Below are 951,241 nucleotides of genomic sequence, written 5' to 3'. Positions count from 1 at the left end.
TATTTAGGGTAAGTTCTATCCAACAACTTTAATGTACAATACTCTTCAAGATAAATTAAGTGCATAGGACTTGGGATCTCTTGTAAAATATAGGAAATACATGGAACTAACTCAATCCCTTCTACAAAATTAAAAAACATGGAGATAAATTTTCAAAAGCTCCTAAGTGATTTAAAAGCATAAACCGCATTTTCAAAAGTGAGTAGGCAAATCGGATTTATGGGTTTGTCTTCACTGAAGCAGTTGCCTCATTCAAGTTACTCCACTCGAGACAGCCTAACTTGAGCAAGAGTAGCCACACTGTGAAACAGCACCTGAGCTGCAAAGAGAAATTTTATTAGTAGCTGGTGGGTTTGTTACTCAAAGTGGTGATCACCACTGCATTGCTAGCTCAAGCATCAGTAGCGCTCAAGCATCAATCCTCCTTCCCTGCAACTGGCCAACTAGCTCAAGTTTAAAGTATCATTTAACTAAGTTACAGATTTGTATGTGTGGATGGATGTTGGGTTAGGCACAAAACTCAAGTTATAGCTAGAGCAAACAATGCAGTAAAAAACCTGGTTTCTTGCCAATTCATCTATCCAGGTCCTTGGCAGTCCACCTAGGGGGCTACTGGAGAGCCCAGAGTATGGAAGCCTTGGGAGTCTTAGCTCCCAGGCTCATGACTTCTTGGCTTCCTGTAGAGCAGCTTACATGATGGGCTGTCACAGGATTGGGGCTCTGGGGTCCGTGGCTCAGGTGGACTGCCTCAAAACCAGGGTTTCTGGTAGAGCTGGGCAAAGAACGGTAATTCCATTTTGTGAAGAACTTCAACATTTTGGGGTTTTGTTCCAAAACAACAAAATTTTAAAATCTGTAACATAAAATGGTATTACCATTCTTTGCCCAGCTCTACGTTTAGGCTCCTAAATTACTTCAGCACTTTTAAAAAATTAACCCAAAAATGTAAATTGCATTAGGAAACACAATTTTCTTCATTATTTGTATAAGTTGGGGAGTGGTTAGCTGTATGATACTCAACTATGTTACAAGTATTGTTGATAATACTGAAACTGATCCACATAATTAGGGCCCTACCAAATTCAGGGTCCATTTTGGTCAATTCATGGCCATAGGATTTTTATAAAAGTAAATGTCATGATTTCAGCTATTTAAATCTGAAATTTCATGGTGTTGTAATTGTAGGGAGCCTGATCAAAAAAAGAGTTGGGGGAGCGGCACAGAGTTATTGTGGGGGTGGGTTGCAATACTGCTACCTTTATTTCTGCACTGCTGTTGGCAGTGGTACTGCCTTCAGAGCTGGACAGCTGGAGAGCAGTGGCTGCTGGCCGGGAGTCCAGCTCTGAAGGCAGAGCCACCACACCATCAGAGGATGGCATGGTATGGTATTGCCACCCTTACTTCCGCACTGCTGCCCACACAGGAGGCCCCTCAGTCAGCAGCCACCACTCTCTGGCTGCCCAGCTCTGAAGGCAGCAGCGCAGAAGTAAAGGGTGGTGTGGTATGATATTGCTACCCTGACTTCTGCGCTGCTGCTGGTGGGGTGCTGCCTTCAGAGCTGGGCACCTGGCCAACAGCTGCCATTCTCCATCCACCCAGCTCTGAAAGCAGCGCAGAAGTAAGGGTGGCAATACCACAACCACCCTAAAATAACTTTGTGACTCCCCTGCAATTCCCTTTGGAGTCAGGACCCCCAATTTGAGAAACACTGGTCTCCCCCATGAAATCTGTATTGTATAGGGTAAAGGCACACAAAAGACCAAATATCACAGGGGGAGACCAGATTTCATGGTCTTTGACGCATTTATCATGGCCTTGAATTTGGTAGGGCTCTACTGATAATGGACTAGATTACAATCTTAACTACCCTGATGTAAATTTGCAGTAGCTCCTTTGAAGCCAGTGGATTTACCATGCATTTACAGTGGGGTAGACAGATTGGAATATAGCCCAGTTTATAAAATTAACTAGTTGATGAGAGAGAAAAAAACAAAAATCAGGTTCGATTTTTGAGAAATGTTTTTAACATCACTTTGAGCATCTCTTTGTGGTACCATGCAATAAATATTTTAGTATGCTGCCACCTGGTGGATTTTTATGTTTTCTATTTGGGACTGCCCAAACAGATGCAATGTGTTTCACAATGGAAAAAGTATGGTACTTTTCATTAAACTCTTTCTACTACGAACAAGCAACACAGGTTGTGTCATGGTGGGAAGATCTGTTTTTTAACAGGAACTCATAATTACATTGCACTATTGCCAAACATGATGGAAACAAATTGAATCCATTATCCAAAGACTGATTTCAAAGGAATTAGTGAAGAAAATAACTATTTTCCCCGCTAACTTAAAATTGTCTACAGAACTCTGTTCCAGAGACTGCCCTTTACTATTTCCTCAAGTGCTGTAAATCTCTCATAAATACAGTATTTCCATTCTCAGAAAGATGGGGTGTCTTGTTTTGTTTTGTTTAGTCTTTTTGGAGATCTCCCTTGACCTTGGTTATTGTAAGTTCTCGCTTCTTGGATCCTTATGATCATATTTTATATTCAATAACTTTCCAATATATTCCAGCAAAAGATCTTTAGTCCCCAAAATTAGCTGTTTTAACAATCAGGAAAATGGTTCAAATGGCTTCAAGAGGACACTAAGATTTCAGCTTTCCTATCTTTAGCAATTATTAGTTGGAAGGAAACATATCAATTAATAGTGAGGACTTAATCTTGCCATTGTCTGCATAGTTCTCACTGAAGTCAAGGGGAGTTTTGCATGTGAAAGGACTGCATGACTGGGACATTACACCTATATTTTCAGAATGGCAGCCTTGCCTTTGTGGTGCAATGAGAGGTGGCAAATTTTACATTTTAAAAAGTACCTAAGTCATTAGGAACTTATATAATAGACCATTTTCTTAGGCACATAAGTCCCATTTTCAAAAGTTTTTGAATATGGGACTTAGTCTCCTGAGTCCCTTAGGGCTTCTCTAGACTGGTGTTTAATTCACTCTACGGGGGGGTGGGGGGTGATTTCTAAAGTGCACTAACGTTTCACACATTAATTGGTCCACGTAGACCTTGCTGGTGCACTTCAATGTAATGTTGTTTTAAACAATACTCCCTTAAAGTGCACTAGAGAAACTTTAGTGTGCACCAGCAGGGTCTACAAGGACCAATTAATCTGCAACACCTAAGTGTTCTTTAGAAATCACACCCCCGTAGAGTGGATTACTGCTCCATGTAGACAAGCCCTTGGGTGCATGTGCAAATTTTATCCAGCTGCCTGTGACGTACCTGTCAACATCTTAATAGGTGCCCAAAATCCAAGTGCATTTTATATTTATATAATTTCACATAAAGCAGTGTCTGCCTGTGTTTTCTTCCAGCTCCCACCTATTGGTGTGAGGGAGTCCCAAAGAAAACCCTACACAAACACCAAATAATTCTGTCTCCTACTAGCACCTGACCCATGAATTAATATTGCCCATTAGTAATCCCCAGCACCTGGATTAATAACACGCCCTGCCCTCTCAAGTACCTGGAGTAATACTGTGTCCAGCCTCCTAGCATACGAATTAATACAGCCCCTTCCCCTGTACCTTAGCACACAGTAGTGTCTTCCCAGTATTGATTTGAAGGGCTAATTATGCTGGTCTCTGCTCTTCTAGGCCAGTGACCCTCTTATCAACACTGGGAGAGTGGTGGCAGCTCCAGGTGGGATTTCTTTGTCCCCTTGCCTCCCAGGCTTGGTGGTGGGACACTAGCAGAGTTTAAAATTTATCAGACTATTCATTGCCAAAGGCATAGGGTTACCATATGTCCAGGTTTTCCCTACCATGGTCTCTTCTTTGAGCTTCCTTTCCCTTTCTGGGCAGATTTTTCAAGTAACAGGAAATGGCCAGGTTTTTGCATCACAGACAAGTTGCAGCTCAGAGAGAGCCCCGATTGGTCCACTTACTGATTGGTCCTCCCCTTCATGCGCAACTAATTGGTCCATTCCCCTGCAAGCCATAGCTGAAGGATTCTGCTCACCCAGGCCCGAGTTCCCAGCCCTGACTGATGACCATCACTGTGTCCTGGGCTTGCGCCTCTCATTGTAACAAGGAGCGACCCCATGACCCAGCCCAGTGAAAATGAGCAAGTGACAGAGGGAAGGGGGATGGAGTGAGTAGGGGTGGGGCCTTGGAGGAGAGACAGGGGGCGGGGCAAGGGTGTTCAGTTTTGTGCAAGTAGAAAGTTGGCGACCATAGATGCTGTGCTCCCACCTCCAGTGAGTACCCCTGCTGCAAGTACACACCCCCCACCTCCCAGCTCCCTCTAGTCTCTCCGTGTCCTCTTTTTGGGAACCTAATATATGTTACCCTGAGAAGAGACTGTTGCATTTTGGGATTATTGTTGAAAGACTTCTTATGCCAATATGATACATTTGCTTTCATACTGGCACTGTGCCGATATAACTATATTGGTAAAGAACTACTAGAGGTTTGAGAAAGGGAAGAGCTATGACACTTAATTTGGCAAAAAGCCTCCATTTTTGCTGTGTTCACATGCCAGGCTGTGCCAGCAGCAGGCAAGTTTTGCTGATAAAACTTTCTAGTGTAGAGCAGGCTGAAGGTTGCAGGACCAGGAAGGAGCTGCTGCCTTCCCCCCACATTCTGATTGCTCAGTGCTGAGTGCTTCAGGAACTCCCCAGCCCTGTGCTCACAAGGGGAGAGGAAGAAAGCACTGCCTGCTTTATGGACTGGGGCTATTTCTTAGCGCATGCTGCAGCTCTGATTGTCTGTCCTTCCTCCAGCAGCAGGAGAATTGAGAAGGGAAACCAATCAGGCAGATATTTTCCCATAGGGTTTCCACATAGGAGGGTCTGAAGACCCAAAAGTCAAGAGTTGCAAATGTAAGATTCTCCAACAGTATCTAGCCTGCATCTTGCATATGCCATATTGCAGTGTTTAAAGATGGATACATAATGCAAAGTGATTATAAGTATTGGTGAGTGCCTTTAATTGTGCAACGTAAATGGAAATAATAACATTCGTACACAATTTTTAATTTTTTTTAAAAGTAGCAACAGTACAAAGAGAAACATTGAATATTCGTGAGTTTACACAATTTTATCAAGTCCCTGTATATTTCATGGCTGTTTTTCTGAAGGGCTGTGCTATGTTAATATATAACGGTGTTCTGATAACATTGAGAAGAGTGTTTTGTAGCTGTTGACCCCTTGTGCAGATAGCTAACATTGCAAAACACCCACTAACGTCAGTGGGGCCAGAAGTTCACCCTGTGTGCATGGCTGGGATCACCTGAAAAGTATGTGTATTGATGCACATATTGGATTGTCTGTGTGATGTTTATGTCATGGGAATATAAGTATGTGCAAGCAATGGGGAGGAGACTATTTACCTCCTCAATGCATGCATGGCTGAATATGTATTGACAGTGTATATGTGCACACAAATTGAGACTGTGTGTGTATGTGACTCCGTGACAGCAGCCAGAGTATGTGCAAGTAGAAAGCTGGCAATCATGTGGAATGATTTGTATTCAGGCAGTGGGGTTGCCAATTTTGGTTCGGTGCATGCCTGGACATTTCATCACATGATATAGTCTTTAATTAAAGATTAATCTTTAATTTCTGGAGACTTCAGGACACCCCTGGAGGGCTGGCAACTCTGTCAGGTAGATGTATAAGTTTGAGCAGCACCGTGTAAGATGTGGGGAAAGATGGGTTTATATCTAGATTTTTTTTACTGATTTTCTGCGGTTCGATATTCAGCTAAAGCCTGATAGTGGTCACCATTAAAAGTCACTGTTTGTGTGGTAACTGTGGATAATGATACCAAGCTACTGCAGCCATTTCTTAGCCTAAAACCAGGAAAATATGGTCCTAGCTTTGTTACTACATTGTAGTACAGGTGGGTAAACAGTGGCCCCCATAAATTGTGTATAATTTTTTTAATTGCAGCAGAGCATTAGTGATAAAAATCAGTACCAATAAATGCTCATACTCATAACCTCACACAACTTTTCCAATAATATTCCACTGAGAACTGCTATCAGTTCTCTTCATGGTGGGGAAAAAATCAGCACTGTCTTAGAACTCAAGTCTGAACAGATACACCCAGGAGATCAAATGGAGGGAGACTCTTATAGTGATAGACTCAAGAGGTCAGTCTATTCAGCTTAATAAAGAGATAGTGAAGGGGTGACTCATTACATTTCTGTTCCCTCTGAGGGTGCTTTGCAGAGGGCTTTTTAATTCAGCAGACAGAAATTCAAAGGCTAGAAGTTGAAGCTAGACAAATTCAGACTAGAAATAAGGCATACATTTTTAACAGGTAATTAACCATTGGAACAACTTAGCAAGAGCTGCGGTGAATTCTCCATCACTGGACATTAGGATTGGATGCTTTTCTAAAAGATCTGCTCAAAAGGGAATCAGTTCAAGAAAGTCCTATTGTCTATGTTATAGAGGGGGTTAGACTAGAGAGAAAATCTTTAAAATCAAGATTGGATGTTTATCAATGAGGAGGAATCTTTGTCCTGAAGGGAGAAGGGCTGATTGTTTCAGGAAGTGGAAGTGCTGTTGGTGTGGGAGCAGAGAGGGCAGAGCTCCAGGGAGAAAGGCTGCAGCAAGCAGGCCCTCACAAAGTGAAGCAGGCAAGAACCTGCCCAAAACCTGGGAGAGAAAGAGCGGCTGATTGGGGACACCCCAGGACAGGAAGCAGGAGGAGCACTGTGCCACGGAGGAATCACCCAAGGACAACCCTGACCTGGACCCAGTATCACTGCTGCCCAGAGCTATATAGCACCATAAGTACTGGGGCTGGTGACTTTGCTTTGCGAATAAATGGGGGAAGTTGTAGCTCGTTATGTGAGGAGGTTGTCATTCTGTGTGGTTTGGCAGAGAACACCAGAAGAGGACACCGGAGGGGTTTGTTGGGGAACAATTATTGGTATCGAAGACAACCAGGAGCACCCAAGACTCACTGGACTGGAACTTTGCCCACATCTCCTGAACTCTGAGTGCAGATGCATTGCTCAGTGTCTGTCCTTTCACACTGTGCTACCACTGGGCCTGTGGGCATTGTGTTGAATGCAATCCTGATTTACTGCTCTCCCTATCTGTCCACCTGTTTTTTTCTCCTTTTATCCCTGTGGAAATAAATATTTCCCTTTCCTATATTCTTCCAGTGTGCATGTGTTCACTCTGGGGGTTTGGAACAGATGCCCCTGGGCAGTGATGAGCTGTCAAAATCTTAACAACCGGTTCCCTCCTCGCCCCACGAGGGGGTCGTGGCCTGTCCGTCCCCTCCTCAACACCTGCCCCATCCACCCCCTGTCCCTGGATCTGGGCAGGAGGGTCTTGTGAGCCACTGTCGTGGGTGCCCACCCCGCCCCGCCCCTAAGAACCAGAGGGACCTGCTGGGGGGCAAGGTGGGGAGTCCTGGCGATGCCTACCTGGGATGGCTCCTGGGAAGATCAGGCAGGTCCCTCTGGCTCCTAAGGGCGGGGTAGCGTAGCTGGGGGGGGGAGCAGGGGGAGCGGCCGCACCACCCACTGATCACATCAAAAGTAGCGCCTTAAGTGCCGACTCCGTGGGTGCTCCAGGGTTGGAGCACCCATGGGGAAAATTTGGTGGGTTCAGAGCATCCACCGGCAGCTCCCCGCCCTGCACCCGGCCCCAGCTCACCGCTGCTCCGCCTCCACCTCTGAAACCGCCGTCCCACTCTGCTTCACGGCCCTCCGCTCCCACTTCCCACGAATCAGCTGTTTGCGCAGGAAGCCTGGGAGGGCCGAGAAGCAAGCGGTGGCTTTGCGCTCAGGCCCAGGGAGGCAGAGGTGAGCTGGGGCAGGGAGCGGTTCCCCTGCACGCCCCCGCCCCCCTGGGTTACCTCCTGTGGCGAGGGCGGCCCTGCTCGCACCCCCCTGCCCTAGCTCACCTCCACTCCGCCTCCTTGGACCTGAGCGCGAAGCTGCCGCTTGTTTCTCAGCCCTCCCAGGCTTCCCACACGAACAGCTGATTTGCAGGAAGCAGGGGAGGGCATAACTCAGGGGCAGAGGCGGAGTGGAGGTGAGCTGGGGCAGGGAGGGTTGTCCCTTGCGTGCCTTTTCTTGGACAAAGCTGCATACAGAGCAGACTCCATCTTAGCCATGAGGGCACTAAAGTTGCACACACACATACATGTATGTTCTCTTAAATACTTATTCCCTGCTATCTACTGTGATTATTATTGCTAAAGATTCACACACACCTGCAAACCCTATATATTATATTTCTTCAGGAGGAATACACAACAGAATATAATTATAAAATACAAGCTCTTCATTTTTGTATACTATAAAACACATCCATATAATTAAATCAAGGTTGAAAGTCCTTTGCCTGATGTGTAGACAGCACCTCAGCACATGTCAGTGAGTAGGTCATTTCCTTTTGATGTCTGGGCCTGAGCTCTCTCTCTCTACATTAGAAACTTTTGCTGTATCTTCTTGCCATATTGGCCCACCAAGGTATTTAACCATAATGGGAGTGAGGGGCCTAAAGACCTTTGAGGATCTGCTATCACCCTGGTTTCTATTTCCCATCAGTAGAGTCAGGCTGTGCAACTGGGAAGTCACTGCCTAAGGCTGGAGGGGCCCAACTCCTCCCTGGGCTGGTGGTGGGCTCTGCCAAAGTGCCTGGGATGGCACCACGCTGCTGGGGATGAGGGAAGCCAGAGTGGGCTTGGTGCTAGAGCCTGAGCTGCAGGGTTGGGGCCAGTTTTGGCACCGTGAGGAAGCAGGTGCCGGCAGGTCTCTGTGCACTGCTGAGGGACAGCAGGTGATGGTTTGGTTCCCCTAGCCCATAGGAAGAGGCCAGGGCAGGCTCAGGGCAGGGGCTGCCATGGGAAGTGGCCTGACAGGTGGGCTTTACCCCTCACACTTCTGGAGGCAGCTCTGTGCATCGCTGCCCTGCTGCCACCACGGCACTAGGACTCCAAAACTTAGCCCTGGCCACAAGGGCTGGCTGGAGCCCCCAAGGTGCTTCACCGGGGGGCAGGGCTCAGACTGGGCAGGAATTGGTTCAAGAAGGAGGGCGCTCGGCGAGAGAGAGAGGCTGAGTCAGCGTGAGCCTTCAGGTTAGCGGACAGCGGGCGCCGACTGTGAGGTGGGCCCGAGTGAACCTCTGAGGCGGCACGAGCAGGGAGCAGGGCTTAGGAGCAGAGGGCCACGTGCCCTGGTCTTCGAAACGCTAACGCGCCTCAGGGAAAGGGGGGCTCAACGGGGAGAAGCGGCACTAGGAGCTGCCCACCGCCGGCAGAACCTTGCAGGAGGCCCCACTTCCGCTGGAGCATCAGAACGGTCGGGACCAGATGAAACAAGCACCTCAGAGGCGGGGGGCTAGGACCAGGCTGCCACATGGCGGCCTGAGGGGGACTGCGGCTGAGGCTGGAAGTGGTGCAGGCACTGCGAGGAGGGCGGATGGGAAGCAGCGACAGGCGCTGCCTGACAAAGAGGAGTGGGTGGCCGGGTTGTGAGGTGGCAGGAGGGGCAAAGGCGCGGCTGGAGCACCGTGGTGAGATGGTGGGGAGCAGCTGGCTCTGGTGGGAAGTCTGAGGTGGTGGTAGACGGAATGGGGGACTGCGACACAGGGCAGGCAGAAGGCGCAGAGGTTGCTGTGGAGCGGGAAAAGGCGATGCCGAGAGGGTAGGAGGAAGCTGGGGGCAAACCCCCACGGCAGGGGCACGAGCAGTGGGAAGGGTTGGGCTTGAGGCAGGAAGCGCTGAGGGAAGGTTCAAGGTCAGAAGGGAAAGGCTGAGGTCGCACAAGGGGGTGAGGAACGTGATTTGAGGCAGCAGGCTGGGCAAAGAGATGAGGTGGCACGAGTTGGTGCGTGGGGCTTGGGCGGAGGCAGGAAATGTCTGAGGTAGATCAAATGAGGTAGAGGGAAGTGCTGAAGTGACGCCAGAGGAGTGGGCTTGGCACCTGGGTGGGAAAGGCTGAGGTGACGCCAGAAGAGGAGCTCAGCGTCTGGGCAGGAAAGGCTGAGGTGGCACTAGGGGAGGGGCTCAGAAACTGGGCAGGAATAGCTGAGGTGACTCTGAAGGGAGGGGTGGGGGTTGGAGACTGGGCGGGAAAAGTTGAGGTGACTCTCGGGGGGGGTGTCAGAGTCTGGGCGGGAAGGCTGAGGTGACTCTGGAGGAAGCTGGGGTCAGAGTCTGGGCGGGAAAGGCTGAGGTGTCTCCGAAGCGGGGAGGTCAGAGCCTGGGTAACGCCAGAGGAGCCCGGCCTCTGGGCAGGAAAGAGGTGGCAAAGGAGGAGGAGTCCGGCACTTGGGCAGGAAACGCTGAGGTGACTCTGAAGGGGGGTGTCAGAGCCTGGGTGGGAAACGCTGAGGTGACTCTGAAGGGGTGGGGGTGTCAGAGCCTGGGCGGCAAAGGCTGAGATGATGCAGGAGGAGGAGCTTAGTGCAAAAGATTTGGTACTTTTCTCACTCAGGAGGGGAAAATCCTCATCTGGAGGTATGTGGAGTTGTAAGGGCCTCTGACTAACACATGCCTCTTTGCTCCCTCTCTCTGTTTCAGGCAGCTTAAGCACAAGTGAACAAGAAGAAAGGTTCAGGAATGACAAGCAAAGGGGAACAAAGAAGACCAGTCACTGAAGATGGAGGCAAAGGAAAGGGACTCTGGGCACAGTAACCTGCCTGTAATCAGGCCTCCGGTCCTCTAATTACACTATATGGGGATTTCAAGTCTTTTAATCCCTTGAACAGCATGACTGCCCTGTAAGCAGAGACCAGGTCTTATGCCTTTTCCCTTTCTTTTTGTAGGGGAGGAAGATTGGTCAAGTTTAACACTGTGGGTCAAGTGACCTATTGCAATGAGCTCTCTTTCTGTTCTGGGAAGTTCCCCTTTGTTTTGTATGTATGTGTATGTGAAAGCATGTGATACAAATGGGTGTGAACATCTCTATTTATTTATTTATTTTATTTTGAGTTTTTTAAGTTAAATCACTGCAGTGCTTTTTATTTACTCTCCTCAGAACTGGAAAAAGAGCTGAAAGTGTATTAATATATTTATCCTCCTCCTCCCCACAAAAGGGAAGAGTAAGAGCTCAGGTATCATCTTTTAGTGCAAAGGAAAGTCTCTCTCCACTTCTGCTTTCTCCAGGTTTAGTTCCTTTTAGTGGGCTGATGGCAATGATTGGCCTATAATGAGGGTGATTTAGGTCAAAGGAAATAGAGCAGCTCCTAATACTTGGGCAACGTGACCACTCTGAATCGAGGAGTTTGGTCTCTGTCCTTTGACACCATGCCACATCAGCAGGTTGGTGGGAGTCCTGATTTTGTAATTAGGGGAGAGACCGAGTCTCTCTGTCTTCTGGGGGATATCAAGCTCTGTGGAAATCTAAGTAAACTGACCGCCCTGTAAGCTGGGTCCTGGTCTCTGCCATTGTGTCCTTTTGACACTATGCTGTGTTAGTTGGCTAGTGTGAGTGACTACCCTGTAATCAGGGTCCAAGTTACATCCCTTGTCTTTGGAGGGGCATTGAACTCTTTGTTAAACTGAGCAATGTGACCGGGCTGTAACTAGGATCCAGAGTGGCTGCAGATCCTGAAAACAACACTGGATCAGCAGTTTACACTAAGTTTGCGATGGGGACATAGAGATGTCAAAAGGAGTTCTCACTTACACACACCTTGTGCTCCATCTCTCTGTTTCAGGCATCTTGAAGCACAAGTGGAGAAGAAGGAAGTGTCAGGAATGCCACACACACACAGGAGAAAAGAAGATGGAAGAAAAGAAAATGGACAGGGCACGGTAACCTCCCTGTAATCAGGCCTCTGGTCATGTAATTAGACTGTATGGGAATCTCGAGACTTTTAATACCTTAGGCCGCGTGACTGCCCTGTAACCTGACTCCCGGTCTGCACCATTGTATCCTTTTGAAACTATGCTCCATTAGCTGGCTGTTGTGAGTGATTGCCCTGTAATCAGGGTGTAAGTCCCCTCCCTCTGTCTTTTGAGGGGCATTGAGCTCTTTGTTAAACTGAGCAATGTGACCGCCCTGCAACTATGGTCCGGGTATCTGCACCTTGCTCATTTGGCATTACGCCGTGCTCTGCCCCACTAGTCAGCGTGGCAAACCTGTAATTAGGGTACATGTCACAAGTCTCTATAAAATGGGACATACCGAACTCTTTGGTACTTTCACACTTTGACCTTCCTGTAATGCGGGTTATGGTCTTAGCAAAAATCCATAATGCCAGGGACCACCCTGTAATCAGGATCCATTTTGGAACTCGCTTTTGAAATCTGGGGGCTTAAAATCATTTCCGTACAATGGGCAGCTTGACCTGCCTGTAACTAAGGTTTGCCTCTCCGAGGCCCTCTGAGTCTCCATTAGCTGGCTAGTGAGTGTAACGGTCCTGTCATCAGGATGTAAGTCACCACCCCCTGTCTTTTGAGAGTCATTGAGCTCTTTGTTAAATTGAGCAATGTGACCACCCTGTAACTAGAGTCTGGGTGTCTGCTCACTTTCTCATTTTACATCACGCCGTGCTCTGCCCCACTAGTCAGCGTGGCAACCCTGTACTTAGGATATATGTCACAAGTCTCTATAAAATTAGACATAGCAAACTCTTCGGTACTTTCACACATTGACCTTCCTGTAATTCAGGTTCTAGTCTCTCCTGTATGCCTAATGCCAGCGACCACACTGTAATCGGGGTTCAGGTTGTAAGTCACTTTTGAAATCTGGGGGCTTGGAATCATTTCCATACAATGGGCAGCTTTACCTTCCTATAACTAGGATTTGCGTCTGTTGCTCATTTCGCATTACGCCGTGCTCTGCCCCACTAGACAGCGTTACAACCCTGTAATTGGGGTACATGTCACAAGTCTCTATAAAATGGGACATACCGAACTCTTTGGTACTTTCACACTTTGACCTTCCTGTAATGCAGGTTATGGTCTTAGCAAAAATCCATAATGCCAGGGACCACCCTGTAATCAGGGTACAGGTTGCAACTCCCTTTGAAATCTGGGGGCTTAGAATCATTTCCGTAGAATAGGCAGCTTGAACTTCCTGTATCTAGGTTTGCGTCTCCGAGGCCCTCTGAGTCTCCTTTAACTGGCTAGTGAGGGTGACTGTCCTGTCATCAGTGTGTAAGTCACCTCTCCCTGTCTTTTGCGGGGCATTGAGCTCTTTGTTAAACTGAGCAATGTGACCACCCTGTAACTAGGGTCCGGATGTCTCACCACTTGCTCATTTGGCATTACGGCGTCCTCTACCACACTAGTCAGCGTGGCAACCTGTAATTAGGGTACATGTCACAAGTCTCTATAAAATGGGACATACCGAACTCTTTGATACTTTCACACATTGACCTTCCTGTCATTCAGGTTATAGTTTCTGCTATATGCCTAATGCCAGCGACCACCCTGAAATCAGGATACAGGTTGCTACTCGCTTTTTAAATCTGCGGGCTTAGAATCATTTCCGTTCAATGGGCAGTTTGACCTCGCTATCTAGGGTTTGTGTCTCCGAAACCCTTTGAGTCTCCATTAGCTGGCTAGTGAGTGTGACTGTCCTGTAAACAGGGTCTATGTCTCCTCTGCCTGTCTTTTGAAGGGAATTGAGCTCCATGTTAAACGGAGCAATGTGACCACCCTGTAACTAGGGTCCGGGGGTCTGCCCACGTGCTCATTTGGCATTACACCGTGCTCTCCCCACTAGTCAGCCTTACAACCCTGTAATTAGCGTACATGTCACAAGTCTCTATAAAATGGGACATACCAAACTCTTTGGTACTTTTACACCTTGAGCTTCCTGTAATTCAGGTTATGGTCTCTGCTATATGCCTAACGCCAGTGACCACCCTGTAATCAGCGAACAGGTTGCAACTCGCTTTTGAAATCTGGGGGCTTAGAATCATTTCCGTACAATGGGCAGCTTGACCTCCCTATAACTAGGGTTTGGGTCTCTCGGCCTTTTGCTGTCTTTACAGCCTGCTGTGAATGGCTGCCCTTTAATTATTGATCAGGTCTTTGTGCTTTTATCTCTTAGCAGTAGGCCAAGTGCAGCCTGCTGCCCTGAATGAGCACCCTGTTAAAAGGTTACAAGTCTCATCAGCTACTATTTATGGTGCCCCCATAGTACTGTGTCCAGAGTTCTAGCCCTTCGAGTAGTGGTTCCAAGTTCCTTGGAATTCTTCAGGCAAGTCTCCTTCTTTCTTCTCACTTGATGTACTCTTGGAGACCTGCTATGCTATTGGTGGTAAGTTCTGAAAGGGAGTGTCCTGTGACGGTTTTGGACTAAGTCAATCTAGGCAGTATACCTCGTCACATTCATTTAGGAATACTTGTCAATTAATTCCTTACTTCCCGTAATCATTTAATGCCTTTTGATTTTATGTGGAGACTGCCTGGTGTAATAGTTGTCAAGGGGGAATCTATAGATTGTGGCTTGCCAGGAGGATGGGTTCAGTGCTTTTCTCACCCAGTGCGGCTTGGGAGGAGGGGGAAATCATTGTGGAGGTTTCTGAGTACCACCTAGAACTGTCTTGGACCTAAATATCCAGGGTGTCTGCAGATCCGGAAAAGAACACTGGATCAGTAGTTTACACTGAGTTTGCGTCTGGGACATAGAGTGGTCGAAAGGGGTTCTCACTTACAGGTGCCTTGTATTCCCTCTCTCTGTTTCAGGCATCTTGAAGCAAAAGTAGAGAGGAAGGAAATGTCAGGAATGCCACACAGAGATGAGAAAAGAAGATGGAGGAAAAGGAAAGGGACTCTGGGCACCGTAACCTCCCTGTAATCAGGCCTCAGGCCATAGCATATGTGAATCTCGAACCTTTTAACGCCTTGAGCAGCATGACAGCCCTATAAGTTTGGTCCTGGTCTGTGCCATTGTGTCTTTTTGAAACTATGCTCCGTTAGCTGGCTAATGAGTGTGACTGCCCTGTATTCAGGGTGCAGGTCACCTCCCCCTGTCTTTCAAGGGGCATTGTGTTCTTTGTTAAATTGAGCAATGTGACCGCCCTGTAACTAGGGTCCGGGTCTCTGCTCATTTGGCATTACGCTGTTCTCTACCCCACTAGTCAGCATGACAACCCTGTAATTAGGGTACATGTCACAAATCTCTATGAAATGGGATGTACTGAACTCTTTGTACTGAAACTCAATGTACAGATTGACCTTCCTGTAATTCAGGTTATCGTCTCTGCTATATGCCTAATGCCAGCGAGTACCCTGTAATCAGGGTACAGGTTGCATCTCGCTTTTGAAATTTGGGGGAGTAGCGTCATTTCCATAACATGGGCTGCTTGATCTCCCTGTAACTAGGGTTTGCATCTCTGGGGCCCTTTGGGTCTCCATTAGCTGGCTAGTGAGTGTGACTGCCCTGTACCAAGGCATAATTGTGAATCTGAAATTCAGAGACCTTAAACACACAAGTTCTATAGAATTATAGTTCTATAGAATTATAGAAATAAATAAAATTTATTTTATTAATAAATCATTTCCTACTGGAAGTGCAAAGATGTAACTTAAGGGAAGGCATGCATTTCTATTCTTCACTCACCCTCAATTCCCCCCAAAAACTCTTTAAGTAAAGTTAAGGTTCACAAGATTAACATTCACTACAGGTAACACCTAACTTGTATATTTCTCACACATTTCTAAAAACAAGCAAACAAAACTAGATGTTCTTGAAACTGGTAGTTACTCCCCCATTTCACAAATTTCAAACACCTACTCTACTTAAATGGTCACACCAACCAAAGTGTACCACACATTCAATTTTAATTGTGCACCTATTGTCTCAGAAGTTAGAGTATTTTTAGCAGTTGTGTCTCCTGATGTAAGTGGCAATAGTGGTCTTTTAATAGTTTTTTATGCTTGTTGAATTCAGAGGATGATGATGTGGATGTTTTAGGTAGGTATTTTTCTGTTAAGTCTTGGTATTTGGGTAGAGGTACAGTATTTTGTGATTATGACTGTTTTTCAGGTATTGAATTGTTAGCAATTTTACATGTTTTTGTATACTTACATTAGTAGATGTATTTAGAGGGCAAAGCTGAGGTTGCCTGTTTGGTGCAATTTGATTGGCGTGAAAGTTAATTTAGGGTAAGTGTTTGAAAGCACTGAGGTTTGAATTTTAATCTCAACAGGGTCAGAGGACCCACCTGGCTACCTCAGTTCTTACTGTCATTCCTAATTCCAAAATCTTGGATGAAGATGACCAGGCAGAATAAAGATATCTCCAGAGACTTTCAAGAGGTTAGCATTTCTGCAGCTTTAGGGGATCCCTTAAACCTTATTGAGCTTTTCAACGTATAATAATTGTGGAAAACTTCTACTTCTGCCACTTAAGTGTTGAACAATGAACTGTATTAAAAGATTTACACTGGTAATTAATTCTGTTCTGTATTAAGATGATTTTGCTAAAATCGCCTCTTTATGATATGTGAAATGAATTAACTAGGTCTGATTATACCTACTTGATAAAAGTTGGACTACTCCATGTTAAATGCATGGATTGAAATTTGACTGTCATATCATCTTGCTGTGCTTTCTGTAACTCCTTATTTATGAATGTATTTATTACTATTTATGTAATTCAATTAATAAAATGTATAAATTCAAGTATAGTCTCAGTTCTTTCTTTGGCTAAACAAAAAGGAATCTGGTAAACTTGTGAAGAATTTTGGTATTGTTACTTTTAAGTTAACTAACATCTTTTTACCCTTTTCATGTGGTCGTTGGAAGTAACTACCCTATAATGGTGCAAGTCTGATTTTTCTCTTGGATCACACATTTTTGGAGACTGCAGTGTGACCTTGAGGCTGAAAAGCTCACTGCCACTTAGGTGCATAAAGTTGCCCTCCTAGATCATCTAAGGTGCACAAGAATAGGACTTTGTTTGGTTCCTTCAGTGTTCATAAGCTTTTAGATTGCTTGAGATCTACAGGCCCTAGAGCTCACTTCCTGAGCACAATATGTGATTGCGGCTATGATAAAATTGGCCTAAAACTAGCAAGGTCCTCTGATTTCTGCATCTTTCCAGTTCAGAAATTTTTTAAAAAGTAGATTAATGTAATATTTTTATATTTAATTCAATTTCATGTTTCTCAGAAATTTACTTTTACGGTGTACTAAATTTTCAGTATGCTAATACATATGAGGTAGTGTGGTCTAGCAGTTTAAAGCACTAGCCTGAGATTCAGGAGACCTGGTTTCTATTCCTGGCTCTGCTGCGGCTCCACTGGCTGTCCCTGGGTCACTTGGCTGTCACTTCACCTCCCTGTGCCAGTATCCTTATCCATTTAAAAAGAAAGAGGGGAGGGGAGAAGATTGTACTGACCTCATTTGTAAAGTGTTTTGAGATCTACTAAAAAAAAGCATTAAACAGAATTTTTACTAACAATGAGATTCTATAGGGGTGGGAGAGAACCAGAGATTAACTTTGGTAAGGGTGCACGAAGATATAATTCACTACATAGGTATTAATTTTGCTAATGCTGTGAAGAAAACTGTCTTGTGAATAATGAATTGAAACAGCCTCTCTCTATTTGCATTTGTTAATTCATTTCTACTATACCAGATGCTTTTTTTTCCATTGAAATATGCATGTGGATGGGCTTTTTATTTATTACCCTTGCCCTATGATTTATTATTCAAAAGTGGGCAACTTGGAAAGCAAATACTCAATATTAGGTAATTGTTTGCCTGCTGTTGAAAAAGCGGGTGAACAAAGTCTAAGTGTGCAGCAGTTGCAGTTACACGAGGGGAACTCCATGACTTCAGTAGATTCAATAGATGTATTTTTTCTGTTTACAGGTACTCTGACTTGCCCCTTTCCCCCTTCACTTAAACCCAATTCAGAGGCAGCTGATGAGTCACAGGTGCACTGGCCTCTTCCTTCTTAGAGGATGAATGTCACGCTGTGAGAGACCTGAAACCTGATGGCATGATGATGAGGGCTCTAATTCAGCAAAGCACCATTCTAGAATACCTCAGCCAGAGTCATCATGCATACCTGGAAAAAGAAAGCGTTTCTATAGCTAAACAAAAGATCTGCCAGGACTGACTATTCAATAGAATAAGTTGCTGCTAGTTAACCTGGTGTAAAGTTGGCTAAACTTCTCAAAGACTTGTGATAAAACATCTGGGGCCTTGTGATGAATGCAACCCTGTTTTACCACTTCTTTCACCCCTGTGGAAATAAATATTTCCCTTTCCTACATTCTTCCAGTGTGTGTGTGTTCACTCTGGAGGGTTTGGAACAGATGCCCCTGGGGTAGAAGGATCTTTCCCTGCTGCATTCCTGAGTGGCCCTTTTCTTGGCCAGAGCTGCCTGCAGAGCAGACTCCATCTTGGCCACGAGGGTGCTAACATTACATAAACAAATCTACACATGTCCTCTGCAAACACTTCTTCCCAGCTATCCACTGGGATTATCATCACTAAAGATTCAAACACACATACAAACCCTATATACTCTATTTCTTCAGGAGGAATAAAGAATAGAATTCCTTTGTAACTCTAGTATGGTTTAAAGCAGTGTTCCCAAACTTGTTCCACCACTTGTGCAGGGAAACCTCCTGACGGGCCGGGTTGGTTTGTTTACCTGCTGCGTCCGCAGGTTCGGCCGATTGCGGCTCCCAGTGGCTGCGGTTCGCTGCTCCAGGCCAATGGGAGCTGCTGGAAGCAGCGGCCAGTACATCCCTCGGCCCGTGCATGTAGGAAGTAAATGTGGGAGGAAAAGGTTAGGCCTCCCAAAAATATTGGCAAATCTCAATTTTAACCATTTCCTCCAATTTAGAAGGCATATTTAAAATGTAGACAGCAGAAACCATTGTTATCTTCCTTCTGTGAAACCACAGGAGAGAGAGTGCTCTGAGAAAATGAAACCTTAATTCATTGGTTATTTCCAGGTCTTTATATACATGCTGGAGATGAGTAATAGATGCCATTGAAAGGTGTGAATATCATATCCTGTTGATTACTCCAAATAGCAGACAGTAGTGAAAAATTGAGAATAATTCCTAAAACAGGATGAGCAATTAGTATAGTAACACATGCTAGAGAGGTACCCACATGGGTGATTATGATTTACAATGTGGTCAAAAGGAGGTTATGCAGAGAAGTCACATTATGTATTTTTTTACCAAGTGTGTCCCTGGGATGAAAGAATTCAAATATTTTTTTTAAAATGAAATTCAGTCTTCACCAGTTTTGCTGGTTCCTTCTCTTTTAACATTTGCCTTCCCCTCAGCTGGGCAGGGAAATTCTTCTGGTTTGTTTAATTCTCTTCACTTCCTGTGGTCACGTTTCATTTTCTGGTTCTCAAGCCCAAGCGTAGACGATTGTGCTGGAGTTTCCATCATGACAGGGAAATGTGTTTTTAATTCAAAAAGGAAACTATTTTCACTGAAATTAAAAAAGAAAAATCACCTGAAGAAACCATGAAAACATTTTGTGCATATTAATTTGGTTAGAGTTTCCCAAGTCTTCCTGCACTTTTATAAAAAATTTGAGATTTTTGCTTCCCATTTTTGAAAGACACCCTGCAAAGCAGAGAAAGTAGACTTACCAAAACCCCCATATTGTCATGGGCTATGCTCCCCATTCTCCCATGACTTTCCAAGGATGTTGGGTATCTTTATTCCACACCAGGGTAAAATCCCAGGGGAAGATGTTGTGGGGTACTGAAAGCAAATGGACAGAACTGCAAACACAGTATATGAATGAGAGCATGCTTTTGGTCTCTCTTTTTACTTGAAGCTTCCAGCACCCATTGTTCCAGCCTGGGGCAGCCCTGGCAGGGTGGCTGTAATGGAACCATGCTGATAGTGATCAGAAGGCAGGTCTGACAAAGCCCTAGAAGTGATGCAGACATTCAGGTGCTCTATGTGGAAAGATTTTGTGTTCTGTGCAGAAGCCATTGGGGCATCTATTTCTATGATGAAAGCAGGGCAAACTATTTCCTCCTGCCTGCTAGTGGGATGATAAGGATGAGCTTAAGTGGGGATGTATTTGTGGTGTTTTTCTCCCTTTTTATCTACCTGTGGTTGGCTTTCCCACAGGAAGACCTGAATTCATAGATGATGGATAACATCAAATGGCTCTTAAGCAGATTAAAAGATTCTTCCACGTAGCAAAGCTTAAAAACAATGCAATGGAATGATTTTCAGGAGGTTCTCCTCTGCACTATAGGGGTAATGAAGAAGTTAGACTTTGAAGAAGAGTTTGTACGGCTCCCAGGTGCAATATGACCAGGTCAAGGCTCCTGTCCAGCCACTCCCAATAATTGAGGTTCCATTTCAGCATGTAGCTGTGGATTTTCTAGGTCCTTTCCCTAAGAAGACACCCAGAGGAAAGCTGTACATACTGACTTGCTTGGCTGCAAGGCCAGGGCCGATGCCGTCTCTGGCCTCAAGTTTCCTAAAGATGTGTTCTGCTATTGAGGATCTAATCCTCCCAGAAGAAATGTAACATTTTCATGGAATCTCATTGGGCTGGTGTTAACTGTGGCTGCAAGGCCTGGGCCGGCGCCTACTGGCCACGAGTTTCATAAAGATGTGTTCAGCTATTGAGGATCTAATCATCCCAGAAGAAATGTAACATTTTCATGGTGTGACGTTCTGTACATCCACCATTCAGAAAGTGCAGCTCCCCCTCCCACAATTAGAGCCATAACTGAGTACCACATGTATATATTTGTTATAACATTGCAGTGGCCAGGAAGCATCACTTTATATTGCACATGCTACATTGTACATGGACATTATACATAAGATCATATTTCCTTTTGTAAAGTTGTAACCACCTTATGTAAAATTGAGCAAAATGCTTAAAACAGTTCAATTCCATTATGTGAGGAAAATATACACACTGAACATGTGTTGTGGTTAGAGAAGTATTTCCCAGGCCTATCTCCTTCAGTCCTGCATCTCAGGATATAAGATACTCTAGACCGGCTGTAAGCTGTACAAAGGGAGACTGTTTCTACAATGTAAAAAGGTGAAGTGGTCTAAGACATACTTGCTTTTCTTGGGCAAGACCTCATAAGATCAGATGACATGTCCTTCAATTTTGCTCAGTTTTGCTGTGTAAAAGAATGAAAGCTGGCACCTCCTAGAGTAGAAAACCTCCCAAACATTTTAGAAACTAATCAGCAACTATGTTAAGTCACATGTGCTGCCCTACCCTCCATTTATATACCAAACCACAATACAAGTAGAATAGCTGTACTGTGCTGAGAGCAGGGTGTGTGCTGGGAAGTCTCTGTGCCCCTTGGACTCTGTCGTGCCTTTCTTTGCAACAGAATGGAGTGCTGCGGGTAGCCACTAGACACGTCTGTGCTGCAGTAGGTGACAACCAGTGTATGAGGTGTATAGGAACCCCATTTGTCTCTACCACTAGAGCACCAGTGCAGCTATTCCATGCCAACCCAGTAGGCTAGGAGGCAATATAGTCGACCCAAAGCCAGATTTTTGAGCTTTGATGAGAAGTGGCAGCATTTGGCCCCACGTGTTCTGTGTTTCTTGCCTCGTTTTCTTGCTAAGGATATTTGCATACCATAATCTTCCCTTTTCTGTGACATCCTAACTTCCATAGCAAGTTGTTTCTAATGTCATAAGCAGTGGTATGTGGTGGATAAGCAGCAGTAGATAAATTTAAGATGTACAATGTATAGCATGTCCTCAAGTTTAAGGGAAAAAAAGCCAGAGTATTGAATTGTTCTGAAACCTTATTTATAACCTTATACCAAATTTTTCGAATTTATTTGAACACATTGGATTAGAATGAACAATCCTGGATCTTTAGATAATTAAGGTAGTTTAATGACTAATAGTAATGGAAACCAAGTGCTCCACCTAACAAAAAGCAATAACTTGGGAGTTCTCAGGACTAAGCAGATACAGGGCCAGAATAAGGGGTAGTTATCCCTTCCCCAAGTACAGCGCTCAAGATAATGTTAAAAGGTGCAGTCCAGGTACCTCACGCTACTATATTGCCCAAGGAAATGTGGTTCATCAACAAGGGGGCAAAGCTATGCACCAGCTAGTGTATTCCAAGTTGCTAATACATAGTTGTCATCTTCTGCACAGAAGCACAATGTATGTTTATGGCCATGAACAAAATGATGATTGTTTGACTTATGGCAAAATTGTCAATTCCATATCCATGCCATCTTATTTTATCCTTTTGTCTGACTACTTTTCCTTGCCAAATTCTAAAGCAAAGATCAAGCAGAGTGCACGCTAGCTGTTCTGAAGCACCAAGATAAATCAGTTTGATGTCACAATTGCAAAACTGATATGGAGTGAGGCTAATCCAGATATGATCCCATACTTCATTGCATTCGATTACGTGCCACACATAATTGAAAATGGTGGTATATTATGCTATAATACAATCAAGTAGCATGATGCTTTTTCTATATTTCCCAAACTTGGATAACCTGCTGAGGAGGAAAATTGCTCTAATGACAACAGTAGAGGTTAGCATATAAAGTGTAGATACTTTACTTTGACAGAATGGGAAGAAAAATATTGGCCCAGCCAAAGCATAGAAGTAACTTGATGTAACCTCTTTTCAAGCAGGCCATTTTAATGCTTCACTTTTACATAGTATCTTCAGAGGCTTTATGTAAACTCCCCATCAGTAATGACTAACCTGGGAAAAGCATAGGATAGAAAAAGCAGATGTAGATCATCCAAATAGACTGTTGTTGCCAAGTCTGTTGGCATCTACAGGAAACCCAAGAAAGTCAGCAAGGCCAGGGCTGGCACTGACTCTTTCCATGGGGGAAAAAAATCCCATTTTTAGACCAGCTCATGAGATTTTGGCGACTTTATAACCAGACCTGGAAGAATCACACCTACTGATTTTTGGATCTGTTTTCGATTCTTAACCATGGAGCTAGTTCATATCCCACCTGTCAAAAACACAGAAAGCGAGATACATATTTTTCCTGTGGTGGTTTCTTTTCACAATTTTTAGTGTCTGTTTTCTTCATGTTCATCCCTGTATATTTATGCAAGACACCCAGTTTACTGTTCCACCATTTTTGTTTTGCGGAGGATGTTTTCTCCATTCTACTAGACACTGTTACATTTATTGTCCTGCCACCATCATAAAAACTGTTTCACAAAGCTAGAGGTTTTATAAAATGCCAAATGCTGTTGGGCTGTCCAGTCCATAAATACCTTTTAGAAAATAACAGATCTTCCAACTAGGTCTAAATAATTATTTTCAATATTTCCCTTATTCCTACTGTTCATCTAACAATTATGACACCACAAGAAAATTCATGGCATATTTCCCACATCATTTCTCCTCCTTTTCCTCTCTCTTGGTCTGCATCAAGCTTGCCTGTACTTTTCCTTTTATGGACAGCTTCATCTCCCTGTTAGACCGAAACTGTGCTAGATAACCAGTACGGGGCATCAAATAAATCCATTTAATCCTAATTTCCCTTGTGGGGTTTTCCAACCTTCGGGAGCTTTTTGGCTAAAAGACAAGCTCATCTTGGCCTATATTCGTCTGAACTTCTGACAAAGTGGCAACCCTTCAGCACAACTCCTTTCACAAAAGAACAATTTCATATCTAGTGGAGTGATTGTTTTCATTTATCTGATTGTGTATTCATCCTGGTGATGGTCAAATGCACAGATAATTGCAGCATGTATGCAACTGACATTTGCAAAATAATAAAATGTTAAACTATCTTCTCTGTTGAAAATGGTATGACTTTCAAAAACATATACTAACTATACAAGTCAGAATGCATCAATTCTCCCCATGTATAAAATCTGTGTGGTATAAATCTGCTTTTTGAACATCTGTCAGATTCGTCTTTGTATAATTATGAGAAAATGGAAATGCACTGATATGACATAAGTAGACATAATAGGCAAGATTCTGTCACCCCTACTCACACTGAGTAAAACCTCACTCTACTAACACTGATTTCAATAGGGCTTGTTTGTGGGGTATTGTACTAGTCAACATAAGGGTGGCAGAATTTGGCCCAACATGAGAACAATGGGCCAGATCCTCAGCTCATGGAATTCAGCATGGCACCATTGGCTGGCCCAATATCATTAGAAGAAAACAGATAACCCAGAGTAGAAGTCAGTTACAGGATTGGTGTAAGAGGGTCACTGAGAGACTGACAATAAAATTGATAAATATATATATACATAAAGAGAGAGAGATCAACACTCGGAGATCATCCAGAGCTCTGAGATAATAATAGAAAGACACTAAGCCAGCCCTGATTACAGAATGGGCTGCACCTGAGAGAAATTAGGTGATTCCAGGTTGAACTACTGAGTGGCCCAGCTGAGAAAGAGCTGGAAGAAAGAGAATGCAGGGAGTCAAAAAGTGCCTGCAGGGTCTTGAGTGAGCACCCAGGGAGCAGACTGGGAGACTGAGAAGGAAAGTAAAGAGGTGAGGAAGGAAATAGCGCAGAGTATGGGTAGAGGATTTGACTTAGCTGTGTAGTACAGGGCCCTGGGCTGTAACCCAGAATTGAGGATGGGCTGCAGGCTGAATGTGACCTTGCTGAAGAAGAGCTGTGGAGAGGGTGGAAGCTTTTTATTTCTGTTAAGATAGTTTTGAACTTTAGTTTAGATTTGTGACCTTGGAAGGAACGGGCTAAAGACTGTACCTTGACTGGAGGGATGAGTTATCTGAAAGAAACCACCACAGCCCCAGAGTAACTGTTGAGAAGGGCTGCTACCCCACAAGGCCACTGTGATGCCATGAGGAAGTGCATAGTGGTGAGTAAACCTTGATACAATGCTTTTTCTTACATTACTTTAACTGCAGCATGTCTGAAACAACTACATTTTTGTAGTTTTGCTTGTCCACTCTCTCTTTTCCTACACCTCATGGCAAGCACTGTATCTCAGCCCTCGTCTACATCCAACTGATGATAGCACCTTTGGCAAACAGTACGTGACTGACTGTCCTTTGGCCATAAGTCCTTTGGAAGAAATTTTCATACAAAATGAAATCCAAGATTGCCTACTTGAAACTTCTTTTTTTTAGATGGGATAAGTATTGCTGGTAAGTCATATAAATAATTGTGCTGCTAAGATTTGAATTTACTTAGCTCCTGGCCTAGCCAAAACTTGGTTGTGGGTGGTTTGGTTTTGGTTTTATTCTAAATAGATTGTGCTGCCCTGGAACAATAACTAAACTCCAAACTAGAAAAGGTACATTCTGTACATTAAGGGATGGCTTCCTCTCTCTCCTTTACTTTCACTGAGCAGTACTTTCATTCCATGAGTCATCCCCCTGATTCAGTGGGAAACTTTACTAATAAGACACTAAAAGTGTGGGCTGTAGCAGAGTTGATCCCTTGTTGCCACATTTTCAAGAGCTCAGTTCCCATTTGGGTGCTTTAGTGAAGTGGCCAGACTTTCCAAAGTATTCCATGCTTGCAAGTTCCCACCATTCTAGCCTTTTGAAAATCTGATGCTAAATGTTGGTCAGTGCCCTAATTATGTTCTTCAAAGGCAGAAGGAATGTGGGATCTTTTATGGTAGAGTACTTCTGAGACATTGCAGCTCAGGATAATAGAACAGACTTGATGTTGCAATTCAACTAATTAAAATGATTGTAGTCCCTTGCTGAACTACATTTCCCGGATTATTTCAACCGAAGATCAGAACTCTTCCTCTTCCCAGGTATAAATGCCAAGCCCTGGAAAATCTTGATAGAGGGTCTTAAACAGCATAGTGTAGAGACCATCCAACCAGGTATGCATGTATGTCTAAATGACTCAGTTTCATTACCCTGATTTAGCTACTCCCTTCAAAAACTGAGTAATTTAAATTTTCCTGTAATCATATGATTTCTTAAATACACTTTTTTTTTTCACCAGCTCATTACCTGTCTGAGGACATGACCTGCATGGTTCAGGATTGCTTGTGTGTTTGTCACTCTCAAGATGCTGGACAGCAAAAAGAAGTGGGGGGTGGATGGGGAGGAAGGAGGTGAAGCAGAACATATTCATGCAGACATCAGTTCATTTGTCTACATGCATGTGCCTATTCCATACGCGCCCAGGAACCTGAGATCACCTGACTCATTTGCTCACTGGCATAGCAAGCCGTGACTCCTCAAACAAGAAAATAAACCCAAATAAAGGATCACATTTCCCCTCCCCAAGTCTAATTCACAAAATAGAAGAACTAGGTAATTGTGTAGCTGGTGCCATGTCCCACTGCTGCAGAGTATGTATCTACCCGAGCCATGAGTAAACCAACCATCACCATAGTACTTTATATAGGTGGCTAACACCATTATTTAAAAAAATTGTTCATTGCTGTATGGAAAATGAGCCCTATGGGGTGTATTTATGGAATGGGAGACATTTTGAAGTTTGCCCCACTGTCCTCTATTGGGGGCAGGCCTTCAAGGATGTTCCAGCATTTTATTTTGTAAAATTATATGGGCTCTTCCTGGTCTCCAGCAGAGGGATGCTCCACAGGCGAGGGCTCTCGGCTCCAGAGGGAAGTGAAACTTGAGCAGTGAGTGTTGTTTTTCCCCTCCAAGATCTGTCAGTCATATTTCTTGTGTGGATTGGTGTATTCTTAAAGGGTTGCACAGAGCCCCTGATCTAGCTCACATTATTGGGGCTTTATAGATTAGGGCAAGGACCGCAAAGCAAATCCTGCACTGGGGAGACACTGCAGTGCATTGAACATGGCCGAATAAGCTGTTGTCAAGGTGATGATGTCCAGAGTTTTTCCAGCACCCTGGACCAGTTGAAGCTTCCTCTAGATTGGGCTGATTGAGGAAGTAGAGTGGAAGGTGAAGGCATGTATTGCTGCAGCCAGGGCTTTGTCTGGGATGGGCAGGGGGGTTGTTTCCTGCTTCTGTTGTGCGTACCTGGAAGTATAAAACAAAAATCCTGTTTCTTTCCCAATTGTTTTTCCCCTCAATTTAACACACATGATAACTTGTTGTAGGGAGTTAGGACAACTCACCTTGATGGTGTCCCTTTTTGGCATGCAAATATTTGATTTATAAAAGTGGATATTATTGTTACTGACCTTCTGGGAAGGATGAATGGACAGGCAGGAGATACCGAAGAGGTGGAGCCACTATTTCAATGCCAGTAAATTACCTATCTGCTTTAGAAGTAGGTTTTAGTTTCCTGTTTAACTGCTGGCTAACAGACCTTTTAGGTCCAAACCTCGGTGTTTGCACAAAGTCTTATGCAAATCCAGAAATGACATGTAATTGACTAATTTGCCATGCAAATAAATCTGCCTACAAATGTTGAGGAAGCCTTTAAGGAGCTCTGTTAAATATTTGGCCCGGCCCCTCCCCCACTGATGGCCGCAAGTCCACCGAGGGGGGTGGTTTCATAAAGATGTTGCGATAAATGAAGTGCGAGGGGGCGGGAGCTCCCTTTTATGGACACCGACTAAACCAGTTAACTATAAAATCCCTCTTAGTAGCTGTTCTCTACTTGTTTTATCGGTAAAGGGTGAAAAAGTTTCTTCATAGGTAAGAGGAAGTGAGTGCGCACCGGGCTTGAACTTTGTAAAATTGAGGAAAAAGTCTCCCTTTGTCTGTTCCCCCAACTGGAGAGGCGGACAGGGCAGCAGCTATGCAGAGGTGCCAGCTGGGGAGGCTAGCCCGGGCCCCTACCCCGCAGCCTCAACCTCAGCTCACTGTGCCGCCTGTGCTCTGAGCGGGGGGCTGCAAGCTCCTGCTGGGCAGCGGGGCTGCAAGAGCCAACAAGTGTAGTGTATTAAATTGCTCCCCGTAGGAATGTGCTACTTCCGGAGTACCAGGATTGGCATCTGTAAATAGTACAGTGTAAGTAACACATTCCTACAGGGAGCAAATAATACACTCCACCCATGTAGGGAAGGCTGTGCCTCCCCTAACAGCCTGGGCCCTGCCCCCTATCCACCCCTTCCCATTTCCTGCCCCCCTCACTGTCCTCCTCAAAGGCTCAACCCATCCAACCCCCACTGCTCCTTGTCTCCTGACTACCCAGTCCCGGGACCCCGCTGCCCCTAACTGCCCCACCTGGCACCCCACCCCCTATCCAAGCTCCCCTGACTGCCCCGACCCCTATCCAAACCTCCGCTCCCTGACAGGTTCCCTGGGACTCCCACACCTATCCAACCGCTCCCTGTCCCCTGACTGCCTCCTGGGACACCCTGCCCCTTATCCAAACCCCCCACTTCCCACCCCCTTACCACGCCGCTCAGAGTACCAGGACTGGCAGCCGTAAGTAGCACATTCCAATGGGGAGCAATTTAATACACTATACTGGCTCTCCATACACTTTCGGAACCCCGATGTGGCCCTCAGGCCAAAAAGTTTGCCCATCCCTGAGCTATGCTGTAAGAATCTTGGGGCCAGGTATGAAAAATTGTCAGTATCATACCTAGAAACCACTCATTTGAAATCCCAGATACGTAAGTAGATCGGGAAATGTCGAGGAAGGTGCGATTAGGGTTTTCTCTTAATTCTTTATGGATTGTGGACTCCTCTGTACTAACCCCAGGTGCTTTTGTGTTGCTTGTAACCTTAAAGCTGGACGTCAAGGAGTTCTTGGTGCTTAATCCTTTTAGGTGCTCTTCTTTAAAATCTAACAATAGCCTAAGTTTGCAGATGTATTTTTCTCTTTTCTTTTTTTTGAATAATATTTACTTTTTTTAAGAATAGGATTGTATTTTTGTGTCTTAAGAGGTTTGTACACGTGTTTAGTTAGCTGGTGGCAACAGCTGATTTCTATTTTTTTTTTTTCTTTTCGTTTCCCTGGAGGGGGTGTGAAAGGGCTTGAGGGTATCCCACAGGAAGGCATTCCCATTCCCCAAAGGGGTTCTGTACTTGGGTGGTGGCAGCATCTACCAATTCAAGGTCAGAGAAAAGCTGTAACCTTGGGAGTTTAATACAAGCCTGGAGTGGCAAGTATTAATTTTTAGAATCCTTGCGGGCCCTCACCTTCTACACTCAAACTGCCAGAGTGGGGAATCAGCCTTGACATGATGGCAGTGCAGTGGGATCATTTTGAACCAGAGCCACAGACCTCAGGATTTTAAAAGGACACATTTTTCCTTTTGGCAGTCTGCAAAGCCAGGGAGGGTTTTTTTCTTTTTCTTTGCTCCCTAAAGGGGAACAGGCACACAAAGGGTTCCACCTGCAAAGCCAGGGAGTCCAACAAGCAGGTTATTTTTTTTTTCTTGCTTCATGGCAACAAAACAGCTAAGCTAGAGTAGGGCAGCCCTGTGCATGAGGTTGTAGTCGGGCACCGAAACCCTAAAGCAACCGGTCTTCCCAAAGTGACACACCAAGGAGAAGACAGACCCAGACATGAAGCTTCATGACAGAAATGCAGGAAGGATATGGAGGACCGGAGATTTCCCCAGAGGGAATGGCCAGCCCTTCCCAACCTGAGATCCAGGTGCCAAGATGGACCCATACCGAGTTCTAACTGTGGAAGTCATGAATTTCTTCTTGCAGATGGAGCACGCAGAGGCAAAGTGCTTGGAGCTGGAAAGGGCTAAACTGGGTCAATCGGGTAGCCCTAACAGTCCCCTCCAGGTACCGTTCCCCATTCCAAGAAATTCCCCACCTACAAGGTAGGCGATGATTCAGAGGCCTTCTTAGAACATTTTGAAAGGGCCTGCCTTGGATACAACATCCCTACAGACCAGTATATGGTGGAGCTGAGGCTACAACTCAGTGGATCTCTAGCAGAGATGGCAGCTGAAATGCCTGAACACATGAACGAGAACTAACCTTTTAAAAAAGAGAGCCAGAATTAGAATGGGGCTAACACCCAAGCATGCCCGTCGGCGGTTCAGAGCCTGAAGGTAGAAACCAGACGTGGCATTTTCTCAACACGCCAACCACATTGTGAAAAATTAGGATGTCTGGAATGAAAGCTGAGTGACATGCACAGAAGCGGTCTGGGGGCTCTCAGGCCATTTTTTTTTTTTTTAAATAACCTCATGAGTCTAGTGGGAGTTGGAGTCTGTGTGCTTGGTATGAAGAGGCCCAAGTTTCCCTGTAAGTGTGTTTTTTTTGTTTGTTTGTTTGTTTTGTTTTTTTTTGTTTTTTTTTTTTTTGTAAATGGAGTGTACTGCGTATAGGAATCACTCCATGCACCACTGAGATATAGCTGCCGCTGAAATGAAAAATAGCACATTTACCACCTCAAGATACATTTCAGCTTAGGAAGACTACCATATCCAGGTGACACTACATGGACAATTTAGCTAAGCACAATATATTTGTTGGTCTGGAATTCAGTTAGGCAAGGGGCACTTTGATACCATGGTGGTGATTAACTCAGTATAAATACTTAGCTAAGAAACTAAATCCAAACACTTGTAAAAAGTGATAATTTGAATATCCAGCAAAGAAATCTGCCTGAGAATAATACAATAAAAATCATGACTTTATTGTGCAGCTGTTAGATTTTCCTTTAACAACATGCATTCTAAACATAGAAAGCAGAGTCTGTTTCCAAGAAAGCTTCCTTTGGAACTTGCTGACTGGGCAATTGATAATCCCTTGGTGTAAATGACTTTGTTTCAATTATCGTCCTTTTCTGAAAACCTTCTAGTATGTACAAGCTTCAGTAGGAGAACAGTTTATTTAAATGCATTGATTTATTTCCAATTATTATAGTTTTATCTCTCTGCTATAATTCTTAGACAAATGTGTTACTGCTAATACCCATCCTTCATGTAAATACTATTTGTAGGTACAGAAGTAACTTTTTTTTGGTGAGGTGTGGGGTTTTTTTTGTTTTGTTCATGTGCCATGTAATATCTGATTCTCCAGGGTTCAGTGCTATCCAGCCCCCCAATTCCAACAAACAAAACCAATATTTGCATGTGTAACCCACACACATTCTGGGTGTGGTGTTCTGTCCCATGTAGTGGCACTGAGATCACTTAGAGAAAGAGATAAAATGAATCTGCTCTACAGCATTAGCAAACAGCCAGTTGGCTTTTATCTTATGCTGTAGAGGCTCATGGAATAAGCTACAGAGGTCTCCAGTTTGATCCCGCCTGGCGTATGTCGGCATTACACATGCAGTTGGATACTATGGTATTTATGGTACCACAAGAGGTGCTGGTTGTTTCAAGTTTTTCAGACAGGTCAGGGAGCTGGCTTACATTGATTAATACCTTATGCCTGATATTAACGTGTGACTCTGTGAGAAGTACAAAGACTGGAATCTGTCACTGAATAATTAGCAAGGCACTTAGCTAAAGCTTGACAAACCATTAACTGAAAACAATTTCTCAGATGAATTGAATCCTCTAGTTTCTGATAAACTATTCATGGACAAACCTTGATTTTGATAAATCTGTTCATTATTAAAAATTCTTCAGTGGGCACTTATGTGAACATATTTCAGCCTATGGGTTGTTTGTGAACTACAGTATTAAGAATATACTCTATTGAGTGTCAAATTTTTCTTTATTTTTTGACACCATGACTGGATGTCTGTCAACTTGTATTCCAAAGAAGGGCAAAGTGATTTGAAGGTAGCTGCCTGAACATTTCTGGAGATGAAGTTCTGTTCAAATACATGTAGCACCCCCTCTCTACCGAGTTACTGTCTTTAATGCCAATCTGTTTACAGGTTTTGATTCACAGGTCTGGGTTCTTCTGGATCCTGCCACCCACTCAGTAGGGTGTATCTTTATTTTTTCCTATAAATTTATTTGGCGGTGTTTCCACCCCGCCCCCCTCCTCGCTCCTTCCTGGCAGGGTCACCAGGGCAGCTTGGGAGGAAAATTCTAACCACAGGTTTTAAAACAACAAAAAAAAAAAAAACACCCACTTACTTTCCAGATAATTGGAGACATCCAAGAAATAACATAAACACATACAATAGATTAACACAATTTTATGAAATAGGAGACAAATATAACAGGGTAAAACACTATTTTTAGCTTCACCGGTGCCCACGCTGCAAATACCTGTGACTTTCCCCAGTCACGTGACTTGATGTAGCAAATGTAAGATTAGTATCTTGTTGGTACATGTACTTTGTTGGGGCCCTTGATGATCTATGACCAAAAATTCTTCTCTGCAGTGGTTTAGCAATGTGGCTAAAAGACTCACAAGTGCAGCCCAAAAGACTCACAAGTGGAAGAAGATGGTAAATCCCTCCACAGATTTAATATGCAGCAGGTTATAAAATCCCCAAACCTTACTCCCTGGCTTGAGGACACAGTTCAGGGAGTAGGGGTCCCCAAAACAAATTCTCTGACTAAAAGATGGTGCACTCACAAACTCCATGAATGATCCTCAGGTTCAGAGATGACGCTGGACTCCTCAGTCACTGCAGAGGGGCTGATCTCTGCTGGCAGGGATCCTCTTCAGGCAGGAGTCAGGCTGCTTCGGTCCCAGGATTTCCCCTCACCACAAAGGGGTACAGAGTACACAACTGTACTAAAATCCAAACTATAGCCTCCTAGCCCAGCGCGTGAGCGCGCGCACACGCACATATATACAGAGCAGGCAGCAGCCCTGAACTAGCAGCCAGAGCAGAGCTGACCATATGGTGACCGGTCTCACCTAGGGAGCTGGAGGGCTAACTCAGCCTGGCTGGGAAAAATTCCCAGCAAAACTCTACAAACTGGGAATCATCAGTGGAGAAGGAAAAGCCCAGCTGAGCGATCTTGCTTTCAGGTCCCTAGGGGCCAGTTCTCAGGGGGAACCCTGCATGCAGGCCTGGGACTCACCAGCTTCCCACACAGCCAGTCCCACCCTTGTCCTGGCTGGCTCCAGACTGACTCAAAAAATGGCTTCTCCCTTTTACTGAGCTCCTAGGGAGGGGCATCTCACTCCCTACTGGTTGCTGGGCAGACTCTGAGTTTGCCTAGGTACCAGGGACAGTGTGCCAGCAGACAGAGCCCCAGGAATCTAGGTAATCTCCTTGGGGGGGGAGGGTTACATACATTTGCCCAGAATGCCTTCTGTGAACAAACTAATTACTTGGATGGATGTTCATGAAACATTTATTTAAAAGGTTGAGAGTTGCATTGGTGCAAGTTCATGGTTTTTATTTGAACTGATGGCCTAAGCTGCCCTCTCCCTTCTCCACTCAGACTCTGCTCTGAGAAGAGTTTGACCCTGTGTCTGGAAAGTAATCCAGCGACATACTGGGAAAACACATGTAGTAGTTTTAGGGATCATGTAGAAAAAACATGTACCTACACACTTCATTTTCACCAGATGTACCTTGCCACCCACACAATCAATACACACGCTTTTTTCTTCTATATTGTTAAATGGTTTAACTAATTTGTACTTGTTTGAGATTCAGCCTAGGTTAAATTGTTTTAGATATAATGGTGACCATTTAAAAATTTGAAGTTTACTCAGAGTTGAGATACTACAACTGGACTGAACTCCTTAATCTTGGGTGACTATGTACTTGTACCTATGGCTGACTGCTATTTTGGTTAGATATTAAGCAGGCAGCTTGCAGCATAATATTCATGTCGGGAGGCTTGAGCTATTGCTACTTGGGCCCAAATCATGGAGATGCTGAGTGCCTCGAAGCATGTCTGGAACATCCTCTGTTCTTAGTGAAGTTAAAGAGTGCTGAGGTGCTCAGCCCTTGGCAGGGATTGCTCAGGATTTTATAGGATCGGGACCTATTTGTGGGAGTAGGATTGGGCTCTTCCCTTCCTTCACCCATTCAGAGTCTATGCAAAATTCACAATGGATTTAATGGTTGCACAAGCTAGTCTTAAATTGGTTAGTCTCTGTTTGTTTGTTAAGCAGACTCAGCATGTTACACACTAATCTGTTTCCTGTACTGGAAAATTATACTTTGCTCTCTGTATAAGAAGTGAATATGCTTCTTGGGCTGACTTCTCCTCTCCCTTGCGTCAACTGAATTCCATTGTAACTCTATTGAGCTCATTGGTGTTACTTCTGATTCATGTCAGTGTAAGTGTGAGGAGAATCAGGATTTTTTTTATGTTCCTGAGCTTGCAATTAAACAATTAACGTTTTTTTAAAATAGTCTGGTTCAGAATGAGGCATCTGAACACTTCTTCCTTCTGGCTGGAAAATTAAAGACTCTCTCCAAGAAAAAGATACTTGACCTAGATTTTGACTTCAGTTCCTTCATGAAAATACAGTTGTGTGGCTAAACCTCTTCCTGCTCTCCTCAAAACCCTAGAGTTTCAGCAGGACAGTGAAAGATGCTTCCTGCATATAATGAGCTCTTGTGCAGTTGGTCTGCATTACTTAGGGCTTAAAAAAAAAAACCAAAAAACTGCTGCATGTCAAGTATAGTTCAATATTTCTGGATCCTAATTGGGCTTTCCATCAGACTCCTCATTAGGCACAGCCATGAGCTTACACCCGGAAGATAGTAATGAATACTAAACAGGCAACTCCTAGATCTCATGGGGGGGGGGGTATCACAAAAGGAAATATTTCAAATTTGCTAAGTTAAGAAAGAGAAAAAGAGAATGCTTTAACACAAAGAAGGTGCTACAGAGCTACCTATAGGGTTGTGGATGTTTCTTTCACCAAGGGTCTTTGCATTTATATATTAGGCAAATCAGCCACACTTGTCCCTGGGACCAATTTTGTGTGGAATTAGCAGCATTTCTTTGCTCCTTTTGGACATTTATGAAGTAGTGGGTCCATGACCTTTCTAATTTAGTCTTCTTTCCTATTCTTGTGAGTAGGGTCTAAATGGACCCATATTTTACTGTTTAAAATGTAATCGAATATTAGTGTATGCTTTGATTGGTGATTTAGCAACCTGGGAGCAAGGTTAAGTGACTTGCTATTGGAAATATGGTTTTATTAGTACTGTAATGGAGTAGTTGAAAAGAACAGATTACACTGATGAAATACCAGTTTTCCTCTAATGATATTTCATTCCAAAAGTAACACCACCATGCCAGAGGTCACAGTTTGTTCACACCATTGACAAGAGAGGGAGTTCAAGGTGCCTTTTGTACCATATATTCCATTTTTTGGTCAATTATGCTATTCAGTAATATGGTAGAACTGTAGTGTGTACCTTATTCCAGGAGGTCTAAATTCTATAGAATGGAGCTCATTCTTTACTAAATTCTGTATGATTTTAGCCTAATTTCTAGAATACCTATTTAACTTCTGTAAAACCCTACAAAATCATATAAGATTTTAAAAGGAAAACAGGAAGGGAAGTGGGCAAATTTACAAGAAGAGTTCCAGATTATTACCCTTAGTAACAAAAGGCAGACTTTACAACTCTATCTTAGCAAACAGTTTGTATATCCAAAAGAGGAAGGGTGGGGGGAGGGGGGAAAATATCTTTTTTTTAAAAAGAGCAGAAAAAACTGAGTTTCTTAAACAACCAGAAATTATTCAAGGAGACATCTTATGCTGTTCTTGCTTAAAACCAGTCCAGGGATTCAAAACAAAAATGCCCTAGCAAAGTGGTTGTGGGATCTTAAATGTGAGTGTGTAGAATCAGCTCTCTTTCTGGAAAGCAAATATAGACTGGTATTTCCTGAATCGGATACTAAAGGAAAGAACCCTCCCATGCTGCCATAATTCTTAGTCAGAAGAAAGCAGTGACCTTATTTTAAAACCAGGCTGTCAAGTGATATTACCCCCATAGGAGCTGTCTGTACATACAATCTCTTTAAAACTGGACACAGGATTCTGATAACTTGTCAAACAAATTTCGTTTGTCAAATAATGGCAAATAAGCAGAACCATGAAGATTCCCATATGAATGCTGTCTTGTGATTCTCTAGATAAGGTGAGGAAATCTGAAGGAAAGCCTGGAATAAATCAGTAAAAGGAGTCTTAAGAGTTGACATGCTATGGTGCTTGTGGCATGGAGGTCTAAAATCTATACAGTTAATGAGCTGAGGATGAGTGCTCTATGTACACATATGAGCCAGATCCTCTACTGGTATACATCTGTGTACCTTCATTGACACCAGCTAAGAGTCTGACCCATCAGCTGTATTAAGTGCATTCCACAACTGTTAACTATCCCATATTAATTCAGCATTGCAAGAAGAATGTTGTCAGGTTTAGGTGTTTCAGCTCACAGGTTTGCTTTCACCCCTGCATAAAAGTAAGTCGAGTGACTTTCCAGTACTCTGGGGCCAGCTCTGGCCTCCGGAAGGGGCAGGGCCTGGGGCAGAAGGGGTGGGGTTGAGGGGGTCAGAGCCAGCCCCAGCCCACCCTGTAAGGTAAGTGGGGGGGCCCCCCCACAGGGTAGCAGCAGCAGCCTGGAGCTCTGGGGGCTATTTAAAGGGCTCGGTGCTCCCTTCTTCTACCGCCCTGGCCCTTTAAATAGCTGCCAGAGCCCTGGGGAAGCGGCGGAGCTCCAGAGGCTATTTAAAGGCCTGGGGCAGCAGAGGCAGCTGGAGCCCTGGCCCTTTAAAAAGTCCCTGAAGCCCCCATAACCCCAGGGCTCCGGGGGCTATTTAAAGGGCCTGGGGCTCCCCTGCTTCTACCACCCCAGTCCTTTAAATAGCCACTGGAGCCCTGGAGTAACAGTGATGGGGCTCCAGTGGCTATTTAAAGGGCCCGGGCTGTAGAAGCAGGGGAGCCCCAGGCCCTTTAAATAGCTGCCGGAGCCCTGCAGCTGCTACCTCAGGGCTCCAGCAGCGGGGCTCTGGAGGCAATTTAAAGGGCCTGGGGCTCCAGCCACTGCTGGGAGCCCCAGGACCTTTAAATTTCCCCCTGGGGAAGCCAGGCTGCCCCAGTACGGTGCACCGGCTCTTGCTGGTATGCTGTACTGGGGCATACCAGCTTACTTTCACCTCTGCTTTTATGTAAAATTTGATCAATTTGACCAAAAATGAGTCACAGCAAAAGACAAATGAAATCTTAATTTCTCAGGCTTCAGACACAGAGTACTTTAAAGGCTTGTGTACACATCACTTATCCCACTTCTCACCCACATACCAGCACTTTAATTTGGTATCTCAGAGACTCCCTAGCTCACTGAATGGGTTTATTTTACACAGAATTTAGGAAAATATCTATTGTGAATGTCACAAAATAACTCAAGTGAGGGGAGAATCAGAGAATGGCAAGAACCTGTAAAATGGGCAGCAAAAGGAGATTAATTGTTTGGTCTTCATTTCACAGAAGAATCCAATATTAGTGCCAGCATTGGAGACTCTGAAGTCAGTTGGCAGCATAACCGCATGGCGCCGATTAGAGTTGAAGTTCTATTCAATATAGAAGTATGGTAGATTTAAAATCTCCACAGAATGAGTTTAGAACTTATTTTCAATAAGTGGCTGTCTAGATTAACAATTTAGAAGCAGCTTGCAAAGATAAATGAAGAGGGAATGAGCACATGGGACTTGAAATCCTGTGTGTGTAATTAGGGTTTTTATTGTTATCAAGAAAATATCCATTGTTGGGCACTGAAGTAAATTCATGTTAGCTCTGGAAAGTCTTCCAGCCATGGGCAGGGGCTGGGCAAAGGAATTGAAAACTCCTGTGCTCTGAATGACCCCCCCCCCCACCCCTGCTGGGCCCAGGTTAGGGTTGCCAATTTTGGTTATCACATGACATAATCTTTAATTCCTGGGGACTCCAGGAGAAACCTGGAGGGTTGGCAACCCTAGCCCAGGTTCTATGGAGAAAGATGCCTGACTTGAATGCAGAGAGGACAAGAGACAGACCCTGGGGGACAGGGTATGGGGGATTGAATGAGAAGTCTGGGGAGGTAGACTAGGAGCCAGTGCAGATGGGGAATAGGGGAGGAGGAGTGACTCTAAGCCCTGAGAGCTGGAGTGAGTGGATGAGGAACCAGGAGGGAGGAACTTGGGGTGGGATTAGGACTCCAGAGGTGGAGAGTAGGATTGTTTGGGCAGAGGCCGGGAATAGCATGAGAAGCCTGTGTAGAGATTGGGACTGGGAGGAGGAGCCAAGGATGGGGTAGAGACAGCCAGTGGGGTCAGGGCATGAGGAAACAGAAGAAGTATCTGTGCCTACTATGGCACAACTCCCCTTCAGAGCTGGGAATGGAACTCAAGATTCCTGAGTCTCACCATTACTCTGCTATCAGCAAATATCTGTGAAATCCATTGGTGAAGTGTCCCATCCTCTTCTAATTCATACAGAAGCTGACAACCTACTATTGCTTTGGGTATTCCATTAGCTCAAGTGGCAGAGGTCTGCATGGTGGTGGATCCAACCCTGCTGATGACCCATGAGGATGTCAATATGATGTCACATGATGGAATTTTTTTCTTCTTTTTGTTTTTGAAAACCTCAGATGTGCACCCAACTATGTGTGACAGGTTGGATCACAGAAAACCCCTTGGGAACTGCCAGCTGATGGGCTGAAACTATCCCGAGCCTGTTTCCCCTGGCAGCTTGGGACTTCAGTGCCCTACCTGCTTTGAGCCAGACACACTAGCCTTCTGCAAACCCAGACCCAGGTCTAAATCACGTCCCCCAACAGCTGCAGGCTTAACTGAAAACAGCTTAAGAAGTGTTCCTGTCTTCAACACTCTGATTCCCAACTCCCAATGAAGTCCAAACCCCATATAAATCCATTTTACCCTGTATAACACTTAGATAGATATGCACAGCTGTTTTCCCTCCCCCTCCCCGCCCCCAAGGTATTAATGCATACTCTGGGTTAATAAATAAAGTGATTTTATTACATTAAAAAGTAGGATTTAAGTGATAAGTCAGAACAAAGTAAATTACCAAACAAAATAATACACACAAGTCTATGTAATACAGTAAGAAAATGATTACAGATGAAATAGCATGCTCAGATGTTCCAGTAAGCTTCTTTTACAGACTAGTCTCCTTCTAGTCTGGGTCCAGCAATCACTCCTACCCCTGTGGTTACTGGCCTTTGTTCCAGTCTCTTTCAGGTAACCTTTGGGGATGCAGAGGCTACCTCTTGAACCAGCTGAAGACAAAATGGAGGGGGGGCCCAGAGGCTTAAATAGACTTTCTCTTGTGCGTGGAGACCCCCTCCTCTCTCCTATTCAGAATTCAGCTCCAAGATGGAGGTTTTTGGAGTCACATGGACAAGTCACATGTCCATGCATGACTGAGTTCCTTACCAGCCAGGCCACATTCCTGGGAAAGCTCAGATATGGATTGGTGTCTCCAAGTTCATTGGTGGCTTAAGTGTTTTTTGACTGGGTACTTACTGAGAATAGTCTTTTCTCAGGAAGCTGACCAACTGCTTCACTGAGGTGACTTAAAATTAAACAAGTACATAGTCAATATTCATAACTGTGAATACAAAAATGATGCATAGAAATAGGATGAATATATTCAGTAGATCATAACCTTTGCAGAGATGTGTTACCCGGCATATGTAATGTAAAATATATTTTATCCAAATCACACTTGGAGTTGCAGCTAGCAAGAGATGTTAAGAGTAACAAGAAGGGTTTCTTCAGGTATGTTAGCAACAAGAAGAAAGCCAAGGAAAGTGTGGACCCCGTTATTGATGAGGGAGGCAACCTAGTGACAGAGGATGTGGAAAAAGCTAATGCTTTTTTTTTTTTTTTTTTGCCTCAGTCTTCACGAACAAGGTCAGCTCCCAGACTGTTGCACTGGGCAGCACAGCATGGGGAGGAGGTGACCAGCCCTCTGTGGAGAAAGAAGTGGTTCGGGACTATTTAGAAAAGCTGGATGAGCACAAGTCCATGGGACCAGATGCACTGCATCTGAGGGTGCTAAAGGAGTTGGCAGATGTGATTGCAGAACCATTGGCCATTATCTTTGAAAAATCATGGTGATGGGGAAGGTCCCGGATGACTGGAAAAAGGCTAATGTAGTGCCCATCTTTAAAAAAAGAGGAGGAGGATCTGGGAAACTACAGGCCAGTCAACCTCACCTCAGTCCCTGGAAAAATCATGGAGCAGGTCCTCAAGGAAACAATTCTGAAGCACTTAGAGGAGAGGAAAGTGATCAGGAACAGTCAGCATGGATTCACCAAGGGCAAGTCATGCCTGACTAACCTAATTGCCTTCTATGATGAGATAACTGGCTCTGTGGATGAGGGAAAAGCAGTGGATGTGGTGACTTTAGCAAAGCTTTTGATATGGTCTCCCACAATATTCTTGCCAGCAAGTTAAAGAAGTATGGGCTGGATGAATGGACTATAAGGTGGATAGAAATCTGGCTAGATTGTCGGGTTCAACGGGTAGTGATCAATGGCTCTGTGTCTAGTTGGCAGTTGATATCAAACGGAGTGCCCCAAGGGTTGGTCCTGGGGCCAGTTTTGTTCAATATCTTCATTAATGATCTGGAGGATGTTGTGGATTGCACCCTCAGCAATTTTGCAGATGGCACTAAACTGGGAGGAGTGGTAGATACTCTGGAGGATAGGGATAGGATACAGAGGGACCTAGACAAATTGGAGGATTGGGCCAAAAGAAATCTGAGGTTCAACAAGGCCAAGTGCAGAGTGCTGCACTTAGGACAGAAAAATCCCATGCACTGCTACAGACTTGGGACCAAATGGCTAGGCAGCAGTTCTGCAGAAAAGGACCTAGGGGTTACAGTGCACGAGAAGCTGGATATGAGTCAACAGTGTGCCCTTCCTGCAAAAAACGCCAACAGCATTTGGGGCAGTAGAAGTAGGGGAAATACCAGCAGATCGAGGGACGTGATCATTCCCCTCTATTCGGCATTAGTGAGGCCTCATCTGGAGTACTGTGTCCAGTTTTGGGCCCCACACTACAAGGATGTGGAAAAATTGGAAAGAGTTCAGCAGAGGGCAACAAAAATGATTAGGGGGCTGGAGCACATGACTTATGAAGAGAAGCTGAGGGAACTCGGATTGTTTAGTCTGCAGAAGAGAAGAATGAGGGGGGATTTGATAGCTGTTTTCAACTACCTGAAGGGAGGTTCCAAAGAGGATGGATCTAGACTGTTCTCAGTGGTACCAGATGACAGAACAAGGAGTAATGGTCTCCAAGTTGCAGTGGGGGAGGTTTAGGTTGGATATTAGGAAAAACTTTTTTCACTAGGAGGGTGGTGAAGCACCGGAATGGATTACTTAGGGAGGTGGTGGAACCTCCTTCCTTAGAGGTTTTCAAGGTCGGGCTCAACAAAGCTCTGGCTGGGATGATTTAGTTGGGGATTGTTGTGCTTTGAGCAGAGGGTTGGACCATATGACCTGAGGTCCCTTCCAACTCTGATATTCTATTATTCTATTTCAGTTATGTCATATATTTCCATAAAGTATTATGGGGTGCACCATCACACTATGTTAAAAATGTTAAGGGTACAAACTTCAAGCACTTGGAAGTTACATACCAATATTAAGGTTGCACGTGCATCTTTAACTTAGCCTCCTTGTGCCTGTGCATTATGAAAGTGTTTTTAATTATGTATTATTTTTTCCACAGCACACCTGTCTCTTCCGATGCACAAGATGGACCTACTCTAGGGATGAATCAGGGTTGTGTAGTAAAAGAGAATATTGTCTGTTAAATCCCTGGAGGTGTGTAGGAAAGTGTGTACTATTTGAAGTACTGGGGATTGCCCAAAGAAAAAGGATGGTCTCAGGCTTAAGGTAGTTCAGTGCTGTCCTGGGGAACTGAATCTTGCCTCTGCCACAAAGTTCCTATGTGATGCTGGACAAGTCTGTTAAACCAGGCTTTTAATTCGTGGTCACTAAGTATGTACTTCTTGTTTTCTGGGTGTAGAACTTGACCCTGGGGTCTGATTTGCAGAAGTACTGAAGCCAATGGAAGCTGTGCTTTGAACATATAAAGAGCATCCAAAATATGTGTATTTGGATTCACAAAGGGGCTTAGGCATTGCAGTACTGTAACACGCAACATTTAGGTGTGCTGCCTCCCAGTAGAATCCTCAGCCCTGAATTAGCCACCCAAGCTACTCCTGTGTGCTTGAGGAGAATTGGGCACCTAAGAACAGGATTTGTATAAGTCACCAAGCTAAGCAGGGAGTTGCCTAAGCTAGCTAGTAGGAATGCCAGGGACTTGGATGCTTATCTCTGTTTAGGATTCTCATCTATGAACCTGCTCCTGGAGTTAGGCTCCTAAGGGCTGAACTGGCTTTCTTCTGAAAAAAATACAGAGAGCAAGGTATGTAGGCATCGCTGTACTCAGCTTTACAACACCTAACAGATTTTAGGCTCTCAAAACGCATTTTCTGGGCATGAGCTAGGCTGTTAAATCAATTAAGCATTGGAAAGTTTAGTGCAGTAATGCCTAAATATTTTTAAAAATCTGGGCTTACATCTCTTTGTAGATTTAGCTCTCTGGGACTCACTGGGCCATGATGTAAAACAGGAATAATACCACCCCATCGTCTCACAGCCCTGGTCTATACTAGGCATTGAGGTCGAATTTAGCAGCGTTAAATCGATGCAACCCTGCACCCGTCCACATGATGAAGCCCTTTTTTTTTTTTTTTTTTTTTTTGACTTAAAGGGCTCTTAAAATCGATTTCCTTACTCCACCCCCGACAAGGGGATTAGTGCTGAAATCGGTTTTGCTAGGTCAAATTTGGGGTACTGTGGATGCAATTAGATGGTATTGGCCTCCGGGAGCTATCCCAGAGTGCTCCATTGTGACCGCTCTGGACAGCACTTTCAACTCAGATGCACTGACCAGGTAGACAGGAAAAGGCCCGCAAGCTTTTGAATTTCAATTTCCTGTTTGGCCAGTGTGGCAAGCTGCAGGTGACCATGCAGAGCTCATCAGCCGAGGTGACCATGATGGAGTCCCAGAATCGCAAAAGAGCTCCAGCATGGACCGAAAGGGAGGTATGGGATCTGATTGCTGTATGGGGAGAGGAATCCGTGCTATCAGAACTATGTTCCAGTTTTCGAAATGCTAAAATTTGTGAATCTCCCAGGGCATGAAGGACAGAGGCCATAACAGGGACCCGAAGCAGTGCCGCATGAAACTTAAGGAGCTGAGGCAAGCCTACCAGAGAGGCCAACAGCCGCTCTGGGTCAGAGCCCCAAACATGCCGCTTCTATGATGAGCTGCATGCCATTTTAGGGGGTTCAGCCACCACTACCCCAGCTGTGTTGTTTGACTCCCTCAATGGAGATGGAGGCAACACGGAAGCAGGTTTTGTGGATGAGGAAGATAGCTCGCAGCAAACAAGCAGAGAAACCGGTTTTCCTGACAGCCAGGAACTGTTTCTCATCCTGGACCTGGAGCCAGTACCCCCCCCCAAACCCACTCAAGACTGCCTCCCAGACCTACCAGGTGGAGATGGGACCTCTGGTGAGTGTACTTTTAAAATACTATACAAGGTTTAAAAGGCAGCATGTTTAGTGATTGGTTTTTTTGCCCTGGCATTCGTGGCTCTCCTGGATATACTCCCAAAGCCTTTGCAAAAGGTTTCTGGGGAGGGCAGCCTTATTCCATCCACCATGGTAGGACACTTCAGGCCAGTAGCACATACTCTGGAATCATTGTAGAACAAAGCATTGCAGTGTATGCTGGTGTTCAAACAACATCCGTTCTTTATCTCTGTGTTATCCTCAAGAGAGTCGTATCATTCATGGTCACCTGGTTGAAATAGGGTGCTTTACTTAAGGGGACATTCAGAGATGCGCGTTCCTGCTGGGCTGTTTGCCTATGGCTGAACAGAAATGTTCCCTGCTGTTAGCCACGCGGTGGGGAGAGGCAAAATGCAACCTTGTAACAAAAGCACATGTGCTATGTATGTAATGTTAACAGCAAGGCTTACCATGAAAGAGTGCACCCATTGTTCTATAAATGTTTCTTTTTAAATACCACTGTCCCTTTTTTTTCTCCACCAGCTGCATGTGTTTCAAAGATCACAGGATCTTCTCCTTCCCAGAGGCTAGTGAAGATTAGAAGGTGAAAAAAACACACTTGTGACGAAATATTCTCTGAGCTCATGCTGTCCTCCCACACTGACAGAGCACAGACGAATGTGTGGAGGCAGACAATGTCAGAGTGCAGGAAAGCACAAAATGACCGGGAGGAGAGATGAGGGACTGAAGAGAGGGCTGAAGCTGAAAGGAGGCGGCAGCATGATGAGAGGAGGCAGGGTTCAATGCCGAGGCTGCTGGAGGATCAAACTAATATGCTCCAGCGTATGGTTGAGCTGCAGGAAAGGCAGCAGGAGCACAGACCGCTGCTACAGCCCCTGTGTAACCAATCGCCCTCCTTCCCAAGTTCCATAGCCTCCTCACCCAGAACGCAGTGAGGGGGGGCCTCCGGCCACCCAGCCACTCCACCCTAGAGGATTGCCCAAGTAACAGAAGACTGGCATTCAATAAGTTTTAAACTTTTGAAGTGCTGTGTGGCCTTGTCCTTCCCTCCTCCACCACCCCTCCTGGGCTACCTTGGTAATTATCCCCCTATTTGTGTGATGAATTAATAAAGAATGCATGAATGTGAAGCAACAATGACTTAATTGACTCTGCAAGCAGTGATCGAAGGGAGGTGGGGAGGGTGGTTAGCTTACAGGAAAGTAGAGTGAACCAAAGGGCAGAGGGTTTCATTAAGGAGAAACAAACAGAACTTTCATACCGTAACCTGGCCAGTCATGAAACTGGTTTTCAAAGCTTCTCTGATGTGCACAGCACCCTCCTGTACTCTTCTAACTGCCCTGGTTTCTGGCTGTATGTAACCAGCAGCCAGGCGATTTGCCTCAACCTCCCACCCTGCCATAAACGTCTTCCCCCTTACTCTCACAGATATTGTGGAGTGCACAGCAAGCAGTAATAACAGTGGGAATATTAGTTTCGCTGAGGTCTAACCAAGTCAGTAAACTGCACCAGCGCGCTTTTAAACATCCAAATGCACATTCTACCACCATTCTGCACTTGTTCAGCCTGTAGTTGAACAGCTCCTGACTACTCTGAGGCTGCCTATGTATGGCTTCATGAGCCATGGTATTAAGGGGTAGGCTGGGTCCCCAAGGATAACTATAGGCATTTCAACATCCCCAACGGTTATTTTCTGGTCTGGGAAGAAAGTCCCTTCCTGCAGCTTTTTGAAAGAGACCAGAGTTCCTGAAGATGAGAGCGTCGTGTACCTTTCCCAGCCATCTCACGTTGATGTTGGTGAAACGTCCCTAGTGATCCACCAGTGCGTGCAGCACTATTGAAAAGTACCCCTTGTGGTTTATGTACTCGCTGGCTTGTGGTGCTCCGGTGCCAAGATAGGGATATGGGTTCTGTCTATGGCCCCACCACAGTTAGGGAATCCCACTGCAGCAAAGCCATCCACTATGACCTGCACATTTCCCAGGGTCACTACCCTTGATATCGGCAGATATTTGATTGTGTTGGCTACTTGCACCACAGCAGCCCCCACAGTAGATTTGCCCACTCCAAATTGATTCCCGACTGACCAGTAGCTGTCTGGCATTGCAAGCTTCCACAGGGCTCTTGCCACTTGCTTCTCAACAGTGAGGGCTGCTCTCATCTTGGTATTCTTGTGGCTCAGGGCGGGGAAAGCAAGTCACAAAGTTCCATGAAAATGCTCTTACGCATGCAAAAGTTTTGCAGCCACTGGGAATCGTCCCAGACCCGCAACACTATGCGGTCCCACCAGTCTGTGCTCGTTTCCTGGGCCCAGAATCGGTGTTCCACCACATGAGCCTGCCCCATTAGCACCATGATGCCCACATTGCCAGGGCAAGTGCTTTGAGAGAAGTCTGTGTCTACGTCCTCGTCACTATCGTAACTGCGCTGACGTCACCTACTCGCCTGGTTTCGCTTTGCCAGGTTCTGGTGCTGCATATACTGCTGGATAATGCGTGTGGTGTTTAATGTGCTCCTAATTGCCAAAGTGATCTGAGTGGGCTCCATGCTTGCTGTGGTATGGCATCTGCACAGAAGAAAGGCGCAAAACAATTGTCTGCTGTTGCCCTGACAGAGGCAGGGGTGACTGACGACATGGCTTACAGGGTTGGCTTAAAGGGAATTAAAATCAACAAAGGGGGTGGCTTTGCGAGAAACTGAATGGCTGCCTCAAGGATAGAACTCAAAACTGGGTTTAGCAGGCTGTTGATTTCACAGAGGGAGGAGAAAATGAATACAAAACAAGTCTGGTCTGTTTCTTGTTTTGAGCCACTTCATCTATCTTTATACATCTTGCTGGCAGTAGACTGTGCAGTATGACTGCTAGTCATTGTCCCTTCCTGGGTGCTCGGCAGAAGACGGTGCAGTATGACTGCTGGCTATCATCTTCAGCTGGCTGCAGATTAAAAGACAGTGCACTGCCGGTAGGGACTCAATCGCCATGAGACGAAACAAGGGAAATGATCTGGCTGAGTCACTCCCATGTTTGCCCAGGCGCCCAGTTAAAAGAGTACCCAGGACTACGTCGATGACAGCTACCAATCACACTGCACTGTCTACTGCCAAAAGGCAATAAACTGCTGCTGTGTAGCAATGCAGTACCACGTCCACCAGCACCCAGGAGACATACGGTGACGGTTAGCTGAGCGGGCTCCATGCTTGCCGTGGTATGGCGTCTACACAGGTAACTCAAGAAAAAAGGCGCAAAACAATTGTCTACCCTTGCTTTTACAGAGGGAGGGAGGGAATGGGGGCCTGACAATATGTACCCAGAACCACCCACAACAATGTTTTAGCCCCATCAGGCACTGGGATTTCTACCCAGAATTCAAATGGGTGGTGGAGACTGCGGGAACTGTGGGATAGCTACCCACGGTGCAAAGCTCCGGAAGTCGACGGTTGCCTCGGTACTGTGGACACAGTCCGCCAACTACATGCATTTAGAGCATTTGTGTGGGGACACACACACTCGACTGTATAAAAACGCTTTCTACAATTTCTAGAGCTGGAGCTGGAGTAGAGCCGGAGCACAGCTCCAAAGCCCTGGAATGAGGCAGGAGTCCTGTGGGAAAGTACATTGTGGTCAGTAATTAAAGACTGTATCATAATGCATTCACACAAGGAAGCTGAATTAAGATTGCACAGTCAACCTTATTTCTGGCATTTTTCTAACTTTTGAGTGTGACAATATTGACAGAATCTCTAACAGTATAGATCACTGTTGCAACCACTGTTATATATTTGCAGTAAATATTGTACAAAGGTTGTTGTGTGAGGTGTCTATGGGAAGGTTATGATTTGCTGGTTATGATTATGCTATTTATATGCATGTGTCATTTTTGTTTTTAAAGTTAGTGTTGGCTCTGTACTGTTTGTATTTCAAACTTGTGCTATGCTTCTGGCTGACACCCCAGACGAGTTGGTGTCAGCTCTGCCTAGCCTTCTTGATGGCCCACTAAGAATCATCAGCTATACAACTGACCCACTGAGAGAAGGCAGATACACCTTGTGACTCAGCAAGGTATGCAGGGACATGCCTATGGACAGAACACTGAGGTTTTTCCATGCCATGTGATGGACAGCTTGTCCTTGGGACAAAGAAAGCAGAGACCACATGGCAAGAGACTCTTAAAAAGCTGCTGCAGCTCCTCCATCTTGTCTTCAATCCTGCTTCATACCTCTGGAGGGACTTTGCTACAAACAGAAGCTCTACACAAAGGACTGATGACCCATCCCAGCTGTGGATGGACTCCACAGAGACTTGATTTGAACCTGCAGTTTATTCTATCACGGCTACAAGCCTGAACCAAGAACTTTTGCCATTACTGTATGTAGCTGATTCCATTTAACCAATTCTAGCTCTCATCTATATCTTCTTTTTTCCTTTTATGAATAAACCTTTAGATTTTACATTCTAAAGGATTGGCAACAGCATGATTTGCGGGTAAGATCTGATTTGTATATTGACCTGGGTCTGGGGCTTGGTCTTTTTGGGATAGAGAACCTTTTTCTTTTACTTGGGTATTGGTTTTCATAACCATTTGTCCCCATAACGAGTGGCACTGGTGGTGATACTGGGAAACTGGAGTGTCTAAGGGAATTGCTTGTGTGACTTGTGGTTAACCAGTGGGGTAAAACCAAAGTCCTTTCTGTCTGTCTGGTTTGGTTTGCCTGGGTGTGCATAGAAACCCCAGTGTTGGGCTGTAACTGCCCTGCTTTAAGCAGTTTGTCCTGAATTGGCACTCTCAATTGGGTCCCACCAGAACCAGCATCATTACATTGAGTTCTTAACTTAGTAACCTTAATGTTCTTTTGAATGTATTTATTATGTGTGGGTAGTATAGTTCTTCCTTGAGAGATTGCTCATGTTCTTTCTGAAAGGTGTGTGTGCGTGACACGTGCACGATCATCAGAAGGTTTTTCCCCTAGCGGTAGCCATCGGGTCGGGTCTGGAGATCCTTGGAGTGGCGCCTTCATGGCAGTGTATATAGGGTCCCTGCCGACCTGCTGCCTGCTCAGTTCCTTCTTACCACCAGTGATAGTCGTTGGAGCAGCTCAGTCTCTTGCATTTGCAAGTGCTTACCCAGTGGTTCCCTTTTCTTTATTGTACATAGTTGTTAGTTTGTGATACAGTAGTTAGTTGGATTGATTTTGGGGGCTTCCCTCCCCTCCTGCAGTTTCCCCAGGCACTGGGGCATGCCTCGGTCCCAAGGGTTTAAGGTGTGCAAAACGTATGCCCACAAGTAATCCACACACTGTCTTTGTCAAGTGCTTAGGAGTGGGCCATCAGACAGATAAGTGCCGAATTTGCAGGAGCTTTAGATCCAGGAGTAAAAGAGAGCGGGACTATCGTTTGAAGCTCCTCCTAATGGAGTCAGCCCTCCACCCACAGTCGGCACTGGAAGCGGCACCAGCATCATCAGTGCACAGCACCCCAGCCTCAGTGTGGGATGTCCCAGCACTGAGAAAGGACTTCTCCAAGGACCAAAGGCACTCCTCCCCAACTTGTAAGGCCAGTGCTACCAGGCGGCACCGCTCACAGTCCCCAGTGCCACATAAGAAAAAAAAGGTAAACAGGGGTCATTTCCCCATCAAGAAACTGCATTGGGATTCAGTGGGGTGTATCCTCCGGTGGGACACCCCTGGTCTGGGCTTCAAGACCAGCACCGTTGACTCCGGCCCCAACAGGAGGCCCATCGAGTCCAGTCCTGGTGAACTCCACAACTTGGTAGGATTTGAGGATACCTATGTGCCAGCACGGGGCTTCATTGCCATGATGGCACAGTCCCCAGCCCCACAGATGTGGGTCCTGGCACCACAAGCCCAAGCACCATCAGCAGCACCAGCTGTAGCATCTATCCCAGCACTGCATGTGGCTCCAGCACCCTCCGTAGCACCGATGGCGGCACCGCCTCTGGTTCACCATTGTGGAAAGCCTATGATGTTATGGTGCCACTCACCATCTCCCTGGTACCACTCCCTGGCATGTGCGGGCTTTGCCTCCTCCCCCTCTCCCCCCCCCCCCCGGTCAGGCAGAGACTACTTGTCTGAGTCTTCTGTCTCTTGATGCAGCCACTACCGGTCCTGGCACTGGTGGAATCATTGGCACCCGTGGTCACCTGGCTGCCCCAGTTGCAAGGCCAGTGCAATGGCCCTTTTGGACCCTGTGGGCCTACCATCAGAGTTAGGGCTCCAGGCTGGCATCTGTGTCATCTGCACCTTGTGCTCCCCACTCAGCACCCCAGCCTCAGTGTGGGATGTCTCAGCTCTAAGAAAGGACTTCTCCAAGGAGCAAAGGCGCTCCTCCCCAACTTGTAAGGCCAGTGCTACCAGGTGGCACTGCTCACAGTCCCCAGTGCCACATAAGAAAAAGCTCACCACACCCCCAGGGCTCCTGAGGACCCCTCTCAAGACAGGGACTCTGGGCTCTCACGCTCAAGTATAGCAACTCAACCGGCGCCATCAGTGACACAAGAGCCATCTCCAGTCACAGGAGCTCTGAGGTACTGGATCCAGCCTCCAGAGAGCCAGAAAGGCAGGAAGATCTTGTCCCATGGGTCTCCTCCTTGCCAGATGAGGTGGTGGCGGGCACCACAACCACCCTTCTGGCGATGGACACCAGGCAGCCCCAGGACCTTCTTAGGAGGGTGGCCCTAAACCTCAATCTCCAGGCAGAGGAGGTCACGGAGGAGTCTGACCCGTTGGTGGACATCCTTGCCCCGGAGGGTCCTTTTAGGGTGGCCTTGCCCCTAATAAGAACAATCCAAAATACCACTAAGGTGCTCTGGCAGACTCTGGCCTCTATATCACCCACTGCTAAAGGGGTGGAAAGACACTATTTTGTACCTCAGAAAGGGTATGAACATTTTTTCACCCACCCCCCATGTGGGGACTCTGGTGGTCGATGCGGAAAATCACAAAGAGCGGCAAGGACAGCCAGGTCCCGCGCTTAAGTCACAGGATGCTAAGAAGCTGGACCTTTTTCAGTTGAAAGGTCTATTCAGCTGGGGAGCTCCAGCTTCGAGTGGCCAACCAGCAAGCAGTTTTCAGCCACCATGCTTTCAACTCTTGGAGCTTGTTGACAAAGTTCCAGGAGTTGCTCCTGGCTGACATGCGCAAGGAGTTTAGTGTGCTCCTTGAGTAGGGCAGCGTGGTCTCCAGAACCTCCCTCCAGGCCGCGTTAGATGCGGCGGACTCGGCTGCTTGGACCATGGCAAGTGCCATTACAATAAGGTGCAGTGTGTGGCTCCAGGTGTCGGGGATACCACCTGAAGTCCAGAACACAATTCAGGACTTCCCATTTGACTGTGCGGGTCTGTTCGCCCAAAATATGGATTCTTGCCTGCACAGCCTTAAGGACTCACAGCTGACTTTTAAGTCTTTGGGGATCCACACCCCTGTACCCCAAAGAAAGCCTTTTAAGCCTCAGTCCCTGTCTTGTTTCTACTCTGGGCCTCCCAGGCAAGACTGGTCTAGGAGATAGCGCAGAAAATATAAGAGGCACCCGCCACAGTCCTCCTCAGGCCAAAGCCTTACCCAAAGCCAAACTTTTGAAGATGCGAATGTTTCAATCTCCGATCCTTTCCTTCCCCCCTCCCACTTTGTGAATTGACTCTCCCACTTCTACTGTGTCCCAGATCACATCAGATTGCTGGGTCCTCAGTATGGTAGGGGTGGGATATTCTATCCAACTCTGTTCCCTCCCGCCCCCCTTCCCCATCCATTTTCAGGGACCCTTCTCATGAACAGCTCCTCTTGCAGGAAGTGCAATCGCTCAGGGGCAAGGGGTTCTGCTTCCACTATTTCCTCATCCCCAAGGCCAAGGATAGGCTCCAGCCTATCCTGTATCTGCGAGACCTCAACACATTAATAAGGAAAGTGAAGTTTTGCATGATCTCTCTGGACACCATCATTCCTGCCCTGGATCTGGGGGACTGGTACGCCACTCTCGACTTGAAAGATGTGTACTTCCATTATCCTGGCCCACAGACGATTCCTGAAATTCGTGGTGAGTGGCCAGCGCTACCAGTTCAGGGGTGCTCCCGTTTGGTCTCTCGGTGGCCCCCTAGGTATTCACCAAGTGTATGGCAGATATGGCAGGCTTCCTCCACAAACATCAGGTACAAGTGTTCCTGTACCTGGATGACTAGCTCATCAAGGCCAAGTCGCAAGCACAGGCCGCAGAGCATGTATCTCTGGCCTGGGCCACCTTCCGCAGGCTGGGCCTCATATTGAATGTGCCCAAATCCACACTGGCCCTGATGCAGAGAATAGAATTAATAGGCGTTCTCTTGGACTCCACACAGGTCGGGGCATTCCTGCCCAACCTGCACTTCCAAGCACTCTCGGACATTATCAGAAACCTCCATCGATTCCCCATAGCCAGAAATTGCATGAAACTATTGGGGCATATGGTGACCTGCACATACGTGCACATACTTACGCCTTCGGCCCCTCCAGGCGTGGTTGGCACAGGTGTACAGGCTGGGCAGGGACCCAATGGACACAATATTTACCTCCCTTCCCCCTCCCCTAATATCCTCTAGTCTCTCCACTGGTGGCTGCAACCACAAGTGGTCTGTGTGGGAGCACCCTTTGCGAAACCCCAACCTACGCTATCCCGAGTCACTGCACTCAGTTGGGGAGCACATCTGGGCAATATCAAAACCCAAGGCCTGTGGTCCCATGCAGAACTATTGCTGCATAGCAATGTAAGGGAGCTGAGGGCAGTTCGTCTGGCATATCAAGCATTCCAGGCCTGCCTGCAGGGTGCATGTGTGTCAGTGCTGACGGACAACGATGTTCTACATAAACAAACAGGGTAGTGCTTGGTCCTTTCCCCTGTGCCAGGAAGCCCTCAGGCTGTGGGACTTTTGCATCGCCAACTCAATACACCTAGAAGTGTTGCACCTTCCAAAATAAGCTAGCCCGTCTCCTCAGTCACTCATTTCATGTTCACAAATGGTCCCTCAATCGCACATGCAATTTTTCCAGAGGTGGAGCTCTCCCCACATAGACCTGTTCACGACGCGGAGCAACAGGAAGTGCCAGCAATTCTGCTCTTTCCTGAACAACAGCCCAGGCTCCATAGCGCACACCTTTCACGGATGGGTCACCTGATGTATGCATTTCCACCCTTCCCTCTCATACACTGAGCCCTCCTCAAGACTTGCTGGGAGGGAGCCTCCTTGATCCTCATAGCGCCAGCGTGGCACTGCCAGCACTGGTTCACCATGTTGTTGAACCTCTCGGTGGACAGACCAGTAGCCCTTCCTGTGTGCCCAGTCCTCATCATGCAGGACCAAGGCTGTCTGCAGCATCCCAATCTGGAGTCCCTCCACCTCATGGCTGAACCCTCTTGAGCTTCAGTGTTCAGACCCAGTGAGGGAAGTCCTGCTGGGACCCTCCACTCTTGTCACATACCAGGGAAAGGGGAAGCATAGTTCCATCTGGTCTCTGCAGAGGGGAACCAAACTGCAGCTAGCACCAATACCCCTTGTTTTGGAATACCTGTTCTATCTTAAGCAGCAGGGGTTGGCAATATCCTCTCTCAGGGTACACCTGGCTGCCATTTCAGCCTTTCACCCGGGGACTGTGGGTAGGTCAGCCTTCGGTAATCCCATGCTGGGCCAGTTTCTCAAGGGCTTGGACAGACTTTATCCCCAGGTATGACCGCCTGTTCCCCAGTGGGACCTCCACCTGGTCCTGTCTGCACTCATGGGGCTCCCTTTTGAGCCCCTGGCGACCTGCCCTCTGTCCTACCTTTCCTGGAATGTGGCCTTTCTGGTGGCCATAACCTCAGCCAGAAGGATAGCTGAGCTTACAGCGCTGACCTCCTATATGGTCTTTTATAAAGACAAGGTGCAGCTACGCCCTCACCCTGCGTTTCTGCCAAAGGTAGTCTCCCAGTTTCTCCCATGTGAACCAAGACCTATTTTTACCTGTGTTCTTCCCTAAGCCCCATGCCAATAACAAAGAATGCGCGTTCCATTCCTTGGATGTTAGGCATGCCCTAGCATTCTACATTGAGCTCACAAAACCATTTTATAAATTACCATAGCTCTTTATTGCAATTGCAGAAAGGATGAGGGGTCTCCTGATCTTGTCCTGCTTTTCATCATGGTTCACGTCCTGTATCAGGACTTGCTACAACCTGACAAAAATTCCAGCCCCTTCTCTTACAGCACACTTCAAGAGAGCATAGGCATCGTCTGCTGCATTCCTGGCACAGGTCCCTATCCACTACATATGCAAAGCAGCAATGTGGTCTTCCATCCACACCTTCACATCACACTACGTGGCAAGGGACAGTGCAACCTTTGGCAGGGCACTCCTGCATTCAGCAACCAGATGAACTCCAACACCTTCCCCAGGGAAACTTCTTGGAAGTCACCTATTGGAATGCACATGAGCAATCGCTCGAAGAAAAAACAGTTACCTACCTCTCGTAACAGCTGTTCTTCAGGATGTGTTGTTCATGTCCATTCCAAATTCCGCCCACCTCCCCGCTGTAGAAGTATTCCGACAAGAAGGAACTGAGCAGGTAGTGGGCCAGCAGGGACCTATATATGCTGCCATGAAGGCGCCACTCCAGGGGTCTCCATAGTCGACCCGACGGGTACTGCTAGGGGGGAAAAATCTTCCGACAATCATGCACAAGGTGCGCGCATACACCTATTGCAATGGACATGAGCAACACATCTCGAAAAACAACAAAAAGAAAAGGAGTACTTGTGGCACCTTAGAGACTAACAAATTTATTTAAGCATAGGCTTTCGTGAGCTACAGCTCACTTCATTGGATGCATCCGATGAAGTGAGCTGTAGCTCACGAAAGCTTATGCTCAAATAAATTTGTTAGTCTCTAAGGTGCCACAAGTACTCCTTTTCTTTTTGTGAATACAGACTAACACGGCTGCTACTCTGAAACCGAAGAACAACAGTTACGAGAGGTAATTTACTATTTTTTGTCATGCACTCCTCCATGAAGGTGTAGAAATATTGTAGAATATAGTAGAAATATTGACATATGGATACAACCCCATCTGCAATGACTCTATTACAAAAGTGAAAACAAGCATAGCTTTTAGGGGCAGGTCAAGCCTGGAGGTGAACTGGTCCCAGGGTGTAGAAGGGCAGCCCTGTGAAGGGCATCACTTTCAGCCCCCAACTAAAACCTCTCCAGTGCATCATCAAGGATCTACAACCTATCCTGAAGGACGACCCATCACTCTCACAGATCTTGGGAGACAGGCCAGTCCTTGCTTACAGACAGCCCCCCAACCTAAAGCAAATACTCACCAGCAACCACACATCACACAACAGAACCACTAACCTAGGAACCTTTCCTTGCAACAAAGCTCGTTGCCCACTCTGTCCACATATCTATTCAGGGGACACCATCATAGGGCCTAATCACATCAGCCACACTATCAGAGGCTCATTCACCTGTGCATCTACCAATGTGATACATGCCATCATGTGCCAGCAATGCCCCTCTGCCATGTACATTGGTCAAACTGGACAGACTCTATGTAAAAGAATAAATGGACACAAATCAGACGTCAAGAATTATACCATTCAAAAACCAGTCGGAGAACACTTCAATCTCTCCGGTCACTCGATTACAGACCTGAGAGTGGCTATCCTTCAACAAAAAAACTTCAAAAACAGACTCCAGCGAGAGACTGCTGAATTGGAATTAATTTGCAAACTGGATACAATTAATTTAGGATTGAATAGAGCCTGGGAGTGGATGAGTCATTACACAAAGTAAAACTATTTCCCCCTGTTATTTCTCTCCCCCCACCCCACCGCCCACTGTTCCTCAGACAGTTAACTGCTGGAAATGGCCCACCGTGCTTGTCACCATAAAAGGTTTTCCTCCTCCCCCCTCCCCCCCGCTGGTGATGGCTCATCTTAAGTGATCACTCTCCTTACAGTGTGTCTGATAAAAACCATTGTTTCCTGTTCTCTGTGTGTGTATCTCCCCACTGTATTTTCCACCGAATGCATCCGATGAAGTGAGCTGTAGCTCACGAAAGCTTATGCTCAAATAAATTTGTTAATCTCTAAGGTGCCACAAGTACTCCTTTTCTTCTTCCTGTGAACAGAGGAGGTGAGGTAATCTGGCCACAAAGAAAAGGAATTAATCAGGTGTCAATAGTACAGCTGGCTGGAATTTTTTCTGCTGAACCATTTTTCCATTGGAAAATCACAAACTTCCATGGAAACATGTTGACTTGGATGAAAGTTTATGGAGTTAGTTTTTTGAGGGGGGGGGTGGGGCGGAGAGGGCTGTGGGAGAACATTTCAATAAGGTTGAAACATAACACTTTGAATTTTTGCATTACATGGATTTTCGTATTAAAATGTCTTTTTTGTGAAATGTTCTATTAAGTCAAGGGAGCAATTAGGAAAAAAGCAAATTTCAAAAAATGCAGAATTTCTTTTAAAATCTAAATTCTACTTTCCACACAGCTCTAATCATGAGACAAAATGGCCAAGTGAAGTATGACTGATGAACTGCTGTGTTAGTCATATATGAATAATATCATAGTGCAAATCATGTAGGCAGGGGCATCTCTAAAGGTAGTAGAACAGGTACTTACTCTGCATATCTGCAATGTGCAGAATAAAATGAAAGGCAAGATACACTGAGCTCATGCATCCTACAGCACTGCTCTGTTGTTGGACTTCAACCCACTATAACATGGAGGTTTGGAAAGAGGGGGAATTGCAGATGTTGCTAGGGTTACCAGTTTTTGACCAGAACACCCAGTCAAGAAGGGCACTGAAATTAGGCACTGAAATCCAATTGGCTGCAGCAGGACTGGTAGGGTCTGTGCCTGGCTCTGCACGGCTCCTCAGAAGCGGTTGGCATGTCCCTCCATCTCCTAGGCAAAGGAGCATCCAGGGAGGCTCCGTGTGCTGGCCCTGCAGCTCCCATTGGTCAGAAACTGCAGCCTAGGAGCTAGAGGAACATAACACCGCTTTCCAGGAGCCACCTGAGGTCAGCGCCACCCAGAGCCCGCTCCCTGAATCTGCACCCCAACCCTCTGCTCAGGTTGGGACCCCCTCCCGCACTTGAACTCCTCAGAGCCCGCATCCCCAGCCAGAGCCCTCGTCCCCTCCTGCACTCCAAACCCTTCAGTCCAGAGCCCTATCCTGCACCCCAACTCCCTCATCCCAGACCCCACCCCAGAGCCTGCACCCCCAACCAGAGCCCGCACTCCCCCCGCCACCTGGGAGCCCTCACCCCTTCCGCACGCCAGCCCAGTGAAAATGAGTGAGCGATAGAGGGAGGAAGGATGGAGTGAGTGGGGCCAGGGCCTTGAGAAAGGGATGGGGTGGGGCAAGGGTGTTCAGTTTTCTGCAATTAGAAATTTGGCAACCTTAGATGTGGCTAATGATCAGTGACCACACATCCAATCCAAAGGTGCAACTTGCTTCCCTCAGCCCATGTGCAGAAAACCTTGGACTGCAATTGTGCTCAACATCTGTGTGAGGGTATAAAGTACCTTCCCGTCTTCCATTAATGCACAGGCCTGGGCACAATCTGCTCCATAGGTACCATGTTTAATATTCAGTTCTGTTACATAAATGATATGGGGTTTTTCAAGGTCGGTGTCTTTACCTACTGATCTATATCCTTCGAGTCAGTGTGAAAAAGAAAAGGCTAGTACTAGTAAATATTATACTGTTTGCAAATAAATATTTTAACAACTTTGTGTGTGTTTGCGGTATTCTACAGCACTTGTGTAGAAAAACAATTATTTGCAAAGATAATCACAGGACCAGCCATATTCTCTGGTTTAAGGCACAAGATTGGGACTTGGGAGACCTGGGTTAAATTCCTCTTACTGAAACTGCCATCTCTCATGCTCCTCAAGAAAGGGAGTGTCCCTTTCCAGGTGCATGAACAACTCCTAGCACAACGGGTACCGAATCTCAGTTGGTGACTTTAGGTGATATTGTAAATACTATAATAGTTGGGTATATTAAGTCCACATTGGAAGTAAATTCTGTGACCGTTCACCAAAAAAGCTTACAAAATGTTATAGCAGAGGGACCCTGACACTCTGAACAATGATTACCAATTAATGATTTTTTGGTTCCTGATTTAAATACGTCATGTCAACATTAGAACTACTACATGAGTCTCAGGAAATGAAAATGACTGTAAAGTTACACATAACTGCCTAGTCTGTTCTTAGAAAGACAAGGGGAGTGAGGTGGTAACTTTTATTGGATCAACTTCTGTTAGCATGAGAGACAAGCTCTCAAGCTTAACTCTTCTTCAGGTCACCTCTGTGTAAGCTCGAAAACTTGTCTCTCATGCCAACAGAAGTCATCCACCTTCTCTCTAACATCCTGGGATGGACACGGCTACACTAACATAATTTGGTCTTATCATTCAACCTGAATACAAGGTAAAGAGCTAATTGCACGAATGATGAAAATCAAATAAAGGGTCTGAATCTACACTGATTCAGTGCCCACTGAAGAATATGGAAACCTTTTTAAACAGTATTGGGTTTACCATGGGGCCAGACCCATGCTCCAAAGAGGCCCCGGCCCGGCCCACTCTTCTCCGCCCACCGCCCTCTCCTGTGGGGGGGGGGACAGAGCTTGGTCTTGTGTGCTCCTGCAGCCAAGCTCCTCCCCTCCCATCTCTTCCCCCGAGCATGCCATGTTTCCACCTCTCCCCGTCCCAGTGCTTCCCCCTCTGCTGAACAGCTGTTTGCCGGGGCCAGGGAGGGGAAGGAGCAGGGCAGCAGCCTGCTCGGGTGAGGAGGCGGAGATGAGGCGGGGCGGGGCCTTGGGAGGTAGGTGGAATCAAGGTATACCTCCTCCAGCCTCCTGCCATGAGGTTTATTAGATGACAGGAATACAGTCCAAAACAGAGCTTGTAGGTACAGAAAACAGGATGATTCAGTCAGTTCCATCTTGGGGGGTAGGGAGCCCAGACCCTCCCTCCGTTTCCCCAAACCGCAACCCTCTCCAGCCCTTCCTCTTGCTTTTGTCTGAGTAAGACATGGCTCCTGTTGCAGTGTAGGAGCCCTTGGTAGCCCCACTGGCATGGCAGGGAAGGAGCATGCCTCAAAGAGCTTGGCTTGTTTAGTCTAACCCAAGGAAGACTGAGGGAAGATGTGAGTGCGCTCTATAAATAGCAGGGAGAGAGAGGAGTGCCAGTGTGGACACAAGAACAAATTGAAACTAGATAACCATCAAAGGAGTGGAGTTCTGAACAGCCTTCCAAGGGGAGCAGTGGGTGCAACAAACCTAACTGGTTTCAAAACTGAACATGATAAGTTTATGGATAAGATGGTATGGTGAGACTGCTTACAATGGCATGTAGCCGATCTACAACTGCTAGCAGCAAATATTTCCAGTGGTCAGTGATAGGACATTAGATGGGGAGAACTCTGAGTTACTACAGAGACTTCTTTGCCAGGTATCTGACTGGTGAGTCTTGCCCTCATGCTCGGGGGTCTAACTGATTGCCACATTTAGGGCCTGGAAGGAATTTTCCCATGGGGTCAGATTGGCAGAGACCCTGGAGATTTTTCACCTTCCTCTGCAGTATGGGGCACTGGTCACTTGCAGGTTTAAAGAAGTGTAAAAGGTGGATTCTCTGTAACTTGAAGTCCTTAGCCATGATTTGAGGACTTTAGTAACTCAGCCAGAGGTTAGGGATCTATTGGGTGAGGTTCTCTGGCCTGCAATGTGCAGATCAGAATAAATCAGTGGTTCTCAACTAGAGTTCTTCTATCAACTCATCTAGATATTTGCCTAGTTTTACAACAGGTCACATAAAAACCAAAGTCAGTACAAACTGCAATTTCATACGGACTTGTTTATACTGCACTATATAGTATACACTGAAATGTAAGTACAATATTTATATTCCACATGATTTATAATTATATGGTAAAAATGAGGACTTAAGCATTTTTCAGTAACAATGGATTAGGACACCTGTATTTTGGCTGATTTTGTAAGCAAGTAGTTTTTAAATGAAGTGAAACTGAGGGGTATGGAAGACAAATCAGACTGTTGAAAGGGGTATAGTAGTCTGGAAAGGTTGACAGCCACTGCACTCGATGAGCATGACGGCCCCTTCTGGCCTTAAAGTCTATAAGTGGTGCCATGACAGTGGAGCTGAAGAGGGCTCCCTGAAGAAATGAGGTGCAGGGAAGGCTGCAGTCTTGGTGGGACAGAGCAGAATCATGGTCTGGGTTCTCTGCTCTGCCCCACCCAGAATGCAGCTTCCCTTCCCTCCCTCCCTCACCATTCCTTGTACATGCAGGGATTGGGTGTCATTGGCCTTGTGGACCACGAGGAGAAGGAAGAAGCACTTGGCCAGGGTGGGAAGGACACCCTGCTGCTGAATGACTCCTGCCCTGCCAGTTAGCTGAATAACCTCTGTGTCCCTCTGCTATTTGGATAATCAGGAGTATTTTGTACTGTACTTAGAAGGGTTGTGGCATCCCTGTCATTGGGGCATTTTAGAACAGGTTCAAAAAGCATCTGTCAGGGATGACCTAGGTATACTTGTCCTTCCTGCTGCACTGAGGCAGAACTTTGATAACTTCTTGAGGTCCCTTCCAGATCTATATTTCTATGTTTAATCTCTTTCATATTTGATATTTGGTTTATATTGATAAAACTGAAACATTTAGCTCCTAGAGAACAGTAATCTGATCTAGTCAGATATTCTGTTTAAAGTTTGTGAACTCCTCCCCTCTAGTGGCTGACAAGTAAAACTGAAGTTTTCACAGAATCCTGGCCAATCTCCAATTAAGGCTTACTTTTTGTCCCCAGAATGGCATAATTTGTGGGTGTGGATTTTTTTTTGTTTTTTAATTATGTAAAATAAAATTACTTAGTTTTATGTTGTATAGATCTGTTTCCAATGGTACAATCGGTGATCTGTAAGAGTAACAACTTTAGCTCTTTTCCCTTAATAATGGTGGTCACAATAGGCTAGATACTAGTAGTCTGGGTACAACCGCAATCTGCCTATGTTTGTGTTTGGTATTTTTCAAGTGACTTTGGAGCTTCTGAAAGTTGTTGGATTGACAGCAGTGGAGACCAGAATCTAGCATTGGTTCAGCCTCAGCCCTGTATAGAAGGAATCACAGTAATTCTTCCTGCCTCTTCAAGTCCTTAGTCTATCCGTTTTTGTTTTTCATGAGATTTCTAGCAGGGTTGAGACTATTGCCAGTTGAAATGTTGGTTTTGTATGATGCAAGCAGTTGGCCAATAGGAAGTGGGCTGGGATTGACCACCTCCTCAATGTAGAACTTTTGATGTTTCCTCATTCCAGAAAGTAAAGGCTCCCCCAAGCCTCTCAAAGAGGCCTCTGCCTGCATTACTTGTGTGTGTTTCACTGCTTCTCCTCCATCTAATGTCTAACCTCAGGGCTCTAAATTTTGTCCTCCCTAGATGGAAATATGTGGTCAGCTTGCCCAGTGATCTGGGACTCCTTGTGTGTCCCTGCTGTCAGGAAATTTACAGTAGTAGATAATTTCTCCCTGGATCTTTCCAGGAAACAGGAACTGAAATCCTGGCCTCACTGAAGTCAATATCAATTCCAGGGTTGACCTCAATAGCGTCAAGATGTCACCTTGGATGTTTTCTTTTTCCCATCTTAGCAAGCTGGGAGGAGACTTGGATTCCCCTTTGGTTCTTCATACCCATGGAGGGGAGTGTTCGGCAAGATTCTTAGTATACTCTGTGCTGCACCATCCTTCAGACTCTTTCACTGTCCCAAGAGGATACCCTGGTAGCCTGAAATAGCAGTGGGAGGGAGAAAATTTTCAGTTCAGTTTGATACCACTAGTATTGCCAAAGTGGACAAAAATGATAGACCCCCCCCCCTCAGCTGCATCAGAAGAAGGTATGATCTGGTCAGGTGAAGGATGTTGGACTAGGGGGTTGATCCCTGCATCCACTTGTCATCCTGACTGTCCTGATCTGGAGGCAGGTTCTTATACAGCAAGAGCTGTCTCTGTGGCTTTCTAGTTTCTTCTGGGCACAATTTTTCCTCATTGATTTGAATGAGAAATCTTTTAGGATTCCTGATAATTTGAGGAAGTACCTCTCTTGTATTCCCTCATGTTCCTGGGCAGTGAAGCAGGAAAAGGCACTTTCTGGAGTTGCTACTGGTAGTTGGGTACAAGCACCATTTTTTTTAATCACTCAAGCATGGCAATTTTGGGTCTCCTTGCTAAGCCATGACCAAGGAAAGGACAATATTAGCCGTTAGATCCATCCCTCCAATGACAGCAGCCCTACTAACGCTATGCAAAACCATGTCTCTAAGTAGTCCACTGTTCACTAATGATCTGCAAATGCTTTCCCAGAGGTCTACAGTGCAAAATATTTTTGGAGAAGCAAGGAATGGAGGGAGGGAGTAAGGTATTGGAGGGGCCTGATTCTATTTTATACAAGGGCCACATAACACTACCTTTTTAAGGCCCACTGTGCTTCCAGAGTGATGATGATTAGGAGCCTAAGTACAAATGTGAATCAAGCTGTCTGTGTGAGAAATGCCAGCTAGATAACTCAGTCTGATAACATACAAGGATGGCGGGAAGGGAGTGCATGCTAATAGGTTTCACTTTGCCGTTCCCTTGTTGAGCTCAGTTTGTTTAAATTGTTGCTGAAACAGACAAAGGGGTTTGTGTGTTGTATCTTTCAGATGCCATCTTGTGTGCCCTGTCTAATCTGCTTGATGTCCTTAAGGCCGGATTTGTCAAAAATGCAGATTGTATGACTCCAGCTGAGATCAGTGGAACCTGTGGGTGCTCAATGGTCTGCCCTTCACAGTGCAGTAGCTATCCAGTGTGTGTTTTAATTTCAACACTACCAAGTACTGTCTCCTGGGTCTATATTTATATGCAGAACACAGCTATCTGAGGAACCCAGCCTATGCATGACTCTCATTCCTGAACCTGAAAATGTAAAATTATAAAGAGAAAATTAAGGTTTTGATCAGGAACTCACTGGAAAATTAGAAGAAAAGGGGGAGGGGGGGTGGAGGCATGGGGAACATGCTTCTTTTTGTTTTTAAAATCACTTCTCATTTCCTGATCTCTCTGCAGTGATGTCTGCCCTCCTTGGTAGCTCTCCTACTCCTTGAGAGTATGGGCATGGTGCTGATTAACCAGACTAAAGGCTTCTACACACTACCTCTTACAGTGGTATAACTTATGTTACTCGGGGGGCGGGGGGGGGAGGGTGAATAAGCCATTCCCACTCTCCCAAATGACATAAGTTTCTCTGACCTAAGTGCTGATATGGACACTGTTATGTCTGCAGGAAAGCTTCTCCCACAAATGTCGCTGCCACATGCATGAGGGGTGGTATCTTTTATTATGCCAACTGGAGCGCTTGCTCAGCATTGAGCATCTTCGCTAAATGCTCTACAATGAAGCAGCTGCAGCACTTTTAGTGTTGACTAGCCTGATGGGTTTTCCTCCAGGGGAGCCATATACTCAAATCAGCTGTGTAAAAATGCTTTTAATTACAGACACTTCCATTCTGGCAGGCTGGTCAGGGCTGTTATGAAAGGCATCCTCTGACATCTTGGGAGTTCAGCCAGTTATTTACAGTTTATATGTTGTTTTTTTTAGCTGTGTAACCCATCTCTCCTCACTTAGAGGTAGATTGTGGAATGCACTAACTAGCAGCCTGATAACAGCAAGGTTTGAGCTCTAGTAGTGGGGAGCAGTGGGTTGGGCTGATTTAGTAGGAACTGAAAGTAGCATCAAAGAAAGTTTTATCAACCAGTGTATAAATTGCCCCAGAAAAGACAGACTTGAATTCCTCATCCATCCTAGAAGGCTTCCTTAAATACTGGCCAGCAAATCAGTGATTGATAGCTTTGCTTATCTACTTGCTAAAATGTTTCTCAGATATACCCCATCACACCAATTACTAGAAAATAACTCTGCTGGAGGGAGGGGCCTTGGAGCAGAGCAATCTGAGAACCATAAGTCATGTTTCCTTGCTCGTCTGAACCCAAAAAGGCCTGGATAAACAATATATTAAGAGTCATGTCACAGCTAAGAACATGTTTCAGAGTAGCAGCCGTGGAACCACGTGATCAACATCCTCTACAGCAAACAGGGAAAGATTAAGAATGAGCTCTCAAAACTGGATACTCTCATAAAGAACCAACCTTCCACACAAACTTCCTCGTAGCTAAGAACATGTAGGGCTCGGCAGTGAATTTTATTACTGTTGCTGATTTCTAGGTCTCCCTGATCAATTGGGAATTAATATGGAATATTCAGTGGATTTAGTCCCCTTATGTTATGCGTGAACAGCTCATTAATTTGTTTTCTGTAAATGTTCAATAGATTGTGAGTAAACATTCTGCTATGAGTATTCATTATTTAGAATTTACACTGATTGAAGTCAGAGAATCTCTGTTTTCTGATTGGATGACCTATGTTTTATAAACAACCTGTACTGATCACCTGAAGAAATGAGTGGGCAGTGATTCTCATAGGGAGATGAATGGTAAGCCATTTAAGGAGGAGAGAAAACAAGGCTTGGGGAATCATTTCCTTTCCTTATTTGACACAAAAGAGAACATTATATATGTAGGTGGAGCCCAAACGTTTATATAGCTGGGTTCCTTCCTGACTGAGAGAAGCATAAAACAGATTATGTATCTACAGCGTAAAATGGAGCTTGTAGTCAATTTTCTCTAATGCTAAGCACCTGTGTAGTGGTCATAGGATATGCCTACACTGCAATGGAAGCCTAGGCTTTGAACTGCTTCTGTCTACACACAAATTGTGCTAACCCATGGGGATGGAGGATCTGATCTTGAGTCAAACTGGTACACAGGGTTCAAGCCCTATTGCTTTGCAGTGTGGACACAACCCCACTGAACTCATGTTCTAAGGGTCTACCAAAAGTATCCTGTGGGCTGACTGTTTTTTGGAGTGTAAAGTTAGGTGGTCATTCAACTTTTTCCACATAGTACTGTGAACAAAGGGCTAGAGCAGCCACATTTTGGGAGTATGCTAGAAAGTCTTGGATATGGGTGGTTGGACTCAGGCCCACAAAATGCAGTGTAGATGCTCGAGTCCTAGGTTAACAAACCCAAGGTCTGCTAACTTGAGTTCTGCTAACTGTGGACTGCAGTGTGTATATACCCATAGTTGCAAGTTGTACCCACATCCTTTTCTCGTTCATTTAATTGCTTAAAATTAATCAGGGTGATTGGAAAGATGCTAGATGTCCAGCAATACACACTCTACTTTGTGAATCGGTGAAGGTCTGGGGAACTGGTGTGTTTTGTTAAATGTTTGCTCACTGGCTGAATGCATGAACTTACAAACTTACAAGTCTATGCTTTTAGTAAGTACAAGCTGATGAATGTGAGGGGCAAGGATTCACAGTCGCAAGTACTGTTGATCTGGGTCAATTGTTGTCCACTAGTTCTGGTATAGCCAGTTGCTGATATCGGAACTCCCTCTCTAGTGGCAATGTACCGTACATACTCGATCATAAGCCGGTTCATTTATAAGCTGACCCACCAAGATGGATAAGTAAAAATGGAAAATTTTTATGACTCATTCATAAGCTGACCCTATAGTTCAGGGGTCAGCAAACTTTGGATCCTGGGCCATCAGAGTAAGTTTTGGAGGGCTGAGATGGTTTGTTCACCTCACGGAGGTAAACCTAAGTGTCCTGGCGCACCAGCTGCTTACCCTGACGGGCCGGGACAACAACTGGTGGGGAGGAAGCTGGGGGTCAGGGGAGTAACCCCTGTGACCACCGCCCACATGACCCCACTCCTAGCCCGGGACCCCCACACTTTCCCCATCCCATCCCTTCCCACCTTATCTGGGGAGGGCCAGGGGAGGATGTCTCTGGCCTGGCTGGAGCTGCTTTCAGGAACAATTTCAGGATACAGCATAACCTGCAATCAGCTTTCAAGAGTCTATAAACCGGCCAGGTTGCATACATCAGTGGTATTTAGACTTTAGAGCAAGGCATGGGGATGTGAAAAGGAGAATTTAGGAGTCTGTCCACACTCTGTGTTCCCTCCAAAAGACTTCTGCTGTGTTCTTGCTCGCTCTGTCTCTGACTACTTAAAGGGTGCAAGCAACAGGTTGCTTGAGCAAATGTTTCCACTTCCAATGAACATTTTGTGCTTGTTCAGAGTTATAGTTATAAAAGGATAGTGAACACCTGAAAGCTTTAGTCACCATAAACATATTTTTTCCTGTATTTGATGAGATCTAGTAAGGTCAGGACTTTATATTCTATAAAACATAACAACATGCTAATGTTATTTCTAGCACCCAGGTTAGACCTCCCCCAATAGCCTCCTTATAACCAATGATGCTACAACAATATAAAATACTCACACCAATAAGAATCTGCATTTTGCTTAACAATGGGCTGCTTCATGGACTTCTAGGTAACTTACACTGACCTCTTGTTTTTGAATTGTACTGAAGATAGAGGACACCTTGTAAACAAGTGGCATTAAAAAAAGGATAAGAGTACAAAGCCTACATTTAATCACTTGACAATGAAACCATGTAAAATGAATGGGGAAGGGATAAGACTGTTTTACAAGTATATTTAATTCTTTAAATGAATCTTCTATGAGAAACTTTTCTGTTTAAAATATGATAGATGTAAACTAAGAAGTCAGTGAATTCAAGGGCTAAATTTCTGGTTGGTTGTAAAAGGTTACCAGAGGGGCACCAGTAGCAGCTCCATAGTGAAGACTTTTTTTTTTAAACACATACACAAAGAAGTGGAATCCATGCTGTAAGTGTTTGAAGACTTTTTTTTTTGTTTTAAACATTTGCAGCATGGATTCCACTTCTTCGTGTATGTGTTTAAAAAAAAAACAACAACATTATCCTCCCTAAAGTTACAGCACATATTCTCTTCTCTTAAAAAACATTGAGCAGATTTGCTTGTAGCTCACTAATTAGTTTAGGAGTTAAAAATATTTAAACTGGATCCTTTAAAAAACTTAGCACCTGGTGGCAGACTTTTTCTCTTATCTCAGCAAAGGAATTTACAGAAATGGTGCACAAGCTGTGCTCACAGAATTTGTTTTGAGATCATTAGTCACTTTCCCCCAGTATTAACAAAACTCCTTTGCTTGCATCAGAAAATTGTGTGTTTAACCAAGTAGTTAGCAATGTAATTATCTGAGCTGCATTGGCAGTCCTGCATTCCTTATGCAAACTAATTCTCTATGGCATCAGTCAGGCTTGAGTAAGTGTGAAGGCTGAAGTTTCAGGCCCGGGTCTGGTCTGTTACACTGGTCTAACGTCAATACAATTACTCCAGACGTAGTCCTTAGCAGACTTGGACTCTGTGTCCATGTTATTCTGGGCCAAGTTCTGCACCAACTCAGCCACACCCCATATTTTCAATGGGTGGCAGGGGAATAAGATGGGACAGAATCTTTTAAGGGTAAGTCATTTGGGCCAATACTTTCTACAATTCCATATGTAATGCCAATGGGACTCAAGGACATAATTTGGCCCACATCTGTACATATTAAAGCTAATTGTTGCACAGTTTAAGGGCAAATTGTGCCCTCAGATGCTCAGTGAAGTTAATACAGTAAAATGGTCACTTTTAAAGCCAACATTTACCATCATTTCCTGTACTTATTTTAGGAAATAGTGATAATTGCATTGCATATTATGGTAACAGGCTTACCACTAAGGGCTGAAGCCATACAGTTTTATAAAATAAATGAACTTAAAAGGGGAAAAATACTCCTCATGTGACTTTTGTGGTGGTCAAACCAGAAAATCAAGATAGAGAATGTCAAATCAGTAGTAAAAAAACCCAAGCCATTATTGCTACATTTAACACTTGTACATTTTATTTAATTAAATCAGCCATTGTACACATTGCAGCTATGTATTGTTAGTGCTGTAGATTTATTTAACTAATACATGCCCTCAGAGATATATTCAATTAGTGTTATCACCATGGGAACAAGATGCTGATTCATCAACTTAAAAATCACTTCTTCTCACAGTATTCAAGTTCTTTGATAACACAGCAAAAAATCAAAAGGTGAATAACCATTATTTTGTTACACAGAACATCATCTGCACTGCAAATAACACAACAGAAATGCATTTCTTTACAGCCCTGTTCCTGAATGTCATCCAGTGCTGTCCTTGACAATTAGAAAGCCATGGTGTGTCTTGAAATGTTGCATCATGGGTTTCTTTTATTTTGGCTGCCAACAATGCTTGTTTCCCATCTGACTGCCAAAAAACCATTAGCACGGTGCCCTGGGTTGCTTTGCTTGCAGGAAGCCAAATCTCCCAAGATGTTTTCTCTATAATGAGGAAGTACCACTGTTTGATGGGTGGGGTTTTTTTTGGACGTTCTGAGCACTGAGTGAGTCATTTTTCTACAAGAGTGAAAGGCCAGATACGTTTGGAAAAATATCAATCTGAGGAGGACTTGACGCATTTTCATCTTCTCTGAATATACTTTTTCTTTATCAAATAACAGATTCAAAATGTACATTTATATGTATGTGCGTGTATATATATTATATATGTTAAAATTCTACAGCGATCCAACCACTAGTAGAATAAAGTATAGGACACAAAATATTTCAGATTTTTATATTCCCTTCTTTCAAAATAAAAGTGCAGGGATGCTGTTATTCTCAGAGGGTTAGTTTAGAAATATAAATCAAATATTAGTAAAATTTAATGTTTCAAGCATTTTTATGCCCTAGTCAGTGACTTTAAAAAAAAAAAAGAAGAAAAGTTAATTGGAAGATAAAAATTGCTCGCTCAGTGCTAAGAGGGTTAACAAGTCTCTGACATGATTACAAGAGGATTTGATTTTTAAATGCCACATGCATGTATCAGTTAAGAGGCAATTTTGATAAAACGTGGTGCATTAGTCTAAGCTTTTTTTCTTTTTGTATAGTGGGTAAGTCTTTTTTCCCATAGAATTATCTACAGTGCAGTGGCCAGCAGGAAGTACCACCAGTAAGACAATGTGGTTTGCTAAAGCAGTGATAAAAACAGGAAACTACTGTACTTGTAGATGTTTAATACACCCTGCCACATGTCCAGATCTAAAAGATTCTAATATGCATATGCAAATTAGCCATAGATATAGCTGCTAGCAAGTTGATTACCTAATTGGGTATTTTTTCCTTCTTTAAGTGACTGTCCAAGAATCTTAGAAGTATTGATAGCCACAGTCAGCTGTAATGTCATGGGAACAGCTGTTTCAAGGTTATCAGACTGACTCTTAGAGCCTTTTCCTAAGAGCTCACTAAACTGGAAGTCCTATGGATGCAGAAGGTCTGCAGTGCTTCCTCCCCAGAGTATCTTTAGTCAATTGTGTTAGCAATATTTGTTGTTACTTGCTGTTCAGCAGTTTCAAATAGACCTTGTAATCCACGATGCTAAAAGTAGTCCTAATGGGCAGTGGGGTTTTTTGAGGTCTTTAAGTCCAAGCACTTTAGCTATGTACAGTTTACATGTTAATAGCCTTTTTTATGATGCATGTACATAGTCACTTGAAGAGGCCTGTGGATGAAATTGGAGCTAGTGCAGAAGCAAAGGAACAGCAACGTGGAAAGTTCACAAGTTCCCAGTACAGCACAAAGGTGATGAATTAGTGGATAAACCATCCTGAATGAAGGATGCTATCTTTGGTCACAAATTAGCTTACGGGTCCAAAAAGAAAATAAAGGAAAATTGAATTCATTGTAGGTGCTTGAAGAAGAAATGTCAATGACTTTCAGAAATTATGTAAATTATGAAGTCTATATCTATAGACGAGAGTGAATGCTGCATATTGGATAGGTGGTGGGAATAGTGAGATGTGGCAGCTTCTCATTTGGCCTCTTGCTTCTGGTCCTCTTTGCAGAAATGTCTAAGAAGTTGCTGGAGGTCGTGCTGGAGGTCATCCCGTGCTTCTGATCTATTCTCCAGCTGTTCTACAAGAACATGTTTTCCATACTGGTCCTTCACCACGGTCCTCTTCTGTGAGCTGGATTTATTCATTGTTGTCCTAAAGAGAAGAGCTAAGTAAATGAATGTGGCATTTCTGCCCTCCCCAAGCATTAGAAACTCCTCCTGAAGTGCTAAAATTCCCCCTTTCCTGCAGAATCAATTATATTATATAGCATGGAATTTCTGTAAAAAGCATTCTGCCTTTTGAATAGGACTGGTGGAATTTTAAGGCAGCAAGATGGTAAAGAGAAAAGGAGTACTTGTGGCACCTTAGAGACTAACAAATTTATTTGAGCATAAGCTTTTGTGAGCTACAGCTCACTTCATCGGATGCATTTGGTGGAAGTGAGCTGTAGCTCATGAAAGCTTATGCTCAAATAAATTTGTTAGTCTCTAAGGTGCCACAAGTACTCCTTTTCTTTTTGCGAATACAGACTAACACGGCTGCTACTCTGAAAGATGCTAAAGAACTGTAGCTGACGACCCCAAATATTGAGCTCAGATGTTCTAAACAAACAGTGACTGGAAGCTTAAATAGTTGAGAAACCAAAACCAGATTGCTTTTTAAATTTAATCTTGTATAGTTGTGAAAAGACAGCTCAAAACAGTTGTTGGATTTTTTTCACAAGGATTACATCATGCAGTTTTATAACAAATGCCTGGAAAAATATATGCTCTAATGCACCAACATGCAACAGCTTTTGAAATCCATGCAGGACTTTCCTACTTAGCTCTGTATGCTGAAGTTAAGCCCACTAGAAGTTTTGTTTCTCTTATACACTATCCTTCTTACAACTGTTCCATCTTTCACTGACTACTTCAGTCAGGCATTCACTACTAAATGAATGACCTGCTACAAAAAGATTATAAAACATTATAATGGTATTTTACAATCTCAGTTGTTGGGCTCAGTGAGCGGGTACCGTTGTAGATCTGGGAGTCCCTCTGGCCTTAAATTCATTTTCCTTCTCAGACAGAACAAATAAACTTAGCTCTCAATGCTGGCATCTTCTAGCCAAGTTAGCTGCTTGTGAGATATATGTGTATTTATCAGCAGTCTCCAAAAGGACAGTGATTTGCCCTAGGCTATAAATCATGTTCATTGATGTCCCAACCCATTCAAAAGTAAGCAAACATTTAGGAGACACCTTTTGCATAAACTGCATTCATACGTTGGAAATATTCTGTAGCCACTCTTAACAGAAGCAGAGACAGTGTGCTTTGCAAAGAGGAGAGAGAAATTTACAGTAAAAGTAAATCAGCCTACATGAGCCTATCAGACTTATTAAGCTGGCATTTGAAGTGCATGGTCTTGTGGTTCTCCTTCCCTCTCCACACCCTCTCTTCAGTATCAATCTGCTTTTGTGGTTACCTGGTAAATATTTCAGATTTAGTGTCACTTGTTTGGGCCAGTCCCGTTACTGCTATCATCTATTCCTCCAAGCCCAGTCAACCTACTTGCTCCCTCTCATACACATGTTCTGTGTAATTTTAAATAACTCCAAAACTTTTTGTTAAACCCCAGGTGGAGCCAAATTCACTGCTAGCATCAGTAAGCATCTAGTAAAATTGGACCTCTGGATGTAACAGTGGGCATAATGTCTCTCGGGAGATAGGGGAAGTGTCACAAAGCAAGACAATTCATTATGACTTGTCTTCCCTAAAATTTTGAATATGCTGTATAAAATGCTTTTAAAAACACAATACATTTTGCTCTCAATATACTTTTCAAAAATATATAATAGAATCTTCAGTTTTAGAAAAGAATCCTATTTATGTTATGGGAATATCAGTCACAATATTAACATATTCCAAAAATGTTTAAAATAGTTACAAGGAGACTGGTATATACAAAGACTCCCTTATGCAGTAAAAACCTCCATATAATACTTGCTAGAGATGACATCTAGCTGGAAATTCAGAACCAAATACTATAACCTCTCAGTTAAAAAATCGGATCCAGGTTTGGATTCCAAATACTTCTGAACAGCTCATAGCTGCACCTGATTTACATAGTAGAGTAGCAACTCTAATCATACTCAGAAACCAGCTCATTCTTGCACACACACACTCAAATGTTTGAAAATACTCATCAAACTAAATGGTTAAAAAGGAAGGAATATGGAATCTGAGTTTTCAGCTGCTGTGTAAATTAATTTCAAAATTACTAATTACAATCCATTATTCCTCATCTCCTGTAAAATCAGCTATACATTGTCTTAGCTTGAATTGCTGATGCTAGTTATCTAAGAGGGGAGTTTTCCAATGCCTGATTATTTATTTTTTTTCTTCACTGTGTTCCATATATTAGCTTACATCATTTAGTATGTCAGGTCTACTTTAGGCCAGGGGTCTGTTCAAAAGTGTCTGGATTTGGTCTGTGGTCAACCTATTGACTACCCCTGCTTTAGACATTGCCAGCCAAGGGTCTTGCTCAAGACATTTTAATCTCCCATCCACTATTTTCAGTGTTAGTTTGTTAAAAGTTCACTGCCATGCCAACTCAAACCTTTTAATAATTGATCCATCCTCTTTCATGATCTCTTTCTCTATTAAAGTGGGAAGTTGGACTTTCATTTCGTTACCTGTAAAACTCAAAGCCTAAAGTGAAACACACAACACAACCTTAGGTAATTAATTGTACTGCACACTTTAATACTTCTGCATTAGGTTGTTTTTGTAAGGGGTATCAGAGGCAAGGCACGACAAGCATTGAACTGCCACATGCTTGTTGACTTTCAGTGGGAGTAAGGGGCTCTTTGTGCCCTTAAAAATCTCTCTAGTTAATCATTACAGATGTATGGCAGAGTATTTCCTTTTTAACTTTGAAATGGTATTGGTTGACTCTCAGGTGAGAGTCCTAACTACAAGACTAAGGAATATTCTGGGGCGGGGAACTCCCACCATTTCTCCTCCTGCAGTTGTTTCACTCTGAATAAAGAACAGAATAATTAAGTAGGCCAGTGAAAGATTTACTCATTAGGTGTAGCATCACTCTAAAACACTCACCTAATGCAAGCAGATCACTATTAAATTCCCCCCTCAGGAAAAGGGGAAACTTGCACTAGGGGTCGCCCATACTGTGGCTGGTTATAAGGGAGGTAGTATGCCCTGTGCCCATTTTATTTCAGGCCCTGCAGAGAGTGCCACTGCTTTGAAGCCTGGACTGAAGCACCCATCCACACAAGAGGGGGCAGGGCTTAGGACACACTGATGGGTAGCTTCCTGCCTAATGTACTGGCTTTATGGATTGCAGTTGAAGGTGCATAACTCTCCTTGTCCAATGAACTGGGCCTAGGCTCTGCGATGCTCAGCATTACAGAGCCTACGTCTCTGTGTGGATCCCACCCTTGGCCTTATAGAATATTAGGAGACAACCATATGGGAAACAATTTTCTAAATGGCTGCATGGAATTTTCTTGTTTTTCTAATTTCCCCAAGGGCTTTCAACATACTAATTTGTTCCCTAGTTCTTTGTCCTTTGCTTTTTTTTTTTTTAAATAGGATCACCTCTGTGGTTGTACTGGATTTTGGTGGAAGACACCGGCTTTCCATTTTTATTTTTTATTTTTGGTGGGTACAGATTGCTATAGCGATGTGGCTGTCTAGCACTCTTCATTCCTAACTAGCCAGAGCTAGTGTTTCCTGTACCTATAAACAATGACCTATCCCTAGGAATAGCCACGTGTGGCTATGGATAACTCTCCATAGCTGTAGCTATAGGTAGAAGCTAGCTATAGATAACTATTTGTACCCCATGCTGTAGTGGTTGGTAGCTGTCTCTTGCTATTCATCAATATGCATAGTAACTGGGAGCTATCAACAAGGAACCACATCTACCTGTAGCTTAGGATGCTCTCCATAGAGTTACCAGCTGTAGATCAGAGGAGGGCAAACTATGACCCATCAAGGCTTTCAATCCAGCCCACGGGGCTAAGGCAGGCTCCCTGCCTGCCGCATCCCTACAGCCCCTGGCGGGGGTGGGGAGGCGGCAAAGGGCTCTGTGTGCTGCCCTTGCCTGCAGGCGCAGCTCCCATTGCATGGGAACGGGGAACCGCGGACGGTACCTGCAGGCGAAGTCAGTGAACAGAGCCCTCTGCCCACCCGGGCTGTGGTGCTGTCCACTTCTGGGAGCAGCGCAGGGCCAGGGTGCCTGCCTTCGCACCGCTGGCACCCCGAATCACCTCCCACACCCTTCTGCCCCCCAGCCCTACATTCATGGCCCTGCATACAATTTCCACATTCAGATGTGGCCCTTGGGCCAAAAAGTTTGCTCACCCCTGCTGTAGATGGATATCGACAGCTATACTTACCTAGATGTAGCAACTGGTGGTGGTAGGCAGGTATAGCTTGATATCCATGGTTAGCTACAGCTCATTAGGAATAGGTAACTATAGCCCGATAGCTATTTGTAGCTATCCCTAGTGGCTGGCAGCTATTTTCAAGCATTTAGCAGCAAATTCCTTAACAGTGTGGGCTCGATACTGCCAGGTGTTAGTTTGTTGACTGCAATGGGGATAGATTTTGTCCGTATATGCTCTGCCACAGTGCCAGATTGAAATTTCTTTTTCTGTGAATTCCAAATGAATGCATTTTACCTCTTCAAAGTCCTCTTTGGCTGATGGAAGATCAGTGGCTAAACTAGCATCACCCAGGTGCTTCTCCATTCTCTCTCCTTGTACCACTGTGGTCTTTACAACTTTACTGACCTTCCGGCCTTCCACTGGTTCAGCCTGAAATTCTGAGGCACCCATCAGAACCCTGGGTTCAGAGAATGTCACCTGGTAAGAAGATATGGATTGCAGATCATCATTTAAGCCTAGGGAAATCCTTATCACAATCTACATACCCTTATTTAATCACTTTCTACTTAGATTAATTAAATATAACAAGTCTCTCTCTCTATGAAAAGTATATGTGTGTGTGTGTCTACACACAGAAATACTGAGAAGGGTGACTGCTAGCGAATAAGCTAGGCAGTAATTGCCAGTAAGTCTTGGTTGGATTGCACAAAGTATTGTTATATGACCTCAGAAGGAAATTTTAAAATAATATTAATTCCTGAATCACGCTTTAATTCCATGTCTATAAAGCCAACGCAACCTTCAGAGGAGCTATAGCCCAATAATTTAAAATCCTCTTTGTTTTCACTTGATAATTCATTTGGAAATAATGTTCCATAATATAATTGTGCATGGCTCATTGCTACATGCAAAGATTTTGTTCTATTTCCATCCCAATTTCTGATGTAACATTCTGAACTGATAGTTTGCTGCTGATTAATCTATAGAAAACTGCTGTTCTTTAGAAATTCTGATAACTCAGGTTACAGATCTAATGACAAGAGAACTTTTATACTCTCCTGTGTGTGGAACATGTTGCTTAAGAGTGTGGTGTGCTGGATCGCTCAGGGCATTCATAAAAGGAGACTGAGAATCAATATAATTCATAGGTGAATTGAATAGGTCTTTTCCCTGATTCTACATTACTGACAGACATCTTTGTTAGAAATCAAGGATTGCAGGGGAATGGAAACATATTTGTCACTACCCAAAACATAGAAAGCAAAAAACAAAACATAGAAAGCATGGATTGATCAGAGATTATTTTATAAAAGCTCCACCTATAAAAAGTTGCTTTATTGAATTCATTTTGGCGCTTAAGCCAGAAAAATGTAATCTTCATTTGTATCACAAGATTGAAAGTCCTGCCTTTGGTTTTTACTAATGCCCCTTAAAGTACTTTTTTAAAAACAGTACACCAAAAGCCAAAGATAAACACCTATTCAAGCACTTTCAGTCATAGACTGTGGTGACACAGAATGAGTTGCGGGGGGAGGGATAAGAGAACTGTTCTTCTAGCTCTCTTCCTTCCATGAAAAGAAATCTTAAAAAGTATCACCTCAGACTGTTCAATGTCACTCTTCAGCACAACCCGCTTTACGACTTTGGAATACCCATCTCCTTCTTCAATCATAACAGGTTCTTGTGGTGCTCCGTGCATTAGGACTTCCTCTTTTTCTGTGCCATCTGGTGAAATATATCGCCTGATAATCTTTCTGGTGACCTAAGGGGATAAACTTCTGTCTTTGGTTCACTTCAACATTTAGGTACAGAACTCTTAACAATAAAAAGCAGACCTTAAACTTCTATACTATGTGTAGTACCTTCCCATTCAAGGATCTCGAAGCACTTGGCAAACATTAATAAACTGAGGGTGAAATCCTGGCTATTGAACTCAATAGCACATACACTCTTATTATCTATTTCTAATGTGCCTATCTCAGTAGTATCTAAGTGCTGAAAAATGATAAAGCAGATGCAAAACCCAAATCTGTCAACTCAAGCATTTTGATTGCCCAGTTCTCATGGGGACGGATTCTGACATACATATTGACACTGAATAGTATCATTGGTGCTACTTATTGTGAATAAAAGATATCAATATCTAGCCCACAGTAATTAGTGACCCTTAGGTGATGGAAAGTGCTGTACAAAAATAACCACACGATGGTGCTTTCTCCACTAAGACAAGTAAAATATTTCAAAAGCACCTTAAAGTGATTTAAGAGCCTAAGTCCTATTTTGAAAAATCTTAGATACTTAGGAGCCTAAGTCTCATGGAAACTGAATTGGCATTATGCTCCTTCATAGAGCATTTTCCAACAGAACATTCTTCTGTTGGAAAATGAAGATTCCTGAAAATTGTTGATTACAATAAAATGTCAGTGAAATTACAAAAAAAACCCCACCAACCCCAAACATAAAATAAAGATATAACAAATAAATATAGCTGTGCTTTTGGAATAACAAACTTTGAATTAGTGGAATTTTCTGCAAAACAGACATTCCAGTTCCTTCACAGCTGAAATTACTTTTGAAAATAGAACTTCAGCTCTTAAGTACCTTAGGCAGTTTTGAACATTTTACCTAAGGACAGTAAGAATGCACCAGAGCGTATGACTGACAATACCTTCTTCACCACAATGTGGCCATGTTCATCTGTGTACTGCTCCTCTGTCACCGTTTCTGGTGGTATTTCTGGCATATCATCAGCCTGCATGATAACAAAACAAAACTTCATTAAGCAATGCCTTAATATAACTGGATGTTTTAAATAAACAGTATATAAATTATTAGTTGGTTAAAGTAAGAATTGGAAAAGCAGTCAAGATGCATCAATGCTGAGTTGTTAAACTCCATAAAACATTCAGCAAATGAATATTTAAAGGCATGCACAGGAAAGTTATACCACAACCAACAGGCAAATAAATATTAGTTCACCTGGCCATGTGTGGAACTGAAAAAAAAAAGCAAAACAAAGTCCTTGTCCCTTACTGAGGCATCTCCACAATATATGCTATAGCTGACAGTCCCACTGTAATTCTCTTCTGCCCTAAAACGTATTAGAATAACATTATTGAAGTTATTTAATGGCCATGCATTATTCAGGAGCTTGGCAACTTCATAGGTGGTTGCCTTAGCAGCAGACCTTACGAGGGTTTTCTACAGATGTAACCAGGACATAATTGCCAGTGGCACATGCAGTAGTTCAACACTCAGTACCTGAATAATCACCCGGCGGCGAATGACCCTGGTAGTTACCATCTCTTCTTCATCTGAGCTGGTCTCTAGCTCACCTAATTCCTCTGCTAGCTCCTAGTAGAAGCATGGAAGCATTGCTCTATTTATCAAACTGATGTTGTATTTATGACTTTTCCACCATAGTTATAATCTATTCTAAAAGTTTTGATTCAAGGTTTTTGACTACTATATTTCCTCTTTGAGAAACATATATGTGGACAATGAACAGCATATCACCACTTTCCTTTCATTGTCTCTCTTTTAGCTTAATAAAATTCATTGTTTGGTTAGAGTGGATGGCAAATCTTAGGTTAACATATTTAACCTACTCTAAAAGATGCTTTTACTGGAGGTTGCGATAACCTGGCCAGCAGCAGTGTTGCTGTATAAAACTGCTGAATCTAGGACATAAGGTACCATTCATATTAGTACTGAATACAGATCACTTTTGTATGACACATTACAAAACCAATATTATAAGAATAAGTTTCCTATTCTCTGACAGCTGCACAGCATGGCATACATATTCTGGGACTAACTCATTTAGCTAGGGGGAAAACAACAATCTATTTAATTCCTAGCACTGTCACCTGGATTTGGGAATGTCAAAAACAACATTTAGTGGCCTGTCTTGAAGCTTTTCTCTCCTGCATAAGAGAGAATTCAAAAGGGAAATGAAGCACTTCTAAATGCAGAGAGAGTACAAGTGCATGACGTACTAGGAGTTCTACTGGGAACAGTCTGGGAGTTGCAGTCTCCCATAGTCCTACCAATCATCAATTATATCAGTGCATATGGAAACAATATGATGGTAAAAAAGAAAAGATTAAAGAACAAGAGGAATGATTGAAAGCAGATTTTAATTTCCTTTAGTGTTTAGCAAGTATGTTAGAATATTTTAATGATTTATAGGTGAAGACATCCATTTATTAAAAAAATCCTTATTTGATCTTGAATACACCAAGCATAAAGAGAACAAAGGCCTTTTCATGAAGTCAGAAATGTCTCTCATCACAAATGGATTAGTTAAAATTAGATATGGAACTGAAATGCCAAGCTCAGCCCTCTACCTAGGGGCATCCGCAATAAACCCTGGAACAACTAGGTAGTCAAACTGATAGACGATATACAGCATATGACACCAGAACTTAATGCTAGCTAAAAATTCCTACAGAAATGTGTGGGCTATTAATTCCAAAGTTGCCTTCACTTTGGAAACGCTCCAGTCCATTTATGGACATTGTTCAGCATTTCTTTTACTCACGGCCCCCACGTGTGACTTCCTACCAGGCACACCATTCTATTTTGCTCCTCCACTGTCTTCAGTGGGGGAAGGGGTGCAGTCGGCAAGACGATGCCATCACTTACACCTCCACTCCACACCCAGAAGTTAACACAGTTGCAGGAGCTGAAAACGAGGGCAGACTTTGGCTCAGCGAGCCAGATGCTGGTGTAGCTCCATTGAGATAACTGACGTCAAGCACGTTTATATTAGCTGATCTGGCCCTGTGTGTTCAGTTTTTTCAAACTGAAAAAATGGCATTCAGGCCCAGGTACGCCCAATTAATTCTGCACTGCAAGTTAGCTATACACCCATCCAAGTGTGCTCTAATTTGCTTTTAGGTTGCCTTTTGACACATTGGTAATGCATTTAATAGTGCTGGATGTACTACTCCAAGCCAAATAAGCATAGTGCCAACCTTTGAATCATTGATGACTCATACCTTTTTAGGATGTTCAGAAAAGGTTTGGTAAATCTGATCTTATGAACACTCACTCATTTTTTTCCAGTGCAAGATTGTCTTTGAGGAGAGCCAGGAAGGCTACTCCTCCTTCTCTCAGTATAGTATCTGGCGAGAGGCGGGGCCCACTTTCCCTTATGCTGAGCCCTCTTACTGCTACCCTTCTTAATGTCTGTTTATCTTGAGTCTGAGACTTCCCAGCCCTAGTTGGATGTGAAAATGCAAAATATATTATCAGCTTAAGACAACAAATCCAGAACTGTATTTCCCTCCTTTAACTTTACTGATGAGATCTGTCCTCTACCCCATTATCATTCTTTTCTCCTCCTCCTCTGACTTTGATGGCTTTCTCACCTGTTCTCCTCTAACCCTCTGGTCTCAATGCCTCCAAACCCTACTGACAGCTCTCCTCCTACCCTTACCATGTCCCTCAACCTGTCTCACTCTCATTCTTCCTCATGCTCCTGCCAACACATGTTGGGGGTGGGGGGCGCTCCCTATCTTAACAAATGAACAAAAACACACCAATGAGCCATCTGCCTCTCAGACTCCCACCAACCTTCACTTCTCCCCCATACCTCTTACCTCACTGAACACACCACCTACCATCACTGCCCTGAGATTCTCTCCAACCCATGCTAAACCTACTCTCATCTGCCCTCCATGGCCTCGTCTCCACTCTCAATCACCTAACAACCTTTTCTTTGTCAAATTTCAGAGCCACTATGGCCCTTTCACCTCTTTACTGCTTTTGACACTGTCAGTGACATTTTCCTTTGGATTTCATGACTGTCTTCTCTTTTTCAGCTCCCCCCTGTGCAGGGCCTATTTCTGCAACCCTTATTGAGATAGAGTAGTTCTCACTCAAATGAGCAGTGATTGACTTTAGTGGCACCACTTGCATAGGTGCTGAACAAGAATAAACATTGCATAATCAGATCATAATGCTTCTCATCTTCAAAATCTCCATGTAGATTAATACTTAATCCTTGTAACAACCATGTAAAAGGATCATTTTACTCATGGGGAAACTGAGTCAAAACAATTAAGTGACTTTCCCAAGGCTACAGAGGGAGTCACTGCAGAGCTGGAGTTAGAACACAGGAGTTCCTATCTCACAGGCCTGCACTCAGACAATGCGTCTCATTCTAAAGATCATATTGAATTCTGATGTAAGTGGGCACAGCTCCCATTGTCATCAATGCAAGTTGTTGATGCTTACATCTGCGCTAAATTTGTCACATCATGCTTAAAGATACCCATGAGAGCTGATTTTGTCAGCATCTGCTTAAGACAAAATAAAACAAACATAAAATAACCCAAAGACTCCAGACAAAGGAATTTTGCTCTTCCCTAACACATATTTTATGATGTGGGGGGCGGAGGTTGGTATTTACCTTTTCAAAAGATTCATCATCATAATGTCTTTCACACTTTGCTGGCTGTTCATCAGTTGACTCCACTATAACCAGACTAGTTCTCCTTGGGGAAAGTTCTTCTTGGGAGAGCTGGAGGTCTTCAAGTTCTTGTGCAATGGCAGAGTCACCTCGCTCACTGGATGATGGTGTCTGAAGATATGGCCTCTCGTGCTCAGATCCTGTGGTGAAGCCTTTAGATTTTTCCTTTGCAAAGCCTGCTGCTTTTTCAGCCTTTAGTGCTATGGATTCTTCTGTTTCTGGAGTTGTGACACTGTGGATTACAGATTCAAGGGAGCTAACTGCAAAGCATTTTATGAAGTTACATGCTGTGAACTAATTTTTCTGCTGTTGTTTAGTTGCTAGTATAAACCATTTAAAACAAAAGAACTAAAAAGAGTTAACAATAAAACTGAAACCTACATATATGCAAATTGTGCTGTCGTATACTTGGGAATAATGGTGACTTCAGAGGTTTAGTTCTGCTTATCATCTAGTGAATATTTATTATGAAACATTATGGAAACAGTTCAAGGCTGAGTCTCCTCCCATTCCCCCCTCCAATTTTACTCCACACACATCTATGGGACTCACTCCTGATTTACACAAAACAGGAGAGCAGGATCAGGCACTTTATTTTCTAGAATGTTACTTTGGGGTTGACTCTCCTCATTTGCATCCATATAAATCAAGAGCAACTCCATCAGTGTCAGTGAAATTACACAGGGGAGAAAAGGTCAGAGCAGAATCCAATTCTTTGCTTCTAAGATGTTCTGGAGCCAACACCCACAGACTACTTTAATTTGTGAGTTTTCTCCTTAAAACTTAAGCCTTTCTGGGTTTGGAAAAATAAGATTATGAAAAATTACAAATCAAGTCCCAGAATGTAAGCTCACTACTCACCATTGTGAGTAGTTACATATATGAACAGCCCGATTGAAGTTGATGGGACTATTTGTATGAGTAAACGTTTATGAGTATTGGTAAAGGTTACACAATTTGGCTCCAAATGGCTATACTTTAACAAAATACTGTCTCAATATAACTTAAAGATGAGTGTCGTTAATTCAAAGTATTTTTTTTTCCTTTCAATACCGTTTGTACCATTATATGATTCCTCTACCCCGGCTCTCTTATTTTTTTTTCATATTCTATTTAGGTCAAGTCTGGTCAATCTTTCTTCCAAATTCATGCATCAAAGGCTGGAATCATTTCTTCCTGGCCATTGCTACATCTATTCAATCTCAACACTATCCTCTCCAATATGACGACTGGTACTGAACACAATATTTAAAATCATTTTAAGCAGCACCAAAATAACTTCAACAAATCTATTCTTCATACTAAGTATGTACAGAAAATGTAAGATCTTACTGACATTCTGTATACTGTAAGTATTTGTACTTGAGCATTTTGTCTTCTTCAAATGTTTCCAGTCTACTATCTCTAAGCAAATCCAAGTCCTTTTTTTTGTCCTTCTCAGCATAAGTTAGAGCAGCCCTCCTAGCACAGAGCCAGACCAAGATCAAAGGAGTGTAAAGATGAGTCAAAGCTACCTTTACACACTACCAACCCCCCTAAGCCGTGCTGTGCGCTCCCTGTGGACCTATAATTTTAAAGTGTATTGTTACTTTAAGTAGTCCTGAAACATCTTTTTCTCTTTAACTATTTGAAGTATACCTTTCACATACAGTTCTTGTTACTCATATATAGTTCTGAGTTTAGCAAATAAAGATTGTGGAAGAGCAGTTAGTGTTCTGAATTAAAATTCCTGTCTGAAAGTAAAGGATACAATGTGCAAATAACCAATGTCACCCCTCTGTCATTGATTCTTTCCATTAAGGAAATTATTACTATTAGTTTTAACATCAAAAATATAACTCAACTGTATTACGTGTTGCAAAATTGTCATTTAAAAATTGCTGGCACCCCAATCAATAAAACAGCCCTCCAAAATAATTCCTCCCATTCATGCCTACATCTTCTTTTCTTTTGTAATTACTGAGACAAGATTATTCCTTATTACTAATAATGAGCCAATCCGTCACTGAGTTTTCTCTCCTGACCCTGTTGAGTTTTCTCTCCTGTATAAGAACCCCACATAGATTTCATCCTGATCTCAAATAATGAGAGATTAACGTAAGCCCTGAAACATATCCTTAAAGATGTATAAAATAAATAAAAGTATATTTCTGTTCAACATGCTATCGGTTATGGATTTGACTAGCCATCTTTTGATGCTTACAAGCACTCCTGTTCTGCAGCTGATGAATCTTCTGGCAGATCCTGTAGTTTCCCTGAGAACTCAGCTTGCACTCGCTCTTTGTGTGCTTGTTGCAGGAGCTCTGCAACTGATATGTCTGTCTCAGTCCTGGGAGTGGCCTCCTGAAAGGAAGAGTAACTGACAGACGTGTCTTCCTCGGAGACAAGGGGAGGGTGATCAGATGGCTCACTCTCTTTATAACACTCCTCTTCCTTCTTGTGACTTGGACTGTACAGTTCCTCCTGCAGTGCAGAAAATCCTAGGAATGAGTTAAAAAACCACACAATTAGAATGCTCCCTGGGAAACATGATGATCTTGCCACTCTAAGTCAGAGGTTCAATAGGCAGAAGAAACACATTTTCTCAAAGCCTCAATGTATTGTGGGCTGTGGATGGTTTATAAGTGCACAATTTGGGTGGAAGATGAAGAAACTGATGAAAGTAGTTGGTGAAATGTTGGACTTATCTCTAGGCTTGCCACACAGCTGGCTTTACAGTAACCTGCAAAACAAATGAGCTCCCTATCTAAAATAACAGCCGTTGAATGAGCTGAAAGCACTTCAGAAATATTAATTCAGACCCACAATAGCCCTTTGAAGCACATCAGGGATATATAGATTATTGCTTCACTCACAAAGTCCTATAGTGCTCAGTATCAATGTTTTGAAGACTGAAGAATACTCTAGCCAACTAAAACTGCAGGAGGAATTTAGGTGAGAAGAATGTAATTACCTGAATTGGAATTTGATCAAGACACTGTAGTTAACATCCTTACTCTAATGAAAAGTGGAATAGGACCTTTAATATAAGGACCTTATATTCATATTTTATCCAAAGAATGGTGAGAGAAAACCACTTCGTGTAACATCTTGTTGTTTCTTAAATGTCTTTCTATCTAACGACTGCAACTCTTTATGAAATCCAACAGAATCATAGCACCAAATGCAGTTTATACCATGGACACTTGTATTCAGAAGCTATGGGACAAATATAGTTTTAATATTCTACATAAAGTATTTTTTTAAATGTGGGATAAACTTTTCTCTCATTTAAATGGGCACAACCTCATTGATTTCATGGAATCACCTGCATAACTGTGAGCAGATTGGCCCACAGTGTACAATAATTTCTGCAAAGGTTAATTTACTTACATTATAAGAACTGGCTATGGCAGGTATTTGATAAAACATATTATTTCATCTACATTCTTCATTATTAAATTGTCCTGTTTCTAAAGTTAGATGCCACTACTACACAAGTACAATGGTAGAGTTAGGCGAGTCTCCTAACTACCCATTTGAGAATGGAATCTGGTGCACAGATGAGATCACTTTGTCAGTAAGTAACTTGCTGGAAAAGGTAAAGGGTTAACATCAGGAAGCATCTACCTTCACTATGATCCAGTCCTATTGTTTGTTCAATTTCTTCATAGGTGCGAGCGCCATGGCCCTGCACAGAGTCCATATGGCTTGTCTCCATTAGATGAACAATATCCATTCGGTTGATTTTTGTTAGACACTGGGTAAGACTTGTATCTGTGATGTTAGAAAGAGACCATTTAGTTGAGCCGAGAGCTCTGTCTTGAATACACTCCTGGGCCACTGATGCTCCAAATCACAGAAATGCATAAGATATTCAAACAGCATTATCATACATACAATGCAAATACCTCATATGTGAAAAGAACCAAGGGACAGAATGAAAAAATAGTTATTATAGAAAACCTGATATTTTGGAAAGGTTGCATGCATGAATTATTCTAACCTCATCGGTTGGAAAGCTTGCTCAGCTAATGCACATTTTTCTGCTTGCCTGGGTAATGTAGGATTTAACGCCTAGATGCTCAGAGATATTTAGGTACCTAACTCCCAATGAAATCAATGGCAGGTGCATAAATACCTCTGCAAATCTAGGCCTACATACTTACAAAGTGGGATAACTCATTTCTGCCTTCTGTGAGATGTTATGTTTTTGCCTTCCAAATGCACTGCGATAAATAACTTAAACACAAAATCCCGTGCTATTCCTCATTATGCAGATTCTATTGCTTAAAAGAAAGTACATTCTTTGGTCAGTTGCCTTTGTACTCTTCTAAGCTCTATTTATATTTCCTTTGTGTGACTGTGGCTGAGCACGTGTCTAGCCTACTAGTCTGGGAAAGTACAGTTCATGCAATAACTGAAAATTTACCTGTAGCATGTTTCCCATCCCTTTCAAGCCAGTATTTCAGAAGTGCATGGCTCTGGTCCTGCAGTGAATTTGGATTTTCAATTCGGATCTGGTGAATTTGCTCTTCTGTGAAATCCAGTTCTCTTGCTAATTCTGTGAACAACAAGCCATTTTTTTTGTAAAGACTTTCACGTTTGTTGTTAGCGGGCCCCTTTTCAGGCTGGCAGCTGCAACCACAGAGATTACTTTCCCTGACACCTCTCTCCATTTTCTCTCCATTTTATGTGTCATACCTACAGCCATTAAGGTGAGACATTTTTATTTAGAGATCACCAAATCCTCCAGAATCCATCGTTCCCAATTTCCATTTAGTATCTGAAGCTTTTTGAATCTAGTTGAAGAACTGGTTAATTTTAAATAATGGCACATTTTGCGGGCACTGAGTCCAGGGCTGGATTAAGGTGTAAGTGCTAGAGGCCTCTATGGACATGTGATGGTCAGAATCTTAGCATTCCGATTTTTTAAAAAAAAGTTTCTAGGACTTAGGGTTTGGAAGAAAAGTTTGAACATGTAAACTGAGAGTAATCAGTGTAGCCAGGACTGCTTGTGTTGACAGATAGCCTCAAATAATAGTACTGAGAAAGGGAACTACTCCTTTCTTCTCAATGAGACATGAACTACACCTAATATTAGTGGAAGGCTCCTGCCAATACCACTTCAACATAAGACAGTGTGTCACAGAAGAGGGCACGGGTTTGGACCAACTCATCCAAGCTGATATAACTCAGCTGTTGGGTTAAATACTGGGGAACCCCTACTGCCATTCCTGGCAGGAAAACTGGGGCCCTTATCACTGCCCCTGTCTCTTTGGGAGGGAAGGGAGGATCTCCTGCCACCGCCACTGCAACATAGGGGATCCCATGAAGTGATGTACCAAAGTCCCCGGATTGGGTAATCTAGCCCTGAGTGAATCCATTTTGTAAATTCATGCTCTCTTGGAATTTTGAAACAAAATGTAACCAGCTAGAATACATATTGAAAAACAAATTTTGCAAATGCACTTTAGCTACAAATTAGACTTAGAGCTGTGAGTCATGCAGAACTTTTTCTAAAAACAATTTCCTTGTACCCCCAAAGTGAAATAGGGAAGAAGAACCTTTGCCACTATCTGTGTGTGTACCTCCAGGTTTCAGGCAGGCATTCTGCTCTGCTGCCATCATTACAATATTCTAACCACTCAGGATTCAGGTTTGTCACTGCTGTGTAGGGCTAAAACAAAGTTTGTGATGAGAAAAAGACCAAACTAAAGGCAAGATGGTGAGCTGCCCTTACAATATCATGCTGTGATACGAAGTGACCCTTTTCCTCTCTTGCAGCAGGAGGGCAAGGAATGTGCAGAACATTGGGTCTAGTCTACACTATAAAGTTGCATGTGCCTATACTCAGATTTGTCTCTGGCCAATGTAAGATCCCTATTATGACAATGCAGTAAAACCACCTTCCTAAATGGCACTGAGCCATGATCGACCCATTGAAGTCAATGCACTGTGAGTATAGGACGCTGCTAGACTTCTGTTGACCCTAGCTGTCCCACAATGCCCCAGTCCCTGTGAAAGTGACCGCTCTGGTCAAAATTGTAAACTCTACTGCCCAGAGATCATAGAGACTGGAAGACACCTACCCTTTAAACTGTTTTTGAAATGCCTTTTTCTGATTGTCCAGCTTGGTGAGCACACACCTAGGAAATGCACCAGCATATTTACAAGCCCAGGGAGGCCAACAATACATCTGGTGCAGAGTCACAGGCCTCCTGCTTTTACAATAAGCTACATGCTGTACTCGGCAGAGGCCCCACCAGCACCCCAGAGACCATCGTGGATACCTCGGAGGGCCTGAGACAGAAACTCTAGCCATGAACAGTGAGGAGGAGGAGGAAGGGGAGAGCCATGGCAGTAGCTCCAGCAACGGGTAGGTGGGGCATGGAGGGTCCAGTGCCCCGCCCCAGATTGGCCTTCCAGGACAGGGAGGGAGAGAAGCTGCTCTCCCTGGCAGCCTGGCACGGAGTGAGGCAACGCTGCCTCCCAGCCAGGCTCTCTCAAGTAGAAGTGACTCCATCCCACTCCCCACCCAGATGCCAAGGAGAGTGGCCCAATGTGCAGGGGGGAGGCTCAGGGAGAGAAGGACAGAGTCCCCCTCCTCCGCAAGTAACATGGGACGGGGAGAGGTCACTGGGCAGAGGACACACATGGGGCGGGCACATGTCCTCCCCTTTAGATTGTTCCCTCTCAGTATGGGGAGGCAGGAGTCATCTACTTTCCTGCAGGTTCAAAGTAGAGGGATAGGGGACATTTGTTGAAACAAAAACATCACTGATGTTTTGCAAATACGGTGAGGATAATTATGAAAGACCCACCACAGAAGATTAACTTCATTTTGTTCGTATAATGGATTTTAAAATTTTCTCCAGTTTGTAACTCCCTTTTTTAACCCAATTTTTAGGGATTTCATACTGCCCTAGGGGGTTACAGGAAAATGGGACTTCTTTGGAATTCCTCCATCAAGGACCATGGTAAATTTGCCTACCCTCCGGAAGTGATTGAGGATTCATTTCTCTAAATTCATGGGGAAACTACTAGAGGTATGACAAGAGCGGAGTGGGGTTGCATGGCATAGGGCCAGGATGGTCCGGGTACAGTGGACTGAGTGAGAAAAGGTGCAGAGTTCATTGCAAATGTAGATATCAAGGGAAGCTGAGTTTGAAGTTTTTGTTGGACTATGTGCAACCAAATGCAGGACAGAGAACTATGCACAGCTCATTCTCTTTAAATTCCTCTTGTTGTCAGCTGATTTCCAGAAGTAGAATTATTAATTTCACTCAGTTCCAGTTTGGCCTCTCCACCAATGATGTATCTGTCTCACCCTGGTGTGGGTTTCTGCACATAAAATCACTATTGCAAATATGGTCCCTTTCATCCCCCCCAGCTCTGCCATCAGTTATGAAAAAAGGGGGTGCTCTCATTTATGGAAGACTTAGTCACCTGCCTGTGGCTGCTCTGCAGTCCAGAATTGCCAGCGTACAGGCAGCTCTGGCCATACACCCACCTTCCCTGATATGGCCTCTAACCAGAGTCCGGGGGGGCTGCAAGGAGGAGTGATATTGTTTTATGTATGTTGGTTCTGTGTCATTCTTATGCTGGCCATAGAGTGAGGGGCCACAGAGTCTAGAATCTGGCCCATACTCTTCCTTTTCTTTACTGCAAGCTCGTAAGTTCATCAATATCCTGAGAAGACTAGTTTCTATAAGCTATTGGAGAATTGTCTTTCATTAATAAAGATATTTGGCAGAAGCATAGAAATGGAAGAAAAACCCAATTCTGAATAAACATACTTCAACTGAAAGAGATTACATGCAGTTTACCTGTCCAGCTAAATCCAAGATGATCAGCAATGTGTGCCAGTCTTTCCTCTGTTCTTCCTTGATCATCCTGTTGATCTAAATAAGGTCAAACAGAACAGCCACAAGTTGTCTACGAACAAGTCAAGGAGAAGCTACAAAACTAATGTATCTCAAGAAAGGAAAACCTTCTTCTAACTGCTCTGGAGCTCCATAAACTGTGAGTAAGTGTTTAAAAATGGATACCTAACATTAGGCTTTTACAACCCTATTTAGGTGCCAAAAAAGGCCTGCTTTTCAAATTGGAGCTTTTGGCTGGTCAGCATTTTTGGTAGTCATTGGACAGACTACTTATGTACATGCCAAAATAGAATGTAAATGTCTACTGTACCCATTTCACCCAAAAAAGGTATTCTTAGGCTTCTATTTAACAATAAGCCCCCTTATATCTTGAACTAAAGAGGAGAGGGCAAACTGTTACTGGGACAAAAACTGTGTTTTTCCAAGCTCTCTTTAGTCAATGCCAAAGAGAAGTCAAAAATGTACTGCAATTTGTTCATTTTGATATATTATTATTTTAAAGACATGTTATTCAATCACGAGGAATTTCAAATTACAGTTTGTATTTGGTATTTAGCAATATATTTTATTTGATTATTTAATTAAAGATTATTACAACTGAATTCAAAGAATAACCCAGGATATTTACAAAGAAAGCCTGGGAAAGACAAGATTCCACTTGTCAGTGTTTATATATTTCAGTAATAAAAGTATAAAGACCCATCCCACATCCAATTTGAGACCAGCAGAGTTTAAGTTTTGGTTTTCCCATGGATTTCACGAAATTACCATCTCAATATTTAGTTATAGGAATACAGATGTGTATATATATGTCCATAAGTTTTAACTATTTGATTTTCCTTGAGGCTACTCAATGATATTATATAAATGTTTACATTTCTTGGGGGAAAAGAACACCACCAATCACTATGCACTTTATTAAGTTACTGGTGAAATATGGAGCATTCTTGAGAAATTGGCTGTCAAAAAACAAAAGGAGTTTAATGATTTTTATGATGTGAAACAGTATTGAGGCCTCAAACTGTAAAAGAAAAAAAATACACCTATCCCAGTTTCAACAACAGTGCGTGTTAATTTGCAAAATATTTTATCACTAGTAAAAATAGGAGGTTAATCTAGGACCAAGGAAAACCAAAAGTCAAAACTCACATGGCCTGAAGAATCAGTTGTGTTAAAGCAAAATATCATGTTTTTAGCAAAGGATTTTCTGCTTATTGTGTTAACACTTTCCATAAGCATTCGCAGTGTGCAATCTTGAGACTGTTTCCCAGACAAGAAAATATAGACACAATACAATAACAAACACAACTTACACAAACGCATTAACAATCACAGAAAGCTCAAAGAAAATGATGTACAAATCACACACACACTCGCGTGCGCGCACACACACACACAAAAGAATTATAAAATTCATGACATGCGTAACACTAGGAATCCCAGTGGCTGGCAAATACCTTCAGCATGGTCATGGACATTTTCATCAGGAATACGCTCAATCTGAGTCTCAATGGACTCATCCCAAATGGGCCTGGTGTCAAAGATGTCTTCGAAAATTGAATGCTGGGTCTCAATGGATGGCACATTTTCAATAACAGAAACTTCTAGGGCGCTACTACTTTCATCATCTGAAATTAATTCTTGTTCTCTTTCTGACTGGGTAAGTCTTTCCACTAACTTGGAAGCTTCATCACTAATCTCTTCAAAGAACTCTATGGAGTTTTTGTAAAGGTCAAAAAAATGGTCCTTATGTTCTTTTGTGGGACTAACAGTACTGTGGGAAGCTGGGGTACTTCTGCCTTTAACTGGCAGTCTTGATGAAAATATCTTTGATCTTGCTGTTGTCACATCATCTGATTCTAGTTCAAGCTTCATCTCATCCACCCTCTCTCTGGTCTCTGCTTCCACTTCAGCATAACTCCTAGCTTTTATTGAATGCCTAGTCTTTGGATCCATGGGAACACTTGCATCAGATTCAGATTTGCTTCGATTATCTTGTTTCATAGATAGTTTGCATGCCATATCAAGAGCTTTGGGTGACTGTGGCTTCTTGATAGATGTTTCTGTGTATGCACACTGTTGCTCGGCTCTTTGGAAAGCTGCCTTGACAGGAATTTTAGACTTTGGTTTTGTTTGGTCATTCTTTATTTCATCTTGCAAGCTGTCCAGAAAGCCATCTGAGGGCAGGATCTCATATTCTGATTGTTGCAATGACTGCGGTTCAGTAGGAGTTGTTCTGACAGGAATTTTGGATTTGCTTTCAGAAGGCGGCACGCTGCTCTCCAGGACAGCAGTAGGGATTTCAATCACGGATCTCTGTTCTTCTGGTGAAGAGTCTGGGGACTCATCATCCTGTTCACAATTCACAGACCTAGTGACTGTGGAAAAATCTAATTGTACATCTATCACAGACTTCTCTGGAGAGATAGGGCAAGGCACCTGACTGCTGTCAAATGTATCATCAGTTTCCACTTTGGAGAAGGGATCTGCTTCAGAGGCAGCAATATCTTTCTTTGGTGATTTTGAAGAAACTGAAATACCCATTTTAATGGGAATTCTAGATTTAAGTTCAGCTTTTGTAGTGCCTACACTCACACCTGTGCTAGTCATTTCCTCTGATTTATCAGAAAGCTCAGATACTGGTGATGCTATTGTAAGTGCATCTTTTTCCTCTATATCAGTTTCATCTGATTCTGAAGGTGCAAATGGATCTGGTGATCTCTTTGGTTTAGGAGATTCCATCTCTGTGGCCTCTTTCATTTCTTCAGATAAAGAAACTTCTTCTTGAGACTGCTGCCCCACTTGGAAAAAGTGAAAGCTTTCATCTGCATAGTTCCTTTTGGTCATGTCAATGGCTCCACTTCGAGTCATTTCAAACAACTTTCCTTCCTGGAAGAGAAAAGGGTTTTGTTCACTAGTTGGTGTCCCTTCTTCTGTGGGTGTCCTGGCTGGTGTGGTATCAGGTGTTGTACCCTGTGACCGCCTGTCCACCATTAAACCAAAAATCTTTTGCTCCTCCTCTTTTACCCTAGCCTCAAAAGCTTCATCGTCTTCACGTATTTCACTCCACCTGTCAGAATCCACATCTGTTTTGGTGATGACCACTTGGCTGATCAGTTTTTCAGCGTCATCTTTTATATACTCAAGGGCAGTTTGATCTAATGCTATGGGGTCTGCTGCTGAAGGCACTGAAGTTGATATTTTCTGTTTTGACTTTACTTCCATATATTCCTCTTCTGAAGTTTGATCTTCACCTGGAGGAGTAAGTCTGCTAAGGGAACCTGCCACTAATGTGTCCTCAATCGTTGTTTCTACTTCAACAAAATGAGCATCTCTGGATGATGGACTGGTCATTTGCCTTGTATCAGTTTCTATCCTACTTTCACAGCTAGTGAAAAATTGTTCAGAAGGGACATTTTCATATGGGCTTGTTATATGTGGAGCACCACTTTCATCAGTATCTGCTGCATAGCCTTCAAATTCATCCTTTTTAGTGGTAAGGGATGAATATTCTTTGGAAGGCGCCTCACTATAAGAAACACTTTGGCATGTCTCAAAATCTTTGTCTGATTTTGTCAAACCACTTCCCAAAGCAGAGCTTGCAGGGGAAACATCTTCAGCCAATGCATCGTCTTGTGATGCAGAACTATGAGAAGTATCAAGTCCAAAGGGACCAAATACTTTCCCAGACAAATCCCCTGAAGCACTGAGGTCTTCATGTGTTAACTTTCCAGCTGCATCAGTCTGTTTCTGAGAAGCATAGTGTTGCTGTAGTGCTGGGGGCGGCTGATGAACCCAAACTTCTTTTTGAGCATCATCACCAACTGCATGATAGAAAGCACCATCAAGTCGTGTCACTGGGCCAGTAGGGCTAATTGTCGCACTTTCATCTGTACTATAATAACACTTTGATTCATCAGTTTCTGCTATGATACCAGTATCAGAGTGAAAAACGTTTGATTCTTCAGTGTAAGCTTTACAGCTATCACCAAACACAGGTGGTTCCTCTTTGTCTCCCTTTGTGGGCTTATCTGATTCTGCTTTATACTCCTCCATCCTGAAAACATGTTGTTTGGGGTCAATAGGTTGAAATCCTGCTTCTTCAGGGCTGGAACTGGAGTCTACCCCCGACAGATGTGGTGAAGGAGGTTGCACTCTAATTACAGGCTCCATTAAGAGGCCTGAGTCAGCTTCTTTTTTCAGCTGAGTCAATTCTGGCTCACTTTCAGAAGAGGAAGAACTTTTCCTAGTGTCTGCAGAAGACATCACTACTGTAGGTATATGTTTTTCTTCAATGGCTGTTGGCTCTGGTACTTCATTTTCATATGCAGCACCTGAATCATGAATTGAAGAAGATTCCTCTTGCTTTTTATCCTTTATGTACTCTCTTTTCTGTTTTGCTTCTTGTTCCAATTCATCAAACATTTTGATTTTGGTCACCATTTTAAACATCTCCTCTTCCGGAGTGAACCTCTTCTTTGGTTCACTTTCTGAATCATCCTCTGGTTCTTCACTGACTTCAGTGATTGTGGCTGACTTAGATATATTTGAAAGTGCCTGCGAGTCTGCAGTTTTGGGTGTAATTTCATAGCTAATTTCTTCAGAGCTAGGAGTGTCAGGTGAAAGAGGACTTTTCCCAGAACTCTCCATGAGGGATGTTTGTTCTAAACTGTCATCTTCAGCACTTCCATCAGGTTCGCGGAGAATTCTGGAACGCATAGATGCCAGCTCTGGGAACATTTCTGCTCTGGTAGGGAAAGACTGAAGGGGAACCTGTCCTGTAAGAATGCCAGCCTTTGCTTTTTGTTCTACAGGGCTGCTTTCAAGTGAATCACGGCATGGCGACTCTTTCATAGGGCTAGGCTCCAGGGAATCAGGTGTTTTGTGTGATGAGTTATCTTCCAGCACTGGGCTTGCTTCCAATGAGTCTTTATGACTTATAGCCAGGGATTCATCTGCCACTGGGCTAAAGCTGTCACTGTGATGACTAGGAAGGGAAAGTTCCAACCCTTGGGGACTTCTAATAACAACATGATGTTCACAGGTCATCTCTTTCTCTAAACAGCTGTCATACATTTCAGAAGATTTAGTTACATGTGTGTGTTCAGTGCTTTTGGATTCTTTTGCACTGCTAACATCTTTCATAATGGAAGCTGAGCTACTATCCGTAAGTTTGCCTGCCCCTTTCTCAGGGGCTGAAGGTACGTGTTCTGATAAATGATCGGAATGAGATTTGATAGCTTCAGTATCTGCAGTTAGCTGTTCTGCAGCAATACCTCTTTCACCTTTCATTGGAGAGAGTTCCTTTGGCGAACATGTCTCTGCTACTCTATGCACTATAGTGGGTTCTTTTGTTTCTCCAATTTCCTCATCAGTTTTCTTTGGTGAGAAAGACAGACTTTCAGGGCTTGTTTCTGGAGTCTCTGCCAGACCCTCATGCTTATAACTTTCCTCAGAACTGATCTGAGGGGTTCCATCAAGTAGGCTACCAGGAGAATCTGCTACACCTTCATGTTTAAGGCTTTCTGAGCTTCCATCAAAAGCACCACTTTGCAAAGAGAGAGCAGGTAGGAAGCCATCTTTCACATACTCTGAGGGGAAGGTAACACTGAAAGGACTGATCAGTACTTGCTCTAAGTGAAGCTCTCCCTCCTCAGTGACTGAGAGGTGTCGGAACTGCTGGTACTTGTCATTACTCTCAAGCTCTTCTTTAATGACATCGGAAAAGTCGGTTGAAGTTTTTCTGTCTGGGCTGATCTGGAAGTCAGTGTCTCCTTGGTCATCATCAGCTGTACTTTCCTTCACAACTGCTGCCTCCTTGGAACTTTCTTCATCAAATACTGGAGAGAAAGGTTCAGTTCTTTTATAGCTTTGTTCTTTTACTTGGCCTCTATCTACAGTTTCCTCTTTAGCGTAATCAGAAGAAGATTTTGGTCCTTTTTTTGATGAGGAATCTTTATCTATCTTAAGGACTTTGGTTTGTTTGACTGTCAGCTTCTCTTTTTTGTTTGTTTTCCTAAGTGGTGGTACCTGCCCTGTTTCACTTTCTAAATAAACAGCTTCTCTCTGAGTTGGTTCTTTGTCAGAGAGCTGCTGCTTTTGTTTGATAGCTTTGTGCTCGAACAACCCAGATTTATTCTTGGATGGATCTTGCCCTGACTGGAAGGCTTTCATCAGCTCCCGGACTGACATAGTCTCTTCAAGTCTTTCTGTTTTAGCTGAGGGTGAAACAGGTGGCTGTGCTTTGTGCACTATTTTTTTAGCTTGCACTGGCCTTGTAATAGGCCTCTCAGTAGTTATTTCTTTTGGTTGGATTCTGACAGGCAGTTTTGAACGTACTTTCTGTTCATCTTCCACTCGCTTCTGAAGAGCTTTTACTTTGTCTTTTATGGAGCCAATAGGTGTTTCTTCTATTACAGGGGATACAGCGCTAACATCAGGAACAGCTGCAGGTGTTAAACCTGGCTCATCATCTAATGACTCCTCAGAACTGAACTTTGTTAGTCCTGATTGTTCTTCACTGCTTTGTGTCTCTCCCTCTTCTTCCTTTTGCCTTTGTTTATCTTTTAGTTTCCTCCTAATTGGTTTTTTAATTTCCAAGGCTGGTTTGCATTGTTCCTGTGTACCTTGAGTTTCAGCTGTTGGAGAGCCCTGTTCTCCTTTTTCAGAACCCCTGCTTATAACAACAGCTTCAAATCTCTCTTCTACTAAATCTTCTTGGAATGTTTGTGGCTCCACCTCATGAAGAGACACATAGGTTTTTAAATCCTCGGTAAGATAGTCTACCATTCCTGTCATGTCTTTCTTTCTTATCTCTGTTGTTCCTTTTCCTATCCTAAGTTCTATACAAGCAGGTTCAATTACTTCTAAAGGAACATTTTGTCTGGCCTCTTCAATTTCTTCATCACTGACAATAACCCATTCCTCTTCCACTAACTCTCGTCCAGAATGGGACCTCGGCAGTATGTGGTCTTCTCTTGAGTAGGTTCCACATCTGAGAATTTCATTTACTTTCTCTAAGTCCTCTTTCACTCTTTCCACAATTTCAAAAGGCTCCCCTGGCTCTTCTTCAGTGGCTTTCCCAAGATCTTTCACCTTAATGGAACCTGACTGATCAGAAGGGTCAGTTGTCAAGATGGCAGTCATTTTGATCAAATCTTGTTTCATCTCAGAAACTTCAGATAGCAAGTCTGGACTGGCTAGTACTGGGACTTCATTAACCAGGTGGCTTTTCAGGATAGATGTTTCTGTAGATTCTGTCTCGTCATCATCTTTGATGTGAATGAAAAACATTGAAAGTAAAATGGAAATCAAAAATAGAGACTGAAAAATGTAATCAGGACTGAAAATGATAGTCTTTGGTTGCATTGGTAGGAAGGTCAACAAAATGGGCTGGGCATGGTGGATCCACAAGATCTGAGGATACAAGAGCAAAGCAAAGCTAACAGGAAAAAAAACTGAAAAGGAAAATGGGCAGGAAATAACTTGCTTAATTTTCCCACTATTGCACATTCACACATACAACACCACCAAAGCTTAAGAAACCAAATTATCAGGACAACATAAAAATTACAACAACAACAAAAATTAAAAATAAAAAACAATGCGGGAACACAGTGAAATTACACAGATAGACATCTCAAGATTGTTTGATGTTATAGATCAATGTTCAAATAAAAAAACCAAGAAAAAAGCAAAAAAAAAAAAATAATAAAAGAAAAGGGGGCAAGCAAACAAACAAAAAACCCATTAAAATTGGTTGAAAGTCGATTTCCTCTAAGTGAAAGCCAGTGGTAGCAAACTGTCAGAGAAACATTTGGGTAGAAGTATGCATTTGTTTTTCTTAATGATCAAAATAAAAAAATCTGTATTTATGTGTATTTAATTCTGCAGTAATCTAAAGTATGAGCAAATATAGAGAAATCTGAATCAGCTGCAAACCGGCATTTCATCAAAGGGGATCTCAGACCTAAACAATGAAACAAACATTCTTCTGCTTCAAGAGGTATGGTCCTTTCCTTGGAACATCCTCATTGACAAATAACGTATAGATAGAGGATAAAAAAAGAGAAGGAAAAAAAGAAGGGAAAATAAAAATAACCGTGAATCAACTTAAATATGAATTTAAAGGTTTAAAAAATGTAATGTATGGCAACCAAAAATCAGACATTCACACTGGACACACATACAGTTTATGTAAGCCAAGTTATTTCCATGCAAAGCAAAGGTGTTGGGTATGTAGCCTTACTTAAAAGCAATAGGTGGAGAATGGTTATAAATTAAAATAATACATGAAAATAAAACACAACATACTGTGGTGAAGTATTAGCTATTCTCCACAACCAATATACAAAGTATAGGATTGTAGGCAGCTCAGGATATGGCATAGTTGCTTGTGGAGAATATTTTGTGACAGGGCCCAATTCGAACAAGGATTATTAAGAAATCTGCATCTGATTGAATAAAATAGTACAGGATTAATGTCAGTTATGTCCAGAGCACCACTGTTATTTATTTGTAATGTAATGAATTTTTCTTGCTTTTAAAAATATTACAATATACTAAGAGTAATATGTTTCGGTATCATAAGGTATTAATAGAAGATAGAGTAAACCAAAATGAAAGATTCTGTGCAACCAAATATCTGCATTTGTTTAAAAAAATATTCACTCTGTTGCAATACTTTTTTTGTATTTCATGAATTCTGAGTATTCCTCCACTGGGAAAGTAGGAACAGTAAAACTGGACTTTTATGTTTCCCAGACTAACAGGTCATCTCTGTGTTGTTTTATATTATTACCAAATGCCCATTATGGTAAACGAGAGGGCTAACAGAGCAACTAAGATTTGATGGGAAATAAAGGAAAGCTTGTGAAATCTCCAGAACTGCTGGGAGACATTTGAGACAAATTCAACATCTTGCACACCTCATAATACTTGACAAATTGTCAGTTCATGGGAAATATTGACATTAAGCCTCAACTGTCCAATATGAATAGGTAGTGTGGACCCCTTTATCTATGTGGAGCAGCCATAATTCTTATGGGTTTCCACATATGCCCAGGGATCCAGGTTAGTGGATACTAATACAGGTTTGGAGGTCTAGTTAGCTGCTTCTGACTGGTATGGAATTTTATTGGGATTTTAAGAATCCAGGCTCTTTGAAAAGCCTATTTGTTCTAATGAAAATCACTCAGTTTAAGCAACAAACGAAGACGGTTGGTACATCAGGAATGGGTTTTTTCTTGTTTTTTGTTTTTGAAATCCTTTAAGTTAGGATTTCCAAATGCTTAATTTCTTTCTAGTAACTTTTTAATGTAGTAAATAAAAACAAAATTTGCGATGCACTTGTCTGCATGGAACCCCACTAACTTCAATATAACGCCGCATGGCCACAGGAGCCTGACCTTTTGGCTATGAACCCCAAAAGAGAAAAGATCAGTTTGCCATTGTGCAAATAATCACCATTAAATCCTGTAAAATTCTCACACTAGAAACGAGTTTATTGCACAATGGACACCATGCGCTAAATAAATAAATTTTTAAAAAATGGGGAAATGGGAAAGATTAATGTCTCAGGAATTTGGTGCTAAAAATAACTAATTCTAATTTGGTGTGTAGTGCCACATGGATGAATAGCAAAACTTCCAAAGACAGTATGCAGAAATGAACTTTTTCCTCTGTATTAAATTGTATTCACTTTTAAAGATGGCTGCAACCCTGAAACAAGTCAAAAGTCATTTTTTCTCCCAAAATGCAGTTAGTAAGAAAAATTGCTGCATATGAAAGCTCTCAGCTCTCATCACAGGATTGTTCAAATTGAGCTGATAAATTTGTCTGGGTTTGCATCTTCATTAAAGGGAGACATTTAGCAGAGCACTTGTTTGTTATAGTGCATCTGAAGAAACATCTGAAGAAGTGGTGTTTTACCCACGAAAGCTTATGCCCAAATAAATGTTAGTCTTTAAGGTGCCACCAGACTCCGTATTGTTTTTGTTTGTTATAGGTTAGGATCAAGCCAGTCCATTCTCACTAGTCTACCATTAATCCCTATCACTCCAACTAATAACTGTCAGGCTACAGTAATAATCATAGAATCATAGAATCATAGAATATCAGGGTTGGAAGGGACCCCAGAAGGTCATCTAGTCCAACCCCCTGCTCAAAGCAGGACCAAGTCCCAGTTAAATCATCCCAGCCAGGGCTTTGTCAAGCCTGACCTTAAAAACCTCTAAGGAAGGAGATTCTACCACCTCCGTAGGTAACGCATTCCAGTGTTTCACCACCCTCTTAGTGAAAAAGTTTTTCCTAATATCCAATCTAAACCTCCCCCATTGCAACTTGAGACCATTACTCCTCGTTCTGTCATCTGCTAATAATGGGGTGGTATCTAAGTAAAGCCATATATCCAATCATATTTCACCACAGTAATGGGTATTACACAGCCTGATTACTTTGGACAGTATCACTTTTACATATGCCTGTGTTTCTTGTAATCAGCATAATGAAGTATATTGGGGAGTTTAATGATGCTTTTATTAAAAAGTGATATTGTCATTTCTCTGATAAAAATGAGGTGACAATACTATGCCAACAAACATACAAAAACATAAAAATGGAGGGATGAGTATTTATACAAGCATAACAGCAATAGCAGGATTTCTAGGGATGTTGAAGGAAAGTGAATGCTTAGATGAATTGTCTTAATATGGTATTACTTATAAATTTATAAGTTAAAAATGTATTTAATTGAATAGCTGCATTCCTATTATATTGCTTACTATTACATTTTTAAACTATTATAATTATTAGTAATGTCAATTAGAGCTTGCAGTCTCTTTCATGCTTTTCTTTATTCTTAATCAGCTTTCACACAAACAGTTGTTATAATTTTTTTAATCTTACTTTTTTCTGAGGTCATGTCAACCTGAAAGAGAACACAGATAAAGTGAAATGGTTACAATATCACACTTGTTCATGTATATATATGTATATATAAGGTCATATAGGGTAAATTTTCAAAGTTGGCCTTTGGTTTTGTCTTCACAGTTTTGTCTGTGGAATTCTGACAGCACTATTGTTTGTGCACAAATAAAAGAATCTCACATGTAAATGGAATTTACACATCCAAAATGGTGTGAACAAAATTAGGGGTTACACTCTGAACATTTAACCCTGAGAGTCAACTCTACTGGTAGAATGAATGGAAGGAAAGGAATTGGGTAATGCTAAAACTATATTGCATATAACACTGGGGCCCACCGTTTGTCTTCAGTAAGTGTGAAGAATTCCCACTTCCGCCAGCAAGAATTCTGTATGTGGATAAATGCAAGATGTTGCCCCAAACTATTATCTTTATCTGCTATCTCTTGCTTTTCAAGGGAGTGATCAGAACAGAAATACATTATTACAAATTGTGATACAGACCTGCCTTATGATCACTGGTAGGTTACATTACTATTGGTAAATCTTAGGTGAAAACTACAGATTAATGTAAGCAACTATTTTAATGTCAATGTCCTTGTGTAATTACTGCACTGCTAGTGGATATCCCACAGATGTACAAAGGGAAATACAGACTCCCTAAAATTGGTCTAATTTTTGGACAATTCATCTCACAATAGTTCCCCAAGTGTTCTTCTATGTCTGTATAATAATGAATTTTAGTAATACAAAATCAGTAAAAACTACTATTTTAATTCTATGTTGGGATATAGACCCAGGCAGGTCATTTTTAAAACTGAAACAATTAGTTCAGGGTCTAACACTGTTGGGTGTTGGGAAGGGAATTGTAACTCCTATGTGTATCAGCAGTTGACAGAAGCAGGATATCAGATTAGATAGATAAATGGAAACAGATTTTCAGAAATGTTCCACACCCATAACTGGGCCAGATTTCCAAAAGAGCTCAGCCGCCATTAGGTTCTTTAAAAATATGGCCATACTTTTACTTGCCACCTTCCAAGTGTTGAGTACTTCTGAAAATACGGCCAAATTATTTAAATGGGAGAGGAATATATGGCCTAAGTTGTGTTCTATTATAATCATTCCAATCCTTAATATTTAGTTTTTTAAAGGGCAACCTGAATAATTGTGTTATCTAAAATTCTTGCAATAATGGTTTCCAAACTCCGTTCTGTGATTTGTGGAGAATGTTAATAGTTCATAGGGTGCTGGCTGGTCATATGATTCTAGCTCTCTCTCTCTCTCTGTTTCAGCTGGTAACCGTCAATACAACACAACTAAAAATACATAAATATTTTTCTAATGTTACTTCCCCATATAAGGCTCAGAGCCTAAGAAATATCTGTAATTGCCAGAAAGATATAATGTGATTGCAAATATAAGAGGAGTTGACCCATAATACAAATACATGGACTTTGTCATAATGGGATATAGACCCAGGCAGGTCATTTTTAAAACTGAAACAATTAGTTCAGGGTCTAACACTGTTGGGTGTTGGGAAGGGAATTGTAACTCCTATGTGTATCAGCAGTTGACAGAAGCAGGATATCAGATTAGATAGATAAATGGAAACAGATTTTCAGAAATGTTCCACACCCATAACTGGGCCAGATTTCCAAAAGAGCTCAGCCGCCATTAGGTTCTTTAAAAATATGGCCATACTTTTACTTGCCACCTTCCAAGTGTTGAGTACTTCTGAAAATACGGCCAAATTATTTAAATGGGAGAGGAATATATGGCCTAAGTTGTGTTCTATTATAATCATTCCAATCCTTAATATTTAGTTTTTTAAAGGGCAACCTGAATAATTGTGTTATCTAAAATTCTTGCAATAATGGTTTCCAAACTCCGTTCTGTGATTTGTGGAGAATGTTAATAGTTCATAGGGTGCTGGCTGGTCATATGATTCTAGCTCTCTCTCTCTCTCTGTTTCAGCTGGTAACCGTCAATACAACACAACTAAAAATACATAAATATTTTTCTAATGTTACTTCCCCATATAAGGCTCAGAGCCTAAGAAATATCTGTAATTGCCAGAAAGATATAATGTGATTGCAAATATAAGAGGAGTTGACCCATAATACAAATACATGGACTTTGTCATAAAAGGTACGGATTCTGAAGTGGGTTACAGCCCCTTTGTGCAATTCAGGTGGTACAAAGGGCCATAATCTGGCTTCAGTTCCTCACTAAGAATTTCCCTGGTGTAGTGGAACTCTCTGCTGGATGTAACTATGCTGGATCTGGGTTTGTGCCTGTGTTGTAGAGCATGTCAGGGTTGTTCCAAAGGGGTTAGAGCACAGCTCTGCTATGCCATGCTCCACTGGCGCTTGGGGTCTTGTAGAGTTGCCTAATAGCAATTCTAAACTGTATGAGAATCAGGAAGGTGTAACTAGCACCTACACACCATCCTTTATATTCTGCACTGAGCAGCTCTGAGTCAAGAGAGAATCAGGCCACACATTTTTGAGACATAGGTGCTGGAACTAGAAGTCCTGGGGGTGCAGCAGCACCCGGTGGCTTGAAGTAGTTTCCATCATATGCAGGGTGTACAGTTTGGTTCAATGGCTCTCAGCACCCCCACTATACAAATTGTTCCAGCACTACTGTTTTGAGACTACAAAAACCTATTGAAATCTTTTCAATACCAAAAAAAAAAGTCCTTTGTATTTATTGTTGGACAAAACACCTTTTTTTCCTAGGTAAAAACAACAACAAACCTTTGCACCCTTCTACCCATCAATTTTGCCAGCAACCATGAATTTCACTGAACTTCATAAAATGGAACTTAAAAAGGATTAACTTATAAGGAATGGTGCTCCTAACTGAACCATCTCATTAGCACTAGGTCAGTGGACAATATAATATGTCCCAAAGGACAAAACCTTCAGTCTTCTAAGACCTATGATAGTTCTCACTTGTTAGTAGAAATAAGCCTTAGCAGAGCCATGATGAAGTGGCATTATAACAAAATTACCTCTTCTTCCTGCTCTTGATCTGATTCCGATTCCTTTCAGCCCCAAAATGCCATGCAACAAGAGAGGGGAAAAAGAGAGGAGAAAAAATACAGAATATTGAGAAGAAAAGGATAGGAAAAGTATTGTTTCTGACAAAATTCAACAGGCAAAGAGTAAGTAAAAAGCACAGTTTTGGCAAGTCAGTTGTCATGAGTCAAAAATGGCAGAGGGTCAGTTTAAATATAAAAGGTGGCAGTGCCAAGCAAATTACAAACAAAAAAGCTGCTTGTCAGGTATTAGGCTTCTAATGTGTCCTAAATCCTGTTATGGAATGTATGTATATACTATAGAACTCCTACATACTGTGTATATTAAGGGAGCATGGGTAAATACTTAAAAATACTTAATAATTACTTAATAATTAATAACCCTTTCAAAACTAAAGTGTTACGAGCAGTGTTAAGGCATATGATAGAGACATATAGCATATACATAAAAGTATGGTGCTCTAGTTGACTATTAACAAGGCACCTTCTACAGCAGGTTACAACACGTCTCACAATAACGTAGTGTATTTCTTCTAATCATGTTTAATCGTCAAGGGTGAAATTCACCCCTGGGCAGGGGGCTGCCCATCTGGTAAGAAAGAATGGTAACAAGACAGATGTTAGTCTGGCTTAATGCACTCCTGGAAGGCACTCAAGTACTGTGGTTATTAGACAGGTACAAGAAGGATAGAACAGAATTGTGCTGGCCCTCTGCACAGGAGAATTCCTCTTAGTGCCTGATCCAGCTCTCATTGAAATGAATGAAAAGACTCATGGACTTCAGTGGAACCTCAATTGGGCTCAAATATACTATTTATAAATATTAGCAAATACTGACTTCTTTCTACTTGCCTTGGCTATTAGCTGCTTTCCTTCACCAGGTATATCAATATGCCCTTTGAGGAGGTTCTGATTAGAGAGCAATTGCAAAGAATGATGTTGTTAAGCACACTGTGGCAGATTTTTGACAAGTTTGAACAGATGGCAAAAAACGTTACTGCTGTATTAGAATCCTATTTAGGAAATAGCTTTGATGCTGTTATAACTACTGTAACTTGTAGAGCATATTAATTATTGCAACTTCACTTCTGTCCAACAATATGAAAGAACAATGAAATCATTCTGTCAGTGAATGGAAATTCCATTGCAAGATACTTCGATTCTCAAGCCTCTTATGGCCAGGTAATAAAAGAATAAAAATATATTTGGAACTTCTTTGGCACTTTATATATGAGGAATGTAATATGCATTATAGATATTAACAAATTTATTCTTATATAACCATGTGAGAGGTGGGCTTGAATGGGAACTCCATTTCTATAGAGAAGGCATTAGGGCACAGAGTGGTTAAGCAATTTACTCGAGATCACATAGGAAGTCTTTGGCAAAGATGAGAATGGAACCTAGGTCTACTCACTGATTTCCAGTTCTGTGTTTTATCACTGTACAGAATTGTCACTAGCCTCAATATAATTTTGGCATGGAGATCAAGCTTAGCCAAGGCCCATTCCAAAATCAACTGAAGTCCATGGTAGTCTTTCCACTAACTTCAATGGGCTTCACATCAGACTTTGCATATCCCTTGTGACCCAGATTTTGTTTTTTGGACTATTCCATCACCAGAATGAAGGGTATGTTTAAAAACTTAAAAAATGGAAATAATGTCATTTGAAATTCAGTCAAAGATATATTGCCTCAAATCTGATATATTCCCCCCATGCAAAGTGATATGTCAAATATTGTCAAATATACATTGTGTGTTCTCAAAAGAGTGGTTGTGCCAATATTCAAATAAACTGATAGATTCTGAATACTATTTATTTTTCCCTTGCTAATACTAAAACCCTTAGGCCTGGTCGACACTACAGCATTAGGTCAACTAAGACAGCGTACGTCAACCTAATTATGTCAGTGTACACACTATCGCCTTGCTCCCACCAATGTAAGGGCAGGTCTACATTATAGCTGAAATCGATTCACCAGCGGTTGATTTAGCGGGTTTAGTGAAGACCCACCAATTTCACAGCAGATCGCTCTCCAGTCGACTCCTGTACTCTACCCTTGATGAGAAGAGTAAGGTAAGTTGACGGGAGAGTTTTTCCCGTTGACCCACTGCGGTGTAGACCTGTGGTAACTCGACCTAAGGTATGTTGACTCCAGCTACATTATTCATGTAGCTGGAGTTGCGTAGCATAGGTCGACTTACTGCAGTAGTGTAGACATAGCCTACTGCTCCAACATAGAAACTCCACCTCCACGAGAGACATAGGGCTTATGGTGGTATAGTTAGGGTGATGCAGTGTCCCTGTAGATACTGCATTACTTATATCTATTGGCTGTCATTCTGTCCACTGGAGCTATGAAATTGACAAGAAGTCAGCTCCTGGATCCCCAGCCAGGCTGCTACCCGATCTCCGCTACAAGCTGGGCTGCCTCCCAGGCTCCTGGCTCAGGCTGCTGCCCAGTCTCCCCATTCCCCGTGGGGAGCCGTGCTGCCCCATCAGGGTCCCGGCTCCCCACTCCAAGTCAGGCTGCTGCCTGGGCTCCCAGCTCTATGCTATGATCTGGGCTCTCAGCTTCTTGCTCCCTGCTGGGAGCATGGCAGATGACCGGACTCTGGATGCAGATCATCCCGCTGGAAGCATGGATGCCCCCCCCCGGGTTTCTAATTTCCCCACCAGGAAGAGAGCAGCCACACCGGGCTTCTTGGCTCCCCACTCCCTGCCAGAAATGGGGCAGTTGACTGGACACCAAGCACAGATCTCCCCACTAGGAGCCTGGCTGCCTTCCCCAGTCTCTTGGCTCCCTGCTCCCCACAGGGAGCATGGCTGTGCCCGGCAGGAAGCTCCGCGCCTGGAGTCTGGTCAGCTGACGTGCTACTGGTGTGGAGCAGGGAATCGAGAAACCCAGTGCGGCTGTCCCATTCCTGATGCGGAGCAGGGAGCAAGGAGGTTAGCAGCCAGGCTCCCAGTGAGGAGCAGGGAGCTGCATATCAAGCTGAAAGCCCTGGCTTTCAGTCCCCCACACTGCCCTCTTAAATCAGTGAACGCTCCTGGTGAGGATGCGCACTAACAACAGAAGGGCAGTGTGGACATGAACCACAGCAGCTGTATGTCAGCCTAACATAGATTGACTTGAGTTTATAGAAAACATGCCCTAAATTATAAGTCTTTAACAATCTTTTGCCCTCCTGCCTATTTCCTGGTTGTGCTGTGAGACTGATGATCCTAGACAAAAACTTCTATAAAGCTTTGACATAGTACAGTTGACATTACCTTTGTGTAAAGTGGCAATGTGATATTTAAGTTGCAGATGGCTTGATGGACTAGCCCTCTTGTAGATTTTGGCTCCTTCATAAATGATAGTCGCCCACAAGGTTCTTGAGTGGAGTCTCGTACCTAATGCAGCAAAGATATAAAAGTTTAATCTGTACTTTAGCTGCACTCTGTATTCCATATGCAGTGTCAAAACTAGTAACAGGAAGAGATCAGATCTGGAAAAAAGCTTCTTCATGTATGTGGATGTATGTTTATGATCTTGTTGTTTCTGTTCATTATATATTTGAGTATGTGTATATATGTGAAAAACAGGAGAGATCAGCTAAATAACTTAGACACTTTGAAGTCAGTAATAATGCTTTATTCACACAATGCAGTTTGAGACAGTAATTGCACTGTGACTATGCTCTCATGGTAACCTGCACTAACTCTGTTTTTCATTGACATATTGATGCTACGTCATTTTAAAATTAATCTATAAAATAAAAACCTTCAAAATTCACACATACCACCACCATAATCTATACATGCACTTATATCTTCCTAGGTAGATTATCATCAATTGTTGCTTCTTTGACTTCATTAGTAACAAAAGACAGTAACTGATCATTTAGCCTCTGCTATAGGCAGAGAGTGACAAAGGTCACACTTAAAAGTTTTCTTCCATTTCAGAATACCTTATCAATTAAAGTCATAATCAGTGCACTTAAAATTGAGAATACTGCTGGAATATCTCTGAAAAAACTGCAAGTTATTAAAGTGTGACCTCTGTATAACCTTTGAAACAAAACAAAATGATATGAGATCATGAGATGTTCTGAGACTTTGAAGTAATCTTGGAAGATTCCCATGTATCACATCTGTAAGGCAGAACTGGACATGCAACATTTAGGACTTCAAATATGAAGTGTTTTTAGGTTCTGTAAATAGTCTTGGGAAGTACATACAAATAAAAGAATTATACCTCATTACGGGTTTCATCACCAAGGCCAAATGATAAAATTTCATCTTAAATATAGCCATGTGGTTACATGCTTCTATTAACCTGAATATACAGGACAGAGCCACATGACATACTTTCAGGACTGTATTAGAAAATTCAGGATGGGTCACAACCATGTGAAGCCAGCAGTATGTGACAAACACAGCGGAATCAGTTCTATATAAAGAAGACATATTCATCCAATAGTGGGCTGGGTTGGGGGTGGGGGTGATACAAGAGGGTGTTCCTTGGTTATCACTAACCTATCTAGAATTGTAGATGCTTTCTCAAAATTCACTTCTCAAGTAATCCCCATTTGTACAGCTGACTAGCTAAATTAATTTGACATCACAGAGATTATTAAACATTTTTAATTTAAACAAGAATGTGAAATGACTGGTTTAGCATTCTCAGCCCAGTAGTCCCTGGCACCATTGTTGGTAATACAGAATTACCCCAATACTCCAAGGCACAATCACCTAGGGATGGCTTTAAAACCCACTGTCAGAGAATTATGGGAAAATTTGTTCTGCACTGCCTATGAAAGTGCTTTTCTATGGGCTGAGATCTTCAGTTTCTAGTGCCACTGACATGACAATTTTCAAAAGTAATTGAGTCACCTTAAAACTGCAACTGAAGCCCTCTGAACCTCTCCCTTTAAAAGGAGAGAAGTGCATTTGTCAGAGGTAAGTGTAAGCACAGCAGATCCATGCCAGTAGGTTATCACAATCAGCTTGCTCCTCCACTTGAGACCCTATGAAGGCAGTGGATGAGCAGCATAATTTGAAATATACATAAAGGACTCATTCCTGTTCACATTAAAATCAAAGGACGTTTTGCATTGCCTTCAGTCAGAGTAAGATTGGGCCCAGAGATGAATACCACCTATGGAACAATTGAAGAACTACACCTGTATTTATATGATTTGGGTGTGATAAGTACTAAGTACAGGAGTATTAAGAGGATTTTCCCAATTATGTAAATCCACTTGCTGCCTTGCATAAGTGTTTCCTTCTGTCACAATGTACTTCTGTAAAACAGAGGACTGCACTTGCAAATGGACCAATCAAAGGACGAAAAATAAAACATAAGGACTAATGGAGCTGTTTCTTCGTCTCATTACGTAGAGAGCAGTATTCCAAAAGACACAACATTGATTACTGAAATGCATCACTGTAAGTATGCCATGCACCGATGAGAGTGATATAGCCACAGATTAGTACACATACCGTGCATTTTTACCCAGAGTTGGGACCATTCAATAAAGTCTGGTTTGCCCTACCAGACAACAGGAGGCAGTGGTTGCTCATATCAACAAAATACTTATTTCAGAATTTCTTATATGTGAAGGTGGGGAATCTGTGGGATGGACATTTTCCAGACTGACAAGTGTATTGAAAACCCAGAGCCAGCCCTGAATAAAACCACAGTCCGTTACTGAAGTTATTCCATTACCTTGACGAACAGTGGAAGTCTATTTTCTTTGAAGGCATAAAAACTGAATATATGATGTTGCCCACTTTTTGTTAGTGGCACCAGATTGCCAAAGCAGTCAACGTAGATAGGCTTTCCTTCTAATACCTATGTGGAGTTAAAAAAAGAAACCCCCCCAAATCATATGAATGGCCATATTCAATATTCATTTCTACAAGATTTTGATTTATCCTTATGAAAGCACAATTCTGCATTGATTTGAACCAGTCTTAAAATTTTCAGAATACAATGATCTCAACACTCAGCATTAGTGTTGCCATCTATCATTATCCAGAATGTGTGAAGACACATTTCAGATTATTAACTTCAATTCTAATTTTGAATATCATACTAGTTTCATCTACTAAGAGTAGTGAAAAGTGCTTATAAATGAGAACGATGCCTTGTGTTCTGTAAATCTGTGCAGATTTTCCATTTACAAGAACACGTGCATTTTTCAGCATACTGCACTAAACTGGTTACCATACAGTGGCCCTCACCCAGGGCACCCTCTAGCATCATGCCACACCACGACAAGTGCACCTACCCCAGTTTATTTTTCAGCTGTCACCTGCCCTTTTCTGACTAACTCTGTTCTCTCTTCAAGCAGTCAGTCATTCTGTGTTCACCACTACAGTTGAAGGAAAGATCTGAGTACATGAGCAAACTCAGGATCCCAATTTTGAGCTAGAATGTAACAAATTTGGCTGAGAGTATCATGAGGTTACACGTTTTACCTTCTTGGTCAATTCAAATAATTCCATAGTTTGTTTATTCTGCAGCAGGGTGACTGTAACGGTCCAATCTACTTGGAACAGTCTTAGAGCTGAGGCTTTTGCCTTGGGCTCCATAGGCCCAGTTTTCAGAGGGGTTGTGCACTTGCAGATCCCACTGGCTCCCACTAAAGTTATGAACCTTCAGTACTTCTGAAAACCAGGCCTCAAGTGAATGTCTGGGATGCCTCTAGGATACTGCTTATATCTCCTCGTAGTTATTTATATGACCCTTCCTCAGTCCTGGGAAGTCATCTCATCACAGCTTTTGGAATCACCCCACACAAACTATCAGCACATTCAAAGGGCACTTCATACCTCTACCTCCCCAGAATTTAGCCTTGCCAATGTAATGAGCACCTATTTTATCTATCTTCTCTGCGAAAGATTGCCTATCACAGCCTTTAGCACCAGATGCTGAACCTGAGAAATCATTTATGGATGTTGGGATTTAGAGTAGAAAAATGTGTTTGTAAGGAGGCAGAATGCACTGTGCTTTATCCATTTCCCGCTTGTCATCAAATTTAAAGGAGCTGACTCAGCCAGTAAAAGAGCATTTAACAAACCGCTAATATCCACACAGAAAGGCTTTTCTGTGTTCAATATCAAACATGAATATTTATCAAACCTGCTAATTTAACTTCTTGGCATTGGTGGATGAACATTGCATTTCTCACTGATGTCAACAGTAAACACGCTGACAAAATCCAACTACTGCTGTCAAGGTGTTGACGATTTTTGTGATTATTAATAGGTATTTGGTGGAAACTGGCAGGTGGGCACCTAACTGCTCTTAGAGCCTTTGAAAATCTCCAGAGCCCCATCCTCTATAAAATTTGATGTGCCTTACAAAGCTTAAATTGTTTAAACATTAAAACCATGACTAATAAGTGCAAAAGAATGAATCCTGAGGTGGTTACTCGGCTTTTTCAAGTTCCTTCCTCAGGCAAACTTCTAAATGAATCAGTGGGAGATTATCTGAATAACAAGGAATTTAAGATTTTGTCTTGACAGATTACATCATAAAGCTAATTAAAATTAAATCGCTCTCCTGTGACCACCACAGAAATGGTCACTGTGCACTTTTCTTAGTGTTGAACAAAGCTTGCAGCCCCCATGTTTACTGGCAGTGCACAGCTGCCTTCATCCCGCCATACCACTGAGGGTCTTGGAGTCAGAAAGCACAGGCTACAAAGTGAGCAGCCCTGGGCTGCAAGGAAGTGGGTGAGGCAGGCTGGTAGATGCATTGATTTATAACATCTTCCAGGTAGATTCCACAGACAGGGTTCCTACAGAGCGCGCAGGTGGGTTTAAAACTGCTCCTTCTTCTGAGAAAATTGTAAGGTGTGTGCATCGGTGTGCAGTACTACTACACCTGCCCTTGGGGTGATCTCCCTCCATTGTAGCTGCCCAGCAACCTAATTTCTCTGTTTTTGTGTACCAAATTCTGCGGTCCTTCATTAGCCAACATTTCTACCAACTTCAGTGACAGTTTTGCCTCACTAAGGGCCACAGGAAATAGCCCTCTCACTATAATCTTTCCTCCTCCCACAAAACTAGCATTACTCTTGCTTGACAAGAAACAAAGCGAGCCTTTCAGCAGGAGTATTCCTGTCTCCCTCAGCATTGGTTGTACACCACAGCAGAGTTCGTTTGATGAAGGCAGGAACCATTACCTTTCCATATTGCTGTTTTGCATAGGAGTGTTCATTACAGTATCCTGAGGACTCCCCTCCCCTGGATTCGATAGAGAATGCCACCTATATAATACCCTCTAACCCTATTGGCAGGAGGAGTAAAGGAATGAGGTTAGAGATTATTTTTTCAAAAATGCCTCAAAAGAGATTTAGGAGCCTGAGTCTCATTGAATGTCAATAATACTTAGGTTTCTAGGTACCTAAGTCAGTTTTAAAAATGGAATCTAGCTCCCAAAGCCACTTAGATGTTTTTGAAAATTTTACCCGAGGGCTTGGAACTCTGAGCCTCCAGAATGAAGCATCTACAGGCCACTCGTTCCATCACCATCCCAATACTTTCTTTTAATCTAAAGATTACAACTGGGATTTTCCAAAGCACTCAGTGATGGCCTACCTTAGCTCCCATTGATATGAAATGAGAGTTTCATGTCAATTCAGAGCTGGCCTGAAACCTGGGGCTTGTTTTGAATTATCTTACACCTTGTTCTGAGATCAGAGTATTCTGCTTACAAAACATAACCAACTTGGTATGTAAACTATGCATACAACTTGAAAGTATAAAAAGAGTTTTCTGCAATTGCTGTTCATTTTTATGAACAGAAAAGCAAACTCAAAGGCCAGTATACATTTCCACACACAAAAATATACCATCACATTCTTTGGTTTGAAGGATGTAAGCTTGATTTTGAATCCAATTACAAAACATTTCTTAAATACCAATTTCTGCCTCGTGTATCAGATAGCATGCAGAATTTGTGATTTTAGAAATAGATATGGCAAGACATTGTGAATGAAGACAAAAAAAATGATACTATATAATCTTGTATTGTACCTCTACATCCCTGCTTCTGGCAACTTCTGCAAAGTTTTCCTGTTGTTCTAGTGTTTTATCCATCTTGTCATCTGTCATGCAGAAGCACCTTAATCGAGCTTCAATGGGATCATGTGATTTGGCAAACACAACAAATTTGGCCATGTAGGGCACACAGATAATCTCTCTGTACACTTGGGAGGCAAAAGTAACAGATTCTTGTATCTGTCGACAGTCTACCAACCAAAACCTGTGAAGGAACATGAAGAGCAGTTATTGGAATTGGCCATCTAGCAAGCTGTAAGCAATGCAAATCTCCATACTGGTAGTGTAGACACTGTCCTGGTACCATTGCCCTCTGACATCAAGTAACACAGCCACAGTTATACATGAAAAAAATCAGAAAAAATAGAAATTTAAAACTCATCAATTTGGGGAGATGAGGGTCAGGCTACCCATAATGCATTTTTTCTTGGTAAAAGGAAATTTTAAAAAATGGTATAGATCCTAATCCAGCAAAGATTTCAAGTTTGGGTTAAGTATATGTGGAAGTCTTTGCAGGGTCAGGACAATAAACAGTAACCTGCTGAATTAAAGACCTGCTCACTTAACCTGTTGTCATTAAAGCTTAGCTGTAAACCAAAATATGCCATACTAATCTCCATGTCAACTAGACAAGAAATTGCATTTTACAGCAGTGAACAGAACATACGATCTGCTGATAGGACATGAAAGGAAACTCTTTTCCTAGAGAACATCCCCCAGTACTAACCAACTCCAGCACTATGGCCAGGCAGATTTACCCAAACAAGAAATGAAAGCCTGGAAACTCAGGTATAATCTGGATTTTACACAATGATACAGCCCATACTGCCTGACATAGTTTCTTAGATAATATGCCTGCCTATAAATTGATTAAATCAATGAGAGGCCATCGTTTATCTGGCTTCATTTATTTAACAACCACTTACTTTAAACTGCTTACAAGAGAATACCAACTTCTAGCACTTTTCTCCAGCAGAGTTCATTGAAAACATTCCTCACTATTTCTCACAAAGCAACTTTCATTCATGTGATGTTGCAACAGGCCCATGTATCGCAGACAGTAGACACAGATCACTATATAAATTGCATGCAAACCTCAGAAACCAGGAATAGAACTACAGCTCCAAAAACAGACCTCTACCAGTTGAGCAGAAGGAAAACTCCCCTTACTCATAGTGGTAGCAACTTCCTTGCCTTCCACCCGCTCTTTTGGCTAGTCAGTAAACAGCAACATTACCCCTTCTCAAAATGCAAGAACATGAAATATTACCATTTTTGATTACAACTGCCATACACTTTGGTGAGACAAATAGAGTGCTCTTTGTGTAATAAAGGCACTGAAAAACAAATCCTAACTTGTACAGTTCTGAGCTGAAGCAGCATAAATGCCCTGTTATATATTTTCAAATGAAAGGAATAAAAGCTGTTATTTTCATTTAGTTTATCTCTGGAGCTGATGGAATTTCATTTAAATAAAATTTGATGAGTGGGTGGAAAACGTGGTTGAGTTTGACACCCGTAGGAAGGAGGAGGAATTCACGAGGAGTCAAAGACTCCTCATAGCTGATACAATCTACAGGGGGCTTATTACTTACTGTAGATCACATGATGCAACGTCCCACAAACCATGCACTTTGAAACGTGATTACTCTGGTCTTACTCAACTGAAGATGAGCAATAATGGATATTCATTCTGTGCTTTCTTTACAACATTGAATGTGTTCATTGATTAAACAGTGGAAACTGATGACATCTGAACATGGGGAAGCAAATCTGATACTCAAGCGTCCTTAATTTACAGAAGTAGGGAAAGCTTGTACTGTATCTGACTCAAACCAGGGAGGCAAACCTACCTTGAGAAGCCTCCAGAGTGCTCAAATAGAGGAACATTTTAAAATTTGATTGTATGTACAGCAGAAAAAAAAGTACATCTGAGACTAAATTTGATGGAAAGGAAATTGGCCAAGATTCCAATCAACTTCTTCAGTATTCTAGATAAATGTACCGATTTCCCAAACACTACCTGGAAGGACTTAATCCTGTGCATGGGAGTGTGATTTTTGTAAAACCATTTTAAGGCCTCAATTCAGAAAGGTATATATGCCTGTGGCTAACTTTAAAGCACATGCAGTACTGCTCACTGACTTCATGTATTTTACTTTAGGCATGGGTTTAAATATCTTGCTGAGTGAAAAAGGAGCAGGTGGATCTTGTAGAACAGTGGTTTTCAAACTGCGGGTCGTGACCCAGTACTGGGTCATGGAATGTAAGGCACTGAGTCGCGGCAGCTGTAGTCAGCACCGCTGACCAGGCTGTTAAAAGTCCCGTCGGCAGTGCTGCCTGGCTCAGGCAAGTTCCTGCCTGTTCTGACACCATGCTGCGCCCCAGAAGTGGCCAGCAGCCGGTCCGTCTCCTAGGCGGGGGGGCTATGGGGTTCTGCGCGCTGCCCCCGCCTGAACACTGACTCTGCACTACCATAGGCTGATTCCCGGCCAATGGGACCTGAGGGGAGTTGTGCTTGCGCGCCTTCACCTAGGAGCCAGACCTGCTGCTGGCCGCTTCCGGGGCACAGCACAGTTTGCGGTGCCAGGACAGGCAGGAAGCCTGCCTTAGCACCCCTGCTGCGCTGCTGACTGGGAGCTGCCTGAGGTAAGCCTGTGCCACAATCCCCTGCCCCAGCCCTGAGCCCCCCCAAACCCAGAGCCTCTTCCTGCACCCCAAGCCCCTCATCCCCAGCCCCACCCCAGAGCCTGCATCCTTCCAGCCTAGAGCCCTGACCCCCTCCTGTACCCCAACCCCAGCCCTGAGCTGCACACACACACACACCAAACCCCTAATCCCCAGCTCCATTGGGTCGTGGGGATCAACAATTTTCTTCAACTGGGTCGCCAGAAAAAAAGTTTGAAAACCCCTGTTGAAGAAGGCCTATAGGTCAAACAATTCTGACTCATTGTTCACACACTAACAACTTCCACATCTGGGCTTGCTGTTGATGCCCTAACCCTAGTGCAGCTCTAGTATTGGATCTCTCAAATACTGTGTCTAATCTGCAATGCTGGCTATTGAATGAAGTCTTTAATGTATGACCTTTAGCATAACTAATGCTGCATACAGCTGTTGAGACACAAAATACAGCTGAAGAGGTCTCTCTTGTGGTCTCTAGTGAAAAGTGTTTATTCCCCATTCGTTTGAGACTGAGCATTTTGGGTACTTTTTAAAAGCTTCGCTGCTGGGCTTTCATTGCAAGTGGGGCTGTCTACCCTGGGGAAATGTCTCACCAGTTCTACCAACAAAGCCCTTGTCTAGACAAGGCTCCAGAAGCTTGACCCAATTTTACCATTGTTTTGCTTAGACTTGCTTGTCAGTAGATTCATTTAATTAAAATAGTAGTAGTACTTGGTCTGGCTACCGAATGTTTGTCTATATCATCCACCAACTTTAACACTGGTTCAGCAGAAAGGGTGTTAGATCCTGAGAGCTCTGTACAGCCCTCTGCTGGTGAAAAGCAGATATTTTGTAGCTCCCTTGTCATCCCCCCTTTCCCTAGCCATGTCCTATATATATATGCCTTTATATATATGCGGGATGCAAGCAAGGGTGGCGTAGAACTGGTTATGCCAACCCTAACTTACTTACAGGTTTCAGAGTAGCAGCCGTGTTAATTTGTATTCGCAAAAAGAAAAGGAGTACTTGTGGCACCTTAGAGACTAACAAATTTATTAGAGCATAAGCTTTCGTGAGCTACAGCTCACTTCATCGGATGCATTTGGTGGAAAAAACAGAGGAGAGATTTATATACACACACACAGAGAACATGAAACAATGGGTTTATCATACACACTGTAAGGAGAGTGATCACTTAAGATAAGCCATCACCAGCAGCAGGGGGGGGGAAGGAGGAAACCCTTTCATGGTGACAAGCAAGGTAGGCTAATTCCAGCAGTTAACAAGAATATCAGAGGAACAGTGGGGGGGGGGGGAGGGAGAAATACCATGGGGAAATAGTTTTACTTTGTGTAATGACTCATCCATTCCCAGTCTCTATTCAAGCCTAAGTTAATTGTATCCAGTTTGCAAATTAATTCCAATTCAGCAGTCTCTCGTTGGAGTCTGTTTTTGAAGCTTTTTTGTTGAAGTATAGCCACTCTTAGGTCTGTGATCGAGTGACCAGAGAGATTGAAGTGTTCTCCAACTGGTTTTTGAATGTTATAATTCTTGACGTCTGATTTGTGTCCATTTATTCTTTTACAGAGTGTCCACATATCTATTCAGGGGATACCATCATAGAGCCTAATCACATCAGCCACACTATCAGAGGCTCGTTCACCTGCGCATCTACCAATGTGATCTATGCCATCATGTGCCAGCAATGCCCCTCTGCCATGTACATTGGCCAAACTGGACAGTCTCTACGTAAAAGAATGAATGGACACAAATCAGACGTCAAGAATTATAACATTCAAAAACCAGTTGGAGAACACTTCAATCTCTCTGGTCACTCGATCACAGACCTAAGAGTGGCTATACTTCAACAAAAACGCTTCAAAAACAGACTCCAACGAGAGACTGCTGAATTGGAATTAATTTGCAAAATGGATACAATTAACTTAGGCTTGAATAGAGACTGGGAATGGATGAGTCATTACACAAAGTAAAACTATTTCCCCATGGTATTTCTCCCTCCCCCCCACGCCCCCCACTGTTCCTCTGATATTCTTGTTAACTGCTGGAATTAGCCTACCTTGCTTGTCACCATGAAAGGGTTTCCTCCTTCCCCCCCCCCCTGCTGCTGGTGATGGCTTATCTTAAGTGATCACTCTCCTTACAGTGTGTATGATAAACCCATTGTTTCATGTTCTCTGTGTGTGTGTATATAAATCTCTCCTCTGTTTTTTCCACCAAATGCATCCGATGAAGTGAGCTGTAGCTCACGAAAGCTTATGCTCTAATAAATTTGTTAGTCTCTAAGGTGCCACAAGTACTCCTTTTCTTCTAACTTACTTAGTAATTTTGCCACACTAAGGAAATTCCCAGAAAGCCTGTTGACTTGGCCTAAAACCTCTTTGCAGTGCTGGAGTTGTGCAAAGTACTCTGAGCAGGGGTGAGAACCTGACACTTTGTTTTAATAGCTTCTGATCCTGCAATGATATAAACAGATGAGTAGCTCTATTCATACAAATATTTCTATTGAACCTGATGGGACAAGTTGCATGAGTGAAGGTACTCACAAGGATTTGAAGCACCGGGCTCATAGATTAAAAAATCTTCAGGGCAGGAACTGTATCTTCCTAGATGTGCCTCTGGGCCTCAAAGAAGTGGGAACTAGGGATGCAGGGGGATGCTGCTGGCCCCGTGCCCATGTCCCGGCTGCCAGCCTCAACTTTGGGCCGGGGGGGGAGGCAGTGGACAAAGGTAAGGGGGCTGGCTTTCAACACCCTCACTATTAAAAATGTTCCAGCACCACTGCTGGGTCTACCAGATTTTGATTCAGTTCCACTGTAATATAAATAACAGATAATAATAAACACCATATGTTAATACAAAATATAGATTCTTTTGAATATTCTGTTTATAGTTATTCAGAAGCTGAATCTAATCAGGAAAGTATTTCACCTCGGTGACACTGAACAGCTGCTAACATCATGTCTCTGTTGTATCTGCAATGCAGCAAAATCTGCAGATAAGCAGATACTTTAGCTGAATTAATTTAGAATAAGTTAGTGTGCAATTGCTTTGTTTGCAAATGGAAGGATGTGTTACTGCTGTTCGTTTTCATGTAAGCTTCACTCAGTTTGTAGAGTGTGCCTCGTTGTGATTTACATACAGGACCCCTTCCAGGTCATTATACAAGTTCTCCCTCTCCGATTTCTGATTCTTTTGAGATTGCTGGAAGTAACATATTATTTTATAAGTTGTAAACCAAGTACAAAAGCAACCTCTTTCCCCTGGTGGGTTTTCCTTGGATGAATCTTCAATTAACTGTTTAAACAAAGGACTTTTGGCTGCCCAGTCAAGAAGCACCTATCAGGCAAAATCATGGTGGGGTTTCAAAGGGGTTCATTGATACTGCAACTCTGCACCTACTGAAATCTACAATAAAATTCCCATTTAATTCAGCAAGTGCAAATCCCAGGTATGTCTGTAAAAAAAACATCTTCAGGCATAAAAGATCATATGAATGCAGTTGGGCCAATTATAAAATCTCCTCTCACATCCCATTTGGTTGGATGCACTCTGGGTCTAATCATTCATACTATAGCAATTTTCTTAAGAGCGTCCATACTTTTAAACATTTGAGTCGTCTCATTGACTTCAGTGGGTAAAGTTACACATAGGCTTAAGTACCTTGCTGAACTGTGGCTATCTTTTGCCACTAAACAGTCTAAAATAATCAGGTTTCAGAGTAGCAGCCGTGTTAGTCTGTATTCGCAAAAAGAAAAGGAGTACCCGTGGCACCTTAGAGACTAACGAATTTATTAGAGCATAAGCTTTCGTGAGCCATCCGATGAAGTGAGCTGTAGCTCACGAAAGCTTATGCTCTAATAAATTTGTTAGTCTCTAAGGTGCCACGGGTACTCCTTTTCTTTTTTTAAAATAATCAGCTTATTCTGCTATATAGAAGATAATGGTTAAACAAAACTAAACTAAACCTCTTCCAAAAGAGATGTTAGATATAAGTGAGAAATGCATGGAAGAAAAAAGGACCAGATTTAAAGGGTTCAGTTTAACAGAGATGTTTTGCTGTGTGTGTACCTGGCAGACACATTTGTTGTGAAGGAAACACATTCATTGACAAACGTTAATGGTGTTGTTCCTGTAATATCTTCCCATTGAGCAGGGGTAGTTCCACCTGAAAGAATAAAATAAATAAATAAATAAATAAATAAATAGAAATAATAGTTTAAAAATAAGCAAAACCCCAGCCCTCTTTTTTGTAGGAAATTTGTAGCATGTTTCAAATTGTTGTAAACAATAGGCCCCATTTTTCCTTCAGTTACACCTGATGTTATGCCACTGATGTTAACAGGATCGCGTGGATTTAGCCAAGGAGAGAGTTTGCCTAAATAAACCAATATTCATATTCTCGAACGATGAGTGCTGAAGCACAGCTCTGGAAACAATCTTTTCAAATGGCATCTGAAACTGTATGGGACCTACAGCTAAATGCAAACCTCTGACACAGTAAAGCAAAAAGATGAGGCTAAAATTTTCTGTACAGTAACTCCTCGCTTAACGCTGTAGTTATGTTCCTGAAAAATGTGACTTTAAGCGAAATGATGAGGGGGTTAGGTTCCAGAGAAATTTTTTTTCACCATACAAAAAAATATACTATATATATAAATATATAGATATATGTATATACACACACACACACACACACAGTATAAGTTTTAAAGAAACAATTTAATACTGTACACAGCAATGATGACTGTGAAGCTTGGTTGAGGTGGTGAAGTTAGAGGGTAGAAGATATTTCCCAGCGAATGCCTTACGGCTAAATGATGAACTAGCATTTGGCTGAGCCCACAAGGGTTAACACATTGTTGTTAATGTAGCCTTACACTCTACAAGGCAGCACGAATGGAGGGAGGGGAGACAGCATGGCAGACAGAGACAGAGACACACACCCTTTGTGTGGGAGAGAGAGAGAGACGCGCATTGCCCCTTTAAGTATGCTGACATCACTCTAAGTACATTGCCTTTTTAAGTATATCAGGAAGTTGAGACAGCAGCAGCGGCCAGCAAGCTCCCTCCGTCCTGAGCCCTGTCATGTCCCCACTCTGCTCTATATGGAGAAGGGGTAAGCCGGGGGGAGGAGGACACTCTAACATTAGCCTCCTTCTGTCCCCCCATCCTGCACAGCAAGCAGGAGTCTCCTGGGAGCAGCTCCAAGGCAGAGGACAGGAGCAGAACATGGCAGTGGGGGAGGGACAGCTGAACCACCAGCAACTGATAGCCTGCTAGACGGCTGCTGCACAGGGAACTTAGGAGAGCGGGGAGCTGATAGGGGGCTGTCGGTCCACCCTGGCTCCAAGCCCCCACCAGCTAGCTCCAAAGGGCTGCTCCTCCTGCAAGCAGTGGACAAAGCAGGCGGCTGCCAAACAACGTTATAAGGGAGCATTGCGCAACTTTAAATGAGCATGTTCCCTAATTGATCAGCAACGTAACAACGTTAACCAGGACAACTTTAAGTGAGGAGTTACTGTATGTCATAACTAAACATAACGGGGACATGGATCAGCATTCATGTCACACTTCCTGTCAGTACCCAGCCCAAGCCAGGAAAGCTAATGATCTAACCAGCAGACCAAATTCAGTAATGAATCCTGATCACGTGCCACCTGAGGCATGTTGCGCAAATGCTAAGAAGGAGAAAAACATAACTTCTGCTCATTCCAGATTCTTTACCCATATAGTGGGAAATTATCCCAGTAACAACTCTGCTGAAGTTGTACTTGGGAGGAAGAAATTATCACAATAAATTTGTGATTTCTAGCGTATAGAACTTCCTTTTCCAATTATTCTGATTAGACTCAAGTTCAAGTTTTGCTATTTATTTCAGCAGAATTAATTCTGCAGAAGAATATTTTGCACATTTATAGAAAAATCTGTCTGGATTATATTTTATATGCCAGATTGTGAACCCCTCACTCATATCAATGAGCAGTTACTCATAACTGATTTCAATGGGATGAGCTTACCAAAGAAAATCAAGGGTTCCAAATTTGGCCCTAAACTCTTTGAGACATTGATTGTGTTTCCTTATGTGTCATGAATGTTTGGACATCATTGACCAGAATATGGTGCTCCATAAACAGAACCAATGAAGAAAATGCTAAGAAGTGAAAAGCATGGGGCTATACAGCATGGACAAAAATACACAATACTGCTGCTGTTCTCCCAAGTGGTGAAACATCAGTTCCACTCCAGTGGAGTGAATGCAGTTTATTTTCATACACCATCCCCAGCAAAGATTTTACAGAGATTTATGTCAATGTAATCTTTTAATACATTTGACCAACAACACTTTGTGATCTCAAGAGTCTGCATCACATACAAAACTCTGGTGCACTAAGCCTACCTGTTATGCTGCATAGTAATCTTAAAGTGGGTGTTTCTCCCCCATAACCATTCATCATCCCATCACTGGAGGCTTTGGGGACAGGAATAGTCATTGTGATTGGCTTGTGGAATTTCCTCCTTCTTGGCTCCAGGGTGACTATAGGACTGAAGGTTGCCTTGTTCCCTAAAATCTTCCTTACAAGTTCATTGTGCATAGGTTGGGCCTTTCCAAAGTAACAAGACAAAAATGAATAAACAATATGGAAATGTAGCTTAATGAAGATGTAAATGAATGTATCTGACCCCTGCCTGTGTTATGTAGCAAGTCATAATTAAATCCCACAACTCCTTTGTGAGCTATGTTAGTATTACCATCATAGCACAGAGAGGTTAAATGACTTGCCCAATATCCGACAGTCAGTCAGTGACAGAGTCATGAGTAAAACTCAAGAAATCTGACTCTCACTACCTTGCTTTAGCTTCTAGACCTGACTCTCTCTCCCACAATTTTTATTTTGCTGTAGTGGTATTTTAGATAGCAGTGGGCAAATGGTGAGCTGTTCAGCTGTCTGCTGATTATGAAATAGAGAAAATATATTGTTTTACCAGGGTCATGGCTCAAATAAAAAGCCAATGAGGAAGGTGTAATAAGCCTTGTCACTGCTTCTCTGTACCTGCAGGCCGACACGAATTCGCTTGGTTAGTGCGCCCTCTGGAAAGACTGCCTGCACTTGTGGTACTACAGTGCTGCTAAGCACACCTCCCTCAGGTCCAATGAGGTTGCTGTCCTGTTTGATCCGGGACACCACTGCAAAGTACTGTGGGAAATCCCTGGTGATGATACGGCAGATACGCTTCTTCTCAAGCTCCTCTGGAGTGTCAAGTACTAAGTGAAAAATGAGTCATGTTCACACAACAAGAATTTCATAGAGCCAACACAGCAATTTCCAGACAAGAAAAGCTATACATACATAGCAATTAAAGGTGAAAAGCTTTAAAGACCTTTGAAATGTAAAGCAAAAACGGTAAAAGCCAGAATTCTGAAGGGGGGATTAGAGATAGCCCAAAACACCTAATTCAGAACCAGACCTTTACTTTCCTGTAATGTGGGGGACATATAAATCAAGAACTTTGGTTTGAGCTGAACTTTACACTATGTACCTACTTGAAGGCCAAGGATAAAATCAACAGCACAAAGCTCTAATCAGTGAGTTACTTAAGTATGTGATTTAAACACATAGACAGTCCCATTCAGTTCGATAGTATTACTCACATGCTTAACGTTAGGCACATGCTCAAGTACCATACTGAATGAAGATCTAAGCAAGCTTTCTAAAAACTAAAATTCATCCTTCAGGTACGTCCTCGACTCCAGCATCTCCCTGCCCATCTGCCTGCCGTAGATCATGGTCAGTGCCACTATGGAGTTATTACTATCCCCTCAAGTTGCAATAGTATCTATGATTACTCAGCCCCTCCAAACAAGCAGCCATCCATAAAAGGTAATAAAATACAGCATGGTGAGATATTTGCGAAGGAAGCTCTTAGTTTAGTATTGTGAAAAGGGCATGGGAATTCATGTACCAAAAGGGAGTTAAACATTAAGATAAACGTTTTATATATGGAGGTTACTTACTGTCACTGGAAGTTCTTTGACATGTGTGGTCCCTATGTGTATTCCACATGTGGATATGCATGTACCCGAATCCGGAAATTCTTACAAGCAGTGTCCGTTGGCCACCACATATGCAATAGGTGTCTCCTCATGCTTGTGACTGAAGGTATAAGAGCCAGCGCAGGCTGAAATCTCTCCAGTCCCTCTTCTTATCACAAATCCAACAGGCTCCGAAGCAGTGGGACAGAGGGTGGGAAGTGGAATCCAGAGATAGAGACCACACATCTCAAAGAACCTCCAGTTACAGGAAGTAACCTCCATTTCTTCTTCGAGTGCTGATTCTTATGTCCATTCCACATGGGGGTTATTGGCAAGCAGTGCTCAGACTGGAGCTGGGAGTGAGTCAGGAAGCCGGAGGCAAAGATGCTTGCGGTACTGCAGATACCATTGCTGCATCCACAGCAGAAGCGTGAACTGAGAAAGAGGGACTGAAGAGGCATTGGCCCACACTGGCTCTTATTCCCTCGGTTGGGAGCATGAGGAGACCTACTGCGCACATGTGGTGGCCAACTTCTGGACTCAGGCGCATGGCACACATGTATACACCTGCACACATGTAGAATACACTTAAGGACCAGCACTCAAAGAAGAACTGCTCTTTACCAGATAATACCAGATATTTTTTCCCCTTTGCTGCTTCTAAATGTGCTAGGATGTCAGCAAACATATACCCCCAGCACTGCCATGTATACTAAGCATGTTATGATGTTCCACTATGATTCCTTTGAAACATCAGCAGAATGTGGCAACACGGCCTCTGGGGAGAAGGTCAGTAGTGAGGCAATCAATCAGAGAGGAGATAAACTAGGTCTTCTCCAGATATAGGAATAATACAGACAAAGGATCATTTTAATTCCTCTGTTATCCTCTTCAACCCTCACTCCACCCTTGTCCCAGCACTGAGTACCTTCATCCATTCCGTTGAGGATTTCATTCAGTTCATCCTCAGTATATTCACAGAAATGCTCCTTCCAGCTGTCCCCATTCTCACTGCGCAGGATTACCAGCTCTCTCTCTTTCCCACGCAGAGCTGCAAAATGGGGGATCTCCACGATCACAGGCCTGACACAGCAACATAGCACATTAAATGTATATGGGTGAGAGAGGAAGAAATAGAAGTAACCGCAATCCATTCAGTCTGTTACAAAGTAACCTGGAATTCTACCCATTTCTCCAGCATAGTTGGATGCAATCCTGAACAGCATATCAGTGGGTCACTAGAGCATCTTCACCTTTTATAAGGACCCAGTATGTACGGTAGGACAGTTTAGATGTGCATACATCTCTTTACACACTGTAGACAGCACTCAGTAAGGAAGCAGTAGTTTGAACAGAGATTTTATCGTGTTGTTGCAAACTGATAAAATTACTAAAACTCATGCTCATTTTAGCTGTCACCACCATGTGTGTTAACCTGTCCAATCTCATTTCAAAGAGAATCCACTGCAGTATATACAGACAGTGGGACAAATTCTAATCTGGTATACTAGTGAAAATCAGAATAATGTCACTGAAATCCATGGGCTTGATTAATCTCTCACTTATGCTGATTTACACCAACATTAATCTGGATTTCTACTAGTGTAGAGGAGATAAGAATTTGTTCAATTATGAACACACGTAAATATATATGTGTGTGGGTGTGTATATAGACACACACTCATAACTCTGGTATTTTCTACACTCTGGAAGAAAATATAAATATACACGTATACATATACCTCACGAGTGCATAATAATATAGGCCATCATGTACTTGATAAGTGTCATGCTTATTCATACTATGTTATATTATATCCAACATATAACATATTACTATCGGTTTGGTAGCAATGGGTGCAAAATAGACACACACACAGAAGATTCTTTTTAGTTCCAATCCAGGTTGCTTTGCTACAGACGACAAGCACAAAACAGCTGGCACATTTTACAGCTAGGAAGATCTCATGCTAAAACAAAAATGAAGGTCACGGAACTTTACAAAAAAAGGTATAAATATACCACCAAAACAAAAACCACATACCACAAGGATTGGAAAATGGTCCACTAAAGGTTAGATATACAAAATTTCAAATCATAGAAAGGGAAAATGTCATGGGCACAATGACATAAAAAAAAATCATATTGCAGGAGAAGGAGAAGAAAGGGGAGGCCAGCATCCATCAATTTGTTTTAAGTCTCTCCTACCCAAGGAATTTGGTTCCAGGAGGCCCCAGCTGAAGGATTCGGCTGACCAAGCTTTCTCCCTCATTTAGTGGGGGAGGAGCCGTAGGCAGATGAAGTTTACTGAGTACATCCAAAAGCAGCAATGAAAGAAAGAACATAAATAAGCTTTATGTATGTTTTTTTCAGAACCCCAGTGCCACTGTCTGGTCAACAGAGTAGAATTAGGTGAAACACTGAATAAGGTTCTGCCCTAGTTGTGCTCCACTGCTGATAGAAATTAATGAAATGCTTCCATTAATGTCAATGGAAGTTTTGTCACTGAACTTTATGGGAGCAGAATCCGGCTCTTAGAATGGATGCGTCAGTGTAGTACCGTAATATTTGGCAGGTACAGTACACAATACCTGATTTCACTGCCAGGACGCCACCCAGAAAAATGCCCATTAGTAGGGGATAAACCTATGAGGAGCGACACAAAAACTCTGACTAATGTATGCATGTGTGTTATTCAGATGAGTTTTTATTGAGATTCCTCATTGGATGGAAGTACCATTTAAAAAAAATAAAAGGTACTGCATTTAGCGTGAATGTGGGAAAGGAGAGAAGATTAGAGAAAAAATGATTATGACAGCAGAGGTATTCTGCTGGTATTTTAAATTTGGTTTTTGATAAGAACTGACCTAGATTTGAAGAGAATATTAAATTAGCATTTTGGTTGGCCGCTTTTCTGCTGATGCATCTGAAACCTACGAGCACCCCATTTGTCACAGAACAGGACTGGCCTCTATCTTTATGTTCCCAGTGTTTCATAACCCTTCCTGAGCCATTATTAAAGAACAGCATCAATAAAATATTGGGAACAAGCATGGAAACTTTCTCCTCTCATACTCGATTCAATGTGTTTTTGAAAAATATCAAACCACCTCTCACTCTTTCTCAAGCTCATTCCTCCAGATATAATTTCAGAAGGTGGCTCTGCTGACCACCTTTACATGACAGGACTTAACTACAATTGAGTTGTCTCAAAATGGATTTAAATTGTTGCCTTTCATAACTTCATTCGTCAGTTTCCAACTTAAGTCATTCACTCTATTGGAGGGGTTCCTTCAATCATCCATTTTTGGATGCTACAGTTGATAAGGAGAATAGCTGATAAAACAAACAAAAGTGTGGAGAACGGCTGGTTTCAGCTGAAAATTGCTAAAACAAGCACAGCAGTAGTTGCAGTTCTGATCTTTCTATTGGGTATTGCAACATAGGACAAAATAAACTGCTAAAGAATTCCTGAGTTGTCCTATTGTTTGAACATGCAATTTTAACCCCAGAAAAATCAAAGGCTTGTGCTTCCCAGATAGTCCAAATTATTGACAGCAGGCCTATAGACAAAACACAAGTTTCTACTATAAGTAGCTTTAACTTGTGCTGTATCTGTAGCAGGCTTTAAATTTGGTTTTAGATCAGTGCTGTGCTATTTCTTATTCATGCCTTAATTGTGGATGATTTAAATAGAGTATGAATTGCCTAACACTGACAGCAATGCGATTTCCATTTTACTAGCATGGCACTGATTAATAAACTTATTCAAGGAAGCACAATAAACCTTAGTGTTAGTGGTTAAAAAACATCAGTGTTTTCAAATGAAAAGGCATACAAGCTAAGTGAATTGCTGACAAGCTAATCGCTGATTTGCACTAGGGAGCCTATAACGTTATGATCAGTATGTAACAGTATACTAAACAGACCTTTTCAATTTAAATCTTGAAGCAGGGGCTACCCCAGTGAAATTTGAAAACGGATGGAGCTATACCTATCATTTTTATTTAGGTCAAACAGAAAGTCTTACCCAAGAAATTGAGCTCCAGAAGGTCCAACTTCAATCAGGCGGCTGGCCAGACCTTCTCCTTCCACCATCGGCGGCATGGTGGCCAGTCTATGGCGTTTCACCAATCTGCAGGTTACTCGTGTTGGGGCAGTGCATTTCCGAGGAGGAATAATGATCCTTAACCCGTTGTGTCTACAACCTCGCATGGCACCACCACGGGCATCCACCATGAAGCTAACCAAGAAGCTGAAAACAATACATTTATATTAGATATGATTGGAAAGTGTATTAGCCAAAGCAAAATCACTTCAGTTCTGTTCCAAATGGTTTTCTTTCAAAATGTAACAAACTATATATCTATGGCACTTTCTTAATACGTACTGTTAAAAAAACCAACTCCCCTTTTGTATATGTAGCAATAATTCATGCTAACATCCCTGATGGCTTGCACTAAAATATTTATCTTAAGAGCTTTTCATAGCAACACTCTTATTTTGCAATGCAACTGATGGAAGAAATATACCATATATAAAATATACCGTCATGACCAAGTGTCTCTATTTTATGCATATATATATCAATATACACATTTTCATATTATATATTTTTCCCCAATGCTACCTGGCATATTTCTACCACTAGTGTCATTGCAATGAAAGATGGGCATGATACACACACGTATAGTATACAATTTTAATATATATTATTAAAGGAAAATGTCTTACTAATGCAATAATATAAAGGCAATGCTGATTTTTTGAAAGGTCAGTATAATTTTTTTAGTAGTCTGATGTAACTAAAGCTCCTAAAATTATGTAATTCACAGATTATGCGCCAAATTTTGTTCTGGAATAAGCAGTTACAACTCCTATTAAAACCAGTGGGAGTTGTACCTCTTTATATCAAGTATAAATGTCTCCCATCTCTTTAACATTTAGCATTTCTTAAAAACTTTTCACTATATGATATCATGACAAACTGACTAGAGAGAAGAAAAATAATCTTCAAGATTTCAATTCACTTTTTTAAAAAAGTGACTATATTGACTTTTAAGAAGATAAACACTACTTCTTCCTATATTTAAGGTGCCCACTTTTCTCCTTACCTTTCCAAAGACAAAACAGGACAGGAGAAAATAAGGATGGGAAAGAGGAAAATAAGGATGGGATTCTTCTACTAAAATCATTTCCTTATACAGAGAGAATGGCATATAATCGAATGTGAGATAGGTTTGTTGTCAATTAGGATACTGTCCCAATGTGCCTCTGTTATATAAGGATAAGACAACTACAGAAAGATGTGAAGATGTGAGCAGGTGGTAACCATACTGTAATGGGTTTATTTATAAATTTCTGCTTTTTCTCTCTTACTATACACAATGTTAATACGTCCCTGTAGGACACCCTGCAGTGGCAGGAAGACATCTGTGGCAAGGAGGTCCCTCATGGCTTGAGATAAATTGCCTTTATTTTTTCCTTTCTCCTACATATAGCCCACTTTGTTCAGTCATGACTAGACAATGTGCTGATTTTGATAGTTTTGCTGCGATCTGGGACACAGCTTAATTAAAGCCATTTCTGTGAAATGTACAAAATCCTAGAAAAAATGGCTACTTTAAATTTTATATTGTTCAGTTTCATGACTTATCATCACCACTGCCTTGGGGGTGGAGAGGTTGGCTCTACAGCGAGAGGAGGAGAAAGTACGTGAGGCAGGATAATACCAGACCTACTTTTAGGACTACACTAGTCACCAGACAGGGATTCACACAAATGCTAACATCTGCACGGAGAGACCTGCAATAAAAAAATCTTACCACATGAGAGACAAATATAGATATTTTTCACTCTCTGGGGTCATTCGGTATTACAAATATTTGAATCCATTCATTATCAAAACATTTACAATTCATTCCACATGCTGTTAAAACAGAACACCCAACACTCCGTGCAAGTCATGTCATAAAAATGAATGAGAGGAAGGAGCCACAACCTGCCAATCTAAAGCACGCCATGCACCATGGATGCCATATGAAGAGACTTCCCACTCCTTCCCACACATGCAGTCTCCTATTCTACCACCATTCATATACCTCTAGATTTTGTTTAGTGTAATACCCTATGGAGTACAACCATTATCTCATTCCTCGGGGGCTGACGGTTTCTGTGGTTTTAACAAAAAACAAACAAAAATGAACAAGTGTTTACAGCTTTAATTCCTTAGGGTTCATTTTTGAAGAAAGGACTCTACCTATCTTAATCCATTCTAGATATAGTTTAGTGCTATAATATATATATATATATGTATATTATATATATATATATATATATATATATAATATATATATTTATGAATAGGGATGAAAGAGGAAATCAAGGATGCTAGTTGCTCAACTTTTACAATAATTCTATGTGATTGTCTTTCTAAATTAAAACAAAGTCATTATCTAGATACAATTTTTGTGTCAAATGAATGAAAATATTTGTGACTTTTGTCTCTGAGAATCAGCCTAAAATTCAATGATGAAGAATGCTTTAGAAATGCATTTAACAACAGCCTAAGTTCTGGGACGGCATAAGGAGTTCACAATCTGGTGTTAATATTGTGAACAACTACAGAAACTGCTACCACTGTTATTAGAGCTGGCTGAATTATTTGATGCAAATAATTTACTGAATGAATTTTGGCATTTTTTTCAAGTGAACTAATCATTAAAACAATTTTTTTTCATTATTCAACAAGTGCTCAAGATGGTCAACTAATAGTAAATGATAATGGAGTCAACAATTTTTTTCCCCTTTCATTCAGGGAATACTTTATTCCCAATGAAAAACTTTTTCTTAGAAATTAAGCAATTCCTCTCACATTGTGTGTCAACATCACTGAGCACATTGGGGCTGCTACTGAAATACAAATAAATAGATAATAATATCCATAAATAATAATTCAACCATCCCTAATAATGAGTATGGCATAGGACCCAATCAAGGAATCCCTGCTACAATAGCAATACTGGCCTCTGCTATTTTCACAGCTGGTACTCTCTTTTTATGTGAAGCTTTCTAAGGAGTGGAAGTTTTCAGATAAGCTAAAAAATGAGAAGTGAACTGAAATTATGATGCTTTCCCATGAAACAGACAGCCTGTACCCCTGTGAAGTAGCCCTGGAAGAGGATATTTGTTTAGACAACAAATCAATGGTGTAAAAGTGAGGTTAGAAATAGGACAAATATCTCTTTTTTCAACATTCTTATTTATACTGGAATTTTGCAGCATGTTCACAAGTAATACAGTAGCAGCCCCTGTGTTCCATCCACTGGAACATCCAAGATCTACTGCAGGTCAACTTACAATTCTAGTATGGTCTGTTTCTCTAATGAGTGTCACAGGTGCAAAGTACAAGCTATTTAACTTCAGCCCTTCTCAGCCAAAGACATCAAGGCGTGAAGCAAACTAACTTGTCAGTCTTCAGTTTATTTAGGGTATTAGCAGCTGGAATAAGCAAGAGAAAGATCCCAAATATTTATTAGTAAGGCCAGCTATTATCCTCAAAAACAGAAAATATAGGCCAAGAAAGGCACATTTGAGAGAGGATATAAAGATAACGAGAGTAAAAAAAGCATCACCGGACTAGGGACATTGACAATTCAGAAGTAATAGCTGATTTTGTTAATATAGCCATTAATAAAATGCTTAATCCTGCTTTCACTGACAGGGCCAGCCCACAACATTTTGGCACCTGAGGTGGGGAGCTCAAATGATGCCCCTATGCTCCCTCGCTTGGTCCAAAACTTTGAAAGGACTCAATTCTGCCTTTTTCCTGTTCTATTCCTCTCATGGTACTGCTCTGCTACCTACCCCAATAAAGGAAACCAAACAACTTAAAATGCCTTGTTCAAAAATGTTAAGCAACGCTTAACTTTCAAACGCCTGAACAGCAAATGTAACTTTTCTTGTCTGCCTAGTAAACACTGGCATTTTTATTCGTTTGAATAATTGAAGTGGTGCTTTCCATGCCTTCTTGGTTGCAAAGATTTGAACTGCTTTCTGAAGGTCCACAGTCTGGGCCAGCTCATGCTCTATTGAGATGGTTGCAAGGCCGAACAGCCTCTCCTGTGCCATTGTGGAGCGTAGATGTGTTTTTATTAACTTCAGCTGGGAGAAGCTGCGTTCTCCACTGGCAACTGTTACAGGAAATATTAGAAGTATGTGCAGAGCAACAAAAGCATTTAGAAAGAGGGTGGTCATTTTATTTGTGCACATATATTCCAGAACAGCCTTTGGAGTTGATCCTGCTGAAATGTATCTTGAAAGGGCTTTCAGTTCATCACCTAAATCACTCGCATCAATATCGCGCATGTCATCATGTGTCAACACTGTCTTTAGTGCCCTGCATTGCTGGTGTAGGTCTTCTTTAGGTATAGTGAGGAGTTTTGGAATATCATACGACATCCCAAATATACTGCTGTTTTCCTTGAGCTGCATGAAACATTCTTCAACTGACTGTATTGCACAACCTAGCACCTGGTTAAAGAATTCAACTTTGAATTGTTGTTTGGGGTCTCTTATCGGATTATCTCATGCCTCGTAAGCAAAATGTCTTCTTCTTCAGTGACTCTTGTATTCTTGAATGGGTGGGAAAATAGCTTCTGTGTGAAGTTCTTCTGCCAACTTCTGTGCACTCTTCAGAATGTTTTGAAATCCCTCATCTGATCGGTAAGACTGTAGGTATGACTTTGCTTTGTCCAGTTGGTCCATTGCTCCAGACCTATCCATGTCAACACCTTGGAGTCTTTTGCTTACAACATTTATTTCAAACAGTATGTCATGCCACAACACTAAACCACACAGAAATTTGAAGTTATGTATGTTTCTGGTGATTCCATTTCCCTCTGCCACTGTTCTCCCACGAACAGTACCAGTCATAGCATTATCCTCCATAATGGCAACTATGGCATCATCCATCTTCCCAATTTGGTGTTTGATAGGTTTTATCGCCTCCACTCGACTTTCCCATCGTGTGGCACTCAGTGGTTTCAGTGTCAGAGAGGATGTTCCCAGATGTTGCTTCAAAATTTGCCATCGATGAGTTGATGCAGAGAAAAATACATAGATGCTTTGAATTACATTAAAAAATTTAGCAGCCTCATTAGATGCTGATGCTGCGTCACTGACCACCAAGTTAATGAGAACTGCATGGGACAAAAAAAGCTCGAAGGTTTAACTCTCGGCTCCGTGTCTTCACTCCTCTTTCTTTCCTCTCATGTTGGCACCGTGTCTGCACTCCTCTTTCTTTCCTCTCATGTTGGCACCATTATCATAGCCCTGACCTCTCATGTCAGCTATCGCAATTCCTGTATCTTCCAGGTTTTTAAGAAGCACATTTTTCATACCAGCTCCTGTAGTATCATCAACATCTAGAAAATGCTCTCTGACAGTCACCATTGCAGGGATATTTTCACTCGGTTCTGTTGTTACAAAACGCACCATTAAAGTAATTTGTTCCATATGGCTGATGTCAGGTGTGCAGTCCAGAATAACAGAATATAAGAAAGGCCATACTGGGTCAGACCAAAGGTCCATCCAGCCCAGTATCCTGTCTACCGCCAGTGGCCAATACCAGGTGCCCCAGAGGGAGTGAATCTAACAGGTAATGATCTCGTGATCTCTCTCCTGCCATCCATCGCCACCCTCTGACAAATAGAGGCTAGGCACACCATTTCTTACCCTTCCTGGCTAATAGCGAATGAATTTATCCAGTTCTCTTTTAAACCCTGTTATAGTCCTTGTCCACAAGTTGACTGTGCGCTGAGTGAAGAAGAACTTCCTTTTATTTGTTTTAAATCTGCTATCCATTAATTTCATTTGATGGCCCCGAGTTCTTATATTATGGGGAAAAGTAAATAACTTTTCCTTATTCACTTTCTCCACACCACTCATGATTTTATATACTGTTACCCAGGGTTCTTTCAACCCAAAGCTCTTGGTAACGTTTACTCTGTGCGAGGTGGTGTCAGGAAATAAATCAGGGGAGACATGGCTGTCTGACCAATAGCCGGCTGGTACAAACAGGACAACGCAAAAGTGCTTTCGCTTAAAGCTAAACTTTACTTAGTCTCAAGCACTTACGCACGTCCGCAAAAGGTTAGTAAAACACCCCCAACCCTTGATAATTACCAAAGCTGAGTATGGCTCTCGAGTGGCACAGCGGCCAGCATCTGGTGGCCAAATCTTTCGTCTGCCGGTTGGGACTGCAAGATGTATCCAGAGGGAGAGTCCAAAAAGAGTCCAACTACCTCAAACTTTTTCCCCTTATTTATACATTAGACATGTCCCTTAAAGAAAACTTGTTACAAGCAGTTTCAGAGGTTCAGCAAAAAGTTCCTTCTGATTATTGATTAACCGAGTGTGGGTTTTTCCAGAGTTTGCAGCCTTGAGGCCCCCAATAGACATTCTTGGGGCACATCCTGCTCCTCTAAAATGCATATAACAGCCACTTCAGCACAATTCTTATCAGGAAGGACACAGGGTCAAGCTGCCCTCTCTGTGGCATCCAAAGACCTTCTTCCCGCCTTGGTTAAGCTAAGCCTGCTGACTTGGCTGCTTTTAGCAATAAGTCATAGTGGTTTCAGGCACTTTACTGGTTTGTCAAAGTCCCTCCGTACATACCTCTATCATATCTCCCCTTAGTCTCTTCTTTTCCAAGCTGAAAAGTCCTAGCCTCTTTAATCTCTCCTCATATGGGACCCATTCCAAACCCCTAATCATTTTAGTTGCCCTTTTCTGAACCTTTTCTAATGCCAGTATATCTTTTTTTGAGATGAGGGAACCACATCTGTACACAGTATTCAATATGTGGGTGTACCATGGATTTATATAAGGGCAATAAGATATTCTCTATCCCTTTTTTAATGATTCCTAACATCTCGTTTGCTTTTTTGACTGCCGCTACATACTGCGTGGACGTCTTCAGAAAACTATCCACGATGAGTCCAAGATCTTTTTCCTGATTAGTTAAATTAGCTAAATTAGCCCCCATCATATTGTATGTATAGTTGGGGTTATTTTTTCCAATGTGCATTACTTTACATTTATCCACATTAAATTCTATTTGCCATTTTCTTGCCCAATCACTTAGTTTTGTGAGATCTTTTTGAAGTTCTTCACAGTCTGCTTTGGTTTGAACTATCTTGAGCAGTTTAGTATCATCTGCAAACTTTGCCACCTCACTGTTTACTCCTTTCTCCAGATCATTTATGAATAAGTTGAATAGGATTGGGTCCTAGGACTCACAACTAGTTACCTCTCTCCATTCTGAAAATTTACCATTTATTCCTACCCTTTATTCCCTGTCTTTTAATCAGTTCTCAATCCTGAAAGGATCTTCCCTCTTATCCCATGACAACTTAATTTACGTGGAACTTGTCAAAGGCTTTCTGGAAATCTAAGTACACTATGTCCACTGGATCCTCCTTGTTCACATGTTTGTTGATCCCCTCAAAGAACTCTAATAAATTAGTAAGACATGATCTCCCTTTACAGAAACCATGTGAACTTTTGCGCAACAATTTATGTTCTTCTATGTGTCTGAAAATTTTATTCTTTACTATTGTTTCAACAGAGTAATATCTTGCTGACTTCAGATCTGCCACAATCTTCTGTTTGACTTTTGTTGCAAGTAATCTCATTTTGAATTGTTTTTCCAAGGTAGTGGTGTGTGTACATTTCTTGGGTGGTGACTCTTCTTAGATGCTCCTGGAGTACAGCATCAAATCAGCCATCAGCTCCACAATTTTAAGGAAGTTTCCATTGTTTGGCACATACAACTGATCTGAAGTGCTACGCAGTGCTAGGTTTTGGGGAGCAAGTATTCTCACAATGGCAATAAGCCTTTTCAGAACACTTTGCCAGTAAAGAGACTCTGATGCAATCTTCTCTTGATGCTGATCATCTATGTGGCCTTTAACCTTAGTCTCATTTCAAGCTCTTTTAATCTATGGAATGCTTTCTGGTGATTTGCTGCCTTCTCATGGCATGCTAGGTTTCTAGCCAGGATTTTTCCAGTCCTTTGTTCCTGTAGAACCCAATTTGGCTAGAACATTAGACTGGAAGAGTTTGCAACAAAAACAGTATGCAGTATTCTGGGTTTTTGAGTACATAAGTCATGGCCTCTCCACTTTGCCACCACTGGGGATTTCACGCCAGTAATGTGTTGGATGGGAACTTCTATTTTCATTGTTTTTTGGGGAACATGAAGTTTTTTTCACTTGCTGTGGCCCATGCAGTACATGGAAGTCCCTCAGGCTACTGCTGAAGTGGGTCCACAGTCCTGGATCATCTAGACTTAACGAACTAAACTCAGCAGCAGCTGTTTCTTGCGCCTCCAGCACACTCTTCTCTGATTTACAATTTTCTTCAGGAATGTGCATGGTTACATGCATTAGAGATGGAGATATGGATGCTGCAGTAGCTGCCAGGTCACCTGCACTCTTGACTAACTGGAAGATCAGGCATCTCCTCATGACTCACATCCTCACTGGGGCCAGAAGGCTAACCATGAATATTTGTGTCTATGTAGCTCAGGAGCTCCTTCCTGCTTAGATAGGAGATAGCTCCTTCCTGCTTAGATAGAAAATCTTCCTTTGCTTTCTTACTTTTTCTGAATTCTGCCCCAGAGGGGCATTTTCTTTTTTCTCTCATGACCGCTGTTCCGTGCAAGCTATAGTGGCTCTCAACACTCAATTGAAGGGGACAAATAAGCAGGCTGGTAGCAGGGCCTTGAGTGAGGGAAGATATCAGCGTCTTAAGGGCCTAACTGGCTCCTAGTACTTCAGTTGACTGACTGTTCTCCTCAAGTGGGTTCAGGGAAGCAGCAGGAAAACAGGAAGCTCCCTGAGAAGCTGGTGTTAATCAGTCCAGGGTCCTGGGGGTGCTAGAGAGGTGCATAAGAGGCTCCTCCTCCTCTCTCTCCCTGCAGCTCCTGCTGCTTTCTGTTATTCCCTCTCACCTTTTCTCCTGCCTGCCTGTTATGTCTCTGGTGCCCTCCTTCCTCCAGCACAGCACTCCACCATCTCTGTGCATCTAGACCAGAGAAAATACATATGCACCAGCAACAGACACAATTTTCTACACTCTGGGTCCTATTGTCCCCGCCCTCCAGTCTGGCACCTCGCGGCTGCCTCAGTTCACCTCATGGTAAGGCCAGCCCTGTTCACTGAAGTCGATGAGAAACATTCCACTTATTTCAATGGTGAAGGATCATGCCAAAAATGCAGGTCCAAGAATACATAGTAAGTGGAATATATGCAAATCAGCAAGTGTGGATGATATTTCTATTGATTTCAATAGCACCAGGATTTCACCCTACATGGCTTAAAGTAATGAAACAATGAATTTATTGGTTTCAGAGTAGCAGCCGTGTTAGTCTGTATTCACAAAAAGAAAAGGAGTACTTGTGGCACCTTAGAGACTAACAAATTTGTTAGTCTCTAAGGTGCCACAAGTACTCCTTTTCTTTTTAATGAATTTATTAAATCACTGGTAAATAATTCTGAAAAAAAATAATCCTGGAGAACGAAGGAGGCAGCAGATTTATATCAAAAATTAAATGTCATACCAGACTTTTAAAAATGGGAATAAAATAAGCAACCCTGACAATTACATCCAATAAGGCAAACCTCTATCCTGAGTATAATCATGGAAAAAATATTAAGAGGAAGAAAACCCAGTAACCTTCTAGAGTATAACAGTCATAAGCAATTATGGGTTTGATAAAAACAAAGGAATGGGGGTTGAATAAAAACAAATCATGATGGAAAATTAATTGCTTTTAAAAATCTAATTACAAACTAGTGGGTGAGCTGTAAAGTAACAGATTTTAATAATGTGTTCAGTGTTCTGATTCAGAAACTTTTACATAAAAAGTCAAGTGGTGTCATACTGATTAAACATTTTCTGAGGGACTGTGAACAAAAGCTAATGATCAACAGCAATGTATTGAGTTGTAGGAGGATTCTGCAGGGATGGTGCTTAATTTGATATGTTTTTAGTGATCTAGAGGATGAGAAAACAGCATATTATTTACATTCATAGATGATTCTAGATTGGAAGGTGATTCAAACACCAGTGAAGACATAAGAATAAAATAAGGGTTAAGACTGTGAGCAGGAAATAACAAAATTAGATAAATGCAAGCTAATGATCAATGTATCTATGGAAGAGTAATCTGAAACTGATATTGAGTAGGAAGGAAGAAACTGGAATACTGTAAACCAAAGGAGAACTATGTGTAATAGAGAACAGCTAATTATGTATGACTTTGCTATTTGTTATCGCAGCAAAATAAAAAGCCTTTGCAATTTTAGACATATGTTTACATCATTTCACAGTCTAGAGAGTTAATAGTACCTTTCTGTATGATTCTGGTGAGATCATGCCTAAAATATTATGCACAGTTCTGGACACTTAGTACTAGAGATGGGCTAGAGTCCTAATTTTTGAAGTGGGCAGTGCTATCAAAATCTGGATTAAACTAAGATCCACATTTAGTAATCTCTCTCTCTCTCTCTCTTTCTCTACACAATGGTACCCCAATTCCAAGATTACAAAACTTGAAAGGAGTTGGTCAAAATTCATATCCAAACCTGAATTTCATGGCTGGGGTCCATGTCTATTCAGTACGATAGATATGTTTTAAAAGGGAAGTCAGAGAATATCTGGAGAGATTGATTTATGGGGAAAGGTCAAAAGAACTAAACTAATTTACAGAAACTGATGAATATGGGAGATATAATATCTATAGTCATTTTAAGGGTGTAAAACAGTAAAGAGGAGGTATTAGGATGGTATTGGGGGTATAGCTGGGGCAATGGGATGAAATTGAATGGCGTCAAGTTAATACAAATATAAGAGAAACTTCTAACCATGAAGACTCTTTCAGAAAGATCTCTCTCAAGTGAGTGATGGGAATGCCTTCTTTTGAGCCCTAGAGTACACAAAACACTGAAAGAAACATACCTGTATCAACATAGCAATGGGCTAGATGAATCTTTTCTAGTTTTACATCTCTATGTATAGCTGAAGAAATCTGTCACACATCATGTTTTAAAGGTCCCTCCTGTAATAAATACATCTCAGGGAACTGTATTTCTTCTATGTGGGTAGGTATATTTGGTTTATTAGAATTATGTTCTATTTAAACTTTAATTGAGTCCTGATCCAAGATGGCAGCAATTCAGGAGTTAAAGCAATGAAGTCAAAATATACATGTGTCAAGGGTGACTGCACTAACAAGAAGGTAAACTTTCCTGGAGGTAGGGATGGACACCTTTTGAATTTGTTTCATTTTTGGGCAAAGTTTTAAAGAAAAAAGCTGGAAATGAAGCTTAGCAAAGATATGCTATGACCCTAAAGTTTATATAGTCTTGCAGGACTGGATCAACCAGCACAGTTACTAAGCTGTGCTTCCTAGAGTTTAGGATTAATCATGCTTGCAAGCAAATGTCAAGTGCTTGTTATGGCCCAAATCAAAGCGAAAAGGAAGTTTCAGGGCAAGATAGTGAAATTCTCCTTATTAGGGGGAGCTGTAGTAGATGAAAAGATGAAGAGAAGATGAAAAGCAACTAAAAGGACGAAAAACAAATACTCTTCAGGAAATATGATGTAAGTTGGGTATTCCATGGGAGGAGGCTAAGACATACTGTTCTGGCAAGAACAGTTACAGGTGAGACCAACCAATGTCCACTCTACTTAATGGATCAAATTCAGCCCACTGACATCAGTGCCCTTACTTACACGGGGGTTTAATTGCTAAATTTTGTCCACTATGTAGGTCCTAACTGACTGAAATTATATTTGGGAGGAGTTGATATGTGAGATGCATGAAAGCCATAAAGGTAATTTTATATACTTCACAGAGGTAGGTCATAGTATTGTGTAAATATAATATTCAAGCTTTATGGGCCAGATCATTAAAGCTGCCTTAATGAAGCTTCCATCTTTGTGCATGCAACTTTGCACACACCGTTTTCAAACACTATCACTCATGAAAATGTGACAGAATTTACATACACAAAACTCTTTGGGACTAATGGGATTTCTGCATGTAAATTCTGTCCCTGCCTACGAACCATGCTTTAAAAAGACAAATAATTGTCTGTGCAAACAAAATTATGTGAGTACAAATGTAGGCCAAAATTTTATAATCAAACGTTAATGTGGTGTAAGGAAGAGATAGGAGTTACCAGTTACATAAGGCCTTTCATTCCAAACAATCCTATAGCAATTCACAAATATATACATATTACCCCATTGAGGGAGAGCAGTTATTTTGGCTAAGCCCATGAGAGCAGGCCCATTACTCTTACAAGATGTCTGCAAAGCTTTCCACACAAAACAGACCAATCCTTTGTCAGCTTGTTGGCTTTTTTTATAGTCTCATTTGCAAGAATCATATAAAATGCATGGTGTTCAATTTATCTACCTTGGGAACATGAAGAGCTGAGATGCAGTTCAAGGAATTTTTGTATTGCGTACCTTCTGCTGTGACACTAAGGGCTTGTCTACAGGAACATTTAGTTTGGAGCAAGCTCAGGGGTGAATCTACCCTTCACTAGCCTGCTGCACAAGAACTACCCATGTGGACCCTACTGACATACTCTAACAATTTCAAAGCAGGGTAAGTCAAAACACACTAAGGAACTGTTAGTGTCCATCAGCATGGTCTGCATGGCAGACTAGTGTGGGGTAGATTCACAGCCTGGCTTGCTGCAAATTAAATGTTCATGTAAATAACCCATAAATTATTTCCTGGTCTGATTTTCTTGGTATGACAATAACATGTAAACTAACTATTTCTGTGCCCACTTAAAAATCCAGCAGAGAAATAAACAAGGAAATAAAGAATGGCTAGACCTATATTTGGGGGAAGAGAAGACATTATTTTGGGGCTTTGCTAAGTGTCATTGGTTTGTAAACTGTTTGCTAAGAGGTAGTCTCTTCAGATAGCAATGAATACCAGATTGTTGGGGCTCAGCTGCACATCTCTGTCTGTAGAACCATCTGAACAGCCATGCAAACACAGCTCCCTGAACAGTCTTTCTAAAACAGGCTGTGGTTAATGTTAAAACGAACATAAAAACTGAAAATGCAAAAGCAATACACCCTCATGATACAGTCAGTTCAGAAATGATTCTTCAATTAAGTTAGTAAGGCACATGCTTCTCATCATATAGCATGAAACAATAACAGTCATCACTGAACTATATCCACATAGATACACTTAAGAAATTTTCTATCTAAGTCATCTTAACTAATATAAGAAACAGGGAAACAAGGAGATAGCAGCATTCAGAGTTAGTCAGAGCGTGAAAAAAGTAGAAACAAATAGTTTTATCAGGCTGCTTCAGCAATTCTCAAGTTTAAAACTGGACAGAAAAACTGATCCAAAGGTCGCATTCAGAGATACTAAGAATCAAGGCCTTGATCCCCAATGCCTGCCTCTCCTAATTGGAGACACTTCAGTTTCTTCAGTGAGTGCTGAATCAGGTCAAAATTGAGCTATATATAGTATGGGGGAAAAATACATTCTGGGAGGACAAAAAACATGGCTCTAGCTGCAAGGCATCTGGAAACAATTGGAATTTGCATGCAATAGTGTACCCTTCACTGATGATAATACTTTTATTATGCTAAACGAAGAGCAGGACTGTTGGTGTGCATCCTTTAAAAATGATTTTGTGAATCATTACTTTCCTAATAATTTAATTCATCTAAGAATTTAAAAGTATCTTTCAACTGCCATTACAGTGATGTTTTAAAAAAATGAATGAATATATCAGACCTCAGTTTATTAATAGATTACAATCTCCTTCAGGTAAAGATTGCATCATTTTCTATTCTCTGTGCAGTACTAAACACATTAGTGGCTCAGCAAAATTTAATCATAGTCACATAGTGCAGCACTTGGCACCAACATGAAGGATTCAATTTAAATCAATACAATCAAACAGAATTAAGAATATAGGACCAATTTTACCCTTTTTGTATCAAGCATTTTTCTGATGAAGGGGAGTAATGCAGTTGGGAGAAAAGGGACACATTGTAGGTTGGGAAAATAGGGCTCTGTTTAACTGCCATTCTGAGGGTGAGTGGACAAACATACTAAAGCATCCTGAAGTGAGGTAAATAAGGAGAAGGATGAAAAAGGTAGGGGGTAGCCATATATTAACAGAATTATGCAGACATTCACCTGCTGTTGTCATGATCAAGACATGGAGAGGAGCGGCTGCAACAGAATAGATCATTTAGCATAAAAAAAAGAATGGATTAAGTGAAATATAAGAAGAAAACAGAAGAGGTTTTTGGCTTAAATATATAACTTTGTGTATATATCTATATACAGTATTTACAGAGAAGAGGATAAAAGTGAGTTCGGGATATAAGCATAAACAAACATCACGGGTTACTACAACAGCAAAATTAGAATGATTTAGGATGTCATCAGATCCTCTCTACATGTGTGCCTTAATCCCAGTTCTGAATTGGAGTGTTCAGGTTGGCACTCACATGTCTAAATTGGGCATTTGGAGTCCTGAATACTTATCTGAAACCCAAATAAGGGACTGTGCTCCCTAGTTCAGGTGTTCAAATTTGAAAATTGGGCCCTCAGCGTAACATGAGTAACTCTGTATCTACGTGTCTCAAATATAATTTCATCAAGAGATTCTGGTGACATCAAATTCCATAAGAGCTAAGATTCCATCGCAACCCTCTCTTCTCAAGTCTCCTATCATGAATCTTCTGTCCTCCAGCTTACCCCAATTTAGCATGTTTTTGGTCCTCCTTTCATTCCCCCTCTAGAGTGATATATTTTAAACTTATTCTTCTTCTTCTAACTATTTATGTTCCCGATAATAAATTATATGGTCAATTATGTATTTTTCTGACATCACTTTCTTAGTATGGATGTCTCCAGTGTCATTTACTTCTTTTGACATCAGCAAAACTTTGCCTATAATGAAACACACCTGAGTTTTGTTTTAAATAACCTGTTAAAGGCATCAGTGTATTCTGATATCATTTAATTTTGTACATTTGAAAAAGACTCTCAGCTGCTACCTGCCATGTCCTGTTTTCACAACTATTTCCAGGAAATGAATGTTACACTAGGGAAACAATTTAAGGGATTCGAAATACAACACTTTAAATTTATTTAGTTTACCTTGTTAGCAATGATCCAATCTCCTTTTTTGCAGACAGGCAGCTAAGAATGATAACGCTAATTATTTGTCAATTTCAGTGCTGATTCTCTACTGTTTTTTAGTCCCACTGATGGAAGTAATGATTTCCAGGAGGGTAAATTCACTAACACAACCCCACAGTTTAGCTTTGCTAGACACACATACATTTGGATTGTCTATTAACCAATCAGACTTCTATTTCCATAATATCTATTAATAAATGTATGTGTATATGTAATAATAAAAATAATACATAGCACTTACTTATGCAATGCATTTCATCTGAGGATCTGCTTTTTTATATATAAAATGTAAGCATTATCATCTCAATTTTACAGAGAGGAAACTGAAGCACAAAGGGGTTAAGGGCTTGTCTACCCAGTGATTCAATGTGTGGAAAGTCTGGGTGTGAATCTACTGTGTACTAGCTTGCCAGGTACTAACTGGCCATGTAGAGCTTGCTACCATGTCCTAAAAGTTCTATAATGTGCTTTGCCGTACTACTATTTGAAATGGGAGTAGACCAAAGTGCACTTGGGAATTTTTAGTGCACTGTAGCAGGGTCCACATGGTCAGTTTGTGCGCTGTAGATTCGCACCCTGGCTTGCAGTGCACTAAATTGCTGGGTAGAAAAGTCCTAAGTGACAATTTGCCCTAGATAACAGGGCAAGTTAATAACAGAGTAGGTAACAGAATCCAGGTTTCTTGGCTCCAGTCTCGTGCTCTAACCACTTGATCACATTGCCTCTCTGTTTGTAATATAAATTTAACTAAATTTAACAGGCAACTGTTAAATACACATTTGTCTTGAAGATTTTTGGTAATCACTTAATTCAGAAGAGTAAAGCTGGAGTTGCTTGCATGTCACTGAAACCCAACAAAACGAGTACAATGTAACAATTTTGCATATGTACTTAAAACTGTACCAGTTGCATTCAATGCTACAAACCACATTAATAGATGAAAAAGATACAAAAATGTGCTATTGACAAGCAATATATAAAAACTGCAAATGGAAAGAGATCTTCAAATTCAGTTTTTCACTTTCCAACCTAATGAAAACATTATGCCCCTTTCACAATGAGATTACAAACTCACTGTAAACTGTGTGACTAAAACTCTTTAAAGAGACCTGCATAAACCTGTCCAAAACCTTTGTCTCTCCTAACACAGAGACAGGAAGTTAAAAAAAATAAAGACTATATTTTCTGGCATTTCCAGAAAAGCGATAGGTCTTTGCCTTCTCATCGCTTACAGCATCCAAGATTCTCTAACACATTGAAACAATCTTAACTTTGCTGAGCATGTTATCTCATGCATGTCTCCTGATGAGAAGGACACACTGATTGTCTCCAATGGAGGTTAGATGTCCTCCTGCCGGAAAATTATAATGTGGCAATATTTTCCCCTTTAAGCTGGTTAATTAAGATATAAAGAGAATACTAACTCTGCAAAATAATTGGCAAATGTTCTACACTAAATTATTGCACACTGTTGGGGTGTCAACTCCCATAGGAGAAGGAAGTTTTCTTTTTCGAAGATGGCTGTCAGAATCTCTGACCTTTGTTTCGTTGTTCTTCACTCATATGATTGATGAGCCTATAAAAGGACAGAGTTGGGTAAATGTACCCCAAATGTATGGTTAAAATACATATACACACCCTCCACAGCCTAAGTTGTGAGATGTTTTATCAGGGCCAGGACGGAAAAAACCTTTTGCTATTTAAGGGATGCCCCACACCCCCTTTTCCTTTCCTTGTTGTGAGCACTCAGCCTCTCGTCTTGAGGAGGAGGGCTTCTTGACTGACTGGCTAGACAGAAGGGTGCAATATAAACCTATTGGCTCCTACGCACCCAAAGTAAGGCTTATAAGCCCTTCCTCTTGCTAAAGGGTACCATTCTGCACCCTCAGGACAGCTCTCCCTCCATCGGGTTGGGGATTTTGAGGCCTGTGTGGGCAGCATACCAGTCATCTTTTTGCTGTTCTGAAGGAATCTTTCCCTCACTTCCAGATTGGCCTGGGCAATGAGATGGGTTTTTTGCCTTCCCCACTGCAGCCCAGGGATCTGGTGGGTAGGGTAAGTTGTAAAATTCACATTGTCACAATTTGATGGATAGCCAGTACAGGTGCTTGTTAATAGGAGTTCGGTTTCCACGATTACAAGCAGAATAGGAGAATGTGGGAATGAGGTTGGGGCTCCTAATGTCCCGGACAGCAAGGACAGAACGACTCTTCAGACTCTTAATCCTCATATGAGAGGAGGGTGGAGTCCCATCACCTAAGACTACGTTCACTGTGGGGGGGGGGGGGAGGGAAGGAGTAGAGGGCTGACCGCAGTCCTCCCTCACATACAAAGCAGGAATAACCTGCACTGGACAGTTATTGCCAGATAATTCCCAGTGTGTTATTTAATAAAGTTATAGCCTAGTTAAATCACACTCCTGGTGTCTTGTCTTTCTTTCTGTGATGTCTTGGGACAAAGCCCCTTGCTTTAAAAAACCTAAAATCAATGCTTCCATAACACTTGTTTTCCAATTGCAAACAAAAAGTTTTCTTGAGTGATTTAAACATTTCCCTGCAGTGTTTGCAAGCCATATTTACAGCAATCAGCCAGTGTATGACAGCCTAATCATGACTTCAGGTAGTGAGAAAATAATGTATATGCCAAATTTGTTTTCATTGTTCCAACTAAGTGAAATGCAATAATTAAACAAACAGCATTAAGAGAGAAAAGTAAAGTAGAGTTTTAAATTTGCTTCAGTTTTAAAATAAGATGTTAATCCTAGAACTCAGTTAAGCACACGTGGTTCTTAAACACTATGATTTAATCCAATGTGTCCCTTTAACATACAAAAGACAAGTTAATTCTTTTGATAAGTCAGTGGAAGGTAAGAATACACTTTCATGGGGTATTTTTCAAAGGTTGGATTTTGGTTCTTGAAGGCTCCTTTAGTATTATATTTTATTGGTATATTAACAGTATAAATCAAAAACAGAATAGTAATACCAAATATTACCTCTGTCTTTTGTTAAATATTATATATTATTAAATATTATTAATTGATTAATTAAATACATATTAAATATTATTTTCCCCCTGGCTTTACAGAGGCAGTTGCTTCTATTACATTTAATTGCCTGACCCTGGAACTCAGACTTGGTCATACAAAAGATCTAAGGAATCACTGATTAATCTTTGAACAAAAGTGTGAAATGATCAAGCCCCAGAGAATGTGAAAACACTGTTATAAAAAGTAAATAACTTATCACCTGCAATCACTGGTCAGTCCAATGGTAGTGTAGTGAAAAGTAATATACATCATCTGGAAAAAAGACCTTTACTTATCTGGCACCAATTGCTAGAATTACTACCAAAATAATTTTTAAATCTAAATCTTGACACACTCTCTTTCTAGATATAAGTGTTCAGAGTTACTTATTTTTGATCCCAAAATGCAAATAAGCAAACAAGCCCCCAATTTTTTTGCCCAAACAAGATAACATTTATAAACCCTGACTTGGCCAGGTCTGGTTTATTTAGTTTATATCTTGTTCACGTTTCTCCAAACTGGTGCCAATAAAAATGCTAACAAAAAATACTCAGTTGTGGGGATAGCTGAAGGCAACTGGTCAGGAACGTGTAAACCAAAACGTTCATAAGGCTGCTTGATAATTACTTGGAGGACATTAATTGATTAGCAATAAACATAACTTACTGTGCTGGATTTTTGCATCACACAAACAACTACTATTCACTTTATTTATTAGAAACATAATCTTCATTAGAAGAGACAGTCTCTCAAGATTCTGGTTGTAGCACTGGTGATTTTTAGATTTTTTTCACAGCTTTCATTATATATTGCTGTTCTGGGGCATAGTTTACTATACTTGTAAAAAGCACTTCCACAGTTCACTCAGCCTCCCTTCTCTCACTTCTTTGCAATTTCATTCTGTCAAAGCCTGACACAGGGAACTTTGAGGACTCAAACTTACTCAAACTCTCACTGATGTCAAACGACCTCACAAGAGGTTCTCACAAGAGGTGGAAGGATCAGGCCCTTGCTCTCCATTATTAGTGAAAACAAAAAAGTCATGATATGCTTTTTCTCTCCAAAAACTCCAAGCACTTTTTGGGGCGGGGGTGGGGTATTAATAGTTTGGCAAAAGCTGGGAATGAGCGACAGGGGATGGATCACTTGATGATTACCTGTTCTGAAGCATCTGGCATTGGCCACTGTCAGAAGACAGGATACTGGGCTAGATGGACCTTTGGTCTGACCCAGTATGGCCGTTCTTATGTAGTAATCGGTCAAAATCCCTCACGTAAAGCCTGATTCAATGCTTGCTGAAGTCAATGGAAAGATTCTCAGTGACTTCAGTGGTCAATGGATCAGGCCCGTATTCATATTCTTTGGACTGGCTGAATTTGAATGGTTATAACAATTTGTTTTAAATACTAGGTTGTAATGAAGTATTATTCAACTCCAAGTTAAGCATTAGCTCAAGCAGTTTGAGCTCACTCTGTTTTTCTGACCCTCATAGTACATATCAATGGATTACGTTACTCACCCTGAATGAATAGGGCTTGAAGAAAGCGCCACATTGTCCAAATTTTCAGTGCCCCAGCTTAAGCGATACGAATTCCTTTCTGCTTCCTTGGCCAGAGTTGATACCTGGGCATGTGAAAGAACTCGTATTTAATTTGTATTTTCATATTTAAAAGCAATGAGCCAAATGAACCAGAAGAAAGACTTATTTTTGTATAGCAGGCTGCAAATGATTAACACTTTAAAAAAGGCAACAAATAAAAATGAGCAATAATGACATCAAAGTATAACAAGCATCTTACATAACATCTTGTGCTTTTTCAAAACAACCACAAATATTACTGGCCCAGTGAACAGGAGTACTGGGAGAGACCAGATTTACCCCTCTTTCAATGACTTGATTGTCTCTTCAAAAATCTTCTCTCTGAATAGTGGACCAGATCCTCAGCTGATGTAAATTAGCAAAGCTCCTTCGATTTCATTTACAGCAATTGAACATTTGACCCCATGCTTATTAACATTGCTAAAAAATCAGATACAATGGAAAATGCTATAAAGATGTACTGTAGATGCATTCACACAGTTCTGGTTCATACAGAATATACTTTAGTATTATACAATAAGCTAGTTTATTTAAAAGCAGTTTGAAATTAGACAAGTTCATGCCACAATTAATACTACAGCACACATTACGTCATTCAATTAACAGAATTCATACAGGGATTCTTTTTCATATTTCCAAAATTGAATGTTTAAAATAAATGCATATTGTGCAACTGATCAGTAAGATAAAGAGAAAGGTCTTACCTGATGGCTGGGTATTATGACTGTATCATCAATCATGGCACTGTCCCTCAGGTAGGAGGCATGGCTCAACGTGTGGGACCTGTCTGAACTGAAGGACCGCAGGCTGGTAGGTTGGCAGGATGCCATGGCAATATATCAGCAGTAGAGAAGGTATTGTGAAAATGGGATGATGGACCAAGCGGAAGAGTGAAAAAAGCGTGCTATTAGCAAATATAATGCAACTTCCAGGGGGAGTATAAAATAGTCTTGTGGGTCTGACTAAGCTCTGTACCAAAGTCTTTTGACTGACTCCACTCATTTAATTCAAAGGAGAACCCAAGAGATTAAACTATATCACAATATACTTTATTTTCTATCCCCAAATGCTTTAAATTAGCTATGTGATTTAATTGCTTCCTTTATACTAAACAGGAACTCCTGCTGAGGCTCTTTGATCAAGTTCTCTCTCCTGCTCCATAATACAAGTGAACTGTCTAGGAAAAAATAGATGCAAATATCTGACAAGAAGCGAAATGAGTCCCTCTGAAGTTTCATTCTGATCCATTCTCTCTGACTCAAATTATAAACGAATAAGGTTCAGTTATGTCCCCTGGAAGGTACACAGCAAGGCGAACTGTGGCCAGCCACATGCTTCCTGTGTAAAACAAAGTGCCTTCTGCATGCCTGCAGCACCTCTAAAACAGCAATCCAAAATGTGAGCACAGGTTCCTTTGTACGTACACACAGCAATACAGAAAACTGGTTGCTGTAGCAATGAGAGATGCAAGGCAATAATAAGCTGCTTCCAAGAGCCCAGCTCAGAACTTAATTGCAATATCTGCTAGCTCAAAGCAAAACAAAACAAAGATACCCTAGCACACAAAGACATATCAAGCTAATATGGGGTTTCTGCCTCACAGTACTATTACTTTTGCCCTTTAAATATTAAAAACAACAGTAAATACAGGAATTTTTTTTGGATTTTTTTTTTTTTTTGCAAAAAATCAACAGCTCAAACCCTTTCAGTTTTTACAAGTATCACTTTATATTCATGTAGGCATACTTCTTGTTATTATTCTATATAACTAAGGACACATTACATATAAGTTTAGGAACTAGCTATGTTCTCATGGATTGCACTTGCGTGGGTACTGTCCATGATAATGTAGAAACATTAGAACACTGGAACTGCCGAACTGAATTAGACCAGTGGACCACTTAGCCCAATAAACTTTCTGACAATGGTTAGTACCAGATGCTTCAGAGGAAGATGGAAGAAACCCCATAATGAATAGTTTTGAAATAACATGCCCATACGGGAAGCTTCTACTCCTGGTTGGTTAGTGGTTAATTTACATCTGTCTCTATTAATCAGAGCTCTACTCTAATTAATTGTGGATGTACCATAAGAATTCAATATATTTGTAGGTTTAAAATGGGATAATTTATTTTCAAGTATTTTAAATATGTGTCTAATATGCATTAGAGTGAAGTAAGTACTATTAAATGTAAACGTATAGGAAGTCAGACAAAAATATTGCAGCAGCAGCTCCTGTTCAATGACACTGTATATAATTACATTCATCCAGTAGGTTCTTGCAGTATGTGTATTTTACAAATAAGTGGCCTGGCGTATTTACATTAGAGATACATAAAATTAAAAGAGCTACCAATGCCTTTCCTTTGCATGTCTGCCATATTAAATGGATTGTACAAAACTGATCATAAAAAGATGATGAAAATATTACATGAATATCAACCTTGGAAAACTGCCATGAAAATTAGTGCAGAATACCTTCTCACCCACTCTGACCAGAATAATGATGGTGAAAAAACTAATGATATTTCATTTGCACGTCATCAAATATTACTCACCCCGATGAGTGGGCAAACAGAATTGAGCAAGGGTGTTATATGACATTTTGTGGATATTATACATTCCTTGGATAAAATTCTGACTCCACTGAAGGCAGTGGCAATGGCAAAACATCCATTGACTCCAATGGGGCTAGGATTTCACCTCGTACATTTTAGTCCATGTATAACTCGTTTTAAATAAAATGTACTGAATAAAGCCTTGGTTGTAGGTCATTTTGAATACACAAAGTACGTTACTTTGGCATATATTTTGTAGTGGTACACCTTGTTTTCCATAATAACATTACTTCAGTAAATATTTCTTCTTATACCAGAAATTAAACGTCAGTAGCAGACCCCATTTTTTACCACTATCCTTTACTTGCTTTAATGCTTGAAACATTCACAGCTGATTTACAGTGCCATCCAGATCATAGGTCCTGCTGTTCAGTTAATGTGAGGTTTCACCAGACCACTACTGAATGAAAAGAAACATGTACTAGGCTCTACTGCTCGTCTCTAAGGGTATGTCTACACTGTGGCTAGCCTCCCAGCCTGGGTAGATCGACTTCCGCTAGTGGGGCTCGAAGTAGCATACAAAAATAAAAACATAGATGTTGCCGCTCAGCTGGCAGCTTGAGCTCTCAAGCCCTGCCTACCCAAGTCTGAGCTTGGGTGACTAGCCCGAGTCTCCACTGGAGCTGCAATGTTCACGCTGTTATTTTAGAGCATTTTCCCAAGCCCCACTAGTGTGAGTCTGTCTACCTGGGTTGGGAGGTTGCAGCAGAGACATATCCTGCAGTGATTTGGTCCTCTTTCTGCTATGGTGAGGAGACATTACTATTACAACCACTACAATTTGTCCACAACATGCCCAGTGAATGGTACATGTTCATAAATACATGCCCAGTACATTGAAGGTATGGACATTACTTTAAGAGACATGATAGTTATAAAAATGTGACTGAGGTCTGTGATGAATTAGGAGTATAACATTTCCATTAAAATTTTGTTTAAGACAAATACTGAAATGGCATTGCTCATTTTCTCTGGATTATATCAGTTGCATATATAAGGAACAACCTGATTGCTAAAGCATCTGGTGCTGAGGTACACTAAGTGGTGTAAACCTAGAATCAAGGGCGCTTATAGGAACCAAGACCTCATTATTAATGGGAAGCAGTGTTGAACAGAACTGATTAAGAGACATACACTAATTATTGGTTTCAGAGTATTTTTGGCAGGCTTTTAGGAATATTGTCATATAAAGTTACACTAAATAAGATACTCTAGAAATCTACTAAAACATAGACTCTCTGCATAGGTTGTTCAGATAATGTTGCCAAATTCATGACTGCAGGATGCACTGGATCACTGGGGCTCCATTCACCCCGCTAGTGACCAACTGAGAGAATAAATGAAGCACTTACCACTGGTGACACCTGGTGTGGGAAATACAAAATGTTTTCTGTTGCCTGAGCACTCTGTGAAAATTACTTGAGCCCCCTGCAACTTTATATATATGTATATATATAATTTATATATATATAAACCAGTCTTGGAAACATTCCCTAATAAATCCCCACTTATGGATAGAAATCTTTCCCATCTGACATGGCAGATACGTTTGAGTTAAGTTGAGGAGTGGAGGTCATACACCAAATCTCAAACCTGAGTCTTTCCTGAACCTAAGTTAGCTGACTGATCATTATATGCTACTATATACCAGGTCATCTCTCTTGTCTGAGAATATAACTAACTCCAATAGCAATGCCATTCATTTGGCCCTGTGAAAACAGCAACTCCAGTACATAAGTCTCCTAGACCCATCAGCAGGCCTGCAAAATGGATGGATAGTGTTGCACAAGTGTACTGGGGATGACACTGTTTATAGGCTGTGTAATACCTACCTGTGCATAGTGCTAATGAAAGCATATTAAAAAGAATGATGGGGAGAGAGAAATAATAAACAGGGAATAAGGTTACAAAAGAAAAATATAAGCTTTTTAAATATAATTTTAAATGCATAATAATACATGAAATGGGCAGCTTAAATGATTTGCTGTGCTGCATTTGTTACAGCAGAAAAAAAAAAGAAATCTCTATTGCATTGCATTGTCTCTGATTCAGGTACTGCAGCAGAGCAACTTTATTTAGGCAGTTTTAGTGGTAATTCCCATGAATATGACCTTACTGTATTAATGAAAGAGTAGCGTAAAGATGGACCTGGGAAAATGCACATTTTTGTTTGATTCTTCTTCCTGGATGTCCTTTTGCTGCATTTCAGTTTAAACATGCTACAGGACCAGGAAATAAGTTTCATATTGCAAACAGTGAGCCAGATTTTTGTCTCAACTATGCTAGTGTAAATCCCCTGAAATCTATGCATGTATTCAAGATTAACACTGACATAAATGAGAACTGAATCTAGCCCAGCATCAATCTGTGTGAGCCTTCTTATACAACTCATTAAAAATCAAAAAGAAAAAAAATCATCACCACCAGCAGATTATTATTAACGCTTTTTGATTTTTTTAACCACTGTGTTGTAGGATTCACTGGATTTACTGGAGCAGCAAAGGTTCCAAGTTTGGAAGGCCTAAATGCTTAGGGGGGTTAAATATCTTCTGACACAATCTGAATCATTTTCTGGCTTCTTTTGTTCCAAGAGTGATCCTAAGACCATTAAAGTCAACTGAAACAACTCTATTGATTTCACTGGGCTTTGGATCAGATCCTATTTGGTGCTGGAATAACACACCACATTGGACAGTAGCATGGGTTGCAATTTGTGTGGCCAAAATCTTGACGCAGACAGGATTTAAGGAAATACCACCTCTGATTGCACTAGATTTGGAAATGACATGAACAATTTATACTAGACACTGTAATTTTCAAACCGAAATGCCTAACCTTGGACACCCATTTTCCTCTTTGGGCACTTAACTCTGAATTAGAAATGTGGATGTCGGTCTGTCAGTTTGGGAACCTGATAATGCATTGATGCTCTGCTCACTAGTTAAATACCAAAGTTTGAAAACTGGGCCCTGTATTGTAATGTAGATTACACTGACTTGATGTGAATTACAATAAACGTTTTCAAAGTGTAAAGGGCTGTTACTGGTTTTGATTTTGGTTTTACAGTATAATGGTACAATTCCCTAAGCATTAGCACACCCATCTGTGCAAGATAGCCCCAGTGAGGTTTCTCCTTCTGTGCTGTGGTTGGTAACACAGGCTAGAAAGGAGCATCCTACTGAAGGACTAAAAAATCTCAGCCAACTATCCCTTAACTCTGAGCCATCTGTTCTGTGCCAACTGGAGGTTAGTATAACTCTGTGACCCTGCCTCATAGCCAATATCACTCCTCCTTTCCATAGGTAAAACAAGGAAGGATGGTACATTGCTTTTATTCTCAAACCGTGCCCTTGGTTAACGCCCTACCATGAATCATGGACAGACTTTTCCTTAAGCCCTCTGGCTGTTAGGACCACGTACAGTATTAGCGTAGAAGAGAATTAGATCACCGCTAGCTGTAAACTTTTTTTCCCAGTACCAAATATATTTGGTTCCTGGTAGTTTTCTTCTCATGACTTTCTTTTGACTACTCCTTTCTTCTAAGAAGTGACAATAATTATAGAAATGAGAGAGAATAGGCGTATCACATAGCTATTTTGAATTGAAGACATTGAGAAGGTCTGTGCAGAGAGCTTAACTATTCAACAAAATTATGCTCTAACTCATCATACAAGCATATAATTTTCAGGTAAAATACCTGTCAGATCGGCCTCCCTCCAAGCTGTACCTCAGATAGTTCATACCATCTAGGAACTGGCTGCTGGGCAAAGAGTCATCACCTAGTTCTTTCAAGTCCTCTGGCCTAAGGTATTCTCCTCCATCTCCAGTCATTGTGTCATCACCTTGAAACAAAACACAAACACAATCCAGAAAGATCAGTAAACTCACAAGTCCCACATTATTTACAGATTGGGGTAGCATGTCAGCGGGATGGCACAAATAACTGGCAGGTAATTCCCCCACACACCACACTGCAAATTACAAGCAATTAATATACACTGACAAAACTGGCACATCAAGCAGGATAAAGCCCACATCAAAATCAAGGTGAGTAAGCAATCAGTTTTTGTCCTCCATCTTTTGCCATTGCACAGATTTTTTGAAGGGCTAATTTCTGTATCATTCTGTAGATTATCTTTTAGTTTGGTTCCTGTAACGCTGATGCCAGCCAGCTACCAAGGTGGTAGTTGTCAGCTAAAAGCTGACACACTCACAGCTGGAAGCCAGGCAAATTCACTTGTGTATTGGTATAGATCAGAGGTGGGCAAAGTATGGCCTGCGGGCCATATCCAGCCTGCGGGACCATCCTGCCTGGCCCCTGAGCTCCTGGCTGGGGAGGCTAGCCCCCGGTCCCTCCCCTGCAGCAACGACAACGCGCCACGCTGACAGCACTCTGGCATGCCACTCCATCTGGTCAGCGCGGGCGGCGTGGCTGGCTCCGGCGTGGCTGCGAGCTCCTGTTGCTTTGAGCAGCATGGTAAGGGGGCGGGGGGAGGGGTTTGGATAAGGGGCAGGCAGTCCCGGGGGACAGTCAGGGGACAGGGGGCGGTAGGATGGGGCAGAGGTTTGGGGGGGGGCAGTCAGGGGACAGGGAGGGTTGGATAGCCATGGGAGTCCCGGAGGGGGACTGGTGGGGGTGTGGATGGGGACAGGGCACTCAGGGAGCAAGGCGGGTTGGATACCAGGTGGGATCCTGGGGGGCACATCAGGGAACGGGGGTGTGGATAGGGTCGGGGCAGTGAGGGAATGGGGAACAGGGGGGTTGGACAGGGAGTGGGGTCCCGCGGGGGCAGTTAGGGGCAGGAGGTTCCAGGAGGGGGTGGTCAGGGGACAAGGAGCAGGTGGGTTGGAGGTTCTGAGGGGGGCAGTCAGGGGACAGATAGGGGGTGGGGTCCAGGCTGTTTGGGGAGGCACAGCTTTCCCTACCCTGCCCTCCATACAGTTTCACAATCCCGATGTGGCCCTCAGGCCAAAAAGTTTGCCCACCCCGGTATAGATCAAAGTGGTTGTTAAATAGATTCAAATGTGTTTGGTGTTTAAACCTCATGAAAACTAATGGGATGTTGCATGCATAGTTATCACTTATCTGAATACTGTTAGCATGTAGGTTTCAGAGTAGCAGCCGTGTTAGTCTGTATTCGCAAAAAGAAAAGGAGTACTTGTGGCACCTTAGAGACTAACAAATTTATTAGAGCATAAGCTTTCGTGAGCTACAGCTCACTTCATCGGATGCATTTGGTGGAAAAAACAGAGCGGAGATTGATACACACACACAGTGTTCTCTGTGTGTGTATATCAATCTCCCCTCTGTTTTTTCCACCAAATGCATCCGATGAAGTGAGCTGTAGCTCACGAAAGCTTATGCTCTAATAAATTTGTTAGTCTCTAAGGTGCCACAAGTACTCCTTCTCTTTAGTTAGATTGTAGTATCACACATTGACATTGTATATACCCTATATCTAAGTGACTCACCAAACAGAAAGAAGCTGTGTAATGCAAATGAAGGACAGTAACAGGAAGGTGCTAATTATTGCGCTTTGCAAAGCAAATGGTCATTATATATCATGATCAGAGATCAAAGACCCTAAATGCATTCCTTCTCTCCATCATCAAAGAAAGAGCACACTTGGGTAGAACTGTCAAGTTGTTTTTCTCTGAGACACAGGAAAAAATTATTCAGCTCTGAACTGTTTGGATTCTAACAGGGCAGAATAACTGAACGAGAAGACAGATATTCCAGAATTTCTTTATGTAGAAGAAAGAATTTTTTCTTTATTTCACCTAATAAACTTTTGGGAAACCGGGAGACATCTCCGAGATCTTTTGAAATGATAGACCAATGGTGCTCAAACTTTTGCACCCTCCCTTACCAGTAATGGAATCCATCCATGCCCACCTCCCCCATTACTGAACAGCCAAGGCTTCCTCAGCAGCTGAAGGCAGAGCTGGGGGTGGAACTGGAGATGGGGGAGGAGCTGGGATGAGAGGCAGACCTGCCCAGGAGGCGGAGTGGAGCAACAGCTGGGGTCAGAGCTGGGCTGGGGAGGAAGAGTGAGGGAGGAGCTGGACCTGGAAGGAGAACAGGACTGGGAACTGACCAGGGTTAGCGGAGGAGCAAGGCTAGGGGCATAGCTGATCTGAGGGCAGAGAAGGGCTGGAAGCGAGGTGCTTCTTTCTTGCCCTCCCCCACCGTGGGGGCTGTCCCTGACCTTGTTGTGTGCCCCCCATGTGGGTGCTCCACAGTTTGGGGACGACTCTTACAGACTATGACTCACCTGTACATATATTTTTACCTGCTTTAACCTCTCAGTAACTCTCATTCCTTTTTCTTATCTAACTTTTAGTTAGTTTATTATAGAATGGGTTACCAGCATTGTCTTTGGAATGAGGTCTAGGATGCAAATCTACCCAGGTGAGTAACTTGTCTCTTGGGACTGGATGAAACCAGAATATTTTGTGATTTTTGGTGTAAGTGACCATTTATCACATAGTCCAGCTTCCCTGGGTGGCCAGATAGACTGGCATGTTTAAGGGGACTGTCTGTGACTCCATTATAAGACTACTGTAGTACTCTGGGAGTTCACACTGGTTATTGGCTTGGTGAAGTCTAATCATAGAACATACCACTAGTTTGGGTTGTCGGCCCTGCTTCTGACAGTCTGCCCTGAAATAGTCACTCTGGGTTGTAAGCCACTCCAGACAGTGTGACAGTTCCTTTAGCCACAGCTACATTAGATGCTTGGACTGACAGTGGATGCTGAGACAATTTCTCTTTTGATTGCAAACTGTTGGTTTCAACTCAGAAAGATACATTTTTTGGCCCTGTGCCTGACAGGTACAAGTCAGTCCTCATTTGAATTCTCAGACATTCAAACTGCACTCCAAAGGACATTGTGTCAGTCCTGACAACAAGCATCCTTGCATGGTCACCCTTAAGATTCAAATTTTTAAAACATGGTAACTTATACTCAGAAGCTCCATGCCCATTTGCCATAAATTAGAAATACAATCACTCAGGCAGTGGAAAAATGAACCAGGAGCGACTACTCATCATAAAAAATAATTCACCAAAGGTGAAATCAAAACCTAAGTTAGCCCCCATGACCACAAGTATTGGCCATTACCATGCCCATTTCTCTCCCAAAAGCTGGGTAAACAGATGTACCTTACAACATGTCCTGAAGGTGAACAAATTTGTGCTTTTGGGACCAAATGAGGTGTGGAAAGTAGGGTCCCTCACACAGAATGCATGCATGAAGTAATAACTTGTTTTTCTGAGGAGAATCACCATAATTGAATTTACAGCGCTACGTGACACGTGGACGTTTCCCCCCATTTCTTTATAAATTTCCAGTGTGATCCATCTCCATACTGGAGAGAATGGTTTCTGCCAGCCTCAGTGAAGATACTCATTTAACCTGACATCTTTCCATGCTCTTTCCCAACTCTTTAGTGTGGTATTCCATGACTACATTGTGTCCCTGTGTGTTAAATGCAGGCCACAGAGATCCACCATGTTGCCCTCACCAGTAATACCAGTCTACAAATTGCAGAAGTTTTCAAGTTTTCTCATTTCAGAGCTGCATTGGCATCAAATGAAGCAGACAGCAACTCTAATGCCAAGATAGGACCTGCAAAAATTACCAGTCCTGGCTGTGGTACTCCACCTTAATTTGCTCAGCTCGAGAAGTAGCACTGCAGCATTCCAGAGACTACAACTTAATATTAAAGTAGATAGCACTTTTATATGCTCTGTATTCTGCAAATTTTCTTTGAGCTCAGTGAAGTTGCCATGTGGCCTTAGTTTGGATGCCTCTATGATATGCAGTCCAAATATGCAAATCTGATTAGTTTAACAAAGGCAAATAAGAGAGAAAAATATAGTGACAATGCATTATTGTTAACATCTATACTCGAGATAATGTGTCATCTTTTCTGCTCAATTTAACTAAGACAGCAGGCTAAATGAACACTGCTTAATCATAAATACAGAAATGCTGGTATTTGTTTTCATAAAGAGCTTAACATTTGATTTCAGTTGAACTTTTCTAGCTAGGTCAAGCGTTATTTCCAGCTGTTAAATAAAAACATTTGAAAATTTGACATCCAAAAACAAATAAAATAAGCTTTTTTATAATCTGTCTATCTCTATCTAATCTATATGCACACCTAAATCTTTAAAGGGTAATCTGTAATACTGAAAGAAAAAGAGTCTGGGCATTGTTTCACAGAAAACAAGAGAATGCATTTAGTTGTTGCATATTTCCAGTCTTTTGTCAAACAATGCTTCCTGAGAATGTGACAATATAAACCACAGGACTTATTTAAACCTTGGAAGATATCAAGGGAAAGCTGTTTAAAAGGAATTTCAAATGATTTTTCAAATAAACTAAAAACTTACAATCATGCCAAGCATTCCATCCATAATGGAAACAAAGGCAAAACCTTACCAGCTTTCATCCCCCTAGCATCCCTTCCAAAATATGACCCATCTCCATACTCATTCAAACTTTGGCGTCTGAGCTGCAACTGCCAACAGTGGTACCAATTAGTTCTAATTGTTTAGGGTGGACATCTGTACACTGTGAACTGTAATGAGACCATTAACACATTTTACAATGACCAATGAACAGTCATAACACAGCTGACCTAGTTTATCCTTGAAGCAGTGACCTTGAGGGGCAAGGCACCATGACCAATCCCTTGAGTCATCCCATCTCTTTTATCACAACACCGAGGGCATATCTACTCTGTTCCACTGTTCCAACAACCAGACTATGGGTGTGTGAATAGCAATAGGAACCAAAGTTCTGTGCTGTAATTCCCCTGTGTGGATGCTGCGGGCATGAAAGAAACGGTTCTTAATTCGGATTAAAGTAGTCCTCTTCAAACAAGACTACATTAATGCGAAGTAGGAACCTTTTTGTTTATGCCCAGAGCACCATATGGGGGAGCTACTGCACAGTATTTTAGTGCGTATTGCTATTCACACACCCCCGGTCTGGCTGTTGGAACTGCGGGACAGTGTAGACATGCCATTAATAACAATGAAAGAATACCGTGGCCTAGAGTATAAGCAAATAAAAATTATTTAATTTATCATATCTAACTACAGTCTATATATTAACTTAAAGCAACTTCTCATACAGTCAAGATTCCCTGAATGTGTTAATTCATGGCAGGAGGATTACAGGTATGCAAAGAGAGTTACTTAATTGTATGTAATAAACAGACATTCCGTCTTACACATCAGTATTATTAATATATATAACACCACCTGTGGGCCACGATCAGGACTGATGTTTAATTAGGATACCCAAAAACACACAAAAAGACAGACTCAGGAGAGCTTGATGTTCAGGTGACCATGAGTGCATTTCCACAGAAAAATCACCTCAGATGGTAGTTTTGTAGCCCTATAAAAACTGCCCTCTTTTATCATGTTAGAAATGATTAATCTGACCTACCAGCATTTTCTATTAAGTTGTGCCATCATGCTACCTGTCAAATTAATGACATTTAATTTACACCACTTATTAAGCAAATCATGATCCACTGACCCGTTGACACTGGTGCTTCATGATCTGTGCTGGCTGCCTATTAACTTGTAGGAGGACTTCAGTGGGTCAGCTTTCACAGCTGAAGCCCTAAATTGTGGCCCTGATTACTTGAGAGATTCTCTCTCCGCACATGAGATCAATACTATTACAATCAGCAGATGCACTTGATCATGACTAATCCAGTAAGACCCCCATTCTGACTGAGGCCTCTGAACACTATTTAATTACAAATTAATAAAATAATACATAATTATAATAATATTAGCAGTCTGATGAACTCCCCCCAGGACTTGCAGAGAGACACCCTACCACAGTGGAGGAGCAGGAGGGTAGCTGGCTTAGCCTATAAAGAGAAGCCAGCAGTAGATACTTGTGCTGGTGTGCTTAGTGTTATTAAAAGTGGTGAAGAGTTGACATCAAGGTGGTAAAGGGGTATGTCACATTAGGTGCAAAGATCAGCTCTCAAAATGCAGTTCCTAGGAGATTTGTCTGTCTGTCCAGAGCCTGATGGTGGTGGAGGAATGAGGGGAAATCCCATTGCCAACGTTGTTATAGCCCAGGGGAGAGCAAACTACCGCCCAGCCCCATGGCACAGCAGGGCTAAGGCAGGCTTCCTGCCTGCCCTGGCCCTGCACTGCTCCCGGAAGCAGCCAGCACCACGTCCCTGGGGCCCATGGGGAGGCGGGGCAGAGGGCTCCATGCACTGCCTTTGCCTGCAGGAACCAGCCCCCACAGCTCTCACTGGCCGGGAACGGGGAACTATGGCCAATGGGAGCTTCAGGGGTGGTACCCATAGGTGAGGGCAGCGTGCGGCGGAGCCGCCTGCCCTACCACCCCACGAGGAGCCACTGCCGGACATGTTGGCCACTTCTGAACCCCTCCTGTACCCCACCCCCTGCTCTGAGCCCCCTTCTGCACCCCAAACCCCTCCTGAACTCCAGCCCCTTGCCCTGAGCATCTTCCTGCACACTGGACCCTCTCCCACACCTCGCACTCCCTCTGCACCCCAACCCTCTGCCCCAACCCTACATTCATAACTCTGCATACAACTTCCCTACCCAGATGTGGCTCTCGGGCCGAAAAGTTTGCCCACCCCTGTTACAGCCACATGAAACTGCTTTCAAACAGGAGTTAAGTAAAAAGTCTTTGTCTAAGCCAATAATACTCTGTTATAACCATTCTGATAGTTCTATGTTTTGTGAACATATATTCAATTTCCTATTTTCAACAAAAAGTCATGCTTACAGCCTACCATTTTTGAATAACCCTATAACAACAGGAGTGTAACCCCTAATATCACAATTCTTTTTAAAAAATAAGGCAACAGATTTCAATTTCAAGTTGCTAAGGCAGTTTCTATAAACAGTAGGGGAAACATCTTGACAGTGCTTTGGGACTAGATTTGGTGCTTGGTTGGGCTAGAATAAAAAGTAAAATGTTTGCTAATAACTTGTGGGTCTTATTAAAACAAAAATAATTTTTATTCTGGTGATTTCACATGTTCAGACACCAGTATTATGTGGTTATCTGTGAACAGACTGAAAAGAGAGGCTGGCCATATGTAGAGACCATAATTTTCTGTCCTTCTCTGGCAGGCCCAGCTGAACATGGAGGCAATACTGTCTAACTGTTAGAGTAGGAGACTGGGAATGGGCTCCTATATTCTAATTTCTAATTCTTCTAATGACTTACTGAGTGATAGGGCAAATTACCTAAGTACACTGACCCTCCTTATATGTAACTCTAAAATGGGGGTGGATACTTTCCTAACTCCAACTGTGGCTTAAATCAGTTAACCATCAAAAAACACTTTGAGATCCTCAAATGAAAGACACCAAGTGCAACATATCATTATACGGAGAGCAGAATTTGGGAAGCCACATACAGTTCTTAGTTTGGGAATTATGGCTTTGGGAGAAGCATTTAATTAAGGCTTTTAAAACAAGCCAGATCATCCAGGAATGCATTTTCATTATGGTACTCTGGTCATTATGCCCACATCTTCAGCCAGGATCGGGGCTCTGTGTAATTTTCTCCATGCTATCCTGGAAATTCACTCTATAAATCAGCTGATTTGGGGGATATGGTATTACTTTTAATGCAATAGGAAAGCTCTAACTCATCACAGTCCCTGCCCAGCAACATAACTGTACTGTGGAAGACAATTGCAGAAGAACTGTTCTTCCAGTCATTTTCCCATAATATTTTCATCAAAGAAGGCCAAAGGGTTAAATTAAAAAAGAGAAAGGGGGTTGTGCAAAAAGCTGTCAAAAACTGTTGTTAATGTAAGCTCTTAAAGCTGAATACACTTATGTTAGTTTGCCAAAAACATCGTCTTCCCTCTATATGTTGGTAAAGTCCACAGGATGCTGTACAGCTCCCTATGTGGGCTGTGCATCTTAGAAGTAACAGATGGAGACGAGGCAGCTAAGGCAAGTATGAATTTTTTATTCAATTCTGAAGTATCTTTAATGGCAAATATATTAAAGATCACCCCATGAGAATCTGCTTGGAAACCTTTGATTCCCCAGAGTCAATGCTCCATCAGTGTATCACACCCATTAAACAAGTACCTGCACTACAATGGGTTTACCTAATGAATATACCTGCCATAACACAGCTGTAGATTTTTGCATCTTCAGCCAGTTGAAACCCCAAATATTCTATAGCTATTTGATTGTGGATGCACATCACATCATGTCAGCTATATGTCACTCAGAAAAGCACTTACAGAAAGATAGGAAATGGAGCAAATGAAATGGAAAGTATGCACTTGTCCCTACTGTCTGGTGAGAAGAGGGTAATCAAGTGCACTAGCCCTAATCTGCCCTCCCGGGATTCTGGGAAGGGGAGGATGACTGAAATGTGTCTTCTCCTGAATTAGAGCACTGTAAACTGAATTCTAGTATTTGGCAGGTGGCCAAGTTGTCACCTGATAGAGAATAAACACTGCCTCTTTAGGATGTGAACCAGAATAAAATATTCACAACCTTCCATGCCACAGAAGCTTTGATAAGTAATGGACGCTGACTGAATGGCAGGCTGACAAATCCAAAGTAGGTCTACTGTACAATGCCAAAAAAAGAATAAAGTGCTACAGCAGGGGGCTGCCAACAGAAGAGAGCTCATGTAAGTTGCTCCCAAGCACAAAAAGTTTCTGTTCTACAAGGTTGATCTCATGCCTGTTCCACGTCTCTCCTCCCCTTGGGCCATTCAGTCAGTAGAAGCCTCAGGTGTTAGTAACTCCTTTGCGCGACTCCCGGCAGAGAGATAGAACAGATGTTAAACATAGATTTTGGGCAGGGAATGTCTTAAAAAGAAACTCACTTGGGGAAAAGGGTCACTGAGAGAAGATACGTCCCACCAGAATATTGCTCTGCCCATATGGATGGAAACAACTCACTCCAAATCTCATTGATTTTATCCACAAAACAAGAAATTTTATCATAACATGAGGAACTTGCGCCAGCCACTGAGTGGAGACAGCTTGGATTAACCAGGCCATCTAAAACCCAAATACTTTCACTGACAGAGATTTTGTGGGTAGTAGGGTGGAAGGAAAGAAATGATTCTTTGCCTTGAGCTCAGTGGTACAAAATATTGCATCATTTGTCCTTCTAAGTTCAAGAGGATAGATAAATGCATATCTGTCTTTCACTCAACACCTTTCTTTAAGTACTACACAAGAGAAGCACCAAAAAGAGGATAGGTATTTAGAAATGTGGTCACCCTTTTTAGTGTACTCAAAGGAAGAGAGCTCCCCAGCCAGCAAACCAATATCTTTAGCCAGCTTCTTTGAATATGAACCTGATCCTGAATAAGTAATGTATGATGCAGTATATTAATGTCTTATTGTAACTTTGCCTTAATAAAAAAAATGTTACATGCTAATAGGTGCTCTGAAAGCATCATTCACAGTAAAGGAAAAAACATCCATGACACTCTATTTCAACACAGTGATCGTGTTCTAATGACTTGTGGGATTTACATTAACTGTTAATGACTTATGGCACTGTTAGAATCCAGAGAACCTGCCTTTAATTAAGATTATTAATGTCAATGTAAAAACAACATGTGAATAGCCATGCAGGAAAGATAAGAAAGTACATTCTAAAGCTAGTGGAGAGTGGAAATAATTTCTGACAGCTACTGTTCTTTAAAGATGGGTTTCAAAGATGTTGTTAAGATGGGTAAGACTCAACAGAAATCAGGCCCCTTCCTGTAATGTTCTGATCTTGATTTAGAAAGAAAAAGAAGTAGGCCATCTATAAACGGTTGCTTCAATAAACAGTTATGTTAATATATAATCAGGTCCTGCTAGATCCTGTGGAAAAAATAATTGCATTTCCAGAATTGCTGGTAAGGTTATCTGTTACAATGATTTTAAAGGTATATGTCATAAGTGCCTCTTAATCATTCTCCAGCCTTTTCTTATTGCTACCTTTTCCACTAAATGAAGATTCAGTGAGACCATTTGCGAAAGAGCAGAATAATGATTTTTGGCTTGAAAGTGAGTTTTTGCTCTGCAAAACAGCTATGGAAAACAGACACTTTCTTATGCAATAAATGTGTTTCTTGTGTTTTGAGTCATGCCTGCTGATTTTACTGGCCAACATATATTGTTATTACTAAAGATGGTCAGGGAAGGTTTCTATTTTCCTGAGAAAATTTTTGAAGAAAATGAAAAGTGTTAATTTCTCTCAAGATTTTGGGGGGTGGAGGGGTGAAAAAAAACAAACATAATTTTTTGTCGGTTTTCAGCAATCAAAATCCCAAAATATTCATTAACAAAAAGAAATAACTAGAGCTAGTAAAAAAACTTCTGTTCAAAAACAAAAAATTCAGCTTCAAGCGTTTTGATGAAAACCCAAAAAATGTTCACACAAATTTCTATTTTGTCAAAAAGTCATTTTCTGTCAGAAAAGCTAGAGTGTGAAATCTAGAGTATGGAGATCATTTTGAAATGAGGGGGAGATATTGGCTAAATTTCTCTGCTGGTTTCCCATGCCTATCACAGCATGCACAGAAGAAAGGTATTATTGTATTATTGTTCCCTTCCTGTCAATAAGATTTTAGGAATTAGCTTTGATATACTTACCAAATACTTCCTATGAATGTACATTTCTCTCTCTCTCTCTTTCTCATTGAGGCTTTTGACCTGCTTCTGTAAGTCATCCATACTTGGCTACATACAGAAAGCCAAATCTTGTTCTCAGTTATAAAATAGTAAATCCAGGGTAAGTGCATTCATTTCAGTGCAGGTTTTCTGGATTTACATTGGTGTAATGCAACAGCAGAATTTGGCCATGTGGCTTTAAAGTATAATGAAGTATTTATAAATTGTGTTTCTTCATTCGAACCAAGATTTTACATCCTCCACCTCCTGCTATTAGATAATTTTGGAAGGCCCTATATTTTCCACTACGTAATACACAACTCCATTGGAGTTGTGTGCTCTTATGTCAGCAGTGAATTAGGCCCGACTTGTCAACCTCTTTCTCACATACATTAACTAGGCTTGGAAAGATTAGATTTTTATTAGTACGTGTCAATTTCTCCACACACACAAAAACCGTTGAAAAAGTATTTCCAGTACTGATAATCAAAATTTATAGATAGGCAAACTAACAAAAATACTGCTTGAGAACTTATCAGAGTTTAAGGATATGTATTCTGTATATTCTGATGTGAGATGTTGAGAAGTTGTGTTTTAAAGCTTTAATTATTTGAATCTCAGTATCTACGGTCATTAAGCAATTTTTGTCTGACCCTCCCCAATGTCTTACCCATTCCACAATTTCCCACAACTGTGAAAATTTAAATCATTAATAGAAAAAACTGCTTAAAATAAACACTGATATGATAAAAAAAAAGTAAAAATCTAATTCTGCCAAGCCTACACATAACCAAATAATACTCCCACTACTTTAATGCTACTATAGAAGGCACCTGAATATCCGATGTGTTTCAGTGAGGAACATTCTTGAGAAGTTTCAAAGTAGCAGCCGTGTTAGTCTGTATTCGCAAAAAGAAAAGGAGTACTTGCGGCACCTTAGAGACTAACAAATTTATTTGAGCATAAGCTTTTGTGAGCTACAGCTCACTTTATCGGATGCATTCGGTGGAAAATACAGTGGGGAGATTTATATATGTGTGTATATAAATTATATGTGTGTAAAAAATCTCCCCACTGTATTTTCCACCAAATGCATCCGATGAAGTGAGCTGTAGCTCACGAAAGCTTATGCTCAAATAAATTTGTTAGTCTCTAAGGTGCCACAAGTACTCCTTTTATTCTTGAGAAGAAGCTAAAAAGCAGCATTTTAGCATTGTTTACAGAAAAGGTTATAGAAGGTACTAGGCAACCTTTCAATATGTTTATCACAACGCAATTCCAGGCAGGTGCAGCCAGAATGTATTTTGAACAAAGAATGTTCCTCTGTATCTACAGCATTTTATTATATAATTATAATAATCATGTCGTAATCAAACTAACATTTGATTATTTCAATTTCTGATGTGAATATAAGTTTGCTATATAAAGGTAATTGTGTTGATGTAATATACTTAGATTTCTGCAAGGCATTTGACTTGGATACCACAAGACATTTTGATTAAAAAACTAGAACACAAAATTAATATGGCATATATTAATTGGATTAAAAATTGGCTAACTAATAGGTCTCAAAATGAAATTGTACAGGGAATCATCACTGAGTGGGAGTACTTCTAGTGGGTTCCCACAAGGATTAGTTCTTGATCCTTGGACATTTAACATTTTTATCAATGACCTGCAAGAGTACATAAAATCATCATTGATAAAGTTTGCAGATGACACAAAGATTGGAGGACTGGTAAATAATGAAGAGTATACATCATTGATACAGAGCTACCTGGTAAACTGGGCTAAAGTAAACAATATGTTTTAATATGGTTAACTGTAAATGTATACATCTAGGAACAGAGAGTGTAGGCTATACTTGCAGGATGAGGGACTCTATCCTGGGAAGCAGTGACTCAGAAAAAGATTTGGATGTCATGGTGGATAATCAGCTCAATATGAGTTCCCTGTGCAACACTGTAGACAAATTGGCTAATGCAATCCTTGAATGCATAAATAGGGCAATCTTGAGTAAGGGCAGAGAAGTTATTTCACCTCCACATTTGGCACTGGTGTGACTGCTGGAACTGCATTCAGTTCTGGTGTTCACAATTCAAGAATGATGTTGATAAATTGGAGAGAACTTAGAGAAGGGCTACAAGAATGATTAAAGGATTAGAAAATATGCCTTAGAGTAATAGACTCAAGGAGCTCAATCTATTTAGTTTAACAAAGAGAAGTTTATGGGTGACCAGATCACAGTTTATAAATGGGGGACAAATATTTGGTAATGGTCTCTTCAGTCTAGCAGACTAAGGTATAACAAAATCCAATGGCTGGATGTTGAAGCTAGACAAATTGAGAGTGGAAATACAATGAAAATTTTTAACATTGAGAGTAATCAACCATTTGAACAATCTACCAAGGGTTGTGATGGATTCTCTATCACTAGCAATTTTTAAATCAAGATTTTTTTTAATCATATGCTTCATTTGAAAAGGAATTATTTTGGGGAAGTTCTATGGCCTGTGTTATACAGGATGTCAGACTAGAAACTAGAGGATCACAATGGTCCCTTCTGTCTTTGAAATATATGAATCTATGAATAATAATATTGCTCTTACATAGAACTTTCAATCCATAGATCCATAAGTGCTATACAAAGGAATGTATCACTATTCCCAATTTACAGATGGGGAAACTGAGGCACAAGAAAGTGAAGTGACTTCCCCAAGGTCACACAAATAGGTCAGTGGCAGATCCTGTAATAGAACCCAGGGTTGTTGATTCCCACTTCAGTGCCTAAACAAAACAGTAATATCTCATTAGCTCTTGTCAACTCTTCTTGCATATGGCAATATTTTGGCCATGTTCATTAAATGGTTTGAATATTTCACATACTCAAGTTTAGTATATGCTACAAAAATGAATGAAGAAACCTTTTTTTATAGGTGCCTTTCTCTTATGAGAAATAGGATTTTCAGTTTATAAATTCCTAGTAAACCACTTTTCTTTTAATCAGGAATCTGGCGGAATAGGTTATGGATTAACTCTGAGCTTTTATGAAATCTAAAGTCACAATTTCTTGTGCTTCAATGATGAGTTACTTCTACAGATTACATGAAATCACTTTATCACTAATCCATGTTCATGAAGGGATATGAAACCCCACTCTCCTATGGTTATTTTTACTTTGAGTAAGTATGAAATCCATAGGACTATTTGAGAGTAAGGGACTACTCTGTGTGAGAACAGATGGAACAATTTGGCCTTTAGTGATTAAAACATGTAGCAATTTAATGCATATTACGGTACATATAGATGTAGAGACATATGTTACTTTCAGCCTATATGATTAAGCTATTTCCGTTTTCAGCAATACTTTAGCAAATTCATTATTCTAATGATCCTCTGCTTTAGATGATTAGTATTTGTTGATGTTTAAAAGAATGACACAATGACAACACAAATTTAGTTCTAAAGCAAAGATGGGATAGAATCTTTTGTAATTTGTTAGATAGTAAACACTAGGGGTTTATTTTATAATGGTTGTTCCTTTTTGGGTGTTGTTATTCTAAGGCTGATTTCTGGGACTATTTCTTCTACACATAAAAAACCATACTCTGGCCTTTTATATTTTCTTATCCCCTTTCCTCAAACAAAAATGAACTTTATTTAATCAATGTCAAAATACAAAATGATGCCATGATCTAGTCCAATGGAAACAAAATTGAGAATTAGGAGTTGCTTTCTCTGACATAAACTCACTGCAGTTCCTTGGTTTAAGTTCTTTTACTTTTCTGCCTCAGTTCCCCTATCTATACAATAGGGATGACAACAGTTAAAATCTCTGTCTCGAAGGAGTTTTGAGCATAAATTAATTACTGTCCGTGGAAACATTTAAACATGTATAGCATTAAAATAAGTGCTAAGTATTTTATTATAATTATCATTACTTTAAGTGGGGCAAAAACAACATATAAGTAATGGCTACATAGTAATAATGACATTACTCATCAATTATCTGAAGGGAAAAAAAGTTCTCTCTTCTCATTTGTCTAGAATGTCTTGTCTCATCAACATTCATCTTCAAGGATCCAGTCCTGCAAAAGCTTATGCACATGGTTCACTTTACAGCTATGAGTAGCCCCATTGATTACACATAACATTAAGCACATGTGTAAGTCTTTCCAGGATCAGGGCCTTGATCTGTCTGAACTTCTAGAAAGTGTCTCTCTATTTCTGTAGTTTGTACAGCACTGATCATATTGTTGGTGCTAAACAAATAGTAATGATAATAAATATGGAGCAACTAATACTAATCTTTAAGAAGCATTCCTTATTTAGGATTACAATTCAATTATGCAACATACTTGATTTCAATCTGGGTTGTGACAAAAAAATTTAGGACCTGATATCAAGCTTGTGAGGCAGGTAAACACGCACTGATGCCAATGGATATTTTGCCTGTGTAGGTCTATGTAACAGGGCCCTTCGTGGTAATGTAGTGGGATTTGTTCTTTGATGTAATAGTGTTATCGTCAAAAGTTTCCATCTGTCACTCCCTTTGCTCCTTCAGTGCCTCCTGCTTACCGCTCCCTTTCTATCCATTCCGCTTTCTATCTTCCACTCATGACTTCACTTTCTGCCATGCTAGCCTGACTTTGCAATTCCCTGGCCTTCTCATGCAAAAGATGACTACCTTACTTCATTGAAATCTTGCCTAACATTCACCCTTTCTGCCAAACTTATTGACGGCGACCCATCTGAGAGTCATCACATCACACGTGTCTGCATTTCCATCTTTCTCTCTGTTTTATATAACATCAACCACATATTTCCGGTGCTTAAAAATGCACGATACAAACCATGATGTTTATTTAAAAATAAACAGAAACCAATGTAACATACAAACACAAAATACCGAGCCTACTGCCTCTATGTGAATAACAATGTTGCCCTCAGCACCAAACTCTTGCAGATATTCTCAAGAGAAAAAGATCCCCAGTAGGACTCTTGCTGCTAAATATACAAACTTCTGGGTGAAAATTACCAAAGACCAAGTGGGAGCCCAATGGACCCACATACAGTGGAAGCCTCGTCCCATCACTGAGACATTTAAAACCTGAACAATAGCAAACATCCTCCAGGAAACAATCCAGGGAGATGAAGGGACTAGATGGCTTTTTTGATTTTACATCATTGACATTGGATATTGCATCTGAATTATTATTCATATATGAATATTATATTGTTAATATAGTATTACAGTCATAAACAAAACCACTGCTTCACATGAAAAATACCAAATAACTAACTCCTCCCGTAAATAGGCTCCACAGTGGGGCTCTGAAATATTAACTTGCTCAAGTATTCCTGTCATGTTCAACTTTTTAAGTATATGATTAATGTGAGAAGGTTTAGTGTGTCACATTTATTTATTCAGAAATATATCTTGTTACTGTAATACAGCTAAGGGCAAGATATGCAGGAACCTTAATGTTAGTCTCTTACAGACAGTCCACAATTATGAGAAGGCTGAGTCTCTCTAATAAAAGGTCTCTGTCTTCTGGCTTCCAGCTACTTTAATTTCCTCTTACAGTCACCACCCACAACAACAAGTTTGCATGCCCCCAAAATGCTTTTGCCCCCAAGAATGGATTTTATAAGCAGGGTGACATGAAGTGCAATGATTGTGATCATTCTGCTCAGTGATCAGCAGTATGATCACAGAGGCAGCATTGGCATAAATGCTTAGTATAGCGCCTATGCCCTGAAAGGAAATGTAGAAGAGGGTTGATTTCCAGTCTGCTAGCTTTTTGATAAACTCTATTTGTTGGCTGGTGACAAGAAAATCCAGAATGTTAAAGTAATAATCTGGAGAGAATTAGTCATGCCAAAAGGCCACAATAAGTGCTGTCAAATAATTAATGGTACAGGTAAAATTGCCTTCGGATTTTCTGGCTTCTCCATACAGAAAAATACACACAGACATGCTCTCAAAAGTAACAACATGGATCAGTATTAGGCACCCAGATTATGCAGATTCAGATTGTCTCAGCACAAAAATAAATATATAAAACCAAATTAAACAGAAACAGAAAAGGTTTTGTGTCTTACTCCAAGAACTCCTTCTAAGAGCACCTGTGCCACTATATGCTTCCCCATCACTGAGGCGTTCATCATCAGAGTGTTTAAAGGCTGCATAACATACAAGTTAGCTTGAGAAAAGGGGATAGCCAGTAGCTAGCTCCTCCAGATACAGCAGTGGAAAGCCATGCTGTGCTTTGCAGATTAAAAGAGGATTGAATGGTAGCTTACATGAACAAAGGAGATAGAAAAATATAAACATAATGCTGTAATTGCTAAAGGCCTTATTTTGTCACCCATGAGTAGTCCCATTCGGATTGTTCAAGGCGTAAAGTGCTGCTCAAAGGGAATAGAGGTGGCAGAGTCAGGCCCTAGAGATATTACTGCATTGACTACATTGCAGAAAAGCCTAACATATTCTTGACTGCATATAGATTTGAATGCTTGTTGATTTATGGCCTGCTGTCTTGTTAAGCATGGGCAAATTGACAAAAGAAATCAAATATCTGTAGTTCAACACACAAATTATACACAGGATAAATTTTAAAAATTGCCTAAGTAATTTAGCAGCCTAAAACCCATCTCAAAAGGGTATCTAGGCACTTAGGAGCCCAAATCCTATTGACTTTCTATGAGACTTAATCTTTCAAGTCACTTTTAAAATTGTAATTTAGGTTCCTAAATCTCTTAGGCACTCGCAATCAGGACAATCCCCATCAGATAATAAGAATCAGCAGATATGCCATACATAAAATATCGTTACTATAGAATTATTCAGCATTTCAGATAGAAAAAGAAAGTGAAGCTAAACCATTATTATAATCTGTAAGTAGATCCACCATTAGTCCAGAAGTCAAAGTATTTGAAATTTGTCAACTATTCTTTCATAAACCATTAAAAATGTATCCCCAAAGCTAGCTTGCTTATTTCTATTCAGTATAAACTGCCCAAAGGTAATAATCTCAGATAAATTTCACAGCTGTTTTCTTGGGACTAAGCTAAGTGATATAACATACACCTCCAGTCAGCAGATGGAGTTAAATCTGAAAGGGTGCCAATGGCCTCAGTGTGTTGTTACTTTATGTCATGCTCTATGAATCTGTGATCAGCAAGTGCCAAAAGGCCTTCAAGGTAACAATTTCATCTCCCTCAGACATATGCATCTTTACCTAAATGTTTCCAATTAAGCAAAGATCCCTGTCTATTTCTCTGATATGCATGTCTGATACAGGTGGACCTGATCCAAAATGTTCAGCACCTCAAACCTCTCTTTATAGTGGGCAAGTGCACCTTTGGAAAAGCTTTATATATGAATTTTAAACTCCCATGTTTGGAAGTGTTTAGACTTCAGAATTTGGTTCTGACCATTACAAACATACAAGAAGTTTGGATCTCATACTGGAGTTTGGATCCAGGGTTTTTGGATTGGGGTCATCTTTAATGCCTCTATTCAAATCTTGTAGCCAAAAAAGCATGAAATCAAGGCCTTTAAACAGCACATGATTTCAAGAATTGAAGCAGCTTAATTCTATACTGTAGGTGGCGTAAAAGATAGTAAACAAGGGAATTTAAGTTGCTCACCTTCCTCATCTGAAACATCCAGGACCTCGGTCATCGTCTCAGGTACATTCAGCTTGTGTTTCTCAGTCACAGTCTGCAGAGACAGAATAATCATCTCTCAAGTTAAACATAAAAAAATAGCAGGCATTTATCAGGGTATTTTCAACAACAGCTGCAGTTCAATCTGTTCAGACATTTTACAATGCTGTCTCTTCTCTCTGATTTTATTTTTCAGGGTGTAATCTTTACCATTGTTGCTCTTGCTTTCTATTTGTGCTACAGCAAATGATCAATTATTCTGGAAAAAACATACAAAAAGCACATATAAAATATATGATGTATGTAGAGTAACTCAGATCAATACTTCCAGGATGGTTCTAAATTGAATTAGGTAATGTCTACAGAAGAGCCATAGAAAGTTGTATGGGACATATGGAAATTATTGTAAAGCATTTGGAAATTAAACTATGAATGATGTGAAATACTTAAACTGAAAAAGATGAAGAGTATTTAGAAAGACCATATGATGCATTTCTTACTTGAAATAGCAATGTGTGTTAATGTTACTCTTTTTATAATTGTTACAAATCACCCTATATCTTGGAGTGAATGTACATGATGATTTACACACACACAAATTCAGACATATCACCTGCACCAAATAGCTTACAAGATTAATTATACAAGGCAAAATCACCAGAGACAATACATGAGGCAATAGTTCAGGTAAGGGTGAGCATGGGGGTTATTAGAAAACAGATTTTTAGAATCAGTAACTTTGCACGAAGGACTTGAAGAGGAAGACAGAAGGTGCTTGGCCATGGAGTGAGACTGGGAAAGTGAGGGAGACTGATTCAACAAAGGAAGCATCATCTTAGCATGAGGTCATGTGTGGGTCAAGGACATGAAGAAGGCAATAAGAAGAGAGCATTGTGAGGAGTGTAGGGCATGAAAGGGTTCTGTGGAGAAATGAGAGCAGATATGTTCTATAGATGGAGACAAGATGACATATCAATGAATTCAAGAGGAATTCCATGGTCAGAACAGCACTAGCCAATATACGACCACTCCATGGCCACAACCCAATCTGCAACCAGCCTGTAGAACTGGATATCTGTGAAGGAGGGATTACACTTCACGCCTTAAGGTGTGTAACAGTGGATGTAACTCAGAGGTGGGCAAACTATGGCCCGTGGGCCACATCCAGCCCACGGAACCGTCCTGCCTATCACCTGAGCTCCTGGCTGGGGAGGCTAGCCCTCGGCCCATCCACTGCTGTCCTCCTTCCCTGCAGCCTCACCTCGCTGCCAGCACTCTGGCCTGCTGCTCCTGCCAGGCAGCGCGGCAGTGTGGCTGCGAGCTCCTGTGATCTGAGCAGCATGGTGAGGGGGCTGAGAACAGAGGGGTTGGATATAGATTCATAGATACTAAGGTCAGAAGGGACCATTCTGATCATCTAGTCCGACCTCCTGCACAGCGCAGGCCACAGAATCTCACCCAACAGATCTGGGGAAGGGGATCTCAGGGGGCAGTCATCAGGGAACAAGGGGCAGAGGTTCTGGAGGGGGCGGTCGGGGACGGGGAACAGGGGTGGGTTGGATAAGCGTGTGAGTCCTGGGGGGCCTGTCAGGGGGCAGGGGTGTGATGATAGGGGTCAGGACAGTCAGGGGACAGGGAGCATGGGGTGGCTGGATAGGGGGTGGGGTCCCAGGGGGCTGTTAGGAGCGGGCATGTGATGGGGTCAGGGCAGTCCCAGGGGACAGGAAGCAGCAGGGTTGGATAAGTGGTGGGGTCAGAGGTGAAAGTAAGCTGGTACGCCCCAGTACGGCGTACCAGCAAGAGCCAGTGCACCATAGGGGGGCAGCCTGGCTTCCCCAGGGGGCAATTTAAAGGGCCTGGGGCTCCCAGCAATGGCTGGAACCCCAGGCCCTTTAAATTTCCTTCAGACCCCCGCTGCTGGAGATCTGGGATAGCGGCTGCGGGGCTCCGGCAGCTATTTAAAGGGCCCAGAGCTCCCCTGCTTCTACTGCCCTGGCCCTTTAAATAGCGCCGGAGCCCTGCCGACGCTACTCCAGAGCTCCAGGGACTATTTAAAGGACTGGGGCGGTAGAAGCAAGGGAGCCGCAGGCCCTTTAAATAGCCCCCAGGCTCCAGGGGCTATTTAAAGGGCTGGGGCTCCAGCTGCCTCTGCCGCCCTGGTCCTTTAAATAGCTACTGGAGCCCTGCCACTTCCCAAAGGCTCCGGTGGCTAATTAAAGGACCGGGGCAGTAGAAGCAGGGGCCAAAAAGTTTGCCCACCCCAATGTAACCCCTTTGTACACAGGGGAGTGTCAGAAGACAGTATGTCTGTTGAAGCTCTCACAGGAATAGTTCACCACTGCTCCACTCTCAATTCTGGCCAGTATCCTAAAAAGCATAAATGAACCCCAGACGTGGAAGTAGCAAAATAACATACAACTCTTGTGATATTTATTGAGGGATGAATCTTGAAGTCCCTACTCAATTCATGCTCAGGCAAAACTCCCACTGAGGTCAATGGCAATTTTGCCTGAGTAAAAACTGAGTGAGGACTTCCAGATCTGGTGCTGTATTTCCATACTTCTAGCAAGTCAGTGAAGAAGATAGCACTATTCATTATTATGATGCTTTTCTACACATATCAACACGTCTCATCATTGCTGAATCTGTGACCATTGGGTAATTTGTCTAAGTTTAAGTGACTGAAATGCATTAACTGCAGACAATACATTTCAATTTACCTTCCTACAGTTTGTATGTGGGCAGGACAGAGGGTGGGCAAAATTGGTTGCCTGCAATCTCAGTTATTCATCTTTAATTACATCTTAACCATGATTCAAGGAATTAACAAGTATGGTTTTCAATGCATGTGTTATGTGTTCCAAGTTCTTTTGTACTCATTACATTCCTCAGCCAATTCTTTGACTCTTTTTATCACTCTCCTAGAAAGGTCAGACAGCAGTAGGGAGTCCGAGCCAGCTGAAGCAGACTGAACTCACACGGCAATGCAGGTGACCTCAACCTCCTTCTTTGTAGCAATAAAAGCAATGAATTAAGAAATAAGTACTAAATAAGCAAAAAGACTGACACTCTACAAATGGAATAAGGTGAGAAGGAGGACAGTATATTCTTCAAGTGATGGGCAAAGTACTGTGTGTGTACATCAGTTGTTAAAAAGACGAGAAAGTAACCCAAATGCTGTACTGCTGCTGTGTATGGCAGATGAAATTCAATGTTGATAAATGCAAAATAATACACATTAGAAAATATAATCCCAACTATACATATAAAATAAATAAAATAGCCAAGAACTCAGCAAACAAACAGAGAGGGGGAGCTCTGAGGAAAAGAGAAAAATGGAATTGCCTAGAAAAATATTAAGTAAGAGTCAGATATGAAAGCTCTTAAGAAGTTTATCTCTGTCTACAATAAATGCAATAGACCATTCATTCATCAGGCCCATATCCCAGTTCTCATACTGAACTCAGGAATCAGAGACAAGCACAGGAGAACAACATAGAGGTGAGAGTTAGAATTCTCTGGCCCATAGCTTCTGGATCTCAGCACTTCAGTAGTGTTAACATTAATTGGAGAAGGAATCATAATTCAAGATGGGATTTAATCTATTTAAACAAAATGCCCCCAATTTGGGGTAGGGACAGTGATGGTTGTAGGATGACAACTAATTAAAGTACCAAAATAGAATCAGTATGTTAATATATAGTATAAGACTAATAGCATATTGTATTCGTGGTACCCCTGCCAATATCTAGTTATTTTGTGTCCACTTATCTGATATATGGTGACAGCCTATTGGGGCTCTAAAATTTGCTTTACTTAGGAAAAAATCCCATCAGATCAATGTTAAGTTTATCAATATATACTCTGAGACATAGGTCACGGTGCATAAACGTGATCAATACCTATATATTTGTCTGTTTATTACACACCACTAGCATTAGCACTCACAACTACATTTATACTTAGTAGGTTTGTCAGGCGTCTGGTTTTCGACCAGAAAGCCCAGTCAACAGAGGACACTGGTGGCTTCGGTTAGTGCTGCTGATCAGGCAGTTACAAGTCCGGTAGGCGGTGCAGCATGGCTAAGGCAGGCTCCCTGCCTGCCCTGGCTCTGCAAAGCTCTGCGAAAGCGGCCAGCTTCTCCGGCCCATAGGTGCTGGGGTGATCAGGGAAGCTCCGTGTGCTTTCCCTGCCCCCACTGGCCAGGAACTGCAGCGAATGGGAGCTGTGGGCGCAGGTAGCACGCACCATGCAGAGTCACCTGGCCGCATCTCCACCTAGGGGCTAAACATGGAAGCTGCTTCCAGGAGCAGTGCGGAGCCAGGGCAGCCTTAGCCACGCTGCACCGCCGACCGTAAGCTGCCTGAAGTAAGTGCTGACCGGCCACAGCCTGCAACCCGAGCCTCCTGCCCCAGGTCAGAACCTCCTCCCATATCCTAACTCTCTTCCAGAACTCACACCCCAACCCCCTGACCGAGGTTGCAACCTCCTCCTACACCCAAACTTTCTTCCACAGCCCTCAGCCCACACTCCCTCCCACACCCAACCCTCTACCCCAGCCCTGAACCCCCTCCCTGAGCCCTCACCCCGTTCCTCACCCCTCCCCCAGCCCAGAACCCCCTCCTGCAGCCTGAACACCACATTTCTGGCCCCATCCCGTAACCCAGCTAGAGCCCTCACCCCCTCCCGCACCCCAACCCCCTGCCCCAGCCCAGTGAAAATGAGTGAGGGTGGGGGAGAGCAAGTGATGGTGGGAGGGGGGCTGGAGTGAGTGAGTGGGGGCGGGGCCTCAGGGCAGGGGCAGGGCAGGGGTGTTCGGTTTTGTGCCATTAGAAAGTTGGCAACCCTAATGCTAAGTGAGACATATAAGCTCAAAGAACCTAAAGCTAGGCACCCAAATCCATATTTAGCATCCTCAGTGACCTGATATTTTAGAGTTGTTGAACACATTCCGCTCCCTCTAAAACTCACTGGGTGCTTAGTACCTGTGAAAATCTGGCCACTTAAGTATGCCCTTAACATTAGACATCTGCATTTGAAAATTAGGCTGTAAGACCAGATTTTCAGACGCTTCACTACATACATACATGTATATATTTGTGTGCCCTCTTTCCATATTCAACAGGAGTACAGATCAAATGTTCTAGATACTGTACGTAAATGATCATTTGTCCATACACAGACTGTACTTACCGGTACATGTGCATCCAAACTTCACTGTAGAGTTAAACATCTGAAAATCAGGCTTATTTTTTTATACACTGCATGTCGCAATTGGTTATTTTAAATGTAAACCCCTAAGTTTGAGCATTGCACAATATCTCAAATATTGAGCCAAATACTGCCTTTGATGTGTAGACTGAGTATCAGTATTGCACAGCAATGCCCCCTTTGTGTTTCTGGGTCTTATTGGCACAAGCATATTACTTAATTCTGACATCCTACAATGTATCAATTATAGCTCCCCTGACTCTAACTCTTCTACCTGGAATTGCCACTATATTTAACAATGGAATGAAGAACCATTAATTACCACCTAGTTTTAAAAAGGATGAGGATCTGTGGACAGCTTAATGGCCCCAATAAAACTTGGAGTTGAAAATGCTGAGGCATATGTGGTCTATGTAGTTCCACTGATATTGTATTGCTCTGGTAAATCATACACTACCTAAAGCTAATTTATGTATCACAAAATATTTGTTTCTACCAACTACATTGAAATGTGTACACAAATTAACAGTTGCTCTGACGCAGCTTAACAATTTAAATTTGTCACTTTGGGATCTGCAAAGTACAAACCAGAAGGCAGGACAAACATTTTTTTAAAACAAATCACAAGTGTTCTGTAGCATAAGAACCAGCCGTGCTTCCATGCTACCTGCTTTCCATTATATATGTCAATACTTCTCTACACAAGGGACCTGACTCTCTTCTCGGTATCATTACTTTATATTCTGGAAGCTCCATTCTCGTCAGTAGAGTTATTCTGATGTAAATGAAAGGGAAATGAGACTCCGCACATTTACAGTAGGCCACGGGCCTTTGGAAGCAATTGTTCCATATATAAACCAGGATTGGAAATTCCTCATCTTCAGGAATGTCAGTGACTTGCATATTAATAGAGCATTGGATTGTCTAACATTCTCCGTGTAGCGCTCGGTTGTATCACTGATCTTAGTCAGGGCCTTGAAGAATGAAATACCTACTGTGACTATATTGGCAATGTATCTTTTTCAGGGTTGAATGTTATATTGTACCAACAATATCAACCTCACCATCTGGAAAGCCCTATTGCAGGGGGCACCCACAATTTATCCTTACTTTTTGGCAATAGTTCCAAAAGCTCTTTAACCAACCAAATTATCTCTGTAAGACAATGCAGACACCACATTACCTGCATGCACCAAAGCGGCATTTGAGGACCGAGTCAAATTCATCTCTGGCAAACTCTTATCTATGTCAGGCATAGGTCACCAGGGATGAATTTGCCCACAAGACTTTTTAAACACTGTTTCTCTCGTTTGAATTTGCATATTGGGTATACAGATACACTAAAAGAAACAGGATTTCTTGTACAGAAACCTTTAGGTTCAACAAATGTTTGATTTAGCCCAAAGATAAATGCCTCAAGCATCTGCCATATCTGGAGGAAAGGTCCACTGCCCACATATATATTATAGGGTTTTTTAAAAATCTTTTATCCAAAATAACTAAATCAAAGTTATGTGTTTTAAAAGTGCTTATAAATTTCCTTTTTAATACTGCAATTCATATTATTTAATATTTACATTGTTGTGGTACCTGTACAACTACTGATAGCAGGGTGTTGCATAAATACAATGGAAGATTCAAGTGGGTGTAAAAGACATGAAAGGGAAATGAGAGAAGGAAGATGAGGAAAACAGAAGAGAAGGGGGGTTTACACAGGCTACATAAGTCAGTTTTGAAAATGGACTTAATTACTTTTGATAAATGTTACCCAGAGAGAGGGAGAATAAACTCACACACAAATATGTACTTGTATATGTGTTACAAGAGTAAATAAATGAATAAATATCAACACAAGCAAATACTCCATATTTATTAAGATTCTTCTGGAAGTTGACTCAAATTTGGAGAAGAAAACTGAGCCTGTTTCTCACAGTTCATTAATAAACTAGCTCACTCTATTTATAACATCACGTCAAGCCAATTTTGTTCCATCTTACTCTGTTCATTTCAACAGGGACTTGCTGTCAGCATGCGATGTAAAAGTAAAATTATTTTCCTCTCTCTCGTTCATTCCCCCCCCCCGTCTTATCCCCACTGTGGTGCATGTTCTTGGCTTATAACATATGGTAGCATCTTTTCACTAATTTTTGGATTTATCATTATGGGGCCTGTATGGGGTGCCTAATGCTTATAGCTTTTCTATTTTTATAATGTTTTATGCTTTAAAAAATAAACATTGTCCTTATAAGTTTTCATGGGAAAAGACAGTAAAGCAAATTTGTGCAAAAAATGGTAGCATTACTGCGTTCAGTGATACACAGCTTTTTGAAGGCCTCTTTTCTGACTTACTAAAACAGTGGCAGGATGTAGCAATATGTGACCAGTGAGAGAGACCCTCCTCCCCGTTGTATCATGGCATCAGAATATAGCTAGTCTTTCTGGTTAAAAACAACAGTTTGTATCTATTCTGACCATGTAACCAAGTGGCTTGTTACCACTGTCCTCCCTAAAATTAAATTCTTTTTTTTTTAAAAAGTGTAAACAGAGTTTTGAAAAATGAAACTACTCCACAGGCATCAACTTGGCTCAACTCATGAGCCCCGAGAATCAAAATCCTGATTCCAGTCAGTTTGAGGGCTGAGGAAGTGAGCTGGGATTTTTTACACTATAATAAAACTGGATCCATTTGTTCTGGAAGTGATTTGAGCAAACTGAGGATTTATGTGCTTCAGAGCTGCTTAGTGAGCACCACTAAGTCTGGTACCCATTCATGGATTGGCATAGACTGATTGCTAAGAAGCCTGCTGTGGTGGTTCGCAACAGCAGGTGTCACAGAGGAAAGCGTATAAGTATAAGGAGAGACTGAAAAGAAGGAACTAGGATAATGGAAAAGAAAAATAGAGAAATGGGCCAAAACCTATACAAAGACTCCCAAACTTCAGGAAAGTTTAGATTTGCTGCTCAGGCCCTTCTCTAAAAACGTATATTCTGGTTTAAGTACCTGTTATTTCATCAGTGTAAACTCAGATTTATAGAGCTATTTATATTAATTCTGTGTACTGTATGCACATCTATATGTTCATCAATACATTTGCAACAACCAAGCAAAGGAGGGCCTTAAAAACTTAAACTAAAAAGAGGAAGAGAGAGGCAGAGGCAGTCTGAAGCAGTACAGCAGAGACAGCATTATGAATAGAGAATGGAAGCATTAAAACACATCTGGTACTCACAGTTGTGGTGGTGGTGACCTCCTCTGTTACCACCTTCAGAGTATCGACCACTGAGATGTATCCCAAGCGCCTTGCAATCGCTAAGGCAGTATTACCATTCTGGGGAGAGAGAGAGAGAGAGAGAAATGAGAGGGAGGACTGTGATTTGAACCAATGAGATCACTCACAGCACTGCATGAGCCAGCATTTCCATCCAAAACAAGGCACAGCTTAGGAAAATCACTGAGTTTTACCATTACATCTGAATCTGTCTTTGTAACTTCTTTAAGACTATAGCCCTGATTACCACGGTAACACAACAAACTTACATCTGCCTGCAATTCCTCATAAAAAACGTGTTGCATGCTTTAACCCTAAAGTTGTCAAATTTCACTACACATTATGTGCCTTGACTGCGTTATTTTCCAAAAGCTCTATTATTTTGGAGGTTATTCAAAAACCATTAAAAAGTTTTAGGGTCTAACGTCTGACAGAAACAGTTCACATCTGCAGCAGGTACAATGCTCTCTCTGGGAATATATAACTTATGCAAAAGCTCATGATGTAACAGGAAACAAAACAAAATAAGCTTCAAGTTTAAGACCTGGGGAGAATTCTTTTAATTTCAATGCCTATCTAAACCATAAAAAATAATTAGTATTTAGATAGCCTTTTAATCTTCAAATAAAGAATTAATTAGCTAGTTAAACCCAAGAACACCCTTGTGATGTGGAGAGATATTATTTATTTATATAGGGCTAGATTGTTATATTCTCACTCACACTGAACCGTATCTTACATCAGGAGCTGCGCCACTGAAGTCAATGAAGCTACACAATTGGAGTATCAAAATCTGGTTTGTGTTTATTTATTTCAAAAGTGCTCAGCAGCACAGCGTAAACCCATCCACAACCATAGCGAAAAATCAGTGCTTTTTGTCAGGAGGAGTAGAAAAAAAATCAGACACAAGCTACATCAGGTAAGAATGTCTGAGGGTATGTCTTCACTGCAGAGTTAACCTGGGTGATCAGCCCCAGGGTATGAGCTGCCATACTTCAAAGCATTATCCAAGTTACTGTGTCCTTATTGCTGGTGTATGCACCTGTGTGTATCACTAGGACTTCTGAGGACATATCCCATGGTTCTTCGTACAGCAGTAATAATGGGAGAACTTGTCTGTCCTTCTGGGGACATGGTGAAAATTGTGGGAAGACATGGAAGGACTATAAGCACTCAAGTGTTTTAGCCACTGCAAAGTGGGTGGCTTTCCAGCCCAAAGCCTTGGCTTCACTTGAGTGTTAGTTTAGTTATCTACCCTCAAGTTAACTCCTCTTGAGTTAGGCTCTCTTGACTGAGAGAAGCCATACTGCAAAATGACACTCAAGCTGCACAGTGTTTGGATTAGCAGCACAGAATACCTTTACTGCATTATTTACTCAAGTATCAGATGCACTTGAGCTTCAACCTACATCCCCTGATGGTCCAAGCTAGCTCAAGTTTAAAGCATCACTTACCCCAAGTGAGAGATTTTTGTGTGTAGACAGGAATCAGGCTTGGGTAACTCTTGAATTACATATATCTCTAGCTAACACTGCAACTAAGGCAAGTCCCAAATGAAAGCTGAACTGGGGCTCTAACCCAGACCAAACTCCCAACTCCCCAAACTATGCCAGATAGTCCCACTTGAAAGCACCACTTAACCTGGATGAGATGTTTTGTGTGGATGGTAATGCCATAGTAAGAGCCCAGGCTACCTCTGCAGTGACTGTGCTTTGAGGTATGATGGATCCAGGCTGTGACAGCCCTACAAGGTGATTGAAATTAAATGAACATACCCTCAAACTAAGTAAGTCCTGATGGGGTGTTTAGCTCCAGGAACTGACCATAAAAGCCTCCCAGTTGATGATGTAGGATATAAACTAAGACATGGATTCTTGAATAACTCAATCCCAGAGTATTGTTCCAGGGAGTGAGTGAGAAGCCAGTGCAGATTTAAGCAGGTATATTATGCACTCATGGCAGTCTGACCCATTCAGGAACTAGGCTGAGGCCTGTTTTGTTTTTGTTTTTTACCAATGGGAACCTCTGGGTACACAGAGCTCACCTGGAGTTGTTAGTGGTATAGATGGCTATTACAACAATGGCATTAAAGAAAAACAGTTGCAGACTCCTGGTTGTCTGTAGAGGTTAGAAGCTACGCTATAGGCTATAACTGCTATCTAAGAATCCAGGAGTGGCAGTGAACTCAATCCAGGAGGTGGCAAACAAATGGATAGAAGGATAGTGTAAATCGGGTCTGGACTAAGTGCTTCATCCTAGGCAGTAAGCATCCCTTTCGTTTTATACACAGTAGGGTTGCAGTCCGTTTGCTTTCATCCAGATCCTCATCTTGGCCAGGCACTGGGAGAATAATAAGACTTCTATGTTTATTGCCACCCTTGTTTTACACATGGAGAAACTGAGATGCAGAGTGCCTCTGACACCACCACCAGTCAGTGGCCAACCCGGAATCATAATTCAGGAATTACTGTTTCCAAATCCCATGCTCAACTCACTATTCAAACAAACTCTCCATCTGGAAAGAGCTTTGCAACTGAACAGAGCTACCTTAAGGGGCTGGAAAGGACGGAGGAAGTCGCACTCACACATCTGATGACCAGCTGTATGAGAAACACATTCACCAAGGCAAAAGGCTAGAGAGGAGAGGAATCAAATGAGTCAATCAGACTCAGGAAAGAGAGGAGCCATCCGGGGAACAAGCTGTATGCAGGTGGCAGATTGCAGTAGTACTACAGACAATTTCCAGACTTACAGCAGTGATGGCATTGGGCTTGGCCCCATGCTGGAGTAGAACATTGATGATATGAGTGTGACCCTGTTGAGCAGCTTGGTGCAGAGGAGTGTAGCCATTCTGTTATTAGTGGTAATTACCATATTTTTAAGGAGAGAAAAATACAGTGATTAGAAAATACATTTTAATTTACTTCCTCTAATCAAGACATTTAATTTATTTAAAACCACATCTATGCCAGCATTTCACCCACATACAATAATTCTAAGCAACCTTCTCTAAACCCTCTAGGGATTAATGAAATAATAAATCATGATCATATTTTGACTTGCTGAGCATTTTTCATAGGACAATATTAATAGTTTTTATAAAGGTGGGCAAACATTACTGTCCCCATTTCATAGATGGAAACAATGAAGCACAGACAACATAATGCTCATGTCCAAGGTCACAAAGCAATTGTGGGAGGGGGACAGAGCTAGGTCTTCTGACTCCCAGCTCTCTGTTTTTAATGGGTACCCAAGGAGTCTGCCTTTAAAACACTTGGGCTAATTTCTAAAGCCATGTAGATTCTAACAGCACTCATTGAGTCCATTTTAAATGAAACAGCTGTTTGACTATGAGTCTCACTGATTATGAATGTCAGTGCAGTTCATCTTCTTTTGGTCTACAAAAGGTCCCAACTGTGCCACAGATACAGTGAAAAATGTTTGCATGTTCTGCGTACCAATAAACATATTTTAATTCTGTATATTTATCTACTCCAATGATCCATTCATGATGTGCTACAATACAAAAGCAGAGCCAGACTGCACTTCAGCAAGCTGATCTGAGGGGGAATTGTATGAATCTAGTCAGGCAATTAATTTACAAAATTATCTGCACTTGACTTTGAAAGAAGGCAGAGAATAAACTGAGCCATTTGATTTCACTGTACCATTTATGTATGTATAAGAGACCCTAAGGGACTCACACTGATCTCTTGGACTTGTGTGTGCCTTAAACTATAACTATGACATGTATCTTTCATATGGACAGAGGGGTGAGAATGAACTTGGTATGCTAGTTGCCCTTGTGACATTTAGGCTACGCATTCATCTATCTGGTAGGATACAAAGCAGGGGTTTACTATAGGTTGTGGTGTTTTATACTGACAATCACATTATTTCCATTACTTTAATAACAGTGCTGTCCCTTGGGATTGAGTCTAGACACAGCACCGTTCTGCTGGACATGGCATACAATATCCTGAAGGTTCAGGATATTGCATGTTGTTTGGCTTCTAACTTGTTCTGTCAACTATAAATCTGGCCAGGAGGGACTTGCTCTTTAAACTGAATGAATCCACAATGCTGGTTATCTGTTAGGCTGCCAAGATTTATGATGCTTTCGAAAAGACAATGAGCCAGATACTGATTTCAGTTACTCTGGTGTTACTCTAAACTAACTTTAATGGAATTATTTCAGATAACTAGAATAACCAGGGAAACTGAAGTCAGAACCTGACCCAATGAGTTCAACACACATTTAGATACAGAGTGACACCTAACAGATAAGGGGCAATTAGGACATTCCTTTCAATTGCCTCCAAGTAGCTCCGCTGGAGGTGCTGCCAGCTGCCATCTTGGTACCACACAGTTTCTAGCTGTCTGCTTTTATTGTGGGTTTCAACTTTTTTCTTGTGTTATACCTACCAGCTCTTTGAACAATCTTATCTATAGTTTTAACCTACTGAGTCTGGGCTATGTCTTCTCTGGAAATGTCCTGACACTACCCCTGCCTCTGTGTTTTTTTGTGCATTGGAGTTCGTGCTGTTTAGTTGGGCTCATTTTCATGATACCATCCCACTTTGAGGAGCGGATTGACCAAATAAGTAAGCAGCTGGAGACAGAGGAGTCAGCAGGAATGATCAGTGAATTACAAGTTTGTGTGATTCTGATCAATTGTCAAGGATACCCGGGGGGTTGTTGGAGCCATCAACGGAGCTTAGCTGTTTGCACTGACACCAAAACACCAAGAAAACCATGAGAGTCTGAAGGTGAACAGTAGTGCTATGACTACAGGCCACCAACAAGAAGCCAGTCTGAATTGAAGCCTGGGAGTGCTGGGCCCTTGTGGGCTGGCCTTCTCCTTCTCCTGGTGCAGGTGATGTGAAGGCATTTGTGATACAACAAGGCTTTGTGGTCACAGATCCCTCAGTGTAAGTGTATATTCTACAGATTCAGAAACCACTGGTTGAGAGAGGCAGAGTTGTCTCCACATAGCGAACCTTGGAGGGTTTTATTCTGGTATAATTCAGAAGTAACTTTGCTGAAGTCAATGGAATTACACTAACGTGATCAGAATCAGGCTCAGATGTGTTACCAATACAAATAAAATAAAGGAAAAACTCAAGAGAACAGATCTCCCTTCTCACACACAGAGTTAATGTACCGGACTTCAGTTTAGTGAGTAATACACCCTGAAGCAGAACAGAGGAACTCATTCCACCACAGCCACAAATCAGCAGATATTGACACCCAGCATGCATGCGTAATTTGTAAAAAGACCTACTTGGAAAACAATTCTATAGCTGTCCATATGGAGTATGAATTAGTATCATTTGGTCACTGAAGAAAAAAAACAGAAGTGATGAAAAATTCTTTACCTTTGTTTTAGCATTGACATTGGCTCCCTGTTTCAGGAGGAAATTCACCATCTTGATGTTTCCATAGTGACAAGCTACAATTAAAGGAGTGTAGCCCAGCTACAATAAAATAACACAAAAAAGTAAACCTATGCAGTCAATGGGATGTTCCATTATAACAATAACATCCTTGTTCACCTGGAAAGCAGTAGCATTATGTGGTTTACCTTTGTCTGAGCATCTTGGTTTGCACCATGCTTTGTCAGTATATCAGCTACGTTCACTTTATCTTCCTGAGCTGCAAGGTGCAAGGATGTCAATCCACTCTACAAATGAAATGAAAAGAGAACTATAATGTTACCAAAAAAACAGAAATGGGACTTGCAAGTTTTATCATTTTTTAAATATAGCAAGATCCTGTCTATAATTTCAAAAATAGAGATTTTTAAGCAAAGATGAGAGTTGGTCTCTATCCATGTAAAACTAGCAAACAGCTCATCACAGCAAACTGTCATTGTAACTATAGATTGGTGCTTTCAGCTAGTGACTACCACACCTGGACTTTACACAGTAATGTCACTGGAGAAACTGAAGTGCCAACTAATGAAGTAGGATGACCCCTTCTGCAACTCCTGGAAGCCATATGTAGCCTTCCTCAGCAGGGTGGAATGGGCCTTAACAATTATGGGTGGGAGTCAGAATAAAGGAAACTGTGGAAGAGAACTGATGCCCAAAAAGAGAATTTGAGCAAACCTTTAAAAGAGCATACATGGATAGCCCGTGAACAGGAAATAGGTAACAGCTTATATAAATAAATTATATAAATATATACATTGAGTATGAGAATGGAAAAGCAGTTTGTTTCCCATTTCTTAAAATGGCACCTTACACTATTCTCATACATCAAAGAGCTTCATCATGCAGCTTTTACTCCTGAGCAAAGGCTGCAGAACTAGGGCCTGTGAGAGTAAATTTTGTTCAGCATCTTTTGGCTGTATAAAACTGCATCACAGAAAGTCTTATGTAATGTTTTTGGGAGGGAATCAAGGTACTTCTAGGAAGGATTTGGCACACATTCCAATAGAAAACCTGATGGATCAGAATGGTTTTCATTAGGATTATTTTATTATTTTCTCAACTAGTAAAGCTGCATTATTCTTTGCCAAACATTACTAGTTTCTTCCATCCCAGCAAGGAAGCTGGATGGCACAATATATTCGGATAAGTGCCATAAGCACTCCACTAGTTCAGCCCTCAAGCTATTGCTCTCTGACATGTGTCACACATGGCTGGATCAACCCAATGACCCACAGGACCTAGAGCTTTGTGCAACCTCCCTTCTATTATTTTTTAATCCTTTAGACAGGATGTACAACTTTCGTATTATGTTGAGAACAGCTCAGAGATTACAAGACTGCAGGACTGTGGAAATACTACAACCCTTTCTCCAAGGCTGGTTCTGCAGCAACTTCCTCTGGCTTGCCCACTTCTCCAAGCCCACCTTTCAGTCAGAGCTTGCAGGCACATCGTTTTCCACTGAACATGTCACACCACTGAAGAGCCTTCTGAGATTACCCAACACAGCTGTTAATGATATGCTTTTAAGATAGCCTCTGATCAGGGTCACTCACTCTGCCAGCCCCAGCTACCTTCACTACTGCTGTTCACCCACCTGCCTTTGCTTCCTAACACTTCTCATATCTTGAGCTTTTGCATGTGTATAGGGATGTATAGTTTGGACTCTATTTCTGAGCAGCTGGCTCTCTTCTTGTATTGCACTTTGCAAGTCATTGGATGTCCTCCCCGTGATGCTCTTCACCACTGGGGATAAACTATTACCTTAGTTGCCACATGGATATTGGATCCTTTGTCCAGGAGCAAGGTAACCATGTCAGCATGACCTTCTTGAGAGGCCAGGTGCAGCGGGGTCACTCCCTGTTTGGTCAGAATGTTGGTCTCGGCTCCGTAGCTCAGCAGCGTGGTAGCTATCTGCATCTGATTCTTCTTGGCAGCAATGTGCAGAGGGGTGTATCCATTCTAAAACCAGGCTCCACATGTTAATAGCCTTTTCTGATGTTTACAAATCCATCACACATCAAATAGTGCTCCATTTTATTTCATAGAAATATCTAGGACAATCTGTCTCTAGACCCAGTATCATTATTTTTCCCATTCTTGACAATCCTACAGTCAGTTTCCAGTGGAAATAATTATGGAGGAATAGAAAATGTCCACTTTTCAGATTATGGTGGCAAAGAGAAATATGAAGGAACGTTGAAAAGAAAAACCATTAAAAACTAGCTATTGTACATTTCTCTATCTTAAGAATTATTTGACATAGGAATTCTTGTATCAGATGAGATCAATTGTCCACTTAGATTGGTATTCTGCCTCCAACAGTGGCCAGATACTTCAAAGGAAGGTGGACAATTATGGAATAGCCTGTGCATTTGGAAATCTTTTCCTAAACCCTGCAATTTAGTAGTTACTTTATGCCCTAAACTAGCATAAAAAGGATATAAACCCTCATGCTATCTGGTGTATTGTGGCTGTTTTCAATATCCACATACATATCTAGTCCTTTTTCTAAACCTCTGGGCTCCTCGCCTCAATGCTATCTGGTGGGAATTAATTTTTATTTTTATTTTAATTTTTATTTTAATTTTTCCAATTGCAAACTGCACATTATAAAGCAATTGTTAAAATCTATGTTTAGTAGAGCTTGTCAAAAATTTTCAGACAGAACATTTTTCTGTCAGAAAATGCTGAACTGACAGAATCTAAAGGTTCAGCGGGATGTGTCAACTCCATGGAAACTTTCGACAGAAACCAGGAAAACAGGACAGAGTGCTTTTTTGCCAAGTTTCCTGAGAGCCTGGGTTTCCCTGGCTGCCCAGCATCCTGGATAGCTGCCTCCTGGGGAAGCCAGCTCATGAACAACATGAGAAGGCTCCCTGGGCAGCTGCCTCCCTGTAGTGCCTGATTCCGCAAGGGAGTTGGCTGCCTGAGAAGTTGGGCATCCCTTGGAGGCAGCTGCCTGGAAAGTTAACTGTTTTGGTTATTCCAAAATGGAATTTTTCAGATATTTTCCTCCTGTGAAAAAGTTTGAAATTTTGGATGAGAAAGTCATTCCAAAAAAATCAAAATTTTCTCATGAGGGAAATTCCATTTTCCATCAGTTCTAATGTTTAACTCCAAGGTATATATTACAATGAGTTTGGTTTTAGTTCTCTAAATCCAATTTTTCTTCTCAATGTGTGAAATTGTAATAATGCAAAAAAAGTGCATCTTGTTCTCCACATACCAAAGTGGTAGTTGATTAATAAATGAAGACTGAGAGACTGCAATGAACTCTAAATTTTGGAAATCCTGAGTATTGTAATATATAGAAGAACACATTCTATAAGAATAAAATGTCTCAAGGAATATAGAGACAGACAGAAATGCACTGATTTGGAAATGCATGCATGTAGTGGCTGACCCATATGGATGCTGACAAGAATACTGTAGTCAGCAGATGTCAACAGAGCTTAGAGCCAGATCCACAGCTAATACAAATTGACACTGAACTATTCAGATTTACACAAGCTGAGGATCTAGTCCTAGAGTGTGGGTGGAGAGAGAAAAGAGAGGGAAGTTACATATAAACTAGGAAAAGCTAGTACACTGTAAAATATGGTGCCTGGAAACAGTATTATTTTCTACTCTCACAGATTAGAGTTAATTATATTTTGGAGCTTACTAGGACCTGCTCTGCAACTGCTTTGTCTTCATCCACCTTCTCCTCCACCCAAGCTGGAATTTAACTATGCCTTAGCTTTCACACATTAGAATTTTCCTGTCACTGGCTCCAGTTCACCCAATTTTCCCTCGCTAAATGAGTAAATACCCCGCTTCTGACTGATGAGCTACAACATTTTGGTGCTTGATGAGTGCATGTTCTGCCCTGCACTATGCTCTTTGGATGTAAAAGTATAGAGGTGGATGTATGTTTGCACCTGTGACTTTGATAGTTGTGTCAGTTATGCAACTGGCTGGAAATACAGTCAGAGGGAGGAGTTCTTTCATGAGCAAATAACCATAATGTACAGTCTCAGTGCATTGACACACTGTCTTATTTGGAAAGAAGAGGATGGTGTTCCACTTAATTTCCTGTATTTCATTTCCAAAGACATAATTAGGGGTTAGGACAAACAAAATCCTTGTTAAATTTGTAGTATTTGTGTTTGGGGAAGAGGGTTGGTAAAATTTCTTACTGCAGCAATGCTTCTGCTGAATTCCCATCCACACCAGCAAAAGCAGCGCCTCCTGTACATCAATGAAAAGAAGGGCCACTTCTTGAAAGAAAGTTTGAGCAGAGTATAGGAGCCAGAAAATTTTAATTCAATAAAAATGTGCACAGATAGGGTTCTGTGAGGGTGTTTTCCTTTTTCAGTCTCCTATAACATATCAGAGAATGATACAAGCCCTAATCCTGCCACACAGGCAAACCTCTTTACACGCAGTTTCAAGGACAGGTTTCTTGCTATGCAGTACTAAAGTAAGCTCTAAATTATGCTTCTTTTTCATTAAAATTAAGTTGGACTCAGACAGTCATATATGCAATATATTTAAAGAATGACTGAGAGAAGCTTAGCACAGCTCTTACTACTCAGTTACAAAGAATGTCACCGTGGTTTACCTGGTAGAGCCAAAGCATTTAGACTGTATGGGGTCTACTTTGAGTCTGTAATAATATATTGGACACACACTGAGCCTAGCTATCAGATGGAGATGCCAATCTAATTGGCTGTGTACTCTTCAGCCAGATTTTTCTTTCATGTTGATTTTACACTGGTGTAATTTCACTGACTTTAATGGAGTTACTCTTGACTGATATCTGTAAAAGGAAAATCAGTCTTTTTGCGTCTGGTCACTAACTGGAACAGGCAACAGGGCAGCTTCAGTAAGATCAGAATAGGGTCTCTTTTAGTGTCAATAGACAAGTGAGTGACCCATCAACTGTTTATCTGAGAGGCTCAAGAACAAGCAGGAGTCAGCTACAATTGTAGCCTTCTACCAGCAGAGGCCTCTATATCCGCCTTCTGGGGTGTCAAGAGTTCGCAACTGTGGCTCCAGCCTTCAGCTGACTCAGCTCCTTCATTGCTTTGTTTCTTGTTGTGGTTTTAAAATTATTCCCCTGGTTCTCAGAGTGTAACGTTGCCAGTGCTTGGCTGTGAAATCTCACCTTGGCAGTAGTATGGGGAGAGGCACCTTTCTCCAGCAACAGCAGAGCCACCTTCTGGTTGTCATAGTGAGCAGCTACATGGAGTGGGGTGAGGCCATTCTGTAAAGGGCGTGTTACCGAATTAAGTTGTTAGCTGGGCATAAGCAACCATGAAGCCACAAATCAATGAATATTAAACAAATATATTAATTGATTAGCCAATAAATACATAAACAAAATGACATTTAACTCAGTTTGAATTATTTTCATTTTAGAAACTTTACTGAGACTGAAAATAATAGTAAGCCAACAGTTAGTATGATGTACTTTGCTTAAAACAGGGCAAGCAACTGAGGATGAATTTTATTTGGCCAGTATTTATTATTTATCATGAACCAAGTTCTGATATCACCAAGTCAGAGAAACATCAGTATGAGCAATCTTTGCAACATGGGAAAAAGTAATAGTTCTGGTCTTGCGCCATTATTTCTGAATAGTGATTTTTATGACCTGAATAATTTAACAGAATGGGCACTTCTTGTTCCACAGTAACATATCAGTCTTTATAATTGTGCACCAACATGTCCTGCTGTAATAAAAGTAAAACATTAAACACACTGTGAGGTAGCCTCAATTACATGTAAAAATCATTCCAGAGAGACTGTTATTTTTTTAATATAGTTAAGTTGGACAGTGAATGCAACTTCTTCCTTCTTTTACATTATTTTTTTCACCAAATTACTGAGCATAATTGCTTTTTGCTATTCAATCTCCCAGTGATTCCCTGTGGTGGTGAACTGTACCTTGCCAGCTGAATCAGGAGAAGCACGACGCTGCAAGAGGAGTTTTGCCACATCCAAGCTTCCATATTTGGCTGCCACATGCAGTGGTGTGAATCCCTTCTGAAAAATTTTTAGGAAACAAAAATTTTAGTGAAAGTCTCTGGGATCTTTCACGTAATGATCTTTTTTTTTTCTACCAACCTTTGAATGTTTTAGCAGGTTACGATTCAAATTAAAGCCACCTGCCATTTTTATTCATTAATAACTAATAAGACTTAACAAGTAGTAATGGCACTACTCACTCTGAAATATTTTGATATTTTGTGTCATATAAGAAAATATCCTCTCTTTCAGTCTTTCATATGTCCACAGTATGACATTTTAGCACATAAAAAGTTTACTAAGTAATATCCATTGCATGGGTAGTGAGGCTCCAATTCAAATTTTATCCAAAACTTAGCTTTTCACTAGCTCAATTTTTTATTTCGTTTTATGGTGTGTGACAGGGTCGGGTCAGATGGCTACAGGAAAGTGAAGGCAGATATATTAGCCCCAGATTAAGTAGGTCCCTTTTCCCTGGGTAAGGTAACAGGGAAGGTTCCAGAACAATCAGGAACCTTCTGGAAACAATTGAGACAGACAGGCTGAATAGAACACCTGCAGCCAATCAAGAAGCTGCTAGAATCAATTAAGGCAGGCTAATCAGGGTACCTGGGTTTAAAAAGGAGTTCATTTCAGTTTGTGGTGCACATGTGAGGAGCTGGGAGCAAGAGGCGCTAGGAGCTGAGAGTGAGAATATATACTGTTGGAGGACTGAGGAGAACAAGCATTATCAGACACCAGGAGGAAGGTCCTGTGGTGAGGATAAAGAAGGTGTTGGGAGGAGGCCATGGGGAAGCAGCCCAGGGAGTTGTAGCTGTTGCACAGCCGTTCCAGGAGGCACTCTAGACAGCTGCATTCCACAGGGCCCTGTGCTGGAACCCGGAGTAAACTTCCCAACTCCTGGTCAGACACAAGAGAAGTTGACCTGGACTGTGGATTCACAAAAATGGTCAAACTGAGGGCTGCTGTGAATCTCTGAGGTGAGCAAATCTGCCAATAAGCGCAAGACCCACCAAGGTAGAGGAGGAACTTTGTCACAAGTGACAGAGTTTTTAATTATTTATCCACTACATTGATTTGTCCCTGGAATGAAATGGCCAAACAATCTGCAAGAAACTAAATCCAATGAGAACAGCTCTGAACTTGGTGTTACCATTGCAGCAGCTCCCCTGAAGCATGATACTATGTTAAGACACACGTTCCTATATAGCCAATACATTCAGATACAGCTTCTGCAGCTCTACTGAAATAGATACTGTCTAACAGGAGGACTGTATCAAGTTAATTTTTGTAAACACATATATTTGTGGAGGTAGGGGTGAAAAGTTGTCTTATTAAAAATACCTTTTCTATTAAGTGTTAATATGGATTCACCAGACCTTTGACAAAATGTCTGTCTAACAAATTATTTCCTCAGTAGTTTCTTTTTAAAAGTCAGGTTGATAAGAATATCTTAAGGGTTAAGGACAGCAGGTGGCAGATGATCTGCAACTGTTGTCCTGGAAACATCACCATAACATATTTGTCTGACATTTTGACAATGTGTGGTGTTTATTCTAGTTGCCATCAAGTTATGTTATGCTACCTGCATAGAGTTTGGACCAGGGGTTCCCAAAGTTTTCCATAGCATGGATCACATGTTAACAAAGGAAGATTACTTTACAGATTGCCTCTTCTCTTAGCAATGATTACACAACATCCCTGCAGCAATTGCTTACACGGAAAATTAGGGAAGTATTTAGTATAGCTTTAGCTGTGTTTTAATTGATTTAGCATCTGGAAACAGCCAGCACAACCAGTAATCCATGTCTTCTCATTTGAGAACCACTGGTTTAGAATTTTCTAAACCCTGGAAATCTACCTGCTTGTCACCATGGAAGGTTTTCCTCCTTTCCCCCCCCTGCTGTGGGTGATGGCTTATCTTAAGTGATCACTCTCCTTACAGTGTGTATGATAAACCCATTGTTTCATGTTCTCTGTGTGTGTGTATATAAATCTCTCCTCTGTTTTTTCCACCAAATGCATCCGATGAAGTGAGCTGTAGCTCACGAAAGCTTATGCTCTAATAAATTTGTTAGTCTCTAAGGTGCCACAAGTACTCCTTTTCTTTTTGGAAGATATAAGGTTTAAGCTCCAACTATAAAATAAGGAGCTCTTCTTTCCACCTGATACCATATTTGCAATCGCATAATCACAGATGATGGGTTTGGAAAAGATCTCTTGATTCATCGCTCTATCCCCCATATCCATTTTCCTTTATATTACTTCTATTAGGAATCTGTTAACACTTTAATAGGCAGGCAAAAAAAACTAGTACTGTAGAACATTTTTAGGACAATCTTTGACATAATCAACTATGCCATGACGTGATACAATACCTTACTGATTTACTAAGATGCTGAATGTCAATCTGGTTTTAGAATACTCTGATTTGTACACAATGTATATTTTGAGAATTTCATTTCAGCTGTTAGATACCAGAGTTCTTTCATTAATTTAAACAATTAAAAGAAATAAGGCCTTTAAGGAGGCTTGTTTGTTTAAAGAATGCTACGGATGATGATTTTAGGTGTTTATTTGGATACACAGAGGGCACCTTGTAGGCAAGAGAGGTTCCTTTGTCATAGGAACCTAGTACTTTCTAAACTTATTAAGATCATTTGTTTATCAAGTCCAGTATTTTGTCTCCAGCTTAATCCAAAACCTGAGGCTTCAGAGGAAGACAAAATGTGTCAGAAATCTGAAGAATTCCCTGTATATTACTTTAATCTGTTTGACTATTGTTTATAATAAAACCAGGTCAGTTTCTCAGTGAAAATGCTTCCCTCACCATACAGCTGCCTCCCTGCTTGGTAACCACATCACAGTCTTCTCTCTCCTATTGGGAGACTAGCACAATGCATCTCATCTTACCTTGGTGGCCAAAGAGTGTGCAGCACCTGCCTCCAAGAGAACCGACGCTACGTCAACTTGCCCCTCTCTGGCAGAGATGTGCAGTGGGGTATACCCATTAGTGGTTGCGGCATCAGGGTGAGCCATGTGTTGTAGCAGCAGTTGGACAATCTCTGTTTTACCCAATCGAGAGGCAATGTGCAGTGGAGTCTGTTCCTCCTACAACTCAAATCAGGTGAACAGTTAATGCCGGTAGAAGCAACCTGAATACCCCATCCTAATAGATTCCAGTGGAAGACTCTACACATTCACCACATATAAAAGAATAAGGGACACAGTGGAATGCTCAATACCAGTGCAGAGATTAAACAATCTGCTATTAGATCAAAGGGAGGGGAAATGTAGGGAGGAACATTGTTTTTCTTTTCTTCTTTAAATATGACTGTAGATCACTTGCACCATAGTCCTACTTGTCTGTTTTTGTATTACTACTTTATGAAACCCTCACTCACCTTCAGTAGCACCTTACTCCACAAGTAGTTTCAGAGTCTGGCCCTATGGAAACAATTTCTAGATACTCTCTATTCCTGTTCTTCTTGCTGCTTTCCAGGTGTATTTTAAAATGTAAACTAACTACATGCAACTCTTCAATCATTTGTCATCATAAAATGAAGTCCTTGGATATTTAATAATCCCAGAAGCACTGCAGTGATACACTCACATGCTGTCCATCCATAGATCTGGGTCCAACATGTGAGCAGAGGAAACATAAAAAGTCCTCAATCTGGTAACTGAATCCTTCCCTATAACAGCCAAATTCTTCAGAGGAGCTGTGCCAAATTTGAGGATTCTGCTGTACAGAACAGTTTCCAATGAAACCTCTCAGAAACATTTGCTGTGGTTTTTACCTCAATTTCCTGACTTTATTTTTCTGAAGCCCACAAACGTATAGTGAAAAATTCCAGTCTCGGTGCAAAATTTGCCTTTTACTGGCATGAAAAATATGCACAAAACTGCCCTTGTGAAAAGCAAATGTTTCACATGTGTATGAGTTTGGCTCTCAGAGACATTATATTTTGCTTTTATTGTATTAATATTCTTTCAGTTTGATTTCCAAATGATGGATTTTGCATAGACTGAGGTTAAATGTGCACTAATGATGCACCAAAAAAATCACAGTGTTTGAGTGCCCTAAACCATCCAAAGATATTTCTGCTTTTGCATGAAGGGTTTAATGTCAGAGTAGGAATCTTAACCCCAGAAATCCTCTGCCCCCATCATTTAAAGCACAACCCAGGCTTAATATTTTCACCTGATATATACCAAGCATATTGCATGTGGCCAACTACAGTTGATTTTTCAATATTGTCAAAAATATGCATCATCTAATACAGGAATCAAACAAAAAGATGTCCCTGGGACTTCTTGGATTGATTGTGGCCACAGCAACTGCTTTAATGTGTTTCTGTGGTAGGACTTTTAATTTTTGTAGGAACATCTAGGCTAAAAATAGGCTTTTTTAAACACGGAGGGACAGATTTTCCAAGTGTTCAGTACTGATAATTGGGGCTAGATTTTTACAAAAATCAGCTTCCATTTTGGCACCTAAATGAAGTGGCCAGATTTTCAAAATATTAAGCACAGTGAGAACTGTTGGGTGCTGAGCTCTTTTGAAAGATCTGCCTGTGAAAGAATACATAACCAATGTTGGTGGGGGTAATGAATAACCAGTATAAGTACAGTATTGTTGTTGTCTGCTTGCAGTTTTCCAAATAATGGCAAAAGAACACAATTCCCCAATAACCAAAGACAAAGTTCTTAAGGCGTGATCACATATATTCAGATATATTGCATGTTCAGATATATTTTCCACTGCCTTGCACATCTCACTATCTACGTCAGGTACTTATATGGCCCTCATCCCTATAGTATCTAAGTGCCTCAAAATTTTTAATGCATTTATCTTTACAACACTGCTTTGAGGCAAAGCAGCACTATTAGTCCCATTTTATAGATGGGGAACTGAGGCACAGAGAGGTTAAGTGACTTGCCCAAGGTCACACAGGAAGTCTGTGGCAGAGCAGGGAATGGAACTTAGGTCTCTCAAGTCCTAAGCCAGTGCCCTAACCACTGGACCATTCTTTCTCTCAGTATAGTCATTTATACTGTACAAAGTGGATGTAAAATACTATTAAACCAGAATTCTCCACTCACTTATACTGGTTACAAGTGGTTTACACTCACTTTGCATGCATCTTGCACACCTATGCAACTTCCATTAAAGCCAATGAAAAAATATTCACAAAATCTTGTAAGTGATTAAATAAGGAGCATCTGGCTCATAATTCTTTTAAGTGCCAGTGTTTAGAGAGCTTGGTCTTTTGTGTGTTAACTGGTTCCATCTAGATCTTATAATGCATTGTCAGGATTAAATGTTTAAAACCACATTACATGTATACAAATCAGGGCTATATGATTGATTTTAGTGGACAGTGGGACAATTGCACTTGATATATAACAATGGTGGAAGTTCAGCTGTTAGATTAGACAGAATCCTCTGATGTTTTGTTTCAGCATTTACATTATTGTACTTTTTTAAACTCAAGAGTTTAAATGTCTTTTAGAACTTGAGCCCTGAAGGGAGTTCGGGAGAAAGCACAGTGTGAGGTTACAGAGCTAAACAGACAGTACAGAAATTCTGCCTGATGTGCTAGAATCATTCCCTTGACAACCTGCATTTTTTTCAATCTATTCTTTCTCTAAACTTCAGACAATACAAGCTAGCTCCAGGCATTATCTTGCACATTTACTATTCAGAAGTAAATATTGCAACATGGAATTACAGATATTCCCTTTACTCGGTAAACTGAAAACTAACTACCATTTCACAACAGAATGTCGTTCTGCAGAATCCAATAATGGTGCAGAAATAGGTCCCGGGGCATGTTGTAGGGTGTGTGCGCACTGGAGTTGGAGGTGTAATTTCCATCTTGGGCAGACACACCCATCCTAGCTCTGATTAAACAAAAATGATTAGGGGGCTGGAGCACATGACTTATGAGGAGAGGCTGAGGGAACTGGGATTGTTTAGTCTGCGGAAAAGAAGAATGAGGGGGGATTTGATAGCTGCTTTCAACTACCTGAAGGTTCCAAAGGGGACGGATCTAGACTGTTCTCAGTGGTAGTAGATGACAGAACAAGGAGTAATGGTCTCAAGTTGCAGTGGGGGAGGTTTAGGTTGAATGTTAGGAAAAACTTTTTCACTAGGAGGGTGGTGAAGTACTGGAATGGGTTACCTAGGGAGGTGGTGGAATCTCCTTCCTTAGAGGTTTTCAAGGTCAGGCTTGACAAAGCCCTGGCTGGGATGATTTAGTTGGGGATTGGTCCTGCTTTGAACAGTGGGTTGGACTAGATGACCTCCCGAGGTCCCTTCCAACCCTGATATTCTATGAGTCTATGCTAAACATAGAAGTGTATCCAGTGAGAGCAGCAAGACGGACTAGCCACCCTGAGTACATACCTGGGGTTTCAGATGGGATTGTACTTGGGGTAGCTAGCCCATCCTGCCACTCATGTCGCCATGGCTACACTGCTATTTTTAGTGCACTAGCTCAATCAGATTTAGAGCAGGTATGTCTATCCGAGCTAGAAATTACACCTTCAGCTCCAGTGCAAACAGAGCCAAAGAATCTGCCTGTAATTGAATTGCCTCACGGCAGCAGGCTATAAATCTACAGCATGTGGCTCTGGAATCTGCTATTGAGTTAGAACCTGGGCACTCCAATTCTAAGTCAGACCTGCTCTATTTAGAAGAGAGTAATAATACAAGTAATCAAGTTACATTACAGGACTGCATTAAGAACTGGTTAGGGTAGAGCCCCAAAACCAGATAAATACGCAACATGTGGCCTTTTATTGTCTATTGAAGAAAAAACATCCTTTCTTAGTAAACCCATTGTTTTTATTGTGTTTACAAGTAAAAGAGAAGGTATGGAAGTTGCAATGAAACACTTACCCTGGCTCGGGCATCGACCAAGGCACCGTTCCTCAAGAGGCAGCGGACCACTTCCACCTGCCCAGCACGTGCCGCCATGTGTAGGGCAGTCTCCCCACGCTGCAGAAAAGCAGAGATTTTAGAATCCCAAATCATGAGAAATAAGCAATTTCCAGGTTGTGCAAACGCCTATGACGTCAGAAGAGTGAAAATCATTTACACTAGCTGAGGCTCTGACTGTAATAACAAATTCAGAAGTGTATGTATATACATGTCTTTTTTGGGGGATGGTGGATGGACTGGAGACTGTATGTCACTTAGCACCCCAGTGGCCATAGACAACAGTAACCGCATCATTGAGGGTCAGCCCCCAAATCCTAGCCCCATTGTTGTCAATGGGAGCTTTGCCATTGACTTCAGTGGAATCAACAGTTGACACTTAGAGTCTTCCAACATGTTAAATAAATCACAACCCACCAGTGCTGCCTGGGAATATTCACCAAACAATTATTTTAAATCGCATTCCACATGAAATTCCCTCCTGATCACAGGTATTCCCTGGTTTTCTACATAATGGTGCTTTAGCTTGTACTTCAAAATAGCCAGGGGATAAGAACATACTGAGCCTAGGATTCTCAAGGGATTGCTGAGCACCTGAGCTTCAACATGGAAGGAGGCATTTTTCCAGAAGGTCTCCTCCTATGCATTGTGTGGAGCTGACAGCTTTAGAGGGCATTGTAAAGGAAATATATCAATCCCTGGATAGTGTTCTAAAAACTGTGGTCCCTGGCACTGGGTGTGCAATGAATGCTAGCTAGTCCCTCTCAATCTTTTTATAGCCCACCCAATTTGAGAGGGATACATGAATTTCAGGAAGTCCAAGTGTTTTAGAGTATAAGGAGCTGGGTAAGAAAGTGAATATGAAAAGCTCTGGATGTTCCCTTTCTTCCCCTATGTTTGCAAAGCAACTTTAGAAATTAATAAATAATCCCTGCTGTTGGAGATGTTGGCTTAATCTTGCATTGTACCATCTTCTTTATGGACAGTACTGTAAAATATACCAAGAGAGTCTCTATGTGGCTAGTCTGGGACATACCAGATATTGGCATAGTGCAGCACCTATTATGTCTTCTCTGTTATGACAGCACAGCAGGATAAATCGCGGTCTAACATTTTTCGTCCTACATACACATGAACTCTTGCTGATGATAGAGTATCATTTGATTTGCCACCTACTTGTATAATCCTGTATAAAGAGAAGAGCCTCATCTTTTTATCATGGATGGACCATACCTACCAGCTGAAGGCTCTTATTGTTGACACTGTCAGATTAACCTGTAATTACTATAGCACTGGCTTTCTCTCCTCTCACTTAGGAGCTGAATCTATGTATCAAGCCCAGAAAAGGACCAATTTTTGTTTTTGTTTACTGAGATAGCTAAAAAGTAACCCAAATCCACTCACAGTGATGATCGTATATCGTAATTAAACCCTCCTTATTGAGAGTTAATTTATTTATATAAACCCATCAGTTTATATAAATTTTGAAATCTACATAAGGTCAACAGTTATGTTTAGTAAACAGACAATGGGCAAATTCTTGCAGTCCTAATGGGAGTTTTACCTAAGGATTTGATTGCAGGATTTGATCATATAAAAATCTTATCATTTGAAGAATGTACAGTTAAAAAGTTTTAATTCTGTTTGTGAATAAGCCTTTCATTTTGCAAATTATCAGGTTTAGATTTCTATAAAGATCATTCTATACTTGCATTAGTGAAGCAATTTAACTTTTGAAAACAATTAGTGAGATTTCCTAAGTAAAAGCGAAGACACCTGCCAAGCACAAACAATTGTAAAATGTTAAAATTTGTATCCAAATATTTATTAATATCTGTTATCAGTTCTGATCCCTTCTTGACTTAGTTTCTTTCCCAAAATTTCTTGTTAGCTTTTTACAGTTAATAAAGTAGTTATATAAATATTGCTTCCATAGAAAAAGTATAAAAGCAGAGACCATTTGTGTCATGAATAATTTGTCTTATTAAACAAATAAAAAAAGAAATATAGTACAGTATGCATACTTAATGGAACCCCCTGGTAGATGTGTTTACCTTTCTAGTAAAGAAAAGGTGGTGAGTCTAGACTACATCGATTACTAACTAATTTAGCTCAGAACCTCTATTTAGCATTTTAAAATATTATTTACTGGTAAAATTCTGCTTTAAAAAGCAGAACTTGCAAGTAACTATTGTTTGAGTTTGTTATATTAACAAACTCAAACAATAAGTAATACATGTAATATAACCCCCTGGTCTCATTTATTCTTGAATAGCTGGATGTTTGGTACACAAAAACTCATTTCCATGGCAAGACAGGTCCTGCATTTGGTGTTACCTCTCAAAGGTCATATTTTAAGGACTTTAAAAATAAAATTGACGTTCTCTATAATTGTAAATCCATTACTTCTAAATGGGAAATACATCCGTGGTCTGGTAAAGGAACAGTTTTAGTTTAAAACTTCTAGGTTTTAGTTTCAACTGCTAGGTTTAAATTTTTAAAAATTCCCTGCCAGTTTATACGGCGCTGCTCCATTGAAGTCAATGGAACTGTGCCCATTGACACCAGCAAAATTTTTATCCTTTTGGATTTAAACTGCAGTATTCAAAATGGAAACACAAAATCTTCCCTTCAGTGTGCCCCTGATAAACCTGGATAAGGGTCATTTTCAGAGGAAACTATTCAGAGTCCCAGTGCTGCTGAGAAACGCACTAAAACTATTGTACCACAAAAGGGTTAAAGTGCCTGTTATATAGCCCCTTTTATGGGTATTTGAGAAATATATGAGGTTATTTTTCAGAGAAGTTCAGTTAGTAATAAATAACCATTAAAATGTGACCTTTGGCTGGGCTACATGGCAGCTCAGTCCCATGGTGTATGAGCTGATGCAGTGATTATTCTAATCCAAGCCATACTCACAATGTTAGTGACATCTGGAGAGGCTCCATTCTGCAGCAGGAGGAGGACTATATTCAAGTGGCCCATAAATGCAGCCACATGTATTGGTGTGAGGCCAGACTGTGAAACAAAGCAATAGCAGTTTTACTCCTCTGCACAGGGGCTGCCGCGCTTCTTCATTTAAATAAAACATGAATAAGAAGACCCGGAGAGAGGGAGAAGAAGAAAAGGGAGAAGAGAAGGAATTTTTTTTGTAGTTGAAACACTGTTCTACCTCTGTTATAGCCTGGATTGAAGCCCCATATTTCACCAGGAGTTCCATGACTTTGATGCGGTTTTTCTTGCAGGCAATGTGCAGTGGAGTAAAACCATTCTGTGCAAAAAAACAATTCTGTTAGCTAAAAGCATGCAGCTACAGTTCCCACACAGCTCCAGGCTGGCACACTGCAAGCAGTAGTGTTAGAATATCAGATGCCATTGTTCCTCAGTCATAGTAGGCTATGAGATATAGAAAAAAAAAAACAAGTTATCTTAATGGGCTGCTATTTCCTTAATACACAACAGCGTGCAAGACTTTCTGCCCATATATCGGAGAAAAACATATAACTAACAAAACATAGACATTCTCCTTTTGACAGTCAAGAACATACTAGAAAGCAAATATAAAACCATCCATTTGGAAACAGCTTACATATATTGTGGAGCCTGCCTCACATGAAAAAATCATATATTAAAAGATGATGGTGATAAAAACCAACAGATGCTTTCAAAATTATCTGCAGTAATTTAAAAAATATGGGGCAGGATATTTAACTGTTCACCTTTCTCCTAGATCACATCTCATTTTTCTATTCTTCTTTAAAAAAAGACACTCTGACCTATGTGTCTATATCTATGTATGTCCATATTTATGCAGTATATCTACCGTATATTTTATATGCAGTTTCCTACGTCCATTCACTAAGAGGCAGCTTGGACTAACACTTTCTACTGAGCATAGTTCTTACTACCATTAAGAGATCTATTCACTTCCATGGAACTACTCCTCGTAATAGGATCTAGGACCCCAGGTTTAACAAAGCATTTCTGCATATGCTTGAGTACATCCCTATTTGACTTAAGCATATCCTTAACTTCAAGCCTGTGTTTAAGTCTCTTTAAAGTCTAAGGGGCGTAAGCATATGCTTAACATTAAGCAAATGCTTACGGTCTTTGCTGAGTAGTGATGGATGCTGAATTGGGACCTAGGCTGGACAACAAAGCCTTGAAAGATCAGGACCACAGTGTTTACATTTTTAAGTAGACACTTGCTGAAAAATATAAATACATTTTTTTAATGCAAAGCAAGAACTTGTTAGATAATCATTGTTTTTTTCTAATGAAAATGGTCAGAATTGTGAGCGCTCAACTAGAAGTACAGCTGGTTAAACAGTGAGAGAGAGAGAAGGAGAGCAGCTGCTAGAGTGGCATCTTACTCCATGGCTAGCCTCTGTTAAAATAAATGTTACTTATAGCTTGACATTAATATGTTTTACAACACAATAATTAAAACAACTGAGAACATATGTAGGGCTTTATATTTTCAAAGTGCTGCACAAACATTAACTAATTAAATGCTTCAAGAATATCTATCTCAAAATGAATTATTCATAAAGCTTATTCCATCAATTTACTTGCTAGAGACACTGTGTAGAATAGTAAATTAACTAGTCCAGATAGCTTTAAATGTTAGCCTGCAATAGCCAGTTAACACATGTTACCCTGTCAACACAAGCTCTGTCGGTGCTTCTAACAGGCATTGCTCAGATGTCCTAGAGTTGCCCTCTAGTCTGGTTGTTGACAAATTTGAGTTATGAAATTATGTCTCCCTGTTAAATGTACACATTGCCTACAACATCCCAATGGTTATTTCTGTCTTCATCAACACCACCACCTCGGCAAACGGGCATCTCTAACTGTTAGAACTCTATAGTATGTCATTTAACCAGGCTCCAGTCAGTTGCTTTTCTGCTGTTCTTCTTAAAGGACAGGGAAGCTTTATAAATTAAATTAATTATGATGACCAATATTTATTGTAATGAATATTATGGAGGAACAATAGCCACTCCATAGTTAAGGGTAATAGTAGCTTTCTATTATAAGCCCAACAATTAACCCGCCCAACTTCCCCAAAAAGAAATCAATATCCTTCAAATTTCACATACTATATCAAATCACTGGATACATTTTCTGGGAAGCTGTAGTGTTTCAGAAATTTCCACTGTTAATTTTATTGTATTTAGTTCATTTTACTTCATCTTGTTGACCTTGCTGCGGTGAGGTGCCTTTTAGTGGAGGCATTATTAAAATATAAAGTGTTCTTGACAGGCTCTTTGTAAAGTCTTAAAGACCTTAAAAATTCATAAAGTCAAAGATGAATTTTTTTCTTCCTGTTTAGGGGATAATGGTCAGGTCCCTGAGCACAAGGAATTATTTATAATATTTTTATTTCTGCTTCAGAAAAATTAAAAAATGGACATGCTATGATTAATGATATTTGATAAATGGAAGTTCAATAAGTGTAAACGACTAATTTTCTGCCATCTAGCAAAAATGTTGGATAATTTATTTTAAAAAGTCTACCACACCAATCAGCCTTTTATAGTGGTAACAAATACAAACTGCACCACCATGCGGTAAAGTGTGAAAGGCCAAATGGAAAATGCATTAAAACACTGGAACGTGTGATAGTGTCAGCTAGCAATGACTGTGATTCCAAGAACAGTTGCATAGCCTCAGAAATTGAACATGCAAACACTTGCTAGTGAACATAGTGCTTACTACCAGGAGTAGATCCATTGAAGTGGAAGTCCTACATCCAACAGTAACTGCCATTTACAACAGTAAGCACTACATCCTACTGACATGTGACTACTCAAAGACGTAAGCACTATGCTCAGTAGTATTTGCAGGATGGAGCCTTCAGTCAGTTTTATTACACAGTGACACACATCTACAATCTGCAGCAGTGTTGCTTTAGAGGGGTGAGGCAAGTTTACCAGTGCTCGAGCATTGGGATTTGCTCTCTTGTCCAGCAGAAGCTTGGTGACACGATAATGGCCACAGTGTGCAGCAACATGTAGGGCAGTCAGGTAATCCAGTGTGACATCATCAACGGGAGCTTTGTGCTGCAGTAGATGTTTGACACATTCCACGTGGTCACCTTGAGCAGCCATGTGAAGCGGAGAGAGTCCATTCTGTGGCAGCAGAAAATACAAGTGTATCAAACTTCCAGTAAAAATAACTCATGATTATATAGTGCCATTTATTCAGAAGAATCCCAACGTGCTTTACAAAATGTATAGGACTAACTTCATCAAGCACTGAAATGCAGCCACCTGTGGGACACAACACTAACAGTTCACAGCAACATCACAGATTCTAAAAAGGAGTGAAAAAGAATGTCATAAACCCATGGCAAATGCCTGGAAAATGTAGGCAGGCAGAATAAAGTTATCCAAATATGGAATTTAGCTATAGTGCATTGTCTTGAGAAAAGTCTCATGGTATCTTTAATGTCAGGACTGTGCTTCCCTAGGCTATGGCAAACCTATGCTAGGCAATAGGTTCTGTATTCATTCAGAGGGAAGAGCATCTACTTAATCACCAACACATGTACTGTAGAACATGTTATTTTTCCTCAAGGTCCCCAACAACAAATACTGACTAAACCAAACCCTTTTTAGTTTATGAAACCTGAGACCTGATACTCACACATGTAACCTGTCTCCTAAGAGAAAATGGAATGGTTTTGTTCATGTATGCCAATTCTCTTTATGTGGTAGGTTCAGTCCCTACTTTCAAGAGAAAAACCTTACTTTTGGATCACTCTATCCAAAATATTGATTCAGTATAAAGCTTTTCCTGTGGGGTTACTGACATGTCCCTATATCCCTCCTCACACTTCCAGTGTACCTAGTAATTGCTTTGAAGGGTTGTCATGGATATTAATTTGTTCTGTGAATGAGATACTCACCTTGGTCCTTGCAAGTAGTGGGGCACCCCGTTCCAGGAGGAGCTCTACAACCTGATCATGCCCACTTCGTGCGGCACAGTGGAGTGGAGTCAGTCCATCCTTTAAGCAAAAGAAAAGTATTAAGCATATATCCAGACTGTCCATCTTACTGCTCTCTATGGAACAAACATTCAGAAATCTAGCCACAAGTTCCTGATACTGAGTGGGTGCTGAGCACCTGCAAATCTTGCAAACCTCCAGCAAAAGCTGTCCTTTTTATTAATGTCTAGATGAAACTGACTTAATAGAATGAAGCTTTACCCCCAGCTCATGCCTGCATCAGTGAAGAACATTCTGAGATTACACTCTGAGAATGGTGGAAAGGAAACACATTGTGTGTGCAAACCTATTATCAAAGAAGAGATTGTATGCATGCATCTCCTGTCCTCTCTCCCTCCCTGCATGACATTGAAATTGTGCTGCCTCTCCCTGAATACTGTGTGATGGTCGAAGGATGCTCAGCTATCCACGGTGCTTCAATTGCTTTTGATAAAGGGATGAAATAAGAGATGTCCATGCCAGGAAATGTGTTCCAGAAAATTTCTAACAAGCAGGAGGAGAGGAAAGACTTTGAGCGGAGGAGAGAAACCGACAGAGAAAAGACTCTTCTTTCTGAGGCTCAATGACAAGCAAAATCTAATAATCTTTTGCTAAACTTGCACTGTGTCTGAAATTCTCTCTCCATTGCAGAAGAACATCCTGTCCCAAAACACTTGCTCAGGCTGCTCAGTCACTGAACAAAGCAGTGTTAGAGAAAGATGTGTCAATGAAACACTTAGAAAGGAAAGTGCATTCTAAATAATGCTGCTACAGTCTAATCCTTCCCTTAGAGAGAAAGAGATAGCAAATGCAAGAGAGGGAAAAAAATGATGAAAAAGAATAAAATATCAGTGCTGAATGACAGAAGAAAGAAAATCACATAAGATATACAAAGAAACCCAAATATAGAGAATTTTAACCTTAACAGACCGCAGTGCTGTATTACCATACATGCACTCAGAAAAGCACTGAATGCCTGTTCAATACAGATGTGTAATTGAGATGTTTTCTTTGACTTTAAAGTAACAGAAAACGCCATTGTGACACCAATTGACTTGTTTGATATATTTACTTCTGAGGGAATTCTGCACCAAAAAATTAAAAATTCTGCACACAGTATTTTAAAATTCTGCAAATATTATTTGTCAAATAAATGTGGCTCCAGCATGGCAGGCCATTGGCTGCATTGAGGTGGGAGATCACCCTGAAGCCCGCACTTCCCCCAGTATAGGGACTCGGCAGTGAGGCTGCACCCGACCTTGACACGGTGTAAGGGCTGGGCCTGCCCCAGAAACACCTGGGTCCCTGCCCCTCTTTGCCAGGTGCACCAGGTTTGGGTGGGCAGGCAGCCCAGTAGGATCTAAGTGTAGAGGCTCAGTGGGAGATCTGAATGCACACGGGCTTTTTGCGGGGTTCTGGTGCAGGGGCAATGGGACTCTCCAGGGGATCCAGGTGAAGGTGTTTGGGACTCAGCAGAGGGGGTCTGGGTGTGAGGAGATGAGGCTCAGCGGGGGGGATTGGATGTGGGGGGGCTCAGTTGTGGGGTCCAGGTGCTGCAGGAGTGGGGCTTGATAGGGTGGGGTTCCAGGTGAAGCTGGTTGGGGCTCAGTGCGGTGGGGGCTTGGGTGGGGCTTGTCAGTGTCAGGGGGTCTAGGTGTAGGGCTTGTCAGTGTGAGGGTTCAATGGGCCTGCTTAATGGGAGAGCCCCAGATGCTGCTGAGGGGACACCGCACGCCTGGCTCCCACTTCCCCTAGCACCTTTTCTTCTACATCCCATTCCCCACACCCTTCCCTCACTCCCATATTCCTCTCCCACCTCCTTCCTTCCCCACTGCCTCTTCCCCCATCTCCCTTCCCTCATTTCCCTCGCCCCCCTCTTACCCAGCCCCACTGCAGGCACTCACTGTTGCACAGAAAACAGGAAAGTTCCCAGAAGGGGAGCCTGACTGGCACTAGGACCCAGGAGGCAGTGTTCACTTGCAGACTCAGCAGAGCTAAGCCTCCTTCAGCTGGGCAGCGCTGCGCTTACTGAAATGGGGGGGGGGAGGGCCAGTGGCACATAACCCTGTGTATCTCATCTCTGTTGGGGGCAATCCCCCTAAAAACTGCAGCCAACGTCAGCCCCCCCACTCGTACCCCCACATAGCTTCCTTTTGCTTCCCTGCCATTTTCTGCGGGGAAACACAGGAATTCTGTGGGGGGAGGGTGTTTTCTGCGGGCGTGCAGTCCTGCAGAATTCCCCCAGGAATAAATATATGGTAAACCACTGCACCTTATTATTCCAGTTATAACCTGATGGGGGCAGTGGTGGATTCTGGAATATACTTTAAAATTATTTTGTTTCTCCCAGCCCTCAATTTTAAATATCACAGAATACTGAACACTTTTGAAAGAGTGACTTGCAGAGTTCAGCTGGAGTCAGGAGCTGAAATATGTAAGGCAGAATTCTTGCTCTAGTACTCAGCTGCTAGCTTCCAGAGATTTTTCCAGATCCCATGAAATGCTAAGTATACCTCAACTCCCACCAATTAAGGTACTGATCCTGCACCATTAAAGTCAATGGAAGCTTTGCCATTAATTTCAATAGGTGCAGGATCAATTCTTTAAATGGATTTTGTGGGTGTTCAGCATCTCACAAAATTGTATCCTTACAAAGGAATGCAGCATAACTGGGTTAGCTGGGTTTTTATTGTTCTGAAGTTCCAGTGTATACTAAATCAATTTTGCAGCTGCATATACTGAGATATATTCTTATCTCAGTGCCAGAGGGATTTACACACCAAACTCCCATTAGCAGTACTGAAGTGAAAATTTCAGAGAAGCAGCCATGTTAGTCTGTATTCGCAAAAAGAAAAGGAGTACTTGTGGCACCTTAGAGACTAACAAATTTATTAGAGCATAAGCTTTCGTGAGTAAAATGCATCCGATGAAGTAAGCTGTAGCTCACGAAAGCTTATGCTCTAATAAATTTGTTAGTCTCTAAGGTGCCACAAGTACTCCTTTTCTTGAAGTGAAAATACATCCCTGAGGGATTCAGGAGAAAGGTTTTATTTGGTATTGATCTCCCATGTCTGGCTTTTTGTGCTCTATTTTTTAATCAGAATGGGTGGTTCACATTTGTTGCTTGCCTACCAACTTCAATATTGTTCTAGTTTGTAAAATAGCAAAACAAAGGTAATGATTGGTGTGAAGCAAGACAAATCCCCAGAGGGAAGATTCTCCCAGAGGGAGAGCTACTCAAACCAAAGAGATGAATAATTTGTAGATATGTTCACAAAATGATGCTCAATTCCATAGCTAAAAAGGTTTAATTTTAGTGAAAAGAAAAATAGGAACAAATCTGAGCCTTTAGAAAAATCCTTTTTTGTCTTTTATCCAGGATCTAACCTCTTGGGAAAAATAATTACAAATAAAAGATTGGTATCTCTATCTTATCCTGTTACTTATACTGCTCTCAGTACAGTAGTATCTGAGCACCTTCCATATGCATTGAGATTAAGCAATGTAACTAGAATCCATTCCTATGTTGCTTTTTCCTCAATTCTTTCTTCCTCTTGCAGAGGAAAAACTGCATGTGGATTTTTTAAATTGATATTTTATTATTTTAAAATATTAACTATATTTTTATTTATGTTTTGTTGAAAAGTGAGGAGAACTGAACCGGGAAGAGCACACTGCACTAGAGAAACTAGTATATAGTGCAATTAGGACTACCACAGTGCAATTGAACTGTCTTGTTTATTTCAGGAACTTCTAATCAAGAAGTGTATTGTAATTAAAATAGACAATAGTCTATAATATATATGTATGCTCTAGCACCATGTAGCAAGCTATGGTAGTTCCGAACACTCTAAAGTGTAGTGTGGGAATTCACCTGTTATATCTTTCTTAATCATTCTACCACTAGGTGTACCTGGTACATTGGGAAAACACATGAAGGTGCTGCCCAAAATACTAAGCATGTCATTTTGACACACCATGTCTTGGCTGAAACATCATGGCTTTGAAATAAAGCCAGCGGGTTCTCTAGCAGCACAAATGCTCCCATAAAACGGTTAGCAGAAGTGAAGAAATACAATGCATCTGTCTCTATTAAAGGATTGATATTCATCTCATCACCCAATAATGTATGTTATGATGAATTTAAGGCCTATTGTATATATTGTTCTCATGAGAGTAACAGAGTAACGTGCATAAATATTTTAACATCCATGAGCTATTTGTTCTATCAGTCCCATATTCTATTTGTGGATTTTTTGTAACCAAGCAAACAGGGCAGGTTCACTTTCAGAAATGACATCAAGATCGATCACATCAATCTAACAGCCACAAAATTTCAGAACTTCTCCATTCCCTTTTAATTGGCTGTCTAAACTGAAAATGAACTTCAGAGAGCCTCTCTCTCTCTCTCTCTCGCTGATATTGCTGCCCATTATTTAACCTGCAAATGAATTATGGATCATTTGCATTAGCTTTTCACTGCAGGCTCACTATGACAAATTATTCTGTCATTTCATAGTTATTTAAATGCTCTACTCCAACACAACAGCAAGACTGGAAATAAGAAATTGTGACTACAAAGCATTCAAGTAGGGAATCGGAGTGGGGGGGACTGGGAGAAGAGAAGCACCATTTTATTAAAAGAGGTAGAGCATATTTCATCCCATACATATGAAGTATTGATGATATTGTATGAATATTATAGTCCAAATTATCACAGGAGTCTTCTAAATTGCACCTGCAAAACTCTCATTAGCACATGGGTGAACTCATATTTGCATGTTGCATATGGCAGGCACTTACTTATTCATCCACCACAGGTTTTTGGTACTTTCCTTCTCTCTTTTTTATTCAATGTCCATTTTTTGCCTGAAACAAAAGGTTTGCATATGGAAATTTGGGAAAATTTAGAAGATCCCTTTGAAAATTCAGTTCTGTGACTTGAAGGGCACAATCTTGCTAGGTATTGAATGCCTTCAGCTTCTAAGATCTCAGCATTCTAGGAGGCACTCAGCATCTTGCCAATCATACTCCAAATGAGAAAGAAACAGGAAGAATAGATGAACTCCTCCAAACAGAAAGATCAGGCTCTTACTCAGATGTCTACAATAGTAAAAAAAAAGAGAGAAGGAAAACACCAAAAACCTGTGGTGGATGAATAGGCTTATATGGCAACAAAGGGTCATGCTTTCTGCAGCTGTAAGTCAAGTTGGTTCAATGAAGTACACTGATTTACACTAGCTAAAGATCTAACCCAGATTTCTTTTTATAATTGTATATGAAGCATCAGGAACTCTTTATGCATTTTCCTTGCCAGATAAGGGACAGCAATACATCTGAACACAGCAATTTTTAAAAAAAATCATATTATAGGTATTCCAAAACATCTTACCAATTTAAATAATTTTGGAAATCAACAAAAATATTAGCATTTATGAAGATGAATACTAAGCTCAATACTGCAAATTGCTGAGCACTCTTTTTTTTAATTCAATGGGAGTTCAGCACACTCCCCATCTCACAGGATTAGGCCCATTATACAGATTCTGTGCTAAAATACAATCTAACAAACATTAGCAAAAATGTGTTATGCATTTAGAGCATGGAGTCTTAACTGTAGTACATTTGTATAGGCCCTCTTTTATTTATCAGTCAATTTCTTTCAGTATTAAAATTAAGTGCTAATTCAGATTTGTGGAGTAGATAGTAGGAGCAGCTATTTATAAGGCATCAGACACCATATTTTCATGTATTATTAATTCTGCAATAGATTTAACTCAGCATTGTGGAATAAATAATTCAAATTTCTTCTAAATTTACTTTGCACTAAACAGTTCTGTTCTTTGGAAATGGTATTAATATTTTTAATTGTCATTTATTATGCTTTGTGTGGGACATCTTAATTTGCTTAAACTTTATCTTTTCTGGCTGCAAACCAGTTATTTTATTTATTACTGCCAATCTTCATCTCATTAAAAACAATTAATGTAACTTCAGCCTCTAGCTTTAAGCCTTCATTCTCTTGTTGTAATTAAATACACTCTAATGTAATTGACCGTGTATACTCTTCAAAACACAAATCTAAAAGATAAAGAAAAAAATCATATCTAGGTTTGCCCAACCAATATGACACAATATATTATATTTAAATAATTGTAGAATTATATCAAAGTATTATTTATGTTATATGTAGTACTAGTTATGTCAGCCTACATATATTTTTTCTTTTCCTTTTTCAAAAAATTATTTAAATACACTAAGAAGGTCTTTGGATGGAAGGATGGATGGATGGATGGATGGATGGATGGATAAATAAATAAATGCTAGGTATTCATAGTTTGTCACGGTTTTCAAAATGGTAACAGCCACTCAATGAGTTAGTGCTGTTACTGTGTTCTGAGATTATATTGGGAGAATGTGTCATGGTACCATTATTGCAGAAAATCCACCATACTCCTAGTATAGTGGGGAGAAATTGTGCTGAGATCCCATCACAATGGTTTTATGATAGGAAACCCATTATAATCCTGCTACATTGAAATCCCTTTTCTTATCTATCAGGATGCTCTATGCTTATGAAAGGAAATGTTATTAAGAATGATGGAATCTCAATAGGTTCTAAGGAAAGGAACCCAGGAAAGTATGAATGACAGTCTTAAGCTTATTAACTCTAAATTCAAACTATACAAGTTCCTTTCACTATGTTTTCTTTAGTTTGTGGATTCTTCCTTACTCCTCTTCTCCTCACAGTCTCATAGCTCTCTGTGACCAGCCTGTCAATTTTCCCAGCTCCATCTTAGACTCTTTTCCCTTCTACAATCTCCCTCCACTTCAAATGAGTTGCAGCAATTTTCCCCTCTCATTTAAACTGCTCTCAGTCTATTACGGTCGTCACTTCTACCTCCCGCCCCTATATCTAGATATGGAGTCCCATGGTATCATTTGTATTCTCCATTATAACAGGCTTCCAATCCCTGCTATCTTTAAGTTGCAAGTCCCAGAAGCTGTGGTTGCCCTTCTGTTACACAAAGGTGACTCTAAAAAAGTGTTTTCTTGTTTGAAATTACTTCATTTAGACATTTAAGCTAATTAGATTTTTTTAAAAGTTTTTTAAAAGGTCAAAATCAAAATGAACCATTTCAAAAGTATCAAAACAAAATGTTTTGGTGACCTAAATTGAAAACAATTGTTTTTTAGGTTCATGAAAATGTTTAAGATTTTGATTTTCATCACAATTTGGGATATGAAAAAATATTGAACTCTTGAAACTATTCAGTATCGGGCAGCCATTTCCCACTCAGATCCAACCAGTCTTACCAGTCTCTTTACTAACAATACAGTGACATTTCACTGTAGTAAATATATCATTTGCATATCTCCAATGTCACTATTCTTTTATATCAGAGAAATGCATTTTAATAGAAATATCCTTTCTGATATACCAAATATTGCCTCTTTTTTAATGCTAGGATTATTTCCCCTGTAAAGAGTCATTGAGGGAAAGATTACAAAGTCTTTTTATAACAAAATTGGAATTAAGTGTTCCATCTGATTCTTCCCTTACCCTTCCAGATCACATGACCCCCCGTAATCATAAATTTGAATTGCAATGGACTTTTAGACAATCATCATGTGCCCATCAGATCCAAGAATAACCCACCATCTGTCCAATCATTTCTGAAACCAATATACTCATATATCATTAGATCTTTTCATTATATGATATTTTAGAAGTCCTAAGTTTTGTTATGTAAAACTTTGTCATCTAAAATGTTAGATGACAATTTAATGTCATTGCACCCATTATTCATGTAAGGTTTAGAGACAATCCATTCTGCCATGTAATGTTCTAGTCATACAATTTTTATGATATGAAGTTTTATCGTCTAGATAACAGATCTTTAAATAACAGATCTCATGACAAACATCATGATCTAAAGAGAACTGCTTATGACTAATGATATTAATTAACAAAAATATTCCTGTTAGTAAGCTTTGTAAGTAGGCTATATTTTAGATTTTGGAATTATTTGTAAGTGGGGTAAGTATCCAAATCACATTTTTTAAATAATTTATTTTCTAGAGAGGTCTGGAAAATAGTAAGATTCACTATAAAATTCAAAAATGGATTGTTTTTAAATGAATATAACTAAGGATACAATCTGGTCAAGGAGGTTACAGATTCTGTGACTTTAACAGACCTCTGTGACTTCTGCTTCAGCTACAGCCCCGGCCAGTGGGGCTCCAGCTGCCAGCCCACACCGCAGGGCTCCAGCTTCCATGATTTACAGTTCATTACCCAAGTCCTGCCTGTGAATTTTAATACCCCCCACCCCAGTTTAATAACCCCCCAAAATCTTAACCTTAATTATAACTTATACATGTAACCAGCAGATTTACTTGCAAATTCTCAGATGGTTCTAAACTCTAGAATAAATGCTTTATGCTTGGATAGGACACATTATATTAGCCATACATAGGGTGACCAGATGTCCCAATTTTATAGGGACAATCATGATATTTGGGGTTTTGTCTTATATAGGCACCTATTACTCCCCACCCCATCCTGATTTTTCACACTTGCTGTCTGGTCACCCTAGCCATACAAAACTAAGAGGTTTAATCCCTGCTTTAAATAGAAATGCCAGTGCAACTTCAACTATAGAGCTATGATTGCGCACCCATAATTTACTATTTTTTTGAGAACTGGGGTTTGTCCATTTATTTAAGGCAGAAGGTGAAAAAACTCCCAAAAGGATCAATCCTAGAGAACATTTCCAAACATATAAAGCTCTAATGAGATGATTATAATGTGTCTGTTGCGCAGTGTATAGCATTCTTAAGACTCATTTAAAATACTTTAAACTAAACCTTCATTGTCCTGATGTATGCATCATCAAATGCTATATAGTGAATAGGGTTAAAAATAAAAAGAATGACATTAATGAATATTTCCTGGGCCCAAGTGCTGGTTCTAATGTGACAAAGAAATAAAGTATAAAGGTCAGAGCTGTCAGAATACAGAACAAACATCCTAATGTATTTCATTCTGTTGCTTCCCATTTTTACCCTGCATTGCTGGAGAAAGATAAGCTTTCCCCAGGAGAAACAGAAAGGAAAGTATGGTCAGACAAGTGTGTTAGTACCAAGTAGGAGACAGAAGTCTTTCCTTAAAATGCAAAACACATGTATGCATGGCATGCAACAACCTACCTCTTCATTACCCTACACACTCACAGCCACAGCAAAACACAAGGCATGCGGACAAAGTAAAGGAAAAAGAAAAAGACACCAGGACTATATAAAATGCTGGCATGAGGACATCATCACAGCGAGACATCAACAGATAAAATCAAAGCTCTGGAATCTCCCTCACTGTCAAGTGCACACAGCTGCCCTCAACAGTGTGTCTTTTAGCAGAGAGAATGTAGAATATTAAAGCAAGAAGAAGCTGTTGAGTCTGTGCAAATCAGAATGTGCGTACTTTGTGATACTTTGCAGGTTCCATCCTTGTCTCTGACAGCTTTGAGCTAATCTACCACCTGATGAGGGGTGATAAACGTAGACAATGGGTGGTCTCCTAAAATTAGATCTTTTGATACAAACAGTATGTGGTCCTGTTCCTCTACTTTGGTTTAGAACTATGCTTTGTTCTGGCTGGCGGAACTGTACTTTGAGTCCACAAAATATGAGATATAACTCTCAAAAAGATCATAAGTTTCTTTTTACATCTATTTTGGGCCAACTTTTCTAAAACAGATGCCTAAATTTTTAACACAAAATGTCCAGGGATCTGTACCTTTAATGCAAAACTATAATTGCATGGACAAAACGGGCCACCTACGCGCAACTTCCCAACTTGTGCATGTACATGAATATCTTGTGTACGGTGCACAGTTAGCTGTTTGTGCCTTCATTTGCATATTGTACGCAAGTATTTTAGCTACTACTTTTGGAGAATTTGGTCTTTTGTGACTTCGTGCTCACTTCATGAAAGGCAGCATTTTCCCATATAAGGTGTAGTAAAAAACAGAGATGATTGTATTTCTCTTCCCTATAGAATCACAAATCAAATGCTAATCATACAATCATATGATTGATTCACTTAAGGGATCATCTCTACGGCCTTTGTAGCATATGAAGCAATAGAAAGCTGATTTAGTTAATTAATAGCCAAAGTGAAGCAGAAGGGTTGAGTCAATCTCAAGAGCTGTTTACTGTATGCACTACATGCTAAAAAGCAAGAGAGATGATTAGGACTATACAGGTTTTGAAATGTACTGTCACGGCCACTTTCTGACTTTCCAGTGTCACACTATTGATGAGATAGACCCAAATCAAATATCAGTATCCAAACACCCTCTAAGCTTTCAGATGGTGTTGGAAATACAACCTTGGAACTGAATGCAAATATCCCCTATCTCTGCAACAGGTCAAACCAAAAACCCGAATTCAAACACTCTAACTGCTGTCGTTTCAAAACTTAGAGCCATGTATGAACATTGCAGTTTGAACCAGTTTTTAATTGTGGGCATGGCTAAGATTAATAACTAAGTGGATCAAGGCTTAAAAATGAACAGCTCTTTAAGAACAGGTCATTTGTTTCAAGGAGCAACTTGTGTGAGAAAGGAGTGATCAGTTAGCACAAGGAGGCACATCTTCAGAGGTCATTCCAAAAATGCAACTTAAAAAAAAATCCCATCATACACACATAAGCTGGTTCGTATGTATTTTAAATCTCAAATAGGTAACTCCAATCAACGAAGGGGTAGAGTTAAGCCATGGGAGTGGATCAGGAAGGAAATTGTGATTTAGAGTCACATTTACCTCTGGGATTCTTCCATACTCTGTTGGGAAGCAACCTGTTGCTGGTACAGACCAACAATAAATTATTTGCTTCTCCAATGCTGACTCAGCTTTGCTGGTTAGCATTTTGGGAGCTGAGCCAATACTTCAAACCATTCCTCAGCCTTTCCCACCTACCCCTTGCCCACCTGCACAGAAAGAAAAGTGTAGTGGTCCCACAGCGTCTGTTTTCTCCTTCCCCTGGGGAGACACACAATGTGGGTAGACTGCAAAATGGAATAAGGGCTTGTCTTGTGCCCCCAGTCCCTTTTATGGCATCATAACTAAGGGCTGCATACAATCCTAGCCTTAGGGTGAATAACTGTCTATAAACACAGATGTGTTGTTATAGCTATGTCAGTCTCAGGATATTAGAGAGACAAGGTGGATTAGATAATATCTTTTATAGGACCAACTTCTGTTAGTGAGAGAGACAAGCTTTGAGCTTACACAGAGCTCTTCTTCAGGTCTGGTAAATGTACTGAGTGTAAAGTTAAATACAAGGTGGAACAGATTATTTAGCATAAATAGTTAACACTTATTTCAAGGGACCATTCAAGGTGAAGTGGCCTGTTAACATCTCTCCAATCATAGGGGGAAAGGAAGGGAGGGCAGATAGCTGAGGGCAGGGGTTGTTAATGAGTTATAAATTGTTGTAATAATCCATAAATCCAGTGTCTCTGTTCAATCTGTGATTTTTAGTGTACACCTCTATGAATTTAAGCTCCCAGGCTCTTCTTTTGAAAGCACTGTGCAGGTTTCCTTTGAGGATGAGGACTGATAGGTTAGATATAAAGTGACTGCTTTGTGAAAAGTGTTTACCCACGTCTTTTATCATTTTCCTATGTGAGCTCATTCGCGAGGGTAGTGATTGTCTAGTTTCACCCACATAGTTGCTGTTGGGGCATTTAGTACACTGGATGAGGTATACCACACGTTGTAATAGGCATGTGTAGAACCTCGGGATCTTAAAAGGGGTGTTGTGGGAGTGCTGATCGTTGTAGCAGTGGAGATATGTCTGCAGGTTTTGCATCTGTTGTTTTGACAGGGTCTGGTGCACTGAGTTGGTGTGTCCTGGTCTGTGAGGAGCTTGCTTCTGATAAGCTTGGAGAGTTATTTGAAGGCTTGAACCCACTCACCAACAGAAACTGGTCCAATTAAAAAATATGACCTCACCTATCTTGTCTCCCTATAAACACGTAAGATTCTACATGTGGTAAATAGCTGCATGGAATAGTTTTATGGAGTTGCCTTTGAAAATTTGATCCACAGTATCAAAAATTGCTTCAGTGTTATTTGTGAAGGGAGAATGTTCAATGTTTTGGGATTGTGTTCAGCTGAGCATTTTCTCTCCTGTGATATGTAATAGCTGCATCTAAAGTCTCACTTTCAGAAGGGAAGACAGGAAAGAGACAATCTCTGAAGCTGAGTTTTCCTATCTATGAACGTTGACATTCCAAGCCTCCAGCTAAAAAAAAACCAAGAAGTGTAACACAATATTCAGGGATAGAAACACTCACCCTGGTTTTGGCATCGATCTGCCCTCCACGATCCAACAAAAGCTTCACCATGTTTGTGTTTCCCCTTTTGGAAGCCACATGCAGTGGGGTGATTCCATTCTACACCATGAAAAGAACAAACAAAGAGCATGATGGACTTGAAGTGCATAATGGTGATGCCTTTGCATTTGGATCACAAAAAGAGGAACATCAATATAGTATAGAAGATAAACAAGCATGTTTTTGAGCATCAGAGCTAGGTGCACGTCATTTGAGATACAGATCTTTTGGTAAAAAGAAAAGGAGTACTTGTGGCACCTTAGAGACTAACAAATTTATTAGAGCATAAGCTTTCGTGAGCTACAGAAGTGAGCTGTAGTTCACGAAAGCTTATGCTCTAATAAATTTGTTAGTCTCTAAGGTGCCACAAGTACTCCTTTTCTTTTTGCGAATACAGACTAACACGGCTGCTACTCTGAAACAGATCTTTTGGTGTTTTGGTTTTCTTATAGACATGTATCTTGATTTACTCTTAAGTAACAAAGAAGCACATTCGCCAAAACACCAAACATCACAATCACACAGTAAGACAAAACATATATCAGAGCCCAAGTTAGTCAATATTCACAGCACACTTATGTATTTAAATCACTGCAACATACACACAACATACACAGCATGGTGGTTCGGATACAAAGGAAGCTCATTAGCATAACAGAAGTCAGTGTCAAAAACCAGGCCCTAATTAGGCTGGAAGATGGTGTTTAAAATTTCATTTTCAGCAAGGATGCCCTTGCTGGCACATCAGGTGGAAAACTATCAGGGAAAATAAGTGTACATTAGTGAGGATAATAGTGTCAGCATGAACATGAAATCCTTCTGAAAGGCAGGTCCTCATAAAGCAATTCAACAAGGCTCTGGCAATGAAAAATGAAACAAAAAAAATTCCTAATCCAGTGGAGATAGCTATAGCAATGCACACAATCAGTTGTTAAGTGACATAAAATAGTAAAAGGACTGTATTAGCTAGCCCTGTGGTTGCGGTTTTTCATGCAAAGATGGCTTTCAGATAATCAGAACCTCTATTCTGTTTTATATATTCACAACGTATGTTAATATATTGATATTTTCACATATAATAATATTCTGGAAAGGTAAATAAATTTATTCTGGTAAATCTTAAAAACTAAGGAAAAAGGGCAAAGCCAATGAATAATACTTGTTTTTATAGTATGCCTGACTGTGGCAAGGACTCTTAAATGACTTGGCACATGAGAGTGTTTGCATTCTGGTCATCTTCAAAGGGACCTGTTACTTTCTAATTGGAAATAATTATTTGGTTGCTTCTAAGCTCACAGGGAATGTTCTGAGTTCCCTTGAAGCACGCTTTAGACATTTATGCAAAAAGATATCTTTGGGCAAATGCTGAAATTTCCTCAGGACTTTGCTTTCCACTCTGCTTTTGATTAGGAATTTTAAGCAAAGATTCACTCCCACATCCATTGACTATCCCATCTAAGAAGAAGAAAGGATTTGTCCATACCCTGGCTGTGAAGTCCACTGCAGCTCCTCGGTTGAGCAGAAGTGTCGCCACATTGACATTTCCATAGTGTGCAGCTATGTGCAAAGGCGTGAAGCCGCTCTACAAAAGGAAACAGTCCTAGTTAGGGAATGAATTTCTTCATTGTTATATGATCAGTCTCCTCAGAGAGCTTCTGATTTTAACAGCTTTTGGCAAACAAATGTGTTATGTTACTCTAACCTCGCACACCTACAATATAGCATAGGGTCTTGAACAGAGAATGAATGCAGTTTTTCCCTACTGTGGATTACAAAAAGCTCTTTTTTCCCCTCTTTTTTCTTTTTTTTTTTTTCTTGGTCATTTATGTCATTTGCTATTCCTTGTGAATTTATGTTGCTAACGAGAAAGAGCTAGCCTGACACTGTCAGAGAAAACATTCAAACAAGTGGTGTTCTCCTCCTTTCCACAACACTGAAGCAGGGCTTTCTACCTATCATGTTTTGTTGTTGGGCTCTTACTTGCTGATCTTCTCTTAGAGTGGCAAATTTCAGCATGAGAATTCCATTATTTTTTCTTTTGGTTTGGGAAAGCAACAAAATGTTCATATTGTATTGCAAGTATCTTCAAGGTTCATCAAAATACTTCACTTATTAGACAGTAGAGTTTAATGACCACAACAGTCTACATTTATATTAAACCCTGTATCCTGGATCCCAAAGCACTTCCCAAACCGTATACTGACCGACAAACAAAAACAAAAAACCCCACTAAAATGTAGCCACAATGTTGTGGGCTAGAGTGTGACACCTGCTTCTGCCACAGTGGGGTACAGAATGCTGCACAACAGTGTAAGACAAGGCAATTTATTTGAAATACTGATAATGAACAAACTTCTAGCCTTATTAAAAGTTCCATGGAATCTTTAATGTTCATGAGAAGCAGATCAAATCTTGGTGTTTTAAGCTCTCCTCTGAAAGGCCTTAATGTTGCATATATTATGTCCTTACAAAACTGGAAGGAACTGTGAAATTTGTCTGTTTCTGAACATACTGTATTCTAAACCTGATTCAATTTTTTTCGCATTGGGATCAGCATAGTAAACTATTCATCCATTAGCAAATCATACTCTGATGTTATATATTGGAAACAAATTTTTTCCCAAAAGACTGTTCCCCAAAGCACTCAGCCTGTTATTTTAATCTCATTCCATTTACTTCAATGTCAGCCCCAAGATGAAAAAGGTCTAAGTAGAATCAAACACTCATTAAATTCCTGGCCTTGTTACTAGAGTTAGACTACCAAGAAAATACCTAACAACGCCAGACACTTTTGCACACATATGCATCCAAAATCCATCTCCTCCACCTTGTAAAATCCCCAACTGACTAAACAAAGGCATTTGAAAACACTACTTAATGCTTTGATTCTTGGAAACAATCTCTTCCCTCAAGGTTGGTGATACTTTTAGGGTTGATATCTGAGTTATAGCCAGTTGCATGCCCTACAGTACTGCTTTCAGGGTTGGTACTTCCAGAATTAACATGAAAAACATGATGGGACCCCACTGTGGGCAAGTTTTGATTATGCAAGAATATACCCACACACTACCCTGCATGGATTTCTGAACATTCTGTTAAAACAAACTGTCCCATTCTACTGGTTACTCCAAATAAAAATATTATTTGAACAAATATTCATCTTGGAGGGTGCTATTTTATGTATTAAATGTTTGGCTTTGATAAGCTGAAAATGCATACATGTGACAGATTAATTATCTATTGTATTTCATTTTTTGGTGCATGAGGAATTTATCCCCTTAATGGGTTTAGATTTTTTTAAACAGATTCAAAATACTTTGGGCCAAGTTACACCTATGCAATCTCACTACAGCTAATGGGTTGGCATGGATATAAATGAAGACAGAATCTTTATGGTCTTGTCATTTGACTTTTGCCAGGATTTTGGATTAGCCTGTCACCCTGTAGTTTTCATTTAGTTTTGACTAATGAGTGCTTTTGCATAATTAATTTTACCGAGTTCAAAAATATATCCATCCACCTACCCCCATCTCTAGTCCTTAACTCTTTTTGACCACATGTGAAGTCTCTAGTTTGCCTCAGTACAATGACACTGACAAGCTGGAGGAAATTACAAGACAAAGGAAGAACAAAAAAAGGGTTGCAGCTTTACTGTCACTGGCAGGTATTTAAAAAAGTTCCTTATGTTTCACTTTTAGTGCTAAATAATACAGAAAATAAATACAGTAGCATAAGGAAGAGCAGTAACCACTAATTAACAGAAAAAGTTAATTAAAAAAATGTTGCTCTCGGTACCTCAGTTGTTCTATTCACCATCATCTGATGCAGCGTGGTTTGGAAAAAAGAGGAAAAATATTACAGATCACCCAATAAAAGGAAAGCTACGTTGCTTGTTGAAAAGAGTTATGTTGTTATTACGGAAAAAGCAACTCAAGCATACATTAAACATTAAATACAACCCATGCACGCATGGGCCACACCAGTATCTTATTTAATTGAGAGAACTCAGTAATTCTGCTTCCATTCTTGTTTCTTCGTGATCATAAATAACGAAAGAGAACAGATTTTAAAAGGGTTTACAAGATGTGTCAGAAAGAACACAGCCCGTATTTATTGCGTCCTGCAGCTATACACTGCAAAAGCAGATGCTTTATGGTGATACTAGTTTTAGCAACTTATCATACACCACAGAAGTTACTTTCAATTATTATTTTTAAATTATGGAATTAATGTCCCTTTCCCAGAGGCACCCAGTCACACGACTACCCTTGGCCTCCAAAACAAAGCCTTTTTACCTTGGACTGAACATCAGCATTGTGGTCATTTTGGAGCAGGAGTGCTGCTGATTTTGTATCATCTTTCCTGGCAGCGATGTGCAAAGCTGGCAGTCTCACTTTCCCCTTGGTGTCATTCTCCAAGAGGATGGCCACTGCCTGATTGTGTCCCTGCTGTAGTGCAACAGCTAGTGGGGTGAAACCATCCTAATAGAGTGGAAAACAAAATACGCTTCATAAGGAGAAGGGCACATATCATCAATCCCATAAGCATACGTTAAATGTATACAGCAGTCAACTTCAGCCTGTGGGTTGTGACCACCAACATAATGGCCAGCAATTGTCAATGGCACAGGACTCACAAACTTTATCTCAGACATGTCTTCAAATATCTGTGACATGCACTTACTTAGTCACTTCAAACTGGTCCTTTTCCAATGTCAAGTACATTTCATATAGGTCATAGCACTGACTCCTATTGTATCTCCTTTAATGCTTACCATATTTAGAAGCATTGTGCATCAAATGATTCTGGAGATATACTTGCAAGAACTGGTAACAAATGGTCAGTTGCTGGAATTGGCATGAATAAGATGGAGAGCCCCTGTTGGGGTGCATCTCACAATACACCATTTTTAGAGCGAGTGTCTCAAGTTTTTTTTATCTCCAGATACATTTATTATTGTTCCTTCTAATTCTCCCAAGTTTCATGCTGCCTGTGTGATTCTGTCAGATAGCTGGGTGTCATTTATTGACTCTGATCCTAGGCAGCAAAGCATCACAATAGTTATTCTTTCTGGAAACAAAATTTAAGAAATAATCTTTTTTTTCTTTCAAGTACATTTCTAGTTTTACTTTACATTCAGTTAAAAATGGAAATGTTCGGGCACTAAAATGTATCCTGTTCTGCTAATGCTTAAACATAATCAAATCTGACTATTACAAATATTGCTGCTGCAGGCATTCCTCCAAGTGGAAATAATTTAACTTCATTATATAAGCAAACAGAGATAGGGGAAGGGGTATCAAGAAACTTAAAGTTCCACGCTTGCTGTTCTAACCTGGTAACATATAATTTTCAAAAGCGTCCAGCCTTGGCCAAACTTTGCTCCCATTGACTTTACTGGTAAAATGTCATTGTCCTCAATGAGAAAACTTCCATTAACATCAGTGGGTACAGACTTAGGCTAATGCTGAGTAATTTTAAAAATCCCACTCTTAGGAAGGCACTAAAGGACAAAAGAGACCGTGATTTGGGTCATGGACGGATGGATGAGGGGATAGGAAGGAAGATAGACAAGGATTAACTGAAAACAGAAGCACTGGGAAAGGCATGGAGAACAGGAAGTTACCATGGCGAGGCGAGAAGGTTCAACTAGAGAGTTATTTCTGATAGTGTGGAAAACAAAATACACTTCATAAGGAGTGAGGGAGGGAAGCAGACTCATGGATTTGAGAGAAACAGAGTAATGGGGTCAGGAAACAGAAGAATTTGGTTGGTTTGGGAGCAGGGAAAGAGAAAGATGGAATAGTGAGAAAGGGGAACATCAGAGACGGTAAAGACCTGAACCTGTTCAGATATTGGAGGTATTGCCCAGACTCACCAAACCAGGCTTGAACCTCACTAAACTAATACCTTTCAATCCCTTTTGTGTAAAATTATGAGTAGACTTTTCAATAGCTTCACTATTATAGCTGCTTACTCTCAAGAGACTACATTCTGTACTGGGAAGTAAAATGGGAGACCAGCTGAAGAAACAGCTGAACTAGAAAGATAATTCTAAGACTGGGGATACATCTGGTAGTGAGATGGCTTAGCGCAGGAACCTTTCCCCTCTGGAAACTTGAGAGCAAATCCTGGATTGGGGGACACATCTGAAACTGAGTTTGATGGTCACATCCTTAGAATCATAGAATCATAGAATATCAGGGTTGGAAGGGACCCCAGAAGGTCATCTAGTCCAACCCCCTGCTCAAAGCAGGACCAAGTCCCAGTTAAATCATCCCAGCCAGGGCTTTGTCAAGCCTGACCTTAAAAACCTCTAAGGAAGGAGATTCTACCACCTCCCTAGGTAACGCATTCCAGTGTTTCACCACCCTCTTAGTGAAAAAGTTTTTCCTAATATCCAATCTAAACCTCCCCCATTGCAACTTGAGACCATTACTCCTCGTTCTGTCATCTGCTACCATTGAGAACAGTCTAGAGCCATCCTCTTTGAAACCCCCTTTCAGGTAGTTGAAAGCAGCTATCAAATCCCCCCTCATTCTTCTCTTCTGCAGACTAAACAATCCCAGCTCCCTCAGCCTCTCCTCATAAGTCATGTGCTCTAGACCCCTAATCATTTTTGTTGCCCTTCGTTGTACTCTTTCCAATTTATCCACATCCTTCCTGTAGTGTGGGGCCCAAAACTGGACACAGTACTCCAGATGAGGCCTCACCAGTGTCGAATAGAGGGGAACGATCACGTCCCTCGATCTGCTCGCTATGCCCCTACTTATACAACCCAAAATGCCATTGGCCTTCTTGGCAACAAGGGCACACTGCTGACTCATATCCAGCTTCTCGTCCACTGTCACCCCTAGGTCCTTTTCCGCAGAACTGCTGCCGAGCCATTCGGTCCCTAGTCTGTAGCGGTGCATTGGATTCTTCCATCCTAAGTGCAGGACCCTGCATTTATCCTTATTGAACCTCATTAGATTTCTTTTGGCCCAATCCTCCAATTTGTCTAGGTCCTTCTGTATCCTATCCCTCCCCTCCAGCGTATCTACCACTCCTCCCAGTTTAGTATCATCCGCAAATTTGCTGAGAGTGCAATCCACACCATCCTCCAGATCATTTATGAAGATATTGAACAAAACGGGCCCCAGGACCGACCCCTGGGGCACTCCACTTGACACCGGCTGCCAACTAGACATGGAGCCATTGATCACTACCCGTTGAGCCCGACAATCTAGCCAGCTTTCTACCCACCTTATAGTGCATTCATCCAGCCCATACTTCCTTAACTTGCTGACAAGAATGCTGTGGGAGACCGTGTCAAAAGCTTTGCTAAAGTCAAGAAACAATACATCCACTGCTTTCCCTTCATCCACAGAACCAGTAATCTCATCATAAAAGGCGATTAGATTAGTCAGGCATGACCTTCCCTTGGTGAATCCATGCTGACTGTTCCTGATCACTTTCCTCTCCTCTAAGTGCTTCAGGATTGATTCTTTGAGGACCTGCTCCATGATTTTTCCAGGGACTGAGGTGAGGCTGACCGGCCTGTAGTTCCCAGGATCCTCCTTCTTCCCTTTTTTAAAGATGGGCACTACATTAGCCTTTTTCCAGTCATCCGGGACTTCCCCCGTTCGCCACGAGTTTTCAAAGATAATGGCCAAGGGCTCTGCAATCACAGCTGCCAATTCCTTCAGCACTCTCGGATGCAATTCGTCCGGCCCCATGGACTTGTGCACGTCCAGCTTTTCTAAATAGTCCCTAACCACCTCTATCTCTACAGAGGGCTGGCCATCTCTTCCCCATTTTGTGTTGCCCAGCACAGCAGTCTGGGAGCTGACCTTGTTAGTGAAAACAGAGGCAAAAAAAGCATTGAGTACATTAGCTTTTTCCACATCCTCTGTCACTAGCTTGCCTCCCTCATTCAGTAAGGGGCCCACACTTTCCTTGGCTTTCTTCTTGTTGCCAACATACCTGAAGAAACCCTTCTTGTTACTCTTGACATCTCTTGCTAGCTGCAGCTCCAGGTGCGATTTGGCCCTCCTGATATCTTTCCTACATGCCCGAGCAATATTTTTATACTCTTCCCTGGTCATATGTCCAACCTTCCACTTCTTGTAAGCTTCTTTTTTATGTTTAAGATCCGCTAGGATTTCACCATTAAGCCAAGCTGGTCGCCTGCCATATTTACTATTCTTTCGACTCATCGGGATGGTTTGTCCCTGTCCTTGTTCCTAAACATCACAAAAACACTGCATATTTCATGTATACATATTGCTGTATCTACTCAAGTGAGCCTCTGGACTAGAAGAACAGAAATTTCAGAATAGTGGATTTTTTTTATTTTAACCTGAGTTTAACATCAAATAGATAGAAAGCAAACAACTACTGAAAAAAAAGAGAGAAATTCATGTCTAAATGAAGGGTTGAAAACTGACAAGAACTAGAAATTCCTGAAAGTTTGGATGAAGGGGGTGAACATCCTTAATTATAAAATGAGCACATGTCCAGTTCTGTTATATAAAGCCAGACACCTGATTTTTTAAAAAACTAAAGTTTCATGCAGTTCATCACAGAAAGAGATTTGTTTGTATTTTTCTATAGTAGCGAAGTACTAATCCCATCTCTTATTTAACTGTTCAAAACCCATGTGGATAAAAAAATACAGTCAATCACAAATATATTTTCTTATCCATCAACCTAAGCCAACCCTCTGATACAGCTCCTTCAGTACAGTCAAATCCCCAAGTGACATAGAGCCAACTTAGGGGATGCGTTGGAGGGATGGAGGGCTCTGACTAAGATGTTGCTCTGCTCTGGCAGTTTCCAGCTAAAATAAAGCCCTCTAGGGGCTGTTACCAATCACCATAAATTGGAGCAATTTGGAGGTTGCTCTAAATAAAGCCCAGGGCCAAACCAGCCTTAGGTCACCATTAGGATGGGGAAGAGCAAGCTGATATAACAGCTACTTCACTCCTCCTTTGGGTCCTGATATGAGGAGAGTTTGACTGGTCCTATGGACTGGATTCCGTATCTTTAAAAATACTTATTTGTGAGTTGTGTGGCTCCCTCACTGAAACATTTAAAGCTATAGGGACAAATTTTGTCCTGGGCTGACTACACGCTATGTTATTGAATCATTAGGCTTTTAAGTAATTGAAGGCAATGGGCAACATGGTTATAACCAACAACAGAATTTGGCACTTTAAATATATATAGACCTCACTTGCTGATCTAGATCTGGATGGTGTGTTGTCAAAGTTAGTATCCAGGATTACAGTGTTTAATTAAACCTCATTGTGGCCTGGATTCAAATTTGAATCCTGAACCTGAAACAAAACTATGGCAATCCACCCTTCTGCCTCTGACTCTTCCCTAGCACTTCCCCTCTGTGTTGCTTCTTCTTACAATATCCTCCCAGTCTTGGGGTCCTCATTCTGTCTCAGAAGAGAGCATTACTGAGCACCACAGTGTTCTAGTTAATACCAGTTGCTGATTGTTTCCAAGTGCTATTTCAATGGGACTACCAGAACAGACTACATCTCCCCTCCCCCCTCTACCCCATTAATTGCACTTTTAAACAATAATAGAATACCACCTATTTAAATATTTTCGGATGTTTTCTACATTTTCAAATATATTGATTTCAATTACAACACGGAATACAAAGTGTACAGTGCTCACTTTATACTTATTTTTATTACAAATATTTGCAATGAAAAAAACAAAAGAAATAGTATTTTTCAATTCACCTAGTACAAGTACTGTAGTGCAATCTCTTTATCATGAAAGTTGAACTTACAAATGTAGAATTATGTACAAAAAAACTGCATTCAAAAATAAAACAATGTAAAATTTTAAAGAAAGTGAGAACAGGCATTCTCATAGCACTGTTGTAGCTGGCATCGCAAGTTATTTATGTACCAGATGCGCTAAAGATTCATATGTCCCTTCATGCTTCAACCACCATTCCAGAGGACATGCATCTATGGTGATGATGCGTTCTGCTCAATAACAATCCAAAGCAGAGCAGACCGCTGCATGTTTATTTTCATCATCTGAGTCAGATGCCATCAGCAGAAGGTTGATTTTCTTTTTTGGTGGTGCAGTTTCTGTAGTTTCCACATCTGAGTGTTGCTCTTTTAAGACTTCTGCAAGCATGCTCCACACCTCATCCCTCTCAGATTCTTGACGGCACTTCAGATTCTTAAACCTGTAGCTATCTTTAGAAATGTCACTGGTAACTTCTTTGTGTTTTGTCAAATCTGCAGTGAAAGTGTTCTTAAAATGAACAACATGTGTTGGGTCATCATCTGAGACTGCTATAACATGAGATATATGGCAGAATGCAGGTAAAACAGAACAGGAGACATACAATTCTCCCCCAAGGAGTTCAGTCACAAATTTAATTAATGCATTTTTTTAATGAGCATCATCAATATGGAAGCATGTCCTCTGGAATGGTGGCTGAAGCATAAAGGGGCATACAAATGTTTAGCATATCTGGCACGTAAATACCTTGCTACGGCGGCTACAAAAGTGCCATGCGAACGCCTGTTCTCACTTTCAGGTGACATTGTAAATACGAAGCAGGCAGCATTATCTTCTGCAAATGTAAACAAACTTGTTTGTCTTAACTGAACAAGAAGTAGGACTGAGTGGACTTGTAGGCTCTAAAGTTTTACATTGTTTTGTTTTTGAGTGCAGTTATGTAATAAAATACATCTACATTTGTAAATCTATATTTCTCATGATAAAGAGATTGCACTACAGTACTTGCATGAGGTGAATTGAAAAATACTATTTTATCATTTTAAAAGTGTAAATATTTGTAATCAAAAGTAATTATATAAAGTGAGCACTGTACACTTTGTATTCTGTGTTGTAATAGAAATCAATATATTTGAAAGTGTAGAAAAACATCCAAAAATATTTTATAAAATTCAATTGGTATTCTATTGTTTAACAGTGCACTTCATAGCAATTAATTTTTTAAATCATGATTGCTTTTTTTTAGTTAATCAGGTGAGTTAACTGATTAATCGACAGCCCTAGTTTTTTTCCATTGGTGGTAACCAGCCAGAATCAACACATATGAGGGAGCAGGAGGGAACTCAGTCCACTCCCGGGGTGAACAAGCCTTCTCTGCTGGAACTAAATATCTTGGGAACCTTTCCACGGGATTGAACTAAGCATGACTTCACCTTCCAAACTCCAGAAGATGAAATTGGCATTTACCAGGTTTAGAATGCAAAAGCCAGAAGAGAGTCAGATATGAAACCCTGGATACAAACTTATCTATGAATTCCAAGGATATTTCGATCCACAGCTTGAGTTCAGGCCCATCTGTAGATTAATTGTAACTGTATTGACCTCCAGATCCCCTAAGGTAATGAATTTACAACAAACCTGATCACAGAAAATACGAAGCAGTTCTGTGGAGGACTCAAAGCAGGTCATTAGGAACTTTTAGCTAGGCTTAGACCTTGAGAGTCCCAAAACTCTGTTGTGATTTGGAAACACTGTATCTGCCAAGTTGCCTGGCAATCACACAGGATTTCATATTTCAGAAAAGCTACAATGCTAACATGATCTCAATCAATGCAGGTCACAGAAAAGATAATTTTAGGAGCCATCATCAAGTGATACAGTATCCGTTGAATGAAGGAATAGTAAGGCAGCTGTTTGGCTATAGCGCAAAGTAAGCAAGCATAAATGCAACACTATTCCAAATCACTTCATTGGCCAAGGTAACCCAGAGTGGGTGAGTTTCTAAACTGATTGGAAGAAAGGTAACAGGTGCAAGCAAAAGAAGGAATGGGTGAGAAAAGCAATGAAAATGGGGGAGGGGAAGGTTTCCTTTTACTCTTTCACACTGCACAATAGTTATATATGGAAAGAACAGTAATAAAGTTGACAGGCTTTACAGAACAACAGCTGTCTACTTAGTTTTCTGAGACAGAGGATAGTAGTATTTGGTATCAAGAGAACAATGGGAAATAGAGTGAACACAAAGTGTGTTATATGAGAGTTTTGCTCATTGCCTAAAACTTCTCTGATTTACAGATCGTGGGGAAAGAAGTGAAGGGTCCCATGGTCCAATTTCTATATTCTTAGGGCCAGATTCTGATCTCAGTTGCACTGGTGTCAATCTGCAGTAACTTTACAGAAGTCAGTGGAGTTTATCCAGATTTACACTCCTTTAACTGAGCTCAGACCCTGGGCTCGAGTATCAATCTTTTGTGTACTTATACTTGTGATCTGTAGTATTATCTGAAGATGAAGCAGCATGCTGCTTGGTGAGTCTGTATCCTCATTAGAGTTGTGTATCTGGTTTCCCAGTTATATTAAATCACACCTAGAAACATGTACTATTTCAATAAGCCAGGCACAAACCTCAGAATCACAGAACCCTGATCGGCTCAGTGAGACCCATTCCCCACTATCCTTCTCCGAGCAGAGCTAACTCACAGGAGAGAATCTGTCTCATAATGTTACTTTTCTGTATATTTGTTTGTTTTTCTCGGTTTCATTTTGTGAGACCCCATAAAAACCGAAGATGAGCACATGCTGAACTCAGGAGACTCCTAACACAAAGAGGACTGGCTCTGAGAGGCAGGATATGACAGCCTAGGTGCAATGCTATTCTTTGTCAACACAAGACTTGCTATATTTTTTAAGACATGTTCCTCATAGTCCTAGTTATGGAGCACACAAAACATTCACACATTTTGCTCTAGCTCAGAAAGGGACTGAATCAAGGTTCCAGATCACTCCATCCCATTGAAAAACCCACTACATGGGATAGTGGAAGGAAAACTTTGCAAAGTTCCCCTTGCTGATTCTTCCCCAGATCACACCATGTGGTCGTTAGGGTAGAAAAGCATGCATGGCATTTTTGCCTTGGTGAAGAGAGTGGGCATCTCACAGAATCTGCTGGAGGCACAAAGTTTCACCAAAAACCTTGTACTTCTGCCTTCTGTACTCTTCAGACCAGCCCTTTTGCTGTGCAGCTCCAATGAAGCCAAGCTGCCACATCTTCCTCTCCTAGATGCTGCTGCAGGAACATCCCCATAATGGCTAGTTAACTTTTCTGTATATTCCCTCTGCGGCTGGTGGGGGGACAATACACTGCATTACCAATATATAGATTGTACAGTGAAATCCTGGCCCCATGGAAGTCAGAGGGAATTTTTCAATTGGGCCATCATTTCACACCTAGATTCAAAGAGGGTTTTTCATGACTCCAAGCATGGGGAAGAAGCAACTGCACTGTGAAGACAACTGATTCTCTCGCTCCGCCCCTCCCACCCTTCCCCACACACACGGAAAGAGAAAAATTCACATACAGATCTGCACGATCTGGTCCAAAGTTTGGAAATATTTGGTTTGAAAATCATGCTCATTCTAAAAGCATCTGGGTCATGAGGGAAAGAAAAATAACAGACTGTAGAAAAGAAGTATGTGCTTTACCTCAGTAGCAGTGCTCTGGTTGGCTCCATTTTCCAGCAGATATTTTACCACATCAGTGTGGTTCTCTTGAGCTGCCATGTATAAAGGAGTGAAACCATTCTAGGAAAAAGCACAACAGGAAACATTGTAGTGAGCTTTGTACATAAAACATGTTAAAGACCCCACACAGCAAAAGTATCTTCTGAGAACAGCACTTTTTTCTACTGATAAAAAGAAACAAGGTTGCATTTTCTGCATTAATGGGATATATGGAGGGCACAGAATGCATTGTGTGTGTCACTTAAAAGTCAAAAGGCTTCACTGTCAGGACTGCAAAAAACAAATATTAAGAAAGAATTTTAAAACATCAAAGAATCTGCTGCTTTGCAATGATTTTGAAACTCTATACATCCTTTTACAGCTGGCATACTTTGGAATATTTTCCCATACTCTTAAAACAACTCAGTATACATTGGGAATCTTCGTTATTACCACAACTATTTCGCCCCTCTTACAGAACAGGAATGTAACATTAGCAATAAAGTTCTATGAAAGCTGACAAGGAAGCAAGAATATCCCTTAATTTACTACTTTTTTTAACCAAAGGCATCCCACCAGAGACCACAAAACCCCTACCTCAAAAGAAGACAAGCAGAAATGGCAGAGCTTTAAAATAATACATATAATTTCACAGTATATAAAATAATGCAAACCACCAAACATAAATAACCCAACACTGCAGAGCCCTGATTGACTACACAGTAAGACTGCCCAAGTATAAAGTCATCTAGAAATGCCCTAATGTACTCAAAAGAAACCATGCTGGCTAATAGCATGTCTTTTTGATGGCTTTTTCCAGTTGGTAGCTAAGGCGGCCACATAATTATAGGCTGATATACCAGAAATATATGCTTTGTCTCCACTTTAAAATATCTCAGGGCTTGTCTATACTTAAAACGCTACAGTGTACACACTCCCATTAGCATACAACCACCTCCTGAGAGGCAGTAGCTACACTGACAGATGAATTCTTCTGACAGGGACTTAGGTCAGCTTAATTACGCCATTCAGGGGTGTGGATTTTTCATACCCCGACCGATATAGTTAAACTGACCTAATTTTCTAGTTAGATCAGGCCTCAGTATAAACAAAATACATTGCATGTTAATATTCAGCATAGTTTCAAAATTCATATGAGTGAAAAGTGCATTTATATTATTGTTTGAGGATCATTAAATAGGCCCAACACTCGTTTCAAGCTCTGTAAATTACAGTGTAATTTAAGAGGACATGATTACCTACATTTCATAAATCATTCCATCATCCTTCTATACACTTTTAACTAGAATATAAAACATAAATCAGATTTCAGCCACAAGACTTTTGCTGTGATATTCATTACTTTAGTAGATTATAGACTTATGCATGTGTACAATGAATTAGAAGTACCACAAATATTGTGATATTCAGAATCCTGTATCAGAACCTATCATTATTCTTTCCAGTAAACCTCATATGGAAACATTCCAAAAAAATCTCTACAAAATACATGCCCTTCCCACTGAGCAGGCAATAGTACAGTTGATTCTAGAATTGCTGGCTTTCAATCTCCCCCTATGCGTTTTCTATTGGAGAAGAACAAGGATTCTTATCTGCTTAATCCGTTACCAGATCCCCAAAAGAGCTACTTTTTTCTGCTCAGTATGAGGTATAAAAAGGGAATGGAAAACCTTGTAAAAAGTCATGTCTCTACAGGAAATTTTTTTCCGTCTAACTAAAGGTGTGAATTTAAACCAATACAGCTATACACATATAAACACTATGTGGACATTTTTATTCCATTAGAAGGGTGTTTTCCCAATTTATTTTATGTTGCTTGGGAAGGGGGTTAAAAAACAAACAAATTAAATCTGTACAACTATATCACTTCCACTGGTAAAACCTTCCCATGTAGACAAAGCAAAGAGATTCAAGATGGCATAATTCACTAGAAATGTGATAGAGTTAAGAGCAGACAACTATGACTCAGGGTCTTCTCAGTTGGCCATCCTCTCTTTTATATTTCTACTTTTCTGTTGTTTTCTCTCCTAGTTATACTCTGGGTCTGTTAACATGGCCACTGTGAAACAAATCCCTATTTCAGCTGATATCCTGAAAGATTTTTTTAGTGAAATGCTACTTGCCTTCCAGTTGCTTCACTTAAAGTTTGTATCTTTGTCACCTACACGGTAAAAGCATTCAGCCAGGGATACCACAATACAATCTGCTGATTTGCAATCAAGTTAAATGTAGTTATGGCTAGTGCCTTAAAGAAATGCACAGTAGCAAATGATGATGTCACTGCTACCTGAAATTTCTGTGAACATTGCTCTGCAAAGCACACTGACTGCCTGAAAGCAGCTCAGGATAAGTTAGGCGCTGAACATTATATGATCAAAGATGTGATTACATAGTGGAATTTGCTCTTTCATAAAATGAAACATTTAGCTCTAAAATACAGGATCTTTAGGAACTGTCCAACAATGATGAAGCTTTGTCTGGACTAGGAAAATTACCTATTGCTGGCAATGGTTTGAGTGATGGTATAGCTAAACTGATACTGATCATAGTACAAATGAGAAGTTTTTCAGCACTTCCAAAACCATGATGAAAACATCCTCCAATTGGGTAAGCTTCCTACTGCAGACAAGACTCAAGATTTACATAGCTGCTGGGGAAAACCATGGTGACAGTGGTTTCAATTTTTTGAGCTAAGCATTAAAAATCTGGATGTCAGATCAATATTAGTACTAAGTACTGGCCACCATTGGAAAAGAATACCATAATCGGTGTGCCCTTGGTTTGATCAGTTATGGCAAATCCTGTGACCAGTCCATATTCTGAAAGTGGTCATATAGCAGTTTATATCTTTGGATGCCATATGAGTCAAAGGATAAAAACACTTGTAAAGGGAAACATGATTTGCTAGCTCTTTTAAAAAATCTGTGTTAGATTGTGAGCCACATTTCACCCTTATTACAGTCCTATATTTCCTATTGTTTTTAGGAGGGTTTCTTGGGGCTAATCACAGGTATACTTGGTTTAACTGTCTTGCAGCTATGCTGCACCTTTCTCCATGGTTAGTGATTTAACAGAAATTAAGGAAATTCAAGAAATAAAGGACACACCTCTTGATACTGAACATAGTGCTCTTCTTTGAAGTCCCACCTGGCATCAAAAGCTCAGGATCAAGCAACCAACAGTGACAGCGCTTCTAGGTCAAATTTTTCACTCGCTTACATCCATGTATTATCATTCACTTAACTGATGTTTCCAGGGGGTAATGAAGGGGAGAATTCAGCCCAGTAACAAGAAACAAGTCTACATCTCTCTATTTTCTGAACAAAGGCAGAGGGCTAAAGATAAATAATTTTGAGTGAATAGTTTACAACATACAACATTTGAAGAGACCCTAGGGTATTTCCTGGCTGACCTTCTCATCTCCTATTTTGCATGTGTCCATCCTGGCCTCTGCACCATAACAAACATGTATACTTCTTGTCCACCAACTAGCGAATCTGGGGATATGGACATTCTTCATTAGGTCAAGCCAAACTATGAAGATATGCAATCCCTTGTGCTTATAAATCATAGCTGGATTTATAAACTATAAAATCTACAGAAGATGCCCTGCAACTCAGCAGCCTCTTCTGCTCCTGGCTTCTATTGTTTGACAATCCTGTTCCACCATACAGAGCCTGCTCTGAACCTCACAGAGTAAAATGAAGTCATGCCTATTGGTGCATTCATTTAGTATGGCACAATGGGCCTTGATTAGAGTTGGAGTGAGCAGGCAACGGGGACTAAAACAGTTTTTAAAAACTTATATTTGGCAGAACAGCAAAAGAAAGGAGCAGGGGAATATACTGTGTAAGCATTTTGGTTGTCCCCACAGACCTGGATACACGCACAACATCAACTTATTAGGTGTAACTAATGGAAATTTACCACACCCTAGGATCAGTGTGTAATATTTATTAAAGCCTCACACTGTACAATTATACTCTTTCCTTTTTATTTTCATGGATTTTATGCCATTTGTAAAATCCTACTGTTACGGAATACTAATAAATATGTACACCAGCATCATGCACATTCCTAGAAATGTGCGGAGATAGAGGATTTTAAAGCAAGAGTGAAATGATTTGCCCAAAAGCTCAGCAGAAGGGTTTTGCCAACTAAGTTTCCTAGCTCTGGAGTAGGACCAAGATAATAAAACTCTGGATCAGAGGAGGCTATAGTCATCCCATTCACGACCCGGTCATTTAGCACCAGGAGGTGTATAATGCATCTCCACATACTGCTGATGATGACCTACAGAGTTTCCATCACACTGAGGAAACCCATCATTCATAGCAGTAAGTTTGCTATAATCATAGCTAAAGCCACAGGGGTTGTGGGGAAGGAAATACTTACAAATTAAATTATGTTTATTAGTTTTTTCCTTAAGTTTCCACTGAATTAAGATGAATAGACAGTCCTAGTGTCATTCATCCTCAATACCTTAAATATGATTAAAGTTCAGAACCCCGTAGAGAAACATTTAGTGCTAACTCCTGTGGTCATTATTTCTAGCCACTTCTCTATGCATATAGACATGGCAGTGGACTACAATGCTGCCTTAATATGATACAAAATATTTCATTTTACAGTTTTATAAATTCCCTTGGAAAAAACACTGGCCAGTAAAGAGTTTATGAAAAATGTTTCACAACTCCAATATGTAAAAAGGAGCACTTGCTTTGAAAGCTGATATTATCTGAGCTTGCAGAGATAATATGCAGTAAGTAAAATTCAAGACAGAGTTATATATATTTATATATTGGTATCCCCTTGTGCAAATTTTGCCTTACTCTGGTTCTGCTGGTAGGGGGCCCTTAGCTCACTTAAGGTCAGGATTTGCACTTCAGAGGATCATGAGATCATCAGAGGTGCTGAGTACCTACAACTCCCACTGAGTTTTGAAAACTGGTTTGTCACATTTAAACATTCAAAATTTTAAAACTACTGCACTGATTTTCTTCTAAACCTGGCTTGTTTAGAGATCACACAGAGGCTAGGTGTGATTTGCCCTCTAATAGAAGAAATTGAGGGATCTCACCCTAAACCCTGTGGATCTTGGGATTCCGCTGGTTGGCTTTATTCCTCTATATTGTTGAGTCTCTTCCATCTCTGCCCTAAATCCCTAGCACCACAGTTCCGTTGCATCCCTGCAAGGGGTTCCCGTGTAAGGAAGTTCCACAGCAAGAATGGACCTCTATAGGAAAGTTGGTATAGTCCCTTGACGGATTCATTTTCCTCTGAGGTTTCAGATAGGTGCAAGGGTAATGAAATATGTCTGCCCCAACCCCCAATCCACAGAGCCACCAGGGAGAGTTATACATGGAGGTTGGGAGGTGGGGAGAAGGATGGTGTTGTGGATCTCATTTTTTGTATGCGGCATGGGAGATCAGTGTGTGGATTCTAAAAGAACAATGTCTTATTAAGCCTTAGAAATAAAGCCATATTTTAAGAAACTTGTCTCTGGTTTATGAGGCCCTTAATCTGGCATAATCTATATCATGATTTGGCCCCCAAACTGGATAACCATTTAAAAATGACCTGGAAATGCACTTCATTTTGTGTCTCTGTTAAAGACTGAAACATGGTCTTGGGTTTTGTAAATTTAGTTTTGGTATTTGAAAAAACAGCCTGTGGTCTTGAAATGAAATACTGAATCACAATGCCTATGCATAAGGCGACAGAGCTAAGGTTTCATTTTAACTCTGGTATATCTGGATGTTTTAGTATTTATCCATGAAGCTTTAAATCTTAATGTAGGGGTTTTCCAATTTAAAGTCAGGAAATGCCACAGTAAAAGTAGCATGCACAAACTTATCTACTTCCCTTTGTCATATATCACAAGGTCACATACTATTTCTCAAACAGTACAATAAAACATCATACTACATTTTCTACAATATTAATAGATGCATATGTAGCAAAACTACAACAGTCAACAGGGACAGATCCCTGACCTTCTGCACCAAAAGCAGGAGTACCACTTGAACAAAGGTCTCTCTCTTCTAGGTTTGAATTGCATTCTCTGATGGCTTGATCCTGCACCAGTGAAGTCAATGGGACTTTTGCCATTGATTTCAATGATACCAGAATTCCGGCTACCATCTCTATGTGGGCCAGCCATTTGGCAATGTGTTACATGCAATAGCAGGTAAGGATGTGGTTTCTAGACCCTGTGGTAATGAGATAATTAGAAAGGTCTGTGACAGACACACACAAACATAACAGAATCCTGCTAATCTGCATACCCTATAATTCCAGTACAAAAATTAATGGTATCCCTGCACTTCTCAGAACACATGTAATGTGGTCTCATATTGCGTTGACATTATCATTACAAAGACAGTAAAGATAGGACATTTACTAGTATAATATGAAGTTATGATGAAGAATTAAAACTACATAAATGAAGTACATTTTGTTATACATTATCCTTGGATGATTCCCTCCCTCCTCTCCCCAATATTTGCTTGCTTGCTCATTTGAGAAAATCAGTAGTTCCCTACAGCTCTCACTCATGGAAATTACTGAGGCTTTATATTTGTCTCCAAATTTGCACCATTAAACCTGCCCCATGCCTTTGATGAAGAACACCAATGTTCAAGCAATCTGAGTAAACATGGATTTTAGAGCACTTAGGAAAACTGGCTGTTAACCAGAAAGCTTGTCTCAATTGTAATTATAGAGGAGTTACCACCTCATTATAATAACTATACATGTGATAATATGAGAGAGAGGGAAAGTCTATTTCTTCTGTGCTAATGCTGATGTTTCCTTTAAGATGAGATATTATATTAGAGTTAATAACATTTCCCATAATAAAATATCCAATGATGTCGGTACTAATGAACGTATCTGATGTACTTTAAAAGCCTACAGACTCTGTATGAGATGGTAACAGCAGATCAATGGCATCACTGGGGGAGTGGGAGATTACTGTTGTCTAATGCAGTTGTTTGCCTACAATTAATGCTCTTCTCCTCAATTAATGCTCAAAAAGTAATTACACATTTGCAGGTCAATGTGATCATCAGATTGCCCTTTACACACTAGCTGCAATTCAAACAAATAAAACAGAATTCCTGCAGTGTAATATGTCTCGGCTTAGTCCTATTCTCTGCCTCTCCAGTTTACTGCATATTTTTTTCAATTCTTTGCTCAATATCAAACTAATGACAGGTCTTTGGGACAAGCTCTCAAATGAAAATGAATGATATCCTTTCTGTAGAAAAACCTTTACCACATCTGCTTAACTCTATTTTAAAACAATTTTCAAAGAAGGATGCAATCCACATAATATTGCTTATGGAAAAGGCATATCTGATGTATTTTGATGGTCTGCACTAGGAGTCAGGAGACTAAAGTTTTACTCCTGGTTTTTCCACAGACCTGATGTGTGACGTTGGGCAAATGACTTCACCTCTTTGTGCCTATTTACCTTCCTATACTTGTTATATCTATATGAGGGCTTGTCTACTCTACCGCACAAGGTCAGTCTAAGATATGCAATTTCAACTACATGAATAGCATAGCTGAAGTCGACGTACTTAGATCTACTTACCACGGTGTATTCACTGCTGACGGTCTCCCATCGACTCCGCTTGCGCTTCTTGTTCTGTTGGAGTACCGGAGAAGATGGGAGAGCACTCAGCGGTCGACTTATCGTGTCTATACTAGACGTGATAAATCGATCCACACTGGATCGATCACTGCCCGCCGATCCAGCGTGTTGTGGAGACAAGCTCTAAATTACAATGTTGTCCAGGTAGAGACTCTCAGTATGGGTTTCGGATGGTATCTAGCCTGACAGGGCCCTGATCTTGTTTGGGCCTGTAACTGCTACTCTGACAATTTTATTAGGGTTTTGCTGCACCTCAAAATGTAAGTTACTTTCCTGACTGGCACCATGCTTCAATATATCACAATTCTCTCCCTGGCACCTCACTGGTACACTGTTATAGATAGGGCCCTACCAAATTCACAGCTTTGAAAAAACATGTCATGGACTATGAAATCTGGTCTCCCCCATGAAATCTGGCTGGGAGTATTGCCACCCTTACTTTTACATTGCCTTCAGAGCTGGGTAGCCAGAGAGCAGTGGCTGCTGACCAGGCATCCAGCTCTGAAGGCAATGCCACCGCCAGCAGCAGCAGCACAGAAGTGAGTGTGGCATGGGGGACTGTCACTTTTTAGGGGGTCAGGGCTGGACTTACTTGTGGGTGATGTGGGCAACTGCCCAGGGTACTGTGGTCAGGGGGGTGCTATGATCACACACACACACACACAACACACCAGCCCAAGACCTCTTGAACTCCCAAGCACTAGGGAGGGGCAGGGCTGGGGACGCCCCAGGGCTGGGTCAGATCCACCTCCGCTCGTGGCGCAGAAGTAAGAATGGCAATACCACACCATGCCACCCTCACTTCTGCAGTGCTGATGGCGGTGGCGCTACATTCAGAGCTTGGTGTCCGGCTAGCAGCTGCCACTCCTGATGTCCATCTCGAAAGGCGCAGTGCCGCCACCAGCATCAGCGCAGAAATAAGATTGGCAGTACCGTGACTCCCCTACAATAGCCTTGTGTCCCGTCTCCTCATACCAACACGATCTCCTTTTGGGTCAGGAGCCCCATGGTTACAATACTGTGAAATTTCAGATTTAAATATCTGAAACTGTGAAATTTAAGATTTTAAAAATCCTATGTCCATGAAATTTACTAAAATGGACCGTGAATTTGGTAGGGCCCTATTCACAGGGTGAAGAAATCTGCTCTGGTCTTATACTAGTGGCAGCTACTCCCACACTGTGTTGGCTCAACTGTACTGGCTGGCAGGTGTGCATGTTTATGTAGGGAGGGGGCAGAGCCAAGACTTAGCCAATTCCCAATGCCTTCCTGCCCGTTTCCTGTCCACCTGCATGGGAGAGAGTGTAGCATCCCAATGAAGGGATTACATGCTAATGATGTAGGGCCAAACCCTGCATCCATTCAACTCCATGGCATCACTGATAGAAAAAAATGAGTGCACGATTTGACCTATAAACACAAGTCCTACAGATGTTATGTCACCATAAGCCAAATGAAGAGTCCTTTCTTTAATAGACTCAGGGGATTGTTGGTGGATGGCTCCATGAAAGAATCAAAATGCTCAGAATTCTGATAACTTTTGTTTTGCATTATACTTAGGGCATTATTCTCAGCCAATCTAAAAATAAATTCCTCATAAGAGGATTTTATCTCAATAGGACAGATTCTCTTTCTCTTAAAGGGTGAATTAAGGACAGATAACCCACTTTATCTTTCAATTTCCTGGGTTTTATTAGTTTATGTCAAAATCTGAATATCTGATTCACCAGGGGTTTTACTGTTCTATTTCCTTGCTTTTTCCGTAATTAAAAAGGCATTTTTTTCATAAAATGTTGTATTACCTACATTATTTTTCAAGAGAATGATCTCCCAGGCAAATATTCATTTTGACTAGTGACTATGTATTTAGATTCAAACCAATATATAATTGGTTAATTTGTGAATACACATTATCTCTATGGATAAATATGCATTTAACATCACCAGTCATATTTACTGTCAGAGTTCTCCACACAGATTAACAGTACAGTAAATTATATAAATTAAGGGAATATTTTTAAGTCCCTGAAATTAGGCAGCTAAATCCATACTTAGCCATTTCGATAAGTGGACAGATTTTCAAGGGTTCTGAGCACCAGCAACTCCCATTAACCTACAAATACATTTTTACTTTAATGGGACCTGCAGATACTCAGTGGCTCTGCAAATCAAGCCACTTACTTAGGTACCTACCTGTTCATCTGGGCCCCAGTTCAGCAAAGCACGAGTACACTGACTGAAATCCTGGCCCACTGCAGCTAACTGGAAAATTCCATTTGACTTCAGTGGAGCCAGGATTTCACCCATAAAGTCAATGGAACTCCTCCTCTGCTTAAAGTTAAGCATATGCTCAAGTGCTTTGTTGACTAGGGATGGGAAATTAAAATTAAGCATGTGTTTTGCTCCATTTGAGCCCTGATCTTCAAGAGAAGTGACACCACAAGACAAAGCACTGTCACTGCACCTAAGAATTGAGTAGGATGCCATTGCTCAGAGCAGATTTAGGGTATGTCTACACTGGCCAGTTTCAGTGCCAGAAGTTACACCACTTTTATTAAAACGCTGGAATTAAACTGCCGTTGCGTGTCAACTCTGTGCTCCTTGTGACGCTGGAGTGCATCCACATTAGCAGCTCTTGCAATGGCAAAGAGAGCAGTGCATTGTGGTAGCTATCCCACTGTTCAACTGGCTGCAGGGTGCTTTGAAGGGTTTGCAATGCCTCATGGGGCAGGCACAGTGTCGCATGATGCAGGTTTCCCAATCCTGTTGTTCCATGGGCATCCTACTACATTGCCAGCTGCTTTTCAATTGAAGTGGGGTGGGGGGAGTATGTGACAGGAAGTGTGTGTGTGTATGGAGGGGGAAGAGAGAGACAATGTGTTGGGGGGGCACAGAGAGTGTGTCAGCATGCTGTCTTGTAAGTTCAGACAGCGGCAGGAAGCAACCAATCCTGAAGCAGGGGGAGGGGAAACACCGACATCAGCCCCCGCCTCCCTCCCTGGGCTCTCTGCACAGCAATCTCTCTCTCTCTCACACATACATTCACACTCACACACCCCCCACCTCTGTGTTCAACAGCAGGAGCATTCCACATTAATGGTTTGCTTTGCATCCCAGAGCAGATCAGCACAGCATGCAATGGCTGTCAGAAAGGGAGCTTTGAAAGTGGAGGGGCGCATGTCTTCCGGGCAGCTGAGTTCAAAACAATGAGCAGAGAGGCATTATGGGACGGCTCCAGAGGCCAATTACAGTGCAGAAAGCAATCAAGTGTCTACACTGGCAATAGAGCCCTGGAGCTTCTGTGCAAATAGCCTTATGACTCTCATTCAGGTGGGTTTTGGTTTTTTTTTTTTTTTTTTTTGCAGTACTGCAACTGAGGAGTTTCTGCGCACAAAGTGGCGTGGCAGTGTGCACAGTCTGAGTGCAAAAAGCTGCTTTACTGTGCAGAAACTTGCCCATACAGACAAGCCCTTAGTCAGCTTCTCTCAACTCAGCTTCTCAAATCATCAGCAAATCATCTGCTATGATAAAGCAAGAGATGAGATGTAGAAAAGATGTTTTCTTATACATTCTGTTACCATGCCAGGTAAAAAGAATGAAGGGCATGCAAATAAAAAACATGTTTAGATCATAACATCTTACATTTATAATATGACTACATTTCCCTATGCTGAATACAGGACACCTGGTAAAAGTACTCATATTCAAGTGAGTTCAACGGCAATCAATCAGAACTATACAATACAAAACTATGCAGTTCAAATTAACATCAAGTTGACTGAGCCCCCGTTAAAAAGAAATACTGCATAGTTGGATTTTTTTGATTTACCTTCTTATCTTTAAGGCTTTAGGGTTCACACAGGGAGGGGTGATACCCCCCTCAGCCCCTCCCACACGCACATGGGGAGAGGCGACACGTACAATCGTACATCTTTCTCACATGGGGATGGTTGACCAACCAATCCCACCCTCTCTGCCGGCGTTCTCCACCCACCATACCTGGCTGGGCCCCCGGGACAACTGACCCACCTGCCCTGGTACCTGGCACCACATCTTCCTGAGGCAATATGGGATGGGGCACGCAGGGTCACATACGCTCCTTCCCCAGATTTCTGCCAGGGTTCACACCAGAATGTGGCCAGCAGCCTTTTGGCACTATGGGGGAGAGAAGGGACAGGAGCTGCTTTCAGCTGCAGAGGTGTTGGGGAAGGGATGACATGGCCCGTGTGTTTGCAGAGTTCATCTCTTCCCCCCCGCCCCTCTGTGGCTGGAAGCAGCTTGTTCCTTCGTGCCCTCACGGTGTCAAAAGGCAGCTAACACCTCCAGACTGCTGCTGGCCACCGGCACTGACATAACCCAGCTGCCTTCTGTCCCTCCCTTCCCCCAACCCCGGCTACAGTGCAGGCTGGAAGGGGTTAAGCCCTAAGGATGCATGTGCACCAGGGCCTTCAGCAAACCTGGCCAGAGAGGTGGCTCAGCAGAGGAGGGTGTCATGGGGACGGAGCAGCCCCACGCTCTGTGGGGGTAGGAGTCACGGCGGTGCAGAAGGAGATGGGTGAAGAGGGTGCTAAGCCCCTGCCTGAGGGGCTGCTGTGGAGCCTACAGGTTCACGGCATGAACAGGCCGGAAATAGCTTCCAACTGCCACTCCAGAGCCTAGCTGAGGAGCAGAATGGCTTCCCGTGCCATCGCTGTGCGGGGCTTTGGCACATGCAGGGCTCAGCTCCTCCTGGCCAGTGCCCTGGGCTGGAGAGGAAGGAATCTGCTGGCCAGGCTGTTGGTGAGCTGAGCATTTTGACCAGGGGCTGGTTGTCTGCACAGTATTGGGAGCAGGATGCATCCTGCTGGTGGGGATATGGAGAAGCAGCCGGTCTGTGGGGCGTGGGCGCGAAGGGGCAAAGCAGGGAGAGGTCAGCAAGAGGGGAAGCAGATAAAGGGCTGATGTGTGGCAGAAGAGGTGACATGTAATTGGCCACCACCTGGTGCCTGCCCACACTCACCAGCCACCGCAGCGCGCAGCCAGTGCTGACTGGAAATGGGAAAGGGCCCTGCTGGCTGAGAGCTGGCACGCAGCGGGGGTTGCGCTGACGGACCAGCGGCAGGAAGTGGCCTGCCCGTCATGCTACATCTTCACCCTGCCACCAGCCTTGCACACCCATCCCCATCTTCGGCCTCTGGACCCACCCCCCTACTCAGCACTGCTGGGTGGGCAGTTGGGGAGCAGGGATCTGGCCAGCAGCAGGACCAGCCAGTACTCTGAGGGAAGGGGGAGAAAGACACAAAATATGGCACAATTTGCCTGTTTTTAAGAAGAAGCTAGGACACCTGCAGGAGGGCTTAAATACGGGACTGTCCCTTTAAAAACAGGACATCTGGTCACCCTATACATTTATATAGCCAACGCCTTTCACCACGAGGGCCACAAAGCATTCTACAGACTTATATGTCATGGTGTACAATGTAACAGATGGTTAACAGAGTACCCTAACACAATTTTTTTAAGACACGATTGAAGCAAACCAGAATACTGTATCTGACTGAAACAACAGAGAGGTGTTTCAGATAAGGAGAAGGTAATTGTTTAAATTGGAATTCAGGCATAACACTTGGGCTAGCACGACTATGCCTGTGAAATGCACTGGGGGTTCTCTGATGATGAGAAAAGGTCTGGACCTCAGTATTAAAACTCATCTAAAAGACTCTCATTTTAGCAGCATTAAACTCACTAAACAGCATGTTGGGTCACTGCTTCAGTACTAAGCCAGAAAAAAGAATGTACATATTGAAACACCTATGCCACCATTTCCTGCAGCACACTGGCTTTTATTTCAGAAGTCCCCCAAATCAAGTGCTCACCAGGTCTTATCCTGTTTAGTTTACAAGACATGATTAAATCACAGTCCAAGTATGACAGGAGGGCATACTGACAGTGTAATAACCAGCACTTCTAATTCTTCCTAGAGTTTCTCTGCTCTAAACATGTACAATTTTATTTCCTTAGGCTATCATATTCCACAAGTTAAATTAACATTTGATAAGCTATAGGCTGGGAAATAAAAAGTGAGAAATCAAATACGTATTTTGAATATTAGAAGGGATGTGAGGAGAGCTAAATACAAGAATCAGTGCATGCACTCTCAGCAACTAATTAAAAATTAGTGACAGTCGTGGATTTAAAAAAATTAGAGAGCATGTGGAAGATTCACAAAAATTTCAAAGTTGATCAAATTTGGAGAAAAAAATATTCCACACATTCACTTATATTGTTGTTGTTTAAAAGCATCATATAGAAACATAAAATTCTGCTTTCTTTTAAGTTCATTTCAACATCTATTAATTACAAACTAACCATGACCAAAACTGACTATAGAGACAGCCTTCTGGTCTTACACACCAAAACTAATGGAATAATTTGCTCCTTGGAATAAGTACTCACATTGTCTGATTTAAACTTTTAATCCTTTATTTTAAGACCCTATTAGGGTACAATGACCTGAAATTGCAGCTGCTCAAAGTTCTGTGTGATTTTTGATCTAATGACCTACTTTATCTTGTGGGCATTAAGTCTGTATGGATTTCTCACTGCCGCAAGAGTGGAGTAATGGGTTGTGTGTAGTTCAGCGGCCCCAGGAACAGACCAGGAACCAGACTGCAACTTTGAGAGGCACAATCTGATTCCTAGCTCTATCCTTGCTCCAGGTGAAGTAATACGCATCAGCCTATTTTTGGCCTGCATACGGAGTTCACTCTTTTACTCTTCTCACCCATCTGTACAAGAGTGGAACTAACAGATGCATAAAGGCTCTCCTCTCTCTCTCTCCTTTGCACTTCCAATGTGGTATGGATAGGACATATAGGGAAGTAAGTGGGCTTGCTACACATTTTTCTCCCCCCGTGTGGGAGCACACCTGATATGATAATCTGTCCCTAAGAATGGTGCAGTTTTGGCCTCTCTACTGAACAGTCAGAAAATTTTAAATGAGCTCTGAATTTTAAACACATCACCTGATGCAACACTTCAGATAAAGGACAAATTATACTTAAAAATTAGGTAACAAATTCTCATATCCTTATTCATGTTGAGTAATACCTAAAACCTCAAGGAGTCCCACTGATTTCAAACCATTGCTTGAGGACTAAAAAGGTACCACTCAATGTAAGAGTATGGGAATCTATTCCATAGCTTCCAACCTAAGAAGCTAGTGCTGAAGTATTGCTTATCGTTATTCTGCGATTTATATTCTGAATGGTGAGTCTTCATAAATTCAAGACTAGATTTTCATAACCAAACTCACAAAAAAACTACTCATTCGCATTGTACTGCTGACAGAATTCGTATGGTCCGCATATTTTGTGCCCCCTCCCTCTGCAGAAAAATGCAAAAGAAAACTGCGGGGCGGAGGGGACAAGCCTCTTCCCTGGCAGCAAGTCTGTTCCAGTGTGCCTGAAGAAATCACTGCAGAGGGAGAGGGGTTGGGCATGTGTGCCTGAATGGGAGACGATGATCACCGTCAGGGGGTGGAGCTGAGCGTGTGTGAGTGCCAACAAGTGAGAGAGAGACTGTCCCTCTCACTTACTACTGTGGCTCAGTGGAGGCGTAGGGCTTTTTATTATTTTATTATGCAGGAGGCAGGCTCTGTCAGTGAGGTAGCAGCCTACCTGGTAACATTGTTAATGTTCCTATTAAAAAAAAGAAAAGGAGTACTTGTGGCACCTTAGCGACTAACAAATTTATTTGAGCATAAGCTTTCGTGAATTACGGCTCACTTCATCGGATGCATTCGGTGGAAAAAAAAATTCACACTGTAACGAGAGTGATCAGGTAAGGTGTGCTATTACCAGCAGGAGAGAAAAAAAACCTTTTGTAGTGATAATCAAGATGTGCCATTTCCAGCAGTTGACAAGAAACGTGTGAGGAACAGTAGGGGGGAAAAATAAACATGGGGAATTAGTTTTACTTTGTGTAATGACCCATCAACTCCCAGTCTTTATTCAAGCCTAATTTAATGGTGTCCAGTTTGCAAATTAATTCCAATTCAGCAGTCTCTCGTTGGAGTCTGTTTTTGAAGTTTTTTTCTTGCAATATTGCCACTTTCAGGTCTGTAATCAAGTGACCAGAAAGATTGAAGTGCTCTCCGACTGGTTTTTGAATGTTATAATTCCTAACGTCTGATTTGCGTCCATTTATTCTTTTATGTAGAGACTGTCTGGTTTGGCCAATGTACATGGCAGAGGGGCATTGCTGGCACATGATGGCATATATCACATTGGTGGATGTGCTGGTGAAAAAGCTTCTGATAGTGTGACTGATGTGATTAGGCCCTGTATTTTCCATTGCATGCATCCGATGAAGTGAGCTGTAGCTCACAAAAGCTTACGCTCATATAAATTTGTTAGTCTCTAAGGTGCCACAAGTACTCCTTTTCTTTTTGCAGATACAGACTAACATGGATGCTACTCTGAAACCTGACATTATACACAGATTCAGTTCCAACGGTTAGAAGCACATCTGAAATACTTGCAATTGCAGGAATTTAAATAGACACTGGAATAGAAAACATTTACATAACTATGCACTGGCAGTTTATTTTTTGTGCAGTATAATCCCCTAAAATGAGGCATCACTATACTGACGCACCACGGCCTTGACCTTGTTTATTCTGAATGCACAGTCCAGTATTCCAAATGCATTTATTGGGTAATATTGTCTATCAAGTTGCTTATTCTTACAACACATAAAAGACCTGACACCATCCACCTGATAAAATTATATAAGTGGAAGCTTCTACTTAAATATTCTTACAGAGGCAATTTTTGTTCAATCTTTAATCAAAAATTATTTCTCAAAAATGTACTTGCAGAATCTCTTTTCTCCATCAACCTTCAGTTTCTTTAAATACTATGAATGAAAGGATTCTTAAATCCTGGAGTCCTACTAGATACTGCTACTCATTAACAATTTAGTCTCCAGTCCTCTAATTCACTGCACCCAGATGCACTGCTCTACCCCTATGGAGCTCCATTGACTCTAAGGATTCGACCTTATAGATCAGGAAAATGTATTGCATGTAGGAAAAGTTAGAGGATTTAGTAAGGGAAGAGTTTCTAAATCACTAGAGCTTAATGTTGTTGGGTTATTAAAAGAAAAAAAAACAATAAAATGAATATTGGTCTTTTTTAAGATGACAGATCATGTAAATAACAAAAAGAAAAGGAGTACTTGTGGCACCTTAGAGACTAACAAACAAGTACTCCTTTTCTTTTTGCGAATACAGACTAACACAGCTGCTACTCTGAAACATATAAATAACGTTATACTGTAATAAATTAAATATGTCATGACAGAGAAGGTTATATAGAAAATACCATTCTTCAGCTGTCTCACAAATTTACTGATAAAATGAGCATCCTGTTTACTTATGCTCCATTTTTATACCATAGTAATAAATATAAAAGTCTACACAAACGAGATTTAGGTTTATGATATATTCACTGATATATTGTTGATATTATGCTGATATTTATGATATATTCACTCCTCACGGCTTATAGGGAACCTTAAAAGTGGTACAAGCAGCACTACTTAGAAGACAGCTGCTACTCTTTGGTTATAAGAACCCTTCTTCAAGAAACTGATCACATTTTAAAGTGTTCAACAGTATCAGAGCTTTCTGGCTTATACAAACAGTTTGAAACGTGCAAGCATCAATTTTAGCAGCTTCAAATATCACAACTGCATCCCCCTCCTACTTCCCCCAGAACAGCCGATTAACGAGAGACACTAAAATAGAACCAACCAGAAATCAAGGTATTCCACTCCTTGAAAACATGCAATTTTTACTAGATTGAACCTTTTAGCAGAAATTTAGTTGATGGGGGTGGGCACTAGGAAGAGAATGGATTAGTCATGCACAAAGAAGCAGGCCCTGAGTACTGGCTTTTCCCCTCTGCAACTCAGAGGCCCAAAGAAGTTGGCAGGAGCAGGATTTTCAGGCTGGGCAGCATCCAGAATTAATATCACTAAGTATTTGTTCTTTATCCTTGTTTTAATTCAGATCCGCAGTGAACGTATTTTAGAAGCATCCATTTATTTTACATTTAGGTTATGGCGGTTGGAGGCAACAAAGATAAGATTAAGAAGTAAACACACAGACTTTTATACTATTTAGTTCTGATTTATTTCACTACTGTTCGGCAAGTTCTTTGCTGACAGGATTAGTTTGCTTTAACTCATCCACTTGCACATTATCATAAACTTATGATAACAATATTTTGATTTTAGATTTTTTTATACCTTTGATTTACAGACATTACCCCAGGATGAAGCACAGCATTTTGGTCTGTGAAAAACCCTACTAGGTATATATGTTTTATCCGGGTGCTTGAAATCTGTGCAATGGAAGAGCAGCGACAGAAAAGTAATGAAGTAAAAGAAAAATAAACAACAAAAACTGCAATGTGCTATCTATCTCTTTGCCACATGATCACTGAAGAGCTCTACAAACTTCTAAATCTATGTATAAGATGTGCCTACTTTGAAATTAACATAATTCTGGACCTATCCAAAACCCATTGAAGTTAATGGAAGACTTTCCACAGAATCTTCATCCTCTTACAAAAAGAAAAGGAGTACTTGTGGCACCTTAGAGACTAACAAATTTATCTGAGCATAAGCTTTCGTGAGCTACAGCTCACTTCATCAGATGCATTCGGTGGAAAATACAGTGGGGAGATTTATATACACACACAGAGAACATGAAACAATGGGTTTTTTCCCATGTTATTTCTCCCCCCTCCACCCTCCACTGTTCCTCAGATGTTCTTGTTAACTGTTGGAAATGGCTCACCTTGCTTGTCACCATGAAAGGTTTTCCTCCTTCCCCCCCACCCCCTGCTGGTGATGGCTCATATTAAGTGATCACTCTCCTTACAGTGTGTATGATAAAACCCATTGTTTCATGTTCTGTGTGTGTGTATATAAATCTCCCCACTGTATTTTCCACCGAGTGCATCTGATGAAGTGAGCTGTAGCTCACGAAAGCTTATGCTCAAGTAAATTTGTTAGTCTCTAAGGTGCCACAAGTACTCTTTTTCTTTTTGCGAATATAGACTAACACGGCTGCTACTCTGAAACCCAGCCTCTTAAAATACTTAAGTCATCAGAGGTGATTATAAGGTACCAAAACAGGGTCAAATATATAAAACTTAACTTGTTGCTTGCCATAGACCATTCAGCCAATTAATTATGGCTATACTGAGGGACAGATGGCACTCATTTTTAGTTATAACAACTCCCTCCAAATTGCAGATATATAACATTTATTTAAAAAAATTGCAAGTGTATAATATGTTTATATATGGTGGTGAAAAAGAGAGACAGTCATAAGACACTTGTCCTCTTTAGTCAGGGACTGTGTCTTTGTGTGTGCGTGGGTTGAGAGTGACCAGTACAATGGAATCCTAATCCTGATTTGGATCACTGGGTGCTTCAGTAATATAAATATTACATAATAATATACATGCTAAATAATAAATATAATAATAATAATAATTTGAGCCTGATAAACATTATCATTATATTACAATACATTGTTTACGAACAGTAAAAAATATTATTGAAAAAAACAACTTAGGTAGCAACTTTCCTCTTGCAAAATAAATTAATGAACATAACCGTATATTTACATCTGCAAACTAATACATATGTTCATCTGCAAACCAATACATATGTAGTAGAGAATTAAACCTGAAACTTTATTCAAGCATGGTCTGAGTGGGCCTTTATTTTAGGATGGTCAGAGCATGTGTGTATTTTGCAGGCACAATGCCAGGATATACGTCTCAGGTATTTCCATAGATGTTTTAAACACAATTCAGAATCCGGGCAGATTAAGATGTAAGCACTCTAGGCCTATGTCTAGGACCCCAGCTCTGGGAGTCACGTGATTACCTAAAAATCTAAGCCTTCATTAAAACAAAAAGCAACCAAAATTAATTACTAGTCCTTTTGACTGACATAGTAACATCTGCCTGAGTATGCAGGTGGCCTGAAATGATTGCTCTGAGAGTAGTGAATTGTATCATACATCTGATTGGTGTGTTATTAGGGCTGGCCAAAAAGACAAAAATTCCATTTGGTGAAAAATTTTAAGGTTTCATAATTTGTTTCTGTTTCAGTGAGGAGTGAAACTTAGACAATTTTGATCTTTAGAAATTTTTCACAATGAAACAGAGAGACATCCCAGAATAGCCAATAGCCCAATCATTAGGCATACACCTGGGATGTGGGAAACCCATGTTCAAGCCTCTGCTATGCCTTATTTGGAGTTGCGAATTGAACCTGGGTCTTCATTGACTGTCTCTCCTGTTGGAGCTGCTCCACTTTGTATAAATAGTTAAATATTCATTGGGTAAAAGAGATAGACTGACTGTACAGCTTAGTCGTTAGGGCACTTATCAGAGATATGAAAGATCCAAGTCCTGCCTGATATGGAGGAAGGACTTGAACCTGGTTCTTCCACATCCCTGATGAGTACCCTGTTCACTGGTCTGTTGGCTATTCTGGAGTCTCACACACACACAAACACCAGAAATTCCATTCTGAACCTGAAAAACCTTCCTGAAAAAAGTTTAATCCAAACAAATACGTTTTTGTGAAAAGTTTTAGTTTCAAAAAATTGACATTTTCAACACCAACTCTAGGTGTTATATCTTAGACCAACGGTTCTCAACCCATGGCCCACATGCGGCCCAGCTCAGCTGTATGCTAAAGGCTGGCCTGCATAGTGAGGTCCAGGGCTCCCAGCCGGCCCTGTGAGGTCGGGGACTCGGTTTGGGCTGCCACTGCCCCATCACCCGACTTCTGGGGCACAGGTAACACATTGTGGGCCTCATGATAAATAAATTGAGAACCACTGTCTTAGACCCTCTGCTGCAACCCCAGATGTTTCTGGGAAGCAGTGAGTCCTGTTACTCCAGGATTGAAGAAAGGGGCCTCATATCATTCTCCTTGCCTCCAGTGGAAGGGACAGAAGCCCTTGCCATTGCCAGCCCAAGTGCAGTGCTGGGCTACAGGGGATCTATAATATGGTGTCAAGGGCCCCAAACTGCCTTAATCTGTCCCTGTAAAAAATGAATCTTGTAATTAATAATATATAGGTAAAGGTGCAACTATAAACCAGCATCTTTTCACAGGCGTTTTTTCACGAAGCAGGCTTAATACTATGCTACTGTATATCTGAAGACTCGTTGAAGAATTCAGTTTTAAAAAAAATTTCAGGGATGGTTACACGATGCTATGGATTTCTATTGATCCTGGATGCAATAACTTGGGACTTGCCCATGGTTTATTTTAAACTGTAAATCCAGCCTTGAAGCAGTTTTAATCCTGCTGAGGCTGCAGCGGAGACCCCATGGAGACACACTAAAACTGGCTGAGTGCCCTCAGTTATCCTTAAGATCTTCATGTCCAGTTGAGATCGAGCCAACCAATCCCACATTTCAGATCAGCATGGTAGTTATGTGGATGAAACCATAAACTGGTTTAGCTGCTTTCTGAATATCTTAAGAGTATTTACACAGGGAGACTGTGAACCTAACACAATTCTGCAAATAGCTAACACTACGTGACAGTCACTATCTTACCACCACTACGTACTGCTGTAGCCAGCAGCATCTGTATTTTCTCCATCATTTCCTATATTCATGGTATCTCTTACTCTCAGGCATTCTAATGAATCCCTCCTCCTTACTTGCTGAGATCATACCTTGTGATCAAGAATACTCATTGTTGTGTATAAACCAATACGTGCTGCAAGGAAGAAAAGGCAGTTGGAACCTGAACTAGATTGAAAAAAGGATGAATGAGGAAATCTCTCCTTTTGTCACTGTTAATGCATTGTCTTTGTTTAAACCTCTTAAAATAGAAACCTTTTGGTGGTAAATTGGGTTTATAGTCAGCAGGTACAATAACTTGCATAAATGTACCCATCTTCTACACATGCCAGACAAGCAAATGAAACAGTAAGATGCTTGAACTTTTACCTACTGTAAAGGCATCCTCAGGTTGTCAGCGGGACTTTCCCAGTTCCTCATTTAGCTGGAAAAATAAACTGAAAGACAATGGGCCAGGTCCTCCACTGGTGTCAATTGGCTTTGCTAAATTGAAATCAAAGTATCTATCTTGATTTACACTATTTGAAAAGTGGACCCACCAAGTTTACTGATAGTAAAGCACATTGTTCAACTTGTGCAATCAGAAAAGGGGGGAGAAGGGTTAACACCTTGTGGAGTGACCAGGATTTGCCAACACAAATCTGGTGCAATCTGGTGCAATCTGGTGCAATCTGGTCCATTCCAAAGACAAAATAATTGCTTCAGGAGCATTTTTATAAACTCAAGGGGGAAGTAACCTCTCAAATAGAAGATTCAGCAGTATCCTGAGAGGAGTGACTCCATCACAAGCAGGAGAATCATTTAAACCATGTCTTCAATTTGATGACAGAATTTAATATGGACCTCCAGCAAGCCCCTTAAATTTATCTCTGGGATATCACCTTGGGTTGGACATTTTGTCCTATGGATTTCCTTGTCTTTATAAAGAAAAGGGGATTCAGAGACCAGGGCAGCTACTCCTCCAATGCTTTTAATTGGAAGGATCACCATAAGGGCAGCAAACTGAGATGAGAATATGTCTAGAGCAGGGGTCGGCAACCTTTTAGAAGTGGTGTGCCAAGTCTTCATTTATTCACTTTAATTTAAGGTTTCGCATGCCAATAATATATTTTAATGTTTTTTAGAAGGTCTCTCTCTATAAGTCTATATATTATATAACTAAACTATTGTTGTATGTAAACAAGGTTTTCAAAATGTTTAAGAAGCTTCATTTAAAATTTAATTAAAATGCTGATCTTACGCTGCTGACCCACTCAGCCCGTTGCCAGCCTGGGGTTCTGTTCACCTAGGCCGGCAGCGGGCTGAGCTGGCCCTGCGGCTGGGACCCCGGCTGGCAAGGGGCAGGCAGCCAGAACCCCAGATCAGCAGTGGGCTGAGCGAGGCCAGTGGCCGGGATCCCAGACTGGCAGTGGGCTGAGAGGCTCAGCCCGCTGCCGGTCTGGGGTTCCATCCACCGGCTCCTGCCAGCCAGGGTCCCCGCTGCCGGGCCCACTCAGCTCGCTGCCGGTCTGGAGTCACGGCCCTGTCCACATAGAGTCAGGGCAGGGGTTGTGGGGGGGGGGGTGCTGGGGTCAGGGCACGGGGCTGTGTGTGTGTGAGGAAGGTTCAGGGGTGAGGACAGAGGGCTGCGGGTGTGGGGTGGGGTCGCGGGGGTGCTCCCAGCCCCCTGTCCTGAGTGGATCACGGCAATGGGCTGTAGGGGATATGCTCTGATTCCGCCCTCCTTCCCCAAGGTCCCTGGAGCAGATAGCACGCTGCAGCTCCGCTTTTACCTCTCCCACTCATAGCGAGGGCCGTCAGCTGATCTGCCACAGGGAGTGAGAGAAGGATGAGCAGGAACCCAGCACACTGGGGGAAGAGGCAGGGGGAGGGGGAAGATTGCCTGCCCTACAAGGAGAGGGCGGTGGGGGGAAAAGAGCGGGCCAGGCCAGGCCCTGCACCCCGCCCCCACAACCCCTGCCCTGACTTCTGCACCCTCCTCACACACACCCATTAAAAATTGATTTGCGTGCCGTGTTTGGCACGCATGCCAGAGGTTGCCAACCCCTGGTCTAGAGTAATAATTGATGCGAGTTCAAAGGAGGCTGGGGAGGGGCAGAGATTGGAGGGCTTTTAACAACACAATTAGGCTCTGGAGAGGAACAATTTGCTTAATCCTCAATTTCAGTATCTGGGTCACTCTAAATAATCTAGTGATTCAAGGACAGGCTTCCTCCTTTAAATGGAGCCCCGAGTGTACCATTGGCCGTAACACAATATAATTCTGGGGTGAGCTAACAGGAATGTCATATGTAAGACATGGGAGGTAACTGTCCTGCTCTAGTCAGCACTGGTGAAGCTTCATCTGGAGATTGTCCAATGCTGGGAGCCACACTTCAGGAAAAATGGGGACTAAGTGGAGAAAGTCCAGGGGAGAGCAACAAAAATTATAAAAGATTTAGAAAACCCGGCCTATGAGGAAAGGGTAAAAAAAAAACCTGGGCATGTTTAGTCTTGAGAAAAGACGACTGGGCTGGGGGGTCCTGATAACAGTCTTCAGACACGTTACGTACGGGTTGTGATCAATTGGACCTCCATGTCCACTGAAGGTTGTGCAAGAAGTAATGGGCTTACGCTGCAGCAAGGGAGATATAGGTTAGATATTAGGAAAAACTTTCTAACTATAAGTGTAGTTAATATCTGAAATAGGGTTCTAAGGGAAGATGTGGAATCCCCATCATGGGAGATTTTTAGGAACAGGTTAGACAAACACCTAGCAGGGATGGTTTAGGTTTACTTGGTCCTGCCTCACTGAAAGGGGCCGGACTCAATGACTTCTTGAGGACCCTTTCAACCCTACATTTCTAAGATTCTATAAATTTAAAAGCATACTACTTATCTGCTTTTTTCTCTACACTCTGCTAGAGAAATTTTAAAATTTGAGGTGATGCTTTTTCCTATCAGATGAAGGGCTCTGAAATATTACAATTCCTTTGTAGCTACTACACACTATTTACAGTCCTGGCTTTTCCTTACCTATTCAGACCAGACACAAGTCTAAGCTCTTCATTTTGATTCTGTATAATGATGTGGAATTTCATCGTTTTGAGACAAACGATTTTCCCCTTTGGCATATGTGATGATCAAGATGAGCTCCTCAGTCCAGGAGATTGACATCTGTGGTTGTTGCTCCAGGGGAGTTCTTTCCAGAAAATTTATCTATCAGGACTACTGCAGTATGGATATTGTCACAGTTAGTGGACTACTGGCCCCATGCAGCAGACTCTGAATAAAATATGAGCATCCTGACAGGAGCTATGCCTGAAGGCTTCTCACATAGATGTGAGCCCACAGGACTATCTTTCTGCACGATACCCAGAGATCTAGAAGATATGAGGCCCAGGAAGGCAATGGTCACCTTCAAGAACTTCTTGTTTCCCTCCTAAAAAGAAAGCATTTTGCTAATATCAGATTGAGAGAGAACCAGTAGGTGCACTGTGGATTCTGCTGTAGTCAGAACTCTGGTCTTGATAGACCAATAGGACCAGATGCTGGAATATTGCCATAGCAAGTTAATGATTCCCTGACCTGCCAGGCTCTTTGGTGTGGTGAGGTTCTACTTAATCCAAAAATGGCTGCTAATGTGGGTGATTGTCAAGCATACTTTGTATCACACTGGAGCCAGAAATCATCCACTAATGAAGAAAGGAGAGATAAGTTTCACTTTACATATTTGTGACTCCATATGGCAGAACAGAGCTTGGGGTAGTCCTTCTGTCAAGCCTAGAGGGCACTGTTTTATCAAGAAAAGAGTCCATTGTTGGATAGGTCCATCTGCCTTTTTGTCACATGTAGAAGAAAAGCCCATTAGTTCAAATTGATATTATTACATAGGTGAAAATCAGAAATTTGCATACATACAAGTAACACCTGCTGAAAGTTTGTTCCTTGAAGTTTAAAAGACTGGACACCTAAAATTCAAACCTCTCTAACTCAGCCCATGTGGAAAATAATATGTGCCAAGAATTGTAGCTATTTTAGAATCCTCTGTACTTTTCCGCAAGACTAAAATATACTTTCCAAATGCACAACATTATCCCCAATAAAAAGCCCTTTGCCTGGCAGTTCATATTTTTAAAAAAATGTTTCCATTAGAGTAAACTTCAGATTTAGAAATTTAAAGATAGATCCCCAGTGCATTGGCAGCCAGGACTTGCCTCTGAGGAGGCCTCTTGTACGGAACAGGGTGTATATGGAGGAGGGTGAGGACTAATTCAGGACAGGCAGAAGTGGATGCGTATCCGCTATCTCTGACCCTCTGAGGTCACGTGACATGACATGACCTACGGGAAGGTAGTGGGAGGCTTACAATAGCTTACCGATTAGAAGCACAACTGACTCAGACAACTGGCACTTTTCATGGGTTATCTGCTGTGCCACCTGAACAAAGACCGAGAAATGGTGCTACACTTCTCATAGGTAGGGCCCTACCAATTTCACGGCTGTGAAAAATGTGTCATGGTCCATGAAATAGGCCCTTCCCTATGAAAACTGATCTTGCTGTGCTGCTGGGAGCGCCCTACCTGGGGGGGCTCCTAGCTGCATGTCTCGGGAGGAACAGGACTTGTCCATTGCCTGCATAGCCTCTCTTGGGGAGAGATCAGACCCATCTCCAAGTGCCTCTCCCTGCTGCAGGAAGTTCTGGTGCTGGGCAGAAGCCCTGGAGGTTCATGTAGTTGGAGGTGGCTTGTGGAGGTGGGCCCAATCTCCCTCTGCTGCCGGGAGGCACCAGCCAGGGGACTCCTAGCTGCGAGACACTGCTGGGCTGGGGAGGGACAGGACTTGTCCATCCCCTGCACGGCTACTCTGGGGGAAGAGAGGAAGTGATCAGACCCACCTCCAGGCACCTTTTGGGTTGGGACCCCCAAGGTAGCAACACTGTGAAATTTCAGATGTAAACATGTGAAAATGTGAAATTGACCAATTTTAAAATCCTCTGGCCATGATACTGATCAAAATGGAGAGTGATATTGGTAGGGCCCTACTTATAGGTCTGAAAATCAGACACACGCTGATAGAAGGAAGAGACAAACAATTACTGTGTTCAGCAATGGCCCAAAGCACAAGAACAACTGAAGATGAGGAAGCAGAGTGAGGAAGTGCTCCAGCTGTGGAAGAAGCAAATTGGTGGGCAGTATCGACGATTCTGTGCAATGGATGGCCCATGCTGTTTACATGGCTCTGAACCAAGAATGCTCCTGATTCAGCCATAACCCAGGGCACTTTTTCTAAATTTAGGAGGGAATTCAGTTTGATATACCTTGAGCTAGAGATTGGCTTTGCAGTTCTTCAAACTGGCACTTGTGTTCTGGCGAATGAAAAGTGCCAAAAGTGTCTATGACTGCGATTATTGTATTACTATATACAATTTTCTGGTATAATCTCTTATATCCCCTATCTTATGCAACCTCTCTTTTTAGTTCAGATGAATTCAGCTACATTATCTGATCTCACCAGAGTTTCATTTTTTACTGGCACTGGATGCAAATTATTCGTGACAATAAAACAGGAAAATGTACCTTGTTATAACCATGAAGCAACCACTGCCTCCAACACCAGTCTGAGAATCAATGCAAAGTCAAAGCATATTGTTAAGTTTTAGAATGCAATCAAAAGACCTGATCCAAGTCAATGGGAGTCTTTCTACTGGATTGACTAGACTCTGGATCAGAAGTCATTCATTTCCCTCCCTGTGCAGTTACCTCATGAACTGAAGGGAAGCTGGAAGGATGGTTACTAAGTAATGTTTGTGCTATTAAGTGATGAACTATTGTCTATCTTTATGCTTACAAGAAAGAGCAATAGGCAAGTATCACTGAGCTCACCAAGAGAAAGGAATGTGCATTACTAAAGATCACACCATCCCATAGCATATCAAGGAGAGAGTAGGTCTGACACATGTGAACGTCAGCAGGATGACTTCATCCTGACTGCGGAGGGAATGTGATCACAAATCAAGGGAGGAAGCCAGGGGGAAAAAGTACATTTGTATGATTAAGAGCAAATGTATCATTCCATTGCACACTATATTAACAGGATGGCATAAATTGGGCATAGTTTGGATAGGTAATTGTTATATCCTAAATTATTGCATTTTAGAGCCACTCATTTTAGTATTTCAGGACAGTATCTATTACTCCTCAAGTAATATGCATGGGTCAGAGTATAAGCATTCCATTAATAATTACTTCACAATTAGGCTTTTTATCAGAATAGAGAAGCACTTCTCTAAAACTAACAGTGATGATTATTAACTTTAAAGTAGCAGATTTTAAAAATTGGAAGTTTTGCATAAAAATTCATGGGGAAAAAATGGGTCCTGTAAGGCTGAAGGGCAAAACAGAACAAAAACTTTAGAATCACAGACTCAGCCACTATCAGATAGGGAGATAATAGATTGTTTGTGTGCTTTTGTGGTCACTATTTAAACAAAAATCCGCATTTTCCTGAGATACTCTCATTATTGCCTTATTCTAAGTTTAAGGAAATAACTATAGTATTTCAGATATCAATTTTGGCAAGTGTAAACATTTTTGATGGCAGCCACTCTATAAATCCAACGAAAAAAAGGACAAAAGACAATTGAGAAGTTCCTCTCTCTTTCTCCATCAGTCTATATAGAAGCCAGTGGGAAATTTCTATTGCTAAGGAAATTTTTATGGTATAGGAATGTGACCTTGACAAATACTGATGTCTCTAAAGAGGAAGTTATGGAACAACTTCAGAAACTCTATGGCAAGAATACTCTATACCACTAGATCGTATTCACCAGAGGTTGAAAGAAATAAAGTGTGAAATAGCAGAGATGCTGAGGAGGTTATGTAATTCATCCTTAGTAACAGCAATTTAGTAAAGACTGAGATGTTATTAATATGGTGCCTATTTTTAAAAATGAAGTACAGGGTAAGTCTAAGAATCAGAGCCCCAGAATTTCAGCCACTACAGAGGCCTCATAACTTGGCTCTCTTTACTCACTGTATTCATCCTGTTTATTTCTTGATTTGTCTTTTTCTGAATACGTCTATTAAAAACACTTTTCTAGAGATAATTGTTCCATTGTCCTTTTAGCCCCCTCCTTTTTCTGTTTGTATTTCCTATGGGTCTAGGAAGTTTAGATACAAATCATTTGGTATTCTCTTGGTACTATTCTCTCCAATCACCTTCTTTTCCATTCTCTTGATAATGATCTTTTTTCTCCACAAAATCTACACTTTTAGCCAGAGATTTAGGTCTTTCATTAAATGTTTAGTTTCTTCTGTTTTATTTATGTGTAGGTGTGCTTCTGAGAACCTCACAGCAATGTTGAGAAAAAGGGCAGTATTAATATCATTTTATTAATGGTGAACTGAAGCCCTGGGAAATTAAGTGACTTGCCCAAGGTCTCACAGGAAGTCTACGGCAAACCTAGGAAGAGAACCTGAATCTTTTGAGTCCTAGTTCAGTGCTTAACCAAAAGACCATCCATCCCTTTTGCCCACTTTCCAGGTGATACTTAAGTCTATTTTACATTAACTGCTTGAGGTATATACACACAGATATAATAAGAATTTGCTAGCAATGGGAAAGATCTATTACATCATCTATCCCATTTCTTTCTTACTTCCCTACTGTGCAATTCTCAGCATTTTGTCTAGTCTATTTGTACATAATCAAGGAAATGAAGTGCACACCTGAGACAGTCAACCTCTAATTCAAACCAATGGGATGTCTGTCAATGTAAGGAGAGATGGCAGGGGTAGAGGGTGATGCACTAAAATGGTTTGAGTTCTTCCTGGAGGGGATCCACCCAATATATAGTGATGGGAAATTCTTTCACTAGATCCCTTACTCGTGGTTCTCTCCAGTCCTTTTCAACATCTCCATGAAGCCACTAGGTGAACTGGGGGGATGACATGGCTTCAAGTGCCAGCAACAAGCAGATGATAAGCAGTTGTACCTATCCTTCACCACATATGACCACCACCAACATGGCCCTGTGCTTGGATGAGATACGCTCATGGATAAGGAACAGGTGGCTGAAACTGAACCTGAGGAAGAAAGAGGTGAAGCTAATGGGCAGAGCTTGCCGTCATGGCGTAATCTCCTTTGGTTGAAGGTACACACCCAGAATTGGTTAATTTAGTTTATAGTTTAGGAATACTCTTGGATTCCTTGCTGATGCTGACCTCTCAGAGAGCAGCATCAATGAGTAATATTTTCTTTCATCTCTGGTTGGCTAGGAGACACCATTTCATCTTGGCTGACAATGACCTGTTCTGAGTTATTCATGCTTTTACAGAACAACAGAAAAGTAGAACTGGAAGGGACTTCAAGATATCATCTATTCCATCTCCCCATACTCAGCAGCATTAAATACAACTTGGATATCCTGTTCTTAAAAACCTTCAATGATGGGGATTCCACAATCTCCCTTGGTAACTGTCCCAATAGTTAACAAAGTTTTCCCTAATATTTCAACTAAATCTCCCTTGCTGCAAAATAAGATTACTTCTTGTTGTACTCTTGGTGGCCATGGGTCAACAACTGCTCACTATCCTCTTTATAACAACCTATTACATATTTAAAGACTTATAGGGTCCTTCTTCTCCTCTTCTCTTGACTAAACATGCCCAATACTTTCATCCTGTTCTTATAGGTCATGTTGTCTCATACGTCTAAATCTCTAATTTTTATTTCTCTCCTCTGGACCCTCTCCAGTTTGTCCCTATCTTTTTTAAAGTGTGGTGCCCAAAACTCAACACAGTACTCTCTCTCAGGCCTCACCAGTGCCAAATATTGACTCTGGAAGGCACTCAGATAATGCAGTGATCAGTGTAATATAAGAACCTACAGAGAAGAGAAAGGTTTGGCCCTTAATCTTTTAATGCCATTAACTTTCTTTCTATGAAGATGTGATTGGTTCATGATAACTAGCCTCCAAATTAGTTCATGATTAAGGCTGTGTCTGTCAGAGGTCACAGATTCTGTGACTTTACATGATCTCCACACAAAGACGGGCTACAAGCCGTCAGGAACAGTATCCCCAATAATGTCACGGCTAACCTGGTGGCTGAACTTTGTGACTTTGTCCTGACCCATAACTATTTCACATTTGGTGACAATGTATACCTTCAAATCAGCGGCACTGCGATGGGTACCCGCATGGCCCCACAGTATGCCAGTTTTATGGCTGACTTAGAACAACGCTTCCTCAGCTCTCGTCCCCTAATGCCCCTACTCTACTTGCGCTACATTGATGACATCTTCATCATCTGGACCCATGGAAAAGAAGCTCTTGAGGAATTCCACCATGATTTCAACAATTTCCATCCCACCATCAACCTCAGCCTGGATCAGTCCACACAAGAGATCCACTTCCTGGACACTACGGTGCTAATAAGCGATGGTCACATAAACACCACCCTATATCAGAAACCTACTGACCGCTATTCCTACCTACATGCCTCTAGCTTTCATCCAGATCATACCACTCGATCCATTGTCTACAGCCAAGCGCTACGATATAACCGCATTTGCTCCAACCCCTCAGACAGAGACAAACACCTACAAGATCTCTATCATGCATTCCTACAACTACAATACCCACCTGCTGAAGTGAAGAAACAGATTGACAGAGCCAGAAGAGTACCCAGAAGTCACCTACTACAGGACAGGCCCAACAAAGAAAACAACAGAACGCCATTAGCCATCACCTTCAGCCCCCAACTAAAACCTCTCCAACGCATCATCAAGGATCTACAACCTATCCTGAAGGACGAGCCATCGCTCTCACAGATCTTGGGAGACAGACCAGTCCTTGCTTACAGACAGCCCCCCAATCTGAAGCAAATACTCACCAGCAACCACACACCACACAACAGAACCACTAACCCAGGAACCTATCCTTGCAACAAAGCCCGTTGCCAACTCTGTCCACATATCTATTCAGGGGATACTATCATAGGGCCTAATCACATCAGCCACACTATCAGAGGCTCGTTCACCTGCGCATCTACCAATGTGATATATGCCATCATGTGCCAGCAATGCCCCTCTGCCATGTACATTGGCCAAACTGGACAGTCTCTACGTAAAAGAATGAATGGACACAAATCAGACGTCAAGAATTATAACATTCAAAAACCAGTTGGAGAACACTTCAATCTCTCTGGTCACTCGATCACAGACCTAAGAGTGGCTATCCTTCAACAAAAAAGCTTCAAAAACAGACTCCAACGAGAGACTGCTGAATTGGAATTAATTTGCAAACTGGATACAATTAACTTAGGCTTGAATAGAGACTGGGAATGGATGAGTCATTACACAAAGTAAAACTATTTCCCCATGGTATTTCTCCCTCCCACCCCACCCCCACTGTTCCTCTGATATTCTTGTTAACTGCTGGAATTAGCCTACCTTGCTTGTCACCATGAAAGGTTTTCCTCCTTCCCCCCCCCCCCGCTGCTGGTGATGGCTTATCTTAAGTGATCACTCTCCTTACAGTGTGTATGATAAACCCATTGTTTCATGTTCTCTGTGTGTGTGTGTATATAAATCTCTCCTCTGTTTTTTCCACCAAATGCATCCGATGAAGTGAGCTGTAGCTCACGAAAGCTTATGCTCTAATAAATTTGTTAGTCTCTAAGGTGCCACAAGTACTCCTTTTCTTTTTGCGAATACAGACTAACACGGCTGCTACTCTGAAACCTACATGATCTCCATGACTTTTGCAGCAGCCGGTGCGGCTGGGTGAGGGGCTGCCTGAAGAATCGGGCAGTCCCTGGGCTAGCAGCAATTTGGGTATGGGAGTAGGCTCCAGGTTGGGGCAGGAGATTAGGGTGCACAGCGGTGCTTATCTGGAGGGAGGGGGTGGGCTCACCAGAAGCTGCTGGCATGACCCTGCAACCCCTGACGTAGGCGGAGTGTTAAAGAATCTGGCATCTTTATGCATAAGATCATTATGCAATGTATAGTGAACCACTGGCATTCTCTGAAGTAGGTCATCAAGCTAAATACTACTGCTGAATTTAAAATATGGCTGGTAATATTTGTACAGTAGCTTTACAAGCTAAGACCGTGAGAAAAATGAATTATACTTCAGAGGGCTAAATTAAAGCCATGTTAAATTCTGAAAAGACTTCATGAAATGCTTGTGAGTTGCTGCATGCTTGTTAATTTCACTTATAATATCTGTATCCTATGTTATAAGGATAATATTTAAGTGTTTGCTCTGAAACCCACAATCATGAGAGAAGCATTACCATGTATGAAATACTAGTTTTGCACAAAAGATGTCATCTCTTGCCCAACAAAAAAAGATAGACAGACACCAGATAAGCCACTGTGGAACACCAGAAGACAAAAGCCTTTGTTGATTGCACACACACCTCCATACCACAAATAGGAGATATGCAAGTGGACTCATCTCATCAGCTTTAACTCTGGGGAAAGGGAATAAAAATTCTGGACAAGAAGGAACTAGGTTTCTTTATGCTACCTGGACTCTGAGGGGCAAATATATCTAAGCATAAGCAAAGGATGCCTGGCTGCTTAGTCTGCTTTAGCTCTAGAAGACATACAGAGCTTTCATATTACAGCAGCTTCTGTTACCTTTTGGAACCTAAGACTGTAACCCATGGGTGTATGTGTATGTTTACCTGCTTTAACCTTGTACGTAACAAATTTATTTTTCTTAGTTAATAAATCTCTATTTAGTTTATTATAGGATTGGTTAAAAGCATTGTCTTTAGTGTAGGATCTAAGGTGCAATTTATCTGGGGTAAGTGACTGGTCCTTTGGGACTGGGACTAACTTGAACGCTGTTGTGATTTTTGGCATAAGGGACCATTTATCACAAAGGCAAACTAACCTGGGCGGCAAGATAGATCAGAGTACCCCAGGGGACTGTCTGTGAGTCCATGTTAAGGCTGTTATAGTGCTTGAGGGGTTTACACTTGATTCTTAGTTGGCGAAATCTAAGTATAGAACTCACAACCAGTTTGGGGTTTGTGCCCTGTTTCTTCACCATCTGCCCTGAGCTGGATACTCTTGCTTTTGAGCCATTCCAGGCAGCTTGACAGGGTCAGAATTTAAGACAAACATTATTTTAAAACATCTTAGCATAGTGGGATTATTTGAGGCTCCTGGTTTGCTAGAATACATAGGAAAAATTCTCTTTGGTGATCTCAGTCAACAACAATCCTAATTTATGCATCACATAACCAATAGACGACTTCTTTCTATACAGTTGGTTACTTATACTCACAGTCACATACTAAGGAATACCATCCATGACACAGGTCAAGGCTGGGTTGATTTGTCAGGATTAGCTTCAGGGAAAACTTCAGTGCCTGCCTGCTTCAGTGCCTGCCTACTGCCTTAAGTTTGTTTTACAAAACTTCACCAAATTATACTTACAATAGAGGGAAAACATCACCATACCTGAGATTGTGCATTAATATTGGCTCCTTCCTTAACCAGAACTTTGACAACTTCAGCCTGTCCCGCCAAGGATGCAATGTGCAGGGCTGTATTCCCTTTCTGTTATGTAAAAGAAATGATCCCTCATTAACAATCATTATGATATTCAGAACACAATACTACTTCCATGCATTACTTCATAGGCCACTGTTTTACCTTATAGTGTACACAGCATTGTGGACATTGCATGGGGCAGAGCTGGGATATGCCACCAAAGGGCATTCCAAAGGGGTTGTGTCATGTTAACTCCCCAGGATATATTCTCATAATCTTTTGGGTGGAGTTCTGGAATAGGGGTTGGCTGGTGCATGGAACAAATTGCTGGTTTATTTCATGTTTGACAAAGAACTGGAGTAGATAGGTTTTTCCTTCAGCTCAGTGGATGTGCTCTCCAAAAGAGAGCAGAGATCTAAGAGTCTTCTAAATCATCCTACATGACCCAATAAAGTGAGATCTCCTTGTACATGGATGAAAGAACAGTCTGAATACCGAGTACATAGAATATCATGGTTGGAAGGGACCTCAGGAAGTCATCTAGTCCAACCCCCTGCTCAAAGCAGGACCAATCCTCAATTTTTGCCCCATATCTCTAAATGGCCCCCTCAAGGACTGAACTCAGAACCCTGGGTTTAGCAGGCCAAAGCTCAAACCACTGCGCTATCCTTCCCCCCCAGGTACTTTGCTGAAATAACCAGGTTACCAAAGACAAATAAAACCTAAATGTGAAAGTAACGAAAAGACAATTTACTCTGTTTTCTACTTGTTGGCACTTAGTAAAGTGTGCATAGGAAAGAACACAATGAATTGACTGTAACCAGGGCTGGAAGAATGGTGAAGGCAGCAGGCAAAGCGGGGAGGAAGTACCTCATATTGTCCTTAAGGGACTCCCACTGGCATTAATGGCACTGGAGAGAGCTCTTCTCAGCTGAAGGCAGGGTTGCTGTTACATGGGGGGAAACTGCTAGAGCAGTAGAGCCTTGCTGGAGATTTGCATTTCATTCCCAGTCCCACTGGGAGCCAAGGTGTTCCTGAGGGAGGCAGTATCCCACATCTAACATCGTTTCACTGAACAATTACATGCTAATGTACTATTAAAAGAGTCCCATCTAGGCTAGAAAAAAACATGGTTCAATGTAAGGCTCATGGTCAGAGGGGTGGATTAAAGAAAGGTAAAATGAGGGAATCTTTAGGTCTCCATCAATGAGGTATCCATGGGGTGGGGAGAAGCAGTTTGGAGCGAGGGCCTAGACTTATTTTGATGAAGATTCTAGAAACATTACCCCATATGTCAGAACTCATCAGCCAAAATAAGTGAATAACTGTTACACTACATCTCCATAATTTGCAGTGCCAGAGAATTCACTTTTTGCTGTAGAATAGTGCTCCAGAATTTCAGCTTTTGTTTTTCTTAAATTCAATTTCTAGCCCTAATAGTTGCAAAGATAACCATGGAAATATGAAGTGAGCATAATTAATGCCCATCTGAGTCTGCAAAGAGCCAGAAACAATAGCTCTGAGAGGAGGGATCTTCCCCATTCATCTGACTCACGGTGCCATCAACCCTGTTATTGTACAGTTGTGGAAATGGGCATTTTCCCAAGAATCCACAAAATTCAGCATTATTGCTGCAGAATGGATTATTGTGCTCAGCACTGTTTACCTTCTCTTTGCTCCGCTAGGACGTGCTTGCAGGGGAGTTACTGGGATTACAGTGTATGCTTCTCTCACTGTTCTACAGAACCAGATAGGAAAGGGGTCAGGGAGAAAGGGCTAGAGTCCAGCTTGCAGAAAAGGAGCAGGTGTAATCAGATGTACAGACTGGTCACCTGGGATGCTTAGAGAATAGATCAGCTCCAGAGAACTGAGAAAATGAACTGCTGAAGCTGACTACAATGTTCCCCATTCTGTGGCATGCACTGGGTAGGGAAAAGAGATTCTGTTCCAGACCACCTAGACAACAACAATGTATGCTGAAGGTCATACAGCTCAGGTATCTACAGAGAACAGCTGAAAACCCTTCCTTAGAATTAGTCATTACTGAGAATAACATTGATGAATTACACTATAGAAGTTATTGCTGCAGAACTTGATTCCATTGTATTGCAGTGTACATAGAGACCTGCAGATGTTATACTTATACATTTTCACTATTCTGATATAGTCTACTGTTGGTCAACTATATTCCTTGTCTCTCTAATGAAAAACGCCACTAAAAAAAGGGTAAATTTTTTCATGATAGTGAAACTTTAAGGGCTCCCACCGTACACACACTTCTCAGTCCTCATCTTCATTTATAGCCTAGGAGCCTCAGATGATTCATAGATTCACAGATTTTAAGGCCAGAAGAGACCATTGTGATCACCTAGTCTGACCTCCTGTATAACACAGGGCACATAATTTCAACCCTTTAATTTCTGTATCAAACTCATAAGTTGAAGTCAATGAAGGTAAACTGATTTGCACCAGTGAAAGATCTGGTCCTGTGGTTTAGAAAGAAATTAACACCTTATACTTTATCAAAGAGGTATTTATCTTAATATTATACTCTTATATTGCAGTTTTTTGAAAATTTCCTGACTATTTGTACTGCCCATCGGATAACAAGGGGAAATATCTACTTCTAGTTCTTTCATCTCTTTGCTTTGTAAATAAACTAAACAAACATGCACATATTACCTTAGTAGCTGAATCCACTGCTGACCCTCTTTCCAGTAACTCCTGTACCAGTCCCACATGGCCTTCTTTGGCAGCCAGGTGTAGGGCATTGAGTCCATTCTGTAAGCAAAAGGGCCATACCAGTCAAAAATACCACATTTGTAAAGATACACATGCACACTTTCTCCAAGTAAAAAATGAAGATTAATGTCCAGAATATTGGTTCACCTTCTAGTTATGTCAGCATAAGCCCCAATTTTCTTACTACAGTAGTTGAGCTCAAGTACTCTGTGACAAAGCTCCTCCAGTAACAACACTTCTCTCATGGCAACAAGGACATAATTAAAACCATATTTTGCAGCAGGCAAATATCCCCCTATTTGATAACTCTGTATTCACTAACAGGACTATCTTGGATACTTCTCTGGCCCTCATTACCATATTATCTGAGCTCATCTCATTCTTTCATGCCATAGTGTGGCAGCAAGTCCATCCCTCCCCCCGTGCCAATGAGTAGAGCCGGGGCTGGTGCCTGCAAGGGAGGGAGGGAGCAAGCAAAGACTGACAGAGGAGAGCAGAGGGGGAAAGGGACTGAGGAGGAGGGAGCCAAACAGAGCCACAGCCAGCTGTGGCCACCCACATTGCCACATAGCAACCTGCACTCACATACCGCCCCCTTTCCCCAAATACCTTTCCTCCCACAGCTCCCCACTCAACCTACTCCTGCCATAGCACTCCAACCCATTTCTCCCACAGTACCCAACAAACCCCCAACCTTCCCAGCTCCTGCTTAAACCCCTCCAACTCCCTGCAACCCGTCCCCAAATAAACACACCATAGCCCTCCCATAAGTAAAACCAAACCCCATAAAACCTCCTCCTGCCACAGTCCCCCACGCATCTCCCCACCATCCCAACCCCCATCTCCCCCAAATAAACCCACCCCGTGGCTCAAGCCCCAAATAAATGCCCCCCATAAAACATCGCCCTTTCAAAACCCCACATCTCACCCCCAAACCTTCCCCTTAAATTGCAAACCTATTTTTCACAGCCCTATGATGATCTTCACAGTACATCAGCCAGGTGATAGACATAAATACTGCCACTGCCCTCAAGCACTCTGTTGTTTTGCCATATTGCAAGCATCATAAATGACACTCAGTCTACAGCCAGTTGAGGGTTATATAATATTCGTCACACTTCTTGTTTCTAAGCTGGTTGGAGGCACTAAAGACTTGGAATGAACGAACAAGCATCCTTCTGGTCTTTATTCGTTCATCAATCACAGACAGCTCAGGTCTGCAATTCCTGCTGGAATTTCACAGCACTCAGCTCCTGAGAGGAGACACTTAATGGCACTAGGCCTAGTGGCTGTAAACAGAAAGAGCTAGATTCATTTCTGAAGTAACACCACTGGATCCTGTGTTCAGGTGAGCAGATTTTGAGGTTATATTCAGTGGAGTTACAGCAGGAATAAATCTGGCCCACTGTACTGGTTTTAAGCTTTGGAAATGTACCCTGTACATTTGTGATGTTTGCTGGCATTGTACAAGTCTCATTAATTCTTTTAGCACACTAAAATATACTGTCCTGCACTGAAAGTCAGAAGGAGCTACACTAAATTGATCTGCAGACTTGATAGATGTGTTTACTTAACTCACAATCAGCAGCAGGTACTATGCCTTCTTATTAAACTGACTTGAGCTTTTGTCATAAAGTTGATTATACATACATACATACCAGTTTCTTTCTAACACTACTGGTATCATGGGACCATATTGCTATGTACAGTGATGTAAAGTTTTGAAAATCATATTCTGTAAGTAGACAGGTATAGTGTTCTTCTAATTATTTTAGGTCAGATAATTATACTTGGGTGTGATCCCACAGACTCAGAATCAAATGAACTCTATGTGCAGGAATGGAAAGTGAGATTTTGTCCCTTACAGTTGTATACAACTGTTTTATTACAACAAAAGGTCTTAGTATACAGACAATGGCTAACATACTACAATCCTCACACAATGAAAAAAGAGTGAAGTAGTAGGGTAGGACAAAAAGAATGTGATGTGAGTGCTTGTGACATACGTCCACACGTTCCTGTGACTGCAAATAGCCAGGAACAAGAGATCCTATATTTTAATACTCTGCAGAGTGGAAGGACAGCAGCTTCACCACACAAAAAGTGACACCATTCTGTGTTAAAATATTTTAATGTATACCTTATGATACATGCCTAATTATATCATATTAGGTATATCATATTAGGTACCCCAATACAATGATTAGATTATGTGAAATCTCATTGAAATGTATGGAATTTCGCATAATATTCATTTAAAATGTTTGCAACATAAAATGCAATAAAATAAAAATAAGGGGCAATGAAAAGATGAGAGAAAGACTATGCAGTACCTGCTGTACAAACGTAAATAGCTCAACTGTTTTTGTTCTTTTTTTTTTTTAACTAAAATATCAGAAGAAAGCACTGCATCCTTTTGTAGTAGTACCTGCACAACTGTACATTTTTAAATTGAGCTTCGTTCCGCCCCATCCAGAGTCAATGTTGTAATTATTCTTCTGCCCACAGGACTTATCCCTGCTATTTCTTATGATGGAAGGTCTGTAAACAAAGTGGCTTCCCTGCTCCAGTCAGCTGAATTCCAGCATGCTGGAGCAACAATGCTTTCTGAAACTTCTTGTTTCTAAGCTGGTTGGAGGTGCTAAAGGCTTGGAATGAACGAACAAGCAGCCTTCTGGTCAAAAAAAAAAAGTGTGTGGGATTTTCTTTAAACTAGTCATATGCTAAACAACATTTGAAAGCAGAAGGACTTCTGTCTTAATCCTGACAAAGTAAGTACACAGCATAATTACCTCTTTCCTGGGGTTTGGCTTCATTGCTAACTCTCACAATAATTAAAGAACATAACCCTAAACCTTCTCCTCAACCTTGGCTGTACAAGGGTTTCCCTGAAGCGACCCCCTCTCTACTAGATTCAAATTCCCTCTATCTATAAGAAAGAGGTTTCAACCCCTTATCTCCTGCTGAGTTTGCAAGAGTACTATTCAGCGGTGATTACTTAAATAATTTCCCTACATCCACAAAGGAATCTATGCGTTTCTATGAAAGGCTTAGAAATTGCCAACCTGTTCCAACACTTAGCCAAATGTCGTCTTTTTTTTTAAATAAGATTAGCTCTGAAGTTTTAGCTTTTGGCTGGAAATGTTTCCCACCAAAGTCAATGGGAGTAGAATTGGTCCCTTGTATAATATGCTTTATCCTTCAAATTAAAGGATTGTTGATGCAAGCTTTCTTCATAGCTGGTCTTAGGTTTCATCTGAACTAGCACTTCCAGCAGTGATGGTCTAATGCCAGTAAAACTCCAATGGCATTAGCAAACTAGAAGCACTGGTGTATACGGGGCACAGGTAGTTTAACTACCACTGTATCATGATCAGTGGAACTGGAGTCAGAGGGTTTGTGTTTCCTGGAGGGATTATTAGGACAAGACTTATGAATGGATGGTTAGGTTGGAAGCAACTTAGCCACATGGGAAGAGCAGTGCACAGGATTTAATAAAGTTCCCTGTTCAACTTAACCTGTATTCAGCATCATTCTTTACTAATGAAACAACCATGTCTCTGAGCAACTGTGAAGGGCAGAGGGTTGCTTGGTAACTCTAGAAAGTCCCACTCTTCTTCTGGTGAAGATGGTTTACTGACAGGGTAACCAAAATCAAAACATACATTCTGTGGAAAAAAAAAAAGTTTGAATCAAGTGTGAAAACATCCTTACATTTGTGAATATTTGCCTATGTGATTTAGGTAAATGTTTGCTTCTACCCTAAGGAACAACAACTTTTTTGTGCTCATTTCAGATTGAAAGTGCACATTTTGCTTTAGGTCTTTCATGACATTAGAAAATAGAAATGTAATTCAATAGACTTATCCCTTTCACTTCCTGACATGCTACAAAATGATAGGTTTCAGAGTAGCAGCCGTGTTAGTCTGTATTCGCAAAAAGAAAAAGAGTACTTGTGGCACCTTAGAGACTAACAAATTGGTATGCATCCGATGAAGTGAGCTGTAGCTCACGAAAGCTTGTGCTCAAATAAATTTGTTAGTCTCTAAGGTGCCACAAGTACTCCTTTTCTTTTTACAAAATGATGAACACTTGCAACTCCCATTAACTTTAGTGGAAGCAGTGGGTGTTCAGCACTTTGTCAGTGATGTTCAGGATCTTTCTAGCCCATATTACTTCCCACGGCTGTCTCAGGACACTCAGTGCTTGTCTGCATGGAGACTTAGCGTCTGGACAGCCAGGGTGTGATTCTAAAGCACACTTACTTTCTAAGCACTACATCGCTGTGTGGCCCTGCTACTGTGCACTAAAAATTCTGTAATGCACTTTGGCATACTCCTGTCTCAAAAGGCAACTATGGAATGTTTAGTGTGCAGGGTCCATGTAGCCAGTTAGTACTTAAACTAGTGTGCCACACACTAAGTCTCTTGGTAGACAAACCCCCAAAGTCAGAATCAGTCAAAGGCTGAAAGGATTTGTGAAAAAAGCCTCAGTGAAGTCAATGAAAGAGAGAGAAATTGGGCCAATAAAAAAAAAATATATTACCTCACCCACCTGGTCTTTCTAATACCACCCTGGGACCAACACAGCTAAAAAACACTGCAAAACAATAATGAAACTAAAATCTATTTTCAAAACCAAAATATTTTGATCATTTAAGATGTTCTCATTTAACTTTTAATGCATTGCAGTTCATTCTGGTTGCCTCTGCTGGGTATGATAACAACAGGGTTTTAGTACTACTGCAGTTCTGTTGGTTCCAATAGAACAGGGCGGGATGAATCACCTGGTGAACTTAGTCCATATGAAAATTGCTTTATATTTTCCAAACAGAAAGAAACTTTGTAAGATTTCCAGCAGAGGCAGAAATGTCTAATTGTCAGAGCACACAGCTGGGAGTTCTTTTGTTGGATTTCAATATCTAACCACTGATATTCTGTGACAAGTCTCTTAATTTTTCTGTACCTCAGTTAACCCATCTGTAAAATATAGAGAATAATATGCCATAAGGTGTTTGGGAATCTTGCTTATTGAATTTATAAAGTACTTTGAGATCCTCGGAATAAAATTGTTAAAAAATGTCAAGGTATTATTATTTATGTGCTCAAAAGACACTGATAATGGTTGTTTTGGTTTGGTCACTTATGAACCAGAAGGATTTTGGCTGGCAGGATATTGGTCCCACCACAGACAAACTCTCCTTTTGGTGGGGGGGGGAGGGGAAATAAAGTGCGAAAATTAAAAGTCAATGTCCTGCTCTGTTGCAATTCAAGTTTCAGCCTGGGATGGTAAAAGAGAATTCAAGACGTATACCTGATTCAACACTGTATGTTACTTCTGTTTATTTCTTGCAATTCTATTGCAATCTATGGATTTATGACCGTGTTAAACTAGAATGACAAAGTGAAGAATCAGGCCCAATTTGTCACCGACTTCCCTCCTGTTCAACCCTGCTGTAGTTAGTTAGGTCCAATGGGGTGTAAGTCAGTGGAGAATGTGACCCATGCACTGAAGCTTGAAGCCATGTGCATATGGGATTGTGTACTACCAGGGCAATTCTGAAGAAGTTGTAAACACAGTGGAAAATAAGGCTCCCACATGCAGATGCTGCACTCCATTCTATGTTGTGGCTGAGTGAAGAGTGCCACTACATCTCGCCACAGCATAATTCTTATGGAATTTAATGAGTTTTTTCTCTGTCCAGGATATATATAAACACGATCTTGCTCACAAACATGTCTCCTTACATTCTGGGTCAAAACTGAAAAGACTACGCATGCATTCCCAACCATGGAGAAAGCCACGAGGAGTTAGGGAACAGCACAAAGCGTGCAGAAGTTCTCCCTCTAGAGGGAAAGATTCAGGGAGAGGCACAGAGTAGACAGGAGCACATGGCTTCCCAACCGCCTGGATATTCCCCCAAAAATATCTTAAAGAAATAAAGGAGAAAATCTAAAAAAAGGGGGAAATTGTATGAGGCTGTGAAAGTACAGACATCTCCCTTCTAATCCTTTTTCAGTCTGTGAATTCATGAAGCTATGTGAACCTACTGACTTATCACTCACACACAACACTACCACTGGTTTCCGAGTAGCAGCCGTGTTAGTCTGTATTCGCAAAAAGAAAAGGAGTACTTGTGGCACCTTAGAGACTAACAAATTTATTAGAGCATAAGCTTTCGTGAGCTACAGCTCACTTCATCGGATGCATTTGGTGGAAAAAACAGAGGAGAGATTTATATACACACACACAGAGAACATGAAACAATGGGTTTATCATACACACTGTAAGGAGAGTGATCACTTAAGATAAGCCATCACCAGCAGCAGGGGGGGGGGGGAAGGAGGAAAACCTTTCATGGTGACAAGCAAGGTAGGCTAATTCCAGCAGTTAACAAGAATATCAGAGGAACAGTGGGGGGTGGGGTGGGAGGGAGAAATACCATGGGGAAATAGTTTTACTTTGTGTAATGACTCATCCATTCCCAGTCTCTATTCAAGCCTAAGTTAATTGTATCCAGTTTGCAAATTAATTCCAATTCAGCAGTCTCTCGTTGGAGTCTGTTTTTGAAGCTTTTTTGTTGAAGTATAGCCACTCTCAGGTCTGTGATCGAGTGACCAGAGAGATTGAAGTGTTCTCCAACTGGTTTTTTAATGTTATAATTCTTGACGTCTGATTTGTGTCCATTCATTCTTTTACGTAGAGACTGTCCAGTTTGGCCAATGTACATGGCAGAGGGGCATTGCTGGCACATGATGGCATATATCACATTGGTAGATGCGCAGGTGAACGAGCCTCTGATAGTGTGGCTGATGTGATTAGGCCCTATGATAGTATCCCCTGAATAGATATGTGGACAGAGTTGGCAACGGGCTTTGTTGCAAGGATAGGTTCCTGGGTTAGTGGTTCTGTTGTGTGGTGTGTGGTTGCTGGTGAGTATTTGCTTCAGATTGGGGGGCTGTCTGTAAGCAAGGACTGGTCTGTCTCCCAAGATCTGAGAGAGCGATGGCTCGTCCTTCAGGATAGGTTGTAGATCCTTGATGATGCGTTGGAGGGGTTTTAGTTGGGGGCTGAAGGTGATGGCTAGTGGCGTTCTGTTGTTTTCTTTGTTGGGCCTGTCCTGTAGTAGGTGACTTCTGGGTACTCTTCTGGCTCTGTCAATCTGTTTCTTCACTTCAGCAGGTGGGTACTGTAGTTGTAGGAATGCATGATAGAGATCTTGTAGGTGTTTGTCTCTGTCTGAGGGGTTGGAGCAAATGCGGTTATATCGTAGCGCTTGGCTGTAGACAATGGATCGAGTGGTATGATCTGGATGAAAGCTAGAGGCATGTAGGTAGGAATAGCGGTCAGTAGGTTTCCGATATAGGGTGGTGTTTATGTGACCATCGCTTATTAGCACCGTAGTGTCCAGGAAGTGGATCTCTTGTGTGGACTGGTCCAGGCTGAGGTTGATGGTGGGATGGAAATTGTTGAAATCATGGTGGAATTCCTCAAGAGCTTCTTTTCCATGGGTCCAGATGATGAAGATGTCATCAATGTAGCGCAAGTAGAGTAGGGGCATTAGGGAACGAGAGCTGAGGAAGCGTTGTTCTAAGTCAGCCATAAAATGTTGGCATACTGTGGGGCCATGCGGGTACCCATCGCAGTGCCGCTGATTTGAAGGTATACATTGTCACCAAATGTGAAATAGTTATGGGTCAGGACAAAGTCACAAAGTTCTGCCACCAGGTTAGCCGTGACAGTATCGGGGATACTGTTCCTGACGGCTTGTAGTCCATCTTTGTGTGGAATGTTGGTGTAGAGGGCTTCTACATCCATAGTGGCTAGGATGGTGTTTTTAGGAAGATCACCAATGGACTGTAGTTTCCTCAGGAAATCGGTGGTGTCTCGAAGATAGCTGGGAGTGCTGGTAACGAAGGGCCTGAGGAGGGAGTCTACATAGCCAGACAATCCTGCTGTCAGGGTGCCAATGCCTGAGATGATGGGGCGTCCAGGATTTCCAGGTTTATGGATCTTGGGTAGCAGATAGAATACCCCAGGTCCTGGCTCCAGGGGTGTGTCTGTGCGGATTTGTTCTTGTGCTTTTTCAGGGAGTTTCTTGAGCAAATGCTGTAGTTTCTTTTGGTAACTCTCAGTGGGATCAGAGGGTAATGGCTTGTAGAAAGTGGTGTTGGAGAGCTGCCTAGTAGCCTCTTGTTCATACTCTGACCTATTCATGATGACGACAGCACCTCCTTTGTCAGCCTTTTTGATTATGATGTCAGAGTTGTTTCTGAGGCTGTGGATGGCACTGTGTTCTGCATGGCTGAGGTTATGGGGTAAGCGATGCTGCTTTTCCACAATTTCAGCTCGTGCACGTCGGCGGAAGCAGCCTATGTAGAAATCCAGGCTGCTGTTTCGACCTTCAGGAGGAGTCCACCTAGAATCCTTCTTTTTGTAGTGTTGGCAGGAAGGTCTCTGTGGGTTAATATGTTGTATCCAGTTTGCAAATTAATTCCAATTCAGCAGTCTCTCGTGTGCATTCTTTGAAAATAAACAGGATTGCATGAAAGAAATATCTGACTATCATCAATTTCTTCTAATGGCATCAACCTGTAAGGTCTCGAATATTGGCTAACTGTTCAGGCCAAAGTCAGGTATTATTCTTATATATTCCATTTTGAATTATCATCTCTTTTAAAGAACGTCAGGCAACTGATACACCCTAAGCACTTGCAGATTTTACAGTTTTTGTCTTTTGATAGAATTGTCCTATGTCAAGATAGCTGATGTGCCATTCAAAGCTATGTTGTAAAATTACAGTCCCAACTACAAATAATTTTTTGATATTCAGTATTTTTAACATTCATTCATATATCTCAAATGCAAGGCACCTGTGTAAATCTAGAGTGACTCCAGTTAAGTCTGAGGTGGCCTCAGAATCCTATTGAGTTCATTGTTGAAAGAGTTTATAAAAATGTTTTAAAATATATTATTAATGTATATAGGGCAATAGTTATCTGTAAACTGAATCATACAAACATTCAGAACAGTCACAATTTAAAGTTGCCAGTGAGAGGAAGTGACATCATTTTGTGCCAGGATGCTGGACAGAGAACAAAAGTTCTTCTTTTGACTCACCATCATGACCAGATCAAGTTAGTCATATTAACTTCAACTCAGAATTATGGAAGTTTTCTGAGCCTGTGTGTGAACCAGCAGGAACTAGAAGAAAAGAGCAGGGACAGAGAAGTCCTGCAGAGGACAGTAAAACTTAGGAGAAAGCTTAGGCTGAGGTCTACATCTGTGGACCTTAAGTTAAGAGTAAAAAAAACCCTCTGAAGGGGGACACTAGTTTTGGACACTAACTCAATGCCTGTGTGCTATTCTCAAAGTAGGGACTCAGGCTCTTCATGTGGCTGTGTAACTAAAGCAGGGTGAAACTTTTTAGACAAATAGTTTATTTGCTGAAAAATAGAGTTTTGGGTTGACTGAAATTATTGAATAATTCAACATACATTCACCGAACAGTTTAATCCAAAACCATTTTTGGGAAATAGATTCACAAGGAGACTTAGGGGCCATTCACAAACCCAGTGGTGGTTGCCCCTTTAATTTATAAAATTAAATAGTCATAGACCATAGAGAGAGGGTGAGAATAACTATAGCTTTGCAGTTAGGGCACCCACCTGAGAAGAAGGACAACTGGGTTCAATTCCCTGCTCAAATGAATATTTAAGAATATATACAAAGTAGAACATCTTCAGCAAGGACAAGAGAGACACCACACCAGAATACATTATAGACCAGTGTGAAGGGCCCCTCACCTGCAGTATGAGACACTCAAATTCAAATCCCTGCTCCCAATCTGGCAAAATGGGGACTTGAACCCAGGTCCCAATATCCCAGGTGAGTGCTCTAACCCCGTTGGACTATAGGATATATATAGAGGACACCACCTCCTCCATGAATGGCATTTCCAAATTTGCTTTTAATCAAACAGCAGTTAAGAATTCCCCAAAATCAAAACTATTTATTCTTTATTTTATTTTGTTTTGTTTAGCTGAGAAAACTGAAGTTTAGTATTAGGTAGATCCAAAACGAACTTATTTTTTGGGCGGGAGGGGGCAGTGAACTGAAAAATGTTTTAATTATTTTCACTGTTCCATATAGAACTTCACTATCACAACAGTGATGACCACTAATCTATGGATGCAGTCACATTACTAAGGACACCAACACATCACCATTCATCCCTCATGCTTTGTTCTTCACCCATGCAATTTTCAGAGAAATGTCAATGCTGGATATTTATAAATCAAAACATTTATTTTCTAACTTCACACAGGAGCTACAAAAACTTGATACCAAAATCATAACTAGCAATCCTTCTGTCATGACTCTGACCCCCAAAAATCATGAGAATGGCCAAAAAGTCATGAGGTTAAATTTTTTTTCCCCTAAGACTATCTTTTGTTTTTTTGGTCTGTCTTTCAGTCTTTAACGTCTGCTGCCCACTCCCAATGCGTGTGATAATTAAACTGTTGCCAGTTCTCCCAAACGCATACAGTATTGATTTTGGCTTCTCTGCAAGAGCTCCCAGGGACTGTACTATGGTATGGAGTTGCCAGCTTCTCTCCAAACTCTAACATTCTAATTGAATTAATTAATTGTGTCACTCCATTCCCACATTTGCCCATCTCCCAGCCCAGTAATTATTTATGCACATCAGCTCTGTCCCTCCAGTCCCCCACCTGTCACTAGCATTAGGGCATCTCTGCCCCTTCTGCAGCTCCAGGGCACTTCACCCACCATCCCAGCCCTGGTGTTGGAAGCTGTGATGGGGTCCCCTTCTCCCCCTTCCCAGGCCTGGAGGGAGCAGATCCAGGGGTTATTCACCCCCTCTCTTTCCCTTCCTAGGCTAGAAAGGGGTGAAGAGCAGAGGGGGGAAATAGACAAAAGATTGACCCACGGTTTATAGGAAGGGTCGGAGGTGGGGACAATCCATATTTAGTAGCTGTACTGTTTCTGGTCCTCTCTCTCACCTCCCCTCTTTAAGAACGATGTCAGTTCCTCCCATCTCCCCTACTCAAAATTTTATCTTGTGTCCTGACGGGAGGGTGAGAGCTCTGTTCACCTCCTGGAGCAGTTCTGATTGGTTGCTCTTCCCCAGGAGGAGGGGAAGGCGGCCAATCAGAGAGGATTTTCCCCTGGACCCAGATGGACATCACAAGGGCTAGCGCTTGTTGTCTCATTGCAAAACTGGCTACAGCACTGGCCAAAAATCACATAAATGGAGTTAAAACAGAGAGTTGACCATGCTGGGTATGTTTCCCATGTTTCAGCTTACCCAACCTCTCCCTGCACAGCAGACCTTATAGTTACAAGAGATCTGCTCAACTCTGAGATCCACACTCAGAAAACCCCCAAACAAGCCACCCCACCCCTTTTCTGCATTTCCTCCTGGGGTAGGCACGTTAATGGATAATCTGGAGAGATATAGACACCTCTTGCTCTCCATCAGAGTCGTTCCTATATAAACAGTGCCAGCATTCCCCAAGCAGTACAAGACACCCCAGACACAGAAAGAATTTCCTCCAGGCTCCATTGGAGCAATAGGACACTTTGAAGTCAAAGCGACTATTATGCTCCAGTTTATTGCATATAACAGAGCAAGGCTTATGCTAATTGTGCTTAAAATACACTGAAATAGCAGATAATATTTAGTAGGAATCCATCCTACTGAAAACAATTTTACTTTTAATAATGGGCACAACAGAAAATAAATTTACAGTCCGTGAAAATATAACATCTGTAAAGAAAACTGAAGACTATATCTATACTAAACATAATAAATGTGAACAAAAAAGTATATGTAGCTTATTAGGAGGTTATGGGTATACTGTAGACCACTACTTTTTTCATATAGAATAGAAAATGAATGGTTCATCTTTAAAAGCCATCACTGTAAACATGTGGTATATAAGGGGTTGTTGGCAGCTCAAAAAGACAGTCAGCTCATAGGGATAGAACGCAACATGACACAAGTTTGTCTGCATAATTTAGCAAAGAACCGGAATATTGTCCATTGACATTTCCAAATTTCTGTTCAGAAACCAAGAAATAATCAGTAATTTATGATTTTTACAACACATTGGGGCACTCCTGTTCACATTAAAGGAAGCAATGACAATTCTATCATAATTTAACTTGACAAACATGAGGTAGCATGCAATAAAGCACCATAAAGATGCTAAATAAATGCTACTGTCCATATATTCTGAAACACTAGCTGTTATCAAACTTTGGAAATACTAAAAACCAATGAAATACATTTGATTCTCTGTCTAGTCATTTCCCTAATTCAAATCACAGTACTTGAGAAATAATGGCTCCAATTCAAGAAAACACTTTACCAGGGGTTAGTCTATTCTATTCAGAGAAGCACATTTAACCTTAAGCATAGACCCACGAGAATTATTTCTCAATCCAACAACAAAGCATACCATTTTAAAGAAAGGAAAAGGCAAATTTGGAGCAATAGTGCATTTAACATGTGACACTACATTTTCAAAGCAGTACACAGGCTTTTCTCCCTAAAGTCAAATGTACACCTTCTTGTCCAATGTGCACAGGGGGCACACCCTTTTCCCAAGCAGGTGGGGTGGAGCTTGCATATGACACATAGATCCATGACTATATAAATACACCATCCAAACTGCATGCAGAATGAAAGCTAAACAGCTGCTGAACCATCAAGGCTGCAGTAGCAACTGCAGAATGACTCCTGTACTGTTCCCTAGTCTGAAAGGGCAAGATTCTATCCCTTCTGACTCTACAGAACTCCACTAAGCAAATTTTTCATTTTAGCTGTGTGCAAGGCTCCGGAATTAGCCCCTCATAGGATTTTTTCATTAGCTAGGAATGACTTCCATCATTGAAGAGACCCACAGGAAATGTTTTATTCTTGGTATGACTAAAGAGAGCAAATAGATATTTAAGGAAAGCGCCTGAGAGTACGATGACAGATGAGAGCATGGTGATGCTAGGAAATGACAGCATTAAATAACAGTGAGTTGACTGAAAGCAGCAGTGGTCCTATCCATACCCATTATGCAGCAAATATGGTAAACAGTGTATTGTCTCCCTCCACATTACAAATCTGTCACATGTTAGGCCACAACTACTTGTTCACTTTGAGTCCAGTTCTGTCAAATTTAGGATTACTTGCCTCATAAGCTACTACTCAGTATAGGGCAAGGATGGCAGAATCTGACATTTACAGTCAAATGGCTTCAATTAGACATCAAACAGAATAATTAAAAAGATACAAATTTAGAACTTGTGGTCTACCAGAACTTCCTTTGTAATCTAGCTTTTATTCATTGTCTTTCTTAACCTCAAGAATCTAGTTAATGGCTATAACCCCAGCCCATCACCATGTTGCAAATGGTAAGCTTTTCAGAGTCTTAAGAACAGAGAGACAATGAGGGCTTGTCTACAGAGAGACTTGGTGAGCAAGCCAGGGAGTAAATCTACAATGCTCTAACCTGCTGTTTTAATCAGCAGTAGATCAAGAGGACTACTGTAAACACAGAAGTGGGTGGATCAATCCTGTGCTTAGACCAGTTTGACCATGTCTCTCCCCACTGAACTCTGCTGATTTAATGTAAGTGTTGGTCTACTTTACGTACGACTGCATACTGTGCAAGTCAGTATAAAATGAATGAGCATAAACCAAAAATACATAGATGGCATCAGAGCCTCTGTTCAGTCTTAATGATCAGTGGAAACAGCAAAAGGTCAGCTGGGTAAAGTCCAACATATTCAGAAGAGAGGCTGGCTGGCATCCAAAAGCACTTTATCTAATTAAGTGGACCAGGACAGCAGAGATCCACAGAGGAAAAGATTCATGTGAAGAGTTCTCCTTTCAGGACTATTCTGGAGGCCCTGATACAATGAAAGATGCTTATGTCAAAAATTCAAGCTCCAGTACTACATGAAACTTAAAATGAGAGAGCTCTTCAGAGAAATTCAATATTTGCCTGAGTACAAATAGGGCAACAGAGGATGAGGGAGAAAGATGAAACCATCTCACGGCAAGGGGATTTCACTGGGAATGAGTCTGCTGCACAGTGTTCCCAGCTTCTGCAATTTTATTGCTAGTCTCATAATATTTGGTGTTTTTCCTTGAAGCCCTGCTTCTCAAGTCATGCAATTACTCAGGAATCTCAAATCTCATTTTAAAAAGAAAAGTGATTTTCTAGCCCTCCTGGTTATAGAGAAACACTAAAAAACATGACTCCTAAAGGCTCAAAACACCTCAAAGCAAATAAAAAAGGTTTTTTTAATGTTATGATTTTTAAGCCAATCTTATGGATTTGGGGGCCTAATTCATAATGTTTGAATGCTTGGGGTTGGCACACTGCCAAATGCCACTTTCAAACTTATGCAAGGGACAGGAAGAAATTGCTTGGGAGCATCAGAGAAGACCCAGGCCATGCCCCTTCTTCAAACACTTGTGGATTTTTCTTCTTCAAGTCCTTCAACCAGGGTGAGGCTGAGGGTGGTACTGGCTTCAACAGAGCCAAAATTTCTCCTGAATGTTTTTCTGTGGGAGCAAAGTAGGGTGCAAGGACAACGTGAGGTGAATAAGAGCTGTAAAGAGTTTGATTCTTCACTCAACTGAGAGGTGGGGTAGGATATATGGTTGTTTAGAGAGTGGACCATGGGGAGAAATTGTATTCTAACATTAGGCAATTTACCTCTTCACTATTTGTCTATATCCATCTGTCTTCTCTAGTAAGATGTTTCAGAGTAGCAGCTGTGTTAGTCTGTATTCGCAAAAAAGAAAAGGAGTACTTGTGGCACCTTAGAGACTAACAAATTTATTTGAGCATAAGCTTTCGTGAGCTACAGCTCACTTCATCAGATGCAGTAAGATGGTAAGCTCTTCAGGTCAGAAATGTCTTCTGTTTGTACAGTGCCTCGCACAATGGAGTGCCATTAGCTACTACCAGAAGTACTAATAAATTTATTTGAACCAACTTCCAAATATTAATATTTGTCTAGGCCTAGTCCATTCAGGAAGATGGATGTGGTTCAAGCTAGTTCTTCTGTCCCTAGTAAATGATGGGGATAGGCAACCTGGAGGAAATGTCGTAAAACCTTTCTATCCCTGAAACAAACCCAACCTGAACCTTGAAGGCACAACTAGATTTCATTAAGGAATACCTAGTAAGGTTCCTTGATTCTCCTTCCCTTCTTACCACCCCTCCCACCTCTCTTGAAGGCAATGGAGGGGAGGAAGTATAGGAACTGTAGTGAGCACCTGGAGGGTTTGTGGTGATGAAGCTGGGAGACTGGACAGTTGATGAATGAGGATGGGAAAGACTGCATTAAACTAGAATGGGATGTGGTCACATCTACAAAACATTAGGAAAGTGAACACTCTACCTTCATTATAAACACATGCATTGTGAGTCTCAAACCCCACACTCCAAGTTCAGTGTGCATGAAAGGTGTCTAAATATTCCTCCCTATGTACACTTCTGTGACACCAACCACCACCCTCTATTGGCCTCAGATCCAAACACAGACCATCCTCAAGTTCGCCCACCTGTTATGAAATGGACCAGTGACTTGACTTTGCCTCATCTCAGCTCCCAAAAGGGTCAAAAGGTGCATGTTATTCTCCATACACAGTCTAGCCGCAACAAGGGTCATCTCTTATGCAGGGCAGAACTATAAATTGAGCATGATTAAAATATTGTGCCTATGTACTATAACATAACTTCAACATTCTAATAATGTTGATTTCTGGGGTTTTTTTTCATTAACAGGTATGTATTTACCTTTTCAGTTCTATCTTAATGCTTCTTTATTTACAAATCCATTCCAGGGGGAAATTAGAATGGAAACAAGAAATTTTGTTTCAAAATCAAAACTAGTAGAACATAGACCAGACGACTGGTTCAAAGAAGATAAACTACCACTCATTTTCACAGCAGGAATCTCTGCAGGCAAAAAGAGGGAACACACATTGTCAGATGACTATGGCCAAGAAGCTAAAAGTAGAAAATGGTACTCTTTACTGCTGACCATGCAGGAGGCCTGTCACAGTTAATTCATAGATTCATAGATACTAAGGTCAGAAGGGACCATTCTGATCATCTAGTCTGACCTCCTGCACAGTGCAGGCCACAGAATCTCACCCACCCACTCCTATGAAAAACCTCACCCATGTCTGAGCTATTGAAGTCCTTAAATCATGGTTTAAAGACTTCAAGGAGCAGAGAAGCCTCCCTCAAGTCAACCATGCCCCATGCTACAGAGGAAGGCGAAAAACCTCCAGGGCCTCTCCAATCTCCCTGGAGGAAAATTCCTTCCCGACCCCAAATATGGCAATCAGCTAAACCCTGAGCATATGGGCAAGATTCACCAGCCAGATACTACAGAAAATTCTTTCCTGGGTAACTCAGATCCCATCCTTCTAATATCCCATCTCAGGGGATTTGGCCTATTTACCCTGAATATTTAAAGATCAATTATTTACCAAAATCCCATTATCCCATCACACCATCTCCTCCATAAACTTATCAGGTAGAATCTTAAAACCAGATAGATCTTTTGGCCCCACTGCTTCCCTTGGAAGGCTATTCCAAAACTTCATTCCTCCGATGGTTAAAAACCTTCGTCGGATTTCAAGTCTAAACTTCCTGGTGGCCAGTTTATACCCATTTGTTCTTGTGTCCACATTGGTGCTGAGCTTAAATAATTCCTCTCCCTCTCCTGTATTTATCCCTCTGATATATTTATAGAGAGCAATCATATCTCCCCTCAACCTTCTTTTAGTTAGGCTAAACAAGCCAAGCTCCTTAAGTCTCCTTTCATAAGACAAGTTTTCCATTCCTCGGATCATCCTAGTAGCCCTTCTCTGTACCTGCTCCAGCTTGAATTCATCCTTTTTAAACATGGGAAACCAGAACTGCACACAGTATTCTAGGTGAGGTCTCACCAGTGCCTTGTATAATGGTAATAAAACCTCCTTATCCCTACTGGAAATGCCTCTCCTGATGCATCCCAAAACCGCATTAGCTTTTTTCACAGCAATGTCACATCGGCAGCTCATAGTCATCCTATGATCAACCAATACTCCAAGGTCCTTCTCCTCTTCCGTTACTTCTAATTGATGCGTCCCCAATTTATAACTAAAATATTTGTTATTAATCCCTAAATGCATAACCTTACACTTCTCACTATTAAATTTCATCCTATTACTATTCCTCCAGTTTACAAGGTCATCCAGATCCTCCTGTATAATATCCCGATCCTTCTCCGAATTGGTAATATCTCCCAGCTTTGTATCATCTGCAAACTTTATTAGCACACTCCCACTTTTTGTGCCAAGGTCAGTAATAAAAAGATTAAATAAGATTGGTCCCAAAACCGATCCCTGAGGAACTCCACTGGTAACCTCCCTCCAACCTGACAGTTCGCCTTTCAGTAGGACCCGTTGCAGTCTCCCCTTTAACCAATTCCTTATCCACCTTTTGATGTTCATATTGATCCCCATCTTCTCCAATTTAACTAAGAATTCCCCATGTGGCACGGTATCAAATGCCTTACTGAAATGTAGGTAAATTAGATCCACTGCATTTCCTTTATCTAAAAAATCTGTTACCTTTTCAAAAAAGGAGATTAGGTTGGTTTGGCACGATCTACCTTTTGTAAAACCATGTTGTATTTTGTCCCATTTACCATTGACTTCAATGTCCTTAACTAATTTCTCCTTCAAAATTTTTTCCAGGACCTTGCATACTACAGATGTCAAACTGGCCTGTAGTTCCCCAGATCACTTTTTTTTTCCCTTTCTTAAAAATAGGAACTATATTAGCAATTCTCCAATCATTCGGTACTACTCCAGAGTTTACAGATTCATTAAAAATTCTTGCTAATGGGCTTGCAATTTCAGGTGCCAATTCCTTTAATATTCTTGGATGAAGATTATCTGGGCCCCCTGATTTAGTCCCATTAAGCTGTTTCAGTTTCGCTTCTACCTCAGATATGGTAATATCTACCTCTATAGCCTCATTCCCATTTGTCATGCTACCATTATCCTTAAGATCCTCTTTAGCCTTATTAAAGACTGAGGCAAAGTATTTGTTTAGATATTGGGCCATGCCTAGATTATCTTAACCTCCAGCTCCATCCTCAGTGTTAAGCGGCCCCACTTCTTCTTTCTTAGTTTTCTTCTTATTTATATGGCTATAGAACCTTTTACTATTGGTTTTAATTCCCTTTGCAAGGTCCAACTCTACTCGACTTTTAGCCCGTCTCACTTTATCCCTACATGTTCTGACCTCAATTAGGTAGCTTTCCTTGCTGATCCCTCCCATCTTCCACTCCCTGTATGCTTTCTGCTTCTTCTTAATCACCTCTCTAAGATGCTTGCTCATTCAGCTTGGTCTACAACTCCTTCCTATGAATTTTTTCTCCTTTCTTGGGATACAGGCTTCCGATAGCTTCTGCAGCTTTGATTTAAAGTAATCCCAGGCCTCCTCTACTTTTAGATCCATAAGTTCTTCAGTCCAATCCACTTCCCTAACTAATTTCCTTAATTTTTGAAAGTCAGCCCTTTTGAAATCAAAAACCTTAGTTGCAGATTTATTTTTGTTAATCCTTCCATTTAGTTTGAACTGAATTAGCTCATGATCACTTGAGCCAAGATTGTCCCCTACAACCATTTCTTCTATGAGGTCCTTGCTATTCACCAAAATTAAATCTAAAATGGCATCCCCTCTAGTCAGTTCAGCAACTACTTGATGAAGGAATCCATCAGCTATCGCATCTAGGAAAATCTGAGCCCTATTATTATTACTAGCACTGGTCCTCCAGTCTATATCTGGGAAGTTAAAGTCTCCCATGATCACGCAGTTTCCATTAGTATTTACTTTATTAAAGACATTAAAAAGGGCTCTATCCATATCCAAATTAGATCCCGGATGTCTATAGCACACCCGAAGCACTATCGTAGGAGAGGCTTTACTAGTTTTCTTCCCCAATGTAATTTTTGCCCAGACGGTCTCTGTCTTATCCATTGCATCGCTTCTTATTTCTTTACATTCTACCTCATCATTGATATACAATGCTACTCCACCACCTTTACCTTTGTTTCTGTCTTTCCTAAACAGCACATACCCTTCAATACCTGTAGTCCAGTCATGACTATTATTCCACCATGTTTCTGTTATCCCTACAATATCTGGTTTCACTTCCTGCACCAGTAGCTCTAGTTCCTCCATTTTGTTACCTAGGCTCCTCGCATTGGTGTATAAACATCTTAATTTTTGCTGTTTGGCCTCGCTCACATTTGTACCCTATTAGGCACAGTCATTCTACAGCCAATATAACCTATTAGACTAGTATCCACACCGCCCTCGCTCCTTATATACATTCTCCTACCCACAGCTGTATCCTTTCTTACTTCGTCTTCTTCCCTCTCAATGCTAAAATCTGGCGTGGAGATTTCCTGGACATCTCCCATCCATCTCCCCCTAATTCCTAGTTTAAAGCTCTCTTTATTAGTTGTGCCAGCATCGATCCTAGAAGTCTATTTCCTTCCCTACTCAGATGAAGTCCATCCCGAGAGAACTGTCCTCTGTCGGTGAATGCCTCCCAGTGGCCATACATCCCAAAGCCCTCCTTATAGCACCACTGCCTAAGCCATCTGTTAACAGTCATAATCTTGTCACACCTTTGTTGCCCTTCTCTAGGAACAGGAAGGATCCCGCTAAAGATCACCTGAGCCTCAATTTCCTTAAGCATCTTCCCCAGCCTAGCATAGTCTCCCTTAATACTTTCCAGCGAGAATCTAGCCGTATCATTTGTTCCCACATGAAGGATAATTAGGGGATTCTTTCCCGCTCCCTTTTGGATCCTTTTCAACCTCAGGTCTACATCCCGTATCTTAGCACCCGGAAGACAGCACACCCTTCTATTCTCTGGATCAGCTCTAGTTACAGGCCTGTCTATTCTTCTCAATAAAGAGTCCCCTATCACATAGGCCTGCCTTTTCCTGGTGACAGTGCTATTCTCCAGTCTCTCCCCTGTTCCCTCTGGCTGCAAGTTCTTTCCATTCCTATTTTCCCTTATAATCCTCTTCAACCCATCCTGTATCCTCCTGGGGCTCATATTTGGTGTAGTCTCCCTTGACTCTTCCACTTTTCCTATAGGACTAGCCTCTCTTCTCTTCTTCCTTACCCTTCCACCTTCAACAAGTACCTGCTGAGCCCCTTCTTCATTTTTCAACTCTGCAAACCTGTTCCTAAGCTCTATTTCTCCTTCACTAGCCCGTCTTTTTCTCTGCCTGGTTCTTTGAGTCACATGTTTCCACTGACCACTTTCCTCACCCAGTCTCTCCTCAAAATTCCCCAGCCCTGCTTCCATCCATGAGTCTGAGCTTTTCCCTTCAGATACCTCATCTCTTTGCTCCATCATCTGCTCAAACCCCTTCCTAAACTCAACCAGACTTTCCACCTGCATCTCCAAACCTCGGATCTTTTCCTCCATCAGCTCTATCAGACGGCATTTCATGCAGAAAAAACTCTTACCGGTTCCCCCCTCCAGGATCATGTACATACCACAGCTTCCACATCCAGTCATCCTCAATGTGTCTTCCACTACAGGAATCACTCCCACAGCTGCCTCTGTATCTGTCATCGCCTTCCCACCTAAATCCTGTTAATCTGGGAAACACAAGGCACACCAAAAAGACCCCCCCCCCAGCAAAAGCAAACCCCAAACAAGCACCACAATCCAAACTCCCCTTTCAAACTCCCCTGTTTACAGCTCTGTTTGCTGACTCCTGTGCCACTGCAGCTGTCTGTGCCGCTGCCTGACTGGCTGGCTACCTTTATAGGACCCCTAGTCAGAAGCCCCACCCCCTAAGCAGGGCTCAGCTGTTCTCCCAGCACAAAGCCCCTACACACACACACACACACACACAAATACTAAAGATACAAAACCAAGTACAACTACCTTCTCCTCCAACAGAACTCCCACTCAAACTCCCCTGTTTAGAGCTCTGTTTGCTAGCTCCTGTGCCACTGCAGCTGTCTGCAATTCTTTGTAGTTGAAAGTCCCAAAGCCACATGACAGGCTGTCTTGTGGACACAAATTACCCAATGCATGGAGAAACAATTCCATGGCATATGGGAACTATGAGAATCCAAACAATATGCTAATCAAATACATTCATTTTAATAATAGGCCTATAAGCACTGCTGTCTTTGCTAATTGCCTTCCAAGCACTTCAGATACTTTGCATTTTATAGAAAATTCCTAAACTATTTCCTGCCAATATAAGAAAAATGACTTCACAGAATCAGAACTGGAAGGGACCTCAAGAGGTCATCCAGTCCAGTCCCTTGCACTTAAGGCAGGACTAAGTATTATCTACACCATCCCTGACAGGTTGGGGTGGGGGGTGTCGACCTAAGATATGCAACTTCAGCTACGCGAATAGTGTAGCTGAAGTCGGCGTATCTTAGGTCGACTTACCTGGCCATGAGGATGGCAGTGAGTTGACCACTGCCGCTCCCCCATCAACTCCACTTCCACCTCTCGCGAGCTGGAGTTCTGAAGTCGACGGGGAGTGGTTTTGGGGATCGATTTATCACGTCTAGATGAGACACAATCAATCAATCCCCGATAGATCAATCACTACCCGCCGATCCAGCGGGTAGTGAAGACCTGCCCTTATAATACTCCTGCTAATACATCCCAGAATGTTTGCTTTTTTTGCAACAGTGTTACACTGTTTACTCATATTTAGCTTGTGACCCATTATGACCCCCAGATCCCTTTCCGCAGTACTCCTTCCTAGGCAGTCATTTCTCATTTTGTATGTGTTCAACTGAGTGGAGTACTTTGCATTTGCCCTTATTGAATTTCATCCTGTTTACTTCCGACCATTTCTCCAGTTTGTCCAGATCATTTTGAATTTTAAGCCTATCCTCCAAAGCACTTGCAACCCCTCCCAGCTTGGTATCATCCACATTGCCATTATCTAAATCATTGATGAAGATAGGGAACAGAACCAGACCCAGAACCGATCTCTGCTGGACCCCACTTGTTATACCCTTCCAGCATGACTGTGAACCACTGATAACTACTCTCTGTGAACGATTTTCCAACTGACTTACTGAATCAGACCATGTTAATACATGTAAAATACAGTACTTTGCACAATAATTGACCATTGATATTGTATGGCATGTATGGGTATAAACCTAGTTTAAACCTTGACACCAGTCCTAAGCCACTGATGCTGAAAGTTGGTGTTACCACAATGTACTGCACAAGAGTCATAAATCTATTTCAAGCAACTGCAAAATTATGCAGTGTTTATTTTGACCTCTCTATTTTACACGTACAGGTCACACTGTACCTGCTTTTTTCATTGTCAGTGGTTAATGGATCCAGTGCTTCACCCAATATCATTAACATACTTTTATAAAAGAGGAGTTTTGTCTAACCAGTTCCAGAAAGGAAGCACTTCATGGTATGGATAAAACAGTACCAGCAGTAGTCATGGTTGGTAGTAAAATAGGGACTGCTAACTAATAGAAATGCCCCAGCATTTAGACATTGTCAAAAGTAATAAAATATTGCACTCTCATCTTGATGTAATTGCAGTGCTACTATCATGGTCTTTAGAAACATTTTTCCATCTCTCCCAAATGCTCTATTAGACTGTAACTAGCAACTATTCCACTTCCTAATGTTTGTGGTACTTTATGTCCTCTCATGAGGAACCACAGGCCTTGGCGGTACAGACTATTTGTTGTCAGTGCACAGAATCTTAGTTCCTTAGTTATAATTCATGACAAAACAAACACAGGGCTCCTCTTAAAATCTGAAAGAGGAAAAGTTCCCCAGTTGGATGAATGTAAATCTTAGAAGCAGGTTTCTGATGCACATATTTAAATTTAGAATTTGCTTCTCATAAATCCTCTCAAAAGTAAATAATGGGGTAGAACATACTTCAAAAACATTTTGGCTATTTGCAGATTTTTTTTCAGCATTCACCCAGTTCTACCTATTATACTGACAAATCTCTGGAACAAGCCATTTCTTTAAAAAAAAAATTAGAAACTCTTCAAATAATACTTTTAAAAAGAACCCAGTAATTCTGCTTATGCTCTCAATAAACACAGAGTGTATAACATTAGATTCTGAAGTGCAGAAAGATTTCCACACCCCCCCGCAACTCTTTTTATTCAAATTTGATGTTACACTTGACTACTTAATCATCTCCTATTTTACTTTGGCAGACAAGATAGCTCTTCTAACTACTTCAGAAAACTATGTGATTATTTTGGTTCTCATTCTTAAAACCACTCTAACAAAATAATGGCCTCATCTGTGAAATTTTAGTTAGAGTTTTGACAATTTTTTCCTTCTAAACCTTCATTATCCGAGCTTTCTACAATGACCATGGTATATCACCAAGACTTTTTTTTCTGGGCTGAATGTTGGCATATGGGCAGCCAGGGAACAAGAGATTTTAGTGAGGCTGTTTAGGAGATATTAGAAGGTTACGGTGGATGAGAGGATCACAATATCTCAGCAGTGACCTGTCCCTGACCCTTTCCTGGCCTGCCCCATCAATATGCAAGACTACACTCCCGCTTTGTGCAGACACTGGGAACCCACCACAGTGTGAGTTCTGCCAGCAGTAAGCTGAGTCCAGTCCTATGGGCCAATACATGGCAGCTGCTTTTGATCATTCTAAAAGTAGGTTTTTTGGGTTTTTTAGCCTCTTTTGGAGTCTGTGCGCCGAATTTTAGTTCGGTTTGTAAGGTTTTAGTCCCGAAACAGAACTGGATGAAATTTCTGTTGAAGTATTTGCTACATTTTTGTTTGATTATTTTTCTCTCTTACCTGTTTTTTAAAAATCTAAAACATCAGCTTTTATGCAAATTTTACTTCCTTCCTGCAAACTCTCAGCCATTGTACAAATTCAGGGGTCATTTTTGCCAAATTTCATTAGAAGTTCTCAGCAAATTAGACATACATGACTTGATCTCGCAAGTTCTTAGTACATGGAACTGTCACTGACTTCAGTGGGAGAACCATGGGTGCTAGACTGGCAGTATTGGTCCCAAAAGAGCATAAATCCTACAAATAATTATTTGCATACTTAACAATATGCATGAGTGGTTGTCCCATTAAATTAAACTGCACTACTAAACTGCAAAAAGTTAAGCATGTGTCTAAGTGTTTGCAAGATTAGGTCTTCTGTCACTATTTGATGCAAACTGGGTTCATGGAACAAGCTTATTGATGAAAAACCCAACCCAAAGTCTAAGGCAGTGGTCACCAACCGGTCGATCACGATCAACTGGTCGATCCGAGAGGATCTCCCAGTCGATCGCAATCTCCGGCAAGGCAGACTCCACACCTTGGCCCCACACCACTCCCAGAAGTGGCCAGTGCAGCCCTACAGCCCTGGAGGCAGGAGGGGGTAGCAGGGGTCTCCCTCTGCGCACTGCTCCTGCCTGCAAGCACTGCCTCTGCAGCTTCGATTGGAGAGGAGAGCTGCAGGGGCGGTGCTTTCAGAGAGGAGCAGCACACAGAACAATGTGCTCCCTGTCCACCCCCCCCAGGGGCCGCAGGGGCACGTTGGCCCCTTCTGGGAGCAGCGTGGGGCCAGGGTAGACAAGGAGCCTGCCTCAGCCTTGCTGAGCCCGCTACCAACCAGGAGCCGCCGGAGGTAAGTGCTGCCCAGTGGGAGGCTACACCCCAAACCCCAGCCCCCTCCTGGAGCCAGTACCCCATACTTCCTCCTGCACCCCAAACCCCTTCCTGAACTCTGAGACCCTGCCCAGAGCCAGCACCCCAAACCCCCTCCTGCATCCCAAACCCCAGCCCTGATCCCCCTCCCAGAGCCAGCACCCCATACCCTCTCCTGCACTTCAACACTCTGCCCCAGCCAGAGCCCCCTTCTGCACTCACACTCCATCCTAGAGCTTACACCCTTCACCCCCTCCTGAACTCCAACCGCCTACCCCAGCCTGGTGAAAGTGAACGAAGGTGGGAGAAGAGTGAGCGGCGGGGGGAGGGGCATGGAGTGAGCGGGGGGAGGCTTTGGGGAAGGGAGGGGCTCAGGGAAGGGGTGGATAGATCCTGGGTTGTCCTTAGAATCAAAAAGTAATCTTGGGCATAAAAAGGTTGGAGACCACTGATCTAAGAGAACGGCTTTCAGTGTGTGACAGTAGGAAAACACAGGCTGGATGCTGTGCATAACAGTGGCACCCTTTGTAGCAGTAACAGCATTTCCAAAGGTGAGTAGTAACCCAGGAGAAACTAGATCTCAACATTCTTTATGCTAATTTTATTGTACAACTATTTTGTAAAGACAACCAACCACTGATGGGAAAACAAACTAAAACGTGATAAATTGCCACTCTCATATACTCCATATTTACAAGTCTTTTTGCAACCCTTTGTAGATATAGTTAAAAAAAAAAAAATCCAAAAATTGGCCTGTTTTCCAGTCATTTGAGTCTCTAATAACAGCAACAGCACTAATTGGCATTCGGCACTAGGGACGTTGTTTACTGTAGGTGATTGTGAGTAACTAGATTTTAATCTGCTTGGACACACTTAAGCCTTTCAGCTAAAAATAATCCACTGAGTGTTTGCTTACAGCCGGATACCACACAGAAATAGCCAGGGAAACCTCAGACTTCTGCACTCTGGGTCAATGGCAAATCAGATGCTTTGTAGGGGATGATACATTAGATGGCCAGGAAGAAGGGGATGACTGAACATATTGCTTTCCACAGTAAAAAAGGATATCTACATATTGCATGGAACCTCTAGAATGTTTCCCACTGTGTTCATGTACATTTTCTAATTGGAGTTTTATCTTTCTTGTAGTGCGACAATCATGTCCACATTTCCAGCAATTGTTCTCAAGGGAGGAGTGGCACCAATAGTTGTAAAACCTCCCATTACTTCATTTGAATCTATTTAAAACTGCCCTGGAATTATGAAGTGCTTTGGAACCCACATAAAACGATTTGAGGGTCAAGCACTGACTATAAAATTACAAAAAAGATGCTTTCTGAAATTTTTTAGATGCTAGGTTAGAGTTTGAGAATTCAATGATCAAAGGAGACTCCTCCTCTCTAGCAAACAAGGAGGTCATCGCTAGCACATGACAACCACTGAAGTTGGAGATGCATTAGAAACCCAGTGCAGATAAGAAGAACCACCCTTCTAGAAGCACCCCTGTATTCACACCCTACAAACTACTGTAATAATCTTTATAAAATATGCCTTGTGAAGTCTCATTTGAAAACTAAAGTCACCACTGATCATTAATATTCTTGGGTGCGGTAAGTACACAATGTGTGTAAAGAGTTATGGACATAGTGGAATTATGACTAAATCAGGCACGTCAGGAGGAGCTGGTAAACAGGTCTGCTATTGACAACAGAATGTATATTTCATTCTCTGAGCAGCCCTGTCTTCAGGCAAAGACAATGAAGGTCTATTTTTACACATTAGGTAAACAAAGCTATTAATCTAACAGTAGGGGAAGAAAGAGCATGAAGTGTCCTTCAGCACCAGACTCCATGTCACCTTCCTCAAAGCCTGAATAACTTTACTTTGAGGGATAACCCTCAGAAGAATCCATTTCAAACATTTAATGGTCTATAAAGACAGAGGGGTTGAACCTCAAATGATAGCAATTGTGGTCAACTGATTATATACAATATAACTATATTATAAAACTGCACAAAATGAAGTCTTTTCTGAATGCTAATGGCACACTGGTGATTGATACCATCATGAAATGTATGTACTAATGCTATATGAGAAATATGGATACTTAATATTATGCTTTAAGGTCTGTGGCCAAAGGAGTGGGAAAACAGGTTCTCTCTCAGACGAGAGGAGGCAGCTATCTACCTGTCTCCTATGTAAATTCAGCACAGCGGAATCAAAACAATGGAAGCCCCATTTACACAGAAATCAGAAATGGGGGGCTGGGAAGTCCACCAGAAAGGAAAAACAGCATGAGGTCATCCTGCCTCTTAAAACAAAGTCCTGACTTTGAAAGATATAAAAAGGTAGAAGCTATCTTTGGCATCCATCGACACAAGGGAACAGAGCTCTTGAAAGTTGAGAAAGATGGGTCCTTCAACCACAGGAGATGGGGAGGAAGTCATCTCTGGAAACTGAATATAGGTGAGAAACCATCTTGAACAAAGCGTGTACCTTGTAGATTCAGTTTTAAAATGTTTAGACGCAATATTTTTCACTTTTACATGCAACCCTTTCTAACTTTATTCATTTTATTTGGCATCACTTAACCTATGTCCTGTTAAAATATTTGTTTTATTTTTTTAACCATAAACCGTACAGAGAAAGGGTTATTTACCATGGTTAAGTTAATAAGCTGTCATGTGCTTTTCTGTCTTTAGAGGAAAAAACTACTCTATTATTTTCTGAACTTTCCAGAAGAGGACTTGACATTACAGAGCACATGATTCGGTGAAAATTCGGGATTGGAAATATGCTGGGGTCACCTTGATGGCTGTAACCAAGGTTGGTGGAAGCCTGAGTGGGATTGTGGGGCCATAGACACACTACTAGGGTCAAGGCTGCTGAACCCGGATGGGCTACACAGCACACAAACACTCAGAGTATGACATGTTTGTAGGTTGGCTCAGTGTCTCAGGCTGTGAGCTAGCAGGAAAGCACTAAGTCACACAGGGCTGCTGGGCAAGTAGTGACACAATCTCTCACTGGTCTGGATTGCACCCCACGTTGTGATAGTATACACCTTCTGTTTTAATTGAGAAATAAAGATTCAATATCCATCTTTCACCTATGTGGCCTGGTGAGAGAGGGTTAATTTTGTAGCTGTCCCAACCTACTTATAAATTGCCTTTCTTTTGCCCGAGTGGATTCTCAATGCCCTGCTTATGGAAAACATCCACAGATCCTCCACCCGACTCTCTAGGACAGGGGTGGGCAAACTTTTTGGCCCGAGGTCCACATTGGGTTCCAAAACTATATGGAGGGCCAGGTAGGGAGGGCTGGGCCTCCCCAAACGCTAACCCTATCTGCCCCCTCCCACTTCCTGCCCTCTGACTGCTCCCTTCAGAACTCCCAACCCATCCAATCCCCACTACTCCTTGTTCCTTGACCGCCCCCTCCTGGGACCCTCTGCCCCTAACTGCCCCCCCAGGACCCCACCCCCACCCAATCCCCCCTGCTTCCTGACTGCCCCGACCCCTATCCGCACCCCTGCCAGGCCCCTGGGACTCCACCCCCTATCCAAGCCTCCCTCTAAAGCCCCTTTCGGAATGTGGCCCTGCGAACATGGGCGGAGGACTCAGGAGGAGCAGAGGCAGCTGTGCAACTGGAGAGAAGCAGCGGTTTCCCCTTCAAAGCATCACTTCTCTCCAGTCAGCTGCGCGGCCACCCGCGGCTCCTGCTGAGTCCTCTGCCCACATTTGCTGTGCTCCCGCCACCCGCACTGCCCGCTTGCTCCCCTGAGGCTGCAGGTGAGCCTCCCTTCCTGCTCTCCCCTGCCCCCGCAGTGCAGCCCCCTCCTGCACAGGCGGGCGCAGCGCACTGAGGCTGAGGGGGAGGGGAAATAGCGGGGGGGGGGAAATGGGGCCAGGGGCTAGTCCCCCCGGCCGGGAGCTCCGGGGCCGGGCAGGATGGTCCCAGGGACCGGATGTGGCCTACAGGTTTGCCCACCTTTGCTCTAGGAGTTAAATGCCTTATAGGGAAAATTTACTTCCCGGCAATTCAAAGCAAGATGTGCACAGAGGGGGTTTAGGGACGTAGCAGAATCACCGTATAAGTAAAAAAGTCCCCTGCTAACTTCACAATTTGGTACCAACATGCTATTCCCCTTACTAAAAGCAGAATTATATAGCTTTATTTTTTAGTTATTGTATCTATTTAGTTTAGGCATTTATAGAACAGCTGTGAATTGTACAAACACATTGTTTCTATCTTCTTTCATGTTTACTTGCCACACCTCCTAAGCAATCAAATTCCAGTAATGTAATTACATCATCATAGGGAAACCATCATGGGAAACTAGATATAAAAAAAACTTGATATAAAAAAGAAAAATGTGGACTCAAATTGGAGTGCTTATTAGTAAATTAGATTCATGCAGATCTTTGTTTATTTCTGTGTACTTAATAAGTTAACACATAATATATTGCAATTTGGCGAGGTTCATTTCTCCTGGAATATGTGTCAAAATACCAGATTTGCTAAAAATCTTGACCCATAATAATAAATAACATTTAATTAATGTAATTATTTGAATTACTGTCACACCTAGGAGGCTAGTCATAGCTTCGGTACAAACACAGACCAAAACGACAGTCCCTGCCCCAAAGAGATATTAATTATGGTATTAATACATGTAAAACAAACATTCACTCTCTCAGATTCCTGCCAGGAATAAGGGGCTCAGAAAGGCTCGTTTGCTTACAATAGAGATGTTCTATTAAATATGTGCTGTGGGCATAGTCATCTGTGCAAAAGTGGATGCTCCAAGTCAGAGGCCAGGGCTGAAAATGTAGCCCAAACTGACTCAGAACTTGACTGTGAAGGTCTTAAATTGATCTAAACCATAAAACCATGTAAGGTTTTCCCTATTTGCATAGTTCTTATCTGGTACATATAATACTTGTGTACAGCAAACACATGCCCGTGCAGTCTCTCTTACCTGATTACATGTGTTGATGTCTATTCCACCCTTCAGATATTCCACTACTTTGTCCAGATTGCCAGCTCTGGCAGCTCGAAGAAAGCTCGCATTGCTGTCAGACTGTGAAAAGAGGAGAAAAAAAAACAAAATTCAAATTACTGCTTTAAAGAGAATACAGCACTGATACCTATTACTATATCCACATTGCATGCTGCAGCTGTAACAATATGGTGCAAAGAAAACTGTCCATACATTTTACCTTCATTGATTCCTATACACCCCAAACAGTACAAAATTGGCACAAAGGACCTAACGACCTCTCAGACTGAGCAAAATATTGCAACAGTTGCCAAAGGTAAAAAATTAGTTAGCCTGAAGGAAGAGAGTAAAAATCCTGCTAGTTAGCATTAACAATAGTAGGTAAAGGAACAGAGTCTAGCTAAGTACAACCAACTTGCCAGTCACAGAATCCCTCTTTCTATATATGTATCCATATAGGATAGTTTACTAACATTTCAGCAAGAACATCTGATGGCTCTAAGGTAGTTTACTAACATTTCACCTGGGTTATAAGCAACCAATCATCTCTTCTGCTGTTGTTTCCATTATTGAGATAACTATCACTAGAGTTTGGACTCTTATTTGACCGTGCCAGGCTAACACTCACTCACTCTCACTCACACAAAACACCCAGTAAAAATATTTGAATGAGAGAAGGCCCCAGCAGACATTCGTAATCAGCCGAGATGAGCATGACTAAAACAGCTTGAACACATGAGTAAAGTACAATTATTAACAGAGTGTGTAAATGTGGCACTGCAGACAGCCCTAACATGTTTCCCAAGAAAACAGTGTTGCAGGTAGGTTTAACCTTGGGCCACAGACCCAAAGGGGATGAAGTACTCAGGTGAAGTATTTATATCCAAGATAATGTTGGTCATCATTCCCCTCCTATGCTGCTTTTGCTCATATATTCACATTTAAAGTCCAACAGATTTATTGCCAGTAACCCAAGGGAGTATGAAATGCTTTTAGCCCAGCTCCCTTTGTCTTTAATTAGAGCACAGAATTCAGATTGGCCAACAGACAGAAACACAATGATGCACATATGTGAGCCTGCAGTTAAGTCAATTTCCAATTAATACAGCTGTCAGCAGAGAGAGAAGAAAGGAGTGCTATAGCAGCAGGGTTAAATCAGTATGATTATGGTCATGTATGAAGATTTGGGGACCTAAAGAAAGAGAGAGTAATTCTTGCTATTTTATACTTTCTGCAGGCAGAACAGAAAATGCAATTTGAAGGGAAAGGCTAAATAAAAAAAAATCTACTAGTATGTTTTTGACTGGTAACATTTTTTCTAGCACAGAAGGAAATTATTGGGATCATAGTGATGCAGAAGAATAGGCATAAGAATGGTCTACTACTTAAAGTTTTGCTGGAATATCTCAGACTTACATTAAACACATTTTCCATCTACTCCCATCTCCCTGCTCGGAGCAAGATTGTGAAGCCCATTCTCCTGAAGGCCCCACAATACTCAAAGCCAGCTTTTGTGCAGCTTAATAATACTAATCACATTGATCCATTTATTTCAACCACCACTGATCTTCATCCCTCCATAGGAGATCAATTTACATCACTGGTTCCTATCTATTTTAATCTACAGCAGATGGATATCATTAGAACTATTCTTTTTGCAACTGTATTTCATGCCAAGACAAAAAAAATTTCCTTCCAAATTCCTTTCAGCAAACTTCAGTACATTTTCCGTGTCTTTTATAGTGTTAAGAAAACAGACGATCTTTCTTACACACAGCAGGGTGGAGAAGTAAGGTAGCATAGGAATTTGGATTTACAGAGCCTGAGGCGTGAGCCAATCTGGCATTGGATAAAGCATGACATAGCAGCAGTCTCTGCCACATGCTTGAAACTGTATCAGTGGTTTTCAACCTATTGTCAGTGGAATACTGTGGGATTGGCAGACTATGTGTAAGGAAGGGGTCCACAAAAAGTTGTTGTTACCAAAAACAGTGATTTTCAACCTGTGGTCCGTGGACCTCTGTAGGTCTGCAGACTATCTTTAATATTTCCAAATGGATCCACACCTGCATTTGAAATTTTTTAGGGGTCCAGAAATGAAAAAAGTTTGACAACCGTTGGTCCATATCAAAGGAGATCTTGAGCAATGCAGCATCTCCTGTATTACACGTGTGTGCACACAGCAAAATTATACTGTAATTTTTAATTGACCTTGAAAAAAAAATCAACAGTCTTGAAGCAGAAGCATTGACAAAGCCAGAAATTAAAGCACTTTTGGTGAAATATTCGCCCTAATTAAGTCAATGGGAGATTTGGGAAAGGAATTTACACATTATGGTTATATCAATTTTTGTTTGTTGACACTTTTTACATGTCTATGGGAATTAACAGTCCCAAGGCTATAATCAGTTGCTTTCATAGTTTCAAAAATGTGTAAGTGGTAAACACATGAGCAATGACACACAATTCAATCAATGCTCTTTTATTAAGGACACAGAAATTCAACATTTATTTGCCTTTCTTCCAGCCAGACAACTATATTAAAAGTTAATGTTAGATTCCCAATTATTTTTGGAAAAATCAGTTTTCAGCCATAGGCAGGGTGACATTTTGAATTTGTTTCGAGGCTAGAAAGGTGTAAGCTTTATTGTCATATGAATTTCACTACCTTGATTCATATCTTTGCCTCTTCAAGACTAGACTACTGCAATGCATTCTACTTAGTGATACATTTTTAAGTCCATTCAGATACAAACCTGGTGGAGAACAGTTCACTTGCTAAGAAAGGTATCCCAGGAGTATATTAGACTAGTACTCTGTGATCTGCACTGACAGGTCTGCCTGGAGTTCCTGGGTGGAGTTTAAAGTGTCGATTTAAACATATAAAACCCTAACTGGTGTGGTACCTGCCTCCTTGAATGACTGCCTCTCTTCATGTGATACTGCTGGAGTTAAAAGCAGGAGAGATGCTCATGCTGAAGCCCCCTCCCGCAGTGTAGAAGAGTTTAAAAGATGCCCATTGAGAATGTCCTGCCAGCATCACTTGGCTTTGGAATTTGCTCTCCACCCACTTGGTCTCAAATATCCTAGATGTGTTGACCTTCAGGTCATACTACAGTGTTGAGCTTTGTAGGAGAGATTCTGAAGAGTAGGAGGTTGATTGAGGAGCAATTTCTTAGAAAGGGTGAGGTGTTTGGGGTTTTTTTTCTTATTTTTTCTTTTTAGTGAAAAGTTTGCTTGCTTGCTGTTGGTTTGTGCTTAGTTGTGATTTTAAACAATTGTCAAAGCTCCCCAGATGTTGGAATAGGGGTGTTGGGTTTGCATGTTACAAATCTAAATTAAAATTTTAGAAGTGCTAACATTTAGATTTATATTTGTGTCAGAACTGTAAGAAAAAAAAAGTATGGATTCAAGCATAGAGAGAAAGGCTACAGATCCCTGGGACTTACAAAGGTCTCCAACATGAGGCAAAACTTCAAGAGCTGAACATATTTAGCCTTTAAAAAAAAAAAGAAGAAGATTTGATTGCAGTGTATAAATATTTTAAATGGTCATACCTGCACTTTGGGACAGACCTGCTCTTATTACAGAGAGATGGTAAAAGAAGAGGTTGTGATGGGACATGTTTAGAATTTATTATATCACGGGGATTTATATCAAAACCTCAGCAGAGAGAAAAGGAGCAGGTAGTACCGCTGAATTTGGATTGAAGGATGAACCAGTGCTTAATGTACTCTCTGTACCAGTTGAAAAGCTGGGCTGGCCAGTCAAGTGGGAGATCAAGCAGACCATAAGTTTCTACACCTTGTATGACATACTTGTCAAAGCATAGTGTGAAATCATTAGTCAAAGGGTAGTGAATGTATTTTAGTTTGATAGTTAAAAGGATCAACTGCAGTTTGTTTGCTTGCACAACAGCAAGCCAGATAAAATCTCCATCCACCAACTGTTTGCCACTATAATTTTTGGTCCTGAGTGACGTGGAAAGAACCACAAAAACTTCTCTCTCTGGAAAATATGTACTTCAACTATAAATATTAGGGCTGAAAATTTTCAAAGGAACCTAATAGAAGCAGTTGCTCAAATTCCACTCTAATTCAATGAGAGTTTGAGGCATAAATCTCTCAGGCCCTTTGAAAACCCCAGCCTAATCTTAATTTCCCCCATCTCACCTCTTCCTCACTGCCACACTCACTGCATCTACATTATTTCTCCTTCTTTTTATGGCACTCCCTCTCATGTTATTAAACATCTTCTCTATCATTGGCACTGTCAAGTATGGAACAGTATGATAGTACAGGTTGTGAATGCAGATGCATGTGACTGCTGCCTATAGTGTCAACGCACAAACACAAACGGATGAAATAGCATTTGCCATGGAACCATATCGTATGTTGATTACAATCCATTCCCTACGATACATTAAGCACTTTACAAGTCACTGATGTGAAAGCCCATTGAGCTCAAATGAAATCGCTGATATTCTCTCCTTTTCAAACCCTCTTCCCTTTTTTGAAAAAAAAGGTAGGGCAGAGTATCTGCTCAGAAGGAAATTGATATGGTTTCACAGTAACTTGACAGAGTGAGAACACATTTCTCCTAAATAGGGGAAAGAATCACTTTTAATTACTTATAATGGAGGAAATGATGAAATTCTGGCTAGTTCCATCAACAAAGTATGGTAACTAGATTTTCTAGAATCCCATTAGAATCAAAATTAGTTTCTTCTTTTAAAAAAGAAAAGGAGTACTTGTGGCACCTTAGAGACTAACAAATTTATTTGAGCATAAGCTTTCATGAGCTACAGCTCACTTCACGAAAGCTTATGCTCAAATAAATTTGTTAGTCTCTAAGGTGCCACAAGTACTCCTTTTCTTTTTTGCGAATACAGACTAACACGGCTGCTACTCTGAAACCTGTTTCTTCTTTTAATAAGAGTTTTCCAGAGTATCAATAAAAATATAATTCCAATCAAAACTTTGAAATAATGGGCCAACTTCATCTTGTGGACTTCAGTGGAGTTACATCATGGGTGAATTTGGTCCAGAATACCCAAAGGCAAGTTAATTACTGGAAGCACACCTGTTTTAATCTACACAAGACAAATTAGTTAATTATTTGTGTTACCATAGGACCCAAAGACCTCAAATAGGATCAGGTTTCATGCTATCTCAGGAAAACAAACACATTCCTTGGCTCAAAGAGCTTACAATATAAAAAGGAAAAAACAGATGTGGGGGGAAAAGAGATACAATATACAGACATAGGCCGGGGTCCTGTAAGAGGATCCACACAGGCAGACTCTTTTGCCATGGAGGTCTGACTGCAGGGCCAGGGACAAACTGCCCAGGCCACTGAAAGACATGTCTGTTAGTCACAGGCAGTTTGTTATCTTCTTTTATTTGTTTTGTCTTTTAAGTTTTTCTGTTTTCAATTTTCTTACATAAAACTGAATTTCCTTTCCCTATTCTATATAGAAAATCATTGACTTTTTTTTAGTAATTTCTTTAAAAAAAGACCTGTTTTTCTTTATAAAAAATTAGCAAATAATATCCCTGCTGCCTACCCTGAAATAATGTATAGATTATTTAGGTTAATCTTTCTCTCTACCCAATGGGACTCAGTGCTCAGTCTAGAAGATACCATCAGAGATGCTTAGTTTTGCAGTTCTCAAGTGTGGATTTGTGTCTCCAGAGATAACATGATTGTTAACAGCAAAAATGTTTTTAAATAAAAATAACTAACATATAGAGGTGAGAAATAACAGACCTCAACCCTATTTTCTTTCTACAAGTTTGTGTACACAGAGTTAATCCCTTATCTCTCTCTAAAAGTGAAAAGTTTCAAAAAGTTCAATGAATAGAAGATTGTTGGGGGTGGAATAGATCTGGACAAGGAGAAGTAGTCTGGAGATAAATGTGAGAAGGGAGGGACAAGCAGTAGAAACAAAAGTGAAACTGTTTGAGCAGCATATTCCAGAAGTCTTGAGGTCTTTCTGAGTGTAGCCTTCACTGATTTGAGATCTACCATACCATTTCTTTTGCTAGAAGGGAAATCTTATAATGGCAGCAGCAGTAAAAGAGGCCTACTTTGGGTCTCATCTGTCTCTGAGTTGTGAAGAATATGTATTAAGGTTATAACAACCAACAAGAATGCACTTTTATGTAGAAATCCATGATTAAATCAAGTCTTCCTGACTAGTGATTTAAATCATGATTTAAATCAAATCCACCCTGATCTCCCTACAGCAATAAAAGCTAGACGACGTCATCAGTCTACTGTTTTCATGAAAGCAACTCTGCTGCTGCCAGGTTTCCTCCTTCCAGAGAATGGGAGGAGACTCAAGTCCCCAACCCATGACTCCTGCATCACTTGCCTCATTGGAAGTAGGGCCTGAGAGTGTTTACGGAATCATAGAATCATAGAATCATAGAATATCAGGGTTGGAAGGGACCCCAGAAGGTCATCTAGTCCAACCCCCTGCTCAAAGCAGGACCAAGTCCCAGTTAAATCATCCCAGCTAGGGCTTTGTCAAGCCTGACCTTAAAAACCTCTAAGGAAGGAGATTCTACCACCTCCCTAGGTAACGCATTCCAGTGTTTCACCACCCTCTTAGTGAAAAAGTTTTTCCTAATATCCAATCTAAACCTCCCCCATTGCAACTTGAGACCATTACTCCTCGTTCTGTCATCTGCTACCATTGAGAACAGTCTAGAGCCATCCTCTTTGAAACCCCCTTTCAGGTAGTTGAAAGCAGCTATCAAATCCCCCTCATTCTTCTCTTCTGCAGACTAAACAATCCCAGCTCCCTCAGCCTCTCCTCATAAGTCATGTGCTCTAGACCCCTAATCATTTTTGTTGCCCTTCGCTGTACTCTTTCCAATTTATCCACATCCTTCCTGTAGTGTGGGGCCCAAAACTGGACACAGTACTCCAGATGAGGCCTCACCAGTGTCGAATAGAGGGGAACGATCACGTCCCTCGATCTGCTCGCTATGCCCCTACTTATACAACCCAAAATGCCATTAGCCTTCTTGGCAACAAGGGCACACTGCTGACTCATATCCAGCTTCTCGTCCACTGTCACCCCTAGGTCCTTTTCCGCAGAACTGCTGCCGAGCCATTCGGTCCCTAGTCTGTAGCGGTGCATTGGATTCTTCCATCCTAAGTGCAGGACCCTGCATTTATCCTTATTGAACCTCATTAGATTTCTTTTGGCCCAATCCTCCAATTTGTCTAGGTCCTTCTGTATCCTATCCCTCCCCTCCAGCGTATCTACCACTCCTCCCAGTTTAGTATCATCCGCAAATTTGCTGAGAGTGCAATCCACACCATCCTCCAGATCATTTATGAAGATAGTGAACAAAACGGGCCCCAGGACCGACCCCTGGGGCACTCCACTTGACACCGGCTGCCAACTAGACATGGAGCCATTGATCACTACCCGTTGAGCCCGACAATCTAGCCAGCTTTCTACCCACCTTATAGTGCATTCATCCAGCCCATACTTCCTTAACTTGCTGACAAGAATGCTGTGGGAGACCGTGTCAAAAGCTTTGCTAAAGTCAAGAAACAATACATCCACTGCTTTCCCTTCATCCACAGAACCAGTAATCTCATCATAAAAGGCGATTAGATTAGTCAGGCATGACCTTCCCTTGGTGAATCCATGCTGACTGTTCCTGATCACTTTCCTCTCCTCTAAGTGCTTCAGGATTGATTCTTTGAGGACCTGCTCCATGATTTTTCCAGGGACTGAGGTGAGGCTGACCGGCCTGTAGTTCCCAGGATCCTCCTTCTTCCCTTTTTTAAAGATGGGCACTACATTAGCCTTTTTCCAGTCATCCGGGACTTCCCCCGTTCGCCACGAGTTTTCAAAGATAATGGCCAAGGGCTCTGCAATCACAGCCGCCAATTCCTTCAGCACTCTCGGATGCAATTCGTCCGGCCCCATGGACTTGTGCACGTCCAGCTTTTCTAAATAGTCCCTAACCACCTCTATCTCTACAGAGGGCTGGCCATCTCTTCCCCATTTTGTGTTGCCCAGCACAGCAGTCTGGGAGCTGACCTTGTTAGTGAAAACAGAGGCAAAAAAAGCATTGAGTACATTAGCTTTTTCCACATCCTCTGTCACTAGCTTGCCTCCCTCATTCAGTAAGGGGCCCACACTTTCCTTGGCTTTCTTCTTGTTGCCAACATACCTGAAGAAACCCTTCTTGTTACTCTTGACATCTCTTGCTAGCTGCAGCTCCAGGTGCGATTTGGCCCTCCTGATATCTTTCCTACATGCCCGAGCAATATTTTTATACTCTTCCCTGGTCATATGTCCAACCTTCCACTTCTTGTAAGCTTTTTTATGTTTAAGATCCGCTAGGATTTCACCATTAAGCCAAGCTGGTCGCCTGCCATATTTACTATTCTTTCGACTCATCGGGATGGTTTGTCCCTGTAACCTCAACAGGGATTCCTTGAAATACAGCCAGCTCCTCTCTCTGGAATCTGGTTCTCCAGTATTGGGGAAAGCAACTGAAGAGCATGAGCAGAATCTCGAAGTCAAATAAAGTTTCAGTAGCTTTGTAAAATAAATGACTTATCCATCACGGACATCTTTGGCATTTATTGCATTGATAAGAACTGATATAATGATGCTTTAAGAGCTCCCCTGGGTTCTGAAGTATAATTCTATATTAATTGGTTGGACTTTTTTCCCCCAATACATTATCCAAGTTTATTTTTCCTTTCTTCTCTTTGTGGGTCTTTGAACATGGTCAGAAACAGACACCCACACTCACACACACACACACGCACGCACACACACACCCCGTTATAGTGTTCAGGTGCATTATACTCAGTACACTCAGAAAACAGAACAGAGCATATTGTTGGTGTAGGCCAGAGATGGGCAAACTATGGCCCACGGGACCATCCTGCCTGGTCCTTGAGCTCCTGGCCGGGGAGGCTAGCTCCAGGCTCCTCCCCCGCTATCCTCCCTCCCCCACAGCCTCAGCGCGCCACGCTGCCAGCACGGGAGGGGGCTGCACTGCGGGGGCAGGGGAGAGCAGGGAGGGAGGCTCACCTGAAGCCTCAGGGGAGCAGGCGGGCTGTGCAGGTGGCAGGAGCACGACCAGAGGACTCAGCAGGAGGACTCAGCAGGAGCACCAGATGGCTGCACAGCCAGCCAGAGAGAAGTGATGCTTTGAAGGGGAAACCGCTGCTTCTCTCCGGCTGCACAGTTGCCCCTGCTCCTCCTGAGTCCTCCACCCATGTTTTCAGGGCCACATTCTGAAAAGGACTTTAGACGAGGGCCTGTCAGGGGGCGGGGAGGGTTGGATAGGGGGTAGGGTCCCAGGGGGTGGTTAGCAGCAGGGGGTCCCAGGAGGGAGTGGTCAGGGGACAAGGAGTAAGGGGGGGTTGGATGGGTCGGGCGTTCCGAGGGGGGCAGTCCAGGGGTGGGAAGTGGGAGAGGGAGGTTAGGGTTTGGGGAGGCACAGACTTCCCTACCCGGCCCTCCATACAGTTTCAGAACCCCGATGTGGCCCTCAGGCCAAAAAGTTTGCCCACCCCGGTGTAGGCCAATATATTTTTCATTATAGAAAAGGAGGAGAAACAAGCAATGATGCTCTTCATTTAAATCCATTTGAAACATAACTCTCACAACAACATCCAAGGGACAAAGATCCAAAGCAGCAATTCAGCAAAAGCTGCTTATAGAGGTTCAGCCATCTCCCATGTGGCTTAGGGTCATGCTACAGGCAGCCTAACTCACTTTCCTCTCTTGAGCTGTTCAAGAAACTCAAAAAATTCTTTGGTCCATTCCCATCACTTTTTGGGTTGTGCTTAATTACATAAAGTTTTCAAGTCCATCCAAAAGTCCACACAAACAAAAGTTTCTCATCCTCCTCCCGGTCCTTGCTGCATGGGTACCTTCCTGCTTTAGGGGGCCCAATCTGGCTGTCCTAACTCCCAGGACTCTCTACTGGAGCCTGCTCAGTCCTAGCTGTCTCCATTGCCCAAGAGCAGGAAGAGCCTGCAGTCAACTCGTCTCTCCCAGATGTGGCTCATTCTGTAATCAGGCTTGCCTAGCCCTCCAGCCCTTAAGAGGTGAGCCACCCTGTTACACTGATATTAGACATGATAGTAATACAGAACATGGAGTATATTGTTATGTATTTCTTAATTATAAACTCACAAATACCAATGAAATATTCCACTTTTATGAGCTTTTCAAAGATGCAGTACTACATTTCAAAACCTGGACAACCTAACAGGTTGCACTTAAGTAAGAATACTAACGTGTGTAATTTACTGTGCCAGCTTGCTCTGCCAACTCTGCAGTTTTTTAAGGCAAGATCTTTTTTCCTTCCTTGTAACTATCAAGGTCTAAAGAAGCAAGTTTTTACTTACTGTCTGTATAATTTACCAACTGGTATTCTCATAAATTTAGCTCTACTCTCTGAAAATCTTATTACTACTCATCAATCTCAGGGTTTTCTGTAGTTTGAGGTTCTGTGAAACCATGGTTTCTGGTTATTGCAGAATTTCTCCATCACTTGAATAATCCGTGGGGAAGTATTTTGTTTCCCTATGGGCAGATATTCATTAGAACTCATGACACCTCCTATTGGCACAGCAGTTGAGAATATTAGTTCAGCTGATTCTTCAACTTTTGGTTGACTACATGATGTTACCACCTGTCACTGTGACTTTTTTTTTTTGGGGGGGGGGAGATGAAGATAAAAAACCCAGAGAATTTATTGTATTGTTTGTTACCAAATGCACTTTCCATTCTATGCACATCCTTCTGAGCTTTCTAATAGATGGTAGAGATTCACAGACCACAATCAAGTTTCCACTCTCTCTAAAAGAAAACGTACCACCAACAAAAATCAAGGCCATCTCTAGAAAAGAAGAAAACTAGGCGCCTTAAGCATTTACCAGCAAAATCTAGGGTTGCCAATATTAGAAGCTTGTATTTATGGATACCCAACTTTAGGTGCCCCCAAACTTTCATTTGCACACACTCAAATTGTATTTGCACATGCAAATCAGAGATTTTGGCCATTAAGAATTAGGCACAGTTATAGCCATTAAAAGAAAACACATAAGACCATGGGAGCTATAGGTCATCCCATGTTATGAAAATGAATGATGCTATGCTGTATTTCTTGTGTAGCACTTAACCATTAAAGACTATTCAACTGATATTTTACAGTAGAAAGTAGCAAACTGACAATCTTGGTGCATCAACATGTTTTTCTTCTAACATGTATTATTTTGAGAGGTCTCTGCTGAGGTGAAAAATACAGTGGTAGTGTGATGAGATTTCTTTACCGCTCATAGCACCTCCTCCTAGCCGTTCTGGGAATTAGCTCTACCAGGTGCTGCACCCTTCTCAGCAGTCTCTCTACCCATCATCATCTCTCAACGTGCAGCCTCTCTCGCTTTCTGAGCTGCAGCTTCTGGTCTGTGGTGTGGCCCTCTGGCCAGGTCACTAAATTCCCCCCCTTTGGGGGGGACTGCAGTCCTCCCAGACCAGCTGTCTGGCTGACATCTCCAGTGCCCTTTGTCACTTGTGCAAATATCCAGTGGCTAGTAGGAGAACCCAGGACCATCCTCTGCACTGGATTCCAGCCCAGGGACCCTATAACATGCAGCCAAGGCCTGTACTGTCTTAGCCCTTACTGCTGTTTCCCTCAGCTTCTTCCTACATAACTGGCTCCGCTCCGTTCCTCTCCCCTCTCTCTTTGGGTTTGCCAACCTACTCTTCATTCCTCTCAGGAAGTGACTGTAGACTCCTTCTCATTTGCTCTCCGCTCCTGGGCTTTATACAGGCCCCTCCCGTTCCTGTCCAGCTGAGCCTGCTTCTAATTAGTGGCCTCCTTGAAGCCTACATCTCTCCCCTACTTGCTGCTTAATTGGTTAATTAGGCCTGCCTGTCCTAATTTACCCTTTTAGGGCCAGTATGGGGAATACACCCTATCACAGGTAGTTAGTGTAATATTTGATTGGCCCCTGGAAGAAATGTGCATTTTTTACAGCAACTGTGAAAGAACCAGTATTGTTTACCATACAGTTCTGCGGTACATTTCCCAAGTGCTGATCACAAATCAGGTCTTCACTACAAAAGACTTTCCAGTAAAATTGTGGTGCTAGAATACTGGGAAATTGGGATAGTTTTGTTTAATTCTCCTCTTTATTTGCAATGTAATAGTAATACTAATTTTTAGATATTTTAGTTTTATGCATTATGCTTTGGTATCGTGTATTCTGTAAATAGAAACATTCCTTGTACTACTTTTGAATAAATCTGCTTCCTATATTTTGGTGACTTCCACTTTATTATTTCATTAAAATACAAAAAAAAATTATTTAATATAACAATAAGGTTAATCATTTAACAATTATGCCAGTTTTGAAGATCCATTGACCTCGTTTCTTCCTTGTTGACCCTCTTCCATACCAATTTGTCAAGATACCTTTCTATCCTCAAACAAGTCTCTACTAAAGACACATTTCTTTCCTGTTTTCCCCTTTGTATTCCAACTTCTGTTTCTCTTTTTAGACTGCAAGCTCTTTGGAGCACAAACTGTCTCATTTTGTGCCCTGTGTGCTTCAGAAATAGTTGTGTTGAACACTTTACCCCTGCCCCCATATATATGAACGACAGTGTAGTAAAATTTCATGAACACATACTATTTCTCAAACAATACCCAATAATATTTCATGATGTTTTTTCTGCTCTTATAGAAAAAAGATTCATTCTTGGAAAATTTATAAGCTATGCAGGATCATAAAGATTTCAGTTCAGAGTCTTTTTCTGTATTGAACACTGTCTGCAGAGGAAGCTTTTTATGTAGAAAACTCTTTCCATAGTCCCAATTAACATAAATGTAACTGATGATGTTAGGTCTGATGCTAACAAGTTACTGCCACAATGTGCAAAACCAACTTTTAAAATGCTCATAGTTTTGTTTTTGTTATTTACTCATACAAAAAAAAAAGGGTCATAGTGCAATGTTGAGTTGGTTTTGAGTTATAAAAAAATCTTAAAATTTATTTTAAGTGGGAAAAGTATTTTTCACCCAGTGTCAAATAGTGCAAAAACGATTGATATGATCTTGCTCAAATCTTTCTATATAAAAAAAGTTAGATTTTTTTAAAGTCACTTTTTGCTTGTGACTGAACTTGAAGAATTTCAGCCAGAATGAAGACATGTTTCAAAAGCAATGAACATATATAAATGTATTATGAAACTCCTGACATAACCTTAACTACAGTAGTGGCAACCAGTGTGACTGGTTAAATACAAATGTACTTCTATCAGTATCTACTGTAATTCTTAAGATATTAGACACAGGAAGGTGAAGAGGAAAACATTTTAGAGAAATAATATTTGCTAAAGAATGGCTGACACGGGCTATGGTTTCAACCTCTTGCTTGAGGACTAGTACCAATGCCAGAATTTTTGCCTGCATGTAACACTTGTTAAACCATATATAATTTAGGGACTCCTAGTAATTGAGCTATACACTATTGTTGAAAGTAATCCTGTATTTTAATAGTTAGCAATCTTCCTTTTGGGTCTCATATGCTCTGTTCATATTCCTATTTTCTTACTTAGCTTTCTATTAATGCATCTTCTTAACAAAATGACATTCTAAAAATGTTACAGCCAGGAAAGTCATAGTTAAAAGTGAAACTCTCTACTCAGTCCACCTTCCTGTATTTATCTACTGCAGCACATATGGTGAAGGACCACCCTGTCTTAGAACCCAGTGGAACGTTGGGCATGATCAGGTGAGTTTAAAATAAAAATTCAGTTTTATGTCTGAATCCTATAGATTTTGTGGATTCACTTTTCAGTTACAAGGTGACAGGCTTCCTATTAAATTACCAAAGCCATCCAGTCAACCATGGTAAGTCATTTTTATTGCAAAATGTATTATTATAGGGACCAAGTTGGAATTTTATGACTGGGAAAGAGGTTCAAAATTTCCTTTCTATATATAAAATATTTATAAAAGTTAACAGCTTTTTACCTGCTATAACTACAGTGTACAGCAACAGCTAATGGCATCACTAACAGATAAAATAGCACAGGGAACTGTATTCCATGCACAGCTTTAAAGGTAATATTTACAATCTTTTTCAGTAAATATGGCATCCTCAAGACCACTTTGCAAACATTAAGGAATTTAATTTCACCATTTCCCTGCAAGTTAGGTCCTGTGTTTCAAACAAGGAAAATGAGAAATAATAAGGGAGAATAACTATCTTGTCCAAAATCACAAAGGAAATCAGTGAAGGAATGGGAACTAGAAGCCAGGCCTGTTGACCTATTCCTGTGCCTTAAACACAGTGTGTTAACTGAAGGGGGAAAGCATGAAATTCAAAACTGAACTACTGTGCAGTTAAGCAAATAATGTATTTTTATATATTAACTTTTATGTCTAAATATGTATTCTAGTGATGATCTTAGATCTCAAAGAACTTTTCTTTTTTTCCTTTTTAAGTTCACCTTTAAAATGTTGACTATAAAACACAGATCCGATCTTATGGAATCCACTTAGTTGGATATGACCTTGAAGGATAAAGAACTCTGATCCTGATGGACAGGTGAGCAACAAAATATGCTTATTAACTTGTCTCTGTTACATGCCAGCAGATTCCATCAATTACCAATCCTAAAAATGTTCAGATGAAATTGGCCTTGTATTATCATTAAATATATACCATTTCTGTCCAGGAACACAGAAACTGTCATTGTGAAGAGTTTCTGGTTTTATTTGACAGTGTTACAACCACTCACAATGTTTAGAATGGCAAAGAAGTGTTTGTAAACCAGTTGCTTTCATAGTGCAATGCTGATGTCTTGTTAACTTTGTTAATGTGGAATTTAGTCCATTAAAAAATCCCTTCATTCTTTGCTTGTTCATCACATTAAAATATACAAGTTATGTCTGGAAAACACAATATATGTGGTTCAGCCATCCACAATAGTAAAGCCACATGGTATAAGATACAGTTTCTGTGTTTTTTGATGTTTCCAAGCTACAAGATGCAGAAATATATCACACACACACACACGCACACTCTTATAACATGAAAACATTTCTCATTAGTTTTTTATTATGCCAGACTTCCTACAGTGTTAAATTTACCATCATATCCTTGGGGCAACCACTAAATTTTTGTCCCCATTGATCTGATTAATCTCTGGTTTCAGAGACCATCTGTTTAAAACCAGACAGCATGCAATTAACTCTATAAAACTGCACAGAAGCTGCACCCTTACACTGCATATTTTATATGCAGATTTTTTTGCCAACATAGTAAGTAATTTTTTAATCTCACCATATTCAAATGAATGAGACTTGAAAAGAAAATATTTGTATAGAATATTGTAGAACCTTTGCTGCAAAACATTGAGAGCTACAATTTCTTACCCACTTGCATCTTATCTTCTATGTTCAGAACAATCTTCTATACTGAACTCAAAGTGCTAGTGCTCTCCAGAGGGCATCACCATTGAACATTGACATAGTTTTGTGAATAGCAAACCTAAAATGGAGCTGTGAGCCAGAATGCCAAGGCATTTTTTGAGAAGAGTATCACAACACAATCAAACTTTCTGATATGCTGGCTACTGGCAAAGCTATGTCTTTCACTTGCAGTAGATTAGGCTCAGTGATCTGACACTGGTAGGTCTGTAAAAGGCTGAGTAAAGAGAAGTAATGATATCAGAGATGAAGAGTTATTTCCCAAGCTTTATTAAGAGTATGCAAATTTCATACGCAAACTAACTATATATAGTAGCATTTTTCATTTCCAGCGCACTTTCCTTTGAGATAGGTTTTACAGAGTAGTTAAGTGACTTGCCCAATTATCATGTAAGGTGTCAATTTCAGTAATTTTATTACTGTTTCTGTGCTCAAACCAATTGTGCAAATTTCTCTGTACACGCAAGTTGCACAAGTATTTTCTTATTACTCATCCTGGCATATTCCTTTTCCTTATAAAAGGCACAGAATTAGTTAATTCAGAGCTAAAAAATTTTAAAACTAAAACAACAATCTGAATAAACAAATAGGTACATTATTAAAGATTCTTTGAATAGGATTCTTGTATAAAGAAAGGGCACAACAAAACTTTGCAATTATCTCATCTTCTCAAACCTAATTACCAGCAAGCGAACTTAACCATATGAATTACTGAAAAGATGGCCAAAATGGAATGGCAACTTTTCCTGTATGGGAGTCCTTGCACAAGCCAGGGCCTCTTTAATAACATGCAACTGATTGAGTCTCTCTTTAGAGAATAATTTAACTATTGCTTTAATCTCAGTGGCTTTGACCCATTAATACTTACTACCCCTCTACAGAGGCTGGGGTTACAGTTGCAGAAAAGGTTTTGGCAAAAACAACAAAGAGTCCTTGTGGCACCTTAGAGACTAACAAATTTATTTGGGCATAAGCTTTTGTGGGCTAGAACCCACTACATCAGATGCATGGAGTGAAAAATACAGGAGCAGGTATAAATACTTGAAAAGATGTGAGTTGCCTTATCAAGTGTGAAGTCAGTCTAACGAGACAATTCAATTAACAGCAGGATACCAAGGGAAGAAAAAGAAAAGGAGTACTTGTGGCACCTTAGAGACTAACAAATTTATTAGAGCATAAGCTTTCGTGAGCTACAGCTCACTTCATCGGATGCATCCGATGAAGTGAGCTGTAGCTCACGAAAGCTTATGCTCTAATAAATTTGTTAGTCTCTAAGGTGCCACAAGTACTCCTTTTCTTTTTGCGAATACAGACTAACACGGCTGCTACTCTGAAACAAGGGAGGAAAAATAACTTTTGAAGTGGTAATGAGAGTGGCCCATTTTAGACAGTTGACAAGAAGGTCTGAGTAACATAGGGGGAAATTAGTATTGGGGAAATTAGGTTTAGGTTTTGTAATGACCCAACCACTCCCAGTCTTTATTAAGGCCTAATCTGATGATGTTCAATTTGCAAATTAATACCAGTTCTGCAGTTTCAAGTTGAGGTCTGTTTTTGAAGTTTTTTTGTTGAAGAATTGCAACTTTTACGTCTGTTATTGAGTGACCAGGGAGACTGAAGTGTTCTCCTACTGGTTTTTGAATGTTATGATTCCTGATGTCAGATTTGTGTCCATTTTTTCTTTTGCATAGAGGCTGTCCGGTTTGGCCAATGTACATGGCAGAGGGGCATTGCTGGCACATGATGGCATATATTACATTGGTAGATGTGGAGGTGAACGAACCCCTGATGGTGTAGCAGATGTGGTTAGGTCCTATGATGGTGTCTCTTGAATATATATGTGGACAGAGTTGGTACTAGGGTTTGTTGCAGAGTTTGGTTCCTGGGTTGGTGTTTTTGTTGTGTGGTGTATAGTTGCTGGTGAGTATTTGCTTCAGGTTGGGGAGCTGTCTGTAAGTGACGCCTGGCCTGTTCCCCAGGGTCTGTGAGAGTGAGGGATTGTCCTGCAGGATAGGTTGTAAATCCTTGATGATGTGCTGGAGAGGCATTTGCAGCCATTAGATCAGTTCATCTTGGAATGTTGTGAAGTAGACTAAAAAGTTGACAAAACTTTCAGTGGAGCTAGTTTTGCAATATAGCAACTGATCTGGGTCTAAATCACAATCCTGCATCTGAACACTCTGGCCACCACAGAGATTGGCATATGGGTCCAAACTCGGGTACCAGGCCCATTGCTACTTATTACAAAAACATTGTTTGTTATAATAAAAGCATGCAGGGAAAATAGATACAATATTTGTATTTGAAAAAAAATATATTTTTTGTAAATATTGTATTTGAAGAAAAAATATTTGCATTTGTGTTGTGTACTATTTTAGATGCAGTTTCTTGTTGGACTTTTGTAGTCATTAAAATTACATTCATTTGTATCAAATTAATATTGGCTTGCATACATTTAAATAAAAATCTGAATACCATAGGAAGTCCTATTAAGAAATAGCTAGGAGCCAAAAGTTATGTATTGCCTAAGGAGATGGGAAGAATGAATATAGTTTGCCTTTATTTGGTATATGAGGTGATTATAGCTCTCTTCTACTAGAGGAAGAAATTGCAGCCATGAAGAAATAAAAAGTGTGTAATTATATATAAGATTTAGTGTTTCACTAAGAAAAAAATATTATCACCCATGAAAGAGAATAGGCTTATCAAGGTATTGCAGAAAAGGGGCTAAGAAAATAGAACAAGGTACAACTTTCATGTATGCTGTTATCTCCAGCATCTTTTGGGGGATAAATTAATTAATGCTGGTTTTAAAGCTTTTTCAAAGTAGTTTTAATATGTGTAAGTGACACTTTCATAACAGGTCATACTAGGTCTCATCATAGATTTGTGTTTTTAAGAGATAAAGGGGTCCGCAGCAAGTTGTATTCGACACACTGAGCTTCCTCTAACTTCCAGCACATATATTTTTCTTTCAACAAACATATAACTAATGGGGAAATTTAAGTCTTGCTAATAATTCCTGGGGTATTACAAGGTTATACAAGGTAGAGATAATGCATTCAGCATGGAGATTTTTTCAGGATTCTGGAGCTCTGAATAGCTTTTCATCAGGATATTTTAGGGGAAATCTAGGTTTCAATTGCTATGGTTTGTGGTTCTAACATGAAAAATCCCATTTGTTCACTATTAATGTTTGAATTTCCTTGTACCCTGTTATTGTCTCTCAAAGCAATAATGATATATGGCATTGTTCCAAACCTTTGACTTTTTTGCTCCTTCACGACTCCAGAACCATGCAACAATTATATTTTTCTTACGTTTCTTTACATTTTTCTTAGCCATCTTTCCAGAAGACTTGAGATTGTCTTCCTATTGATATGTATAGATGCTAACCCAATCGTGTTTCCAAAACCAATTAAGTCCATCTTTATTCAGCAAAGCTCTTAAGTGTGTGCTTAATTTTCAGCATCTGCTTAAGTCTTATTGACTTCAATTGAAACATGTTCATTATACTAAGTGTTTAAATTCTTTGCTGAATAGAGATGGACTTAAACACTTGCTTAATTACTTTGCTGAATCTGAGCCAATATCATCATCAGTAGCAGCAGACAACACTGATGCAAAAACTTGTTAAGCATCAGAATCAACCTTGGTTTGAATCCAAGTTGCAAAAGTCTTCTATAAAACCTTTGTGGTACTTAGCTCTCTAGCTGCCACAGACATTTGTAGGAGTCCTCCCACCATATTCATTAGTCTGGCACAGTGGACTCACTGCCAGCTGCCTTTCCCTAAGTCAACGAAGGACTTGTGAGAGCAAAGAAAAATCTGGATATAGCACTTGTCCCAGGGAGGCTGACCGCTGTAAGTGAAGCAGATACAGCTCCCCCAAGCCAGAGTAGATGCTCCTTCCGACTTGGCTAATTAAGAGGGCCGGGCAGCACCTGGAGGCTAATAAAAAAGGTTAGGGAGAGTCCCAGTGAGTCTGAGCAAACTGGTTCAGTCAGGAATGTCAGGAGATGAAAGTTGCCAGAAATTGAATATAGTTCCTGGGAGAAGGCTGAAGGCAAGAAAGAGATAAGAAGGGGTTTGGTGGCTGGCCTCCCCAAGCCAAGGGCTGATGGCAGGAGCAGCAACAGCAGTGGAGAGAGTTTCCTGGAGATCTGGAGCCAGAGAGGACTGATGGCAGGGAAAAGGTGGAGAAGCTTACCTGCTGACATCTCCAGGAATGGAGAGCAGGACTCAGGGCGACTATGAGAGGGCCAGGGAAAATGAAGTATGCTTCCTAGCCCGGATGCATCCCCAGAGAGCAATTCCCATCGGAAAGAGCAGGGTTGCACTCCTGCTGAAAGGGCTGGGAAAGCTGTCCTGCTACAAGGACAGGAAAGGACTGATAGAGAGTCCATGCATGGTGGAAGGTGCTGGTGTGTGATATGTGGGGTGTTGTGGAATGAGACATCAGGTGATCTTTAATGACTGTTTGCACAGGAGTGAGAAATGAACTCCATGTCTGAAACTTTTATTATAGACTTTTATAAACTATGTTCTGGTAATGAATACTGTTGATGGACTAGAGGATAAGTGTGCATGGAGTTACTGGGGACTCAGAGGGGAAACTGAGGCAGGCTTGCCAGTCATGCCATAACCTGAAGCAGGAAGGTGCGCCAATCAGTGTCACCCTATGACAGCCCTGTGAAATTTTTGAATCAGTATTTTGACTTGCTGCTTGACCCAAGCTGAGGCTCCTACATTGTGCCATGTCAGATTTCATAGATTCATAGATACTAAGGTCAGAAGGGACCATTCTGATCATCTAGTCCGACCTCCTGCACAGCGCAGGCCACAGAATCTCACCCACCCACTCCTATGAAAAACCTCACCCATGTCTGAGCTATTGAAGTCCTTAAATCATGGTTTAAAGACTTCAAGGAGCAGAGAAGCCTCCCTCAAGTCAACCATGCCCCATGCTACAGAGGAAGGCGAAAAACCTCCAGGGCCTCTCCAATCTCCCTGGAGGAAAATTCCTTCCTGACCCCAAATATGGCAATCAGCTAAACCCTGAGCATATGGGCAAGATTCACCAGCCAGATACTACAGAAAATTCTTTCCTGGGTAACTCAGATCCCATCCTTCTAATATCCCATCTCAGGGGATTTGGTCTATTTAGCCTGAATATTTAAAGATCAATTACTTACCACAATCCCATTATCCCATCAGACCATCTCCTCCATAAACTTATCAAGTAGAATCTTAAAACCAGATAGATCTTTTGCCCCCACTGCTTCCCTTGGAAGGCTATTCCAAAACTTCACTCCTCTGATGGTTAAAAACCTTCGTCTGATTTCAAGTCTAAACTTCCTGGTGGCCAGTTTATACCCATTTGTTCTTGTGTCCACATTGGTGCTGAGTTTAAATAATTCCTCTCCTCTCCTGTATTATCCCTCTGATATATTTATAGAGAGCAATCATCTCCCTGAACCTTCTTTTAGTTAGGCTAAACAAGCCAAGCTCCTTGAGTCCTCATAAGACAAGTTTTCCATTCCTCGGATCATCCTAGTAGCCCTTCTCTGTACCTGCTCCAGTTTGAATTCATCCTTTTTAAACATGGGAGACCAGAACTGCACACAGTATTATAGGTGAGGTCTCACCAATGCCTTGTATAACGGTACTAAAACCTCCTTATCCCTACTGGAAATGCCTCTCCTGATGCATCCCAAAACCGCATTAGCTTTTTTCACAGCCATATCACATTGGCTGCTCATAGTCATCCTATGATCAACCAATACTCCAAGGTCCTTCTCCTCTTCCGTTACTTCTAATTGATGCGTCCCCAACTTATAACTAAAATTCTTGTTATTAATCCCTAAATGCATAACCTTACACTTCTCACTATTAAATTTCATCCTATTACTATTACTCCAGTTTACAAGGTCATCCAGATCCTCCTGTATAATATCCCGATCCTTCTCCGAATAGGCAATAGCTCCCAGATTTCCAAATACGGTTTTAAAATATAAAGTTAGGTTTCATCATTCATCATCAGTACAGCCTGCTTCAGCAGAACAAGCTTAACTTTAAGCATGTGAGTAGTTCCATGTACTTAAAATTAAACATTTTATGTAAGGTTCCAGGTAAGGAAACTCAGATCAATGGATCCAAGTCCAGATTGTACTGAACAAGCCATTTCTTTAAAAAAAAAATTAGAAACTCCTCAAATAATACTTTTAAAAAGAACCCAGTAATTCTGCTTATGCTCTCAATAAACACAGAGTGTATAACATTAGATTCTGAAGTGCAGAAGGATTTTCACACCCCCCCGCAACTCTTTTTTATTCAAATTTTGATGTTACACTTGACTACTTAATCATCTCCTATTTTACTTTGGCAGACAAGATAGCTCTTCTAACTACTTCAGAAAACTATGTGATTATTTTGGTTCTCATTCTTAAAACCACTCTAACACAGTACTTTAGAAAGCAGAACCTTGAAAGAGTTTATGGATTAAAAACCAAAGAAGTTGGGTATAAAAATAAAACCTTGATCAAGTTGGATAATCCTAAAAAATAGAAAAATGTTCAGCTGTTTTCCTTAATACATTTAAACTATACAACACTGGATAATCTCTACTGCATAATAGAGAAGTTCATAACACTGGAATTTTAATAAGATAACATATAATCCTTCTCTGCACCAAAAAGGTACTTATGATGCCCTCAAATGAGACATGACCAATTCACTTCCCTCATAAAACATTGTTATTTAGCACAATCTCTCAAATGTTAGTACAGAACTAAGATTCCAACTTGGAATAGGGAGTAGAGGAACAACCTTTAGCACTTACAGCACCATAGTTCACCGATATCTTGAGGTGGAGGTACAAAGTTCAGAGGCTGATTGATTTTTAAACAGTTTATTTGACAACATTTACCATTGCCAGCAACATTCTAGAAAAAGAAAAAGAAACAGCCTGTCCCCATATATGCTACCAACTAACTAGAATATTAGAAGACCTTTAGAGCATTAGAATGGACCCTTTCTAAAAATATCCTAGAGAAAATCCCATTTTTCTTTTCCTCATCATAACAAAAATCATAAAGAAAGGAGTCAAGTGAAAGAGTGTTAGATAATAATCCCAGTTGTATCAATCTCTTCATTTTTCTATTATCTTACATGCCTTGTTATAACCATAGAGGGAAATGTTTAAATGCAAAAGAATTTTACTAGCATCATGAGTGTTAAAGATCCAACAGTAGCTTTGATACTTTGTTCTCAGTCAAAAGGCACATGTGTGGTTTAACAACCACAGAGTCAAAGTCATTTACTGTTAACATAAAAGAAAAAAATCTCACTTTTCTTATTCCGGTGAGATAGACTAGAGTAGATACACAGACAAGAGTGGGTACTATTGAAAATTCAACACCCGTTCCTTCATTTCGATTCTGGTAACAGGATATATTTAAACTATACACTGTATAGGAATAAGATACCACAAGATACCACAGTTACTTGAGTGGTGAATGTGGAGTTTTCATTTATGACCATTGTGGATAGAGAGACCAAACTTGGTTTCATAGCCTTCCACAGGATTCATGCAACCAGTCAAGTAACCAGCTGGCCTCTGGATAATCTCCTTTTGCCTGCTCATATTAAGATCACCACCCCCTTGACTGGGATTTACATCTAGATAGTATTCAGGCTTGATGAAATCCTCATTTCTGCTCTTCTTTATTAATTGCCACATCTGCTGTTTGTGTGTTTTTATACTTCACTTTAATGATATCAGTAAATTATCCTTTCTCCTTAATTCCCAGTTTAATATAATCCATAACCATCCCCTACCACCACCACCATTTTAGAGCCAAATACAGGAAATTTGGTCCTTAGTCTCCAAATAATCTGTATATGAAATTATTAAAAATGTCTTATCCAAGCACATAATGGTACCCAAATCTCAAGTACCATACCCAGGCCTGAATAACATTTTCCTTCAGCTACATACAATATTCAGATAAACTGGATGACCACAAACCAAAAAGTCAGATCCAAATCATCAAGTCTCTCTATAATGGACAAAATCTGAAGAGTCCAAAATGTGAGCAGGTTCTGATTTGGACCTTTATTTTTAACCCCACATTTTGGGAATGCTTTTATGTATGGCTTTGTATTTGCTTATTAAGATATCATGAAGGTTGGGTTTCACTTTCACTTACATTCGATTTAGTTGTCACACAAGGTTTTTGTCACGTGTTTCAGTATAAACCTACCCAGGTGCATTTTCTAAGGAAGATCTAAGGAAATGGCTATGTTGCACCAAATCCAATACACTGACCATAGGAAGGAAACATTCCTCCTTAGAATGACATAGTGAAAGTCATGCCCCAAAAAGGTCAGAAAGCAGTCTATTATACTTAGTCTCAAACACTCACATGTTTGATCAGACCACACTGCCATTAGAATAGCAGCAAGATTAGCCAAGGAGGGTATGAAAGGAAGAGAGAAAAATTATTGCGAGTCTGTCAAACTCCGGTTTTCTGCAATTTGAGACCAATCTCTTAGTAATAAAAATAAAAATCAGTCTAGAGTAGTTTACTTTCTTAAAATCTTTAACAGACTTATTTGATTTTTTTTAAATAGCCTTTTAAAAATGAGCCCTGCTTGCTTAAAAAAAACAACCAAACAAAAAAACACCATATCCAGCAGTTTGACATCTCACCTGAAAAAATTATTTTGCACAATACAGACAATTCTGGAAAGCTGAGTGAAAGTACTGTTTCCACCACATTGAATGATTTCTTTAGTGAGTGGGGCCTGAAGTAGCAGAGAAAGCTGTTTTTAATTTCAATTTAGAAGGGATCAGATTAATCAAAATAAGTTAGCTGTTCAAGATGGCTGTACACCAACTGAATTAAACTTTGGATGTTGCATCTGCTTCAAGTTTTCACTGAGCCACCATCCCCAGCCTGATGCTAATCTTTTCCTTTGGTCACTAAGACCCACAGTCCATCTTGCTGAAAGTAGGACAGTAAACAAGGTCCCGGTTAAGTAGCAAATAATACCATAAAAAGACAACAAGGTACTGTGCCAGATACCATACATGTATTTCAGCAGAGATGATATATTCACTGTATTTCCCACGTCACCACAAAACTTGGTTGACACTTTCTTTTACAGAGCTGTCTTTTTATTTTGTATGAGGAACTGACAACAGTGAATGCAATGAGACTCCACAAGCCAATCCAAGAAAGGCAATTGCCCTTTGTAATTTTCTGGGTCCTTTACAAGTGGAATGAGAAAACTGCCCTAAAGTGACTTCCCTCTATCCCTGCCAGTGCCACATAGAAATCAAAAGAACCTCATGATTAATAGTATTACAGACAGTGTCACCCTGGATGTCTGATCTCTGTCCATTGCCCTGAAGAGCCAATGAAGGTAGTGCTGCTTCCATGCCACAGGAAGCTCTGAAACCTAATTGATAAGGATCCAAAATAATTTTGCTGCATTTGGCCTGCTACTACCTTCTCAATGACCTCACCTTATGTAGAAAAAGGTCAGAATCTGCAAAAAAGGATTTTTTTTAAAATCGCCAGCTAAAGGTTTTAGGCAGCTTGCTCTCTCTGAAGGAGGAATCTACCAATCTCTCTCTATAAAGGGTTCAGGCATTCCTCAATAATTTTCATCGATCACAAGTGGCATGAATCCATCTCAAAGGTGGCTGGCTGGACACTCCTAGTGAAGCCAGAACCTCTGATCTTGAAAATGGCTGTAAATTAGGGAAGGTGAGTTTGCTCCTTGGTCTTTGCCACTGCTTCTATTATGCAAAATACATTGATTTATACTGACAACTCCTTGCACTAAGAAACATTTGTCTGAAATCTCATGAAGACAGTACACCTGAATGATAGCCCAAATCCTAGAACAGTTCTGCTGTAGGAGATTGTGCAGATGACAAGATTGGAACTGAGAGTTCTGTCACATCCATGGAATAGGAGAGCTAAACCTCTCTATGATTCATATGGTCAGAGTCAGCGATCTTCTGACAACGATGCTCTCTACCCTCTCCTACTTCATCCGTTGTAGGTCATTTGTTCACCATGAAAACCTGAGCAGACAATGACAGAGGTATATTCACACTAAGAAACATATCCGGAGTATGTATTCGTGAATGAGTCGACCCAAAAGACATTTGAGATAATCCCATAGTTGTCATGAGGGCCATGACACAAATCAGTGAAACAGAATCAACATCTGCAATATTAAATCCCTCAAGGCAATTAGCTTTGGTGACCACAGAACTAGCTGCAAAAGTAACTCAGTCAGCTCAGGTGTGAAGTCTGCATGACACTCAGTAAGTAGTACACTTTTGCTCTCATTGTTTCAGTGGGATTATTTGTATAGTAAAAGACTAGTTAGAGCAAGGGTGGCAGGATCTGGCCCTGATTGTAGTTTTCTATTCACACTGAGCATGGGGAATAAGAGCAACAGAGGAAAAGGGCACTTCACTTCCTACTTAAGTAACACAGAAATTCAATTCACATTACTTTTTTCCTCTTAGAGACAGGAAAGTTACTCGTATGTTTTCATCTGATAATCATATATTGCAAGAAATAAGTATACCTAAGTCTAGCTCCTGCAAACACTCATCTGAAACCAGATATTATAGGGATAACAGAAACATGGTGAAATAGTAGTCATGACTGGACTACAGGTATTGAAGGGTATGTGCTGTTTAGGAAAGACAGAAACAAAGATAAAGGTGGTGGAGCAGCATTGTATATCAATGATGAGGTAGAATGTAAAGAAATAAGAAGCGATGCAATGGATAAGACAGAGTCTGTCTGGGCAAAAATTACATTGGAGAAGAAAACTAGTAAAGCCTCTCCTACGATAGTGCTTGGGGTGTGCTATAGACCTCCGGGATCTAATTTGGATATAGATAGAGCCCTTTTTAATGTCTTTAATAAAGTAAATACTAATGGAAACTGCGTGATCATGGGAGACTTTAACTTCCCAGATATAGACTGGAGGACCAGTGCTAGTAATAATAATAGGGCTCAGATTTTCCTAGATGCGATAGCTGATGGATTCCTTCATCAAGTAGTTGCTGAACTGACTAGAGGGGATGCCATTTTAGATTTAATTTTGGTGAGTAGCGAGGACCTCATAGAAGAAATGGTTGTAGGGGACAATCTTGGCTCAAGTGATCATGAGCTAATTCAGTTCAAACTAAATGGAAGGATTAACAAAAATAAATCTGCAACTAGGGTTTTTGGTTTCAAAAGGGCTGACTTTCAAAAATTAAGGAAATTAGTTAGGGAAGTGGATTGGACTGAAGAACTTATGGGTCTAAAGGTAGAGGAGGCCTGGGATTACTTTAAATCAAAGCTGCAGAAGCTATCGGAAGCCTGTATCCCAAGAAAGGAGAAAAAATTCATAGGAAGGAGTTGTAGACCAAGCTGGATGAGCAAGCATCTTAGAGAGGTGATTAAGAAGAAGCAGAAAGCATACAGGGAGTGGAAGATGGGAGGGATCAGCAAGGAAAGCTACCTAATTGAGGTCAGAACATGTAGGGATCAAGTGAGACAGGCTAAAAGTCGAGTAGAGTTGGACCTTGCAAAGGGAATTAAAACCAATAGTAAAAGGTTCTATAGCCATATAAATAAGAAGAAAACTAAGAAAGAAGAAGTGGGGCCGCTTAACACTGAGGATGGAGTGGAGGTTAAAGATAATCTAGGCAAGGCCCAATATCTAAACAAATACTTTGCCTCAGTCTTTAATAAGGCTAAAGAGGATCTTAGGGATAATGGTAGCATGACAAATGGGAATGAGGATATGGAGGTAGATATTACCATATCTGAGGTAGAAGCGAAACTGAAACAGCTTAATGGGACTAAATCGGGGGGCCCAGATAATCTTCATCCAAGAATATTAAAGGAATTGGCACCTGAAATTGCAAGCCCATTAGCAAGAATTTTTAATGAATCTGTAAACTCAGGAGTAGTACCGAATGATTGGAGAATTGCTAATATTGTTCCTATTTTTAAGAAAGGGAAAAAAGTGATCCGGGTAACTACAGGTCAGTTAGTTTGACATCCGTAGTATGCAAGGTCCTGGAAAAAATTTTGAAGGAGAAATTAATTAAGGACATTGAAGTCAATGGTAAATGGGACAAAATACAACATGGTTTTACAAAAGGTAGATCGTGCCAAACCAACCTAATCTCCTTTTTTGTAAAAGTAACAGATTTTTTAGATAAAGGAAATGCAGTGGATCTAATTTACCTACATTTCAGTAAGGCATTTGATACCGTGCCACATGGGGAATTATTAGTTAAATTGGAGAAGATGGGGATCAATATGAACATCAAAAGGTGGATAAGGAATTGGTTAAAGGGGAGACTGCAACGGGTCCTACTGAAAGGAGAACTGTTAGGTTGGAGGGAGGTTACCAGTGGAGTTCCTCAGGGATCGGTTTTGGGACCAATCTTATTTAATCTTTTTATTACTGACCTGGAGCAGGTACAGAGAAGGGCTACTAGGATGATCCGAGGAATGGAAAACTTGTCTTATGAAAGGAGACTCAAGGAGCTTGGCTTGTTTAGCCTAACTAAAAGAAGGTTGAGGGGAGAAATGATTGCTCTCTATAAATATATCAGAGGGATAAATACAGGAGAGGGAGAGGAATTATTTAAGCTCAGCACCAATGTGGACACAAGAACAAATGGGTATAAACTGGCCACCAGGAAGTTTAGACTTGAAATCAGACGAAGGTTTTTAAACCATCAGAGGAGTGAAGTTTTGGAATAGCCTTCCAAGGGAAGCAGTGGGGGCAAAAGATCTATCTGGTTTTAAGATTCTACTTGATAAGTTATGGAGGAGATGGTCTGATGGGTAATGGGATTTTGGTAAGTAATTGATCTTTAAATATTCAGGGCTAAATAGACCAAATCCCCCTGAGATGGGATATTAGACGGATGGGATCTGAGTTACCCAGGAAAGAATTTTCTGTACTATCTGGCTGGTGAATCTTGCCCATATGCTCAGGGTTTAGCTGATTGCCATATTTGGGGTCGGGAAGGAATTTTCCTCCAGGGCAGATTGGAGAGGCCCTGGAGGTTTTTCGCCTTCCTCTGTAGCATGGTTGACTTGAGGGAGGCTTCTCTGCTCCTTGAAGTCTTTAAACCATGATTTAAGGACTTCAATAGCTCAGACATGGGTGAGGTTTTTCATAGGAGTGGGTGGGGTGAGATTCTGTGGCCTGCGCTGTGCAGGAGGTCGGACTAGATGATCAGAATGGTCCCTTCTGACCTTAGTATCTATGAATCTGCATACTCCTCGCGTGCTCGAGTAGTCCCATTGACTTGAATGGGACTACTTATGGGATTAAGGGTTTGCAGGCGAGGGTCCCTATTGTAGAGCCACAAAACCAGAAATAATGTTGCTAGATTTCTAGAGAACAGTGAAACCAGTGATAATTTGTGACTAATCTATCAATGCAGGATGATTATGGCAGTAAGGTAGGCTAAAATACTATATTATACCATGCTTTCACAGCATTTAAGATCACATGAAGTTCTCTGCTGCCTACATTCCTAGACTACTTGGTACCTGAAAATATATTCACGCTACTGCTCAGCATAGTACCAGCTGTCTTTTTCATTACTCTTAGTGCCACAATAGCAAACGCAACAGCAACAGCTTAAAAACACTCTCTCTCTCTCTCTCTCTCTCTCTCTCTCTCTCACATACACACAGACACACACACACTCCTCTACCACACTGCTTAACTGGGCAGGCTACTATCCAGCAGCCTCAAAAGAGTTGAGCAAAGAGGTCCCTTTCAAGTCTAAGATCTAGACCTTAACTTTTTCCCCTGTCTTTCATCTGTTTTCACCAGTTAAGACTTACCTGAGCCTCGGGATCTTTGCTTTCTTCATTGTTGTATCCATAGTAATCAGGAATTTTATCCAAATCCTGTATGTTCCCTTGTGCTCTTATACTCTTGCCTGTGTGACAAGACTGGCAAACTGGTGCATTGCCCATAACAGTTCTTCTATCAATTCCTGCAAGTGGGTTTATCCTTCACTATGGACTGTGCCCAGTGTTCCCAAAGGGCAGCTGACTTAGACAATGCAGAAAGATGATCACTCACTCCTATGCTGTGCTCCCTTGAATACCTTCCCTCCCTCCCTTCCTAGCTGGCCAGTGTCAAAGAGAACTCGAAACCCCAGCAACTGCAGACAACATTCAGTGACCATTTCCAATTCAGGCGCTGCCTGTCTATTTTTACACCTACTAGGCCAGCTATGCATGTAAATGGAGTTGAGGGGGGAGCTGCTTTCCAGCATACAGTCAGCCTGCCTAGCACAGAGTTGAAGTCCTACTGTGTGAAATGCCTCTACATGTGAGGGTTATTGAATTACCCAGTTGCATGCCTTTGACTGTTTTGATTTTTTTCATACCACTCTCCGTCTGACTGCGTTTATACAAAGCACTAAATTTCAGAATGTTGCTAATGTCTTGCAAGTTTCCAACACAAGAAAACCCTGATTAATGCAAATGGCATCTATTTGGTATTTAACAAAACAAAAGACAATCAAAATGTATAAGCACATTTTTCATGACCATTTATATTAATCATTCTTTTGTTGTTTAAAGTTCACTCATATATTAATCAGGATGAGCTCATTTTGGATTGATTTGTATGTGGGTATAGTTTTATAGATATTCAGTTGTAATTTAAGCAATAATTTCTGACCTTTTTGTTTATGTTAAATCTTGTCTAGACCATATTTTCATTTTTTTTTAAATCAGAATATAAAGGCTTTCCCTCTGTCTTTGTATTGACCTTCAGGGTCATATCAGGTAGAACAACAGCTGTATGGAGCATCCCCTTTTGGAATTAGCCCACTATTCCTTAACTTTAAGAACCTCGTTGCAGAGCTTGAAACCAGCAAAACTAACAAGGAAATAAATATAGCAGATAGCAAATGCATCTGTAAAGCCAGTATATCAGTAAATATTGGCATGTAGTAGAGCATGATGTATCTTTGCTAAAACATCGTCTTGAGGTATATGCATTTAATCCATGAGTGGAAATGTGTATATGTCGCATGAACTTGGTCTGAAATTCCTCAGAAACTGAATGATGTTCCTCAAAAGCCAGAAGCATTCACCCAACATTTTTCTCTTTCAAGTTTCAAACTATTGCAGTATTAAAATACACAGCAGTCCCCACGGTGTCCTCTTGATTTATACCCAGTTATCCTTCATATCTGTGAGAGTTATAAATAGATAGTGATATTTTCCCCTTTAGGATATTGACCCATATAAGATTCATTATGTCAGGTTGATTTATGACTCTACTTTTCCCCTGATTGATAAGCCTTTCCATATGGGATTGGTTCAGTTCCCTTACCAAACTTTGGGCAGCATTATTTATATACTAGTGCACCTTGTGGGGTAACCTCTGTACAAAAGAGCTAACTAACAGTATATTACTGCATACAGATACTGGTAGCATAAAATCCCTCCTTTACCTGTAAAATGTTAAGAAGCTCAGACAACCTGTTTGGCACCTGACCAAAAGGACCAATAAGGAAAGAAGATACTTTCAGATCTGTGGGAGAAGGTTTTTGTTGTGGGCTTGTGTGTATTCTCTCCGGAGACAGAGAGACCAAGCAAGTAATCTAGCTCCTGCTGAATGATACATCTAAACTTACAGAAATAGTAAGTAATAGCATGGAAATGCATTAGCATATCTTTTCTTTTTAGCTTGTGAATTTTCCCTGTGCTAAGAGGGAGATTTATCCCTGTTTTTTGTAACTTTGAAGTTTTGCCTAGAGGGGAATCCTCCGTGTTTTGAATCTGATTACCCTGTAAATTATCTTCCATCCTGATTTTACAGAGGTGCTTCTTTTATTTATTTTTTTATAATAAAGTTCTGTTTTTAAGAACCTGATTGGTCCTAAAAACCCAAGGGGCTGGTCTGTGCTCACCTTGTTAACCTATTTGGTTGGTATATTATTCTCAAGCCTCCACAGGAAATGGGGTGAAGGAGCTTGGGGGGATATTTTAGGGAAACAGGAACTCCAAGTGGTCCTTTTCCTGAATCTTTGTCTTACTCACTTGGTGGTGGCAGCAGTACTCATCCAAGGACAAGGAAGGATTTGTGCCTTGGGGAAGTTTTTAACCTAAGCTGGTAGAAATAAGCTTAAGGGGGTTTTCATGCGGGTCCCCACATCTGTTCCCTAGAGTTCAGAGTGGGGAGGGAACCCTGACAACTTACCTAGCTATATTTATACCTATCCAGAGGTAGATAAAATCTGATTCACAAAATGTCCCCAATAAAAACATTTCTGCCAGCCATTTAAGCCCAGTAGGAAAATAGTTTAAATGATTAAATTCTTAACGCCGTATCCAAACAACCTGAATTTAAAGTATAAAAATTTATTAATAAAAAAGCTTTCAGCATATTTAGCTTGTAATAAGATAATGTAATATATATATACACACACACACACACACACACACACACATCACACTAAGAGTAGTTTCATGGTAGTTCAAGCTCCAGTAAGTATTATAGTGACCTCTGACACCTCAGTAACTGCATGGTGTACAGCTCAGGTATAAAATTGCATAATTTATTTCCCACAACACCATGGTAATTGTCATCCATGGTGTTTAAGGACTTTTAATAAATGTGCAAGGGTAATCTGTTCCTCATTGTCTCCGGTTCATTCTCTTCATGTTCGCCTTGATTTTCTCATAGCCCTGTCCTTCTTAAGATTTTATAAACTGTTGTGGTTCAGACAATAACTCCCACCTCCTGTTACATCTATTATGACAAAAATAGCAAAAACAGAAAAAGCCAAATCCTTGACTCAGACAAAGTTCATATAACCAAGGCTTGTACACGTAAAAAGAAACACACCCACACACTGACACCCACATATCTGGGTTTTTTTTTAAAAAGGACACTGTCAACTTGAAATCTGGCCAACCAAAACAAAACAAAAAAAAAAGAGTTAAATCTCAGGTACAACACATAGATCCCAACACAACACATAGCTATGACGTGACAGTTACAGGCTTTATTTTAGTCTAACTTTCAGATACTTAAAAGCTGTCCCACAATTAGTGGCAGAAAGAGGAAATACTGTTATGTCATGTAGGTTTAAAATAGAACTTGCAGTTAGTTGAAATTGTTCAGGGAAAGTTCACTTAAGTCCATGGGTGGCAGATATAATAGGTAGAGGGCAAGTGGAACAATTAAGCTGTATGCAAAATTAATTTATCACATAGATTTCCAATTTATCACTTGAATATCATCACCACATGTGTGGTATACATTCTGGAATCTACATAACTAGTGTGCAAAAGACTTTCTTTACTACAATGGTCCTCCTATCCAGTCATACCAAATCAATAGGTCAAGCTCCCTCATTTGTGACACCGAACCATTTCTTTAAACAAAGATCATGTCCTCAAGAATTGAGGTTAGACCTCTTATGGTTACATTATCTGCTCTATATTGGGATATTTTAAGTACTCCGGTTGTTGATAAATAAATTCATTTTCTCTTTCATTGAGTTACCTCTACAGATTCTCATTCATAAATATGTGCAACAAATCCATGTGCATGGAGGTCTTGATCCAGTAAAACACAAACACATGCTTATTTAAAGTTAAGCACCTATTTATGTGTTTTGCTAGACTGTGACCTGAATTGAGAAAATACAGCATCTCTTCATCTTAAAGGAACACTGTAAAATTGAAATTTATTCATTTTTTAAAAAGGAGTTACAGGTAGTTTCAGGATTACACCTTCTCATGGGTCGCCTTGTGATAGCTGCACAAACATACCTCTCTTTTTATAAATAACTTTTCTCTCCCTCCTGCTGTGCGGAAGGCCTATACAAACAGGGGAAGCCTGTGAAGCTCTGCCAAATGCACAAATCAAGCAACGTTAAAAAAAAAAAAAATCAGAAAAACATGTTATTGTCTCTTTAATGCCTTTCAGATCACCCTTAGCTGTTAATTATAATGTCGAGTAAAACATTGTCAGGCAATAGCACAACTTGCTGACATACTAACAAGCCATTTGCCTCAATCAGCTCAGCTCCACATTTTAAACCACTGTATCAGGGTCAATGAGAGCAGCATACAGAGGCAATGGCATATTGTTTTAAAATCTTTACTGTGCTAGGTACTGTCACAAGTCCCCAGTTGTATTCAGAACTTTAGTTTCTTCAGGCCTTCTTCCATCAGCTGGCCTCCTTAGCTGGTGCAGACTGTTGTTCCTTCTTTTTGATAGGTCTCATTTCCTAACTGCATGGATGTGGTAATTCTAAGAAAAACAGTCATTAACGTCTGAAAGACAATTACACTTACAGAGAAAGGAAATGGTTCTAAAATGAGCACAAAAATTGTTCCTCTATACTTTCATGCACACACTGGGACTTTGCTGTGTGAGGAGGTGACCCATTTGCATGGGCAGATCATTTCACTAAGTAAAGAACATCTGCAAAACCAAGGGATCCCAAGAGGATGTAGGCATTAAGTACTGATTTAAAAGATCTACTTGTGATGAGAAGTTATAGCACATCACAGATTTTTGTAGAGGGCTGGAAATGGGGAAGTGTGAAGGCTTAAATCCAATATGCTTTACTGCTGCTGGTGATTTCTGCCCAAACAGATTTGAATAAACAACCTCAAAAATAAATTTTACAGCTGTAAAAACAATGGATTTCCAAGGAACAGTTTCACATAAATGACCAATCCATTCACTGGGCAGCTGGTTAGACATTTTTTCAAGATTAAATTGCCTCATTTTCCTTATTAAAAGCCCAAACACAAAAGAGCCTATTTGACCAACTAGCACCTTTCCTGTCACACATCCTTGTAAGTGCTTAATGCAGCTCCTGGCCATGGTAGCTTTTCTGTTCCACTAGTTCCTGACATAAAGTGGTCAATTAATATGAGATGAGAAAAAAGAAAAAGAAAGACCAGCGTATCAGCTGGAGAGGAAACGATGGTGAATACTGAGCAGCATGCATTCCTTAGAAATAACGCATGTAGACAGTTACAATCTGTGTAGACATCTGACAGAGCAAGGGATAAGCTTTCTGCCAGAGTCCTTTTAACAATATTCCTGTTGTCTATCAAAATGGTTTAAAGTCATTAGGGCAAATTACTCAGAAAGCAAACATTTTCATGTTTTGCCAAACTTAGTTAGGGCATGATAGTCAAACAAAGTATGTATCTTGGGATGTAGGATTCTAAGTCCTCATGGAGGGACATATTTGCAATATCTTTGTAAGTTGCTATACTCTTTTTGCAATTGTTGTTATCTGGGCTGCACTATTGTTTGTCAAAACTATCATCTAAGACGGCAGCTAACGAACCAAAAACAAAGGCTGGGTTTTCAGTTATGAAGCTCTAGAGTAGACATTAAAGTATCTTAGTCCCTGTTTCTGAATAATAAACCAGACTCGGTTCTGAATTACACCAGTGTAAATCCAGAGTAACTTGTCTGAAGCCAGTGAAGCTACTCCAGATTTATACCTTGTTAGATGAAAACAGAACCTGATTCAATATCTCTGTAGCTAGCATAACACATGCATACACTACATCCTCTGTAAATACTGGTTTTCTTTGTTTTTTTTTAATGGTTGAAAACATGTTAGGTCATTCATAGAACCTGTTATTACAATCTCTGTGTATGTGGCCACATATACGTATATTAGTTCAGAACATGGGGAAAAAAGGACTCATGGTCTTCTGCTGAAAAAGAGAGACCTCTACCACTCAGTAAGCTAAGGAAGCAGTGGAATTTGTTTGACATTCCCACCAGGAGGACACCAGACCACATATAAATATAAGCCATTATATTATATTCTGCTGTTTAGGGCTGAGATGGAAAGCTGTTGGCTAAGATCTGACCTAAGATGATGATGAAAAAATGGGAGAAGCAACCAGAAGAATTAGCAAAGATTATGTCACCATCATTCATAAAAGTACAGAATTTGTAACTAAGGTGTGCAGTATAAGGGTTTTTCTGGACATGAAACTGCTGTTGGATGTTAAAGTTGTAGCTGTAGTTAAGAGCACTTTTTTCCATCTGCTCTTGGTACAAAGAGTGTTTTACATACAGACTTTGCTACACCTATCCATGGCTTACATCCAGAGGTTCTCAGATTTTTGTACTGGTGACTCCTTTCACACAGCAAGTCTCTGACTGTGACCTTCCCTTATACATTAAAACACTTTTTAATATATTTAACACCATTATAAATGTTGGAGGCAAAGCGGAGTTTGGGGTGGAGGTTGACAGCTCGTGACCCCCCATGTAATAATCTCACGACACCCTGAGGGGTCCTAACCCCCAGTTTGAGAACCCCTGCACCATAGACTACTTGGAAGCTGAAACAGGTGCAGCCTGTAGAGGCCAACATATTAAAGGGGATATAATATTGAGGACATATATTGTCTATACTCCATAAGCAGCACTGGCAGCCGGTGGATGGAATTCAAGATGTTGGTATTGACCTTCAAAACGCTGTATTGTTCTGAAATAGGTTACCAAAGAGGCCACTTCTCTTCCAGTGAGATAGCTCCAGTTGAAAGCCAGTTGAGTTGCTCAAACAGGAGCTCCCTCAATGTAATCAGCTGACAGTCACTTCTCCCTTTGGCATTGCAAGATCTATTCTGTCCATTTGGAGAGGAGTCAGGATGAATTGCCAAGGGGTTTATGAATGTGTTACTCTGAAAAAGCAGGTAGTTATTTAGAACAGGAATCTTATTTTAGTGTATGTTGCACAGTTCCTCCTCACTCCATGCCCCTCATGTAAACTTGTCCATGAGTTCAGACTGTATGATAGTGAGAGAGCAGTGTTACTCTTGGAAGAAGACTCATGGAGACTCAGTTTTCCCACATGTCTGAATTCTACTTAGTCCAGGACAAAGGTGGGAGGAATCAGGGAACTGGTACCTCCTTGATTTAAAACCAGTCCAGCATTATTGAAAACAGCCCTGGGGCTACTCTAAGTATGCCAATGAACAATTAGCATAGTGACGCTCTGCTCCACTCCAAAGTTTAGCACATTCCTCCCACCTGTGGCATGCCTGCTACACAGGGATGGTGCAGGAGATGGCTCTAATGCTTTCAATAGCCGTATGCCAGCAGGGAATTCCCTTCCATTCCATTGGCACCCCCACGGAGTACTGCAAAGTGAACAAATTGTGCCAGAGAGTTCAAAAAGCCAGGGAAGAGTCTTATTAATGTAAGTGCCTCTCAAGTAAAAGAGAAGAATATGAAAATGCACCGAGAATAGTATCAATATATTTGTTCTATTTTAAATCATGCTATAGGATTTGCTAACCAGACTATTTCTGTCTCGAATTCACAGTAAGCCTTGGGCAATTATATTAATATTGCTTTTAAACACAAAACCAGAATGTAAACAATGGGCAAAATCCTGAGCAGTGTCTATCTGGAAATTTCATCTCACAGTATTTAGTGGATCAAGAACAGCAATGTGTCAATTCACGTTCCATGCAGCCAGCCAGGAAATTCACGAAAATCACAATACATAAAAACAATTTTTCTGAATCATGGTGTACATGTGAGAAACAGCTATGGCAAAAATGAACCTGACTTAGTCCTGTTAGATATTTCATCCATCATTCTTGTTTACCTCGGTTGTTCATGTTAGACAGCTTCTGGAAAAGCAGCAGCTACACAATTTAGCCAACAGCATTCAACAGAATCTATGATTTGGTTTATTTCAATCTCCTACTATACCATTTTATATTACTAAATGTATCCAGCAGCAGAACATGTGCAGTGCTGAACAGGTCAGTACAAAAATATCAAACATGAACATTATCTTTTCCTTTATATATTAATCACGATGCGTCTTGTATAATAAACTGTAGTAACTTAATATATGCTTTGTATACATTAGGGATAAGAGAACAGGTTTGGATTATAAATATTCAAAGAAGAAATCTGAAAAGACTGAACCCAAATCAAAAATTTGAGATTTCAGAGTAGATTGGTAAATATTTTGTATTTTAATTCCTTGTATACCTCCAACGTTAACATTATTGGCAATTGGAAATATTGACAATCCAAGGCAGGCAGGGCTGTCTTGTTTGCTTTTTGCCAAATTAGCTACATTAAATTCCTCTGCAAACATTTTTCTGCAAATATTTCATTTAAAAAATCTTAGTTTTTTGTTTCAGTAATGGTTTTAATTTTACAAAGTATATTTTACAGAGTATGCATAGTGAATCTAACTTATATAGCTGATCCTACTCCCATTAAAATCAAAGAGAGCAGAATCACATTGCCTACATTTGAAAATAGTTAACATTTTTAAGGCAACTAGAACACCAAGGAGACTGAGGGCCAACATTCTTTACATTTATTATGAATATTTATTAATAGTGATTATTAACCAGTTACTTTCCATTGACAAATGACCCACTAGTTAATATGCTAAAGTCAGAATATTTATAACCCATTGAACATACAATCTTCTACTATATATGAAATGAACTCATTACAACCTGCTCTAAGAAATTCAGTCACAGATATTTTCTAATATTTACAAAGAATCTTGCCTGGCTAAAACCACCATAACAATTTTTATGGCATTCCTTATATTACGAAGATCATTTTTTACACTAATTGCATAATTTGAAACATTAGTCCTCAATCACTTCATGTAATATAATTCAGATATAAACAGCGTATAACATGAAAGGGTTTATGTTTATTGTTCCAAGAATGAGAATAAAAAGCAACATCAATAAAGATAGAAGGTATTTCCTATGAGTCTATAAAGCAACTATAAAAGATGAAAAAAAAATAGAATGTCTTTGTGCTTGAGCAGATCTCTCTTTAGGTTAAAAAACTGACTAGGCAAAGGACATTTTCTTTTACATACATGTATATTACTGTACTGCACCATGTTAGACTCATGTTTATTCTTCATTATACAATGTAAACAAGAAAAAATGTATATAAAATGTATTATTGCCAATAACAAACACTTACTCTTTTAATTCCAGTATTTCTACTGACACAGATTTCTGTTTTCACTTTTCCAAAGACTTTCTTAGTGAACAGTGGCATCTCCGTTCACACTAGCTCTCCAGTCCCCGAACAGTATGAGACCACTGATTTGAGGCTACTTTTAGGCTCTACACTTGCAACTCAAAGACTTATGAGCGAGAAATAGTGAAATCAAGCCCATAATCTAATCTCCAGATTGAGATTTACTGTCCCAGAATACTGCTAGTCAGCCCCAAAAGGGCAAAGCTCCCTGTCTGCTAAACTCAAACAGCATTTGAGACCATCACACTTATCTGTACAGCACCAGAATAATCGAACTGCCCTGTACTGCTATGAAGAAATCTTCCCTACTATACTTGTTACAGGTTAATTGCCTGTACTACTGAGGATATTTCAAGACAAGTTTGACACAGAAGGTTAATTTAACAGGAGTGTATGTATATGAATATATGTTGCTGATTTACATAAAGATAGACAGAGAAAGAGAGATAAATAAAGATACAGAGAGGGAAAAAAAGTTAGCAGCAGAGTAGGTCAATACTACATTTATCAATACAATTCCTTAGCATTTATTTTGGAAGCATCTTCCTTATGTGGCAAACTCCTGTTAATCTTCTTATAGCCAAGAAAGCCAGTCAAAAATGAGGAAAGTGACAGTGTGAAGAGCTCTGTTTCACTGGTGTTTTCCTTCCCCATGGAAAGGCCACATATCCTTTGCCTACTGCATAGCCTCCCAAGCCAACAATAAGAGGAGGACTTGTTGGAATCTACGGAAGATGAACATGCAGAGTTTACTGGACCCAAAGTCCTCCACTCCTCTGGATTCTTCTGTAGAAAGATCCAGTACACTGTGTGTCATGGGCTTTTGGGGAGCAAATTGGGTCAGATCTTCTGTTAGACTAGATAATCATGAAGCTATGGAGATTTATTACATTGAGGATCTGGCCCTTTATATTTTATAATCGTGATTCTGATGTGATCATTGTCCTCCCAAAGATGCAGCTGCATATTTCTTCTGGTGTCTATTAGTAATTGGTCACACATATAGAAACAACAAATCCCCTGAAGATTCAATTACTTTTATAAACAGATAATCATCAAATGACCACAACCACAATCCTTTCAAGTTCACTAGCCAATGAATTGCAAAGGTCTATTCTGAGCCATTTGGAAAAGGAAGGATCATTCCACTCTTTTTCATACACTGAATCACTCAATATATTAAGCATAATAATCCTCTCTAGACCTTGACAGATCTTTTAATCCAGAAGGCACCATATGTTCCTAAACCCTTAATAAGAATATGAAAACAGATAACCTGCTCCTTTACTCACTGCATCTACAGATACTGTAGTACTGAAGAAGAGTAGGTGAGAGAAAGATAATTTCCCATTCAGTAAAATAACTTCTTTTAAAACTAAACCCAATACAAATGTACAATCTCAAAGGTCTAGTATGAGTTGCAAGGAGCCCCCTTCCAAATATGATGGCAACTGAGCCTCCCTGGGGAAGAGGCATGGAGTGTCCACTGTTTCACAGAACAGAGCAGAGACAAAGGAAAGAATCCAAGTGAGGATGATTACATTTGAACTCTATCAAGTCAAAAGGTATAGTTTACTGGCCTGCTGCATCTTTTGGATATCTAATAAATATTGCTGCAGCAAATGATTCTGTGGCTGGTTATGTATAGCACATGGACATACAATCTACAAATATACAATATTAACTAAAAGAGATGTATTATTTTTCTCATGCAGTTCAAAAATATGTACATTGCTCCACATTTGTGCTTCTGAATGTGTCCACTCACAAAGAGCAAATTATCATCTTAAAAATATATATATTGCTATTTGAAGAATTCTAAGACACAAAGAAATGGAGAGTAAATTTACTAAAAATCTACCCAAAAATCATTCAGTATGAGCTAATTTTATAATGGACGTTTGAACTGCTAATGACATGTTTCAGAGTAGCAGCCGTGTTAGTCTGTATTCGCAAAAAGAAAAGGAGTACTTGTGGCACCTTAGAGACTAACAAATTTATTTGAACATAAGCTTTCGTGAGCTACAGCTCACTTCATCGGATGCTAATGTTATTTACCCAGCTCCGCTTTTGCTTCCCTTCACTCATGTTTAAAATGGATGTAATACGTACACACTTTGCAGGACAGGTGTGAGGCTTAGCTAGTATTTGTAAAAAATGGTGAGCTTTTAGAGTGAAAGGTGTTACAGGAGTGCAAATATTTTCCTAGACTGCCTGCCATATACACTATTATGATTAGTTTGGTAGGACATTCTACACATTGCAACCATATTGTAAGTTTTATTTGATATAGTTTATCATAATACTGACAATAGATTATTTTTCCTCTTCTTTCCTCCCTGGCTCACTGAATCTTTAAACATTCTTGTTAACTACAGATTCAGACAATGATTAAACCATAAGAGAAACTGCAATCATAAACAGTCTGACTTATAAACCACAAAACAAGCAAAAATCAGTTAATACAAACTGCAGGCTGATTCTTTGGGAAAAAACAGACTTTAATGTAACTTAATTGACCTTAATTTTCTTTAATTCACTGTGCAATGTTCACATATTGCAGAAATCTTAAGCAAATGCATTGAAATATGTTACACTGTAAGAACAATGCCACAATCCCAAGCAAAACAATGTGAGCTAAGGATGGAGTATGTGGCTAAAATGTCAGCCTTAATTCTGAACTTCCGTGTTTTTATGGGCTTGAGTCTTCATCAAGTTTGTTTCCTAGTGTGAAAGGTATTCACCTAAAAGCATGTAACAATATGTCTCTTTGCTGTGTATACAGAGAATGGGTTGTGGTTGGACTGAAGTACAGCTGATCACTAAATAAGTAATTAGAAAATGTATGTATATTCTTATCATACATAAGCTATTCATAAGCAGTGATGGAAGCTAGCAGTATCAAATAGATTTACTGTACTTATGTAACACATACAAGTGTTTAGCTCTCTTTAATTGTGCCCTACTTCACTTTGATTAACACTGCTGGATCTTATTAGGAGCAGTAATCTAAGAACATGCTGCAGCAAAGGTTTCACTGCACTGAAATTCAGGGAAATTTCGATGGGAAAGCCAGGAATCCAATTCAGACCCATCATGCCCACAGAGTTATAAATGTAACATCACTTCCCATCCCCTATACACACAATAGATTGTTCATTAAATACTATAATTTTATTGGAAACTTGTTGCTTTTATTGCTTTCGGTGGCAATTCACTTCATATATACAATCAGCTGCTCACTATTAAATGCAATTCCAGGTACATTCCTCAAAACCCAGCCCTTCATTAGCTCCAATTTTTGCTCCATGATATAACTGTGATACTGTCTTAAAAGTTTTGTATCATTTCTTCAAACTACTTCCTCCAGAATTTGGCATACCTTGGTAAGAAACCTTCATATCCTCTTCTCCAAAGATAGTCACTCTAGCCTTTCTTCTGAATAACACGGGTTCCTATATTATGCACAAATAAGACTACTTCATGATTCACTCCTAGGTTCTCCCCTGCCTCATATTTCTCTGCAATTAAATGCTTAAGGAAGGAATTTTCAAAGGGGAATACGGAAGTTAGGCATCCAACTTGCATTACAAGTCAGTAGGAGCTGGGTGCTGGACTCCCTTTGAAAATCTCAGCCTAAACCATTATACTTTATTTCTTCCAGGCTACTGAAGTAAAGTGAAGAAAATGGTCCCAATACTGACTGCTGTAGTCCTCCATCACCTTCTTCTCTCTCTGTATAGTTGCTAACACTATTTTAGAAAAAAAAATGAACCAGGCTCTCTGTAGGGTAGTTTTTTCTATTACATTTATATCATATGGATATGATGATTTTCCTGAATAACTTATTCTTGTTTGAGATATAGGAAGGGTGAATTTGACTTCTTGTAAATTTTATATGCTTTTCACAGATATCGTTTTCGTATTTTCCTGCAAAACCTGTGTCTACCACAAAACAGACTGTATCTAGGAGATTTGTAAGCACATTGCCTTTCAGTGTGCAAAAAGGTTTCAAACACTACTGATTTCAATTAGTTGTCTTCCTAAGCACAGTGGAAAAATAAATAATATCCTTCGTCCCAACTAAGTCTACTTAGTCACTAAGCAGCATTTTTACAATAAAGGGTTATTCATCCATATTCATTGAGTATTACAGAATTGCCAAGGCTCTTTGTAACAGTCAAAGATTTTAGCAAGCAATATTTTACTCGCAATCCTCCTAGATGCAGAAATAAATTTCAAGATGACAAAATCTGCACCTTTTCTCTGAATACTTACAATGGTATTACTATTTATATTAACAGGCAGTAGCTGTTCAAAAAAAATCATTGTTGCCTTTTCCCAGTGGTTAGAACCATACTGTGCATTCATGGTGCATCTTGGTTTTTAATATAGTTTGAATGAAATACCCTCATATCACAGCTCTATTATTTGAACTATGTGAACTACATATTCTACCTTCCGCAAAAGACCTTACCATCCAGTGACAATAACTTCAATGAAATCTTAGTGTCATGAGAGGGACATTCTGATTACTGGTTATGGATAAGGAGAAATATTAAGGACTTCTGCTTTTAAGATTTGCTACTAAGAATTATTTTATTTATACTTATTTTTCCCAAAATAAGGAGAACACAAAAACAAAACAAACAAAAAGCAAAAAAGAACAAAAAAGTAAAGGAAAGAAAAGAAGGGAGGCAGGGAGACTAACAGAGAGTGATGTCTCAGTTTCCATCTACTAGAAATTTATCAAAGATTTCTAAAAAGTCAGAACAAATCTTTTCTATTCTATTCTGAGGTCCCTCTTCTCCAAAATGTTACCTGCTCTTTAGCTGCCAGATCAGCCAAGTCGCAGTGCCAAGCTTCTATGCCTGGAGGAAGCCTGCTCTTCCATCTAAGCAACAAGAATCATTTAGATACAAGCACTGCCCTAGAACCTAGCTTTCCTTGCTTTGGATGGTTTCCCAGATAATGGGATGTATCCAAAAACACTGTTCTGGGAAGTAATTTTTAAGGAGGTAGCTATCATATTAATCCTCCTACCTACTTCAAGCCAAAAGGGTTGAATCCTGGGATGTTCCCAAAACACATAAGCCAGCATGGCTCAGTGAGACCCATACCTCCAGGAGGAGTCTGTTTTGGCAAGGCCACTGCAACCAACATGGGGACAAATGTTAACAAAATATAATTTTCTGCTTAATCTGCCTTCATCATAGATCAGTAGTACAGTTTTTAATGTTTTGAAAGCCCCTTTCCCATTAACTAGGCTTCAAGAATATACTCAAACTTTATTCCTGACCTGATGCAGTCAATCTAAATTAGGGAGGGTCTTTTGGGCCAGGAAGTCATAACAGACTACATCTGGTCAAGTGAATTTATGGAGTTCTCACCACATCAACAGCAATTCTGGAGTCTCTGGCACTCGTCACATCAGGACCAAATATGTCCTGCTAATAAGAATTTTGAGGATACAAGTTGATACGCAAACACAAGTACTATCAGAGTCACCTAACATTTTAAGCAGTGGAAGGGGAAAAAAGGACCAGACAGATTATATGTTCACTATCCTCTTCATTTCTGTACTCAATCAAAAATGTCAGAAGAGCACTCTTCAGGAGTCAATACAGAACAACGTATTTTTCTGCTAGTATTGCAGTCAATAACGTAAACTTTTACTCTTTTGTTGTAATTAACGTTTGCTGATAAGGAGCAGTATTTAATCTGTATGATTTCTAGTTTGTTTTGCTTCATGTGCCTACCCGTTATTTCATGGTCCATTAAATATGTCTAGCGTAAGCAGGGTTTCCAATAATATCTAAAACTAAGACATTTTCTATTGTTTTTAGTAATCTGTTTTAGGGAGCTGTTTTTCACCTGGTTAAGCTCAAGTCCTAAAACTGGATATCTCCTGTATGAGGATGCATACACATTCACACAACAAAACGTAGTTATATGAACAAATGCATATAAAATGAATATATATCTATCTATCTCCATTTGGAGAGTAAACGGACTAGAAAATGGAATGACACTTTAGCTGAACTACAACCCGTAAAAATATTTTCATGATATATTCAATAGGATTCCAGCTAGTATTTTTACCATAAAAAAATACTGTGGGTAACATTTCAGTACTGAAAATCACTGGTGAATCAGTAACAATACTGTGTTACAGAAGCTACAGGAATAGCACAAGAATCATTACATGATGTATAATACAACTGCACTTCTATATTACATTCCATCCCAAGGCCTCAAAGGAATTTACTTACATTAATGAGTTCAGCTTCAGAATAGCCGTGTAGGGTAGTTAAGTACTATTACCCCCAGAAAGGGAAACTGGGCACAAAGATGTTTGGGTACTTACTTTGGGAACCTAGATCTACTGCTTTCCAGCCCTTAGCTTTAACCAGCAGACCATGTTTCTACTCTTATGCAAACTTATATTCTTAGGAGTAAACTCTAATGGGCTCATCATCTCAGTCTTAGAAAAAAATAAGTGAATTGTGAAATTAAATTTGCTAGGCCTCTCATATGCCTGCATATATTAATTAGGAAGTTTGTTTTTACATTGTTTCTAGTTAATGCATTTGTCCCAGACTGAAATCACTTGTTTTGGGTGATAAATAAAAGATGACAATCTTCCAGAAGCACTCTGTAAACACTAAGCATTTTAATGGGGTGCATAGAAAGAATGGAATCCCTCACCTCAAATTAGAACCTAAACCATGAATATTCATTTGAATCTAAAATGAAATCTGAATGGTGTACATTACAGCCCTTACATGTTTTCATTCTGCGAACCTTTGAATACTCAAATGTTGGCAATGTAATATTCTTGGGAAACAAATGTTAAGCTTAAATGTTCAAATAGTCACCCAAAATAAAATAATTATTTTATATTGCATTGTAAAATTCATAATTTGTGCCTGAAAATTATATAAATCATCCAGTCCAGATACATAAACAATAGCCTGTGCAGTAAATAACTAAACATATGTAACAGCATGAACTGTGAATATTATAATTGAATATAGGAGTTTGCAAATTAAATATACATTTTGAAATATTACAATCAAAATTGTAGTTTGAAATGTGTTTCTTGGCTATTTACGTAAGTCATCCAATCAGTAAGCAAAAATACTATCACATTACTTATGTAACCATCAGAGCACAAATTGCACCTATGTGCAATTCCTGAATGATCTGTATACCAAGAAGTAGTCACTGAAGAAATTTACTAGTAATTCTGAATACATTTGAGAATTTCAAGGTCTGTTCATGGACAACTTACAAACAGAAAATAAAATGTATTTGCTATGAATTATTCTCTCAACTCTATTTAAATCAATGATATTTGTAAAGTAGACAGGATGGAGAAGACACTTGAATAGGATTACCAAAGTATTAATCAATGTCACTTTGGGTCAAGTACTGCATGACTTGGAATATAACTTATTCTTGCTAATTACTTTCTGCTCAGAGTCAATGGTACTGCTTCTAAATGGAAGCAGACATTCCAGGCAATGTAGATGTGTAATGTAATCTGTTAACTCGGGTGCTGGAGGAAAATATAAACTTTCAGTCTTGTTTCTCGCCTGAGGTTTCACACCTTTGATCTTTCAAAAAGTTTATCTTGACTGATGCTGAATCCCATCCATGACCAGGACCCTAGTAATGACATGGCAAAAAGTTACTTTCCTATCAAGCCTAATTCATAGACTCTACAGATACAATGATGCTACTACAAATCTTTACAATTGCCATTTACAAGTTATTAATGATGCAGTCATATGCACTGTATTAATATGGCATGCACCATTATTATTAAGCAAAAGGTAAAGGAATAAATATTTTAATATTGACTTCTGCACTTCCAGGAGGAACTGACGAAACCCAAAAGGCAGAGGCACACTGAAAAAAATATTAGTTTTGAGGTCATTTCAATTAACACAGTTATTAGCATAATTGAGTATCAAACAAATTTTAGGAGGGGCTGCTCAACTGAACTGGGTCTTTCCTCCTCTATCCTTTGAAAGAAAGTTAAAAAAAATATACAGTCTACTATGTCTCAATGAATTTACAGTACATGACATTTCAAAAAACATCCTCAACATATTATGTAGCTCAGCAGTAGCATCTAGTGGTGTGGGATTTACAGCAAAAAATGCCCGTTCAGAGCATAGAAAATCCAAATGTCAAATCTATATTTTAAAAATATAAAACAAAATGTGAATTAAATGCTTACTAAACTGACCACAACAAAGTATAGCAAGCCCAGGACTAAGCACAGAAGCAGCACGGTTGCCCTTCAAGCTGGGGTGGAATCAGAAAGGCAATTTGTACACCCTGGATTGCCCTGTGGCAACAGTCAGCCACTGAGGCTACTATTCTAACAAGAGGGTGTTCATTGGGCAGTACGAGCTCCTGGGCTGGCCGACTGGGGCACAGGACATTAGTCAAGGAGAAGAATGCCTTTTCCTGCTTTGCCCACTGCCATAAAACAGTGGAGGTGTTTTGTGTCATATATGAAATTATACTATAATTGCAAAGTTCATTCATTGCTATAGTAAGCCTCTTGCTATGCAAGGCAGGCTCTGAGATTTCAACATATAGATTTGTAACTAAAATGTTTCAGTCCTAAGTCTATGAGAAACACTTTCAGGTTTAGGAGAACATTCTGACTTGGGATGTACGGCGGCACAAGGCAATGTAGAGGAAATATGGAGCCTTTTCCCGTTTAATGCACCTGCATAGCTCCAGAGCAGGATTCTGACCAACTTCCCAAGAGAGCACTTTTAGGAGGACCACATCCACCAATATGTCATCTCTCTAAGAGTTTTGTCAGGCTCTCAGTCCCACTTTTTCAATCCTTGACTACGCATCCTCTTCTGCTTACTCACCTTAACCCAACCTGCCCTGAGGCAGTGCTGCAAAATGACCAACACCACGTCTTTACTCTCCCTACGTAACTCCCTACGTCACTTAAGAGCCAGTTTGTTGTTTTAGGGTCCTACAGCATCTGCAGACATTCTATAGCAGTAACCCCATTCTTTTCCAAAGACTGATATCATCAAAACAGTCTCAGTCTATATCAAAGTGTTTCTGTACTTAGGGACAGTTGATCTAGTAAAATTCTTGTTCTTAATCTCTTTTATACCTTCAACCAAAAAGACCCCTGTGTCTATGTAGTATTGTAGTGATCTGGTATGCACTGGTACAATCCCTAACCAATGTTTTCCAATCTCTGCTCCAATCCCTGTTTCAGAGGAAATCTTGCCAGTTTCACTTTGGGTAATCTACACATTGGATTGAGTACTGTGTCTAAAATAGAGGAGCAAGATAAATGTACGGTTATGAACATAGCGAATTAGGAATTCTAGGATGATCCCTCTTTTTTACACTTTCTTCAAACAGAAAAAATACTTTTGATGATGACATTTTCACACATCTAAATTGTATCGTTTTAAATAAATGTAAGTCATTCCCAGATCCCAAAGCAATGTGTGAGATATATAAATAAATACATAAATAAATAAACAGTTCATGACAGTAAAGAAAAGAAGGACCACAGATAAACTTCCAGCATAATAAAGCAGGAATAATTTGAGTGTGGCCATCCAATTGTTGCAGGAAAGATATACCCTAAGCTACTAAACCATTTGTAGACAAATGTTAATAACTATAATTTCCTAGGTAAATTTATTAAATGAAATTAACCATGATTGTGCTGTATGAATTTAAGAGTAAGTCAAGCATGTACATGTAATCAAGCTTTAAAGACACCAAATAATATTTTCCACATCTGCCATCAATACTATGATGATTAATTAAATGGAACATTCCATGCCTTGCAACCACATTGTGTCTTTCTTGTTTGATAGTTCCTCATGACAACAGATTTTTTTTTCTGTGGCCTGGTTCATTCTCAGAACAAGACTAATCATTGCAACTGAAATGATCCATGATAACTCCACACACAGAAAACAAGAGTTTAAATGAGCCAAAGTCAAAATCTGCCCTCTGAATCTATAAGAGATACTCATTCACTTCAGTGGGAGTGCATCTATAAGAGGCAAAACAGGACCTTTAGCTACCAGTCAATTTTTTTTCAGCTTTACTGACATTTTTTTTTTGTTAGTTTGGTCTGCATACTTTGAAATAAGTTTAACACACAGCTCCACTATCTCACAAAGCAGATAAAAAAACAAATTTAGTCGCAAATCTCTCTCTCCATTAATGAAAGGTCAAAATAAATAAATAAAACTGAATGGGACCCAATTATGTTAAGAGTCATTTGCTAAGGAAAGTTAGGTATATACAGCAGGAAGCCTTTCATAAATGACCTTCAAGCCATATGTTTTACCCTCTCCAATTTTAAATGTTAACTTCCTATGGAAAGGACAGAGATAGTAATATTTTAAACTCTAAGCTCTAGGATATGCACAATAATGGATCATTACTAAATATGACACTAAATTTTTACTCCATTAATCTTGAGGTTTCCCAGAAATGAAGAAAGCTTAAATACAATCCTGAAATTCTTAGTACTGACATTTCTTTCCTCCATCCCACAAAGGTTATTGAATATACTTCTTTCCAAAGGGGCATGACCCTGATGTGCAGGTGGGGGTTGGGTAGGAATACTTGCTTAAGATGATGATATTCATAGTTCATAATTTATAGCAGTGTTCCATTTTGGAGAATTAAGGTTTTATCTGGATCTGTAAGGGTGCAAATTTACCAACCTTACAACTGATTTATTCAGACTTTATGGCAGGGGACCAAAATTTGGCCCATGGGAATTGCGGGATTTCCCAATGTGGGAAACAGGCCGCAGAGTTCCACAAGCCATTCCTCTTTACCACTGCACCATTCTTATTTACCTCTTTAACACTGCACTTGTGACTTCTCCCCATCAGTACATTTATAGTGGCATCCAGCGAGATGTGAACATCAGCCCAGTGGGAGCCACAAAATTTCTATTTCAGATAATGGAAAATGGGTAAGTTTCCAGTTACATGATTCTCATTATTAGTGGGCTGAATTAGAGCTATGTTTAATTTCTTTTGGGGACTGAGTCTACGATCCTCACTCTCAAAGTACATCTACAGTGCACATCTCTGGCATCGACACTGCAGTGAAAATCAAGCTGCGTCCACACTGCAGTGTGTAGCTACATGCATCAGTGAAAGGTTCTGGCAAGGGGAAGGCAGCGGAGGAAATGCTCCAGCAGCAGGACACAATAGCCGTGTAGATGTGGGAGGCACTGCTTGGGCATGTAGAGAGCCATGTCGGTCACACGTCTTTACTCTACTTGCCTAAGTAATGCCTTACTATATCTACACTGCTATTTACATCCATGTATGTACTCTACACACTGCCATAAGGAGTGTGCAATGTAGACATACCTTCAGTGAGTAGCACTGGTAGCTAAGGTGTGTAGCATGTTTGAAGTGGTCAACGGGATTACCTGATTAAGTGTTAATCAGACTGAACAGGACTGAAGGATAGGGTCCTTAACAGACACTATTTGAGTTAAAACTTCAAATTAGCATTTTGGTCCATACTGAATGTTTGCTACTAGCTGGGATACATAATAAATTAAAAACAACTACCCAGACTCCCACTTCAGCTGAAGGAAATCTAAGATATATGGAATGCACAATCTCCATGAGATGAGTACCTAGAGAACCTCAAATCTACCAGTCTTTTAAAGTGACAGCACTTCATTTGCCAATTTTCTATAAATAAATTTTTAAAAAACAGTAATTATTAGTGTAATAGTTTATGGCAACAGAGATTAATGAATGAGAATGCCCTTCATCCTACACATTCTGAAAAAAATCAGCGTGCCAGACTTCAAAAAATTTAAAACTGGTTTATCTCAACAAACTACACTGTGAAAAATAATAATAGTGATAAATATTAATAATAGTTTATAAATGTTAACATATTATACTACTTGGCTTTTGTATGGATAGTACTTTTGGTCCATGGATTTTAAAGCACATTACAAAGGAAGGTAATTATAATTATTCCCATTTTACAGTGGAGGAAACTGGCGTATGTACAGGAAAAGTTAATGTCATGCAACTGTTCAGAGGCAGAGGCTAGAATCTTGACTCCTGGTCCAATGCTCTATCCATTAGACCCCAGTTTCTGTATAAACTTCTCCATTTTATATTTCAGATATAGTAGAAGTGCCAGTAAATTAACATTTATACAACCCTATAAACTGTAGCTAAAAAAGCAGACAAGTAGAATGAAGGACAATACATATTATGTAATGAAAGTTATTCTAAAAAAGGAACATTATATAATAAATAGTTTAATGAGTTGAAGTTAGGTACATGAAATGAAATGTTAAATACAAGAAAATAGATCATGTGTGAAACTTTTATAAAGTCCTATTGCCTTATTGCAATTAAGGTGACAAAAGAACTTTTTTTTTTAATTACTGCAGAGGAATGACTCATTAAAAGGAGAATAGCAGCCACTGTATATCTGGAAAGTAGCTGCCTGCTTAGGTGAATATTTGGCTGTTCATATATGTTCTCTATGAGCCTACTCCTGCTCCCACTGAAGTCAAACAGGATTTTTGCAATTGGACTTCAGTTGGAACAGGCTGGGCCCTAGAAGAGATAAGACTCCCTTGAGCACTCAGGTCAGGACCACACAGTGAAGAAAAACCCATGGCTGGCCTGTGCCCGCTGGCTAGGGCTCATGGGACTGTTTCATTGCAGGATAGACTTCTGGGCTCAGGCAGGAGCCTGAGCTCTGGGAACCTCCCACCCCCCAAACCCAGGCTCCAAAATATACACAGCAATGAAACAGCCCTGCAGCCCGAGCCCGACAAGCCAGAGTTGGCCGGCACAGGCCAGCTACAGGTTTTTCTTTGCTGTGTAGACATAACTTCAAAGTTAAGTAGCATAATTCAGTCACAATCTATAGGAGTAGGAAGAGCAGAAACCAAAGTGGCAGAACACAGTATAAATTCTGTTATCCACCTCCTATGCAGAGATTTGCTAGCTTAGGGCCTTATTCTAATGTGTTGGCAAGTGTCCTCTATTGCAAAGGGAAGCCAAGGGCAATCAGCATCTGAGAAGAACTGCTCAGCACCTTGGAGAACTGGAACCAAAATGAAATGATATGAGTGGATTTTCTAAAGGGCAGAATTGCACTCAATGTACAGCATATGTTTAATCTCTTCTCTTCTCACATTCCTTCCATGAGTTATACTGCACAATATGGCTTCACACTTTTACTACACGAGCTAATTATAAGAAAACTACCTTTATGTAGTGAAAAAAATCTTTCACTCTTATACTCCCATAATATTTTATTGTGAAAAAGAATGACAAGATAAGAAAAAAGAAAACAGTGGCAGAAAGGATGTGGACAAATTGAAGATAGTCCAGCAGAGGGTAATGAAAATGATTAGAGGGTTGGGGCACATGACTTATGAGGAGAGGCTGAGGGAACTAGGGTTATTTAGTCTGCAAAAGAGAAGAGTTGGGGGGGATTTGATAGCAGCCTTCAACTACCTGAAGGGGGGTTCCAAATAGGATGGAGCTAGACTGTTCTCAGTAGTAGCAGTTGACAGAACAAGAAGCAATGGTATCAAGTTGCAGTGGAGCAGGTCTAGGTTGGGTATTAGGAAACACTATTTCACTAGGAGGGTAGTGAAACGCTGGAATGGGTTACCTAGGGAGTGGTGGAATCTCCATCCTTAGAGATTTTTAAGGCCCGGCTTTACAAAGCCCTGGCTGGGATGATTTAGTTGGTGTTGGTCCTGCTTTGAGCAGGGGATTGAACTAGATAACTCCTGAGGTCTTTTCCAATGCTAATATTGTATGCTTCTTTGAAATAAACTATCAGACAAAAACCCAAAGAACAACCTGTTTTGCTTTGTGGGTTCACCAAGACCAGTAGGAGGATCTGTCACTACCTGCTCTGTAACCCTCTGCTTCTGTACTGTGCAGCTTTGGCTCAGAGCCCTAATACCAGCAGCACGCTCACAGAACAATGGCCTCACCGTGGTTCCACTAGCATGATTACTTCTTTCAGGGTGATACCAACAGCCCTTCCAGTCCCAAGTCTCCCCAAAACCATCTCCCCTGTAGTGTCCAGTCCCTGAAGTTAAGTAAACTGCCTCCTAAGAGACAGAAAACACACCAGCTTGTTTAGATGAGGACTTCACCCTTCATTTTAATACTCAGCACTGAGCTGGTTTTGTAATAAAACAAGATTAAGTTTAACAACAAAGAACAGATATTTAAGTGATAATAAGTACAAACAGAAGAGACAGATATGGTTACAAATAAAACAAAACAAAACACGCTAATGTTGAAAACTTAATTTCAACAAGGTACAATATTTGTTGAAGCAGGTTTCTTAAAAAATACCCCTTTCTTTACCATTTATAATGCACAGTCCAACAGGACAGCTCACATATATAACATGCTAGCAGAACACAAGGCCTCACATCAGAATTGAGGAGGCAGAAACAACTCAGCACAGAAATGTAGAGTTCTGACTATATATATTACTAAATGACTATCTATATCAATGCAGACCACCCATAACTTGCTCATAGTATACTGATTAAACCCTGTTAGTAGGTGGACTCTTCACTACAAGCACTAGTGCCATTATAACTTACATACACACTACTGGTGAAATCCTGGTCCCATCAAAGACTAGGAGCCAGGATTTCACACCCCACATTTTAAAAATTACTGAACATCTCACTTTACTATTTCTTCTGCAATCAATCTTCCCTTAACAGGGTTCAAAAAAGAACTAGATAAGTTCATGGAGGATAGGTCCATCAATGGTGTCCCTAGCCTCTGTTTGCCAGAAGCTGGGAATGAGCAACAGGGAATGGATCACTTGATGATTACCTATTCTGGTCATTCCTTCTGAAGGACCCGGCATTTGCCACTGTCGGAATATGGATACTGGGCTAGATATGGACCTTTGGTCTGACTCAGTATCGCCGTTCTTATGGTCCAGTGCCTGTAAACATGCACTACCTGTTGAACCTCTTATAATGTGCCTTTCAAACTGAATCTTTCTTTTCATAAGATCTCTGACTAGTGTTTGCTGAGTTCCAGTTATCTCCAATACTTTTTCATTGGTTACTCAGTCTATCCATGATATTTTCAGAATTCTTCTATAAATCCATAATTAGAAAGATTGTAATTTCTTTATTAATTGTTTTAATGTCCATATTTCACAGATATAATTTAACATAGACCAAATGTACATTTTTAAGAGTCAGTATTTAGTCTTCAGATTTATGTCCTGTCTTATCAGAAGTTTATTCTTCCGAAATATCCCTTTTGTTCTTGTTATTCTAGTGCTGACTTCTGTATCAGATATACCTGAGCAAATTTAAGAATGAGAGAGAATGGTATGGGGGAAGCTCAACCAGTGGAACTTTATTTTTTAAACTATCATCACTACAGACAAAGGCAGAATATTTGAAATTTATCTTCAAAGGAGTTCAAAATACATACGGCTTCTTTGTAAATGCTGAGACAAGCAATCACATTCTTAAATGGCATTAAATTCATAGTATATGAATATCTGCAGCTCCTGATGTTGGAAATAGCCATCCTGTGTTTCTTTGCCTCAAGGACACCATCTCATTTGCACACATCTCTCTCCTTAAAACTTTTAATCTCTTTCTCTCCCTGCTAACCATTTTAGTTCTGTAACTATACAAAGTCTGTAAATGATTTTGAAATACAGTAAGTATAAATGGGACTATACAAAACGTTATTCTCATCCTGCAAAACCATTACTCGTGCCAGCACCAATGACTTCAGAGGCACTATTTGTATTTGGTTGCCTGAATAAGGTTTTGCCTGAAAATAGTTTTGCCGGACATGGCACTAAAGTTGCATTTATTGTCTCGTATTTCTCACCATATAACTTGTTATGCTATTATTACCCTATGTAGCAGTATAGTTCCTATAAAACTGCATGCAGTAATTCAAGTGATCAGTTTCTCACACCGATTCCCTTTGCAGCTTTGGGCAAATTTTTTTTAGCCTCTCTGCATCTCAATTTTGTTTTCCATAGAGTGGGTTAATAATACTTACCTACCTACTGCACAGAGGTGTTCTGAGGCATGAGCTAATACTGTCAAGCAGTTTGAAGATGTAAAGTGCAAAGTGTTATTATACTGTGAAGTTATACAGAACACACACAAGTTATACAGAAACTAAACAAAGATACAACTTCAGGCTACACTTCTGTGTTAGCTAATTTCCTTTTCTAATAAGTTAGCTATTGCCTCTTAAAGAGTGACAATGTGAGTTAGATAGTATCTTAGTGGACCAACTTCTATTGGTGAAAGAGGCAAGCTTTCAAGCTTACACAGAACTGATATAGAGCTCTGTGTAAGCTCAAAAGCTTGCATCTCTCACCAATTAAAGTTTGTCCAATAAAATATATTATTTCCCCAACCTTGTCTCTCTAAAATCCCTGGAACACCACAGTTGCAACATCACTGCAAACAACTATTCTCTCTTAATAGTTTTCCAGGGTGCCCTCAGTCCAGAGGAGATTCAGTGTTTCACAGACAGCATCCTGCTTAGATGCTGGCCTTCACTTCACCTTCTTCCCTTTTAACATGGTTTAACATGGTTTGCAGGCAATTTCCCTCCTCCCTCCCCCGCCTCTCTCAGACTATGGTAATTCATTGTTACACAGAGCAGGGGAAACTCCCTAAGAACCGCCATACTAGTTCAGACCAATGGTCCATGTGGACCAGTATCCTGTCTCTGGCAGTGATCAGTGCCAGATGCTTCAGAAGGAATCAACAGAACAGGCAATTATCAAGTGATCCATCCCCTTTTAGCCACTCCTAGCTTCTGTCAGTCAGAGGCTAGGGACACCCAGAAGGTGGGGTTGCATCCTTGACTATCTTGTCTAATAGCCATTGATGGACCTATCCTCCTTCCTTCCAAGACCAGGGTTTTCTTATCAGTTTCAAAGTCTTTCCATTAACTTTAATGGTCCACTATTGTCTTTCCCTGCGTTGTATAATGCTAGGTGCTTGGAGTTAGTTTATGTACACAACTAGCTTGGGAGCTGCCACTCCCTGCCTGATTGCTTCCTCACATTGCTATAAGTTGATGCAGTAGTAGCTCCCTAGTTACAATTACAATGTTCTACCCATAGTCACAGGCATACATCATAACCAAAACCTGTAAACATATCTCCTAATGACCATCAAGTTCAGAACCTTACAAGCTGTCATAGAAGCCCTCACCTGATGCATATTTATTCACAACATTGTAGACAAGCAGTTGATTCAACTACTTATTCTTTGGGGTACAGACCCCCCCTGTTTTCCCTTTGGAGTGTTTGGACCCTGACTACCACAACCATTAAAGCCAGAACATCTGCACTATTCTCATCAGCCTGGCATGTCAATTATTTCAAGGTTCTCAAGTTCATATCAGTTCTTTGAATTTTCTTGCATTATTGATGCTTCTGCAGCATTCGTTGCAAGTAATTTCACTACCAATCTAAATAAAATACCAATCTAAATAAAAGCACCTTTAGATTTCTCATACCACACTGTGTCCTCTCTGCATACAAATGTCCAAAATGTATCAAGGTACTTGTTTTAAGCAACAGCATATAAACAGAAATTTACATGGACATCATTTGAAAGTGGGATATTTTTCCTTCTGCCAGAGCTTAAACATCAGCATATATTTTACATGCTAATCACAAGTTCTTTTTAGTTTACTGCAAGAATATAACTATCACACTGAGACAGACCACTGGTCTAACAAGTTCAGTATACTGTTTCTAACCATGGCTAATCCCACATTCAGCAGCAGATGGAAAATGCTTAGTGAGCAAACCATATTCTCAATCAGCTCATGGGAACATCAGGCTCTGGTGTTAGGTAACTTGCAGTTACTCTTTGGTGCAAGTTGATTGCAGTAATATCATTATAGTGCAATTTCTTTCTGACCCTTCTCTTCACCCTCTCAATCTGCCCCCCCCCCCCCCCCCGCCCGCTCCACTGCTTCAGTCCACAGAAAATCCTAGCAAGCATGCTGAACAAAGCCAATCCATTCCTATTTAAATCTTGGCCTGAAAGGAGCAGCAACGTTAACTGCCCTTTTATCCATTCAAGTCTTCTATTACAAGGCACATCAGTTGGCAGCCTCCAAGGGGGTCGCTGTGATCCAACTCGTCACAGACATAACTTTGCATATTATAATTTTATAAATAGTTTCACTGTAACAAAAATGTGCCACATTCTGCTGTACACACCAGTGTTCAAGTTCTTATATGGTGAGTAGCTCAGAATGCATTTAGGAAGAACCAATAAAGGTTAAACCACTGCAATAGCATTGAGGGATCATAACAACAAACCTCCCTGTGCTATCCTAGGTTTAGTAATGCAGGCTTATTGTTAATTATTTACTGTTTTTTGCTCATGCTATGCCAGCATATCTAATAAAGACATGCCACTGTTTGAAATCACTGAAGCTGACAATGTAATAGAACTTGAACACTGGTGTGTACAGCAGAATGTGGCACATTTTTGTTACAGTGAAACTATTTATAAAATTATAATATGCAAAGTTATGTCTGTGACGGGTTGGATCACAGCGACCCCCTTGGAGGCTGCCAACTGATGTGCCAAGACTACTTCTGCTCCTGCTTTCCTGCCCTCTCAGCTTAGGACTTCAGTGTCCTGCCTGGTTTGAGCCAGACTCACTAGCCTGCTGAAAACCCAGACCCAGGTCTGAACTATGTCCCCTAAGAGCTGTAGGCTTAATTGAAAGCAACTTAGGAAGTGTTCCTGTCCTTGACACTCAGATGCCCAACTCCCAGTGGGGTGGAAACACTAAATAAATCCGTTTTACCCTGTAAAAAGCTTATACAGGGTAAACTCATAAATTGTTTGTCCTCTATAACATTGACAGAGAGATATGCACAGCTGTCCCTCCCACCCCAGTATTAATACATACTCTGGGTTAATTAATAAGTAAAAAGTGATTTTATTAAATACAGAAAGTAGGATTTAAGTGATTCCAAGTAGTAACAGACAGAACAAAGTGAATTACCAAGCAAATAAAATAAAACACGCAAGTCTATGTCTAGTACGGTAATAAAACTGAATACAGATTAAAACCTCACCAGTTCCAGTAAGCTTTCTTTTACAGACTAGTCTCCTTCTAGTCTGGGTCCATCACTCACTCACACCCCCTGTAGTTACTTTCCTTTGTTCCAGTTTCTTTCAGGTATTTTTGGGGGTGGAGAGGCTCTCTCTTTAGCCAGCTGAAGACAAAATGGAGGGGTCAGTCTCCCAGGGATTTAAATAGACTTTCTCTTGTGGGTGGAGACCCCTCTCATCTCTCCTATGCAAAGTCCATCTACAAAATGGAATTTTGGAGTCACCTGGGCAAGTCATATGTCCATGCATGACTGAGTTCCTTACCAGCCAAGATACATTCCTGGGAAAGCCCAGTTGTGGATTGGCATCTCCAAATTCATTGTTGGCTTAAGGGCTTCTTGATTGGGCACTTACTGACAATAGTCTTTTCTCAGAAAGCTGACAAACTGCTTCCCTAAAACCTACTCAGAATCAAACAAGTATGCAGCCAATATTCATAACTTTGAATACTTGCATGCAAATAGGATTAATGGATTCAGTAGATCATAACCTCTACAGAGATATGTTACATGGTATATGTAGCATAAAACATATTCTAGTTATGTTATATTCACACTCATTAGCATATCTGTATAAAATCATATAGAGTGCATCACAATGTCCCCCTGCATTTTTCCATGCCTTAACCTCACCATTAAGGATAAATATATCTTGCTGGAAAATTCATATAACTATTGCTGCTAAGGATCTGTGAACAGTTACTCATGCAGGCCTATTCAAGTGAAATGGGACCTCTCAGGTGAGTAAGGGTTTTCACTATATATTATACTTTATACGCTAATATTTTACAAGAGAGACAAGGTGGGTGAGGTATCATCTTTTATTGGACCAGCTTCTGTAGGTGAAAGAGACAAGCTTTCGAGCTACACAGAGCTCTTCTTCCGGTCTGGGAAAAGTATTTAAGAGTGTCACAGCTAAATACAAAATTGTACAAATGTTTACCATAAATAGTTAACACATATGCTATGGGACCATTCAAGGTGAAGTAGCCTGTTCACACCCTTGAAGTCACAGGACAAATTAAAAAAAAAGGGTGGGGGGCTAGTGTGTTACAGATTGTTGTGATAAGCCATAAATCCAGTGTTTTTCTTAAGAAAATGATTTTTAGTGTGTAGCAACATTATGAATTTAAGCTCCTAGGCTCAAGTTTTGAAGGTGTTATCCATGTTTCCTTTGAAGATGAGGACTGAAAGATTAGATGTGGAGTGAACATTTTGTGAAAATTTTGTATCTTTGATCATTTTTCACTGGAGAACATAGTCAGCTACGTGGGTGAAACCAGACAATCACTACACTCACAAATGAACTCACTGGGACCAACATGGCTACAACAACACTGCAAACAAACATATATTATAACACTTGCATCATCAGACAGGGAAACATTCTTTGTATCATAACAATACTTAGCTCAGGTACACCACTGTAAATTCAAAATAAATTAATTTGCTTCTGTGAATTTTCCACAATGTAACTAAGCTCAGAAGCTGGTCCCATACCCATAGTGTGTCCTGACTCCTGACCTTAACTGTATCATCCCATCTTCATAGTTCTATTTCTTGATTTCTCAATCTCTGAAATAGAAGTGCATTGACAACCTGTATATTATGTCACAAAGGAAGTGTCTGGTTGTTATTCTTGTTCCTTTCCACTTATATCTGTGTGATCTCCATTTTTATATTGGACACACATTTGCAAATTTTGTTCTCATTTGCACATGCGAAATCCCATTGAATTCAGTAAATGAGAGCAAAATTTGGCCTTCCATGTTTGTAGGGTTTAGTTTCCACTCTTTCTGGATAGTACAAAGATGGACAAGCACCTCAGAAAGGCGTGTGCAAATATTTACTCAAACAAAAAAATAATTTGCTTTATCTGTGTCTGATTCCATTTTGTAAATAGTCTAGTGAATGAATTTACTGACAGGAATGTTCACAGAGGGTCCAATCCAGCTTCCACTGAAGTTGAGTCTTTCCACTGACGACAATGAGAGTTGGGTTAGGCTCTAAGCCTTTAAGTGCATATTAAAATATATTTTCAGAAAGGGATATTTGAACCTGTAAATGGTACATATCCTCATAAGACACTAGATTCCATGAGTTACGTTTATCCAGTCATATCACACATTCAACAAAACTAACCAACACAAATTGAATTTAGACTGACACTTGCTCAAAAGGGAACACCTCATGAACCATGCACAGACCAAAAATTATTGAAAATAGATTCAAGCAACAAAAAAATTATTTAATAAATTGTAAGCTGCTCAGATAATTTGTGAGCAAAGAGGCTAAATGAATCAAGTGAGTAATTTACTTTAAATCAGTGATTTAGCTCTAGAGTTGTATTAAAATAAAATTATAAAAATCTAACCTTAAAAAATCAGTTTGGATGTGGCTGGCCATGAGCATATAACAAAGGCAGAATATCTGATAAAATATTAAAAAATTATTTGAGGAATTAGAAAATATTAGTTGTTAGGAAGGAGAAAAAGTAAGGTAAAAAAATATCTTCACAATCAATAAAAAAAGAAAAACAAAATCACTTAATTCATGAAGTCAGTGGTAAGAAATTTATGGGGATGATCTTCCAGTCCCCATCACAGACAACTCCCATTGGTGTCACAGAAACTTCCCAAAGCAAAGACTGCAAGCTGAGGTGTCTATTTAGAAGCAAGTCCTAAGTGATCATTGGAAAGGAGTAAAGAAATATATTTCAAGGTGAAAGCTTTCAGATACGTTAGAAAGCAGAACATTTAATTATTGATAGCAGATTTATCCCCAGTGCAGTCCTATTCTCTAAGCTATTTTTAGTGTTATTTTGTATGCACTAATGGACATTCATATCTAAATTTGCATTTGGGTATTGGAATATGACTGGAAGCTCGTGGGCATGACCGTGTAGATCTCATTGACCTACGCTATGCAGAATAACGCATTCAGTTATTGCATTTACACTAAAATGGTTTTATTCCGATATGCAATAGTAATAAAATATTGCCAGACTGTTTTAAAAAGTTACTGTGAACAATTTAGCTATGGGACAACTCCTCTCTTTGTATACAAATACTACTGTTTTCAATTTGCCTGTATTCACTGAGTAATAGAGAAGACACATTCAAGTATTTACTTACTGAAGGATGCTATTAAAATATGTATTAAAAAACAGCCACGTTTTATGAACAAAATGGCTTTCCTACATGTTTTGTTCAAACGCACAACTGATAGATTCCAAGCTCTGGATGCCCTCTTTATTGTCAGATGTATACCAGGGCCTTGTAATCTCTCACGGTCCATAGAACATTATTAACTATATGGATTCGTATTATTCAATTAACACTGCAGAACAGTATTTACTATTTGATTGGTTAACTATTAGGTGGAGACACTTCATTCCTAATATGGTTTGAAAATGTTTCTGTTTAATTGTGGAACACAAAATGTCATATCAAAAATTGCATGAAATAAACCTTCTTCCAATGATGTTTCTCTCTGGCAACGTAGAGTCTGGCTTACAATGCTACCACAAGACTTCTGCTATGGTAGTTTAAAAACAAAACAGAAAAGGTTACAAGGAATGCCTCTTGTATAGGTTTAAAATTTCCTCTCTTCAATTCTTGACCATCTTGTAGCTACTGAAGTGGAATCCATATTTGTAAAACTATTGCAAAGAGGCCCCTGAATGGATTGGGACACCGGGTGCAAGAAACGCATTGATGGTTTTCCCTCTTTTGATGGCTCTTTTTTTTTTTTTTTTATAAAATATTATAGCAAAAGTTCCCTTTAGAAAAGAAATTAACATGAGTGGAAAATTTGGACTCCAATACTCAACTCTTTCCTGGCTAATATTTCTCTATGGAAACAACTCACACTATGGAACAATCTTGCAAGAAAATGTGAAGGTATATTATTCAATTGGATATCATCACTGAAAAAAAACTATAGATTCAGCTCCTCAGGGAAAGGACTGTTTTTCCTCTGTACAGTGCCTAGCACAATGAAGCCGTGAGCCTGACCAAGTGCCTCTGGGTGTCACTGAAGTAAAATAATGAAATATGGAGCCATTGCTAGAAATTTGTACCATTTTACACCTTAATGGCTAGATTATGATTTTAGGCCAAGCTATAAGAAAGAAGTAGTGCTTGAGCTGCACCAGCAGCTCTAGGAGACTTTATGATGCACCCCTCTGAGGCACAATTCCTCCCTTGCTCCCCTCTTGCTTTGAGGGTAGTGGTGGGGGGAGTCATTGCAACTCCTGTGAAAGGGTGAAGCTTACTTCTCCTCCAAGCCTTCCCACAGAAATAGGAAGGGAGTGGGGGGTTGTGTTGGGGAGTTGGGGCGGAAGACAAGGATCTGCCTTCTCCTGGCGCTTCCCAACCACCCATTATTGCACAAAGTATCAGAGAGCAGAGGTTATACTCCACACCTTACCTGGACCCAAAGCCCAAGTATGTCTTACTCAGCCAAGAAGAGATGTGGGCTGAGGCCTCAGTCCCATACTCAGCCAAATAAGCATGCTAGCAGAGAAAAAACACACACACGCCCCAAAAAGACAGCCAATCAAAAGTGGAGAGGGGGAAAAAAGCTGAGCTGCACAACAGTTCACCATCCCTTGGAAGTTCATGCCCAGGACAATCACCCTACTTGCGTAAGTAAGGGAAAGGTACAATCTAGCCATTTGTAATAACTAGTGACCGAGGCAGGCTAGGGGACAAGCTAGAGCAGTAGTCTCGTGTGCGCGGGTAGCCAGCAGGTCTGTACATATCGGAGGCAGTCCAGGACATGGTCAGAGTTATTCCAAGGTTTCAATAGCCAAAAGATCCAATCCAATGGGCTGGGCCAATGAGTTGGGGAGGCAAGGTCAGATGAGGGTCAGATGAGGCAAGGCAGGGTCAGGCGAGGTAGCAAAGCGACAAGGAAGGGTCATAAGTGGCCTCAAAAGGAAGGCATAGCCATCTGAGGAGCAACCAGCAGCACTGGACTGTTGCTCAGACAGCTTCCTCTTCCTGCTGGGGTCTTTATATAGTTCAGGTACCAATGACAGAGCTGCCTGTCCCTCCAATCTGGAGCTGGCACATGGCTGCTGTGGGCACTTAGGCCTTTAGCTCTAAGGCTGTTGGTCAGGAGCTCCAGTTCAGTGCAGTTCCCTGGCATAGTAGCTAAGGTTTTTGCCTAAGAATCTGGCAGGCCTGGGGTCAATAGCAGGGCCCATTATTGCAGGGTCCAATAGCAGGGCTCAATATCATTTGTGAACAGACTTTCCAGTTTACTGCAAACTTTTTCATTGCCACAATACCTTCTGAAAGAGCCTGAATATGTAATAATTTAATTTTAAAAGATGCATAAATGCATATTTATCCAAGAGACCAGTAGTTCACTTGGATAGATATGTATCTTGAAAAAACTGACCACATATATTTATGTTCCTGTCAATAAAATAAATCTTATCTTTAAAAATAGCCAAGGAAATTACATTTTAAAACTGCATTTAAATACTGTTATGGTTGGACTATAAACCAATAAAAAAGGTAATAAAAAGGCCAGGAAATTCCAAGTGGAAGTGGAAATTACTTCCTTTTCCTTCATAGTCAAGAGAATTAGTAATCGTCAGTCTTAAATACATTCCTTGGCTTTTATTATTTCTTGATGTTGTGTGTGTTGTTCCTAGTTTAACTGTTAAAGACAACATGAAACTCTCCTGGAAAAAACTAGTATAAAGCAATAATACTACTTGACTTTATTGTACATTTAAACATAGGTAGTCACTGTGTGTTCCTTAATTGTCTATTATATACACACAGCATCCTCTCAGACAAAGCCCAATAATTTATTGTTTCCTTTTTTATTTTATATAGTTTGGGGGGGATACAGAAAAGGTCAATCGCATTCTCCCGTCCTGGTTTTATGCCATTTCCATATTGTATTGGGCCTTGTTTCTTTTTTCAGGATGATGCTGATGGCGGTGTTATGTTTTTCACTTACTTCTTCAACTTAGATTTCCTGTCTCCTCCCTTTCTCTTGCCTGAAACTTAGCTGTTTATGTTTGGTCTGCCTAATTTAGGTTTATACATTCATTGTTGGAAAGGATATGCAGTAATATGCCATATACACTGCAGGTACTAAAGTCAATAACAAGTAGTATATAATAAATAGTTATGAGCTCGAAGGCCTTAAGGCATGGTGCCATCTAAATAAAAAGATACACCGGACCGTCGCTAGAATGCATGTCTATATGGCGCGAGTTCACATAGAATGCGGTCGCAACCATGGATCCCAAATTTAATTACTTTAATTGCAATTCATTTTAATGCGGTCCCCGCGTTAACGCGGTACCGTGCATGGATCCCAAATCCCGCGTTCTAATGAGGGTCTGGTGTATTACAATTTTTTTTTACCAAGTATTAAACACCAAAAGCTTTTTCCTTCTGACGAAAAAGCAGATGAACTCCTTGGAATCCTATGGAATAGAAAGGAAGTTTGTTGTGGTCATCCACCGAACATTGACACATAGAGAACATAGAGAAGATACAGCCACTGAGCTGGAGAAAAACAGATCAGCCCAAACAAGATTAGTCCAAAGACTCTGGTGCCTGAGAAAGGTTCAGACATATGGGAAATGTGTTTTGCTACAAATGATGAAAAGTCACTTCCCTTTCAGAGCTAAACACAAGTCCTAAACACACCAACCAGGCAGCTTACTGCACCTGCATGAGAGGCAATAAGCATCTTGTCTTGTCATGAGCCAAGAATTCTGAGGAACAAGGAGGAAAGCCCTACTCCCGGATGTCTCCCTGAAGCATACATCTTTCCCAGGCTGCCATCTCATTCTGAATCTCTCTTCCCTTTCTGAGAATGCTGGGGAATTCATTAATTGGGCACTATCCCACTGCCATGCACACCCTTACAGGAAAGGCATGGAAATGCAGGCCTTTTCCAGAGAGACTGAACTATTTCCTGACCATTCCCAGGAAGAAGCCTATAAACCACATGACAAGTTACCATTTTCCTGGCCCAGCAAGTTCCTAAACCTCAAAAAACTAACAAGGGCATGCAGGGCAGACCTTGAATCCTGGCATCTTCGGCATAATCCAGACCCAGAAGGCGGGGAGGGGATAATAGATTGGTGAAAAACCACCAAAAGTGGTGTTGCAAAATCTTTAACCCTACGAAGTTTACTACAAACACTAAAACTACTACAAAATTAGTAAAATCCCAATTACGTATGAAAATAAAAAGGTTTTCTGGGAAGTTTGGAAAGTGTGTCACCTCAGACGAAAACAACCAGCAGCTCTGACACAGACCATGAAGCAGTGAGAAGGAACTGAAGACATGGTCGGTCTGCCCCGCCCTTTATCATCTCAGGCGAAACCACAAGGCAATGCAAAGGACCAACAGACACTACTATTTTGAAAAGCTCTGGCTGCAGGAGTACGCGCATAACCCTCAGTGAAATTCAAAAGGGACCATCTCCCAAAGAAGAACCATGATTTTCTAAGCATAGCGTTATATAAGTGCATTACCTCCAAACCCTCCAGTGACATGCTTTTCATGAAACATGATTTCTCTCTGCAGTTTCGAAAACTGCACTATGCCAGGAGTTTAATGAAGGGAAAGCATGTTCTTTACTCCTTGATATTGAGGGAAAGCAGAGAATGCTCGGAAATTCAAGGCCATTGTCTTCAGCAAATATTCAGGGGACTATGACTACCCATTTGGTGCTAAATTCTGCTGCACGCCCACATCTTCTGAAGTTTGCTGACAGCAGCAGACCTTTGATTCTACCTCTGTCTTTGTCCTTCTGTCTGTATTGGCTAGCAGCAGTAGAATGCAGTTTTTACATCCCTTAGGGTATTGAAGGTGGTAGCAGACAGGACCATTGAGATAATTCTGTTTCATTTCCCTTTCTTTGACTAAAAAGTGGTGGATGTTCCAGCTGCCTTAGAAGATGTTAGGACAGGTTGTCAAAGTCAGGCGGGTCAACAGAGCCATTATAGGTGGCCTTTTGGAGGTATATTTTTGAATCAGATCAACTATTATAGTTGTACAGTAAAAAGTGTCTTTTCCCCCTCCAACAGTTTGGGATAAGGAAAGCTGCTTCACACAACACCTATGGAAAAATAGAACTGCTTGGAATGTGAGAAAGCAGGAGGCTCTGAATGAGACAGATGGCTGAGTATTATGTAGTGGTTAATGCCAGGGACAGATTGCCTTCTATAAAATGGGGATCATATTCACCTATCTTGCAAAAGCACTGTGAAGCTTAGGGATTGTCTACACATACTGCTGTGCAATTCAAACTATGGGAGTGTGAGCAGCAGCCAGTACCAAAGTGCTACACTGTAACTCCCCAGGATGGATACTGCGGGTGCAAAGTAAAAGGTTCCTAGTGCACATGACTATAATCCTTGTCAAACAGAACTACATTACAGCAAAGTAGGAACCTTTTAGTTCACGTCCGCAGTGCCCACACAGTGGAGATGCAGCACAGCACTTGGGTACACACTGCCGTTCACACCCTTGTAGTCCAAAAGGGGGAGCAGTGTAGACACAGCCTTAATGATTGCAGATTCTTTGAGAACTTTGGATGAAAGGCACAATACTGTAAACACTTCAAAATAAGGACTCATGGTAAAATTTTCAAAAGTGCCTAAGGGCTTGTCTACACGGACAATTTACAGCCCTGCAACTTTCTCGCTAAGGCGTGTAAAAAAACACCCCCCTGAGCGCAGCAAGTTTCAGTGCTGTAAAGCGCCAGTGTAGACAGTGCATCAGCGCTGGGAGCTACACCTCTCGTGGAGGTGGTTTTTTTAGGGCCCTTGGAGAGCTCTCTCCCAGCGCTCTGCTGTGACTACACAAGCCTGTTAAAGTTCGGCTATGGCAGCACTTTAGCATTGCCAGTGTAGACGAGCCCTCAGTCTTATTGAAAGTGAATGGGACTTCAGCCCTTAACACCCTAAGACACCTCTGAAAATAGGATTTAGACACAGTAGCTGTGTCAAAAGCTTGTCTCTCTCACCAACAGAAGCTGGTCCAATAACAGATATTACCTGTAATGGCTTTGAGCTTTTAACGCACCTGAGACATTTAGGTATCCAATATAACCATGCAGACTACTGTGTGTTGTTTTTTTCATGTTTGCCTATGTATATTTTATATTGTATTTGCATATACCAATATCTGTGATTATATTATACATAAGCACTGTATATAGAAAACTGAAAAGCTTCCATTTGACTATAAGGAGAACAGAATTGGGCTCTACTTATCTACTCTTTTTATATACAGAAGACCCTGAGAAATCTGATTCAGTTACATTACTGGAAAGCAAGAGTAAATCTTAGCGTCATTGCAGCTAAACCAGGGTAAAATTGGTACAACTGAAAGGAGAATCAGGCCCAGAACTGGTGAACAGAATGCACAAAAGTAGATTCAGAGGGGGAAAAAAATGTTTTCATTTGTTTGAGAGCGCTAAATTGAGGTTTCTTCCAGTGAATGGAGATGTGGGCTAACCGATCAATTTCTAAAGAATTAAAAGTTTCAATTTCTTCAAAATTAACATTGTAGCTCAATGATTGTGAAGAAAGCCTTCAAACAAGAACTGCACTACAGGAAGTGTGAACACTGATGCAATATCATCTTCCTTACTCTGCAGGCAGATAGTTCCAGAGCCTCTGTTATTGTTCACAGCTATGTCAAGCTACAGCAACAGTGAAGTTAAGAAGGTCCTGGTTGGTTTCACTTCTGCTATTCAGAACCCTGTAAAATGGTGAAACTGAGAAGATTGAATCATTTTACACAGCTGCTACTAGGGAAACTTATGAGCAGTAGCAGACACTACCACTATTCATGAGAAGAGTAGGAGCAGGATGCAACAACACCTCCCTTCCTCTCTGCCCCCGCCAAAAAAAAAAAAGGCTATGGATGGAGTAAAGCAGCAAACACCACATACCTGGCAGTATCCTGGAAGATAGGGGAAGTAAAGTAAAGTAGTAAAGACCCCATGTCCTGGTAGCAGGAGAGAGCTAAATTAGTCATCCTTATCCTGCTCCTCTGGCAAAATGAGGAACTTCAAGGCCAGTGAGAAAGTAAGAGAAATTCCCTTCTGGGCCAATGAAGCACTGCCCTCATATCCAGTATACAATAGATCTTTAAAGGAGATATTTCAGAGAGAGTTTCCAACACCTCATTATCATCATATTCTCTCTCCCCCTACTCTCTCCCCCACAAACAAAATGGACCCCTTTGTACTTAAAATCCAGCCAACCCGACAAAATGGAATTCAAATAGATAGTGAAGCTAAACCAGTATCCCCACCATTACCAAAGCATCAGATGCTAGAGAGTAATCAAGCACCACTCGTTTATTTGTAGCCATTATTGGCCTGACCTGCAATATGCTGATGGCTTTCATCTCCCTGTGAAGGGAACTGAGGGGGCTCATCAGATGGCAGGTCATGCTCATCACTTTGCGGTAGAGGGATTTGTATTCCTTCGTCAATTTAAATGCATAAATATCTATTATATACCGTACATCATCTACACACAGCATAGCACATCATGCTTCTGCCATTATGTGTCTCACACAAAAAGAACAAGAAAAAGATATTTGTTAATCTAAGCCACACCCACTCCATTTGACACAAGTTTGTTTTGCAACCTAAGCAGCTATTTATGTAACAGCAAGTGTGTAGCTGCAGTAAAAGGAAGATAGAAGTGACGTCGGTGGCTGAATATTAACAAGGAACAAAAGCAAACAGCAGTTTTGTATTTCCCAAGCAGTGACGTACTGCTGCTTCTGAGATATGAAAATCTGATCAACCAACTATATTACCATATTACAAACATGCGGACAGCCCTGAGTCTGCCTGGTTCCAATCAGGGTTATGCAGCACTCTGGGAAAGGATATGCCAGGAAGGTCAGCTTTAATTCTGTCCAGCTTTAATTAAGGTCAGAGTATCCATGTTTGAAACAAACAAATGTACAGACCGGGGAAGGCTTTTTGAAAGGCAAGTCATGAAAATAACTGATGTTCTGGCCATGTATGTGCATGAGTGAGTGTGAGCAATGGGTATACGTGGAAAGGCCCTCCAGCAAGGACAAACACCCCCCACCAAGCAGAGAAAGGACGCTATTTTTTGTGAATTGCCACAATCAAAAATATAATCATAAAAACTACCTTATGCTGTAGTGTCCCATTTAGGGGATTAGTAAAATAATCACAATCTGCCCCAAGCAGCTCTGTTCCAGGCGTCCAAACACTATGTATATTAGAAATGACATTCCTGCTCTGATAAAGAGTTCTAATGCAACTTAATGAACTCTGTAAACAATGCCTTTTAAAATCTAGAGAGACCTTATCAGTGTCCCCCATAAGGTATCAAACAGCCTAGTAATTTTATTTATTTATTTATTTTAATACAGGCAGTTGAAAAAAATCATCCTGCTACTTAATGATATGGAAATAAGATGAATTCCAAAGTTCTCAGCTTGGCCATTGGAATAGATGGGTTTGGAACCTCAAAGGGTTGCTAAAAGGAGCTGTAAATCAAAATGTACTACTGTGAGATTCTACTTTTTTGCTGTTTACTCACAAATCTGTGGGTCTCAAGAGAATATACATGAATTGCAATACAAAAAGAAAGGGAGAAAATTATCCATCTTGGGTACTATGCAGTAAGCAATTTATTTAGGAATGGATCAAAAGGTAATGTTGGAAATGTGTGAAGATGCACACAACAATAAGCTTGAGATTTCTGATATGGCAGGAAAAGAATAATGGTCAAGAAAAGACTGACAGCAAGTGCATCCTCAGTGCAATTTAGTCCTAAAGGCATCTTTAACAACAGCTTGTTAAGGTACTTAAATCTCAGTTCTTGCTATTTTTTCTCACACTGGTAAAATGCTGCATCTTTGTTGGAAACTATACAATGATCTGGCAAATAAATCATGTACCTGTATCTTTTATTCTGGGTGGTGTTGTTTGGGGGTTTTTTTGGGGGGGGGGGAGAGGGTGAGGGTGTTAAATGCAACCTATGAAGACTAGCTCCTCATTTCTAATACAGTTTTTAAGAATAACAGTATCTAACTATGAATTGATAGAAACCTTCCAAAATCAGAAATAAAAGTAGCCAAAGCTGTTTCCCACAGAGACTCAAGAATGTTCATCAGCAGCAGAAGAGAAAATGACAGACTGCAAACTTGTGTTTTAAACCAAAGCTAAAAAAATACACCTGCAATGTACAGTGTAAATACACTGAATTACAGCTTGAAACACAGTATCAGTTTCTGATGCCTGACTGAATAACAACCCAGCCTATAGATCCAGCACTGGAACAGAGTCTGTATGTAGCATCCAGCTTTGATTGAAAGGCTGTATGTTAACAATTTAGGAGGCATGGAGTGAAAATAGGAAGAAAAAGAGGGGAAGGGATATCACAAAGCACAAAATGCACCTTAATACTGCAAAGCACAAAATCAGCATCCACCCCCTCCCTGACAACTGCTTCAGATCAGCTGGAGACATGAAACACCTGGTCCCTGAATGATGAAACAGAGCTCCAGATCTTTGGGGGATTGAGGAAGGAAAGCAATATTAGCGCCCCTGGCCATCTTTGCTTGCACATATCTATGTGGCTATGGGCTGCCATGTCTGGTAGCACTTTCATTTCATTGCAGCTAGCCTAGGTGCACTCTGAGTGCAGAAATGATGGGAAGGAGGCAAATGGGAAATATGATATCAAAAAAGGAGAAAGGTGAAGGAGAGAGTATTACAAGTGCTGCTCTGGACACCTATGTCCATGCCCTGCGTAGAGAGGGAAGGGCGTGGGTGGAAATTATTCCTCATACCTTGCGTTTTCGATCTACCCGCTCCCTAGGGATTTTCCGCTGCTTTTTCCTCTCCTTCTCGAGATTTCTCTCCCTCTCATCGAGTTCGGCCTCCCGAACTTTTTTAATAGACGCAGCAGCATGAGCCATTTTGGAATGGGAAACACCAGCTCCAAGGCATCAATATCCACCAGACGGATATCCAGAGATTTTGTGGGTTTTTTCCGCAGGGACCCTGCTGGTGAGCCAAAACTTCACAGTATAATCCGCTCTTCCTCCTTCAGCATCTTGTGATAGGTCACAGCTCTGCTACAGCCTCTGCAGCACTCATAAGTCAGCACAACATAAACATGTTCTAAATCAAAGCCACACACACATATGTAGATAGCAGTCAGATGAACGCCTAATACCAGCCTGAAACCACTTCACATTTGCAGTGATTGTCAGTGAAGACAAGCTTCAGATCAGCTGAAAAAAATCCATCCTTTAAACACACATCACCAAATTAGGAAGGTGTTTTGGGACTCCTCCAGACAGACTGTCTCTTCTGACTAGAGCCAGGAAGAAGCCACCTCTGTGTAACCATCAAGTGGAGAGAAGGGTGGACAGCTCCTTCCAATTTCCAGCATCACCTCTATGCAGGGTGAGAATAAAATGGTGCAGTCTGACTTAATGACTTGCTGCTCTTGCTGCTGCTGCTGCGACTGCCTGTGCTAGAGCACATGATATGTCTTTCCCCCTTCTCTTCCTTTCCTTCTTCCCTTGCTTTAAATTGAAATTAAAATAAAAACAGAAGGAAAAGCTGCTGGGTTCAGAGGAGACCAGCTGCAGCCTGCTCACCTGCAGATAGCGACTTCTGTACTAAACCATGGGTGACTGAGCCTGAAAAAGGCTGGGAATATTCAAGTCCCCTCATTGTGCCGTTTATGGATCCACGTGAGACTGCATTAGGAGAGCAGCATTAAGCAGAGAACCAAACCCTGCTCTGAGGGGGACATTAGTGAGGAGCGCACACAGCTCAGCCTGCCCCAGCCAGCTGAACTCTACAGAGGAAAAATAATAATAATAATCATAGAGAGTATATTGGTCATTATTATTCACTGCCAGAGGCTATTTTCATCCAGTTGCTAAGATGACTTACAAAGCACTGTGCTGGGGATAAAAAGGGATAATTACTGTTGTGGACTAAAAGAGAGAGACAAGAAGAAACAAATAGAAAGAACATCCTGTTAATTCCAAAAATAAAAATCATCCCCTCCCCAAACATCACAGACAGTAACGTATAGCTTTAATATCAAGGACAGATGGGGCTGTCATCCCCTGGCTGCTTATCACCCAGCTAAAGCACCATCTCACAATACCAGTCCCATCTTCTGGTGTGTAGTTTGCTGCTGTAAATACATTAAGCACTCATTTATTGAAACAGGAGATGCTAAAACTTCCAGATGTCTTGTTAAAAAGAGCAGCCAACCTCTTGTGAGCATCTGACCACATTCCAAACCCACCACAGAATTGGTAGCGCCAGATAGGCTCCAGGGCTGGGTAGGAAGAACAGGGATGCTGCATTGAGGTGCAGTAGAGATCTTTGCATAGCATTTGCTCAGACCATACCGGCTATTCAAGGGACATTGCAACTCACTCACATCAGCACTAAAACTCACCAAATTAAAGACGGAAAGGAAATAATCTACCAAATATTCTTTACAAGATGGCCCAAATCAATCCCTGGTCTATCTTCTCTAACTTGAGTGGGTTTTCACCAACGGATGAAATTGGTCGAACAACTACTAAAACTAGACACTATGAATTAATGATAAAACGGCATGACCAAAACATTAACAGATGTCTTGTGATCTGTTACATACGACAGTGGCTCAAATCTTGGAACTAATCCTAATCTCACACTAGGTTTATACCCTTCTAACTCAGTTGTGTTTATTGAGTATTATTACCACAGAACTAAGATGTCACATTTAACTTTGATGATCCCACAAATATTAAGGTTCACATTTTCAAAAAGTTGTTTTATATTTTCCATATACAATTATCATGCATGCCTATATAAAACAGGCATCAATTTGTGTGTGCCAGTCATATAGCTGGATGCCTAAATATGGAATGTGTATGCAAATATGATCACTGCATCCAAAACTTGTGAAGCCAACTTAGTATTTGGCCCATAAGATACAAAGGTTTGGGTTTCCATCCATCAAATCACAAAAGTATCTAAGGTCCCCTGACACCTGACATTTCTCAGAGGGTGGGCGGGAATATTCTTACACCTCCTTCCAAAAAAATATTCACACACTACGCTCAGAGCACCATGTTTCCCTATCTCATGAAGGTCCTGCAGGGCAACTCTAGCTGTTCCTCACAGCAACAGCAATGCTGGGTAATCCTTCATCCTCTGCTGGCAACAGTGTGGGCAGGAGAGTGATCAAGTGCCTTCTGGCTATGTGGAGTGGATGGTCTCTTGGGATACCCTTGGCTCTTGAGGTAGACAGGTCTCTCCTAACTGTTGTGCAAGTAGATGGATTAGGGAGTGGCTCTCCCTGTCTATTGTAGGAGGTTGGGAAGGAAATGAGGATCAATGCTCCCTCACAATGCCAACTCTTCAAACTTCAGGCTGTGCCTGGACAGCCAGGTGGGGATAAAGGCACACTGCAGCTGCTGTATAACTTCCCCTTCTGGTATTGGAGGTTGTGCCTTTAAAAAAGCTGAACTTCCCAGAGGAAGAGTCTGGGCAGGGCACTGTGATGCCTCTTATTGTTGCGTACAGCCAATTGGAACTGGACTGAAATTAAAGCAGAGTTCTTACAAGCACCTGTAAGATCCCTGAAACCGCACACAATTCAGTGCAGCTGCAGCTTGGCCCCACTGCATCTCCTTCTTGCACACAGCAAGAGTTGCCGGCAGGCGGTGGGGACTTACATGAGGCTAATCCCTCTCTCTGGCAGTGTAACAGAGCAGGCCTTTCTGGAGCACCCTCTTATGGCTTAATGTGACCTCACAAGCATCCCATTCTCAGTTTCCCCATCGTTAGGTTCCTCAAACTCCATCTTTGCACTTTAGTTCAATTATGTCCTTACTGGGGGCTAATTTATTAACATAAATGTTTCCAAAATAACCCAAAAGTCACAAAATATATTCCATCACCATAACACAAAACCCAGGTTCTTCTTCAGCCTCCCTCTTCTATAGTGACCTCCCAGTTTCTCTTTTAAAGCCCAGACAAAAAGTGCAAAATAAACATGTGTCCACTTACCCTGTGTTTAACGACAATGCAACGTAACCAAGGCCCACCCACCCTGGGCTTATTTTCTGACTTCCTCCTGGGTTCTTCCCACTACCCTGTTCCCTGTCCATAACGCTGGCCCATAGGAAGTGCTTTTTGTAGCTTCACAACTGGAACATAAGAGGTAGCAACAGCAGCCACCAACAGGGTGAGAAACATTGAGGAAGTTAATGAGGCAAAAGAAAGGAGAGAATAGGTTGCAAAGAATATAGACTTCCTTTTTTACGTTTATAAACCACAGATATCACCAACAGTGCATTGCTTATAAATAAAGCTAAGATTTTATCACAGTTATTTTTAGTAAAAGTCACAAACAGGTCACGGGCAATAAACAAAAATTCACGGAGCCCGTGACCTGTCTGGTACTTTAATAAAAATAATCGGGGATGGGGGGCAGGGCTAGGTAGCGGGGAGGAATGGAGTCCCATGGGGGCGGGGACCGACAAGCCGAGCACAGCCCCAGCTCCAGCAGCCACAGTGGACGGGCACAGCCATGGAGCGGCACATGGCCCCGATGCAGCTGTCGGGCAGGGGCACATGGTGAAAGCCGCGAGGCTGGGGCACGCATCCCTGGCTGCAGCATCCACCAAGCCCAGGACACTGCGGGGCTGGGGTGCACAGCCCCAGGGCAGAGGTGTGGTCGTGGCTGCAGCCCCACCAAGCCTTACATGCTGCGGGGCTAGGGGTGCAGCCCCGGCTGTAGCCCCAGCGGAAGCCACGGGGCTGGGGAGCACACGGCCCTGCCTGCAGGGCCCAGCACAAGACTCAGGGCTGGGGCTGCAGGGTCCTGGTTCCAGACAGCCCCAGTTGCAGGTCAGGGCCCACAGTCCCGCCTCCTCCTCCTGAAGCCCTAGAAGTCATGGAATCAGTGACTGCTGTGACCTCCGTAACTAAATCATAGCCTTACTTATAAAGCAAGACAGGAGCTGTTGCAAGGATCCCCTTACTACAATTTGAGCTATTGGAATAATAAATTTGAAGCCATCAACCCTTCAGACATAATAAACATTGCAAATTAAGTGGCATTCAAGGGGAATGGGTAAAACAATAAACATATCAGGAGAAAGCATAAATGAGAAAGCACATAGAAACCAGTCAGCACACATCCTGGCCAAGACTGGTAACACCAACTAGTGATTTTGGCTGCTTTAATTTCTGGGTGCTCAACTGACAGCACCTAACTTTCAGAAAGTGTTGAGCACCCATCCTCCAAAAATCAGGCCTTCCAAGATGTCTCAAATAGGAAACCTGAAAACAGAGGCACTAGCCACTTTTGAAAATCTTGGCAAATGACTTAAGCTCTGGGCATACCAAGTGACATTGCTCTATGCATGGACGTGTTTAGAGGCTTAAAGTTACAAAGGACCTTGGACTCCTTTGGATGAAAGATGCTATGGATTGTATAAATACTAATCAATCCAGTCACCAGACATTTTTCCCCGAGAAAACCTTCAATATGCTTTCATTCTGGTGATAACCCTCTCTTGCCTGTTTGCAGGAAAGCTGGAAAAACAGACACTAATTAATAAAGAAAAGTCTATAAAACTGTGGAAATAATCTCTGAAGGGAAGTGGATGAAGCCCTATCTCCACCTTCTCAGAAATGGCCTATAAAGAAGAAACTGCTCTACTGGGAAGGTGGCTGGAGAGTGATAGGAAGCAGTGAGGGCAGAGAGACATCCTAAGCAGGTTCCCTTAACTCCCCCAGCCTCAAGATTATGAGACTCCAGACAATGCTGGACAAGAGATTCCACACCCAGAGATGGCCTACAACAAGGGAAGGCAGAGGCAGCAGAGAGCAGATGGGGCACGCTTTGCAGAACAAGACTGCTGACAGCCTGCAGTTCACCAGGAACAACTCTCAGGACCGGCCTTTTGTAAATGAGAGCTGGAGATAGCTCCTTAACCTTCCTCACAGTAGTTAACTAAAGGTTTTGGTGCGTGTGTAGCAGGGGGCACAAAATAAATAAGGGTCAATTTACCTATCTTAATAAAAGGTGGGATTGGTAATAAATGAACAAAGATAGTAAAGGCAACAATTACATTGATAAAAAAATTAAGTAGAGAAAAAACAGTGAGGGTTAAATTAAAAGAAAAATGATTAAACTCCCAAATATGTATGTTGTAGCCTTTCCCACCCCCACCCTTTGTTTATTTTTGACATTTTAGATTGTAAACTCTTCAGGGCAGGGACAGTCTCTTCCTATGCATTTTTTGAGCACATAGCACTGATTACGACATGATATTACAGTACCAGGCTGTCAAGAGGTTGTGACTGGGAGGGAGATGGGCTGTGATCCAATCTATGCAAGAGAATGCGGTGCACACTCCAAAAGTTTTCAGCACTCGGGTAGAGGATTTAGGTCTTTTCCTGCTCTAATATTTAGAATTTTTGATGCCAGGAGAGACACAATAGGGTAGCGCACGTTCTCCAGCTGACCTTTGAGCAAGCAGGGCTTAAGACTAGCCCTGTGAGTTCACTGCCATTTAAATTATTTATACATCCCATAAAAACAGTTCTCCTAATTCAAGCAAAGGTCAGAGTCTGTATTTGTCTCATGCCAAAAACATGTCCTTCAACAGAGTATCGTGACTGCAACCAAGGAATGGTGGTATCCAATTTTGAAGGAAAGCACACAAAGTACATGACCTGACTCCCATAAAGAGAGGAAACATTTTGTTTTATTGTAGGGAGAGTTCCCTAACTATAGCAGAAAATGATCAATCACTGCCTTCTGTATGGAGCATTTCATAGATCTTAAAAGAAGAAACCCCTCTGCAGACATCAGTCAAAAGATTGGATATTACAGATCCTTTTCAATAAAACTTTGGTTACCTCCTACATAGGGTGATTTTCCTCCAAATATTTTTTCATTGGAGGCATGCACTGTGAGGCTGCTGCACAAAGACAACAGCATATACCGCAACTCTGCCACAAATGGTTTGTAGGAGGGGAGTGGGAGAGTAGGCAGATGCACAATAAGACAAAAAGAACAGAACACCAGAGAAAAATATGTCTTTTCTGAAACATATTTGTCATCATTAACTCCGTAACTTAGGCGCCAGATACATCTCTGGGATAATTTAATTGGCTTGAATAGGTTTTCATCTGGCATGATTTGGCTCCAAGAGTTCACATTGTACAATGTTCTCTGTATTTTTTCCATGCACTGGGATCCTAGATGTGTCATGGGATAGACTGGTTGTCTGGGTACTTAATTATAGCTAGAGTTCCCACTTACCTGGTTTAGAACTCAAGGACCAATAATTAACCTCCTGGCTTGATCCCCTGATTATCAACATTGGTATAACACCAAACATATTAGTGGGGGGAAGAATTTGGACCCATCAAAGATTCCTCTGCCTCCCCAACAATCATGGAGATGGGTGTGAGGAGGAAGGGTCTAGAGGCCAAGTAGACTGGTGGGGAAGATGAAGAGTGGTTGAAAAATGTTCTAATGGTTGTGTGAGGGACGGGGTGTGGGGGGGATGATGGAGTCAGAAGCTGTTCCACCAACTACCAACTAGGATGGGGATAGTGCCCCCCACCCACTGGCCTCCTAGCACCCAGGAAGAGAGAGAGCGCCAAAAAGCAGATTTGGGTGAAAACAACTAATAACTGGCAGGGGTGTGGCTTAAAAAAGGACTGGCAACCTTTTAGAAAAAAGGTAAAATGTAATTCTCCATGAAATTTAGACTTGCTCTCAAATACAGTGCAGTAATACATCTTACACATACAGATAACTAAGGGCTTGTCTACACTTACCGGAGGATCAACCCTGCGGCAATCAATGCATCGGCGGCCAATTTAGCGGGTTTAGTGAAGACCCGCTAAATCAACTGCCGATCGCTCTCCCATCTACTCCTGTACTCCACCTTATCAAGAAGAGTAAGGAGTCTCCCATTGACGTCGCGTAGTGTGGATCCCGCAGTAAGTAGATCTAAGTTATGTCCACTTGAGTTATGCTATTCACGTAACTCAAATTGCGTAGCTTAGATCCAATTTTCCCTTTAGCGTAGACATGGCCTAACTGCTATTATTCTACCAGATGGCCATTCTTCCCCGTTTTGATCAACAAACACTTGTATGGTACTTCTGCGGACTCTTCCTTTTTGGAGACGAATGTGCATAGGCACAATCAAGAGAGAACCAAACACATTTGATTGTGGGTGTGGGGTGGAGAAACGTTAAATAAGAAATCCAGCATAACCAGTGCACAGCACTTTAATGAAACCGAAGGCTCCTAGATACTAACAGTGTATTTAACTCAGCTATTCAAAGCAATTCTGATTAACTATATACATCAATACATTGAGTAACTCAAATGGCCACCATCTTTCACAGACAAATTCAAACTAATTCTAATGAAAAGTATAAAAATGTGTCTAAATTTGGACTCTCAAGCCCATCATGCTATATTTGTTTACTGCCTCCTTTCCATCTTCCCCTCCCACTGTTTAACCCAAACTCTTACAAAACTAATAAATAAATGTACTTGTTAGTTACACAACAGTTGTGCCATCTTTTAAAAGTACAGTAACTGAGAGAATTAGCAAGCATACTGTCCTGCAGACACTTCATTTTATTGTTTGATGTTTTATGGAAGAGCAAAATTTAAAAGTAGAAAACAAGGCTCACTCTCTCACTGTCACATTACTGAACATGTGAAGACATAAAATGTTCCTGAAGGCTCTGGGCTGTGAATCACAATCACTGACCATGTACTGAAAAAATTAAATGTGAAACTATATTCCAGAATTTTTTCAGTATTTTAATCAAATCCATGTTATTAATTGAACAGAAATAATAGAGAACATGAAATGGAAAAACTCATTGCCTAATGAAAAACTATATGTCACAATCTTTAACAGAAATTAGGTTGTCTTACCTTCTCTTCCTCCTTCTCTGAGATACAAACAGGGCTACAATTAATGGTACTAACCTACAGTTGTCAGCACTAAAAGGTCATAATTGGCCACAGTGGTATCTGAAATGCCACAGGTTCCCTTTGTACAGTGTTGTAAGTGAGTTGTGCCTTGGTGAATGTTCACTTTAATAACAGTCACAGATATATCTCTTGTACACCAGAGCACAGTCATTTTAACAGTAATAATTACCAAATAAATAAGTAAACACTTAGCAATCTTCAACTCACAAACAAACATTAACTAATTAGTCCTCCCAATTACTTCTATTTTCATAGATGGCACAACTAAGATAGTGATTTCATGATTTTTCCCCAGGCAACGATAGCATGAGTGTCACAGGCAGAGTTATATAATTGAGGAATAGAGAGTGGGACGAGATGGCAATTGTTAGTCTCAAACCATAAACGTGCTCAAAAATCAACCTTGCTTAGCATTCAAACTGTGTCCCTGACAGAGAAATTATTTCCATACCTGTCCTACAATCTAAGCACCATGGGTGAGATTTAGGGTATATCTACACTACAGGGACTATACCTACAGCACTGTAATTATGGTAGTATAACCCCATAATATAGAAACAGCCTACATCAGCAAAAAGGGTTTTTCCATTGGTGTAGGAACATCACCTCCCTGAGCGACAGTAGTTAGGCTGATGGAAACATTCTTCTGACAACATAGCTGCATCTGCACTGAGGCTTAGGTTGGCCTAGCTATGTCGGTCAGGGATGTGGATTTTTCACATCCCTGACCAACATAGCTATGTCAACTTAATATTTAAGTGTATACTATACTTACAAAAGCATTTCAGTGACTTAGAAGCACAAAAGTTCAGGACTTGCATTCGTAAGTCACTTCAGTGCATTTGAAAATCCTACCCCAAATGTGGAGTAAAGACCTTTGAATGCATAGAAAAGGACAATACAGTAATCATTTTTCTCCAGGTGCACATATAACTGTAGGTTTATACCACTGACAATAGTACACATTTTGCAATTTTCTTACTGTAATAAAATTGCATTGCCTATAAATGTAGCTTTAACTAAGTTTTTCTTTGTTTTCATATCAATGCAGATATTGAATTATATTTTAACTTAATCAACTAAGACCTCATCCAAATTCAATGAGAGTCTTTCTATTGCTTTCAATGGGCTTTGGATCAGGACCACTGCCATAAATGTACCTTCTCATCCCCTTCATGGATGCCTGTTTTCTGCAAGTCCTTTCAATCACACTCACTGCTACTGCTTATAGGCCATAGGAAGCAGGAGCCAGTCACACTGGTTACCTCCCAGGGACTGGCTAGATTGCAAACCAAGAGCATGAGCCTAGCAGGGAGGAGTGTTTTCAATTTTCCTGCCCAAATAATGAGATGTATTTGAGGGTTCGGGTGGCTATGTAAATGCTGTCTATGTCTATAAACTATCTGCAGAAGTTGTTGTATTCTGCGTGGTTGTAGCCATGTTAGTCCCAGGATATTAGAGAGACAAGATCGGTGAGGTAATATCTTCTATTGATGAGAGAGACAAGCTTTTGAGCTATACTGAGCTCCTGAAGAAGAGCTCTGTGTCGCTCGAAAGCTTCTCTTTCTCACCAACAGACGTTGGTCCAATAAAAGATATTACCTCACTCACCTTATCTCTGCAAAAATTGGTTATGAATTTTTGCATCCTAGCTGGATGCCCATTAACTTTGTCAGGCCTGCTGAAACATAGTGTATTTCAATTTCAAGTACAACTGGTTGGAGAAGATCACGAGAGGCAAGGAAGCTGAAAGTCGTTTCTATGTATTTCATCTGTTTCCCTGACTGACTCAGCCAATCTCTTGTGATTAAAAAGAAACCATTTTATTTGATTTCCCAGAGAAAGGAGGCTGCATTTCAATTGAACTGTCTGATCAAGCTGGAAAAGTCAGAATAAATGTTTTCCTAACACCTATGTTTGTCTGACTAACCTGGATTTGTTTGGCCCAGTACTCAATTATCTTCAGAAATTCCTCTAGCTATAGTATTTTGGCTCAGACTATAGTTAGTATAGCATAACCTAATTTAGCAGGAAATATTTATCTTTCAGAAGCCAGAGCTCTGTTACCTCATAGCTGAGTCCTGCAGGGTCAGACAAACCAGGAAATTCACACAAATGATCACAAACCTGAAACTGACCTATGCCTTTACAGCAAGATCACATCAGGGGAAAACTGGATTCATTCAAATGGAAACCAAGTCAAATTTCAGGCGGTGGGAATCCATTTGACCCAGATCTCATAAAAAGATTATTGAAACCCTTTCAGTTTGAACTTGGAAGAATTCACATAGGCAGCATTACTTAAGAATCCCTCGTTGTACATGTAAAAATGTGCATTCATTTTTGCACATGATCTACTCACGTCATTCAGATGAGTCCATTCAAACCCTGAATTAAATATTTATCGGTACATATGTATGCAAATCAGGATTTGTGTGGACACAACTCATGCAGAGTTTTTAAAATCTGGCCCTAAATTCACACCAATGTGATTATTCCCCAAATAAGGGAATGATGACACAAAATAACTAGTAATTTTCTATAGTTTACGATGTGGAAAAATGCAGAGTGCAAATATATGAGGCATCTTTTATTTAGTCTGCGATCTCTATACATATGTTAACTGTAACAGTCACAGTAATCTGGATCCACTTCCTGGACACTACGGTGCTAATAAGCGATGGTCACATAAACACCACCCTATATCGGAAACCTACTGACCGCTATTCCTACCTACATGCCTCTAGCTTTCATCCAGATCATACCACTCGATCCATTGTCTACAGCCAAGCGCTACGATATAACCGAATTTGCTCCAACCCCTCAGACAGAGACAAACACCTACAAGATCTCTATCATGCATTCCTACAACTACAATACCCACCTGCTGAAGTGAAGAAACAGATTGACAGAGCCAGAAGAGTACCCAGAAGTCACCTATTACAGGACAGGCCCAACAAAGAAAACAACAGAACGCCACTAGCCATCACCTTCAGCCCCCAACTAAAACCTCTCCAATGCATCATCAAGGATCTACAACCTATCCTGAAGGACGACCCATCACTCTCACAGATCTTGGGAGACAGACCAGTCCTTGCTTACAGACAGCCCCCCAATCTGAAGCAAATACTCACCAGCAACCACACACCACACAACAGAACCACTAACCCAGGAACCTATCCTTGCAACAAAGCCCGTTGCCAACTCTGTCCACATATCTATTCAGGGGATACCATCATAGGGCCTAATCACATCAGCCACACAATCAGAGGCTCGTTCACCTGCGCATCTACCAATGTGATATATGCCATCATGTGCCAGCAATGCCCCTCTGCCATGTACATTGGCCAAACTGGACAGTCTCTACGCAAAAGAATGAATGGACACAAATCAGATGTCAAGAATTATAACATTCAAAAACCAGTTGGAGAACACTTCAATCTCTCTGGCCACTCGATCACAGACCTAAGAGTGACTATACTTCAACAAAAAAGCTTCAAAAACAGACTCCAAGGAGAGACTGCTGAATTGGAATTAATTTGCAAACTGGATACAATTAACTTAGGCTTGAATAGAGACTGGGAATGGATGAGTCATTACACAAAGTAAAACTATTTCCCCATGGTATTTCTCCCTCCCACCCCACCCCCCACCGTTCCTCTGATATTCTTGTTAACTGCTGGAATTAGCCTACCTTGCTTGTCACCATGAAAGGTTTTCCTCCTTTCCCCCCCCTGCTGCTGGTGATGGCTTATCTTAAGTGATCACTCTCCTTACAGTGTGTATGATAAACCCATTGTTTCATGTTCTCTGTGTGTGTGTGTGTATATAAATCTCTCCTCTGTTTTTTCCACCAAATGCATCCGATGAAGTGAGCTGTAGCTCACGAAAGCTTATGCTCTAATAAATTTGTTAGTCTCTAAGGTGCCACAAGTACTCCTTTTCTTTTTGGATAACACTGGAGATTATGATGGGGTGGATTTTACCTTCGCAACTGCTCCACAGTCCACTCGTATAGAGTCTGAGTATTTGAGCTTTCTGTAGTTGGTCTGGATGTCACCCTCAGAGAGTATACACAATTGTCCATCAGCTCTCACTAACTCTTATCTTGTAGGTATGACTCAAACTACTGAAAGCAGTTCCAAACACACCAGCAACTCCATGCCTTCAGCAGCCAAAGCCACAATTTACAGTCTGTTGTACCAGAAGCTACTTACAAGTCCAGGATGGCTAGAACAGCCTGATCTAAAGCCAGCAGTACATCTAAATCTTTCTTCCTGTTTAGTGCAAGCAAAGCTGTATGAATCAGAGATTAAATGTTGTACTGCAATACTTTGCAGGATATCTATAGCCAAAGCCTGCCTTAGCATTTTTGGGATTGCTTTCAAAGCAAGTTTTTGCCATTGCTCACCACAACCTATGTCACATTCCTGAGAATACTTAGCACAGCCCTTCTACTAAGACCTATATGAACAGGAGAGTTATCAAGGTGATTCTCTGAGACACGCCCCAAACTTAACCACATTGTTACACATACAGACTGATGTGTAGGTTGATGGGTGAATAGGTAGGCAGAAGTGTCCAGCTTCTTGTTTCATCCAAACAGAGATTTTGCATGTATCAGCTTAAGTTTTCATAACAAAATGGGACTAGAAACTTATTTTAAAAAAGACGAAAACTCAGACTGCTTAACATTTTTATTTCCCCTAAAGCACAAGGACCTGTGGTCATGGGCTTCATAGGGCCCAAATATTGAATCTGCCTATAGAAAGACTAGATTTACGATATAGAATTCATTTGCTTTCCCTTATGCTAAAAGTAGATAGTTGGACTGTGCCTTCAATGCACATCATTTCATTGGGGACAACAGTAGGTGGATGGAATGGCCTTGTTACAGGGAATCCCAGGTTGGTATATGTCTGACTCAGCAGAATTGTGTTCCTGGGGTTCTCTGGTAGTTCACACTAGAGCTGCAGCTCCGCCACTTTTTGAAATGGTGCAGCACATGTTACCCTTTGTAATAATCAAGCTCTGCTGGGTAGGCTTGGCCTCATCCTGTCCTATCCCTTAGGGAGGCTAGCACCATGGACAGGGCTAGTATGACATAATGGCTCCTGTGTGGGGTGGACAGAAAGAGAGAGAAGGTCCTGGGAAACCCTTCCCTCCACCCTCTGCAACCTCAAAGGGCCAACCACAATTGAGCCCATAAAACACAATCCCATCAAATAAAAATGTATTAAAGTTGTTGATGTGCTGAGACTACTGCGTATCATGCTCACCATTAATATCTCACTGTTTCCTTGTACTCCCCGTCTCTCCATGTCCCTCTGTTGTTTCTTGTCTTAGATTGTAAATGCTTTGGGACAGAGACTGTCTTTTTGTTCTGTGTTTGTACACCATCTACCACAATGGGGTCCTGATCCATGATTGGGGCCCCTAAGCTCTACAGTAATATTATATATAATGAGTTAACCATCACAAACAGAAAACTGAAAAATGCTTCAGAAAGTTGAACTGCAGTATAATTGACCCTTTAGGGGGATAAAATTCTGACTGTAGTTGACTTTGTGTGAATTCAGCAGACTGCATTTACAGTGAAGAATTTGGCCCTGTTAGAACCTGCATTAATAAGGGATAGGACACAATGCTGTTCTACCCAAAGAACACTGGACATCTGACCTTCCATATCGTTCACTGCTCAAACACTGCGTGAACGGCAAGGACCAAGGAGAATAAGAATAGTCTTTGGAAGTATATCAGTAGAAATTAATATTGGAATATGGACATTAAAGACGAATTTGAACTGAAATCCCAAATCCAAACCTCCTGAAAATTTAATTGTTTAGAATCCATATCTGAATATTGTGGCATGAACCCATCTCCATTGGAAATGTGTTTTCACATAAACTGTACAAACACAATGTATTTCCTCTGATATGTGTCCATGGAAATGAATGGAGAATGATAGCCCCCTGCTGGGCAAGCCCTGTTAAGTCAGTAAAGGTGGCATTGGTGGCAGTGAAGGCTTTTTCAGTTACAGGTTATGCAGCTACTTCTGTTAGCAGTATTACTGCACTTTAAGTATGACCTTTAGGGGCAAATTATAACAAGGCTAAAGTATGGTGTAATTTTTGATGGAAGTGCTGTAATCAGTAGCTCAACTATGTGAAAGGGTTTGTTCCAACCAGGATCCCATTGGTAAATTTACATTCCTAGTCACAACCCACATGAAAAACTTTAAAAGAGTTCTGAGAGATCTTATCAGCAGTATGGTTTGTTAATTAATATGACAGGAACTTCTAGTGAGGATAATGCACAAATGTTTGTGTATTGTCTACACTAGATTTTACACCTTTGTTAGCTAAAACACAACTAAAAATACAAGTGCTGACATAGTCCTAGGTAGAAGAACTGCCTGAACGCAAGATAAAATTACTCTCACATAAATGATTGTGTTATGCACAAAGTTTCAAACACATGCATTAAGTTGTTGTTGTTGTTAAAGAAATATGGCTTTGGATAAATGCAATTGCATATGTTGATTTGACTGTTAAGTTATTTCATGAAACACTTGCAAATACAAATACAGTCTGAGTGCTCCCCTGCCCACATGAAGAATTACATTTAAATGACCTACATCATCAAGACTAAAATTGTGTGCACTGGTGTTTTAGTTGTTACCCGTTTGAAAACAGGAGAGACTATATTGGGGCTATTCACTAGCGGGGGCAGGTGGAGATTACTCTATCCCAGCATCCATTTCATGAGTTATCTAGTTCTGACAGAGACCACCTCTGCTAGCAATCAGGAGGCTTGGGATGAGGTTGAGAATGGGAATACCACCACCATCCTGCCACAAGCCAGAAGGTTTAGAGTGACATGAACAACTGGAGGCACACCCTGTAACACCCAGAGGTACCTGGGGTGGTGGAAATAGAGAAAATTCCTTCCCCCTTCCAGCACCCAGAGGTAGATAGGTGTGGGGAGCAGCTTTCAAATTGATCAGAAACCTACCAGGCAGAAATAACTCCCCCTAAACTGGATGTAAGGACAGCTCCCTATTGTTCCCAGCCACTGAACAGGGGTGTCTAAGGGTAGGCCTTGGGCAGTGTTGTTCTTGGACTTTGCTAGAGGGGACTCACTTCATTTTTTTTTTAAACAGTCTTTGGCTAATAGGCTGGGTCCTCTGGTTAGTAGATGCCTGGTCATATTTTCAAGCCTTCAGTAATCTTTATAAACTAGTCTGTTAAATATTGGTTTTAAAGACAAAGTCACTTTTGAGTCACATAAAGGCACAAATACATCAGGAACCACAGAAGGTCTGATTTATTGCATTCCTATATATATAAGTGCATTGAGATTCTATTTTTAAAAATTTGTCTTTGGCTTGGTGTTTGCTAAATTCCAGACTATAGCAATTTTTAAAAACAGCTGAGTTCCAATTCCGCGTATATTGGATTTTACAATAAAAGATTGCTCATAGACAATTAAAAGGCAAATGGGAACAGTGCTGGTACATACACTAATGAATTTCCAATACTTGTGTGAATTTCAAAGACTTTGGAATATTACTTTTATCTGGATTCTGCTGCCCACTGATGAGTAGAATTCTTAATTATCTCAGCAGTTTTACAACATTCAGTGATTTAAGACTTTGCGTTTTAAGAACTTAATTTTAGATTATTTTGAATGATCTTTGTCAAGAAATAGCTTGGTTTCTTGTCAAAGGGACTTTTTTGATCAATTCCAGAGCACTACATCTGAAGCAGGACTGCAACCCTGAGTACATTATTTTCTTATAGAGTCAGATCAAAATGACTTGGGCAATGACAATGGGCTCCTGCATCAGCAAGTTGGTCAAATACTGTGTTTACATCAGACTGGAGCAATTGGTCTTATTTTGGGTCTGTACTTAAGACAAAAATATTGTAAACAGCCTTCTAGAACAGAGGTTACTGCATTTGATCTAATAAGCAAGATCAAGAGGCGTTAGGGAAGGGGGAGTGTAATGGGGAGGCGCAGTATTCTTTGTTAAGATGGAACCTGTCCTGCTCACTTTGGCTCTGCTTTAGGAAGTAAAAGAACATGCATGCATATACACTATACCAGCAGTTCTCAAACTGTGGGTCAGGACCCCAAAGTGGGTCGCAACTCCATTTTAATAGGGTCACCAGGGCTAGCATTAGACTTGCTGGGGCCCAGAGCTGAAGCTCAAGGGCTTCAGCCCTGGGCAATGGGGCTCAGGCTTCGGCTTCATCTTCATCTTCAGCCCTGGGCAGCAGGGTTCAGGTTACAGGCCCCCTGACTGGGGCTGAATTCCTTGGGCTTCTGCTTTGGCCCCCGACCTGGGGCTCAGGCAGGCTCAGGCTTCGGTTCCCCACCTTGTAGTAGTTTTTGTTGTTAGAAAGGGGTTGCGGTGCAATTAAGTTTGAGAAGCACTGCACTACACATTCAAATCGCCATCACCAGCGAAGTGCACTCCCCAGCACCAAGAGGAGGGCCTGACATATCCAAATATATATAAATCACCATGGTCCTGATCCTGAAAAGGAGAGGCGCACTCTAGATTTCATTAACTCCAGTGGGAGTTGAGGGTACTCAATAGGTCCCGTCAGGCATCTAGCAGGGCTGGGCCCTAATTCATTGCTAAAATGAAAATACTAACTACCATTAACTACCATCTTTAGTTAAAGAACAGGGATTTATTGAGAGGAATAATTTGAGAAAGACACTATACAACTTCTTGGGAGCCTGGAAAATAACTAATCTTGCAACAACAAAAAGCGGCACCATCTGAACCACTCTCCAAAGCAACCTCTTGTTATTATGGAGATTTGAAAGTGCACTGCCGAGGTTACAAAAGAAATGTAGCTTTTCAAAAGGATACTCCATTTGACAAGTCTGAAATAATTGGAAACCTTATTGCAATTCAGCTGAGTTCTCCAAATGTTCCCCTTTGACTGTCACTATATGTTCAGAGATTTCACATTTCATCAAGTCATTAGTGTTAAAAATGATCAACCAAGAGTACGCTAACATTCTCCCTCCTCCCCACCTCTCTTCTGAACGTCTGAGCAGGCTTCTGCTTCTTTTCCAGAAACTCTAAACACATGTGCCAATGGAACTGAATCACATGAACCATGGAAGTCTACAAGTCAGTAAAATCTGTTATCTCCCAACTGTGGGAACAGAACTCCCTTTAACTCTAAACAAATGCAGATCAGCAGACACATGATTTTATGTTTATAGCTGAACCATATCACTTACAAGTGACCCAAGACTACAAAAGGACTTGAAATAACTCCATGGCAGTTAAATAAGTAAATCTGCCCTCCTTCCCCCACTCCCAACCTGCCAGGCTCAATGTGATTTTATACCCCCTCTCCACCGCCTCCCATTGTGTTTCCTCAGTCTGTTCTAGCTATACCAGCATGGGGGTGGGTGGAGACAGGCAGATTTACTCCCATGTGTTGAAGTGACTTTAGGGAATGTGTCTCAAACTTCAGTGTGTGTTTGTGGGGAGAAATGGTGAATGGAGGTATCCTGTTAAAGAGGAAGAGATGATTAAATTGTAAAGTACCCAAGGGCCATGATAAGGGATACAGTTCCTGGTTTCTCAGAGAACTCAAATCATCATCACACCAGAGCTCTCAGTCAGAACAAAGTGAGTTCATACTCCACAACATATGGCACTGGAACAGCAGCAGCATCTCAACTAGGTCCTGCAAGGGCGGGGCACCCATGACTCAGGACCCCTGCAATAGCACCACTGGTTGGACAGCTGAAAGGAAACTATTATCCTTCCTATCCACAGAGACACCAGATTGAAAACACATGGTCTCTTTCTTCTTTTGATGATATAAATAGTGGAGCATGTGTATCAGGGAAAGAACTGGCCCCTTGGTATGGAAAAGTCAACAGTCATTTTGACTTCCGCTTATACCAGAAAGCATAATCTATAATTCTGGAGTTATATATTCATTTGCACTGTCTTCCATCATCCTGGATCAATTATGTTTCAATCACTGTTATGGCTCAAACTCATGGTGAATTAAGAGGTATCAGAATTGTTTAGTTAAAATAAGGGTTATTTTAAAACACTAATATTATAGATATGACGTATATTTCAGAGCACATTACAAATACAGGCTAGGACACATACCCTTGCCTAAAATGATCACAACTGACAGATTTGATCCTACAAAGGGCACATAGGTCCACTTTTATGCTGACATGAAGTTCCACTGAAATTGCTAGACTCCTCTTGTCCATATGGGTCCTCCTATGTGGGCTGATTTACAGGTTATAAGCTTGAAATGAGTCAGTCAAAAAAAACATAAAAACATATCATTATGCTATCAAATATCTATTTCAATACATGTTCCTTACATGAATTACTTTTTCTGCTTAATCAACCATGAATGAAATAAAATTATGCATTTAGTTATACTAAGTCTATGTTGATTTATAGAATAATTTTGCCCTTAAAAGCTAAGAATCGTTGAAATATGAAAACTTTTTGTTCAATCTACACCTTGTAGTTCTTTACAATTTTCAAACATTTTACCATAAGAAAAGCTACTATTTCACAGTGCAGAAAGAAAGAAGTCAGACTTCTACACTGTACATTTACTTCATTTTTTATTGTGATAGTTACCATGCCATGATCAACATACAATTATCTTGAAAAAATATCATACATATATATATGGCAATCACCTATGTATAGTCCTCAATGCTCCTCAGCAGGTAAAGAAAGTTGGGTGTGATCAAAACTTGCTCCAGTTGAAGTCATGCTAGTCAACTCCATTCCAGGCAACAACTGGAACCATCCAGGTGATAAACGTGGAAGGACTGAACACAAACAAGTTAGGAAAGTAAAAGGGATGAAAAAGGCACAAGCCCTTACTACTAGAATACAAGGCAACTGAGGGGATTTATGGCATAAAACCTAGCATGTGGGATTTTTCAGACCCTTTATGGTAGTCTTAGCACTAAAATATATAAATATATATTTAAATACATTCTTCAAAAACATATGTCCTAGTAGGCCAAGGCCTTGTGTAGTTCTGAGTTACATATACATTCTCATCTGAATTTTTAGCCTAAATAAGGATATTAGCAACAGCCTTAGTCACTGGCTTCCTACTCCTAGAGATGTACTTGTATCTATATCATGTCCTGGAGCTTAATGATGTTACACATCTCTTCCACGGATGAGTACCCAAGAAAGCTATTCAGGTCAGGGCAGTTGTCTTCCTGTGTATTTGTCCAGTGCTTAGCACAATTCTATTTTTTGAACAAATAATAATTCTAAATTTGGTCAATTTTGATTGAAGTAGCCTGATCTTCACATCATTTGGATAATAGAACATACTTACACTGGGTATATTTTCAAGTGTCATATCACCCCGCCACCTGCCAATATCATACGTATTTGCTTTGAAGCTGAATCTAGTTGGATTGCTTTTTATATTAAGATCCCATTTCCTCTCAGCTGTAGCTGGCTAGACTTGGCCTACAGTGGTCAGGTACTTCTGACACTGCAACAAGTATTTTCAAGAGACCCTAGAAAGTCAAGTAACCAAAACTAGTTGAATTTCAACAAGCATTGGGCTTCTAGCTCCCTTATGATCCTTTGAAAATCTCAGCCAACGCACAGAGCATGTACATGTGCCATGCAACAACAGACCAAGGAGCATGGTAGATTACATGGGGATGTGGTGGATTCGCCAGCACTTGTAGTCTTTAAATTAAGACTAGCTATCTTTCTAAAAGATATGTTGTAAATCAAAGAGGTTATGGGTTTGATCCACAAGTTAATGAATGAGGTTCTCTGACCAGTGTTATGCAGGAAGTCAGACTAGATTATAATAATGGACCCTACTGGTCTTAAAATCTACGACTCAATATTCACTTCTAAATTCTTCAGTAACCCAAAAATAAAAATAGCCAGTTTATTATTCAGAAATCAGGAGAACGATGTTACATTTTCAGAATCACACTGAATTTCCACCTCTATTTTGCTCTTTATTAAGGTGGTAATGTAATCACTCTCTATTCCAATATAAACTGCGTAAAACACAGTTCCCCCTCCCACTCCTCACACACACCATTTTAGAAATGTGCTTGGAAAAGGGTATGTTTCACTATGTTCATTTTAGGAAGAGGTCCAAACTGATTATGATTTTAAATCTGTACTGTCAAATCTATCCTCATTGTTTCTATTCTCAGTGAAATGGCGCCATATGTGAGGACAGGGGAGTTAATCCTATAACTCCTCTTAGTAATAATGGTTTTGAGCTTCATTCCAAAGGATTGACTGAACAAGGAGCAATGGTCTCAAGTTGCAGTGGGGGAGATCTAGGTTGGATATTAGGGAAAAAAAATTTCACTAGGAGGGTGGTGAAGCATTGGAATAGGTTACCTAGGGAGGTGGTGGAATCTCCATCCTTAGAGGTTTTTAAGGCCCGGCTTGACAAAGCCCTAGGCTAGGATGATTTACTTGGGGTTGGTCCTGCTTTGAGCAGGGGGTTGGACTAGATGACCTCCTGAAGTCTCTTCCAACTCTAATCTTCTATGATTCATGCTGAAGTTTGAACTGAAGACTATACTTATAATATTGTATTTTCTTTTCAGATTATTGGTGTTTTATTCCTATGGGATTTATTGCAACAGAAAAGGGCCCAAATCTACTTCTTGGCAGTAAACACTTTAAATCAAATCTTCTGGTCCTTATTAGAGGCCTTACTCCAAAACAGGCAACATAGTTTATTCACCGCCTCCCTCAGTAGGGGCTCACAATTTCAGTTGCCTGAAAGTTGATTTTTCCGTTGATTGGGGGTAAGGTTTTAAAGGCAACAGAAGTCAGAGTAAACTCTATTTTGCTAGGAATTGGAGAACCAGTAGGTATTTAAGCAAAACTACTTGCACTTTTCAAAATGATCAAGTAAAATAAGAAAATACTTTAGAATTTAGTTCCACCGCTTCCCTGAAAGGATTTGCTAATCCATTCTCTCTCCCCTTCAGACTCCCAGATGATAGACTGCAAGTACTCTTCTTGCAAGAGTCAGTCTTTATCTCACCAACTGAGAGTAAGCCTCATTTCTGGATAAAATTCAATTAAATTCAAACTAACAGTATTCACTGGATAACATTTATGTTGCCGTTTCAATTTTATGTTTTAATGCTACGTTTGTGTAATGTTAATAGAAACAGATCCTTGGAGCTTCAAAAAGCATCACATTGCTAAGAACTTAACAAAGGCTCTGTTGTGATGTGGCTTGACAGATCCAATACACACATGTTCTGAGCTAGATGAAAAAACAAGTCCAGCTTTGACTCTTGATGTTAGTACATTTACATCAACACAAAAGGCCAAGCGGGTAAGAGCATGACTTTTTACCATACAAAACAAGGAACAATTAGCTGTGTGAACTTTTCAAGATAAGCAAAGTTCTAATCTCAGACCCAGCCTGGATCTCTACTGGCTTTAACGCTCACTTCCTCAGTGCTCCTTGACAAAGCACTTAACTTGTCTGCATCAGTTTCTCCATCTGTAAAATGAAAGCAATACTACTTTTACTACTCCACAGGGTTGGCTTGTGAGGAATAATTTGTGTGTATAAGGTCTGTCTATTATTACTTGAATGGTAGTAGTATTCTTTGGCCTCAGTCAGGGACTGGGGCCCCATTGTGATAGGCCCTGTACACATATTGTCACAGGGTCAGGCCAGATGGCTACAAGACAGTGATTTTTTTTTCCACTAAAATACCTCAGTTACATTTTTGGCCTTCCAGGTTTGACACACAGATTTGCTGATTATTTTGTTTGTTTTAATGGCAAACAGCATAATCAGGTCCAAGCTGGTTGCAAATAAATAAGAAATCCTGGATTGGTAGTGGAGGGAGATGGCAAAGCTTCAAATCACAGAGTCTTTATAAAAGCCTTTACTTTCCTCATGAGCTCTTCTTCTTCAGCTGAGTCATCCTCAAAATCATTGTTGACATCAAGCACAAGGACTGGAGCATTCCTCAGGTTTTCAAAGTGGACCTCGGTGGTTCTCTTTACTAGCCAGTTTTCATGCTGAGCATGAAGCTGCTCCAGATACTAGAAGGCAGATATATTAGCCCCAGGTTAAGTAGGTCCCTTTTCCCTGGGTAAGGTAACAGGGAAGGTTCCAGAACAATCAGGAACTTTCTGGAAACAATTAAGGCAGACAGGCTGATTAGAACACCTGCAGCCAATCAAGAAGCAGCCAGAATCAATTAAGACAGGCAGGCTAATCAGGGCACCTGGTTTAAAAAGGAGCTCACTTCAGTTTGTGGTGCTGGGAGTAAGAGGCACAAGAAGCTGAGAGTGAGAAGGTGTACTACTGGAAGACTGATAAGTACAAGCATTATCAAATAATAGGAGGAAGGTCCTGTGGTGAGAATAAAGGTGTTGGGAGGAGGCCATGGGGAAGTAGCCCAAGGAGTTGTAGCTGTCACACAGCTGTTACAGGACCCACTATAGACAGCTGCAATCCACAGGGCCCTGTGCTGGAACCCGGAGTAGAGACCGGTCCCAGGTTCCCCCCATCCCTCCATTCCCCCAACTACCTACTTGATACCCGAGGAGTTGACCTGGACTGTGGGTTCCACCGGGGGGGAAGGTCTCTGGCCTGTTCCCCGATCCACTAGGTGGATCAGCAGAGACTGCAGGGATTGTTGTTCTTCCTTTTCCCCATGCTGGCCAGAGATGAGGCTAACTGAGCGAACAGCAGATTTGAGCCATGAAAGTGGCCAAACTGAGGGCTGCCGTGAACCTCTGAAGTGAGCAAATCTGCCAATAAGCGCAGGACCCACCAAAGCAGAGGAGAAGCTTTGTCACAATATATAATAAAAAAGTGGTTCCTGCCCCACCAAATTTACAATCTAAGTAGGGTTTAAAAATGAAAGGAGCTATAAATAACAGTTGCACACACATCACTGTGTCCCTGGGCAAAACTATCATTACTGTCAACAGGAGCCATGCATGGGGATTTTGGGGTACAACAGAGAACAGCACTGTGTGTAATAATCATAGAATCCTAGAACTGGAAGGACCTTGAGGGGTCATGTAGTCCAGTCCCCTGCACTCATGGAAGGACTAAGTATTATCTAAACCAGTGCTTCTCAAACTATCTGATGTGGGGGACCGGCAATTTTTTTTTCCAATGTGCACGCAGACTGGCAGCCGATGGCTTGCGGACTGGCAGCGGTCTGTGGACCACCACTTTGAGTAGCACTGATCTAGACCATCCCTGACAGGTGTTTGTCTAACTTGCTCTTAAAAATCTCCAGTGATGGAGATTCCACAACCTCCCGAGGCAATTTATTCCAGTGCTTAACCACCTTGCCGGTTAGGAAGTGTTTCCTAATGTCCAACCTAACCTCCCCTTGCTGCAATTTAAGCCCATTGCTTCTTGTCCTAGCCTCAAAAGTTTAGGAGAACATTTTTCTCCTCCTTTTAACAATCCTTATAACAATCTTTTATATACTTAAAAACTGTTATATCCCCTCTCAGTCTTCTCTTCTCCAGACTAAAGAAACCCATTTTTTTCCAATCTTCCCTCATAGGTCATGTTTTCTAGACATTTAATCATTTTTGTTGCTCTTCTCTTGACTTTCTGCAATTTGACTACATCTTTCCTGAAATGTGATGCCCAAAACTGGACACACTACTCCAGTTGATGCCTAATCAGTGCAAAGTAGAGCAGAAGAATTACTTCTTGTGTCTTGCTTACAACACTCCTGCTAATACATAGAACAATGTTTGCTTTTTTTGCAACAGTGTTACACAGTTGTCTCATATTTAGCTTGTGATCCACTATGACCCCTCTGCGCCCCCCCTCCCCCCCATCCCTTTCTGCAGTACTCCTTCCTAGGCAGTCATTTCCCATTTTGTACGTGTGCAACTGATTGCTCCTTCCTAAGTGGAGTACTTTGCATTTGTCCTTAATGACTACAATAGCTACTGCATAGTACCCATGAACAGATTTAGATCAGATATTTGAGACTTTAAAGTGAGAAAAGATTCTTATCAGAAAGGTAACAAAGGGTTGAGCTGGTTATCTTTTAGTGCAAATTAATATACATGCACACACACAATAAAACCATCAGATACAAACAGGCAGTAACTATTGTAGTCTCTGGGAGCTGTGCACACATGTCTGGGTCCCATATGTCCATAGGAAGAGCTGTCCATGAAATATTTATTGTGATACATCAAGCTTCTCTCTACCTCTGTTTTGATGCCAGAATGTCAATCCTCCACCTGCATGGCACTGGTTTGAAAGATGTATCTGACTTCTGTAAGATCACAGTGCCACCCGGTGATTCAGCAGTCACTGGTACACAGTCAGCGTCTCATCCTCCATGAACAATTAATTTTTCTGGCACAAATCTCTTGAATGTTCATGTAAAACCACATACCCGAGGGGCACAGCATAGTAAATGAATTCAAGTGAATATTCACAATGCATATTTGCAGCATTGAATCAGTTCTACTTTTTATCCATTTTAAACTAATCTACCTAAGGCATTTTTAGGGTGAACATCTCCATAGTGCCTAGTTGCCACTTATACTAATTAAAATGTATCTACCGCTGTTTGCATTCATCATGAAAGGGCAATTATGGGGAATTTCTTACTAGAGCTGATCAGGAATTTTTGGGATAACTCTTTTTCATTGAAAAATACTGATATGGTGAAACTTTTCCTGGGAACATAACAGTTTCAACACATTTTTCATCTGGAATTTTTCATCGGGTTCAGGATAAAGTTTCTGGTCAACATGAGAAAGAAACCCAATTCCAAAATAGCCCAGTGATTAGGGCATTCACCTGTGACTTGGAAGACCGAGGTACAAGTGCCCAGGGACTTGAACCTGGGGTTCTCCCACATCCCCAGTAAGCCTTCTAATCACCAGGCTTTTGGTTATTCTTCAATGTCGGAAATTTTAGTAGTGAACTTTCTGTGGTCCTTGACTACTACAAGTAACAAGCTAACTTCAGGACTGCACTGTAGAGTTTCAGAATATTTCTCTCTTATTCTATTTAAAACGTGAAATTCTTTAGTGTTTTATTCAGCGCACATTTTTTTAACTTGCCCAATAATTGTCAGACTATATTTTCCAAACTAAACTTGCCAGCCCCATCCTGTAGCGTCTAATAATGCTGTTCTTCCTAGCCACCACCAGAGGGCATTCCTGCAACAGATATGACTACTAACCACACCTCAACTAAAAAACTTGGCTGGTTCAGTTCCGGGATAAAGTATATCTTGTAATCATTCAGAAAACAACCAACCAATTGTTACATGAACATATTATGGAAAACTAATGTAATGGCCTCAGCTAGAACTGAGCTTTTTAGAGGCATTTTCTCCAAATGTTCAACCTCTGTATAAGTCAACAATAGTATTGTTGTTGCTGTAGCCGTTTTGGTCCCAGGATATTGGAGAGAAAAGGTGACTGAGGTCATAGCTTTTATTGGACCAACCAGTGTGTGCTCATTTGAGAAAATTATGAGACACAAAAACTCCATTATCACCCATGGGCAAACACTTTTCACAAAAGGATCACTCCATGCCTGACCTCTCTGACCTCATCCTCAGAAGGAAACTTGCATAACACCTTCAAAAGATGAGCCTGGGTGCTTAATTTAACAACTTTGCTAAACATTAAAAATTGTGGTCTCAATAAAAACATTGGATTTATGGCTTATTACAACAATCTGTAACCCATTAACCTCCACCCCTTTTTTTATCCTATGACTGCAGGGGAGTTAACGAGCTACTTCACCTCAAATGGTCTCTTGGAACTATTTATGCTGAACAATCTGTTCCACCTTGTATTTACCTGTGACAGTGCGTGTGTGTTTTCCAGACCAAATGAAGAACTCTGTGTAGCATAAAAGTTTGTCTTTGTCACCAACAGAATTTGGTCCAATAAAAGATATCACCTCATCCACCTTGTCTCAACAGTAATTGGATATTTCAAATAAGTATAAATAAAATGGAACCACATTGCACCAGTGATCATAGGGGCTAGCTTCTTCTCCAAATTTTCTCTCTCCAGCTCAGAAGAAGGTTTAAACAATTTGAGGGCAGAATGCATTGTTTGTTTTGAACAATGATCAATGTGGCTCCACAGCATTTTTAGATTCTCACCTATTTTGGTCCAATGGGCTGTAAATTGGACCTATAAATGTAACATGGCTTGCTCTGAATACAGTGAAACCTGAACTAAAGACCACCTTTATTAGGCAACCTGTCGTAAGAGAACACCTCAGTACCAGAAGTTAGAATTACAATTTTGTTCCAACTACATTAGAAGACTGTCTCTACCAAGCAACTCATTTTTGTAAACCTAAGTAGGTTTCACTGTCTATAAATGGTATAAAAATTAACTGTGTTTAATTAATTTAAAACTTTCTCTGGGGAAGCCTTCCCCTGAAATGTTTGGTATTGGCCATAGCCAGAGATACAATTCTGGACTAGATAGGCCACTAATATGATCTGAAAGGGTAATTCCTGTGTTCCCATAATTCTCCAAATACAACTTATCAGAGGCATGCACACACACCAATCAGTCTCCATCTTTCTCCCATGCAAAAGTGTGCAGAATGAAAAATCTCTGAGTTTCGAAACACAGAGAAGCTGACATATTAACCCCTTGGCAGAGGGATTAGGTGTTGGCAGGAGGGGCATAGCCTTTTAAACACAGAGACTGTGTGGAATCCTGTCATCAACTCTGCAGATCTGAAAGCATCTAGATGCCCCACCGCATGGTGTTTTGGCCTCCCACAGACATAGGGCCCTGGCAGCACAGGAGGTGGCAGGTCTGTCATTGCTCTGTCTCCCCAGAGGAAGGTAGAAGCTGTGAATCAGAAAGCGTTTTCACTAGAGCTAGTAGGGGATTTTTCAACCAAATGTGTTTTTGAGGGGAAATGCCAATTGGTTGAAACTAAAACACTTTTCATGATTAAGGGTCGGTTTCAATTAAACTTTTGTCACAAAAGGTTTCTCAGGTCCAGGATGAAATTTCTGGTGAAAACCAGAGTCACAACGCAAAAGTCACCCCACAGAGCCAAGTGGTCAGGCCACTCCCCTTGAACACGGTTCAATTTCCTCCTCTTCCTAATTCAGAGCAAGGATTAGAATCTGAGCCTTCCACATCCAGGGTGAGTGCCTTGTGCATTACAAATTGAGGAGAAAGCTCTCAGATTAACAAGAACCACCAGGTGCTTGCCTTCCATTCTCGGGGATCATGTGTTTTGTGTTCAGTGTCTCTATTACCAAGCAAGGAGAGCAGGACTTTCATTCTAAACACCAAATACTATTATTGTTATAAACCATAAGCACAGGTGCCTAAACAAATTCTTCTACAGACCAGGAAAACATCGTTTGCCCATTAGAAAGAAGAAACTACAAGCTTGATCCAACAGCCACTGAAGTCTCTGGAAAGACTCCCACTTACTTCAACAGGCCTTGGATCAGAGCCATTCTGACCAGTTTTGGTGCTATTGTGCATTTATGTATTAAAGGTATAATTTTCAATTCCTCGGGTACACAACTGCACAGGCAAAATACCACACAACTGCACTACTAACATGTGCGTGTTTAACATACTAAGATTACATGTATAGATTGATTCTTACATAGTTTATGCAACTAACTAAATGTAAGAGAGTGTAAGCGATCTTCTTAATGTTACTTTGTCCTTCAACTCCGTTTTTGTCTTCGTTTGTTTGTTTTTATTTTTAACCAGTTAGCGTGTTGGGAAAAACAGAAGAGTGTGACAGAAGCATAATGATCAGTTAGCAGTACTCTCTGCATATTCCTGCCTCCTACTAGAAAACGTAACTGTAAAATCTGTATTTTACAGATCACCACAGTTGCACCAAAGTCAAGAAAATGGTATTTGGAGGGTGGGGGGTGTCACAGTAGGGCAGGAAAGGAGTGAAACTGTGATAAAAAGGTTGTGTGGGGAACTGTATAAAAATCTCTTTGTTGTAAGGGGCATAAAAGAGGTGGGTCTTGACCTATTTTTCTTTTGTGATCTCAGACAACTTTCCATCAATACAATTTCCTTTTGGACAATACCCCCGACTGGCTGGGAGCAAAATAGTGGAATGCTCTAAGTGAAAAATTAGAGCAATGAAGCATCATGACAAGGCTTCAACAGATGTTCTTGGCAGCTTTCTTAAAAGCATTTTTGCAAATGCACGGAGCCAATAGCAGAGCAAAACTGATGATTTATTGCAAGCTCAAATTCCATTTGTTTCTTGCTAGTGTGAAGAGTACGGTCAAAAGTGCCAGTCATTAATAGTAATTTCTTCTTCTCTTTATTCCTCTTGTATGAACTTATGAAATCCAAACAACTACTAATGCCACAGCATATGAAATTCTGTATTGAATTTGTAAATATGTTAAAGGTAATTCCTGTGGCATTCTGCTCACTCTCTCTCCATGTACACACACACACAAACTACATTAAAGAACATTAAAGTTGCAAAGTCAGTCAAAAGGCATTGCCTGTGCAACCTTTATTTAGCCCCCTTCTGTGTATGAATTATTATAGTCTTCAATTCATGATCACATATTTTTTCCTAGCACCCGTACCTCATTTAGTGCACAGAATGTGCAGTACTCACTTAATGAGCAGCTATTCAATAATTTGATTTCACCTCATTATTCAATGTGTCGTACCCATGTCTTACTAACTTCACACTGTTCAAGCCCTGCTCTGAAGACACAGACAATATTATTGAATATTGACAATATGGTTGATACTATCCAAACATAGAAGCCACAGTCCCCGTCCCAACAATATTATAATCTAAATTAAAATCTTGAATTAAGATCTGAGGTGTTCACATACCATGATGATGAATATAGGATAGGTAAAATATGATAGCTGGGAAAGTTAGGTGTGAGAAATACAAAAAGGAAGGCATTGTCAGTGAAGATTTGTGCATGGGGAAAAAATAAAGGCCACCAAAAGTTGAGTTATCAATTAATGTCAGCCAAAACTAAGATCTAGAACAGTTTGAGGAGGAAGAGAAAGGGGATACAAATGTATCAGGAAAAGGAGGATTGGAGAAAGGTCCAGTAGCGTGCCAAACCAGTGCTGACGTGGCCAACCTGGCGCTATGAGGATCTCTTTTGCCCCATCCTGCTTGATTTTCATGAGGACTCTGTGAATCAATGGCACTGGAAGGCATACAGAGCCCCAGACCATGGGAGCAGAAAAGGTGTCCAACCCCCGAATCGAGCATCTTTCAAGTCGAGGGCAGCATATCAGTCTCCTGGATCTAGGGAGGGGATGATGGAGGCCGGGAGACCATGTGGAACTTCAATGTTTTGAGACTTGTTGAGACGATGCAGGTCCAAAACGAATCTGAGGCCCCCTTTCGCTTTCAGGATTAGGAAGTAGTGGAAATAGAACCCCTTTCCTTTCATGTCTCGAGGGACCTCCTCATCCACCACCCCACAGGCGCTGGACATTCTCGACTTCCTGGATGAGGAGTTGTTCATGAGAAGGGTCCCTGAAGAGAGATGGAGAAGAGGGATAGGAGGGAGGGTCAGCCACAAACTGCACGGTGTAACCTGAGGATGTTACTTCGAGCACCCAACGGTCCAAAGTCAGCTGAAACCAGGCTGACCAGAAAGGGCAGAGGCGGTCGAGGAAATAGCAGGAGGGTGGATCCTGGGAAGTGACTAGGGCATCGTCCTCAAACGCACACTCAGAATGACTGTTTCTGGCCTCCTTGGTTCCTGGAAGGACGATCTGAGCAGACAAATGGGAAGACAATGGGTGTCACCGCTTAGACCCCTTGTCTCTATCTTTTCTCCTGTAGGTGCCCAGCTGGAGAGTCCCCCGGGACCTGCACTGTGGAGATGGAGGGCGGAACAGCTTCCTGGCCTGCTGAGGAGCGTGGAGGCCCAAGGAGCAGAAGGTGGCACAGGATGTGTTTAAGGCCATGGAGTCTCAATCCCGTGAGCTCGGAGAAGAGCCCCACCCCCTCAAATGGGAGATCTTGTATAGTGGCCTGCATCACCTGGGATAACCTGGAGGACTGCAACCAGGAGCTGTGCCTCATGGCCACCGCAGAGGTGACCACACTAGCTGTTGAGTCAGTAGCGTCCCAGGCCATTTGAAGGGCCCCCCCTTACCACAGCTGTGCCCTGGACCACTAAAGTGGCGAACTCCTGAGCTCGATCCTGTGGGAGGGCCTCCTGAATTTGTTCAGGGAATCCCAAAGGTTAAAATTGTATCTGCCTAACAAGGCCAGGTGTTTAGACACCCAAAATTGCAGGCTTGCCGTCGAATAAATCTATCTTTCTGCCACATAAGTCCAGTCTCTTGGTGTCTTTGTTTTTTGGCATACCACTGACTTGGCCCTGCCTTACCCCTTTCATTAACAGCATGCCAGTGACGCCGCTGGAGGGTGTGTGTATACAGATATTCAAACCTTTTTCAGGGATGAAATACTTCTTTTCTACCTTCTTGGAAGTAGGTGGAATTGAAGAGGGGGTCTGCCACAGCGATTTTGCAATCTTAAGGAACCCTGGGAGGATGGGTAGCACAACCCAGGCCACAGTGGAGGAGGATATAAATGATAAAGAGGTTGTCGGATTCCTCTGCAACCGCCTCAATTCTTAAGTTCAGATTAGTTGCCACCCTTTTAAGGAGGGCCTGCTGTTCCTTTAAGTCAAGGGGGGGGGGAGGATGCCGGTTTGGGAGGGACCTGCCACCACTTGGTCCGGAGACGATGACAATGACTGCACTGTCTGAGGAGGCGCGGTTTCCCCTTCCTTCTCCGGGGATGGGTCCTTAAGTGCCGGAGTCCAATGTGCTGCCCCCACATCGGATTCAGTACCATATTCCAACTAACGGTGCCTATGGCGGTTTGTCCGAAGCGGCCAGGGAGGACTGGCAGGAATATGGGCCCGACATTACGGGCATACCCCCTGGGTTCCAGTACAGCCATTGAGTGGGCCACTGTCCCTTCTGGCATGCCATCGCTGAAGGTGCTGCCCTAGTTTCATGGGTCAGTGGCGAATCACTCCTCCTTGGCAAGGGGCTGAACTCCCAGTCCAACTCCAAACAGTTCCCTTCTGGCAACCATGGTGGAGCTGTTCAGACCTGAGTCTGCTGACTGACTCTGGTCGGTTACTGGTGAGGTTAGGATCAGTGTCTGCCCAACGAGCAGTACTGGGAGCATGGAGACTGGTGTCACGACAGGGAGGAACCCTGCCCCAAGGGGACTGTTGTGTGGGAGACCATCTGGGCAAGCATGACCTGTGCAGTGGTGATCTTTAGCAGGAAGACCAGTGTCCAGACTCCAGTGTCCCATGTCTCAGGGACCTCCTCATCCACCACCCCACAGGCGCTGGACATTCTCGACTTCCTGGATGAGGAGTTGTTCATGAGAAGGGTCCCTGAAGAGAGATGGAGAAGAGGGATAGGAGGGAGGGTCAGCCACAAACTGCACGGTGTAACCTGAGGATGTTACTTCGAGCACCCAACGGTCCAAAGTCAGCTGAAACCAGAGTGAGAGCGCGGTGTCGGGGACCTGGATCTTCTGACCAGAGACCGGGGATGCAGTGCTGGGGTCCTAGGCCACGGAGATGGGGATCTGCACCTGTGGTCCGGGGACCGAGGTTGTTCCTACAGGGCGATTCCATGTCCAGATTGCCCTTAGGTGCTAGGGCCTTAGCCGAGCCTGGAGAAGTGTCTGCAGTGCCAGTCAACCTGCTTGTTCTTTAGCCACTGGGGCCGCTTCAGGCAATGAGGGCCCTGGAAGAAGCAAGAGTCCCCTGCCACTCCTGGGAGTCAGAGGTGGATCCCTGGCTGGGCCAGGGGGTTCGACCTCAGCGGTACCCCTGTGAAGCCCCAGGGATGGCACATGGCCTGACATAGGTCCTTTGTTATAAATTTAATAAGAAGTCACCATGAACAAATGTTATTCACCCAAGAGTTCAGAATTAATTCAAATTGCAGATCTTCTAACTGCAGTATGTAAACAAATGCTGAAACAAGCCTCTGTACCAGAGGCAATCCTGACAATTGCAGGCCGGAAAGCCTAACTTCAGATGTGCAAGTTAAGTCACAAGCTGACTATGAAGAGTTACGTGGGGATCTCACAAAACTGGATGACTGGGCAACAAATTTTCACATGAAACTCAACACTGATAAGTGCAAAGTCTTGCACAATGGAAAAAATAGTCCGACTACACATATATAATGATGGGTGCTGAATTAGCTGTTACCACTCAACATAGACATCAACAGAGGTCAAAAAGGCTAACAGAATATTAGTAACTATTCAGAAAGGGATAAAAAATGAGACAGCAAATATAATGCTACTACAAAAATCCATGGTACACCCACACCTTAAATATTGTGTCAAGTTCTGGTTGCCACATCTCAAAAAGATATAATGAAACTGGAAAATGTTCAGAGAAAGGCAACAAAGATGATCAAGGGTATGGAATTACTTCCATAAGAGGAGACACTAAAAAGATTAGGGCTTTTCTAAAAAAGAGACAACTAAGGGGGGAAATTATAGAGGTCTATTAAATCATGAATGGTGTGGAAGAGTTTACCCTTTCCCATACTACAAAAGCAAGGGGTCACCCAATGAAATTAAAAGGCAGCAGGTTTAATACAAACCAAAAAAAGTATTTTTTTCACACAACACACAATTAACCTGTGAAGTCCATTGCCAGGAGATGTTGTGAAGGCCAAAAGTATAACTGGGTTCAAAAGGAACTAGGTAAGTTTACGGAGGACAGGTCCATCAATGGCTATTAGCCGAGATGGTCAGGGATGCAACTCCATGCTCAGGGCAACCCTAAACCTTTGACTGCCAGAAGTCAGGAGTGTAAGACAGCCGTGGAGCACTTCCAACTGCTCTGTTCTGTACACTGCTCTAAAGCTCTACTGGCCCCTGATGGAGACAGGATACTGGGCTAGACGGACCATCGGTCTAGGGTTGCCAACAGTCCCTTATTACAAGGGACGTCCCTTATTTTTCATCTCTGTACAACAAAACTGAGAGTTGCTGAGTGCTGCAAAAAGCAGCAAGAAATAACTGTGGCAAATGTAGGTGAGTACTCATTATTATGAATACATAATATTAACAACGTTAATACTGGGAGAAAGGGTAGGTTGGGGATGCTAGGAAAACAGTCCCTTATTTTTGAAATATGGTGGCAACCCTACATTGGTCTGACCCAGTATGGCAGTTCTTATGAAAGGTATTATATCGAAGATTACAAAGAGAGAGAAGTAAGCAGTGGTGAGCTGGAGCCGGTTCACGCGAACCGGTTGTTAAATTTTGAAGCCGGTTTAGAACCGGTTGTCAAAGGGGTGGGCAAACACCGGCCCACAGGACCGTCCTGTCCAGCCTGCCTGAGTTCTTGGCTGGGGAGGCTCCACTGAGAATCCCTTTTTAAATTTTTACTCACCCAGCAGCGCTCCGGGTCTTTGGCGGCACTTCGGCGGTGGGCCCTTCACTCACTCCAGGTCTTCGGCGGCACTTCGGCAGCGGGTCCTTCAGTGCTGCTGAAGACCCGGAGCAAGTCCTGGAGCGAGTGAAGGAACCGGTTCTTCAGCTTCTGGCAGCTCATCACTGGAAATAAGCACTTGAATCTGGTGTAAACAGGCATATCTCTTGAGACTTCATTGTTCTGCAGGTTATATGTGGGAAGAGTACATGTACTGTAGCTGAGCTATTTGAACCTACTTCACCCATTTTCAGGGGGGGAAATCATAACAACAGATTGAAGAATGCTCCTTTGCTTTAGCAAAAAATCTTTCATGCATAGGGTAATATGGACTCCCATCAAACTGAGCCAGATTATCGCAATCAAGCTTATGCTGATCATGTTAAAAAGGCAGTGGAATTTGGAAAAAAAAAAAGTATGGTTTGTGAGTGAAATGTAGTTCATGATTTTTGCTATCTGTCTCCTAGATCTTAACATTCCACTAACTTCATTGACTATAATTCAAAAATCAAATGTCACACTGAGTAGCAGCTCTTTATAACAGCTGCTCAGGGAACTATTATTATGACAAATTTAAAATCTACATCCAAATTCTTTACTTGGTGTTTTAATTAAATCAGTTTAATACATAAAGTATGAAGTTGAAGGAAAAAACAGAAGCATGAGCTCTTAAATCAAACCCAGAAGCCAAAATAAAACAAACCAGTTTGAAAAATTTTCCTCCAACATTGCTTGTCTAAGTTGTCTTTTTCCACGATGAATCTCCTCCCTTCTTAACCTGTCTCCTCTCTCTCGCAAATTGTTTGTTACATTGTAAGTATTAAGAGAACCAACACCACCCTGTGACACAAAAAAAGAATTCCACATATCTTCACTAAATATACTTTAAGGGTCAGACTTTCCACTGAGCCTTCAAAAGCCCAAGGGATTCTTCACTTTAGGGGGCTTTTTAATGTGGGTAAGGATTAATATAAGTAATGATATAACAAATCAGAGATTTTGACATCTGTGTGACCTAAACTAGGTTGCAGATAAAAATGTGCAACTAATCTGGCAAGTGCAGTTTGCAATCATTAAAACAGTCTGGCATGGTTATACAATTAAATAACCATATGATATAACTTAGGGGTGGCCAACCTGTAGGTCCGGAGCCACATGCGGCTCTTCAGAAGTTAATATGAGGTTCCTTGTATAGGCACCGACTCTGGGGCTGGAGCTACAGGCACCAACTTTCCAGTGAGCCAGGGGGTGCTTAATGCTCAACCCCCAGCTCTGCCACAGGCCCTACCCCACTCCACCCCTTCCCGCCCCATCCCCTGAGCCTGCCATGACCTCGCTCCACCTCCCTTCCCCCCAGACCCTCCTGCATGCCATGAAACAGCCGATCAGAGGTGCAGGGAGGGAAGGAGGGGGTGGGGCTGATGAGGTCTGCTGACATATTACTGTGGCTCTTTGGCAATGTACATTGGTAAATTCTGGCTCCTTCGCGGGCTCAAGTTGGCCACCCCGATACAATTCATCACCAGCCCAACAGATTGAAACATGCTAAATCACCTAGAACTGAGATGGGGAAGGAGAGAGACAATGTATGTGGAGGTTACTGAATGTAGTGGTGGTGATGTCAGGAGGGATAAGGAAGGTCCTGTGAGTGGCTTTCCCATCTTGGTCCAAGTTGTAGTTGTAGTGGGTCAAAACCATCTGTCTAAAGTTTGCTTTCACTCACAAAGGAAATCAAGGTGAAACACATAATCCAGCCAAAGCCTTCTAAATAGGGTTAGTTGCCCTCTAGGACCTCTGATCTCCCAAATCCTAGTTCTCTCTCTTTAGCGAGTCACTCCCAAATCTCTGATCTCCAGGTGGAGTAAGAGCCATGTGCAACAGTCAGTCAGCAAAACATACCATTTTCCAGCAGGATTAAAACATTGCTAACAGGGCAATGTTTTTAAGAAAACATTGCCAGCCAGCTGCAGGCCTCATTGAAGTGCATGTTGCCAGTATCACCAACCGCCTGCCCAATAAGGCTCTTATTAAAAGAGACAGAGAATTCTACTGTAATGTCCCAAAATACTATAATATTAGACCATTACTGTACAGTGCTGTAGTACTTATTTATTAATTGTATAAAGGAGAATCCTGAAGCTTGATCCAAAGGCCACTGTAGTCAGTGGAGAGCAGAGAGATTTAATGGACTTTGGATCTGGCCCTAAGGTCTAGAACCAGCAAAACACTTAAACCTATGCTTATCTGCAATGGAACTGCATTAAACATAAGCATGTACAAAGTAGACATGCATTTTTAAACAAACTCAGTTTGAATGTTAGATGGTGGAATACTAAATGAGGAATATTAAATATTTAATAGAATTAAAAATTAAATGCTTGCCAACTGCCAGGGAAATGAACTACTTCCCCTATTTCCCACTGGAGTATATGGCACTTATTGATATTTTCTTGGATTTTACACGAATGACCCCTGACACATAGCCATCCACTTCTTCATTCCAAAATTAAAGCAGGAACATGAATGTACAGTTCATTTCCTGATACCTCCCAGAACAACCCCAGTAGCCCCACAAAATTTCTGCTAAACAGTCACCAACAATAAGGCAGAGGCAGCCAGACACTGCAAAGGTCAGGAGGCAAACTTTGCTTGTTTCAATCAATTCAGTTTCTCTTGGACAGCTGTTTGCATTGGGAAGCTAAGACATCACTATTTTAATCTGATACAGTGGGCTCAGCAGAAGATCAAAGATTTCCAGGTCTGCAAAAACTCACTTCCTCGCCCATTAAAATGTATTTAGTATTTAAATTGCTCTTACGATCAGCAGACTTCAACTGAAGAAATCAGTTCATCAAGCCAGCAAGGCATTATTTGTCAACTGCAAATTGACTCAATGCTCAAAACGGAGAATAGGAATCTTTGTAGTTTAGTTAGCACTATTAATCTGTACCTATAGAAAGACACTGTATTGAGATTCATAAAGGTATTTGTAAATGATAATTTAAGCTTCAAATCAGGCCTACAATTCTCAATTATGCTAGTAGGGATTGTGTGTGTGTGTATGTCTGGGAGAGAATATGAATTTGATTGCTCTCAGAGAACTTCCAATGACTGGAATGAAAGCAAAATGGTCCTTTATAAAGTCCTCTACAGAGATGCTATAGATCAAATTTTCAGTGGCACTATATAAATACATCATAGATTTTTAAAGTTATGTTTATTCTAGTTTTATATCAACTTCTGCCCTGCAACATTGTATGTAAACCCTTTTACATATTTAGATTCTGTTATTAAGCCAATGTTCGTTACAAAGAAATCGTCTTAGATACACATGTGAGATTTTGAGGTATATTAAATATTTAATTGAATTAAAAATTAAATGCATGCATCCACACACTAAATGAGCTCCTCTCCCTCTCCCTCTTGCCCTCAGGAGTATGTGGACCTTAAACTGTATGTTATTTGGGGTTTAGAACATTCTTGGAAATGTTCTAGCCTTTTCTAAGGCTCTACATAAAACACAAAAGTAATAGTTTGAGAAACGTGTGCAATTTTTGTGAAATGGCTATGACAGCAATGTTAATAGACAGAAATTCTATTAATTCATAAAATCACATTAGTTTATAAGGATATTTTAATTAGAGTTCTGACTGAAGTGGATTTTGAGATTCAGGCTTCCCTTTACAATTGGCAGCATTAGAACCTCAAATAGGAATACCCTACACCCTTTGGGAGGGGGGAGGTATTGTAACTCAAACCCAGATCAGAATTTTGCATCATAGACCATTTGATTTTTACTATGAGGAATTATTCTCAAAACATTTTCCACTTTTAGCAAATACAGACACACTGTATAAATAAATTCCTAACAACAGGGATCTGAATAAATAACATCATAATTTATAATAAATAATCTACCACTTTTTAATGGAATTTTGGTCAGTTCACCCATGCTGTAAGGTTTTGTGTACTGTTTATTTACATCTGCAAGAGGAAGCCAAGGAGGAGCTGGGGAAGAATCTAGGCAGAAATTCTACAGCAAAGTGGAAAGAGTACTTGATTTCTTTATTGTTAGAGAGTTCCTAGTTCAATGTTAAAGAAAGTGACTTTCTGGCATTCTTCATGACTGGCACATGATATCTAACATTAATTTGCTGTTAAAGAGCCTATGTTTTTAGAGTACATGCTGGCTGTCAAACATCCTGTAAATGTTCCACTTCCTGATGGGAAAATACAGTCAATAGTCCAAATTCCGAAGGAACAATCTCTTTCTTCATCAGAAATCCATTCACAACTATGTAAGCTACAATCATGTATACAGAATTGCACCAAATGCATCCGATGAAGTGAGCTGTAGCTCACGAAAGCTTATGCTCTAATAAATTTGTTAGTCTCTAAGGTGCCACAAGTACTCCTTTTCTTTTTATAAAATGTATGTGCTTGCGAAATGTCTTGGATACTGCAATTGGATAAGATGAAAACAATAGGTGTTTTCAGTGGTATAAATTAGTTGTGACTATCAGAGAGCTCAATGAACACGATGATCCAGTTTATTATGATCATTTATCTTACAACGACATTTAGGATTCCACTGTAACACAGATTTTGTGTCACAGTCACACTTGTAATTACACTTGTATTTACACTTGTAAAGAAGGTATGCAAAATTAATATTTTTAAATTGAGAATTTTTCATTGCTTGTGAACCAGATTGACAGCCCTATAAACCAAAGACAAAATATAGTTACAACCAGGGAGACAGAAATGAAAACCTTTCCTATTCTACTTTGCCAACATACCTCAGTTCTCACTTGGAAAGCTCATGTTGAGGAGTTTGGGGAGAGTAAAGAAAGGAGTAAGATGGCAGCTCTGGTAAGATGGCAGTTCATTGTGATGGTAGAGGCTTATCTACGAGAAGGTGGTCTGAGACCACCAGCTCATTTCACACAGACCGTTAAATCACAATGGTCTTTTGTCATCACTAGAGCTGGCCAAAACTATTCCACTGAAACATATTTTGATGAAAAAACAGTTTGTTTTCCAAAAACCAGAATTTATGAGAAATGTCCATTTTTGTCAAAAAAGGGAAAGAAGTTGGGGTTTCACTGAAAATAAAAAGCCAAAGGATATTTGATTTATAGATAAAAAACGCCAAAAAGGAAAGCAAAGGAAGAAAAATGTTGACTATTATTACCAAAATGTTATGCATAGAAAAACCATGACCCCATGACCGCTAGTCATTACTGATCCAGACTGAAACTGAACAAGTGGCATAGAGGTGAAAAGCTCTATATTCCTTTACTGATACCCTATGCCATTCAGTTCTCCAATGAAGAGTGTGTGCTTTCAAAGCTTGGTTTTAATTAGTGCATTCTGACTCACCCTTTCGAAGACGCAAGTGTGAAGAGATTAAAACTGAAAAGAATTAAAGAATGAATGTGGCAACCAAGTGACTGAACAATGTACTTTGCTCATTTGTACACTGACAAAAATAAAGCTTGCATTTAACAACATTTCCTTAACACTGGGGAAGAGAAGCTTACGTGCCTTTTTCCAAATCCATTGTACTCCAATACAAAGAAGGATCAAAAGAATTGTGAAAGGTGATTCTAGAGATAAAGCAAAAAGGTATGATCTCTAGAATGTTTCCAGAGTAAACCAGCTTTACTGATAATGACCACTGCCCAGATCATCCCTCCCCCATGAAGAAAACCCTGGAGGGGGGAGCAATCTCCGCAAGAGTCCCCAACTCAAGTCCTCTCTAATTGTTCCACTAGGAAGTCGGAGTGGGGTTTACTGGAGTTAGCTGTTGAGAACATACTCAAATGATCTGATTCCTGGAAATTCAGGCAGATCCCTGAAGATCCACAGAAGGGCTCAGGTCTAGAACCAGATTTTTTTTCCCTCCAGTAAACTCTCTGCCCCTGGAATACATTTGCAATGGATTACTAGAGAAAAAGGATAACTTCATAAACTGATATCACAGAACTAAGATCCCTGGCTAGAGCTGATTGGAACATGTACACATTTTAATGGAATCCTTCTCAAAATCTTACATGTAGTTCACAAGGAAGTCATCCCTGAACGATTTCTATCCAAAGGTAGGTTTCAGAGTAGCAGCCGTGTTAGTCTGTATTCGCAAAAAGAAAAGGAGTACTTGTGGCACCTTAGAGACTAACAAATTTATTAGAGCATAAGCTTTCGTGAGCTACAGCTCACTTCATCGGATGCATTTTTCTGAATGCATCCGATGAAGTGAGCTGTAGCTCACGAAAGCTTATGCTCTAATAAATTTGTTAGTCTCTAAGGTGCCACAAGTACTCCTTTTCTTTATCCAAAGGTAAAACTTCAAGCTCCAGGCAGCTCCCTGCATGTATTTTATAAATATACCAAACCATGTATTGAAGGCAAGACACATTCACTTGGTAATCAGATTTCTATGCTCATCTTGCACCTGCATCACTTTATTAAAAACATTCCTCAGTATTCTATTATTTTCCACATTACTAAAGTCCCGATTGCAAGTCGTCACAATCTGGGAGATCAGACATTAGAGTTAATTGTGAAATGATACATTATGTAAGCAATAAAACCACCTACAAGTGTGATAAAGACCAGATGATTTCTGGATGCATATTTTCTTCCTGGGGAGAAGAAAAGAAGCAGGTTTGTCGGTTCATTCCATGTTAGAATGATTAAGGAATCAGCTAGCATGAGTAGGAGAAAGTAGTTAAGGATCTTGAGGTCAATGGTAATTGGGACAAAATACAACATGGCTTTACAAAAGGTAGATTGTGTCAAACCAACCTGATCTCCTTCTTTGAGAAGGTAACAGATTTTTTAGATAAAGGGAATGCAGTAGATCTAATTTACCTCAATTTCAGTAAGGCATTTGATATGGTTCCACATGGAGAATTATTAGCTAAATTGGAAAAGATGGGGGTCAATATGAAAATTGAAAGGTGGATAAGGAACTGGTTAAAGGGGAGACTACAGCAGGTCACACTGAAAGGTGAACTGTCAGACTGGAAGGAGGTTACTAGTGGAGTTCCTCAGGGATCGGTTTTGGGACCAATCTTAATCTTTTTATTACTGACCTTACCACAAAAAGCGGGAATGTGCCAATAAAGTTTGCGGATGACACAAAGTGGAAGTATTGCCAATTTGAGAAGGACTGGGATATTATTGTGGGAGGGATAGCTCAGTGGTTTGAGCATTGGCCTGCTAAACCCAGGGTTGTGATCCTTGAGGGGGCCATTTAGGGATCTGGGGCAAAAATTGGGGATTGGTCCTGCTTTGAGCAGGGGGTTGGACTAGATGACCTCCTGAGGTCCCTTCCAACCCTGATATTCTGTGATCATATAGAAATTATACAGGAAGATCTGGATCACCTTGTAAACTGGAATAATAGTAATAGGATGAAATTTAATAGTGAGAAGTGCAAGGTCATGCATTTAGGGATTAACAACAAGAATTTCTGTTATAAACTGGGAACGCATTACTTGGAAGTAACAGAGGAGGAGAAGGATCTCGGAGTACTGGTCGATCACAGGATGACTATGAGCCGCCAATGTGATATGGCTGTCAAAAAAGCTAATGCGGTCTTGGGATGAATCAGGCGAGGTATTTCCAGTCAAGATAAGGAGGTGTTAGTACCATTATACAAGGCACTCGTGAGACCTCATCTGGAATATTTTGTGCAGTTCTGGTCTCCCATGTTTAAGAAGGATGAATTCAAACTGGAACAGGTACAGAGAAGGGCTACTAGGATGATCCGAGGAATGGAAAACCTGTTTTATGAAAGGAGACTCAATGAGCTAGGCTTGTTTAGCCTAACTAAAAGAAGACTGAGAGGAGATATGATTGCTATCTATAAATATATCAGAGGGATAAATACCATGGAGAGAGAAGAATTATTTAAGCTCAGTACCAATGTGGACACAAGAACAAATGGATATAAACTGGCCATCCGGAAGTTTAGACTTGAAATTAGATGAAGTTTCTAACCATCAGAGGAGTGAAGATCCCTTCCAAGGGAAGCAGTGGGGGCAAACGACTTATGTGGCTTCAAGACAAAGCTTGATAAGTTTATGGAGGAGATGATATGATGGTATAGCCTAATTTTGGCTAGGAATCAATGGTGCAGTGCTGCACTGCTGGCCTCCCTGTTCACTAGGAATAATTGAAAACCTGTCTCCTTTGGATGTATGCAGCCAGACAGGCTCCTGAGAAACCAGTAAACATGCCAAGGCCTTCTGAGCTATAAGGTCCATTGTGTTTATCCTTTTACACTCATTTTTGAGCTACAGTCTTGATTATGTAGATATCATGAACATCCTGTGTATATATAACAATTATCAACATATTATTTATCTGAGTGGCACATTAAAGCTTCTGTTTTAAGAAAAGTGTTCGAATTTGTCTTTCAAGATACATTTTTGTAGCATCATACGCTTACTTTTAACATTGAATTTAGAAGCGCAAAGTTCCTGCTTAAGTCATCCTGTCCATACTCCGCCAATACAGGATTTTCCCCTACATTCTATTTTCAAGGATCATGTATCGTTAACTTTGATTAACTCAAGGGGCATAATATGGCTGCACCACAAAGCAACAAAAAGTAAAAAAATACCTTCACCAGCTGAAACTGCAGGTGAATTTCAGATCCACAGAATGTAATTATTCGTTTGGAACCTTGCCAGCACAGTCCTCCTCTTGTGAAATGCCTTAAGAATTTCAAATGACTATGAGCATTCGGGACCTCTTTTGTACATCTCAGCTGTATGATTTTACTGCCAGTATCAGTGTTCCTTAGCACCATGTTTATTAATAGTGAGAGTGCAACCTACTGAGGGCCTAATACTACTTCTTGAATAATCTAAGTGTTCCTTCACATCCCCATACTAATCAGGACAAACCCTGATTAGTTTATGAGATTTAATAAGATTACACTTCATGGTGGTACAACTGCAGAACATTGTTGATTTTGGCATATATTATAAATCTCCGATGGCACCATGTTTAGCTGCATGTGTCACAATAAATGTTGGGGGTTGAAAAACAGTACAGAACACACAATATCCTGTGGTTTCACTCCTCTGAATTAGTCTATTTTTCATTTTCTCTTTCCCTTATCTGTAGTCTATATCCACTGCAGTTTCACCTTTATGTCTCATTTCTTTAGCACAGGTGGCTTATTACACTTATCACCACCCTCTTCCTGATCAAAGGATAACACTGATTTTGTAACTACTGTTCACGTACAGTAGATACCAGCCACTCCACTTCTTCTATTTCTTGCAGTCTGCCTGTTATTGCAGAGGTTAAAATAAAAGGCTGCAGGGAAAATGGAGCTCTACCGTCACCACTAAGACCAGAGGAAGAGCTCCCTTATCTTTGCAGAGCAGGGTTTCTCAGAGCACTGTGGTGAGGTGAGAGCTCCTCTTCCTATTTCAATTGTGGTAAGTGCCTTACAGCTAAGGCTACAATATTATAGTGCCATCATTTAGCATAACTGCTGGTAATTCATCTGCTCTTTCCAAATGTCTTATCATTTGCATATAGATTCAGAAAAGTAACTTTGAAACAGAAACAGCAATATAGATTGAATAGGCTCACTAACCAAGTTTAAAAGAATTTATCAAATTATTATTAACTAGAAATCACCTTTTTCCACCCTTCTTCTTAGGGCTTATCTACACGGGGGAAGTTTTAGTGAACTATTGGGTATTTTTCTCCAAATTAAAATGCCCTGTACAGCCTGGTAACAGGAGCCACAGCCATTCATACAGTAGTCCAGGACCTGGTATATCTTTTTCTAAACAAGTACGCACCTACAGGGTCAAGCCACCCCAAAAAGTGGCACAGAAGCAAAATGACAAAAACATTCCCTACTAGGGCCAGATCCAAAGCCCACTGATGTCAGTCTTTCCACTGATTTCAGTGGTTTTTGGATAGGGCCCCTGAAGAAATGAAGTGAAAAGGAAGAGTACAAGGAGGAGTGTGGTTTTTGGCCATATAAAAGAGGTGCCAGTCAAAAGGCAAGGGCATTTCATAGAGGTGAGAAAGCAGCAAGAAGTCATTAATTCATAATTGGCAACTCTAATACGTGAGCTTTTTTGCCTTGGACATGTAAGATAAAGCACACTCAAGCCTGTGCTGATCCCCTGAGAGAGAATGTGGTAAACCTAGTCCCCATGTTTGTGCATTTACCCCCACGTATTATGCATGAGCAATTATTCTGGGACAGCTGTAGTCACCCCACAGCTAAAGATGAAGCTAGCTCCTCATTAGAAGCTCAGTCTTCGAACTTTCCATCTAATTTTGCCACACACGAAAAAAGGATCTTCCTGAAATTATGCATGCCTTCCCATGAATCTAAAGCTTTTGGGGTGCTCACATTATTTCCAAAAGGCCCATCAGATGGAAACTTTTGGTAGTGTGTTACAGCTAAACCATTTTCATTTCCTTTTTACTTCTTACTCCTCAGATAAGAATATTAAACTTTTCAAGCTTAACTTGGCACACACTGGCGTGCTTTATTTAGCCATAGCACATGGGTTGTCTTTTACTACAATTAAAAAGATGATTAAAATTCAGTGATTAAAAATCACTGCTAGCTGTTCTGAAATATTCAGTAATATGCTGATTTTCCTTTTAGCAAGGAAGCTGGGGGACCACTCCAGTCCACAGTTCCTTTAGGTAGACAAGTGAAGTGTTCACAGATGAAGATGCAGCTCCAAGATACCAAAGCACTTGTAGCATTACAATCTGAGCTGAGACATATGAAGTTGCACATGTATTCTTAAATCATATTGCACCAGAAACTCACCTAGGGCCAGATCCTCACTTAGTGTAAATTGGCATAGCTCAATTGAAATCACTGGAGTTATGCTGATTTATACCAGATGAAGATCTGTCGCTTAGATGTGATTCTATGAAGTAAGAATGGCAGCATTACTAAAACAGCACCTTTCTACAAAATATACAATTCTACTTCTGCTTTAGTTACATTTGATTGCTTAAAAACTTAATGGAGATACACTGTCTTCATGGTTTACCTCTATCTCAGAGTGGCGGAATCATTAATCCTACAACTTGCTCAAGTTGTTATACTAGGTTGAATAGTTTTATTTGGAAATTGGGCTAATTACTATAATCTCCTGCAGTGTTGGTGATGTTTCAGAGTTTCTAGAGATGGGAACTAGTGATGGTCTGACAGCAAACTTCAGAGTACAGTCTCTCTGCATTGCTAAGTCAGGCCTGTCCACGCAGAGCAACTACTGCATGATATTTGTTTCTTTTGGCTTATTTTTCATACTGCAGCTAAATACTTCCAATTACAGTTTGAGTGTAGTAAAAAGCGGAAGGTTGACTTTTATCTTAAATTTGCATTTTAATAAGAACACAGAATGTGTTTCGTAGTCTTCGTGGGAAATCCAACATCAATTTAGTGACAGAGATGCATAAGGATAATTATATTTCAAAAGCCACAAAAAAACTTCTGGGGTTGATTTTTGTATTAACAAAACACATGAGGCTCTAATCTGAGAATTTTAACCTGTACACATCTACATCCAGTATCAGGCGTGCTGGAACTAACAAAGCACTTCCAGAATCAGCACCAGCCAAATGCAGAAAATCTTCTCTGCAGCAGCTATCAGATCTTTAAAAAGAACCACAAGCCTGACAGTTCAGATTTTAGCCCTGCACTTTCTAAAGGAAACAAATATTTTATTTAACTTTGAGTATCTACACATTTGAATTTAGGGCTGGTGAAAAGTGCCACACTGATAGCCCTGCGGAGTTAAGCTCACTGTTTAAAAATATACAAGGTACAGTATAGGCAGTGGCAGTCCAAGCTTCCTTCTGACATCTTATCAATGTGCCTCAATCCTGACCTCTAGGGAACTAGTTATGGATCAAGCTGTGAAGTCTGGTTCTGACCTTAAATGTCCACAACGATTGGAGGTGTTTGAAATTTTCAGTTATACTTCAGTAGAGGTGGAAGAAAGAGTAGTTCAGTCAACATCGTCCATCGGTCCCTGTCTTCTAGTTTGTGTGTTTAATAGGATGAGAGTAATTCAAACAGTAGCCCACTGGGATAGATTTAGGACAGAGTAGTTTCTTCAAATGACAGCATAGCAGATTTATATTAAATCTCAGAAAAAACTTCCTATCTGTAAGAACAGTAGGACAATGGAACAGACTGCCTCGAGAGGTCATGGTCGCTCCTTCACTAGAGATTTTCAAAAGGAGGCTGGATAACCGTCTTGGATGGGTTAGACACAATAAATCCTGCATCTTGGCAGGGGATTAGAGTAGATGACCCTTACAGTGCCTTGATTCTCGATTCCTTCTTTTGGAAAAGATACAAAAAAAAAATCATAGTTGTTACTACATTTCTTCATTTATCACATACAGATAGTTCTGCAGCTTCTCATACAAATAGCACAACTGCATTGGTTGTAGATTTCTTTTAAATAAATATCTACTGATTTATAAAAATTGCTACAAAATGACAGAAAAAAAAAAACTATGGACAATGAGCAACAAATATAATCAACAAACAAAATAAGGGTGTCCCCAGAATGCTACCCCACTTCACTCTTCCCACATCTCATGGAATACTTCAATTTTGTCCTTAACTTTATAAAGTGTAAAAGATAATATGTAGGGCTGTCAAAAGATTTAAAAAAAACACAATCATGAAATTAAAAAATGTGATTAATTGCCGTTTTAACCACACTGAAACAATAAAAGAATATCCATTTAAATTTATAATAAATATTTTGGATATTTTCCTACATTTTAAAATATATTGATTTCAATTACAACATAGAATACAAAATGCACATTGATCACTTTATATTATTTTATTACAAATATTTGCACTGTAAAAAAGAAATAGTATTTTTCAATTCACCTCATACAAGTATTATAGTGCAATCTCTTAAGAACATAAGAATGGCCCTACTGGGTCAGACAAAAGGTCCATCTAGCCCAGTATCCTGCCTTCCGACAGTGACCAGGTGCTGCGGAAGGAATGAACAGAACAGGCAATCATCAAGTGATCCATCCCCTGTCGCTCATACCCAGCTTCTGGCAAACAGAGGCTAAGGACACCATTCCTTCCCATCCTAGCTAATAGCCATTGATGGACCTATCCTCCATGAATTTATTTAGTTCTTTTTTTAACCTTGTTATGGTCTTGGCCTTCACAACATCCTCTGGCAAGGAGTTCCAAGGTTGACTGTGCATTGTGTGAAGAAATACTTCCTTTTATTTGTTTTAATTCTGCTGCCTATTAAATCTCCATATCATAAAAGTGCAAATTACAAATGTAGTATTTTTTTAATATAACTGCAATCAAAAACAAAATAATGTAAAACTTTAGATCCTACAGGTTTAAGCGTGAAGGGGCATATGAATATTTAGCATATCTGGCATGTAAATACCTTGCAGTCCTGGCTACACGGTGCCATGCAACTGCCTGGTCTCACTTTCAGGTTACATAAATAAGAAGTAAGCAGCATTATCTCCCATAGATAGATGTAAACAAATTTGTTTGTCTTATGATTGGCTGAACAAGAAGTAGAAATGAGTGGACTTGTAGGGTCTAAAGTTTTACATTGTTTTATTTCTGAGTGCAGTTATATTAAAAAATAATTCTATATTTGTAAGTTGCACATTTACAATGAGAGCTCTGATATCAAAGTCCCAAGGCATTAATATTCTCCATTCAAGCCATACACAGGGAAACTGTGCTTTGGAATACAGATCTGCAAAAAGTTATTAATTTAGTGAATTAACTTTATCAGTAGAACTAATTTTTTTAAAAACGTTACTTATTTACATTGTATATAAGATCAGACCCTCCAGTTAAAAAATTCAAAAGAATAGCTCCATAAAACTTATTTTCTATTTACAACTAGAACTGAACCTTAGCTTTTATGATCTAATGTATAATGCACTGGGAATAGGATTAGTGGTATATTTAGTTTGCCAAAGGTGTGAATATTGATGATGAATGAGGTCCTTGAAGGTCTGAGAGCTTTCTGCTGCTTGCCTAACAGATTTCACAGCGATGTGAATAACTGAATTACAGCCATGGAAGATAATGTTCAGAAAGGACCTAGCGTACCATACATTCATTTGGAATAAGAACTGGTAATTCTGGATACTGATTCCCTCCGAGTTGTAAGAATAAGTAAGAAGGCTGGACTGGATCAGTGAAAAAGACTGAAGAGAAAACCTCAGTAAAGAAGAGGAGCATGAGTTTACACAAAGCACAAAAGTTCTGAAACTAAGATGTAGGTGGAATGCTTTGCTCTTTAAAAAGGAGAGAGAGGGGACAATCATCTGATGTTCACCCCATAAATCACTCTTCCGTGAATCTGAGTGTCAAATTATGAAATAATGTTTTACTCAAGAACTTTTAAGTGCATCTTATTTACTTTTTCATTGGCATTTAAGGCATCAGACTTATAACGCTGGCAAGACTAGAGAGCAATTGTTTATCTAAAACACCACCACCACCACCCACACATACACTTTCATCTCACTTTGGATAAATCAACAATAATTCCGTTGACCTCAGTGGAGTTACTTTGGTTTTACACCCATATAAGTGAAATCAGAACATGTCCCAAAATTAGCACTCACCCATGCAACAGTTTTTTGTATTCTCGTGTATGTGTTTTTTTGTATATTCTTCTAACTCTAATGGATAGTAATTGTGCATTAATCTAAGGTGTTGTTAACTTTATATTATTAATGAAAAAGCATAACAAGACCAGTTCCCTTTCACCATATTAGCAAAATTCATCCTTAATCTATCAAACAGCTTAATCTATCAAATTTCCTAGTCCAGCCACCTCTTCACAAGTGCCTCACTCTTCTAAAGATGAAGAGACAAAAACTAAAATTCCCATGCTGCAGTCATTAGTTCTCTAGTGCTGTGATTGGTATGAAGAGGATTTGTTTTTGCTTTGGGTTTTCATTTATGTCTCTTTATTTGGCACAATAAATCATATTCTGCTATTGATTTTAATGCAAAAAAGTCCTACTGACTTCAACAGGAGTTGTATGAATGGGACAATAGCAGTATACAGCTTATAGTTATATGTTTCAGAGAGCTATGTCATCCATATGCAGGACTGAAACTGTCAGAGTGCGGTGATTTTACAAAATTATGTACATACACTGTACTTAGCCATATCATGCCTGTTTCCAATCAGTGCTATTCATCAGTTACTTCTTGGAACACCAGGAAAGTAATCTTATTAGAGTTGCTTTGCCAATTTTCCTTGAACATCATACTAAATATTTACTACTCAGAATGAAAAACTGATCTGCTATTAAAAATGCACCGCAACAATACAAATCCTTCTACAGCTGATGTTTAAAAAAAACAAAATTCTCTATAAGAAAGAAAACATTACAGCAAACTAAAATGTGTTGAACTCAGTGTAAGACCCACTGCTCCACTGCAGAAGCAGTGTTAGGAAAAGAGGTACCTTAAAAATGTTTGTTACTGGAGCAGAAAGTAGTAACTTGTGACCCAGTCCTGATCATCTCAATGGAAAAAATATCCCTTAGACTTCAGTGATATAGGATTGGGTCATTAATCAGTCCAATTCCACAAACCTTAATCGTGTTGAATAGTAACTTATACAAAAATAGTCTCAATGAGTTCAGTTTTATCCTACTATATTCACTGGGACGACTTACATAACTACTGCTCTAATATTAGTATTAGTTGCAGAATCAGGACTATAATGTACCACACTTAATGCAGTAGATGACCATATATTGTAGTATTGTTTATATATTTTTGTATATGTGCCTTTTGTATAGTATTTTAATCTTTTATGTATCTTTATATAAAACACAATAAAATGTTAATTTAAATTTTAAAAAAAATTTAGACAGCTGATCCAACTGTCTTTCCCTGATTAAGTGTGTCCATTTTAAATGAGAACGATGGAATTTTTTTTTCTTCATCCAAATTATTTAGGAAAACTCAGTTTTCAACAATAAAATCTCTTCAAAAACATTTATGAAAGTCTTTGAAAATTAATTCACGTCTTGTATTTATTTATACAGCCAGCTTTGGATACATGGTTAAAACAGACAACTCACTGAATGTGCTAAATCTCAACATATGACATGTTTTATTAAAATAAAATAAAGCACTGATAATGTGTCATATTTAATTTTAGCTTGGTACTAGAAAGCATACCACAGTATTAATATGGGACTTACTTTGGAGGGGTAGTAGATGGTGCATGGGCACTAGATGCTGCTATAGTGATATGAATGTTTCTAATGAAAAATTAGCCTGAAATAAGGGAAGCTGTTTGTGTAGTGTTTTTTCTAATGTTACAAAAGATGACTTCCTTATTTTTCTTTTTGCACTATATGATTAAAGAAAGGGAAATGGAGACCATAAGCCAAATTGAGAAATGGTGTATAAGTTGGCCCTCAGACCCCTTTAGCCCACTTATACCCATTTACCAATGCATAAAAGAGTCTCAACTGGTGCAGCTTACATACTTTGAACTGGAAGAAGGTGTAAGAAAAAATGTGAAGCAGCCTACACAGTGTATGTTCTTATAAACTCCTGTTCATTAGGTTTGTTGCTAGTTTTTTCTCTGAACTCCAACTGGGACTCAGACACCAAATTTAGAAGGGATGTGTATTGAGGAGAGGGGGTAGAGGGAGTCTAAGCAAATCTAGAGGAATCTACTGTGCATCTTTGGCCTTGTCTAAACTACCAGGGTAAATCGACCTAAATTACAATACTCCAGCTACATAAATAACGTAAGCTTATGTTGACTTTCTGCGGTGTCTACACCGTGCTGCATCGATGGGAGATGTTCTCCCGTCGACTTACCTTACTCCTCTCATTCCAGTAGAGTACCGGAATCTTTAAGGTGCCACCAGACTCCTCGTTGTTTTTGTGGATACAGACTAACACAGCTACCCCTCTGATACTGACATCAATAGGATCTGATAATCTTGCTCTGAATCTTCATAACTGGCATAATAAATATTCAGAGAATAATAGTATTCTACATAATTTTAGTGAAATATTTACTAGCTTGCAGAGGTAACATTTTAAAATGCTTTTTTAGAAATTTTGCCCTTTTTTCTCCACATTTCTGAGTTCTTTGGTTAAACAAGCACAGACACTCCCCACAAAGACCTCAGGAAGTTTAGGTTTCTAATCATATGACAGATGAAACTAGAGGTGGAGAAGGAAGCACATTCTGCCATATAGCAGCTCTCCAAGGTCACTATTCTATCATTTATTACTTTACAAAAATCTCAGCATCTGTTTTGAAATGTATATTTCAATCTAATGCACAGACACCAAGAGTCTGATCCTCTATTCTTTTTTCAAGCAAAACTCCTGCTGAGTTCAATGGAAGTTTTGCTTGAGTAAGACTGTAGGAGTGGGCCCTAAAAAACTTGATGTCATGTACTGCCATTCTCATGAGTGGGAGGTCACAGAGATGTTTATGCTTTATGTGGGGGCAGAAAGGTAGGAGGAAGGGCTGGGCTGAGTGGGCGGGTTGAGGGTCCGCAAAAAAAAAATTTAAATCCTCGAGTTGCTAAAGTTTGAAAACTGCTGCTATAAGGCATGTGTTCTAATCCTTCAGTCATTCTTGTGAGTCTTCTCTGAACCCTCTCCAGTTTATCAATATGCTTCTTGAATTGTGGGCACCAGAATGGGACACAGTTTTCCAATAGTGATTGCATCGGTGCCAGATATAGAGGTAAAATAACCTCTCCACTCCTACTCGATATTCCTGCTTATGCATCCTGGGATCGCATTTGTTCTTTTGGCCACAGTGTCATGCTGAGCTCATGTTCATCTGATTATCCATCACAACCTCCAAATCTTTTTCAGAGTCACTGCCTCCCAATATAGAGTTCACCATACTGCAAGGATGGCCTACATTCTTTGTTCCTACATGTATACATTTAGCGAAATTAAAAACTAATATTGTTTGCTTGCGTCCAGTTTACCAAATGATCTAGATCACTCTGAATCAGTGGCCTGTCCTTTTAATTATTTACCAGTCCCGAAATTTTTGCATCATCTGCAAGCTTTATAGTGGTGATTTTATGTTTTCTCCCAGGTACTGATAAAGATGTTAAAAAGCATAGTGCCAAGAACTAACCCCTTCAGGACCCCACTGAAAGCAAACGCATTCAACAATTCCCTGTTTACAACTACATTGAGAGCTATTAGTTAGGAAGTTTTTAATCCATTTAATGTGTGCCATGTTAATTTTATATTGCTCTAGTTTTTTAATTAAAATATCATGTGGTACCAAGTCAAAAGTCTTACCGAAGTCTAAATATATCACATCAACACTATTAATTTAATCAACCAACTACACTTGTATTCTCATCAAAAAAAGGTTTCAGAGTAGCAGCGTGTTAGTCTGCATTCGCAAAAAGAAAAGGAGTACTTGTGGCACCTTAAAGACTAACAAATTTGAGCATAAACTTTTGTGAGCTACAGCTCACTTCGTCCGATGTAGCTCTCAAAAGCTCAAATAAGTTTGTTAGTCTCTAAGATGCTACAAGTACTCCTTTTCTTTTTTCATCAAAAAAAGATATTGAGTTAGTCTGACAGGATTTATTTTCCATAAATCCATGCTGATTTGCATTAAATTTCCCCCCACCCCTTAAATTCTTTATTAATTGAGTCCCATATCAGCTCAGGATCAATGTCAAGCTAACCGGCCTATAATTACTCAGGCCACCCCATTTATCCTTTGAAATACTGGTACAATATCAGCTTTCTTCCAGTCTCTGGAACTTTCCCCATGCTCCAAGACTTATTGAAAATCAACATTAACAGTTCAGCAAGCTCCTGAGCCAGCACTTTTAAAACTCCTAAATGCAAGTTATCTGGCCCTGTGGATTTAAAAATGTCTATCTTGTCCCTGGGCCAAGGAGAAATGGAGGGGAACAGAGGTGCAGGGCTCAGAGCCAGGCATTCTTATAATAGCAGGGAAGTCCCCTCCAAAAGATGAATTCTCTGCTGGCTATCTGCAGACAGTTATTAGCCTCTTTGTGCCTCCTGAGTGTTGCAGAAGCGCTGTATCTCAATAGAGCATTTGGGCTCTGTCTGGTTAACACTGGACACTGTGTCTCTGTAGTGTTATTTGACAATATACACACAAGTAATCAGCATCTGTAACCATTTTCTATCACAAGTATGGGTTATAGATACTGGAGAAAGAATTTTCCTTCCTTCCAGATTATGTAGGGTGAACTGGTTGGCTATCAGAGAGGAAGAAAAAAGAAACCAGCACAATAAGCTACCAGTATCCATGAACAGCCTCTAACTATAAGACATTACATTAATCTTAAATCCAAATATAGGGCTTGGCAAAACTCATTGTTCCTTGGTTTAATTTCCTTTTTCTGTTTTGACCTGCCTGGGTTTGCATCTCCTGAATGTTAATCTTAATATTACAAAGCCAAAACCAAATATTCAAAAGAAAAACTATGATCATCACCTAGGTTTGCATCAGTTTAGAAACATTTCAATGGTGTTTTCCACAACTACAGTGACTAAAAGTTACATTTTTCTCAAAAAAAGTTTGAATACTGCAAAATCTGTCAAGAAGTACCTCAACGGGCCACATCAGCCCTGTGAGACAGTGTTGTTGTTTTCAGGGGATGGGGAGATGGAGGCCCACAGTTGGTATAACTATTTTATTAAGAGCTTTTGGATAACCCTTGTGATGAAAAGAGAAGGAATAATACTTCAGCGCCTCAATGGCAGTTGGGAGTGAGCATCTGGGAAATGACTGGTGTGAAAGGAACCCACTTCAAGCACTCCATTCTATTCCATTCCATCTCAAAATGGAACATTCTTGGAAAAATATAAAAGGAAACTTGCTTTCCAAAGCAAAATTATCCCTTACAAAAGCCTCTCTTTCACAAACTGGAGAAGAGACTATTCTTCACCTGAGCAGCTCAGGCGGGCATGGCTAAGTCAGCAAAAATGCCAGCAGCAGGATATTTTCATTTCTATCTAACTAAGAAAAAAGGATTTTACCTCCACTCTGATGAATTAGACAGAAATAGGCATGAATTATTTCTTTTGTCCACAGCAGTGGATCCAATATAGAAAAAAGATCCTCCCATTTGAGGATATAAGAGTTTTACAAATATTAATGAGTTAGGCCTCCCAATCAGCCTGTGTAAGTAAACATTACCTTGTACAACTGCACACAGGACTGTTGTAAGAATAATTAAGAGTGGCATTACAGGCCTGCAGGTCTTCTCCTCCATAAGTGTAAACCTTAATAGGGTGCTTCACTCTGCTAAGTCTGTGTGTTCCCAGAGGACTTATGACCTTTCACTTTATAAAATAAATATTTATCACCAAATAAGAATATCAGCCCTCAAGTCACAAGGACTTAAAACCTGTGTTTAGTGTTCCTTCCCCCTCTAAAAACCATAAAACTCCTTCTGACTCTCCAACATATTTGAGGCCAAATGATCCAAGAATCAGGACACTGGACTGCAAGTCAGGGGAACTGGTTTCTATTCCTGCCACACATTTGCTGTGTATCCTTGAGCAGGTCATTTAATTTCTCTGAGGTTCAGTTCCTCCATCTGCAAGATGGGGATAATGACACACCCAGCTGTGCAGACAAATCCTAGCTAGCTCTGTATTTACAAATACGCAATATATTGGGCTTCAAGGAGTGCTGCAAACTAAAAGAGTATCCTGAGCTCTCCCTGAAACAAAAGAAGTGTCTTAATGGTAAAGATGCGTACATTTGGCATTGACAGCTCCCATATTTCTTCCAACTGTGCAGAGTGGTTAGAATAATAAAGGACTTTTCTTTAAAATATATGCATCTGAGAGCATTGCCCTAACAATCTTAAGAGTTCCACGATTTGTCATTGCTGACAAATTGACCCTGAAACTTTGAAAATAACACGTTTCTGAGACTGTATTCAGTCTTGTGCCTGGGATTCAAAAACTTTTTCACACTTTATTGGAAACTCGCTCCATTTCAGAAACAGCTCATATACACTACCAGTAATGACTTGGATAATTAAGTCCCACTCCTGAGAAATGATGAGCACTGACCACTACCACTGAAGTCAATGGGAGTGGCAGGTGCTCAGCACAGTACAAGATCATCCCTTATTTTATAGATTGAGAGAAATACAACTCTTAAGCAGTAGGGTGACCAGACAGCAAGTGTGAAAAATCGGGACAGAGAATGGGGGATAATAGGAGCCTATATAAGAAAAAGCCCCAAATATCGGGACTGTCCCTATAAAATCAGGACATCTGGTCACCCTCTTAAGTATCAATACTTCTCATTCTCCTATACCTCTGCATAGTAATACAGGTGAAATGCTAATCATTAAAGTATAAAACAAAGGGATTTAAATCCTGCTTTAAGTAGAAATCTCAGCACAGCCTTAACTATGGAGTCGCAACAGGCATTATCATAATACAAATGGAATGGCTTACTGCTGATAATGTTTATTGCTGTATCTTTTTTTAAACAACCATAAACATTAAACAAGAAGAGCAACAATAAGCAATATGTGAACATTATGCCAAGTTCTATTATACCAGTGATTAAGCCTACACTATTGCACCCAATGTATTTCAGATAAATAGTATGTAATGAACTAATTAACATATATATAAATATATATATACACACACAATCACACAGATCTTTACGTCTATAAAGATCTCAGCATAAAAGAGTTGATGTAAGATTCGGGCAGGGGAAGCTGTGTCACAGAAAAAAAAAGGTTGCTGGGATGCTACTGTCAGATGGTTGAGCTATTACTCATTAATCCTGAGAGCCGGGGTTATCAGAGTCCTGCCCGCCACCACCTGCTGTTGTGTGCATCTGAGGATGCACTGCACCTGCACAAGGGGAAGGTGATTGATGGAAGAGTGAAAGCCAAAAATAAAATCTGCACAAAACACTTTGATAGCAGCCTGATCTGTTGGGATGGAGATTTTAGGCAGATTTCTTAAAATGAGTCGGGGAAGAGATGAAGTAAAGGGAATCTCATTTTCAAAATCACATGTAATGAACAAAGAGGAAACAACAGTGTTGCTGATAACTAAATTATTGTTTGTAAATAAAATGTAACTCTGTGCAAGATTTGTTTTTTTCCTTCTTGATTTCATGTTATTTACCCTAAGAAGCTATTCTAATATATACAGAAAATAGGTATGATGGCCCAGATTTTTGTAAGTTATTTTAGGTGGGGCTCCACTCAGCGTTGCAACACCTAACAGACTTAGGGGCCTAGGTTTCATTTTCAAAAGTGACTTAGGCACTTTGGCCTAGATCGTTAATCCAAATCCTTGATTTCAATAGGAATTAGGCACCTAAATATTTTTGAAGATCTGGGCTCTGGGAGCCGAAGTACTATTGACTTGCAACGAGACTTTGGAGGCTAAGTGCCTACGTCACTTTTGAAAGTTAGACTTAGGCTGCTAAGTCTGTTAAGTGTTGCAATACTGAGTGGCACAACATTTAAATATCTTTAAAAATCTGGGCCAAAGGGCCCAATTCTGAAGCTTTATAGCTACTGATCTCCCAGTGGCTTCTGTGACATTTCTGCACACAGGGCAGCTAAACTATGGTTTCTTTATTCAGGCAGTTTGTTACACTGGACACATTTAACAATATATAGAAACAATTTACTGAGTATTGAGAGGACTTATACACAGTTTTGTATGCACTGGACAAAGTATCAAGCAATAGTTAGTGTCCATTTGGGACTGTGATCCAAATGGAATCTTTACACTGACTGCAACAAACACTTATTCAGACACTAAATGAATCAAGGAAAATTTTTCTCTCTTCCTTTGTTCTTTCAAAGATTTTGTAAGAGGAAAATTTGAATATAAATAATAGGGCCGCCAAGCGATTAAAAAATTAATTGCAATTAATCACACTGTTAATCAATATAGAATACCATTTAAATATTTTTGGACGTTTTCTACATTTTCAAATATATTGATTTCAGATACAACACAGAATAGAAAATGTACAGTGCTCACTTTATATTTATTTTTATTACAAATAGTTGCACTGTAAAAAATAAAATAGTATTTTTCAATTCACCTAATACAAGTACTGTAGTGCAATCTCTTTATCATGAAAGTTGAACTTACAAATGTAGACTTCTATACAAAAAAACTACATTCAGAAACCAAAACAATGTAAAACTTTAGAGCCTACAAGTCCACTCAGTCCTACTTCTTGTTCTGCCAATCAGTCGAACAAGTTTGTTTACATTTGCAGGAGAGAATACTGCCCACTTCTTGTTTACAATGTCACCTGATAGTGAAAACAGACATTTGCATGGCACTGCTACTGTCGGCAGCACAAGATATTTACGTGCCAGATGCACTAAACATTCATGTGTCCCTTCATGCTTCAACCACCATTCCAGAGGACATGCATCCATGCTGATGATGGGTTCTGCTTGATAACGATCCAAAGCACTGCAGATTGACGCATGTTCATTTTCATCATCTGAGTCAGATGCCACCTGCAGAAGGTTGATTTTTCTTTTTTGGTGGTTCGGGTTCTGTAGTTTCCGCATCAGAGTGTTGCTCTTTTAAGACTTTTGAAAGCATGGTCCACTCCTCATCCCTCTTAGATTTTGGAAGGCACTTCAGATTCTTAAACCTTGATTTGAGTGCTGTAGCCATCTTTAGAAATCTCACATGGTACCTTTTGTGTTTGTCAAATCTGCAATGAAAGTGGTCTTAAAATGAACATGTGCTGTGTCATCATCTGAGACTGCTATATCATGAAATATATGGCAGAATGTGGGTGAAACAGAGCAGGAGACACGCAGTTCTCCCCCATGGAGTTCAGTCACTAAGTACTTATTGCGTTATTTTTTTAACGAGCATCATCAGGATGGAAGCATATCCTCTGGAATGGTGGCCAAAGCATGAAGGGGCATATGAATGTTTAGCATATCTGGAACGTAAATACCATGCAATGCCAGCTACAAAAGTGCCAAGCAAATGCCTGTTCTCACTTTCAGGTGACATTGTAAAGAAGAAATGGGCAGCATTTATCTCCTGTAAATGTAAACATACTTGTTTCTCTTAGCAATTGGCTGAACAAGAAGTAGGACTAAGTGGACTGGTAGGTGCTAAAGTTTTACAGTGTTTTTTCTTAATTCAGTTATGTAACAATCTTCATTTGTAAATTGCACTTTCACAATAAAGAGATCGCACTACAGTACTTGTATGAGGAGAATTGAAAAATACTATTTTATATCACTTTTATAGTGCAAATATTTATAATCAAAAATAATATATATAGTGAGCAGTGTACATTTTGTATTCTGTGTTGTAATTTAAATCAATATATTTTAAAATGTAGAAAAATATCCAAAAACATTTAATAAACTTCAATTGGTATTCTACCGTTTAACAGTGCAATTAATCACAATTAATTTTTTAATCATGATTAATTTTTTTTTAGTTAATCACATAAATTAACTGCAAATAATCGACAGCCCTAATAAATAATATTGAGCAATTCTGTTCAGGGATTTTGGGGGTTCAGAGAACAAATAAGCACATTAGCAGGATCAAAGACAAAGGGCATTTTTTTGTTATTTGTAAATTAAATAGGAGGCAGAGTGCAATAGGATAGGAGTTTGGCTTTTCAGCCTCCCTTTGAATCATGGTGAAAGTCAGGACAGTGAATGTGATGATGAGTTTACTTCAAGAGGAAGTTTGTCACCAAATTTTCCTGCAAAAATGGCTAACAGTCATCTGTCTAAAGGTGCTATTCATTTTGCAAAATATATTGGACAAGAATTAAAGTATTTGTTTTTTCAACACGCTCCCCCCCCCCACAGCCTCCCTCCTTACACACACACACACCCCAAAAAAACCTATTTTACCATCAATGAGCTTTTGAATATTTCCCCACAATTCCTCCGAGTCCAGGCCCTACTTTACAAATGCCAACCTTCTGACTAAAGAAGACAGGACTAGATGACTCCTGGAGCCTGAGTGTCCTGCTCCACACTCTGCTGGTAGAGGATTTTTGAGGTCTGTCTTCACCCAACATTAGTATGTGCTACCTTCCCACTATTCCCTGTCCCTGGCAACTGATCATTGTAATTTTTATGATGTATAATAAAATACAGGCTACTTTTCGATTAGCACAAGCATCAGAAAACTAGACTATCGCTTGAAATTACTCATGCACTAAATGGAATGCACTATCTGCTTTTTGAAAGAGAATCGCTATGATAAATGAAGCTGTTTCAAACACTTCTTGCAGTTATTGTGCGCTCCAAATGTCCTTGAAACACCAAATCCAAATTTTTATACCATGCTCATCTCCATGATATCTGTCTATCAAAAATCTCTATAATGAAGATTTTCAGCAGTGCAAAATGGAACCTAAATTTAACTTAATTTAGGTTCAATTTGATTGTATGGTACAACGGCTACTGTAGCTCAATACTAAACCACTCACAGGTTGAGGTCCTGTTTAAGCTAGTGTCATAATTTTCAAATGTCGGTGAACAAAATTAGGCACCTAAATCCACATTTAGACACCTAATTAAGTTACCTGATTGTAAGTATCAGAGGGGTAGCCGTGTTAGTCTGGATCTGTAAAAGCGGCAAAGAGTCCTGTGGCAACTTATAGACTAACAGACGTATTGGAGAATAAGCTTTCGTGGGTGAATACCCACTTCATCGGATGCATGTAGTGGAAATTTCCAGAGGCAGGTATAAATATGTACGCAAGAATCAGACCAGGGATAACGAGGTTAGTTCAATCAGGGAGAATGAGACCCTCTTCTAGCAGGTGAGGTGTGAACACCAAGGGAGGAGAAACTGTTTTTGTAGTTCGCTAGCCATTCCCAGTCTTTGTCTAATCCTGAGCTGATGGTATCAAATTTGCAAATGAACTGAAGCTCAGCAGTTTCTCTTTGAAGTCTGGTCCTGAAGTTTTTTTGCTGCAGGATGGCTACCTTTAAATCTGCTATTGTGTGTCCAGAGAGGTTCAAGTGTTCTCCTATATTGCCATTTCTAATATCTGATTTGTGTCCATTTATCTTTTTATGTAGGGACTGTCCAGTTTGGCCGATGTACATAGCAAAGGGGCATTGCTGGCACATGATGGCATATATTAAATTGGTGGATGTGCAGGTGAATGAACTGGTAATGGTGTGGCTGATCTGGTTAGGTCCTGTGATGGTGTCACTTGTGTAGATATGAGAGCAGAGTTGGCATCGAGGTTTGTTGCATGGATTGGTTCCCGAGTTAGAGTTACTATGGTGCGGTGTGTAGTTGCTGGTGAGAATATGCTTCACTTTGGCGGGTTGTCTGTGGACGAGGACTGGCCTGCCTCCCAAGGTCTGTGAAAGTGCGAGACCGTTGTCCAGGATGGATTGTAGATCAGTGATGATGCGTTGGAGAGGTTTTAGCTGATTGTAAGTGGTTCTACACAGTCACAGCTCTCCTTGACTTCAATGGAGGTCAAGAGATACACCTCACCCCTGAAAATCAGGCCACATATTTAGGTGTCTAAGTATTGCCCTATATGTATTATTGCCTTGGGCCAGAAAAGAACCATTTCTGGCAAGCTGATTCCTCTGTTGACCAACAAACTCGCCCATATCTAGTCCCAGCTTTCTTCTAACTGTTCACGTTCAAACAACATTCGCATTGTGCAATTTAAAATTGTGTTGCTGCCAGGTTGCTGCCATAATGTTTTTGAAGAGGAAAGTGCTTTTTCTCCCTCACACATGAGAGTACTGCAGGCATGCTTTAATATGGACCATAGAGAGAAAACATATCCAAGTCTTGACAATGGCATAAAATCAAATACAAAATAAATCTTTGATGCTAGCTGGGCAACTAAAAGTGAAGAGAGCTGTTTGAAATAATTTATTGGTCTACAGAAATCAATGAAAAAAAATCAGCCCTTCCCAGAAGATCTTTTCTTAATGCTATTTAGCATAAATAATTCACCAGTATGTTGCGCCTCCAGCCTTCACAAGGTGGACTAACTCTACCCTTCAGACTGGGATATGTTTTCAGTTGTAGTACTGCTTAGTGCTGCAATCATACTATTCTAAAGGTTAACTGACATGCTTCAATAATATGTACCAGTATGTTTCTGCAGGTATCTGTGGTTTTGATGACAGTTGTTTTATGGCCCCTGTTCATTGGGAACTGGACTGACATCATTAGCCCAATTCACTAATGACCATGAATAGCCAATCAAGTGGTAATTACTGTTGCAGTAAAGATTTTAATGAAATACCTGATATCAATTACCTATATAAGTTTTCCACATGAAAGTTGCCTGTTGAGGGGTTAAACAGAAGGCCTGGCCCAAGAGACAGATTGCTAAAGTCCTCAAACCGATGCCTATACTGATGTTTAGCCCCAATTCAGCCATCAATGTAGCTGCAGTCGTGCAAACCTCAACACTAGACAAGAAAAGATGCAATTTGCACAGGTTGAGCTTATCCTTGAACTGAATCCCAAAGCCATTCAAGGCAAGATCCAAAAACCACTGACGTCAATGAGGGCCTTCCATTTGCTTCCGTGCTTTTTGGCTCATGCCATAAGGGGAATTTGTGGGTTAAGTACTCAGCTCCAGTGGACACTGGATATAGTTTCTTTGTGCAGACCAGCCACAGAAAGGTTGAGCTAATGCCCCCAGTCTACCACAACTATCCCTGGGACCATGTTGCCAAAGGTTAGTGACTTTGGGTTAAGAGGTTTTCCAAGGGAAATGTACAGGGCACAGGCAAGAGAGAACAAGCAGGGTATTGAAAGCAAAAAGGGACAAAGGCCAAGGGAGCTGTTTCTTGGCAACAGAAATGACTCAGCAGTGCATTACCTGGGGTTTCTGCATGTGGAATTGCCGTGTGCACTTCTCACTACTTCTGTTCAAAGTTAACAGAATTTGTGAACATTTTGAAAATAAATGACACTAAAAATATCCTGAATCTATGTCATGAATTCCTGTCCTAGTGGGAAGCAAGCCCAGTTCAGCACCCCAAAACCTACTACCACTTGGCAAAGCAGTAACACCATTAGCCTCAGCCACATTTGAACTGGTGACCTAGAGGTAAACAGCTCCATATCTCATGATCAGTCTCAACTATCCAGTCCCCTCATTTTCTGCTTTTATACGTGCACACATATGAGAAACAGCACAAAGTCATAGTGCTGTGAACACACTATCTTTCAAGAATCTGCAAGGCTCCTGGGACTAACAGAGGAACTCTGTGAGGATGATCATCAGGAAGGAAGACATACTTTGCATTTATCTGTAAAGGTGGAAGAGGGTAAGCTATATTTCCTTTAGTAACAGAATTGTATTCTGCTGTAATAAATATTAATAATCCTTCCTTTCTCAGACCCCACGTCTGTGGTCTATTTAGAGTGTTAAATCTTTGGGACAGACTGTCTCTTACTATATGGGGAGGCAGTGTTGCCTAATGGACAGAAGACAGGACTGAGACCTATTCCCAGCTCTACTAACGGTTTGCTGAGTGACCTTGCACAAGTCACTTATCTCCGTGCCTCAGTTTCCCTGGCTGTAAAATGGGGAGAATGATACAGACATCCTTTGTAAAGTGCTTTAAAATCTACTGCTATTTAAGAGTATTTTATACATTGGTACAGTATTTAGCACAATAGAATTCCAACCTCAGTTGGGACTACTATGCACTTCTGTAGTATGTATGTATGTATGTATGTATGTATGTATGTATGTATGTATACAGATCATATTCTTAGAAAGAAAAAAGAAAATTACATATATATTTTCAAATTATTGTAGTATTAAATGGGTTTTATATGTTCTTCTTGATAAAGTAGAATTTCACTTAAATCCTGGACGCCAAAAAAATCCAACACTGAACCTGATCCCCTTTCATTCTCATTCAGAAGTTAATTTCAAAACTCTTGCATCATGAAACCAGATGTTATCTTCTTAAGGGCATACAGAGTAGAAGTTCTCTCAATCTGTAGCGTTTCATTTCCTCATGCTCCTTCATTAAAGGTACATAAGTTTTGTCTGGGAGGTAAAAACATCAGCAGAACATGTCACGTGTTTTCCTCCTTCAATAAAGAAACATTTTTTTAAATTTTATTTATTCATGTATTGCACCATTTCATTAATACCCAAAAAAGAACTGATGGAAGAATTTAAGCAAAGTTCCCAGTCCTAGAACTCTTACCCACGTGTGTAGTCCATTCACCTTGTGCTATATAGGATCAAACCCAAAACAGATGATGCTTCATTGACTCTTAAGTATGTTGACCTGTTTATACTGTTGTACACATTGTGTATCTCAGTCACTTTAATTACAAGAAAAGGTCAGCTTTCACTAATTACTTTTACTACTTTCCTTTAATGACTTTTTAAATTGGCCTTGTCTGGTGTTCATTTGGATAAAGTCACATTATTCAGAAGAGGTTTTCAGCAACAGTTTCGTGGGTTTTTTTCCCCTGACCACATTACAATCCAAACTTAGTAATTTCTCCTCAGAGCTGGGTTTGGTTTGACACAGAGCATCCACTCCCCCCAGCAATGAGCTCTGGGAGGAGCTGCATCTCAAGAACTCCAGGGAGTGCACCTGCCATAGGTTGCAGCATGCTCTCCTAGCTGCAGCAAGGGCTTTCACCTCTTGGGGCACTTCCAGGAAATAGTCCCTGTCTTACTGGAGCATAGGGACTGCTACTGAGAGCTCCTTAGCACTGAAATCTCTTTGGAAAGTGCCTAGTGCATTGTGGGAGCTACCAGATGCAATTAATACATATAAAAAATAATAATAGTACTGGCACTTTGTGCAGGGAGTCCAAGGCCGGGGGGAAATCTTGTGCCAGCCCTCCCCACACTCAGTACTGAACCCAAGAAAAGGCCAAGCACCATTCAGCCCTACACTGTATGAATGGAAGTTATATTTCCCATACAGAAACCTGTTGCTTGATATTCCCAGAAACTGAATGGGAGGCCTGTGTTCTTTAACTGGAGCATTAAGCCTTTTGATAAAGCACTGACCTTTAGAGTAGGAACAGAATGTATTTCCAATCTTTGCTTACACTCTTGCTTATTTTGAGAAGGCTGTAGTCATGGAGTGTCATCGATTTGAGTAAAACAGTTAAAGCTCTGATGGAAAAGCCAGCTCATAAAGCTTCTTTCATCAGTGTTTCAAAGCTAATGAGTATGAATCACATCTAGATTGGACATGCTCTATGCATTCCAGCGCTTCTGTTTCCCAATGTTTAACATGTTCCATTTTAATATTTTATAATATATACACATGTATCAACATGGGACCAGATCCTCTATTGGTGTAAATTGGCAGAGTCCCCATTGCAATTATTTACACCAGCTGAGGATCTAGTCCTTTGTGGTTAGTTAGTTGCCTAGACAAATATGCAGATAGAAATATATTATAATTACACATATACCTACACAGAGAGAGCACGCTTGATTTTCCTCTCATTTACATTATTTTTACATTAATGTAACTCCTTTGACCCAGATCAGTATAACAGGGCAATCAGTCAAATCTTAATAAATTGTTTCCATGATAAATAACTATACTACTATACTATAAACCAGGCGTGGCCAAACTGCAGCTCGCAGAGCTTCAGGCTTCACTCTGCAGTGGGGGCGTGGTGAGAGGAGGGCAGAGCCAGCACTTGTGGCTCCAGCCCCATGGTGAGGCAGCAAGGCTCAGGATTTCACCCCGCAGCAGGGTAAGCCGGCGCTTGCGGCTTCACCCATGGTGGGGGCCATGGCTCAGGACTTCATCCCAGCTGGGGGGGTAAGTCGAAGCTCGGGCTTCAGCCCCATTGGGGCTGGTGCTCTTGGCTTCAACCCTGCAGTGGGGTGGCAAGGCTGGGCTTCAAACCCACAGGAGGTGGAGAGCCGATGCTCGGGGCTTCAGCCCTGCAGGAGGCAGCAACCCAGTGCTCGGGGCTTCAGCCCTGCATGCTGAGGGGCGCTGCTGCTTGGGGTTCAGCCCCACAAGAAGAGGCAAGCTGGTACTGGGGCTTCAGCCATGCAGGTGGTGCCTAGGCTCCAGCTTCAGCAGCACATGCTTATTATAACAGGAAACTAACATTGCAGTGCTGTGCAGACCTCGTGCGCTGTGATCTCCTTGCATGGTGCACACTACGGGCTGTGTTTACTGTTCGTAAGTCGCAGCTGAATGGTTTTAGATTTAAGTGTTAACCCTACGTTAATTTTGTGGATGACAATGACATCTTCAAACTGTAAAAAGCACAAGTATGAAGAAGAAAATCAAAGTTTTCAGCCAGAATGGGAGGAAGATTTTGCATTCACTCGTAAAGATGGCAAATCCCAGTGCCTTATCTGCAATGCATCGCTCTCTCACTACAAAGCAAGCAACTTAAAATGTCACTACAAAATGAATCATAACAACTTTTCCTCTAAATACTCTCCTGGATCAGAATTATGGAAAAACAAGCTAAGCGCATTCAAATTACATCTCAACAGTCAACAGACACTACTTTTGACATTCAGTAAGGAACCTGACACGACTGAAGCTAGTTTTGTTATGGCATGGAATATCGCTCATGCAACACATCCATATATCCACAGTTATTCAAGATAAACCACAACTAGTGACATTTGTTTACTATGTTTCTGCAGATTAATTGTGAAAGAAGAAATGTTGCACTTAGTGGCGCTAAAAGAAAACCTGTGGTGTTGACATAAAGAACACACTTGACAAAGCACTGACAAATGCCGATGTACCGTGGTGCAATGGATGAAGCACCCGCAACAGTGGGGGGGGGGAGAAGTAGGCTTTATCAGACTTTTGAAAAGCAATCCCAAATTTCCAGAGTTTCTCCTTGTTTATTGCATCATCCATCACGAACATCTCACAGGCAGATACTTCAAGTATAAAAATGTTATGAAAACTGCCTTGGAAATTGTCAGTATCATCCACTCGAATGGGAAGACTCATTGACAATTCAAAAATTTAATTGAAGAGCTGAATCTTGAAGACAAACCTAACAACATCTCTTTCTACTGTATTGAGAGGTGGTTATCAACCACTGATGTCTTAAATAGGCTTGTGGAACTGCTGGAGCATATCAATACTTTCCTTGAAGAAAAGGAAAAGTCCTATCCACAAATGAAAGATGAGCAATGAGTGCAGAATCTGATGTTTTTCACTGATATTATGCAGCATCCAGGGGTGAAAGTAAGGCGGTATAGGCCGGTATGGTGTACCGGTAAAAAGTGGCTGCCGGTACCGGCCCCTACCGCCTTTATTTAGAGCGCTGCTACAGCACCGTTTTAAGGACTCTGCTTAAAGGACTGCCGCAGCAGCACTTTAACATTGCTGCTGCTTTTGCGCTCCCCGTCAGTGGCCTGCCGGGTCCATAGCAGCAGGGCCGCTGACAGGGGAGTGCAAAAGGGATAGCAGCAGCGGCGGCCGGAAACCCGGGCCCTTTAAATCATCGTTGCCCTTTAAATAGTCATGGGTGGTGCGGCCAGGCAGCGTGGAAGGGCTGGCTGGGGGACGTAGACCCTCCAACCCCCGCCCGTTTTGCCCAAGGCCCCGCCCCTTCTGGCCCCCATACCAGTAAGTTTTCAATTTTACTTTCAGCCTTGGCAGCATCTGCAAACTTTCAACTTGGTGCTCCAAGGGAAGGATAAGATTATTTCTGACTTTACTCAGATAATCTTCAGCTTCCAGAACAAGTTAAAGTGTCTGCAAAGAGACAGTGTCAAGAGACTTCAACCATTTTCCCCATCTCAAGAGTTGGGTAAACACATTCCCTAACATCAAAGTAGAAGACAAACTTGAGGAATACAAGGAATAAATTACAAGGACTTCTTGATGACTTTCAGAGCAGGTTTGAAGACTTTGCCTTTCTTGTAATCCCCATTCATGGTTAATGTGATCAACGACAGTTGTCTGATTCCCAAACCGTGGTTACAGAAACATCTACTGTAGAAATGGAACTACTGGAACTCCACAAAGACCAGGCTTTAAAGATGTTGCATAAATCACAGTTTACAATCAAGTTCTGGAAGCAAGTGCCTCGAACGAAGTATTCTCAACTCAGTAAGATGAGTGTGCGACTCATTTCAATTTTTGGCCCAATATACTGCTGTGAATTGCCATACTCCATGACACTGAGTAAAATCAAAACATCGTGCAGTCCTTACAAATCAACATCTGACCAAGCTCCTCCGTACCGCCTTGACAACATATCAACCAGATTTCCAAAGACTTATGACCAGGATGGAGACCCACAAAGCCTCTAGCTCTAGCAGTAATTAGCCGTGATACAGTAAGTAGGATGTTTATATTTTTTTTAAATGCATGTGTAAAGGTTGTTTGTGTCTTGCAGCTCTCAAACTTCTGAAGATCATCATATGTGGCTCAGAGGGTCAGTAAGTTTGGCCACACCTGCTATAAACTCATAATACTTTAATCCATATTCTGGTGTCTGTTCTTCCTTTGATAGAGACACGGAATAGTTACAGCATATAACTGTAATAATGGAATAACCGATCCTTTTGAATACAAGTTAACTACAGGAGAGCAATTTTTTTTAACATAACGGTGAATCACCAAAAAGACCAGAATCGTTTCTGTAGAAAAGAATATGAATTCGCCACATTTTTCTAGCCTTCTCTTACATTTACGTATTTTAGAACTATTTGAGAAAGTAATGTGCAGTGATTATATGGTCTAACTATATTTTGAACATTGTTCTGCCACATCTTTCAGGTTATCACAGTGAACAGACTGTATTTAACATAATAAAAAAACCCCACAATTTTACATGATTCTGTAGATTCAGAGCAATACACAAGTTCACATAGGCGGTTTAATCAGATCCAACAATTATAGCACTGTATATAAGAATATGCCATGCAAGGCTATTTATACTTATCACTGCTCAAAGGAGTAACTAAAAGCTACAGTTATGCTTTGAGCAACTTAGCATATGGTAGAAACCTGTAAGGTGTTTAACCTAGACAATCATTTCAAACCATAATTACGGCAATTTATTCAGCTGTTTCCTCCAGAGCCTAAATTGCAAACAGACCCTCTCTCTAGAGAGCACTTCATATAGAGACTGAACGTTTAAATGTTTGTGTATGCTCACATGTGCACATCAGCTAAATTGTAGAGCAAATGTAACTTGGACACAGCTTATTTACCTGTATGTAAGCATGGTGGCTAGCCAGCTGGATGCAGCAATACAAAAGGTGAGAGAATTCAAGCACGCATCCATTATGGTTTCAATCAGCCTACCCAAAGTATTTTATCTTTGTTCTGAAGGACCGTTTTTGTATTTCCAGAAGTCTATGAGGAGGCATCTTTTATTTTCTGGACAATGTTCAGGCAACTGGCTTAAAATACCTATAAATCAGCAATGCCATAATCTTAAATAAATACACGCACAAGGGCCACATTTTCACAATCTCTACTGAATGTGCAAAGGGGAAAATGGACATGCGAACTGAGTATTTGCATTTCTAACTCTTAGATTTTTCTGTGACAACGTGGGCTATGTCAATGAATTTAAGTCTTGTCCATGCAGTTCAGGAGCTGGTATACACCTGAAAAATTGGACTATCATGTAGAGGTCATTTCTGGCAGCATTCTGATGTTTGTGAACAGTGACTGAGTGCCGTATGGTCTATGACATGCATTCATGCAGTATATAGTGGGACATTTCAATTGCACTTGAAATAACAAACAACTCAGTTCAGAAGCAGTCACAATGATTTAAAATGTAGATCTAAACAACCTCTCTTCACCGAGACCAAAAATTTGTTTAGTTTGCAAAGACTGGAAAATATCTAATCGCAGCAGTTTAACCTGAAGGTAAGAGCTCTCATTCCCAAGCTTCCCTCTGCTTCTCTCACCCTGTAAGGTCCAGGGTTCCTTATTTTTACCTTTTTACCTGCTATACATGTCATATGCCAATTCATGCAGTGGCAAGTTTGCATATAGCCACAAACTTCACCTTATGGTCAGCACACCCTCCCCAAGTAGCGATTGGGGTGTGGGGGTAGCAGGGTATGTCACAGAGCTGCACAAAACTTGGCAGCTTGATGGGGATACTGGAGGGTATGTAGAGGTTGCTAGGCTGCGACTGGGACCTGTGCGTGTGGGTAACTGGATGCTGAGTGGGGACTGTCTGGGGAGCAAAATGAGTGCACATATTTGGGGATATCTAGGTAGATGGATTGTCTAAGGCTAAGTCTACACTTATGGTGGCATGTAGAGTACAAGCACTAGCCACATCGCTACATATTGCAGTGAAAGGCATGCTACAGCCACACGTGTCACTGTGGTGACTAATTAATAATACTAATTAGTTACCACAAGGATAAAAGCAGGGAGTAAAAAGTGAGAAGTGTTGCATGTAAATAGAACTACTACAAAATATTTTAAAATGGCAGATATAACATGGAGACTGGAAACATACAAAGACAGATATACAGTACTAAATTTACTACTTTTTTCTACTACTTGTAAAAGTATTGCTCATCAAAAGAGCTTTGTGCTTATTAAAGACAAGATTGCAACAACGCTCATTGGGCTATGTGGGGAAGTATTCAGGTTAAACAATCTGAGGCTGCTAGCAGCAAGAGTAGCATGGCTGAAATATTCACTCTCTAGGAGGACTTGTTGAATAGTGTAATGCTAACTCTAAAAGAGTTGCTTTCTATTAGATATGGAATATTATGCATTTCATATCACATTGCTAAGCACTGAAAGAAATTTTCATGTAATCCTAAAGATTTTTCTAGATTGGGTCCCAGCCATACATCTAAAGAAGTCAATAATGAAACTCCAATAGGTTCAGTGGAAGCACGGTAAGACTTTTGGAATGCTTTACTAAGATCTGGTCTGTCACTAAACAAAAACATTTTGATTTAAATCATTATCCTTTGGTAGTCCCTAGGTGGTGGCAGGTTCTGCCATTAGGTTCCCTTCGGTAGCAAGTGTTGCATTCCCACACAACTGAGTTAAGTCAGAACATCAGCTGTGTTGTCCATTGTCATTTTCCCTTTTCATTAGGGCTAACAATGATCATTGCATCCTAATGCCCTCATTCCTAAAAAGTGTAATATCACACCCATTGCCTGACTGCAGTGGCAGAAGCAGCTTGTACAACTCCGCTATAACCATTTTCATTGCTGTCAATGATTTATACAGTGCCCAGAACTGCATTGTACAAGGTCTTGTTCTTCATATGCCCTCATTGTTTGTCTTCTGCATGTGTTCCTTTCCTTGGTGCCAGAGGCTCTGTACACTGGTATAAGTATATCAATATGCTGCCAAGAGTACCAATTCCTAATGTAGATGTGTGGCTCTGACAAAGTGGGGCTTATACCTGTGAAACTTGCCCACTGATGTAGTTACACCAATGCAAATTTCTGTAATGTGTATTAAGCTACACATAATTCAACTTCAATACTCACTACAGGTCTGATACGCATTTACTTTCAGGCCAACATTTACATCTATTTTAAGGCCACATCACAATGCTGCATTGGTATTCATTGGCCTTGGTATAAATGAGAACCAAATCCACTGTATACAAGGATTTATATTTTTATACAAAGTTTTGCAATAGGTACATAAAATGAGGTGTACTATAACTAGAGGTGAGCCTGATGTGCAAAGTCCAAATCTTGATCAAACAGTCCAGGAGTATTCAACAGTCCAAGAGTATTGCGGTTTTGTTTTCAGTTCATCTCTAGCAATAACTGTATAAGGAGTGGGTTTGTAATTAATGTAAGATGTTCTTAATAAAGTCACAAAAGGGAAAGTGTTCCCTACCATATGCTCTTCATCAGCTTTGTGATCTAGCAGTGAAATCAAGAGACTGGAGATCAGGACACCACAGTTCTATTACCATCTCTGCTAGAGCCTCACACGTGACCTGTGGAAAAATCATTTCACTAAATGTGCCTCAGCTTCTCCTTCTTTAAAATGGGGTTAACAGAGGGTTGGAAGATTGACAGGAAAGAACTTGGAGATCACTGAATGCAAGGCACCACTTAAGATTAAGTAAACATTAGTTGAACTCTGTCACTTTTTGATTTTACTTAAACTATTTTCTCCTTTCAGGTTCACCTGGCCGATGATCTCAGCCAATATTCTGCTCTCCTTTCGTGCACAGAATTCAAACTGGATCAAGTAGTGAGAATAGGATATCATAGTTGAGCTCAACTGCTCTGTGGAACAGAGAGGAGAATTTTACTCTCTGTCTTAAGCAAAGCATCCCTAGACAGAAAATCAAAAGCTAATAATAGTTTTCAAATAGTACATTAAAATTAAAACATAGTTCTCTTTTAACCCCTCATGTACATACCTACCTCCAAGGATGTACCAAACTTGACTACAGTTTCTCTTTTTGTTGATTTCCATTATTAAACTACCCACAGTATGTAGTAATTAATCGGGGACTTTATGATCATCAATTTCATTGTTGCAATAGGTGAATGTCCTTAGTGCCTAGTGAGATAAACACAACACTCTTCATTTTATGTTTCTATCTGCTACAAACAGCAATCAAACCTGAAGAAAAAATATGACTGAAATGAAATTGTGACCATGCAGTTAATTTCATACCAAGAATCTAATATACTGTAAAGCTTGTCGGAGAACACGAGATGAGGGCCAGATTCTGATCTCAGTAACACCACTATAAACACTGAACCCAATTCTCCTCTTGCTTACACCTATGAAAAGTGGGAGCCATTGAAGCCAATGGAAGTACAGATCTGAAAAACTGGTGTGAGAGGATAATTCGAACCACTGAGTAGAAGAATGTAACTTTTATTTCCAGAATTGTTCATCAGCACACTAGACTGGTGAGTGGTCTTAAAATTAGAGCTGCTAAATTTGGTTTAGTTTTAGTACAAGCGATTTTAGCCACTCAAATGTGAATGAGAAAAAGAAATAATTTATTTAACATAATTGTTCTTCACCAGCTCCTTCTGCCCTTTAAATTTACAGTAAAATCCAGCATTCCACTGAGATTAGCAGAGGTTACTTTCTCCTAGGATGGTGGGATGGGGGTAAGGTTAAACTAACCAGGCAAGAGCCTATCTGTTGGTGCAAAGAGTAGTGTTGACCCTGTCCATTTCCAGGAACAATGACAGAGATTGGGAGATGGAATCAACTGATGAAGGCTGGATGAGGCAGAGCTAAAGGAAAATAAAGGCAACAAACAGAGCAAACAAAACGCAGCAGATGGGAACTATTATTTTAGAAATCTCAATATTGATTTTACAGGAAGACTAACCACTGGTTAAAAATTTACTTGTGATGGCACTCACAACAGCTTTGACTAATAAATATTTATGACACCTCACTAGCTTGTATTCCACAAATATAAAGATCAATCGATACAGAATTTTCCTCTGAATTTGGCAGAGGGAAAAATGAAGTAATTTACAAAACTAGTAGAGTAAGTGTTTAAATAGCCACATTTATAGTCATTAAAACTGAACAGCCTGTAAGTATAATTCAACCTCTGCAAGCCAGTCTACAATGTTTGCAAGCACAAACCTGCAGGAGATAGTTAATATGAAAAATAGCAAATATGAAACTATTGGCTAAGCTTAAAATAGGGTGAAAGATTCAGGTTTAGAAAAATAAACACACTAATCACACCAGGCTAGCTTCAAACAAACAAATTACCAATTTTTGATAAAAAGAAAAAGGAGTACTTGTGGCACCTTAGAGACTAACAAATGTATTAGAGCATAAGTTTTCATGAGCTACAGCTCACTTCATCGGATGCATACATTGGAAAATATACTGGGGAGATTTAGCTCATGCTCCAATACATTTGTTAGTCTCTAAGGTGCCACAAGTACTCCTTTTCTTTTTACGGATACAGATTAACACGGCTGCTACTCAGTTACATCAAAAATTGGTTTTAAACTGTAAAAGCCATTCTCTCAGAACTCCCAGAGCCTTGCATGTAGGTCTACAATGCAAACACCAGACTTTGTGTCTTCGCTATTGATTTGTCCTCTTAAGTAATATAAGGCCAATCTGCAAAGTAATTGTTCCCTATTCTATACCTAGACTGTTTTTAAAAAAAATAAAAAACAAAACAATTACATTTTTTCTTATTATTTATACTATAGTGGAGCCTAGATGCCACAACTGAGACTGGGTCTCCATTGTGCCTGACACTACAAGCATAGAGTGAGAGGCAGTCCCTAAAGTTAATCACTCTTAAAGAACAAGTAATGCAACTGTTCAGAGTGGGAGTCTTTAATAAAGTGAGACAGACCATTTCTGCATCCATCAATGATACATTTTGTGTGTTTCATGATCACCAGTTTAATAAAAATCCATCGGTGATTGTATTACTGGAAACAGGAACAAGTTAACTTGCCACAAAGAAGCCCACAGGCTTTTCCTAACAGAGAGGTGCTACAATTTAAAAAAAAAAAAAAAACCAAAAGACTCATTTCCCATGACAATAATGTACTATATTAAGAAATTAACTTCATAGAATCCTACAACTCATGGCCCAACCCAAGCCAGCGGCAGTTTGAGACCTTCCGGAAAGTACTCACCATTGCCCTTAGCACCTTCCAGAACATGCTCAAGATGCCACAGGATGAAACCCCAGGAGTTATCAGGGTAAGTATAGGAATTAATCAGCACTATGGCACTGTACAGGTTGGGTGTTACAACAGGAACCAGGTGCTGCTCCACGTATGACATATGTTACTCCTAAAGTGCTGGCTTTACATTAAGAATCATCCCACTATGCTGAATACAGGAGCTAAACTGTTTATGCTGCCCCTACACCACCATTCTAATATATCCCATCTTTCTCTGATATATAAGCTTTTGACTTCAGTTAATTTTTAGCATTAATATTTTCTTCTAGGCAGAGTAAAAAAAATTCTAAAATCTATCTAGCTACATTGAATGTGTAAAAAAAAAAATTTTTTTTTAAATTCACCTAGAAATTTAGGCCCTACTCCTGTACACTAAGCCATACAGTCGGATTCCTGAGCTTATGAGGTGGCCCAGGGACTTTAGCAGGACTCCAGGCAGCCATGAAGATCCACCTGCATGTATCTGACTGAATCGGAGTCCTAGCAATGTATCCCCAGAGTCGACAAAGGAATCCTCATGTGCTGAGCCACATGGAGACATCACATGGAAGCAAGGGTCCAGGAGGGAGGCAGGCAGGACCCTTTGCAGGCTTGAAGCCTCAATGTCTTAATGCACGCAAGTCATTGTTATAATATGTGCAAGGAAAGTTACCATGAAGATAAGGCTTAAAAATTATTTTGTTGTATTTGAATTGAAATAGCTCAAATTATTTTTTTAAATCATCAAAAGATTATTTTAAAGAGCTATGTGACCACTTATTATATTTCTGAAAGATGTAGATATATTAGCCCTTGGGAGACATTGGACTTTTTTTTTTTTAAATACACACACACTTTGATGCATTCATTTGGCTAGCAGCAGACTGGAATATATTAGCATTTTAGGGACAAAAAGTGTCTGACAAACTTAGATTTTAAAACAATCTAACAGATGTGTAACTCATAAAAATTAGAGATGGAAAAGACCTAACTATATTATTAGATCTTCTAGCCCATCTCTTTGCAGGACTGCTCCCAGTTCCTCTAGTAATAATGTCTATATAATTGCACTTGATTACCTCATTTCTGCATGTACATATCCACAGGTGCACACACAAATGAGTTTTACATACATAACACACAGATAAAGACCCTTTGAAAATTTGGCCCTAAAATTTAGAGTTAAGATGAGGCAGAAACGCTAACACCTGACGTGCTATATAAAATTCCCCACTATGTGGAGACTCAGGCAATATTCTAGGCACAGTGGAGTGGGGTGGGTATGTTTCAGCCTTCTCTCCGTTTTCTTGCTTTGGCTGGATTATGTCACATCCTTGTAGTTATTCAAACACAGGCTTTGTGAAATATAAAAGTACATATCATATTTATTATCCATCAGGAGACTTCCTTTACCGGTTCAAACTCCTTTTTCTAAAGGCCTGTGTTAATTAGTCTCCATTATATACGATCCAATTGCTAAAAATACAGTGGTTTATTTTCCTGGAACACAATGTTATAACAGTATAAAAAGTCTATACAGGTTTAAAAAGCTGTTTTTAAGGGCCAAATTCTGCCTCACTTTGAGCAATACCTTACTAGATGGGTTGTTCAATTTAAATCAGACTACTTGGAGGATAAGATATTACTCAATGAGAGGCAGAGTCTAGCCCTTAATAAATAAAACATGGGTGAGCGGCTGAGATACGTTTTTGCCTTACCTGCCATTTTACAATTTTTCAGGATTATCTGCACTCTTTCCCATTAAAAGAAAGAGAAAAGAAAAATAGTCAAGAGCAATTAGTTGGTTTAATCAATGGTCTTAATTGTACGAGGACACTACTTCAAGTCAGGGGATCAACTGTTTGGTACTGGAAGCTGTAAAAATTAAATCACTCACTCTCTAGAGACAGCATGGCTGTAGAGAAAGTGCATCTTGGAAACTGGGTGTGGCTGTATAGTTTTACCTTATTGGTTTTCACCACTGAAGTGCTACAGGGATCTATACAAAACACTGAACTGTATTTTTTAAATTAATTTTATACCTTCTGTTTAGCCATTTTCTTAAACATAAATACAGAACTTTCTTGGCAAATTAAATGAAAGGTGGGTAAATCCATTTGCAGGTAAATTTGCAGTAATTCAAAAAAAAAATAAAAAACATAAAAAGTTAAGTCAGAGACATCACGCCCAGGGGTAAAATCTCTTTGTCACAACTAATTGCCTCTATCCGAAAAGGGACACTCTGAATCCAGTGCTGAAAGGATTTCATTTGCTGTCTAATGAAGTCAAGACTAATGCAACAAAACAGGCTCCTGCTTGTCAAAAAAGCCTTTCACTTCACTGCCCAGATCAGTTAACATAACATTATTAGTTCACCTTTCAAGACACACCAAAAACCCTAGGATTTTCTCTCTCACCAGGTTAGCTATGGAGCCATCCATCAGTGGCAGCAACAAAATCCCTCTCTAAGCTTCATGTACATCATACACCTTAGCTGTGTACACATCACAGTATCTCACCCAGCTCATCCATTATGAGCTCTACATTAAACTACAACGTTATCAACAAACAAACAGTATTGCTTGCCTTTCCCTCATCTACAGAGGAAGAGAAAGCTACAGACACATCACTGCGCTTCAACTAAAGCTCGATGCTCCAGCATCCCTAGTCTTCAAGCCACTCCTACAGTCTCGCTCTGTTTCCTCACACAAAATTTTTGCGGTCTCTGTTCACATTACCTTCTTGGGTCTTTTCCTCCTCTGATTACTGCCATTGTACTTCTCTCCACCATCACTTTTCTGGGCTGCTTCTCCATTCATCATTTTGAACAGTTTCGGAAGCAAAGAGCTCTGCCATTAAACCCTCCCAACTGTACAGACCATTTAGTGAGTGTGTCACTTGCTGGAGAAGAGGAGGGGTGTATGTGTGCGCGTCTGTGTGTGTGTGTTGGTGGGGGAGGGAAGAGGACGCACTGGTAGGGTGAGCATAATGATGTTGCCATGGCAGCAGCTGCCACAACTGTTTATCTGACTGCATTGTTAAATCTGATTCAACCAATTACCAACAGAATCTGGATGCTTTACAATGAAGAAAGCCTTGATCTGAGAATGTCGGGATCTAGCACAGGGTGCAGGGATCATCAGCATGATGACTAGCTGTTGCTTGATACAATCTCCTTTTTGATGAGATGTGGGGAAAAGGCTGCACAAGAATTCCTGTATGCGAGAGCACTTCAACGCTGAGCGGATACAAGGCATATAAGATCACTGTAGCAACTTTGCAGTGCTTCCTAAACCCAAGGGGGTACATTACATTTTATGCAAAGGAAGGATGGCAAAATTCTGCTTTCAGTAATACACTAGTGTAAACCCAAATCTAATTCTTACTCCAGCAGCATGGTTACTGAGAGCATTCTAATTTTGGAACATTAAATTCTGATTACAGTTATTCCGTTCCACTTGAAAAGAAGCCCACAAAGATGGAAGTCATATTTAACTAGTACTTTCACACTATCAACTTTTCTTTCCACTGAAAGGAAGTAATGAATGTTAGAAGCTAGACCTTCTCTTACCCGGTATGCCTGCTGGGCACAGATTCCTGGATTTGTTTTATTCTAATCAAAGAATCTAAATCAAATTTATGAATACATTTTGTTGGATCCAGTTCTTAAGTGGGCAAAATTCCCATTCCCAGGTGCCATAATACTTCAACAACAATTTTCTGCCTGTGTTAGTACTGGAGCCCTGCATAGACACCAGTATTCTATCCCACCTCTCTAATTCATGGATTAAGATTTATTATTTCAATTACAGCAGCGGACAGAGGCCCCAGTCAAGATAGGTTCCATGTTGTACTAGGCGCAGTAGAAACACACATACCCTTGTCCTGAATCCCAGACACATTAGTGAAGTCACTGCTGTAACATCAATAGACTAAGAAAACTACATGTGGAATTGTTGAGATTAAGTCCAAATCATACTAAAATGGTTTCCACAGTGTGAACAAATAGTTCATAGTCTAAACTAAATCACCCCCACCTTGTTTTGAAAAGACTGATGTAAATGCATGTCGGAATAGCAAAGAAAGTTCTTTATTTCTTCCAGTGAATATGCTAACAAAAATACTGTTCCACTTACTACTGAATAAAGAAACAAGAGAAACTTGCCCTCCTTCCTTAACAGTAGCTAGGGTGAGGGAAACAAAAGGAAGGAACCAATAAGGCATGAATGTGCAGTTCCATGACTAAATCAGCGGCTAACACAATGAACATCTGCATCATAACAATAATATGTTCAATATGTAACAGCAGTCTGCAACTCTTTATTTGGAGCTACTTAGAGGTGACTTTTTTCTTAGTAAAAAGTAGGAATCTTCATATTGAAGGAAGGAGAGGGATAACTCGAAGAAGGCAGACACAATATTACTTTGCATCTGTTATGCTATAATTAGAGCTGTAATTTGTCATGGTAAATGTTTGGGGAAATCATGGAGAAGTCATTTGTTATTAGTGTCAGGAGTCATTTGTGAAACCTAGAAAGACAAAAGGCATGCTTTTAACTCAGAAGCAAAATACCCTTGTGTGCTAGAGTCATTTTTAAATGCTCTATCTTAGATTCTCAGCTGTTTTCCCTTTTGGTCCCTTTCCTTTGTAGGCCTAAACTTTTAAAACTTTCTGTTTACATCTATATCCCAACTACAAAACTGCTCCTTAGGGAAAGATGTGCCCTGGATGTGCCTTGAGATGAGGTACTTAGTGTTTGTTTTGTTACTGTATGAATCTCTCTTGCAAACCTCACAAAAACTGGATAAATTTAAAAACATGGATTTTTGAACTATGAAAATCCCAGACAGATAAAAATATTGACATTGGAAAAAAAAAAAAAACACATACTGCATCACTGAAGTATCATTGATTATATTGTATTGCAGTGATACAGCTTGACTTAGAAAGACCTCTCTCCAACTCTGAGGGTTCCCTCAGGCTCCCAAGAATATGGAAGCTGCTATCCCAAACGTCAAGAGAAGAGTTATTCATGGTGGAAGGCTAAAGCCAGATAAAAGAGAAAGACTAGGGAAAAAACAAGGCTACTGTCACTGCAATGTGGCCAGGCATCAGTGAGAGCTTGTGAGATTAGGGGTGCGTGAAGCAGGTTTCTGAGATTTTCACTTTGATTAGGTAGGCTTTCAAAAGTTCTCACAGCTCCACCCTCACATAAGCTTTTGAGAACACAAAAATATAGGGGGAAGCAGCCACTTCTGGCCAGAAGACCAGATTGCAAACAAAGTAGGATTATTAGATATTAAGAATAGGTGTTTTGCTAGTGACAGTGTGCATTTCTTCTCAGATGTTTTCCCTATTCTGTTAGCTTATAATGGCAGCAGTGCAGCATCACCCTTATGGGAAATCACGGGTATACTGTGACAATATTCCAAAAGGAATAAATTGAAAAAGCTTGTTGTGACAAGCATATCAAATACCTACTAATGGGACAGACAATGCTAGAAGGGTACAAACTCGCTGAAGGATGACATCCTCATTAACCTTAACTGCTGTTTCCCTGTTTTCTCTAAGTCTGGGAATTTTGGCAACAGGATCTTAAATGCAGTCATGGAAAATAACGTTCACACTCTGTGACATGTTACAATTTCTTATATCCTGTTACCACAGAAATACAATATGAAACTTAGTAAATAGGGAGTCAAAAAGTTTATCACTGAATGTATTTTATGTGAACTAATAATGCCTCACTTGGCTCAGATAACTTAAAGTCAGAGAAAAAGGATGTTGGATGTCCCACTTATTCCTCAGTATTCTTCAAACTACCAGCCTGCTTAATATACTCCTAGATAACAGATGGCTGGAAGAAGCCCCAGGTGGGAGAGATTTGCTGGTCCCATGTTTATATCTTATGGGGTCGACTTCCCAGTGCACAATGCATTAGCTGGCAAAATGCTATACAAGCTGTCAGTCTTTTAACATTGGAGGCCCTTAAAATTATATGGTACAGGGATTGAAAAGTTAACTCACTAACAGTGGAATGCTTCAATCACATACATGATAAACACCCATCAGCTTCCAACAGGAAGTCTGACCACAAAACAATTATGAGATCAGTGGTTGGTAACACATGATCACCAGGATCCTATGAATCAGAGTTTAGGTGTTCAGATGGAACAGTGAAAGGAAACTCTCCCGGGTGTATCTCCTTGTAACTAGTCTTTTGATCTATTTAATTTGAGATGGACCCAAACCAGTAATTATGACAATGGAGAATTTAGCTAGTTGGCTTCTTATAGCTAACTTCACACCCTATGCAGTCTAGAATTATCTATGAAAAACTAAAGGAAATAGTACTCCACAGAAACGGAGCAGTATAAAATCATCCCCCTACAAACAACTTTAATGGGGCTGAATAAATCCTGGTTTCAATTTTGTTCACAAAGCTGCCAAAGGATTACACATCCAGAAGTCCCTACAAACGCACAATAGCAAGCAAATTATGGAACAGTTCTTTGAAAGTAATTTGAAAGTTCCTTAACAACATGCCAGCTAGTCCCCATGAAAGTGTTCAAGAATCCTCTTGCAGCAGAATTAAATCAATCCCTTTAATCTAATAAGTGCTCTCTTAGTTTGTGAGAAATGCTTCCTTACTGAATTGCTTGTTTTGTTTTCAATCCTACGAACTTCATGCCCAAAAACATTTGCTTTGCCACTTGAGCTGAAGGAGAATTTCCAACAGCTGTCAGGAACAGTAGTCCTGATACAGCGCAAATGGCTATTGCTAAATATTACAGTGTCCAACATAACACATCCATATATGACAAGTCCCATTTCATCTCTACTTTTAAGAGGCATAGTACACTTCACCAACACACTCAGAACTGTGATTGTGGGCAAATTTTCATAGCTAGGTGCCTAAAATGAGGTGCCTAAATATGAAGTGGCCTAATCTTCAGAGGCACTAAGCAACCCCACCTAAGTGAAGTCAACATGAGCTGCAGATGGTTCAGCACCTTTGAAAATCAGGCCACTGCTATTTAGTTGTCTATGTATGATTTTAGGAACCTAACTTCAGACACCCAGGTTTGAATATATTAGCCACACATTTCAGAAGCAATTTACTAACCCAACTATATGCCCAAGGAAACCCAGTTGATACAAAAGGAGTTCTGAAGTTTTGACTTAGAAGTCCCTTCTATCATGGGATTTGAAGGCAAAAATGCTTAGTTTGGGAAAATAAGGTCAGGGAGAGTAAAAGCTTAAAGTATACTTTACTTTCTATGCAGTAAGGAAGGGAACTTACTTCAACTGAGGCATGAATGACAACAGTAGCACCCAAAGGAAAAAACCCACTATCATTAAACAGGGCAAGACAAAAGTCTACCTTCTCAAGTTTCTGTTATCAAACTGAACTAAACAAAAGACTTCCTATCAACAGATGAGATTCACCATTGATGGAGACATAGGAGGTGAAAAAAGGGACTGGATGACTCAGGGGACTGGCACAAGAATATGTAAACTTTCATCTCTGGATCAAGTCATTGACATCTGATCAGTGTTTGGTAACCTTTTTAAATGGGTGGTTCAGTCAGGTTTTTAATGAACAGAAGGCCACCGAGAACCAGCTACTGAGCCCATCTGAAACATGTCAGAATGGAAGAATGATAAACCATTCAGCCAGTAAACAGTTTCCAGAGGCACTTAAAATAAGCAGTCAAGAATAAGTAGACAAGGAGTCCGTTTGACGGTCAAGGAAGCTGCAGTGATTTACACCAGCAGAAGATTTGGCCCGAGATACAACAGGAATGTCTACTGCTGGGCATGACTTTAGCCTCTTCTGAATCTACTAGCAAATTGGATGCTTTCCATTAGGCAACTTTGCATCCCCCTTGTTTACTGTGAAATCAGGTTTCTCAGAAATATCTTGTTTTTCCACTTTAATCCATCCCAATTTGGGAGCCAGTCATCTGACAATTTGCCTAAGATTATAGACAAATGTGCTGCACGAGAGGAATTTATGAAAACAGTAATAATGGTTGAAAAGCATTTTGATAGTTCTTGAGGGTGAGAGTTAGTACTTGTCAGAAAGTTTTTTTCACATGTTGTTCTACTCACCTGCTAAAGAATCTTTTCTTTCACACTAATAATCTTTAGCATGCAGCTGACAACCTTATTCATGACAGTCTGTTAAGTAGAGTACGAGGTCAGCCACCCACACAGGAGAAAGTTGGCATGTTGTCTTTGAATCAGGAATCTAAGAAGGAAGCATCACTGTACTTTTCTGATTCCTGAATGTACTTTTTACCAGCTTCTCCTTTTAAATTTGGATAAGAGGCTGCTCTCAAAGTACACTGAAAACAGCAATTGCTTCAGAGTGTACCTCAATGTGTTTTAAAGTATAATACAATTTAGGAACCGACATTATAATGAGATTGTGTAGGCAAACAGGATAATCATTACTGCACTAAGCAATAGCTCTCACAGACCTGGAAATCATGGGCAAACACCAAAAACTTCTTTGGAATCAGAATAGATAAGATAAATAATATCCCTAGTGTTTGTTATTACAGAATTTAGGTAAAAATCAGATTCTACAGCAGATTCTACAACAAGCAGCAGAGATCATAGTGTGATCAAGGTAGAAACAATCCCAAACTATTTTCTCTGGTTTTCCCTCCCCTCTGCCCATCCCCCACCTACTCTTTTGCAATAAAGAAAAGAATAACCAATCTGCTACATACATCTCCAAGCTAGAAAAACTTCAAAGAAGAGACATTTTAGCCAAGTATTAGCAAACTGGTAGCAATGGTACTATTGTTTTCTTTAATGGATCTAGCTGCCTTCCCCACATTTACTCTGACCATGGGAAAACATAAGAAATGACATCACGTTTTACATGAGCAAGAGCAACCGGAATGGGCCCCATGTGTATGAAGTTAAGAAAGATCAAACAATTGAGCTAACTGACATTTCCCATTTGGCCTTTAATTTGCTTTCCACTCCACCTTTCAATATCAAATAAATGTTGATTTCATTTACAATGAAAATCATTGATGCAGAGGATGTGAAAAAGAAGTGGGTTTTGTATTTTTGATAAAGACCCACAATAATTTGCTGAGCTTTCATTATTTAAGTTATTCAGACAAAGGATTAATCAACTAATTGATGCTCCCCTTTTCCAAAGCAAATTAGATTAAAGAGATTTATTTGCATCCATATTATTGCTTTTATTGCTTAAACTACAACACTAGCAGCTTTTTCACCTAGTCTTTCCTGACCCACAACCCAGATCTTACTTAGATTTAAGAGCCTCAAGGCAGGGACTCTCTTTCTCTGTCATGTGTTTATACTACACGTAAGCATGGTGGGTTACTCATCTATAATTGGGCACTACTACAATACAAATAATCATTCTGTAAAGCCAAATCCACTCCCATTGAAGTCAACAGCAACACACCCATTTAAATTTAATCCCACATGATAGGCATTCAGCCATTACAAAGAAAAACAGTGAAATGGAGAAACATTAGAAAGATATATCATATTCAAGTTAGGACTTTCCTCCGCAACACTGGCCTATTTCATCCACATTTATGCCACTTCTTGGAGGAGGTGGGGGGAGGAGTAATTCCTAACACACTGAACATATCAACCCACTGATCAATCTTTCACTGAATTCAGAATCCAACTTTTCATTTAAAGTATAAAAATGCATTTAATGGTTGCTATCACTAAAGCACTTGTGTGTTCTGCTTGAATAAATGCAAATGTTTTGCTTTTTCAAAAGGCAGATAGTTGTATTTTGTTAATAGTGTCTGTATTTAATATTGGGAAGAATCACTAAATCATATTCATTAATTGTTCTGCACTTATTAAATGGTCTGTACAGGATGATCTTCTGGGGTTTCTTGAGTCTCCCTTGAGAGGATTCTGGTTTCTACTGGTTACCTTGATCTGAACCCTGAGGGCTACATCTGTCCCACCATGATAAGGAAAGAACAATAGAGTAAATCACAGGGGGACAGAGGGAGGGAAAGAGGAAGGATTAGGGGGTATAGGAGAACAGACCAACAATGGTTTATCATTAAAATCATCAAACCAAGCCAAAATGGGAGGTAGGGGAGAAGGGGAAAGGGTAAGGCATTTATTTTTAATTATATCTTCAATATTGGACAAATGGCATTTTAAATTATTTCTATCCCTCAAGAGGAATGCTGAAGTTAAACTATACATAATACCCAATAAACCAGCACTTCTGCACTGTTATGTAAGAGTCTCCTAAGCGATAATCATTCTCTCCACAACAAGTGAAGCACAGTCAGAACCAAAAGCAGACCCAAAAAAAGACAGAAAGAAAAGGAGATCAAGTAAGTGGCTTTGGAGTGGATTTCTTTTAGTCAGAAAGAAAAACTATAGAATAAAAAGGAGACAGAAAACAGAAAGAACTACAGTAGACTATAGGTAAAGAAGAGATGCAGGAGTAGGTATGCAAAATAGTCATTAAAAACAACAATAATTAAATAGGCTTTATTATAAAGCAATCAAAAGGTACAAGTCAATCACCATATACAGACACAAAGGGCAGATTCCATGTTGCTCCTTTCCTATGCCCAGCACAGGAAAGGATGGGTGAAGTGGGAAAATTCAGGCCCCTTTGGACCTTGCAAATTCTGGGGACAGCCAGCAGCACAACTAAAGCAACCTAAGGATTGGATTTCATACCTAACTAACTTGCACTTAGAAAGGTTTGGTATGAAATGATTTTCCTTCTGGATGTATACCATATTGATATGAATGATCTTCTGGTGCATCCAACTCAAGACAATAAATCATACCCCATTTTACAGCAATCCTCACTCTCTAAAGAGATACAAGTAAAGTTGTCTAGATATACTTTTCACTTATTTTTAAAGCAAGTAGGTTAAATAATGCTGGTCAGTTCTGCATTTTTTTTCTTTGTTTATGTCAGCACCAAAAGCAATGGACAGCAGCACAGAATAAACCTGTCTCTCTGTACATTTTTAAATGTAACCTGTTCACCCTTTGTTTCCTTCAAAAAAAATCACAAAAAATTTACATGATGATGTGTCATGCAGCAGAGGAGTCAAACACTTCATTTATCAACATGCTAGAAAGCCAGAAAACATCTTCAGAGACAAATTCACCTGGTTTCAGAGTAGCAGCCATGTTAGTCTGTATCTGCAAAAAGAAAAGGAGGACTTGTGGCATCTTAGAGACTAATAAATTTATTTGAGCATAAGCTTTCGTGAGCTACAGCTCACTTCATCACCTGGGTGACTCATCTCCCCAGCTGTGTATCTGCTATTGTCAGGGGACCTCAACACAAAAGATATCTAGCCCTTTGTTCTTTGTGTATGTTAACCCTTTACCGTGTGCTTGTTTTCTGTTTCCAATAGCCAAATAGAACAGAGATTGAATTACACAAAACAAAAATCACAGGGAGAAAGTTGTTCCAAAGCTATTATGCAAACACAGGCATTTAACAAGCAACAATTGTGAGAAACCCACAGGTTTGGTCTCCATCTTGGAGAAACACAGAGTGACAAACACAGCGAATAATTGGCAAGGGCTAGGAGCAGAATCCAGGAGACCTCTCTCCGAGACCACTGTTCTTACCACTAGCCTACACCCTCTCCTTCACACTGATCTTTATTACAATTATGCTTGCACTATTTGCAGGGGCAGGAGAGGAGGTTACTAACTAAGATAAAGCAAAAACATATCTAACAGAATTTCACTTATGAGTTTGTTACTGGAACTGACTTTTAAGTCGTTACACAAAAAAGCACATTTAACTTTTATTTTGGAATTGCTAAGGATTGATGCATGTGATTTTAATTCTACAGTAAATACCACTCTACAGAAATATTAAGGAACATTTCTATAGAAACATTTTCCATCAAGGACTATGATTTTATATAAGATTCTTCTCAGCATGTATAAACAATTTAATGAATGCTCAAATCAACAATGTTATAAATTGAAATAATTTTAACAACATTCATAAAAGAGTTTATCCATCTTCAGATAATGCAGACAAATATTGTGGAACCTGGGTCACTTCTGTGCTAGAGATGGGTGTAATTTAGAGTACCCAAGTCACCTGATTCACTAGATCAACTAAGATAATTCTGAAATTGACTGTAAAATGTGGTTTGTTTTTACAAAGGCCCCAGTTGCTCTGCAGTAGAATATTAATTACTCGTTTGTTTTACACATATCAGATCTTGCTTTAGAGTTAGCTGCATCTGACTGCTGCCAAGTTGTTCAGAAGAACATTTGTTTGTGAATATATTGCAGATCCTCCAAACACATGTACACAACAGATTTCCACACAACTAAATTGCCAGGCAAAATCCAGACAAAAACAATAAGCATGTTGCAATGCATAAAAGTGCAAAGGAAATTCTTTCAGGGCTTGTAAGATTCTGTACTTCAAATACATTAAAACCTATTAATTGAATACACCATTTTTTTCGCAGGGAGAGTTGCAAATCAACCATTTGCATCAAGCATCCATCCATAAACTCTTTTCAGTAGACCCAAAGCTAGGAGTAAGCAGACTAAGCAATTGCTTAGGACCCAGAGCAGCTCAAGAGGGCCCCCTTATGTGCTTTTTGTGTGTTGTGTAGGGGCCTCCCAAAATATTCCTGTTTAGAGCCTCCAGTGGCCTAGTACCATCTCTGTCACTTGTTGTAGTTGAATTTACATGGTCTCACATGACACCACTGTTTAGCTGACAAACTTATAGGCCTCTCTTTTTAGAGAGGCAAAAGAATGAACTCTCAAGCACCTTAAAATCATCATGTTGGTCACATGCCATCTGGCGATTGCTATGGTAACCAGACACCAGGTGTGGATAATTTCTGACTAGAAGCATTCCCTCAAGTGCTTTGGATTTTTGGTTTTGGTTTTTCAGTTAGTTAATTTGTTTATATTTTATTTCAGGGTGAACAAGAAGAATTGATTGTGTTTGTCTGGGGAGGCAAAGGTTAGCAGAAGTGAATTCAGAAACCATTTTTAATGCAAAAGACAATGAGGCAAAAACATCATTTATGTCACAGGATCTCATTTCACTGGATTTACATTATCTATGAGAAAAGTGTGTCTTGTCTTATAATAATTTCTCAGAAGGACCATAACAAAATAATGAACAATGTTTATATTGAGCTCTGTCTCCTTGCCATAAATTATAATAAGCCTATCAGAATGAAAATATAAATATTACAGGAAGGGCTGGTAATAGCCCATATTATTGATTGCCAGATTGTTTTCAGTTGCTTATAATTTTGTCAAACTTTAACCATTTGGAATTAAATTTGTCATACCAAGTGTTTGTCTCAGGCTAATTTTGGGGGGAAATTTCTGCTGAAACAGTTCAGCTGTTACTAAGAACAAGGCTAAGAAAAATATGTTGTTTTTCCTGTGTTAAAAAATTCTGGAAACCTTTTCTTTGTAAAGTTCTATCTCACCCACTACTTTTGAGCAGGGATTTGAAATGTGCTACAAAGTGCCTTTTGCTTCCTTATGAATATTGACAAATGTATCCAAATTTTTTTGCCTTTGAAAAAATTGCCATTGGCTAATGCTCAGTAGATGTCTTAGATTTTAGCAGCTAAATTCCCAGAAGGTTCCATCCACGCTGCTCCAGTCTGACGCTGAACAGGACTTTATATGCAATTGCAATTCTGGACTGCTGTGGACATGCCAGGTCTGGGTCTGATCACCTGAACTGAGAATGGAGAGCTTGTCTCTCCTGTGCGCAGTGACCCACGTTAGGCCCAGGCAGCTTAAAGGAAGAAGCTGAATGGTCTGAATACAGAGGGGACAAGAGCTGGACCTCCAGGGGAAGGGGGAAAAGACTGAAACAAGAAGCTTGGGGGAAGAGGTAGCAAGTGGGACTAGAGGCCGATAGGGGAAGAGAGTAAATCTGGGATTGGGAGCAGCTGGACTGAGGGGAAACTGGGACTGGCTGGGCAGGGAGACTAGGAGTCAAAACCAGTAAGATGGAAGGGAAAGAGGAGAAAGAGGGTGTGACACTAGCAGAACAGGTACCAGCTCTTGCCAAGGCTTAGGCTTCAGCTGAGCACTGACAAATTCATTGCTGAAAACCAGTCTGTTTCACCTGTGTGTTAGTGTGGTTAAGATGGGTACTGGATTTATAACAATGTGTTTAGACTTTATGAAATGCTTGTAAAGTTGCTACATCCATTAATCTCAGTTACAATATCTTAAATATTAGCTTATAGCACTTGATATAGTTTTTGCTTCATTTTTGCTTTGTAACTGTAAAAAATGTTTGCTGAAATTGTGAACACAGTCAGGAGGGATCATCTCTTTCCCTATCAAAACTAAGTAGGCCATTGTGAGACAAGCTGACAAGAAAATTTTTCACCTGTTGTTGTTTGGACTCGCTCAGGGCCAGAGCTATGAAACAGAAGCAGAGATCCACAGGGTCGCCCTAAAAGACATTCAAAGCTGACAAATTACTACACTTCTGTCACCTTTTGAAACCACAGACTAACTCATTTGTGTATATATATTTGCTTGTTTTAACCTTGTACTAACGCTCATTTATTTTCTTAGTTAATAAATCCTTAGATAGTTTACTATATGGGATTGGCAACGAAGCATTGTCTTCGGTGTAAATCTAAGGTACAAATCAAACCTGGGGTAAGTGATGGTCATTTGAGACTGGGAATAACCTGAATATTTTGTGATCTTTAGGGTATAGCAACCATCTATTACTAAGTCCAACTTACCTGAGTGGCAAGATGGACTGAAATGACCAAGGGGATTGTCTGTGATTCTGTGGTAAGACTGGTATACTGTTTTAGGAGTCCTAGTTGGTGAAATCTAATTATAGAACATATCACCAGTTTGGGGTGTCTACCCTGCATCTTGACAGTCTGCCCAGATGAACTGAGCTGTAGCTCACGAAAGCTTATGCTCAAATAAATTTGTTAGTCTCTAAGGTGCCACAAGTACTCCTTTTCTTTTTGCCCAGAGGTTGGTACTCAAGTGAGCCACTCCAAACTGTTTGATGGAGGAGAGGAGAAAAAACTGACAAGAAGCTGGGGTTTTGAGGGAGAACTGGGACTGGTTTGACAGAGACTGGGAAACTTAAGAGGAGACAAAGGACACAGATTTGGAAGAGGAGTCTGGGAGGGAGGATGGTGAGGTTGGGACTGGGTGCCAGTGGGGATGGGGAACATGAGTGAGGGGAGGGAACGACTGTGGATGAGGAGCCAGAAAGGGGCTGGACGGGACTGGGAATGGCTGTGCAAAGAGACTGACACTCTCTGGAGCGGTAAAATAAGGACATGCTGGACAGGGAGAGACGGAGAATGGATCAAGCAGTGGAAACTGGCTAGATAGATAGATAGATAGATAGATAGATAGATAGATAAAGAGAATAGTACTGGGATGAGGAGCCTGGGTAGAGAAGAGAGAGAACTGGGACAAGGACAGGTTGAAGGAGATAGGCAAGTTGAAGAGGAATTCTTGGGGGAAAATAGAGTAGAGTCTATGCCCATTAGAGGACACTCCTCTCCAGAGCCTGGAATGGAATCCTAAATTCCAGAGTCTCACCATTCCTCTGCTGTCAGCAAGTATCTGTGAAACCCTGGCAATGCGTCCCATCTCTTTCTAATGCCGAGCCAGAAAGGAGATGGCAGCCTACTATTGCTATCACTTGCTCCATTCACTCAAGTGGAAGAGAGCTGTGTGAAGGACATACATACTCCAACCCTGCTGATGGCCCATACAGGTGTCAATATAATGCCACATGTTGGAATTTCTGTTTTTTCAGTTTGTTTGTTTTTTGTAAAGCTAAGATATTACACACAAGCAAGTATGTTACAAGAACACTATAAAGACTTCAACGCCCAGCACTCAAAAGTTAGAAAGTAACTTGTACAACCTTAATTTGGCCTCTTTGTGAATATGTATTATTAGTCTTTCACTACATGATCACATACTATTTTTTCCACACAACCATTGCCTCATTCAGTGCACAAAATGGATGGTGTTTACTATTCAATACTTTGTTTTCTCCTCAGCTTTCAATGGGTCGTCCCATGTCTTATTTATTGCATATTATCAAAAACCTTGCTCTGAAGAGACAATTTATTTCCTCATGGGCTTTTCTCTGGTGCTCATCACTACAGAATCCGAGTGCTTCATAAACATTAATTAATTTTCACAATGCCCTTGTGAGGTGAGGGCATGGTATTACCTCCATTTTACACACAGAGGTACAAAAAGATTAAGGGTCAAATATTCACCAATTCTGGGTGCCCAATTTAAAATACCAGCTGCTTTTTCAGTGTGTAGCATTACATAGCACTCTATATATTCAAACACAATTCCCACTGACTTCAGTTGCAGCTCTGAACGCTCAACATTTCTGCTAATCAAATGCCAGGATCTCAAGTCAGACACCCAGAAAAAGAGGAACATACAATTAGTGACCACCTGTGAAAAGTTTGGTTTAAGTGACTAGCCTAGAATCACACAGAAGCTCTGTGGTAGAGGCAGGGATAGAATCTAAATTGCAGGGTACCTTTCAACTGCCTTAATCATAAGGCCATCCTTTGCCTTCCTGCAGTCTCCTGCCTCATTCACTACACTCTTTCCAATTCCCTCAACAAATGAAGCAAGTGTCTGATTTTTCCCCAGAGCATGTCCATTATGCTGTCTCTTGCCCACCTAGATCCTTGTCCCAGTCCTATTCTCCTCACCTAGCTGGTCCCATTCTCCACTGCTCAGGTTTACAGAAGTCTGAACCGATTAATATCTTCACTCCATTAATGTGTTATTGCTCTGTTTTCAAACGCTTTACTCAAATCTCTGGGCCAATTTCTGACCTCTAGACAGACATATACAGCTCCTCCGTATTTCAATGGAAGCTGAATGCACTTCCAGGAGGAGCCTTATATATATGCAAACAATTGATTGTACAGTCACAGGATATCAATCATTTCAGAAAATTATGTGTCCTTTAAAACTGTATCAAAATACACATTTGAAGCAATAAAATGAACATAAATAATGTTTCCAGTTTTCACCTTGGCTGTTGCCAAGTAAGAAACACATTCTAATTTTGTTGAGAACTGCCATACAGGACACAATTACAGAACTACATTAGCAAAATACAGTGCATAAATTGTAGACATACACACAGATTAGTGTTTTTTAGGCCTTTTTATGTTCAAGTCCTGAATCATACTCAGATATGTAAGTTTAGGACCAATCCTTGCCCATGCTAAGCTCCCTTTGTGCTACTCCAAGAAGGAGATCATTCTAGCAAGTGGATTTAGCCAGAGCATACTGTGCTCCATGGATCACTGGACACAACAACAGACCGTATGGTCCCTGAGGCTGCTCTAAACTATGATGGGGAAGGGGATGGAAGAAAACCAGCATCAGACTCTGGAGCTGCAGATGGCTGCTTTGCATCTTCCTCCTCAGCAGAGTCTGGTCTTTACTTTGGTGCTGCTGAGGATTCAGTCCCTAGCCTCCAATTAAGTGAAGCATTTAAGCACATGCTTAAGTGTTTTGCTTAATAGGGATGGTCTTAAACTCGTGCTGAAGCGGGGCCTTCATGTACAGTATTACTGGTGGGCTCACCTATGCTGCATATCTAACTTTAGTAGAGTGTTGAAAAACCTGACCCAGACACTGATTTGCCCCCACATCATTTTTTTAAAATTAGAAATCAGAACTCACTAGGATTGGGCATACTGATGCCATTCATTCCCAGTATTCTAGCAAATTTCTAATGCTTTAGCAGGGCTCCTTAGAACTGCCTTTCAGTGTTCTGTAGAGTTGAGTGTGTTTTACTGGCCAAACCTGTCTGCAAGCAGCCTATAGTTCAACAAAGTCAACATCAATAACAGTTTTTAAAGTCTCGCAAATTACCATTGGGAAAACTCAGGCCTGTGATTAAATGTGATTTGACAGAATGAAGACAATGGGTAGGAAAGCCCAAAGAGGATGTATGTTGGTGTGTGATTATCTGTTGCCATTTATAACATATAAATGGGTCTAACCTTTTGTGACAGAGTCGGGCCAGATGCTATAGGAGAGTAATAGAAGGCAGATATATTAGCCCCAGGCTAAGTAGGTCCCTTTTCCCTGGGTAAGGTAACAGGGAAGGTTCCAGAACAATCAGGAACCTTCTGGAGACAATTAAGATTGGTTGCAGGTGTTCTATTCAGCCTATCAAGAAGCTGCTACAATCAATTAAGGAAGGCTAATCAGGGCACCTGGGTTTTAAAAAGGAGCTCACTTCAGTTTGTGGTGTGCATGTGAGGAGCTGGGAGCAAGAGGCACTAGGAGCTGAGAGTGAGAATGCAGACTGTTGGAGGACTGAGGTGTACAAGCATTATCAGACACCAGGGGGAAGGTCCTGTGGTGAGGATAAAGAAGGTGTTGGGAGGAGGCCAAGGAAGGTGGGGAAGCAGCCCAGGGAGTTGTAGCTGTTGCACAGCCGTTCCAGGAGGCACTCTAGACAGCTGCATTCCACAGGGCCCTGGGCTGGAATCTGGAGTAGAGGGCGGGCCCGGGTTCCCCCAGATCCTCCCAACTCCTGGTCAGACACAGGAGGAGTCGACCTAGACTGTGGGTTCAGAAAAACGGCCAAGCTGAGGGCTGCCGTGAAGCTCCAAGACGAGCAAATCCGCCAATAAGCACAATATCCACCAAGGTAGAGCAGGAACTTTGTCACACTTTCAACTCTGTTGGATGTATAGGATTTGCCAGTAACATAAGTATATATGATAGATAATTGATTTCTAATTTTTAAGTAATAAGCCTAAACAGTATTTTAAGCAGTAGAATGCATTTTTCAATATATAACTGTTTCAAAAACCAAAGCAGCAATCAATATTTATAATTGACACCTCTTCTGAAGTTATTCCTAGTATACAGTTTCACAGTCACATATTCCCTAAGTTACCTTTTGAAGAGGTAGCGCCTCTGATAGAACATGGAGATTAACACTCCCACTACGTGTAAAATGGTGAATCATTCTAGCAACAGCAACAAATGTTCAGGGAAAATTGCTATACAGTACATTCTCCCTACTTAAAATAGGGCCTCCTTTCATACGCTGTATTGTGAATAGTCCAAATATACCAGCTACACAAATAAATTCTGTTTACAATATATCAGCCTAAAGCATATAGAGAAATGAATGAAGCCTTTTAAAAAGCCCGTCCACATCTCTGTGGAGTGGGGAAGAGAGTTTGGTTGGACCAGTAGGGGGATCTAACTCCTGAGAGCTTGTGCCAACCCATATTACAGGATGCCAGCCCCTCTGTGTGTCTTAAGGTGCAAATGGGTAGGTGTCTTGGATACAAAAAAAGGTTTCTCTGCCTCCCATTAGCCAATGAGGGGAGGATTAGGGAGGCTGACTGGTTCTCTCACACACCCCGGTGTCTGCCTTGCCTTATATTGAGCTGCATTCCCTGTGATTATCGCCTGCTTTGGACCAGGAAAGATTTTTTTCTCCCTTTTGTGTTAAACTGGCAGAGTGCAGCATGTTTTTCACCTTCCTTTCAGCATTGTGGAGGCCCAGTTTAGGTTAAAAATAGTCAGAATAGGAAGGTAGTGGTAGAAGGATTATAAGAATGCACTGTCCAGCGTGGAGAAAGGTTAAAAGAGGCAGCTCCCAGAGGTAAGTGAGATCCAGAATAAGTTTGTTGGACATTTGGCCTGTAAGACAAAGGGGAGACCCAAAGTCTTCACAGACTGAGGTTCCCATTGTTCCCTTCTACCCCACTTCACAAGGAGGGGGCAGCAAGCGGTGCAGTGAGAGGATTCAGAAGTAACCTAAATCCTACAGATTAGGCTGAAGAGGGTCTTCTCTGAGTTATATGATGGGTGCCCTGTAACCCCTCAGGGGACCAATTAAATGCTTGGTATTTGAGAGGGATAGATAGATAACAATGGGGAGGAGCACTAAGTAGTTGAGGCCAGCTGCTTAAATCCATTTCTGTTTCCAGATATTTCATTCACCTGCATGTTTGGATCAAACAGAGCACTTCCATCTGCACATAGGATTAGAGCCAAACAAAACCAAAACTTTTTTTAAAGTTAAAATTAGATTGTGTATTCATATTCATTGTGTTTGCACAGTGCCCAGTGCAATGAGACCCTGATCCTGACTACACTGAAATATGAATGTTTAATAACAGTTAGAGCTATGAAAAAATCATTCTCCCCAATAGTGAACTGTTCGACACCTTTCAGCAAAGAATTTTTCCTGGTTTCTGCAAAGCCAAAGCAAGCAGTTTCAGTTCTGCCATTTGGTTCATGTAAAAGCACTCTTGCTATGAGGTGATTTATGACAAAACAAACATTTCTTGGAGAAACTATACAATTTTCCTAATGTTTCAGCAATCCTCTGTATTTACTGGTCAAAGAAGGAATATTTTACCCTGGTTCAAATGGACAAATTCTCACAATTATTTGGCAACAGTTTATGTTCTCACTGGAACGGCTTTGCACTTTCATAGCCTCCCACCCAGCCTCTACATCATACAAGGATCTGAATGAACTTTACAGGCATTAATTGACATCTCTTAAGCAAATCTCCAATAAAGGAATGTACCTGATCAGGAGAGAGATGGCCCAGCGTTTGAATGCAGATCAGAATTTAGTGTCTGAGGGGACTGGGATGTGGAGTTCCATTTTGAGTTTGTCTAGTATCACAGACAATTGCTGGTGTCTTAAAGTTACAGGTTTCACATGTATTAACCAATATGACTGGATACATCTACTATATGACCACACTGGGAATTAGCCAGAATTGGTTGCTTAGCAGTGAAATGGCCTTTAACTAAATGTTGAAAAAAAAAAAAAAACCACTCATGAAAGGTACTTTAAAGCGTTTGTTAAAGTTCACCTACTAGAGGTGCTCATTAGTGCAGGTGTCACTGTATTTCAAGTAATACACAGAATCATCAAAACATAGGGCTAGAAGGGACCTCAAGAAGTCACCAAGTCCAGCCCCCTGTGCTGTGGGAGGACCAAGTAAATCCCTAGACCATCCTGACAGGTGTTTGTCCAACTTATTTTTTAAAACCTTCAGTGATGGGGACTCCACAACCTCCCTTGGAAGCCTGTTCCAGAGCTTGACTACCCTTAGAGTTGGCAAATTTTTCCTAATATTTAACCTAAATCTCCCTTGTTGAAGATTAAGCCCATTACTTTTTGTCCTACCTCCAGTGGATATGGATATTGATCATCATCCTCTTTATAACAGCCCTTAACAAAGTAGAAGACTGTTATCAGGTCCCCCCTCAGGCTTCTTTTCTCAAGACTAAACATGCCCAGTTTTTTCAACCTTTCCTCATAGGTCAGGTTTCTAAGCGTTTTATCGTTTTCTTGCTCTCCTCTGGACTCTTTCCAATTTGTCCACATCCTTCCTAAATTGTGGTGCCCAGAATTGGACACAGTATTCCAACTGGGTCAGCACCGTCACTGAATAGAGCAGGACAATTACCTCCAGTGCCTTACATACAATACTTCAGTTAACACCCCAGAATCAAATTAGCCTTTTTTGCAGCTGCATCACATTGACAACTCATATTCAGTTTGTCGTCCACTATAACCCCTAGATCTTTTTCAGCAGTACTACCTCTAGACAGTTATTCCCCATTTTGTAGCTGTGCATTTGATTTTTACTTCCTCAGTAAAATCCTTTACACTTGTCTTTATTGAATTTCATCCTGTTGAATGCACACCAATTCTCCAATTTTGAATTTTAAACCTGTCCTCCAAAGTGCTTGCAAACCCCCACCCTAGCTGGTGTCATCTGCAAATTTTATAAGCATACTCTACTCCATTATACAAGTCAGTAATGAAAATATTGACTAGTACAAGACTCGGGACAGACCCCTGCAGGACCCCACTAGACATGCCCTCCCAGTTTGACAGCAAACCACTGATTACTACTCTTTGAGTATGGTCTTTCAACCAGCTGTGCACCGACCTTATAGTAATTTCATCTCGACAACATTTCCCTAGTTTACTTATGAGAATGTCATGCAGTACTGTGTCAAAAGCCTTACTAAAATCAAGATATATCATATCTACTGCTCCTCCCCTTCCCATCCACTAAATCAGTAATCCTATGGAAGAAGAAAATTAAGTTGGCTTTCTATGATTTGTTCTTGACAAATCAATGCTGACTATTCTTATAACCCTATTATCCTCCAGGTGCTTACAAACTGATTGTTTAATAATTTGCTCCAGTATCTTTTAAGGGGCATTTAAGTTAGGTTGACTGGTCTATAAGTCCTTGGATGTTCCTTGTTCCCTTTTTTAAAAGATAGGTACATACTGGTGCAGTATTCTAATCAGCATGTGCCCATGAGGTCATCATACTCCATATATCTAGGTACTTTTATAGGCCTCAACCAGTGTCTGAGCACCATAACCTGCTTAAATCTCATTTTTAGGTAAGTAAGCAGTCAAAAAATAGGGCTGAACTGATGCAGTGATATTAATAGCACCCACAATACTTCTTTTATCACCTCCATAATTCTTAATCTCACCATGACAATTGTTACTGTCCACCACAGCTAGTATGTTCTGTAGATCAAAACCCCTACATCTAATAAGATGCTGATTTTAAGTAATTTTGGAACGTTAACTGATTTGTTTTCTTTCAGTGCAAACTTGGTGGTATTTCATTATTAAAAGCCCCATTTGGGGAACTGGGAAGACTAGAGTTAATGATGTGAAATCTAAGCTCTGGGCCAGGGCAAGGCAATCTGATGAGACAGTACTCTGCCCCTACTATATATAGGTATGGTTCTGATGCAACCACTTGAGTTTCTGTTACAATTAACCTTGAGGGAAGAGTGTCAACGATATTGGTGCCAGGCTCACCAGTGTCAGGAATCAGCTACTAATGCTCAGAGAGCAAGTTAAGTACAAAAAAAAAAGGAAACCAAAACAAATCTAACACCAGAAGCACAAATCTACCCTCAAATATGCCCAAAAAAAAAAACGCACTGAAATCACTAGGATGGGGTGATTGAAAAGGAAACTATAAGAGATGACTTTTTTATTTTTAAACCATTGGATTTAAATATGATAATCATTTTCAAATCAGTTGTTAGCACAGTTTTAGCTGAGAAAATATAAGGTCTGCTACATTTGGGGATCGCTAAAAGATTCCACAATTGCTATGTGCCTGATGAAAAGTTACATCCATCAATAATAATATGCAACAGAGGATTAGTATTTGTTTTACAGCAGCTCTGTGACATGCAGACGTTTATTAATAAGGAAATCTTCATATACTGGATATAAACTCAGAGTTTTCAACGACAATACTGAGCATTTAAAATATATCAGGGTTTTTTTATTATTATTCCTGGAAGATCAGCTACAATTGGTTTGTTTGCAAAACTGCTTTTTCCCCAATTTGAAACATCAGAATTTGTGTAAGTATTGGGAGAATAGTATTTGTCATTTTTAAATGCATACAATTTCACTGTTAAAACATACACAAACTAGAATTTGTCTATGTTCCTAATTTTAAAATAGATAAGTTCTTAAATCAGAATCCCTCTACAGAAAATTTTTTTGGTAAGAAAACTATAAACTGAGGCCAGCATCTCACAAAGACTCGTGCAGGTAAGTAACTTCACTTGTGAAAGCAGTTACTCATAAGTGCAAGTGTTTGCAGATCAGACTCCATGTCAACTAAAAACAGTATAGCCTTCAGAGAGCTATGAGAATTGGTCCGAACTAGAAAATGAGCTCCATTTTTACCACTCCCTGAGGGTGTGCTAGGGTGACCAGATGTCCCGATTTTATAGAAACAGTCCCAATTTTGGGATCTTTTTCTTATATAGGCTCCTATTACCCCCCACCCCATCCTGATTTTTCACACTTGCTCTGGTCACCCTAGGGTGTGCACATGTGTGGGTCCCAGCTGCTCCATGCCCCCCTCATTGAAGCAGGTGTGCAGGGTTACTGCCCTGGGAACTGCAGGGCACCAGTGGACATGGGGCCAGCTGCAGACAGGGGCGTGGGGCAGAGCTAGCTGGAAGCAGGGGGTGCGGAGCTGGCTGGATATAGGAGGGTGCGGGGTTGGCTGGAGGCAAGGGAGTATGGGGCTGGCTGAAGACAGGGCAGGAGCTGACTGGAGGTAGAGGCTGGCTGCAGACAGAGCAGGGGGGTGCAGGGTTGGCTGGAGATAGGGGCTGGCTGAGGGCAGGGCAGGGGGTGGCTGACAGGCTGGTGCGGGCAGGGGGTGCAGGGGTGGCAGGAGACGGGCTGGTGTGGGCAGGGGTGGCTGGAGATGGGAGCTGGTGTGGGCAGGACAGGGGGTGTGGGGGCGGTTGGAGACAGGGGCTGGCTGTGGATGTGGCAGGGGCAGGGCAGGGATGTGGCAGGGGCTGCGGGCAGGGCAGGGGTGCGGGGTGGCTGGAGGCAGGGCAGGGGGTGAGGGGGTGGCTGGAGGCAGGGGCTGGCTGCGGGCAGGGTGGTGGGTGCTCACGGGGAGAGCAGCAGGATGCATCCCAGGCCCAGTGGAGCAGCCGGGGACCCACCAGGCAGCAGTGGGAGCCCCAGGGCCAGGGGAGCAGCAACAGGGCTCGTGTCCAGGGCCAGGCGGCAGCCCACATGGTTCCTGCAGCGCAGCACCCCCCGGCAGCTGGAGGAGGAATTACATCACTTCCCAGCCAGAGCCCATCAAAGCCTCAGCGCCTCTGCAGGGAAGTGGGTTAACAACTGGTTCTAAAACGGCTTCAAAATTTAACAACCAGTTCACACGAACCAGTGCAAACCGGCTCCAGCTCACCACTGGTTGTATCTCTATATATATCTCCAGTGGTGTTGCAGCTGTGTTGGTCCCAGGATATTAGAGACATAAGGTGTGTGAGATAATATCTTTTAATGAACCAACTTCCGGTGATGAAACAAGCTTTGTCTTTTAAATTACGTCAATTGTTATTCACATTAATTAAGTGTATTATATTATGCTTATATTCCCCAGTGGAAGTCAGGGCCTCATGCTAAATCCTGTACATACTTATAGTAAGAGATGGTCCCTGCCCCAACTCTAGTTTATAATATAAGGGTTGTCTACACTGCAAAACAAAGCTCTCTCTTCACTCAGATTAGCTATCCCAGGTTAAAATCTTAGTGGAGACGGAGCATTTTATCTTTTAACTTGGGTTAGCATCCTGAGCTCAAGCCTGTAGGGAAACCTGAGATGGAATGGCTACCTCAAGTTAAACCAGCGCTAAGCACTTTTGAATAGCCCACCCTAAATAGACAATACAGACAAAGGAAGTATTATCTCCATTTTAAAGATGAGCAACAGAGAGCATACAGATTTTTGAAGTGCTCAGCACCCAGGTAACTCCCACTAATGCTTTTGAAAATCTGGCCATAAGTGATTTACCCGACATCACAAAGGAAGTCTGATTCCAATTCAGTGCCTTTATTACTAGGCCATTTTCCTCATCTGATCACACACACACACACACACACACACACACACGTGGAAAGCAGAACACATTCTGAGCTGTAGCTCACGAAAGCTTATGCTCAAATAAATTTGTTAGACTCTAAGGTGCCACAAGTACTCCTTTTCTTTTTGCGAATACAGACTAACACGGCTGCTACTCTGAAGCGATATGAAATCTCAGAGGCAATCTCCCACTTGAAACACTGGTCAACAATTCCAGGGGGAAAATTCAAAGAGCTTTAATCAAATTTAATTCCCCTACCAGAAATATTGTACTGAGCACCATCTGAACTCTGATTGTAACTAACTTCTATTTAGACTAATTACCCTTTCTTTATAGTGAAATAGTGTTTCCCAATATCCAACTTAGAGCTCCCCCACAGCAACTTGATACCATTGTTTCTTGTTCTGTCATCTGCCACCACTGACAACAGCCTAGCACCATCCTCTTTGGAACCCCCTTTCAGGTAGTTGAAGGCTGCTATCAAATCCCCCCCCCCCATTCTTCTCTTCTGCAGACTAAATAACCCCAGTTCCAGGGGTGAAAGTAAGTTGAGTGACTTATTGGTACGCTGGGGCCAGCTCTGGCCCCCAGAAGCGGCGGGGCCTAGGGCGGAAGGGGCGGGGCTGAGGGGATCAGAGCCAGCCCCAGCCCACCCTGTAAGGTAAGTCCCGCCCCTTCTCTTCCCCCACAGGGTAACAGCAGCAACCCGGGGCTCCGGGGGGATATTTAAAGGACAGGGGCGGCAGAGGCAGTTGGAGGCTCCCTTTGGCTCCCCTGCTTCTACGCCCCAGCCCCTTTAAATAGCCACTGGAGCCCCGCAGCCGCCACCCCAGGGCTCTAGCAGCGGGGCTCCGGAGGCAATTTAAAGGGCCTGGGGCCCTTTAAATTGCCCCCTAGGGAAACCGGGCTGCCCCAGTACGGTGCACCGGCTCTTGCCGGTACGCCATACCAGGGCGTACCAGCTTACTTTCACCTCTGCCCAGTTCCCTCAGCCTCTCCTCATAAGTCATGTGCCCCAGTCCCCAATCATTTTCATTGCCCTCTGCTGGACTCTCTCCAATTTGTCCACATCCCTTTTGTAACGGGGGGATGAAAACTGGACTCAATACTCCAGGTGTGGCCTCACGAGTGCCAAATAGAGGGGAATAATCACTTCTCTTGATCTGCTAGCAATGCTCCTACTGATACAGCCCAGTATGCTGTTGGCCTTCTTAGCAACAAGGGCACGCTGCTGACTCATATCCAGCTTCTCGTCCACTGTAATCCCCAGGTCCTTTTCTGTAGGACTGCTGCTTAGCCAGTCAGTCCCCAGCCTGTAGAGTTGCATGGGATTCTTGCATCCTAAGTGCAGAAGCCTGCACTTGTCCTTATTGAACTTCATCAGATTTCTTTTGGCTCAATCCTCCAATTTGTCTAAGTCACTCTGGACCCTGTCCCTAACCTCCATTGTATCTACGTCTCCCCTCAGCTTAGTGTTATCAACAGCAGGGATGAATTAGAGAAAACTGTCTGTTTTGTGATTAAGGCACTAGATTGGATTCAGAAAATGTGTGTTCAATTCTCAGGTTAGCCACCTACTTCCCTGGGTAAAATACTTAACTCACATTAGCCTCAGTTCCCCATCTGTAAAATGGGGATGATAATACTTCTCTTCTGTCTTGTCTACTTATATGGTAAACTCTTCAGATCTCCCACTAACTATAACACAGCACTTAGTAAGATGGGGCCAGGATCTCACTTGAGGCTTCAAGGTACTACTACTGTAGTAAGCAAGAGAGATTACTGCTAATCATATTAAATTTGGTTTTCAAAAAGTTTTCACTATGATGTAATGTAAAAGATTTTAGATTCAAAACAAACAAGATCAACAAACACATATATAGACTGGAAACTGGCAGAAGAGGAGAAATATTCAGGTTTACAGTTATCTGACATATTAATTTGGGTAGTAGCAGCCATACTTTTTACATTTCCATTCTGATAAGCCTTTCATAATGAGAAAGCATCAGTGTCTCTCTTCTTGGAACAGTCTCAAATGCTAATAAATATTTCAGAAATTCACCTTATTTGAAGAGCCTAAAATGTACTTTAATGCACAATGCCATCAAACTGTGAAACACCACCACAGCACGGACAAAAAGATCTATCATGCAGCAGCCTCATGTTGCCTCAAAGCTGTACTAACTTTACCCACCAGTTGCTATGCCTAATAAAAACATGATTCCTGTCGTTTGTTGGAGGGAATATTTTCTGGTTTTGCCTCCTACAGGATGTCAGTTTCAACATCTGCAGTGGGGGGTTTAATTCCAACAGAGAATATTCTAACCTTTCACTCATTTTACACCACTGACTTCAGCATATTTGCTGCTGGTTTATGTGAGATCAGAATCAGATCTCAATATAGTTAAATAGCTTTTCCAGGTGCCTATGCTTCTGGAATCCTTGATATTAACCAGATAGGTCCTTTCTTCTAAACAAGAGAAGGGGAGCCAGATTTATTAAGTGTAAAGCCACAAATTAACATTATTTTAAGATCCTATATACATATTAAATTTTACAAGGAAAACTAAAAAGAGGTATCATTAAGTTAAGCTTAGTCCCAAAGTGTGGCTTTTGCATTTTAAAGCTATCTTCGTTAACATAATTCTATGTCAGCAGAAATGCTTTCGTTAATTTTTAATTCAATTTTTCAGTTTGTTGTTTACTTAAACATTTCCCAGCAGTGTTGCAACAGAAAACTCTGCAGCCTTATGATAATGTCTGAGATCCAGAAAGTGTTATGTGACTACTCAATTTTGTATTATGCAAGCTGAATAAAATGGCTGACTGAAACAAAGAGCATAAACAGTGAAAAACAAATTAGGGGCCTGTTACTATGGCACTCCAGTTTTTTTTTTTGCCAGTCTCACTCTATTGATTTCAGTGTAAAACTGCAGTAACACAGTGGTGTACTTGTGTAACTGAGTGGAAAATCAAGTCCAAAGTCCTTCTGGAAAGTTTCCCAAATACACATGATGCCCCAGGGACTAGACTTTGCAGTCTAGTCATAATTGCAAGACACAAAAACTTTAATACTCACGATGTAACAGAGGTGCCATACCAGCGCTCCCCCACCTGGGAAGCGGCATAGCCACACAGCAGCTCTGCTTCAGTTTCCCCACCTGGTTTTCAGCCCACTTTGCTATAGTTGCTTCAGGGAGTTCAACTCCTTTCAGGATAATGGAGTCCTTTCGTTCAAATCCAACATGCACAGAACAAAAAAATCTTAAACCCTTTTCCTTGCAGGCATGGCTCCAGCTGCAATGGCCTGCCTCAACACTCAGCAACTAGTTTCGGGGCTTCAGTCAAACCAACAAGCTGGTCCAGGCCCCTACTATCACCAACAGGTTTGGGCAGGCTGCAGTCTTCAGACAACTCCTGATCCTGACTCACTATCAGAGCCTGGCTGCTCTCCTTCCTCATCAGGCCCCCAACATCAGGGTTTTCCTCCCATTAAGTCCACTCACCAGTGCAGGTGTAACAGGGTGGGGATAATTGAGCCTATGTCTTGTTCTTTAACCCCTTCCTATCTGCAGCAGGGTTCACATACTGTCACACACCACATCTCCCTTTTGCCTGCACATTTAATCATCCTTTTACACCTCAGAGGCTGGAATATTACACTCATAATGTGATATTATTTACTAGTATTAGGGAGACACTTGCAACCAAGATCAGAGATTTAGTGACTTTCCCAAGTTTACAGAGGAAATCTGTGGCAGATCTGGCAAATGGTCCCAGATCTCCTGAGTTCAGTCCAGTGCTTTCTCCACAAAACCATCCTTTGCCTTTTTCAGACACTATTATGCTAAAAGCTTTGGGACACAAACCAGCCATCAGGGGTTTTGTGAGGATCCCTGTACCCACAGATGCAGTGGCCCTGCAGATCTGATATACAGACATTTATAGGAAGAGAGAGAAACAGCAACAGATTCAGGGTTTAATACACTACTTCACTCTGCTCCTGAAGAGTTTTATTAGACTGAGATGTGGACGCAGGATGACGCTTTGAAAGCATGGATAGTCTCAAGCAATATTAGGAGGAAGGGTGAGGCTATGTCTCCCCCCCCCAACCTATCACTATGTATAGGTGAATCCCTGCCCTCCAGCAACACTAGGACCTGTGTGGCACCCCTTTTCCTTGAAGAAAAGGAGTACTTGTGGCACCTTAGAGACTAACAAATTTATTTGAGCATAAGCTTTCGTGAGCTACAGTCCACTTCATCGGATGCATTCGGTGGAAAATACAGTGGGGAGATTTATACACAAACACAGAAAACATGAAACAATGGGTTTTATCATACACACTCTAAGGAGAGTGATCACTTAAGATGAGCTATTACCAGGGGGGGGGAGAGAAAACCTTTTATGGTGAAATCAAGGTGGTCAATTTCCAGCAATTGACAAGAACGTCTAAGGAACAGTGGTGGGTGGAAGGGGGGGGGAGATAACATGCAGAAATAGTTTTACTTTGTGTAATGACCCATCCACACCCAGTCTCTATTCAAGCCTAAATTAATTGTATCCAGTTTGAAAATTAATTCCAATTCAGCAGTCGCTCCTTGGAGTCTGTTTCTGAAGTTTTTTTGTTGAAGAATAGCCACCCTCAGGTCTGTAATCGAGTGACCAGAGAGACTGAAGTGTTCTCCGACTGGTTTTTGAATGTTGTAATTATTGACATCTGATTTGTGTCCATTTATTCTTTTATGTAGAGACTGTCCAGTTTGACCAATGTACATGGCAGGGGGGCGTTGCTGGCACATGATGGCATATATCACATTGGTAAATGCGCAGGTGAACGAGCCTCTGATAGTGTGGCTGATGTGATTAGGCCCTATGATGGTATCCCCTGAATAGATATGTGGACAGAGTTGGCAACAGGCTTTGTTGCAAGGATAGGTTCCTGCGTTAGTGGTTCTGTTGTGTGGTGTGTGGTTGCTGGTGAGTATTTGCTTCAGGTTGGGGGGCTGTCTGTAAGCAAGGACAGGCCTGTCTCCCAAGATCTGTGAGAGTGATGGGTCGTCCTTCAGGATAGGTTGTAGATCCTTGATGATGCATTGGAGAGGTTTTAATTGGGGGCTGAAGGTGATGGCTAGTGGCGTTCTGTTATTTTCTTTGTTGGGCCTGTCCTGTAGTAGGTGACTTCTGGGTACTCTTCTGGCTCTGTCAATCTGTTTCTTCACTTCAGCAGGTGGGTATTGTAGTTGTAAGAATGCTTGATAGAGATCTTGTAGGTGTTTGTCTCTGTCTGAGGGGTGGAGCAAATGCGGTTGTATTGTAGAGCTTGGCTGTAGACAATGGATTGTGTGGTGTGATCTGGGTGAAAGCTGGAGGCATGTAGGTAGGAATAGCGGTCAGTAGGTTTCCGGTATAGGGTGGTGTTTATGTGACCATCACTTATTAGCACAATAGTGTCCAGGAAGTGAATCTCTTATGTGGACTGGTCCAGGCTGAGGTTGATGGTGGGATGGAAATTGTTGAAATCATGGTGGAATTCCTCAAGGGCTTCTTTTCCATGGGTCCACATGATGAAGATGTCATCAATGTAGCGCAAGTAGAGGGGACGAGAGCTGAGGAGAACGTTGTTCTAAGTCAGTCATAAAAATGTTGGCATACTGTGGGGCCATGCGGGTACCCATCGCAGTGCCGCTGATTTGAAGGTATACATTGTCCCCAAATGTGAAATAGTTATGGGTGAGGACAAAGTCACAAAGTTCAGACACCAGGTTAGCCGTGACATTATTGGGGATACTGTTCCTGACGGCTTGTAGTCCATCTTTGTGTGGAATGTTGGTGCAGAATGCTTCTACATCCATAGTGGCTAGGATGGTGTTTTTAGGAAGATCACCGATGGATTGTAGTTTCCTCAGGAAGTCAGTGGTGTCTCGAAGATAGCTGGGAGTGCTGGTACCATAGGGCCTGAGGAGGGAGTCTACATAGCCAGACAATCCTGCTGTCAGGGTGCCAATGCCTGAGATGATGGGGCATCCAGGATTTCCAGGTTTATGGATCTTGGGTAGCAGATAGAATACCCCAGGTTGGGGTTCCAGGGTTGTGTCTGTGCGGATTTGTTCTTGTGCTTTTTCAGGGAGTTTCTTGAGCAAATGCTGTAGTTTCTTTTGGTAACCCTCAGTGGGATCAGAGGGTAATGACTTGTAGAAAGTGGTGTTGGAGAGCTGCCTAGTAGCCTCTTGTTCATACTCTGACCTATTCATGATGACGACAGCACCTCCTTTGTCAGCCTTTTTGATTATGATGTCAGAGTTGTTTCTGAGGCTGTGGATGGCATTGTGTTCTGCACGGCTGAGGTTATGGGGCAAGTGGTGCTGCTTTTCCACAATTTCAGCCCGGGCACGTCGGCGGAAGCACTCTATGTAGAAGTCCAGTCTGTTGTTTTGGCCTTCAGGAGGAGTCCACCCAGAATCCTTCTTTATGTAGTGTTGGTAGGAAGGTCTCTGTGGGTTAGTATGTTGTTCAGAGGTTTATTGGAAATATTCCTTGAGTCGGAAACGTCGAAAATAGGATTCTAGGTCACCAAAGAACTGTATCATGTTCATGCGGGTGGAGGGGCAAAAGGAGAGGCCCCGAGATAGGACAGATTCTTCTGCTGGGCTAAGAGTATAGTTGGATAGATTAACAATATTGCTGGGTGGGTTAAGGGAACCACTGTTGTGGTCCCTTGTGGCATGTAGTAGTTTAAATAGTTTAGTGTCCTTTTTCTTTTGTAGAGAAGCAAAGTGTGTGTTGTAAATGGCTTGTCTAGTTTTTGTAAAGTCCAGCCACGAGGAAGTTTGTGTTGAAGGTTGGTTTTTTATGAGAGTATCCAGTTTTGAGAGCTCATTCTTAATCTTTCCCTGCTTAATCTTTCCCTCCTTGAGTCATGTTGGCTGTGGAAAGAAAAAAAATCCAGGGATGAATAGCCAGAGAAACTCTCTAGCCAGCATCAGAAGTATCCCCAATAGAAACCAGTGGATATGGATGATGTTCTCAGTCAAAAGTGCAGAACGCAGTTTAGACATTCTCTGATTGGCTTTTTGCTTCACCCTCCTCCATCCCCGTGTTCCACTTCAGAGTCTCTTCACCTTACCCTTACTCTTGCTGCCCTATATGCTCCCCTCCTTCCTTTCCTCTCTCTCTTCTTCCCTGTTCTAGTCCCCCTTCCCCCTCCTTTCCTCTGTCTTTCCATTTAACTAATCCCTTTCTAGCTAAATCCCACACAAAGAATTTAAAAATATTGTGGCACTAACAAGCTGTTTGCCAGCCATCACTCTGCTTATATGTCCTATCCCTTCCCATGAATTATCTATTTAGATTGTAAATTCTTTGGGGCAAGGACTGTCTATTATTCTGTGCTGGTATAATGCTGGTAGCACAATGAGGTCCCAATCTCAGTTACTCCTTAGACACTTTAAATGTTTGCATTTTTCATCAGTTTTTTAACCTCTTCAATAAATTCTTAAGATAAAAATTAGGGTTGTCAATTAATTGCAGTTAACTCACGTGATTAACTCAAAAAAATTAACTGCGCTTTAAAAAAATTAATCACAATTAATCACAGTTTTAATCGCATTGTTAAGCAATAGAATACCAATTGAAATTTATTAAATATTTTTCGAAGTTTTTCTACATTTTTAAATATATTGATTCCAATTATAACACCGAATACAAAGTATATAGTGTTAACTTTATCATTTTTACAATGAAAATATTTGTAATAAAATATAAACAAAAGAAATAGTATTTTTCAATTCACCTCATACAAGTACCATAGTGCAATCTCTTCATCGTGAAAGTGCAACTTACAAATGTAGAATTTTTTTTTGTTACATAACTGCACTCAAAAACAAAACAAGGTAAAACTTTAGAGCCTACAAATCTACTTAGTCCTACTTCTTGTTCAATCACTAAGACAAACAAGCATGTTTACATTTACAGGAGACAATGCTGCCCAATTCTTATTTACAATGTCACCAGAAAGTGAGAACAGGTGTTTGCATGGCACTTTTGTAATTGGTATTGCAAGATGCTTATATGCCAGATACGGTAAACGTTTGTATGCTTCGGCCACCATTCCAGAGGACATGCTTCCATGCTGATGATGCTGGTTAAAAAAATGTGTTAATTAAATTTTTGACTGAACTCCTTGGGGGAAAATGGTATGTCTCCAGCTCTGTTTTACCCACATTCTGCCATTTATTTAATGTTATAGCAGTCTTGGATGATGATTACCCCGCACATGTTGTTTGTTTTAAGAACACTTTCACTGCAGATTTGACAAAATGCAAAGAAGATACCAATGTGAGATTTGTAAAGATAACTACAGCACTCGACCCCAGGTTTAAGAATCAGAAGTGCCTTCCAAAATCTGAGAGAGATGAGGTGTGGAGCATGCTTTCAGAAGTCTAGAAAGAGCAACACTCTGATGTGGAAACCACCAAAAAAATAGAAAATCAACCTTCTGCAAGTGGCATCAGACTCAGATGATGAAAGTGAACAAGCGTCAGTCTGCAGTGCTTTGGATTGTTATCGAGCAGAATCCAGCATCAGCATGGACGCACGTCTGGAATGGTGGTTGAAGCATGAAGGGACATATGAATCTTTAGTACATTTTTCATATAAATATCTTGCGATGCCAGCTACAACATGCCAGTGCCATGCAAATGCCTGTTCTCACTTTCAGGTGACATTGTAAACAAGAAATGGGCAGCATTATCTCCAGCAAATGTAAACAAACTTGTTTGTGTGAGCGATTGGCTAAACAAGAAATAGGACTGAGTGGACTTGTAGGCTCTAAAGTTTTACATTTTATATTTTGATGAAAGCAGTCTTCAGTGATGAGATAGCTAAAGATCTCAGTTGAATGGATACTTGTGTGAAGCCTTCAAAATCCAAAGAATTATCATGAGCTCCAATAAAGAAAAACAGACTAAAGTTGTGCTTGAATGCAAAGAAGGAAGTCAGAGTGAAGGTGGCAGGAACTATTACAAAGCTAACCGCAGACAGATCTTTTGAACACAGTTATTTTTTTTTTTTACATAATTCTACATGTGCAAGTTCAACTTCCATGATAAAGAGATTGCATTACAGCACTTGTATGAGGTGAATTGAAAAATACTATTTCTTTTGTTTTTTACAGTGCAAATATTTGTAATAAAAATAAATATAAAGTGATCACTGTATACTTTGTATTCAGTGTTGTAACTGAAATCAATATATTTGAAAATGTAGAAAACATCCAAAAATATTTAAATAAATGGTATTTTATTATTAACAGTGTGATTAGTTAGAGATCAAAGGAAACTTAACAGAACCTTCTAATAATATTTTTATTCTATATAATGAACTAACTAGAACTTCCAGTTGTATAGAGAAAATAAACATAGTTTGAAACTAAAATGTTGTCACAAGTTCAAGATCAACGAGTTCTGATCAAGTGAAAAGCCAGGAGTTGTTCTGAGTGAAGTAGGCATTAGCTAAAATTGATTCTGGCTATTCCACTACCATAGTCAACCATCCGAAACATTGACAAGAAAAACATTTCACTCCAACGTATATAGTGACCATATGAGCATCTTTTCTCAGAGACCATGCACAGAACCTATTAACATTATTGACAATTATACATCCAGATGCGGAAGGAGAACTGAGCCTTTGCAGCAAATTGATAAAAATTGAAATCCGAGTACTGGTGTAATGAAGACAGTAAATGGAAAGAATGATATGTTCTTGGATACTAAAACATTCTGAATTCTCTCTTCACTAACAAAAGCTTCTTTTCATTAGAAGATGGGAAAAAATCTCCTCTCATTCTCTAGTCTTTGAAAGGTTTACATCATTGATCTTTCAATTTCAGGACCTCACTGAAAACAAGCATTCTGTTAGACTGGGTAAATGGCTGTGAAGTAGGAATTCCTAGGAGTATTTTATGTGAGCTCAACTCTTCATTAATTGATGTTATGGTACGTTCTCATAATGGGTCATTTGATGAAAATATAGAAATCTTTACGCCTTTTTCAGTTTTAATGTTACAATGATCTTGGGCAACCCTCCACCAAATGAAGTTATTATATTTCTCTCTTCTTCCCCCCCACACCCTTTTTTTTTAAATTAGTGCCAAGGAGCTTCCAAAGGAAAGCCCATTAATAGTGCCTCTGTATATTATGGCAAATTTATATTATGGCAAAACTGCATCATGAGAAAAGCTACTGGAAACATGTTTTAAAAATCAAACTAAAATGCAGAGACAAGACTATTAAGCACGGTATAAACCTCAGAATCTCTTATAAATCCAAGGAAACATAATCTGTGCGTTCAAAGGCTTGTCCATTCAGGAGACACAACAACTGTATGAAAAGCTGACCCAATTACCTGGAACTTCTAATTTTTAAGAAGCTCAACATGTCCTCTATGCACTAAACTGCATCCAAGCTGTATAGCTTATTCTTGCCACCACTGCTCATTCCACAAATTAAACCATCAAGAAATTTCAACCTCTCATTTCAGGACTAAGTAGGGCCTGACACTGTGTAGGTGTTACTACTGTTATTTTCAGCTAGCTCCTCTTTTCTAACAGTTACTAATGCAGGCTAATGACGCTGACATAAAGTTAATGATTCGGTACATTTGCACAGTTCTAAAATTGGGGGTGGATTGTGATTCAGGAAATTAGTGTACTAGCCTCTCCTCCATGTAAACATGGTTCAAATCCTTCTTCCTTTCATGTAGCAATAAATTTAGTGGTCTCTTTCTTTCCCTCATGGAGGTTTGTTCATATCACAGAATCCCAGCATGATATGAAGCTCGTGCTCAATAGAGGCCCAGCATTTGAACAGGAGGAAGATTTTGCAAGTCAGGATGGAGGTGCATTGGCAGAGCTGATAGGGGAAATTTGCTTTGTATAGTGCCTGCCTGCCCCAAGCCTGTCTCTTTTCACAACTATGTTTCTTGCTTTCTTATGCAATACACACACACACTTGCACACAAAAATGGAAACAAGCACAATAAATCAGGCTTTTTCCTAAAATGTTTTAATCCTTATTTCTGGAAGATGCTGAGGACTCAGATACCAACCCAGCAAAGCAATTAAGCATGTGTTTAACTTTAAGCACATGAGTAATACCACTGAAGTTAAGTCCCTATACAATTTAAGCCCAGTTTAAGTGCTTTCTACAGGATTGGTGGCAGAGTGCTCAGTACCTTTCAGGATTGAGCACATCATGAACAAAGATCAAGAAAGTAAATTTTAGTAGGAAAACAATATTTCATTGAATCAACCTGTAAATCAGTGGTGTCCAACTTGTGGTCACTTTTGGTCATTGAATAAGACATATGCATTAAGAATATTTGTATTTTATTATGAACTGAAACATTGCCCGAGGCTATGTCTATACTACCACCACCCCCGAGTGACATAAATTACATTGACTTAAAGCAGTGTCCACACTGTGCTACGTCAGAGGGAGAGTGTCTCCCGCCCGACATAGCTTCCGCCTCTCGTTTAGGTACAGTAATTATGTCGACAGGAGAGCGCTCTCCCATCAGCATAACATGGCTTCACCAGACACACTACAGCAGTTGGGATCATCGCCCTCTCCCCAACCACTTCTCACTCTCTCTCTTACCGCCCCCTCACAAACGTCTGCAGAGAGCCAAGAGTGTTCTGAACAAATGCTGTTTCTTCCCTACTGCCGATGCTCAGCAGCTCAACTTCTGGCCAGCTGCTGCACATTCCAGGTGAGGGAGGAGAGAGTAGCTCCGATTGCTCCATTGTCTGCTGGGCTGTGGAAGCCTGGCAGGGGAAAAGGGGAAAGAGACAGAAGGAGGATAGCAGTTCAGCTGGCTTTGCCTGAACCTAGGGTCTCTGCTCAAACTTGCAAAAGCTGCCAGTGATTCCCAGAGGACTATATGCCATCTAGAGGTAGCTGAAGTGTAAAACTTCCTGGCCACTACCCACCTCACATTCAACTCAACAATTTGCATGATTGCAGTGACTCTCCACCCATCGGGGACTCCTGCTATGGTGGTGGAACCTCCAACAGGAGATATCAGTGAAGCAAAATAGGATGGAATATTTGCCACAAAGCACTGATGGCAACCCCTCAGCCTTTCTGAAATTATATGTTTGCCTCATGGGCTGTCGTAGTTGGACACCACTGCTTCCGATGAGCTCTACTTTTTTTATTTGAACAAACCGATGTTAAGAAATGAAATCTGTTCACAGCCAAATCCTGATTGACTTAGTAGAACTACCTGCTTGAGTGAGGAGAGCTGCATGGGAGTTGCGGCAGACCATGCCTGTGGATGGTCAATGTATGTCTCGGGGCCCGCAATCAGCTTACCCTGATGGGCTGCATGCAGCCCGCAGGTTGCCCCCCACTGCTTTAAAGAGACAAGAGAGATAAGGTAATATATTTTACTGGACCACTTTCTGTTGGTGAAAGAGACAAGCGTTCAAGGTTGGTCCAATAAAAGACATTACCTTGCCCATCTTGTGTGTTTAACATCCTGGGTGCACCCTGACTACAACATTGCAAACAGTATCCCTTTAATGACAGGTTCTGCTGGAAATGGCCTACCTTGATTATCACTACAAAAGGTCCCCCTCTCTCCCCCGCTCTCCTGCTGGTAATAGCTCACCTTACCTGATCACTCTTGTTACAGTGTGTATGGTAACACCCATTGTCTCATTTTCTCTGTGTATATAAATCTCCCCACTGTATTTTCCACTGAATGCATCCGATGAAGTGAGCTGTAGCTCACGAAAGCTTATGCTCTAATAAATTTCTTTTTTCTTTTTGAGTATCCCTTTAAGTCACCTCCTTAATGTAGGCATTCTCTTTCTCACAGGCACTGCAGAATTCAACAAGTACCCAATATGGATCACTGAGAAATTAGCACATGGTTTGTTTTCCAAATCCTGGGATTTTTGCCTAAGTATATCTATCTATGTTCCTTTTGAAATGCTACTGAGATAAACAATGTCTTTCACTTTGAATTCCAACTGATTGCAGTGAAACTTTTCAGGCTTGGCAACACTGTTGCTATAGTAATGCAATCTGATCAGATATTCTTAGCAACCAGCCACAACTCTCCACCCCCAGAGTTCCACCATTTCTTCCAAGAAGTCTAAACCAGATAATCTGGTTTCCAAAATATAGAGATCTTGATAAGAATGATTAGAATGTGATGAGCTATGCTAATAGCATTGACACGTGCTTACAAGGCAAGCACACACTGAACAAGTGGAAAATAAACAGGAAATGAGGCAAACTGCAGTAGCTGACAATACAAAAGCATCGCTGACAATATCTACTTTACTCCAATTACCTCTCTCATTTACTTTAATTCCAAAAGCCTATTTAGGGCCAGATTCTGCCACCTCTTACTCTTGTCGGGGGCTCTTTGTGGCATAAGGGGCTACTCATTACAAGTAGAGTGGCAAATATCAGCACTGGATGCCCAATCCCAAAGCAATATTCTGTTGTGTCATGTTGATTCAGCACTCCTTAGGTAGAATAAAGAGTAAAGTTTCACCAAATTCAATTGGAATTTTGCTTGTGAAAAGAATAGTGTGCAGAATAAGGCCCAGAATTGTAAGAAAGGGTGGGCAACCCAGTTAAGATAAAACAAGCACTGGTTGAAAACATTTGGAATCCCTGCTCAGAAGCAAAACCCGGAGTCAGATTCTGCCACCCTCATTCACACAACGTTATTTTGCAACTAGTCCCACTGGCAGCACTGACATACCACCTGTATCACTGAACCCCAGACTGATCTTGTCTGGAGAAGGAATCATTAACTAGCAATCACAGGAACCATTCAGATTAAATCTACATCTGCTGTGACATCAGAGGGACAACTCAAAGTGAATACATTGCTGCTCCCTTATGGTTGTGAAATGAGGCCCCCCAAAGAGAACCTTTTGTGAGGTGCACAGAAAGCTTGTAATATATAAACAAAATATTAATTCCTTACCGCTCTGGAATAAAGGAATGGAACTGGGAGGAAATACCAGTGAGGAGGTTCTTATGCCATTATTTCTAATAGCAGAAGCAGTGCAACTCTGACAAAAGCATGTTTCCATTCTGGCATTATTGTTTTTTATACTGCTAGAGGCCTCAACTCAAGATCAGGGCACAATGTGTTGCACAAAAAATGTAATAAAAGACAATCCCTGCGCCCAAGGAGCAATTCTGACCGTATCCCAACAAGAAAGGTTCAGATATGTTTTTAGTTGTTTTTCCAAACCAAAACTTTCAAAGAGTTCCCCCATCACTAATAATAAACCCCTCTTATCTAACATGATGAAATGAGCCATGACCTGAAAGTAATGTAACAGAGTAGACACACACACAAAGGCAATACATCTGATTCTGACCTCACACACTTACAAATCAAGAGTAATTCCATTGAGGTCTCTAGAGAAACACCAACGTAAATTCAGTGCGAATGAAATGACAATTAGGCCCAATATCTCTGCTTAGCTAGCCTCTATCAAGTGCTGTAGGCATCAAGATCTCAAGTAAAATTCTCCTAGATACTTAGCTACTGACACGGATGACTCAATGAGTGCAAGCTAGTACTTTGGTAAATGCATGTGTCTATTACAAAGGTGAATATTGGGAGGATAGAAGGCATGATGCTGTGAAAAATCTATCTGTATTTATGCTTATTTGGATAGAATTTGTGATTTCCTTAAAGTGGGTTAAATATAACTGATTATTTTTCTCTGCAGCCTATAAAGAGAAAATCACAATAGATACCGATTTCTTCCCAGCAGCTGCCTATAAGCACTTGATCTCATCCCTTCCCACAGAAAAGAAAAAACAGTCTGGTCCTGTAGTACAGGTGGTCTGACTGCACATTTTTGTGCACTGTTTACCAACACAGAAACGAAAAAATATGGTTGATAAAGGGCGTAGTGCTAGGAATGTTATTACTTCAGGTTATTATTTTTAATGTAAATCAGAAATAAATCATATCAGTAGGAATCCCAACCATGTCATTTAAAAAAAAATATTTCAAACCTAGAATCAAAGACAACTCTGTATGTGTTGCAGTATCAGGTTGATGAACATGGAGGCCCTCATTTAGATTTTGCACCAAAGACATGCCAATCAATGGAGGCTTTAACAGCCGATATCTCTTTGAAGCTGCTGTTGTGCCAGAAGTGTCATCATGAGAGTTCTGATCTAATTTATTCAGGTCATTTATGTCTCTGGGTAAGTAAAATCAGTCATTCTTCAGATTTCCTATTTACTAAGTAATTAAAATTCAGACGGAACACAGATAATTTTCCTTCTTGAGTAAACTCTGTTACTATAAAAAAAATAATCCTTCTTACCAAAAAATGGAAAATGTCTTAATTGCAAGAATCAGCTTATGAACCAATAGGTAACATCAATGAAAGTGATAAGACAATGTTGATGACCTCATCTAACTACTTATGTTAAATTTACATATAGTTACTTACACAATATACATACATATATATAAAATAGTATTACACATAAAACACTGCATTAAAAGATTATTATTGAGGTTGAAAAGCGAAGCACTCAAAAGTTAAATGCCAGGATTAAGACTGCCTTTACAACTTTAATTCAGCTTCCTTGTATATGTGCATTATGATACATTATCAATTACATGTTCTCATACTATTTTTCCGCAAGGCCTCTGCCTCAATTCAGGGGGTTCCACATCCAATCCGTCTCCCCTCCCGACTCACTGTTCCAGTCTCCCCCTTCCTGGTTCTTATCTCAGTCTCTTTTTCCAGTCCTAGTTCTTCCCCCCACAACTTGGCTCCTCATCAGATCTGTCTCTCATTTTCCATGCCCCCATTCCATCCCACTGGTTCACAATCTCATTGCTTGCCCTCTACCCCCAGCTCCTCATCCGATCTCAATGTACATCCCCAATTGCCAACTGGCTTCCAGTCCCCTCCTGCTCCATTTCTTTTACTAGCTCCCAGTTCCAATTTCCCTGCCCAAGCAGTCTCAGCCTACAGTCCCTGTCAACCCATTACCAATCACAGTTTCACTTCCCCCTTTTAAGTCCGTGTCTCATTAGGCTGTTTGTCCCAATCTACTGCTTTCCCTCTCCAGACTGGCTCTTGTCCCATATGTCTTTGAGTCAGGTAGCTTCCTCCTCCACACTGCCAGGCTACCAGCAGATAAGTCTTTGAGAGAGAACAGGAGAGACAAGTTCTCTGTTCTCATTTCCAGTGCTCAGCCTCACTGCAGCCTGGAGCAGCTGGGAGTCGAGGCAGCCTTGCCCAGTATCTCTTGGCTGGAGGATGCTCAGTTGCTCTGTGGGGATGGCACGTACAGAGTCTCATCACATGTAGGAGTTGTAAGGGGATGGAACACCCTTACTCACTATGCGGTGATGGTGGATGCACGGTTTGGTCACATATAGGAGCTGTGAAGCACTGGAGCATGCTCAGTGACTACAGAAACTTCAAAGATTTTAGCTGATAAACCCTAAAAAGTCTCTGAGCATGTGCAAACTATAGCTTTTCAAAGGCTTGTAACTTGTCCAAAATTGGGAAGATTTTAACAAGAAACAGCAAAAGTCAACCTTCTGCCAAATTTCAAGTTCCCGCTCCATAGACCTATTCAAAGGAAAGGTTGCCAGAATATTTTTTAACATTGAAAAACAAATTTATTTTTCCTTAGCCTCATTCTCAGAAACAGCTGAACCATTTTGGCTGAAACTTACCAAAAAAAAAAAAAAAAAGTCTGCCTGAGGCAGACAACCGGCATGAAGCAATTGGAAACAGGGTGTTGTAATGGGAAGGTACCAGCCTCACCTATAATAAGCTTTAAAAAAAATTCAGTCATTCTTTCTGCAGGCTTCCTATTGTATCCAGTTCTCTCTCTATATATATGTGCTTGTGTATACATACACAAACACACACACCCCACCTTTAAAAATCTAGTTCAAGTGAGAGACATCTGATCTGGCCAATTGGGGTGGGCGATACCAAGGCACCTCCCATTTCCCACTCCTGCCCAACCACTTCCATGCACTTGCACGAGTGGGGGAGAAAGAGCAGCTGTTCTCCTACTCCCGTACAGCATCTGGAGATGTGAGTACTGTTTGCAGAGATTTAAAGGGACTCTTTATGCCTCCCCCCCTTACTTTTTCTGTGTGGGCACCCAGCCATGTCATAATTGAGCCCTTTCATAATACACTTTTTGAGGCAGAAACTGTCTGTATTTTTTGTCTTACATAGTGCTGAGCACATAGTGTTATTGTTTAAATGCAGAGAAAGTCCAAAGTCTGGACTCAATCACATATATGCAATGTCACCAACAATAGTAAGGGTACACCATTTGAAGAAGGGCAGAACCTGGCCTATAAGTCAATATGATATTTGTCAATTAAATCTGAGTGCTTATTTTCAGAAGAAACTACCACAGAGATCTCATAAATGAGGTTCCAGAGATTTAGTTCAAGCAACCCAAATTTGGACCTCAATAGCATACTTCCCACTGCTATTTGCACACAAGCAGCTATAAAGTGCTCTCTCAAAAAAGCACAATGATTGATTCCACACACCATTAACACAGAAGGGGAAAATTATCTCTGTGTCAAGCTCATATGCTGCCTGCGTGCAGTGACTCAAAGCTAGAACACCTGCATACATTTGAATACAAGAGACAACTTAAAATAAATTCTGTTAAAAGGAAAACACCTCTTAAAATTATATAATTTGTACACCAGGCCAAACATACAATATATTACAATGAATTATCTCAATGGCTCAGATTCTGCTCTCAATTCCACTAGTGTAAATCTGGAGTAATTCCAAATTTCGGGCCAGGTTCTACATCATTAAAATCAATTGCCAAACTCCCATTTACTTCAATACTCCAGGATAAAACATTTAACCCATGTAAAAGGCAACAGAAACTGGCCCTAACTCAATAATTAGCATACAAAATGGAGCTGTTAAAATAATAAAAATTACAATGTAAACTGATAAACTAATTTGTCCTGGTTTAAAAACAGAGATTTGGAAACAAATGCATATTCACAGTTTGCCCCTATTATTCTGAGAGATATTTTTTTAAAATCCATCTGGAAAAAAATTAGCCTTCTTACTTTTTTTTTTTCTTTTTTCTGAAATTAACTTAAATGTTTGAAAAATTTCTACTGTACAAGTGGCAAAAAAACCCCAACATGAAACAGATGGCAAAATATCAAAAATAGAGAGAGAAGCCTGAACAACTAATTAGTGTGTATTCCCTCCTGATAGAAATGAATCACAAGTAGAGATGTAAGGGAGGCAAGCTGCACTGAAGTGTAGTTTGCCACTGACAGTAAGTGCAGAGAAGAGTTTTTTAAAATCACAGTTAGATATACTTGCTAACTGGTGGCCAAATCATGTTAACTGACTTTAAATAGAACACCTCACTGATTTAAATGGGGAATTATGCTTAAACAAAAAAAATCAGTGGCACAATATTACTTCTGGGGGAATTCTGCAGCACTGCACATGCGCAGAATTTATGTCTCCTGCAGATATCTTTGCTTCCCCACAGAAAAATGGCTTTCTGACAGGGAAGCAAAGGGAAGCCACACGACCCTCTCCAGCAGTATGTTTCAGGGCAGGAGGCAGAGAGGGAAATCACTGTGGGGTAGGAGTCAGGACTTGGGAAGACGCGGCTGGTGGCTTCCTAACCTTTGCCAGGCTCAGCTGCCAGTGCCAGCTAGACTGGAGAAGACAGGACTTCCTCTTCCCCGCAGGGCATCTGGGACTGTGTCAGACCCACCCCCAGATGTCTCCACAGGCTGTCGGAAGCTCTGCAAACTCACCCACACACACTTCCTGCACCCATTGCTCCTCAGCTGCAGGGGGAGGGATCACTGTGCAGGAGCTGCTCCCACTCTGCCCAACCCCAGTGCATCCAGACCCTCCTGACGAGCCTCACCCCCCTACGAGCCTTACCCCCCACATACACACCCAAAAGCCTCCCCCGCAATGAGCCCCACTGTCCCTGCACCTGGACCACCCCAACAAGCCACCCGTCCCCAGATCCCCAACCTACAAGGTCCAACCAGCTGCATCTGGAGCCCCACCCCACTGAGTCGCACTCCACCAGCAAGCCCCCCGCACCCAGATTCCCTGCTGAGCTCTATCCCCCCCCACCAAACCCCCCACTAAGCCCCAACCACTTTCACCTGGACCCCCCAGCAGAGTCCCATTACCATTGCACCCAGAACCCCCCAACAAGCCCCTATGCATCCATAGCCCCGAGCCACCCATATCCAGATTGCCCCACACAAAACCCTCTCAACCCTGGATTTCCCCCCCCCCCATACACACACACACACTAACCCCTCCATACTTGGATCCTGCCTTCTCACACTTGATGCACCTGGCATGAAGGTCCTGGGTGTTTCTGGGGCAGGCCCGGTCCTTGCAATGTATCACGGTTGGGTCCAGCCTCACCATGGAGTCCATGTCCCAGGGGGAGCTGCACAATGATCTCCCACCTCTGTACAGCCAGTGGCCTGTACTCCTCAATGCCATGCTGGAGCCTCCACATTTATTTGACAAATAAAATGTGCAGAATTTTTCAGAATTTTGAAATAGTGCAAAGAATTTTTATTTTGGCACAGAATTTTTAATTTTTTGACACAGAATGCCCTCAGGAGTAACAATATGGGCTGGAAAGACTGCAATAATTCTACAACAGCATTTTGATCCAAATTGAGGTTTTTTTCTTGAAGAAAAGATCATGTAACAAGTCATTTTCTAGCATTTAATATTTATTAATATTTAAAGACAAACGGTCAGATACGCCACTGCATGATTCCAATTTTATGCCACTATAATGCTATTAACTACAATTTAACAGCCATAAAACTGAAGTAATGTATTGGTGAATCGAGCCCAATGCCAAACACTTTAAACAGGCATTTAAAGTACAAGCAACTTGCAAATGTTTCAACATTTTGAATTTTAAAAGGATAAATTAAGAGACCAAAGGGATAAAGTCCAATCCTGGAAATCCTTACTCAGGTGATAAAGAACTATTCCCCTGAGTGAGGTTTGTAAGATTAACCCCTTACACAGGCAAAGCTTCCATTGACTTCCCAGGGACTATTGCCTGAGTAAAGTCATAAAGGTCTGCTTTTTGATAGCAACCTTTATGATAAATATAATAGGACTCCCATGAATAAGTACACCACACCAACATCACAGATCACCCACTCATAAGATATGGTATATAAGGTGGGAAAGAATTAACAGAAAGAACCCCCAAAAACAAAATGATACAGAGGAATAAGTTGATTATAGAGAAAAATGAATATTATAAAACATGCTGAAGAGAACAGAGTTTAGTCACCACATCTTGTTATGCAATAAGAGTAACAGATTCTATTTTGTGGGTATCTGTGGCATTCTCTATTAAGAATAATACATAAGCAAGCATAAATTATCTCTTAAGCAATCCCTCCTCCTGTCTTCTCAGTATTAATAATCCTCTCCCCTCCCTTCCTAAGTGGATGTCCTAGGTCTTGCCTTTAGCTTTCTTCAGACTGTAAATTTTCAGAGCAGGCAATATGTGTAATTCACCAAGTAAATGTACAGTACTACATAAATATTTTGTAATAAAATTAATAATATGATTTCCAATAAATAATGTCATACAGGAATATTATTCTACCAAAGGGCTCTGATAAACTAAAATGCAATGAGAAAAGGAGGACTTGTGGCACCTTAGAGACTCACAAATTTATTTGAGCATAAGCTTTCGTGAGCTACAGCTCATTTCATCGGATGCATTCAGTATTTTCCACTGAATGCATCCGATGAAGTGAGCTGTAGCTCACGAAAGCTTATGCTCAAATAAATTTGTGAGTCTCTAAGGTGCCACAAGTCCTCCTTTTCTTTTTGCGGATACAGACTAACACGGCTGCTACTCTGAAACCTGTTAAAATGCAATGGTACAGAGAACCTCATGATGGGATTCCTTAACTTATATCACAGAGATTCTTTATGTTAGAACAATGGTTTTCAACCTGTGGACCTGCAAACTATGTCTAAGATTTCCAAAGGGGTCCGCACTTTCATTTGAAATTTTTTAGGGGTCTGCAAATGAGAATGTTGAAAACCATTGTACTATGTTATTTGCTTTTGTTATTTATTGATTAGTATTTGAAACACATTTTCTTTGCATTTAATATCGTAAACAAGTTATATTGTTAAGGATTCAGAGTAGCAGCTGTGTTAGTCTGTATTCGCAAAAAGAAAAGGAGGACTTGTGGCACCTTAGAGACTAACAAATTTATTTGAACATAAGCTTTTGTGAGCTGCATCCGATGAAGTAAGCTGTAGCTCACGAAAGCTTATGCTCAAATAAATTTGTTAGTCTCTAAGGTGCCACAAGTACTCCTTTTCTTTTTATGGATAAGGATGTGAACACTGTGGAGATAACAGTGATACGATGCTCGCTTGCTGTTCTACAGAAATACAAGAAAAATAAATCTGTCTTGAAGTCAATTAATATTGATGTTGTTTTAACATCTATGATTCCTTTAGCTTGATGCCCTGCAAGCACATCCTGCTGTGCTGCCACTGCTCTGCAATATTACACAGAGACGAGGCAAGAGCAAAACAGCAAAATGGGTCTGAGGGATTGAATTGCTGCACTAGAGTAGCACATTCCTCCAACTCACAAGGGGATAGAGAGAGAGAGAGATGCTTAAATTAGTGGAGCTGGGTTCTCCTTGCGCATCCCATACTTCAAACTACTTTCACCACTGGACTAATCTGGAGATATTGAGCCAGATCCTCGGCTGATGTACCTTGTCATAGCTCCAATAACTTAAGCGGAGCTATGCCAATTTATACCAATTGAGGATCTGATCCACTAACTGTATCCATTGAACAGGCTGTAATATCCTTACATTGAGAATTATCTTACCCCACAGTGAGACTATTCATGGTGTAAGTACTAGTGCAAGTAAGGATGTCAATCTGACTCCATTATCAACAAACCCATTTTGTCTAGAGTAACACCCAAGACTTTCTTACAAGGGGACAGCTATGAAAAAAGAAACAACATGATATTAAAGGGCAATAATTTTCTAAACTGAATGTTTATTGAAACTTTTTCAAAGACATCCTTTGTTCTTAAAATGTAATCCATGCTTCCTCACTCCCACATTTAGCTATCTCATTGAAATATCACAAAACACTCAAAAGGCTTGCAGTAGATATGGTTAAATGGCAAGACTATTTGGTTTTGGGTCAGACGTTTCTGCTGTAGATTAAACTACCCTTCATTTCCCTCAGGGTCTACCTCTGCATACTAATGGGTATTTTCTGATGTTTCTAAAGAGACAGAAAGAAAAGGAGTACTTGTGGCACCTTAGAGACTAACATTTATTTGAGCATAAGCTTTCGTGAGCTACAGCTCACTTCATCGGGATGCATTTGGTGGAAAATACAGAGGGGAGATTGATATACACACACAGAGAACATGAAACAATGGGTTTTATCATACACACTGTAAGGAGAAAGAAAAGGAGTACTTGTGGCACCTTAGAGACTAACAAATTTATTAGAGCGTAAGCTTTCGTGAGCTACAGCTCACTTCATCGGATGTGATCACTTAAGATAAGCCATCAGCAGCAGCAGGGGGGGGGAAAAGGAGGAAAACCTTTCATGGTGACAAGCAAGGTAGGCTATTTCCAGCAGTTAACAAGAATATGTGAGGAACAGTGGGGGGTGGGGTGGGGGGAAGAAATAACATGGGGAAATAGTTTTACTTTGTATAATGACTCATCCATTCCCAGTCTCTATTCAAGCCTAAGTTAATTGTATCCAGTTTGCAAATTAATTCCAATTCAGCAGTCTCTCGTTGGAGTCTGTTTTGAAGTTTTTTTGTTGAAGGATAGCCACCCTCAGGTCTGTAATCGAGTGACCGGAGAGACTGAAGTGTTCTCCAACTGGTTTTTGAATGTTATAATTCTTGACGTCTGATTTGTGTCCGTTTTTTCTTTTACGTAGAGACTGTCCCGTTTGACCAATGTACATGGCAGAGGGTCATCGCTGGCACATGATGGCATATCAATCTCCCCTCTGTATTTTCCACCGAATGCATCCGATGAAGTGAGCTGTAGCTCACGAAAGCTTATGCTCAAATAAATTTGTTAGTCTCTAAGGTGCCACAAGTACTCCTTTTCTTTTTGTGAATACAGACTAACACGGCTGCTACTCTGAAACCTGTCATTAAAGAGACAGAGACTCACATCAAGGTAGTTCTTTTCACTTTCTGAGTCTTTTTGCCAGTCAATAGCTGTAAGAAAAGGTGCTGCAGAAAACATAATTAGTAACCAGTGTGAGGGTCAAATTCTGCTCTCATAATCCAGTGAAGATGGTGTAATTGCACTGAAGTAAGCAGAGTTACTCTGATTTACACTGGTGTTACAGCATTTGAGAATTTAAGTTGTCAGATGGCCAAGTTCTTTTGTTATTTGTTACTAAAGTGAAATTCAACTCCAGCAGTAGTTGTCCTAATTAAGAAATGTAATGGATTCATAGACTGGTGCATAAAACTTGGATAAACTAAAAGTTAAAAGTATTCTTTATCTCCATGTACTATATATGTAAGAAGCAAGCTAAGTTTAATTTGCATGGGCCAAGGTTGTAATTCACGTACCTGTACACTATAGTATTAGCTGACAAGAATACTGTAAATAATCATTCTGTAAAACTCTCTACAGAAAATGTTACTCCCATAATCACTCACATTGTTTAAACCATACCAGTATTTTAAAGGTGTATTAAAGTACCTTCACATTTTCTAATGCAAGATGCTCCTCTCCGGCCAGAGGCACACAGAATAAGTCCCTATGTCAGCTGTATTCTAGGATGGGACCCCTATGTAACTTACAACATCCCTCATACTCTAAGTTATGCCATCTGCAACTGGCCCCATGGATCTAAAAGCATACAGAATTGGGAGTCAGAAACTGATTTCTTATCCCACTGCTATCACTTGTTTCGACCATGATCCTGCCTCACTGAAGTCAACAGCAAAATTCCTATTGATTTCAACTGGGTAGGGTCAGACCCGTGAGAGATTCTACCACCATTACTTATGTTAGTAGCATTGCACAACTCAAGTAACCTCATTTAAACCAGTGGGACTATTGATGGAGTACGGTACAAGCTTTCTCTCAGCTTCTTTTGGGAGGGAAGAACTTGCTGCATGTAAGCTGACAAGATGACAGTGTTCATACATACCAGAATCTGACAGCCAATTAGAAGCATAGGCTTTCCCATATCAGATCAACCCACTGGTCCATTAATTTTAACCAAACTGCTGCTGCTGCTGTCCCTTTTGACCATAAGAAATCAGAAGAAATACAATCAGAGTGGCAGGCTCTTTATCAATACCATAACTAACGTGAACAGGTAGGAGATGTTGGCTGAAGTTATTAGCTATTCATGAGCGGAAATAGTTAAATTTAAAGGCACTAATCCTGCAGTTATATCCATGCAGGTGGACTTGCACCCACTGAAGCCAGCATGCCTTTACGCAGGTGCAAGGCTTTGCCCATATGGATTTGGTTCCAGGACCAGGCCTTCAGTAGTGGTTCTCAGACTATGGTATTTGTACCTCCAATGGTTTGTAGAGCTCATGGTGGTGGTCTGCAGAATGAAGAATTTTGTGAACTAAGCAGTAAGGAAGGAATGTACTACTGAGGAGAAGATGGTCTGATGAAGTCCGCAGAAAGAAAACAATTTATGAATCCACAAAATCAGAGTAATTAAAAATAGAGATGGCCATTTAGCTCATCTACTCCATCTCCCAGTCAGCTGGCAGGATTGTTCCCAATGACACATGTAGTTCTGTACTACAGTGTTTCCCAAACTTGGGATGTCACTTGTTCAGGGAAAGCCCCTGGTGGGCCGGGCCAGTTTGTTTACCTGCCGTGTCCGCAGATTCGGCCAATCGCAGCTCCCACTGGCCGCGGTTCACCGTTGCAGGCCAATGGGGGCTGCTGGAAGCAGCACGGGCTGAACCATGAGCTGGTGCTGTTCATTTAATTGGCTTACCCACAAAGAGTGATTACCGGCATGGATCATAAAATAAAAAATGGAGAAGAGAAGAAAAACAGGCTCTGGCTTACAGCATAGATAAATCCATAAAATAGGAATAAATAATATAAAGACAAGTAATAAAGAATAAAGTGATGATCAATAAATAAGCAAAATGACAATATTTCATCTCCCAATAAGCAAGTATTAACGTAACAACTGGATATAATTTATCATTTAATGCTAGAAGCTACCAAACATCATCCAGTATTAATCATCGTTACTGTAAGCTTTAATATATCATTGAAATCATTGCAAATTTCTCTGCTTCAGCCCTTCAAAAGGGCAGTGTCCCCTGTTTACAAAACCAGATCTTCAAGGTTGGGAGCAAAAGACCCTACATATACAAAGAACAATGTGGTTTGCACATAATATTGACATCTTGTTTGCTTGCTTACAATGTGTGTGTGTGTGTGTGTGTTTTAAATGTTCAATGAGCTCACTGCTCAAAAAGAGGCAGATACCGCCCCCATTTCTGTGTCTGTTGACATGAGCCTTCCCTCAGTTAATGCACATGTATTTTTTGTTTGTTTATTTGCTTTTTGACTGTTTACATTCGTGCCCAGTGGAGACTAAGGATAACATTAGGCTGCCTATGTTCCCTGTAGCTTCACCAGCAGGTTATTCTCCATCATGGTTCTACACTGGTTGAGTATTATATCATTACATTAATGCTGTAGTGACTGAACATTAAACATTCTTAAAACTCAAGACAAAACATCTCATTCTGCTCCAGCACCAATACAGACTAAGTAGTAGTAGCTCACAGAACGTTATATTATCTCTTGCATTCCTGCTAAGAGAATGAGAGTCAATATCAGAGAGTGAAAGAATGTAAAAAAAAAGATAGCTAACTTCAGTGCTATGAGACAATGGTAGAGAAAGGTAATGGTTGAAATTCTCAGCTGGTGTGACCTGGCATAACTCCAACTGACTCAATGTAAGTAAGGTCAAAGATACTGAAGTGAGCAACCACACCATAGAGAACTGAGGCTGGGAGCTGTTAATGTATATAGTTGGCAAATATTTTTAGCAAGAGACAGGCAACAGGTCTAGGACCTAGAAAGACTACAAAAGACACCCTACATCTGTACCACTGACCAGAACTAGGGGGGAAAAAAACAGGTGCTGGTACAGTACATTAATCTTTGTATAAAGAAAATGGGAGTATCTAAATATCAATAGTATTTTTCTTTTCCTTTCATTCACCCCTCATTTACAATCCCCTGAACAATCTATTCTTACCACCACCACCCGTCATCACCTTCTTACACTCCTGCTACAGCAGCACCATTGCGCACATAGTAAGTGAAAGAGACCAGATAACCAACATCAAAGCTCAAGACAGTTTTAAAACAAAACATTTTAAAAAATCAGTTTGGAGTTAAATGATTTATCCCACTAGCCCTTCAGAATGGGAGCCACAGGGATCAGTGAGGTGGCCAATGAAAGAGGGAAAGGGGGATTTCTCCTTCATTCCCTTGAGGCAGCAGTCAGGAGAGGTAGACTATAGACTAGAGCAGCACAGGAGGAGATCTTCGAAGCACAGCAAGAGGGAGCTGCAGTTAAAGGCAACAATCAAGATTTCAAGGATCTGAGACAAAATGAGAAGGCCTCATCCCCCATTCCAAAATTTCCAACAACTCTCTCCTTCCTCTTTTTTTTTTGCCCACCCAGGTGGTTGGTCCATTGCCTTTTTTTTTTTTTTAACTATTTATATGAACTTGTTGTTTCTTCTTTTTTAATTCTAGGTTTGTAAAATAGTTCTCTAACCAATGCAGTCTGTTAAGGGATTGTATTCCAATTATTCTCACCATATGATCCCAAGTGAGGTGACTCAGCGCGGGGCAGCACTGAAGTCAAGCCTTTTGGAAACTGAAACAGGACCAGCACCCAACACCAAGGCTCAGATCTGTCCATTTGGGTGTAGGCTTTTGCATCCACTGCACCACGGCTGTTCATGCCTCACTCTCCACATCCCTGCCCTCTTATTCACTCCTCTCACTTTGTCAAGCTGTCCAACACACACCAACCCCTTCCCACCCAACTTACACACCCAGACACACATCCTTTACCTTGTAGGAAGCTGGGGATCTTTTCTCCCCACAGCCCAGAAGAGAAGGAGCTGAATGTCAGATACCTGGTTCCCTCCTGACGGTTCACCACCTTTTTCTGGCAGATTGTGATTTTCTCCTCACCATTCATCCTGCTCATGATGAAGAGGGGCTGTGCAATTCATCTAATCTCCACATAGAGCATTCACGTGTTGGGCCAGGGAGAAAAACACATGAGGTACCTAGAACTGGAGTTAATCTGGTGCCCCTGCTGCTCCCTACCATGAACTACATACAGCAGCTTTAGCTGAAAAAATGTAACATTTCCAAGATGTTTCCATTTCACAGGATTTGGAATGGACCCATTTTCCACTACATTTTCAATTTGCATTTTTAATCAAAAATGTATTCAAATTTTTATCAAAATTGTTTTCAAAACTGTTATTTACATTTACTGTTTACAAAAAAATACATATTCTGATTGCAAACCGGAGGGCTTGGGACACAAGAAAAATTTCAGTAATCATTTTAATTAAAATAGCAAGGCAACAATGTCAAGGAAAATCTTGCAAAATGTAGACAATTTAATAATGCTGACAATTTTTCATGCAGCATCATTTTGTGAAAAAAACATTTTTTTAAACTACATCATGTTGTGCAAAAAATGTCAACCAGCTCTGCTCAGCAACTGCCCCCATTAGCCAGCAGTTAAACCGGAGCCAGGACAGTGTTCTGATACGTATCCACCTTAGAAGGCTCTGCCATTGTGCCGGGCTCCCACTGAGAATGAGCCTATGTAAATGACAGTTGAGCACTGGCACTAGGCTGTCCCTCTCACTGCCTAAAAGAGGTCTAAGCAAAGCTTTCACATTCAAGGCACACAGACAGGGAGGGAGCACAAGAGCTCTCTCCATGGTTAGTCTCCAAAGTAACAATAACACTGACTACACCTTGCATAATGACAGGTTTCAGAGTAGCAGCCGTGTTAATCTGTATTCGCAAAAAGAAAAGGAGTACTTGTGGCACCTTAGAGACTAACAAATTTATTTGAGCATAAGCTTTTGTGAGCTACAGCTCACTTCATCGGATGCATTCGGTGGAAAATACAGTGGGGGAGATTTATATACACACACAGAGAACATGAAACAATGGGTTTTTCCTCATGTTATTTCTCCCCCCCCCCCCCCCCACCTCACCCCCCACTGTTCCTCAGACGTTCTTGTTAACTGTTGGAAATGGCTCACCTTGCTGGTCACCATGAAAGGTTTTCCTTCTCCCTCCTCCCCCCCCCCCCCCCGCTGATGATGGCTCATCTTAAGTGATCACTCTCTTTTGGTGGTTTTTTCCACCGAATGCATCCGATGAAGTGAGCTGTAGCTCATGAAAGCTTATGCTCAAATAAATTTGTTAGTCTCTAAGGTGCCACAAGTACTCCTTTTCTTTTTACTGACTACACCTTCACTTGCAGGCCTGCTGTTGCTCTCTTCCAGTCACCTCTGGCTAGCTCAGATAGCAGGTGGTCAGAAGGAAGGTGGGGGAGTACAGCAAAACACTGTATCTGTAGGTATGCTTGCAAGCTGTTGGTGAGCTGATAGGTCTAAAGGCAAGACTACTCATCTCAACAGATACAAGACCAGAATCAAATTTCATGTTCCAGTTTTTAATCAGTCAAGGTCTGAAATCAGATCTGGCATTTGAACCAAAACGATGGAAGTCTCTTGAGAACGGCTGTCATTTCTATCTCCTCTAAATCCCATTTTCCCATTATCCCAGATTTTCATTCGCCTTTTCTATCTTCTGGAAAGAGAGTCCGCAGGTTTCCACCATCATTCTGGCCTCTTCAGAGTTGCAAGCGGCCTGATTTGCCAGCCACCATAAAGGGGCAGTAGGAGAAGAGACAAGCTGATATCCCTAAAAGAGTGTGGGTAGGGAACGGAGCCCTCTTTCAGACGTAAATCTTGGTTATTGGGGCTAGGAATAGGTGGGCTCTGTTTGTATAGTCATCAAGCCTCCAGAATTGTCCTGTTTCCAGTAATTTCCAGGAATTAAAGATGTCGTGTGACGAAACTTCCAGGGATATGTGCAACCAAAATTGACAACCCTCTGTACCATGTGCTCTGTGATAACATGACAGGACCGTATGCTTATAAAACTAAACTGGTTTTAGACTGTTGCCCCCTTACTAACATTCAGTGGGGGTGTTTTAGTTGCTAGCTCCCAGTACTCAAAGGAGAAGGGTCGATGGGGAATCAGGACCCTGAGACTGACAGTCCGTAGGACCAATGGGGAGAGGCCAATGCTCCAGGTCAGCCTGAATGACAGAGCGGGCAGGCTAATCAGGGAGTCAGGAGGCCAGGGAGTCCTGTCCTCTGTGTGAGCTGGAATTGCTTGGATCAGACAGAGCGGGGCTGAGCTAAGGAGAAAGCAGGGGCCAAAGCTGAGCTGGGGAGCAGAGCTGTGCAAGATCCAGAGGGACCAGAAAAGCAGCTCAGAGAGAGCAGACCCTGTCCTGGGAGCAGAGCTGCAGCCCCAAAGCCAGAGGCACAGCCCAGAGAGAGCAGACTTGCCTTGGGAGGAGAGCTGCAGCAACCAGAGCCAGAGGGGCCAGAAAAGCAGCCCAGGAAGCAGGTCAGTGCTGGGAGCAGAGTCACAGAAGCAGCCTGCAGAGCATACCTGTCCTGGGAGCAGAGCAGTAGCAACAAGAGCCAGAGGGGCCAGAGAAGCAGCCCAGGGAGCTGGAGGCAGAGTGGAGCTGGAGCTGGGTGTCGTGAGCATCTGGGGAGAGCGAGGGAGGACCCTGGGCAGTGGGACCAGCACAGGGAGACACCTCAGCCAGGAGGCTCTGCAGGCCAGACTCGGAGGGGGATTGGTAACCCTGATCAGGCGGGGACAACGCTGGGAAGAAGGGCTCTGCCACCTAGAGCCTGTGGCCACCCCAGAACGAGTGTCCAACCCACAGAATCCCTGCAGCACAGCCAGAAGGGCTGTGAGAAGAAGGCCTGGGACTTACAAGGAACAAACTGTGAACTGCCCTGATATTCCAGAGACACTGTTTGTGATGTTCCCTGCCACAGAGCGGGTTGATGTGTTTCCTTTAACCTTTCCCATTTCCCCTTATTCTTTTTAAAATTAATTGTTGATTAAATAACTTGCATTTGCTTCAGATTGTATGTAATGATCAGTGGGTCAGAGAAGTGCACAGTGCAGAGATAGTACCCCGGAGTAGGGAGACCCTAGCCCCTGTCCTAGGTGACCGCAGCAGGGTTGGGGGTCGAGCCCCCCCAGGAATACTGGGCCCAGCCTTGTTGGGGTTACGAGGACTCTGCCAGACAGGAGAGTGGAAGGGGAGTCCTCAAGGGCAGGGAGGCCACTGGGTAAAGGACGTGGGAGCGAGGACTCGGATCCTTTCTCTAGCCCACTTCACCGGGGTAGTGCAGAAGTCAGGAAAGTTCCCCACAAAAGCGGGACTCTTTCCCCGCTTACATTAAAAAAACTATTTACAGACATGTTGCAATTGCAGCTAACATTTCAGCAATGTGCACACAGACTGGTTTCCTGGTACCTCCTCCAAACTCTTCCCACCTGCAACCTATGCTCCTCTGTCCAAGTCACATGCACGTTGCTACAGGTTCAAGCTGTGCTTTTGCAAGGGTGAGGAGGCTGCCCAATCTCTGCTTTGAAACAAAGAAGTAGAAATTAGCCTTTTGTGGATTGGATCCATTCTGGATCTGAATATCCACAAAGTTTAGTGTGGTCTGAATCAGAAATCCTGATTTGAATCCATTTCTACTAGAAACAGACACTCTCTAATGCTTCCACACAGAATTAACATGCCCAGTTGAAAAAAGACTGAGTTAAGAAATAAGACCCTTGTCTGTGGGAGTGGTACAGTTATTTGTCTTTGTAACTGTAGTTCAGAATATTTAAATCCGATTTCTTATCATGATAAACTTTCACCTTGGGCTATTTGTATCATCTGCAGCTGTGTGATATAAGGCACTGTGATTTACACCAAGGCTGTGCTCATCTTCTGCTCAGGGTTTGTCTAGAATTGCATTTGCTTCTAGGGAACTTCTACTGAACTTTCAGTTGGGCTTAAGAGTAAAGTCAGAAGATTTTCAGTGCTGTAAAGTATCGTATTTTTAATTGCTGAAATTGGAGTCCTGACACAGCCACCAGACTCTGTAAATAGCTGACACCTTGTTGCTGCTGTTTGACCCATGCATAGCTTGACCAATGACTTCCCTAAATTAGAGAAACCTCAAGGTCACCTTGTCTGCCCTTTTATATTGGGCCCAATAGAAAGAGGAGCTGCCAGAGGGAAGATTAAACTTTGAATCTGGTCTGATTCTTTCCAAGTCAGACTCAGGACAGCAACTGCCATCTGGATGCCCAAAAAACCAATGTATTTTTTACACGCCAGCAAAGTCCACTCTAAAACAGATCAATGCCTTTTTGCCAGTATAACTTCCAACTAGGGCTTATGCTGATAAAATAAATGTAAAAAAACCAAAACCCAAAAACAAAATCACACCACTAATCACCATTATCATACTGGTGAAATTTTCTAGTGCAGACCTGGACAGAGACTAGAAACAGAACACTAGAAACTTCACTAGAAACTTGATAACAGGTCATAAAAGCTCTGTATTTCTCCTTTTAACATCCATCTGCAATTTCTCACAATTTTCCAAGAAATCCCCTGATCCTTTACACATGCCTCACAATAGCAGTGCATCCCCATTACATTGAAAGGTAAAGTGAAACCTTGTAGAGTAAATGAAAGATGTTGTATACCAATGGTACTAATCAATGAACTCTTCATAACTATATCAGATTCTGGTAAGATAATAAGGGGAAAACTCAACTGTTTTTCTTTTCGCTTCAAGGAACAAATAATAACATGTTCACTTTCTAAGAAGAATTCATTATTCAGCAACCGATGCAAGAAGCCATCCTGGCCTTGAATTTCTCATTCTCTGCATGACAAATTAATCTATTTGAGGCTGTGATGCAGTGCAGGATACCTAGGTTAGCATGTTTTATTATTCTGCACATCTGTGTTTTTTCTGTTTGGACATTTCTCACTGGTAGGTTGGGGCAAGCTGTTCACAAAGACTTTCCTAGCTAATGTATGCTGACATATGCTCCCCAGCGACCCATTGGGAGTGCTCTGTAGGGACACAAAAATGTTACTGAAAAGTCATTAAGAATAATGGCTATGCATGGAGGATTGTGAAGTGGCAATCAGCAAGATAGTGTTTATCGTCTGTAACTGTTGGGGGCTGGGATAAAGGTTTAGGCTGACCTAAACTGATTTGGGAAGATGACAAAATGTGTAAATAGGCTTCTTAGATACCAGATTGAAAAAAGGGACTTTCTGGATAACAAAGGAACCTGTTTTCCTATAAAGAAGAGAGACCCGTGCTGGATGCAGAGTCTTCCTGAGCATTGAGATGCCATCTCGAAATTAATTGAGACAAGCTTTGAGATGTAAGACAAAGCACTTTCATACTTAAAGCTTTAAGCTTATTGGCTACCAAGCAATATTTTAACTTATATTCATTAAACAATTTTAATTATATTATACAATTTGAATTCAAAATTATTAAATTCTATTATTTTTGGATAATCTTGGTTTCATATAATCAATTAGCAATGTCTAAGGCTGTGCATCATTTTGAGTCATATAAGAGCTGCTGCATTAATCTACAAAGTCATTCCTCTACTTGTTAGGGCCAGATTTTCATATGTCTTTAAGCACCATAGATGCCTAACTACCTTTGAAAAGCTGGCCCTAATGCCAATGTGAGGTGCTTTAAAATATTGTGAGATTAAAAATCCAGTATAAATTGATATTGATTATATTTTTTAAAAAAAGTATTAGTCTAATCAGTTAAAAGGTAGAATACTAAATTTGTTCTGTTTTTCTCTGCCTGCCTTATATATTAATATTTTATCACCTTCCAAACCCTTATGTTCTACATTAACTTCAAAAATGGTTCAGCCCTCAACATGCTATGTTCTGGGATGTTCAAAGTTTAATATATCCACATAGGCCATCTTACTTTTTCAAAGTCTTTTCTTTTGGCTGTCAAATTTGGACTTGTGTGACTTTTCTAAATTAGAACAAAATGCCAAAGCCCTCTGACCTATTATTACATTTCTTCCAATTCCCTCATGGAAGGGCTAAATGCAGAGTGGAAAGAAATGTCCCATTAAAATCTCACAAAAGTAAGCCATGCCTCTTTCCCCTTACTGAATTTTTGTCATTACACAAGGTTGAGAGATTAGAGCTGCAAGACTTCTGCTAGCATTGTTCATTTAAAAGTGTTGTACTGCTGTTTTTTGTTGTTGTTTTCTTTTTAAACACTTGAAAAGCTACAGTGGTGTGCTTTATAACAGGAACCATAAAAGTCCATGTTTGCAGCCTCTTCTATAAAGACAATTGCTTATTCTTTCTATTTCCATAAACAAGTTTACTTATGTGTACAAAACTAAAGAGAGGAAATTTGAGAGGCTTTTCCAGCTCAGTGCCATCTTCAGGGTAGCTCATATATTTTAGGTCATTATTTCATAAGCATGTGCCTGTAGAATTTCTTTTCTTCAGATTTGCAACTGCTGTTTTTCTTTTAAGTAATTGACATGCACTCCACTTTACTGCCCGATTACAGAAATGGCAGCGCTGATTCCTTCAGAAATTCACCAGCTTGTGGAAGTCCCTTAAGAAAAAAAATAAATAAATAAAGGAAGACTGACCAAGCTTCACAAACTTGTGGAGCCAATGGGTTTGCTGACAATAGGGTCCTTCTCATGGTGAGTTGATACATTAAAATTCTTAATTTTCCCCTTCCCCTCATAACCCCACACCCACATATTAAACTTTACAGACCCTGGAGTTAATCTAACCCATGGTCGGAGTCACGTCCTTTCATGGCTGTTGATGGGAGCTCAAGCTTAGCAACCAGTCCTCAAAATGCCCTATTTAGAACCCAATACAGTAGAACCTCATTAATCTGCATTTTCTATTTGTTATCACTGTCATTTGTTAATAAAAAAAGCTATCTCCCCACTTCCCAGCAAGCAGATAATGTATTGAAAGTTCAGTTTTACTTATACACAATAGACTTCAGTACATTGACTAGTCCAGGGGTGGCCAAGCTGTAGCTCATGAGCTGCATGCAGCTCTTTTACAATTAAAATGCAGCTCCCAGAGCCCCACACGTTCCCCCCATTCTCCATCTATCAGACTGAGGTAGGGGGAGGCTCAGGGCTTCTGTCTCTTCATATTGATACTCAGAAGGTTTAATTTTTTTAATTAGCGGAGTTTAATTATTATTATTCTAGTTTCTTCCCTGATTCATATTTTTTAAAATGTTGCCCAAGTAGAGCATCATTGGGACATGAAATTCATCTGAACAAAAAGATGTGTACAAATATCAAACCTGTTCTCTGTAACAAGGACTGAGTGCATGTTTACAGTCTGTTGCACCTTGTTCATTAACCCAGAAAGAACTAATTAGCCCCGTACTACCACCTTAAAAAAAGAAAAGAGAGAGAGAGAAAGAGACACTGAAAAGAACTGTCACATCCAAGTCACTGCACTTGCATCCACACCTCCTTCTCCCCATCAGCTAGCAGAACCTCTCGGTCTAGGAAACATGGTGCTTTACTTGAACATTTGTAGATTTTCTGTGGTTGAACGTTTATTTATGTTTAAAATACTAAAAAAGTTAGCTATTCTTTCCAGGTTTTTGCAACTTCGTGCAATACAAGACAAGCGTGTTTTTGAAGGGTTAAGGAGCCATTCAAAAACTCCTAAAACCAGGCTTTTTGAAGAGTAGGGCAGGACTGAATGATTGTTCTTTGCTACAGGGGGAGGTGTCATCTGGTGGGACACAGAAGCATGGGTCAGTGGTTTAAACACAAAACTGGGATGCAGGACTTCCTGTGTTTTACTCCTGGCTCTGACAATCATTCCTGCTGTGGCATCAGGCAAGAGTTTTCCAAGCAGTTAAAACAATGGGGGTAATATTTACCTACCTCGCAGAGGGGTGTATGATTCTTCATTAAAGTGTTGGTGCGGTGCTACATAAAGCTAATTTTTATGAACATAAAATCCGTATAAAACTGCCAAATACTATTTTTAGCACTCAGATACTGTAATAAACAGACACTGTAGAAACTCTAGGTCAGGTATGCCACTGCTGTAAGTTGGCATTACTTTATACTGAATAGTGTTCCTACGTTTCAGATGGTTTTCTCTGAAATAATAGAGAGACTGATGCACCAGTTACCATGGTGCACACTCATACTTCTGAAATATTTCTGCATCAGAGACAGTGCTCAAAAGAAAGGGTTCGGATGCCCAGCATTCTATATTTCCTTTTCTCAGCAAGCTGTCCATAAAGCAGAATTAAGTATGGAGTAGCATCACCATCTTTGGCAGGTGTGCTCAAACTTACTTAACCAGTGGCTATATCGGCAGCTTTATAGGCACTCAAGACTGCAGTTAATTTGTGGAAAATGGAGATGACTGTCCTCAAAAAGTCTTCTAGACTTAGCATAGGTCTAGCATAGCATGTGACTGATGAGAGGAAAATGAAGAAAACAGATGATAGACTAAAGAAGGGTAAACAGATTAATTTAACATAGGCCCAATTCTGCTGCTAGCTCTGCATGGAAATAGGGGTCCATCTGGATAGAGTTAGCTGCAGAATCAGGGCCTAGGAGCTCAATGCGACAGCCTTACATATGCTGCATGTTACTTACTGAAGAAAGCAGTCTTACTGAAGACAATGGGACTACTTGCTTAAGTACTATTCAACGTGAGTAAGCTGTGCAGTATCAGACCCTCAGTAATAGGGACATTATAACACCACAGAGCTGGTCAGAACATTTTTGTCAAACTATGCTGTTTCATCAAGCCCCTATCAGTTTTGATGAAACTTTTCTTGGGCAAGTTTTAGAAAGAAAGAGACACTACTGCTGGGTGGTTAAGGTACTATCCTGGGATGTGGGAATCCCAAATGCTGGCCCTACACTAGGGAAATCTGTTTATACTACTCTAAACTATTGTTTGTTTTCTTCATTTTACTTTCATCAGTCAAATAGCTCATTTTTTCAATTAGAATTGTGTTAACTATATAGAACAATGATGCTTTTAAGTAAAACTATTGAATTTCCATGTGTTTTATTTACCCTTTTTTATCTGTCCTCAAGATGCAAATGATTTATAAATAACTTTAAAACAATAAAAAAAACCCTTCCCTTTCTGCTACACAAACCTTTCCTTTTCCAAATGTCTGCTGAATTTTAAGTGACCATGAAATAAAAACAGAAGGAAAATATGTGGAAAGATATAAAACTCTTATAGAAACTATGTTTATATTTTAAATTATAATTCTAAATTATAGAATAAATATAAATAAAAATTTATAATAAGATTAGCAGGAACTTGCAGAATTAGATTTCTCAGAAGACTAAAAGATGAATAAAATATTATAGTCATACAACCCATACAGCTAAAATGGAAACAGACTAAACTCCTTTCACCATCAATCACTATTCAGCTGGTAAAAAGATTAGGACACATTTTCAAAGGGCATTCCTAATCACTCCCTTCTTTTAATCAATATTATAAAGGCATCTACAAAATACAAAGTGTGTTCCTGTCACTGTGCGCAACAAGAAAATCCTAACACTTCGAATCTGGGTGGCGAGGAAACTAGTGAAAATCCTCCAAAGTGCTGCTGTGGGAGTATTCTTGCAGGAGCAGACATGAGCAAACAGATGCCAGAAACAAAGCAAGAATCAAGCGCACACAAACTAGGATGGCAGATTAGCTATTCTGATCATATGATCTAATTATTTGATCCATTAACACAAGAAGATTGGAAACTTGCTTTATTGCAGCTGTGACTCTTTAAGTAACACCGGGATCAGCTAAAACCATACCCCAACTGATCAGCACCAAGTGCAACTGCATCCTAGGAGGAAGCATTGATGTCAGTATAGTTAGTTTCCAGGGCTCTTTAATTGACCCCACTCACTAATCCTATTACAAAATAAGGTAACTGACTGCTTCAATCAAAAGATAATGTTTCATGGCTACTTTATTTTGTTTTTATCATTAGAAGAAACGTTATATGTTCATACAAAACTCAGGCTTTGTATGAAAGCCTGAGAGAGAGCTTTGTTGATGCTCCGCCTGTAGTAGAATATTTATGAGTTGTGGGAATTACTACAAATGAAGGAGGTCAAAATGCACTCCAAATCCCTTTCTTGTTTTTGTTTTAGTCGTTATCAGTATTCAACTGTTAGATTACACTGGTCAAATGCAAGTGTTCTGCAATTGAAAATTTGCTTGAAGCTAGAATTAAAACAGCATTAGATGTAGATAGTACTGAGTTGGATGAATTAGAAATGGATAGACAGAGAGAAATATGTAGTAATGGCCATTTCTTAATAAGACATTTTAAAATAACTGTGTCTGCACTAAATGAACTAATAAGATGAGGCTTAAGCAAGAAAGCTCCTTTATTTAAAAAAACCCTCCCATTCTCCAGTCCCATTTGCTCTATGCTACATTAAAATACAAACAAGTACAAAAAAAGCAAAGTATAGAGGGTCCTTTGCTCTAGTATTTATTTTAATCGTGGGTGAAGGTCCCTTTTCTTCTAAAATAATTCATTTTAAGGTAATACTGTACCATATACCCCATCTTGCGTCCTTTCCTTTGTATACATACAAATGACCCAATTTAGTAGAGCACTTCAGGAGTCTCCAGAGACGTGCAAAGATCATGAAAATATTCAATTGGAAGAAAGGTGTGTCATTATCCCCAGGCTCTGCTCATTAGACTGTTATTAGAAACAGATAACTCTCTTTTTAGCCAATGGGACTCCTGGCCTCTTTTCAGTCCATAGTTTTGGTTGTCTGTCAAGACAACCCAAATTGAGAATCTAGCAAGATTCAGGGAGTATAACAAAACATACACTTCCTAATATACTTTTAGTCATTCCTGACTCGCTGACACCTCATACAGGAGAACAGTGATTAAAAAAAGAAAACCTATGAGAGACTGGATACTTCAGTGAATTAGTCATTAGATATAGAGCCTTCCACTTCCAAGTGACTGGGTCAAAGCTGCTCCACGAACATAGTGACACTCATTACCCTCTGATGAGTTGGTGATCTCAATCCAATTACTACTAGCAGAGTAACCATATCATAAAAACTTCATTACAATTAATGCCCTTGTGGCAGGCTTAGCAGGGAGATCACATAAAAAGTGAACTACTCTCTAACCTCTGTAGTAGTCCTGCCAAGTCAAGACTTTGTGGGCTGTTTGTATCAGTGCTATCTGTTCTGCAGATAAATAGTGGAATCATGTGAGTCTTCAAGTCTTTCAATGTAGCACCAATCACAAGCATTAAAAAGTCATTGTAATGCAGTTTTATCTAGAGAATACTGCAACTATGATCCCTATGTTGAAAACAGAATTCTTGTTGAACTGATCGTGAAAAGTTTCAAACTGATATCCCCAAAGACTGTTGCACTAGCACATACCTAGTTTAACAGGAAGTATAGTAGTACAAGCTTTCCCATACTGAACCCCCACTGTGCCCCATCTTAGTCCTGAAGGAAATCACATCCAAGGTAAAACTGATCAGATTTCCCATGGCCTTTCATTACTTACCCTCTCTTCAGCAAGTGACAGGGTTGTCAATTACTATACACTGGGGTGATGATTTTGGTGATGGGTACCTGTCAACTGGGAAATCACCTGAGACCACCAGATTCACTTTATACAGGCCACTGAACAGCTATCAGATAGTGTCAACTTTCACTCACTGTCACAGCACGGCATATAGTGTGGAAAATTATACGCAAACATTTTGGTGACTTCTAAACATAATTTTGCTTCAGCTGTGTTTCCACTCCTTTTTTATTTGTTTTTCATGCATGGCTTGTTTATATAAAAGCTTGCAGAGAGCGAATTTCAGTAATGCATCTGAGATTTATGTAACAACAAAAGCAAATTAATTTTCAGCATCAGATAAGGGTGGTAGGAAACAGTGGGTGAATTGCATCAAAGAAGATGGCAAGCAGGTGTACCTCAGAACTGCCTCAGATGAAGATGGCAGATGCTTGCATGACGAATTGACCTCAGATGATGGGTTAAGAGTAAGTAGTAGCAGTAGTAGTAAATTAATTTAAATTTTTGTAGGAAGTGATTTTCATGCAACTAGTAATGAATAAGCAGTTTGTAGAATGAAATTAGTATGCAAAAAAATATTACAAATGGCAAACAAGGTTGTTTACATTGCAATTGTTTGCAGACAATTTGAAATCAAGAAGAACTAATTCACCAAGTAAATTGTTTGTTGAAAATGGTTTCCCCAGCTCTAATAATTACTAACCAGGGTTATGGTAAAGGTAACCTAGTAGAAAAAGGCTCTATTGTTTAGCTCAACAGAAATTCTTTAAATTATCCATCCAGAATGTAAATTTAATGTAGGAACATTATCTATGGAATCAATAATAAAACACACAGATTCTGGGATGATTTAGTTGGGGATTGGTCCTGCTTTGAGCAGGGGGTTGGACTAGATGACCTCCTGAGGTCCCTTCCAACCTTGATATTCTATGATTCTCTTTAACAAATGAAGTTCAGTATTAGAAAGAAAGCAATTAACACCTGGAATATGCAGTTCCTGTGACTGAACTCAGTATCTGTTTGTCACTGTATGGTATAAACTAGCGGTTCTCAAAGGGGGTCTGCAGCCCCAGGATGGTACAAAAGCACATTGAGGGGGGCTGCGGAGCTACGCAGCTGAAACCCAGTGCCTCAAGCCCTATCGCTGAAGCTGGGAGCAGCTCAGGGCTAAAGTGGGCGGGGGGCCCCTCTCCGCACCTCCAAAGCCGGGAATGATGTGGGGCTGAAGCCGGGAGTCCCAGCACCACCATGCCTCCGCTGAAGCTGGGAGCCACACTAGGAGCCCCTCCCCACCCATATACAGCCCCCTAGCAAACCCCCCGCCCACACACAGCCCCTGGCTACCCCCTGCCTGCACCCTGAGCCATTTTTAAACTTTTTGAAATGAGTGCCCACTTTGAGTTATATTTTTTGGTTGTGTCTCCCCACAGCCCAGGCAGGCTGGGTAGCCTCCTGAGTGAATTGGGGGTAGAGGTTCTGCTCCCTCCCTGGACCCCACTGTGTAAAACTGGCTCGAGCCCCACCAGCCCTTGCCCCGCCCACGCCCCCAAATAGAAGTAAAACTTTGCCTATGCCCATGCCCAAGGGTCCCACCCCAAGGCCTAGAGCCCTGCACATCCCTCCCTCCCCACCAGGCCCTGGTGTTTTTATAGCATGTTGAGGGGGGCCTCGGCAAGAAAAAGGTTAAGAACCCCTGGTATAGGCATCAACTCCGTGGGTGATCCAGGGCTGGAGCAGAAAATAAAACAGTGGGTGCTCAGCACCCACTGGCAGCCCCACAGGTCAACGCCTCCCCTTTCCCCTAGTGCCTCCCCATCCACCGGTGGCCCCACTGATCAGTGCCTCCCGCTCCCTCCTCCTGAGCACCTCCTGCCTGCCGCTCATCAGCTGATCCATGGCACTGGTGGAGGAGAAACGGAGGCCGGGGGATGGGATGGAAAGAGACGGGGGCCCAGGAAAGCATTGCTACTGATGGGCCACAGCCCACCCACTTAGAATCCAACCAGGCCCACCCAATTTGGGGCTGGAGCACCCTGAATCTGTAGGCTCAGACTCCTGACCCTGGCTTTGTGTCTGTCTGCCCGCCTGCATCCCTCTCCTGCCGGCGCCGAATGCTGCTGCCCCAGTCTCCAGCCCCATGCCCGGAGTGTGCCTTGAGGGGTGGGTCTGGGCGCAGCTAGAGTTGGGGCTGGAGACCAGGGCAGTAGTATGTGGGACCAGAGGAGAGGGACACGGCCAGACACCAAGCTGGGGTCGGGAGGGGTGGACGGAACTCAAGCCCCAGAGGGGCCCCCCAGACCCCATAGGTACACTCCACAGCCTGTGTGTCCCGGGCAGCCTCATCTTTGCATTCCAGCTGAGCCATAAGTGCTAGCTGGAGAAGGTGGGGGAAAACAGCGCAGGGTGGGGGCTTAGAGGAAGGGGTGAAGTGGGGGCGGGGCCTGGGGCGGAGTGTGGGTCGAGCACCCCCCAGCAACTTGGTAAGTCGGCACTTATGACCCCTGGTAGTAACTATGCAGATTAAAGGCTCAGTTCTAACACCCTTGCTCACACTAAGTCATATCTTATTTCAGTGGCACTACTCACAGAGTAAGGCACTATTCAGCAGTACAGCTGAGAAGGATCAGGGAGTTGTGGTGGATCACAACCTCAACATGAGTCAACAATGCTGTTGCAAAAAAGCAAACACAATTTTAGGTTGTATTAACAGAGGCATAGCATGCAAGTCATGGGAGATAATAGTACCACTCTACTCAGCACTCGTTAGGTCTCAGCTAGAGTCCTGTGCCCAATTTTGGTCATCAATGTATAGAAAGGATGTAGAGGAACTGGAAAGGATCCAGAAGCAAGTGACAAAGATGATCAAAGGGACAGAATTCAAGCCATATGAGCAAAGGCTGAAGGAACTGGGTACATTTAGTTTGGAAAAGAGAAGATTAAGAGGGGATATGATACTGATCTTCAGATACTTGAAAGGCTGCCACAAAAAAGATAGAGAAAAATTGTTCTCTGTTGTCAAAGAGGGCAGGAAAGAGGCAATGTGTTCAAACTTCAGCATAGCACATTTAGATTAAATCTCAGGAAAAATTTCCTAACTGTAAGAACAGTAAGACAATGGAACAGACTAAGGAGGCTGGATAGCCATCTGTCTTGGATGGCTTAGACACAACAGATCCTGCATCTTGGCAGGGGGTTAGATTAGATGACCCTTGCAGTCCTATCTAACCCTATGATTTTGTGAGAAGAAATATACAGTGTGGATCCAAACACAAATGTCCACATTAGAATGATGGATTTATGTATTCCAAACAGGCAAGTTTTCTTGGTGAAGAACACTTGTTCCCTAACCTTCCACAAGCTTTGCTGTCTGCATAGTGCATCCTAGGAGAGAAGATAGCTAGAGGTTAAAATTAGCAACAAATATACATGCCACCATGTCTTCCCGTTACCACCTTCCATAGTAGGTCTCTTGCATTCAAAACTATTCAAAGTGTTTTGAAAGAAACAAGAATAAAGCTCTTAATTATTAAACAAAAATAAATCTTCCACAATACCATGAATATGTTGGACTTTTCTGAACCGTAATTCTTTTACATGACTATTCATTTAGCATTTTTACAACAGTATTTTTTTCCTGTCAAGTATAAACTTTACATTATAGATATCAGAAAAAACAGGAGAATTTGACAATTAAGAATAGCCCTTTCCGAATAGCCCATTTATCAAATGTCATGCCTATAAAACAAGAGCTCCAGCAGTGACTTCAGCCCAGATGCTACAAGATGAAACAAGCATCTGTTTTTCTCCCAACCCCTGGTGTATATTGAATATAACAGAAGCAAACTGATATACATGGAGGGTTATGCTGACAGCCTCTGAAAATTTTAAGCCACTCCTTCTGTGCAGCCCTCATCCTCAAACAACTCTCAAAGCAGCTAAATGTATCCTGAAAATGATGAATGGGCCAAATGAAACCCAGCATTTTGTGTAATGCTTCCTTTCAGAAGATCCTCCAAAGTGTATCCTGCCATTACTGGTGCTGTTCATCCAAGTTGAAAATAATATCTGGAATTGGGACCTTTCTTTGTTCATTTTCATTTTGTTCTCAGAGGCCCAAATTCTGATCTCTGTTATACCACATAAATCCAAGGTAACTTCACTGAATATCTCAGTGGAATAGTTCTGGGTTTACACAGGTGTCAACAGGATGAGATTCTGGTCCAGCATCTGTACCTGCATTTTACACATGACATTTACTATTTATTTGTGGAATCTAAACATTTTTACCATTGTCACAAAATTAAGAGGATGGTGGATGGCCTTGTGGTAAAGGCACAAGACCAGAGGTAGGAGACCCAAGTTCTTTGCCTCAGATTGGACATGCTGCTGCTCCACATCCCAGTATACTCACCTGCCGATTGGCGATATTATGTACCTAGCTCACAGAGACAGTAACAAGGCTAAATAACTTACATTTGTCAAGTGTGTTGAGACCTCCCATAGCACAAAACATTAGTAAACTATTTGTTTACTATATAGGTAGCGAAGTCAAGTGCTACACATATTTATGGCACACTAAGGTTGCTATAATTTCTAATTATGTGACATATGTAACCCTTCTGCCACGTGGTTAGCAGCAGCAAAACGTGCTGGGTTCAGTATATCTAGGGTCCGTCTGGAGAAATAATTAAACTGATTTGAGCCCCCACCCAGAAACCTGGGGAAACTAAACTCACTCCCTCTAGGTGCCTTTACGAGAGAGACTTCCTCAGTCGTGAGCACTCCAAGACTGCATACAGACAAGGAAATCTTTATTAGGAGAAAGGGAACACAGTCATAAAACTTGGGAAAATCCAGCAACTGAATATATATGCAAATGAAGGTGAGAGAGCTCTTTCACCTATCCAAGAGTTTCTGGGAGCCTACTATGCCCAAAATTCAAGTATCACAGTGACCCTCCATGTGTCACTAGAGGAAACGAGGGATGGTAGACTAGGCCAATGAAGCTCTCTCTGGCAGCACTTTCCATCAATGGTGGGAGTAGAGAGCTCTTTCCCCTTTCGAGCTTCTGGCCATTAGTCTCATACATATGTTCGTAAAAGATTAATAAAAAACTTAACTAAAATAAACTTTACAAGGGCATTGATATTAATTTTTTATTAACAGAAGCATTTCAGAATCTTAAATCTTGATTACAAATTAACAATTCATTAACAAATTATTTTTGTAATGCACTGGCAAAAAAAAAATATATCCAATACCTTCAGCCAAAATTAAATGTAACCAAAGAGGCATACTGTTCAGATCCAACAGTGTTGTCTGTCTAGGGTCTGATTTTAATAAAAAAAATCACAAGTGGAAGATTAAGTGTCCTTTGATGACATTAGGATGTTTTTCCACTTGCAAAGATACTCTCATATGAAAATAGATAAATAAAATGATCAGCTTTGCAAAAATACAATGGCCAAGATTGGAATTTTGCAATCTGTCCTGAGTGAGGGACAGCAAACAGCTGCACTGGTCCAGGAGCAGAGCAGAAAATGAATTGTTCCCTGGAGAGATTAAGCTGTGCCAACACTTTTCCTAGTGCAGTTTACTGCTCCTTCCACACCAGCTCAGTTGCACCAAGTCCCCATTGTCCAACACAAGAGGGGAACTAATGGTCCAGTGACAGCTGTTCTTCTCAAAACACTGTGACCTGCAATGCAGGTTGCCAGTGCTGGGAAATAAGAGCTGATCCTGCACCACTAAAATAAATGAAAGTTTTACTACAGACTTTAATGGCCACAGGATCAAGCTCTTAGAAGGTACTTTACACCCACTAACTCCGTTGTGCAGGCATGTACACTGGTGCATGATTGAGCTCAGTAGGAATAAGTATTCTTTCTAAATATAGCTACCAATAAGGCAACGTAACTAGCATATCTTAGTGTTCCATATCAGTGTTATGACAATTGAATGTTGCCCAGTAGTAAGAGAAAAAATATTTTTAAGTAACCCTGAAAAGTTAGATCATGAGAACACAAAAAGACATCCAAGTACAGGAGGCGGGAAACATAAAATAATAGGAATGCATATTTGTAGATCTCAGTTTGGACACAGTTCAAATTTTGTATAAAGACATTTTGCTTACACAAAAACTAGTTTAAGTAATTTTTATTAATCAAAGCAGAAAAACTAAATGGCAGTATAGTCTTGTTTCTGTTGAAGTCAATAGGAGTTTTGCTATTAACTTAAACATGGGGATCAGACACCATGTTGTTTGCAAAAATTATTCCACCTGACACTAAACCTACAATCTCACTTACAATAATCTGATTGCTGGCAGCTGTAAAGGGCTAAAAGGAATATGGAGCCAACTGACTTCCCAGAAAAGAATGTTCTTGGCTTACAAAACACAAGCTGTAATGTGAGAAACAATCCCAGAATCATTAAAAATTCAGCTTGTGGAATGAGGAATCAAGTATTTTTCAAACACTTAAGATTGTGATAAGGAAATGGGTTCAGCTTGGAAGAAGAAAAAACGCTGTCAACCATACAGTCAGGGACAAAAATGGTATATTCAGTTAAAGTGAGCATAAGCTTTTGTGAGCTACAGCTCACTTCATCAGATGCATCCTGTAGCTCATGAAAGCTTATGCTCAAATAAATTTGTTAGTCTCTAAGGTGCCACAAGTACTCCTTTTCTTTTTGTGAATACAGACTAACACGGCTACTACTCTAAAATCAGTTAAAGTGGAGGTTTGTGCTGAAATTGCAAAGAAGGAATAGGCTGGGATTGTGTTGCACTGGAACTGTGTTCAACTGTATGCTAGGTTCTAACTGGTGCTAACCAAGCCCCTCAGGGACATTATCAGTTGATGCTATCAGTAGATCAATGGAAAGTGGAGGTATAAAGCATTTGGTCTCTGTCACTCCCAAGTATAATGAAATAATGCCATTCCTTTCTTCTCCTGCTGTCTGCTTTCTGCAGCTCCTCTAAACTGCAGACTCATTACTGGAGCTAGCTGTAGACAGCTGCAGTGCAATATGTAAATCCACCTACAGATTAAAACATTGTACCAAAAAATCCCATCCATGTTGCTTTAAAAATATTTTAAATCTCAACAGTATCAAACAACACAGATTAAGAACAGATGTCAGAGTTTATTACTAACTACATGCACTGTTTGACTCTTAATGGATAAAAAAACAAGCTTCACTGGTAAAAATATAGGATGACTGTTTGCCCATATTGCTTTTAAAAACTGGAGAACTCACCAGCAGCACATGGTTTCAGCAAATATGACTGCACATAGAGCCTCTTAAGGCAAATGGTTGTAATTGCCCAGGAGAGTATACAGTTTGATTTCCAATCTTGACAGTCAAGTTGGGAATCACATCTATGGAAATGGAGTGATTTGCTTGACCTGAGCTCACACAGAGGACAAAGGAAAGGACTTGTTCATAGTCATAAAAGAATATATTTGCACTGTAACAGCTGACAGCAGATGTATTTTGCTGCAGTCAGTTTTCGAGGGACCTCATTTTATTCATTCTGCTTGGTATAAATTTCTCTAAGGCTTACATCAGGTTGCCAGCATAGTATCTATCACCGTAATGATGATTCACTTTAAGTTGGGACTCTTTGCACAAAACCCAATAAAGCATCACATTGATAAAGTTTAGAAATATACTTTAATTTATGTAGGTTTATAAATTGCATCTAAAAAGATGTTATACTAAGATACAAGTTAAAACAGTGGTTCTCAAACTTTTTTTTCCGCAGACCACTTGAAAATTGCTGAGGGTCTCAGCAGACCACTTAATGATCTTTCCAAATGTTGTTTGTAATGTTAGCTAACTACCGTAAAGCGCTTTGGATAAAAGCACTTTATAAAAAAAAACATAATTGACTTTTTTTTGGTTCTACAAATAAAAGCACACAACTCATATTTTAATATTGGTTACCTTTCTAATGCGATGGATAGTGCCCTCTCTCCCCCGCCACGGCTGCCCCCTGGCAAGGGCTAGGAAGGAGGGCAGTCTCTCCGCGGCTCCACTAATTAGGTGAGTAGCCCTTCATTCTCTTGTGTGCAGCCGCCAGCCTCATACCTCAGAGAAAACTATCCACGGACCACCTGAATGGAGCTCTCGGACCACTGGTGGTCTACAGACCACAGTTTGACAACCTATGAGTTAAAATATTTTCTTTTTTGCTCTCAAGCCTTGACATAAATCTAATCCAATGGCTCCCCATTTTATTTCTGTAGGAGGCCTATCCTGTGACGCACTGGTGTGGGGGGTCCCACCCCACTGTATCCTCTTGCATGATGCCAAGGCACAACTGTCCTTTATCTACTTTTTTCTCTCCTCTTCCTTTTGTTTCTGCTCTTTCCCCCCTTCTTGTTTTTTCTTTCCATTTCTACTGATTTTTGCTATTTTCTTCCCCCTCAGTCATCCACAGCTACATACAGCTCAGGGGCAGGTGTCCACTGTCCTGTTGCAGCAGAGCTGTCTGGTGAGAGCAGAGACAAAGCTTTGGTTGGGGTGCCACTGAGCTGCTCCTGTTAGTTGCTATAATAGGGATGGCCATGGAGCGATTTTCAAAGTGGCAGTTTACTCCTTTGCCCGACAATAGCCTCTATCAGTAGGGCCCGATCAAATTCACTGAAAAATTTTAAAAATTTTAAAAATTGTCAATTTCATGATTTCAGCTACTTAAATCTGAAAATTCATGGTATTGTAATTGTAGGGCTCCTGACCCAAAAAGGAGTTGCGGGGGAGGTCATGGTACTGCTACCCTTCCTTCTGCACTGCTGCTGGTGGCGGCAGTGCAGAAGTATCCCCAGCAACATGTTACAGAGGCCCAATCACTTCCACAGCACCGCATGAAAATAAGCAACACTATGAAATACTTTTAAAAGAAGTCTTAAAATATCAATAAATGGAAAGTAATTTTATTTTGAAGGGATTTTGCTTAAGTGACTAGCATGCCCTTACAATGGAAGAAAGAATGCTAGAAATAACTGTCACATACAGTAAACAGCAAGATGAAGGAAAATACTGTTTTGCACATTGTGATGTTTTTAACAGAAACATAAGTTCTATTTGAAACAGCTAGAAATAGAAAAAAGAAAAGGAGTACTTGTGGCACCTTAGAGACTAACAAATTTATTTGAGCGTAAGCTTTCGTGAGCTACAGCTCACTTCATCAGATGCATTCAGACACCTTTCAACCCCAGGTGCAAAATCCTGACCCCATTGAAGTCAATGGGAACTTTGCCATTGACTTTAATGGGACCAGGATTTAACTCCAAATGTTTTACATGATAGGATGGACCTCAGGCTATTATAATAAAAAGCAAATTTAGGGACAATTTATGTGGGTTTCATCCAGCAATTGATACTGTAATGGTCACTTGCAATTTGAGAAGATGAGGCTCTTGGAGAGCAAAGGGCATTTTTATTCAGTGTGTGATAAACAATAAGTGATGTTACATACAAATGTTCTGGTCCAGTTAGGGCAAATTGACATAGAAAGTACAGAGAGTGCTGCCTCTGCGCTCCCCTTGGGCTCGAGTGCCCAAAAAGAGATGAGGTAGGAAACAGGGCAGCAGCCCTGAATCCCTCCACATGGAGCAGGTTTGGCATGCAAAGAGAAGCATGCTGCACTCCTTGAAGCGTTGTAGCAGTGTGTGCATTCCCCTATACACCAGTGAGCTCCACTTGGGGTGGGGTGGCTCCACACAGCCCATCATGGGGTGTGCCTTAGGGATACAATGAGCCCACTCTCTTTAACAAGAATATATATCCAGTTCACACTGGAAAAATCTCTGCTTCCAATATAAGCTCTGTATACCCATCCAGTCTAGCACCTATTACAGGAGTGAATGAGAATCAGGGTTCAGAATAACTGTGGACCTGGATTTAAAGATGAAGCAAATCCTTGTCTAGAAAGTATTTTAATATTTTGTGGGGGGGTTTTGAAAAACATTCTTGAAAATTGCAGAAGCAGCCTAAAGCTGGAGGCTTCTGAACAATAAGACCATAAGCAAGTTACGCTGATGGAAAATATGCATTGAAACCAAGGCTTTTACCCATCAAAAGCTGAGAAAGATCCACTGAATGTATTGGTTATAGCTTGCATAAGCTATTTTTTATTCACTGCTTCTTAATGTCCATTAGAAGCCTACTTGCTATTGGTCTTTTATCTATTTAGTATGGAATAGGAAAGACTATCTGTCTTGGACTTTTTCAAATGCCTGATTATTCTCTGCCTGTCATTTAGCACCTTGCTGTGCTCCTGGCTTTGTGACACTAGATCTAACACAGAAAACAGCAGCCACATCATGCCTCCACAACCTTGATTTTGCGTGTTCTAAAGTAGGCACAGCCTACTGGAATAAGAGCAAGAGTTCTGACTAGGAACTTTAATTTAAATAACACTAATTTGTTCCTTAGCTGTCAGTCTCAGCATAAAGAAAGGAGTGAGGTACAGTGGGAACGTGGTTTGGAGAATCCTGCATTGCGACTACTGTGCGGCAAAGATCAGTAGATAAATGGATGGTTTCAATTTTCAGTGCAGTCAGTCTGATACCCTTCATGAGCACTGTGTTAACCATTTACTTATCTCACCAACATCCATAAAATAACTCTTTTATGACTGTTTAGCACCCAATTCTTTTATGAGCGGCTAGTTTTTATTGTGTTTGAAACTGGGACCTAGTATTGTTCAAGGTTGTTGACCAGCTGCTGAAGCCAGGAGACTTTACTGAAGGCCCAAATTCAGCAAAGTAAATAAACATGTTTAAGTATGAGTAGTTCCATTGCTTTCAATAGACTTCTTCATGTGCTCAAAGTTACATAAGTGCTTAAGCACGCTGGTAAAGCCCAAATGAAGGAAATATATTACGTTACTAAATTTTGTTCTAGCTAAATTAAATGCTTGTGCAAAGTGTTTTAAGACATAGAAGGGATTCTATTTGCGATGCATAATAAACAATAAAAAAATGCAATTGTATAGTGCTTTTTATCGGATCTTAACTTCTACAGTCAGAAGATAATAAACTGAAAAGTAAAACAGGAGACTATCTAACTTTGATTTTCCAAATATAAAATGTTTCTCTCTGTGACTGTGAATCCCCACTGGGATAAGCAGGAACAGGGCATGTATTCATCAGGATGCAGTGAAATGAAATCTTTGCCCATGTCTTTGTGGGTGCAAGATAAAAATAATTTGATTCTAGTATCTGTGCAGCACATATGATACAGTACCCAATATGTTGAGACAGCATAGTTAATATTTATGTTCCACTCTTTGTAAGCCAAGTGCACTGACTGATTCCTGAAGTCAACTTCAAATCTCACAAGTCCCTTTGATACTCTCTCTGCTTTCCAGACAAGAATTTGACCGTCATAAGCCGGAAATATATATAGACCCACAAAGCATTTTTCACTTGAACTCAGAACATGTGATAAGATCAAGCTAAAAGTTTGAGATAGTTTCAGTACAGACTTAAGGACCACCAAGAAGCAAGTGACACAGGTCATTCATATAAAGTCCTTTTCAGTATGCAGGTTTGCATTATTCAGGTCCTCATGGAATTTCCTTATGTAGCTTGCTGAACTGCTGGGGAGGCAGATGTCATCTTCCCAGTTTTTAGCATAGCTGTCTAATAATTTTTTATAGCAATGCTGCAGTTGACTCCCAGCTTAGCCATGCTGGTGTATCTCTATATATTTTGTCTGCAAAAGTAAAAAGATCCCCATGTGCCTCAGGTGTTTCATCTATTGTAATAAAAATCTCTGTGGACTGAATCAAATCAAAAATGCAACTGACATCTGCGTAATAAATCTCAGATAGGCATTTTTCACACATTTGGCTCAGTTTGGGATGTGTGTTGGCAGTCAGGACACTCTTTCAATGGGACCATCAACGTATTTTAAACTAAAAAGAAAAGGAGTACTTGTGGCACCTTAGAGACTAACAAATTTATTTGAGCATAAGCTTTCGTGAGCTATGGCTCACTTCATTGGAGTGAGCCGTAGCTCACGAAAGCTTATGCTCAAATAAATTTGTTAGTCTCTAAGGTGCCACAAGTACTCCTTTTCTTTTTGCGAATACAGACTAACACGGCTACTACTCTGAAACCTGCCATATTTTAAACTGACTCTGGATTGAATGTGTGTGCTCTCTCTCTCTCTCTCTCATCTTCTTTTTATATTTGAATCAAGTCATGTCAGCAACAAGATACATCTTTAAAGGCCAGTTTAATCTTTCTGTACCAACTCCCATAAATTAATGCAAATTTTAGATAAAACACTTACAGCAATTTTGGCTGGCAATCTTTCCAATAATTATTGGCACAGTCACTTTTCAAAATATAAAATGTAACAATTATATGGAGCTTACCATGCAGCTTCTCTACAAGAAATTCTTTGTTCTTAAGAGTTTATTCATCAGTTGCTTTTGATCTCCACAGCATCCATGCTCAGATGTGGCCTGCTCTGCTAGAACTTGGCTGCAACTTGGTAATTTGCTGATACAGCCAGTGTAAGTTTCCAGTGTTTATCAGTTACAACTGATAATACTGTAGGATGCGTTGGTTTTGTGTTCTGTTTTGTTTTTCTGTTACAACTCAATGATGAAAACTCTAGCCTTAGCACATGTGCAATGTGGATAAATTACACTTTGGGGAGATTGAATTCTTAACTCTGACGTTACATTAACATAGTATTTAGAGTTTAAATTTCCTTTGTTTTTTTTTAACTGAATTAAAAAAAACCCCAAAACCAACCCTGATTTCCAAGCACTTAAAGATTAAGCCTCACAACACTCCTTTACAACAGGAAAAAATAGTTATCCCTATTTTGTTGTGATGGTGGCTTTTGTAATATAGACACCTGGCTACTAGGAACTGAACTGAGACCAGCAAACTCAGCCATTAAACAGTCATGAGATATTAACTAACTTCATTTATTACTGAAATTTACAGGTTCAAAGCAGTAATATAGAAGCATTTACCAATCCCAGGCTATTTAGCCCTAAAGTCTTTATTTAAATTATATTTTATTTAACAACTCTTCTTGTATGTGTATTCTTCAACTCGCTGAAATAATATTTTTTAAATCACTCACACAATGGTTATGTAAGAAGAGAAACAGCTGTAAACTCACCTCTCCATTTCTATCATGCTCTTTTGAGTGCTATGGAAATGCACTAAGAGCCAGCACAAGCTACTAGTACTTCATTTAATGAAGATCTGACTAAATTCTAGCTATGACCATCAGATATATTGTGCCCCAAAATAATGTTTTCATAAAGCAACTGGTGAATTCTGCATTATAATAAGCTCATAGGGACCTTGCCCACAGTAGTTATCTACAGCATGTTACTCCTGGGGGAATTCTGCGCCTTTTTCTCTGCAGAATTGATTCTGCAGAGCTGCTGGCCACCACTAGGAGTCACTGGACCCAGCAGACCCCAGCTCCCCAACTCCAAAATACAGGACACTGTGGAGGTTGGGGGAGATGCAGGGTTCCATGTAGCTGCAGTTCCCTGCATGCCCTGAAGGAAGGAGGTGGTGTGCAGAAAACTCTGTACAAGCCCAGCACCCAGCATTAGACTGTTTCTCCTTCTGGCTCCCTGGACTCTGGGGGAAAGAGGGTATGAGTTTCTGGGCTGAGGGGGTGCCCCATGACTGGGCTCTGGTGGTGGGGAGGGCTGAGCTCAGCGGGTGGGGGGAGGATATAGAGAAACAGGAACTGGGTTTTCATAGGGATCTCTTTAACTCTACTCCTGCGGGAATTTTTGTTGTTGTCTGTATTGTTACAGACATAGTTGCTGACAGGTATTTTGAAATAAATTACCAAAATAATTGAAACTGCCATGATTATATAGTGTTATTTTGACAAATATATGCAGAATTGTGCATCATTTTAAAATATTGTGCGCAGAATTTTTAATTATTTGGCGCAGAATTCCCCCAGGAATTCCATATTCTTGGAATTCTTTATTTTCCCTCTTTAATTCATTAGAATAATACATACCCTGACCGTTGCATATAATATAGGGAAAAGCTCCAGTACTGTATCACCTTTGTGAACATTTTTGTTTCACTTCCTCCAGCCCAAGTTGTTTACATAAATTATTTTTATTGAGGTGTTTGATAGTGTTACTATAGTTAAAATTTCATGTTTCCATTACAGAGGCCATTTCCCAAAATTGTTTTGGCCATGTCAAATGACACCACACTATAATTTGGTGCACCATCTGTTAGTACTATTCAGCCAGGGAACAGAAAGAACCCCACTGGACTAAAGATTCACACACTACACAAATCAGTTAGTCATAAAGAGGGAGGGTTTCCCTTGATGATTTTAGATAGCCCTCACTATCGCAGAGATAAACCCCTTATCCTTGTTTGAGAGTTGCACTCACCAGCCTTCCTTGGGAGCTGAGGGACCTGCATGTGTTTCTCTGTTTTGTTTTTTAATTAGAAAAGGCTTCTTTTTTTAAAAAATAAAAATGACATTCAAAGTTGTGGACTGTTCTCTGTCTTGGGACTGCATTTAGACCAAGGAGATGAATATGTCCATATTATGTACATGTGAGATGCAGGAAGGAAACTTTCATAAATTCTCCCAACAAGCTAATCCACAACTCCATCACGTGCTGGGTTATGATAGTTTTGGGAGTCCTCCAGAGCCAAACTCCATCAGTCCATGAAATTGCATATATTTTCTGATAGATTGGGCCTTTTAGATCACAACACTATTTGGGTTTTAGATAAAGAAAAGGAGACATGCCAAAAAATTTAAAAGCCAAACAATGCTCTTTGTATTTTTACAGAACTGACTGGAACATTAGGTACATGTCATGACAAAAATGCTTCCTCTTTTTTGTTAGAGGAGGATCAATACGGATTCTTGCACAGAGTTCTACTTTGGTGATAAAAGATTTTAGGTGTGAAAATTAAAAGCAAAATGCCATTTTGGGGTATCAAAATGCTTGGGATATCTTTCATCCCCATGCTGAGATCAGTTCGACCCTGATGTAATTACGCTGACAAAGTCAATCAGTTCCACTGGAAATGAAACTGACCCTCTAACAGACTCTGTGATATAAAGAAATGCACTTCACAAATGATGGTTTAACTTCTACTGGTGAGAAAATGTCAAACCGTGACTAAATGTCACCCCTCCATTAAACTGTGACAGGTTAAGTTCAAAGGTAGAATAACCTGCAAGAACCAAGGAAGTGACGGCCAACTATTGAAATATATTTGGTGATGCTACATTTCAAAATTAGAAGAGAAAAAGAATACCATCATCCATTATGTTAATGAAACCCACATCCCTTGATAGTCCTCTGAGACCTCAGATATTGCCAAAGGGGGTGTATGTACCAACATTTCTCTCTGTGATCCCCATTCATTTTACAGTTTGTGACAAACTCAAGTTGAATTAAATTGTGAAGTTTAAATGCCAAGAATAGTGATTCAACATAAAATTTACCTGGAAACATTCAATGATAGGCAGATTAAGAGGATACTGTCTAGTGGACTATGGAGGCAGACAAAATCAATTAGATGTCTCTCTAGAGAGCACCAAAAGTTTAATTTCGCTAGCAGGAAATTAATATCCAAAAAAGGAGTCCCATATGAGGAACACTAGTGACATAACTCCATAATTAATATAAACAAAATATCTGTAATTTCTTCTCACTAAACAAATAACTAAGGCGCTCACAATTCACACGAGCGAGTAATGGAAGATAATCTCCAAACCTTTTAAGGGCTTAAGTATTATTTGTATAATAATGATGTTTCGTTAACTTCTTCACCCAAGAAAGGATTATTTGCTGAGAAGATGCAATAGGAAGAGAAGGGAAATCAGCAAAGGAAGAAGAAAACGTCAAGCAACAATGCTCTTTGTGTTACCATTTGACAGGCTGTTCTCGTGGCCTACATATTTAATGGTTCATTCTAGGTCCAGTGAACAGGTGTGAATATCACAGAACACTCCACAGTTGGTACCCTTGTTGGTGGTCTGAGTAGGGAGGCAGGGAAATAGAGTTATCCTCTTTGGCCAGGAGGTTTGGTGGATTCTAATGAGGTTGTTTGCAAAAGCTCAGATTGTCGCCGCTCAAGAGGCAAGTTATGTAGATTTTACACACAGACACACACACACACACTCTAGCGTCTGCATTTCTGGAGCCATAAAATCCCACCTGTCCCACAGGAAGGAAGGATCTTTTTTTATGAGAATCTGATAAAGTGGGTTTTAGCCCACGAAAGCTTATGCCCAAATAAATTTGTTAGTCTCTAAGGTGCCCAAAAGACTCCTCAATGTTATTAAAGGGAATTCACCCTTCAGGAAAAGAACTACCCTATGAATCTAATGGAATTTTAGAGACACTGGGACTTTAAAGTAATACATACACAAAATAAGCCCCTTCTGTCAAAGGATTCTTTGACTAGCAAAGCTTCATGTTGAATACTACACGATGTGTGTAACTTTGAACTGTACTTGAGTATGTCTGGCTGATAATTTAATTTTATAAAAATAGTGTTCTGGAATGGTACAAAAGCAGTACGCTCAGGATATACATCTGTTAGAGGAGAAAAGTAATATTCTGCTCTGGGACTCTGGTGGATCTGTACAGGAAACAAACAAACAACCTAACGACCTGATCCAATTCCCATTCAAATACTCCTATTGACTTCATTTGGCTTTAGCTCAGGCTTTAGGTGGACAGCGTACCCTGAAATATAATATCATAAGAAAAATAAGTTGCATTTGAAATGCTGTCCATTTGAAATGCTGCACGTCTTAATAATAATAAATACTTTTCCTAATTAATGAGTGATTAAAGAAAGTAGTAGAATTCCAAGTATAACATTGTGCAGGATGCAAAAGAAAGACTGTGGTTTTCCCCTTCTTATTGGACAATGATTCAAGTCTCTGGGCTGTTGAAAATGCAAGGCTATATGTGAAAAATGAGAGGTGAAACTGACAATGACAAAGTGCAATAGATTTTGATGAGTAATATATTTCTTTGTTTGAGCATATTTGTAAAAATACTTCTCTCAGTTTCACTGCACATTATAATAAACCAAATAATAATTCAAGTAAATTCAAAAAGCCACCAGGTTTCTTTATAAAAGCCTTGAGTCTCTCAGAAACCAAATAAGAAACATGCACAAATACCTAAAACTCACATGTATTTTTAGGAGTCCAGTTTCCCCACTTAAGAGCCTGTCTTGGACGCTAACCTATTTTCCGGTTCTCCTGTGTAATATCTTGTAAACCCTCTTAGAATCCTAAACAGCTTCAAAAGTGAAGCATTGGTAACATTATACAACTAATTATTTTAACAGCATTCCTTTCCCAGGAATAAATTTGCATATAGATTTATTCAAATTTCAATCCCAAGACCATCACCTATTGACAAGTAGTTCACCACAACACCTAATATTTATAATATATACTGTTTCAGTCTGGCTGCTTTCAGTCTACATACCTGCTAGTTACGGAAAACATGAATGAATTAACCTGTTCACTCCCCTTTGTATGTTCAAGGGAATGGGGCAGAGATTAGGCTGTGGAGCTCCTAAAGTGGGATTCAGGCAGGAAGAAGATGAAGGGAACTGAAAAACCAAAGTGGAAGGGAGAGGTAGATAGGAGAAGCACTAGAAGAGGTTTGAAGGGCCTTTGGGAGGTAGGATGAGGGAATTTGATGATAGACAAGAGGTGGACAGGAATGGCAACAGGGAGCAGGAGGTGGATGGTGGAAGCGAGGTAATGGCAGAAGAGATAGACGATTGGGAGTTGAAAAACAGGAGAGACAAGTTGGCTGGCACTGGGCTAGGGTAAACAAAAGCACTGGAGAACACAGCAGGCTGGGGACAAGATGGAACCAGGCTAACAAGAGCAGGAACTATCACTAACTGTCACAAATAGGATCTCATGCTGAGTGCTGACTGGCTGGGTAGAAGTTGCATACCAATTACTGGGGGGTGTGGATAAGGAGAGGCACATTACAAGGAGGTAATATAAATACCTGGACGGATTAACCATCAGACTTTGTGAAATCAAAGGATTGCAGCATGAGGAGAGCTCTGTATATCCCAAACAGATATTAGCATCCATGTATGAGCATAGATACACAAGATCTGATCTATTCCTTACAAACATTACATTGCTTTTGAAAAGTTTTTTTTAAAAATTCAGAGTATTGCCCTGGAAAGAAATTCTCTCATAGAGAAACTGTCCCTCTGAATGGACACAAATCTGATTGATGGCAATTTTTAATCAAGATTGGCCATTTTTCTAAAAGATATAATCTAGTTCACACAATAATTATTTTGGGAAGTTCTATGTCAATTTAAATCAGTTAATAACAGAATTAAGATAACATAATAAGAACAGGAGTACTTATGAATAACCTTAGAGATTAACAAATTTATTTGAGCATAAGCTTTCGTGGGCTACAGCCCACTTCATCAGATGCATGCAGTGGAACTTAATATAAACCATATTTAAATCTGTTTGCACCATTTGAATTAGGTCAATTTTAAAACTCATTTTTAGTTAAACTGGTGCAAGTTTGTGTAGAACCTGGATTAGACAGAAGTGATTGAGATCCTAATCCAGCAAAGCACTTAAGTATGTGAGAAATGTCATTGACTTCATGTTTAAGTGATGATAGAAGAGGTGAGTCCCACTGATGTCAATACTTAGTCCAGCTTCTGTCCTGATAGAAACTCAAGTATATACTTCAGTTATGCCTCAGCTTTTGTATTAATATCCTTTTGTCTTCCTAGGTTATTTGTCAGAGGACAGAATTTAAAAAGCAGATGTCAGATTTAAATTAAAAAACACCAGGTGATCTTGACTGAGAGAGAGAAGTGTCCCTTTGAAAGGATGCAAATTCAATGAGTTGAGGGCACTAAACCCCTCATATAATCAGGCTCCAAGTTTTCAGTAAAAATATTTTAATACAAATAACTGAGTTTGCTTTAGTCCAAATTCTTTTATCAATCTTTAATTGTAAGAAGGTATTACCTTTCATCTTTTGTCCGTAGTTTATTTTAAAACTTGCCTTTAACATGGCAATCATTATGAGGGACTATGTGGAAAACTATCTGCAAATATTTGGTGACATCGATAAAGCCCATGTGCTTCACACCACATTTCTTCTGAGTTACTGTAGAAACTCATTAATATATCTGAGCTCAGCAGCTGGCTGGCTTAATTAAGTATGCAGAACACTTCTTACTATATTATAGCAGCCAAGAAAGAAATCCTCTTTCCCCTGCCCCCTCAAGTTGTTCTTGCCCCTTCTTTTCTAGACTTTTAATATAGATGTTACCATGTTGTTTTTTTTAACTACACCAGTACTTATCCCTCCCACAAAAACATGTGCAAGCCAATTAATTAATACCAATAATTATAGGTTTTATTTCAACTCTGAGGCAACAGCTATTTCTAACTCTATTTCAGAAACAAAGCGTTTCAGATTAAACCATCTCTGCAATTTGGTGAATCAAGTTCAATTATATGTTACACGTCACACTACTCACTTCACAAAATATATGGAGTTATAGCTATTCAACAAAGCACTCAAGCACGTGCTTAAACTTAAACATGTGTTTAAAAGTTTTGCTGAACCAGGGCCATGAGGAATCATATATGCTTCTACCATTTTAAATGTCAAGCAGATCCATTTTAGTGTTTTAATCAACCTAAATAAGGTTCCTACCCAGAAAAGTACTGAAATCACTGAGTAACTTTAAACACATATAGCCTCATTAACTTCAGTGGGACTATTCACATGCTTATCGTTGCATGCATGCATGTTTTGCTTTGAATCAATGAGCCTCTTTCCCTATGTAGAGGGAGATGACACATACACAGCTGGAAATGCATGGGGAGCAACGCCTGTAGCCTGTTCCTTCTTACGCGGAGTTTACAGAAGCCCTTTTGACCCCACTGCTCTATCTGTAACTCAAGGTAGAACATGGCTGGGGAGCATGAGTATGCCGCTCTCTGTGGCATACTTCCCTCTGAACCAGCCATATATCCAGGACATTGCTCTTGCAGTATTAATTTTTTCTCTGCATCTGGTTCCACACACACTTCCCTCCCAGAGAGAGGGTACTGTGCAGGTCTAGGGAGCAGAACTTAATAAGGAAGGCCTAAGGAAGCCACACTGAAAGATTTCAGAGTAGCAGCCGTGTTAGTCTGTATTCGCAAAAAGAAAAGGAGTACTTGTGGCACCTTAGAGACTAAAAATTTATTAGAGCATAAGCTTTCGTGAGTTACAGCTCACTTCAGGAGAGAGAAGAGGAGACTGTCACACAAGGGGATAGCAGATCCCTTTTCTTGCGGATCTCTGGATCTGTGAAGTTCAGAAGCCCCTCTCCTTCCTACACTATAGTCCCCTTGAGACCTCTCCCACTGATGAGCACATTTTGTCAGGAACACTACGATTCTTTCTGTTCCTATTCCCACACACGTTTTACTACAGGGTTGTATAATATGCCCCTTAATTCTTTTAGTACAATTTCATTGTGCAATATAAAATTCTAGTCTTTTTAAAACAGGATTTTTCCCTGTGCTCTTGCTAGTTTAAAGTATCTGTTCCACTCTACCTCGAATAGATATAGAGTTCCTAATGGAACTGCAAGCATTAAAGGCGGTGTCCTGGGTAATAAATAAATTATGAATGCTGGCATACTAAATATTCATTGGCATGCTTTCCCAGACACCACCACCTGGAAACCTTCAGGACAAGTCAATACACTTTAACTAGTCAGAATTGAAACTGCTGCTATTCCCTATAAAAATGTTCAAAGGTTTAGAGTAGAGTAGTCGCATAAACCCTATGTTTCTTGATGTGGTTCACAAATACTGAGCATTTAGTTGCATTTGTAATTTACTGATTCAGGGACTTTTAAGCTAACTGAAGTCATAAGGTCACTCTGCATAGGAGAGAGAGCTTAAATCTCAGTTTTAAAAAAAATGTGCCATGGATCTTCCTTATATTTCAAGTTCTCTGTGTATTTTTCAAACAGGGCTTTTATATTCAAGAACTCATAAGAGGAATCAACACTGTTTTCTCTTCATCTGACACGCAGATTTTAATCACTGCATAAACAACCATTACTAGAATTTCTATGGTAAAATGTAATATTAAAATGTGTCATGGAAACATGGAATTCCAAATCGAAATATGTAACAGATCCTATTGGAAATGCAATATTAGCCATCACCAAAAAAAAGGAGGGAAGCATGAGAATGCAGGTATCAAGATACGTACAAACAAAATACAATATACTTTGGTCTAACGGTTTTATTGGGATGAATTTGGTATGACCACATTGCTCATGACAGTCAAGTGAAAAAGACAAGTATGCAAGTCATCCACCATGCAAATGACAATCAGACATTTTTTGAATTCTCTATATACCAGAGAAAGTCAGTACTTTCTATGCCAGTATTTTACAGAAAAAACTATTGTAAAGGAGTTTTAAAGAGTTTACCAATAAACAACAATTACAATTTCTGTATCCCTTTACTTGTAAAGCTAGACTGCCTGAGTAGCATAAATCCAACTTCAGAGGTCTTGTAGGGAAAGGAGAATTGTAATTAATATATTTTATCTAAGACCAACCTCTTCTCAGTCAAGTCCCTTCTGAAAAGCCCACTTCCTCCCCAATGCCTGTAAGAAGCGAGTCTGTTATAGTTTGGAAAACAACATTTTAATTTTGCCGTGCTTCTAGATTTCTTGGTTTGTCTCACCTTCTGTTTGTCTACGTACCTTACAGTCTGTCTTTATTTTTATGTATTGTACCAAGTGCACTGTTTGTAAATATCTAAAAAAAATCTTAAATATCTCTTTTATTAAAATAATATTGTGATTCAGTACCTCTGACCAGGGCTTGGGGAAAGTATTTTATACCCACCAGAAAGGATGAATTCTCAACTCTCCAATAGCTAAAGCTGCTATAACTAGTCCTGGTGCGTTATGAAATATCAGACTTTAAACCTATCATTATTCCAGGACTAAATATGCTGTCCTTTCTGCAACTCAGACCAGTGGTGGGAAGGATTCCACATTTGTGTGAAATAATTGTTTGTTTGTTTTAAATGTTAGCTCTTTAAAGATGTTCAGAGGTGTGGCATTTTAAAAATAGTCTCAGCTGAGTGGATTAGTAGGCTGAATACAGGTGAGGAGATCAAAGTTGCATGGTAAATACAATTTACTACAAGAATATCACCACCACATAAGTTGTATAAATATATATGCAAAGATAGCTCATGCATGCCCCATATATAAACATACGCACAAACAATTTTCAGTCATGGGTATCTAAATTTAGTATTAAGTCCATAAGCAAATGGCCTGATTTTCAAAAGTTGCTCAACACTTCTGAGAATCAGGCCACTTTTTTAGGTGTGTAAATACTGACAGAGTGGAATTTTCAAATGTGCCTAATTGAATTAGGTGCTTAAACTCCCACTAAGTGTCAACAGGAGGTAGACACCAAACTATAAGGCACTTTTGAAAATCTCACCCTTAAGAGCCCAGCCTTAGGCACTCAGTTTTGAAAAGCCTGGCTCTTCAGTCTGAACTGAACTGAACTTTCTCCAGAGAGCATGTCTTAAAGGGACACTGTTAACTTAGTTTAGGCCCAAAATAAATAGAAAAGCTTTCATGAAGTGTTTTTAAATGTCAAAGAAAACAGGGGGGGTTTTTTTGTTTGTTTTTTTAATTATTCAAACATCCCCCTGCAGAGTTGGAAACTGAAACACCACAGTATTATGGCAATACAATAGGAACCTGAACTGTCTATGAATAAAAAACAACCTGACCATCTATTTACAGTTTTGATATGGTGTCACGGGGTGCTCTACTCACTACTGAAAGGCACCTTCCTCCTGGTTTCTCTGGGGATTAGCTCTTCCGGGCTGACATTCCTCCTGTGGTGGCTCACGCCGCCATTCTCCCTGTCTTGCTCGCTTGGGACTTGACTGTTCCCCTTCATGGCTTGGCCCTCCGGCCAGGTCACTATAGAGCACCCATACCAGGGTATCAGTTTCTCGGGACCCATTGTCCCAGACATGCTTTCCTCTCACTGCTCCTTAACGGCACCACTGCACAGTGGATGGTAGGGTAGGGGAATCCAGGCCCACCCACTACACTGCGTTCCAGCCCAGGGGCCATACAACAAGCTATCAAGGTCTGCATAGTTCTGAATCTTACTGCTGTATTCCTGGGCTACTTCCTACCATACCTTCTCTCCACCTCAAAGTGAATGCAATCTCTTTGCCAATCCCTTCTACTCTCAGCTACCAGCCATTATACAGGCCCCTCCTGTTCTTGTCCAGCTGAGCTTCCTCTTTAATTAATCCTCATTCCACCCTGGTTCTTCCTCAAGTGCAGCCTAGGCTGTTACTTGGCCCACCTAGCCACTTTCAAGCCTTCTGTGGGATGAACACCCCATCTCACACTGGGAAAATGCACAACAGTAAAACAACCAGAACAAAAGTAAATTGGGTTTTTTAAAATTCTTTCAGTTGTAATGTTTTTACATGTGAGGTTTCACATCTGCAAGAAAGGTAAGGATTTTAACAAACTTTTTAGCATTGTACTTTAACATTTAGAAAATATAATTTAAAAAGTTAATCACAAACATTTTGAAAGCTGGAGCATTGTATAAACGTATTGGGCTGAAGTAAAGCTCAGAAATGCATAATTCGCCATTAATATAACACAAAAGGGCAAGTAAACAAAACTTCCCTTAATGTAGTGAACCTCAAAGCCATGATTATACCAGCTCTGATTTCATTTACTTTATGTCCATAGGGTGGCACTGTGTGCTTGTTAATAGCAAACTGATTATTAGCTAGGTTGCAGATGCTACGGATTTCTTTAAATGTTTCTGCAAAAAGAAAGGGAGGACTTGTGGCACCTTAGAGACTAACAAATTTATTTGAGCATAAGCTTTCGTGAGCTACAGCTCACTTCATCGGATGCATTCAGTGGATGAAGTGAGCTGTAGCTCACAAAAGCTTATGCATCCGATGAAGTGAGCTGTAGCTCACGAAAGCTTATACTCTAATAAATTTGTTAGTCTCTAAGGTACCACAAGTACTCCTTTTCTTTTTGGTTATTAAACTGGGCATTCATAAAAAAGAATCATTTGATTAACTGATGAATGTATTAAATATGCAGTTATTCTATATAAAAATCCAGGTAAATGCTCATAAAGCAATTGTTGGAAGAAAATGTAATATATCTAAACATTTCAAATAGGTATTCTTATGTAATATGCTTAAGGGTTTTTTTTTAATGTAAGATATTTCTGTTAGTAATTACACTTTAGAACAAAACTTTTAAACTAATGTAACAATGTATATATAAGCTTATATGAAACACAGTAAGAAGTGCAGTTATGTTAGATATCTAATGGGTGAAGGCATTCAGATCCTGATTTTCACAGGTACTGACTGAGCATTGGGTTGCTCCTTTGAGGCACAAAAAAAAAAGAAAAGAAAAAGGACACCTGGGATGATCCTGAACCTATAAAGCTGGACAGCTGGCAGAGCGTACTGAGCACTATTACAGATTACCCAGGAGAGCTACCTCAAACAAGGGGCAATCCCAGGAAAACATGGGCAGGTGGCCACCCTAACTGAGCACCTGCAGCTTCCACTAACTTCAGCTGAAATGATGGGTGCTGTGCACTTCTGAAAATGAAAACTCATTTGTGCAGGGCCCTATTCTTCCACCACAGCAACTCCCACTGACTTCAATCAGAGTCACTTGTATCGGATTGCAAATAAATCAAGCTTCTTCTTTCACAAACCTGTTACACATTCTTATTGCATTAGTGTACATGTATTCTGGAATTAAAAGACCAAATCCTCAGCTGCTATAAATCTGCATAGTTTCATGGATTTAGTCCAAAGCACATATATTGGATTATTTTCCACTAAGTTTGTGCTGCTCTCTCAGTTTCACATCCTTTAATGTTTTACTTTAAATCTAATGCTTTCAAATCCATAAAATATTTTAAACTTTTTTTTTTTGGACTTCAGATAAATCAGAACAACATGCATCAGGAAAAATGACAAAATCATTCAGACTGATATCTTTATTAATGCTGGAAAAAGATATTTCAAGATCACACTGTTATCATTCACCTTAAAGTTCCTTCCAGACAGAGAGATTTCTTCTTCCATTGGCCTGATGAGCTAAAAACTGCATACAAAGAAACCATCTAAAAACCCCAAGGGCTATGAAGAAAAGAATATTAACAGATACTTTCAGAACAAAGCATACTCTGACTCATTTCGAATGTCAGTTACTTTCTGTCATTATCCGGCAATACACAGCAATAACGACAAGATTTTAAAAGTAAGAAGGAGAAATTGTTCACTCGAGAACATGTGTTAATACTACACCTAAAGGTCAGCTACACAGATTGAAGGGATGTGCTTTCCGCAGCCAACACTTACTGATCAAATTAACACTCGTTTTTAAATAACTTTACCTCATTGGTATCCTGGCTGCAGTTTACCAACTGGTTCACAGATGAGAGACTATTCAGAAACTTGTCCTTGCCCTTGCTTGTTGCCTGGATTAGTGACAGAGTTCTAGAGACCTGTTTCCATGACAGGATTGGCAGGGGAAAGTCAATTCCTGTTCAACCTTCATCCCAGGATATGGGCTTTTGTCAGAGAGAAGAGTTGCTCTTGAATCTACATAAGTATCCTTTGGTCATCCTTGAGGCAATGCCTTTAAAGGCATATGTTCAGGTGATCTGATCATTTTGAGATCAGAATCAAATTAAAGGGACACTCAAGACTTTTTTTTTTAATCTACATTCTATTCAGGCACCCTCTAAATAGTAGGACCACCATTTTTTAAAGAAATTTCCTTTAAAAAACACACACAAAATTTATCTAGGATTTTTCTGCTTCCCCGCTGTGTATTTATAAGTTTCTTCTTAGCTAGGGTAAAAGTGACTGACAAGACCGTGGAAGCAGTGAAATGGGTTATACACAAAGTGCTGTCAAATATAAAGAAAAAAATCCAAATTTTTCATACAGAAGTGTGATGTTAAGCCTATTTTAATTTATTTCTATGACACAATGTATACTGCGTATGCTTATTCCTCACATTTGAAGGCAGCAATTACATCAATCTGCGGGGGGAGATTCATTGACAGCCAAAGGTCATCTTTGAAAATGGGACTTAGGCACCTATGTCACTGAGGGTGCAATTAAAAACCTGCAGCTGTCCTTTGCCTGCTGACTTGAGCTGCCAGGGCTCAGACAAATGGGCTGTTTAACTGCAATGTAGATGTTCAAGGTCAGGCTCAGGCTACAGCCTGGGCTCTAGGACTCTGCAAGGTGGGAGGGTCCCTGAGCTCGAACAACAACACTGCAATTACACAGTCCCTTAGCCAAACCCTGTGATCCCCAGTTGGGCCAGCTGCAGGTGTATAATTGCAGTGTAGACATACCCTGAGGGTATGTCTTCATTGCAGAGTTAACTCTGGCTCTTACTTGGGTATTGCTCTAGCCCTCTCACCTGAGTTTGATGGGGCTTTCAAGCCAGACTATCTGAATCATCTGCAGATACAGGCTCTCTCTCAGACCGGTAACCCGTTCCATTTTCAGTGAGAACACAAGCTAGACCATTTGAGTGCTGATAGTCCTTCAGCACCTTCCCACCATTCCCCCTGCATGCCAGAGGACAGGCATTTACCCAAAATTCTCTGGGAAAGAATCAAAAAGTGTCTCAGCTTACTGGAGCAAAAAGAACCATGGGATATGCCCCCAGAAATCCTAGCAATACACACAGGTGAGTGCAGCACCAATAAGGACAGCAATTCAGGTATAGTGGCTCATACCCAAGCTATGCTAATCCGGGTGCCAATCACCTGAGTTAACTCTGCAGTGAAGACATCTTTTGTGTCACTTTTGGAAGTTTTACCCCATATGACTATCAATGGATCTTTGTCAATTTGAAGATTCTAGAGGACAAGAGGACACTGTCATTAAGGGAATTTCTGCCCTTTTCTTACACTTTGCAAATTCAATTATTCCCCTTCCTTCTTTACAAAAGCCCATTAGAGACTCTGTTCTTCCATCCAGATGGTGAAACTGTTTTCCGGAGCTGTAAATTTAAAATGTATCCTTTAGTTTCCAAACTGTTGCATGCAAAATAGCTCAAAGAACTAACTTAAAAACTTGCAAGGGGAAGTCAGAACACATCACGTTATTTTAATAGTTAAAATAATCTTTAGTCAATGAGTAAGAGCTCTTCCTTTGTCCAGAGGTTTGAGAATAGACAATCTTTTGTCCAGGCTTGTGATAATAATAATAGTATAGAAATGACCAACAAATAAAATGACTTAAGTGTCTCAGACAAACTGCAAAATGAGCTTTCATTTTAAGGTGTTACTTACAAAATCATTAATTTACATACTCAGTGGAAGCCAACTTTCTTGGCAGATGTGTAAAAGCTTAATTCATGGTCAATAGCATTTATGATACTGGCAGCCAACTTGAGAGGGGAAATTTATGTTGCTGGAAAAGAGGCTGCGTGCATATAGACTGTGCAGCTCTTATACAGATGGTTGATATGAGGCAGAAACATATTGAGAACTAGAGAAGAACAGAAGATAAAATTTTCCCGATAACGTATACAGACTGTGCCATATTCTGCTCTCAGTTACACAGGTACCACCTCATTAACTTCAAGTAAGGTTGAAGCTATTTAACTGAAAGCAAAATGTGACCCTTTGTGTATACTGTACTGAGTCCTTGTACTTCCTTTGTTTACCAGAGTTAAAAAGAACGCAGTGGATAAAAGAGTGATTATAAAATTAGGCTCTATTTTATTGCATTATTTTGTTAATAATAGGTTTCACATCCTACTTAGTGCTGACAAAGCACCAGATTTGTTTCTAAAACACTATTCAGCTAAAGGAGAGCTGTCTCATGATGGCTGAAAGAGTTCCAAAACGTCTTTAAAGAGATGGGGGAGGTAGAGATGCACAGGGGGCATTAGCTTTTAAACTTATCTGCTTGCTGCACATCAAGGGATCTTTCCCTCTGTGTTGCCAGCTTTCCTCAAAGACATTAAAGCACAGGTGCTGTTAAATGATTTACAGCTGAGTACAGATGAGATATGGCATTCAACAGATGTTCACTAATCTTCTCTCTACATTGCTTATGTTTAGATGACTGTCCTTTTGTCTTATGGCTGTGCCCTTGATTCGTAAGTAGAGGTTTTTCAGAAACACAACTAGTGGCTCAAAAAGAAAAGGAGTACCGGTGGCACCTTAGAGACTAACAAATTTATTAGAGCATGCTCTAATAAATTTGTTAGTCTCTAAGGTGCCACCGGTACTCCTTTTCTTTTTGTGAATACAGACTAACACGGCTGCTACTCTGAAACTAGTGGCTCAGGAGAAGTTTTTTGGATACTGACTTTTTTGCTTAGTACACTGTGAAACATTTTAATTTCAGCAACCTTTTATTCTCTGGGGTGCCTTCAACAAGCTCGATTTAGGGCTAACCCTTTTCTATAGCAAGATCTAACTGTTAGGCCCTAATTCAGCAAGATACTTAAGCATGTTCCTAATTTTGAGCTTGTTAGTAGTACTGGCACATGCTTAAGTATCTTACTGAATCAGGTGTGATTTAGACAGGTCATCCATATGGATTTGTATACCAATATATCCCAATGCCTCAGTGTGGTATCTGAAGTCATGAACTGTGCTGCATGAGATAAAATTTGTGTTAATCAAAAAAACATGCTTCTCTTATTTTGAGCTTTGATTTAGTCACCCTTAATTGACCTAATTGTCCATTTATTTACAGTTTTGTACCACTGTAACTCCAATGACTTCAGTGATATTTCTCCTGATTTACACCAGCATACATGAGACCAGGACAGGCTAAAAGTTTGGTATAACCTGTTTATTGTATTTGTTATATGCTATGCCTAAAATGTAAGTCCCTTCCAGTATGACCATCATTCTTTATCTATGTTGTCATAATTTATCCATATTTATAACCAGCACATACCTTAGATCACCTTTTTAGATAACACTAGCATATTAAAATTGATTCTGCATTGTACTATTACATAGTCATCAAACAGTGTCATTGCACAAACTGGAGCAATAGCTGTACAGTTATGAATTTAAAATAGTAAAAAACAATCTATCCAATTTGGGAAATGGAATGATGCTGCATATGTCCCTCAGCAAAATATCAGCCACAGCGTGCAGTCTTTCCATGCATATGTCATTCACATGGTAACTAAACAGGTATGTGATTAATTTTATGTGGCATTCTACTGCGGATCTGGAAATAGTTATTATGAAGGTCTGGAAATCCTAATATTTTTAAGTGACCTGCTTATCAGCTGACATAGGTAATAGTAAAATCTTTAGTGACACTGGAGAGTCTTCTATGGAAAATAGATTTGATACAGCTGATACTATTTATAAACATGTTCTGTGGAGCATTGTACCCATCTTCCCCACTGGAAATAACAATCCTCTATCAAAGGAAAACTGTTTTTACAGTATTTTTTTTAAAAGCCACTGAAAGAGTAACCTCACTATTAGCAGCAACCCTCTTGGCATAGATATGTTGCTCTCTATCAGGTCTTCTCCCTTAAAAAGCTAGCTACTTTACATCTCAGATAGGACCAAAAATCAGATCATGTGACCTCAAATATTATCTCCACTTTGCATAAGAGTCATCGTGAGTAGCTTGATGGCAACAAAACTCACTTTTCCTACTCAGGTGAGTTATTGGGGGTATGTGGACTTTTTCTTACAACTGGAGAGAAGAGAAGAGTTAAAGAGAGTCAGATATGATCTACATTTAAAAAAAAATCAAAAATCAAAACTAGACCTGAATTCATTCCAGCCCTCACTTGTTTTCATGCATTTGCCTGATAATCACACATTTCAAAGCCATGTTGCATCTACCATCATCACCAGGCTTCAGGGTGATCACTCATCTCAATACACCCAGTGGTGGCCTTTGCTCCCCACTGCCATGCTGGAGCCATATTTATTGATAAATAAAAATTGCAGAATTTTAAAATATTGTGTGTATAATTTTTATTTTTTTGCGCAGAATTCCCTCAGGAGTACATGGTGCAGAAATTGCAGGCGGCAACACTGCCTTTTTTTCTTCCACTCTCATTGCTTTCCTGGCTGTATCTTAATGGGATGGGGCAGAAAGGGTGAGCTGTCCCCCAACCAGGCTACTCCAGGCTCTCCTAATCCCTCCCAACCTACCCACATTGATTCCTACCCCACCTCCAACAAACCCAACCTTTGTGTGTCCTAGGCTTCCTGATCAACCCTATACCCTACCACTCCCCTCAACACCTTGGCTCTTTACAGCTGCCATTCTCTTCCAAACCTTCTCCATCAATGAGGGGTTCAGGCAGGAGTGAAAGTAAAATGCAGCTCTAACCGGTATGGGGCTGCTTGCCTCTCCTCCCCTCCCCCCCGGAAAAGGCAGGGCCTCGGGTGGAAGGGGCAAGGCTCTGGGGTCAGTGTTCCCCAGCCAGTCTATCTGAACTCCCTGGCCCGCACCACCCAGCTGCAATTTAAAGGGCCCAGGGCTCCAGCCGCTGCGGAACCCCGGGCCCTTTTAAATCACAGCCCCAGGGCAGCTACTTCTCCCCCCCCAAGCCCACCGTCAGCGGCATGGGGGCAAAAGGGGCAGCAATATTAAAGGGCTGCCCCTTTTGGGCCCCCCATCGGCAGCCCTGCCGGATCATTGCTGCACCTTTTGTGCCTCTCCGTTGGTGGCCCTGCTGGTGGGCGGGCAAAGGGGCAGTGACATTAAAACAGCAGAGTTCTTAAAGCACTGCCATGGCAGTGCTTTAAAGTCAGCGGTATGGGCTGGTACTGGCAGCAACCTTTTACTGGTATGCCGTACCGGCCCGTACACACTTACTTTCACCCCGGGTGCAGGAAACAGGCTTCTGACTGGGCCATCCACATGCACACCTGCTTCCACTGCTCAAGGGACTCTAAGGAGGAAATCATTAACTTTTTCTTACTAGTTAGAAATGCCACACATTATATTACATGAAACTTGATAGCTATGCTTGAGCTGAAAGAATGACCTCTAATAGAAATTAATTCCATGTTGTCCTTTTCACACTTCAGTGAGCAACATTAACTATAAACTCCAGTCAACTTAGATACACATAAGAGAGAGGCAGAGAAAATGAATGTACATAAACATACTTGTCACCCATCTATCTAGAAAGCTATGGGTGAAAGTTATTACGCTACTTAAATCTCCCATCTCTCATGAGTATCAATTCATTTCATTAAGCCATAAGTCTACATTGAAGTGATCCTGCCACACAGGCTACAGGCAAGTGCAAGATTTTGGATGCTTCGGTTTTTTTGGATGCCCAGCTTGAGTCATCATGAAGTGGCCTGATTTTCAATAAGTGCTAAGCATACGGCCTTGGAAAATAAAACCCCCTTCATGGTGATTCAAGTTGGGAACCCAATAATTGGATCATGCAAAATCACTAGTCACTTCTTACAATCCTGGGTCATGGCCCACATTTTCTATGCTATATAGGACAATAGCTCTTCACTGTGCCCTCCAACACACCCCCAAATCAGTAAAATATTCCTCAGATTGATCATTTTTGTATCAAATTTAAGAGATTTTGTACTGCCCAGATATTCTATTTCAAACTGAATATGTATGTGTGCATCGCAGAAGTTGCTGGGGAAAAGAAAAGAGAAGTTGGAGGTTTGACGGCAGGATAGAGGACTGTTAGGGATTTTGGCATTAGGGGAGGCATGGTAGGAGAATTTGGTTACCAAGCAATGAAGACTCTCATACCAGAGAGAGAATGAATCTCCTCTTCCTTTTCCCCTTATGTGCAAGGGTAGAGGTAACTTTACATTTGTGGGAAGGAGGATTGAATTCCATCTTCTCCAACAACCTGACCTGCTGCATTTCACTGCAAAATCTACTACTAAATCCCAGGGACACCATTTCAGACTTTGGTAAAGTGGGGGGAAGAGATGGACTTTAACTGTGATTCCAGAGGCCATTTAGGCTCCTGAAAACTCAAGTTTTTTGGAGATAATAACTTAGAAATTAGTTGATAGTAACACTGTATACAAATCCTATATAAAGAAAGACAAATAAATATTGGACCCACTCAGTTCTAAAACTAGCATGTTCTGACATCTTGTGTCAAGTCATTTAAAGGACACTGGTTAGGTTTAAAATTTTAATGTATATTCTTTGTTACTGACTCTTGAACACAACAATTAAAACAACTGTAGAAAAAAACTAGATTACTTTCCATCATTTAGGCTACTTATTTTTACAGTTCACCAAGGAATAGATCATTTAATGTTTTGGAAACATCCTACTCAGGCAAGGCCCTGTGAATTTATACTGCACCTACTTGGGGTTCTAGGGGTGTTACCATACTATAAATAATAGACTAGAAACTGACTTTAAACAGGAATGAAACTTGCAAGTCACTTTCACAGTACTGCCAACCCCAAATGTTCAAAAATCATGAGTCAGGCTCACCAAACATTGTAAGATTGGCTTAAAAATCATGAGATTATGTAAAAATAATATATTTGGTGTTCTTTTTGAGACTTTAGGGTGCACTGAGGTCACATTTTGAAGCTTTCTCCACAGCCACAAGGGCTAGAAACTTACTTTTTCTTTAAGAATGAAGCTGAAATCATCACATATCCACTTGATTCCAGGAGCTGGGGCTTTAAGGAAAACAATAATTATCACGAGACTCATCACAAAATCATGTTTAAAGGCTAATTACTTTCCAAAAGGCTTTTAAACACGGTGATTGAGTTGCAGTTCTCATTAGAGAATATTTAAAACTAAATACCAAGAAAATTACACATTTTAAAGTTGAGGAAAAAAATGAGCCTTCTGAGATACATCAGGGCCACAGCAGGTGGGAAAGGAAAATAAAACAGGAACAGGAGCTCTGGGCAGCTCGAAAAAAAGTTGGGAGGGTCAAATCTTCCAGTCATTAATCAGGCAAAACTTCTATTGTCATCACCACTTCCACTCATAGATATTAACATGTGCTCTATAACTATACACTTCATACTTAAATATCTGAGCAGTCTTATCCAGGGCTACTCATTGTATATGCCTTGGCTCAGGGACTGTATTTTCTGGCATATTCTGAAGAGTGCTGAGCACACATATGGTGCCCAGAGAATAATACAAATCATGATAATAATTGTCAACTTTAAGGATGCTGTGGATGCAATTTCTGTTCTTTGTTCTCGAATTGGCCTGAATACAGCTGAAACCCTAAGAATTTGAGACATAAACACATCTGATACTCATACGACACTCTCATTCCTTCCTATTCTCAAACTCAGAATAAAAAAATGACAAAACAAAATGGTTTTCAGTTAAAATGTAAAATTTCACAGCTGCCACCCAGCGTTGGGCAGAACCTGCCACCCCTTGGAGGTTAAGTGATCTCCTCTCATCTGACGCTTGTTCTCTCATTCTTCATCCTTCCTGCCCCTGTGCTGCTTTTCATGCTTTCAACCATGACTTCCTTCCCAGTCGCCTGGGACAATTTGCTGGAGTCTCAGAGAACTAGCCTTCTTGGTTTTGCTCCCATCTGTCCGTCCTCTTTTTTCCCCAGCATGGAGCAGAGAGAGCCGGTGGATAGGGAGCTAGCCCCGAGAGACCTGCGTTCTGCCCTGCCCATGGACATCCTCTATCACCTCAGGCTAGTGCCTTAGGGACAGAGTTTCAAAGCCTTTTAGGCACCCAAAGATGCAACCAGGCATCTAGTGGTGTTTACAAAACATCTAACCTTCTAGGTGCCTAAATACCTTTGAAAATCTGGCTGTTAGTCTCTCTGTGCCTCAGTGCCCCATCTGTATAATGGGAATAACAGCACTGCTCTACCTCACAAGGGGCTCTGAGGAGAAATAGGTTAGACATTGTGCAGCTTTCAGAGGGTATGTTGACACTATGAAATTAGGTCGAATTTATAGAGGTCGGTTTTGTAGAAAGCATTTTTATACAGTCGAGCGTGTGTGTCCCCACACAAATGCTCTAAATGCACGTAGTCAGCGGACTGTGTCCACAGTACCGAGGCAACAGTCGACTTCTGGAGCTTTGCACTGTGGGTAGCTATCCCACAGTTCCTGCAGTCTCCACCACCCATTTGAATTCTGGGTAGAAATCCCAGTGTCTGATGGGGCTAAAACATTGTTGCGGGTGGTTCTGTGTACATATCATCAGGCCCCCATTCCCTCCCTCCCTCTGTAAAAGCAAGGGCAGACAATCGTTTTGTGCCTTTTTTCTTGAGTTACCTGTGCAGACGCCATACCATGGCATGTATGGAGCCCGCTCAGCTAACCGTCACCGTATGTCTCCTGGGTGCTCTTTTAACCGGGCGCCTGGGCAAATATGTGAGTGACTCAGCCAGGTAATTTCCCTTGTTTCGTCTCATGGCGATTGAGTCCTACCAGCAGTGCACTGTCTTTTAATCTGCAGCTAGCAGACGACGATGGCCAGTAGTCATACTGCACTGTCTTCTGCCGAGCACCCAGGAGGTGACGATGGCTAGCGGTTGTACTGCACAGTCTGCTGCCAGCATGATGTATAAAGATAGATGAAGTGGCTCAAAACAAGAAATAGACCAGATTTGTTTTGTATTTATTTTCTCCCTCCCTCCCTCTGTGAAATCAATGGCCTGCTAAACCCAGTTTTGAATTCTATCCTTGAGGTTTTGAGTTCTATCCTTGAGGCGGCCATTCAGTTTCTTGCAAAGCCACCTCCTTTGTTGATTTTAATTCCCTGTAAGCCAACCCTATAAGCCATGTCGTCAGTCGCCCCTTCCTCCGTCAGGGCACCAGCAGACATTCGTTCCGCGCCTTTTTTCTGTGCAGATGCCATACCACGGCAAGCATGAAGCCCGCTCAGATCACTTTGGCAATTAGGAGCACATTAAACACCACACGCATTATCCAGCAGTATATGCAGCACCAGAACCTGGCAAAGCGAAACCGGGTGAGTAGGCGTCAGCACGGTGACGAGAGTGATGAGGACATGGACACAGACTTCTCTCAAACCACAGGCCCTGCCAATTTGGGCATCATGGTGCTAATGGGGCAGGTTCATGCGGTGGAACGCCGATTCTGGGCTCGGGAAACTAGCACAGACTGGTGGGACCGCATAGTGTTGCAGGTCTGGGACGATTCCCAGTGGCTGCGAAACTTTCACATGCGTAAGGGCACTTTCATGGAACTTTGTGACTTGCTTTCCCCTGCCCTGAGGCGCAAGAATACCAAGATGAGAGCAGCCCTCACAGTTGAGAAGCGAGTGGCAATAGCCCTGTGGAGCTTGCAACGCCAGACAGCTACCGGTCAGTCGGGAATCAGTTTGGAGTGGGCAAATCTACTGCGGGGGCTGCTGTGATGCAAGTAGCCAACGCAATCAAAGATCTGCTGATATCAAGGGTAATGACCCTGGGAAATGTGCAGGTCATAGTGGATGGGTTTTGCTGCAATGGGATTCCCTAACTGTGGTGGGGCCATAGACGGAACCCATATCCCTATCTTGGCACCGGAGCACCAAGCCAGCGAGTACATAAACTGCAAGGGGTACTTTTCAATAGTGCTGCAAGCACTGGCGGATCACAAGGGTCATTTCACCAACATCAACATCGGATGGCCGGGAAGGGTACATGCCGCTCGCATCTTCAGGAACTCTGGTCTGTTTCTAAAGCTTCAGGAGGGGACTTTCTTCCCAGACCAGAAAATAACCGTTGGGGATGTTGAAATGCCTATAGTTATCCTTGGGGACCCAGCCTACCCCTTAATGCCATGGCTCATGAAGCCATACATAGGCAGCCTGGAGAGTAGTCAGGAGCTGTTCAACTACAGGCTGAGCAAGTGCAGAATGGTGGTAGAATGTGCATTTGGATGTTTAAAAGTGCGCTGGCGCAGTTTACTGACTCAGACCTCAGCGAAACCAATATTCCCACTGTTATTACTGCTTGCTGTGCGCTCCACAATATCTGTAACAGTAAGGGGGAGACATTTATGGCGGGGTGGGATGTTGAGGCAAATCGCCTGGTTTCTGGTTATGCAAAGCCAGACACCAGGGCGGTTAGAAGAGCACAGGAGGGTGCGGTATGCATCAGAGAAGCTTTGAAAACCAGTTTCATAGCTGGCCAGGCTACAGTGTGAAAGTTCTGTTTGTTTCTCCTTGATGAAACCCCCCGGCCCTTGGTTCACTCTACTTCCCTGTAAGCTAACCACCACCCCCCACCTCCCTTCGATCACCACTTGCAGAGGCAATAAAGTCATTGTTGCTTCACATTCATGCATTCTTTATTAATTCATCACACAAATAGGGGGATAATTACCAAGGTAGCCCAGGAGGAGTGGTGGAGGAGGGAAGGACAAGGCCACACAGCACTTTAAAAGTTTAAAACTTATTGAATGCCAGCCTTCTGTTACTTGGGCAATACTCTGGAGTTGAGTGGCTGGGTAGCCGGAGGCCCCTCCACCGCGTTCTTGGGCGTCTGGGTGAGGAGGCTATGGAACTTTGGGAGGAGGGCGGTTGGTTACACAGGGGCTGTAACGGCGGTCTGTGCTCCTGCTGCCTTTCCTGCAGCTCAACCATACGCCGGAGCATATTAGTTTGATCCTCCAGCAGCCTCAGCATTGAATCCTGCCTCCTCTCATCACGCTGCCGCCACCTTTCAGCTTCAGCCCTCTCTTCAGCCCGCCACCTCTCCTCCCGATCATTTTGTGCTTTCCTGCACTCTGACATTGTCTGCCTCCATGCATTCATCTGTGCTCTGTCAGTTTGGGAGGGCAGCATGAGCTCAGAGAATATTTCATCGCAAGTGCGTTTTTTTCGCCTTCTAATCTTCGCTAGCCTCTGGGAAGGAGAAGATCCTGTGATCTTTGAAACACATGCATCTGGTGGAGAAAAAAAAAGGGACAGTGGTATTTGAAAAGACACATTTTATAGAACAATGGGTACACTCTTTCACAGTAAACCTTGCTGTTAACATTACATACATAGCACATGTGCTTTCATTGCAAGGTCGCATTTTGCTGCCCCCACCGCATGGCTAACAGCGGGGAACATTTCTGTTCAGCCATAGGCAAATAGCCCAGCAGGAATGGGCACCTCTGAATGCCCCCTTAAGAAAAGCACCCTATTTCAACCAGGTGACCATGAATGATATCACTCTCCTGAGGATAACACAGAGAGATAAAGAACGGATGTTGTTTGAACGCCAGCAAACATACACTGCAATGCTTTGTTCTACAATGATTCCCGAGTATGTGCTACTGGCCTGGAGTGGTAAAGTGTCCTACCATGGTGGATGGAATAAGGCTGCCCTCCCCAAAAACCTTTTGCAAAGGCTTTGGGAGTATATCCAGGAGAGCCACGAATGCCAGGGCAAATTAATCATTAAACATGCTGACTTTTAAACCTTGTATAGTATTTTAAAAAGGTACACTCACCAGAGGTCCCTTCTCCGCCTGGTCAGTCTGGGAGGCAGCCTTGGATGGGTTCGGGGAGTACTGGCTCCAGGTCCAGGGTGAGAAACCATTCCTGGCCATTGGGAAAACCGGTTTCTCCGCTTGTTTGCTGTGAGCTATCTACAACCTTCTCATCATCATCTTCCTCGTCCCCAAAACCTGCTTTCGTGTTGCCTCCATCTCCATTGAAGGAGTCAAACAACACGGCTGGGGTAGTGGTGGCTGAACCCCCTAAAGTGGCATGCAGCTCATCATAGAAGCGGCATGTTTGGGCCTCTGACCCCGAGCAGCCCTTCGCCTCTCTGGTTTTCTGGTAGGCTTGCCTCAGCTCCTTAGGTTTCACGCGGCACTACTTCGGGTCCCTGTTATGGCCTCTGTCCTTCATGCCCTGGGAGATTTTCACAAATGTTTTGGCATTTCGAAAACTGGAACGTAGTTCTGATAGCACGGATTCCTCTCCCCATACAGCGATCAGATCCCGTACCTCCCGTTCGGTCCATGCTGGAGCTCTTTTGTGATTCTGGGACTCCATCATGGTCACCTCTGCTGATGAGCTCTGCATGGTCACCTCTGCTGATGAGCTCTGCATGGTCACCTGCAGCTTGCCACACTGGCCAAACAGGAAATTGAAATTCAAAAGTTCACGGGCCTTTTCCTGTCTACCTGGTCAGTGCATCTGAGTTGAGAGTGCTGTCCAGAGCGGTCAAAATGGAGCACTCTGGGATAGCTCCCGGAGGCCAATACCATCTAATTGCGTCCACAGTACCCCAAATTCGACCCAGCAAAACAGATTTCAGCGCTAATCCCCTTGTCGGGGGTGGAGTAAGGAAATCGATTTTAAGAGCCCTTTAAGTCGAAAAAAAGGGCTTCGTCATGTGGACGGGTGCAGGGGTTACATCGATTTAATGCTGCTAAATTCGACCTCAACGCCTAGTGTAGACCAGGGCAGATACTATGGTGATGAGACCACATAAATATCACAGGTAGAGTAGGAACTTCTCTACACCACTACTATCCCTTCCCTTAGTTTTGGCCTCTTCTTTTCACCTATCCCCCTCATATCTCCTTCTTTTCTTGGCAAAGATGGATTAACTGTATTTTTTTCTGAGTCCCCTGCATTCCCTCCGCAGAGGGATTCCTATTTTACAGGCTAATCTAATGTTTCAAGATCCTTAATTTAATTACCAGTCCTGTTTTATTTTGATCAACCTGCCTCAGGCTAGGATGTGTGCCACCTGCCCCCTCCCGCTAATTCCAACAATGAAGGGTAAAGCACAGTGGCATGATGTTTCTGCTAAAGTGATTATCAGTGCAATAGTTAATGTGGAGATTTGACTTTTCAGAGGTGGGATTCAGAATTAACACCCCATTGAGAGGAATCAGAGCAGTTAACACTTCTCTTAAAGCTATTGTTCCAGGCTATTTGCAAACTGTTTGTGCTAAGTTCTTGCACAAAACTGTGCCCTTAGAGGAAAAGGAAGGAGACAAATAATGGCATCACCTGTCATTACAGTTTCTTGGCAACAAGCAATGCTACTTATATTAAAATAGCAAATCCCACAGAAAACTCAGTAATTCTTCGGAATATTTCTCAGGTGTCACTCGCTGGGGATCAAAACACCACCATGTTTTCCCTGCTGTCTGAACTCCCTTGATGGTTACCTCCACATTTCCCCTCTCCTGTTATTGTGGACTGGAATTACATACAAAGCTAGCAGTTTCCAAAAGTTCATAATATTTTTCATAAAAAGAAAAGGAGTACTTGTGGCACCTTAGAGACTAACAAATTTATTTGAACATAAGCTTTCGTGAGCTACAGCTAAAGTTCACGAAAGCTTATGCTCAAATAAATTTGTTAGTCTCTAAGGTGCCACAAGTACTCCTTTTCTTTTTGCGAAAACAGACTAACACAGCTGCTACTCTGAAACCTGTCAATATTTTTCATGTATTTTTGGGAAGAGGCTTCTTTAGAATTTTATTTTCTATAGGTATGTCATATGAGATCACTGCAACCTTGTAATGGCCTCTGAATTTTGTGCCAAACACATACTGTGTTATATAAATATCTGTGTAGCAGAAATTAGTTGAGCCTCTTGATCAGCATTAGAATGCATGAAGTCTGCTATAAATCTATAAACACAATGTCCTTTAAATGTCACACACATTATAGGTGGCACAAGTAGCAACACGAAGTTAAGGTTGTCCCAAATCTTACATTATAAGATACTAGATAGAAGAGTCGATCCACTGGTGCTGCACCACCTTGTGATTGAATGTAGGATAGCAGCTCTTTCCAAATAGGTCCAACATCCTTTCAACAGATCTTTGGCCCTAACTCTGGGTCCTGTAGTCCTCACATTCTTCTCTCAGGATCTTCATTCATCTTTATTCCCTCTCAGAAACCTCTAATTACCACCTTCCTCAGTGGCTGGTAGAGAAGCCCAGGCCCACCCTACTACCCTGGGTTCCAGTCCAGGGACCCTAGGAAAAGCAACCAAGTTCTGCTCCATCAGACATCTTGCCGCTGGCTCCCTGGACTCCTTCCCACCACTAGTCTTTCATCCGGCCTTTTCCAAAGCCCCTTCCTGGGCTTTTTGCAATGAGCAACACCCCCCTCCCCCCCATGCTTCTGCCCAAAGTCTGGTTCCAGCCCTCGTTCAGAGTCAGCCACAGTAGCTTCCTCCAACCTTTTGTCTTCCTTTCTTCCGCCCTACCCTGTACAAGCTTCCTCCTAGCCCTGCAGAAGCCTTCCTGTTCCCCGCCAGTCTCTCCAGTCTCTATTACCCTAGTATCAAGAGAGTCACTGTAGCGCCTCAAACTTCAGTCCAAATGCCCCTACTGTCACTGCCTCTTGGGCTTCACTGCTTCCAGCTTCTTCCTGGCTCAGAACAACCTGCCTCTGATCCCAGGCTTCACTGCCCCCAGCCTCCCAGACTTCCTCCTGACTTAGAACCCTGTGGTTCTGCCTCCAGGCTCCTCTCTGCTTTTAGAGAGAGAGAGGAAATGCAGAATTATCTCTCTAATGGGACTCTTGCTGACCTTTTATTCCCACCACCCTGAGCTCCTTCCTTTATGAAGACCAAGCTCCTTCACAGCTGGGTTTCGTCACTAATTATGCCTAAAATAATTAAGTACCACCCAGAGTCTAATTGGGCTCAGGGGCCTGCTAACCCATTGGTAGCCAGTGTGGGGCTTAAACACCCCATCACATCCTGTTTTCAGTGACTTATAATGTTGCCTAATTTAAATGTTCATGCTGAAATTTTCCATGCTGGGTGTCTGCCTGATGCTGATTTTTTTTTTGGGGGGGGGGGGGGGAATTTTCACTTTCAAGAACAAGATTAGGGGAAAATACATTGTTTTGCCCATGTTAAATAATATTCTTACATCCATTTAATTAAGAAGCTCTAGCACAGGGATGGGCAAAGTATGGCCCATGAGCCAGATCCGGCCTGCCAGCCATTTTAATCTGGCCCTCGAGCTCTCACTTAGGAGTGGGGTCTGGGGCTTGCTCTGCTCCAGCACTCCAGCCCGGGAGCAGGGTCGGGGGCTGCTCCGCACAGCTCCCAGAAGCAGCAGCATAGCCCTCCTCCGGCTCGTACGCAAAGGGGCAGCCGGGGGCTCTGCTCTGCACGCTGCTCCTGCCCTAAGCACCGCCCCCACAGCTCCCATTTGCCGGAAACTGCAGCCAATGGGAAATGTGAGGGCGGTGCCTGCGGAGAGGGCATCGCACAGCAGAGACGCCTGGCCACGCCTCCGCGTACGACCCGGAGAAGGGACATACCACTGCTTCTGGGAGTTGCTTGAGGTAAATGTTGCCCGGAGCCTGCACCCTTGAATCTCCTCCTTTGCCCCAACCCCAATCCCCCTCCCATGCTCCGAACCCCTTGGTCCCAGTCCGGAGCACCTTCCTACACTCCAAACTCCTCATCCCCAGCCCCACCCCAGAGCCCACACCCCCCGCCGGAGCCCTCCCCCCTGGAGCCTCCTCCCACACCTGAACTCCTCATTTCTGGACCCACCTAGGCTTCACCCCCAGCCAGAGCCCTCACCCCCTCCCCAATTTCATGAGCATTCATGGCCCCGCTATACAATTTCTATACCCAGATGTGACCCTCAGGCCAAAAAGTTTGCCCACCCCTGCTCTAGCACCTCTATGCTTTGGAATAGACACTTGAAATTTGGCACAGGAGATCACCCACCTTAGTCTCAGGGATGTACTTTTTGCCTTCCCTATGCAAATTTGACTAAGACACAAGCCTCCAAAAAAAAATCACAACTTGCATATACTCAGAGAAGAACAAGGAAACCCCAAGGTTTAAGAACCCCTAATTTACAGTTATTTTTCAGGCTGTCTGCAGATTCAGGCAGACAGCACTGCATTGATTTATGCTTAGTTCACATTTTAGAAGTTACCACCACAATCATGGGGGCCAGAAGCATTTTTTTTAATGAAAAGATATGAAAGGGTGATTGTAATACTTTGAAACCTGTTTGTGACCATCCTGATGGAGAAACCCCTGTTCTACAAGCATGAGAAATAGCAGTTCCTGGTTGACCTTCTTTACACTATTCATTACCTTACTTACCTCTAGCACTTCCCCTCATGTTCCTCTTTAAACTGTATGGTTGAACCCCTTTAATATCTCCTCCTGAGGAAGCCTTTTTATGCCTCTAATCAGTTTTGTTGCCCTTCTTGGACCATTTCTATTTCTATTCTATATATTTTTTTGTTTAAAATGGGTGTCCAGAATTAAAACACGATTCATGTTCAGGATGTACCATCCATTTATATAATTTTATAATATGTTAAGTATTAGCTGTCTCATTCTTAATACACCCGAACGTCCTGTTTGCTTTTTTGGCTGCTACTGCACATTGAGCTGATGTTTTCACTGAGCTGTGCACAGTGACATGGTCATCTTTTTTTCCTTAACAGTTACCCAATTTATACCCATCAACATGTGTAAGTAGCTCAAACCTTTCCTTTCAACACGCATCAGCTTGCACTCACATTCAGTTCCTTTCTTCTGCCATAGTACTCAGATATACCAATCAACAGGTCGGCTGTAGTTCCTCACAGCATTCACTAACATGAGGAGTTTTGTATCATCTAGAATCATAGAATATCAGAGTTGGAAGGGACCTCAGGAGATCATCTAGTCCAACTCCCTGCTCAAAGCAGGACCAATCCCTAATTATTTTTGCTCAGATCCCTAAATAGCCCCCTCAAGGATTGAACTCACAACCCTGGGTATAACAGGCCAATGCTCAAACCACTGAGCTATCCCTCCCCCTGTGACTGTTACTACTTCACTGTTTACCTCCTTATTCAAATCATTAAGTTAAATACCAGATCTAGGTTGGATTGGGAATGGATCCTTCCATTTGGATCCATTGGATTCTTCCAAAAAAAAAAAAAGACCTTTTATTCCTTCTTTTTGTTTACTCTCTCTTGGCCCTAACCAATGACAGACATTTTAACACTTGCATACAGAGACTACTTAGTTTCCTTAACATCCTCTTGTGAAAGACTGTCAAAGATTTTTTGAAGGCCACATTAACAATATCAATCATCTTTGTTCTTTCCACTGTTTTGTTGACTCCCTGAAAAAATTCTCCTAGAATAGCAGAGTCACAGCTTTCCTTTATGAAAGCCATGCTGGTTTGTACCGAAGTCCAATTCTTTATTTGGAATGGGAATTCGTTAATTTCAAACAACATATTCTTCATTCTCCTTTAAATTAACTAGACATCCTCTGATTATTTTTTACTAAATCTTTTGTGAAAATATGCTCATTATTGTATTCAGATATCAGGGAAAAAACAAGAACTTCCTCCACTATCATCTTTTACGACCTTTTGAGTGAATAAAGTAATTATTGTCTGATTCAATAGATTATAGTTCATTCTCATGGCAACATTTGTTCACAGACAAATTACAGTGACATTCTGGTCTAAGCAAAAAAGTGAACATGAGGAGGAGGCCCAGCTTTTAGCTAGGCAAAATGGCTCTGGGCATGGAAAACAACACGAGGAATTTCCTAAGGAAATTGGCCTCAAACAACCATGCATGCATATTATGTGAGTTTATTTGCATAATATCCTTTGCAAAGTTTTCCTTAAGAAGAAATGCTGAATTATCGTTTGTGACACAGGGAGTATGCACCCTTGTCTCTCCATTGCAGTGCAGGGTGTTTCTGAGAGAGGACTGACTAGAATATCTGCAGCGATGCGCACTCACCAGTCCACATCCCCCACAAGAGGGGCGTGAAAGGACTCCCAACTGACTATAGATGTGGGCTACACTACTAACCCCATAACAGCTGTGCAGCCACTCAATGTGCCAATGGGTTTGATGCTGGAGGTGTGGAGAGGGTTTCCCATATCCCCTCCAATCTCCGTGAGTTCCCTGTGCAAAGACCATTTACTTGGCCACTGGAAGCATTGGGGGTAAAGAACTAGGGGACAGATGACAGCATTTGCCTCTCAGGAATTTAGAAACAATTGCTGTGATTACAACAAAGATTATACAAATGTCCTTGACTGCACTTTTTTTTTTGGAAACAGGAAATTGCCATGTTTTACAACCTTACACTAAATCGCAACATGATAAATTAACCAATAGAAAAGACAAAAATTAAATCATACCAACTAAATGAGTATGTTTAAAAATGTAAAAAGAGGTTTTATCTAAATTCAAAAGAAGCCTGGGAATTTGCAGAATAGATCCCATAATGGAGAGCACAGATCCTTTATGTGGCAGTTCATGAAAACTCCGCATGCCTAAGTTGAAAAGAAAACAGGATAGTCTTCTACAGCTTTCACTGATGTTGTTTCTACAGGAGAAAAGTGATTTGGTATAATATGGGGGAATTTTACTATCGTTTGATTTCATACCTGGTGTTTGCCCAAAGCAGTAGCCTAGAGAACCCAGTGGTTCTTATTATATCAATTATATCAAGATAATTGATTACAACCGGTATTTTGAAAAAAAGCCATTAGCATTTATGTCCAATGCAAACTGCTCAGCCTACCAGCTAGAACACAAATCTCCCTTCAAATTGATTCCACATTGGTTCTTGAAATACTGCCAGTGAAACCACTATCTCTTGAGATAAAGAGTAGACTGGTGAAGCACTTAAAGGAATTGGCAAAACAGAGATGTACATTTATCAGTAGCACTCAAAGAGTAATGAGCACCAGTAGGATGCAGTTCAAATAAAACAACATGCTGATTCTGAACATCCCAAACTCTCTGGTGGTGTTTGAAATCCAGATCCCAATTTCACAGCTTTAGACCATCTTGAATTTGCACGTGTACCATAAACAGAGCAGTCAGTCCAACCTTAGACTCTTGATATGTTAGAACAGTGGTTCCCAATTACTGGCATATATACCAGCAAGCGGAGAGACTGCAATGCATTATGGGAGTTGTAATCGAGCTAGGGAGAATGGCCCATAAGGGAGAATGGGAGTGCAAAGGACCCAGACCTGCAACTCCCATGAGGCACTGGGGCAGCTAAGGCAGAGGCAGAGATTAATGTCAACTTGAAATCTTTTCCTGCAGATAATTTCAATTTTGACAAAACCCCATTTTTTGAGAGGAAAAAGTTCAAAAATATTTCCACAAGCTCTACTAATCATGATTATTTTCAGCTGTTACTATTCTTATTGTCCACAAGTATAGCACAAAGCAAAAGGAGATAAAAATGAATCCTCTCATTAGAAAAGAAGGGCATTTTTGGTGCGAGTCCTGGATAGTGTTGCCAGGAGTCCAGTATTGGACTGGAAAGGCTGGTCAAAAAAGGGGACCTGATAGTGTCGATCAGTGCTACTGACCTGACACCAAAAGTCCAGTTACCTGAGTAACCATCTGTTCTGTTGCTGGGAGGGCAGGAAAAGCCCTGGAGCTGGAGGAGCACTCCGGAACTGCCTGGCTCCAGCAGAAAGAGGTACCAGAAGCTGGCACCTGGGGGAGGGATCCTGAAGTGCATGGCATTTAAGGAGTGGGGCCGGTGGCTGGGCTCACTGCCTGGGCCCCCTTCTCAGCCTTCTTTATGCCCAGCCCCTGATGTGCTGCCTCCTGTCCTGCCCCAGTCACTACCCCCCACTCCCTGAAAGTGGCTCTCTCTCAAACATTCTGCCCCAGTCACCCCCTCCATACCTAGAGCCCTGCTCAGCTGGTGGGGGAGCGAGGTGGAGAGAGCAGCAAGTGATGGGGGGGAAGAGGAGTGGGGATGGGGCCTTGAGGGACAAGGTGAAGCAGGTGTGGGGCCTTAGGGGAAGAGGTGGAGCAGGGGGCGGGAGAGCTTCTGACACTTAGTTTTTGGTTTTCAGAAATTAGAAAATTGGCCTCTGGAACTCTGAAAATTGTTCCCTCTCTTAATCTAAAAAGCCCAACATCATGACCTTCCAGCAGCCATTCTACAAAAGCCATTTATTTGACAGGAATTTGGAGAATTCCTGAAGGTAATGGGAGTGTTGGAAAGGAGATTTCACTCTTGCTTTGATTTACTGCCTGTCTGAGTTGATTAGTTAACAATTCTGATAGCTTCATGTCCCTGGTCTTCTTGTCACGTCCTTATACTGCTTCTCACTGCAACCGTGCACACATGCCTGATCACTGCACTCCTCCAGGTAACTGGAAGAGCATTGACACCCAATGCCTCTAGTGGGGTGAGTTTGTGTGTTATCCATGTAAGATTTTTTTAATGCTGTTGAGTAGTTATTATTATGTTATTGAGAGACTGACAGGCTACTTTTTAGTGCTTAAACCTAAAGAAATAAAGAATACCAGAAATCTACTATTATCTAGGTAGCTTATCAGTGCATTTGGAAAGAACATTATTTTCCTATCCCTATTTAGTTCCCAAGTCAGTACAAAGCCTATTACAAAAGTGCTCTTTTGCTTTGGGAACGGTCCTTTATTGGTGCAGCCATATGTGGGAAGCTTCAGAAATCAAGTGTGGAAAAAGATGAAAGACTGTAATTAAGAGAAATATCAATACAAGGAGAACATCTTTAAAAAAGGCTTTGAAGACAGGGTCAGAACAGTTTTTTCATCCCCTCTGATGTTTTAAAGAAAAATTGTAAAAACTGCCTTAAGGAAAATGGTTCACTCTCAGACATAAATTTCCAGAATTCCTTATAAGTACCTTATAAAATGTGTTTGGCTGGCAAGAACTACCCATTCTCAAGCTCAAGACAAATAACAATAATGCCCTTCGGACTGCCATACTTGCAATAAAAGAAAAATAGGGGTTTGGGCAGCAAGGCTAATGCAGAAAACAACAACAAAATCCCGCATTGTTGGCAGTAAGGTTAAGGCAGACCAAAAAAAAAAAAAAAGGGAGAATTTGGCAGCTAGCATGTTGCTCATTGCAGCCAACAGTTCACATATGGAATTTCACTTGGAGACTGGAAAGAGAGCCATGGACAGTTTTAAGACCCTATCAGCTTTTCCCTTTAGATTTATAGACCTCTTTATATAGGAGAAAGGAAGTAATTTTGGTAGCTTTCAGCCCATCAGGAATGGCTTCTTCTGCCTTTTGATTCTTATTACTGAAAAAATAATTATAATTCCCTTAACTTTTTCAAATGAAAATTGGTGTTTTTCCACTGCTGTGAAGCTTCAAAGGCAAACTTTGGAAAATCTAGCTATTGTGTCTAGTTAAAACTATCTCTGTCCTTTCCTTCATTTCTCCCCCTCGCATTTATACTTCCACATTCGTTTAATGCCCATAACCAATGTGACTGACAACACATAGAAATGGAGATAGTGACATGCTCTCTGATGTAAAGCAAGTATAATGAATGTTGACATGTTTTACTCGGATTGTCTCTCTGACATTTGCCTAAAGCTGAAAGGTATTTTTTTGTATACCAATTGTATAGTCTATACATCAGCTTGGAACTCCTGCACAATGGGTTAATTCAGTCAGTGCACTATAATACATGTGTGAGATGGAGATCCTACTCACAATTCCTTTTTTCCACTGGGAGAAATGGTGTTAAAGACAAGACAGATTATTGATAGTCTAGAAGAGATGTTCTCTGGGTAATTTGATATTGGAAAGGTTTGATATATGTATATATTTTAATGGCTGGCAGTAATAGAAAATTACAGCAGAACATCCAGATAATAGGATTAAAAGGCTAAGTGCTTATACTAGTTTCTAAAAGTCATTTAAAAGTTACAACTGTGTTTGTTTTGGTTTTTGAAATGTTCAGTTCACACACACATGCTGTAGAGTTTGACAGGACGTCTTTCAAAATCATGTACATTTCAAAGCGTAAAAAACTTATAACAGGCATGTGTGTGGTGGAGAACTTGTGATTGTTTCCTGTTCAAATTGAAGGATTCTAAAGACTTAGTTTTAATAAAGCAGCTCTGGTATAGTGGGCTTTGCTCCATGTGATGCCAGACAAAAAGGAAATGGGCCTGACTGATTCAGCTCCTGTGGAGCCAGCAAAGTGGCTTTGCATGCCAAGAGGACGACAGCTCTGGAACCTGTTGCACTTGAGTAAGCTTGAGCCAAGGGGAAAAATAATAAGTTCATTTCCCATTCTGTTACAGACAGTCAATCCCCTAAGCAATTTCTCCTTTGAAGAAAGGGAGGGGGGAGCAAGGAGTCTTAGTACATGTAGCTAGCCCCCAAGACTAGATCATTGTCTGGTGTGGGTAATGAAGACTGAGAGCCCTGCAGGATCTTGTTCAGAGACCCAGAACCAGACTGAATCCTTCAGTTTGATTCAGAGGGTTTAGAACTGACCCAGTCTCTGCAGATTCACTTGGAGTTTATGTTTGATGAATGATAATCTCCACGAAGAGCCATCCACAAACTACTGTGCCTACTAGTATCTATCCTAGGTTTTGATGTACTCACATGTCAGTGTGCTGTAGCTTAGCACTTTTCTCTCTCTATCCCAACAAGCTCCGGCCGGTCTCTCCCTCTTCCCAACCCAGCTGCTTAGCTTCAGAAGTGAGATTGATGGGAATGGTGAGGTAAGGAACTGGCTGGTTGACTAGGGATAGGAACGGGGAAACGTGCTGGTTTCTAAATTGCATGAAAAACCTTAATCTATTTGCCAAACATTTTTGAGTCTGGGTTGAACACTAATTCAGGTTGATGCGAAATATTTTTACAGTTTGCTTTGAATATATCACACCACTCTGCAGGTAGTGTTCTGCTGTAGATAAACGAGCTCTCCCACTAGTAACAAATATTAGAAGTAGAGGGCCTGTATGTTTGTGTTAGAAATGATTTAGTACAGTCAGCAACTAAACTTCCTGAGTTGACAGAACGATCTCATGTCTGCACTTTTTATCTTTATCGTTCTATAATTAGATTTCCCTCCTTCTTGAAATATGCAAACAACACTTCTGGTTTTCTTTTCCCATTTGTTTACATTAAAACTTAATATAATTTCAATTGGCAGTCATGAGGATTGTACTTTGAGATCACTGTTGTCTTCTCTTGCTATTTTTCATTGTAATGGGTGGTGGCTTGTTATTGTATTACTCCTATCTTGCCAATTTCCATTTATTGTATTGCCAGAGTTTGTTTTTTCTGGGTTACTTGCATTGGATCTTAACATGATGATGATGATGATCACAAAGAAACATTTTTTTAACATGACGAAATGACCACAAACTAGAATAATAAAATGAAGATAGTGTGTGTGTTTGGTTTTTTTCTGGCCTGGAGATTTTTCTTGGGTAGGGAGTTGGTAGCTTATCATCACCAAGAATTTGATTACAAGTACTAGGTACACCATGACATGAAGTTCTTACCATATTTTATTTCATTTTCTAATGGAGGGGTGTCCAAATCTGAATAACCACCATAGCATTTTATATTAATTGGCACTTTGCTTGGCAATTTCAAAAGACAGGAAGGTCTGACTGGGCATGGAGAATAAATTACCCTTTGAACCATAAAGATAGTCAGGGTTGAAACAGGAAGGAGAAATTTGCTAAGGTTGGCATTTATTTACTGGCTATATAAAAGACTTCATTCTGCAGGGCTCTAGCATGATCATTGCATTTGCATTAAAAATTCTAAAGAAAATGTAAAAAAAAATATATTCACTTTAACTAAAATGAGCAAGTGGAAAACCATACTGCCTTTGACCCCAAGCATTGTTTTGACCCCAGAAAAAGAGATGTGCCACTGGCTCCATGAGGTCTATTAAGGACTTACCTATTGCTATTGATTTATGTAGAAGGCTGCCAGAAACTGTGGTGATGGGCAGCAGTAAAAAGCCCTAAAATAAATATGCACACAACAGGTCTGATTCTTTGAGGTGCTGAAGCCAGTGGAACTTGAAGGCACCTTTCAGAAATGATCACCACCTTGTAGGGTTAGACCCACAATGCCCTTGCTATGAGTGGTAGTTGTGTATTACTTGCCCAGCGAGTGGACATTTAGGCCTTTTAAGATACTTATGTAGTTATGGTTGAAATAGCTTTCAGCTTAGAGAATGGTTTCAGAGTAGCAGCCGTGATAGTCTTAGAGAATGAATGAGGAACAAACTGGGTGTGGTGACCATTCTGCTCAAAGTAGTAGCTGTAGAAAGAACACACCATGCATGGTTTTTCCCTGAGAAATGTGTTCTTAGGCAGTAAATCTCCTGCCTTGTTCAACTGTTATTACTCAGATCTGTGACTTTAAGTACACCTGTCAAGTCTGCCAGTTATAGAGCAGTGCTCTTCAGGGACTAGGTCAGTGCCAAAAGGCAAACCACATGGTTAAATACAAACATATATCTTCTTTCCACACTGTTTCAGAGTTTCTGCCCATTAGCACACCCACAACTTCTTACATGATGTTAGTCTCAGAAGTGCAACAGAACATAGTCTCTGTCCCTTGAAGAACTCATTCTCTCTGGACTCTACAAGTACTTCTTTTGGAATCCTTGTGTGACAAAGCTCTGTCCTCGCCTCCGTGGGTCCCACGTTTCCTGGCAGATTTCGCTAGCCTCAGAGGCTCACTGTGACCCTCCACGTAACCCTTCTTTCTCTAGAGACAAGGGTCACAGTCTACTGAGCCATTTCCATCATAAGCCAGCAAGGGAGATGAGGAGAAGTTATCCTTCCTTGCACAGTCTCTGTTGTCTCCCAGTCTCAGTGATTAATCAGAGGCAAAGGTGGTGGGGGGAGCCTGGGCCCACCCTCTACTCTGGGCTCCAGCCCAGGGACCCTAATAGTATCAGCTATGGTAGCTGACCTTTTAGAAACATAACGTGTACAATTCCCTGGGCTACTTCCACACCAGCCCTCACTTCCTCAAGCTCCACTTCACCCTTACCTCAGGGCCTCCTTCCTTGTACCTGATATGGTGTGTACTACTCAGCCTCTCCAACAGTGCAACTTCTTCCCACGGCTCCTGACATGCACTCCCACCTGACTAACTGGGAGGCTTTTAACTAGTTTCAGCCAGCCCCTGATTGGCTTCAGGTGTCCCAATCAACCTAACCTTCTCCCGGCCTTCTTGAAAGTTCTTAATTGGCTCTAGGTGTCTTAATTGACCTGGAGCAGCTGCCATTTCACTTATTGTGGTACCAGGGATTTGTTTAGCCTGGAGCTAATATATCTATCTCCCACTACTCTTCCATAGCCATCTGGCCTTGCCCCATCACACTTGGCATCTGGAGAATAAGCCAAGTTGCTGGCAGAGGGTGACTAGTCATATTGTATATTTTTTCTTAGAACCGTCAGCATTTCCTAATATGTCTATTAAATTATGATGTAACGATAGCAGTTTACTAGTTGGCTACCCATATTATAAACAAGATATAATTCTTCATCTAGACAGCTTTAATATCCATTTAAATTTGGAAAGATGTCAAGAATATGCCAAAGATAATTTCTATTAACACTAAACATTTTAGGTCAATGAAGCAACTGCATCACTGGAGACGACAATTGCTTTGACTTGCTACATCAGAGCCCAATGTAACTATGATGAGACCTAAGGTGTAAGGCACAATCAATGTTCCCCAGTTAAAAGGCTTAGCAGTTTTTACTATTCGCAGTGACATCAAACATTACGACGTGGTACTTGGGAATGTTTTTGTGTTTACAGCATAGCCAGTCAATAAAACAATTCTGAAAAACTATGAACTTTGCTTCAATAATTCAGTAGGTTTTTTTTGTAAAGATGGATCCTTGGCCTTCAACTGGCTCTTGCTCTAATGGCTGTATGCAGAATCCTAATGCAACATGTTGAAGTACTGCAGTAGTTAAACATTTCCATGCGTGTTTTGGTCGGAGTCTACCAGAGAGGAAAGTCAGGCCACAAAGCAGCAGATAGACTGAGGAGAAGAGGAGGGTGGTCAAGACTGCTTTGCTTCTTGGCTCCTTGAAACAGTGCAGGAGCATGCACTATAAAATCCAATTATCTTCCCTTTGAGGGGGAAGCTGGAGAGCAAGAGGCAGCTGCAGACAGGTTCCAGCAGGGCAAGCAGTCAACTGAAAATGTTAGTTGGCTGGCTGAAGCAAAATGCCAAATAATTACAATGTTCCATTCTATGACATAATAGAAGCTGCCAGATTCTATGGCTGCAGAATTGCAGCCTCTCTGGTATGATAAATGGGGCAAGATACACCTCTTAGTTTTGTTGTTTTAGGCTGTATGAAGATTCAGGCAGGCGTTACAAGATCCGTTTACACCTGGGTCATTTTTGGGGGGTACTCTCTGCAATTATAAGGGCTAGAAACACTTTTTTTTTAAAATGAAAGTGTAAGAAAGGGAGAAGATAACTGCCCTGAAACCTGTTCACGACTTCTCAGTGGGTTGTAACCCACAGATTGAGAACCCCTGAGCTACAGTATGTCCTTTGAAGTTTCACAACTGGAATGTAGTATATATCCTTGGTATATTGTTTAAAATGCAACCTTTCTAGTCTAGTGTATATGGCTTGATGGACAGAATTTAGTGTCACAGAACAATGCTTTTAATATATCAAGTATTAATATCCTAGGTTGCCTGAGATTATGACACAGTCCACCATTGAAACAACAAGAGGTGTACTGAGCACTAGTTCTAAAGATATAATAATAAAACCTTGGCTAGTTTGTTTCACAAAAATTAAAGGAATTTTGTTTTCTTCATCAGCAGACAGTCTGCATTGGCTTCTAGTAGAATGTACACAGCTGCAGTGAGGTAGTGATAATTCACTGCAGAGTATCATTGTGGAGCAGGACAAGATACATTTCCAGCAGGAAGCTTGTAGTTAGATTTCAGAGCTCTGATAACATGTCAGATATAATAGATTAAATTGTCTGAAACGAATCACTGTAATTTCATCTTCTTATATCATTACATTTGTTTCCCTGTAGTTGATCCTAATTTAACCCATGAGAGACAAACCTTATCCAGGATAAACTTTTATTAATTTTACACTTATCAACTGCAAGGGATATTCAACATGCAAGCACTGTACCAGTTGTCCTAATATTTTTCTTCCATTTATAAAACTAAAGAATAAATAAATAGTATCACTGACATTGCACAGATGATATAATTCCCAAATACATACTTAACTCAAGCACAGTAATGTGAGGTTTTATACTGTGGTCCTCCCATAGTCATTTCTTTTGTATTGGGCCACCAAGTGTTCTACTGAATTTAGGGTTCAAAGGCAAATCACCATTTTTAGTCAAACAGAATTTTATTTCAGCCCTTTGAAAAGGTCAACTCACAACAATGTTGCCAGTGTCCCACCCTCCCCAGGCAGAGCCCCCCAGTCCAAGTTCATGCATTGTGTGTTCCTCCCTGAGTCAGGCAAGGGACAAGATTTCCAGAAGTGGGCAGTGGATTTTGGATGCTCACCTTAGACATCTTAAAGAGGTATGATTTTCAGAAAGTGCTGATGTAACCCGCATGCCTAACAGGGAGATATATCTTTAAGAGATCTAGAGAGAAGGGATAGAGGAGGAATGAGTTGTGTCTGTTGCTCTGTTCCATATCCAAAAGTTTCTGGAACTGCTTGTGGTAGTTTTTGGCATGCTCAGTAGGCTCCTTATAGATGGATTAATAAGAATTAACTGAGTAAAAGTAGCCAGAGCAGCTGCTTTACAAAGACACGTAATCTGTGCAATGGGTCGGAAGAAGCTCAGCCACAGGAACAGAAAGAGGTTGTTTTCCTCCAACTCTGAAGCATTTTGCAGAAGGATTATTCATTTACACAATTAATACCAATAGATTGGTTATTAGTTAGCTGACTAGCTAATTAAGTGATTCCACACTCCAGCAGAGGAGGACAAAGTCTGTATGGGGGTTCCATTTGGATATTTCTGCAAGCAAGAGGAGGAAAGATACCATTGCAGTGTCTTTTGACTCAGGTGATGAACAGAGACTCTAATGAACTCAGCCTAAAGCTAATGGAACTCTTTTACTTCTCACTGTGTTTCTGTGGGAACTGACCTGTTTAGATTTAATTTATGTCTTTTGTTTATATTTACGCTTCACTTTGAAGATAATGTATGTGGATTATTAAGTCGCCTTGTTATTTAGTAGAAATTAAGCTATTATTTTATAAAGTTTGTTCTTAAGTTAATTCCTCTTGTTCTTTTTGGACTTGATTGTGGGGAGGTTGACCCTGTGCAATCATTGCTGAAAATCCTCAATGGCTGAATTCTGGGTCTCCATGTACCTTTCTATACGAGTTGTGTTGAGGCACAAGGAGAGCAGTAGTAAAATAAATACTAGCCCATCCAAAGGTTACTCTCAGAACCCACCATTTAAAATAAAGGGTGAAATCCTCCTTCACTGAAGTCAATCAAGTTTTGCCATTTACTTCAGTGGGACCAAAATATCCCAACTCTTCTTAAAGTTTCTCAAACTGAGGATCCCTGAACCACTGGTCACTTTTGAAAATCTTGGCCAAAGAGCTCTTGCATGGCCAAAACCCTTCCTTTTAGAGGCCAAGTTGCCAGCTCTACCCCCTCTAGCAATGATATCTTATACCCTGAAGGGATGATACGATACATACTTTCCTTCCCTACCAAGCGAGTTCATTAACCTCTTCCTCTTCTTGCTGGAGGAGGAGTACACACATTTTGTCAGAACTGTATTATTTCCTTTCTTCTAACATCCTCTGATGCGCATAAATACAATCAATGCTCCAGTCAGTACAGTGTTATTTAGGGGGATACACTTATAAATCGTTTAGGCACTTTTGAACATTTTAACCCACATCCTGGATTCCTACTCCATGCACAAACCAGAAGAAATTACCGTAAGTTGTCTGTATATAGCAGAAGAAATTACTTTGTCTGAATACAGGTTTAATTTCATTAAAAGGTCTAGCTATGTGTCTCATCTCTACTTTTTCCGATTTATTTTCTACCATTACTGAAATATACATTAATCAGAAAATATTACACACTGCAATACAGAGCAAAACTGAACAACTGAGTCTTATCTGCAGACTTTATCAATGGGAGGAAAGCATGTACCTTAAATTCATACTCCATTTTCATATGTTAGTATACAACAGTGGAGTTGAGCACCAGTTCATACAGAAGGGGAAGCTGAGCATTTGTTCACTAGGAACTAGGTAGTGTCACCCTACCACTTTTGCACATATACACATTTGTTCTAAAGGTTCTTGGTGTTACTAAGAAAGAGCAAGTCTCGGGGGAACAAATTTGACTCATCTTCTTTCTCAGCTCATGTTGTAGAAATCTAATTGTATGTCCTAATTTTCAGATTTCAGAGTAGCAGCCGTGTTAGTCTGTATTCGCAAAAAGAAAAGGAGTACTTGTGGCACTGTAGAGACTAACAAATTTATTAGAGCATAAGCTTTCGTGAGCTACAGCTCACTTCATGCAATCGATGAAGTGAGCTGTAGCTCACGAAAGCTTATGCTCTAATAAATTTGTTAGTCTCTACGGTGCCACAAGTACTCCTTTTCTTTTTGCTAATTTTCAGAGGTGCTGTGCACCTATAACACCCATTGGAATCATCAGGAACCAGGGTTCTTCAGCACTTTGGAAAATAAGGCAATTAATTTCCAGCTAAGGAAAAGCTGTGGTAAAAAGCTGAACTACTCCTCTTAAAGCAACTCCAGGTAGCCATGACATCAGTTTCAGAAGAGGCCACACAGGGTCCCATATCTGTATAAGATGACCATCCCAATGAAGGCCCAATAGGGTAAAACAGAAGAAGAAAAATGGGGCTTAATGGAAAAGTGCAGCTAAGTAAAGAGGTTAATTGCAGCCAGCATTTAATGCCTAAAAAACCTGCCAATTAAACAAACATTAGCATTCATAAAAGGATAACAACTTGATTTATTTTGAGTGACAGTTGTTTCCTCAGCATCCAGGCTCTCATTTCTGGAGGATTCCACAGACTGTCACTTTTGACAACAAACATTCTATGCAAGTAAAGTCAGTTGCTTTGAATTATTTCAAAGATAACCAGCAGGACAAATGCTGCAAACAAAATATAGCAGTGTACGCTTCCAAACCTGTAGAGGGGAGTTATATGAACAAATCTCATCATTTTGTTAACAGCATCTCTCTAGATACCTCCTTCCATCACTTGATAAGCACTTACACATTTTAATAACCATCTGGCTGGCACAGAACTGTCTAGAGAACAAGGAGCCATTTGGCTTTTTCAAGACTACTCAGTGATGTCATCTCTTAGAGAGTCAGACATGACACGTCTATCAATTTTACAATCGGCATAAGACAGATGTTCAAATGAGTAACAGCAAAGGAGCAATACAGCATGACCTCAATCAAAATGAAAGAAAATCTTGAAAGATAGAAAAGAAGTCAAACAAAAACTTAAACAGTCCACTTTTCATGTCACCACTCCCGTCTTCCTATTAGTCTTTCAACCTATCACAAATTAACCCATTTCAAGAGACTGGCTAAAGAATAAAGAAAAATACTGAAAAAGTGTATTCTCTTCTCCATAGTGTGACAGCCCAAGCAGGACCTCCTGCCCTATTAAAAGTCAGTTTGGAGCTCAGTTTAGAGTAGGAACGGGTAAGCACACTGAAGCTTACAGAGGTCCATAAGTAGGGGCGGGGAACTGAGTGCACTAAAGGGCTCCCCACCCACAACTTATTCTCATTAATTATACAGTCCACTCTTCCTTAAAACCATCTGACTCCTTCTAGTGATACACCATTGCAGTAATCGCACAGCTTTCTATAGTGGGCCAAATTCTACTTGTGCACTGACTTCAGTGTTTACTAAGATATTGAAATCAACAGGTCTGGAAAGCATTAACAGGATAAAATTTGGTCCATTAATATGAGTTATATACATGCATTAAGGAGAGAGTAGACTCTCTTAAACATTAAAATTAATTTAAGAATAGCATTTAAACTAAGAAAACCATAAAATGGGTTTTTGATCTATGCTTAATTCATTTTCTCAGAGCAAACTAGTATTTAAAAAATAAAAATTTAACCATAATACGCATACAAATGAATTCTTCAGACACTGCCCTTTCGACTAAAGTGAACTACCAAAGTACCTTTTGCAACATGGTGGTCATTTGAAATGCCAATTCTTCATGTCCCTGTTCAGTTACTTACCTAGAAAAGAAAAGGAAAAAAATCAGAATTTTCCAATACCCTTAAATATGCCTTTCATCATCAATACATTTGACATGAACACAAATCTGGATTCCCCTTCAATAAGTCTTCCTTAATAATAGGTACACTACAAAACACTATCTCTGTATCTGTTCAAGTTCTTAATAGATACATCAGATAAATCTATTAGAGTCAATATGTTCCAGTGGATAGGATGCTAAACCAGGAATCAGGAGACTTGAGGTGAAATCCCAGCCCTTTGGAAGTCCATGGAAGTTTTGCATTGACTTCAATAGTGCCAAGGTTTCAAACCATTGGTTCCCTGCTCTGAACTCAGCCTCCAGTGTGACCTTGGGCAAGTCACTTCACTCCTCTGTTTCCTTATCTATAAAATTGGGGTAATAATATCTAACTTCCCTTAGGTGCTTGGAGCTCTGTGGATAAAACATGCTAAATGAGAGCTAAGTATTACTATGCAGGCTAGAATTTGTGGCTGAGGAATAGGTTGTTGATGAGGAACTGGGAGAAGAAAATATTTTCTGTTGCTGACCATTATATTTTTTAGCAAGAAACATATGAAGAGGTGAACTATCTTTTTCTCTCCCCTCTCTGCTATGTTGCTCCTTCCCCTTTATTTCCCAAACAAACAAAAGAGTGTCTAATATGGCTACTGCACTCCTACATCTAATTTAGTTTAGTGCTTAAAAGAATGTATTGTTTAATGATGAATTACCTGTACTCAAACTTCACATTCATTATTGGTAATTTTGACAACATTTAGCTACGGCCAAACTTACAGAGGGACAAAAACAGTTCAGATGAACTTTTCACAAATCATAATTATACACCACTTTTGTTTAGATGATAAAACAAAATAACCCATTCCTCAATCCTGTTCCCGTCCCCTATACATGTGTATGTACACAAACCTCTCATAGATTATCAGGGAAAGATGAATCCAAAAGCACCTTATACACTATTTTTAGGAATTATACCAAAACCGAAGTGTAACTACTTTCGTGGTGGAATATTGACACTGTTTAAAAGTGCTTAGCAACAGTACAAAACCATTTAGATCAAAAAGTGAAGAATATCACAATCTATGCAATTAAAATGATAGGTTGGAAATAACTAATTTCCCAAACTGGAATACTGCAAGGACCCCAATCCAAGCACTCACAAATCTTTACTGCAAAAATCATAGAGTTTTTTTTTAAATAAGCTTTGGATTCTTTGTATTTGCCTTCTGAGCCTTTAAAGTTAACATTTTCAAGTTTTTTTCTGTAGCCATAATAGCTAGAAACTTACTTTTCATTTTTAATTAAAACCTGAGAGTCTTACATAACCATACGACTCCAGGAGCTGGAGCTTTCAGAAAGTCACCAAATATCAGAAGAGCCATGATAAAATCATGAGAGTTGGCAAGACTGATCTTTTGGTCTCATCTTGAGGATATGCTTTCAGTAGCACAGAGTTCGTAGGCCCTCCAACACTGATAATGGAGAGAAAAAAACACCCAGCCAGTAACAGCAACAGCAACAAGTGCCGGGGTCTGCTTGGTGCATCACCAACTACTTTTAAGGCATGTACTCAGACTGCAGGAGCAGCACCATGGGGAACAACTCTATGCCCCAAAACAATTACATTAGCAGCATCACAAGTTATGCCCTTGCTCATGGAAGCCTCTCTAAACCAGCTAGCCACCCAACAATACCATGAGGAACAACAAAGGGTGAGTACAGAATCTCTCAACACTTCTCCTCCTCCCCCATCAGACCCAAGAGCAGTGGCAGCTGGGCCCCAGATGCCAATGACTGACTATCTATATAGAGCAGGACCCAGACCAGAAGGGCTTACAGGGCAGCTTATAATGGACTTCCAACCAACCGGTACCTGCAGCTTCAGAACCAGGACAATGAACATTTTTGATCTATATATTTTGGATAAAAGCCTTCATTCCAGTTACCACATGACACCTTTCCTTGCCTTACCCCTCCTTCTTAGCCATGCCCTTCATCCATTACTCCCTCTCCTCTTCCTTGCTGCCTCCATTCTCCTCTTCATTTCCCCTTTTCTTTTCCTCTTACCAACTCATCACTTTCCCAAACATCTCACCTCTCCCACCCTACACATTCACCACATATAAAAAAGAAACAAAAAAACCACACAAACAAAAACAATCTTAGATAGCATAACCCCAAAACATTAATAACAAAAATAGACAATCTTGTGGATATAATCCTAATCCTCTCATTCACCTGCTCTTTTACGGTCTGTCTGCTATTTCTTGTCTATACTTAGATCATAAACTCATTAGAGTAGGAGCTATATCTTCAATACATTCTATAACGTGTCTCTGTCATTTTAGCCACTGTATGAACACACAATAATAGAAGTAGTAGGCGCACAGGTTCCAAGAGAAAAATGCCATGCACTGAATCAGCAGCACCACTTTCTGCAACTTGCTGGGTTTTTCTTGGAGCTCTCCCCATCCACCTGACCTAGGAAGATGGAACGTCACAAACTCAGAATGAAAGAAATGCGGGCCAAAAAAAGCCTGCTCAACGGCTTCCTCGTTCAACACAAAAATGCATTTGAATTTCTTAGACAAGGGTTGTTCCCAGGACCAATGCCTTGTGTTTCCAGATTTGTCTTTTCCTAAGCTTTCTGCAAAGTTGGAAATGGATTTGAACATCTTACACAATGTGGTGTAAGAAACACAAAAATCAAATGTTCTTCACTGCTTTCTGAGAAGAGTTTAGAAGCTGAATTGTAAAACTGCCTGCATTCATCTGATTTTATGTCAGTCCGGATTTCACATCACTGCCAAAATCACACATCTATTGCACAAATTCTGTTGCTTCCATCTCCCGTTGGGCTGCTCTGTTCTGCTTCTGAATAAGCTCAGATCCACCAGCAGAACTTGTATTATCCACTTTTGAAAAAGAAAACTTTAGTCCTCTGGACCTCATGCACGTTTAGTCTTCTCCAAGAGAACCGTAACTGCCAGCTACAGTTCACGGACCTCTCCAGTGCCTGGATCAGTTTCAAATTTTATAACGCTATTGTATCTTAACTGTGCAATGTACTTAGCTGGATTTAAAGTGTACTTCTTTGTACTCAGTCTTCAGACTGACAATTCAATGTTCTCCTGACATCTGACTGAGAACAACTGTCTGGTGATGAAAGGCACCACTTTTTAATTTTCTGCCCCCTTCTCTCCCCTTCCCCGCTTTTCAAGGAGAGTGTGCCTCAAGGTTAACAGAGAGGCAACACTAAACTCCTTTCTGTGTACCACATGAAAATGTATGGCACAGATGCCCCTCGGAGCAAACTCCTCCACAACTTCTTTCCCTGACCTTAATAAATAGCTACTCAGTGCAGAGATGATGAGAACAGCAATGCAGCGATCTGCACCCATGTGGTTTTTCTCTCCATTGTTTTCAATACCTTCTGGGAAGCTGGAAAAATTAGATATCACCTCAAACCAAAAAGCACTGGTACAAAGGCCTTCTATCCTCAAGAAAGCATGGCTTCAGAAAATACAATTCAGTTCCTCAAGGTTTTTGTCCTTTGCCATTTGGCAAACAGTATGCTGATTCTTCACCCCGATCGTCTTCTAATGAAGCTGCGACCAACAGAGTTGCCTTTCATTGTGCACGAACAGAAATCATTGTGTCAGCAGGAATGCATATCTCTCTCATCCATACCTCATTTTGAGTGATATAACTTACTTTAATCCCAAAGTTCAAATGTTCTATACAAATTTGGTCTGTTTACACATTTTATCATTGACATTTATGTACATGGGAAACAAAGAATTGTGAACTTGACGATGAAGACAAGGTGATTCACACTAATGGAATGAATCCTACAGCATTTCCTACATATAGAATTTTGTGGGGTCCTTCATTCTGGGTCTTTGTCACACAAAACTTTCCACATCGGGTGTAGGCAATTTGAGGTGTATGGCTTTGCACATGATTCAAACTGTATGTTTGATGTAATCTCCTCCCCCCCATCAGGCTGTATTCAGTGAGACAATTTCCTCTGGCCTCTCCCTCTCATACAGCACAAAGCCAAAAACATCCTAAAGCACTGTTTCCACCAGCACACCTGCACAGAAGGTAGACCCCCATCTTACATTATTGCTCTTCACCCTTATGCATATGTCAAGTATTGTCAGTGTCAAAGCCTCTATTAGCAAGGACAATGACATCGCTTTAAAGGCCTCAACTGAGGAAAGCATCCTTATTCAGGAAAACATTTATATAGGACTTTAGCATGATTATATAGGACTTAAGCATGTTAAATTCTTCTTTGTTGAGGAAAGCACTGAAGCAAGTACTTGAATTAGGGGCCAAAATTCTGGAAAGCTGTCGAGTGCACCACCCTGCACAAGCACTGCCATGTAGGAACACAGCCAGCACTATGGTCTGAAGTTCCCTGCACAATTCTGAGTAAGTGGGTATTAATTCACCTGCACTTGACCACCATATTGCAGGGTAGCTGAAGGAGCTAATATAATATATTTGAGTGTTCTTGCTTATGTTCCATTCTAACTCCCATTGACTTCAATGAAAGGTGGGATAGGCCTATAAAAGACTAGCTTTTTTTCCAGCAAAGAAAAATAAGTTAAAAGGAAAAGAAGGGGACATCTTTCCAAAAGTTTATAACAATTAAGTTGGTCACAGTTTGCAATTTGAACTTGAATTCACTGTCTCTTTATAGTATAAGAGAAAAGCAATTTGTTTTAATAGAATACTAATAATCGGCTACATTCAGACCTGGTCGAAGCACACTAAGCCAATTGAGTTCCACCAGGGATAAATTTGGCCAACTGTTTATAAAGCTCATTTTATCAGAACCAATTTCAGATCACTATGAAGGAGAAAAGGTATAAAATGGAATTAAGGCATATCAACAGAAACACTAACAGCAACATACACTGTGTGATTAACCTGCTAAATTCCAAAGAATTGGACCCACAATAAGAAAAGACACCCAAAATTAGGGTCTAAAGAAAATTAATTTTATATTACTGCTGCACCGAGAGGCCCCAAATCAGAATAGGGCCCCATTGTGTGAGGCTCTGTGCACACATGTACAATACAAAGAATAGACCCTGCCCCCAAAGGTTTTAACCTAAAACAAGTCACAAAGCACCAGAAAATGTGGGATTAATTTCTTTATCATAAACCCTATCAAACCTTAGATACCACTGTAATATGGCCAGTTTATAGAACATATTATATAACATCAGTTTCATGCATTTGCATTTCTCATGTGAACTATTTACAAGAGCAGCATCAAAAGGATACTACATTTTTATGGACCATAAGCAAATTTGAGTCCAAAATTGTGTTTCTCCCTAAACCAACAAGACAACTGGTTTAGAAAAGGTCATAGAAAAGTTAAAAAGCATTTTTTCCCATTTCAGCATTCCAAAAGAAACAGACACTGACACAGATTACCAGTTCTGAATTCCAAGCTTTTGGGATAAAGTAAGATTTCAAGCATCTAATTTCTAGCTCTCACCATCCATGAGGGAATGTACTGGCAAAGATAGTAGTGCAGATGGCTAAGATAATTCTACAACAAAAAGACCCAACTATCAGCACTGCTGTACTACAGTGCAACCCAGAAAAAGCCTTCAAACTATAGGGCAAGTCACCACAGAAGCCCCCCTCAGCTTCTTATAAGTCAACAGATCAGAATGCTACCAATCTTACAGGCAAAATAAAAACTTGGTGCTAAGTGGCCCTGCTTAAGGTTGGGAAGCTGAGAGTAGAACCTGTTCTAGAGGCAGGTGGGAGATTGAGTGGTTGTGGGTTGGGGGAAGTGGGCAGGGTTGTCTCAGCAGCTGTGGGAAGGAAGGGGGGATGTAGTATCAAACATGTTTTCTGGCCAAATGGCTAAGGGCCATTCCTAGCTGAGAGATGCCATGTCTAAGATGTCTTGGCTATCTTTCATTCATGGTCAGAATGCAACCTCAAGCTTAACCAAATTTAAATCAGGAGACCCAGTCTTGGTAAAACTGGATGAGGGGAAATATTGGAAACACCAGCTATTGTTTATATTCTGAGATCTTGTATGATTGAGATGGATCAAGGTTATAAGTACAGGAGGTATAGGTGACATCTTCAGCTACTTCCAAACCTGGCTGAATTGCTATGTGACCCTATTCAGACCACAGACTCAGTGAAGGAAGACACCCCACTGAAAAGAGACCTAAACCTATTGAGCAGGGTGCTACCCCTCTGGGATTTGATAATCAAAGTGAATCATTTAGAAGAGTATCTCTTGGATGCCCAGATCCAGATAAGCAACAAAGCCAGTGACTTGTCCAGATCTACAATTTGTTGATAAATGTTGTTGACAACAATTCTTGTACAGGAGCAAAATTATAAAAAAATCAAAACAGAATTCTGCCATGCCTACTTATAGGCCTCCCTCTGGGGGTAAATGGGAGCACACAACTTCTTTACCTCTACTGATATATCCCTGTAGTGGGCACAGATATGGGTGGGTATCCCTGTAGTGGGCACAGGAGTAGTGGGGCTTGTTCAGACAAGTTACTTTAAAACCTGAAGGGTTCTCACTCTGAACTCCAAAGGGCTTGTACATCTGTAGCAAGGTCAGTGGCTAAAACAAGAGAGCGAGGTCAGTAGCCACCAACCTGGGTGATAAACCTACAAGGAGAAACACACAGGTTACATGTAGGGTTCTGGGATTGGTTGACTGACTCCTGGAGAGACTCTCTGGTGTTTGGGCCTGTGCTCAAACAATTGTATTGCCCATATTTGTACATGAGAGACAGGGTAGATTGGCCATCAAAACATTTTGCTTGACTTCACAACACTTTTTTTTTTTCAAAGACAAGTGAGATTCTACCTATCCTAGTGTTGCTCAGCTCTCTCCACAAGCCCGCTGCACTCAGCATTCTCACCTGCTGCCCATTTCAAATATATGGGATAAAATATTGGTACAGCACTAATACCACCCGGCACAACAACCACTGAATATAAATTGCAGCTTGTAGCTATAACACAATAATGCACTACCCAACTGCAGTCTTTACGGAATTAGGATCCTAAATTAAAGGGAGAGCCTTTATATACCTATTTCTTTGCTTAAAGTTTGCAGGCCAGCTGGCACTGGATATTCCCCTTCAAACTATTCTAAAGCTAGCTCCTTTTTTCTGTCAGATAGTTTCAGCATACTAGCCTGGAAATGAATCAGCAAGGGTCAGAAAGAAGGAGAACAAATGCTTCCTTTGTACAGATTTTTTGGAACACAGTGAGAGTTTGACTCATAAGTATAATACAATTAGAGAGTGTACATTACACAATATGTCCAATATTAAAGCACTGACAGCATGAACTCTTTCACTTTGACACATGTTCTTGGAGTCAAAAAGTCTTCTGAAAGGTTTTCATTACAGAAGTACACACAAAAATCACTCTAGATCTGCTATTTAGTAGGAGCTTAATAAATGCTTAAACTGACATCTCATAGGGCCTGATCCTGTAAAGCCTTTGAAATCATTGGTACTCATCATGTAAGGATTTCCAGGATTGGGCCCAGGGTCTCTTCTCTCTTCCTCTCACCCTCATCACCCAAAAAAGATATGCAAAATACCTTCCTATGGGGTCAATTTTGCAATGTGTTACAGGTGCATACTACCATGCAGGATCAGACTCTAAATTTTTTTTAACAGTGAATAAGAAATCCTGATTTTTCTGAGTTTCAAATCAGAATTTCCAAGTGGCAATCTGATGCAGCCTTATACCAACCTGATTGTTTAAAAGTTATAATGCAATATTTTCATTTGCTGTGATTACATCAGTGTTCTTAAAAGCACCAAAGTGCCAAAGTCTATATCATCCGTCTCCAAGGTGCCCATAAAAGTAAATCCAAGCATTAATGATGCAAAAAGAAAAGGAGTACTTGTGGCACCTTAGAGACTAACAAATTTATTTGAGCATAAGCTTTCATGAGCTACAGCTCACTTCATCGGATGCAACTGTAGCTCACGAAAGCTTATGCTCAAATAAATTTGTTAGTCTCTAAGGTGCCACAAGTACTCCTTTTCTTTTTGTGAATACAGACTAACACGGCTGCTACTCTGAAACCTGTCATTAATGGTGCAGTAATCTATTTAATTCCCTGTAGAAACAAAGAGAGAATATTTCTGCTTCTCTGATAAAAAGAGAAACCTGCTGCATCTTTCTTTAAAAAGCAGCTCTCTGTGAAGTTACCAGCCAAGATAATCAAAATTTTTACTAAATATATGAAAAATCCAGGTGAGAGTTCTGCCTCTGCTTAGAATCATTATTATTTTAATTAAATGTAAGTTTGTGCAATGAAAACCACAGACTACAGTGGAAATAACCTTATGGCAAAGGATATCAAGGTTTCTCTAAATACTGTACTTATGTCATCCACTGACTGTGGCCTTATGAGAATATACCTTTTCAATGCTGCTTGTATTTTGACACAAATATCATGTGATAGCAGTTATGAATACTCATCTCAGTATAAATTTCCATTATGAAAGAGATGTAGAGGTTTGAGCTAGCTAAAAGATCCCCAGCTAGCCCCTCCTGCTGCTCACACAGTTACTCGTCTGCTTTTAGCACACTAGCTCAATCAGAATCACACTCAAAGTGTAGACATACCCTTACACTCCAAGAGAGTGCTCAGCACGCAACACATCCCATTGTTCTCAGTGGGAGCTGTTGAACAGTTTTGAAAACCTGACCACTTCATTCAGAAAGCTAAACTGGAGGTGAGCATTTTTGAAAATTGTAGATGTTGAGCACTTTGGAAAATCTGGCTCAACAGTTTCTGCTTGGCCTCCTTCCAAAAAGTTTTGCTACCTGTTAATGAAATCATTTTCCCTCTCCTCCTCTCTCACAAATTTTAAAATTTTGATCCAATTAAAAACAAAGAAAAACAAAAAAAGAATTCAAATATGAATGCGGTCTGGAAAACACTGTCCCCCTACAGAGCCCTGCCAGCAAATATTTTGAGATAGCCTCCAAAAATATTGGCTGTGCAGAGAAGGGGGGAAATTATGTCAATTACATAATTCCCAAAACCTTTATAGCTGCAGCAGTTCGCTGACAGCTGAGATGCAGAATGGAAAGTCACATAGCCATTTCTAGCTTAGGAAAGGACATTCGTAATTAAAGCATGCAGTGATTGTGGTGTGCTATGTTAAGGACCATTTCAGGGCTCTCCTGTCTGAGATGCATTAAATTTCTCATCCATTCACTGACCAGCGGAGTAGAATCCGACAGCCATTAACACATTATGAAATTAAAATCACAAGGGCAGCTCTAGAAAATGCAATTTGAGGGCTCAAGCCACCTGTGACCTTTCTTCTGCACTTTTACTTGTTGAATATAATATGCTTAAAGAAGCTTTTATTTGTCTGGGGAGGTTTCTTATGAGGTAGAGCAGTCCAGCTGGCCAGAGCCATTACTGCATTTTTAAAGCATTACCTCATTTGTTTGGCATCCAACAGTTTATTTTCACAGTTTTTGTTATATTTGAAAAGAGAAAGAACACACATACCTAGTGCACATCTCCTCAAAAGGATACAAGTAAGAGTTATTTGTATGTTGTGGTACAGAGAATCAGACCCACAAAATATATTGATTCTCTGCCCCCTCCTCTGTTTCCTTTGTGAGGCTCCTATAGCACAAAGAGGGTGGAACCTGTTCCTAACTCCACTGCTGCGGATTTCACTGGCATAGAGGAGTTCCCAGTGGGCAAAGAACCAATGTAGCCAGCTCCATGCTACTCTCCCTATATCCTCAGTATAGGGGCCATGTCATGGGTTCTAGAGTTGGTCAGAATATCATTTAATGGAGACTGTTTCAACGGGAAGATTTGAGAGAGCGTACACTAGCTTTCTCTCACTCTACAGCAGGGGTCTCAAACATGCGGCCCGCGGGGTTATTTTCACATTTCTTAAATTAGAAAAATACTCTGTGCTAGTGATTGGCAAGGTGCATGCTCCAGCTCAGAATGCAGGTGTCTGAATTTTGAAAACAGGAAGTGCTGAATTTTCTTAACAAATTTTTACTAAGATGCTAGGGAGGAAATATTTTCCTTGCTCCCGCTATGACCCACATAGAATGGGTCCTCTCTATATAAGGATCTTCGACCTCCTGCTCAGGATGGGAAGGTCAGTTACCTCTGTTGCACTCTCTCCCATCCCATCCCATGATTTGCAGATGTTGCCCCCAGCATCAGCAAAAGAGAGGTGTAAACCATTCTAAGTAGAGGTAAGACAAGCAATTGAGGAGTATGCATGTTAAATTAAAACTGTTACCTAATATACAGATTTCAAGGCCAGAAAGGGCCTTGTGATCATCTACTCTAACCTCCTGTATAACACAGGCTATACAACTTCCTCACAATAATTTCTTGAGCATATCTTTTAAAGAAACATCCAATCTTGATTTAAAAATGGTCAGTGATGGAAAATCCACATGACCCTTGGTAAATTGTTCCAGTGCTAAGTTACTCTCACCATTAACAATTTATGCTTTATTTCCAGTCTGCACGTGTCTAGCTTCAACTTCCATCATGTTATACCTTTCTCTGCTAGACTGAAGAGACCATTAAATATTTGTTCCCCATGTACATACTTATAGATGGTAATTAACTTTCTCTTTTGTTAAGCTAAATAGATTGAGCTCTTTGAGTCTAATTAAACTTCTAGAATAACCATCTTCTAATGCATGATCATGTGCAGGAGTAAAGCTGCAGCAATACACTGGTCTCAGTAGACAAGAGATCTCAAACTATGGGACATGTTTTATGGCTCCAAAATCCATCAGTGCTAACTGAGCTCTTCAGTGATATTTTTTTCACTGAACAGCCATCAGGGGCTATGAGGAGAAGTGCCAAGAGAGGTGTAACATGTCAAAGAATTTAAGCAAAGATCGAAAAGCAAGATGCTTTCACCCTTTTACCTGGACTGGTCATGGAAAATGTGGAGCCTTTCATTCTCCCATGCCTTCCTTTCCTCCTTCTGGATACTGTCAGTTCAGAGGAAAAGTTCTTTAGGACATATTTAATTTCAGTGAAAGAAAATGAGTTCACCTGTGCAAACTGAATTAGTAATTCAAAGTTCATATACAGACCAAGGGGCAGATCATCTGGTGAAAATCAGTACAGATCCATTGAAGTCGCACTGATTTACAACACCTGGAGATGTGGCTAAATAGTCATATTTAAGGCTATGTTTTAGTCACGGGTGTTTTTAGTAAAAGTCACGGACAGGTCAAGAGCAGTAAACAAACATTCACAGCCCATGAATTTTATTAAAAATACCTGTGACTAAAACTTGGGAGGGGGTTTCCCAGGACCTCATAGGTGCTGGCTCCACCCCTACCAGGCTCTGCGCTTCCCCTCCCCAAATGGCCAATGGGAGCTGCAGGGGCAGTGCCCTGGACAGAGGCAGCATGCAGAGCTGCCTGGCCATGCCTCCGCCTAGCAGCTGAGTGAGGGGGATGTTGCCACTTCCAGGGAGCCCCGCAGGTAAGGACCGCCTCACCCTTCCCATGCCCCAATCCGCTTCCCCCTCCGACACCCAAACTCTGCTGCTGCAAGGGGAGGGTACGGGAGGGACAGTGGCGTGAGACTGCCGCAACAGCAGCTGGTGTGCCTGGCGCATGGGGCTGCCTGAGCTGCCTCTGAGCTAGGCGCACCAGCTGTTGCAGAAGTCACAGAAAGTCACAGAATCCATGACAAACTCACATACCTAGTCATATTGTACTAAAAAATGCAAGTCAGAAAAACAGGGACCAGAGTAAACCAGTCTTTATGAATCTTTAAAGTCAACAATGTAAAGTGACTATAAAAAATTACTTCATGAACATAATAAGTAGAGGTTAGGTACTGGAGCAACTCAGATAGTTTATACAGGCAAACAAAAAACTGTGGGTCTAACTAGGTGTATGCTAGTGTAACATACAGTCATTGCCTGTCTCTCCCTTTCCCCAGCCTTTGGTCAGTTTTTTGCCTTTTTAGATTGAAAGCAATTCAGGGCAGTGACTCTGTCTTCCACTGTGTTTCCACAGCACCTAGTACATTTTGGGAGCTACTGTAATATTAATAATAATGTTTGTATCTAAAGTTAGACTAATTTTGAATAGAAATAAGGTTCACATTTTAATAGAGGGTAATTACTCATGGGAACAACTTCTCTAGGGATGTGGCTGATTCTCTTTTTAATCAATGAGCGGGAAGAAAACATAGTAACATCACTGTTAAAGCATTCAGATTATACAAAAATTGGGGGATTGGTAAATAATGGAGAGGACAGATCACTGACTGAGTAATGAGGATCACTTGGTAAGCTGGGCACAAGCAAACAATATGCATCGTAATATGGCTAAATATAAATGTATACATCTAGGAACAAAGAATGGAGGTCATACTTACAGGATGGAGACACTATCCTGGGAAGTGGTGACTCTGAAAAAGACTTGGGAATAGTAGTGGATCATCAGCTGAACATGTGCTCACAGTGTGATGCTGTGGCCAAAAGGGCTAATACGATTCTGGGATTCATAAACAGAGGACTCTTGAGTAGGGGTAGAGAGGCTATTTTATCACTTTATTTGGTACTGGTTCCACTGCTGCTGGAATCCTGCATCAAGTTCAGGTGCCCATATTTCAAGAAAGATGTTAATAAATTGGAAAGGGTTCAGAGAAGAGCCATGAGAATGATTAAGAATTAGAAAACATGCCTTATAGTGATAGATTCAAAGAGCTCAGACTGTTTAGTTTAACAAAGAGAAGATGGTGTGATTTGATTACAGTGTATAAGTACCTATGTGGGGAACAAATATTTGACAATAGTTTCTTCAGTCTATCAGAGAACGGTATAACACAATCCAATGGCTGGAAGCTGATACTAGACAAATTCAGGCTGGAGATAAGGCATACATTTTTAACAGTGAGGGTAATTAATCATTGGAGTAATTTACCAAGAGTTGTGGTAGATTCTCCATCACGTGATTTTTAAATCAAGACTGGATGTTTTTCCTAAAGATATGCTCTGGGAATTATTTTGGAGAAGTTGTATGGCCTATTACACAGGAGGTCTGACCAGATAATCACTATGGTCCCTTCTGTTGCCAGAACAATGAATCATCACTTGAAGACTTTAAATCAAAGTTGAAGGTCTTTCTAAAATATATGCTTTGGCTCAAATACACGATGGACTTGATGCAGAGTTTACTGAGTAAGGTTTATTAGCTGAGAAGATATCACACTAGATTATCATTATGGTCCATTTTTGGCCTTAAAACATGAATCTCAATGACTTCTACAGCAAAAGTGTTCATTCAATACATAAAAAGATGCCTTTAAGGAATGCCAGTCCTATGACCTCACTCTGGATCTAAAAATAAGCTGGATTCTATTTTGCTCTATTGTTTGCTCTTGCATCTACATCAGAGTCTGTAGCCAATTTTTTTCCTTAGTTTCACCTTGAAACCCCATTGTCTTCAAATTTTGCCCTCTGTTATATCTTGGCTGTCCCATTTTCTTCATAATTCTCCCTCATATACTAGGAAACTTCCTAACAAGTAATGAAGTGAGTATAAAAGCCTGAGACAATCCCACTGAAATTACAGGTAAGAATTAGTCCCATTGAAATGTTTTCCTAAAATTAGTGCCAAAAACAGGCTGAGTTAAGTAAAACCAATATTTACTAATGCAACGTGAAGAACCTTTAACTTGCCAGTAGAGAATATAAAACATTAAGAGTTCAGATTCATTCCTTGCATATAACTCCAATGGCCTAAATTTTCAAAAAGGTCCAATAATTTGGGGGTAACCTGTTAGACATAAAGAGACTAATTTTCAGAGGTGCTGAATATTCAGACCCCCTAGTGAAGTCAACTGGAGCTCTGGGTACTCAGTACCTCTGAAAATTAAGTCCTGGGTACAGGGGACCCTGAAATCAAGGCACCCAAAATTTGCAGACACTTCTGAAAATGGAGGCAAATGAATTAATACATTAAATCAAAAGGAGAATAGAAACCTAAATGTCTTTAATAATTGATAGAGGACTAGTGTGGCAGTGCTGCATTAGTGACATTCATATTCATTTTCATCTCTCTGATGTGTAAGTTTCAATATATATAAGGTTTGATTCATTAATTATCATTGGCCAAATGGCAGGGGCCTAACTTGTGTAACACAGAGAATGTGCCTGAATAGCAGGTTATTTGGCACACACAGCAGCCGATTTCTAGCATTGCTGTATTAAGAGCTACCTGTAGTGCACTAATGAATTAGGAGTTCAGCACTGTGTGAAATGTTTCAACATTCTTTCCAACTTTGCTAAAGGAATTTCTGATTTGTTTATTTCTGCCAATTATGGGCCTGATCTCACAAAAAGGAGCCTCTAGAAATGTGCTGAGTGCCCTCAGCTCCTATTGAAGTCAGTGAGAATTGAGGACTATTTAGAACCCCTTAGGAGGCACTCAGCATCTCTCAGGATTGGACCGTATGTAAAAACTTTATTAAAGTTATATACAAATGGCCAACACTTTCCAATTTGAGTGCCCAAGTTAAACACCTACATCCAGACTAGAGTTTCGGGAATTAGAGAAGCTGGTGGGTATTCTGTATATCTGCAAGTTTGACCACTTATTTAGGTACCTAAACATGGGCTTAAGTCCTTAACACAAGCAACTATGTTTGAAAAAATTGGCATACATTTTACACACAAGGAAATCCAATTTAAGTGTACTCTGACGGTACAGAACACAGTTAAATACCTGAGATTTTTAAAACAATAGCTCTTTGAAGGAGAGTTGTAAAATTCAGTCCCTGAACCACAAACACCAATTTTTAGGGTTCAAACCTCAGATGCACTGAAGCTTCGCCTGGCACACACTTGCACATATCCATAATTCTGGGGACAAGTGGGGACTATTTTGGCACCAGACATACCTTAGAGCAGGCAAAGGGATGTCACTGGAGTTACTCCTGATTTACATCTGTGTAAATGAAGGGAGAATAAGGCCCTAGGAGAAATGGCAAAACTGCTTCGTAACTGCTGAAGGACTCATTTATCCAAAAATACATCTGGCCTGAACATCCAGGAAGAGTCCTAAAAATTAACTTTTACAACTGACTTGCACAATGTGGAAACCAGATGTATTTTTTCCTGGATTAGATCTTAACTGCATAAAGCCAAATGTTTTATATACATCCAGGACACATACACCTGCTGTGCTTCTGAATGTACAGTACCAGGTGGTTCTTTGATCTGAGTTGCATGACGACAGCATAACAGATAAACCCAAAGGATCAGCAGTATAGGAGTGAGAGCTTGATCTAATCACTGCTTAAGTTAACAAAGCTCTTTCCATTGACTTTGTTGGGATCTAGAATAACTCAATCTTTTACCATCATTTAGTAAATTTACTGCTCTCTATAAATATACAAAATCCCCACCAGATTTCATGGTCATATTGTTTTATTTAAGAATTGCCTAATTATAAAGTATCAAAGTGCTCTACCCAGTGTTTTTACTTCATTCACTAGGTTATGTTAATCATGCTATTTATTTAGATGCCTCCAGAGTAATATTCCAGTTTAATTTCTTATTTAAATAAGCTAATATAATATCACTAATACAGTAGCAATTTTATGCCCAAAAGTTATAATTTATGTTGATATTTGAAAGGAAACTTTAAAAAATGTAGTGTAGAAGGTTTTGCATGTTCTGTAGATAAGCAGCAGTGTCATTTTATATAAAAGAGCAGAAAATTTAAAGAGTTACCAAGCTACAATGTGAAATGGTCCCTAGAATGAGCATAACCAAAATATAGAAATAAATTATGCAATACTAAAATACACAATTTGAACTGGTCAGGCATCTGGGTTTATAGTTTGGCATATTACTTATACTGGAGATTCACTATTTGATACATTCTAAATAGACGTTTAGAGGCCAGCTTCCAAGGATTTCCTTTTCAATTAGATAAAAATCTCTAAAGTTCTTAATCCAATGATTATCAGTCTTTGTGCTTTGAAAAAAAGTCGATTTTTCCAAAGAGACAATGGAGCAAAGAAGTCCATGATAAATCCCTATTCCGTTGTTCTGTACAAACAAAAATGTGAATTACAGTGAGAGACCTGATACTCTTACTCATGATGTGTAGTACCCAGCAAGAAGCCTCTGACACCAATGGAGCTTAGCATGGAGTAAGGTACTACTCATTGTAAGTATTGGAATCTGACCTGCTGTGAAGAAAAACAAAGAAAATGATGACTGAAAGCTGAACCTCTTCTCCATGCTTTACTCCACCACTAAAAATGTATGATTTATCATCACAAAAATTTTACAAAGCACATCTCTAAACATAATGAAGGACATGTTCCTCCTGCAAACACCTTACAAGCCAACATTAAACATGACATGAGACAGTAGGGAAGTGGTTGGGTTAGGAAGAGCGGAAGTAACATCAGTAAGATAATGTGGTAACTCAGTGAGTGCTACTGCACAGCATGGAGAAATTTTTGTTTCCCTTGTATTAGTGGAATAAAACACATAAAGGGCTGCATTGGCTAATTTCTTGTAGGCTTCACAGAAGAAATAGGTTTAGAAAAAGAATTTCAAAGAGTAGAGACCAGCTCAGGAAGGGTATCCCAAGCATAAGGGGCAATGTGGAAGAAAACCCAGAGGAAGGCTTTGCAGGAAGCAGACAAAGAGATCTAGGATGGCATTACTGGTGGAGCAAAGAAGGCAGGAGAGAGACTATGAAAAGAAACAAGCTCAAAAAAGTAGCCTAGGAAGGGGAAGAGTTGGCAAAATTTTATCTTTAACCACAATAGGCCAATTCTGATCTCATTTCTAGTGATATAAGTCAGGAGTATCTCCACTCAAGTTCATATAGTTTTACCAAACTGGTGTGAGAAGAGAATCTGGACATTATTTATAACCAGGACTGGGAACACTCCACACTTTCTTGTGTAAATATTTTAATCACCATTTTTATCTAGAAGAGGAACATTTATTTCATGCTTTAAAAATGTTTGGATTCAATATGCAGAATAAATTTAAGATATACCTTCTCACCCTAGCATTAGCAGTACGCACAAAATCTAATTGTATGTACACATTTAGTTTCAAAATAGATTCTTTTCTAAAATTTGAAAGGGAGGGTTTTTGACAGTGTGCCTCAAAAACATGTTCACAATTTTAACTTATATATTTTTTGACAACTGGAAAACAACTGGGACTTTGGAGTACAGCTGCTTTTGTTAATGTTCCAGAAACTGAAGCTCTAATCTATACTGGCAAGGAAAACTATACAAATAATCAAATCCTGCCTTCACTCAGAGAGCGTAACACAAATGACTGTTCAGGTCTCTTCTCAGACAGTTCTTTTACATTCTGCAATTAAATCTCAAGAAAAGAATCACAGTGGATTCTCCCAATAATATTAATGTCTACTGAAGATAAAGACACTAATACACTTTCGCTTTTATGCTGGAGGGGGGGAAGAGAGAGAAACCTCATGGGGATTTTCAAAAGCACTGAGCACTGGCCTAATTCTGATCACATGTGTTTTACTATTGACTCTAATAGGTACCGAGGCCAATGCTGAGTGCTTTTGGAAATCTCATCCTCAATGTGCTGAGGCTACATGCATTTGTGTTTCCCTCTAAGCCGAGGGATCCATGCTTTTGTAACCTGAGAACCTCATTACTAAAAGGTACAAGAGCAGATCAGTCTGCAGCAAGCTTATGGAGCTCTGTCAAAGTAATATGAAATTCCATACCTGAGTGTGTACTTTTATTTTCCTTCTAGTAAACTATACTACACATATTGCATATATCTCACAGCATATACATTATTAATACTGCAGTATTTGTCATGTGAAGCAGGTCATCATATACCTCAGTTATCACACCAAGTATCTGAGATAACAGTTATTTCCTATTGCAGTACACGGAATAACTACAGCATCACAGATGTAATGTGTGGGGTTGACTTTTTAATGGTAACCACAGTACATGAAACAGAAAGTGCTATCACAATTGTGTGTCTCCATGCTTTTATCAGGTAGTTCACCATTTTCCATGGATTGGTGAATGTCAGACAGACACATTATTTTTAAACTTCAGTTAAAATCTCAATCTATTTTTATGTTAAATGAAAAGGATTTTTCCCTGACCCCATCCTCCCACCCCTAGAAAAAAAAATTCTACCCCACACATTTACTGTTTTTAAAAATATGTTGGGGGGGGGGGGTAATCTGGTTATTAAAAAGACCAGGCTACAGCAAAGAAGACTGGAGTTTGGAAGTTGGTATGCCCATAAATCTCAATGGTTTTCTTTTAAGATAAATATGATGGGTTGAAAACTGAACTGAAAGCTCAAAAAATTAAAAAAAGTTTAAAAAGAACAAACGCTGAAAAAAAATCTTGTTCTAAAATGCCACCACAAGATAAAAATTGGTCAAAGAAACAGTTGTGAAGGAAATGTTGCTTTTTATATGTGAACTCTTTGACTGTGTAGGTTTATCATATTGGCATCCATCACAATAATATCCAAGTCCCATTTACCTTTTAGCATGTTACTAATTTGGGCCCCAAACCTGCAAATGAGCCCTTTGTGGAGCTCCTTATGGGTGCAGGCATGCCTGTGCAGAGCCAGTTTCAGCCTTGGGGCCTTATTGAGCACCTTATTCAGGGCCTGATCTTACAAAATACTGTGCTCTCCTAGCTTCTATTGCCACAAGAAATTCTCAATTCCTTGAAGAACTGGACCTAAACTAAAGTCTCCTATCCCCCAGCTCCTTAAAATGAATGCAGCACTCCACTTAAAACATATATCACCAACTCCAAATCTCTTAGCTTCCCTGGAAGGGGAATGAGGGGGAAATGTTGCAGTCATTATGGAGGGAAATATTGCAATTGATTTTAAAAACAAAGGTGAAAGAAGGCCTTGTGGCTAAGGCAGAAAGTAAGGAGTTCTGATTACTGATTACTATTCTAGCCCCACCTGTTGACAGGCATCCCATGTTGTCTTTGGTAAATCACGTAAGGACACCTTTGAATCCCCTTACTCATGCTGGGTAGTGTAGTGTTCAATGATCACTCAGTGTTTAAAGTACTTCCAAGAGCTCTGCTTTATTCAGTATCCATTTCCAACTGGCAGTGCATAGCAAAAACAGCTGCACAGCACTCCAACCCAGATTGTCTGGGAAGCTCAACCCTCAAAGGCATAGTCCCCAGTATCACAGGCAGTACCTTACTGAGCAAATGGCCCTATTGAAGAAACGGGACAATTTGTGGAGTAAGGTGCTCCTTGTTGTCAGTAAAGGTATCAGAATCAGGACCTCCATCTCTGCCTCAACTCCCAAAGCTATATATTAAAAATATTTTATTTCTTTATTATTTTACAGCATCTATCCCAAGCTCTAGACAATCTTACAGCATTAAAAGGTACAATGCAAAAAAGTACAGATCACAATATATTGTAATAGCCTGCCCTGATCCATACACAATATATTTACCCCAAAAATATAAAAACCGTAATGGCACAGAGTCACCCTCTAACCACTCCATATCCATCAAACCACTGCCTCAGAAAAGCCAGAGAGAAGAGATGACTTTGCAGTATGCCCTAAACATTATCATATGCCGATTCTCTTACACCAAGGAGACAGGCACAGTCAAGAGTAGAAAACTTCCAAGTGTGAACCCCATTTTTCTATTCAGGGGCTCCAATCTATATTACAAGTCCACTGGGAATTGGACTATACACCTAGCGGAGAGACGATGGCCTGGTCTACACTACAAAGTTACCTTGCATCGACTTATTTGTGCACGTATATACACTTAAATTTGTCTCCCATGGATGTAAGTGCCCTGTTACGGCAATGCAGTGCAAGTGTAGAACCTGCATGACCTACATCAACCTTAACAGTCCTCCAGCAGCTGTTCCGCAATCCCCAATAGTGAGCGTTCTGGTCACAATTGTGAACTCCCCTGCCCAAGGGTCAGGGAGACTGGAAGCCATCCCTCCCTTTAAAACCACCACATATTTTTGAAATTCCTGTTCCTGATTTCCCAGCTTGGTGAGCACAACACAACACCTTGCACAACACCTTGGACAATTGCTACCGCTCAACCAACTGTTCCAGCTCAGTGAACTAGACATGCTCTTGCCTGAAGTAGATAGGAGATATTGGATCTCCTGAGCATGTGGGGGAAAGAGGTCGTGCAGGCACAGCTACAAACCAGTCATAGAAATGTGGACACCTATGAAAAGATTGCACAGGGGATGCAGTCAAAGTGGTATGACAGGAATCAGCAGCAGTGCTGTGTGAAAGCCAAGGAACTGCTGCAGGCATATTGCAAAGTCAGGGGGGTGAACAGTCAGTCAATCTGGTGCTGAGCCACAGAATTACCATTTTTACAATGAACTGCATGCCCCACTTGGTGGAGATTCCACCAATACTCCGCAGACCACCACGGATAGCTCAGTGAAGCCTGAAAGAGAGCCTGTTGAGAACAGCAAGGAGGAAAAGAGACATGAGACAGTGGGGTGGGGAGAGGTCCAGCTATGCCACAAACCAGGATCTGTATGAGATTCCACCACACTCTAGTCCATGCCAACAGCCAAGCACGATCCAAGGGAAGGAACCTTGGGTAAGTATGTGCTGGCATTCTCCCTTAAAATGTTTAAATATTAAGATGGTGTACGGTCCAACCCCAGCTTAGCAGGACATAGGTATCTACTTTTCATTGTTTTACTCATTTGAGAAGAGGTAGTGCTATCAGCTTTTCAACTCCATGTAGGGTTAGGCAGAGAAGGGGGTGGGAAGACATGGAGCAATCTGTTTGTACATACAGATATCTCTTGCATCCTCCTGAGGAATTTCAGTGAAAGTCATGGAAGTACTCTGCGATCTTCTCTTGCAGGTTTCTAGGGATGGCTGCCTTATTTCTACCTTCCCAGAAGGGCATTTTCCTATGCCATTCTCTGATGTGTTAGGCATGTGTGATAGTCACAAATTTACAACAAGCACCACACATATCCTAATAACCCCAAAAACGTCAGAGCTAGGTAGAGCAGAGTTCATCACATTGCATTACTGTGGCTGACAGTTAAAGTGGTCTTTCAAATCCTACCTCAGCTGCATAGCTTTGAGCTGAGTTCTTGTAGTGGTTCTTGTATTTGGCTGTTCAAACTAATCAGACAGCTGCTCCACCTCTACCCCGACAGCAACTTTTGCCCTTTTGTATCACAGATTATGCAAGACATAACAGCTCTAACCATTGGGATATTTTTCTCACTGAAATCTAATCTAGTGAGTAAACACTGTCAGTTTCCCTTTCAACTGCTAAAAGCAGATTCAACTGCCTTTCTGCACCTGCTGAGCTGAAAGCTGAATCCTTTCTTGGGGCTGTCAAGGTAGCCAGTATACGGCTTCATAAGCCAGGAGAGCAAGAGATAGGTTGGGTCCCCAAAAGTCACTATTGGCATCAACCTGTCAGGACAAAATCTCCTTGCTTGCAGCTTCCTGAACAGCCCTGTGTTCTTAAAGACGCGAGCTTCATGCACCTTCCCTGACTGGCCCTCATTGATATCAGTGAAACATCTCCAGTGATCCACCTTCTCTTGCATAACTATAGAAAAGTAACCCTTCCCGTTGATATACTCTGTGGCAAAGTGGGCTGGGACCAAAATGGGAATGTGTGTGCCATCTATCGCTCCACTGAAGTTCAGGAACCCCAGAACTGCAAATCCATCCAAGATGTCCTGCACGTTGCCGAGAGCCACAGTCCTCAGTAGCAGGATACAATGAATGGCCCTACACACTTGCATGACCACAGCTCACACTGTGGATTTTCCAATTCCTAAAAGATCTCCCATGGGCCTGTAGCAATCCAGAATTGCAAGCATTCACCGTGCGATCATCACTCACTTCTCACCCATCAGTTCAGAATTAGATACATTCATGGAGAATAGGTCCATCAATGGCTATTAGCCAAGATCATAAGGGATGCCAACCCCATGATCTGAATGTCCTTAAGCCTCTGACTGCCAGATGCAGGGACTGGATGACTTAATCATTGCCCTTTTATTTTTCTTCCCTCTGAAACATCTGGCACTGTTGGAAGACAGGATACTAGGCTAGATGGACCACTGGTCTGACCCAGTATGGCCACTCTTCTGCTCTTATCCTAATGTCCATACCTTGGAGGGCTGGTGTGAGCTCCGCACACAAATCCAGGAATGTGGCCTTTCACATCCAAATGTTCTGCAGCCACTGATTGTCATCCCAAACCTGCATTACGATGTGATCCAACCATTCTGCATGCCTAGAAGTGGTTCTCCATCAGATACTGCTGCTCCATGAATGCCACCAACCTCAAATTGCTTTTCACTATGTCCCTTAGCAATCTGTCCTCAAAGAAATGGTCATTTCCCTCATTGTTGCAGTACTGCCTTTGGCTCTGCAAAAATAGAGGATCATTCGTCCTGGTTGTGCCCAACTATATTCAGTTGATTTCAGTGGTGTTGCAGACATCCTCCCCCGTGCAATCTTGTAAAAAGGTGTAGTTGCCAGTTAACACCAACTATCAGCCTTCTCTCCAAGGCTTCAAAACAGTAGAGGAGACAATATCTGACCTGGAAACCTCCTGCGACTGCCTTACAAAAAACAAATTGCTGCAAACGCAGTGGCTGAGCTCAATAACCACCATATGACTATCAGAAGATGCTACATCTGGAAACCTGGGAATAGCTATGCAAGGTTATTAAAACCACAAAATGAGTGAGAGAGGACTGAACAACAAATGAACTACTGTAGTATCTTTGACAGCTTGAGCTGAAGCAGTGCTCACTAGGGTCAAGATTTTTTTTAATCACAGTTTTCATTTTTCAAATGAAAAATGGCTTTGCAATCAGCCCCAGCAAAACAAAAAACAAAAAATGAAAACCAGTTTTTTTAATTAAAATAAAAACATTGCTTCTTTTCTATTTTTTCCATCAAAACCATGAAAAGATTCCTGAAAAAACCTGAACAAAAAAAATCCCATTTCTTTAAAAAAATTGTGAAAACTGAAGTCTAATTTTTGTCTAGCCCTACAGATGCTTGAGATCTCTGGCCTGTGCTTCCAGATGGAAGACCTATGAAAAAACACAGGAAGACAGGCAGACAAGAATTTTCAATTTCTGCTTTCATGGCGACAAGTGAAAATGAGCCGTGGGGTGGGAGGAGGGAATAGGAGAGAACAAAAAATGCTGCAGCAAAAGTGAAGGCAGATGCTCCAGTGAAGTCCTCTGGCCAGGCTTAATAACTAGACTCACACTCTGTACAATGAGTATTTAAAAATGTTAGGCTATAAATTTCTCATCACAAAATTTGTCAGTATTTTCTCAAATACCCTGGTAGAAAACTGACTTTGCTCTGTACAGTCATAAACTTAATTCCAAAAGATAAAATAATCTTCATATTTCCAGTGATTTTCTATGTTTGCATAGTGTGCAATATAGTGAAGAGACAGTACAATTCTGTAGAAGGCTGGAAAGATCCCACATAGCCCCCTTTAGCACACTGTTGCATTCATTTGAATTGAATCATACTTCAATAGCATATGACAGCCACTCAAAAAAAAATCCCCCAAAACAGTAGTGGTATTCATTTCACCTGCTATTCAAAATGCCTAGCACGCGTTAACATTAACTCAAGCTGAGAGAAAACATCTCTACAGAGTAACCAAGCACTTGGTTGCATTTCTGACCCTCATTACAAAAATGGGAGTACAGCACAACAGAATCATTTTTGTAGGAGCAGTGTATATTTTGTGGCTTCAGAAAACAGCCTCCTTTGTTCCCATCCCCAGTTCTGACTCAGGCAAAATTCTCATTGCTTTCAGGCCTACTGGTCAGCTATAATCTTAAGGAGGAGTAATAAAAGCCATGTACACTCCATCATTAACAATTAGCACAACTGGATGAATAATATTAAATATGCTATAACAAAGGCTACGCTGGATGAGATATTATTTATTATTTATATTCAAGTAGTGCCTAGGAACCCCAGTTACAGGCCAAGACCCCACTGTGCTAGGTGCTGTACAAACATAGAACAAAAAGACAATCCCTGCTCCAAAGAGCTGACAATCTAAGTATAAAAAAGACAGAGAGTACAAGGAAATAATGAGACAATGTTAGTCAGCAAGTTAGACAGTGGTCTCAACACACCAGCAGCCTAACTGTTGTCAAGTTTTTTGTAGGTATCATAGAAAGGAGAGTTTTAAGGAGGATTTTGAAGGAGGATAATGTGTTCATTTTGCAGTTATTTACATGGAGCTCCTCTCAAATGACAGGCAGCATTGGAAAAATTATGAAGGTGCTTGTAGGAAAATTTAACAATGAGAGATGATAGGCAGGGTAGGGATAGGCCTTGGAAGGCCTTGAAAGTGAAGAACAAGTAGCTTATGTTCGATGCAATACAGAAGGGGGAGGCAGTAGAGGGATGCAAAAAGAGGAATGACATGGTCAAAGAGATGGGCTAGGAACATGATCTTTGCAGCATCATTCTGAAATGGTATGAATTGCGTAAGACTGCATTTGTCAAGGCCGGAGCAGTGATGAAGCTAATGCGGGGGGAAGGGATGATCATCACCCCACCCTCAGCGACCTTTAGGTGTATGCTTAGCACCTTTTCAAATATATTATACAATTGACAAAAGTATAAAAGTATTGACAAAAAGTATTTGCATGACACAAATGTTCACACGGGTACGGAGAATGAGCCTGCCTTGTGCTTAGTCAGCAATGGTGGCTCCTGTTCCATAGGGCTGTGCACAGCTCCCAGATCCAGGTGTTGAACCAGGGTGCACAGAGTCACATGGCCCTGCATACTGTACTGCAACACCACTCACTCAAATTTGACCCAGTGACCCTTCTATCCTGATGGAGGGGCAGCCAAGCCAAACCTGAATGGCACTGCAACTGCATATGCCAGGTCGCAAGATCAAGAGTGTGGAGCTGGGCCCATCCTTGTGCAACAGGAATCACTACTACTGGGTAAGTGCAGGCCAGGCTCCCTCTCCAGCTCCCGCACCCCACCGTGGCTGGGGCCTCCCCTCCACACCGGGCAAGGATTAGGATTGCAGTGCCGGGGCAGAGAATGCAGCAGGCATGGTAACTAGAAAGCCAATAGGTATCAATGCAGGTGGCACCATCAATGACCCATTGCCTCTTCCTCTGTTGCAAATCTTGGCTCCACCACTGAGCCAGAGAGAAGAATGTTATAGTTATCAAGATTTGAGATTATAACAGCCTGGACATAGATTTAACTGTGGGGATGGATAGGAAAGACTGTGTTTTACAGATTTTATGCAGAATAAATTGATAAGATTTAGTCATAGCCTGGATGCGAGGACCTAGACAGAGGACCGAGTTGAAGAGGACTTCCAGATTATCAGTCCAAGTGACAGGCAGGATGGCGGTGTTGTCCACAGTGATAGAGAAAGGAGATAGTGAAGAGGGCTCGGGGTGGAGGAATTAAAAGCTCTGTTTTAGTCATGTTGAGTTTGAGTGGATGACTGCACATCTATGTCAGAGAGACAGGACAAAATTTTAGTTTGGACAAAAGGAAACATCAATATAGAGATGACAGCTGAGTTTGTGTTTGCTGATGAGATGTGGTATAGAGGGAAAAAAGAACCAAGCAAAGAGCCCTGTGGAAGCCCCACAGAAAGCTGGAACAGGAATGAGGAGGATCCTCAGAAGGACACATTGAAGGAGCAATTAAAGAGGCAGAAAGCGAACTAAGAGAGGACAGAGTCACAAAAGCCAAGGGAGGGCAAGATTTCAAGGACAGCGCAGTTGACTGTGTCAAAGGCAGCTTTCAGACGACGAGGATGAGGATGGTTCTAAACTTTGTCTGAGAAGTTATTTTTATTGTGAATATTAAGTACCAAATGATTTTGAACTTCAATTTCTTGTTTAATTTCTAATTACACCGGACCCTTGCTAGAATGCGCATCTATATAGCGCGAATTCGCATATAACGTGGTCAAGGTCATGGATCCCAAATTTAATTACTTTAATTGTAATTCATTTTAACGCAGTCCCTGCATTAATGCAGTACCGCGCATGGATCCCAAATCCCGCGTTCTAGCGAGGGTCCAGTGTACTTCAGTTCTCTTCAGACTTAGTCAATATAATAGAAGACATGTTTATTTGTTTTTGTAAATCCCTATGTGGGTGGGCAAGCATATAAAAAGATATATGAGACTCATAGGAAATATTTTATTACTATCATAATTGTTTCTGGAGGTTTTACTACTAACGATTGGCCATTTTGTCTTTTGCAGTGTGTATCACATTCAGCGTACCCTTTAAGAAACTGATATCTGGCTGCATAATTTCTAAATAATATTTTTATAATTGTCTGAACATTTTCAAAAATACAATTAAGAGTACAGGCAAAAATAGAATGTAAAGAGAGCTTGATTTGCCATTGCTCTGCATCATGTGTAGTTATTTTCATGACCACGAGGTGAGACTAAAAGACTATCATTCTGATTTGGTAGCACTTCATACCCATTTCGTTCTTGCATAAATAAATACATGAAGTGCAGGGTAACGGAGACTGGGGCCTAAAGTCTATAACTTTGCAAACATACATTATGAATGCTCACAGTATTCAACGTCAAATTAAAAGTAAATTTTAGGGGGTGTGCAAAGTAATTTAAAATACATTTCAATATTTCTGTGTACGTTTTCTACCATAGAAACTGAACTATGTTCTCCCCAATGAAGTTCAACACATAGCTGATTTATTATAAATGTATTTTACTCACATAATAGAACCTAGAGATGTTGCTGTATGAAGAATTGCTATAGATTTGCAAGCAGATGTTGCAGCACTGATAGAATACAGACCTGCTCTTGCTTTGATTTCCTGAAAGCTGTAGCATTAGCACCATGGTGATGTTACTACTGTATCAAATTAATGAAGACATCCATATTTCAAGAACCAAGTCTTTAAAAATAAAAGGAAAAAAAAACATTGTTGAAGAGTTTATTTTAAAAGTTATATCTAATTGCTGTGCATAATAATCATATCCATGTCTACTTTCATTTAAACACTGGTACTGTTTTCAAGAAAGATTTTAGTTTCTGTTAAATTTTTAACAAATTATTGATTATCTCATTAAGGTAGTCCTAGGAAAACAGAGCCATATATTTACATGTAGCTTCTGAGCAGACAGATGTCACTTTAACTTCTTACATTGTAATAACTTCAATACTGACTATACTTAGCAGCCTAAACATGAAACCAAATACCAGATTATTATTTGTTCTAGTTCATGATAAACTGATACGTACCAATGACCCTAACTCACTTGAGTAGTCCCATTCAAGTGGGACCACTGGCATTCAGGGGCCATTCCTGCAAACATGTATGCACCTGAACAATGTTGGATTACAATGGGACTTCTCACATTAATAAGTATTTGCAGGGTTAGGGACTGCAGAATTGTGACCTAAGAGCATAGAGGCTGATGGCTCAAGACCATACTTTTTAAAAGGTCTGTTGCTCCTTGATCTGGTTAAGAAATAAATAAAATTCAACCACAGCCATGACAACAAATATTCAATGTCATGTTCAGTAACTTGAATTCTGCATCAACACAAGTTAGGCAATCAGTTTAATACAACAGGTGGTTTCAGGGTCTATGCTAACTAATTGGCCCAAATCAATATTTAAGAATTATTGACTGAAATTGGACATAACACATTACCAGTAAAATACATCTAAAACCAACCTCCAAATATCAATTTCAATTTCTATTACAGTACTTATTTGATCCCCATTAACATAGTCTCTGAAAACTGCACATTCTTTCATATATTTATGTTCACCAAAACCCCGTGAGGTCAGGAAATACTATTATCCTCATTTTACAGAGAAACAGAGGGTATCTACGCTGCAAAAAGGTGTGTTCTTAACTTGGATTAGCTGATCTGCATTGGCTATTTTGGGTTAAAATAGCAGTGAAGACATTGCAATGAACTCAGGTTAGTAGCTCAAATTCAACCCCATGCTCCCCCATAGGCAAGGCACTATAGGGACTTACAGGGATCAGTTTCCCCCACACCTACCTAGGGTTGCCAGGTGTTCAGTTTTCATCCGCAATGCCTGATCGAAAAGGGACCCTGGCGGCTCTGGTCAGCACCGCTGACTGGGCTGTTAAAAATCTGGTCGGTGGCACAGCAGGCTCCCTGCCGGCCATGGCTTCATGCAGCTCCCGGAAGCCGCGGCATGTCCCCACTCCGGCTCCTAGGTATAGGGGCAGCCAGGGGGCTCCATGCACTACCCGTCTCAAATGCCAGCTCCACAGCTCCCATTGGCCAGGAACTGCGACCAATGGGAGCTGTGGGGGCGGCACCTGCACACAGGGCAGTGTGCAGAGCCTCCTGGCCATGTCTCCACATAAAAGCCGGAGAGGAGACATGCCACCGCTTCCGGGAGCTGCTTGAGATAAGCGCTGCCCAGAGCCTGCACCCCTGCTCTCAATCTCTCCTATTGAATCTGTTCCACTGTACTTAAATAATTAAATAGTCAGTGGTACAAAAGAGAGTGCAAGACAGAGGAGGGGAATTGAACGCAGGTCTCTTACATCCCAGGTGAGTGCCCTACTAATCTAAAGCTCATAAGGAAGGCACCCACTTCCTCCTCCTCCATTCAGTTCAACCCAAACCAGTTTTTTTAAACAATTTTTTTGAATGGCCAGCAAACCAAAAGTATCAATTATTTGCTCTGTCCTACTCCCGAGTCCCAGGCTACCACCCTAACCACAGGATCATCCTTCCACTCCCAGACTCACTCAGCTAACTTATTGACATCAATAAACAGTAGCATCTGGCTCTCGTGAGCTGATTTGTACAACAGGGCAATCTATATCTTTAGTCTCCTTCAGACATTTAGATGGATGGAATGTGCGCCCAGTGTATTACAACAACCCTGAAATGCTTTTGGCTTTGACTGGGAACACATTAGCATTAACTTAAATCTGCTGCTTTGTTTACTACATGAGATATCTGCTTGTGTTTTATGACTAAATGGTATCAGTTAAAGAGACTCAAACATTGTGCACAGCAATATACTGTATGTGAAAAAAGCTATCCACTGTAGACAAAACCAAATGGGCATCAATTTACATTTACACTTCAAAAGCAGCATATTATAAATCATGTATTTGTTTTCAGAACCATGAGAGAGTCATTATGCACAACATCAATGACCTTAAAAAATTTCAAAAACCTTTAAGAAACTGAGTCCAGATCTGCTGACAAAGAAATCATTTAACCTGATCTTGGGCTCACACTGGTGTGACTATTGATTTCAGTGGAGATATTCCTGAGATAACTGATGAAAGAAAGCAGAATCAGGGTCAATGAAAGTTTTGGACTGACTTTCAACTGGAGCAGGAGCAGGTTCAGTATGGCAATATATTTATTTGAATAAATCACTCTTGAGAGAGAGACACATGAAGTAGTTAGAGCAAGAGTCTTATTTATTTATTCAGAACTACAAGCCTGGTAGGCCTAGAACAGCTCTTTAATTATTCCTAAAAAACTCAAGCATTGTCGACAAGTGACAATTTATTGTAGTATATCAATGTAGCTTAATGCATAAATTGAAAAGACAGGTCAAGAATTGTACACAGTAGACATAATTGCCTACAATTTGCTAGGGTAAGCTGATTGCTGCAGACTAATAAAATAATCCAGCAATACCATAAGCAAGATTCATTACAAACCATGCCCCATGAAATATCTTAGCCACCAACAATACAGATGAAAAACAAGAAGATATGTGATTTTTATCTCTATTTGAAATATAATTGAAAGCAAATTCCCGAATCCTGTTGAGGAGCCTTGCCAAAGTCCAGATTCAACAATTATAACAGATGGACATTAGGAGCCTGATCCAAAGCCAACTGAAGTCAAAGTGAGTCTTTCCAGTCATCTTAAGAGGCTTTTGATCAGGCCCTCTGTTGCCATCGCTGAACAGACTAATACCAGGTTATCTTTTGAAATCACATTACATTTACTATAGGTACTGCAATTCTGTTCACTCGTCTGAATGGTTAAGAAAATATGGCGATGAAGAGAAGTAAACATGACTGAACACAAGTGATTAAAAAAATGTAACACAAAAGCCACCTGAACACAGCTTAGCAAAAGAAATGTAGTTTAGCAAAGAGCTTTTTAAAATATCTGTTTTTCTGCATACATACAATACTGTATCAACCTGCTCCTTCAACATGTGCTAACAGTAAAAGTGGATCATCCCACAAAAACAATACAACAGAACACGACTGTAAATATCTTCTAAGCAGCCATTATTTGTAACCAAAGCGGTATCCAAGTATTAAGGCCTCCTCCATACCTCAGCTATAAAGATCAAACACATGCATCTGCCATAGAAAAACAAAATCGGAAACAGCTAAAATATTTTTGCCCAGTCTCCCATAATAAAATTACTTGTAATAATTTGAGTTTAATATGTACTTTGGTGTGGTTTTTTTCTCTGAAACATTTCCCCCCACAGAATAAGCAACTAAAAATACATCAGATACCTTAGCACAACTGAAACTGTTTCAGGGGAGATGAAGTAATACTGGTGATTTCCGTTTTCCTGTGAAAAGCATAAAACCAGAGCCAAAGCAAGGTAACTACAATCTGGATTTGTAAACAGCTGAAACATCCAAGGACCCTATTTAATACTCCTTACTCATACTTCACTTAGACAAAATTCAGCAGTGCCCTACACCTGTAATTCTCTGACTAATCATTTCTAACAAAAAGTATGGTTACCTTAATTCAATAGCTCACCACTAAAAAAGGTCAGTTACTAACTGATCTTCATTATCTTGATAAGAAAGTGGAATCAGGGGTGGAGTGAGCTCACCTCACAATAGTCTATTGTTCTGCACTGCTCAAAAAAAATCTTATGGAGAGGAGCCGCTTTCTACCCCAAAACACATGTTTATATGGGGAGGAAGAAATGAAAAACTCCCTACTGACCTGTACACAAGAATCCTTTGGGTTGGGGGCCTTTTAGAAATCATGCAGGATTTTATTAATAAATCTCCCAGTGTGTCTTTTCAAAAGCTCATTCTTCTTATCCTTTTAAAAACACTTCAGTAGAAAGGCAGTTGCAGCTTGGGGCAAAACTCACTTTCAAACCATTGCCTTCAAATAAAAATGGAAATATACTTTCTGATGCCCGCAAGCAATAGGGGAAATCTTTTATTTTAGATATCTTTTCCCAGAAGGCAGATTTCCTGTTCTCTTTGAAGAACACTAGTTACAGTCCTCCTACCCTTTTCTGCAGCTCTGCATTTCAATAGTTTTCACACAATATAACACAGACTCTAGGGTTTCTACTAACAACCCTACAACTGTTCTGGACAGAGGAAGGGTCTGGGCAACACATACACATACATTTTTCTTTCTCAGTAACACATATTTTAGAGACTCTTCCCCCAAACACACACCCCCCACTCTCTCCCCTCCACCCCACAAGAAAACTACTATTCATTTCTCCATGACCTCTAAGACACAAATCCAAATATCCAAATGTTTCTTGCAAGAGACAACACTGCTTTTTTGCAAGAAAGCCACCAAAGAGAAGAGAATCATTAAGTCCATTCAAGACTAGTTTGGAAATCTGAAATAAATCAACAGCATAATTCTGCATCCAACTACAACAGCAAGTGCAGAGCAAAGCAGCCATGAGCCTGTGGTACATGGATGTTACAAACATCAGTGATAAGGATGAGGATCTGTCTGCATCAATTCCTGCAGTTTGCAAATCCACTGGTAACACACAGCACTTCCCTGCTGCAAGTCACAAAAGGAATTCAGCTAAGGAGCCTCAACCCCCTACAGCATCCCGGTCGTAGAACGATACAATACAACCACTCACAGCCAACACCAGGCTCTCTCCCTCCCTGCACAGGGGACAAGTCAGCGAGTCTCCAAGCTTTCCTGCAAACTGATGTCTCTTCTAGCTCGAACAGACTTTCTGATTACAGCCCTCTGACTGTAATCCATGTGCTTGCTGCTGGCCAGTGACGGTAGTCCACACAGCACCACATGATCACTATGACAATATTAGAGCCTCCTGGTAGGGTTGCCAACCTCTAGGACTGCCCTGGAGTCTCCAGGAATTAAAGATTAATCTTTAATTAAAGATATGATGTGATGAAAATTCCAGGAATACGTCCAACCAAAATTAGCAACCCCACCTCCTGAATGCTCCAAGCCATCCACCCACAAGAACTTGCTCTCCTCAGTTGCATTTAGATTCCTGGGCATCACAGCTGGTAGGTAACACGGGCTCTGAATGAGTTTGTACATATTCTTCCAGAGATTGCTGATCCCCCTTAGGAGCCTAACAAACAGCATGACTCTACAGTTCCTTTGATGTCAGGAATTTACCATTCTGGTGAGAGATAGACGCTCCCCTGGCTAGCAGGAGCCCTGGTGACCAACAGCAGTGGCAGTGAATGTGTGAAGCCCTTCACACAGCACTGGACCTGGACCCAACAGGTAGCAATCCCCAGATGAAGCACTACCCCTACCCCCAGCCAGATGAGCTGAGGGAGACAGACGTTCTTGACCTGAAGCCTCCCCAGGGAGCATAGTAATTTCACAGCCACTGTAACTATCACAATGTGACAAGCATCACTCTACTTGCATGTTACTCCCCTTCCCTCTGCCAGCCTTGGCAGCCTTCTCTATGTACAATATAAGCTCCTTGGGACAGGGACCACCTCTGACTGTCAACCACTTAGCACACTGGGGCCTCTGGATACCAGTGTCATACGAATAATCACCACCACAATGCGTACAGGAGCTTCTCTTTCCTGACTGACATGTAAAGTAGACACAAGGTGATGATTTCAGGAATGTACATGTAGTTTCATATACAAACAACCTCCAATACAAAATCACCACCATCATCATCATCCTTAAAGAAAAACAGAAACAAAATTACAGTGGTAATGTTTTTGCTGCAAAAAGGAACCTCTGGAGGAAAGCAGCTGCTTCAGAATTACAAGGAAAACTGCTAGTCCAGGTGGCCAGCTGAGAAGGGAGACTTTTAGTTTTGTTAAAATGATTGAGAACCCAATGCACTACTGTATTTTTATGGCAGTGAAAATCCACTGAAATCAGTGAAGTTGCACTTGTGTAAAACTGGAGTAACAAAGTGGTGAATCAGATCCATTATCTATAAACTTGCTTCTGGTGGGCACTATTGGAGGAGAATGGGGTTTTTTTCTGAATGAGAGAATAAAGAGTGTGGTGGCTTGACAACATGGCCGAAGGGTCGGGGGGGCAGAATGGAAAAATCCACAGCAACAGCAGTTGAAGGAAATAAATGGAAAGGTCAAAGCTGGCATAGCCGGTGAAACAAAATATGTGAGTAGATTATGCTTCTTAGACCGCATTGCCTTGCCAGATCCCCTTGGGCCTATTTGATTTTTTTCAGGTACAAGATGTAAAGTTGACTTGAGACTTACTGAACAATATCATCAAGGATTTTTCCGCAGACACAGAGTAGTAAGCTCTAAGATTTGAATGGTGTCCCAGCATATTCTCAGTATGGGCATGTTTGCTGGGATCCATCTGTGATCGGACACTCTTGCCGTACGATAAGAGAGGATGTATGCACAACACAGCACAGTCTGGCAAACAGTAAAAGAGATTAATTTGACAGCTGTGGTCATGGAAACTGTACACAAGAATATCATAGTAACCAAAGCACCTCAGGTAAATTGAAAGTTCTTTTTCTGTTGACTTTTTTTGTCCTAAATTAAATGGGTTAAAAACTAATGAAAAAGCAGGAGGGTGTTTGGTACTTCATTCCTATGGATGGAGCAATATGTAAAAGACAAAAACAAATAAATCCACACACTTTAAAGGGGAAAGCTAGGTTCTGTTACCCTTAAAATCATCCTTCTAAAAGGCCAATGGGAGTTTTGCCATTGATTTCAGAGGGAGCTGGTTCAGAATCTTTGAGTAATATGTATATATGTTCCAGATGATTTTATTGCCCCAGGCTTTAGTATGCGCGTGGACAGGGGTTAGGATAGCATTAATTCCAAGTAGAAAATACGAATTATGAATAATGTTGTATGAACAGTAAAAATATGTACAAGGTGATGACTTGCTACTTTTTGAAATACTTTTACCAAATTCAGCCCTCTAAGGTATGCACTGGATTGCATGGTGAAATTCAAATACTGGGTCTGGCCAAACTACAAAATATTATTCAAGTAGGTATTCTGACGTAAGTCTGGATAGCATTTCTGATGAGATCCCCTACAAAATCCTTGTTACCATTAAAAAGTACCTTTGGAACTATTTATTAAATATCTATGTTAAAATGTAATTGTAATCTGTGGTTTAATATATTTTTAAATATATATGGACTGTGAAAATACATACTATAATTTGCCTAGATTATCACAAATAATAGATACTTATGAATAAACTAATTTAAACCCTCCTCTCACTTTTTTAGCATAGCAAGTTCAGATGCCATCTGCAGTCTACATGGAAGGTTAATCTTATAAAGAGGCTTTGAATGGAGTCCTTTCAATGTTGGTAACTCTTTGCAATGGAAATTTTGTAATGCCTTGCTGCAAGTTCACATTTGTCCAATAAGCTTTAGTGAGAACTGAGTTTATAAAGGATTAGAGGACCAAGTTTAATAAAAGGCAGAAACTAATTTGAGTGTCTGGATGGATTATTTGGAGACCACATTCTGGGCCAGTTCTGTCTTGGGGCCTTATTCAAAGTAAGAGTGTCTTTCCATTGATTTCAATAGGTGTTGAGGCCAGGACCTTAAATCCATATGTGGTACATCTACTAAAATCAGTGCCTGTCTCAGGTAGACCTACTACGCTATTTGACCCTTCATAGTATATGTGCAGATTGCTCCTTTCCTTTCTCATTTCTCAGAAATAAGGGAACACCAAAGCAAAAACCAAAGCAAACCGTTGTAGGATATTAGCTAAGGAATAAAAACTTGTAAATAAAAAAATGTAAGTCAGCAAAACACAGACAGTATTCTCTATAGATGCCTAGGAAAACAGTACTATGCTGTGGTTCAGAGAAAATGCAAATAGCACTTCTACGTAATAATAGACACTTAAGCGTGGCATTAACATTAGAGTAGTAATACTGTCGTCATTATCGTGTTCTTCACTGTAACAACATCTAAGAGTGAAATGAATTTGATGTTTTCTTCAAGTGAAAATTTACAGGAAGACTAGAAAAGCATCTCTACATAAAGGATCCAATCCTGTAGTCCTTACACGTTGCATACTGGGCCCTTAATTGTTATAACCATACTGGATTTGGAGGTTTTAGTGGGGAAGTATTACCCTGAAAATTGAGAAACTGACAGAAGGTGGGATATAATAACGTATTATTAAAAGGAAAAGGACAATAATTAGTATGCAGAAATATATAAAAGGATATAAGGAGATTATAGTGTTACACTGCACATCAGCACGTTTTCAATTGCCAATCAAGGGGTTTTTGGATCTAGGGGGTTTTCATTTTGACACAGCTTTAATGATCATGCTAAGTATCAACCCAATTAAATAAAAAACAACAAAAATAAATACAGTTATGGCTGCTGGAGTTTGTGCATAGTTGTTAACATAGTTAACATATAACATAGTTGTTATACAGACCCTTTCTTGAATGAAACCTTGAGGTTCTGTGGGAGAAGATAGATAAGTGAACATGGTTTGCACCCAACTTAACAACATGACTGATATTTCCTGTCGTGGATTTAAAATCACTTAGTTTGACTTCAGAATATATTATAGACTCCAGTACTGTTTATGCAGCCTGGGAAAGCATGAGTATTTGGGAGCTTGCTATGCAAAACATGCACAAGCAGAACAAGTGAGAAAACCTAGAAAATGTCTATAATGGAACTTCTTATTTGTTTTTCCCCATTCCTGCTCCCATTTTTTCTGATGCATCTAAAAATCACTTTTTTCAATTATTGCAAATGAAATCAATAATGCTTTTAGCTGTATAGAGTAAAAACAAAGTTGATCCTGATTCAACTTCCTTGCACAGCCAAAGTCCCCACTGAGTTCAGTGAGTGCCAAAGGAATGCTGGATCATGCTCAAAATGGCAATATTATAATCCAGTTGTACCACAATGGAGTTAGGTGTAGATGATGATATTGTAACAGTTCCCAAGGAACCAGCAGGTTGTCAAGTGTATTTTATGTGAGAGTGTTGGGCAAGCTGCTATTTTCTCTTTTTTCTTTTTTTTTTTTTTGCTTAAAGAGAAAGCAAGCCATTATGCTTATCTTATTAGAGTTGTTCCTCCAGACTTGGTTCAGTGATGGTTGCAGACTCATCATTAGATTAATCCAGTTTGACTAAGAGTGTGTAGTTTCATTGAAATTAGTGGAGCTACACAAGTATGAAACTACAGTAATGGAGCAGCAAGTTGGATCCTATGTATTTTCAAAAGTGACACAGTAAGATTCAGGTCAGCATCAGAGATGAAAAATCAGAATGTTATCCAAACATAACTGGTTTCAAAGGGGATATTTGTATTTGCTGAACTTAGAATAGTTTTTCATTGTTATGTCTGTTTAAAGATTTCTTAATGAGTGAAAAAGGCAAAAAAGGGGAAAAAAATCAATATTAAGAATTGACAGAAGAGACACAATCTGCTTCTTTAGACAAGAATAGTACTATGGGGATTTCGCCATAAAACTAGAGGTTTGTTTTTCTAAGCAGCAAACAAAACATCAGAATGCCTTTTCCCACAACAACACTGAGGGAGCTCAAGGAGAGGACAACTCTACCAGAGTCCCTCATGGAGTGACTCCCATATTGTTACTTAAGGGAAGGTTTGTCCCTACTCTGCAGAATGAGCCACGGCAGGATGCCAAACATTAATTTGGCCAGGTGCCTCCATAATGGCTCTGTGCCCTTGATGGCCCTCATGCCTCTGTTCCTTAGAGCGTGTTACCAATGAAAACAAATTCCTCTACCAGTGACTTCCCCTATACACAGCTGCCTCCAAGGTCCCTCTTAAAGAGGAGGACTTCCATGAGAAAGATAATAGATTCCCAGGCTGCATTATGTTCCTGAAGGAGCTTCCAGGGGATTGGAAGGAGAATGATAGATGTCTGTCCATTCATTCGATGTGTGCCTGTCCATTGTGACCCACCTAATAAAGTGCTACCAACTCCCCCAAACCAAGCCTGCCCCCTTTCTTCCCCCAATAGATATGAACGCCATGCACAATGTCTTGAGAAGGAGGGTGGAAATGGTGCAACCAAGTTGAACCTCTTCTTTTCTACATGGGATTCTACGGTAAGTCTCACAGGACAATGATCTGGACCACTATAAAGAGTGAGAGTTATCAAGCACTGTCTTTGCTGGTTAAAGTGATAACTAAATGATCATTAAGTGATCCTGTATTTCTGAACAGTCTCTTTGCCATGTCTCTTTTTACAAAATTGATTAAAGAACGTAACCTTATTTTCAGCACAGAAAGAATGAAGTTCTCTGGTATTTGTTAATTTCTGGCACTATGATTTTTTTATTATTATTACAGTTCTGTGCAGCTCTACTTTGTATTTTGGACATAATTAGGAAATGTGCTCCATAGAGTTCAAGCACCAGCATGAGGCAAGGACATTCCAGCCGAGGGTTTTCCAAGAATCAAAACAGTAACCAGGAGCCTTCTAAGGAATCCAATGATCCAGTGAGGAACTCCAAAAACAGCAAGTAGCTTTAATCAATCTCAGAAAAGCAGCAGACCAATAAAATTCTGATTACAACGTACACAGCTCCACACAGGATAGACTGATGCAGTGTATGGTTTCTTTGCTTGACTGAATCAAGCAAAAGTTAAAGAGAAAAACAAATGTTGACCAAAAATGAGTCATTCTATTTTAATTATTGTTAAGATATTCTGATGCAATTTGGAAGTGGGAGCTATCATGTTCTGTCACCCTAGAAAGTGAGAGGAAACAGAAAAAGGAAAATGAAATTGTATACCAGTTCATTTCCCCAGAACTCCAGTAACCAAAAGTTGATTAATATCACTTAGGATTACACTGAATCTTCACTCCTACACACAGATCTCATTGGAGGGAAGTTCTGGATTTTAAGAATTCCATATTTTCTGAAGGTTTCAAGTGCCACTGCCCGTAAAGATCTTCATAAAAACTAGAATTTTACTGAATACCTTTTCCTCTTGGGCTGGTGGGGATTGGAGGGGGAGTTTTCTGGGGCAGGAATCCGCAGATGCTGAAGCCATGCAGTAAAGACGGAGGGAAAGGATATAGCATCTACAGCATGTGTTTGTTTTCCATTTCCTATAGTTTTTAAAGCACTCTGCTCAGCTTATTTAAGGGCTAAACTGTATTTTGTAATATGAGCTTCTTATTAGTGTACCAATAATAAAAAAAGCAAATATCGCTATCCAGAACATTGTGTGTTCTGGATCCTTTAATGAGATTGTCCTTGATGGGAGATATGCAGACATTTATTTCCTGTCAGCCTGACTCACACTAATGGACTATCAAACTGCAGTTTTTCCACTCGCTCTTAATGACTTGTTGCAATGGAGATGGGTGCTTAGTGCACAGCAATGCCATCTTCTGGCATGGTTCTTGTGAGAAAGGGAACATGCTGAATGCAATTAAAAGAAAGCTCCTTTTCTGTGAAAACAGAAACTTGAGCTACACAATAAATCTCAGATTTTTCCCTTTCCACTACACACACTACTGGACTGTGATTGTTCAAGGGACTGAACTAAAACAGAGAGGGAGCACAGACAGTAAACTGGAACAGCAAACTCACTCACGCGGCTCTTACTGATGTATTTAATGTGTCTCTAAGTGTGGAGATTGCGGATGATTCATACATAAACACTCACAAATAAATCACTGGGGTGAAATTCTTGCTGGCATGGATGTCCTCCACACCAAGTACGGTTCACACTGGCGGCAGAGCATGAACTTACGGAGTGGAGAATAGGGCAGCTGAGTGGAACTATCACTGCACCCGTCTGTGCACTGTGGAAATGGTCTCTGCATCAGCAAACACGCTTGACATGTCTAGTTTTTAAATTTAATACACACTCATTTAATATGAAGAATTTGTGTTCCCAGAAAAAAAAAAAGAGAAAAAGCAATGTGGGAGAACATATCACATTCACATGATTTAAATAAAGCACTAGAAGCTTGCAGTTAATTCCAACAATTCTGTCCTCATATTCCCGGCCCATCTTATTAAGGGGTGCTAGGATTAAGGGGTGCACTGAACAGGGCCTCCAGATTTGACAGTGATGTACTGCCCAGGTTGCGTCCAGAATTTGCAAGGCCCACCTGCACTACACCTTGGAGTGCTCAAGGGTACAGACCAGTAAGAATGAATATAGAACGGGTCAGTTCTTAAAGTGCAGTTCTACACTGAAAAGTAACTTCAGAAAACATGGCCTCCTGGGATTCCATTTTTATTTTATTTCAGTGATTTTTGTATTGAATGACAATCTGATGTTTTACAAAGATGCCAACCCTGCAAACTCAGCCTGAGCTCAGAGTGTCTTGGTTCTTTTCTATTCACACCTCATCACCAGTAATAATGATTCCACAGGCCAAATAGGGCTATGGCTACACTAGAGAGCTTACAGCGGTGCTGCTGTAAATTCTCTAGTGTAACCACTCTAAGCCAACGGGAGAGAGCTCTCCTGTCGACCTAATTAATCCATCCCCAACAAGTGACAGCAACTATGACATAGTGCTTAGGTCGGTGTAATTTATGTCACTCAGGGGAATGGCTTATTCATATCCCTGAGTGGCATAAGTTATACTGACATAAGTGGTAGTCTAGATATAGGCATAGTTAAAACTAAACTTAGGGGGGAAGGAGAGATGACAAAAGATGACATCAAGAAGGCTGAGGTGCTTAAATGTCAATTTTGCTTCAGTCTTCACTAAAAAGGTTAATGGTGATCAGATACTCAAAACAAAACAAGGGGAAAGGAACCCAAGATAAAATAGGGAAAGAACAGTTTAAAGAATATTTAGATAAATTAGATACATTCAAGTTGGCAGGGCCTGATGAAATGCATCCTTGGGTTCTTAAGGAATCAGCTGAAGCAATCTCAGAATGGTTAACAATTATCTTTGAGAATTCATGGAACATGCAGGCTGTAAATATACAAGCTGTAAATAGTTTACCTTTCTGAAATTTTTGTTTGTTCTTTATGAAAATTAACAAAACATCAACTCACAAAAAACACTTAGCTTTTATATGGTGCTAGTCAGCCTTTGACTGTAAAGCACTTCACAAAGAAGCTCTAATACCACAACAAAACTTTTATGGTCCTTCGGTGCTATCAGGAATAAAAACCAGTGAAAGTGTATGTTTGTTAATGAAGTCAGCTAATCTGACTCTCAACACACCAAGTTCTGTGGTGACCTAGAATCCTATTTTCGACGTCTCAGACTCAAGGAATATTTCCAACACACCTCTGACCAACATATTAACCCACAGAGACCTTCCTGCCAACACTACAAAAAGAAGGATTCTGGGTGGACTCCTCCTGAAGGTCGAAACAGCAGCCTGGATTTCTACATAGAGTGCTTCCGCCGACGTGCACGAGCTGAAATTGTGGAAAAGCAGCATCACTTACCCCATAACCTCAGCCATGCAGAACACAGTGCCATCCACAGCCTCAGAAACAACTCTGACATCATAATCAAAAAGGCTGACAAAGGAGGTGCTGTCGTCATCATGAATAGGTCGGAGTATGAACAAGAGGCTACTAGGCAGCTCTCCAACACCACTTTCTACAAGCCATTACCCTCTGATCCCACTGAGAGTTACCAAAAGAAACTACAGCATTTGCTCAAGAAACTCCCTGAAAAAGCACAAGAACAAATCCGCACAGACACACCCCTAGAACCCCGACCTGGGGTATTCTATCTGCTACCCAATATCCAGAAACCTGGAAATCCTGGACGCCCCATCATCTCAGGCATTGGCACCCTGACAGCAGGATTGTCTGGCTATGTAGACTCCCTCCTCAGGCCCTATGGTACCAGCACTCCCAGCTATCTTCGAGACACCACTGACTTCCTGAGGAAACTACAATCCATCGGTGATCTTCCTAAAAACACCATCCTAGCCACTATGGATGTAGAAGCATTCTGCACCAACATTCCACACAAAGATGGACTACAAGCCGTCAGGAACAGTATCCCCAATAATGTCATGGCTAACCTGGTGTCTGAACTTTGTGACTTTGTCCTCACCCATAACTATTTCACATTTGGGGACAATGTATACCTTCAAATCAGCGGCACTGCGATGGGTACCCGCATGGCCCCACAGTATGCCAACATTTTTATGGCTGACTTAGAACAACGCTTCCTCAGCTCTCGTTCCCTAATGCCCCTACTCTACTTGCGCTACATTGATGACATCTTCATCATCTGGACCCATGGAAAAGAAGCTCTTGAGGAATTCCACCATGATTTCAACAATTTCCATCCCACCATCAACCTCAGCCTGGACCAGTCCACACAAGAGATCCACTTCCTGGACACTACGGTGCTAATAAGCGATGGTCATATAAACACCACCCTATATCGGAAACCTACTGACCGCTATTCCTACCTACATGCCTCTAGCTTTCATCCAGATCATACCACTCGATCCATTGTCTACAGCCAAGCGCTACGATATAACCGCATTTGCTCCAACCCCTCAGACAGAGACAAACACCTACAAGATCTCTATCATGCATTCCTACAACTACAGTACCCACCTGCTGAAGTGAAGAAACAGATTGACAGAGCCAGAAGAGTACCCAGAAGTCACCTACTACAGGACAGGCCCAACAAAGAAAACAACAGAACGCCACTAGCCATCACCTTCAGCCCCCAACTAAAACCCCTCCAACGCATCATCAAGGATCTACAACCTATCCTGAAGGACGAGCCATCGCTCTCTCAGATCTTGGGAGACAGACCAGTCCTTGCTTACAGACAGCCCCCCAATCTGAAGCAAATACTCACCAGCAACCACACACCACACAACAGAACCACTAACCCAGGAACCTATCCTTGCAACAAAGCCCGTTGCCAACTCTGTCCACATATCTATTCAGGGGATACCATCATAGGGCCTAATCACATCAGCCACACTATCAGAGGCTCCTTCACCTGCGCATCTACCAATGTGATATATGCCATCATGTGCCAGCAATGCCCCTCTGCCATGTACATTGGCCAAACTGGACAGTCTCTACGTAAAAGAATGAATGGACACAAATCAGACGTCAAGAATTATAACATTCAAAAACCAGTTGGAGAACACTTCAATCTCTCTGGTCACTCGATCACAGACCTAAGAGTGGCTATACTTCAACAAAAAAGCTTCAAAAACAGACTCCAACGAGAGACTGCTGAATTGGAATTAATTTGCAAACTGGATACAATTAACTTAGGCTTGAATAGAGACTGGGAATGGATGAGTCATTACACAAAGTAAAACTATTTCCCCATGGTATTTCTCCCTCCCACCCCACCCCCCACTGTTCCTCTGATATTCTTGTTAACTGCTGGAATTAGCCTACCTGCTTGTCACCATGAAAGGTTTTCCTCCTTCCCCCCCCTGCTGTTGGTGATGGCTTATCTTAAGTGATCACTCTCCTTACAGTGTGTATGATAAACCCATTGTTTCATGTTCTCTGTGTGTGTGTATATAAATCTCTACTCTGTTTTTTCCACCAAATGCATCCGATGAAGTGAGCTGTAGCTCACGAAAGCTTATGCTCTAATAAATTTGTTAGTCTCTAAGGTGCCACAAGTACTCCTTTTCTTTTTGAGAATACAGACTAACACGGCTGCTACTCTGAAACCTCTGATATTCTTGTTAACTGCTGGAATTAGCCTACCTTGCTTGTCACCATGAAAGGTTTTCCTCCTTTCCCCCCCCTGCTGCTGGTGATGGCTTATCTTAAGTGATCACTCTCCTTACAGTGTGTATGATAAACCCATTGTTTCATGTTCTCTGTGTGTGTATATAAATCTCTCCTCTGTTTTTTCCACCAAATGCATCCGATGAAGTGAGCTGTAGCTCACGAAAGCTTATGCTCTAATAAATTTGTTAGTCTCTAAGGTGCCACAAGTACTCCTTTTCTTTTTGCGTATATGTTCTGTGTCACTTCCACACAGTTACTCTTCAGAGCAAAGTTGCACTTTAAGAATCTACATAGGCATCTAGGATTTTTTTTTAAAAAAAGTCACAGGACCTACCAGGTTAATGAATAATGCTTTGCTTCCATTTTATTTTCCAGCATACCCTTTCCCATCCCCACTCTTTTTTCCAATTTGTCTTCCGCTTTTCTCTTCTCTCCCTACCCATGTTTCTTTTGTTTTATACAGAAAAATTCCTAGGCTTTCGTAAGCACTCTGTAGAAGATATCGAGGAAACCTCCCTAACTTCTTGCTTCTGGGCTTGAATACAGAATATGTTCAAACTGCAACCCACATCACCCCTGCCTCCACTCCCCACCCCAGTTCTTGTAGACTGCAACAATCAGTTTTGTACTGTCCATGCTGCTGGCTGGCTGTGCAGCTACAGGCTTGTAACAGAGAGAGACCTATTCGGTGTCGCCAGCCCCTGTGATTTTATCATGAATATCATGAGTGCTTGTCTCAAAGCCTGAGCTGCTGGAATCATATTACCTGAGAATCTCAGCTTTCATTAAAAAAGTAAGTTTCTAGCCCTCATGGCTCAGGAGAAAAGCATGAAAACAAGAAGCTATAAAAGTCAGAAAAGAGAAGACAAATAATTACAATAAAAATATTTTCAAAATGTAATGATTTTTGAATGCATGGGGTTAGCAATACTGTTCACGCTAGTGCTGGAAGTCCTAGGTCCCAGCCCCCACCCCGAAACCTTCTCCTGCATCCCAAACACCTCACCCCCTCCCACATCCGAACCCCCTGCCCCAGCCCAGTGAAAATGAGTGAGTGAGCAACAGAGGAAGGGGGATGGAGTGAGCGGGCAGGGCCTTGGAAAAGGGGTGGGGCCTCGGGGAAGAGGTGTTCGGTTTTCTGCAATTAGAAAGTTGGCAACCCAGCTAATAGCTGTGACACTATTTTAATATCTCAGGATCATTTTCAGAGTGGTCTGCTTATAACAGATTTTGATGGTTTCAAATGGACTCCCAAATCAGTGCACTATATATCGAAGTGTGTAGTAACTGTAAGAAAATGAGATTTAAAAGCTTTTAGGGCCAGATGCACAAATTCTGCAGCTCAGAAGCAGAACGTATTTTTTCCTACTGAAAAGCTAAGCTCTTCAGAGACTGCCTGACTGCATGAACAAACCTAATCTTATCCATATGCCAGAGGGTTCCTCATGCAATAGAGCTGCCTATCTAACAATAGACCATTCCTTTGTATACGAAAAGCTTTGGAGATGTCATGGAACATAGAATTGATTATGTATTAGTACATGTGTACACTGCATAGTTGAAATTTAGGTTAAAAGCTGTGCCTTATAAGTACGTACATTGCTAGGTTTGACCTAGCTGAATTATATGACTTCTTGATGCTCATGTATCTGATAGAAGCACTTGATCAGACCTCTGCTGTGGTGTTCAAATGGCTCATGAGGCATCCAATAATTCAAATGATGTAATCTTGGGATGACCGTCTCATACCACATGCACGGATTGTCATCATGCCCTTTACAGTGTTTTGACAATGTAATCAAGCAGTGTCTATGAGAAGTGACTTTCTAAAACCATTTTTGATCATTAAAAAAAAAATCAATCATCCATTAACCTTCAACGTTCTTCGGTACTCAAAGCTTTAAAGACTCGGGCTTCCACTGTTGCATCCTTAATTAGAAATGTCCTATCTGGACCTTGCATTTCAGTTAGCAGCTGTCAGACCTGCTGCTCTTTCTTTCTGGTTTTGACAGTCAGTATGCTCAAACTTCTGTTTGGCACAGAGGATCAAGAGCAGCTGAGCAGAGAGGCTGTCAGGTACAACAGAGCATTACTGTACATCCCTTGTTTCACAGGTTAGTCCTTCTGCCTGACAGAAAATCATGACTGATGATACTTCATCTCAAATATGGAAGCAAACTGTTATTTGTTTTTTCTTATTAAAACAGCTACTACTCCACCAAGAATCTTTAAAAATAAATTCTACTTTTTGCATTCTCTATTATTTGTAGTACACTTTAAGAAGCTTCAAAGCAAAAAAGGTTTTCTCACCAGTTTTATCTTGCATTATTTTTTCCAGCTGGAATATACTAAGGATTAAACTGAGCAAAACTAACTTCATCTGTGACCTAGAGTGGCAGGTTCCTTTCTGCTAATGGCCCTGCACCTGCAGGCTCTATTCACTGCAGTTGTTGGTACTGATCCCATCACTTTGGATCAGATTCCTTTTAATATATTTTAAGAGGAAGATTTTCAAAAGCTCCTAAGAAATGTAGGAGCACAAGCTCTACTGACATTCCAATAGGATTTATGCATCTGTGTCTCTTAGGTGCTTTTGAAAAACTCCCTCTAAAGTCCTGGCTCCTTCACTAGTGAGCCAATCTTAATCTGAACACACATCTCCCAGACTCAAAGCCTTGCACAACAACACTCTGCCCCCTATTCCTGGGAATTGTGGATTTCCAAAAGCAAAGCCAACAGCCAATAAGTATTTCAAATCCAGAAAACATTCACTCCATTTTAAAGTACATCAGATTGTACTTAACAGCTTCCCCTTTAAATCTTTTTTTTCTTTGCTCTTGGTGGCTCTGTACTTTAAACTCATGTCTTATCAGGACTCACCATTTACCTATTCACAAAATATTCCACCTCTTCACTCAAAACAACGGAAAGGAACCATAAGGATATGAATCATACCAGAACCATCATTTATCATCATTATTCCACTACTCCTCACTTCGGTCATCTGTGGTTTTTCAAACTAATATCTTAAGTGTTAAAGAGCATGAACCACTATTGCTTGAGCTAAAAGAGGTGTAACTCCTTTAGCTGGGATCTGTAAGTAGACTGATATCCTCATATACACCAGTATATGGGCAAATCAAGACCCACATTTTGCTAGTGGGGATTACAATTACTACGTCCAATCTGTCTCTCCTGTCCTCAACAAAACTGATTTTATTTTTTTTCCAGCTAATTAGCGTGCAAGTTTATATAGCCTTGGTCCCAGTTTTAATAATTTACAAATTGGTTGACTCTTCTAATACATTCAACAGGTGCCAACAAGCCTTTCCACTTAATCTGAAGTTGGGGTGTGATCTTGATTGTTTCTACAGATTTTGTTCTAAATAGACCCACATTTTTAGAATTAAACTCCCCATTTACTGTTTGCTAGAACGGTCTCTCAACACTACTTTAATTACAACACCAATGGTTTATTATTTTATTGTGGAAACAATGAAGATAGCTAGGAAAAGGGCTTTCTAGGGTAGACAAGGCGCTTAATTAAATTAAATTAAATTAAATTAAATTAAATTAAAGGCTCTTAATTAAAAGTTAATCCTCACTATTGGACAGCAAAGGGGCTCCTACAGAGTTCCTGACTGCCATTCTGATCTGAAATAATTTGTGAGGGGGAGATTTACAAAAGCTCTTAAGGATTTTTTTTGAATCTCACTTTGATCCTTACCCTATTGGCCATTATGCATTTAAGAATACTCTTTCCTAAAATAAGGATTATGGGGCCACACAAGGCTACCACTGGCAATCATTAACAGGAGTGGATCAAGGGGATATAAATCATGTTCAATATTTAAACATGTATTGTCCAAGGAAGGCCTCGATCTGGTTCTAGTGAGTAATTTTGGAAATCATAGTCATAATACGCCAAACTTAAGTCTCAATGATAAAATACACTGAAAGCCTCAATTAATAATCCTAAAAGCTATAACAGAATGGTGAAGTTTTTATCTTGTTTTAAGTGATTTGTGAACCACAACAAGTTTCAGAGGTTTGATTCAGATAACCATACAAAACTTCAAACGTGTATTCAAAGAGTATCTGGACTCCTCTGGGATGATGAGGCAAACAAAATGTATAGAAAACTGTGGTTTCCCAAGATTAAAAAAAAAACACACAAAAATTGCCTTTCTGAGAAATTTAATACATAAAATTTTGACCTCATCTGAAATCTGGAAGTTCAGAGTTGCTTGATAATGGATGAGTGAGTAGAAAAGTTAATCAAATTCAAAGATTAATTCATATGTTGGGAAAGGGCTCATTTATTTTCTACAGCATAAGGCCCATTTGTGAAGTCATTACTCAGGCTAAAGACCTAGGACCAGATTGTGACCTCCTTGCTTGTGCTGAAGAGGACTACTTGAGGAGTAAAGTGGTACTAAGTGTGAGGAAAGGTATTATAATCTGGCCCCTAATGAAGAAAATAGTTTGGCCTGAGGATGGACTTCAGAAATGGACCTATATTTAGAGCTGATTGAAAATTTACTTACAATTTTTTCCTGCAATAGAAAATGCCTTTTTGATCAAAATGAAAATGTCTATCAAAAATTTCAGTAGAAAATTTTAATTTTAGGTGAAAAAATTTTGAAATGAAACATTTTGAATTTTTTTTTCAGTAAACAATTTTATTTCATTTCAATGGGGGGAAAATATTTCTTTCACATTTTTATTCTCTCCACCTCCACTTGCTTGCTTTTCCAGAGGAAAAAAGTGAAACAGTGATAGAAAGTATTTATTTTCCCATTTCCACAAAACTTTTAATCAGCCCCTGCCAAAATCATGCAAAATTTCAAACCAAATGATAAATGTTCATTTATTTCAAATAAAAATGTTTAATAAATAATACTGATTTTTCCCCATCAGCTCTGTCTATATTCCTTACCATTTTGCTCCTGAATCCATTCTAACAAAGCTACCAAAAAAAATCAGATCACATTTATTTTTAACTTAATAAGTAACACATTGTAAAGAAATTTCTTTTTCTCTCATTCCAAATACACTTATGGAGGAATATAAAAATAAAACTAAATAGTGTGTTTTAACAAGGTGAAAACCATTCTCAATATCATGCTTTTTTTCTTTGCTCACAATCTGAAATATTTCCAAGTCAGAATCTTTGATTTGTCAAGCTAGAAATCAAATATGCATCAGGAACTAAAGATCCCTTCTCTACATAAAAATGTTTAATGTATTGTTTAATCTAATCATCATTTCTTTGGGCCCTACCATCCTCTAGTCTTGCTGAAATCTAGTCTTGCTGACAAGAACCGAAATCAGAAAACCTAAACAGATCAGAAAATCTGCTCCTTCAGCCAAATTTCTGTGGTTTGGGGGGCAGTAAAGTGTTAGCTGAGACAATATAACATTATTCTCCCTCCAATTCAACAGAAGCCCCTACATTGTAGGATAGAGTATGTGTGTATGTGGCTGGGCTAGTAAGAGTTGGTGAACCCAGGAAGCTGTGCTATTTTCAGTCACATCTTTAATATGCAGCATTAAATTTACACAAATACAATAACATTATTACCACTAGAAGGAGCTCTTATACTAAGCTAAGGCACCAGAGTTCTCATACCTATGTTCAGTGGACCTTTGGTGGACTGGAGAGCTGGCTGGTAACATAAAAAGGAGACTGGGTAAATACCTTTTGTTTAAAGAGAACAAAGCACTAAAGACAGCTAAACAAATATTTTCCTATTATTACCTTGCCATGGAAGCAATTGCTGACACTGTCACTAGTGTTATGGGAGCAGAGGTGGTGCACGGAGTCATCAATAGGCAAGAATATGCCCATGAGTAGAGCCCTACCAAATTCACGGGCATGAAAAACACGTCAGACCGTGAAATCTCTTTTCCACTCCTGAAATTTTGTCTTTTGTATGCTTTTACCCTATACAATACAGATTTCACAGGGAGACCAGCATTTCTCAAACTGGGGTCCTAACCCAAAAGGGAGTTGCAGGGGGATTGTAAGGTTACTTTAGGTGGGTTGCGGTATTACCACCCTTACTTCTGCACTGCCTTCAGAATGTGGCAGCCAGAGAGTGGTGGCTGTTGGCCAGGTGCCTAGCTCTGAAGGCAGCACCCCGCCAGCAGCAGCACAGAAGTAAGGGTGGCAATACCACACCATGCCACCCTAACTTCTGCGCTGCTGCCATCAAAGCTGGGCCAGAGAGTGGTGGCTACTGACCTAGGGCCCAGCTCTGAAGGCAGCAGCACAGAAGTAAGGGTGGCAATACCATACCATGCCATCCTTATGTCTGCACCCCTGATGGTGCTGGCTCTGCCTTCAAAGCTGGGTTCCCGGCCAGCAGCCGTCCCTCTCCAGCTGCCCAGATCTGAAGGCAGCACCGCTGCCAGCAGCAGTGCCGAAGTAAGGGTAGCGGTACCATACACACCTCCTACAATAACCTTGTGACCCCACAACAACTCCTTTTTGGGTCAGGACCCCTACAATTACAACACCATGAAAATTCAGATTTAAATAGCTGAAATCATGAAACTTACTATTTTTAAAATCCTGTGACCATGAAATTGACCAAAATGGACTGTGAATTTGTTAGGACCCTATCCAGGAGACAATTTCTGTATTAAATTTGTAGTCTGCACTGTAAAAGCATCTGAGAGTCCCAGGAACAAAACATTAATTTACACTACTTTTTATTAAAAGCAGAACCAGAGAAGAACCTATCTGCACAGAGGCATCCCTGCGCAAACCTCTGTAGATTCTCTCATATTCCTGAGAGAACTGCTTTGCCAAGAGGGACAGGGGAAGGGGGTTGGAGACGATTTACACAAGTTGCATAAATGGCTTATCCCTCCTCAGCTATCCTGAGATCTGTGGAATTTCCTCAGAGTTCTTAAGACATGTGCGGGATTGGAGAGCTACACTCGATGCCCACTATATGGAGGAGTAACCTCCTTCCTCTCCTCTCCCCCTACAGGATGATTTGCAAGTAAGTCCTTGACCTCAAGGCCATGGAATTTCTGCCTAACTTCTGCCCCCCCGCCACCACCACCACGATTTTGTTTGAGAGAGCACATGATGTAGCCCTTACAATTTATGAATGTATCTCACCTAGAAATACAAATGATACAGCATCTCACAGCCTCCTCTCTCTCTTGGTCTTTTTTTTTTTTTAAATATAGCTCTTTGTTCAAACAGTAGGAAACAGAATCTCTGAGGGTACTAAAGAAAATTCCCATTTTGGAGTACTCAGAACATGTAAATTCTGACAATCAACTGTTGGCAATTCAGCCCTGTTTGTACAGCAACTACCACAATGGAGGCCCAACTCCAACTGTGTCCTCTAGGTATTACTGCAATAAATAATTCCAGTTTTGGCAGACAATGCAAAGGTTTACATTAGCTTATTTTTTGTGCAATCCAGACAATTTGTGTTTACTTTGAATCTGATAGACTGCAAGGAAAAGCATAGAGCTTGAATTTTCCATTCTAAGAACCTGCACAGATACAATGCAATGCCACTCCTTCAGTAGCAGCCATAATCAGATGCCCCTGTTCTGTCATTTCCAGCTACTACTGATAGCAGATATTAATGCCACTGTGTAGAAGTGTTTATATGTAATGGTGACGATTGGTATGCGTGCAAGTTGCAGGGAAGGAAATGTGGAAGAGAGAAAAAATTGTAAACAAAAATACAGGCTGTTCTTCCCAGACAGTAGACAACTATGTGGAAAAATAAAGGTGCACATAAGTATCTTGACAACAGCATTTAACACAAGAGGTAGACTGCTTTACCTGCTAGTGTAAGTGTTTATATATCAATTTGTACTTCTAAAGAGCCTTTCATCAGACAATTTGCACACAATTAAATCATAAGAGCCAAATTCTCAGCAAGGGTAGATCTGTGTAAATTGACTTCAATGGAGCTATGCCAAATTCAGCTGGCTGAAGCTCTGGGCCCAAATTTTACAATAGTCCTGTGAGGCAGGGAAGTATTATTATGCCAGTTTTGCAGATAACTAAAATGAGGCAGTGTGGCCATGGACAACATTTTTTAAAGTGGCCAATGGTTTTGGGTGCCTGGGTTTTTCAGTGCCCGACTTCAGATACTTGGGGCCTGGTTTTGAGATGCAGAGCACAACTACTCCCATTGATTTCAGTGAAGTTGCACCAGGAATATTTTCTAAAAGCATATTTGGACTAGTAAACTGTGTTATCTATATTATCAAATATATCCTAAGGTACTTTAATTAAACTGAAAGAAGCTTAAAAATTCAATCTACTTTTCACTATTTATGATCTGTGTTTATATTTTGCTCAGCTTGGGCAAAGATTAGACCAGGGATAGGCAACCTTTGGCACATGGCCCGCCAGGGTAAGACCCTGGGCAGGCCGGGACGGTTTGTTTACCTGCCACATCTGCAGGTTCAGCCAATTGCGACTCCCACTGGCTGCGGTTCGCCACTCCAGGCCAATGGGGGCTGCGGGAAGTGGCGTGGGCCAAGGGGTAAACAAACAGGCCCAGCCTGCCAGTGGACTTACCTTGGCGGGCCGCAGGCCAAATATTGCTGATCCTTGGATTAGACTATGTCACTTTCTGTTTCTCATGCATTAGCACAATGGTGTCCCCACATGATGTCCTAGCATCCTGGCCCAGCCACTCACCACCACCAGAAGCACATCTTCATAGGCATTCCTGTCCTCATGTCGTCAAAACCTGACCCACTCAGTGACTCCTCCCAGTGGTTCTAGACATCAAGCAGAAATGCACGGAAGGAACTGGCTGCTGTCTTCCCACTACCTGACCAGCCAATAGAGGCTCAAAACAGTGGGTCACAGTCAGGGCCAATCAGAGGGGGGCCAGGAGGGCCATTTGGCCTGGGCCTCAAGGTCGAAGGGGGCCTCAAATTTAGACATTTGTTACTTTTTGGCATTGATAAGTTTCGCGACTTGTTTTTGTGCACATCCCTATCGGACCAAAATGTGACACACACACTCAGCTTAGAGCTCCAGATTTAAGCAAATAAGAACTGTGGTTTGGTAAAAGACATAATATTTCTGTTAACTGGTATAGATTTTGTCATATTAAAGAGTTAAAATGTTCATAAATATTAATAAAAATATATCATTTTTGATGGCACAAGAGCCTTTGAATGGGCTCGCCATGTTTAATATCAACTGTGACATTGCACAAAAGCTAGATTTTTCCTCAATAATTAGTGCATTTGTACAGAAAAAGGCTAGAAAAGCATGTGTTAAATAAAAAAATATTCAAATTATGTCTCACTCTTTTTTTGGTGTCTTATTTTGTTTTCATAGAATCATAGATTTTAAGGTCAGAAGGGACCATTATGATCATCTAGTCTGACCTCCTGCACAACGCAGGCCACAGTATCTCACCCACCAACTGCTGTAACAAGCCCCTAACCTATGTCTGAGCTATTGAAGTCCTCAACTCATGGTTTAAAGACTTCAAGATGCAGAGAAACCTGCACTCCATCCTTGGTGTTAAGCAGTCCCACTTCTTCTTTCTTTGTTTTCTTCTTATTTATATGGCAATAGAACCTTTTACTATTGCCTTTAATTCCCTTTGCAAGGTCCAACTCTACATGGCTTTTGGCCTTTCTCACTTTATCCCTACATGTTCTGACCTCAGTAAGGTAGCTTTCCTTGCTAATCCCTCCCATCTTCCACTCCTTGTAGGCTTTCTGCTTTTTCTTAATCACCTCTCTGAGATGCTTACTCATCCAATTTGGTCTACAACTCCTGCCTATGAATTTTTTCCCCTTTCTTGGGATGCAGGCTTCTGATCATTTCTGCAACTTTGACTTGAAGTAATTCCAGGCCTCCTCAGCCTTTAGATCCAGAATTTTTTCAGTTCAATCCACTTCCCTAATTAATTTCCTTAATTTTTTAAAGTTAGCCTTTTTGAAATCAAAAACCCTAGTCACAGATCTATTTTTGTTTATCCTTCCATTTAGTTTGAACTGAATTAGCTCATGATCGCTCAAACCAAGGTTGTCCCCTACAACCATTTCTTCTATGAGGTCCTCATTGCTCACCAAAACCAAATCTAAAATGGCATCCCCTCTTGTCGGTTCAGCAACTACTTGGCAAGGAATCCATCAGCTATTGTATCCAGGAAAATCTGAGCCCTATTATTATTACTAGCACTTTAACTTCCCAGATATAGATGGGAGGACAAGTCTCTCATGATCACACAATTCCCATTAGTATTTACTTCATTAAAAACATTAAAGAGGTCTCTATCCATATCCAGATCAGATCCCGGAGGTCTATAGTACACCCCAAGCACTATCCCAGGGGAGGTTCTAGTAGCTTTCTTCCCCAATGTGATTTTTGCCCAGACAGTCTCTGTCTTATCCATTCCATCACTTCTTATTTCTTTACAGTCTACCTCATCACTGATATACAATGCTACTCCACCACCTTTGCCTTTATTTCTGTCTTTCCTAAACAGCACATACTCTTCAATACCTGTACACCAGTCATGACTACTATTCCACCATGTTTCTGTTATCCCTATAATATTTGGTTTCACTTCCTGCACCAGTAGCTCTAGTTCCTCCATTTTGTTACCTAGGCTCCTCACATTAGTGTACAAACATCTTAATTTTTGCTTTTTGGCTTCACTCACATTCTTTACCCGATTGGGCACAGACATTCTACCGCCAATATCACCTATTAGGTTGGTAGGTATACTGCTTTTCCACCTTATGTCCATTTTCCTACCCACGGGTATATCCTTTCATACTTCATTTTCTACCCTCTCAAAGAGAAAACCTGGCATGGAGATTATCTGGACATCTCCCAACCATCTCCCCCCGAATTTCTAGTTTAATGCTCTCTTGATCAGTTGTGCCATCCTCCATCCTAGAAGTCTATTTCCCTCCTTACTCAGGTGAAGTCCATCCCAAGAGAACAATTCTCTGTCCATGAATGCTTCCCAGTGGCCATACATCCCAAAGCCTTCCTTATAGCACCAGTGCCTGAGCCATCTGTTGAGCATCATAATCTTGTCACACCTTTGTTGCCCTTCTCTAGGAACAGGCAGAATCCCACTGAAGATCACCTACATGTGTCGTCATTTTTTATTTTTATTATGGCTGGGGCCTCAAAAGCTGGAAGTGGCCCGGGCTTTTCTGGACCTCTGAGAGGGCCTTGTCACAGTTGCTTCTCACACACACACACACTGCAATATAAACAATGTAGTAGGGATGGGATATTCAAAATGCTCAGCTTTAACCTAATTCTGCTCGCATGGAAGTCAATGATAAAACTCCCATTGATTTCAGTGGGAGCACAGTTAAGCCAAAGCTGAAGGCTGTTTTGAAAATGAGGTACTATTTAATATGACAGGTTTCAGAGTAGCAGCCGTGTTAGTCTGTATCCGCAAAAAGAACAGGAGTACGTGTGGCACCTTAGAGACTAACAAATTTATTTGAGCATAAGCTTTTGTGGGCTACAGCCCACTTCATCGGATGCATAGAATGGAACATATAGTAAGAAGGTATATATATATACATACATACAGAGAAGGTGGAAGTTGCCATACAAACTATAAGAGGCTAATTAATTAAGATGAGCTATTATCAGCAAGAGAAAAAAACTTTTGTAGTGATAATCAAGATGGCCCATTTAGACAGTTGTGAGGATACTTAACATGGGGAAATAGATTCAATATGTGTAATGGCCCAGCCACTCCCAGTCTCTATTCAAACCCAAGTTAATGGTATCTAGTTTGCATATTAATTCAAGCTCAGCAGTTTCTTGTTGGAGTCAGTTTTTTGAAGCTTTTCTGTTGCAAAATTGCCACCCTTAAGTCTTTTACTGAGTGGCCAGAGAGGTTGAAGTGTTCTCCTCCCAGTTTTTGAATGTTATGATTCCTGATGTCAGATTTGTGTCCATTTATTCTTTTGCATAGAGACTGTCCGGTTTGGCCAACGTACATGGCAGAGGGGCATGGGGGTGGGGCCTAGGTCAGAGCACCCTCCAGCACATTAGAAAATTGGGGCCTGTGGGCATGGCCAGTGGTGAGCTGGAGCCGGTTCGCACAAACGGGTTGTTAAATTTTGAAGCCGGTTTAGAACTGGTTATTAAAGAGGTGAGCAAACTCCATCCTTTCCGGCCCGCCTGAGCTCTCAGCTGGGGAGGCTCCCCTGAGAATCCCTTTATAATTTCTACTCATCCGGCGGCGCTCCGGGTCTTCGGCGGCGGGTCCTTCACTTGCTCCGGGTCTTTGGCAGCATCTCGGTGGCAAGTCCTTCACTCACTCCGGCATTTTGGCGGTGGGTCCTTCAGTGCCACTGAAGACCCGGAGCGACTGAAGGACCTGCCACCAAAGTGCCACTGAAGACCCGGAGCGAGTGAAGGAACCAGTTCTTCAGCTTTTGGCAGTTCATCACTGGGCATGGCTGTAGCAGCACAGCCGTGTCGCTAAAAGCTACGTAGCATAGACATAGCCTGACTCATGCCCCGTCCATCTGGCCATCTCCTCCTAAACCTTTGGAAATCTGGCCATGTGATCACACAAAAGGGAGGAAATGGATGCCCCTTTTCCCTTGTCCCTACTCTTAACAGTTCTGAAATCACGGAAATTGAATTTTCATTATTATTTTTCTCCTCTCACAATTTATCTGTTCTTTCCCCTTATTTCAAATACGTAGAATATGTAGAGCTAAGTGAATGACTGATTTTTCAGGTCAGTGGCCAAACCAAAAAATACAGAGAAAAAAATTGTTTGGGATCGACTCAAAACAGTAGTTATTTGGTTTTTCACACCAAAACAAACAAACAAACCCACACCCCATAGGCCAGATCAGATGAAACATTTTGTTCAACCTGAAACAAGATTTTTTTTGTTTTTTTTCATTTTGTTTTGTTTTTGACATTTTTTTAAATAAATCTTAATTTGTAAACAAACTCATTTTGAAATGAAAAGTCGAAACATTTTATTTAGAAAATGTTAAAACATAACATTTTGACTTAAATTGTTTTTCCCTCAGCCAAAAGTATTCTCTGAATTGGACTCAAATTTGTGACTAATTTCAGTCAATCCAGAACTGCTTTTTTGGGCAAATAAACTATTTGTCAAAAAAAATCGGCCAGCTCTAATAATACGCATATAAGTATGACTGTATGTGATCGCTGCTCATTTCTGCTCATGGGAGAATACAGTTCAATAGTTGCTTCATGGATATCACCCAAGGGCCACATTTTATTCTCAGCTGCATTTGTGCGGGATTTCCGTTGACTTCAATATGAGATGTGCACACATCTGAGGGTAGAATTTGACCCTGAAGGACCTAAACCTTATTTTTCAGTACTTGTATGTTTAAAGACAGAAGCATTTCTCTTTACACTTGCAGATTTCTATATGCATATTTATGCTCTTCTAAATATGACTTTTAAATTGCATAAAACTGATTATTTTAACAACACATAAAATGGGCACCCTTGAGTGGTGCATGTTGTTATGACAGAACATGGCTTGAGTGCATAATAGCTTCTCTAGTTCACAATTATACTCTGGCTACCTTTGGACCCTGAAAAAAAAAATCAGACAAAATGTATCAAATGTTTCTGCCACAGTAAACTACCCTATGGTATTGTGGTGTTTGATGGCATAGGCCATACACATTTTCATCTTTCTACATAAGTCCAAAAACATAAATTTTTATTTCTTCTCTAAAGAGAAAATAATGCCCTGAATGCATGACTGAATGCATGTCTACCTTTGTAATTTTATTTAGGCATGGATTATATTATTGTTTTCATTATCAGTTGATTAAATTTGGCATTTCAAAAAAGGCAACAGTTTGGGGTCAAATATTCAAAAAACTAGTCACAACTCTTACTCCTCTAATCATCCCGGTTACAAAGCAGGGTGAACACTAAAATATTGTTCAATGAACTAGCCACTCCATTGACTGTGTTCTGCGTTTTACCCTTTTATCTTTTGTAGTTACATAATAATTTACAGAAGTTTGCTTGATTTGTTTGTTTGGGAGGTTTTGAGCATCTTCTCCAATCCCTACATTGCAGTCTTTTACGGTCTGGAATTCTATGGAAGTGTTTCATTTTAGATGTACTTTTATCCAAACATTTTTCAACTTTCACGTAAATATGTCATTACTTGTCACCAATCCACTTCTTCTCAAAAAAAAGATCAGAAGCCTATAGGAATTATTTTAATCGCTCCATTGACTAGGAAGACTTTAATAGGTAAATTTCATATTAGATTTGGGGCTTTGCTCATTTTTGTTTAAGAGGAACTAGACACCATGTGTGAATTGTTCATCTTGCAACTAAAAAGCAAAAATACTGTGTTGAAGATGACTGAGATATCCCTTTTTAACAGAATATAAAAAGGGTTCAGCTTGAGAGTAAATTCTCACCTCCAGAATGTTACTTCTGTGCATACATATAGATATTTCTCCCGGGGGATTTATTAACCCAAGCACCAGGTGTTTGGAGACAATAATAAAGGATACACAGAGTAAAGCAGTGAATCTCCCCCCCACATATTGCGATAAATTAATGAGTTCTTCTGGTTACGTTGAATGAATTACCAGTACAGAAAAACTGCATTAGCAATTCCATTTGAAATGCTGTTGTATTCAGAAGAGAGCTTTGTGATAGCATTTTAACTCTCTCAACAACTATGTTTGCACCATATACAACTCAAGTACTTTTCTACCTGTCACTGCTACAATGTAAACTCAGCCTGGGGTCTGCATATTTCTAAATAACCACTACCACTGATGATTCTGCTATTAGAACCTAGCTGATAATTTTTACCAATGAGTTCATGAGGCAAAGTAGAATCCTGCTGCCTTAAGAATCAAACTGTTTTTCTCTTGCTGTATTGACTGTGCCATCAATAGTAAAATTTGTTTAGGGCAATTTAGTAAGCAAATGTGTCTCAGAGACACAGGGTGAAATCCTAGCCCTACTGAAGTTAATGGGAGTTTTCATGCCAGATTTCACTACAGAGATGAGTAAGAAGATATTCTTATTTAATGGCAATGGAGCCACTACAATCTGCAGGGTGTGTCTACGCTATGGAAACTTTATGAGGCTATGCTGGCATAGCTATGCCAGTAATGTAGATGCAGCCTACACCAAGAGGATGTTTTTTATTTTGGTGCAGGAATACCACCTCCCCAAATAAAGTTAGCTAGGTCAATGGAAGCCCTCTTCTGTTGACATTGCAGCATGTACAGTGAGGGTTATGTTGGCCTAGCTAGGTTGGTCAGGATAATGTGGGTTTTTTCATACCCCTGATCTCCATGACTTCCAAATGACTTATTGACTTAAATGGAACTATGACAATTTCCACCATCTGAAGATCAGCCCTTTGTGTGTTAATGGTTGACTCAAGAAGACAAAGGTCCATATCGGCACACACACTTTTCAGAAATGAGCACAATAACAAAGTCTCAAATACCTATGGTGATGACTACAAAAAACCCTGTGGTTAATGACAGTTAAGGTTGCAGCAGGAAAACATTCCATGCACCCTAACCTGAAAAGCATGGAAATAAGAAGCTAAGGCGAATGACTAGTGCATTTTTCCCACCTCTGTGTTAAGATCATAAGAATAGCCAGTCTGGGTCAAAACCAATGTATCCTATTTTCTGACAGTGGCCAGTGCCAGATGTTTCAGAGAGAATGAACAGAACACAGCAATTTATCAAATGATCCATCCCCTGCCGTCCAGTCTCACCTTCTGGCAGTCAGAGGTTTAGGGACACCCAGAGCATGGGGTTGGGTTCCTGACCATTTTTGCTAATAGCCACTGATTAACCTATCCTCCAGAAACTTATCTTTTTTGAACCCAGTTAAAATTTTGGTCTTCACAACAGCCCTGGCAACAAGTTCCACAGGTTGACTGTACATTGTGTGAAGAAGTACTTCCTTATGTTTGTTTTAAACCCGCTGACTATTAATTTTATTGGGTGACCCCAGTTCTTGTGTTATGTGAAAGGGTAAATAACACTTCCTTATTCACTGTCTCCACACCCCTCATGATTTTATAGTCCTCTATCATATGCTCCTTTAGTCATCTCTTTTATAAGACGAACAGTCCCAGTCTTTTTGTACGTCTCCTCATTTGGAAGCTGTTCCATACCCTTAATCATTTTTTTGCCCATCTCTGTACTTCTTCCAATTCCGATATATCTTTTTTGAGATAGGGTGACCAGAACTGCATGCAATATTCAAGGTATGGTCGTATCATACATTTATATAGTGGCATTATGATTTTTTCTATTTTCTATCTCTTTCCTAATAGTTCCTAACATTCTGTTATCTTTTTTGCCTGCTGCTGCACACTGAACCGATGTTTTCAGAGCACTATCCACAATGACTCCAAGATCTCTTTCTTGAGTGGTAACAGCTAATTTAGACCCTGCCACCTTGTATGTATAGTTGGGATTATGTTTTCCAATGTGCATTACTTTGCATTTATCAACATTGAATTTCATCTGCCATTTTGCTGCCCAGTCACCCAGTTTTGTGAGATCCCTTTGTGACTCTTCATAGTCAACTTTGGACTTAACTATTTTGAGTAATTTTGTATCATCTGCAAATTTTCCCACATCTTTGTTTACACCTTTTTCCAGATTATTTATGAATATGTTGAACAGCACTGGTTCCAGTACAGATCACAGGGGGACCCCGCTATGTACCTCTCTCCACTTATTCCTGCCCTTTGTTTCTTATCTTTTAACCAGTTACTGACCAGTTACTGATGACAGGAACTTCCCTCTTATCCCATGATTGCCTACTTTGCTTAGGAATCTTTGGTGAAGGACCTTGTCTGTCAAAGGCTTTCTGAAAGCCCAAGTACTCTATATCCACTGAGATTCATTGGCATTGTTTGATTCATTTAAGATTTTTACTATATTTGACTCTGTGCTTTCTTTCATACAGTGCCACACCCTCACTAGTATGACATTCCTATGTATTTTATACTCTGGTATTACCATGTCCCATTGATTATCATTCCACCAAGTTTCTTCGATGCCTGTTATATCAGTATCCTCATTTAATACCAGGCACTCAAGTTCGCTCATCTTAGTATTTAGACTTCTTGCATCTGTTTACAAACTCTTTCAAAATTTGTCAATATTTAGTTGTCTGCCTTCAAATGATGCAACTGAATAGGACTCTTTCATCTGACTGTACTTTAGTATTAAAGTTCCGATCTGTACTTTATCAACATCTATCCTTTCCCTCTTTATTAGGGAACCGTGGCCAACAGGAGCTGTGGGGGCAGCACCTGCGGGCATGGGCAGCATCACCGTGCTGAGCCCCTTGCCCCCCCCGCCTAGAGGCCAGACATGCCAGCCACTTATGAGAGTAGCGCGGAGCCAGGGCAAGCAGGGAGCCTGCCTTAGCCCTGCTGCGCCACTGACCGGGAGCTGCCTGAGGTAAACACCACCCGGCTGGAGCCCGCACCCCAAACCCTTGCCCCAGGCTGAACCCCCTCCTGCACCCTAACTTCCTCCCAGAGCCTGCACCTCAAGCTGCACCCCAACCCCGTGCCCCATCCCTGAGCCCCCTCCCACACCCAAACTCCCTCCTGGAGCCTGCACCCCAAACCGCCTCCTGCATCCCAACACCCTGCCCCAGCCCTGAGCCCACTCCCACACTCCAAACCCCTCATCCCCAACCCCACCGCAGATCCTGCACTCCCAGCTGGAGCCCTCACCCCTTCCTACACCCCAACCCCCTACCCTGGAGCCCCCTTCCACACCCTGAACCCCTCATTTCTGGCCCCAACCCCTCCGCACCTTCTCCCACCCCCATGGGGCTGTATGTGGCCTGCAACAGATTTTTTCTGTGGGTCAATGGCCCTGATAGAAAAAAGGTTCCCCACCCCTGCCTTATGTCATTGGTACCTATATGTACCATAACCACTGGCTCCTTCCCAGCAGTACACATAAGTCTAGACCTAGTCTTGTGAGATCTGCAACTGTTGCACTTGGCAGACAATTCTCCAAGTCATCACAAACCCAACTATCTATATTTCTAATAATCAAATCCCCCATTACTATTATCTGTCTCTTCATAATAACAGGGGTCTCCACCGCATAGAGGTATGTTCCGTAAGAGAGGATACTATGGCATTATCTGGAAGGAGAGTCCCAACTATGGGATCATTTCCTTCCACTCCAGCTTTATGTTCTCCTTCCTTGAGACTTTCATCCTCGTTAACAGCACAGAGGCTGCCAGTCTGGGTGAGAGACTGCTCTACTGTCTAGAAAGTCTCCTGTATATATCTCTCTGTCTCCCTTGGTGCCTCCAGTTTAGCCACTCTGGTCTCAAGAGCTCATACTCAGTTTCTAAGGGCCATGAGCTGCTTGCCCGGAAAGGACACACTACCTGGATAGCCCACACTGTGCTGATGGACTTCTGCCTGAATTGTTTATACTCTTGCCTGGGTCAGTTTGTTCACTCATTCCTTGGGGGGGCAGGAGGTTTGCAGGGGTGGTGGTTATTAGCCTAAGTTTAGAGAATGTTTACTAGGTGTATTTGTCTTTCATGCTCCCCCTCTAAACTCCGTCACAAAATTTCCCTCTTCACTGCTCCTGTTTGCTAGCTCCTCTGGTCGCTTACAAACTGGCCTTTTCAATCTCTGTTCTCCCTGAATTAATTGCACCCCTTTGCCAAGGGATCCTAAATGGGTTAGTGGTCAAAAGATAGCAGGCTAGAGCCTCGTTAGGAGGCTCTCAGTCTTGCCTAGTAGGGTACTCTACTTAGCACACAGCCCCCCAAAATGACCACACTATAAAACTTCAATCAAGCTGGCACATGGCAAGCAAGCACTACAGATAAACTAACCCAGGCAAGGGTGCCATACTGCTTCTCTACCTGAAGACCTCCCTTGCAAAATCCCATTTGCTGCTCCACTCACTCTAGCTTACAATGCTATTGATAACACGCTCCAGTACTCCACAACATTTCCACTTCCATCTTCAGCAGACACCAAAAAAGCAATACATACCCCTTTTCATCAAACTCGTACTCTATCACTAAACCTTAGCAGTGATCTCATATGTTTTTATATCAACATATCAACACATTTGACTGTCACACAATCCTTGCATTTGGCAAGTTATTCTGCCTTAAGACTACAGGGTTAGGGGCTCAAACTTTCGCTCCTCCAACCTCTGGCCTCCACTTCTGCCTTTCCTCTCTGTTCTACAGTATGTCCCCTCCTGACTACTCCCTTCCTCCTGCTGCTACTTTCTCTCTCTTTCTTTACTCCAAGAATTTCCACAGTCTTCCCTCTGTCAGCCCCAACCATTTCCTTCCTACTGATGCAAACCCCCTTCAGTGTAGCTCCCAATATGACCAGCAGGAAATTAGTTAAATCAGCTCCCTGTACCCTGCTAACTAATCATCATCATTAGCCTTGGGCTAAGTTGCCATTACCTACTGGCAAAAGCTGAATATGCAACTTCATATTACAAAAGTAGAGCATTTATTGATTTCCAATGATCCCTGTATGTAAACTTCTAAACCTATCAGTGAAGCATTTCCTCTCAGACAAAAAAGTTCAGTGAGGTAAATTTACACAAAATAAGTTCCAATATGTTCACTTCAAATTGAATATATTGAGGATGAGCCTGTTTCCACTGGAGCCAAAGGGAGTTTTGCAGGAGAGGTCTGGTAGGAGCACTTTGCTTTGGAGGTTTTACACTCACTATCTTCTATTTACTCTGTTTCACTGTCATTGTTAAAGAAATGCTGCAACATTTGTTTATTTTTAATTTTCCTTCTTATTTTTAAAGTCTGCTTAGAAACTCAAACATTCTTCCCTCTGCTGTTCTTGCCCTTTTCCATGAACAAACATTGATTTCCTCTAAACCTCTTGTTTACCACTTTGTTTTCATTAACATCAGTGCTATCAACAGCTCTAGGAATACGATTTTAGCTTATTTACCACCCTTCTGCTGGATCGTTATCAGCTTCTGAGAGTAATGCAAAAAAGTGTATAGTTATGCATAAATCAATAGCTGTTTGGACTTTTTGTCCTTTCATTTCTTTAAATCCCTTGTGCCAAATTTTCAAGCTGGCCAACAAAATTTTGGCTATAATTTTCAAATCATTTATATAGCACCATAAATGTACACAGTAAGCTATGATCCTTATTCAGGAAACTTACAACCAAAGAGACTGATTCATTGTGCTGAATGCTTTAAAATCCCTTGAATACAACCAATCAGGCCCCTTTGATGGTTTTATCTGTATGCACAAATGTCAATTTAGCTTATGTATATGTCATACACTTGCAAAGTGTTCACTGTGCTCCACTTTAACTGCTAGTCCACACAGAAGATAGCTTACTACTACCGTCTGCTAATGGCGCTACTTTAGCTCAAGTGGTAGAGATCTGTGCTTCAGGGCTAAACGTCTTGGGTTCACATGGTGCATAGTAGGGAGTTGTTACAGATACATATACAAATGTGATTGGCCACTAAATCTGAGCTTGGAGGGGTGGGGGAGGCAAATTTGGCCCTCCATTTCTGCCTTGCTGGATTCAAGTCTCTGATCTTCTTGCAAAGATAGAATGTGGAAAAGCCCTCAGTAAGGGCCCAATCCTTCTTCCACTGAAATCAGTGGGAGTTTTGCTATTCCATGGAAACAGAGTAGGTCCTAATCTCTCGTGTTCCCTAAGCCTATCTCTGACATCGGATAAGCTTATTTTCTCCATACTCTAAAACTGATGAGGAACTTCTGCCAAATAAATCCCAGGCTACCAAACGGCTTAACTGAGAAAGTGCACCAGCACACAACAATATCCCAGGAATAAACCGAGAGAAAAAGTTAGAGTTTACAGAGTTTCAAAGAGTTTCAAGTGCCACTAAAAAAAGTTTTCAGAGATGCTCCTGATAAGGAGCAGCACCACAATGACAAGAGAGTACCCACGGTGATTCAGAGATATCACATGATCATGAATAAAATAATAAAAGAAGGTTAAGGCTGGCATACATCTAAGCAGCTGATGGTCTGGTGTGATATCCCAAGTGAACAGACTGTCTTCTTGCTTCTGTTCCCCGATCATCTGTTCCCCAAAAGAGTTACAGTACCCTGAACCAAAGATATGAATGTTCCAAAGATATAGATTCAAGTTTATAGATCTCTCTTGCACTGTCATGAGACCTTTCCTATTTATGACACACAAACATTTCTCTCCCTGAAACACACCTCCCCTCCCCCGCAACACACACACAGGGAATTATAATCTCAGCCTTCCCCTGCTACTAAAGCTAAGCATGCCTTCCTGAATAGAGCAGCAGCCAGACTACCACATGTTAGCAGGCTTTCTAAATTCTTTCCATCCCAGAGTGGGGAAGGAAAGCTAGATTTTAAAGTGTTAAGAAGCAAAGGTAAACAAAAAATAGCCTCAGAGGATTCATGTAGCTACACTCAGTATATAAAAGGGTGGCTCAGAAGTATCCTAGTCATGAGATCAAACAACAAACAATGAGATGCATTTTGTGAACTAATCCCCAACACGCAAAAATCAGAACTTAGCTGAAAGGGATTTCTTGATCAGAGCTAACAGTTTGTCCTTGAAGTGAATGAAGTGAGCTGTAGCTCACGAAAACTTATGCTCAAATAAATTTGTTAGTCTCTAAGGTGCCACAAGTCCTCCTTTTCAGTTTGTCCTTGAACAACATTACACATACTCAACCTACTCCTATACTATAGGGGCAGTTTTGCCATGGATATCATTCAGAGTTGGATCAGGCCTTTGTTGCTTTCTTGAGAGGTAGAGGGGGTTGTATTTAACTGAGATAATGTTACTTAATTTAGGGGGTAATGTCCAAAAAATGTATTCGCAAAAAGAAAAGGAGTGCTTGTGGCACCTTAGAGACTAACAAATTTATTAGAGCATAAGCTTTCGTGAGCTCCAGCTCACTTCATCGGATGCATTTGGTGGAAAAACCCAAAGTTTTTTCGTGAGCTGTAGCTCACGAAAGCTTATGCTCTAATAAATTTGTTAGTCTCTAAGGTGCCACAAGTACTCCTTTTCTTTTTACGAATACAGACTAACACGGCTGCTACTCTGAAACCTGTCAAAAAATGTATGCAATTTTTAGAACATACGTAAGATTTGCAGGAAAGGAAGAGCCAAATCCTTACAGGCAGATTCCCATAAATTAACCTAAATCAGTACATATATTAATGAAAAAAACAGATGTAAAGAGAGGCTTCAGAATAGCAGCTGAGCTTCTCTCATTACTTTACAGAGAATATGAGAACCTCTGTCCTTTAGGCCATCAGTTTGAATACCACATAATTTGGAAGAGATTGAAAGTTGTTTCCATCTAATGGATGTTTGTAGTACCTCCATGCGAAGAGTTAGGCGAGTCACAATTCTAGTTCCCATAACAAACTCTCAGCCATGCTTTGCACTACACATTGCAAGTTATTAGGGGCAGGGACTGTCTCTTTACTATGTGTTTGTGCCCAACTCAATGGGGCCTGATCTTAGTTGGGTCCTCTAGCAAACATTCCTGTAGCAGAGGTCAAAATTGCATCACTCATGATATGTTTGGCAGCACATTTCCATATGCAAATTTCTGTTGGATGCAGGGGGAGTTAAAACGAGAAATAATCAAAAGGCAGAGCAAAGAGACAAACCCACATGATTCAATCTTTTATTAAAATCTCTGGGGTTGGCAGTACTGATGAATATATTGCTTGTGGAGAGAATTGTATGAGGATGATAACGACGGATTACTACAGAAGATACAGTATTAAGGCAATGAAGAATAATGACACAACTGAGTTATTCAAACAGGATCCTGAACTCAGGCTTTCTGCACAGCCAGGGCAACCACCCCATAACTTTAAACGAAGAGAGGTGGTGGGCAAAGGAGGGTACAGATCTCTTAGAAGGCCAGAGGCTCATTCCGGCTATACCCCTCCACATATCCAGGCGCCTCTCCTGTAACTAAAGCTATTGCCTGAATGGGAAAGTAATTCATTAGGAAAGGAAGACATTTTTAAGATATCATAATGGCTTTTAGCAGCCAGAAACGAGGAGACATCACCATGTGACTAGCCAGCTTTCCACAAACTGGAGTGGGCCACAAATCCCTGACTGAGAACCCTTGCCGTATAGGAAGGTCAGCAGCCTAATCTGCTGTAGGCCACACTTCAGACACAGAAGCAAAACTGGATCCAATGGATTAACAAAGCAAACACTCTTCCAAAATGTTTTGAAGGAATTTTTGATGAATGAATCTTTGTTGCATAAACAAAGATTCCTTTACTATAGGAAGTTTCAAGTCACTGCCCCATTATATGCTGTACTCTTAATACTCTATGGGAGTAATTAAGTCCCACAGCTAATCTCAAATACTTGACAACCACATCGACTTTTAAAAATGAGCTGCACAATTGGAGGCAGTGAAAGATACTTTTTAAAGCTCTGTTACCGTACAGTATCAGCGGTCAGGTTTTTCTTCATATTGGCAATCACAGCTATGATGTATGACTTGACTAAGACTTTGATTTAATTACATCCAAAAATGTAGAGCAGTTGCACATAATTGGGACCAGCAGTGTGTGTCACAGACGAAGGAAAAATAGATATAAATATTATTCCACTGCATTATCAGACAATTTACTAGAAGAACATTTTTAAACATTACTCCCCAGAGTGACTTTGACAAACCCTTCAGATCTGAGAGTTGTATTTTGAGGCTGGCAGGGGAAGTGCAATTCTGACACTTCCACCTGTACTTGCATTAGCATAGCTATCACACTGATTGCCCATCAAGGGTTTTTCCACTGAATGCATCCAATAAAGTGAGCTCTAGCTCAGGAAAGCTTATGCTCAAATAAATTTGTTAGTCGCTAAGGTGCCACAAGTACTCTCTTTTTTTTTTTTTGCGAATATAGACTAACACGGCTGCTACTCTAAAACCCATCAAGGGTTAGTAACCACTCATCATATATTGCACATAAATTGGTAACTAGCAATATTTTTTATCAGTTGACATAACCTTCAGATATAGCTGGTCATTCATTCACAATACTTCAATTTCTTTGGATAGTGTCTCATTTAAAATTATGATGCAAAAAGGAGACTATCATTACAATTTAAATTTAAGAGGAGCTTCCCTTAACAATGAGTTTTTATTTCTGAAAACAGCTAATTTGCAACATTTGTTTTATTAGCTCTTTTTCACTCAGTAATTCTTCTCGTCTCATCTCTAATTGCCCCTCTGCCCTTCAGTATTATTCCTAATACTTTGAAAGAGTGTAAAATTTACTTAAACTAGGGGTGAGCTTTCAGACTAGGGTTTTTTCATATGATTTAATCCACACATTCATTGACTTTGTTTCAGGATTCTTTTGGTGTAACAATGGATTATGAAAATACCTTGCATCTTTCCTGGGTTTACAAGATTTTACAGGAAAATGAACAAAGGCTGCTGATTTTTCCTTTCCTTTAAATATTTATCATTTACTGAAGCGTGTGTATAAGGAGCATTATACAGACAGCTGCTACATCACACAGAATTTCTGCTTTAAAATCATGGGATTTAATCCTGCATTCCTTAATCCTGCATCCCCACTCGAAATGCTCACTAAGGACAAGGGGAGATTTCCATGAGCAAGGAAAGCAGGATATGGCTGAAAGCAAGTACAACATGAGGAAGAGTCTATTTCATAGCATTGTACATAGCTATGGGTTCCACATTTTGTGAAAGCCTTTTTGTTTCTCAGTTTAAGTCAATTCTCAGTCTAAATTGACAGCTTATTGGCAACTTCTGAAGTCCATTTACGAGTTGCTATTTTCAAAAAGTTTTTTAAAAAATTCCACTGGGAGACAAAACAACCAGTTTAATAGATCATCAGCACAGTTTACTTACTTTAATAACCCAGGGGTTTATTCTCCATTCAGTGCATACACATACTTAAAAAGGATATCATAGGTCAGTTGAGACAGCAAAATTATGTTTCAGAAAACTAAGCACCTACAAAGTTTACCAAAATAAGTGTTTCCATAAATTTTATATTATTGTAAGGGAAATGATTTATCTTTATAGGAGTTATCCTATGGGATTTAAAACCCAATCATTGCAGCATCCTGCTAATGTATGCAAACCAGCAAGTGAAACAATCTACACCCAGCAATCATATCCACCTTCAAGGCATTTGCAGGTTATAGCCCTGCAGTCTAGCCATCAACATGGTATAGCCTCTTCAATGCACATATATAAATTCTTCGTAAGTTAAGGGAATGCTATGGAAAAATAGGCCTATCCCAAAGTATCTGACTTTCCTGAAAAGGAACATTATAATGAGTAAGGAATATCAAGAGCAGAATCAAAACTCACCAAATCCAGATCTCTTCACTTGCATTTGTCTTCAGGCTTTTTTATCAAAGGATAAGGACGGTGATCACTGTGTGCACACCTATTTTTAGCAATTGTCACAGCAGTATTGCCAGCTATAGTAACGTTTCCATGTAATTAAGATTTGTCTCTTTCCACTTCAAGTGCTTCACGTTTGTTTGTCTATAACTACATCTTAAGCTAGAGATGGTTATAGCATCAGGTTGTTAGCTAACTGAAGGATTATCGGTCCTGCACATAATTATCAGTCTTCAGTTAGCATCAGAAGGAGATACACATTAAGTCTGACACCATTTATAAACTGTTGTCATGGTATGTTTCACCTATTGTTTTACATAGGGTTTGTGTGGTAACTATATTAACCCTATTTTACAAACATCCTCTCACTTCTGGTTGTGTTGTATGTCTACTACATCATTGTAGAAGACCAGGGAACTATTCAGCTAGAAAGAAATTTCACAGAAAACTTAGAGCAAAAACCCTTTCTCTAGGATTTCAGGTTTATTTTGACAGGGTTCCTCTCTCATTCAGTTCTCTCTCTTTCCTATCTCTGGCTACATTGCCTCCATGTGGGTTAAACACCAAAACCAGCTCTAAACAGTCCTAACGGGGATCATCTTTCCCTTGAGCTCTGTATTCTGGTTTTTACATGCAAAGCTCTTTTTAAGACTCTGCACCTAATTAGGCTCAGCTGTACCTGATTGCTTCAGCTCAGGCAGGCATTCCCAGCTGAGACTCTGAAAACCTCAGCTGCAATTTAACTCAAAGAACCCCACCCAGAGTCTGGCTTGGCATGGCTAACCTCCCTCAAGGGATATCACTAGGATTGTGAATGCCTCTCCAAAAGACGCTGTTGATGTATTAGTGTGGAGTGTAATTTACAGTCCTATTGTATTTTAATTGGTTTGCTTTTTCAAAATAAAATTATAATACAATTTAGCAATGGACATTCCCACCTTCCTACTCAGGCTTTTATTTATTATTACTTGTACTATAGTATGGCCTATAGTCCCATGGTGACTGAGCCCCATTACGGTGGCTACTATATATACATACAGTACGAGACCTAAGCAACTTCAATCAGAAGTTTTTGTTTGCAAACAGTTTTTATTTATTAATACTGATTATCACTTCTTCCATTTTTAAGTGATATAAATTCTAATACTAATATCACAACATCATAATGCCCATTTTCTTTTTTATCAATCGGAGTCAAGCATCTAAATCCCTTTGAAGATCTGGGCCTTCATCCAAGAAAAAATTGTTTTCTGATAGTATATAGTGTACACATTTGTGTCTATACAATACGCCCTGTATTTTTATATACAATATAAGGAGAGCTGATAGTGCCCTCCATAGCTAGGTTGCCTATCGCCTTCCATTATAAAGAATCTTTGCAACCTTTTTCTTTAGAAGTTTTAACATCTCGTTTGCTGCAAGACTTTGAAGCTTGGCAGAGACAAAGCCCTTGGGCTAGGGGTGTGCCTTTTATTTGTCCTATGAAATTCTGTTTAGGTCTGGTTGAATTATAAACGTTTGAAAATCACCATTGCCTTAAATATATTGGCAGTATGCCAAAATAGTAACACTGAACATGAACATTCTAAAGAGTGTTACTGTATATTATGATAGTCATTAATTACATGATCGAATGCTATTTTTTCCATAGGAGTGCTTCCTCATTAAGTGCATGGAAGAGACACAGAAAGGGTTAGAATTAAGATTGCATGGGCACCTTTAAATATATCTCCTAATTTTTGAGTGTTTAACTTTGAAACTTGAATAATATTTTTAATGTAGTTATTTACACTAATTTATTTATGCATTAACTATAATCACCTTTTCCTATTATACCTTACACCTATTATACAAACAGTTTCACTATCCATTATGTTTGATTATTTTAAAATGCTGAATAGAGATTCTGTATTGGCATGCATTTTTCCCAATAAATCACATGTGGTTTACTGAAATCGCGAATGCATATTTGTTCATTTCTGCAGACATTCTCTTTGTTTAATGTTGTGCTGCTTAAGCTCATATGTCACTACTTTTACTTTTTTAATAGCTTTAAAAGGTCAAAATTAAAGATAAGATTAAAGCAAAACTCTGGATGCTGATAAAGTGTTTAGAACTGGAAACTTTGTTTGGGTCCATCTCTGTTCATGATTAAATGAAACATGAAAAGGGTTTATTTATAAAGATCACATGGTAAATCATATAATATATCAGTTAATGTAAATATTCTGGTGATTGTCTTTGAATCTTTCCCTGACTTTTCTAAAGAGGCTTTATTCAACTGGATTATTTATTTATCATCTTCAACTTTTCAGTATTATTCTCAATATGAATATATTCAAGTATGTCTGTGGATAGTATTTTATCATATACAAACAACAACAGTTAACATATCATTAAAGTGGCAATTATAGCCACACAACCTTCACCTTAATTCTGTCCCCTTTGGCCAAAATTCATGTAAACTGGAACAAGCAGGCGCAAATTACAACTCTCTCCACCATTTGATCCCCCATGCACCTGACAGGGCTCACCCCTGGGAGGCCACAGGTGTTGCTGCTGCCTTACCTCAGGATGTTCCACCTGAAGTAGGCTGCTTTAATCTGTGACTGGAGCCAAACAAACACCCAGAGTGCTAGGAAATGAATTGCTTCTGCACATAATATGGTTTCCTGGGATGTGTTATGCAACTATCCTGGCAACCTGTGGAGTCTTTAGCAAAGAAGAGGTTGTGACCACTTTATACCAGTGCAACCTCCTCTCAGTGGATCTTTGGCTACAGCAGGCCATGGTAAAGGTCTATGCTATTAGTAGCCAGCACAGGTCTAGGCTGAGTTTGATCCCTTGGATGTACATCATAATAGGGTTCTGCACAATATTTTTTTTAAACTAGTCCAAAATTCCACATGTCTGCATCTAAAGTTAGAGCAAAGGCTGAGATTGGCCTCAGCTGAATCCCTAAAAAAATAACATTCTCAAAGTCTGGGTGGAAGGGAGGGAAGCTAGACCTGGATCCAAATTTTGCAACTAGGCTAACTTCTAATAAATAGATGCAGTTCTTTTCCTTAATACAGTAAAATACTTGCACCAAAAAAATGTAAGTAAGAAGGAAATTAGGACACTGTTAATGGATTAAAGAATCTTCCACCTCTGGATCACAGGTTTAAATCCAGCCCAGTTCAGTAGTGAACAAGCACTGTTACCATATGATTGCTGGTTTCAGAGTAGCAGCCGTGTTAGTCTGTATTCGCAAAAAGAAAAGGAGTACTTGTGGCACCTTAGAGACTAACAAATTTATTTCAGCATAAGCATTCGTGAGCTACAGCTCACTTCATCGGATGCATTCCATGGAAAATACAGTGAGGAGATGTATATACACACATACAGAGAACATGAAACAATGGGTTTTATCATACACACTGTAAGGAGAGTGATCACTTAAGATGAGCTATTACCAGCGGGGGGGGGGGAGGGAGGAAAAACTTTTTGTGGTGATAATCAAGGTGGGCCATTTCCAGCAGTTAACAAGAACATCTGAGGAACAGTGGGGAGCGGAGGCGGGGTGGGGAAATAACATGAGGAAATAATTTTACTTTGTGTAAAGATCCATCCACTCCCAGTCTCTATTCAAGCCTAAGTTAATTTTATCCAGTTTTCAAATTAATTCCAATTCAGCAGTCTCTCGTTGGAGTCTGTTTTTGAAGTTTTTTTGTTGAAGGATAGCCACTCTCAAGTCTGTAATTGAGTGACCGGAGAGACTGAAGTGTTCTCCGACTGGTTTTTGAATGTTATAATTCTTGACGTCTGATTTATGTCCATTTATTCTTTTACGTAGAGACTGTCCAGTATGACCAATGTACATTGCAGAGGGGCATTGCTGGCACATGATGGCATATATCACATTGGTAGATGTACAGGTGAACAAGCCTCTGATAGCGTGGCTGATGTGATTAGGCCCTATGATGGTGTCCCCTGAATAGATATGTGGACAGAGTTGGCAACGGGCTTTGTTGCAAGGATAGGTTCCTGGGTTAAAAAGAAAAGGAGTACTTGTGGCACCTTAGAGACTAACAAATTTATTTGAGCATAAGTTTTCGTGAGCTGTAGCTTATGCTCAAATAAATTTGTTAGTCTCTAAGGTGCCACAAGTACTCCTTTTCTTTTTTGTGAATGCAGACTAACACGGATGCTACTCTGGTTCCTGATTAGTGGTTCTGTTGTGTGGTGTGTGGTTGCTGGTGAGTATTTGCTTCAGGTTGGGAGGCTGTCTGTAAGCAAGGACTGGCCTGTCTCCCAAGATCTGTGAGAGTGATGGGTCATCCTTCAGGATAGGTTGTAGATCCTTGATGATGCGTTGGAGAGGTTTTAGTTGGGGGCTGAAGGTGATGGCTAGTGGCGTTCTGTTATTTTCTTTGTTGGGCCTGTTCTATAGTAGGTGACTTCTGGGTACTCTTCTGGCTCTGTCAATCTGTTTCTTCACTTCAGCAGGTGGGTATTGTAGTTTTAAGGATGCATGATAGAGATCTTGTAGGTGTTTGTCTCTGTCTGAGGGGTTGGAGCAAATGCAGTTATATCGTAGAGCTTGGCTGTAGACAATGGATCGTATGGTGTGATCTGGATGAAAGCTAGAGGCATGTAGGTAGGAATAACGGTCAGTAGGTTTCCGGTATAGGGTGGTATTTATGTGACCATCGCTTATTAGCACCGTAGTGTCCAGGAAGTGGATCTCTTGTGTGGACTGGTCCAGGCTGAGGTTGATGGTGGGATGGAAATTGTTGAAATCATGGTGGAATTCCTCAAGGGCTTCTTTTCCATGGGTCCAGATGATGAAGATGTCATCAATGTAGCGCAAGTAGAGTAGGGGCATTAGGGGACGAGAGCTAAGGAAGCTAAGGAAGCGTTGTTCTAAGTCAGCCATAAAAATGTTGGCATACTGTGGGGCCATGCAGTGTCACTGATTTGAAGGTATACATTGTCCCCAAATGTGAAATAGTTATGGGTGAGGACAAAGTCACAAACTTCAGCCACCAAGTTAGCCGTGACATTATCGGGGATACTGTTCCTGATGGTTGTAGTCCATCTTTGAGAGGAATGTTGGTGTAGAGGGCTTCTACATCCATAGTGGCTAGGATGGTGTTTTTAGGAAGATCACCGATGGATTGTAGTTTCCTTAGGAAGTCAGTGGTGTCTCAAAGATAGCTGGGAGTGCTGGTAGCATAGAGCCTGAGGAGGGAGTCTGTTGTTTCGACCTTCAGGAGGAGTCCACCTAGAATCCTTCTTTTTGTAGCATTGGTATGAAGGTCTCTGTGGGTTAGTATGTTGTTCAGAGGTGTGTTGGATATATTCCTTGAGTCGGAGATGTCGAAAATAGGATTCTAGGTCACCACAGAACTGTATCACGTTCGTGGGGGTGGAGGGGCAAAAGGAGAGGCCCCGAGATAGGACAGATTCTTCTCCTGGGCTAAGAGTATAGTTGGATAGATTAACAATATTGCTGGGTGGGTTAAGGGAACCACTGTTGTGGCCCCTTGTGGCATGCAGTAGTTTAGATAGTTTAGTGTCCTTTTTCTTTTGTAGAGAAGCAAAGTGTGTGTTGTATGTTTGCTGTTTGTTCCCTATGGGAAATGTGTCTAGTAATTTCAGACCAGTTAACACATCACAAAACCCACTAATACTCTTTGGCCCCCCCGCTGGCTGCCCCAGAAGAGTCACCATGAACTCTCATCTATTCTCACTCTCAGAACTGAACCCCTCCAGGGACGAAGCAAAGTGGCATAGCAGTGTAACGAAGTTTTCTCAGTTACTGCCTGACTGTACCTGTTCTGTAGAGAGAGAATGCCATCCTCCAGGGCTGTCAATCTGGCATCCACCAAGAGCAGTAAATTTAAAAATATGAATGTTAAAAAACCCTACAGATATCAAAATGAAGACAGTTGAAAAAGAAGGAAGAACATAGAGAGGTTTTCTGATCAGAAGGATTTCAGATTACTCAGTCACTGCTGCTAACCTGATTTTCTTACTGATGATTGGCTCCCACATTCCTAGGTGGTGTATTTACTCTGTGTGCCTACTCACTAGAGCTAGTTGCAATTTTTTTTTCCAAAACCTTTTTTTGTCAAAACCAAAACTTTTCATAGGAACTGATGACACTTTTGTCAGGAAGGTTTCTCATGTCCAGTATAGAATTTTTGGTCAAAATGAGACACAGAGACCCACCCCAGAAGTTAGGGCATTCACCTGAGATGTACAAACCCCTGCTCTGCCTCATTTGGAGCAGCAACTTGAACCTAGTTCTCTCACATCCCAGGTGAGTACTCTGGGGACTCTTTCTCTCTGTTTTTAATGAAATATTTTGAAAGGTCTTGGGTTAATCCTGATATGGAATGGAAAAATCTTTGTAATTGTGAACATTTTCATTGAATGGGAAAACTACTTCCTCACCACCTCTAATACTGACTTCATTGCTATTGCTGATCATGTTGTCATCTCTCTCTCACCTGCATGCTGAATTTCTCACACTATATGTCAGGTTTCAGAGTAGCAGCCGTGTTAGTCTGTATTCGCAAAAAGAAAAGGAGTACTTGAGGCACCTTAGAGACTAACAAATTTATTTGAGCATAAGCTCTCGTGAGCTACAGCTCACTTCATTCAATGAATTGAATGAAGTGAGCTGTAGCTCACGAGAGCTTATGCTCAAATAAATTTGTTAGTCTCTAAGGTGCCACAAGTACTCCTTTTCTTTTCACACTATATAATACATCCTGACACCTTTGCTTCTTGCTTCAGTTTTGTTTTCATTTTCACCTCTGGAATGCAGCAAAAGTCACTAGCTACAATTTCAGTGCTCCAGAGAATCAGCAACACTGATAAGAGGATGTTCCACCAATTTTACCCAAGATTATTCTTTGGTCTCCTGAATAAAAGTTAAACAGTGCCATTTAAAGGGATGTCTGATCGTATTTTCATGCTCTGGTATTGATAGTAGTTTCTTTTTAAATTTATAGACAGCTCAAATCTGAGCACTCCACTTTTCTCCCTTAAATTTAAATTGCACTACAAATCATATTTTTTTCCTGCGAACGTATTAGGCAGTCTGCACTTCTTATGGATGATGAACAGATCCTGGAAGATACTAAGGAAGAGCTGTTTCCCATTTTTTTCTCTTCATTCAAAACATTTTAATCCAAAAATCACAGAGGACTCTCCTCCTCAATCTTCCCAGGGCTGTCAATCTGGCATCCTCCAAGAGCAGTAAATTTAAAGCCTTAAATTCCAGCCTTAACTGAATTTTAATATGATCTGTGGCCCTCCTTAGTACTTTTGGATAATTCCTCTGACTTCCTGCTTGTGTAGACAACTTCTGTTTCAGAACCCATCATTTAGGCTCTGATCCAGCAAACTTTAATTTAAGCACCTGAGGAGTTCCACTGAAGTCATGGGACTACTTGTGGCTAAAGATATGCACATGACAAAATACTCAGCTAGATCAGGACTTTAAAGGGTGGTTTTACAATGTGGGGGCTCAGGTTGCTATAGGGGACAATGCAGATAGTGTGCCTGTTCTGACACCTGTGTGGAGTCCAGAGCCAGGGAAAGCTTTCATAGGATCTGGGACAAGGAGGTAGCTGACCCATCTTCTGCAAAGGTAGTAGGAGATCTGTAGAAGGGGCCTTCTAAATGTGGATACGCCACAGGACGAGTTCAACATCTTGGTCATAAAGTACTTAAAGTATTTTCACATTGCCCTGTGTTCACCAAATGTCAGGTGTGCTGAAGACAAGTGTGAAAATACAATTAAGATGTGCATGAGAAATGTTATATTTATCTAGATTTTATAGGGGTTTTTTTCTCCTGAGGAGATAGCCCCTAAAATAAGCAGTGAAAATCAGAAGAAAAATTTTTGAAACCAACTTGCAGAATCCGAAGTGTGAGTGACAACACCCCCCAATATATTCCAAAACACTGCACTCTGAAATGGTGTCATTTGCAATAGCTTTGTTTAACATTCAGTAATTTCTTAAGCTTTATATGATAAATACCACTGACATTAGGATGCAGGGCCTTTAAAAAAAACTTCAATGGGATGACTCACATACTTAAGGAATAGCACATGCCCTGCTGAATCAGGGTCATAGCTAGCAAGTGCAAATAATGCACTCAATCTGGAAAGCATTTCAGAAATATAACTCCAGTTCAGGAGCCTGATCCAAAGATCATTAAAATCAACTGAAAGACTCTCATAGAGTTCAGTGCCTCAAGTCAGTAGGAGGTTTGCATGTAGAGTGATTTCAGGATGTGGCCCAATAATCATAAGTGTTATTGTGATAACATAAGTGCATCAAAATGTAATCAACATAATGGCTTCTTGTTAATATACTCATTTGGTTTGTAACATCCTGAGTTTATTGCCATGCTGCAAGGCCTCTCTTCTCCCTTCCTCATAAGGAGCTGTGAGAGATGTGGTGGAGTGGGACTCTGGTAGTGGTTGCATAAGGAGAGTCAATAATTTTAGCTATATTTGGGTTATTTGATTTCATCTTGGGGCTTATATCTTTGTACATGTACTATTAAATGTTTGTGAAGGGCATCCACTGCATTGTATGGATGCTGTTTCATTGCAGCCTAGTAAAAGTCCAAATAACAAATACCAAACTCATATCCAAAGATCAGAAGCATGACTGCTGAGTGGCTCCTTTCTAAGTGTAATTAAAATAATTCTAAACACACAGTAGACAAAATGCATATTAAGCATGTAAGGCACTTGTAGCCATCAAACACTTCTTTCATTATTCATCCCTACATATTAATTCAGAATGTTGTGTCGCTGTCTCATGTTCATTGCAGAATAAATACCTGAATGAAAAACTAATTCAGAATACTAAAAAGTACTTGATTTGAAAGTAAAAATAATCCATCAGACCCCTAATGGCGATACATGAAACTGTGGCAGCTAACAAACTGACTGCTAGGTAACATTGTAAATCATGGTAATAACACTTTCTAAAATAGTAAAATAAAGATATGCACAGAAAAATAATTTGTCATTAAATATATAACTGACTAGTTAGTAGTTACTTCTGCTACAGTCTGAAGACTACTTTCCTTTCCCTTTGGTTGCTTCTGACCCCCAGGAGCCATTCTGGTAACCAAGGACAGCAAGGGTATACAGATGCCCCAACCACTTACTCCTTTTACCCTAGACATGCCCCTTTGACAATGGTCAGGAAGGGGGTATGGTACTGGAATTTACGTTAGAAGATCCTCCTACACACATGGAATACTCCACTAGCCAGGGCCAGCCCACATTTTGGCACCTGAGGTGGGGAGCTCAAATGACACCCCCATGCTCCCTCACTTGGGCCAAAACTTTGAAAGGTCTCAATTCTGCCTTCTTCCTGTTCTACTCCTCTCATGGTACTGCTCTGCTACCTACCCCAATAAAGGAGAACTAACAACTTAAAATGCCTTATTCAAAAATTTTAAGTAACACTTCACTTTCAAACACCTGAACAGCAAATGTAACTTTTCTTGTCTGCTTAGTAAACACTGGCATTTTTATCTGTTTGAATAATCAAAGTGGTGCTTTCCGTGCCTTCTTGGTTGCAAAGATTTGAACTGCTTCCTGAAAGTCCAAAGTCTGGGCCAGCTCATGGTCTATTGAGATGGTTGCAAGGCAAAAAGTCTCTCCTGTGTCACTGTGGAGCGTAGATGTGTTTTTATTAACTTCAGCTTGGAGCTTGAAGCTGCGTTCTCCACTGGCAACTGTTACAGGAAGTGTTGGAAGTATGCGCAGAGCAACAAAAGCATTTGGAAAGAAAGTGGTCATCTTATTTGTGCACATATATTCCAGAACAGCCTTTGGAGTTGATCCTGATGAAATGTATCATGAAAGGGCTTTCATCACCTAAATCACTCACATCAATATCGCACATATCATCATGAGTCAACACTGTCTCTAGTGCCCTGCCTTGCTGGTGTAGGTCTTCTTAAGGTACAGTGAGGAGTTTGGGAATATCATACAACTTCCCAAATATACTGCTATGTTCCTTGAGCTGCATGAAACGTTCTTCAACTGACTATATTGCACAACCTAGCACCAGGTTAAAGAATTCAACTTTGAATTGTTGTTTGGGGTCTCTTAGGGGATTATCCCATGCCTCGTAATCAAAATGGCTTCTTCTTCGGTGACTCTTGAATGGGTGGGAAAATAGCCTCAGTGTCAAGTTCTTCTGCCAACTTCTGTGCACTCTTCAGAACGTTTTGAAATCCCTTATCTGACCAGTAAGACTGTAGGTATGACTTTGCTTTGTCCAGTTGTTCCATTGCTCCAGATATATCAAGGACAACACCTTGAAGTCTCTTGCTCACAACATTTATTTCAAACAGTATGTCATGCCACAACACTAAGCCACACAGAAATTTGAAGTTATGTATGTTTCTGGTGATTCCATTTCCCTCTGCCATTGTTCTCCCACAAACACTTCCTGTCATAGCATTATCCTCCATAATGGCAACTATGGCATCATCTATCTTCCAGATTTGGTGTTTGATAGACTTTATCACCTCCACTCGACTTTCCCATCGTGTGGCACTCAGTGGTTTCAGTGTCAGAGAGGATGTTCCAGATGTTGCTTCAAAATTTGCCATCGATGAGTTGATGCAGAGAAAAATACATAGATGCTTTGAATTACATTAAAAAATTCAGCAGTCTCACTAGAAGCTGATGCTGCATCACTGACTGCCAAGTTCAATGAATGAGAACTGCATGGGACAAAAAAAGCTCAAGGGTTTAAACTCTCGGATCCATGTCTGCACTCTTCTGTTCTTTCCTCTCATGTTGGCACCATTATCATAGCCCTGACCTCTCATGTCAGCTATCGCAATTCCTTTATCTTCCAGCTTTTTAAGAAGCACATTTGTCATACCAGCTCCTGTAGTATCATCAATGTCAATAAATTCTAGAAAATGCTCTCTGACAGTCACCATTGCAGGGACATTTTCACTAGGTTCTGTTGTTGTTACAAAACACACCATTAAAGTCATTTGTTCCATATGGCTGATGTCAGGTGTGCAATCCAGAAAAACAGAGTAATATCTTGCTGACTTCAGATCTATCACAATCTTCTGTTTGACTTTTGTTGCCAGTAGCTGTATGATCTCATTTTGATTTGTTTTTCCAAGGTAGTGGTGTGTGTACATTTCTTGGGTGGTGACTCTTCTTAGATGCTCGTGGAGTACAGCATCAAACTCAGCCATCAGCTCCACAATTTTAAGGAAGTTTCCATTGTTTGGCACATATAGCTGATCTGAAGTGCCACGCAGTGCTAGGTTTTGGGTAGCAAGCATTCTCACAATGGCAATGAGCCTTTTCAGAACATTTTGCCAGTAAAGAGATTCTGATGCAATCTTCTCTTGATGCTGATCATCTATGGTGGCCTTTAACCATAGTCTCATCTCAAGCTCTTTTCATCTATGGAATGCTTTCTGAAGATTCTTCTCATGGCATGCCAGATTTCTAGCCAGATTTTTCCAGTCCTTTGTTCCTGTAGAACCCAATGTGGCTGGAACATTAGATTGGAAGAGTTTGCAACAAAAACAGTATGCAGCATTCTGAGTTTTTGAGTACATAAGCCATGGCCTCTCCACTTTGTCACCATTGGGGATTTCACTCCAGTAATGTGTTGGATGGAAACTTCTATCTTCATTGTCTTCAGGGAACATGAAGTTTTTCATTTGCTATGGCCCATGCAGTACGAGGAAGTCCCTCAGGCTACCGCTCAAGTGGGTCCACGTCATAGACTTAAGGAAGTAAACTCAGCAGCAGCTGTTTCTTGCGCTTCCACCACACTCTTCTCTAATCTACACTTTTCTTCAGGAATGTGCATGGTTACATGCATTTGAGATGGAGATATGGATGCTGCAGTAGCTGCTAGGTCACCTGCATTCTGACTAACTGGAAGATCAGGCATCTCCTCACCACTCACATCCTCACTGGGGCCGGAAGGCTCGCCATCATACATTTGTGTCTGTGCAGCTCGGGAGAGCTCCTTCCTGCTCAGATAGAAAAGCTTCCTTTGCTTGCTTGCTTTTTCTGAATGCTGCCCCAGAGGGGCGTTTTCTTCTTTCACTCATGACTGCTGTTCTGTGCAAGCTATAGTGGCTCTCTACACTCCGTTGAAGGGGACAAATAAGCAGGTTAGGAGCAGGGCCTGAGTGAGAGAAGATATCAGTGTCTTAAGGGTCTAACTGGCTCCTACTACTTCAGTTGACTGACTGTTCTCCTCAAGGGAGTTCAGGGAAGCAGCAGGAAAACAGGAAGCTCCCTGAGAAGCTGGTGTTAAGCAGTTCAGGCTCCTGGGGGTGCTAGAGAGGTATGTAAGAGGTTCCTCCTCCTCTCTCTCCCTTCAGCTCCTGCTGCTTTCTGTTATTCCCTCTCACCTTTTCTCTTGCCTGCCTGTTATGTCTCTTGTGCCCTCCTTCCTCCACCACAGCACTCCACCATCTCTGTGCATCTAGAGAAGAGAGAATACATATGCACCAGCAGCAGACACAATTTTCTACACTCTGGGTCCTAGTGGCGCCACGCCACAGTCTGGCACCTGAGGCAGCCGCCTCAGTTCGCCTCATGGTAAGGCCAGCCCTGCCACTAGCCACTTGAGCACACGTAACAGCCCAGTGAAGCCTATGGTATTTGTCCCACTTCCCCAGTATGTAACATCTCACTTTTCTTTTGGATGGAATGCAATATTGTCTCTGTGTTTTTAATATTACCATGTAGAGAACAACTCACTGGTTCTAGAATGGCTTCTCTTTTTCCCTTCCCTCTATGGGCTGTGGCAACAGCAACCCCCAACTGTTTGCTATTAAAAATAAATAACTGGAAACATAATATTCAAGTCATATTCATGACTTAGATTCTTACCATAGATCTAAGAAATGCACCAAAGGCTTGAAATGTGCGGGAGGATCAAATCAAATTTCTATTGAGGTGAGTCGCCATAGCGGCTCTGAGTCACTACAAGGGATGATTCTGCATATCTGGTTCAAATAAACATACTGAATAAATTATAAGCAAACAAGCTACAATTTTCTCTATGGCCTGATTTCTCAAAGATTCCTAGTGTTTAGGTTTGGAACCTGATTTCCACAAGGTCAGGTCCTTGCTATTTCTTTACTGTTACTTCTTTTTGTTCTAATACTCCAAGTCTTTGCTGATTTCACTCTGTGGAGAGGGTCAAATGAATTCAGGAAAGTCCCCTATTCAGTTTGCTCACGTCAAGAATCAAACTCAGACTGAACTATTAAAGCCTGGATACTTTCTTCCTCATGTTCAGTTTCCAGCTGGGAAGGAACAGGAAGTGCCAAAATACTTGAAAAAAAGACTGTTCTTGTGGTATTTCCAGCTGGGGCCAGAAGCAAATGTGTCTTGAAATCTCACACAAAAGCCTTGTTACCCAAGATTTCCAGCCTGACCTTTCAATACATAATAGATTTGACTAGTTCAGATAATCATCCAAACTTCTGAAGGGTTATCTGAACTCCAAAAGATGAGATTTCCCCATAAACACTATGACTACTTTGTCAACAGAAGATACAAAGAAGAATTTACATGTGTGGCACACTAATCTGATTACTTACCAAGAATCCTTTTTTGAACAGTTTTTAATTTACTAATTTTACCATTTTAATCATGCTACTTTTGAAGTCCTAATATAAAAAGCAAACTAAACATTTCAGACCTTAGCTGGACACGCCCATTATTATCTATTCTATTTCTAGCATGTTCAAAAACACTTGCAGAACAGAATCACTGCAATTCCCTGCAGTCAGAAGTTGGCAGTATTTCTGTTCTACTTGAGTGGATGAAGACCAGGCCAGGTGGAGAATGACAAATAACTCTAAAAAACTATTTCAAAATTCAAAATGTAAATTAATGCACCAGTCACTACAATTTACAGCTCTTTTTTGCAAAGAGGTGCAACAGTGTTACAAAAAACAGGAGATGGAACAATAACCTGGAAATTGCTGCATTATATTCATTAGGAATTGTATTCATGTGCTTCAATAAACATGTCTCACCCACAATAGTAACACACCCTAAAATATTGGTGAATGCATAGCTACTGTTATTCAAATTGTTTTAATGTAACTTTGTATTAATCTCTTGGCATTCTGATATAATTCAATATGTGTGCATACACAAGTTTGTATATATACATATGATATTATATTTAATATACATGCATGTATTACACATGCACACCTACATAGTATTTGAAATAGTCTTGTTTGTATATTTATATTAGAATGTGAAGAGGTAAGGAGAGATGTGTCAATAGATTAATAATTAACTGTTTTTTTTCAGTGCTTTACCTTTCAGTCCTTCTGCCGTTGTTAAAACTCAGTGATACCTTGGTTTTTGGATCCCTCACCATCAATGTTCATAAAATGACATCATCTAACTCAGTTGGGAGGGGTTCTACATTATTGGTACACACTGATGGGAAAGGCCCATGTGTTTTTTGTCATAATTTTAATGTAATTCAGTAGCAACTAGGGTCCTACTGTCTATATATTTATTTAGGAAGTATTAACATGTTTACAAAATCCTTGCCATGTAAATATCAGCAATATACAATCATTGCAACAGTGAATTTTGTTTAGAGACATTATATAGGAACATTGTTATCAGATCTCTCTCTCTCTTTTTTCTCTTTTTTTTTTAACAGGGTGGTAGCACATTACAAAGTGAGCATCATCACAACATAGGGTCTTGCTTTCTACAATTGAATTCATTTTAGACAATTTAGTGCATGTCACTGGAGAACATATTTATTAGATTTCAACAGTATAGCTATCTTATCTTTGCCCTTGACACAGTATGTCAAAATCAACAGAAGCAACAGACAGAGGGAGCAAGATGGCAGTCAAAAAGAAAGACCCAGTACAGCATAGTCACCAGAACTTAATTAGGTTACAAACAGGTAGATCTATAACCCCTTGATGTTTCACTGAGTTGCCAAACAAGTGGAATGAAGGGAAAAGAAACTGAGAGTCCTTGTAATACTACCACTTACATGAATCAGACCATGAACCCTTGGAGATCCTGATGTGGAAAGGGATGTAAACCAAAGGTGAGCATAACACTTGAGAGCATTTCTAGATGTTATCATAACTTTTCCAAGTTTACATTGAATTTCCCCTCCACCCACCCCCACCCCTTCCCAACAACTGCAGCTCTGATCATCAACAGAGAAAAAAACTTGCCATCTCCTATCCTCACAGGAGCCCAATCCTAGCTGAGCCAATAACCCAGGAAAACTCCAAACTTCATCTTCAGCCTGCCTCCTCCTGTGTCAGAGACACCCTTGCCATCCTCGTGTCCCATCAGAGCATGACAATAATAACACAGCCAAGAAAGATCACACTCACATTGCCTACTCACATTGACATACCGCCTCTGTGCTACCCTTCCTGTCATCAGTGCGTCTGCAGATCACAAGCATACACCACACAGCTCTTAGACACCCGGATGGCTTCAGCCCCTCTTATATGGCACAGTGCAAAGAGAAACCCGCATTCCTCTAGAATACAATGATAAACTATGTGTCTGTGAGAGAGAGAGAGAAAGAGACAAGTGGTGTTGGTCTGTCATACAATGTCCTGGTATTTGACTCTTCCAGGTTATGTGGTGTTTCTCATGTGCAGTGTTTTGTGTGTGAGATGAATGAGTCAGGCTTTGGGTGGGTCTGTGATGTTTTAACACACGTAGTGTTTAGTGTCATCTGTTTAGTGTCATTGTTTCAGTGCTCTCTGTGTCAGACGTGTGACTGCTATGTGTGACACATGGTGTCAGGGTGAAGTGAGGGTGTATTTGTTTTGTATGGGGAGCACACATTACTCTGCGTTAAGCATTCCACGCAGACTGTGTTGTGTGCCAGTGCCTTGCAATGTGTGTATTGTGCAGCACCAAGTCAGTGTGCGCCAGGCGGTTATTACAATGTGTGGTTGTGCCAATGCCATGCAGTGCGTTCAGAGGCACTGTGTTGCAGTGCCATGCAGTCAGTGTTGTGTGGCTGTGTGGCAGTGTGTGTTAGTGCCATGCAGTGCATCGTGAGGCAGTGCCATGCAGTGCGTGTAGCGAGGCAGTGTGGGGCAGCGCCATGCAGTGGGTGCTGTGAAGCGCTGTGTGTGTCAGTCCCAAGCTATGTGCCCTCTCCAGGGTGCACCCACCTGGCGAATGCGTGCCTGGCTGGCGGGGGGAGAGGACCCGCCTCCCGGGCCGGGGGAGGTGGGGGCAGCCATCTTCCTGCTCCTGGGCTCCTTCTCGCTGTCACTTTGCTCTCCCCGGCCCTGCTGCCCGGCGTCCGCCTGCGACCGCCGCGGCCGCCTCCCGGCCTCTCCTCTGACAGCGCCGAGGGCAGGAGGAGGGAGCTCAGATCGCCCCAGAGCCCCGCGTCTCGCCTCCCCTGGCCGCAGCCCCGAGCGGCCCCCGCAGAGCACAGCGGCGTCCCAGCCAGCCCAGGCCCCCGGCGCGCCCGGCAGCGCTGGGTGGGAAGGGCTGGAAGCCGGTCACTGCATGACCTTGCCCGTGAAAGTCAGCGGCGGTGCCTCCGCTCGGGCTCCGCGGCGGGGCGGCTTCTGCGGCAGCCGCGCACCCCAGCCTGCCCCAGCCCGCGTGTGGATTGTGCGAGCGGCCCTCACCCAGAGCAGCCCGCCCGCCGGCGAGGAGGCTGGGCCGCTGATTGAGCTCATGGACAGCTCCTGGAAGCAGCGTCTCGATGCACCACTACCGGCTGGAGCCGAGGGTGGGAAAGTGGGAAGAGGGAGTCGTCGTCGTCGTCGTCGTCACCGCCCCCCCCCCCTCCTTACACACACCCCCCCCCCAACCAGCCCGCAGCCCCGCATCAGGAATTAACCCAGGCAGTTCGCCGCTGATACGTGTCTTGCTTCCCTTTTAGCCCTTTGGCAAACTGGCCTAGGAAGCAGGTGTCCTGCTGGTGGGCGATGGGAAAAGTGCATGGGGGCCTTCTCGTGCTTCGGGGAGGGGAGCGTGAGCCTTGGGAGAGACAAAAACGTTGCCGATCTTTCTGCTGAGCGAAGGTGCCCTGAGTCCACTTGCGGGCCAGCTGGATGCTGGGAGCTTCATCACGGCGAGGGTACTTCAGCGCAAAGTTACAGAAATCTGGGTTCGTGACGTTTCTGGTGCCCGGACTGAAAGAAAAGTGTGTTTGGGTGGGGTAGCGGGTGGTTGTGTATACTGTGCTTTGTGTCTCTGAGCCCCGGGGAAATGGTGCTAGGAAATTCACATGATCAGCACAAATGCATTAAGGATAAGGCTAGGTCTACCCAGAGCATGTTTGTAATTAAAGACGGGGGGCGGGGGAGCGTCCTGCACAGGTACACATTTATACAATTCCGTGCCTACGAGACCTTTAAGGAACTGTGTCGTTGAATGTGTGATGCTGTACTATGCATTGCAGGGAGCAGGCCAGCCCCCTGAGAACTTTACATTGATCAAGACAATATGAAATATAATAATGATACTTAGGACTCTGCAAACATAAATCTTTTTGTCTTTATAATATGTGTTTGTAAAGCCCTAAGTATCCTTATAATAGACCAAAACTTTACATTCTGACATGTCACCTCACTGAGGGATTAACAGAATTTCATTAATTAGGTAAAAGTAGTAAAGAATGAATGCATATCTTCCTTGGCAGGCTTGTCTTTTCAGTCCCTGCTAGAGCACTCATTAAAGGGTGACCATTTTTGTACCTTCAAAAGATTCCACGTTAGAATTCTGAATGCTCCAGAGGCTAATATATTTCAGCCAGAGACAGGTCACTTAAGCTTTTATTACTTTGAAAGTAGAATTTATCTGCCAGTCAGATTGCAAAGCTGTTGTATGTCTCTTTCCCTGCAGTAGGCACAAGAATGCACTGTATGCTACAGTCCATGAATTCTGATTATTTTTACATGTATCTTGTCTATGTACCATATCAATCACACAGATAGAAAAGGAAGTGGTGGAAGGAGAGATGGAAAAAGTAGAGATGGAGGAGAAGAAGCTAAGGAGAGAGAATAAAGTAAAGTGTAAAATAAAATAGAGAGTGAGGGGGAGAGAGAGAGAAAGAAGGGCAGGCAACTGGGGATGTGGTGTCAGACAGTGCTTGGGTCAGCAAAGAAGAGGAGATTCCCAGAACCACTTGAATCAAGATAATTTTAAATATCCCTTATTCTGTTCCAGGAGATCAATAGCTATTACTGTAGTGTTGAGTATATTGGGATATAAATGTTTTCCACTCCAGTTATAACTGCCTTGATGTCAATGAGAATGATCTTCAAGCTTTATTTTTCTCTGCAATTTTCCTTCTCTAGTTTCTTCAGAAAAAATAATTCTGGAGGCCACAGGACTCTAAAGCTTGTGATACACAGGTCGTATACCACATGTTTTATTTCAACTGTGTGTTCACTGAGTCTTTGTAACTGATGCAGCTTCATCTCAAGCTGGATATCAAGAAGAAACCAAAGATGACAGGGAAGAAATTTTATTTCCTATTTTAAATATATTATTTTTAAATACTAAAGGATACATTTTACCTTCCAAGTAGGCTCTAAATAAAAATGTGAATAAAATTATTTACTTTAAGATGCAAAAAAAGTTCATATTTTCATATGTGTTTACTATATTCACACAGGTTTCAGAGTAGCAGCCCTGTTAGTCTGTATTCACAAAAAGAAAAGGAGTACTTGTGGCACCTTAGAGACTAACAAATTTATTTGAGCATAAGCTTTCGTGAGCTCAAGTGAGCTGTAGCTCACGAAAGCTTATGCTCAAATAAATTTGTTAGTCTCTAAGTGCCACAAGTACTCATTTTCTTATATTCACACACACACAGTCTGATTGCTGAGGAATGCCTATATTTCTCATTTGCTGAACACCAGTGGTTCTGGCCTTTATCCTTATGATACATCCAAGTCTTTTAGGTATATCTTTATCATAGGACATGTGTATGCATATTACAACCTGGTTTCACTATTTATTTGTATTGTCAGGAGCCTTCACTGTACAAACATAAAATAAAAAACATACCCTGCCCCAAAAATTCATAGATGTTCAGGTTAGAGAGGATCATTATCATCATCTAGCCTGACTACTTGCATAAGACAGGAATTTTTATGGAATAGAATTTCACTTAGTGATTCCTGCATCAAGCACATAACTCCTGGTTCAGCTAGAACATAAATTTTAGAAAGAGAATCAATCTTGATTTAAAGACCTCAAGTGATAGAGACCCATTACATCCCTAGATAAGTTGTTTCAATGGTTAATTATCCTCACATTTTTAAAACTGTTATTTTTAGTCTGAATTTGTCCAGCTTCAGCTTCCAGCCATTGGATCTTGTTATACCTATGTCTGCCGGATTAAAGAGCTTTCTACTATCAGAAGTCTTTTCCCCACACTATTTTGTTATACTGCTGTCAGAAACATTATGCACATAATTGTAGTGCAGTCTCTCAAGTCTTTTCTTAAGTACTGTTCTTTAGCTGGGTTAGGTTATACTCTCTGTAAACTTGTGCATGAGCTCAGACTTGTGCATTTTCGGTGCTACATACTGACCATGTTTTTACCAGTGGGAGAAATTATGCTTTTTATGAAGTGAGCTGTAGCTCACAAAAGCTTATGCTCAAATAAATTTGTTAGTCTCTAAGGTGCCACAAGTACTCCTTTTCTATTTGCTTTTTAATGTGTTGGCTAATATGTATTAACTAACATTAAAATTATCTCTAGCAGCTAACATTAAAATAACTTTGCTACACTAGGATTTTAACATGTTTTAGCATTTCAGCTTTGTTCCTTGTGTCAACATGGCCACTGTGTCTAATTTTGAGAGGCCTCCACTCAACTCTTGCTGTTCCAGGATGCTGTATTAGGACAGACTGTGAAAATTAGAGTTGGAGAAGACTTTTGCTAGTGCAGATTCAGAGACGTCTGGTTCAGGAACAAAATTAACAGCTCTCATGGGAATGGAGGGAGTGGTCTTGCAGGTTCTGAATTTCCCAACACCTCTACCTCACTACATACTGTGTGAATTATTAATGGACCTAGTGGAGAGATTACTAGATGCACAGGAAATGGGCCACATCCAGCTAAGACCAGTTGACTGAAGTTGGGGAAGTGGGAGAAGTGGGATAAACCAGAGAAGATTTGGGGGACACCTAGTCACACTCTAATTAGGAAAACATAATACTACAAATAGGGTAGCATGCCCCAGTCCTCTTCTTGAGGTGGAAGAAGAGCCACAAAGGGTGTAAACGGGCTGCTGAACCTCACCACAAGTAGATAACACAGCAGGTTGGGAAATCAGAAACTTTTAGAGGGAACCCTATAGTTGTGTGTAAAGGATGGGCTAAGATAGTGATTCAGAAAGTGGGTGCATGGAGAAGGAAGTCCATGGGACCTGCTGAGGTCCTCACAGGTGTAGAAATTTTGGGAAAAATCCTGAGCAAACCACCTTTTTAGGGGTTTTTCTATCACTAATTTATTGACATTGGGACATTCTAACCTTACACACCTGTTCTTCACATTCTAATGCCTGAAACTAACAACAAAACAATTTCCTCAGTGTAATATATTGTAAGTGGCTAGTGAGGAAAAATGTCCAGGAATGCCTGTAGAGCAAGGAACTTTCTGAACTACATGTCGCTGTATACATCTTTCAGCTAAATCAGAGATTCAGCCCTCAGGAATGTAGATTTGTGACATGCTTGGAGATACTAGCTCTGTTAATCAATGAATGAATTACACTCATTCGTATGCATTCTTTTTAACTGACAGAGTATGGTGTTCGTAATAGTCTTCATTTAATTCACTGAAAAACAATTCAATACACATTATTACTAAATAGAAGATTGACATATTCTTCATTATATTTCAGAACAGCACATGTGAGAGCACAGAATGGAAATTGCTCATATAATCTATGAGAGGGGACAACAGGATTTTGTGAATGTCTCTCAGCAAAGAAGGGAAAGCCATGTAACACATTGGTATGTTGACTGAGATGAGTTATGTATTATTTACGGAGCACCGCAAGTGTACATCACATTTTTACAGACACCTACAAAAGACGATTCCTGCTCAGAGGAGGCTGCAGTCTAATCCAGACAAATGTAGGCTAATAACATAAAAGGAAGAGGAAGAATGGCTATCCTTGGCATGGCGATCAAAATTGGAAGGCTTCATTAAAGACTTGGGTTTTCAGGGCAGATTTGAAAGAAGATTAAAGGTTGTTTGGCATGAAAGAAGGCAGCTGCTCTAAGTGTAGGAGTGACATGAAAGAAGGTGTGATGTGAAAAGTGAGAGAAGGAAATAAATGTAATCTGAGTCTGGTGTAAATTAGGAGTAACTCCATTGAATTCTATGCAGTTTGATAAGTGTAAAACAGTGGGAGATCTGAATAAGCCCCCATGCCACAGTCTATTCACATATCACAACCAAAAAGACAGCTCATGATAGACCTTTCCCTTCGTTCGAAGGCATGAAGTCTGTGGGGCAATTGCTGCCACCTTGCACCAATGCAAATTTTAACTGAACACAATTATGTCTCTTTTCATCCTACTTACCTGTATTTATCTTCCATTACCATCCTTTGCCTCCAGCATCATTAACATCCCTAGAACTGCTGAACCCATACACCACCTGCCCTCATGGATCGGTACTTCTCTGTCTCAGGGTTTTTTATAATGCCCATCATCAAAGTATGGAATGCACATCAGAAGGCTTTGTTCCTGACAATTACAGTTGGTGCACTCACAGACTTGAAGGGTCTATCAGGCTTGTTGCAAGCAGGCAAAGAACTAAGAGGCTCAGGAACTCTAAAGCGATGGATAGGATTTTGGGATAGAAGGAGACTAAGACTGGGAAGCAAGTATATATGGCAGAAAGTTGGCTGAGCGGTGCGGGGGGATTCAGGTGGAAAGGTAGAGGCAATGCTAAAGTGGGAGAGATGGGTATCTCAGAGAAAGGTAATTATTCCAAGCAGCAACTCAGTTTTGGGAGATGATAACATCTGAGTAATTTTCCCCTTTGTTTCTCCAGTGTTTAGTGATGTTATTGGAGGGTGATTCCAAGAGTTAATGATCTGGTGTTCCAATGAAACTGATCATATTCAGAACATGTTTTCATTCCCCTCCTGTTTTCTCTTCTACTGTGTTTTAGAATTTTAATTTTGAACTTTTTCCCCCCAAATATTTTCCAGGTAGAAGATCCTCTTAATCTGCTTAGTTTAGGAAAAATTATTCCAATGTGTTAAAGAAAGAAAGATGTCAAGAATGCCATATATTGTAGAAATATACAAAGTGTAATGGAAGGTTGGATTTCTTCTCAACGTCAGCCCCAGATTTTTTTTCCTGCAATGTTCCCGATGTAATAATGCCATGGGTTTGATCTTCCAATCTGTTCACATTCCACATGGATGGAGTGGAAGGGGAAGGATGTGGAGGGAGTGTCACATCAGGCTGGTTGCAGTTCCCTGGTTCAGAGCTGCCCAACCTCAGTGCAGTTGAGAGGTACACAAGGTCAATTAATTTATGCCACTGCCATATGGTTCCTGAGGGATCTTACATCAATAGAGGAATAGGCATAATTGAGCTTCACTTCACCACACCTCTTCCCTGTTACCTAGATGCCCTGCCCAACAGAATGCTCTCAATGTGCCCTTATACTGGGGACAATGAGGTAGCTAGCACAGGGGGGTGGTGCCACACTTCCGCCAGCAGAGAGTTCCTCTGCAAAGAAAGAGTACAGCGCTGGTTATCTCCAGTCATTTTAAGGCCATTTTGCCCTGCTTACGTGACACAAAGTGGCCTTAGTGGACTTGAGAGCCCTGTAACCTGAAGGTTGCAACATGCATTGGTCAGATGCATACATTGCAGGGTTATATGTAATTTGTGATTTTAGCCTTGAAAATAGTATCAGAAATGGAGGTAAATATTATAGGTCAAATCCTCAACTAGTATAAATGGGAGCAGTGCACTGCCTTCAGAGCTTGGTACAGTTTCACCAGCTGATGATCTGGCATTTCCCATTCTTATGTATTTGCTAATGTTAGAACTCTACAGATACTACTTAACATTGCTTATCCATCTCTGCAGATACTACTTAACATTGCTTATCCAGGGATGGATAAACTCTTTTTGCCTCCGTTCGAGACTACTTGAACATCATGGGTTTGACAGGTCAGCCTGAACTCTAACATTTATTGGGACCATATTCCACCTAGGAGAGCCTGTGGAAAAAGCAGCTATGGCTGGTAGGTAGAGAGAAAAATTTAAGAATAAATTAGCTATAGTGTAGAGAATGGCTGAGATTTTCAGAGAAGCCTAAGGGATTTGGATGCCCAGTTCACATTAATTTTAATTGGGCATTCAAATCCCCTAGGCAGCTTTGAAAATATCTGTCACCCTCTACAAGTCACTTGTGTGGCTAGCTTTGGGGAGGGGGTTATTCCCTCCATAATATACACAGTTCAGATTTCCCGTTAATTAGGAAAACTTTAATAAAACCTAAGGAGCTTTGTAATAGATATCTCATATTTTCCCCCTACCTTTCTGTCCTCAATTATATCTTGTCTATCTTTTCATGCCAACTCCAATATTGTCCCACTTCTCAATGGTTGTTGCACATTTTGGATTAAATTGTACTTCTGTACTCTCACCACTAACATACCTCCAGCCTTATTTCCTCCATTTAATGTACGCTCCTCTCTGTGCCTGGGAGTTAAAATCTCCCATTAATACAACTCTGCCCTTTTGCCTGTTTTTTTATTTGAGCAGTGATTTCACACTCCAGTTGTTCTTTTTGGGTAAGTGGCCAATAACATTCATATAGCTAGTTTACTCTCTGAAACATTTCAATTATCAGGCCATAATAACTCTACATCATTACCAGTTACTTCCACATCTCTTCTTGCATGAAACAACAGATTTATATAAGCAAAATAATGTTCCTTCACTCATTGTGCATGTTCCTCTATGTGACCTCAACACTCAAGGGTTCTTTCATTCAGAGTTATTATCTGGGCTTCCCATGTACAAAAGTGGGCTGCACTGATTTCTTCACCCTTTTGACCTTGTTCAGAAGCTCAGGACAGTCATATCACCAAGAATCCTGTCCTCAACAAGCACCTTTTGATGGCAATGCAGGCTCTGAGTGCTCAGATACTCCCTGATAATCAGATAATAAATACTTTAGCTAGATAAATGAGATAGATGTCTTCTCTGCATGCTTTCATGTGAAGAGGATGATACTGTGCTCACTAAGGTATGCTAGTTTCACCTCACTAAAGATGCCAAATGAAGATGGGATTAGTAGGGTGGACTGCCTCATTCAATATGAGACATCACTTCTGTTATCTCTCCTATTCTCTTTACAACAAAGCTACATTGCCATCACAAATCCCCTTAGATATGATCACACCTGTTGTTACTTTAATATGCCAAAGTCAACGAGCTAAAGGCTGGAGTAAATCATCATATGGTGTAAATCTACAAAACTCCATTAACTTAAATGCAACAACAGCAATTTACCCCAGCTGAGGATCTTGGTCCTATTAGAAAAAAAAAAACAAGATGTTCACAGGAACTCTTGACTGTTGTACTGTAGCTTCACAACTTAGTAATGTAATATAATGGGTTTACAAGACAACACTGTACAATCCTGCTGTATATTGTGTTGCATGACCGTACAGCCTGCAGAGACTCTTTGCAGGCAAGGCAATGGCCCCAAGGAAATCGCTCAAGAACAAAGGACTCACAATAAGACAGGATAAGGCACAAGTGGTGCAACTAACCTGAGAAATGGGCAATATACTGAAAGAAAATAACTTTGACTGAGTCCATTCACGTAAGGGGAAATCCTGGCCTGACTTGAAATCATGCCAAACTCCCACTGACTTCAAGGGGACCAAGATTTTAGCCCTAGTCTTTGTTGCTCTTTGATATGATGCAACGTAAGAATCAGACTTGGCAAATACTGATTCTGCAAAAGATTGATTTCATCATCCCTGATGGTATGATGATGGGTCCAGCATATAGTGGAGAGCAAGAATGTGCTTTCTTCTGTAAATATTATATTATCATCAAAAGAGAATTTATTGGAGGTGATAATGAAGTAGGAGACAGAAGAGCAAATTCATTTGTTCTCTCTCTTATTATGCATGGTGGGCCAGATCCTTAGCTGGTGTAATCTTGCATAGCTCTCTGGAGCTACATCAGTTTACACCAGCTGAGAATCTGGCTCCTTATCTTTTTAGCTAATACTGAGAAGGATTATAATGGTTATAAAGGTGGCCTACAGAATCAGCTTGCATCAACTGGGAGCTGATATGCAACATCTCTTTCTGTTAGGAAACTGTAGTCGGCAAACCCTGGTTATTTTCGCTCAAAATATATTGCAGCCATGTGTGTGCAATTTTAGCTGATTTTAAGCTTCTAAATTTAATTTTAACATGATGCTTCAAATTGGCTAAACTTATTTTTCTTTTAAATAAACTGAACAACATTGCTTTTATTTATTCCCTACCCCAAGTTACATATGGCAATTCAGTGCTTATTGTTTGCACAGTACGTATCAGAACACTAGCACGAGCAATTCCCTAGCAATGAGTCTTACTTATTCTCACTCAGAAGAGCTTTTAGGCCTTTATTGAAAAGCAGGTAGGTAAAAGACTAACAGCTGATACAACTGTCTGCCTTTACCAGATTTTTATTGTGCATGTTTTAGATTTTGATTTTAATGTGCATGGTCTTTTTATAACTATGTGTTAGTTGCTTTAGAAATGCATTAAATGCATGTATTTAATCATAGCAGCACACCCAAACTTTCCATTGGGTTGGGGACCTCTACTGAGCTACTCTCAGAGCATCTAGAGGGAAGAAGAGAGCCACTTAAAATGAATGCCCTTTCTTCCTGGAAAAATTATTCTTTGCCTTTTCCTCAATAGACATGGGATGTTTCCAAAGATACTGTAATCTCAGAAATGAGTCAGCCTTCTGTGGCCAAGAATATTATTCAGTTTCTGCATGACCTGTTAGAGCACATTAAGTCATTCACAAAGGGCGCAATCCTGTGTTGTGTTGGGAGTTTGAGGCACTCAACTCCTCCAGCAGTTGCTCAGCACTCTGCAGGATTGAGCCCCAAGTCACCTTACTCTCACTCTGTAATAGTAACAAAATGCATTCATGTTCCCTTTGTGACAAGTATATAGCAAAGAGATACAGTACACAGAACTGGAGGTACCTCGACAGCATGAAAATGCTAGCTAGATATTAGGTAGTAGAGTTTTTTACAGGTGCCCATCACCACAGTATCTGAGCACAGAGAGGGAGGGTATGATGCTAGGAAACTTTTTCTTTGAATTAAACCTTCGCCTTAAAAAAATAAATCAAGAAACAAACAAAGAGATTTTAAGATCATTATTCTTGCTTTAAAAAAAACACAAACCATACCCATTCTCAAAAATTGTTTAGTTTTTATTATTAAACCTTCTAAATTCCAATCACTAATCAAACTGTCTCCTACATATAATTCCAACCCTCCCGGCTAACCCCTTTTCCTGACCTGACCTGGTTCTTCCATCATCTTCTCCATCTACGGTGCAAATGGGCCTTTTCTGCACTAATATGTCGCTCCAGCAGGAAGTCTCTGCTGATGTCAGAAGTCGGGAGTGAGGTTGCTGGGGCAGGACTGGCGTGCCTGGTTCTCTGCTGCTGCTGGATTCCTGCCCTCCCCCCACACTGATCTGGGCTGTTCCTAGGAGGTGGATGAAGTTGGGAGGCTTAAAACAGCCCCAGGTTTATCTGGGGATGGGCTCTTTCTCTTCCACTGCTCTTCCACCATCCATTCTCTCCAGCCTGCTAAATGGCTGTAGGCATTTGCAGTAAATAAGGATACATGAACCTCAACAGGCTTGTCCTTCAGATAAGCCTCCAAATGTTGGGGTGCTTATCTGAACTGAGTTACCAACACTTCTTGGTATCTGCAAAATAGGTTCAAGTAGTTTACAAAAACAGCTTTTCTCATGAGGTTTCTGGTGCTCCCAACTTCTGGTCATGCTATAAATGCCACAAGAACAGCCTTCCCTGCAATATTTTGTCACTTCCAATTCTCATCATGGCTAAAGCCAGAATGTGCAGAGACATCATGCAAAAACCTGTTTTCAAAATGAACTGTTTTGAAACAGGGTTCAGCCGTAGTTTTGGAGGGTGCATTGGGTAGTTTCTTAATTTATTTAAATTGCCTCCACCTTTCCTAATTTGCAGTAACCCACAAGTTTCCTCCCTTGCCTGTTCCCACTAATGCCTGTGAACTTCACAGCACATCCCCTGATATTTTCCAGGGGAGACAGGGTCCGTACACACATGGCACCACCATACGCATACATCTGTGGTGTGAAATCTTAATACAAGTTGGCAATTTCAGGAGTCAGATACAATGTGTTATAATCTTAACACAAAGCAATCAAGTATATATCTACAGGGCTGCCCCAGGGTAGCGGTGGCAAAAGGGGTAGTTTGCTCTGGATTCCTCATTTGAGAGAGCCCCAAACCAATTAAATTTGAGTGAGTGGGGTTGTGTAATAGTGCACAGGATTACAACGCCACTCTGGTTTGGCCCAGTTGCTGAGGGTGCTGAGTGACACTGCAACCCTATGAACAGGTCACAATGCCACTCACTCAAATTTGGCCCAGTGCCGCCCTGTCATGACAAAGGAATAGCTGGGCCAAGCTTGAGTGGTGCTGCAACCCCATGTACCAGGTCGCAACACCTGGAGTGGAAAACTGGCCCGATACTCGTGGGACAAAAGCTGCCGCTGTGAGGTGAGTGCAGGGAGTGCTCACTCTCCATCCCCCTCCCTCCCTGGCACCTCAGTTTCACTGTGAAGAGGGAGTGAGCTCAGGTTCAAGTCTTTGACTATCTGACTTCTGAAGCTGACAACTTGTGATGGGTAGCCAGGGCTGCATGCTGATAGCTCAGTGTTAACTGTTTTGGGAGCTATAGTGGAAAAGCACTCCAAAAGAGCTAGTATTATTGTTGTTGTGTGCTCTGCAGCTGCAGACTCTCATTCTAGTCTTGATTGTTCAACAGAGATACAAATTTGTGAGGACTGGAGGGATTTTCTCTGTTTGCTAGTGGTCATCCCTATCATTGGAAATGCTCAAGATCTGACTCGTTTGGTAGCTCTGTCCTCAGAAGAAAAAGGAGGCAAAACCAGAAATACCAATGTCATATGTAGGGGATCCTGGATTTTAAACCAAATAAAGATGCAAACGACAGGCTCCTATGCATTCATATGTATTAACAAAATTCTTGCTGAAGGTGACCTTTACTTGCAGAATCTGAAAAATCATTGCTGGGGTTGCAAAAACACTGCAAGGCTGTGATTTAATAAGGGGGAAGCAGCCTTTAATTTAGACTTATAGCTCAGTGGTTTGCGCATTGGCCTGCTAAAGCCAGGGTTGTGAGTTCAATCCTTGAGGGGGCCATTTAGGGATCTGGGGCAAAAATTGGGGATTGGTCCTGCTTTGAGCAGGGAGTTGGACTAGATGATCTCCTGAGGTCCCTTCCAACCCTGATATTCTATGACTTCCCTGGCTTTTGTTTCTGTCACAGTTGTAACAGTGGTAGAAGTTCTATACTCTGTTGAAGCCAATGAGGAAATACAAAAAAATGAGAGCAGGACTGGGCCTATTGTTTTGTCCCTTAAGAAAAATAAATATTTAAAGGGAAAGTATACATTATTTAACTGTATGGCAGAGACTCTCATCACTCTGAAGTGATAGTAAAAGCATATTTATCTCTGAGGTGACTGACAATGTATTAGGATAATAATTTACCAAGTAATTCCAGTCTGATATAAATATATATTTGATTATGTATTCTGCTAAATTCATATTTAACTTTCAAAATACACAGCTGCTTTGGAGGCCATCACTGAGATTTTTATTCATATAACTCTTATTGTATGTATATTTATTAATTTGGAGCAACATTTTGAATTTTACATGATGAGCTAAATTCATCAGTGGTGTAACTTTACTGGAGAGAACAGAATTATACCACTGTTATTTACCATAGTATCTATTAATATGCAAAACAAGGAGACAAGTGCACCTGGACTCAAGATATCTGGATTCTATTCCCAGCTCTCACCCAGACTCCAGCTCTTCGGGGCAGGAACTCGTAGACTTTAAGGTCAGAAGGGACCATGATGTTTGTTCAGTGCCTAGCACAATGGGAGTCCCCAGTCGGTTGTAACCACTACATGCTCCTATAATAAAATAATAAATAATGATGCTAACAAAATCTTGTATTTACACACCTACTGTATTATAAAATGTTGTTTAACACAAACAAGATATATTCTGTACAAAATACAAACCTACAAATCTATTATGGGGAACAACAGGACATGTTGTATACATATACATACACACATCCATGTATACATCCCCCTCCTCCGTTACATAAACTCACCTACAAGAAACAAAACGCTAAGAGAAGATGTATAATAAATCTTTTTGTCAGACAATAGAATCCCAAGTGTGCTGGCCAGATGCTCATGATTCATGTGTCTTTCTGAGTCAGCAAAAAAATAAATTCCATCAGAATGATTCTTCAAAATAGAAGCTCTGCACCAATCAACTCCCCAACCACCCCTTGACCTGCCCCTTACTGTGGATTCTCCAGCCATGTGTCTGTGGTCATGTCGCTCTTCCTGTCAGCATTATTGTCATTTACAGGCTCTTGAACATGAGGCTTATATACAGCAGGTATAATTTTTCACCAGACAAGTTAAGGTTGTACCTAGAGAGAGAAGATCCCTCCTGCGCCATTAGGTCAGAAATCATCAGGTATCACTAACATTTCTTCCTGTTTCACCCTTGAGGTCAGAAGAGTTTCAAAGAATCTGTAGAGTCCCTCTTGGCATTCACTCTTGTATCATCAGTGTCATTTGGAATCTTCTGGTGAAATGCAATACATGGACATTTAGGTCTTGATTCAGCAAGATGCTCAAGTATGGGCCTAACTTTAAGCATTTGCTGCAGTTGGATGCCTCACATGCGTAAAGAGTTAGTAATGTGCTTAAGTACCTTGCTGAACTGGGATCTTAAAGACTAAGGCCTGATTCTCATTAATAGAAGGCTCCTTTACATCACTACAGCAACTTAAAGGGGTATTAAAGTAGATGTATACACAGAATTTACTCCCACTTTCAGACCCTCTTTACGAAGCGTGCTATACTTTTTTTGTTACACTGTATTTCTTTCCAGCTGCTCCAAGAATACTTGCCATACAATATTAGCCTTCCAGCAAAGAGGGCAGAGAGAATAATGAAGTGCTGAAATCCCGCATCTGCTGCAACTGAAGAGGGAATAACTATTGTATTGGTCTGAGCAGACATTTAAGGAGGAGGTTGCAGTGTGCCAGTGGAGAAAAAGTGCAAATGTCTGGGAGTTTCACCTTCAGATTCTGGCGATCCTCACAGATCATTGAGGAGACAAGTGAAACCTTCCGTCGAGTTTCAGAGTAGCAGCCGTGTTAGTCTGTATTCGCAAAAAGAAAAGGAGTACTTGTGGCACCTTAGAGACTAACAAATTTATTAGAGCATAAGCTTTCGTGAGCTACAGCTCACTTCATCGGATTCATTCCTGAGGAGCTGGGGCTCAGCTGAAAGGACCAGGCATCTCCAAAGGAGTCCTTGAGACCATGGCACTTACCCGCCTGTTTCAAGAACTCTCTTCGGTGATGCCTTTTGTATCTTCCTAAGAAAGCCAGGATTGAAGATACCATGGCAGCGAGCATGGAGTAAAAAATCTAGATAGTTAGGTCGATAAGACTGGAGTGTTTTCATCTACTTTTCAGCATACAGCACTGAATGTATGTGTGTCTTAGAACCTATCAGTGTTTTTTTTTAACAAATATGAAAGGTGAGTGATGGAAAAGCAATTGGTATCTTGGGAAGATTCCCATTAGCAGAATAAGTGAAGTAAGATTGCTTAGACAGAATCAGTGTTAGGCTTGTTCTTGCAGCTCCATTATATCTGAACAAATGTGCTCTATCATAAAGAGGGCTGTGTGTCACCGGTGCTGGCAGAGAGGAATAACTGGTACCAGAAGAGATGCCTTTTACCAAAGTATAGCAGGATGCCTGTATTATGCACTCATTGCTTGGCATCAATTTGTCAGCTGTCACATAGCTGGTTTCTATACTATGGAGAGTGAACGTAGGAAGAGAGAAACAAAACATTTTTTCCAGCATTAACATTGTTCTAGAAATATACTATCAGCTTCTATACCAGTTAATCTTCTTCCCAAAAATACTGTTGCCTTTCTTCTGACGGCCAAATCATCATCTAAATGTGTTTTATCTGTCTGCTTCCAGCATCATCTAATGTGGAAATATTTACGGAAGTTGTATGTGTACCTTTCAGACATCAAGTCCCCAGTGAGTATTTTCAGTAAGCCTACTATGGATTGGTTAGCTATCCTGTATTCATTTTTGAGCAAGTATGAATTATTAGTCATTCTTACATGGGATCCTTTAACACCAATTGATGATGTCATAAATAGCTCAAAGTGTTCTGAGCTCAAAGTGTCAAAGATTAAAAGGTTGAATATCATAATTAAGAAGAAAATGAAATAGATGAAGTGTCTCTTCAACAACCAAAATATTGGTTAAAAACTTGGTAAAAATATTGGTAAAAAAGCCACATTCTGAGGCTTGACTCCAAATCAGACTAATGATGTCTGGTTTTGGGTCCTTGCCTTAAGTAAAACCTGTCTCCATGCAGTCAGAGTATAACAAATGCAGCACCGGCCCAGATCATATAAAAAGTGGGACTGTGACAAACACCTGTTTCATAGTTGTAAAATTGCTGAATATATTTTCCTCCACTAGAAGTTGTGCATATAAATTAATCGCCATTTCCATCCTGCCACAGCAGTCACATCCTCTCCCACTGGTGATTCGGGGGCAAAGGTGTTTAGGTGCCTAAATATTATGATGGATACCTACTGGGATTGCCTCTCTGCAGCTTTAAATGCCTACATAACTTTAAATCAGAATCAGGGACCAAGAGCCAAACTATATTACCCTAGTTTCATACCAAGGTAAAATCGGTGTAACGGAGTAAAGAATCAAGCCCTAGGACTTCAAGCACAAGGAAGTGACAGCAGGAGTTTTTTGGGGAAAGCAACCTTAATATGCAGGGGGAAAAAGAATTAATCAAAACTAGAAGTGGTAGATTAGAAGGGAAGGGTAGAAGGAAAATGTGAAGAGATGAGGACACAGGAAAGACAAGGAGGGGAAAACAACTATTGGGAAGCAGAAAGGAAGAGAACAGTAAGCAAAGCAAGGAAAGAAAAAAGGGGAAAGGAGAATTGAAGAATGGAAGGGAAAAGTAAGCAAAAGAAAATATGGTCTAGCAGGAAAGTATTTTATTTTCCCCATTTCTCCATATCTGCTACTTCCACTTGCATTATAACAGCAGGTCTCCCCTTTAACTTCAACCATGGATGTTTCCTGAATCTGTGACAAAACCCCCACAAGTCATCAGCAGAATTTAGACCTGGGAACTGTAGCACAGACCTCTGCCACTTGAGCTAAAGGAATAACTACATTACTTGGTAGTAGTAGGAGACTGTTATCCTCTAATGGATCAGCCACTAGAGGGGGATGTAAAAACACTTTGCCAATAAATTACATGCTTTCCATGTGATTAAAAGCCCCTAGCCCCTATAGGATCAAAACACTCAATAATCAATTGGAAAATCCGTAAAATTTGACTAGTTTGTATACAGTGTTCACTGTGTCAGGCCCTAGAGATGATTTACTTCTTGTATGTCTGACATTACCAGCTAGAGAGGTGAAACCCCTCTACAACAGAAGAAATTTCAGAAGTGTTGCTTAGATGTATAGATATTGGAGGATAAATGGGAATAAATTATCAAAATCCCATTTGGTGTTTCAGTTGAGGGCATATTGCTTGAACAACAATAGAGGATTTGAGGATTAAAAGGGAAGCTTTTAAAAAAAATTTCAAAAGTAAAGTATGCATTTTGCATTGCCAGTCATAATTTTAAGAACATTCAATCCTGATTTGTAATATTAATATTTTGACATATTATACAGATTGGAGTTAATTGGATTTAAGCCTTAGCCACTATGCTAGATGAATCAAGTTAGCTTAACAGGAATTAAAAGCCTCATCAAGATGTAGGCTAGCACATTTGAAGCCATATTAACGGACCATATTCTAGCCTAGATTAAGGTTATGTCTACACTGCATATGCCTCAGGGTGGCAAGTAGAGTGTACACTGCACACCCCCCAGCATGGGTATAAATAGCAGTGAAGTCAGTGAGGCACTGCTGAGGCGAGTAAAAACATACCTGAACACTTAGGGTATGATCCTACACAGCTGTCTACACACCAAAGCAGTGCCTTCCCATCTACACGGCTAGTTGTAGCGGGGTAGTGTCCCACTACCTCCCTGCTACCAGAGTCTTTTTCCACCACAGGGAAAAGCTCTGACAGCTGCCTGCTGCTAGAGCCTTTTCTTGACGCAGGTAAAGACTCTGGTAAGGGGAAAAGTTGGGCAGGGAGAAGCTTTCCCCTCTGCCTTCCCCCTGCCAGAGCCTTTCACTGCAGCATGTAGCTACACATACCTTACATACTGACACCAGTGGTATGCAATATAGACATAGCTTATAACACGGCCAACTAATATGGTTTCCAATTTGTTACTCTGCATCTGGATAGAGATTTCCGGCTGTGTTAAGCTAGCTCAGTTAACATGATTGAAATATACATCCCTTTTGCCTGTCAGGACTGAGCCTATGAGTCCAACCCTTCAAGGAGTTTAGAGTCCTCAGCACTTCATAGGGTCAGACCTTAAATTATACTGAGATAAAAACACCTGCTATATGTCTTATTTCATACAATCTCCACTTGAGACGACATCCAAAAGGAAATTTCCCACTAGGGAAATACTGGAACACTTGGGCTGGACCAGTCAACCTGGAAAAAAATACAATTGGGGATCTGATGAAAAAGCCTTAGTAACAAATTAAATGATTCTTTGGTAGCAACATAACTGCCATCTTCTTGATGGTACATAAAGAGGAATAAAATCAAGTTTATTCTTCCAGAGCTGTACCACCTCAGTGCTTCCAACAATAGTAAAGTCTTATTTTAGGGAAAACCCCTGCAAGACATCCCATTACAGTTACTAACTTGTTTTGTAAGGCAAGCAGGCTCTCAGAGAAGTAACCCAATATATCTGCTCCTTCTGTGTCCTTGAGACATACTTAGTAAGAGAATGATGTTTTACACCAGGGGTCTCGAAGGCCCAGCCCGTGGGCCATCTGTGGCCCAAGAACCTCCCAACTGCGGCCTGCAGAGGAGCAATGTCTATTGCAGGCACTGCCCCCCGCAGCTCCCATTGGCTGGGGGAGAGGGACAGAGATACCATCACTAGTCGCTGGGCAGAGTCAGCCATGGAGGCCGCATCACTTTTTTCCACAATGAATATAAACAAATCAAAATACTGAACACAACTCTCTGAGGCGCACCTTGTTGCAATCCTGAAGGTTTCAACTGCTCAGTCACGGAGGCCAAACATCAACAAACTGACAGAACTGAAGCGCTGCCAGGTGTCTGGCAAACACTAAAAAACTCTCTGGCAGGCGAAGAATTGTATAAAGTTGTGTGACTATTTTATTATTTCTAAGAAATTCAAAATAAAAATACAATATAAACGTTTTCTTTTCTGAACACCATCTTCAGTGACATTATTAGCCTGCTGGGAAGATTTGAGGACTGGTACTGGCCCTAAGGTAAATTGAGTTTGAGGGTCCCATTTTACACAGTCACTCTTCTTACTGTAACCAGAGTGCAGCAGGAAAGGAAAAAAGAAACAAACAGGAAGGTCTGCCAAGGTGAACAAACAGCAAAATGTAGCAACTAGTCAGGCAAATGGGTATGCACCTGTTGATCTTATGTATTTTATAGAGGAAAGACACATACTACTGATGGAAAGAGGGGAATAATAATACGCTCTCCCAGCAGAGGTAAGGATTCAGAGAATTCCATGCTTTTGTAATAGCTTTTGCCCTCTCATAGTAGGAGAGTAAAAGTGAAGAATGTACATAATATACATCCTATATATCACTGTAATTGTTACTAGTGCCCTTTGTCTTTTCCCCCCCAAATGGTAGACCAGCTGCTTTGAGATAGGATGATGCTCAGTTAAATGTTTCAATCGGATGAAACTCCCAAAATCGGCGTCCTGTTTGTGTAGAGAAGCATCCTTTAGTGTTGACCACGCTGCAGCTTTGTACACGTCCAGTAGCTTACACCAAGTATATACAGCTGCTTATGTGTTTGGGTGTTCAGAGTTGAATGAAGGTGAACTGCAGTGAAAAAAAATCAGTGTTGAGTTAAGCCCAGATTTCTCTTCTGATAGCCCGGGGGAAATCATGGGGGCATTCAGCACAAACATAAATTTTGATTAATGTTTATACAATGTATTTTTTCTCCTTGTAAAAATCTGTTCTCCTGTATTCAGTACAGAAGCCCCAGAATACATCATTCTGGCAGATCACAGACACCAAATGAGTCAGCAAATGTAGCAGGCTTCTGGTATCTAGGGTTCCTGACAATGATGTACTTGGGGAATCTCTAAAACTACTAGATTGGCAGTGGATTTTCACAGATTTTTTTGTTCTAAGTTACGTATAGAATGGCCTGCCTAGTCAGGTTAGTTAAGGCATTAAACACAGAAAGTGGTGCCTACCTCAAAATTTAACTTTGCATGTCACCTTTTCAGGAGGAGAATTATATAGCGGTTTTGCCCTCTACTGGCCAAAGACATCTATTGAGATCCTTCTTTGTCTGCTCCGCAGCCATTATGAAGCCTCAGAGTTTTAGCAGAAGTTTCTGCACCTCTGCAAAGCTGAGTGGATCTGTATAGCAGTTGAGCCCTGGCCATGGCCTTTCTCCTTTCTGAATCACCTCTGCCCCACTCCCAAACACTACAGCATATGGAAGAGCCGAAGTCCCTACAGAACTGAGCTCCATAGTGTGCATGTATTACGGACACTCTGCACAGACTCCCTCCCACCTCCTAACTCCTGTGTTGCATGGAACCAGACTTGTTCCATTGCATAGGGGCTCTCTATGGCCATAGAAGTGGGAGTCAGGTTTTGCCCCTATTTATTACTTTAGATTAACATTGGAAATGCTGAGTCATTAATGGGAGGTTGTAGACAATGTTATGCAAGCAATGTATTTATACATTACGGCCAGTGTTTCCAAAATGACCAGTGATTTGGGATGCCTCAATTTTGAGTGTTGAACTTCAGACACCTTTAAAGGGGCCCAATTTTCAGAAAATGCTGCCCTCTGAAAATCAGACCCCTTTTAGATGTCTCTAGTTGGTCATCTGAAATTATTAGTTACTTTGGAAAATCCTGGCCCATATAAATAAATGTGATGTGCCCATCACCAAATGGATGCTGTATATAAAACTCTACCAGTGCTTAAAAGTCAGAAATAGAGCTCAGTGAAACAGCCACAGACCCAACCCAGCACTAATGTCTGGCCCATCTCTGCAGAAGACAAAGGTGGAAAAAAAAGGAAGTTAAATGGGCATGAATAAAATCACCCCAAGCTGGATGGACTCAACAGATGCCAAACAAATGTAACCTCCTCATCATTCCAACTCTCGTCCTTTGCACAAAATCAACATCACCGAGCATGAGAAAATTATCCACTTAAAAATCTTTTCTAACAATTCAACTGCATTTCTGGCAGCCCTCTACAATTGACCAGCACACACATCAGAGCACTGTCACCCAAATCCCAAACAAGAACTCCATTTAATTGGTAAGTGAGCCACTATTGCTCACAGAATTGTCATTCATTTTCAAGTGTTTGGGTTGTTTTCCTCCCTCTTTCCTTTACCTTTCTCCCACCCCCTTCACACTTTGCTTCTCAAAAAGCCACAGCTGCAGTAAAACTGTAGATGTGACTGAACACGTGCATACCTAGGAACTGGTTACCTTAGTAACAGCAAGCAAAGCTCTCTAATATTATGCTGCCTTCATTTTCTCTCGTGTTCTTAGCCTTTTGGATAATAGATATGCATACTAAGTATTCAAATCAATATTGATTGATTCCAGCAGATTAGAAGCTGAGTGAATAAGAAAGTTGAGTTGGTTCTGCTTGTAAACTAACAAAAAATCTATGAGTTGCCAAATACTCCCCAAAGAACAGACAGGCTCTTTGACAACACATCTTTGTTAAATTCAAAGCGTCCATGTATCATTGCACAATCTACAGTACAGTACTGTAGCCCTACTAATAATAGCAATCACTGCAACTTTGTACTTCTGTTCCACTTACAGCTCCATTAAACAGAGACCCTTTGAGGACTGGGATTCACTTAAAAGATTTATATTATTAGTTTTATTATATGTTCAAGCAGTATCTGATATACATCAACAATTTGAGCTGTGCAATTGGCTATGATCAGTTACGGCTACTTTATGCAAAACCAAAGTAATAAATAATTTAGTGTGTTTGTAGTTTCCTGGTGAATGAATGACAATACACATAATTTACATGTACATCATTCAGTTACTCAGAATGTAACACAAAGGATGTAGTGACATGATTAGTTTCACAGAGCACAGGGAGAACTTAATAGTTCTAACTATTTGTCCTCCATGCATTCCTAAAGTATATGCCATTATATTTATAATATAGAAATAAAAACTGTGTGTGCTTGCATTGAAGACATCCTCCAATACATGCTAAAAACAAATGTCCAAAAAATGAGTATCTTGATGTAATTGTTAGGAACATAGTACAAATCCAGAACAATCCTAGCGAGAGGTAACAAAGCAGCACTCTTACATAATAAATTGACAATTGTTACAAACCAAATGGCTTTGCTGGCATGTACAATGGTCTATTGCTTATAGAGAACTTTAGATACAATCAATAGGACCTTTTAAAAAAATCACTTTCTGTGCTGATCTTACTTGCAGATTTTTAACTCCCTTATTTGATTAGTGATCCTTTTTACAAATGAACCAAGTGAACACCATCTGATTGATCCTCCCAAATTCCTCTGCAATATCATCCCTATTTTACAGATGGAGAAATCAAGAGTTTAAGGGTTTGATCCTGCTCCTATTGAAGTCAACAGGGGTAGCAGTCAGATTAAGCCCTAAATGACTTGCCCAAAGTCACAAAGGGGCATTTTTTCCTCAGACCTGAGATTAAAGCTCTGGAGTTCCTGATTCCAGGTCTCTAGTAGGGTGTAGAATCCCTGCACTGGGGCCAGGCAAATGAGGCATTAAAAGGAACTCAGGCTCACACAGGCGCTCCAGAAGCGGCCACAGAAGCAGCTGCATGAAGAGAGGAAGTCAGCCACTGTTTGGCCTTCTGAACCCAGAGCCACAGGTCTGAGTTAAGATCCCTCAAATTGGGGAATATTGTGTTACATTTTGAGATTTTTAACTTATTTCTACGACTAAAATACGACTCTGAGAAAAGGAGTTTGTGGTATTTGACTGACTAACCCCACCTCATTTTTGCTGAATTGTTTTACCACTATACATCACCAGTTTTACAGATATTTAAATATTGTGCCTCTAGCTATATTATATTGGCAAATTGAGGACATATCAAAGCACTCATAAAAATTCAGATAATTTACCAAAGTATTCAAAGTTCTGTAGAACGGTATTAAAATTAAATATACAATTTTATTATGGGGGGATAGTCCAACTGCTTTGTGCAGATGATCAATAGTCTGACTATATGTGATTAATGGGTTCTTTATTTATTGCATTTTATCACAGAGAATGAGCAATTTATACATGGCTGAAAGAAAATCCCTGTCTTTATTCAATTGCTGTCATTTTACATTCTATATGTGAATATGTATTAATACACAGGAAGGATGGTCTTGTGGTGGATGCACTGGATTGGGACTCAGAAGATCTGGTGCTCTTTCTGGTATTGCCACAGCTGTTCACTTAAATTCTCTGTGCCTCAATTTCCTATGTGTAAATGGGATATTACTACTTCCCTAACTCACAGGGGTACTGCAAGGATAAATAAACATCTGTGAGACATTCAGCTACAGCAATGATGGTGGTCAACATAGTTGGGTAGCACCTCCAGATGACAAACAGTGGGATAGAGAACAAGTACGGCCAACTGAACACTTAGCTATAACAGAGCTAGGAATCGAATCCCTAGATACAACACATGACTTAGACCCCAATCCTGCCTTCTCTACAGACACAGAATTATAACAGTTTTAGAGCACCATTAATACATTGCATCATTTATATTAATGTTTAAAGATATGATGTGTGGCCTGACAGATTGGAATTTTGATTAATTTCTGAGGGCTGTCAAGTAAATCGATTGATAAGCTCCCCTCCCTCCCCATGAAAAAATGTTACCAGTGTTATTGGCCTTGATCAGTTTAAATAAGGTCAGATTTTGTTATACTGGACATCACCATTTGTAGCAAGGGAGAGATGCTCACAGAACTTTAGGAACATTTTTAATATTAGAAAAATAATGTTATTGATGTGTTGTATGGAGAAGTGAGGGTGCGGGGGTCATTCACAGGAAAGTTAAATTAAACTCATTGTCAGTTCTTTGGGGAAGGGACTTAGCTATGTGTTTGTACTGGGTGCATCACAATGGGCTCCAATCCTGGTTGGGGCCACTGGGCACAAGTGTAATACAAATAACTGATTAGAATATAGGCCTAAATCCTCCAGTTCCTATGTGGGCAAACTCCCCTGGACTTCAGTCATAGTGATAATATTTTAATTTGCTTTAGGAGACAGCCTGTCTGTGAGAATGTGATTAGTTTATTTGGCAACCTTCAAGAACCAGTTTAAATCCCAATTTAAGATAGGCTACATAGTGTGTTCTTAAAAATTAGTGTAACTGATGCAATTTGTAACAACTAATGTTAGTTAGTTAGTAGTTAGTAATAGTGTTAAACACTAATGTTAGCTGTGCATGATAAAACACTGTGGCAATAGGTGGCATTCATGGGAAAAACAACACTAAGATAGTAAAAGCAAAAGAACTAAGAGATAATAAAGACAGTGAAATAGTCCTTGGGGATTGAATCCACACTCAGGAAACAACTAATGATTTAGAGTGTTCTTTTACTACAAAATACGCATTTTCCACACAAGCAAATCTTTTTGCAGGAACTCAGTGTTATTCAATGGAAATCCCATACAGAAGAGGTGGAATTTTAAGACTCCATGATTGCTCCAGAAGGTACATACAGTAATAAAGAACAAGATAAAAAAAGACACTATAAAATGAACATTAGTGAGGTAGAAAAAATTGAAGATAAAAAGCCTTTGATAAACCATTAAGAGTAGGAACAATGTGAGACAGAAAATCTGACAAAAGACATGAAGTGTGCACATGAAGAGGCTCTGCTGCCTACTAGAGAACATGCAGGCCCCACTGCTTCAGCTCTGCCTCATCAGGGCTCTTTGCTTACAAATTAAAAATAACAAATGAGCCAGTATGATATGAATTCGTATTTAGGAGCAAGATCTGTTCAATGGATTGCTTGAAACCACTACATAAAAGTTAAATATGAGCATTTGTTAAACTCACTTAAAATGGAGGCTGGAAACTGGCACATGTTTCTGTCTGATAAGGACCAGACTGTGAAACATTCACTGTGAAGGTATACGTATGCAGTCTGTTCAAGATCAGCAGGCATGAATAAGTGAATAGCAGTTAATAACTATGAAATACAGGAGAGATCCACTGATGTTTTGGGGCTCTGTTTTTGGAAACAATGTTGGGCAAACTCAAGAAGCTGTAGCTGAGTAGCTTACTTGTGCAATATAGAATTCTTCTGGAAAACCACTACTTTGTCATGAATTCAAGAGGATAATTAAAATATCAGTGTAAGAGAAGGAATTTAAACAAATCAATAGGTGTCTGAAGGACTAAATATGACGAGACTGCCTCCCTTCAGAGCCGACCTTAATCCACAAGAGCAAATATTAGGTTTACTTAGCATAAGTCAGGAGTTCGTTTTTGAAAAACGTATTCAGCTCATAGACTTTTTCAAATCTGAACCTTAATGGCAGATTTGACAAAGAAGCTGTGGTTCCTATCCCAAATTTCCTGCCTCAGATAGGCTTGAGTATACCCCACCTCTAGGAACCACGAGCACCCAGGTGGTGCCTCCCGTCCCCGCCATGTGTCCAGAGGGGAAAGAAACTGCTCAAAGGCCCCAACCAGAAACTGAGGCCAGCAGAGCAGCTGCAGAAGCAGTTTATGCAGAGACCGACAGACATGGATAGTATTTTCTAGTTTTGACTGGACTTTCCCCTCTGCTGATTAGCTGTTTGCTCTAACAACCCCTTCCAGTCTCTTAACCTCAGCCTCGCTCCACATACCTCCCCATCCCACCAAGAAATTGCAAAACAAACATGCTGTCTGTTGCCATCACACTGGTTGCTCTGCTTTGCCTGTTCTACCCCTTTCCCTATATTTTGTCTATATTGTTTATTTAGAATGTGAGCTCTTTGATGAAGGGACCGCCTATTGCTCTGTGTTTGTGCAGCGTCTAGCACAATGGGGTCCTAATCTTGGTTGATCTCTACTTTAATAAACATGATTAACCATCTTTGTTAGGGAGAAGGCTACTCTGTGTGCAGGCCCTTTTCCACTATGCCCCCAAAGCATCCCCAGACAGTGCCTAGGAGTCCTGATGTTGGAAGTTTGAACAGCTCCGGACACAGGGAAGCCTTCCAAAAAAGTATGCTTCCCAGGCACAAGTGGTGTAGCTGGAAAACCCACCTCCATGCTGAAGTCTGTTGAATCTGAACTGCCTGAAAGGGATTGGTACCTAGAGAAGATGGCTTGTAAGAAATCCTCCATAAGGCATCAGAGACTCCAAGATCCAAGCTCTGAATTCAAGACTATCCAATTGTTTCATAGTTGGATAACTCATATTTTTACCATCCTTTAATTCTTTCTTTCTGAGTAAAGAACCATGTGATTATTAACGTTTGTATTTGAGAGTGCCTAGTGGCCTCAGTTAACTCATATGTAGGCCAGGTCTACACTGGGGGGTTGTCGATCTAAGTTACGCAACTTCAGCTATATGAATAACGTAGCTGAAGTTGACATACTTATACCTACTTACCGCAGAGTTTTCACTCTGGTAAATCAACTGCTGACGCTCCCCCCATCACTCCGCCTATGCTTCTCACTCCGGTGGAGTACTGGAGTCAACAGGAGAGCACTTGGTCGATGATTTATCGCATCTAATAGACTCCTGCTGGATCGATCGCTCCGGAGGTAAGTGTAGACATGCCCTTACTGTCCTATTTCTGCCTTGTAAAGGGCACGTAAAAGGAGAGAGGTTCCTAAGCCTACTGAGGTCACGAACTAAGAAGAACTGTTTCCATTAAAGATTTTGCTCCAGACACAACATGGAATAACTATGTTCTTCTAAAAAGCAGATACTCTAGGAGATGGGTGACTCAACAAAATGTGAAATAACCAAAGATCAAGGATTACTTTACAGCATGAGGCATCAGTGACTTCTCTTTTTCTGAGTCAAGTTGTATTATTTTTGAAAAATGGACTGGCAGTGGTTTTTAGCTCCAAAAAAACCCAAACGAAAACACCCGACCCCAAAATTTAGAGTTGCCCCATGTGTGGCTGAGCCATGAACAGATTATTCTAAATAATAAAAGGCATTGTGCGAGAACACGGAAGTTCTATCTAGATGGTAATATTCTCCACCAAAAAACCAAAACAACCTTGGTAGGATAGGAGTTAGACAGTACACTCCCCTGGTAAGACAAAAAGGTGAAAAGAGAGCTACATCTTTGCTTTGGGATAGTCTTGCTAAATATATCTCTGACAGAATCCTCTTACTGAAGTGACAAGGCACAAGAACTAATGGAGCAACTATTATAAAATTTAATCTTAAAAAAATATGTAAGCCATTCTGGCAAATTTACATCCACTCTTCCCATGGAAGAGCAGATGGCTCACACTTGGTCTGTGCATATGAGCCCTAGTCCATTTGTAGTCAGTGGCAAAATTCCTGTTAATTTCTTCAGAAAAAGAGCATGTGATGGAATCTTGACACCACCCCCATCCCCTACTGAAGTCAATGTCAATGGGAGTTTTGACATTGATTTCAATGGGGCTAGGAGCTCAACAAAGGCATATGATATACATAAGCAGGACTCTAAATAGAGAAAATGAAAAAACACTACTCCTTGTTTAAACGCTTAGTCTAATGTAAAAATGTAGAGGAACTAAGGGGTAGGGAAGGTTCCACTTGAAAAAAAAAAATAAAAAAAAAAATCAGTGGCACTAAAGATGGGTACATGATTTATTTTACAGACCATCACCATCTCAGCCCTGTGCAAAACATGGAACAGGAGTAGGCAACCTCTGGCACGCATGCCAAAGGCGGCATGCGAACTGATTTTCACTCTCTGCCCAGGTCTTGGCCACCCGTCTGGGGGGCTCTGCATTTTAATTTAATTTAAATGAGACTTAACATTTTAAAAACCTTATTTACTTTACATACAATACTTTAGTTACATATTATAGACGTAAAGAAAGAGACCTTCTAAAAACGTTAAAATGTATTACTGGCATGCGAAACCTTAAATTAGAGAGTGAATAAATGAAGACTCAGCACACCACTTCTGAAAGGTTGTCGATCCTCGACATGAAAGGTTCAGTGAAAGGAAAGAATATCCCTGCTTTATAATGAAATGTGTTACCAGGCAGAAAATTAAACATTTTATATGTTTGTTAGGATTTTTAATAGTCTGAAAGCTGCAAATAAGAGAACTTCTGAATATTGGTGAAACTCAGAGGCTGATCTGATTTTGTGTGAGGAGGACTTAAAACACAGTGGTTCTTGGCACATCTCCTTATATCCCCCTCTGCAATAGCCTAGAACCACTAGTCATGTTCTCTTCTCTCTGACCATTTTCTCTCTCTAGTCTCAATTTTTTACTTATCTTGTATTTTTTCCTGCATATTTTTGGTCACTAATTTAAATCTTTTTTGATCTCCTAATTTTTGCTCCCTCTCCACTCTCCCTACTTATTCCCCTTCATTCCACAGATAGCTAAATACTGCTTGGGGTGTGGCCACATCCACAGTGGCTCTAAGGCATGTACTCACTCTTGTGGCTGAGCTGAATGGTGTGGGAGCAAAGGACAGAAGCTTGTGCCAATGATTTGTCTGTCTGTGTCCCCGGCTTGCTGCCCGGGACAGGAAGTTGGCAGATGTGCTGGGGCTGGCCTTAGAGCTGCTGCATGCCCTGCAGTGCTGTTGCAAGCTCATTTTGAAGGGAGCTCCACAACAGAGACCCATCCCACTGTTCGACCAAAGGATGAAATGGCCCAGAACCAGCTATGTGCTTTTGGAGAGTTATGTGGCTGAAATTCTGCCCAAGTATATCCAGCAAGTCCAGGTGACCTGTTTCAATGAATTGGAGATATTTATCCCTCCTGATGGGGTTGTTCCAATTCTGACTTTACTTCACGATCACACCAATGCCCAATTTAAATCCCTGGCTGATTTGACTGCTATTGATGTCCCAACTCGACAATATCGTTTTGAGATTGTTTATAATCTCCTGTCTCTGCGCTTCAATTCTCTGATCCGTGTGAAGACGTACACAGATGAGGTGACACCTGTTGATTCAGCAGTATCTGCGCACCAGGCAGCAAACTGGTATGAAAGAAAGAGAGGTTTGGGACATGTATGGAGTCTTCTTTGCCAACCACCCTGACCTGAGGCGAATCCTAATAGACTCTGGGTTTCAGGGCCACCCATTTCGGAAGGACTTTCCACTCTCCCGATATGTAGAGGTGTGGTATGATGATGAGGTGAAATGGGTGGTGGCAGAGCCTGTGGAGCTGGTTCAGAAGTTCCGCAAATTCGATCTGAATAGTCCCTGGGAGACATTTCCTGCCTATCGCATAGCTCCAGAGACCCTGAAACTAGAAGCAGGAGACAAGAAAGGAGATGCAAAATAGCAGCAGGACTGAGACGATATTGGGAACTTCCTGTGTGGCACTGATCTTCCTGTTCTACCTTAATATTTATATGAATAAAACCTGACTTGAGGGGAAAAAAACAAACTAACAAATAAACAAAAACACAGTTGCCTGAGCCTACCAGGCCAGCACTGCTCCTGGAGCAAGTATGCCTCATTAGAGGACGCCACAGGAACAAGCATGCAATGAAAAAGCAAATTGTGGCGTTCTATGTTCAGGAAACTTTCCTTGCTTCTATTGCTCTGCTTCATTCTTCTCTGAAACCCCCAGATTGGTAAATTCTGTATTATCTAATGTCACCTCCTTTTCTAGTATTTTCCCCATGCTCTTCTCTTATTTGGTTCCTTCTTATCCATGGCTTTTTAACACTGGCTGTCAATAATGGCAGAATTGTGTGGCTTGGTGTTGCACCGTGAACTATCATTGCTACATACAGTAGAAATATACTGATATCACCAGCACAGTGTGTGTGGCTAGTACAAACACTTACACTGATCCTGTAATTTGTCAGCAACACAAACTATGGGCACAGAAAATCGATGCGTTTCACTGGCTTAGTTTATTTAAATAGATTATGCTGATATTTTAGGAATATCTATTTTTAAAACAAGTTGTTCACCCTTCTGATTGCAACTAGCAGTGTTCACACTTTATAGATCAACGAGTTAGTGTCTTATTTGCTCTGCAATCAGACAATAAAGCACAAACAAAGGTGTGAACTTCTCTTTACATTAATTGAGAAATAATTTCAAAGACTAGGGCTGATCATTCATACGTTTAACCATTATTCTGTCCAAAACTGAAACCCACAGCTCAAGCTTCAGAAATAAAATTATGCTATAAAATATTTCACACTGTCAACCTACAATGCAATGTGAAATATTTAAGTGCACTAGATTGTATCTTTAACTCATAAAATTGGACAATATACAAATTTTTAGCTATAAATAGGAGTTACTTATGGAACTAGAATTCTCAAATAACAAATGTAAATGTTTTCTTATTTACCTTCCTCACAGATATGCTTGCAAAACTTGTTCCAAAGAAGATCTTTTTAAGGAAGGAGATGTTAAGTTAATTTTTGGCATATTCAGTGGGTTTCTTTTCAGCCTGCCCACCATCTCTGTGACAATCTAATATTCTGACAGCCCTAAAGTATTTAAATATGATTTTAGATGATAAAATTATCCAGTTTTTACTATAATTTCAATCTTTCTACTTTTTTTCCCTCAGTTTGATGGAGGAAGCAGAAACCTCAATTTATTTAACATAAATTAGCTTTATTATTCACATTACTCTTTGCTGACCTTTTTAAAACAAAAGTCAAATTAATATTGTCGATTTCTAAAACATTTTATTTGGTCTTTTCTGTAATTCAGTTTATAAAACTGCAATATACAAAAATTCATCAGAAGTAAAAACTAAATGTAAAACAAAGCAAGATCTTGTTTGATACATTTTCCCAGAAAGCTCTACCTACAGGCTCAGGAGCAGCAAACACTCAGCATATTTAAAAATGGGATTTAGAATAAAATTGCACACTGAAGAATTATGAAGCAAATGGACTGTTTTTGACTTCTTCATAAGAACAGTTTATGGTTTAGTTAAAATATCCAGTGACTATTTTAAATATCCTTTTATAGAATAAAATCAATTTTGGGTCAGTCATCTTCAGAGAAGCGGATGTGTTTACTTGTCTCTTGTGTCTTTGCAAGTCTCATTCTTTCAGCTTTGGCAATCAGCTACAAAAAAACAAAAACCATAACATTTACGTAAAGGTGAAAGAAAAACTGCATTCAGATTACTGGTTTATATCAAAGTCATAATCATGCTAGCAGGTCTCACAGAAGAGAGCTAATCTTTGAACAGTTGAACCAACATGCACAGAGCATAGTTCTCTTGATAGTTGCATCCGATGAAGTGAGCTGTAGCTCACGAAAGCTTATGCTCAAATAAATTTGTTAGTCTCTAAGGTGCCACAAGTACTCCTTTTCTTTTTGCAAAAATGAAGAGGCTCCTGATAGTATTTTGCTCAGTAGCATCATAAAGTACACAAATAGCACAAAGTTTTCCCTTAATCTCTGGACAGATTAGTGTCTTTAACATTCCTTTAACATTCCATCCCAGTGTCCCATCAGAAGTGGGGGGAGGGAGGGAGGAAAGACCTCAAATACACCTTTCATAGCCATTTTTAAATGGACTAGTTCTTTGAGGCTTCAAGCTCTTGCTTACTTAACTATAGCAGGATCAAACTTTAAAGAAATAAATTTGTCAGGAATGCTATGTAATTTTCTAGAGTCAGTTTCTGGAGAGACAAAAGACTGAAATCCAGAAGGAGGCCCATCCTTTAGATTGGGAAAACAATGCATTATGTATTGCAAATCTAATAACTACTCATCTGAATGTAAACAGTACTGGCCACAGGAATGAGCTTGGGACAAGGAATCCTGAGTTCAAATGCCAGCTCTATCAATGACCTCTCTGTGTTTCAGTTTCCTTATCTATAAAATGGAGATAGTACCCTGATAAGATAGGGGCTGAGGATTAGTTAATATTTGTAAGGTGTATGAAATTATAAATGAAAAGGAGTACTTGTGGCACCTTAGAGACTAACAAATTTATTTGAGCATAAGCTTTTGTGAGCATCCGATGAAGTGAGCTGTAGCTCACAAAAGTTATGCTCAAATAAATGTTAGTCTCTAAGGTGCCACAAGTACTCCTTTTCTTTTGCGAATACAGACTAACTCGGCTGCTATTTTGAAACCTGAAATTATAAATGTTAAATTATGGTATTACTGACTATTTCTCTCAACCCTTCAGTGTGACATGATTGTACATTTTAGAAGTAAAGCATTTATAGCTTTTAAAAAACTGTGAATCAGACAAACCTTAAAATCCAAAGCTGCCTGTATAATTTTAAAAAGGATATTACATTATATATAGTATAATTAAAAAAAAAGAAAAGAAGAACATTCCCAAGCAAGGAGTCCCATTTTAACTGGCATTAACAGAAGACCTGCCTAACAACTATTTGCATCATTGACCAAAAGGCCTTGCACCTTTCCCCTAACCTTGAGACTCTTTGTCATGGTAACTTATCTTACTACCTTTGCAGAGGGAGGATAGACAGTGCCATTGTTGGAGCTCTAACCTCATTGGTAGATGAGCCACAAGAGTTGGTGCAGAGTAATGAATGTGAGGCAGTGGCTCCCCTACAGATTGAGCATGCTATATCTTCCGCACTCCCAGACCTCGATAGCCTAGCCAGGAAATCAACACTTAGTTTCTTGCACAGCAGCACACAGACCTCACCATGAAGACACTGGGACAACTTGGAATCTTAAACAAAATAATAATTAAAAAAAATTGGATATTGTTTTGCCACAGGGAACTCTCCCACTACAAAAGCAATTCTATCACCCACTGTCCAGTCGCTGACCAGAGGCCCTCTTTCTTCTTCAACACAGGCTCAAAATATTATGCCAGTCCAAGAGAGGTCTTCAGTTTTTGAAACCACAATTAACATGTGAGCTGCAAATTTTCTTCCATTTCTACTCATATACTCTCAACCCCTCTCTCTTTATTCTTATCACAGCACACACTACATAACTCAACAGCAAAGCTCCCCTCACTCCTTGGAGATTAAGAACAATAGCTGGGAAAAGTTTCAGTCCAAAGTAACAGGTTTCAGAGTAGCAGTCCAAAGTAGTATGAAATGCAAAAATATTCATGTGTTACCCTTGTGGGAAGCAAACTTCACTACTAGTTAAGTTAACAACTTGCAGATTCAGCTTTTTTTGTCCCCATTCTGAAGAAATTAAATGGGACACCACAAAAGTCTGTTTATTTTAAACAAAAGTGAGAATTTCAGGAAATTTCTGCCATCACTGGATCCATGGTGACTCACATCTATGCAACTGTTTTTTTTTTCTTCAAGAAATGTACTTTAAAAAAAAAAGTAATCTTACATATATTCACTGTACACATTTAGGGCCTTAATAAATCTGCAAAAGACAGATGACAAGTTCTACTGAGATTCACCCAAAGACACAGAATCTTATCAATTATCTCAAATCATCGACTTTAAAAAACTGCAATCTTGTCCACACAAACGTGACATCTTGCTTGCGTTCTGGAGGATACTGGGTCAAAATTGATATATGCCATTTAGTATCCACTGGGATATGCACTAATTTAACTAAATCTGTGCAAGTCTGTATGTAGATAGGCCCTGTGTACTGCAATAGCAGAAGTATAGACTCACTCCATGGCACCCTCACTATCCTCCAGAACACAATCCAGATGTCATGTCATAGCAGATATGTGGGATGAACTATAGTAAAGGAAGCAGAGACAATGCAAAGAAACAAGGAACAGACAAAAGTACCTCAATTTCTTTCAAGTCTAGGTAGAAAGTGTGTAGGAAGACAGATTCCTGTGAATAAAACCCAACCTATACTAGGAAAACTTGCACCACTTTAATGACACTGATGCAGTTATCCTAGCCTAACTCCCTAATGTAGATACACTGAACATACGTAGAGCAGGACTTACACCGATGCAGCTAACTTTGGGGCACCACTGTAAAGCCTTACCTATATTTAAAGTTGCACCTATATTGCTTATATGAATATAAAACTGTTAAACTAAACAATTGTGCACGTTCACACTGTTGCGCTTGCACCAAATGCTTGTACCGCAGCATATGAGCACACAGCCCTGTTCCGAATTGATGGTAGTGCTTTGTAAGCCCCACTTTACATCGGTGCTCAAACATTACACTGGGGCAAATTTATTTAATGTAAGCAGAGCCTACGCTGGAGTGTAGAGCGAACAAAAACATTGCATAATTCTTTAGGAAAGAACCAAGTACCAGGTAAGTCTGACGAATACTCTTGTCAATATATCCTGACCTTCAGTATTCCATGTGTCACCCTCAGATTCATTCAGATAATTGGAAGATAATTTTGATATTATGATAGATGAGTTTCCAACTAGAATTATGATCCTATGCAAACTACATAAAGTGGATGTATTTCTATACAAGATTCACATTTAACACTTATCTGTAAAGTACTTTACAAACATCTTCAAAGAATAATTTTGTGTGTATCAATTACAAAAGAAATAGGATTTTAATTCCCTTTAATGCTAAGAACACAAGAATGGCCATCTAGCCCAATGTCCTGTCTTCCAACAGTGGCCAATGCCAGGTGCCCCAGAGGGAGTGAACAGAGCAGGTAATCGAGTGATCCATCCCGTTGCCCATTCCCAATATTAGTTCTTAACTGTAATGTCTTGAACTGTACAGCCTTAATTATGAAAGTTTTTATTACCATAATTTTCTTGCTTTCCTAAATTGTGACTTTAAAAAAAAAACCGTAAAATTCTGAAGGATCTTTAACAACGGTTTGACAGTTATAAATGAACAATGATGAGCATGGCAAAAAAACAGATATTAGAGTTGTTGAAAATTGCAATTGGAACACAGACTATCAAAGAGCAGTGAAAGAGTTAAACTTATTTGACTTCCGTTAATCATTCCTCTCAAAAAGCCTTGCTTACTAATGTTAGCATTTAAATAGACTGACTAGGCTTTGAAGCTAACACCTCTCCGGGTTGAAAGGTGATGGGAGAGGGGGAGGAGTGAGAGTTTGCACCGTTTGCTGCTGTTATTGTTAGGCAGAACTGAGAGTTTATTTTTGCAATCCTAGATGAGTTACGCATTACAGGCGACCTTACATCAATTTGCACAGCAAATACTGTACTGTCTTCACAACAAGAAGTGCTAGAAACTTGGGTGCTGAGTTTCCACAACCCCAGCTGAAGTCAAATCAAACCCTTGATTTAAAAAATAAAAATCTATCATTTAATCAAAAATGGCAACAACAAATCGCTGCACGGTGGTTTTATCTATGTGAGAGCTCAGAGAACATCAGTAATTAATTATATGTAAAAATACTGCTTCTAATAGCATTTTTACCTGAAGAAGGAAGCAGCAATACAGCCAGATGAGATGTTTCCTTTTCATCTATATATGCAACTGGGAAACTAAGACTGGTAAAGAAAACCAGATGATTTTCCAGTTTTACAAGTGAAAACAAAAGGGTTGTTTTAAAATTCAAACACAAGACTTTACTTGCAGTGGCTATATGGTGATCAAGACAATAAGAAATGTAAGGTGAGATTTTCACCCCTTCTCCAGCCCTTGTACACCAGATAAAGGGGACAGAGTGGTGTAAAGAGGCTCTAAAAGCCCCAGATCTAGGCAAAGGAGAAATTCCCCAGGGCAGGAACTGAAGATGATAGCTACAAGCTGTCTTCCAAGAACCCCTTAACAAACAGTGGCTTAAGGGGTGCAACAGGGTGGGAGGAGAGTTTTAGGTAGAGCCCCAGTGCGCAGTTTGACAAAGATTCTGGGCAGCAACTTATCCCAGGTGTACACTTGGAGTGCTTTTCCAGTATATAGTTATACTATTATACTGTAATGGCAAAGCACTCCTCGTATGGATTCAACTTTTGCTGGTACAACTTATACCGGCTTCTGCAAACGAAAAACTATACCAGCAAAAGTGCAGTTTTGCCAATGTAACTATGTCTACACTAAGAGCTTTTGTCAGCACAGCTATATCACTCAGGGAACACAGTTCTTCCCGCCTCTGCCAGATCGCAGTGTTGCCAACTCTCATGATAATCATTGTTTTTCTTAAAACTCCCATTCCTGGAGTCAAATGGATACGTGATGATTTCATCCTTCATTCTTAAAGAAAAAGTAAGTTTCTAGACCTTGTGGCTGTGGAGAAAGCTTCAAAATGTGATCCCAGTGCATCCTAAAGACTCAAAAAGCAGAAGACAAAAAAAGACCAAATCTATTATTTTTACATACTCTCATGATTTTTGGTGAGCCTGACTCATGACTTTTCAACATTTGGGGTTAGCAATATTGGACTTCTCTAAGGTGCCACAAGTACTCCTTTTCTTTTTGCGAATACAGACTAACACGGCTGCTACTCTGAAACCTGTCAATATTGGACTGTGGCAGAAGCTTGTAAAGGAGACCTGGCCTTAGGGCTGGGCTATCTAGCTGTGCTGTGCCCTGGGCTATATACTTGTGCTGGCAAAACCCCCAACACAGACACAGCTATGCAGACAGAAGAGGGCTTCTGTACGCATAGCTAATATTGTTCAGGAAGATAGTACTGATGGTACTGTATTACTATGCTGACAGAAGTCCTCCTGTCGGCATATGCTGTGTCTACACTAGGGGGCTATGCAAGAATAGCTATTATGGGCAGAGCCTAGGTTCCACTGGGACCACTCTGGCTCTCAGAGCAGCATAGAATTGTGAGGGTTCTGAACAGCTTCCCCTTCCCGCGCTCCATGCCCTGTTGCTGTAAGTTCTGGTGTAGCACAGAATCTCATCCATAGACAGTAAATGTGTGAGTTTGTGTGCATACAAGAGCACAGATGTAGCAGGGAGTATCCTCATGCGCTGGTCTCCAACACAATATATGCAATCCAAGCTGTTCTATCTTAAAAATGGAGTCAAGCTCCAAATAATAGTAATAATAATAATAATAATTTAAAAAAAATAAAGTTTTTGATTTTTTTTTTTTACCATCTGGTTTTTTGAGACTTTAAGGGTTCATGTTTTCTCAACAACCACGAGGGCTGTGAGCTTACTTACTTGTAAATAAAAGCTGAGATTCTCATGCAATTGCCTGACACCATGAGCTAGGGTTTAAGGAAAACACCAAATATTGAAAGACTCCTGATAAAAACCACAGGAGCTGGCAATGCTAGTATAATCAGACCCCTTAACTTTATCATGGAAGAGCACATAAATCCTTTTAAATTACATTTGAAATGCATTGTTTTTCAGCTTTAACATACTATTCAAACCAATCAGTTTCTTCCATTAAATGTAAAGCTGTCTTGCCTCTTAGAACCATAAATCAGAATTCTTTAACTACATGCAAACACAACACTCATTAGCAGTCACTGCTTCAGAACACCAGTGTCTAGGTGGGCAAATCATTCATTTTTATTTTCTACTTGTAGCAACTGGACCGGACCCTGCAGTAACCAAGTGCTCCCTACTTTGCTGCTGCATTCGACTGTAAAGTCTTCTCCCAAGTCACCAGGATAAGGTAAGAGATGAAAGTGGAGTGAAAGATCACAAAGTTTAGGAAAAATACAGATATTTCCCTTCCACCCAGGCTTCTGATCACAGAAATCATATTTCAATCACTGTTGCACAAAAATAAACATAAATTCAGACAATCCACTGTTCAAACTTATTTTACCTTCTCTGTGCCTCGCTTTTTTTCTCTAGGTTGGTTAAGTTTAGCTTGTCTGTCCACCAAAATTTTCTGCCAGTACCGCTGTTCATGATCACCTTAACATATACATGAAGCGATAGTGCATTAATAAGGTTATCCAATATAAAGAAACAGCATTTCATCTGTCATGGCCAGGTCAACTTATTTGAATATGTATAACCATGTGAATAATATCTGTGGATCGAACCTGGCACTTCAGTTCTCAGTACAGAAGGAACTGCTGTGTAAGAACAGGTTAATCGCTTTTCATTATGAGAGGGGGAAAACCTTATTTTAAAATGGAAGCTTGCTTACTTCAATAAAGGTAGTTTTAAATACACAATTAGGCATACATATAAATATTCAACCACTGACTTTGTATTAATCTAAAAGAATATTTTTATGTGGGTGAAGGCGGCCCAGGGGAAAAAAAGCAGAGAGAAAATTTGCTCCCCAAAAATCGTCTTTGTTTTGAGGTTAAGTCTGGGAAATTTTTTGATGGTTAAAAGTTACTTATTTTCATTTTAATTAGCTGATTTAAAAAAAAAAATCCTAAGCAATGACTTGGAGAGCACTACAAACCCAGAAAGGGATCTATGGTAAAGTAAGAGTCTCCCCTGAAAAGCCAAGGTCCATCAACCCTAACTGTAATACTCTAGTCTTACTTGACAATGCTAAAATACTGAAGGCAAAAAACAGAGTAAAAATAAAGAATAGTAAATTTATAACTTGAAAAGTAAATGCTGTATTTCTTCAGATTGTCTTTGGATCTCAGAACTGAAACAGTTTAAAGGCAAGGCTTCATCTCAAAATGAAATATTGCTGCATTCAGGAGATCACAAACTTCCAACTGAACTCTGCTTAAGAATTAACATAACAAATAAACGCTTACATTATGGCTCTTAGGCAGGGGTGGGCAAACTTTTTGGCCCGAGGGCCACATCAGGGTTGCACAACTATAAGGCTGTGCCTCCCCACACAGCTTGGCTCCCTGCCCCCTATCAGCCTCCCGCCCCTCAGAACCCAGGACCCATCCAACTCCCTCTGCTCCTTGTCCCCTGACTGCCCCCTTCCAGGACCACCACCCCCCGCAGCCAATGCCCCCCACACTTCCTGTCCCCTGACCTCTATCCACACCCTGCACTCCGACAGGCCCCCCGGGACTCCCATGCCTATCCCAACCTCCCCCGCTGTTCTCTGTCCCCTGACCTCCCCCTGCCCCAAAACCTCCGCCCCATCCAACCGCCCCCTGTTCCATGTCCCTGACTATCCCCTGAGACTCCCTGATCCGTATCCAACCCCCTCACACCCAGAACCTCTGTCCCATCCAACCGCCCCGTCCCCTGACTGCCCCCTGGAACTCCCTGCCCCTTATCAAACCCCCTCACTCCCCGTCCCTTACCATGATGCTCAGAACAGCAGGAGCCAGCCACACTGCTCATATGGCGGTGAAGAAAGGGGGACAGCAGGGGAGGGGCCGGGGGCTAGCCTCCACAGCCGGGAGCTCAAGGCCTGGGCAGGAAGGTCCCTCAGGCCAGATGTGGTCTGTGGGCCGTAATTTGCCCACCTCTGCTCTTAGGTCTGGTCTACTCCGGGAACTTACATAGGCATAGCTACGCCTCTCAAGGGTGTGAAAAATCCTGAGAAACATAGCTATGCCGACCTAACCCCCGATGTAGTCAGTGCTAAGTTGATGGAAGAATTCTTCTGTCGACCTAATTACAGCCTCCGTAGAGGTGGATTACCTATGCCGACGGGAAGCATAGTTAGTGTCTACACTGAAGCAATACAGTGGTGCAGCTGTGTGGGTATAGACGTTTAAGTGTGGATATACTCTTAGGGTATCAGAGTAGCAGCCGTGTTAGTCTGTATTCGCAAAAAGAAAAGGAGTACATGTGGCACCTTAGAGACTAACAAATTTATTAGAGCATAAGCTTTCGTGAGCTACAGGCGTCCGATGAAGTGAGCTGTAGCTCACGAAAGCTTATGCTCTAATAAATTTGTTAGTCTCTAAGGTGCCACAAGTACTCCTTTTCTTAGGGTATGTCTACACTGCCCATGTTACAGCACAGCCGTGCTGTGATGTGGGCAGTGTAGTCACACTTTATCATTGGGGGAGAGCTCTCCCGGCAATAAAAAATAACCACCCCGAATGAGGGGTGCTAGTTTTATCACTGGGAAAAGTGCCGTTTATATTGGCGCTTTTCAGCGCTAAAACTTTTGTCGCTCAAGGGGGAGGTTTTTCACATCGCTGAATGACTAAAGTTTTAGCACTGGAAGTGACAGTGTAGACGCAGACAGATTCCAAGGGCAGAAGGGACCGTTGTTATCATCTAGTCTGACCTCCTGTATAACCCAGGCCATAGACCTTCCCCAAAATAATTACTTCAGTATATCTTTTAGAAAAACATCCAATCTTGATTTTAAAATTGTCAGTGATGGAGAACCAACCATGACCCTAGGTAAATTGTTCCAACCATTAATTATGCTCACTGTCAAACAAAATTATGCTTATTTCCAGTCTGAATTTGTCTCACTTCAACTTTCTGACACTGGATAGTGTTATACCTCTCTCCGCTAGACAGAAGAGCCCATTATTAAAGATTTGTTCCCCCATGTAGATACTTACAGACTGTAATCAAGTCACCCCTTAACCATCTCTTCATTAAAGACAAACAGATTGAGCTCCTTGACCTATCACTATAAGGCAGGTTGAGGCTCTCTTAAAAATGACGGTAAGTCCCTGATCCTGCACTGTGATCCCCTGGGTGGACTACTGCACCAATGCAGATCAAAATGCCAGATCAAGACCAGAGTTTGAGGATCCATTACTGGTTTGTGGTAAAATATTTATATTTACAGACCTGTCTTTTATTTGGTGCAGTCTTAAATTATTGTAGGTGCATGGTTTCTATTTCCTTTTGTTATGTTCTTTAGTCATTTTGGGTTTTATCTAGAGGCTGGTCAACACTTAGAAGTTTTACTGGTCTAACTATGTAGATTAGGTGGGTGGGTTGTTTTGTTTTTGTTTTTTTTTTTAAATCACTGACAAAGAGCTTGCCTACATATTAAAATTATTTCAGATTAAGGTGTGAATTTAAAGCAGAATTGCTATTCCAGAATAACTCCATCAGTAGACAAGACCAGAGTTATACTGGTAAAAGTTCTAGTGAGGACACAGTTATATCAATATAAAGGCGCTCCACTTCCCTAACTGCAATACTCTATACTACATCTTTATACCAGTATAACTGCATCCAAACTAAGACAGTTTTATTACTTTAACTATACCTGTATAGTCATCAGCAAGTCTAGTCATAAATTTCCGTAAAATTCATTATTCCAAACGTCCTAGGGACACACACTTGCCTTTCACCATCACGTTGTAATTATGAGGTTGAAGAGTGGAATAGGAATATGGTTCACTGCAGTGACAATTGTCCATTGTCACTGAAACCAAAAAGTGATCTGCCAGTTGAAGTTATGTAAAGTCAAATGATCACTCTTGTAAGAAAAGTTAAGTGGCCTGGTTAAGGCAACCAATTTAAAATACCAACACATTTTACTCAGACTAAAGAAAAAGTGACATACTATGTTTGAGGTTTTGACGCTTTAGTTTTTGTAGAAAAGGGAAAATAGCAACAAGAAGAAATAATGATATAAAACCAAAATATTGATTCTGTAATTTATACACGATGCAGAAAAGTATCGTAACTGAATATCAGCAATACAGTTAAAATGCAGCAACAGTCCTGCTCTTGGCTCCTAAGAGCCGTCTCTCATGCATATATTTTAATAAACCTCTTACCAGTTAGAACCTCAAGTTTCCAGTTGTTTTTAATCTGAATTTCTTTATGTGCTTTCACTACAACCTGTGCATCTTCAGGAGTTTTAAGTCGAACATGACACTCTGTATCTCCTTCCAGCATGTCAACATAAGCAACATCAGCTATCATTGCCAGAGCATCCTGTGGCACAAAAGAGAACTCAGACAGGTTAGCCTGAACAAAAATAAACCTGCAGTATTTTCAAATACTGTCCTTTGAAAATCCAAGGTGTACACAAAGGAGCAATGGCTTGGGAAATATTCTCTAAAGTCAGTTACAAGGAAGTGAAAGTGGAACTTTATTACATTAATAAACGAATCTGACGTCAAATAATTTCTGGCTAACATTTATTGAATTTTCAGAAGAAAATCTACGAATAGTCAATTTTTACTAGATTGAGAACTATATCATTTACCTCAGAGTTGTACGTTTCCCAAGAACCCAAGCTCAGGCTACATCTATTATGAATCCACACAACAGCTAACCCTTTACAGTCATTAGGAGGGATGACAGCAGAAGAATAATTACATAATGCAATAGTATTTCCATTTCATATGTTAGTCCAACAAAAATATATTTACTTCCATACCTAAATATTTTATTTAAGGTTAGGACTGTGGAAAATGAAAAGAAAAAGCTCAAGAATGGTGAACAAGTTAGGAAATCAGTACATGGAACACTACGGTGGATACTGGAGTTCCTTTTCTCCTATACCAAATGATCTCTGCCTGAAAACTGACACCAGCAGCAGAAGAAGGAAGAGTCACACACACTCTTTCAATCAAATACCTTACCTGTGAAACTTGCTGTGAGGGAAATTAACTGGTATCACTCATTCCTAGTCATTTTCATTCACAGCAGGTACTTACTTTAAGCAAAAATGTTTCTATGCAAGAATTAGGCACTACTTTTAACCCTCCAGCTGCAAGGCTGAATCTTAAAACTCCCCAGCACCTAGGTTGATAAGACCATGTGTGATCCAAACAAAACCTTTTCACCCTTAAGTTTGGTATTCCCACTTAAGATTTCCACAGAAAATTATTCAGACTACCAAAATTAATTTTACAAGAATATTTGTTTCAGAGTAGCAGCCGTGTTAATCTGTATTCGCAAAAAGAAAAAGGAGTACTTGTGGCACCTTAGAGACTAACAAATTTATTAGAGCATAAGCTTTCGAAGTGAGCTGTAGCTCACGAAAGCTTATGCTCTAATAAATTTGTTAGTCTCTAAGGTGCCACAAGTACTCCAAGAATATTTGTGTGTGACATTTTGTAAAATGTTATGTCTACTCTGTTTATTCTCTAGTCTCCATAGTTAAGACGGGGAGTGACTTTCTATTATAATTCATATTTTCACAGTCCTTTCTTTTCCAGAGAATTTTCATGCTTAGTCACAGGTCAGATCATTTATTTTTTAAGACTGATGCAAATCAGGCAAGTAATTTGATTTACATATCTGAAAATACCAGAGTCTAACACAGTTTAATTTCATCTACACAAACAAGACCAAAACTTTGTTATCCCCTTGACTATATTACATCATGTTGTAACACAAACCCCTGACACAATAAAACATGTAAGAGCAGACAAACGCTGAATAGCGCTTAGCTATTACAAATGATGAGTGAGGGGGAGGGAGGAGGTCAGACATTCTCTCATTAATGTCTCTTGGCTCTTAGGTAGCTGCTTATAAATACCTAAATAGATAAGACTGATTCAGTTGAAAGCATATCACCAATTTGTTTTCAGAGAGAGAGATATGGCCCAGATCTTGCAAAAATTTACGCACATGCTGAAGTTTTGACATTTATGATTAGCCACCCTGACTTCAATTGTATTATTCACAGGATTGTAAAATTAAGCAATTGCATAAGTCTTTGCAAGACCAGGGCTGAAACAGTTTTCTCATTGCCTTAAATGATCTACAGAGTATTCATTCCAATACTGCCAATATAACATAATGAATGCTTTCCAAACAGTAAACAAGTATTAAACCTTCTGATTTAAGTGTCATAAAAGAAATGATTCAGTCCATATAATAATTCAGGGCCCTAACTACACAAAAAGAACCAGCATAGACTAATACTTCATATATTAGTATGCCAGGGCTTCAGAAATGGAGGTTTCCTATTTTAATTAGGGGCAAGTGATAAAAATGACCATCAGTTTCTGTGTTTCCCCAAACAGGCACAAGTTCATGTCTCTATTTATTCTTTCTTAACTCAACCAAAAATACAGAAGAAGCTGCAAGTTGAATATAATAAAAAAAAGAATGCTGTCCTCTATCACGTCACAGCGCTACAAATTTATATTAAGTTTTGTGTAAACTAAGGCCAAAATACCAATTTGACAAGCACAAAAATAAGTAACACTAACATATGGCTATATGTAGTTTGATAAATGAAATAACATGCAACATAAATGGCATTTTTAGAATAACTGAGTGTCACCTAGGGAAATATTTTATGACTCTCATTCAGGCAGCACTTTATTGGCCTCAAGTTCCTATTAGATGAACAAACCTTATTAAGTAAAAAAAAAGTTCAGTAAAAAATTACTGGCACATTATTTTTAATAGAGATTATTCTATATTAAGCAAATATCATCCATTTTGCCTTTATATGAAGTAACAACAGTTTACCAGTAACTTAAATAGTTATTTTGTTTGTTTTCTTAACAATACAGAATTCAACTGATGTTTGTCATACCTACATTGCAAGAGCAGTCAGGGCTGGTGATGGAGGGAGAAAACAACTCACCCCCAGTATAAAGTAAATCTGTTTTATAAAACTTATTTTCGTGGTAAACTTGACTTCTCTGGAAGAGTGCTTTCCTCTGCCTAAAGCTTTTATTACTTTTGGTTTTGATATAGGTTCTCTCAACTTGGTTCTGCTTTAATGAAATCTTCCATTAATGGGTACTATTCAGAAATATGTATACAGCTAGTTGCCAGATAGAAATTCAATATGACTTGTTTAAATGGCATTCAATCATTTTCAGGATGGTATAAGGGGAAAGGATAACAGCTGCCCTGAGGTTACAAAGGCATTACCTTGATGTGTTTCCTGCCTGGTAGGGGTTCGGTGCTAATGATCTTCACAATTACTCCATTCACAAACTGTGGTCCCATTGTGTTAGCTTTCTCAGGGGGGCCAGAATCTTCACTGGTGGCTGTTAATTTGAAGAGGAAAAGAGCATAATGAAAGTTCACATATATTAACTTGACAAACACAAGATAACCACAAAAATCACACAAACAATGCAATAAATATTGTGGTGGTGTTCAGACAGTGAATGAAACAACAGATACCAAACACTGCTGCAATGGATATATACTTAGTTAGTTTGGATCAGTTTATATATATATGGCTATTGATGGCAGTGACTCCTATTTCAAAAGATAAAAACCAAAGTGACAATACCAGGTGGCATAATGAATGAATCAATTAGAAATCCCTCCTAAAAAAAAAGGCCATATACAAATCCTTTTGCAGTTTTAAACACAACCTATGGTAAGGATCTTTGCACCCCAAATCCTGAAGAGTGCTGAAAAAGGTTTAACGCTCCTAGGCTAGAAGTTTGTGGACAGAAGTCCAGGGGATCCAGTGCAACCCAGTAACAGTGTAAGGCACTTTTCTTTATTATTGTTGGAAAAATGTTTTAGTGTAGTTCTTGTGAGTTAATAGGTACAAACAGTATACAGTACCTTTGTCACTAAACAGGGTGAATCATAACCTGATCTGTTTCTACCATATAGTTTTGTAAACCTGTCTGGAACACTGTTTATCCCATCTAAACTGATCACAGAAACCTTGCTAGCATTGTACTGTCAATAACTGTGTTGAAACATGGTTCTGACTACCATGGAGGCACTGCTTATATAGACAGGCCTTAAATGGAAACTACCGCAATACATGTGTTAGTTTACTATGAAATATCATCATTAAATTAAACTAAACGTCTCAAAACCAAAGATCCTTTTGTAATCTTGGATTATTTTCTAAATAATTTGATTATTCATTAATTCAGATAATGCAATAAATCATAATCAGTATAAATACAATTTATTTTATATAACATAGCTCCTTTAATATGAAGTGTTGTAAAAGCTTTATTTCACTCTGCCTTATCCATTCAGAGAAGTCAGTACACTGTGGAACTATTTTGATATAGATCTATTCTCCAGTTCTATTAGAATATCAAACTCTAAAGACCACCAACTGCATTAAAAAAAAACAAACAAACCAAAAAAAAAACAACCCCATCATAAACCACACAATATAAAGACCAGAAAAACCTTTACATTTGACATTTTTTGTTTGAGGACGCTTTTGTACACCTCTATCTGCTTCCATCTTCTCCACACACTCAGATTTGATTTGGGACATTGTTTTCTTTAAGGAAGCCATGCTGGCTTTTTGAAGGGCCAAATATTCTTGCTTCAGATCCATCCATTCACTCCTACATAAGACAAAAAGATTTAGGAATAAAAATGTCAATACTTGTGCAAAAATAATTAGACTTAGAAAAGCCATTGCAAACATGAAGACAAAATTATGATATTATTTGTATTACTGCAGAGTCTGGGAGCTCTAGTCTTGGACCAGAACCCCAGCTAGGTGCTGTACAAACACAGAACAAAAAGACTGTTCCTGCCCCCAAAAATATAATCTAAGTATAAGACAAGAGACAACAGACAGAGACAGATGGGGTAGCACAAGAGAACAAGACAATATTGGTCAGCATGATAGGCAGTGGTCTCAGTATATCAACAGTTTTCAGAGTAGCAGCCGTGTTAGTCTGTATTCGCAAAAAGAAAAGGAGTACTTGTGGCACCTTAGAGACTAACAAATTTATTAGAGCATAAGCTTTCGTGAGCTACAGCTCACTTCATCGGATGCATTTGGTGGAAAAAACAGAGGAGAGATTTATATACACACACACACACACACACACACACACACACACACACACACAGAGAACATGAAACAATGGGTTTATCATACACACTGTAAGGAGAGTGATCACTTAAGATAAGCCATCACCCACAGCAGGGGGGGGAAAGGAGGAAAACCTTCCATGGTGACAAGCAGGTAGGCTAATTCCAGCAGTTAACAAGAATATCAGAGGAACAGTGGGGGGTGGGGTGGGGGGAGAAATACCATGGGGAAATAGTTTTACTTTGTGTAATGACTCATCCATTCCCAGTCTCTATTCAAGCCTAAAGTTAATTGTATCCAGTTTGCAAATTAATTCCAATTCAGCAGTCTCTCGTTGGAGTCTGTTTTTGAAGCTTTTTTGTTGAAGTATAGCCACTCTTAGGTCTGTGATCGAGTGACCAGAGAGATTGAAGTGTGAATTATAACATTCAAAAACCAGTTGGAGAACACTTCAATCTCTCTGGTCACTCGATCACAGACCTAAGAGTGGCTATACTTCAACAAAAAAGCTTCAAAAATAGACTCCAACGAGAGACTGCTGAATTGGAATTAATTTGCAAACTGGATACAATTAACTTAGGCTTGAATAGAGACTGGGAATGGATGAGTCATTACACAAAGTAAAACTATTTCCCCATGGTATTTCTCCCCCCACCCCACCCCCTACTGTTCCTCTGATATTCTTGTTAACTGCTGGAATTAGCCTACCTGCTTGTCACCATGGAAGGTTTTCCTCCTTTCCCCCCCCTGCTATGGGTGATGGCTTATCTTAAGTGATCACTCTCCTTACAGTGTGTATGATAAACCCATTGTTTCATGTTCTCTGTGTGTGTGTATATAAATCTCTCCTCTGTTTTTTCCACCAAATGCATCCGATGAAGTGAGCTGTAGCTCACGAAAGCTTATGCTCTAATAAATTTGTTAGTCTCTAAGGTGCCACAAGTACTCCTTTTCTTTTTGTATATCAACAGTCTAACTGTTATCAAATTTTTGTAGGCATGATGAAAAAGACAAGTATTGAGGAGGGTTTTGAAGGAGGATAATGAGGTAGCTTTGAAGATGTTTATGGGGAGTGCTCCCCCAGCGCAAAGCACAATATGGAAAAGGCACAAGGGTGCTTGTTTGAAAAATTAACAAGTGGGCAATGGAGCACCATGGACTGATTGGAGGTGACAGTCAACATCTTGATAGCAAATTAGAGTGGGGATAGGCTGACATAGTCAAAATGACTTGCAAATAAAATACACAAACTATAGCTGACATCAGGGGGCAGATGCTCAGTTGGTGTAAATTGGAGCTATGGCAATATATACCAGCTGAGGTTCTCCCCTGTTGTGCTTAATGGCCTCCCCATCTTTTTATATAGCTGTCTAGGGCCTGATGGTTATCTGACTAAATTACCACTTCATTTTATCTTCTAAATGGCCTAAATAAATACTAACAGGAGAACAAAAATTACTAAAAAATTAAGAGAGATTGCCAAATGTATTACATCTTCAGAAAGCATTCTGAATGCTTTGGTAAATCAGACATATTATTTGGAACTGGAATTACACAGAGCACAGACACTAATGCAGTACTGATTGGTTCACTGAGCCCTCTTTAGTTTTATTAAGATAATGCAGAAGTAAAAAGAAAATGGTACAGAGTTCAGTCTACATTAAAACTTAGTCACTTTTCTCTAGAAAATTCACTGATTAAAAAAACTGGTTAAACTCACCCTCCCCCCCCAAATCTATAGAGATAAGAACATTCCTTACTATTCAAATGCATTGAGTTTTTAAAAAAATCCACACTGCATGGAAGCAATTTATATATTTACATACATTTAACATGGAGATGTTTCTGCAAACAGCTAGAGCTTTGCTCCAAAGAAACACAATGCCTATAGTGCCACTGTGAGAACGACTCATTGTTACCCTAATCTGTGCTATCAAACAAGCTGATAGGGGATTTTTAAAGAGGAGGATATCTTGCGGTAATGGTTTTAGCTGTTAACATTGACAACTGTATACTTCAAAAAAGCATCTAGCTCACCCAGGATCATACGTTCTCACAGAGCAAAGACATTAAAATAACAAAAGAGCCATGTAATGATTCTTTGAGATAAAAAGGCAACAGCCACTCTGTAGTAAGGTATGGTATAAATAAGAGCCTGAGGAGACACTCCCTGTTAACTAGATTGAAAAGGAAGAGAAGACCATGGGGAATGAGCCAGGCAAGTAATTCAATGTTTATAATGTTTTTCTGAAGCATTTCTACTATGCAATAATGAACAGAAATGTCATATTCTTGTGTTATATTTTATGCAGCAGGTGTACTAAACTGGTGGAAAAGGATAACAGACACTGCAAAGTACTGGTTTACATGGACCCCTTCTACTTTAACATGGAGGTGCTTTCTGTGACTATAAAAAGTAAGTGCTTCCATGTTTTAGTAGAGGTGAATCCTAATCTCAGTCCTGGAATATGCATATGGAAAAACAGGAACCTTGCCTCTGCTCTTGTGTCACAGGATTTGTTGACCCATAAAAGGAAATAAACACAACAAGAGGAAAAATAAGAAATCATGTTTACCTATTGTGTAAAATCTCTTATTATACAATAGTTGGTATTCAGACAAGACCAGTATATGGGTCAGGTAAATTATATTTATATTTTAAAAAATTAGTATGATTTTGCTGGTCAACTTATTTAATTGAGAGTATGTTGTAATTAATATTAATGATTAATTACAAGTGAGGTATTTACTGACAACTTTTAAAGGACCCTCTTTGCTTTAACATGCGGGGTACCTGCTGCCTAGAAAAAGTGCTTCTATGTTTCAGTGGTGGTGGATCCTAGTGTCTTGAATTTATGACACTTCTAGAAAATAGACTGATCACAACTCAGAAAGCAAACTAAAATGTGCAAAAAAGTAACAAATGCTAGCAAGTCTGTACTTTAAAATATCAACCCTTATTGTTTGTACTTCAAAACTTCAGATTTTTCACAACAGTAATGCTGCCTAAAGATTACATTTTATATATTACTCTACTATTAAAAATACTCTGAATGTGCATGCTATATATATTTTAACAAATTCGTATATGTAGTTATATTTTACAGAAAAAAGAGGCATAACAGAAGTCTGCAGTCTCAGCTTAAAGGACCTCCACTACTTTAATGTGGAAGTACTTGCTTTGCTCCTGAAAAAGTAAGTGCTTCCATGTTTTAGTGATGGTGAATCCTAATTTTTCAACTGCAGAACATCTACACTGAAAAAAAAAAATGCCCATTTCCACAGAAAGCATTTGATGTGGAAATCTAAGAGGACTACAGATTTACAGTATTGTAATTAATATGTAGCAAAAACATTCCATGCATTGTAGATATGAACTATACAAAAATACCCTACCATAGTAATTTAAAACATTTACTCTAAGGGAGAAATCCTGCCCATATGAGGTAAGTAGCACTTAGACAGAATCTATGGCTTTGACTGGCATCATGACATAAAATATGAAATTCTCTGGGGGCAGGGGGAAGTCAATGCTCTGTTTTTCTCTACACAGCATTAATGCATCTCTATATACAAAGTTAGTTTCTCTTTTCATAACAAAAATAGTCTTTGTTGTAAAGGACCCCCTCTACTTTAACATGGAAGTACTTGCTGGATCTTGAAAAAGTAAGTGCTTCCATGTTTTAGTTGTGGTGAATCCTAATTGCTTATTTACAGATCAATTACACAGCAGAAAATGCTGTTTTAAGTACACTGATTATCTGGAGGCCACCCCAAGTTGGAATGTTTGTGTTTGATAGTTTGTTGTTTGTATTTGATAGTACTGTATTTTGGGGCTTTTCTACCTATTTTTTGTATTTTCCAGGTAGCATACAACACACAGAGCCACAGATAGCTGTTTTTTAAATCCAATGAGATGTTGGTATTAAGAGTATTAGAAGGAATGTAAATAAACAGAACTACTCAATTGACATTTTCTATACTACTGTCTATTATAAAAGGAGAATAGCAATTATTATATGAAAAATACTTATTTTTAGTGGATTTTTTAAAATTTTACTTTTAAATAAATGGCAACATTTTTAAAGAGTTTTAAGTTTTACTGAGCTACATACGGGACTCCATGATGCAACATATATATTTTTTGTTTTTTTAATTTGAATAGTCTGTTTTGTTATCTGAAGTTCGCTGTAAATACCTCTTGTAAAATATCTTAACTGCAGGCCACTACTGTTGCTAATATGCAACTCTGTTGTGTAAAAGCTGGAATTGCACTTTAGCAATGGTGATGGACTGTAAGACATACAAAATAGATATTACAGGAAATAGCAATTTAATACTGGACAAATTAGTGAAAGAAAAAGATGTTCTCAGATAAATATCAAAAGATGCATTGTATTCAATATGTAATTTCACAGTTTGGCAATATTTAATAAAGTATGTAAAACTTTAGAAACTTGTGATATTTTACTGGACAGTTTTTATTTGCAAATTTCACACAAAGTGAACAGTGGTAAAAGTATGCACATTCACATATACCATTATGACAAAACAAGACTACATTTAAATTTGGCTTACTATATAACAGTTTAAACATATGTAAAAGATCCTGCTTATAAACTTGTTTCTGGGGATTAATTTGGTCTGTTCACTTGTAGAATATACTGATCAACAATCATGAACAATTCAAATTTTGATCTTGAAAGGATCTAAGAAAGTACAACATAGTTATCCACAATTCTTTAAAAGTATCCTTTTTGAAGGAATCCCATTAAATTCAAACAAACATGTAAATTTAACTTATTGAAAGAATAAATTGAAAACCTGAAATTCAATCCTGAACATCCTGAACATTTACTATCTCAGGCACTTTAATTCCTTTAATAGGAAGGAAAAAAGCATGGTCCATAAACTGAAAGGGTGCAACACTGGTGTAATTTAGTCCTCTCAGTTTACATGAAGAAAAAGCAGACCTGTCTGCCTCAGGCAAACTGTATAATGCCATCAAGTACAGACCAGAGTTTTATCTAGTTCAGTATCCAACAGTGGTCAATGAGAGATTCTTAATTAGGTTTAAGAGTAGCAGCCGTGTTAGTCTGTATTCGCAAAAAGAAAAGGAGTACTTGTGGCACCTTAGAGACTAACAAATTTATTAGAGCATAAGATTTCGTGAGCTACAGCTCTGATGAATCCGATGAAGTGAGCTGTAGCTCACGAAAGCTTATGCTCTAATAAATTTGTTAGTCTCTAAGGTGCCACAAGTACTCCTTTTCTTAATTAGGTTTAAGAAGCTTCCATAATGAACCTAATTGTGGGGAAGAGGAGGGGTTAATCTGTATCCCAGCTAGTGATCAACATATGCTGTGAGAACTGTAGCCCTTAAAATTTTACTGAAAGTTTACTTGCCACAAAGACAGAAGGGTTCTATGTATTTTTCATTATCTGAAATATAGCTAACATCCCACCATATGGTGGAAACAATATTTTCCCCATTACTACACCTAAAACAGCAAAAAATACAAATTTTGACAAATTCTCAAATAAATAAATCCATCTGATATATTAATGCATCAACTTGAACTAATGTTAACTGAGAGCTTATAGCAGCTAACTGATTAGGAGGGGGGGAAAATTCTACTGCCCTACAGTTCAAGCAGGTTAATACCGTTGAATATATACCATACCATTCTAAAAGATAGCAATCGGCACAAAAATTGGACTACTAACTTCAGAAAAGTACTCTGAATGCTATAAACATATTAGCTGGTATAACATACTTTGAGAGTACTCTCAGTGGAATGACCTCCTCTCCCATCTTGTGCCTTTCTTTGTGCTTTTTCTTATGCTTCCTTTTTGATTTTGAAAGGGATGTATCTTTCTTATCACCGTCTTTCTCTTCTGTAGTAACTTCTAAATGAAAAACCCCAAAAGAAAGATAATTGGACATGACTTGGACAGATCATATTTAAAGCGATAAACATAATTGAAATGGCATGTTCCTTCATTTACATTGCTCTAAGAAGCACTGCTGAGACACAACATTTATGATCAACTTTTTCCATTTGAAGTTTTCCTGCTAATATCACAGTGAAATGTAGGGAGGTCTCTTCTAATTTATTTCCACAGTATATTTAAAAAAGTACAGACGAGTACAAACTGTCTCTGTCAACCAACATGAAAAACAATGCAGAACGCAATGATGCTTGTTTTAGACTATTATTATTCTCTACTTTGTTTCATCCCCAACCCCTCATCCTTACTAGACTGAGCACTGAGTTTTTGGTTTATCCTTTATAAAGCTGAAAAGATATTTTACTCCATTGCTTCCTTCATTTTAGATTCTTAATTCTCCCTTAATCCACCTATAATCCAGCATTCTTTTCCTCTCCACACCCCTTTCAGTTCACATCAAAACCATCGCCAGCTCTGTGAATAAGAAAAACTAATTAATGGATTTTCAACAATATTTGCCGTCTCCCTACTTTTTCCCCCTCATCAGTAGCATGAGCCACTAGCCCAGGGATTCTCAAACTTCAATGCACCACGAGTTGCTTCTGACAACAAAAATTACTACACAACCTTGGGTGGGGAGGGGGAGGACTGAAGCCTGAACGAAAGCCCGATCCCCATCGCACCGGGTAGGAGGCCAAAGCTTCTGCCCCAGCAGGGACCCTGTAACTTGAGCCCCACTGACCTGAAGCCCTCGGGCTTTGGCCCCAGGTGGTGGGGCTTGGGCTTGAGCTTTGGCCCCAGGGAGGTGGGCCCCAGGCTTTGGCTTTGGCCTTCGGCCCCAGCAAGTCTAAGCCAGCCTTGGTGACCTCATTAAAATTAAAACTCTGCCACAATGTGTGGACTCAACCTCAAAGGTCCCTGCCAGCCCTACGTTTCTAGGATTTTACGATTTTTGTTCTGAAGAAAGTTGTATTCTCAACACAAACTTTTTGACCTGTTGCATTTGGTGGAAAAAACAGAGACGCATCCGATGAAGTGAGCTGTAGCTCACGAAAGCTTATGCTCTAATAAATTTGTTAGTCTCTAAGGTGCCACAAGTACTCCTTTCTTTTTGCGAATACAGACTAACACGGCTGCTACTCTGAAACCTGTTTTTGACCTGTGGATATCAACCTTTTCCCCATACTAAGATTGCTGTAGTCCAAGTGATTAGCTATTTACTTTTAGCTTTAACCACGGATCCTTATCTTCACATGTAATTTTGACATAGCTTTTGATATCTTGTGTCACTAGATCTTTCCTATTTCTAGTTTAAAAAAAAAGAAACAGAAAAAAAGTGTCTCCAGCACATTCCTTTTCTGATTTTAACCCTACCCATCTAGGTTTTTATATAGGGCCTGTCAGCATAGTCCGAGTTTTTAAAACTACACCTAATTTCAATGGCATTCCAGCTGCCCACACCAGGTCTGATTTGAGCCTTCCCTGTAAACCATATCCATTTCTGTTAAGAGCCTCAAATCTGATCTAGTCTCTCTGCTATTCTCCATCAAGCTTATCTCTTTGGAATGTCTCAGTGCTAGCTTTAAACTTGACAGAACTTCTATGAGCAATGACATCCAACTCTACATATTCCTCAACTCATTCCCTGAACCCTTATGTATCTGCCAGCTATTGGCCCAAATACCACTAATGAATGCTTCAAAAGACTAAAGTCCTTTTGATAAAAAGTAATTGGTGTCCAATGTCTGAATCCATTACCTCTCTCCTTAGCACATAAATTTACCCAATATACACTAGTCCAAGTATTAGGCCTAGTAACCCCTGAAACCTCCCAAAGCCATGAGCGTGTATCCCTCACCTCCCTCTACACACAGCTCCTTCACTCCCTCCTCCTTTCATAGAACCCTGCTCTTCTCTAGCCTTGACTCCTACTGGGCTCCCCACTACTTCACTTGTCTGCCACAAGGTACTAACTCGTCCAAAATTCCACATTTCCATAAGGAAGTGGGTTTTCAGGAACTGATTTGCCTTTACTTACACCTTAACAATAAGATTTCTAACACTGAGAAAGAAATTCTTTTTTGGCTCCCAATCTCTTCCCCGATTCCCACTTCTTCCTCTTCTACAAACCCACCTTTCACTATCTCTGGAAGATTGTCAAAATCCATCTTTCTTTAATTTGCTTTTCTGCAGCTAAAAGGAAATACAAACATTACAAAATTCAATAATATTTTTACCTTTGGAGTCCTTTTGAGCTTCTGTCGTTTCTTCTTTTGCAGAATGAACATCATCTTTTTGAGCAGTTTTCTTGACTTTTGCACCTAATGCCTCTACATCTCCAGAGTTGCTTCTTTTTCTCTTCCCTAGCCTACTTTCCTCAGTTAATTCTGGGCTTTCTGTTCTATCCCATTTTTTTCTCTCTTTCTTAGAAGATTGCCTAGGGACTCCTGATACTTCCATTTCCAAGCACTCAGATGTTGTTCTGTGTCTCTTTGACTTGCTTATTTGATCTGCAGTAGTGTCCATGTTTGATTCTTTCATTTCTGCAGCTGACTGTACACTGCTCTCTTTCTTCATTTTGGATTTTTTCTTTTTCTTCTTTTTCTTCTCTTCTGTATAAAGCAAAACATCACATTTAAAACTTTGTCAATTAGCATTCCTGATGAAAGTTTAGATTAGATCAACGAGCCTAACTACGTAGAGGTAGCACAACATGCCCTCATATGAAGAGATCAGAGTTTGAGCCTTAAGTTCAATTTTCAGCTCTTGGGAAAGTTGGGATGGGGATCATCGCGCAAGACTTCTTTGCAATTACTGGAAAGAGGCAAGAGATGGTCCCAGAGGGCTTTACTAATTATTTTAGGGAGATGAGATAAAACTAGAGGGGTTTTTGCTGGAATCTCCCAATATTGAGGGGGGGCATGGCTTTGTAAGTGAAGGTTTAGAAGAGGTTTCCTAGAATGCTTCCTGTTGAGTTAGCAGAGAGAATCAAGAGTGCCTGAAAGGGTTGGGGGTAAAGTCCTACTCTTCCTCATGATTTGTATGTGATTACAACATTCCCTGGAACTGGCTGCTTTTGGAGGTTGGCAGAAAAGAGAAGGGTCCTTACTGAGTCAGGATGGACAAGTAAATAAGAAAGCTGGCTGATTTAAATTATGAGGTCTATTGGGGAGACACAACCTTTGGTAGATATTGGGAAAATGTCATAATTACTATTATGAACCCACTGCATCTATCACAATTTGTATAAACCAAGAACTACATGCCTGACAAATTACCTAATAGGGAGATTATCTGTACTGTAATGTGGGAAAATTAGGTCTGATACCCAGTACTGTTTATTTGCTTCCAGACTGGCATGGGCTGGGAACACTACCGAGAAGCAGCATAGTCAGATCCTGACGTAGAAGCGGCACCTCCACCTTTTGATTCACACCAATCACCACAACAAATGATTAACGAGCAAAACCTTGTTGTTAATAAAGGAGTAGTCAGTCATTGGCCAGAAAAAATGATGGATGTGATGGAGAAACTCACTTTATGAATGGAGGGAGCCTCAAGACCCTGTATGAGACAAAATGAGCCCTTCCATCCACGGTAAGAATGAGCTGGGCAAATCAACTGAAACTATAATCATGTTCCTTGAAAGATTATGCTATCAAAATTAATCTATAGATCATTTACAGAACCACTGCTCAAGCATATTGAAGGGCTTTCCCTTGGCAATTTTCCCATGTTTCTGTGAGCAAACATTCTACTGATATTTAGAAGTCTCTGCTCAGAGGCACTGGAGTTATGAAGACTGTGAAGGATCCTCAGTGAGATGTTCAGACAGTAAAATTCTGGTAAATTTCTCTGGTTCTACTAGTGAAAGAACTGGTAAAGAAATATAGCTAACAAGTTCAACAGAAAGAAAAATGCCAGATGGTTGCCATCCAAGACCTGTTAGGTGGTCATATTTTGGTTTTAGCAGCCTTAACAATCTTTAAATGTAATTTTGCTATTATAATTTATACCCATCTCTTCAATATTAAATATTTTTATGCAAGTGTGACAAATTTGACTGGGACTCATGGTGATTGTTTAAATAAGGATTAATAAATAGTACAGCCTAGTCTGCTAGTATGAAAGCAAACAATGTTGCTTCTTGGTTGACAAGAAAGGACATTTTCATCCTTATTCAAGAAAGAAAAGAGGCAGAAATTCACTACTGAAAACAGAAATGCTTCATCTCTGTAATCCAGTTTTGCTTCCTAAACCCATTTTTGCCAAGGAAAACAAAAAAAGTTACAAATTTCCGTTTCAATAAAGTTTTAAATTAATAGATTAATTAAGGAGTTTAAGATGTCTGAATTAAAAATTATTATGCCCAAAATATTCCCCTCCCTTACCCACTACAGTGCAGTCACTTGTATTCAGCGCAGGAACAGGCTTATTTTTTACTGTTCTGGGGAACATCCCAGGTTTTCTTGGTGCTTCTTCTGGTGGATTATTCAAAAACTTAAATTAAAAAAAAATAGAAAGTATTTAAGATCAACAAAATATTATTTATAAACTAAATTTATTCACAGCGGAATACCCTCCCCGCCAAAAAGAAATAATTACTAAAAATATATACTGCCTCTACACTCATTCTAGAAAGATGTGGTCTCTGAAGAATCCAACCAAGAGGGAACCACCTTCTTTTTGATAATTGGTCCAGAAGCACTGCTTAAAAGTTTATTAGTCTTCAAGTCATTAGTTTACTAGCTCCTTTGGCCACTACAACAGTTTTATTTTTGTTGTGCTATGGAATGATAATTTCTAAAACCTTAAGACCACACCACAAAGCTATGATAAAAGTTAATATTAATACCTTCACTATCCTCTTCCAGTGAGCTGTGCGAGGCCATTTCATTCCCATTTTGCTGCTGTCATAAACAGACACTTTTATTCTGGGTTCAAAAGGGGCTAAAAAAAATAGCCCAATTAAATTAAGGGAGAAAATATCAGTGTGCGTTTCTCTTATTTGCTCCACTTAATTTAATTGAATTAGAAAACTTTATAGTTTGTGAAGCTATTTGCAGGTTTTGGGAGAAAAAAAAAAAAAAATCAAGGTGACATCCAAGCTTTGAAATTATTTCTGAGAATTCCTGTATTTAAGTTTCCCTTCCACTTCCCTTTACAGAACTAGAGACTATTCACGTTTGCCACTCTATTATGCCTAAGTCTGTGAGTCTTTCACGGAGGTAACGGAAATCATGGATTCAGTTACTTTCCAGGACCTCCGTGACTTCCGCAGCCTCAGCTGCTGACCCCAGGGCTGCCCAAGCAGCCGCGCCCCGCCCAGGGCCAGCCACACCAGCCGCTGCTTGGGCAGCCCGAGGCAGCTGGTCCCGGGGCTGCCCCCTGGCTCGGAGGAGTGGCGGCGGCGGGGCCCCCTGGGCTGCCCCCGTCCCTAGAGAAGCAGTGGTGAAGGCTTGCCTCCCTAGAGCAGCAGCGACCACCAGAGCACCCTCCCCCAGATCAGCAGTGTCTTCTGGAGAACCCCCGCTCCCCCAGCACCCAAGATTTAGTTAGGGGTATTTTTAGTAAAAGTCATGGACAGGTCACTGGCTCTGACTTTTTGTTTATTGCCTGTGACTTGTCCGTGACTTTTACTAAAAATACCCATGACTAAATCATAGTCTTAATTATAAAATGGAAAGAAGTGTTAAAGATGAGCCTACCTCAATAGCTTTGTCTGCTTGCTCTCTTGTTTCAAATTCAACAAATGCAAATCCCTTTGGGTCTCCAGTGGACTTATAACGTGGGATACTGACATAAACTACATTACCACATTTCCCAAATACCCGTTCAATCCAACTGTGGTTGACATTTTTGGGAAGCAGCTCCTATTAAAAAAAAAAGAAAAGAAACATTTTATTTCTCTTTTAGCAATATAATATACACATTCCCATATAGTCAGTTACCACAGTATCAGAGGCTCAATGTAGCCAAGTACTGCTAGCTATTTAAGAGTTTTCAATTAAATATCTAAGAAAAAATTAGGAAATATTTTCACATTTCTAGACAAGTTTCCTTACTGAATGAGATAGGTAGATAAATAATAGTAAAAATCAATCAGTATGGGTAACAGCAGGTTTTAGCATTCATCTGGAAATGTCACTTTAAACCAGTGGTGGGCAACCTGCGGCCCATCAGGGTAATCCACTGGCGGGCTGCGAGACAGTTTGTTTACACTGACTGTCCGCAGGCACAGCTGCCCGCAGTTTGCCATTCCTGGCCACTGGGAGCTGAGGGCGGCCGTGCCTGTGGACGGTCAATGTAAACAAACTGTCTCGTGACCTGCCAGTGGATCACCCTGACGGGCCGCAGGTTGCCCTCCACTGCTTTAAACTGTACCCTTGGTAAAAACAACAATGTACATTTGATATATGTTGTTTTCTCATTTCCTGTACCAGAAACTCAATTCTGCAATCACATCCATGCATAAGGAACCTTGAGCCAGTACAGTCTCATTGGCTTGAAACAATCAATTCACAGCAAAATGGTTTTCTGACTTTGGGTAAATCACACTTCAGAGAAATAGGTGTTCATTTGCCACAAACAACAAGCACTAGTGAAAGAACTGGTAAATTAAACCTGGTAGCTCTTTAGTTTTTAAACTTTATGATAAGCACTAGTATGCTAATTGCCCATCTGCAGTGATGACCAGTGCGGGGTTTTCAGCCAGTCATCTGGGCAGTAGGCACATATGAATTGGCAATTTTATGCCACACATTTTGGCAACTTGCAGACGGCCTGCCTCAGTTCCTACTAGCTTCCCTTTACTGCCGACAGTGGAAGCTTGTCGAAACTATTAGCTCTTTCTAGTTCAGGAATAGCTTCCTATACCTTTCTAAAGATGCCTTTATGGGTGGCCCATTTGACAAGATACATCTTCGAACACTTATAGAAACAAAAATTGCAACGTCAGCATTATTTAGCTCCCAACGGGTTTATCTTTCTAAAAAGGTTTTAACTGAAGAACTTAGTGAAAAGACACTACACACTGTTCCAAAAGAGAGAGAAACTTCTTGTTAAATGATTGGTTTAGTATGGGCTCTGTATCAAAACTATAATGGAATGTGCTGCTCAGGCAAGCAATCTAAATGTCAGTGAATTTAAAACTACATAAAATATTTAAATGGGATATGGACAGCACCAGAAACAATTATGCACTGCTAGGGAGTTGAAAGTAGAGCAGAGAAAGTTTATTAACCATAAAATTACCTTTGTAAAACTTGTTTTGAAATTTAAACTTCAATTAAGCCTTAAGGGAAGTTTCTTTTTATAGGTAAGATAATGAAGCGACTCCTTAAAGGAATACATTACATGGACTTTATTCTTGTTTCAAAAATGGAGCTGTGCATTGCTGCATACGCTAAAAATATTGTCCCCGTGAGCCCAAGTGCAGTAGCAGATTTTTTGTGATATGCAAACGATGTGTTCCTATTCATCTGAAACTACAAAAGTGGTCTTTGTGTTGATCCTGCACAAAAACCTCTCTTCCCCCTTTCTCCAGTATGGAAGCAGAACTTATCAAGGACTCTAACGGTGTGTCTACATTACAGTTAAAAACCCTTCAGCTGGCCTGTGTCAGTTGGCTCAGGCTAAGGGGCTGTTTAATTGCGATGTAGACATTTGGGCTCAGGCTGCAGCCTGTGCTCTAGGACTCTGCAAGGTGGGAGAGTTCCAGAGCTCAGGCCCTAGCCCAAATGTCTACATTGCAATTAAACATCTCCTTAGCCCAAAACCCTAGTCACAGGCCAGTCGAAGGTGTCTAACTGCAGTACAGACATAGCCCTAGGGAATACCTACACAGCATTTAAACACCTGCAGCTGGCTGGGGTCAGGCGAGTTGGGCTTGTAGGGCTTGGGATGCAGGACTGTAAAACTGCAGTGCAGACGTTCAGGCTTGGACTGGAGCCCAGGCTCAGGGCCCAGTCTGAGCTCAAACATCTACACCACAAATTTTACAGCCCCGAAGCCTGAGTCCCACCAGCCTGAGTCCCGCAAACCCGAGCCAGTTGCAGGATGTTTTATTGTTGTGTAGACCAGCAGTTTTCAACCAGATGTCCGGAGCCCCCTGGGGGCTACGAGCAAGTTTCAGGGGGGTTCACCAAAATAAATCAGAGACCAGGGCCACCGTTAGACTCCCTAGGGCCCAGCGCAGAAAACTGAAGCCCGAATCCTGCTGCCCAGGGCTGAAGTCAAAGCCCAAGCAACTTAGCTTTGTTGGGCCCCGGGCAATTGCCCTGCTTATTATCCCCTAACACTGGCTCTGGCTTTTAATCTACTGCATATGCAGAAGAACAGTTGTTGTGGCACAGGTGGTTGTGGAATTTTTATAGTATGTTGGGTGGGGGGCGCCTCAGAAAGAAAAAGGTTGAGAACCCCTGGTGTAGACATACCGTAACAGAACTTTACCGCCCCATGGTTGCACATCAAAAGAAGTGATTAAGTAAATTTCAAACCCAGCTAAATCACTGTATTAAAAAAAAAAAAAAATTGGTCTCTCTCTTTTTAAAAAATCTGTAGGTGGTAACAAGGATCAGATATATATTGCAAATTACTTTCCATATCAGAACTTTGGCGATTTGGTGGTCTACAAAATATACACCAATTATTCTTTTTACAACAATTTCAAATCAAAGCCTAACTAACTAGCTTATTAAAATAGGAACACCTTACTTCAAATATTTTGAAACTTTTCTGTCAATATTATTTGAAGAGCTTTGGAATAAGGAGAGCTTACAACTGCGTTAGGGAATTCTATTAGCAGTATCACACCACACTTAACAAAAGCCCAGATATCACTATTTGTTGTTAAAGAAAGGAGCTGCTGTATAAATACTTTATTCTCTAGAATCATCAGAGCAACCCATGTTATTTACTGATCTGGAGAGCTGTGGTACTTTGCACATGTATATAGCTACATGGTAGTTACTGAATACATGCCATCACAGAAAGTTTGGTACACAAATAAAAAAAATGCTGGTTCAATGAAGTGAGCTGTAGCTCACGAAAGCTTATGCTCAAATAAATTTGTTAGTCTTTAAGGTGCCACAAGTACTCCTTTTCAATTCCCCTAATGGGTCCTGCTACATACCTACTTTGATACGAGCCATAAAAGCTCTCTGAAGTCCAAGGGACTCCTAGATATCGCCTGTGAAATGGGAACTGGCTACACAGAGCTCCTTCTGAAAATCTTCCAAGAATACAGCTCCTCAGAGGGAGCACTAGCTTACATCAGCCAGCAGCATTTTTTAGTGCCATTGCTAGTATTGTTGGAATGCTGGTGCTGTAGCAATATAGCAATTTTCAGAAAAATCTCAGTATAGACACAGTGCATAGATGCTGGAAGGGTTTTCCAGAAATAAAACACTGAAACCAACCAATTTAGGAGCTTTCTGCTATCAAAAGACTGACGATACTACAGGGCAAACCAGATTTGCAACAAACATGTTGGTACTTCTAAAACTAATAACTACTATTGTACTGTATGCTCTATAAGTGACCTATAAAATAGTTCTAGATTATCTGTCAAACTCATCCAGCTCATCTTCTCTGATCAAGTTATCTTTATCATCATCCTAAAGCCTTGTTTACCCCAAGATTTTATTTATATTACACATATATATATATACATATATATATTATATATATAAAAGCACTTGTCTGTATCAGCACAACTCCTCTTATGTTGCAAACCGTGGAAGCAATAGTGCAGGAAAATACATTAAAATTTCTCCAATATAAATACCCCTTGTGTGTTAAAATAGATCTTGCTTATCTTGCTAACATTAGTTAATTTGAGTTCAATCATTCACTCTATATGCTGCATCTTGATTTAACAGCAAAAGAAAAACAGTAGTAAAAGGGACATTAGAATATTCATGTTATGAAGTATATCATTTCCTTTCTCCAAAGCTGCATTGTTCTCCTTTCTTCTAATTCCATTAACAACCTGCCTCAAGTACCAGCTAGTATTCATTATTTATTGTTCATTATCCTAACCAGTTCACAGATTCATAATTCCAAGGCCAGAAGGGACCCATTGTGATCATCTAGTCTGACCTCCTGTATAACACAGGCCATAGAATGTCCCCAAAATAATTCCCAGAGCATATTTTAGAATAAAATTCAATCTTGATTTTAAAATGATCAGTGACAGAGAATCCATGCATCCCTTAGTAATTATTCCAGTGGTTAGTTACTCTCACTATGAAAAATGTATGCCTTATGTCCAGTCTGAATTTGTCTGGCTTCGACTTCCAGCCATTGGATCATGTTATATCTTTTTCACTGTTAGACTGAAGAACAGTTCAATCTGTTATTAAAGATGTGTTCCCCCATGTAGATACTTGTAGACTGTAATCAGATCAGCTCTAAACCTTCTCTTTGTTAAGATAATCAGATAGAGCTCCTTGAGTCTATATTTATAAGGCATGCTTCCTAATCCTTTATTCATTCTCATGGCCTGGCACTTTACAAGACAGAAGCAGATCAGGTGCTGTGAAATTTACAGTCTAAAATTCAGTAAGACATAAGTTTAAAATTAACTTTCATAAACATTAACCTTCTACACATGAGACAGGTAACAGATGCAACCTTACCACATATACAGTACGACTATCCACATCTTTTGGTTGCTCACCCAGTGGCTGACGTCTTCTGATTCTAGTTCCCTCTAAATCCAGCTAAGAGCAACAAAGACAAATTAGGGCAGCATTTTCTACAGTCTTATCTGCCACCCCAAATACAGTAATGGCAGCTAAAAAAGAATGAAAAAAACAATACACACTTCTACAACAGATGAGCTTTTAACTGCTCGGGCTATCAATTTCCCATCAGTCGTCAATTTTTTCATTTTGTTGAATGATACAAGAAGCGATATGTCAACATCTGAGGGAGGGAAAAAAAGCAAGTGGTGAAAACAGTGCAAGTTCAAAAGGAAAGCATATTTAGGCCTCATTCAAATGAGCAGCAGATCAGTATTATCTATGTGTTCTAAAGTATCATAGAAGCCACTGGGACCATTTCCATGCATAAGAGCTGCAGGAGCATACCTCTGGTTTGAGTATTGACAAGAACTTACATAAAAGTGGATTTTTACCATCTGTAATTTAGGGTTTCAGTAAGCTTAGATTTTATTTCTCTTCCCCATTAACCTTCTTCCCAAAGGAATTTTGATCTATTCTTTCAACTCCCACTGGTAACTATTCTCTTTGGAAATAAATGAAGAAAACCCCTTTTCTATTGTGGTTTTATAATGCAAAAATCTTTTGCACTGAAGATGTGCCTTTTCTCCAAGCACTCGCTCAATGTTCAGATTCAACCCAATACTTCCATTACAAAAGATCCCTTCACTCCCTCTATTTAATAGTAATGAGTTATGTTGCTAAAAGTTTGACAGAAACTGTTGCAATATATGTACTGGTAAATTTTTTTACCAAGTTTATTTAAGATTAATATGCAGAAAAAAGGTTAAAATATAGCCATTTGGAAAAGGGTTTTAACATCATTTTTAGATTGCATAGCATTTGATATAAAGTAACTCTAGTACATTCATTTAGCATACAATCCTACATAGGAGGATGTCCACAATACCTTACCAAAAAAATCAAAGGACCTTTGAGCCTGTACTAGCATCATAAAAATCACATCACATAGCACAATACAGCGGAAAGAACCTTTTCCATCTTAAATGACAGGTATTCTGTGATTCTTTAAGAAGGCTAACCAAAAAATCTGTGACACCTGTAGCTTTTTGCTTCGTAAGGTAAAAGTTAAATAAACCACACAGACAAAAATCAAAGGACAGACTACAGAACTCTCACTAATCTTCCTTGCCATGCAAAGAAACAACCATTCACTCATCCAAACATATCTAAAAACACAAAATAAAAAAAGTTGGAACCAAACCAAAAGCAAAATTAAAGTGGGAGCTTTCATGATTCCATACCAGCTACATTATAAACCAAATATTAATAGTGAGATTGTATACTTTCCTATTATTTCACTGATGTAAAACAAAACCAACCAAAACCAAAACAAAAAAGAACAAAATCAAAAGAACCACAAATTTTCACCCATGAAGATTCTCCAAAAGCACCATCATAATTGGCTGTAAGGGAAGGAAAAGAATAAGAATAAATAAGATTCCTCTTATCAGCAGTACCCATCTCTCTCTTATGAGTGGACGGTCATTGCTCCAGTTGTTTGCATGGGCTTTTTTTTCCTCCACAGCAGCTACACATAGAGAATGCCTCTATAATTTGTATATGCAATAATTCAGACCACTACCACTGCAGATGAAATTGCAATTCAACACAGAAATTTGTTTACCACTTTTTCTATTATTTAAGAGCAAACTTACATCCATCTCTAGATTTCTCTATTTGTTCTCGGAGAAATTTGTCTTTGTGAAGGTTGACATCTCCAAACCAGAAATCCACTTGTTTTGCTATATCAGACAGCACCTGTTTAACCCTCGACCTTTTCTTTTTCTCTCGTTCCTTTTTCTGTTCAGTGCTTTCCTCTTCCATGGCTTTGCCTCTTACAGTTTCATTCTCTATGCCAGTCATTCTGTCATCTGAAAATTAAACATAACTTTGTAAAAAACAGAAGTTTTTCCTACCAATAGTAGGCAATACTGCTTTGCTCTTCTATAGTACCTCCCATCCAATAAATTTTCAAGAGTTTTATGTTTGCAGTGTTGCTGTAGTCATGTTGGTCCTAGGAAGAAGAGCTGCATAAGCACAAAAACCTCATCTTTTTCATCAACAGAAGTTGGTTCAATAAAAGATATTACCTTACCCACCTTGTCTTTCCAGAAGCTTATGCTGCTTATCACCAGCTAAGGATCTGGCTGCACGAGTTTCTGGTCTGAACCCCAAGTTTAAGAACAGTCTCGTTGTAGAGGAATGGCAAACCAAAATGCATTTTAACATTTGACGGTAGTATTCAGCACAATTGGACTTGTGATGGAAATGGGATGCACGTAAGAAAATGGTCCCTGCCAGATCATCAAAAAGCTAAAGCACACCTCTGCGAGTAGTTATATCAGGAAAGGATATGGAGAGCGAACATTTTTCAAACAACATCTTCCGAGTACAGTAAAATGCATTTTCACTACATTGTTAGTATTCTGTCAAAGATTTAGAGCACCATATTTTTGGGCTCATTGATGAATACTGTTTTTTGCAAGTCTACATTATAATCTGGATGTGCTATATTTAAAAATAATGTTTTTCTTTTTCTTAGTTATTTGGGGCCTGATCTTATGAGGTGCTGAGCATCCTCAACTCCCACTGACCTAACTGGCAAATTGAGGGATCTTGGCAACTAATAAAATAAAGCTCTTAGAAAACAGAATGTAACTTGAGCAAAGATAACAAGTTACATGGGTTTATATAATTAGAGAGAAAATATCAAACTTGGTCTTGGGCATCTACAAACTCTAATTCATTTTGAGCCTAGTCACTTTTCAACCTTAAGAATGACCAGTCTTTCAGACCACTTTATTCTGTATGTGTAAAATAAAAACAGATACAACTTGGAAAAAGTGGGAAGCTGTCTAAAAATGAAATTATCACAACGGTTGAAATATTTTATGCATGATAGCTACGTAAGTCTTCCCATTGCTTGGCCAATGGTTAGTAGTGCAATACAATATACCAGGAAGTGGTGCTTGTAGGGAGAAACATCAGAGAGGAAGCTCATCTTTATAACAAGATGGCATAAAAATGGAAATGGCTTCAGATTATTGTGTAAATCAGGCTCCTCTTAGCAAGATTCCAGTTTATCTCCCTGCTGTGAGCTGACCATTCAAGATGATTTAAGGTCAACAAGTTGTCAATTAGTTTGAAAGGATAAGTGAGGTCATACTCTGACCACTGAGCCAGAAGTTCAACGTGAGTTCAAGTCAAGACAAATGTCAATTGCAAGACAAACGTCAGCAATGCAATACAGTACTTGGAAGGAGGCTAAAGGAAAAATTGCACTATTAATTAGAGGTACTTTTTTCCCCGATAGAGGATGCCTCTGATGAATGTCCAGTTAGAAGTTAAAGAATGCAAGCCAATTCTCTAAATAAAGTATTCAGGCATTATAAATGTATTCCAGACAACATCCCCTCTCTGAAAAACAAACACCCACCCTCCTTAATATCCAAGTCTCTGAAAGCTACAGCTCATCACATAATGGCAGCTGTGCTTGTCTTGTCTGTACCATCACTTAACTATCAGTATCAAACTAATCTGTAAACTATTTAGGAAGCTTCAAGTATTAAGGACATGAGAAAACTAACTTTTAATTTAGGCAAATTCTAGATTGTGCTGGGAGCATTACCCAGGTCCCAAGTTGTGACTTTGCCAGAACTCCTGAGCAAGGCTAGCTTGAAGATGCACTGCCCCAGCACTCAAGAGTCACAATAAGATGCTCAAGGGAAGAAGGAGATGAGAAGTGAAGATGAATGCTCTATTACCTTGCAAAGATACCTTTCTTCAACATGCCAGCTCAGCTGCACTGGCTGATGTACTTGTGGGGAGGCAAGGGAGAGCCACAGCTTTGGTAGGAGGAGTGATCCTGCAGAGCAGGGGTAGTCAATAGGTGGACCCTGGGCCAAATCCAAACCACCAGACGCTTTTGAATAGACCCAGAAATTTTTTATTTACTTATTATAATCATTATTATTATTATTATTTTCTCTGGAATCTGGACCTTGACTATATCTTGACCAAGAAATTTAAACCGTGACAAAAAATAATTGACACCCCTGCAACAGAGGAAATCCTCCCTCTTTCATTGCAAGTCATGACTCTGGTAGCCAGCACAAGAAAGTGCTTTGAATTAGCTGGGTCGCAACCTGACACTGTATTGTAAAACTGGTGGAAACCAACATTATTATTTGTGGAAGAAGAAACTCATATTATTCTCTTTGAGTCATTCACCACTGAGGTTTAGGTTACTTGGCCTCAGCATCAAGTCAAACAATTGAAATTCCTTGGATTTGTATTTTAAAAACAAAGGATTGTACAAAAAAGTCTCTTGGGTTTCAACCATAGGGAAGTCATAGAAAATGCTCAAAGATCATAAAAGCTAGCACTCTCAATCATTGTCTTATGAATGGTGCACTCACCAAAGTACTTTCCAATTTTTTCTATTTTCTTACTCAAAGTAGCTATAGCAATATCCTGCTCTAGCACAATATCAACGGTCAGAACTACTTGATTTTACATAACTATATTAAAATCAGCATTAATGCATTTTCACAGTTAACATCTATTACCTAGAGAGTATTTTCTAATTATTCTTCGATTTCCAACTGGCATGCACACCAGCTGCTCAGGTAATTTAAATAGAAAAGATTTTAAATGGAGCAGCACATTATGTACAAAGATTCAAAGAACAGAAAGAACAAACAATAACAAAACTTATCAGTAAAAGCTATGGGCCAAACAATGCTATACTTCAGATAAGCTTTTGTTGACTTCAGTGAAAATTAGGCATTTACAAGAATTACAGGATGTAATTGACTGTCAAGTAACTGTGGTTTTGTCAGAAAAAAAGCCGACTTTTAACCAACAGAAAGGGGTCAGAGGTTCATGAGTCACAGTGGTACTGAGAGATATGTTTAACGCTTACAATGCCAGATTCTATTCTACTCTCACATGTGTAAGGTGCTGCATGTAAAAAGAACTGGCAGCTTTGTTACAATGTTGAGCAGGTGTAAATGCAGTATGGTAGGGTTAACAAACTGAACTGGGGGCTGTAGAGCTGAACTTAGATTGCAGTCATTAGAGTCTGTTCTATACAGTATTGCACTGGAAACCTGGGCTCAGACTCAGGTTTGAACCCATCCCTCTTATCATCCACTCACAACACTAAATCAGCAAGGGGCCCAACCAAGGGGGGGGGGAGGGAGGAAGAGCCTGATACTCTGTGAGACTTGGGTCCAAGCCCTATCATTTTGTAGGGTGAATGCAGCTCAAGCCACAGACCCAAGTCAGAAGATCGGTGTAGCACATCCTGGACAAGTGGGCCCAACTCCAGCAACTGTAAGCTCAGGTTTACAATACAGCCTGGATACTCAACCCAACGCACAAGCGTGGGTCGGGTTTACAATGCAGTGTAGCCATGGCCGGGGAGGCTAGTGCAGACCACAGCGGGGCAGAAGGCAACTCCCTCGCTACCCCACTGCAGTGATCGCCAAGGAACTGCCCCTCCCCGTGTCAACGGCCTCACTCCGGAGTGCTAGGAGGGGGTTACACAGGAGGCAGCAACAGCCCTTCGGAGTCACCCCCTCAAGCCCTGACAGACAAGAGGGATGATCAACTGAGGCGAGGCGAGGCACGGCACGGCACGGCACCCCCCCCCGCGCGCCACTAACGCCTCTTTCCCATCGCACGAGACACGCGGCAGCGCCTTGACGCAGGCGCGGAGAAAGCACCTGGCAGCGCCCCCTGCCGGCGGGGCGGAAGGGGTTACACATTCCCCTAAATCCCCATGTCTCTCTCCCCCCACCCTCTCCGGAGAGCCGGGCTTTCACCTGCCGCCGCGAACTCCTACGGGCTTCTGGCGGCGTGACGCAGAAGCTCGCGGCCAGAGAACCCACACCCGCCTCCTCCCCGGGCTCCTGCCCGCCTCGGCGCAGCCGCAGTCACAGCATCGATACCAGCGCGCGACGCTCGGCCCCAGGGAGAAAGGCCCCCGCCTGCCCTTCCGCCGGGTCCTAACGTCAGTTCACCGCCAAGGGCGCTCCGAGCGCGTGCCACTAGCACGGCACCTCCTGGCTACCGACTGTCGCGCCGCCCGCCAGGCGGGGCGGGGCTTCCCAGGCTGTCGCGCTGGAAAACAACGTCATCGACAGCCGGCGGCGCGGGAAACCTTCAAACAAGGGAGAAAGGCCGCGACCGCGAGAGGTGCGGGAAGAGAGGGGGAGGGTCGGCTCCTGCCTGCTCCCGGCGCTCTGACACGCCACCCCCCCACCCCCCGCATCTCTCGGACGTAGCCCAAGCGCTACCCGGCCGCATCGGGGTCAGCACAGCGATCGCCCCTTAGCGCAACCGTCGTCAGCTCTTCCCGCCGTTTTTAACGGTGACCTGAGAGGCTCAGCGCCGCTGGGCTCGCGATCCGTGCCAGGGAGCTTGGGAAAGACCAGGGCGGGAGAGGCCGGCTCGGCTCGGGCTGCTTGTTGTTTATTACACCAGGAATAGCTTGACCCTTTGACCGCACTCCTGTCCCTCTTATTTCATGAGTTGTCCCCCGGAATTTTTTGGGTATCTAGATCCTGTGGATCCCCCTTTTAGGCTGGGGGGATCCTTTAGCAGTGGACGGGCCTCGCCCGCCCACTTTCCGGATCCCAATAAGACCGGGAATAGCAGGAGTGCAGCGCCCGCTCGCCTTGTGGGCTCGTCCGGCTCCATAGAAACGGTCAGTCAGTGACATGACACGTCTGGTGACGAAAACAAGAGCCCCGGGCCGTACCCCTCTCTCCGCTCCCTGGCAGCATGTCTACCCTCGCCTCCTGCCTCCAGCCCTTCCGGCACCGGCGTCCTCCTGCCTAGCTAGCGTGTGAATTGCTGAGGGGTGGTTTTTTTTAAGCACTTTAACAGTAGGTCTCCCTGCTTGCTCTCCAGAGCAGGGACCGCCTCTGCTAGATGTTTGTACAGTACTCTGGCCTCTAGAGGAAAAGAGCAGAAGCTCAACTTTTTTCCATTGCAGGTTACCTTAGTGCTTTCCATCAGCTTGCCCCAGAGCCAGGATTTGCTATAGTCGGTCCTGGTTCACTTTTTTTTCTTAAAGCTCTGCTATGCCAAAGAAACCACTAAAAAGTATCGCACCTGTCTTGCTATCAGACAGAAAAAAAATATATATATAACTTTGAAATGTTAAGAACTTCAGTTACACTAATAACCCAGTTTTCAAGGGTAAAAACTATTAGTCTTTAACATTGGGATTTTTAAAAGCACTCAGTATTGGCTGAACTCTGCTCTTATGAAGTCAGTGGTAAAAGTCCCATTGACTTCAGTAAGATCAGTGTTTAGCTAACATGGAATGCTTTTGAAAATTCCCTTCTAAATGGTTTGAGATAGTGGCTTTTAATCGCCTTTAATATGAAGGGAGTGATAGGAGAGCAAAATAATAATGTTTCATGCCCTGCCAGGAATATATGAGTACAGTTTGTTCTGGTACAAATCTTTTCAGAACCATAATATTTTCTAGGAATTAGTGCTGGATCAGAAAGAAAAGTTGATTATTTTTTGTTCTTTTAATTTCTCTCTTCCTCTGCTGCTGTTAAATTTGTAACTATGAAAACATTTTAAGATACTGTCTTTCATAGAAACTATGAAGTACAGTTTGATTTTGAACATTAGGCATTATCAAAATTGCTGATTTATTCTAGGTCATTAAGGCTTTCAGCAGCTGCAGTTGTATTCTTTCAGGAGACAATAAAACAAGCAACATGAAGTCTGTATTAGTGGCCCTATAATTCAGTCTATCTTAAAATATTGTACCCATTGATTCTTCTTAGCACATCTGCATTGTGCCTCAGGGGGCACGTGATCAGGCTTCATCACTGAATTTGGTCTGGTGGTTGGATCATTAGCACAGCCCTGAAAATCTGCAGTTATCTGCTTTATATCTGCAGATCATGTTTGCAGATTGGATGCAGATATACATTTTGTATCTGTGCAAGGCTCTAATCATTAGTTTCCCTTGGTCTGGGTGCTGATGGGGAGTGCAACACAAATGCTGATCCATGCTGCCCACCCATTGACTGACAGATTCTATAATTTCCATTCTTATTCTTGTTCCATTTTGTTACTTGGGATGAGATGAAGACTATCTGAAAATTCCCATTCTGCTCTTAAGTAACCATCTTTGTGTAAAATGGCTTGATTTAGCATTGTTATTAGCTCAAGTAAGGGGAAAGTGCGGACTTCTCTTCTAGTATTGTTACAAGAATGGTGATGGGCCACAGAATCTGTGAATTGCACAGTTGGGAACATGATTTTCCATATATCTCTCTAAACAGTACAAAGACTGAGAAGAATGAATTTATAGGTAAAGGTTCTGAGCCACCTTGTGGTGAGTGTGTAGAATTTAAAAAGTTGAAAGACAAGACACTTTAAAACTGGAATTCATAATGAAAAAGGCACAGCTTGAGAGACATTGTCATGAGAAAAAGCATGAATATATGTTATCTTCTAATACATGTTTTTGATTCAGTTGTAAATACCTTTATGTTGAAAGAAAATGTATCCTAATTTAATATCTGTTTAGCTGCTAACAGCATAATCAGCATATTATGATTTTTCAAAAATACCTTTTGGGGACCAACTACAAAAGTATCCTATGAGCTATTTCAACTTGTCTCTACTGCTCCGACTGTTAAAATATAACAACCCTAACCCGAATGTTAAAATATACTAAGTATTCTCATTAACTCTTCAGCTACGTTTTAATAGCTAGTCTAATCATCATATCTTTTTCCGTAATCTTTACAGCTTTCCCATGTTTTATGTCTTGCCGTGTGCCTTTTCTTATGTTTGATTACTTTTAAACCTTACTTATATTGCTGTCTACAGAGCCAGCCAGTGATTTCAAGAAGTTAGAGCAATTGCCAGTGTTAGCTGTGTTCCTTTGGTTGTGTTTTAATTGAAGTCTCAGCAATTGATAATGATGATTAAGATCCCAATGTAAGTGCAAGTCTTTACACATAAATACAAAAGTTATTATGTTTAACATTTACTTTTCTACTCTATTGTTGTGTCAGTGTTTGAAGATGAGGAAATGTTTTATAAAGCTTTGATTACTGTTGACTGCCTTAGGCCAAGATTTTCATAGGTGACTAGTGATTTTAGATGCCCAACTTGAGACATCTGAAAGAGGCTTGATTTTGCAGTATGTGTACTTGGCACTTTCAGAAGATCAGGCCCCTTTGTAGTGTTCAAAATTAGGTACCCAAAAATGAAGCCCCACCAAATCACTAGGGACTTGAAAATCTTTATTAATTTGTTAGTAGTGGATATGTTTTCTGTTTGAAAATTATTAGCCTAATAATTTTCAAAGTGTGCATAAATATTAATTAAACTGATTTTTCAGAGATGCGCTAATATTATCATCCAGAGCTTCCATTAAAATGAATAGGAGTTAAAGATGCTCAGCACCTCTGAAAATTAGACCTCTTCTTGATATGTACTAAAAATGCTATTTTTGTTAATATTTTTTATTTTTGTTATCTTATTTTCACCATATGAGTCTTTAGAAGTCCAAAATTCCTTCACTAGCACCACCACCCAGTTTTTACCCTGTCTTACTTCCCACTCCCTTATAGGGAAAGTACTGGATGTGTGTCTTTTTTGTCTGACACTTGCATTGCAGCGGAGTTGAATTCCAAATCTGCCCTTCTCTCTTTTGGGTAGGGTGAAGATCTGAATATCTGCAGTAAGCCTTTGGATTGCTTTGTTTCACCAAAGCAATGGCTTGTCAAGAGTTTACTGTGAGTCTTATTTTTAAAATTGTATATAAAATTCAAATATGCATGTTGGACCACTGTAAATAATTTGTGTTTACATTTTTTTAAAAAAAAAATAAGATCTTGTACACTCATCAGAAGACAAAGAAATCAAAAGTTTGGCAAGATGGAGTTTTGAAGACCAGTATTGGAGGAAATAAGGTGAAGAATTCAGGTTTAACACAGTATGATACTCTAATACTGTATCATGTATAGTACTACTCTTGCAGCTTCTATTTGTGTCACTCTGTTTGCTTTTTGAAACACAATTGTTGTTTAAAATTATCCTATTTTGATACAGGCAACTTTATTCGATGACAGAGGACAATGTTTGGAGAGTGTATTTGTTAAATCTCAGGTATTTTATTATTATTTTTATAATAATTTAAAAGCTTTTATCCTTGTTTGGATAGTAAGTTGAGGCAGCATCTTTTATTTTCACATGATCCAAAATTCCATACACTACAGTTTTGTCTAGCTTATCATTGCTAATGTTCTGATCCTTGCAGCTGTTAAATTTTTGCAATAGAAAACAATCATTTGGACAGGTTGTTTGTATGTCACTATATGTAAAGTAGTACATAGCAGATTTTGAGTAGAGTGGATAACTGACAAATGTGCTTATGGTAGATAATGAATATTAATGTACAGTAAGTTTTCACTGCATGTGGTTGTGCAACCTACTATGCTTGGAATATCCTCCTACTAAAGTATGTAATTCTTTCACACCATTTCTTTAAAAACAAAAAGAAAAAAAACCACCCTTCATAGACCTACCTATTCTAGAAAGCATTACAACTGCAATGTACTCTCACCATTACATGTTTGATTTTGATCTGTATAGTACCTTTTCATGTTGCAAGCTCCTGAGGTGGAGAGCTGTTTGTTTGGTATTACTGCGTTATTGTACAGCCAAACACTGATGGACCTATATAAATAATTATGATCTAAGGAGCTAGATGTTTAAAAACTTCATTTTTTTTAAAGTTACAGTATTTAGTAGCAAATTGAGCAAATTGGAGTTTTTACATTAAAACCTATACAAACAATTTGAAACTAAGGGCTAATGTTTGCTTTCATATCTAGTCTGCTCCAGTTGTCTAGGATAGAGCGAATATTGTGTGTTATGTTTTCATTTATGACAATATTGTAAACAAAAATTCTTTCAGTATGCTTATGTTTTGCAACATTTAGGATAAACGGTTATTTTTTCACTGGCCATTACACACATTTTCACTGGTCCCTTTTGTTCTTTGTCTCCTCTAGGTGAAACCTGGAGATGACTTAGAAAGTGATCGATATTTGATCACAATTGAAGCAGCAAAAGTTACTGAAAACTGTGGTAGTGAGCAGCCAAAGAAAACAGAAGCTCCTATATTGAACAGAAATAGTTTGAAGCCCACTGGTCTATCTTTGCCACATCTACCTGTTGGCTTGAAAAGGAAACATACTGTATGTTTTTGTTTCTTGTGTATATTTGACATTCATATACAATTTAAAACATTAATGGAACCTCTTAATTTGCACTAGTGTCAGGGAAAACCTATTTCAAAGTACTCAGTTGTTTCCCTCCTCCTGGTTGTGTATTCCCTGCAACCAACTTAATGTCTTTTCTAGTGCTTTCTGCTTATCCAAGGAATAAGGCTGTGTTTTGGGCATGTAAGGGAGGAATTCCAGTGGAGTGAAATCAAGTGAGGTGTGTGTAGACAAGAAGATAAAAATAAAATGTTTGAGTATAATTCTCGGCAGCAAACTACATTAATATAAGTATATTGTTTAGAACTGTGACTTGTTAAATTCACACTAAATAGGTCATCCTAGCCAGCTTTATTTTACAGCATATTAGATTCGATTTAGTTACAGGTTGTTAACATTAAAGTATTAATGAAGAGTATTAAACTTCCAGTGGATGCATTAGTACATATTTGGGTAGTACAAATAAAATAGGAAAGATGTATTGGAAAGAAAATACGTAATTAAAATTTGTGCTGCCGCAGATGAACAAAACTACCTTGCTCAGCATATGTAAACATGTCTATTGTTTTGATACATATCATTCTGTGAATTCTTATGCATGTATATTTCAGCAGTCTCTGATCATACCATTATCCTTAAATGTCTATCAATTTTTCTCTTACCACCTTTTTTCAGAGGGGCTCAAAACATTACATGGTTTGCACAATAATGTATATGTTGCAGTGTCTGGGAACAGAATGGATTAATGCCAGCGTTTCAGTATTAAATGTACTGATACATTTTTATGCTTTGGGGGGACTGTAATATTATCAAGAGTTATTTTTTCCTGGTTTAATAGATTTCTGTTATGTTTAGCAGCATTGCTGCTCTTAAGGGTGCAATACAAAAGAAGCATAATTTGGGGTTGTTCAATGAATGTGTCAAATTGTTTGATGAGAACATGCAGCATAAAAGGTGGTCTGTTTCTTTTTACTGTTTAGGTTTCAAATTTAAAAACTGATTTATGAATAAGATGAAAATTAAAAACTTTTCTCTTAGGGCTTCCAGGGGCCACGTCAAGTTGAAAAGAAAATGGTGCCAATGGAAGATGATGCTGCAATAATATCCCCTTCATCTAAGTGGTCTCAGTCTTTCTTTCCATCTCAGTTGCATATCACCTCTCCTTTATTTTCTACTACTTGCAAGAAAGATGCAGAAACTAATTTACCGTCACACTCTAATAATGATGCTTGCGCAAGTAGCAATAGAGACGGTATGTCTGTCTCCTCACTGGTTTCCACTTCTTATATTGGCATTCCCAAAGAAGTGATACACAATGGAAACCACAGCATCTCCATTTCTGAACAGATGGAATCAAATTGTCAGATAATCAATGGTGAGGCAGTCTCACAGAACATCAGGAGCAAAGCACAGATTATAGCACTTCTGAAATCCAAGCCAACACAACTGTGCAAAGAGCAAAAACCTTCTGAAATCACACAGTGTTTTTCTGGATGTCAGCCATCAGAAAGCACAGGCATTTTATTTAAACGAAAGAGTGAAACTCTATCTGAACATATGGATAACTCTGACAGAGAAAGCACCAAGAATATACAGCACCGGTATACTACAAAGAAAATAACTAATAATCATTGGGATGTTTATATGCTGCCAAATTCAGTGGAACTGTCTTGTGATGAAGAAGTCACAGAAAGGAGACATGACAAAAGAACTAATTTAGGTTTGGATTTACAAGACCCTTACAATCCAAAGGTTTCACAGTTTGAGACAGCTTTTGTGCAGCCTGTTGAAAAAGAGCTAAATTACAGTTGCATGAAACTAACAGATCATGAGAGGCAATACAGCTGGGATTGTAAAATAGCTTCTCAAGCATCTGCATCCAGCAGAAGTGACTGGGCAATTCAACTGTCAACTATTAATGAAAGTTCTGGCAAAGACCAACCAAATACTTGTGTATTATCTGAATCAAACATAAATAAAGAGAGTAACATTCAATTTGTCTCATCTTCGGAAGAGATTTATTCTAGAAGCACAAATGGGTCCATTACCTTTGAAACAAATCTCCCCAAATCCAATGAACATGCAGTAACTGAGAGTCTTAAAGATTCAGCAGTTTCTTCTGCTCAGTCACAAGGTCAGCTTCTGCCAAGAATAAATTCAGGAAGTGTAGTTAATGAATCTAGGATTTCTGGGGAAGTAACATGGGCTGGTCCTGGAGTTATAAATGAGGAATTAACTGTATGTGGAGATGTTAGTGATAAAGCTGAACAGTTCATGGAAATTAACTTCAATCTGTTGGATGCTTTTGATTTTAGTGACACAGAAGATAAAGTAGTTTGTGAAAGTAATATGTTTTCACAGGGTTCAGCATGCTTGACAAAGGGAGCTATGGCACAAAATGGCGAGAGGAGGGTTCATAGGAACTGTGAAGTAATGCTACATAGTAATGAGGAAAGAGTTGTCAAATATTCAACAATGCTGGGAGAGAGAGATGATAATCAGATCAGAGAGTCTCTGCCATTAAAACTTTGTGATGAAACCTATGAAGATTTTGACAAGAGCATGAAAGATGCTCCAACTCCTTCTTTGATTGAATTGGGACACTCAGAAGCTGAAAACATTGTAAAAGGGATGAGTGCAAGTACATTAAATATTGAAACCACTGGCAGTAAGAAAGGCTTTGATTTCTCACCAGTGTGTACTGTTAGTGACTTACTAGTGAATAAAAAGTGCTCTGATGATTTTGTGCACAGTGGAGTCAGTAATTGTGAATGTGATGCTAAGAACAACAAGTTTGAGAAAACTAATATTGTTTCATATATTCCTGCTACTTTACAGACTTCTGTCATGGACAAAAATCCTGAAAAAGATGTTCTACATCTTGGATGCACAAATTCCCAGGATAATTCTTTAGAAAATTACTTGGGTGCTAGTGGTGATGACATTAAACCAGTTAGTTCTTTACTAGCCTTACCACTAAAGGCTTGCAATTCCAATGACCCATGCCAGTATATTACAAGTAAATATTGTATTGCATTTGATACATTAGATAAAGAACATACTCAGGTTTCCAGAACTGCCACTTATCCTTTAACAAAAGGGCATTCATCTTCAAAGGGCGCCGGAATAGGTGAAACGGAGTTTGAAAACGGATCAAGCATCATGCCTTCAATCCATGAAGCCAGGGAAGGTGAAAGAATGGGAACTGATTGCTTGAAACATTTGGATCAAATTGATAATTCCTCAGGGCTTCCTGAGTTGGCAAATGGCATCGCTCTTTTAAGATCTTTGACTGAACATAAGACCGCATTAGAAAGCTTACAGATGATGGAGGACAATAATAGTTTGCTGTATCGACGGGAGACTACTAAAGAGAAAAGTGAACCAGCTGAAGAATTGGAAGGTTAGGTCAAATTCCATTTGACATTGGATTATGGCATTACATTTTTAAATAATTGATTTCTACATTAGTGTTTGACCTGGCTGCTTTATTTTCCCATAAAGATTTAATTCTATTGAAAAAAAGTATTTCCAATCAGAAAACTGAATTTTGGTATGAGTTTTATATGTTCTACAAATGATATCTTATACTCTCCATGAGTATCTTGTCATAGATAAACAAACAAACTTATTTTTATCTAGTCTCAACAGAGGAGACAAGGGTTGAATGGGCATGGAGATTGAACTGCTTTTCAACCCTAGAAGTCATCATTTTAGGTCATGTTGAAACATACTGCAGGGGAAGCTTGCACTATCACTTTGTACTGTACCTGTTCTGTAGTTAAATAAAATGCTTCAGTTTCCAGAACTGCTAGTTATAACTTTTCACTAATATTAAAATTCACAATTTAATTTTTTTTACAGTTAATTTCATGTAGGATCTGGTCCTGCATCACTGAAGACAATGGGATTTTGCCATTGACTCCTGTGGATATAGGATTGGGCCCTTTAACAGAGTCTGTAGGAAAAATGATGACCGTAATAGTGACTAAGCAGAATGTTATGCTTCATTATTGCCTGAAAGTTGGAGGTCGACTCCCCCACCCCAAGCCAGAGAATGCTGGAACAGCTAGAAAATAAAAGGATTGAAGATAGATGATTTGTTACACAAAACTGCAAAAGACAAATAGAGTAACATTTTGTATTGATAATTAGTTATCACAGTTATTGGCTACAGTGAGTAGGCTCTTACACCTGATCTAAAGCTCATTGAAGTCTTTACATGGTCTTCAGTGGATTTGAGAGCGGGGCCCACTAACATTTGAGTCTATGGTAAGGATTTGATTTAACATGGTAATTTGTAAGCATTGAAATTTGACAATTTTTATCAAAGTATCCCATTAAAATTATTGAAAGAAAATTGAAAATCTGATTATGGGTCAAATTTTGTCTGCAGTTATTTGTGCATTGCCATTTAAACTAATTGGACAGCTTTTAGCCCTAATATGTTTTTAAAGTGAGCAGCACAACATCTGAAGGGAAAGCAATCTCCAGAAGTAAGATTTTTTTTGAAGATGGCTTCCTTTCATTTTGAGATTTAAAATAAACAGTGTTTTTCTCAAGCCATTGTCATTTGTATATTAAACAAAGATTTAAAATGATAAAAATCAGACCTTGCATATGTAATAGAAAACACATAAGGGGGGATCAATTCTGAACTTAGTGGGAGTTGAGGAAACAAAGCAACTCTTACAACTGGGTGAACAGATGTAATTCCTGGAAAATGTATAATCAGGTAGGAAAATATATACTTGAGTCACCTGAAAGCAATATCTGTTGTATATTGCAATTTTATTTCAGATTTCCCATTCTCGCAGTGGGCCCTGATAACATAATTACTCAGTGGTGAATTAGAGATGCTAATTTGAAAAGTGTGGTATAACAATCTGAATAATAATTTTAAAAAAACAGACAAAAAGGTATAACCAGCCAAAAAAAGAATTTATGCTAACAACTTTATCAAATATCAAGCCTCCAGTGCCAACAACTGTAATTGTTGGCCTCAATTAATTTAAAATCTGTTTTCAGTTATTTAAAAAGGATATTGCTAAATATCATTTAAGTAGTCTTTAAGCTTTTCAAATGTCTAAGGAGGTATTACAAAAAAAGAAAAATACAAATTCGGTCCTTAGCGGAAACATTTACTTTGGCAGTTTTCAGTTAATGTAGCTGTCCTTTTTCAATTCCTTTTGAAGAGTTCCATCCCCACCCTTCTATTCCCACATCAAAAAATGGTTACATTAAAAGCACTGGATTTGGCTTTTTTTATTTTATTTTTTTTTTAAAGGAAGCTGAGTGTTTTGACACTGGATTAGTTCCAAAGATGTTAGGATCTTTTGTCAATCAATTTTTTTTGTCTCTTCCCATGTGAAACTTTCATACACTTGCTTTTATATCAAAACTACATGAAGAAAAATATTAATTAGTAAGGTTCTTATCCTTCAAAGACTTAGACATAGGCTTAACTTTATTTATATGAGCAGTTGCCAATGTCTTCAGAGATAGGGTATTATGCTGGAATGTTGGTTTTTTTTCTTATATATGACCACTGAATAGTCTAGGAAATGGCTTTAAAAAAATTGACATTCTTGCAATGAAGTAGTAACAGCTCCAGAGGACCTCTTACAGTAATTTGCAGATTTAAATGTGTATCAATATTGTATCAGCCTCTTTTGGAGTGGTATTGACAGATTATTTTATATACACCACTGACATAAGCATGTGCAAGAAGTATGTGCGCTAAAATACCTTCTGCAGTTTTTGGTACTTGGTAGCAACTTTCTTAAACATGTGCCCCAAACCTGAATATCTTATTTCCATGAGTAGCACCATTGACTTCAAGGGGATAACTACTTACATGAGTAAGGGTTGCAGGATCAGACTGTATAAACGTTCAGATTTTTTCTGATTGAATTGAAATTGTAATTAAGACTTATGTTTTTCCTTCTTTTGTAGCTAGGCAACAGTTAGCTGAAGTCTCTTATTCAGAAGATATGCAGACATCTTATTTCTACTTTGACTCTCCTGAATTGATGGTAATAAAGTTCATGTGCATGTTCCTATACAAAATAAAATCAGCTCCATGCTGCTTATTAAATCCACTTGATGCTTTGAGAAACCACAGTGGTTGAGCTGGGGGATGACATATAAATAAATAATGTAATATACATACTTTTAATTATTAACATTATTAACCTGTGATCCTCATTGCCAAAATATATTGCTCATAAGGTTTAAGGCCATAAGGGACCACCAAACCATGTAGTCCTACCACCTGTATATCAGGCCACCAACACCACTCAGACGCTAAACCCAACAACCAAAATTAGACCATAGTATTACAGCCACAGAAGATTAGACTCTTATGTGTCACAAGCGGAGAACAGGAGGGACCGAGGTATAGCACTGCCCAAGACCCTCACAATGGCAGGAAAATGATTGAGAGATAACCCTGATAATTCTAGCAAGTGACCCACCCCCACTCACTGCAGAGAAAGGCGAAATCCCCCCAGAGTCACTGCCAGTTGGACCTGGAGGAAGATTCCTTCCTGAACCCATGTATAGCAATCACTTAGACCCTGGGCACATGAAGAAACAGCCAGCCCAAGTATCAGAGAGAGAGAGAGAATGCTTGGTACCACTTCAGACCCCTGAGACTCCTTGTCCAATGTCCTGTTTCCAGTCATGGCAACCCCTAATGCTTCTAGGGAAAGAGACCAAAACAAAAACAAAAAAACCCACACACCTCCCAGAATACACAGGAGGGAAAAAAGCTTTTCCTGACACCTCCTGCTAGCTGAAGCCATGAAGCATGAGCTTTAAGGAACATAAGACAAACCGGAAGTGAGCCACAGGGATTCTGACCTCTGTCTTGTACTGTCACAAGCAACCCTGTTTGTCCAGCTCTCTCTCACAACTAATGAAGTTGTTTGCCCCCACAATTCCTATTATGCATCTGTTCCAGAAGTTCACGCATCTGATGGTTAGAAACCTAATTTCCAGCCTGAATTTGTTTGTGGCCAGTTTATATCCATTTGTTCTTCTGCCAACATTACCCTTTAGCTTAAATAGCTCTTCACCTCCCTGGTACTTAATCCTCTGATGTATTTATAAAGAGTAATCATATCCTGTCTGTCTTCTTTTGCTAGACTATATAAGCCAAACTCTTCCAGTCTCTCATATGTCTTCCATTTTCCTGATCATCCTAGTAGCTACTGTTTGCATCCATTTGTTTAAATTCATCTGTCTAGAACAGTAGTTTTCAACCTGTGGTCCATGGTCACCTGGATTTCCACAGACTATGTCTAAGATTTCCAAAGGGGTCTGTACCTCCATTCAAAATGTATTGGTCCACAAATGAAAAAGTTGAAAATTACTGTTCTAGAATATGGATCAGCAGAATTATACACAGTATTTCAAATGAGGTCTTAACAGTGTCTTATACAATGGCATTAAGACTTCTCTCTCTCTGTGTATGTGCTGGAAATGCCTCACTTAATACATCCTGAGACTGCATTTGCCTTTTTCACAGCTGCATGGGTGGTTTGTACTCCTCTTGGGATCAACCTACAGACGCAGGTTTCTCCTCTGTGGCTTCCAACTGATAAGAATTTCTGATATGAACTGAGTTCATGATTAGACCCTAAATGCATGATCTTGCATTATGTACTATATTATTGAGGTTAAGAGCTTATCAGGACATTTATATAAAATATTCAGAGTTGTATTCGATACCATAAAAGTGATACATCTTCAAGGGATAAGCCAACCACAGTATGCCTAGAATTAGAAAGAAACTTCTCTTAGTGTAGGTTATTCTGTAACTGTTTCTTAACATCTTCTTCTAGAGCATCTGTCCACTTCTAAAGGAAGGACACAGGACTAGATAGATCACTTGTCCCATCTAGTATGGTGATTCTTATGTTCCTACCGAGTTTAATTTTTAAATGGGGGAACTAGTAACGCTAAGTTTTCTTGTAAATGTACTCAGAACTTCTGTCCTTCCTACACAGTTAATCTAAGGTATTTTAGGAAAACTTAAACTGCTTCAATTTTTTTCCTGTATACACAGTCTACAAAATGTGTGAATGTCATCTGAAATTTTATTAAAAATGAACTATATTTTGTACAATTTAACTGCAGTTCACCCGACAAACCACTGAAATATATCTCATATCGAAGGATTAAATAAACACAAAAGATAATCACTGTTTTTATTTGCACAGATGCCATTGCTTCTGTAAGGAAACCAGTATGACATTTTATTTACAGTGGATGAACCATTTAAACCTTTACAGGTTGATTGTCTTTAAAAATAAGAGTGGCTAAAAGATATGTTCTTTATAGCATATTTGTGTTTTTCCATTATAAGATATTATGCTCAAACCTGAGAATACTAATGCTTGTGTTTAGAATCAAGCAAAATATTTATATTGAAGTTAGCTGGATTATTCACCTGCTTAAAGCTACACATTTGAGTGTGTGTGTGTGTGTGTGTGTGTGTGTTGGATTGGGGCCTTAGTTTGGATGAGCTGTGATGGTCTGTATTAGTAAAAATTCCCTTCTTGAATCATTATTGCCTTAAAAAACACACCAAATAAATCAGTGATGGCAGAATAATGTTGAAGTTTAATTTTTTGTAGGGTGAGAAGGTAAGAGGGAGAGGATATTGTTATTAATTTACCAGTTTGGCCTTACAGGATGAAAGTACACACTTCTTGTTTCAACCTCAAACAATGAAATATTCTACACACAAATTCCAGAATTTTCAATATTTTAAAAATGTCATTGCACTTATATTATGATCTTTAATATGATGTACCAAATGGTTCTGCTCTGAAATGACATGCATACACACACATAACTCATTCTCTTACAGTTCCAATTCTTGATATATAAAAGATCTAAGGACTATTTAAAAGAACAATTGTTTCATCATTCTACTCACATGCCTTTGATGGCTAACCATGGGATCTTGTTCATGTAATCCTCCTCCTTCACACCCTACTATTCTGGGGCCTGCTTTGTTCTGTCTTGCCTGAAACTAGATTGTAAGTCATTAAGCACAGCAGCACATTTATTTTGTCGATTTAGTGGGAGGTGCCTGGCACTCTTTTGAGTGCTGTAAAAGAAACGATAGTTACAGTCCCACACTCCCCTGATAAAGTTCCCATCCACCTTAGTAAGAGATTAATGGGATTAGGCATACAAGTGAATATTTTCAGTATGGTTTGGAAATTAGAATGGGGAAGCTGAAAAGCAAAATGTTATAGAATGCTATTAAATTTTAAAAATAATGGCAGTCATAACATTGCTTGCTGCAATCATTCTGATAAATATTTCTTTAAGGTTCTTCATACACTGCCCTATTTCCTACATTCCTATCCATCAGCCATTGTCTTGCAATGACCCTTCCCACTCTGGGCAAAGTGGTCACAGTGACTGATTTTTTTGTTTCTAACAATTCCATATCCAGAATCTTTAATGGGATACTATAGTGTGATGAAATAGGGCCAGGCCAAAAAGATGTAATGGTTGCCCCCAGTGGTCCCAATGCAGTTTGAAGAAAAGAAGTGTCATATTTTCTTAAAATGGTTAAAGGATGTCTAGTGGAGCTGAATCTGGGATTAAGTATCTCCTCTTCCAAAATACTTACTGCCTACTCCCACTGCTATAGTATGCTGATACCCCCCCCCCCCCAAGCTCTTGGTATTATTACTGGCATTTCGTTGTTGTTGCTATTTTCCCACTTTTTTTTTTTTAATTTTCATGATTTAAGAGTTCTCTTACTGCTTTCTAGGATACTTTACTAGGCGCTGCAGTGCTTGATTGAATTGAGGTTCATGGTTACACTGTGTGATGGTATTTGCTCAGTGCCTGCCTGCATTATGTTGATTTTATCTAGTACTGTTATTAGCCCTTTGCTTTAACCCTCAAGAATTAAAATTTATCCCATGTTCTTCCATTTGACAGAAATAGGCATCTTTCTAAGTACATTCTTCTGTTTCTCCCCATACAAGTTGTGTACTAAAGTTAGCCAACAGTGGGGCCACGAGTTTTCTTACTTACAAACAGTCGGCATGAGTTACAGTATTCTCCACTGTATAGACATATTAGCTGCCAGAAAACTCTTGAGATCTATATCCGGGTTAAATGTTAAATTCAGAACTTTTTCCATGAAGCAAATTTTGACTTCAAGCCAGAATAGGTCCTCCTTTGCAAAAGTGACTACGTACAGAATAACCAATCGCACTGTCTGACCAATTTGCTCTTGTTGCTTTGTATCCAGCAATCTTCCATGAACAAAGGAGAGAAATCTGTTGCTGCTCTCCTAGCTGTAGTACCAGGCCAGGAAACCTTTGTCCGCCAACCAAAGGTACAGTCTAAGGAGTTCAAGTACTAACAATGCCATATGTCTTTAAAATTTAAGATAATGGTTTACCATTTTCAATTAGAATGCTGAGTAAAGTTCAAATCAAAAATATTTAACAAACATTCATCTTAGGTCTCCCAATTTGTTTGCATTTTAATGTAACTTTCTAGATGCAGTTTATTATGGATTGCAAATTCATAGTTCAGTAAATGAAAGAAGAATGTCACAATTTTTTGTTGAATTAAAGATGTGAAAAATAATTTGTGCTGAGTTGCAGAGACATGCGTGAATGCTTGCCCTATACAGTATTGCAAGAGCACACAAATTGTGTTTTCCTTTCTATAATTGGAAACAGATTATCTGTAAATATATTGTTGCTAAACAGTTTTTGCTTTCATTTAATAATATCACAATATGTTGTATAGCCAGTTGAATTTCAAGGGCACCAGGTACAAGGATCAGCGGCTAATGAGTTAGTGAGGAGACCTCCCTACTCACAGCTAAAATGGAATCAATACCCAGATACTGTTGAGCACGAAAGCCTCACAACAGACAATTATTTATTGTCACCCCACTTACCAAGCAGTTCTATCATGACTGGCCTAATACAGGTAAAATGAGGTTTGTTCTAGTTGCCTTTCCTTAGTCTAATCCAAGAAAACATCATGTGAAGACAGCTAATTCTCTTCCTAAATGTTTATTAAAACCATCATAAATATATCAAAATCACTAAGAACTAAAAAAGTTAGTTTGTGTTCACAACGTTTGCTTAAGAGTAATAATGAGTAATGATCTTACAAATCTTTACTTTGCTGGGGGCCTTGTTCATATGAGTAAGAGTTTATAAGACTGAATTTCTAATTTTATTCTAATCAAGGTCTCTGATCAGTGAAACACACTCATTTGTAACATGGGGTATTAAATGGAATACATTCCTCCTAGAGGAAAGCAACCAAGGCCTTTTACAATTTACTCGTGGGGGGGGGGGGAATCTGGAGTGTAACGTTCTATTCTGATCTGTTCTTGACAGTGGCACCTGTAACTGCCCAGTCCTGTTACAATATATGATGTACTTTAGATTCTTGAATCAAGGAGAAGAAAAAAAAAATCTGTCTGGATCATATTGTCCTGACTTAAATATCTGGTCTCAGATTCCTGTAATATAGTGCCATCCTTTTCTGCAGAACAGTGTCCCTTACAGTACTGAAGAAACTGGAGGAAAGCCATTTATATGTCTTATTTCCAGAACTGCAACATTGCTAATGCAAATTTTTTTGCATTTGATTGAAAGTTTTTGATTGGAAATGAGTTCTTCCCATTTAAAATGAAAATGATTATTTTGAAAGATGAATAATATTTTATCAGCTTTATAAAGTTAGTTTTTTCTGAAGTCCCCAGGCTCAAGAAGTCTTACAGAAGATGATCTGAACTTTATTACAGAAGATAATTTTCAGAAGAAATCTGACTTTATTGAAGACGCAATCCCCAGTGCATCTTGTAAGTAAATGTGAAATAATAATGACTGGCCCCCAGAATAATTATTCTGTCTGAATCTCGTCTTTCCTTCTTTTTTCCCCCCAGCAGCGATGTTGAATTTTACATCATCTTCTCATTCTGATTTTAATTTGGGACTGACACAGTGGACTTCTTGGGAGCCCAACAAGGTGTGAATAGGCTGTTTATTTTAGGTCTCTTTTCCTATAATGGAAATAACAGTAGTATCTAATATGCATATTATATTTTGTTAGATGCCTTTCCTCTAAGTTTTGGAGGAAGTGTTTCTTGTAGTTGTAAACAATGTTTTGAGTATTACTGTTTTGTTGTTTTTTTTTACTATCTCACGTTTGTTTCTCTTCCTAACTTAGCTTTACAAATTGCTTCCTTGCATGTAGGTGTTCTCATCAGTGCAGCAGGTTCCTTCGTTGAATTCTGATTCTATGTCCCCAACTCCAAGGAGTGAAGAAAATAGGATAGATGTACAAGAACAGAAGTCCCTGACATCCAGATGTTTGCCAAGTGATAAAGAAAATTCAGCATACTTTTTCAGTGAGAAAAATATTCTTTATAATTACAGGTTATGCTACTTTTGCCTGCAGAGCTTTGAAGTTCTGTGACACAGAATAAGTTCCATTGCATAAACCTGCTACCATACGCTTGGGTCTAGATTCTGAAATGTTCCGAGTACTTCCTGGCAAATGCCAAGCTCCTTCAACTTCATTTGTTTCAGGTCTCATGTATGTTTTTGTAAAGTTGTAAATAGCAATTATCTAAAATATCTTGCTGGCCTGGGTAAGTTAATTAGAGCAATGATGTACTCTGTTTTTTCCTGAAATAGTATTTCCTCCAATAAGAAACTGCAACAAATCAAATGCCTTTTATAATAAGGCATTTAAAAAAAAAAAAAGCTGAAAGCCAAGCTTTCACCTTTAGTAATTTTTTTTATTTGCCAGCTTTTAAATTTTCTTCCATCGAACCTACTTTTAGTGACTATATTAAAACCTGGGCTATTATTTCTTCTCATATTGAATTTGGGCAAAAGGATTCTTGTAATTCCAGAATCTTATTTTTCACATGGGACAATACTAACTTTGTGGTATTGTTTTATTTCTTGCAAATGTTAAAGCTGAAATCTATAATGTTTTTTGAAAGCATGCTGCTGACCCAGCCATTAGTTCCAAATATTTATTAGTGACTGCCGTAGTAGAGGCTATACTGCTAGAGTACTGAAACAATTTTTAGGGAATATAGTTCTTAAGTGCAACTCCTCTAAATATTTATTTGAAAATAGGAATTTAAATTATTTAAGAATCACATTTGAAATGACTATTTAAGTGCTGGCATTTAGTTTGGTATGATCCAGGGTACACCAGCATGAAGGGCTTGCTGCCTAGGAGGACAGACATGATAAAGTCAAGATGCATGAGGAAGTTGGAATATTTTGCTTATTCTGTGTGTCTTTAAAATTAATATGATGTCTGAAGGATTGGTGCAGGAGGTTGCTAAAGACATATTTGCTTTATAGGAATAGAGGAGTCTTCCTGTTCAGGAGATGGCAACCTCTCAAGACTCCCGTCCACACTTAGAACAAGAATGCCACTTATCACTGTTCCTTCCACTGAGGAGATTCCTGACTCAGAAGTTTATTATTCAGGTGTAATTGACTGTGAGGAAGTCCAGCAATCCTTTGGTTCTCCAACAGTCAACTTTTATGACAAGTCAGCAGAATTTCCTGTCTGTGCTTTTGGGCCTGAGGACAAGAAGTATGAAACTTCTGTGCCTGTAGAGTGCTTGGAAGAAAGACAAGGGGAGTTTATACAGCCAGCGTTTTCTAATGCGACTTCACAAAACAGACAAAGCAAGTGGCTGAAATATCAAAACACGGCTCAATGTGATTTGATAACTCAAAACAGAGGTGATGTGAAAGTGACTGATTACTTCTGTGCTGAGAATGTCTTTGGAATGTCACTTGCTGACACTAGAGAGAGTCAGAGTGATGCCATGAATAAAAGCCTTCCAGACTCTGTGCATCTGCAAATGATAAAAGGCATACTTGGTAAACACGGCCGAAATTTTAGCAGCCAAGATTCTGTTTCAGAAGGGAAGATACTTTCTCTGCACTTAAACCAGATTCCTATTGCTGAAGAAGCACAAAAGGTGTTAGGTCAGCTGACTCACCGTGGTATAATAGGAGGCACCCAGGTGTGTAACTATTCAAGCAGACTGTGTACACTTACTACATGTTTGACCGACTGGCGATGCATGTCTAGCTGTACTATCCGGAGCAGGTCTTATCAAAAACATCCTTGCAAAATAATCATGAAAGTTCACCATTCTAAGCACAAAAAACACACCTACTTATCCACACTTTTAATGAAGAAAAGATCAATGACATGTTACTTATGTTTAAAAAAAGTCCTGGCATATAAAAATTTGCAAGGCTGAATGGTGTGATATATTTATTGTTGATAGAAAAACATTTTACTGAGCATTCTAACTGCATTTGTCTGGTCTCCTTTGAGATATTACAGCTAAATATTGAACTATTTCCTGTATCTTTAGCTGCTGCACAAAGACAGTTTATGGTACAAACATTTTTATTCTGACAACCGTTTTATGATGAACTCCTGGCTCATCCCCTGTCAGATATAGACTTGTACGCTCTGAATTTTGATGCCAGGGGTTATTCTGATTGAAAACATGTTTGTAGCAAGCACACACATATCAGGTGGAAACAGATAATTCTATAGGCAAATGATATTTAGTTGTACCTATATTTCCTTGTGCATGAACATATGACTTTTGCACAGAGAAGACATAAGTACATTTCAGGTGGTCTTTCTGAAAATTGTCTCCAAATTTTCTAGGTTTTGTTTCCCTTCAGATTTATTTTTAAATTCATGTTTTCTTCAGAGAAAAGAGCCATTTTTAGTTTGTTTGTTAAGTAAGTTAATGTTCTGAGGGGGAAAATGAACTTGATAGACTATAATGGCTGATTTCATGCTTTTGCAATCTTTAGTGACAGTCAACTTAAAAAAAAATCACACTTTACCTACTACTGTAGCAAGTGACAGCTAAGGTTACTACAAATGTAAGATTCCATCTGTTTAAAACAATGTTTGGGTACTTCATCTACATAATACAATCAAATGCACAGTAAGTTTCATAGTTCTCCTGTATAATTAGTCATTTTCTTCCTGCCTTTGATACAGCAGTGGCAGAAGGAGGGAGGAACATTGGGGAAAATAGGAAAATGTGAAAGATAAAAATAAATTATTTTTTTTGTGATTTAAAGTTAATATTTCATATAAGACTATTAAGGCTTGAAAAGTGTTATTTCAAAATGCAGTAGTTAATTTTCATAAGTTCTCATCCATTTTAGCATTAAAAGCAAACCAATTAGGAGTCATGTATAATAAACTAAGAGCTTCTTGAGAAATACAAATACAGATGTTGGAGTTCGGAACAAAAAGCAGTGTCCAAAACAAGTGAAAAGTGGATTGAATTGGGGAGGAGGGGGACTAAAAACAAAAGTCTTACAGTTTACGGATTAAGAAAATAGATGTTTGAGAATTGGTGAAAATATTTGTTTCCAGGTACAGACCTGGCAGGCCATATGTCAGCCCCCAGATAATAAGGTACATACACAATGAAATGCCGAAAAGTCTTCTGAACTGTAGAAGTGAAACTAGTTTTGCTGTAATGCAGAAATTGTACTTATCATGGATTGAGTGGAATTCATCTGCGTGCTAAGAACTGTACCATGCCTATGCCTCACTTCCACTAAAGCTCTCAAAATAGCACTTAGATTGTGCATAGACTTTGTGCAGGCCCTCAGTACAGGGGTGAACTTCACTTTGTTTAGCATACTGGAAGTGAACATGATAATACTGTGTAAAGTGCTCTCCAAAACCCCAGTACTGCAAACTTATATGTGCTTATCTTTACACACATGGGTAGTCCCACGGAAAGTGAATCAGACCACTTTTGCATATCAGGAATCAAAATTCCTCCCATTCGGGATTACTTATTTTATAAAAAGAATAAGGGAGAATCAGGGTTTGGCAAGGCTTTTTAATGCCTCATTTTGTTACTTTGCAGGATATATCTATCTCTGAGCTGTCTTTTCCGAGTGGGGATAAAGTAAAATGTACTAATCTTCCTAAAAGGCAGACATATATACCTACTGTGTTTCAGTCTTATGTTCATTACAAACAGATCTTTACAGCTGCTTTGACAGGTATGGCTGACATCTGTTGGAAACTATAATAGATAAAAAAAAATTACAACCTATTAATTTATTTCTAAAATTTCACAAAGTGAAGAAGTGGTATCCATGTTATGTTAATATTAGATTTGTATCTATTTTGGCACCTGACTGGCACACCTTAATTCTGACATATACTTAGTTATGGTTGAGACTATTAGGCTCCTCTGCCTATTCACTCCTTGACCATTTATTTAAAGAACGTCATATGCCATGTAGTGATATATGTAGCTTTGCTCAAAGTAGTGCGTTTTCATGGTGAGGAACAGTAACTTCTATCTGATTTGACTGAGTCTTAGTTACTCTGACAACAGTGGGTTCAAACTGATTGCTGTTTTTATCCACTTTAAAAAAAAAAAAAACAGACTGAGGGCGAAATTCACCTCTGTGCCTAGCCCAAGGCCCACATACCACTTAAGTCCCACATCAAAATTTGTACTTAACTTTTTTCAAGTGCAATCATTTTAATATGTAAATCCTTCAATTTACACACTTAATGGGACTTGTGGAAATAAGATAGTTGGAACTAAATTTCTAAATGTTCACACTCAGAAGATGGTGTCACATTTAGCGGTCAGGTTTACATCTTTGAAAAAATTGGCCTTTTAGATTTGAGATTGATAGTAACAAATTCAGATGCATTTGTTTACTTAATTTATGTACACAAGTATTATTTAATGGTAATCTTAATCCCCCCTTCTCTTTTTTATGTAAAGAGCAATTAAATATATTGCTTTTTGAGCTGTCACAAAGGCTACATAAGGCTCTTTCCAAAGTGAACACATCATTTTGCACTTCAGTGAAAGATGGTCAAGAGGAAAGTAAGGAAAACTGTGTTCCACTTTGCAATCACAAGCATCCAGCAAAGCTTGTTATGGTTAAAAAAGAAGGTCAAAATAAGGTGCTGTTTCTTTTTTATGGTACTTAGATTATATTCTGTTAACACTTACAAATTAAAATGGATTACAATATTGTGAAGATCAGTGTTAGTATCAATTTAATTATTAATACATCATCTATAAACATTTTATTTACACACATATGTAGTTAAGTTGAGACTTGAGTTTCTAAATCTATAAATTTGCTAAATATCAGATTCTATGGATAGTGATGAAACACAGTTAGTACACAATTAAGGAAAGGGGTATTCTGGGAAGCTGCTTGGTTTTCCAGCAGGTTTATGGAGCATACTGAAAAAGCAGATTTGTTCTCTTATTTGAATAGCATGCAATATGGGCTAGCAAATTTACAGATTTTCATTTTCAAAATAAAATTTGGCTGACTTATCTTTGTTCTAGGGTCGCCTTTTTTATACCTGTGATGCCCCAAAAGCTGACCAGTGTAAGTTTTTCAAGTGGATAGAAGAAGTGAACCCAGGACAGCTAAAATCCAGACCCAGTCTAGTGCTTCATGATATAAAGAGTATTGGAGCTTACCTCAGATTGCAAAAGATTTCTATCTATGAGGAATGCCAACTTTTGGTGAGGTATAGTGGAGTACAAAATATACTTCATAGGGCACTATAAGAGTTAACATTTGTAAGTACCCGAGTATAAATGTTCTGCTGCTGTAACCCATTAACCTCAGTGGAATTATACCAGCAGAGAATCTGGCCCATGTTCACCATCTTTTCTAGTGAGATAATGATTCTGTGGGGAAATTTTCAGAAGTTCAGACTGAGAAAGATACTGTCAGTATCAGGACTTTGCTTTCTTCATCAGTCTTGTGAAAATGTTATTGCGTACCTGCTATTTGATAAATCATTTAAGCCCCTTCTGATTGTCGTTTGTTACCATTTGTGTAACTTTTCCCATAAATACATTCTGTTGAGCAGGATTTGACAAAAATCCACTCAATAAAGCCAAATTGAAAATGTTCTTTGGTAAGCATGCTTACCAGTCAGTTTCTCCAGAATTTAAGCTTCCATCTTTGGGGGTTGTGGTAGATAATCAGCTGAACAGAGCTCCCAGTGAGATGCTATGGCCAAAAGAGCTGCATCAGGGATGCATAAACAGGGGAGCTTGAGTAGGAGTAGAGAGGTAGCAAAGAAAAACTTCTGAATGTTAACATGAATCTACAACAAAGTGTAGCAATAAAGGTGTGAATTGCCTGAATCCCAGATCTTTGCCCTAGCGGTATGACTATGGTGGGGCAAGTAATTCAACCTCAGTTTATTGTATTTTCTATTTAACAGCTCTGCTACAAGTGCTCTCTCCATTAAAGTGATTAAAATGGGATATTTCACTAGCCAGCAAATTGCTGCAGCCTCTTCACCAGATAAGAATTCCCAGTGTTGACTGGGTGACTAATAGTGGTATATTGAGCTTTTCATTTTCAGAACAATAAGTTCATCATGGTCCAGTTTGGTAGTAACTAAAAGTCATTACTATTTGAAACTCCACCTGGCCATTTGCCAATGGTGAATGTGCAACTTTCCCTAACAAGTTGTGGGGGTCTAAGCCATCCATTTTGGCAGACCTCATACTGTCAATTCAAAAACAAACAAACAAAAAAAACCAACCCAAAACTAGTCCTCCTGGCTTTGGAGATAAACTACCTGATGTTAACTGAAGGTAAAAAATGACTCCATGGTGTTTTCTGAGTCAGACGACAGCCAACTCTAGTGCTTTTACAGCAATCCATTTAAAATCCTGCCGACAACTGTCAAAGTTTCATGCTGCTGCTGCTGCAATTTATGGGCAGCAGCAGAGGCAGCTGCCAAGGAAGTTCATGGTTACTCTACAGATAAAATGTATAGGTTTGATAATGGATAGAAAATTAGTAAGGCTAGTCTTGAAACAAACCATTTTAAGTGAAAAATATTTTCCATTTTTGTAGAAATTGCAATATGTTTAAAGTTTTCCAAACAGCTCTAAAAATTAGGCTTAATATGTCGTGCGTTCCTAGCTACTGAAGTCGTACAGCAGAGGAAAACAAATTTAAACATGAAATGTTTGTGTTCTCGAAGTTAATGCTTTCATATTCAGCTACACAACTAATAGCAAAGGGGAAACCTCTTTTACATTCCCATTTCTTGCCTGGTTAAGTAGGTGGGAAGGTAAGAAATATCAAGGAAGTATTTCTTAGTAGGTATAAATGTTCCATAAACTCTTCAAAGGAGAGAAAAGACTGAAAAAATCATTAAAGTCTTTTAATTTTTTTGCTGTTATTTGACAAGACTGATTTGTTTCTTATGGTGAATCAGAAATCTGCCAGGTTTTTGCTTAGATTACATGCTGACTCGAAGTAATATGATTTTTTTAAAAAAAACAGAAGAGCCTTTGATGTTCAAAGAAAACATTGCAGTAAGCTAAAGAAATCAATGATTGCAAATGCCAGATTTGATGGGGATTCTAAAAGCAAGTTATATCTTAAATTGAGCAGAAAGGAATACTCCTCTGTGTACAGCAAAGGTAAGTGAATCTGAGTATCTCACTCCTTTTCTTTTTGCGAATACAGACTAACACGGCTGCTACTCTGAAACCTGTCATTATGCAAGGTCTAATACAGGTTCATGTTTTGTCTCTAAAGTGATCTTCTAAAGCATTTATCACAGAAGAGAAAAACCTCAAATCCATCAATCCTGACAAGCAATGAAGCTTAATTCTGATTTTAGAAAGGTAGCTAGATGTATTGTCAGTTTTTGCTTTTGTAATCATGAACACTGAAAACCATGTTCAGAAAAATAGAAAGTGAATGTTGTACAAAGTAAAAATGTTTAATATAAGCTTATGTGATTTTGCAGTATTTATGATCTACAGACATGCCACCTTGGGCTGTGATTTTGTTAGATTTAGCAAGCTATGTAGAGTCAGGAATGGTCAGTATTTGAATGGAGAGTCTTTAAGAAAAGCTCAGGTCATAGAAATTAGAGTAGGTTATTCAATAGGTATCACTCTTCTCTCTGAACTGGTTCTGACCTAGTGACCCATTGCCAATTTAGGGATTAATGTTCTGCTAGAGGAACTGTCAATGTAGACATTTAATTAAAAAAAAAACACAACCCAAGGTTCTTGACCACTGTGGTCATTAAAGAACTTTTCACAAAATCAAGGAAGTTGTCTGCCCTAGTGCTACAATCATATTCCATTTTTGATAATTACATCCTGCCTACCTAAAGTTCTCTGCAGTTTCATTTGGAAAAGGTATTTTTCACTTCTTGATTTAAATTTAGTGTTGTAGTCCCCTGTTTGACAGCTATTGCATTCCACTCAAGTGGGCTGCACTTCTGTGGTAGATGAGGTGATTCTCATATCTACATAATTTATGCACTTGAGATTTTTCTAATTGAAAGGTAGAATATAACTATAGGACAGTTCAGAAGTGTACATGCACATTTGCCTCTGCGCACACTAGGTACATCAGTACTCTGAAGAGTAGGTTTGCATTTATAGATAGATACTGAAACTCTGTGTGGACAAACCTCTGACTTGCATACATTGAAGTACTTGTGTGCCAGAATTGAGTGTGGGCAACTATGTGCCTACACCTGCATACTTCAGAAAACTTGACTTTTAACACAATTCATAATCCCCCTTTCTATATTCTCCATTATGTGGCAAAATGAGAATGTAATTACATTTTACTCTCATAATGTATGGCAAAGAATTTATAGAGCTTTTGCAGGCTTCAACCTGCATCACTTTTTTCTGCCAGCACAGTACCATTTAAGGGAGCAGAGGAAAATGTTGGTCTACCATACAAAACTAAGGACCAGATTTTGACAACCTAAACCATGATGAGTAGCACCTTACTTACGAAGTTATGCCTTAGACCTCATTGGGACTATGTGTGGACTAAAATATTATCCAACATTACTAAGGCTACGTCTACAGTGACACTTTCGTTGTTAAAACTTTTGTCGCTCAGGGAGTGTGACAAAAGTTTTAATGACGAAAAGCACCAGTGTGGACAGCACTTCATTGGCGGGAGTGACTGCCCCTTGTTGGAGGTGGTTTTATTGTGTCACTGGGAGACCTCTTTCCTGTGAATAAGGAGTGGCTACACAGCGCACCTTACAACAGTGTAGCTCCAGTGACACAGCTGCACCATTGTAAGGTGCACAGCATAGCCATAGCCTAAGAGTATCAGAATCTAGCGTGAAAAGGATTTTTTGTGTTTAGTGTTTTACTGTTCTTTAGCAAAATAGCTGCTAAGTATAATTGTAATCTGGTTTAGTGGCTGACAATGATTACTGTTCTTTTAAACAATTTGTCTATAATCCAAATAGTGTGAAAAGCATTAAAAATTTTTTTTAGATTAGTCGGAAGCACTTGATACTAGTTACCATAGGGAAAAACTTTAGTACATTAGTTGTGTGCTTACTGTAATTCATGGTAAGTAAAGAAGGTATTAAGAAGCTTGTGAATTATCTGATGACTCCCTTTCAAATGACTCTACCAACAAATCTTTTAAATTTTGTACTACCTTCCCCCTCTTTATTTTAAAGAGTATTAATGGCTTAATTTGCAAAATAATGAATGTTGAGTTTTTTTAAAAGCTTGCTATAGCAGAAACTTAAGTGAAATAAATTGATCTATTGTTTTGACAGATGATCTTTGGGTTGTTTCAAAGACTCTATACTTTGAATCCCTGGACACTTTCACTGCATGTAGTGCTTTCTTTGGACCATCATCTAGCAATGAAGTTGAATTATTGCCTCTGAAAGGCTATTGTCCCTCAAACTGGTGCTCAAATAGTAAGTTTTATTCCAAATAATTGTTTAATACATTAATAGACCAATACTTATGAGAAGTATCTGAGTAGGGATGAGGAATAGGTTGACTATTTCTCAAATGTTATTATGAATTATTTTTTGATTATCCAACTGTGCAAAGTATTATTTTCAGGTCAGTCATTTAAACAATTCCTTACTGGTTGAGCAATGAGCAGCTGAAGTAGTTAAGGGCCCATAAGGCAAAGTGGTAGACAGTGACTATCTCACCAGTTACAATTGAGGAAGTATGTCATTAGTGTTTTAAGAACTTGCTAGGTAAAATGTATTTTTACATAATAAAGTTTGGAATTATTTAATCTATTCTAACAGGTTTCAAGTAACAGCCGTGTTAGTATGTATCCACAAAAAGAAAAGGAGGACTTGTGGCACCTTAGAGACTAACAAATTTATTTGAGCATTTATCCGATGAAGTGAGCTGTAGCTCACGAAAGCTTATGCTCAAATAAATTTGTTAGTCTCTAAGGTGCCACAAGTCCTCCTTTTCTTTTAATCTATTCTGTGGCTCAGCTGATCTTCCCTCCTGTGTTGTTACATTCCCACACCCTGGTACACCTTAAAAATCAAAGTGTTTGGAATGTTCAGAAAAATAAAGTTGGATAAATTTTTAAAGGACTTTCAGTTTTGAGTTATTTTTGTAAATATTTTGGAAAGTGAACATTGCCAGTAGAAAGAGAGTTGGAGTTGTTTTGTGACACAGTGACATTTATTATTTGCCAAATATTTCAAAAGTAAATTAGTGCCATCTTCCTTCTTTTAGTTTTGTTCTTCTCCCCGCCCCCCCAGCCTCATTTTAGACCCACTCATTTTCAGATTGTTATATTTTGTGGTGGTATTTTGGAAAGTGATACTAGAGGGTTTGGAGCATTCCTTGACCAGAGGGAAGGGTGCTAGAGCAGAGGTGGTCCTACAGAGAAACGCAAGCAACAGTCAAACACAGAGGAAAGCTTATGTTGCGGATTATGGTTTTTGGTTGCTGGAGTTACAAATAAGCCAAGGAGGAAGTAAGTAGGAACTCTTTATAGTGTAGCGTATGATCTTTATGGAGCAGGATAGAGCTATACTTACACCTGTTGACACTATTTTGATAAAACTTTAAGAGTTTACACAAATACAAAGAATTCAAGAGTTATGTTTTCAATAGCTTTGTTAACACAAGTACACTACACATGCTTTATATACAAGTTACTCATTTAATAGACTGAAGATTAAGAAGAAATATCACTGTACATATATGTGCAATGTGGCCAAGCAAACATTTCTATCATAGCCAGGCACCCAAAATCCAATGGTAGTTTTGCCTGTAGTGAGAACCACAGGATTGGGCCCTTAACTCTTCCATTCCCTGACTATTGAGTCTAGCTTTGCAATTTTAATGTTTTAGTATAAGGTTTCACATTTATTTTCCTTTTAGATTTTAAAATGAGAAAAAACCCTATCTGTGGCATTGAAATAGGGCTATTTCATACTACTTTGGTCAATTACAAAACTGAGAACCCTAATGGAGATGTTAAATTAAGCACAGGGCCGGCTCTAGTATTTTTGCTGCCCCAAGCAAAAGATTTGCCTCCCCAAGCTCTGAGAGTGCAACTGCCCAAGAAAAGGAAAAAAAAAAAGGATGGCCGGAATGCCGCCCCTGGAATTGTGCTGCCCCCACCACGTGCTTGCTTTACTGGTGCCTAGAGCCGTTCCTGATTAAGCATGTCTAAAGAGACTTTTAAATAGCTTATAATGTTATTGTAAGACACTAGATTTAAAAAACAAATTTTTCTTCATGGAGGTCTAGCTACATAAACTTGAAATGTTAAGGTTTAGCTATTTTTGTTTCAGAGTAGCAGCCGTGTTAGTCTGTATTCGCAAAAAAGAAAAGGAGTACTTGTGGCACTTTAGAGACTAACAAATTTATTTGAGCATAAGTTTTCGTGAGCATTGCAGCATTCATTATTGCAGAAAAATGGAACAACTTTCAGGTCTTGTGTGGGCTACTGTCAGAAGACAATGGAAGGTGCTTAAATGTGAACTTTTGTTTTTGTTATCTTCACATCATTTTATTGTAGTTTTCGTTGGGTAAAGTTTTTCATTGCGTAGTTTGTAAAATACACCTCAGATTGAGTCTATAGTAGTAAGGTAGGCACTAAAAATAATCTGCAAACTAAGGATATGTCTACACTGCAATTAGACACCATGGCTGGCCCATGCCAGTTGACTTGAGCTAAGGGGCTGTTTAGTTGCAGTTTAGATGTGGTTGGGACCCTCACACCTCGCAGGAGTCTAGAGCCCGAGTTCCAGCCAGAGCCCAAACATCTACACTGCAGTTGGACAGCCGCTTAGTCCGAGCCCCATGAGCATGAGTCACCTGGCACAGACCAGCTGCAGGTGTCTAATTGTGGTGTAGACATACCCCGAGTTTAATTATTCTGCACAAACACCGCCACCACATTCTAAAAGAATGAGCAATTTAGCTGATCAAAGATTGCTGGCTATGTATTGTAATTCATGCTTTGAAAGATAACTCCACCTAGAAGATTTACAAAATGGAAATGAAGCTGGTCTATTGATGAACAAATAATACTTTAAAAGTTCATCTCCTAAACCCCATAGCCATTAAATAATTTCCTTAAAATATTAGAGGAAATGCTGAGATTTTGTATCCAGGTTTCCATCCCTGAAGGATTTTCATGCCAGAACTAGAAATCCCTCAAAATAATAGGCTTAAAGGACATTCTCATTGATCTTTTGCTCTTGAATCATAGTTTAGACATTGTAAAGTACTCAGTTTGGCTTCCATTACAAAAGGGAAAGTTATTTACTCAACATTAGAAATAAATTACTAGACCGTTTTCTGTGGCTGATTACACTTTGTAATCTTTCCAGTGATTGTTTATGCCTTGCTGGTTTGTAATGCTAGCACTGAGCTCACAACTTTGAGAAATATCCTGGAGTACTTCAATCCAGCTACTCTACCACTAATGAAGTACCTACTAAAAACGTAAGTACAAGTAACCTCTGTGCTTGCACACTGTCTCATGTGCATTATATAGATGTGACAGGAACAAGCAAGCTTTCATTTGTGTTTTCTGGACAAAAAGTAGGTGTGGGGAAAAAAAGCTGGAAAATGTGGCACTATAAATCATGTATAGTTAGCACCTAATGTCACACTTCAGTTTTCATTCATTTACGATGCAAGTAATTCCTTGCTTAAATCTCGTTCAAGGGTTTGAAGTATTTGTTTAGATTTACATACATCTGTGCCCCACCTCATAACTTGGAGATTAATATTAGACTTCTTAAAGATTTCTGAATTGTGAAACTTTATAATACAAGTTTAATGTCAAAGTCAGTAACCAAACTAATTTAATGGGAACAGCCTTTATATTCCATTAATTAATCTTCCAGTATTTCCTCCCTACATTTGTAACGCAGGAACAAATTCATGCCAAAAGGTAAAAAAATATTCTGAGTAGTCACAAAGTAGTTTGTTCAGTGTATAAGACAATTGCAATGATCTCATTAAAGTTATCATTCACATGTATAATGACTTGATTAACCATATGGAAATATAGACCCCTAATAATAAACTAATAAACCACGTGTACAGTACAAATGCATAGATATGCAAACTTGTTTGCCACAAATTTCAGATAACTATCCTTCACTCAAGAGAAGTGTCAGAAAAAAATATGCAGGACTAAGAAATCACAGGAAAATTAGATTTAAAAATATATATTCCCTGGTGGAAAAGAAGGGGGGGGAGGGAGGAAAGAGAGCCAATCTAACAGCCATAACCCCAGACTCATGAGGTGGCTTGTATTGATAAGCATACCAGTAACTTTTAAAACTTGGTGAGAATACGTTTAGCAAACAGAAAATCTTTGGCCCAGATAAGCAGTGAGGGTATGGTTTATTTAAAAAAAATAAAAAGGACAGTGGGTTTTTTAAACCAAATTGATATTTAGATTATTTGTAACAGAATATGAAAATATTTGGCAGCCATATACAGATTTACTATATTTCAAAATAGAAGGAAGTTCAGAAAAATAATGTATGAATTTGGGATTATATTCAAATATACAGAGATGAAAACGAAAATATTTTCTCCTTTTTTACTTGACAATCTAGTGAAAGTAAGTCAAAACTACAGTACACTTTGATTCCCTCCCCTTTGAGCAGCAATTTTTCATGTATGCACGTACACCTACAATCATGTGATTTTATGTAAGTTACGTATAGATACATTGTGTTGCAAATGGTCTGAATTTACTGATCTGTCAACTCTTGTGTTTCTTAGGCCTTTCAGAGTTGAACATGCTAACAGAGTCAACAAAAGAAAATTTATTCCGCCAGCTTTAAATACCAAGAGCACAATGAAGTGTGGACTTCTCAGTCCAGAAGTAACACTGGGATTGGCCCAAAAAATGATCCAGTTATTCCAACTGAACCCAGATCAAGCTTCAGCACTGATTCAGATAGCTCAGATGATGGCATCACATGAAAATGATGCACAAATGGAAAAACAGGCCTTCCCTATCACAATCATACATGGTAAAAAGCAAATAAAATCATGAAGTTACAGTCCTTATTTTTGACTGATCCCTTGAGCCCCTTTACTGTACACACAAGCACCCAAAGAGATAATAGATGACTTGATCTGTGTAAGAATACAAGTTGACGTGATGCTATTGTTAGTGGAATATTCATGTCTAAATTCTTTAAATGCTGACATAATAGATTGTACAGTTATAATAGGCTCCACTCTATTTGCAATACCCCATAGTGCAGGATATCCTTATGCCCAGTTTAATGCTGGTTAATCTCAAAGTGAACCAAGTGAAAGTTACTGGAAACCCCTATACATGGAATGTCTTTCTTCAGCTGGTTCATAAAACTACTGCCCTCTCCTCTTGCAAATCTTTCTTGAAGATCCACTTCTTCCATGAGACCTACAGGAAACATGCTGATTAAGGCTTTGATTCCATTTCAGGATTATCAGCACAGTCACCCTGTGCCCTTGCAGCATCCCACTAAGTTCCGTAGGACTTTGCATGAATTCTGGGTTCCATGCTAGCAGATCCAATTGCAGAGTCGGGATTTGTTTCTTATTCATTCAATCAATTTATCTAATATAAAAAGTGCTTTTTGCTCCATTGTGCTGTACGCTGGTCTTGCTAAATAACCACAGAACCTGCTTGCTGCTGTCTTTGTCCTTGATCATCTACTCTTCCCTACAGTCTTTTTGCCCCCTCATTGCATTGTATCCAAACAGTTTGTAAACTCCTTAGTTCAGAGATCTTATTTTTAATCTGTATTGGGAGGCACATCTCTTAGTCTTGGGTCCTATTAAAATAAATACATTTATAATAATGTTTGGATCAAACTGCCTATTTTTAAAAAAATTGTGTTATGCTGTCAGCACATGCATCTGTTTTATAATTTATTATTCCAATTGTAGAGTAACCCATGTCACTGTTCTCTTCTCCTTTCTAAACATCTGCATGATGTCCCTCGGGGCATAATACACACTTTGTGGACAGTCACTTTGCATTTGCTTCTGAGGGGATTCCTGCCTTAGCAACTTTCAAGCCTTTTCTTTTTCTAAATATTCCAGATAATTAATGCAAAATGTAGGTCCACAAGATTCCCCATAACTATTGGTTGTTCATGTAGCTGTCTGCTTCCCAAGGAAGTACTGAGAAAAATCAAGCCATAATACTTGAAGAACTAATTTCAATAAATATAAAATTATGTTTCCTTGAAATTATTCATTTGTAACCTTGGGTTTTCTCCCAAAATACTAGGTGTTTTTGGAGCTGGAAAGAGCTATTTGCTGTCTGTTGTAGTCTTGTTCCTGGTACAGTTATTTGAAAACAGTGAAGCAGCTGAAGGCTCAAGACCAACCCCATGGAAACTTCTGATTGCTTCTTCCACTAACGTTGCTGTTGATAGGGTACTTCTTGGGTAAGGAACATTGAATTAAAAGGATTATAGACGCTTTGCTACATAGGTAGCAAATGACATTTCTTTTTGTCTGTGTGTATGTTTATTTGTATGTATGTATTATAGTGGCACATTTGCCCTCTTAGACTTAATTGTGTTACTTTTTCCAGTATAGACCCTTCGTGCTAGATTGTGTCCTTCTCTTCTCGTGTAATGGCTCTTGCTCTTCCCCAGAGCAGCTCACCTGAGCTCAAGGACTGTGTAAGTCCAGCAGTGTTAACTGTGCAAGGCTAAGTTTAAACTAACTTCCAGCAGATGAGAAAAGGAGTACTTGTGGCACCTTAGAGACTAACAAATGTATTTGAGCATAAGCTTTTGTGAGCTCCAGCTCACTTCATCAGATGGATCCGATGAAGTGAGCTGTAGCTCACGAAAGATTATGCTCAAATACATTTGTTAGTCTCTAAGGTGCCACAAGTACTCCTTTTCTTTTTTGCGAATACAGACTAACATGGCTGCTACTCTGATTCCAGTAGATTGTCAGTCATGGAGGAGAGGCACATTGCATCCTCCTGGGGTGTGGCACAGCAGCAATACCTGAAGCTCCCCTGTGCTCTGGGAGCTTCAAGAAGCACTGTGCCTTTATTATTGGCCCAGAGTGGCTAATGGATTGGGAGTTTCAAGAGGTAGAGGGAGTGTTGCTGAAAGATGAGTTGATGGTCAGAGAGAGATGATTTGGAGATGAGAAGAGCTAGAGTGTAAACAATTCATGGTGAACACCAGGTCAAATGAGTGACCAAATCAGCAGGAAGTGGGAGCAGCAAGAGGCTTTCGGATAAGAGGGTGAGGGGGAAGTCAGTATGAGTATTGAAGTCACTAAAATAAGACAAGGGAACTGAGGAAAAGGGAAAACCATCCAGAGTCAAAGAATGATTGACTGCAACCTAAAGTCAGGTGGGGAAGTTAGACAACACACTTCAAAAGGAAGTGACCCTGTGAGAGCGTGGGGCTGGAAACAATAGAAAGGAGAGAGCAGCAGCATCTAGCACACAAAGCGTGTGAGAAGGCAAGGTCACTGCAGGAGAGGGCAGATATGGATGCAGGAAAACAGCCAGGTTGTGTGATGGCAAACATAAATAGGTAACAGAATATTAAGAGTTGTGTACCAAGTTCGTGTTGTTGCAAGTGCTCCTGAAAGGGGAGTAAAAGAGTTGGGAGAAAGAGGGAGAAGAGAATGAATGAAGTTAGGTGGTAGGTGTGAAGACAAGAGGAGAACAAGTCAGAAATAAAAGGGGACAGGGTTAAAAAGCGACATCATCAGCAACGATGAGTATTAGAAGGAAGTGAGCATGAGTGTGGGATTGAGAGGATCAACAAGAGGAGCCAGCATGGGAAGGAAGTTGGAGAGATTAAGGTTTAGTGCAGCTTGTGGAAGCAAGTGATGGGGATGAAAGGAGGGATAAGGAGTAAGAAACAGGATGCAGGTGAGGAATGCTTTTGGGAGGACTATTACAAAAGTATCACTGAGAGAAATTTAATTAACATTAATCTACTCTTGTCAAAATAAATGACCAGTGCATGTTTTGTGGTACATGACATTACTTCACATGATAAATTGGCTGTAAAAAAGTTTGTGTTAATCAATGTTTTGATTATCTGTCACTCTTAAGAGTAGTCATTTTCCATGCAAGTTTTGCATTTTGTTCCATTTCTACAATAAGTGTCTTGCATCTTTTTTCAAAGTCTACTGGATCTTGGATTTGAGGACTTTATCAGAGTTGGAAGTGTTAGAAAAATTGCCAAGCCAGTTCTTCCTTACAGGTAAGGCTTAAGATCTTCAGAGGACTGAATAGATCACATGATTGATAGTAGTAAGTGGTACTGTAAGGTGATGGCTGTGAAGGCTATGGAAATATGATTTTAATGTGTCTTTCAACATCTCTTGCAGAGCAGTTGATTTTACAGAAAATGTAATAGTTGTAATGGCTTATAGTTTGTAATCAAACAGTCTTATATGGCTGTATTAATCTAAAATGGTTTGGGTTTTAGACATCAGTTTAAAAGTTGGTATGATTTAAGTAGAAGTGATCTAGATAGCATTTTCTTTGCAATTTAAGTTAACAAAGCATAGCATGAACTTAAAGAGCTTGGAAAAGTGTTCAGTTACTCAGAATTGCCAGCTGAGTGTTACACTCAGATATCATATATAAACATGCCTGCATAAGAATGAAAAACAAGCTCCTCAGTTCTAATCCAGACTGCAGCTGACTTGCTATGTGGCTTTGGGCACTCATGACTTAGGTAAGATTCTCTCCATTGTATAATGGAAGAAACAAACGTATCTCACATGGGTATTCTGAAGATTTACAAGCGTTAATTAAATCAATCATACTGAAGTAGTGAATATGACTATTTTATATCCTTCCTGTATTTGAGTGCTAAAAGCAGTTATATTCAATATTCCTAACTCATTTCAAAATATTTTTAAAGCTTACATGCAGGCTCTGGAAGTGAAAATGAACAATTAAAAGAACTGCTTGCCTTGATGAAAAAAGATTTAACTCCAGCAGAAAAAATATATGTGAGGAAGAGTATTGATCATCATAAGCTGGGAACCAATAAAGCTATTCTGCAACAGGTACTTAAACACAGTGATTGAAAGAAGAGAGAATAAACAGTTTAGAAGTCTTTACTTGAGAAGCCAAGCATGTATAAACTGGCAGTCCCCTCTGATGTCAGATGCGGCCAAAACCTTATACTCGTATAGAATGAAATATACCCTAGACCCTGACAAGTTTTTTCCAATATACTTTAGTAAATGAAGCTTGTATGACTGAGTTCTACTTTAAATGTATTAAAGAAAGGGAATCACAAGATAAGAGGTGTCCGCTGGAACCTTACATGTAATATAAAAGATTTACTTGTGGGGGAGGGGGCAAAACTGTAAATGCAGCTTTGAAGAAGCACGTGTACCAGGAGATGTTATAGAAGTTGAACTTCAGTCTTTGGTGTCTGTATACCACAGTGATGGGTACACTAGAAATGCCTAGAGAGATGGAAATTTAATTATGTAACTTATGCTATCATGGAACCAGTAGCAATGTATTTGTGTAGTTTATTAAATCTTTTCCCCACACACCCCATCACAAAGGTGAGAGTGGTTGGAGCAACCTGTGCTGCCTGCCCATTCCCTTCCATGAATGACCTTAAGTTTCCTGTGGTGGTGCTGGATGAGTGCAGTCAGATGACAGAACCTGTTTCTCTCCTTCCCATTGCAAGGTACAAATCAATTGTTTAGATTTTGGTTTAGCAATGACTTTTAGCTAATAGTGACAACTTTAAATTATGATCACACTTTGGTATTTTAAGAACATAAATTAATTTACACTCATCAAGAAAACAAAGTCTGGACTAGTGTGCATTAAGTGGACACCCATTTAATTCAGTTGACAAAGGAGGTGTGTAAATCGGTGGATTCAGGAATTTAATCATGAATATGACTTGGCCAGCTAAGCCCCAAATTCCACATGTCACCAAGCCATTGCCTGGGGTGCCAGGATGATCTCACCATCACAGAAGAGGTGGGGGGAGAAAAAGGATACTAGAGTACTTTTAAAAGAGGTGTATCACTATTGAGTTTACCATCATCTACACCCAAAGTCTTTAGCCCCATTTCCCATTAATTATCTTCTCTCAGGCAAGTCCAAGGTTTCCTAGGGAGGCAAGCCCCAGCCTGTGCCTAACTTTTCCTAAACTGGGAACATTTTTGCCCAGGTGATTTTGTTTTCTTCCCCTTCCCCTTCCCGGCACTGTTTTGCCTCCTTGGTACTCCTTCAGCATCCCCGTCTTCTTGGATATTGCCTCTCCTTCTCACTTCCCTTGGAATGAGCTATGTCTGGTTTATATAGGCCCAGATCCCTGCCACTCTTAGTAGCCCCTAAGAGGTTAATTGGAGTCACCTGATTGTGGGGTTGGAGTTTTTTTTGTTTTTTCTCCCATGTGACAGTTCACTCTGTCACAAGGGGTTAATAGAAGAGGAGCCCAGTACAAATTAGCAAACTGCTAATTACAAAGTGAACCACATTGTAAAATGAATTACAATACTTACAACAATTAGAGTTTGTGTTTTGGATTTTCATTAGAATACTGATTGCAGGTTTGAGTGTGAAAAGCTGATTCTAGTTGGAGACCCTAAGCAGCTTCCACCAACTATTCAAGGGTCTGAAGGTGCTCATGATAATGGATTGGAGCAGACTCTCTTTGACCGGCTTTGCTTGATGGTATGTGCTGCTAAAACACATCTTTTAAACGATACGGGGTGAAATCCAGGCCCTATTGAATTTAGCGGTGCCAGGATTTCACTCCCGTGTTCTCTGAGGCAGTTAATCTAAATGCATCTTAGTAGGAGGTGATTTTTTGTTGTTTTGTCCAGATTTTTTTTCTATAAAGTATTACTTATCAATAATTGAACCCCTCATAGGAGCTTGAAAACATCATGTGCGTGAATAAAATGGGAGTGAATTACAGTATACTTGTCAGCTTCTGTCGTCAGTTGTGCAGGTACAGTTTCCGTAAACATCAGTGAGAGCTTCAGGAATGTATCCAGGGACACAACTGGATCTTAATAGTTTAATCTCTATTTGTTTTTTACTATAGAGTAAGTCAGTGATCCCCAAACTGTGTGGAGGAACATTTGGGGATGGTGTGTGGGGAGACCCGGGTCAGCCCCCACGCAGGGGTGGGAAGGGAGCACCACTCAGCTCCACTCTGCCCCCAGCTCTGCTCCTGGCCCTGGCCCCAGCTCCAGCTCCCACCACGGCTCTGGTCCTGCTCCAGGCCCCCAACTCTGGCTTCTGGGGCGGCACAGACCAGATAAATGTGGGGGGGCACACAAGCAAAAAAGGTTGGGGATCACTGATCTAAATAAATCTTTTCTATTAGTTGCTTGATTGATATAAATTATTAAGCAATTTCCCAGTGATTAGCAACTATTTACATTTTCTTCATATTTTTTGTGTTGCATTTCTTTAGGGACATGATGCAATCTTTCTTAGGACACAGTATCGCTGTCACCCTGCTATTAGTGCTGTAGTCAATGATCTGTTCTATGAAGGAAATCTGTTGGATGGCATTTCAGAGATGGACAGAAGTCCACTATTGGATTGGCTTCCAACATTATGTTTCTTTAATGTTAATGGGACAGAGCAGGTAGGTTTTTAAATAACTTCAAAAAGTAGTCAATAGATATCTTGGTTTGGGATTTTACTTGTTAGGGTTTTTGCATTATCATTGGATGGCTAAATGTTTTTTTTAAATAGCCTTTCCGCAGAGCATAATTTGAAATCTCTTTCCCATCTCCAGATTGAAAGAGATAATAGCTTTTATAATATGGCAGAAGTTTATTTTATAATCAAGCTTATCCAGTCTCTGATTGCGAGTGGAATAGAGGGATCTATAATTGGGGTGATTACACTATATAAGTCACAGATGTATAAGGTATGTACTATTCTTTTCACAAGAAGTGATGAACAGTCAACCGTAAATGAGTCCCATTTAAATGTAATACATGAGGGCAAGCAACTGAATATTGACAAAAATGTACAAGTGCTTATAATACAACTGCTAGAAGTTTAAATACTAGGATTGGTGACCTAAAGTACCTGGCAATAAATGAGAATATTGATATAATAGGTGTCACAGAAACATGGTGGAATGAGGATAATCACTGGCACACAGTAATAGCACGAGATAAAAATATATAGGAATGACGGAGCAAGTTGCGCACGTAGGGGAGTGGCACTATAAGTGAAAGAAAGCATTAACTCAAATATAATAAAACTCCTCAATGAATCAAACTACACCATAGAATCTCTATGGATAGGAATTCCATGTTTGAATAATAAGAGTTTAACAGTAGGAATATACTAGCGACCACCTGACCAGGATGGTGACAGTATTTGTGAAATGCTGAGGGAGATTAGAGAGGCTACAAAGGCAGAAAACTCAGAAATAATTAGGATTTTCAACTTTCGTCATATTGACTGGTTATGTTATCTCAGGAATAGATGCAGAGATAAAATTTCTAGACAACATAAATGACTGCTTCTTGGAATAGTTTGTCCTGAAGCCCACAAGGGAAGAGGCAATTTCGGATTTAGTACTAAAGTACATCAGAAGCCTGCTAAGCAGTCATTGGGGGCCACTGGATGATTGAGATGCTGAAGGAGCACTCAAGGAAGACTTATGGAGAAGCTAATTGAATTCTTTGCATGAGTCTTCACTGCAGAGGATGTGGGGGAGATCCACACACCAGAGCCATTCTTTTTTAGGTGACAAATCTGAGGAACTGTCCCAGATTGAGGAGGTTTTGGAACAAATCCATAAATTCAGCAGTAATCACCAGAACCAGATGGTATTCACCCTAGAGTTCTGAAGGAACTCAAATATGAAATTGTGGAATGACTAATATAATGGCAATTTTTAAAACCGCTCCAGAGGTAAGCATGACAGGCTGTTAATCCTAATTTCAGTACCAGGCAAATGGGGTTAAAACTATAGTAAAGAACAGAATTATCAGACACACAGATGACCACAATGTGTTGGGAAAAAGTCAACACTACTAAAGGGAAATTATGCCTCAGTCTATTAGAATTATTTTAGTTTGTCAACAAGCATGTGGACAATGGTGATCCAGTTGATATAATAAACAGAAAACCTTTGACAAGGCTCTCACCAAAGGTTCTTAAGTAAACTAAGGAATCATGGGATAAGAGGGAATGTCCTGTCATAACCATCAGTTAGTGGTTAAAAGATAGGAAACAAAAGGTAGGAATAAATGGTCAGTTTTCACGGTGGAGAGAGGTAAATAGCAGGGTTCCTCAATGATCTGCGCTGGGACCTGTGCTATTCAACATATCAATAAATGATCTGGAAAAGGGGATGAACAGTGAGGTGGCAAAATTTGCAGACAATACAAAACTAATCAAAACAGTTAAGTCCAAAAAGAAAAAAAAAGCGTTACAAAGGGATCTCATAACACTGAGTGATTGGGCAACAAAATGGCAGATGGAATTCAATGTTGATAAGTGCAAAGTAATTTACATTGGAAAAAATAATCGAACAATGCATACAAAATGATGGGGTCTAAATTAGTTGTTGGCACTCAAGAAAGATCTTGGAGTCATTGTGGATAGTTTTCTGAAAACATCTGTTCAGTGTGCAGCAGCAGTCAAAAAAGCTAACAATGCTAGAAACCATTAGGAAAGGGATAAGTAATAAAACAGAAACTATCATGATACCAATATCTAAATCCATTGCATGTCCACACCTTGAATACAGTGTGCAGTTCTGGTCACCCTGTCTCATTAAAAAGAATTGGAAAAAGTACAGAGAAGGGCAACACAAGTGATCGGGGTATGGAACAGCTTTCCTATTAGGAGAGATTAAAAAGACTGTGACTGTTCATCTTAGAAAAGAGATGACTAAGGCAGGAAGTGATAGAGGTCTATAAAATCATGAGTGGTGTGGAGAAAGTTACAGGAAAAGTGTTATTTACCCCTTCACATAACACAACAACTAGGGATCACTTGATTCAAATAATAAACAGTAGGTGTAAAACAAAAGGAAATACTTCTTCACACCGTCAGCCTGTGGAACTTTATTTCCAGGGGATGTTGTAATGGCCATAAGTATAACTGGGTTCAAAAAAGAATTAGAAAAATTCATGGAGGATAGGTCCATCAGTGGCTATTAGCTAAGATGGTCAGGGACCCAACTCCATTCTTTGAGTGTTCCTAAACCTCCACCTGCCATAAGCTGGGACTGGACAACTGAAATTGCCCTGTTCTGTTCATTCCCTCTAAAGCAGCTCTCAGAGGACAGGATACTGACCCTGTATGGCTGTTCTTAAATTATGAAGAAAAATACTTTACTGCAACTTCTTAAGTTTCTATTCTTTGTTAAAAATGGTAATGTTTATATAGTTGTTTCTTCCAAAAGAATATATCTTGTTATAAACAGTCTGTCTTTGAACTGAGCAATCTGGATTTCTTTTTCCTGGTGGACTCAATAGCGAGGAAGGAGCGCTAAACAACATTTGATCATAGATAGACCAAAGTTTGCATTTACTTTGCTGTTAAACATATTTACATAAATTTGCATAACTTTGCTAACAAACAACTGAGAAGGATTGTGTTAATTCATATAGCTGAGATTCACTGTCTCAGAAATTTGGTTCATTCCCTCCCCCCAGTGTAATCAGCATTATAGAAAACTGACTGATAATACATCAGAACCTCTCTAATTTTAACTAATGGATGGGAAGCCCATTGTGAATTGATGTGTATGCTAGGAATGGAATCATTGTGTCTAACATGGTGCTCTCTATTTAGCAAATGAGGAGTTGTATGTCATATGTACCTGTCACTCTGTCCTCAAAGTCTTATGTAGGGCTGTCTGGCTGCCAGGAAGGAATGCTGTCTTTCATTAGATGTATGGATGTTGTGTCAGGATAGACTCAGTGCAAAATTCTGTGTGTTTGCACTTGATGGAGGTACTCCTGTAATATATAATCAATAGAGTTGCTAATCCGTTTTATGTAAGTAGACTCAGACTCCTCATCAGTATTTTTATTGGAGACATGAGTGAGTGTGACTATGTAACTAGTATATTTATAAACCAGTGACTCTCCATTATCTTCTTTTGTCCACAGATTTATAATTTACTTAGTGCTGTACACTCAGATGCTCTTGAGATTAAAGCCATCCAAGTGTCTACTGTAGATGCATTCCAAGGAGCAGAAAAGGAAATCATTGTTTTGTCTTGTGTGAGAACAAAACAAGTTGGGTTCATAGACTCAGAAAAGAGAATGAATGTTGCTCTGACAAGAGGAAAGAGGCATTTGTTGATTGTGGGAAATCTGGCCTGTTTGAGTAAGAACAAACTATGGGGATGCGTAATTCACCACTGTGAAGGTAAAAATTAATATTTTTAATTTTAAAACCACCTCTAAATTGGTATAGTTTTTTTCTGGCTGTAATAAAATTATATTGCACCTTATTTAAATGTCTGCAGTGTATCTGCAAACAGTTATTTATGCTTAGCAGCCTATAATCAGTTTGCAAGTATGAGGCTGCTCTTTCTTTTCCTGATATCAGCAGGTAGCCAATAAGTCAAAAAAAAAAGCATTAACAGCCAGCTCCTCTAATGGAGCAGCTCCCATCTTCTCATTGGTCTTCTCTACCCCTATAACAAATCAGATCACTCAGTCAAGTCAGGTGAAAAGAGGAAGTGAAATCCTCAAGAAGTGAGGTCCACCAAACTGCCCAACACCAGGCAACCCTCAGGGCCTGTGGATGCACAGCTGAAACCCAGCACAAGGTACAATATGGGTAGGGGCCTGAAGTCCTTACAGACCCTGCAGTTTGCAGAAACCTCAGCCCTATGCACCTGTTGAATTTGACCTTTCAGCCATCAGTCCCTCCACTTAGCTCTCTCTTATCAATACAGGGACTTCCTCTTGTCCATCTTCCCCCCTCACTCACTGAACTCTCTCCTTTTGGCAACTAAGGCTCTTCTCCCCTCCAAAACAACAAGCACCATAATTAGAGCTAAAACTTGCAGCTTTCCTCTTTGGTTATATTCCCAATCTTCCCTCTAAAACTTTTTTTCAAAATCTACAGTCAGGGAATTAGTGATGAAAATGGAGTAGACTCTGGGGTAGGAAGCTCCCGTTCCTTGGGAGAGGTGGCGGGGAGGGGCAGAGGAAGGGGGTCATAAAGAAGGAGCCCCATCCTCCTCTGGATGTGGAGACTTCAAGACAGTTTGTCACAGAAGAATCGGAAGTTCTGATAGATAGAGACATCCAGGACAGAAAAAAATGCTTCTATGAAAGACCCCATGGACTAGGTGCCCAGGAAGTGATTACATCCAGAGGGGAAAATCTGGAGCGTGTTTCCCCTCTCCATGAATATATTGAATAAATCAAAGGAATTCTGGGAGAAGTCAAATGCCAAAATTTCAATCCCTAAAGCAATCTAGAGGCTATCCCAGCAATATCTGGGATTCTAGTGAATAGTCACCTGAGTCACAAAGCCATCTTGGTGGCTACGGGTCCCACTTCCCTAAATGATCCTTGTTTCTGGAAGCTAATGGATAGTTTTTGGGGAAACCCTGACCACCTTGGTGAGAATATTTCTTGCCAGCTCAGTGATGTTTTGCGGCTTCCAAACTTTGGATTGGATGGATGCCCTTCAGTGTGACTGGGACCATTCAACACCATCTGAGGGCAAGTGGAATACTGTGTGTTTCACCTCACCTCCCCAACATGGGATGGTGAGCAGATGCTACCGAACTGGCTATTCCAGCTCTGTACCAACAGTGCGTTCCCCGCTTTGTAAGGGATAGTCTTTGGCTGCCTACCAGCATTACAGTGAAATCTAGTTTGCATAGAGTAGCAAGTAGAAGTATTGGAAAAAAGTGGTTACATATAAAATAGTAACATGCATTCTAGAGCCTATACTTAATCCACAAGATGCTCTCAAGATATGAGAATATTACTCACCCAAAATCCTTGCAGCGCTTTACAGCTAGGCTGGCTGTAACTCTAGTTTCATCAGAGTACACTTATAAAGTTTGCAGACAATACCAAGATGGGAGCAGTTGCAAGTGCTTTGGAGGATAGCATTAAAATTCGAAATGGTGTGAAGTAAATAGGATGAAATTCAATAAGGACAAATGCAAAATACTCCACTTAGGAAGGAACAATCAGTTGCACACGTACAAAATGGGAAATGACTGCTGTCAGGGTTCCCTCCCCACTCTGAACTCTGGGGTATAGATGTGGGGACCCGCATGAAAGACCCCCTAAGCTTATATTCTACAGCTTAGGTTAAAAACTTCCCCAAAGCACAAATTCCTTTCCTTGTTCTTGGACATCATTGCTGCCACCACCAAGTGATTTTACACAAAAATTCAGGAAAGGGTCACTTGGAGTCCCTATTCCCCCAAAATATCCCCCCAAGTCCCTTCACCCCCTTTCCAGGAGGGGCTTGAGAATAATATACCAAGCAATTGGTTACAATGTAAGCACAGACCAAACTCTCTAGCTTTAGGACACTAAAATCAATCAGGTTCTTAAAAGAAGAGCTTTATTATAAAGAAAAAAAGTAAGAAAATCACACCTGCAAAATCAGGATGGAAGGTAACTATACAGGGTAATAAAAAGATTTAAAAAACACAGAGGACTCCCTTCTGGACTCAGCTTCACAGTTACAAAAAAACAGGAATAAAACTACCTCTTTGCATAGGGAAAATTCACAAACTAAAAACAAAAAAGATAACCTAACGCATTTCCTTGCCTCACTTGCAATTGTTTTAATTCTTAGATGGATTATTCCAGGTATATTTTCAGGAGATGTTGTCCCTGCTTGGCTTCTCTCTCCGGCTGGAGAGGGAACAAACAAAAAGAGCACAAACAACCCCGCCGCCCCCCCCCGATTTTAAAGTATTTTCTTTCCTTATTGATCCTTTTGGTCAGGTGCCAACCAGATTATTTGAGCTTCTTAACCCCTTACAGGTAAAGATTTAGTACAGTTGCCCAGGAGGGATTTTATGCTACCCTTATCTGTATGTTTATGAAGGAAAGAGTACTGCGGAAAGGGATCTGGGGGTCATAGCGGATCACAAGCTAAATATGAGTCAATAGTGTAACACTGTTGCAAAAAGGCAAACATCATTCTGGGATGTATTAACAGGAGTATTGTAAGAAAGACATGAGAAGTAATTCTTTCACTTTACTCCATGCTACTTAGGCCTCAACTGAAGCATTGTGTCCAGTTCTGGGCGCCACATTTCAGGAAAGATGTGGATAAATTGGAGAACGTCCAGAGAAGAGCAACAAAAATTATTAAAGGTCTAGAAAACATGACCTAGGAGGGAAGATGGAAAAAATTGGGTTTATTTAGTCTGGAGAAGAGAAGACTGAGAGAGGACATAACGGTTTTCAAGTACATAAAAGGTTATTACAAGGAGGAGGGAGAAAAATTGTTCTTCTTAACCTCTGAAGATAGGACAAGAAGCAATGGGCTTCATTTGCAGCCCATTTAGGTTGGACATTAGGAAAAACTTTCTAACTGTCAGAGTGATTAAGCACTGGAATAAATTGCCTAGGGAGGTTGTGGAATTTCCATTATTGGGGATTTTTAAGAGCAGGTTGGACAAACACCTGTCAGGGATGGTCTAGATCAGTGGTTCCCAAACTTGTTCCGCCACTTGTGCAGGGAAAGGCCCTGCCGGGCCGGGCCAGTTTGTTTATCTGCCGTGTCCACAGGTTTGGCCGATCACGGCTCCCACTGGCAGCGGTTCACTGCTCCAGGCCAATGGGAGCTGCTGGAAGCAGCACAGGCTGAGGGACGTACTAGCCGCCGCTTTCAGCAGCTCCCATTGGCCTGGAGCAGCAAACCGCGGCCAGCGGGAGCCGCGATCGGCCAAACCTGTGGTCGCGGCAGATAAACAAACCGGCCCGGCCCGGCAGGGCCTTTCCCTGCACAAGCGGTGGAACGAGTCTGGGAACCACTGGTCTAGATAATACTTAGTCCTCCCTTGAGTGCAGGGACTGGTCTAGATTACTTCTCAAGGTCCCTTCCAGTTCTGTGATTCTGTGTTGACATCTGAAATATCATTGGCATCTGAGTTAGTCCCAATAAAATAAACGAGGCAGTTCACACCTCAAAGCTATTGATTCAGGCGCTCTGCAAACTCAGGCAGACATTACTGAATCAGTTGTAGGCCATGTTTACACTATGGGGACTCTAGTGGCATAACTACAACACAATAGCTATGCCAGCATAACCCCTGTAACGTAGATGCAGTCTACAGCAATGGATATGCTGTCACTGTAGGAATACCACCTCTCAGATGACGATAACTAGGTCAACTGAAACAATCTTCCATTGACTTTGCTGTGTGTCCTCCAGGGGTTGGGTTGGCATAGCTACAGCACTCGGATGTGGATTTTTCACACCGCTGAGCACCATAGACCAGGCCATATTCCCATCATCAGATCTTTAAAGTTTTCCTTGGAACCATGGCAGCCAGAAACTTTTAAAAATGAAAACGGAGAGACTCTAAAGTACAACTGACACCCTCAGCTAGGCTTTTGTACACCCATTTGTGGGGCACACCGCACACTTTGAGAAACAGCGAGTTAGCATGTTAGGAGGTGCTACAGCCGTTCTTAGCTGGTGGGAAGGAAAAAAAAAAAAAGGAGGTAGGAGCTGCTGCAAGAGAAGAGTTGGATGCCAAAACTCTACCCACTAAATTAGTTAACTACCTGTTGACATTAGAAGAAGAGCCCCATTGATTTATAATGGTTAGGCTCCTTGCAGAAATCCAATTTTCAAGGTTAGGGAAACATGTCCTTTTGGTGTGTTTTGGGAATTAGATATTTTCATTATGGCAATATGATTATATGATAGATGTTGCAAAATAAGGTGTAACTGTCCTGTATGACTGCTTTTAGGAAGAGATAATGGATTGCAACATGTAAGCCAGTATGAGGATCAACTGAACAACATTCTTAAATATTACTTGGAGAAAAAGAAAGAATAAGCAAAAGAAAGAAATAAAAAAAATCTCTTTCACAGCAGGAAAAAGGTATAAAAATTATGTGCTTTTCTATGTAACACCAAAGAATATTTTAAATAGATAGTATAATATAAGCATTTGTAACATAATTTTTTTATATTCCAGTGCATGGATACCTCTGTATTTACTCCATATAATGAACCACTAAAATTACATCTAATTGCTTGATAACTGAAGTCCTTAAATTTAAGAGCACTGTAACTTGCATTGTCTCTTACTGATAACTTCTTGGTTTAGATGATAGATCTAACTTTAAAAGGCCCTAGGAGTGATCCTGGAAGTTACAGGCCAGTAGTAAGCCTTATATCTATACCTGCAAATTGGTTGAAACAATAATTACAAACAGAATAATAAAAATCTGGAACATCAGATATTGTCCAACCAGCACAGTTTCTGCAAAGAAAATGTTCTCAGTAATCTATTAGAATTCTTAAAGATGTCAGTGAGTAGTGGACAGAAGAGAAAAGTTGACACTTACTTTAGTCTTTCAAAAGGCCTATGACAATCTCTCAGAGATTTTGAGACTACTCAAAAACTATGTAGTTTTAGAAGCAAAATATTGTTATGTACCAAAAACTAGCTTAGAAGCAGGAAACAAAAAGTAGGAATAAATCATTAATCATCGCAAAAGATTAATCCAAGGGTGCCTCAAGGTTCTGTACTAGGTCCAGTGTTGTTTAATATATTTAACAACAATCAAGAAAGAGAGAGTTGAAGCAATGAGGTAGCAAAATTTGCAGACCACACAAAATTTTATACACTAGTCAAGTCCAAGGAAGACAGAGTTACTCCATAGTGACCTCCATAGGTAAGTGAATGGACAACACAATGGCAGATGAAATTCTGTGTTGATAATTGCAAAATAATGCACATTGGAAGGGGAAATTTGAATTACTCATACACCATACAGGTTCTAAATTAACTGTATTAGCTCAGGAAAGGGACATGGGCATAATTGTGGACAACTCAGTGAAGACCTTTACTCAATGTGCAGCTGCAATCAGAAAAAATAAAAAACAAATAAGATATTCGGATGCATAAGGAATGGAATGAAGAATAAGATGGAAAATATTATAATGATATTATGTGAATTAGTGGTGCCGCTTCCTCTGGAATACTGTGTGCAGTACTGGCCATCCCATCTCCAAAACCATATCACAGAATTATAAGGGACTCAGAGAAAGTTATGGGAATGATTAAGGCTATGGAGGAAGCCTCTGTGGAAGATAGAAATTCCACCTTATAGTGTCTAATAAAGGCATTAATAGAGGACCATGTTGCTGCACTACAGATCTCAGTGGAAGTATAGGCTCTTTCTGCCCATGAAGTCACCATAGACCTTGTGGAGCGTCCCTTGATTCTATCAGGAACAAGTGCTCTTGATGCATTATACAACTCTACAAAGCATAACTTGATCCATCTGACCAGAGATGGTTTGGCTACCTGGAGCCATTGACACTTTGGATGAAAGGAGATTAACAAAGAGCCCGATCTTATTGTCAATTTGATATGCTTGATAGCTCTTTAGGGATCTACAAACATCCTGATTATGCCTCAGTTTTTTGTAGGATGCCCTAATGTGAGGCATGGAAACATGAGCTCGCTTTTGGCACGAAAGATTATGTGAATCTTAATACCACCTTGTCATCAGAGTCTAAAGTCTATGAATCAGTGCTTGGATAACGCTGCCAACTCCGAGACTGATCTAGCAGATGTGATAGTGACCTAGAAATAGGTTTTGATGGAATTGATAGAAGGGAGTGACTGATGTCAGTAGTTCAAAAAGGTGGGTGAGGGCTTTCAGCAGCAGTGGTAGGTCCCATTTGGGAAAGACTGGGCTAACTGCAGGTCTAATCAATCTGATAGTCCTGAGAAATCTGGATACTTGAGGATTCCCTGCCAAGTATCCGCATGTAAGATACTACATATGGCTGATACCTGATGCACTGTGGTGGTTGGCTGAAGTAATTGGTCTATACGGTCCTGAAGAAAGTCCAGAATAGCCAAGATGCCAGGGTCCTTGAGTTTTTTGTTTTGAGCTATATCTTTTCCTGACAAAGGAGGAAATCCTTTACTAATTAATCCTTTCTGGAAGAGAGGAGAGTCCCAATCACTTTGGTAGATAGTCTGAGTAGACGGCCTGGATGGAGGATAGGACCTTGGTGAAGAATAACCAGTCTCACTGGTAGATGCCATGGGGGGTTCTAATGCCAAGAAAGTTCTATATCCATACTGGTTAAGGAGACCAGGGTTATCACCTTTTGCTGCTTCTCACCTTAACTTCTGAATTCCCTTCCCTAGAAGCAGAAGAGGTGGGACTGTGTAAAATAGGTCCTGTGGCTATCTGTGCAAGAGAACATCTGTCCCCAGGAACCTGGCATCCGGTCCCCGGGTGTGAAGTACTGTACTTTGTCGACATTCTGTTCTTCTGACTGACAAACAGATTGACATCTCGGAGGTCGTATTTCTGTAAAATCAGGTTAACAATGTCCTGATTTATACACCAGTCTGAGCTGTTGACTGCATGTCTGCTTAGCCATCTGCCTTCTTACTCTGTTCTCTCTTTATGTATATTGCTCTTATGGAAAATACATTCTTCTCTGCCATTTCATTATCTCCATTGCTTCTACATGTAGAAATGAGCTCCCAGATTCCCCCTTGGTTGTTGAGATAAGCCACAGTGGTAGCGTTGACTGGCTAGAACAAAATATGGTCACCCTAGAGGTGTCTCTGGAACCTTCATAGAAAGAAACTGCCCTATGGAGCTCCAAGTGCCCTGTTCTGTTCTGTTCTGTGCCCCAGGTTTGCTCCTCACCCCTCAGGCATCTGATGTGTGTACCCATGAGTCTGGAAGGAATATTGGAAGACCCCTGCAGATGTTCTCTGGGATTGTCCACCATTTGAGTCCAGTACCTGGCTTGGAACCATGATCCTTTATACATTACAGTGAATGGTTTCCTCCTTTCAAAAGAAATGCCTGGAAACTCCTGATATGGGATTTTGCCTATGGGGTAATTCTTACACACAAAACCAGAAGGCCCAGTAGCTGGGGGCATTGAATTATGGATGATCGTATGTGTTCCTTATTAACAAATATCAAGTTTGGGATTTTCTGGAATCTGTTTCATTGTGGGTACGCTTTTGCCACGTGTATTGTTGATACTCCTGATCAATTTCAGCCTTTTTAAAAACCTGAAAATAAGAAATACTTGTCCCATAAATCAGACAATTTGTATAGGTATGGGAGGGTGAAGAAGGACTCATGTTGTCAGAACAAATTGTAACACACATATATTTAGCTTAGCAAAGAGAAGGTTAAGAGGGTGACTTGATTGCAGTCTGTAACTACATACATGGGGAACAAATTTTTGCTGTGGGATGCTCAAATAGCCACGTCAGCAAACTACAACCATTTTCATTTACAAATAGTCACAAGATTATACCCCATCCTAACTCCAGACTTAATTACTGCCACTTATATCTAGGAATGAAACCATGCATCCTGAAAAAGCTCCGGCTGGTTTGGCAACACACGGGATTTTTAGTTTTCAGAGTGGTAGTTGTGTTAGTCTGTATCAGCAAAAACAATGAGGAGTCCTTGTGGCACCTTAGAGACAAACAAATTTATTTGGGCATAAGCTTTCATGGACCCACGAAAGCTTATGCTCAAATAAATTTGTTAGTCTCCAAGGTGCCACCAGGATTTTTAGTGTGAAGCAGCAATTAAAATTATTATGCCAAATTTTGTATATGCTGTTATAGTGGTCATAACAATTAATAGAAAAGGAGTACTTGTGACACCTTGAAGACTAACAAATTTATTTGAGCATAAACTTTCGTGAGCTACAGCTCACTTCATTGGAGTGATGAAGTGAGCTGTAGCTCACGAAAGCTTATGCACAAATAAATTTGTTAGTTTCTAAGGTGCCACAAGTACTCCTTTTCTTTTTGCGGATACAGACTAACACGGCTGCTACTCTGAAACATAACAATAGAAGTTTTAAAGTTTGTTTTCCTAGTTTTAATTACATTCCATGTAATTTAATCTGGCACGGAAAGTAATTACAGTGGTAAGAGCAAGAGGGCAAAATGAAATACACACTGAAAATAGGATTCAGGTTATTGGTGACCTGAGCCATTGTTTAGGACTAACTGAGAAGGAAATATGCCTAGTGGAGAGAGAATATGCAATATCTCCAGCAATACCACAAGGCTATATCATTAATGGAGAAAAAGAAAACATCCATCTCTCTCACACATGATGTGTTTTAGGCTACTTACCATACACATGGTTTGGATTGCGTGCTCAAATAACGTAATGATGGGTGTAATACAAAATAGGTTCTGTAGATCCAAGAAGTCCTTTCCAGCCTTATCTGATGCTGTAGTTGAGATGTTAAATACTTGCTGAAAACAGAACTTTTTAAGTTAAGATGATATATTCACAGACCATACGTTAATGCAGTGTCTTCCCCCTCCTATTGACCTTATTTTAATTGGCGATAGTTATATGCATTCATATGCGACTGTGACTATCAGGAGTTGGTGTTATAAAGCATTTTTCATGTAGCCGTGCTGGAAAACTTAAGATATTACTGCCATCACCCCAGGCTCTAAATACCAGGAAACAAACCATAGCCACCACCTGAATCTATTACATGTGCTGGCAGCCCTTCACGAATTTTTTACGTAGGATGAAGTGCTTCTTTACTTTGCACCAACTCTTGCTTCCAGTGACATCAAAGGGATTTTCACTATGATTTAATAAGTGGTTGTTTCACAAGCTGATTATCTCATCTTCTTTATGGGCCAGATGATGATACCCTTACTCACATTAAATGGCACCTTTGTTTCCAGTGGGACCACTTGTGGAGTGAAATGTTAATCATTGTGACTGAGGGTATAAGAATGTAACCTAATGTGTTTTTGGTGTGTGGATAAACATTTTAGACACAGTATTTCAAACAATAATAAAAACTAAAGTGTTTTCACTCTCTGAGAACATGGGTTCTTTCAGCCAATCCTACATTTTGGCTAAGCTTTTTATAAAGAAAAAAAAATGCTTTTTTCCCTTTTTAAAAATAACCTTTGAAAAGTATTTAATTGATCTTTAGAATTACATCAACATTTAGCATGGCCTATCTTAGAAGAGTTCTTACTTGGCTTACTTGCAAATCCATTGATATAGGACACTGAAGCTTTTTTATTTTTTTCCTTCATGAGTAAATGAAACACTCCATGACTCCCATTAAAAATAAAATCTATGGTGAGAATTGAAAAAGAAGAATGTGTTTTTAGCCACCCACAAATACTTATTCTTTCTCTTCAGTGCTGCTGTCCACCTGAATGATATGAATACAACTTCATAGCATGGTATTCCATGACAGAGCTGGAGGTAAAAGAGGAAACCTGAACATTAGACAAGAAGTCTGGAAACTAACCAGAACAGCCTCTTATAAAATGATCAAAAAACAACCAGAGAAGCCTCTTGTAGCTTCTTGAAAATATATTTTAATCAAATGTTTTATATTGAAAGTGTTAGTTGTTTAGAAAAAAAGTCACTTAGTTAAGATATTTAAGCCAATCTTCCTAGTTTCTGAAACAACTTGAAACCAGTAACTGGTATTTCTTGTATATCATGTAGAAAGCTTGGTTTTGCAATGTGATTTAATATAATATGCATGTGTTGTTCATTGTACTTGTACATTCTTCCACAGCCTAAAAATGACCTTGTGATAAAATAAAGATTGTCCACTAGGTGGTGCCAGTGCACTCTCTCTTTCCGCTAGACCAATCTGAATTTCCTTTTGAACTATCAAAGGTTTAATAAAGAAAGGTAGTGAAGAAAGAACATTTGAATAATCACACGACATCAGTACAGATAATGACTTAAATCTGATGCAAGTCTGCTGCCAGCAGAAGTTGAAGTGCTGTTCTTTGTGAGTGAAGAAACAACTGCATTACACAGCCTAAACTTTGCAGCTATCCATTTTCTTAAATTTGCGAGAGAGAGCGCGCACTATCATATTTGATAAGTGTTTCTGGCCCAGGGAGTGATTGAAGACATTAATAAGTGAAGTGTGGAAGGAGAAGAAACAGTAGACGACTGAATAGCTCCTTTAAATTACTGCTGACACCTCTGTTACAGCTCCCTAAAATCTCAATCAACAATCCATTAGAACTCAACAGGAGTAAAACTAAATCCTCGTTTAAGTGTATTTATCCGATCTCTTTTCACTCTTTCAAATGCTAAATCCATTTCAGCATATGCCCCTTCTTTCTCTCGCCTTTCTCTAAAGACTGGCAGCCTATACTACTCTTGTAAATATGAAAGATGCTAATCATATGACATATCACGTCTCAGTCGGAGCCTGGAATAAAGCCTTGAGATTTGGGATCATTGCCTCCAGACAACAGCTTCATCAGCCGGAAAGTTGTTTTTTTTCTCCTTTCCTTCAACTCTCAATCCCTTCTTTGTCTGGGGGAAAATGCAGCCAACTCGAGCCACCCTGGCCATATGGTTCACTCTGTATTTTCTTAGTTGAATTCAGGACTTGTTTCTGTGACTTGCGAAGGTGGGTGTTTTTTTTTTTTAAGTGTGTATAAAGACATGGAAGGAGCTGCATGTGCTGGGACGGCTTTGCAGCGCCACTGCATGTTCTTCACGTGTTTATTTCACACCTTCCCTCTGCAGCCACCGAATAGCTAGTACTTTTTCCTCCGCTCCGCGTAAGACCCAACATATAAAAGCAAATAGCGCATCCTTGGTTATAACACTAACCGAACTGATTCCCCCCCATTTAGCTTTCTCTTTAAAGGGCTGAAAATTCCGTTTTAATCATTTTCCCCCCAGGGCTGAGAGTGCACAATGCCAACATGCTCCTGTTTGAATGTGTGGCAAGAGTGTAAAAATAATACACGTTTCCCAGCAGATCGTTTTTGAAAAAATGGCTTGGCCAAGAGAAGCCCAGAAGTATGTGTAACAAGGAAGGATGGCTTTCAAGATCTGTATATATTAGGAGCTGAATGAGGTGGGTGCGCTCAAGTTTGGATAGCCCCCTGCCCAATTTTCTTTCTCTCTCCCCTTACACAGCCCCCCAAAAGGCCCTTTCACCAAATCATTAAATTCTACGGAGGTGGTCAAGCTAGCCCTGCTTTTCATGCATTTGAGAAAGAAAAGGGTCCTTGAAGTTTAGAAGATGCCCAAGGAAAACTCCTTGAATGACATCAAAAGGACGAGTTTCCATAGCTGTTGAAGCACGAGAGCCGTGTAGCGGCACAAAGGCGGGTTGGGGCAGTGGGACTGTCCCACTGCTCTATCCCAGCACAATTGGGTCACTGAAATAGGGAATTAATTACCATTGGAGAGTGGGCAGCCCATTCACCACTGGCTGAGTTTTATTAAACGCCAATATAAATAACAAAACAACTCTTGTGGCTGCACTATTCCGACACGCCAAAGGAAGGATTATGTTGGGGATTAACATCTTAAAGTCTATGAGACTTTCTGACTCAAGGCTCGAAGCTGGTAATCGTATTTGTCTCCTGGTTCAGTGATTAGTGCTCGCTCGCTCTCGCACCTTCGCCTGGATGGCCAATGTCCCTTTTGCAGGCACCGGGGTTTTCACACAATCGGCTGTTCTTTTGCCCAGATCTATAGAAAGTAATAAGAAACCTGAAGCATGTTGACGCGGGCTCCGGCGTCTTCTCTTCTGGAAAGGAGGGGACCGGCGGCCTTTTTCACAGGCACGCAGACACCCTTTGGGGGGGGCGGGAGGGGCCATGGGTCTAAAAAAATCACTCCGCGGGCCTGCACCTGCCATGCAAATCTGGAAGGGAACAATCGGCCTAAAACGAGGGCACAGCCACACCGGGCGGGGACTCTGTGCTAGAGGGAAAAGACGCCTTGAAGCCACAGGGGCAAGGACAGCTCCGGGTGAAACCCAACCAGTGCATCAGTCTGGCCCGCTGCTTCATTGCCACAGACACTAGAGGGGGAGGAAAGCGAGTCTTTGGGATGGGGGGGGGGGAGAGCTGCTCCCAGAGGTGGCGTGTATTTCGATGCCCTGGCCCTGTAACACACTGAAGGGGGGGCGCCCCGGGTTGCCTCTCTCAACACCAGAAATGCCAACAGGAGCTGAGTTTCTGCCCTCGCCTCCCAACGCTGCCTCACATAGGAGAGGGGCCCGAGAACTGCAGCTAAGCTGCACCTCTCACGCTGTCCAGCCCCTCCCTGCAAACCGCAGCACTTGCAGAGCGCCATAGGTTTTAGTGACAGTACAGCAACATCCACACACACACACACACACACACACACACTGAGCCCCCATGTCCTGCTCAGGCCCCCGCCCTGGCCCCTCTTCACCTGGGGCAGCAGCGAGCCATTAATGCTCGCTCGCAACTTGTGAGGTCGAAGCGTGGATGGGCTGGAGCCAAAGGTCCCTCAGCAACACCTACCCTAAACTTTTAGGACTTTTGGGTCGCCTCAGAGTTCAAGCTTCTTATAACGAACAAAGCCTTTCTAAAGGTCTCTCACTCACTCACACGCCAGCTCAGTGCCCTTTATTTCTGGGCTGTGTGATGAGCTTAAATCATTGTGCTCCTGTTTCTTGATCACTGCCTGCTTTGGGCCTTTTGTTCCTGCAAAGTAGGCTTGAGCCTGGCAAAGGGGCTGAAGCTGAACAGTTTGACCCTTTGGGGACAGTTCATGCCGTGGGCAGTAGGCGACACTTCTTGTCCACCCCCCGGGGCTATTCAGCGCTCTTTGCATAACAGTTCAGCTTCGTTTCATTTGGCCAGTTTTTTAGACCACACAAGTGCCTCTTGAATTTAGCTACGTTAAAAAAGAGTGCTGGGAGTGCTTAGTACATTGGTCTTTGGTCGCGTTTGGCTCAAAATCGACGACGAACTGAAATTGCTTTTTGCCATCACGACCTGGCTAAGTTGCTGAACAAGTAGGAGGCTGGGTTAAACTCAGCTAGTTTGAAAAACATACACTTTCCAGTCATTCTTATTGCAGCATTGAAACATCCATGTTCCCGCATTTAAATCACGCAGCTGAAAATTGTTTTGCTATGAAGTTTCTTTCCTCCAAACTTTTCTTTCCCTGTAGCATCCCCCATAACTATTTGTTTCTGATAACTAGACACCATGGAGAAAGATTGGGTTTGGAAATTTTAAAGGGCCTTTTGATTTGTAATTGTTCTAACAAAACCCCAATATTGTCCGTATCCAGTCTATCACTTTTTACATCAGTGACAAAGTTAAATAAATCTCGGTAAATGGGCGGGGGTGGGGGAGGAAGAGAAATCCAAGAAGTGGAACAACTGAGAGGGTAGGTGACTCTAGTCTGCATTGAAGATTTTTCATAAGGTCGAGAAAGGAAACTAAGGGCTGTTGCATGGAGTTTCTCTGTGTTTTACTCTTGCATACAGTTAAGAAAGCATGTAGACTACTAATGAACCATATTAAAAATGTTCATTTAAATCACTTGCCAGATTCGCAGACACTTTCCATTCCATTCAGTCCACTACATTTAGTAATACTTTGGATTTGCAAGAAACCAGTCACTATCTTACTGATCTTAAGGGAGCACGTACAAGGACTGGTTTCAGAGTAGCAGCCGTGTTAGCCTGTATTCGCAAAAAGAAAAGGAGTACTTGTGGCACCTTAGAGGCTAACAAATTTATTTGAGCATAAGCTTTCGTGAGCTACAGTTCACTTCATCGGATGCATTGAGCTTATGCTCAAATAAATTTGTTAGTCTCTAAGGTGCCACAAGTACTCCTTTTCTTTGTACAAGGACTGTAAGGGAAGTCTTTCACCGGTACCTGAAACTTTGTGTGTATTACATTCAATTGAATTTAAATGTAAAACTTTTTTTTTAAAAAGTGGCATTAACGCTCAGATTTGGTTTCAGCACTAAAACGTGAAAGCTAAAATAATGATAAAAAAAGCATTTTTCACAAAGAAATTCGGGCACACTCATTATGAAGGACCAAATCACGTAGAATCTGGAAATATATCTTTGTTGAATACGAAGTTAGTTGAGCTTTAAGAAAGTACAGTATTTCTGTGGGTGATAGTATCAACATCTAGGTTTTAGGTTTGTCTTTGCGTATTTTTAAGATTTGAGGGTTTTCCTTCCTCCCCCACACGTTGCCATAATCCTGTTTAGAACAATTTTCATAGAAATTTTGCACACTAAAGTATGCTGTGGTCTTCATTTGATTGTATAAGTCTTTAGCACAATTCGTTTCCCGTGTTGGACCGACAGAGACCAAATTTGTTGACCTCCAGGGTATGTTGCAAGGCCTATGTGTTCACTCAAGACTTTTGCCTCAGAGGGTGGTCTGGAGAAAGGGTGGGGGGTGAGTTTTGGTCGTGGACTGATGAGTTTTTTGTTTGTTTGTTTGATTTGTTTTGTTTAAGTCCTTTTGAGCGGACATTGTGTCAGTGTGTTGTATTCCACATTGTTGTTTTAAAATTGGTGAATATGTCACTCGATGGAACGAATGGCACATTATAAATTAGAAAAGAAACACATCGCCAAAAATTACATTTTCGTTAATTCCTCTGAATTTCCCTGCTTTTACAAGGGTGAGGGAAATACAAGGCAAGAGTAGATATAGCATCTGATCAACTATGAAGATGAGTGGTTTCAGAGTAGCAGCCATGTTAGTCTGTATTCGCAAAAAGAAAAGGAGTACCCGTGGCACCTTAGAGACTAACACATTTATTAGAGCATAAGCTTTCGTGAGCTACAGCTCACTTCATCGGATGCATCCGATGAAGTGAGCTGTAGCTCACGAAAGCTTATGCTCTAATAAATGTGTTAGTCTCTAAGGTGCCACGGGTACTCCTTTTCTTTTTATGAAGATGAGTGAAACATCTCTCTAAAGCTGCAGAAAACCCTCGTTTTCAATCCGTTGTATTTGTTTATTTCTTTCAGCATGCTGACACTCTGGCCAAAAAAAGAGAGGCAGATTTAAGATTTTTCAGATATGTATTTGAACATCTTACTACAGTATGGTGTAATAGAAATTATGCATCTCCAATGTACTTTTTTGTTCCCCAAATCATTTTTCTCCCTTTCTTTCTCATTTCTTTGGGGAAGGATTTCTCTTTGTTAGTCTTCAGACCCAAAATCCAGCATAAATGTACATGAGTTTCCTTCTTAATCTGTCCTCTTTCTTCCCCATCATAGACTGGCATTAATTAAATGTAGTGTGTTTAAGACAATTTTTAAAAGGCTTTCCTTTTCTCATATTCATTCTAAAGTTGTTCCGAGTTTGCAAACAATGCTAATCATAACTCGCCTTTTGTTTTATTTTTGTTATGTATTTTAGAGCCTTAAACTACACGAATAGACACAGCAGAGAAAATATGTTAGCACAGAAATTTGAAAAAGAGGCTGCAAAAAAAAAATGAATCTCGCGCAAGCCTGTTGTCGTGGATTTATTATTTCCCGTGTGTGCCAAGAAAGATTTCGTTTGCTCAGATCCCTCCAGAACACGAGGTACAGCTCTTATCCGCACATGGGCCTTCCAACAATTTCAACAGACACATTACTTGCCCTTTTCTCCTCCTTTGTATGGCAAAAACTCTTTAGTCTCCTTGCCTTAAAAAAAAAAAAAAGTGAAATGGCCGCTATTCTGGCAATGGATTCTAGATCTTCTTTTCAAAGTTCCCCCTCTCCTAGCCTGGGTAAATCACTTTCAATGCTATTTATCATCTGAGCGATAGTGTGTCAATTATTTCATTTCAGGACATTTACGGATGCGAATCCTCCCCTACAAATCCCCCAGTCCTCCTGGCAATTCTGTTGTTGAAGGATCGCTATCTAATGATTCCGTGTACCCCTAACCCCCTGAATCCGTAGCCACAGTCTCTTTAATCCTCCTTCCTCCAGCAACCACACAGGCATCCTGTCACCGGTGTCTTATGGCTACAGGATGCGAATGCTCTCCGAGGCACTGGGGAAGAGAAGGGAGGGATTTGTTTAGACAAGCAAGCCAGAAGGGAACTATGGGAAGAAGGTTTCAGAGTGGCAGCCGCGTTAGTCTGTATCAGCAAAAACAACGAGGAGCAGTAGTGGCACCTTAGAGATTTGTTAGTTTCTAAGGTGCCACTAGTACTCCTCGTTGTTTTTGCTTTTATTGCAAGAAGGCAAGCGAGGAGCACTGGCTAGCTGAGGGGACTCTGGACAGCTCCTTTCCTCAGGGCAGGTCTACACTTCATGCGAAGCACACTGAGCAAGCTAAACTGGGCAAGTATACATGATGAGGAGCGGGAATGCAACTCATTCACTGAAGAGCTGCTAGTTACGCCTTGGAGACAAGAGTTCTCCCACCCCACACAACATGCACCAGATGTGGGCTTCCACGCCACCCCCCCCCCCACTCTGACACAGCCTGCTCCACACCTGCTACCCTGACACACAGCCCTCCCCAGAAAGGCGTAGACAAGCCTGCACTAGGCTTGCAACCCCCTGAATACACAACTCCTATCCAGCAACACAGACACCTTCCTTCTTCACATTTTTGCCCTCGGAGTCTTTCCCCGGACACGCACACATAACCCTACTTCATGCCCTCCACCATGCACAGCTCAAAACCTTCGCCTCCACACCCCCATCCACACACTAGAGGTCGTTTACTCCGCATCTCCCCCCCCCTCCCCACTACCTCTCCAGAACCACCCTCATCGCAGCTCAAGATAGTAGTACACCACGCCCACGATATTATTTGGATAGACCTAAACGGACACACGTGCTTCCCAACGTTGTATCCTCCAGTTGTTCATATAGGGCGTAAACTGTGCGTCACAGAATTTCATTGAGTATCAACCCCTGAGCTGCCCTTGCTCCCAGTGGAATCGGATACATCAGCTCACGCTTCAGCTTTTCTCTAGGTGCGTCTGTGTGTCCCGGCCTGTACGTCTGTCTCTCTGTGCATCCGAGCCTGCGAGGAGGAGGGGGGGGGGTTGAGTTTTGGATACGATAGTCCCCCTCCCCTTCGCTGCCCTCCAGCCTAATGAGCTGCTGAAAAGGAGCAGGCTCCAGCGCGCGTGGCTAGCGGGACTCCCTGATTGGCCAGCTGCGCCTCGCGACCCCCATTCATTAATAAATTAGCGGCACGCTCCAGCCGAGCGCGAGGCACCAATCACGCCGCAGAGCAGCCGGGGCTGCGCCACACACTTTATGGGGATCAGATAAAAGAAGACAGGGAAGGCGGGTGGGGGAGGGAGGCAAGGGGTGCAGGGGGGGGGCTTTAAAAAGAGAGAGAAAGAACGAGATGAGGGATGATAAATGAAATGAAAAGAAAGAATAAACCCGGGGAGGGGGAGGGAAAGCTCAAGGGGCCCTGGGGGTAGATTTGATTGTTTTCTGCGGGGTATATAAGGGGTTTTAAGGAGAGTCGTGTGCCAGACACACAGCCACTGAACCTCAAGCAGCTTCACTTTAACTGGAGTGCCGGGGCGCGTGCCAGCGGCTGGCCCCACCAGGACTCGCTCTCCCGCACCCCACCAACAAAACAGGCAGCGGCAGCAGGCAACCGGCCCTTCTTCAGCTCCTCTTTGGCAAAGGCGGCTGGACCCCCACCCCCTATCCAGCAACAGTGGGACCCTCTCCAGGAGCAGGGAGGGGCGGGGGACACCCGCAAGTCTGCTCCCTGACGATTGCAGAGAGGGCCCGTGCAGGGAGAGAGCACTCCGCAAAGAGACCAAAAAAAAAAAACCAACCCCAAAACATAGTAAAGGGGAGCCAAGTAAGTCACCGAGTCTCTGCTACGAACGTTGCTGGAGTTTTTATTTTCTCTCCCCCCCCCCCCGCCTCCCTTCCCTCGCGGTGGCGCAAAAAAAAAAAAAAAAAACCAAAAAAACCCACCACCACCACCCGGTTGCCGAGAGCAAAATATCTTGCCGCTAAGCCCGGCCGCGGCCGCCTCCCTCTCCCTGCGCCGGCCTGCCCCGCTCCCGCTGGTTTAAAGGCAGAGAGGTCAGGGTCCCGGCGGAGAGCAGCCGGGCGTGGGAATGCCCCTGCCTGTCTCTGGCAGCGCTGCAGCGGGGCTGGCTGCTCGGCGTCTATGTGCGGGGCTAGCTCTCGAGCGGCCGAGGAGAAGCGCCGCGGGCACAACGTGTGGCAGCGGGTGCCAATAGGCGCATGGCAGCTACACGGCCAAGGGTGGGCAGGGGGCAGCGGGGCGGCCAGGCCAGGCCAGGCGAGCGCCCGCAGGAGCAGTGCCCCGGCCCTGGGGCGGGCTGCAGCGCTGGGAGATGCGGGGACCTGGCGTGATGGGGCTTGTCCCGCTCTCGTTGCAGGATGTTCGTGAAGCCGGAGAGCCTGGCGCGGAAGGCGGAGGGAGACCTGCTGCTGCTGGGCCCGGCCTCGCCCTGCTCCTCCTCGCTCGCCCCGCTCTCCTCCAGCTCCGAGGAAGAGGAGGACGATGAACTCCAGGTGCCCTCGCCGGCCCGCCCGGCGGAGGAGCAGCCGGCGCGGCTGCAGCTGAGCCTCAGGCGGCACGAGTGCAAGCGGCGCCCCGGCCGGGCCCGGGCCGGCTCCCGGGGGACCAAGACAGCCGAGACGGTGCAGAGGATCAAGAAGAGCCGGCGGCTGAAGGCCAACAACCGGGAGCGGAACCGCATGCACAACCTGAACGCGGCCCTGGACGCGCTGCGCCAGGTGCTGCCCACCTTCCCCGAGGACGCCAAGCTCACCAAGATCGAGACGCTGCGCTTCGCGCACAACTACATCTGGGCGCTGAGCGAGACCCTGCGCCTGGCCGACCACTGCGCCGCCGGCCTGCCGGGAGCCCTCTTCCCCGAGGCCGTGCTGCTGAGCCCCGGGGGCGCGCCCGCCAGCACCGCCAGCAGCCCCTCGCCCGCCTCCTCCTGGAGCTGCACCAACAGCCCCCTGTCCTCCGCCGCCTCCTCCTACAGCGGCACTTTATCGCCGGGCAGCTCCGCCTCGGACGTGGACTATTGGCAGCCAGACAAGCCCCGCTACGCGCCGCCTCGCCCGCGGGCCAGGGACTTTCTCTAACCCCGCCCGGCCAGCAGCCCGCCTCGCCCCGGCCGCGCAGCCAGCCCGGGCCCCGCTGGCCGCGGGGGCGCTCGCCTAGTGCTGGTGCAACAAGGGGCGCGGGGGCTGGAGAGCGGGCGTCGTACCCGGGCAGGGCTGGAGAGAGGCGGGGGAAGAGCACAGGGGCTCTGACCCCCGCAGGAGAGCCTCGGGCAGAGACACACGAGGGGGGCGAACAAGTCGGACACGCTAAGGGGCTGCGGGCGCCGTGAATCCGCTAAGGAAGCGCCCCCGCCTGATGCGCTCTCGTCACCTTTGATTCCTCGCTGACCTGTTAATGGGTGACGGGAAAAGTACTTTCGCAGCTGAACTCTAGGGCCAGTAACAATATTAGCCACAGATTTGCGATGGCTGGCATCTGCTCTCTTCCCAGTGCTGCCTCAAGGCTGTGGGAATTTCACCTGTCAAACCAAACTTTTCCTCTCTGATGTGCACTTTGTTCAGTTGCCCAGCTTCGGCACAATGCGTTTTTGTCCCGTCCTTCTCTTCCTGCTCCCTCCCCCTATTTTGCCATCTGTCTCTTATGATTTATAAGAGGGGAAAAGTTGTTTTGTTCGAGGCCCAGGTTAGAAGTCATTGTATAATTTGTAGGCTTTGTAATGATTGAATGCAAGCGTGGAAATTTAGGCTGAACTCTATCAAAAAGGGGGGGGAATGTAGAGAAAGGGGGGGGATCAGGAGGGAGGATTACCTCATGCATTATTTATCTCGACCTTTTAGGGGACGAGGCACTCCCCCATTCTTTCAAGAGATTAAAAATAAATCAACAGACTGAAAACCTAAACAGACACGGAGCATTACAGCGATCAGCCACACACGTGTTCACATCTATTTATTATAAAAGAAAGATTTCATGGAAGATATGTATATTTTTTGTATATTTTACAGAGTTTATTCTAGTATGTATTTACAGCTGAAGAGCAAAGGATTGTTCTTGTGATAAGATAAATAAAGTATATAATTTTCATAACTTGTGTACCCTTTTTGATTGGAAGGTTTACGCATCATCTGGCAGCAAAAGGGGCGAGTCATTTATTGTAACCACGAAAGTTTAGGGGGCATTCCTGCGACCTCCTAAGTGACTTAACCCCCCCGAAAGCCAATCGATCGAAGGAGCTCAGAGTAGGTAGAATAGGATCCGCTGTCATTAATACAACACTAGGTATATTTGCGTGTTCACATGTAGATAAACAAACAATAAAGCGATTGCGGTGCTTTGACGCACAAAAACACCCAGAAGAAGCGTGTATAGTTCCCCAGAAAGAGGGGCAAGGTGTAGATGTGAACGAGGAGACCATAAATCACGGAAAGCTACTTTTAAATAAATGGCTTAGGACTTCGAAATAAAAAGCATGAAATTAAATTTTCTCTTGCTCTAAAAATAAATTTTACTGGTTTAAGACTTCAGTCGAAATTACATGATTTTACAAAGTTAATGTTAACCCACGATTGAAAAGAAACACTGCCTTTACCTTCCATAACGTTAAATCTTCACAGCTTTATTGGGCTCGGGGTCATAAAAATAAATCCACTACCTTTTACTGTGTATAAATCCAGAGATGCTGTGAAGTTGGGGCTGCTTGGGGAGTGGACTCGGTCATGCTGCAACGCTGAGGAAAGCGAGAACAGAGCTTTTACTAAACCTTGCAGTTGATTTAAAATTCAGCGAAAAAGTGTACTGAAGATTTTTGCCCTGCTAGTTGCAGTGTCTTTCTACGTGAGAATTGACACAGAAATGAGTAACGTGACAAATTCTCATCTATACAAATCCAGTGAGATAAACTGGTTGAAATAGCCGTTTAATCCGATCACTCCCTCAGGTTAAATGGAAAGTAAATGTATTCGTCTGAAGACGATTCTTTCTCTGTGCCTCTCAGAGGTTTATGATTTTATACTATCACTACGGTTGCCAACGGAAACCAAATTTACCAAACAGAGCCCCGCAGGTAACGATCAGGAAGCCAGACAGCCCGTTACACACAGCGATTATTTACTCAAAGCATCTGCGCTAGCAACCCGGTCACAACACACAAAACTCCTCTCCGGCCTGCATCGTAGGCCAGCCCCATCTCAGCCCAGGAAATGACACTCAGAACATTTAGAGCAAAATCGTGTTTAAGTGACCAGGTATGCATAATCGAATGACTTCAGGACTGTTCTTGCACTACATCGACAAAAGTTAACTAATTTTTTGTTCACTTCATAGGTTTTAGTTTAAGAATTAATTTAGTACAGCTTTTTAAAAATGGCTGCTAGCCACGCACAGGAAATTTTCTTCATCCGGAACAGTGTTTGAAAGTTTTATCACCTCGATCCAGTGCACTGTGATGGAGGTATCTAGGTGATCGATGATCCTCAAAAAACAAACAAACAAACAACCACCCTTAAGACACAGTAACAGCTGCTTCGTTGCCGAGATCCTGCATTTCTAAGAACGCCATCGTTCTGCATGTTCCCGACAATCACTTATCCCTCATTTAATCACGTCCACTCATTTAATTCACACACACCAAGGCCTAGCAAGGAAATACCCATTTAAAATAGTTAAATATTAAATCTGATTCCCTTGTCACTACCATAAAATACACAAAACACACCCCAACACAGACCTATAGTCTTCATGCTACTGAGAAGGATTTCAGCCACAAGGAGAGATCACCGTAGGGATAGTGTGAAATAGTAGGTCCACTTGCGATGCGACTGAAGGTTCTGCCACCCTGATGGCAGGGGTGTGTGTGTGTGTGTGTGTCAGAGAGGGAGAGAGAGAACACCCAGAATGTAGACCCAAGAGATGTGCATTTGAACATATAGCTATGTGATAAATATTATGGCATAGACATCCTGGTCTTTTTGCGTGCATGAACTTCATTTCTATTCACTGCTGAAGTTGCTTAAAAAAATAAAAAAGTACAGTCTGGGGAGTGGTTACAAGAATGTTTTCCTTTGTGGTGGAACAACTAGGGACTCTATGTTTAGGTCCTCAGCGGGATCAGTTTATGAAGCCAGAGTTTTAGGCTGACCACCACCCTTGCAGGGCTTTTTATTCACTTGTGAGCCCTTGAAGGAATTGGTTGTGCGCAGATGACTAGGAAGTCGACTGGATTTTTTTCCAAGGAGTGCCATGTTAGGGCATCCGATGAAGTGAGCTGTAGCTCACCAAAGCTTATGCTCTAATAAATTTGTTAGTCTCTAAGGTGCCACAAGTCCTCCTTTTCTTTTTGCGAATACAGACTAACACGGCTGCTACTCTGAAACATGTTAGGGGTCTGTTTCTCTAAAAGCAAGTAACCTGGACAGAAGTCGGGGGAGGGGGAGCATCTAAACCGAGTGCGAGGCTTCGGGCCAGATTCTGCCCCCTTGTGCCTGTCTCGGGCAGTAGCAGAGCCCGGTCCTTCGTTATTGTTGTCTAGAAGCTAAAAGGAAACCAAGTGGAGAGGGCAGATCACGCGGCCCTTTCTCTAAGGAAGAGGGGCTACGATACACAAGCCTTGGGGCCCCAAGAAACAGGCAATAATCCAGCCCCAGCTCTGCACCGAAAGCTGGAGGCGAAGGATGGAGAAGTGGACCGAGGCAGGTACCCGAGCTCGCTCGCTCGCTCGCTCGCTCCTCCTTCATCGACTTTGAACGGCCCTGGAAGGGGGGTGGGGGCAGCATCTTGAGCCCTTGTCGGAGCACACGAGTCCCGCAGAGCGAGGCCACCCTGCATGTCAAGCGTCTGCTCAGAGAGCCGCGGAGCAGGGGGGACCCGCCACGGACGGGATCGACACAAGGGCCGTATGCCCAGGGTGAACCGTTCCCCATCTCAGCTCAGATCGCCAGGGACAGCCAACAGATAGCCACTGGGATAGGCGGAGGAGCCGCTGGGCAATAGGCCAGAGTGGTTACTCGCAGGGCCATAGCCCTGGTTCACTTTCAGACTTAAGCAGCCAAGCTCTCATCAGCCAGCGTATTACCAGGAGAGAGGGGGATCGGATACAGGCTGGGAAATCACCCACACTTCCAGCCAAGAGTCCTCCTATTTCAACGTCCCAGGAGGGGATCGGCTCGCCCTCAGTAAAGCCTGCTAACTCCCCTGACCTCGGTGGCGTTACCTCCAGACTAACACGGCTGCTACTCTGAAACCGCTAGATTTATAGCACTGTCACTAATGACAATCCATCGGTCCCATCGTCAATATCCGCCCATCATCCACTGGGTGACTTCTGGGGACAAACACCTGGAACTCGTTACAAAAGCGCCAATCCCCACCAAGGACCCGGCGCGGCTGAATGTATTAATTAAATAAAATGCGCAGCCCATGAATTTGCCCGGTGCCAGGAGATCCTGGGAGCGTGAAACCCGGCCCTTAAAACGCGGTCCCGAAAGAAAAACGTGTGAAAAGAGAATTAGTGAAATTAGGTTAGCCCAATAAAACTTGCGGGGTTCTCTCCCCCGACCCCTCCCCGGCAGCCTTGGGCTAGAAGCCTATCTGGCCAGATCTATTGTTCCCCACCCTGGCAGGGGGTTATTGTGGGATAAATAATTCCCTTAAAAAAAAAAAAAAGAAGAAGAAGTGGGTATTTGCATAATCACTGCTTTGATGTGGCCAGCAATCTCAGGCTGGGTCCCCCCCAAATCTGCCATTGGCCTGAAGGAACAAAACAAGACCCACTCGTTCACGCCAGTGAGTGTGTGGGGCAGCCCGTGAGACCAGCTTCACTTTCTTCTTCTTAACCATCCCTTTTAATAACCAAACTCTAGGAATGCAAAAAAAAAAAAAAAGGGGGGGGGGAAATGCTTTTCTCTCTCTCCAAGCCAGGCCCCACCGATTCCATTGTCCCACCAAATCTCTCTCCCACGTGCACTTTTAAAAGGCTCGGTAATACGCCCTATCCCCCCAAAGGCAAAGTTTTCTTCCTATTAAAGGCTGTACCTGAATATCTAATGTGGCTACCACACAGGTGTGATAAGCAAGGCGCCAAGGTGATTAGCATTTCATTATTCTTTTCAGGGCTCCTTCCAGCTCGCAGCAAGGCAGCACAAGACTTGGAGCCGGACATTTTTTCTCCCTGTTTATTTCCAGTCTCCAGTGCTTTGTTCATGGGCTAGACTAGAGAGCGCCTTGTCCTAAACAGGAGTAGTGAGAATAGACACCACACACTGGTTAGTGGTGGAGCTATGGAAGTGAGAAAACATTAGGTTACAAAGCCTGATTTGGGGGTTCCTTATAAACCAGAAACTTGAGCCAGGTCTTTCAGGGGCCTTCAAAATGCTCCAGAGTCATCCAGTTTACCCTGGCAATAAGTCAGATCAAAGCTGAAAATACATATGGATTTCAGTAGAAACCACCATCAACTGCATCCAGTTCTGGGCGCCACATTTTAGGAAGGATGTGGACAAATTGGAGGAAGTCCAGAGAAGAGCAACAAAAATGATTAAAGATCTAGAAAACATGACGTATGAGGGAAGAGTGAAAAAAATTCAGTTTGTTTAGTCTGGAAAAGAGAAGATTGAGAGAGGACCTGATAACAGCTTTCAAGTACATGAAAGATGGTTACAAGGTGGAGGAGGAAGAACTGTTCTTAACCTTTGAGGATAGGCTAAGAAGCAATGGGCTTAATTTGCAGCCCAATTAGGTTGGACATTAGGAAAAACTTCAACTGTTAGGGTGGTTAAACACTGGAATAAATTGTCTAGGGAGGCTGTGGAATCTGATTAAGAGCAGGGATGGTCTAATATTTAGTCCTGCCAGGAGTGCAGGGGACTGAACTAGATGACCTCTTGAGGTCCCTTCCAGTCCTATGATTCTATGATCAACTCAGTGGTTTCCACCCTAATCCAGACAAGAACGTGGTGGGTTCAGCTGTGTTTTGGATTCAGACAATAAAAAAAATCCTAGCCGAGATGAGTCCCATTGAACCTCACCTCAGGGGGCATAATGTAGCCCACACAGTCTTCGAAGTTGGTTTGTTTTTTTTAAACAAACAAAAACATGGCTCCAGGGGAAAGTTCAATTTATGGTTTCTGGGGATGAACAGGAATCTCCTGAATTAGGAGAGAGATACACAGATCCATTAAAATGAGCAATAACGTGTCCCAGGAAAGTGAGCTGAACATGTGCTAGAAAAGCTAATCATTCCTCCACAACTACGGTTGCATGGAAGACTTGGGGAGAAGGGGATGTGAACGGATCCTACTCGGTACATTACAATTGGTGTACAGTTCCTGTCCATTATTGAGATTTGCTCATTTCACTTGCATTCCCCACTCATCCAGCCGCTCAGAGCATGAAAGGAAAGATCTGTTTTTATCATTTACTGTCTGTAAACATATAATGTGAGCCGCTCTGCCCAAATACAGAGTGGGAGGGAAGGAGGATCACCACTCTGCCCTGTCAGCCTTTGTCGTGTGCAAAGAAAAGACCCTCTCCCACCCAGCAGGGCATGGGCCTGACAGCAGTTCATGTCTCTGTGGCTACAGCTGAAAGAGCCTCTGCCTATGCTGGGAACATGGGCTTTCATGCTACCACGGTTCTAATTTCCGAAATGCACCATTTTAAAATAAACCCTGAGCAGCCCCCTTTTACAGTTAGTGGCAGGTAAGCAGGGCAAGCACAATGCCCCACCAGTGAAACACTATGAGTCTGAAGGCAGATACTGTACTGGATTTGGGATACCTACAGTTCAAAAGTCAGGTTTCCATAGCAGCACCTCACTATAAAAAGGCAATTCCTCGTGACAGAGAGGTCATCTTCCCTTTACAACGAGTTTATGATCCCTGTGTGTATTGCATTATGGCACCGTCAGAGCTCAGCAGGTAGTTCTAGGACTCTCAAGGGGGTTTGTTGCCCTTCTTGGCATCAGAATAGCGATGAGAAGCCAGAGCAGTGGCAGTGTGACAAAAGCATAATCCCCAGGGTCTGTGTTTGCTTTCTTTCACGTAAGGCATAAATCTTGCAACATCTCGTCATAACTTAAAAGTGTTCCTGACACAGCCATAATCTGGCGGTATAATTTAAACAAAGATCAACCCCTCCCCCTGGGCCTCTTAGACAAATGTCTGGAAGCAAAGAGAGAAAGTGGGGCTTTAGTGCTTGAATGGCTAGGGCTGTTGATCAGCTGTTCCGCACCCCCTCCCCATCAAAGAACTGATCACTTTGCAAAAGTAAGTGTAGGAGGCTAGGTAGTAAAATCTAAGAACTGTAAATTCAACCAATTTATGCTTCCCGGGTAAATCTGAACCTACATAGTTCGCAGTTAAGAACCAGGAACAACACAGATCTCGCTCCCTCCCAATAATAGGTTATTTTCTATTGAATCTGTGGAATTGTCACCACTCCTTTATTTTATATGTAATTATTGATAAGGAATTTGGTTTGCATTCTTGGTTATTTCAGGGGTATTTTTTGTGGGCCTGAGCCTGCACTCCATGCAAGTTTTTGATACACAAGCAATACAAAAATCAGGTCTTGCATTTGTCATTTTTAAATTAGCTTATCATAACGTTCTACATCATGCTAGGGAAACAAGCAATCCAATTGTACTTTCAAATAATTCAGTTAGGATGTATTTTGTTATTATGGCAGTGTAATTTTTGCAGCATTAACAGGTATGCAATCACTGCATGATTTTTAATATTTGCTATTTCAGCAGCTTCAAAGTTGTTTTACATTGAAAAGATCAACCATTGTGTTTTCAAAGTTAAAACTCTTTGCCTCAGAAAAGATATGTAAAACTTAACTAAAAGTAGCACCTCTATAATAATAAAAAACACCACACTTGTCCACAAAAGTGTTTGTGAAGTTCTGTAACAATGAGATTTAACAGCTTTGATTTTAACTTGTACAATGATCCCTCAAACCCATGAAAGACAGAACTGATACTGAAAATCCACATAGGCCCTTGCATAGGGTGGCCCTACCTGGAGTGCCCTCTCTGGCAGGCAATAGCATAACATGCACACCTGCCTCAGTTTCCCCTTGGAATCCACCAGTGCAAAGTAACATTGTCTCTCTGAGCAAGAAATTCAACTGCCATAGTCCACATAGTAAAATACTTCTCAAAACCCCAAAGTAAAGCTAAGTTATAATGCAGCAACTCTTCAATCCCATTCAAAGGTCACCAATTCCCCCTAAGCCACCATCATCCACCAGAGAGTTCTCCCTGAGAATTTTAAGCTTCAGTTCTCTCCCACAAGTCTTCTCTGGTAGTTCCAGGTCAGGTCTCCTGGGACAGAACTGCCTACAGTATTCCAGTCAGCCAGGCCTCCCTACCTGCAGTCCTTTCCTGGCTCAGGGAACCACCCTCTAGGATCAACCCCTTGTTCAGGTCTCTGCATCTCCTGCTACTTCTTTCTGGGTATCTCCTCTCTTCCTAAGGCAGCTTTCACCTGCCCTTCTTCATCTCTCTCAGTCAATGCTTTTAGGCAGCTCTGACTCACCAGTTTTCTCTTGACTTCTTTCAGGGGCTTTCCAGGCAGCTTTCATCTGACTTCCTTCAGGGACCTTTTTCATTTAGGCCCTGGCCCAGGTGCCCTTTTTTAAGCCTAATTAGGGCGAAGAGGGGAAGGGAGTGAGCAACTTACCAGGTACAGGTGCACAGACCATTCTTTCTTAAAGTGCCAATGTCACCTTGAGACAACCCTAAACTAGGTCCAGGTCCTTCAATGACAAAAGCTCATGTAGAAATTTGCACACATGAGAAGTCCCATTGACATTAACTCCATTGGGACTAGGTAGCGGTGTAAAGTTCTGCATGTGCTTAAGCTGGGGGCCCTTTATGGTGTAGATGATGCCACACATCAACATAGGCATTATACATGGGACGGTGATTAAATATGCATGCACTACAATTCTGCATACTATCTTTCCTACAAACTCTATCCCAAAATATTTACAGGGTTCTTGTACACACAAGTCCAGTTAAGTAGTTAGTAAGGTCATGATTCCACAAAAACTTATACATGCTTTTAAGTCAATAGGACTTTTTACAGTGTGTAATGTTAAGCATGTAAGTAAATCATTGCAGGATTGGGCCCTAAAATAACAGGGGGAAAGCAAAAACAAGTCACTGGGCTGGGAGTCTGGAGAATTGAGTTCTATTCCTAGTTTTGCCACTGACCTCCTGGGTGACCTTGGGCAAATCACTTCATCTTCTTGGTTTCCCTTCTCACCTTTTTGTTTTTCTTGTTTATTTAGACCGTAAGGTCTTTGGGGCAGGGACTTTCCTCATCATGTGTTTATACAGTGCCTTGCACAATAGGCTCTAGGCACTATTGTAATGCAAACAATACATACAACTAATAGTCAAAGGAGAAAATATTCTTTTTCATATGATATTTGGAATGAGATGGAGAGTTGATGTGACAGAGAAGTTATAAACAGCTTGTTATAGACTTCTGCTCATCCCATCTGACAGGGAATAAAATAAAATAAAATAAAATAAAATAATTACTACTAATAATAAACACATGCAAGAGGGAGGCAGCAAGCTGTGTGGACGTAGCTGGCGGGGAAAAGAGTAGAGAGTTCAGGAACCTGGAACACAGAGAGATAACAGGAGGGAAGTAAGGCAAGTAGACACTTGCCTACCAGAAGTCTGGAAACTGTGGTGTGCCTGGCTAAGACTGAGGTATTCTCCTCTGCAGAGCTTTTCCCTCCCTTTCTGTCTTTCCTTTTGTCTTTTTTCCCTCCTTCCTCTTTTGACTTTCTGTGGAAGGAGAGGAGGTGGCAGGGAAGTATTTCCTTTCACACTTGTGAAATGAGCTGACAATGTGTCACCTCCCCTCTTTAGAGTAGCAGCCGTGTTAGTCTGTATTCGCAAAAAGAAAAGGAATACTTGTGGCACCTTAGAGACTAACAAATTTATTTGAGCATAAACTTTTGTGAGCTACAGCTCACTTCATCGGATGCATTTGGTGGAAGATTTTCCACCTTTTCTCCCCTCTTTAATGGCTGGTCCACTGGAGGATAGCTCCCTGCTACTGCTACCAACAACTGGAATAATTTCTGTAGCAGGAATTCAAACAGCTGAAAACCCATGTACAATTCAAAATGAAAGAAGTATAGAGGCTGATGGGAAAGGGTAATGCTAACCTTGTATAAGGTATAGGCAGATCAGGCTTTTTACCTTTTGCTTCTTGATTGGTGGAGATGATAGTAGCCTGGTGCAATGAATTTTCCTTTGTGATAGGCTAGCTAACAAATACAGAAGGGTCATTCTGCCAGAGGTCATTGCACTGAGAGTGGAGAGGATGAGAGGGACTGAGAGGATGTCACTGCAAAACAAATAGGGGCATTAGGGAGTGGATTAGAGAGGGCCAATCATCTGGGAGACAGGCTGCATGGAGGTCATGGAAGGCTTTAGGAAGGCAGGTTTGAACTTGACCCAGAAATGAATGAGGAGCCCATGAGAATGAAGTTGATGTGGTAATGTTTGTGTGGAAGAAAGCAAGCGGCCGCTCCCTGTTCATATCGGTCTCTGGAAGTCTTAATTTTAGGAGACCGTATAGAAGAGAAATTCATTGTCAAGGGAAGAGGAGATAAAGACACGAGTGAGCAGAGCTGGAGCTGAGGCAGTAGGTTACATGATGTTGCTGAGGTAGGGGGAAGGAGATTTCCCAGCATAGGAGATGAGGGAGTCTATTTGGAGAAGGTTAGTCAGGGAGGAGTCACTAGAGGTGTCAAAAGATGTATCATCAACATTATAGCAGTTGTTAAAGTTAAAAATAGAGAAAACACAACCAAGAAGATGACAGAAAAAAGCAGAGCCCTGACAACTGTACCTTGTTGGTGATTCTAGTGGGGTGTGTCTTGTCTCAGAGATGGAGAAAGAGCAATAGATATGGAATCACGTAAGCAGGGCATGTATCCACACCACTAAAACTACTATTACAATCAGCAACCTTCTTAGCAGTCTCTGCAGAGAACCCAAAGACTGAATGGTCAGGAAGACTGCACTCTTTCTTATTCCTGCAAGCTGTCTTGCCTGGTCAAGTGTTGAGGCACATTGGTGGGAAATGGTGGGGCTTTTGTAACATCTGGTGTGGTGAGACAAAGAATTTCATTCTCCAGTACACTAATAAATACTGAATTCACAAGCAGCCATTCAACTGTGGCAAAATACTAACAAAGTTATAGGAAAAGTAGCTCATCACAATCAGGTTTAGAATTGGGCTGGAATCAAAACTTCAGATCCAAAAAATTCCCAAAAAGTGGTGAGAGTTCAGAGATGGATCCATACTTTGGACCTCATGCCCATCTTGCATGCTGTGCCTTTCAAAATTGACAAATGAGAGGTTTGCAGCATGGAAAGACTATGTAGATCTTAAACGATCAAAACATTGGGCTTTATTTGTAATATGCTATTTGTGTGTTTTTGAAAGGCCACTTGCTGCTTACAGATAGGTGTGCTGCTTTCTTTCATTTGTGCCAAATGAGTGTAGAATCCGTTTAATATGTGCTTTACATCCAAGCTTTCCCAGTGCTTCTCCCAAGTTGATTTCTGCGTCTTTATGAAATGTTAGATGGCTGCTTCAGAGCCATATACAAGGCCAGAGTATTCACTGGTGATGTCAACAGGCCTTCTGTTTCACCCAGCTGAAGTAATCAGATAAACTCAGCGTGAAGGAATAAAACTGAGCCAGAAGCAAGGCTAATGGTTAAATGAAGGCTAAGCCTGTGTTTTTCAAGCAAGCATAGAAGACTTATTGGGAAGAGTTTGACTCTGTGGCAAAGCGCTCAAGGCAGCTGCATTCACCAGTACATTCAAGCTGTTGAACAGTAGACAGTAACTGCTTTCCCTAATCTTATTTTTGTAGGTAAGGACAACAATCATACTCAGAAATACAGGCACTCTCTTTCAGACTGGCAGTATATGCAGATCCCAGGGTAAGGGTCACACTTGCAAATGTACGCATGTGCCCAAGCAAACAGAAAATGTTTTATTTATAACCTCCTCAATCAGTGATTTTCATACACAATAAATAGACTATAAACCCTTTGAATTACTCTGCAAAAGGAAACATTTTGAGAACTAGGGACTTGGCTGTTGGGAAAAGGGATGGGTCAATGAGGGTATCGATAAATGCAAAAGTTGGAGACACACTATCCATAGAAACAAATCCTATACTGACTGGGTCCTGGCAAAATTTAGCTTTCATTGTAAGCTGATTTGGCCCAGGCAGTATTTTTAGTGTATATTATTTAAAAGGGTCTCGAAAAATAGCCCCTGCATAATCTCAACTGTGTGCACTTCTTGCATAATGAGCCCATTTCTACAGCCCTACTTAGGCAAAAATCCCATTGTCTTCAGTGAGAGTTTTATCCAAATATGAGTCACAAGATCTGGCCCAGTATTTTGCCCAGATCTTCAAAGATATTTAGGCATCTAACTCCATAATCATAAAGGTTCCTGTTGGTCTTAAAGTCTATTCAACTGTGAACATAAAAGGTTACATAACTTCAGTGGGGTTGCATAGGGCTAAGTGGGGGCAAATTAGCCCCTAGTAGTTGCTCCTGAATGGTCAAAACTAAACTCAGCTGAACTGCCAATGGGTCTCTGAGATCTGTCTGCAAGCATCTAGCTTTATTCTGTCTGCCATTTTTATATCTACAGTTGTTAGCATGGTGTATTAAATTCAGAGTATGTGATGAAAGAAAAGCAACAACATTAGATGGCAAAAGAGATGCTCTTCCTTTTAAAATAATTTTTGCTCTCAAATCTATTTCTCTTCAGAGAGTTTTTTTATTTAGTCTATTTATTTATTTGGCCACTTTTAATCAGAGACAGTCTCTGGTTTGGGTCTCTGAGGATTGCTCTATGTTTCTATGCCAGGGAGTTTGAGAAATAGTGCAGCAAGTTACTGAAAGTTGTTCTTACGGGAAAGGAATATTGATTGCCTTAGCTACCCATGAACAATCTTGCTCTCTCTCATCTTTTAATAAAGGAGAAAGAGAGACTGGACCAAAGCTGATGGCATATTTACCTTCATGAGTTTTTTTTAAAAAAAGTTAATTACCGCTTGGAGCAAGTTGGGATGGCTATCCTGAGCTGTCTTTTATTAGTAGTCCCCTTCATTAATTTCCCCTTGCTAGATTTGCTGCTAATAGCTGCTTGGTCCCAGACAGCACAAAGCAGCATCTGTGCCATTGAGCAGAAAAGCGGGACTCAGGCAAAGGGGGGTGGGGGTAGACGCCGTTTACAAATCAACCCTTATTAACATGATGGCCTACTCTAGGGGGACTGCAGCCCTCAGCCTCTAGCATCAAGCGCAGCAGTTTGGACTTCAACTTTGCTAATATCAACTGGTGCTCCCGAACTAAGGAGCGAGACAAAAAACACCTCTTGCATGACCGTGCAAGTTATATAGCTCAATTGACTGTTAACGTCGCTGGACTCATTAGTTTGGTTGATTATATTTTTTTTAAAGACGGGGATGGGAAGAAGGAGATGGTTAAATACAATAAAACAGAAGTAATAATACATTCATGTTTGAACAATATAATAATCAGTGATGCCTCACCGACAAAAAAAAAAATTTTAAAAAAATCAGATCCTCAATTGTCCTGTTTTTATATGGGAATGAGGGACAGACAATACAGCTTTGAAAACAGCTATATTAGTTACTGTTCTGGAGCCAACGCCTGAAGACTTTAAGGTGTGTCTACACTGGCAGAGTTACATCGCTGGCAGTTACAGCGCCGCTCAGAGAGCACTGAAGGGAAACCACTGTTGTGTGTTCACACTGTCAATTGCCTGCGCAATAGCATGTTCACACTTGCGGCACTTGCATCGGCATTCAGAGAGGTGCACTCTGGGCAGCTATCCCACAAAGCATTTCTTCGTCTTCTGCAGCTAAAGTGGAGGGGGCGTGGGGCATCTTGGGTCCTATCCCAATGTCCCGTGATGTATCGCAGCAATCCCTGTGCTTCTGTCCACATTTGGCACCATCTTTCAGCAGTTTGTGTACTGCAGGCTCTGCCTCTTTGGTCTTTAGAAATGGATCCCGTACTGTTGACCAGTATGCAGCTTGCTCTGACTAACACGTCATGAGTGGTAGTGGAGTTAGTCCTTAAACTACAAAAGAAAGAGGAGTTTGACACTGGTCTCACCACGTGTAGTAGCTACGACATGAGGTTGCTTGTGGCATTCATGGAGATGCTGACCACAGTGGAACGCCGCTTTTGGGCTCAGGAAGGAAGCACTGAGTAGTGGGATCACATCATGATGCATGTCTGGGATGATGAGCAGTAATTGCAGAACTTTCGGATGAGGAAAGCCACATTCATGGAATTGTGTGAGGAGCTCACCCCCAGCCGTGCGGCGCAAGGACACGAGAATGAGAGCTGCCCTATCATTGGAGAAGCCCATGGAGATTGCACTGTGGAAGCTGGCTACTCCAGACTGCTACCGATCGGTTGCTAACCAGTTTGGAGTGGGAAAGTCAAATGTTGGACTTGTGTTGACAGAAGTGTGCAGGGCCATTAATCGCATCCTGCTCCAAAAGACCATGACACTGGGCAATGTGTGTGACATTCTGGATGGCTTTGTACAAATGGGCTTCCCTAACTGAGGAGAGGGCGATAGATGGCACGCATATGCCAGTTCTGGCACCAGACCACCGAGCACATTAAGCGGAAGGCGTATTTGTCTATGGTTCTCCAGGCACTTGTGGATCACCGTGGGCGTTTCCTGGACATTAATGCAGGCTGGTCTGGAAAGGTGCATGATGCACACATCTTTCGGCACACTGGCCTGTTCAGGAAGCTGCAAGCAGGGACTTTATTCCCAGACCAGAAGATCACAGTAGGGGAAGTCGAAATGCCCAGTGTGATCCTGGGAGACCCTGCCTACCCCTTAATGCCGTGGCTTATGAAGCCATACATGGGGCACCTTGACAGCAGCAAGGAACAGTTCAACAACAGGCTGAGCAAGTGCAGAATGACTTGAGTGTGCTTTTGGCCGTTTAAAGGCCCGTTGGCACTGCCTATATGGGAGGCTGGACCTGGCCGATGACAATATTCCTATGCTTATAGCTGTGTGCTGTATGCTCCATAATATTTGTGGAGGGAAGGGTGAAAGCTTCACTCAGGGCTGGACTGCTGAGGCTCAGCGCCTGGTGGCTGCGTTTGAACAGCCAGAGACCAGGGCTATTAGAGGGGCGCAGTGCAGGGCCATAAGGATGAGGGATGCCTTGAAGCAGCAATTTGAAGCGGAAATCCACTAATATTTGTTGCTATGCTTCGAAGTGCAGTGCTTGTAATGCTAGGAGGTGACTGTGATTGGTGCAGACGATGCCCTGTGAAGGTTTAAGACAATTGCCTGTTGCTTTGCAGGGCTCTGTTTGCTTTCAATGAATGGAATAAAGATTGCTTTCAAACCAACACAATTCTTTTATTAAAAAACAACAACTGGAGGAGAGAGACAAACAAAAAACCACATCAGCACTGTTGGGGATGGGGGAAGAGAGGGGCCCAGGAGGAGGTGGGGTCCCGGGACGGTTAAAGATTTGTGTATGTCCAAGTATCATATGCAACTTTGTCCTTTGGAGTACTGTGCAGTGGATACTGTACTTCAGCAGGGCTAAACCGCAGACGGACAGGCGTTGAATGCAGTGGATACTGGGAGTCCACGCTACTGGACTGTGATGGGGAAGGAGTGGAATGCAGTGGGTAGCGACTGGAGCCAGGCAGTTGCTAAGAGTGTGTTGGGGGGTGGGAGGCACAAGGGAAAGAATTTTGCAACAGCAGCTGCAGGGGAGTGCAGGTGCAGAGTTGCTCAGTTTGTAATGTTATTAGCACCTGGAGTGTGTCTGCTTGGCGCTACATAACATTTAAGAGGTGCTCCAGGGCTTCATTCTGATGTGCTGCGTTCTCCTTTCAGTCCCTCTTCTCGCTGTCCCACCACTCCTTGGATTCTTGTTTTTCGGCCATGGAGTGCATCATGACCTCACGCAGAAAGTCCTCTTTAGTTTTTCATGGCCACTTTCTAATTCTGCGCAGCCGTTCAGCCAGCGATAACAAAGACGGAGGTTGAGCTCCCAAAGTCATATCTATGAAGCCAAAATGCAACATTTTACAGAAGCAGTATTGTTTGCAACACACAGACCACTGATTCAGTGATTTAAAACATAGCCACTATTCACATACCTGTCACTAACTGGCTGACCCCAGGCAAGCACACATGAGCCACAAGTCTCCCAAAATGGTGATGAACCACAGGGGCAGGAGAAATCAGTGTTCCAGGACTGTACTGTACACTGGACACGTGGCTCTTGGGGAGAGCCAGCACCGTAGGGGGGGCTTTATAATCATTCCTGTCCCCTCATTTTCCACAGGCTGTGTTCATTACGGAAGATATCTCACTGCTGAGGGTTAGCAGGCAATCAAAGGGTCTTCTCCAGGATTGCAGCTTCTGCCCTGGCCCCTATGCGGCTTGCCTGTGTGCAGCAATGGCCCTCCCTCCCGAGTGATGGCAGAGTGGCATGGGAAAGTTATCCTTAATGGGGCAAGAAACAAAGCAGCTCTGCCAAAGAACCTGCGGCAGTGGATTGCCCAGTATCACCATGAGAGTTTCGTAGACATCTCTGAGGGAGATTCCCGTGAAGTGAGGGAGTCAATCAACACCCTGTTCCGCCGCTCAGACTAGGCATGTGGTGGTACATGCATCATATAGACACAAGCCTGCTTTCTGCAACTCTCCTGCGCCCAACAACTCACTTCAGCGATTTCCAAAATCAAAGCCACTTACCAGGGACCTCCTCTCCTGTTTGTTCTTTGCCAAATTCTGACAGCTGTGACTGGCTAGCCTCCTCCAGGGTAGAGAAGAGCTCCTGGCTGCATGCATCGCTAACCTTCAAGTTGTCCTCTGGCTCTGGCTCTGGGTCCCTCTCCCCCCTCCACATCCTCATCCAAGATTTCCTCCTTCCACTCTCGACTGGCAGGCGAGTCACTGAAATATCTACAGTGGCCTTCGCAGTGGAGGTGGGGTTGCCACAGAGTATCACGTCCAGCTCTTTGTAGGACCGGCAGCACCGGAGCTGTGATTTGCCTCCTGAGCCTTGTGGTAGGCGCAGCGGTGAAAGTAAGCTGGTATGCCCCAGTACGGCGTACCGGCAAGAGCCGGTGCGCTGTACCGGGTGGATCGGCTTCTCCAGGCGCAATTTAAAGGGCCTGTGGTTCCCAGCAGCGGCTTAAGCCCCCTGACCCTTCAAATTGCTGCCAGAGCCCCGCTGCCGGAGCCCTGGGGTAGCGGCGGTGGGGCTGGGGCTGGGGCTGGGGCGGTGATTTAAAGGGCCTAGGGCAGTAGCGGCGGCTGAGCCATGGGTGCTTTAAATCGTCCCCGGAGTCCTGCTGCCACTTCTCCAGGGCTCCGGCAGGCTCCGGGGATGATTTAAAGGTCCTGGGGCGGTAGTGGCGGCTGGAGCCCTGTCCCCGGAGCCCTGCTGCTAGAGCCCTGGAGAAGTGGCAGCAGGACTCCGGGGACGATTTAAAGCACCCATGGCTTCGGCCGCTGCTACCGCCCCGGGCCCTTTAAACTGCTGCCAGAACCCTGGGCTGCCACTGTCACCTCCCCCAGCCCCGCCCCTCCTACCCTAGGCCCTGCCCCTTCCTGGGGCCAGAGCCAGCTCCAGCCCAGCCCTGTACTGGTAAGTCCCTAGACTTACTTTCACCCCTGGGTAGGCGTTCTGCAGCTCCTTCACTTTGACCCTGACTCCTTCACTTTGCATACAGTGTGTCCCGGTCACGGCCCCTTTCTGTCATGCATCATGAATTCTGTCCGTAGGTATCGTAATTCCTATGGCTGGAGCACAGCTGGGGCTGGACAGCCGCCTCTCCCCAAATGCTGATGAGGCCCAGCAGCTCGGCATTGCTCCAAGCGGGGGATCGCTTGGTGCGTGAAGCAGGCCTGGCCACCTGGAAAGATGCACTGAGACCACTGCACGCTTCACCGAGCAAACAGGAAGGTGATTTCAAAATTCCTAAGGAATTTAAGGGGTGGGGCTCTCGGTTGGCCACCTGAAGGCAGGGCAGTTAGAGTTCAAGTCGATGACCAGAGAAGCGAGAACAGGCATCGTGGGACACCTCCCGGAGGCCAATCGCAGCGCTGTAATTGTCACGATGTCTACACTGGCACTGCAGCGCTGTAGCCCTGGTGCAGAAAACTCTACGCCTCTCATCGGGGTGGGTTTTTTACAGCGCTGCAACTGTGCAGTTTCTGTGCACTGAGTGGCTTGGCAGTGTGTACCCCTCGGGAGTTACACCACAGAAAGCTGCTTTACTGCGCAGAAACTTGCCAGCGTAGACAAGGCCTTAGTCAGGACCAGATTCCGCTCCGACTGATGCCTATTGTGGCACCTTACTGAAATAGAGGTCCCAGTGAAGTAAAAGGCACTAATCACAGAGTAATAGTCTACTCAACCAGGATGTGGCCCTCAGGTTTTAATCAGGCCTCCCTCAAGCAAAATGACCATTTCTTCCCCAATGCCAGAGATTGACATCTTTCAGTATGGTATTTTGTATGATCAGGCATGCATTTCTAGACTGTTTATTCACCCATTTGGTGAGCCTGGCACATGTAAGATTGAAGTCTCAGGGAGGGATGAATTAAGGCATTCTGAGCAGCGTGGGCACAGCGCATTCTAGAGCTCCCATGGGCCCACCCCCATGCTGTGGCAATGGTGCTTAGGCAATGGCACCCCCATCCCTCCTTGGGGTGGCAGCAGCTTTTGGAATCAAGATGAATAGGGCAGTTCACACCTCTAGGAACTATTGTTCTATTGTTTCAGGCTGCCTGCAGACTCAGGTAGATATCACTTCTTTGGCTCACATTCAACTCTTCTTTGCATTCATGAGAGCTGGAGACTTTTTTTTTTAAATTGTTCCTGAGCTCATCATAGAATTCCAGGAACTGGAACACTAGGCACAGGCCTATAATTCCTACACCTTAATCCAGCAGTAGGTGGTATGAATTTAACCAGCAGGGAACTGCATTAGTGGCCCACTGATGCATTTCAGACATGTACATTGAGTGTAATCTACAAATAATACGTTTGTGGGATTTATTGAATCCAATTTAAAAATAGTTTGGGACAGAAAGAGAGGTGGAAAGTGGATTTAAAAGATAGGAGAGATTATTAACATTCTTTTTAGTTGTGAAAAGTCAGTCTTTTGCATTGTAATATTAATTCCACCCTTGTTTGAAATATTCCTGGAACTCTCCATGTGCTCTATACCCTCCTCCCCTGCAGAATTTACAGTAGCCTTTCATTTATTGCTATAGTGGAGGTCTTGTTTTTTCCCCTTAATAGCAAAATTAGGGGAAAAGCTCTCCTTTAACTTTCTGAGGGCTAGATTTTGTTTTCATTTCTTACCCTGTGCACAGGTCAATGCATTGGTGCACCCCCACCCCCCAGAAATAGCACAGCGATGGGCAGAGGCATGATTCCTTCCTAAATTCCCCATGTTTCAGGTGGAGTGTAGAAACTTGATCCTGATCAATTCAAATAGTAAACTATTACCCACCTTGAGCTGGCTCTGCTGTGCTGGCTGGTGCATTAAGAAGGCGGAGCTGAGGTTCTGGCCACTCCATCCCCCCTCTCATTCTCTGACCACCTGCTTTGGATGGGTAAGTAGGAGCCATGGTGGGTGTGTGCAGCACTAAATATACCGAAAAAAGCATGTATTTTTCTTGGCGACTATTTGATTTGTCTCTGGGTGAAATAAAGGTGCTAGTTTCTGGCCTGACTCACCTGCTGTACAAAGGCTATTGATTCCAGTGGGGGGTTATGGGATATACAGTAAGTCAGGACAGAATTGCCCTTGCAGTTGCCATGTTAAAATATTCTACCAGAGCAAAATTCTACTCCCTGATCCATATGCAGATATTGACACTTATTTTTGCTCTCCCTGCCCTCTGCGTGCCAATCTCCCATCAATGTCAAAAGGAACTCAATCACTGACTGTATCCACCACCATATAGAGCTAAGAGCCAGGAGGTGATGGAGAAGCAGCTGATGTCCTGCTCATCCATTCAGTAAGGATTAATCCCAGGCTATGATATCCCTTGCTTTGAATAATCAATGACCAGAGACACAATCTAACGAAGGAATTAGAAGGCAAACCAGATTAAAATAAAATCCGTTCCACTCCAGTGCAGCTGTGGTCGTTCTAGAGGGATGGCGTTCTTTGTAGAAACAAAAGAGTGATTGGAAATGATGGGAAACCTCAGCAGAAACATTATTTTTCTGCTCGTGGTAGCATCTCCTGTGAATATTCAATGTCTGCTCCTGCTGCCATTGAATTCAAAGGGATCACTGCTATTGTCTTTAGGGAGAGCAAGTTTCCATTTGAGCCCTCTCTCCCATCTCCATCTACTCCTGTGAATGAGAAACTGATCATAAAGGTACCCATATGAGACTTATCCAGATAAAGTCAATTGAATGGGTAGCTAAGACCAGACAGTCAATGAGCAATAACTGCATTGTGCTGAGGCCATAGCATGCTCCATGAGGCTCTGCAATTCTGGAGGGGATAAGGATTTGTATCCTCTGTACGGCCCTGTGGCCAGTTCAACAAATCTATTATAATCATCCAGCATGATCCCGGTTTTCTGTTAAGGAGCAGTCCTTCACACTGTTGGAGTGAGTCACATGGCAGGGGGATTGGACGGAGAGGCTGCACAGTGGGCATTGTTCTAGGCAGGCTTGTCTGGAGATGCTCTTCTTCAGACAGGCAGCAGTTGCCGCCGAGTGCCTCTACAGTGCACTGCTGCTGAGATCTAACTCATTTATCCCCCCTCCTCTCCCCGCAGATGGACTCCGTGATGAATGCATCATAACTGATTTAACTGAGGCAGTGTTTAATCCAAAGGGGAACACAGGTCCTCCAGCTACATCCTGCCCCCTATTCTGTTAAATAATTAACACAGCTTTCCTTGTAACTGTCACCCCAGATTCCTGCTTGCTGAGAAACTGCAGCAATACATGCATTGATGTGTTTGTCATCCATGTGGAGAATGAAGGGCTGTGTTATTCAGAGGAGGAATGACAGTTACAGGCTGGTGGCATGCAGGCTCTGGAGTTAATATTGCCAGCTGGACCCTTTTAACCTCATCTGCAAACAACTTTCAGTATTTCAGCAACATTACTCCAGTGATTTCAAACCAATCTATCAGAGACACGAGGAGCCAATGAAAAGAAGCTTCTCTCCAGTAGAGTTTTTGGATATTATTTTTATGGACGGGTAATATTACCACTCTAGCACCCCCCCAGGGGCTGTCTCAGAGTCTTTGGCACAGCCCTCCTGCTGCATTGTTCAAGGTGTCGGCCTTCTTGCAGGGGGGGGGGGAGTTAAAGTACTCCAAACAAAGTCAGTATGCTTCCACTGCCCACAAAAAGGGTGAGGAGCCCCGGTGGGCCAACCTATACTCTACCCTGGCCCCGAGGCCTGCTGGGGATATCAGTTGGCAGCTCCTCCATGGGGCCATGAGCACGGGTGTGTATTTGATGTGGTTTACCCCTGTCCCAGACACCTGCCCCTTCTGTGGTGTGAGGGAGACCCTGGAGCATGTTTACTTGGAGTGCGCCCGGTTGCAGCCCCTATTCTGGCTCCTCACCAATATTTTGTTACGTTTCTGGTTGCACTTTTCCCCTCATCTCCTTATCTATGCACTCACTATCCGTGGCCCCACAAAGCCACAGGACCTCCTGGTCAGCCTCCTCCTGACCCTGGCTAAAATGGCCATCTATAAAACCAGGGAGAGGAGGTTGGCCGATGGAGACTCCTGTGACTGTGGGGCCTATTTCCACTCCTCCATCCGGGCAGAGTTCCTCTGGGTGGCGTCGAGGAACAGGGGGCACTATCCAGGGTTCTCTGCTCGGTGTCCCCCTCAGGTTCCCTTTGTTTGACCCTTTGACCGCATTCCTGTTCCTGTTATTTTTTTAGTTGTCCCCCGAAATCACTTGGCTTCCAGGTCCTGTGGATCCCTCCCCTTAGTCTGGGGGGGCGGGGGAAGAATCCTTTAGCAGTGGGTGGGCTTCCGCCTGCCCCCTTTCTGGATCCCAATAGGATCACTCTCCTGTGGCCCGACCCTGTCACAATGGTTAACCTGACCTGTTTCTAAAAGGCATGAAAGGCAAAAACAAAACAAAACAAAACCCACAATCCTACACCACTGGGAAGCCAAAGAGGAGTGGGTGAGGAACAGGAAAAAATACCAGCCCTTCACCTGTCTGAGAAGGCCTGGTCAACCAAGGCTCTCAAGCCGTTTCACCAGGCAGCAGCCCTGGCTTCCAAGGGCCAGGGAGGTGCTGAGTTGCAATCCTGCTTCTTCAGAGCACCTACACTCGGCAGCACTAAGCAGTGATCCTCCCTTTTAAGGACATGCCCATCTCCAGGCTTGACAAGCTTCACAGGTACTTGCTGGGTTGAGGCTCACTGTGCCAGTGGAGCTTTTTAACCCCTTTCTGACAGAAGTGGGGATTTGCCCCACTACAAGAAGATCTGAGGAGTCTCAGGGATCAGTGTCTAAATTTAGATCTCTGGATCGAAAAGAGTGTAGATTATCTTCAGGAGTGCACCATCTTGAATTTAAGAATGCATATGGCTGCCACACAGCTGGAGAGGTCTCTCTGAATGCATTATTGACACCATTTAATGTGAAATACTCTGAGTGATGTCTCAGGCCAGAAGAGGAGAGGGCAAACGTTTATATAAAGCTAGGAAGGCAATTTTATTCAATAATGAATCATTAGAAGAGAAAGATTCTGGGCTCTGCAGAGTTCTTTTTACACAGGAAATATCCTGCAGTACTCCGCAATTATGTTAAATGCTGGTAGTGCACTGGAAGTATCCATTGCCACCACTACTCTCTTGCTCATAGTTCCTCCTAAGCCCTGGAATCTGCTGCATTAGGGACATCCTAGTTGGACAGGCTCTTAGATTTGCCCCATACACTTTATAAAAAAGCACCAGGGGATCCCCAGAGATACTCAGAGAGAGAAGTAGAAGCACATCTCCTTGGAAGGACAGAAAGATCTCTTCAAATGGTCCAACACTCCCACCGCATACTCCTGGCAGCACCAGAGTGCAAGCACTGAGTATAAACCCAGGCCCTTGTCTGTTACTTGAGCCAACAACATGCAGGCAGAGAAGAGAGACTGTTTTCTTCTCCCCCTACTCAGACCTAATTTCCTTATGAATAAAATGACAAAATTCTATAGAGACCAAAACACAGGGCACAGAACAGCTTTTGTAGAATGATCATGCTAGCACTTATATAGTGCTTATATCTTCAAAGTGCAATATAAACATTAACTAACTAATCCTACGGCACCCTTTGACAGAAGTAATTTATCAGCCCATTAATAGAGAAGAAAATAATTGAGACTCAATTAGGTTAAGTGATTTTCCCAAGGCCACATAAGTCAATAGCAGAACTGGCATTTTTGGTCACTATGTCCAAACTGAAATCTAGATATAGATTTGAAATACTCTATGTCCAGCACCCACCCTGAGTCATCCAATTCCTTGTTTAGGACCTGTTAATTCTATAAATAAATAAAATGGATAGTTGTAGTTCCCTGTGATTCAAGTTGCTGCCTGCTGCCATTCTGAGCCTCATTCTGATGACACCCAGATTTTACACTGTTATATATCTATTGATTTACCTGGAGTTACTTCTGATTTACATTGGTGTGAAATCAGAATCAAGTCCTAGGACATAGTGGCTTTGGCCAGTGAAGCCTTGCAAGGAGATCTCCCAGTAAAGGAAAATCCACCTGGAGGAGGTTTCAGTAGCACAAAGTACCCATAACCCCCACACTGGTGGGGGCCCTGGGGCTGGCCAATGTAGCCTCAGAAATGGACAGCATTACGCTGGTGAGTAGGCATGGCCAGGGCACCCAGGATTCAGCACATAATCAGGCAGCCTCCACCAGGAGGGCCCCTTTGGAGGCCTGGTCACAAGTTATAATGACCCTGCCCAGGGGTGAATCCTCCTGGGTTTAGGTGGTGTGATTTGTACCCCCTTGTTCTAACAGCAAGGTAACTAGTCCCTGGACTACATTACAAGGGAAGCAGCAAACTGACCAGGCACAAAGTGCTGTGCAATGCTCAAACTAACATAACTGAGCAGCACTTTGGCAATCCAGGTGATTTGCTATTGTTTAGGCTGCCAATAGCCATTGTAGCTTGTCTGGCAGGCGCTTTGCTACATGGTCATTGCCACTAATTACAGAGTGACATACTAGCTGCTTCTCATTAAAGGGCTGTAGTAACTGAGATACTTATCCATTGACTCCTATAATCCTGAGCTCCCTGACTCAGAAGTCTTGCAACAAAGTAAACAACAGAGGCTGACCATTACAATGTGTCCTTATTTCAAACAACTATTGCCAGGAAGATGTGATGAAAGAGCACGCTGCTGACGTTACCTTTCTTAAAGCTAGCGCATTCAATCTGGTTTGTTACTGCTAACTGAAAGGCAACCATAAGCTAGAAACCCACTCAGAGCTAACCAGGGCAAAGAGAAAGCCCATTTTTGAACAACCAGGGAAGCACAGGAAGAAAATGACCAAACTTTGGTTTTGGCCTCACTCACCAGATAACTGTTAAAAATGGATATTAAAATGTTCGATCATCTCCTTTTGGGCCAGGTTCTGATTCCTTCCTCATAGCACATAGCATCTTGGTATTCTACTCCTCAAAGCAATAATACTGAAGTCATTGGGGTTACGCATGGAGCAATGAGCTATTCAGTGTTGTTAATAGAATCAGACTCTGGCCTTGTGTGGTTTATGTTACACAGTATCTCAGAAAAAACTGGGGACCCAGTTAAAGGGCCTGATCCAAAGCCTGTTGGAGTCAAGAGACACACACATGAAAATACAACCTTCTGTAATGATCTGATGGGCATTCCATCTTTTATAGTACACTGGGAAAACTCAGCAAACTGGTGTCATGAACATTTATTTTCCTAATGATTTACGACAAACACTTGCATATTTGGGTCTTTTTACGGTGAAAAAATAAGGTATAATAAGGATCTGTAATTTGTTAGAATAAAGAGATACCGTCAACTTGCTTAAGACTTATAATTTAGATTTTTGTTATGAAAAAAGTTTTTTTTATAAATCTCATAAATAGAAAAAATAATTTTGTAAAAATGTAAATGAAAAGGTTTTTTAATTTTTTTTTTGGTTTCTCTGTAACAGCCCCTCAGAGCGGAAAGGTGGGTAAATGGTTATGGTTCAATTCCTTGCTCCATCACAGGCTTCCTCTGGAAGTCCTTGGGAGAATCACTGCAGACAATTACCCACAGGGATAATTATACTTGCTGACATCACAGGGGTATTTTGAGGATAAATACATTAAAGACTGTCAGGCACTCTGATACTAATCTAATGGGGGCCATATAATTATGTAAGATAGACAGATTGTGAAAGAAAACAATACCGTTGTTCTAATGCATGACAACTAAAAGTGAAACTGACTAAAAATAGTGAAAATGATCAGTTTAATTTCACTGTCTACCAGAGTGAAATCAAAAAGTAAAACAAAAAATATAAACAGTAAATTAGCCATTTAAAATGCTGTCAGATTTAATTATTAAAAAAGTGTTATTAGTGCTGATAGTTACTAGACATGGCAGTGTTCGTTGCTTATAATTTATTAGGACCCTTAAACTAATCTGAGAAAATTTAAAAAACACCCTATAGAGTTCTGCAAAAAAGCTTTAATGTAACATTTTTACAGTCTATTAATTCTTGAAACCTTACTACCTTTTTTTCCTTTAAATTCTGTAGCTGTATTTTCCAGAAGCACTAACCCATGTGCACACAATTTTTGTCACTAGGTTAACCAGCATTTTACTGTTGCAGACAATCCTCCTCTTTATTGGCTGTAGTACAAGATAACTGACTTAATCTTCCCAGTAACACGTGAGTTTTCATGTATCATTTTAATCTGCGAAACATTGGAGCTGAGTGTACTGTCACATGCCGATTTTACTTTTCTATGAGAAAGTGACTCCCAGGCTCAATGATGGATTGTTTGCTCTTTTTTAACAACAGGCAAGACAGTGAATGCCCTGGGGTGATAGACAGTGTGCAGTGAGAATGAGAGCAAATCTGATGGCCCAGTTCAAGTTCACCTGACAAAGCTGGAGCAGTCTGCAAACAGCATTCTAGAAAGGATTATTCACACTAGCATTATATTTCTGAATGCATTTTTCCCCTGCGCAGCTGCACAGCTCCCCAACACTGAAGGTTTATGCACCATAATAAAGAGATTTAATTTTTTTCTCTTGCTTCCCACTCCTTACAACTAGTTTCCCCTGCTCTGTGCAATTATAGGGCATCTGTATATCCAAACAACTCAGTACAAACATCACCTTGAAAACAACAGCAGAACTAAACAACATTAACAAAAAGCCTGAACTCTCTTCTGGCTGGAGAAACAAAAGCTGATGGTTTTGTTAAGCCTAACTTTGTACTGGGGGTCTGATATTTTTATGGAACTTTAGTACCCAGTTTCCTTCCCCCTCAAGATGAGGGGAAAAATATACCCTAAACAATATCAACCAGATGCTTTTCTGGGACAGGATATTGGAACTTTAAGACCTATTTTTGGCTTGTAAAAATTGAATTTTAGCTAAAGGAAGTCTTGAACTAAATATTTAGCAGGAAAATCAAATGTTGTTACAAAACACAAAGGGGGCACGCTCTTTGCAAAGTCAAAGGTGTTCTATTTTAGCTGGTGGGGAAGCTCCCTGAGAAGCGACAAATATTGCCCCCCCATACAAGAGGTTGTTCCCCCTGGGTGTTCCCCTACACAGAACCCCACTGAAATTGATGAGGTGCCACATGGAGCCACAGGGTTGAACTGCATGAAACCATGTGCAGGATCAAGGCCTTTAGCTGGTTCCCGGGTACAGTTTAGATAATACTTAGCACTTACTAGACATTGCAGTGGCATCTTCAAAGTGCTATACAAACAGTAACAAATTAATCCTCACCAAACCTGTGTGGTAGGTATTCTCCTCATTATGCAGATGGGGAAACAGAGCCACAGAGAGGTTAATTAACTTGAGTAAGGCCATACAGCAAGTCAGTGGAAGAACCAGGAATAAAACTCGAGAGTGTCTGAATCCTGCATTGCAACCACTAGACCATACAGCTCAAAAAAAAGTTTGGACAATGATCTGAATGCATTTGAACCTAGATTGTCTGGCTATTTCACAGACAGAGGCTTTCAGCGCTTTCAATGAGGTCAATCACATCACCAGCAAAGTAGCACTAAGCATGAGGCTTCATTGCACAGTTAGCTCAAGCTATAATGTGAGTGTTAATATTAAATCAATTCCTGCCCCCACACAAAAATCTCTAGCTAAATTGTGCTTTAAACTCAAGCCAGCTGCCCTGTCAGGTAATGTCTACACCACAGCTTGTGGGATGCAATACCTAGCATGGGTAGACAGACTCATGTTAGCTCAGCTTGAGCTACGATGCTAAAAGTGAGGTACATGCAGTGGCTTGGACTAACCACCCAAGCTCAGACCCAGGGGGTTGTGCAGGCTTGGATTTTGACAGCTAGGCCGTGCTGTAACATCCACACTGCTATTTTTAGCACACTGGCTCAAGCAGAGCTAGTCTGAGTCTGGCTGCCTGACCTGGAAATCACCCTCCCGACCCAGGTGCAGTGGAGACATACCCTTAAGGAGGGTGTGTTGAAGCTTCAGTGATGCTGTCGCTAGACACACAGTGGGGATGTAACAGCTCGAATTGCAACTCATCAGTCTGTGCTGCTAATCCAATCTCTTCGTGTAACTCCAGTGCTGTTCTGAAGGCTAGCTCGAGAGCCGGAAATTGAGTGTACTAACTCGAGCTATCTGTTGCAGTGAAGACAAACCCTACAAGAAATCTAATGTAGATAAAGCCTGACATTCTCTACCCCTTGAATACATCCCCAATGAGTTTCTGAGAAGGGAATGACATAACTGCATTTGCTACTTTCCAGTTCTCCAGGTGGTAACTCACAAAAGTCCAAGAAGGTCATGTCCATGAATTACAAGCTTTGGTCTAAAAAACACAAAAGATTGTTTCATAAAAAAGTAAAAAGCGGCAGCTGCCTCTACCCAGGGTAAGCACTATTGAAGCCTGCGGACAGCACACATACCACAGGACATTCAAAGACTGCAGAGTGTTAAAAATCAGGGATTCTTGGAGTACATTAGAGAACCATGAACAATAACAAAAGTGCAGATAAAAATGAATGAAATAAAGAGGAAATGTTCAAAGCAGCAGCTGCATGTACATGCCATACTAAAACATGTCCCCAGCACACCCAGCAAACATGTAAAAGCTTCAAGAAATGTCTTTGGATTGTGTCTTGAATTAAATTAAGTATTTTCAGTGGGCAGAACAGCAGGGTAACTGACATTGGCTGTTGAGGGAGTTAGTGTGAAATTACATCTCCTGAACCCCAGAATATCACCAGACATTTCTGCTTCAGTCACATAATTTATGTTGACTGAAGAAACCCCAAAATGCTAAGGCATCAAACCCATTCTGTGGAGAATTACAGTTTTATATTATGGTCTGAGAGTCAGGGTCACAAAATCAGGGACATGAATTGATCCTGAGTCAACAACAGAGCTCCCGCTGATGACAATGATTGTACAAAAGATGAACAAGAATATGACCATGTCGTAATTAAACTTTCAGAGGCCATGACAAGTCTTTGGAGTCAATGCAAATTTTTCCATTGGCATTAATTGGAGACGGATCAAACACATAGCTAGTAAAATTGCTAGTGCATTCAGCAACAGTCAGTGGGAAAATTCTGCAGGATACTTTTAGGACTGTCCCTTTGTCTGCCATTTGTTTATTTAATCATTTGTATATGCAATTACCTAATTTGCATGCATGACTGCAGAAAATATATGCGCAAATTATGTGTGCAGTTGCAAGCCTAAGTTATCCACGAATGTGTTTCTTCCAGCATCATTATAGTTCAGAGTTAACAACATACTGCTCGGAATTACGACTGTTCACAACTTTCTTTGAGATGGTGTTTCAGGTTTATCTAGGCTAGTGCACAGAGTCACTGTACATTGGAAAGTTTATTTTCACAACCATGAGGAGCAGAAACTTAATTTTTATACGATATTCTTATATTCTGCAGAAATCCTAATACATCACGGGCTGCATAGATACATTGAGCAAGTAGGGAGTTTGGCATCTTCATTCTTTATAGAGTTAAATCAAGAGACATGTTAGAAATGAAAACAGAGGAAAAAGGGAAGTTAGAGCTGTAGACAAGGGAGAAAAGAGATCCTTTCAGGGTGGATTTGAAAACAGCTTGGAGTTAAGTAGAAAGAACAGGAGAACTTGTGGCACCTTAGAGACTAACAAATTTATTTGAGCATATGCTTTCGTGGGCTAGAGATGTTCAGGAAGGCACTTCCAGATGACATAAGCTACAGCTGACAGGCTCTTACACAATCAGTGACAAAAGAGTGCAAAGTGTCAGAAGAAGTTCATGCTAGATGAGCACATGGGTATAGAATGTGACTTTAGGCACTGCCCTGAAAACTGTGTAAGCTGCAGTCCCCAGGAGACATTGTTACTCTGTGGCTATGTCGACATTATGTGCTAGGGGGCGCGATTCCCAGCTCACATATCCATATGAGAAAAGGAGTACTTGTGGCACCTTAGAGACTAACAAATTTATTTGAGCATAAGCTTTCGTGAGCTACAGCTCACCTCATCGGATGAGCACATGATGCATCCGATGAAGTGAGCTGTAGCTCACGAAAGCTTATGCTCAAATAAATTCGTTAGTCTCTAAGGTGCCACAAGTACTCCTTTTCTTTTTGCGGATACAGACTAACATGGCTACTACTCTGAAACATATCCATATGAGTGCTAGCTCTCATCTGAGTTAGGACACTAAAAACAGTAGTGTAGACACAATGCTTTCAACAAAGATAAATTCAACATTTCAACAAAATTCAACAAAGACATAGGTAAGGTGCTACACTTGGGGAAGAAAAAACAAATGCACAAATACAGAATGGGGGAAAACTAGCTTGACAGCGGCACTGTTGAGAAGGATCTGGGAGTTGAGGTGGATCACAACCTCAACATGAGTCAACAATGAAATGCTGTTGCCAAAAAAGAAAATGCAATTTTGGGCTGCATTAACGGAGGCATAGCATGAGGTGATAGTACTGCTCTACTCAGTGCTGGTTAGGCCTCAGCTAGAGTCCTGTGTCCAATTTTGGTCACCGCTGTTTAGAAAGAATGTAGAGAAACTGGGAAGGATCCATAGGTGAGCAACAAAGATGATCAAAGGGATGGAATGCCAGCCATATGAGCAAAGGCTGAAGGAACTGGGTAAGTTTAGTTTGGAAAAGTGGAGATTAAGGGGGGGGGGAGGACATGATAGCAGTCTTCAAATACTTGAAAGGCTGCCATAAAAAGATGGAGAAAAATTGTTCTCTCTTGCCAGAAAGGGCAGGGCAACAGACAATGGGTTCAAACTACAGCTTAGCAGATTTAGATAAAATCTCAGGAAAAACTTCCCAACTGTAACAACAATAGGACAATGGAACAAACTGCTTAGGGAAGTTGTGGAAGCTCCTTCACTGGAGGTTTTCAAGAAGAGGATGGATAGCCATGAGTCTTGGCTGATTGAGACACAAGGCCTGCATCTTGGCAGGGGGTTAGACTAGATGACCCTTGCAGTCCTGTCTATCCCTATGACTTTGTGATTCTATGAAGAGCATAGGCAGCAGCAGCAGCCTCCATGTGCTAGCTGCCCTGAGTACAAACCCACCTGAACCCTGTGGGTATGTATTTGGGGCTGCTAGTGTGAGCGGCTGCTGCGTGTCATATTGCAGCAAATTACTATGATTAACATGGCAGCTCAGATGAGAGCTAGCATGAGTACAGCTGCGTGGACTTAGAATCACATCCCTAGCTCATAGTGTAGACAGAGCCAGAGACACCCCTCAGAGAAACAATTTCTCCAGGGTCCTCCTTGGTACCAGCAGCAAATCACATCCCCCTGTGCCAGCTCAGCCAAGGTTCCACCTTCCTCCACCACCATCTCTAGGGAACAGTTACACCATGTAAAGCTACTGTAAGTCAAATCAGAATGAGCCTCCACATGTTTAGGACAGCAGGGAATGCCCTAAGTCCACCCACATCCCAGTTGGCAGCCAAAAAAAGCAAAAACAATGTTCTGACAGACCAACTTGCCATTACTTATGGCTTGTCTCTATGGAGAGTTAGTATGCAGCAACCTGAGGAGTAAATCTACAGTTCAACTAGCCTATCATTCACTAACTGACTGCGTGGATCCTCCTACCACATGCTACAAGTTCAGTACAAGTTTCACAGCAACGACTGCAGGATCTACGTAGTCAGTTAGTGCATAGTCAGCTGGTGCATCATTCCAGCTTGCTACACACTAATTCTCTGCATAGACAGTCCCTTAGCTTATAACTATACTTGAGTATACTTGATAAAGGCAAATAGCTCCCTTCACTTCAGCGGGACTACTTGTGTGAATAAGGGTTGCAAGACTGGCCTTTAGATTTGTGGCAGCCAGAGTTCCATTAGAGGCATTAGTGGGAGTTTTGTTTTGTTTTTAAGAGAGAACTGCTAGGCTGATAGGAAAGTGTCCTGTGGGCACATTAAACACAGATGTGAGCAAGTCCATCCATCAGGCAAGGCTTCCTTTGGCTTCAACAGCAGTTTTGCCTGTATAAGGGCTGCAAGGTTTGCTCTGTGGCTAGCACAGTTAAAATTGCTATTTTACAATGTAAGCAAAAATTTACACACTCAGGTCTGAAAAAAAGAAGCTAAGTTTTTAATCACTTTTTGTTTTAGTAACACAGCATGTCAACACTGAAAAAAGTCTCTGAAAATCATAGATATAAAGTAAACCTAAATACCTGAAATAACTATACCAGATCCAGACTACACCCTCTTCCTTAGGATAGTATCTCCTAATAGCAGCAGGTGTTACAAATCCCACTGTCCTTTCCCAGCCAAAACCCACACTGAAGTCAAGCCCTGAGTAAAGGTTGTACCATCTTATCTCCTTCTGGTGCTGTGATTTCTAGATGAGACTGATCATTATAAGGACAAAGTTCTAGTGTTAGCTCATAATATTCCTGGCTCTTGTGGGTTTGTTATACCCTTGATGTTCCTTGAATATACTTTTATGTGGTTTTGTTAATTTCCACAGCAAGCTGTATTCAGTAACATGGTGTTACCAACCTGGAATGATGACCAAGATCCTTCCAACACTTAGGAATAGAAGAAATTTTACTTCTATGGCTCTGCTCTAACAAGCAGAATTATTTATGTGTATAAATGTGTGAGGGATCAGCACCTGTCAGCTATCTTTGCACAAGGCTACTTAGGTTCTGCTACCGAAGGCCTCGTTAAAGAAAGATGATGGCAGATTTCATTGCACTCCACGTGTTGATTATTGAAGAAATAATAAATTCCTTTCTCTCCAAAGTTGGTGGAGTGTGGAACATCTTTCTCATTAAGAGAATGAATTTGGGGGTCTGTGAGGTAGATGAGGCCTTTTCCATTACCAGTCACCCAACCTGTAGAATAAAGAATACATCTGAATATAAAATGACATACAATAGTCCCTTCACTTCATTGTGTTTTGTAATTAAGCCCCACCCACCCCAAGTCTGATCAATTTTACATAGGTGGAATTCTGCTGACGTCAGTGGAGTTACTCCTGATTTACCCCAGGGTGAGAGCAGAATAAGACCCTTAATGTCTGTACTGATATGCAGGTAAGAACACATTCACAAGATGACATTAGGTCCCAATAGCATCTTTTTTTGGCTTTACCCTGCTAAGGGAGGAAGGTACTTGAGTCAACAGCTTGGAAGGCCAGGTCATCAGCTCTAACCCAGGAGAGCCTGTGAAGCTAAAGAGGGGGTGAATGCATGAAGGTAGCTTTCAGCCATTTTGAGGCTTGCCAGTTACAGGCAAGGAGAAGGGTGGCATGGGAACTGCTACACTGTCTCAGTGTTACCTGAGGAGCCCCCTTTGCAGGGAAGCCCCTCAGGGGCCCATTTCTGTTAGCTTTAGTTTAGCTTTCACATGGGTGGAGTGACACAAGGTTGCATCACACTAGGATCTGGCCCAGGAACACGATCACAGTTTCTCTCGCATCAGGAAGAAAGGGAGGTTCTCTTTGAGCCGCCAGGTGTTATTTATTTCACGTCAGAAATTATGGCCTATTTTCTTACACAATGTGAGTCTGAGTCCTCTCTATGCCTCCCCTTGTCTTAGTGACACTGTAAATGGTTTTGTTCTTTGTACAGCACACACTGCTGGAAAATGGGAAGGACACACAACAAACAGAACCAGCCATCATACAAACCTTGCAAATCGACAACCACATCTGTGCCATGGGAAAACTCATGGGAGAAATGGCCAAAGGCCAAGCCATACTCTGTGGCTTTGTACTCTGTTTTTACTACTTTTGTGTTATTAGATAGTTTCACAAATTCTCCCAGAATATAGGGCTCCACACTCACACATCCTTTTATAGATTTGCCTTCTAATATCTGAAAGAAAACAGAATGTTAAAGGGTTAAAATAATCCCAGTTGAGATGAAAACAGTGAGAAGTCCTATAGCTCAGCTATTCAAATTCTTATTTGCACTATTACTTTTCTTCACTGCACTAAAAGGAAAATGGATGTAAAGAGCCTCCACACTGTGCCATCCATTTGTTTGGTCCCATCACAACACATTTGCATATTGCATTATAGTGTATACTGAACAACAGAGCAGTAATTTATATTCCACACATGCAGGGACAAAGAAATTAGAGGACATAGATACTGTATATAATAGTCTACTTGGCTATTTGTATTTGAAATGCAGGAGTCTAATAGAACGTAGTTAAATATGTAAACTAGATTTATAAAAGATAGAGGGACAGATGTTGGCTAATGCTCTGGCCCCGGTGCACCATTCAGGTGATGCAAGAGGGCTAGAAAGCCACTGTCCCAGGGTAGCTGCAGATTTCCCTGGAACGGAGGACTCCCCACATGGCATGTAGCCAGCTATGTTGGCTCTAGGCCATACCCTCCCATCCCCCTCAGTAAGGACAGTGTCTTGGGGGCAAGTCTGGATGTGATGCAACCTGGTGATCCCCATCTGCTCCTTGGGTGCCATTACAAATCAATGCAAATTAGTGTAACCCTCAGGCTGCACTGAATGGGGACTGACTGGACCTGAGGATCTGGCCCATATTATTGTAAACATTATTTCCAGCAACATTGTTATGATCAGTAATTATTATTAATGATTTAAACGTTTTTAATGATCAAATAAAAAAACAAGTTCCTGTCTCAAGGAATTGACAATCTCAGGGCCACACCCTGCTTGCCTGGCTCATCTGAGTAGCAAGGGCACTGGAACCTTCATAGAAGTGGGTGGGCCAAGGACAAAGTGGCAGAGGAATTAAAATACTGCTTAAATAACCTGCAGAATACAACTGTAACATAAATAACCAGAATACAAAATGTAGCCACATTATAATATTTAATTATAGAACAAACAAAAAGACAACTTTAGTTCTAAACATGGGGACTGCATTTTTTCCCCTCAGCACATGTTTCTTTGTTAAAAAATGGGGGGCATGGTCCTTTTACAAGTGGGGAGAGCCACGGCTCCCTGCCCCTCATTCTGGCACTGGTGCTGAGTAGTTCCACTTAAATCAATGGGCCAATTTAAGTGAATAAACTGAACAGAATTTTACCCTAATTCTGGTAGTTCCGAGAGCACCATTATAAGTATAGGCTAAATTTTAAAGCAGCATGCTAAAGGTGCAGCTACTAAAATAGTACGTGCACCTGCAGGCAAACACGAGCCCTCATATTTCTGTGCATAAACTGGTTAGGTATTAACACAAGTTGGGCAACTACACCAACTAGTTGGTTAACTGAGCCCTTCCCTGCCCAAGTTACACACGTAAAGGTATGGGTTTGGTGGCCCGGCAGGACATACATACTTTTACAGGTGCACCCATTGCACCCTTTGGTGAGAATCTGTGCTTGTATGTTAGATGTTTTTTCATCTTTAAAAAATCAAACTTCTTTACCAGGTAATAGCATTTGCCTCTTAGGGGACCTCTACCCAGCATTACAGAGTGTGAACGAGCGAGCCGCTCTGGGGCAACAGACTTGGTCTAGTGAGGATCATACTACTGTTCGAAAAACAGCTGTTTAGACAGTGCTTTGAAGTTACGGCTCGAGCTCAGACTCTGAAACCTATGAAGAGGCGGTCTACCCTTAGCCAGGAGGCTCACTTCCATTTGCTCCAAAATGCTGTGTTTACATATCCACTATGTATGGGACACAAGTGGCTTATAATAATTATTGTTCTGCAGAGATCTTGTAACTTTCCTAATTTTATACCTTTTTCTCTACCCATTTTCTACAGGAGAAACATTCTCTGATCATTTCCTGCTGGCTTCTGTAAGTTCCCTGCTTCAGTTGATTTCAGTTCAGGATTTCTTACCAGGAGTACTGCAGAGGGGATGTAAAAGATTTGTGTTGGGATCTTTTGCTCATACAGCCTTTTGTTGAATTCTGTCACGTAGTACTGGGCAGTCATTTGTCGCTCTACATCAATGAAATGATTAAGAAGCCCCTTTTCTTCTTTATACTCTTTCCCAACATACCTACATGGGAAAAACAGACAGACAGTATAGCCAATTCCTCAGGCAGATAGCAATAAGGTAAATCCTCATTGGGATGCAAATCATCACCACAAATCCACTTTGTTGTTCAAGGGCAAAGCTATTTATTGGTACTTATTTAAAATGACAACAACTGAAATCTGGTCTTGTACCTCTTGATGGAATAACAGAAGTTAGGTATGAAAGATCTTAGTCTTAGGGTGAGAATTTCAAAAGTGTGTACATGAATTAGGCATCTAACTCTAGCTGACTTCCACTGGAGCATAGGCACCTTTGAAAATCCCACCACACTCCCTAATAACCCATATATCACATTTACTCATGGTCCAAAATCTACATTTCCCTCTGCCAAGCAGCAAGCACTGCCTCTAGCTGCTGTGGCCTTGGTGAAGTGAGCTGTTGGACTTATTCCAGTTCTTAGGGCAGAGGTGCCCATTTCACAAAGCCACTACACAGAATAAAATGTTATCCATCTCTCAGACATGCCATGCTCCGCACCGCCCAGCTCTGTCCTTATCCTCTTGAGAACAAGACAGCTAGCCTCAGATTTTTAAAGCCATTTAGGTGTTGCTGCGCTCAGCACTGCAATGCCTAACTGATTTAGGAGCCTAAATCTTACTTTCAAATGTGATTTAGACACTTGGGAGCCAAAATCTCTGACTGTAAATGGGATTTAGGCTTCCAAATGTCTAAATCATTTTTGAAAAAAAATCAGACTTAGGCATTACAGCACTGAGCACAACAAGACCTAAAGATCTCAACTCCAGGCAGAGGACAATACTTGGTAGTTAATCTTGTGCCCATGAGCAACCTCTACTCATATTTGTATTAAAACACAACAATACTGCACTCTACTACTGTGTGCCTTGTTTACATACAAGCTTGCACTGAAATCACTAAATTGGTTTTAATTTGACTATTTTCCTATTTTAGGCAAGTCTGTGTGTGAATACTCTCATTTCAGATTACGAGCGTTGTATCTGGATTATATTTAAATCGTAAATAGGAAACTCTAATTCAAAATGAAAGAGTTTGAAACAACAAAAGGTGTGAAATAAAATCCATTCACTTACTTCTGTGCAAGTTTGTATGTAGACAAGCCCAAGGGCATAATAGGAAAATGGACAGTAAATGTAACACAGTGTCAGATAACATAGAAAACAATAATGAAGCAATTGGTTCTTTTTAAATACCTGTCCCTATGGAAAGACCATAACTTCAAAATCAAACTGGGTAACAAGAATATCCAGAGCTATAATAGTGAGGATCAATCAAATAGCCAGGAGCTTTGGAAGGGCTATAAAACCCTTTTGCTTCAGGATATTAACAGCTCTTAATTAATGGAGATTAGGAAGAAATACTTTCCCTGGGAGCAGGTTATTCCACAATTCCCCTATAACATTGGGGTTTCTTGCACCTTTTTCTGAAGCACCTGGTACTGACCACTGTCAGAGACAGGACACTGGACTAGCTGGACCTTGGGTCTGATCCAGTATGGCAATTGCCATGTTCCTATGTGTGCAGAATTAGCCCTGATTAAAATTTCACTTCAGCAATTTGTGCTTGATCAATACCTTCCCAAAGTTTCTTCTTGATGCAGAAAGTGTATCCAAAATGCATTCCTTTGTTTGCCTTCCTTCGCCACGCTCAGGTAGTCGCCAATATACACAGCTGTTTCCTGGCCTGTCCACAGCCCAGATTTCTTCGAGTATTTCAGAAGAAGAGCAGCTACCAAAAGAAAACCCCCTCACATGAAACTGACAGCTTCTTTAGCAAGGTTGTTCTATACCAGTAACCAAGGATGAAATCTAAGAGCTGTCAATTTTTTCTGTTGGGATTGATGTCCATGCCCAGACAAAGTTTCAAAGCTCTGCTATCCTGTCACACTCAACTATTACAGTGCAGTATTGAAACAGCATCTTTTGTAGAAGCTCATCCATAAGTGGAAATATATAAGATAGTTAAGCAAAATGCATTGCTTTTGCAGGCCACACTGTAGGGCTACTTTGGGGTTTCCTGTCCCTGTCTTGTACACTAATAAAAGTTTAAATGATTAGGGAGCCCAGAAACTATTAGCAAGTAGAGAACACAAAATATCTACAGGAAGAATCAAATGCATTTCACTCCTGCTCTGTAATGCCCCTGCTATAAGCCAGTCATAAGCCTCTAGCTCATATATAAGCCTGAATACCACCAAATTGTGTGGCACTGGACATTTATACTGATAAGAATATCTAGACTTATATTAGTTAATGCTAACACAAATTTGGAAGGGATATAAAACCTTCATGGTTAAAATCAATGTACTGCTAGGATTAGGACAGAGGTGGGAAAACTACAGCCCGGGGGCCACATCCGGCCCTCAAGCTCCCACTGGGAAGTGGGGTCTGGGGCTTGACCCGCTCTGGTGCTCCAGCCGGGGAGTAAGGTCAGGGTCTTTCCCCACTCCGCACGGTTCCCGGAACCAGTGGCACATCCCCCCTCCGGCTCCTACATGTAGGGGCAGTCAGGGGGCTCTGCATGCTGTCCCCACCCCAAGCACACACCTGCAGCTCCCATTGGGCAGGAACCACCAGAAACTGAAAGCCAATGGGAGCTACAGGGGCAGCGCCTACACACAGGGCTGCCTGCAGAGCCACCTGGCTGCGCCTCTGCATAGGAGCCGGAGGAGGGGACGTGCAACTGTTTCTGGGAGCCTGCCCCCTGATCCCCTTCCATGCCCCAACCCCAGCCCTGATTGCCCTCCTGCCCGCCAAACCCCTTGGTTCCAGCCTAGAGCACCCTCCTGCACCCCCAACTCCTCATCCCCAGCCCCACCCCAGAGCCCGCATCCCCAGCCAGAGCCCTCACCCACTCCAGCACCGCAACCCCCAATTTTGTAAGCATTCATGGCTCGCCATACAATTTCCATACCCAGACGTGGCCCTCGGGCCAAAAAGTTTTCCCTCCCCTGGATTAGGAGGAGACCTTCATGTGGAAGTAGATTTTCTCACATTTACCCACTGCAGGGCTCGTATACCTTCCCCTGAAGCATCTGGTGCTGGCACTGTCAGAGAGTGGATACTGTACTAGATAGACCATGGCACTTAGAGCTGGGCAGGAAATGATTCCACAAGAATTTTCAAGATTTCAAATAATTTTCCCATCACAAGTAGAAATCTCAATATTCACAAACTGAACTTCTGAATTTTTTTTTCAGATCAGATCAATCAAAATGTTTAATCAAAACCTACCCTCTTCGGATTAGAGCCACACTTTAAGCTAGTGCTTCGCTTCAGTTGTTTATTAACTTTGTGAGCTAGCAGACAGAGCTCCTAGAGTCACAGATTGAGAACAGAGTTTTATTGAAATGAACAAAATATAAAACTCACAAGGACCTTAAGACAAATTAAAAATAATTGAGAGATTTTGGCACCAGTACAGTCTTACTTGGTTTGGTTAACAGATCAAAGGAAGAAACTGGATATGATATTAAAACAGTAAACTAAGCCAAAATGTTGTTCTCCCCTGGCTTGGCTCTTTTTTCATTTAAATGTAAACATTTTGAAAAATGAAGAGGGCCTAAAAATATCCAGACCCTTCAGATCTATATGATCCTAGTAAGAAGTACAGACCTGATTCTGCAGCCTTTACTCATACATAGTTTCATAGATGTTTTAGACCGAAAAGGACCAGTCCCTACTCTACTCTCATCTAAATTATTGGCATAAGTCAAAATGAGAATCAAATATGTGACCCTCAGTTTACAGGGGCAGTGCTCTAACCTTTGAATTATATGGCCAGTGTACAAACACATATGAATAAGAATTGCAAGATCAGACCCTAGATTTCTATCTATCTTTGAGGGTTTTATACCTTGTTCATCATCATAGTAAGAGTGCCAGCCTGCATGTTGTACAAAATCCCTTCAAAGGTTAGCTCTTACCCTCTTATAACTATGTTTGGGATCACGATGGCACATAACATATATACACAGGGGAGATGTTACTTACAGTATGCTTTATGGAGTTGTCTAGCCTTAAATATTCCAGTAGACTCCAGTCTCTGCATTAGCCAGTTATGCTTAACACCTGACAAGAGCTTCTCATAGTCATCATCCTCTAGAAAGCGAGCTTTTAGGATTTGTTCTTTGGTTCTCCCAGGCACAAAGACAAAAGAGCTCCCCCTGGAGTTCAGAAAAGATGGACTCTCGAGTTCAGAGAAACTGCTAGAAAACTGAGCTGATTTGTACCATGATTTCAGAGAGGAGCTTGAGCTGTGGCTGCTGTTCAGAATGTTCCTGTTCTTTTCTGCTTCATCTTCCTCTGTGGTAGCACAGTCATTAAAGTTGTCAGCTTCTGGCTTCTTCCTCCCTGATGGTGATATTCTGATCCCAACCCTGTGGTTAAGTTGAGGCCTTGGAGCATTCATGGCAGGAGAGTTGTTTACTGAGCTCCCTCTATTGCTTAAAGCAAATTCCCATTCATTTTCTGTATTTGCCTGGGTGTCAACTTCAGGCATTTCAAAAGACCCATTTCCAGCCATTTCAGCAGAAGATTTATTAATCCAGTTATGTACAAAGGAATCACTTGCTATTTTTGACTTGTTGCTTATAGATGTAGTAGTAGCTACCTTACCTATAGGTATATGAGGCTCAACTGACAGATCATCTGTCTTGTCTACAGTATCTCCTTCTGGGTCAATCCACACATAATTATTTTTAGATAATGGCTCTGTGATTCTTTTATACCCCTCAGCATCTATTACATTTCCTTCCACTCTGCTGCGCAGAGTAGGGCTGTGAATAACACTGAAGTCTCTATTGCTAACCTTGGTTCTGGACTCAATCATTTCAAAGGATTCTAATTCTACCAAGGAAGAGGAAATCATCTCCCTCTCAGGTCTGTTGGGACCAGAAAAATGGGAACCCTTTAAGTCCACGAAAGAAATAGCATTGTTCCTGAAGTCTATACTATTGGCATCCCCTGCGTTCTGTTTTGAGGCATCCCTTTCAGGTTCTGTCCCCTGCAAGAGCCCTTCTCTGGAAGCTGAGGACACATCTGCTAGTCTATTAGCAAAGAGCATATTTTTCTTTAATGAATGCTTAGAAGGACCTGAACAGCCACCCTGTGACTCTTGAAGAGAGAGATGATGAGTTTGGAAGGACAACGAGTGCAGGCTCCCACCTTGAACATTTTCCTCAGTAGATTCAGTTGAGGCTGTGCAACACTGCTCATCCACTGAGCCGTTTTCCCTTTGTTGCCAATCTCTGGGAAGTGTATTGGTAGCATTGCAATCTAGCTCCTCCCAGCTAGCCGAGGAACTTGATTTTGACAACTTGCTCCAAGACTTCAAAGAACTAGTGGTTTGACTCCTGCTTTGCAAACTGCTGAAAATGCCATTTTCATCATTGGTAACTTTGTCTAATGGCTTGCTCTCCATTTCTTCTACAAGGGAGACATTCATTGCATTAGAATTAATCCATCTCCTTCTTGTTTGCCCACGGAGTCTCTCACGGCTTCTTCTTGCGTTTTGTGAAACAGAGATTTTGGCAATGTCCTTGCCACCGCATAATTTTTCTTCAGTGTTACACATAGTGTCTACATTTTTAGTTTCAGTTTTTAAGGCAGTGATGCAAGCTCCCATTTTGGCTTCTCTGTGCCTGGTTTCCTGGCTCCTGCAAGTACTTTCAAACACTTCACTTACTGACCTATGATGCTGGGAATGCATTTCAAGGATTTTCTCAAAATTCACATCACCACGCAAGATAGGCTTTTCTACTCCACCTTTGTAGCTATCAGGAACATAAGATCTGGTATCTGAATTAGGAAAGCTTTGAACTTGTAAATGCTCCTTTACAGACATGATCAAAGACATAATCTCTTTGGCAAGTGTTTCTTTGTCTTGATCTTCTGTAAAAGGTGAAGTGCAGTAAGTGTACAGTTTCTCCATGGCTTCGCTACATAGCTGTCTCACCTCACAGAGTCTCTCACTCTGCCCGTAGAGTTGCCGATTAACTGTTGTAAGGCAAAAAGCTGCTTTAATAAAACTATGAAGCTCCTGCCTGCTAGTGACAGGGTCATTTTCTTTCTTGGTGAGGAGACCAATTTCAAAGGATTCCTTAGCTTCAGACAAATAGAACTTTCTCTTCTCTGGAGGACATTCTGTGGAGTAACTATAGGACAATAAGCATGTGCCACGGATGTTCTGAAAAGGAAAAGGGATGAGAAGTCAATGAATTAGAAATCTGGAATTCTGTTCCAAATAAAAAGAAAAAAGTGGTATTTCTTCATGCATTTCAAGGAACAGATACCAGCTCTTACAGCTCGTTTCTGCATTTCTAGGAAATGAGGTAAGGATTGTCTCATATATCTGATTATGCTACTTTATTCTAAATTTGCTTAGAGTTGCATGGGGGTGAGGTATTAACTTGAAAAGCACTATCACTCTGGGGATCTGTCTCTCTGTCTGTCTTTCTTCCTCTGTAGTTTTAGACAGGAGTTCTGGGAAGGGTGCACCATCCTACCCAAGTCCTAGATGTGAACTGAAATCATACTCACCACTGCTGTGAGCACAAAAAGCGGGGTGTACTGGCTAAAGGCAGCTGCCAGCTTGCAGGCTTCAGCAGCTGACAGTAAGCGATGGTCAAACTCTTGGAGAAGGCTCTGTTAAAACAGCAGGATAAAAATTCCTTTACACACTACATCATCTTTGTAATGTCACGTTTGTGGTGGTGGACAAAGGCAAATAACACTTATAGGGTATGTCTACACTGCAATGCAAGTCCAGGGTTAGTAGATCTTGAGTTAGCAGAGCCTGGATTTGTTAACATAGGGCTTGAGTCTTTACGCTCATTTATAATCCTAGGTTAGGAATTTTTGAACCCTGGGCCCCAACCTGGGCCTGGAGCATCTACATTGCATTATGCGGTTCTGAGTCCAACCATATCCCAGATTTCCTAGCACCCTCCCAAAATGTGGCCGCTCTAGCACTTTATTTGTGGTACAGTGTGGAAAAATTTGACAGTCCAGAGGACAAAGTCAGCTAGCTCATGGAATACTTTTGGTGGACTCCCAGAGCATGGATCTAGCGGAGCTGTGTCTACATTGCAAAGCAACAGAGCTTGAACTGTGGGTCATGGTTTGACTCAGGCTCAGATCCTCCACCCTCCTGGGGTCCTGGGTCTGAGCCGTAGGTTAGAGTAATTTTTGTGTGGATGGAAGCAGGGTTAGGCTTGAGCCTGAGTTTGAATCTTGGGCTTCCATTGCTAGCATTGCATACCCATAAAGACTTGACTGTATAATGAGGGTAATAGTAATATGGTGGGAAATAATTGGAAATAAAAGGAGAGTCTGATCTCAGTTACACTAATGTAATCCAGCATAGTTCCATTGAAATCAGTGGGACTAATCTGACTGCAGAGCCCAGCTGCATCTGCTGAGAACATGAGTCATAATTTGGCCTTATGTAATGAAATGCTACAACTTGATCATTAAAATAAATCAGGTAAAGCAGCAAATTGAGGATTCCTATAACTACATTAAATTGGCCATGTATTTTGTAGTAGTCATTTTATGTCCAACAGAAATTAAGCTATATATCTAACCAGAAAACAGGAAGATACTAAATATAGCCAATGCACATGAATTAAATTGCCCTGGGAACCTTAACTTCTAGATAGCCTGATTTCTTCTGACTAACTGTGCAGCCTTACTGTTTACATTAACATAGTTCAACAGGAATTTTGTCTGAGCAAGATCTGATTTAGGACCACAGGACTTGGCACACTGTAGAAGAAAATGAAAGTTCCAGTTTATTCCACTGCAATGCTATGTTCAGATTGCACTTCTAGTACAGAGGAAAACTGATTTCTCCTCTCAAGTTATGTGAAATAAATGACTTCATTATAGGACAAATTCTGAAATGCACTGAACACCATCCACTCCCTATAGGATGAATCCTGAGATCTTTAAGAAGTTAAAACATAATAATTACTCAGGCAAATTGCCATTGATTTCACTGAAGATCAGGACTCAGTCAGGATAGAGCACGGTCCTTAGAATGTGATTAGTTGAGTCCATTGGGTTTTGCAGATGCTCAACACCTCTCACGTTTTGCGTCCATAAGAGCTTCTTTAATGAGTCTTGGGCTATTGCCAGAGCAAGCTACTAGATTATCTACACTAATGGTCTGATCGATACCAATTCTGGTGTCTCCGAGACCCTTCCCATCACGTTGGAAGTTTTAAGATGTGTCTAATTTTGGTCTTAACAATGTTCACAGTGTTCCTTCAATTTGTCCTGGAGGGAAATGACACCCACTTTGTGTTTAGGTGAGATAACGAACTCGTTGTCTGGTGTTGTAGAGCTTCCCCAAGCACTCAGGGCAAGGACAAGAGTAGGAAGTTTGGCTGTGCTTGGTGCAACTAGATAAGGATCAGCAAAAGACTTTTAATATATGAATATTTACCAGGTCAACTTGAGAGTTGTTTTTAAAACTATTATAATCTCTCTCACTCATGGAAACAAAGATGTCAGCCAAAATACCCAGTGATGTAGCAATTCCCTGAAAAATAAAAAACAAACAAACAAACGTTTTTTCCATTTTATTTTCTATTTTTGACGGTGCTGTACAAGACACAAAGATAAAGACATTTACACCAACTAGGGATCTAGTTGCATCATCGGATGCATTCATCTGAAGTGATCACTCTCCTTACAGTGTGTATGATAAAACTCATTGTTTCATGTTCTCTGTGTGTGTATATAAATCTCCCCACTGTATTTTCCACTGAATGCATCCGATGAAGTGAGCTGTAGCTCACGAAAGCTTATGCTCAAATAAATTTGTTAGTCTCTAAGGTGCCACAAGTACTCCTTTTCTTTTAACATGGAATTAGTCCGAGTATTCAGGGTGAAAAAAACAATAACCTTTTTATCTGGCTGAGGCAGTTTGAAATAGCCTACAATTGAAGCCCAAATCAGCTCCGCTGCCTCATACCACATTCCTGAAATAAAGCAGAGAAATGATCAATAAGCAGACTGCTTCTTTAATTTACAACATAGCTCTATATTGCTTTAAATTAGATGAGTTTATTTCACCTAACCTGAGCTGGGAGATTTCAAGACTGTATAAAACCATTCTACCATGCTTTTCCAGCTTAGTTACATCATTACATTTATTAATTTCATATTGCTTTGGTTTGTTCATAAAGATAAGTTGTATGCTTGTGAAAGAACCTAGATTAGCAGTCATGAAAATGCAAATTTACTCGGAAGGCACAGCATAGCATTAGGCCGGCTGTGCTATCATCCTACCAAGGGCAGAGCTTCCATACAGCAGCTCTTTGCACCACCATCCTGGGGCCTTCTTGCCTCTGCCCAGGGAATTTCCATGACAGCTCTATGGGGGTAAGTTACGGGCTGGCAATTCAGGAAAGAATGTTGAAAAAGGGGAAATTGCTTGAATATTAAAAATAAGAAAAGGAACAGCATTTACAAGTGCATATCTTCTGGTTGTCTCAGCAAACAGATTGACGATCTGTAAATTACATTTGTTTGATAAATGGGCTCTTGCTAGCTGCAAGTGTTTTCTGTCTCAGCCAGTTGTGAGTAGAGCTAATTTTATGTGGCTTTCTCTGTCAGGGAAACCAGGGGGAAATTTTAGATAAGCCAAGTCTTTACTTAACACAGGAATTTCTTTTTAGTAAGTTGTGAACATGGGTAATTAGTTTAACGCTTAAATGGTGAAATCACTGCATGGAAAAGTGTCTGGCTGCAGAGTGTGAACTTACCAAGCTTTTGCAGAATCTGTCCTCTGATCTGTATACAGACTGACTGAACAAGAATCCTATCACTTTCCTTGTCATACAGCCACACGCCTGAAACGAGAGTTTAAACACTCACTGGAGCGTGACAGCTGTTGGTGGTTCCTGAGCCCTTAAAATCTGATCCAAATCCCAATGAAATCAACTGGCGTCTTTCCAATGACTTCAGTGGGCTTTGAATTAGGGCTTTAGATACCTTGTAGGTACTGAGATACAAAGGTGATGGAACAGTAAAAGAACTCAGAGAGATATAGACCAGTATAAAGCTTTCATACCAATTGTTTTTAGATAAACCTTAGAACAACAGCAATAAAATAATGTTAATAATAAAATAATAATAGTAGTAGTAATAATAATAATATTTGGCACTTTTATGGAATATCCTACTAAAGATTTCAGAGCGGTTTGCAAGGGTGGCTAAATATTAATAAATATTTAAATATCACAAATATTAACTGAAGTGATACTTAAATTAATTAATATATTTGTGGCAATGTATAAATGGCAGCATAACAAATTTTTTTAGCCTGTGCCAATCACACATCAATATGTTATGTTTCAGAGTAGCAGCTGTGTTAGTCTGTATCCGCAAAAAGAAAAGGAGTACTTGTGGCACCTTAGAGACTAACAAATTTATTTGAGCATAAGCTTTCGTGAGCTACAGCTCACTTCATTGGATGCATTCAGTGGAAATGCATCCAATAAAGTGAGCTGTAGCTCACGAAAGCTTATACTCAAATACATTTGTTAGTCTCTAAGGTGCCACAAGTCCTCCTTTTCTTTTATTAATATGTTATGCATCTTAAAACTAGAGTGCTCATAATTTCATCAAATAATGTTTAGGCATCTACATTCTTATTTTTGTCTGATAGTTATATGGCATCTTTCATACATATTGTACGTTCACACCCAAAACTTTATTAACTTATAAGTAAGTTTGCCAAGCATAATTGAAAACAAGACATACATTTACACACATCACAAATTATGGTTACATAAAACAATTATTCTCGCTGAACAGCATGCAAATAACCTTATCTCAGAGGTTGGAATTTTTTTAAAACTGGCAATGTTGTTCATATTCAAAACTGTCAACCACACTGATTTAATCACAAGTCTTCTGATATTTGGTACGTCTCTTCAACCCCAGCTCCTGGACTTGCGTGGATGTTTGAGAGACTTATCTTTCATTTTAAAAAAGGAAGTTTCTAGCCCTCAACGTTCTGGAGAAAAACTTGAAAACATGACCGAAGTGAAGCATAAAGGCAAAGAAAAAGCACCAAAAATGTATAATTTAAAAAAAAAATCTCATGATTTTTAAGCCAATCTCATGATTTTTGGGGCCTGACTCGTGATTACTGAGCACCTGGGGTTGGCAATACTGCACATCCTTCCACCCGTAAAGCAAACTCTGACTCCAACTGTATAGACCTCTGAGGGAGAGAGTAATGATAACAAATAAGTATTTATAAAAATTCTAATAGTGTTCTAAAATAGCACAAAAATATTATGACTTTTAAGTCCAATATTTCAGACCTTTCCAAGGCTAGAAACCAGTGCTGTGAAAGATGGAATTCTTTCTTTTCCATTGGTACAAATCCCAATTTTTTAGTTCTGGTGGTCACTATATAGTGAACCAATTATGATTGGCACAGGACACAATATTCCTCATTTTGTGCATAAAGTCCGAGTAATTTTGGGAGGAAAGAGAGAAACATTTCTCTGACAATCTGAGTTAAAAAAAAAATCAGAAACTGGCCAAAGGTTTAGAATCGGAGAGAAATCAGCAGGCAGAGTGCCAGTGATACAGTCAAAGGTGCAGGATACTTCTTGACCTAAGTAAAGGTTCGTAGAGTTTGGGCCCTGAATGAATTAGGGAAGTTTGAAAAGAGTAAGCTTCCTTGTCCACATATCTCTCTTTCATGGTAAAGAGCAGAGAGAAGGGAAATATGTAATTTGCCTACCACATTTTTGGGCATTAAAAATAAAATAATTAAAAAGGAAATAAATACTAACAACAAAAGGGCTTTTGTGGGAGTTTTTGGTGCACAAGGAATGCATGATCAAGCTGCAAGAGAACATTGCAATCCATATTAGTTATCAGTATTATTTCTTATCAGGCTACTACTGTTAGCAGCACCACTGAATTCTGACTAATATTGGTAGGAAGCATTATGCCTGGTGTAAGTCATTGCAAAATCAGGAGTTTAATAATGGTTGCGCAGTAAATGATAATATTTAAAGTTTGTGTGAGTGTGGTGAGTGATTCAATTAGCTAAAAAAAATTATAAAACTGCCAGAAATGATGACTTAGACATACCTGTTGCTCCATGGTCATTTATAAGGCTGCTTAGAATATACTCAGCTTTTAAAAGTTTTCCTGAAAAAAGAACCCCAAAAGATAGATGAACATAAAAATGCATTATGTAATCTAGATGGCATTGAACTATTCATGAATAAAAGTCTGTCTATTCTAGTTAGTCTCCATCTTCCTAATGCATTCAGTGTTCATGTTTAAGTGTTTTTAATTATACAAATGTATAAAAGTACATTTCTGAAATTAGGACTGCTGTTAAACACTCACAGTTAGACATAAATTAATGGTCAGGAAATAAAGGACACCTGAATGTAAACTGAATGCCACATGTAATTTTGCATGCACAGAAACACAGAAGAAATGGTAAAGTAGGATACTTTATAGCTAGAACACTTGCACTATTTTGTACTTAGAAAATCCTGTATGCCGAGTTAATATGTATTACTTTACAGCAGTGGTTCTCAAACTTCATTGCACCACAACCCCCTTCTGATAACAAAAATTATTATACAACTCCAGGAGGTGGGACCAAAGCCTGAGCCCAGTCGAGCCCCACTGCCCTAATCAGTGGGGCCAAAGCCCAAGGGCTTCAGCCCTGGGAAGGGGGCCCTGTAACCTCAGTCTTGCCACTGAGGGCTGAAGCCAAAGCCTGAGCCCCACCACTCAGGGCTGAAACCCTCAGGCTTCGATCCTGGATCCCAGCAAGTCTAACGGCAGCCCTGGCGACTCCATTAAAATGGGGTTGTGACCCATAGTTTGAGAACTCCTGCTCTATAGCTCCATCCTGTCAACACTAGAGTGCAGAACTACTGCTGCGAATAGTCCCATTGCATTCATGTGATATGCTCAGTACAACGTGTTTGTAGAATTGGGGTAATAAATAAAAAAAAATATTTGTTAACAGAAACAACAACCCCTAGCACAGTTATGGGCCTTGCCTCATTCTTTCCAGTACCCTAGATATTACAATATTACTTACAATCATGTAGGTCTGGCCCCTGCACAGCCACCCAGCTGCGGTGAGGGAGAAATGCACCTTACACAGAGCTGCTTCTGAGATGCTCCCTACAGGGGTCAGCACCTAAAGGAGGGCAGGGAGTAGGTGGGTGCCATGGCTGTGTCCTCCTCATGGGCCACTCGGCTGGTCATAATGAGGATAGTATGCTGAACTCGTTAAAAGGCCTCAGCTTGCCTGTGGTGCTCCACCCTTCCCATAATGTAGGGCTGCTCTGAACAGGCATAATCTAGCCCTTTGGGCTGAGCTCTCCACTGTGCCACTCACACTGCCTCTTCCCCCACCCTGAGATGATGTCCTCCAAGGACAGGAAACAGTGGCAGATAGTGGAGGAAAGGAGAAGACTGTCCTCCAGCAGCTATGGTTCCCGATCCCCTCAACCCCTCTTCAGGGAATAGGGAGCTGCTCCCGGAGATTGATCACAAGCACAGAGATGTGGTTTTGGACCAAGGAGGGGTGAGGAGGTTAGGCTGCTACATCATTCACAGAAGAGGATTGGGGAAGAGGGAGGGAACAGGCCCTGAGCTGCTGGTCTCTTTGCAGGCTGAGCAGCTCCACACCCTTCTACACTCTCTCTCTCTCACTCTCGCGTGTAGTTGTCCCACCAGCTCCCTGGGCTCCCCCTCTGTTCCTTAGAGGGGAGGGCTAGAGAGGAGCAGGGGCAGCAGCTCTGATGCGCTACAGAGAGGTAGGGTGATAGGACAGATTTAATTTTAGGGAGATGGAAGGAGGTGAGAAAAGCTCAACTGGGGAAATGCATGGCCTGGCCTGAATTGTACTGGGGGCAGCCTAAATCCCTCTCCCCATGATCCCCCAACAAACCCAGGGAGGCACCTTCTTCCCAAACCCCTAGTCCTCTAAGCAACCTGGGATAACTACCCCTCCTCAATAACAGATTTAAGAACCTGGGTATTGAATTCATGCAGCAAGGAAACATCCTAAACACAGGCTTTACAGGGAAAAAACCAGTAAAAGCTGCCAGTGACAGCACAGCATTCAACAAAACACAGGTGTTCCACATTTCAGCCATTCTTCTCCCATTTCAATGGCCTGGGTCACACACTGGCAGGTTTGAATGCTAAGAGAGATGCTGCGAGGCCTTGTTTTACCATCCTTATCATACTGAGGCAGCTTTGGCTCCACAAGCAGTACAACTGACATCAACAGAACTGCTCATGTGAGTAGAGTTATATGTTTGCAGCACCAGCCCAAAGTACGAACATTCTGGTGCCTAGACACCACAGCAATGGGAGCATTAGAAACACACGGATAGAAATAAGAATGGTTATGAAAGGTAAATTATAGTTTCTATTGTCATTATTTTACAAAAAAAAATCATGTAATTTAAATTGAGTTGTTAAAACCAGGGTAGGTTCAGTCAGCTTCTCCTTTTACCTTTGGTCCTGAAATAATGGGAAGATACTTTAAAAGCCATTCAGGTACCATCCACGCTCCAAGAATGATGAAAAGAAGTACCAATTTACATTAGTGGGTCTGTCAGCTGCATTGTTTGTATAGTCAAGTGGCCCTACTGAAAAAACGGCTGGGACAGTGCAGAGAAAATGCCAGTATTCTAATCTACTTTTTAAAGGCTCTTGGTCAGAAGTACAGCAATTCAGATACCTCTGTTTGAAACCAGCAGGCCAGATTTGTTAAGGAACAAAAGCTCCAATTAGTATTTTCCACACCCTTTCACAATTTTCTCTACTGCTTTTGGCTCTGAAACCCTTTATGCCAGGCCCTTTGTGCTGGCAAGAGGAGGTGGGAGGGATGCAGGGGGGGTGGGATCTAGGTTTGAAAAGATGGCACTGGGATCATAGGAATGTCATCCCCAGAATAGGACAAAGTATCCTCTTGAAAGTCAAGTAGCTCCTAATTAGAACTGAGCTGAGAAAATGGAGAGGGAGAGAGCGAGCGCTTAACAAGAGTTTTGTTACCTGAATTTACAGAGATGCGAGCTAGGCGAATAACCACCTGAGGGGCTATTGGTGTGGCTGGCTGCAACTTGTGCAGGCCTTTGGCAATCCGAAGAAGTTTGCTGGAAGCATCCACCCAATATAGGAATCGGTCAATCAGGAACACAATAGCAGCTGCTGTTGCACAGTCCTTGACCATGATGGAGGCTTTCAAGTAAACCTGAAAAGAACACCAAAAACAGGAGACAGCCAGGCACAAACAGGAGAAGTAAAAGAAGTTCAGTTAACTGTTTACAGAATACACTCAGGCTTAATAACTCTTTGCCAAATGACAGGTTTCAGAGTAGCAGCCGTGTTAGTCTGTATCTGCAAAAAGAAAAGGAGGGCTTGTGGCATCTTAGAGACTAACAAATTTATTTGAGCATAAGCTTTCATGAGCTACAGCTCACTTCATCCAATGAAGTGAGATGTAGCTCACGAAAGCTTATGCTCAAATAAATTTGTTAGTCTCTAAGATGCCATCCGATGAAGTGAGCTGTAGCTCACGAAAGTTTATGCTCAAATAAATTTGTTAGTTTCTAAGGTGCCACAAGTACTCCTTTTCTCTTTGCCAAATGGTGCTGCTTATATAACACTATGCACTAGACCAGATTTTCAGTCAAACAGTCTTCCTTATTTGCTATCAGACAGTCATACAATTTTACAGAGATTGAAGAAATAGACATTAGGAAAAACATATCTGCTGGTTGATGAAATACTGTATGCATTTCTCAATCTGCTTGCAATTCTTTTGTTCCTGGGATTTTGGTAAGGGTGATAGTGATTAAATAGAGTTTATTAGTATTATAAATATTACTTCTGTCTATTTTCTGATTTGTTTTTTTATTTTTTTTTAGTATGGAAGCTTCTGGTTGGATAGTTTGTTTTATGGGTTTGTAATTTTTGGTCCCTATTTTGTCTTTTTAATTGTTATACTGCTCCTAGAATGGTAGTTAAGTGCTTTGTAAATTTAAATGAACAAACCAATTCATAGTCATAATGGTAATGTCTAGCTCTTACACTGCTTGTAAGTACCGAGTACCGAGCACCTCCTCAATTCCCATCTGGTGTCACTGAGAGCTGCAAGAGCACCGAATCTAGTTTGTGCAGCAGCTGTTATCCATAAATCTTCAAGGAATTTATATAGGTGGGTAAGTACAGTTAGTCCTATTTTGCAATTGGGAAACTGAGGCACAGAGAGGTGAAGATGAAAACTCAAACTTGAGTGCCTCTGAAAATCAGGCCACTTATTTACACATGCATAAATATTTAAATACAATCCAAATGAGTGGCCTGATTTTCAGTGTTGCTGAACTGCTGGAGTTCCCATTATCTTAAATGGGAGCAGTGAGTGTTACCTCCTGATTTTCTTTTCCTTTTTTTCCTAAAAGTCCCGTAGGAAATTATGGCCTCTCAGGAGGCAAATCAGCTCTCTACGGGATCAGCCCTAAATATAAATAACTGGCATTAATGCAACATTAAGATTACAAGATCAAACACTCCTTTATACATCACAAAGAAACAAACAGGGCAGAAGTCCAATGTTTTTTCCTTTGCAGGTCACCTTTAATGATTTTTAAAGCAGTATTAACTCCCTTGGAGTCCCCTCTGCGGCTGATCCTTCTTCCTAGTATGAGGAATCAGCCAGAGTTCCTGAAGGAGCATGCTGTTAGGGGGAAGGGAGGCCAGCAGGGTAGCAGTGTGGATGCCCAGAGCCTCTGTGGGTGTCTAGAGAGCCATGCAGATCTTGGGACATCTGCCAGGCTAGGGCCCAAACACCATGCCCTTTCCAGGGGAGTTGGGGGATCAGTCATTGTCCTCTGCCACACACAATGGGGCAATGAGGAAAAGAGCTCCACAAGCTCAAATTAGGAATTTCATACATCCTTTGAGGGCCTGTCTTGTGATGGGGAGAGTAGCATATGATCATTTCACTGAAATGTGTACATTATACCATGGAAAGAGCCTCTTTTCTTATCTCAAAAAAATCACCCCGGGAGCACAGGTTGTAGGAGGAATGGAGAGGAGTGTTAAGTTATTGTCCTTTCCTTCTTGTCCAAACTGTCTTTTAACTGTATCATATTCTATAGAATTCCCATGGGCCACACAGTCTCTCGGTCTTAAGTAAGAGAAAAGTGAAAGTTGTCTTCACAGAGGGGAGAAGGGGGAGCGCAGGTCACTTCAGGAAGCGAGAAGAGGCTCTTACAATATGATATAGTCGGGAACCAATCCCTCCTGTGCTTCCACAGCCATAGAATATGCTTTCCAGCCAGGTCTTTGGCTCACAACCTCCCTGTAGCCATCAATTACCCCGCCTTGTAAAAATGAGGCTCGTAATGCTACTTATCCAGCTTTGTCAGGTGCTTTGAGATGCTTGGATGTAAAGAGCTCTCTATACAGTGAAAAGTGCAAAGCCATGAGTGTTTGAAAAATCTAGTACGTCAAGCTCTCTTCCAAAAAGGGCCTGACTCTCCTCTCCCTCACACCAGTGTAAATCAGGAGTAACTCCACTGAAATCAATGGTGTTAAAACTGGAGTGAGAGAGCAGAATCAATCCTCAAAGCCCTGTCAGATACTGCGTGACTGAAGAGAGAGAGAACTTTATCTAAATCACCAGCAAAATTAAAAAAAAAAAAATTCGGCAGCTAACACAATGTTTGTACTTGGCTTATAACATTTCCCTCTTTCATTAGCTCTCCTTGTAGGCACACTGGCCCAAAACCTCAAAGATATTTAGGCACCCAACTCAATGGCTATGTCTACACTTATAAAACAGTGTGTAAAGGAGAAGCACCACACATTTAGCTCTCTCCACACTGAAGGGTTGGCTGCATTGACACTTGTCCCTCTGGTGCGTAGCTACACCCCACAATGAAAGGCTCTAGAAGCAGCGAAAACTCCAGCAGCTCCCCAGCAAGAACAGGCTGTGGCAAGGAGGAGCCAGTGGGGAAAGGTTCTGGTCGAGAAAAGCCCCGGCAGGGAAAGGCCCCCCTGCCAGAGCCTTTCCTCACTGCTGGAGCCGTTCACCATGGCTCTGGCTGTGGGGAGACAGTGGGACACGACACTGCTAAAAATAGCACTGTAGACATGAGAGGCACTGCTTGGGCGTATAGAAAGTTGTGTAGGGAATATACACTAGGGGTCCTGCCTGTAGGGCATGCCACTCTACTTGCATAAGCTCTCTCTCCCCATCTACACTGATATTTATATCTGCACTAGCTGGCTGTGCAGTGTCTGTCTGCTACACGCCACCGTAAGTGTACATGTAACTAATGAGAGTTAGGCGCCTAACTACCTTTGAGAATCTGGGCCACTGAACCTGATTTTCCTTTCATATGGGTTTTTATACCAGGGTAGGTCCATGACATCAATAGAGTTGCTCTCGATTTATACTGACGCAACTGAGATCAGGATCAAGCTCACAGAGGGGATCTTACTACTTGTACTACTACTACACAGCTTGCTATGTAACTCTCAGGCGATAAAGAAAGCAAGGCAGGGATGGTTTGGATAGGATATGATAGGATAATGGAACCAATCAATAGCAGCATATTTGCTATCTCCCAGCTTTTCCACACTTCAAGAAGGTATTCTAATTTTTGTTTTTTTGTTTAACTTTTTCCTGATCCAGAGAGGGTCTTTGCTGTAATGATGGACTTGAAAGGGATTCCCCACTCCCTGCGTGCACATGCCCTACTTCTGCCTGCCCACAATGGAGGAATCCCTCTCTTTAAGCACCTGTAAACTGACCCTGCAAACTACCCATTCTAAATGCTCATGAACACACCATATATTTAAGCACAGAGCATTGCCTAATCTATTTTTTCTCCCCTTCTTCCCTTAATAGATTGGAGCACAAAAGCCTGAGAGAGGGTGACCTGCCAAACAAAAGGGTCTTTGAGTTCCTAGGAAAAGTAGACTTGGAGGAGGATGGAAGGAATCCAAGTGGCCCTATTATTTCCACTTGCACTAATTAGACATTTTTCTGTCAGCTATTGAGCACTGCTGAGAGGCCAAACTCACTGAATTCATTTCTAAAGTGTTTACAGAAGTTTGCATCTGTTTGTGTCTCTTCAGGAGGAAAATAAGCACTTCAATAGCATTGTGAAAAATCTAAACGAAGCATCCTATTCTGGAGGGCCTGGCAGCCTTGCAGCTGCATAATTTAGCTCTCTGCTCAAAGCTGAAGCCTCTTGCGTCTCTCTCCAAAACCAAATGGACTCAAAATGTAGAAAAGTCAAGCCCGGGGGAGAATCTTCGCTATTTTTTTAAAAAAAAGGAATGGCTGCACGCTGTGTGGCACATAGTAAAGTAAGTGGTATCAGTCCTTGTCATGTTCCTGTGTTTCTACCAGTACACTAAGAAATTAATATTCACTTCTTTCATTTGTTGCTAAATAACATGGCTTTAAAATTCCTTAGCATCCAAAGACAGTGCTGGATAACTGCCATGCTGGGTATGTAAACAAAATCATGTACAAAGAAACTCTCAAAACTACTTTTAAACAGACTGAGACAGAGGACCCAGTTCTGCTCTCCATAGCATCATTATAAACCCAGAGTAACTCCACCGACTTCAAAGGTGTAACTGCCTAACTGAGAGCAATCAGAAATTCAGATCTGCTGCTCATACATGGACACTTAAGCCCCTTTGTCCTTCATTGGGGACTTTCTCGTTTACTATATTTCCTATTGTTATCATTTTAGAGAGTGTCTGTATGTGTCTAGCTCTAGGGGGAGAAAGGGAGAGAGAAATAAATACACACTTTGTTTCAACATCTGTTTCCATGAAGTGAAATGCATATGTCTAATTGAGTTTATGATACAAAGAGGAACCTCATGGCTGGGAAGCGGAGTCAGGTGGTGATGGAATTAAGTTTGCATGAGATTTCTATACATGGTTGATTGGGAAAAATGCAAAAGAGCCTTTACTGAAAGTGAAGGGCTTTTGCTTAACAGCAGTGAGTGGAAGTGTGTGCTGTTTTCATGGTTTCTTGCATTAGTGCTATAGCTCCGCCCCACATAGAGCTTCAAGTTTGGGTCCCAGCTTTGGGTTCAAAGCCATGACACCTTCTTTGCATTGACAATGGCAGCTGTTCCCAAGACAGGACACAAACTCAGAACCAGAGCCATCTGGCACTAGACCTGGCAGGAACTGTGTAAAATGGATATTACTGGTGTATAATGAATGAAGAGGAGGAGGGGAAGAAGACTGGGGAACCCTTAATGTGATGACTGATTTAACAGGAATTAAAAGCACAAATAAATGAAATACTGGTTCACGCCTGTCTGTCTATTTACAAAGCAATGAACACATAGGTAAGCATCCCATGAAAAGAGTGTTCATCTGCAGACTCAGGAAAGTTCACATTGGGAAAGATGCCTTTGCAACTAAAAGGGGTAGAAACTTAGGCAGCTAATAAACGGCTTAATTTTCAAAGATGCTGAGCACCATTAACTCATCCTGCATTCATCTCTGCGTCTAACTAGGGAACTATGTGCCTAGCTGTAGGAACTCATGTTTGAACACTTCAGCTTTCATTTATTTTGTTAGTGAAAATTTAAATTCTTCAGAGATCCTAAATGCAAGCATCAGGAAGGAATTTTCATGGTGCATATTTCCAGTGGTTTCAGTTATATTTCCTAGATCTTTTCCAAAATTTACACAAAATTTACATCTCATCTATGTAAATAAATCCTAAGAAATTGTCTATTACTTGTTTATATTTCTTCCATCCATCTATATTAGCTGTGGGCCAATCAATGAAAGGCCAAGGCATTGAAGGATATGGCACTGAAGGACTTGAATAATGCACTGTTAGCAAAGCCCATCTTCTCCAGTGGAGACTGGATCTGTTGGGAATGGTTAATCCTGTGGCATTGCACTGGGTTTCTCTGTCAATCTTTGTTAATAATCTAACTGTAGAATAATATAGTTCCTTTATCTGCCAATCTTTTATAGTCCTCTACAAAAACTAATGAATTAAACCTCACAGCATCTCTGTGAGGTTGCTATGTTCTCTAACACACATTTTACATATGGGTTAACTGAAGCAAAGAATGGTTAAATGACTTGCCCTAGTCATATAGCAAATCAGTGGCAGAGTCTGGAATAGAACATGATTCTGGACATCTAATTCCCTGCTCAAACTGGTAGACACCACTACCTCACTTCTTATGTAACTTCTGGGAGTTCTGATACAAGCCCTACCCAATTCCCTTCCGAGGTCGTTGAGAGTTTTTCCATTGATTGATTGGGCCTGTTATTAGTAGCCCCAAATACAAAGGAATTTAAAAACCTTGGAACATCTTTATTTTTTGAGTAAATGTCTTCCTTCACCAGATGAGAACTAAGTTCTGGAACAGTTACAGCTTTCAAGAATCAAAAACTCACTCTCTCTTTTCAGTTTAATTCTCTGGCAATTACATTTACTATATATTTTTCATTTCCTGTTCTAAGCTTTAACAGCACATTGACTTTATACACATGAGAACACATGGATAAATATTCACTTGTGAACCTCTGAGGCTATGTTGCCATTGAGGAATTCTGAGGATGTTAGAATCAGGAAAACGAAGCTTGAGTCCCTTTGGGCACTCACCATAACCCCAGGAAGATTAGTTATTAAGTATCAGGGAGTACTTGAAAAATGTAAACTGCTATGCAAGTGCTAAGTTTCTGCCTGCTATGAGAGGAAAGATAGTCCCAGGCTAGTGCCCTAACCACTGGACTAAGGAGAGTCAGGTTTGATTCCCTACTCTTCTGGTGTGACCTTGGGCAGGTCACTTAGGTCTAGATCCTCAAAGATATTTGGTCACTTAACTCCAATTGAAATCAATGGGAAATAGGCATCTCAATATCTTTGATGATCTGGGCCATCTGTAAAATGGGGACAATAATACTTCCCAGGAGTGTTGTGAGGATAAATACAGTAAAGGGGGGCATTTAAATATATAAGATGGATGCCCACTGAAGTCACTGGCAAAGCAACCATTTACTTCAATGTTGCTTTCTGATCAGAATTTATAATTCCTTCCTCCTCCTCTTCTACCTGGTCTAACAATTCTCAAGATATGAGCCACTAAAATCTGGTCAGAGTTGAAGGTGGAGGCAAAATGCATGCTGGTAGTCAGAACAATGTGATTTTAAGATGTAATGTTTTGTGAATCACCAGGGCTTGAATATACTGCTATACTATCATTTGAAAACTGGGAATTAACAGGGTTAATTTATATCCCTCAAGATATCATACCTTTAAAAGGTTTCCTACAGTATGGTTGTAGCCATGTTGGCTCCAGAATATTAGCGAGAGAAGATGGGTGAACTAATATCTTTTATTGGACCAACTCAGTTGGTGAAAGAGATGAACTTTTGAGCTCCACAGAGCTTTTCTTCAGGTCTGTGTAGCTGAAAAGCTTGTCTCTTTCACCAACAGAAGTTGGTCCAATAAAAGATATTACCTCACCCACCTTGTCTCTCTTTAAATACTTTAAAATGGTCATTGGTCACTCAGACTAATAGACAGATATACTGTGGCCATTTACCAGACAGACCTAGACGCTTTCAGCATTAACACAAGTAACTTTGGCTAATTTACCACAGGATCCAACAGGTAAACTGTTCTTTGATCCAACAGATCAGATGGGAAGTTTTGGTTTTGTACCTATTTCAGTTTCCTGAGCACTGCAAATCATGGATTATAATTAGAGAACTGCCATTAACTGATGCTTATAAAAGCTGTTCTGTGATATTTCTCAATAAAAAAAAAAGAAAGAAAGAAAGACCTGGGATGCTAGGGATGTAGGCATCAGTAGAAATGAAAGGCAGCCTGTGATGGCATGAATTCCTTCTTGCCCTGTACTCAGCACCAGACAGAAACAAAACTACAGATCTCAGTTACCTGACTCTCCCTTACACTTGGATCACCTAAGGGAGCTCTTATAAATGTAAGTCAGGTAGCAAAAGGTCAGCCTGGACAGCTAAAGGCCTAGGGCCGAGAGTTAGGGCTTTAGATTATAATGCTGTTTGTTACCTTATCAACAGGTACAAAAAAGAGAAAGCTAAATACTCAGCTCCCCCTCTTTCCTGCTGTTTCAAAGGTTCCCATCTCTAAAGTGTCAGGCACACCTGTGACATCTTAATCAGGACTGTTTCTCTAATGTTAGCTTCTAAACATTTCATTAGGAAAGCGTATTCAGTCCTCATTAAGGCACAATTCCCATTGACTTGAATATTCCCATTAACTTCATGGAATTTTGTCCATGTAAGGACTGAATAAGCTTTCCTGAAGTTAAGGTTGCAACTAATTCCCATTACAATAGCCTATCTTAGACTCCCTCCCCACAATCTCCCAATAACTTTGCCTTGGAAAATTGTTTTGGTCTGAAAATTGCCACATTTATTGTGAGTACATAGAAATAAATTAATATATTTTCTTCAAACCTGGCAGAAAATGTATTTTTAGTTAACAGTCATTAAATATTGTTTTACTTTGTTCACTCTGATTGTGAGTTATACCACTTGCCCTCATCCTGTGTTTCTCCTGTCTAGTTAACCGGCAAGCTCTTTGGGGGCAGGGACTGTCTACTTGTGCGAACAGGGCCTACCACCATGTGTGGACCCAGTCTTGGCTGGTCCCTTGACACTACTCTAATAATAAAAAAGAGTTATCATTACTTGAAATTGACTTCTGTTTAAGGCTGGTCTCCCTCTAGTCAAAACTGGCTTACTCTTAACCCTTCCAGCTTTTCACGTAGTTAAATTTCCTTGAAACTTCATATGCTGGCTACATTTGAAAAAGAAAAACAGATTTTCAATAAAGCAAAGTTATTAATGATTCTTGTGGATGGTTTAGAGTAACTCTTCTTTGCCCTCATGCCTACAAAAAACTTGTCAACGGCTAGGATGCTGATGAGGCCACTGCCCGTTATGGTGACCAGTATTATCTCATTATTTCCTTGTCTATCTGTACCCATTTGCCCTCTTGCTCTTTGGGTGCAGGAACTATCTTTTTGTTCTGTGTTTGTACAGCACCCAGCAAAATAGCATCCTGGTCCATGATAATTACAAATATTTAATATAATAAATACAACAAGTACTATAACAGGGTGCAATCCTGCTCCCATTAATCTCATGGGAGATTTTTGTCGTTTACTTCAGTAACAGCAGGATAGGGCCCTAAGCCGGTAAATCACTAAATGACATGACTAAGACACCAGATGACTGCTCATGAGCATATAGAAAAGGAGTACCTGTGGCACCTTAGAGACTAACAAATTTATTAGAGCATAAGCTTTCGTGAGCTACAGCTCACTTCATCGGATGCATCCGATGAAGTGAGCTGTAGCTCACGAAAGCTTATGCTCTAATAAATTTGTTAGTCTCTAAGGTGCCACAGGTACTCCTTTTCTTTTTGCGAATACAGACTAACACGGCTGCTACTCTGAAACCCATGAGCATATAGTTGTTCCACAATGAAGCTACTCACATATGTGTGTGTGTGTGTGTGGGCATGTTGCCCTCTATAGGCTGATAGCAGAACATACGGACATTTTGATAGCTTACACCTAACAGATTGTTCAGAGAGCTAATATAAGCAGCAGAAGCCTCAGGTTTTGGAACAGAAGGGCCAGGAGTCCTGTCTTAGTTCTGCAAGTGTGTGTGTGATTTTCTTATGGAGAGGGCATAACTCTTCCAGATTTAAGGTTGCAACCAAGGTCTGACAAGGGAAAACAAAAGCAGTCTTATAAGTAAAACAAAACTCCTATTGCTTCCAAATGTTTGGGGTTTGGAAGCATTAGGATCTCACTGACAACTGGAACATTTTTTAGGCTTTAGATACAAATAAAGAGCTCCATCCTGAAGTCTCTACTCAGCAAAAAACCCACTTTGTGGGAATTTTGGCTGAAGAAGGCCTGCAGAATGAGGTCCACTGTAGCTAGCTGCGAGATGTGCTCACTTTTAGCTGACCACTCCTTTAAAAACCTGTTTGTCTGTTTAAAAAAAGGTGAGAAATGCTTTGTCGAGCCAGTTAAATTGGGATGGTCATTTGGATTTGCCCGTGAATTTTCATCAGAAGACGTTTCTAAGAGATGCAGGGGAGATTCCCATTGACTTTGGCCCAAATAGGACTAAAAAAAAAATTGTGGGGGAGGGAAATAATCTTTTAGTCATATTGGAAAAGCAAAAATTCTGAAACAAATACTAAGCGGAGCAGTTTCACCTTGATAGGTCAGACAAACTATTTGTGCCTCCTCCAGATTCAGCCACCAGGAACTGATACACCAGTTTTAAAAATGTGAGAAGAAGCCAAATGCTGAGGACCAAATTCCAATACACTTACTCCCTTTGAGTAGAACCAAGAAATCAATGAACTATTCACCAAGTAAGTCATTACACAACATGAGTAAGGGTATCAAAATCTGACACTTCATAATAGCAACAACGCTCTATGGTAATAAAGCGCCTTCCATTCAAGGTCTCAAAAGTACTTTACAAACCTTACATAATGACAGGTTTCAGAGTAGCAGCCGTGTTAGTCTGTATTCGCAAAAAGAAAAGGAGTACCCGTGGCACCTTAGAGACTAACAAATTTATTAGAGCATAAGCTTTCGTGAGCTACAGCTCACTTCATCGGATGCATTTGGATCCGATGAAGTGAGCTGTAGCTCACGAAAGCTTATGCTCTAATAAATTTGTTAGTCTCTAAGGTGCCACGGGTACTCCTTTTCTTTTTACAAACCTTAGTTCATTAAATTTAAGAACTTATTCTAAACATAATAATTTAGCATAAATGGAGATGAAAATTGTTAAAGGTTTTCCTCATATTTACAAAGGCTTATTTTTCTTTCAGAGAATTTAATTATCTCTTTGCCCTCCACATTACAAAAGAAAAAAAAAAAAGCTGTTCAGACTTTTATCTTTCCTTATCAGACTGTAAACATTCCTTTTCAGCCTCATTTTCCCCCAGCCTTTGATTCAAAGAGCTGAAGGAGCTCTTGCTCTGCCTTGAAATTTTATTTAAAATTAAGAAAAAAAAAATGGGGGGAGGACGAGAAGGAGGGAAAAAAATCCCTTTTCCTGACTAATACTAATAATACAGGTCAAAATGTCAGTCGATCTACAATTAAATGGAAAACAAAAAAGGTTTTCCCTTTTTCCCCCCACAGTACAATAGCACTGGAATATAAATTACCGATGAAGATGAAATAATACTTCAAAGCACACGGGGAAGGGCAGCACAGTGTTTACAAAGTATTTTCAACGGCATGATGAAACATCGAAGAAGACGGTAACCCATGGATTTCAGGGGGTATTGGTGAATGGTTTAAAACTAGCATGCGGTAAGATTTTAGGTCCCTATAGTTTGTGACCCCATGATATGCTTTGTTTAACAAGGGCAGCTGCAGTTATCAACAGATGTTTCAGCAATAAATAATTGGTATCATCTCGGAAAAGACTCATCTACCTGGGGAGCGGGCATAATGCTGAAAACACTGCTCCGCTATTACAGCCACATTAATCTCCTATCTATCCAGCTTTCTTGGGGAGTTTACTGCAGGTGTTTATCCTGGGAGAGAGCAGACAAATGCTCCAAAGTTAGAAAGCTTTGTGAGGATTGTAAAGGAGGTCGGCCTCTGCCATAAATTTCAGTCTAAGGCCACACACACCAAGAGAAAAAAAGAAAATACCAAAATAAATTCAGAATTACAATAAAATCCTCCTTATCAGTGAAGCGTATGAAAGCAAACCCTCCCCACTTATTAGTAACATGTAAGGTGTTCAACTCAAGCTTCCAACTTTCTTTTTTTAAAGTGACTTGTGCTGATGTATAAAAAAATATGACTGAAGTTCCTGGATCCAAAACTTGTCGCCTTTACTCGGGCCTGGCTCCAAGTGAAGTATGCAAGATCAAGAATGGAATCCCAGCCTCAGTGAAGTCAGTAAGTGTTTTGCCATTCATGTCAGTGGGGCCAGGATTTCTCCCCAGGTCTCTTGGGCCTGACTCCCCTTTCACTTGCACCAGTGTAACTCTGCTCACTAATCCTGATGTACCTCACTGTAAGTGAGAGGAAAACTGGAGTCGCTCATCTTTAGTTTTAATTCTGTTTCTAAACAGGCACCAGGAATCTAAATATCACACTGGACTTTAAAATAAACAAACAAGCCACACTTAATATTTCTATAACTGGAAAAGGCTGAGAAAAAGTGTTGTTGTTTTTTTTATCCAGTTTGTTTAGCTTGAACTCATCACCTTCCACGCTTCCACCTTCTTTACGCACCAGATATTGATTGTTTAGGGCTCAATCCTACAAACCCTTTCTTGGGTGAGTAACCCTTACTCTTGTGAAAAACCCCATTTAAATCAAAGGGGTTTCTTGCATGACGCAGAAACACATTTTGCAGGTTTCTGTTGTGGAGTTTTATTCCAAAACTGAGGGCCCAATCCCACATGACCTCACTCATGAGAGGATTCCTTACTCTGCACTATCAGCCCCATTGAACTAAAAGAGTTCTATATTTTTTTAAAATCAGGTTTTACAAAATATTATATAAATATGTATTTCAGGATTTTATTTTAAATGTCAATGCAAAGTTTGCTGGGAGGATTTAAACATTCTCCTCTGTTGCTGGAAACCTGAACACAACAGCATCACAGTAGTGCAAGATCACTGGAATGTTAAAGGGGCTAATAAAGTGAAAGTGACTAATCTATTATTATTATTTATTGTTTGTATTACCATAGCAACTAGGAGCCCCAGTCATGGATCCGGACCCCATTGTGCAAGGCAAAAACAGAACAAAGGCCATCCCTGACCCAAATGCATCAAGTACAAAGATTAGTAAACAGCATAAATAAAGTAAAGTTATTTTTATGTTTTTGTTTTGTATTAATGAACAAATCATTCCATGTAGGCATACTCCTGCCCATTTATATAATTAGCCTGCCAGGGGGAATACTATCAAAGTCCTTTTAGGTTCTGCAAACATTTTTCCTTTAATATTTGAGATACTTTCTTTCCTGTACCATTATACAGTAGCAAAATATTTGTACACATGGAGATGTCACTACTTCCACCCACTATATCCTGCCGGAGCCTTTCTGGGTATGTCTACACTGCAATTAGACACTCATGGCTTGTCCATGCCAGCCACTTTCACTGGTGGGGCTTGGGCGAAAGGGCTGTTTAACTGCAGTATAGATGTTCAGGCTCCGGCTGTAGCCCAAGCTCTGGGTCCCTCCCACGTCGGAGGGTCCTAGAGCCCGGGCTCCGAACATCTATGCTGCAATTAATCAGCTCCTTAGCCAGAGTCCCATGAGCCTGAGTCAGCTAGCACGGGCCAGCCATCGGTTTTTAATTACAGCATATACATACCCTCTGATGCCCACCTCCTGCATTGTCCACTGGGACTCATTACTCCACTATGTGCTGTGCTCTGAGTTAGGCCATTTCCCCCCACTACCAGGCATAGCAAGAGAGTCTCTTTACAATAAACATAAAGGCTCTCATTGGGTTGCCCGCTGGGAAAAGGAGTGAACCTCATCTTAGATCTCAAGTTCAAGTCTGAGTGCCAGCTAGCCCACAGCCCAGAAATATAACAGTAGGGCCTGATTTTGCTCACAGTGATATCAATGGAAGAACTATTAATTTCAATGGGTGCAGGACGGGGCTCCCAGTTTCTGAACAGCAGTACTATCCTTTATCCTTCCACCTTTCGTTATGTCTACCCTATCTGTAGATTAGGTACGCCATGGAGAGTGATGAAACAAAGCCACTGTCTCCAGGATACGGATACATTAAAATCACAACAGGAATGATTCTAAGCTGTTCAAACTAGTCAGAACCTCGTCTCATCTGGGGAATTCAGCGAGGGAAGCGATGGAGTCCCATACCTAGTCTGTGTGTGTGATTGGCCCTTTTCCGATAGCTGCTTCCTCTAATCAGTTCATTAACAAAATCATTGTCTGCTAAATTACAGTGAGGAATGGCGTCATCTGTGTAACAGTAAATGTAGTGGACTAGGGCACTATACATTCAAGAATTGCATTTGTAGATTTTAAAGGAACAGGTGTGTTGAACTTCATACCAGTAATTCATGCAGCCTTACACTGATCATATCTTGCAGGTTTGTTTTGTCTTCTGGGCCTATGGCTTGTTTGTATTGCCACTTCTCTGGCACGAAGGGCCACTTCATTTCCTTTGCCTCTTCAATAAGGGTCCTTAGATCATCAGGGAGCGAAGCTGAAAAGGTCAAAGTGCAGGTAAGGAAATTGCAGACGATTCAGCCTCTAGTGTTATGATGTAGCATCTAACCTGCAAAAAGCATTCCCTTGCCTGCACCTCTTCTCAGTCACTACAAGCTGTTGGTTTTTGTCACAAGAGTAATAATGAGAGGGGTGCATCTCATCAGTTGCTCTGCTATGCCCTGCAGGTAAATTGGGGCTGCCAGCCATTAAAAAGGTTTTTAGCAGGAAGTAAACACTTTGGTGGCTGTCTATGCGTGAAGAACTAGAGAAAGGAACGTAGGAAACATTTTCGCCAAAGTGAGAACAGGGTTTTTGGCTGAGTGAATTAATCCAACAGCATGGTAAACCTATCCCCTTTGCTAAAGACTGTATTAGAAATCTGCTAATGACTAAAAAGGACTAAGATAATTAGAAGGCTGGGAAAGTTTGTTAAATAATTCTTCAGTGTCCACATTTGCCACAAAGGTCATTGGCCATGAATTATTCAACCTGCAGCAGTAGAAATAATTGTGGATCAACCCCTGCGCGCGCACACACACATTCCCAATGCCACCGTGAAAGGAGTAATAAAACTCAGTTATGTAGGAAAATAAAGAAGAAATTATTCAGTCCATTTGAATGGCTGAAGTATGGCACAGGGAATTAATTCTCTACAAATGCCCTGTATTTACCAGCTGAAACTGCATCATCCATACAGAAAATCCATGGACCAAATCTTCTATGCAGTAGGGTAGTTCCTTTGTAGTCCATGGAGCTACATTGATTACACTAGCTGAGGATCTGGCAACATGTGTCTGTACTGTTATGCTTCATTTTCAGTTTATTTTAGAAGTAATAATACTCCATAAGATATAGACTAGAATTTTCAGAAGTGTTCTGCATAGATTAACCCTGCTCCTGCTGGAGCCAATGGACCACTGACTTCAATGGAAGCAGAATTAGGCCAATTTTACACTTTTGAATTCCACATTAGCAGTGCCTTACATCTGAGGATCTCTAAGTCCTATTTAAAATGGGTATTGTACAGATGGGAAAACTGAAGCACAGTGAGGTTAAAGGTCTGATTTTCTGAGGTGAAAAGCACCCAACACTACCATTGACTTCAAGTGGTATGTTGCATGCTCAGCCCCTCAGTGATTTGCCAAAGGTCACACAGTGAGTCAGGGCAGAGTTAGGAATAGAATAGACTAGGCATGAATCCAGGTCTCATGACTCTCAGACCTCTATGCTAACTACCAGAACTTGATGATTCCCAGTGCTAATAAAAGTGGATTAACCAGGGATTATTGACCAGCTGGGGTTAATTGCAATCATCAGCTATGTATCTAGCCCTAGCTAGTCATTGATCTCCAGGAAAAATCCTGTTCTGAGATCATCATTGCTTAATGACATAATGAGCTAAATGTATTTCTACAAAATCATATCTTAGAGATAATAAATTAAAACCTACATTTCTTATCCTTATTAAAGTCAATTTACTGATAGTAAGATCTATTGGGCTGTAGAATAGTTTTCCTTGGAAAATGATGAAAGCCCTGACATTCAGGGCCAAATTTTCAAAAGTTGCCTTTAAAATTATGCCCAAATTCTTGCACATATTATCTCACTCAAGGTGACATTGCACTGCAGTTATATGTTGCTACCACCCCACAAGCAGCCAGGATTCCCCAGTGTTCTGAAGCACTGTCTGGGCATTGACTGTATTATTCCCACTGCTGCACAGTATGGCAGAGAGTGAAGGCATGGAAATCTGGCTCAATGGAATGGACAGAGGGGATTACAGCTATGTAGCATGCTCACCTCTTCCCAGTGCCAACAGCAACTCTATGATTACAAATGTGGTGACACATAAATAGGACTGAGGGAAACTTGGCTGACCACAAAGAGGACAGAACTAAGATCCTGCCTTTTCAGGTACAGTAGCCTGAATAAACGAAGAGGAACTTTCCCCTGGCCGCCTCCCCCGTGGAGCATGGTGGAGCCTGTTTGGAGACACTGAGTCCCAGAAGGCGTCACTCGGATACGCTACTGGGCTGTCCCATGTGGCTGACAAATCCAGCAGAGGAGCTTTATATCTCCCAGCTTCCCCTTCAGCCCAGAGCAGCAACAGCAGCGGAAGAAGAAAGAGATCAGGCAGGCAGGCAAGCAATATCTGCAGAGATGCCAGAGTCACCTTTTCTGCCAGAGTGGGGACTTCTTTGACTCAGACATTTGTAGTTAATGGATTTAACAGTTGCTGATATTGACTTGCTGCACCCCACTGCTTGCAACTTCCGAATGCTGCCAATCTTCCCCCTCCCCAATAAAAAAAAAAAAGCACACTGAATTAAATAATACCGACATATAGAGGGACAGTAACAGCATCAGGCATTACAAAACTAGTAAGTAATGTGATTTGAGACACTCATAGGCAGGCTCTCTAAGAGCATAACTGTATTACTGTTACCCTTAACCTGCTATTGTTTGTTTGCATTAAACATTTTATTTTAATTAGGCCCCGATCCTGCAGGGGGACTCTGTTCCCATTTGGATACAATAAAAAACAAAAGGATAGAATATGGCCTAATTCTTTCCTATTATCTTAACCAAATGTCCTTGATGCTGTGTTAGTTAAAGAATTTAGGATAAAATTTTCAAAAGCACCTAAGTCACTTGGGAACTTTAGTCTCATTTTCTAAAGTGACATGAGCACTTAGGCCAAGATCCTCAAAGGTATTTAGGTGCCTTACTCCCACTGAAATCAATGGGCGTTTTCAATGGGAGTAAGATGCCTAAGTTCCTTTGAGAATCTGGGCCTTACGAACCTAAATCTCACTGAAAGTCAATGAGTCTTAGATTGTCTTTGGGAGCAGGTCTTCTTAAGCATTTGTAATGTGCCTAGTAGAATGGGGCACCAAACCTTACTGGAGCCTCTGGATGTGACTGCAATAAATACAATTATTGTATTGTGTTGTGCATTGTATCATCATCTATGGAACCATAAAATATTGCAGTGGCAACTATAAATAACGTTGTACTCTTCAGCCAGAATCCAAGCACCACTGATTTTATGGCCTGGCTGTGTCATCTCTGTAAGCAATGTAAATTCACTGCTAATTAGGAGGGCTGAAGAAGGAGATGAAACTACACTGAAGCTGATTTGAAGGATTTATGAACAAAACAAAAAACCTTAAATAAGGTATGGTGAGGATTCTTTTTTTCCCCCCATATGTGTGTGCGTTTGGTTTTCAGTTCCTGTGTTTGGTCTGAAAACCAGTTTGACAAAGGCAACGTCTGTGGGAGGGGAGAGAAGAAAAACCCTCAGCATTTGTGTTCAGAGAATCCCCTTGGCTCAAACTGCTGCCATAAGTGACCCTGTACTAATGCCATTCTGTTGGAAGCACATGTGGGCTTGATGAATCAGTTATATCACAATCTGATTGTTACTGCTGTTTAAAAGCCACCTGCCATAGGAAAGGGGATCTGCAGTCTGAGATCATCCAGTCAACCTGCAGTCTGTGCCCTCCAGTGGAATACACACAGAGACAGCAATTATGATTAGGTATTAATATTATTATCACTGCCCCATTGCAAGTGGATTTTCTTCTTTTAGCCAGCCCATGGCAGCCGTTCCTAAGAAAAGCCTGAGCCTCACTTCAGTCTCTGATCACTCACTTCCTGGAGCAGTTTACCTGAAGGGCCATGTCTAATTTAGTAACTATAAGGGCACTGATTTACCTTATCTGGAACTAAACTGGATTATTTCTCATGCTTTGTGGCATTTAATAGGAGAAAAGAAGAAGAGAAGGATGGAGAAGAAAGCGCTACCTGATTAGGAGTTCAAAAGCCCATTTTAAAGAGTGATAAAGCTTAAAGGAATTTGTGATGAGAAAACAAAGTACCCTTTGTAGAAAAAGAAATCTTCCCGTATCTATAACGGAAACCTATCCACTACCCTCAAACACAACCATGCTCAGGAACTAGCTGAGGTGCTTGATAGCCAGCTGACCTCCCAGTAAGAGCATGGGTTTGAAAATCTGTTCCAAGCAGACTAGAATATAAAATGGGTCAAGAATGGACTAAATAATATTATGATTGAATCACTCATGCAAAGTGGGGAGAATGCACTGAATGCATATACCACCAACTACAGACAAGTGAATTAGTTGGCGAGAGGCACATGCACTCTCCAATTTAAAAAAAAATGGTTTTGGTGCTTTTTAAAAAAATCTCAGATTCAACTATTAATATTTTCCTTTGTATTCATTGCATGAGTAATTTTTCTGTGTGGCAAAACAGTATAGGCATATTCTCCACCTGGTAGCAGAAAGAATGACACTTAGAAAACAAATTCAGTAATGAAAACTCAAAAGATTTCTTCAAGTGAAAAATAAAAGCTACGATGGTGTAAGGTTGGGTAGCCCCTTGGAAAGCTTATTACAAGAGAATAGAACTAACCGTAACATTCTGCAGGTTGTCATGTCTAATGCAAATTTAAATTTCACTGGAATTGAAATAATTCAAACACACCAAACCATCACACAATGCTGAAATAAATGCTAGCTTCTCCATAGGACAGGCAATGTAAAACTCTTCCATCCTAGCACTCATTTTGTATGTATTTATTCCAAATATTAAATGGCAGAGGTTATTTTTTCAGTATGGATATTGCAAGTGTTTTTTCTTAGAACACCACTTGTAGAGGTATTGCATGTTTTACAAGAAAGAGATTCAAATGGTGAGATATTTTTTAAGAGGAGAAACTGTTAAATACATAAGCAACAGATAAATTCCTCGTGAAAGGAAAGTAAATAAGTGCCAGCATTCAGAAGTTGCATCTTTTTTTTAATAATTGAAATTTATGTGCATCAGCAAACTTTTGGGCATTGTTCTTCCCAAACTAAACTGCTCCTTATAGGCTCATGTTTACTGAAGCCTAAAATTGGAACTGACAGCAATTCACTGCAACAAAGTGGGCTTCTTTCCCTGCCTGCCTGTAACCCACATCCCATTCATGCCCTAGAAATCCAGTCAGCTCCTGACACTGATCTTCTGCGAGAAGAAAAATAGGACAGGGATGGGGATGTGTCACTGTGGCAAAGAAGTTCACAATGTGCTGGCTTGTTTCTGGGGCCTCTCGTTGGGACCTCACCTTTGCACTGCTGGTATTCTCTCTTGTCTTCCTCTGATGCATCAGACAGCTTGGGTGAGAGCACATCCAGTGCTTGCTTGCACTCCTGAAGCAGCGTAGCCACTACTTTTTGATTATTCATGATGCCTGCTCCCACTCTGCTGCGAATCGGGCGTCCCTGGGTGAGCAGTGATCAATTACCTAAGAGAAGACACAAATTCTAAATGAAAAGGATCCCTTCAAGGCTGAGGTACCTGGTGAACAAAAGAGAGGGAAGATGATTAACTAAAGCATCATCAATTATCTGCGAGACTCAAGCAGGGAGAGATAATAGGGGAAATACATGACAGCCCTGGAAGACTTTATTAGAGGAGTGTGTGAAATAACTGCAGGGTCTCTGTGACAAACTGTGCAAGGCAAACATCTCCGAGGTACCAGAGAGCAGAGAGAAAGGGCTTGCTTTTCAATGGAGCCGTAAAATCACAAGCAGTGAAGTGACTAGCCAGGGTGCACTGAATCCCTTTTCACTTAGGAGACTCACGCAGTCAAGTGCTTTTAGTTTGAACTGAATTGTAACCTTTTAAACACAGAATTACAGTGAAGCGCCACATTTTCAAACACTTGCTGGGTGACATGGCATATGCTTAGTGGAGCCCATAGGGAATAGTTAGGCTGTATAATTTTTACTCATGGGCATCGTAGTATGCAGCTCTCGCCTAAGCATCCTCCCCCCAACTTCCCTAATCAACAACACACGCTGCTAATCCCCCAATACAATATTCTCTCTAAATAATATCTTGAAAGGAATCTGTCCCAGCATTCAAGATTTCAGAATCTATATCTAGAGATACTAGTGTTTGATTCAATGGCTCTCAAACACAGTGTGACGTAGACAAACTATACACAAAAAATCTAGCCTGAAATTACAGAAAACTATGGAATTAATTCAGCTACAACAGCCACCTTAGAACATAGAGGGGGAAGAGGACTTTTTTTATATTATGGGTGGGGCTGGTAACACTGCCTATTATTAGGATTGCCTGACACTTCCTGTTATTAGATCCTGTTTTCAGTTGCTTACAACTTTGTCGAACGTAAACCATTTTGGCTGAAATTTTCCATGTTGGGAGTCTGCTTCAGACTGGACTTTTTAGAAAAATTTCAGCTAAAATGGTTTGGCCATTTCCAAGAATCATATTAGAGAAAGATGCATTGTTTTGCCCCTTTTAAATTTTGGTGTCCTTCACTTTGAGAACTTCTAGTGTCCCCCCATTTTGGAGCAGGGACTTGAAGTTTGGCATTGGGTGGCCTTTGTGTCAGGGATGAGTCTTTTGATGACCCTGTGAAAATATTCCAAACTTTGGCCAAGTTATAAGCCTTTGAAAAATTGAAGTTGACCGCCTGCTCAGAAGACACTTGATTTTAGCACTGAAATTCCCCAAAGATTCCAATTGCACCAGGCATGCTCCAATTCAGGACTGAGCAGGGCTTTCCCTGCATTGCATCTCAGAGCTGCTGCAGGCTAGGCTGAGTCCAGGTTCAGGTCAGGGTCCCGAAACTGAGAACAGAAGCCTGTCAATGACCCCGCTGTTAGGCCCAAGCAGTTTGGAGGACAAAGCTGCTTGATTCGAATGCAGAGGGGACAAGAGCTGGACCTGCAAGGGGAATGAGGGATAGATTGGCAAAAGGAACCTGGGTAACTGAGACAAAGAGCTGGGGGGCAAACACTGAGATTGGACAAGGAGCCTGGGAAGGAAAATTGAGACTGGAAAACACGGGAAAGGGGCAACTGGAGGCCAGACTGGGGGGAGACAGACAGATTGGATGAGCTAGAAGGAAAGGAACTGGGACTTGCTGGTCAGTGAGACTCGGTTAAAAAGATGGGCTGACTGGGAATGGCTGGATATGGAGAAGGGTAGAGACAGGGATAGGAAGTCCAAAGTGATGTTGCCTGATCTATTAATTGTATGTTGATTACATTACTAATTTAGTTTCCCTAATTAGCACTCTGAAGTTTGGTAGGTTCTTGTATCAAGATTAGGCGCAGTATTATCAGAACTACTGTTACAACCATGTACATCCTAATGTAACATGCTCACTCTGGTTTATAACAGTTTTATTAATACAGTTAGCAAATTCACAAACACTCCAACCCAGCAAAGCATGCAGAAATTAGATAAAATGCATGGACCATCCATATATTTATCCCCATCCCTTGCAAAACAATCTTAAGTGTTAGTTATCTTCTTCCTCGCCATCACGAGTGGTCATCATCCTGGTATCTCCCAAGAGCTACGTCACTCCCTCTTAAAGCACATAGGCTGGGGTACAACTTTCATAATGCGTTATGGTGATACCATAGTCAGCAGGGGCTTCAGCCCCTTTTCCTTATTTGTAGCTCTTCATGGTGCTATGATGGGGTACCTTTCTCCTAAAGGTTATTAATCCTTTCCCCACATGCTTATTAGCAAATATGTCAATTAGTTTTCCATGGCATTCTTGTGATCAGGTATTTGCTGATGTTCCTAACTAAAAATATCCTAAAAAAAATTCCCATCTTGTGATTACCTATCAGCAGTTTAGTTATTACAGCATTCTATCTTGTGATATCTTGTGATCTATGGTTGCTCTTGGTTAGCTACTTATGCCAAGGATTTGGGGGCCTTATGCCTTAATTAGTTTGGCTATGCTACTGTTTTACAAGCCTTGAGGCTTTGTAGGCTCATTGCATTACTCCCTTCATTTACACCCAGGCTTCCCCTAGCACATACCTATACCTATAGGCTACAGTGATAGACCTAGGACTTTCTGGGCAAGTAGACTGGGACTGGTATTAAAACCCTGAGGAGTGGAGACTGGAAGTGGCTAGGTGAGGAGAATGGGATTGGGACAAGGAGCAAGGGGTGAGGAAGAGAAAGGATTAGGGCAGGGCCACATTGGAAAGGATGGGGCAGAAATGATCACATTTTAGGGGGGCACAGCAGAAAAGTCTGTGCCCACTGGAGAACTCTGCCCTACAGAGCCTGGAATGGAACCCAAGATCTCCGAGTCTCCCCATTCCTCAGTGGTCAGCAAATATCTGTGAAACCCTGGCAAACTCTCTCATCCTGCGCCAGTGCTGGTCCACATACAGGATGACAACCTGCTACCTCTAGCAGAGGTCAGTGTGGTGGCTCTAAAGGTTCCAGTTCTGCCGATGACCCGTGTGGGTGTCAATATCATACCACCTGATGGAATTTCTGGGTTTTTTTTTTTCCAGTTTGGAAATTACACACAATAACCTATGTGTGTAATAAACAATTACACATTATTAAGGTTGCAAAGTCGAGCACTCAAAAGTCAGGAAATGCCAGAATAAAGTTATCTGTGCAACCTTTTATCTGCATTTGTTGCAGAAGCTGGAAGATGAGTAGTGAATGAGGCAAGGGATTACAGGAAGGGAAAGCATGGTCTCATGGTGAAGGCACTTAAATTCTGCAAAGAACAAGTACATGCCTTTAAATCACTCCTATGTTACTCAGGGTTTCATTGATTTATGAAGCATGTTCTTTTTGCAGTTACAGTTCAGGACAGAAACAGGTGGTAAATTCTCAGTTTTAAGTCCTATACCTCTGGAACAGTCTCCTGTCACCAGTCTTCTTTATGTTAACGGGAGTTTTGTTCACTTCACATGAACCCACTGGAAGGAATTATGACTTCAATACATTCGTTGTAACAGTTAATGCTTGAAAGCGAGTCAGTGGAGGATGGGATGCTCACAAATTTGGTGGCTGTCTCTGAACAGAGATGTTTTTTTCACAGCAAGCCTATAGAAGATTGAATCATAGAATCATAGAATATCAGGGTTGGAAGGGACCCCAGAAGGTCATCTAGTCCAACCCCCTGCTCAAAGCAGGACCAAGTCCCAGTTAAATCATCCCAGCCAGGGCTTTGTCAAGCCTGACCTTAAAAACCTCTAAGGAAGGAGATTCTACCACCTCCCTAGGTAACGCATTCCAGTGTTTCACCACCCTCTTAGTGAAAAAGTTTTTCCTAATATTCAATCTAAACCTCCCCCATTGCAACTTGAGACCATTACTCCTCGTTCTGTCATCTGCTACCATTGAGAACAGTCTAGAGCCATCCTCTTTGAAACCCCCTTTCAGGTAGTTGAAAGCAGCTATCAAATCCCCCCTCATTCTTCTCTTCTGCAGACTAAACAATCCCAGCTCCCTCAGCCTCTCCTCATAAGTCATGTGCTCTAGACCCCTAATCATTTTTGTTGCCCTTCGTTGTACTCTTTCCAATTTATCCACATCCTTCCTGTAGTGTGGGGCCCAAAACTGGACACAGTACTCCAGATGAGGCCTCACCAGTGTCGAATAGAGGGGAACGATCACGTCCCTCGATCTGCTCGCTATGCCCCTACTTATACAACCCAAAATGCCATTGGCCTTCTTGGCAACAAGGGCACACTGCTGACTCATATCCAGCTTCTCGTCCACTGTCACCCCTAGGTCCTTTTCCGCAGAACTGCTGCCGAGCCATTCGGTCCCTAGTCTGTAGCGGTGCATTGGATTCTTCCATCCTAAGTGCAGGACCCTGCATTTATCCTTATTGAACCTCATTAGATTTCTTTTGGCCCAATCCTCCAATTTGTCTAGGTCCTTCTGTATCCTATCCCTCCCCTCCAGCGTATCTACCACTCCTCCCAGTTTAGTATCATCCGCAAATTTGCTGAGAGTGCAATCCACACCATCCTCCAGATCATTTATGAAGATATTGAACAAAACGGGCCCCAGGACCGACCCCTGGGGCACTCCACTTGACACCGGCTGCCAACTAGACATGGAGCCATTGATCACTACCCGTTGAGCCCGACAATCTAGCCAGCTTTCTACCCACCTTATAGTGCATTCATCCAGCCCATACTTCCTTAACTTGCTGACAAGAATGCTGTGGGAGACCGTGTCAAAAGCTTTGCTAAAGTCAAGAAACAATACATCCACTGCTTTCCCTTCATCCACAGAACCAGTAATCTCATCATAAAAGGCGATTAGATTAGTCAGGCATGACCTTCCCTTGGTGAATCCATGCTGACTGTTCCTGATCACTTTCCTCTCCTCTAAGTGCTTCAGGATTGATTCTTTGAGGACCTGCTCCATGATTTTTCCAGGGACTGAGGTGAGGCTGACCGGCCTGTAGTTCCCAGGATCCTCCTTCTTCCCTTTTTTAAAGATGGGCACTACATTAGCCTTTTTCCAGTCATCCGGGACTTCCCCCGTTCGCCACGAGTTTTCAAAGATAATGGCCAAGGGCTCTGCAATCACAGCCGCCAATTCCCTCAGCACTCTCGGATGCAATTCGTCCGGCCCCATGGACTTGTGCACGTCCAGCTTTTCTAAATAGTCCCTAACCACCTCTATCTCTACAGAGGGCTGGCCATCTCTTCCCCATTTTGTGTTGCCCAGCACAGCAGTCTGGGAGCTGACCTTGTTAGTGAAAACAGAGGCAAAAAAAGCATTGAGTACATTAGCTTTTTCCACATCCTCTGTCACTAGCTTGCCTCCCTCATTCAGTAAGGGGCCCACACCTTCCTTGGCTTTCTTCTTGTTGCCAACATACCTGAAGAAACCCTTCTTGTTACTCTTGACATCTCTTGCTAGCTGCAGCTCCAGGTGCGATTTGGCCCTCCTGATATCTTTCCTACATGCCCGAGCAATATTTTTATACTCTTCCCTGGTCATATGTCCAACCTTCCACTTCTTGTAAGCTTCTTTTTTATGTTTAAGATCCGCTAGGATTTCACCATTAAGCCAAGCTGGTCGCCTGCCATATTTACTATTCTTTCGACTCATCGGGATGGTTTGTCCCTGTAACCTCAACAGGGATTCCTTGAAATACAGCCAGCTCTCCTGGACTCCCTTCCCTTTCATGTTAGTCCCCCAGGGGATCCTGGCCATCTGTTCCCTGAGGGAGTCAAAGTCTGCTTTCCTGAAGTCCAGGGTCCGTATCCTGCTGCTTACCTTTCTTCCCTGCGTCAGGATCCTGAACTCAACCAACTCATGGTCACTGCCTCCCAGATTCCCATCCACTTTTGCTTCCCCCACTAATTCTACCCAGTTTGTGAGCAGCAGGTCAAGAAAAGCGCTCCCCCTAGTTGGCTCCCCTAGCACTTGCACCAGGAAATTGTCCCCTACGCTTTCCAAAAACTTCCTGGATTGTCTATGCACCGCTGTATTGCTCTCCCAGCAGATATCAGGAAAATTAAAGTCACCCATGAGAATCAGGGCATGCGATCTAGTAGCTTCCGTGAGTTGCCGGAAGAAAGCCTCATCCACCTCATCCCCCTGGTCCGGTGGTCTATAGCAGACTCCCACCATGACATCACTCTTGTTGCACACACTTCTAAACTTAATCCAGAGACACTCAGGTTTTTCCACAGTTTCGTACCGGAGCTCTGAGCAGTCATACTGCTCCCTTACATACAGTGCTACTCCCCCCACCTTTTCTGCCCTGCCTGTCCTTCCTGAACAGTTTATAACCATCCATGACTGTACTCCAGTCATGTGAGTTATCCCACCAAGTCTCTGTTATTCCAATCACGTCATAATTCCTTGACATCACCAGGACCTCCAGTTCTCCCTGCTTGTTTCCAAGGCTTTGTGCATTTGTATATAAGCACTTGAGATAACCTGTTGATCGCCCCTCATTCCCAGTATGAGGCAGGAGCCCTCCCCTCACAGACCTTCCTGCCTGTGCTTCCTCCCGGTATCCCGCTTTCCCACTTACCTCAGGGCTTTGGTCTCCTTCCCCCGGTGAACCTAGTTTAAAGCCCTCCTCACTAGGTTAGCCAGCCTGCTGGCAAAGATGTTCTTCCCTCTCTTCGTAAGATGGAGCCCGTCTCTGCCCAGCACTCCTCCTTCATGGAACACCATCCCATGGTCAAAGAATCCAAAGCCTTCTCTCCGACACCACCTGCGTAGCCATTCGTTGACCTCCACGATTCGACGGTCCCTACCCAGGCCTTTTCCTTCCACGGGGAGGATGGACGAGAACACCACTTGCGCCTCCAACTCCTTTATCCTTCTTCCCAGAGCGACGTAGTCCGCAGTGATCCGCTCAAGGTCATTCTTGGCAGTATCATTGGTGCCCACGTGGAGAAGCAGGAAGGGGTAGCGATCCGAGGGCTTGATGAGTCTCGGCAGTCTCTCCGTCACATCACGAATCTTAGCCCCTGGCAAGCAGCAGACTTCTCGGTTTTCCCGGTCAGGGCGGCAGATAGATGACTCAGTCCCCCGGAGGAGAGAGTCCCCGACCACCACCACCCGCCTTCTCCTCTTGGGAGTGGTGGTCGTGGAACCCCCAACCTCAGGACATCGCATCTCATGCCTCCCAACCAGCGGAGTCTCCTTCCGCTTTCTCCCCCCAGACATATCATCTGGTCCACTCTCCGCATTGGTACCTGTGGAGAGAACATGAAAGCGGTTAGTTACCTGTGTCTGTGTTACTGGAACCCGGACATTCCGCTTACCTCTTCTGGAGGTCACATGTTGCCAAGCTTCTTCACTGGCCTCTTGGCTCCTCTGTGCAACCTGCTCTATATCTTTAGAGCTTTGTACCCCTAGAAGGCTATCCTGAGTTTGGTCCAGAAAATCCTCAGTCTCTCGTATACAACGCAGGGTCGTTACCTGTTGCTCCAGACCTTCAATCTTCTCTTCCAATATGGAGACCAGCTTGCACTTTGTACAGACAAAGTCGCTTCTGTCCTGTGGAAGAAAGACAAACATGGCACATCCAGTGCAGGTCACAACAGCTGAACCCCCCCCTTCCATATCACCTACCTACTATGAGCTTCCTCAGAGACGTTGGCCAGATGTAAGCCTCACTGGGCTCACTCCAGGCGAACTCCCAGGCAAACTCCTGCTGTGAGCTGCTCTGCTGTCCCCGCTGCTCCGCTGCTCCGCTGCCGCTCAGCTGGTTCGCGAGGCTCTGGCTATTTTTAAACAGCCAGGCTTCCCTGACGCAAACACACAGACACCCGAATGCCCGCCCCCTGCAGGCTAGCAGCCAATCAGACACTCACTCAGGCTCCCTCCCAGCAAACACACGCTCGGATACTTCCTCAGCAAGCAAACACACACACTCGGATACTTACCAGTATTGCCCCACTCCACCAGTGCTGTCTTCTCTCTAGTGTTCATCAGTGATGGTAGCAATCGAAATAGGCCTGAGCCAGTTCCCTGCATTCTTCCAAGCATGCAGAACAGTCAGCAGAGCTCCACTGCCAGCAGAAGATAGGGAAATGGCAAGGAACTACTTTCTGGTTATGTGGTCTCTTTAGCTCCCCAGGCAGAGGGACTTTGGGGACAATGAAAGAGGGAGCTATAATGCTCCCTAACACTGTGGGCCCTCTAGGGTCTGCATCACCCCACAACACAAGGCAACACATAAATGACACAATTTAGCTTGGAGGCCTGGTCTTCACTACAAAACATTATAGTGAAGACTCCAATTAACTTATAGAATACTGACCACAACAGTGAATCCAGCATAGATAAGGCACAAACCCTGTTCAGCATCATGTCAGCTAGTCATGTTTAAACCCTAATTTAGCCATTGATAACTTAAAAACACACAACAATTATCCTGAGGTTAAAACCTACCTTTTCTTCTTCGCCCCCCCCTCCAAAAAATTTCAAATCTAAATAACAAGTGAAATCATAGGCCAAACTGATTTGTCAAGATCACTGGAAAAGGCTCATCACAACTTCGCTTCACAGAGATCCCTTTTCCTAAGCATCTTTTGTACAAGGATAAGTAGTGAGAACTTCAGTTTGCTAAACCTGGTAGCATTGCTGGAAAAGTACATCCTTATAGTTTCAAAGCACTCTCCGCCTTGTCACATTAGGGCTAAAGAAATTGATACAGTTACAGGCTACCTGTCAATCAAAGAAAAAAAAAAAGAAGCTCTCAACTCAAGCTACTATAAAACACCACAGCTACATTTACCATTAGGGACACTGACATCCAATTGATTTATCTGACTAAACAATCCTGTTTGTGAAAGGGTGCATGTGACAGTCCCATGAGTACATCTCCGGTTAAGACGAATCATCCCTGCCATATGGCCCTAGTTCCATTCCTGCATGTAAATAGATTTCTTAAAAAAAACAACAAAAAAACAACAACCACCTTGCTTTTCTGGGAGCACTTTATTACCATACATACATGTATTAGTTTACACAAACTTTCTCTCTCTTTTCCTTCTTTTCCATACATATATTCTGTAGCGAGAGAGAGAGACACCCCACCAACTCTGGAAATAGCGTGCATTAGCAGCTGGTTGGAGAAGAAATGTTTTGGGCCACATCATCCCAACTTCATCAGATAAATGCTCACAGAAAAAAAAATCTCTGCTAAAAATGCACTAGAGCAAGAAAGAACAGGGAGCTGGCCTTAAACACAGTGCTCAAGGAACAGGGGAATCAAAGGGAGCTTTGCAAACATGGTCTGACTTGTGTTGCATACATTGCAGCTGGACCTGGGAATCTGGCCCATTATTCTTTCAGTAAGACTTGAGAAACGTGTATATAGGTTTCCCCAGCTCACTCTGTGATTTTCAGTAGTTTTGAGGATATTTTTGTTTAATTACCACAAAATCCTACCCCAAATATACAAGAAAACACTTTTTCCCCTTGGAATTCAATCAGCTCTTCCAGACTGTCCACTTCCAAGTTGCCCCCAAGGTGAATGATGGGTTAAAAAAAAAATCAAACTCCATACTTAGCCACTTCAGAAATAGTTTCCCATAAAAGATCTATGCCTCAATAGTAACTGCAGAGTATAGTCAGGAAGAATAAGTTTTCTTTGAGTTATTGAGCACCACAGTGTAGAATTTGATCTATAAGTCCTAAAACGTTTATTGGAAAACAATTTGGCTAATCAAAGTACACTCTTCAGTTATTAGTGGGCAACAGGTAGTCTGTTCCCAGGATAATGAAAATCAATCCATTTTTCTTCACATTTCCCACTTGCTGCTCTGCAACAATACTAACTATAGCATCAGGATATTTTTCATCTGGTAAACTATCAGCCTGCAAACCCACATCTCTCCGAGTAAGTATGTTTTATGTTACTGCAGGCCATTGGGAACAAGGATGGAAACGCTGACATTTTAGATCCTACCCAGTTTGGGCTGACCATCCTACAACAAACCGTTCTCCCATGCCATGTTGGACTATCGCTGAGATATTGATACAGTGACCTGGTACAGTCTTTGCTGACTTGGCCTTTGTAGATTTTTTCCCCCTTTATTCCTCCTCTGTCCCATGCAAAATATAGTCAGTGTAGATTGTTAGCCAATAATCTGGGCCCGTCATACCATGCCAGCAAGAAGGAGCGACACAGTAGCTAGAAAGAAAGACAAGAAAGAAAAATCCCACCACCCACTATGATTTTCTTTGGTGGATGCCACCGCAAAGTGAGTCTACATGCTGTACAATAATGAAACATTTGTATGATTTGTTGGTATATCATGAGCTTCCATGTGTTGGTGAATGACAGAAGAGCCTCCAGGGTGAAAGCAGCCATGTGTTCATTCTGGTGCTCTCTTTTGCCATTTCTTACATAGCTTAATAAAAAAAAATACCAATAATATTAGAGTGCTAAATACCTCTTCACCTCCAATAAAAAGGGACTCCTAGCTTGCATGTTATGTATACAACACCCTAAAGTCCAGTACATGACCAAACGTTATCATGAGCAGATGGAAGGGGACTTAGGGCACCAGAGCGGAACAACTGAGAGACTTTAATAGGATTATGAATGTACATTTCACTGGTGTACTACTTTTCAATTGCATTTATTAATTTTTATAAACATAGGCCTCTTTCCTGGCCTGGTCCTGCACCACCTTGAAGTCAGTTGCAAAGTTTCCTTTGGCTTCAACATTTCAGTATCCGTCCCTATATCAGGTTCCCAAGAGTTAGAACAGCAGTTCTATAACTATGGTTCCCAGACTGCTGAGAAAGCTGGCTCCTCCTCCAAGATCCTGGAAACAGCTGAACACAAAAAGGAGGAGCCAGCACTATAGCCTCCTCCATCGCTACCTAGGAGGAGGAGAAACAGAAGCCAGTCCCAGAGGCTGGAGTCATCAGGTGGACTGGAGAGGTCAATTATGAGCAGGAGCAACATCTGGGAACAGATTTAAGAGTCTCCAACAAGAATGCCCAGGAGAGAAGCTACCAAGTGGCTCAGCAGCACTTTCAGGGGAGCAAGATGCAGGGAGGAAAGGGAATCAGAATGCTGGGCTCACACTGGCAAGAAAACAGAGAAGAAAGTGACTAGGCAGAAAAGCAATGTGGCCAAGGAGCAGAGGAAAAGGGAATCAGGGGGTTGCACAACATGTGCCGAAGAAAAGAAGATCTGACAGCAGGGAAACATGCAAGAGGAGAAGACGATCAGGCCCCAGGGAAAGCTGTGGGTAGGAGAATAAAGAATATGGAGAAGGAGATGAATTGAAGAGCAAAAGAAGACAGTATAATTAATTTTTTCCCAAGGAGGACAAAACCTTTATTGTATTAAAAACACCAGAAGATACCTACCAGTAGTACTTACACAAATGCTGCAGTTGCCACACAATAGGAGTGAGAGTAGGAGGCTGGGGGGGCCCAGTAGGAGATGATCTCTTTAGTAAGGTGTGGACTGCACGGTGAAAAAGTTTCAGAATCTCTGAGCTAGATCACCACAAGATCTGCCAAAAGAAAGGAATTTTAAATTATATTGTGGTTAGGAGGAAATTTGGGACTTCGCCTAACTAGACTGCAATCAGTTTTGAAGCCATTTTTGAAAAGCAATCAACAGACACTCCAAAAACAGAGCAAACATAATAATAATTTGAGAAGCTGTGAACAATGTTTAGGAAATGTTCACGGTGTTACTGTCCTGAAATCCCAATTACAGCTTCTCAGCCTTTTTTCTCTGAAAATATATTATCCTAATTTTGATCTTATTGAGGCCATGCTATAATTCCAGGGAGACCAATGGAGGGGATGCAAAGACCCGATGATTTCCATGTGGAGGCTGCATTTATGGATTAATCCCAACAGGGAGCAACTAAACCTCATCCCAGGGGCATTTCAGTTTGGACTCAGCACAGTCAATTGAGAAATTGGGTAGTTATTTATGACTGGGACTGTTTTGACTTTCAAATAAACATTTTAATTATTTTAAGTGCTACACTGAAACTCAGAAATCAAACACTGTTTTAATTTTTGTGTCAGCAGTGCCTCCTTCTCCTCCCTCACGCCCTTCCTTACTGATGGAAAATTCAAGCTGGGTTTAAATTCCAGAATGTACATGATACTCAGCTTCATGTCAATCACATCAGAGAGCATTTCCCCAAAGCAAAATCCTGCTGAGACACATTGCCAAGAGCGGGAAGAGATGCCTTTTCTACACCAAGCAGACTTAGGGCCTGATTCTAGGAGTAACTCCAGTGAAGTCAGCGGGGCTGCATCAGTCTAAAACTGATATACATGAAAGGCCCACCCTCAATGTTCATCTAGATCCAGTTAAATCAATGTACTCAACTTCTCTAAAAATCAGGCCCTCTATGACTGTCTCAGACACCCTGACACATCTCACTGTAGCAAAACATTCTCATCTTTCTTCCCTGTATGTTCATGATTTGGTGATATTTTTTCTCAACTGCTTGAAGAACTTTTTAAAAAATCTGATCCTTTATTTTTATATGACAACAGTTATTTTTAATATATTTGCATTAAACTTAAATGTAAATTCCATTTAGTAGAATGCAACCTTTTAACTTTTCTCTCCCTTCTAATTCAACAAGGTAGAAAGATTCTTCCCTTCCTTAACACATTCACTCGTGCCAATGCCACGTGCAGTTTGGCAATTCTGATGCATGTTGAGCTAAGAAACATGTTTGTGATGCCAGTAGAAATCATTTCTCTTGTTCTAACCAAATAATTAACTGAATATATAAAACTGCCCATTGTGAAGATTACATATGACAACAGATGATAAGCCAGATCCTCAGCTGGTATAACTTGGCATAGCTGCCTGTGGCTTCATTGTGGTCAATGGAGCTGCACTGATTTACACCAGCTGAGGATCTGGCTCCAAGTCTCTTTATTAAATAGGAGCAGTAGTGAAATCATGACCCTCTGGAGCTACTATAAAACTACTCTAGCTGCATACCTTCATGTAATTGATTATATTATAGTTTCACTCCAAATGTGTGCATCGCTATATTTTTGTCCCACTGATTTCTATATGGAGACTAAAAAAATGCCGAAGAGTGCTGCTACAATAGGCGTCTCAGATATTTGTTCATATAAGTGCAAAGTTTTCGAAGTCATGTACAGATTGTGCTTTAGCACTTGGAGGTAGACGCTTACGAAGAGCACTGTGAATCTGTGTCTTTACATGTGCTGCATATTTTATCCATTAAATCTAAAGAGCCTCATCCAGTCCCCTTTAGAAGTAAGTAGCAAAACTCCCATTGACTTTCATCAGGAGCAGGATTGGGCCCCACACCTGTGAAATTTAGAAGTCTAGATGTTGTGGTTTTATTTCCACAGCAGTCTGTTTTTCTTTCCAGATCCAAATAGTCAGGATCACATTTATATGCACTATCTGTCTTCCAGTTCCTATTTAGAAGCCAATTTAACAATAATATGAGGTTATTAAAAAAAAAGTAGAAGAAAATGCATACTACTAGTTCTGTGCATTTATGCAATGGTCACAGAACATTTTGGGGCCAAATCCCTAGTTCATGTAAATGGTGTTACTCCATTAATTTCAATGGAGATATGCCGATTTACAGCAGCTGAGGATTTGGTCTCATGTCCTAGAATTTTTCTTCATGTGGCAAAAGCAACACGCTAGCAACCAAAAGACTTTAAAAAAATATCACCAGCGAGCATTTCAGCTGATCAGTATTACTATCACCCCAGCAGCAGGCAAATTCAGTTTCTGAATATTCCGACAATCACTTGTGTTTCACTAGAGTATTATTTTGTTCTGGTGCATGGAAGCTTTGCTTTGTCAGAGATAATGAAAGAGACATGGCAAAGCTATTTGCTAGGGGCTTTTTATTTTTTTACTTCTCTGGTTTAAAGATTAGATGTTTTCTTTTTGTAAAGCTGGGTATACCAACTGGCATTGGCTGTATTAAAATAAGGAAGAACCTCAATCAAAAAAGCCTCTCCAAAGGCAAGCTTTCTTGTTAATATGCACAAACATGAAAGGCTTTCTTTTCATCCTATACAACTACAGTGTGTGTAAATTGCAGGGGGCTCATTGGCATAAATCTCGGCTGTGACCTCTGAGGTAAACTGGATTTACATTACTTTCTGACAAGAATTAAATGAAGGCCTTGTGGATATACGAACAGCCTTCTAGACTGCAACAGATGGGCATGAATGTGCTCCCTAGGCAAACTATCAGTGACATCTGTGTCCTCCAAATTCTGGTGGTCTCAGCCAATTAACAGGCAAAAAGGGGGGGGGGGGCCTCTCTCTGCACAGCCACCCCTAGTCAAAACTGAAGCAGAAGTGCTTGTGTTTAGAAATGGGATCAGGAACAGCCCACAGCAGTGAGGGAATTGTTATTAGGCTCTACAGAGATAAGCATTACAGAAAAAGCTAATGTGGATAGGTTAGATATTATTAAAACAGAACAAATTCTGCCCCCCAGTTAAACCAGTGTAAACCCAGAGTAATGTCATTACTGAGATAGATTTGCTCTGGTGTAATGGAAAGCAGAATTTGGTCTTATAAGCAGAGATGGGCCCAAAACAAAACACTTCATCTAACCCCACTTACCCATGCTTTGGGAAAGCTTAAATCCAGGTCTGGAGCCAAACTTGATGGCTGCTTCCTATATCTGTAGTGGGGTGAATCAGAAACTGGATCCAAACATCCCTAATTCAGAACTGGACTTTTCAGCATGGCCTCACCTTTATTTGTAAGCCATATAGACCCTTGAGAAAAAGAGCTCAGGTGAGTAATGTAGTAAAGATTGGAGATAGAATCCCTGTTACCTACCTTGGCCATTATTGAAAAACAGTGCTTTGGGGATGGATTGTAAATACATCCACTGGACATTTAAGGATCCTTCATATGGTTCTTCAGAGAACTTCAGATTTTTTTCAGTGTGGTACAGATACTGAGTAGAACACCAAGAATGTTCTTTATTAATAAAACAAAAAAAAATCTCAAGTGATTTATTTCAAAACTGTTTTAGCTTTTAAGGAAATAAAGTCTTTAAGGGAAATGATCTATTCAAAATGAAGCATTTGAGATTATTCTTTTGAATTTTAGGGGAACATCCATGAAATTTAAAAACAATAGACATTTACATAAAACTTTGATCCTGATGATGAGTGCAAGAGACTGGACTAATGACCTCTTGCGGTCCCTTCCAGTTCTACGATTCTATTTGAGAAAACCAGACACCACCACACTAATAAGCACTTAGGAAAGAAAACTTCATCTAACAGGTGAAGTTTCACATTGCACTTTATTTTAAACCCCCACCTATCTTAAAAATGCTAACTCTCAAGAGAAATGTTTAATGAGGATACGTTCTGGAGAACAATGAAATTAAATTTTTTACTGAATAACTTTTTTTTTTTTAAGACCTAAAACAATCATCCTCAATTCTCCATGTCTATGGAAGACTTGTCCTTCTTGCAGTTGCATGTAAAATATTCCCTTTTCAGTTAATTGACCCATAGCTATATCCACAAAACAAGATACACAAGGGAAGAAGGGACTGACTCAGAAGTACTGAGAACCACAACTTTCACTGAATTAAATGGGAGATGCTTAACTTTAAGCATGTGCTTAAGTATTTTCCTCAATAGCAGTTCCTTCCTGAATTTGGCCATATATGCACAATTTCACTATGGTATAAAGACACTTCACAACTTGCACACATTTCTTTCATTCTTTTACATAGCCATTTGCATTGTCCATAGCAGCCGAAAAAGGCTGCCTGCAAGAATATTTGCATGAGCAGCATTATTCTGGAGAACATAAAATTGTCACCTTGATCTGTAAACCGAAAATGTAGAGCAATTGGTCACTTTATGTACTAGGGGATGTAAAGGAGAGGGGAATTCTGGGGCAGAAACTGATCCCTAAACTGTTCAAACTTTGTTTACTTATTAACCAGAAATGTTAAAACAAACAAGCAAGCAAACCCAACCTGAGTCGTTTTCAAAGGGCTCTGCTGCTCCTGTTGAACTATCCTGTGTGTCTCAGGTGTCTGTTTTCAACAGAGTGTGCAGTACACTGCTCTATATTCACTCCACATTCATAGGCCATTTGTTCTTGTTGCTTGATAAAACTGGCTGATAGGATGGTGGATGTGAAATGTGTAATGTAAGCTGTTTCTCATGAAACATGAGTTTGTAAATATTTCCATTACTTCCCTTAAGAACAGTCCAAAAGTCCCAACTTTTTACCTCCTCCACCCCCAATCGATATCTCTAGCATAACACAGGGTGATAACAGCAGAAGGCATCATCTAAATGCAGAATTGTGATAGTGTCAGGACTTGGTGTACAACAGCACCTGTTGTTTTGCTCTTGTAGTGATTTTAAAAGTGCTAATTCTGGCTCTCCCCCCACCTCCCAAAACTACCATTTCACACACCATTATTGGATGCAAAAGAGGGAATAACAGAGACAGATCAATAAATTTAAAAGATCTTTAAAAAAAAAAGACAACGAATTTGGTACAGCACATATTTTTAGATCAAAGATGCCTTTGAAGTGACAAACCCCTAATCCATAAACTACTGAAGCACTTCCTTTCTGTTCCAAACTACTTGTTGTCGTCAAATAAAATGGAAGTTAAGGAAATTATCTTTATCTGAAAATGGCCAAAAGAAGCCATCACCTAATGACAGCCTTGTCACAAATGACAATTGGGGAAATTGTTAGGAAGGCGAGGCCTAACGACTTGAGAAATAAGCTTGCTGTTTGCACTAATCTGGTCATGCAGCCCCCCACACACAATTCCAGTCAGCTTGCTGTGTGAAACAGCTAAGTCTTTGTCACTGTTAACAGCGGCTGGAAAGACTTCTCTTTCATGAATATGTATCACCAGTCCTCCGTGTCTACAGAGACAAACCCTTCAAAACTGCAATATAAAAAATAAAACACCCCCCCACCCCAAACAACCAACCAACAAAAAACAAAATCCTAAGCTACTGAGCTGAGCGGAGTGAAATGCTAGTAACTAATGAAAGCTCACGCTTTGGTAATCAAGCCAGAGGAACCCTCTGCTCAAAGCCTTTCCTAGGACTTTTATTTCCCAGCAAATTGAGATGAAGCCTATAGAGCACTTCACATCTTCATGTGTAAATGTGCAAACCCTAAATGACCCCATAGGGATATATTATGCATCTCTCTCTATTTATACCAAATATTTGACCAAAACTGGCTGTATATACAAAACCAGGGGCCTGATCAACTCAAATTCACGTGAACCTATGCTTACTCATGTGAGTAAAGTTGATTTCATGTAAATACAGACTACCTGCACGTGTAAGGGTTCCAAGGCTTCACATCTCTTCGCCTGCTTCCCATCATGATAAAATATAGGGTGTGAAATTTACAAATAAATTAAAAAATAATATGCATTAAATCAGATTAAAATGTTTGACATGTGAAAATAGTATATTAACATACTATTTTCTACTATAGGAATGGATTCTTTTTTTAAAAAAAGAATACAATTTGGCCAAGAATTTCAAAAGCAACTAGTGATTTTTGGGTGCCCAACTTGAGACAACACAAAAGGGCCTGATTTTCAGAGGGGAGGCGCTCAGCACTTTCTAAGAATCAGATCTCTTTAAAGCATCTCCAGTTGGACAACCAGAATCACTAGTAATTTTTGAAACTCTTGGGCTTTATTTTTTATGGGGTCTTTTTACCAACTATTCACAAAATGCTCTGCAGAGAGATGTATAATGGAAACATAGTGCCCAATTTTACTGTCAGTAAAACCGACTAAATCCAGAACAACCCAAATTATGTCAGTGGAGTTACATTGGTATAAAAGTGGAATATGAGAGAGGGGGACTCAAACCCACAGCACTTTCTAAAACTGGGCACTTCATGTACAGGCAGAAGGAAGGAAATGCCTTATAAGGCTGCAGTAGAGTAGATATATATGACAGAATTATTTTGTATCTGCAGAACTGATCCTGAATTTCCTGCATACCATAATCTGCTAGTAAAACCAATGGGAGGTATAGAAACACAAAGAATTCAGGATCAAAGCTTATGTGTATATGATCAAAATAAACAGATTAAAATGTGTGTAGGGGATGAGGGGGGTTTCTATTGGGAATGCTGTACATTTATTTAAGAGTCAATATTGTTCATAAAGTTACCTTAAGATATTTGCTACTGTTTGAACTTTGGTGAGCTAATCAGGTAACAAAATGAACCTTATTTACTAAAAAGAGATGTTTTTATTACATCACATTTTACTTTTTCTGCCAGTAATAATGAGAGGAAGAAATTGGACTTCCAGTGGAGATATCAAGACACTAAGCTCAATTTTGAGGGTCTACGATATTATGCAATGTTTGCTGTACACATTTCCATTTCATTAGCATATTCTACTTTACATGAAATCCAGTGATGAATGCTTCCCCTGATCTAAGGCTAATCCTCTTTAAAGAGCTACAGCCTATATTACATGTGGCCACAGCCGCAGTTATGCCATGGCTGAATCACTTTGAAGCCTATTGAACAGTATTCCCTTGTGAGACTTTGCACAAATCCATAAACCAGTGCTCTCTGTGTTGTCAAATCCTAATGTTTTCATCATGAAGAATTTTTATAAAGGGGCAGAACCTCCCTCCCCCCAAATAAGGTCACACTGCACATGAGATACTAGGCTGCTGTCACTACTTCTAACTGCCAATCTATAATTGTAGCATACAAGATTAAAGTAAAATGTTGACCAGGTCTTTCAACAGCAAGCAATTATTCAGAAGACATGGCTGCTGGAACAACAATTCACAATTTATAAAAATGAACTGAGAACAAGCCTTCTGGGTGAGATTGCCTTAGCACATTTTTCTGTGGGCTACCTAAAATTTACCAGATTTTGATGGCCACCTTCTAAATTGCAATGGCCAGTATAATCTGAAAGTGATATGGGCTACTATTATAAACTGGAAATGTTTTTTGAACCATGCTTCTCTCCCTTTCTCTATTCCATCCCCCTGCTTCCCTTTTGTCTTTTTACATCCTTTTCATTCCTATGCATTTTCTTCATCCACATTCTTTCTTTTCCTGAATCCCTTTCTGCGGACCTGATCCAGAGCCAATTGAAATCAATAGAAGGACTCCCATTTACTGCAGTGGATTTTAGATCAGGCCTTCTGTGGGTGCGCGCACATGCATATATCTGTTTCTCTTATTTTCAGTGGCAGCTGAAAACAAGAGAAAAGAGTCCAGCAGGTGCCTCACTGATTCACCAGAGAGCTTTATGATCAGTGCCTGCTGCTGAGTGAAACTGTCAATATTGCATCATCCCAGGAAGCTTCATCACTTAGCAGTCACCAGAGGTAAAACACTTCTGGTCAACACCAACCGGCTACTCTTCTGCTGGTTATTCCACAGATGTCCATTAATTAAACTCTAGGGCAAGATACATCTCACATAGGTTGATGACTAATGCACATCACCTAGTCCCTTTAAAATTTGTGTAGTGGACTAGACTGTACATTGTCACACAATACAGTGCACAAGGTACCTTATGTGAGCAACGCAAGACACAATACCATCAAATTAGAAAGAAAACCCTGGTATTTATGGGCCTGTTCCAAAGCCTACTGAAGCCAGTGAAATTTCTTCAGGCCTTTAAATACTGCAAACACTTATCTTTACGCATAATTAATTTGCTTCAGAGTAGCCAAACAGGGTTTATTTTAAGTGACAAAAATAATATCTTATATTTACCCAGCATGTTTCATTAATAAGGACTCCAGTATGATATTCAAAGTAACCCACTTCTAGACAAACTATACATATCGATCACTTCATATGCCTTTGAAATGCAGCCACGTTGGGTTGGAATGTGGCATCTGTACACAGCAGCACAACACCTTAGAACAGGAACTACAGAAGAATACGATATCCATTTGAAGGTGCAGACAGAACACATTTCTTAAATTGCAATCTGACCAGGACACCAGGACTAATACTCTGGTTCTTGCAAGGAGTGCCATAGGGTCTTTAATGATCACAACTAGTCAGTAGGGTTACAAAGGTTAATACCCTGTCACATGATGGGTCATAATCCACTGACTCTAGTGGTTCCTGTTATAGTCAGGTCTTCAATTTTTTGTCTCATTTGAAAGATGAAACCGTCAGTAGCCCAGAGCCCCTTACTTTCTGTACTCATTCTGTACCCACTCAGGGAAAAGAATATCATCTACTCTACTAAATTACCAATATCACTCCCTAGAGTTTAAGGGGATTCTCTTGGGCATCTCCCAGCCAAGTACTGGCCAGGTCCTATTTTGTTTAGCTCACAATAACAGACAAGACTGTAGTCTGAGGTGGTATAAAGACTATTGAGGTCTACGTGCAAAAATGTCAACAGTCTGTCATTCTGAATGAAAAATGGTCCAAATCACATATGAATAGTGAAGCTCCCTGAAGTTGGTGATAACTCACAAATACCTCTGAATGAACTTAAAGATATACAGCCCCCCATCGCTGCCTCAATTTCCCTTGCACAAAGTCCTCTTTTCCAAGGGGATGATCTCTGGCTTGCATTATCCACTATATGTGTTAAGATGGCCCCTTCCTGAGTTACCCTCGAGGCAGGCCATGGCTGACAGCTGCACATGCCTCAGTTTCCCCTTTCTTCTGGAGTCCTCAGTAACTCCATGCAATAAATAGCCCTTTTAGGGGTTAATTTATTACAAGAGGTCCCAGAACCATAATCCAGATTTCCCCAGCACAATCTGAATAGTACATTCACTCTTTCAAGTCCCAAAAGTCTATCCACACCAAGTACAGCTCCAGTGTCTCTCACTGTGCTCCAGCTCCCCTATACGTCTCCTCACTATGCCTCACCCCAGCCCCTCTAGTTCCTCTGCTCCGTTTCCTTCCCAGCTCTTGCCTGGAGACTTCAGAGGGCTCACCCCTCTATCATTCTCAGCCTTCAGCCCTTTCTGGCTTCAGTTTTCCAGCTCAGAGAGCTGGAAGCCATCTCCCTTTGCTATTCTCAGCCTTCCACCCTTTCTGGCCATGGCTCTCTGGTCTGGGAAGTCTGTAGGTGATCCTCCGACTGCTTTCTTGCCTTCTGCTTTCACCAGCCTTATCTGGCACCACTGCTCAACCATGGCATTTTCACCGCTTCCTCCTTTAGGAGCGGCATCCTCACCCTGAAGCTCTCAGCCCAGCTCTGCTCTTCTTCTGAGCTCTCTCTATTCAGGACTCTGGCCTCTCCTGCTTTGTGGACAATGAGTTCTGAATTCTTTCTCTGGGTTTTGAACTCTTTCTTGCCTTTGGGGTGTCTCTCCTTTATAACCTCGAGGAGCGTTGCCCTCCTCATTACACCAGACTAGGGCACACCAGGACAGGAACAAGAGAGCTGAGTCCAATTCCATGACAGGGTCAGCGACCATGTTAGAAGCCCTTCTTAGAAGATATTCATTTAATTTGCCTCATCCTGTATAAATGAAAATCTCTCATATTTTAGTCACTAGAATTCAAGCACAACCAAGGAGAAAACCTTAAATATATGATCAGTGTTCTCTTAAGTTTGAGGAAACCTCCATAAAATTATAACTTAAGTCAATAGAGATTTAAGTCACAGAATACACAATCTCCCTAAAATCATGGTGTCTGATCCTCACCTGGAGTAAATCAGTGTAACTTCACTCATGTTTACTGGGTGGTTGTCTCATTTAAATTGTGTAGACCAGATCCTCAGTTGATGTAAATCAGCATAGCTCCATTGAGGCCAGCCACCAGTAAAACCTGCTTTTTTGATTAACTAATTTGATGTTTTACAGAGAAAATGCAAGGGGCTCCCTTTCTGTATAGCAGTGAGTGAGGAGACACAATTACAGCAAGGAATTAGGTGCAAAATTACTAGTCACAATAGTGCTGCCCTAGAAGTAATATTAGTGATTTCTACCTTCCAACTCTACTAAATCCACTAGAAATTCCTCTTCAAAAACATGCCCCACCCCACAATCCAAGGCTCTTAGCAGTTTTGGTACCTGATTGCAAAAAGGGAAATTCTGAGTATTTCTCCCATGGGTCAACACGATGCTTTAGGTTTCATTTTAATGATACTATTTTTAAAAAGGTGTCTCTTCCACTCACTTCCCTTTGCTATTCTCGAAACCCTGCACCACAGTGAGCCTCTCCGATTCTGTGGGCTGCATAAGGCTTCCTCCAAAGTCAGTCAATGCCACTCTAATTAGCAAGAGCCACATGAAAGTGCCTCCTTGCCCCCTTTTCCCAGTGACTGAGCATAGTGCTCCTGCTCCACTTTCATATCTGTTTCTTTTTGGTTCTGCACTTCTATGCTATGATTAACTTACAATTGTATTACACGGCTACTTTACCAGGAATTGATTCTCCAATGTTTCAACAAGAACCATGATCCATTGGAGAAAGGGAAGAATGGGAGGATGATGCGCCAGCAGAAGCTGCAGGAGGAATCTTTTCCTGATTTGTTAAACCTGCAGATTCTCAGACGTCATTTAGGCTAGAGAAACTTACTGTGCTAACTAACATTTGTTCCTCTGGCATGACTGTAAAACACCCTGTAGTCACATACAGTCTTCTCAATTGTTTATCCAACATATATACCATGCTATTTAGACTGATTTTTCAACCTTTAATTCCAATTGAGCCTGGATCATTCTAGGCTAAATTGTTAGCATGGCTGTCGGGATAGAAGGGCTAGCATAAATGGTGCCAGTGGTCTTTCCATCACACGGTATGCGTATCAGGAACCAGGCTATTCCAGCAACTGCATCAGCTGGTGAACCCTTGATAGTTCTGACTCCATTTTTGCTAAGGGCAATCTGTGGCTTCAGTCCCTTTGAGAACACTGAAGGCAGCCATTTTGAAAGGGGGAGTTTCTCTGAAGAACATTGCTCCTCAGATAAGTCTTCACTTACGAAGCACATTGGAAGAGGAGTATTAATTCTAAACATTTATTTAAAAAAAACACAACAAAACCCTACCCATTGTACTAAATTTACTCAAGAATCACCTGTCAATTTTTGTGCAGACAGACAATGCCTGAACTGAGATCATTTGGGACACAAAACAAAAATAAAACAAACAAACAATTAAGTACATTTCTTAAAAGACCCATTTAAAATTAACATTAACCCATACATTAACCAACCAATTTACTTGTAAATTCTTAGAAAATTCATTCTGTGCCCAAAGAGCTAATGCTGTAATTTTGGAGAGGATACAATATATTCTTCCAGTGTTGCCAATTCTTTTTGTCTGAGCACTATGATAATTGGGGTTTATTTTAGAGCTCCAGCTCCTGGAGTTCACAGAGTATGTGACAATCTCAGCTTTCATTTTAAAAGAAAAAAAATTTTTAACCCTCATGATTTTTGAGAAAAGCCTGAAAATGTAAACTACAAAGGCCCCAATCAAAAGGCAAATAAAAAAATCCTTTAAATTGATTATTTCTTAATAATCTCATGAATTTTGAGCCAGTTTGTAGGGCCTAACTCACGATTTTGAACACTTGGGGCTGGCAATACCGCTCTTCATATTTAACCTGAACCTTTGCTTTAAGTGCAAAACTCAGCTCAGCATTTATTATGGAGCTGCAACTAGTGTATCCATAATGAAGAATCATATCACTGCTCTGGAATTCTATCAGTTGGTTTAAAACTCTACAGAAAACTCTACCATTTTTTATTCAGTTCCACAGGAAGGTTCTGCTGTTACAACACTTGTCTTGTGCAGCAAATGCTGAGCATGTAAAATGGCACGCAGTGGAGGCTGCTCCGCTTTTGTTGACCTTGTGCATTTGTAGATCTCAGCTGAGCACCAAAAATGAACTTTGTGATTCTACAGCTTCTGACAAGGTGGAAAGAGGCAGAGTATTCTAGACAAATGTGTGATGTATAATGTATTTAACATTTCTTATTTTAAAGAATACCCTTACCATTGGGACTTACTGGCAGTATCAACAGAGAGGCTAAAGACTGACTAAGGAACTGAACTATGACTACCTCCAGGTCACAGTGATGCTATGGCCCTTCTTCTGTGGCAGAACCCCACTACAGATCCCTTCTTGATGCTGACTGCCGTAGACCCACTCTATCAAAGCAGAATGCAGAATGTCTGAGCAGCTCCCACAATGTAGCCAAATCAGGGGAGAGATCAAAGGTTTGGGGAAGAGTTGCCTACTAGGTACAAGTTTATGGTAGCAGGGTCAGCTCATACCCTATACAACCTAACAAATATCTGCTCCTTCTAGCTCACAGCCTCCCTACAAATGTCTTGCTGTCCCAGACCTGTGTGACTGAACTTGTCACATAAGGCACCCTAACACTTTGTTCTTTTTAGGGAGGGAGGACAGAGGAGAATCAGGAAGAAAGAGCAGAAAGTGAGAAGGAAGAGCGGCGAGATGAGCTAGAGGAGGAGAAAAGGAAGAGAACAGGGAGGGGGGGAAGGATGGGGGGAAGGTGACACAGCTAGGAGAACCGGTGAGACAGTAAGAGGAAGCAGAGAACGGCAGGTAAGGGAGAAAGGGCAAGTAAGAGGAGAAAGGGGGAAAAGACAAGAAGGAAATGAGAGAAAAGAGAAGTCAGGGAGGGAAGGACAGATGAGAAACAAGACAGGCCTGGAGCAGGAATGGAGGCAAAACACAGGAAAAAGAGAGAGAGAAAGAGAAGATGAGGGAGCGAGAGATGGGGAAAGCCCATCTTGCCAGAAACAGCTCTCCTTGTCAGTCATGCACGCAAGCTCAAAAAGACTGAGATTCAGGCACCAAGAAGTGAGAGGGAAGAATCCTATCCCCCAAGTAAAGGCAGGAGGACTGAAGAACAAAGTAAAACAAGGAGAGAGTCACATTTTGTTCTTGCATTGAAGTGCCTCCCAAATACTTCAGGTTTTAGAGCTGTTCTGGAGACTCGCTCCAGAACAGAGATTCAAAACTTTCAGCAAATTCATCTCCTTCCTATGCATCTCTTCTTCCTTCCTCCCCACTTCCATTTAGGAATCAGCTGTCTGTCTTGTCTGATATTTGGATCATAAGCTCTTTGGGGGCAGGGGATCAAGTCTTATTAGCACACTTTGGCTGCTGCAAAATAAATAAATAAATAAGGGATATACAGTACTAGTGTCTGGCTGTAAATTATTATTAGGGCTTTGCTGCCTTCCCCAGTGAGCTCTAAGCAACCTCCAGTTCACAATCATCACCCCTAGACACTCCAGTCCACTATCATCACCCCCAGATATTTCAAAAAGGAGGTTTACAGCTCTTGTAATTCAAAAATTCTAATTCATACATTCCAAAAATTATAGCTACACCACTATCAGGTTTGAGTTACAGCAGCAGGGCAGTGCTAGGCGAAGATGGCATAATATTTGCTCTTGATGCTGCTTCTATCTTTGGATATACAGAGGAGTTTGGAGGAGACTGTTGAGGACACAAAGAAGAGTTAGGCAACTAACTCCCCTGTATGCCTTTGGAACCTCACCCTCCGTCTCCAAGGTTGCCCAGCACTTTAGACCTTGATCATGCAAACACACACAAGTAGTCTCATTGAACTCAATGGGACTACTCGTGTGCATAAAGTTACTCATGTGTGTAAATGTTTTCAGGATCAAGTGTTCACAAGATCTTAACGAGCACTAAAAGTCTTTTAAAAGAACAAAAGAAAGGCTTGATTTACACTACAACTCTGGTAACATAACCCAACATTGCCACCTACTGGCTAATATCTTAACCTGCCTGAACAGGGCTATGTGAACATACCCGAGTGATTAAAGGGGAAAATACATCTGGAATCAGCAAAGTTGCATACAATTTGTTTTCAGATGACTTCCTATACCAGAAGCAATACAGACTAGAATTAGATCAAGTGGTAGAAAGTGAGATAAGTTTGGGCAGGTATCTTCTTTTCTAAGAAGATACGAAAATTGTAATTCGATTTATAGTACATTGTATTCACAGATGTAGGCTGTCTATGATTCCTTGATATCATCTAGCCACCAGTATACAGATATTCACAAGTCTGGCTATTGTGCCCCCAAAGCTCCCAGTTACTCTTTATCTCATCATTATCATCACCTCATCTTCAGCGGATTGTTGTGGAATTCATGGCAATGAGAGTTACTGAAGAAATTCAGCTACAAGGTTCCCAAACAGACAATATTAATCCCCTATTAAAGAAAAGGATGCAATGCAATAGCACTCAAAGATACTGTTAGCAGGGAGGACAATGTGAACTATAGGTCTAGTCTATCTCTAATAATTATAGAAGCGTATGTATGTATGGTTCCTTTAAAAGTCATCAAGTCCAGCCTTCTGTGCTGAGGCAGTTATGATTCTATATTCCACTCTTTATGGTCATTTAATTAATGGCACAGAAAAATCATCTAACTTGGGGATATTACTCAAGCAATTTTAAGGCTAATCAAACAAAGGATATTGTCAAGGAGTTTAAGACCAAAGGGTGAGACAAGTTCAAATTTTTATATAATATCACGATGACTATGGTATTATACAGATAGTAAATAGCTATTTGAAAGGCAATCCATCACACTATATATTCATTTTATATGTAATATTAAAGTAATAATATCCTTTAATAAAAGGAATTCTATTTTTAAGACATTAAAATAAGCAAACTCGGTGGGTTGGGGTGGCTATCTAGCGATTGATCCTGCAAACACAAGCACATGCATAACTTTAATCAGGTGAGTACTCCTAACAGAAGCTAATGGGTCTTCTCATATAAGTAAAGTTAGTATGTATGTGTGTTTGTAGGACAGGCTCTACAGATGCAAGGGGAGAAAAATTTAAGGTGTTCTCAGTCTCTGACTCCCAGATGCTTTGTCTGAAGGGGAATAATGTAGGACATGCGTCTTTGAGGGTTGGAGGAAGTGAAAGGAAATACCCATTCTGTCCACATAGAAGCTGTGCTTATAAATTCTGCATTTGCAGTTTAGATAGCCAGGTTTCAAAGTTAGTCCCTTGGGAATCAAACAAAGGAAAAAGACAGAGTGAAATCCTGACTCCATTGAAGTCAATGGGAGTTTTGCTGCTAGTTTCAAGGGGTCAGGCTTTCACCCCAAATATTAATTTATTTTAATAACTGAGGAATATAGGAATTGCCCTTTTGGCCCAGACTAGTGGTCCATCTAGGCTAGTATCTTGTTTCTGATAGTGGCCAGAACCAGCTGCTCCAAAGGAAGAGTCAAGGATGCAAAGTAAGAAATTATGGAATAACCTACCCAAAGTGGTTGATTCTTCCTAAACCCTGTCAGTTAGTGGCTGGCAGTATGTTAAATTTACATAATCAGTGTTTAAGTGTTGTCTAATTCAATTTCTTTATTCATCGAACAGGCTTCGAAACAAAACCCTACATCTAAACGCTCTTCTAAAATCATTTAATGTGATCTATGATTTCTTTCTCCACCAAAGACAAAAGCAAATTTATTGCATTTACAGGTTATTCTGCATGAAAGTACATTGATTTCAAGAGTACTTAAAAACTTACCTATCTTCTGTGAGGTTCAAAAGTTTATGCTGGAAAACTTCCCATGCAAAAAAAGATAGCTTATGCTAATTATTTCATGTTTCTGTCTAAAAAGAAAAACCTATAAAAATTCTTGCTTGCAAAGTATGTATTTCTTAACAGATCATCTAAAGGTCAAACCTTATTTACCTTATTCATGGGAATAGTTCCCCTGAATCAAATAGGTACCACATATATGAGCAAGGTGAGAAAGTTTAGGCCTTTAACAGTAGTAAATAATATTTGGCAGTAAAATACTACGGGTGGGATACCCAAGGGACTTAGGGGATGCAACACAACGCCTAACTTTTAAGCACCTTAAAAAAAAAAAAAATCAGACAAACCACACTGTGATCCACAAAGTCAAATTAGGAACCTGGGCTCCAGAGACAATGACTGGGGAGAAATAGGTGCCTATAAATGCCAGCCACAAAAGCCAGTATGCTAGGAAGCTTGACGCTGACCAGAAGAGTGTGTGCTAAGCCCCACCCATCTCTCAGAGGTAGGCACTGTGACGTTGCACTCCATATTTTTATAAAAATATGTTTATAAGTATGGATATGATGTAACTAGAATATGCTTTATGCAAAAGGTCTCTTGTAAGGTATAATTACAAATCTTATAATCTACTGAGTGTGGTCATCCTATTTGTATGAATGTATTATTCTTGTATTTAAAACTAGGTCCTACCGTAATTATGCAAAGTGTGGGCCATTAATGGTGGTTTGGAATCTTGATGGCTTCCATTAACCAAGACAATTGGTTGTAAATGACTCTGTTTACTTGTAAGACTTCCTGTATATATGTGTGTGCCAGAGAGTGGATAATAAAGTCTCACAGGACATGTGATTATGTCACATGAACTGGAATCCATCTTTAACTTGGTGCTTTTCCATTTAGAAGGAGGGGTAGGAACCCAGAGAGAGACAAAGGATTCCTGCCTTGTGCCAAAGCTATTAAAGGCAGTGGAACAGAACAAAAGGAATCCCCTGCTTTTCACCTAAGATGCCTGCTGAAACTAACAAGATCTGTACAAGGAGAAAGGATTGGACCCAGACTAGGAAGGAGTCTAGTCTGTGAAAAAAGCTTATTGGAACATCTCCAAGGGTGAGATTGACCTGTATTCAGTTTCTTAATTATTAGGCTTAAACTTGTGTGTTTTGTTTTATTTGGCTTGGTAACTTACTTTGTTCTGTCTGTTATTACTTGAAACCACTTAAATCCTACTTTTTATACTTAATAAAATCACTTTTGTTTATTAATTAACCCAGAGTTAGTGATTAATAGCTGGGGAAGCAAACAGCTGTGCATCTTTCTTTATCAGTGTTATAGAAGGCAAAAAATTTATGAGTTTACCCTGTATAAGCTTTATGCAGAGTAAAATGGATTTATTTGGGGTTTGAGTCCCAGTGGGAGCTGAGTGTCTCGGTGCGGAAAAACAGGAGCACTTAAGCAGTTTTCAGTTAAGTCTGCAGCTTTGGGGGCGTGGTTCAGATACTGGATCTGTGTTGCAGCAGGCTTGTGTGTCTGGTTCAACAAAGCAGGATTCCGGAGGCCCAAACTGGCAGAGAAAATGGGCTCAGAAGCAGTCTCAGCACATCAGCTGACAGTCCTAAGGGGGTCTCTGTGACTAAACCTGTCAGGAGACAAAAGTGTCTATTATCAGCTTAGTGATCCAGAAATGGGAACCTTCCACCTGGAGTGAGGAGGCTTAGGCACCTATGCTGATTTTTGAGGAGATGAGTTAGTGTCAGGATCCTGGCTGCAAGGTCAAGGCTAGAAGTTGCAGTCTGTGCTGGTGTCATGCCAAAGGGTCGGGGCTGTAGTCAGTAATCCTAGGTTTACTCCATTGTGGGATTTTTTGAATCTTCCTGTGAAGCTACAGGAGCTGGCCATTGTCAGGATACTGTAACAGACCATTAATGTGATCTGGTATGGCAATACTTTTATACCAAAAAGCAATTTAAATGAATACAGGGGCTACACAAGGAAAACTGTGACAGCTAAAGCCATAGGTTTCAGAATAGCAGCCGTGTTAGTCTGTATTCGCAAAAAGAAAAGGAGTACTTGTGGCACCTTAGAGACTAACAAATTTATTTGAGCATAAGCTTTCGTGAGCTACAGCTCACTTCATCGGATGCATTTGGTGGAAAAAACAGAGGAGAGATTTATATACACACACACACAGAGAACATGAAACAATGCGTTTATCATACACACTGTAAGGAGAGTGATCACTTAAGATAAGCCATCACCAGCAGCGGGGGGGGGGGGGGGGAAGGAGGAAAACCTTTCATGGTGACAAGCAAGGTAGGCTAATTCCAGCAGTTAACAAGAATATCAGAGGAACAGTGGGGGGTGGGGTGGGGGGGGGAGAAATACCATGGGGAAATAGTTTTACTTTGTGTAATGACTCATCCATTCCCAGTCTCTATTCAAGCCTAAGTTAATTGTATCCAGTTTGCAAATTAATTCCAATTCAGCAGTCTCTCGTTGGAGTCTGTTTTTGAAGCTTTTTTGTTGAAGGATAGCCACTCTTAATTGAGTGAGTGACCAGAGAGATTGAAATGTTCTCCAACTGGTTTTTGAATGTTATAATTCTTGACGTCTGATTTGTGTCCATTCATTCTTTTACGTAGAGACTGTCCAGTTTGGCCAATATACATGGCAGAGGGGCATTGCTGGCACATGATGGCATATATCACATTGGTAGATGCGCAGGTGAACGAGCCCCTGATAGTGTGGCTGATGTGATTAGGCCCTATGATGGTATCCCCTGAATAGATATGTGGACAGAGTTGGCAACGGGCTTTGTTGCAAGGATAGGTTCCTGGGTTAGTGGTTCTGTTGTGTGGTGTGTGGTTGCTGGTGAGTATTTGGTTCAGGTTGGGGGGCTGTCTGTAAGCAAGGACTGGCCTGTCTCCCAAGATCTGTGAGAGTGATGGGTCGTCCTTCAGGATAGGTTGTAGATCCTTGATGATGCGTTGGAGAAGTTTTAGTTGGGGGCTGAAGGTGATGGCTAGTGGCGTTCTGTTATTTTCTTTGTTGGGCCTGTCCTGTAGTAGGTGACTTCTGGGTACTCTTCTGGCTCTGTCAATCTGTTTCTTCACTTCAGCAGGTGGGTATTGTAGTTGTTTTACAAAATCATGTTTTACAAAAACTAGACAAGCCATTTACAACACACACTTTGCTTCTCTACAAAAGAAAAAGGACACCAAGCTATCTAAACTACTATGTGCCACAAGGTGCCACAACAATGGTTCCCGTAACCCACCCAGCAATATTGTTAATCTATCCAACTATACTCTTAGCCCAACAGAAGAATCTGTCCTATCTTGGGGCCTCTCCTTTTGTCCATCCACCCCCACGAACATGATACAGTTCTGTGGTGACCTAGAATCCTATTTTCGACGTCTCAGACTCAAGGAATATTTCCAACACACCTCTGACCAACATATTAACCCACAGAGACCTTCCTGCCAACACTACAAAAAGAAGGATTCTGGGTGGACTCCTCCTGAAGGTCGAAACAGCAGCCTGGATTTCTACATAGAGTGCTTCCGCCGACGAGCACGAGCTGAAATTGTGGAAAAGCAGCATCGCTTACCCCATAACCTCAGCCGTGCAGAACACAATGCCATCCACAGCCTCAGAAACAACTCTGACATCATAATCAAAACGGCTGACAAAGGAGGTGCTGTCGTCATCATGAATAGGTCGGAGTATGAACAAGAGGCTACTAGGCAGCTCTCCAACACCACTTTCTAGAAGCCATTACCCTCTGATCCCACTGAGAGTTACCAAAATAAACTACAGCATTTGCTCAAGAAACTCCCTGAAAAAGCACAAGAACAAATCCGCACAGACACACCCCTAGAACCCCGACCTGGGGTATTCTATCTGCTACCCAAGATCCATAAACCTGGAAATCCTGGACGCCCCATCATCTCAGGCATTGGCACCCTGACAGCAGGATTTTCTGGCTATGTAGACTCCCTCCTCAGGCCCTATGGTACCAGCACTCCCAGCTATCTTCGAGACACCACTGACTTCCTGAGGAAACTACAGTCCATTGGTGATCTTCCTAAAAACACCATCCTAGCCACTATGGATGTAGAAGCCCTCTACACCAACACTCCACACAAAGATGGACTACAAGCCATCAGGAACAGTATCCCTGATACTGTCACGGCTAACCTGGTGGCTGAACTTTGTGACTTTGTCCTCACCCATAACTATTTCACATTTGGGGACAATGTATACCTTCAAATCAGCGGCACTGCGATGGGTACCCGCATGGCCCCACAGTATGCCAACATTTTTATGGCTGACTTAGAACAACGTTTCCTCAGCTCTTGTCCCCTAATGCCCCTACTCTACTTGCGCTACATTGATGACATCTTCATCATCTGGACCCATGGAAAAGAAGCCCTTGAGGAATTCCACCATGATTTCAACAATTTCCATCCCACCATCAACCTCAGCCTGGACCAGTCCACACAAGAGATCCACTTCCTGGACACTACGGTGCTAACAGCGATGGTCACATAACCACCACCCTATATCGGAAACCTACTGACCGCTATTCCTACCTACATGCCTCTAGCTTTCATCCAGATCATACCACTCGATCCATTGTCTACAGCCAAGCTCTACGATATAACCGCATTTGCTCCAACCTCTCAGACAGAGACAAACACCTACAAGATCTCTATCATGCATTCCTACAACTACAATACCCACCTGCTGAAGTGAAGAAACAGATTGACAGAGCCAGAAGAGTACCCAGAAGTCACCTACTACAGGACAGGCCCAACAAAGAAAACAACAGAACGCCACTAGCCATCACCTTCAGCCCCCAACTAAAACCTCTCCAACGCATCATCAAGGATCTACAACCTATCCTGAAGGACGAGCCATCGCTCTCTCAGATCTTGGGAGACAGGCCAGTCCTTGCTTACAGTCAGCCCCCCAATCTGAAGCAAATACTCACCAGCAACCACACAACACACAACAGAACCACTAACCCAGGAACCTATTCTTGCAACAAAGCCCGTTGCCAACTCTGTCCACATATCTATTCAGGGGATACCATCATAGGGCCTAATCACATCAGCCACACTATCAGAGGCTCCTTCACCTGCGCATCTACCAATGTGATATATGCCATCATGTGCCAGCAATGCCCCTCTGCCATGTACATTGGCCAAACTGGACAGTCTCTACGTAAAAGAATGAATGGACACAAATCAGACGTCAAGAATTAGAACATTCAAAAACCAGTTGGAGAACATTTCAATCTCTCTGGTCACTCGATCACAGACCTAAGAGTGGCTATACTTCAACAAAAAAGCTTCAAAAACAGACTCCAACGAGAGACTGCTGAATTGGAATTAATTTGCAAACTGGATACAATTAACTTAGGCTTGAATAGAGACTGGGAATGGATGAGTCATTACACAAAGTAAAACTATTTCCCCATGTTATTTCTCCCCCTCACCCCACCCCCCACTGTTCCTCTGATATTCTTGTTAACTGCTGGAATTAGCCTACCTTGCTTGTCACCATGAAAGGTTTTCCTCCTTTCCCCCCCCCCCCCCCGCTGCTGGTGATGGCTTATCTTAAGTGATCACTCTCCTTACAGTTTTCAGAGTAGCAGCGGTGTTAGTCTGTATTCGCAGAAAGAAAAGGAGTACTTGTGGCACCTTAGAGACTAACAAATTTATTGGAGCATAAGCTTTCGTGAGCTACAGCTCACTTCATCGGATGCATCCGATGAAGTGAGCTGTAGCTCACGAAAGCTTACACTCTCCTTACAGTGTGTATGATAAACCCATTGTTTCATGTTCTCTGTGTGTGTGTGTGTATATAAATCTCTCCTCTGTTTTTTCCACCAAATGCATCCGATGAAGTGAGCTGTAGCTCACGAAAGCTTATGCTCTAATAAATTTGTTAGTCTCTAAGGTGCCACAAGTACTGCTTTTCTTTTTGCAAATCCCCATTGTGAGTCCAACCCTTATTTTCTACGTGGAGAAGCCACTAGACATGCCTCGTTGCAATTATTATTGTAAGCGAGTGTTGCAAAATACTGATGTTCGAGAAGGGAAGTTCCTCTTTTTAAATAATGAGGAGACAAGACATTACTTAACCTAGTAATTTTTTGTTTCTCAAAACCATATCAGTATTAGTGCCCCCACTTTAAAATGATATCATGGACACAGAAAGGGTTCAAAGAAAAGCAGCCAGATTGAATAAGGGATTTGAAAATAAGATCATGAGGAAAAGTTAAGGGAGTTTATCTTGCTTAGCCTCAAGAGATAACGTATGGGTGTGGACATGACAGGGAAGATGTAGGGATGCCAGGTTCCATCTTTAATAGCCAATAGGAAAGAGGGCTGGTGTATATGGTGTAGCAATACTCACTAGAGGGATGTGAATTTTAATATACACCAATGTGTTTTACACACCCTGGCCCATACAGATCCTGTTGGCATGCAATAAAAGTCCTCTAGTGTTGCAGCAGGTTCTACATAGGCCAGTTAATGTGCACTATGTTGGTGTGCCTTAAAATTCACATCCTTGTAGTGCACACTGCTGCACCATTTAGACAAGCCCATAGGAATCTGATAAATGTGAGCCTCTCTTGCTGCCTGATTTGAGTGGTGGAAGTGAGAAGCAGCTCTCTCTCCTGGTTATCCTCTCCCATGCTAGCCCCTCTTACTGCTGCAAGAAGGTGATAGGTCTTCTAGTCCTTCCCTAAACTCTGCATGTACCTTGATTATAATTATCTCTCTCTTCCTTAATGGAAGATAAATCCAGTGTAAACACATTTTCAGATCTAAAGAAGTTGATAGTGACTGTATAACATCTGTGGTACCAAAATTGTGGCTATGACTACACTAGGGAACTTACAGGGGTGCAGCTGCACCAAACAGCTGTGCCACTGCAAGTTCTTTACATGCTGTAATCAATGAAGCTCTCCCATGGACTTAATTAATCCACCCCCAATGAGCAGTAGTAGAGAGCTTCTTCCGCTGACATAGCACTGTCCCCACTGGCACTTAGGTCAGTGTAATTTATGTTGCTTGGGAGGGTGGGGTGGCCCCAAGTGACAGTTATACCTGTGGTTTTTTTCAATGTAGCTGGAGACTCTGTGGCAAAGATAAGCATGGAATAAATAAGACTGAGCAGTCACCTAATACCTGCTTTTGAACAACCGGCTATGCCCAAACAACAAATGAACATTCTGTATATATAACCTGTGCCCAATACGAATACATACCCGTGCAGGTATTTATTCAGATTTCATATAATTAAATGCAAATGTATTTCTAAAGAATAAAAGTTAACAGTACAGTAGAGGTGACAATTGTTGATAGTGGGTGGGGGCAAAATTTTGAACCCATTCCCTACAAAAAAAATTGTATAAACCCTGGCATAAATCTGCAGGGCATGTGAAACCCCCTCCCCCCCATGCATCACCTCTAGAATACAGATTATTTTGTCCAGTGATATTAGCAATACTGTCCTCAAAGCAAACGATCAGACATGTCCCAGAACTTCTCTCTAATGAGGGCCTTTTTCTGCCGTTGACCTCAGTGATTTGCAAATAACTTGAAAATTTGCCATTGACTTCAATGGGTGCAGTACTGAGTTCCTAGAGCATCCTAAGTTGCTAAATTCCTTGACAGAATAGTTCTGGTCACTGCTTAATTTGTGTCAGGCTGAGTCCCGGCACCTCTATGCTTGGCAGTTCATAGCCCCACCACCTCTGGGCTTGCCGCATCAGTTATGAATGTAAAAAAGATTGCTTGAGCCCCGGCACTCTTTTCATTAGCACTCGTTTAGTAATGTGTTCCCTATGGACCCAAAATTACTGGCAAGGATCACAGAAAAAACTTATGTCAGGTCCCACTATGTTAATATGACAGTTCAAGGATAACAAAAAGAAGATATCATTAATTTATCTCTTTCATTCTGTAATGCCCAGTCTGAACCAAATAAACTTTGTCTTCGGTCCATTACTCAAAATTACTTTTCTGATCTAAGGTGCTCCTGTTTTCATCCATATCCAGCATAAAACAAATCTTGAGTGTGTGGTTCCCTTCAGAGTTCCTACTATTAAGATATTTTGTATCAATAGCACCTTAAGGCCCCAACTAAGATCAGGACCCCACTGTGTGAGGCCCCATTCAAACACATATTAAGAAAGAGTCCCTGTTCCAACACCTTAGTTTACATAGACAACGCAGACAGAAGGCGTGTGGGGAAACAGAAGCACAGAAAATGAAGCGACTTGTCCAAGGTCACACACCTGGTCAGTGGCTATGCTGGTCACAGAAGTCAGATAATCTGACTCCCAGTCCAGTACTCTAGCCACTAGGCAACACTGTCTAGCTTTCCAAAATTTTGCCATTCAACATTTATTTGCAGTCCCACTTTTCAGCTAAGGAAAGTCTGAAGCTACAGAGATCCAACAGCAAAGTTAATATGAGAAAGAAATGCACCCTAATAATCCAAGCAACTCTATTATTGCAGTAAATGCTAATGACACTTTCCTAAAAGCATGAACATATTGGGCCTGACTCTCCTCTCACTTACATCAGAGTAAATTGGGAGTAACTTCACTGGAGGCAGTGGAGTTCCCCCAGTGTAAAATTGGTGTGGAGGAGAGGAGAATTCCACCAGTTGCTATTGTCCAAGGAATGGGTGTTTTCTCTCTCTCTCTCACACACACACACACACACACACACACACACACACACACACACACTTTAAAAAGCCATAACCTGGTCATTAAAGATTCTTTAACCTCATATTAACTATACTTTCCTAGAAAAAATCCTCCTACACGCAAGTGCTTATCAAATAATAAGCAGATGAATGGTGGGAAGATACTACAGGTTACCAGACTGATACTCACTTGACTTTATAGATACTCGTATCTTAATGATAGCACGGAACCTGACTCAGGAAGACGATCATTCCTTATCATCATCAAACATCACAGAGTTCTTGTAAGTTAGTTCTGTTTCAGGAAATGAGAGGCAGGCAAGAGACCTGAAAAACAGCACAGACAATAAAAGCACATAAGTTGCACAATTGTAGGTTTTCCAACCACAGCAGCCTCCGCCATCTGTCAAAAAGTATCTTGTTTACAGACTGAAGAACACACCCACACAAGACTGTTGCACTAAAAAGGCATTCTGGGATATGTATGACGTATGATTTTCTTTCACTTTGTTTCCAATATATCCTTTTCAGGATTATCACATTAAAAGCAGTAGCATAAGATCTAAAATTCTCTCTGAAGTAAGGCTTTTTTATAAAAATACAAACAAAAAACTGTACACACCAAATAGTTACATCACAAGAATAATTTTAAATGAGGACAAGCAACATATCTAGCCAAATGTACATAAAGCAATTAAGCACTTTTGTATACAAAAGGAAGTAATACATTGTATTGTTTAATAATCCGTGGTATGGAATTTGTGTATTTATAGTAATCTAAGCATATGTTTTATAACATTGTAGTATTTATTCACAAGGAGTCAAATCCTGCAAAGTTTACTCAGGCCTAATACACATTGATTTCAACAGGAATATTGCAAAAGTATAGATTACAAGATTTGGCACACAGATATCACACTGTCACATACATAGTAGGGGAGATGCAGGGTTGCCTAACAGTTAAGGCTGGGATTTATTTCCTACTCTGCCACTCATTCAGATGAGGTGAGCTGTAAATCACGAAAGCTTATGCTCAAATACATTTGTTAGTCTCTAAGGTGCCACAAGTACTCCTTTTCTTTTTGCGAATACAGACTAACACAGCTGCTACTCTGAAACCTGTCACTCACTGTGTGATCCTGTGAAAGTAACTTACTGTAACTGAGGTAGAGGAGTATCTGTAAGTAATACCTGCTCATTTTTGTAAGGAACTTGGAAACCATTGGATGAAAGATGCTATAACTGAACTTCTATTATGCAGTAAGTTTGCATTAGGACTGGAAATAAATTATTATTTTCGACTGAACTTGGATTGCCAGCCAAGAAAGGATTTTTCTTCTCTGTCAGTAAAATTTGATCAGACTCAGCATTTGTTTCTTAAAACATAAGAAAAGTTACTTTATTCTTGTTGGCAAATACCTTAATTAAGCTGTAAATGTAAAACCAAAAAAAACCCAACCAAAACAAACCTAAAGGTTTCCCTAACAGAGTCTTTATACTATAAACACCGTGATAGGTGCAGGAATCTTTCTGTCTAAAGGAATTAGAATACAAATATGTTTTCCTTGATGTAATCACTTTATGATGGAGCATTTGTCTCTGTGGCCAAGACATTGCAGAGGTGACACTGGAGTGTCACCAAAGAACAGTTCAGTTCTGATTACTTTTGATTGTAGGGATTCAATACTGGGCATGTGGGCCAGTGACTAGGATACACTGTTAGGAGCTCAGTTGAAGGTGACCTGAGCACAAGATGACTGGACTTAGATTGAATTCTAAAAAGGACAGCAATACATCCTGGATCTTGTCTGGAGCCCCAGTGAAGTGAAAGCACATTGGAGGAAATCTCATGTGAAGATCTGAGCATGGTGTGATTGCTGAAAGTTACACATAATTAAGGACACAAATATCTATTTGTAAGCTAAGAACTGAAGAGAGTTTCCCTTTTCTGTGTTTAGATCATATTAGGGTAACATTTACAAGTTTTATTTATCACCTTAATTCCTTTGATTCTAATATGAACCGGTATAAATATATCTACTTTAATGTTTTATACATCAGCTGGGAGCATTGCTTTCATAGTCTAATTTTGTCTGTCTTTGAGACAAGCTATTAAAGAAAGAAGCACAACTAAAAAATTCAGTGACTTAAGCAGACAACCAAATTTACCATAACTGATGGCCAAACAACAAATTGAATGTAGAAATCCTCCCAACTCCATGAGTTATGGACAAAGCCAGTCCTTGAGGGAGAAGTTGGAGACAATCCTACAACTACATATAAAGAAAACTGAACGTGAGCTATGAATAGTCTTACCCAAAGCTCAACTCTGGTGGTTACCAGGGTTTCAGCAGAACTGCTTGCTAGCATTGTTATGTATTAAGAGACACTAAGCACCTATAAATGAAAATGTTTTAGAAAAATAGCCATTTGAAATTAATTTTTGCACATTCACTTTCAGTCCCAAGTGGATTGTTGTTTCCCCCGCCCACTGTAAAGTTTAGTACAATTTTGTTTGTCTGTTTTTGAATTATGCCAGAATTTTAAAATGTGATTTCCACATTTTTAAAGACATTGTTCAGTAATTCCTTTGTGATTGGAGATCTCAAAATTAGTTTTGTTTTAAAACTTGAAACAGATGTAGTCCAAAGTAGCTTGTGTGCTTTACTAAGAATGATACTGATTGAAGACTAGGTACTACAAAATGAATGTGAGAAGACTGAAAACTGTACAGAGGGCCTAATTCTGCATTCATCATGCTCAGACATATGCATGTGTGTATTTACAGATGCTCTCTTTCTTTTAACTCCAACAGGATCTTAAAGACAAAACACTGTTTAATGCAACAGTAGACTGAGATTCTGAACCTACAGATGTCAAGGAATTCAGACATTTGTTACAATGATAACAGTGATTCAGTCATGCTGAACCTGTATTTACTACAAGATCAAAGCTATCACCATAGTGAGTAATACAAAATGACAGGTTTCAGAGTAGCAGCCGTGTTAGTCTGTATTCGCAAAAAGAAAAGGAGTACTTGTGGCACCTTAGAGACTAACAAATGTATTAGAGCGTAAGCTTTCGTGAGCTACAGCTCACTTCATCGGATGCATTTGGTGGAAAAAACAGAGGAGAGATTTATATACACACACACACACACACAGAGAACATGAAACAATGGGTTTATCATACACACTGTAAGGAGAGTGATCACTTAAGATAAGCCATCACCAGCAGCAGGGGGGGGGAAAAGGAGGAAATCCTTTCACGGTGAAGTGAGCTGTAGCTCACGAAAGCTTGTGCTCTAATAAATTTGTTAGTCTCTAAGGTGCCACAAGTAGGAATTAGCCTACCTTGCTTGTCACCATGAAAGGTCTTACAGTATGGAGCGTTCACTGGAAGACTCATCAAGTGATGGATAAGCTTCTCCTGAGGCCTTCTGTTTTCCCTAATGGCTCATTACCCTGAATAGGCCCTTCCTCACCCAGTATCTAGATTGAAAGCATCTTGCCTAGTAGGCATCACCCAGGTATAATTACATTTGAAATACAGACCCATAGCCAATATTCATAACTTCAGATACAAGAATGTTAAATGCATACAAACAGGATAATCCTATTCAGCAAATCATAACTTTTCCAATGACATCTTGCATAAAATGCATCATTATACTAGAATCATATCATAGTAATATCACTATGAAGAATACGGAGTGCAGTGTCACAATGGGCTTATGATCTTAACCATAAAGTTTCATGAACAAAGATTCCTCCTTCTCCTCAGTGAGCAGTGTCCTGTCTCACATTGCATTGCTAAAAGTACAGGTCTTTGGTTAATTTAGTTGGGTAGTTCATTTGATGTAACCTACCCAGTTTTCAATTTACTTCCTATTTTAAAATGTAAATGGATAGTTTATTAACACTGACATGTATTCTGCATACCACATTATAAGCAGGTATTTTGTTTGTTTCTAAATAAAGTCTGGTGGGGAAGGGTGGATAACAACTGGGGAAAAATACACTCCAGAACTAGTGAAGTGTCTTTCAGTGGCTTACATGCAGAATGGTGTTCAAAAGCAATTAACTGACCATTTGACTCAGCCTGTTTTGCTGCCTAGAAATATAACTTTAAAACTTTTTATATCTAAAAGTGTTTATTTAGAATGGACTACTGAGAGTTGCTTACACAAAACTCCCATTGATCACCACTAACTGAGGTGAAGGCTGTGAGACAGTAAAGCGAGTAAGATTTTGCTCAAAATAAAGTAGTCAGTGGCACAGAAATCTGATCATGGTAGTGTTAAGAGAACTTTTTTCTTACACTGATAGAATGCAAACAATATATAGGATACACATCGATAAACTCTGTCCCTCATAGATCCTGTACAAGAACCCAGATAAAAACAAGCTTCTGAATGGAGCTAGAACACTTCCTTTAACTTTCATTAATTAATACATGTCAGGTATGTTGACACCTTCTACAAGATGGATCAATTTTAATTAATATGATTATATGGACCTTGAAGTGAGCTGTAGCTCAGGAAAGCTTATGCTCTAATAAATTTGTTAGTCTCTCAGGTGCCACAAGTCCTCCTTTTCTTATTGCCTGTATGGGAATGCAGTCTCAGGCACTACACCTGCCCGGCCTCCTCCATGACAAGAAGAAAAGGAGTACTGGTGGCACCTTAGAGATTAACAAATTTATTAGAGCATAAGCTTTCGTGAGCTACAGCTCACTTCATCGGATGCATTTGGTGGAAAAAAAACAGAGTTTCCGGGAGCTTTACACTCATTTTCGTTTTTATTAAAACGTTTCTCAGCTCCGCTGCTGTGTGAAAGGCCACAGCACCAGCAAAGGAAACTGACCGACTGTACAAAGCAAACGGTAGAGTCCGCCCCACACAGGGGGGGCCGCTAAAGGCGCAAAGGAAACTCAGCGACAAAAGAAGAGGGAAATGCATTTTTGTAATCCCTTTCAGATCTGCTGATCAGCAGGCGCTACTCACAACAATCGGATCGCCGCCTGGTTTTGAAATTGCGGGCGTCCCGTTAATTAGCCGCATTGCGGAGCGGTGCGCTGGGCACTCACATTACGCTCGCCGAGCCAGCGGGTTTGTTCGGGTGGCCGCCCTGGCACTGCTGAAGCAGCCGCCCTAGGGCTGCGAACTACAAGTCCCATGGTGCAGCTGCTCCACCTCCCCCACGCCGGACGGGCAATGAGAGGGGAGCGCGGGGGGAAAGTCCGACCCAGCATAAACAGAGTCGTGCTTACGCCGAGCCTGGAGAGGAGCAAGCTCGGGGCGCGGGAGAGGCTCGTTGCGCTCCCGCTGGGACCCGCCTCGCTGCGTTCTCGGGCCCGCCGGCGGAGGTGAGCGCACAGAGCTGGCGGGTGTTTCGGGCCGCTAGTTCTTCCCCGGGGGCAGCTTAAACAGGCTGGAGGGGGGCGGTGGGGCCGCGCCACAAGCGGCGGGTGTGTGTGGGCGCGACTCCGTGGGGCTGGGAGGGGGCTGATTTGGGGGCGCGAAGCGCGGCGGGCCCTGAACTGCGCCCGTGGAAGGCCGCGGGCGTTCCGCTACTAGCGCCTTGGAGCGGGCTGGCGCGGCGTGGGGGCAGCCGGTCCCGCCGCCGGCGGGGGGGACTTCCCGCGGGCTGGCACGTGGCGGAGCGCGGCTGCCCGCCCGCCCTCGCTGCTCCAGGCGAGCCAGATGCTCCGGCGGCGGCGCCAGGCCTGGGCGTCTTTCCCTTGGGATGCGCTGCGAGCGGCGGCTTCTGAGCGAACGAAATCGGCGTCGGGGCTTTTTCAGCTGCAAGGAGAAAAACGTCCCCCGCCGGTGGCAGCCCAGGGAGCGGGCCGCCTCCTTTTCGCTGCCGTTGCCAGCGAGGGGCAGGTTCTTGCTCGCAGACCGAGACGCGCGTGGCTCTCTGCAGCCGCCTGATGCCCCCATCCAGTTAGCGCAGCTTCCTTTTTTGCTGGGGTGAAGAGATGCCTCCTCCCGAGCTGCGGTGGGATGGAGCTTGGAGGGGCACCTCTGCCGCGGTTTTAGGGCGTGTGCAGTGGAAGTTTTGCCGTTGTCTTTACTAGGCGCAGGATCAAGCCCTTAATGGTCAGGATCCTGGATGCCTGTACTAGGTCTTGCTGCACTGTCAACTCAGTACATTTACTCCTTTAAAAAAAAAAAACGTTACAAAGGAATAAACATAGCAAGATATGTTGGGGGGGGGGGGGGGGGGGAGGAAGGTTTTCTTTACTGGAGTCAATTCCCGGGCATTATGGGAAATTCTGTTCTTGGACCTTATGACAGGTGTCCGACTCACCACCGTGGCACCCCCTGCTGGCCATCCTGGGAATTAGCTCGGGGTTGCCAGCACCGCGTCCTCAGGTGGTGTCCTGCCCATGCTCGCTCCACTGTCTCTGCATCCAGGACCTGTGTCGCTCCCCGGACCCTGTCGTTCTCTTCTGGACACAGCCCTCCAGCTGTGCCCCACTCAGTTCTCTCCCCCGTTCTAGGGGGCCAACACTCCTCCGTCCAACCGCTCGCCTCACTGGCGAACTGCAGTCCAGGTTTTAGCTGCTTGTCTCAATAGCAAACTGCAGTCCGTACACTGACCACACCCCTCAGTGGCAAGTGGAGGCGAAGTGGGGGAGGAGGGAGAGAAGATTCAGGCCTGTCCGCTACTCTGGGTCCCGACCCAGGGATCCTGGGCCCTCAGCCATGTGCTACCCTTCCTCCAACTCTGCCAATTCCTTCCCTGCAGTCCCAGTACCTCCTCTGCCTGTGTATCAGGCCCTCAGTTTGGCAGCAGTCCACCTGCTGATCCTGCCCAGCACTGCTCTGTCCATTGTCCAGCTCTCTAAGCCAGGGGTTCTCGGCCTTTTCCTTTCTGTGGCCCCCCACTATGTGCTATAAAAACACCATGGTCCACCTGTACCACAATAATTGTTTTTCTCCATATAAAGTCTATAGCTGGCATTAAGGGGTAGGAAGCAGGGCAATTGCCCAGTAGCCCATGCCACAAGGAGCACAGCAAAATTAAGTTGCTCAGGCTTCAGCTTCAGTCCAAGGTGCTGGAGCTCAGGCCCCAGTCCTCCATGGTGGAGCTTCAGCTTTCTGCCTTGGGCCCTAGTAAGGCTAATGCCAGCTATGCTTGGGAGACCCCCCTCAAACCAACTCTTTGCCCCCCTGGGGGCCCCAGACCACTGGTTGAGAACCTCTGCTCTAAGCAGCCAGATCTCCTCCCTCAAACTGTAGGGAGTGATTGCCTCTGCTTAGCTCAGCAGCCCCTTCTTATATGGCTGATCCTGATTAGCTCCTCCAATAAGCCTTCCCCTAACAAGCCTTTTCCTTGTTTTAACCCCTTATATACCAGTGAGGGGGTAGCTGCCCCATCACTGACCTACAAATTCCCTTCCAATCAATGAGTTGCAAGGATGCATTTGAGGGTGGAATGCAGCCATCTGTCTACACTCATCATTGCAGTATCCAAAGATTTGTCATAGAATCTGCATTTAGAGGGTAGAGAAATTTGTTAAAATGAGCATGCCCAAGCATTTATTATGGCCTCTATTAGGAAGTTAGATCTTCTACATGGGGAGGATAGACCTGATTTAACCAATTTGTTCCCTTTCTAAGTTTTATGAGATTTAATGGGGTCAGAATTGCTTTCAAAAAGTTGCATCATTAGTATTTTCACATTTGTAATCTGGCTTTGTGGGCCTCTTGCTGCTTGTTTTATTTGTCAATAGAAAGTTTGAATATCAGAGAAAAATTTGTTGTTAGAAATTTTCTTTTGTGGGGTGGGTTATGGGCAGCCTAACCCTTCAGCAAAAGATCCACAAATTCCCATGCTCGGTGATGTTAGCAGTCAGTGCCCCAAGGAAGTTGTCTGGATTTTTTGCTGATAGAGTTGTGTGGAATGTAACGGGAAACGAGCCAAGTATGCACATTCTAAATGTGAAATGACACCAAGGGTTCAACACTGTAGTCCTATGTATGTAAAACTCTTGCTAAAGGCTGGGGGCTTTTTGCTTCCTTCAGGACTTGGCCCCAACTGGGGAAGAGTTTAAGTGCATATTTCCATGCAAAATTCAAAATCCATATCTTAAAAAAATATTGTAGCACCGTGGAAAAGATTTTGCTCCCATTGCAGCCCTGTCTATTCTACATGCTGTCCACTTACTGATGTGTAATCCAGTATCTAGAAATTGCCTTCTCTGTTTGAGAACTTCCCGATATCCCCTCATGCCGCCTTAGGCCTTTAATAGAAGCAAATGGTCACTTGTAAAATTTGACATGCAACATTTTGAACAAAAACACACAGGCCTGCATTGGCATGTCACATTCACAACATCTGCAAATTCTTCCGAATAAACTTCTCTGCTCTGGTAATTGAAAGACAGTAAGCATTATTGATGCACCTCCAACTGATTTAGGAGTAGACTGATGGAATGTAGAATTTTCCCCTTGTAAGTTACAGATTCAGATCTTTTCCAAGGTCAGGCATGACTGAAAGTTGCTCTTCATAAGCACCAAAATCACTTTAGAAAGAACTATAATTGCATATTGCAGTTTTATAATTTTACCCAAAATCAACTATATTGTTTTCAAGATGGGCTGGGGAAAAGCAGAATGATTTACAGGTGTTATAGACAACCTAGAAATCATAATCTACTTGAAATTAATTTTTCTTAACATTTTAGGTTTTGCTTACAATGGCCAGGAAAACCATATTAGCACCACTCTAGCAAGTAATGCTTAAGTAGAGTTCACTAATGTGATTTCCCTGGCCAGTTTTATCCAACACTGAAATGGGAGATGTTCTGTGCCTGAGCTGTTGCTTTGTAAGAAAAAGCATTGTGCCTTGTTTTAAATATCAATCAAGGAAGGAAAATAAGGAAAATAATTCTAGAGGTCTTGAGATATTTATATGGTATCTCTAAATACTGACATCACAGAAAGGTGTCATAGTACCAGTAATCCATTCTTTGTATCTTTATAGATTAAAGTTGTGCAATCTTATGCTTGGAAAGGTAATTGTATATCAGTCCATATCACAATGATGCTTCATGTAGCAATAAAATACAATAGACTGAACTGTAAACTGCTTTTAGTAATGACTCAGATGAAATGAATAACGTTGATTATGCACCTCATAGTCAAATGTACATATCAGTTAAGTGATGAACTTATTTGGACGTAGAAGAAATTACCGTTTAAACACAGAGCACAATTAGCTTGCGGTACTCTTTGCCACAAGCTATGTGGCCAAGAGTTAAATATGACATTTATGTGGACAAGAACATTCAGAATTACAATAGCACAGATTAAAAACAACAAGGAGTTTTGAAAGGGATATATCCCCCATATTTCCAGGCATGAGCCTATGGGGTTTAGGAAGAAACTTTCCCTCTGGACAGACTCTTCCATAACTACAGGTTTTGTTTGCATCTTCCTCCAACGCAACTAGTGTTGGCCACTGTTAGAGACAGGATACTGGGCTAGATGAACTACTGGTCTGGTGCATTATGGAAAATCCTGTACCCCATTTTTGTTGGGGAAAGCAGGAGAATTTTCACACGCACTTTAAATTCATTTTTGATATCTGTAATGTATTACATACAGCAGCTACTCCTTAATGCGATTTCAAAAGGTAAAGCTTGTGTCAGTGGGTAGTTCTGAAAACTAATGTTCTTTTGAGCTCCTACTTGGCTGTTCTACCATGGATAAATACTGACATAGTCATTAGGCCAGAAGGAGAGGGAGAATGACTCTATAGTTCAGGGGTTAGGGAACCCATCCAAGAAGTGCAAGACTGAGGGGCCTGTCCAATCACACTTTCGTTATTTAACTGGAATGCCACTGTTTCAAAACAGGAGACCAAGGAAACCCTACAGCAGAATGTCCCACAGCGTAGTGATTAGATAGCTGAGACCTCTGTTCAAATCCTCTCCCCACCTTCTGGCAGGAAGAGGGGAATTGAACCAGAGTTTCCCACATCCCAGGCAAGCTGTACTTGTCACATTTCATATTGTCAAAGGAATATAATATAGTGATATAGAATATTCAGAATAATTAACAAATACTATGTAATAGTTCCAATCTGGGTCTGAGGTCTACAAAACAAGTGCTTAGGCTTCCAGTGATGTTTCACCAAAATGTTTTTTCAAAGGTGAATCATTTAGTAAGACACTTGCAATAGGGGCAGAACTAGTTTCATGCAAAGATCTCAAAACATTTAAAAATATTAAGGAAGTTTCATAACAGCCTGTACTTCTGGTTGTATGCAATGTTGTTGTTGGCATGTCAGTCCCAGGATGCTAGAGAGACAAGGTGGGTGAGGTAATATCTTTTATCAGACCAACTTCTGTTCATTAGAGACAAACTTTTGCTCTTACACAGAACTTGGTCCGAGAAAAGATTACCTCACTCATCTTGTCTCTGTACTTTTTCTCATTTTACCGATGGGAAACCAAAGCACACAGAAGCTTTTGATCTGTCCAGAGCCACATACCAAGTCAATGGCAAAACTGGGAATAGAACTATTGTGATTGACCTGGAGTTCTTAACTACCAGTCCTGTACCCTAGGTGCTAGACTATATGTTTACTACCTGTGATTCTCTATAAAACAAGTTTCAGAGCAGCAGCTGTGTTAGTCTGTATTCGCAAAAAGAAAAGGAGTACTTGTGGCACCTTAGAGACTAAAATTTATTAGAGCATAAGCTTTCGTGAGCTTTGTGTAATGACTCATCCATTCCCAGTCTCTATTCAAGCCTAAGTTAATTGTATCCAGTTTGCAAATTAATTCCAATTCAGCAGTCTCTTGTTGGAGTCTGTTTTTGAAGCTTTTTTGTTGAAGGATAGCCACTCTCAGGTCTGTAATCGAGTGACCGGAGAGATTGAAGTGTTCTCTGACTGGTATTTGAATATTATAATTCTTGATGTCTGATTTGTATCCATTTATTCTTTTACATAGAGACTGTCCAGTTTGACCAGTGTGCGCAGGTGAACGAGCCTCTGATAGTGTGGCGGATATGATTAGGCCCTATGATGGTGTCCCCTGAATAGATATGTGGACAGAGTTGGCAACAGGCTTTGTTGCATCTACCAATGTGATATATGCCATCATGTGCCAGCAATGCCCCTCTGCCATGTACATTGGTCAAACTGGACAGTCTCTACGTAAAAGAATGAATGGACACAAATCAGACGTCAAGAATTATAACATTCAAAAGCCAATTGGAGAACACTTCATTCTCTCTGGTCACTTGATTACAGACCTGAGGGTGGCTATCCTTCAATAAAAAAACTTCAAAAACAGACTCCAACAAGAGACTGCTGAATTGGAATTAATTTGCAAACTGGATACAATTAACTTAGGCTTGAATAGAGACTGGGAATGGATAAGTCATTACACAAAGTAAAACTATTTCCCCATGTTGTTTCTCCTCCCCCCCCCCCACTGTTCCTCAGATGTTCTTGTTAACTGCTGGAAATAGCCTACCTTGCTTGTCACCATGAAAGGTTTTCCTTCCTCCCCCCCTGCTGCTGGTGATGGCTCATCTTAAGTGATCACTCTCCTTACAGTGTGTATGATAAAACCCATTGTTTCATGTTCTCTGTGTGTGTGTGTATTTAAATCTCCCCTCCGTATTTTCCACCAAATGCATCCGATGAAGTGAGCTGTAGCTCACGAAAGCTTATGCTCAAATAAATTTGTTAGTCTCTAAGGTGCCACAAGTACTCCTTTTCTTTCTATAAAAGAAGTACACATTAATTGATCAGTAGTATGTAAAGTTCTTTAAATGATGCCGTTCCAGGTGGATTTTTTTGGTATTGCAATAATTCCATGTTTCTTTCTTTTAGTTCTGAGAAGGATCATCATCATGAGTTCCATGGAAGAAGTGGAAACTGAAGAGACAGTAACTTGTCTCCATATAACTTTGTACCATCCTTGCCAGGAAGAAAAGCAGGTGTTTCGCAGCTTAAAATTCCAAAAGCGAGAGCGGTGCAGGGTAGATGAAGTGGCAAAATTTGGCCGAGATTCTAACATCTGCCATTATAATTTAATGGATACCCGTGTTTCCCGGGTTCAGTTTACCCTGCAGTTTTTCAGGCAACTCAACAGCTCAGAACTTGGTTTTGAGATAAAGAACATGAGCAAAAAGACAAAGCTAATTGTAGACAATGTGGAACTGGACTACCTAAACAAAATTGACCTGCCATGGAAATGTATCATTCGCTTTGGAGACTACCAACTCTTAATGCAAAGACAAGATGGGCAATCAGTGGATTATTTTGAGACTTGCTTTGAGTTGGCCCAAGCTTCACTTTTGCAAGAGAGACACCTGCCTTCCCTGCAGCCCATACCAGAGTGTGGTATTTTTCCTTCTTTGGTCTATTCCCAAGAAGTAAAACCAGTAGAGATGGATGAAAATGATTTGTGATAGAAGGGAGAAGGTTGCTTTCAACAGTGTCCAATATCTAATTCAGTATGACTTCAGAGGACCAAATCTTATCTCCTCAGCAGACTGCATTTGTTTTGCTTTCCATAGTTGCCACTACTGTGTTCTTCCTCTGTTGCACACTGTTTAAATATATCAGAACTTACTCATTTACAAATGTCATTAGTCCTGCATCATCTTTAATGTCCATCCTGTCTTCTCCCTGCCACTGTTATCACCTTCTATGTTTGTCTGTGGTAAACCCCAATCAGAGTTAGTGGATCTTTGCATGGACATAAAGGCCCATGGTAGCAGATCCAATTGTAGGATTGGGGCCATAGATCATAAGCCCTTTCAGACAGGGTGTATCTGCCCTATAGTGCCACTATTTGGCCAAGTGTCCTGTAGATGCTCCCTCACTTTCCCCACATGTGCTATCAGTAAGTTTAAATGAGGCTTTATTTAAGGAATAGCAGCCCTCTGAGGGGGTCTAGTTTATTAACTGGAGCTCCACTGAAAATGCATCCAAACCTTCACCCCAGTGTCTTAGCTAGGAGACTATCAGTCTTAATTTATCCATCCCACCTGAGTCCACCAGTCCACTTCAGCAGTTCTCTCTGTTCAGGCTTCTTACCACTATCTGGGAAGAATTTTCTCCAGAGTCAGATGTGTCAGCTGTAGCTCTTCTCTATACCAGTATGTAGTTTGACAGCCTTTAGTTGGGCATTCCCTGTGTCTAGGAGTGCACCTTCTAGGCTCCTGGCTCTGAACTTCCTGTCTCTAGAAACCACCTCAGCTGGTAACCCTTTGTCAGGCTTATTAGCTAATTAGTTGTCAACTAGGCACATAGGGATTTCATTACCTCCAGGTGGATTTGAGTTGACTTGTTCTCCAATTCAGGATCTTGTCACAGGTAGGCTGGTCTCTGACTCTCCTGAAAGGGCCAGCCCCAGTAACATAGGATCTCCCTCTATATTTCTGTTTAATTATCTCTGTAAAACACAGTGCAAAGTTCTGGCTTTATAAATAAACCACAAATGGCCAGGATTAATATGCAAACTTGTTATATTGCATTATTAACTTTGATACTGAAGTGCAATCTGTATTCAGACTGAGATCCATTTTCAACCCTAACTTTTATGTTAGGGTTGAAAATGAAACTCTGAAACTTTTTTAATCATATTTTGTGAAAATAGAGCTATTTAATTGGTATATTTAGCCTCACAGATACTAAGGTCAGAAGGGACCATTATCATCATCTAGTCCGACCTCCTGCACAACGCAGGCCACATAATTTCATCCACCCACTCCTGCGATAAACCTCTCACCTATGTCTGAGCTATTGAAGTCCTCAAGTCATGGTTTAAAGACTTTAAGGAGCAGAGAATCTTCCAGTAAGTGACCCATGCCCCATGTTACAGAGGAAGGCGAAAAACCTTCAGGGCCTCTTCCAATCTGCCCTGGAGGAAAATTCCTTCCTGACCCCAGATATGGCCATCAGCTAAATCCTGAGCATATGGGCAAGATTCACCAGCCAGATACCCAGGTAAGAATTTTCTGTAGCCTCACAAACATAATTTTTCTTCTAATCCTAAAGTGATCAGAATGTGCAATAATAAAAATGCTATTACATCTTCAAAGTTGTGAGTATAAATAAAATAATGTGAATGTCCAGTTGAGGTTTTATTAAAAACATTTGTACACCTTATAATATTTTTGTCCTCTTGTGTGGTTATATCTTGTAAGCACAAATATATAAGGGAAAATTTTTCTGAGATCTCAAGCTTTACAAGCAATTGTTCATCTAAAAAGATGGTGATGAGATCACAGTTGGTGATGAGCATTGCTCCAAAATCATGCTTTCAGAGAAATAGACGGGTGCCTGAAATAATGCCATCTGGAGACCTACAACATTAGCCACATAGCTATGCATTGTTTACCCTCATTTTTAAATTTTAATTCACACAGAGTGTGTAATCCCCTGCCCAACAGCTGCTTCTCTTTTATCCCATAAACTTCAGGATTCTGGCTCTACTCAATTCAATTCTGCCTCTGAGGGCTGCATCAAGTTTCTCCCTTGCTGTAACAAACTCTGGGTCTCCTCAGGAGCACAGAATTGCCAAAGCACAGGTCTCCCCAGCCACATCCCAGTCCACTGCCTCTGTATCCCCAGCATACCCTCATACCTGGGGATCCTCTGAAGGGGGTACAGAAGCTCCCTGCATTGGGTGGCTTTCATGCCTATCCTGTTCCCCGTTCTACACCAGTTTAGCTGGCACAAAGGGACCGCAGGGTAATATTGAATAGGGCTCAGAAACTTGAGCACTGAATAATATGAGGAGTGGGTTTATCTAGAATGACTGCATGCTCTCACTTCAGATGTAACTTTCAGGTAAAAGAATGTTTGGGGAAGCAGCAAAGAAATTAGCAGCAGATTACAAATTTGCACTATAGATCATTGTGGCAAAGAGTTTCTAGCTGTGATTTCTAAGCAGGTACATGTTGATGTCAAACCTGCTCTTTTGACTACACAACGGGATCACAGAGCATGCAATGTCTATGCTAGAAATTGAACCTGTTTGAAACTTGGGGCCAAACTCTGTACTTCCACCTCATAGAATCTCATTCAGACCTCAGGATCTAATGTGGCTCCTCCAGGGTTTCCTATCAACTATGGTTGTGTCTGCTAATGGGGAGAGGATCAAACTGCTAAGTCTTTGTTAGAACTGAGCCCCAACCACCATCTTATCAAGGATGATTCTACTTTTACTCAATTATGGATAACATTGAAGGGATTAAATGAACCATCTAAAAGGATTTAGGTAGAGAGAATGCTGGAAATCATAGCAATGCTAACTCACTATGTTGCAAGAAAAACTGAGAGATGCTTTTAGGATTACACTGGATTGGGTGGGTGGGGAATATCACTCAACACTAAGCTGAAGATAAAGAGACACCTAACAGCTTTATTGTTTCAGGTTTTTAAATCTGTGTGACCCACAAAGGCATTGTTATTTAGTAGAGGGACTTTTTAAACCATAAAACATTTGGTTCTGAGAATTGTATATATAATCCACCTGGATATAAATTTGCCTTTACAGCTAGTATACAGATACTGTCTACAGTACTAAAGGAAATTTACTCCTCATATCAGGAGAAGAGTGGAATGTAGCTTTAGATGCACATTAAGGGGCAGAATTTTAAAACCTGAACAATGATTTTAAAAAAAATGGGTGCCAACAGTTAGGCCATCTAAATAAGTCACCTGATTTTCATCTGTCCTGAGCACCTAGCAGCTTCCATAAATATGGATTTCGGAGCCTAACTGCAGGATCTCATCTTTGAAAATTATGGCACAAGCTTTGCTTTATTTGTCCTTATCTTGTAGGAACAACTGCTATCAGTTTAAACATCTAAGTATTTGATATATGGGCACAGACATCCAAATGCACTTACAAATAACTGTGCACAGATATTTGTACTTGGGTGCAAAAAGGCTGGGTAGCAAAGATTCTGTTCAAAATCAGGCCCTTAGATCTAGTCATAAAATACATATGATTTACTATGTTTAGTGTATTGGCTTGCTGCCTGAAAGTGTTGTTTTGTACTTACCCACATAAAGTAATTGTATTCCTGTTAGTTTTTTCTACAAATGTATTATAGCTGTAATTTACAATATTGACACTCTTGTTTGGTACTATCTTAGACTTAACTTCGAAACAGGTTGCCAAAATTTGCATTGTACAAGGATATTACTTTCTTCACTATTTACTGGTCCTGTCACATAGAAAGATTCAACTCGGTTGCATTGTTCCTGATCATTTTTTACATTTCCCAAGTTAATATTCTCAACAAAATGGCAACTCATATTTGATATTCTGGTCTCTACCATGTAAATAGATTATATAAGGAGTAAAGAGAGGCTCCGCCCACACAAAAACCTGCTGACTCAATAAAAATTCTCCATTCCAATCCACACTGCAGACCTGTAAACCACAGCACAGAGCTTCATTGTATATTCTGCACTCATTCTGCAATGGAAGTCCCATTGATTTCTGTGGAACAGAGGCAAAATATTCAATTGAGATCCAGCTCTAATGACTAGTAGGAGAATTCAGCCCTGGAAACAGGCAAAACAATTCAGGAGAAAAAAAATTCCCAAATCCAAATAATTTGTAAGGTTTCGGTTAGTTCGGATAAGAATCCCACCCACCAAAAAAAAAAAAAAAAAAAAGTTTATCTTGTAGGCCCAGCAGACACGCTTCCCTTCATGGCTACAGTTGGTCAGTGCCATCTGTGTCTTGACTCAAAATGGAAATACGTCCTTAATACCAAATTGACTTTTTCACAAGAAAAATGTTCCATTTAAAGATCACTTTGTGGCCAGTGAAGATTCCTTTCAAAAGGAATGCTAATACATTCAAAAAATACAAGTGCTGTGTAAATATTGAAGCACAAATATTCCAAAGTTATATTTACTTATGACCATTCAATTAAAAAGCTTCCATGCCAAGGAGTGCACAATGAAACTCAGGGTGCTGGGCAAAGATTGCTTAAAGCCATCTTTTTGCTCCTTTGATCATATGCCAGTTCTGTACACTCCAGTGCTCTGGCATAAATTAGAGAACAGGCTGAGATTTACATTAATTTACACTGGTTGCCATTGTGGCTCTGCTACTGAAGAATCTTTCTATACCAGGATGATCCATTTGTGGTTGGCTACCCTGCTTTGCCCTGGCTTCACCGCTGCTGAAGAGCAGGGATAAAATGCCTTAGAGCTTGATCCTAGGTCAATGGAAAGACTCCCATAGACTGCCTTTGGATCAGGCCTTTAATGAAAATGCAGGAAAACAATAAACAGGGTCCAAATCCTTCTCTTGCATACACTGGACTTCATCAGAGTCACTCTGGCTTTACGTCAGCATCAGTGTTAGCAGAATTTGGTTCAGTATTTATATAACTGTAAAATCTAAAGGGACACTCAAGTTAAAAAACATTAGAGGTCACTATTCTTTCTTATCTACTTTCAGCTGGTCGGGTGTCCCTTTGAGCTACTCTGTTGAAAGCTAGCATACTTGATCATAATGGGACTCCAGATCATAGGGAAAAAATGACATTTTCTATTTCTATTATGGGTCACCAAAGAATCTAAGAATTATATTCACTTCTGTGAAGCAAACTTGGTGGACATGAAGCTCCAATGTAGAGAAATTGCAGTAATCTAAGATCATCAGTTCTATCTAACAGATTTTAGCCAAGAAAATTTCAAATGGGAGGGAGTACAGCTCAGGCAACCAACACTGACAGTTACATCTACAGATTACTAGTTGACAGTTGTCAGCTAGTACACGTAAAATCTCAAAATTCTCAAGGCTCAAACTTCATTATGAGCTGTGTGGGGAAAAAAACCAAAATATGATGTGAACAGATTTTGAGAGATATAGGGGAGTGAAAGAGAGAGAGTTCTTTTATCAGGGAAAATGTCTTTGTTTCTCTGTCTTAGGTTCTGGTGTCCTTTCCTCAGTGCACAAAATTCACATGCTGTTTCTGTGAATTTTCAAAGTCCACCCACATTAAAGGTAAGCAAACCATTTCAGATAAAATAAATATTCAGTGGAGAAGATTCATCTATGTGGTCTGGGAAATGTTTGGGCTAGTTTGAATTACTGTGCAAGATCTGAGAGAAGACATGATTTTTATTTGAAGTCTAGGTTTATGACATTTGTTTTACGTAACTTATCCAGTTAAATAAAAGTTTTCCATGGTGCATGAGAAAGATTGTAAATCACCCTAGCACCTTTCGCATGAAACTTACTGTAAAAACAGTTTGCATGAACGAATTGGATGAAAAATGCCCGCAAGAAAACAAATGGCTGCACTTTGGTAGTTTAGCCATAGACTGGAGATACTGGTATTAAATCAATCATAAACAAACTTCTGTATTCATTAGCAGAATACAAAATGGTATGCATAACATGGAACCATTTTGAAAGTGAGCAGGTTGTAGAACATGACTTAGCTTCAATAAAAGGGCACCGATTTAGAAAATAGTTGTTTATTTTTGCATTGCCAAATGAGCAAGAAAAATAAGTTATTTACCTGTAATTCTTCACCAGGGTTCACAGCAGTATCCACATTCTTGGGTGCAAACACTGTGTATGTAGTTGCAGAAGTCTCATAGTGAAATCTGGGCTCACCTTTGGCATGTTCCTCTGCCTGCTAGATGCCCTAGTGATAGTTAATATCGTTACTAGTTTTCTAATAGCGAAAGATGTAAAACTTAAGTGTAATAAAGAAAAATCTTTATCCTCCATCTCTATAGGTAAGATGGGTGCACCGCAGAGTGTGGATGTTTAGTAAGTACTCTGTCTTAGAGTATGTGTACACTGCAGCTGGAAGTAAGCCTCTCAGTCTGGGTAGAAAAACTCATGCTAGCTCGACTTGAGCTAATGATCTAACTACAACAGAGCAGATGTTGCTGCTTGGGCTGCATCTCAGGCTCTCATGCCCACTCAACTCCCTGCATCTGAGAAAGCTACTCTCAGCTTGTGTCCCCCAAGCTACCGCACAACTTCTACTCTGCTATTTTTAGCATGCTAGCTTGAGCTGAGCTAGCATGAATCTATCTCACTGAGTTGGGAGGCTCACTCCCAGCTAAAGTGGAGACATATCCGTATGGCTGGATCCAGGGACTCTCTGAGTCTTTCCTTTGACTTCATTTGTTCTTGGATCAGGATATTAAAGAACAAAAATTAGCTGAAAGTAATTTTCTTATTGGGTGTCATGGCAAAACTCTGCTGTAGAGACCAGGGCTCCGATTCTTCTTGGACACTGGTTTTACACTAGTCTAACTATTGACTTCAATAGAGTTAAATCTGAATTTCACCAATTTAAGTAAGGAAAACCAGAGCCATGGTCAAAACACCTGCACAAATGTCTCTAGATCACTCAAAAAATGGTTTGTTCTTAACTTGAGTTAGCTAAGTCAAATTCACTAGAATCTTAACTCAAAGAAGGATCATCCAGTGGTTAGACCACTAGCCTGAGACTCTGAATAATTGGACCCTGTTCTACAACAGAGTTTAAGGCCAGAAGAGACCACTAGATCTAGTCTGACCTCCTATATGGCACAGGCCACCAACACCCGCACACTAATCAAACAACTGAATTGACACCAGTTCAACCCACAGGAGACTAGACTATTATGTGCCACAGGTAGAGAAAAAATGGTTATACGCCTTTTCATAACTGTTGTTCTTTGAGATGTGTTGCATACATCCATTCCACTGTAGGCGTGTGCATGCCTCATGCGCAGTTGTTGGAGAACTTTTTTTCTTCAGTGGTACCCATCAGGGTGGCTTGAGCACTGACACACTGTCATGTGCCATTGTGTGCCAGTATAAGAGGGCAGAGCCCTCTCAGTTCCTTCTTACCAGATAGACTCTCATGGAGGGGGGAAGAAGGGCAGGTCATGGAATGGACACATGCAACACCTCTCAAAGAACAGTTACACAAAGATAGGTAACTGTGATTGCACGTCCATTCCACTGAGGGTGACTCTCAAGCAGATTAACGTGGAGGTGGGCTCAGTCTGATTTTTATAGCATCACAGAGTGCTCTAATAAACTCTATTCTTTGCACAGGTTTTAGAATTGATTTGTCCAGATTGAGTAAAAGCCTCAGTGCATTGAAGGTGAACTGAATGACAGCTATGCTGGACAGCACTTGAAACTGGGACTGGCCTCTCACCAACCAGTTGTCCCGACTTCACTGTTGCCCTGGAATCTTTCAGGCTATGCAGCCTATCATCAGTCTTTTCTGAAAAGAAGAATGGGACCCTCAAATGGTAAATCCCGAAGGGTCAGCTATACCTCCCTCAGACATAGGCACCAACTTCTCCTGGTGCCTGTGGGTGCTTGACCTCCCCCGTCCGGCCCCACCCCGATGGCACCCCTGCCCCACTACCAAGGATCTTTGCAATCTTCTGTCCTCGAGGAGTATGTGTGGCTGTTTTAAAGATACTCTTCTGTTCTTTTAGAAATACACTAAGTTGTTTTTTTCCCCACAGAGCAAAACAGTGAAAGTAAAAACGGACATTACAAAAGCTTTGTTAGAGATCAGAAAGACTCATGGAACCTCCCTATCCTTGTCCCCAAAGACTGCCATAAGTCCCTTGAAGGAAAGCTTTGCCCTACATTTTTGGCTTAGTAATGCAGAAATATAGGGGGTCCACATGACAGTTTCTTGAGTCTTGTCTTGGTTTGGTTACACTGGTGATTGCAACATTAAGAATACCAATACTGAACACTTCTGAGTGCTAGCAGCCTTTTAAAATCATATCAAACAACTTTGCTCACATGAAGTCTGATTTCAGTGTAGCAGCCGTGTTAGTCTGTATCCGCAAAAAGAAAAGGAGTACTTGTGGCACCTTAGAGACTAACAAATTTATTTGAGCATAAGTTTTCGTGAGCTACAGCTCACTTCATCGGACGCATGTAGTGGAAAATACAGTAGGGAGATTTTATATACACAGAGAATATGAAACAATGGGTGTTACCATACAAACTGTAACGAGAGTGATCAGGAAAGGTGAGCTATTACCAGCAGCAGAGTGGGTCGGGGGGACGGGACCTTTTGTAGCGATAATCAAGGTGGGCCATTTCCAGCAGTTGACAAAAACGTGAGGAACAGTGGGGAGGAGGGAATAAACATGGGGAAATAGTTTTATTTTGTGTAATGACACATCCACTCCCAGTCTTTATTCAAGCCTAAGTTAATTGTATCCAGTTTGCAAATTAATTCCAATTCAGCAGTCTCTCATTGGAATCTATTTTTGAATTTTTTTTGTGAAAAATTGCCATTTTTAGGTCTGTAATCGAGTGACCAGGGAGATGGAAGTGTTCTCCGACTTGCTTTTGAATGTTATAATTCTTGACATCTGATGTGTGTCCATTTATATTCTTTTACATAGAGACTGTCCAGTTTGGCCAATGTACTCCAAAGAGAGACTGCTGAATTGGAATTAATTTGCAAACGGGATACAATTAATTTAGGCTTGAATAAAGACTGGGAGTGGATGTGTCATTACACAAAATAAAACTATTTCCCCATGTTTATTCCCTCGCCCCCACTGCTCCTCACACCTTCTTGTCAACTGCTGGAAATGGCCCACCTTGAAAATCACTACAAAATCACTATTACCTCCTGCTGGTAATAGCTCAGCTTACCTGATCACTCTTGTTACAGTGTGCATGGTAACACCCATTGTTTCATGTTCTCTGGGTATATAAAATCTCCCCACTGTATTTTCCACTACATGCATCCGATGAAGTGAGCTGTAGCTCACGAAAGCTTATGCTCAAATAAATTTGTTAGTCTCTAAGATCCCACAAGTACTCCTTTTCTTTTTATGAAGTCTAGTTGACAGTGCTGAATATGTTCAGCACATGTTACCAGTGGTTTAATGGTATCTATGGGATTTTATTAAAGCATATAGCACAAACCTTTTGGATGGAAACTGTTTGGTTTACTGGTGGAATTGCTTGCATTATTCTGTGCAGCAACTTGACCACAAAGTGACACAACTGATCCTCTGTCCTGATGAGGCTGCCTGGGTGGTTCTACAGTAAAAATCTACCATCTTTGAACCACCAACTAAAAATGGTCTTCAAAAATTGGGGTGGTTGTGATCATTTGCAATTACCTGCCCTTTAACTTATTGAAAACAAAACTCCGACTAAAACACTAATCTCCAACATAAATTCTTTCAGGCAGTCACCTAAGTCAGTGAACCTGACATCCTATTGAGAAAAAACATAAGGGCAATATGATATTTGCATTATGAGATCAGGATTATCCACCCATTTTGGCTACTTCTAATCCCCTGTAATAGCAGAGATGACAGCCTTTGGCAGAATTTAGTAGATCAGACAAATGGGAAGGGGTCAACAGTGAATTTTAGCAATTATAAGACATGTATTAACAGTGACTAAAACAAAAGAACACCGCAATGTAAGACTGTGCATGTTCCCTCTTATTGCTCTACTACTGCATCTTGTTAAGACTTTCCTTTCACAAACAGCTCTCTCACTATGCGGGGCAGTATTGTCCAATAGTTACAAAAGGAAATTGCAAGTCAAGGTGATTGTGTATCATCACCACTCTACTGCTGTGCAATTTTGGCCAAACGCTAAAATCCCTCTGCTTTCTTAATCTGTAGTGGCTAATTTACCTACAATACTTCCCGCAGGAAGAAGGGTGAATCTTGAAGAGACACTACTAGTTCAAATTTGACTCCAAGTTCAGGACTTCTATTAGAAATGTTCCCATTACAATAAAAACTCATGGACACTTTTTTTAAAAAAAAACACAAGCTATTAATTGCAACCTCAAGTTTACAATATTGATTAGTCTTTCAGTTGTACAGTAAACAGTGCAAGTTGACTTGAAATAATCTATAAAGAAAAAAGTGAGAAGCGACTTCACTTTCATTTTCCAAATTAAGCGGAAACCCTCTCCCCCATTTTTTACCCAAAGCCCATATAGAAAGGTGACTTTGGTAACTTACTCAAACAAAAAGAAGAACTTCTCTAAAAAAGCAGAAATACATCAACACTTGATCAGCTTCTCTCTTAAAACAGAGACAAAAAGAGGAAGTCAGTAACTGACATGATGAAGTACATATATTTCCATCCTTCAAAAATCAATTTTAAATTATACTTGTGTAAATTTATAGTTTCAAGGGTGTGAGCATACATATTGCAGAGCTATTTCAATGGCTGTTTAAAAGCAGTTTGTCTCATTCAGCAATCTTTCTTAAATTATTTTAAGAAAAATACTGACTACATTGTCATTTTTAAGTCAAAATGATTGTGACTCATTTAACTGTGAAAGTGGAATACTACTAATAACCATGGTTAAAAGTATGTGTATCACTATAATAAAATAATCTGTAGTCCAAGTTATATCTTCCCCCTTCTTGCTGATTTTCCACTTGCTCAGCAATCAAGACCCTTTGTCATCAACAGTAGTTCCCTTGTGACCATGATTTGCAGAACAGGGTTTTTAAACAGAAAAAAGTGACAAAGGTTGTGTGGGTTAGTTTTCATGTAAAAAAAAAAAAAAAAGTTTATTTACAGCTTGAGAAAGTTGCCCTTCCTTAGAATTCAGTATATGAATATGTCAAGAAAAAAATTACACAGTAGTTGCTTACACCAAAACAAAAATATACATTTGATGTGTACAAACTCTTAAAAAACATATTACAGTCATTGCAAATGTAGAGATTACATTAAAATATTTCCAACAACATAGCTACAACTTAAATTAAAAAATGGACTGTTAAGTACATTAAAAGATTTAGCTGTTTCCTAAAGTGTCACTGTATGTACATATTTAGTCAAAGTGTCTGGTATTTTAATTTAAAAGGCAAGATAAAAGGCATAAGGAAGATCAAACTGCCATGACCCAGGCATATTATAGGGGGCTCAGATATCTAAATGGGTTACATGCTTTAGACAATATATACTTAGTTATTTCTCATGATGTAGCTTTTTGTAACTTTGAGGAAGTGCATTGCCTTTATGCTAAAAATAAAGAGCCAAACATGAAAATCCTTATTCAGAAAGACGCTATAGAGGAACACACAATTTACATTAGGAGAGTAAAGCTTTACTGCTAGCTCAGGAAAAACACAGTTGTGCTTTATACAGTTTCTCCAGTTAGTTTTTGTTTTACATAATTCATAATCAAAATGTAAGGTGAGATTATGCATCAGATTCCACATGGTCAGCAGTAATTGAAGGCCTGCTTAAGTTTCAGCCCATATCAGCGATGGTAACTATCCAGTTACAAAGCATAGGAAAGCTCAAAAAGTTCAATGCACTGCTTTGTAACTGGAAAGGATGTTTATTTCTGTTTGTGTTAATATAGCCATGGGAACTCCGTTTTAGGATCTCTTTCAAACCTAGCAGAGAAGTGATTTTTTCCATATACTGCAAGTCTGTTCACATAATGCTGTCTTTAAGAATTATTCATACAAAGCTGAAGAAATTGTAAGTATTCCACAAGTTAAAAGTGTCTCTAAACACTTTTGTACTAGCAGCATTTGATGAGTTGTAAGTGAAAAAAACTGAACCTTTGGTCCTCTAAATTTTCCTTTAACTAACTTTCAAATTTCAAAATTTCCTCTTGAAGTACAGAAAAGCAGCTCTAAACAAATCTTTAGGTAGCATACTTTCACTAAACTTAATACATCATTTTACATGACAAATCTTGTAAAAAAATTTCTATTGGATATGCCATTGGAATCATTATGCTTGGTACAAGAAAATAATTCAAATAAAAAAAGGTAAGAAATAAGTTGAGGTAATAAACCAATTGCAAATAGACAATTTCACATGTGATCAACTATTGACTCTGCCTTCCTATGTTAAAGAACAAATCAAATAGATAATGGAAAAAGGCAATTTATAAAAGTAATCTCTCACCGCTTTCACATTCTCAGTCTTTAAGGTCAGAAGGGACCACCATGATAATCTACTCTGACCTCCTGCACATTGCAGGTCACAGAACCTTATCCACCTCTTAATACATTCAAGTATTAAGATAACTTATGTAGAATATTTATTTTCAAGATAAATATTAGGCCAATGACAACATGTAAAACAAATCGGGAGAAATATATTGAAATAAAGTGGCTAATTAAAATATAGGTTATGTCAAGCTGTGAATCTTAAATTAGTGCAGGTAATTTATACGAATCCCAAATTTCCAGAAATATACAAGACAAAATCAACCCAGTATTTTCATAAACATTATAAGGTAGATGATAAAATTGCACTTAATTCTGAAGTAACTCAGATAACCAATCATTCCAATTCCTTGCTAAAGAGCATTACAATATGGTTTCCTTCCTTTTCTTACACAAGACTCAAATTCTGTACACTCCATTTAACTTTACACATTTTGCCATTAATAACAGCCACACAATTTCACTATCTGTCTTGTTGATCAGCATCGGATTTATTTATGTCTGACACAGACAGTTCTATTACAGGATTCACAAATCCAGCATACTCTGAATTGCCATTATCATCCATCTCAGCACTAACAAAATCATTCTCCCACTCCAAGCCATTTGAATCATCAGAAGCTGAGGTTGGATTACTTCCTGTCTTCTTGCTGCTAAATTTTAGTGCTGCTCGGAGTATATCTTCTTCTGTTTTAGAGCGCTCTCTCAATGGAATCATTCTGTTCATGCCTGCAATTTAAGATAACTTTTTAAAAGCCATAACTTTATTTTTTTGGAGGGAGGAGAGAGAGAGACAGGACACCATGGGAAGAGGAGAATGTGTCACCACATTTTTGCTAAAATATTAAATGCTAACAAAAACACATTTAGAGCCAGATTCTGATACTTTTGCTCTTACTGACTAGTACCTCACTCTGCAAGCAGTCTTGTTCATGTCAAGGCAAGTAAAGGCATCAATACATTCTTTAGTCATTAATTGGCCAAGGAAATAGATTACCTACTTGATAATGAAACTATTTTCTAGCTATTTTTTTTTAAATTAAAGAAAGCAACAAGAATGGCTAAATAGGATCAGGCTTTGTTGACAGTCTTTTCCACTAACCAATCTGCTGCCCTTTCTACTTGATAGGTATGTATGTATTCTGAACACACACAGACATATTAAAAACTTTCTGGTTCCATGAAATTTCTAAGAAAGCTACTAACTCCTATTAAATCATATGATCTGTTTTAAGTATCTACTTGTAGCTTCCTGACAGTGATATCCGAAGAAATCTTCACCGAGTGAAACAGATTCTGAAGTTCAGAAATTGGGTTTCCCTAGACAGATACCATTTTGCTTTGTACAAAAAGGACACATTCAAGATACATACACAAACTAAGCCAAGTTGATCAGAAATGTGCATAACATGTTAGAGATTTTTCAAAAGAAAGGGATGTTAGCAATGCCGAATCATCTCCAGAGGTGTATAGGCTGTCTCCTCTGCCAATGGAAAGAAATGAAAGCTTGCAGAGGCAATAAAAGATTTACTGTGCCTCCATTCTCATTATGGTCAGGTTTACCCTACCCTCCTATAAAATCCCTCTCATTTTAAACTTGGATTACTGCAGTGATTCTGCTTCAGTATGCTATTTATATAATAAACATCTTTTATCACTTGAGATTCCAGGAAAAAGTTTACATCCACTCACTGGGTACTTGTGAAGTTTAGCAATATTTTAATGTGTTTGTTCCTTTGCTACTGATACTTCACTGAAGGTGTCATCAATAAAGCTAACAGTACAACTTGTTAAAGGGTATTGTGTAACAGGGTGAAATGACAGCGTAACTTTATTGCAGTTCCATGTTAACTGTATACGACAACTTGTTCACCATAAAGATATTCAGAGCAAAGAATAGAAAATATCAGTAAATTCAGATTCCAAGGCCAGAAGGGACCATTGTGATAATTTAGCCTGACCTCCTCTATAACTCAGGCCACAGAATTTCCACAAAATAATTCCTAGAGCAAATCTTTTAGAAAAGCATCAAATCTTGATTTTAAAAATATCAGTGACGGAGAATCCTCTAAAACCCTTGGTAAACTGTTCCAATGGTTAATTACTCTCACCATTAAAAGTTTATGCCCTATTTACAGTCTGAATTTGTCTAGCTTCAACTTCCAGCCATTGAATCATGTTATACCTTTCCCTGCTAGACTGAAGAACCCATTATTAAATGCGTGTTCCTCATGTAGGTACTTACAGACTGTAATCAAGTCACCCCTTAACCTTCTCTTCGTTAAGCTAAATATATTGAGCTTCATTACCATGGCTCTTCTCTGAACCCTCTCCAATTTATCAATATTCTCCTGGATTTATGGACACCAGAACTGGACACAGTATTTCAGCTGTGGTTGCACCGGTGCCAAATACAAAAGTTATTTTACATCTATACCACTACTTGAGACTCCCCTGTTTATGCATCCCAGGATTACATTAGCTCTTTTGGCCACAGTGTCACATTGGGAGTTCATATTCAGCTGATTATCCACCACAACACACAAATCTTTTTCAAAGTCACAGGTTCCTTCTGAGTCCTTGCTTCCCAGAATAGAGTTCCCCCTCCCATAAGTATGGCCTATGTTCTTTGTTTCCAGATGTATACTGTGACGTTATTGACATGAACTGTGACCATATAGATTATTGCAACCAGGGTCCTATGATTGCACAAGATCTTGTACAGACGAGGTCAAGTGGGGTGTCTATGGAAAGGTTGTAGTTTGCTGGTTATGATTATGCTGTCTGTATGCATGTGTCATTTTTGTATTTGAAGTTATGAATATTGGCTATGTACTTGTATCTCAATGTGTTTGATTCTAAGTAGCTTCAGTGAAGCATTTGGTCAGCTTCTTGAGAAAAGACTATTTTCAGTAAGTGCCCAATCAAGAAACACTTAACTGACAATGGACTTCGCGAGATGCCAATCCACATCTGAGCTTTCCTGAGAATGTTCAAACTAACACGTAAACAAAGGCATCGGACTGCAAAAAGCTGAATCATTTATGGACACGTGACTTGCCCAGGTGGCTACAAACTCCATCTTGTTGCTGTGACTTTGCACAGAAGAACAAAGGGGTTTCTGGCCACAAGAGAGAGAATATAAAAGGCCCTGGAAGCCTCTCCATTTTGTCTTCAGCTGGCTCAAGAGATGGCCTCTCCACCCCCAAGAGATGCCTGAAAGAAACTGTAATAAAAGACAGTAACTATGGGGGTGTGAGTGATTGCTGGACCCAGACTAGGAAGGAGTCCAGTCTGTGAAAGAAGCCTGTTGGGACATCTCAGAGGGTGAGATTCACCTGTATTCAGTTTCCTACTGTATTAGGCTTAGATTTGCGTGTTTTGTTTTATTTTGCTTGGTAATTTACTTTGTTCTGTCTATTTCTTGGAACCACTTAAATCCTACCTTTTATACTTAATAAAATCACTTTTTTCTTATTAATTAACCCAAAGTAAGTAATTAATACCTGGGGTAGCAAACAGCTGTGCATCTCTCTCTATCAGTGTTATAAAGGGCAGACAATTTATAAGTTTACCCTGTATAAGCTTTATACAGAGTAAAACTGATTTATTTGGGGTTTGGATCCCATTGGGGGCTGGGTGTCTGGTTGCTAAAGACAGGAGCACTTCTTAAGCTGTTTTCAGTTAAGCCTCAGCTTTGGGGCATGTGGTTCAGACCCTGGGTTTGTGCAGGAAAAGACTGGCATGTCTGGCTCGACAAGGCAGGTTCTGGAAGCCCAAACTGGCAGAGAAAACGGGCTCAGAGGTAGTCTCAGCACATCAGGTGACAGTCCCAAGGGGATTTCTGTGATCGAACCTGTCACATACATTTTGGGTTTTAATATGGCTATATGTTATTGTTTGCTTGGTAAACTGGCCTCCAGCAATCCAGATCACTCCTAATCAGTGACCTGTCCTCTTCATTTTTTACCACTTCCCCAATCTGTGTCATCTGCAAACTTTATCAGTGATGATTTTCTGTTTTCTCCCAGGCCATTGATAAAGATGTTAAATAGCATAGGGCCAAGAACCAACTCCCACAGGACCCTACTGGAGACATACGCACTCAGTGATCTCCCCTTTTACACTTACATTTTGAGACCTATCATTTATCCAGTTTGTAATCCATTTAATGTGTGCCATGTTAATTTTATATCATTCTAGTTTTTTAATCAAAATGTTGTGCGTTACTGAGTAAAATGTCTTATAGAAGTCCAAGTATATTACATAAACGCTATTACCTTACCAAAAAAAGATGTCAAGTTAGTTTGACAGGATCTATTTTTCATAAACTTATACTGATTTGCATTAATTACATTACCTCCCTTTAGTTCTTTATTAATCGAGTCCCATATTAGCTAGGTTTCAGAGTAGCAGCCGTGTTAGTCTGTATTCGCAAAAAGAAAAGGAGTACTTGTGGCACCTTAGAGACTAACAAATTTATTAGAGCATTATAAATTTGTTAGTCTCTAAGGTGCCACAAGTACTCCTTTTCTTTTTCCATATTAGCTACTCTGTCTTGTCTGGGATTGATGTCAGGCTGATGGGCCTATGAATACCTAGGTCATCCCATTTGTCCTTTTTAAAAATTAGCTTTCTTCCAGTCTTCTGGAACTTCCCTGGTAGTCAAAGACTCATTGAAAATCAACTTTAACAGTCTAATGAGCTCCTCAGCATGCTCTTTTAAAACTCTTGGATGCAAGTTATTTAGACCCGCTAATTTAAAAATGTCCAACTTTAGTAGCTTCTGTTTTAACAACTTCCAGAGATACTAGTGAAATGGAAAGCGTGTTACCATCATTGTATACACCTGGGAGACTGCAACACTGCACACATGCAGAATTCATGTCCCCTGCAGAAAATACATTCTGCCGGAGAGACACTGCAGTTACATCTTTCGCGTACCAGGGCTGGCACCAGAACAAAGGATAGCCGGCTCACTGGATGTAGCAGGCAGCAGTGGATAGGAAGGCCGAGAGGCTGCGTTCCTCACAGTTCCCTGCCTGTGAGAAGGCATGGGATATGAGGGGGTAGGGACACATGGGGACAGAGAAGATGTGCTTGATTGAATGGGAGAGACTACGGGTCAGACTACGAGAAGGATCCTCCACTCTCTAACACCCCTCACCCCCCCAAAAAAACCCATTCCGTACTTCTCCTACCCACACCCAACAACATTCCAGGTTCACTCCAGGCTCCTTCACAGCAATTACTTCCATCTCCATCAGCTCCTCCGTTACCCCTGACTCCCCCTAAGTCTTTGCATTGCTTCTGAGGGGTCCAAGAAATAAGTTTCTGTATTGTAGTTTAAATGAATTACTCAAAATTCTGTATTAATATGAGCAGTAAATCTATTTGTCCAAAAACATTTCCTGAATCTTTTTTGTTGTCTGTATTATTACAGACATACTTGCTGACAGGGATTTTGAAATAAATTACCAAAATAATTGAAACTAGTATGATTATATTGTGTTATTTTGACAAATAAAATATGCAGAATTTTAAAATATTGTGCACAGACTTCTCAATTTTTTGGCACAGAATTCCCCCAGGAGTAACTTTAAGATGAGACTGCATCATCTGTTTCCTCCCAAAATTCAGAACAGAAATATTTCTTGAACACTCTGCCTTTTTGCATATTATATACTGATAATGCTACCATTTCCCTCTGATAATGGACTAATACCTTTGTCAGGATTCTTTATATATTTTAAAAAACTCCTGATTTTTCTTAACTCTGCTGGCCCTGGATACAAGGAGAAATTTCGTATCTTTCCTTATCAAATTTTCTACAATTCCTAATTTCTGATTGTGGCCATTACTATGAACCTCCCCCTTTCTTCCATTTGTTTTAAATATTTTTTTATAGCTGCCTTCACTTCTCCATTAAACCATGCTGTTTTTTTAACCAGGACAACCTTCTTCCTCAGTTGTGGATTTTTGAGCATCTAATAAAGTTCTTAAATGACTCCCAATCATCATTCACATTTTTCTAATTAAATTCTTCCTCCCAGCAGATTTGGCTCACAGTTGTTTTCAACTTTGTGGAACTGGCCCTTTTAAAAGTACTAACTATATATATATATATACATATATACATATATATAGTGTGTGTGTGTGTGTTTCTTATTTTTTACTAGACTGGACTTTCTTCTGTTTGCACATTATAAATGTGATCAAGTCATGATCACTTGTACCTAAGCTGTAAACTTTTACTTCTGAGATCAGTTTCTCTTTATGCAGAATTCCCCTGCGTTGGCTGCAACACTTTACCAAATTACTATACCAAACAGGATTAAATATGCTGCAAATATATACAGTGATACCACAACATTACTATTATTGCCCATTCTTCATGGTACTCATCTGATTTATGATGTATCCTCATCTCCTTCCCTTGGTCTACTCTTGGACTATAGGGCAGGGATTCTCTCTTTTGTGTTTGTAGAGCACCCAGCACAATGCTGCCCCAATCCCAATGGGGGTCTTTGGGCACTATCATAATATAAATATTTGCTACCACTACTAATCATCTAATTTGAAGATGAAGTAAAAAGGTATAAAGACAAACTTAGACATTTCCAGAAGCCTTAGTTCAGAGTTCCCTAACTTGGAAACTTCTTTTGGTCACACAAAGTGTAATTCCCTCATAAGGTTTATTCTAGTTAGGTGACCATTAGGCAGAGACCCATTTTAAAAATTGGTATACTTTTGGTCTACAACCAAACAATCCCTTGTTCATTAAGAGCAAAAATGTATAACCAGATCATATATAAGAACTTGAGCACGCAAAGTTTTCCCCATACCCTTCTAACCTTTCTGGCTTTTTGTGGTATGAGATCAAGTCTCTCCCTTACACACGTATTTTGATAGCACCCATGAACACAGTACCTAAACAGCCTATGCGGGGCAAATGGACAGATATCTTTCCTGATACTTCTCCGACATTCATCCACACTGCATCAGTGGTACTGACAACTGAGAGACCTGGACGGGGGGGATGGAATCCATTCAGATGGTCATGTTCAGTCTTTTCTAATGCTCTGAAAACAATTGAAACTATGCCTTCTCCCCTGCAGGGATTTCTCAAGGATCCACCTTGCCATTTTTTCTATTCAAGATTTAACACGACTGGGGAGCCCATGCGATGATATGGGTTGCAGTGTGATCAGTCATCACATTCAACTTTAAATATACGCTTCCTTTTCATATGTTCCAGATACCACCACTGGCAGAATCACTAAATGACTGGCAAAAAGTGGGATCTCAATTATAACTACTTGAATACTTAGTTTTGAATGTTGGCAATTTTTCATCAAATTATATGTGAATAAATTTTCCATTATTTAGCCAGCTGGCTAGAGATCAACACAATCAAAATAGAAGTGATGTTTCTGGCAAGGATCGCAATAAAATGCCAGCTTAATCTGTAACTGCTTTATCAGTTGAAGACTGCCAACCATTGCAGTCCACAAGATTTATTGCTTGGAGATTGCCAAAATTGTTTCCGTCACCACAACAGCATTTCCCCCCTCAACTTTAGCTGGTAAAAATCGCACCTCCCCTCCAATGTAACTCACCTTGTTCATCTATGCTTTTGTAATCACTTCATTGGATATAGCAGTGGGCTTTACCAAAGACTGTAAAAGGAACCCAGAAGCTTGAGGAAGTCCAAAATGCAATTTTCCCCTGCCTTCTGTGTGGGGCAGGCCAAGGAGAGCATATAACACCCACTCTCTGCACTGGCCGCCAATCCACTAATGGATAAAGTTCAAGGTACTTAATACTATATACAAAAAAATAATCATCTAGGCTCAGGTTACTTCAGCAGAAATTCCCCAATACAGAAATATGCTCAAATATGAACCTGGATATTTTTAGATAGCTCAAAGAAAATTCTGCGTTTCAAAAGTGAATTTAAGACCAAGTCGTAGATTTTCTTCAGATCACTACATACATGGGTTGTGTGTGAAGAATGGAAACCCCACGTAAATGGTAAGGAATATATTTACCTTTAAACAGTTTGTGCATACCTGTTAAATTAATTATTTTTACATCCTAGGTAGTGTAACAACAAAAGCAAGCAGCAGTAATAGATTCCTGATGCTACTTGCTCATAAGGGGGCAGTATTTCTTTACTGTTATATTTTGTTGCAGGTTTACTACTAGTGAGGTTACCATGCAATGTTGAAGAAAATTTGCTAAAGACTCTAAGGAACTTAGTTTTCATTGCTCTGACAGGTGAAAATATTAGAGTTATTCTAATAAACTTGTTTAAGCTAATCTTCCTTTGACAAAATCATCATCTTTACCAATAGTGTGATCTTAAAAGAGAATAAAGCACACATTAAAAAAGCATGCTCAAAACATTAAGTCATTTTCTTCTTTAGAAGAAACAGCATTTTTTGGTGTTGTCAAACTGCATACAAAGCATAAGTCACTGAAATGGTTAAAGTTTTTAACCTATACAAGATTGTATGACAAACACTTCTGTATGACAAGAGTAAGTACCTTCTTCATCTTCCCACTCTAAATCTAGTGAAGTGCTGTCATCATTTCCACTTGTTGATTTTGTTTTGGTCATTAAGTCACAGCTGCTCTCTGTGTTTGGTGTCAGAATGGTAGCATCAGATGAAAGTCCTACATCAAGAAGGTGTTTTTAATTCACATTCATATTTGGGTTCAAGATTTAATAGCCAAAACTATCACACATCCATAGCAACTTTTACTTAGAATCTAAGCACCTTGCAAACCAACTAAAATTAAGCCTCAGCATCACTATTCGATGAATCACTTCCATCCACCAATTTAATGAAATGTATCCTCCTTTGGGAGGGCATACAGCAGCTTTTTAACAGTTCACAACAATTAAGGTAGGACAGTGAAGAATACTGTATCCAATTAAAACTACACAGGGATTTAGATGTAGAATGCAATTATCCAAGTTGGAATCTGGCCAGGGTTAACAAGGATTTCTAGAGTTCTACGGGCTCCTGAATTACAAGCAGCCAGATACTCTTAACACTTCAGAGACTGCGTTTCCAACAATGCAGATCCCAATAATAAGAAGGGGGTATTGGGTCAGAACTGATTCAAGGGTGAGAGTACCATATACAGCAATGGCTTTCAACCTTTTCTCATTTGTGGACCCCTAAAAAATTTGGAATGGAAATCTTAGATAGTCTGCGGACCCTCAGGAATCTGCAGACCACAGGTTGAAAACCACTGATATACAGGACCTTCTCCTGCAACACCTAGGTGTTCTCTGGATGTCTCTGTGGGACACGGCTGCTTCAGTGCCTAGAAAACCCTGGATAGCCAGCAGAAGTCAGCCTGAGGAGCTCAGTTTGGGTGCTAGTTCAAAACTCGTTTTATTAGATGAAACAACTTTGAGTGCTGGGTACAGTATAGGTACCTATCTAAAGGGTATATGAGGTACATCTCCAGATGCCTCCACAGATCAAAAATCCAAGAGGAACAGAAGTTCCTACCTTGTCTTATACAGAAATATAGACCCAAATGTGGGAAAACAAGGAGATTTTTCTTCAGAGAAGGATATTCAAACACAATTTGCTCCACAGTTATTTATAGAACATCTAATTTCAAAATGTATTTTGAAAATCACTTACTGCTACTTCGAAAAGCTTCATAGTGGAGTTTTATATTTCTCAAAGAACAATCAAACTCCTCCTCTGCCACTGAGCTGTAAAAACAACATTTTGCTTATTACCAGTACATCCAGAGGTATGTATCAGTGATAAAGCCTAGCATTTACAGTTTTCTAGCATATTTATAGGTTCACCATTTTAAAAAGTCTATATGAATTAGCATCTTTCAATAGGTTCTCATATCTCACTTTTCATGGGGATCTCACAGAGCATTGTAGAGGGCACCCTCTTGTTAACCTAAAGAAATCATGTCTGCTCACACAGTTTTTGCTACCATCTTTATGCAGATGACTTGCAAAATAACAATCCATTCCATATTTGTCTCCTTCTTCCAATACTGCATCCCTGCTCTCTAACATCTCCTTTGATAATTTGCAGGTAAGGTAACATGGCTAAAACTGGACTCCCTGAACCTTCCTCCCAAATCCACTCCTCTTCCCTCATTCTCTGTCACTACCTTCATCTTGGTCATCTCAGACCCATAACCTGGCAGTTTATCTTTGACTCCTCCCTCTCTCATTTACCCTATACATCCAGTATCCAAATCCTCATTTTCTTCCTCCATGGTATTTCAAAAATCCCCACTCCCACATCCCATGCGCAAAACTAAAACTAGTTCAGGCCTTCTTCATCTCTCACTGTGATTACTGCAACCATCTTCTCTCTGGTCTCCTTAACAAGTATATAATTCCCCTCTGATCCATTCAAAATGTGGCTTTGTGGCTCACTTTCTTTGCCCATTTGCTCCCAATATTGTTTCTTTGATTTCTTCCATATACCTCTCCCCATACTAGTGCTAATAAGAAACAAAATGTTTTGTGACAGCAGAGAGCACAAAGCTCTGACACCATTCTATTAATGTTTGATTAACTTACATTTATAATGCAGATTTCAGACTTGAATCATGAAAGATATCAGAGGAAGGGATAACTCACATAACTCTAGACTGGAATAGCATTTTGAATGAATTATTCTAGTAACTCCAGAGGATGGCAGTTGGAATGCAATCTATCCTTGATATATGGCGTGTAAATATGATGATGATGACATGCAAGAATGGCTACTTTTTGGTGGCGAGGGGAAAACAGCATTTTCAGAATAAAAATATCCCCTTACTTGAAACAGCCAGATATCTTGAAGCTCTGGAGAAGAGCGCAAATGACATGTTTGGGGGAAGATGGGAAAAAACACATACTCAGATGCTGAAAACTCCCCCAATACTAGTCATTAATAAAAAAAAAAATAGTATTTTGTTTTACATTTTACCTTTGATATTCTCCATTATTAGCTGCTGGTGCTTGCTGCATAATCCTCTGTACTCTATGTGGCTACCAAACAAAGTGTAAGTTATCGTATATCAGGAAGTTTTCAAGAATCACTCTGAAAAAATAGACTTAATACCCTTCGTATCATCGTTAAAAATATTAAAACAAGTTTCAACCTCCTGGGATTGACTACCTCCCTGTTGCAAGGCCTAAATATGTTATCCCAGTTCCCCCAGTTCAGCTGTGAAAGAGACTGGACTTTGATTATATTAATACAGATTCTTAAGTAGGTGTAGTATTTGTTAGATAAAAATAACTTTTTCTTTCTAATCTCAGAGGATGAATATATTCTCTCCACAGCTGTATCAGTCCCTTCTAACTGGAAGTGCAAGAGCCTTCTTCATTTTAACCAATTTTGCACACAAGAAATGTGATCATGAGGCACCATCCTACTTGCAAACATGAATATAGGAGTGGTTATTCACCATAGCATCTTTCCTTCTTAGTTATTCTTATCTCAGCATAGTACTTTCTAAAAGCAGTTGAGATATGACGATTTGGATGTTTTGTTCTGTCCTTAGTATGTGTTAAATAGAAAACATCTTTAATCTGACAAAGAAAACCTACTTTTAGAGAAGCAATTTTATTTCCTTACATTATCTCAGCACAAGAAATATTGCCACATATATTTCTATATTTATATACCAGGATAAAGTGTTTGATTTGCATGAACAAAAATGTTACTATTTGTTGGTTCCTTTAAATTCTACAGTTTAAAGCCTTCCTTGTATCCTTATGTGTAAACAAATTGAGAATGAGATACAACCTAGTAATAGGATTCCTTTTATGGCCTCAAGATGTATATCTTATGGGCATAGGGTTTCACTCAATTTTGAACAGTTTTTGGTTTTAAGATGACTAACATCTCCATCCCCACAATCCCAGAGAGAAAAATTTGGGGATAAAAATGTAAGGCCATCCAGGTACCTGCTGGGAAGTTTCATAATTGATTTAATTAAATTAATCTGTGCGACTTCACTTTGATTATATTGAAAGCTGACATGAGCAAGTTTAATTTTTAGTAGAGCCCAGGTGTGTAGCAAATATATTTTCTCAGGTACATAAAGGAGAGAAAAAGGAAAAAAAAGTGTGAGTAGTAAAACAAAAGATTCATTCAAGCACTTTAACATGGCTGTAGCAGAGCTCCTTCTGAAGGGCTGAATGGGTCTAGTGAAAATTTGTATTTAATACAAAACTCCAATATGACAATGCTTTTTCTTGGCACAAAAGCATTTTCCCACTGTGGAATATTTGGCATGTAATGTATTAGCACAACTAGATTCTGAATACAGTGATGAACTGGGAAGTTACGGAGAAAGTGCATTTCTTATTGATACTTGATGAATGAGAGAAAGTGGATAGGAGGAAGGAAAGGATCACATATATTAAGCCAAGTTGGATGTTTCGTTTCTACCGTATGAAGTAGATCCATCTTTAAACTTATTCTATAAATTAGAAGGTAAGTCCCAGGATACGCAAGTATTTCAAAATTATTGTTTTGCTTTGCAGAACTTGATTATGTCACCTGTACTCACATTTAGTACCTTAGCCTGTATTTCTATTGGAAACAAATAAACTATACAAGATGTACTTAACATAAGCAACAGTAGTCAAAATCAGGTTCAGATGTTGCCATATTTCCAATGATTCACCTGTTTGTTGAATTAACAGACTGATGCCTGACCCAAGCAGGGAGTTTCAGGCAGACAGAGTTGGATTGTGAATTTTATATAACTGAATTCTAGTTTATTTGTACCATATCAGAACTTGAGCTCATATCCCTGAAATGTGCTTTTAAGATGGCTAAAACAAGATTAGAACTCTACTGTTTTCTTCTAATTGTAGCCACATGACTATATTTTTAAATAAAAAAACAAAAATAAGATTTAAAGACTTTTTGAAGAGTAACTAATTTCCTCCCCATCTCCATTCCCCGTTGATTAATGTCATTCAATCCTTTTCTACAAGGTAGTCTGTTTAAAAACAAAAAGGTATATTATAGATATCCTAGGATCTCGATAAGAAAGACCAGTTTTCAGAACAGGGCATTTGGTAGGGTTTCTCCCAAAGAACTTTTACAGTTCTATGCATAAAACAAAATTACTGATGATGACCTGAAAGAGACCAAATACAGAAGAATAAGAAAAAGCAGAAGGCGAGAAAAACCCATTGAGAAAGAATAGAGAACACAATAATAGGAAAAAAAGAGGAAAAAAATGCAGAACGGAAAGGCATCTCGAAATGATTTGGGAACATTTGATATTGGAAAAAAACTAAACCTCATCTTTGCCCTACAGCGTCCCATGTACTGTGAGCTGGCCATGATGGTCATGTCAGACTCTTGCTGGTAACACTGCTCATTTAGTGAACTACTGCATTAACTTTTCAATAAGAAAAGGCTGAATGGTAGTTAGTCCTAAAATGGGCTCTGACCTAATATCTTGTTGACTGCAGGGATTAATTTTTCATGAGTTTTACTTTCTTCAGTGAGTCTACCGAGGGGCTTTTAAAACTGTCTGTAATTAACACATACACTATATTTGGGAAGTTTTGTTCTCTTGGGCATACCATAACCACTGCCACAAACAGCATTTAAATGGATGTTGAAAAAAGTCAGACATACAGTTCTAAGTGTTCTTTTAAATTTGCAGACACTTTATATAATTAGACAATTTATACTCATCTTTTAGCTAATGAATTGAGATGAAAAATATATGTACTAACACTTATGGGTTAAAATACAGTATTATTCATATAATCACACTTGCATGAAGAAGTCAAAGTATCACAGAAGACAGACCAGCAACTGTCTACTGGATAAACAGAAAACAAAAAGCCATTTTTCTTTTTTAAGACATCCAGGCTAAGTGTTATCAGCTGACCCCAATCTCAATAGCAACAGGCACTAGGCATTTAACACTGCTACTATTCACAGGCACAGATGTTTTATGCAACACATGCGGCTACTCTGCTATAAAAATACTTGATACTAGACTTCAGGGACTATGCATGAAAATAGACACTACTACAAACCAAGCTGCATCTCAGAAATTACTTCTGAGAAAATAAATAAAACTATGATAGTCTGTGTACAAAAAATATAGAACAGAAGCTCTGATATGTATTGGGGTCTTTTTCCCCTCACCTCCAAGAGCTTTTTCTGCTTTGCTGCCCTGGCTGCTTCACGCTGTGCAGCATATAAAGCCTCTTCTTCTATTCTTAACTTCTCCTCTTGTAAGGCTAACTGTATATGAACAAAATAATAAGGGTTAACAAAAGCAGAACCTATCTATCTTCCTATGAATAAAAACATAAGTTTACTAAATTAAAAGAAAAAGTTACTCATAAAAAGACAAACAAAAAGCAAACTATGAGACTGTATAGTCAGAAACCATTTTCTTGATCATAGTTATACGCAAAGTATTGTAAGTCTACAAGTTTCTTCTTTCAAACAACTAATGAAATTGAGTCGGATATACATTTCCCTGTTAAAACAAAGACTACTGGGAAAATAGTGAGCTGTTTTAAATAACATAAGGGCGTTTTACCGAAGACCATATAAATTATATAAATAGTTTTAAACATGAGATGCATTTGTATTTAAAGAGGTGTTTATCTGGAATTGATCACTAATTTCCATTTCATATCCCATTAATTGTTAATGGGATATGATGTTAAAAGCAGACATGATGAATTAGGTTCTTTCATTTAAAAAAAAGTTTTCGCCCCTCTCCACTAAATAAGCTGAATAAAATACACAGCACATTTTTCCTTTCCAAAGGAAAAAGGCTGGCATAGTTTGAATTTCACAGCTCTCTATAGAGGACTATCTACCTTATTTATTATATTTTCCATTTAATTAAGCAATAAAAGAATTAAGTGATCATCTTTCATACAAATTTAATTGCACAGCTACAGTACCTGGACAACTAAAAATCCTGTTAACTAATAAATGCAAGAACAATGATTTGCCACAAGTTAAAACTTGTTTTGCTTCATTTTTAAATAGGCCATTATTTGTAATCATAAAATTATCCAAGTCATAGAACCATCACAATTATCTACCTCTGACTGAAGTTTCATATCAAATGCTCTCTGTTTTTCAGCAATGGAATCATAATGTCTCTCTCTCAGATCAGCAATTTCTTCCTCCGTCAGAGGTCTGAAGAGGGAAAAAAAAACAGAGACACTCTTTAGTAAATTATTAGTTAGACTGGGAACTAATAAGACCAGGATAATAAATGGAAGTACACTAATGAGGGAAAGAAGGAAGCAGTTAATTTAGAATTCTGAATTGTTCAGCCAGCCTTCTGACCTGAAGTTCTAACTGGATTGGCCACTTAATCCAAACATAGGAAAAGGCTGAAAGTACAGTTCATATCTAAAACAAGGTTTAAAGTTACAGGGCTTACCTAAACAAACAGTTAATGCACAGCAAACTGGGGTGTAAATCTACCTAATACTAGTATGCCATGCACTAACTGTCATGTGGACCCTGTTACTGTGCATTAAATCTTCCCTAGTGAAATGGGAGTAGATCAAAGCACACTCTAGGGAACTTTTAGAGCATGGCCCATACAGACAGTTAATGCACAGCAAGGTACATTTACACCCCAGCTTGTTATGCATTACTATTTATCTCTACATACACAGATATATTCCCCACGAAAACACATTTTATTGAAGGCAATGTGATATTAAAGTGTATTTAAATGAAATCGCGTTCCCCAAAAAGAATTCACCTTTTATAAAAATTATGCTCCTTTTAAGGGAAGGATAAAAGTCTCGAAATTAAGATTGAAAGACTCCAGCTAATTTCTCAGTGCAGTATGACCTTTCACTCACTGCTGTCCCATCCTATTTAATTGCGTCCCCTTTTTCTAATCTCTAATAGAAATATTAGACATATTTTTTATTACACATTATTTAATATGTAGTAAAGATTTCAAAAGGAAAGTAGTCCCAGTCTGAAGTTATATCAGATCTCAAAATATTCTCTCAGATCAAAGTGTAGGAGAAGCAGAACAATGTTTTTATTAAAAGAACTGGAATGGAAGATCTGTTTCATGTTGATTATACAGTGTCCTAAAATTATGTAAACATATGTGCACTTTGTATTATGTAGCAACTAAGCAATGAACACACAGTGTTTCACAGGAAGCAAGGCCCCACTCTTGAAGACAAGTTGTTGTGCCAACACGGCGCCCGATGAAGTTGCAGAATCAAGTGATAACGTTGCAGGATATATTAAATGTTATAGCATGTTGGATATGAATTCATGGAATAGAAAGATTTTGTAATTTTAGGAACTTGTTATTGTAATTTTTGTATATACTTTTGCAAATATTAGAGGACCAAGTTAAGATTGAGTGAGTGGTATAAACCTGTAGGATTATAGAGCAGTGGAGAATTCATTGGAACCTTGTCCGTGTCCAGATTTTCCGCCACAACTAGCGGAATGTTTGTCAATAAACTAATTTTTGTGGGATGTTAGAAGTGGATTTTTTTTTAAACTGACCTAAAGTACAAAAACCAAAGATACAAGTTTAAAAAGGCAAGATATTTAGGGAAGTCAGGTAAAGGAAATGCAGACAAAGTTTCTGCATTGTTTTATCTTGGTATGCCTAAATAAAGGCCACTTGCTTTTATCTTTGCACCAGTAGTTTAAATAAAGTATATGTTTAATAAACTCAGACATCAGCAATCTTGCTGTATATTATACAGATCTACCTTCAATTAATTTACTAACATGCAATTAAGTTTAAAAATATTTTTATGCATAATCACTGAAATATACTTTTAGAAAATGTCTACACTGTGAACAAAGTTGAATACCTGTGAGGAAAAGAAAAGCCAAGTGCCATAGCCTTTAAAAGAAGTTGAAACTTTTAAAATTTAGAAGGATACTTCAGAAAAATCTTAAATATCTTATTCTAGACTACTGAAAAAAATTGTTGCTTTATACTGATTTACTTGAAGTCCTTCTATTGACTCAGATACCAACCTTGCTTTGAGATTTTTAGGGGTGTTTATGAAAAAAATTAAGGATGTTGCTTGGATCAGCTGCCAGTGCCAAAGGTGCAAAGCTAAATACAGGTAGGGGGTCGAGCCTAGCACTTTGAATGCTTGTGGTGAATTTTAAATACACTTCTGTGAATGTTAGAGCAATAGGGACCCCCCCCACCCCACCCAGAAACTGGGACCTTTCCCTTTCCTCACTTCCAGAACCAGTCCAGGACCTCTACCCTTGCCTCCCCACCTCCATAAAACCAGGACCTCTCTACAGCCCTCCTTATTGTATTCCTTACCCTCACTCTCAAGCATGGAGAAGGGGAGGATCAGTCTAGGGAAAGCTATCTAAGGTCCTTAATTACCTTGGCCAAACCTGGGCTTGGACTTTCTTCCTAGGATGATCTTCCTCTATTGCATCCCCTCTCTGTCCTCTTCTGCCACTGCCTCTCTGGCTTTTCTTCCCCCGCAGGCTGTGCAGTGAGGGTCTGATAGCAGGCAAACTCCAGTGACTGACTGCGGAGTCTGGGGTGCTAGATTAAATACCCAAGCCACAGGCTGCCATAATTGCACAGAGCACTCTACTCAGGGATAAAAGAGCCATGGCACAGCTGTGGCTGACCCAGGTCAGCTGATTTGGGCTTGCGGGTCTAAAAAAATTGCTATGTAGATGTTTGGGCTGGGGCTGGAGCTCGAGCTCTGAGACCCTCCATCCTCGCCCATTCAAGATCACTGTGTCTTGCTTCCTATCATCCTCACGGCACAGTCTATTCATATGCCCCAAAGGCAGTGAAGAAGAACATCCTCCTGTGGTTGTGGTGCTATTTGCTGTTTTAGTCAGATCCAAGTGGTTGTGAATGCCACATAAATGAAAACTTTGCAAAACTAGTAGATTTAAGGTGTGGGTTCATCATTTCAGAATTAAATATAAAAATCAGGTGGGTTACAAAAAATTAGGGATTTACTGTTGACTAAACTCCATTAAAAAGTATTTTAAACTATATTAAAATAAATTACCACTACAAATATTAATATCTTGTAAGTGCACAGTTATCCACTGAAGTTGGGTAACTGTCTGGCATTAGAATTTTCAGGCATCAGTTAAGTGAAAAGTCAGCATGAATTTTGCTGGTCATATGTAACTTGACTGACATGGTGGAAGAGAACATAAGCTACTAAAAAAAGCTCTTGAAACATGTCTTACCTATGACTGCTTCCTGGGCTTTCTCCCTATTAAATTATAAATAAAATTAATGTAATTAAGATAATCCATTACCTACTTCTTAATATACAAACTAACCAATCTACATTTATTAAAAAAAAAAAAAACCAAACTTTCACAGACAAAAGTTTAAAGATCAGAAGCAATACCCAAATGTAATTAGAGATCCAACAGAATGAGCTACAAACATCCTCTTTTTCCATTTTCACCTTTCTGAGTAACAGGCAGCTAGTCTCAGCCTGTCTGCACTGTGATAGAATGCAGGCAGCCTGTGAAAGGAGGGTCTTTCTTGTATAGGTAGACCACAAGGCAGGTCCTCTCTTATTGTCTCCAGCTTGTTTTGGCCATTAAAGAGTTTGTGGGATTAGATTTCTCCCCCAACCCTCTTTTCCCTTTCACATGATAGGCAGCAACATGCAGAAACTACATGGGACAGATAGAGCAGGCTGATGGGCCATTTGTTAAATAGCACAACTTATTACCACCCTTTGTTCTTTATCCAGGAGTAAAATCTGGGCAACTTTGGTACTGTCCATGGATGAAGAGAGCTCCATAGCCAATGCCTGAAAAACTTCAGATTCCTGAAGACCTCATGGTGAAGATTCCACTCTTCCTAGTCTGTCAGCTTAGCTAGTCTCCCCTTACATCACCCTTTTCCCAGATGTGAAGCACTCTTGCTGGAAAAGGGTGTTTTTCAGCCCATTTGAAAAACACATTATTTTCCCTCTGAAGCCTAGGGACCTCCGTGTTTGTTGACATGACTGGCCAAAATATTGTCCATCATTATCAGCATGTGCTTGTTCGGAAGTGAAGTTGTGAGGCCTATTTTGGTCCTTTGGAATGGTTTGTGGCTTGAGCCAATTTATGTACAAACAGGGTGAGAGAACTGCATAAAACTTGAATTGGCATTCCCCCAGTGTGTTGCCCAGACAGGCAACTTGCACGTTTTCATATTCTGGTCTGGCTCGGATACAGTACCAGAATCTTCTACTCTGTACCAACCTGATCAGTGATATGTTTACCTCATTCTGTGTTAGCCTGGGAGGAGGCGACCTAAACAACTTGGGTCTTTGTTTCAGGTCAGTCTGCACTATAAACTTAACTTGGTATAACTATGTCACTCAGGAAATGAAAAATCCACACTCCTGAGTGACGCAGTTATATTGACCAAACCTCCAGCGTAGACAGCGTTAGGTCAACGGGAGAGCTTCTTCCATCAAAATAGCTACTGCCTCTCATAGAGGTGGATTAACTATGCCAACGGGAGAAGCTCTTCACTAAAGCATTGCAGCACAGCTGAAACTTTTTAAGTGTAGACTTGCCCTCAGTCACTGAAAGGCACACATTTATGCCTAGAAATTTCAAGTGGGAAGAATTACATCAGAAGCAAATTTTCTTTTTTTGGCTTTTTCCTTTGCTGTTTGTCCAGCATAACCCTTTACTGAGGCTGGGCAGTGAAACTAACCACTGTAGTACCCCAGGAAAGAGATTTGCTCCAGTCAAAATGATGTACAAGTTTTGTCAAGTTCAAGAGCTACTAGCCCTCAAGAGGCACTAAAGAACCTATTAGATTAATTTTAGAAAGGTCTATAATTCTTTTTTAAAAAACTTGACAAGAAAAAACACTAAGCCATGCCAGAAGCAGTCCATTTTCCAATTTTCCATTTGAGAAAACTGGTGAGCTGTTCAGACACCAGTGACTGACACATGCCACATTTTTTTAAAGAAAGTTTTTTAAAGCCATTGTGCAAGGATACTTCTAAGCAGCAGTCACAGAACTATTTGCACTTCACAGATGGTTGAAAAATGCCACTTTTGACCTAGTTCCTCAGAATACTTGAACTATGCTGGTATCCATTATAAACCCATTGAATCCATAAATCCATTGTAGATTATTGCTTATGTACAGACATTGGAACCACAAGGGATGCCAATCCTGTTTATTGAAGGTGCAAAAGAGACCAGTAAGGGTTACTATTTAAATTTTGCACTACCAAAATCTGAACAAGTTCATTCTTAGATAGCAAAAACTAGCAGACCAGTCTAGTATGTATACCCTATATGCAGTAATTTCGCTCTTGTGCCAGGTGACAGCATGTGTTCAAATGCATTTTGGGTCAGATGGGCAGAGTTCAACTACCTCCAGGTCCCTGAAAAGTTCTATAACTGTACTTCCAGAATGGTATTTATTGTGTCTTTATTTTTATTTTTTTGGAGTTGCCAGGGAGTTGGGAAAAGAGGCTTGTTGACCCAGAAATCCTCTCTTTACTACTTTCCTTCAAAAACCTTAAGTTGCAATGAAGGATGGACTGAAAGCAACAAACTGTAGCATTGGTGAACTACTTCCTTGTGTTAGGCTTCAGAAATGAAGGGGGGGGGGGCATTACTAAAGAATAACTCCAATGCACGCATTCCTAGATGGGACTAAAGACACTGACTACAGCGCTTCTACCAGTTCAAGTTAGAGCTTATAATAGTTCAGGTGCCAAACTCAAATTCTCTGTATAAAAACATGCTGTACTGCAACTACTCAACTGATATGGGGAATGTTTGTGGTTTACCAAAAAGATTACAGTTAGCCAAGTATTGGTACTCTTATGTTGGATACATCTACAGACTGAATCTTTATCATGTATAATTTTTTTCATAATTCCCATTATAATAATCCTGCCCTTCCCTTTGCAGCCCCACTTCTCTTCATCCTCCACAACCAGAGGAATATTATTTACTACTATCCTAGAGGAAGAAAATCAAGCCCCGATAGCATCAAAGAAATACCAGCAACTCTTCTATGAAGAGACCAATGCAGAAGTTAGCTGCAGCCAGAAGGGTTAGCAAGATGTGGATCTTGGGACTACAAACAGAAGTGTGAAAGTGTATTGAATTACTGAGTGCTATACTGTGAAACCCAAGTACTTACCTCATCACTTTCCACTAGATTCTCAAACTGCAAAGAAAAACAACACAGAGTATACAAGGTTACTGTACATGCACACATTGTGATACAAACACCACACTTCAATGAACACAAATAAAAATCAGCATAATTACAACAGGTTTACCTATTAGGCATATTTTGTGGAAACGCTGCTCCAATTAAAGCTGAAGACAATAATATTCAATTATCAAATCTTCTACTTTGTGAAGAGCTATTGCTTTTGGAGTGTGACCAGCTTCCCTACAAACATTGCTTGTAAGTTGTTTTCTTCTACACAGAATGTAATAATTAAGAGGATAAGAGTTAGAATTAAAAAGTTTTGTTGCATTTGATATTATACAGTGCCCCAAGCAACTCTGTTGGGAGGATAATTTATGGTTTTATTAGTTAATGACTGATGAATTCTCTCAGTCATGTATTCTGATATGAATAAGAGCCGTAAAACTATCAGTTATAGGCACTAGAGACACAGAAGTACTGTATATTAGTATAAAAGTGCACCAAAGCCAAAAGCTGTAATGCAAACTACCTCTAACACTAAAATATTAAAATAAATGAAATTCATGTGTTTTCTGAAAAATATTCAGAGGGCAAAAATGATGAAGTTTATTTTAACTTGTAAAAACAAATAAATTGCCTATACAAAAGCTCTAGTCATTGTTGACATCTCTTAAGAAATAAATACAAGCTTTCCTCAGCCAAAGATGGAAAACCCTCTCTTCCAGCTATGGAACCTAACATGGTCCCAGTCTCCCCTCCCACAACCTGCCTCCTGGAAAGCTGCAGCATAGATGCACCTCTTCCCCAGAGAGATCTTGATTCATCCCTTTCCACTCTGGGGATATACAGTAACAAATTCAGGTGGAATAATTAGTTACTTGAAACAGAAGCCAGGATTCTAAGCAAGATGACAACTTTGCATATCAAGGAATAAGAGCCAATAAAAACATTAGAATGCTTTAAAAAGGGATCTAAGCACAGAAGACTGAATCCAAAATATATGCAGTCTTATAAGTTGCACAAGCCACTGCAGTAGGTTGACCTATCACAAAGATCAAAATAAAACCAACAGAAGCCATCCAGCGCTGTTTCCTACATCTTTAGTGGAGTTAATCTACTAGCATCGGTAGGCAGCACAGCCGGTAGGAGTTCCTATAAGGTACAGAATAACTCCTGTAAATGGGAAGGGAGAAACTGGTCTAAGCCATCTAGGAGGTGAAGAAAAGGACAGAACCTTCTTTCCACTATCAGTCTGCTGCTGCAGGGAACACTCTCACACTGACAGATTTATGCTGCAGAAGGGGAGATTTTTATGTCCACATAACCTTCTGTTTCCCTTGCTGACAACCAAGTAAGGTAGCAATTCTAGCTACTACAAATTTATCCCCAACAATGCCAGGTTCCACCTTTGAGGAAAGAGCTATCGTCAAGTTCTTGGGACAAGGGCACGTGTGCTATATTGACATGTTCTATGAACACACTCAACTCTGTTATTCCCAGGAAGCCGATGGATTAGGCAAATGACAGACTCTGCCCTCCCTTAGCTAAACTATAGTCTTTGATTGGTTTCAGAGTAGCAGCCAAGTTAGTCTGTATTTGCAAAAAGAACGGAGTACTTGTGGTACTTAGAGTAGTCTCTAAGGTGCCACAAGTACTCCTTTTCTTTTTATAGTCTTTGATTGTGCAACTATAGAGATGCTTCCTTGCTTAAAAGTCAGGATTTTCCTGTCAACACAGAGTACCTCCACAGTTGGTGGCTCTTGAGAAATCAGATCAGATTCTGTGATCCAGCAGACTAAATTAGGATGCATTTATAATGGCAAAAATGTGATACATTTCATTCCCAGTATAGCAGTAGTGGAAGCTGTAGTAAAGATAGGACTTGAGAATTTTTGCTACTGTCTCATCTGCTGCTGGATAGGGCACAGAAAACTAATACTTTGATTCCTTTATGCATTACAGTTTAGAATACCGACATGCCTATGTCTTTTTACTTGATCAAGAGAAGTGGCAAGACAATTGCTATTTCATGATTCACTTAGTGCTTTAGTCTGATATAGTGTTAAGAGGTTCCATTTTACGCAAACAATGACAAGTGCCAGAAAGTCTGGTTGGGGTGCAATGTTTCAAAAAAGTTTTCCAGGCTTAGGAAAAAAAGTACTTACCTCTATAGTGAAGTGTTCTCCAGTTGAACATGTTCTAAAATACTTTGATCTAGAAAATAAACCCATAATTTCATTGCAGGTTAGTAGTTCTACAGTCCAAGTATCTTCTCAAATATTCTAAAAATTATTTATGACACAATGAAATCAGGTTTGATAGTTACATCAGTACCATTTTAATCACAAAATTAAAAGCATTTCAAGAGCAAAATACTTCAAAAGCCATTGTGAGTTCATTTTAATGTTAAGGCTTAAGCCAATTTATTATTGTCAGTTATTAATTGAGCTATATATTAACTGATGCAATTTATTACAGGCGAGACAAACTGGAGCGTGAAAAATACTTGCATCTGAGGATGTAAAAATGTTTTTTTCAAATTGGAAGGTGTAAAAAGAATTACTCCTTCACTGGGAAAGGAGTTTATGTATCAGGATGCTGATCGCTTTGCATTTGCTGCCATTGACCATTTTTTTTTTAAACTGTGTTAACCGGTTTTAGTACATTTTGCCTATTTCCCTCAAGACAGATGATTCTGGCCAGCCTCTGAAAAACTCATTGCTCATGGTATGACCCATTATGCCTGCTAGCAGTGTTCTATGTAACAAATGCCAGCTTGTAGAGTGTCATTCTTTGACTGTTTACTGATGTAGCTAGGGGGGCTAACATTTTATATCCCTTGTTTTTGCAGAAAGATTACTGATTTATCCAAAAAAGCATCAAGAAACAAGGTGGTAAACCAGCACCATTTGACTTGCCAGTTCTCCATGGATCACAGTTTGGGAACCAAATGATATTTTTGGCAGACGATGGTTGCACATAGCAACTACAGAAACCCAAGCCTTTCTTTGATTCACTGACTGACTTAAGTATATCTTAAGGAGGTTCTCCACTCTAAAGTAATGAGTGAGGCGAGTATAATTTGAAATTTATCCAAGACTTTCAACCAAGACTTTTTTTTCCAGGCTATCATCCCTTAAGTCAGAATATAGGCTCTCAAATAGCAGACCACTGCTGCTTTAGGTATGGCTGTATTAATATATTATAAATTCTAGCACAGGTATAAATAAAAACTACTGTTCTGTCCAGAAATAACTTCCAGGGTAACCCAACTGTGATTGCTCTTATTCATTGTTAGAGGAGCTTTTCTAGACCTTCAGCTCCCAAAATGTTCTGCACCACAGAGAAAGAGCACATTTGCACACACCCTACACCTTTAAAAAAGAAATGGTGACATTAAGAAAAGAAAAATTTAGGCTGACACTAGGAAAACTTCCAGACTGGTGAGATGTACTAGGCTATTGAATGGTCTCCCAGGGATGTGAGAAAACAGCTATGTTACAGCAAGCACAATGGACTATAACAAGTCTGGGAGGACCCAAATAAAGCCCAGTTCCTTGAGTGATGTAACTGGGTAGGAAAGAACAGACAACATGCTGAAGCCCAGAACTCCACGTAACTATGTAACCCCACTATTTTTTTTTTTTGCTTACAAAAAAAAGTTTAATTGATCCAGCCACCCCCACCCATGAGTGCTGCCCTTAAGACTCAGATTCCTCAGCCAAGTATCAGCAACATAACTGTCATGTTAACCACACTGAAGGCAGAATATCGAAGGAAAACAAATTAATTAGGCTACATGCCTCCATCAGAGTTTGCAGTTAGAAATCAATGGGCCCTAAGTTACTTCAGTGACTTTGAAAATCCTTATATGCCTAACTTTAGCCTTCTGTTTTTGAAATTTTCAGCCTGTGTGTTTAAAAAAGTTCACATTAAGTTTAACATTAAAGTCTAAATAACTTTTTATAGTTAACATGGAAGCAATTTTGTTTTGTAGTAAAAGATTTTATGCCACTAAGAAAGTTTTTTTTTTGTTTAAATAAAAATACAATTTTTGCCTTGATGCTGTAAACACTCAGGCACAAGCTTAACTTTAAGCACAAGCAGGCCGACTGAAGTCAGTGGGACTATTCATGAGCATAGTCATGTACCTGAAGTGTTTCCAGAATCAGGATCTTAATTTTCAATTTTGATTTCTGCCAATACCAACTTTTCAAAATTCAAGAAATATACCCTACCAGTAGTGGCATTTTAAAAACTGCATTTATGATTCAATTCATTATTCTTTAGTTTGTTAAGTTTTAATCTAAAGTTGCAATAGCACAAGTTTCCAAATGATTTTTAAAAAGACTCAGATTTAAATCAATGTTTTTTTTACCAAAAAAACAAAAGAAAACAAAAAATACCCCCAAGCCATTTAAATTGCTCCCCCATGTTGCTTTCCTTTTCAGCTCACAATAGCAGCATGTTTAAAAATGGTCTCCAGAATGCATACCTCCTGTTTTAAACTGAATAATTGTCTAAAGCAGTGGTTCCCAAACTTGTTCCACTTGTGCAGGGAAAGCCAGTATGTCCCTCGGCCCGCGCCACTTCCAGCAGCTCCCGTTGGCTTGGAGCAACAAACCCCAGCCAGTGGGAGCTGCGACTGGCTGAACCTGCGGACATGGCAGGTAAATAAACTGGCCCGGCCAGCCAGGGGCTTTCCCTGCACAAGCGGCGGAACAAGTTTGGGAACCACTGGTCTAAAGGGATGGATAAAAAGCAACAGAAAAAGCATCTTGTGTCATTTGGCTCTGTTGCTCCCTCTTATTTACAGAAATGATAAATGTGGGCCTGATCCTTTGAGGAACTCAGTGCCCTGAAATCCCACTAAGGTTATGGACGACCTAAGGGCACTGGGCACCTCTCCGGGTAGGGCCCAGAGTGAACAAGGAAGGAGTGGGGAAAATGTTGCTTTCATCACCCCTTACCATTGTCTCACTTGAGTTGAAATAAAAGAATAGATTAGTACATCATTAGTGTGCATATGTATATTATGTTATGATATTCTATATTTAAATACTGATACATTTGATTTTTTTCTTGAAGGAACTTTTAAAAGAAAAGGCTACTGTATTGCTTCACTTCTCCATCTTTTGCAGCTCATACAAAATCATGACCTTTTTGACATTACAGGTTAGCCAATTAATCCTTTAAAGTTGACAAAATACTGTATGGGAAAAAGAGACACACAGGGTTCACATTTACACTCCATAAAAGGAGTAAATACAATCCTATTTAAGTACTGATGCAGGGGGATTTTTATATTAAAATCTTGTTAATAAAATTAGATATGCAAGAACATTGACATATGGAAAGTTATTCAAAAAAATTTAAACTGATTTTGTTTTTTATGTGAGTGATAAAAATGTTTATGCTTTAATCTTATTATGGAAATGATAGCAAAAGAATGCCAGGAGCTCCAATTATACTCATTCCCCACAGCTGCCTTTTATGAACGATGTGATCTCTCTAGGAGCAAAGAAAAAAAGCTTATGATTGAGGACAGGGACAAACTAGACCTGACCTACTTTTTAATTACAGCTGGAGGCCACAGACATTAAGTTTTATTTGAAGAGCAATATTAACAGAAATTTGTTTCACGACATAATTAAAAATGGTAATTTTAAAAAGGACCAAATTCTGTAGCTTAGCAGGCAGTTTAAGCAACCTTTCTTGTTGTTCCCACTGAGAATTCAATTACTACAGTAATTCATATAGTAGACATTTTGCTAAAAAGTTATTTTAAAATTTCATACAATTTGTAATTTCATACAAAGATAAATTCAATTTAGATTAGTGTCTGTGAAGTGCTTTGCAAGCCTCATATATAAATGCACTAAAGTGCAAAGTAAACAGTATTACAAGAGATCTCCCCATTTTATAGTTCGAGACCTCACTGCATACAACAATGAAGATGAAGCACTAATTTCCTCAGAGAGGCTGAACCTTCTTCCGGAAGTGATTACCATTACTTTCAATGGGATCCCATAAGTATGGATCTGTGTACATTAACAGTATGGTTTGGAACGTGGGATTTCTGCCAATTTTATCAGTTAACATTCACTTTACACAGCATTTACTACAGAGGTCTTCAGAATTCCTAAACCCTCTCAACTAATACCATAATATTCTCTCTCCCCATCCCCAGTTCTATGAAACATCTACAAGATTCACAACTTTCTAACGTCTAACTTTCCCTTTCTCAGTTGCTCACATCTTACTGGCAAAATCTTTCTAGACTGAAAGCTTTCATGTTGGCTATCAGCAGAGAGGTGATTATTTTTAATCTTTGGGCAAAATATTTGTTCAGCATATACTAAAGGCAAATATTTATTAAATATCTATAGAAATATATTAAAGACCTTCCCTCACAGACTACACTTAGATTTTTACAGATGCTAATTGATTCATATTTGGCTTACATTGCAGATATCAAGACCCCTAAAAGAACACAAATTTGAACAGTCAGTTTATTAATTTATGAACTTTTTTCTAAACACAAGCACAGTAGAATTTCTGATCAACCAAAAGCCACAGTTGTTCAAAATGTTGAAAAAAAAAATCCAAGGATAGGGATTTCACAACCTCCCTTGGAAGCCTATTCCAGTGCATAACTATCTTTATAGTTAGAACATTTTTCTAAATTTTAAAGTGTGGGGCCCAGAATTGGACACAGTTGCTTTACTGTGACAATTACTTTCATGGGTAACATACAACATTTGTTAACATGCCGGAAAATGATAGTAGCCTTTTCCACAACTGCATCACACTGCTAACTCATTCATGATCCACTAGAATCCCTCTAGATCCTTTTTGGCAGTACTAGCCAAAGTTATTCATTTCATAGTTATTCATTTTATTTTTCCTTCCTAAGTATAGCACTTTGCACTTGTCTTTACTAAATTTCACCTGGTTTAATTCAAATCAAATATCCGATTTGTCCAGGTCATTTTGAATCCTAATCCTGTCCTCCGAACTGCTTGCAACACCTCCAAACTTGGTATCATCTGCAAATTTTATAAGCATGCTCTCCCCTCCATTATTCAAGTCATTGATGAAAATATTGAACAGTACTGAACCCAGGACTAACCCCTACAAAGCCCCACTAGATACAGTTTGACAGCGAACCACTGATAAGTACTCTTTGAGTATGGTCTTTCAACCAGTTGTGCACCTACTTTATAGTAATTTCATTTAGACTTCATTTCCCTAGTTTGCTTATGAGATTATCATATGGGAACTGTGTCAAAAGCCTTACTAAAAATCAAGATACATCACAATTACTCTTTCCCCTGTCCACTAGGCCAGTAACCCTGTTGAAGAAGATTAGGCTGATTTGGCATGATTTGTTCTTGTTGACTGGCTGTTCCTCATAACCCTATTATCCTCTAGGTGCTTACAAGTGTTTACAAAGTAAGTGTTTAATAATTTGTTCCAGTATCTTTCCAGGTAACAAAGTTAGCCTGACTGGCCTATAATTCCCCAGGTCCTCATTGTTCCCTTTTTTAAAGTTAGGTTTGTCCTTCTCCAGTCCTCTGGAAACTCATCCATCCTCCATGAGTTCTCAAAGATAATTGCTAATGGTTCTCAGATTGCTTCAGTTAGTTCCTTAAGTACCCTAATACAAATTTCATCAGGCCTCCGTGACTTGAGTACGTTTAACTTATCTAGATATTCTTTAACCCATTCTTTCCCGGTTTTGGCTTGCATAAACATTAATTGTGTTTAGCATCTGTTCATCATTAACCTTTTTCATGAAAACTGAAGCAAAACAGGCATTAAGCACTTCAGCATTCTTGATGTCATCTTGTATTAGATCTCCTTCCAGCCCTAAGTGGAGGACCTACACTTTCCCTCATCTTTCTCTTGCTCCTAATGTATGTAAAGAAGCTCTTCTTTTTGCCTTTTACGTCCCTTGCTAGGTGTAACTTAGGGTACGTCTACATTGGCAAGTTTCTGTGCAACAAGTTATACCACTTTTATTCAGGGTATGTCTACACTGGAAACTTCAAAACTCTGCTGCGGGAACGCTCCCGCGGCAGCGCTTTGAAGTGCGAGAGCGGTCGTGCGAGCTCTCCCAGCGCTCCTGGTAATCCACCTCCACAAGGGGATTAGCTCCCAGCGCTCGGAGCCTGTCTACACTAGTACTTTAAAGCGCTCAGACTTGCTGTGCTCGGGGTGATTTTTCACACCCTTGAGCCAGCAAGTTAGAGTGCTATAAAATGTAAGCGTAGACAAGCCCTTACGCACTGGAATTAAACTGTTTTTGCGTGTCCACACTGTACTCCTTGTGATGGTGGAGTGCATCCACATTAGCAGTTCTTGCAACGGCAAAGACAGCAGTGCATTGTGGTAGTTATCTCACTGTGCAACTGGCCGCAGGGTGCTTTGGGAAGGGTTTGCAATGCCTCATGGGGCAGGCACAGCATCACAGGTTTCCCAAGCCCATTGTTCCATAGGCATCCTCCTACATAGCTGCTTTTCAACTGGGAGGGTGGGCAGAACGTGTGACAGGAAGTGTGTGTATGTATGTATATGTATGTATGAAGGGGAGGAGGAGAGAGTGTGTGTCAGCATGTTGTCTTGGAAGTTCAGACAGCAGCAGGAAGGAATCAGTCCTGAGGCAGGGGGAAACCCCGACATCAGCCCCCTGGCTTCCTCTGCAGCTTTCTGCACAGCAATCTCTCTCTCTCACACACACACACACCTGCCTCTGTGTTCAACAGCAGGAGCATTCCACATTAATAGTTTGCTTTGTGTCCAGAGCAGATCAGTACAGCATACAATGGCTGTCAGAAAGGGACATTGAAAGGGGAGGGTCATATGTCTCCAGAACAGTCGAGTTCAAAACAATGAGCAGAGCATAATTCAGCGATTATGGGATACTTCCGGAGGCCAATTGATTGCTTTCTACCCTGTAATGTGTTTACACTGCCAATACAGTGCTAGAGTCTCTGCGCTTCAAGACTTATGTCTCTCGTCAGGGTGTTTTTGTTTTTTCTCTCTCAACACTGCAACTGAGGAGTTTCTGCACGCTAAGTGGCTTGGCAGCGTGTACACCTTGGAAGTTACAACGCAGAAAGCTGCTTTACTGTGCAGAAACTTGCCAGTGTAGACAAGGCCTTATTTGCCTTGGCCTTTTTTTGGTTCCTAGATGCTTGTGCTATTCTTTTACGTGTCTCCTTAGCAATTCATCCATAGTTCTACTTCTTATAAGATTCTTTTTTGATTTTCAGTCCATTAAAGAGCTCCTGATATGAAAAAATAGTAAAAAGTCAATATGGATCTTTCATTCACATTGGGATAGTTTGCAGTTGTTGTGCCTTTAATACCGTTTCCTTCAGAAACTCACAGCCCTCCTAAACTCCTTTATCACCTGGGATTTTCTTCCCATGGGACCTTACCTAGCAGGTCTTTGAGTTTGTTCTGCCTTTTTGAAGTCCACTGTCCTTATTTTGCTGCTCTCTCCTTAATTTCCTTTGAATCATGAAATCTATCAATTCATGATCACTTTTACACAAACTACCTTCCACCTTCACATTCACAACCAGTTCCTCCCTGCTGGTCAGAATCATGTCTAAAATGGCTGTCTCCCTGGTTACTTCCTCCACTTTCTGAAACAAAAAACTGCCCCCAATGCATTCCAAGAATTTACTGAAAACTGATTGTAGTTGTGCAGTCAAAGGGGCACATGGGAACTATAGGTCAGAATTCTAAATTCACACCCTCTCTGGACACTGCTAAATTACCTTTACCAGAAATTACTTTTATTCCCGGGGTCATAATTACTGTTGGAGAACAAAGGATTTACCTTGTGAAAGTACCAGAAGGCTCCAACTTTAGAAAGTTTTCAATATAATTTCCCAAGTAGCATTAGAGTCCTAGGGCTAATTTACATTAGAAAATAAGATCATCCAAGCTACATTGCTCAAGGGCATGAAGAATACACCCCTGAGCGGCATAGTTAAGCTGATCTAAGTCCCTGAGTAGATTGCGCTAGGTTGATGGAAGAATTCTTATCGCCTCTTGGGGAGGTGGACTACCTACACCGATGGTGTAGGTAACGTCTACAATGAAGCGCGACAGGGGCGCAACCGCAGCATCTCAAACGTAGACAAGCTCCTCAAGTCTTCCACAAGGTTTTGCCAAGACTTCAAGTTGAAACGGTGGGTGTCAAGTTCTCCCCTTACCTCTTTAGAGGAAGGAGGAAACCCGCCAGCTCAAACAAGCGAGAACCGAGGCTCACACAAGTTAGGTGAGTTTTGGCACCCCTAGGTCTGAGAGAGGCTTAACAGACCAGCCGGCTGGCGGCCACAAGAAAGGGTTTCACTCGGTGGGATTCAGTCAGGACTGGAGGCCCTAGGCATGGTGCGGGGTCACCTCCCAGAGCGCCCGCCTGGCCACAGCGCCACCTGGCACCTCACCAAACCCCCTTCCCTCTCCCCCCTGCAGCCTCCATCTACCGTCCCCAGGCACACCACGCCGGGCCCGATCGCGAGCCAGCCCCGCCCGTGCCAGGCCCCGCGTCCTGCCCTGCCCCCGGCTCAACCCGGGGTCGGCCCCATCTCAGGGAGGGAACAGACCAGCCCGCCCAGCACCCTCCCCTCTGCTGGGAAGCCGCCGTGCAGCTGCCAGGCCCTTCCGCCCCGCTGGGTCCCGGCGGAGGGAGGGCGGCGTAACGACCGCGCCAGGGCCGCGCGGGACCCGGCAGAAAACTCCCCCACTCCGGGGGCAAGGCGGAGCCAGCCCGGCGCGGCGCCTCCCCGCCCCAGGCGGCTGCACCCTCCGCCTTACCCGCCGCCTCGCTGGATCCGCCCCGCTTCTCTCCGCCAGAAGAGGCCGCAGCACCCCTGCGCCCAGCAGTTCCCCATCGCATACTGGGGGCAGCCCCGGGCCTCGGCCCGACCACGGGCAGCGGCCGGTAGCGACAGTTACCGGCCCGGAATCAAACGGCCCCTCTGCGGCGCGCGCCACCGCCGCCCGACGGCAGCTGCCTCAATGGCCGGGGCGGGGGAAGGGACGGCTCTACGCTCGCTGCGGAGGGGGAAGGAGCGCCCGGCCGCAGCTCCCCTCCGCCAGCCTCATGGCCCGGCGGCTACCGCTCCCCAGGCGCGCAGCCCCTAGCAGCGGCCTGGGGCACCCGTCCCCTGAGCGCCGCACGCGACCCGCGGCAGGTGCGAGCATGCGTAGTAGGGCCAGCCTAGCCCCTACGCCCCCACCTGCTCCTCCCCTCTCCTCATCCTATGCAAGGTTGGCCGCTGGCGCCTACCCGTCCCCTTTAACTCCGCTCCTGCCTGGATCCGTGCCCAGGGACGCTCCCCCTCCCTGCTCCCTTCGACCCTCTCAGGGCGCTTTGCCCACCTCCCTTCCGGGGGCAGCACTCTCACCCCACGCTAGGGTTGGTAACTCTCCAGGAATTAACGATGAATCTTTAATGAGAGATTCGCAAAAAGAAAAGCAGGACTTGTGGCACCTTAGAGACTAACACATTTAGTAGAGCATAAGCTTTCGTGAGCTACAGCTCACTTCATCGGATGCATTTAGCTCACGAAAGCTTATGCTCTGATAAATGTGTTAGTCTCTAAGGTGCCACAAGAACTGCTTTTCTTTTTGCGAATACAGACTAACACGGCTGCTACTCTGAAACCTGTCATTAGAGATTGTGTCACGTAATGAAACCTCCAGCAATACATCCAACCAGCCCTACTCCAAGCCTTCAGCAAGTCAGGAGTTAGGGCACGAGACAGGCCTAAACACGCCATGAGACTTTTCAAAAAATAAAATACATTTGGCTTTCCTTCCCGTTAGCTGAGTTCCTGGTTTCAAGCTTTTTCTCTCCGAGGCTAAGGACAAGAACCCTTTTGAAATGAAAAAAGAGGAGAGTCTCAAACACCACATTGTGAGAGATGCACTAAAACTGCGAGAATTGACAACGATGCTAAGGTGACCTTCCTAGGTTTCAAGGAAATAAAGATCCACTACAAAAAATGCATCTTTGAGAGACCATACCCTGGATGCTTTATTCATAGTACAAAATCACACTTAGTGAATGAACTTTTACGTTGTTGCATTGCTGCGACTCCAAGTTGGATAAAGGTCATAGGACAGCCACCATCAAATATGGAATGTCACTTACACAAGGGGTGGTCACAGCATTTGGGATCATCCTAATCACCAGTGGTTAGTAATCCTAGTCTAAAGCATTCCCCTGAGAGTGCCTGGGTTTAAAGTGAAGCCTCAGTTATACTGTGCCAGTCAACTGCAGATGAAAGTGTGTGTGTGGGGTGGGGAGGGAAAATGTAGGAGAAAGGGTGTCTCTGGTAGCACAGGCCTCACCTATTGAATGCTTCACAGATCAGGACCACTGCCTAGGACTTGATCCAAACCTGGAATAGAGTCCAATGTAGGTTGCAGAGTACTGGTGCTTTCTTTGGATTTAGCAGGCTGACTTCTCTAGGATAGACAAACTGCAGTTTTTGGGTGGTCTTAGGTTTTAATCTCAGGTAGAGGAGTAGTTCAGCCTGGAGGTAACGGGCAGGATCATTATGACTAAAGCACTGCTGCACAGGGTGCTGTTCTCTTGCTAGGTGAAGCTGGAAGAAGGCAAGCTTACTGGTGTTGCAAATAAGCATCCAGGAGAAATGAAGAATCCAACACTACCCCAAGGCTATCTGCTACTTTGAGCACTGGTGGGCAAATGCCATTAATTATATAATTACAAAACCAAAATTAAAACAGTTGTATATGTTTGTCACCCTTTAGGTCAGGGCCCTAGTTTCTTATGTATTCATGAAGCACTTTGCATGATGGGAACTCAATTCTGATTATGGCTTCTCTGCTATGAGGCTATGATGCATGTTATTTCTCCAGCATGCTTTCTCCTTCCCAATAGTACCACCTATATCTTTCTCAGATTTGACTCTAACTGGCTGTCATTCCTAGGTACCACTAGGGTGACCAGACAACCCAATATTAGGGGCTTTGTCTTATATACATAACAATACTTCACCTTGTCCTGATTTTTCACAGGTGTAATATCTCCCAGGGAAACAGCAGCTGTCCATCGTGATGCTTTGGCATCTGTCAGAGAGAAACAAAGAAACCAGCTTATTACAACACTGACAAGCCCTACAAGGTCCTGCATACAGTACAGCAACACTGCATTTAAGTATGTGGCAATTCTTCAAAAAGGGCCATAATTCTGGAGTTTAATGCATCCAACCTAGACTTCCCACATCATATATAATTTGAAAGCTCATTTTGTTTACATTTAGATAAGGTTTGACACGGCACTGTCAAGGGTTGCCATAAACCTGTAGGCAAGGTGAAATAATGGTATCCAAAATGAGAAAGTGTCACTTTTTGCAAAGTTCCAGAAATATTGCAGCATGGTTATCATTACAGTTTTACTGTTTGAGTTAATATCAACAAGTTATTGTGGTATGCATGGGTCAAAGCTATCAAACAACAACGTATTAAAATATTTTTTACTGGTTTTGCTTGGGTAAGTTTTTTCCCCCAGAAGTGATTACGCTGTTTAGCAAGTGGCAAAAATGGCAAATATCAACATTTTGCAATATAGTAACATGAAACATTTTCACATGGCATATTTTTAATTGTCAAAGTATCTCAGAAAACTATTATAATCACTTCTATAGTTTCAACTGAAAATTGCTGACCAAATCAGTATCACACTGAAGGCAGTGCAGCATAAGCAGTAGCTTACCTGCCCATAGTTTGTACTGTATAGTGGGTAGATATAAATGTACATGAATTTCCAATGTAATGCTTCTCCAGTTGTAAGCTTTTGTACATACCTGGTAGAAGGTTTTATTTTTAATTTCCTATACATGCAGTAATAATCTTTGAAATATTCCAGAAAGTAGCTTTTTAATTCAGTGACAGTTATGAACAGGATGGTATTAGTGTTAGAAATGACAATATACAGCTTCATACTGGGCTCCAATCAAAGTACTCCCTAAATAAAAATGGTGATTTTGATACTAACATATAGATCTAACTTAGCACACGGCTATCTACTTGTGAAGGATGCTGGTAATGCTAACAATATATTTTGGGAATTAACCTCTACCCGGAAGTTATAATGTATGAAAACTTGAAGGATACAAGCCCCCTAAAGCTTACATTAAACCACAAGGACACTCCACAAAAATATTTGTCAAGAAAATCCAAAGAATGCAAAGTTTTCAAAAGCCACCAATGTTGGACAGAATTTTGTGATGCTGGCAGCAGAAGCCAAGGGCGATTCATTGTACTGGGGGCTATTGAATGAGTTTTCTGGTTTAGACGATGTGCTACCAATACTCTATCACAGTCGTTGCTTTCAGAAATACAAAAGGAAGTTGAATTTGGCACATCTCAGATTTGTATTGAACCCAGGAAAGAAAACAGACTCAATCTGATCAGAGAGCATCATATTCACCTTCTTCTATAGCTACCAGAGCAAGCACATTGTCCATGGTTTGGTCCTTTTGCTTTGTTTGGCTTGTGGGGGGGGGAGAGGGAAGAGGGAGGTTGGAAGGGAGGGAAATAACTCACACACAAGACAAGAAACATCATAAAATAGAAACATTTCGAGAGCAACCAATCTAAGGAAGGTTTCAGAGTAGCAGCTGTGTTAGCCTGTATTCGCAAAAAGGAAAGGAGTACTTGTGGCACCTTAGAGACTAACAAATTTATTTGAGCATAAGCTTTTGTGAGTTACAGCTCACTTCATCGGATGCATTCGGTGGAAAATACAGTGGGGAGATTTATATACAGACCCAGAGAACATGAAACAATGGGTTTTATCATACACTCTGTAAGGAGGGTGATCACTTAAGATGAGCTATTACCCGCAGGAAGGTGGGGGGAAGGAGAAAAACCTTTTATGGTTTTTCAAGGTGGGCCATTTCCAGCAGTTTACAAGAACGTCGGAGGAACAGTGGGGGTGGGATGGGGTGGGGGGGAGAAATAACATGGGGAAATAGTTTTACTTTGTGTAATGACCCATCCACTTCCAGTCTCTATTCAAACCTAAGCTAATTGTATCCAGTTTGCAAATTAATTCCAATTCAGCAGTCTCTTGTTGGAGTCTGTGTTTAAAGTATTTTTGTTGAAGGATAGCCACTCTCAGGTCTGTAATCGAGTGACTGGAGAGATTGAAGTGTTCTCCGAGTGGTTTTTGAATGTTATAATTCTTGACGTCTGATTTGTGTCCATTTATTCTTTTACGTAGAGACTGTCCAGTTTCACCAATGTACATGGCAGAAGGGCACGGCTGGCACATGATGGCATATATCACATTGGTAGATGCGCAGGTGAACGAGCCTCTGATAGTGTGGCTGATGTGATTAGGCCCTATGATGGTGTCCCCTGAATAGATATGTGGACAGAGTTGGCAACGGGCTTTGTTGCAAGGATACGTTCCTGGGTTAGTGGTTCTGTTGTGTGGTGTGTGGTTGCTGGTGAGTATTTGCTTCAGGTTGGGAGGCTGTCTGTAAACAAGGACTGGCCTGTCTCCCAAGATCTGTGAGAGTGATGGGTCGTCCTTCAGGATAGGTTGTAGATCCTTGATGATGTGTTAGAGAGGTTTTAGTTGGGGGCTGAAGGTGATGGCTAGTGGCGTTCTGTAATTTTCTTGTTGGGCCTGTCCTGTGGTAGGTGACTTCTGGGTACTCTTCTGGCTCTGTCAATCTGTTTCTTCACTTCAGCAAGTCGGTATTGTAGTTATAAGAATGCATGATAGAAATCTTGTAGGTGTTTGTCTCTGTCTGAGGGGTTGGAGCAAATGCGGTTATATCATAGAGCTTGGCTGTAGACAATGGATCGTGTGGTGTGATCTGGATGTAAGCTAGAGGCATGTAGGTAGGAATAGCGGTCAGTAGGTTTCCGATATAGGGTGGTGTTTATGTGACCATCGCTTATTAGCACCGTAGTGTCCAGGAAGTGGATCTCTTGTGTGGACTGGTCCAGGCTGAGGTTGATGTGGGATGGAAATTGTTGAAATCATGGTGGAATTCCTCAAGGGCTTCTTTTCCATGGGTCCAGATGATGAAGATGTCATCAATGTAGCGCAAGTAGAGTAGGGGCATTAGGGGACGAGAGCTGAGGAAGCGTTGTTCTAAGTCAGCCATAAAAAGTTGGCATACTGTGGGGCCATGCGGGTACCCATTGCAGTGCCGCTGATATGAAGATATACATTGTCCCCAAATGTGAAATAGTTATGGTTGAGAACAAAGTTACAAAGTTCAGCCACCAGGTTAGCCGTGACATTATCGGGGATACTGTTCCTGACAGCTTGTAGTCCATCTTTGTGTGGAATGTTGGTGTAGAGAGCTTCTACATCCATAGTGGCTAGGATGGTGTTTTTAGGAAGATCACCGATGGACTGTAGTTTCCTCAGGAAGTCAGTGGTGTCTCGAAGATAACTGGGAGTGCTGGTAGTGTAGGGCCTGAGGAGGGAGTCTACATAGCCAGATAATCCTGCTATCAGGGTGCCAATGCCTGAGATGATGGGGCATCCAGGATTTCCAGGTTTATGGATCTTGGGTAGTAGATAGAATACCCCAGGTCGGGGTTCCAGGGGTGTGTCTGTGCGGATTTGTTCTTGTGCTCTTTCAGGGAGTTTCTTGAGCAAATGGTATAGTTTCTTTTGGTAACCCTCAGTGGGATCAGAGGGTAATGGCTTGTAGAAAGTAGTATTGGAGAGCTGTCTAGTAGCCTCCTGTTCATATTCCGACCTATTCATGATGACGACAGCACCTTCTTTGTCAGCCTTTTTGATTATGATGTCAGAGTTGTTTCTGAGGCTGTGGATGGCATTGTGTTCTGCACGGCTGAAGTTATGGGGCAAGTGATGCTGCCAGTCCTTGCTTACAGACAGCCCCCCAACCTGAAGCAAATACTCACCAGCAACCACACACCACACAACAGAACCACTAACCCAGGAACCTATCCTTGCAACAAAGCCCATTGCCAACTCTGTCCACATATCTATTCAGGGGACACCATCATAGGGCCTAATCACATCAGCCACACTATCAGAGGCTCGTTCACCTGCACATCTACCAATGTGATATATGCCATCATGTGCCAGCAGTGCCCCTCTGCCATGTACATTGATCAAACTGGATCTATGTAAAGGAATAAATGGACACAAATCAGACGTCAAGAATTATAACATTCAAAAACCAGTCGGAGAACACTTCAATCTCTCCGGTCACTCGATTACAGACCTGAGAGTGGCTATCCTTCAACAAAAAAACCTTCAAAAACAGACTCCAATGAGAGACTGCTGAATTGGAATTAATTTGCAAACTAGATACAATTAACTTAGGCTTGAATAGAGACTGGGAGTGGATGGGTCATTACACAAAGTAAAACTATTTCCTCATGTTATTTCTCCCCCCACCCCACCCCCCACTGTTCCTCAGACATTCTTGTTAACTGCTGGAAATGGCCCACCTTGATTATCACCATAAAAGGTTTTCCTCCTTCCCCTCCCCTTCCTGCTGGGAAGCTCATCTTAAGTGATTACTCTCCTTACAGTGTGTATGATAAAACCCATTGTTTCATGTTCTCTGTATCTGTACATAAATCTCCCCACTGTACTTTCCACCGAATGCATCCGATGAAGTGAGCTGTAGCTCACGAAAGCTTATGCTCAAATAAATTTGTTAGTCTCTAAGGGGGCCACAAGTACTCCTTTTCTTTTTGCAATCTAAGGAAGGCAGCGCTCAAAGAGGAGATAACATGTGCTGGACATCTGTGGAAGACTTGGTTGATAAGGATGCAGATTATCACTCAACATGCCTCTCTTCCTACTTGAGTATAACAACCCTTAAAAGAAAACCATCTAGTTACACTGCACCAGTACAGTCATCTTATGACACTGCATTTTATCACCTGACTGAAGAGATAGACAATGATCTTTTGTACAAACTCTTTTCCTGTCCAAGTTACTACATAGAAGCCCTACTTTCTTCAGATGTAGGAACTGCAACCTATTCCAGTAGCAAGTTAAAGGAAAGATTAGAAAAACACAGTGGCTCTCCAATTTCATTCCATGCACAGTGTGGACAAGGCAAGTCTACCGTTACTCTATACAGCACAATAACATTAGCAGCTTGGATAGCATCAGCTAGTGATCTGAAGCAGGAACATAGTCATCCAAATGTTTTGTGGATGTTCTTCTTGCAAGTGAGCCTGATGAATAGCTTTCAAATGAACAAGTATTTTTGTATAATGCTGCTTCAATCCTTCAGTCTGTAATAGTCAAAAAAGAAAGCCTCAGAATAGTATCTAAAGGTCCGTGGTTATAGTTTACAGAGATCAGCTATTTTTGTGTCCCTATTGGTGCAGGAGTTTGTTGATAAAGAGGCATATAATTCAGCCACAAATGGGACAATCAAAGGAAATGCCTTCCAATTCCAGAGTGAATAGCATTTTAACAGTTCCAAAATTATCACACCACGGCAAATAAGCGTTGCTGCACAGCTACCTCGTGAGTTTGGGTCTTGCAATTTAATTGACATACTACACCTTCAGAGATTCTGATTATGATGAGGTGAGGCAGTTTATCATTAGGGCTCCAAAAACTGAAGTAGAAAGACTCCAGTTACGTGTATTTATTCTAAATACAACTGTACCACTTCATGCTGGTGGAAATTGCATCCATGAAAGAGAACAATCTTTCTCACAAAGAACTATGTACATGCCAAGGCAATGAAGATGATGGCAGAGATTATAATGATGAACAAGATGATGATAAACATGTTGACCAGAAATGTCACCAGAGCTTTCCATTGCAATCATACCAGTACAAATTTATTATTAGATTTTGTTTTACCCTTTCACTTCTTGTTGTGATGCTTTGAGGTCTTAAAGAAGTCCAATTTTAGATCTAGAAATAATACATAGTCATTAAACTAACAAATGAATGCAACTGTATCAAAGTGGTCATTTTAACATGTTGATGGTGTCATTTTTATTCCCGTTTCTGTGGTAACAGCACCATTTGTCAGCTTCACATCATACCATATCACCTCAGGAAGGGATGCAGAGAAAAAGTTTCTTGACACCTTAAATGACTGCTTCTTGGAGCAGCTAGTCCTGGAACCCACAAGAGGAGACCCAATTTTTGATTTAGTGCTAAGTGGAGCACAGGATCAGGTACAAGAGGTGAACATAGCGGGACCGCTTGGTAATAGTGACTATAATATAATTAAATTTAACATCCCTGTGGCAGGGAAAACACCACAGCGGACCCATACTGTAGCATTTAATTTTATACATGAGGAGGTTACAGAGTAGCAGCTGTGTTAGTGTGTATTCACAAAAAGAAAAGGAGTACTTGTGGCACCTTAGAGACTAACAAATTTATTTGAGCATAAGCTTTCCTGAGCTACAGCTCACTTCATCGGATGCATTGAGCTTATGCTCAAATAAATTTGTTAGTCTCTAAGGTGCCACAAGTACTCCTTTTCTTTTTATGAGGAGGTTGGTTAAACAGAAATTAAAAGGTACAGCACCAAAAGTAAAATCCCTGCAAGCTGCATGGAAACTTTTTAAAGACACCATAATAGTGGCTCAATGCTTAAATGTATCCCCCAAATTAAAAAACATAGTATGAGAACCAAAAAAGAGCCACCGTGGCTAAACAAAGAATAAAAGAAGCAGTGAGAGGCAAAAAGGCATCCTTTAAAAAGGGGAAGTTAAATCCTAATAAGGAAAATAGAAAGGAGCATAAACTCTGGCAAATGAAGCGTAAAAATATAATTAGGAAGGCCAAAAAAAGAATTTGAAGAACAGCTAGCCAAAGACTCAAAAAGTAATAGAACTTTTTCTTTTAAGTACATCAGAAGCAGGAAGCCTGCTAAACAACCAGTGGGGCCACTGGATGATCCAGATGATAAAGGAGCACTCAAGGACGATAAGGCCATTGCAGAGAAACTAAATGAATTCTTTGCATTGGTCTTCAGAGTTGAGGATGTGAGGGAGATTCCAAAATGTGAGCCATCCTTTTTATGTGACAAATATGAGGAACTGTCCCAGATTGAGGTGTCATTAGAGGAGGATTTGGAACAAATTGAAAACTAAACAGTTATAAGTCACCAGGACCAGATGGTATTCACCAAGAGTTCTGAAGGAACTCAGATGTGAAATTGCAGGACTATTAACTGTCCTGATGAATTGGAATTAATTTGCAAACTGGACACCATTACATTATGCTTGAATAAAGATTGGGAGTTGATGTGTCATTACACAAAGTAAAACTATTCCCCATGTTTATTTCCCCTCCCCCCCGCTTACTGTTCCTCATATGTTCTCGTCAACTGCTAGAAATGGCCCACCTTGATTATCACTACAAAAGTTTTTTTTTTCTCTTCTGCTGGTAATTGCTCCCTTACCTGATCACTCTCATTACAGTATGTATGGTAACACCCATTGTTTCATGTTCTCTGTATATATAAAATCTCCCCACTGTATTTTCCACTGCATGCATCTGATGAAGTGAG

At 40.9% G+C, this 951,241-nt stretch overlaps 8 protein-coding genes and 4 long non-coding RNA genes across 80 annotated transcripts; 6 read left to right on the top strand and 6 right to left on the bottom strand.

Annotated features, from left to right (window-relative positions):
- Positions 1–24,365: 24,365 nt before the first annotated feature.
- Positions 24,366–26,170, top strand: LOC119855001. Its single transcript, XR_005292724.1, has 3 exons — positions 24,366–24,447; positions 24,626–24,779; positions 25,889–26,170. It is a non-coding gene; the product is annotated as an uncharacterized LOC119855001 (long non-coding RNA).
- A 12,868-nt stretch (positions 26,171–39,038) lies between these two features.
- On the bottom strand, positions 39,039–47,951 carry LOC122459907. Its single transcript, XR_006280879.1, has 3 exons — positions 47,939–47,951; positions 46,521–46,525; positions 39,039–39,169 (listed from the first exon to the last, which is right to left on the bottom strand). It is a non-coding gene; the product is annotated as an uncharacterized LOC122459907 (long non-coding RNA).
- A 20,139-nt stretch (positions 47,952–68,090) lies between these two features.
- Positions 68,091–649,661, bottom strand: ANK2 (ankyrin 2). 50 transcript variants are annotated; one of them, XM_043512991.1, is made up of 50 exons: positions 367,372–368,241; positions 296,663–296,764; positions 266,845–266,943; positions 264,130–264,228; positions 230,299–230,397; positions 221,130–221,315; positions 220,630–220,653; positions 218,318–218,416; positions 216,796–216,894; positions 204,353–204,451; positions 203,376–203,573; positions 200,612–200,710; positions 200,359–200,457; positions 197,401–197,499; positions 193,407–193,604; positions 190,413–190,511; positions 189,631–189,729; positions 186,243–186,440; positions 184,631–184,729; positions 184,425–184,523; positions 181,799–181,897; positions 179,008–179,106; positions 170,549–170,621; positions 151,914–152,058; positions 150,049–150,060; positions 146,303–146,405; positions 145,518–145,621; positions 140,929–140,970; positions 125,731–125,955; positions 123,909–124,007; positions 122,629–122,783; positions 120,721–120,932; positions 120,066–120,270; positions 117,737–117,833; positions 110,960–111,188; positions 107,640–107,765; positions 105,200–105,322; positions 101,898–101,930; positions 98,861–98,882; positions 89,413–95,226; positions 87,899–87,973; positions 84,502–84,633; positions 83,700–83,846; positions 82,294–82,570; positions 80,031–80,322; positions 76,874–76,966; positions 76,281–76,364; positions 75,210–75,374; positions 73,907–74,089; positions 69,940–71,909 (listed from the first exon to the last, which is right to left on the bottom strand). In XM_043512991.1, exons 1-50 carry the CDS (start codon positions 367,498–367,500, stop codon positions 71,796–71,798), a joined length of 11,901 nt encoding a protein of 3,966 aa, XP_043368926.1. In that variant the 5' UTR covers positions 367,501–368,241; the 3' UTR covers positions 69,940–71,795. The 50 variants fall into 50 exon arrangements, with proteins under 50 accessions (XP_043368941.1, XP_043368963.1, XP_043368958.1 ...); XM_043512995.1 differs by lacking the exons at positions 150,049–150,060; positions 367,372–368,241 and adding an exon at positions 647,251–649,661; XM_043512994.1 differs by lacking the exons at positions 150,049–150,060; positions 367,372–368,241 and adding an exon at positions 443,569–443,821.
- LOC122459793 lies at positions 382,241–400,296 on the top strand. The gene is made up of 4 exons (XR_006280719.1): positions 382,241–382,250; positions 386,191–386,200; positions 390,885–390,890; positions 400,225–400,296. It is a non-coding gene; the product is annotated as an uncharacterized LOC122459793 (long non-coding RNA).
- A 25,718-nt stretch (positions 649,662–675,379) lies between the features above and the next one.
- LOC119854271 (NADH dehydrogenase [ubiquinone] iron-sulfur protein 3, mitochondrial-like) lies at positions 675,380–676,197 on the top strand. The gene is given in 3 exon segments (XM_038398196.2): positions 675,380–675,578; positions 675,580–675,891; positions 675,893–676,197. Coding segments are annotated over 3 exon segments (807 nt in total). The 5' UTR covers position 675,380; the 3' UTR covers positions 676,190–676,197.
- Positions 676,198–677,542: 1,345 nt separating this feature from the next.
- LARP7 (La ribonucleoprotein 7, transcriptional regulator) lies at positions 677,543–715,985 on the bottom strand. 3 transcript variants are annotated; one of them, XM_038398845.2, is made up of 13 exons: positions 715,826–715,985; positions 711,653–711,868; positions 710,078–710,178; positions 709,890–709,973; positions 704,958–705,122; positions 703,641–703,749; positions 701,487–701,861; positions 699,075–699,207; positions 692,661–692,818; positions 691,410–691,528; positions 688,340–688,499; positions 684,517–684,608; positions 677,543–677,952 (listed from the first exon to the last, which is right to left on the bottom strand). In XM_038398845.2, exons 2-13 carry the CDS (start codon positions 711,858–711,860, stop codon positions 677,872–677,874), a joined length of 1,785 nt encoding a protein of 594 aa, XP_038254773.1. In that variant the 5' UTR covers positions 711,861–711,868; positions 715,826–715,985; the 3' UTR covers positions 677,543–677,871. The 3 variants fall into 3 exon arrangements, with proteins under 3 accessions (XP_038254773.1, XP_043369473.1, XP_043369475.1); XM_043513538.1 differs by lacking the exons at positions 709,890–709,973; positions 715,826–715,985; XM_043513540.1 differs by lacking the exons at positions 710,078–710,178; positions 715,826–715,985 and having other exon boundaries at positions 711,653–711,791.
- Positions 715,986–716,652: 667 nt separating this feature from the next.
- Positions 716,653–762,727, top strand: ZGRF1 (zinc finger GRF-type containing 1). Its single transcript, XM_043513541.1, has 28 exons — positions 716,653–718,979; positions 719,706–719,782; positions 719,879–719,959; positions 720,099–720,155; positions 721,064–721,249; positions 722,312–724,676; positions 727,229–727,308; positions 731,562–731,648; positions 733,037–733,142; positions 733,227–733,309; positions 733,538–733,691; positions 734,668–735,324; positions 737,212–737,382; positions 738,126–738,310; positions 738,708–738,895; positions 740,683–740,822; positions 742,961–743,107; positions 746,018–746,132; positions 747,432–747,685; positions 748,939–749,098; positions 750,821–750,898; positions 751,568–751,715; positions 752,229–752,356; positions 753,234–753,357; positions 754,109–754,285; positions 754,439–754,573; positions 757,788–758,049; positions 762,597–762,727. The coding sequence occupies exons 2-28, from the start codon at positions 719,762–719,764 to the stop codon at positions 762,683–762,685; spliced, it is 6,378 nt and encodes a 2,125-aa protein (XP_043369476.1). The 5' UTR covers positions 716,653–718,979; positions 719,706–719,761; the 3' UTR covers positions 762,686–762,727.
- A 7,374-nt stretch (positions 762,728–770,101) lies between these two features.
- LOC122459972 lies at positions 770,102–802,847 on the bottom strand. The gene is made up of 3 exons (XR_006280966.1): positions 802,382–802,847; positions 786,222–786,326; positions 770,102–770,375 (listed from the first exon to the last, which is right to left on the bottom strand). It is a non-coding gene; the product is annotated as an uncharacterized LOC122459972 (long non-coding RNA).
- NEUROG2 (neurogenin 2) lies at positions 777,012–778,416 on the top strand. The gene has a single exon (XM_038398850.2). It carries the CDS (start codon positions 777,045–777,047, stop codon positions 777,762–777,764), a length of 720 nt encoding a protein of 239 aa, XP_038254778.1. The 5' UTR covers positions 777,012–777,044; the 3' UTR covers positions 777,765–778,416.
- A 6,788-nt stretch (positions 802,848–809,635) lies between the features above and the next one.
- Positions 809,636–889,699, bottom strand: ALPK1 (alpha kinase 1). Of its 17 annotated transcripts, none has more exons than XM_043513532.1 (18): positions 889,597–889,699; positions 884,699–884,835; positions 877,132–877,411; positions 863,040–863,160; positions 859,585–859,720; positions 848,008–848,187; positions 842,717–842,871; positions 828,611–828,809; positions 825,662–825,721; positions 823,309–823,395; positions 822,446–822,522; positions 821,985–822,080; positions 820,076–820,180; positions 817,529–819,722; positions 815,111–815,264; positions 813,356–813,518; positions 811,207–811,393; positions 809,636–810,409 (listed from the first exon to the last, which is right to left on the bottom strand). In XM_043513532.1, the coding sequence occupies exons 6-18, from the start codon at positions 848,126–848,128 to the stop codon at positions 810,210–810,212; spliced, it is 3,798 nt and encodes a 1,265-aa protein (XP_043369467.1). In that variant the 5' UTR covers positions 848,129–848,187; positions 859,585–859,720; positions 863,040–863,160; positions 877,132–877,411; positions 884,699–884,835; positions 889,597–889,699; the 3' UTR covers positions 809,636–810,209. The 17 variants fall into 17 exon arrangements, with proteins under 17 accessions (XP_043369467.1, XP_043369463.1, XP_038256512.1 ...); XM_043513528.1 differs by having other exon boundaries at positions 863,040–863,183; positions 889,514–889,659; XM_038400584.2 differs by having other exon boundaries at positions 859,572–859,720; positions 889,514–889,659.
- A 22-nt stretch (positions 889,700–889,721) lies between these two features.
- Positions 889,722–898,658, top strand: TIFA (TRAF interacting protein with forkhead associated domain). Its single transcript, XM_038400613.2, has 2 exons — positions 889,722–889,875; positions 896,370–898,658. The coding sequence occupies exon 2, from the start codon at positions 896,390–896,392 to the stop codon at positions 896,948–896,950; it is 561 nt and encodes a 186-aa protein (XP_038256541.1). The 5' UTR covers positions 889,722–889,875; positions 896,370–896,389; the 3' UTR covers positions 896,951–898,658.
- Positions 898,659–908,038: 9,380 nt separating this feature from the next.
- AP1AR (adaptor related protein complex 1 associated regulatory protein) lies at positions 908,039–942,036 on the bottom strand. Of its 2 annotated transcripts, XM_038400610.2 has the most exons (10): positions 941,517–942,036; positions 932,846–932,894; positions 930,663–930,689; positions 927,725–927,750; positions 924,577–924,673; positions 923,657–923,755; positions 920,453–920,514; positions 919,148–919,221; positions 918,030–918,158; positions 908,039–910,208 (listed from the first exon to the last, which is right to left on the bottom strand). In XM_038400610.2, exons 1-10 carry the CDS (start codon positions 941,591–941,593, stop codon positions 909,943–909,945), a joined length of 906 nt encoding a protein of 301 aa, XP_038256538.1. In that variant the 5' UTR covers positions 941,594–942,036; the 3' UTR covers positions 908,039–909,942. The 2 variants fall into 2 exon arrangements, with proteins under 2 accessions (XP_038256538.1, XP_038256539.1); XM_038400611.2 differs by lacking the exon at positions 923,657–923,755.
- Positions 942,037–951,241: the final 9,205 nt, after the last annotated feature.

This window comes from Dermochelys coriacea, chromosome 4, assembly GCF_009764565.3.
Source record: "Dermochelys coriacea isolate rDerCor1 chromosome 4, rDerCor1.pri.v4, whole genome shotgun sequence".
Lineage (NCBI taxonomy): Eukaryota > Metazoa > Chordata > Testudines > Dermochelyidae > Dermochelys > Dermochelys coriacea.
The sequence above is the reverse complement of the archived record's forward strand: the minus strand, read 5'-3'. Positions and strand labels throughout refer to the sequence as shown.

Excerpts from the sequence above, each read along its gene's own strand:
- ANK2 (XM_043512991.1), bottom strand. The coding sequence starts at position 367,500 with ATGGCTCATGCTGCTGCGTCTATTAAAAAAGTTCGGGAGGCCGAACTC. Across the intron at positions 145,622-146,302 it reads TCATAATACCCAGCCATCAG|GTATCAACTCTGGCCAAGGA; the intron begins GTAAGACCTTTC and ends TCACATGCCCAG. Across the intron at positions 74,090-75,209 it reads GTGACATTGAACAGTCTGAG|GTGACATTCTCTGAACCCAG; the intron begins GTGATACTTTTT and ends TCTTCTTACCAG.
- LARP7 (XM_038398845.2), bottom strand. The coding sequence starts at position 711,860 with ATGACTGGCATAGAGAATGAAACTGTAAGAGGCAAAGCCATGGAAGAG. Across the intron at positions 691,529-692,660 it reads TCAAACAAAAAATGTCAAAT|CCACCAGTGAAGATTCTGGC; the intron begins GTAAAGGTTTTT and ends TCAAATTAACAG. Across the intron at positions 677,953-684,516 it reads AAAAGCGAGGCACAGAGAAG|CTGATTGCCAAAGCTGAAAG; the intron begins GTAAAATAAGTT and ends GTTTTTTTGTAG.
- ZGRF1 (XM_043513541.1), top strand. The coding sequence starts at position 719,762 with ATGGCTTGTCAAGAGTTTACT. Across the intron at positions 721,250-722,311 it reads GCTTGAAAAGGAAACATACT|GGCTTCCAGGGGCCACGTCA; the intron begins GTATGTTTTTGT and ends CTTTTCTCTTAG. Across the intron at positions 747,686-748,938 it reads CCCTATCACAATCATACATG|GTGTTTTTGGAGCTGGAAAG; the intron begins GTAAAAAGCAAA and ends CCAAAATACTAG.
- NEUROG2 (XM_038398850.2), top strand. The coding sequence starts at position 777,045 with ATGTTCGTGAAGCCGGAGAGCCTGGCGCGGAAGGCGGAGGGAGACCTG.
- ALPK1 (XM_043513532.1), bottom strand. The coding sequence starts at position 848,128 with ATGAATAATCAAAAAGTAGTGGCTACGCTGCTTCAGGAGTGCAAGCAA. Across the intron at positions 811,394-813,355 it reads TCCCCTCTGCAGTACTCCTG|ATATTAGAAGGCAAATCTAT; the intron begins GTAAGAAATCCT and ends GTTTTCTTTCAG. Across the intron at positions 810,410-811,206 it reads TGTGGTTGTCGATTTGCAAG|GTTGGGTGACTGGTAATGGA; the intron begins GTTTGTATGATG and ends TTTATTCTACAG.
- TIFA (XM_038400613.2), top strand. The coding sequence starts at position 896,390 with ATGAGTTCCATGGAAGAAGTGGAAACTGAAGAGACAGTAACTTGTCTC.
- AP1AR (XM_038400610.2), bottom strand. The coding sequence starts at position 941,593 with ATGGGGAACTGCTGGGCGCAGGGGTGCTGCGGCCTCTTCTGGCGGAGA. Across the intron at positions 927,751-930,662 it reads ATCTAGTGGAAAGTGATGAG|GGAGAAAGCCCAGGAAGCAG; the intron begins GTAAGTACTTGG and ends ATAATTTAATAG. Across the intron at positions 918,159-919,147 it reads TGAAGCTTTTCGAAGTAGCA|GACTTTCATCTGATGCTACC; the intron begins GTAAGTGATTTT and ends TTCTTGATGTAG.